The following is a 1153433-nucleotide window of genomic DNA, read 5'->3' on the forward strand; positions in this document are numbered from 1 at the left end:
TGAGACCCAGGAGTCCTGGCTCCATCCACAGCAATTACTGTAACCTCCAACTAGCACAGCCCCAGATGCTCCCTGAGCACTGCTCACCCTGCAGTTAAAGGAAGGCTCCAGCTCACCTGAAAGCACATGCAGTATTTGATCCTGCCTGATTTTCATCCATATCCCGGCAGCATCAAGCCTGTCATATTAATTTGAAAGAGCTGAGAACTGGGGACACAGGTAGATGGGTGAACTCTGTTGTCCCTGGGTACATGAAGGAGGTCCTGGGCTTTGGTCACCAGCCTTAGCTGCAGTTCAGGCATATGTTTGTATGTAAATAATGGATATATCCCACATATCCAGGCTAGGGCAGAAGCTGAGTGTTGGTGCAGAGAGAGGAGGATGTATTTCACAGGCAAAGCAAACACCAGATATTTAGCAGCCTGTGTATCCATATATTTAAACCTATGGAGCTGCACTGTGTGAGGCTGCCAAGGGGAGATGGGGCCAGGCTCACACACAGCTGCTGAACAAAGCTGCAGCTCCTATCCAGCAAAAATAACCTCAGTGGAAACATCCAAGGAAAACCACAAGTGGTTTTTACTCCTCTGTCCCGTTCATCCACATGGAATTAAGTGAAACTCTCAAAAAACATTGATCCTTGAGCTAAAAACCAGTGTAAGAAACTTCAGCCCAAAGGGCTCTGGGTTTTTTTCAGAGTTGAGTGAACGTGTAAATTGTTTCTTACTCTGAAATTTCTAACAATGTTTCAGCTGTTCTAAGATGAATATCAGACTGGCTGCCTGATTATATGTGAAAGACATTTTCAAGAGTGCTGCCATGAATAGCAGAGTAATTTTTTCCACCAGAAGTCTGTCCTGGGGTGCTCTGTGTACTAGAAGCAGACCCCAAGGGGAGCTGTAAGTCCCATGGCCCTGTTTGCCTTCTGCCCATACGGCCACTTGCTCAAGTTGCAAACAGCCACACAGAGGACGAGAGAAGTGTGCTAAATCTGGAGTTTAAGCTCAAATCCTGTCCATGACCACAGAACAGGAGGTTATTCTGGCCTGATCTGCACCTAAGCACCTCCTTCCCACACTGAGGGTCTCCAGTGAAGCTGCAGATGAGTCTAAAGGACAGTGGTGACCCTGGGCTGCCCTAACAGCACAGACACAGCCTGAGGTCCAGCAGGCTCTGCACAAACCAGCCCCAGTCCCTCCTCTCTGAAGACAATTCTGCCCTTTTATTTTTGTTTTTGCAGAGGGTTGTTTAAGCAATATAAAAAAGGCAGGAACTTCTACAGGCTGCCTTGCTCTTTATTTCACCTGATACTTTAATCCCACCTGCCAAACCTCTTTGACCCATATTTTTTCCAGGGTTGACCTAAGTTTTAAAGAGAAAATAACAGGAGTTTTGACTCCTGGCATCTATGTATAATTCTTGTCTCACCTAGTTCTGCTACCCTTGCCAAGAGGAAGATTCACCAGTGCTGTCTTACAGGCATGAGATAACCATACCCATTACCAGATTATCAGTCAAAGCTCCTTATCAGCAGGACAAAGAAACAATAGGACCCCTGGAAATTTATCAGCCTCTGGAAAAGGGAAGCACTATTTGCTGAAAAGAGCCCACCCTGTTAGCAGGTGTTGATTTTACTGATTAAAGGGTAATTAGGTTTGGCTGACTCAGTACATGGGGAAGAAAAAAAAAATTCTAGTGACAAAGGGTTTAAGACTAAACATGGGGAGCAAGCTAGAGCAGCCCTTAAGGTTATTGTGAATAAAGTCAAACCAAAGGGGAGGAAGTTTACATCAGTGTCCTGCCCTCTGAGGGCGTTAATTTTAAGTAAGTCTGTACAGATGCCTTCCAAAAGGAAAGAAGAAAGCAACTCTTGCCAAAAAGAAAAAGAAACAAAAGAAAAGTAGCCTTTGAGAAACAGACAATTCAGTCAAAGCCCATCTCCATAATGCCCTTATTCCCTGGGGCATGTGGGAACATCAGCTGTGTTTGGAAGGCAGAGGCCACCTGTCCCAGCACAGCACAGACAAAGGATGTCTGTCATGGGCAGTCTCATGGGGTAAACATGAATCAAGGCAACACCAAAATGGAACTTTACTTTTAGGAGTAACAGCCCTTGAAATCCATCCATGCCTTCAAATATGTCTCTGGGGATGGGTAATAACACACATAATGATACACATTCTCCTGGATCCCTTGTCCCTGAAGCCACCCAGAAGTGGGAATAGGCCAGTACTGGTGCAGTTCAGTGTTACATCTTAGCTTGGAGGAATGACATTTGCTCTCCTTCCCTCCACAGATTAACTGTGGAGAAATCTCAGTAAGTCTAATATGCTTAACAGCTATACCTTACTCCTCTGTTACTTAAGTGCGTTCTTCTCTGCTCCCATGCTCCTCTCTCGCAGCTCCTCTCCTTCTGCTGCACATAAAACTGTAATATCTGAAACATGCATGCAAATTCCCAAAGTACAATTTAGTACAACTGCAACTGGGGAAACTGAGGAAGTGAGAAAGGAAGTAATTTGTCATTCAGTTTTGTGACCCCAACATTACCCAGTTCATAAATGGTAATCAGGAATGGACCCAGTTAGAATGATTCCCAGTTTAATGCTGTTTGTGCTGATCTTGCTTCCTTCCAGGGCTGATTTTTGGTAATGCTTTCCTATTTTTTACTGACCATTAACTTCTTCCTTGCTGATTAAACCATCAGCAGCCAAAGGCTGGTCAGTAGAAGAGCTGGACTCTCCGCTAGAGAACCAGAGGTAGGATTGAAGCCCTGTTTGTTTACACAGTCACAAGCAGATTTATTAATACAAATTTTCCAAGACTAGTCTTTCTTTCTAACCTTAGTAACATTATTCATTTCTTGCTGTTTTTTTCCATAGGGTCTCAAAGCACTCTCCAAAAAGCCCTGTTGCATTCTGCCACTTCACACATGGATGAAGAACACTCACATGTTTGAGGCCACTACTTTTTCAATGTCAGCCATGGGAAATTGACAGAGATAAGAAAATATTAAATACTTTTTAAGTCCAGCCAGAACTCTTTCCACTTGGCCACATCCTTTCTAAATGAATGTAAATTAATAACAAAGTATCTGTGCATTTATACCTATAGAAATATATGTAAACTGGGTGGTCAGAGCTTCAATATAAAATAGCAAAGTTTCCCAGCAGAGTAAAGCTCTTTGTTTCTTTTTTTCTTAATCTTTTCCTAGGAGTGTCTTATGGAAACAGATGGAGTTGCTCATGGAAGTAAGCACTGTTTGCTTTCATCAATTTGAAGGCAGAGGACTTCACATAATGCAGTTTTGCAATACAACACCAAGTATCTCACAAGTAAAATCCTCTCTCTCTACATATTCAATGCTAAACAACAGCTGTGCAGAATATTCAAACTGAAAAGCCTTTGAAGTTTTCACATTTTGTGTCACTCAATCACTTCAGTTTACAAAACGAACAGAAAACCTGCAGGACTTTGCTCCATACTGGGACAGGTTTCAAGTGGGGATAGTGCTTCAACCTGTGTAGAGCAAAAGCCCCAAGTGATGCACTTATCCCACTGAAACATTGGGAAACACGGAACAAAGTGGTGCAAAATCCTCCAATGCACGAAAAAGTCAAAAGTAAAATATTTGGAGACTACAAAGTGATCCCAAACAAAGCAATCCCCAACAAAGCTGAAAACTTTCTCCTCGTGTCTCACTCAGTAACTGGTGTTGAAATCTCTCTCAGTTGGCATTCTCTTTATTATAATGATTCTATGTCCTGTGTGAGAGGATACTGTGCAATCTGGTGATTTTTCTGGGCATGGCATATCCAGCTGGGTTTAGTTGGTACCTGGTGCACAGGATATTCTCAGGTTAAACACTCTACTGGAACTATAAGAATTTGGAGTCAACTTGATCTTTGTACTACACTGCAAGTCGCATAAAGGTTTAATGAGACAAATTCACTGAGATCTTCAGGACCTGCACTGTCTTCTGATATCTGTAAAGTGAAAGAGTTCTCCACCTGATCTGACCCATTAGTCCTCTTCTAACTGTTTTTCTGGGTAGATTTCTCCATTAGTTGGATGATGGTAGGTACTGGCTTTACTATTTTCCACCACTATCTTTCCATTAGTATATTCAGTAGCTCTCTGGGAGCGCTTCTTAGATGAGAGGCTGAATTTGACACCTGAAGATACCTATCTCTGACCTGTTGGTCTTGGCTTTGAGGAGCAGAGACATCCCAGCTGGTTCAATGTGAGCAGCAGTATGTTTTTCCTGTTATCTCACCTATGACAGTCAAGGGAGAATTGTCTCAGTCCTGTTGCTATGTAGGCATGAGTCACTTCAGGTTACAGACCCCTTTTAATCTGGATCTCCACTAGGTTCTTCCCTTTTGTATTTCCTGTTTTACTACCAACCCTCACAAATAATTTACATTGTCCTTAATTTCCACAGGAACCAGAATTGTTTTTTCACATTAATTTGTCTAGAAGTTCTCTGCCTGTCCTGTAGGAGTAACATGCTGTTTTTTGATAAAAATAGGAATCACCTCAACATTCATCCTTAAAATGATACCATGGGCATATCCCAAACCTCTGCACTGTACTCTGAGGGCATGCAAAGGCAGTAGCATGTAGGACAACAAGAGAGTCCTTCAGTATTCCCCCAGTTTCTTCTGTCCCTCATGGGCACACATCCTTTACACACAGCCCATCCTTAGAGAAACTACTATTATAACTTACACTGGAAAAGCCATTTTTGTTGCCAGAGACCTTTCCCAAAAAAAGGATTGTTTCCAAGCATTGTCATGAAGCCTTTTTATAAAATCCACCTCTATATTAATAGGCTGAACCAGATGAGGGTCTGAACACAGGCACTCATATTTTGGACTAGTTGTTTTGATCCAAGCCACCTGGCATCCAGAACTTTTCTGAGCATGGCATGGGAGTTGGCAGGAACTTTGGCCATTCCCAATAGGCAGGAGGGAATCGTGGTTTGGAGTTTGATAGCATGACCACAACCAGATGATGTGTCCTAAGAGATCCAACAGTGTTTCAGGAGTTTGTAATACCCTTGGTGAAGACACAGTGGCATGGGCTGAGAACTGAAAAAATAACCCCAGGGCAGATTGTCTGCCAGTGCTACAGGACCCTCTCCTTCTGCTACCCTGGCAAGCCTGACTAGAGCTGCTCAGGAACATCTTGCAGTCTCCAGACTCCAGCACAGCCCAGGTTGCAATGTGTTTGTGCTCCCATGTATTTACAGTGATCAGCAGGACAGACCATTCCTTCAGGAGCATTCAGCATAGACTGTGCTTCAGTTTGATCTGGGAAAGTCAATGAAGAAACCTTATTGGCTTCCCTGGTTCCAACAAAACTTGGGCAGACCAGCTTTCACCTCAGATTCATCATTTCCTTGGAGCAGAGTGTATTTTCTTTGGTTTTGTACAGATAGCAAATTACACAGAAAACCTCTGGCTCACAGATCACAAACTGGTAAAAAATCAAAGGGAATCAGAGGAAATGCTTTTCTGCTGAATGGGGAAAATTAATCCCAAGTGTAATTTCACTGGCATCGGTGCAAATTCAACAATGGACTATATCTACCATTTGTAAGAAGAACAGGCTTGTGTTCTCCTTTCACATGTACTTAAACATACATTTTCCTTTCCTTTTTAAAATCTTTTCCATTTGAGAGGGCTGTTTCAAGTGTAACCATATGCTTTCACATGCATTTTAGTCCTCAGGCAAATAATATCACCAGGTATTTTTTTCACAGTGGTCCCAAGAGAGTATCCAGTGACAAAGTCCAGGTGTGCTGGGCAGTGCAGACAGCAATGGACAATGTCATCTAAAACAACCCAAGGAATTTACAAGGGCATTGAAGTCCAAAACAGTCAAATCTCCACACTCTGTAGCCACAACACTATCATTAGGGAACTCCAGTTCACTTGCTTCTAGGGCAAGAGATCTTCTAGGGCAGAAAGCTCATACTGAAATTTGGCTGCAGTCATTCTCTCTGGGCACTGGGTTCACACATCACTGATACCTAATGTGGTAATGCTGTTCACCAGACCAGCTACAGAGGATGCAGAGGAAGGAAGGGAACTTTACAGGTTTTTACAGCTTTTTTTACAAGAGACTTGCAAATGTCAGAGTTCAAGAGGCTGGGCATTGCCTGCACTGACAGCAGTGTTCTGTGCAGAGCTGTGCGTGTATGGGCAGAGCTTAGTGGTTGCATGCATCCAGAGACTACATAAAACAAGTGCAAAGAATGGCTTTCCTAACACAAGTAACTTCTCTCAGAAACACCTCAGCAGAGGCAAAAAGAGACTAGAGCCCACTTAGACTCCAAAACCTTTTCAGTTTTTGCTGGACTATCCCCTTGTGAAGACTGAAAAGCCAGCATCACCCTCCCAGCCTTTCCCTGCCCAACACTCTGGTGCTGTGCTCTGCCCTGTCCTAACTTATCCTCTGGTGCTGCTTCATGCACAGCCCTTCCCTGGTCATTCTCAATCTCAGGTATTGCTGTCCATGAAGAATCTCTTATATTTATTACTACACTGCTGGTAATTTCTTGCTTCACTTGCTAACCTCATCTTGGACATGATAACTCACCAAAATCCCTTCTCCTTTCCCACAGTGAAAGGTAAAACAATTTTTTTTCAGTTCACTGAATCTATCCCACACAGCACACCAGCTCATCTCCACCCAATGCTCCTTCTGTAAAATGTACCTTCCGACAGTAGAGGAAAAGCAGCTTTGTCTATTAAAAGGAGTCTGATTTGAGGCAGTTTGGTTTTCACCCAAAGAACATTGCCACAAATGGTGCTGTGAATAACAAGGAGAGCTGAGAGCTTCTTCAGCTGGTTTAGGAAGCTACTGTCCAGAGCTGTGGCTGCTTCTGTGGTGGAAGAGGCAGAGACTCAAAGCTTGTAAAGCCCAGTTCTCAGGTGAAAGCCCTGCTGTGAGTCCAGGGGGAAGCAAAGTGAGACATAAGACAAAGCAGCAGTTTCTCTCACCCACCTATTTTCACACAATAGTACTGCACACAGCTGAGCCAGTGCAGTGGGAAATAATGTTATGATTTCTAAAGGGCTTTTACAACAAAGGATAGAAGAGACATTTTCTCTTCAGGTTAGTCACTAGCCATAAAATAATGAAGATCAGAAGTTGATTGGTTTTGTTAAAAATAATGAGAAGCCGTGACTTTGAGCAATTTGATCATAAATTTTTTACTTGCTTTTCCTCCTGCATATGGAGGTTGAGATAGTAGATACAATTTACTGTGACAAACCAGCAGCATTAATGCACTAGTCAAGAAAAACAAATGGTCCCCCTTGAAATCTCCTGCCCACCTAGAGAGAGTAATGGGGTTATAAATGGAGAAAGAACAAATATTGACTCTATGAAACGTAAAGGTACCTGGGAGTTCACCCATCAGTCTTTAGATTACACTTGCCTTTCAAGATGAATGGATTTCTTTTATAACCATTTCAATTGGGGCCTTTTTTAGCATCTCAGGAAACAGGAGGGGGACATCAGTGAGGTCTTTAGGTTCTCAAGGTGTTCCAGACTGTTTCTGAAAGACAAAACATCCAATTTCTGGAATGAGGTAGATTGCTCCCAAAGCAAGACATATTTCAGTCTGAGATAAGAACTGGAGGAGCTGCCTGGACTAGTCAATGAGTTATTTGTCTAATAGTGTTTCTAGGGCAGCTATCCATAAAACGGCTCCAGAACTCAGCCTCCATCACTCAGACTATAGAAGCTCAGAGGCAAGGACCCCCTTTGGCATCTGGACCCATACAGGACTCAAGAAGACGCAAGAATTTACTGCCTAAGGGATAGACCTCTGGCATCATCTACTGAACTTGATCTTACTTTGTCACACACTCTTCATAACTCTCCAAACTCATAACATCTCACTCTTTTAACCTCTAGAGCAATTATATCCTTGTCTTCTACACAGGTTATTGGATTATTGGATTAATTTCAACACTGGCTTCCATATTAGACATAATTCCTCTTCAAAATTTCTTACTAAATCATAAAATTAGGAGAATCAAATGTTTTATAAATGCTGAGATCAGCCAATGTTGTTGTCCCTTCCATAACCTGTAAGGATGCCATGCATCCCAGAAGAAACTGAATTCTGAGTGGGGACATAATCAAGAGCAAAAAAACTAAGAAAAACTACAAAGCCACACAGCTCAAATTCTCAATGATCTGAAAACATCACATCTGTCATTAAATTCCAAGAGGAATCTAAAGACACTTCTGACTCTGAACACAGAGCCAGCATCTACTGAGGCACTGGCAAAGCTACCAACAGCCCAGTTGACATTTCATTATCCCCTGCACCCTGACAGAAATCATTGGCACACTTTTTTTTCTTCTCCCATACAGGTTATACAATAACGATTTACCCTCAGGGGCTGGAACGTAACAAAGGGAAAAGGAAATGGAAGAGCATAGGTGTGCATGAACATGATGAGTCGTGGAAGCCATGCCCACTGCCAGAGGCCCTCTGGAAGCCTCAGGCTCGGAGGAGCAGATGTGGCCACTTTCCCAGCACTGCACAGAGGGGAGAACATGCACTGGCCTGGCAGGGTTAACCGCATGTGGCTCCAGCAGGATGCACGCTCCAAAACAACCGAGGCCCGCGGCTGTTTTGGCAGAACGAGAGGAAGATTTTCCAGTCCATCGCTTTCCTGAGCTCAGTGCTGGGATGCTGTGTCCGAAGAACAGCTCTTCCTCTCCTCTTGGCTTGCTCTACAGTAAGGAAAAAATGTAATTGTGGATGCTTGATGGCCACCTTAATGAGCAGCTGCTCTATCCAGAAGGGTCTGGCACCTGAGGTCATTTTAAGTAATATTTTGAGATTTCTCTGATTATTTTCAGCTAGGTCAACTCACCTTAAACTAACCAAACAGCTCATGTCTCATTAAATGGAAGCTACCAGAAAGACTAGAACTGACATCAGATTGTTTAAAGATTCTAATAAAATCCACTATACTCAAACCTTTCCACAGTATTTTATAGAGCTGCTTTGGCACCTGGGATAAACAGGACACAGAGGAATCCAGACATGGCCTTGTGTCTCTACTGACACAGGTTTGCAAGAGAGCCTGAGAGATTCAGATACCTCTGGACAATCTGAAAGGAGCTATGTCTGCTCCTCCAGCCACTGCTAGGGCTACAGCAGCTATGAATAGCTTGACAAGTGTTCTGAAAAGGGCACAATTTAGCCAGAAGATGAGGTGGAGAGGTCCTCCATGAGCCAGTCCCATTTCTTTTGTAATCTGGGGACATCCAGCTGCCTCTTCTCAACCCCTCATGGACAACAAACCAGGTCTGCAGAGCAGCTCAGCCCCTTGCAGATATCTCTTTTTGTTTAGAGACACAGTAATAATAACAGCAGGTGTTACCACTTTTTGCTGTGTTTCCTATAAAAAGACGTCCATGTTCCCTTGGGCGACATGAAAATTCACTCTCTTCTTCACACCTCTGACAGGCCACAGACAGCTGTGCTGGGGCTGCTGCAGTGTGGTTTCAGGTGTTCAGAGGAAACCTCTGGGATTTCAGACTGCAGTGCAGACTGTTTTGGAAGGTGATAATGACAGCCCTGAACCTGGTGGTGCTGGGACTGAAGCACTGCAGTCCTGGGGACATGAGCAGGTTAAATCCAGGTAAGCAGGTCAGCTCAGGCCAGTACAATCTGTTGGGCATCTCCACACCAGAAATGTGCACCCCTCTCTTTCCTTCCAAATGCAGCACATGGTCTGCTCTTCAGGCTTTGTTACAACAAAGCTGAGATAAAGCACAGAAATCAACAATTAATGGGTCAGAGTGACAGTGACGGGAGCAAAACTCAAGGTTGCCTCCTTAAACACTGGCCTTTTTTCCTCTAATGAACAGGACCATCATTCACTGAAATCTTTAGCAAGGAAGTGCAAAGAGGGATCAGTTGTATTGCTGACCTGGGAGAGAATCTGTTGACTTTACTGACACATCTGCAAGGGCACATCAAAGGAAGATGACACTGAAATGCTGATGTCAAAAGAGATTTGAATTTGAAATAGGCTGGAGGTGGCAGTTTGTCCAGCTGGGTAACTGAGGGTGTTTGGGGTGACTGTGAGCACTGCTGAACTGCCATGTTCAGTTTTGAAACAAATAGCTCCAAAAGGGTGTTGAAATAAGGGAGGAGACTTCAAAGACACTAACATGAAGGATGGCATTCAGTGGAAGATCTTGGCCACATCCTACTTCCACAGATGAGAGAGGATCAGGCTAAGCACTATTTGCTACCTGTCCTGCTTTTCTTCCCAGAGAAACTCAGATTGCAGTATTAAGGAACCATAAGTGAGCTTCCCCAGGACAGGACAGGAGGGTCTAGAAATATGTTCAATTCAGTCAGAATTAATCCAGAGAAGTACCAAAGTCTGTTTAATCAAAGAATAAGCTGAGTTGGAAGGGACCCTCAAGGATCATCGAGTCTACCATGTGCCTGAGAGCATTGTCCAAACAATTCTTGTACTCTGTCAGGCTTGGTGCTGTAACCACTTCCCTGGGGAGCTGCTCCAGAGCCCAACCACCCTCTGGGTGAAAAACCTTTTTCTAACATCCAACCTAAACCTTCCCTGACACAACTTCAGGCCATTCCCTCAGGTCTTGTCACTGGTCACCAGAGAGATCATTCTCTGCCTCTCCTCTTTCCTCACCAGGAAGCTGTGACTGCAGTGAGGTCTCTCCTGAGCCTCCTTTTCTGCAGGCTGCACAAGCCAAGTGCCCTCAGCCACTCCTCAGATGGCTTCACCCCAAGTCCCTTCACCATCTTCATTTCCCTCCTTTTTTATATCACCTGAGAACAGTGATGCCTTTCATTTATGAACCTTGCCCTATTCCCGTGATTGTAAAGGGATCCATATTTTCACAGATTTTGTTATATAGGTGTCTTGGGTTATGTCAAGAACAGTAGGGAGGGAGCCCTTCTCTTACTCTGATGTGACAGAATGAAGAAACTCAAGGTGAGTGTCTTGCCCCTATACTTCAAACTCAAGAAAGCTCTTCCTGAAAAAAGAGACCAAACAACACATGGGCCAGTGTCTTGATGCCAGGGTGCCTCAACAACCCTCACAGGAACTGGGAAATACACAGGGGCAAGTTTCTGGGTCCTGTGGGGCATGTCAAGGAAAGTGAGGTTCTCTTGGGAAGCCCTGAGCTCAGGGCAGTTCCAGTCCATCAAAATGGTTTTGTTAGCCTGTAATCCACAGTGGTCAGTCAGGGAGTTAAAAGTGGTTCCCTGACACTGAAACATACAATTCTCTTCTTTAAAGACAGTTGTGAGCTACAAATCTGCAGTTTTCCAAGTCGTAGGCCACATCCCCATACAGCTATTTTGTTATCTCCTCAATCACTATTAAGTTATTGGAATTACCCCTACGTGATAATTCCTCACCCACTGAAAAATATTATTCTACCTTTTTAATAGTGCTTACATAAGGGATAAGAACATAAGATTAAACTTGAGGAGTGGTGTGCTCAGTGCTAGTAGAGATTTTTTTGTATTTTAAGGGTCAGAGTGCCCTCTTCTGTCCTATTCATGTCTTGCTTATTAACTTAATCAGCAGATCACAGAAAAACTGTGACTTTTCTTCTGCACACCTTATCATCTTCTGAAGCACAGTTAAGAAACTAAGCACCAGATCACAAAGTAGGAAATTACTCTTGTTAATGTGAGGGCTTGGGCAGTCATCTGCAGCCAGTAAAAGGGGTTGGGGGAACATCCCAGGCAACATGATGGATCTAATTAGTTCATGAGGTCAGGGCTATTTTGAAGTGAATCTCTGCAAAGTTTAAACAGCAGGCTGTTATTTTTAGACCTGCATTTAAAATTCACCTTCCTCTGGCCTCTGTAGCCGCTAATTGAATCCAGACCGATGGCCAAGGAAACCTGATTGACACAAACATATTAAAAGTACCTCAACAGTACTTCTGCATATAATAATTTCTAAACCAATCTTGGTGAAAACCACTGGGACTGAGGGATAGCTGAATTATGGACAGAGATAACAACGGCCTCGAAAAAAAATTTTAGATGAGTGTTTTTATCATGAAGACACGCAGAAGCGTGTTTCTGGGGAAGGGACACTAAACCAGCCCCATCCAAGCCGGCCTTGAACACTTCCAGGGATGGGAAGTCCACAGCTTCTCCGAGCACGCCGCTCCAGCGCCTCAGCCCTCACAGCGAGGAATTTCTTCCCTGTTCCCAACCCAGGCCTGTTCCGGTTCAGCACCGCCCGTGAGGCGGCGCCGCCTCCGCGCTCCGTCCCGCCGCGCTTTGTCCCCCCGCGCTCGCCGTAGCGGCCGCGCCGCAGCCGCCATGGCGGCCGCCTGTGGGAGGCTGGTGCCGAGGGGCGCCGCCATCGCCCTGCCCGGCCGTGAGCACCGCCCGGGCCCTCACCCTCACCCCCGCGGCACCCCCGAGCCTCCCCCTGCCCGGCGCCCTCCCCGTGCCCTCCCCCGGCCCACAGAGCGGGCGGGAGGAGGCTCCTGCCCTCCCTGGCCTGGCGGGCGGGTTGTGGTGTCACGTCCTGCCTTGGTGGGGGCGGTTCAGCTTGAAATCACGGGTGTTAAAAAGGTTTTGTATTTTACAGGGTGTTTTTCTTTATCGGGGTATCGAGTGAGCAGCGATGGAAAGCCACCGAAATTCCAGCCGCCTCCGAAGCCCGTCATTATCGACAGGAAGACGCAAAAGGAGGAGAGGAGGTGAGGGTGCTCCACTGCTCACCTGAGCTTGTGGAGCCTCACCGGGACTGTGCTCAAGCCGCTCACTGTGCGAGCACTTACTTAAAGAGTCAATTATTACACAAAAAAACAAAAACAAGAGTTTGTAAAATTTTAGAAAGGACCATTTCGGCTGAAACACGTTCAAAAACGCCTTAAAACATTGTTTCTGGAATTTCTGAAAGCAATGAAACATGAAAAAATGTGTAGGGCAGTAAATACTTTTGCAAATTTGGGGTTGATGGGGCAGATGGTGTCTGTTAAGGGCATCTCTTCAGTGTGACAGGGACACAGGTCCTGTGTCTGCCTTTCCCCTGGACCTCAAGGCTGGCTGAGCACAGCGTCACTGCTTGTGACACAGACCTGGTGGCCTTCATGAGATGTCTCATTCTGGGTATTTTTGATGTCACCTCAGCCCATTTCATTGAATCACTGAATGGTTTGGGATGGAAGGGACTAAAGATCTCCTTCCAGACCCCCTGCCATGGGCAGGGACACCTCACTAGTCCAGCTTGCTGCAAGTCCCACCCAGCCTGTTTGTGAGCACTTTCAGGACTGAGGTACCTACAACCTCCCTGGGTTTTAAACCAAATTTGCACTGCTTTAAATGACTCAATGGTTCAAACTGCAGTGCTGTGTGTGGAAGAAGAGTGGTGGTGCTGTATAGTTCATCTGCCCCCTCCAAAAAGCCTCACTTCAAAGGTCATGAGTAGGTTTGGTGTTGTTTGCTGCCTGTGGGCAGAACCTCTGCTGTCCCCACAGCCCCTGTAAGGTTTGCTGAGGAGATTTGCATTTGTCCTCCTCTCTGCTGGGCACTTCCATCCTGGCCACATCCAGGACTTTTAAGATGCATCTGTAGAATGGAATTGAGTCCACCTTCATCCATCTGCTCTGAGGCCACGTGGTCTTGCCTTCCAAACCAGAGTGAGGACATCCAAATATCTGTTGGAAATGGTTCTCAGCTCAAGCCAGTCCATGTCAGGAAGTGTGCACTCAACTCAGCTGTCAGATCACTGAGGTCCAGGCCATGGGGGAATTCTTTGGCATGGTTTAAAGTTTTTTGTAGCAGAAAATAGCTTTACCAGTCTATTTAAGGTTCTGTAACACAAAAGGACATTTATGTGGTGTGTCCTGTAGAATCAATTTGCGAAAACTGTAATAGATTCTTCCATATCTGTTGTTATAAAATCAACAAATATTAAGTGTTCTTTTATGGGGATTACAATTAAACCATGAAATAACCTGTTTCTAAGCTGTGACAGCACTAACTGAACTGTCCTCTTTCAGTCAGCTCCTGTGAGACCAATGTGTATTACTGGTTTGGGAAAAAATCTGTTTAAAGGAACAACAACAACAGAAAAATAAAAGAAAAAGCCACATAAAACCCCAACACCAACATCAAAACACCACAAAAATTCCTTGTAGATAACAAAAAACAATAATTAAATAAAATTGGTGACTTCATAGACTGCAGTTCATATCCCTGAAAAGGCAAGCTGATAATTCTTAGGCGAAATACTTGGAATTAGCTCATATTTTATATGCAAATGCTTTTGTTTCATACTTCTAAAAGTCTGGCTTTTCTTACAGGTTCCTGAGCCCTGAATTTATACCTCCCAGAGGGAGAACAGATCCTCTTAAATACTTTATAGAAAGAAAGGATATGATACAGAGAAGAAAGGTGTTCAACATCCCAGAATTCTATGTTGGTCAGTGTGAACACTAAAACTTCCATAATTCTGTCAGTATTTTACATTGTGTGGGGTGTTGGAAAATGTTGTCACATGTAGAAAAGCATAAAACATAAAGTCTCAGGTGTGTTAGATTGACTAGGATGTGTTTCTATACATAATACTTCGTATTTTAATCTCTCATTTACATCCTGATTCATTAGAAGAGTAATCCTCATGTGTTCCTTATGTTTTTTATAATCCTGGCAGTTGAGCATATGTTTTACCAGTAGAGCTAAAGAAAGAACAAAGTATTAGATTAATTATATTCAATTTGGATAGGGAAAAGCAAGAAAATAAAGGTGAAGAAAGTTTGCAGTTAACTTGCATTATCACGTTACAATTCTTATTATATTAATTCAGGTCACGTTAGCAGTTTTTTCTGTTCCTGGCAGTTTTTGGGAAGCAAAAGTATTTTCAAAATGCACCTGGATAGCTGCACTTTGCCTGCCTCTTGTCCCCCATTTTGGTCCATGTTAATTGGGACAGGCTGTTTATCTTGATCCCTTTTTTGGCAGGCAGCATTCTGGCTGTGACAACTGCAGATCCCTGTGCCAGTGAGAAATCCAAGCGCTTTGTTGGGATCTGCATCCAGAGGGGAGGGAAAGGACTCGGCGCCACCTTCGTCCTTCGGAACGTCATAGAGGACCAAGGTGGAGTTTCAGCTGTGGCAATTACACTGCGAGTGTGCAGCAAAAATGTGTTATGTTGTAGAAGCTTAGGCTGTGGGGAGGAAAGCAGCAGAATGAAGTGAAAGTATGAGTCTGCCTGTTAGAGTCCTGTGCAAGTTTAAAACTGTGCACACAGAACTGTTGATGTGCTCTGTGCTTGAAGGCACGGAACTGCACAGTCATTTTTACATTCTGTGATGGTTGTGCCTGTGTCTGAGCCTGGGCTGTCTGTTGCCATGTAAATACCAGCCCAGTTTGAACACTGGGTGTTTTCATGAACTGGGGATGTCGGTGTGAACTGTTTTAACAAGCAGCAGATCAGAAGGGTTTTATCACAGGTTCATAGTCTGGATTATGACAAAATCAGGGGCAGTGCAAATAATGAGTTCTGAGGGTAAATATGAACGGGGTGGGTGTCTCTTCGTACACACTACACTGAGATGCATAATTAACAGCCATTGTAAGCAAAAGGAAATAAAGTTAAAACCCAAGCTCATCTTCCTTAAATTCTAGCCATTCAAGTCTTAAGCCACTCTGTATCAAAGATTTGATTTACAAAGAAATGTGCAGACACAGTGCACAAGTCCAATCACAAGTGCACACAGCTCTGAGGACTAAGAAGGTTGCAGTGATACAGGAATGCGTAACTGAAGCAACACTGCGTGGGTGTTAGTATTTCTCCTGAATTTGGTTCATTAAACCACTGCACTTTGTGTCTCTAAGGGGTTGAAATCTGCTATGAACTGTACAGCCCTCGAATCCAGGCCATCGAGGTGCTGAAGCTGGAGAAGAGGCTGGATGAGAACCTGCAGTACCTGCGGGATGCCCTGCCCGAGTACAGCACTTTCGATGTCAACATGAAACCCGTGCCTCGTGCAGCCCACGAGGAAATTCCTGTCAACAAGGTAGGAGCCACGTGCCTCAGAGGGAAAGCACAGGGTTATTCACAGCTCCCATTTATGACTGTGATCCTGGCAGCTTGTAGCAGCTCTGTGCTAAATCAGTTACCAGGGTGACAAAAGTAGGTAAAATCAGGCAAGTCTTTGTGCCATTTCTGTAATGAAAGAATGGTGAGAATGTAAACACCTACCATCCTCTGGGGTTAATTTTGAAGATGTGGAAAGAGGAGCAGCCTCCACATTCCTCTGCAGAACTTGCAGAGGGGAAAGCTTTTCTTACAGGAACATTTTTGTTAATGTGGTTTCTGATTCGGGAGTGGTTGGTGTCAGGTAAGAAGGGTAAGAAAGATGTAAGAATCACCTAAAATCTGTGGGAAGATCCAGAAACCAGCAGACCCTACCAGAGTGTTGTGTAGAAACTCAATATGATAATTCCTCCCTTTCCCTCTCATGCTACTTTTTATTTTTTCTTAATAAGGAGCAAAATTACAAAAGATAAGTTAGCTTCAATTTATGTTTCAGTTAAGGACTCTGTGATAAATCAAGACAGTGTTAATTAAAAAGTTTTGCAAGGTACCATGATAATAATCACAAAGTAGTAGTTACTAAACACACCGACAGATTGGTTACTTTTCTCTTACTTTCCTTCTGTTAGAGCAGCAGTTGTCACCTTTTGCCAAGATCACAATCAAAAATGTAATTCCTTAATACCTTTCTGTTGTTCTCTTTTAAATTTTTTAATCTTCCACTCCAGCTGCAGGTACGAATGAAACCTAAACCATGGTCAAAACGCTGGGAAAGGCCCAAATACAATATCAAAGGAATAAAGTTTGAGCTACCAGAACATAAAATGAAAGCAGCACAGAAGTGGAGCCAACCATGGCTGGAGTTTGACATGCTGAGAGAATATGACACTTCCAAAATAGAGGAAAAGATTCGCAAAGAACTGAGTGAAGAACTTGAAAAATAATAATGTTTTTTGCAGTCTAGAATTCCTGAGAAAATCAATATTTTTAGTTTACTGTATGGATGATCAATTGTCAAGTTTTGTATATACATGGGCAAAGCAAATAAATAAAGTTAACCTTTCCAGATTCCAGTGTGAACAGATTCCTGGGGCTCAAGTGTCCACTCCCAATGCTTACAAGTCATTACAAGGAATCTTTCTCCCAGAAACAAACATCTACAGAGCTAAGTTGTGACAGAACATCAATGACATTTTTGTCATAGCACCAGGCTGGTGCTAGAGACAAGCTGGGGTGAGACAAAGCAGAACAAGAGAAAAGCAATGAGATCACGAGCTTGTGTGGTGATTGTTGATCATTTGTTGCATTTGTTGATTGTTGACAGTTGCATTTTTGTTGGCATTCTGAGAGGAAAAACAGCAGAAATTGATTACTAGAAAGCAGTATTTGCAACATAAATCCTGAAGCTACTGAGGGTTAGTGGAGCTGGAGGGTTTTTTTTTTTCATACATCTTAATAACACTTTTGTCACATGTTAAAGAATTGAACTGTAACAGTCATTACCACAGTAAAATATTTTATTTTCAAAAAACCCCGAATTATTTTTAATCTTTTGTCTGTAATACTGATCAAACCTATTTACAATAAAGTATTTTACAAAAATATATTTTTAACTTAAAAAAATAGAAAAAGAAGCCATAAAAATTAAGTCTACAGCAGTTAAGTCCTATTCCAAGATTTTGGAGAAATAGTTACAAGCATACAGATTCTGTGATGCACTACATTTTTTACAATGAAACATTCTTGTTATTCTGTAACAATATTTATTGCAAATATACAAAATTATAAAACATTAGAGATAATATCATTTCCTGATAAGGATATGAAGAAGTAAAGTTCTGTAGAGCTTACTGGGAAGCAAAGAGATTTCTAGAACTCCAGTTACTAGAAAGTAACTGAAGTTGTTCTGTTCTTGTCATCATCACGATGTCTGTGATGAAAATCTTGATTCCTTACCTGCACACTGAGCCCTCCTTGTTTCTGTATCAGGGACATCTTGAATTCCTTTTCACTAGGAATGGTTAACAACAACCCTACCAAAAATCTGTGGGCCCCAAGTCGGAAGAGCTCAGAGACTGCTGAGTCAGAATGGTATTTAGCAATTAATACTGCAAACAACTTGTCAAATTATCTACTGGCTAGCAGTGATGAAGTTCACAGGCACTTTCTGTTTGCAGGACTCCTTCCAAGAAGGATACAGCAGTAAAGCACTCTCCCATTTTAGAATGCCTGAACCATTGCTTTGACAACTGCAGCTTCTCAGTACTCCCTGATCTACAAGTAAATGGCAGTAAAAACATTTGGAAAAAACACCTCATATATTCATTTATATTTTAAGACAGTGATTACCACTACCTCTGAGTAGGCAGGATCCACTAATTAAATTTCACATTAGAACTGGTTCAGTGTGAATACCAGGCTTGTTTCAGTAATGTAAGCATTCTTTCAAAGACTTCTATTTCCCAATCGCTGCTTTAAGGTGTTCAAGTTTATGCTCGTCAATGAAGTCTTCTACAATATGCAGAGCTCCAATTTTCACCAGCAGGAGAAGAACTTCTTTTGTTTCATCACTATTTAAAAAAAAAAAAAAAAAAAAAAATAGCAGCACTTTTATGAACCTGTCTAAAGTATCATTTTTGTTTCATGACCTTGGCTACTCCGACTATAAACAGCACCCAATATTAAGCACCTCAAACTCTCACAGTAATCGAGGACTGCTAAAGTTCTCCTTCACATTAGACTCCACCTTTTCTTTCAGATACATATATACATGACATGAGCATACTTTAAAGTGTCAAATATATGGTATTTAAGGAATTTTTAAAAATTGAGCACGAAGTATTAGGGGAAGCACTTGAATCCCAAGGACAGCCTCATCCATTACCTGTGCTTGTCCTTGTGCAGCCCACGGGCACACTGCAGCAAGTGCTGGCTGAAGTTCAGTAATTCAGGGAGAGTTGATCCACCCTTGAGATCTTGGAACCACCTTTCTGGGAGGCATGCAACCACCTGTTCACACAATATTTGGAAAAAGTTTAACAAGCATTTCAGTATAACCAAGTAACATCACTGACAGGAACTTTCGGGCAGGTTCAGTCATTATTAGTGTGCTTTTTTCTTCAAACCAACATTGATTATCTCTCCAAGTAGTTATGCTTAAGAACCTACAGACCAGTATTTGCTCTAAACTGCTCTTATGCAGCAAGGTTGTTAAAAGAAAAAATTAAAATCAAATTTTAAATGTTTAAATTTTCTGGATTTTTTTTTTTTTTATATTCCATCTTCAGTTTTGACCCCTCTTCATGAAAAACAAAAGGCTTTATCTTTTACCTTACTACACTTCTCTATATTATCCGGCCCTGGCGGTGTGTTCAGGATGTTCAGGAGCAGGTAACGATTGAGCAGCTTGCTCAGCCCCAAATCACGGACCTTGTCTTCCTGGACAATCCCATCCCAAAGAACAACATTGGACAGCAGCTGCAGCAATGAAGAAACAAAAGAATCTGTAGAGCTGCTGGCTGCATGTGTGCTAAAACTGCTACAAGATTCATAAAAGAAAAATACAGAAAATATGTGCATCCAGTTTAAGTCCTCAAACTCTAGGACTTACACTCCCCAAACTTCTGATCAGTTAGCTACTAATAAATTGCATTGAGTAAATAACCTAATTCATTTTACAAGTGCATCTATATATATGTATAGATACACCTGTATATCTGTATATATGACCTCCCAAGGGTGGGAAGAACATTTTACCCTTCTAGGAGGTTTAACAATTTGCTAAGTACAGAAGGCAACTAAGCAAACTGTCAGAGAATCAAAGACAGAAGTGAAAAAGTTACTACAACTGCTCAGGATAAGACTACACACAGTCCCTCATAACATGATGATACTACAATTTTTGGCATCACAAAGATTTTTTTGTAGTTCATGTCAGTATTACTAGGCACTGAGTGTTTTTTCTGTTGCCTCTACCACTATAAATCCTTACAATTGTCATTTCTGAGCATGGTGTAAGGCTGTGTTTGTGAAGGTAAAATACCTTGAGGTGAAGTTACCTGAAAGTTAACCTGCTCTGAGTCAAGGAGGAGGACAGGCAACATGAATAGCAGGAAAACTGGAATATTGTCTGGGATGTTTCCAGTGAAATGAATTTCAGAGAGGACAGACAGAACCAAACCAGCTCTATTTTCTCTACCTTAACAGCTGACCAAAAACGTCTTTCTTGAAATTTTGAACGTAGTGATGACTTGTCTTCCACAGTGCTGGTCATGGGGAGAAAAAATAAAATAAAGATTATTTTTTGTTTGATTTAAAAGAAGATAAACAGACATCTGACCTCTCAGACATGGATGTCTACAGTATTTCATCTACATCTGTAGGGGAGAAAGCTAGAGGAACTAAAAAAACCCACAAACTTAAGATCTTGAGTCATAGGGTTAGCTTACCTTTTAGGATACAGAGGAATAAAGACATCTTCCTCTACAGATTTCTTCATTCTTAGGACAACTGCATTCATCAAATCCTGTTAAAAAAAGAACTATTTTTGTGTCCTCAGAAGAAAGACTTCATATTCTATTTGTAACAACCTCAAAGGTTATTTAGTTCATCCAGAGGTCTGCTACCTTAGAGATATGTGCAACTGCCATTTGTATATAACACACATTGAGACCCTGAATAAAAAACAGAAACAGCAGACAAATCACAGCTGTAATTATCTGTAGTCTCAGGCTTGAGGGTTTTGCTAAATCCCTAAGTTATATCCCTAGGTGAGGCCTTTTTTTTGCACATTAATCTGCAAGGCAGCAGGAAAACTGTACAGATTAAAACAAAAATATATTATACACATGGGATCTCAATTAAAAAATGTTAAATTCTATGTTTAAAAAATCACCATAGCTAGGATAGATAGTATGCATTTTTGAGCAACATGTTTTCAGGTGCCATAGATTGCCTACCTTTTTTTTTAAGCCTATTTATTCATTTTAAGTTCTTGCTAAGATCAGTTGTATCACTTGACTTTATGCCATGGTTTCAAAATACTAAACTTTGGAAGGCACAAACATTTACTTTCACATATTTATTTTTATATTCAGGGCTCAAACATCTATCCCTATTTCACCACTTAATCCATCTGATTTTCACTAGATAAACCTCCTGATTTACATCAGAATAAACCCAGAATCAGGCTAAGAAGGGCTTCCTGAAGTGACTGAGTATATAAAAGTAATTCTGAAACGACTGCTAGGATTACGTAGTTTCTCCTCCCACCAATTAATCAACCTTTGGGGATTCTCAATTTTTAAAATTCTAGGCCTACTTTATATATAAAAGCTTAAGGAATGGACCACTGAAGCATTACTAGCATTTAAAGCTCAAATTTGGAAAGATAGTTATATGCAAATCATTGCTATTGCAGTGAAGGAAAATTACATCTACAAACAGATTCTGGATAGATACAGGCAGAATTTTTCTATGAACAGGAGCTAATTTCTGCCTCATCATCTTCAACAAGGAGAGAATCAGAGAGCTGGAAATTTAACTGTTAAATGCTCTTAATATAAAGAGACTAAACAAAATTGTAATCAGAACCAAACAGCTTCAGGAGAATGTTCTCAGTGCCCACAGGAGCACACACAAAAGTCCACAGAGTGGGTCAAGTTCCCATTTCTCAGTGCCACAGCTTTTACCTCTCTTGCTCGGCTGGACTCATTTTTGGAAAGGATTTGTTTTCCAAAGATGTTATTGCAAAGCTGTACAAGGTTCTTTGTCTGTGAAGTAGATAAAGGATCCCACACACTCTTCACAAATGCTGAAAAAAATAGGAATTTATTTCATTCATAATGTGCAAATACTTATCAGTCCTAGTTTCAAGCCACTACAATGCATCAGTAAACATATAAAAAGCTCAGCCTCTCACAATAATTTTGAAGAGGCCACTTTAGCCTCAATTAGTGGAACTACACAATCATTACATCTTGGAGCACTGGGATATCACTATTATTTGATATTATCATTTTTATTTAAGGTTTGATTGCATAGCTGCAGTGAACATTTTCAATACAATCTTATCATACCTGTGATTTTGGGAAGAATTGTTTTTTCAATCACTCTAGGCAAAACTTCTTTATCGTGATCATCGTCCCTTTTTGATTCAGATATATTCTCTGCATCACTGAATTCTTCTATAGCTCTGAACCAGGGCATCTCTTCCAGCTCTGTGAAATTCTGCTGAAAGATGACTCCTGTTAGTTGTTCAGCTGGTCAGCACTAAGAGAAAAGCTCTATCCAGTAACACCCCAAATTCCCACTTAATTTCAGATCCAGCCTCACCACTGGCCAAAAGAGCAAAATTAGATTTAAAGCTCGAATTTAATTAATTAATCCATTAAATTCAAGTATCTTCAAAGAACCCAGTAGAAGAACTATTTTTACAGGTGTAGCAAAAGGGGCTGGAGGTAAAAGTAAAAAGGGAAAATTAAGAAGATTCCACTCAGTTTTTAAGACAACACAGTAGCTTTCCTAATTTCTAATGCACTGTGCTATGTATAGAAAAAAATATATTAATACATAATACACGCACTCAGAATTTTTAACAGAAATGTCAGGAGATGCACATACCTCAAGAGGATTCCAGCTTATTAACTGAACTCTGATCAATGGATTTAATAGCTTAGGCAGGCAGAAACTGATGTAAGCATCACAGTAAGAGTCAGGAAGCTTCTCTTTCCATTCCTGGAATTTCAACAGGATTTTTCTGATGTCACAAAAATCTGCATGTACATCTTCAAAGATTTTCCTACTATCCTCTAAAACGTTATCTATGGATAATATTCATTGGGAATAAAAAGAAACAATCACAGAACTTATTGAGGCATAAGCTAAAGGGTTTATGCATCTATAGGACATAAGAGATATTTTTATGAGAATTGCATTTGTTATTTATCTTTGACACACCTGACACTGAAATGGTTTGAAAACAGCTCCCACAAAAACCCAGTTTTAGAAAAAAGTAGTGTCAGAAGACCAAGGAAAGGCAAGTTTCTTCATGATCTATTTCACAGATTTATATAATCACTACGTTTCAGACTTTGTTCCAGAATGATAAAATTTCAGCCATGAAAACCCTTCTGCTGTTATGTGAAGAAAAGGTATTATGCCTTTCACTCCTCCTCTTCATCCATTTACTCAAGACAATTAAAACACCAACCTTTAATTCACACTCCAGCTTCAGGACATAAATTGACTGTACAAAACACGTTGTGGCACTGCACTGACACTGCAGATCAGCTTGAGCAGAGCTTAGTTCTAGTTTAAAAAGCCATGTATAGTGCTGCCACCACATAACTGACACCACAAGAATCTACAGCCACTCATTCATTCTTCCCAAATCATTAGTTAGAATGCCTGGGTGCATTTTTTCCTACAGTGTGCAAATAAAAACATGGAACTCAAATGAATTATTCCTCTACTTTTCCTTAAAAAAAATCATTAGAGAAGTATCAACAAGAGATCTTTTTCTAGGACATCACGTTAGGACTGCCACCAACCTTTGCTCTTCTGGAACTCGTCCACCTCTGTGGGAGTGAGCTCCTCATCACTCGACAGGCCCTCGTGGTGGGCTCCTTCTCCTGACTGCTCCCTCGCCTGCCGCCTGCAAGTCCTGCATTTGGAATGAACTCAGATGAGTTTTCCTCTCCTGTGTATGCAGGAGAAAGCTTAAAGGAAATAATCAAACTCCAACAAATGTACTTCAAACGAGTTGTGAGAACAACAGCCTAAGGAGAGGCAATGGGGGAGCAAGTGACTGTGGAACCAAAAGGACTCCTGAGCTGTGGAAAAAGGGGGGGATTTGGGAACTGACATCCAAGAGCCCAGAGCAACATCTCTGACAGCCCCCATGGGCCATGAAATAACCTTCACTTCACCTCATCACCACTGATGAGGCAAAAAACTCATCCCACCTGCAACACTGAGCATCTGGTGTTGAAGTGGATCCTGTCTGACAGTTTACTGTGTGTTTACTGAGCTCTCAGACTATTCCTGTTCAACAACCTACAGGAAAAAGGTGATAGCACCCACGTGCCACTGGGGTTCTAAAAACTACTGCCATGGCATCAAGAAAAACAGGCTGCAAAACCAATGGCTTGAATTTCTACCACAGGAAAATGATAAATAATATGGAAGTGATATTGCATAAATACTTCTAAACAGTTATTTACATCAATTAGCATTAAAAGTTAACTGCTTTGAGTGGAAATTTTTGTTATTATACCACTTTTCATCCATTAAAATTTCAAGGTACTTGCTGCTTCCAAGTACAATTATGAGTTGAGATACCACTGCAACTGTAAAACTTTCAAAACTCCCAATAATATTAAAAAAAAAATGGTACCAATCTCTGAACATCCAAAATGTACCATCTGTCTCACCTACACCGATAGCAAACCTGGGGCTAGAGGCTGGTTTGCTTCCTCACCACCACCTCTCCAGCAAGAACAATTCTGCCCAATTTTGCTATTAATACAGTAATACAAAAATATATTTCTGTAAAAAGCTCATAATATTATTAATTAAATCAGGAAGGAAAAAGCTTTCCTCACAGATTTGACTCACTTAAGACTCTTTATATTTAAAATATCCAGCTCCATTAGCATTCAGATTCAAATCAACATGAAGAGAATGACATTAACACATAGATGGCTTCCATGTACTTCAAGTTTTGGAAACCAAATACTGAAATATTTTCAGTGTTATCTCATTTAGTAATCCTCCAGGTTTATATTCATGACTGCAAGAATGACAAGAAGTCAGTGCACAGCACAATTATCAGAGTTAAGTGTACCTCTGTGTAAGTTACCTTCGATGCTCACACATTTCCAAAACCTGTGTCTTCTCATCACCTCCCAAGTTACTTTTTACTGGTTTGTTATTCCCACCTGTAAGACAGAAACAGCCCAAAATAAAGTGGTAAGTTTTTAAAGTTCCTGTTTTATTTTCAAACAGGATACAAAGAATCTCCTTCTATTGTTTTGTAAGGTTTTTTTTTAAATTTGGAAAATAGCCAACAAAAGAACAAACCTAATCAAAACTCTAACAGCACCCAGAGTAAGTCAGAGTAAATTCCTTGTAGCCCTAATAGTTGGCTGATGTGCAAAAGATGCCAAAGAGAAAGGGTTACTACTACTGAAGTACTATCATGTAAGAAAAAACAGCCTTTCCACTATATTAAATACAACTAGGAGCATAAAAAACAATTCTCTGTGCTGTTAAACATGCAAGCACAGTCTCATTTGTAATGAGCAGGACATAAAATCATTTGAATAGCAACCCTTACTGTGGCATTACCCTTTCCTCTTTACACCTGCTGTCAGTTGGCTACACCATTTTACAGAACCATCCAGGCTGCTCCTTTCTCTCCTCAGCAGTTTCCTCCTTGAAGTGAGAAGACTGAACCCATATGATTTATTATTTACCAGGATCCAGTGCATCTGCCCTCCATCTGTTCCCAGCAGCTCCAAGCATATTGCTCTCAGCTTTGCCTGAACAGTTTTAAAGGGTTTGGTTTAGGAGGTCTGGTTTGTTTGGGTTTTTTAAATAGCAGCAGCTAGAGATTCACACAGCATACAAACAATACCTTGGTGAGGAATGAAAATACGAGCTGAGAGAACTGTACTAGTTTTTCCTACAGTGACTGAAACATGGTTTCTTTTAGATAAAACCCTTCTCTCTTCATGCTCTGCCACATGTGTGTCATTTCCTGGTTTGAAATCTCCAATCTCAGCACACACATAGCCTTGCAGACACTCTCAGGTAAAAGTGATGCTGCCAGTTACACACTCAGCTTTTTCAGATATGCACAGAATTCAGTCATAAGCAACATTTCCCCAACTTGAGATCTACTGGAAAACTGACTCCCATTTTTTTTTAATATTGATGGAAAATTGAACAATTAAAAAATTGACAAGGTACTTGGTAATGTCATGTTCAGAGAAATTAAGCCAGAGAAAAACAGTATCATGGGCATTACTGAGTTAAGAATTTCAAATGAGGTACAGTGGAACATGCCTACTGACAGTGGGAAGAGAAAGGAGATCAAAGGTGAAAATTAAAATTTTAACCCAAAAATTAACTGTATTTCTGCTCAAAAACAGAAGTTATTTTCTCACTGAATATTTGAACTTTGTACTAACTTGTTAGATGCTGAATATAAGCAGATTCATCTTTCAGCTCCTCTTGCCTTCGCTTGGATACCCTCACAGCCCGTTGCTGATGCAGGGCATGTACAGCCCACTCCAGTTCATTAATGTCCTTCAGCTGGAACACAGCAAACACTGATCAGGCTTTCAGCTGATTTAAATCTCCAAAGAATGAACAAAACCCAATTCCCACGGGATTTTAGTATAGCTGTAAAATTAGAACCCGAAGTATCATAAATTGAAGAGTTCCTGGTCATGGGAGTTTTCAGGGTTTCTTTTATAAGGCTGAAAACACAAACTAAATGCCAGTTACACATCAAGGACTAACACTTCATACAAAAGGATTCACCAGAAAACCTTTAGTGTCCCTTGTTTTATTGCAATTTGCTTTTGAGTCACTAGCCATTGAAGAAAATGCATTCACTAACTAACATTTCTTCTCTTTAAGTTATCTGAAAAAATTCACAACTGCAAAGTGACAGAAAAATAAATTACAATTAAATTTGATTCTGATAGAACTGATTTTTTAACTGGGTGGTATCCCTCATTTTTCATTGACAGAATACACCTTTATCATCTTAAAAAAAATAAAAAAGGAAAATGTACATACCTTTTCATTCAAACAGTTTATCAAGTTTTCTACGTATGTTTTCATGGCCCTGTAGAATTTGTAATTCAGAGCTGCATCTGAAGACTTCTCCAACTCCTGGACAGACATCTTTGAGCTCTCAATGTCCTCCATATATTTTTCATACTCTCTCTGGTGGGCATGGTGCACATCCTGTAAGGATGTTATCCTAGAAGAGAGAAATCCAGACAATCAGAACTATTGCCAACTTCAAAGCTGATGCATTCCAGAACATTTTTCCCATTATAATCACATACAAAATCTTTGCTGTGCTAAAAATAGCACTTGCATTTGACCTGAGCAGCACTGAAAGATTTACATTTACATTTGCATTTACAGAAGCACAGGGTATGGACAAACATCATGCTTTGGAGACCCAGATGTCATTTATGTGGTGCTGGATTTGAAAGCACCACAGATATTTTACCTGGACTCCTCAATACACCACACTTCCCAAAAACATAAAAGCCAAAATTACATAGTATCACGTTATTAAATAGATTCTACCCAATGTAATCTGGTAAAAACTACAGCTTCCATCAGCATGTCCATACCAGTTAATAAAAGTTGCATGGACAGAAGCATTCACAGTGTGCTCACTGTTAAACACAAACCAACTGAGAACTCTTACTATTGTGTGATAAACACCAAAACCTCCTGTCTACAGCTGTCTCTAGTAGACAGGTAGCACACAAACATTTACATATATTACAACTCTCCTTCCTCCCTTTTTTACCCCTTCCCTCCTTACACATCCCAAGTGTTTGCTCAGTTTCAGGAAGCCTGTAACAGAATCAAGGCACAGACCACGATTTATTTCACCTCCCTGAACTGAACATCTCCCAAAGAAAATAGCTGAACTAAGCTATTGTGTTCTACTGTGCTACAAATTTAAAAGAGAAAAGATTAATCTATTTCAGCACTTATTATGTTAAAAACATCTACTAAGTTTACACCAAACAGTTTACACCTTGCTGTTTTCCAGACAAGTTTCCCACTCTTGACAGTTATATTCTTATTTTTTCTTATTTGATTCTGTATAGAAATTCCTGCTTCAGTTAGCTCAATTCCCTTCAGGTGATTAAAGCTAAGAAAGCATACAATTCCACAAAAATATTTAGTCCAACTTAAACAAATTCATCAGTGATTGTCTGTACAAAGCAAAGATTATACAGAGAGAGCCTGAAGCAAGTTCACAGCACAATTTATGTTTCACTTGTATTAAGTTACTTGTCTACACTTATCTAACAGCTGCTTCCCAGCTGGGAGGGAGGATGGAGGGCTCACCTTGGGATGCCTGAGCCCAGCTGTCCTTCCCACACCCTCCAGGAGGTTCCCATGTCCAACTCAGGACACTTCAGCTGCCCACACGGCAGCTGAGCTGCTCAAGAGAAGTCACAGCCTGGCACACACTAAAGAAAAAGATCCAGGCACATTCTGAGCAGGCTGCAGAGAACTCAGGCTGCTTTAGGAAACACTGGGCTATTTTTGCAGCTGGCACAAGAACTACCACAGGAGGGTGGGAGTGCCAGCTCCCCCTGCCCCCACTAAAGTTCTGCCTGCTGGGCAAACCTAACATCGACAAAAGGCTCCCGCCAGCAAGAATAAAAAGCTGATGCCAAATAAATAAATTTACTTTGTAAACTTCGAGTTGACAGAAACACTCTTGGAAAGTCCAAATGCTCCCCTATAACAAAGCATTGCCACAAGAAGTAAAACATTTGTAGTATTCCATTAGACATCATTCCACATGAAAACAACCCTAAAGAAGCCCAAAACTCTGGAAAAAAGAGTAAGACTTCAAAGCTGCTGTCTCATTCTGTGACAAAAACTCAGACAACTTGTAAGTTAAGGAATTACCTTTCAGTCAGTCGCTTCTTCACAATTTCCAAATTCACAGGTGGCAGAGAAACAGAGGTATCAAACTTGGGTTTGGCTGGTTGATATTTACGCACGGAAGCATCATCAGAAATTTCCTACAAGGATTAAGCAGAAAGAAATTTAATTAAGAAATTTTTAATACACCAGTTACACAATTTCTCCCTTTGCAACTCTGCAGATCAACAAGACATCATTTGAATACTAAACATCTCATATAGAGATACATATTTCAATCACAAAAAAATCTAGAAAAATCCCAATCAACTGAAGAATTAAGTCCATAACCAACAAGGTCTACAGCTAAAAATTGCTGCTGTTTCCTAAAGAGCAGAATTAACTTCTCCATAAGCAAGTATGAAGACCTAAGATCACATATCATACAGGATTTGAACACCAGATTCAGAAAGATACAACCTTCTCCCATTTCTTTACTCTCCGAATTTTCTAAATTGGAAAAATTTCTACTTTTGCTAAATTGCTGCGAATTCTGACTTCAATGAAGAGCTGGTTATTCAGATACTCCTAGTCTGATCCAGAGTAGGTAATCCAAGCCAGAAACAAAATTTCCAGCACATCAGAATATAGGGGTTTTTTGCCCATTACTTACTAGGAAAAAGACAGCATTTTGCTGAATTGTGAAGAGAGCTCTCAGATTGCCACTCAAAAGAAATTCAGCAGAATAAAAGAATAATTTTTGCTTTGCAACATTTGTATTATTTGCATACTCTTGCAAAGAGCAAAAAAGTCAGAGTTCAGAATTTTCTTCTCTGCTTGTTGTGATCTCTTATCACAGCAGGTACCTGCCTTTGGGGCTGACACCACCACGCTGCTTCTCAACAGCCAGACAGAGATTACAGATTTTCATTATCATCTTCCCATATCTCTAATCATCTTTCCCTGAAGAATCAGGGAATAACTTCCTAAATTCCTCCCTAAAGAGAGAGCAGGACAGACAGCAGTACCCCAGACAAGCTCTCTTGCCTATAAGGAAAAAGCAACTTCCAATGGTTAGGAAAGCATGTGTCACCTGAGAGAGTTTAACAGCTTTCTTTATTTGCTGTTCTTCCCACTTGGCTTCATCATCACTTGATCCATCACCCAGAGACACTGCAAGTTAAAACAGCCATTATTAGATGTAACCACATCCTTCATTTTTTCCCCTCTCGTGTTCTCCTCCATCTAAAGTAACAATGGGTCTCCCAACCAATACACAAAAAACAGCAGATGAAAAACCTGCAGATGGAGGAGTGCAAAACTGAAAAGCAAGGAAGGCTTGGAAAAGGCTACTGGGATTTGTAGAATTCATACTGATATTAATTTCCCCAACTGTTTCTCAGACAACTACTACTGCAGTAGGAGGCACACAAACATCTTGTTGTTATGTCTCAAAGCAAAGCTGTGCATAAAACATGTAAACAAGAGTGTAAGTATAGACTGTGACATTACACCAAACAAACCCTTGAGCATTCCAGAACTCAATTCAACTACAGATACAAAAACATCTCATTAGCATTAATCTGAATGGCAGATTCTGCTGATAGTTATGCATTCCTTAATCAACTACTACAGTAAACCTGTGCTTCATGAACAGCACTATAAGCAGCTCTAAGGGAATAAAAACAAGGGAAAAACCAGTTATGTTTTGCTTGCAGGTTTGTTCTGAAGGGCTGGAATGCTGATTTGTTTGTTTGTTTTTCATTTCTCAAATTTATAATGTCAGAGCAGGGAGAGCACTTAGAAGACCAGACCAGAAGCAGGAGGCAGGACTTAGGGTAACTTTATTCACAGTAACTGTGCCTTTTACAAGGCCATGTTTTTTGCAGTCAAGAAGGCAAAAAATAATTTTGTAAACGTTTCTCAAAGTATCTTGCACCATCAAAAGTGAGATCTAAACCAGGTTAATGACCCATATAAACCTCAAGTACCAACTGGCCAGCCTTTTTCCAAGAGCCCTGAGGAGCAAAGCCTCACTCCCTACAGGACAAGTCCCACGTGATTGCAGAGACTAAAACAAAGTCTCTGAAACATCACAGACTCACCCATGTCTTCAGTCATCCTCTGCCTAAGAGTTCTCATTTTAGGAGCAAAATCGAGATTCTTTGTTTCAGACTCATCTTCACTCTCCAAATCACTGCCTCCTCTTCTCTGAGGGACCTGAGGACTGTTTGAAACATCCAGGGGAAGATAATCAGCCTCTGTCCTGGCTAAGTGACGCTTCCTCCGAGCAGCCTCAACATCAGCTGTGCTGGGGATATTGCCTGCAACAAAGAGAGAGAAAATCTAAGGAAAAGACTAAAAGCAACACTCTGTATCTAATGCAAATCATCAGAACTGTTCAGCACCACTGTATGACTCTGCATATAGAACAGAAGATGGTTTTCTACTATGGTTACCATGTAGAACATAAGGAGATGAAAAAGTGGCTCTCAGCCTCCAAGTGAGATCTTCTATTTTCACCTCATGAAGGGAATGGTCCACCACTAAAGAGGAATTTTCTGCTGCCTTTCTTCTATAACCAGTGCTCATAATTTCTACTCAATTCCCAAAATTAGCAGAAAAAGACAAGAAATGTTTGCAAGTGAAAATATGGAGGAACACTACTCTTCCAGAAACGTAGCCCTGACTCAGGATAAGCAGATGCCTATACCTTAAGTGGTTTAAGCTGAATGGAACTCATCTCACTTAACTTGTCACATACTTCAAACACAGAATGTTCTAAAATAGCTTTCTTAAAAAAAAAAAAGCCAGGGAACTAACCTGGTGATAAATCCTTGCTCCTCTGTGGAGAGCTGGATTCATTTTCAGAGTCTGAGCTGTTGTAGTCCTCATTCAGTGAAGAATAAGTTTCATCTTCATTCTCCTCTGTCTCTTCACAAGTATCTTTGGTGTTGTCAACTCCAGGCTCCAGCTGACAGATTTCTGCATTATGGGGAAAAAGGATGATCCATGATTTCAGCTTCAGCTGCTGGAATGGGATGTGTCATGACTGGTTACCAGAAATTATTGACACCTTGCTGTAGCAAAGACTGGTCACTTGTCTATCTCCACCTGTTCTCATCAAAACATGTCAAATTGTGACATTCCAAGACAGTCACAAGCCAATTCTTGTATTGGATAAAAGCATCTTTGATGATGCTTCCCATAGAAACACTACGAGTCCTTCTGAGACACAGAGTGTATTTACATGCACAAAAGCAATGAGATCAGCTCTCAGATAACAACTAATTAATATTCTGATTGCTCACAGGGTATTTGGATTCTTGACTTGAAAAACTGCATTTAGAAAGCACTTTTTTTAAAGCATTAACGAGGACGCTCTTAATTAAACTATAAACATTTTTATCTGTCTTATCTCCAGTTGTTATCAATTTCTTTAAAAATATTGATTTCTCTTCATCTATCACTACGCTTTCAGTAAATCATCAGGTTACTGAACAACAGAATGTACCACCTTTTATATGAATATGATATGCTTTTATAAGTTACTAAGAAAATTTACTAAGAAAATTGTGATTCAGCTGAAATCACAACCTCAAAGGGAATTATTGCTCAATCTCAATTTAATGTACTTTCATCTAATATTAGCAAATAAGGTATATCTGTGAATTGACAGAGGTATCAAAAGAGGAATACATAAAGAGAACTTTTAGAGCATTTGTTTCTAAAACACACAAACTCCAAATATTCCAACAGGAAACTTACCACAGAATGGTTTGGGTTGGAAGGAACCTTAAAGATCATCTAGATCCAATTCTTCTGCCAGGGGCAGAAGATATGATATTGATAAAGATATGATATTGAGATATAAACTTAGCAGAACTTTGTCAACTTTGATGTAGTAAATGTTTCTGCATAATCAAGTTTTCTCAAGAACAGTCTCCAAGTTCTGAGAATCTTTTACCAAGGTCAAACTGAAAATAATTTCAGTGCAAATACATTACAATTATAAACCTGTAAACTAACATTGTAAGTATAATTCTGGGTTCAATTAACAAGTAAACAAACATATAACAGCAGTGTTTTAACATCACTCTTCGTGTATTTCATAAAATATTTAACTTTAAAAAAAGTACTTACTTTTGATTTCTTCAGTTTCTGTCTGTGCAGGCAGTAGGCTTTCCTTCTTTTTAATTCTAAAGGTTACTTCGTTGAAGGATGGCTTTTTAACTTTAAAAAACTCTTCACCTTTCAGATAAAACAAAGTGATTCTGAGTAACATTATTAAAGCCAACAATACATATATATAAAACACACACACATATATATATGTACTACATACAAAAGTGCATGTAAACGCTGTATGTGCACAGCATAACTCCTGAATCACAGAATCAATTAGGTTGGAAAGGACTTCTGAGATCATCAAGTCCTATCTATGACCAAACACCAAAATTTTGTTCTGGCTGGATTAATTCTAAATATTACTGTGGCTTTATCACTCATAATTGATCACATTTTAGTTAAAAATTGTGCAGCTCAGCCTCCTCAACCCAGCAGCACTGCACTGCTGAAGTGCAGGATCTCTTTTTAGCTTGTCCCAACCACAGTGGCTATGTCTCCTCATCAACCACAACAGGAACAGCCCAGAAGTGTCAATTAAACACTTAAGTTTCATTTATTTAAGCTTGTTCATCATTAACTCGTCATGGAATCACACAGTACTTGTTCTCTCTGGTTTTCTGCAGCTGTAAGAAGAGTTCAGATGCTTTCCAGCCACAAGAACGCAGACATAAATAATCGTCAAAGTACTTTTCACAGAATCACAGAATTGTTAGGGTTGAAAGGGACCTCTGGAGATCACCTTGGCCACCCCGCTGCCAGGGCAGGGTCAGCTGGAGCAGGTGGGACAGGAACGCGTCCAGGGGGCTTTGGAAAGCCTCACTCCCCGCCCTCCCTCGGCAGCTGTTCCAGTGCTCTGCCACCCTTGATGTAAGAAAGATCTTCCTCGTGGTGAGGTGGAACTTCTTGTGTTTTAGTTTATGTCCACTTGCTGGGCATCACTGAAGAGAGTCAGGCACCGCTCTCTTGGCACCGCGTTTGAGATATTCACACTGATGAGCCCCGCTCTCTGTCTCCTCCAGACTAACCAGGCCCAGCCCATGCTTTAGTGCGGCTTTACCGTGCAAACCCTCCCCAGAGCCCTGGCACAGCAGCGTTGGGTGCGTTTACAGCGAGAGGCAGGAGGAGCCCAGCGCGGGGCTCGCTGAGGCGGGAGCCCGAGGCAGCCCGACCCCGGAGCCCCGGCCCTGCTCCCCGGGACTCACGAACACGATCCCTCCTCACCTTCCCGCTCCTCCTCGCCGCCGAAGCTCAGCAGCTCCTTCCCGGCCCGGCCCGGCCCCGCTGCGGCCCCGGCTCGGCGCTGCCCCGGGCCCGCGCCCGCCCCTGCTCTGCGCGCCCGGCCGCGGGGGCAGCGGGCCGGCTCCTCCGCGGGCAGCGGCCCCTCCGCGCCGGGCCCCGCGGGGGGATCGCCCTCGGCCTCCTCGGGCTCCTCTCCCCGCTCCGAGGGCGAGCTGGCGCCGGAGTCCGGGGACGGGGCTGCGGCCGGCTCCGGCTGTGGCTCCGGCTCGCTCTCGCTGCTGCCGCTGGAGGCTGCGCGCCGCCGGCCGCGGAAATTGCGCGGGGGACGGCGGAACATCGCTCCCAGGGATGGCTCCCGCGAATGGTTCCCTGGGAATCGCTCCCTGGGAATCGCTCCCTGGGAATCGCTCCCTGGGAATCGCTCCCTGGGAATCGCTCCCTGGGAATCGCTCCCTGGGAATCGCTCCCTGGCACCGGCGCGGTCCCACCGCGGCTCCCGGCGCGCATGCGCGGCGACCCCGGCGCGCCCCGCCGGCGGGGACGGGAGCCTGGCAGGGACGGAGCGGGAGAAGGGAAAGGCGAAAAAAGAGTAAAAGGCGTTTTTTGGTGACTCATTGACGCCTAAAAACGTGACTTGTTTGACGAGCCCTGAGCCTCTGAGTGCAGGGGCTGCCGTGCCGGGTGGGTGCTTCCCTCTCCTCCGCAGTACCATCGAAACTTATGGAGTTCTGGTATTATAAAATATAATTTATAAATAATATATGATAATATAGCATTTCAATATGCATATTATAATATGTAATATATATATGTAAATTATATTGCGAAAATTACTAATGAATATTTATAAACTTTTGTGATTGCTACGTATTATGTAAATGAATAGTAAATTAAAATGTTATTGCTTAATGCCTAACTATACATAAATAAAATAGCTATTTTAGAATTAGTAATAACATACACTAAAAACAAATAAATCCACTCTCTAAAGCCAGGTTGGAGGGAGCTCTGAGCAACCTGGTCCAGTGGAAGGTGTCTCTGTCCATGGAAGGGTTGTTGGAATTAGATGATCTTTAAGGTCCCTTCCAAGCCAAGCCAAACTAGGATTTATTTTACATATATAAAATTATTATTATAAATGCAAAACTGACTCTGTAGCTGGTTGTCACATATTTTTCTCCCTCAGGCTGTGCTCACAGAAGGAGTCAGGCAGGTGCCAGTGCTGGTGGAAGGGGAGGGGAACATATGGCTGGGAACAGAAGGGAGGTGGGAATGTGACAAGTGATGACAAATTGGTTTGCTTGGAGAGGAGTTGCACTGTAGCTTGTACCAGCATTTGATTTCTGCCGTGCTGACTTGAGCTGTGTGTGACTTGCTCTGTGGAAAGAAAGTACATCCCACTCCAAATGAAACCATGAAACCAGGCAGAGCAAGTCCTTCAAGTAAGCCTTTTTGTCCCAAGAGAAGTATCCAAGAATAGCAAATGTTTCAAATGTTCTTGCTTAAATTGCTCCACCTTTCTGTTCTTCATCTGTAAGATGAAGATACTAATATTAACTTGCCTCAGGAATCTTGTGAAGAAAAAGCTGCATTTGTGAAGCACCAGTAAGAATAACATAAAAACCCAAGAGAAAATCGACTAAAATATAATTTTATTCAGCACTGCTTCTAAGTGGTTATTACATAAAACCCAAGGCTACTTGGTGAATAAGGAAGATTATAAAAACTTTAATAATTCAGGAAGCACAATTCACCTTGCAGCATTATTCATTTTCTGCACTGAAAAATGGGTGGGAGTCTGTTGGAAAAAAAAAAAAAAAAAAAAGGTTTTTTATACAAATGCTGAAATTAAACCTGTCCTTGGATTTGTTTTTAAATTGACTTATTGCAAGCTCTGATTGAAAGCTGCCTTCTTGCTGGAATTGATATGGAGTTCCCAGGGTAGTTTCTCTGACTGAAGGGTGAAGCCAAGAACAGTGTGGGGATGCAGAGGTGTATTGGGTTGTCCCTTTGTGACCTGGGCAAAGCAGAGTTTGCAGATATAGATTGACCTGGAACAACGCCTGTGAAGTTTCCTGTTTCTCGTTTACCACTCCAGGACTGATGAAGACATTATCATACCAAGCAAAGGTGGGAGTTTTACCAGGAACCTTTAACATCTTTATAATAATGACAGAGCTTCTTTCCCTGGCTGTGTCTCTGTATTAAAGTATTTCTTCTCTTCCATCTGGTTTAAATCCTGTCAGTCTAGTGAGCACTTCTCAGGCAGGACTGAGCTGACTCCTTGTAAGACAAAATGACCCAGGACCTCAGCATGGCAGAAACATGGGACACAACTCTTGTACTCTTTGTCTTTCCAGCAGGTTGAGACTGCCATGTCTGCAGTTGTCCCTCCAGTTAATATGCTCACTAAGTGCCAAGACACTAATCTGGGCAATGGCATCCAATCCATGGTGATCCCAGTTCCGAAGAGGAAAAGCAAATTCAGCCGCAGCAATGCAGCGCAGTATTTCTTGGAAGGACTGCCAGTGCTGAGTGCCAGTGCATTTATCTTGTTAGGCAGTAAAAGCCCTTTTCCTGACACTGCTGACACAGGACAAGAGGAGAATTTTGCCTTAAACTATGAAGCCATGAGGGTTAAAGTTAACAGACAGGTGAGGATTTATTGGTCACAGATATTAGAATCGTTTGTTCTCAAGTGTTTTAGTGACTCTGCAGCCAAAATTCCTCTGGCAAATGAATTTTCAGAAAGACTCAGAGTAGATCAGTGAAGTAGATCAGCAAATTGTTATAGATTTCCCTTTCCAAAGCAAGAAGCAGCATAAAAGCTAGACAAACCTTGCATGAAAATTCAAGTGAAGCATTAATGGCTGATAGTATGATCTCTTTTCACACTCCATTGATTTCAGCTCTGGCTTGAACTCTGTTAAACTTTAATGTCAATGGAAGTTACAAAGTGACTTGCTCTGACAGACTTACCTCTGGTCAAAAACAACTTTCAACTGCAAAAAATCCTGCCAAACCTAAGAGGTCAACTCCGTTTAGGGGAAAGACTGCAAAATTAGATCCAACCCCCTGAGTGGAGCAAGTTTGTCACTGATTTGAGGTACAGCTCAATGTTATTACTGGCTGCTGGTGGAAAAATTTGCCTTTGCTTCAGTTTTTCATGGAAAAGTCCAGCAGAATGTCAGGCAGATGGGGGCAGCAGCACCTCAAACTCTCAGCGTTACAACAGGCAAGCAGGAGCGACAGTCAGGGGAAACTTGTGTTCCATCAACAGAGTTTTTGTGTACATGTCCAAAAGCCAGCTTAAAACTACAGTGATCTTGCCCTTTCAGTGAATCCCTGTTTTTATTAATTATGTTATTAATCATAGATTCACTTTACTGTTTCACACTGTTTTGCCTATCTTTATCATAGTATGTACATGTTTTATAGCATGCCTGCATCTTTCCAAAAATCCATGAATCTGAAAAAATTTCCTTTTCACAGCGTCTCATGAAACATTCTGAAATCTGAGAAGATTTATTTCAAATTTTCACAATATTTGTCATTCATCCCTTAAAAGCATCATATAATTCCAAAGAACCTCACAAAATTCAGTACACAAGAGGTACACTACTCAAAGGCAGTACTGGTCCTCAGAACCCAACAGTATGTATGAAATAACAGGTTTTTAGCACCTAAAAGTAAAAGATTTGTAGGAAAACCCCCCACATTTGTAGCAAATGCTGTAGGGATCCCAGCCTGTTTGGATTAGAGTGGCTTCTTGGCTTGCAGCAAAACTTGAGCGTGGAGAAACAAATGTGTCTGAAATGAACCTGCAGCTCTGTCTTACCAACGTGTTATTTACTAATTGTGGCATAAGGATTGTAAAACTGCAACAAATAACCTTGCTTAACCCCATTACTCTGCTATTGTCAGCACTTGGCACTTGTGAATTCCTGTGTGCTTGAGCATTTCTGCCTGCCTGCACTGCAGCTAGGGACAGCAAGTAAAATCCTTGTGTCTGCTCAGCAGTTGGCAAAGTTTTATTTGCCATAATTCAGTCTGCATGAGTCAGCACTGCCTCCTTTCACAACATGGTCTGGCCTGTCTGGAAAGCTGCTTTCTCTATGGTTACATAGATGTTCTGTAAATCTCAAAATAGTTTCAGAGCAGTAGGCAAAGAAGCCTTTGCCACACTGAACAAATACAGTCCAGCTCCCCATCCACTACTAAATAATATCAGTGCTTGGCAGTGAACAAAGTTGGGACATGAATATTTTATTTCATTTTATACAGCTATAAAGTAATAGAAAATCCTGCAAAATGAATACAGTAGCCATTTGTTACTTTAAAACTTGTGTGGGCTTCTGGTTCAGAAACCAAAAACCAACATCTCTAGAAGTTTTATTTCTGATGCAGTGTGTTCTTTGTGCCTTCTATGCCTTTTTGATAAATTGCTACTCAGAATCAATATCAGAAATGCACCACTCTTGTTCTGTTAGGTGTGGAAAGCAAATATTAACTTGTCCTTTTGTTTATCCCATTGTGTTTTAAGCCTCCATTTTTAAATAAAGATGTATCTAGCTGTTGGACACTACTGTAAATATGAAACCTGCAGCAGCACTGAGAGAGGGCTCATTACTTCTATGTTTGTTGGAGGGAAAAAAGAGGAGGTGCAAAAGAGAATTTAGCATGAATAATAGAGCTGGATCTAATAAAGGGGTCAGAGTTGTCACTCATCAGGTAGGCGTGCCTGTTCCTAAGTAGTTCCTTATAGCTGGGAAAACAAGCTGGACTCTCCAGATGAGGAAATGCCACTCATTAGGAAGCAAAATTAAACAGGTCACTGCAGGAGGAATGTGTGCAGGTTGCTATTGAGCAATTACTGCGTTTTGACCACTCAGAAATAGTTGTCACTTTATGTTCCTTGATCTCTGACCAATAACTGTGCACAAGGCATGGCTTATTCCTGTAGTAACTGATTTGTGGTGTTCATTTGGTTCTGGTTTAACTTTATGTGTTTTAAACATATACCTGCAGGAAGATGTCTGTCATCAAGCTGAGACACTGCCTGGGCAGAGGGCTTGGACAGGGAGAATAAAGCATTCACTTCTGCTGTGTTTTCCTGCAGCAGAGCAGAGAAAATAAGCAATATTATGGAGTAAACTAAAAGCAGAGAAGAAATCATGTTACCTTTTGCCATTCAGTTCAGATGAAGCAATTTTATTCATGATCTTTTTTGCTGTCAGTGGAGACCTTTCCTTATTACTCTAAAGATAGTAAAATTACTTGTAACAGGAAACTGAGGACAGAGTGCAGATAATGATCAACATGTAAAGCCTTCATGTGAAAATTGAGTTGCTAGTAATAGTAATCGTTTCTCCATCTTCATTATATCTTATTAGGTTTTGCTCTTTTGTGTTGGTTTTGGCTCAGACACAACAAGGAGATCAGCATTGCTTATAGAATCATAGGATGGATTGAGTTTTACCTTAAAGATCATCTAGTTCCAATCTCTTTGCCATGGGCAGGGACACCTACTAGAAACCCAGGATAATAAATGATACCATAACAATCCTAGAGGATGAAACATTGCTTATAGTAAATCCTACTTCTTTTCTGCTCCTCCCACACTTTTCATCTTAATTGGTCTCCTCTGAGTAGCTGTTGTGCTGCAAACCTGCCCCTATATTTGGAACAAGCTTTTATCTTATCACATCATTGGTTTCTTCTCCTTTCAGCTTCCTTTTCTATTATCAGTTATTATTAAGCAATTTCTCTTCCTTTAATGGCATTTTGAAACAAACTAATTCATTCCTGCAGTTTTAAATTTCTTTGCCACTGTCTACTCACTGCTAGAAGGGTACTGTCAGCAGAAGGGACTTTTGTTTCACCTGGTATTGGACATCAGCCCCAAAACCACATGTTGAAGCTTGTCAAAAGCACTCTTTCCAAACCCTGAGATACCCAAGGGCAGTATCTGCAACAGTGCCTGTAGAAACTCCACCTTAATAAAAGTAGAGTTTTTCTTTTGAACCTACTTCAAGAAGTAGTCCAACTCTGAGTGGAAACTAATTTCATTCTCCATTTTAAAGATGTAATACTAGTTTGTGTCTTGGACATTACTAATAAAACATCTCTGTAACACCCTTAGGTTGAGCAAGAGTTCAGCCTTACTTCAAGGATGCATTTTTTAATAGGTGACACTAAACATTTTATGTCTACATACTCCATTTCCAAGGAAGAGTGACTTGAGGGGCTGCTGCATTCAAATGTAGTCTGCACTACAGGTTGTGAGTCCTCCTCCTCTTCCTGATAATTAATTAATCTTAGAGATACTTATTTTTCTAGTGTTTCTGATCAGCTCCAGTTCATTGTGATAATGTAGATGCATTGAATTTGTGCAGAATCAGAACATGTAAAGCTTTGATGTGCTAATTTTTTATACCAGGTTAACTTGCTAGGGAGTCAGCTGAATTTTTAATTCCCTCCAGCTCCTCCCTCCCCAGGCAACAGGTCAAAAGAGGGGATTCCAAGACCCCACTGCGCGTCCAGCTCTGGGGTATTTGGCACAAGAAAGGCAGGGTCCTGTTAGAGTGGGTCCAGTTCAGACCATGAAGATGCTCAGAGGGCTGGAGCACCTCCGATATGAAGCAAGGCTGAGAGAGCTGGAATTGTTCATCCTGGAGAAGAAAAGGCTCCACGGAGACCTTACTGTGGCCTTTCTGTACTTAAAGGGGCCTGAGTGAGATGGGAAGAGGTATTTTCAGTGGGCCTGTTTCAGCAGGAGAAGGGCTAAGGGTTTTAAACCGAAAGAGGGTCAGTTTAGATTAGATATAAGGAAGGAATTTTCTTACAATTAAGGGGATAAAACACTGTCAGGGAGGTTCTTGATTCTCCATCTCTGCAAACATTCAAGACCAGCTTGGACAGGGCTCAGAGCAACCTGATCTAGTTGAATATGTCCATGCTTATTGCAGGGGTTTTGGACTAGACGACCCTTAAAGGTCCTTTCCAACCCAAACTATGCTAAAATCAAACATTCTGTGATTTTTCTGGCTCCAGTTTTGTCTCAGAGATGGTATTAGGCAAGGTGTGTAGTTACCTCAAATGAGGGACATTGCTGCTTTCCTATAGGGATCTCACATTAATAAAGCACATGGGTCATTCCCCATCTGTCATATTTACAAAATCAAAAATCCCAACATCCTTTATACAATTCCTGCTTAATGTACTTTGTCACCTCAAAGCCAGTGGTTAAGCACAGACACAGCCCAAGTTCATTTGCTTGTGGGATGTGGCAGTAACATCAATTACAGAAGAGAGGAACCATGAGGTTCTTTGAAAAGTCACCTATTTCAATGTTCAAGGCACGGTCAGCTGTATTTACCAAACCCCTCCAATATCTGTCTAACCTGTTCTTAGAGACTTTCCTCTACAGATTTTTACACTGCCCTTCCCAATCCTTAACTACTGTAATCAGTAACCTGATCGATTTTGTCTTATGAGAAGAAACATGTTTATCTGCTTTATTGTTATCTTAATCCTTTCTACAGTGGCCTTTATGAACCTGTAAATTGTTATGCCTGATGCAAGCACTTGTCTTCAGTCCAGAGCAGGCTGGAGGTGTTGCCAACACAACAAAGTCACATTTAGAACTGCTGTATCACTATAATGTGTACTAAACAGATTAAAGGCTGCATTTTAACAGGTGTTAGAAAGTAATTCAAGTGAAAAATGTCAGATGAGAGACTTTTTAATTGGGCTTTAGAGAAGCCTGTTCTTGACACAGGGCTGCTTTGCTATCCCAAATAATTATTTGGAATTATATGAAGCACTGCTCATGAAATCTGCAGATAACTTCAAAACAGCCCAAGGCCACCTGGGCCCCTTGAATAACACACGTTTTAATCCACCTACACAGGAAATATCTGTGCATCAAACCCGAGGTTGTTGTCTGTTGGTAGGATAAAAATACAAAGCATGTTTTTGGGCTGGGTGTGAGGGAGGAGAATGCTGTATCTTCAAAAGCAGTGAATCAGATGAGGGCTGAGGAGGTCACAAGGGGTAAATGCGTGAATGCTGCCAGTGCGATGTGGCAGCTGCAGCAGCAAATGCGGACATCAGGTGTGCAAGCACAAACACTGCCCAGGGGTAAGGGCCAGGATGTGGCCATTGCACGGCACGGGAACGTGACTCTTCTGGAATCACCGTGAGTGATAAAAGGTGTAACAAACTGGAAAGGCTCATTAGGAACCCAGAAGAATGAGTCAGTGGAAAAATCTGGGCTGTACGAAGGTGATAGGCAATTATCTACACAGCAAAAGCATGGCAGAAAGGCGCTCTAATTTTCTGTGGACGGGGAGATCCTCTCGCTGGAGAAGGCAAACATTTGGTGGTTAAAAATTATGGCATTTTCCACGTGTTGCCTTCCTACAGGACTTTTTAAATTTTGGAAGGATAACCCCCTGAAACCCTAGGTATTTCAGTGCACTGAGCAGTGCCTGGTGTGAGCCCAATTCAGGTGCTGGTGCCAGCCCCCTCCGCGCCGCTGTGGGGGTCCCAGCGGGACACGCTTCCCATGGAAAAGCACCGAGGCTGCTCTTACCTGCTCCCAGGTGGAAGAAGTGTCTCGATCTGGGAGCTTTGCTTGTGCAGAACAGGCCACGGCTTTTCAGCTTCTAGTAGAGATAGGACTGGGATACAGCCGGAAAGCTAAAGCAAATGTAACCTATGGAGCAGATAAGGACGCAGCGGCTGGAATCGAGCGAGACAGAGGAGAGCAAGGACGGGGTAAATCTCAGTCAGGTCTTTAATCTGTTCAATTCAATAGCTGTTAGCGTATAGCAAAGGCACCGACAGGCTCGGTGCCGACATCCTCGGACCGCGGCACTGTTTGGCGAGCCCAGCCCAGCCCCCAGACCCGGGGGCTGCAGCCCAGGGCACAGCCACCCCTCCGTGGGGCTCCGGGAGCCCGGTCCCGGCTGGCGGAGCCCGGCCTCGGGCAGCGCCCGCCCCCGCTTCCTCCCCCGCCCCCGCCGCCATGTTGTGGGGCGGGCGCCGCGGGAGGCGCAAGGGCCGCGGCCCGGCGGAGCCGCCGCTCGGGGCAGCGCAACAGGTACCGGCGGCGGGGGGCGCGGGCCGCGGGGGGAAGCGCTGAGGGCTCACGGCCGCGAGCCGCTTTGCTTATCTTTTATCTCTTAGCTGAGTCTGGTCTCTCTCTCTCTCTTTTTTTTAATTATTTAATTATTTTATTTTTCCCCTTTTTTGGGTGGGGGTGGCGCCTGGGGCTCTGGGCGGTAGCGGCGGAGGCTCCCGCTGCCGGTGCTCGCCCGCGCTCCCTCAGCGCGCCGCGAGCGGGGAGCTCCCGGCGCCCGTGCCCACACAGCTCCGGAGCGCCCAGGGGAGCGCCCTGCCGAGGTGAGGGGACTCGGACGCGATTGTAGAGCCCAGTTCCTTGTGGTGGGGGTGATTTTCGTTCCGTCTGGTTAACTGTGAAACGCCGGAGTTTGGAGAAACCGAGCTGTTTCTGCAGTTAAAGTTTGCAAACTGTTCTGTCTGTAAATAGACTGGCTTTTCTCGGTCTCGACTTCTCACCGCGGCATGTCGTGTGTCAGAAAATAAAATGAGGCTGAGGTACGTGATTCGGTTCCCAAAACATTAAGGTACCATTTTGAATACAGTACATGATTTTCAGGGTAGATGGGGCTTTGACATCTGTCAATTGCAGAACTCGAAAGTAGATCGTGCTGTAAGATAGTGCCTTGGTTCTTTGAAGTTATCCTTGCAGCGGTTCTCTTATACATCAGTCGGAAATTCCCCATCTAACACACGGGAATGCGGAGTCTCAAGGTTCTTTGCCCTTGTGTCCAGGCTGCCCTATCGTGTGCATCGCTCTTTTGGGAAAATGATGTGTTTTGATGTGTTTTGATGTGTTTTGAGCTCACTTGCTGTGGGTGCTGGCCTGTGGTGGCCGCGGCTCCCACGCCGGAGTGTGCACGGGAGAACCCGGGCTGTGTGAAACAGGACGTGGTGTGGGTAACAGCGGTGGCACAGAAGTTGCTGCTCGCTCTCAAGAACTTTTAATCATTCCTCTGAAATTTGCTTGTGCAATTTGCTTGTAATTTACATTTGTATCCGCTGATGCCACGGTGACATGTAGAAGTAATGAGTGTTAGGATCTAATTGGATAGATAGTTACCTGGGCTTCGTTCTGCTCCCAAACCTGGGGTTTTTTTGTTACCTTGTTTCCACTCTACCTCCCCTGGTTTGATTGGGTGTATTTTTTTATTCTGACTCATCTGGGAGGGGCGTTCACACAGCGTACCTCTAAGTGTTTAGAGAAACACTAATTCAGGCTCTGGGCTCTGTATGTGTGGTGCCTGCAGACGTGGATTTAGGCTGCTCCGTGCTCTCTGTTGAACAGAATTTTTTGTTAGATTAGCCTCCTAACTCAGATGCCCGAATTAGATCAAGTGAATATGCTTATCCTTTTAATTACTATCCTGAGGGAATTGCATTTACTTTTTTCTCCTCCATCTGTACAAGATCTGGGATACAGGACGTATCCCTGGCTGAGTTGTAATTGTCACTGTAATAGAAACAAAGAGGATGTTCCTGTAGCAGTAATAATAACAAAATGGGGTTACCTATAGGCTGTTGGTGGTAATGATAAAAATAATGGCATTATCTACCATAGGTGCTGGTCGTCGTTCCAAAGCTTTATGGAATTTATTTTTTTAACAATTCTTGTCGACAGAGTGAGATCAAGGCAGAAGTGGTGCATGGATGATTTTGAACTGTGTTTTTGAGAAGGATTTACTTATTGAGATTCAAGTATTCCAGTGGTTTGTACCACAGCATTACTTACAGAAAAGTTTTTTACAAATATTTCTGTTGTCGTTTTTAATGTTGAAAAGTGACTTAATTTCATACCAGAGGAAAGCAGCAGCTATGAAAAATGAAGCTAAGTCTGTAGGTGATAGTATTTCTTCATTGAGCTTCTTGTCAGGAGCTGGTGAGGAAAATGAGGCAGCATTTGGAAAGTGAAAGGTGATGTGCATGCTTTACTTGGGATGTTATCAGAAACCTTCACAGCTTTTGAAAATAGGCATCTGTCAGGAAAATACCTTGGGATTAGTTCCTGAAAGGCAGTGAAGTCCAGATTAGTTCCTGTCACAAATTGAGACAGATGTCTCTAGTCTGAGAGATAACCTGTTAGTTAATAGTTTGCAAGTAAATTATCTGCTGTTGCATCAAAAGATTTAATTTGATCAGCATGCAAAATATGTGTAAATCTTGTAATGAGATTTTTCTTTTAAAGACCAGAGCTAGTCTCTTTGCCTTTTTAAAACTGGTTCAAAAATTGAACATCTTTATTTATAATGTGATTTCTGGCCTATTTTCACTTGAAAGGAATTATCTCCAATATCTCAGTTTTTAAAAAGCTTTTAACTGTTTCCATTTATTTTTATTTACCTAAAATGTAGTTAAAGAATAATATTGTTTTGAAGGGAGGTCATCTGGTCCGACCCTATGAAAAGCATGGTTAACTCAGATCGCTCAGAGCCACGTCTGGTTGTGTTTGGATTACTTCTGAGGGTGGAGATCCCACAAACTCACTGGACAGCCCTCTCCAGTTTGGTAGCCACACTAGCCCAGAGTACATGCCCTCCCCTTGCCCCGGCTGCCAGTGAAGGCATTGGGCAATACTGGCCGTGCTGTCAGCTCCTGGGGAGCATCACTGGGTCCAGCCAGATGGATTTGGGACTGCTGACCACAGCCCTTTGACTCTGCTGCTCAGGCAGCTTTCCACCCAGTTTACAGTCAACGTTTTCAAACTGTATTCCATCAGTTTGGCTGTAAGGATACTGTGGGAGACCTTGTTAAAAGCCTTTGTGGTGTAAAAACAAGGTGCTGTACCCTTGTTCACAGGGCCAGTCATCTCAAAGATAAGGTGTCTCAGGTGTGGTTTCTCCTCAATAGCCACATGCCATTTCCCAACACCTTTTTCCTCTTCAAGCATCTGTAGCTGGGTCCCAGGAGGATTTGCTCCATAATCTTTCTAGGGACTGAAGTAAGACTTAGCAGCCTTCTGTTTGCCTTTTTCAAGTCACCAGGTTCCTTGACCAGTCACCAAGATCCCCCCAAAATAACAGAGCTTGGTCTTGCAGTGACATTAGCTAGTGTTCCTGTCAGCACTGGGCCTGTGATTTATTCCATGTATATGTATGCAAATGCTCTACTTCCTTGTTTTCAAGTTATTTTGCCTTTCAAAAGCTGCTTTCAGTTCAGTGCAATGTTAAATCTCTTGGTAAAGGATATTAGATGATGGATCCTGCCATGTTTTTAAGTTTTGGGGTGAACCTTGATGTAGACAGCCCTTCTGTGAAAATCCTGAGAGCCTGATAGAGACTTTGGAGTGTTGCTTGGATTGGAAGGTTCATTTTATGTGGCTGAATGATTAGAAAAGTCAGTAACCCTTCTTTTTTGTCTTAAGTGATGATTGGTGGTTATAAAGATAACAAAGATATAGTTGTGCTAATTGGAGAGTTCTCTTTATTTTATGATTGACTGACCTATTTCAAGCACTATCACTTGTCAGTAAAACACTTAACACAAAGCATATTTTGAGGTTCAGAGGTTGAGCCTAGATATGGGGCAAAATAGGGTATTTACTGTATTCCCCTTACCTTTAAACACATACTATCACTCTTTAATTTCACCTTTTAAAATTGCATTTTTCTTGTGTGCTGTGGTTGGTGATAGATGACACATCACACTGTTTTGAAGGGAAACATTAGTGTTAGAATGCCTGGTTGGATTTCTGGAAGGGCTAAGCAGCTGTTTTTAGTGATCTTGAAATTTTCAAATGGTTAGTTGCAAATATTGCAGGTAGCTGAATTCCTCTGGTATCATGTGTCTGATTCCTGATGAATATAGAACTGGGAGGTTTATGTCTACTTGTAAGTTCAAGCTCCTTCCAGTGACAGACCAATGTAAGCCAAAATTTTAAGCCAGCTGTGAGCAGTGAAGCCTTGTTTTCTGTGGCATTGGCTGTCTGAGTTTGATCAGATGTGAGCCTGTGCTGAATTTTTTCTTGTGGTCAGTACATTTAGAGCAGCTTTTAGCCATGTGGATCCTCTGGTGTCTAATATAGGTACTCAAACATACAGCAGTCTTTCTCTTCCTTAAGGGCACTAAATTTGGTTGTACCTTCTCTGTCTGGTTGGCTGCTTTTTATGAATATTTTATTCAGTTAAGATCCTTACAAAGGACACCCTTCTGTTGAGCTTGGTTCATGTTGGGTGATGAGGTTCATCAGAGTAGTTAACTACTCATGTCTCATAGTCTGAGAAAGGCAAGCTAAGAATTCAGACATCCTGGTTGCTTGGTTACTATAATGTTACTGCTTTCATTAATTCACTTGTCTGTCAGGATGGTAGGGTTTTCTTTTTTATTCTCAGATTTATTTAAGGATAAGTCTTCAGAAAACAAACAGGAGACTTTATTTCATGAGTTCTTTGTTCTTCTACATATACATTATTTTATTGCCCTTTACAAAGATGCAGGGAGTGTAATAATTCTTTTTTCTGGTGCTGTTGTGCCATTAGCACCAAATGTTGTAAAGGTGAGGATTAGGTCACATAAAAATTGCAAAGTAAAAATGGAGCTGGTGAAATGTCATTTTTCCTCACTCTGAGAGTATTTGAACGTTGTCAGTATAGAAACAGAGCCTGGCCAAGTTGGTTGCTTGGATCCTACAGTTAAAATAATGGATTGAACATTAATGTGTAGATGACCACAGTGTTGTGTAACACTTATTTTTCAGAACAGCACATGAAATTCAAATGATGTAACATGATGACAGTAGCACCACAAAGCATTAGAATTACCTAATAGAAGACAAGTATCTGAGAACTATTTTTAAACATTTTGGCAGTTACAGATAGTTGAAAAGGCATGGTTGATCCAGAAAAGTCACATCATCTTTGGAACAACGATTCTGAGAGCAGCCAGTTTGATTTAAGACACTTTGATATGGGATGTTGTTGCTTCAGAATTAGCAGACAATTCTGAGCAGGCTCTACTAGAGAAAATGTTCAAGGCTGATGCAAGTGGAGCTTGTGAAATGCTGTGGCATCAGTCATGAGCAGTATCTGCAGTTAGTGATTCAACAGCATACACATGAAGTCAGGGAAGAGCAGGAAATGGGAGTTAACTCTTCTTTGTTTCTAAAAATATTACAATTGGAATGTGAAAAAAAATTACCTATTATGGCTATATAATAAACGTATCAAAAAATCTGAGCACATTTAAATAGTACTTTAGTCCTGTCTTTCAAAAATCAAGAATTTTACTAATCAAAAGCTATAACTTTCTAGCTTTTTCCACTACACTCTTATGACTTTAAGGTAGGATGCGGGTCTTTTTAATTGAGGTATTTTTGCCCCTTGTGATTTTACATGATTTTGAGATGTTTGTCTAACGTGGGGGATAATTGATTCCCTAAGATCATGAAATTCAATTTTGGTGCTCAAAGCATTATGCTCTGGAACTCTCTGCTGAAGGTTTAAGAGACCACATTTCTACGGGATGGTTTGAAGGACTGTTCTTGATAAAATAAGCATGGATGTGACTTGTGGAGGGGAGTGGGGTCAGAAGCAGGAGTCTTCAGCTGGGGCAGGTGGGATGTGCTGTGGCCACACTGTTGTTTCCTGGGGCCAGCTCAGGCCCCAGAGTCCCTGTGCTGGGTGGCATCTCCATTACACCCACACTTCTCTGTGTCACTTTGGGGAATGCATTTTTACCCAACTGAGATACTCCTACCTAGTTATTTTTTCCTGTTTTGACTGCCATATGCTAATCTTTGCTTCTTCTCCCACAAGATTTCCCTGTTTTTTGATTCATGAGAGATAAACACAATTTCTTCACTTTAAGGGCCTCTTTGGCCTTTCTCCTCTCTGCTTGTCATCTCATTCAGTTTTGAGAAGTTAAACTGGCAATGGTTTTGTGCACCTGCCCAGCTTGAAAGCAGATACCTAAACTGTAAATCCTGTCTCACTGAATGTTTTACTTGCATTAGTTTTACAGATAGTCAGAAATTGCTCTCTGCTGAGCACAGAAGAGTGCTCACATGTCTTGTTTTATACTTTGCTGTAGCAGCCCATTAGATGTTCTGTACATTTTGCACTGTTATCTGTGTCTGAGAGCTGAGCAGCAAGTTAAGTAGCATTTCTTCTAGCATAAGAATTCTTCTGTAAGTTTTGGTGGGGTTTTTTGCTTGGTTTGGTTTTGGTTTTGGTTTGGTTTTGGGTGTTTTTTTTAGCATTTTGCCTGTGCTCCTGATGGAAGGACAGGAGTGCGCTCAAAATTTTACTCTAAGGTGGTAAGATTTTAAATGAATAAGCTTAAAAGTAATATGCTCTCAATGTTTCCAGTCATGGTGGAAGTAAAAAAACAATGAAAAGAAGACAACTCATCAAATACTTGCGTCTTGCCCAAGTCCACATTGGAGTGCAGTATGAAAGTGGAGAACTGCAGGTTTCAAGATGTGTTGACCTCACCAAACAGCATTTAAGGGTGCTTGCACAAAGCTTGCAAATGATTAGATGTGAGAACTGATGTGTTCTAAAACAGAATCTAAAAAAAAGGCATATGGAGTGGGGAGTCATGTGAATTAGAAAGTAGGAACCAAAAAAAAAAAAAAACCAAGAAAACACAAGAGTATTTTAAGTTACCACCCCTTGAGGAGCAAGCGTATCTCACTCAGCTCTCTGGAAAGGTTACAATATGCAGCCCTGGAGTTCCTTCTCCAAAGTAGAAGCTCAGAGCCTTTTAAAAAATCATATAAATAGTCTACCCTCTGCTTCTTGCTTTTTTTCATTTCCTTTTTAAGCAAAGCAAGCAGAGATGGTGATGTCTGTCTGTCTGTCTAGGATCCAGGTGAGTGAATATGTTCTCCCAGGGTGTGACAGTGCTGGGTTCAATTCCTGTCTTTTCCTGAGGAAGTTTGTGTCTCCTGGGAGAAGGCCAGGGGATTAAACAGTGAGCTTCCTGAGGTGGGATTCTCATTCTTTCCCTCAGAATAATTTCTTCCTTGCAAAGAGCGTTTGAGGCTGGAGTGGCATGGACAGATGGAGAGGGACCTGCGCATCTCTGCCTTAATGTAAGAGAATTAAAAATAAAATGGGGTAAACTTTCTCCTGGAAAGGAGGAAGGAAAGATCAGTTTTAATCTCCAGAAACAGAGGAGAGAGCTGAACTGTGTCTTGATACTTGAATGGGTGCTTTCACAGCTGAGCAGCTGTGTAAGAAACAGAGTAAACCCAGCAATAGTGACCACACAATTCTGTTTTTTGAACAGAAACAGAGATCCTTGTATTTTGTATGGTCAGTATGTTCAGAAAGGCTGTTAGTCAGGCAAGGTGGCAAAAGGGTATTTGTTAGAAAAATACTTTTTGTGTTCTATCTGGATCACAGGATCACTAGGTTAGAAAAGACCTTCAAGATCATCAAGTCCAACCCAGCCCTAACACCTCAACTAAACCCTGGCACCGAGTGCCACATCCAATCATTTTTTAAACACATCCAGTGATGGTGACTCCACCACCTCCCTATGCAGTTCATTCCAGTGCTTTATCACTTTTTCCATAAAAAACTTTTACGTAATATCCAGCCTCTATTTCCCTTGGTGCAGCTTAAGGCTATGTCCTCTCCTTCTGTCAATTGCTGCCTGGAGAAAAAAACCGACCCCACCTGACACAGCCACCTTTCAGGTGGCTTTCAGGCTCCTTTCAGGGAGCTGTAGAGAGTGATAAGGTCACCTCTGAGACTCCTTTTCTCCAGGATAGACACCCCCAGCTCCTTCAGCCCTTCCTCACAGGGTTTGTGTTCCCTCTCCAGCCTCGCTGCCTCCTCTGGACACGCTCACTACTGGGCATGTGTCTCACAATGAGCAAGGAAGGGGCTTCATACCACAGAGTTAAGCAGTAAAATGTTTAACGCTTTTTTAGTTTTTTAGTATCAAAATATTAACTAAGACTCTCAGTACTGTTATCTACAGTAGCAGGGGGAGCAGGAAGAGCCAGCAATGTGCTACCCACAGTCAACTCCTCCGTTTTGTCACTGATGTCATTCGTCTGTTATCAGAGTGGGTGGACTTTGTAAGCTGGCCACAGTGCATTTTGAAAAGGCTATGTGGCTGTGTATAACTGTACTGTATAAAGGAGATAAATGCTTGGCCTGCCACAATGTTGAAAAGTTTTTCTTTTTTTTTTTTTTCTTTAATTAGTAAACTCTCATACCAGTATGTCTTGAACAAAGAGAAGTTTTAGTCTGTGCTGCTTCATAAGGCCTTACTAATGCTTCTTATTCTCTCATTTTTAAGAGAGTACTCCAAAAAAATCATGAAGTAACTACATGGGCTATTACAGGGTTACTGCTTTGAAAATATAATGAGTTGTCTTTGTGTTGTTCAGATCTACAGGTGTTGCAAAGAGTAAATCAGGTAGCTAGTGCTGCAGTCTCTGTCCTTGCTAATTGGCTCTTGCAGCAAAATTCTGCAATATATCTTCCTCCTGCCATGGAGAAAAGGAAAAGAGTAATGGTGTGACCACACATGGTGCTTCCATGATATTTGCTTTCTTCCAGACAGAGCCTGGTGCACCAGACCTTAATTCCTACCAGAACTATGTGGCTGTGGTTTTACTGAGAAATATTTTGAAAAAAAAAAATTGATTCAAGTATAAATATTAACAAAGATTGTGGTAAGGCTGACCTTCATAAAATGGCAATATGCCTATGATAGGGCAAACAAAAAGCTTTTTTCCCTTTTCCTGCAGTCTGCCCAGCTCTAATGTTTTCTAATGCTTTCAGCATGGTCCCGACATGCCCCGTGCTTCTTGCAATCTCCTCATTTCTTTTCTCCGCTTGTATCAGCTATAGTGAACACTGATAGAGGGAACAGAAGTTGCAGTCTGGCAGGTCAGTTTGTGAAAACAATTAATGCTTTAGAGATTGGGACTAGTCAGATGGCTTGTTTACAAGAACTTGCTGTTCTGCTGTTTAAATGTAAGATCCAAGTTTTCCTGTTTTCACCTTAAATGGTAGCAGGACTTAATGTCATCTACAGTGTTCATAAGGATGTTTGATCCTGTTGTTACACTGTGGATTTTGTGCTGTGTCTGCCACAGTTCCTTGCAACTGATGACTGAGTTCACCAAGGACATCTTCTAGAGCATTTTGCAAAACCAATTTTCTGTGAAATGCTCTGGTGGTGATGGCCATGATTTCATCCATATAATCTGTTTGGGACATTGGTTATAGTATTTTCTTGATTTTTATTTTCTTTCTTCAGTGAACATTCTATATGGCATTGTGTAATGTACTGTGTAAAAATGGTCCTTGGAAATTTACAGCTTTCACCTTCATTAATGATTAAAAGTTGTCAGAATCATTCTAAAAAAGTGTCAGTTTGTCTTAAAGTGGGAGTATTTTGCTGACGTTCCCCTTGGTAAATAAATGGTTCACACTAGTATCCTAAAAGCTAAAGGTGCTTTTACACCTTTGTAAATCTTTATAGATGGCGACTACAGCAACTTTATTTGCAATTTGTGAAAATAAGCTGCTTTTAGCTTTGCTATATGCATAATCTCCAAGCTTTTGGGATGTGCTGGAGAAATGCAGAAGACAGAATATTTGTTGAGGGCAAGCTCCATTCTTTGGGAAGGATTGTTTTCACAGACTTTCGAAAAATGTGTGTAGATTTCAAGTTTATTGGACTGTTTCCTCCTTTTTTAAAAAAATGAAGGGGAAATAATCTTGCAGCAATTCTTTTATTCTTCCATTTTTTACTTCCTGGTACAACTTGAGAATCTGTCACTGGAGAAGTATCTGTGCTTGGTGTAGTCCTGGTGTCAGAATGACATGGATCTGTGCAAAGGGATAGGAATATGTTCCCAATGCTGCTGAGATACAAAATCCCATTGGACCCCTGTAAAAGTCCCATTTATGATTTTTGGTTGCTTCTGTAAGGTCATAGTTTTCTTTGTTTGTAAGGGTTACTGTAGGGCGGTTCTGTTCCGTTCAAGTTTTTTATTTATTTAAAATACAACAAGGTCTGCATATAGACATTAATAGAGAGACAATAGAGCTAAATCATGGTTTAATCACATCACACTGCTGTAATGTACTCTCAGTACAGACCTGTTGGCAGGTTCCCTCTTGGTTTTGGACCTTGGGTGTTGTTTCATCTACAATGTGCAATGCCCAGCACAGATTTACCAGGCAGGTTCAGCCCAGACTTGGGAAACTTGGGAAATTTTCAGGTACACTGAAAAAATCCTGTGTGGATAATTTGGGCAGGGATGCTCATTATTTTTGCTGATGAAAATGAACCAGGAACATGTGCCCTCCATAGATGCAGGGCCTTCGTAAGTAGGAATGATCTTCACCAAGTGAAAGTGACATCAAGATTCTCAACATTTTTCATATGAAATTGATTTTAAAATGTGGTGGAGTTGTGACTCTAGGGACATTAAAATGAGGAGAAGGGGTTTCCCCATTTAGTGTGCATGAAGCTGCTTGCGTTACTTCTCCCACTCATGTGCTCAGCAGCAGAGGGTTTTGAAAGCTCAGTCTGCACAAGCCATTTCAGCAAAACCAAGGCAAAATGTGACTTTCTCTATAACTGTGAGTTGTATGAAATATCTTAAAAGTGTATCTTAAGATTTGGGGCTTTAAGAATTAATCAGTTTACTATCAAAACCTGTATTGTTTGGTAATTATCTGACTTGTATTGTGAGGCCTCTCCCCAGGTACTGTGTCCAGTTTTGGGCCCCACAGTGTAAGAAGCATATAAAAATATCAGAATATGTCCAAAGGAGGGAAACAAGGATGGTGAAAGGACTAGGGGGCAAGACTTCTGAGGAACAGCTGAGGATGGGAGGTTTGTCCAGTTTGGAGAAGAGACTGAGGGGGTGACCTCATTGCTGACTGCATCTTCCTTACAATGGGAGCAGCAAGGGAAATGCTGATCTCTTCTGGTGACAGGGCATGAGGGAATGGCTTAAAGCCATATCAGAGCACACTGAGATTGGATATAAGGAAAAGTTCTCCACAGAGTGGGCAGTCATGCACAAGAAGCTCTCCAGGGGAGGAGTCGTGGCCTCAGCTGGTGCTCATGAAGTGTTTGGCCAGTGCTCTTTAGATGCGTAAGTTAGCTTTTAGGATGTCCTGCGTGGAGTCTGAAGTTGGACTCAGTGATCCTCTTGTGTCCCTTCCAACTTGGGATATTCTATGTTTTTGTGATTACTCACTGAAAAAAAAAAAAAACCCACGACAAAAAACCACAACTAAAGCTGCCTGAAATTAAGAGCATAAAGTGAGTTGGAGGAAAGATCAAATATGGAGCCCTCAACCAGTAAGACTAAATCAGGAACAAGTCACACATAGGTAGAAGCCTGCTGATTCTGGGGGTGTTCTCCAGCATCCTGCTTCTGTGTCATGGTTTCAGGTTCTGTTTTAGACCTCTTTGACAGAACAGGGTTTGGAGAGAAATATGCTGTAGAAATGTTTAACAACATTGGCAGCATTTTCAGGAAGGCTCTTTATAGATCTCAAGTGTCTCTTGGTAGGCTGCTTGGTAGGTCCATGTCTTGGAACAGGTCCATACTTCCTTTTTTCATCTTTCTGTGGTTGATACCTTGTGTCATTGGGAGAGATCATTTGGACTTACCAACCACTGCATTTACTTTCTTTAAGTAGATATGTATACATGTGTGTGTAGCCACAAATGTATGTATGTACAATAATAATGATGTGAACTGTGTATAGAAAAAGAATTGTTAACTGATTCCAGACATTTTTCATTTTGTTGAAGAAATGTGCAATAGATACAAAAAAAAAAAAAAGCTTTCCTGTCCTCAGGTGGAACCAGAGTGCTTTCCAGTTGTGTGATTTTTGTGCTGAGATGAGCAGGAGTTTCTTTGCAGGAAGGGAGTATGGGGGATGTAATATTTCTGTACTTAATATTAAAATACATTACTGTATTGAGAGGTGAAGGGGGTGTTTGTGTATATGTGTGGGTAGGACGTTTGGTGTCTGAAAAGGGAATGAGCAAGATGTGATTCATGTTTTTTTTAGTTAAAATAAATATTTCATTTTTCTAGCTTCGTTCTGTACAATAGTTTCTCCACAGGGAGCACAACAATAATGATGTATAAATTTCAGTATTGAAGTAAAATGATCTCCACCAAAGCACAAGCTTACTTCATTGTCTTAGTTCTACATTTGTAAAGCAGTGAATTGTTCATGCTTTTCCCTCAGATAATTATTAGTGACTATTTTGCTATTCTAAAGAATTCTTTATACGAGTACTCTTGAAAGAATGCATACCAGAAAAAGAAAAATCTTAGTACTCTGATATTTATTATGAAAGTGAATTCTGTTGAGAGCCCGTTTAAATGCTGCTTTTGAGTGTTTATACAGTAGCTGAGGAGAAGGAATAAGTTCATTGTGTTGCTTCTGCAAAACTGGCTGATGACAGATTTTTATTGGGACAAGCCCTTTCTTCATGTAAGAGTGTTTTCTTTGTTAATAGTGCGTGGAGTGTTGGAGTGGATGAATTTGAATAATAATTGGTTTTCCACTTTGCTCAGCAGCAGGTTTCACTTACAGAGCTGAGCACTGAACTTTTTTTTTTTCTGAAACACTAAATATTTACCGGGGGGAGCTGGCAGGGGTGCGCAGGGACCCCGGGCTGTGCTGTCCCCAGCCGTATGTCCCGGCGAGCCGGGAGCTGTTTGTGTACATCCCTCCGAGCAGTTGGTACTGTTTTCCTTTAAGAACCGCCACAAGGTTCAGAACTGCACTGCATACCCTATTAAAAAAAAAAAAAAAAAAATATCCCGGCGCCCCTCCGCGGTGCAAATGCCGCTGGTTCAGCAGCGGCCCCGGGCCGGGCATTGTTCGCTGTGGGAAGCGGGGCCGGGGCCGGACGCGCCCCGCTCGGCTCTGCCCTTGTTGCATTATTAATGGCACGATGTTTTCATGTTGCAGATGGCTGAGGGCTAGCGGGGCGCTTTCGGGACCATGATGGCTCAGTTTCCCGCAGCCGTGAATGGTGAGTAGCTCCGGGTGGCTCAGGTAGGGCTGCGAGGTTCGGGATTTGTTGTTTGTTCCTGGGGTTTGGTGCCCGCAGCAGCGTTTGGGTCACTTGGCTGCAGATCGCCGCCCGTAGCCTGAGCCGGTGCTGCGGGGCTGGGAGGGAGCGGCATCACTGCAGTGTAATTTGGGCTACGGAGACGCCTGGAGTGCCTGACAGCCTCGGATCGTTTACAGGGCTGAGGAATGTGTGAGTTGTAGTGCGAATACTGCCTGACTTTAAGCAGGGAATATGCTAAGTAATAGTTGATTAAACTTGCATACCTTTTCTGTTACGTAATTCCGCACAAAACGTGTTCCATTATAGTCCATTATGCTGTTTACTTTAAACAAAATATTTGAGTGTGTCAAGCAGTTTGTGACATTGATCACAATTGGCCCTTCTCAAAAAAAAAAAAAAAAAGAGAGAGAAAAGAAAAAGAATTAAAGAATTTTCCTCTTGATTGTGCTCTTTCCACTATAGAAACTTTTGAATTTGTTCCTTCGTGATTTCCTTTCAAAGAGATATGAGAGTTGTAACTTTAAAATTGTTCCTGCATGTGTGTATGGGCTGGAGCTTTTAATTTTACAGAAGACATATTTGTGAAGGCACGATTTGCAAAGACCTGCAAAGAAATTTGGTATTTGGATGTTGTTATTTACAGGGCTTGCCAAAATGAAAATACAAGTACAGAAACAATGTTTGTACTTCAGATACTCCTGATAAGGAGTATTTCTCCTGATAAAAATAGAAAAATAGTTACAGGAATGAGCGTTTATCTCATTTATCTGTGAAGGTTACTGCAGGACTGGGAGGTCTTTAATTTAGGAAGTTGTCACTGAGATAAATTGAGAAAAGGGTTTTGGGTTGGGGTTTTTTTGCCCATAACATTCAAATTTCAAATCAAACCTCTGTTTTACAAACCTGTTTCATGTGAGCGTAAGACATTTTGTAAAAAAAAAATAAAAAATCTGTGTAATAAACACTTTTTTATATACAGTCAGTTGCAGTTTACTCCAGACTGTTTCACAGATCTTACAATAAAAGCCAAGGTAAAGGAGTTAATAAATACAGGGGGAGATCTTAGTGACCAGATTATTTTTTCACCTAATGGGACATAATGTGGTGGGGTTTTTTTTGTTATTATTGCCACATGATTTTTGCTTCTCAATTTAAAATAAACAGTCAGAAGCTCTCTTTGGAGAAGATACAACTTTATGTTCTTGGCTGTCTCTGTGCTTGGTGTTTGCATAAGTTATTTGATGTCTTTTTGTTTTGGCTTTTTATTCCTTGGTTCAGTTGGAGGATTGCAAGTGTACTGTCAGTGCTGACCACATACATTTCTCTCAGAAGCCTTAGTTTGGGAGAGTGATCCTTGACCTGAAATCCCTTGGGCAGTACTGTCTGCCACCCTCAAAAGGAACGGTGTCAGAGGATGCTGCCTTTCCCCTCTCAGGATTTTGCTGTGTTGGAAGGCCAAGAGCATGAGGAAGAGAGAGACCAGGCTATAGTTAAACTACTGCTCCTCACAGAGCAGTTTGATGACTGTGTCAACTGTGTGTAGTCTTGCAGTCATATATCTTATCAGAACTGGTGAAATTTCAAACGAGTCAGGTGTTTTAAACAATAGTTCTAATGTGATTTCTAGGTACATACCAAGCAACCTTGGCTGTTGAAGTTGTTGTCTAATCTTTGTTCTTTTTCCCTGCTGCTTACCACTTAGAAGCACTGCTGTAGTGGTTGCATTCAAAGTAGTTCACCTGCATTTGCCACTCACTGCAGGAAACCTCTAATTATGTTGTTACACTTTGGTAGTGACTCGAAGCATGAGATGAAGAATGAGGTTATGTGTGAGGCACCCATTAGGCACTGCTGCAGCCTGGGAGCCCTGGCTGCCTGCCTCACCTTTGTGTTAGTACAGCATTGACCCTTCCCTTTTGTATTCTACAGGGGAAATAGTGGGTTCATTCTGTGGGAAAAAACCTCTTATTCTAACCAAGGTACAATATACTTAGCTTTTAGTTCACAAGCAGTGTAATGCATGAAGCAGTTTCCGTTTCTGGGTTATTTTTGGTGTTCGGTGTTACAGAAGAGTGAGTGGATGGCATGGGGCAGATGTGTGTACAAATGTGTGATTATGTGGCACTGTCTGAGAACTGAGGGTTCAAAGCTTCAAACAAATACAAGTGGGAAATGCTACAACACTTTATTTACCAGCCTAAGCAGAGAAAGCAGCTCTGCATAGGATCCTGAGAAGGAAGGGGAATGGAGTTGTGTGTGTAGTTCCAGTGGAGAGGCTCAGCTTCATTGAGGCACCTTCAGAACATACCTTGGCCAAGCAGAGTCCTGAGCCTGTCCAGCCTCAGCACGTGGCTGGTGGCCAGACTGGGCTGTACTGGGAGCTGTGTGTTCTCCTGTGGCCACGTGTCAATGTTGTGTGCTCAACGGGCACCTATCCAAAGGTTGATAGACCTTTCTTTAAAGTCAGGAAAGGACACAGTGCCCAGAAAGGAGCTCCCTTTTTCTCACCATTGCTGTCCAAGGTGACCTTTGTGGGTGCCTTACTAACAAACTGAAAATCAAAAAGGAAAAGCAGGACTAAAGAGTGGGTGTTGATTTTTCTGGAACTCAGGACAGGCCTGCTGGTTTTTACAAATATATATCCCATGCAAAATGTAAAGGTTATGATAGCATTTATATGAACAGGCAAGGCTGAGCAACATGTTTCTTATACTGCACCAGATGGATAAGAGACATTTATCTATGTGGAGTCCAGTTCTATCAAAGAGCCACTGGGGCATATACTTCTCCCCAGACTGCAAACAAGATTGAGGATATCCTGCTGAGAATTTGGTTCATCCTCTAACTGCTTGAATATTTTGACCATTATTTCTGTGAAAATGGTAATACAAAGCCAGTTTATGGTAGTTGATCCTTCTCACAAACATTTCTCCATCTGGACAAAGCTTGCTCAGGAATTCATCCTAAGTCTTGCAAAAGCTTTTGGAAATGGCATTTAGTTACACTAAATAATAACTTCAGCAACTGTGTTTCTAAAGAAAGAGTTAATTGACTAACTGCAAAAGACACTTAAAAATATAAAGGCTTAAAAGTATGTATTAGGTTAAAAGTATATATTAGGTTAAAATGTAATTCCATCTAATTTGTCTGAGTGATTGCTGCCTTTGTCACTGGAAGAAGTAACCTTCACTGCCATGGGATGTGTTCTTTCCAGCTGGAGAGGATTTGCAAGATGTTTCTTTTCCAACTCCTCTTCCTTCTTCTCTGGCTAGATTTGTTCAGGGTTTGATATCCATGCTGATGGATCTTGGTTTGGGGAGATTTAATCTTACTGGACTACCTGGAACAAGGCAAGCAGTATTTGCTGATCAGTATCTTTCACATTGTTTACTTAAGTGCCATTGGAATTTTTGGGCTGAGCTTTCTTTTGTTTATGTTTTCATTTGCCATTTCTCTTCCCTTCTACCACCTGTTTCCTTTCGATACAAATTTTTTGTGGTCCAGCAGGAAAATCTCTGATAAACTGAAGTGTAGAAAGTAACAGTTGTAACTCGTTTCACGTGCTTCTAAACTTTGAAAAATGAAACTGGATTTTGTGCGGCTGTGAATAGAATTTTGTGTCCTCACACTTAGGTGTGTTAGAGACTAAAGTAGACATGAAGGGTTCTGTGAGGTCCTGGTTCCATGATGTCAAGGGTAAAACACTCACCAACAGGTTCTGCTGCACCTTCTCTTTAGAAAAGTCAGTCTCAAGCTTTGCAGTCTGAATTTTTCTGAATTAGAAGTGACCCTGGTCATCAGAGTTCAATCAAAAGAGGCTTTGAGTGCAACCTGACTCTTCACCTTGTGTGCACTGTAGATATGGAAACTGTAGCCTTGAATATCAACAAATGTAGATAAAGATACAAAGCTGAATTAGACCTTGCAAAACAAGTATCACAACTTGTTCTCCCATCTAAAAGGAGGAAAAGGAATGAAATTAGAAGAGCAAATATTTTCTCTGTCTTTATTTGTGAATTAAACCTTCCTTTCAGTGAGGGCAGTGGTGCCAGTTGATATGGAGCAAAATTTATATGCTCAAATCGGGGAGGTGTTTATCTTCCAGGGTCACACCCTGCAAAAAATTAGATTTCCAGTGTGTCTGCTGTACTATATGTTTTCATTAATCTTGTAAGTCAGAAATAGTGCTGTAGGGTTTCAGAATACAAGGTGTCTTATTTATATTAATTGTGAGGATAATATGATTCATATGGAAGATGTAAGAGGAAATCTTAGAAGGAAAAAATAGCTAGACATGGAGTTATATATTAAATGGAGTGACTGGAAATAGGTTTTAACAAGGGAAGGTTGCACTTTGTGCCTTCTTCAATACCTGAGTTTTGTGGAAAACATGTAGCAGATCCCATGATTGAATTTCATTAGAGAAATAAATGGCTAAAAGAGAAAGAAAATGGTTTTAAACCAGAATGTTGTAGTCAAATTATTCTTCATGGATTTTATCATGATGCCAGTCATAATGGTTATTTGTGGCAATATCATCAGTAAAATAGAAAAACGTATGCAGATTAAATTGAAGATGACAAACTCTGGAGTAATTTTCCAGCCAGAATTGCACAGTATGGGCTGCATATCATTGGTTAAATTTCATCACATTTCTGCTGTGCTGACTTCAAATAGCTTTTTAGCATACCATTATGGGCCAGAAGGATTTTTCTTGTGTGCTGGGAATGCAGCAGTTAGCTCTGACTAAATAGGAAGACAACCGGATGTGTTAGAGGATCACGTAGTAATTACGTGATTTGAGGGAAAGGAAATGCATCCTAAAATGTGGTAGATGAAATAAGAAGTGCTGTGTGCTATTGCTTCAGGCACTGGTGAGACATGTGGGCTGGAGGGTAGAATTTGGGTTATCTGCTTAAGAAGGGGAAAAAAACCCAGGGAGTGAAATAGATACAGAGCTGGGCCTCAGTGTAATTAATTACGTGCTGAGAAAGAATAAAGGGATTGCTTTTGTTAACCTGCCCAGATAAAAGCTTACTGTTTTGTTTTGGCTTTTAATTTCTTTGCATTTCCTAGTCAGTAAATAAACTTGCTCTTTATTTTTTCTTACTAGGAAGAACAATGTTAAGGAAGGAAACTAACTTGTCTTTCAGTACAGTGTTAGCACAAGGGCAAATAGCGATGAACCAGCTGTTGATGCAGTTGGTCTGGAAATGGGAATTATTCTGTCAGCAGTGACATTCTGGACCATGGTCAAGGAGGAAATCTGATTGCCTTAAGACAGAACTTGCATTTTAGGAAGGAATTAATGTCTTAGAGTTTCTTGGAGAAGCAACAGTCTGCACATGGTGACTTTGGAAGTCCCTTCCAATCCTGTGCTCCTAAAAATGTAATGAAGAATTAGATAATAATGAAGATTAGTGTTAGATCTTGAGCTGTTAACTTACTCTAAGCCTATAGCTTTGTCTTGCTAAGATTTCATTTTGTTAGTATTATGTGTTAGCTTTTATAAGGTAAGTTTACAGAGTGGGAAACCCAGGATGGTTTTTATCTGGAATGCTAATACTGTAATGCAAGCTGGTTTATTCATTTTGACGTCAGAGAGACTTTCTGGTGTTTTTTCTTCAAAGCATATAAAACACTAAACAAAAAACACAAGAAGATCTACAAATACTTTCTGAAAATGGAACAGAAGACTGAAGGCTTAGATGAAAAGAGTCAGAAACATAAATCTAACACATGGCCAAGTTTCAAAGTGCTTTGACTGTTAAAATGCTCATATCCTTGAAGGTTTAACGCCCAAGTTTGTGAAATACATTACTCCAATAAGCCACTTCATATGGTTGTTGCAATTTAGGGTTGATGAGCATTGTGTGAAGTGGCACCATCTTAAATTAACATCTACAGAATTCCAAATCATCTGTGATCATCATTTGGAACAGGCCATAGATGGCACTAATCAGTATTGGCAGAATGAGTTCAGGTTTAGCCCACTAATTATAATGGCAAGAACAAACACATTTTTCAGGCATTGTGGTCTGTCAAATATATTTATATAATGTCCTATTACTTTAATTAGGAATCTTGTGTGTTCAGGCTTTCCACTGTACTGCATCAGTTCTTTCAGACATCTGTTTTTGTGACAATGGGACAGTAGCCTTAAATCATCACTGAGAGAGCTGGAAGGAGTGGAACCCTGGAAAGCTGAAAGAATGTCAGTGTGCATGGGACTAGCATTCATACTGGCTATCTTCAGAGAAGATATTTTAATAAGCTAAAATCGTTTGTGCTTTAGTTGGATGTGAAATTCTCCGTATGCAAGTCTCAAGAACAGGTAAGATTAAATGACTATCAAGAACTTTTACTGCTCTTTTACTTCTTACTGAAGTAATTTGCTTTAAAGTTTTTTATATATGTAAATATAAATAAGAGGTGCTGTATTTTAAATTATGCACTGACATTTTTCCCCTGCATTTCTTCTCATAACCATGAGAGCATTGAACCATGATCTCTGCAGCACAGTTGTTTCTTTAGGAAACACCTTTCCTGGAAAATCCTGGTTTCACTGTTGGGCCAAAACAATGAAACCTGTTACAGTATGTGTTGATACTTGTATAACTGAACTGAAAAGAGTACACTTGTATTTTCTTACCAGCTACAAGTGAAATTTGTTGTGCAACAGATCCTAGTGCTTCCATAGCTCTGTGTTCCACAGAAAATCTTCAGGCTTGGGGAAATAAAATGTATAGGTGTGAGTTAGTGTATAAACTGTTTCTGATAGAAATTATGCAGGTTGGAAGGCCAGCAGAGTTTCTCATCTTATTTCCCATGTTCTCTGTATTCAGATTGGATTAAGAAATACACAGACAGTCCTTTTTAACCTGGCCTGAAGATAACATTCACTAAGTTCCCTTTTCTGGAAATGATGCACTCTGTAGCTGCCAGAACCTGTTACACAAAAGGAACTGGAATTAAACACACAGTAAAGATACCTGTGAAAAAGGCGGCCACAGAGAGATTGTGGCTCCTGTGCTAAGCAACACTAAATGGATGACAGTTGTTTAGTTTAGTTTAGAGACAGGTAAAGATAGTTTAGGTGTTTTTTTTAGAGACCACTAAAAACCTGTAAAGCCATAACAGTATAGAAAATGCTAACAAGGGAAGGAATATTCACTGTATTTTTTCATAGCTGAAAATCAACACAATACCTAGTGAAATGATTGAGTTTAGGGCTAGCAGAAGAAAATGGGTTTATTTTTTGGTTTGGGAGTTTGTTTAACATGGTGAGCAACTCACAATTCATTTTTAGGACTCACTGTCTTTAAGATGTTTTGGAAACAGTATGTGGAATCAAAACTTGAGGAGGAAAGATCTGTGCCATGGCTATTAAATAGTTGCTGCCTGTTTTTTTTTCCCTCCTTTGGGGGCTTTTTTGTCCCAAGAAGCTTGCTGAATTGGTGGCTTCTGGCAACTGAGAAACTGTGATAACTGTTATACCCAGGGAAGAATTCTGTTCCAAATTCTAGCTTGTAAATGTCCCTATGAGCCACTGGCAAGGCAGGATTAGAGGCTGTGATATAAACTGATACCAGTGATTGTATGAACATAAATTAAGCAGTTTTTAATTTATTATATTTTACATCAAACCCCTCTGTGTGCTAGGAAAGTAATATTGTATATGTGCTGGATATAGTTGGCAGGTTCTGCTAATGAGTAATTCAGCCTTCTAAGGAGTACTGTTAAAGCAAACTCTCTTATTCTTGCTTCTGTTTCCTTTGTGTTTCCCTCCAGTTTTTCTTCCATTTTTTCTTTCTGCCAGTACTAGAAGTTACAAAGAGGAGGCTAACAAGAGTTACTAAAGATACTGAACAGCTTCCATATGTGGATTAATTGAATTGAGTAGGACATTTCAGCTTGGAAATGAAAGGGTGGGGATGGTGGAAACAGTGGATGTCACCTTCCCAAGGTCATCCATTATTTTTCAGGCAAGGGAATGGTAATTACTCTCTGATAACACAAGGATTAACCAGTATCACATAAAAGTACCATTGGCAGATCTCACTCATACAGAGCATGGTGCACTGTGTCAAATAAACAGTGAAAGCTGTAGGAAGCTGTGGATGGCAAAGGGTCTTGGATTCCTTAAATGATTAGAGATAGGTGGATTTTCCTTTTACCAATGAGGCAGTACCTCTAGTTCAGGAGCTACCCTGTGGCTGAGGAGACATCCTGGAGCTGCACCACCACATGCTTGGCTGTCAGACTGTCACTCTGTGCTGGGATTTCACTGGGGGAATATTCAGTCTCTGCTGGAAGGACTGTTACTGTTTTGCTTCCTGAATTATCTCCTATTTTTATTTTATTCCAAGATCATTCAGGAAATGCCTCTTCATTTTTTCTTCTCTCCCACCCTTCCTGTGTAATTTTGGGGGGATTTTTGTTGTTTGTCTGTTTTCCTCTTCTCTTTTAAGTCTGTATCCCAGTTCTCCATTGCAAATACAAGCTAACCCATCAGCCTTCTTCCTGGTCCCAGATTTCCTCCTCAAGTCTGAGAACCCGGAAATGTGGTTTTTACTCTGATGGCCAGATAGTGATGGGAACTGCAAAAATCACTAGAAAGGACCTAATATTCCTGAAACAGAATTCTGTTCTGATTTTGTCAGTGTATGTCTTCATGGGAGAATAATTTCCTTTACTGCACCTAATTTCAAGGTTCACTTTACATCTTCTTCCCTAGTATTTTTACTGCCTGCATTTCTCCTGGTGCAGAAAGATTTATTGGCTGCCACAGATGGAAACTCAGCTGAGTCTTAGTAGTTTTGCTGCACTCCACAGAGATTTGCTAGACAATAATTAAACAAATTGTTCTTTTGTAAATTTTTTAATTAAGTCATAGGATTGTTTTGTATATGCAGGTGAGCAGCAGCAGCATAAAACCATTTCCAGGACTAGAGAAGTTTTGTCTCAGCTCTGGTGATCTTTTTCCAAAAACATGATGACTAAAAATTTTTATTTTCCTCACTTTGAAAGCTTTGATACTATACAGGTTGATGAGTTTACTCAAAAAAGCTTCTGACTTATCCTTAACTGAGGGGTAAGCATCTCTTCCATCTTCTGTGTCAGACTGGGAAGGAGGGCCATGGATTTTGTCAGCTGGAAGTTTGCTCACCTTAAAAGTAATGGAGGCAGGGTTTGAAGCTGGAGAATTTAGCAAAATATGATTATATTATGGCATGATAATATTACTTAATTGAGCTTTTCATACCTTCCATTGGAAATACTCTTGCTGGTGTGACTTTTTTCTTCTCTTCTTTCCATTTCTAAAATCCATTCAAAAGTACAAATTGCAGGTTTAGGGAAATGACCATTCCCCTGTGCTGGGCACTGGGGATGATGTACCTCAAATCCTGTGTCCAGTTCTGGGCCCTTCAGCTCAGGCAGGACATTGAGGGGCTGGAGTGTGTCCAGGGAAGGGAACGGAGCTGGGGAAGGGTCTGGAGCACAAGTCTGAGGAGGAGCAGCTGAGGGAGCTGGGGGGGCTCAGCCTGGGGAGAAGGAGGCTCAGGAGAGAGCACCTCACCCTCTCCAGCTCCCTGACAGCAGAGTGGGACCAGGTGGGGATTGGTCTCTTTTCACCAGTAACAAATGACAGGACAAAGGGAAATGGCTTCAAGTTGTACCAGGGGAGATTTGGATTGAGTATTAAAAAAAAAAAGTCTTTCCTGAAAGGGTTGTCAAGCATCAGACTTGGCCAGGCTGCCCAGGGTGGTGGTGGAGTCATCATCCCTGAAGGCATTTAAAAGAAGTGTAAATGTGGCACTGAGGGCCGTGCTTTAGTGGTGGCCTTGGCAGTGCTGGGTTAATGGCTGGACTCCGCGATCTCAAAGGTCTTTTCCAGCCTAAATGATTCTGTGATTCTGGGCACAGACAGAGCTGTCATTCGATAGAAGAATGGGCTTGTTTCATGTGCTTCATCACTGTAACTCAGCAACTACAGCTGGTTTCACTGGCATTGTTTGTCCAGAATTAGGCAGAAAATAATTTTATATTAATTGCTGATACTGAATCTAGAACTGGCAAAGGCTTAGGCTAAGCCCAGCTCTGTGTGCCAACTTCTCCATGTAAGGAAAGGCAAAGTTAATGAACTTCTAAGAAAAAAACATGTGTTTACCAACATTGCATGTTACAGTGATTGTACTTTTTTGATGAGAAGTAGGAAGCTTGCTTCATTAAGACTTAAAAAAACTTATTGACTAAATTGTCAGCAATTTTGCAGAAAACTGTGTAAAAGGTAGCATGTTAATTTGCAGTTCTTAATACTGTCAAGTTTATACACATTTCTAGTGCATGTTTCCTGATGTGCTTTTACATTAGTGGAGCTTTAATAAAACGTTAAACCTTTTTTTTTTTTATGTTTGGGTTTTTTTCAGTATTTTGCTTCCTTGATATGGGTTGGGTTTTTTTAGTGCTTCAGTGGAATTGACAATAATTTAATTAAAAATGATCTTCTGAAAATGGATAGCCTTAATGAGCTAAAAGACTCTGTGATATTTATAAAGTGTAGAAATACTATCCTGCTATTATAAACTGATAGTTTAAGTGCTTTGGAATAGTCAAGTGTGCTGTAAAGTTCAGACAAGAATTGGATCTATACTGTTAGCATGGATTACACTATTATGTGTCTCTAAATTGTTTTAGGGATTATACTCCTTCTAAAAGCATGGATTATGTTTCTACATTGAGATCACTGCATGGCACGGAGTGTTCTGTGTTTTAATGTTCTCCTTTATAGATGGATTTTGTGTATTAAAGTGGGGGCTGCCAGTGACAAGATCTCCAGGTGGAATTCTGCACCACAGGATCAGGTGGATCGTATAAACAAGATAAATATTTGATTTTTGTGACTTGCTCAACCTCAGGGTTCCCAGTAGACCAAATATCTGGAAATTCTGTATGTAATGTGAGGAATATGAATTGCCATGTGGCCGCTATTGCTTTGTCCACATTTCTGTAAGTTTGCTCTTCAATTAAAGAAGTTTTTCTTGGCCGAATCTTGTAGCCTTGCATGTGCCTGACACTATTTAACAACCTGGCTGCAGGTATTGGTTATTTTTTGATAATGCGCCAGAGATGCTGCTTGAAAATCTTTTAAAATTCTCTTGGCTTCAATGGGCACAGTTCTTGAAAATATAGTGAAAGTACAAAACTGAAGGAGAATCATGTTTCCCTGTGTTTATCATGCTTTAGCTACAAGCTTTTTCCTTTTAACTATGTGCACACAAAAAGAATTTGCTGAAGTTACAGTTAAGCACAGAAATAGATACCCTTTTCCTCTGGCAGCTTCCTTGGTGTTGCTTAATAAAAATGAGAGCCTCCATGGTGCATTTCTGGTAGGATGAGTAATTGGGGATTAATATATGTATTGTGAAAGGAGATAGCATGTGGCTCCTGCCATGGCCTGAGATTGTGGAAGCTGGGAATAGCAGGTGCAATCCTCAAGGAAGAGCAGGTGATGCTTTGGGGTGGACCCAAAGCCTCCACATTATTAGTTCATGGCACATTAGCACATGTAAATAAGGATAAATGCAGATTATTAGTCATTTTTCTCCTGTGTTTGACATATAGAATCAACAGTGAAGGAGGGAAGCAAATATTGAAAATAGCAGTAACACTGATAAAGAATCTCAAATTTAGACTAAGGGTAAAATGTTCTGTGTATTTTCAGACTCCTAGAGTGTTTATTCACCACTGAGGAAAAATTAGAAGTCTGATTCAACATCTCAATTAGAGCATTAAATCCAATCTGTGATAAGTACTTCTGTGGTAAACGTATCTGCAAACACAGAAAGCCTGGAGTTATTAGATTTATCCCAATATGTCCTGGACCAGACAACTCTCTGAAGGCTGATCAGAGACTGTAATGTGATTGCTGGTTGCATTAAGGAAAACCCCTTGTTATACAGCTTGAGGCATGTTGCTGCAGTCTGTGCTAAAATTTCCCTGTCTTTAAACATAGGGATAAATATTTATTTAAGGTCATTATGAAGCTCCATGCTGGGTTTTTTTATATTTAAAGAGGTGATGGCATAATCCTCATGACTTACATGTACAAGGAATGCTCTTTCACTTGAGGTTTATTATCTCTGTGGACTCAATTAACTTCGTAGCTCGTAGGAGTGTAGTTTTTATTAGTGAAAAACAAGCAATGCCTGTGAGTGAGAAACAAAGACATTCTGGAGAACGTGAGAAATGTCTTATGGTTTTTCCTTATCAGTAATCCTGCTGTTCTCACTATAGCTACCCTTTGCCTGTGGGCAGTACGAACCAGTGGCAGAGGTTTTACAGAGCATTTGCAAGTCTATTTACTTTCCTTCTAGGACTGCACTTTCTTTTCTCCCCTGTTTTTCAATGGTCATTTACCATTTTAAGGGAAGAGCAGTGTTTGTTTCCCTTTTGATGCTGGCAGCCCATCAAAGCAAGTCCTTTATTTTATTCAGAAGGTTATCTGTCTGCTGCGGTTGTAAAGACATTTCTGGAGCTTTCCTGCAATGCTGTGATTCTGCCATAAGCAGACCTCCCTACTCTCACCTACAGAGGTGGCTTTTACTTAAAATGAGCTTAAACTGAAGGTGTCTAATCAACAACATAGTCACTTGTTTCTAACAATAGAAAATGGAGTCCTGCCACACTGAATTACAGAAATAACATGAAAGTCAGGTCAGTCTGGAGTTTGTCATCTTCAGAGAAGTCTTGTGAGTGAGGTTCAAAGCATGTTTAGCTTTGGGTGTTTGGGTCTTTGTCGTCCCACATGGACAGACTCCACATTGAACTCTTGGATGTGTTGTGGACTTTAGGAGTGGGCAAGGAAAAGACCTTTCACTTTTGGTTTTCTGTTTTGGAATAGCGAATCTGTGGAGACATTTCTGGACGTGAAGTCAGGGTTTTCAATACTGGATATCAAGAACAATTGCCAGTGCTGACATTTATCCAGTATTCTCTGAAAGTATCAGCTTTCTCTAGGAAAGAAAGAGGATTTGACCTCTGTCTTCCAGAAGTCTTAGTAAGATAGACTTGTGGTTTTTCAAAAGCAAAAAGAGCAGGTGAAGACAGTAGTTGCTCTGTTCTAAAGAAAGTCTTTGTGGGGAAAATCTCATTTCTTGAGTTTTGATTCCTAAAAATACAGGAGTAGTCAAATACAGCCTAGGCTTCATGTATGAAGTTGTAAGATTCTAAAGTAACCTATTTTGAAGAATAATGAATTAATGAGATATCTTCTAAAACAGACTGTACTGATTTTCCCCTCCAAAATTTTATCAGCTGCAGTTGGGAAAAATTATTTAGATCTCAAAAATGTCCAGGAAATTTAAGCTGAGTCACAAAAGTAATGTACTATTCATTGTCTGCAGCAAAGCCTCTCGTGGGAGCATGTAGTAGCAACTGTATTTTGATTTTTGGTGGGGAACTGATCTGTAAAAGTGTTGTAGCTCACTGCTGCTTGTCCAGCCAAAGGTTCAGCACTGCTCACTCAAGGAGATTCCTTCCTCTTGCCCATTCTGTGGTCAGAGAGGTGTGTGAAGAGCACACATCTGCAGTTTGGTTCATGATTCATGCCTGACTTGCCATGAGTGAGGACTGGGGCCGTGGGGAGGGAAGAAGAACAGCAATGTCTGTATGCAGAATTCACTGGATCTGGTTTACTGGCAAGATGTTTCCCAGTGCTGGAACTGAAGGTGTGTTAGTGCAAAAAATGGCAGAGCTAAGCCAGATCAGTTTAGATGACACATCTTGGATGGCAGATGTTTGACTCTTCCTGCAGTTTTGCCCTTCCCAGGAAAGGAGTATTTTCCCTTCATCACAGTTCAGCATGCTCAGGACATGGCTGTGTGTAAACCAGGCAGTGTAACTTTTCTCAGCAGTTGCACTGAGTGTCCATTTTTACCGCTTGTGGTAGTTTTGGGAAGCAGTCAGTATTTGTGAGTATTGTGAGCATGACTTGATGGCGATGGCACAGGAGAACCAAGTTTCTTATTTATTTTGGCTGTGTTTTTGTGATAGTCTTGGTTGTATTATATAGGTAAACACAATGATTACTTTGGGGAATGGTGTTGTGATGTGCTTTGTGAAACTGCCAAGACCTTGTGAGTCCCATTTCTCTGTGTGTTTATTTCAAATAGACTGGTATGGCTGTTTGAAATGGTATTTTGAGAAATCCTGTTGTGAGCTTTTCTGTACACAGATTTTACTTTGCTTAATTGTGTCACCAAGGGTAACATCAAAAGAGCTGTGAGCACCTGCTTGAGCTAAATATAAGACTCACAGTGCTTTAGTCTTCCCTCTTGTGCTGTGCTCTTTATCTTGTTTCTGTGGCATATGGGGTGGGAGTTGAAAAAAGCAGTGAATCCTCTAAATAATAAGTGTGGGTGGGGTTTGACTGCATTCACTGTGGATCCCTACCAGAAGCACTGTTTTTTTAAATTATTTTTTATTAATTTTACACAAATACTTCCATTGTCCAACAGTTACTAACCTCTATTCAGAAAACAATGACCTGTTCTAGGTCAGGCTGCAGATGGCAGACGCTCTCTCAAGAGATGTTAGGGTAAAACTTAATTTTGTGGGACTTTGTTCATTTACAGACAAGCACTAAAATTTCATTGAGAGAGCTGTGCTGATTTAAAGTTGTGCTGTTCTCTAGATCCTAATTCCTGCCAAGAATATTTATATTTTTAAAAATCTATATTTTTATATATATTAGATTTGAAAACTAACTACATTTTCTTCCACACCACCTGTAAAGAAACCCGCAGAGAGCATATCTTTATGGAATTAATCATCAGAAAAATAAGATTTTCAGACTCTGTCCTTAGGGAAAGGGAAGATCTGAAATTGTTCTTACTTTGGAAAATAAGTTATTAGCAGATTGGCATTTTCAGGGTATATATTTAGTTCCTTGAAATATTCCCACAATGTGCTTTTGCTAATATGTGTTTGTAGTTATCACTATTCCATGACAGCTGCTTGCACTGACTCACTAGGACTGTGGAAGGTTGTAGGAGCACTTGTTGATATAATAATGTGGTTTTAGATGAAGATTTCTTTTTTTTAATTAAATTTATACTTGCAAGAAACTTGGGGTTGTTGAGCCTGGAGAAGGCTCCAGAGAGACCTTTTTAGTACTCAAAGGGGGCCTGTAAGAAAGGTAGGGACAAACACTCTAGCAGGACCTGCTGAGATAGGAGAAGGGGGGTGGTGGTTTTAAACGGAAAGATTGTAGATTTCAAATAGATGTAAGGTGGATTTTTTTATGAGGGTGGTGAGGCCCTGGCACAGGTTGCCTGAGTAACTGTGGCTGCACCATCCCTGGAAATGTTTGAGGCCAGGTTGGATGAGGCTCTGAGCAACCAGGGATAGGTTGAAGATGCTCTTGCTCCTTGCAGGGGTGTTGGACTAAATCAGAATCACAGGCATGGGACAGAAAGGACCTTAAAGATGTAATTCCAGAGGTAAAATGTGCAAAATACCAAGTGTGCAAAAAATAGCGATCTCCTTGGATGTGTCAAGGAAGGCAAAAATGGGAATGAAGGGTGAATGTGGATCTTGAATCACTTGTTGAATGAGATTTTTAATCATGATCCAGCTACAGGTGTGAATTTGGGTATTTGGTGACCTGCAAGGTTTTAACACATTTGAGACAATGCTGTGTAGAATGCTGAATTTCATAGTTGGAGAGAGGAAACATAATTTACCAGATAGTAAAACAACTCTTTGAATACAGAAATAAGGTAGATTTTCAAGATTGCCATCTTCTTGCTTAATTTGTGATTATAAATAAGAAACTGTGCATATATAAACAAATATAAATCAATGTAAATCAGATTCTCTAGAAGGGCTATAGTGATGGTCATAACTCCAGTCAAAAAATTGTTACTATGTTTTTATCACTTTGCAGCCATGGACCGTGTGACTATATTGTGGTGGTCTTAATATTTCTGTCATTGATTTTAAAAAGCCAAGGAGTTTTGCAGCTATCTGCTTCAAAAAATGTTCAAAGAGGAGTATTTAATAGAAGGAAAATGCAGTGTTGTTAATATTTTGTTTTCCAAAAAGGAAAAAAAGAAAGAGTCAATTTTTCTGGAGTTGCTGCTGGTAGCTTTAGGAGCATTTTTCCATCTGGTCGAGATAGATTTCTTTAAAGCGCTAATTTTAAGATACAATTGGGAAGTGCATAAAATGTAGTTATGATTATAGAAATGCTGCTCTAATTTTTGCTGTTGGGTGCAAATTGTCCTCATTAGTGTCTTACAGGAATACTTACAGTGCCCATTGCCAGACTTCTAGGCATCTGATTCAGACTTACTTCACTTTATTATCAGTATCTAATCTAGATTTATTTATGCTCATTTAATCAGAAGGAAAAAGGAAAGTGTTCTTGAAGTGCAATTTCACATACAACCTGCAAGAAGACTCTTTCTTTGAGGCCACACTTAAAAAAAATGTCATGTTTGTAGAGTTTATATCCTAATCCCCTAACATCTTTTCTGTCCTATATGTCCCCAGTGAGTTTCTGTTTTGTTTTGGTCTTTTTAACTATTTTATTTCTTTACTAAGGGAGCAAAGGTAAAGAATTAAATCTGTACACATGCAAGGAGAAATACAGTTTTAACAGTACCTTCTTAAGAGGCAAAAATAAGTCTTTTTTTGAAAATGTATTTGTTTGTGTAGATAAACACAGATGAGAGACGATTAATATTATTACTGTGTCTATATTGGCAAGTATATCAGCTCACAGTCCCTTCACTTTGCTGTTACACATTGAAAAACAGCAAAAACCTCTTGAAAGTTTGGAGATTCAAAGCTTTGAAATAAAGTTTTTGTAGGAAGAGGAAGAGTTTTATGGTAACTTTCTTTGAAGGCACTGTGGCTTTTAAAGCAAGTTGTTAATATCTTATTATTTATTCCCTTGACTGTCTTTAGTGAGCAATACACTTGAACAGATTAACAGTTCTTTGGAAGTAGTAATACTCAGCAGAATGTAACTTTAGAAGTGTTTTTCATGTAATAACCTTTTAATGCTGTTTTGAGTGGTTCCATTCAGAATTTTTGGGTAATTCTTGCATTCATTGATTTGAAAAATTAAATATTTGTCAAGAACTTCCCGACTGAAACTTCCTCCTTCTTAAAAAACAAACCCAATTATTTCTGGCAAGCTGCTTTTCCTGCAAAGGATGCACACCCTGACCTTTATGCAGCAGGTTGCAGAATTTCTGAAAGTCCATCTGCTTCTGTCTGGAATTACCAACACAACTCTGTAAACACAGTTACTCCCTGTAACTCCTCATTCCTACTCTCAGGCTGTAATATTTTATACTTCATAAAGTATTGAAAAATGTGAAGTGGAAATTGCATGCTGTTTTAAAAAAAACCAGCCCAAAATGTCGCTTCTTTGTCAGACAAAACCAAGTTATTTTTGTTAGCAGTCCCAATTTTGCTTTTAGAGTGCTGGCAAGACAAGTGAAGGCTCTTTGGCCCCTAGGGGCTGTTATTAACCCTGTGCAGGAGAGCCTGGGTGACGCCGAGTGCCATTTGTCCATCAGTGAGCCAGGGCAGCGTTTGGCTCCCACAGGGGATGGTGAGACACATCCTGCCCGGGCTGCAAACAATCAGCAGCCACAGGAAGCTGCTCTGCACCAGCTCTGAAGGACAACAGAGCTTGTTTGAAAGCCAAGGGTGAAGCAGTGTGGCTGGGGGATTGTCTCAGCTCGGCTTGCACATCTGGGAAGCAGGTTTGTGTTGCATAACGTCCTTGCCAAACTGGTAGGAGCTGGGTGTGTCCACATCTAACTTTGTCTCTTGAGAAAGCCAAGCTTTTATTTTGCAAGTGATGTGCTTTATTTTTTGAAAGTTCTTCAGTCTGTTTGGTTATTCATTGGTTTTTGGTTGATTTGTTTTGGGGTTTTTTTTCCAGGAGGGCCAAACATATGGGCCATCACCTCCGAAGAGCGGGCCAAGCATGACAAGCAGTTTGATAGCCTTAAACCCACGGGAGGTTACATTACAGGTTGGTCTGAGGCTCTGCATTACACATTAACTTCTGTGTACACATACCTATCTCTGTAGAACAGTTTGAGAACTACATCCTATTTCTAGCCCTTTGTTGTGTGACTAATAGCCACATTCTTCAGGCAAACAGCCACAGGTTGTTAGTAAACTTAACAAGCTTTCCTCTGAAGTCTGGCAGGAGAATGCTGTTCTGTTTAACCCTGTCACTGCTGTAGCTGCCAGCTGTGTGCTGCCATTCTGTCTAGTTTCAGAAACCAGAGAGTATCAGGCGAAATCTGTGCTCAGATGGGAGGCTGCCAGGGAACACTTAGAGTAGCTGTTGTGGCAAGTGCCACCAGACACAGCAGAAGTGGCTCTCCTCAGTCAGAGCAGAGAATGCTGTGCTGTTAGATATCTTTGTCTGGGAGGAGCAGGCAGGGAGATGGATGCTGACAGCTCATCCTTGTTAGCAACTGCTTGACATTTGTGCTGTTGGGCCTTCAGCAGGGACTGGGTGGACTAATGGCATTTTGCAGGGGCCTGCTGTCAGTTCCAGTTGCATTCAGCTGCTCTCCTCTGAAACAATTGGGTCGAGTTGCTATGCACCTCAGAATTTGCAGGTTTTAAATTTAAAATCTACTTTTGATATCAAAAAGACCCAATTTCCTTGGCAAAGGTGTCTTAATTAAAGAATGCCCCATTCTTTGTGGGTGGGTGGGCACTAAAGACCAGGCCTGACAGCTCCTACCTGCCCAGCTGTCCAGTAATGCCCTATTTAGTTGCTCCACTGGCCTTGCTCTTCCTCTTTTGGGGCTGGAAAGGACTGAGGAGAGTGGAAAGTTGTCTGTTTGGAACATGCACATCTTGTGGTTCAGTGGCACCCATCTCCTGCTTTGGCCAAACAGCACTGGGAGGTTGGTGTTCACCTCCAGCTGAAAACTGGGCAGTCCCAGGGACTGCCCTTAGACCACATCTGGGCTCTTATCTGCATCTGTACCTGCAGGCTTTGTTGTTTATTTGGCAAATGCTTGAAATAAATGGTTGTGTATGAATATAAGAGAGAGCTGAAAGAATAACCTGAAGTCTTAGTTTAAGCGTCTGTAATTCACTCAGATGCAGGCCTGAACACTACTGTCCCTTTTGTATGTGTACCAACTGATGTGGAACTTGGTAAGGGATTGCACAACAGTTCCCATTCCCTTCCTGAAATACGGAAATCATGGGTGTTCTCTGACAGAAAAGAATATTATTTAGAACGTGCTGTTTTCTTAGTTTTTCTAGAGAAAACTGGCTCAAGTTAGATGGGATAGAGAAGAAAAGAAACAGCATTCTCATCCTTTCCTGCATAAGTAATTGGGGCAGGACTAAATTTTCAGTCATTCTTTAATTCATGCATCTTTTAAGATTTTGGCAGCCGTTGTTTTGTGACCTGTTAAAGTTTTTATAGCTATCTGAAATAACTTCTCAGAGCAAAGATTGAGAATTATGGAATATATGAGTGTCTGACAATCAGTATCACCAGTGTTAAAAGCTGGAAAAAAAGCCCTGGAAAGCTGGGCATCCAGCATGGGGATTTCTTTCAAAAACTTGGTCCCCCAAGAGAGTGCTGAGCTCTTAAAAAATCTGTCTCTGGTATAAAAGTCTGTCTTTTTTTCCTTGTTTATCACAGGTGATCAAGCACGTAACTTTTTTTTGCAATCGGGTCTGCCATCTTCAATCCTTGCTCAAATATGGTAAGGTATTCTTTATTGTTTGGTTTTTTTAAGATAGGAGATGCATAACATTCAAATTCTACCTTTGCTGTGTTGTGTTGTTTCCCAGAGGCTTTCAGCAGTCAAGGTAGAAAGTGTTGTCTGAATCATTGTTTTAATTTTATTAAATTTAGAGGAAAGTTTCAGCCCATATGTATACCAACAGTTACTTAAAACTCAGTAATTTTTACATCTTTCTTATAGTGCTATTTGAAATTGGATCACACTGAACACAGTGTTTTTAAACTATATGAAGGGCTTGAAAAAAGAAGTAGAATACAAGAAAAAAATCTAAAGTCACAAAAAAGTTAGTAGAAGTACAGTAATGAAATGTGAGATACAGCATTGGTAATACAGGAACTGGAGAAAGTGCAGTTCCTTGCAGCATATATGTGGTGAGTACAACACTTGAAACATTTTCTTCTCTATAACCTCTCAGTCCTCACTAGAATCCTGTGTTCAGTTTGGAGCACTGGGCTGTTACAAAGACATGTGTGGGCTAGAAGACACATACTTGAGGCTCATAACAATTAAGAGCAACTTTAAGAAAAAGTATTACAGAAAATAACTAAATCCAAGTTAGTTTTTCCTTCAGACACATAGACTCACAGAATTGTTAAAGTTAGAAGTATCCTAGGATCATCAAGTCCAACCAGGATCACCTCCATGATCACCATTACACCAGATACCTCAGTGCCTAGAAAAGAGGAGCAAGGAGATTTTTCTGTGGGCCTTGGGGTTTTGTACTGACCAGTAACAGAATCAAAGGAAAAATGAAGCTTAACATTAGTCTGATTTTTTTTCTCCTAATCTTATTTACATTCTTATGCTTGGTTCTTGCCTGCTTAAATGTTAATAAAATTTGATATAATCTGTCTGACCAGAAATTTTGAGGTTATGTATGCACTGTTGCATATATTTCCTGTTGTATTTATTTGGAGAACTGTCAAAAGGAAGTCAGTGTGACTGTCAGGCTTAGAAAATCTCACCACTGTGAGGTTAATTCACCACTGTGAATTAATGAAGTTACCATAGCAGTGTATAGTGCCTTTAGGAGGTTTCTGCATCCCCCTGCATCCTGTTCCAGATTCTTGCATTAATTCCTTACCTTACCAAGGATTAATTTAAAACAATTATTCTGGCTAGGAGCATAAAGAAGAGCATAGCAAAGGATGCAGCAGAGGCAACAAGTGTATCCTCTGAGCAGAAGGCTTCTGCTTTCCCAAATGTTTTCCTGCTTTCTTTGGAATTACGTGTAAAATATATAGCAAGCTCAAAACTAAACTCTGCAGAAGTGGGTACTCAAAATTCTCAAGGATATGAACATTATCAAAAGTAGAAAATTTACTTTGCAATAAGTTTCTTATTTTCCTATGCAAAAAGAGTAAATAAATCTAGTAGGAAAGCTTCTCACTGATCAAAAATGTTTCTTCCCTAATTTTATTTTATTTTGTTTTAAGGACACTCTCAGACCTGAACAAAGATGGAAAAATGGATCAACTGGAGTTCTCTATAGCCATGAAACTCATCAAGCTGAAATTGCAAGGACAGCATTTGCCTTCAGTTCTGCCTCCTGTCATGAAACAAACTCCAGTGTTTTCACCACTTATGTCAGCTCGCTTTGGTACTTATGAATATATAATTACTTAGTGTTCAGAGGTAAAAAACCACAGTGAATTGCAGCCAAATAAAAGCATTAATCTGACCATGAAAGTTTAGTGAATCAGTGTGAAACAAGAAAAAAGGATATTCTGGTTTAGCAAATTCACCAGCTCACTTTCTTGGTTTTTTCTGATAATTTGATTCTTTGAAGACTTTTAATAAAGAAAAAAAAATTATTCCATTTTGACAAGAAGGCAAATCACATCTGCTGTCTGACTTGCAGGCTCTCATTTTGTACTGGTGGTCTTTTTTTGTCTCCCTCCTACTCAGTCACCTATTTATACTTGGGAGTTTTAAAGTTAAATTTAGTCAAAGGTCAGAGTTTTGGTAGAACAGCTATTTTACATATTTTTTCAAAGTGAATCAGATTGTCTGTTTTGGTTATATGATTAACTGAATAGAATTGCTTTGACCTTTTTTTTTTTTTTTTCTGATAGCGTTTGGGGATTCGGTGCATGCTTGTTATTGTGTTGTTTTATAGCACAAAATGTCCCCAATGACTTGAGCTGGATTACAAACTGTGTGCACAGTTCTATGCTGAAATTAAATGTATGCATATATTAATTACATACATGATTTAAAATGTCTGCCCATCACCAAATCTCGTGTGTTTGAGTACAAGGGCATGCATTTACAGGGTGCTGTGGTTGACATACAGTTACCTCTATAATTTTCCATCATCTCACCAGCACTGTTGTCTTCCACAAGGTGCAGCCAGTAATTCAAGTGCCCTACTTTGCCTCAGGCAGCTGCCTCTAGAAATCCTTTGCTAAGCATGGGTCCCTAATAGGGACTTTTCACCCCTGTGGATTCTTCCAAGGCTGATACTTGGAAGAGACTTAGTTCAGAAACAGCAGCAGCTTTTCCCTGTGGAGGATTGTCTCAGCTTGTGAGATTGTAATTCTCTCTCAGGGGCCAGGCTTGTTGAAGAAATAGGTATAGCTGGAATTATAGAAAACCAGATCTTACTCTGTTGTGAAAACTGTAGCTAAACCTACCTTGAGAATGAATTTGCTTGTCAAGATTTTTCTTTTCAAATTCCTGTTCTTCAGTGTATTTTCCCCTGTGAGCTGCCTTGCCTAAATTTAGAGAAAAAGTAAATATTGTACATGAGAATCTATTTTAATTCATTGTATTCCAGACACCAGGTTCTTTGTGTAGTTTCTGCTTCACATAAGGAACCCAGTTTCTCGCTGAGGCCTCTGCTGTGTTAAACCATGACCTGTTGGATTTTGCTCTAGGAATGGGTAGCATGCCAAACCTGTCCATGCCAACGTCCATGTCTGCGATCACACCATTAGCTCCCATGTCTGTGACCTCCATGAGCTCCATTCCTCCTCTGGTCATCTCTGCTCCCCTGGTGCCTTCTGTCAGTACCTCCTCGTTGCCAAACGGATCATCCAGCCTCCTGCAGCCTTTGTCCATCCCTTTCTCCTCGAGTAAGTACAGCACAGTCCCGTGCCTGCTCTCAGAACTGGGAACCTTGTTTTCTCTGTGGCTAATTTCAGACAGGTATGCTAACACATGCATGAGAGTTTAAAGAAAACAAACAAAAAACCCAACAAAACAAAAACCCAATAAAAAAACCCCAACAGAAAACCCTACAAATGGTTTTTCTCCAAAGTTCATGTCTGTTAATTCTGTTCTAACTAGTTAATCATAAGTTAATCAACAAGACACCAATTAGCTTTTCTTACTTCTATCAAAGTGAATGTTGATTATAAAGCATTGTCTTATACCCAGTTGCTTTACAGTTCTGGGGTTAATTTTTTGTTTCTTCTTGTTCCAGCACTGCCTCATACTGGTTCTTTAGGCCCCATGGCAGGAGGATTTGGTGGTTCCAGTATGCAGAAGGCACAGTCACTAATTGATTTAGGATCTAGCAGGTATGGAAGTGAAGTTTAAAATTGTTGTATCTCACACTTAAGTAATATACCTTCCAAAACTTAGAGAGCATTTCTGTTCTCAAAGAACATTTGTTAAAAATTAGTCTATCTAATATGACCTATCAAGCCTTAAAATAGATTTTGTTTTTATGTGCACAATAAGTAGTTTCAGTAAATTGACAAAACATCCAAAGTAGGTGAGGAGGTCAGACAAGCAGTGCCAAAAAGAAGGGATTGTACTTCATTAGTAAATGGAAACAAGCCATACTAAGTGGTTATAAAAGCAATGTTTATGCATTATGTACTCATTCATTATAGAAGGCACCATGTAATCAGCAGACATGCAAGAATAGGATTTGTTATCAATATTTCGTGCAAATTTCTTTTATGAATAATAGAAGATTATGAATCTTTATAATCATCTGCTCTGGTTCACTGATTTTAGAGCTTTGCCGTAGACTACAGTGAAGGACTGGGCTTATCTATCCAGCTGGGCATCCAGGGGTGTCTCCCAAAGGATGGTCCTGAGGGCACCTCTGCCCCAGCTCAGTTCCATAAGAACTCAGAGGCTCTTGTGCCTCCCTGCTCCTGTTCAGGGCATGTGGGGTGCATGATCTGGGCTCCTCACACACCTGATGTCAGCAGATGTCCTGTGAGGTGACTGTAGGCATGGCATGTGCCTGGAATCATCTTTTTTTTTTTGGTTAGTTGTTTTTTTTTCAATTGGAAAGGTTTCTGTTGCTGGTTCTGTACAAAGGAGCCCTTCTCCAGTGTTATTGTTGGCAGCATTTTCACCATCATGTTGTCTCATTCCGTGCAGGGGATGTCAATCCAGCATTGTGCTGGAGAGGCTTTGTTTCTATCAGCATTCTGTATTGCCTTGGATAGCACTTCAAATAGGTTTGGGTTTTTTTCACTTGACAGAGCAGGGGATTATCTTAAACAAGGCAGGCTGGATTCAGCTTCCCTGAGTTTGTCTGATTTTCGGAGATGGGACAGTGAAAATGCTGGGAGTTTAATTGGAAGTTTTATGGGTGTATCTAAAGCCTCCATCTGCACTATTCTGCAGAAACTGACTGAGTTGGAAAAGCTCCACTCAGAGTGTCATTGTCACTAACAGAAAGAAGAGGCAGGGCTGCAATGTGGTGATTAAAACAGCTTTAGAAGCTGCTTTTGGTTATGGGTTCATCAGATCCATTTTTATTCTCATGGTTATTCATTTATGCGCCTCTTAAAGTTACTTAAACAATGACTCTTGGGATAGTGGAGGTGTTTTTCTGTGGTTTCCTTATTATTATTTTGCAGTGGTAGAAGGATCAATTACGTGCATTAGTGCCTGTTATTCCAAAGGAAAAGGATTTTCTATTCAACATGTTGTTTCCTTACAAATATATCCCTACTTTGACTGTAAAATTCCATATTTGTGATGAAATTATTTATAGCAAGTTAGCAGAGGTAAAACTTTGTAGAAATTGTTTCATGTTGCTGGAAGATGCTACATATCTTTCTGTTTCAATGCCTCTTTATTAAGCCAAGTGATTTAGAGTTATTTCTTTATCTCTTTTTCTCTTTTGGTTTTCTTTTAATATTTGATTGGTTTGGTTGGTTGTTTTTTTGCTTTGTTTTTGTTCTATTTTGTTTTGAAATTATATTGCAGTTCAAATTCTTCCTCTAGTGCATCACTAGCTGGGAATTCACCAAAGATTACATCCTCAGACTGGGCAGTTCCTCAGGCCTCCAGATTAAAATACAGACAGAAATTTAACAGTCTTGATAAAAGTATGAGTGGATATTTATCAGGTGAGTATGACTTTTGGTATGGACTGGGAAAACCAGATTGCATCCTGCCTGAGAGCATCACAGGCTGAGGGATGGAATCCCAGCCTGGGATTTGACTTGCATGTGAAATAAAAGCTGAAATGTTGGTGTTCAGACCTGTGCAGGAGAAGGGGTTTGAGCCAGCCAAGAAATGGAAGTAACCATCAGTTCATTGACTTGGGCTTTTTGTTAGACCTGGAGGAGCCAAATTCACTGCAGCAGGGGAAGGAAGCAACAGCAGATACTGCAGGGAAGAGGAGAAGCCTGGAGTGGTGGGATCTGACCAGAGGAGCACCACAAGGCTGTGGAGTTCAGCTCTGTAAAGTCAGCAGGCATTTTTCAAGCGTCACTCTTTGGACTGAGACTCTTGTGAAAATGGGAACATTCACCAAACTTTTTGTGCCATGTGCTCCTGTATCAGTCAATGCTCAGATACCTGGGCTTTATCTTTTGAAAGAAAGCAACTTGAGAAAGACAATGCAGAGCTGCAGCCATTGCTTGGAATTTTTCCAAAGTAATTTAAGAGAGCCCACGTTGATTTCCAGTGACATCTGTGCTGGGCCACAGCATTATGGTGATTTCAAAAGACTTCATACAAAGTTAATACAAGAGGAGAGTTCTACAAAAGTTATTAAAAAATGGGATTCCTCCCATTGTAATGCAGCAAGTAGAGAGCCCAGGCCAAGCAGTCAGTAGGTGTAAAGTCAGTATGTGTGTCTTAGCTAGATTTCCCATTTTGAATAAGCACTCTGCCTCAGTTCCCTTGCCTACAAAAGAGGAGGACAATTCTTTCTTTAAGGAAAGAGTCTCAATGCTTTTATATTGTTCAGTTGCTTTTTGGCTGAAGGTTTCCTTGACCTGCCTAGAAATATATCTGATTCTTTGCTACCAAGGAAGGCTGTCCAGGTGATAGCTCAGGGTTTAGACAGTCAGCTGTGCTTTTGTGACAGCTGTGGGGATTACCATAAATACCCATTTTTCATGTTTGCTTTTCTGTTAGGTGCTCTGAGTGGAAAAAGGCACATGAGAATACTTATATCTTCATTGTGTTCAGGTTATAATGCCTGTTGTTCAGCTTGGAAGTAAAACCAACTGATGAAAATGGATTAGATTAATATTAAAAATAAACGTGCCCCAGTTCATGACCCATTTTTCAGCCTCATGTGAATCTTTGAATGAAGTGTTTATTTTAATAAAAGTCTTTTACACTTTCACTAAGGATTTCAAGCAAGGAATGCCCTTCTGCAATCAAATCTTTCACAGACTCAGCTGGCTACTATTTGGTGAGTTTAGTTACTGATTCAATGTCTTTATGGTGTTAAGAGTGCAAATGTATTTTATTAAATAAATAATAAAGAGATACCACAGATCTAAAATCATAAACAGAAACGGAGCTGCTAGTTAAACTAAGTTTGTTCATTAGTTACACTCCTAAAAGACACCTTGAGATAATTAAGTTTTTAATTCTTTGTGCGTGTTTGTTAAACTCTGTATAATTGAAGAGATGTTAACTTAAATTTCTGATCCAGGGATGCTCTTGGTGAGCTGAGTGAAGGGCTTGTTCCTTTCAAAAGTAGGATTCTGAAATCTAGGTTGTTAGTTTTAAGGTATGGAGGAAGATTAAAAATTAAGTAACTCTTCAGCTTTTTTGAGTTTTAATGCAATTTCCATAAAGATATCTGCATATTGCACGTTTGTTAAGACTTGTCTTTATTGTACTGGTGAAAGTGGTGAGAGTTGTCTGAAGGTTTGAAGGATCTGCTCTGCTAGACATAGGAGTTTAGGTTACACATTCAGACATAACTCAGATGTTACACATGAAATTTAGTGGCCCAGCAGACTTCACAACAGCTTTACATTTCCTCTTGAGTTCCCTTTCTTCTTCCTCTGTCCCAGGGCAATCATTTGTGTCTTCAGGAGCAGCAGCAAAGCTTAACTTGTTTCATTTCATGTTGTGAAGACAAACATGGAGTGTGGGGTTGTATTGCTCCTCTCTGGAGTCTGGGGGAATAAATCAGGCGTGCAGTGGCTCTCTCCCTTCTGGGTGTGTATCCTGAAGGTGTCAGTGGCCAGTGCAAGGAGCTCTGTGAACCCCTGTTGACAGAAATAACAGCCCAAATGATAATTACTGAAATAATGGTGCTGTTACGTGTGAATAGAGCTGGTGTGTGAACATAACAAGCTATCATCATCTCCTGCTTTTGTTTTTCTCTGTGGTGTGTGTATGTGTGATGGGGTTTTTTGTATTTGTTTTGTTGTTTCCTTTTTGTTTTTATATGGTTTTTTTAAACTGCTTTTTTAATGAACTGTGTTTTTACTAAGCATTTCACTTGCATGCAGTCTAAGGACACATTTCAGCAATTCTGTCTCTGTAGATAGTTCTTTGAGAGAGGCTCCTGCTTTCTTGCATTTCACTGGTTTCACACACACACACACACCCCACCAGCCCCTCCAGTTCGTGGGAAACATTTTGTAAGCTAATATGATCTCCTGCTCCTTACAGGAGGTAGGGGATCCTTTTCCTACCCACTGTGAGTTACTCTGTGCCAGCTCGTGTCTTCCCTGCACTGTCAAGGAGACACAAGGGGAAGAACAATTCTATGCAAAGCTTCCTCTTGTAGAATTGGATGTCATTTTATGTAATCTTTTCTTTGGCTTCAAAAAAAAAATTGAAAAAGTGTTTTCTAGCATTTTGAACTGGTTAAGAACAGTCCTGGATTCACTTTCCCGCTCTTTTATTTGTGATGCCATAAAGTAAGAGATACTTCTTACCATTTCCTGTCCATTTTCCAGTATTTTATGGAAATAAAAGAGAATTGGGTTTGTTCAGGCTGGAGAAAAGAACATTTCAGTGAAGCTGAAAGGAGCCTACAAGAAGGATGGAGAGAAACTATTTACAAGGGCCTGTAGAGACAGGACAAGAGGGAATGGTTTCAAACTGAAAGAGAGCAGGTTTAGATTGGATATTAGGAAGAAATTCTTTACTGTAAGGATAGTAAGGCATTGGGACAAGCTGCCCAGAGAAGCTGTGGATGCAGCCCTGGAAGTGTTCATGGCCAAGTTGGATGGGGCTTGGAGCAACCTGAGATAGTGAAAGGTGTCCCTGCCCGTGGCAGGAGGTTGGAACTGGATGATCTTTAAGGTCCCTTCCAACCCAGACCATTCCATGATTCTGTGATCTGAATAACAGTACACAATTAAACCAAATAATATCTCCCTTTATCAGCTATTTATGTTATTCCACAGGAACTGTCAGTTTTAAAAGTTGTTTTTCCACAGTGCCTTGTTTGAGCTGTAATTTGTGATTGATTGTGATGTTTGGTTCTAACTGGTGCCACTGTTGAACCCCTGCAGGTCCCTGGCTGACATAGATGGAGATGGGCAGCTGAAGGCTGATGAGTTTGTGTTGGCCATGCACCTCACAGACATGGCCAAAGCTGGGCAGCCACTGCCCCTCACTCTGCCCCTTGAGCTGGTACCACCTTCTTTCAGGTAATCACTGAGGGCAGGGAAATGTAAGACCTTTAACACAACTGTGCTGTTTCTCTAACAATGGTGGGATGGGATTTGTTTCCCCTTCAGGAGTGGAAAATACACTGAAAATATAAATGGAACTCTGCCATCTTACCCACCTGTGCAAGAGGAGGAGCCACAGAAAAAACAGCCAGGTAAAAAACAGGGTTCGTGTTCTTAATATATGGGGCTGTTTCTGAAGGGCACTGAAACATTTAGAAAGTGGAAGAAATAATCAAATCCATGGAGAGTTTTGTTTCAGGAGCTAGATCCCTTTTAACTTGGATGGTAGGAAGGTTGTTAAGTGGATGTAGTCAGCCTGTTACATCTAATAGAATTGAGAAGGCAGGGACAGGCACTATTCTTAGCTAGGAAAGGAAAAGCGTGCTGATTAATAATGTATTCTGGAAAATAAACCCTTCATGGCCAGACACTGCTGTGCTACTGCAATTTTTTTTTCATTTGAGAGTTCCTGGCATTACTGGCCATTCTGAAAGCAGGGGGGTCCAATGTAGTTCAATTCTCTGCAAACTGGAAGCAGTTTGAACATACCTTAGATTCTGTTACTGCCAATGTTACAGAGACACTGCAAGACAGGACTTGCCTCTCTTTTTGGAAGGGTGGTTTCTGGAGACCCAAACCTTTGTGTCTCTTTATATCCTTGTATGCAGTAATTGAGGTTGATCCTGTTTTGGTGTCTGATAGTTTTAGCTCCAGGAACTGTTACAGGGAACACCCTGAATAACTAAGCTTTTTATCCATGTATTAATGTTTCCTGCACATTGGAAAACCTTTTTAACAGCAGACAGTCTTCTCCCAGCTTATAAAAGCTGTTCTTTTATGTTTTCCTCTAGTGTTCTTTAATCTTCCATTCTTTAGAGTGAGAGGCTTTCCTGTAACATTCAAGTCATTTTTGTGGTCATTTTAAACTGGAACTTCTTTTATTTTTTTCCCCCCCAGTTGGAATATACTTAGGAAAATTTAGAGGTATTTTCGAACAGAAAAACAATACTTAAAGAAATGGAAGAGGCTTACATCATCCATGACTGAACAATCTGAACTTGCCAAGAAGTATCTATCTTTAGTGGCATAACTGAGGGCCTTGTGTGAGAGCGGTGTTTTGCACAGGGCAGAAATAATGACCTTTCCTTGTTTTAGTGACATTTGAGGACAAAAGGAAAGCCAACTACGAGAGGGGAAATATGGAGCTGGAAAAACGCCGCCAGGTCCTGCTGGAGCAGCAGCAGAGAGAGGCTGAAAGAAAAGCTCAGAAAGAACGGGAAGAACAGGAGCGAAGAGAGAGGGAACGCCAGGAGCAGGAACGGAAGAGGCAGCTGGAAATGGAAAGGCAGCTGGAGAGACAACGAGAGCTGGAGAGACAAAGGGAAGAAGAAAGGAGGAAAGAAATAGAAAGGCGGGAGGTTGTTTTCTTAACGTTACTTTTTAATGCTCTAAGGAATGTTTATGTGCATACAGCATCCGGAGTTTGTGTGCTGGCTTTGCTTCTGTCTTCTGGCCTGGCTGATGTCAGGTTGTCTTGGAGAGAGAGAACACCATTTGTGTCTGTTATAAATGTTGGTATAGGTTAAAGATTTTTAAATCCTTCATAGGACAGATGAGATTTTCATGAGCACATTTCATGTATTTTTGCAAAAATTTGTATTCCAAACAGGACTGTACTGAATTCATAATTGATAACATTTGGACAGCCGAAATTGAGACAAATTTGCTTCTACTTGGTGTCTCAATGCATGCATCACACTTCCATATTTTATGTAGTTCTGTGAAATACTCAAAGGAGGTTATGAGCAGTATCTGTCAATGTGCTGTTTTATGGGCAATATTCCAAGCTGCAGAGGCTTTCTGAATTGTGAAGCTTTTTCATCCAGAGTCAGGAGTGTGGCACAAAGAATCTTGTAGGATCACTTCTTGCATTCTTTGATGCTGAAGTGTATAAAAGCACTTTAGAGAAGACATTATGTTGTGTTGCCGTTGTGCTGTTTGGAAGTAGAGCACATGATATTAAATCAAGGTCTCTGAGTTCTGCATCTCCACTGTGATTTAAGGTAATGTAACTTTTCCTCAGGCAGCAAAGCAGGAGCTCGAGCGCCAGCGCCGGCTGGAATGGGAGAGAATCCGTCGCCAAGAACTTCTTAACCAGCGTAACAGGGAACAAGAAGAAATTGTCAAGCTGACCTCTAAAAAGAAGAGCCTTAATCTTGAATTAGAAGCCCTGGTAAGACAGGAAATTTCACCACATATGCTGAAATACACTATTTTAAATTGTACAAATGTTAATACCTGCATTAATGGCCCACTAGGAGTTCCACTCTGTTTTGGATGAGGAACCTAAAGCGGGTATTTTGGGTTATTTTAGAGAACTGGTTGTTAACTAACCTGCACTCAGGCTTAGCAGAGGGATTTTTGCCATATGTGGTGTACTCTGTCTCTGCTTTCTTTCCAGACTGGCAAACATCAGCAGATCTCAGGCAGGTTGCAGGATATTCGTAGCAAAAAGCAAATGCGAAAAACTGAGCTGGAGGCTTTGGATAGGAAATATGACCAAGGAATCACGGAAGTCAAGCAACTACAGCAACAGCTTGAGGTGTGTAACTTTGATAAGCTTATGGTTTTCTTTTGCTAAATTCTGTGTTTTCCTAATGTTGTTGATAATGCATAGGGAGGAATATGGAGTCAGTTGGATCACAGTGGAGAGAGGGAATAGGCAAGACTGTCAGCATTGCACAGGCATTTATTTTGTGTGTGGTGTTAAACAAATGATTATATTTACTAAAATGAGCTGAGAGTTAAAATAATTCTTTTGTGAAAACTTTTGTGAAAACCTCGACTTTTCTTTTGTGGACTGATAATAGAAACTTCTCTTTGATTTTGAATTCTTCTATGGCTCCAGACTCGGATTTTTTTGAGGAATGTTGTCCTGTGTTCAGACCAAGTTGGTGTTTAGGGTGAATTACCTTGCTGCTCTTTCATCTTTTTTTTTTTGTCTATTTGAGTAGCAAGACAATAATTATTTCTAATCAGTTGACTACCATAAATTATCCTCTGCCATATTTTTATGTGATGCATCTGCTCATCAGGGAAACTTCTTTTCATGTTGTTACTGTTTTATATTAGGCTTAGGGCAGGCACCTTAAATGGTGTTGTGATAATATTTACACTGTTTAGCATGTTTGTTAAATATTTTTCCAGTTGTGTTAATGGTTTGAGGTTAAAAGCTTTCAATTGTAATATTATTTCTATTAAGAGTATAGAAGTAATGTTTTCTTTATCTAGTAAGATAACTTGCATCCCTGATTCATTAACATGAGTTGAAGCTGTGTTTGAAGAGTCACTCAGTTTTACTTAATGACTCATAAACAATATTAAAAATTTGTTATGTTCTCTTTAAAGGATTATCAGAATAAACTAATCTATTTGGTTCCTGAAAAGCAGTTATTAAATGAAAGGATAAAAAATGCTCAACTTGAAGACACTCAGAGTAAGTGCCTGCACATGAGTTCTTTTCTTGATTGCCTTGCTGATTTCTCATCCCTTGTAATCAAGGCTGAAGGGTACAGAGGTGTTCTATATCTTCCCAGTTAGTGCCATTGTCTCATCTGCATTCCATTATCTCCCTTTTGTTCCAAATAAGGGGCAAACAAACACATTTTGGCAAGAAAGCATAGATTTTGCTTAAAACTTTCTTTATTCAGACAATGTAACTCACAGATGTTATTACAATTTGTCCTTTTTTTGGTACTCTAAACTCAAGGGAGTCCATTTATGCGAAAGTTTACATTGGTCTTTACTTCAAATTACACTGGAATCTCTATCTAGAGAAATTAGGCATGAATTGGTCTGATATTAAAAAAAACCAACTTGAAAACTGTCCTGTATGTGTTGTATGGAATGCCTGTGTGCCTTAGTTCAGTGTTGGGGAAATTTCTTCCTTGTGCTGTATATGAATAGAAAGATAAATCAAGGAATTTGTGTGAGGAAGGAGATTTGGATTGTGTATATAATAGGAAAATAACAAACAATAATAACAAAACTGGGGAAAAAATTGAAGAAAAACTGAGAAACATTTGTAAAATTGCTTGTCTTTCCTTATGCAGGTACAGGAGTCAATTCAGTGCACAAGAAGTCCCAAGAAAAGGAAGAATTATGCCAAAGACTTAAGGAACAACTAGATGCCCTTGAGAAGGAAACAGCTTCTAAACTTGCTGAAATGGATGAATTTAATAGTCAGCTTAAGGTACTTGCATTATCTAAATATCCTACACTTGTAAGCACTGTATTTTATTTCTTCATCCACTCATAAAGATTGGTGCCACCTTCACCAGGCTTCCAAAAAGTTTTCCCCAACTTCAGTGTCAAATAAGAATTATCAAAAGTCTTGGAGTAAATAATGCAATAAAAATGCAAACCTATTGCTAATGTACTAAAATATGAGTCTCTTGCTAACTATTGCTTTGCATGACTCAACTATTGCTCACTCTCACCTTTTGCCTTCTAGAACTCATTTTGATTTAGAATTCAAGTTTTTCAGGCCCTTGCACATTCTGTTCTTACAGTATGAGGTCATATTTGCTGCTATTTTTGAATTGTGTACTGAACACTTGACTTTTATTGATAGACCTGCATAGTTTCACTGTACTCTGTGCAGGATCTGGCAGCAGATTTGGGTGTGATCCTAAAATTAAGTGTAGGCCACTTATTTGTTAATATTCATTAATTTGTTGTAAGCTGAGTTGTTGACCACTGGCTCTGAATTTTTGTTTCTGAGGCAACTCTTGGCCTGCCTAAAAACTCATGCAGTTCTCACAGGGTAGCACACATCCATTTAACTTTATTTGCCAGTTTATTCCAAGTGGCACTGGTGGAAACCTTTTCCTTAAGTAATGGAATTGATGCAGGGCCAGCACAAGGGCTCTGCACTCTCCATTAAAAAAAAAAAAGCCACGAAAATTTGTAAACATGTAAGGAATTTATTTTCTTTCTAGAAGTGGCTTCATGCAATGGGCATTTTCAGTTACTTGTTTGTTGCATGGCTTGCTGTGTTCAGTGGCTGCATCCACAATTCAGTCTTCCCTAAAATATGTTTTTCAAAATACAGTGCAAAGATTAATTGGCTTTTTATCTACCTTATCTTACAGTGTGAGAATATGGATGATTCTGTTCTTCAGTGCCTTTTGTCTCTGCTAAGCTGTCTCAACAACCTCTTCCTCTTACTTAAGGTTACTTTCTAATCTTTGGCTTTTTTGTTTTTTAATTATTTCGCAATTTTTCTCTGCTTACCCTTTCTGTTTGGATGTACAATTTCTATTAAATACATTTTCCAAAAAGAAAATCAATAGGCTGTTTTTCTTTCTGCTAGCTTTTACATCCTCTTAAAGGCTTAATGTCCTTACCTGCTTAGAAATCCAAAGTGCAGAATACTGAGAGCAAAATACTGATTTTAATTTCTTAATGGACTCTTCTCTAAGTTTTTTCACCCAAACATTTTTCTTGTTAGTTAAGGCAGCATGAACCAAAAAAGTAGTCTGAGATGGAAACAGTGTCTTCTCCCACTTCTCTGTCTCTTTCCCTGTACCTGTATCTATCCATCCATCCTGAGGTCAGGTATTTGAGTTCTTGTCCCAGTTTAAAAGTCTAGAAGCAGCATCAGAGTGCAGAATATGGTATGGCAAACACAATGCTTCAAACCTCCAGATTAACGCAGTACTAAAACCTACTCGCTGTCTTCCAACTCTACTGTTGTCTGCTGAGGTCAGAAATACCTTTAAAATCACTTATGAAGGGAAAAAAAACCAACCAGATTTACCTAACTGAGCTTTTTATTTTGCTTTGCATGAGGGTTTTTCTGTCCTTAAAGATAAGAGAGTTTTTCTAATGTAAGTTTGCTTCCATAGTGCTCCTGAAATTCTGAGCAAAATAAGAGGGAAAAATATTCCCAGCTGAATATATTTGAGAAAAAATTGTAGTCAATTGCTTGATTTAGTTTGTTGCTACAGAGACTTAGAGTGACACAGCAATCTTCTTATCTTGCCTTTGTCGTATAAATTGCACCATATCTCTTAGGCAACATGATTATTGGTAGAGGTGCACACTGTAGTGGGAATGATTCATTCTTAATTGCTTTATTTGTATTTATGAGATTGATACAAAAATTCAGTGTTTTTCTGTTGCATTGCTCAATGTATATCAGCAGGATTCCTAAGAAAAAAGACTGAATTATCTTAGAGGTGTTTTGCAACATGGTGAAGTACAATCTAACGTAATTGTATTATTGTTAATTTTTTTTTTTTTGGTCTGTAAATTTAGTTATCCAAAAGATTCATGCTGATTTTTTGCTTGCAAAAAAAGATTGTTATCAAAGGGAGGTGGAATAGGAATTGAAGGATATGTTCAAAAACGAAAAGACTAAAATTGAGAAGTTTACAAGTACAGGAACAGTCCAGTCAGAGTTAGTGTCTTTAAGCTGTGGTTTCCCACAGTGGTAAGACTGCTGGGTATATTTATCAAGTTTTCCTGTTTTAAACATGGGACTGATCACTCAGGAAGCATCAAGGGTGAGCATCCTACTGCAGGATGCTTTCTCAGATTATAGTACAGTGTTTGCTTTCTACTGAAATCTGCCTCATTGGAGTTATTTGAAATACAGTTCACTGCCTTCAGTAATGTGTTTGAACACTCAGTTCTGTATCTTGCCCTCTCCTCTGTTGTATGTGGCATTTCCAGCAGGTGTAGCACTGGAAGGGCTCTTTGAAAGCCCAAATTACATCACTGACTTTGCAAACCTGCCATCTCCTTTTAGACTTCTGTTGATTTGACTTTCTTTGCAGTGACCTCCAAGGACTATTAATAACTTAATACTACTTTGGCCATTTGTATTAAAACTTGGTTGAAAAAGCATTAAATACCTGGATGCTTTTTTCAAAGCTTGGCTTTATTCCGTTTTATGCATTCCATTGTTCCCTCCCTAGGACCTGAGGGAAAGTTACAGCACACAGCAATTAGCCTTGGAGCAGCTCCACAGGATCAAACAGGACAAAATAAGAGAGGTACAAACCAGACGAGCTCAGCTCGCACAGAAGAAGCGACTGGAAGATGAGGCTGCAAGGTAACCATGGCTGAGTGTATCACTGCTGCACTTCTCAAAATAATGCTGTTGTCACTTTTAAGATAAGATCTGTAGTTTAAATGTAAAAATACATCCTATTGGTTGCCTTAGAGGAGGCATTTTATGTGGAGTACCACTCACGTAAGAGAGTTTGAATTTGAGATTTTCAATGATTTCTATTTGATTTGACTAAAGAAACAGAGCTAGGGACCTTGTACTGTGGATGATTCATGGGCTTTGCTCTTGACAGCATTTTTCTGCATGTGACAAAGTTTCTGTTTAAGAGAACCATGTGCTTTATGTGTGGTGATAGCCTGTTAATTTTTGGTTGTGTGAGCATTGCTGCCCAGCTCCTACTGGATCCTGCCATGTTCTTGGAAACACTAAAATGCCCATTAGAGGAGTGGATGTCCCTCAGGGAATGGATGAAAAGGTCTTATACAGACATTTTTAAGAAGGCCCAAAGGGTTGGGTTCTCTCTCTTCAGCAGAAAGGTCCTGACAGCTAAAATATTGTGTTGCATTGGATATTAACCTCTTTAGACAGCTGAGGCACAGGATAGCATCTGAATAGTTACAGAGAATACAGTCAGGTTTCCAGATCCTGTCTGCTGCAGTGTGGTCCTGGCAGGGATAAGCACATTGGATAGATTACAACTGCTGAAGGCAAAAATACAAAGCTGCCAAGATCAGAATGCAAAGGCTATTTTTATCTATGTACCTGAGTGAAATTAATCTCTTTGGCAGTCATTGTTTCCAATCAGGAGATTTGGATACTGCCTTGCTGGAGAGCTTAAATCCAGCGTGGTTCAATTATCAGATCAGTTCTTGCTCATCAGGATGCAGGTGGGCAGAAGTGCTCGTGAAGGCACTGCACAGGTGATGGATTAAAATTCTTAAACTTTAATCCATTGGTTATTTTAATGTGGAATACACTGGCACCCATGTTAAGCTATGGTCTGTGGCAGAGCTGATCACCCTGAGAGCAGTGATCAGTGTCATAAACTCAGTTTTGCTGACAAGTGTCACTGATTACTGGAGGAACACAATCTCATTCATTCTTATATTGATGTTCTCTTACCTCTCTCATTCCTTTCTTCCAGGAAAGCAAAACGGGAGAAGGAGAACCGATGGCAGGAAAATATCCGAAGGGAAGAGGAAGAGAAAAAGAAACGACTGGAGGAAGAACGAATGCAGGAAAAAGTCCAAGAAAAGCTGAAAGCTGAAGAAGCAGCTGCCATGATGAGAGAAAGGGAAAACAAACAACAGCTTCTTGCAGAGGAGGAGAAAAATAGACAAGCCACGATCTTGAGGGAGGTGGAACAACAAAGGCAGAGGCAACTGGAAGAAGATAAAAGAAAACAAGAACAAATAGCAAAAGAAGCTGAGGAGAGGCGCAAGCAGAACGAGGAGATAAAAAAGATAAAAGAAGCAACCAACTCTCAAGAGGTGGAGAAACACACTTCTAAAATAAACATAAATGAAAAGTTTGCAGATCTGTTGAAGCCAATAGAGGGGAAAAGTCTTAAGCCACCCTGGAAAAATGAAGGTAAATCTGAAAATCATTAAGACTTTTGGATTTTAACTTTCCTGAGTGTGATTTCACTCTTCAAGTGTACTATTATTGATGTGACTCTATGGCAGACTTCTTGCCTAAGACACAATTGAAAAAAACCCAGCAATTTTGTCAGTTTTCTTTTGTCAGTTAAAAATGATCCTATAAACTTAAGTTACTTTTATCAGTTTTCAGCACCTATGACTCTGGTGACAAATCTTCCAGTGATCATGGTCAACAAGTAGCAGTTGCTGGGAACAGTAATATTTTAGGTTTTTCCTCGGGCTTGCACTTTGTTTCATTAAAATAGAATGCTGATATGGAGGGGGTTTGTTCATTGGTGAGAGATGGGCAGGTAATGCTCAGAAAAGTGATTTATCAACAGTGAAATGTAGTTTATTTTTGCATTACTCAGTGCCTCAGATGAAAAAAATAACTGAATGACTTGACCTAACTCTAGCTGTGGGACTTGGAAAAAGTGCTTTAACAATATGTTCACTAAATGCACATTTGATTTCATCCTTCATTAGTTCTTGTCAGTTTTTATTAGCCACTTTTCTCACTGAGATCAGCAAGCATCAAATTAGAACAGGGCTGAGAGATATTTGCACACCTCAGCTAAACCTTGTAAAACATTCCCTGTTTGCAACATGAGTCCCTGACTTGGAGAATGGAGATGCAAAGAAAATAGAAATAGTGATATTTTGCTATTATAGGTTTCTAAATTAAATCTTCACACATGCTGCTAAACACTTACTGTTGCAACAGTGGGATCTTTTCAACTTGGAACATTATAGTGGTGTTAAATGAGGCTTTATTAAAGCACTGGCTTAGCCAGAGCAGTGTGGCAAGGAAAGAGAAGATAAAAATGCCATTTTTAATGTCTGACAGAAGATGTTCCTACCCATGACAGGGGGTTGGAACTAGATGACCTTTAAGGCCCCTTCCAGCCCCACTCATCCTATGTTTTTGTGATTTTGTCACTTCAGAAATCAATGCATTTTGTTGTCTCAGTTACATTTCCATGATTGGTGTGTTAAACTGATGCCCTGGTGATCCCTTCTGATACCTGCCCATTGTCTGGGGCAAGAACTGATATTGCTACCCTTGCTCAGAATGATGTGGCTCCAGCTGAGTGCTTGTCTCCCAGCTGTGCCAGACTGGTAACTGGTTTCTCACCTTGCAGGCAGTGCAGCTGGTGCTGCAGAGTCGAGGAATTCCATTGCCTTGGTAAATTACAGAGCTTTGTATCCGTTTGAGGCAAGGAACCACGATGAGATGAGCTTTAATACCGGAGATGTAATTCAGGTAAGAATTACTATCCACATTTAACTTGCAAAAATTAATCCTTTTCTCTAGCCTTGAGATGCACAAAGTCTTAAGAGTCAAAAACATTGCATCGATGTGTTTTAGGGTTTACTCAAAATTTAAATTGGATTGCTGCTTTCTTTATTTTTTTTTAAACAGGTGAAATTAGGATTAGTTCAGCCAAAGTATTTCTCAGAGTTTTACACATCCTAGATGTGTTAACAATCTCTTTGAATATAAGAACAGTGAATGCTAAACATAGACTTTCTAAAATTAGTCAATGAGAAACAATGTAGTTGTTGCAGTTCATTACACACATTACACAAGTTGGCTTCTGAGTGTTTGCTTGAAATATGAGCATAGTAAATAGAGACATGTATTATTTATTGATGGCATTTGAATTCAAATCAAATTAGTTATTTAACAAGTAGATGTGAAAGGTTCTTTTGAATCTTAATACTGTTTTCCAATTTAATCTTAATAGAGATTTCTGCCTGTCTGAGCAACCTGGTCTAGTGAAAGGTGTCCCTGCCCCTGGCAGAGGGGGTGGAACCAGGTGATCTTTAAGATCCCTTTCAACCCAAACCATCTTATGAATCTGTGATTCTGTCTCTGGGTGTTCCTTTATCAATCCTCCCTCAGACAGGCAGAGTAATTTATTCTGTGTCCAGAATAAATTTATGTATTCCATAGCACTTTTCTAAATTTGCTGTCTATAATATTACAGGAGGACCATTGGAAATGCCTTGTCGCATCTCAGTTGAAATCTGTGTTATTTCATGTATATTAGTTATTAGCACTTGTTTGAAAGTCTTTGCCTGCAGGTGAATGTGTGAAAACTGATTTACAGCCATGGTAATATAGTTTTTAATGTGTAAGTATGTGTGGTTCCTCCTCATTCAGACTGTAAGTGTTACAAGTAGGTGATAAGGAAGAATTTATAAAGCAATGCGGTACAAAATATTAAAACACTTGACTAAATTAGCTTTCAGCTTGACAGTGTTAAAGCATTTGTTTGCATTTTCCTACAAATGAACCATGGAAGAGGGAACAAGAGAAGTAGGTTTTGCTTTGACTTCCCTCTCAGCTGTAATTGTATCATTGAACTGCTGATAACTGATTTCAGAAATAGGCTAACAGCTGCCACCTCCTCCTCCTCCTCTTGCATCCCAAACTCCAGCTAAGCTAACCAGCTGATATTATTTGATGGGCTGCTAATTTTTAGCCAATTTTCACTAACTGGCTAATTTGCAGCGTAATAGAAGCTTCGGTATTGCTGGGAATGTTTAAGGATGCTCTGTACTTAATCACATGGTAAATAATAGAATTTTTGGATGTGTTTTGGACTCAGTCAGCTGACAGAGTTAATTATATCTGTGAGCAGAACAGCAGCAGCTGTTTCCTGCTCTGCTGGGCTCACCAGCCGCTGCCTCTTGGCTGCACATTCAGCAGAATCCAGCACAATGCACTGGTGTTCCTGGCAGGACAGAGTGGCTCAGAAATGATCCCCCAGTGCATGTCTGGGGCCTGTCTGAAGGGTGCAGGTCCCTCAGGTCTGTCTGTCCCTGTGTCTGAAACCAGTGCAGCAGCATCATCACAGGGCAAAACCAGCTCAGTCCTGCCAGGGCAGGGTGAAAATGCTGATCCTGCTGTGGGCACTGCCCCTGTTCAGGTCAGAGCCAGCAGGTGCTGACACACCAGGTACCCTGCTTGTTTCATGCTGCTAATTCCAGTCTCTTTGTATTTCTCCTCCTGTCCATAGGTTGATGAAAAAACTGTGGGAGAGCCTGGTTGGCTTTATGGGAGTTTTCAAGGACATTTTGGTTGGTTTCCATGCAATTATGTAGAAAAAATACCAGAAGGAGAAAAAGCTTTATCTCCTAAGAAAGCCTTACTTCCTCCTACAGTATCTTTATCTACTACCTCAGCTGCTTCAGAGTGAGTTGTTGTTATGTTTGTGTTTAAATTGCTTTTTCTAAATCTAGCTAGCACATAATGTGCTTTATAGTTTCACTTGGTGTTGGTTTTTAAAATATAAAGGCAGAAAACTTAATGAAGAACCTTCTTAAAAGTCTTAGCTTAGAAAATTTAAGTATTTGATAGTCTGATTTACATTGTATAGAATATCAGTTTTCTAGATGTTAAAAAAAAGCTCTCTGCTTGAGGTACTTTCTAAATAAAAGTTGTAATTTGATAAATATGCCTTTTTTTCAATTTGCAGACCACTTTCACCAAGTAAATCTGCAGAAGAACCTGATTACCAAAACATCCCCTTTTCCAGCCTGAACGTTAACACAGCCTGGCAGCAGAAATCAGCTTTTACTCGCACTGTGTCCCCTGGATCTGTTTCACCCATCCATGGACAGGTACCTTGTGCAGACCTTGCTGTATTTCAGATTCATGTTAATGAAAATGATTTAAAGAAAAACCAGAACACCACACAACTTTGCTAATGCTGGGTGCACTGAACAGGCTGAAAAATAAAGGAGCTCATCTAAATATTTACTAGTGTGCATTGATATAATTCTGTATATTTCCAGAGACCACTGAGAAAGAGAACTCACCTTTCATAATTCTAAAATCATTTTCACCTATAATTAGACAGAAGATATTTCTAACAAATAAGAAACTGAGTTGCATGCATGCATTGATGTAAACAAAGTTATTCAGCCATCACTTAGGAATGAAGTTGTTTAAACTTCAATAAAGATAAAGTGTTTGTTTTTTAACAATTGAACCAGTTTGAGGCAGTGTGGTCAACAAACATCACTTTGTCTTACAGGGGCAGCCTGTAGAGAACCTAAAAGCACAAGCACTTTGCTCTTGGACTGCAAAAAAAGATAACCACTTGAATTTCTCAAAGAATGACATCATCACTGTCCTGGAGCAGCAGGAGAACTGGTGGTTTGGAGAGGTACATGGAGGAAGGGGCTGGTTCCCAAAGTCCTATGTCAAGCTCTTACCTGGGAGTGAAACCAAGAAAGAGGAGTAAGTGTGACTTTTGCTGTTGTTTTATTCAGCAGTTTGCAAAAAGAGGTGGTTTAGTGTGCAAAGGTCTTGCAGTGCTTTAGTGTGCACAACATAAACGCCATTTAGAATTTACACTGTGTCATTTTAGGCTTTTATTATTTCATTCTAGTGAAAGAATTACTTGGCAAGCCAAGTGATGCTGGGCTCACTGCTGTGTGACTGTAAACAGTCTTGCTAGGCTGGGTGCTGTGAAACACCAGTAGTGTTTGATTACTCATCAAGTGCCAGACTTTGTGTTCATTACCAAGTCTCCTCTCTTGCTGTGCACTTGCATTCTGTCCTGAAGGTGCCAATTTTTAAGTGACCCATAAGTAATAGTAAGCTCTGCACAGAGCAGTAGTGTGTTTTTCTTCACTTGCAAAGATCATTATGTCTGTTCTGATGCTCCAGGATAACTGTTCAGGTGAAGTCTGGTTACTGCTGGGATGGCTGCACCACTGTGTGTAAATTGTTCTGTGCATGCATTCTGCTAAAACTTCTTAGAAATTCTTTAGAATAAGAGAAATTAGTCAAAATCTTTAATTTATTGCTTTTGAATAACATAATTTGTGAATGTATCTCTTCCCTCTTATCACATGATATTTTTTTAAGTGGTAAGCTCTTGGGTACCATAAATATATTAAATATCAGTAATACTTGCTACTGTTTGATAGTCTGGGAAGTCTCTGCAGTTAATTCAGAGTCAGTACCAGCTTTGATATAACCAAAGTCATCTTTGTCTCATGTGAATTGTGAGATCTGCTCTTGATCAGCCTCTTGGTAACATAAAGCTTTTTTTTTTATTCTTCCTTCTTCCTGCAGACCAGAAGCAATTTATGCAGCTGTAAACAAAAGGCCTAATACCCAGAGTTACCCAGCAGGAGAGGGTAAGACAGCGTGAAAAATGCCAGCTAATGCTACAGTCTGGTTCTGCTCGATGACTTGTAAATATAGGTCAGTTTGTGAGGAGTTTCTGAGCAGCACTTTTCAGTGTTTGTTCAAAAGAGACAGTGCAAAATTTCAGCTGTTGATACAAGAGTTCTAAAATAGGAATGTAAGGTTAGGAGTAACTCAGGTTGAGCATAGGCCTAGGTTTTGCTATCAAGACTTCTGCTTGAGCATGAATATATTTCTGAAAACCCTCAAGCAGAATTCTCCTCCTGCTGTTCTCCACTGTGTTATGCTGTTCTGTGAAGACATGAGAAAGGATTTTTCATCTCCTGAATGTAGATCACTCAGTAAGAAATAGAGAAAACAAGTATTACTGGAGAAAAATTTCTAGTGTATCTCCATGCTGCCCTGATTATATTTTAATTGCACCTCTGTTTTTTCATTACAAAGTTGTATACCTGTAAGAGTAAATGGGATTACAGTCAAGCAGGTAGACAGGTCAGTTCAGAGTTGTGAAGGCATGATCCCTGTTGTGAGCACACTGTTATGATCCCTGTTGGAGCCCTGGTTTGAATGCTGGTACCCCTCTCTGTGCTCCTGACGTTGCTCTGTGCCCCTCTGAAGCTGTTCTCTCTCTGGGCTCTTTGCACAGAGTACGTTGCCCTCTATCCGTACTCCAGCTCCGAGCCCGGGGACCTGACGTTCGTGGAGGGTGAGGAGATCCTGGTGACCCAGAAGGAAGGGGAGTGGTGGACTGGGAGCATCGACAGCAGAACTGGAATCTTCCCCTCCAATTACGTCAGACCAAAAGATCCAGATGTGAGTTTGTGTTCTGAGAATTAACACGCGCTGTTTTCTCTCAGTTTTATTCTGTTGGCACCCAGCTCTTAGACAGGGATTTTGAGCAGAGGTTAATGTGCTTGACTGAAAAGAAAATCCTTAGCTTGAATGCTAAATCAGAGCTGTAGCCAGTGTCACACTGCCTCTCTCTCTGTACAGGGTGGTGTTTTGTTGAATACAAGGTTAAAGTTAAAATCTCCACGTGCTTTTCGTGTAAACTGTGCTGGTTTTATTGCACATTGAAGGTGGTTGTTGTTTTGTCTTTGTAGGCTTCTAGCTATGCTGGCAAAACTGGAACAATAAATAAGAAGCCCGGTAAGTGTGTGATAACCTTGTAACATTTAATGCTGTTTCTTAAGTAACTCTGAGCATGTGGGTTCATAGCAGTGTTAATGGTGGCTGATGTTCTTAGCTGCAAGTCATGTACCATGGTGTTTCTGTGGATCTAGCTCTTACTACAGTGAAGAAAGAACAAATGCAGTTACTGTTTCCTTTCCAGAAATCGCTCAGGTTACTACTGCCTATGCTGCTTCAGGAACTGAACAGCTCAGTCTCGCTCCAGGACAGCTGATACTTATTCTAAAGAAAAATGCCAGTGGATGGTGGCAAGGAGAGTTGCAGGTAATGATTCAAGGAGAAATAATTGTGACTTTATGGGTGGCAAGGAGGTGCTCTCAGGTTTAATTCAAAAAAACAACTAAGTATAGAGTTACATAAAAGCTGGTCAGAAAGTTATTTTCATCTTGTATAAACCAAAGGGGAAGAAAAACTGTGTGGTGGATTTTTTTTGTTGTTTGTTAGATTGGTTGGTTCACTTTTTTAAACATTGGGTTGCTGGGGGTTTTATGGTTTTTTTAGAATTGATTTTCTTGGTCACATAAAACCGTTGATTAACATGTGGGAGGAGGAAGAGACAAGTTGACAGTTACTTAATTGGTTAGAATTTAATTGGTGAAACATTAAAGTTATTCTAATGAAAGAACAGGTGGGTTTGGAAGCTGGAGTTGGAAGCTTGTTTAATGCAAAGGTGCTGTTCCCACTTCTCTCCCTTCCCCACCTAGATTTAAGAATGTGCTGTAAAAGTGCCCTTGACCTCATTAGAGACTCTGGATACGATGCATAGGTGGAATATTCATAGAACAAATTTTCAGCCCTACAGTTGAGTTGTACTCTGATTTCTCACTTAAAAAATTTGGATGAACATTTAGGGTACAGCTTTATCTAAATTGTGTTGTTTTTATGCTTTAGTCAGATTTTTATCTTTTGAGATTCTTTCAGTAGCTGTTTAGAAGCCTGACTTCTTAGACTTTTGTTGGCAAAATTCTGTGACGTATTTGTTGCATTTTTTCTGGTCTGTGCACTATTCAGTTTTTCAATTGTGTAATAACCATTTTAAACATTTACAGGCAAGAGGGAAAAAGAGACAGAAGGGATGGTTCCCTGCCAGCCATGTGAAGCTGCTGGGCCCAAGCAGTGAAAGAACCACTTCAGCTGCTCCCTCAGGTAAAAAAAAAAACAACTTTGTATTTAATGTAGAATTTTATGTAACTATTTCAATTGTTCATGTATCTGTGAGGGTCAGCATCCGTCTTCTGGGCTTTTTAATTTTGATATGGCTCTGAAGAGCTCTTCTCATCTGAAAACTCCATGTTTCTGAGTGCCAGCAAAAATATTGGAGAGAGGTAGCAAGCATTGGCAAACCACATGGAATTACATGCACTGCTCCTTACAAAGAGGAGGGAGATTAAGCAAATTTTGGGTTATTTCTAGGTTTTTCCATTTGAATGGTTGGGTACAAATGAGGTTATTTCACAGAAAAGGAGATTTTTGCTTCTGTGTGCTTAAATTATGCTGTTCTCACAGCTATGAGTTCCTTATACAAGGATTTCCTGGGTTTTACTGGACAAAACTTCCCTGTGACTAAAGCAGCAACCCATGATTAGCTAATGCATGTTTCCTCTTCCTCTGCCACATTTTCCTCACAAGTGTCTGCAGTAAGATAAATCAAACTCACTTTCTTTTCAGCCAGTAAAAGAGTGAAGCACACTTGATTGCATTTTAAAGTGTTTAGAAGGCCAGTAGATGCGGTCCATTCATTATAAAAGTTCACAGATATATAAAGTCAAAATAAGAATTACTGGCTGGCTCAATTTTTAAAAAGTAAAAGAAAAGGGAAGACAATTCTGTATCAAGATAAAATCATGTGGCATTTTTCTTATGCAACAGTGCATGTGAAATGGTTGTTTCTTTCCTGTGGTTTTGTGAAACACTGAGAAAACAGTTTTAACACTGGTATGACTCCATCCTGCTCTTCCTTCCTTCCCAGTGTGCCAGGTGATAGCCATGTACGACTACACGGCCAACAACGAGGACGAGCTCAGTTTCTCCAAGGGGCAGCTGATCAATGTGCTGAACAAAGATGATGCTGACTGGTGGCAGGGAGAAATCAATGGTGTAACAGGTCTCTTCCCCTCAAACTATGTGAAGATGACCACAGATTCCGATCCAAGTCAGCAGTGTAAGCAACCTCTATTTTTGATGAATTTTGTTACTTCATTTCAAAGGTGCATTGCTGTTCTTCTTCTCTGTGTTTGGAATTTGGAGTTCATGGCATCAGCTGAATTGATTAATACTTGAAGTACTCTTTCTTTAAATACTTTATTATAGTCCAAGGTATTTCAAACCCTTTTCTAGTTAACGTACAAACAACTAACACATTACCAACCAGCCAGTGTAGGATAGCAGGAGTGCTGTAGGGTGAGCTAAAAATACTGGATTGGGTAGGAGTTCTCCTTCCAACAAGATGCTGATAATTAACATGGACTGGGAAGCAGTGCAGGCAAACTGCAATTACAGAATTTGCTCAAGTTTTGTAAAGTAAGGAAAAGCGCTGTAGTAATTTTAACACACATATCAGATAAGTAAAAATACCTGTAAAAAGGACAAGAAAAAGATTTTGGCGTTAGCAAGTGGTCTGTCCTAAATGTGCTTGTCCTGGCTCCCAGCATCCCAACTGTCATCCAGTCCTGAGAGACAAGGTATATGTCAGGACATAGGCTGAGGTGAAAATTACCAGCAGCAGGCTGAGAACTGAATCCTAAACTGTGCACCTGACAGTCAACATCCTCTCTGCCTTTTGCACATAAACACAATAAAGGTTTCTGGTGTCCCCTAGACACACCCTGGTTTTTGGCCCCTGACCCCAGAGAAAACACTCCTTGCAGAGAAATTTAGCACAATTTTTACTCCTTCAGCTTTTCATCCTGTGATTAAACCAACTTTTACATCAGCCCAGTGGGTTTGGGAACATACCACGATGCCAGAGTTGCTCCTTTGACACCACAGGCCTTGTCCCTTCACTTGCTGTTTTTCTCTAGACAATGTTTGAGCTTCTCTTGGGATAGAGACACCCATCTGGAGGTCTGGCTGAGTCTCACTCTTATTAGCTTGTAGCTGCTGTGTAGGATCAGTCTGCACTTCAGATTTGATCACATGGTCGTGTTCTTACAGAAAAATTCACAAACTCATAATGAAGGTACAGCTTGGGTTGGAAAATTAAAGTATTTTCCCTGGGTAGCTTGTTATGATTCCTGGGCAAAAGAGAGTGTGCACCATTCTTGAGGTTTTCTTTTTAGCTAAATTATTTCTGAGCTCATATTTTTGGTAACACATTATTCTGGCTTTTTTTTAATGCCTCTGGCCAATGTGGTTGGGATATCAAAAACTTCCACATTTAGATGGAACTTAACATTTTTTCTTTAGACATAGCTAAATCATTAAAATGGTCCTTTGAAAGCTTTAATTTGTTTGCAAATCTCACATTTGAAGAAACAGTATAGATTCCACCAGATGGGCTATAAAATTAAGATTCTGGCTGAATATTAAAACTTAGGAATTTCAAAAATGATAGAGGTAACAACTTGTCACACCTGGTGTGTTGTTATTTCAAGTTATGTGGTTGAATGTGACAAGTGCAAAGTGATCACATAAACCACTGATTTTCAACAAAAGCCGTGCTAAGACCACACCATAATTGAAAATTTTCTGGATGATGAGTAAGTTTTTCTCATTGTTTGCTGATGCATCATTAAGTTTTCCCTCAGATTTCATTGATGTGGAATAAGAGTATTCCCATCCACATCAAACTGGCTTTTGACCAAGGTTAGTGATGTGCAGATGTACACCAGCTCATCTGTACCTGGCCATTAAACTTCTCCCTAAGAACTACACTGTGAAGCAGTTCTACCAAATTCACCTCCTGGTGAACAAAGAGTATGTTGAATTTATTCTCATTTTTAAAATGTCTCAGTATTTCGAGAAAGCTAAGTTACACACTAGTTTTGTGCTGGGCTTTGCCACTCTGTTGTGATACAGGCATTTGGAAACTTAAGGAAAAATCCTGCTTCAAGCCCAGAGCCTGTACAAAGCCAGCACAGCTCAGGAGCTGCAGCACAGCTCTGTTCAAATACCATTTCCTGGATTTCAGCTGGGCTGCTGCTGCTGGGCTGCTGTGTGAGCAGTAAGCCACTGCTCTGTACCTCCTCTGTAACCAGAGGAATGTTTAAATATGTCCTGAATGAACTTTCAAACTCACTTGGGTTTCCTTACAGTATTTTTGGCTCCTGTTTAAACAGACTACAGAAACTATCATAAGTATTCTTGCCAAGTCACTAAGGAATTGTCCCACAGAAATGTTGATGTGGGCCTCTACAGAACAGCTTTGAGATATGACAGAATATCATTTTAAAAATGCATTCTTGCATTTTAAAGATCTGCTGATCTGGGTATTAGAATGCCTCTGTTGAGTAATAGCAGTTTTTCCTGCTGTTTTTTCTAGAGTAAGTATAATGGTATTGGAGAGGGAGCAGGCAGATTTGGTTTACTCAAATAGGTTTGTGGCTTAGGAACATTCTGGTTTTCCCCCAGTTTTAAAGACCTTTGTATCTGGAGTCTTTTCTGGGTGTTATTAGTTGTAGCTGTAATGTCAAACTTCCCTAGCAAAGAAGGAACTGGGGTCAGTGATTTTTCCCTTAAGTTGCTGACATAGCTCTGTGAACAGAACAAAACCACTTTTCCTTTTGTTGTAGCTGCACATCCTGGCATAGGACCCCGCAAGAAAAAGAAAAACAAAATTTCTTCAGGGTTTTGTAGGTTTGAGGGATTTTCTCTTGAACATGTGGTGGTTGCAGAACACAGGACAGTTGAGTCGTGTTCCTGGTGACTGTGGTGGTGGTTAGACATGCTCCTGTTTTAATGACATTTTAATAGCCTTTTTTCTAATTTTTGCACAAAAGCCATCATAATAAATATAATATTCAGCAGGTTTCAAAATACAGATTTAAAATAAAGAATCAGTCTTCTGTTGTGTTAGTGTTTGCACAACCATGCAGGGTCAGATCGTGTGTGCTGCCAGTACCTGTCTAGTGCCAGGTTCTCTTCCTGTCCTTTCCAGGGCATGTGTAAGGGGGGTAGGCATGGTGCTCTTACCATTTCATGGTTCTTCCCAGTGGCCTGGTCTGGAGATAATTTTATTTTGGCCAGTCTTCATCTGCTTTGCATTTAGAAACCTGTTCTCTTACTATTTGTTGGCTTTTCCAATGAGATGCCTTGTCATCTTCTCCATGGGACCAGGGTGAGCTTTGTCCTTGTATCTTTTTCAGTTGAGATTTTCTCCCCTCAGGTAAGGGTCCAGTAAATCTCAGGGGTCAGGTGTTTTCTGTGTTATTGGGATCTGACAAGGACACATCTACCAGGTTCTTTTCCCATTCTTCCCAAGAGATTTTTAAGGTGGGGTGGGCAGAGGAGAAGTGTCAGGAGGGAAGGCAGCTGCTCCAGCTGTGTCTGCATACTTGGTTTCTAGATGTCTTCTAATGTTAGAGATCAGTTCATCCCTCAGAGGTATTCTTGCTGAGGGCTGGAAGCTCAGCCAGGTGGGCACTCCTGTGCTGCATGTGCAGAGAGGCTTCTGGTTCATCCTGAGCTGTCTCATCCCATGAGACTCACAGGTGAATGTTGTGCCAGTTCTTTCTCCTCTAACCTACGTGTAGTGACTGTTTTCTGTTCACTCTGCTCTCCATAGCCCAGCACTGCTGCAGCTCCTCACACACCACAGTTACTCCTTCAGGTGCTCAGGCCTCAGGTTGTTTGTAGTAATATCTCCAGAGCTTCCTCACTTTTTTTTCCCCAAACCTTACTTGTAGCTGTGACATGTTGGAGACATGAGGCAAGTCCTGCAACAAGGATCTGTATTTGCAGAAGTTGATTTCCATGCACAAAAGAGGTTTAGTAATTCCTGTCCACATTGTCAGATGAATGAAGCTGACTCTCTTTCAGGGGTGTTCACAGTGAAAAAACAACTTCTGAACTGACATGCTCATGGCCAGTGCATTTCTGTGTCTCTGTATGGACAACACATTTTGAAGTTCTCTAGTTCTTGAAGTAACTTCTCTTTGTGGAGTAACAGTTCATGGTAGCAGTGGCTTTGAGGTGTTGCCTGTTGCAGTTCCACATTGATATTTTAACACATGAGGATTAATGATTTATTCTAAGATTTTACTCAACAGCTTCAGAATTTTACCTCTTTTACCAAGGATCAAATATGAAATCAGTCCCTTACTTTGTAGTGACGTAGTGACTTTGTATTTCTAAAACTCTTTGGTGAATGTCAGTCAGGCTTGAGACACTTCCAGGTTGTAATCCTGGAGTCTGGAATAGTCTCTGGATTGCCACAAGGTGTGTCCCTCTTCAGACCATGTAGCCCTTGGACTCTGAGGGATGTGGTACCTCCTGTTCCATGGACACATAAGCCTAGAGGCAAGGTTTTAATTTTGTTCAGGCTCAAAGAGAATTGAATAGGTTAATTTTTACGTGCTGATATGAATAAGTTCTAATGAGATTTTTCCTTACAAGTTTAGTTTTTATCTGATTTTCTAATGTCAAGGAGTTTCTCAGGAGAGATTGTAGTTTTGTTGAAATCTTGGATTTTTGCCATTGTCTTTAAAAAAACCCTTAGGGCTTGACCTTTTGTGGAGTCTGTGTGACAGAAGTTTTCCTTAGGAAAAAACTTTTTCTTCAAATGAATGATTTGCAGGGGTTTTCAGGGTCAGCAATGGCTGGTCACAAGTACTTAAATCTGTGTTTATAAATATGAAACTGCAAGGGTGGAAGCTTGTGATGTCTGTTTTCAGAAAGTTGAATGTTCATCATTCCTTTCTGACCTTTTTGGTGTTGTTCTGTCTTTGTCCATAGAATTCATATGTTTCACTCTTCAAATTTATGTTCATTTTATCCTTCATTTTTTTTTTTTTGTTTTTTTTAGGACCCAATGTTGTCTTCCAGTGTGAAAGCACCTCAGAGACCCACTATCCAAGTTTGACTAGCGTGGAGGCAGGGTGGCCAGCCCTGCTCACGTGTCTGACACAATCCTTTTGCTTCGTTTGAACGTTAGACCCAATCAAGAAATTAGGTTTTTGTGGGTTTTCTTCTAATCTACAGTTTCAGTTGATTTGTAAAAGCAGAAAGGATAGTGGGTCTTTGTGTGGCTTTCACTGCTGTTCATTCTTGTTTCCTTTAGTATTTCCTTTGGGATTGATAACTGTAGTCATTAGCATGCATATCAAGCTATTGTTTGCATGGTGGGATTGCAGACACACAAAGACCCACTATTTGCACAGTTATTCTGAGCTGTTTTGAATGGGCACTTGTGTTCTTTTTAATGTTGTAATGTACATATTTTGCAGAATTAAAATGTTCATTGATTATTGTTCTAATGGACTTGATTTAATCTCCTACATATTGAGCTTTTAAAATTGGCAGCCTTCATGGCTCGTCCAGAAACAAACTCTACCTGTCTGCTGCTGATAGTCACTGTGATTGCAGTCATGCTACAGGATCTAAGGGTTAGATCTGGCACATCCATCCAACCTTTTCACACCCTTTTTAAAGGGGGAAAGAACTATTAGGTGTAGAGTGGAGGATATTTTAATTTTTCTTCTTCCTTCACAGTAGTAGTTCGGCAGGAATTCAGGTTGTTTTGGCTCAATACATTCTATCCCTGAACAGCCTCCTTCCTTTAAATTGTGAGCATTCATATTTGCTTTCAGTTCTGGCAAACATGCTTAGTTGCTGCAGTAAGTACTCGCACAGCCTCTGTGTGACCAGGCCCTTCCCCTGCCCCTTCTCTTCATTGAACAGTTCATGGTACTGAATTGTTTGGCTGTGGTCTGCAGAGATTTTAAAGTACTGTCTGAAACTGCTGCTCTTCCTCCTGGTAAATAGAGCAGCAGCCTAAAGCAGAGGTAACCTTGCTGAAGGGGTATTGCCAGGAGAGAGACACTAAGAGAACCTGGAGTGAGGGCAGAGCCTTTGGGTTTAGGATGGAACTGTGCTCCTCAGTCCTGGCCTGCTGGAAATGCAGTGCAGTTTGAGCTGCCCGTGTCTTATTAGAATGTTTGAAGGGAAGGAGGAACTTGTAACCTTGATTCCCCTTTAAATAAAAGGATTCAATGGATTTTAGACTACTTCTCTGATTAAATAGTTCTGTGCTCTTGTAACAATGAGAGATCTCTAGACACAGTATTTAATTTAGTTGGTTTCCTGAACTTGGTTATGAAACAGCAAAGGTCACTTATGCAATCAGAAATGTTTACAAAACAAACTGTTTGTTTACTATATAGACATATATATATATAGATGAATGTTGTGAAGGTACTATCAGGAAAAGGTTAATCCAATTGCAGAGATTTAAAAGCCTTTCTCCAAAATCCAATGTTATATATTTAATATCCTTGATCAAATACTGTATATGTGCCCTTTAGATCAGAGATGTGTCTTCTGTGCAATATGGACTACGCAATGTGCCTACAGAAAACTACAAATGGATTTTTATTCTGGATGTATTTTGTCTGAACCAGTATTTTGTTATAGGATGAAATCATGTTGCTGTAGGCAAATAATGTGCTAGATAATCCTTTGGGTATTTCAGGTGACTTGATTTCCTTCTGAAACCACATTTTAAGTGTTTCTACTAAAATACACTACTCACCCAGAATTGCCTTCTCTGAATTTCTGTCTTGGAAAGCCTGTTTAATACAGGCTGAAATGTGTTGTGCTGCACCAGTGGCATGGAGCAGTCACTTACTGTAGTCTGAGAATTAGGTGATCTTCTAAATTATGTAATTTCTAAAAGGCAAAAAGGCACTGTTAACCTGTGGGATTTGAGCCACACTGACAATCAATGTTCACTCAGTTTTCCTTGAATGCCAGATGACTACTAATTGTCTGTGAAAAATTAAAAACAACTTCACATCCTCATGGAGGTATTTGAGGATATACTTGTGTGGAATTTTCCAAAACCAACTGGCATTCTGCTCTTTTGTTTTTATTTTTTTAGTGATACATTTGGAGATTACAGTATTGTTGGCAAAGTTTCACACAGGTAGCCCTGTGTTGCTGTGTAGGTATGAGCATTGATAATTATTGAAACTGCTGCCTCTAAGTCTGAAGAGTATTGAAGTGAAGCATTTTGTGCTTTCACAGCTGTCTTTTCATGTTTCAGTATTACCTGAGTACACTCTAAATTCTCATAAGTGTAATAATAAATATAATAATAATAAAAACACACCTTAATAATGCTGATTGAGAGAGACTTAGTCCCTGCCTTCAGCATTTATCTGTACTGCAAAAGTCTGCCTAGGCCAGCTCCAGCACAGTTGCCTGAGAGCTCTCCTCTCCTGCACAGTGGTGCAGAAAGAGCTGGATACACACATCAGATCATCCAAAGAAAAGACTATGCCAGGGATGTATTTACAGCAAGATTATTTAAAAATAATATTCTGTATCAATGAAGCAGTGTGGCTATTGGAAGTTGTGTTTAAATTGGACTTTTTAAAATACTATTTTTTTCTGGTTGTGTGCAATCAATCCCTTCGTTGATATAAGACCACAGAGTTGAGTTCAGCTGGTCAACCCAGCCAGTCAAGTAAAATCTCCCTTATTTGGGTGAAAAAGGTTGGCAGTGGAAAATAGAGTCCTTTGTTGAACTCACGGTTCCCAGGCAAGAGCTGAGAGTATAAATGTTGCTGAGAGCCACACAAGGCTAAAAAGTAAACCTGAAGGCAACATGAAAAGCAAAATTGGCTGTTTGCTGCTGCCTGCAGTGTGGTACTTGCTGAATGTTGTTTCCTGTGGGCCAGCAGAGAATGGAGGCCCTGGTGTCACTGGGGGTGAGAACCAAACAGTGCTGTAAATGCACAAGAACGGGTACCAAAGCGCTGTTTCTGTAACTGTCTGGTTTACATAATGCAGAAGCCTGGTTTGGCTCAAGCTTAGTTCCTGACCCAGAGCTGGATCCGTGCAGGAAGGGCTTGTGCCACCACTGGGACCAGAGGCAGGGCTGGGTGTGTGAGGAGCCCGTGGTGCTCAGGGCTGGGAGCGCCCAAAGCGCTTTCTCCGCTCGGTTAATGGTGCAGTCAGGAGCAGAAGGCACAAAGCTCCATCAGAAAGTTGCACACTAATCTGAAACGTCTCCCTCTGGTCACTGAACATTTCTGCCGTCTCAGTGCTGTGTCAGATTGTATCCCTGTGTGGTTCTCCTGGGCGGGGTTGGAAACACCTGTAAATAAGTCTGCTCGTAGGAATGCCGACACTCCCTGGCCTGCAGCGGGAGCTGCTGCAGGGTGCTGCTCTTCAGTGTAATGAACCAATAAACCTGCTGTGTTCTGGTGTGTGCTGCCTTAAATCCCTCCTTGTCCCTCCGAGCTTGAGTGTCACGTGTGGGGATGGTTGTTGAGACACGCAAATGCAGGCTGTGCTTAGCATGAGGCAATTGTTCACCTTTGGATTTGAACAAAGTTGTAAGATAACTATGCAAATGTATTTTATTAAAGGGACACGTAAAAGGATCTAGTTTGTCTCTTGTGGTTTTTTGTCTGTCTGGGGAGGATTTTTTTCCCAGCTGAATAGCTTGGAATGAGCCTTGTGTCATCTGTGATGGAGTGAATTGATTTTGCTTTTTACCTCTTGAAAATTGATTCATAAATTTCCTCTGTTGTAACACAGTATCCCGTGTTTACTGATTGGGGGAGATTGGATAAAAGTTTTTATTATTTCTCCCAGGGCCTGATGGAAACTGCCTTTTCCACAGTAGCAGATTTCTTGGATTAGTTCCTTTCATGGGTTTCAGAGGCTGCTGGGGGCTCCAGGAGTGACAGGAGTGCATCCCCGAGCTGCTGGCCTTGTGTGTGCCTGCAGAGCCTGCACCAGGCCGTGGTGGTGTCCCCAATGCCATCAGCTGCTCTCCGGCTGTACTGAAGGGTCTGTGCTAATGCCCATGGTCCTCAAGGGGACATGTGGCTTTTCTGTGGCATCTTCTATGGAAGAATGGAGGCAGGAAAAACCCCCAACCCTTACCTGTTTTTCCCAACCATGTCAGCTGGCTTCAGAGTCAAACAAACAATTAAAAGAAATAAACAATCCCCTCCAAAAAAAACCCAACCCTAAACAAACCAAGATATTTTCTTTTAAAAAGCAGGTTATATAGAATCATAGAATCATTAAGGTTGGAAAAGACCTTTAAGAACATCAAATCCAATCATTAACCCAGCAACAATAAACCACATCCCCAAATGCCATATCAATATGGTTTTTTAACACTTTCAGGGATGGTGGCTCCACCACTTCCCTGGGCAGCCTGGTCCAATGCTTTATAACCCTGTCCATGAAGAAATTTCTTCCTAATGTTGAATCTAAATATCTTCTCTATCCCTCAATAGTCTTCATTGGTCACCCAAAGCAGTTAGTGCATCTGGTGTAGCTACATCCTTCCAGAGGAGTGTCTCAGCTCCTGTTGGACCCTTGAGATGTCTTTTCAGAGCTTTTAATGGCATTTTCCCCTGTCCATTGAGTGGGGAGGTCTGTTGGGAAGGTAGTGATAGGTGTTACTCATCTGCCTTTCATTGGAGGATTTCTTTTCTTCAGGGACTGTCCCTCTTCCCCTTGAATGTGCTCATACCCAAAAAGTCTGGTATTCTGCCAGTAATTGGGAAGGTTTTCTCCCTTAGCCCCCCATGTTTTTCAGGGTTTTGAATCTCCTGCAGAGGAGAACATCTTTTCACTGTGAAACTCAGCGGTTTTTCATGCAGGGTTAGTTATGTTAGTAGGGAAAAAATACTCCTTGTACAGGTATATTTGGAAAGTATAATTTTAAATACAACTTCAGAGACTGGGATTTCCTGTTTATAAGCTCTCCAGGTTGTTTTACCCTGGCAGCTGCTTCCTCAGCTCAGAGAGCAGGATTTAGCCCAGAGGGCCCCACAGTCAGTGTAGGCATCTCTCTGTTGCTGTGCCCCGAGTTTCCAAGGTTCCAGACACCCCCTGCTCGCTCTGGTGAATGTTCTGGAGGGGGAGATGGGCAGGCTGTGCCCCAGGCTGTCTGAAAGCCCGGCATTGCCTGCTCCTGGAGGGAGAGACAGGCAGGCTTCCCCTCCAGAGGACAGGAATCCCTCTTGGTCAGCAGAGCAGGGGAGGAGCTGCAATTCCTTGCTGCAGACACTCGCAAAAATCCCACTGCTCTTCCTGAGCTGCCTGGGGAGCTTGGGATGAAGCTTCACCAGAAGGAAGCCAAGATGAGCTTTCTGCTGCCAAACAAGGCAGTTTTACTGCTTCCGTGCACATTCCTGGCTGCTAAACCAGCAGAAAACTGCTGTTTTCTTTTCTCCCCTTGGGATTTATTTCCTGCCAGCATGTGAGCAGGGAGCCAGAAATGAGGCAAGGAAAAAGAGGAACAGCAATGTGGGAGGAGAAGGGGTGGAGATGAAGCTCCACCCTTTCAGCATCAGTGAGCCCATGGGTTGCTGTGGCCTCTTCGGAAAAACATTGGCAAATGCACTCGTTAGGCTGGTTAATTCTGGTTTTAGTTTTTGTTTTTCCCTTCAGACTCAAATGCCTGAATTCACCCTCTAAAATCAAATGTGGGGGTTGTATAATGTGTTTTTATGCCAGCATCATCAGACCTATCAAAATTAGGAGTGTAGTAAACACTAGTGTTTAAATAAAATTATATAAAATACAAAATAGCATTCATCCCTTCATCCCAGAACCTGACAGTCCAAACGCAAGGAGCCAGTTAATGTAACTGCATTTTTGCATCTGATAACAAATTTATAAACCAAATTATTTTAATGCATAAAAAAGGCCCATTTCTCTCCCAGGCTTAGCCCCAACTTTCAGTGGTCAGTATGAGACAGACCCAAACCCCAGCGTGTGGGTTGTTCCAGCAGCTGGGACAGAAGCCAACAGGAGGCTCAGTGCATCCCTGCTTCTGTCACAGGAGCAAACCTTGCAGTAGGAAAGGGAGCCACTGGCCAAAGGTGAGACTTCCAAATCTGGACAATTAATACCTGGTTACTGTGAAAGCCCTTGGATTATCCTCAAATTTCATGTCTTAGTAACCAGGTGGGCTTAAGCTCAGTCCTGGACAGACTGAAGAGGGACACATGACTCCAGAAGTAGCACATTGGCCACAGACTGTCTCAATGGACTAAGACATCAAACTTAGCAAGAATCACTTTTATCTGTAACTTTACTCCTTTTTCTCATCTAATTTTGGTCTGGTTGTAGCTTTGGGGATAACTAAGGCTGGAAGGAGCATTCTATGTGATCAAAAGAGCTGCAATCCCTCATCTCTTCTAAAAAAGTGGTGTTTTTTCAAACCTTGTCAGATAGCTTAAGATCTGTGATCCTCCTTAGGGTGCAAAACAGAACAGAATAGTCCTGATTTTCAGTCTAGCTGTTGTCTTTGCTTTGTTTCACTTCTTTGTGTTCTTCAAAGGGTTTCCTTGTTATGGTGTCCTAAAATTTCACTTGGCAAGAGTTTCTCTTCTGCTGACAGTTGCTCTTTCAGAGCACCCTGATGCTGGTGTAGCCGGAAGCTTGGAGCCTGTGAGGTTCCCATTAGGCCACTGTCACATCAAGTTCAGCCTAACGTTTAGTGTTTCTTGGTTTTTCCCCTCCAATTTATTACTACCTCGCTTTCCCATGAGCAGATCTATACCTTGGCAGTGAATAGTCGCATCGTTTTGTGCCAGGAGTGTCAGGGTGACAAGGGAGACGCAGCCCTTCTGCTGTAGGTCATTCTGCCTCTCTCAGCTCCTGTAAACCTTCATGAAGTATTGTTCCTCTAGAACTGCCGGACCTAGGAGAGTCCCTGCGATGTCCTTTCTGCTCTCCTGCAAAGCCCACCGTTCACCTGGTGCTGCAGTCCGGTGCCATCACATCCAGCCATAGATGGATGTTCTCAAACGCTCTGTAATTGTTCTTTTGTTTTTTCTTTTTCCCCCACCCTGCTGCTTTGCAATACTCTGCTGTGTGATGGCTGACAGGGGGATAAGATTGACATTCTGTGCTCTCCTTTACCTAGCTAAACACATTCTGCACTCTGGTTTTACCAGTTTTTGGTTTGGTTACTAAAGTTTGAACACTGTTGTCTTGTTTACTAACATCCAGTAGAGACAGAGTCGTGTGAAGCTGCAGGGGCTGCATGTTCTGACAGAACCTTGGCGTTTGTGTCATTGACTGTTGGTGTGTTCCTGTGCATGGTTTTGATTTTTCATCCTTGATGCATAAAAATAATTCAATATATTTCCTGCTCATTTTGACGAAAAGAAAGAGAAGAAGTTGTGCAGCTGTGAAGTTACACAACTACAATGTTAAATGTTACATCTTTACAAATCTGTAGTGGTGGTTTGTATCATAAATTAATAACTGAGGCAGAGAACTTCAGAAATGGGGTGGAGATTAAAGGTGCAATGTCCTAAGTCAGGACCAGCCACATTTTCTATTATTTCATCTCACAAAAGACAATTTAGAATCATAGAATCAGTAAGGTTGGAAAAGACCTGTAACGTCATCAAGTCTAAAAAGACAAGGTAAGGGAAAATCACAGTTTCAGTGTGGCAGAAGAGATGAGAAAAGTCTTGAGACAAATGGAGTGGCAAGAAGTCAGGAACTCTTATTCTGCATCACAGTACAAGGGTTGTTCGAAGAAATAAAAAGGTGATAGACTGAAAAGCAACAGAAAGAAGGGAGGGGGTTGATTGCTACACCACTTGATCTTGAAACTCGATGCTGCTGTGGAGAGGCTTTACCAGTGCCTGTATAGTCTGAGCCACAGACAGCTGAATGCTGGTGCAATTTTGATAATTTATCAGATCTGATGACTTGAGAGGGATCTAAACTCCTGACTTGCTTCCTGCAGGGTGTGCTGATCTCCAGAGCCTTGACACCATGCAGCCCATGGAAAGGAAAAGGCAGGGCTACATTCACGAGCTCATTCAGACAGAAGAAAGGTACATGGACGATCTGCAGCTCGTCGTAGAGGTGAGATGTCTTGGGTGTGAAAATGCATTTGGAAGAACACCTCAATACTGATTAATAACAATAAAGGGATTTTTATGAATTATGAGATGACAGAGGAAGAAAGGTGTGTGGGCACCTCCCTTTCCAGTGAATGGTATGTGGTTGGTCACCAGGCAAAAGCATCACTTTGTGAAACCCATCAGCTTACAAAGACCTTCCTGTTTCCAAATCCTGTTCTTAGGTGTTCGGGCTCAGTAAAAAGATGATGGGCTGGGCCCAGCTGTCAAGCAGAGCTGCACAAAGCTGTAGAATCACCATAAAAACTTATCCCCTGCCTTCTCCCCAGTTTTATTTCTGAGAGCAAGACCACCTCCCTTGGCAGGGCAGGGCAAGTGCTCTTGGGTGTCCAACTCGGCCTCTCTGTATGGAGCAGTGGTGTGGTGAATTGGCAGATGTTAAACAGCTGAGTCACGGGGTGCTCTGCTCCCCAGAGATGAGGTGCTGAGGGCCCTGGGAGCAGCTGTGGTTCTGCACACAGGGTGACCCTGAGTCGGGTCAGAGGAGAGGAGCAGTGCCTGAGTGTAATTTGTGCAGTGATTGACTCTGCGATGGCAGGAATGCTCTTCTGCTGAGCTGTCAGCCCGCAGCTCCCAGGGCTTGTCCTGGCTTTGCAAGTGCTGATGCCGGTGTCAGAATGGGGCCACACGCTCAGGGGAAACACTGTCACAAGTGCTAATAAGGAATTGTTTTTAACTGCTGAGAAATTAGACACTGAGCAGTCAAAAAAAGTCACTGCTGGGCTAAGCAAGAGGCTGAGCTGTTTCTGTTCTCTGAAGAATTGCTCATTTTTTGGCTGCAGGTTTTCCAGAAACCAATGGCTGATTCAGGCTGTCTCACTGAAGGAGAAATGGGGCTGATCTTTGTTAACTGGAAGGAACTCATCATGTCAAATACAAAGTTACTGAAGTGAGTACTGAACCTGCAGTCATACATTTTCCTTTCCACTATTCTGTTGTTCTTTCCCCAGGACGTTTTCTGAGTTTACAGTCAATATTTCTGTCCTTGCTGATTATTTCTGGTGCGTGCTTACATTCAGAACAGCTAAATGCAGTCAGACTGCTTCAAAAGGAGCTGTAATAAAGGAGAGGGAGAAATAAACAGCAAGAACAAATGTACCTTTGCAGTAATACCTTAGAAACAGTCCCTACACAAAAGTATATGCATGGGAGCTTTTCTTCCCAGTTTTCTGCAAAGCAACCTTTTATTGTCTAAAAATAATCTTTAGAAGGATACAGTGGCTAGTAGTTAACTGAATGGGATGCTGGTTGAACATAGAGATTGATGCTGATTGTCACAGAAACCTCAAAGGAGAGTCCCAGTTCCCCCAGCCCCCGTCAGGGAGATTGTTCAGCTCAGGGTGTTGTGTCGGTGACTTCCTGGGGTTTCAGGCAGGACTCCGGCACCCTGGCAGGGCCTGTGCTGAGTAGGGGAATCCACCTGCCAGGTTTGTGTCCTTTCAGAGGAGGATTTAGGCCTCGCAGGCTGGGCAGCAGAGCTGGGTGCTGATCCCTTTCGTGGTCCGCAGGGCCCTGCGGGTGCGTAAGAAGACCGGAGGCGAGAAGATGCCGGTGCAGATGATCGGGGACATCCTGGCAGCCGAGCTGTCCCACATGCAGGCCTACATCCGCTTCTGCAGCTGCCAGCTCAATGGAGCGTCCCTGCTGCAGCAGAAAACTGACGAGGATGCTGACTTCAAAGACTACCTAAAGGTATCTGATTCAGCAGCTTTTGTGCCTTCTCCTTTCCTCAAGACAGGAGCCCGTCTAACCAGCATTGACCACATCAAAACAACCCAGAAGAGTAAAATCCTGCAAAAATAGCTAGGAAGCTCCCAAGGTGTATTTACGTGGTGACCATGGCTAACACTATGTGGGCTCTTTATTTATAACATTGTCTTTCTCTCTAGCTAATTTACTTAGGCCATAAATGAAAGGAAAATTGTCAGAACAGTTGACATCAGGCATTTGTTTCTTTCATTGCTTTGTTCTTTTTCAACATGAGTGGAGCCTGTGGTGTCAAAGTAAAAGCTGGAACAGTTTTGAATGTAAGGATTCTGCATGAGCAATGACCCTGTGATTTATGCTGGCAAAGCATCTGGGTGCAATGACATTGCCAGCCTTCCTGTTTGTTCTAGATACAAGTAGTGGTTGCTTACTGAAAAAATCCATCATCTCTTGGCATGCCTGGAAAATGAATCTGATCAGAGAATTTTCGGTATTCAGTGCCAGTGATGCAACTGTTTTGTGATGACTAATGCAATGTCTCTGCTAAATCTCTGGGTTGCACCACAGAAACTTGCCCTGGACTCTCGCTGCAAAGGAATGCCCCTCTCCAGCTTCCTCCTGAAACCCATGCAAAGGATCACGCGCTACCCTCTGCTCATAAAGAGTGTGAGTACCCCAAGTGAGGTTTTGTAGGTGAATGCTTTGAGTTTGATCTCCACAGCAAAAGCCAAGATAAGGCTTGTTCCTTTATGGGGATTTCTCTGAGAGGCACCTGTGCTTACCTCTGTTTTTATCTTGTTTTCTCCCCTCTTTGATCCACGCCAGATTCTGGAGAACACTCCAGAGAACCACCCGGATCACAGTAACCTGCGGCTGGCGCTGGAGCGGGCAGAGGAGCTGTGCTCCCAGGTGAACGAGGGCGTGCGTGAGAAGGAGAACTCGGACAGGCTGGAATGGATCCAGGCCCACGTCCAGTGTGAAGGCCTTGCTGAGGTACCTGCACTGATGCCCTGCAGGGCTGAGGCTTTTCAGTCATTTCAGCAAGGCTGGGGAGGCAATGGGAGTCCTTGCTCACATCCCTTACTGGAACATGATCCACTGCTGAGCTCTAGGCAGGAAAGATTTTACTGAATTCTTCTCACAGCCATAATGTGATGAACCATTGTTTTTGCATGACTGTAGTGGCAAAGAAATCTTGATTTATTGGCTTAAAAACTAGTACCATTTAGACCATAAAACATCATGCTGATCAGGCTGCCACTGGGCTAAGTCAGGTGTTACTGTGGGGGATTTCACTGTGTGTTTCCCATGGTTTTCCTTCAAGCAGGAAGGGAACAGCAGCCCTCAGTGCCAGGTCCTCAAGGATGTGTGGTATTCAGGCTCCTGTACCTTTCAGGAAAGCTTTCAAACTGAGCTGTGTGTGACAGTTCTCCACTGCGTAAGGAACCAGGGCTTGATGGTCCTGGAATGTGTGTCCTGGTTCCATCACCTGTAAGAGGTGACCTGACTGCAGCCTGGGCAGCCTCTGCTTAAACACAGCTTTTGGGCAACACAGAAGCAGTAAATGCCTCCCTCTGGTCATCCCTCTGTGTGTTCTTGGTAAAGCTTAAATCTGCTCTGAGGTGGGAGTTGTGCTGTGGCCATGGCTGATCACAGAACAGTTCCCTTCTCTTCATTTATAATGGAATTCATTAAACAAAACAGAAAAACATTTTCAGCAGCTTGGTCACTTCTCCACGGTGAAGAGGAGCAGGAGCTGATGTCTGCACAGGCTTGCTGCTGCTAATGGGTTTTGTCTCTTCCCAGCAACCCGTGTTCAACTCCCTCACAAACTGCTTGGGACCACGGAAGCTCCTGCACAGTGGGAAGCTCTACAAGGCCAAGAGCAGTAAGGAGCTGTATGGATTCCTCTTCAACGACTTCCTGCTGCTCACCTACATGGTTAAACAGTTTGTGTCTTCTGGATCCGATAAACTGTTCAGCCCCAAATGCAACTCCCAGTTCAAAATGTACAAAATGGTGAGTGAGTCAAGGTGCCCCATGGTTTGTTGGTACAGTGGGTTCTGGCTTTGACGAGGAATGCTGCTCTCCCCCTGGGATTAGCTCTGTGGCCTCTTTTGCTGTCACATGAGCACATTCTGGCAGACAACTTGCACAAATGACATTGGCTTAGTACCTGGAAAAGGACAGGCTTCTGCATCTTGCTTTAACAAACACTTCTGTCTGCTCTCGGGGGAAGGGGCAGAAGTAGCATCATGCCTGAACAGCTGAGTGGGATGTTCAGAAGCAGGAGCCTTTGTCTTGGTTTGGAAAGACAGGTATCTGTCAGGGAAATTTGGAGCTCCCCTTGGAATGAAAAATGTTAACCCTCTCCCCCTCAAATAATTATAGTTTTGAAATTAGGGGCTTTCAGGCTAAAATATGGGAATAGGAATAACAGTTCTTTACTAGGAATATTGAAAATACAAATGCGGTAGTACAAAAAAACCCAAACAAGTAAACAAACAAAAGTCCTAGAAAACCCTGACAGAGTCAGAGATATGACCTGACACCCTGTTGGTCAGGGTGTTGGAAGCAGTCCAAATAAATCCTCCTGGAGTAACAGTTGTTGTTCTGTGGAGTAGAGATGATCCTGTAGAAAAGGTTTGAGTGATAGCAAGATGGGTCCGGTCTTCCTCCGGGAATCCAGTGGAAAACAGGCTGCTTGGTGTTCTTACATCTCATTTTTTATCTTTTTAGAAACAATTGGCTCCCCTCTCCCTGGGCGGAGCATCTCACCATGGGATGATGTAATGTGTCATGTCACTGGTGAGCCTCAATGGCCCAATAACAGAAGATACCCCCTGAGGGTGGACAGTGGTGAAAGAGATAACAAACACTGCCCCACGTGGTTTTAGCAGCTGCCCTATGATCAGAAGGCGTCCACACCCCTCCCCCCTGGAGTTACAAGAGATTAAGAAAACATCTCCCCAACTGCTTTCAACAGATGAAATTAAATACACTTTTTTTTGTTACATAACCCAAGACAGCCTTGACTTCAGTTTGCACAGGTTCCTGCATCCACAAGAAAATTCCTGTCCTTCATAAAACAGTAGAAGGTGCAAAATTTTAGTCTCGGTGCCCACACAGTGTGTGTTCTCAAAATTCTGAAACTGGAGACATAAGTTTAAGTATCAGGGCTGCTGTCCCACAGAGAACCTGAGAGATTCCTCTCAGGAGGAGAGGATTTTCGAGTTCCACACTGCAGCTCTGCTAGCACACCCCTGCCCCTTTCACAAAGCTCTTTGCCTAGGAAAACAGAATGGGGTGAATCGCCAGAGTGGTTTTTCTCTCTGCCCTTTCTTGCATCCTTTACATGGTGATTTGTTTGTCCTGTGTCCTATGACTTGCATTTTCCTGCAGTAACACAGTGTATTTAAACATGCTTTTAGTTTCTGCCTGTTGTCACAGGGTGATGCTGCCACAGTGACATCTGCTTTTCTTTCAGCCGGTTTTCCTTAATGAAGTCCTTGTGAAGCTGCCCACAGACCCTTCAAGCGATGAGCCAGTTTTTCACATATCACACATTGACAGAGTTTACACACTTAAAACTGACAACATTAACGAGCGGTGAGTAGTGAAAATGCAAATCTGAGCTTAAACTTGCTCAGTGAAGCTGCAGGCTGTGTTTCCAGTGAGCAGACACAGCGGCTCTGAGCTCAGGAACAGAGATGTCTCTTGGTCAGGAAATAAACTCACTTGACTCTCATTTGAATGAGAAGTTTTCTCTGATTTTGTTCTGCTTCTGCAGCAGCTCTTGCAGTGGCATCCAGCCACATCTGCTGCTCCTTGATGTTTCAGTTGTATTGAAGAACAGTTTAAGGCTGCAAAATCCAGCATTCCATAGGACTCTTCCCCAGTCCTGGGGAGTCTTTAATGTGACCCAGCAGTTTTTAACAAAACAGCAGCTCCACATCCATTTATTTAGGCTGATTTGGAATGTGGCATGAGAGTAAATCCAAAAACTCCATTGCCTTAGTCCATGAACTGACTTGATTCATGATGCCTCTAAAACTTAGGGAGGGGGAATGGGGAAAGAGAGTAGATCAGAGTCACTGAAGATTTTGCTGCCTGTGGGATGACCCTGACTGTAGGGATTGCTCTTTGCAGGACTGCCTGGGTCCAGAAAATCAAAGCGGCGTCAGAGCAATACATTGAAACAGAGAAGAAGAAACGTGAAAAGGCTTACCAAGGTACCCACTGAGTTCTGTATTTCCCTCTCATTCACCTGGATACAGGGGCAGGGCATTTCCTGGAGGATGCCAGTGTCTCTTTCTTCAGATCTACTGCCAGTTCTTACAGTTCCAACCAATCTGTTTATTTCTGACCTCTTTGTTCCCAGCTCGTTCACAGAAAACCTCAGGAATAGGACGCTTGATGGTGCATGTGATTGAAGCAACGGAACTAAAGGCTTGTAAGCCCAATGGTGAGTGAGGGAAACAGTCTGAGAGCACTTTTATTCCTGTACCATTTGGAAAGGCTTGCTGAGAGGAGTTGGTCATTTATAAAACGCTGTGGTGTGTCTGCAGTTTCTGTATGACACAGTCATTCTTTAGCTTCAGAGGATCGAGTGAAGAACGAGCTCTGTGCTCTCTGGGATGTAGGGATTTCCTGATCCACACTTTCTGGCAGCAGCATTGATGTGTGTCCAGGTGGAGGGGCCAGTTCTGCACTGCAGAGGGGTTTCACTCCTTGTTCTGTGTTTAGGGAAAAGCAACCCATACTGTGAGATCAGCATGGGCTCACAGAGCTACACTACAAGGACCCTGCAGGACACCCTGAATCCCAAGTGGAACTTCAACTGCCAGTTTTTCATCAAGGATCTGTACCAGGATGTCCTGTGTATCACCATGTTTGACAGGGATCAGTTCTCACCCGATGGTAAGTGTGAATATTTAGGCAAAGAATGCTTTTTTGTTAGCTGAGGTGCCCAGTTCCTCAGCAGCAGTTTCAAGAGCCTGTAGGTCTGACTGCTGCCTGAGAAATGTTGGATGAAAACAATGCCTCAGTACTCAGGAGGTTTAATAGCCTGCCAGAGCCAGTAACTGCAGGCAGTGAGATTTGATCCCAGTCTGGCTTCTGTATCAGACACAGAATTATTTTCTTGTCAGACTGAGGAGACAGACAAGCTGAAAGCAGAAATTCTATTCACGATAGGTGCTCAGAAATAAGGCCCTGGGTTATATTTTCACAGCAACAGCTTGATCAGCTTTCTTGTTGCCTGGAAACTGAGCACGTTTTTGGCAGTGGGTTGCTTCTCATATTCTCTAAAAGGTTAAGTGCTTTTTCAGGGCTCTGACACACAGTCAATTATTGCAGGTTTGCAGGGAACTGCCTTGACCTGAGATGCCTTGTGTGTAACCATAGCTCAGTCTTTTCTCCTGTGAGCTAATGTGAGTTTGGCTGGCTGCTTCTCCCAGCTCAACAGCTGAGTCTTATTTTTGAGTCCATGGTGAGCCTTTTAATGCATACACACAAAGATGTCATGAGAAATAGCCACACAGAAGATGTATGATTTCTGAATAGGACTGTAAACCTACTAGTAGCAGTAATTCTTGAATGTCATTGTTCTTGTGAAAAGCATGATACATAGGCATAATTAAAAGTTAGCTCAAAGTAGTTGATTTTTTTTATTGTCTTTGAGCACCTCAGCTGATTTGTAAACAAGTTCCATCACCCAACTCTGATGAGCCAGCTCTCAAACTGAAGAACACTTGAAATTGTGTTTCTGAAAGAGTATTTTCTAAGAGTATTTTTAAAGCCTTTAGCTCAAACTGTGACATCCTAATGCCATAGCATTTTTGTCTTCTAAAAAGGCCCTCTTTTGTCACTGCTAGCTGGTTTACACAGGGCGGGGGTCCAATCCAACTGGAAGCCTGGGGGTGGTGCTCTGGAACTGAGCATGTACTCCTCAGCATTGCATTAGCCTGACTCACTCAGATTTTCCAAGGTCAATATCTTTGCCTGATGACATTCCTTATTCATTTGCCCAACAGATTTTTTGGGCCGTACTGAAGTTCCAGTGGCAAAAATCAGAACAGAACAAGAGAGCAAAGGCCCCACAACTAAACACTTACTGCTGCATGAAGTTCCAACAGGAGAAGTGTGGGTGCGCTTTGACCTGCAGCTCTTTGATCAGAAAACACTCCTCTAAGAATGCTTTTTTTAATTTATGAAGGACAACTGAAGCTGACACCCTGAACATCTTTTGGTGAAAGATTCCTCGTCCCACGCTGGTTATTAAGCAAGAATTCCTGCTGCTTCTGTATTTCCTCTTAGTTCCTGGTTGCGCTTAGTTCCTTGCAGTGTTCCGAGTTGTCATTGATCTATGCAAACACAAATGTTACTGTAAATACAGTACTATAGCTCAGTGCCTTTTTATTATGTTGGAATATCTTGGGTTTGGATGCCAATGTTTCCATTTTCAGGGCCATAAAAAGTATTACATAGAAATGTGGCACCAAGCTGTTTGTATATTTTACCACTTAGTCTGACAGGCAGACTGAGGAATGGTTTAAGCTCAGCACTAGAATCATTCCATTTGAAACCTTAAAAGTGATATCCACTGGAATTTTCCCATTTCAGGATGATAATTTTAATGGTTAAATGCTGAAGAAGCCTTAGCACTGGAGAGGTCTCCAATATATTGTATATTCTTTTAAGAATCCAATGTAGTTCTTTACTTGACTTTAGTTCTGCACTGGAATCAGTAACTGCTACTTGACTTTTCTTTCTGCTTCAGTTGGATTTATCATTCTCTGCTGAGACAATGTGGTTGTGAAGAATTAACTAGAAAAAATATTTTAAATACTGTGACCCACAAAAATGTGGCAAAATACTCTTCAGCTCTTTGGGGTTTTTTCCTAAATATAAGTTATTTGTGTACATTTCCTTGGTCTTGTAGACCTCCATGTGAATCTTGAAGCTTTGACATTGCCAACATGTATATAGAGAGTAAAATATAAGTTTATTAATTTGTCTACAGATGTTTATTGATGCATAGTGATTTTAAAAAGGTATATTTTATTGTACAGGGGAATGTGATATAATAAGAAAAACTTATAGGATTTGTTCAAGGAAAGTTTATTACAAGTTAAAAAGTTTTGCTCTGGGGAACTGTCACCCCAGTATAAACCTGTAAAATGAATTGGTTGAAAGCAAGATCTTTCTCTTGGCACCAAATCAGGGATGGTTAAAAAAAAGAAAGTATGTTTATAAATATTTGATACATTGTAACCATTTTGCTGCCTCCTTTAAACTGCTTTGTTGCAGAAGTACAGCATGCAGTTCTGAGCAGCCTGTGCCCCTGTTTTCCACGGGTGCAGAAATTCCTCCTGAAGTCTGGCAGTTTCCCATCCAGTCACCATCTGTGCACCCTCCTGTTATTGAGTCAACCTCTGTTACATTTAACAGTTTTCTGTGGTTCAGTATTTCTAATCCTAAATAAAATTCAACTCTTGGCAACCCATGTGAGATTGTGTCTGTGCAATGGGCGTTTGGGGGACAGAGAAAATTCTGTTTCCAGGCTTTGAGCCCAGAGCTGCTGAGCAGCCACACCAGCAGGGAGAGGGGGCTGCCCTGGCACAGGAGAGGGACAGCTCTGAGGGCACTGGCAGCAGCTGCTGCTCAGCACCAGCTCTCCAAAAAGCACCAAATGTTTTGTACACCACTTCCCATCTCCTCTCCCTACTTACTTCCTGCCTTCTCTAAACACCTACGATGTACATTAAGAGTTTGATTTACTGCTAGGACAATGTCTCCAGGAGAGAACACGGTCTTTACTGAGCTCAGCCCAAGTTAAACCTCCTAGAATAGCAGGTTTTAGCCTGTAGAGCATTGAACTGGATCTGGCAAAAAGACAAGCAGCATCTCAGACGTTTCTGTGGCTGCTGGGTAACAACATTTCAAAACTAAATGTTCAAGACAGTAAGTTTATTGCAGTTTGCCCAAACCCCTGGGCTGTTCTCACTTGCTTTGGCAGTGCATGTAACCTATTTTGTACCTTTGGTGGCTGTGCTTGCTGCTGTGGTCAGCGGGAGGCCAGGTGACATCATTGCTCTCTCTGTCATTGTGCTGGTTGATGACTTTTGTCCTTTAAAGAGAAGGAAAAACTGTTGCCATGCTTCTGTAAAGATCAGCTGAGCCGTTAGGTTATATCTTTCTACACAGCACCCACTGAGCTCGCCTGGGAACTCTCCAACCCTCCTTAGACAGGACACCCCCGTGCTGCCACAATGGATTTGAAATGAGGAAAACAAACCACCCCCAGCCATTGCTACTGTGCCTCAAAAACTGGGCCTGGTATAGATCAGACTGTGTTCCTGGTGAAAACCATGCTCAAACACTCTTGGGCTTAAATACAGCAGGTGTGAGTTGGTAAAACCAGAACGTGCTCGTCTAGAGCAGCCCCCAGCAGCACATCACCGACACGCTCTGCTGGCTTCCTGCTGGTCCCAGTGGGGCTCCAAACCTCCTCACATCTTCCAGCAGCCTGTGCACGCCTCCTGAGGAATGGGTCGTACTCTGAAGGGTCATAAACATCCAGAAACACGTAGCCCTGTGGGAGAAACAGCAACTGCGTCAGCTCTTGGGAGCTGCTGGTGGTGACAACAGTGAGAGCAGCCAGCCTGGCTGGGACAGAGCCAGGCACGGCACAACACAGCACCAGAGGTGGTTGAGAAACGAATTCCCAATTTTTCATACATTGCACCTCAGAAAGAAAGGGACTGAACTCTAACAGAAAAATTCCTCCATCCATTTTAATCTATCACATACATAATTAATTATTTCTTGAAGCATCCAGAAATAATTACAGGCTAAAATGCTAACCCTTAACTAGGACAGTCAAGACAATGGATATTTTTTTAATTGAAAATAAAAATGTTTTTCCAGAGAAGGAAGCCCTGAGATTGGCTCAGTAGGTCAGAGCATGGTGCTGATAACACCAAGGTTGTGGGTTTGATTCCAGAATGGGCCACTCACTTAAGAGCTGGACTTGATGATCCTTCTGGGTCCTTTCCAACTCAAAATATGTTGTGATTTCAGCAAAACAGATATTAAAAAGAAAAGAAAAATCAGGAGTGAATGAGCTCTCACTAGCCACAGCCTTAGGCAGTCACTGGTCTGCAAGCTGCCAGCTCCCAGTCTGGGTTCATGAGCTGGCACTTCCATCTCTACACTGGAATAAAGATCTGAACCCACACCTCATGGTCCAGACCACAGCTCCAACTCATCAAAAACCCTGCCCCAGGTGAAGGAGAAGCCTGATAGCAGGAAGAGAGCAAAAGAAAATGGGCAAAAAGAAGGGAGGGAAGGGAAAACACATCCAGAATTAAGCACATTCACTAACGCACACAAGTGTCTCAAGTTCTGCAAAATTTGTCATATGCTGCCACGGATAATGCAAACTTCTGCAAATAAGTTGTCCTGTAAATATGAAGGGCCTCAGCCTGCTTTTCAGATGTGCTGGTGACAGAGCTGACACCACAGAGCAAGGAGAAAAGGTAGAAGCTGATCACTGGTGCTGGTGCTCCCCTTCAGGCAGAAGGACACATCCCAGTACATCAGCCAGTACATCCCAGTACATCAGCCATTGCTTCTGGAGCAAACTCCTGAGCTGGCACAGCAGCCTGCACGATGGACTGAGGCAGACTCAAATATGTACAGTACGCCCGGCACATCCCTGCACTTCAGCACTAGGGCAGGTTCAGTTCTTTGTCAGTCCATGCAGTTTAATGCATGGGTCTGTCACATCAGGCCTTTGAAAAGATTGTTTGGTCTCTTTAAAACAACAGAGCTCCCATGATATTTTCATTCCTGGATGAGTAGGTTGTTTATAGTCCCACGACTCCACTGTGCAGTGGTTTCCACTGACAGCAACTGCCTGATCTCATAAAGTATTATTTTTGTGGCAGATTACATAACTGCTTTTATTTTTCTCTTTTTTTTTTCATTCCTGAGATGCAGAAAGTTTAGTTGTGGGATCTGATATTCAAGAGTGGTGTGAAATTAAGAGCAAAACTAAGAAAACTAACAAATATTTTCTACAGTGACTGCGATCTGCAATTTTTGTGAATACTGAAACACACAGAACAACAAAATCCTAAAGTTGGATCCATAACCTGCAGGCAGATTTAACAAAATTGTTTGTATCTCCTTGTTCCCATACTTCTTTTATGTAGAATCCAAGGCCACAAAATCGTTTCACTCATGCTCTGCCAATAGAGTGCAGTAGTGCTTTAGCTGAACTCCTGAGACATGAGAGCACAGCCCACTCCCTGCTCACTCAGCCTTTGGTTTCAGCTGACAGAGCTCAAAGTTTTCCCACTAAACCGTGCAGCCCACAGAGGGAAACACCTCCACAGGGTGTCTCAGCACATTCAGACCCCAGCACATGCACACTGCACAGAGCAGTGCTGCTGTTCAGAGCTGCTCGAAAAGGTACACAGCTGTAAGATCACCATTACAGAAGTCCTTGGGAAAAGTGAGTTACAGTCAAGGTAAATCTGAACTTCAGGTTACTCAACAGACAGGAACAGCTAAACCCCTGATCTTGTCCACAATCCTCTGTATACAACCCTCTCCATGACAGAAATGTGCTTCTCATTGATACCTTCTTTGTCGAGTAGTTTAAATATTGGGACAATTGTTCTTGCATCCTTTTTTGCACTTCTTCCCATGACTGGCTCTCCATTTGGTCCTTAATTTTCTGCATAAACGGCTCTGAAACATCCTCAAGATATTTTTTGTACAGAAGTTCTGTCTTTCTCAGATTTAGGAAATCACTGTGCCTCAAATATCTGTCCACCTCCTTAAGTAAGAAATGGAAAATAAAAACCATATAAATGATTGGGTGATGACAGTGAAGGTTCCACAGGTGAAGGTTTGCAGCAGGGCTGGCCTGGCTGCTCACTGCTCCAAGGCACCTGTTTTCCAGCCCTTCCTTCTGCTCCTCCCTCTCTCCACTTCCCACCACTTGTTTCCAAGCTTGCCCTTTCAAGAGCTCTGCCATTCAGACCCTTCATTTTTGAAGCTGTGGTGCAAGATGGGCAGAAAATGACTCACTTCTTCCCATCGGGTTATTGAGCTGAAATCACTCAGAGCAGGGGGCTGCAAGCACCAGATTGTGCAGGACAGGCAGCAGCAGGACCTTCCCTGAAGCACTGGCAATCTGCTGGATCAGACCAGAGCAGCTCCTGCCCTTTGCTCACAGCACCACCTCACCAATTACCACTCCCACAGAACAAATATTAGAGGCAAACAGGCAGTTCAAGTCACCTGGGATTCACATTTAGGGTTACTGCTGTAGTCCTATCCAGAAAAGATCAGAAGCTCACAACTCTAAATTAGTTTTTCAAGAATACAGGCAATTAACACTTTCTCGTGAATCACTGTTTAGGGACTAAAAATATCAACATGCAGGAAAGCACAGAGCAAATGAAAAGAGAGGTGCCACTTCTTACCCTCACAAAGCTTTCTCTGTCCAAGATGCACCGAACAGAAGCAATGATTTCTCGGCTTTGATCAGGTGCTGCCTAACAAAACATGAAAAAAGCCCACATGAGGTGAAAGCAGGACGCAGAGTAGGAGTTAGATTTACTTTTGAATTCTAAATAATTACTGGTGTCGTGATTAAAGGCACACTATAGCACAACCCAGCTGGCAAATCCTTGCCAGATTTGCTCTGAACAGTTGGGTTAAGTAGCAACAAAATAGCATTGGAAGAACTGGAATGAGAACTGGAATGTCCATGCTCAGACCTCCTCGGCTGCTCCTCACCACAGCCAAACACCACCTCCTCCTTGCCACTGTTTGTCACCTGTGCCAAACGTGGCTCCTTAACTCCTCATTCCAGACAAGGAATACAGGCAGCACAGACCAAATCTATCATTTGGGGATGGAATGCATTTTATGCATAGAATGGAATATTAGCCTGCTACTCCCTGTGCTTAGTATTGATTTTTAATTCCAATTACAGTGTAGTTTTCAGTCATGTCTGCCTCAGCCCCGCTGACCAGCTCCACACTCCTAAAGGTTTATTACACTGAGATGAGCAGGACATCATACATCAGAGCACGCAAGGAAGAGACAGGAAGTATTAAAAATTCCATCAAAAACAAATGAGAAAGAGGAAATCTAAATTCCTGGCATGTTTTAAGACCCTTTCATCCTACTATTTGAAACAACTGGTGTGTTGTATTATGCCTGATGAATTTAGTTCACATAGTCAGAGATCCTTTCTAAAGCCAGCACTGTAACAGCAGCACAAAGACATGGCCAACCCTCCAGCTAAGAACCATCACCGGTGAACAGGAGAAGAGTTTTTCTTTAGGATGATACATATGTGAAAATCCTTAAGAACCAAAGGAGTTGGGTCTCCTTTGACTGAAGGAATGAAGTCTCTTCTCCCTGGAAAAGAGCGGGCCCAGGGGCAGCCTCATCACAGTACTGCTTCCAGGGCAGCTACAAGGAGAGTGGAGGCTCTCACTTCACCAGAAGCCACAGCAAGGAGACAAGGGGCAAGCTGTACAAGTTCCACGGGCAGAGGTTTCATCTCAATGTAAGAAGGAATTTTTTACAGTGAGATCAATCATTCACTGCACAACCTCCTCAGGGATGTGGTGGAGTCCCCATCATTGAAGGTTTTCGAGGTGCAATTGGACAAGGGGCTGGATACCCTCATCTGGTGTGTCTTTCCCATGAAAGGCTGGCCAGACAATCTTCCAAGGTCCTTCCAGTCTGGGCTGTTCCATGAGTCTGTGATTCTAACTTGTTTAAGTCACAAGCTTGTTTCAGGTTTTATGGGAAACTTTTCCACACAGCAAACTGCAAGTAATTCAATAAACCTGCCTCAAAAGGATGCAAGAGCTCAATAAAACCCATTGAATCTGTTGCTATTTTCAGAATTTTTTGTTCTCCTTATCCATGACAAATTTCTCTCAGATTTTACTGAACTTTGCAAATAACAATTTTTCATTCTTCCCTTCATGACTTCCATTTCATTCCTCCACTCACATCTTCATGCAACAGAAGCCCTTCCTTCTGTGTTAGCCAATCTTTGGCAGTATTTTCCTTCACAAAATGTCTGCTGCAATAAAAATTATTGGCTGTGCCACTCTGCTGGTGCTGAGAAGAGCCTCTGGATAGATGTAAGGAAAGGAAAAGGTCTGCATAAAAAGACAACCTGCTTTACAAAGATCAGGTTCCCATCCAGGTCCCACAACCAAGCTACAAACTGGGATGGAATGGTCAGGAGTAACACAACTGCAATACCCATTTCTGAGGAGGGACAGACTGAAGCACAAAGCTCCTGCCCAGGGCTCACAGATGGGTTCAGGCACATGCTAGGGATGAAGCCTGGGAGCCCAGACAGACCAGAGAACAGTCAGGATTTCAGTTCCAATACAGGACCTAGTCACACTCCTGGGGTCCCAGTCACAGATCCTGCTCCCCTGTGTTCCTCACAGTGAGCCTACAGCTGCAGGAATGCTGGGGTCACTCACCTTCCAAGGCTGCTGTCGCTTGGCTTTTCTCACAGGTTTCCCATCTGCAAATCTTTGTAGCCAGGGTCCCTCTGAGCTGTTCACACTACCCATGGTTGGATTGGTCTGGGAAAAACAATAAAACCGTCAAAACCATATAGAACTATTGTATAAACAGCAAAAACTAAATTTTCTTACAGTTCCTACTAATCAGTGAAACAGATCTCTAAAGGACTTCTAACTGCTGATACCTGCAGCCTTTTCCTGTCACAGAGAGTAAATCAGAGAGGTGAAGAATTGAGTTTACAGTCAGACACTGCCTCTGGTGGGACTGTCTGTCCCCATCCCCACACACCATGGGCAGTGGTTTTTGTTTCAAAGAACAGTGCTTGACAAATTATTTGAAAATGCCTGTCAGCTTTGGAAACATTTCAGAGTTATCAAATTTCACCTCCAGACTATTACTTCTTTCCTTTGTGCCTTTTTCAATCACATAAGAATCCCTTTCAAGTAACTGCCACATCCACTCCAGGGATGGCTGCATTTTATCGGGTTTGAATGTTAGTTCTACCACATGAAACTTATGCTGAAGTGCTAACTCAGCTCCAGTCAGAAAATTCCATTTTCTCTCTTGTAGGTGCATCAGGATATCTGGATTGATTTATCACAGGAGACAGTGGGACCACAGAGGCAAAATGCCCTTTACAGGAGCCTCCATTTAAACCCCTATTTATTTCAGATTCACTGGAGACACACTGCTTCCTGGAAACAATGGATTCACAACATTACTTAGGTGAAGAATGGAACAAAAGAAAAGGTTATTTCTGCAGAGATACTGACCCCAAGTCGTCAGACAAATCTTTCAGTTATAAAAAAAAAATTAAATCTGACTTTCAATTATTTTTTGCAATATCTAGTTAAAAGAATCTGCAAAGACTCTTGGGTATTCACAGAAGATAACATTTCTTTGTAGAAGACAACACTTAAGTTTGTTCTGTCCAATCTAGCACTTTAGTGACAATATCTGACTCCCAAGTTACCTCTCTGGAGTGCAGATTCAAATTTCTTACCATCAATTCAAGGTAAAGTCTGTAATCTACATCTTTATTTCTTTCTGTTCATATTCCCTGCTCTTGTGCACTGACAAAAATATCTGCTGGGATATTCCTGAATCTTCACAGCACATGACACGGATTTGGCATTAGACAAATCTAACACACCTTCCTGTGAGCAATATATTCCCCTTACATGCTCCTGTGTCATGCCACCACTTACAGATTTCCTTCAACTCCAAGCAGTTTTGTTCCTCAGAGGCAGGGATGCTGTACATCCCTGGACAAGCTTGAGATGAGGAAAATATATATTTTAATAATTATAAGGTTGAACAAGTAAAACAAATAAACCCCCAGCAATCACTCTCCTTTCCATTTATTTTTAGTAGCTAGTATTAAGACTCCATCCACCTTACAAAGACTGAGCACAAAGCACAGAAGGTGTTTGACCTCCTCTGAGAATTTTGTCAAAGAATTTGAGACAAAATTTTTGTCTGAGAATTTGAGACAAAACAGAGCAAACACACAAAATCTGCCTCTGCAGCAATCTGCCTTCAGGAACCCACAAGTGGTAAAGACTCTAACTGCAGATTTACCCCCCACCATCACCAGTCTTCACAACTCAAGCTGCTACTGAATCTCAATCCTTTCTTTTTCTGCTTTTTCTGGACTCTTGCTAGGAGATGCCAACCCTCCTCTCCTCAAAGGCAGAGCTCACCGATATGAGACTGCAGCTGTTTTGCAGGTTTTGGAACTACAGGTTTAATCACAGGCTTAGACAGAAATAAAGGATTTCCAGAATCTGAGTGGATAAAACAAGCATTTTGTCAATCTAGCAGCTGCAGTCTGCAGATGCCAAACCCATGAGCAGGCTGCCTGTTCTGTATTAGGGCATTGGTTCTGGCATGTGCCAGATCCCTGCAAGTGTCCAAGGCCGGGCTGGATGGGGCTGGAAGCAACCTGGTCTAGAGGAAGGTGTCCCTGGCCATGGCAGAGTTGGAACAAGATGATCTTTAATTTATTTATTCCTATGCAAACCATTCTGTAATGATTAAACCTGAGAATAACCATGCCTAAAAATCCTTGCTAGATAACACGCATCCTTCTGTGCTGTCAGCAGTGTAGCTCTGGATCAGTAAGTTTTAAAGACAGGTTTCTCTTCTTTCCTCAGTAGAGCAAGGTTCTTCCCTTAACACTTACCTGTTAAAATTCACACTCTCTGTGCCCAAACACGAGGCTTTGCAGCAGCTTTGAGGAAACACATTTTATTCACTCTGTAACAAATAAAAGCACCCTCACACATGCCCCAGTGCTCTCCAAATCCCGTTCAGCCATGCAGGCTCAAGGATGTCACCCTGCACAAGCACAGCGAGCTGCCTTTACTGGTGCTTGGCCCCTCTCACTGCCTCAGGTGCAGGGACAGAGAAGGGTAAGAGAAGCAGTCTCCAGTGCGAGCAGGGCAGCTCTGTGAACAGAACCTTTTGCACTGTGAATGCTAACAGGTAACGCGGGTATGCCCGGAGGGTCCTGGCCCGGCCCTGCACTTCGGAGGCAGCGAAAAGATAAAGGCGAAAGGGACAGGCCGAGCTCCCTTCAGTCCCGGCTTGCCCGCACTCTGTCCAGTCCTGAGGCGGGTCCCGCAGGCCCCAGGGAAGAGGAGGCGAGCAGCAAAGATCCACACCTACCACCCCCGTGCCGGAGTCCCTCACTGGGGACAGTGAACACAGCCCCGGGGCGGCGGGACAGGCCTGCAGCAGAGCCCGAACCCGTCCCGCGGGCCCCGCCCCGCCCCGCCCCGCCCCGCCCCGCCCCGCCCCGCTGAGGGGAAATGGCTGCGCGGCCCGCCTTGGCTGCGTCACAGTGCAACCGCCCCTCCATGACCTTCCGCCGAAAAAAATATTCCCTCATCCATCACCCACAGCCTCTCGGGATGAAGAGATGGGGACAGAATCCCGGCTACGCGTGCGGACAGGGACACAGAAACGCGTGGGGACAGGGACACAGAAACGCGTGGGGCCAACGCGACGGCAGCCCTGATCTGCCCCCGAAGACAGAAAGGGCGGAGCACGGCCGGATCCCTCCGCGCCGCGCCGCGCAGCGTTCCGCACTGCCATAGCAACACCAGCGGGCGCGCTCCCGCCGGCACGGCTTCCCACCAATCAGAGAGGGAGCGCGCGGTGAGCGAGCCAATCAGGAGCGAGGACGGCTCCGCCGAGCCGAAGCGAGCGGGGCCGAACAGGACCGAGCCGAGCCGAGCCGAGCCGAGCCGAGCCGAGCCGAGCCGAGCCGAGCCGAGCGGGCGCAGTCCCGGGGTTCCCTGGTTCATTATCCAAAGTTCATTTTTTCCCCTCAGCAGTGCTGCACTGACACTCAGGTCTCACAATAACTGTGTGCCACGCAGACGGGGTGTTTCCTCGAGCCCTTTACACTTTGTTTTTTAAAATGTGTTATGATGATTGATTTGCCAGCACCCCCGGCAAGACGAGACCCTTGTGGGCAGCAGCCTGCCTGCCCCGGAATGGGGATCCCCTGCACAGCCCGCTGTGCCCAGGCTGCGTTCATTAACCTGTCCAGGCACTTGTGACAGCAGCGTGTCAGAGTCAAATCTCTACATCATTCTGGAAAGAAAGACCCCCTCCTGGCTCCCCCACCTCTTAGTCTCTGCGTTACTAATTTTGCCATTTTTATCCATTGCCATTGTCTGCAGGCACTCTTGAAGGACCCAGGCTGAGCAGTTTAAGGAATAACTCACTTTATTAACAAATACACTGATCACAGAAGACTGTCACAGAGTCGGGGCAGAGGCTACACTGACAGTGCATGACTGCAAGAACAGGTTTGAAGTGATACACAGGCTCTGATCACCAGTGAAAGTTTGAGATCACCAGTGTGCACAGAGTAGGGATCCTACCCAACACTGTGAAACTACGTAAAGTTCCATCAAAGAGTTTCCAGGTTCGTCCACAAAGTAAATCAAATGCTAAAAGGTTTGTTAGGACAGCCTTCATAAGCACTTCAGACTTGGTTAACCATATTTCCCCCAGAGGCCAGACAAAGGCCACATGTATAAATATGTGAAAATGTCCAATGCTGTGGACCATTCCTTTATTATTCCATCAATTGATGTAAATTTAATTTTATGGCAACTGGGTATCATTCTGAAAAAATATTTGCTGTTTTCTTTGTAATCAATAACAGTTGAGCCTATGCACAAATTAAAAATTCAACCATAATTTTTGGGGACCAACTTTGAGGAATATTATTTGAAGGTTTGGGGCATTTGCTTGTGAGCCACTTACTGCTAATTCCCACCAGGCAGGGTGGCTTGTTGCCCTCCCTAGGAATGTGGGGGATTTGCCAAATTCTGTCAAATTAAATCCTGTCTTGCTGAGAAAGGCACATGCTCTTTCTGATGCAAAAATCTTTCCTGAGTTTGTTTTTCCTCATTCCTGCTACTTTTCCTCACCGCAGTTAAAGACTGAACCAGCTTATGGGAGTCATCCCTGGAGGCACCATGTAACCAGCACTTAGGTACTCCCAACTCTTGGGCCTGGCAGGTCACACTGTTCTTTATCGAATTTGGGTCTCTCATTAGACCTTTCATTAAATTTGGAACTTTCATTAGGCCTTTCATTAAACCTGGACCCGGGAGTGTTAGGCTGGCAGACTCGCCGTGCATGGTCCATTGGCTTCTCACAGAGGAACTGCTCCAGCCTGTTCGGTGCCCCAAACTCACCAGTTCTTGCACAAAGAAGAAACCTCTGAGGAGGTTTCGGGGCTTTGCTGGACTGGAGCCTGACCATGACCAGTGTTTGAGTTTTTCAGAGCATGAGCAGCTTGCAAGCAGTCTTGGACCTTGGCAGAAAATATCTTAAGAGTATCTGGGAGGCCTCGGATGAGAGGAGTTACCCGGGCTGGGTCAATGGGAGCTGCAAGGGAGATTTCCTGCTGGAGCCTCTGTCACACATGGCCTGTGTGCAGGCTGCCTTCTGCACTGAGGCTGCCAGGTCAGAGCTGCCCATAGTCTGAATTACAGGTCTCCTCTGTCCTGAGGCCAGCACTGCCTGCCCAGTGCTCAGCCCGTGCAGGTAAGGAGTAATGGTGATCTCCCGGCGGGATAGTGAGGGATGCTCCCGGTCCCCAACAGCCTCGCGCTTCCTCCGCACTCAACAAAGTCCTGTGAGGGACACTCACCACACACACCAGCTTCAGATCCTTCCTCTCACCTTGAGTATTTTTCCTGCAGTTGTACGAAATCCTCTGGCAACCAGAGGTTTCTGTGTGCAGGAGTGCAAATTTCACAGTCAGTACCAGTCTCAGTCTGAACTAATGGTCTCCAGGAGACCAGGTTAGAGTTGGGATCATAGGTCCCTACAATTTCTACATCATTACCAGCACACCAAATGTCCCCATCACAAGTCTCAAGGTCCATGTAATCTATGAGCTTCTGGAGCCATCTATCTAAAACAGGAGTCTGTTTTTCCAGCACCTGTTTCTCTGTGTTCAGCTGCAGCAGAGTTTTAAGGTGGTGGACCTTGGTTTTAAGGTGATCAGCCTGGGTTTTAAGATGGTTATTCTGAATCACAAGTTGATCAACTTGGATTCCCAGTTTTTCTCCTGTCTCCCTCTCAAAGGCTAAGGATGACTTTAATACCTTATTTTCTGATTTCAACACAGTATAATCTAGATACAAAACTGATTTGGAAACAAGGGTGTTCTTAGATTCTTTCAGTGCATAAGAAAAGCATACTCCTAAAACTGCACAAATGACATCTTTACCTCTTCCCACTTCAGATTTTTGTTCATCCTTACATTGTTCAATGCATTCCATGACTTTTTCTTCATCTTCCCACAATGTTTGAGCCTGCTCCCTCCCAGCTTGGGAAGGAGCATAGTTGTGTTTTCACAGCAGCCCATCCATGGCAATCCTACTGACTCTGCCAATTTTCTGTCAGGTAAAGGCAGGGGAAGGGTTTCCTCAAGCCTTTTATATTTGATCAGTCTGTCAGCACCCCAGGAAAGATGAGAGCCTTGTGACCAACCAGCCTGTCAGTGCCCCAGAATGGGGACCCTGCTGCACAGAACAGTGTATTGGAAGGTGGGTCGATTACCCTCCAGTCAAAGTCCCTATTTCAATTTAGAAAGAGGCCCCTCCTGGATTCCCCCTATCTTAGTCAGTGTGATATCAGTTTTGTCAAGTATGCTACCTGTGCCAGAGCCCTCAAAGGACTCACACTAACAGTTTATGGAACAACACAGTTTATAACCACAGCAGAAAATTGTGAAGGGTTGAGGTCTGAGGATTGCCAGTGATAGCATCTGACTGCAAAAACGAATTCAAAGCAACACACAGATAATCCCTAGCAAAAGCTGTCTCGAATAATCGATGTGTGGACAATAATGGTTCTTACCCAACAGATGTGCCTGCAGGGAAGAAGACAGGTTCAGCCCGATGACTGACCCCAGAAGTTACAGTGGAGACTTCCCCAACTTCCCCCCTTGCTTTAGGTTTAGCTGGAGCTTAGTGACTCCAGTCATGCAGGAAGGGGTGGTTGTACCTTGGGGGTGGGTAACACTGGGATGGAAATGTGTAACAGCATTACATCTCAGCTAACCTTGGGATGGAGATGTGCTCAGTGTTACACCCGAGGAGAGTAATCAGACAGCAGCAAGATGTCTTCTCCTACCTCCCTCAGTTTGTTAGAAATGATGCAACTTTTTTTTTTTTTTAATAGAACTTTAGTCAGGGGTTTGTTTTGTTCACCTTTGCCCAGGGGGAGGGGAATTGAAGCTTCTCTTCAAAAGACTTTGTTCACCAGGTAAAGCCTGATAAACTCAAAATCTACAGATTGGGAGTAGCCAGAAGACACAGAGGAGATAAATGAGCATTAACAAACATCACCCTCTGGGGTGGTTGGAGACACCTGGTTTGGGAAAAGATTGGTAAGAGAACCAAAGAATGAATTAATTCACCCTAATTCATCCTAATTAACATTGAAGATGAAGGAGTCAATAACCAATAGGATATCAAACACTAAGAATTGTGTAATTTAAGAACAATTAACATGAATTTCTTTGGGGTTTATATGTATAAATATGTGAAAAGTCTAATAAAGAACCACATGTGATGGAATGATTTTCACTGTACAACCTGGGCATGTGTGAATGAAATAATTTCTACTGAACATCCTGGCCAGAATAAAGTAATGCTTTGATTCTCTAACAGTCAAAAGATGTTGTTGGAGAGTTTGTCTTCCCCATAGTTTCAGTGATAATGTGACTATAACTTTAGTCTCAAGATACTTCTCAGTTTTCTTTAATTTCCCCCCACTCATTTTCCCTCATTGTGCTAGTGCTGACCATTTAAAAAGAAAATAATTTTTGGTTTGGGTCAAGCCCAGCCCAGAACACATCCCCAGCTCCCTCCCTCTGCTCTGACCTGATAGTTGTAGCATGTTCTGTCTCATTTCTTAGTGTTTTCACTGTGGACTCTATCCTCAGCAAAATGAAAGTTTAATGCTAGGGGAAAAAAATCCAGAAATACTTACACTATGAAAATGTAGCTGGACTTTTATGGCCTTTCTGGGAAAGAGGACCATTTTCTGTTGGTCAGTTCTGGTGCCTTTGTTGTTGTTAGTTGCTCATCCTAGGCTTTACATTTCTTCTGCTGAAACTCCTGGATTTCACATGGAGGAATATATGTTTTCCAGTATAAAAGGGAAGAGGAATGAACATTTATACATCTATCTTTTTACAGAACAGAATGAAAATTAACCGACTTCAGCCTTTGCTGAGTGACAGCCTTGTCAGCACAAAAAGCACATGGAAAATGCAGTTATCATCAGTATTAAGACAAGTCTCTGCACTGACCTTTGGCTTTAATGTGAGAGATAAGAGCTTCCTGGGAAGTGACAGCAGAGGTAGAAACTGTGAACCCAGAGCACAGAGCAGCAATAATGGCAGGGAGCACAGGGCTCTGCTAAATCCACTTGTTCTCTCAGCCTCAGAGCCCAGTGTCCAGTGGGGAACAGCCCAGCTGACTTGCAAAGTGATTGTTAATTTCACATCTTTGATTTTTGGCACAAAGATGCCATTTAAGTGGCATTTTGAAGGAATCCTCTTTAACCACTTTGTGCTCAGTGATCCTGACAGTAAAGCAGATGGATGCAGGTCCATTCTCTGGCCTTGAGACATGCTGGAATGGAATGTGCTGTGCCCATGCTATAACCCCAAAGCTGTGGCTGAACCAGGATGCCTGTTGGGAACATAGATCTAGATTCAATACCAGGAGTTGATACAGAAGTATTTTCTGCCTTATTCTGCAGAAACAATACAGTGAAACCACCTGTAGCTGCCAAATTACTATCACTGATACAGCACAAGAAACAAGCCCATTCTTCTACACAATGACAGCTCTGTTTGTGCCCAGAATCACATAACCACTGAATCATTTAGGTTGGAAAAGACCTAAAGATCATGGAGTCCAGCCATTAACCCAGCACTGCCAAGCCCACCACTAAACCATGGCCCTCAGTGCCAGATTCACATGTCATCTATCTATCTATCTATCTATCTATCTATCTATCTATCTATCTATCTATCTATCTATCTATCTATCTATCTATCTATCTATCTATCTATCTATCTCCAGGGATGGTGAGTCCAGCACTGCCCTGCCAGCCTGCCCCTTTTGGTGAAGAATTTGTTCCTAATGTCCAATCTGAACCTCTGCTTATGCAACTTGAGGTCATCTCATCTTGTTCTATCACTTGTAACTTGAGAGAAGAGCGCAACCCCCACCAGGCTTCACCCTGAGTCAGGGAGCTGTGCAGAGCCAGAAGGTTCCCCTGAGCCTCCTTCTCCCCAGGCTGAGCCCCCCCAGCTCCCTCAGCTGCTCCTCCTCAGACCTGTGCTCCAGACCCTTCCCCAGCTCCGTTCCCTTCCCTGGACACGCTCCAGCCCCTCAATGTCCATCCTGAACTGAGGGGCCCAGAACTGGACACAGCCCTCGAGGTGACCCCAGCAGTGCCCAGCACAGGGGACAGTCACTGCCCTGGCCCTGCTGGCACAGCCCAGGTGCCACCGGCCTTCTTGGCCACCTGGGCACAGCTGGCTCACGTTCAGCTGTTGTTGACCAGCACCCCCAGGTCCTTTTTCCCTGGGCAGCTTTCCAGCCACTGTGCCCCAGCCCGTGGCACTGCAGGGGTTGTTGTGACCAAGGGAAGGACCCAGCACTTGGCTTTGTTGAAGCTCAAACAACTGACCTCAAACCATGGATCCAGCCTGTCCAGATCCCTCTGCAGAGCCCTCCCACTCTCCTGCAGATCAACACTCCAGCCCAAATTGGTGCTGTCTGGGAACCTACTGAGGATGGACTCAGTGCCCTCATCCAAACCATCAATAAAGACATTAAACAGAGCTGGCCCCAATGCTGAGCCTTGTGGAATGAGATGTATTACCTCTAACAGCAAGGCCTTCCCCCATAAGCTAACTTCAGATTAGTTCTATTTTATGATTTTCAGCAGGACTACACACAGCTGGAGCAGGTTCAAAAGGTGCCACGGTGTTATTTAGCCCCAAGTCTGCCTGGTTGGCTCAGTAATAAATTCAGGAGCCATATCATATTTGGTGAGAGCTCTTTTTTTCTGCTATAGGAGGAAGGCAGAAAGTGTAAAGCTGAAAGATTACAAAGTATGCCAACATTTTCAAAATCCTGTAACAATAACCATGCATTATTTCTTCTTGCAAATAGTAACATTGTTCATAACTGGTCACTGTTCCTAGCAAAGACTAATGCTAAGGTTTTCCAGGGCCAGATTTGCTGTAGTTATTCTTTGGAGTTTACTCTTGCTGTCCTGGATGATTTCTTTGTGGGAAAAAAAACCAAAACAAAATAAAACAAAACAAAACACCATAAACCAAAAAACCTTTTCTTTGTATTGTTTCTTTGTTACAAGAGATTTATGAAAATTATTTAAAGTGCTGCTCAGTGTTTATTCCTTAGAGCAGATAATACCTCAAAAATAAAGGTATTTTAAATTTTCAGATAGAAACAGCACTGTTGTGTTGAGTGCAGTACAGTGTGAAGGGGATTTGAACTTGAAAAAAGCATCTCCATTACATCAATTCTGTACATGACTTCAATAATCATTGATTAAACTTTTTTTTTAATTTATGTCCTTGTGTTATCATAGAAGACTTCTTTAGAGAGAAAGGTAGCTGAATCAACAGAAAACTTGGACTTCATCAACCTCAAGAGTGCTCATTAGAAAATAAGGTATAGAAGTTCAAAACTTTAAACAAGAAGCTGCTGCTTTACAACATTCCAGCTGCTGAGCTCCCTTCTGTTTTTTCAAGTGTTTTTTGAACACTTGTGGGCTTGCTGCTCATAAAAGGACTACCCTATGCATCTGCCCTCTAAGTTTCTTAAATGAATTGAAAGTGATGTCTTCAGTATTTGCTTTAAGATGCTCTGCTTTATCTTTCTAATGCTGTTTTTTATCCTGTTTCCAGACAATATAGTTATTAATCTCCCTAAGTAAAGTAAGTTCTCTAATGGCATTACAGCTATGCAGGGGGCCACAGACCCAAGAGACAAAGGAATTGCTACATTAACACATTTTCAGACTGTCCTGTATATCCTTGAATAAGAAAATATATTTTTGTCATGTGAATTTGCATTGTCAATGACTGCAATAGAAAGTTATTTTAAACTGCAGTGATTGCAAAGTTCTCCGGGGACAGAGGAGGAGGGACAGCGTCAGTACCGGCACTGAATCAGCCTGTGGGTACCACAGACCAGGCTTCATCATCCTCCCATCTTCACAAACACAGCAGTTATCAGCTCCTCAAGTCACCTGAGAACATAAGAATTTTAAGCTATGCTTGATTCTAAATTTGTTCAAAGAGGAGTTTAAAAGCCTGAATCCAAAAATCTTATTATTACAGGAAAAAAAATCTACAGAAAAATCCCACACATATGAGTTACCATTTTTAAATAGTCTGAAGTGCCAGTTTTATTCCCTGACAGCTCAAACACTCAAGAGCTGGTGACTAGGACACGGAGAAAGGCGTGATCTGATCCTTCTGCAAAGCTCAGGGAGGTGTGATCAGACTTTTAGCACAGTACTGACTCCAAACCTGCAGGTAGAAACCCTCGGGTTAAAGGACGTGAACCAGCGAGCTCTGAACGCCGCTGGAACAGAGCCCAGGGCAGCCACCCCAACGCATTCATGGCATCAGGGCTGGCACAGCTCCCACCCTGATGCCGGTGCAGTAAATCGAGTAGGAGACACTCAGAATTCCGAAATCCCAGCGTTTGCTCACCTGGAGCTCACCCCATCACACACAGCCCAGCACACACACACACACCCATCACACACACCCATCACACACACCCACCACAACACACCCAGCACACACACCCATCACACACACCCATCACACACACCCACCACACACAGCCCATCACACACACCCACCACAACACACCCAGCACACACACCCACCACACACACCCATCACACACAGCCCAGCACACACACCCACCACACACACCCATCACACACACCCATCACACACAGCCCAGCACACACACACCCATCACACACACCCATCACACACACCCATCACACACACCCATCACACACAGCCCAGCACACACACCCATCACACACACCCATCACACACACCCATCACACACACCCATCACACACACCCACCACACACACCCATCACACACAGCCCAGCACACACACACCCATCACACACACCACACACACCCATCACACACACCCATCACACACACCCATCACACACACCCATCACACACAGCCCAGCACACACAGCCCATCACACACACCCATCACACACACCCATCACACACACCCACCACACACACCCATCACACACACCCACCACACACAGCCCATTACACACACCCATCACACACACCCATCACACACACCCACCACACACAGCCCATCACACACACCCACCACAACACACCCAGCACACACACCCACCACAACACACCCAGCACACACACCCATCACACACAGCCCAGCACACACACACCCATCACACATACCCATCACACACACCCATCACACACACCCATCACACACAGCCCATCACACACAGCCCAGCACACACACCCATCACACACAGCCCAGCACACACAGCCCAGCACACACACCCATCACACACACCCATCACACACACCCATCACACACACCCATCACACACACCCATCACACACAGCCATCACACACACCCACCACACACCCCCATCACACACACACACCACACACACCCATCACACACAGCCCATCACACACAGCCCATCACACACACCCACCACACACACCCATCACACACAGCCCAGCACACACAGCCCATCACACACACCCATCACACACACCCATCACACACACCCATCACACACACCCATCACACACAGCCCAGCACACACAGCCCATCACACACACCCATCACACACCCCCATCACACACAGCCCAGCACACACAGCCCAGCACACACACACACACCCATCACACACACCCATCACACACACCCATCACACACAGCCCATCACACACACCCATCACACACAGCCCAGCACACACACCCATCACACACACCCATCACACACACCCACCACACACACCCATCACACACACCCATCACACACATCCACCACACACAGCCCAGCACACACACCCATCACACACACCCATCACACACACCCATCACACACACCCATCACACACAGCCCATCACACACACCCATCACACACAGCCCAGCACACACACCCATCACACACACCCATCACACACACCCATCACACACACCCATCACACACACCCATCACACACACCCATCACACACACCCAGCACACACAGCCCAGCACACACACCCATCACACACAGCCCATCACACACACCCATCACACACAGCCCAGCACACACACCCGGCACAGCCGCGGGCAGCGGGCCGAGCTTCCCCCGGTGCTACGGCAGCGGCCGATCTCTGCCCCGAGGCCCATCGGGAAACCAGATCCCTGTGCCAGCCCGGGAAGAATCCAGGCCATTAGCAGAAATCATGGTGAACTGTGCTGATATTTCTGACTCCTCGTATCTGTCGCTCCTGTGCCTCGCCCTGACCTGCAGGGAGTAGCCGAGTGCGAGGGCAGCGCTGCGGAGGAGGAACCGGGACTCTGCTCCGAGGACGGGCTGGGTTTGTTCCGGGGCACAGACGGTCCGTCCTTCTTGCCAGGAAAAAGGTGAGCTCGGGAATGCGCTCAGGATCCACACAGCTTCTTAAAAGTGTTCTTTTCAGCCACTGCTGGCAGAGCTGAGAGCTCGGAATGGTTGGAAACTTGTATCTTAGTTCCTGTGGTTTTCTGTGCATTTGAGAGCAATGTAAATACTCAGATCCTCTGTGCTTTTTGCTTTTGTTTTAGGTTGGTTTTTGTGTTTGTTTTGTGTTTGTTTTTTTACATTTTTGTGGGCCTGCTTCTAGCAACAAAGACAATAATTTATTAAAAAACAGGTTAATGTACTCTGATGAAAGAGGAACAAAAGCTTCTCTCACATCTTATTTTTAGCTGACTAAATTTGGACCCAGTTAAGACAGCAGAAACAATTGTTATGGGGTGGCATCAGGTGGGCTTCCCATTGAAGTTTTTGCTGATACAGGCAAATTTTGTGGGACTGGATTAAATGGCTGAAAACAACGAATAGACAGCCAGCCTCCGAAAGAAAAGCCCTTAAATTGCATTTTATACAAATAAATGAAAGTGCTTATTCACCATAAAGTAGCCATAGAGCACCACCCTGTGGGGATGGACACCCCTGGGGTTTCAGGCTGTTTCTCATTCTGCATTTGCAGTCTAACCACAAATAATTAGGTATGCACTCAGCTTTTCCTGTGCAGAAATCAGTGATTTTTACAGAGGGGAGGGTGGTCTGTGACACAGTGCTGGTTACTTGAAGAGGCTCCCATGCTGTGCTGCACTCAGTGCAGTACCAGCTCTCACAATTAACACAGTTCTTCTACTGGGATTGCCTCTCCTTCTCATCTCCTTTTACCCAGCACCCAGCGAGCAGGGAGAAGACTGCTCCACATTTGATTTTACCAGGCAGGTGGAGGCTTGACAGCTCAGCCCATCTCAACAGCTGCTGGTGCCAAAAGGATCCCAGGAACAGCATCTGAGGGGGTACCTAAAGGCTCCTGCAGCAGAGACCCTGTACCACAGCAAATCAGGCACACAGGAGTCACCTCCCCAGGCAAGGGAAATAAATAGCATTTGTTACCTTTCATTACTGAGATTTTTCCACACGTTAAGTGTGCCTGCATTTATGCAACATTTTTTCAGTTTGTTGTGGTGTTTTTTCTTTTCAGAAAAAATGTTTGCAGCCTATTTTGATTGCCCCGGAGGCCCAGAAAATCTCTATATGAAAGAAGTGATGAAACCAGATCCAGGAGAAGGAGAAGTTCTTGTGAAGGTCTCTGCCAGTGCTTTGAATAGGGCTGATTTACTCCAGGTATGTGTGTGTTAAGCAGATTTATGCACCTAAAAACAACACAGATTTTTCAAGTCCCTCTGTGAAATCTTGACAGATCTGATGAGCTAAAGAGTTTGAACCTGGTGAGCATTTGCATGGGAGAGCTCATAGGGCTGAAAGATGTCTGTTGATTCAGCAGATAAATGTTTTTATCTGAGTTAGTGCAGGGCTGGGCTGGCATGGAAAGCCAGCTGCTTTTCAACAAAACATACAAAACCAAAGCTTTGGTCTTGCTAGATCTTAGATCCTTTTCTGAGCATTAGAGATGAAAAGGAAATGTTCCAGTAGCATAGTTCCAGTGGGAGAAAATTTATTCAAATTCGCATTCAAATTATTAGTTTGAGCTGCAAGCCATGCTCTGATCTCCACAGCAGGGATTAGCCTGGACAAAGCGGACTCACAAGTATTTCAATTTATTGAAATTGATTATTAATTAATTATTTTAATTAATTATAAATTAATTATTTTAAGAGTAATACTTAGGAAGAGTAATACTTAGGAAGAGTAATACTTAGGAAGCAGAAGTGTTTCCAGAGGTTAGAAGATCCTCAAATTACTGCAACATATGCAGAGGGCAAAATCAGTGTTAAACAAATAGGAATTTAGGCTGGAGACGTGTGAATGAAATATTTCAGGTCATTACACTCACTGATGTTTGGCTTTTCCTTCCTTGCCTTCTGTTTTTATTTTAGAGGAGGGGGAAGTACCCTCCCCCCAAAGGAGCGAGTGACATTTTAGGCCTAGAGGCCGCCGGGCGCGTGGCCGGGCTGGGCCATGGCTGCTCGGGCCGCTGGAGGATCGGCGATGCCGCGATGGCGCTGCTCCCCGGGGGCGGCCAGGCACAGTACGTGACAGTGCCCGAAGGTCTCCTGATGCCAGTTCCCAAAGACATGACTTTTATCCAGGCTGCAGCCATCCCTGAGGCCTGGCTAACAGCATTTCAGCTGCTCCATTTTGTAGGTGAGAGGTGCTTTCACCCATTTATTGTACCAAAACAGCTCATCTTCCTTTCTGTTACAGAATCCTCTCCTTGATGCCTCCATTTGAATGTTGTTTGCCTTCAAGGAATTTTTTCTCTGTCACTTTGTTCTTGCGAGTTCTAATCCAGTATGCCAGACACAAATCCTTGAATCTTGATCACCTCTACCCAGTGCCAACCTGTTGTTGTAGGATAGGACACGAAAGAAAAACGAGAGACTCTGTTACAGTGTGCTTTTCCCAGGGTGCACACAGCAGCATCAGGGAGCGACACATCCCCTCGGGGAGACTTTTCCTACCCACTCTGGACTTCGGTGGTCTCAGCAGTTGCTTTTGGGGCGCAGAGATGTATCAGAGGCGAGACAGGTCTTGGGGTAAACTAAGGAGATTTATTACGGGTATAACTGAAGCATAACAACTAAAAGCTGGACCCCAAAGACCGGGAGCACGTGTCCCGCCGTGGATTTTATACACAGGCAATACAAAACAAACAACCAATGAGAATGCCCTCAGGGAGGAGTCTAAGGTGGAGATACAGAACTAAATCCAATGGGAATAGCAGAAGCAGTGTAATGATATAAAACAGCAAATGGTATATCGAGTTAGGGAAGATTGGCAAGGAAGGTTCTAGAAACAGAGGCAGGGATACAGAGAATTAACACATAACAGTATGTATAATTTAAATCATAACGCACAAATGAAATAGAAAGCTAGACTGAAAAATCAAAGCAGAAAACCCACACCACAACAAGACTCCAAATATTTCAGAAGGCAAAGAGCACAGAAAAAGCTTTATTGTCTAATTCTTACTACTTTTTATAAGGTGTTCTGATACAGACTTAACATGATTGGTGAATAGGAACGACACCTCTCTAATCCCATTGGTTAAACTAGAGAAACAGCTAAAATGTGGGGGGGGGGGTTGGGAACTAGAAAGGCAAAAGACCACCTGGAGAAAGATTGTTTTGAGAAAGGAGAGTTGTTTGCCAAGATTGTTTTGAGAAGAAGCTTTCTTGAGAAATTTTCCCTTGGGAAAAAAGTTAGCAGCTGTTAGCAGGCTAAAATCTCTCAGACCCAGAAATATCAGATCTACATCAACATACCCTGATGATTACATATTTACCAGGAAGGATATAGAAAGATGGTCAGATTTCTTTTCATCTGTATTTCTCGGTTTGAATCACTGAATGGTTTAGGTTAGAATGGATCTTAAAGATCATCCAGTTCCACTCCCCTGACATGGACAGGGACACCTTCCATTAAGACTAAACCCTGAAATTATTCCCATGTTTTCCATGCACCTTACACACATCTTACTTTTAAGGATCTGGCTTCACTGCATGCATGATCATAACAAGAACTTTATCACTAATTGCTTGTGGATCTACAGTATCAAGTAGATCTTGTACCTTGTTTAACAGAGATACTACTTGTAAGTAAAATCCACTCTGAGCTGATTTAAAATAGACATTTTAAATATAAATATTCATTTTAAATATACGCTGCCAAGGTAGTAAACAGTAGCACTTGCCAAGGTTTTTCTCAGGGGAGAAATATCCTTATACACTCTTCAGCAATAGCATCTAAAAGATCCAATAAGGAACAGAAGTTCCAAACATAACTTCCCTGCAGACTTGCTTCAATCAGTGTTGCTTCCTGGGGATCAGTGCCTCACTTTCAGGAGCAATTGGTGAAACACAAATTAATGCAACCAATAGATGGTAAAATGATTGGTAGGAGTGGTCTTTAATGTTACCCAGCATTTCTGTCATTTCTCCATGCTGAGTGCCTAATTTCTCAGTATGAACATCCTCCAAGTGTGTTTCCTACTGATGGTATAAAAAGGCTGTGACTGCATTAAGCATCTTGGTCACAGGTGCCCAGAACTGCACATGGCCAAGACAAAGTCCTCCCACTGAGACTGGTAAAATGATGTCCTGTCAGCACACTGCAACTTCTGCTGCTTCTGGATTTCTTTCTTTTATGAAGTCTATGAAGATGCCCAATTGTCCAAAGTCCAATCAAGGGCATGTCTTTCAACCTCCTCTTTGGTATCTTCCAGACTGTTCATGTTCTAATCCAAAGGTGACGCCCAAAGGGTGACCCCTTTCCTTTTGCCCTCCTCCAGGAAAAGTACAGGAGGGTGAGAGAGTGTTGATCCACGCTGGAGCCAGCGGGGTTGGCATGGCAGCCATTCAGCTGGTGAGACTGGCAAAGGCTGTTCCCATTGTGACAGCAGGAACTCAGGAGAAACTGGAAGCAACAGCAAACGCTGGAGCAGCTGCAGGGTTCAACTACAAGACGGAAGACTTCAGTGAAAAGGTCCTGGAGTTCACCCAAGGTAAAAACCTCCCTGTGAAAGTGCGAGTGAACCTCCCAACATGTGGATACACACTCAGTTTGAGCTGTCACTTGGTGAGGGAGCAGACAGTAGTGACCCTGTAAGCACAATCTGATATCCTGTTCAGCCCAGAATGGGCCTTTCCTTAGTTTAATTGTGATGTTTTCTGCATGGGCTCTCTTTGGCTCTGTTCATTTGTGGCACAAATATTGTGCCTTGTTATTGCTGCCTTCCCAAGGAGTTCCCTGGGGACCAAATCCTCGCATTTTGGTGTTTGAATCATCACAGAAGCATAGCATGGCCTGGGTTGGGAAGAACTTTAAGGATCATCTCGTTCCAGCACGCTGCCATGGGCAGGGACACCTTCCATTAGACCAGCTTACTCTGGCCCATCCAGCCTAGCCTTGAACATTTCCAGGGATGGGGCAGCCATGGCTTCTCTGGGCAACCTGTGCCAGGACCTCACCCCACTTAATTCTTAAATTGTTACAAAAATGTCACTTTTCTAAGTATTTGGGGTGGTTTATGCCTGAGTCTGCTTATGGGTAACTTATGATTCTTTTTTTGTGCCTGATTTTGTAATTCCTTACAAATTACTGTGCCAATTCCTAGTTTCAGTAGAAAGATTTAAATAAGAATTGCAGGGTTGATTCTGTACCTATGAATAACAAGGTTTCAGTCTTGCTTGAAATTATCCTACCCTTAATGCAGCTTGACTTCATTGCTGAAATCTCTTCTGTTTCTACTTGAGGTTCTGGAGTAGATATTATTCTAGATTGTGTTGGGGCCTCATACTGGGAGAAGAATCTCAGCTGTCTGAGCACTGATGGCCGGTGGATTATTTATGGACTGCTGAGTGGAGGTGAAATCCACGGGGATTTGCTGGCAAGGCTGCTTTCCAAAAGAGCCAGCATCCACACCAGCCTCTTACGGTCCCGAGACAAGGAGGCAAGTACTGGCGATAAGCAGTGTATGCGGTTTAATCTTAAAATTTATGATAGTTTTGAGAGCTTTCTTTTAAAACCAGTGTTAAACACATTCTTGCTAAAAAAAGCCCCACCTTGAACTTTCCTACATACTCTGGAAAACGTCACAAAATTAAGTTATAATGGCTTTTTTCTATTTTTATCGAATTTTTCCCTGAATGAGAGGATTGACACCCAGGACTTCTTAATGTGCTTCATGAATACCATAATTTAGATATTTGGCCCTAGAAGAAATAAAACCCCAGTGATTAGGCAACTTGATCAAGTCTGAGGAGAGGAAAATAAAAATCTCTATTAGGTCACTTCAAAGTAGGAACCAATTTGGATGCTCAGTTACCAAAGAAAACTCGTTCTATGTAGAATATTCTCAGATATGACAGTAAAAGACCCACAGTGCAGAGCCCTAAGGTGGGTTCTGTGCATGGTTTAAGACTCAATATTTACAAGAACTTCATCAGTTTGATTCAAATGGTTCTGCACTGAGCTCACACCACTTGCTTTGGACAATTTCATTCAATTAAGATGTAATAAATCTAAAAATTTTCTTCTTGTTTGTAATTTATAACTGTCAGGTGTTTTTGTCTCCATTTCAGTGTGAGAATGTCAGAAGGTGTCTCTTTGAGGGCTGTGTACATTTTATATGAGACACGTCGGTGAGTGAAACGATTGGAAATAACCTTGTTTTTGTTTTTTCCCCAGTACAAGGAGCGGCTGGTGAGAGCCTTCACACAGGAGGTGCTGCCCCATTTTTCCGAAGGGGCTTCCCCGCGTCTCCAGCCCCTCGTGGACAGCGTTTACCCCCTGCACGCCATCGCTGAGGCACACAGGGCGATGGAGGAAAACAAGAACATCGGCAAAATCGTCATCGAAATTCCCGCTTGCTTCAAGAAAGGGCCGCTGCAGTAGCTGCTCTGGGACAGTCACTGCGGGGGCTGCACTGCGGCCGTCCTGCGGCTTCTGAGCCACTCCGGGACCGATGCATTTGGCTGGCGGGGAGGGGGAAATGATAAGGAGGAAGCGTTTATTAAAGAGGTTCGTGTCGCAATTCTGGCAGCGAATCGAACGTGTGGGGCCGGGCCGGGGCCGGGGCTGAGGCGCGGGGGGGGGACCGGGTCCGCGCGGGATGGGCGGGGCTTAAGAAAGGGGCGGGGCTAAAGGCGGGGCCGGGGCTGAAGGGGCGGGACCGGGGTCGAGGTCACGTGGTCGGGCTCGCGTGCTGCCGCTTCCCGCGCGGTGCACGCCGGGATAGATCCGGTTCCGTGAGGGGAGCGCGCGGTGCCTGCTGGGATAGATCCGGGTTTCCCGCCCGTCGCATCCGGTCCCCGCCGCCGCCTCCGCTCCAGGCTCGGTCTCTGCCGCCGTATTCGCTCAAGGCTCCTTCCCCGCCGGTGTTTCTGTCCCAGGCCGCGGCCCCCACTCTCCGCCCGCCGACATGGCGATGCAAGCAGCCAAACGAGCCAACGTGAGTGCGCTGCCCTGTCCCGTCCCTGCCGGGCTGGGCTCCGGCTTCGTCCCGCTCCAGGCACCCCGCTGCTCTGAACGGGAACGTGGCGGGGGGGGGGGAACTGGGTGATGTTTAAGGCCCCCTCCAGCCCCGGTCATTCCGTGTCTCAGTGATTCCAGGATTTAGCCCGTAGGCTGCTGGATTTAAGGTTTGCAGTGTGTTCCTTGGGTCTAACACCGCCTGTCCTTCTCCCACCAGATCCGGCTCCCTCCGGAGGTCAACCGGATCCTGTACATCAGGAACCTGCCGTACAAAATCACGGCCGAGGAGATGTACGACATTTTTGGGAAGTATGGGCCCATCCGGCAGATCAGAGTGTGAGTATTTGCGGTTCCTTTGGCCCGTGAAGGTTTCACATGCTCCAGTGGCAGCCGGGTTTACAGCTGGAAAGGGTCAATGCCCTGGGGCAGCGCCTCGAGTGCCGGAGTGGGATGTGATGATGCTCTTAACACGTGAATTTGTTAGCAAATGATTCTGCTGGGAGGTGCAGACAATGAGCTTAAATTTGAAATGAACTTGGGGATGTTGATAAAATAGGAGAGACTTGTTTGCTTAAGTAAGTTTCAAATACAGCTGAACTTTTACCTTGACTTGGGGTAACAATGGGAAAGGCATAAGCTGAGCACAAACAGTTTGCTTGTTTTCTAAGTATCTGGTAATTAACCAGTGTGAAAGCAGGGATGTTGCTGTTGCTGGATCTGTTCACTAGAAACAAACACCAGCAGCAACCCCTGTGTGCCAGAGACAGGATGTGCTCAGATCATACTGTGTCTGGATGGTGGAGATGGGATGTGCCTTTGGTTCTAAAGCACATGGAGATTGTACGAGTCTGCAGCAACTCTGGCATCCTTCTGGTTAGTTCAAATGCTGAGGACCTGAGCTTTGGTCATCACAGCAGGGTTTGTGCTGGAAGGACCTTAAAGACCATTTCATTCCAAGCCCCTGCAGTGGGCAGGGACACCTCCCACCTGACCGGGCTGCTCTGAGCCCATCCAGCCTGGCCTTGGACACTTCCAGGGATGGAGCATCCACAGCTTCTCTGGGAACTCGTTTGATTGATTGTTGTGTAGAGTAAAGTGAGTTTTACAGAGTTTTCCTCAGTAAGCAAAGGACACTGAGGGGACGCGTGCTGCTGGTGCCACACTGGGATGTGACAGCAGACAGACCCTTCTCGAGCAAGGAGAGGCAGTGGATGTGACTGGAGAAGTGGCTGAGGAAACAAGGGGCAGTGTAAACACTGCCTGGCTAAAGAGGTGGAATTTTTGCTCATGAGCATAAAGGAAAGCCAGTGGTTAAGTTTTCTGAAAACATGTAGGCTGGAACAGCATGACAGTGGGACACAGAATTAGGACACATCAGGGGCTTTCCACTGGAGTGATGCTCTGGTGTGTGCATCCAGCAGTTTGTTCAGAACTGCTGACTCATGTAATTTCCCACAGAAATCCCAAATCAGCAGTGCCAAGGCATAATGTGTGAGCCCCTTTGTGAAGGTTTTTGTGCTTTGTGCAGCGTTTATCCCATTCTCCCCCTCACTTTTGCACAGGTCCCTGTGTGGGTATGTGTGACACTGTTTGTCCTTGGGAGTTCTCAGAAGCACTTTAGAGACAGCTGTTCTGACTGTGACGTTTCTGTTGCCACGTTTTAGTCGAGAGCTTTGGGATCTGTGAACTCTGCACCCTCTGGGCTCATCACTGTTATGTGCCAGAAGTGTGTCCCATCCCTCAGGTGCTCTCTTGGCGATGGCTTTGCACCAGCAGGGCTGTTCTGCCTCTTAAACTGACTTTGTGACACGCCAGGAGCCCTGCTCCATCCAAGGGACACAGCCACACAGCCACTAACTGACAGATAAACCTTGTGATAGTAAATAAAAACTAATTGCTATAATAAAGATTTAAATTATTTCCAGACACAAACAGCTTTTGGCAGCCCAAAAGCTTCAACAATCCAGTTATTGTAGAAAGGTGCATTTCCCTTATGGAGCAAATGCAGCACATTTTCCTACAGCACATTTTCCTATTGTCTCTGGCTCTGAACTGCTTGGTGTGGAAAGCAGGGATGTAGTTTAATACCTGGAAAAATACTAAATTGTTTTTTAGTGAAGTTGCTCTAGTTCATCTAACCTCAGTCACTGTGAAATAAATAAATATTTCTTGTTCATTTTATTTGTGCCCTGGCTGTGCAGTGGGAACACCCCAGAGACCAGAGGAACAGCCTACGTGGTGTACGAGGACATCTTCGATGCCAAGAACGCCTGTGACCACCTGTCAGGGTTCAACGTGTGCAACAGATACCTCGTGGTGCTCTACTACAACGCCAACAGGGTACGTGCCCCTGCGCTGGGGAAGGCTAAAAACAACCCCAGCATCAGTCTGGAAAGGTTGCTTGAGTGTTTGTAAGAAATGACATCCAAACTTAGAGCGAATGAATGGGATACATGGTGAGAGTCTCATATTTATTTGGTGATTTGTGTGCAAGAAAGGTACGCGTGTTTGTGGGGGGTGTGCTGTGGAGGAGAGCGTGCAGGGCGCCCACAATTGCACAGCTGCAGCAGGAGGAGAGATCCTTTTCATGGATAAAGGTCTCCAGTTCTCTGTGCCCTCTGTGTCACTGAGAGCATCCAGGGCCCTGCAGTATTCTCCAAGGACAGGAATCAAACAATGCTCTGTGTGTGTGTGTGTTGGTGATGGAGTTCACAGTGATGCTTGTTGCACATGCTGGGAAACAACTTCATAAGATGAGAGGCTTCTTTCACCTTCTTACATCTTTTATTTTCCTAATTACAGGCATTCCAGAAGATGGACACAAAGAAGAAAGAGGAACAGCTTAAGCTTCTCAAGGAAAAATATGGAATTAACACAGACCCACCAAAATAAACTGATCTTTTCTGGAAAACTTTTGAAGCCCTGCCGACAAGTTCTTGGCCTAAACATAGGAATTCTTAACAACGTGTAATTTTTTCTCTTATAAAGTTGATAAACTGCAATACGAGTCTTTATATCTTCAGATTAGGATTAAATGAAGGTAGAACACAGGGAGATGTGCTTTAAGATTAAATCCCCCACGGTGCCTGGCTTCTCTGTGCTGAGGGTGACCTGGTGAAGGCTGCATTGACCTGTTTCTGGCAGGAGCTTTCAAGGAGGACTGAGCAGATTCTGTGACTGAACAAAGCAAGCCCAAGCCTGTGTTTGTAACAAAGTTTCTTTCTCAAACTGTAGAAGATGAATGGCTTTTTAAAGGATCAGCTGATAAGGGGACTCCAGTCCAATACCTTGTTCCAGTGGTGGTGCCAGCTCAGATCAGCTGCAGTGAAACAACCCAGCTCTCACACTACAAAAGAAAAGAGTATGGGGGCTTTGTTGTGTGTCCCAGGTTTGGATGGAGGATTTGGTGTGAAGAACACATGACCAAAATGAGACAGTACATGAAGGCTTTCATTTTGGTACCTGTTGTGTGATTGTTTTCTACTTGGCATAGTTAGACTGTAACACATTTTCTGTACAGACATCCTTAGGTGTAGCATCTGCTGGAGGAAAAACAAATTTACTTTTTTTGGGCTCTTTTTTTTAGTACACGTGTCCTGTGTATAAAAATGAGTGTGATGCAGAGTGTGTATAACCAGTATCTTTTGGAAGTGGGGCAGAATAACCTCTGCCTGTGTTCTGAACCAGCTGGAAGCTGTGTGAATGTGGGTCCTGCCTTGGGAGGATTTACTTGCATGGCTGTGATGTTCCATTCCCTGACTAGACAACTTCCAGCCAGTGCAGAAGCAGGGCAGATAACAATATACTTTGCCTGGGATTTGTAATTCAGTGTTGTTTTTCAGTGCATTGTGTTACGGAGGAATGCTTCCATTTTCTGAAGTTACTTTTTTGTTGGAATCTGTCACTTCAGGAACAACACTGTGTCCATTTGGTGAAAAAATAAATGTCTGTATATTTTGGTTTTTTCCCCAGTGCTGCCTCCACGCCGTGCTGCTCCTGCCTGCAGCCTGTGCTGTTGGGATCACTCAGCACGTCCCTCTCTGTGGGCACAGGGATGTCCCTGTGTGACAGGAGGGAGCCCAGCTGTGGGAGCAGTGTCCCCTCTCACCTGGGGGAGAGCCCTGGCACTGCCTGTGCTGTGCCCTCTTGGCAGCTGCAAGGGGCTCACAGCAACGCTCACACACCAGTGAGAAATGAAACACTTGTCATTTTGTACTGAATGGTCCCATTTTCTTGGTTCCTCAGATAAACTCTTACAAATTAATAAATCAGATGCTACAAAGTAAAGTTTGGTAATGGCTCATGAAGAGAGAGCTCCAAGCCAGCTCTGGGGGAAGCAGCCTCGATGGCTGAGGTGTGATTTCAGCCCTGTGCCTGACCCGGGCGCAGCCCAGTGCAGCAGCTCTGCCCTGCCCTCCCTTGCCCACGGGCATTGCGGGTGTGACCAGGGCTGTGCTGTGTGCCCAGGGCATGACTCCATCCCTGCAGCCGTCCCTTTAAACCGATGCAGGTTTTGCAGCAGGAGCCCTGCAGGCTGCAGTAACCCCGCTGCGGGCAGGAACAGGCTCTGGGAGAGCCCAGGGCTGAGTTAGGGGAGCAGCCCCTCCATGGCCAGCCTGGCCTCCACGTCCTGCCCATCACATTCAAACTGAGATTTCCCAGGCAAGAACCACATTGCACTAAAAATGTTTAAACTGATGAAATACCACTGGGAGATTGCTTCTGTGTGAGCATCCACAGCTTCTCAAGGATTACAAACTGCTCTGCCCCATATATATATCTTTTTTATATATAAATAAATGTATTTATACATGTACACATCCAAACACTTGGATAACTGAAACCAGTTACACCAACTGCTGGGCACTGAGAAGGCTCCTTGCTGAAACGGGAACTGGAGGTGCTTCTTGCCACGCTGCATTTGTGCTTCTAATAAATAATGAACTCTGATAATAAATACCAGAGTGCCAATAATGGTGCTGCGTGCTGCCAGCCTTGTTTTAAATCATATGCAAATACCACATTGCTTCTGTCAATAGCAGAGAGCGTGATGCTTGCGCTGCAGAGTCTGTTTTGATGAGGATTTGATGCTGTTTGAAAAACATACATAAAAAGCCATTCTTCAGGGTAATAAGATTAATAAAAATTCCTTCAATGAATCCTCAAGATCAGCAGCTTTTGATTTCTCTGAGAGCTCAGCTGCCGTCTTTCATTAAATATTCCATTTCATAGTTTTTCTTCCAGTGCCTGTTCAGGGCTTTCAATGTCCCTGCACATGTAAAATGAAATAATAATTTGTACCTGCAAGACAGGGGGAATGGAAATGGGATGCCCGGAGGACTGTTTTGATGAGATCTACTCAAGATTTTGTTTGAAATGTAATATCAAAGAACAGGGAAATGAGTTCAGCTCATGAATGGCAGAGGGGCAGCAAATAAAGCAGATGTTACCAGCCTTGCACTCTGCATCTGTGCTGGTTTTGTGTGTGCTCACTTCCCGTTTAATTTTTCAGGAAGCAGGGCATGAAATTAAGACTGGAAGGTCATTTGTTTTTCCATTGAATCTGTTTAGAAATTAGTAACAAGAGTTTATCTGATTACACAGGCAACAACAGTAAATTTTTTCCAATCTATTATATAGGGATAATAATTTCATGTACTGTGTTGATCGATGATGCAATTAAATAAATTAACGCGTTTGCAGTCAAATAAAGAGCTGAAGATTACATTTCCTTGAAGACTTAATTTCCTTAAGTATCACAAAGCACAATGAGTTTTCCTTTCAGATTTTTTCTTTTTAATAAAATTGGCATGAAAAATGTAATAATGCCTGTTTCCAACCAAGGTCTCCACGGAGAGAAGGCGATGAGGGAGGGCCTCACCAGCCAGCTGTAACAGGGATTTTACGGGGTGGGTAATGGCTGGTGTGTGCTGCGAGGGCAGAAGGACAGACACGTGGTGATGGAGGTGATAAGATCAGGCCTGGTGAGCCCTTGGAGCCCAGCAGGAACGTGGCTCCCTGGTGAGAAACCTGCAGGGGCAGAAGGGCAGAGCCATGCCCTGCTGTTGTCTCAGATGCTGCAGGAGCTCCCAAGGAGCAAGGCCAGGAGGGGATGGAGGGAGCACGGGGCCATTCCAGGGTCACTCACACGATCCGTGCAGGAAAGAGCCCAGAGCAGGCGCGAGCCCACCTGCAGTGCTGCCTCCAGCTCTGGGCTGCCCAGCACAGGGAGGACGTGGATCTGCTGCAGCAAGTCCAGAGGTGGGACAGAGGGATGGAGCTCCTCTCCCATGAGGAAAGGGTTGGAGAATTGGGAGTGTTCAGCCTGGGAAAGAAAAGCTTTGGGGTGACCTAACTGTGGCCTTGCAGTACCTGAAGGGAGCTGACAGGAAAGATGCAGAGAGACTATCTACAAGGACATGGAGTGACAGAACAAGGGGGCATGGCTTCAAAGTAGCAGAAGGCAGGGTTAGATCACAGATTAGGAAAAAATTCTTTGCTGTGAGGGGTGGTGAGACACTGGCATAGGTTATCCACAGAGGTTGTAGATGTTCCATCTCTGGAAGTGTTCAAGGCCAGGCTGGATGGGGCTTTGAACAACCTGGTTTAATGGAAGGTGTCCCAGTCCATGCCAGGAGGTTGGAACAAAATTATCTTTAAGGTCCCTTCCAACCCAAACCATTCTGTGATTCTATCACACTTCGGGTATTTTCTTTTTTTTCTTTTAAATAAGCAATTAATTTAAACTGGGCCATTGATAGGAACAGCTGAGACCAATGTGCTGAATCAAAGTGTGATTGGCAGGCACAACAGAGCCATACTACCTTTAACCAAGACTTTGGGAGGTGCAGTCTGTGACCCAGTGGTGAAAGGAAGGCCAGCAACAGAGGCCAGAGCAGTGGCAAAGGAGAGCAAGACCTTTTCAAATTGTCTGGGAAAGCTGGTGGTCATCAGATGTTGACAGATCCAATTATCAATTTTTAACAGGAAATTAGTGTGCCCTAAATAAAAGAACTGTTAGTGGAGGTGTAACCCAGCTGCTGTAGTGACCTGAGATTACTACCAAAAACATGTTCTGAAAATCCCTTCATTTCTTTATGGAAAGCAAAGTGAGAAAAACATTTACTCCACTCAGTGTATAAAAATCTGTCAGATATGGATTTATGGATTTATTAATTAACAAGCTGAAATAAATGCAGCTCTGTGGGTAAAATGAACATTGGGAGAGAGAAGATGATGAGCCATGGTCCCTGGCCACATCACCACTCTTGCTTCTCTGTGCTCATTCCCTCTCCCAGCTCCAGGAGGTGTCACCTGGGGTCATCTCTGCAGCTTTGCTGTCTGACTGCTCGTGCTGGGAGTGTTCTCCTTACATAGATATAGAAACAGCACAGCTGTCTGAAATATTACCATCAAAACATCTGTTAGTAGAAAACCATGCAAATAGTTTATAGTCAAGTTAAATAAAAGTAACAGTCATGACCCAGTGATGCCCTGGTGTTCTACAGCAAAGAGAAAACAGAGCCTAATGGAAAGAAATCAGACAAGGCAAAATAACAGCACAGAGAAAGCCTTTCTGATCAGGTCCTGCTCCCAAATCCAGGTAAGTAACAGCTAACATATCTTCCTGTCTCCAGAGGAGAAACCAGCACTTCATGAATTCATATAAGCAGCAAATGAAATAAATATTGCTGAGTCTCAAGTGTCAGAGGCCCAGTGCACACGGTCAGTTTGCAGGCTTTGTAAACAGCAGCGCTCATGCAGCATAAAAACCCCCGAGTGTTCAGTGGCCACATCATCCCACACTTCAGATTTCTTCTGAAAGGTGGATGGATGCACATAATCCTGCTCTTTTCTAGCCTTGCTCAGTTCCAGTAGAAAGTATTACACTGGTTTTACTGTTGTAAAGGCACAGAATTAGACCAGCACTGCATGTCTTTGACAAGCAGCACCTTCCATCTCTTCAGCAGCCAAATTTTGGCCAGAGTTGAGGGGCCATAGAGGCAGGGGCAATGCAGAGATAGGAAAACTGTCCCAGCACCCCTTACTTGCATGTCCCTGGTACCTTTGATACCCTCCCAGAGATCTTCCAGTGGGCCACCTCTAATAGAAACAGTGCATGGAGCTACACATATTTAATATAAGAAGAATAATTAACAAAAAATGGGTTGATGATTGAAGAACCTGTTGTACAGCCAAGAGCATCCTGGTAGCCAGAAGAGAAAAACAGGATAAGAAACAGTAAAGTATCAAGATTTTATTGTTTTATATATATATATACTTATAATTCTTAATGAGACAGAACTTTTTAAAACAGCAGCAAGCAGAACGTACAAGTTGAGAAAAGTGGCAGCGCAGGTAACTCTGTTTGGCTAATGCCCGTTCATGTACAAGGCGTACATTGGATTTTTTTTATTTTTGAGCACCTTTTGTGGTTTTTATTTTTTCTTGGTTTAAGTGTACAGTAAGGCAGTGGTTTTTTCAATAAGGAATATATATATATTTATATTTATATATATTTTCAGTCATCACTGTGAATTCTTCGTACATGCAAATTAAATAAAATGTACAACTCGGAAATGTTACACTGGGAGACATTTTTCCTCAGAGCAAAGCTTCTAATAAAAGGCAAATACAGACACCACAAAGTTATAAAAGAGAAGGAAGGCATAGGAAACCAAGCGTCAGGCACTACTGACGGGACAGCTCGAGCAGGGAAGGTTGGGATTCCAGTGAAGATTCCTCCTGCCGCCGGCACGGCGCGAAGGAACGGATGGTTATTAACAGATGTCTGCAGCCAACTCCCCCAGGAAGGTTCACTCTAACCTGAGAAGCTCCACATCAAAGAGGAGCGTGGCATTGGGAGGTATGACCCCAGGGTGGCCTGTGGCTCCATAGGCCATCTCAGGTGTGCAGGTCAACTTTGCTCTTTGTCCTAAGCTCATCTGGGGTTTGGATGTCGGAGAAAGGAGAAGACAAAAAAAAAAAAAAACAGGATTAGGAGGAAAACAAAAATCACTACGTGGCAGATTTACAGAATTAAGGAGTGTTGGGATAACCACATTCATAGAATCCTTTAGTTTGGAAAAGACCTTTAAGATTATTGAGTCTGGGGTTTGGAAGGAGAAGATCTTTAAGGTCACTTCCAAACCAAGCCACACTATGATTTTGAGTCCAAATGGTTTTGTTTCAAGCTGAAACTGCCATAAACAGCTCAAATATGGCATGGGCCTTCTCACTGCTTTGGCATCTCACAGCAGCTACTTCAGCTGCCAGAACCAGCCTGGAAGTGACATGAAGCCTTTTTAACCCCATGTTTGGTCCATCCTGCCTATACTGGGGCGGGCTGCAGGAGGTCTGAGTTCCTTCTTTGGAGCACAGGGTGCAAGGAACACCATCAGCAGGCACAAGGACAAGGCCCTCATAGCTCTCTGTTCATGAGAGATCAGTGCCCAGCATAGCCAGGGTCAGCACTTATTCCCTAAACTCAGTCCAAGCCCCAGGGCAGACATCTCACTTGTGATGCTTATCCAGGCAGAGAGCCCTTTCCTCTGGGATGGGCAGGAATGCTGATGTCCCTCACTCCAGGCTGGCTCTGAAGGGAACTGCTCACTTAGACCTGGAGTTACCTTCTGAGTATTTTGGAACATTTTCCAACCGCTGTTCATGCACCATATCCTGGTGTTGGAATAGTCACTGGCTTATATGTAACATTCCTTGTTTCACAAAACATCCCCTGATTTGAAGCAGTCATTTTAACTCAGACCTCTCTCCAAGATTGGGCACATCACTGGACTACAGGTTATGTGATGGCTCCTGTTGAGAATTTTTTCAGGTTGAATATTTTCAGATTCTATAAAATATACCAAAGCTAGAGAGTGAATTACTTTGGGTAGAAGAAGAAAAATGTGGATATGAACTTTCCCACATTCAAGGAGTACTCATGGCTTGGGGCTGAGGATGTCCAAGCCGATGACCTCCCCTGGTCCCCACGGAGATTTTGTATGGGGCTGCCTGTCCAGTGCTTGGATGTGTCCCTGCAAACCAGGCAGCTGGTAGGTCATGCCTAAGGTTTTAGGGATGAGGCAAACTTGAACTGTCAGAACTGAGCAGAGAAATGCAGATCATGCTGACATCTGACATTACACCAAGGTTTGTGAAATCTGCCTGCTGGACATGGCAAAGTGCCTTGTTCCAAGTGACCCTGTCCAGCACACTCCCCAAATCCCTCAAACCCTGGGGTGGAAGGAGAGAGCCACGAGCTCGACTTGTGTCAGTGATCCACTAGGAGGAGCAGGAGGGCAGCGTGTGGCCACATGGGTTTCTGGAACGGCTCTCGGCCACTTATTTCCTAAGGGACAAGAGTTGGGGAGTGAGAGCAGTCAAGGAAGGGATGAACTGAATGCCCCAGTGCTTGTTGATGCTGCTTTATCTCCACTGGCTTCTGGTTCCTACAGCTCTGCAGTCGTGAGTTCTCCCAGGCCTTTCTGGGAGAACAGTCCAACTCAAATCCTTCAGAGGAAGATGGCATTTTTCACAGTCTAGGATTCCTCAGAAGGACTCCTCTGGCTGGAGAGAAAGGAATGCTTGCATTGCTTTCTCCATAGGGCTGGAAACACTTGTCTCTTCCACCCTTCTCTGGAAAAGCATGGTTGCATCATTCCTCAGTGGATTGTTTCTCATTTTGCATTTTTTCTTTCTCTCTATTTAAGCACAGGAAGTTGTTCCTGTTAAAGTTGTTCCTAATAAGAGTATTTGAGCAGTTGCTCCTACACTGAGCTCTTGGATCCTGAAATGGGAAGTCAGGAGGAATTTTCACCCTGATCTCAATCACTTGTGCTCTTGAGCAGCCTGATCACACTCCTCATGTGTGGGGAGCCCTCACAGCACAGAACAAACAGCAAGACCTGGATGGATGGATGGATGGATGGATGGATGGATGGATGGATGGATGGATGGATGGATGGATGGATGGATGGATGGATGGATGGATGGATGGATGGATACTACAGGAAATACTGTGCTCAAATGCACCACGCTTTCACAAAAACACTCCATATCCTACACTGTGAGTTCCACTTGGTCTTGTCACCACTGCCCTGGACATTGCTGAGCTTGCAAACCCCTCAGCCAGCTCCAGGTTCAGCCAGAACAATTTATTAGTACCTGTGTAACGCCTTCTTCAAATCCTTTAATGACTTCTTGCCTGCCAATCTTGAACCTGAAAGGCTTGTTTCTGTCTCTGGAGGAATCGAACTTCTTTCCATTCTGTAGCATTCCTGCCAAAACAAGACACACGGTTTCAGTCTGAGCTACATCTAAATTTGAGTGCTGGAGGAGAGGGAAGGAGTGAAAAATTAATGTCTTGGTCACATCAGCTGCTCATTTCCATTTTCACTTTGAAGCCTCATTCAAAAGGCAGGAGAGACAACTGCAGTGGTACCATATTGTTAAATTTGCCTTCCAGTAATTTAGGCTCTAAAATGGAAATTATTTTTTTATTCTTAATGCAGTAGGTTACAGCCCATATTGCACCCAACATTACACAGACATACAGAAGAGCTGTTGTTTGCACAGTGCAGCTCCCTGCCTAAGTGGATAAAAGCAGGCAAGGAACAAGTGGGAGGCAGCAGAAGAGAGAATCCCAAGACAGGTGCCTGATCCAGGGCTGTCCCTAATAACACGTGTTACACAAACATCCCACACCATGTGTGTGAAACCTGTACACAACGTGACAGCTCTGTGTCTCTCCTCAGACAGAAAGAACAGTCACAAATATGAAAGCAGCAAAGACATTTCTATAAATGTTCTACTGCCCTCATTCTTCCTGTTTTCATTCAGCCATGAGAGATGGTCACAGAGCACGTTACTCTTGCCTTTGGGTGGGCACTGTTTCAATCCATGGGGTTTGACACGTGCCCAGATTCCTCAGCAAATGGACAAAGCCTCACAGAGCACTACATGATTAGCTATTCTCATTCTCTTTTCAAATTGTGGATAATTACAGTAGTTTTCAATTTAGAAGTACTTGGTATTAAAATGCTTTCCTCTGGATATTGCAAGGTTTGGCTGATATTTATATATCAGAATCAATCATTTCTTTGTAGTGCTGCAGAGCCAGCGTTGGGGGCATACACCATGACTGTCCTATGCAAGGGGTTGTACAGAGAGGTTCATTAATCTGAGAAAGGTTCTGGGTTGTGAAGAACATTAACAAGTCCAGCTTTGAAAGAAAATGCAGAGAAAAAGTGTCTGTAAGATCCAGTATCAAAGATCCAGCTTTATTAGTTTCTTTCCATTAAAGCAATTATATTAACAGATCAGCTTGATGCATAAATTTTATTTTTCAGTGAAAACTATCAACTATTGTCCAATAACAAAGAAGCATATTTTGCTTGCTCTAAAACGTCTGTACTATCAAAGGTAAATATGAAGAGATGTGTCAGAATGAAAAAAAGAGACTAAAAAGGTAGGATTCATTTTACCAACTTCTAGGCTTTTAAGACATAGCCAGATACTTCTGAGTTAATTATCCAGAGAAAACAGATAAGCAAGTCAGAGAAAAATGCACTTTCAGGGAGCAATTCATCTAACCAGTTCTAGGGATGTACATTAGGACATAATGAATCACATCCTAGCACTGCCTATTTCTGTGCAATGAGTAAAGGGAAGTCTAAACAAAAGCTCAGACATAGATGGCTCCAAATTCATTAGTAGTTAAATCAGTGGCAATGGAGTCCTGGACTTGCAGTTATGAGCACACAGTGTTTGATTACTTCAGTGCGGTTCTCTGTCCAGATATTTTACATCAATATTAAAATCAAATCCCATATTAAGGCAAATTAGCCATTAGCCAAGTCCAACATTTGTCCAAGCTGGCCCTTCAGACACACCTATGCATGTGGCCAAGGCCTTAGAAAGAAAACTGTGGAATACCCTGCCCATAAGGAATGTTTAATAACCATTACCATTAGTGCCTGACATAATCCTTTAGTTTTTCACAGTAAAATAATGAAGTGTATGTGTGCTCTGATGCAATACATAGAATCACAGAATCACAGAACCAATGAGACTGGACAAGACCTCTGAGATCACTGAGTCCAACCTATGACTCAACACCACCTTATCAAACAGAACATGGCACTGAGTGCCACATCCAGCTGACTCCACCACCTCCCTGGGCAGCCTATTCCAATGTCTAATTACCCTTTCTGTGAAGAAATTCCTCCTAATGCCCAACCTAAACCTCCTCTGGCACAGTTTGAGGCCATTTCCTCTTGTTCTGTCACTTGTTCCCTGGGAGCTGAGCCTCACCCCCACCTGGCTGCACCCTCCTCTAAGGGAGTTGTAGAGAGTGATGATGCCTGCTGAGCCTCCTTTTCTCCAGACTAAACACTCCCAGCTCTCCCAGCCACTCCTCACAGGATTTACCCTCAAGATCCTTCCCCAGCTCCATTGCCCCTCTCTGGACTCACTCCAGCCCCTCAGTGTCCTTCCTGAATTGAGGGGCCAGAATTGGACATAGAACCCAAGGAATGGCCTCACCAATACAGGGGGAAACTCACATATTATGCAAGGTTTCAGTTCAGTGATATCCACAAATCCCTCCACAACAGCTTCTGAACAAGGTTTTCCAGCTACAGACTAAGATGGATTCATTTGTAATATAGAAATTCAGCCTGTATTGGGGGAGGCAGCCAGGGAGAAACGGCTCAGGGGGAACTCTCAGGCATATAATATAATCCTTTTTGAAGTATTTGATCTTAAATTTAAGTGACAGTCCTTCCTCAGAGCACTTTTATTTTTAAACACATCATAAAACCTTATGAGTCTATGAAATAGAAGGGGACTATTATAGAATCCCAATATTTAATAGTTTTAATATTAAAACTTAGTACTGTCATTACAGTTTGTATGTTCAAAGCAGTATGCAAACATTAATTATTCTTCACATTAGCCCGAGGATGTGGCTATTATAATAGCCTCAATCTGAAAGTTCAAATTCAGATGCAAAGTTCCACAACACTTTATTATGCATTCATTTCACTTTGTAACTAAATCCTGTTAAAACTCTTAGCTTAAAGCTCTGATGGTTTACTAAACACCCCACATCAAACCAGCAGCAGAATCAGAATTAACTCTTCAGAGATTCTGACAACAGCTCCTGGACAATGTTTCCCATTTAAAGTAACATTTCCATCTTCCCATGAGCTCGCTAGTTTGATATAGCATTTAAAAACTAATTCATTTCACTAGAAAATGCCCATAGAAGATGTGTTAGGCCTTGTAGAAGAAATCAGGCTTTTCTATATTTACAGCAACATCCTATTTTCAGCAACAGCTGAAAATTCATGAGGTTATGGATTCATAAATGTACCTTCCTCTGTCATCACCTTACTGCTTTTGGAAGACAAACTGGGATGCAGAGTCAAATGTGTCTGCATTGGCTGAAGCTCTGGCAGGGCAGTCAGTTTTTCTGTGAGTGCCCTTTAAATGCACATCCAGTCTGGAAATGAGTCAGAGACTCCATGTGCCCTGAAGAAGTTCCGATACGGATTTAGATGTGAACTTTAGATCTTTTTTATCTCTGGTTCTGAGAGTTAGAGTTGGCTATGCAGGCTCCTGGGAGCTAAAAAAGCACAATGCTTTTTCTGTCTTGCTAATGCACCAATTGATTTTTTTTGGTGAAAAAATTGATTTAGTTAATATTCTTCAATGAGGATGGATGCCCATCTTCAGCCTACGTCTTTATTTGTCTAGCTAACAGTAGGGAGGAAAAAAAACCCCAGTCTGGAACTCAGCAATGACATTGTTTTCCAAATCAGAACAATCAATAAGAGTTTTGACTGAGCAAGGACATCTAGATGCCTATATGGCTACTTGTTAAAAACCCCTTAGGTTTCTGAAAGGGAACAATCATGGTATTAAAATAATTAATTGCACAAACTTGGTTAGCAGAATATCAGGAATATACAGATTTGAAAACACTCTGATCTACAAGGCATCCTAATTGAAAATCAGATTTTAAAAATTAAGTAGGTGTAGAAAAGGAGACATTTCAGGTCAGGGGTCCTACTGAATCACTGATGTTCAGGTCATTGAAGCTGCAGATTAAAGAGCAGATGGATCATTTTATTAAGGAACATGGGCACAGATCCATCCAAACTGCCAGGACTGCAATGCCATTTGGGCTAGTGAAAACACAGCTTCAGGTGGGGTTCAACAAAAGTTATTACTTCTTATTAAAACACAGGTGTGTCTGCAGCTGTGTCTGCACTACTTTTTAACACTGCACTCCTTTAGCTAAGATCCCATCACTGAGGGCTGTTTCCTAAGGGGAGAGGGCTAATGAAATGACACTGTCTGCACTTGCCTAATAACTTCTGAGCCTTTGAGCCGATTTCAACCGCATTTGGCAGAGGAATAGGGATCACACCAATATTAAGATTCTATGCATGTAATGAAAAAATCTGAGTAGAAAGAAGAGCCTGGAAGAGCTTCTGCCAAGAGAAAGGCTCAATCTTTGCTATCAGAGAAACTCTATGTCATGGGTTAGCACTGGCCAGATGTTAGTGCACCCATGAATATATGTTTTTTCTCTAACAACTCCTGTGGGATGTGATCGGGAACAGAGCAGAGCAGGCTTAAATCTTGAAAACAAAAAAAACCCACCAAAACTTTATTAATTACATAAGAACAGGGACAGAAATACTCTTAAACACACACAGAGACAGAAATAAAAACTTCTTAGAACATTTCTTCCCTCAGTTTTTACCTCCCCACCTATCACTTTTCACAGACCAACCTCTGGGTTTTAAATCAAACAATCACCACTCAAAAAACTAATCTTCAATTCAGCAAGGGAGAGAGGAGTCTCTCTCGCACCACAAACTGTTCTTCAGAAAACAGGGGTTCACCCCTTATGTGTTTTTATGTCACCTATAGCACTGCCCGGAGAAGTCTGCTAAGGTGACACTCTCTTTTTTCCTATGTCCAGCGCTCTCACCGCTGTCTCATAGGCCAAAACTGCATACAGGGCTTTTTAAGGATGCTGCATGCCAAGCTCTCCCCCTTTTCACCCAGGGGCCAGGGTTCCAGGAGCAGGTCTGCCCTGAGGGCAGAGGGCACCACCTCACCCTCCCCCTCTCTTCTCTGCTCGCTACTCACTTCAAGTGCCAGTCACTGTAGCAAAAGCAAGGGGCAGCTGCATCCACCCAAAAATGCAGTTTATGTTCAAAAGAGACTCAAGTTCAGTCCATGGCTGACATTATGCAAGAAAAGTCTAGCTCCAAGGCTACTCCTCTCATTCTTCCATCGAGTTCCTTCCAATCATGCTTTATCATCTCGGTCCCAGGCCGCTTCCCTCTCTCCGAAAACCACCAGTCATGAGAATCAATGTCTAAGAAAAGTTTCTTTCTGCCAAGCAAGGGTTAACAGTTTCTTCTGGGCAGGGTGCTGCAGGCGAGGCACTCCCAGGCTCGGCAACCCCCCACATGGCTGAGCACCTTCTCTCAGAGTTTGGGGGGGAGGAGGGGGGGTGAGCACACACAGCAGGCACTTCTACAGTTTTCCACCCCTCCATCCTAGACGGGGCAGCTCAGTTCCAGTCCTGTCCCCTCTCTTCTTCCCCCCCCCCCCCGGGGGGGCTCCGGCTTACCTGAGCCGACCACGTGTTTCCCCTCCCCCACCCAGCCTCGTGGCCAGGCGGGGGGAAGGAGGCCTGAGACATTTCTCTGCTGACACCCGGATCCGAAAAGAGGCCGAGCCCCTCAGACTCCTGCTTTTAACTCTTTGTGTCCTCAGAGGCGTGTCCAAACCTCTGAGTGACCAACCCAGGTGCCAGCAGAAAAGCTGATCACTGATTGGACTGCCCACATCTCCCTGGAAAAATTCACCTCCCCCCCAACCACGACACTCTATTATTGAGGAGAGGTCAGAAATGGAAAGGCTGGACCACAGACTAAGTTTCTTTTTGCTTACTTTTCTTCTTTCATCTGAGAATGAGTCAGCTGGGAGTATAACCATTCACATAGCACAAATCCACGGAGTCGGGCCAGCTGTTAGACAGCTATTACACCTATGGTCCCAACAAAATCCTTCCCCAAACTATGGCCAAACTGTTATCCATACAAAGGATGGGTGGAGAGAGAACACTGAAGGCTGTCCGTGGATAGTCAGCCAAGCTTCTGTGCCTGAACCTGGAAAATCCATGTGTAAATTCCACAGCTCATATCCAGTTCAAAGGTAGAAAGTGTCTCAACCTGTCATGTAGGCTACTCTTATGGTTCATAGAGAAAGAGAAGTATCTCCAAGAATGATTCATCCCACCTAGATTTAAATGTTAGGGCTGAAATAACCTCCTGGAACAGTTTATCATCCTCAGTCAACTACCTTACAAAAGGTAAGCTACCTTAAACCAAATGCTAGACTGCCAGGTTTTTATAGGGCCTTAGTGAGGTGTTATTAACTCAGCCATCCATCCCTAAATGAAGTAGGCAAAATTGCATCCCAGGCTTCACTGATTCCAGTGTTTACTGAGTTATTTTTCTCTGCAGTGTTGACAAATTTTGGGAATCAGAAGATGAAGATCCTAATCCAGGACAAATCTTTTGATTTCACTAGCTGCTCTTTTTTTATAATGTACAATGGGATTTGCTTACCTCACAAGTATTGAGGGGATAAACTGAATTAAATAAGCGACTTTCAGAAAAAAACATTATTCATCTATGAAGTATTCCATTCCCTTATTTTTTTCAAGCAGTAGTTACCTGCAGAATGTAAAGGCAATGCATACACTTGAAGATAGCCTCTTCCTGAACACTTTTTGGCAGCAGAAAGAGGGGCAGAGAGGGTGTTTCTAGGACACTGTCCTGCTTCATTTTATGTAGACCAGAGGCTCTTCATGACAGGAACTATATTCTGATGCCCCTCAATGCCATCACATTTCCACTTATGCCCTGTAATCAATCGGTGCTGTTAGGAACACATCTTTGGGTTTGGTTCCTAGGACTTTCTAAGGAGTTAATGTTGCTGTGGGTTAAGAATTTTTCATTTCAAGTGCTTCTTTTTTGCCTCATAAAATATATTGTTTCTATGTCAAAATATATCCATATTCTGTCAGGAGAATATCACAAAGGCTGGAAATTCTGATCTTCCCCCCATTTACAACATGCAACTGTTACTAATATGCACTTTTCGCTTGGTAAATATATTATGAGAAAGGTTCCAGTAACTGCATAAAAGTCCTTGTGTCAACATTGATGCCCTACCAACGTATAAAGGAAGGCACGGTTCAGCACAATTGCATAGAAGTGGTGGGAGAAACACATCCACAAAGTCACAAATCACATCCCAGGTTGATTCACACCAGCAGAACTCCACTGTAGTGTTACTTGCATTTTACATTAAAATAGATGAGTTGTCTTCAGGATTCCATTCTGAAATATTGTGACAAAGCATTCCCTGCATTCAGTGGTGTTCTCACTTTAGCTTGTGGCTGAGTCTCAAGCTAACACACCTGAAAAACATGTGGTTTCCCTCAGGAACAAAAACAATTCCCCTATGTTTTGTTGTTAAACACAGGGATCTGGGCAACTGTTTTCTAGGCAAATACTGTCGGTGCCTCATGTTTCTTCTTCCCAGGACCTAACTCAGCTCTCCAACTCATTCCATCAGAGTCCAGATATGCATCAGCCAGACATATCACACTTCTCCCATCTTAATTTCATTATTATCTCAAAATGTAATTCACTGTTCACACATTTTTGTCATAACAACAGCTCCCAGTAACCTGTGGTTATACCTGGCCACGAGCCTCCTCTTGACACAAAACAGTGAGTAGCACACACCTCTCATTTCTTTGATTTGACTTCCAAAACAAACTCTTCTGGACAAATTTGTTGTCTCATTAATTTTACTGATGGCCATTGTAATGGAAACAAAGAGTGTTGAATGTGAGCTGGAATATGCCTTCGTTCTCTTTGCTATGTTGGAATAGGGGACACCTTACTGTGTCCTGCCTGGGGACTTTGGCAACTGAACCACAAAGGGAAACCTCACTTTTCCAGGGAAAGGCTCAACAATACAAGTTTAGTACCACTGCAAACACTCAGTTTTATCCTGCTAACATTTCTTCTGCTTTATATAAAGTCTTATGTGGAAAAAGGGATTTACTGTCTTAGACTTTATTTTTCTGAGAGTTTGCAGCCACTTAAGAAAAAATTATTAATACTTTAAAGAAATTTTCAGTCTAGAGGGATAATAGTTGAAGAAAAAGGGGGAAGGGGATAAGCACAACTCTGCAGCATTAGCAGCTTTTACCACAATTATTTTGTTTTGTCTAGAAAGTCAACAGCAAGGACTTGAATGTGCCATTTGTTGCCATGACAAAGCCACTCAAAGTGAAGAAGTGGGAAAGGGATAGCGATGGTGGGCACTTCCTGCTACCGCAGCGCACTTCAGTGACGCTTCTTCTTTTGAACACGGGCAGCCTTGCTGCTTCATTTTCTTTGTGTATTAGATGCTCATATATCTTTAATGTGGAGTAAGAGCAGTACAATCAATTATTTATCATGCAGCTGACAGCAGGCAATGAAGACACAACAGACAGCTCTTCAATAATGCATCACCGTGGGCTGTGAATCACTGTTGCGTACAACCACAGGACAATATGAAAGAACCTTGCACTTACCTCGCCTTCACAGCCAGGAAAATTACCTGCAATTGTCTACTTCACTCTGCTGAAAGGCATTATTCTGTCCTAGTGGCATTAGGGATTTGCATACTTTTAAGAGAAGGAAAAGTAGATTTAAGGGAGATACGAGGCTCACTAAAAGTTGTAAAGAGACCAAAACAATTCCTTTGGTATCCCGTCACCTTAAAACAGTCAATTTATTTTAGAGTTTGATTCTGTTACTGTTACAAAGTTCAGCTGTAAAATATACATGTACTGCAGCATAAGGCAAATTTAATCTGAATAAGCATGGCAGAATGAGGTCAGTGTGGGAATGCTAATGAGGGGGACGATAGATGTCTAAAGCAGCATTTTAGAGAGAATATATTAATACAGAAATATTTTGGATCTCTTGTTTCTCTATCCTCAAACAGTATGGCCCATAACACAGGGTCTGCAGGGAGAGGGAATGCTCCTCACTGGTCTGGGTCTTTCTGTCCCTGCCCTCTGGTAGCAGCCCAGAAGCACAAAGAACAGTTCAAGTATGGCTGTGATACAAATAGAGTCTGCAAGATTTCCCACACAAACACAAGCAGCAGAGCTCGCCCAAAGAATTCTGAGCACCCAGTGCAACATGAGAACAGAACAATAAAATAATCTTTTTTTCATGTTGGTTTAATTTCAGTCTCATCTTATGCCACATGTATTTCCTTCCCTCCTCCCTTTTTGTTTCATGGTTGGCTGTGTTCTGGGGGCATGGATTTGGGATTTTAGCCTGTGGCACATACACAACTGTGCAGATGACTCCCACTGGGAAGTTGCACACTTGTGTAGCAGGTTAAACCTCACTAAAGTAGGTGTGAGTGTGACAGCCACTGTCTCTCAGGGTACAGCACCAGAAGGGCCCAAGGTGGAACTCCAGAGTTCTCAACACAGATCTGGGTGCAGGGAGCATGGAAAAAACACCAGAAAAGCATCTTCAGAGGTTTCTTGTGGAAGCTCTGATCATGGCTCTGAGATCACATGAGAGGGCATTTGGGGTAAAAGTACTAGGTTCTTAATTCCTCCTCTGCTCCAGGGAAGAAACTGCCAGAAGCACCTTCCCAGCCCAATATGACAATCTTACCAGCAGTTATATGTGCATTAATGACAAGCTGTTCTCAGATTGGGCATTTTTTTTGTTTTCAGCTGTCTAGCATTGCAGTATGTTTCCTTCTGAATAAAATTCATGCAAAAAATTCTAATTGAAGTGCAACACTTCTGATTCCCTTGGCTTAAACTAGCAACAGCCTAGTGGCAGATCCACCCATCTCTGGTCAGGCACTGAATTAAGGGGCTATGGGGAGAATCATAGAATGTTCGGGGTTGTGAGGAACATTAGATATGATCTCATTCCAACTCCCTGCCATGGGCAGGGACACCTTTCACTAGATCCGGCTGGTAAGGGCCCCATCCAGCCTGGTCTTAAACACAGATGGAGAATCCCCAGCTTTTCTGGGCATGGCCAAAGACATGAAATTTGAGCATGAAAAAAATATATGATTTACATGTTACCACTTAACACCAAGATGTTAAAATGCTATGTTGGCTTTTAGGGTATTTGGAACTGAAAAATACCAGTTGTCCCCACATGCCTGGTGAATGAATGCTCTTTCTTTCCCACAGCTCCTTCTTTACTGGGTTCTTTATCACATCCAACTTTCTTAATGCTCAGCATGGCTGCAGCTCCTTCACAGATGAGTATTTTACTGAGACTCATCTTGACAAACACAGCAGTCCTCTAACATTATGCAAAGGACTTAGCAGCTACTCTGTTCTTAAATAAAATGGAGAAAATGAAAAACATTCTTGGAGAAAGAGAGAAACACACAGGACATAAACAGAGAAGTAAATAGTTTATAAAAATGGCTGTTTACTGAGCCAGTGTATCAGTCAGCCACAGTCAGTATGCCAAGATTACATATGCTCTAAGTCAGAGGCAGACACTGCTGTTCCACCATGATCTCATATGTACATAAAACATACATAATGCAGAAGTCCAATGCTTTTCATCCAGGGTGTCCAACTTCTTGATCTAGACTGGTCAGACATCGCTGTAATATCTTATTTTAGAGATGTGGTATAACCTTCCCGGCTGGCATTATGCAATAGCCCCTCCCTTCACAAGTGTTTGGAGAATTCCTGGGGAGTCATCTCCTCCTGCCTGCAATTCCATGCAGAAAAATGAGACATTACTTCACTGACACCAATCTGAGGCTGCTATGGGGCCTCACTCCAGCATAACACACAGAGTTTCCAGAGTGATCAGGTGGAACACACTGCTGGTTCACTCAAGGGATAAGTCCCTTGATGAGATGGAAAACCCATCTTGATGCTGTGCTCTCCCCACTGACATGGACAGACTGTAAACTTCTAGGTAGCTAAAGACAGTTAAGCTTAATTCCACCTAAAATTACTTGATGACAGTCAAGATTACTGAAAAAATGCAGCTTAAAACCAAGCTGGTTCTGATTGATGCACCAAATGCCTTCCAGTGGATTATGCTGCCTGAGGTTCTTTAGACTTGGTGACCACAGATCTACCCAGCCACTTGCAGTGCACCAATACACTCAGCAACCCTGCTGTAGGAATAACAGGAGATAGAACCCCTTCTAGTCTTTGAATGAACTCTGAGAAAGGTTCATTAACAAGTTATGTGTTGGGAAACCCTTACTGTATTGTCTGAAGTTCAGCCTACAATCACCATCAGATAAATCCAGCCCTTTGCTGAGGCAGAAGCAGAGTTGTTTGCTGCAGGACTCCAGTGGAGAAATGTCTTATTTTACTTTTCTAGGCCATCGTTTTGAAAGGTATATGAGACACACTCATCCAAGGGAAAAACCTTTCCATGGATGTATAGTTGGCTCTTCCCATCTACTAGGAATGCACCTACTTTCACCAAAAACAACCAACCAACCAACCAACCAACCAACCAACCAACCAACCAACCAACCAACCAAAAAAACAAAGGTATTTTTGCATTGTTTACATTATTTTCAATGTAAACAGTGTTTTACATGCTCCAAGGCAGACTCTGTTGGTGTCATAAATATCATGCTGCCTGTAAACTTTGAGTTCTGAAATAATGTTACTATGAGATTATTTTTTTGCCACTTTTTGCCATTTGTTTCCTATTTTTGCCCATCATTCCTGATATTGCAGATTCTCTTTGGTGTGAACTGGCACAGTTCCCCTGATATTAATGAAAGTACAAAAATATATGTAACAGTTTGAGACCTGGATCTCAGTAATTTAAATCTACATTGAATCATACACTCTGGACTATTCTCCAGAGCAGAATCCTGCATGAATATGGAATAGTGTACATTTGTGATCAGAGCAAAAAGCTGGATCTCAAAAAGAATAGGTTGTGTCACCAGACAGCTGTGTAAGTATAACTCAACTTCATTTTATTCCCTGTGAAACAAGCATTGTAGTTTCACCAAGGTCAGCCAGTCAGTAGCATATCCAGCAATAATATTATTAACTAATATACTTTGCCTTGGATATCCTGCAAGGTTTCATTCAGTAAGCCTCTAAAGTACCTTCCGAGCCAGAGGAAAGGAGCTATTAACAGCACAGTTTGTTCTTATAAATAGGTCTTTTCCATCTCTAAGTTTTGATCTCAGTGATCTTATAAATGAACTATGGAAAAAGTAGCAGCTGTTATCTTGACAGATGGGTCTCAGGCTGGACATTACAGTCGTCTCTCTGAAGAACAATAGGAATTTTCAAGTGCATGTATCTATTTTCATCTCCTTAATAAGTCACTCATGTCTTGGGCAATGAAGAAGCATGAATGCAAAATAAACATTCTAGGGGACACTTCTCAGAGAAAGGGGTAAGGAGAGGGATATCACCCATTAGGGAGTTTCCCCTTGCATTTTACTGAAGTGAGAGACAGAAAAAGAATCAGAAGTTGGTTTCAGAGGCAATAGGGGCAGGCAGCACTTCCAGAAGGTGAGATATAGAAAGCCTGTGCACCAATGAAATGCAGCCAACAGTCAGGTAGCAGAACACAGTAAGAACCTCACAGATAAACCTCAATTTTAATATCTTTCTAAAATTTACCATCGTTGTTCATTTTGGATGTAGAACTTTGAATCCAGTTTTAAGGACAGATAGAAGGCTGAGAAAGTTCATCCTTTTTCAAGAGTGGTCGGGACAGACGGTACTGCCGTCCACCTTTCCTCTTATAAACACTTGTCATGGCACTGAGTTCAACTCCACTTTAACTCTGGATTTGAACTCATGTTCTTCACCATTTCTGATGGTGTTCTCATCATCAGACAACCAACACTCAATGAGATCACCCTCTATGCTCCCTTCTTGAATCTCTGTGGTAGCTGGAAATAGAGAACAATGGAGTTAGGAGAAAACTAAACAAGTAGCAATTAGGGAGGTCAGTGGCATGGGCAGAGATCTGGATTCCAGTCCACAGACTCATGGAATCATAGAATGGTTTGTGTTGGAAGAGGCCTTAGATAGATCATATTGTTCCAATCCCTCTGCTATGGGCACCTCTCACTAGCCTAGGCTGCTCCAAACCCCATCCAACCTGGCCTGGAACATTTCCAGGGATGGGGACACCACAAACTCTCTGGGCAACCAATCCTTGCTCCCAAGACTGCCTGGTGTGTAGGGTTTGCCTTTAGTGGGAGTTTGAGGATGGACTGCACTGACCATAACCTGTTCCCAAAAGCAGAAGTGTTTGCACATTCAGGACTATGGCAAACAAAAGACATTGCAAATTAAGCCAGTTTAGATACTATAAATAGAAATAGAACTCAGTCCATAGACACAAACAACAGAGATAAACATTGCCAAAAATAATTAACAGCACAACAGAGTGGAGAGCAACACAAGTTGAGTGTGGATGAAACAGCAAAGCACTGCATAAACAAAGGTATTATTACACCAACAACAAAAAGCCTGAAGATTTCAGACTACAGTGAAATGTGTAATATTATAATCTGTAAAAGCAAAGACTGAGATGGTGCATACATTGGATAATCACAGGACCTGCTGTAGACCAGACTGTGCTCTGTCCCAGGTCACACTATCTTTTATATTCCCAGCATGTGTAACTGAAAAAGTACCATTTATATGAGCAACTTACTATGTGAAGTCAATAAAAATCTGTTCCTAGCAATCAAATGGCAAACACATTCAAACCACAGTATCAAAGATTGTTTTTCTGTGGAAAAAATAATCAATGTCCTGTTCAATTTCAAAGCTTCAGAGAAAATACAGTTCAGGGCTGAATGGAATGAAACATTTTGCTTTAGAAAATAATAAAAAGAGAAGACTTATGTTCATCTGAAATGTTACATTCTAGGAAGACTTCACTGCTTGGTTTTCCAATTATTAGTATTTAAATCTACTTAAAATTCAGCTTGGATGAGGTCCAAGGGGTTTTTGAGCACCTCCACCTTTCCAATTACATAATGCCAAATATTGTTAAGCTACATCCAAGGTAAAAGACACCAGAGTTACTAACGAGCAAACATAAAAGGAAACCAGAAAAGTTTGAATTCATAAGAAGTTTGCTGAAGGGGAGGCGTATCAGATAAAATCCAAGTATCCATACAGTCAAACCAGACAAAAGAAGGGCAGAACTGAGCTAAAATTTGGATCAAAGAAGCTGAGACTTATGTGAGAGGGATACAGTTATCTGGCCTAAAATAATCACTCACCCAGACACTTAGGTATTTTACATTGCTTTTAAAAATAATCAACAGATCTTCCCTGACCAGGTACCATGGCTCACTGTGTAATCCATAAGATCTAATGTTATGGAACATATAAACATTCAATTAATTTAAGTTGCTGCTTTCATTTTCCCATTTTGCACAGACAAAAAAAAAAAAAAAGGCTTGTGACAGTTAATTTCTTTCTGTTTTGGGAACCATTTTAATGCTTACACATGGGTCTGCTGATTTACTGGCTGCCTGCACAGGGAGTTTCAGTGATCCTGCTCACAAGGGCAGCAATCACCCAGGATACTGGGTCATTGGAAATCATTCATCAGACTTGTAAGTCTGGCTGTTTGTGTCATAAAATACTTGCCAAGAAAAAAGGAAATAAAATGAAAAAATAAAGCTATTATAATATTTACTATATCAAAAGTCTAAGACAGCCATAATTCTGGTAATTCAATTCTTGAACTATGCTTATTTCTGTAAATTTTGTGTGCTGTGCCCTTCTCAGTCACAACATCATCTGCCTTGCCTGTGCACTGTGTGCCCTGGTGTTTGCCTTCTAGCAGGAGGATTGAATACCGCCTTCTGTGCTTATGGATCCTCACTTTTTTACTTGCTGTTCACAGCCTTCTTGGAGAGGTGATCACACTTTTCAAAGCCCAGGAGGGTTGCTATTCAGCAGCCAACTCTCCAAGAAAAAAACCAACCTGCATATAAATTTTTTGCACAGCTTACAAATGACCCAGTGAGCCCTTCTGTGATCTGCCCTTAGTCCTAAGGTGCCTTCCACAGCACAAACAGCCTTTCCTGCAAAAATCTGAGCATCCGACTGGTGATTATGACACCAGACTCCTAGACAGCAAATCCCAAAGTAACATCTTTCTAAACAGTTTCACAAATGCATGTTCCATCAGTGTTTCCCCAGGGTTTAAAAGAAAGTAGCATGCTTAAAAAAAAAAAAAAAAAAAAAAAAAAAAAAAAAAAAAAAAAAAGGTGGTTTATAAACCACATGCATTTGGATTGTAACACTGCATTAAGCAGAGAAGTAATTTTTTGGAGCAAATGTAACAGTCTGCTTCTGTTCAGGTGTAATATTTTTCTACCTCTTTTACACCAAATTATGTGTTTAATACAGGCACAGTGCACCCTGCAAGCAGCCAGAACTCCAGCAGTGTTTAGTTGCATCTCTTTTCCCAAACTCCTTTGTAGGACCATGAAACCTAAATATTGGTGCATTGCAGATTGTCATTTTTAGCTGCTGCAATACCCTGTCTTGTTTTGGTCCCTACTGCCAGATGACATCATCTTTTAGCAACTTTTTCAGTGGAACAGCCAATGATGCTTTTTCCAGGATATTGTTGACTAGAAATCCAACAATAGCATATTTTCTTTTTTTTCCCCCTTTTTTCTTTCTTTTTAAAGTCTTCCTGCTGCAAGTAAGACTGGAAAGATGCGAAGGAAGAGGAAATTACAGAATCATATCAGTAAGGAAGATCACAGGGGGCCCTGTGATTTTGTGCAGTGATGCATTTACTGTTTTAGTGCAGCCTGAAGGTGGATCATATCTACACCAACAAACACATGAGCAGTATCAATTCCTCAGAGCTGGTGCATGTGTGGATACACAAAATTCTATTTTCTCATGACAGCTTGAGCTTTGTGTCATGTTCTCTGCCTAGTAATCTAATAATGGCTGGAGGTGAAGCCCTAGCAGTGAAAAAACCTCAACCACACAATAAAACACAGAAAGGTCATTTGCCATACTGAAAAGACAATTTCTGCTGCAAATGTTTCACAGGCTGAGAGCATGACATCTGGCTGTCATGTAACACAGAGTTATAAGACAAAATACATTTGTCTTGGCCTCCACATCAAGTTTGAATTTTAGGGATGCACTGTGCATGTTCAAATCAAATACCAAACTTCCTCTGGGTGAGCTCAAAGATCTATCTTGACTCTTGGTATTGCTTAATAAAAAGGGGAGGAAGATTTAAACTACAGAATTTTGTTGGGGTATTATTGTTGGTTTTTTTTAATAGTCTAATGCTTTGCACAGCCATTAAAAGGATACAGAGTTTCATACATGACATGAAGCTGACAGTGAGCATTTCTAGTTATGTCACAATTATGTTTTTACTGTAAGGCAGACAGACTCCATCCCAGTGACTGGGAAAACATGTTATCTGATCCCTAATTGGTTTAACAGCCCATAGAACCTTTTTAGGTTGGTGCCCAGATATGATCTTTATTTCTGTCTTTGTGGTGATAGTGCTACTCGACTCAGTGCCTTGGGCAACGTCTCCATTTGGTTGCTTACATCTCAATCATTTTGGCTCAGAGGAGAACACAAATCAGTGTCACCTGTATTTTTAAGGTTACAAGAACATGTAACCCTTGTTCTGATCTTGTTCAGAGCAGCTTCACATCCTGTTGGCTCTGCTAAAGTGTTACAGAATGCAAAGCAGGGACTCTGCTTTTTTATCTGCTTCAGAAGCCTTTGTGGAGATTAGGAAGTGTTGCTCTGCTCTCTTCCACCTTGCTATCTGGACACAGAAGTTCTATGCCACCTTGCTATCTGGACACAAAAGGTCAGGTTTCAAGCTGGGGTAAATCAATTGAACCTCAAAAAGGTCAACAGAGCAATGTGAGCTCGTACCAGCAGAGAAGAAATTCTCACCAAGCCATTTCAGAGATACGAGACTTGGTATACAGAGTTTTCCCACCATACAGTCTGGTAGAGATATTTTCTACTCTCCTACACAGTTTCCCTGGCTCCCTAGACAGTCTATTTAATTTCTTGATTTTTTTTCCCCCACTCACTGTATTTAAAGACAATTTGCCTTCCTGGAAGGCAGAAAATAAACTCACTCTAAACCTTGCACCACAAGGTTCTTCTAATATAGAATTACTCTGCTAGACCCAGGACTAATAAACCTTGGTGGGATTACAAAAGATACAGTGAGAACATCTGCCCACAACTTATTCTTAACAGTAAGAAACATTTTCTTCATTTGTCCTTGTACCAAGAGTCTACTGAGAGGATAGGAAGGAGAAATGATAGAGCTTCTCTTAGTGTCCTTGCACATACACTTTGAAAGGATATCAGAATATTAGAGAGACTTCTGTAATTTAATTTATGTGAAGGAAAAAAAAAAGATGTGTATAAGACACAAAAATAGTTAGGTTTCAACACTTTTTACTGCAACAGCAGAACATGACATAAAAATTAGTGTGTTGGCTGAGCATGGAATAAAATGAACATGTTTCATTGCCTTAAGATAACGCATTTTATTTTATTTTATCACAAACTCAAAGAAAATTGAGCCAGGTTTATTTTGGCTGGGTTTGCTGCATTGGTGTGACTGCTAAATATAGGTAAATCAAACCAGAGCTCCCTGCTCAAGTTTGACCCTATTAATAGAAATATGCATGACCCCAAGACACTCCTACATTAGTTAGTCTGAGTCAGGGCAGACTCCCTGACTCATCCAAATTGCATTTCTCATTTTGGGTAGCAGTGGTGTGGATGTTACAGGAGGGGCAGTAAGCGATACTTGTATTAACACCTTCATTTTTGGAAATTCAGTGTGCCTGCTACAGGCAGCTTGAGGAAGGAAGGCAATAAATGAATAAATCAAACTCTGGCTTGTATAGAGAGACAGCCATCCTTCTCCCTGTGGGTGGGGAAAGTGTCAAGGAACAAATTAGATAGTGGGTACAAAAGGAACAAAACCCCTCTGTGCTGCTGTTTACTTGCACTGGCACATGCCATTAAATGTGTATGCCTTGGGGGAATGCCAGCCTGCCCCCAGGAAAATCTGGCCCATCTCAAGGAGTCATCATTTACTACTGAAAAACAGAAGAAGCAGGAGTAGTGAGAGGCTAAGACGATCAGGTTTAACTTTCACTGGCCCGTATCCAAATATGCAAGCAAAGGCTTAAGAGAACTTTCTACTGATGTCTCTGTGCCAACAATAGATGTGGACAGGACAAATATTTACAGACCAGAAGTGGAGGGAGACTAAATGGGGGGAGCCAGACCCTGCCTGAAGTGCTTATTTTAGTGCTTGGGCCGTGGCGGCTCCGGCAGGAGGTGAGTGCAGGCCGCAGACGGGACAGGATGGGCTGACTCAACGCCACAAGGTGTCTGTACCCATGTCCTGTGCCGTGCCCAGCTCCTTTCCCTGGGGGATAACAGCAGCACAGTCATACCATACACTCTACAGAATAACCACCTGGCTCTGAGCGAGCCCAGGCAAGGCTGCCCGTGTGCTAAAACATGTTCAAAAAAACCAAAATGGCCTTGGAGACCCAATGGAGGTGTTGACTCTTGTGCTCCAGACCCTGAATGCTCTCTCTATGCATCTTTCTGAGGCCACCTCACTCTGTAAGCGTCTCTCCTCAACACCCAAAAGTGTCGTAACATTACAGGAAAATGAGTTCTTAAATGGATCATTTGGCTGAGAGATGCCTCTCACTTTATTTGCCTTTGAAAACATAAAGTAAATATCATAGTACTACAAGTATGTATCTAAGTATGTCCCTTCCTCCTCTTTGTTGCTCATCATCCTCAGCTGTCAGTGAATGAGAGTTTCTCTTAATCCATTTGTTGCACAGTTAAGCACAATGGAGCTCTTGAATGATAATACAATACAAACATAATCAAATGCTCCTTTCTCTGTTCCAGGAAACAACGACAATGCTATTAAAAAAACCCAACTCTACAGTAGCGGGGAGAACATTTGAGAGCAAAACTTTGTCCAAAAGCATCTGCATTCCAAAGAGCCATTAAAATGGTTGCTTCATTGTGATAACTGCCTAGCTCATTCCTTATTTTTCCAGAGTTAAACATATCACTCACCCTGGAGAGCAGTTTATCGCTATGAATAAATTCAATCTGTAGATCTCCCCAAATTTCCCTTCCTGAATATTTCTGTCTGAAGCCCAAGAACTGCCACTGGCTGATCACTGCAGGATAGATCTTTAGTAACCAGAACGGTGAAATAAATAGCCACATCCTGAAGCATCTAATTACAGGGCTATAACTGCATTATTTTCAACCATTTCAAAAGCAATTACTTCCCTTTTTCCTACACACCCATGTTTACTGGAATAACTGGAAGCACTTTCAGAGATGCATGGAAAAATACAGAAATTGTCTGAAAAAGCAGTTATGTAATAGAGGAGTAAACACAGCTCTCCAGCTGGATGTTAAATAGTGAACTATTTTCTGCTTCTCAGTCATTTTGAGCCTTAATGCCTTAATGTCCTCATGTCCAGGTGCACAAATGAGTAATTTTCTATTTATCTTTTCTCCTAAGAAAATAAAATCAATAATGTAACTCCACAAATGTCACAAACTGCAGCAACATACAGCTTTCAAGAAGTAGATGAACTTTCTTCCCATTTAGCCCTAAGGAGACCCATTAAGCAAACACGACCCTGTGTCCTCACAGATAAAACACTCTTTACCTGCTCTGACTCTCACATTGCATTGCAGAGTACCAGGAGAGTGTTCCTTGCAACTACTCTACCACGCCCATCAAATTCCTTGCTTTTTCTCCCTCTGGTCTGTACATGCCAGAAATTAAGACAGGCATGTCCTGACCATCTGCAGGAGCTAAATCACGCATGGGACATTCTTGTCATCAGGTTCTCAGTCTGCCCAAGTAAGATTAAATAGAAGACGCGATAAACTGCCCCATGAGGCCAGTAGCAAGCTCTGGGATTGGCTCCAGAGCCATGCTGAGACTTGGAAGTCTAGTGAAAGTTCCAATGCACAGCCTGGATGCTGCTTCATGAGCACTTCGTGTGGTGCCATCAGAAAGCAGCTCCCCAACACTGCATGTGCGTGTGGTAATGCTTCTGCCAAGACAAACGTAATCATTCTCAGTCTAATCCTAAAACCTCTCATTCTTTTCCTTCTGTTTTGAGCTCTGCTTGTTCTTCAGTCAGAAATCTCTAAGCAGGCACTGACCTGTCTGATCCCAGCTGGGGTCTGAGCCAACATGGATTAGCACCAGTGGAGAGCTACGAAATCATGGCTGGGGCATGTCAAGGTCATGGATGTTTCCTCAGCTGAAATTGCTCTCTCTCTCTCTCTCTCCTTTGCAGCCATGTATCTTTGACTGAACTTTGCAGCTTAGAGAGCTGTCTGTGCTCTGAGACTTCGAGCATTTCCACATTGCATGCCGGGGTCATCCAAAGGCTGCCCTCTGGATCAGACTTACTCTATATTCAGACAGTGAAATACAAGTGCAACCCCGGGCACAGCCCAAGGGACTCTGCCTAAGCCTGTCTGCAGCTCAGGACTCTGCCAGGCCCCGGGCACACATGGCAGGGGCACTCTGCAGCGTGCCTTGGGGCCAGCCTGTGATCAGGAGCCGTGGCTCACACACCTTCCTGTTCCCAGCCCTTGTCAGTTGTAATGCAGACACAGCCTGGGGTGCTGGAGAACGAGAACGTGCTTGTCTCCAGCCAGAGCCTGAACGTGCCACATCTGCTACACCTCATGTGAATCATACACATGTAAGTAACAGAAGGCAGTCAACATCTTTATTAAATAAACTAGTAAGTACTTAAAATTGTAAGCCAAATGGGACCAATCTTCATTTAATGTGGCCAGACCTGTCTCCATGACTCATAACATCAAAAAGTCCAGCAAAAGCTGAGAAATTGTCTTGGTTCCCTGACAGACGCCTGTCTTTCCAAACCAAGACAGAATTACAGTGCCTGCTGCAGAGCCACTTACACAATCTCCTTTACTATGAAAAAGTACACAAAATGCAGTAGGTAGTAACCAGATTAAAAATGTCACACCAACCAGCATAGCAGAATGTAATATCTGGTCTCATACATACATATTTTATTATATAAAAATGTTGATTGAAAATAAAAATTTCTCCTTACATCTGTGCAACGCTCACATAAACACACCCCATGTCAGAACACAACACTAGTGACAAGTGGCACGAATTTTATAATCACAGAATCATTTAAGATGGAAAATTCTTCTAAGATCATCAAGTCCAACTGTTAACACTTCTGAGCATTTTTTTGCATGTAAACACAGTACAAAGGGCAGATATTTGAAGATAATTAGGTGTCTAAAGATGCAGTAGTCATACTGTGGGCATTTCAAATGTACCTGGGCATCAAATTCCTTTGATTTCAACAAAATGATTTTAAAAACACTCTGACTCTAAATATTTTCTTACATTTTCCCCAGACATGAAGTGTAACTATCATAAAGTTACAGTAATTACCATCACTTCAAAGCCTACACATCTCTTTGAAAGGTTTAATTTTAACTTCTTAAACTGTTCAAAAACATCTATGACATTTAACGCTTAAAAAACCCCAATTCGTAAAACTGAGGAAATGGACAAGTCAGAACATTGCAAAGTTCATCATGTCCACACAGTAAAAAACATGTATTTTTATTATCAAGTATGAGGAACTTGCACTGTAGCACAGCAGGCAGCCATAATTCTGAATATACTGAAATTTCATATTGTTCTCTTCAGCTTTGGTGTGTAGATACTGGATAGTGGAATGTATCAGTTGATGTGTGTGTTAATGAGACATTTATAATTATTCATGCTTGTATTTTGATGGAGTATTCATAAATACTAATTCTGAGTCAGCTTTGACCTGGCAATCCCCATGGAACAGACTGACATCCTACTTGGCTGAACTTGCTCACAAGGCACATCCGTCATTTTAAATCCGAATGTATTTCTGCCCTTGTCAACCTGCTATCTCATTATCTCACTATTCACTCACAAAAGAAAGGATGAATCATGAACACTGGGGTACAGGGAACCAAATACACTCAATAAAATTAACCTCATTATGTCAGTTGTGAGTAGCATGATGAAAATCTCTGGGGGTTACTCCAACACAAGAAAAGAAGAATTGTGTTCTATTGAAAATAATGATGAACAGATACTTAGCGAAAAATCAGCAAAATCAGGGCTACAGGTGAATTTGCATTTGAGAGGTTTTACTGTGAGACATTAACAGACCAGAATTGTGCCATCTTTCACAAAGGTTTTTTTGTGTATTTGGTTTGATCACTAGATCTAGAAAATACACAAAGTAGGTAACATTTTATACTTAAACAGAACAAAACTGTTACAAAATCAACTGAAAAGTCTTCCACTCAAGCTATCCACAGAATGAGGCTGTATTTTACCAATAACAAGGGGCCATCCCTGTTATTCCTTGTAATGTCTATGATGCAGGCCTACACTGGGAAAGGCATCAAGGTGCTCAGTACCAAGCACAGTCTGCACCACTGCCAGCTGCAGTGCCCAGGGATGTGCAGGCAGTGCCAGGATCCTGCTGTGTCCACACAGCCCCAGCCATGTACCAGTCCTCTCTATGTCATCAGACCACTACAGATCATCCAATGACCCCAGAACTTGTCCCCAGACCACCTCCAGTTTAGTGGGACTTAAAAATCAAGGTGAACTTCTGTGTGAGGTACACAGGGTGTTTCTAGGTGGGATCATTTCATTTTACAATCACTCTGTAGGGAATTTATCCGTGTTCTTTCTAGTGTGGCTATTTTCATTTTTCCCAAACACAGATGTCCTTGAGATATGCTTAAAGCCCAGTCTGTGAACACTGTTTGCCAACATCAGGTTTTCCCGTAACACGATATAGTTTCTGATGTGTGTGTGACACAGAGAACCTCATAACCACACACCCCGTGGGCAAGAACACACGGCAGAGTAAGAGTCAAAACTCCTGCTGCAAAACAGGGCAGAGCTGACAGTGGGCAAGGCTTCAAATGGTCAATGTCCACTCCTGAGAACAGCTGCTGCAGAAACTTGCTTTGCCTGTACTATGTTGATACGGCAGTGTTTTCCAGAAGAGTAAATCAAATAAAGTTTTTAAAGAAGAACTAAGTAGTGGGATGAAAATTAAATGAGACGTGATGATTGCAAGGGGATTTATGCAAACCATGTTTGTTACCCTGAGCAGCATGATGGCTTGTCAATCTTCCAGAGCTGCAGATGTTCCTGTGTGTTGCAGATTCCCTTGGAAAGGCTCCTTTCTTGTAGGTATTGCTGTCTTCTGCTGGGCACGTCCAGCACTTACTGTTTTTTATAGAAAGAGCCATTACAGCTGCCTGGTCCCAGCTCCAGTCCCAGGTTGCTGCCCAGTAATCCCCACATCAAAAGACACTCCTTGAAGTCAGACACCCAAATGTTTCAATGTAGCTATTTTGGTTTTCATATATAATAAGCACCATCTAATAAAAATTGTATCAACCAAAGTGGTCTAAAAACATAATTAAAGCAAAGCATGGAAAAGGACTTTGAAACATGATCTTATATTTTATAATTGACCAAGCATTTTTTAAATATTTCTTTAATACATTTCAATTACTTTTCTGAGAAGTGACCAGTTCTAAGGATGTCCAGTGCTGGTGATCAGAATGCAAGTGGATATAAATGGTTCCAGAGCTGTACCAGCTTGTTCTTCTCAGTGGGGAGTATCTTGTGCAAAATGCTGGCTGTCCTCTGGTGCCAGTGAATCCACCCATGGGAGGGCACCTTTCTGGTCGTGCCAAGCATTAAGACAAGAGGCAACAGGCAGAATCTGATGCAAGTGAGGAAGAATTTCTTTCCTGTGTCATGACTGAGCACTGGAACAAATTGTCCACAGAGCCTATGGAGTCTCCCTCACTGGAGATATTCCAGAAATGTCTGAATACCATCCTGTTTCATGTGCTCTGGGATGACCCTGCTTGGGCAGGGAAGTTGAACCAGATGACCTATTCTAGTCCCTTCCATCCTGACCCATTCTGCAATTTACCTGATCATGACCCAGTAGCTGGAAAAGCAGGTGACATTTTGATCGACATCATTTTGTAGTTGTCATTCATATCTATACAGGAAAAGGTATCAAAGATATAGACACATAAAAAATGAAATGTGAAAGAAGAAAAGTAACTGGCATGATCAACCCTAGGGAAGTGAATGAGTTCAAGTTCATACATTGTTCTGGGGCGAGTTGGCCAAATTACCAGCCCAGACCTAAGAACCATGAATCTAGGAAGGATGTGAAGCCTCTGGGACTAATCTACACAAAGAAAAGACTATTGAACAAGAATGCAACCAAAGCTTCCAAAACACATGATAAAACTGCTAATTAATACACCTATATGCCAGAAGTGATCCTTGCAATTTCTTCTTCTGACTTCCTACTTTAATGGAGGCTGCAGGATTTTCACTAAATAATTCCTGTTTGAATTAAAGCCGATTTAAAGATTTCTCAGGGAGATGAAGTGATTGCAATTATTGGTTAGTGTTCATTTCTAAATCAGTATCATCAGTTCACATGTATTCCTTATTTTAAGGTGAATTTGCAAATTTTCATTTTCCAGCTATGATGTCTTTATGTCTCTTGGTTAACTAACAGGTCAATTCAATTGTCCTATAAATTTTTTATTCCCCATGTAAGTAACAAACCATTCCTTAACCCCTGCAGAATAAATCAGACATTTTATATTCAGAAAGGTCTCCCAGCACTTCTACTATCCTCATGTCTCTTTCCAGCATTGTAGACCACAGAACTGAGCACACTATTTTTGAAGTATCTGTGTGAGACCTCTGGCCCTCCTCTCTTCTCCTCAGTGCTCCTGTTTATGTACTCATGGATTGCAGAAAGCTTTTTGGCCAAAGAACAGCTCAGAGCATGTGTCCAGTTGATAACCAACCACCACTCCCCAAGCCTGTTTTAAAGTCACTGCTTCATGTCACAAAGTGCTCCTGTCTGTACGCAGAGGAGTCACTCTTGCACCTTCAAGTTTGTAAAGACTTTTATAGCAACTGAAACACATTATTTACTTGTGACAATATTACACAGTGATCCCTCTTACTGTGTATCAATGACCTATGGGATGAGAACATCTATTTAGGATGTATCTGTTAATTTTGATCACCTTGGTATCTTCCTCCACTGATAAAAAACATCACAGTAGGGGTGACACCAGTCCATTTTAAGGTCTACTGGGAAGTCCTCTATTTAATAAGCCAATTTTAGATCCACTGGCATGGATTTATATAATCTTTTTCTTATTCAGGGTACCATGAATTCCTTGCAGACCATTATGGAAAACCTCAAGATCCTCTGTAAAGATTATCCAGCCATCCAAATACCAACTCCTTGAGAGCCAACTTGACAAAATTTTCTACCAATGACCCCAAAATTGCAAAACTGTCAGTCTTTAAAAGGCATTTGGATGATGCCTTTAATAATACACCATAATTTTTGGTCAGCTCTGAAGTGATCAGGCAGTTGGGCCAGATGATAGTTGTAAGTCCCTTCCAACTGAAATAGTCTATTCCATTTCTGTGACATTCTAAATCAAAATTTTGTCACTATTACTAAAAACACAGATGAGAAAGACCAGCTGAACAAGGTACAACACAACATAACATTTCAGAACTGTAATACTGATACTGTAATACAAAACAAGAGTCAGATTTTATTTCAAAATATTTGGAACACTAAAAACCCACACTCACTTTGACCTGAACTTTTTAACATTATAATCTAAGGTCTTTATACTTACACTGCCTTTATACTATGGCATATATACACCTGTACTACAGATGTCTTCCTCAAATACATTAAAAACAGGAAAACAAATTGTAAAAACCCACCCTAATCCATCTTAAATATAGAAGTGTTGATCCCATATTTAAGCTAATACCGTAATCTGTTGTATAAGATATGCATGACAATTTAAAAAATATATGGTATACTGACTTTTTTTTTTTTCGTAAGTTGTTTCCCCAGCTGTCTGGCAAACAGCAGGGAGAAAAGCATCCATGGCTTGTGGCTTCTCCCCATAAAAAAGTCCTAAGTACCTTCTTCTTATGAGGGGCCTGTCATCAAATCTATCCTCACTCAGCTTGGCCAAAAGAAGCATTTCTAAATTAGCACATGCTGCTTCACAAGGAGGAGTAAAAGGAAGGTTCAGCAAAACCATTTTTTAAACTTTTAAATCCAAGAGCCATGAATCTTTTGCAGGGTAAAAACAGTCCCATCACCTTGTGCAGCAGTGTCACTACTTCAATATAAGGTGGTTTCTTTAAATACTTCACCCTGGTAGTGATATTCAAGTTGATACCTTCATCAGGATCTAATGTAGTTCTGATGAATCCTGCTCAGTGACAGGTTTATACAGGTCATGCTCGGAAGTTACCTTGGCTAGTGACAGTGATTCATTTTCTGATAAGAAGCTAATTATAAAGGTTTGAAATTTGCAATTGCTCAGCAGAAGGGCAACAGTACTTCCTTTAAACAATGTCATGCACACTGTATTAGTAAATATATTTATAACAATAATTTCTCCATGTATAGACCCTAGTCTGCCTATTCAAAGTAAAATGCTCTCATTGTGCACCACGATCTCATCCCTTGAATGACTGTCCACCCACCACTAAATAACTGTGCACCAAAAATGTTCTTTAGTACCAAGTTTCAAGAAGGAAATTTTTGTCTTCTTTTCTTGGGCGGGGGGGGGGGGGGATGTCATGCAAATTTCAAGCAAATTTATTCTATTTATTCACTTGTATAAACAAATAGAACCACTAGAGAGTCCTCATCACAGCAGTGTTATACATATGAAGCACACAATAAGACAATAAGATAAATTTGTCCCAGTATGTTATTGCAATGGAGAGATTGAGAGTTTGCTATGGCAGGGTCCCCAGACTACTGGGAAGCTGGACAGAACAGAAATACGAGAAGGAAGCAGAAATAAATATTGCTTCTTGTTCCCACAGGCAAGTTTTCTCTTCTCTACAACCACCTGAGTGCTTTGGCTCCCTACACCACTGCAAAACTCCAGGCCTGCAGCATTGCAGATCACAAGGGTGGCTGTTGCTCTTTCCATCACCCTGCACTTCCATCCTGTTGATGTCCATCACAACCACTTCTTCCCTCCTTCTCCAACTTGTTTTTCTTTCACATCAGATTTTCAACCCACTTCACAGTGCAGCCACTGCAACCTTTCTAGACACAGAACAGCGTGATGCAGAGGCATCAGGAAATAGCTGGGAATGTCCCTGCATCCCCTCTTTCAGCCCCACCTATTCACACTGCAGCACCTGCAGTGTCTGTGACAAGGAATTATGCTGCAGCATGAGAAACATTTTCAAATCAGGACTGCACTCATATGTTCTTTTGGATGTGCTAAAAATCTCCACTGCTTCATCCTCTCAGGAAGCAATCTGAAAACAAGTCTCAGCTTAATGTACTGCTAGAATGTGCTTAAGAAACTGCAAAACAAGTAGCACTGAAAACTCAAACAAAAACCTGCATGTGACTAAACAAACATTCTAGAATTTTTTTCTAGAAGTCTATTACAACTTGTTGAAGTATTGAAAAAAACTAGAAGAAGAAAGGTGATTCTATGCATAGTAAGAGACCAAGAGGAGGGTGCAGTGGAAGGGCGCATTGGGGACAGTAATTTATTCACGGTGTGCCAGACAGTGTCCGGCTCCTCTCGGATGGCTCCTCAACATCAAACCCAGAGAACACTTTGCATTTGTCTGGCTTTTATCAGTTGACACTCTCTTAGCCTGTATTGTACACCAGTTTCTCAAGGGAAAAAGAAGAGCTAAGATAAGTATTGCCCTAGTGCCCCCCGCTTTTTGAACACAGCTACTTGTCCACAAGACATACAGAGGTGTCCAAAACCTCCAGTGAATGTGGCAGGCGCTGAAGACTGGGAGCTATTCTTATCTCACTGCCCTCTATAAACACAATGGCCAACCACGTCTGTTACAGCCTCATACAGCTGTCAGCATCTAAATGCTTTGTAGCCTCCAAATGGGCCAGTCCTGCACTGACAGACTGAATAATAGAAAGATTACAGGGTGTGTAACTCCATTACACTATGGAGGTGCTTTGCAATCAGTCAATGTTTCTTTTCACACTCCTGCAGGGAAAAATCCCAGCCCAAGATTTTATTGCTCTTTTGCTGTAAGGCAAATAATTTCTCAGCTCTCCATCACCTCTGGCCCCTGTGTTTATAGCTCCACGCCCTCTCAGGTCCAGCCCACTTTGTTTCCTATTGTTTTCCCAAATGCTTTAGAACTTTTGAATCTGAAGAGGGACTTTGAATGCGCTATGATAGCAAGTCTTAGGAAAGCACTTCAGAAATGGTTCTGCAGTTTTAGGAAATCAATGTACTGCAAGCTTTACTTCATTGAAATATAGTGAATCATTACAGTCAAGTCCCCTATTCTTTACAGCAAGGAAGGACTGAGCCCTTATTTTGTTTACAATGCTTATATAACCAATCAAATCAAGACTGGTTAGACAAAGACAGAAAACCTAATAAAAACTAAAGTACATCATGATTTCCCACCATTTATCTTAATTTAATAGTTTGTTCTCAAAAGGTAAACACTATTTTGAGGTCACGAAAAAAAAACCAACTCTTCTACAGAGTTGGTATAGCCTATATACAATATATATAGGTGGGTAATGCAATAGGTAAGTAGATAGGTAAATGTAAAGATATAAATATAAGGAATTTCAAAGCCCATGAATTTTTAGCTTCAACTTCTGTAGAAGTTCGCTTTGTGCCCTGGACACAGCATTTCCCTTCTGAATGTCCCTGTCTTTTAAAGGGGAGTAAACAAAAAAAAAAAAGCTTTTCCTTTTCCAAAGCAATTTATGAATGAAGTGAGTAGCTCTTTGATCAGATTCAGCTTTCTAAGTTGTCCTCAGGGGACTAATGATGGCAGTTCTTCATGACTGTATCAACTCCGAATTTGCATTTGACTCATACACATTTAAAACTCCCACACCCTCAGCCAGAGATTGCAAAAAATATTGAGAAAATGAGATAAGTGTTACAACCGGTTTCACAAAGAACAAGTCTTAATGGCACAGGTAAGGATCATTTTGTAATGAGGCATTTCTACTCTGTTCCAATGACTTTTTGACATCTCTTAGAGTTATAGGCCCTGGAAGTCCTCAGTGTTAAGACATAAAAAGTCAGGACTGTAGAGTTCTAGGCAGGAAAAGGTAGGACATGACAAAACAGGCACAGTCAGATGATAGCCCTCAGCTGTGCTGTGCAGGAGCACTGCCCACTGACCTAAGCAAGCATCTGAATGTGTCCCTGCTATTTATTTGATTGAAGATGAGGTGCAAATGATGGCAGAAGAAATTCAAAGGACAGAATAAACTGAAAGCCATAATGGGCCTGTCTGTGTTCTCCAAAACCTCCCCTGACAGAGTGGGACAAACATAGCCACAGTTTTCCAGAGTTGTTGCCCGCTGGCCACTGTGAGACACAAGGGTGTGAGGAGCTAGTCACCCACACAGAGTGACAGAGGAGCAGCTCCTGCTCTCATCAGGGGAGAGACACTGCCAGAGAGTGACCTCAAGTGCAAGCCAAGGTCAGGTGTTTGAGCATGACACTGCAGGAAAGTGTTCGTCTCTGTGAATGGCCTGTGGAGCCCTACAGAGAAGGATTTGGAGGCACCCCGAATGTGGATGTGCTGTGGTTGAACAGCTGGACATGATCCATTAATGTGCACTTTTTGCCCAGAAATCAAGCACACCCTGAGCTGCATCAGAAATGTGGCCAGCAGTAAAGAGAGGTGACTTTCTCACTACTCTGTCTCTTGAGATCCTCACTGGATGCAGTACTTGAGCCAGTTCCTTTGTCCCATGCACAGGAAAGACACTGGCCCTGATAGAGTGGATCCAGAGGAGGGCATGAAAATGGTCAGAGGGCTGGAGAACCTTTCCTGGGCAGACAGGCTGAGAGAGCTGGGGTTGTTCAGCCTGGAGAAGAGAAAGCTCCACAGAGACCTTACTGTGTAAGTTTCAATACATTAAAAAGACAGAGAGACTTTTTACCAAGGCCTGTAGTGACAAGATGAAGGGCAACAGTTTATACTAAATGAGGGCAGGTTTAGATTAGATGCAAGGAAGAAATTCCTCCCTGTGACGGTGGTGAGGCACTGGCATGTGTTGCACAGAGAAGCTGTGGAACACACTGGAAGTGTTCCACTTGAACACTTCCCACACACTGGAAGTGTTCAAGGCCAGGTTGGATGGGACTTGGAGCAACCTGGCCTAATGAAAGGTGTCCCTGTCCACGGCAGGGGGTTGGAAGTAGAGATCTTTAAGGTCCTTTATCCATGATCCTATGATACAGAGTTGGCAGCAGCCTGTGAATTCCATATCCTCAGATCTTCAAAACAGAACTCAGATCCTCAATCTTCAAACAAAATCTGTGGGAAAGATTTCTTCACCAAAATTACAGCTTTTACAAATAAAATAATTTATTTCGGTTCTTCAGGCTGAAAACTGTACGTTCCAGTCTGAAAATGGCAACACTTGATAACGATGCCTCAGGAACTTGTCTACTGTGTGACTCACCTTCCATTTTCTTTTATGTACTCTAAATATGGCTACATTGCACCTCCAAATGTATGAGGTCATCCTGTCTTCTTGAAAATCCCTGCTTGTAGTAAAATCAGAAATTTATCCACAGAAGAGAACAAAAATGTAAGATATAACTGCAATCCTTATATAGTATTTTAGTGTAATTTCCAAACAACTACGTTTGGTTTGTGTTTGTTTGTTTGTTTTCCTACTGCAGTGTAAAAAATTTCAACGCAACTGCTACTTTCAAAGTTGCAACAGCAGCAACTTCAACAGTTTAGCAAGTAGCAAAATACATTTTCCCTTTGGTCATCAAAAACTAGATAAAGCCAGTGCATCTGGGAGTGTCTTTTTTTGTAGCAATCACTGATCGGAAAATGAACTAATCAGGTGTTAGGTCTTTTCCATTGTCCAGCAGGAAACCACCGTCAAAAAACAAGTCTTCCATTTCTAACTGAGAACAAAGTAAGAACAGACAATCTTGCTAAACCAAGGTGGTCACATCATTAAATGTGCAAAGGGAAGTGAATTAGAGCAGGAAGAGACAACTACGAGCCAAATAACTATGCAGGATTCAATGGAAAAGATCTGGAAGGAGTAATCACACTTGGATATCATAAGAAGAGAGAGAGGGAGATCTACAAATCAAATGTACCTCACAACCACTGCTGTAACACTGAGTTTTAGAAGTCCCAGGGTGTTGGATGGGAGAGAAAGGACTACACTGCCTGAGTACATGGACCTGCTGCCTTGATTACAAAGATCCTCTGCCTCTGCCATGGTGATGACACCACGGCTGCAACATTTAAGATCCCTCACACTGAGTGATATGCAAGGGAATACCAACTTCTGCAGCCAGCAGTCTCGTGGAAAAAAAAAAAATAAGGAAGATTTACAATGCCCTTGAGTAAGCAAAGCTAAATAATATGTCTCTATTGAGAGATGTTGCTTTCAGTATAAAGCCCCCCCACCTCCTGGCCCTGGTTCAGCAAGACTCAGCAGAACTCCTGCCAACACCAAGCTGCTGCTTCCCTGCTGCGTCCTCCGAGGCCGCCTGCTCAGCTGCTCCCCAGCGCCAGAAACAGGGACCATGTGAGCTCCTGGGCAATGCCCTCCCCAGGGATCCCACACACGTCCTGCAGTTGGACCAACACACGGAGTGCTGGAGACCACAAGGCTGCAGAGACCTCTGGCTGCACAGCACTGCTCAGGTCATACACCTGAGATGTGATGTATTACACATATCCCTGCCCTGGAGCCACTGCGGAGGGATGATACCACGTGTTGTCAAATTAAGAAAATATTCCCCCTTCCACACCCCCTGCCTAGCTGAGCTGCCTGACCTGGGAACCGTATTAAGCTCTTTATCTAATCAATAGAAAGAGAGGCATATCCACAATCTAACTGTTTAGGTAACCCAAGGTAACTAAGCTCTCAATTTAGACTTCTTAATTAGGTAAATACGGTGATGTCAGTTCTATTTTGTCAATAAAGGGAGACAAGCCTATCACTGGTGCCAGCTGGTAAGAGCTTCTTTTTGGCTAATGTAGGATCATTTGTACATTTTCCACTAACAAAAATACTCATTGCACAGTTTTTTCAACAATTATTTCATTTTTGGCTGCATAAATTACTAGAAAATGATGTCATTCTTGTAAGGACCTGGAATTTTAATGATCAAGAATTAGAATGCAAATCTTTCAGGTCTAAGTCCTCAAACACAGGTATGAGCTGTAAGCAGGGCATACTGGAATCATTGAAAATGAGTGCAAAGAGGATCCAGCAAAAATACCTTGTTTGATACAGCAATCTAATTTTCTAAAAGATGGCACTTTTTTGGATCAGCTCTGAGCTTTTAAACACTTGATGAACAGAGACTATTAGTTCTCTGGAACTTTAGATAATCTGCTTTGTGAGCTTTTTTTTTTAATATCTTGAAATCCACTTCCTCAAGGCTTTTGTGAGGTAGGAGTAGGAGGTTTAATTATTTGCTAGCAGTTTCATTTCTGTGAACAATGGGAAGAGAGAATGATGCTACAATCCCACCATGAAAGGAAATCCTGTAAAGGTTAGCATGCATTCCAAAATCGAAGCTAGCAGCCACCAAATCACTCAGCACGTCTCATGCTGACAGAGAAGTCTCTGTCAGGGGACAAAGTGCCCGTATGCTATCTTGAAGAAATCTATTTATAATCTGCTTTACTCAGCAAGAATGAAACTCATCCTGTCTTCTTCCCAAATGAATATAAGACAGGATTCATGGGCAGTTCTGAAGCCTTCCCTTCCTCTGGTACATATATGCTCAAAGCATAGCAGCAGAGGTCCAAATAACACCTCAGTGCCATGAGGACCACCCTTAAGAGGAGAAACTTCCAATTCTTAGTCAAACCAAGGCTTCACAGCTGAGGCTGCCAATAAAAACATTGCTGAAATAGTTCAGGGTCCTTTTCTGATTCACTTACCCACATTAAATAACATCTAACACCACAAGTGACTTCAGTGAAACCAAGAGGCACCATACACAGCAACACAGCAAAGGAGGAGCAACTGGGAAACTTGAGGCTACAGTTTCTTACACTGATCCTTTTCCATCAGGCAATGATCTAGTGTGTTCAATTTAAACTCACTCACTCTGCTGCTGAAGCTGCTACTTTTTCTCTTACAAATCTCGGCACCTTTTTATTCATCAAATCAGTTTTCATATCAATAGTTTCTTACAGTGAGTCTCACTGTATTTGCAAACATTAATTGCATGACAATTTTTGAGAGGCACAGCCCTTTTTTATATCAAATTTACAAAATGAAAGAGCAAGTAATACACCTGACATCAGCCAATAAGCAGGCAGTAAAATGTGTAGGAGAAATCTCCTCTGCTCAAACATTTGCTTCTGGACTCTGATCACTATCATCACTATTAGGCCAAAGTCACTGCTAAAATACTTACAGGGATAACTAATCTATATTAAATAAGCAAATATGAGAATTTTTATCCTTTTACTGACAGAGTTTAAGACTTGCAAAATGTTTCTAAGGGGTGGCAAAACACCACATTCCTCAGGGAGGACTGAAACTACTTTTTGCAGTTATGATCCACCAAAGAAAAAATAAGTTCCTAAGAGCTTAGCTGCCACCAAGATCTCCACAGAAGCAAAAGGCTTTCATACTTTTAAACAAGGGCATTAAATAAAAAATACAAAAAATTGACAGTCCCCAAAAGATGGACAGACCTCACCTGCCTCTGGTATTTTGTATCTTGGGAACATGCTTGATTAAAGAATTAAAGAACTAAAGAATTAAAGAATTAAATTCCCTCTAGGTAAGCAAGATTTAAATCAAGGTTTGATTGTAATGTCTGTTACAATACAATTCTTATTAATGATAGTTCTAATTGCAATATTCACTTTCCTCTTCCAAACCCAGCCTCCTGGAGACAAAGAATTTTGATTAAATGTCTTATGTAGTTCAATTTTCCTCTCAACTACACGTACAGAGCTTCCACTTGAAGTGGTACAGATGTTTCTGAAAGTGGGACCAGAGAAATAACATCCTCCTGTACTCATCTGGCACAAAGTGCGTGCACAAGGCTGATGTTCATCCAGTCGTGTTCATAGACAAACAGATGACACTCCGTAAAGTTATTCTGAATTCACGTTAGTCTTTTTGAGAGTATGTCAGTATAGACAAATCTCTGGGTATTACTATGCACACTTAAGGCTGGGTTGATTTTGATTCAAGAAAAATAGGCAGATCTTTTTGGCAAGGATTATTTCAAGGGAATTGCATTACATTTCTATTGTGTTAAATGGAAAATAGTGTTTTTAATCATGATAAATCAAGCATATTCTATGAATTACTGTTCATCTATATCTATGCAGTATGCTTTTGTTATATAAAGAGCTTTCAACTTCACAGACATAACCATAATTCTCAACACTACACCACTGCCAAAGCTAAAGAAACAATAAAAAGTAATTCTGGCAATATATGGGAGAAGAAGATGATATGAATTTGTCCTTAGACCACTAGGAAAAGAACAAATAATCATTTGCTCTGCTTTAAATAAAAGCCTGCTTAAAACAGAATGAATTTCTACAGTTCATCTGAAATAAATGGAGTAGTATTCATTTATTTCAATGTGAAATTTCACTTAAACATTAAAAAAATAATAAAACATCAATTTCTCAGTAATGAAATATTGAAGTAGAGAGAGCAGTGCTGAGCTCTCCTCCCTGGGATCCAGGACATGTGGGAATGTGTCCAAGCTGCTCCAGGGGAGGTTTAGACTGGACATGAGGCAGCATTTCTTCACTGAGTGGGGGGTCCAACACTGGAGAGGTGGATGATTCCCCCAAATCTGTCAGTGTATAAGAGGCATTTGGACAATGACCTTCACAACTTACTTTAACTTTTGGTCAGCCCTGGTGTCATCAGGCAATTGGAAGAGATGATCACTTTAGATCACTTCCAACTGAAATATTCTATTCTATTGGAAATCTATTTAGTGTAATTTTGGGGTCATAGTCCTAGCCTAAAAAGTCTATGAAAAATCTCCTGAGAAAAGTCCAGTTTAATAAATAATTATTTACTGTGTCTTTATAGTCACACTCAAATAAGTCAGTTCCACCATACTAGAAACACTGGTTATTATCAATTCCTTAAAAAGTGTAATTGTATTATAATCAGAGTTTTATAGGTGGCCAAGGAGAAAGATGAAGAGGTTGAAGAGATGAAGTTAAGAATCCATCTCTGCCACAAGCTACATGGGACAACACAACAAAATGTCAATTCTGAATAACTCTGGAAAAAAAGCTGCCCTCTCATTATCATGAGCAGATTTAGTTTAGTACACGCAAAGCTGGTGTGAAGGCACACCATCATCCAAGCAGGAGGGTCAGGAATGGGACTCAGCTTCCTGGAGTGCAGGTTTTACCTCACAGTCTCCAGACAGAGCATATCCCTCCTCAGTGAAGGTTTTGTTGAGGGGCAAGTTAAAAGTCACATTTTGTATCATCTTCGTAAATCTTTGAAAATTCTACACTGCTAATTCCTGTTGCCAGAGTCAACAAATTTAAATCACAGGAAACAAAACTGCAGAAAATGCCTTAATTCCTTCTATGCACTCCAGGGTTAATGAGTTTGCTTGTAATACTGTCAGTAGTCCAATGTAACCCCAAGACCCAATCAAGATTAGGTCACCCTTACAACAGGCAGGAAGGAGGCAGTTCGTATCTCAAACTGCCTGCAATCTCTCTACAGGAGGCAGACAAAGTACAACTATCATTTTGCAGATGGAAAACAGAAGGAGTAAGCAGATTGCCAAAGGCTTTGAGAAGCTTGCTCAAGGAAATCTGTGACAAAAAACATGACATAAACGAGTGCTGCTGTAAATGCATTTCAGTGCCAGTGTTCTGCCTTAGCTATTAATCCTATTACAGTAATATTGTGTCAGGTAACTTTTGAGACTCAACATGGATGCTAGATGCTGGGAAGAAATTATTATATTTGTTAACAAAGATAAGCATACAGGAATCTGACCACATTTTTCCACCATATGCTAAGATTGGGACTTGGTTTCACGTTCAGTCACAGTCCCCCTATCTAATCTTCTGCAATTATCTAGACATCTATTTGTGTACTTAAATCAGGCCGTGCAAAGCTGAAAACTTAGCAGGTGATTTACAGGACCAAAGTTAGGCACTAAGGCGTCTTATGAAAGGGCAATTAGGTACTTCTGAAGGGTAATCCAAATATCCTGCTCTAATTGTAAAGCAGCAGAGAATTACTCCTAAGGGTGAAAAAAATAATTAAAAACAATCTCCTTAAATGAAGAAGTCCCTTCTAAATTGCTCCCTAGTGAGATTGCACCTTAACTCCTGCTGCCACTGGAACTTAGGTCTGCTCCTTAAGGCACCACAATGCTTTTGGGAATCAGAGCACACTGTACCCTGAGATTATGCATCGAGTTGATCAAGGAGAGAAAGAGGAAAAGCTGCCACATATAACAGCCTAATAGCTGGAGTGCTGACAGCAGAAGTGTAAAACTCAATCACAGTTCTCCTTCATCTTGAGGAGATTCCAGTTCTCACTTCCCACTCTTCCAGAAGACGTAGGGTTGTCAGACTAGAAACTACCCTGCTGAATCTCTACCTTAGTGATGAATCATAAAATCCTAGAGGACGAGTAAACTCTAAAGCTCTGCCAAAGATGTGGGGTTGCAGCCTCTGGTCCTCTCTGGACTTTTACTGCATGGACCACCAGGACAAGTCATACACACAGCTTACTCCTACAAACTGGAGGTTTCTACAGGCCTTTTACTCCCACAGTGCCAGCAGTCCCTTCCTGACCATGCTCTCTGCCATCACTCCCCATCACATGGCAAATGCATACTTGTGAGAGCAAAGGTAAGAGGGGAAATAAGACATGACAGAGCCCACAGCCCATTCCTCACTGGAGTCTCCCTAAAGATTCATAACTTGATCTGGCAGAAGAGAACCCATTTTAGCCTCTCCTCTCCTTCGAGACAGGAATAATTAGTGGGCAGGCAATGTTTTTTTCTGTGCATGCACATAAAACTAGCCCTTCAGGACCAACCATGCTTGTGTTAAAGAGCTGTGTCACCACAGTGTGCGCTGGTACGAGAGCAGAAGCCACTGCGAGAAGTTACACGGCCTGCTCCGCTGGCACCACCACATGAGAAAATTACAGGATTAAAATAAAGGTGTCGAATTAATCCCCAAAGACAGGGATTGCACTACAACTCCTTCCATATCCCTGCATGCCTGCACCAAATACTCACCCTCTTGTCTGCTCCTTTCCTTGCCCATGGCTCTTGCACTCTTCATTGCTCAGTGCCCCAAGCTAAACTGGAGGGAGTGGGAAATTTCAGCTTTCTTCTCCCCAGGAATGTCATGGTTGCAGTTCAGGATGTGGCAGGCAGAGTTATGACTCTCTTCTATTGCAAGAGACAGCTGGGGATAGGTTTGCCATGTCTAGACTCCAACATGAAACAACTGTTCAGTTATCACAGGCTGTGGTTTGGCTCTCTGCTCTGCTCCATCTTGGATTCAGAGCTGTGCTCCAAGCACTCCAGTGAGGTCAGGCTTTTCTGGGCATCCAAACAATCTCTGGATCTTGATGGAGTCCAGTCAGTGCATGGTTCCCTCCCTCCCCTAACACAACACCTCCTCACAGTTACCTGTGCCCAGCTCCAGAGTGTCACATAGGCTGAATATGGAGATAACTTGAGAGCTATACATGCTATACAATATTAAGCAGCTCTGAAAAGCAGCATTTCTGGATCATTTCCTTGCACCTAGGTGTCTTAGTTTTTAACTCCCATTCTAGGTGCCAAGGCAGAGGTTCTGGAGTACTCTGCAGACTTCCCTATAACTTAGCTACCCAATTTCTAAAGCAGGACTCAGAGGAGTGTGGTGAGGATAAGTATTAAGCACATTGAAGCCTAACAAGATCACATAAATAAGACAGAGATCATTCCAAGATAAATACCAGGCACATCCACATCAGTACAAAAAGAAACTGTACTGGATCCAAACAAAACTGTTTTAAACTAAAACTCAACATTCACATGTCATCTTACCCACATGCTTTATAGATCACTGGCAGGAAACACTTTATCCACTAACCATGGGCTCAGTTTAAAAACATCACCATCAAAGACTGCTGGCACCAGCAGTGGAACTGAGGTGATGAGCTTCCCCTGATATCTGCTCTAATCTGGGAGTCAAGAGAGGTTGCACAGCACCAGCAGCAAGATCTATGGAGAAAGCACAGTTTACACTAGAGATTGATTTAATGAGTTTATTTTAAAAAGTCTTTTATGTCAAAGCCAACTTACGATAGCCTCATCTAAGACACCATCTAATTGCAATAGGAGTATGCAGCATCTTGTTATCTTTTCACATTTACCATTCACACTCTCTGAAGTTATCCAGAAAAAATGTGCTTTGTGGGAGCCACTAGGCTGAAATTCTTTTGCTTATTTCAGTTCTGACATTTAAATTTATCTTGAACTAACTAGGGGTGGGAGGTGACAATTTTATTTCATAAAACCTTCTGAAGCTTGGACAGGAAGAGAAACGTATCTTTCAGCATCTTCACAAAAAATAACTTCAAAACATTTATTTTCATATCTAAGTTACAGAGAAGAATGACTGTAAGAGCTGAGACTGGAATGGGAGATCCATGTGCTTAATGTCTTCTAATTCAAACTAGAAATCCTCATTAGATCAAACTGCTTTGAATATATAAATGTATATATGGGAGCTTAAACCCAGACAATCTCCACCCTGAGCCAGTGCACTAACTCCCATATAACCTTCTGAATGGTGGTATTATTGAAATGATATAAAAAGTTTATTGAAAATACAAACAGTTTTATTTCATTAGTTAGATTTTTTGGAAAATGTTCTCATCTTGCTCTAGTTGCAAGATGCAAGTACAAAGCTGAAGAAAAGCAACAGAGAGAACTTTCCTATCATCCTGAACACTAGAGAAAACATTACCTCACTATCTAGGCCCAGATCAGAAGCTTCAATCCCTACATAACCTGCATGTTAGCTTCTTAAGAAAAATATCTCATAAAATGGCAGCTCTTGAAGAGAACTTCCCAGTTGGAGACTCAGACTGCAGAGATTTTTGCATCCCTTTGACAACTTACATAACTACATACAAAGCATAACACCATAAACTGATCTAAAGAACATTTTCTTCTTCAGTATAAGCAGCTCCATTAACCAGCTCACCACTTAAGATTAACACAAGTCCATAAAGCAGGTGTTTAAATAGACCTTGTATTGATCTCTTCAATCTGGAATGAATTTTACTGCCAATACATGGACACACGCTTTTAAGATATATATAATCATTAATTGTCTGTGGCAAGATCAGAGGCTGTAAAAATATGAACCCAGAATTTTGACTGTTTCACGCTCAATTTCATTAACTAATAAAATGGCTTAATGAATCAGGTCTGCAGTTTTTCTGCAAAGCTCTCACCACTGAACGCTACCAATGGCAAATCTGCCAGCAGGCACATCTAGCTACTGTGGCTTTAACAGCTCAGCTAGAAGTGAAATAGGAGGAAACCCATCCAAACATTATCCAGTGGATTATGAGTGACAGAACAAAACAAAAAATACAACAGACATCTGAAATGGGAAATCATTCTTGAATGTGAAGCAGTTGATATAAAGAGAACATCCAGAACGTGCCTTACCTGTGTAGTGCACCACACACGTCTGACCCTTCTTTGGAAATGTCCGTCCTGTTAAAATTATAAAAGGTTATTCTTTTATTTTCTCTGATTGACCTGGCTATCCAAGTTTATCTTTTAAGAGGAAAATGCTGAGATCTGGTATTAGCCATTTGGTTACTTTAGGATACCCAGGACATCCACATGACAGCTGTAGATATTAAGTGGCTCCTCATACAACTTGGAGCACAAGTCTTAGGAGGAGCAGCTGAGGGAGCTGGGGGTGTTTGGCCTGGAGAAAAGGAGGCTCAGGGGGGACCTTTTTGCTCTCTACAACTCCCTGACATCTCTACAACTCCCTGACAGGAGGTTGTAGTGAAGCAGGGATCTATCTCTTCTCGAGATAAGAAGTAGAGGGTAAAAGTGAGGGGAAATGGCCTCAAGTCGCACTGGGTTAGGTTTAGATTGGATATCAGGAAACACTTCTTCACAGAAAAGGTTGTAAAGCACTGGGTTGTAAAACACTAACTGCCCTGGAAAGTGGTGCAGTCACATTCAGTGTTCAGAAAACACATGCATAGGGTATCTCAAGACATGGTTTAATGGTGAACATGGTGGTGGTGCTGGGTTGATGACTGGACCTGATGATCTTAGAAGTATTTCCAACCTTAACAACTCCATGATTCTATGACTATGTGTTACCAAATCATTAATATGCAAGACAGAAATGGTATGGTTTAGGGTAAAAGGTCCCAGCTTGGCTCCTATTTAGCTCTTAGGCCAAGTAATATTTTCCTTAGATAACTCTCCCTATATATGTGTGCACTGCATATGCATTTACATTCTGTAAGTGCAAAAGAACAGTCAAAACTTCATGGATTATAACTTTTAGTAATTCTCAGAATGTTTTTGCTATGATTTTTCAAATAAAGTCTCAGTCTGACATTGTGAGAAAATCCATTTGTATTCACATCTCTAATGCCTTTCACTCAAGAAAGACAGCTCTGTGAGGGCATCTTTAATTAGCAGGGATGGGTTTTACAGAAATTTTCACAGACAAAAGCAGTTTAATTTTGTAGCATCAGGCAACAGTAAAGCAGTAGTACACTGAGTTATTTTAAGAGCCTAGTAGCTCCTCCTAAAATGTTCATACTGACAGGAAAGAAAGCTTAAATTATTTGCTTGACACTGGAAAATGAAATTACCATTTCCATTTTACCTATTCTAGGTATAGTCAAAGATACTAAAAGCTAAGGGATGAGTCTCAAGGCTCAGTTAGATGCCAGTGGTGTATAAAAGATGCTAACATTGATTTCTCAAGGCTGGCCAGGGGAGTGCCCATGTTCAGAAGAACTTAAAAGTATCAATGAGGTTAATTATTAAGGAACATCCTTGAGAGAAAGCTAAAAACTCAAGCTTGAGTCAGGTTGCCCACACAAGCTGTGGATGCCCCATCCCTAGAAATGTTCAAGATCAGGCTGGATGGGGCTTGGAGCAAATTGGTCTAGTGGAAGGTGTCCCTGCCCATGGCAGGGAGGTTGGAACAAGATGATCTTTATGGTCCCTTCCAACCAAGCCATTCTGTGATTCTGTGAAACTGAGGCTCAGCTCTTAGTTTGCTTTCTGGCTCTTTGGTCAGAATTAACGTGATAACAAGTCCTGCATTACAGGGAGCTCCACAGGATATAAACCAGCAGGTAACACACAACCTATGTGGGCTTAGGGCTCACATGCCAGCACCATGAGCATAAATGGCAGAGGGCAGGCTAATATGATGAACCAAGATTTATAACACAAAAATTGAGAAAGTGGTGCTTCCAAGTGCCACCTGAACAGCCTTGTTCATTGGCTTAGCTGGCTGGAATATCCCCAGCTGCACGTTGCACAAAATGCAGCACAGTAGCTATCTAGTAAGGGCACCATGGTATGCTAAATTCTTTTAAATTCACAGCCATCTAAACCACAGGCAACTATCGTATGCCAGTCTCCTGGGCTTCCTCTATTGACAGCAAAGAATTAGCAGTGCTTTGAGAGAAAGCCAGCCTATCCAGAGAAAGGCAAGATGAATTACTCTCTGGAGATGGCCACAGAGAAAACCCAGAAGAGTGCTTTAGACTAGCCAGCTAACCTGAGAAAAGTTATGTGAGATGAATTCTACCCCCAGTAAAATAGGTATTATTAAAATGATCCACTATTACACAGAGATCTGAGAAAAGCAGTTTCAGACCTTATGGCCACACACTCTGCTGTGTGAGTGTACCACCAGCAAAGCCAATGAAGCTACACAATTTCACATCAAAGCCAAATTAAAAGCAGAGATTCACAAGACCACTGACTCACTGTGGCTTAAGAGAGTTTTTAAAGTCAAATGATTTTGATTAAGACTTGCAACCAAGAGAACTAATCCATATAACCTTATTTGGAATCGCATATTACTTACAATGACAGTCTTGATCTATTTAATAGATAGAAAGTACTACTGTGAGGTAGTTCCACTCTCCTTCCTACTCCCAAGTCAGCATCATTACTTATGTGGGTATAAGTACTCTTCTTTTACATCTGTGCAACTAAGAGAAGAATTCGATCTCTAGAGCTAAACAGCACAGAGGGAAAAGCCAATTTAAAAGCATACACAAAGAAAGGAAAGATACTCAGCCAAGAAACTTAATCTGTAATCAATCTGAACAAATTATTTATGGTTGTATATCAGCCAACGATGAACCTGGCCTGTTATATAGCTATATATGTATGTTAGAAATTGCATTCTCTTAAAAAACCCCAAAACACAACAACCTTACGGAATTATATTATAATGCCAAGAAAGAGCAGAACACGGCGAATTGGCTCTCGAAAGCCAAGCGTGCGCCAAGGAGAGGTGACTGCCACCCGGGCATCAGCCCTCGCCAGCATCCCACGCTGGACCGGGAGGCGGCGGTGCCTTGGCGGGGGATGCTGGCACGAACGGCGGTGCCCCCGGCGAGGCCGGGCTCGCCACCGGCGAAAGTTCGGGCTCCCCGCCGGGCGCCGGCGCTGACCCCGCGCTGGGGCTGTGCAGCTGTCAGCGGATGCCATAGGAACCCCAGCCCCTGGCCGCCCCTGCCGCCGTCGCCACTCCGGGCGGCCGCCCGGCCGCGCTCCGCCTCTCCCGCACCGGGGGTTCGTGCCCGCGGGGCTCTGGGGGCGGCCGTGCCTCCCCTCCCGGCCCCGCCGCCTCCCCGCACCGCGCTCCCCGCTCCGCCGCCGGGGGGACGCGGCTCCCTCGCTCCCGGAGCCCGCGGGTGCCCGGCCGGAGCGGGCGCCCCCGTCCCCGCGCCGCAGGGCTGCTCCTCCCACGGGCTCGTACCGTCTCCCGGAGAGATGGTCTCGATCTCCACCCCCATGGCGACACCGGCTCGACTCAGCCCCGCTCCCCGGCGCGGCCGGACCCCCAGTGCGGGCAGTGCCCCTGGGCGGCCGCGGGCAGGGGCCGCCCCGGCTGCCCGTCAGCGCCCGCAGCCAATGCGGGGCAGGGGCGGGGAGCGCGGGGAGGGGAGGGGTCCGCCCGCCCCCGCGCCGAGCGCCCGGGGGCCGCGGGGACGAGGAAAACCGTGCGGCGGGGCTATCCCCGCCGGCATCGCCCCCCGCCCCACGGCCGTGCGGGGGATGCTGCTGCCATCCTCCGAGCAGGGCTCGCTTTAGCGATGGTGCCCGCCGGAGCGCTCCCTCCCCCGGGGTCTCGCCGGCGGTTTCCCCCGTGTGACCGTGCCCCCGTGTGGAGCCCGAGCGGCGGAGGGCTCAGGGGTGTGCGGGAGCGGCGGGCACCGCTGGGGCACTGCTGGAGCCGAGCGCCGCGCGTCAAAGCATCCAGACACCAGGACGCGGCTGAGTGCGGGAGGAGGGTCGGCATTTCCAGCTAGAAAGAGCCATGGAGGAAGGCGTCCGTGCTCGCACATTGTGTGCGCGCCGAAGGGAATGTGCCCCCGATTCTGTCGGTGGACGGCAGCATCAGGGCAGTGGCACCCACCGCTGGTGACCCCCACACAGCAGCAGCGGCAGCGGCAGGTCTCCGGCAGGCTGGCAGTGACCTTGAGTTTCAATGCAAAACAATTTATAAGTTTTTGTTCATATCCATGTTTTAAATTGGAAAATCTATGTATGTATGGTGTTCCCATGATGTGGGATTGCATATTCAACCTTGCTACAACTACTTCCGAGGAGTGCACCTGAAACAGACTGTTTCCTCATGCACTTACTGCGTATTTGAATCTCAGGAGTTTCCACTGCCTCTAAAGGAATAGTTCTGTTTGCAGTTCTGTGTTTTCTGAGTTAAAAATAAAAATGGAACCGCAGCATCATCAGTTTTCCAACTGAAAGAGCTGTCTGTATCCATCTAATTCCAACCTGCACTTCTCTGACATTGCTTTTTCAGTATTTTTATCTGTTACAAACTGGATTCTCTTCAGGAAAAAAGATCTTTCTGTATGTGGGCAGTTGTCAGGATGACTGAACTGAGGAATTACTGTGGCGGTTCATAACTGTGATAATGTGGCCCTTGCCATGCATGCTCTGAACTACACTGGCCATCTCCACACAGCTTTTCACATTACTCTGATCAGACTATTCCTTCACCTGGGTCCTCGATTGTCTCAGTCTTTCCTCGTGGGTCAGATGCTCTGAAATACCAAGGCTGGCTAGCTGAAGTTCCCAAAAATGGGGAAGTGAGGAAAATCCTGAGCTCACACGAGTTCAGAAGCAGTAATGAGGGCTGAACTCAGATTCCTTTCACCTGCCTCCCCTTCCAGTGAACTCTGCATCTGTAGGTACTACGTACAGAATAAGCAGGCACTTAGTGCAGTTTATCAGAGGACACATGTAGCAGTGCAAATTCTGAAAAGGGATCCTTTTCCATTGCCAGTCTCAGAGTGTCATTTGATTTCTGATCAGTAGAAAGATACTAAAAATGTATTTGAGAAATAGGAAAATGCCAGGTAGGAGGTAAGTGGCACAGAAGCACTAAGAACGCATGAACATTGCTAATTCCAGAGGTGCCTCTGAGTCATTACAGAGCAACAAGGACAGCAGAAGAAAAGCTAAGCACATAAGGGGAGTTATAAAGGGAAATTCTAGGTACACGGTGTCCTATTAGGGCTCTTGACTTAGCAAGAAAGGACTGCTTTCATCTAGGCTCCAGGTAGATGTCTGTGTCCTCTCCCATGATCAGAGCATCAGAAGGCATAAATCCAATGAATAAAAGAAAATTATTCTATGCTGGGTTCACTTTAGCTTTTATAATTACATGTTTCCTTTGATCAGGCCACACATCTCTCCATGCTGGGAAAATAGCTGTTCTTAAGTTGTGTCTTGTGACAGGAGACTGGACCTAATCACATAATAGACATAGTTCAGACTCTTCAGGATCACAGAATATCTGCTTCAAGTGTCATCACAAGTAACAGGCCTTAAAGGCAGACCACAGCATCCTCAGGCAGACTGACAATCATAATAAAGAAGCAAAGCCCACCAACAGCAAAATCTAGAAGCCACAAAATGGGATTAAGAGGGACCAAGCTGTGACCTAAGTCTAACATGCCATGTCTACAATCATCCTATCCCATGGCCTCTTGCACCATGGTGGGACTTTGAATGCTTCTTTTGGGCATGGGCTAATTAGATCCCAAATACTTATATTCCCAAGACTATGGAAAGAAAGGTAAAGCCAAATTCCAAGACAGAAAATAAGGTTCTGTAGAGAGTATCTCAAAGTTCTTGAATGAATATTTTAAAAAATCTTCAACCAAAAATAATGTTATTTTTCCCCCTTACAGTATTCACTGGAGGCGTCTAGATCCTTAAAAACATGTTAACAAGTCTACAGCACATGAAGATCTTGGAAGAGTAGACTGAAACAAGGAATGTCCCTATCTTCTTGAAAGCCTCTGAAACACAAAAAAGTAGTTTAGAACTGGCAGGTAATAGGAGGGGAAACAGAAAGGACAAAGGGACTAAGAGGGAAAGTTCATGACCAAGGAAATGGCTAAAACCAGATTATCAAAGCAGACCAGATTACTGTGTTAAGAATGCTCTTTGAAAGTCATTGCATGTCATCCACCTCCAGCACCTCTGGGATCCAGTGTATCTGTATCAAGGGCAAAGCCCAGCAGTGTCTCTCTCCAAAGCTCTGTGGAGCTCACGTTCCTCAACAGTCATTTACCACAAGACCTTCCCACAGTGCGTTTTTCTATCCTGGCACCAGAAAGAGCGGGCTGGAAAAGTGGGGGGGTTCTCTCGACGCTCCTTCCCAAATGTTTTGGGAACCACATGACTCCAACATCTAAGATTACTCAGTGATCACAAAGAGGACAATTTGCAACAATCATTATGAGAAAAACCCCAAACCTCAAAGTTTAGCAGATGAATATCCCATTTCCGTTAGTTAAAACCCCTACAGCCAGCACTGTTTACAAAATATTTATGTATTTCCACTTGTAGGAAGGCAGTTTTCAAATTTTTAGGGTGTTTTAACTTAGTTCATATTTCCTATATTGTGAAATCCCATTCTTCATTGTTTTTAAAATCTACAAAGAATCTACAAATCATGTGTAATAGATTCCATATGCACACGAAGAACACCCCTGGAAGGCAAAGCACTAAATTGCCCATAAAAGGAAAGTGCAAATTCTGGAAATGTAAAAATTCATGGAGGCCACAAAACGCCCCCAACAATACACACTTCTCTCACCAGCATCCATGGATAAAGAATCAGCATTACTTTGAAACCCAACCAGTGCGATGTGAACAGTGAAAACAAACTAAAATTGTGTTACCAATACTGACCTTTCCATTCAGTGAACCAACACGTGCAACCAAATAATTTTAATCCCTAAGTGTACAGGTCATGAAAAACCAGCACCACACTGGAAAAAATCCTGACCAAGATAAACAGCAGCCTGCAGAGCTCAGCAGGTCGTGTCACTGTGAATGTTCCTGTGCATCATGAGCATTGACAAAAGAGAGTCAGCCAGAATCTGTGATTCCTTTCAAAGCACATGCTTTGGGTACGTCTGACAGCACACCCGCAGCGACGGCCATGTGATTAATGGATTAAACCGAAAAATCTCCATGTGACTGTCTCACTTCTCACCACTGCTGGTTACCACAGGTGTGCAGCACAGTCACCTCCTCCCAAGTGATACTCATTCCAAACACCCCAAAACAGAATAAAATTTCCTCCTGAAGCAATTATTCTGAATCCTTATCTTCCTCTTGGAACAACTTATCTACATCTGTATCTATAGTTTCCTCCTGCAGCTGAAGCTGTGAGTGCAAAACTGCAGCTGGATTTTTTCAGTAGCACTAAAACTGCTTTGAAAGCCACCACCTCTCTCACCAGGCTCTTCCCAACTCAGATATTTACATATTCTCTTTCACTATGCTTTTATGTGAGTCATTACAAAGATCTTAGACCTGGTCTTCAAAGCCTTTTACGGGACCAGGTGAGGTAACCTCAGGTATGCACAGAGAAGACTCCAGCTCATTTGGATATACAGCACCAGCTACCAGAGTCAAGAAATCAGTAGCTTACGTTCTCGAATGGGGGCAAAAATTCCACCAGATCAAGACCTTAATAATGGAGCTTGCTTCCAGAAGAGATTAATGCAATTTTGCACTTCCAAAACAACATGACTTTAGACAGATTCATGCTCCCACAGACTTGTCTCGCCAGTTCAAGGACATACTGGAGCAAGCCCAACCATTCCAATGTTGTTAGTGGTTGGAGAACTAGGAGAGGAGGGAGCTGGGTTTGTTCAGAAGACAGAGAGAAGAAGGATCTCAGTTACTGTCTACAGCTACCTAATGGATGGTGGAGAGGATGGTGTCACACTCTTCTCAGAGATGCCCAACAAAAAGACAAGAAGCAATGGACACAAGTCATAGCAAGGGAAATTCTGACCATATATAGATAAAAAAATCTTCACAAGATGAGTTATCAAACAAAGCCTTAAGGAACTGGAACAAACTGATGTGAGCCCTGTTCCAAGCAACCAGTTGGACCATATGGCCTCCACAGGGCCCTTCCCCTACACTGATGTATGAGTCTGTAATATTTTTCATGTAACATAGAAATTAAAAAATGGTAGTGAGGTTAACCACAATTCCAACACTGACTGTATGATCCTAAATCACCTTGGATCTGTTTGCAATGCATAATGCTCCAAAGTGGCTAATACACCAGCTAGCACCTCAGATGCAATATAAATATGAAATTGCAGCATCCATCCAGACTAATTAGTACACATGCAGATTGCTGCAGTGATATCACTTCACTGCCTACTCTTTTGAAGGCAGCTTGCGGAATTGAAGATATGCTCTGAATTGCTCTGGGTCTCAGTATTTAATTTATATAACAAAAATTATCATTCTACCTTGTTTAGATTTCAAATATTTCAGGGGAGCAGATCCTCTTTTATCATAAATAAAAGGAGGCAAGTAACACCTTAGGATCCAGAGCCTAAACTCAGGGTCATGCAGTGCAGTCTCACAAATAAAATTTCCAATATTAACAATATTTTAAGCAGACAGTCCACGAGAATTAGATTTTCTCTTCAACTCAATATTTCATAGCAAAAATGGATTAAAAAATGTAAGTAAATTTATCTTTCAAACTGTGGAAGAGTACTGGAATTACATATATTACATCTATTCAGTAAACTTATTATTCTGGCTCTGTCATTTCCTTGCCATGGAAGTTACAGAAGGACGTCAGTGGCTTTGAGAAACTTTGTATTTACAGGGCAACACATTTGCTGCTTTTTTCAGTAAAACTATTTCTCTCTATAGTTTTGGTATTTATTCTGCTTGGTGGAGAAATGTCATTGGCAATACATATTGGAAGCAGTTCAAACAACAGGAGAAAACCAAACAAGCCGCAAATATTAGCTACAAGCTTTTGATTAGTCTTTCGATGATTTTGGAAAATGCAACTGTGGAAATGAAATTAGCTGGCATTCTCAATCCTCCAGATAAATGAATCAAGGGAACTGGCTAATGGACTCAGAAAATTAAGGTTGTATTTGCTTTCCTTCATTCTGCATGTACAATTATAACACTATTTAATGAGTTTCTAGAACCTGCTGACCAAAATGATCTGAAGTTATAACTAAAAGTTCAGGAGCCAGAGAGGCAGATTTTAACATACCAGGGGAGCTACACGTAGGAGAGCACAGAAAGATTGTAAAAAGTTGGGGTTTTTCTGCGTGATACTCCAGAGACATACTTAATTCCAGGTAAGTGTCAACAGATCAGCGACAGCCACTAAAAATCTCAGACTTTTTACATTCATCTCTAGGAGAAACACAAACACTAATCTCTCTGGTATTCAGCTCCTCATCAGGGTTGACCCAGCATTTGGCCTTTAGCTCTCTTAGAGAAAGACAAGGCTGAATCAGCCATTTCAGGCTGTGCACCTATGGAGTCAAGGTGGCTGAATCCTGAAGAACAGGTATTTAGGCTTAAACTGACCAAGTGGAAATATTTCTAATCCTCCCTACTAGGGAAGCAGGAAAAAGTATTTTTAACTTTATTTTCTATTACATTTGAAGGCCTTAGCTAAGATAAGAAAGAGGGCCAAAACAGAACCATCACAGCCTTTCAGTAAAAAATGTAGACCCCACAGGACCTTCAATACAATTCTAGCGAATGCTTCCACTATCTTAAGGGCTGTGGATTAAAAACATCATCCACTATAGCTCAGTTTCAGCCTACACAGACTTACAGGTGAACTACTTAAACACGCAGATGGATAGCAGCACAATGGTACCACTGTTTCATTTTAATTAGCAGGTTCATGTTAGAACACATTCACCAATATTTTTTGTCTATATCAGAGAAGTAGGGAGATCCTATTAAGTCTAACTAGCAAGAACATTTCTATGGGAGACCAAGTTAAAGGTGTTTTATTAAAGTGTTTACAAATACAGCTGGGAATCAGCTTTCTTCAGACATTTCTGAAATTGTCCCAAGGAGAAGCAGCAACAGCAAACTATTCAGCCATCTTGGGCATCTGAAGTGTTATCATTAAACACACCCCATACATCAAGCAAAATAAGAGACCCCACAATCTTTCTCAATCATTATTCTCAACCACAGTTTAACTGCCTGAGTAGATGCTAGAACCCCTGTGATTCAGAAGTAACCAATTCTTATATACTTTATAAAATTTCCTTTCTAGTGCAGTTTCCAAAACAGGTATTGCTAAGAGTTTCACTCTGTCTGCATTGTCAGCAAACCAGTTTGGATACGTGATTATGTCCAGCTCATGCTGTCCTGAGTTCCTTTACAGTAATAAATTATTTCTCCAGACCTGACAGACTTTAGTGACCTCTTCAACTTACTAAGCTGCGACAAATATAAATCTGCTAAAAATATTACTATCCTTTGTTCTTCTTCAAGTCTCAACGGGTTTTCAATTGAGAGTGATCTAACTGAATTTGCACACTGTGGCAAAGAGCATTTAGCCATGCAAGAGGTTCCTAAGTTATCTGATGTGTCTGGTGGGAATTATAAAAATATCACTTCAAGGGTGTAAATTTACATCATCATGTAAAAAAGAAGATACTAATAAGAGACATCTTCAAAAACAAATACATTTAATGCCTATGAAGAAAAAGACTGTCATAATTTGGAAGCTGAATGTTGACTTACAGATGGAAAGACCCATTAGATCATTCATTCCCTCTCTTTGCCAAGACAGAAATATACCCTAAAGAACATTTCATGCTCTTCTGCCCAGTATAATTTTTGTAACATAAGTGCCGGAGTTTTTACTGAAAATCTGATTGCTTTATAAAGCATGCACAAGAGACTGGCACATACATATGGGAGCATGAAGTCAAAAAACAGTGGTTTGAGACAGAGAGGGCATTCAGAAGTGATGTGAGTAGGAATCATGTAGCTCTAGAAAGAGCTGTTGGTGGGCTGATCATTGATAAATGTTCTAGTTAGAACGGACATGCACGTAATGACTATGCAACCATTCCTTGGCATTAATGTGTCCATGCCCATTTCCTATCCGAATACTTCAGCTAGACTCATAAAGCAAGAGTTATTCATCTATTTTAGGTACTTTAGGGTGGAATGAATCATGCCCTAAAAGTATCTCTTCCTCACCACTGACTTTTAAGTGAATCAGGAAGCAGGGCTGACTTAGATAACTGTGGTGTGTATGTGCAGAGATATGTTAGGGAGCTGAGGGTCCGTGCCGTTGCCTAATGGGAGCTTGGGTACTCCCTTCCTGTAGGCAGCTGTACCTATTTACTTCAGTGCAAAAATACTAATTTGTGGGATGAATCCCACACCTACAATTAAATGAGGAATGAGTCTCATTCTCTGTGACCATGTTTGCATTAACCATCCTGCTTTCCTTCCTAATTGCTCACCAGTTTTGCTTTAGCATTGTGAAGGCCTGAAAAACATTAAGCTCTTGATAAGAGTGAGAATTAAGTAGCCTTCTGAAAAGACTCGGTTCCCTTCTCTCCAGTCCAGTGAACTACAAGAGTCTCACTCTAAACCACAAAAGGGAAGGCTTGGGTGATTAACAATTGCTTTGCCAACTCTACGCCCCCCAGATGTGCTGATTGCTATGTTAGAATTGCATATTTGCCTTTCTGTTACAGAGGAAAGGGAGTTCCAAGAGCCACAAACATCAAGAAAGCTGTTGAAAACACTCCTGCAAGAGTGATGGACAGCTCCAGTTGGAAGGATGTGATGGAGCACCTCTGGAGCCTTTCCTGAGACCCAGGGGGATTTCAGAGAACCCAAGGTCCAGCGTCAGAGAGGTCACTGCAGTCAGTTACACATGTATGGCATTTGGAGAGCTGCCATCTGTATCACTGAGGGTAGAAATGAGCTCACAGAATTTATAAACTTCTACAAGAAGAGGAAAACTTTTGTCTTGCTGAAGCAGTGTCTTGCCCATTCTATGTGCCACCATGCTAGGTGCCTCTATTTACAGATGACAGATCAAGCCAGCCTGGTACCCTTGGCCCAGGCAGTTGCTCCAGAGAGGTAACACCAAGGGTCTGCACGTATGAAAGAAACAGTCTTAGAAAAAAATGGTGACTTTCCTGCCTGAAGTCTCCTTAGTTTGAATGTAGCCCACAGAGAAAAGATGAGGGGCTTGCCTTTACACAATAATTTGCATTTGTGTATTTTTTAATTAACCACATTTCTTAGCAATTTCTTAAATATATTTATGTAAAAATTACAATATTTCCTTACATGTTTCTCACTTTACATGACATACATACAAAAACGTGTACATTTTGGTGAGTAAAATCCTATTCTGAGAGCAGGAAGAGCACACAGACATACCGCTGTCAGAAGAGCAGTGATTTACAAGGCGTAGATCAGTGGATCTGCCCTGACAGATTACGTATTTTGTTTCTTTATTAACTGTGCATAATTTTTACATTCTGTTTCAGTTAGTTTATGACAGATAACTACTTTTTAAAATCAGATCTCAAGGCAAAGAAATGTCAGTGTGAAAGAATAAAGACATTTAGTATGCCTTTATTACGTAAATAAATACTCAAGCTTCTCAAAAGTGTTGAAGTAAATGACACATAAATTGGTGAATTCACGGTGAGTAGCTTTAAAGAAAAATACTTTTGAAGTAAAAATACCACAAAGTATTAGACATTTCATAAAGTTGAGTTAAATTAGTATTAGAAAAATTATTACTCTTACATTTTTATTACATATTGAGCTGGCTCTCTTCATCTGAAGTCACCAGGAATATTAACATCTATTTAATTAACTTGAAGCAAGATTTAGCCTGGAAGAGTTATTTTAGCATGAGTAAAGGAGAAAATGAAGTCTGAAATTCAGCTTTTCCAGCAAGGCACTGAACTCAAATCAACAGAGACATTTAGACATCAGTCTGCCACTAGACAAGAAATAGACAGGTAAATATATTTAAGAACCTGGAACTTATTAGCTCTGATCCATTTGGACACAAAAAAGTATTCACTCTTTCCCTGAATAGCAAGTAGAGCAATGTGGAAAATGATCAATATAAACCAATATTACATAAAAGGCAGCCCACCCTCTGCAATGATGAAAGCTGGATTAATTTTCCAACACTCATTATGAACCATGGGAACTCATGTCTATCAACTGGAGTCTATGTGCCACTCAGTGTTCAGTTTTGGACTTTATATATGACTTCTAAAATCCACCTCGTCCGAAGGACCAAGGACTGGCTGGCTGGAATTACTCTGCAGGAGAGACCCAGCCCAGGTGCCACCAGCTGAAACACCTTGTTTACGCCAGAGGTGAAATTCTGATCTCAGTTACACCAGAGTTAATCAGAGGCACAGAGATGCTAATAGATCAGAATCTAGCTCATTGTAGGTGTAAAGACTGTGGTTGCTCACTGAAGTGTCTCAGATTTCTGTGGCATTGCCAGGACAGTTTTCAATTACCAACCTTTATTTTGAGTGTGTGCTATAGAGATGTGTGCATGCCAAGGTGATGGAGCAATATATTTTTCTTTTTTTCCAGGAAAATATGCTAACTGAATGAAGGGAACTTGTTTTTTCCACTCTTTTTTATCCTGTTTTTTAAAAATCAGGTTGTGCCAAACAAAAGTTCAATGTCTCTTTTATTCACTTTGTGCCTTCTTTGATCCCCAGTATAACTTGTTCAAATTCATAATCATGGCACAACTTAGGTTTTATTCCCTGCTGTATATTTTACAAGTCCTCCCATATTTACAGTTTTTAAAAAGGTACAGTCTGAGAGATAACCTTATCTCAAATGAATTTTGTCATATAGGATGTTTATGGGGATACTACAGGATTCTGTTCTCACTGAAGTTCCTTGCCCATATTATTGCCTCCCACCAGAACCACTAGAGGCAATTCTCCTTGAGATTCTCAGATGTTATCCCAAATGGAGTCTGAGGTTCCAACTCAATTGCTACAGATTAGAGCTCACAGTGTCTAAACCCTGCAGATTTCAAGGAACACTGAGCCTTAGAGAGTTCTGAAAAGGCCACAGCAAATTCCTGCTTACTTGACTCCCCAGGTCACTACCATGCCAGTGGAAGTTTGTGGATGTTGCCATCTTGTATCTGTGTATCTCAGAGGTATAATTAGAAATAAGTATGTTTCAGATGAAGTATGTCTTCATATATGTGGCATAAGTATGATTTCAGATTAAGTCCTATTTCCTAAAGCCTTCAAAGATGGATGAAAATTTCACCATAGCTCTGCTACAAATATTTTTCAAGACTTCAGTGTTTGTGAGATGACCTGAATTCCAAAATTCAGGGAGATTCTGGCAAACTCACTAGCAAACCTCATATATTCAGCCTTTTATTACCCTTTGATAATGTCACAGGCACTGCTGAAGAGCAAATGCTTTACGAGATGATGAAATTTAAAAAAATAATCAACAGCAAATAAAGTCCAGTCTTCCACATGAGTAGTCAGTCCATGCTGTAAAGATGTCAGCATAGCTGGCAGAACACACATCATCCTGAGCAAAACACATGAGCATTTCCGTCACACTGAGGCAGAAGTTTCTGCATCCAAACCACATTTTAGGTTGCTAGAATCCAGCTGCGACAGAGTTTTGTCAGGATATTTAAAGCACAGTGGTGCAGAGTATAGATGAGATGCTGTGCCAAAGAGTAGCTTTATCAGTTTCAACAAAATACACCCAGAAGACAAAGCAATGAAACACCATTATTTTAAAGTAAAACTAATAGATATTATACAGACTTTGACAATTTATGCAACTGCTGGGACTGTATTTTATTACAATCTATTCATTATAACTACTATGGGTAAGAAACTTATATAAAACTTTAATATGAAAACAATAATCCTGCTAGAGTTTGGAGGAAGTAATCAGAACTCCTAGTGAAATAGGTATGGCAGAGTGGCATCTGTGCCACAAAGGGTAAGGTAAAATCATTAAAAAACATGGTTTCACCACAAGCACAGACAGAGACCAAAGAATTTACAAGTCTTGCATGAAAAAAGGATCTTCTAACTTGCATATTTAGCTTTTTAATTTTTACCTATTTCAGTCATCCTTGCTGGCTTGCTCTTGGAGAATATTAAAAAGTTTTTATTTTGAATATAATCTTCAATAAATAATTCACAAAAGAAGGGAGAAAAAGTAGCTGTGAATGAGCATGTGATATAATTACATCAATTTGGGAGTTTAGTGGCAATGATCATCCTCAGTAAATACACCTGGAAAATGGGTATTAAAAATTCTTACAACAGATGTTCAACTGCCTTCAACAAGGCATTTGTTTTCCTCAGGTGCTAATATACAAATATATAATGTATAAATGAGCTAAAGATGCAGAATGTGTATTGTTAAGTCTTTCATCTTTAACCACAGTGATTACATTGATAGATTGTAAACCTTTGCCCAGTTTTAATTTATTCACTTTTTGTTAATTTAAAAAGCAAGAGACACAAGTTACATGGAAGCTGAAAGGAGTTGCACTGGCAAAACAAGAATTAGAGAAAGATGCTGAGGATGGGATTCAGTTACCTGTTTATAAGCTTCTAATGCCATCTTAGGCAGTCCAGGGACTATCTGGGGATCATCTCTTTGTTGCCAGCTGCCACCCCAGAATGGCACTACTCTTCTTGAAGTCCTGTGTTGTACCTGCCCGCTCAGTGTGTCTGAGATATCCTGGGGCACTGAAAATAGAAATGGTTGCTTATATTTAAGTTAATTAATCCCACCCAGCTCAGCCACATGCACACTCTGTCCAAGCTAACCCCAGAGGTGGCTGTGCTAAGGAGGGAAGGATGGAGACACCCAAGGCAGTCCATCTTGCCCAGCTCTGGGCCTGAAACAACACAGCCCACACAAACTGCTGTATCCTCCCACGGCCCCATTGTGCTACAGCAATTTATTGGTTGGGTCTTTTGGGGTCTTTCACAACTCAAGGATCTTGCATGATTTTATCTTCCATATTGTTGAAAATGCAGGCTTAGGAGAAACAGGGATTTTTTTGACTCCTCACTGCATTCTGTCTGTATAATGAGGGAACAGCCCTCAGATACAGGTGGCTGGGAAGACCAAGAAAGAAATCAATATATATTTGTAGCTAGGAAGTATGTCCCAGTAAAATGAACACTAATCACTAATCAGCTCTCTTTGCTTCTAGACTGTGTACTTGGGGTTTTTTAGTTTGGGTATATATTTTTTTTTCCCAAGACTCACCTTCTTTCATTCTCTTGTAACTGCTAACAGAACAGAGCATGCTTTCCCTTTTCTACTTTACTTTCATAGCCCTTTTAGATCTTGTCTCTTTGAAAGATGCTGCCCATCACAGATTGCAATCTGCCTTGTACAGTTCTCAGTTATGTTTAAATTTTCTTTCATCCTTCAAAGACTGGCTGAAAGAAGTGTCAGGTCATTATTTCAGACTGTGGCTTAATACTTAGGCTTACCAGTGTATGATCTCTCTCTTTGGTAAAGACCTTCATTCACTGAAGGTCAAGGTATTAGTGTTATTTTTAAATATATTCCCAGCACTGAAGAGTTAAAAATAGCCTTCTACGAAAACGCACAGTAATTGGTTAAACCTTGTTAGCAATCACATGAAGATGATAACTCCTCCCAGGAAAAGACCTAGCCAAAGCAGCTTTGACATGGATTTATACTTAGAAGAGCAGCTGCAGGCCTACAGAGAAGGAGTTCACAATACAGACTCTTGGATTATTAGCAGAAAATAGCAGCTTGATGCTGGAAAAGAAGGGAAAGAGACATGAGAAAAAATTTTGTCATGGTGATCTGCAAGTGAATTCCATGGATTCTCTACTTTGGAAAAATCACCATTAGAAAGAAAGCCTAAAAAGATGGATCTGGGAAAGGCAAAGCTTCTGAGAACCGGCCTCAATGCTTTATATCAAGCTATCCATCCCGTGCATGGAATTGCTTGGACAGACGGGAAGCAAGTGATACTGACTACTTTATACTATCAAAGTGGAGAGCTGAAGTTTGGAGACTCAAGCATTGTTGGTCAATTTGAACATGTACATGGGCTGTACTGGGGCCCATGTTGCTCTACAGACACCCCAGCTCTGCTCGCTGTTCAGCACAAAAAGCATGTAAGCATTTGGCAGCTGGTCTACAGCAGTGCAGAGAAGAAAAAGCCCTTGATTTCTCAGACTTGCGAAGTTGGTGAGCCATTTCCACTGCTTTCTCAGGGCTGTGTGTGGCATCCAAAGAAGGAGGTCTTGGCTGTGCTTACAAAACGAGATGCTTCAGTCTTGCATGCCGTTCGTACTGACAATACGCGGGTCAAGGCGGAGATCAAAAGCAGTGGACTCATCCACTGTGCTTGCTGGACTAAGGATGGTAATCGTTTAGTAGTTGCTATAGGCAGTGCCCTGCACTCCTACATATGGGATAATGCTCAGAAAACTCTAAATATCTGCTCCTTTTGCCCAGTTTTTGATGTGGGAAGTTATATCTGCGCTATAGAAGCCACTCTGGATTTCCAAATTGCTGTAGCTACTGAGCTTCCTTTAGATAATATTTGTGGTTTCAATGCAGGCATTGCATTTGATGTGCCCTCTGGTACAGAAGCTGGTTCTTTAATCTCACAGTCTGCTTTGGTGCTTGGTGATGAGGAATACTCCATGGACACACGAAGAAAGTCCATAGATTCAGATAGATCAGGTGTGGATTCAATTGCTTCTTCTTCGTCGGGTCCTGTGGATTTGACCCATATCCTTGCAAACCACCGTCGGTCTGATCCCAGTCCTCTCATTACTCTGAAACGCAAAGACTCTGCCACAGCAAATGGCCAAGACTCTTCTCACTTGATCTTGGTGACTTTTGAGAGGAAGGTAACAACCACCAGAAAAGTCACCATCCCAGGTATTCTGGTTCCTGATATAATGGCTTTTGACCTTAGAGCTCAGATTGTGGCAGTAGCCTCTAATACCTCTAATATTGTTCTGGTATATTCAGTAACCTCTTCCTGCATGCCTCACATTCAACAAATCCAGCTGGAAAAAAATGAAAGACCAAAGGGCCTATGCTTTTTAACAGATAAACTCTTACTGATTCTGATTGGCAAGCAGAGGTTCCCTGAGCCTAATCTCATTCCATCTTCAAGTTCAGACAGGTATGTATTGCGTCTTATGGTCAAAGAATTGATGCTGGAAGAAAATTCTTCAGCATTGCCTGAGCCTAAGCAGAATATGTTTTATAACTTTGAATCCTCTGTTAATATACCTGGAAAAAGAAAATTCTTTGAGAATCTTGCCACAGAAGACCAGCCTCATAGCAGGGAGTTGTTAATACCAAGAAGCACAGTTATTCAGTCTCCGAGTGGCAGGAGAAGACTCATTGAAGAAGTAAAGAGCCCTAGTTATGAGCAGAGCTCTTCATCAAGTGTGAGTGACCTGGATGAAAAAAGGCTCCCAGGTGACTCTTCGGTGGCCTTGGAAACATTGGATGCTGAACCTATGAATCGCTCAGTGTCTCTTCGTGGTTTTGGATCACCTAGCAGGATTTCCAGCAGACCAACATCCCCTAAAGTACAGTTCAGTGTGATCCAAGAGGCATCGAATTCTCCTAAAAACAACAATTTGCCAAGTGAAAGGGGAATGAGTCACATATCTAGAAATCTAGAGAGACTTTGTGGCAGTTTCAATGAGTTACAGCTGAGTCTTTCTGAAATAACAGACTTTGCTCGGAACGGGAGGAGGATATCTTTAGCTTACCCATGCTCCCAGGAACCGCCTGTCGTGCACGTCACTTACCAGGTAACACTTTGTTAGCTTAGAAATACTGTGATAGGAATCAAAATTTTAAACAATCTTGCATTTATTTAGCTTTAAATTAAGAGGATGCAGTTTATTCTTATCAACCCATAAGAAATGTAACCTAGGTTTGGCATCAAGCTTAATGTAAAATGGAATTATAATTTGTCATTGGAACAATAACTCAGGATGATGTGGATAGTTTAGAGGATACTTAACATGGGAGATTTGTCTGTTTATTCTCTGATCATGTACAATTGTCTGGGAACAGTGGCTGATTCTGTGTGCATCTGTCAGAGAGAACAGAGCCACAGATGGTAATCTACAAAAGGCTTATATTTTAGTTTAGTGCAGAGATAAACTGATGAATGAGGGGTTACAGTAGCTCACCAGAAATGTAATAAACTTAAAACCTGAGCTCAAATACAGAGTCTGAAGATAGCCAGATTCACAGAAAGACTGAAAAAAAAAGTATTGAATCTCAATTTATGGAAAAATTAAATGGACATGTCATGAATTTGGCTTATTTCTACTTTAATTCCTCAACACTATTCTTGGCAAAATAAGATGTACACAATTTGTAAAACATATAACCACTTAAATTAAAAAAAAAACCACCCTCAAACAAACAGAAACATTCCAATCCATCAATATGTAATTATGATTTCATTAAATAAATATAAGAATTTCAAACCATCATGTTCCTATCTACCCTTGTTTTGACAAATTTCCTCCTGGCTTCAATAAGAATTTCAACTAAGGAATGTAGGTTGGGTAATTATTTCTATCTATTATTTTTAATATTTTTCACAGGAATACTAACATTATAATGATCAGATTTTTGAACATGCTGATAGTAGTGATAAAACTGGTGTCCCTTTCAGGATGTAGATGCCAATTATAAATGCATTCTTATCCACTGCAACACAAGCAGCATTATGTCAAAATAAAACATTGCATTGTGATGATGCTGAAGCAAATTTTACTTCCTTTGATTTTAAAGGAATCCATATAGACACATCTAAGTACCCCTCCTTAAACACTCATTAAGGGAACGGTGACTCAATTCAATCATGGTCATTACTTTCTAGCAATCGTTTACTTGGCATTTAAACAGATTCTGGTCTGTTGGGTTCTCTGGATAAAAGCAAAGCTTTCAATCTGAATTAGTCAATAATTTAACTTGAACACATTATACAAATTCTGGTGAAAAAGCAGCATGTCTATTTTAAATAATTTAAGATTTTATTGGCCAAGAAGCAAGCCCTTCTGTTCTCCAGAATGTTCGAATTAATTTTGATTTCTTAACATAAATCAACTTATTTATTTAGCAAGCAGCCCTATTTCTAGGATTCAATTGGATTAACCTTTCCCAAGAGAAGTTTTATTTGTGACACATAACATTAATCTAAGATCTGAAGTTGCTGTGCACATGCTTGCACAAGAAGTAAGAATTAGTTAACCAGGTTTTTTCTTTGGAAAGAACAACAAAAAATTAAATGCTTCTAAAATATTGCTAGAAAAACTATGTTTAGAAAGGAATACTTATTCATCTGAACAGGTTAGTTCCACATTAAGCCGGCAGCAAGCACTGCTAGCACCACATTACAATGACTCAGAAAAAGTGCCACTAGTGCCTTCCCACACACAGCTTTCCTGGGAAGTCTCGATTAATGCCATGTATAGTTCAGCCCCTCTTCTGAAATCTAACAGGATCACAGCATGACGCCAAAAAATAATGAAAAATAAATTTGGCAGAAAGGTCTACAGACAGACAGAAAGGGAAATATTTACTTCATAGGCAGCTAATAATTTTCAGAGAAATAGTTGTTTTAATTAGTTTATATTACGACATGTGAACCTTGTTCCTCCTTCAGGAGTTGCTTAGTGCACTGTGAGCTCAGAGACCAGCTGTGAGTTCCAGCCAGACTCTGTTCACAGAGCAAAAAGTCAGAAAATAGCTTTATTGCCTTATGATATAAATATCAGGCAATGGAAAACATTCTAAGCTTTAGGAACACTGCAGTCCAGTCAATCATTTGGCCATTATCTTCCAGCTCTTTGTGCCAAGTGCGTGTCTTCTTAAGTGTCTCTATAATCCCCAGCACAGCAGAGGCTCAGTCTTGATTGAGAAATCTATTGTGCTAAAGAATACAATTATCAGAACTAAATAACTTTATTTGTGCATTTAAAAATAAAGCGAAAGTTTAAAACATAATTGATAAAAGTATAGCAATAATTAATGAGCAATTATAAGTACTGTTGTGCAGAAGCTTTATTCACATATTTATGTGTACTTCCTGTTCGGCTTAGAAAACTAAAAAACCTGAAACATTTATTACTTAATAATTCATAATGTCTGCTCATTTAACACTCTTCAAACCTTTGTTTATCCTGTTAGTGCAAGCCTGCCTGTAACTCTTGTGAAGTCACATCTATGCAGTGCTACCAGAATTTGTATTCTTTGTATAGCCCATAGCCATAGAAGAAAACCACGATCATTCACACTTTGGAAATGTCACTGCACTGTCACTTTTGTAATCGCATTCAGCCACCAGAGGTAACTTGATCATTCAACCCTGAAAAGCAAATATTATTGCTCTTTCATCACATACAGGCTTGTGATTCAGGGGAATGTGGGAGGGCAGACAGACAAATGCAATAAGAAGATATTATTTAAAAATAAAAAAAAAGAAGAGGATCTGTCACAGATTTTTTCTGTTTCCTTTTGCAAAAAGATACTTTTATCATCCTTTTCCCTCAGAAAGGAAACAGCTGCAGAATATTTAAACTAGTCTCATTCAAAACCTAATTACAGTGGCAATAAAGCCAATCTGGATCTCAAATTAAAAGCATTTAGGCAAACTTCTCCAGGAGGAATAAGATCCATCTTAATCTGAAGAATATCTTTAAACTCTTACATTTTGATAACAAGCAATGATATGATGTCAAAAAGTTTACATCACTGAGAGCATATATTGCATAATTAAACAGGAAATAATGTCTTTTCAGCAATTAGTCACAATGACTTTCTTTTCTTAGCACTCACCAATAGTTGTACACAAGTAAATTTGTATTTTTATAGTATCTTTTTATAGTATCTTCATACAATTTACTATGGGGAACTTTATTGCCAAGGTCAGCTACAAAATAAAGTGTTTTTTACACATAGCTGGGCGATGAACAGCAAGGATCCAAACATATGGAAGTAAAACTCTGATAGAAATATGTGATGTAAAGAAGGTGAATACAAGGGAGTCACAGTAAAATGAGTGAAGACCAGGCTGAAATGATGAGCTGTAATAAGACCATGAACCCTCCTGAAATCCAAAGGGCAATTTTGACTCGGGTTGAGCAATAGAAAGTAAGTAATGAAAATGATGGAAGAGGAAGCTGATATGACTGCTCCCTGGAGTAAGAAACTAGTCAGCTATCCTGAAATTCAGAAAGAAGAGATTTAGGATGACTGTAAAAGAAAGACCTGCAGTAGTCAAGAGAAAGTATGATTAATGCATGGAAAACATTTTGAGCAAAGGCTGAGGAATTTGTTATGAACAAATTCTGTCAACAGTGTTCTGAAACTGATCAATAGCAGACAAGCAGGGTTTGTAGAGGAGACGCAATTCCTTTTGTTAGAGCAGATGATTTGTTTGTTGGATATGCAGGTGCAAAAGGAAAGGAAAATTCAATGTCAGAAGTGAAGCCAAGTTTTCATAGTGCACAAAGAAAGTAAAGATCATACATAAAGATCATGGAAGCACAAGCACAAATATCTTAGATGACAGTATGCCTGAAACAGTAGCTGCAGAACTATTAACAGAGAGCCAAGAGGAGAGAAATCCCAGCATCACCTGGAATGCTGATGTGCCCTATAAATGCAAACTGCACTGGGATTTAAGCACCTCTGAGCACCTCAGATCTCTTCCAGCGTAAACATTTTACGGCTTATGCTTCTCTGCCAGGTTAATTAAGGTTGCAATTGGAATGTCCCACATAAGGGTAAGGAAAGGAAAGATACCAATATCTCCACCACAATAAAAACAGAATCTACCAAAAAGCAGGCAGGAATCACAGCAGCAGTAGAAATAATGACAGGGAAGGGGAGCAGTGCAAGCTTCCAAAACTAATGAACACTACCTGTGGCAATGCTGCACATGGCACAATGAGAATGTAAATCATAATTCTCCTTCCTCCTCAATGCTCTATTCCTTAGCTGTATCAGTGTCTTTTCATTGTCTTCTGGGACACAATCCCCACATCTAGCTGATCTAGATTTTCTCATCCTGCACAATGAATTGGGGGCCAGGTAAAAGCAAGCTGACGAGTACTAAGGTATTGAACCTGAAATCACCAGTGCAGCACAACACAGTTGAAATTAAGGGTTTAAAAGAAGGAAACTAGAATCCTAGACAACTGCAGCACTATTCACTGTGCAATGCATGTAGTAATCTGATACCTTTCCCTCATAAAAGAACAGGTTATTAACACAAAAGAGATGAAGAATATTTAAAATACCTGTAATTCAGTACAGTACCTGAAATCATGCCACAGGGGGAATTATTTGTTCATGAGCAGAGACTAGGGATTAATAGAAGAAAAATAAGATAGTTAAGGAATGAGCTGCAAGGGAGATAGTAATAGTTATAGTAATATAGAAGAAAATGGGAAAAAAAAATTCATAGTGGATTTTCTTGTGATGGATTTTCAGGCTCATCTAAAAGTTTCATTAATGGTCTGCTGAGTTATGCTTATAAAATGTGCATATGACATAAAGCCAGTAATATTTTCAGTAAAGGATTAGGATTTCACACCTGTAAATTGATTATTATTATTTAACATCTAGAATAATGAAAAAAAAAAAAGGATTGAAATTAACTAAATGAACTAATATAAAGTGCATAGTAATATATTCCAGGATTAAGAGATGAAACTTCTGCTTTTGTACATTAAGTGACTACAAGATGACTGTGAATCCAAAATACAGTAGTGTTATGAGAAGGGCACTGATGTGGGCACATCAGTGAGGCACATCCTTCAGCAGGTAATGAGCACTGGGCACACAGCTGGCAGGTCTCGTCTGAAAAACATTTCACATTCCTAGATATCCATGGGCAAGAAAGACACTTGAGACTTCAGCTGATCGCTAACCCAGTGTCAGTAAAAACAATTCTGATTGGTAGCACATTCTCATTTACTTCCCTGTTTCATCAGTTGTTGAATTTAAGTTCATTAAGATTATCTCAGCATGCAGGGGAGCATAGACAGTGTATTAGGAGATACAAGACAAATGATGAAAAAGTCAAGAGGCAGAACCAGCTCCAGCTGACTGCTCAGTGGGGTTCAAGAAAGGGAGAGAAGGCACGTTCACTCATTGTGCAGACATACATGTATCTGCACATGTAGATACATGAGATATGTAACATCTCACCCAGGAATACTTTTGCCTTAGTAAATGAATTTTTTCTCGTACATATTTGCAGTCCAAAATGTGAGCTTTGAAAGACAGTTTGGCACTGCTGTGATGGGCTGGCTGCTGTCCAGAACACCCTTTCTAGGGTACAAAATCTGATCTGGGCAGGTTGACATGGACAAAGGAAAACAATTATTGGATTGACTCTTTCTTTTTACTGGGTTTTTATTGAAGGAGAATTGGACTTGACATACTACAGGAAGTTGGCTAAAGAAACTGAATCTGAAAATATACACTAACATATGTGGAAATATATTTGTTTCTTCTGTGATTAACATTTTTTTTGTCTACCAATAAACTTTGTTCTAGGATAGAGAAACAAAACCAAGGAATTTTAATCTGGGAATTTCAAGTCCTCTGATTCCTATTGGAGATAAATGTAGCAAAAACAATCATGGACTTTGGGAAGAGGTAGATTAAATCTAGATTTGGCTAGAAAATTGTCTTTGGGTTAAGGCATGAAAATGGGAAATACCAAGGCAAGCTTTTAGCTGTACCTCTAACTCTGTCACAAATTACTTCCATGACCTTGCCTAAATCTCTTAAGCTCCCTGTGTAATGGTATGATCATCTATAAAAAGGGGATACTAAGAGTTACCTGCTTCACAAGAAGGTACAGGTTTAAATCAGTTAATCTGTGATGTGACGTATGTGAAAACATTCCTCCAAGAGAAGGCACATTATCATCACTTAAACTATGCTTTAAACAAAAAGGCTAAATAATTAGAAGATTATAACTGAGAAAAATTTTTGACCTGACAGAATTTGTAAAAAGTAAAACATAAATGTATATGATTATGTTTATCATTATAAACAGAAGCATATGACAAAGATAGAGAAAATAGCTCATATGAATACCAACAAGCGATGAAAGACAAACTGTTGAGACTTGATCTTTCAGCTCTGTACCTGAAAACCTGTTTAGGATAAAAAATAGGTGTTGTGCAGTTTTGTGTACACAAAAATGTCTTCCACTTCCAATAGCTATCCCAATATGAATGTGCAATGCTATATAGGAAACAAAGTAGAACATAGTGATCTTGAGTATACATCTCCATTCAACTGATTTCAAGTCAAGAGAGACAGAGCTAGATTATTTTCTGATAGTTCTTGAGTTGAAGCATATCTATGTGAAAAATGGACCACTTGGGTCAAGGAGATGAGCCTGTCTCATTTACAGTCCATTTTTTCTATAACTTGTGAACTGAAGTTCCAATTTGAATAAACTCTGCTGTTTCAACCTGAACTCAGGAAAATGAAATGAAAATGAAATAGTTGTCAGGTGTGCTAGTCCACAATCTGCAGCAATGACAAAGCTTTGCACAAATACCTGCACAGGCAAAGAGCACCTTTGCAATGCCTATGCAAAGCACACTCACTGCTGAACATTCAGCCCATTGAGTGTTTAGGTTCAATAGAATACAAGAATACAATTCTTGGAAATACCTAAAAATTACAAAGAACATCTCTTATTTAGTTACAGCCATAACAAAAAGTTGCTATAGGTTTATGACTAAGAAAATTATACTTCCTTGATGCATTCCTTAGGTATGTCCTTTATTAATTATGCACCAACAAATTTCTGGTTGTTTTGAGTGTGGAAAAAAGACGAGAAGACCCTTGAGAGCTGGAAAGTTCACGTTTTTAATGGAAATATATTTTTTATGGTTCCTACATATAAAATCAATCATAATAAACAAATAAATAAATAAACAACAATCACCCATAGACTATCTGCGTGAGCAATTTATGGCAGAGTGAAGGAAAGGATATTTGCAACAGTCAGCAGGCATTCTGATTTACAGAATTCACGTGGTTACGTGACAGCACAGATACTGTGCAGAGAAAAGTGAAAGGGTTTGATTTAGAAAGGTTGTTACACAGCAAAAAACACATTCACAGAGAGCAACTGTCAAAAGACAGCACAATTAGAAATGAAGAGGAGGATTACAAGAGACATTTATTTAGTCAAAGGTTAGATTATTGTGCACACAAATAGAAGATGCCATTGTGAATTCATTCAAGTGTAAATTCTACATTAGCAAGAAAAATTCAAGGGTGTGAAGCAGACACAGACAGAGTAGGGCTAGAACAGGAATTAGGATAGATGAGATCCTGTGAACTCATTCTGAAATATTACCTTGGATCCCTTTTGAATGTATGAAACAGAGGGGTGTATGAAATTGGGTAAACAGACTGTTAATTCATAACAAATATGTAAAATCTGGGGGTATTGCAAACATAAAGATGACAAAGAAAAAGAAACAAAGCAAAACATAACACATGGAATTATATAGGGAGAAAGCATGGAAAGAACAAAATGAAATTCACAGGACAAAGTATAGCAATATTATTTAGCAATATTATTTAGAGGAAAATATCCTATTCACATCTATTTCATAATGACATTGAGTCATTGGAAAAATTTCAGTGTTAAAAGGACTTTTAAATTATAGCAGATAGGAAATGTACATTCAAATATATATCCACTCCATGACCATAGTAGCTCAACTATTTTTTCTCCTTGCACCTTTCAGTAACCAGAAAGATGAAACACAAAGACGTTGATTCTCAGGGCCACCTAAATTTCATGAAGCACAAACAAGCCATCTTTATATTCAAGTGTGTTTTTTCAGTGAATATCAGAGCAAATTCCAAGACTGTAAATCCATACATTCCCTCTCTCTCAAAGCAAGTCACAGGATTCCCAAGCTACCTTGGTGACAGCTTTTCAGAGAGACTGTTGCTGTGTCTAGTCTCTCTGCAATACTCCTTGTGCCAAAATAACTCTGAGGTTATTTTACCAGGGTGGAATAGCTGCCCAATGGGTCTCAAACCCACCACCACATGCAGCTGAAACCAAGCAGACTACTCAATTACTCTGGCAGCATCTGGAACAACGTTATTCCAGGTATGAAACATTCCCTTCCACTAAACTGGCTTCAGGCAGGGAGGCCCAAGAGACACAGCACAGATGCCCACCCCAGGACAATACACGTACGAGGCTGAGGCAGCTTTGAGCAGCAGAAGGTCACAAAGCAAAAACCAAAGAGGCATTTTCATCCTCCTCACATGGGACTGAGGTTATGCTTAGAATGGTCCTGCATGATGATGTCATCTATAAACTGTAGGAAAGACAGACAAAGAAAAGGCAAAATGACTGAAGAACTGAAAGGAGTAAGAGCAGAGGAATGGTTACAAGAGCTCAGGCTCAATGTCTAAGCCATTAACAAGATCTTTTCTTTTACATACATGCATATGAAGAAAAGTTTTTCAAATGGATCAGTTACTGAAGAAACAAAGGATGTTCTCCTCTGTGATGGCAAGATCCATTTGAGTTTAGTCCAGCAGCTGTTTGATCTGCCTGTTATTGAAATGAAACACGGTATGTTCTTTATATTTCTGTTATCTGGTTTCACCTGAGATTTTTAGTATAAAAGAGGCATTAGTGGTAGAATAGTTACCCCAAACTTTAGCAAACTGAGCTAACTAACTTTTTTTGGCAAGTGTGTGTTTTCCCTTGTCTAAAATATAGCAGTGTCTCTTGAAATCGTTTAAATGCTAAGTAATTGCAAAACTACCTATTGGCAGAGTAATATGTTAGCTGCCTCTGCAAAGGAAGGCTGAGAAAATAATCTGTATCCTGTGTTACCTGAAAGTAGAATTGCTTTCCTGAAACCTTTTGGCATTTTGCTTCACCCATCTTTACCAGCATATCTCAGGCCTGATAACACAGTATAGGCTGGAGAAAAAAAAAATCACTCTCAGAATATGATATATATATTTATGTATCAAATAGCATTTGGGATTATTTTAATGTAAGATAAAAAATGAAACTCAATGTTCCCATTTGCCAATCTCCCTTTTTTACCACCCACCACTGATTAACTCATAAGGACAGATGCCACAAGGGGAACCCTGGCCCCAGACTGGCCTCTGAATTGCCTTGTCCCTGTCTGTTCCTGTGTGACCCCTACAGAGCAACTCACATACTGCCATTTCTCAGCCATTTGATGGCTTTTCTCATCACAGACTACTATGATTCTCTTTCTGAAGTTGTTCCAGAAGACAAGGATATGCAGGTTCCATATTTTTGACAGGAATCTTCCTTGACTGTGCAGTGCAGTGGAAGCATGTATGAAAAAACTCGACCTGCTGTTGAGACCTGAGCTATTTCCCAGCAGGCTTCTGCAGCAACATGATGCAGCACTGCAGGGAGAGGAGAAGCCCATTTTTGGGCTGTATTTCCAGCTCTTGATTTTGAAAAGAAATGCCCATAATAAACATGTGGACTGAGAAAACCTATTTTCAGCTCTATAGGGGCAGCTGAATATTTAATTAGCAGAACACCTCTCCTCAGTTTCATGTATTAGACTTCAGAGATATCAAAAAGATAATGTCTCAGAATCATCCTGATGTGTCCCTCTTTCTACTCAGATTTTCTGATATTGAGTCTGTACACTTACAGAAAAAAGAAAAGCTGAAACAATAACCTTTCTAAAATTCACCAAAATTCTGCAAAGTTATGAGGTTTGGAGCAGTAGCACTTGTGTAGCTCTTTCTTCAGTTCTAGATGGTACTTGCTTATATTCCTAAAAGTTTCTTTTGACACAAGACATAAATATTAAATAGGAAGTTTAAAAATATCACTCCCATCCTTTAATACCATATAATTAAAAAGTGTGTAATGAAAAGCATGCTTATATTATAATGACAGCCTGGCATTTTTTACTATAAGCAAACACTTAAGCACTACTAGATAGGAGGGGAAAGCTTCACAACTGTAAATCAAATTCATGTCCACAGTAATGCTGCTAAGATCATCAGAGTTAAAAGAGCAATGAGCTCGTCCTCATTGTTTGCACTTAAAGGCCAGGACTGTAATACCATTACCTGTACTAAATATAGTCTGTTGTGTAGTGCCCTGGTAGCAGCACACAGGAGTCTCCCTCTTTGGCACATCATCACAATAATTGTTCACAATAAAAGGGTACTACACTCTGCACACGGCTGTTCCATTTAAATATTCCATGGGATATGCTTCCAAGCAAGTGTTATCAAAGACACTGAGAATTTCCAGCATTTCAATGGACAGAAATCAGTCCCAAGAGTGTGACACAAAAGTATGCTTCATCAGTCTGATGAACAATGGAATACCCATTTGGACCACAGAACTTCCACTTTCAGGCCCACTGCTCACAGAAGTCTGTTCAAATTTAGAAAGAAAGTATTAAGAGTAGAAGATTAAAGATTCATGGTTTGGAAAGACAATCTTCTTATGATGTAACAGGTGACACGACAACACACAAGCAGCCTGGAAAAGTGCTTTGTTTGTAGTTAAAGAAGGGGAGATTTACCTTCTCCAGGAGCATGCTTTGTTATGACTGACAAAAAATAAGAATGGTTCATTTGGATTTTCTACAGTTCCTTTTTTCAATTTCATTTGAAAAACAGTTTTATATCCCAAAATCTAAAATCCCAACACAGAACCTATCAGAGTTTTCTTTCCCTCATATCTCAGCTAATGCCCCAGCTCAATAATGACATAATCACATGCTCTAAGGAAAGTGTGTCATATAAGGGCTCCCCCAATGCTTTTAAGTTGCCACAGAATTTTTTTTTTCTATAAAGTGTCAAACTGAAAAAAAAGAAAAGAAAGGGAATTCATTATTTTCTCTGAGAACTGCAATAGCCAGCCAAAAAGAAAGCCAGATGAATCACTAAAGAAAGTAAATACAGCTTCATTTTTAAGCCAATTTGCTAAGAAAAGTAAAAACAAAGTGGGGAGAGGTTTATTTTCAACTTCTATGCAATACAGAAAGACAACCTAAATGGTTTTGAAATCTTTTGGGTTTTAAATCTTTTTTTTTTTTTTTTTCTCCAGAAAAAAAGGATTAAAAATGTCATCTATATTTTGTTCATTCTCCTTAGGAGAAGATCCAATAAATAATTAAAATACAAGAAATTTTACCATAGCAGCTTTTGTAAATAATATTTTGTTAATTATCTTCAAGGTGTAACTTTCTTCTATTTGCTATATGAATTTGAAAACATATGGAACAATCTTGGTTTGACAGTAATGAGATGGAGACCCCTACTCCCTTCTAGAACAAGTACAGCCCAATCATTTTGTTGGCAACTTTTCCAGTTTTTATAATCTCTTCATCATTTGGGTAGAGCAGATGAGTGAAAAGGCTAAGCAGAAGTAGATGTCATTAAAACAAAAGTCATGGAAAGGCTGGCTGAGTTTTCAGAAGATGAAGATACTTATAGTTTATTAGAACTAGTGAAGATGCACCTTGTGTTTGAACTTAATTTAAATAAGGGACAAAATGCCTCAAACCTTGCAAGACCTTTCATTTAGCCCCTCACTGCATTTGCACAAAGGTGTGTTGAGCATGGATTTTCAGACCTTAATGTCATTAGCGTAATAAGGCTTTAGTGCACAAAAAGAAACCTGCTCTGCCTGCGTGCTCACTGACTTTTAAAAACGTGCTTCTACATTTACGTAACCACAGCAGTGCACTCATTTTCTTTTTCTTGCTTAATTTTTGTAGGTTCTTCTTGGATTGTGCTCACTGCAGACAAGGACGGCTTTGTGCCATTAATATTCAAAGCCACACAAGAGATAATCATAAGGGATGGAACTGACAGTGCAGAAGTCTGTGGAGGTCACTCCCACAAAAAAAGCATCCCAATGCGACCACCAAGCAGAGTGACATAATTTCTGAACAAAGAACCCCAATGACCTTCTTTTCTCCTACAATACAGAGACATTCCGTGCTCTCAGACACTGAGAGACTAGAGAACTGTCTTCACTTCTTTCCATGTATTGTAACTGTAAAATCTGTGGCATGGTTACATTATAGCTACAGCCTTGGCTTGGCTGGATCCTCACGATTTCTTCTGAAGGACTGGACCTACAGGGAAGTTCACCACAGCTGCTGTTATTAATGGCTGTCATGGACTGGAACTGAGAGACTGTTGTCTCCTTTGACTGAGGTCAGGATGTTCTTGGAGGAACAGCATTATGCGAAAAATCATGGAGTAACAACAAATCTAGCTGATGCAGGTGTACAGCCTACAGAAAACCTGAAGAAAATACAACTAATGAGCCTTTATATTCATTAAGGAAAACCAGGATAGGAGAAAAGAAAAGAAAAGAAAAAAAAAAAAAAAAGAAAAAAAAAAAAAAAAAAAAAAAAAAAAAAAAAAAAGAAAGAAAACTGCTTCAGGCTCTTTTCTGTTCCAGCTGGATCCCATGGAAACCTGCAACATTTTCAGAAATGCCTGATTTTTATATGAAAATACTCAATTACTAAAAAGGCTGCATCACTGTCTCCTGTCAGTGTCTTACACAGCATGTAGATTTCTACATGCACACAGAAGAGAAAGAAAAAATCTTGCAAGACAAATTGAGGATCAAAGATGTTGAATGTGAATTTCATTTGGCTAAATGAAGGTGTATACATTGAACCTTTCATCTATGCTTCTGCACGATCAGTCAAAAAAAGAAAAGCACTTCCATTACAGTTTATTCATGCCCTAACAGAGATTTCCAAAACTGATTGTGGTGAACTGTCCCTATTAAATAAGTAAACAAGTGCCTGTTCCTTTCCACTGACTGCAAATGCAAGCAGGGAGACTGGTTTGAACACAAACATTTATATTTAGCCAGGTGAACCTCACCCTCAGAGACAAGAGACAATACAGATACAGGTGAGAGGCAGGCAGGCAGATCCATGGAAACTATCATGATTGTGCTGATAGAAATAGGCATAAGGGAAGAACTTAATGAACTCCCTAATTCTCCTCATTGAAATACAAAGAGAAGGATAAAGTAGAGTGAGCAGCCATGTGTGCAAGGGCATTCGGTACTGCTGGAACCATGGAAAGGCGTGTCAGCTTCACCCTGTATAGCCAGGGAAACAGACAAGGAAGAACACTTGCTTAAGCTACTGATAGAAGTTATTTTTCATACTGTGGATTTGGGGTCTTGTTTATACTCCTGGGGAGTCTTTTTTCCCTTCCTGGGAACTATGGCATGCCCATTCACAGGGCACAGATAATAAAAACCAGTTACAGTGCTTCACCCCATACAAAGGCTGGATCGAGACTGTAGATCTATGCTCTGAAGGACCTTAATGGGTTTGGAGGTTTGGCTTTAGTACCATTGCAGTGATGCAGCCAGGAATCTCATAAGGAAAAATTTCAATTCTTGAAATAAGAAAACAGTTTCATTTCATTGAGTTAAATGTCTTCTTCATGCAAGTATCTCCCAGGGACAAAGGAATCATCATTGTAAATCACCTACAACCACAGGCATACAATACAGCAGAGTATATTTGTACTACCTTGTTTGCAAAGATCTCTGATTGTAAAAAAAAAAAACCAACCCAAACAACAAATAAATATGACTTTTTAAGTATTAAATACATCAGTTACTTTATAGTTATTTGGTTAATTGGATTTTCTGCTTCTTTGCATTAGAATTGTGTTCAAATAGGTATTTGTATTACTACTGCTTTAAGAATTTGATGTAAGTCATACTTTCCTTCACTGAAATCAGCACAAATCACTGAAATCAAATAAGTAACACAGAGGTTCACAGACATAGCATGGTGAGGGAAGACATGATCGGATTTCTAAAGCACATAGCACATTTCAAAGCAGCAGACGTTTCTAATCCTGCAAATACCCTTGAATAACATCCTTGTGTCTCATAAGTTGTGGGTATTTACAATGCTTGTGTTACGGCCAAGCAAAATAAAACTTAATTATAACTAACTAGAGTGATGGGAGGATATATTTTAGAGGACTACTTAGGCTCAAATAAAGGAAAAAAAAACACACTAAAATTTTTCTCACAAATATTATCTTCTATGGGTGATAACACCATTATTTGTCCACTCAAATTGAAGCCAATGAAACACAGAAAATGTTACAGGGAACTCTGGGAAGGTGAAAACCTGAACTAGCAGAGATCAGCGAGTATCCAGTCATTAAAGATCCCTCAGAACTTATAACCAGACATTTCTTTGTCATTCTGTCATATTACCATTTTAGTTTTTCATGCATTACTCTTCTATAAAACAATCTGAGTGTTGAGGAGATCAGAAATTAAAGGAGATTCTTTGAACACCTATCAAAGTTTGGTTTGGTTCTATTTGGTGGAGCTAAAAAAGGACAAATTTTCAGATGACAAAACAATTAGTTTCAGGGAGTAACTAGCTGTAAAAGTTAAAAACTTTAGTTCTGTGATGCTTAATGAATCTCTGGATATATTTTGGTGACACTGTTTTCCCTCCTGTATGATTCTAAGATTAAATAAGAGCCAATCTACCATCATCACCCAGCACAAGGACTCCAGTTTATCCTGTTGGACACTTAAAGATTTATAGGAAGGCTTAGGAAAAAATACTATACATCAATTAAAATTGTATAATGTTAAAGACTAGAACTGTTCTCACATTTATGAATATGCTGTTATGTACATATGCTTGAAAACAAGTGTTTAAATCATATAGCTACACTCAAAATGGACAAAATTGAACAAAGAAATATTTGTTTTCAGGTAATGATTAAGGAGAGCAGTGCAGTGCAGAGCTATCTAAACTAGTGTCTATCACAGGGCTGTAAAGTTAAAATTGAAAGCAATAAAAGCACTGGAAGAAGTGCTGAAGAGATTTATGCAAAGCAGAGGATAAATTTTCAGCTTTGGTTTGGATGGAGAACAGATGGAGAATCAGTGAAGTAGAGAGATAAAAGACGACTGTTCTATTAAGCACAAGCTGTACAGAAGATATTTGCAAAAACAGTGATAAAGGCAAGTGGAGAGAGAGAGTTTGTGCTAAACAAGTGGAGCAGAGAGTAGGCTGTGAAAAGGAGAAAAGCATAGACTGAGAAGCATTCACCATCCTCCCTAAATGCCAATTACCAGGCCAAAATTGATCGGTTTAGGAATGGGCAGTTGTTCAGATCATCTAAATGTCATGAAGTGCAAACCTGCTTTTTTAGCTCCTTTTTTCACCAGCAGAAAGGACAGTCACCAGAAAGGACAGCCACCAGAAAGGACAGCCACCAGAAAGGACAGTGACCTCTGAAAGAATAAGAAGACTACTGGTGCTAAGCTCATGTCCAGAGTCACCCAGCAGGGAAGTCTGTGTTCTGTAATTAAACCAGAGGAAAGCTAGGAAGACTCAGAGCTTAAATTAGAAGTGGAAGCCAAATGAAGACACTCAGTATGCCAAACCAGTCTAAATGGGGTACCAGCTCCTCCAAAACACTTCCCCTGTGGGGAATAAACAACACACCACAAAGTCTAAATTTCCATTTTAATTACTCTGCATCTTTACCCAGCACATTTAGATACACCACAGTATATTTTTAGGAGTTGCTACAGCTTTACTTAAAAGTACAATCTGCTTCAAAGTTAAGGTAAAACTCACCTCACACTTTCCATAAGTTGCCTGCTAAGCATGCAACAGTCTGCTTTCTTTTCATGGTTTTTTTTTTGTATTGGTCCACTTCTTGAGAAAGTGCTAACAACAGAAGTTCTGTATTCCACATAGGCTTTTTCTTCTTTGATTTTGAAAATGGTTTCATGAGAACAATAATTAAACAGTATACAAATGAAATCCAGCAAAATCAAAGTAATCTGAAATTCTGGTAGCCAATTTGTGATGCTGACTTTGTACAATGAAATATTATTTCATTATTCTTTATAATAGCTAAAAAGTGATAGATCACAGCAAGAAGTGTATGAAGTAAGCCCTGCATTGCCCTCAACTAGTTCTTCCATTTTCCCTCTATTACTCTAGAATAGTATTTTCTATACTCATGTGAATTTCTTTAATATCTTTTTAATCACAAAAATAGTATCAACAGTATCATCAAGCCTAACTTCTTTTCCCTGATTCTCATTTTCTGCTGTATTTCCAAGCTTGGATAATGAATTTATTTTTAGCTACTTTTACTTTCAGGTTTTCCTGCCTTAACAGAAAACCACAAGCCCTGGATGATTTTCCCACCCAAAATGTAGCTGAAAAGTCCATCTCTCTAACCCAAACCAGTGTCAATTATTCTGAAGTAGCTCCTGTCACATGTTCATCTAACCTGTTCTTAAAAAACCCAACATGCAGTACCTGGTAGCAGTAACCCATCCTTCAGAGCTGAACTTATCTGAGCTGAATTTAAGCATGTGAAGTTAGGCAAGGTAAATCCCAGGAGTTATGAAATTTCACATGCAAGTAATTCTTTATTTTCCATTGTCACATGCTACTGAAATTAACTTATGTATTAGTGGCTTAATGTTAACAGCAATTTTATATATTTATATATATGTTAATTAATCAATGTTATGGTTTCATTTTTTTCAACAGACTGAGGCAATTTCACAATCTTGATGTTAAATGTGAACTCCACTGAGGTTCATTAGTTCCTGACAGTGTTATTATCTAATGGCCAAGGACAGAGCTGCCATCACCCCCAGCTAATGACACTGATTTGAGTGTCCTCATTCGAGTCTCCAAAGTGGGAAGGATCCACCCCTCTTGTGCAGGTACCATGGCATCCTGCCAGCCCAGGCAGCACACAGCCAGGAGAGCATCCAAACACCACAGGGGGACACCACAGTTCCAAACTGAAACTGGGCAAATGCAAACCTGCTATGCACTTCAGAGGCAACCGTCGCTTCCTTCCAATCAAAAATACTTAATACATTTTAAAAACATAAAAGACAGTATAGAAAGACACAGTTCTCAAACATTATTTTATAAGAATAGTACAAAATTCAAAATTATTTACTAATTTCAGCTGTCAAAAATTAAACTTTTGCTGTGTAAGGAAAGCTCTGATGTCCTTATGGGAATTTAGCTGGAAGTGAAGTTTTCCAAAGCAATATCAGTGACAGGACTCCTCATTCTCCATTGGACTCCATTCATCCTGCAGTCACTGGATGGAAATACACAGACCCAAACATTTATGGGGCTAAAAATAACAACCAAAACACTTTTAAGGTGGATCCACTTCTCAATCCAACCCACAGCTCGGCTGCACAGTTGTGCCAGCATAGGAGGCACACTAACAAATTTTAATATGACCATTGCTATCCTAGCTCATTCCTTTTATCTATCAGTGAATTGTGTCTCTCTAAATGTCAATAAATTTCTTTCTAAGTGTTAATGCTTTAGAGAATTTTCAATATGGCTCACTGCATTTGTTACGTTTCCTACCTTAGATAGCATAACTCCATTTAATTTGTGTAATGCTGGTTGCTTCCCTTGTCATCTTTCCCTCAGAAACTTAGTTCATCTAAGTCAAATGAAGAAAAATTCATTTTCCACTGCAAATTATTGTCAAAGTTTCCCTTGAACTTCAAACACGTCACAATTTCATTCAGTTTGTAAATATTCTAATGCTCATGTGACTCATACACAGCTGTCATCTCCATTTCCATGTCTACCTTTTCTCATTAATATCTTATTTAGATATCAATGATATTGTTATCAGCACAAACTGTAGCTACACTGATCTTCATTGATACACTGTTATCTCAAAACACTCGTACCTCTTAACATAAAAGAAAACTGTGCATGACAACAGTGAGCCAGAAATGCAGGATTAACCTAAGCAGCAGCAAAGATCAAAGAAGTACTTTTGCAGATTAGTTACATAAAAGGAAAATAGAAAATGTATCTGTAGGAAACAGAAGTATCTGGGACTGAATTTTTACAGGCACCAGGAAGGGTTCTAATGGCAACATTTACAGAGAGGGAGAAAAGACAGGTGTATATGGTGGCACAAGGGAAAAAGAATTCAGATGCCAACCAGAAAGATTAAGATTTGAACAACCTCTTTCACAAGGTATTGTAAAATATCTCTAATTATGTGATTTCTGTATCAGCATGGTTCTGGATTAACCACAGTTACAAGGATGTGTAATTTAAAAGAAGATACTGTTTGCTCTGAAGACGTATGCCTGGAAATGTCCTTGCAAAGATCGTAAAAATTACTCCAAAGGAGCACTGTCATATCAAAAATCCTCATTTACAACATGGCTAGTTTACACAAATCAATTTTAAAATGGAAAGACTCTTAAGAGGCTATCTTATTTTCAATATACATTCTGCTATTCTGGTTTTGTGTGTTATTTATGGTATACAACAAACCGAGAAGTCAGGAGACTGATTTTAACTTTGCAGCACTTCCACAGCAGCACAAGAATATTAGCTTGACATAGAGTTTTATTCCAGTGTCTTTATTCCAGGTCTGGAAGGTCTGTTTTGACCATCCACAGTTCAGATCCTTGTTTAGGGCAGCTATCTGCTAAATACTGAAAACTGTTCTGTCCATTAGAGACTCCCTAGAGTCTCCTTTTCTCTGTGCAACACCACCCTTCAGTTTCTCCCTCAGACATCCACCCTGGGTCTCGTTTCTCTGCCCTATGTGCAGTGTCTTTTCTGAACTGCAGCAGTGTGGGTAGAACTCAGCTGAAGGGCTGTTTCTGACACGGAAAAGCACTGCTGCAAGTTTTCACACACAGAAAAAATACACAGCGTGAACCACTGCAGGGGGTGGCAAACATTCCTGTGTGAGCTTTGTACACTTCCCATGCCTTCCTCCCGGTGCGGGGAAACAATCAACTGTTTGAAAACAAATATAAACAACATTCTGAGTCTCCCTTGTCTCTACAGCAACCAGCAAAGTGTTGTACCTGTGCAGCACAACCTGCCAGGGCAGGCTGCAGGAGACCTGTACTGGGAGCTGCTTCAGGAGAGGTGTGGTAGCTACAGCTGCAGAGAAAAGCAGCAATTCCCACTCTGTCCTGTTTTAATACCCAAAATTTGCACTGATCTTCTCTGTTCCTCAGAGCATGGAGCCACAAGGAATCTCCTGGAAGATTCTGTGCTACAGAGCACAGGATTCATTTTTGCCTGTGCTGTGGAAATGCTGTGACCCCGTCTGGCTGTACTCAGCCAAGCCCAGCAGACACAATGCAAGGATCCCATTCACACACCCCCAGCACTGTCTGACTTTTTCTGACAACATGATATTGACTCAGGATGAGGCAATTTTCTGCAAAATTGCTCATCTTATATTAATTTCATTACTAATCAGCTCCCAGAATGAAGAAACATTTTTAATCTGATAATAAAAAACACATAAAACATCTGTATCTTTTAGCTACCGATCCTAGGCTTTACCACATCATATTTTAGAGGTCTAAATTACATGGTAGTGCCTCATTAAGTTTTCCCATTAAGAAATACAATTATGAGATCAATTTGCTCATTCAGCAGTGTCCATAGACTGGATTAAACATATATATATTTTAAAATTATGCTTATGAAGCTAAGAGAAAGTATCTTCAAATTATTCTTTTCCCATGAAACATCATGTTCTTTAAATGTGTACAAGTTCAGTAAGAGCAAAGAAAAAATCTACAGAGTGCAAAAATAACAACTCTACATATCACACCCATTTCACCTTCCTTCCCTGCCATTCCCTCCCTCTAGAAGGTGCTCATAACTCTTCTGTCTCAGACTCTCCTATATTCTTATTAACGTTGTGTTTCAACTAATTTGAAAAGCAGACACCCAAATGATACAACAAATTAAGTTATGAGAAGGCAAATCTGCTCTCCATGCAGGGCCTGAGAACAGATTTGTGAGTCTGCTCAGTGTTAAAGGATAAGCCTGACACAATGCAATCACATGTTTTTAAAAGCCAAGATGTGTGCTTTAAATGAGCATGACCACAGGAAACTATTTCTGTAATTTCAGCCTTTTAAACCCTTTTCCTTGCATAATTTCATTGACCCACTTTCTACCTTACAGACATCTCCTGAGGGGTTCTGCATCACTAAAATCCCCAAAGCCACAGACACATCGCATGTATCAGCAGTGAACAGCTTGGAAAGTCTGGAAAAGAAAGGAACAAAACAAGAGCTGTTTATTTGCAGTACAGCTGCTGAGGAATAACCACCATGGCCGTGCACATTGTGGCTGTGTGTCCAGCCATGGCTCGTGGCTGCTGGCCAAGCAGCCTCCAGCCTTTTTCATGCTGCTCTACATGTCAAAATAACCAGCCTGTGGTTACACAAATAAGACACACACTGTTGGGCATGGAAATAAACAACTGGTGTAATAACAACTGCCTGCACACCATTCTGGCACTCCGGTAGGCTGAGTCAATTACATTTCAATGAAAATATTATTTTACAGATTTGCAACTAACTCCGAGGTTTTGTGATATTTTCAGTTCATTTGTTGAACTCTATTAGCAGTTTACATATAACATGAGTTACACGATGAAAATATGTCTTTAAAAATAATTGTATAATTATATGCATAGGAAAAAACCCAGACATTAACCATGAAAATGTCTTTGGGGCATTCTTAAATTGGGGTCTCTCTGTGGTTTAAATGTTTATTTCTCTCTATTAATATGGACCGTCAATTTAAGTTTTACATTAAAAAAAAAAAAAAGTGAAATCATTACTGTTCAGCAGAATCCTTTGTGAGACTAAAATTGTAGTCAGAAAAGTGCTTTTGTCTAATAAAGCCAGCTGGTGGCTCAGGGTCCCAGAGACCAAGTGACAATCCTGCTTGGCCAGACTCAGCACTGAGGAAAATGGGTATTATGAAGGTAAGAACAGATTAAACATTTGTGTAACAGAATTTCTTGGGAAATTGCCTTGAGTGAGCTGTTAGGTAAGCCAATGGTGGGGAGGAAGGAGGTGGGAATGTCTTTTGCCAAAGGGTTTGAAGGCCAGGCTGGATGGGTTTTTGAGCAATCTGGTCTAGTGGGAGGTCTCCCTACCTGCTGCAGGGGGTTGGAACAAGATGATCTTTAAGGTCCCTTCCAAACTATACTGTTCTATGATTTCCTATTTAAAATGGTATCCCTGAAAATCACCAAGTTTTAATGTGAAGATGTTCTGTTAGTAGCTTGTTCCAGTGGTCAGTCAGACTCACAGACGTGTCTAACATGAATCTGCCCATGGCTCTTGTTAAACCTTCCTTCACTAACTTCAGAGCTTTTTCGTGCTTTTTTTTTCCCCTCTGTACAGGCACTCATGTATATGGCCAAGTCACCACCTAGTGTTCTTCTTTTGCTAAGTTCGAGCTAGTTACACAGTTGACCTTGTAACTATTTTAAGCATTTTTCCCCCACACCTTTGGCAGCTCTTTTTATGGCACCTTTTCCAGTATTTCAACATCCTATCAAGAGTGTGGGGTTCAGAAATGGTATGATGATCACACTGCTCTGCAGTGCTGAGGAGTGGCAAAGTGGCACAGTCACACAACATAATTAACTTTTAAAAGGCCTTGGAGACTTAGAAGGAGCTATGCTCAATGCAATAAATCAGGACCAGCTAAGTTGTATTGGAGTAGTTCTGCATTGAACTTAGATGCTTTCCTCTCTTCAGGGTTACACCACCCCAGGGTCCTGCTCTCCTCCTGCTGGAGGCATCTCTGCTCTTCTGTGCCACTTCCTCAGGCCCCTCCCAGAGCCACACGGGTGTCAGCAGGCTGGGGGTCCTGTGTGGAAGTGTCACACGGTGGATGACCCCTGGGGGTGATGGAAAAACGGGACAATCACCTCTTTGGACTGGCTGGATGCTTTCCTTGATGCCAGCCGTGCCCTGGGGTGCATCAGACACAGCACTGGCAGCTGGTCAAGGGAGGGGAGTGTCCCTCTCTGTTCTGCACTAGTGTGGATGTACCCCAAGTCCCATGTGCAGTTTGGAGTGCCACAATATAAACAGGACATCCAAGGGAGGGCCTGGGTATGGCCCAGGGTATGGACTTATGAGGAGCAGGTGAGGTCACTTGGTTTGTCTAACCTGGAGGAGACTGAGGGGACACCTCATTGTGGTCTTCAACATCCTCATGAGGGGCAGTGGAGAGGCAGGCAGACACTGATGCCCCCGGCAACCAGTGACAGGAGCCGGGGGAATGGCATGGAGTTGTTTCAGGGGAGGTCTACATTGGTATCAGGAAAGGGCTCTTCACCCTGACGGTGGCTGGCCACTGTTACAGGCTCCGCAGGGCAGTGGTGCCAGCACCAAGCCTGAGCTGAAGAAGCGTTCTCAGGCACACGGTGTGATTCTTGCGGTGTGCTGCGCACAAGAACTGAGCTTGACGATCCTCGCGGGTGCCTCCCAGCTGCGGGAATCCCGAGATGTGTCCGTCCCCGTCACCTCCCGCCGCCCGCTCCGCGCCCGCGGCCCCTCAGGGGCGCTCTGGGCAGCGGGGCGGGAGCGGCGCGAGGCGCGCGCCCCGCGCAGGCCCCGCCTGCCGGGCCATAGAGCGCCGCGCTGCAGAGCGGCCGCCGGGCCGAGCGGCGCCCCCCGCGGCCGGGCGGTGTCGGGCCGAGCCGGGCCGGGCGGGGAGCGGAGAGGAGGCGGGCCAGGCCCTGCGGGAAGGCGGTGCCCAGCACAGCCCAGCGCCGCCGGGGCTGCAGGGCCCCAGGAGCGCCTCAGCGGAGCCGGGCCTGGCCGCCGGCAGGGCGGGTGAGCGCGGCCGCGGGCGCGGCGGCGCGGAGGGGCGGCGGGCGGGGAGGCGGGGAATGCCGCTGCGGGCGGGCCCGCGCAGGGAGCGGCGGCGCGGGCGGGCGGGCTGTGCCGGCTCCCCGGGCCGCTGCTGCCGGGGCCGCTCGGTGCAGGGAGGGTCCCTGCCGGGGCTCCTCGGTGCAGGGAGGGTCCCTGCAGCGGCTCCTCTGCCCCTGGGCTTGGGACGGGCACCGCCTTTCGCCGAGCACCCGGCCGGTGGTGTGACACCTGCCCGGGGGGCTGGGGCTGGGCCGGGCACGGCAGGAGGAGGTGTGGGTTTGGGCACAGGAATTCATTGGCCAGTGGGTCTCTTGCTTTTTTGCTTTTCCAGGGCCTCTGGGATTGTGCAAACGCCTCCTGTGACACGAGAACCTCTCCAGACGGCCCAGGAGGCTTTAGCATCTTTTAGTGTCTTGTGAGGCTCGCTATCTCGCATCTCCTTGCCATCAGTAAGTATTGCCCAGCAGTGTGTGGGGTACTGAGCACAGCCAACATCCAGTGTTAATTTTCCTGGAACTGGCAGCTGCCTAACAGGACTGAGGTTGGTTATAGAAGAGAGGCCAGGTAGATGGCGGAGAAATTGCATTGGAAGTATCTTGAGTCCTCTCCTGTGAGGCAGGATTCAGTGTACTTAAACTTATCCCTGACAGACATTTCCTTAATTGGCTCTTACAGATTATGAAATTCATGGAGTGCCTTCCCCTCATCTCCTATAGCTTCAATGCTTAGCTATCACATATAGTCAGAATTTTTCCTTAACGGCTGACCTAAATCTTTGTTGAAACAAAGCTGATTATTACCATGCACTGTCCAGAGCATACCTGGAGAACAGTGGATGGATGTTCTGTCACTGGGCTGGTGAATGTTCTCAAGTTCCCACTCACAGTCTGCTCCAGACAGAGAACACACTTACTGTGTTTCTCTGATCCCTTCGCTTTGCTGAGCATTTCTGTCATCCTTGAACTCAAAAGCAGGTTCCGTGGAGGTGCTGTTAACAATGAGGAAGTGGGACAATTATCTCCCTTGTGTATCTCCATCCCTCTTAAAACATTCCAGAATGAGTTATTCTTACTTGGCAGCATATCTCACATTACTGGAATATTCAGATTGTGATTTATTGTAAGCCAGATCTCTTTTTGCTATACCTCTGCCTAGGGAATTATTCCTGGAGAAGTATCCAAGGTGGTGTTTATTGAGTTTTTTTTTTCAGTCAAGTATATTATTTTTCACTTGTTATTAGGTTGAGAAGAAGTTACTTTGGCCATAATATAACTTTCTGTACAATTTTAATCTTTGAAATCCATTTTTACAATCCTCTTCCTGCATATTTAGGGTCATCCACAAATAATTAAAATGCTGAGTGGTACCAGGCCCTACACATTGTGATAAACTCTTCCAGTTTGACAGTTTTTACTGTTAAAAAACTTTCTTCCTGTTCTTCATGTTTCCTACTAAAACTGCAGTTCATTCTGTGCTGTGGCTTTACATCTGAGCCACATTGTGTGGAGATCTTAAATTAGGAAAACATCAGTTCCTTTGAACTGGCTTTTGTTCACAGAGTAGGGGTGTCCACAGCTCAAAAACTAGAAATTTGTGTAAAATCCTGAAGTTTTCCAAAGTGTTGATGCCTTGTGTATGTCTTCTTTTAATTTTTTTTTCATTTCCTGAGAAAAATCTGCTTTTATCCTAATTTTGTTCAAAATTGCATTTGCTTTCTTAGAGAGCTTTTTGGGATAACCATCCAAATGCCTCATTCTCACACACTTAATACAGGATCAGATTTGTAGATTATACATTTATGCTTGGTTATACTTGTAAGGGATTACTTCATCTGACCACAAATGCTCCAGGAAACTGAGAGTGAGCAGCAATATCTTGAGAATTGTTGATACTGAAGTAATTAGAAAATATTCTGAGAGCAGCAATTTACTGATTAGAATGAAAGGACCGCTCCTGTGATGAAAATGCAGCAGAAATCTGATGGTGAGCCTATAGAAACAGAAAGTTTCTTTCTCTTAAAATTGCATTTTGTGGTGGAAACATCATAAACAAAAAGATTGCTGGCTTGGGGATTAAGCATAGGTGAACATTGTGTGTATTTTGACTTCACTGGAAGGAAGAGTCCAGCACTGGCAGGGTCATAAGGTCAATAATCATCCAGGCACCGTTGTCTGTCCTCTACAATAATTTATTTTTCCGTGTCACTCTGTAGATGTTCCACTTTAGAGGCCATGGAGCTGGGAAAGGCGAAGCTGCTGCGCACCGGCCTCAACGCGCTGCACCAGGCCCTTCACGCGGTGCACGGGCTGGCCTGGACGGACGGCAGGCAGGTGATCCTGACGGCGCTGCAGCTGCAGCACGGCGAGCCGCGCTTCGGCGACTCCAGCGTGGTGGGGCAGTTCGAGCACGTGCACGGCCTCTACTGGGGCCCGGGGCCCGCCGAGGCGCCGGCCCTGCTGGCGGTGCAGCACAAAAAGCACATCACCATCTGGCAGCTCTGCTTCAGCGGCGCCGACAGGAACAAGCTCCTGGTGTCCCAGATCTGCGACGTCAGCGAGCCGTACCCCGTGCTGCCCCAGGGCTGCGTGTGGCATCCCAGCAAGGAGGTCCTGGCCGTGCTGACCACACGGGACGCCTCTGTCTTGCCCTCTGTCCACCTCAACAACTCCAGAATTAACGCGGACATCAAGGGCAGCGGGCTCATCCACTGCGCCTGTTGGACCAAGGAAGGAAACCGCTTGGTTGTGGGGGTGGGCAGCGCCCTCCATTCCTACATTTGGGATGACGCTCAGAAAACGCTCAGCGCTTGCTCCTTTTGCCCCATCTTTGATGTGGGAGGCTACATCTGTGCCGTGGAAGCTACACAGAATTTACAAGTCGCTGTTGCCACCGAGCTCCCTCTGGACAAGATCTGTGGCTTAAACGCTGGTGTTGCCTTTGAGGTTCCATCGAGCGTTGAAACCGAGTCCTTCCCCTCGCAGTCCAGCTTGTGTGGGGAGGAGGAGTACTCCTTGGATGGAGGGAAGAAGCCACTGGACTCTGAGAAGCTCTTGTCTGTAGTTACATCTCCTGTGGATCTAACTCACATACTTTCTAGCAAGCAGGGTGCTGATGCCAGCCCTCTCCTTCACCTGAGGCCCAAGGACTACCTGACGGGAAGCGGCCAAGATTCCTCACACCTCATCTTGGTGACTTTTGAAAGAAAGGTGACCTCTACCAAAAAAGTGAGCATCCCAGGCATTCTTGTTCCTGATATAATGGCTTTTGACTCCAAAACTCAAACTGTATCTGTTGCCTCCAATACTTGTAATGTTATTTTAGTCTATTCGCTGACTTCATCCAATTTACCCAATATTCAACAAATTCAGCTGGAGAAAAGCGAGAAGCCAAAGGGTTTGTGCTTCTTGACCAATAAATTGTTACTGATACTGGTTGGAAAACAAAAGTTCACTGACCCTGCTTTTCTTCCTTCTTCAAGATCAGACAAATACATGATCCGATTGATGATTAAAGAGCTGATGCTTGAAATGGGTCCTTCAAAGTCTGTGTCAGCTGATGGCAGCTCCAGTTTGAACCTTTCCAACATCACTCATGATCCCTCTAGAGATGTCCACCCTCTCAGCCGTGGGCTCCTGATACCAGATCGCTCTGCCCTTCAGTCCCCTACCAGCCGAAGGAAACTCATTGAAGAAATCAAGAGTCCTGCTTATGAACAAAACTTGGTGTTGAACATCAGCGACTTCAAAGACAAAAAGATTTCCATGAATTTTCCTCCTGCTGTCGAGACTCTGGAAGCTGAGCCAGTTAATCGGAGCGTGGCACTGTCTAACGCTTCGAACAAGCCAACATCCCCAAAAAGGCAGCCTGAGGCAGCTTCCAAAATACCCAATTCTTACAAGAATAACCTGTTCAGTGAGAAGGAGGCGAGTTACTTTTTGAAAAATGTGGAAAAATTGTCTGGTAACTTCACAGAATTGCAGCACCATCTTTCTGAATTAACTGAGTTGCTAAAGTCTGGGAAGAGAAATCTTCTAGTATACCCATCTGCTCAGGAACCCTCATTTATTAATATCACCTGCCAGGTAATTTTAATACTGGAAACCTCAATGGCGAAACCTGTTTATGGCTGTATTTCAGCTCAAGTAACAGTTAGTAGGATTAGATTTCCATCCTGTTCCTGCAGGTAGTTATATGGGTTATAAATCCCATTGCTCTGCAGGCTTCCAGTGTTCTTAAAGCCATGGGATATCATGGAATGTGCAGCTCCCTGTCCCCAACTCACACTCCCCAAACCCCTGAGCTCTGCAGTGAGGCTGCAGGGACTCCAGAGGACCCACAGGTCACAGCCCAGATGCAGAATTAAAGCCCTTTATAAAGATCTGGGAAGGGAATGCTTTTCCTAGGCAACTTCTAAAGCTTCCTCTATAGAAATTTAAACAAGTGAAGATTTCCATGTGTGGGAATTGATATCAATCTCCCATTCTCCTGTGAGGAAAACTAAAATAATGGAAACTGAAACAAAAGCAAATTGCCTTGGCTTTGAAACAGAAATATTGCTAATTAGCATTGAGAGCACCATCCAAGGAGGAAAGAGACCTTCAGGGACACAATAGATAATTCCATTAACATAGCTTAAAAATGGATTTAAAGTGAAGTTTCATGTGAAAAACACTTTTTTTGGCTGAAAGGTTTGCTCTTACAAATCTCATGCTAGAAACTGATTATTAAAACCTGGCAGAGATCTACTAGGTCATTTCTAGAATTCAGATTCATAGACCTTAGTCAATATTCAAAATAATTTAAACTGCCATTTTCCTTTCAATTAGCTCTTTTAAACTTTATTATTGCAAAAAATTACCAACCTTTGTAGCACTAAACTCAAGTTCTAGATTACATTCCCGCACTCTCTTCACTGTTTCCCATTGTAAACGTTTAATAATTGTAATAACATTTAAAAAATGCTTTGCTCTGCTCAAATGGGCATATTCTTTGAAGATGCTTTTTGCATTTAAGGCTTGGGGCAGTGATGGGCAGGGGTGGGACAAATAAGCCCTTCTAACTCGTGATTCTCCAGCACTGATGACCAGGAGTTCTCACTTCTGAAGTTTTGGATCAGGGATGGGTGGGAGAAGGAGGGATAGAAAACCTGTACTTTTAGAAGCTCCCTGGGGAAATGTCCCTCATGGATGGAAGGATGGGGATGAGGATTGTGCTGTGGGTGAAGCTCATGGTTTCTTCAGCAGCAGTGCATGATTTTCTCTGCTGTTCTGACTTGCTGGATAAACACTGTTCCTTGCTGCTGTCACTCACTCAGCAGCACTTTGACAGCTGAGACTTCAAAAGGTAAATCCTGCAAACACCTGAATGTGTGTAGTATTTGACTTCCTCTAAATGATGCCACTGAAGACACCTCTGTGATCTTGTTTTGATCAACGCCATTTTAACTATACATGACAGTAGCTAATGACTGTTTCTTGCATTTTCAGAAGCAGCTTTCCAAAAGTGATGCAGATGAAAGCCGGGCCGTTCTTCTCTGTGGCGGGAAACTCCGCCTGAACGTCGTCCAGCAGATATTCAACCTCTCCCTTGTGGAAATGCAGCACGGTATGTTGGGATCACCCAAGAGCACAAACACTTCAAACACATTGCCAGAGAAGCTGTGGCTGCCCCATCCCTGGAAGTGTCCCATGGCCAGGTTGCTTGGAGCAGCCTGGTCTAGGGGAAGGTGTCCCTGCCCATGGAAGGGGAGTGGAACTGGATGAGCTTTAAGGTTCCTCCCTACCCAAACCGTTCTGTGATTCTGTGTGTCATTCTTAGTGAGCAATAGCAACATGAGTATTCCATCCAGGAAAAACCCCAAGAAATAAGTAATGAAAGATGAATACAATTTTGCCCCCTTTTTTTTTTCTAAATAATGTAAAAATTCTTCTCTGAATCTTCTTTTACTGGGAAGAATCTTTGCAGTATAAAAAAAAAGAAGAGCAAATGTACATATTAATGTCCCTTATCAAGTAACAAATTTGAAACAGGAAAGTTGCTTTCAGCCAGTGTTTTACTTGTTTTCAGCTGCTCTATATGGAGAACAATGTTCTATATTTGAATCTGTAGCTCCAGCATCTAGTCTTGCTTTAGGAAGTCCTGCAGCACGGAAGCAGCTCAGTACAGAAGCAGTGCAGTTCACATCAGGTTTTGCTGTGAAGAAAAGAAAGTGCCTCTCTTGCAGCTGTGTTCTCCTCTGCTGTTACCAGTTCATGCCGTGCCCATCCTGTGTGTCTGTGTACGTGTCAGTTCTGAGTGTCTCACTCTGGGCAGAGGTGGAAAACACACTTTGGGGAATGATTTCTCACTACTACAGCTATTCCTTGTGAGATATTCCATCTGCTTGCCCCCCATGTCTGCTCTCTGCCTGCTTGCAGATCACTGGGCAACCATTCCAAAGCCTAAGGCTCCTGTTCTTGGCCATTGTCCAAGTTTTATTTCTCCTAAGGAATTGTTGATGGAATATGTTTGTTTGCAATATACAGATGCAAAGTAGGAATGGTATTTTCAAATTCTGAGTTGTATTGATTTTCCAGTTTGGTCCAAATTAAGCTGGAAGATTAGAGAGTTGTGTGCTTGTAAGCTACAATCTTCTTGTGACCTTACTTGTGACGAAAGTTACATAATGTAAATTTACAAACAGCTGGAAATGCTTCTCTGAATTCCCTTACCCCTCATGAGGTCTATTTTCTTGCTTCATCAGCTTAATGGATAAAAATATTAAAAAAATCTGGTTTATCTGTATTGATAGAAGTCAGGGTTTCAGATTCAAATTGTAAAGAAAAAAGCTAGTGATGAAGTCAAATAGCAAATGGACCACAGATGTTGGGTTTGTACAGTAGTGTAAAGTATTCCTTCCTTATATTTCTTGGAATTAAGTATAGTGAAATTACATAATAAAAGCAGTTTCTAAATTGTCTTTATTACATTTATTTGTCATTTTATTTACTAAATCTCTTTTTATAGTATCTGCACAGCTTTAGCACTCTGAAGTAGCTTATTAATACCTAATTAAAACCAAGTGTGAATGCTTATGAATTCTGTTCACAATTTCATTCCTCCTCCTCATTTGAAGTGTGCATTTATTATTGTCTCATCTCCTAGTGGCAAAATCCATCATAGTTGCCAAGTATCCTTTATTTTTGAGATTGTTAACCTGTATCTTTTCATACTTTTTCTTTTCTAAAAAAGCTGTAAATATACAGAAGCATTTAATTCTGGAAGAAATTTGTTTTTTACCTTAAACATACCTTAATTACACAAAAATTTATCAGCAACCATGTGTTTGTCTTCACAGGTTCCTCTTGGATCGTACTCACGGCAGACAGCGAGGGCTTCATCCCGTTAATGTTTACATCCACACAGGAGATCCTCATCAGAGATGCCACTGCAAAAGGCTACAGTGCCCGCTCCTCCAAAACCTTGGACATCATCAGCTCCACACAGGGCTGTAGATCCACGTCTTCTGAAAGCCTGGATATCACCAGCTCCCTGGAAGTCCTGAGAGACTGCTCCTCCAAGGCCTTGGACAGCAGCAGCCCTTCAGAACAGCCCAGCAATAAGATGTAGTTTTTGACAGTGGTTTTGCAATGCCTGACTGATGATGGGAGGCTTTTTATGTTTACTGTATGGGACTGCAAATTATGAACAACAGACTCAAATCTCTGTATGATTTCTATAATTTTTTTGTTGCATTGTAAATTATTTATTTGATCCTTGGAAACATTAACTTCTTTTTTTATACTGAGCAGTGTTTTTTAACTATGCCTCTTGCAGTACAGATGGGGTTGAAAATGTGCATTCTTACAAGTTTCTGAGCTCCAGTTTCCATCTTGGTCTTTAATACATTGGTGTTTTTAGATGATAGAAGACTTGGATAATAAATCTTTGAAAATGTTGCATTGTCTCTTGTTCCCTCTCTTCTGCCAAAGCCTGAAATATTACACTGGTGTTATGTAGGAGCAGTGCCTGCAGAAGTGCACGTGGGTTTCCACAGGTGTAAGCACCAGTGAAAGGTCATGGAGTCTGGAACAAAGTGGGATCATGTGAAATCCCCATATTGTGTGGCAGCAAGGTCCTTTTCCCCTCTGTCCCTGCCCAGGACACCTCTCTGCTTCCATCTGTGCATCTGGGGAAGCGGTTGCCACGTGTCTCATCTTTTGTGATGAGAACATCCAGTTAAAGTTTGACAGAAGAAAATGTTCTATGAGCTTTTGTAGTGAGAGAAAATGCAAAGGGAAAATTTAGAAAAAGTTTATGTAAGCACAAGTTTATGTAACATGGATTGCAGCACTGAAGAAAAGACTAATCCAAGATTGTTCCTCATAAAATCACAGCATGATAACATTAAGCAGTTTATCAGGCTTTCACAGTGGCACTTACTGTGTGAGAAGGCATCAAGCAACTAGATTATAGAATTGGAGCTGCTGTCTCAGGACTAAGATAATCTCTTCTTTTTCATTGCCTATTTGGATATTTAGCCACTGTCAAATCTATCCACAAAAATACAATATTAAAGATACAACACTAGTAAAAGCTGCAGAGCACTCAGTGTTGGGTGGTGAAACTACAAGTTCCAGCTTTTGATGAACAGGAGAGGAGGAAAACAGGTGAAATAATTCGGCAGTTGTGGGCTCAGTCCTTTAGATAACAACCATCTCTTCTCAGAAATGGTCACTGTTTAGTCAGAAGGTGAACCATGATTACACCTGTCCTTACCAGAAAGTCACTGAAACCTCAGCACTGGGTATGGGTTCAGAGCAGGCTGGATGCTGGGGATGATCCATGTTTCTCCACAGCAGCCTGGCAGTCCTTTTTCATGCCTGTTCCTGGTTCCAACATCCCAGTAACCCATGGGAGGAGAAGGTCAGGGCTGAATGATCTCGGCTCTGCAGAACACCTTGACCTTGAATTTCTCATGCCTCAAATGCTGCTTCCATAATTTTGTTATGCAGCCAGTGTATAAAGTTAGCTGCATATTTTGGAGTTGTTACTATTTGTGTTAGATTGACAAAAGATAGTGTCTCCCAACAGAAGTGTGCTCCATCTCAGGTTGCACCAAACAGACCTGTGGAGTTCTTCCAGCTCCCCAGGTGAGCACCAAGGACTTACTGTGCACAGGGCAGTGCTGTGTGGGGTAATTGGAGCAGGCACAGCAAGTGCAAAACTCCTGCTAAAAGCTGTTAATAGTTTGGTCAGATTGCACTCACTCTTCATGGTGTGCTCTGTGCATGTGGACAAATACTGCATTTAAAATATAATCCTAGGAATCCTGGAAGAATAAAATTCTAATGTTAAGAGACTTGCTTATTTCATGGAATCACAGAATTGTGTGGATTGGAAGGGACCTTAAAGATCATCTAGTTCCAACCCTTGCTGTGGGCAAGGACACCTTTTACTAGACTAGGTTGCTCCCAGCCCATCCAGCCTGGCCTTGAACACTTCCAGGGATGAAGCATCCACAATTTCTATGAGCAATTTGTGCCAGTGCATCACCACGCTTACAGAAAACATTTCCTTCCCAATGCATAAACTAAACCTGCTCTCTTTAAAGCCATTTCCCCCTTGTCTCTTTCCCCAGGGTCTTGTAAAAAGTCCCTCTCAGCTCTGTTGTAGGCACTGGGAGGGGCTCTAAGGCCCCCCCTGATTCTTCTCCAGGCTGAACAACCCCAGCTCTCAGCCTGTCTCCCCAGCAGAGCTGCTCCAGCCCTCAGAGCATCTTCATGGCCTCCCCTGGACTCACTCCAACAGGGCCCCAGAGCTGGACACAGGATCCAGGTGGGATCTCACAGGACTCCAGGTGGGATCTCACAGGACTCCTCCTTCACCTTTCCCCCACACTGCTTTTGATGCAGCCCAGGACACGTTTGGCACACTGATGCACAAGGGAAGCACATCAATGCACATTTGGCTTTCTGGGCTCTGAGCACACATTGCCAGCTTACGTTGAGCTTCTTGTCAACCAACACACCCAAGTATTTCCTTTCAGGGCTGCTCTATTTCAAATCAAAACACCAGTTCTAAACTTATGGAAAGATCTGCACCAAAGCTGAATGTTAAAGGAAGGCCCAAATAGTTGAAGAAGTACCAAGCCTAATCCAAGAATCCTTAAGAGAAGACTGCAGGGTTTTCAGGAACTTTCTTCTCTTACAGCTTTTCTTTCATGCCTATAATTCCCTTTGGGGATTCTGGAGTTGCCCATTCTCTCTGTTTGGCCAGCTCAGCACAGCTGAGAGTTTGCCAGGAGTCTGGGGTGGCTGCAGTTTTGCTTCCTCCCACACTGATGTCAGCAGGTGCTTCTGTGCACTGAGACTCAGGATCCAGCACAGCCAGCAACTGTGGGCATTGCTGAACCTGCTGGATGTGGAAATGTGCAGATTCTATTCCACGACTTTGAAGGTGACCAAAGAACAGGTTTATTTTGGAAACACAAGGGAAGTTAAGTCCTCATGGGCTGCAGCAAATTTGAACAGAAACTTCTCAGCCAGTGTAAACCTGTCACATCATTACAGTGACAAGGCCTAGGCAGGCAAGAATATCCTCCAGGTAAAACAGATGAAATTCCATGATGGAGAATACTAAGGTGCAAAGGAAATTCTTTTGATCCTTTGCTGAATGTAGATGATTCCATGTACGTCAGCAAAATGAGGCTGGCAGGGGATGGGTGCTGTGCCTCCAAAGTGGAACTTTATCAGATAAACTGAGCAAACAATCATCATCAGTGCCATGAGACCTGAGCAATCCTTCCTCACCATCTACAGCAGAGCACAGCAAAAGTGAAGACAGACATCTGAATGGTGTAGCTGAAATTCATAGCCTCATCTAAGATCATTTGGAGTAAGAAATAGATCAGGAAATAAGGTTTATTTCTGCTTCCACACTTCCAGAGCTAACAACACGCTTCCCTGCCATCCAGAAGTTCTGCTGCTCTCCAGCTGGGGTTGGAGACTGCCCTCTGTAATGTCTGTGAAGTGGTACTGAGGATACAACCCCTCTGAAAAGTGACACAGCTCAAAAGTGCTCTCTGTTGTTCAGCTCTGTCATGCCACTTGGTGTCTTCAGAGATTGTAAATTCTCAGGTGCTACATAGCAAAAAGTTTCCTCCTCTGCCTCGGGGACAGACAGATGCTGCTTCTTCATCTTTTGAATAAAGCTTCTCAGTGAGTTAGCATCTGGTTTTAGCAGCAGGTTTGGTGTTTGTGAAGTGAGAGCCATCTGATTTCATACTTTAGGCCTACAGCATGTACATGTTCTTGTAACCATAATACTCAGCACTCTTGCTGAGTATCTGAACTGTGGAATTGCAGAAAGTTTTAAAAAAACCATTCAGTGAAATTGCACAAAAACAAAATTCCCTCCTGCACCCACCCATTGTGAGTCCAACTGAGCTTCCTAACAGTCTAGAAGATTTCTTAAGGAAAAGGCTGTTGTAACACTTTGAGACTGTTTTTACATGAATAGGATATGAAATTCATGTGATGTGATTCATGTGATGGACCACTAAACTGCTATAATCTTTTGGACGGGACTTTGAGCTCACTTGACCCTCTCTTCATCATCTTACAGCTGGACAACAGGTACCAGGTCTGCAAGGACCTGATCTTCCCTGGTGGAAACTCCTCCTCTCAAGAAGATTAATTTAATTCTGTGTTTTCTGTCTACAGCCCAGAAAGGCAAGCAGAAAAGTAAATGAGCAAGTGATACTTGGAAACAAACTCTGAACTCTAAAGCAGTTTGCTTAAAAACATTTTTGTCTTCAACTACTTTGCTAAATGCTGAAGGTGAATAAAGATGAGAGGATGCATCAGCAGGGATTGAATCAATTCAGCAGTGACTTAAGGAATTAGTACTCAAATCTCCAGAGCCCTTCCTGAAAACCCAGTGACCTGACACAGAAGGTCCCAGCCTTCGGGGACTCCCCAGGGACAGATGTCTGAGGAGGTGTCCACCTGTTAAAGTGGGGGCCAGGCAGAAGGGGTCTAATCCAGCTAAGCCAAGGTCAGCCAGCTCAGGGACAGGCAGGGGACAGCGAGGCAGGAGGGGAACACAGAGCTGGTGGCCAACACAACCCCCTCCACCAGGGCGTGGTGGGAGCAGCAGCTCGGATGTGGGGTTACCTGATCACAGCAGGAACTCCCAGGGAGGTGGGGTAACCTTGGAAGGTGCCAGCATTGCTGTTAGGCAGGAAAAGCAATGAAACTGGAAGAGAAGACTGGGTTGATGGTTAGACCTGAGGATCTTGAAGGCCTTTTCCAACTGTAGTGATTCCATGGTTGTGTGACTGGTGACCAGCTCAGCTACTGACGGCCAGTACCCAGCCCAGTATGGAAAATTTGGGCTGCCCTCACTACACTTCAGCAAGGACAAGGTATTGGACATAGTTTGGCTTACAGAGACATGTAACTCTGTTATCCTTCACTTTTCTTCCTGTATTTGTCCTGTGTCCCTTGTGCACCCAGCTGGTTTAATTCAATCTCCTATATTCCCATTGCTGTATTTGGATATTACCTGAAGGAGAACCTCTGGGAATTAAAGCTGGCCCCTGTTACTAGCAATCAGCAGGAAGGCAAGAGGTTTATATTAGATAAGCATTTAATCTGAATGCTTGTCAACATAAGAATTTGCTTCTTTCAGTCATGTGTTCTGAACATGCATAAGGCATACACATCATTTAAAACTGACAAGAGACATATAAATCTCTTTCATTTTGCTACACCAACATTGAGCCCTAAAAAAAGAAAGTTACAAAAATAATCTTAGCCTGCACTTAATCCTCCATTCTTTTGACTTACAAAAATATACCCATTTTCTCAACAAAATTATAACAACATTATATTTCAGATAATGAAATAAAATGATGATATTTTCAAAATACAAAAATAGTCTGCTTCACTTAATCTACAGAAGCGTTATCTTTTCTTTTGACAGTTCCATAGGCGGAGTGAGGACTGAGTACATTTCAGTGAGATAAAGATCACATTGTTTCTTTGGAGAAGGAGAAAACAGTTTACAATCAACCAAGTTTACCTTCCAAGAGTCTGAATTCTGACTGGGTGTTATGCAATTTTAGAGACAACTGCACAACTGATCTAGAAATAATATCCTAAGCCACATTCAAATGGCTCCACTCAACCCCAGCCAGCAGTTTCTGCAGCCCTTTTATCACTGGGTTAAGTATTCAGTTTATATAAACTGACACAGACCCACTGCCTTGTAGCTGCAGATTTATAGTAGCTGAAAACATAACCCATTAAAAAACATTAACAGCCTTTTCTGGGCCTTCTGGTTATTTTTAAACATGACTATTCAGAAATACACAAATATTACAGAAAAAAATCGAATGCCCCAAACTGTTCCCTGTGATGTTTTGGAGCTATGTGATATTGCTACATAACTTACCTACTTCAAAGTGCAGTAAATCTCCTATTTCAAATTCCATCAGACTCAAAATTGTAAACTTATGGTTTTTATTGTTGTAAACATATATGCCCCAGGCATACATATCTTGGTTTGTCCAAAAAACTGAAACAAGGAAGAAAACAAAACCCCACAGCCCTAGATGGCAAGTCAACAGAAATCTTAAATGCACTTAACTCTTACCCACACACACTCAAAATGTATCCTTAGAAGCTCCCTCACGATTAAGCATTTTGGGGAATTAGGACAGTTCATAAAGCCTTTGACTTCAAACTTGCCTGACAAGGTTTCAGTATCAAACTTAATGAGTGAGACACTCCCTGGTTGCACTGATTTTATGTGCCAGTGTCTTTCAGCAAAATCTTTCCCAGTTTCCAGTCCCAGCACTGTGAGCCACCTCCAAAGGCACTTGTGATACAGCAGAAAGGCACTCACAGTCACACAGTGAAGGCACTGGGGTGAAATTCATGTCTTGTCTTGCATTGTGCTCATTTCCTCGAGGTGAACAAACCTCTTGAACTCCTCACTCTCCCTTCCAGATTTAGGAATGTCTTCAGAGCCCCGTCATTTTAGCTTAAGCTTGGAGCCAGTCTCTGGAGGTCTCTGAACCTGCACTGAAGCCAGGAATGAGCAGGTCTGAACTTCAGTGCTCCAGAAGGTGCCCGAGATTAGGTGTGTTTTTATTTAAAAAGTGTGTTCAACAGTGTAAATCTATAGTAGAAATGAGATGATGTATCTAAAGCACAATAATATCCCTGACTGAAAAAAAATCACCATTTAAAAGGCAGGTGTAGCCTCATTATTACAAAATAGGTGCAAGCTGAGATTAATACCCATGCCATGGTGTTTTGTGAGGTAGAGAGCCTACACCATGTGAGAAATGGGTATGGTGATTACTGATTACTTACAAGCCAAAATTTAAAGAAATTTCAATTACATAATTTTTGGAAGGAAATATTGATTTTTTTATATCCTCGGGAGATGTTGATTTTGAAAATGTTAAGTTCTCATTCTCTGACAGAGATGAGTTTACAGGTTTCAGAAGCAAGAAACATCAGTAATGGGAAATGCAGGGTTCTATTTCTTATAAAATCTATAAACTTAGATTACCTCAAAATCTCTTTCAAAAAAGTGGAAAAAAATCCTTAAAATATGTCTGCAGCAGTGATTTGCTTAATTTCAAAACAAAATAAATCCTAGCTTCCTATAGTATACTTCAGGTTCCCAAGTGCTTTCCAAACAAAATAGTGTGCAAGTTTTAGGTAGAGATTGTGCTGAAAATCCACCCCACCCCTCAAGGGTGAAGTGTATTGTGAGTTAATATTTGGATGGTGCATCATAAATTGGACAAAATAACTCTTGTGAGTATTTTCCATTTCAGAACCTTCAAAAATTCTCTGGTCACATTTACACTTTTTTTTTCCTCCCCCAAGTTACAAATGCATAAAATCTCCCATGAACGAGATCACAGCTTCCCATTAATCACTGAAAAAAAACCAAACAAAAATCCCCAGGCCTTCAATAGCTTGCATTTCTGAACATGTGTAATGTCTTTTTTAGCACAGTGGATGGAGTTAGATGTATATTTGCACAATGGTGTCCTCTCTTGATTTCATTACTGGCTGTGCCAGAATCATCCTTTGTCCTTTTTCATAAAATGTGAGGAGAGAAATGACCTGGAAAACTCTCACAGAGTTTGTTGTGAGTCTGTATTTGGAAAGCCACTGCATTCAGAGCTTTCAGACAGAGGTGTCCTTTTTGTGGCTGTCCAAGTTCTCCGTGCTTTGATGGCTCCTCCTGGTAAAAGCAGAGCAAATCATACATGAACACACTTCTGGCTTTCCCTGCTGACTGATCAAGCTGACTTTGGCAATCTCAAATAGCTGAGGACCTCCAGCAAGGTGTGGTTGTTCTGGACAAAGACTGAAGTTCCTGAACAGAGACACCAGTCCCATTTCAGATGGTTGACCTCGTCCCCTCCAGTCTGCCCAGAGGCCTGTGTTGTATCTGCCAACCCCATGCACATATCTTGGATATTTTAGGGCATGGATTGGTCCCAGGCACCCATGCTGAAGTTCTGGAATTGACCCCTTAGCATGGAAATCAGTTTCCAATTCCAGTAAATTGGGATAATAAAATCAACCTGGTTTTTTGGTATTTTATCCATCAGTCTGCTAGGACTTTCCTTATGTATGTCCTCAAGGGTTGACAGAGGCGGATGGATTTGAGCTAGACAAGATTTTCCTTGGAGTGGGAGAAAAAGGGAGGACAGGAGAGTGAAAAGAGTAAAAAGGAAAAGAATAGCTCAAAGCTGACCTCTTTTTTTTCTCCTACAATCTTTTCTGCCTACGGTTCTAAATGGTTTGGATGTTTCTTGTATCCCATAAACATCAAGAATGCAGTCAACAATACCACTTTCTTCTCTATAAAAGTGAATTGTAACTATTCACATTTTCCCCACAAATTTAATCTATGCAGAATATTCCTCATTTCTGGCCTGAAACAATATGCCACAATAGTGCTTTGTGAGCCACTCCAGATGTAAATGTAAAATAGAGCAGTTGAAATTTCTGATAAATGGTCCTCTAAGCAGGTTGTATTGCACTACAAAAAAGAGAAACTGGAACATGTCAGGGTGCTGTTCCATTAACAATTTAACTAAAAGCACGTTGTTTCATTTTGTTGTAAGGAATGTAGGGATTCCTTATAATAACAATTTTCCCAATATGATTAAGAGCTGCTGTGAGGTGTTGCTGCTGTTTTACTGCCAGCCCAAACTTACCTTAACTCTTCAAGGGCAAGCTTTGTTTCTTTCCGACTTTCTTCAGTGATTGGGTAGAAAAGGAGTATAAATAAACCTAAAAGGATGAGGATGGCAGGGACTGCTCCAATGAGGAGTTTCAGTGTGAGGATCACATTATCTGACTGTCTGCATATCCCTGGCTTGTATCCAGTAAACCTAAACAAATGGAAACAAGTGGTGTATGTATGTGCAAAGCTAAAAGGCTTCTGTTCACCTGAAGGCCTCCTTCTCCCCACCCTGACTCTTCAAGACTTTTCTCCCATTTTCCCTACACCTCTCTTTTTTCCTTCTCCTCACTAGATTTCAAATTGTGCTTTTCAAACCATATTTTAGTGCTTGACTTTAGATAACTGCATTACCTCTGTATTTTCTTCTTATTATATATAATATTAAAGTTTATATTATAATAATGTTATTGCTGTTGAAACTATTGTTGAAATTGTTGCATACTTTTAAAGAAAGGATTGTGGAATCACCTGTAAGGAAATAAACTGATGCCCAGCAAGTTTCACCTGAACACAAAGCAGTATTTCTTTTCTGTGCAGTGGCTGAGCACTGAACAGATTGCCCAGAGAGGCTGTGGAATCTCCCTCACTGGAGACATTCCAGAACCATCTGGACACAATCCTGTGCCCTGTGCGCTGGGATGACCCTGCTTGAGCAAGGAAAGTTGGAATCAGATGAGCCACTGTGGTCCCTTCCAGCCCTACCCATTCTGTGATTCTGTGGTTCTGTGAAATTAATCTGTTATGTGTTTCCTATTAATATTCAGCAAAGTATTCAAGCTCTGCTTTAAAAGCATGCAAGTAATTTGACCAATTTCAACAGCAATAATTAACTTTAATTTAAACACACACTTAAGCACTCATCTCAAGATAGACAAATTTACTCAAGTGCTCAGAGTTAGGTACACACACTTCATTGATTCAGGGCTTCCATGCAGTCCCACAACTGCTGAGATACTCAAATTCCTATTCCCAGTTTGTGGAATGAGTTTTTCCTCTGAACATCCACCTAATGAAAGCTACAGCTCATTTGGCATCACTCTGTCTTCTGTGTTCTCCCACAAACATCTGCCTTGGCAAATTGCTAGGACCCAACTAGAATGCAATTGAAAAGGGGCTGATTGGGGAATAGCGAATTGTTTGAGGGCTTTAGCAATAAGCAGCTAAAATTCTTAAGCCCAAAATGTTCAGCCAAGCATTGACTGTTATTTAGCAATTTCAGCTCAAGGCCCCAAAGCAAAACATACTGGTTACCAAAACCTAATCTGGAGCTGAGGGCTAGATTTCCCTTTTAAGTATTTTTTGTGTGCTGTAGCAGGGACAGGCACAAGCCCTTTCTGCCAGGTCTTGCACAAAGGCATGGCAGAAGATGCCTGGCCACTTGCTCAACCTGTCTGGTCAGAACGGACAGGACAAAGTGGAAAGAGACCATAAACCCTCTCCTAAAGTGGCATGGTGTAGGTGACAGGCTGTGAGAAAGGCTGTTCCTGACTTGGATCAGTATCCAGTTCCCTAAAACCATGCAGGAACTGGTGATCCTTTCATGCTGAGCCTCTGGCACCCCTGAAAACACTCCAATCCATGAAAAGTCTTACAGGCTCATAGGGATATCCAGTTCAGGTGCAACAGGGAATGCATAAAGCACCTGTATCACCTGTGGGGGACTTGCATCTGCTGCACTTTCATGTTTAGTTCTTTATTCATACAAGCCACTAAAATTTACATGAGTAATTGAAAAGAGGAAAATCTGAAGGGAAGTCAGATTTTTCTGAACAGAACCATGTCAGGGCAAGTAACTCAATGCTCAGTTGTCTGGCCTAGATGGCACCAATCCTGTCTTTAGTGGTCAGCCATCTGGAGCTGCTGGCACTTTCAGGCCCAGGGCATGAAGGCAATTAACTCCACAGGGTAAAAGTGTTGTAACCTCAGAATGCTTTCAGAGCAGATCCACTAAGTGGAAACACAGTGTTACTTACTCCAGTGCTGCTGCAGAAATTCCTAACCCAATTCCTGCTGACATCTTGGTAAAAAAAACATAAGAAGAATAGAAAATGGTTTCATGTCCTTTCCCATGGGGATTCTGCAGGCGAAAGTTATCAACAACATCAGGCAGCATTGACCTAGAAGTAAGCAAGATAAAAGAAAAACTCAAGCCAAAATATTTTTTCAAAGCCCAAACTTAATGAAACAGAGCACAGCCCTCCTCCATTTTTAAGCTGATTGATGTAGCCATGCACATGAAAGAATCAAGTTCAAAAGGTTCTACTCCTGGAAAGAAGGGCAAAAAATGTGTAAGAAAAACATGGCCACATATTACAGTGTAGAAAATCACTGAAAAACCATCAAACACTTGAGAGGTGGCAGAATTTTCTAGTCTGCCTCTCATTCTATTAGAAGTTGTGATATTCAGAAAAGAACAACAAAAATCCCTCATGTTTCTTAAGATTTCAAGGGACTCTGAATGTCTGAATGGTTGCACTCTGAAATAACTCTTTTGATAAGGCAACAACATTTTCAGAAACCAATGAAAGCTTTTCTCTCTCTGTTTCAAATAGACTGAACTAGATAATGGGGAAATAGAATGGAAGCTGCTTAAATGTTAATTGTGAATTGATATTTTATTTCCAATATATATAATGATTTACTGTTGGAAAAAGAAAGATCTCCTCACCCTCTGGGCAGAAAAGCTTACATAGTCTGACAACTAATTTCAAACTATGTATTCCATGATCTCTTGGAGTTTTCAGGACATTGTACAAATAAGTTATGAAAAACAGTGCTCTCTGCAATGGTCTTGCTTTCTGGTTAATGTGATCTCAATAACAATTATTTAATCCAAACAGGAAATGTCCTGCTGTGCTCATCCTTGAGTTGTTTCTCCCCACTTATTTTCAGTCCACAAGAGCAAAAGACCTTGAATTCTTGGTTTCTTCTAATCATAACCTTGTGTATTTGATCTATAACAGAGGACTACTCAGGCAGGGATACACAGAATCATGGAATGGTTTGGATTGGATGGGACTTGAAAGATCCTCTCATTCCAGCTCCCTGCCATTGGCAGAGAAACCTTCCCCTACCCAGGTTCCTCCAAGTCTCATCCCATCTGATCTTGAACACTTCCAGGGATGGGGCATCCACAGCTTCTCTGGCAGCCTGTGCCAGGCCTCACCACCCTCACAGTAAGTAAATTCTTTCTAAAACCTAATCTAAATCTATCATCTTTCAGTTTAAAGCCATTACCCCTTGTTCTATACATACATGCCCTTATAAAAAGTAAGGTTAGACATAGTTTGCATTACATTCTTAATTGCTCAACATTAATTGATTTGCCTAACTTCATAATCCTTGAAGCAATGTTATCACAAGTTGTATAGCTAGTTAGATTGTTGAATAATTTACATAGTCTCATGTACAAAAAGCAGCTCCATTTATGGTAGATGTAGTCTGTTATCAACAGGGCAACCAAGGTCACATCATTGCAAATAGCAGCCACTATAAAACCAAAAAAAGATTATTGGAAGAAGTGACTCTTGCCATATTCTGCCTCTTTCAGAGGCAAATTCCATGCAGTAGTACATACATGTAATGCAGGAATACATTAATTCCCACCTCAAATGTAAAATTCTCCTACCATGGCAACAGAAGAGATGCTGCAATGCTCAGACCAGAGACGAAGGCCACGAAGTAAGCCAGGATCAGGTTTGGAATGGTCACTAGCATGACTGCAAAAGGAATCATCCACTGAAGAAGAAAAGCATTATATCTAAGTTACAGCATGCACTGCTCAGCACTATACAGATTGTTCCCTTCAAAATACAAAACTGTGCTACAGAACAGTTCACACACGGGAATGTCTCACACCTCCGTATTTTGGTCAAATTAAATTTTCAAAAAGCCCCGAGCTAATCTGTACTTAACTACCCAGAATAATTGGAACAAAGTAGGACAAGTGATAGTAGGGTTCTCTGTTAGCAGTATTTGGGCTGCAACTGAACTAGCAAATTAAACAAACCCAAGAGCCTATTTACCAGTCTTGAAGCCAACTCACAGGCCCTGGCCACATTCATAGTCCTAAACATTCATGGTCTCCAAAAGACCTCTGGCCATACAAACACTTTTTGTGAAGAGCCCTAAAGTGGTTGATTTCCAAACTATGCTAGATAAAATAATAGAATTATTTTGTTTGGATGAAATCCTTAAAGATTATCTTGTTACAAGCCCCTCTGTCATGGGCAGGGACACCTTTTACTAGACCAGGCTGCTCCAAGCCCCATCCAAGTGTTCAAGCCCTGGCCTTGAACACTTTCAGGGATGGGGCACCCACATCTTCTCTGGGCAACCTGTTCCAGGGCCTCTCCACCCTCAGAGTAAAGAATTTCGTCCTAGTATCCAATCTAAACCTACTCTCTGTCAGGTTAAAGCCATTCCCCTTTGTCCTATCACTCCATGCCCCTGTAGGAAGTCTCTCTCCAGCTCTCTTGAGGCTGCTTTAGGCACTGGAAGGGGCTCTAAGGTCTTCCTGGAGCCTTCTCTTCTCCAGGCTAAAGAATCCTAGCTCTCTCCGCCTGTCTTCATGGGAGAGGTGCTCTAACCCTCTGATCATTTGTGTGTCCTCCTTTGGACTCACTCCAGCAGGTCCAGGACCTTCTGAGGCTGTGGGTCCCAGAGCTGGATGCAGCATGGCAGGAGGGGTTTCATGAGAGCTGGAGCAGAGGGGCAGAATCCCTCCCTCAGCTGCTGCCCACGCTGGTTTTGAAGTGTTTGGGTTTGAGGCTGCAAGTGCACATTGCTGGGTCATCCTGAGCATCTTTTCAACCAACACCCCCATTTCTTTCCCTTCAGGGCTGCTCTCAATCCATTCTCTGCCCAGCCTGTTTCTGTGCTTGGGATTGCCCTGACCCCAGTGCAGGACCTTGTGCTTGGCCTTGCTGAACTTCACCAGGTTCCCACAGCCCCACCTCTCCAGCCTGTCTAGGACCCTCAGGATGGCATCTCTTCCCCCCAGCGTGTCACCTGCACCACACAGGTCACTGTCACAGCAAACCTGCCCCAGTCCCTGTCTCCATGTCACTGACTAGGCTGCTGAACAGCACCAGTCCCAATGCAGACCCTGGGGATGACACTGGCCCCCACCTGGACACTGAGCCACTGACCACAACTCTTTGGGTGCCACCATCCAGTCAGTTCCTTATCCACTGAGTGGTCCATTCACCGAATCTATGCCTCTCCAGCTTACAGACAAGGCTGTCATGCAGGACAGTGCCAAATGCTTTGCACAAGTCCAGCTAGACACCGTCAGTTGCTCTTCCCTTATCCATGAACACTGATAATCCTCTGGAGATTGCTAATCAGCTGGGCCAAAGATTTTTCTGCCAGTTAAATAACAGAGATCACCAACTATCCACTTCTATTCTAGGCCAGTGGAATTACTTAATTTACTATTAGAGACAATGCCTTAAAACATCCTCACACTGCATTCCAAGGGGAGTGGCAGGGCTTCAGTGGTCATTTTAAACTGTAAATATACCATTTCACAGATCACCTTCAGTCTTGAATGAGGAGGAATTTGCTTTCATTTCTAATCACCATTTAAAAACCACATACGTACTCAGCAATAACTAAACCCAAAAGTCAGAGTGGTTTACTCCACTCCCCACAGCTGGATCCACTCATGACATTGCATGACAAGCCACAGAGGTTACCCTCAAAACCAAATTAATTTGGGATGCTTGGGATTTGTTTGCTGGCAGTAGTCATAGTCACTGTATTTCTTCAGCTTGAAGCAATGGGCTTACAGGACCAAAAATCCACTTTTTAAAATGCTGATTGAGTGCCTACTGCCCATCCTGTCACATGCTCCATCTCCCACTTCTGTAACCACAGGCACAGCAGCACATGTAGAATCCAGAACCAGGGGCTTATCTACAGGGCTTTTTAATGATGGGGGATTAGTTTAACATTAAGTGTTTCAATCCTCTATACGTGCAGCTTGGGAGCTGAGGGTATGAGAAGAGCTTTCACAGAGAGTGATTCCCCTAAGCACTGCTATTTACAGCTCTGTATGATAAGTGATTCTGGGAGTCCTGGAGTCTAATCCATTATGTTTATGTTTGAAATGCATTTCCCATCTAAAGCATTTGCTCCCAAGCTAAGGAGGCAGACAATAACCTTTCCTGACTGCAAGTTCCCAGCACAGGCAGCTAATCCTTGCATTAGCCCAGTGTTGTGGCAAAATCGTTATTTCACCACAAGAGAGCACTCCAGCAATATCAGATTTTATGGTGTCTACAAGCAATTTTATGACTGCCTTAAGCTCCACATGGGGCACCCACTCAGAAACCAAAGCACTTAAACAAAATTCTAGATCGATAATAATAGTCATTGCAATTGTAATTTCCTAGAGGAAGAGAAGCAGGGCTGGCAGGACTGAGGTCACAGTGCCCTAAAGTCTCGCTCATGCAGCTGCAGAGCAGTGATGGGGGCAGTGCTCCCACTGCCATAAACAGCTAATGCAGCTCCCTCTTTCTTACTTGTAAAGCAAATTCTCTGTTATTGGCACCTGCTGCCTTGTCACAGGGCTGCTGCCCTCTGAGTCATGAATAGCATCCCACAGTTCTCCTGGTCCTTGCACCCATTCCCTGTGGGGTGACCCTGCCAGGGTGCTGCAGGTGGAACTGCTCCCTGCAGCAGCACATCATGAAGGGCAAATCAGGAAAAGATGCAGGGAGGATGGGAGTGCAAACGGGATGGGAGAGTGGAAATGGGGCTGCAGAGCCAGGACTCATCCAAAGGCATCCCTCCAGTGCTCATAGATGGCAAATAAACAATTGCATATCTGTGAGGAGGTGCTCTTATTTTTACTAAATCCTGCACAACCCACAACCAAAAGATATTATTGGCTAGGATGGAAGCTAGAGTTATGGGAGAGAGCCATCTTTGTTTTTAGACCCCTTGCCAAAACTATGAACCAAGAAGATGCCACACTTCTTAAAATTTCTTGTGATAACTTCACCGCCAGTCACCAGCTGAGACTGACTGAGGGTAAATTCACTGTTTGCCCTGTGAGGACAGAGCAGACACCTAAATGAACACAGCACGTGGAAGCTGAAGGAAATTAACAGAAGAGAATAATTTCTAGCCTGTTGTAGGAAGAATAGTATCAAGGATCCTGCTTGGGAGCAGGATAATTCCTGATAACTCCAGAAATTCTAGGCTTTAAACTTCTAGGAACTTGGGATACCTAATCAGTAGTTAGACTTGTTGGTCACCTCTTTTGGAGGAATGAGTAAAGAAATATCAGTGAAAGAAACCCAAGATTCTTGTTGCTTATCTACCAACTTCTAAACCCTTTGAGAGCTCTCTTCAACATAGAATCACCTTAACATGAAATATTAGTCTGCAGCACTGTGAATTTTTTTTTCAGAAAACTGGATTTCCAATCACATGTTCACCCTGAAAGCTGAGTGACATTTTAAAGGGAAGAAAAAAAAAGTTTTCTTCCCTGTCTCCTTCCCTTCCTGTAGAACATTCCCCAGTGACAAACTTAGGAGCCTTAAATGATGTTCTTTTATTTCATAGTGGGAGAGTGCAGATTAGTTGTGCAGCTCACACAAGGTGGTAGGGTAGAAAGCTCCTGTGATGCATTGTCAGACACAAAATCCATCACTGAGCACACACTGAGTCCCCTGAGAAATGGATACAAGGTGAAACAGAGAGGTGGCTTTTTTTCAATTCATCCCCCACTTAGACCATAATAGTCAAGCAACTCAGCTGTAAAATTAAGTTAAACCATGTTTACAGAGGTGCTGACAGGCTTTCCAGTCATGTAAAACTAAATTTATAGGGCCAAGTTGGTTGAAGAAAGCAGTTTTTGTGGCCAAGTAGACAGAGGAGGAGATTTCCTAAGGAGGAAATCTGCATTCCCAGGTCTAGTCAATGAGCCAATACTGCTTTTGGCAATTCTCTTTGCTCAAGTGGTAAAAAGAAATAAGGATGGGGCTCAAATTCCAGATGCATACTTCAAAACACATAACAATTCAGCATATTTGGAACTTGGGTTTTAAAGTTACTTCTGATCCTCTGGAAGTCATTACAACACAGCTTTTAATTCCAAAAATTATAACTGTTCAGCTCTATTCAATAACTGTCACCAGACCTAAATTTTTCAGCTTTGTTCAGATTTTGACATATAGCTTTGGGCTGGATTTTTCAAGTCCTCCTGCTTTGTTGTGCACAAGGCAATTTTTCTTTCCTCTTTCATAAGTAATTGAAGGTAAACAGGGGGAAAATGGGGAGGAACAGGCCTATTCAATAACTCACAGAGGATGATGACAGAAAATTGCTGCTGTCTGCACTAAGTAAGGGACTTAAAATAATCCATCAGTGACAAGGGCAGGCTCGCTGAGCTGGCTTTGCAGAGCTGTGTCAGAGTTAAACTAGGCTTCTTTTCTCAGGTAGGTCACCTTTTTCTTTACTTCACTAATAACCTGCCCTCCTATTCAGAGGATGCTCCCAGAGGGGGTGTGTAACAGACTTTTGTTTCTTCTGTGGGACTGAATTACCAGTGCAGACACCTCAGCACCATATAACGAAGACAAAACAAGCCTTGCACAACAGATAACTTGTCAACATGAGGCAAGTCGGATCTGAATTTATAAAACCTCGTCGAAGCTTAGTTCTGAGAGCTTCAAATGAGGAGAACTTGTGCAGATTCTTAAATAAGCTGCGACCTCCCTCTGGCATCATTTCTCAAAAGTTTCCCTTGGAAACTTGGAATCTGTCTGAAATTTGGTATAATGATTTAAAACAAACTCTGGAACTGAGCAAATTTCACATCGATTGAGGTTATAAACAGTTGAAAGAGCTCCTGAAGTGACTCCACTTGTCAAACGAAATGAGCACAAGCAGAATTTTTTTTCTCAGAGGATTTGCTTACCGAAATCCCACATGCTGCACACTTCTTGCCAAATCTCTGCAGAAACTTCTGCCAGAAGGGAACGCTCAACACTGCTGATACCTACAAGGGACAAAACTCCATAACTGTACTGTGCTTATTTACACTGTCTTCTTCAGCTCTAGAGCTCACAGACATCTTTTTGTCTAGTACATAAATCCTGAAAGGAGGAGAGGGTGAACATGCAGATTCTTGTTTTTCCTCATACTTTGAGTGACTTTAAAAAAATCATTGTTAAGCCACCCATCAGAGAATTTTCCACAGTCAAATCTCAGAAGATAAAATTTCTTAAAATTTCATAAAATGTCTTAAAATTTCCTTTTCTAATGCGAGCCACAGCAGCCAAAGCTGTGCTCAGTCATTAAAGCTCAAACACGCTGCAAGCAGTCACACTTTGTGCTAATGCCTTTTGCCACACAGCCTGAACCTGACAAATGAGGAGTGAATTTAGCCCTACCCCATGAAGAAAGCTGAAGTGCAAGATAAACCCATCCTAAGATGTACTTAGAGTACATAATCCATGCTGTGTGTCCCTTCTTAGGAGCAGTCTGTAAGAGAAATAGCTGCTTGCAGTCAACACTGCTGTTTCAGACACTGAAATACTCACCCAGAGCAGAAACAACCACAAGCAACACATTTCCTATGCATTGAAGTACTGCTACTAGTGGCAGCCTTACACTTGCCCTTTATTTAAATGTCATCTAATTTTTAGTTATATTTCAGTCTTTACTTACATTATCTCTACTGTCTCTTGTGTCTCTTCTAGGTGACCCTCATTTGCAGAGCCTTAGGATACCCAGCACTCCTCTTCTGCTCTCCAGCATTTTGGTTTTAATGGTTTTGGAAAAGATATGTCTTATAATGTGGGAAAGGATAAATATCGCCTAAGCAAGCAGAATTCTACTTCTGCATGTCAAGGAAAAAGATTCTGTAAAAGGATCTTTTTATCATACTGCCAATTGCTCTAGAGAGGAATCTTCGTATTTCTGGATATTTTAAATATTTATCCTTGCTAGCTGCCTAGCCCAGAGGAGTCATGTGTACGAATATGCAAACTGAATTTGTTTAATTTCAGCACATATGATTGGGGAAAGGGACAAAGGAGGTAAAATTCTAGACCTCCTTTCTAGAAGTAGCTCCTGCCTTTTATAGAAGATGTGGCTTACAGGTAAAAATGGAATTAATTAAGGAACAAGGAATGAATTAAAAGCTCTAAACCATGATTTTTTTAGAAGTGCAGTAGGGAACACCAGCTTTATTTCCAGCAGACAATGCAAAAGATAGCGTAGCTTCCTAACAGCTCTGCTGAGACACAAAACTTTTCTTGTCTTCTGTAATTTTGTGCCAAAGCCCAGCAAGAACCAGGTGACGTTTGGGAGAGGAGTGCAACTCACCAAGATGGTCACCACCAAATACTGGAAGTGATTCCGGAGGCCGGCAGCGTGAGTGCAGAACAGGACAAAGTTTCCCTGCTCCAGCTGTTGAATTTGAGACATTTGGTGACCACCAAAAGACAAACAAAAATTTAAAGAATACAAAAATTGCATCATGCTTCATATAAGTTAAATAGAGTTGGTGACTGATTTGTTAAATGCAGGGTTTGGGAGTCTCATTCTTCCCTTGATTGCAACAATTTGAAAAAGCAGTAGCTGTGCCATTATCACTGGAATAACATGCCAATAATACTGGGGCAAGCAAGAGGTAAACCTAATAGAGCATAAAATTGACCAAAACAGAAAAGCCCCTATGAAAGGATTCTGTCTCAAGGCTTTATTCCCTATGTCCCAATTGCCTTGTGTTGTCACAGCTGCAGGCTACTGCAAGAAAATGCCCTTTCTCTTCCCCAGCAAGGCCATAAATCTTTCTCCAGAACCGCTGACTCCAAAACAAGTAATGTTTCAGCTGTAATAACACTCCTGCCAACTTCCTGTGGTAAAGCAGCTGGTTTTGTATGCACCCTCAGCTATGGAGTGGAGCTTTGGGTCAGATATCTCCCTCCATCTGAGTCCTCATCAGATGGGAGGGTCCAACTGCAGTGTGTTATGTGACAGGTGAAGCCACTGCCACCACCACGCCTCTGCAGAACTCAGGGGGATTCTGAACACCAGGATATGATAGAGGGCCAGCTCCAGCAATGCTGCAGAAGCAGAGTGGCAGAGGAGGATTTAATACTCATGCCACAGCAGAATGATCAATTCTTGCTCCTTTGTGTGCTTGTAGATTAGAGGTGGCCAATCACCTGGATACAAATTAGGATATCCAAAAAGTTGTATCCTGTCTCTATTGCCACAAAACACTTCCCTAGTTTGTGTCCTCTTCATGCTGCCCTAATTGTAGACATAGGATATCCCACTCTGGAATTACAGCCAATGCATCTTTACCTGCCCATTCCTTTTGCTGATCAGTAATCTCCTCTCTAAATTCCACAAAATCAGTGTCCCTGTCTCAAATAAAAGCAGCAAGTGTTGCTTATGCTGGCTCAACTGGAGTAACACAGCTTCCAGCTTCTGCCTCCCCTCACACCTTCCCTTCAGTCAGCACAAAGAGTGAAACAGAGAGATGTGGACTGACAGGAGATCTTTTCCTCTCTGGGTGTTGTCAGCAAGTAGTTGGCTGCCAGTAGCTGCCAGATGTGCTCTCTATCCCTGCTGACTGAGAGGATGCTGGAAGGATGTGGACAATAAGGGACCCTTCATCCTTCATCTTCTCCCTGTTTCTGCATTGCTCACAGTACCTGCAGATCCCAGACATGAGCAGAAATCACTTCTGTTATTGTTTCTCACCCTTGGGTATTCTAGCAAGGACTAACAGATGTTGTGCCCAAATCCAGGCCAACAAAAAAGTTCAGTGTTTCTTTGGCAAACAAACTTTTAAGCAGTCCTTCCAAGGAACTTAATAATTCACCAGCACTGCTGGTGAGCACAGCACTGCTCTCTTACTCTCTTAATGTCATATTCTTGCCTTCTGTCCTGATACTCCCTTGATCAAAGGTTCACGTGACTAAGAGTCTCTTGGCAAAAATGTGATAATTATTTGCTTTTCAAAATAAAGTAAACCTCAAATGCTATGTACAAGTTCAGAGTAAAGTAATATATTTATTGAATTGAACATGTCTCAAAAGTCAGGCTTTAAAAGCCTGTTGTACTTATGGGGAGTGAAGGTTTCTTACTGAGTGGCTTTTCTACAGCTCATCTCTGTGAGGATGCACCGCATCTCTTCGTGAGAGCCACATCCAATTGCAGGTCCTCACTTCAAAATGAGCTCTACCTAACTCTGACACAGGTGAGACCTCCTGCCTCTGCTTGTCTTCTTACTCTGACCTAATGCCTTCCATCACAAAAGACTCCACAAGACCCAGTTCAGCCACTGCCAGAGCAGTCACCTGTGCACAGGAAAGGGGCAACAGTTTAAAGCAGGAACAGACAGAAGAGAAAAAGCATTCTCTAAGCAACTGAAACCACAGGAGACTGTGGGTGGATAACACAGAACAACCCAGACTGGGTCACTAGGACTAGTTCTTCACCTTTTATGAAAAAAAAAAAAAGAAAAAAGAAACAAAGAAAGAAAAAAAAAAGGAAAAGGGAAAAAAGTCTTTAAATGGTCAGGACTTCGGCTTTGCTTCTCCTTTATAAGAACCATCTCCAGCCACACAGGACCCCAGGCACCAAAGGAGGACTCTGGTTCCCTACTGATTTACAGGGGAAGGCAACACCCCCTAGATCACCCCTCCAGTCACCAGCCAAAGGTTATTTGCATTTCAGACTCTCCCATGCTGGGAGTGGAATGAGGCCAACACCAGACTGAGAGGGTCTGAAGTTACCTGAACTGCAGTGGAGATGAGAAGGAATGAAGCTGTAAGCTTCACATATGGACCATGCTTCATGGTGAGTGCCAGCCCCTTGCAAAAAGGAATTGCTCTGTCTGACTTTAAGGCATAAGGATCTAAGAGAAGCAGAATACATAAAATGATAATCTTTTCAATAAAGGAGAATGAAATAACTATTATTAAATCGAGGCATATTTAAATATAACTTACCATCCCTTTCCTTTACTCCAAGAAAAAGAACGATAATTCCAAGAAGATACACACCTGCTATGACCCCTGCTGCAATCATGTAAACTTTTGCCTTTCAAAAGGAAAAAAAAAGACATTTGAAATAGTGACAGAAGAATGGGAAGTCATGATGAAAATTTCCCTTTTTGGTAAGCCACCTGCAAATGAAGAAATGCCCATCTGCATACAGCCAAATGCCTGTCTGCTACCTCTCTGAAAAAAATGTTCACTTCTGGAGTTCATTTACAAACCACACCTGCCTTAGGATAAATTCAGGGCACATAAGTATATATTTCTTGAAGAAAAAAAAAAAAAAAAAAAAAAGCAGTGAACAAAAGGGTTACTGTGTTGGCAACCTGAATGTTTTAAAAATTTGCTTATGTTAAGACTAACTACAGACATGCACAGTCACCTGATCAAAACCATGCATCATCCACAGAAGTGTTCTGGTTTTCAGCAAGTCCAGTTGATCTGGCTGCACAGACTGCAATCTGGAATTTCATGGTGGATGGGAGAATCCTCAGTACTGATGGAAACAGAAACTACAGTTTCTGTATTTACACATGATGATAATAATGACATTCATGAGTTTAGAAATCATACTTACATGCCAATGTTTTGAGAATATGGTGCCTTGCATGCTGGCTTTCCCAGTTATTTAGTGAAATATCCAAGCAAAGTCAGAAATCTTTGCTTCCATTTGGCCAGGGGAGCAAAGCCTCCAAGGATACCTCCCATACCACCAGATCACATTTACTGTTTCTAATTCTGATTACATTGACTTTGGATTAAAGTTTTAAAAAATACTTTGCGTTAGTATGATGTAATAATTTGCCTTACACTGTGTTATCAAATATAGCTTATAGAGCTTTATGAAACAATGATTATTTGATAGGAAAACTGAATTACAAATTGTTTGTTATATATTGTAGATAAAATTATTATAAGTCTAAGTTGGTAAAAAATGCAATTACAAGAAAGTACTTCAAAATATAAAGACGTAGTATAGGTGCAAATGTATTCAGATGAACTGTGTAAGAATAGAAATTTTTCAAGAAAACAGCTTTTCTTAAGACGTTTAGAATTCAGAAAATAACATGGTGAGATAAAGGAATGCAGGACTATTCTTTACATGGGATAAAAGTTTGGGATTTTTTATAGCAGAGCTATAAATTAAGTCACGGTACTTTCACACTGTTGGTTATGGCTTGCACAGAATACAGAGTGCAATAGTGGAGATATCTGAATTCACTGAAACAGGTAATTTCAGCCTGAAATGTAGCTGAGCCAGGAGAGAAGGGGGTGGAAAAAAAGGATAGCAACAGAACTCCTTTATGAATTTTATATTTTGGTTTTATGTATTTGTTAATTTGCTCGAAGCATTTGAATTAAATGTTGTGTTTCATAGGCCATCATTAAATGTAATTTAAGCTTAAACCATCAAGGATACTCATGGTAAGCCAAATAAGATTCTCTAACCCTGAACAAAACTTGTTAGCCCATCTACAACTCTATCAGTATCCAGTTTGGTTTTCAGTAATAAAGATCCATTCATAAGCTTATAGTAACAACTTCAGGAGAGCTTGAAAATAACCATTTCTTCCACTTCCCTTTGTTCAATAAAGAGCAAAATAATACTAACTTGTTCACTGAGTGCTTTTCAAAACTAGGTGTGCTCTTGAGCAGCTAAGAATTAGCCCTTGTGACAAAAAGAGTCAGGGCCTTTTAGTGCCTCTGGAAGGGCACTAAAAGAAAGTCAAGATTTGCCCTCTTCCAGATATTTCCTGATGGAGGTACTTCAAGTTCAATTAATCTAGTCTTGCCTCACTTGTAACTTAATGCCCATCAGCCATACAACCAAAATTCAAGATCCATCAAGATCCAATGCAAGACCCCCTCTTTACTGTGCAATTAATTAGGTATATATTCTGCTGTGAGAACAAAGGCCAGGTTTCCAGTCACACTGCAACGTCTTCAGATCTGAAAAATGTTTGTGTCTAAAAGCTTTTCCATCATTTCCCAGTTTTAGCATCTAGTGTAATGGAAGATAATGCCTCTACCTACAAACCTGCTACTTTAGGCTATGGATTTTTGCTAGTTTTTCAAAATAAAAAACTACTTGACATTCAACTTATTGGGAAGTTTCTTTCTCAATCTCCCTCCTGCCTCAAAAAGGACAGGAAAGCACATGTAGTTAGACAGAAATGAAATAAATCAAGATTGTGCTTTTTTTTTTCCCTTGAAAGCCATTTCAGAGATTTCAAAACAGAAATTGGGGATTTTAGTCTGAGGCAGATTCAGACAAGGAATCTGCTTGAAATGAAATTCAGCTTGCTCCATGACTTTTCAGAGGTGTAATAAGCACAGTAGTGTTCCACATCAAACCATTATCCCAGAAGCTAAAGAGGATGGCAGGATGACACTCTCAGGAAAACACACACTAAAGTTACCAAGCAAGCATCCTCAAAAACACATTATTCAGCCATAAAATGGCATGGACACTTAGAGAAGGGGCCCAGCTCTCCTCAGACTGTTGCCCAGATCAGCTCTATGAGAAGCCTGTGCCAAAAAAACAAGGATCAGGAGGCACAGAGGCAAAGAATAGTGTCTGGGAATGAGGGGAGCAAGGCTTCATCCCTTTCCTGGACCACCAGTGCTGATGCCAGAGTAATCAAATCCAAAACATAGATAAAACCATGCCTTTAACTGGTGATCTTACTGCTGCTGAAGCAGGATAATAGGAGCTGCTCCACTGCATTTAGAAGAGCACAAATATGTACTGCCTCATTTGCATCAAGCATTTGAGATTAGATTCAGGTCAAGGAATCTTCTTCATAGGGTATTTTATATACTGGTTGGTACTTGCACTGACAGAGCAACAGAGGAAAGCATAAAAAGAAAGGATGAATCCAGCAGTTGGTAAATTTGAACCAACGATCTGCTGATTTCACAAGTGACATAGGAAGAAAATACTACACAACGTAATTGTTTAATTCAGGGCCTGTTTCAAGACCACTGCAAACAATGGAAGATTATTGAATTGTGTTAACTGAGGTTTGGATCAGGCTTTACATTTTCCTTCAAGATAGAAAACCTTCCTTATTTCTCAAAACAAACAAACAACCTCAAGTACAAGGAGATTAAATTATTTGTGCAAAATTACAGAAAAGCCTGCCATGGAAAATTAAGTAAACAAGTGTGGATCCCTAGGTTCATTCCATGTGTTAACCACTGAGATCTGCCCCCACTAATGGGCTGTTACCAACCCTTTACTTTCAATAGTGCTTTGTACCTTTACAAAAGTACAGATTCCAAATAGGACTTGGAGCTTTGTTCACAAAATTACCATTAATCTGTAGAGGAGATCTCCAGTGGTAACTCCTTTCTAAATCAGTGTGGCTGAACTGAAAGATCCTGCTGTAGCCACCAGTTTGTCATGGAATCAGAGAATGGTTTGGGTTGGGTGGGACTTTCAAAGATCATCTCGTTCCAACCCTCTGCCATGGGCAGAGACATCTTCCACTAGACCAGATTGCTCTGAGCCCCATCCAACCTGGTTGGACACTTCCAGGGATGGACACTTCCAGAGATGGGGCATCCACAGCTTCTCTGGGCAATCTCTGCCAGTACCTTGTCACTCTCATTATTTAAAAAAAAAATAAAAAAATCCTCCTAATATCTAATGTAAACGTATCCTCTTTCAGCTTAAAACCACTCCTCCTTGTCCTGTCACTACAAGCCTTGGTTAAAAGTTTTTTCCATCTTTCTTAAAAAGCCCCTTTTTGTACTGAAAGGCTGCAGTAAGTTCTCCCTGGAACTTCCTCTCCTCCAGGCTGAACAAATCCAACTCTCTCAGCCTGTATGCACAGGAGAAGTCCTCCAACCTTCTGACCATTTTAGTGACCCTCCTCTGGCTCTGCTCTAGCAGCTCCATGTCTTTCCTATGCTGAGGATCTCAGAACTGGGAGTATTTCTGGAGGGGCAAACTGCTTTTCTTACTCAGCTTCTACAAACTGTAAATCAGCCCTTGGTGACAACAAAGGGTGGCCACATCCCTCCCAGCTGTTCTACGGGTTTGGCACCTCCTGCAAAGCTCCTCAGAGAAATTTGGGTGTCACATTGAGGAGGAGTTGCAAGGACAGCAAAGAAGGAAAGCATTATCTGCAACGAGGTCATTGCCTCAGCTCCAGCATCACTGGTTCCAAGGAAGTGGTGCTTACGCTCATCCAGCTGGGTGTGAGCTGGTGTTAGAGACACACCCCCACCCTTCTCTGTAGGACATTTTAGTGTGTTCCCACAGACACTTACTTGATGGGACAGGGGATCTGAGGGCTCTGGGGTGCTGGCAGTGTCATGCCAGGAGTCAGTGGTGTTCACCGAGGGATTCACAGAGCAGTGGGGGGAGACGTGAGCACTGGCCACAATCTGGCCCTGAAGTGCAGCTCCAATCAGGGTCCCAAGCACTTCCATGGTCATTCCTAAAGAATGGAAGCACAAATGTGCACTGAGGAGGAGAATCTTGCTCATCTGTCTTACTGAAGAGAAACATTATCAAACCATTTCCTCTTACAGGAATGAGCAATGCCAAGAACAGAAGAACTGAGAGAGCAGTAATACAACAGTTTCAAGGAAAGAGAGTTTTCTCATTTGTTTTCTGATCAGCTTCGAGAAGAAACGTCCATGGAAGAGCCTTTTCTATGCAAGCTGCATGAGAGATGTGAATTCTGAGATCAAGAGCCACAAGGGGACAATGTGGAGATCTTTCATCCTGAGGACCAGAGCAGAACTACTTTTTAAATGCCATTTTTTCCAAAGTAAGACGTGGAGTTGTGACATCAGTCTATTCGCCTCAAACTTGAGAGCAACTTGTGAAAGACTTATCTAATCAGACCTCTGAGTCCTCCAACTGTAAAATAAAGTGATACTTGCCTCAGGTTTATGGAAAAAGTACGGCTACAAAGCTCTTGGAAGCAGCAGGTGCTGTTCTTAATTGCCTAAGGCCAGAGTCAGGCAGATCTACCTTAATCTCAGAGAATGATTCAGATCACTAATTCTCACCAGAACAGGGGATAATCTAACAAACAAACAAAAAATAACCAAAGGCTCCACTTAGGAAAACAAAAATCTAACTATGGGCATCATCTCATGAAATCCATAAACAACCTGACCAGCTCTGTTAAGGCAAATGGTGAGAAATTTGGGTTCTGGACCCTCTTCACCCTGAGGGATTTCAAACCTACTGTGCCTGTTTCTCTGCAATATGGCCATACCCAGCATCCTCATGGCCAGGAGATAAACTGAATTCCTGTCCAAGCTCCAGAGAATATTTACATGTTTTGCAGAAAGACACATTAGGGCTGAATGCATAAACAGATTAAGGATGGGGACAAAGTCTCCCCATTTGTGAGGGAATGGACTTTTCATTGACCCAAACTTCAGGCTTTTTTTCTATTTTTCTCTTTCAGTGGCTCCTAGAGTCATATGTCCCTTTCTGAGAAGCACCATGGAGGATTCTGAAGCGATGCTTCCAGAGCATTATTATACTCTTTCTGGGAAGGGACAGGCATTTCAAAAGCTCCCAGGTTTATGTTTATTCAAGTCTCCTGATCTGTAACAGCCTTCCTGGGTGACCTCAGGCACCTGGCTTTTTGTGTGCCCCTGTAAAGGAATAAAAATACTTCACCATCTAAAGGGAGGGCAACGCACACAGACTGTGAGGGGTTCAGATGGTGCAGCAAAGGCAGGTCATGTGGAGTTATGCAAGATCCAGCAAGGAGAAGGGAAGAGAGGCTCCCTAGGAGATGTGGAGCTTTTAAACCATTGCTACTTTGTTCCCAAACTGAGAATGCTTTTGAGTGGAATATTTGGGGTGCCTTGCAACATTAATTTAAACCAATGGGAAGTAAAAAAAGCCCCTTCCCCAAACTTCACATCCAATTTTACCAGCAATGGTGCAATTCAGTCCACGCAGACAGAAATCCTGACAAATGGTGGAAATCTAACCCCAATCTGGTCTGGAGTGTTTGGACACAAACTGTCTCAGCTGGGCGTTGCAGAGCTCCCAAACTCAGTGCAAAGGCAATGCACTCAAATCACACCTTTCATCCAAAACACCACCCACACATTCATAACCCTTGTCTGGGGCTCTACATCTGCATTTTATCAAGCACTTGTATAGAATAAAACTCAGAAGCATCATTAGAGGCACCAGAACTACAGCCACTGTGAAACTTTATTTTCTAAGTAGTAGCCAGAGCTGAGGTACAGGTATCCTTCAAAGCTCCTGTGTGCTCAGAATTTATGATGTCTTACTTTCCACATCAGCTGAGAAAGCTGATCTGCCAGCAGATCGTGCCTTGAAGTAGGTTGTATTTTGGCCAGAATATAAGCAGGAGTTATGTTAAAGCAACTTTGGAATCCAGTATTTCTACCTTGCATCAATTGCAACAGCAGAATAAAATTTATACTAAGCAGTTCTGCTTGTCTCCAGCAGAGGGTAATGGATCCTCTGATCCAAACCTTATTTTTTAAGAGCACACTTCATATTACACAGCTGTTTTTCTTTAAAGTTGAAGAAATGCCTGAACAACTGATTGCATCCAAGACAATCTATCAACAAGAAGAATTCTCTATGAACCCCAAAGAGAGGCAAAAGTGTTTCAGTAAAACACTTACCAAAAAAGAAAAATATTTTTAAAAAGGTTCTCACATAAGCATAATCATTACAAGAAAACTTTGCTTCAAGCAAATTTTATATCAACATATACAAAAATACCAACATTTGAACAGTCAAAACTATAGTTCATTCCACCACCTTAATTTGGTTTGGGAGAACAGCTGTACACTCCAAAGTCAAACCCTTTCTGAACAATAAAATGACATTATAAATGTGTGACACCTCTCGGCCATGGAGCTCAACAGCTTTTATGAGTACAAGTTTCACATGAAGCCCTACACAGGACCAGCAGATCAGAAAGCACATTTATTTGGATCACAGCCTCTGAAGACATAAAACCAGACAACAGAAAACACTAGGTACATGGATTTAGTTAGAATTTAGGCCAGATGACTCAGAATACAGTCAGTGCCAAAGAATATAACACAACTGAACTCTCCTGCTGTTTAGTCCTGTCCTGTGACTGCCAGTCCAGACTTTTTCTTAAAGATAGTTGATGGTAATGCAAATTACAACTGTTCCATGTCTCTGGAGAGGGACTGGGTTGCTCAGGGGATATCGTATTTAGAATTTTTGACATCACATTTTTAGTACTTCTCACTATTTCACTGTGCCTCTGTGGGTTTCAGTATAATCAAGTATGTTGAGGGCTAGAAGGACTAATGGAAGAGAAAAGGGATCTTGCCAGGAAAAGAAAACAGATACAACAAAAAAAAAAAACCCCTACAAGTTATTCTAAAGCAACACTTTAAGGATAAGTTAAGACACAGAAAAGCCTTTGATGTAATATTTGACATTTTTCTCTTTACCTTGCTTAATGCAGTTACACAGTAAAGAAGGCATGAGAACAGAGCTGAAGAGAGCAGAAGTGGAGGAAATTGTTCTTGCATTCAACTTGTGATCTATATAGGAAATCTTGAAAATGTTTTCACTGCACTTTTTTTTGGTCTGATTGATTTGCTTCAAAGCTAAAGGTTTGTTTGGTTTTGGTTGCTGAAAAGCCAGACATAGGGTCTGGAAAGCCTCATTCTTTTAACTAATACACTCAGGGTGCTAGTTATATTACAAGATCTTTAAACTACCTTGTGGATGTCAGAACTAATTTAAAAAACACAGATGAAATGAAAAATGAGATTTCAGTTGGTGTGAACATGCACACAAAATTACTTTCCTTTTCAGTGAGGTTAACTGTCTTGGTTCTATGAGTTCTCACATTTTTTTTTTCTGAGAAACAGATTTGGGACTTGAATTTATAACATGAAACACAAAAATTTAAGGAAATATGAACTAAAAAAGAGAAGGCAACAAAACAAAACAACAAACTCCCAAAAAGACCAAAACAACAAATTCCTCAAAATTACCTTCATTCTTTCTTTAATTGAATGTTTCTTGGTTTTTCCCCTACAAATCACCTTTAAATTAAATCATTATTCCTTACCCTGACTTGGTTAAGAGTGATTTTTATTGTTTCCTCTGGCTAGCAATAAACAAAAAGAGTTTATAGCTAATCAGACAATTTGAGACAATTAAATATTAAAGTCTCCTATTTAACTAGAAAAATGCAACTCCTTTGAAGACTAATTAGTTTTCATCACATATTAAAACATTCTTATAAAAGTCCACTTTAGGGACACAAATCATGAGGACCTTCCTATAGATTGAGAAGGATTTTCAATAAAACTGAGCCCCAATCCCAAGAGAGAGCCCAGCTCATACTCACGGTATGCTGTTGCAGAATCTCTGTCCTTCTGGTCTGTGCTGAGGAACATGGTGAGGGCAGAATATGGGACCTGGAATAACTGTGGAAAGAAAGAACATAACTTAGGAGATAGCAGGGTAAAACTGCTGTATTCCTTTGAAATCCAAGAAAATGGTTTAATGGGACCCTGGAATTAATTTAGAATATTTATTCAGAACACTGAGAACCCACAATCAATTTTTTTAGCACAAAGATCTGCCTTTTCTTTCTGGTTGGTAAAGCATATAAAAGAAAAACAGAATCTTTCAGAATACAAACAATAAATAATAAAATAACCAGGGGGTTTACCTTGATCTTGTGCTCCTTCAGTTTCCTTGGGAAAACTTCCCTCACAGTGAGACTCAAGAGTTTTGCTTTCTTTGACTAGGACACTATCATGTTCCTAGCTTGAGCTGACTAACAGGAAGCAAAGCCATAAAGAAAAAATACAGTTTTTCACTTTATTGAAGCCAGAAGACTACACAAATATCCAAAATATTTGAAATATCTGTCTAATTATGTAAATCCAGGAGATAATAATTAAAACTACTCTGTCTTTCAGCACCATTGTGCCACGCATTCCTTAATTTGAGTTAAACATAAGTTAAGACAATTGCAAAATGAAACTGGGACATGAACCTGCCTGAACAACCAAGTTCTCTGTGGTGTTCCCACCACCCCAGAGATCTGTAGCCAAATTAAGTCTTGCACTCTGCATCCCACAGTGTTTGGACAAAATGCATTTCTGTTCATCTCCATCAAAAATGGCAAGTGTGTACATTTTCAAAACTCTGCCATGGAAATCCTGAGTGTCTCTTTCAAAAGAAAGAGGAAAGAAATTATTTTAAATCATTATGGATGTCTTCTGGACCATCTTTCTACTGGGGAAACAAAGGACCCAGGGAAATATTCAAGCTTAACACAGGAATATAAAATTCCTAATCTGCCCCTGAGAACAGGAGTTATGAGAAGTTGGATGTCTAATGGGAATCAGGAATCTGAACATCTATGCAGGAATGAGTTGAGGGCACTGGAGATAACCTGGATGATTTAGCAGCTCATTTACCAGAAAAAGCATGGGCAGAAACCATCAACCAGCAGAGTTTGATAAGAGGACATCTGCCTGTCCCTTAAACTCCCTAGAAGTTGATGTAAAATGTGAACACAAGTATACCAAATATGAATGCTTTAATATAGACAGACAACAAGCAATTTACTGCTGAGAACATCCCGACCTGTAATCTACTTACTGTGGTCAGTGCTTGGAAAAGGCAGTGGAAAGTCAGGTACCAAGCAACTCTTCCTGATACAAATGGAGGTAGGTACCACATAAAGAAATAGGAGACTATTGTGAAGGGTGTGCATGCCAGCACCCTAAGAAGAAAATTAACACACATCAATAATCCTAAAACAATGATAGCAAAGCACATCAAATTTTCCTGCTAATAATCAATATAACACAATTTATTTTATGTGCAGTTTTTCTAACTGCAGCAATGTATGCTTTTAAATATCAAAAGTTAGTGTGCACTAAATACACAGATTAATATAAAATATATTAATATTAATATAAATGTAAAATATATGAATACACAGATTAATACTTTAATAAACGAGAAAACCCCCCAGAAAATCTGACAGATAAGAGCTACACTTAAATTAGTATCCCAGTCAGATGAGACATAATTTCCTTTCACATGCACTGTAACAGCACACCTGTATTGCCATTCCATGGCACACTCTCAGATTACACATTTATTAGAAAGAAGCACTGAAAACTAAAATCTGTCATCATGTCTTTCCATACTCCAGCAATTTTTACATGCGTTTACTTATTATTATAAGATTCCTTCTTCAAATTTTAGTGTCTTTGGTTTTCCCCTGAACTTAGACTCTTCCCTGCTACTTCAAGTAAGTGCATATATGTCAATACACTTAAAAATACTGAAAAAAGCCTAAGAGACAATGGACAGCCCACTAAGAAAACTCCCAGACTCTGTGTCTAGTTGGGTATATGATCATTTCCTCCATTTAACTCCTAATCACTTCAAACACAAAAGGATCATCTTCAGAGTGGAAGGTGGTTTAAAAAAAAAGAACCACAGAAACTTATATTCCAGACATTGCCATTAACCAGCAATTAATGACATTAGTCTAAAACCTATTTCAGCCAAATAGCACTTGTCAAACTCCATGATACAGAATTGGTCAGATGTTATTATTTCCTAAAAGTTTGAGCTGCAGCATCAGGCCTGTCCTGTATTCCTGTAAATCAGGCACTGAACAATGTATTTAGATGACCAAGATCCTGACAAAAAATTTCCAAACACATAAAACAGAAAACAGATTAATCCCTTCACAACAGCACTACTGACATGGGGGGTCAGCTGATTATTTTGCAGTCATGAACTGAAAACCTGGAATACAAAAGAGTGATGTGGGTAAATAGTTTAGTAAAACAATGGCTTTTCCACACTGCTCTTTGGGAGGGACAGCATCACTGGGAGCTGAACATTTACCAGGAAAGTGCCAGTTTCTGGTATTCTCTGTCCCTCTGGTCCCCAGCCCACAGTTCAGCCACAGCAATGGAAAACATAAACAAGGGTAAAATCCTAACATATCTCAGGGAATCTACCTTCCTCTCCAAAAGCAGGAGCTCTTCCAGATGGTGCAGGCAGAGCCACCACTCTGAATATCTTCACAGTCACTTTTTCATGCAACTTTTTAGGAACAACCCTCTTGGTGTTGTTCTCCCCTTTCCCACCTTTTCCTTTCCTCTCTAATGCCAGGGAGTTTTCAAAGCCCTGCTGGAGTTGTTGAATATCTGATTGTCACCTATTATCTCTTTTGACAAAATGTTCGACCAGTGTTTCAAGTCAATGTCTGCTTCTGCCTTTTAAAGCCATTAAATAAGTGATTGATGACTTTGTGTAATATTGAGGACAATATTAAGTGATAGTTAAACATTCACTTCCCTTACTAATGTTCTTGCTTTTCTGGCAAGCTTTTCTGACTGAAAAAACCCCATTGCTTCATTCTAGATTATTAGGAAGTCAGAAAAAATTCAAAATACTAAAGTATTTTTAAGCTAAGGGAAGCCCCATTTTTTGTTTTGTAAAAAAAATGGCCTGACTTTCAAAGTCTAGCAACAGAATTCCAATGAAAATATTAGCATTACCAAAAAAACCCAGACAAAATCCTCCTGTAAAGAAAGCAGCTGTTTGATGAAAGGTGGGGTTAGATAAGCCCTTTTCCTGTAAGAAGTGCAAGATGTGTTGGAGCTGGTTTCCAGTGAAAAGGGCTGATGAGTTCATGCTTGTGCTAGGACAGGAATCATTCTATCAATGTAACACTAACAATAAACACATGCACTTGCTGTATTTTCAGAGAACTTAGAAAAAGGGGAAAAAAGCATCAGAATACTTCTAAAGGCATTTGTATAAAAATTTCATTGTTTTCCTTTTGGATAACTTTCTTACTTGATTAATTCAGTGGTCATTAAAAACCACACCACTTACCTGGCCTCAAATCAAATCCTGAAAAGAGAAACAGCAGCAAACTCCTCTTTTGCCATGAGACTTGACAAAAAGCTTAACTTCAACCTGAAGGCCCTGTTCCTACTGGGCCAAGAGCAGCTGATCTCAGCCTTTTTCCAACCTGGATTTGCCTTCTCTACTTTGTCAGATATGAGCTGCCCATGGAAAAGTTTCTGTAGCTGTAAAAACTGCATAACAGCAAGAGAACCAGCTAAAAAACTGTGCTCATTTTCCCTGAAATTTCAACTTCCTTGCTCAGGACACATTTACTCTCAGATTTTTGTTGTAAGTCAAGTTTGTGGGTTATATCAATTAAAAATCTGCAATTAATTTAAAATATCTTACAGTACATCCATATAATATGGATTTTATCATAATATAATTATGATAAAATAAGATAAAATTATGGAAGACTCCCTATTTCACAAAGCAGTCCATCTCCCCATGGCTTCCAAAATATTAAAAAAACAACAAACACATGCCCTGGGGCATGGATGAGCTTGAGCTCCTCTGGCATGGGACTTTTTCCAATTTTTCCACTCTTTTCCAATTTTTCCTGCTTACACCTCATTCCTATATGGGCAACATCCATTGTTGTAACCTCTCCTCAGAGCACATGGACAGCACGTGCACGTGGGTAAGATGTCACAGTGAAACATCACACACTTCATCCACAAAAAAATCAAAACCTTACAGCATCTCACTCACTGTGAGAGTCATGGTGATTTCCTAATGAACTATTCTGATTATGGGATGTAAGAGAAGCAGGACCCTGATGAGAGCCTCCCACAGTGCCATGGCAGTGCTGGCTGCTGAGCCCTTCGGTGCCATGGTGTCACATCTGTCATTCCACACCCATGCACATCTGTTCTACATCTGTGCATGCATCCTTCCCTGCACTGAAGGGCCTGGGGAGTTAAGGGAGCTCCTGGAAGGCTGATGTGAGATGTGAAGGCACTCCAGGACATAAATAGAGATAAGTTCCAACTTTGTGGATGAGTGAAGTCAAACTAAAGCAATCTAGACAAAGATGAAAATTCAACCACAGATTTAAGAAAGTTTTAGATCTCAGCTTCCAGTCTTGCTAAAAATATAGTTTCTTGGCTTTGTTTGCATTTCCAGTGGTAGAAAATCTCTTCTGTGTTTTCATGGGTGAACAAGTTAAAGATGACGTGGCAGTTTTTAGCTTTTATTTTATATATGAGGACAGTCCCCGAGACTAATGCAGAGGGGTGGCTGTATGATCACAACACTCAATATCCACATATATATGTAAATATATATACACATTTATACTTACCAAGGCATGAGTCGGCCAATTTTTGTCCATCTACTTTTGCTGATAAAAAATCCAGCAACAGGATCAGTAACTGCACCTGAGGCTTTGCCAATGAACAGCACCAAAGAGGCATGAAATGGAGTAATCTGAAAGTACAGACAGAACACAGTAAACAAGAGCCATTGTTTCACAATACAATGAAACAGCAGAAAGCAACTTTCCAGAAAAAAACACCTCAGTGTTTTAAAGAATAATGATAGTTCATTTACAAAACATGTCTGCTGCTGTCATAGAAATTCCCGTAGCAAACAAATGAGACATTGAGATTGGTGCTGTGAATTAAGGGACCAGAAGGGAAAAATACATGCAAGGAAATATTCAGAGTGTGTTTAGGATGAGGAAATTTAATCAGACAGTCAAGTAGCAAAATCCTTATTTTAGTTATATGATCTGACAGAGTCCCTCTGTAATTATCCCCTTGCTTTCCCCCCACACATCTCCATTTCCCCATAACTTTTCTTGACTTTATCTAAGAAATGGTAGAGAGGGCTGTTTACATGTAGTAATGTTTTTTCCTCTCCTGAGATTAGCAACAAGGCTGCCAACTGGTGGCATGTGGCTGAGGAAGAGGTTGTTGCACAACAGACTTTATCCACCCGGGACCGAGTGGTGACAACTGAATTGCGTAAGGCACATCTGTTCAAATCAAAGTTGCCAGCACGTCTCCATCACATCTCACTTGAAAAATGTTCTTGGATTACATAAGAATAAAATGGCCAAGTAGAAAAACCTCTGAAATTAACCCAGGTGGGCCATATTTTAGTGCCTATAGAGAAATACACTTTATCCCAGGAAAGGCAGATATTTTTTCACATAGATCTGTACAGAGCTTAGGAATTCCCATCCCACAATGGTTAAAAACAGTGGGTTCTCTTCCAAGTGCTCAGTTCATGTCACTGCAACTATAATCCTGAAAAAAAACCCTATAGTCCTGAAAAGAAAGTCATTGAAACCTATATAAAAGTGAATGTTCCTCACAGTTGTTCCATCAATTATTGAGAGAAGCTGCTGAAAGAGCCTCTGTGGCTCAAACAGCGAGAGCAGACAAGACCCCTTCATCTCTGTGCTTCAACACAGCAGAGCTCCAAAGGTCTGGAAAATGCAGCTGATACAAGACCAGGCTTGAGCAGGTATCCCCTGCAGCTCTCCTGCAAAGGATTTTGTCTCCCAGGCAGCATCACCAGAACAGAGCTGGTGCAGGTCCCCTGCCTGCAGAATTTGCTGTGGGTGTTCTCTCAGAGTGAAAGAAGGAAGCAGTGATCTCTGAATGTCCTGGATGACCAGCACAAGAGGCAGAGGCTATGAGCTTCTGACATCACACCCATTACATTTTAGCCCAACTTTGGTGACATTTTAGTGGCAGCCAATGTTCCTGTCACCACCAGCTCTGAGACACGTACTCCACCCTAGAAAGTCTGTGAACAGGGAAGGATTGGGAAAGGCAGTGTCCAGCAGATAACAACAGTGGCTCTCCATTCCATTGCTGCGTGGTGGGATGAAACTGGGATGAGCACTGGACTGTGTCCCACCTTCTTGCTGATCCACCTTTGCTGGCTCTGCCCTTCCACAGCCATCCACAGGTCACTACTGCTGCTCAAGAGACAGGGCAGCCAAAAGAAGCCCAAAATAGCAGCCAGAAGGAGAGAGGTTGAAATATTGCAGGTATGAGGGGAAGAGGAATGAAAAACTACAAATTAGGTGAGCTCCACATTTGTATTTTGTTTGGATAACTTGAACAGGCTGAAAGGAAGGGGATATTAGATACACAGAGGTGGAGGAAAATTTGAGGAAAAAGCAAAATCTCTTCCTTGTTAGGAGTGGAGTCTGTATAGTCATCTTGTCTTCATCATTGGTATGGGCTTATACATCCCTTGGCTGCATTTTCTTATCTCCTAAATCTAGACAGTGCCTGTCAGCACCAATGCCAAAAACTTCTCAGTGTTAATAAAATACAAGATAAAATATGCTGAATTGACCCATTTTGAAAGAAATAAAGACCGGAATCCTTTTATCTGAGAATTTTGGTGTTCTCCAGCAATTTAACTCAAGGAGCCTGTGTGGTTTGGAGTTCCATTTATATCTGTAGTCTATACAGGTAATTTCAGTGGAACAAGTAACTCAAACTGAAAACCTGTAAGTCACAGAAAATTAATAAAAATATAATTTTCTTAGAAAGGATCCAGGTTATGTGTCAAAGATTACACTTGGTGACTTTCCCATTCTCTCAAGAAGCTGAAACAGCTCTGCTCCCTAAGTGGGCAAGAAATAAATCCAGGTAGTGAGTATATAATTACATTCTCTCCCTTGAAAATGTGTAGGAAAGAACACAGGATTCCAGAGCTATTTATCAGACCTTGAAATAAATCCTGTCCCTGCAGGACTACTTCAGAGAACAAATTAAACAAATCATCAGGGAACAAATAATTAAGCCCCTTAATGAAAGTGTAAGTGTATCACTACACACATTAAGCAAAATTATTTGGTTTCAGTAGCAGCTTGTTAATAAAATAATTATTTTGATGTCACTTATTTACATATTGCCCAAAGATGCATGGGTGGGACAGCAGCTTTCTGGGCACTGTACACAAACCCATGAAGGACCAGTCCCTTGCTTCAAGAATTTTCAGTCTCTGTGATAAGCAAAGAAAGGGAAATTTGCCATATTTCCAAGAACTCTGGGAAAATGTTAGAGTCTTTCTCATTTAGTTCCCGCTTCATCATCTCCAATGGCTTGTACTGCCATCCTTGATGTCAGTGGGCAGCAGCTTTAGTCAGAGCTGCTCCATCTCCCTGCTGTACCCCCAAGCTCCTTTTTCCACCTCCAGCTCCTCAGCTTCCACACCATCCACCTGACATCTTTGACACTGCTGTCCAAAACTGGCTCCTTTTCTACATCTTGTGACTTTGATCTCAACAAGACACTCAAGATGATCTCAGCTGTACATACACACCTTACTGGGTTGAAATTTTTATTAAGTCACAAGTCAACTTCTAATATCAAACTTTATAGGAAAAACATAACCCCAAACTTCTGGACCCCTCCAGCCATAATACCCTGTCTTTAGACAGCAAATGAGTAATGGTATCTGACCCAGAACCTCCTGTTTTTCCCAGCAAATAGGAACAGTCATCAATGCTGAAGTCCCAACTGTAGTTTCAGAGCTGTTCTCACATCCCCTGCAATTTGGCCCCAACTCCCTAAAATCTATTTTTTTCTATCCTAGTAGCTTGTCCTAGTTACCATACAGGCATACAAGACAATCCAAAACAGTAAAAAATTGCTTATGGATTGATTTTCTTTGTGTCTGCAGTCCTGAATTCTAGCTGGAGCAGCTGAAAGTCAGATGAGTGGGATGACTCCCAGTGCTTTGTTTCACCAGGTTGGCTTCTGCACCAGAGAGACACAGACTGGGAGCAGAGAACCTTCAGGAAGGTTTCAGCTTTATTTGCCATGAAATTACCTTAGACAAACCACATAAACATTGTGTGAAATTATGTTGGCTACTGCGTGCAACTGGAGTGATTTTTAACTAAACCACATAACCAAAACTTCACAACCTCAACATGGTGATAGAAATGTTTGCAGATGTCTCGTATCTTACGCTCTTTGACTCCTGACACTGAGAACTGATTTTTCTTGTATCTGCAAGTGCTCTATAGCACCCAAGGTTCTAATAATGATCCCAAACTAAAAGGGAACAACAGCCATCTCAAGACAGAAAGAAAACCAGTGGGAAAAGAAATTAATTCTGGACAAGTTTATGCAGTTTCCAGGATGCTGAACAACTAGAGGCGATGACAAGGAGACAATTTAAAATATTTATTAACTAATTCCCCTTTGATGATTCCAGGAACATGGCTGACAATAACAGAGTTAAGTCTACAGTCTGGAAATGTTTCTTGTGCTACTTACGTGGGCTATGTCCAGCAGGTAGATCTGCAGGAAGAAAGAGGCAGCACTCCCTGCCACTTGGTTTGGGGCACCTCCTATGGCATAGCACAGTTTGCTGCACATCGAGAGCCTGTACCCCTGTGTGGGAGGAAGCAGAGCAAACCAGGAGTAAACCAAGGTGCACAAGTTAAAAGCTACACAAGTGATAAGGCTGAAGTCTATAGTTAATACCACTTTCATGTATTTGCTTCACAGCTATTCCACTAATAAATCCATCTGCCCTCAACCCCTATCATCAACAGGCATTTGGGTGCTCGTTACTTTGATTTTTAATGGGTTTGTTCTCTAATTCAGTCCCCCAAAAAAGATTACAGTGTTCCTAAAAGTGACTTGTGGTGACCCTCAGGCTTACCTATCTTCCTCTCACAAGCTATTAAAAGGAAACAAGTCTACAAACAAGCAAGAATCAGCAGAGCAGTGCTACACTATTATTTGACCTTGGTTTTGTCTTTTAATCCTTAATTCACATTTTTAAAGGTTGAAAACTTTTACTTAAACAAGTATTTCTTTTATTAACCTCTCAGATAATAATTGATAAATACTGTCATACCACAGTAATTAAACAACATTCACAGAAAGTTCCACAGACCAAACAGATCCCAAACATTTGTGCTTTGTTTCTTCCTTTGTCACAAAATGTTGCTGTGACACTGGCAAAGTCACTTGGCTTTATACATCTTCCCTTTGACTTGACTTTCCTGTATCTTTGTGAAAATTGGCATCATATGGTAAGTGATTTGGGGTTCAAGGTTTTTTTTAGAAAATCACTCCAAATGTATTGTAAAAATTTTTGCAAAACTGCTCTCATTTGTCATTTGGTGTTTGAAAAGTACCATAAGCATGCAAGAATATTCTCAAATATAATAGCCAAATAAGAATAAATGTTGAAAATAAGGTTGCATACCAGTAATTAAAAAACAAAAATTGCATAGTTTCTAACAGAGATTCTAATGAAGAATATAGGGGTTTTGCCAATAATAGAAGTTCCAAGATACTGGAACGCCTTTTAAAAAAACATAAGATTTAATTTTATGCCATAAAGCTCAAAATAAGAAAGAAAATTACTCTTTGTCATAACCTGTATTCCTTTCAGAGGAACAACACATCAAATCAAATTTTTAACTTTGATGTTTTCAGTCCCTTTTTAAAATTTGCTGTCAACAGAAGCCAGGAAACATGAAGAGGAGCAGCAGTATCAATCCTGGGTCTGTCTTCTCTCTGAACTGACTACACAAGCCCTTAATTCTTATGTTAGATTGGGATAAAGAGATGTGAAAATGAAATCAACCACGGTGATAGTCTGACATTACCTAATTTCTGAACATCTTTAAATTTACTAACCCATCATCTTTACTCTGTAACACTTTTGAGAAGTTTTAGACTTCTAGGCAGTGCCTTTCATCATCTAAACATTTCCCTTTGAACTGTTTTATCAGAGTGGGTGTGAACAAACAAGCACAAGTATCAGGACTCCTTCCTTTTTGTGTTTTCTCAGAAGAAGACAGGGTGGGATTATTACACCCAAGGAAAGTGGACACTGTCAGGGCATGAGCTGCAAAATGTTATCACCACAGCAGGCCTCACTTTACACTGCATTGGCAATTTTCTTCTTTGCAGGGAAAAAGAAAATGATAAACTGTCACAAGACCGACTTCATTATAACAATGATACTATTTAATTTGATAAGAGATTGCAAACTAAACAAACAGTCTATATACAGATATTTTCTGTCCAAAGTAACTCTTCATTTTCCATACATAAGTCCTACTAAATATGAGCTTTACTAGACTTGTGGGTCCACAGATTTTTGATAGCTTGATCCATTGCCATCACCTTGAGCTTTGCTCCAGGGGCTGTGTTCTTTAAAACTTTGTCTCACTTTACTATTTTTTAGTCATTCCCCTTTTTAGTTTAATTTTTTAGTCATTGCTTTAAAAGTTTGCTTTTCCTCGATACTTTTCCTCCTGATCTCCAAGTATTTCAAGATGATTTTGAAATCAAGAGATATAAACCACTGCTATGCAAATCCTGTATCTTACTGCAACCTCAAAAACGGAAAAAAACTTTTATGTCCTTAATGCTGCTTTCACACTTACTTTCACTGGTAATTTTCACAGACTCACAGAATGGTTTGGGTTGGAGAGGACTTCTAAAGATCATCCAATCCAACCCCTCTGCTATGGGCAGGGACACCTTCCACCAGCCCAGGTTGCTCTGAGCCCGACCCAGCCTGGCTTTGAACCCTTCTAGGGATGGGGCAGCCACAGCTTCTCTGGAGAACCTGTGCCAGGACCACAACACCTTCACAGTAAAGAATTTAAATCTTACAGGCTTCTTTTAGTTTGAAACCATTGCTCTTTGTCCTTTCAATAGCTAAGACTGTGGTAAAAGAGAAAAAGTAAATGCCTCTATATAATATACATGATTCCAAAATGTTTTTAGAACACGAAAATGTCAAGCTCTTAAGAGCTAACCTAATTAAAGCTGTGGTACACAAAATGGTCAACCAAGATCTAAACTTAAAGGCTGCAGGTGGTACTCCTGTCTTTACAGCAGTTTCATGGTTAGAAAATTGACAATCTTAGTACATTTTTTATGAAGTCTCACTGCAATTCCACACACACCCAGAATGCTGCTTAACTACTCTCTGAACCGTGCTCCCAAATCACCTTGAAGCAAAGTTAATACTTTGGTCACAGCAGTAGTTAAGTTTTAATTAAATTTTGGTTATGAATGTTATTTTCAGAATAAAACAAGCTGTCAGATAGACATGGCATACAGAGGTGTTCTGTCTGGTCACCCACAGGAACACAGGGAATCTGCAGTTCATGAGCTCCCTGGAAGGTAGGTTACATCCTGATCACTGCTCCATACCTGCTTTCCTTTTGTTTTGCCTAATTGCTTTTGGAACTTGTTTGTACATTAAGCCATAAACACCACAGCAGTTCTGCATGGAGATGACACGTGCTGTGAAAGGAAATGCTTCTGTCACTGATCTGCTGCCTGGTAATTTCACTGAGTGTCCCTGAGCTTCCAGCTGCTGAGAAGCAGCAATTCTTCAGACTCTACATTCTGGCATGTCTTTCAAAAGGAAGCAGCCCACAGTAGATTTTTGCCTCTCCATGTTGAATTCATATGGTAACAACCACATTTTCTGCCTCAGTATGGAATGGAAAGGGGCAAAATGAAGGCAGGACTCTGCACCAGTAAAGCTGAAGCATTTCCTTCTCTCTAACTTCCTATAATGAAGAGCACAGCAGACGCCCATGGCAGCTGTTACAGGATCTACAGGAGCGAGTGCCCCAGTCTTGGCTGGGTTTGCATGATACTGCTCATAAATGCTGACACAAACTGTCTTGGGAAGGATAACACCGAGCAGGGCACAGCTCTGGCTATCAGCAGCTCACAGCGCTTTCCTCCAAGGGCTGCGTGTCCCTGCTGCATTGCTTCCCCACAAAACACAGGATGCTCAATTCCTGGGAAATCCAGCAAAAGCTTCTTCACCTGTGCAGGTTCGTCAGCAAAGCTGAAAGTACTCCGCAAATCATTAGAGACAGGAGTGCCTAGGCAGAGGTCAAATAAGGAATGAAACATAAATGTACAGTCAAAATTAAGTTTCAAGACCCCTGTGGTGTAGTTGAACATCAACATCAAATTGCTTCTACAAGCTTTAGGAGAAATGCAAGATGATGGCATGAGGGGTAAGAGGAAGGAAAGTCAAAGAAAGTTCCTTTTTTTTGTTGTTCTCAGATTAACTTGAAAATTTTGCACTTACACACACTCCCATCATATTAAATTTGTGTTTCAAGGCAAACCAAGAAAGGATAATAACTGAGAATTTGATTTTGCTCCTTAAATAGAAAGCTTAAACATTGTTATAGAAAATTAATGCTTCTCCTACACTGTAGATCCTTAATTTTTAATTCTCTTGTAAGTTAAAACCATACTTGTAAATTTTCCCTTCCCCAACAGAACAGAAATTGAATACAATATTTATAGCAGAACATCTTATTTCTACAGAAAAGGCTTCAGCTCATTGCAAACAGCTCAGCAACTGTGTTATAGGCATGGGGAGCAGCAGTTTTGTCCTAAGCTATTCGTTATCAGTGGAGTCCAGAACTGAACCAACAAGTCATTTAAAAGCAGTAAGAACAGAGAGCCTGTGACTCAAAGATAAATGCTAGTCTAGGTTTATCTGAGAAACAATGAAATGGAGCTGGCGAGGAGCAGCTTTTGAGTCAGCCTTTCTCTCAACGTGGAGTTAACACTGGTAATGGTTCTGTTCTGTGAGTGACCAAACAACTCCTGCAAGCACGAGTGGGCAGACACGGGTGGCATCCCAGGGCCTCTCACCGAGCACCCTGAGGACTGGTTTCAGGTTCCTCAGTGACATCAGCCCACCCCTGAGGGGAAGAAAACAGGAGCAGGGCTTGTGTGCACACACCTAGGAGAGGGTGTATGGGTAAGGTGGGATACAGTGGGGCTTTCTCAGGATATTCTCCCAGCTGCTGGCAACGCAGCTCTGAGGAGCTCCGGGAGACAAAGACAGCGTACCTGTGCAACATCTGCAGATTTATGCCATGAATTCATCCAGATGCTTCCCAACCACAAACATTCAAGCCCGAACAGGACATGCCAGGTGTCTGAAGAGCTCCACGGGCTGAATGTCCCCAACACGCTGTGGAAGGCTCCCTCACCCGCTCTCTTTGGAGGCTGCCCCTTCCCAGTTTCACCTGGTGCCTCCTCACCAGGGGAATGAACTGGTTGATCCTCGCCCACCCTCACCGCCTCCCGCTCCCACCGCGGCCGGCACCGGCTCTGAGGCGGCAGCGGGACAATCCCCGCTCCCACCACAGCCCGGCCCTGGGAATCGGGAGCGTCCGAGGCTCCGGGGGAGCGAACCCCTCCTGCCTCCCGCATCCCACCTGCCTCGGAGGCAGCCCTGGAGGGGACAGGAGCTGGGAAGCGGAGGCGCTTTTCCCTGGCACAGCAGCGGCCAGCGAGCGAATCCCGAGCAGCGCATTCCAGGGAAACCTCCGGGCTTGCGGGGCTGCCCGGAGAGCAGGGGCGGCGGGAAGGGCTCAAGAGCTCCAGGTACTCGCTGGGACAGGACAAACCCGGGCTGCCTCAGCCCCGCCGAGAGCCGCGACCTGCCCGCGATGGAAGCGAATCGCCGGGGTGGCGGGACCCCGCTGTCGACCGAGCTGTGTCCGAGGGGCTCCCCAAGCCCCCCGACAGCCGCCCGGCCCCTCGCAGCCCCTACCTCCTGCTGGCCCGCCGGGGTGTCCCTCGCAGCCCCCGCCATGGCACCGCCGACATCCCCCCCGTGGGTGCGACACCTGCGCGCCCGGGGCGGAGCGGAGCCGGGGACAGCGGGCGGTGTCCTCGCCGCCTCTGCCAGCGCCCCGAGGGGCCACGGCGCCGGCGCTGCCTCCCGGCCCGGGACAGGGGATGGAGCCCCCGCGCCCTCCGCGGCCACAGCTGCAGCGGGAGCGGGGCTCAGGGCACGGGCGGGGAGGGGGCCGGGGCTGTTTTCATCCAGCACCAAACCGCCACCTCTGCCCCTTGAAGAGATGCGCGGTTTTCCCGATACACAGGGATGTAGAACCACGCCGGACAGCAACGCTATGAGCTGGACAGAGATCACAGCACAGCCGCCCTTGAGCCGGGACACGCTGCGGAGAACTCTTCCATTCGGGTGGATAGAGACTGCAAGGGGCTGCCCAGGGGGGCGGGGGAGGCACCGGCCCTGGAGCTGTTTAAGGGGAGACTGGATGTGGCATTGACAAGGTGGTGATCGGTCATAGATCGGACTCGGTGATCTCAGAGGTCTTTGGCAACCTGAGATTCTGTGATTCTGCTGCCCCTGAGCCACCACTCTTACCTGGGATACACGAGTTCACCACCACCCTGCCCCTGGGAAAGCGCTGCTGCACGCATGCTCTGCATCAGAGGCAATACAAATCGCGTTTTGAAGTATGAACCCTTTAAACAGGGAGGCAGCCTAAGAGAAGAGGGTTTAACAAGCCAACAGGACTTGTGACCTGCTTGTCTTGGGGACACGATGACTAACCAATCTCTACACCCGGAGCTCTTTGGCGTGACTGATTCGCAGAGCTCTGCCGCTGCCAGGGTCACCTGGTGGGTCCTGTGCAGGCACCGCAAACCATGCCGTGAAGTACTGACATTTAAATCCTCTGCATCCTTGTCTGGTAAATAGTAATTATAACAAATTTGCAAAATTCTGAAAGAACAAGGCATTAAAATTTTTTCTTTAAAAAACAGACTTTTAACCAAGAACAGAGATTGTGGCCTTAACACGTTATTGAAAACTCTCTGAAGGGGGTCTCTGGAGGCTGATGCCAGGTGAGCTTCTAAACAGATTGCCCAGTACCAAGCTAAATACAAGGTATGCACCTAACATTCAAATTCAACATTTAGGTTGTTTTGCCTTTGCACTGTCTTCATAACACATTAAATCCTTTTTACCTGCATTTGCATGTTTCTTCACAAAGGGAAAACTACAGAAGACATTGCCTTTCATTGCTCTTCTCTTGGCTGCTTCAGTTTTGCTGTAGAACATCTTCAGATACAGGCTTTACTCAAAACAGCAAAGGCTTGTGAAGAAACAACAAATAACTGATGGTATTTGTGTGTTTCACAAATTCTAGCACTGATCAAGCCAGGTATATGCTGTTGTTTGACAAATGCACAATTGCTGTCTACAGGCACTACAGGTAGCTAAGCACGCTTTACAAATTTGACCAAAACCAATTAGATTTAGGAAAGTCTTCTATTCATTCCAAAGATTTTCTTCCAAATTAGGAAACATTATTCAGTTTCTTGCCTTTTTTAAACGGCACTTTCTAATCTAGCATGGGATTAATGCAGCCAGCATCACTTCAGACTTTTCAAAGATTTTCTCTCATTTTGTAATTAAGATCATGACACTTTCAAACTGCAAAAGCACAGTCAAGGACACCAAAGCTGCAGTCAGACAGTTGGTTTTAGTAGAGCACCAATCTCTTAAAATGCTGGTAGCAGACATGAATTAATGTTGAAATACAAAATACTTACAATTCCTTCCAAAGGACAGGAAGCAAAATGGATTTACCCACTTCAGAATTTTATATCCCCCTATCAATTTCAATCTTACACTATTTCTTCAAAATTTTGTGCTGCACATGCATGAATAGTACACTGTTACTTTTGACATTTCATGCACCTTTTAGACAGAACAACTGGGCTCACAGTCAACCACACGTGCTTTTCTAATACTAACTTTTATATTAAGACAAATTGGAAAGCACTGATTAATAAAATTCCCTGTTCAGGAAGCTCTGGGAACTGAGGGTTGGAGCTATGTCTGTAGGTGGTTTGTCTTTTCAGTTTTACTAATGGATTTGTTTCCACATTCATTTTTGTTTTTCATACAGGAGTCAGTGCTAGAGTGAAGAAAATTTAATTGTTCTGCTTGCTACATAAACCTGAATGGCACAGCAGCACGGGAAGTTTATAGCACTGGAAAGCATTTAAAGGCATAGTTTCCAGAGATTTGCTTCCTGAGGGCACTGAATAGATATTTGCCCAGTTAACTTTCACTTTGACCACCATGAGAGATGCTGAAGCAAACCAGTTTTATATCCCTGGGAATGAACGACAGCACATCCCTAGTCTGAAGTCTCACTCCTTTTTAGAATACAAGTTGCTCCAATTAAGAAATTTTCTATTTAGAACAAAACCAGGAAAACCCAAACCCATCTTTCATTTAACCACACAAAAGTACAACCCCAACAACCATCCTTTGGTACAGAGGAGTCAGGACTCACTGAAGATCCTGGGATGTGTTTTACCTGGAAATTTTAGTTCCATTCACAAACCCACATGCTTAGTAAACACAGTACAAATTATTAAGTCTTTATGTTATTTTCTCTTTTAGCAAAACATGGAATAGTTGGTTACAAACTTTATGCCTCAAGTACATGAATAGCAAAATAAAAGATTTGGATGGAAATGGAGCAAAGTGGAGAGAAAAACTTCAGTTTTCAAGTAAAGATTTTCAACATCTTTGAAACTTGACCACATGCAATTAGTGTCTCCATCAGCTGGGCAGTTCAGGACAGAGGCAGATAAATAGTACAAAAACAACTGTGTCCCTCTAAACTGCTACTCCTGCCTTTTGGTGACAGCCAAAAACGCTGAAGTTTCTGTGTGACAAAGCTACAAGTGGGTCCCTGTGCTAATGAGCTAGGTAGTTTAACATCACCTGATCAGCAAGACACCCGTAGCAGCCCAAAAGAAGCAAAAACCACTTCAACCATTGATAAGAACAATTCCTTCAGAGCTTACTTTGAGGCACTTCATATGCACTAGGCACCAGACTACCTCATTTGTATCTTCTCACACATGCTTCTACCACCATGTGAACACTTGACAAAACATTATTACACTGCAGATCTTGTGATAAAAGTTACATCCTGAAGATTTTCAAGTTAAGAGTTCAAATGTGAGCTTGCCTGCAGTATTGGTTGTCAGAGTTACTGTGAGAAGAACGCAAACTGCAGCAGTTTACACTACAATGTAAGTGAAATGTTTCACTTTAGTCCAAAGTGCAAAAATAAATATTATTTTTCCTTAAAAGGTGCTATCAGTAGTTAAGTCTCAGAGAACTGTTCCACCTAGACCCACTTATTAAATAACTAAGGAGCTTTTTACCTAAGGAAATGCTAAGGATGATCTGCTGTACAGTTGCCTCTGCTACATTATACAGCTAGGCTCTGACCACCCAATTTAGCTGAAAATACCTCTATTATAGCAGACAACAGCACAGCACCCATTCTGCTCTCTAAGAGCACAGTGCATGAGGATGTGAGGGCATCCACATATTGCTGGTTACATTTTTGGTTTTGCCTAGTTCACCCTGCAGGTAATTTTTGGTCAGTTAAAAGCTAATTTGATCTTGTACTATTGATAGATTTTTTTTGCTCATTCTTGAGTTGTCCATTAGGTGTAGCAGCAGATTTGTAGTCACTGTCAGGTGCTTTTATCACCAAGAGTCTAAATGGTTCAGTTGTTTTCCGAAGTCTCTGAACAACAACAGCATTTTGTAACTTTGCTTCCTCAAGGGTGAGCGTCTCATCCCGCAGCTCTCGGAAAGGCAGGGAGGTGGTCAGCGTGAAGGGAATGCTTCCCTCAGATCCTTGATACTTTGTTATGAAGTCTCTGACATGGCTGATTCTGAGAAGAGAGTGAGAAAACTTGGCATTAGAGTTTCAGCACTGCAATCCCCACACACAGCCACCACGGGACAGGAATGGAAAACCACTTCATGGAATGCCTGACAGCACAGAACTGCAGCAATAGAGATCAGGGGGTGTTCTGAAATGCCTGACCCACCTGGGAGGCAAGGACCAAGGTCTGCATGCTCTGAGAGTACTCCCAAGAGGACAAGGATGAATATCTTATTCTGAGCACTCAAATGCACCACTGTGGTTCAGATGGTAGTTACACAAACCTAGCATTTCTTAACCAGCTGGTGGAGCTCTTACCTGAGGGTTCTGTAGCCAAGAGCTAGAATAAAGACGCCTCCAGTGTGTGGTTCATGTAGTGGAACCATAATAAAAATAAAGAAAAAGGGTTTGCAAAAACTATTTGGACAGCTGATACATTGACTAGATCTAAGTGTAGCCCCATCCTCCCAAAGCAGGGGCACAGTGAATTTATTATAGATTCAATCTGTCTGTGAAGAGCCTTGCAACTACTGAGCAAGACAGAAGCTTTGCTGTGGAAGAATGAGGATCGACTAATTTAATTAGAAAATGAAGACGAGAAGATACATCTGTATTAATAAAATTAACACAGTGTCAATGTCCATTCCCTGATACTGAGGCCAACTGGCAGACTGGCTGCTGGCAAATTCCTAAATTCATCCCTCCTCTCCCCCATGCACAGGGTCTCCCAGGAGCTTTACTGTTTCCTGAGAATGGCCCAGGACCTGGGCTAACATCCAAACCATGGATGGCTAGGATTGACTGAGGAAGGGCTGGCTGGCTCGGGGCGATGCCATCCTAACAGTTCAGCAGCACAAATGCCCCAGAATTCCCATGCCTTAGCCCCACTCACCAGGACAGACACAGGCAGCAGAACAGAAACCAATTTCTGTGCACGCAGGCCTCAACACAGAGACACTGCTTGGTCTTGTAAGCCAAGAGCCTGAAAAACCTCAAGGAGGACTAAATTTTTGGTTGGACATTTACAGGTGTCTACATCCATTATATCCAATTTCACTGGGTTCCAAGAGCAACTCAATTACCCACCAGCTCCCTGCTTCAGGGTGAACAGCTCCCTTTGCAGGCTCCAGACCTGATGCTCCAGGGTCACTCAAATGTAGTAAGTGCTGAAGAGGGGACACAGCTCAATCCAGGACACAGCTCTGTGTGCTGTTCCTACAGCTCTGCTCTCCTAGTTGCTGCACTCTCATGTCTCAATTCCCCACGCTGCAACACTACAATGCTTCCTGTGCTTCTGCTCCAATCTTTCACCAGTAATCAACCCATATCTAAGGCAGCAGTTACTGGGGCACCTACACAGTCTACCTGCAAAAAGCTAAAAGTCATCAATTTACCCAGACCCTGGGTAATATGCTACACTATGTGCTACATGCTATTCATCTATACCTTAGTTAACAAATAGCTGAGTGTCCTGTGCATTGAAAGGAGTGCTGTGTATGCAATAAGGATCTCTCTATCCTATCTCTAAAAGGATTTCTCCCTAGCGTTTATCAGTTTATACACAAGTACTGTGTACAGCCCAAACGTGCTGGTCTTGTGGCGAGAGGCTATGTTATGATAGAATATTTATTGCACAGTACTTCAAAAAGAGCATTACACCAGTAAAGTTGTTGTTCTGCTTATCTCAGATGTTTTTTTCCTCTCAAAAGCACTTAGCAGCTGTTCAAACTGCTATTTACTATGAAGACAAAAAGCTTCTAAATATACTTAAGTGTGTGGGACCCGGAATAATTGAGATATGAAGCCCTTCAATGAAGTATTTATAATTAAAATAGCAATTTACCCTTCGGCAATACATCACAACAGTGTTTCAGTTCATATCTCAGGCCACTAACAGTAATAAATTAGTACAAGTCAAAGAAAACACTACAGTCATTAACCTTCAACAGCTGAGCTTTCCTTCTGAACAGCCACAGACACACAGAGTTTATCTTGACAGCAGCCTGGGTTGTATTAAATCTGTGATACGTTTAAACTGCTTCACAGAGAAGCACAGGCAACATATCCTTTCCACATGACATGACTGTATAGTACTGCAGTAAGTTCTCAAATCTGGATTTGAGAAAGGTCTCTAAAGACAGTAGCTCTACAATTCAATGGTAAAGTGTTAATCCCACTTTCTCAAAGCTCTTGCATACATGTGCCACACTGACATCTTCTGACATTATCCTCATTTCTAAGCCTCTTTGGGAACCAGACATTTTATTAATTAAGAATTAAACATACTGTATGCATTTTATTCTGCCCATGTTGACACACAGGGGATGAACTCCCTGCCCAGTGCACTGACTCCAGCCCACCCCAGAGGTTTCTCTGGCTCAACTCTATATCCCTTTTTCCAGCTCCCACCTGTGGTGCTGCCAGTGCCCAATGACCAGCAGGCTTTTTACTAAGCCATTTGTTCCAGATGTAATTGTTTTGTGAAAGATTTATCATGTTAAAAGCTATTTCTTCTAGTAATGAGCAATATGTGCACCTTAACTTTCTCTAACCTACAAAGAACTACAGTTTCCTCAGATTTTTCTTTACACTCAGTTATGAGCTGACTTTTAGCAGTTCACACTTCTCTTACACTCTTGTCAGCTAAAAGATTTCTCAAAATTTCCAAGGTTTTCCAAATATAACTGAAAAGCAGTCCAATGCTGAGTGAACTAAAGAGGTAGGTTAGTCATAGACATTAAAGAATTAAATGTACAGGCATTAAGACAAATAATTCAGATGCAAATAGACACAACAAATAAATCTTACCTGTGAGAAACGTTGAATTTCTGAATTATCCTTTCCCCATCAGCTAACCAGATCTGGACACTGGTGACAGGCTCCAAATCATTCAAGGGCACTAAAGGCAGGTGTCTCTTGTCATCAGGCCCTGGATGATCATCTCTCACTTTGGAGATTACCTTTGGAGTAGCACTGAAAAGAAAAGCCACATGAGGTTATGGCTTCTGTGCACACATGCAAGCTCAAACTTCCCTCCAGGCCTCTCCTCTGGAGCTTTCTCTCCAGAAAAGCTTTTCTTTCTTTTTATTTTAACAAATACAGGAACACTGACACAAATATCACCTTTTTTTCTTTCTTCCCTATTTTTTTTCCTACATGTATGCCATTATTTTCTCTTAACGACTAAAACATGTTGAAGAAGTTCAGTTTGCTTGTGTTTAACATTTTTATGAGATGGAATGGAACTTTAAATATCAGAGGATTAAATATGAATATACAAGAGACAAAACTGTCTGAAGATCCTTCATGCATTTTTGTACTCTAATCACATAGGTGAAACTTTAAGGGGGTTGCGTATTGAATTTGCATACTCAAAGTTAATTTTCAGTGTAATGTGATTACAGTAATTCAATTTAACTGAATGTTGTTAGCTTGATTTAGACTCTAGCATCATCTATCTCAGCTTAGAAGAATTACTCATCTATCAGAAAAATTGACTTAATGTGAAAAATCCAAACTGATGCAGACAGCAGCTGGATTTTTTTTTTCCTAAGGCATTTTCAACAGCTAACCCAACCACAGGGACAAAGACTCATAAAATGACTTGACAGAATACATGGACCTCAGCCCAAGTGCACGGTCTTAAAAAACAAACAATAAAAAAACTGCTGGCAAAAGTTTTTATTCTGAAGAAGTGTCTAGAGCTTAGTGCTTCTTTCATGACTAAGCTTGTTCAGCATGTAGAGTTTAAGTCCTCACTGGGCCTGATCCAATGGGCACAGTCTCAGCTCCTGTGAGTATAACCAGATGTTTGCTTGCAGAACAATAACAGTGATTTAAGGAGTTACCATCTCTCCTCTGAGCTCAGCTGTGGTCACAGACTACATAAGCATTACATGGCAGTTTGCAGAAAAGCTCCCTTTGCACAGAAAATTGGTGAGTTACAGTTTCTTCAGTGAGAATAGGTAAGTGATGTCCATAGAGTAACAGTCTTAATTATACTGCACACCTGCTTTGCAGACAAACCTCATTTTTATGTTCTTATGTCTGTATTAGTTTATTCATAAGGCAGAAAAGTCACAGCTAATCTATTATTAGCTAATGACTTAATATGTTCAGGCTAATAAAGCTGGAGTCTTAAGTACAAGTTTAGTCAGAAGATCAAAAACTTTTATTGCCCATTTAAGTGCTGCCCTAATTTCCAGTATATCAGCCAGTACAGGCACTTCTTTATATTTTCCACAGAAACTCAGCAAAAAGAATGAGAATCAAGAAATCTCATTTCCAGGTGAGCAGTAACAGATGTTCACTGTGACTGGAGACAGATGAGAGGTACAGAATTTTGTATTGCAAAATTGTTTTGCATTACACAGAAATTAGCTGGGGCACAAGGACTTGGCACCAACAAATTACAAGAGGTACACCTGTAAAATATTCTGGCACAGGTGATGTATTTGCACTCACCTGCCTCACTGTCTCATAAACAGCTTCTGTTTATGCTTGACCTCAATACAAAATAAAGCTTAATTGCCCTCCAGGTCAAGTATAAAAGCTTGAGTACCAGCAAGATAATGTTAAACAGTTTTGCAAGCAGAACAAAAAAACAAAGTTCACGTCATACTTCAGCCCAGCAATGCCCAGCTCTTGCTGTCTCCTGTTTCAGCTGCTGGTTCAGACACTGCAGAACTCGTGAGGGTGAGCTGCCTCCAGGACAGCAGAGGCTGCAGAGGTGCTCAGCCGTGGTGTCTGGCTCAGGCTGGGCTATCCTGGTCACAGCTCACACAACTGTCCTGCATGGACACAGATTTTGGTGTCATTCCCAAATCAGCTTCTCTCACAGTCACATCTCCATACGCAGCAGGCACTGGAGGTGATTCTCTCAATAAAAGTGTGTGTGAGACTGAAGCCAACACATTAAGAGAAGCTATTAGAGAAAGTTAGAACATCTGTATTCACCAAGACTTAAAGCACTTCTATATGTAAAAACTTTTCTCTTGCAGAACTGACAGATAAAGCCATCTAGTGGTAGGAGCTTTGACTAAAGACAAAATCCAAGAATCTAAGTCTTACTAGCCTGAGATCGAAGCATTTAACTCCTTTTAAGGCTTGTTCCTTTTATAAGCTTATCAACAGAAGATGTAAACTAGAGATTGAAGAGACATAAGAGCCTCCTGTCAATTTTCTGACAAAATGCCCAGCAGTCAGGTATCCTGCCTTACCCTGACTGATGGCTGAGCAGCTTGACACACAATGCTTTACCCTAATGAGGTTACAGAGCAAGCTCGTTTTGCTACAAGGGATTTTAGTCAATAGTTTAATTAACACATTTCTGAGGCTGTCTCAAAGATGCATAGATTAGCTCAATAGAAAAGTGAGGTTGTAAATCTAGTCATAATCCCAAACTATGAAATTCAGCTGGACAGTAACAGATAAAACAGAGTATACCCAGTAGTTATACAGGTTCATAAAGTACATTGAAAAAATTTGGTATGTCTTACTTATTTCTCCTGTAGAACAAAAAGGCAGAGGATCAAGATTGTCTGAACTGTATCAACATATTTGTTATTTCTAGATTCTCCAACAAAAGTCTTGAGAACTAGTCAACAGACCAATTCATAATGGTTCATCCATTACAAAATCCCTCCACTTGGGAACACTGACAAAGTATACAGTATTAATTTTAGAAGTTTATTTGCTAAAGAGACGTTTAGCTAGGCTATAAGCTGAACTAAACTCTTCAGTCATTTGTATCTCTCATTTCTGACTAATCACACAAATGCAATTGTGGAAAAGGAGTTCTATAGCTTAAAACTTGTTCCGGGTCTCAGCTGCTCTGTTGCTGCCCACAAAGCTTTTCTGCTGCAAGTGTGGTATTCATGCAATGGACATTTATTAACAGCAGGAAGTGAGCACTACTGTATGGAATAGGAGCACTTATAGCTCATGTTTCCAACATGAGCAAACATTTCCAACATTGGCAAAAATATTTACTTGTATTTAAAGAAAAGGTTTTGATAGTATGGCACAGAATAGACAAGCAAGAGTAGGAAAAAATAAAAAAAGCTGAGCAAATTGTAGAATGGCTCAGTGTACAAGACCAGTCAACCAAAATTCACAGATTAGCATGTTTCTGAAACCTAACTTGCCTACTGGGAAGCGCGATCATTACTTGCTGTAAGCATGGCAGAGCACAACAAGTGACTGAACAACCTGGCATTTAGCACTGGTTAGCAGCACTGAAGACCTTTTTGGTTTTGTTATGAACAGCTCTACTTGTAGATAAAATAAGGTTAAGTTCTTGACCCCTGTTTGCTCAGGATTTCCGTGCCACCAAACTCAATCTGCAGCATCTCAACCATCTCTCAAGGGAAGGTTTTCCCCACTGTATCTACTCAAGCATGGAGCAAGTGAATGGACTGTACTATGAAAACAGATTAAACTCATAAAAGAGATACTTGCTTCTCTAAATCAGCCTGGAACCACTCACCCTTCCACCTCGATCAGTGTTTTGCTCTGCACATTACCTTCTTCCCTTGCCTTTGCTGCTCCTGCCCAGGTCAGGCTTTCCCCCAGCACAAGCTCTGGGCCTCAGCAGCCAAACCCTTCCCACTTCATTGAAACAAGCTGCTCAGCTAAGGCTGCAGCACAGCTCAGGAGCCCCAGCCTGCAGGTCCCTCAGCAGTGCCACCCGTGATACCCAGTGTAGGCTCCTGGTCACTGAACGTGTCCTGTCCCCTAGGCCAAAGCCTGCTTTTATAGGCACACAGATCTTGCATGACAGGGATATGTCAAGCAGATAATGTGGCTGGAGTAAGCAAAAGTCACAGGGAACAAATAAATGAACTCCTGGCCCGTCGCTCTACAACAGCCTTCCAAAATACAGGAATTGTTTGGTTGTAAATCAAGTCCAGTTTTAGCATTGGCATGAGTGGCTGACACTCTCCAACTACAAGAGTGATGGATCACTGTAGAATTCTAAAATGCCTTACTGCAATACATGCATGACTAATTACTGAACAATTTTAAGAGAATGCAAAATAACCTCTTCCTTCTTCAGTTCTCTTTATGGGATTGTCATACCCCACCCTCTTCTCAAATTATTGCTTACACAGCTTAAAAAGAGATTCTTTTCTCTAAAATCACACTCTTCTGAGTGACAGCATTTCAGCTGGAAACAGTTCTGCTAATATTGAGACCTTGAACAAAGAAAGCCAAGAGCTTTCTGGCTGTATTAACACAGCAACACATCCAGTGGATTGTGGGAGCCAATTATCCCTCAAACTTCATGGAGAGACACCAAGATGCCTGCAGGATGGAGCACTCACACTGTCAGCAGATGCTGCAGGAGAGCAGCTTTTTCAGCCAGTGGAAGACATGGTGGTGGTTGTGGGGCACCTAGAAGCAGCCTGCCAGGGTCTGCAGGAAAGGATGATGCTCCTTATGGTGGACAGAAATTCCAATGAGAGGCATTCAGATTGGAGATAAGGAAAAAAATTCTTTCCCATAAGGACAGTCCAGCACTCAAAAAGGCTGCACAGCCTCTGCTCTTATGGGATTTCAAGTACCAATTGGATAAAAGCCTGAGTAACCTTGTCTGCCCTCACATATGACCTCGCTTTGAGCAGGAGCTTAGATTAGAAAACTCCAGAGATTGCTTCCCACCTGAATTTTGATCCTTAACCATAGGTATAGTTCCCTTCAGCTACTCAGTCATAGATCACATCAGCCTACTCACCTTCCTAACCTGTAACCATGTCCAGAAAAGGGATGAAACATCGGCTTTTTCGACGACAAATACACCTTATCTTTTTTATCTTCCACTTTCACTTCTACCTCCTCCTTATCAAAGACTTTTTGCAGCTCAAAAGGCAGTTCCCTTAAGAAAAAAAAAAAAGTAGTCAAAAAAAGCACTATACTTTTTTATATACTGTTTTCAGCACATAAAATAGACCAATTATTAATACTTGTTGAACATTTGGCCTTTCAAAGATGATGCTTTTAGAAAACAACTTCACAAGTATTTACTAGGACTTAGGTTAAGTGCATGGCATACAAATAACTTCAAGTTCCTGAACTGTGAATTAACTAGAAAGTATATAATAAAAAAACCCTATTATGCAAGTTGTTGAATGATGTTCAAATTTACTCAGCAGTTACCACTCTAAACACATAATGTGTAGGAGATTCAGTGTTGCCATACACTGCTGCAAAAGGTTCAATTATTTTATCCCCATAGTAAAACAAAAAGAAAAAGGCTTTTAAAGGGGAAGAACTGAGTTTAGACACAACGTATTTAACGACAAACACAGATCTCAGCTTCTAAAAATTATATCACCACTCATAGCTCCACTCTTTAGTGCAGTAACATCACCTTGGTAATGCTTTAATTGCATGAAGCAGAGCACAACAATGCCTTTATCTCTGAGCTCTGATGCAGACAGTACAATTTTGGGTGGTAGGGCTCAGCTGGCACAGGGGCTGTGCTAAATGCTTCTCTACCATCAGTGATTATGCAGAAACCATCTCATAATTACCATTTTCACAGGCGAACAGTGGAGTAAAAGTGGCAAACTTTTGATGAATGCACACAAAGGGCTTTAAACAGTGCAGTTAATTGCTATTACAACTAACAGGTGACAGCCATACAGGAGAAATAGTGTAAAATTAGTATTTTTGATGGCCTAGCAAAATATGAAAAAGAGAAATATAATGACTTAGTGATTTCATATGCTTGATAAGGAGGTATTAAATTAAATTATCCATAAAATTATATTCTCCTCTTCATTTGTATGGGGTGGGAAAACAGATTACAAATTAAAGGCTCAAAGTAACACTGGTTAGTATGGTCAAACTCCTTTTCTAAAGCAACAACTGCAAACAACAGCAGAAATCAGGACAGCACATTAACTTTTAATACAGGCAAAAATGTAAGATGGCTATTAACACAGGAGTTTATGTAAGATTGTTACATATACACAACACCAAGTTTGTACTTGGAAAAATGTCAGAAATTTAGGACTGATCAGAGTTGCTTGATCCTACATAGAACATCTGTGCCCATTTAAGGCTTTTCATCAACAAAAAGAAAACAAAGACCATAAAACCAGAAATGCTCAATCCCTTGTGCATTGAGTTCGTTAGTCAAAATACCATTTGATCTGTAGCTCTTATTGGGCACTGATTTATTCTTTATTTCATTGTGCACCTGCTGTGCCCCCTGCCAACACTGGCTTTTATCTATTCATCAGCAACTGTACAACTACTGCCACTGAGAGCTGTGTTAAACCTGTTGATGTTCCAGCAGCCATTAGCACTGCAGGAGCGAGACCAGAGCTCCTACAGGGACACTGCAGTGCACCAAAGCCACGGAAAAAAATTAGAGCATAAGCTAAGTGCTACCCAAGGCACATTAACTCAGGTTGGTTAAGAACACAAAACTCGCTTACCCCTTTTTAATGGACTCCAAAAACTGCTGGTTTGCAACACCAGTGTAGCTCCGCAGTTCGCTGTCATTTACTGTAAACCCATTTTTCCAAAGTTTAATGATTACGTCAACCTACAGAGTAAGAACAATTCTCATTATAACACTGATGAAGTAGAAGCTTGGTATACCCACATACCCTGTGATTATAAATCATCCACTACACGGACTAAAAATACTGAGAGCGGGCTCACTGTAATCTGCCTTGGCCCCATGCCAACAGGCACAGCAACTGCAAGGGGTAAGTGACATTTCTAAGTCTCTTGTGTCAATCAGGGTTAGAAACAAACCTTCCCCCAATCATTTTGGCTTCCTAAGTCAAGAACACGCCTTTAATTGAGCAAAGGGAAAAAAAAAAAAAAAGAGCTGGACTATCCCAGGCAGCTGCAGTTCTTCAAGAGCTAATTTGAGAGCATACATGCCTGGTGTTGGAACACCGACTGCCAGAATAGTCCAGCTGGGGATTTATTTGGGTAAAGCCTTGTTCTGATCATTCAGGAGGATTTTCTCAAAGTAAAGGCGTTGAGATGATGCATGCAGAAGCCTTTCACTCAGGAAATGAAGCAAGTATCAGAAAATTTACTTTCAGGCAGTCATACATTTATGTTACCCTGGAATTCCTGGGTGTATTCAGCACCTTGCTGGTTGGGGGAATGAAAAAGTAAATTCAGTAATTCTTTAACTTTGGCAGAAATCATCCACTACTCCAACTTGTGACCTTTGCAATGTTTACTGAAATCTTTCCAACTGTAAGATGGATATTTGGATTGTGTTTTCATATTAATGCATCATGCCATTTAAGGAAGCATTTGGTTATCGAGGTCTGACCCCTGTAATAACATTGTCTCGACAGATACTTGGCCACAGATGAGGCCACAAATGCAGAATTCACCTCAGCTGAAAATTAGTTTAAATGAGGCTGATAAGTTGGGGGGTTTTGCTTTTTTTTTTTCAGTTTGACTTGTAAGGTGATTGCTACAAAAAAACCCCAAAAAACCAGCACATGCAAACTGCTGAACATTATTCCTTGTCTTTCATTGGGTAATCTGTCAAAAGAAATAGACAGCACTCAACAACATTAGATTCCAACAAAACCTCTTGTGTCTCATGGCTAAAGTGCATATGGAAAGAGTTCTTATTATGTGGAGATTCCTCTACAGTGAGCCAGTATGCAAATTTAACATGAACTAATTATTCCACACCGACTTCCCATTTAAGCATTGACACAACTAATGCCATGAAACACTATTTCAGGACTGCAATTTAAGATATTGCTCCTGACATTTCATTTCTTCCAGGGTCAGTTAAGGATCCATGAACATAATTTCTAACAATGCCCACTCCAAATTTCTTCTTGTCATCTTTGTTCTAAATAACCTTTTTCCCTCCTCTTACCAGTCTTTGATGAGTAACAGAAAAACACGAAAAGGACAGAACCACTGAGATACAAACCCACACTGAACATCCCACTACAACCATAATTATATGAATAAGACCAAATGAAAAATATTTGGGCTATGCCTCTGCATAAAAAGGCTGCAGCTCCTTAAATAACTTCTTATGTAACAGTACTTGTCATTCCTTGAGCTCCTGCTCACCTCACTCTCCTCACTATTAAAGCAGAAGTGCATTAGCCAATGCCAGCATCAGTTCTAGAATGACTCTAAATCGACCTAAAGCAGTAAAAGCCAAAAGCCCAGCAGCAAAGGCCTGGCTGACTGGGAGATGGGAGGTTGTTCCTCTCTGAATTCTGTGTGCATTTTTTTACTGATGTACTGTAAAGGACTGCTGGACTTCTGGTATCTGTTTTCCAGAATACTTCTGGAGTGCTGTTATAACAAACATGAGTATTTTTTTCTTCACTGCCTACCTGGTTCTTGACTGTAGTTGGGGGCACACACATAGCACCAACCTTCTGGGCTTCTTCAAACAGGTTATCTACAAAGTAGTCACAGTTTTGTTCTGCACCGTTCAAAATCTGATCATCGGTTCCTGATTTACACACCCTGCAGAACAAAGAAGCAAAAAAGACTCCTCAGAGGATGCATTAGCAGACAAGTAGGTACCTCAGAAGCTCAGTACCAAGAAGTACAGAAGGCACACTGCCCTGCACCCAGCTTACTCAGTTTACTGAGTAAAAAACATCAGGTCAACTTTGCATTGTGCCTTTTATGTAAGCTTCTTACCCATCTCTAACTGCTACTATTTGCACTTCAAAAGCACAAGCTAAAGAACATCATCAGAAAAGATGAACCAGCCTATGCAAACCTTCTAAACTTGGTATCAGAGCAAGGAATGCAAGTTAGATGATTCATACTTCTAACCATCATGCACCTAGCTGCACACCAAAGAAGGGGTTTCCTTAAAGCAATTCCATGATACAAGCTTGGGTTCCTTTGCCACAAGTTTTATAAAATGTAAGAAAACTGCCCTAGAATTTACTCCTCCACCCCAATTTGAACCTCCCCATTCCTAGCACCATTCTGGAACCACCATTACTGTACTGGAAAGTGCATTAGGGAAAGTCAAGTGACTCCACACCACTGGAGCAGACTGAAGAAATACAACAGAGGCCTTCAACACTGTGGAGACTGCCAGGGTATTAAAAAAGATGCATCAACCACATCTTTTTATAGAACATTGTATATGTGACAGCTGTTTCTGTTAGATTTTCACCAATCAAAATGCAGAAATATGCAACCTGAATGATTATCTCAGTATAGGTTCTTTGTATAATAAGAAGATTATGCAGCTTTTTGTAAACATTGCAGGAATTACTCCTACGGGAGATTCAGAAAAGTCTATTTTAAGCAATTCAGAAAACAAAACCCACAGCTCTTGGAAAAAAATATCCAATTTTACATAAACTCTGCATTGAATCCAAGAGCAGCAATACTTACTGGAATGGTAATTAGATATATTTGCATAAAATGGAATTGTTCGCAGTGCACCTATGCAACACTAAGAATCCCTGGAGATTAACATCTTTAACAAAAGAAAACCTCAACAACTTTAAAAAAGAAATTTCAAAAGTATGCCGTCCCTATTTTAGTTTTCTAATAGAACAAAAGAAACTTGAAGCATTAATGCCGGTATTCAATATGCTTTACCTCAGAAACAGAACTGGAAAAGCAAATACCTCCATATCAGATGCAGAGCTGCACAGTGAGTTAGCAGTTTGAAAGGCTGCCTTGCTATTTTAAATGAAAAATATTTACACAGCTTCTTGCATCTAGGAAATATTTCAAGTATATGAAAAATCTTTCAGCAAAACAATAGTATTTTTTTGAAACTTCCTGTATATGTGGAGCAGATAAATACAGTAAAAACATTGTATTTTTGAATTTAACATAAAGTTTGTAAAGTAATGACAGGACACAAACAGCAGTGGGAAAGGAAGACAAAAAATGGGGACAACTGGCACCTACCATTCTTTCTTTACAGTTTTGATATTGTCCATGTCTTTCATTCTGGTGCTTCCCCTAATTGCAAAAAGAAAATGGTTTAAAACCAAACCAAACCAAAATGCCTGTCACACTTTGCCTCCTTTTGTAGCTGAAACATTCTTTATATCTTTTCCTGTGTTGATAATACATTTAACCAGAAACCTCAACCTCCCCCCCACCAAGTCTCCAGATGGTTCTTTGTTTTCCTGCAGTTTCTAATTTAATGACACATGAACCACACATCTGTTCCAGACGTTCAGGAGCAAGGTTACTTTTTCACAAATGTACAAAATACATTTCACAATAACAACAGCGTGATGTGAAAATACATGCCCCTACTTCTGTAAAGGGAGGAAAAAATATCACATTCCTTTCCTGAGTGGCATGGTTTAAACTTCCCTGATTTCACACAGCATTATGAGGTGCTTGCAGAAAAACTGCACTGCCACTGCAGGCATTTGAGTGACCTTCACCTTAACTGTGCATTACTTCAAGGGGCAAGAGTTGTCAGGTTGCCCTTCCTACCTTACCTCAAGACATTGTTGCAGCAACTCAGAAATTGTGAATTATTATTTCTGGCCTACTGTCAGCTGGCATGAAAATCCTGGATTTGTAAGTACTAAATATGATACAGGATTAGTCTGCTGAGTCAAAAGAAGTGAAGAATCCCACACTGATCTCATTACAGTCACTTTTGACTGCTCTGAAAAAAGTCACAGAAAGTCACTAAAAGCCAGAAACACCCCAAAAAACCCTTAAAATAAAATCACTCTAAAATTGGAAAAACCCACAAGAAAACTGAAATTTTAAGTTGCAACTGTGTTCAGAGAGTTATCCCTGGTTACACAGATGACAGACTGTTCCTGGCAGGTTCAGGACTATGTTATGACATTGTGTGTGGCTTTCAGAGAGCATCAAACTCAGCAGTGACAGTCATCACACTCCTGAACAAAGGAGTATGCACAGCATCACTAACATGAATTTGAAGTGATTTTAAGATCTAATTTAACAAGATGTGGAGTTTAGGGGAAAACAACACTCACTGCAGCACTAATCAAAAAAACCCATCACATGAAGTAGTAATTCACATTACTAGGGACTTTAATGCTGGTATTCTTTCAACTTGACAGTTAAAATCCATGTGAGATGCATCCAGCAGAAAAACATATAAGCCTCAAAAAAAACCCCTACAATGGTCAACCTTAAATTTAACTGGTGCTGTTATGCATTAAGTCAAAACACATTTTGCACACCTTTGACATGTCACATAAGGTATAGTCTTTTTTTTCCCCACAAATGTTCTGCCAAAGCCCTACATCTATCAGGCAAGCCTGTGCTGGTATTATATGCAGATCTCTTTGATGCTTTTGGAACTCAGTACTGCACTTGGGAAAAAAAAGACCTCTCAGTATCAAGTGAGCAGAGTGAAACTGGAAGGTTTAAAAAATGTAGTTGCTTCAAACTTCTCTCAAATTCAGTTTTAACACACTCTGGCATGTAGGGTTTTTTTTTTTTGTGTTTAGCCCAAAGTAATTCTTTGTGGTTTGTGTTAATGTGCTTATCTTCTAATCTCTCACTCCAGTAGGCTACTCCCCAAAGCAACAAGAGCCACCTCCTGCCATCTGCTTTTGTTGATCCTCTGTGACTTGTCATCAGAGCTGTTAAAAAGAAACAGACACAATGAAGCAGCTCTTCAAATTAGCTCTTTGGCTACATTAGGCTGGCCTCAAATGTGCATGAGCAGTATTCAAAACTGGTCAGCTGTGAAAGCTGCTGTTCCTTCTAAAGTACAACAGCAATAACACTGTGGAGAAATGTTTGTGGTAATCTCTCTAGGTGAAGAATCATCCTATACAGCATATTGATGTTTATGATGGCCAAAAGCCATTAGGACACAGTGATCAGAACGCACTGCAAGCACTCGAGCTCAGCAAGTCAACCCAGGCAGCACAAACCACCTCCTCTCACCAACTTCTGACAGACACCCCTAGCTGCTGTTTAAAATGTTAAGGATTTGGGTACGTAATTTTTGCGTCAGTGGTAAAAAGTACCTCAGAACTCAACTACCACCTCCAGAAACTAAATATAAAACATGGGAAGAGGCTGCAAATGTCAGCAGCCCACCACAGCTACATCTATTAACTGGGGTTAGGATACTCCTGGCATTCCCATACAGCCCCAGGGGCTTCCCAGCTCCACGGAGATGGCCACTGACTCAGCAGCAGCCCTTCATACCAGAGCTTCTAAAAGGCAGCCCTCAACAGGCATATTTGTTTTGGCAAATAATCTTATGGTCAATACTTTTGAGTCCACACTTCCAGTTATTTTAACACAAGAAAAACAAAACCAAAACTATCTGTGAGGCTTTCCTTGCTGTGAAGGGCAGAAATACCCACAGAAGCACATGCATCCCCCTCCCCTGAAAGTCTGCTAACCCCTAACTTTGGAAGAACAAACTCTCCAGTTGAGAGCTGCTCACAGCCCAGCACAGTCTGCCCCCTGCACAGCACAGAAATTACAGCTGAAAACTGCACTGTACCCTGCCACAGAGAGACAGGAGGACACAGAGAACTGGCAAATACAAATTAGTAGCAAGATGAGCCTCAGACTTAATGGCCTGAACGTGACTGATGTGCTCAGGTACAAACCACAGCATTCATGCTTCCTCTCCAGCTGGCAAAAGGAGCTGCGCACTTGGAAAGAAACCTGTCCCCAACCTTAATGCCCAGGTGTTAGAAAGATAAATTAGAAAGATAAAGTAGAATTGCCTGATTAACATTTAGGACTTGATATGCTTCAGCGATCTCAGACCTAAGGGGAGGTTAACAAAGCTTGGCAAGAAGGATGTACCACTGACGGTGGACACAAAGAATGAACACTTTACAGGTCATAAGTACATCGGGCAGAACTTCCATGATAAGGAAGAAACTAATAAAACCATCTCAGCAACTGTGCTGAAATCACTTCCAAGTGGGTAAAAGGTAATTCCGGCAGGGCAAAATCATGACCAGCAACTCACAGACCACCAACTCAAGAAAACCACGTACCTAAAAGGAAAGACAGAGCACGCAAACTACTTAGCATAAAAAGGGAATAATTTAACCAATAAAAGACAGAATACTCATTATTAAGAGAACTATGTAAACTTGTAGCCAGTTAACATTAATGTCTATGTTTGCTAACACGTATAAATAGTGAGAAGTTTTGATAGTCGTCGGCTTTGTGGATTTACCACCCAGCTCTTTTTTCTGCTCAGAACTGCAAACAAATCAAGTACCTTGTCTCTGTGTGTGGATTAGCCTCATGCACAGCAAGTCAAAGAACCTATTTTGGGACAACCCTGCGGCTGCGACACCTGAACTCACCCGCACCCCGAGAGCCAGGCCGGGCACACGCTCCGCGCCTCCCGCCGCTGCCAAACCCGCCGAGCGCGGCCCCCGCCCCGGCGGCCGGCCAGGAGGTATTTTTAGGCGATGAGGCAATACCGCGGGACCGACGCGGAGGCGGAACGTCCCCCCGGGAGGGGCCAGGTCGGGCCCCCCGAGCGTCCCTTCTGCAGCGGGACGCGGCCGATTCGGAGCGGGGCGAAGCCGCAGGGCGGAGGCAGCGGGGAGGCTCAACCCGCCCGCCCCAGGGACGGCCGCGGGCGAAGTCCGAGCGCCGGCAGGAGCCGAGGAAGCGCCGGCTCTGCGGAACGCGCTGCCTGTGCCCGGCCTGTCCCCGCAGCGAACTCGGCCGGCCCGTCCCCTGTGCGAACTCACCCGCCCGTCCCGCAGCGCCCAGCCCGCACCGGCCGCCCGCCCGCCGCGGAACTCCTCGGTGTCCCGCCCGGAGCGGCGCAGGCGCGGCGGCGCCGGGCGGGGCGGGCAGAGCGGGCAGAGCTCCGCCCCGGTACCGCGGGGGGGCCAGCGGTGTCCGCAAGGATCGGCACCTGCTGTGCGGAGAAACGCGGCTTCCCGTGGGGCCGCCCTGTCCTCTGGGTAGAGGCGAGGGCTGGGGTGCTTGTGGCTCGACACGGCCCCGCTTTACGAGCCGGACCCCCCGCGCCGCTGCGGCGGTGCTCGGGCAGGACCTGGCGCAGCACAACAGAGATAAACATCCCTGCCCGGCCTGAGACTGCGAAGGCAGCTCTGTCCCGACTGCGGAACAAAGGACACGGTCTGTGTGTCTGTCTGTCGAGCCGCGGCATGTACAACAGTGGGGAATGGTGCCTGTGTTTGGGCAGCCGCCCGGCCCCGCGCCCCCGGCGGGAGCAGCCGCACGCTGAGCCCTGTGCAGCGGGGATGGCTCATTGTGCGGCCAGCGCTAATTACGGGCGAGTGTTGACATACGTGAAAAGGAGCTCAGCCGAGGCCTCGCACCGAGGACAAAAGAGCGGCGCGGTGTCTGGGAAGCAGAGTTCCCGAGGGTGAATCAAATGGAAAATGGAACGGGATCTTCGGGGAGGGAGGAAGGATGGAGCCGAGTTCCCTGCTCTGTGCTTGGCCTTGGAGAAGCCGCTCTCTGCGGGACCCGTGGTGCTGCCAGGAGCTATCCAAGGCCAGCACAGCGGGGAAGCTGCCGTAGGAACACACACGGAGCAGAGTGAACGCATCTCTTGCACCTGCAGGCTGTTTAATAAGGGTTGGGGTTTTTCCTCCCAATAATTAGCGATGCACTGTAAAACATTTAGAATTAACCTAAACTGAACAGCCACAACTGTCTAATTCACGCTAATTAATGGGAAATCCTCTGCGAATTTACAAGTGCGATCAAAGGTAATTCTAAAAGCAGAGGTAATACTTCATTGAGTGTCGTCTTCACGTGGGACACGTTTCTGCAATCCCTTAATAGCAACAATTAAAAATCACATTGTTCAGAAATATTAAAATAAGATGCTTAGTCTCAAAGTTCAGTGATGGGTGAGTAACAAGTAAAATCTGACACTTGACAGCTATAATTTCTCTTTATAATGCACGTCACAATGCACTTGATCCTTTTGAAGGCAGTTTGGATTAATTGTTAAGTTTTAACTGGCTGGGATCTAATTAGAGCTCCTACTTATGAATCTTCAGGGAAGATAGTGAGAAATTTGCCTTTTGTTTTGGTTAAAATACATGGAGTCTTACATTTCAAAACAGATTGCTGAGATTCTATTCTCGCTGGTTTTGTTTAATGTTTAAAATACTTTGACATTTTCAAATAGAAGGTACTTGTTTGTTACAAGTGTTACTGATTCTATTAAAAAAGTTTTATAAATTTAGAACTTAAACCATATATATCATGACACTGTAGAAAAGTAAAGGAATTTACAAAACACTAAGCGAAAACATCAGAAAGTTGTATTGCAGTGCTGGACTGTTTTAAATTTTCTTTCAGTATTTTAGGTACAATATCTCCATTTCATTAAACACACAAGTTCATTAATATGCTTAACCCTTTCCTGGGGGCCCTTTAAGCAAGAATTTGACAGACCCAAGGGTAAGCATAGAAGGAGGTGAGGCTGGACTTACCTGGTGTTATGGGGCAGGCATCCTGGCTGCAATCACTTATTGATTTAGAAGATTTAGGTCTATTACTGGAAATCGGAGTACAGCTGGAGACATGCTGACCTAAAACAATAGGAATCAGTGTCCTTGTGAATTCAATGTTTTTTTAAAAGGTCTTCTAAGTAGTGCTGTCCTCCCTCAGGAGTCAAAATGTTGACAAAGCACAGAAGTAACAAAAATCTTAAAGATCTGCAACTCTTGTATAATGTAAAAAATATTTTCTTTAAAGCTGGAAATTTTCAAGTTAGAGTGTTGTTACAATCAAGACATCACGAAAATCCTTTTAGACTCCGTGCATTTCATACAGCTTTTTTGCTGGCAGTACACTGGATGAACAGAAGCAAATGGTCCTTTTCTTACCGTGTGGTGAATAGAAGCAAACAGCCCAGACTGTGTCTGCTGAAAAACCTCTAACAGGGTATTCAGGAGATGAATACAACCATCTCATGCCCCTTTGTCAGGAGAGATCAGATGCACTGGCGTGGAAGATAGTGACAAGTCCCGAACTTGTTTTATAATGTAGGAGTGAATCTCAGTGTTTACAAAGTAAAGCAGGGTTTATCTGTCACCGCCAGTCCTGTCAAGGTCACAGGAGAACCAGCACACACAGGGCATCTAAAAACAAGCAGAAATTTAATTTTGAAGAGATATTTTTAAACCTTATGTTTAACAAGGTTAGCCTATTCCAGAGGACACTGTCAGCTACCTATAATTAAACATCAGCCGTATTGATTGACCTTAACTTGAGAGAGGAACTGTTGCCTGAAGCCTTTTGTGTGTGCACACAGAGCAGGAACACACTGTGAGGGAACTGGGACTGCAAAATAAATAGGAGAGCATGATCTGGTTATCCTGTAAATGGCAATTCCACTAAGACAGCAGCTCCTCTGCTTGGGATGAATGGTACTTGAAGGAATGTTAAACCTTCTAGGCTACCACACAAAGGGGAGTAGCTCAAGGAACCAATGTTCCTAGAAGTCAGCTGTGCACTGGAAAAGCAAGTTGTTGTTTTATGGGTGAATCAGCATTCGTGATGAGGGTATTATTGCCATGCATTGAAAGGAGTATCCATATGTTGCTGGACTCTTGGACTGTAAATACACAAGAAATTTGAATATAGCTTCAATTTTAAAATTAGTGTGAAATGCATAAGCGCATGGAAAATTCAAGGAAGCCTGAGCAACTGTTTGTACCAGATAACACACATTTGGAAATAATGTATCGTGAATTCTCAAATACACTTTTAAGTGAAACTACAATGATGACATGGTAGTGTATTTTATGAGCTCGTTCTTGGACCTGTAACAAAAAACCACAGTTTGAAAGCTAAGATTGTGTGTGAGGACTGGGGAGATTTATGAACCAATAATGTTTTTGATGGACTTGCCATGTGATCCTAATCAAGCCATTATGCATTTGTATGGTGCTGAGGCTTATCTGCACATGTGTTCATAAATGCCTATTTTTATTGTGAGCATTTTAGGACAGAGTCTGGTTTTTACTACAAAGCTATACATCACCCAGCATAGTAACAGGCTGGCGGTGCTACTTTCGTATGATTAATGATCATAAGCACCAAAGTGAGATGATTTGCCACTTTTGTCCAAGATGGAAGTAATTTACAGCCTGAATGATAGTGAAAAACAGACCCTGCAGATGCCTGGTTGCAATATCATCAGCCTGTGGGTTTCACACAATTATTATTATTACAAAAACTGTCTACTGTGACCTTAGCTCAACAGGAAAAATGTTATGGAAGCTAATGGCCAGGTGGGAAGATAATTTTGAAATATTAGGAGGTAAGTTTTACCACTCCCTTCTAATGTTATCTAAGAAACCTACTCTCTGATCTCGCTTCGAGTTGCACTGATGTTATCTAGTGTGGAAAACAATCTTCAGAAAGGTGTGCTGATAATGGCACTGGACATTAACTATTTAATTTGAAATCATAACTATTATCCTTTTTTAAATGACAATGGTAGTCTTCAAATAATAAGCCTTCTTTAATAACATAACAAAATGCCTACAATGTGGAGGGATTGTATCATGCTCTGTGTTCCAGTTCAAGGTAGTACCAATCTTGATTACTGGACGCAGCTTGTTTGAAGTTTGCAAACTTATATCCCATGGATTTACCTTCATAATGGACAGTTCTCAAAGGAGTAACCATGCAATCTTAATTTCCTAACATCCCCCTCAGAAAAAGGCTTAGGGTGTGTTTACAAAAGCAAGATCTCTTGTGAATCTTTTTTTATTTCAAGATTCAACTGAAACCAGGAGGAGCTGACAGCATGATTGAGAGGTGCACATATGAGCTTATAAATAGAGGCCTGAAAAGATGATTTGATTTCCATTCTTTGGAATGTTACTGCTATTCAGAGATATTGCAAAGTAATCTCTGATAAACTGCCTATGATTGAAGCAAATGGTGACTCACTGAACAGAGCCCTCTGGTCCTTACTAGGAAGAAACTCTCTGCAGAAGTTCTGAATAAGGGATGAAGGACTTTTGTTATAATTCCTGATTTCCTGGTAAATTAGGGACATGTGACAACAAAATCTTCCATCTCTGAATATTTCTTGTGTCATTAAATATCATTCATGTAGCAAACAAGGTTTTCCCTCCTGGGTAATTTTTTTAAGTCTTTTTACATCACGATGTCCCAATATGACTCCATTCCCCAACTCATTTAAAGGAAAGAGACTCTTTTGCTCAAGTCATTTTTCATATTTTTCCAATTTCCCAGTGGTGTACCTGCCTTGGCAGATGGTGTGGCTTCTTCTTAATACATTTTTCAGATACCTTAATCTCTTTTCTGAACAACTGGAGATAAAAGGACATTGAACACTGCTGTAAGCTTCAGCATTCATTATAAACTGGTTCTATTTGAAATATGGTCCTTCCCAATGGCATTTATTTGTAGAAGCATTTAGACATCTGTCTGTAAGACCAAACTACAAGACAAACTACTTGAAACTGAATGAGCTCTAAAATGACCTTTTTTTTAATGTAATACTCAGTGGAAGGCTTCAGTCCTTCCACTTTAGTCCTTCCACCTTCAGTCCTTCTCCCCTTAATTTTTTCATTGTCTCTCACTACTCAGAGTTCTTATTTTTCCCCTCAAGCATTTCCTGCATGTAGAGTGTCAAAGGGAGTCTAAATAGGTTTTTAGTGCTGTTTTGTCTTCATATGACACTGAACCAACAACAGATAGAAAAAATGGGAACAAGTAAATTCTTGGATTAGTGAAATTACTCTAAATCCCTTTCTACAGTAATTCATCTTTCATTGTAAAACCACATTTAAATCTCTAAGTATGTGTGATATAAAATATTAATCCTATGTTAACATGTTCTCTGCATTAAAAAAAAAATCCAGTCAAAGCTATCAAGCAAACCTTGTAACTTATGATTGATTTATTTTTATTGTCAGTACTAAAAATGGTGATGAGGCTGACATGGAAGCTATAAAGCCATGAGCTACTTGAATAACCAGCCACACCTTCTAAGAGGAACAAGACAACTAAGAAACCTGTAAATAAAACCATCTGTGAAAAAGAACACAGGGAGTAAACATCCAAAATGAAGCACATCTTTCCGTGTTTCCTACCATGCTAACATAATGAGAATGAAGCACTACAAATGTTCAAAGCAGAGATCAGGGATTTTTAACTACATCAATCTCTCCACAGTAGTCCCTCCGGCATCATAAAGAGTGTTCTCTTGATGGCTCACAGGAATGAGATCAGCACACACACACAAAAAAGAAAAAAAAAGGACACAACTGTGATATAAATATCTAGCAAATATAGAATAAATAGCTTTTGAGTTGGGGAAATTCTGTTGTTTCAAGCAGATCTGGACAGGCACCCAGGAAAACCAACTTGCTTGCATATTGACTACATTTATTTTACTTTTTAAAAGTCATCAGTGTTCATGAGAGGAGGAGTGCTGGTTTGAATCAGGCATGTTGCAAGCAGATGTTATGCAAGCTTCCCCAAACAGCCCTGCCAGTGACTGCAATCCTGAGTTATGACACTCACTGCAACTGCTGCAGCCTGGGCCTTTTCTGGCCCACTCATCTGTTGGTTTTCCCAAAATGGGGATATATTTGTGATGAGTACAAAAACTTGAAGATTAACATTCATTTCCAGACCAACAGAATTTGAAAACCATATCTGAGTTTCATGGCGTATCAGTACTACAGGACAGAAATGTTAAAGTACATTATTTGTCATTATATATATAATGTGACACTGTTAGTGAACATATCTCCTGGTGTTTGGTAAGGGGCAGTCTCTTGCAATTTCCTTCTATTCCTACTTTTGAAGGCTAAAAGGATGTGATTTCTAAATACCATTCACAAAACCCCTTGTAAGTTTTTTTAATTAAAATACTCCTTTAGCCTACAAGTGTATGAAATTACTACATCCCTTCATAACCTTTAAACAAATAAATGAAAAAACAAAAGATATAAACCCTCCTAAAACCAATCTCATGGAGCAGAACTACTCTACCTTTGAAAGACACTGGAGATGCTGGGACAGGAGATGAAGTACTGTTGCTAATACAGATTACAAGCTCTAAACAGAGAATGTCACATGAGACATTACTGTTCCTTCCCCTGAAATGCACTGTATTTTGGAGTATCTCATAAAACTAAAAATTTGCTGCTATTCACAGTAAGTTGTTTTTTTTTTTTTTTTGCTTAGATATTTTAAAAAAGATTTTCTTATTATATAGCCTGATGTCATTGTTGCATATTTTCTATTTTTAAGTACACATTCTTTACAGACTGTAATCTTGAAAAGAAAGATGTGGGAGTATGCAGGTAAAACAGAATAACAGTTTTTAAAATTTACTGTTCTTTACTAAAAGATTATTGCACTTTCCATCTTTAAACAATAAAAGTACTTTGAGAAAGCTTGCTTGAGCCTAACAGTCAGAACCACGTGCTCAGTAATTTCATGATACTATTCTTTTTGGTTAAAAAAGCAAGAAGCACTGAAATGACTTGCCCAGTAGTGCCAAACGAGTGTGAAATTTAAAAGGTTGAGACTTTGTCACCTACAACTGTATGCTTGTGTTCCTCAGCTACGTTTCTTTCACAAAGCGTTTGGTTTCGGGGCTTACGTGCAGGTTAAGTTCTGTATAGGGCAACAAGTGGCGAGAGAATGATTCTTACATAGGCGAGAAGGGATTGGGTTCGTGAATAGGATGAAGGATTATAGTTTGTGGATAATCTGAAAAGCATTTAGGCACCGGTGTAGGGTATTGGATTGTATTCTTCGCCCCTCTGACTGCATCTGTGGTAAGGAGGGAGGTGGGGAGAAAGGAGCTTCCCAAGGACCGAGCAAGGGACGTGAAGCGCAGGTTGAGCAAAACACAGGGAACGCTGCGCGATGGGAAAAGCAAGGGCGCACTCCCGCTAGCCTGGATATCAAGGGGATTTCTTAATAATGAGGCTCACCAGACTGTGAAAAGACTTTTCCACAGGAAATTATGGAGATCTCATCCTCGGGAGATCTGTTCGCCCAAGCTGTCCGGTCAGCTCCTGGCAAGAGCCTCCCTGGGCGGGCGGACCTGACAGCTGCAGCCCCCCAAGGACGGGCGGCTGAGCCCCTTCCCGGATGCCAGCGCTGCCCTTCACCCCCCACGGCCCCGGGCAGCCGCTCCCCTGCCCTTGAACTCCCCAGCCCTCGGCTCAACCCTCAGGGGGCGGCGGCGACGGCTCCCCCGCCCCAAAGGGGTCACGCCGGGCCAGGCCCGGCCGGCGGCTCTCCAGGCCGCGGCGAGGCCGTGTGGCTGTGTGGGCGCTCGGTCCCCGCCGCGGAGCCGGGGCCGGAGCTGGAGCCGGAGCCGCAGCAGCTCCCCGGAGACCCGCGGCCACCGCCGCCTCCCCCGGGCCGAGCCGGGCCGGGCCGGGCCCATAGAGCGCGCGGCGCCGGGATAGAACGGCGGCGCCGGGGCCGCAGCGCCCCCCGGCGGCGGCTGGCGGGGGCGGCGCGGAGCGAGCAGAGAAAGGGAGCAGAGACAGTAATGGCGGCCAGTTAAAGCCGGGCTGAGCCCGAGAGGCGGCGGCGACAGCGGCAGGAGGAGCCGGCGCGGCTCCGGCTGCGTCTCTGCCCGGCGGAGCGGCTTCCCCGGAGGGCTTTTCATCCTTCCTCCCTCCTCCCCCCTCTCCCCCTCTCCCTCCCCTTCCCCTCCCTGCCCGAGCCCCCGCCTGTCCGCCCTCCCTCCCTCCTCCCTCCGCGCCGGCGGCGGCGGCGGCGGCGCCCCCCGTGTCCCCCCTCGCCGGGGCCATGGTGAACACCAGGAAGAGCTCTCTGCGCCCCCTGGGCAAAGCGGCGGCCGCGGCGGCCGGGGCCGGCAGCCATTTCATCTCGTCCCGCACCCGCTCTTCTAAGAGGGGCACCAAGGCAGATGCGGCCGGGCTGGAGGAGGCGGCGGCAGCGCGGGTGAGGACCGGGGAGTCCACGGGGGACCGGAGGGAGGGAGGGAGGCGGCGAGGCCGGGGAATCGCTGAGGACAGCACCGCTGGTGCCGGGGGCAGGGGGGGGCCGCGGGCACGGGAGCCGGCGGGGGGCGGGTGCCGAGACGGCTGTCGGAGGGACGGTAGGGCCGGCGGGCAGCCCGCGGCGAGGAGGCACCGCGGAGCCGACAGGGACGCGGGGGGCGGCTGCGGAGAGCCGCAGTCCCTGTGGGGCCAGCGCCGGGGCGGCGGAGGCCGCTGACAGGGGCGGGGGCGGCGGGGACACGGGCGGCGGAGCGGCCGCGGTGCCGGTGCCCGGCGGGGTCGGCGGCGGGCGGGGGTCCGGCGGGGTCCGGCGGCGCGGGGCTCCCCCTGCGGCCGCGCCCGGCGCTGCCGCCGCCAGACAAAAGTTGGGAGCTGCGCCCGCAGCAACTTCGCAATAAACCTCGGCCCGGGTTTGATTTGTGTGTGTGTGTATGCGTGTGTGCTTTTTTTTTTTTTTTTTTCCCCTTTTCCCTAAATGACCTCGATTCGGCTGGCGGCTGCGACGGGAGGAAGCTGGTGTTCGGCAAAGCCCCCTGCCCCGTTTTTGTGGCAGGGAGGGTGTGATTTTTGTCGTCAAGTTTAAGTTGAATGCTTTCGCAGCCGAACTCTCTGTGGTGGCTTTGGTTAGACGGGCTGACTGCAAGTGAAATTCCACAGCCCGATCCGGAGAATTAACATTCGGTAAATTCTAACTGGAAGAAAGAATTCAGGAGTCTCCTTTCTTCCTTGTCTCTAAACAGCCCTGTCGACAAAACCTGCAATTTTTGTTTCTAATTGTCGAAGAATCTCAGAATCTCAGGTTGCCAAAGACCTCTGAGGTCTTCGAGTCCGATCTGTGACCGATCAGCCCCTTGTCACGGACCATGGCACTGAGTGTCACATCCAGCCTCCCCTTAAACAGCGCCAGGGCCGGTGCCTCCCCCTGGGCAGCCCGTTCCCAATGTTTAATGATCCTTTCTGAGAAGAAATTCCCCCCACAGGAGGAATTGTAGGCAGGACTTTTTCTTTGGTTGATGAAACTTCATGTATTGCTTTAAAGGTTTTGACTGGTATTAATAGCTGCCTGCTTTGCGTGTATTTCATAAAAGCAATGCAGACATGGAAGTGAAATTTGAGGGTCCGAGTGTTTGACAGTCCTGCACCGACTGACCACGTCCCTGCCGTGCAGAGGAGGAAGTTAATCAGCTGAGCAGAAAAACAGCAGCAGCAGCCAGAGGCAGATCAGAAGGATATCACCTGGAATTCTCACAAAACCTTTTACCCCATCCATTTGATCTAAAATACTAAACCAAATATGAATCACTTATGAGATACCCTATACTTTCTATGTTTCTCTTTCAGTTCTTTCATACTTCACAGTTCTACCCTTCCCCCATCTTACTTTTCCTTGTTCCCTATTTCTTCCTTGTTTAATTTCAGTGGACTCCTGGGGATGCAGCACCATAGCTGTAAAAAGCTGTTTTGCTTGTTCTAGTGTGCAGTTTCTGTTTATTCATATCGTGGGTCTTGTGGTTTGTGAAGCAAAGTTTGAAGTAACCCTTACTGGTTTGCTTCTCAGGGAGCTTATTGCTGCTAAAAATATACCTTGGGCATCTTTCCAAGTATTTTTAATTCATGAACGGGGTTTTTTTTTACTACAAATCATTAAATGTTCATATTATGTTATTGTCATGATGTAAGGAAAGGAGATTGTGCAAAATAGTGTAAAATATTGTAAATACTTCTCAGAATATTGCCCACATTTCTAAAGGAGCATTTCTTCTAAAGTTAAATGTAAATTTTGGTGTATGGGAATGAACTTGTTTCACTTCACAACATATCTCATGCATATGAGGTGGATTTTTTCTTTCCTTTTAAGATGTAATTGCCAAATATGAGCAGAAGTTATCCAAGAATGTTTTCTTTCTTATTTCCCCATCCAACGTGTTTTATAAAATATGTATATCTCACTGTATTTTAAAGTTGTTTTTGTATAACTCTTTTTATTCTTCAGATGTAAGTACTGTCAGCAATATAGTGTCTTTCTGAGCTTCTGAATCTTCTTGAAGTAGTGCCAGAGAAGGATCTCAGTGATTAGGACATGAATAAGTATAGCAGTAGAGAGACAAAGCCTTTGCTTTTGGAAGCGACTGTCGGGACACAGATAGTGAGGCTGTGTTCAGAAGGCGTGCTGGGATCGTCTTCATGCAGTTGTATATTTTTGTTGTTGTTGTTTTGCTTTGTTTATTTTGCGGTTGACTGGAACAGTCTGTCCTCTCTAAATCTTTCGGGTGTCACATCAGGAAACCAGCCTTGCTACCAGCAGTTAATCGGGTTAATGGGCAGCTAGAGTTTGGAGCTCTGGCAGAGATGGGATGCTTCTTGTTTGCAGTGTGTGACTTAATTTTCTTGCATGGAGCTTTGGACTGGGACTCCCTGAGAAATGCTTTTCTGTGGAAATGTTTGTAGCCACCTTTCAGAGTGTATTTTAAAAGATCATCTGTTCATTATTAGCAACAAAAACCGAGTTAGTAACCTAATGGCATCCTGTAAGATGCTGAGTAGACCAAATGAGGGGATAGGACTTGCCTTCTACCTTTTCTGTATCTATTTTCTTCTTACTTTTTTTGGTGTGTGTGTGTTTTTCCCCATTTATTTGAGTTTTTTGCATACTTTTATAAGGATAGGCTTGACTGTCTCCTTTCCCAAGAACTTAAGTTTCTGGTCTTCTGCTTCAGTATTATTTTGAGTTCTATGTGCATAGTGCATTTTTTTTTTAATTTGAATCAGAAGGCAATACACTTCTTGTGGAAATGGACTGTAATAGTCTAAATGCCTTTATCATGTTCAGTGTATTCCCTCAGTAGTACTCACTCAGCTTGGAGAAAGCAATGACGTCAGGCTTTGAAAAGTAAACTGGTTTGAATTATTGATTGGTGACCACGCAGTCAGTGATGGAGATGAATGCGTGTGTGTCTGTCTGCTGACCAGAAGCCAGATTAAAATGAACAAAATCCCTCACTAAATGGATCAAGGAGCCAAGAAGTTTATTGTCTGAGATGATGTCATAGCAGAGTGCATAGAGAGGGTACAGAGGGGAAAAACTGGGCTTTTGTTTTCTTCCTGTTTCCAGGACTGATTTACACACTATTTAGTAGATTCTGAAGCTGTGCTTCCAAAAGTATATATTCTGTTGTTCCACAAATTACATATATGTGTATAAAAATACATTTTTTTTCTTCTGAGCATTAAAATTGGGAAGTGTTCTAGCTTCATATTAAAGCATTCTGACAAGAAAAGCTCATCAAAGTCTTCTACAGAGACATAGAATTTTAACACAAGGCTTATAGGTTCAGTGGACTTCATTCACACTATGAAAAAATAGAGGATCCTGTGACCATAAGTGGTTAAATTTGCACTTTGTATCTACTGATGTCTGATGTTTTCAGACACTGAGTTATGATTGCCTGTAACACTTCTTTGGCAATTGAAATGATTTTTCTTAGTCATCTCAAAGCACAAATCAAAAGTTGATCAAGAATTTATTGTGTAATAAACACTCTTAAATCATGTCAGTGTAGTTAGACGTTTTAGAAATGTATACAAGGTTAGCTTAATTTAATTAGCCAAGCAAGCATTAGCAGCGCCTTAAGAGCTACTTGAGGGCACGGTGATAATTGTAACACATGATCCTCGCTAAAAGTAGTGCTGCCAACATTGTTCGACTTGCACCGTGCAACCCAGAGCTCTCCATTGTACTTAATTGCTAATGGAGCAATCGGGGGCTGCGGGAGTGACACCGAGTGCTGGAGTGTGGAAAGGTGGAGAGCTAAGCAGCATTTCTGTGCCCTGTCATGCCAGTGTGTTCCAGTATCTCTCACCGTAGTTTCTCAGTCTGTAGCAATGGAAGTGTTTTCTGATTTCTGGGTGATAATGCAGCTTTTGTAGCATAAACTTGTTGCTACATTTTACTCTTTGGAAAGCCTTTCATGGTCAGCTGTTGAAGACATAGAAAATGAAAAACTTACTATGATTTCTCTTAAATTACAAGTTTTAAACATAACCAATAGAGCTTTCTAAAAATCAAGTTTTCCTTTATGAAGGACTCTGATTGGCATATTTTCTTTATTGTCTGGGCAAAGTGTCTCAGGGTGTTCTGGATGCTCTGGTGTTTAGAATAAAGCTATAGAAAAAGTTAGATTTTCCTGCTTATGCTGAATAAATGACACTTGCTGACCACCTGCATGTAAAGCTCTTCAAGAAAAAAGCTCCTGTCCAATATTTGTGTTTTAAAGACCTGCATTGCCTTCGTGTTCGAGTTTGCAGTAGCATCAGTAAAGGTGCTGAGGCTAATGCTTTTTCAGTTCTTTGAAATACGTCCTGAAATACAAAGCCTTGTGAAGTTATTCCAAACTATTTAATCTAAAGGAAGATTCCCAGGAAAGCTCATCTGTTCGGTGTGTAATAAAATCTCAGGTTCTTTCTGGTTTAGTGGTCTGCTGCTCTTTTGGGATTTAGCAAGGAAAAATCAGTTCTAAAATGAGTTGTGCAGGCCATTCCTTGGCTGTATAGTGTTAATACAGCTGTGAGCAGTGGGAAATGGAGCAATTGTTGGAAGCAGTCTTTGTTCAGGTTTCTGTCAAAATACCATACAGTTGGCATTTGTGATCCTTTTGTAGTTCTGAAGGGCTGTCCTGAGTTTGAATTCTTCTTATGTATCCTGCCAGATCAGTCCCGGCCGCTCTCAGAAGTCAGGACACCTGAAGTGTCCGTGGTTTGTTTTGGGAGGCAGTGGTGCATCCTGTTCAAGGCTGGCTATCCTTGCTGTCACACTGTTCCAGGGCTTTCAAAGGAAGCAATCTAAGAGCTAATCCAGTGAATGGATAAGTCCTCCAAAGAGCACTCAGGAAATGGTGTTGATGTTTGGTGTGCTGCATTGCTTCCTCTGAATATTGGGCTTGTCCCAAAGTAATATTATTAAAAGCTGCTTTTCCAGCTACTGTCTGAACTTCAAACAGAAGATTTGACCCATGGCTGTGAGGCAGCCCATGGCAATTTTGCAAGAGTTGCATACAGCTTGGGGTTATGCAAGATAATTAGCTCAGGTAATTATATTCTGATCACCTACATCCCCCTGCAGCTTCAGTTGCATGTGGTATGGTTTTGCACATCCTGCCCTAAATTGTTGAATGTTTGCGACACTGTGGAAAAGTTTTAATTCCAATCTAATGATGCTTTGAATGATTTGTCTGCAAAACTCTATAAAACCCATCCCCAACCAAAGCATGCAGCCAGTAGGCATCCGTGAGCTGAAGCTTTCATTGCTGTGAATTTTGTGTGCTGTTTTGTAGCTGTGACCCTTTGAAAGATTGCTGATTGTTTATGAGATGTTTTAGCTCTAATGGATTACTTTTTCTGTGGATAATATCACTCATGAACTCATTTATTGCAAAAGGAGCTGACAATATGTTTTTATCCTTTTTTTTTGTGTACACTTCATGCTTTGTTGATTTTTCTAAACAATTTCTCAGTCTGACTTCACTCTTGAAATATTGTCTTCATTACCTTTGATGGGATTTTCATGGTTTATTTTAACCATTAATTCTGCTTTAAATTGTTCAAGTGTTGGTTTGTGTTTATACGTGCTTGGATTCTTTTTCTGAATAAATTCTGTTTCTTTTAGCTTGATAGTTACTAAAACAGGCAACTTTTCAACCAGTTGTAAGATTAATGTGTAATCTTTTCATTTTGCACTGAGTGTGTGTATGCTGTAATAGCTTCAACTCCAGCTGAACTAGGTATGAAGGAGGCAGCTTTAGTTCTCCTATTAGAAATACAGAACTTAGAAGCTTCTTCAAGTTCCATAGTTCTTGTAGCCTGTGCTGAATTTTGTGGTTTTATCTTTATGCTTCTAGTAGTGTCTGCTGATGGCCTAACTAAAGTAAAGCTTTGGTAGAAAGTTTGTGTCCAGTTGCACTTGGAGCAGATGCCTTGGTTTGATTGTTTTCATAATTTGGGAAGGGGGCATTTTGCTTTTCTCCAGCTGCCCGTCAGTTCCTTCATTTTAAATAGATAAATAGTTGAGCCAAGCTATTTAAATAACCTGAAATGAAGAAGCTGTTCATTTTCTACATGTGGAAGAGATTACTTGCAGTGAAATTTGTTGCTGTGCTTCAGCAATCCCTCATTCCAAATATTAAAAACTATCCTCTATTATTTCTGTGATGTATCCAGGCTTTGAATTTTGTTTTTATTATGAGTTAAATTTCATTACATTACTCTTAATATTTCTATTACAATTGTACACATTTTTAATTTCTTTCTTCTCTTTTGAAAATACTTTATTCAAGTGCATTGTAGCTGGGGATGCAGAAGTGTTTTTAATCCTATTTTTTATCCACACAGAAGGCCAGCTTCCTCATTTCCCATGCTGCAGACACTTCCTTGCTTAGTTTACTGAGTCTGTTTCCTGGTCATGTCCAAACCTTGGGGAGCAGTCTAGTTCAGGGCTTCTCACTCTGTTTGCTATTCCCTCTTTGCTATTCTCATTTAGATAATTCTGCGTCTTTATTTGGGTGTGTAGTAGTATTGAAGGAGGCTGTGTCCTATAAACTTTGTTTAGGATGTGGCTGTTAAGCAGAAATAAGATGGATTTTCTGGGACTGAGGGTAGGAAAAAACATTTGAATATTTTCATTTTTTCCACATCAGAATTGTAATCGTTCTTGATTCTCAGTTCATTACATAAATATAATTTCTGCTTTAAAAGTATTTGTTAGCAAAGTCTAGAAACTCACAGAAATGGTTCATGTAGTTGTGACTAAAAATGTGTTGCTTTTAGTACTCCTTCAGTGTTAAATAAGGAGGGTCAGTGGTTTTAAAAACTTCCCTTAAGTGGATCTAGTAGAAAAACTTCTAAGTGAGGTGTGGCCCCTGTACAGCTGGTAGAGAACTCTTCTCAGTGGACTTGCCCTTCTGCAGGTGTGTGATTTCACATGTGCTGGGAGCTCTGGCTGTGAACTGTGCAGTTGTGAAAACAACACACTGGCCAATATTAATGCTTGCCAGGCCATTTGATCAGCTGCATCAGGATCACGTTACTGGCCCAGCTGAAACTAATCCTCTTCCCCACATCCTCTGGCTTCCCCTTGCCTCCCCTCCATCCTTCTGGTTTGATTATTGGCTGAAATTTCACAGTATCATCCTAATTTTGGTGAAGGCAGAGAAGAGTGCTCGTGGTGGAAATTCTTGGAGTGGGCTGCTGATGGTGGGAGGATAAACCTCAGCTCCCTATTTATGGCCTCTGTCACAGTTTGGCAGAGGCTGCTCTGCAGGTCACTCTCCCTTTCCTTCATGAACAAGTAACCTGTAGATTGCAAGAGTTTTTTGTGTGTCACACCAAAGCTGTTGACAGGCACTCAGTGTGGATACAACCAGGTGTCTTTTTCTGGAACAGACGGAGGGAATGGTTGCAGGTGTGAAAATCCCCAATTAACAGTGCTTATATTTTTAACTTGTAAACTTTTAACTTTTCTCAAAAGCTTTCACATTTATTAAATAACCTGAATTCTAGGGTTGAAGAATTCCAGGAAATACAATGGGAGTCTGTTGAAATAATAAAGCAGGTCTTCCAGTGCAAGAAATATGTGGAGTTTTTTTGTTTGTTTGTTTTTAGTCTGAATAAATGGGGAAGAATTTATTCTTCTGAAAAGTCTAGATGATGGTATTCTTTGTGTTCTTAATGGCTATTATTGACATGAGCATTGTTTGCTGAAAAAAAATACAGAAGCTGAATGTTAAAAGGATTCAGATAATTCTGTAATTGAGGCATTCTTTGCTATCATTACCACTAATGAAATACATCGTTAATAGTTGTTTATTCCAAGATCATCAAGCACTTAAGCATGAACATTATTTTTCCTTAACACCTGTGGAGAGCCAATGTCTGATAAATGACTGTGTGCAAACAAGTGGAAATTAGAGAACTGCAACCAGGAGATGCGTTCTTTTAAGCTGACGTTGTCTTTTTTCAAGCTGTCAGCAAGGTTAATGCATCAGGGCCTTCATGAAACTTGGAGTTCTCACTAAGGCAGTTAATGTGCTCTAATACCAATACATTTATTTTTCAGCTTCTTGTCATTTGAAGGCCGAGGCAGAATGGTTTGGGTTGGAAGGGATTTTGAAGATCATCTCTTCCAACCCCATGCCATGGGCAGGGAGTCCTTCCACTAGGCAAGGATGCTCAGAGCCCCATCCAATCTAGCCTTGAAGTCAAAGTGCTTTTGCACTGCATTTTTAGGACACCAAGCTCGATGTTCAGCCTGCAGCAGTATGTTGTGTACCATCACAGATCCAGTCTGCTGTCTTATGCTCGGCCTCAAGTCCAGTCATGTTACCTTCTTTCCCCAGACAAGCGTATCAGGTCCTGCCTCTTCCCACAGAGCAGCCAGCCAGTTCTCCCCTGCATGAGGGGCCAAAGGCACTTGCCAGGAAAATGTGGGTTGGGGTGGGGAAGAGAGGAGCTTGTGAGGATGTGCTGGTGCTGGAGAGAGTGGGTAGTGTGGTGTGTCATCCTGAAATTACGGCTTATCCACGTATTGTGGATGTGTAAGGCAAGGTGTGGTCCTGGTTTGAGCAGGATCATGAGAGCGCTTCAGCTGCTGAACGTTTGTACAAGCATAAGGAGAGTTTTACTCCTTCCCCTCCCCCCCATTTTTTTTTGGTGAAGAACCCGTAAAGCAAAGTGGTGAACTAAAAAAAAAAAATGGAATTAGGATTTAAAGGGATTTATTAGATTCTGGTCCAATGACATGATCACAGTCATAAGAAAATTTACTGATCTAATAAGTAGAATTTGGAACCAAACAAAACTTAAAATATCTCAAAGAGATTGTGAAGCCTTCTGATTTTTTAAAATTGCTTACTATGCCTAGCCCAAAAATGCATTAGCTTAATGCTAGAAAAACCTAGCTCTTACCTCTCATCAATAGATCTTAATGCACATCTTTAATGTGTTTATATTTTTAGGAGTTACTGTTTTAATCCGTATTTTTTACCTTTGCAGAAACTGATATACAAAGAAACAAGTGGTTTTTCCAGAATTACTGGACAGACAGCTAGAAAATGTTTTTGGTGTTGGTATTTGAAATGTGTTGCCGTTTCAGTGAAAGCAAGTTATTTGTTAACTGAATAGTTATATGAGGGCAAGGATGAGACATGAGCTTAACTAATTGGGGTACTGGGGACACAGTCACATCTTATTCACAAATAACAGTTTTACTTTGGAAAGAAAGTTTTATATTTTTATACTGTAGGATATAAAAGTTTATTAAATGCACTAAATAGCCCTGAGTATTTTAGGTCTTTCAATGAACAGCCCATTTCAAGAATTTTGCACAAACTGGTAGGAGAAAAGGCAGATCAGTTTTTTGCACATGTATTTTTAAAATAATAATCCAGATTATTATTCTGGGACATCCAAGAAGATATGTTGTTAATCAAAAAATGTATTTTAGATTCAAAACCAGTTAGAAATAAGCAGGGGACCTGGATTTAGTTTCTCCAAAGTCAGTAAGATTGAGACATGTCTGAAATTGTTGTCTTTTCACAAAGTCAAATGAAGTGGGAAAAGTTACATTTCAGTATCAGAAGCTAGGATTTTGAAAACCTGTGGCTGAAACAGATTTTTTTTGAAAATGTTTGTTCATTGTTATTATTATGAGAAAGTAACTTTCAGGGTCTTTTGTGCTTGTTTAGTGGGTCAAAAAGAAAAGCTATTTGTGCGTTTAACAAAAATGCAGAGAAATAGGATTGGCCAGCTGAAGACTGAATGTCAGTGCATTAATTTCATGTTTTAGGCATGGGAAGAGGTGGTAGAAAAAGCATTTGCTGCAGTGTTCAAGAGAGAGAGTTGGAAAGCTGCCTGGGTGAGGAGCTGTGAGCAGTGGTGCGGTGTTCAGGGTGCGGCAGACACTCAGCAGGGCGTGCCCCACAAACTGTGTGCCGAGGACGGCAAGTTTGACCATGGTGGATAACTCAGATATTCATGTCTGCATGCTTGTGTCTGAGTACAGACGAACCTGTGGCAAGCCAGACAGAGTCTTCTTCAGAAGTTGCAAGGTGTGGTTGTGGTTTGAATGTTATATCATTTCTTACTTGAGAACTCGGTGAACTTGTGTTCACATGCTTGGAGATGCCAGTGATAGACATGGTTTGTACTCATGCCCTGTGTCCAAGACTACTGGATTAGGATTATTTTGGGGTGTTCAGACCAGCAGTATAGTGGAGAGTTCTTTGGTTATTCTGTTGGCCAGAAGATTCAACTTAAGAAACAGAAGAAACAGACCCTCTCTACCCTTTCCCCTTCAGAGATGCTATAAGTAATCTTTGTATTTCTACTTGGGAATTAATCAAATTTCATGCTTTAGCCAACTGGTTCCTGTGATACACCTGAAGGCACTGTCAGTGAGTACTCCCCTGCTATGTGTGTTCTTCAGTCCTGCTGAAAGACTGTGCTGTTCTAAGAGTGTAAATTGAGAGGGAAAAGGTCAGTTTTATTAATTGATTTCTAGTTTGTGTTTTCCAAAACTTAAGGACTCTACATGTTTTAAATAAAACTCTGTTAGCATCAAATTTGTGTTTTGAAATTTAGGGATGGATAGAGAAGAGACTACAGGCAAAAATGAATACCAGTATATTTGTAGCTTGCTCATAGATGTGTATTAAACAGTGTTTCTGCCTTTCTCCTTTCCATACAAAGCATAGAGATAATATGTAGCTAGATATGTTTTCTTGCTTTATTATTAATTTTAACATTTGTTTCTAGATATATCAGTACCATCATTCAAATGCCTTCAGTGAAGGTGTGTTACCAGTTTACTCCCCACTGCCTCTGCCTAAATTGAATCTTAGCTCAACAGCTGATTTGTGGTATTCATTCAGCTGTCACATTCCATTTTACTCTTGAATCCAAAGATCATGAAGACTGTGTTTTGCCAGTCTAGACCACGGATGGTATCCTGTTAATGCTAGTTATTTCCTTACACATTATTAGCAAAGAGTGCTTTCCGTGGGAGGTGGTTCTGGTTGTTCTGGATCACAGCTGAAGTTTGCTGGGTCTCTCTTTTCTGTTGGATCAATGCAGTTGCACTAAATTTTGTTTCTGTCTTTGTACCATCTGACACTATGTAAAGTTGTTTTTTGATTCTTCTGTGCTTGCTTTTTCTTTGCTGCTTTGGTATGCTTGAAGGCAATTTCTGACATGATTAAGATTTTATTAATTTGTATTCTCTGCCTTCTCTCAGCATGTAAGTGCGTTTGCTTCAGTGCCAATGTTTCATTAGGAGCTTTTGAGTTCAGTGCATTGGTTCCTAATTCTGCAATTGCATTATTAATTTCTTAATTTTTAAGTTTGATGCTTGTATCATATCTTTCTAGTCCCAGAACATTTTCATGATACCTACTCTGAAGTAATAAGTTTCTGGGTTGAAACTGAAGTGCTATTTTTAATCATTAAAGGTATAAATGGTTTGAGACCCAGTTCCTTGAGGGAGCAAGTTGAGTGCTGTGGAATCATTAGACCTGTTTTGCTATAAATGGGAGGAAGCAGTGGATAGACTGCTCTCTGTATAGGCTTCTCAAATTGAAATTAATTTCCTTTCTTGTTCTAGTGTATCCCAGTTTGGATAATCTCTTGAGTTATGAAAACTCGATCTCTGTATTTTACTGTGGGTAGTGAAGGTTCTGGATGGTAGTTTGACTTGATTCTCTAGAGCTTGAATTTTTAAGATTGTCTCTTAACTGGAAAATGGAGCTTGGAGTCTTGTTAATATATTTAAAATTTCAGTGATTTCAGCTTTGTAGTAGTTTTGTCACTACTTCATGGTAAAACATTTTCTGTGTTGGTGCATCTTACACAGTGTGTACTCTAACGTAGGTTAGTATTTGGACTTGAGTGTCTTAAAATTTAACTTGGTTTGTACTTGCTGAGTTTGTGCAAAGAGTTAATATGCAGACAAGTGAGGCTCAGCTGAAAATAATAGCCTAAACAAAGAATAACCTAATTAAATAAACCCCTTAATTGCTAGTCTGGTTCCTTAGGCAGCTGCAAGGAACTGAGCGCTCATGTGATCACACTGACAGCCTGCTCTTCCAGTTTCTGAAGCTATTTGCCAGTATACGTACATTTGACAGCATTAGAGATCTGAAAGAAGCTCAGCTTTTAGAAATTTTGTGATTTCTAGCAGAGGGAGACATGAAGTAGCAGAATTTGTCTCCATTGCCAATATTTTGTTTGAACTGCCAGCTGACAGGACAAGAGCCTAGCTGAACTTGAGACTTGGGACCAGAGGCAAGGCACTGGAGGAAATGCAGAGAAAGGTGATGATAGGGGATGTGGAGGAGTTTGGCTTTCTGCATGGAAAGGGGTGGAGATGTACAGGAACCTGTGCATTACTAATTTCACTGCTGGGTAAAGCTATAATGTTACCCCTTGTAAAGCTTTGTTACATGCTGCTTCATCTTTCCTAGTTTCATTTTCTTTGTCTTGCTTAGCCGGTTTTAAACTGGTTCTGTGGCTTACCTTGAAACTGCTTCTGTCCTTCACAGGGGAGCTTGTGTAGTTTCGGAAAGGAGTTACTAAAATTGACCTAAGCAGGGTTGTATTTCTCTAAGTCCACAAATAAACTGATGGCTGAATAAAGCTAAAAGTATATGTACAAGTACTTACAGTGTTCAGAAGTGAATAAGCAAGCTATTAAAATTTTGTAAAAAGTTGGTATTTTGTAGTTTCAGAGTGTTATGGAAAACAGCCAGGTCTGCCCATGTATTTTATAGTGCTAGGCAGGGTACAGGTGTTTTGTATTTAGGAATGGTGGTAGTTGTCTTTTGTACTTGTCTGATCCCTCAGTGAAATAATTAAGATCACTGACAAGGCAGCAAGTTCATCTAACAGAAGGAAAGTGAGCTTTTGAAGCTTTACTGAGCTGGATTTATGGGTGGATTAGAGAAACATCAGAAGAAGATCCAGGGAGGTTGGAGTGGTACTGTGTAGTCAGGCAAGAGAGTGCACTGACTCTCCTTGTGTCACAGTGGTGCTGAGCTGTCTTCTCAAACTGCACCCATACATTTGGATTTCACTTTCTAAATACTGTGCTGTGATAGTCTGTCTTCCTCTCTTAAAAAATAAGCTTTTCCTTTTTAAAATTTTCTTGACACGTGATGTTGAAGTATCTGGAGTACAAATCAGATTGTTGTTGTTAATAAACCTGATGAACAAATGGGACTTCTGTGGTCATCTCCTTGTATTTAAGTAAAATTATCTCTTTGTCATAGTTCAAGTTCTTACTGACAATTCCTGGACCTTAGTGTTTGATAATTGGTTCTCCTTGTATTAAAGTAAAATTATCTCTTTGTCATAGTTCAAATTCTTACTGACAGTTCCTGGACCTTAATATTTGATAATTGGTTCTCTGTTGTTGCAATAAAGGATATTTAGTTTTTTAATAATAGAATAATAGAATGGTTTGGGTTGGAAGGAACCTTAGAGATCATCTAGTTCAAAAACCCTTGCCATGAGCAGGGACACCTTGCACTATTCCAAGTTGCTCAAAACCCCATCCAACCTGGCCTTGAATACTTCCAGGGATGGGGCAGTCTCAGCTTCTTTGAGCAACCTGTGCCAGTGTCCCCCCACCCTCACAGGGAAGAATTTCTTCCTAATTTCTAACCTAAACTTGCCATCTGTCAGTTTAAAACTGTTCCCCCTTGTCCTGTCAATACAAATCCTTGTTAAAAAGTCCCTTTCCAGGTCTCTTGGAACTGGTCTCTTATGGAACTGGCAGGTTCCTTAAGATCTCCCTGGAGCCTTTTCCAAGCTGAACAACCCCAATTCTCTCAGCCTGTCTCCACAGCAGAGCTGCTTCAGTCATTGGATTATCTTCATGACCTTCTCTGGACTTCACTCCAACAGGTCCATGTCCTTCATATGTTGTGGTCCCCAGGGCTGGACACAAGACTCCAGGTGGGATCTTAGGAGTGGGGACATAAACAGGGAGAATCTCCTCCCTTTTCCTGCTGCCCATCTTGTGCTGATGCAGCCAGGACACTTTTGGCTTTCTGGGCTGCAGGAGCACGTTGTGGGGACCTTCGTGTCAAGCAACACCTCCAAGTCTTGTTTTCCCTGGGCTGCTCTCCATCCATTTTCCATCCAGCCTGTACTTGTGCTTGGGATTGCCTGGACCCAGGTGCAGGACCTTGCACTTGGGCTTGTTGAACTTTATGAGGTTTGCCCAGGGTCCCACTGGATGGCATCAAGGCTGTTTTGATGAGCTAAAATTTGTAGTTAGTAGAATCCTGCTTTTATGTTTTGCTGTGGTAGTTCACCTAAATAGAAGCAGCTCCTCAGATCAGCAAACAGAAGTTTGCTGTCTGTCCATTTCTTGTGTACAACTTCGAAGTAATCCCTTGCTACTATCTTTGAATTTCTGTCTCTGTTACCTTTGATAAGTGCAACAGAAAAAAGGCCCCTTTTGGTACTCTTTAGGTGCTTCAAAGGTGTTAAGAGTAATGTGGTTAATGTGCATAATGCTGTTAATGAACATGTTGGACATCTCCTGGCTGTGTGCTGGACAGTTTGATGGATAGAACAAAGTACTGGAAAACTCTTACAGGAAGGAAGAGTGTTTGTTTAAGCCTTTCAAGGATAAAGACAACATCAGTGGAATAAATAATTGTTGTATTTTAAAGTATCCTAGTTTTCCACAGTCCTTTTCTCTCTTTATGGCATTACTAGCTCTTTTGCAAATAAGGTGAGAATGGCAGTGTCATGTATGATATATAAAAATACAATGGGTTATAGAAACAATACTTGTTAGAAATACAGGAAAACTATTGTAGAAGTTGAATATTTGAAATTAAATGTTTTCAGAGCTTCTGATAATGTTTTCAGAATAAACATTTTTAATACGTCAAACTCTTGGTTGGTCACCAATTAAGTATGATCTGATGCTTTTTTTCTTTTCAGAAAGATGAAGGTAGTGATGCTAGTTTGAGTGATAGCCACATATCTCCTCCTGCCAAACGTACCTCAAAACATGCTGATCCTGTGTGCAAAGACAAATCAAAATCACGCAGTTCTGGGCAGCGAGAGGAATGGAGCATCTCAACTGGACAGTCCAGGTAATTGGTGCCAAGAGAAGAACAAACTCAGACCAATTTTTTCTGTATTGTTATCCCACTTATGCTATTTCTGCAGTCAGCTGCAGCTCAGGAATATACTTTTGAATGTTATTTTCACATGGTTTTCTTCAGTTTAAGATTCCAGGAACGTGGATTGCATGAATCGTCTCATCTCTGGTTCCTTTCTATGCATATTTGTGCAAAAAATATAATTTTATTTGAGATGTAGTCTGAGTTTTAGATTCTTGATGCATCCAAATTTAGTAATGTAATTGGTATTTTTATGTACTCAAGCTGTAAGAAGACATGACATTTTAATTAGGAATCAGTCTTACTGTCTTTAGGGAATGGGTAACGGTCAAGTTTATTTCTATTGTTGTTCAGCCTAGTAAGTAATTTTTACTGAATATAGCCTTAGTTCTGCCACATTTTATAACTTGAATCAGAAGTAATTAATTTTATTTTATAACTCAAATTTAATAGTATTTTACAAACATGCTTGTGTTCATAAGGTTCCTCGTATGATTACCAGTAATTGTGAGACAGTGTACACAGTTTGTTCCTGATCCATGAACTTACAATTAATACCGATTCTTTCGTAGATACGTATTTCATATTTATGTACATGTCAAAATCGTTCTTGCAATAATTTGTACATAAGAGTGACTCTAAATCACTACTGGACTGTCAACTGCTAGGATAAAGTTTGCTTAAAAGCTTTGTAAATCTCAAAGTAGACCTCTTATGTTTATTTTTCTCTTTTAAAACAGAATGAATTAAATCGAGCATGTTAATATGCCATGGTCATTGGGAATGTATTGAAACTCATGCACCTTCTGTTGTTTTGTTTGTAAGAGTAGACTTGTACTGGACCTCCTAGCAATGTCAATATACAAAAAGAAATACTTAATGCAGCTGGGAGAATTTAGACCATTGTGTCAAAGGAAATTTGGCCAGGGTACTGAAAATTATATTGTTGCTCATTTAGAACCCACTGCAACATATCTTTGCATGTAAAGATTTATGTTGATTCTGCCAAAAACCAAAGCACTGTGCTTGACAGTGGTCTTGAGTCACTTAAGACTTTTCCCAAAAGTTCTGTTACTTCTACTGGTTTATACAAGGTGTTGGAATGATGGTTGTCTTTGGAGAGCTATACCAGGGTTCTGTTCTGAAATTTAAGGAGAGAGTTAACAGGACAAGGGCATGAAGAAAGATTAGGGAGCTTAATCAAAGAGATGCTTAGACAGTTGGAGGGATTCATATAATTGGTATTGAGCACTTTTGTCCTTACTGAGGTGTTGAGCATGAAGCAGACTCCTCCTCCTAGGCTATGTCTCACAAAGGCTTTGAAATCAGGGTATTGTGAAGCATTTTACAGTCAAAGTTCTGTTTTCACTGTGTGCCTTTTGCTTGGCTAAGGAATGTTAATGTTATTTGTGTGTCTCATTGTCTCCTAGGTTAACTTCTCAGCCTGGTGCTACACTACCAAATGGACGTAGCTTATGTAAGTGAATTATAGCAAAACTCTTCTTATCAGCTTTTACATTAAACAGTTTTATGTCAATGATCTTCAGTGGCATATGTTTTTGATAACTTTACTGATTCATTTGACTATTTTGACTGGAAAAGTTACTGCTCAGTTTTTTCCTGTTGCCTTCTTGGTTACTCTCTGTGGATATGGGGAACATTTTTAGCTGAAAATCCATTTCTCTTCTCAATTCAGACCTCTTGGCCATGATCTTGATGCTTTCCTTAATTCCTAAATTACTGTTATGAACTAATTTTGGCCTTCCTTTTTCAGTTGGTCTCTTTAATTTACTTAGTCTCTTTGCTCATCTGAAATTTGGCCTTCTGTGGTTCTTAACATTACTAAACTCTATTGCTTTAGAGAGACCTGCCTTGTCTGCAGCTCCTGCTACCTTGAACAGGCTTCCTAAAACCTTGTACCTTACAAACTTGCCATTTCATTGCTTATCTCAGCTAAAACCACTTTGCCTTTTGTGTCCCTTTTTCATCAGTTCTGTCTTGTTTAATTTTGTGTTGACTCTATGTGAGTGTTATTTCATTAAGCATATTTGGTATTTTATTATTTATTGTGGTGCCTAAGGAACAATTAGCAGTGGGATCTATTTATTTGGCACTGTACAGAGTAGCTGGTATAAGTTTGTTTGTGAAGTCAATATGTTGTATCTGACCTTTTGATACTACATTTGAAAGACAAAGAATTGAAGCTGTGGGCCAAGTGTATTTAGTGCATTTTAGTATTGATGTTAACTTAAAAATATTGAATGCCTAATTAAATGCCAAATTTTCATCATAAAATAAGATTATTGTCTAAGGAAACAAACTTGAGTATGCTAAAACAACTTTTAAAATAACTTTGATAGGAATTAAATACAGTTCTTTAGTTCATACTGTGCTTAATAACTTCTGGTTTATTGTCCTTGCTAAATATTCTCTTATTAATTCTTGTTTGTGAAAATGTTGTTTCCTGCTTTTTAAAGTAGTAATACAAATTTCTCTTAGCTCTCAAAAGCCACCCCCTTCGAGGGGAAAAAAAGGGAGATGGGGACCATGCTTGCATAAACGGAGATATAGAAGTCAGAAAAAGTTGTCGGTCCAGGAAAAACAGATTTGAAACTTTGAATCAGAGTTTATTGTTTGATCAGCTAGTAAACAGGTATGTGGGGATACTACAGTTGTATTCATAAAGCACCTATTATTTTTAAAATCAGCAACCCCTGTGTTCCAGTGCCATGTCTGTGTTTTACTGTGGGGATGCATTGAGACAAGCTAGACTGTGGTTTGAGTTAAATCTGAGTCTGTGCTGTGACTGCCATGGTATCCATACTCCAAATGCAGAGCAGCTTCTCAGGCTTTCAGTGAGGAGTAAGTTACTCTGTGTTTACACCTGGATAAAGCTGTATGTTGGCAGTTACTGCAGAGTGCCTGATGTGCTGTAAATCCACACTCTAGTTTGTTTCTTAACCTGTTTATGTAGTGATACTTTAAATGTCATGTAAATTGGTGATTAGCAGCAGTGCTTGGAAGCATTCTAGATTTTGCTTGTATGATTTTGATCAAAAAATATCAAAAGTTTGTAGCTTCCTTTGGTTTTTGTTTTTACCATTTGTTAATAATTCACATAGGGTGGGTGTCACTTTTTGACATTTACTATGCAGACAAAGTAGGTCAGACAGGGAGGCACGGTCTGGTCTGAGCATAAGAATGGGAGCCAGAAATGCTTTTTTTGAAATAATATTTCTCTGTAGCCCTGGGCAGGTCACTTAATATGTCCTGACCTTCCCACCTGTACAACAGGTTTTAGTAGTCACATCTGTGAGAGACTGCTTTCTCCAGTGCTGGAAAACGATTTAAACATAAACATTTGATTGTCAAGTATGTTCTTTATTTTTAAATGTATTATGTTGAATCTTTTATTAATTTAATTTTCTTTTTTGACTTACTCAGTAACTACTTGGTATCAGTATGCAAACTTATATTGAGTTACAATTATTTTTCTAGTTGCAGTTGAATCTCCCTCTCCTTATCAACAGTAGGAAAAAGTCTACCATGAAGGTTGTAATTTGACAAGATCATGGTACTGAAGTCTGTATATGAGGTTATACTGATAAAAGTGTGTCCCATAAACATTGGAGGTTTTTAAGAGCAGGTTAGACAAAGGTCTGTCAGAAGTGATTTAGGCATTTTGTAGTGTGCTCTCACCTGGCAGAGCATGGAGACTTTTCCAGGTCCCTTCCAACCCTATTTTCTTTGGTAGCAAACTGCAGCATTATTTTACTTGAAATGGTTCTGTTACACATCACAGATATTTTGGAAGAATTGTTTAAAAAGGAGAGGAGCTCTCATAATGAAAGCGTGACTTTACTGACTTACATCATCAGAACCACTGTTTTCTTTCTAGGCAGTCTTTCACCCTTTAGATTTAGATTTAAACAGCTTGAAAAAAGAGAAGGGTTTCTGTCTTGTTACAAATATGATACAAATACAGTAGAATTCCACTTGAAAGCTACTGTAATCACTGTGGAGAGCAGTAACATTGTCTTCAGGACAGGTGGCCAAATAATCGATTTGGCCTGGCTGATACTGTGTTTTTCTCTCCTTGAGCAGTGAAGCGTCTTGGCCAGGGTCATCACTTATATACCACTGTTGTTTTGACAGCTGTTTACAAATACTCCAGATAATGAAAATGCTGACTAAATAGTAAATGAGAAATGGTTGTGAGGTCAAATACTGAATGATGAGATTCTAGATGTTACTGATTTAAAAAAAGAAAAGCCGTCATGTTCTAGTGTCTTTTTGAGGCCAGGGTAAGAAACTGTAAACCTTATGAGGTAGAGGCATTAATTGCATTCCCATTATTATAATTATATAGGTGAAAAGCATTGCTTTCTTATTTTGCAAATTTAATATTACGTGACATCTAATCCAATCTTTCAGCAGTTGCAAATTTATATGCTACAATTTATACTGAGCCAAATTCTTCACAAAAGTTCCTTACAATGCTACTGTCTAATTTGAACTGTAACAGCATGAGCATTTCTTTTTACATACTTCCTAATTTATAGTCTTTCAGTTTTATTATGGTTAGGTTTGTAGGTAATTGATAGACAACTTAAGATGTTGAATGCTATGTCCAAAGTTCTGCATGTTACTGTTTTAAGACTGATTTTTTGTGTGTGTTAACTGTTGCATGTATTTTAGTACTGCTGAAGCTGTCCTACAGGAAATGGATAATATTAACATCAGGAGGAACAGGCGATCTGGGGAAGTAGAACGGCTACGGATGTGGACAGATACAGAATTTGTAAGTGCAGAGTTTTTGAGATCTTGGAGAAAAGTCATATCAAGGCAGAGTGTGTTTTTGTAAACACCACACATCTGTCTGCAGCTCTGTCTAAAGGCTTATGATTTTCTTCAGTGAATAACATTAAAACATGATAAACTAAACTTTGATAAACTAAAATTCGGAACTAAATTAGGGGATATGCTCTACATTGTTTTCTTTATTGATAAATTCACTGTCATAATCTCATAATGTGCTGTGGTAGTTCTTTGGTTCGAAACATACTCTGGTAGCCTGGAAACATGACCAGGGACTGTCATCTGCTTTTTTCATGAAAACTTGATACTGATGTTACTCTGTGTTAGATGGACTAGGTACTGTCTGAAAGATTCACTTTAGCATCTATTAAATGAGACTGCTTTTGTAGTCTACCTATGGAGAGTTCTGCTGGAAAAACACTTGTGGGCTAGAGATAGTGTGGAGCATTACTTATTGCCCTGGAACTAATACTGAGTGACGAGGGACAGTGCTGATGGCTGTGCATGTGAATTTTATTCCAGGAAAACATGGATATGTATTCTCGTGTGAAAAGAAGGAGGAAATCACTGAGGAGAAATAGCTATGGGATTCAGAACCACCATGAAGTGTCCACAGAAGGGGAAGAAGAAGGTAGGAGTTGTAAAAAATTGTGGGGACTTGTCTGAAATACTTACAAAACTAAGTTCTCCTTCCCATAAGATAGCAATATATTACACTACAGAAAGCAGAACAAAGCCTGATTTCTAAATGTTTGTAGAGTATTATTTACTTCCTTCTGTTTTTTGTAACATTAAATAGTTGAAGCTTTCCTTACATTCCCTGTAACAATCCTCTGGTGGAAGTCAGGATGTGATGAATGTAGTCTACAACTATGTGTGTTCTAACTGACCTCGTGTGCTGAGTGGAGATTACCAGAAAGAATCGTAATATTTAGGCCTGCATCCTTCCTTTGGAGGAAGATATTAATTAAAGTCTGCTTTCTGTCCATTAACATTTTAGAAGACTTGTAGGTGCACAGCTGTAATTGAAGTTCTACTTTCCTTTAAAAATTGGAATGAAACTGGTCATTGGGTTCAAAAATTACCAGGAAAGAAGGAATTGTGCCTAACTTTCATGGCCTGATCAGCATCGTGCTTGGCCTTCTTAAAATATCAGACTTAAACTTCAGGCATCCATACAGGTTTCAGCATACTGCATCCCAATTTTTAACTAAAACTGCTCTGGAAGGTATGGTTTATCCCAATGAGTAAGAATGCAGTCCTAGTTCTGAGATCCATGGATGGAAATTCTGATCCTCTTAACAGATGGGCCTAGGTTGTGCCTTTATACACGAAGTATATAAAGTGTATTTCTGTGTTCTTTGCTTTGTGTGTAAATGATACTGCGAATCATAAAGTTGTACTTATTTTCATGCTGTGTCAAATTATTTGATTTTTTGAGGCTGCTGTGGGAAAAGAGAAGAAAGGCATTATCCTTAATTTGAAGGATAATTATTGCAGGAAAAACACAGTGGATAGAAATGATATTTGAAGTATTTTACAACTAAAGCTGTTTTGAATGCATTTATTTTTCTTTCTTTTGCCTTTCTAGAATCTTGTCAAAAAAAAAATAGAAGGAAATTTGACAATGTGATGTAGATTTATTGTGGTCTTCAAATTTCCAGTGATTTGCCAGTTAGTGTGAAAGTGTTCTGAAAATGTTTTTACTCCCCAACAGAGTCTCAGGAAGAAGATGGAGATATAGAAGTAGAAGAAGCTGAGGGGGAAGAAAATGATCGGCCATATAATCTCAGACAGAGAAAAACTGTTGAGAGATACCAGGCCCCTCCAATAGGTGAGGAACCAGGCAGTGCTTGACCTGCAGGAATACCATGGATGTGGGGAAGGAGCAGTTGGATGGCTGCTTCTCACCCCTGACAGACTGACAGGGATGCAGCACTGTTCCATCCTGGCCTGCTGTGGTTCACCACGTGGAGGGGACTGCTGAGACATGGTCTGTCAGATTGTCAGTGGGGGTGGCATTGCTGCCTCACTGAGCTCTGCAGGTACTGACCTGTGCTGGGCTCAGGGTTAGGGATGAACAAGGTATAGGTCAGGAAATACTTGGCAGAAAGCAATCTAATAAATGGGGTGATTACATAGAAAAAATAGGTACTGTTATACCTGCTTCTCTACTTGAGTGGTAAGCCTAATTCCTAACTGTGGATTAATGGCATAGCAGCAATTACCACAAGTGAGAAACCTAAAGTATTTCAGTTTGAAGGAATCTACAGTGGTCATATAGTCTAACTGCCTGGCTGCTTCAGGGCTGACAAAAAGCATATTATTCAGGTCATTGTGCAAATGCCTCTTAAAACAGGCTTGGGGCATCAGCGACTTCTTTAGGAAGTCTGCTGCACTGTTGGACCACCCTCTCAGTAAAGAAATACTTCCTCCTGTCCCGTTTGAGTTTTCTCTGATGCAGCTTTGAACCATTTCCACAAGTTAGAGGATCATAGAATGTGATTTCTCTGACAGAGAACTGCTGTGGTTTATTTGTTCAGAGAAATTTCAAGACATCCCATATTATCAGCTATGTAGAGGTTTCTGTATGGAGTTTAGTGTCCTGCAAATAAACTCAAAGTGCTAGTGCCCTGGATGAGTTACAGTCTGTGCCATGACAGACACTGCTCTGATAATTTGTGGAGGGCGAGGATGGAATTCCCGTGCCTGCATCAAGCCAAGTACAGTGATAGTGACAAAGCCCCCTGCCCAGTTCTTTCCTTAATTTAAGCTTTTGGAGAAACCAGTGATAACCTTATTGATGAAAATTGATAATGTAGCACTTCTGTGCTGCATTTAGATTAGTTAATTATTCTTTTGTAATTGATGTTACAGTGCCAGCTCATCAAAAAAAGAGAGAAAATACGCTGTTTGATATTCACAGATCTCCTGCAAGAAGAAGCCATATCAGGTAAATGTCAGTCTTTCAGTGTCTAATTGTTTGCTTTCCTTTAGTACCTTCTGTAGCTTTTGATTTTCAAACCATTCTTGAGTGAATTGCACCGTTCATTCGCACATGTGAGTGCATTGTATCCTAAATTCAGACCCTGATCAGCATCCAGACAGGAGTGTCATGGCACTGTCTAAACCCACTAAAAGCTTTGTGCTAAACAGAATGGAATAGGTGTGCTACAAGTACTGGAAAGAATTATGCCTGGCACATTCTGTAGCTTCCTCTCTAAGGCCATATATTTAATATTTAAATCCAAAGTGTCAGTTTAACAAATAACCCCTTCCTGATCTACAAAAATGTGCAAAGCAGGTTAATGTTTTTTTGTCTTCTTTCAGTTCAAATTTCATCCAAGAATTATCAACAATTTAATAAAATATTTAGCAAGCATAATTTTTGACTCTTATGTTTTGTGTCAAAGAAGTCTGGAGTGTACCAAGTTGTCTTGGAAACTGTTGGTAGGCTTTATGTAACAAAAATGATGAGATTAGAGCTTAAAACATTTTTTAAAAAATAAACTTACTCAAGGCTTCAAAAACACAAATCTGTCCATGAACAGAATCCAAGTAAATGAATACTAGTCATAGCTGAAACTCATGTCTTACTGCTCAGTTTAATGGCATAGTAAAAATATATAAAGTAAATAAAGTAATAGCTGAATCTTAGGATTTTAAAGGTTCTTTGTAATACAGATAAGAGTAGGTTATTTTTTTCCTTGAAGAGCATATTACTTTCTTTTGGGTAATTTCTGGATTTGTACTTGTACTTACTATTCATGTGTGAAGAGTGTGGAAGTTATCCCATTGGTTTTAACCTGCTCATTACTTGGCCCTCATTTTATCCCTTCTTTTCAGGATACTCTCATAAGAAGTATTCCCCATCTCTTGGTATTGTTTGATTTTTTTTTTTTTGAAATGGATCTCAATTTGAACAGTACACTGATAGATCATGTTATCCATTGGCAAAAAACAGTTAATTCAGTGCATTATCATGTTCATACAAATAATGCAGCTCACTATATTCACTTAAAATCCAAGACTTTTTACTAGTAACCAACTTCCTCATGCAAAAAAGTGCTGAGTATTTCAAACTGATAGCAAACTCAACACGTTTTTGTACAGGAGATTTAATGTACATTCTCTAGTATTTTGGAAATACTCAGTTTTGTGAAATACTGTCATACTAAAATAAGAAATAGTTCATTCAGACTTTGGATAGTAATTTTACTTGGATTCAGATCAGAAGTACAGGTGTTTTGAGAGCCTGTTCTGCTCTTTAGAATTAATAACCTTGTATAAAGAGATTCTATACTTTGTGAAGTGTGGAATTTTTTTCAAAGAATATTTAAAGGAAAGCCATAAGGAGAGTAAGGAGACTTATGTTATGTCTGTCTTCTTATGTTAGAGGTGGCTAAAGTGGTTAGACGTTTTCTTAAGTACAATTGCAGCTTATTGACTGAATATTCAAATCACATTGCTGGGGTAGCAAGGCCTGGACCACACATGTTATGGAGCTCTGCTGTTCTGGTAATGTTGATGTTCAAATCAGAAAATCACTGTGGCAGTAAGAGCTGTTGTTCCCCTCTCAAATTGTTGTGATACTTGATGAAGCTAGAATTTGCATGCATCTCAAACCAGAACAATACTGTACTTGCCATTTCAGCGTCATTTTTATAGAATATAAAACATGACATTCTGCTGTAAAAAAGACTGAGTTTTCTGTTTGTTTTGCCACTTCAATAGGAGAAAGAAGCACGCCATTCACAGCAGTGATACAACCTCTTCAGATGAAGAACGTTTTGAAAGAAGAAAATCTAAAAGCATAGCCAGAGCAAGAAATAGGTATCAAAACATCCTTGGTCTTTAGAATGGTTTGATTTTATTATTTGTCAGGAAACAAGCAGAACTAGTCTATAATGTTATGAGTTCTGCAGACTTTTGATTCTGGTTTAGGAGGAGTGCTGGTTGTATATTAATGCAGATTTTGGAGTCTTATGAGTAGATAATTAATAATAGCAATAAAAAGATGGGAATACAAGAGTAGCTGTTTGATTCAGTTGGGTTATAAAAAAGGACTCCTATTGGTTAAAATATCATTGGTGTGTCTTGGTCCTGGTTAATTCAGTTGTACTCCCAGCTCTTCCCTCTTCCTCTTGTGTAAGAGTTCATGCATTCTACACACAAAATGCACATTTTTTTGACTGTCCATGTATTTAGCAGTAATCTAAAAGTGGAAGATCTATAAGTAAATTTATTCACTGATAACTAGGTAAGAAAATTCTGCAGGAAAAAAGTTTCCTCATCTTTTTTCCATCTCTTCCTGTCTGCCACATCATTCCCTTTTCTATCATAAGGAATTCAAGCAAAGTACAATGGCCAGAAGTGTAGTTCTGAGTGTAACCTGTGTCTTATTACTACCTTTCTTCATCTCTTTAACTATGTAATTGGCCTGATATAATATCTATGTAGGGCCTTAAAGGAAGGAAATATTGTTTATTTTGTGTTTAATCAAAAGAATCTGTCCAACCTACTTCTTTAGATTGAAATATATCTGGATGCATAAAACTAACTTTATGTTAAGGAACTTCCAGATACATAACCATAATTACCACAAAAAGAAGATTAGTTTTGTTTACCAATCTGGAACGTTATCTCTTTATGTAATAAAAGGCATTTAATCTCTTGTTTCTTCACCTCCAAACAATGAAAGCAGAAAAGCAGAACAGTATTTATTTGGTGTTTGTTTGTTGTTGAACAGGTGCCTGCCTTTAAACTTCAGAGCAGAAGACTTAGCTAGTGGGATCCTTCGAGAACGTGTGAAAGTTGGGGCGAGTTTGGCTGATGTTGACCCTATGATTGTTGATAAATCGGTAGGTTTTCTTGGAGCTTCTTATCTTCCTTCCCTTAGTTATGCATAAGCAGAATTCTTCACAGCCTCTTATTGATGTTGAAGTAAATTTATAGAAAGCTCACTGATTTTTTTTGTCTATTTTATTGTTACCAAAACATTTGGCTGTTTATTCCTTTGGGCTACAAAGCATTTGCTCTGGGACTTAGGCTGAATTGCTGTAGGTGTCCAGGCAACCCTGGCATAGTTAACTTGCAAACCAGATAAGCTTCATGTGGGCAGCTGAGAGTTGACTTTCTCAGCTGGTTTTTTCACACTTTGAAAATTCAGGGAAGTCCTGTTGATCAGTGCAGTGTTTTTCTAATTTGTTTTCTAATGTTTTATAAGTAAAGGTGCTTTTGTGGAAAGCTGTTACAATATAAACTTAATATTTTTTTTTCCTAAGGTGTGTTTTGATAGTATAGGGGGATTGAGCCATCATATCCTTGCACTTAAGGAAATGGTAGTGTTTCCTCTTCTCTATCCAGAAATATTTGAAAAATTCAAAATTCAGCCACCAAGGTAGGTGTATTTACTCTTACTGTTGCACTTGTTTCTTAAGCTTAAGCTTTTTTTCCTTAAGCTGTGAAGAATTGAAAATGCATAGGGGGTTGATTCTTTCCCTGAAGTGTTTTACACTTCAGATAGATTTACTTGTTTGCTACCCCACTTGTCTATCAGAATATGTAATAAGCATAATGAAGAGTTCAAAAACCTAGTAGTTTTTTTCTTGTAATAAGAAGGTAAACTTTGTAAATTGGTTAAAGAAAGAATTCTCATGTGTTTTATTTAGTAGTACCTTGCATTTTTTTCCCATTATGTTGTTAAATATTTTACTAGATCAAGCAAAATGGTGATGTTTCTCTCAATGATATTATACTGGGATTTTAATATTTATTAATGAGGCATCTTGGTATGTGATATAAATGGGTGCATGGTGTCTAAGTCAATCGAAAAATTTGGGGTATTTTTCTCACTTAATTACTTCATTTCAAAGAATTAAAAAACATTAATTAAGGTACTACCTAAAATCTAATACTTAGAGAGGTGGTATTTAACCAATGTAAAAGAATCCTTTGGAAACTTAATATGCCTTTGCTTAATGTTCTTTACAAATCAAAGTTTTACTGATTTGAAAGCATAAAACAGACTTAGATTTATGAAGTCATGTTAATACTACAACATGTTAATAATGTGATACTGCTACAAAATAATAATATGAGATCTTAAGTCATTCTTCTCCAGGCTCCCTGTCTTCATTATAAAATTTGACTTGGAGTTTTTCAGGAGACGTAAAATAAGTTTGTGACTGTGTTGATCCATTTATCTTCAGGGGCTGTTTATTCTATGGTCCTCCTGGAACAGGTAAAACCTTGGTAGCTAGAGCTCTAGCTAATGAATGCAGTCAAGGAGACAAAAAGGTGGCTTTCTTTATGAGGAAAGGAGCAGACTGTCTCAGTAAGTGGGTTGGTGAATCTGAACGTCAGCTTCGACTCCTTTTTGATCAGGTTAGAGGAAAATACATTTTTTTCATATGATTTCTCTGTATGTTGTGTTTTGTGGTTCAGGTAGCCAAAGGTATTTGCAATCGAAAGTAAATAACTGTACATTTTTGTAAATTAAGTAGGATTTTACCAAATGGCATATTTGGATGAAAAGAGTAGAGGAATAGTGACAGTAGTTTCTTTGCTCTGGAAAGTCAGAGAAAAAAGTCTCTTGATTTTTCCATTAATGAAGCAAAGTAGTTTGGGTAAAATTTGGTGAAAAAATATCAGTTAATGAGTTTGATTTTGACTGGCATGTTCAAGATAATTGCTACAGAGGGGAGTGCATGATTTCCTTGGTTATGGTCTATTTTAGTATTCTTTTTTGGCTTAGAAGAGATTGGACAGAACATAGTCACACACAGCAGTAAAATGCAGTAGCTCAAAGAAAGGTAGTTGTCAGAGATATCTAAACAGATTATGAGCAGATAAGATCATGTTTTCTGTAGCAGAGTGTAAGGTGTGTGTTTGCCTTTAACCTGTCCAGCACACAGTAAAACTGGTACACTGGTGCCATCTTGCTTACTCGAAGCAGACTGCACTCTGCTTTGCATTGAAACACTGCTGGAGCTGGAAATTCAGCTTTCATTTCAGACTTCACACTTTCTAACAAAGATGTCTCATATATGTGTTAGTTTAGCATGTTAATGCTTTCTGGTGAAACCAGTTTTCAATGTTGATGGATAAATTAGGAATTAACAGTGAACTCAATTTTTGTTTTGTTCATTGCATGCCAGGCATACTTGATGAGACCCTCTATAATCTTTTTTGATGAAATAGATGGTTTGGCTCCAGTTCGTTCTAGCAGACAAGATCAGATTCACAGGTAATATTTCTTCTATGCTGCCATTATCTTGGTATAGGGTACATTATCTTGGTAAAGTCTTAAATGTAATTTTTTCTCATTTCACCAGAAAGGTTTTTATTTTTTATGAAGCCCACTTACACTAGAAAGGACAGATTGGTTTTTTGGTGTTGAAAGTCATCTTTTCAGTCCTTCAGGCAAACTGTAATTTGCTGGGAATTGAATTGGAGTGACAGTTGCCCTTCAGCCACATTATTTCCACAAGATTTCCACAGCCACTCCTTGATTTCCACAGCCACAGATATTTTGTGCTGTAAACAGATTGTCTGTTACCAGCCCAATAGAATAACCAGTTGAAAAAATGTTATTCTAACATGATGAATTGTAATGTTCTGTCAATGAGCTGAACTCACCTGTGATTTTGATTCTTAATGGTTTGATGTACAAACATAGCTTGTGTTGCTATTGTGTCATTTTTAAGAACTTTTTTACAACAGTTTGCTGTTGGCTGAAGTTTTTTGTGGCTGCTTTTGAGCTCAGTTTTGCTGTGCTCTGTATGGCAACAGACTTGTACCTGTCATTCTGTAGGTGGTGATATTTATGTGTCCATCTCCCTCCACTCTGCTGAGAGAAATTTGGAGCCAGCAGACCAGGAGGCCAATGGAACATATGAGACTTGAAACTGTTATGCACCTGTTTGTAGCTTAGCTTTTTTCTTTTGAATGTATTAATGTTGCATTTGAAAACACAAAAATTCTTGCAGTGTTCCTTACACTTTTATTCTGAAAACTCTCTTGTAGCTCTATAGTGTCTACTCTTCTTGCCCTCATGGATGGACTGGATAACAGAGGTGAAATAGTTGTAATTGGTGCTACAAACAGACTGGATTCTATAGATCCTGCACTCAGGAGACCTGGTCGCTTTGACAGGGAATTTCTTTTCAACTTGCCTGACAAGAAGGTAAAACCTGGAAAGGAGATATATTAGTAAACATCTTTAGTGTATTAAACATTTGAATGCCTGACAACCAAGCTTATGAAATAACGATATGCATTTGTGCTTGTAAGAATGTTTAGTTTTAGGAAGTCATTTTTAGTACAGACAGATTTTAAACATAAAGTTGTATTCAGCTTCAGATCTTCAGGATATAGCTAAAACTAAACAGAAGTAAATTATTCACAATAAGCTGAATTACTTATCTCACAACTATGGATTTGTATAATGAACCCTATTTGGGGGTTTGAAACTTATGGTAAGAGAGAATAACTTTACATCTTGTAGACTTCTAAGCATGTAGAAAATGTAGATGCACAGCCATGCATTGCAATGTTGGCAGCAGGAAAATTTCAGTTCCTTTTTCAAAACTTAGATAAACTCAGCCATAATACTTCATGAATTTTTACTTAAAATTAAATGTACTTTGTATATGGATAGATGTATTTAGCTTCTATAGAACTTGTGGCTGGAATTGTTTTGGGATTTGTATGTATGTGCGGTGCTACTCAGCAGTACATTAATTGGTGTGGCCTTTGACAGTAGAACCTGATAGTCATAGGTGCAGTTATTAAAAATGAAATTATAAAACTATGATAATTCCTAATAGAACATGAGTTTTGATCAGTTCATGTATAATAATGTTGATCAAATAGAAATTAAAATGTATAACTGGTGAAAAAAGTACTGCTTATATATTAACTCAAAAAGAAGGGAAAAGCTTTGAGTCTTGAGACTTTGGAGTGCTAAGTTCTATTTTATGCGTCTCAGTTACATGCCAAAAGCAGGTAAAGTAACTAGATTCACATGAATAAAGAATATTTTTTTCTGTGACATGGATTTGACTGGCTAGTTTTTAATCTCATTTTCTTTTTCTTTTTTTTTTTTTTTCATCAGGCACGAAAGCACATTTTACAAATTCATACCAGGGATTGGAACCCCAAATTGTCAGATCCTTTCTTAGGAGAACTGGCTGAAAAATGTGTTGGTGAGTGTTACATTGTTAGTACTTTCACTGTAGAGGCTTTCTCTTCTGTGTAAAACTTTGAAGGTATGCTAAATGTATCAAGATTTTCTTATCTTTACCTTTCTCAGCTCCTGTACTTTGAACAACGCTCTTTTTGTGGTAACAAATACATTTCTGTCTTACTAAAACACAAAATGAGTAGCTAGTAGTTATTTGAAGATACAGCCATGTTTCCTTTCTCTGACATTGTTGTCTTCATATGGGATGCATACTCTTAAAGAGAAGCAAAATGAAGTTGGAATTGGAATCTTTAGGTAGGCTTCCAATTAAATTGGTAAATTAGGAAAGAGATAGGTGGACTTGGGTTTTTTTCTGTCTACTTACTGAGGGGAAAAAAGCACTACTTGTATGTGGGGTTTTTGTTTTTTGTTTGGTTTTTACTGACTGGCATGCTCTCCTCTGATGTAAATCCAACAAACTAACCAGCCTTTATAAAGATGAATTTTTTTCCAGATTGCTAAAACAGAACAACCTCAAAGTGTAGATATAGGTAGGGGAGAAAAAGCACCACAACATGAATACATTAAATACACCTTTGGAGCTCGCAAAGACCTGCTGTACTGAATGGAGGTTGGTTGTTCAAGATAAGCTACTGTTTACATCTAATCAGGAATAAACCCAAATATTTTTATAGTGAATTTAACAGAGGAAATGACCCTAAAGCACACACCTCAGTATCTTCTCAACAACTTGCCATGCAAAGATACATCCTCTGTGAGTCATCTGCTCGGACGAGCACTGAAGTTCTCAGAAAAAGAGCAGTCTCAAATATCTGTCCTTTGGAATCCATCATCAGGGAATCTAAGAACTTTAAATTGAACATCAGTCCATTCAGTCAGCTGCAGTACATCCGAATTATCCTCTTCATCCACAGGGACATCTCTCATCGAAGCAGCATCCCTCCGCTTTTGATGCACAAAGACCTCAACATCTTCTGGTGAGGAGAAAACAAAACTATCCAGCAAACTCCAGTTTGAGCTGTGCCGGGTATAATACAGCACATGACAAACCCGTTTCATGTCAATTCTGCCTGAATTATGCAAACACATGGTGCTGCTTAGTGGGAGAGAGGGGAGTAGGTGGGAAAAAACCACAGATGTTTCTTTAAAAATTCACCATATTTTTTCACTGAGAACACAATATTTAAAAATTTCAGACAATAGGGAAAGCCATTTGTACATTTGACTGGAAGACATTCTTTGTGCTCCGTAAAGCCTGTCAGTTCTGTGGAAGTCAGCTAACAAAAAGAAACACCCTTCTCTGTTTTTCTTGGCTTTCCTGCTCTACAACTACTGTACACTTCGTTGTCTCCAGTCTGTATCTTGGAATTTAAGTGTTTCCATACATCCAAGATGAAAATCTTTGAAGTATTACAAAGTCTTTTCAAAACAGCTGAAGTAAGACTGGTGTATCTTCTTCACCTTGAGAGTGCCTCATTGTTTCTGTAAGTGAAGTCTGCAGCAATGATGATTTAAACAGACTTTTCCAGATTCTTTGTGGCCATTACCAATGGAACTCATTGGCACACATGTATGTCTGTGATACAGTTTATACCAGTCTGCTATTTCCTCTTCTGTGCAGGTTTTCTTTAAAAAGAAACAACCTTTCCCCAAAAAACAACACCCCTCTTCCCCAAGTGAAAGCTGCCTAGACTTGGCAAGCTTTTGACACAGCATGGTTGATACCTCTCTCCAGTTCAGCAGAGTTGGCAACACTTAACTCCAAGCTTTTGGATCCTGATGAGGAAATCTGCTGAAATCCTCCCAAAACAAATGACTTTGGGGAAGCAGGTGTATGTGCAACTCAGAACTTCTTACGATCCAGGGGTGTAATTAGAAGGAAATTGGAAGGGAGAAGCCCCAGGACCTGCAAAAAATAGGTTATTTCCTAAGGCTTGATTTTTGTCCCTGGTGTTATGGATTACAACCTTTTAGTGGATTTCTGTGTATGTAAGAATTAAAGCCTCCACTGAATGGCTTCACGACTGCAGTGTGTGTGAGACGAAGTGAAGCAGCTTGGGGAGAGCACAGCATTGCTCAGAAGACCACACACTTAAATCTTGTTGGTACTTTCACTAAACACACATAATTACTATGTTTTTTCTCTTAACTGCAGATGGGTCCCAGGTACCCTTAACTTTATCAATCCTTTCTTATCTTTTGTGCTTGTTCCCTTGTTTGGAATGGTAACTTTCTGTAGCTTGAGAGATTTACCTAGGAACTCAGTCTTGCAGGAAACAAAACATACTAGCAACTGAAAAAGTGTGAATTCCTCCATCTGGCATTTTGCAGATGAATCTTTTTACGATGTAGTAAGGGTTATTTAAATAATGTTATTAAATAGAATTATAAAGAAACAAACTATTACGCTGAAAGTGCTTATTAAAAATACTCTGTGCTTATTATTGCAGGAGTGTTTTGTGGCAAAATGATTCCATGTTAGATTTTTGTTTCCCATCCTCATGTAACGATAGTGAGGGAGATTTTGGCATTAGCATGCCTGTTTTTCACAAATCTTTAAAATAAGCCTGGTAGTTATTTTTCATCTCTGTCATCATGCAGAGTTGTTTGCTAACTCTTTCCCTGCAGTCATTTTGGGAGTTTTGTGGGGAGTTGCACAACATAGAAGTGAAAGAAGTGGTTAAAATTACCAAAATTGTTCACCTAGATGCTTCACCTAATTCAGTAGCACTTTGTTGTGGGATTTTAGGGTGGGTTTTAGGCAGAAGAAATTTTAAAGAGGATGCAATTTCTGCACAGCAGTGGTGGCTGCAAAATTTTGGTGGTCAAAGTGCATTCTTTGGAAACCTACATAGGAATCCACTTGTTTGCTGTCCTGCTTTTTGAAAGTTGTACTTCAGAAATGTTCAGCAGAATTTGGTGGTACTCGGTAGAAGAAAATGGGCTACTTGACAGGACATTTTGTTCTCAGTTAAGGTGTGCCAGCACATTTTGCCTGGCAAATGGAACATCTTTCCTGAGTTGCTTCAAAAATGGAAGCAAATGCACTGAACCCTGAGTTTATATTACAGTGTCAATTTGGGTAAAAACTGCATCAGGTTATTTACTCTTGGTATGATACATTTTATTTTGTTTTGACAATACTTCAGTCATGTTTGTCTTCTGCTTAATCAGTGTGTGTTTGCTTCTTAGCAATAAAAAGCTCTTTAATGTTTCACAAGGTACAGGATTTTTGCAGTTTTCTTGTCACTGAAATGGATGTACAGTATGCACAAGAGAGTCCCTCAGAAAGAGACACCAATTATTAGTCTTCAAATGTAATTGCTCCTGAGAAATGAGAGGTAGAAATGGAGACTAATTGTGTATCTGATCACCTGAGAATTTAATTTTAAAAATAGGCTACAGGCTATTATTTCCTAATTTTGCAATTCTTTGGAGATATACAAGCGGTGATTAAAATGACTGTTAGAAAGCAATGTTACAGCATTTGTTAATAGAAAAGTTGGAAAGGATCTAGCTCCAGAGTTGCTGAAGCTTTTCACAGAAATACTAAACTAGCTTCTAAAGTGACAGGCATTCAGGGTGCCACATATCTTCAGCACCTCTTTGATTTAAGCTTTGGTTTAATGATGCCTTCACTCACTTTTTGTTTAATCTGGTGTGGGGTTCGGAGGAGAAGTGGACCAATTTATATGAGAATGTGATACCTGATTCCTAAAGAACAATGCAAAGTTTAGAACCCTGATTTGGTTTCTCTGATGCATCTGTAGCTGTTGTCTAATAGTTTCACGTGGTTGGAGTGTGCCTGCATAGTTTTGATTTCATGTTAAATGAAAGTTTAAAATATCTTAAACAATGTAACTTTAGCACTGAAAACAATTAGTTGTTTATTGGTTAATATAGTGGATATATATGAACATATTTCAAATATAACGTGTATTTATTTCAAGATAACTTGGGAATGTGAATTGCTACATAAGTTTTAGGTAACAGTCATGGTTTTGACTCACCAAATATACACAATTGTAACTACTGACCTTTTCGTAAAATTGCAGAGCTTGGTTTAAAAATTGCAGGAATCATCCAGTATTTATGGTGATTGTCCATCTGGATTTTTTTTTTTGCCTTTTTTTTAGATTATTTTCAAGTATATATAAGAAAGGTGCAGTTTGAAGTTTCATCCAATTTAACTCATCTATATAGCTGAAAAGTGGATATCTTTTATTATTATCCCCCAAATTAATATATCTGAAAGATGAAGATGGAAAAGTGTCTACAGTCTTCCATATTAATTGCTTGTTTTTTTATTGTTGAACACTGTATGGAATCAGCTTTGTTTCTTATTGCTGTATGGATCTTGTAAAAATAGATGTGCCAGGAGCACTGAAAGAACATCAGAGGCTAAAGAGAGAGAAACAAGGCAGGCCTAAATTTTGTGACTTGATGCTGCCAGAAGACCAATCATGGAATCACAGAATGTTTTGGGTTGGAAGCGACCTTAAAGCTCATCTCATTCCAACCCTCTGCCATGGGCAGGGACACCCTCCACTATCCCAGGTCACTCAGAGCTGCTTCCAGCATGGCCTTGGACACTTCCAAAGATGGGCACCCACAGCCTGTCTGGACAGCCAGTTCAAGTCCCTTATAGTAAAGAATTTCTTCCCAATCTAAACCTGCCCTCCTTGGTCTTAATAGAAAAATAGAGTAGAAAAAGTGCAAGTAATGTAAGACTCGGTGAGGAGGAGGAAATCTGGTAAAAAAAAAAATTGAATGAGAATAGTTTTAACTAAAGAATTGATTAATTACCTTCTATAAACACTTCATTATAAACCCATGAACTTTTATATGGCATTACCTCAGTGCAGTATTTTCCTATAGTGACTTTAATTCTCAAAATTACTTTTCTCACTGGAATACTGTTTTACAGTTTTTGAAAGATGGAGCTATGGTACCTCAAAATACAGAGGTATATTAATGTCTCTTGCTGAGAGAGATGGAAAAACTTGAAATCTAATTTCTAGCTCTGGGGAAAACCCCCAAACCATTAGTGCTGCAAAAGACTCAGAGGTATTAAGTCTCTCTGTATTTCATAATTATCAGATCTATGTTTTTCACTAATGATGATGAAGCAATTATAGGTAGCCACCTGTAGATACTTATGAAGATAGGCTAAATTAAACTTTTAATGCATTTTAATTTCTACCTTTGGTTATATTAATAAAGTTAGGGAACTCTTAAAAGTCTGAAACATTTTTCTTCATAGTAGAAGTTAACATTTTTCCGAGAATTCAGAGTATGCTTTTTTTAACATGAGATTCCATCTCTTCTATATTCTACTCATCAAACATTTTTCTTTATACTGCTCATTTTCTCAGACTGTAAAAGTTTAAAGGTGATGATGTTCTGTGTAACAAAATTACTTTGCTATTAAAGAATATATTCATGTGTAGGTATAAAAGGAAAATAGGAGGAGAGAGACTAGCCTGTTAAAATTGCACACATATGTTAGACAATATTAAAGGAAAAGAAAGAGCAATAACAGACCTATAACCCAGGGCTGAAAATACCCTATATATCAAATGATATAGTAAAAATGTAGATAATTTTAACCTCCGTGTGGGGTTAATTTCTTAGTACATCTTATAAACATGTCTAATATCTTGATATACAACACTGTCATCAGATTATGCCCTGATACCTTTTGGCAGATGCTTTGTGGACCTTGGCATTAAGTATTCCTGCTTTGTTTTTAGCTGGGTGCATGTGTGAGCCAGGTGTGGCCGTTTCACGGGAGGTGTTTGTGTTCCTGTGTGCATTAGGGTACTGTGGAGCAGACATTAAAGCACTTTGCACTGAGGCTGCCTTGATCGCCCTGAGACGCCGCTATCCCCAGATCTACATGAGCAGCCAGAAGCTGCAGCTGGATGTGTCCTCGGTGGTTCTGAGCGCGCAGGATTTCTACCACGCCATGCAGAACATCGTGCCCGCGTCGCAGCGCGCCGTCACCTCCTCGGGCCACGCGCTGTCCCCCGTCATCCGGCCGCTGCTGGAGCGCACCTTCAGCAAGCTCCTCGAGGTCCTACACAAAGTGTTCCCTCACGCTGAATTCAGCCAGGGTGACAAAAGTGAAGGTGTGTGCTTTGGTTTTTTTTTGCAAATGCTGTTTCAATATGCAAATACTTCAGCTTCTCCACCTAGCCTGAAGTCTGGTGTGTATTTCCTTCTGTGTTGTTAGCATGTAAATACTATTTGCTTGGATGTTGCATAATTATTTTTGCTGATTCCAAATTGTTGTAGAATCTAATGACCTGACCTGTACAGAGCAAGGTCCCATAGGTGTGAGGGCCATCTATAAAAAGAACTCACAAGTAATTTTGCAATTTAAATGCAAGAAATGATGGGTCATAATTAAAGGTCAGAACAAAAAAAAAAAAAAGTGAGACAATGGTGAGCTGAGTGTAACTGGACCTGAAATTGGTGCTGCTGTCTTCAACAGTGGTTAGCTAGCCCAAGTCCTTTCCTTGCTGGTGGTGCAGAAGCTTTTTGGGGGGACTCAGCTCAGCAGGTGTTTGGCTGAGGTACCTGAGCCTATGTAATGGTCATGTGCTGATGAAGAAGAAAGTCCTGAGGCTTCCCTTTCCTTGAACTGGCCTGGTCCCCTCCTGATCCTCCAAGCTGATTCTGTCAGCAAGTGGAGAACTGTTTGCTCTTGTGTCAAGGTAATTTTTTTTGCCAAATAAGTGAGTAAAATCAACTCACTTGAGGGGTCAGTGAATGCCAGAAACCTGCAGCAGTGGGAGCAGTGTGGTGCACCAAGGAAGCAGGCAATAAGGAGGACTGTGACTGACTGTTTTGACTGGCAAAGAGTCAGTAGATTCTGGGGTTTTTCTACTCAGCTCTTCTCTGAGACATACTTAAATAGTTACCCTGGTCATTTCTTGGAAGTTGAATGTTGAATAAGATACCTTGGGTTTGAGATCTATTTATTCTGATGTAGTCTACTGTTCTTATCTGGGATTATTCTCATTCCCCAGCTCTGGAAACAGTTCTTGGGGTTGTGTGTGATTTACTTAAGAACAGCCCAGTCATAAAGCAAATCTGTGACAGGCATGACTTTCCTCTCGTTCCTGTTCCAGAGCACGCTTTCAGCCTGCACCCCAGGCAGCTTAAGCTGATCCTTGTGCTGGCTGCTGCAGTTCTCCAGCCCAGCTGTGCATTTTTGCTCCATCCTTTCCACTTGCTTGACTACTTCAGGCCCTTTGCTAAACTGTTTTAGCCAGAAAAGTCATCCAAAAATGATGTATTAGTGTGTTTTCTGCTGACTATGGGGTAGCTGGAGGTTTAACAAGTGTTGGAGTTGGCCAGAGATGGACCCTGGGAGCATGTGGTGGTGGGCAGGGGGAAATGAGCTGGCTTGCAGCTGCAGTTAGATCCTATTGGGCTCCCTCAACTGAAAGTTATTTATGATGCATAACTCTCTGTAACTTGTTAGTAGCACCTAATTTAGAGATTGTCATCCTTGTTGAAGATTTGGTTGAAGTTCAGAATATTTTCTTTGTTTATATTTTTTACATTCCTGTTTATTATTGCTCATAACTGGTAGCAAATTGAGTTTAGAAGTTTAAGTTGATTTAAATAGTAGTTTTAGTAGATAATTTGCTGCTATGCGTACTTTTAAATGTTTGTAGATAATGGATTCTGAAGATGCATGAACTGAGTTTTCTTTTAGTACTTCCTTTTGTTTTTTCTTACCCCCTAAAATCCATGAAAATACTGAATAAATCTTTGTTAAAACCAGAAAAATCTGCTTTCAGGTACAGTGATTACACATAAATGTAGATCATACAATAGGGCTTCAAATTTTTTTGATTTCAAAATTAAGTATATAGAATATGTTTCACAGATATGCTTACAATCTGCACATCAGTTTTTTTGCATTTCACTAGAAATTCTTCTTTCTTGTAAATCAGTGAGTCAAATGCTCGAGCAGAGAATGTCACAGAGACTTGATGCTTGGGCTTAAAAGATGCAGGGCTGGCTCTTAAAATAATTGTGTGTTTTAGGGAGAGAAGGCTGAGTTCAGTGCATGAGCACAGGACTTACCTATGTCTACATTTGGTATACTGAAAATTCTGTCTGTTTTAGGGACTGTCTGTTTTAGTGAGCCCAGAGATAGAAGGCCTATGTCCAGTTGATTGGGAGGTCTCCATTCTTAGCTTTAGCTAAATATCCAGCAGCTTCTGTGCCATGTTTTTTGGCTCTGGATTAGCTTTTGGCCACTGCTTGCGGTCTGCAAGGCTTCATCATCCTTCCTCCTGGGGAAGGATTATCAGGTGTGTGACTGCATCACAACTTGACAAGAGATGTGGCACATCCTCATTTCATGGCAGCAGGATATCGTTCCTGCCCCCAGCCTACCCTGAATCCAGTTTCTTGCATCATAAAGCCAGCTAAGGGAACCTTTGTTGTCTCTTAATTTTTCCTGGAACCCTGGGACAGATTTTCCTGTGGCTTAGATGGCACCTCTGTCCGACACTTGACACTGCCTTGAAGGCGATTCCTTTGTCCCGTGGTGATTGTGTGATCAGTGTGGCAGGAGCTGTGCCATTGCCTCATGTACATCCAAAAAGTCATGCAGTGGATTGGGTATTTGAAAATAACACTTGGATCTCTGTGTTTCACACTTTCATTTCACATCAGTTCCTTTTCTTGAGCTGCAGTTGGGATGTCTGGTGGTTGTCCTGAGCAGCAATGTGCTACAGTGGCTCTGGGCTGCTCTCAGGAATGCTGCCCATCCATTGCTGAACATTTTCTTGTGCAGCAGAGCTCCTGCTGTACAGCTGAGTGCTGTGGCCATTTTCATCCCATCACTGCAGACTTCCAACCCTATGGAAGGGAGAACGAGTGCCCTTGCATAGGGCAAAAGCAACTCAGCTCCTTTCCTGGGGCAAATAAAGATCTTGCAGCAGTTCTTTTCTATTATCAAATCACACCAGGTAACTCCTAATCCTGTTGCAGCTCTGGGAGCTAATTTACCTGATTTTCAGCTGTTACCTGGTTGTTCTGTTTTAGTACCATATTAGTAATTTTGCAGTTGTTTGTCTCTGCAGTGCGTCTTGTGAATATAATCAGTCTTTGAGCTTTTTGTTTTTCAAGGTCTGTATAGAAAGTGCTTCAGTTCATTGTGCTACTATATTAGCAAAGGAATTAAAATAGGTAAAGGTATAGTATATGAATATGGAATGCATTGTACTGATTTTGATAAAAAGTAATTTTATATTCTTCAGCAGATTATCAGAAGATGGAAAACAATTCTTCATAAACATACATTGTCTAGGTAGTCATGCTGAGAATAATTTTGGAAGAAGTGTACCTGTGAGAATTTGGACACTTGGAACAAATAAATAATTACAAAATTATATGTAGTCTGAGGAATGACAGATTTTATAGCTTCATCCTTGAAAAAGCGTCTAGCTGTGAAATAAACCCAGAGGAAGCATTTCATAACAAGTTAAACTTTTTGTGTTTGAGGAGTTGTTTAGCTTGATTATTTTAAAAAATAAATTGTAATTATGATTAGACTTTTACAGTATTTGTTTTTGTTTTTGAAGTAATAAGTACTTATTCTTCTGAAGGCTGATACTTAGTTTTAACTAATATCTCCATTTGAAGATTTATTATAATTGACACAAAGAAAATTGTAATATCTTGTCTTGTTTGTTGTACTTGGAAGTGATAAAGTTCTAATTAATGCATCTCTTGGAACAGATGTACCAAGCCTAATATTAGATGATAGTGAAGATGAGAATGCTTCATCAATTTTTGAGACGAGCTGTCACTCAGGATCACCAAAGAAACAGTCATCAGCTGCTAAACATAAACCCTACCTTCATTTTACAATGTGAGTGTTTCTCTGAATGCATACAATTAGATAAACCCAGGAGATTCTTACATCAGGGGAGCTAAAAAAGTTGTTTTTTTGCTTTGGGGTGGCAGTGGTGTTTTGTAATGGCAACGTGTAAGTGCACAGACAGGAGTTCTGGATGTGGGGGTGTTCTTGGGAAAGGCCACATCCTACACACTGGAATCAGAAATGTTTTTCAATAGGCAAATGTAGATTAGGAGTAAAGATACTAACAGCAATTTTCAATTTTAACAAACTACTTTGATTTGAAAGATTAAGAACTGAGAAGAGATGTATGTAGGAATATTTTGGAGGGGTTGTGTGATTTTTCTTGGTCCAAAGTACAGTTTTAAACAGCTTCGGTGTATGCAGCTGTTTGGAAGCATCATGTATAATTATTGTATTCAGCATTTCTAATGTGCTTTTTTATTGTTTTTCATGGAAAGTTTCAGGAAAACAGGAATTTAGAAAATATGTATGAAATTTGGATGAGTGTTTCCTGTATAAATTGGACGGGCTACAGTAATTAACAATAATTAACATTGCTTGGTTTTGTGTTAAGAATAGTCTTAGGCTACTTTATGCGGTAGTTTCTGCAGGGAGTTTGCTGGAAAAGCAAATGAAGTTAGAAAAACTGTTCTTTAGTGGCACTGTTTAGTAGAGCCATCTTGTGGAAAATTGCTAAAATTTTTATGCTAAATAATAATGCCAGTACAGAATTTGTGAATATCTAAGCTTAAAAATAAGAATGAAAATTCAAAGAGTTGGAGGAATATACTAAAGTATTCTAATGCCAAATTGAAGCTTTTGTTGTGAGATTGGAAAGGGGGAAGCCAAACCCAAAACAAGAGCATGTATTTATTTGTATGGATGTGTGTCTTTAAATAAAAGAATCTCAAGACTGTATTTATTTTTGCAAAGTATGTAAGCCTCTATCAGTCTGTTTTCTGAGCATTTTTGATTGTTACTTGTGTTTGTAACCACCACCACCAGAACTGAAAGCTGAAGGTCAGCAGTGTTCATTGCTGTCCCAAAATATTTTACGAGTCTTGTTCCACTGCCTGAGTTCACTCATGGGCAGATAGAAATGCCTTAGTGAGAGAAAATGCAAATTAATTAAAACCTTTCTTGTTTTATAATCAGTTTTCTATAAATGGAAGAGACTTTTAATGGGAAAACTTATGCATTTTTTTGTGTGCCTATGAAATTAGGCAAAAACACCCAAGAGAAAGAAACAAATGCAAAATCCCAACACTCCTTCTATGGACTGCTTACAGTTTCTTCTCAACAACAAAAAACCCAAAAAATAAATTTACCTTTGCAGTTTTTCTTTGAAGTCTTCCTTCTGTCCAGAAGCCTACTGATTACAAGTGTACAAATAAGCTAAAATACACAATGCATAATGATGTTATTCAACCCTACTTCGGGTCCTTTTTCTTAAATAGATAAACTATTGAAATGTTCATTGGTTCTTGGAAATCTTGGGCAGCACTTTAAGGGATGAAAGGATTGACCTGGAATTCCTCAGGCTACTGAAGAGATATGTTAGTAGTTAGGACTGAGCTAGAATGATTAAATTGCTGTCTTTACTGGATGTTCATTAAGTCTTTTTATATGATTAAGGAATTAGGTTTAAATAAACTGGTTATAATGAAAATTGTCATGAATTTAATATATGCATAGCTTCACAGAGATGAGTTTGAATTAAGTGGTTGTGAAACGAAAGATAAGAGAAATCTTGAGTTATTGGCAGCTGAAGTAGTATTGAAGGATAGTTGGGTTAGCTGATATTTTTAGGCTGTTGTAGGAAGCTATTACCCATTACTGAAAGTCTTCTGGATTCTAAAATACCTCCTATATATCCATCCATTGATAGCATTGGTATGTTAATTGACTTTAGTAACTGTTGTGTTGCAGGTCAGCTTATCACCAGCCAACCTCTTACAGACCGAGATTACTGCTCTCCGGGGAGCGGGGTTCAGGGCAGACGTCGCACCTTGCTCCAGCACTACTGCACACCCTGGAGAAATTCTCTGTGCACAGGCTCGACCTGCCAGCTCTTTATTCAGTCAGTGCCAAAACGCCTGAGGAGTCATGTGCACAGGTGATATTTCAGATTCCCTTGCAGTGAGTCAATTATGTAGTTCTGGTTTCAGCAATGTAAAGGCAGCCAGCTGGAATGTCACTTAAAGTCCAGGTTTTTGTAGGCTCTTTCTATTTTCTGTTTAAAATAAAGATGTCTCTAGAGAGTGATGGAAATCTCTCTAGTGACTAGTGAATGTAATTACATTTTTAACCTGCCCCCTCATTACATACCTAGTGCTAAGTAAGTTTAATCTGGGTATTCAGGGTCTGATGTTCATTTTATTCACTGGTGTATGGATTGGTGTGCAGTGGTTCTAGGTTCATTTGCTTAGTATTAAGTGTTTTACATTTCCAAATAGCTTGTGGTGAATATCACATGAATTGCAAAACAGTTTAATTTTCATCTTGATTGTTCATGTACTTAAAACATACATATTTTTAAAACAAAGTAGTTGCTGTGTAGTCTCCCTGGCACATTGACATAAAATAATTGAATGCTGTAGCTAAGAGTCACAAACACTTGTTAAGAAAGTCTTTAGATAATTCTATTCTGCTGGAACATTTGTCTATAAAATACCACAAACATGAATCATTCTCTAATGTGCAAGAACTTTGTTACTCACAGCTGATGGTAACAATTAGTTCCTGAGTTGAAATATGGCTGTTTCTTTTTAATTAGATCTTTCGTGAAGCTCGAAGAACAGTACCAAGTATAGTTTACATGCCTCATATTGGTGATTGGTGGGAAGCTGTCAGTGAAACTGTGAGAGCTACTTTCCTAACTTTGCTGCAAGATATACCATCTTTCTCACCTATATTTCTCCTGTCTACCTCTGAGTCCATGTTTAGTGATTTGCCTGAAGAGGTAAGTTTATTGTGGAAGGACTCATTGTTAGGGGGTTCTCTGCTCTTCTGGGTGTTTTAATCATGTAAAATAATTTTGTTTTGTAGTGGCTTTCTAATGTAATTTAATATATGTCAAACAGAAAATGTAATAATTATTGAAGGTTAGTAATTTTCCTTAATGAAGGATGTATGTTGGTATTACTGATTTCCATAAGCTCCATGCTACTCTACTGAGAAGGCAAAATTGTTCATTTTGTCAATTGTTCTTTTTGACAAATGACTCCATTATAATTAAATGCAGATTTAGTCTAAAGGCCTGACCTTGAGCTTTACATTTTCTGAGGCTCCAGACAGGGAGAGAGTTCCTGATTTTTCTCCTTGACATTTTCTGTGATTTTTTTTTTCACTCCTGCCCTTTTACTTTCCTTTTACTGCAGGGTTGGCCATTATTAGGATCATGGGATACTGCAAGTTACATTACTGTAGAAAATTCAGGGAGAATTACAAGTGTTTATTTTCTCTTTGCTGTGAACACAGCTTTAGGTAGAGTTTACTATCTCCTCTCCTGTGGCTGATTTTAGAAAGTTTGGGACTAATATTACAATATGGTCATTGTTCATATTTTTTTCAGTGGGGGCTCATTTTTCTTTTTCTTTTTTTTTTTTTTTTTTAGCTGAAATGTATTTTCAGAATCCAGTATGAAGAGGTTTTTTATATTCAAAGACCAAGTGAAGAAGACAGATTGCGATTTTTCAAAGGCTTAATTCTTGACGAGGCAGCAATGCCCCCACCAAGAAGGAAACAGGCTGGTAAACTAAGTTACAATAAAACCAATAATAATGTGATCCTAATGTTTTATTTTATGTTACTTTCCTCTTTAAAAAAGGTGTGGGTAATTAACAGTTAGTTTAATTACCATGTGACAGCATTAATCAGTGCCCAGAATAAATTTCATACTTACAGTCAACAGTTGTTGAAGAGCTGTGGGGTCAAGGATAGTTAGATCCATGATGCATATTAAACACATCTAATGAAATTTGGAGTGGCATAATCGTACTGTTAATGTTGCCACTGTCTGATTTCTTGTTCTTCTCCCTAGCTCTTCGTGCCCTGGAAGTTCTTCCTCTGGCACTGCCGTGTCCTGCCCGGGAGCTGTCGGAGGCGGAGAAGCAGCGGATGGAGGACCAGGAGGAGAACACGCTGCGGGAGCTGCGCCTGTTCCTCAGGGATGTCACCAAGAGGCTGGCCACAGACAAACGCTTTAACATCTTCAGCAAACCGGTGGATATTGAAGAGGTCTTGTTTCAGTAATGTGCAAACAATGAAGTTGAAAATACTAGAAAAAGAATGCAAATTTTGAAAAGGGAATGGTTAAATTAATTAGAAAAATAAGTGTTTGATCCATGTTCTGTCTGATCTAAGATACTGATTTTTAGCTGGTGGTACAGTCACAGTCTCATCATCCGTGGTGCAAGAATTTGGAACATGTTCTATCGCCAGTGACCCTTGGAAAAACCCTGTGCATTCCTGTCCATTTTATTAATGAAATGAGCATTTTAAAATGCCACCACTCCTGCCCTTGCCAGTGCTTCTGAAATACTTGAAGCCATAACTATAATTCTTTAATAAAAGCTTTTACAGCATTGTAATCATAAACATGATAATATTGGGAAAGTGATCTGTGTTCTGTAATGCATTCAGCATTAATAGTATTGTTGCATAATTTCAGCAGCAATGCCTGTGGATGCCATTGATCACAGATGGTAGCACATTATAAGGCATTAACTGGTCGATTATGGAGTGTACACACCTGACTGATGAGACAGTTCCATCTGCAAATCTGTTTTCAGGTGTATGAATAGGATGGTGTTAGGTCTGACTTGGAGATCAGATTCTGACCCCCTGCAAGCTTTGCAGGCTTACTAACTGAAAAAAAATCATAATTGCTTCTGAAGAGAGAAGCATCTCTTTTGGAAGACATTAAATGATGAATATGGGACATCAGAACACCAGCATTGTAAAAAGCAGATTTGGAGTGTAAATTCCTTGCAGGATGGAACATGCATCTTTTAATTGGCTGATGCAGTCCTGTCTTGATTGAGCTTTCCATAGTGTTCCACACCTGACTGTTTTTGAGAGCCTGGTGAGATGTTTAATGTGGCAACCTACAGTGTGAGCATGGTCTGAGCAGTAACCTGGTTTGATCTTTCTTGTGAAACTGGGAGGTCCATTATTGTAGAAACTCTTCATTCTTGTAGTGAAGGTAGTTCCTTTCTGTCAAGAATCTGTGGTCTAGACTTACAGGAATATGGGCACATAGAAAAAGAACAAGAAACTGTCCATGTTTTGTAGATGAAGAGAATAAAAATGTGTATTTGTTATTTGAAGACTTGCCAGAACCCTGCTAATATATCACAGCACCAGAAATCAAATGTAATCCGTTTTGTCCCACCTGCTGCATTTAAGCACAAGACTAGCCTTTCTTTTTCTGCAACAGCTTGTCTGCTCAACTTCCTTAGAAAACATGTTGTGTTTGTTTCGCTCCTGCTTGCATTGCAGAGAATGCTGCTGTGTGATAAGTCAAGGATTTTCCTGACTAAATCAGCAGCAATATTTACAGCTTTCAGTGAAGATTTTCTGATGCTGTGCTAACAAGAAAAGGAAGCCTGTGGCTTAGCTTTCCAATCCTTGAACCAGATATTATCATGTTTCCATAAAGGGAGACAAAAAGAGAATTTTTGCCATTTTAACTTGTCAACATAAATTTCAATGTCTGTATTTAAGGAATTATGTGACACATTGCTGTCCTAATGCATTAATGTTAGTTTATGTCGTAATATATGCCTGCAGGTACTATATTAAAAAAAAAATTACAGAGCCATTATGGCTTGATCTGAATATGTATTTAACTCTTAAGTGCTTTGGCAGTGACCATCATATGCAAATGATTTCAAAAGAAAAAAAATGCAGTAGTCTTAGAGGTTGTCAGTGTTTTTAATTGTCCAATCTAAATCACACTGAAAAATTCAAATTTTTTTTGTGAAGTAAATAACAAATGCATAAATTTTGGGGTGAACTTTGTTACAGCAGCTGTGCTGATTCATTTGACTATTAAGGCTGAGACCCTTATGGTATCATGAATTATGGTAAACACTTTTTAATGTGCCCCAGCGGTTGCTGAATCTCCAGTTACGATCTAAGCTCACAGTAAACTGTGACACAAGGCTTTTTCTTTACATTGTCCTTCTGTACAGCCAATCTAACATCTGCAGTCAATAAAACCTGGCTTTTCCTTGTTTAACAAGTAGGAAACTATTTAATAGAAGGTATTTAAAAGCTCATAATTTGGCTGTTAAGTTTAATGAGAACTTTACCTACAAAGTGAATGAAGTAGAGCTTCCCTATTTTTTCCTAGGGCTTCAAGTTAGAGTGATGGGTTTTGCCTTTTTAGTCCATGACATTGTTATAGCACCATAAAAATCTATAACTAAATCAGTCTAAAATGGAAAATACATTTACATTGAAGTGTATTGCTTTAAAAATACTGTTTAATTAATTTTGAAAGATAAATTGGTGAGCTTCTGAAGGAAAAGCAGATTTGGAAGTCCTATATTTTTAGTTTGATAAAACTTCCATTTTTAACATAAATATGCTTAGAAATCAAAATGTTTAGTAAATGTCTTAGAGCTGAGCATGTAGAATGAATACAAGTATAAAGATGTGATTGTCAGTGTTCAGTATGAATGCATATGGTCCTGTGTCATTTCTGTGTGCTGTTTGTTTATAGGTTTCAGATTACCTTGAGGTTATCAAAGAGCCAATGGACCTATCAACAGTAATAACCAAAATTGATAAACACAACTACTTAACAGCCAAGGATTTTCTGACAGACATTGACCTGATCTGCAGCAATGCATTGGAGTACAATCCAGACAAAGATCCTGGAGGTAAGAACCTACTTCTTTTTGGCCTACATAGACCTGAAAGCCAGGTACCTAATCTCATATTCTGTTGCTATTCAGGCATTAAGATAAGCTTCATGCTTTGTGATAATTAGGATAAGCAAACCCTAAGGATCTGTGCTTTTAGTATTCTAAGGCATGGAGTGCACTGGGGGACATGAGAAGAGCAGGAAAACTGCAGCATTCAGAGCTGTTTTCTAATAAATTATATTTTGTAGTTCCTGTTCAAATTTGATAGCTTCTTTTCAATATCTAGACTTTGTATATACAACAAAACCCCACCATAATTTGGAGAGCTCTGTAGAGAATCCTCACACAATCTGGCAGTGGTCTGCTGTATTTCCATGTTAGCTTAAAACATGAAATTCATACAGAGAAATTAAAATCTACGTATTTGGGGATAGATATAAAACAGGATAAATCACCAGGCAAGGAAGTCAGTTGCAGCTGATTAGGAGAGATTAGACAGCGTTGTCTTGACAAAGTGTGATGGGGTGCTTTCAATTAAAAAGGAATTTGTAGACTGAAATGCATGTAAAAGCTTTTCATACTCCAAACTAAGGGAAGAACATCTTGTGTGCTCTTTGCTAGGGCTGTCTTACAGTGCACATTGCCAAAAGAAAGTCTTTCAGATGGCAGCTTCAAGAATCATCAACAAAGCATCAACACAAAACACCTTTTTAATGTAGAGTTCTATTTAATGTATGTGGTACTTGGAGATCAGGGTCCATCTACAAATTTAGTCCAATGTGTTAAAAAGCTTTTCATGAAAGCTTGTGAAATTGCTTTAGCAGGTTAAAGCCTGATTTTTCTGCGTTTTTCTTCTCAAATTTTAGGTTTTCTGAGGCATTTTGGAAGGGTCTCATGTATGAACTAGATACAGTTTAGTCTGGTCAAACTTGTTTCACATTGCCTTTTGAACCTGGTTCATATTTGTAGAAGATTAACCTTATTTCTTCAGTTTATGATGCATTATTTTCTTTCAACTGAAAAAGTCCATTTATTTTGTGTTCTTGACACTTTTGGGGACTTCTAATGTGCAGTTGATGTGCACTAATTAACGCCGTTGATGGGCACTTGGCATTCAGAGTGGATCTGAAGAGCACCTGTTTAGGGATATTTTGATTTTCCTTGCTGTCAGAACTGAACTGAGAGAAATTGATCTGGCTCTTTGTAGGCTCGGTTTTGGATAGGAGGTAATGAAAAATTGTTCTGTCCTCTGCTGTTAACTACAAAACATGTATTGCTCTTCTGGCATGCAGGATTTCTTGGGCTGCTGTGTGAGCACACCTGTACCAGCACATTATGGCTGTTCAGAGGAAGCATTCCATGCATTAAGATGCATTCATTAAATGAATATTAACCCATACATGTTCACATTCTTTAAAGCTGGACATACATGCTTGCCTCTGCTTCATGCCTGAATTTGCAAGAGACTCATACTGTATCTGCTTTTGTCCTGTTGTTAAGTTGGAAAAGCAAAGGGAGGACCAGACTGGCTGATTTTATCTGCAGTCTGGATATTAAAAACTGGCTGCTTGGGTTTCTTTCCCAGGTACTTTGCTATAAAATTTCAGACAGATTCTAAGACAGGTTGGGGTTTTCTTGCTCCAGTGTTTGACTGGGAAATGTTCTTGAAGGCATGGGAACATGGCCATTGTAAGTTGGACATGAGTGTTTGCCTATTGAAGCACTGTATGGGGAGAGTCTTGCCCAGCACAGGATTAGAAGGAAGGTAGTGCTTCAGTCAAGCACCCCAGTTTGGCTCCTTTTTATTTCTCTTCCCTCCCCTCCCTTCCTCCTTTGCAAGGACTTCTTAAAACTTTATTATCTGAACAAAACTTTGAATTTTAATATCTCAAAATGACATCTGGAATGAATGCAGTATGGAGTTTTTTGTGATCATAAAACATAATGCTTCACAAATATGTGGGCAAAACCTTCCAACTTTCAGTAGAATTAATGGACAGTAGTTTTCCCCAGAAAATGTTAGGCTCTTTTGAGCTGGATATTGGATAGTCTCTCTTACTCAGCAGTTTTTCCAGCTGTAAAACCTGTTGTTTCTAGAATTACAATACTTAGTGATATTCTTAATTGTTGTCTTTAAAGATTGTTAAAACATTGAATCTGCTGGTTGTAGAATATGTTCTAGACATTAATGTTGATGGTTACTGTTGAAGTACCTGCAATAGCTGAAAAAAGTAATTCAGTATGGATGGATTGACAAATTAAATATATTTGTACTCAATTCAAACAATGAGTGTTGTAGGTTTCATTGAAAAGCTGCATTCTAGATGTCAATTTTCTCCACATATAGGCTTAGTTATTAAGTTACGATTACTTTTCGAATTTCAGTGGTGGAATAATTTGTTTTCTGTGTTTCAAAGTTAGGAGAACTGGTCTGTTTTGCCCTGAGTTGCTTTTTAGACTTCCAGGATGGGAAGTTTGTTCTTTTCTCCAAAGAGGCCTGAAAATGTAGCACACTTGAGGCTTGTTTCTTGCCAGTTTTTTTTAATGAATTAAAATGAAAAACAGCTATTCAGTGTAAGGAATAAATTAATGTGTTTCAGCACACTTTTGATCAGTTGTTAAATACTAATTAAGCAATAATTTCAGATTAAAGAAAAAAACAAGAGGGAAGGAACATAATTGAGCCAGGTCTACCTTACAGATCAGATGATGTATATGTGATTTTGCAGACAGTGTAACTGTGAATATTGCTAGACCCCAGTGGGTAAATAAATTCCTGGACAGTTCTGTTACTTTGGGACTCTTTGCACTCCACTCCATTATTCTGTGTAGATCTGCCTATGGAAACTGGCTACACCTTATGGCAAGTTGATTTAGGTGTGTTCATCATTTACTGTTTGCATTTGTTTATAGATGCCACTGTGGATTAAAGTAACAATTTATACTTCTGAAATTGCTTATATCTCTTCAACAGCTGGGTTGTGGGTTTTGAGTGTGCTGTGGTATTGATTCATCTGCATTTTCATACATCTGTAATTTTTCCCAGTTCCTTCTGTTTATATCAGTGTTGTACTACACAATACAACATAGAAATGCTAAGGAATTTTTGTTCTTGTGTGCTGTCCTGTTTTCTAGATAAAATAATTAGACATAGAGCGTGTACTTTGAAGGATACCGCTCATGCTATCATTGCTGCTGAACTGGATCCAGAATTTAATAAGATGTGTGAAGAAATCAAGGAAGCAAGAAGAAAAAGAGGTATGTTTACTTCAGTTATCATAACACAACACATATAGAGACCCTCTATAAACAGGAATGGGCTCATGTTCACAAGCCCTGGACCTTGTGAGGGGCTCCAACCACTCCAGTATATATTTAAGGGACAACACAGCGGGCAGAAGTGATTCAGGAGGTTTCTAGAATGAGTAGAAGACAACTTCCTTCTCCAAGTCATAGAGGAGCCACCAAGAAGAGATGCTGTGGACTTTGTTCTCACCAGTGAGGAGGGTCTGATGAGGAAAGTGAATCTCAAGAGCAGCGGGGCTGCACTGACCATGAAGTGGAGGGGTTTGAGATCCTTAGGGCAGCAAGAAGTGTGCACAGCCAAGTTCAGTACCTTGGACTTCAGGAAGGGAGGCTTCAGCCTGGTCAGGGACCTGCTTGGTGAAGTCCCATGGGATAAAGCCCTGGAGGGGAGCAGGGCCCAAGACAGCTGGATTGCCTCCTCTGAACTCAGGAGTGATGTTTCCCAACAAGGAGGAGGTTATGGAAACACATCAGGAGGCCTATGTGGATGAACAGGTTGATTGTGGATAAATTTAAACACAAAAGGGGAGTCCTGCAGAGAGTGGAAACAGAGAAAGGTAACCTGGATAAACTACAGAGCAGCCACAGATCAGGTTAGGAAAGCTAAAGCTCTGGGAGAATTCAGTTTGGCCAGGGGCAAGGGCAACGGGAAAAGCTTCTGTGCAAATAAGGGATAAAATTCACAGATCTCCATACAAAAATTTAAATTTAAATGGAATAAAGAATGCATGTCAGATTAAGACAGTGCAGTTTAAAGGGTGACTGAGCTTGAAACCCCTCTACTTCTTCCTGTTCTGTGAGCTAATCTGATAAGACACCATCATCCTTTCCAGAATAAGGATGCATTGCCTACTATTAGTACTACAGAACCTGGTGAACAAGTAAATGTAAAAAAAAAAGAAAGTAAAGAAAGAAAAAGTAAAGAAGAAAAAGTAAACCCAGAGTGTGTTCTGAAAGTGCCTGTAATATGGTATAATAAGAATTATGATAAGGGAGAACACCCTTTAAATTGGATTTTTAGTTCAAACTGGCACGTGTACAAGTGTAGTTTTGGAGATAATGTATTGATTTTCTTGATTAAGAAACAGCCCTTGGAAGTCTGTTTACAGCTTCTGAAGTGACCAAGGAAAGTTATCAAAAGTCCAGACTTATTCCAGATGTGGCAACAGTGCTCTGTTTACATAAAAAGAGTCTACCTCTAGAAGTTTGAAAGTTCTGAAAGTTGAAAAAGGTTGAAAATCCTTGAACTATAACATTAGAACAAAATTTCATGCTGATTTAGGGATTACTGATTTCAATAATTCCAGCTTTACCTTGGCGAGTTGTTTCCTGCTTTGGTATAAAGCTCCATTATTTGATTTCTAGGTTGAATGGGCTGGTCTTACCTTTCAGCTGCTGATTCTTGAAATACTTCTGTTGGTAGACTGAAGACCCTTTATTAATAAATTTCTTTGAACTATGCAAGTATCTATAGGCTTTCTCTTCTTCAGGTTAAAACAGATACAATTCTTTGTATTTTCCTATTCAGTCATGCATGTTTTTGTCTAATTTTGTGCAAGCTTCCAATGTGTGTCTTGAATTGTGGATAAATGAACCAATTGTAATTCGCCGTGGCTGTAAAACAGAGCTAATATAATGCCTTCATTTCTCCTCTGTACTTTTCTGTTAGAACTACAAGAATATTCACAATTCTGGCTGCAACGTCATGCTGGGAGCTGTGCTCAGTTAATTATCCAAGTCCCCATGACCGTTAAAGGTTATTGCTTCCGAGGTTAAAGTAAATGTTTGTAAGAGCTCTTTGTTACAGAGAATGACTCTGTGGCTTGTAGTCCTTTCTTGCAAGTTTGCAAGAACTGGAATGCTTGCCCTCCTTTTTGTGGCAGTGGCCTAGTAATAGATATTTCTGGGGACAAAGCCTGTAGACTCTATTGAAAGAAGGGCAGTGTCTTAAGTCATAATTAAGGCTGATGGTATCATGCAATTAACTTGTTAAATGAGAAAAAGCAGGTGCCATTGGTGTGAGATGCTGGTAGGAGGGCCTTCAGGTACAGCACCAGCTCGTGGCACAAGACAGCTCACAGACAGGAATGGGCAGGGTTCAAAGTGGATCCAGTACACAAAGTGGATCCAGTACACTGGTGTGGAAACTGTTACAGTGTCACAGGTCCCTGCAGGTGACACTTGAAGGTGCTTGTGCTTCTGGACTGCACTTGGTGGTTTCAATGACAAATGAGCTCTGCAGTTGGTCCAGCTGTAGGATGTGTAAGGCTAAGATCAGTGACTGGGTTAGCAAGGAATGCTCACCAAAGCAAGTCCAAAAGACCTGGAGTGCATGGGAGAAGCTGTGTTAGATTAACTGTTTATGAACAGAGGATATAGCAAGCCCTTGAGGTCTGAGGAAGCCTTATGCTGGAAGGCAAGCACAAGGGACCAGGAGTTGTGCCAAAGATTGTGGTGGTGGTGCAGAGCACGTGCATGGTCACATTGTGGGAGTGTAGTCTTGGCACTGATCACTGTAATGGATGGAAGGGATGTGAATGCTGATCAGTTGTGCCATTATTCTCATTTTGCTCTAAAGAACATCCTCAGCAAGGCAGCAGATCAGGACAATCACAGTGCATCTGCTTGTCTAGACTTTGACCTGTACTCTGTTTCAGAGCAGTTTGAACAAGGGATGAGAAAAGCTAAAGAGCTCCATATCAATTTTCTTCACAATTTTGTTAGCAAGTTACTTAACAATCTTACTCAGTTATAAGATGGAAGGTATTTTCTACATGGCTTTTTTTTCCACAAATTTCCTGGTGATTTTGAGGGTGTGGTTGTTGTGGTTTTGGGTGTTTGTTTATTTGTTTGTTTTTGTTTTTCACACCTCTGCCATTTTCACTTAGTACTCTGACTGGTGGCCTGTCTCAAAAAGTACTGCACATAAACTGTACCATAAAATCAGTATGTAGAAGTCAAACTAGAATTTCTTGTTCCTGTTACTGAAATGAGGTGCCATTGTTGAGAGATGTTAGGCCTAATGACAGCAAGTTTTAAGTTGGTAAATTAAGAACTGTATATCCTAGACTATTGAAATCTGCAACTACTTGTGGAGACCAGCAAAGAGGTAGAAGTGATAGTTGTTTGGAGTAATGAAATATGTTTGATATGCACTTTATTTTTTTAATAATAGTAGCTGGAAACCTATGCTGTAATTATTAATTGTGACATGAGAGATTTGGTGTGAGTATTTTAATTTCTGCATCCATCAGATTTTAGCTTCTTGCCAGTTCTTGGCCACTGGTTCTTGATTCTGGTTTCTATTGGGGACATGGTATAACATTTTGAAGACCATTTCAGTGGATGGATTGGAAATTGGGAATTCTAGTTCACAAATACAAAACTTCAGATATGAATTTATGTCTTTAAAAGGTGCTTAACCAATATGAAAGTTTGCTTTCTTAGAATTTAATTGAAAAACCTATGAAGCACTAAAAGCTATGAAATGAAGTTATATTACAAGAAGTAAAATCACACTTTTTGTTAAAAGCAGAATTGCATTTTCCTAATTTAAGAGCTCATATTGACTCTGAAATGGACCCGTTCTACATAGTGACACAGTGACAATACAGGGTTCTTATTCAGATACTCTTTCTGATATGGAATACAATGCTATTATGAATTGCCACTTATTTTAAAACTATCTGTTCAAAATAAGGAAAAGATTGAAATGGTCAGTAAGAATTTATTGTAGAGGAAATATGAATAGAAGGGTCAATCTTTGGGGACCCAAAGATTGTGAGAGGCAGGCACATTTTTCTAATCCATCAGAGCTGACAGTTTAAGACCATGCAACCAGTAAGTTGTTTTGTCAGCAGAAACCAAATATTCTTGATTCAAATCTTTGTTTTGAATGTCTGGCTAGTTCCTACTGCAGTATGGTGTTCCAGGTTTCTTCTTTGATTCAGTAGATTCCTGCAGCTTGGTTTATTTAAATAGGTATGGTTGTTTTTTGCATACAGGCTTATCAGTGCCAGCAGAACAGGTAAATCCTCACGGTTCCACTGTACGGAAAACAGAAGCCAGAGCTGAAGAGGCATTTCGGAACAAACAAAAACCCACCATGGCCGTGTGGCCCAACTCTGCAAATAAATGTGCTTGTAAGTACCTTTGGTGATAATTGTGCAAAATTAGGGGTCCTTTCGATGGCAGACATTTGAAGTGTGTCTCTGCTGCTGCTTACTGATTATTTCCAGAAGTAACTTTAGACATGAAACACATGGAACTAGGAAATACTCCTTTTAGGAGTATATAAAATCTCTGCCCAAGAAGCTGTAAAGAAGCAGGATTTCCGGTTTTGTGGTTAAGAAGAATTATTTTTCTAATGAAGTATGAGTATTTTGCATTTTTTGTTGTAAAAGACTGTTTTCAGTATAAGACCACTCAGATCCAATAAGAACAACACTTTCTAGTGGTTTGATGAGGTTTCAGGTTTGTTTACTCTGTGTATTAGCAGGTAAATACCTCTACACTGCTTAATAGTCTCACTGCATTACATTGAGTTCCTCCCTTCAATACATTCAGCGTCACGCTCAAAGCTAGAAAACAGATTGCAAGTTTAACTGTATTTTCCTTTATGGCAATGGTTTTCAGCAGTCAGTAACCATTACTGGAGGACGTTAAGATAGACTTCCTGGAGCCTACTGAATTAATCCAGTTAAGTGATCAAAATCTCTAGGATTGTGAGGTGTGATTGGGTAATCAGAGGCACTGCTAATTATTTTCCAGAGCTAACTTGATTAGAACAGGTAAATACATAGTGGATACTTCCATTGTAAGGAAAATAAAGACTATGAGAGAAAGTGAGTATGGAGGATATACTGATAGTTTCACCTGGCTTTCCTGCTTAAGATATGGAGCCCATTATTAATATATTATTAGTGGCATTATCAATTATTGCTGATTGATGGCAAACTGATTGAAGCAGACAAATTTTCATTTTGGTCTTTGTGCTGTCCTTCATGGTGCTTTTCCTTGATGAGAAATCACTTTCTAGGCATGGCAATAACTGCCCAGAGATGAACATTGTTTATATATGAATGATAGTGTTGATGTAAAATGCTTTAATTAATTAGAGGTGTATGATTTTATTTCCCGAAGCTGTAATTTCTTCCGTTAAAGGAATTAAAGCCAATCGTACAGAATTATGGTTAGAATAAATTGTTATATAATAAATTGATGATGTGGATCCAAGCTGTTCTTCATTCATTTGGCAGCTTGTGCAAAACAGAGAGTGTAGGGAAGGGATTCCCAATTAATTTTTTTTAATTTCCTGTGAAGTCCAGGATGGAGATTGTCCCTCTGGCTGCTCTGCAGAGCACTTTGCTGGCTGTGCATGCTGAGCAGCAGACAGTGGGGTTTACAGACCTCCAAGCTGGACATCCCTTGGGAAGGGGGAGAGCAGCCCTTGCTGGTGACTCGCATCCAAAGCAGCTCCGGTACCTCTCTCGCTTCCCCTCTGTTGTGGAGGCAGCAGCAGTTGTGTGAAAACTCGAACCATCAGCTGCAGGAAATTGCCAGTGTCTCTGTGCAAACAACAAAGTTACTGTTAAGGCACTGATCCTGTTGGTATTTTCATGATCTAGCTTGGAAGGCAAGAAAATTTGAGGCTTAGTGTGTTTGGGTCTGCGATCAAATGAAAATCTGCCTTTTAAGGCTGAGTCTGGGAAAGGTAACTCTTCCCAGAGGGATGTGATGCATCTAGTAATCAAGAGAGAGAACCAGGAATTGATGAGCAATCAGAAAGCTGCAGAAAGGATTCGAGTAGTACATGGGCACTCTTGAAGATTGATGTGGTCAGTTCAGCAGAGAGTAGAAATGAGGAAGAGAAACGGTCTTAAAAGGGTTCTTGGAGGATAAGCCTAGAGAAGGGTGAGGGCAGAACTGAGAAGATTGTGGGGAGCTCAAATAGCAGAAAATGAAACTCTGGGTTGTGATTGTTTAAATGGAAGAAGTGAGTTTGGAGAAGGGATTTCTGAAGAGGGATTATTTTAGAGGGAGAGTGGAAGTTTTTTATGGTCATGAAATAATATTTTTTAAGAATATAATGTATTGCACAATCAGTAATAAGAAAAATTATTAAAGCATTTTAATTTAACAGGATAAAACTATACTTTTTAATAAATCTGAAAAAAATTGCGTGTTTTCTGCTGTTTGATCTTGAATTAATGTTTTCTCTTAGAGGAATCTAAAGAAAAAAATCACCAATCATAACATTTTCCTGATCAGTTGTTACTATGTTTTAGGAGCTTTGTTTTACAGTATTTTAGAAAAGAGCTGCAAAAAGGTTAATTCAGGTGATAAACCTGAGAATTCTAAAAGAAATTATTGTCAACTATCTTCTCTAAAAACAGAGAGGACTGCAGACAGTGCAGCAGCCTTGCCAAATTTAGGGTCCTGCTCAGGGCTGGTACAACAGAGAGTGAGATTTGAATTATTATGTGTTTGTTTTCTGAGGTTATACATTTTGTGTAAAACTTTATTTAGTTTTTAGCTGCATAATGTTTTGTGATTCATTTAATTTTTCTGATGTATTTTAGATACTTTGTTAATTTGATTAGACTAGATGGGCTGTTGGAAATGTGGTGAATAAATCATTTTTCTGTTTGAAGGCATGGTGATACACATTCCTGAGTCACATTTAATCTGCAACTCCCATTTCCCTTGCTGAAGGCACAGCTGTATGAGTTGTGTCTCTCAGTATAGATGAGTTTTAAAAGTATTGAATTGCTAGAAGTTGCTGAAAATCTATTTGGGGAAGTTCTGCCACAATTTAAAATATTTCCATTATCTACTGTGTATTTTGAGAAAAGTGCAGGTATTCTGGTGGGAACTTGGAATGGGACAGATGTCTGATAGAAATAGTTTTATGATTACAGAATCACAAATACAATGGTTGGAGGGAGCTGCCCTCAGAGCTGGTTGCTTAAGGCTTTGTCCAGTAGTGTTTTGGACATCTCCAAGAATGGGACTCTGTGTCATGCCAGGAGAACCTCTTGTAGTGCTTGGATACAAACAATAAGTTCTTTTCTTAATTTTGAGAGTCTTATATTTCAGTCTGTGCCCATTGCCTCTTGTCACTGGGCACTGCTGAGAGGGGTCTTATTTTGCCATTGTATGGAGTTGTGTGGAAAAGGAAACTACCAGCAGTGTGCAGTTTGGTGTGTTTGCTTAATTAAGTGGTCTAGATACATGTTAGCTCAGAAGGCATTAGCATCTCTTTAATCATTGGGATCCAGTATAATAAAACTGGATCCAACTGCTCCATTTTGCCAGTAGATGGGGCATGGTACATACTGTTTTACTGTCTTGCACTTGCCTCCTTTAGTGTTACATATAAATAAACTCTGTGGGGAAGATTTGGCTTTGCATTCTTATCGGTTTTTTGCAGCATTTAATGATAATATATTGTAGTGATAGACTGCAGATTTTATGTTTTCTTCATAGAGAAGATGTTTTTTATGCCGTATGATAAATAGCATAGCTGTGAAAATGGCATTTGGAGCAAATAAAGAAAATTTAAATCCTTTGTGTTATGCAAACTATTAAAAATATAAGTTTTATATGAAAGTCATTTTATGAAATATGAAGTAAACATACTGCTAACTTTTCCCAGTAATTTAAGTGATTAGTGGTCTCTCTAGAAAGAACTGCAGGGATACCAAGCAAGGATCTAAAAAACTAGGGCAGAAAACATTTTTTCTAAATAGGTAGTATTTTCTTTGCCTTTTTGTGTTGGAATTTTTTGGTTGATTGATTTTTGGTTTTTCCTCTTTTTTACCCCCAAATGGTGATCTTTGCTGTTCTATGGAACACTTTGTTTCTGCTTTATTATGGAAAGGCTTTTGTTTTGTCTGGGGTACTTCTTAAAAAAGATTTTTAGAAGGAAAAGGTCTTTCATTTACAGTCTTTTTCAGAAGCTGTTTTATTCTCAGTCTTAGTGTGATTTTCATCTGTTTAGTGTCTCTTCTTTGACCTTTCTGTTCCAGTGGTGGCAGTGATTGCTGTACTTTAGGCTTCTGGGACTGCAGCAATGCCTTATCAAAGAACATGGCAGACCAGATGCCATATGGTTTTGATCATTTGAACTATTTTCTCCTTTTGGTCTGGTTCTGAGTTTGGATTCAAAAATTGGATATTGGCAAATTACAGTCATTCAAATGCTAACATGAAAATCCTAGTAGCTGCTGTTTTGTATTTGCATTTGTATTTGTATTTGTAGCTTTACCCTGTATTTGCTGCTGTTTAGTTTTCTCCTCCTGCTTTCCAGATTTGACTTGGATTAATCCTCACTTGAGATACAGGCAAATACTTGATAAGCACCATTAAAAAAGTTTTTCTGGAATGTGAGGATATCTTTACTCAGAGCTGGGACAACTGTCTCTTTTTGTCTCTTTGTCATTTTGTTCTGGGTAGCATAGGAGTTGGCATTCTGGATGGGAGTGGTTTGATCTCTTGTTCATGACACTGCCTTCAACCAGATGCTTTAACAGAAAGTTGTAAACATTTGAGAAATAATTTTTTTTCATGCCTGATTTTGAAGGAAATACTGACGTAGCTGATGATTCCAGGTTGGTTAACAGTTCTTTTAAACCCCATAGGCTTTTAAATTCTTCTAATTTAAAATGCAATTTAGTGAATTTGTGGGAGTTCTAATAAATCTTGACTGCCTGTTCTTTTTTGGGATCCCATCAAACTTCTGAACTCAGTGATATCTAGTGACAAAGAAATTTTCTTTCATCTCTATTAAATACCTGCCTATTGAATTAATCAAGTGTCTTTTTTCTCTGACAGAGGGCTAAGTGGGTTCTACAATTTACTTGATCAGTGACTTTTTTATATTCTCTTGTTCTCTTCTTTATAACTCAGTAATGCAAGATGGCTCAGCCTCTCTTAAGGTTTCCTTGAAAGCATTATCATCACCTTTCTTCTAAACATGGTAAAAAGATCTTCTGAAGTAGTTTGGGGGTTTTTTTTCCCCTCTAAGTGGTGTGCACAAGTGATGTAATGAAAACAGTTTTCAGACCAGATAGATCCTTTCCCTCCTCTCTTTTGAAAACTGTGGCAAGTTTGCTTTAAATTATTGTAAGACTTAGTGTTTCTGTGTGCAGAAGCAGTTGATTTTCTTGGGATTATTAGCCATTTATTAACTTCAGATGTTGCCTCCTTGACAGAGAAACCACCCAATAACCATGATTCTTTCTTGTGTTTGTTCATGGCTCTCTTGCAGCAGGCAAGTGTCATTCAGTAGTCCTTAAGAGCCAGCTGAAGGTACCAAGGATGTGTGTAGCTGCAATAGTTGCTATTGTACAAAACTAATTAGCAGAGAGGAAATAAGCAGGTCTATTGAGGTGGAAGGTCTAAAAATTATCTCCACAGATGACATCAATCTGATTGTCTCATCTCTTCTAACTTCATTTGCCTCTTTAATTTTCCAGCATGACTGTCTTGCCGTGTATTTTACTAACCTAATTACTCTGGTTTCATGTAAATTACATTTTTGTCTTGGTTTCCCAAAAAAATACTACCTGTGCTCTCTGTCCATCTCTGCTCCCCTAATAACTTCTGAATCATTTAGCAGAGTTCAGACAGATTTGACAGGAGTTGAGAGCTGAAAGATTAGATTCCTGCAGGTTTTGTGAAAATTGGTACTGGACAAATGCACGTGTCTTCTGCAGGAAAAGGAGAAAGATTGAAAATGGTATTTGAGCAGGTAAAACATGGTATTGGCCAGGCCTGGCATGCACACCTCAGAGGGAGTGTGTCCTCTTCAGCTGGGGTGGGGGGGAACAGGAAACACTGGGATAGTTCCATGAGAAGTACTGGGAAGAGCTGGAATGGAGAGCGTTATTGAGGTTGGTAGGGGAAAGCAGTTGACTGGGAAGAAAATACAGGAATGCTGCAGCCAGGATTGGTTTTGTACCTATTTCAACTCCTCCTTATGAAACTTGACTCTTCCTTGTTGAGTAGAAGTGCCCAGGTTCTTCAAGTATTTGTTTACAAAACATAAGCTGTTACATTAGGTGATAAAGATCATAAATATGTGAAGTTGTTGCATGCAGTTCTTTTCATGTGTTTGTCATTCTGTGCCTTGAGTGCCCTCCATCTAGGTGAAGAAGATGACATCTTCTAGGGATTAGTTCCACAATGACTTTAAGGTGAACAAACTGCAGGTCACTACTAAAGATGCTGTCTTTGTCACTGATGGCATATTCCCACCTTGTTCCCTGTGCAGCTCTGTCATTCATGACTTGGAAAGCTCAACCAAAGATGTTGAAAACTAACTCAGAAAAAACCCCAACAACCTAATGTTTCAGATGGATTTAGTTCCCTTATCTGTTTTACTGCAGGAGCAGTAGTGCCGGCACAAATGAGGCAGTGGAAATGCTATAGCTGCCTTTGGAGGGAGAAATGGCTTTGTTAGTGGAAGCTGGCACCTCTCTTTGCTTTTTAAGCCATTGTGGAACTGTGATCTGTTCTTTCTTGCTGCTTATCTCTGACTGCAGTTTAGGACTTTGTGAGTAGAAACTCCAGAGACTTTCAAGTGGACTATTTAGTGCCTCTTGGTAAGAAATGTGGAGCTACTGGAAGCAGCTAAATTACTGTGGCAGGTACATAGCTATCCTGGATGCTGTATGAGCGAGTGTAAGTTGCTGGTTGTAAGTGATTTCTCAAGGCTTTGAGTTACTTTGCACACAAGACATCAGAAAGATGTTGAGGGTTTTGATCATGGAAGAAAATCTTAAAACACATGAATTGCTTTAAGTGGTTCTTGATACTGCAGACTAAAAATCTAGATCCATGGTGATCTTGCTTGCCGTGAGAATCTTCTTTGGGTTTTAATCCCCAGGAATTCTTTATGAAATGCAGTTACAACAGAGAATTTACTGTTTGATGGATGTCAGTTTTATCATTTAGTGACAGAGGATTCACATTCTCTGATGGGTTTTAAGCAGTGTGGAAGCATGGAAGGGTCTTTTCTGCAGCATAAAGTGAACTTGTTAGCCTTGAATACTGTGCTGCACTCGTGGTACTGTAGTAGTCAAACTACAGAAATTTCAAGAGAAAGATCTCTGCTGCATCTTATTAAGGTTCTTCCACGTTAAGGGAAGCAGACTTGCTTGTTAATAGTTGACAGCCTTTGAATCATCTAATTATGTCTGCTTTCTTTTCCACTGTTAATTTTATTTCTCTCTAGTCTACAGTTCTGTCACTGTACTGCTGCACTTGGGGGGCAGCAACAGTGAGTGCATACCTCAGCTCTGAAGCTTCTGTACCTGTCACCCATTTTTCTGAGATACCTTTTCCTGAGATCATAGTAAACAGAAAGGTCACAGTTACCTCTAGGTCTTGCAGAAATTCTTCAGGAAAGTGGGACGGAGTTGAATTTTTTGGTTCATATTGTTTAGGATGTTTCTAGGGTTTTTTTACTATCACTGCTCTTTAATAGCTAAGGACAGTCCTCTGTTCTGGACAGGGTTGGTATTTACGTCACCAGATGATGTTGTCATTACTTAATGTATCTGACTGGAGAATATCCAAGCAGCACCTGTCAGTGGGCAAGAATTCAGAATTTCTGAAAGTCTGCTACAGATTTCATTTTACTTCATCTAGAGGACTAGTTCTTCTGAAGTAAGGACAGTACAAAATTTCTTTTTAATCATGTCTAGGGGAAATGTTGTCTGTCTTGTTTATGGGTCTTTCACATGACTGAAATTGTCTTCACATAGGAATGGAAGAATTGAGGAACTTCACCTACTGCTTAACAAAATGTAAATTTGTATTTGGTGATTAATTGCAGTGTATTAATAGCACTTTAAAAAATACTGTGTGCATAGACTGTGCATCTTGGGAAAAAAAGAGCAGGGGGAGTTTAGTTTTGATACCAACTTAATGTGAACCTGAGTGAAATGTTAGGTGTGACTTGTGGTCAGACAGACATTTATTGTTATTAAAAATGCTTATTAGTGATTTACAAAAAGGCAAACCAGACAGAAGCTAGAAGTGAAATCTCTTGGCAAATTTGTAGAGGTTATATGAAGATTATAGAGTGAATAGTTGGCCAATTTAGAAGGCAAGTGAATGTATTCATGTGTGAATAATTGCTATTATAATAGCTTGAGTTAGAGAAACTCAGTTCTATAAAGTGAGATTCTTCTGACAATAGTATTTCCACTGCCTCTGGCACAAGTACTGCCAGAAGACTGGGTATCAATGGGGAGATTTCTGATGAGTAATATTAAAAGGAGTAATTGAAAAAGTGTTAAGGTATTAAGTTGCAATTGTATGTTTTATGTTCATTTTTAAACAAAGTTCACTCAAAGTTTTTCTTCTGTAAATACCTGCCCATTCTGTTACCTGGAGGAAACTGATAGTGTGTCATGAATCATAGTGACTAGAAAATAAAAAGCTTGGCATTCTGCTCTTGATAATTTACAATCTTCTAAAATACAAAGGTTTAAGTAGTGAAGATGGGATTCCAGGTTAAGTTTATGTTTTAGCAGCAATCTGTTAACCCGTTAGGTCCTCCCCTCTGGCCCTTTGCATCAGTTTTACCCTGTGGTAGCTCCTTCATCCTTTTAAAGTCACAGTCAACTGTCCTGTAGGATTCAGTTTCCTGCCTCATAGGGCAGCTTCTCACATCCAAGATACTCTTGCAGTAGTGTCTTTTTATTTCCAGTAAATACAGAGGGGACCAATACAGGTGATGAAATCTGGTGTCAGCGTCTACAATTTGTCACATGGTTCTCTGATCCATTAAATTCTTCTTCTACTTGTACCACTCCCTTAACTTAACTGGGGGAATTAAGCAGGACAGGAAGACTGGTGGTGGGTTTTGTTTTTAAATGTTGTATTCCTTGCCCAACTTTTCACTCATTTAGAGGCTTGACTCTGTGTAAAAGAAAAATCTATGTAACAATGTTTTGGTTGCTGGGGATCTGGAACTACAATTTCCTCTCTCATCTTGGAAGACATAGCTGCCTCACTTTTTGTTGTTGCTTTTTCCTAATTAAAAACAGCAGTAAAAAACAACGTGCCTAATGTTTGTTCAAAAATACTGCACGAGACACTGAGTGAGCTGGACTTGCTGACTCTCACTTGGGAAAGGCTTGAAATATAACGAGATGAGCAATACAAGGATTAATTCCATTTTGCTTTAAAGTGATTTCTCTCACACCTAAGAATTTTAGGAATGCACTTTTGTGTTTAGGCAAATTATGGATTCTCATCCCAGATGAAATTCACTGTGGGGACGGAAGGGATGCACCAGTAAATATTTGACGTACAATCCACCGATATAAAAGATGTAAAATATACTTCACAATATATCTGCTATGCCTATCTGAATTATAAGGAAAGTCTGCCTTAACAGCCAAAAATCAGTGTATCTTTAAAAATTTTAACTTCTTTAGTTATACTAAAGTTATATTTAGTTTATTTAGGATGTACTAGATTTCCTTTGAAAGGCTTCTACTCTCCTTCAGTGTTTTATTTACCCATCTTTTGAGTTGCACTGAGGCTCAACCCATTGTCTCATAGAGGATTATTTTTTTTGTTTGTTTGTTTGTAAGTTTACATTTCCCTGTTTAGTTTCAGATTTGCTGCTTGAGTGATTAATGGAAATCTCTTGCACAATATAGGGAAAGAGTAGATGAACTCCTGAAAAGTTATGTGAGTGGGTTGTAGCTCATCATCAATAAAAGAGTGACAGTCACTGTAGAAGTCACTATCAGATATTGAATATAGCTGGAGAAAGGGGATTTTTTTTTTCCCCTTCAAATCTTGGCAGTTCTCCATAAAGATTATTTGGAACAATAAATACACATTCCAAGTGAGACTGTTTTTATTGCAGTGTGATTATATCTTTAGATAGCTTTAAAGCTAAAAGGTTAAGATTTACTCCTAATGTAGTTGTTAAACTACCTGCTTACATACAGCACTCATGGGGAGAAGTTCTGAAGTACAACTGTGCTTCTGAGTGGCTGTGAATTAATTCTCAACACTTGTACCTGCATAGTGCTTGTATCTTCAAAGCAAATTCTTTGTAACTCAGTGTGTGGTTGGCAGACACAGCGTAGGACTTAATACCCCATAAATCAAAGCAACTTAAAAATATAAAGAACATTATGGAGGTGCTCAGCATAATTGTTCACTTTGAAATGGAAGGGAATTTGTCAGTCTCTGGTTACAGTTGGCTGTGATTTTCATTTATAGTAGTTGGCCACAACTTAAGCAGTTCTGCAGAAATAGAACAGTTTTTATCATTGCTTGGTGTGGGATTGCATTTTATGGAAATGGTTTGCTCTAGCTCACCCCTGGAAAATGTATGGTTTGTCCTAAGTCTGTATCCTCCCTGCAGTATCCTGTATCTGTAACCTCATTGGCTGGAGAATGTTACCGCGCCCCTTTGAACCTCTGTGATAAGAATGCTAAGGCAGAAGGCTCTGCCCCTCTTGCCCCTCTACCCCTGGAGGCGTCCGGACGCTCCTCTCTCCTCTCCCTCCCTTCCCCCTCCCCCCTTTCCCTTCCCCTCTCCCTCAGTGAATAAACCCTCACCTCATCAGCACCCCACCGGCATCTGAGTCTCCTTGCCTGCCAGCACGGGAACACCACGACCCCAAAAGACCCCGGGGGTCTCCGGGGGGCACTCCCCGGGGACCCCCCATAAATTTAAACAACAACAGATGGTGCCCAACGTGGGGCAACGGCATCGACGACCCTGGGGCAGGATGGACCATGGTAACTCCGTCTCGGTGCCGTCTCCGGTGGAGCGGCCGTTCTGGGCCATCGCGGCCCGGGGCGGCCCCTCCCCCACCGTGCGGAGACCTCGTGAGCCACCACGCGGCCGTCCCACCACCGCCGACCAGCCCGGCGCGGGCCCGGGTCCCGGCCCCTTGGGGCCCCGGCCCGCCTCGGCGCTGCGCGGGCCGCGCAGCCCCGCCGGGCGGCGCGGCCCGGGCGGCGCGGCTCCGCCACGGCGAGGCTCCGGCGTGAGCCCCGGCGCGGCGGGACCGCTGCAGCGGCGCGTGGCTGCGGCGCGGCCCCGGCCCGCCTCGGCTCGGCGGCGCGGGCTGCGCGGCACCGGCGCGGCCCCGGCGGCGGCGCGGCCCCGGCGGCGGAGCGGCCCCGGCGGCGGCGCGGCCCCGGCGGCGGAGCGGCCCTGGCCCGGCGTGGCCCCGGCGGAGGAGCGGCCCCAGCCCAGCGGCCGCGGCGCGGGGCAGTCCCGGCGGAGCCAACACGTGGTCCCGGCCCCGCCGCAGCGCGCACGGGCCCCAGCACCGGGAGAAGCCGCGCGGAGAACAGGTGCCCCTCCCCCCGCCCGGCAACAGCGGCGAAGCAGCCCTGGACAGCAGCGAAAGGAACTCAGCCAGACAGCCATCAGAGAAGGAAAAAGCAGTCTTCAGTTGTGCCCAAGCCCCGCACCTTCCAAAACTCGGTTTTGTAAATTGTGTAACCTCCTTCCTTACCCTTACCCCCTCCTCCCCTCGCTGCTCCTTCTCCCTAACCCCCTTTCCCTTAACAAACCCCCGAGAGTTAACCCCTTCCTGCTAAACCCGGCACGGCACAGCTAACACCACGTGCTGCGCTGTGACCGCATGGCCACCATGGCCACGTGCTCTCAGTCCCATCTTCCGCTTTCCAAGTCCCACAAGGTAAACGCTAAGAAACCAAACCCCAAAGCTAAAGTGAATTTGTAATACCAGTTTTACAGCCTTGTATAATTGTTAATGCTACTTCGATTCCCTTTCCCTGTTTTTCTGCCCCTGTCCCTTGCTGTTCTGGCCAAACAGCAGGGTGTCCCAAACCCCTCCATTTCCTTCCCATCCCCATGAAGTAGTTTTACAATTATGCCTTTCTAGTTTTGTGTGTGTTCATATTGCAGATTCCCCTGTTTTCTAATTTAGAAGGCAGAGGCCTTTTCAGGTCACAAGTGTCGATCCAAGGGAAGCAGTTTTTGAATTGTCTTCTTGTAAGGCGCGATTCAGTAGTGTAGACTATTGAATCTGTAACGCTTTTGGGTTTATGCTGTCCTCAGTTAGTTCTGAGGGTGATTGATAACCTAAATTGGTGTCTGAGAAAGTATTTGACGGTTTTTGTAGTTTTTTTCTTTTGTTTTTCTTTTGATGACCTAAAACTGGGGGTCTTTTGTTTTGGTTGAACCAGTTGGAAAGTGAAAGGAGTGGTTTGGCTCAGATACGTGAGTGTCAGTGACTTGCTGTTCAGGCCTTAAGGGAATTCCGTGACAGATCAATGGCAGCTTGAGTTGATTTAAATTCCTCACTGCCCCTGCCCGGCCCCAATGGGGGAACTGCAGCAGGCCACCTGGAGAATCTGAAGCCGTGTGTGGAGCCCGGGGAACTCCACGTGTTTTCCTGTCCCTAGAGTGGGAGCATAGTCAGCGCCACAGCCTAAACTGGGGGCTGTGGTGGGCTGAAAAGCCAGTTGGAAAAGGCTAGACACTATTAGGCCAGTCGCGCTAGAAAGGCTCAAACAAATTTGTTAACTTGTTTCAAATCTTGCAATATAAACCCACATAACCCGTCTACTGCAATTACAAGGTCAGATCAACTGTTCACCTTATAACATAATCCTTACTGCAATTGTATTTGGTTTCATGCTGCAAAACTGTGTAATTACTGTTTCATTTTTTAAATTGTTAATTGTCATATGTCATATTTCTCTTCTCACATTTTAAAGAAAAAAAGGGTGACTTGTGGGATTGCATTTTATGGAAATGGTTTGCTCTAGCTCACCCCTGGAAAATGTATGGTTTGTCCTAAGTCTGTATCCTCCCTGCAGTATCCTGTATCTGTAACCTCATTGGCTGGAGAATGTTACCGCGCCCCTTTGAACCTCTGTGATAAGAATGCTAAGGCAGAAGGCTCTGCCCCTCTTGCCCCTCTACCCCTGGAGGCGTCCGGACGCTCCTCTCTCCTCTCCCTCCCTTCCCCCTCCCCCCTTTCCCTTCCCCTCTCCCTCAGTGAATAAACCCTCACCTCATCAGCACCCCACCGGCATCTGAGTCTCCTTGCCTGCCAGCACGGGAACACCACGACCCCAAAAGACCCCGGGGGTCTCCGGGGGGCACTCCCCGGGGACCCCCCATAAATTTAAACAACAACAGCTTGGATTTGAACATAGAAGCTTCACTTTTTCCCAGTGTCTTCCTTGGTCTTCTGAGTTGTGTCTAGTTAGTGCTTTTGAAAAGGATTTTGAATATAGTGTTAGGTTTGGATGATCTTCCTTCTGCATTTGCTCATCAAATTACAAATGTGCTCCAAAGCCTTTAGATCGGTACTTTAGTTGTATCTCACTGCAGATAGGATAATAAAATAAAATGGCCTTTCTGAAAAATAATTTACTGTGTAATTTTTCAAAGGCACAGAAAATACAACTAAGAAATGAGAAAAAGTAAAATTTCATGGAAAAATAATGAAAAAAGGATCACATGCCTATTTGGCTTCAAGTTGAGTAACACACTATGGCCCACAGCTGCCTCTGGTTGAAGTAATAAGTTGGATTAGAGGCTTCCACAAGTTCCTTCCAACCTGAATTATTCTATGAATCCATGGGTTGCACTTTCATTTGTTTTACTGTATAATCATTTCAAATCACCAAAGAGCTAAAAAGGGAAAATGGGAATAACTGTCCTTAGAGTCTGCATTACCCAAATGAGTTACCCAAATTACTGCGTCATTGCTTAGCAGTTTTAAGTAGGAATTTCTTGTTTCCATAGTTTAGGAATTGAGTGGATGACTGAGTGTCCACTCCTTATATGTCTAAAATTCCTTGTTGCCTCTAATTTGCTCACATTCAAATCAACAGCCACCTTATTTTTACTTGATTGCCTCACACAGCACTATATTCTTATATCCTGGTCTCTTTACTGAGGGGTACCTGTGCATCCAAAATTGTTTGTTTATATTATTGTTTGTTTTCAGTTCGAATCAGGAGAAAATCCAGACGGCGCTCTCAGTGGGGCAAAGGCATTATTAAGAAGAGGAAAGTCAATAATTTAAAGAAAGATGAAGATGATGCAAAGTTTGCTGATGATGAAAATCATGGTGAGGACAGTAAATTGCTGGAAAATGGAGAGCTAGAGATCAGCACTGACTGCATTGAGGAGAATGGAGAGGAAATAGGAGACCTCTCTATGACAAATGACGAATCCTCTTGTGATATTATGGATATAGATGCAGAGCAGAGGCTTAACAATGGGACATCAGGAAAGGAAAACAACTTTGCATCCACAGAAGAGGAGAGCTCAAACGAATCCCTGTTAATAACTGACAGTGTTATCCTGGGTGCTGAAAAGGAATTAAGGAAGGACTCTGCATTGAAAGGGGACTGTGTGAATGGAGAGACATCTGTGCACAGCTCTGAAGGTGTGCCTGTTCCAGCCTGTCATAATGGTAAAGTAGAATCACTTGATGCTCTTTCACCCTGTGACAACAGGGATGGGTCTAGTAACAAGCAAAAATCTGAAGATCAGCCAAAGGAGAAAATGGGAGCTTCCAGTGAAAGTCAAGGAGCAGATCTGGTGAAAGGCGAGTTACCACATTGCAGCAATAATGAGAAAACACTACAGAGCACAGACACTGAAACTAAAGATGCTGAAGCAGATAAAGAAGGTATAGCTTGTTTTTTTCCATGTTTCTGTCTGCCTTAGTGCCCAAGTTAATGTGTGTATTTTTCCAGTGTAATATCTTATGTTACAATTATTATTATAAAGTAATATTTTATTAATTGTTGACTATTTATTTGAAACTCTTAGTATGCTTACAGCATTTAATTCCACATAGAAAAATCAGAAGTGCAATCCTTATTTGCTGTATTTTTGTCTTAGGCAAGAAAGTGTATCTCCATACTAACACTAGTCTGTTCATATTTGTCAGCTTTGTGGGAAATACTGAGGTAACATTAAAACAATAATTAAATATTTAGAAATATTATAAATAGTGATAAATATAATACATCTTTTGGTCTGTATATTCTGTCTGATTTATATTTTGATCTACTTGATAGATATTGACTTGTTTTGTTAGAGAATATGATAATAGTATCGACATTGGATAAAAAAGCATAGAAATAAAATGTATTCCTTTAAAAAGTTGCTCATAGCAAAAGTTGAAGCAGTTTTACTCATAGCAAAAGCCAGATTGTTGTTTATCTGTTGGAGAAGGTATCTGGCTTTGGAGTCACAGTGAACACAATAACAGTGCAGGAAAAAGATAAGAGAAGGAGAAGGAAAATCCTGGTGGTGTATAAAAGGGGCCATGTCCTTTGAAGACAAGAGAGATAGTTTCCTCAGGGAACAGAAATAAAAGCCTTATGCATGATTGCCTTTTTAATGAGCTTTCAGAATTATCTAAAAGAATGAAATCTTTACTTCAAAAGTTAGCGCTGAGATTTACAAAGTAAATGAGCTTTAATGAGAGATCTGAATTATGAGAAGATTACTGTGTACATGTTGGCTGTGTTTGTACATACATATTTTCTCTAAGGGTAAGGAGAGTAATACAAGAAAGGTCCTAGGAATATCATAAGAAGAGCATGATGTTTCAAGAGCCTTTACATTTCTGAATTTAGTAGGTGAATTTTGTATGCTGTAGGGTGGTTGTAATAGCAGGGGTCCTCAGAAGAAAAGGCTTTTTAAATAGTTGAGGAGAAAAATAGTGAATGAATGTAGGGGAAGTATAAGGAGATAGGAAAATATTTTGTTCTTTGCAACAGGATTGGTGAATAGCTTGAATTCAAAAGTGGAGGAAAACAGAAATGTGTAACAAAAGCATGAAGTTTGGAGTAGAGCAGGTGTTGGAATACTGTGGTGATGAAGACATGGGATGCTTTAGAGAGAAAAATGAAGATTTCTTGCACTTGAGCAGAAGGAATTTCAGCATCTGCTTAGTGTGTGAACTTGTCTTTGAAACTATTTAATTTGTTGTTGAACAGAAAGATAGAGTGAGAAAACTCTTAGTGGAATTCAGTTTTCTTTCAAAGTTGGCCCTTCAGAGTTGGGTTTTAAAGACTGCCAGTTTTGTGTGTGTCTTCTGAACTATGAGTTTGTGCACCTGTAAACATTGAGAATTTGGCAAAGCTGATGAATCATGTGCACTGCTACAATCTTACTTGATTCAAAACAACCCAACTAAACTAACTAACTAACTAAACAAGCAAAATCAAACTCAAGTGAAGAAATAGGCTGCATTCTGTGGGACTGACAGTGCTGATAGTTATTTTCAAATTACAGGTTTGTTCAAAAGCAAGAAGACACGAAAAGTCGCTGTGGAGCAGTCAAAGCCCACAAGTTTGGAGCAGGTTCCAGAGGAACCTTCAGATCCCTTACCCTCTGTGGTTGTTGACCATGACAGACTAAAGGTAAGAGAAGTGAAAAAAATAAATTGAACTATTAATAGACTCCATGAAGAAAGCTTCCTTTCTTTGTCCTGCAGTAACATTTCCTTCAGTTTTGACTGCAAACGAGTAATGTGGTGGTAGTGACTTTTGGAAATGATTTGTTGATTGGTGTTTTTTGGATGAAAAATTAATAAAATGACAGAATCCTTACTATCCCATCATTACTACCCTTATAATCCAGTAATGACATAGCAGTCCACTCCTTTAATTGCCATTTTTGCAGGTACTCATATGTGTTAATTGGCTGTACCAGATACCAGGAAACTGCTGGGTGCCTGGTAATTGGGAATTAACATCATATTTTCCTGTGTAGGTATACTTGGTGGAGAAAACTTAGTGGATTGGAAAGCAAATGGGAATTTGTGTTGGTGTTTTGGCATTATAGACTGCTAGTGAATTTTCTTTCAATTTTTTTTAAGCAAAGTTACAACAAAATTTGCTGTCTTTCTTTTGTAAAACGTAGCTTGACCTACTGTGACCTATGAAATTTAGATCTCATTATCTGTGGAGTACAGATGATAATCTCTGGAAACCATAGAATTGTTATGACAGGAGAAAAAAAAGTCTTAAATGTCACTCTTTGCTACTATGTAAAATACTTTTACCTTTGTTATGAGAAATTTTACATGGTGGTGTGTCCTCCTTCTACCCCCTTCTCTTTTTTGTTCTGTTTATCAACATTTGTGGAAGTCCAGATGTTTTCATGTGGTGGTACTTTTTTTTCCTGCCAGTATAAGTTGTTAAAAATGTCTGCTTTAGCCATCAGAGCAGTTTTTAGGGTTTGCTTTGTTACAATGAGTGACCAAGATGAAATAGGATAAAGTAGCGTTCCAAAAGAAGAAACATTGCCCCAGCTATACTGAGTAAAAAAATTATAAGAGAAGGAGAAAAGTGTGGGTATAAGCAGAGAAATGAAAAGAGACATCAAGTCTTTTTTGTATTAATATTGAAGCAGTGGCCTTGCTGATACCCAGGTGTGGTTCATTTCATTTCTATGTATCCCTTTGAAGGAGGGTTTAAGAAAGACGTTGCACTTGGATTTGTCCTTAAAAAAATTAAAAATTTATGCTAGAAACCCTGTTAATTTCGCCTTTTGTTGTTCTAACAGAAACTGCTTGATTTGGTGGTTAAGAAAAGTGACAACCTGACTGTTGACCAGCTGGAGAGATTGTATTCACTCCTCAGTCAATGCATCTACAGACATCGTAGAGACTATGACAAATCACAACTTATAGAGGTGATGTTGTACAGCTTCTTTTATTCTTTATCTGAATATTGTGAGATAGGCTTTTCAGAAACTGTTAATCTGTCAATTTATTGTTCTACTAGCAGACAAAACCTTTAATAGACTTTGAAGAAGGTATCTTAAAAAGAAAAAAAGCTTAGTGTAGTAATTTAGGAACTGATGGTTGTTTCTAAGAATGCTTTCTGCATAAGAAGTTTAAGAATTTAACCTAAAAGAAGGGAGGAAAAAGAGAGTGCAATACAGCAGCATGAAAAGCACATGCTAGCACAGTAAAATGAAACAGAAGCAGTTTCCATGTTGTGGCATCACCAACAGTGGATGTAAAGTGGGATTTCAAAGGCAGCCTGACCCCGCCTTGCTGCAGTTGCCCTTAATGGTGTTGGCATAACTGGGCCAAAACCAATTACCCCGCTCTGCTCCATGCAGTTTGCAGATTCTGACTTTCATACAGGGCCTTGGAAGTGTGAGCACTCTCTGTTCATCAGGAAATGCAGCCTTGGGAAGGTCAGTGCAAAGTGGTGGAAGCCAGGTGTCTGCCTTGCCATCATCCTTTGTGTCACTGAAGTGTTTGCCCTGCAAGGCCTCCTGTCCATGAACAGCAAATTGGTCATTTCACCACTGGCACAGCTGATGCCAGCTCTGGGTGTGCATTCCCCTCCTTCACCACTGTTCTAACTGCAGAGGGGCTTGGATCAGCTTGCTGATTCTGCTGGTAACCAGCCCTGCTGAGAAAAGGACAACAATTGCTACTTTCCAGTTGGGTCACTGAACACTAAATATTTTTCTCCGTGAATAATTTACAACAAAACCTGGAAAAGCCATAGTGAGGGTTCTGTAGAATTCCTGCAGAATACTTTTCAAACCATTTTCATGCTATTCCCTGCCGTATTCACCTAAAAATGTCTTGAGAGTCTGTGCAAGATGTTAGGTAGATTAAAAAGGCATTTGTCCAGCAGGAGTGTGCAGAGACCAATCTTTACTTTGATTTTCCAAACTGTGCAGACATGTGGTTATAGCTGGGTCACCAACAGCATAAGTGTGCAGTTAAGATTTGAACAGATGCAGTGTGCCCTGCAATGCTTTCCTAATGTATATTGAGCACATTAATTATATAAGTGACCCTAATAAACCCTGATTTTCTCATGGACTGTCATAGTAGAGTGGTTTTCTGCATTAATACTTCTTTAATGAATTCCCTCTTTTATTGTACTTTGTGAGCAGATAGCAGCTAATAAACAGAAATGTCTGTTTTCATGTATTTATTTGTTCAGATTAAAAAAAGTATCGCAGTAAGTACTACTACATCAAGTAACTATTTTTGTCTCGGTATTTCTGAGTAGTTAATGGTCTGTGTCTCTTGCAGGAGATGGAAAGAACAGTTCATGTGTTTGAAACATTCCTGTGAACTCGTCAAGATGGGTGGGTTTATCCTCTCAAACTGCTCATGGGAGAGCAGTCCTCTGAGCCATTCAGTTTCCATTTGCACCAAGTATGTGCAGAGCCTTGCTCTTAAGTGCTCTCTCTTTTTGTTTCTGTTGAATTTGGTGCTATTGTCTCAGGTACCTGAAACCAACCAGCCTACAAGAACCAAACGGAACTTCATATAGTTGTATCTGATATAAATAAAGAATACAATGCCACAGCTTGGAGATTTTTGGTGCTACAGAAACTGTCCTCATTCCTGCTCTTGTTCACTCTACATGCATTATCTTTGGGGAAACTTCAGGCAAAGTGAAGACCAACACATACAAGAGGACTGGAAAGAGCAGATCTAAGTTGAATATTTTTAAACAGGCAACCTTTTTTTATTTTTTTTTCCAATTCTTCTCTTCTCTGGGGTTATGGACAAAAAAAATCTGTCCTAAAGAAGGCAGTGATGCATTGTGGTAGGAATCTTGAGTAACTGGATGTACAGTAATTTGAAGATGAGGCTCTCTAGAACTGCCTTTAATGTGCCTTTTAGTCAATTGAGAAAGATAAGGCTAAACGATTTGTTTGGATTATAGCAAATGGCAATGTTAGAAAGCTGTCTGCAGAATGAAGATGTCCAAAAGGATGAATCGTATTCTCTTCATTGGATGGCAACCAGTATTATGATTCTATAATGCCTGTCTTACTCTACAGAACTAAACTAAGACACACTGAAAAAGCCACATACTTTACCAAAATGGTGAATTTCCTTTTTCATTGGTATATATTTTGTTTTAGAAACAAGTTACACAGTGAAACTCTTCTATATTGCTAAAAATGAAGCATTTTCCCACCATGTCCTTGTTTTCCAGTGCGAGTTCTCTAAGGAAAGCAAGGTTAATACTGGCAGGATTCATTGGGAAGGTCTGTGTTTGTAATATAGCTTGGACTGTGCAGTGCAGGCAAGAAGACACTATAGTTGGTCAAAGTCCTGGAGCCCAACCTCAGTTAAAATAAAACTTCTCTTAGGTTTCACAAGTTGTTCTGTGCAAAGCATCGTTACTGTGGGGAGGATTGGAGGAGAGCCTTTTGAATCCATCTTTTCTAAGAGTTCTCTGGGTCTGAATTGTGGAGTTCAACACCTTTCCTTTCTGGCAAATGGAGAGAACAGTCTAGGCAGTTTTTATGTTTTATCACAAGCTCGGCATTAGAGCATGACCCGGGCTGGTTTATGTCACACCCATGTGGAAAGTGTTCCAGAGCAGCTGGCTGGTGTTCCCATCCTGAACCCTTCATTGTGACTGTCCCTACGTAGCTGCAGAAGTGTCTGTCCACAAATATGCAATGCAGTGTGATTAGTTTTTCAATAGAGAAAACAGACTACTGCAGAGATTCTGAGCTACCTCAGCTTTTTGTATTTTAGTTACCAACAGTGTTCATGGAGGACTGTGATCACGCTGCTCCCCTGTACAAACCCAGGCTTAGGGACTTGTCTCCACCTCTACGGCTCATCCCAGGGTAGTGCTGCAGAGAGAGAAAACGTGGGCCTTGGGCTACTGCAGTAATCCAAAGTGCTTTGTCCATTGTGGTTAAACATCACTCTATCTTAGATCTTCTTCTCCCCTGGATGCCACTGTTTTTGTTCATATGTAATGGCAGAAAAAGGTTTTAAGCGTTCATGTACATCTAGTTACACCTAAATGCAACCCATGCAGAAACACTGTATTTTTTAGGTGGGAAAGTGCGATTAAAAACAACAAAAACAAGCAGAAAACACATTTTAAATGAGATTCTTTGATCTCAGATTTGATTATGGGATTTTTTTTCCATGTTTCATTTAGTATTTATTAGCATCATACCTGTTTGAGATATTTATGTGTCTGGTACATTAACAGCATTTTGTATTTTGATGGAAATTGTTACAAACTTTAAGATTTGATTAAAGGAAATGTAGCAGATTTTTTGTAGCAAGTTTCTGATAAAAGGGTTTTTTGCAAGTCTCAGGTTCTTGCTGCAGAATTTTTTAAAAATATTTATTCCAGTTTCACTTACTCAAAGAAGTTTTTGTTCAAGTAACAGCAGCACTTGTGGAAGATAGAACTGCATTCATTTTTAAGAAGATAATAAATTTATATAAACTAAAACAGTTGAGAATTTTAGTCACCAGTGAGTGTAAAAAGCAAGTTTAAGCTAATGCCTAGTATTCAAAAAAGGTTCTAAAAGGTCAGGTTTCTAAAGGAAAATTTTTACTGTCAGTTGTTGATTGGGAAAAATCATTAAGAGGCAACTTTACTAATTGAGGGGCTGCCATGTCGTTTTAGAGAAATGTAGCTAATATCAGATGTTCTAGTGGACAGCTTACCTAAAGTGATATACTCGCCTTCTTAGCCCAAATAACCACACTTCAGTTTTTGTTTTCCTTTACAGATGTCTGGTGGTTATAGAGTTAAAAAAAATTGTTAATCTATCCATGTGGTCTAAACTTGTTTACTCTTTGTATGTTTTTAATTTTTTTGCCACATAGCACTGGCAAGAGTTTGTACAAATTGACCTCTCTTCCTTGTTTCTTGTTGTGAAAATTGCAAATAAACTCCTGTGTGAGTCCTTGTGCTGGACTCTGTGGAACGTGGCCAGCCAGGAGGAGGAGGTTTCCCTGGGGGTCTGGGAGGGGCTGTTCTGGAGTGATAGAGTTGCTTGGATGATGGCTCTGGAGTTAATTGTATTTGCAAGCTTGAATCTCACCTGTGATTATTTTTCTTTGTTTTGTTTTGTGTCCTCTGTATTGTTACTTGATTTCCTCATATGCCAATGTATTTATAGGATTACTGGGTTTTGTAATATCTTGTCTTCCCTTTTTTTTTTAAATTAAGTTGGTGAGTCAGTGCTGGTTTTGCCTTCAGTCTCCTGAATGGCAGGTCCTGCAGCTGATAGTCTTTTATTTTGTTTTTGTTTATTTTGTAATCACAACATAAGCTTGAATTTGGGCTTGTACTTGCATCTTTTGTATCTTGTACATTGGGTTATTTAGACATTGGGGCGTCCTGTTTGGTTTCATTAACGTGTGTCTACTTTGTGAATTAAGTAGACTTCCTTCATCAGCTATGGTATATTTTGGATTCTATAGTTTTATTCAGAATTGTGTTTAAATTGATGTTTTGCATTTTGACTTCATTTTACGTTAGTTTGAAGTAAGTTATTTAATTTTTTTGAACTTCTGGAAATTTTGAACATTTTACTGTAATTTGTAATATAACTGCTGTGAAATACTTGAATAAAGATGACAAGAAAACACAGCTTTAGCTCCTTCAAAAATGTATTTAAAAGAAATGCTTCCTCCTGGCTGATAACAGTCTTTTCCTTACTAGACCTCCTTGGTTTTGCAGTTTAGATGTGACACTTTGGGATCTTGGTTTTTTTTCAAGATTAGTTATTTTGAGCAGTTTGGTCCAACTTCTGCTTTCAGTGTTTGGACACTGGAAATGGCTTCTAATCAGAGGGGGTTTTTTTAAGGAAAGACTTTTTCCTTTCTATTTATTATATTTAGCAAAGTTGTTCTTACAACTTTGGGGTGTTCGTTTTTTGGTTTTTTATGGATGAACTCTTGAGGTGTAGGACATGGAACACCCATGGACGTTTCCCTCTTTTCCTTTCTGTGTACCTTAAACTGTAGGGCTCCTGGGCAGAAGAGGAGTTGAGGAAGGGCGTAGCAGTAACTAAACTTCATGTCTGACTCCAATTCCACTTTTATATGCAGCTTTGAAAGGACAATTAGATATGAAATTTAATACCTGTTGTCTAATAATGAAGTGATTGGTGAGAGCCTGGGCTCAGCAGGGGCAGGTGTGCTTTGACCTGAATGCAGGGACCAGCACCACGCTGGGCTTTGCAGTGTGAATAAAGGAAGAAGAGTGTGATGTCTTGTGTCTCAGTCTTTAAGGAGTGCTAAAAGAGAATAGATTCAGGTCTCATTTCTGACAGTGGCTGTAAAAATGACCAGTCAAAGGAGACAAAATATTTGGGAACTGACAAAAGGATCCTTGTAAAGATACTTAGTGAATTTTGAGCAGTACTTCAAAAGCATGATTTCCTAAGAAATAGGGCAGGTGTTCCAAAGCCTTAGTTAGATGCTTGTGCAACACTTCTATTTGTCAAGTGTTCACTGCTTCCTTCTGCTGTTGATTTCTGCCTTGAATGTAGTTTTGAAATCCAATTTCCCATATTTCCTTAAATTTGCAGTGCTGCACATTCTCTGTTTCCTCCTTAAGCTCTTCAGGTAATTTATTTAAATAAATTAAAAATGAGATCCTTTTCTTCTGTATCTTGGGTAGGATTTGGACTTGTATTATAGGGGGTTTTAAGTCAGCACTGCATGTGAATAAATTCTGCAAGCTAAATCAGTAAACTTATGAACTGATTAATGAAGCCAAACACTTCTTATTTTTTTCCTTCTCCTTTTATGCTTCACTTGTGGTCATGTAACTATTATGTAAAAATGAGGGATTATAAACTTTAACACTAATTAATTCAGCCTCATTCCATTTCTAGGTGAGTAATTTTTTTCCAGTGTGATCATTTGCATAGGAAGTATATTTTGGTTGAACTCACTGCCAGTAGATGGTTGTGACTAGTATGAAATTCCATTTATTTTAGAATTGCATTTGACTTACACTATACTGAGCCTTACTTTTATATCAGGAAAAATCCTTTCCCTTTAAAAGTATGATAAGCAGCTAAGATTTGAAATGGATTCATCACTTTTAGTGGAATATTAGTGTGAACCTGGCCGTTTGCACTGAGATTGGCTGTTCCAGAATGCTGATGTGGAATAATGCTAATTTCAAGACTGAGGTGCAAAAGGTGATGTGGTGTTCAAAGGCTCCTCACATCCAGGGGCAGGGGTGGGGCAGGCTGGAGACAGAGGTTGTTCAGGCTTGGGGTGCCAGTGATGCAGCCCCCAGGATGTGTTGAGCAGCAGATGAGGTGGGGTTGGTTCTGTTGTGCTGGACTCCTCTGGTTTGCTGGGTTTGCTTCTGTCCTCCAGCAATCTGGATTTTGGCAGAGTACATGCGAGAAATGTAGAGGTCGCTCAGACTGGGTGGCTGCTGGGAGTGCTCACACCATTTTGCCATCCTGGTTTTGTTGTGGACATGAGAAGCCCCTTTTGGATCAGTGTAAAATCTGATTTGTGCCATAACCCAGAGATGCTCGACTGTGTCTAGTGAAAGTAGGAGTTTGTAGAAGATGACCTGTCCACTTTGGGACTCCGCATTGGGACGAAGGAAAGACTTAAGTTTCAAAAGGACTCCCTTTGAAATATTTATTCATCAAAGGGAGTGAAACAGAATACAGAGGATTCACCCTAGAAAATACATTAAATTTGGACTCAGTTAGTTTTCCAAGAAGGGATCTTTCTGCTGTAGAAGGAAAAGAAAATAATGTTTTAGCTAAGAACCTATTTGTGATCTCCAAAGCCCCAGCTGCAGTTTTGTTGTAAAGATCTGGCATTCTCCTGCTGACTTTGTTGCACCTTGTAGAATCCCTTCTGTGTGGAGGCTGCCTGGAAGAACAGCGATACCTGATGTTGGTAAAAGGGAAGGACAAATTGCTAATGAGTTTTAGGTTTCTAAGGACCATGATTCTGACATACATTTTGAAGTGATGCCCACTGTATTCTCTGTGACATTACAAAAGGTTTAGTGCAATAAAGGAAATGTAACATGGATAGTCACATCTTTATGTGACTACTAACATCTGTCTAGGAATAAATTACTGTTTTCTATAGACATTTGAAGTATCATAAATAAAAGCATGTAAGACTACATTTTCATGAAGCACTGGAGATTTAACTGGTATAAAATTAATGTCTCACCTTTATACTGGGGTTAGGCTGCTTCAGAGTCTTGCTCTAAAATTTAAAGCAAGTCTAGCAGGAAAAAAAGCTTTTTTTAAAAAAAAGAAAAAGCTTCCTTTTCACAAGATTCAGAGGACAGCCACGAAAGCATGAGCATAAATTTTACACTGTTAATCTTGTCAATGCATGAGAATAAATTTTGGAAATGGAAATGAGCTGACATCTAATGATGATTTAAATGTTCAGCAATTTGTTACAAAAATTTGGGTTTATTCACGGCGAATAATGCCAGCAGAAAACACTGGTTTGTTGAATTGGATGCTGTGGCACGTATGATTTAATCTCCTGTGTGCTGAGGGCCTGCTGACATCTGAATGGTTTAACAGTGTTCTTGGGGAAGACATTTAGTCTGCAGAGTAAGTACATCTACTCTGCTCTCTGAACTTTTCATGGAGTAGTTAAAACTTGTGGCTAGAAACACGTGCCTCACTCCTCTTTTGGTTTGGTCCAGCTTCAACTTCCAGGCTCTGCTTCTTGTCAACTCTTGGTGTTTTAGACTATTCATACCTGGTTTTCCCCCCCATCAAGACACTAATGCACTGTGATCAAGGAGCCACTCCATCTTTTTTTTGCTGAAGAACAAGCTTTTTATGGCTCTCACTGCATTTTCTCCAGCCTTTAAGTCAATTTTGTGGCTTTATTCTGCAGTAGGTCAATTTTTCAACATCTTCTAAAACATTTGGTCACAGAGGAAATTGATAGGATATTCCAGCATAGGTCCCACCAGTGCCATTTACAGAGGCAAAAAATCACTGATTCCTATTCCCTGCCCCCCTTTTTACACATCTAAAAATCAATTTAGGCCTTTTACACCATGAAATTGGGCTGGGAACTCTTGTTGTTTGACTCTTCTCAGACTTGAAGCTTTTCATGGTGCACTTCTCCATCCTCGGTGTCAACGTTCCCCATTCCCACCTCTCTGAGGTCCTGCTAAGCTTTATGAAAAGAAGTTTGATGGGTCCCAGCCAGCACCATATGTGTGACTTGTTCAGGCCTCAGTATCTTTTCTTCTCTAATCTCCTTTTCCTCAGGTCTGACTTGTGATTTATGTCAACGTTTTTCCTTCAAGAACTCCGGAACAAGAGGGTTCCCCCATTAGAAACTCTCTGATACTACCAAATTGAGAATTACTTGAGCAGATTAGATATTCCTCAATTAATCTGCCTTTTTTTAGCCCATTTAATATTTGCTGTCTGAATACTGTGCCAAAACCTGAAGTATTTTGTCACATGCTGTTGAAAATCTATTACCTTATCAATCAAATGTGTAATCCTGTCAGAGAATGAGATCAGCTTTGTGTGATACAGCCAATTTTCTAGAAAATCATTGTATTTATTCTTATCCCTTTGATTCTTGATCACTTTAGTTAGATACCATCTTTCCATTTTTACTTGGGCTTGATGTCAGGTGAATGCCCTGTAATTACCCAGTCATTTCACTTGCCCTTTGATAACTGTCACATTATCAGCACTCCCTGAAATACCCCCATGTTATTAAAAATGAATGTCAGCAGGGCAGAGACTTCTGGGCTTTGTGGAGATGGTTGAGTGCTAGGTTACCTCTGGAATTAAAAACCCCTTATCCAGTTGGGAAAGTGTAATATTCTCTCCAGGTTTAAACAGCCTGGATGTATTGATCTCCGTGGGGGATACCTCTTGGCAAGCAGTAAACAGAAATAAGAGCCATTCTCAAGCCTACATTCCCAAGCTGTCCCATTTCCACTCCTAATTTTCCCCAGAAAGGCTATGTGTGGCTTTTTATGATAGAACCAGAGAATGATAGGGAGTGGAAGGAACCTTCCCAAAGATCACCTAGTCCCAATCCCCTGCCATGGGCAGGGACATCTCCCCCTAGACCAGCTTGCTCAAGGCCTCATCCAAGCTGGCTTTGAACACTGCCAGAGCTGGAGCATCCACAACGTCACTAGACATCCTGGATGTGCCAGTCTCACCACCCTCACAGAAAAGAATTTCTTCCCAATATCTGACCTAAATCTCCCTTCTTTCAATTTGTACCATTCCCCTCATCACTGCAGTTCCTGTGAGAGTCCCACTCTGGATTCCCTGTGGCTCCCTTCAGTTACTGGGATGTTGGTGTGAGGTGTCCTTGTGACCTCCAGCTCAACAGCCTCAGCTTTCTCAGCCTGGCATGTTCCAGTACATAAACAGGGAGCTTGCAGAAAAACTGGGCCTAAATTGAAACAGGTAAAATTGAAATTGGTGCAACAAGTAATGGAGCACTGCATTCACTGGACATGAAAATAAATAACTTGCTAAAAGATGAGCTCTTTTAATGGAAACAGCTACCAAAATTCCAGTGGGTTTGGAAACTTAGGCTTGCTTTGTGAGAGCTGATTGTTGTTTCTGTGGTCGAGGGACAGTGATTCTGGGGGAGCATCAGGATGCTCTTAGAGCATTTGGTGTGTCCCCTTCCCTGTTCAATTCCTTGATCCTTACTTTGATGCTGTCCACCAGCACAGGGACAGTGCATAAGAAATTAGAGACTGCTTAAGTTCCTAAGATGTGGAGAGGGATTGGCTCATTCCTACCTGTAAGACCTATTTTTATTAACATGTCTTGTTTTTACTGAGGTGAGAAGCTGATACTTCTGTAGGAGCGTCACAGGCAACCTTAGGAGGTGGGTGTCTGCTCTTCAGCCACAAAAAAGTGGGAAAAAGTCACTGCTGCTGGACAACAGCTGAGGTTTGATATCCTATTTTGCCAGTATGACTCTTGTTGTGTAAGATCTGGAGTATGTATGAACTCCAAAGGAAGAAAGAACACTGCTCAAACCCAACAGATTATGAAATTAAAAGCAGGAAGCCTTTCAAACCTTTATTGTGCAGACCACCACTAATGAAGAATTCAGAGGCAGATACGGCTTGATGGAGCTTCCTCCTCCCAGGCAGTAACCGAGCCAAAACACTTAATTCTGTGTGTAAAGCTGCTGCCGACTGAAGTAGAATTTGTTTAGATAAAGAAAATTGGAATTTATTACTCTGTAAGAAATGTGCTAGCTAACCAGGCCTTCCTGAAAGTAGTGTGTGTTATCAAAAGGAAAAACACTGGTGACCAGCAAAGGGAGAGTTGTTTTTCACAGTAGTCTGCCACTCTGGTTTTTGTTTCCAGGCTTCCAGAGCTCAGCTGAGGAGCTCACAGTGGCAGCTCTTGCTCTCATGAATTCTAACCTCAGCAAGTGTTTAATCATGCCTCAAACAGCTTGGCCTTTTGGAGGAAAAACGGTGTTTCTGTTCTGGTATAGCTGTCCAGCTTAATGTAATGAGTGATGGGAACACCGTGCCCAGGATGAATCCATCTGCTTCCCTCCAGACCATTTTCTTTCTGGCCTTTTCTGCAGTCGAAAGTTATCAACCCAGAACACTCCCTGATGGTGGGAACTTATTGCTGCCTTCCTGTGTGTGCAGGCATCTCTACCTCAGCTGAAAGCACGCTTCAGCTTCTGTTTTTGAGCTGACTTACAATGGGAAAGAAGGCATTAAGGGGTGAGTTTAAGGGTCTCATCCAATTTAAAAGGCTTGTGTTAGCATGACAAGTTAAAAATGTCCAAGCAGATACAGAATCAGTGTCTTCTTACACACCTGGCACAGGTTGCAGCTTGCCAACTCCTGACTGCATATACTGTGTGCAGTTTTATTTGATATTACATTACACTACATCACCCTTTTTCAGGAGGGACAGGGAGGCAGTGTGGTTCTGAGATCATGCCCTTGCATTGGAAACAGCAGAAAAACCTTTGGGAGCCATTCCCTTTTTTCAGACAAATTCTTCATGAGAAGCTGAGAGGGTGGTCGAGTACCTGAAGCCACTTGTGCCTGTTCCACCTCTGCTGGTTAAACACATTTGTGCTGGTGGGGCTGGGTGGGAGCAGCTCTCTCCTGGTTAATCCCTGCAGCTGCAGAATCGGGTGCTCATGCTGGCACTCAGTCTGTCTGGACCCCTCTGAGGGCAAGCTGGAGTGTACCCAACGCTCTTAATTAGCTGCTGCACTTACACTGTGCTAAGCTCAGCCTTAACACCTACCTGCAGTTAATTAAAAGATGGGGTTGCTGAGGTTTTATTAGTACAGCGCGTTTGCCGCGAGATGAAACAACGGGCGCGAGGGAGATGACTTGTGTAAATTGTCAGGGGTAGGTGATTACCTGAGCACTGTGAACAGCCCCATTTGGAGATCACTCTCCTTCCCAGGTGAGCCAGGGGAGAGTCGCATCAGCGACAAAAGAGTTTTTATCATTATCAGGCTGCTGAGCCAGCCTGTCCCCCTGAATTTCGTAAAGCTTTTAAGAAGAAAAATCTCTGAGCAGATACGTGCGCATGATTCATTTGGCAAAAGCACTCAGCTAACTTCCCAGAGGGGAACTAAAATAATTTCCACATACAAGTAAAGTAAATAGTCTGTGTCTTGTTCATCCCACCAAGTATTATTGACTAGTGCTGAGTAAGAGATCCATGCAGAGCCTTGATGAAAGGTTGGCAACTCACCCCACTTGGTCTGGATTATTGCAGCATGGTTTTGTAATATTGAATTGCAAGGCTTTTAGTGATCTTCACAGGCTGTTCAACCTCAGCCACTAAGCCTAAACTAAAACGTTTAAAAACTGCAGTTCACGCTCTTAAATACTCTGTAAGAACCGAAGACAATTTCAATAAATGTTAGGCTCTTCCTGTTAATGTGCAAAACAGAAATTACCTCCTCAGATCAGGCTGAAATGTTCCACTGTGGTGGTATTTGAGACTAGTTATATTTGGCTCGTCTTTGTTCCAGATCCAGTTTTACAACTACCAGATGACACCCTAATGAAACATCAAAGAAGGCAGGAATGGTTGCATGGAATTGCTCTCTGAACGATGTATCCAGTGAGGTACAGAGCTCCCACACTGGATACGAAGGAATTTTGACCATAGGGCAAACACAGCTTTCATCTTTTAGATATCACAGCAGCAGTGCAGCACAAACTTTTGCTTTCATTTAAAAAAATAAAGTGAAAAAGCTGTTTATCAGGGCTTTTTTTCAAGATCATTTCCTAAACTATCTTGAGCCCTTCTGTTCTTTACTTAATAGTACATTTGGGAAAATAGATGAACAAGAAACAGTCTTTCTGAATAAAACCTAGAATTACTTCTAAGAGATTTTTTCTGAAATGAGAATGAAAGCACTTTGGAAGCTTCTGAGTTTTTAAGTATTAGCAATAAATTTTTGGATTTGCAAGAGAAGCTTGTTGGATGGAATGAATACATTTTCATCCCTGGCTAGGTTGAAACATGAAGTCCCCATTTGTGCAGTGTTTTTTCTTGATCAGTCATGACAAAATTAATCCAATCTGGATGCTGAATCTAGATCTATAAATATATTTATTATAATATAACAAGAACTTAACAGTAAACATAAACTATATACAATACCATTACAGATAACCCTGTTTTTAATATTATTCACAGAAATAGCCAGTTTTGTTCCAGTGTGAGAAATGAAGAAATAAGCTAAATTGGAAATGTCGAATGTGTTTCAGTCTTGTTGACAGGTAGCACCTCCTTTGGAGGTAGACACACACCAACACTAAAATTAGTCCTGCCCCAGGCAGTTAGAAACTTGTGCTCCAATCTTTAGGTTCACACTTGCACCCTGTTTGACATAAATACTTTAAATGACATACTGGTATATAATTTTGTTGTGCTTATTATTTTTCTTTTCTTTAAAGAATAAATAAAACAACTGCATAACAAAGGCTGGAACCTCACTGTCAAAATGAGAGGCTTGAGTCACCCTATAGCTTGACTCAGCTGACTCGAGCACATTTTCTTTAAATACTGCAAGATACAAATGTCTTTATTTTTTTTAAATTTTATTTTATAAATGATTATTAATAAAATAAGATGATTAGCTAACCATCTGCATTGATTTCCCCAAAGCTGTAGGCAGACCTCCCTCCATATAAAAAGGCTACTGTATTTGGTATGAAATTCAACTAGATATTGAATGCAAGATCTCACCCACACCCTGTACAGGACCCTCCTTCTTGAATTACTGGTATGGCATTTGGGATTTCAGTCTGCAAAGGCAAGTATGGCAACTTTTTTTTCCCTCTACTTGGAAGGAAACGAGACAATCCTTAGCTTGGGGTTACTTCCTACAGGTGAATTTTAAGATTCTCTCCCCTGCCCCGTCTATGTTACCCAGTCCATCTCCCATTTGTTTTCCTTTTATGTATAAATTTATAAAGAATTTCCACATCACAATGCTCTCTGGATAGACAATATTTTAATATATATAAAAATATAACCCCTGTGCTGTGCATATACTTACAACTCTACATAGTAATAATTTGAAGTCTCTTACACTGGGCTTAAGTCTATGCATTTTTCTACCATGGGCTTTAAACTCATGTGTTTAAAATCTGTAAATAAGAAGTATAAGGCTTCCACACCTAGGGAAGGAAATTGAAAAATAAAGTCAAATAAAAAAACTTCTCAGACTTCACATAAAAGATAGTGGCGTGTATCCCGACGTGAGGGATTTTGGTTGAGAGCCAAACCCGAGTGCGCAGCCACAGGAGGCATCTTCTGTGTCTGAGGAACACGAGGCCAACCCCACGCTGTGCGTTTCACTGTGACCCTGGCCAGGAGTGGAGAGTGGCTTTGTCAGGACAGCGCCTCTGGAATCCGAACCGTTCCCGTTTCGCACTGCGGGAATCGGGCACGGCCAAGGGAATCAGCACAAACCCGGAGGAAAAGATTCAGAACCCCCCGTGCCCACACGAGAATCACCAGGAGCAGAAACTCATCCGCCCAACAGACCTTTTGTTTTCATCATTTTATGTGGCATTTATTACCAATAGCTATTCCTCTCCCCAGTCCCCACCTCTTCCTTCTTTTGGGCTCTTCTCTATAGAGAATTGACATATTTGTTTGATCTGATGGAAGACTGACATCAACGTAAGCCATCTGTCACACAAGATTTCTCTCAGTCATTGGTATTGAAAAGCATGTATTAGAAACAAATGTAGGAATCAAAGTGGTAAGGACACTTTGACCTTTCAAATAGATTGATGTCTAAAGTGTAATAGTAAAATTAATCTGCATGGTTATTTCAAGAATCAAGCTTGAGCTCTAAAGTAAAATGCAGATTATTTTTTTCCTCTCTTCCCCAGCTTAAAAAATATGAGAAATTCTATTGCACCTGGGTTGACCGAAAGCCGATGTCCAGAACAAGTGCCACTATAACATCTAGTGACACCCTTGCATTATTAAGTTACAATATTTTACATAGCACGGAGCTGTCTGCTCCTTGTTCACCAAAAGGTGAGGATGATTTTTCTACATTCAATGTAGACACTATTCAAGACTTTAGAGCAATATGTTCACTGGCTGGCTTTGCTGCTTTTGTTCCTTAAGTAATAGTATTCCTCTAGCCTGCCTTCAGCAGGTACAAACAGTTCTCCATCCAGCTCCCGGGGAGCGTCAGCCACTCTGAATGTACTTCTTGATTGCTACACAGCCGTGTCGGAAAACGGGGCAGGGCATATTTGGTAGAAGTGTCCACGTGTTTGTTTTAGGGTCGTAGGCTTCCATGTTTCCCAGGGCAGGTCCTTCGCTGCTCACGATCCCACCAGTGGCATAGATTTTTCCATCCAGAACCACAGCACTGTGTTTTTCAAAAGACAAAAAAGTTAGTTAGAGTTAGTTGTCTTACTGAACATTTTTCTTTTCAGGCTTAAAACAAACCCAAGCTTTTATTACAATGGGTAAACATTGAATGAATACACCTTTTGTTCTTATCTGTATAAAGCTGTGTGGGCATTTCTCTTCTCTCCCCTTCTCTCCCCAAAATTAATCCTTTCTGTGTTCCTGCCAGGTAGGTAACTGTTGTCTCTAATGTAAACAACAGATAAAAGTCCATGTAAGATGTTTCTCCAGCCCACACATGGGATCTGCAGCAGAAGCAGCAGGGTGGTGTGTCCCTGTAACACTTTGCACGTGCAAAACCAATCCAAGCAATTTGGGGTTCCCACCACCTGAGCTGGAATAAGCTCTTGCTTCAAGTTACTCCTTTAATTGTTAATGAATGCTACAAAAGGGGGGGTAGAAATCTTCAAAATAAGTTCTGTTGCTTCAGCCCCTTCCATGGTTGTGCCCTGGCATGGGGGCCTGGAAATCCCACTGACTTTGTCCTTGTGCACCCCAGAGGTGTCCAGGGGAAAGCGGATCTGGGGCACACAGATCTGATGGTCAGGGCTGTGCAGCTGAGGGAATCACAGGGCAGCTCTTTGTTGGCATCTAAAGACAAAAACCCTTACTGCTTTCCTAAAGTGAAAGTGTTTGACTTCAGATGCCTCGTGTAAATGAAGAATAATGGGGCTGGGCTAATCCATGGTCCATAGGCTCCTGGTGAGAGGGAAGGTGCAGAGGTGTGGGAGGTACTTGAAAGGAAAATTGTCCCTTGGTCACATCTCTTCCTCTTCCTTCCACTTCATGCCTTGGCCTCTTGAGCAGTGGTGCACACGGCAGGACACTGCTCTGGGCTGGTGAAGTTGGGCTGGGTCCCACGGGTGCATTTGGAAATGGCAGAGCATGGCAGAGGTGTCTGGATGGGAAAAGCCAATGCAGGGCCTGCTGTGTGCCCCATGCCACCTTCCCACTGCATGGGGGGCAACCCAAAATTGGGATTGTCTGCTGTTCTTCTGCCAGGAAGCCCAGATTTGCCTTCCAAGTTGATTTAAAGGTGTTGTTCATGTGGATGGGGTTGGCAATGGCTTTTCTGGTGGCTGGGTCCATTGGGAGAGCAGCTGATGAATGACTGTGTTGGGAAGGAGAATGGAGACTCGGAGGGTATGTACCTGCCAAAGGATAGCAGGGAGAACAGGAGCGATGGGAAGATGAGAAATTAATTGCAACCAAGAAGGTGGCCTAGATCTAACAAGGTGGGAAAGTGTACTGATCCTCTAGGCTGGGTAAAAACAAAGTAATTTTCCTAATTTTGCTTGCTAATCTTGAAGTAGTGGAAGAGGAAAGATAAAAAGTGATAAAGGCAAAAGCCAGAGAGTGCTGGAAGACACAGGATGAACTGAGACTAAAATGGCACTGACAATGCCACGTGCTTCTGAAGAACACAAGACTCTGATGTCCTTGTGGAGAAGCAGAGCCTGAGGTTAAAAATAAACTCACAATGACAACAGTGAGGACTCAAATAAGCCTAGTCCCTGGGTACCGCCAGGAAATAGGAAATAATGAGAATCTTGTCAAAATAACTGTTAATCTGAAAGGAGGAGGAAGGAGAGAGAGACTTGAAACACTTGATTAGAGCCTATCCACAAATCAGCAGGGCTGGATGATGCATAGCCCAGGGTCCTGAGGGAGTTTGCTAATGAACTTACTGAACCATGGGTAATTATTTTTCAAACGTTAGGGAGAAATGGGGAAGAATAAGGACTTGAGTAAAGCAAGTGACATCCTGAAAGATGGCTTTGAAAGAGAAGGAGCTCACCTCAGAAGGAGCCAGAGCTGGTGGCAGAGGTAGCAGGTAGCCACAGCAGAGCAGCTCAGCAGCCAAGGAAACCTTCCCAAAATGATCTGGGTCTGGGCTCCTCCCCAGCCCATGCTCTGGATTTGGGGTTACAATGAGTGAACATGTGCTGACCTTGTTCTCTGGAACCTGGGCATCCCTGGAAAGAATTCCTGCCCATGGCCTGAGACAAGCAGCTCAGTCCTGTACCTTCCCATCATGGTGCTAATACAGTGGGGAAGACATGGATGCTGAATTCCATCCTCTAGAAGACTGTATGAATTTTAAACGGAGATTAGAGCAGCTTCTGCTCCCTCCATATGCAACTCCCGTAGATAAGACTGGCATAATGCTTAGCTTGTGAGTCATGCCTGAGGTTAAGTAAAGCAGTGTAAAGAGCTGCTCCTGCCATGGAGCAATAGGCAGTTCTGAGCACACAGTGAGTCCTCAGATGTACAAGGAACTTTGGAGACATTCAGGCGTCTCTGGGGCTAAAGTGGCAGGTCGGTGCTTAAGATAATTAGGAATTTAATTTGAAATTGCTGCTACTTTGTAGTATTAGGACAATCACTGCTAATTTCTGGGACCTTAGGGAACATAAAACTCAAGTGGGTTCTAAAACACTGAGAAAAGTGAGTGGAAAGGAGTATGCTCATTGCTCTTTCTTCCTTACTGTAACAATATTTCAGTTCTCCCCTCCCTTCCATCCCATCAGCTGTAAAAACATCCTTACCAAGGCTGACATACAAAGAAAGAAATAATTACAATAATTGGGATGTGAGTTTATTGCTTGGTGCCATTAATCCTGAGAGATAAAATGATTACAGGCTGTCAGAGCCTGGGAAGGAAGGAAGGGAGGAAGCTCTGTGCCAGAGAGCCTTGCTGCAGGGACACAAACCCCAGTGGCTTTGGGGCAGTGACTTCCCTGGCTGTGGAGCAGCCAGACCTCCAGCTCTCCAGCAGAATGCCTGGGAAGAAGGTAATGGGCATCCAAATTCAGATCACTTCAGCCACTCCTTCCAAAAAAGTGAGTTGCAGCAAATTATCACTGTGCAGGCTAATGAATGACCCAGCTTTCTACTCTGCAGGTAATTACTGCTGTTCACTAGAGAGGCTTCTCCTGCCCTGTCACTGATTCTCCTGAGGTGCCTGGGCATCCTTCATTTCACAAGCAATGCTCAGTGTCAGAAGATCAAGCTGCAACTGTCCCCTGACATTGTCACGGGTTGTCTGATCCATCTGCTGACCTCCATGCAGCTCTGGATCCCACTCCCAGGAAAATCCCAATGAGGCTGAGGTGTGCCAAGGGCTGGTGGGGACCTGGCTGTCCATGACTGGCATACTTGTGTAATATAAACACCCTTTACATTTCTTCTCTGCCTATCCACCTTTCAGTCCTTGCCCAGGCTGAGCACATGGCTGAGAAGGTCCCTCTCTGCCTGTTGAAGGATTTGATGGACAAACTGAATCACTGAACCAAAAGACCAAAGAACAGCCCAGGCAGGAAGGGACATTGAAAGATCATCTGGGCCAACCTTCTGTGGGAAAGGGACACCAGATGAGATTATCTTGCATCTGTCCAATCACATCCTGAAAACCTTTGGTGATGGGGACTCCACCACATCCCTGGGGAGGTTGTTCCAGTGAGTGACTGATCTCACTGTAAAAAATCCTTATGTCATGATGAAGTCTCTCTTTGTGCAGCTTGTACCTGTTGCCCCGTTGTCTTCTCCCCATGGCTCCTTGTCAAGACAGAGCTTCTGTCCTCCTTCTGTCCTCCTCCTCTTTTAGTGCTGGAATACTCTGTGAGGGTCCCCTGAGCTGTCTCTTCTCCAGAGAGAAAAGACCCAACTCTTTCAGTCTTCCCTCATCAGGCAGGCTCTCTAGCCCTTTGATCATCTTCACAACCCTCCTCTGGACCCTCTCCAGTCTATCTGTGGCATTTTTGAACTTTTTTTTCTGGGAACCAGAAGTGCTGCCTGACAAGAGCTGAGTAGAGTGAGAAGATGGAAGTCTCCTGATGGGCAGTAAGATTTGGAAGCAAAGGATGTCACTGGGTTTTTTTTCTGTATGTTTGAGAGGTGAATGCCTGGGTGCTCTTGCTCCAGCACTTTTCTCTCCCAATGACATGCTGGACATATCAAGCAGTGGGAATACAAGAAATGTTGATTTTACTACTGCTTTAAAATTTCCTGCTCAGTCCTAAAGATCACATCAGCCTCATCAGGAAATGTTAACAAGTAATTTTTTAAAATTCTGTCTTGTAATTCTCAGGGTTGCAAAAGATTTGAAATGGCTGAATTAGTGTATTGTTTTCACTGCCTGAAGCTTAGTATCTTCTGAGGCCTCAAACAATTCTCTTCTCCCTCCTCATTCCTGGCTATGCATGCAGAAGCACACATTTATTTGGAGCAGTTCCATGAACATTATTGAGTATTATCAGTTAGGCTGACAGAGGATCTGCTTAAAAGAAGGGAATAATAATTAAAAAAATCCCTGCATTTATGAGTGGATGAATTTCCTTCCTGCCCTAAGGTTTCAGGAGGGCTTCACTGGAGGTGGAACTGAATGATGCTGCTGAGATTCCTGGGGTTTTCCTGTGCAGGGACAGGAGTCAGACTTGATGATGCTTGTGCATCCCTTCCAGCTCAGGACATTCTGTAATTCCAGGATGCTCATCAGCTGGATGGAGCTGCTGTCAGGACCAGGGAAGCCCCCAGGGTCCCAGCCCCTGTGGGGTGTGGCTCTGGGCACTGCCAGGCACAGCACACCCCATAAGCTTTCTGAGACACGTGCAGGGTGGTTTGCATCGCTGGCCCTGTGTCCCTGGGTGGTGGCAGTGGGGGAGCTGAGGCTCTGTCCCCTCATGGTGGCAGTGCTGGCAGCTGGGCTGTGGTGTCGCAGAAGGCTCCAGCTCGGGTGGCTGTGTCACGCTGCCAGAAGTGTCATCTTTACCATGAGATGGATAAATGAGGGTCCAGATTAGTCATGGTCAATTAGGAGGATATCATGCCCCTTCCTGGAGCGGGATTATTAGTGTGGGTGTTTTGGCCAAGCTCCAGTTGTATTCTCCCCTACTCTGTGAGCACTTTCTAATGATCCAAACCCATCGCATGGCATCGTTACTTGTTGCTGCAAACCAGCAGTGTTTTACTCCAAAGTCCACAGCACATCAGTGATGGCCTGAGTGCACTGTCTGTATCAGTTATGCTTTAATGCCCACCACAACCCTTCATGTCATCAGCTCCTACAGAAATTACTGCCAGTAGTCTGGTGCAGCAGTTCCCACTGCTGTCTGTGGAACACAGCCCCACATCAGTGTGTCCATCCAGACAGGCTGGAAGGTTTTGGTTTTCCCTTCTGGACTACAAACACCTCCAGCTGCAAATGCTGCCAGCTGAACACGCTGACCTTCCTGCCTGTAGGTTTGGGAAGCACATGGCCATTGAGGAATCCTGCTCCATAAATAGCTGCACACCTGGGAATATCCACCCAAACAAGCTGTGCTCCAATCCCTTCCAGTGCCTAGAGTTACCATGAGCTTTGCAAGGCAGAAAGGAGCCAGCCTGGGGAGGCTGTGGTTGGTGCTGTAGGTCAGCAATGCCTGGCAGGTCAGTACAGAAGGCACCATGCTTTGCTGTTCAAAACCAAGGTCCTACTTGAAAAAAAGAGGTGGTGTGTGTGTGTGTGTGTGTAAAATAATCCCCAAACTGACCCTGGTTTTGAGCTGTTCAGCCTGAGTCACAGTTTTATTAAAGATTTCCATTCAGCAGAACCATCTAATAAATCTTAGTGGTTAGCAGTCAGAGGAGGAGGAAGAAAATGCTTTTCTGGTGTCTGTTGGGAATTGCTGGTACTAAATTAGCTTCTCTGGAATTATTGCTGGCACCACCATGCTGCTGTGTTGCCCCGTGGAGGCTCTCTGTAGCACAAGCCTGTTTGCACACTGCCTGCATCCTAAGCAAGCAGAATATGGAATTTTTAATCACGCACAGAAACGCAATTGGTATTCTTTTCACTTGTGGAAAAATAAACCCTTGAAGGGCACTGCAGGAAGGGAGAACTCCTGCCTGCAAAGGGAGGCCTTGCCACACTGAAGGGGAGGGATATCTGCAAGTCTGTTTGGAGGGAGGTGTCTGGCAGAGAGAAGTTCATCATCTCATCCTGACTCTTCCCTCCTGTTGGCTGCTGTCCCCCATCTCAAGATCCTGCAAATAAACAGGGCTGCCAAACTGAGGCAGGGGGTGTGGCAGAAAGCTCACACTTGCCTGATGTTTGGGAAATGTCAAATATTTCCCTCACCTGTAGTGTGGAAGGTGTTCAACCTCTCAGTGAATTTAAAAATGCTTTGGGCCTATTATCACTCTTTTCTCATTTAGCACCATCTTTCAAAGGGTTAATTCTACATCAGCATGAATTTCTTATTGACTTCCATCAGGCTGGGCTTAATCTGAAAATGATCCTCAATTTGCTCTTCTGTTGATTGTGAGCTGGAGACCCAAACCATTTATTTTTCATTTTTCACTAAAAGTAATTTAACTTGATATTAAAACCATTTGATAGGACATTTGGATTTTCACAGGCAGGGAATGTCACACACATTTCTTTTCCCTCTGCTGGAGGCTATCATGCTCCCTCATCACTAACATGTAGAAACAAAGCAGATAAAAATAAAAGTGATGCGGTCAAGATTTTTCCCAGCAAATTCAGTATTGAGTTATTCCTGGTGAGAGGAGATCAATAGCATGCAGTTAATTTTTAAGTTGTTTATGTTGCTGCTTTTAAACCATGTTTTTTGTGATCCATGCTAATGAGTGGAATGAGGAATTTATAGATTCACAGGCTAAGGTCAGAAGGGACCTCTGTGCTTAGTTAATCTGAGCTTGTGCATACACAGGCCATGGACATTTCCCCAGGCAGCATCTCTCCTGGAAATGTATCTAATCTCCTCTTAAAAACAGCGAGTGTTGGTGAGTTCACCCCCTCCCTTGCTGCTTCTCTGTTTAATTATCCTTACTGTTGGAAAAGTGCTTCACTTCAAGGCCAAGATGTGTAACCTGACTTCCCAGCCCTTGTAACCTGCTCCGCCTTCGTCTGCAAGACTGAAAGCTTCTCCATTTGCTCCCAGTGATCAAGTCACCTCTCAGTCTTTCTTTGATAAACTCCTTCAGCTTCATGGCAAAGGTTTGATTTGCAATCTGGGGTCATTTTGGCAGCTTCCCTTTGAACTTCTGCTGATATTTTCACATGTTGATGCAGGACCCAGCACTGCACTCATCTCCCAGTGCCGTATGCGGCAGCACTCGCTCAGCCCAGCTGGTTTTCATTGTGGTGTTGGGGCTCATTTTATATCTCCAATATTGCACTGACCTTTTATCCAGAGCATTGTGATGCAAGCTCATGCTGCTCTGAGTGATCTCCTTTATGTCCTCCTCTGAGAGCCTGGCTTTCTAAGGGAGCAGGAGCTATGAGTGTGCTTCCTCCATGTCTTACTTTGTATTTAAAATACCACTGCTGCCTTGAGACAGTTCAACTGATACATTCAGGGAACTGATAAAATAGCTCCTTCTGTAATATTTTGTACCCAGTAAGTGTTAAGCCCCCTGCAGCCTTTATCAGGAGAGATTTTCTATTACCTGGATTGTTGATGGATGTATTAAATAGCACTGAAGAAGAAGAAATGCTTGCTACCAGTGGCCTTGCTCAATGATATCTTCTCATTAACAACTACATTTTGAGATCTGTCAGTGAAGCAGATTTAATCTCTCTACCATGTGCCTTGTTAATTCCATATAATGCCAGCCAAATACCTTGGAGAAACTGCAGTGTATTACAGCATCACAGTTGTCTTTAGCAGCCAGGCGTGTTGTATTACAAATCAAAACAAAGAACCAAGCTACCCAACACCTTTGGTGGACTTGGCAGAGTCAGGTTTATGGCTGGATTTGAGGACCTTAGAGGTCTTTTCAAACCTAAATGATGCTATGACTACAGGGTGGTTTAACAAGCCTCATTTTCCAGAGAAGTGCACTGATTGGTCTTCATTATTTTATTAGCATCTAGTTATTTGTTGATGAAATCCCAAATTAACCACTCTGGTATTTTGCGGAGGACCAACATGAGGCTAAGTGAGACCACTTACCTTGATGCTGGTACTTTGCAAAATTAATTGCTGCGCTGAAATTCTCCTTTTCACCTTTTCAAAATACGGAAACACTTTGGCAGTGCCCTGATCCATCCTCAACTTGAAAAGTTATTAAAAATCAACATTAGTGGTTCAATCAGCTTCTCAATGAAGTCTCCAAAGACACCTGTGTCTAAGACAGCTGGGTTGCTGCATCTGAGGATGTAATTTCAGAGTTCCCTCTTTCCTCGCCACTGTCCAACTTTCCTCCACTGCCAACAGTGACTGCTTTTGGTCCCTCATAGCAGAACACAAAACCAAACCTCCTTCTTCCCTTCCAAATACACCCAATTGGTCTGTATTTTATTTTGCTACCTCATCAGTCTCATCAGCAGTGGTTTTATAGCTGATTCAAGTTACAAATTTGATCCTCTAAAGTTTTAAGTGCCTTTCTTTTTACTCCCATTAGCCCTCAGCACTGGTTCTCTCAGCCTCCTGCAGCAGCAGTAGGTTTTAACCTATTGGTTGCTGCTAACCTCCCATCTTCCTTATTTCCATACACACTGATTTATTTAGGTTTTGTCACAGCCTTTACATGTCGTTAGGCTGAAATATTTTTCCTTGACTGTTTCTCAGAGCATTCAAGAATCTTTGAAATGGTGCCTTTTTTGCTCCCAATTATATGTATTTTTTTGGTGACCATTCCACTATAAATGTAGGTTTCCTGTCCGCTGTTGCTTGAGGTATTAGAAAAAAATGTCATCTAAGTTTGAAGTTACTTTTTTCTGGATGGGTGGCAAATCTTACTTAAACAAAGCCAGTTATTATGATGCCTAAGCCCTGAGGAATATTTAGGTCACCAGTTCACTTTCCTTGGTCATTCTGTTCTGCAGGTTGAAGAGCAAAGCATCCCTTTATGTTAGAAACCCTGGCAAGTTTTCAGGTGAGGAGCTCAGCCAACAGCTGAAATCAGCCATGCAATTTCTCTTGTATATTTAACAGATTCTTGATACTTTTTACAAACCCATGATGTTCAAAGAGCAGCTCATCCCTCTCTATGATGGATGGGAAGATCCAGGAATATATCAAATATCCAAGTCCCTCATGTTTCATTTTACAGCTTAGGGCTCTAATCCTGAGTGGTATTGTACCCGTTATTTCTGGTTTTCAGGAGAAAAATATCATTATATGGTGCCTGGGCACTGCACTCCTGTCCTGGTTTGCCTCCTGCTGGAGTGGAGGCACTAGGAGGATGTGTCCTTAGAGCAGGGGAACAGGGCAGCAGCCACGGGGATGGAGCTGGCTCAGGACAGAGCTGGTGCCCTGACCCCTCTGCTTACAGCAATATCTGCTCCAGCAGCCAAGAGAGGGCGCCTCTTAAATTAATAAAAGGAAGGGAAAAAAGATGACAATGAGAAAAAAAGCAGCAGAAAGAGAAAAACTGAGCATGATTCCTTAAAAGGCATTTTCTCATCACACTGAAGTGAAAGGCTAAATCCAAGTTAAAACATGGAGGTGTTTTCCAACAGTAGGATGGGGGCCAGGGACACCCCTGGAGCAAGGTGCAGTTGGCTGAACATTTGGAAGATGTGGGTCTGCTGTGGGCCCTGCTGCTGCCCCATTACTGCTCTTGCTCCCACCCCAGCCAGTGTTCTGTCGGGACAGTGCTGGCACATCCCCTCCACCCTGCCTGGCTCAGTGCCTCAGGGTGCTGCTGCATCACACATGGATAACAAACCCTCACCTGGTGCTTGTGGCAGTGTCTAGAGGCCAGCTGTGGCTTTTCCAGGGAAAGCAGCAGCTCAGCCCTTCCCCAGCATGGGAATCTGCTGCACGAAGAGCTGCCTGTGCACAGCCCAAAACAAGCCCGTCTTTCAGTAGCAGCCATGTAAAACTATTTAAAAGGCCTTTAAGTGCTGCCAGTACCTGTAATGGCTGCCAAGTTTTATTTTTGTCAGACAATTTGTGAAATTTGTTCAACTTGTGACCACGATCAGGGAAGTGAGCCCAAAAAGCAATCACAAGCACCTAATAAATAACAGTAATTAATATTGGTGTGTGGTGCTTACTCAGTATTCTTTTTCTTTCAGGGATCTTTTAGCTGGTTAGCAAAAACGTTCCACGTTATGGTGGTCTCTCCTACAGAGGGTATTTATCATCCTCCAATTGCACGTGGCAAACTGAGAACAGCATTCCTGTAAGCACTGGAGGAGCCCAACACAATCCCTCCCCGTGATCCATCGTGCCTGTGCGTGAGGAGACACGTGAACCATAACAGACTGCTGAATGTACATTCTGGGAAATGCTGTGTGCCTCAACACGTACAGAAAAGAGATGAGGAAAATCCCCAAATGCTTCACACCTCCCTTCCCCTCTCCCCTTCACTTGTAGTAGCTTATTTATCAACAGAAAATGTTAAGGCACCGGTAATTCCATTTTAATGTTTTTTCTCACCTGCAGAACTGCCTGGAGTGGTTCATGTTGGGACCTGCTTTAATATTGCCTTTCTCTGGGTCATAGATGGTGGTTGCTCGTGCATAAGCTCCTCCAAGAATAAAGATGAACCCATTGAGAGTGACTGCAGGAGCATATTTGTTATCTGTCAATGGAAAGCAACACTGAGATCAGTTTTAGGCTCAGGTTTGGAGACTGTTTTTTTATTTATACATTCCCCTTATTTATAGATAAGTCACGTTTCTCTAAACCTCCAAGGCTAGGGAAAGAAAAATGAGGAAACCTTTCCTGGTTTTGTTCTCCTCTCTCCAAGTTCTCAAAGGCACTTTTAAAGTTCATCACTTCTTCATCCCCCAGTATGTGCCTCCCTCTAAACTGGTAAAGAACAATTATCTTTTCCTGAAGCCTAATGGAGTCACCATCAAAGTTCCACAGTTATATATGAAATTAGGATGTCAAATTGTTTCAGAATTTTGAACTGCTGCAAATTTTAGCTCAGATGCTTCCCATGCCTGTGCAGCAGCTAAGTATAGCAGAAACCATAGCACAGAGACCCCCTTAATAATATCCAATAGTTGATACTCTTTTATATTGTGCTTCTGCTTGTGGAAAGGTCGCCCACACATTTCCAGAAGATTTTCTGATACCTGATTTCTTTTTCACCTTTATCTGTCTCATAAATTCACCTGCATTTTTATTTTCAGATGTGTGTGTATCTCCAAGCAGTCCTGTAATTTAGCAACAAACTGTGTGAGGTTGGGAGTTTGAAATTAAGCAAATTTCTCATCCTGAGTCAAGTTCAATCAGATTTTCTGAGGAGGGTTTAGAATTCTTGTTAGCTGTGGCATTATTAGAAATATTAGTAAAACTAATCATAAATTATTGAATAAAATAATTCTAATCTAATTAGTTGGCTTGTCCCTTATGCTGCTAGCACACCATATGCACATTATTAAATATGAGCCAGTTGGGCTGAAATTTCTCATGATGATGTCTGTCTTGATGAGATACAGTTTTTTAATCAACATTTCTGTGAAACCAATCAGCAGTGTCTGGGAACAAAAGATGGGAAAATACATTGCTTTGAGTTAAAATAAGCCTCACAACCAGTTCTCTAAGAGGCAGGTGGCTTAGCCCTTTTAGGGTGTGAAGTGCATGTTTCCTGGGGGCCATCCTGGGGTCAGGGGACACATAAAAATTCTGCATTTGTAGCTACAAGTTAAAGCCTTTCCAAAATCTGCATTTACATATGCTCAGGAAAGGTAGATCCCCCTGCATCTCCACCAGGGAGAAACAGTCCTGCTGGTTTCAGCCCCTGCAACCTCCTCCCAAGGGGCCTTGTGTGCAGAAGCTGGAGAGGAGGTGAGATCCCACCTTTACTGTGCTCTTATATCTCTGATACCAGCCTCTACATAACACCAAAGGGGTTTATATGTTCCTCCTAAATCCAAAACATATTGTAAATTCAGGAACACCAAAAAGAATGGGCTTAAACCAAATCCAGCAGCTTTGTTTTGGAATTTGCTTACCTCTTGCACGGTGTGTTGTAACCCTGAGGTTCTTGTAAAACTACCTTATTCCATTAAATATTTAACAGAGAATTAATTTGACAGGAGTTAAGCAAAAGCTGATGAACATCTCCAGAAGAGAGATGATCCCCTTAATTGAGGTTTCAACTGGTAAAACCAGAATGAAAAGAATGGTTTTGTGCTGTCTGCCTCTGTTCCAGCATGGCCATGGGGTGGCCTGGCTCAGTTCACCCCACCCCACACTGGCACATGTGATGGGTTAAAGCTGAGCTCCTGCTACGCTGAGTATCTACAGGCATATGTCAAAAAACCACGGCTGTATTAGGAAAATGTCACTGATCCTTGGGAACAGATGGGAAGAAACTAATTCATCCAGAAAATAGAACAAGGAGTATTCAGTTTCTTCGCGGTGCCACTAAGCCACTGTAATTCATCAGAAAGGCTTATCAGTCCTAACAACCCGGCTCGCATCCCTTTCCAAATCAGACTTGCATATGTGACATTTTTTCCACTTAAGACACTCACCAGAAATTTTCCATATTTGATTATCACATCTTCTTGGTTTTTTTTTTCTCTGACTAGCACTGTTTTGCAGCAGAATGAAATTCTTGCATTAAAGAAAACCCCTCAGCTCCCAAATCTCACAGGGAAATTATTTGGGGCTCTCTCACGGTAGAAACAGTGACTTCTCAGGGGACTGAATCACTGACTTCACATTTCTTTTTGTTAAAGAACAAGTGGGAAACCCCTTGGGTATTTTTATAGTGACTTTTTTTCCCCTTTTTGAATAGGCAATCTGATATTCTTTTTCCTCCTTTTTAGAGGCAATCGTGTTTGAGTCTCATCAACTCTTCAATACTTCTCCTATCTGTTGTCTTTTTACTGCTTTTGTCTTTAGCTGTAATTTCATAAATTGGTATCAAGTAAGTCTGAGATACAGAACCAGAAAAATCTTTGCTGTTTCTGTCAGGAAGGGAGTTGTTGACAGGAAAGTCTCTTGTTCCTGATGCAGAAACAGCAGAAAGACCTGAGGGACGCTCCTCCAGAAACAGGTAGAGAGGAAGCAGTGAGGTTTTTTGTTTGTTTGTTTTGTTACCATGGGGACACAAACTGTTCATGGACACCGGGATTTTGGAAACCTCAAGTCATCATTCCTGATACTTAGGTGTGGATGTCCACCTTCAATCTTTAACCTTACTTCATCCCAGGTGCAACCCATACTCTTCCTGTGGTGGTGTCTTTTTCAGGGCTTGGTATGCTCATGCAAACTCTCAGGAGACTCCAATTTCTGTCACAGTTTGAAGTCCCAGTGCAGGGTAGCTGGTGGGGAGCCTAGTTTTGCAACAGCATGTTCTGCTTGGACTTCTTGGTCAATGTACAGCAAGCTGCAGAGTAGGTGAACAAAGCTACTGGGCATGAACATGTGTCATGTTCTGTGTGTCAGAGGCTTCTGTGGGATACAGTGGGGCCACTGGGTATTTCAAAAGGCTGCTGGAGAAAAGAAAGAGAGGGGAGAGGAAGCACGGAAACAGAGAAGCAGCCTTCTTTCCTCTCCAAAGTCCAAGTGTTTGAGGCTGTTGGATATAGTAATCCATTTCAGGCTGGAAAATCTTAAATGGGATTTGTCCAGGTCAGCAAACACACTTGAGATTAGAAGGCAGAATAAATGTAAATGAAATAACAGGTAAAAGCTAATCTTCTCTGCAAGTGGATAACATGGTAACATCCCTCTCCTTTTCTGTTGCTACAGGAAGGTAAATCAGCAGTTCTATTCTGTGACAGGCTGTTGGAGGAGGGAGTGTGCACTCCATGACAGTCCTTGAGCCAGAGGTGTCCTTCACTGGGGTTGATGATTTAACCTGCTGCTGTGCTCCTCCCTTAGGGAGCACAGGCTGCTCCTGGGATGTGTCCGTGGCTCTCACATCTCTCTCTCCATTACATGGCCAAGTAACACAGTCCTGTTTTCCCTGCCATGATGCTCCACTGCCTTCCAGTAATGCACTTTGTCAGAGACTGAAGGGACACTGCAATGAATGGCAGCAACACAGCAGCATTTCATATGGAAAACGTTATTCTAACCAAGCTAGTTAACCATTTTTATTGGAAGGAAGAGATGCAGGAGTTCAGGCAGAACTCCAACCAGATTGTCTCCTGGCAGGCGTGGGTGTCTGGTGGGGAGGTTGCTGCACTTGATGGGGCAGATTAGAGAAAGGAGTCTGGTTAATACAAACAGGCTGCTTTTAATAATCAATGCCTCTTCCCCTCCTTGAACACTCTGCAGGCAAACTCAACAATGGCACAGGCACAGAATAACCAGGAGACTGTGATCTGATCCTGAGCACAGCTCGTGAGCCCAGGTGAAGCTGCTGCATGAACAGTGAGGGCTCTGCAGGCTCAGAACTCTCCTGGGAGCTGATCTCTTCCATTTACACAGCTGGCTGCCATCCCCATGGGGTCCCCAATGACCCTTGAGCAAACCCTCCTTGGAGACCCCAAAGTCGAGTGTCCTCACTCGGCAGACACCACATTTTGTGTATGCGTGGTGGGCATGGCACATGCCAAAGCAGGAGGCTCCCCCTGCCACCACAGGGCAGCTTTAGCATCAAATTTATGGGCACAATGTTGGTGAACTGAAGAGTGCTGGAAAAAGAACAGCCATGGAGATTATGGAGCGGTAGGAGTGAAGAGGACACAGGAAAAACAGCAACACAAAAACACTGACTTTGCAGGGCAGAGGGCAGATAATAAGTAGGGAAACACTGAGGAGTGGAAAAAGTCATTCTGAAGGGAGCACATGGCACGTATAGAGGAGAAATAGGTGAGATAAAAGTTCAAGCTTAGTAGGGTGAAAAATACTTAGAACTGGCCATGGGAATAAAAATACACTGAAGAATGAGATGAAACACTTATTGCTGTGGGACTGACTTTCAGGTGAAAGCCAGCCATATTCCCCTACAAATACCAAACTATTTTGCCTTGGGAGAGTGTGAAGACATATATCTGATTTTTCTTTCTTTGACACTTTCTAAAGTCAAAAAATAAATTATTATATTATTCATTTTAACCAAAATAAGCCACGGGACAGTGCAGTAAAAATGCACAGATGCTTCTAGTGCTGTTTTCCAGATAGGTTTTGCATTCTTAGGTCTGTGACCGTCCCACTTTGGTCTGACATATCATTGCAGGAGTAAATGGTATGGAGTAAATGGTAAATGGTGAGGAACTAGATACTTGGATTAGAAACCAGAAATACTCACAGAACTCAGATCTCTGTTCTCTGGTTCTCACCAAATTTTAAAATTTAATAGTCATGGTAATTAAACACTGGTTTTCTTACAATCCAAAAATATTAATAAAAACTTTGAATTCCACTCTGACTGTTCAGAGTATCAAAAAAGGTATATTTTAGTGCCCTGTCATGAAGGCACAACGTGAACTAAAAGTCAGTGACCAAGTAATTAGGCTTACTTAGAATCCCTGACTTCAGCATGTCTGTGGCCATCTTGTTAAATAAGACAAAGCTCAGGAAGCTGGGCATGGAATACATTTTTAGCACAGCTATATAGGACAGCTTGGCCAGAAACGGAAAGGCAGGTGCTGCAAGTACATAGCCCCAGTTCATTTACTCACGCAGGACTTTTGTCTTCACATTTAAAAACATGAGAAGGGGATGTGCAATATGGTTTACTATAAATATGCAGTGTGAAAGGCCTGTGAGGCTCCACTCTCCCAGTGACCTCCAGCTGTGGGCTGCACTGCTGCAGGAACATTGCCCACTCCAAGGTGGGAAGGACACACGGGGCAGAGGATGGGGCATTGAGGAAGGCCTTCTCCTCCCCAGGTGTGGATGTGTGCACTCGCCCAAAGGCTTCCACAGGACCCACGTGCAGTGTGTCAGTGAGCCTGGTGTCACACCTACTGCTCACAGGCATCCCAGCACCTTCTGACAGCCGCAGCACATAGAACAAATGGGAACTGGGAGTGAAGTCACTGCATATTCCTCGAAGAATTCCAGGCAGAAGAGCAAGTGCTGAGCTGCGTGGACTTGCTCTCAGTCCCCAGTCTGTATCTCCTCTGCACAGGAGGATGTCAGTGTCCAGCCTGCTTCACTTCCACTCAGACTGGACAAAACACGAGCCATGATTGATGCCGGTGTTGCCTTGGGTTAGGCTGGCATGTGATGCTTTGAAAGGGATGGACCTTTTGGGTTCAAACGTGTGCCACTCTGCATGCAACTCACTATCATAAAATACCACAGTGAACTGAGACAGGTGCTACTGGTCTAAAAATGTCCACAGGCCTTGGATGCTTTCAATATCTGCAGTTACTGCTGCATATCTGAGCATGCTTGAGGCACTTTTAAATAAACTGTTGTCCTATTTGAGGTCAAACAGGTTTCACCGATCTCTGGGGTGACTTTGTAACACCTCACCATCAGACATCTCAGCTGCCTTAGCTCAGAGGTACACCCTAGGAATTCACAAATAACACACAAAGGCTCTGAGACTGTCAGAGCCACCCTGGCAGTGATCATGTCAGGATTGATTCCAGCTTCATTTTGCAAAAGACTCCTTCTAATTCCTCTTTCCTTTAGACTGTACTGTACCTGCCCTGCATCCAGTTCTTGGGAGGATACTTTAAAAATACCTGTGACACTATGGTTTCTGTAGAGCTGGAGGAATTAAAGTATATTTCCAATGTTCCCACTGCCTTGCAGTGAAGATCAGGCATCACACCAGTTCACATTCCCAGACATTCTCCATGAGGGTGCCATTTTTCAGCCTGTGTTATTTTAGATTATTTGCAAGTAAATTGACGTTATACCCAACAAAGAAGTCCTTGTTTTATCCTATATTTTATGCCTTCAGCTTAACTAATTGAACTTTGCTTACATCAAGAAAACATAAATACCATCTTTTAACTTCATGAGTATCTTTACTGTATTTTTGTACTATTAAGAAATAATAGTACAACTCTATTAGAATGATGGGTGACGAACCCAGCTTTGGATGGCTAAGATGATTTTTTTTAAGCACACATGGTGTTGGTGCTTGCTACACTCTAAGGAGCCCAGGGGACGATTCCTTAGCTCCTGTGGCACTTGTACTATTATGCTGAGGAAGAGGAACACAACTTTGCGTAATGCGCTCATTTCTGCAGTATTTTCCTGCGAGTCCAGGAAAGCCTCCTGCTGTCAGTGAGTGGATTAAAGGAGCAGCAGTAGCTGTAGGCACCAGCTGGAGAAGGCCAGGCACTGGGGTTGTTGGTGCTGTCACACCGCTGTGCCTTTGGCCCTCCCGCCCCGCGCGTGTCCCGCTGTGCCGGGCTGCAGGCGGGAGCAGCCGGGGCAGGGCAGGCTGTGCCCACGGAGCGCCAGCTCCTCCAGTCCTGATCCACCAGGAACCCCACCAGAAGGGTCAGAACCATCGGAACAAGCTGCAACAGGAAAAGCAGCTTATTCCAAGTTTCTGATTATGCTTAGGCCTTACCAGAATACCTTACAGCTGTCCTTCTATAATTACTTACTTGCTACTCCTATTGCTCTAAGGCTCAGTAATGAGATGATTTTTTAAAAATGAAGCCACAGTTTCAACACAAATGGTGAAACACTGGAACAGGTTGCCCAGACAGGCAGTAGATGCTCCATCCCCGGAAACTTCAAGGTTAATCTGGACAGGGCTCTGAGCAAACTGAATTAGTGAAAGATGTCCTTGCTTATTGCTTAAGTGACCTTTAAAGGTCCCAAGCCACTGTATGATTCTCTGAACTAGGAGGTGAAGGCAAACCACTCTGAAACAGCTTCTCTGCAATGACTGTGTGTGAGTTGTTTGGCCACTTGTGTGCAGCCAGACCGAAGGCTGGCAGAGCCCAGTGCACAGCAGATGACCCAGGTCAGCTGTTGCCTGCAGGAGCATCCTCGCCAGGCTGAGTGCTAAACCTCATTTCCAAAAGCAGCCTAAACACCCAGGGTGCAAATCACCACAGAAAGCAAGTTAAGTTGCAAACTTCTGAGTGCTGTTCTAATTCTGGAAGAAAGTCACCACCTCTGACATTGGCTGGTACATTGGAAAATCTGGTTTCTTGTTTTGCTCTTTATGTTTGGTGAGCTCAAGGGCTTCATAAACTAATAAACACAGTTTTAATAAACTACATCTTGAAGCTGTCAGCCTCTGAAGCACATATGCCTGTGGACACCACTGATAAATCCCAGTTCAGAATGCCTGTCACTTCCCACAGGACAGGCAGCATTTTAACAAACCCAGGAGAGAGAATCCATTACTTGAGCAGTGCTGTGAGCCTGCATGGGGCAACACACAATGCCAGCATGAAGCTTCACTGCACCTGGAGATTTTTTAAATCTAAAATGCCTAATTGTTCATACCTAGTAACAGATTTCTCTTCTTCTGCCTTGAACTCATCACTTCTAGCTGGTAACTAGTCTGTATTAATGAGTGATGATTGCTTTAAGTGGAAATCCAAATAATTGTGTCTCTGGTCTAGTATCCATGCACTCCTGCCAATATGTCATAGGGACGTCCCCTCCCACCCCACACCTCCCTTCTTTCTGCAAAGGCACTGAGGTACCTGCAGCACAGAGATCTGCTCTGGCACTGAGGTACCTGCAGCACAGAGATCTGCTCTGGCACTGAGGTACCTGCAGCACAGAGATCTGCTCTGGCACTGAGGTACCTGCAGCGCAGAGATCTGCTCTGGCACTGAGGTACCTGCAGCGCAGAGATCTGCTCTGGCACTGAGGTACCTGCAGCGCAGAGATCTGCTCTGGCACACACCGCGGGGCTTACCAATCATGGGGGACTCGATGAAGCTCCAGGAGTTGGTCTGAGGGATGTAGGACTGCAGGACGCCCGCGGCCCGGCCCGCCTCGTTCACCCCTCCAAAGACGTAGATCTTGCCGCCGCAGACGGTGGCGGCGGCCGAGTGCACGGCCTTGGGCAGCGGCGCGATGGTCTCCCACTGGTTGGTGATGGTGTCGTACCTGGGGGTGACAGCGGCGCGGTGAGCGGCACCGGGCAGCACAGACACGCACAGAAAGGCAGCTTGGAGAGCACAAGAAAAGCAGAGGTGGAAATGTGGGGGTTTTTTTAACATCTTGCAAATTCAGCCACTCGGTAAACGGTGTTAATGAGTGCTTTTCTCTAAGGTTTTAAAACATTGATAGAAGCCCAGAGAAAGCTGGTTCTGTTTTCTGTATATGCCTCTCAAATCTCATTATAGTCCAAGGTGCAGAAACTCGGGACATCTTTGTTGAGATGTCCTTCCACTGATTAATTTCTTTTAATGAGTATACAATGAGATTATTCTTGCTAATCAGTGCAGAGATATCCAATAGTGACTGTGGGCAGGCAACTGTTAATATATTTCAGCTGTTCAGCTTGTGGAACATATCTCACCTGCAACCTAATGCAACGTGATGGCTCCTTTTACTCTAGTTAACTGACCAGCAACTCCCATTTTGTGCCAGGATAAGTTGCTTCCATTTAATTTTCATTGTGCAAACCAAGCTACTGCGCTTCGTTTCAGGATGCTGCGACTGTTAATGCTGGAGTAAGATTTCACCTCTGCATCTGTATTTGACATGAATCAAACTGAAAAGAGTATGCATGGAAGTGCTAAATTAGTTTTCAGGTCATCAGTATCTGATTTAATTAAGTCATTGACCATAAGGGATGTACAGTTAACAACCCATGGATGAAGGTTCATTTTAGACAACATCACATGTACAGGCATCCCTTTTTTTTAAAGATAATGTGGCAGGGATCCAAATAGCTGCTCTAAAATGAATCTTGGAGACAGTGGAGAATAGTATGATTTTTAGGTTTCTATATTTCCATGTCATGACAGATGCAGCCAAACAGGAGTTTCCTGCACAGTGATTTTTCAGACTTGTTGACTGCCAGAACAGAAGCCCTCATCACCCATTCAGGGCTTTTGCTCTTAATGACAGTGATATGCAATCTGCAAAACATGAAATAAATTGATGAACGTGAACCCATCTGCAAAATATGATGTAGCAACAAGGGAATTCTTCCTTTGTAACATGTCCCTCAAATTTTCACAGCTCAAACTTGGGGAAAAAACCGGGAGGAATGATAAAAATGGCATAAACAGCAGAAAATAATGTGCTTAATAAAAATGCACTAATGAGTTTCCAAGTAATATAACTGAAAGTAATTAACACACTCATAAAACTGAAGCAAAAGCAAGAGGGAGGCAAACTTTAACTAAAAAAAAAATTAGGCAAGTCCCTTATAATGAGCATGGAGAACTGCCTTGTATGATGCTCTAAATTAGTTACAGAGAAATTTAATTCATCTACAACAAGTGATCAAAGAGAAGAAATATAACAAGATTAAACAACACAGTGCTGGGAGCATTCACGGTGACACACCTTTACTGGGCTGATTCTTGTACCAAACCTGCAGATGCACAAGCAGCTCCTCCAGGTAAATCACCACATGCTGCATCTCCTGCACTCACCCACAGCACTTGGAGGGGGCAGCACTCACATCCACCCGAGCAGAAATGCAAAAAATCCCACCTAATATAAAGTTTCACACATTGCTTTTGGGACATACTTTGCTAACTGAGCTATTGCAGTAATTGGTAATTAAATTCTTGATGTCTCGTTAGAAATTTGGCTATAATTGGTTATAGACTGGGAAAAACAACAGAGCTGAGAACTGACCTAGTGTTCCTTCTCCTGCTCCTCCTTCAAGACCAATCCCACCTGTCAACTGATACATTTCGTCTCACACCATCTACTCTGATTTAACACCAGGAACATTTGTGGGCAGTCAAAGTGGTCTGAGATGGGGGTTGTGAGCAGCCAACTCCCTTCCCTGTTGCTGGCAGAAGTACCTGGCACACTCCAAGACATTCTTGGCAACGATTTTCTGATTGTCCCAAGATGTTTTTGGGAAGAAGGGATTATATCCTTCATGTATGCTGGGGGCTGGGTGTGGCTGACGAATGCATCCTGGAGATGGAATAAGATATACTGGAGAAAGGTTCAAATAATAAAAACAATCATCCTTTTTCTGGATGGATTTCCTTACTGAGGCCTCAGGTCCCACAGACCCCATTTTTAACCCCTTTCACAGATCTCTGTTTATGCTCTGCAATGACAGAGCTGATTTTTCTTTCTCCTACTGTCCTTGAACTGCCACTGAAAAGCCAAAAATGATGAGTTTCACTTTCATCTGCTGATAGCCAAAGGCTGAAAATCTACTGGATACAGGTGCATGTGGTGAAGTTTAAACTCCCACTCTTTTCTTGAAGGTCATTTGGTTTAAAAAATTAGTGATCCATAAAGCAGGTGGAAGCAAGTCCTTGTCTACCTAACATGGGCATCTAATGTGGGTTTTCCATGGGCTGCTCAGTGAAGCAACTCTCTTGAGTGTCCACCCTAGCCCTGAGGCTGGAGAAATTGATGCCTTCAAGGCTTCCTGATAGCTGTCCAAATCCCTCCACCCTCTGGGAATTATTCCTGCAGTTCACTCCCTCCTTGCAAAATGGGTAGACTTGATTTCTAGTCTGTTTTGCTTCAGTTCCCACCCACTGGAAAGTTTGTTTCTTTTTCCCTGATGGATTATAAAGCTGTCTGCTATCAAATCTCTCTCTTTCACATATGGACGTGCAGAAAATAATAAAGTCAACTCTTCACCTTCTATGGGATAAACTAAGCAGTCTAAGCTTTTTAAGTCTCTGCAAGGCAGGTTTCCATCATTTTGGTCTATCTCAAGTCAGCTCTTAATGTGTTCACACAAGGATTTGTACCAGATTAACTAAATTGGTTTAAAAATGAATGAAGGTGAACCTTGGTAGCCTTCCAGGACAGAAAATACTGACACCTGCTTCACCTCCCTGCCCTAGGGCTTTTCCATCTGTTGTGTCATCTCTGGCACTGCCATCACACCACGGCCACTGGTGCTCGTGGGGCTCCTGGCTGCCTGTCACACCAGCCCTGCTCAAGGGCCAGCAGGGAGGAAACTGATTGAAAGAATAATCACTTTGATCTCTTTCCATTAGTCAAGCTTTGCATTCGAATCCCCTGTTTGAAGCTGTAGATGGAGACATAATGGGAGCTGGCTTCAAGCCAAGCAAAGGTTTTTCTTCCCTCTCCTCCACCGCTCCCTCCTGGTGTGTCCCTGCCTGTCCTTGGCTGGGGGCCTACTGAGCCCATCCAATTTGCTGAACTTGAACCCTCAAGGACATCTCCTTTCACAGGACTCACTCCTGGCCTGCAGTCCTTGCACGCTATGGACTCATGTGTGGTTTTACACACTTGCCCTCATGCTCCTTCCTCTGCCCAGCAGCCTGAGTGTCCCCAGCCCTGCAGGACACGTGTCCCCACTGTCATTCACGTGTCACTCGCACTGACCACAGAGATCTCATCTCACCCTTGTGCACTCACTACCTGCTGATCTATACACACCTTATATGTTTTTAGATCTCTAATATATGTGTATATGCACATTATCTGTATATATAATATTATATGTATGTAGATGTATAATTTATATACCCATGGTACAACAAATGGTCTGAACCCAGCAGAAAATACAGCTGAGGCTTGAAGACAGCACATGCAGAAATAAAACCTTGCTGGTTTCCACAATTCTCCACTCTTTGGATTTCATCTGTGGGACTGATCTTCCCCTTCCTTCATTCATTTCATTCAACTCCTCCTTCCTTGCTCTTTCCCTACCACCTCAGTATTAACAGCAGAAAACCCTTCATTTCAAGCTGTGCCACTCGCTTCACTGCCTTCTTGACTTTTGATCTCTTCAGTACCTGAAAACAGAATTTTTTTTTTCCTCCTTGGTCTCTTAATTTCTCTCCTTGGTCTCTTAATTTCTCTCCTCCTAGGTTAAACAGCCACATGTGTATCTTCATTTATTCACATTATAAGATCCTTACATCATGGTCAGCCACTTACACTGACCATTTCTGTCAGTCTGCAAGAAATCCTTCAGTTATTTAAGCATTATTTAATTGTATTTGCAGGAAAGCTTCTATTTTAACTAAAGCTGTACAGTGTCATATTGAACTGCCCTTCAGATGATTCACATGTTTAAATTCACAGTAATGGATTACTATTTTTTGCTTTTTTCTTTTCTTCTGACAGGCTTAAGAAACTATTCTAAGACAAGGCAATATATTTAATTTTCTTTCATCTAGATAAGATAAGTTCTTTTAAAATCATTGAGTCCAGCCATTAACCCAGCACTGCCAGGCCACATCTACATGACTTCTAAATACCTCCAGGGATGGTGACTCCAACACTCCCCTGTGCAGCCTGTGGCAGTGCCTGGCAATCGTTTTGGTGAAGAAACGTCCACCTTCCTTGGGGGAGAACCCCTAATTCCTACCTGACCATATCTCAGCAAAACAGTAGGTTCTGAAGTGATTTCTAAAATGTATAAAGCTTATTCTTTACACTGATTTTTTTAGACTGTCTTCAAAGTATGCACTGCCAACAAAAGTAATCTCCCAATTTTAAACGGCCTTATTGCAAAAGTGCTGTCAGGTCAAGGGGATTCATCTTCTTCTGTCCTTCAAACATATAATAACCACAAAGCACCCACATTTCCACACTTCCAGCGACATACATTGTCTTGTCAGCATATGCAGCCTTCTTGGCTCTCAAATTGCATATATTACAGGGCCCATCCATTATCTAAAGACCTAGTTCATGGATCCACTTCATTTCACCAGCTCCCAACTCAACTCATATCTCAGAAGAAGACAGAAAGTGTAATACCTTCTCGCCTAACACCTAATGACTTGCTTCCTGTCACACAGAACCTTGCCAGAGGGGCTTGATGGAGAACTGCAGCCAAGCTATTATTTCCCTAAACACTCATTGCAAAAACATAACTTTCCCTGAACATATACCCGTGCACAGCCACAAAAATGGACTTATAACTCAGCCCCTCTGGCACATGCATATTGTTTTAAGATGAGTAACAAACGACTCCTATTCATCTGTTTGTGATTGATAGTCCCATCTTATCCATCAAGACAGAATTTCTGCTGCCTCCTCACAGACAAATGGCAGATAAAGGGCAAAGAATCTCAGCCCTGTTGAATTTGATGGGAAAACACCCACTGTTTTAAGTGGCACCAGAATTTCTGGGTAAAGACCCTTCAGCATCAATGACACAACCGAAAGCATGGAGAGAGGGACACAGGAGCTGATGCTATAAATCATTATTAGACCAGTGGTCCCTACTTGCTTTAATGCTTTGTAATGGTGCAGCAGATGTATTAAGTGCAGGCAGTTGGCATGTGTATAGCTAAGGTGGTCTGACATTTGTTTTTAAAAAGCAAGATACTGTAAAAATATCTTGATTAACATTTTAACCATTTAGGATCAAATATTACAAGAACTCCATGAAAAACAGGTGAAGAACAAGAAAGAAACTGGGAGAAAATGCTGTGTTCTCTGTCTTCAAAGACCCACTGCAGTGAGACACCCTGTAGACATCATCCTCTGGGTGTGCTCACTGGTGAGGTCAGGGTGAGTCACTCTGGAGTGGAGAGATGCCCTTCCCCATGCCAGCAGACACACGTCAGAACCTGGCCAAAGCTGGGCATGGTCACGCTTGGGCTGACTGAGCAGGCAGAAAGCAAAATGTGCTTGGGAAAGATAAGCTGCATGTGCACCAGGGGAGGTGGTGGGTGGTCCAGCAAGGGAGAGTTCAGTGCCTTGCCCTTCACACTGGTGGCACAGCCCAGGACTGAACTGTGTGTCAGGCCTGGATAAGACCCTGCTTGGGGGGATAACAGGGCTGTAATGTCAGAGGCCTCCTAGGAGGTGAAAAACTACCCCAAACCCAGGAGTGTGTGTCTGCTGCAATTCCCTTCTAAGGGGAGAAGTGATACCTTTAGAGGTAAATGTAATTTTTGGCATCACTTGACATGGAGCATATGACCATGCCACATTATTTTAATGTAGTGCTTTTCTACGACCTACTGGAATGACAGGGAAATTTACCCCTTACTGAGAGATTGTATCACACTGTCCCATTCAAACCAACACAGTATTTGAAAGAGGAATGTGCAACCCACACAGAAATATGATGGGAGAAAGTTGGTTTCTTGCAGCTCTAGAGGAGGGGAGGGAAGAAAAGCAGAGTCAAGAAGTGGGCATTCACTGCTTGTAACACAGCAGCCAACTCAGCAATTGAAGTAATTTTTGTTTGTATTTTAGTATTTTTTTCCCAAAGCTTCAATCCAAATTCAGAAATCCTCACTGCTTGCAAAAATAGGTACAGCAATTTAAATTCCTGAACGCTGCCTTGTCCACATGGGAAGTGCTTTTGTGTGAAAAGGCCTGACTTTGTTCAGCACTGCTAGGAGAGTCAGCCTTCCCTCACCTGCATTTCTGACAGCAGACCCTGAAACATCCTTTCCAAAACACAGCTTCAGCCATGCTGTGCTTCACTTCTGTCACCCCCTACTGTCATTTTAATACGAAGAATAAAAAAGAAAACATCACCCAAACTTCTCTCATTCCCTGGCATAGCCCAAAGGAGGCCATGTTGCACTTCTTCCATGGCTCTGTCTCACAAGCCACTCTGCAGACAACAGCAGATTAATTATAATCACGGGTTTAGCAAATCCCCATGACAAGACATCCTTATTGTGGCTGAGACAGCGTGTGCTGAAATGATAGGGAGGAAATCTGCTCCTTTCCTCCATGCAGGTCTCTCGGTGGGCTGGGTACAATGGCAAAGCAGCAGTGCTGCTCTCACTGAGCCAAGCAGGGGCCGCCGAGGCCCGAGTGTGACTTTGCAGGCTGCAGTGTCATCTCTGGTGAGGGCTGGGGTGACTGAGATGACAGGGAAGGAGCTGGGGGGACTCTGCTTGATTTAGAGTTCACTCAACTGACCAACATTTTGGATGCTTTGATAAAGAGAGACCATGAGAATCAGAGCAGAGACAGGAATCAGGCCTAAGGAAAACTGAAGAGAGAATTTAATCAATGACAGCTTTCAAAACTCCTCAATAGCATTCTTTTGCTGTTCATCTTTATTGAGAGATGGAATGAAACAGCATCTCTTTCCTGGGCTCTCTCCTTCCTGTGTTCACAGAAACAGTTCTGCTAGTTAAAAATTTAGTGACTTAAATTATGGGATGAATACCTTCAGATACCAGAAACAAATCTGCTGAAAAGGGTGAGATTTGCTTCACAGCACCTTAAGTTCTGGGTGAAGGAGAGCAGCAGTGTTCACACACTGCATTCACTGCTATGATTTATCATTCATTCTCTGCTGTCTGCATTTCCCTGATTTGCTGAGAGCATCATCACCAACCTTTTGAAAAATGTGTTGTTTTTTTCTTCCCCTGAAATCCTTCCTAATGACCCTATCCCTATTTGCCTTGCCTGTTAAGGCAACTTTTACTGGAAAATGCTGGCTTCAAAATGTTACTGGAGAAGTATTCAAATTCAGCATTTAAAACTGACAAAAATATTTTTGGTTGCCACATTCACTTAGGAAAAACATTTCCCAAATATATTTCCCAGTTAAGTGTTTGGGGAAGGCTAAGACTATTGATATTTTTGGAATAGAATATTCTCATAAACTGCATTTCAAAGTGAATTCTATTTTTTAATGAACACATTGATATAGATATAGAATCTGTGGCTTTATTGAATGCCATGGCTGACAAGAAATTAGTTGGTTTTAGAATTTTACTTGGTGAAATATTTTTGTTGCACTTTTGTTCCTTCCTGTTTTTTTAAGTTCCATGTGAAAAAATTACATCTGGAGTGTACTTGAAAAAAGAATTTTCCATTCTCTCCCATCTTTGTTCAGCCAGGAATTCAAAACTGTTTCCATTTATTGGTTGTTTTATTCTGGACTTGGCAGGTCCCAGCCCCATGCCAAGACCACCAAAGGGAGGATCTTCCAGCCAGGTCAAGACTGAGGTGCTACACCAGGAAAACACACACAAGAAACTTACTTTGCTGTTGCTTGCATTTAGGAGAAAAAAAAAGTACTATTGTGGTCTGTAAAGACTTTCACCAATACTAAATTCAAATGGAGTTTAGTAGTTCATTGTATAACCTGGAAAAATGTCCAAAGAAGCTTAATTCTTCTCTTCACTTCCCTAGACAAAGCGAGAAGCTGGCACCTTTCCTCTCTGGTTTTGAAACACTGCCTTCCACTGAAGCTTTTAAACGAAATCTAATCCTGCCCACTTTCCTACTTTCTTAGCTGTTACAAAAGCTTATTTTAACACATACAGCCCATTTGATGTGTCCTTGAAAAGGCAAACGATCCTTTAGCACAGCATGAAGGAAAAGCTCCAGCAAACAGCACGTGTTTTGTTTCTTTTTTACCTTTCCACATGGTCAACGTTGCCTGCCACGCCGACCCCTCCGATGGTGTAGATCTTGCCGTCGTACACCAGGCTGTTGTGCCGACACCTGGGCACCGTCATGCGGGACACCAGGTTCCAGTTGTCCAGCAGGGACATGTAACACCAGACATCGGCCAGCGTGACGCCCGACTCCATCCCGCCTGCGCCCGCGGGAGAGAACAGGGAGAGTCAGTGAGATACACAGCAATCAAAGCCAGCCACAGAGAAAAAAACTCTTCAAATGACATTTGACTAATTAAAATAAATCACCCTCAATACCGAGCATCTGTTCCGATGATGCATATCTGTGTCATTTATTCATGTGCCCCAAAGGCTGGGGGTTTTTTAATAAGATGACACGAAGAAATCAAGATGTCAGGCTATGAGGGACACATACATAAGGGGATAGACCCTTCTCAGTGTTCATAAATAACTTTCAGTCTATTAAATTACTGCGACACTTGCAAGAAGGTGTCAGGAGGCTGAGTCTATCTTGGCTTGCGAGACACAGGCCAGCCTGAAGCCTAAAATGCTTAATACAGTGATGGATTGAAGCGGCACATATATGGGCACAATAAAGTCAGTGCTTGCACTGTAGGCTTAATTTCTAATTTTCAGGGACAAATTTCTTATTTATTTTCATTTGCAGATAAAAGACAGAACCAGCTGTACCAGTCCTGTAAAACAGTTCAAGATGATCTTGGGAAATATTTATAATGGTCACTTTTTAACTTCTGTGTGAAGCTTCCAAGGTAGCCACTTAGTGGGTGTCTTACTATCCTGTTTTGAAGCACAAAGAGGTGAAATGATTTATTCAGGACCACACAGGCATCAGTGGTCAAGCCAGGAAAATGAACTAGACACAGTTCCATGGTTTAATGAGAAAACCAGACTTCCCCCTTGGTATTTGGCTCTCCAAACTCTGCTATGCAGTGCAAGGTCCAGTACTTGGAGCTTGCAGGAGGCCAGTCTCACTTTTGTTGGTTCCCCTTCTCTTTTTCCTGTGTCTTCTACATTTGAGCAAAGCAAAATATCAACTGACTCTTAGCTACATTTCCATCTCTCCTTATTGCAGCCACCAAATACCATCCAGTCACTCATGCAGATTCAAGGGAAAGAGGTGAAATGAGCTTTGAAATTAGGAGTCTAAGCTTTTCTTACGAGGTACGGCACAGCCTGAAATGGCTGTATGTATTGGAAAGCACCTCAGCTAAGAATAACTAAAAGCCAACATCTGACAAAAGCCTCCCCAGAAGACTTTTGCTCCAGCTGCTCTCAAGCATGGGCAAACAAGCATGGGGAAAAAAAATCAAGAAATAATTTCCAATCAATTCTTAGGGTCTCTATGCAGTATTAATGGAATTTAACACCACAGGCAGCAATTGACTGCAGAAAATGCCCTGAGAGAGCTGGGCAAGGGAAAGGCAACAGCTGTAACCCCTTACTGGTACAGATGCCAGGTGCATCTGTGCTCCCAACGACATCCTCGGATCACAACATCCGCACCTCCCTGCCCAGCCTCCCCCTTTAATCATCCAGCTCCCACTCAGCTGCCATCACAGCATCCTTGCATTGTCTGCTTTTCCCCCTCTAGCCAAGCAGAGGTACCAACAGACTGCAAAAATCCAGATACTGTGATGCTCAGGGCATGGTGTTGTCAGATACTTTGGGTGTTAAAGCCTTTGAAGGAGCGTGGTCTCAGTTTCACCAAAACTAAGAAGATTATAGGGCTATTGACTACTGTCAGAAGAGAGGTTTCAACAAGTACAAAACATGAATGCTCCTGTAAGCAAATACTTTAAGTGTAGGTCACATATTCAGCAGTTCAGTCTGTCTGTCTCAAATTCCATAACCTACCATTTAGATTCAACTACAGAGAGTATTTTGAATTGTGTTTCTATGGCAGTGAAACCTCTTTGCATGCTTGATGGTTGTCAGACCTATTTTCTTCATGTTGCAACTGCAAAATTTTGTTGTTGACTGCTCTGAGAGTACGTTAACACTGCAGAGACACGGAGAATGATAAAAGCAGGGAAATGCAAAATCTCTCTCTCCCAACATCCTTCCCACTTCTCTCTTTTTCTTTTTCTTTTTCTTTTTTTCTTTTCCTTTCTTTTTCTTTTTCTTTTTCTTTTTCTTTTTCTTTTTCTTTTTCTTTTTCTTTTTCTTTTTCTTTTTCTTTTTCTTTTCCTTTCTTTTTCTTTTTCTTTTTCTTTTTCTTTTTCTTTTTCTTTTTCTTTTTCTTTTTCCTTTTTCTTTCTTTTTCTTTTTCTTTTTTTCTTTTTTTCCCCAGGAGCAGCTGGGTAAAATTCTGGCAGGTCCCACTTTGTCTGGACTGCCTGTATGGTAACTTTCCTCCCAGCCCAGTAAATCTGGGGAGTGAATGGATTAAGAACAGCTCTCTAGAGGAGGACTGGGAGATATTGGTGCACAAAAAATAGGAAACGACCCAGCAGCGTGCACTTACAGCCCAGAAAGTCAGCTACATCCTGGGCTGCATCAAAAGCAGCACGACCAGCTGGTTGAGGAGGTGATTCTCTCCATCTACTCTGCTCTTGTGAGACCCCACCTTGAGTAGAGTGTTCAGCTCTGGGGTCCCCAGCACAGAAGGACATGGACCTGTTAAACTGAGTCCAGGGATGGGGTGTGAAAATGGCCAGAGGGCTGACCAGAGGAGCACCTCTTGTATGCAGACAGGCTGAGAGATTTGGGGTTGTTCATCCTGGAGAAGAGAAAGGTCTGGGGACACCTTATTGTGACCTTTCAGTATTTAAAGGGGGATTATAAGAAAGATGGAAAGAGGCTTTTTATCAAGGCCTGTGGTGACAGGATCAGATGTAAGAGTTTTAAACTGAAAGAAGGTAGATTTAGATTGGACATACAAAAGAAATTGCTTACACTGAGGGTGGGGAGGCCCTGGCACAGGTTTCCCAGAGAAGCTGTGGCTGCCCCTGGATCCTTGGAGATGTTCAAGGCCAGGTTGGACAGGGCTTGCAGTAACCAGTGTGGAAGGTGCCCCTGCCCATGGCAGGGGGGTTGGATTAGGTGACCTTTAAAGGTCCTTTTGAATCCAAACCCTTTTGTGGATCTGTTCCTGTGGGATCTGCTGCTTACCTGAGAGATAGATGTTGTCTCCAGCGCTGACCACGCTGAAAAACTCTCGATCATAGAAGGGCAGGCTGGCCAGTGGGTACCACTTGTTGTTTTGAGGATTTAAGCAAGTGACTGCTGTTAAAGCACGTTGGTTCATGCCAATCATCTGGCGACCACCAACTAAGACTATTACCTCGGCTACTCCTAGGATTCAAGTAAGAAAAATAGTATTATAAAAAAGTGGCATCTCTCAACCAGGAAGGAACCCATCCAAAAATACTCATCAGTCAGGGAAATTTTAATGTATCATATATAAATCTGTTTTAGAGTCTGCAATCAAACCACGAAGGGTGAGAAAAAACAGAAATGTGTGTGTAGGGGGAGCAGTGGGTGAGGAATGACACTATGAACACTCTTGGGAGAACTAGGGAGGGAGAATGCCATCTGGGCAAAACTTGTGGGGAAAGAAATAAAAAGGCAGCTCCATGTAAAGAGGTCCATTCATTTCAACAGCCTTTCAGTGAGACTTGCAGCTAGCAAATTTCTCTTCCACTGAAGAAAATGGGCATTTTGTCTAGGACTGTGATATCTTTGGAGCTTGGTCATTACCAGGAAAAGCATGTTTGGACTTTAACCTAAAGAAAGTCTTCTCACATTAAAAGCTAATGTCTGGAGAAAGTGAAGCTATGGTTATGGATCTTCATCTGGATATTCTTTCTGCATGCACTGTATTAATATATAATTTTCTGGTGGATTTTTGTTTTGTTTTGTTTTGATTTTGTTTTTTGGGTTTTTTTTAGCTTTTCCAAGAGAAAGCAGATTTTCCAGACCCAGATAACATGTGCTCAAGTCATGGATCATGGTCTTGGTCTACCAGGTGCTAGGAAACATGACGGACATGGCCCCTGCCTTAATATAGTTATTAACTGAGCTTTATCTGTGCTTGAACAGCTCCCCCAAGCCTGTAACATGCAAGGTATCCAGCAAGGCAAACTGTCTGTTCATTCAAAACTTTCAAGCCCATATCTCTGAGGTTTCATTCCCACTTCACAGCCACAGCTCAGTCATATCTGATCTCTGTGTTATTCCAAACTCCTCTCCAGACTCATTCCCAGAGAGAGGGGTCACAGTGTAACCCTGGGATGTTTCCTGACTCCATCCAAGAGTCAAATGCTGGGGATGGTTTGGACTTGGCATTTAGCTGAAGAGTTAAAAACCCTTTTGCAGCAATTGGAAGCCCCTGTGCAATGTGGTGCCAGGAGAGGTAGGCTCAGAAGGACCACGATGCCATAAGCTGGATGGAATTGCCATTTCACAAGCTGTTTCCTGACTGGAGCCACTGCTGGGATGTGTTACAGTTCCCAGCCCATGCACAGGCGTGCACTGGTGTGGGGCAGGAGCGAGACTGCCAGCAAGAGAGATTAGGAGCAGCAGCAGAGAGAAATGCGTCTGCAGAGTAATGGATTAGCGTCATTCTTCATTAGCATTTTCAAAAAATGTATTTGTGTCATTCAAGCAAGGTTACTCTCTTAAAAATTATTAAGATAAAGTGCTGTACGGTTTTAAATAAATATTTCTCAGTAACAAGAGATCATTATTTTTGTGCCATACCAGAAAATCTAATCACCTGTGCAAGACATAACTTGATTATAATCAATGACCTCAAGAGGGCATGTGACATGCAGCAGCGAGTCCACAAAGGGTGTTTAGAGATCCTTTGTGCCTCCATGAATGCTGTTGATATGCAAAATAACATGATTCTATATAATTAGACTCTGACCTAAAAAACTATAATCACCCTCCTTTACCCTGAGAGAATCACTTTTCCCTCATCAACAAGCTTCTGGAAATGGATCACATTACACCTACAATTTTATATACATAAAATAAGCACTTTTCAAAAATCCCTTCAAACATCACACCATTAGTCGTCTTCAATGAAAGACTTTTTAGGGTAGATTGTTATTGAAAGTCCTCTACACTTCATCCTTCTGAAAGGTGCCTTGATGAGGCAGTCTCCCGAAGCTGCAAATGCCGTGGTTTGATATGCCATCTCCATGCCACATTAGCATCAGTGGCAGTGACAGAAAGTTTTGTCTGGCTTTCTGTTGTACTTATGGGAGGCAGAAGTACAGGCAGCATGTTAAAACAATTCACCTGCCTCATCAGACTCCCTCCTGGATGCAGTTTTCCTACCTGGTATCTGCACTCTCTGATCAGTGCATATTTAGGATATTTCTCACATCACCATGAAATGATGGCAAGGTGGGTACTTAGGGTTTTTCCATGCATTTTTCCAAAAAGGAAAAATGGGTGTGAAGCTTTTTAAGAAGACTCAGTTCTTCACAGCTGCTGGGTTTTTAAAAGAGAATATGTTATGTGTGATCCATTTGTTCTGGAGGCATTAAACAGCCTGATCTGGTACTTATCAGTATAAAAATACTATATTTACACCAGCCTCACCACATAAAAAGATTATATTTACAAAAGCCTGTGAAAGTGAAGGTGTATGATGAATATTAGACAGGTCCGCCCCACAGGAGGCTCCATGGCAAAAAATCAAATTATTCACCTATTTCTGCAACTAGAGAAACTGAGGCAAAGAGGGCAAGGGGCTTACTTTCAGGACAACAAAGGAACTTTACAGTCTCTGACAAAGATAATAATTCCTCAAATTTAGACTCTTTTTAAATCCCAGTTCAGGAGCATATGTCTGAACACTTATATCTACCCACTGGGAGAGACTCCTAAATTCTGAAGGAAAGTAACAATAAAAAATTGAGATCGAAACATCACCAGGTTCTGGGAAGGAGCCAAGAGAAGGAGCCAAGAGAAGGAGCCAAGGTCTGTGTCCTGTCCCAGGACATGTCAGGAAATGTGGAACCAGGGGCTGGTGCTGCTGAAGGAGGTTGTGCTTTACCTGCGGAGAGCCTGGGCCGGGTCCTGGGCGTCTGCATCTCCTGGCGGGCGTGGGGCAGCATGTGGTAACGCTTGGCTTCGTTCACCAGGTCCCGGCAAGCCTCCGAAGACTTGATCAGCTCCTCGTTGTCCACAACATTCAGCAGATAGCTGGGGTGGATGAAGGGGAGCCGCACCACTGCCAGCAGCTCTGCAGCATACTGTGAGGGGGAGAAAGAACAACACATGCAGCCCTCGTGCCAGAGTTCAGCCACTTGGCTTCTCCACGTCCCTGCCTGTAACCCATCCCCTGTCATCCAGCCTGGGAAGACACTTGTCATGGATGCTGCATACAAGCCCTGCCTAGTGAATGGGTGGGACAGAGACAAAGCAGCCCTCAGAGCTCCCTGGCCCTGGCTGGGTTTGGTCCAAGAAACCAAAAATAATCTTCAAAAGGTGGCAACTCCTGTTATACAGCACTGTATGGAGGAATTTTTGGAAATAAAAGCTCATTCTGAACTCAGGCTGAATGAAACACCTTTTGCAGTGGAGACATGGAGTGAGCATTTGAGTTATCTGAATTAACCTTGAAATGGGAGTATGGTTGTTGCATTGCAATAAAACCCCCAAACAAGTCTTTTCTGGCACTATAAATGTGAAACAGAGGTCAGTAAATAGGGTAGATTTCAACAACTATGGTAGAGCCTGAATGATGTCAACCAATTGCTAAAAACCTTTCAATTAGTAGAGTTTATTTGTTGGTGAAACAAATGATGTAGCTCTAGCTTTTAGGGAAGTCTGACTCCAGAGGGTGCTATAGAAATACTGACAGTAAGTTTCATCTTCTAAACAAATACATTAAACCTCAGAGGGTAAAGGACACCTGAGCAAATGAAGCTGTCTGTCAACAAACATGGCTTAAAGGACAACAAAACCCCAAGAGATAAAACTGCAATCGAAAAAGCAGGAGTCCATCCCCAGATTATTCTTTTTATATATAGTTGGGTATATCACAACACTGCATGAGGATACAGGGAAAAGCAGAGCAATGGGAAAACACAGAACTCCAGAAGCAAGGCACACAAACAGGATGCAAACTAAGGGTGAGCAGCAACGAAAGATAATCATCTGTTGCAATAAATATTCATACAGCAGCAGCATCCAAAGATCCCAACTGGGATTGAGGCCAGGATGCAAATAAATATTCCTGAGGTCCGTGCTGGTCCCCAGAAACCCTGGGCGCCAGCAGCATCTGCTGGCCTGCAGATGCCTCTGGTCTTCCAGAAGCCACTTGGCTCTTACTTTCTTTTTCAGCAGCATGCCTGTCCCTGCAGTGTGTGAGAGCCAAGTCACAGCAGGAACAGGAGCAGCAGCAGGGGCAGGAGCAGGAATGGGAATGGAGCAAGGGCACAGTGGGAAGGGAGGGCAGGGATATGGCCTGAACTGGGTAACGGGCTGGCCAAGCAGGTAGAGGATGAAGTGACACCTACAAGCACTTCCAGGGCTTCCCCTTTGCCCACCCAAACTGAAGAAGCAGGCTTAATTTAGAAGGAAAACAAAGGATGTCTTCTCCAAATTCACACTGCTCTCCTGCTGGAGAGCCACATCAGCATGGTGCAAGCTCTGCCAGAGCAAAAGTGCTACAACCTGTGGGGAGCTAAGCCCCACATGTGCCTGCAGATCTGTGGCCCCAAGGAGATGAAGGGTCTCAGGCTGACTCCCAGTCCCCAGCTTATCAACTCTCCTTAACACCAGAGCTGACAATTCTGAGTACAGACTAAAGACTTGAAGCCTGGCAACTCTGCAATTGTTTGGGGAAAAAAAATAGTTTGGTGATGCAAAAGGGATGGAAAAGGGACAGTGCTTCTCTTCTGGGGAAAAAAAAACCCTGTGTGCAGTACCTTCCGACTCCTTGCTATTACCTCTAGTGTGGCACAGAGCCGAGTAGGGCTTGAGATCACTTCATCAACCTCAAACCATAAAAGAAGACTCTCCTCCTTGCTGAAATCCATTTCTGAGGAGCTTTCTAGGAGGTACAACGGCTGCACCCTTCCCAGAGCCACAAATGTCAGGCACTTGGCTGCAGATATCTTAATGTCATTACCTCGTAAGAGAGGAAGCAGTGGACATATGGCAGTGGGTGGCAAAGCTCTGACTTCAGGAAGTGCTTTTTTTAAGAAGGTTGGAGGCGTTTAACCTTACACAGGAGCCAAGACAAAACGTGGCATGGGGACAGGGGAATAATGCTGAGAGGGTACACTGAGGATGAGCAAGACAATCCCAGGGGGAGGGGAATTCCCACTACAGGCTGCTCAGCAAGCAACACAAGTTGCTAAAGGGCAGTTTAAATGAAGCTGTAAAACATATGGAGTGTACACAGGAGCCAGCACCTTCCCTTGGTGTGGTGGGACACGCTGGAGCCCCTGACAGTCCTGGGGATGGTCTGCACTGGAAGCAGCCACAGCACAAAGCGGTGCCAAAGCAGCACAGATGGGTGTGCATTGCAGGGGGACATGGTGCTCCACTTACCACCATGTCCAAAAGTTAGCACTGGGAGAACAGCTCCTTTCTCCCAGGGATGGGACAATTCCCACGGGCCCAGTGGAGTTACTGCCTCCATTTCCCACCTTTCCCTGAATAAGTGGGGCAGCACTGCTCCCTGAGCACAGCCAGCTCTCCCTCTCGCTCGCCCACCTCGCTTTGATTAGATAAGCGAGAAAATGTGATTCTCTTTCTCTCCTGGATTCCCCCCCTCCTTTCTCTCCTCTTTTGTCTGAGCTCGTGGCTTATTTTGAAGGGGAATAATAATTAGAACATGTTGCTCCCTTTCATCAGCTTGAAAGTTGATGTCACATATCAAAACCGATATCACTTTTCACTCTTATTCCTGCCTTGGCTCAAACAGCTACAGAAAACAGGCTCTGTGTGTGAGTCTGTGTGTGCACGACCACACACAGCCACGGCTCGGGCTTGGTGCTGAGAGCATTAAGGGTACATAGAATTGCAGTGTTTTTCACCAAGGGATTTAAGGAGTACGAACCATGGCAGCATCTCCACAAGACAGGAGAAGCTTTTATAAAGCAACCTCTTTTCACACCAAGCTCTTTTAAGCACTATAGTCAAGGGTGAATTTCATTTAGCCTCACTGATTTAAGAATATTCAAGTGATTTAGGCAATCAGCAGCCTTTTTCTTTTGGATTCTCCCTTATGAAGACTTCCCAGCTCTGTTAGCTATGATTGTACTAAATATCCTGTTACTATTATCCTTTTCATTTAAGACTGGAATAAGCACCATAAAGCATTTCAACCTCCTTACCATCTGTTATTTGCTCTCCATTCTCTCTTGTCTTTCCGTTGTGCCTTACACAGCTATGAAACATCTACTGCACCTACTGACGTTACCAGTTATCACTAAAGCAGCAGAATACATGCACAGGGCACATTGCCAAATTCATCCACCTCAGGTCCCTGGAGTTGTGGTCTGTGCCTGTAACACTGGGGATGTTTTCTCCTCCCTGCTTGGCTGCAGGTGCTGGCTGGACAAGTAGAAATATTTCCCAGGTCTTTGTTGGGAATCGTTTATGACTACTCTACAGCCTGCATCACATGCCAGGGTGAAGGAGAGAATATTAATACCTGTTCTGGGCCTAAAATTAGGAGTTACCAACTCATAAACATGTAGGACCACAACTCAGGCTCCTTGAGAATGGACACCATTAAGCAAAAATCTAAATATTTATTGCTTAAAATGCTAGGAAAGTTTTTGAACACCATCAAGACTGGCTTTTTTTCAGGTGATGTGAGCCTCAGTGTATCTCCTGTTGGGTGAAGGGAGCTGCTCAGATTTTGCACTGACAGAAGATCTCACCCACAAAGTCCTTGCTGAGTGATGCTGCCAGATACTCTGTGAATGGCCAGGGTAATTCTGCAGGAGCTGCAGAATTCACTGCTGCCACATGAGCAAAGTCTTTGTGGACAGTCACTGGGGACACAGGAGAGCAGAGGCTTTTAAGAGATGCTATCTGTCCTGCTTCAAGGCACATATTTCAGTGATTTTTCACTGATTTCAGTGGCTGAACAGAAAGCAGGCTCTTCCACCAGTCTGCAATCACAAGTGTGTTTCATATGAAACAGGGAGAGAAAAATCTTAAGAGATCTTATCTTTCCCTACTTAACTAAACATTTCCAGGGAGAGATTCAGCTCTAGATTCAGACACCTAAATGGGTTCATACAAGCCAAGTATTTACTTCTCAGCCAGACATGTGTAAACTCATAATTAAGAGAGATTTAATCAACACACTTGAAAGTGCTGAGAGGATGCACTGAGCACCAGGGGAAGCAAGGAATATCAATGTCCCCCTCTGGTCCAGAACTGTGAGCCATCAGCTCCTCAGAAATGGAGTATGTTCCTCAGACCATGGCACACTAAGATGTCTACAACCATATGTCAATCCAAATTGAAGGGCAATTAATTCTGCCCTCTGGCAGGAATTTCTGTGTCCATTTGTCCTGGGTGTGCTCAGGAGGTTATGACCATGCTCTGAGGAAGCCTAAGTGATACCACAGGGTCAGTGTTGACTCTGAGGAATATGTGATCAACATGACCAGCTATACCTTGAAGCTGACCCTTTCAAGGCTTTCCCTAATTATCCATTCACACACAAGTTATACCCATCTCATTAGGCAGGCCAGTGCTTTAGCAAATGAGACTGCAAAAGCCTCTAATGCTTTTTTTATTATTATTCCTGACTGGTAGTTTTAGTGAAAAAATTTACTTTGCTAAACTTCTAATGACATTTCTTCTCCTACTGATTACATCAGTATTATGAATGCTTGCTTGCAAGTGGGCTTTGTTCTGGCATCTTCACAGTCTCAGTTACAAAACCCACTTCACTATCACTTTACAAATGATCTTTTTATTCTCAAATCTCTAATCCAGTAAAATCCTCACAAGTATTCTCCAAAAGGACTCTCATTGTACTCCTGCACAGACTTGGGCCATTACAGTATACAGTTAGGTTTTAAAGGAAGCATGTCTACTGCTACAGAGCCATATTTCCTGCTCCTTAAATGCTGGAAGGCTCTCAAGGTTTTTAACATTTTTGAAGTAATGTCCAAAGAGGTCAAAATAATGTTTCCCTTATGCCTTATAATTCATCTGTCTCTCCAGTTTACTGTTTTCCCTACAAAGGCCTCTTTGTACTTTCTGCCTAAAGAAACAGGCTTCAGCTAGAAATACAAATACAGAAGGTAGATTACCCACATTATGGTAGGTTTTTGCTGCAATAAATGGCTGTTTCAGCCCTTTGTGCATAATTGCAATAGTTTTCAAAACATTATGGAGTAGGAATATATTTGATTCACACTGAATGAGATTTATGTTGTCTCACAGGAACCCTGGGTTCAGACTCGCCTCACGTCATGCACTGTCCCAGAGAGCAAGAACCTCCTTGGATGGAGGAAGCCATCAGGGGCAGATCTGACACAGAACCAAGTCCCCACTGCATTAGATTCCTTCAAATGAGAACAGGACACTCTAATTACCACACACCTGGCTTTGGCCAGGTAACAAACTGCCCAGTGACCCGTGCCAATGGTGATGGCTGGGGATGTGGCACAGTGGCCATGCAAGCTGGTGTGCTGGAAAGGTGACAGGAGTAGTCCCTCCCTACCCCCCTCTCCAGCCCAAACCAGGCTTACCCCACAGCTTACCCAACCTGATATTCAAAATATTGCCATCTCTGAGTTTCCAAATGCATTCCCAACAGGGAACTGGCTGGTTTGGGGAAGCCAAAGCTGTTGGTGCACTTCTTTGCCATTCTCAGAAATAAGCCTTTTTTGGCTAGATTTTCCCAATGCTGCCCTGCTACTTGGTAATGAGGGGACTTGCTTTGATATATCTAACCCCTGGGTATTACAAAGACACACAGTGTTTCCAGTAAACTCCTGCACATTCCTACACCCAAGGTCATATCCAAGCCCAACTAAGCTTTCTGCTGTGCTTGGAGTATTTAACTAATCACCCACATTGACTTCTTGGAATTGCATTGCTGCTTTCAGATTAAACTCAAAGGCTTGGAAACACGACAGCCAACAGGCTCCCAATATCATGAGATAAACATGCGGCAGAAAATCTGGTTTGCAGGCTCTGGGTTCAGCTGGTGGCTCGGTGGCAGGATGCCACGTGCATAAATCTCGTGCCCAGCAAGAAGGAAAGAGCAGCCCCTCTGTCTTCCTGCAATCAGGTTTCAACGTGACATCTTTATGGCAGCACAGCTGACTAAACACTGTAATGTCACCAGCGAGCGGCTGTCCCCTTCTCCGAGCTGTTTGCAAAGCAGCTCTCGGGCTGGTATTTCCAGCAGTAATATGATGAGAGGCTTTGAAATGCACAGGAAGATAAATCATTGATCCATCATATTTGGAATCTGCCTGATACTAAGGATTAAAAACAGCCTCACTCTTACCATGCATTCTCTAGCTTGCTGACTAAACTCTGTGAAATAACCCCTCAAAAGGGTACCAGGTTTCTTTTGCTTATGGGCAGTCACCTATTCAAACACAGCAAACAATGCACCTCAAAAGCACACTGCCAACAACAAAACAGCTGCAGTTTCTCAGGTGCTTCATAGAACCAAGTAAACTCCTTATGTCTCCATCCCTACAAGATACTGGCATGTGAACCCATGTGCCACAACTCTCTAAAATGCTTCTTGATTATAATATAAAATGATTTTGTTTCTGGAGGTTGGTCCTGAATGCTGGGGCCACATGGAGCACGAGGTAAGGGAGCACTTGTGAGGAGCTGCTTGTGGATGTGGGTCTTTGTAAGGCCGTTGCTTCAGCAACAGCAAAAAAAGATTTTGTAAAAATGGGAAAATGTGTTGGAAAAGCCACAAATGAAGAGACTGATCAGACTGAGAGACAAGAGAGCTCCTCAAACCAATTAAAACTTCAGAGAAATAATTCTGTAGATCTTCTGTCAAGGGTATCCCTTTAAAAAACTTAAAAGTTCAGTAGAGATGGAATTTCAGGAACTGCTAATATCACCTGCATCCTCTTTTTTATTTAATGCAGTTTCTTCCTCCAATATATAGCTAAGGGCATGTTCCTGTGCTGATTCCATTCGTGCTGCTGCCTTTTCTTCTCCCTCTGAAAGCCCGTATGGGAGCTGAGTGTCTGCAAAAGCTTCATTCAAATTGGAGCTCTTTGAGCAGCCCATCCCCAGGAAATCACAGGGGTTACTGCTCATCCCTTGCGTTTTTCACTTTCAGAGAAATTGAAGCTTCTTGTACTTTCATTATGGCATCTTTCTGCATTTGTCTGCTCTTCCCACAAATGGATTTCAAAGCACCAGGGTAGTGTGGCTTTTCAAAGAAGCCTAATTGAACTGTTACAGAGTGTTAGTGCCTAATTCACTTAGGCTCCCTTGGAAGCATCCTTTTTCACATTTATTCCAACACTCTTTCCTGAAACTTTATGCCCTTGAGTATATTGATTGATCAATTAATTTCTTATTATGATGAACTAAGTAATTTGTACATGCTGGTATTGGGTATCAGCTTCTATTATTACCTCCTTGTCATCGCAGAGCAGAGTTGGAATTGTCATTGTTACCTGTCAGATTCTCCATTTTCTTGAAGCAAACTGCTCTTCTACATGGAGGCTCTTTAAAATGTGCCTGAGAAAAAAGGGATCTTCCATGTGCTCTCTCACAGTCACCAACCCTTTCTCTGCTGTAAAGTCTTGCCTTCAAACTGCCACTCTCTGTCACTGCCAAAATATAGCTCAGGGGCATTTGTAGCTTTTTTGACATAAATCCTCTTCTCCTTCTCTCCATCACTTTTCCTTACGCTTACTGACAGATACAGGGCTTACAGGTGGGCTTTGTGTTTGCTTAGTGTTAGACTAATTTGCTTAGTGTTAGACTAATTTGCCAAGTCTCAAATTCATCCCAGTGGTCCTTACTATTGTTATTCCCATGCATCCTTCCAGGCAACCCCCCTCCTTGGGGCTTCAAACACTTGTAGACATTTATCCCTCTTTAGTTGTCATTAGGCCAAGTCATGCATATTCACATCTTTTAATCTTTTTTTTTTCCTCACATCAGTTCCTTCAGTCTTTTAATCATTTGTGTTGCTCTTCTCTAAATTACCTCAAATTTGTCTACGCATCTCTGGTTCTCAGACACCATGAAGATGCTGTTCAGATAAATCTCCCTCTGAGGACTCAAGTTCATAAAAAGCTTGTTAATGCCTTTATGCTGGAGACATTTTGTATTGCTGCTGGCCACCATGATTTTAAAGGTTTGGAAAAAGGGCATATGATGATGTCCTTGCAGAATGCAACAAAAGGCAGCTGTCATTCAGCTGAGCCTCTTGTCCTTCATTCATCACTGCAGTATCTGCCTCTCTTCTAGCACTTCTCTGGGCAACTTGTTGAAATGTCTGCCCTCTCCTCATGTCTTGTCCCCCCTCAGGGTGAGTGGGAACCTTCATGCAACGGGGACTGATGTTTTCCCAGGCTTTCTGTCATTAATAAACACGGTAGCATGTTTTATTTCAGAGAAAAAATACAACTTCGGACTTGGAAGAAAAAGTGGGAAAGTTTCCAGTGAGCTTTGGTATGTCTATGGCTTGGACAGGCAGCAAATTACTGCACATCCAGCAACTTCCCATCTTTCCCATCCCATGTGGGCGCTGGGCACAACTGCAGCTCTGAGCAGCTTTGGCAGTCGTCAGTACCTGTGGACTGTGTGGCTCATTATCCACTGAATCCTCCCAACAGCCCTCAAGGGAGGCATCCCTTCCTTCCAGCTTACAGGGTAAGAAATGGGGGCAAAAAGGTGAAACAACCTGTCCAAGGTCATGCAGAGAGCTGGGGGATGTGCTCAGGTGAAGACTGCGTGGGGCCTGGCAGAAATCTTTCCTTGTTTGGGTAGCTCAGACCATGCTGGTTTCAGACAGCAAAGCCTCCATTATGCAATATATTTTTTGCATGAGTTTGCTGGAGTTGTAATAAGCTTATCAAGGGGATAACTGTTAGGATACACCCTACAATCTCATCCATCACTCAGGAAGAGAAATAAACAGGAAAAAAAGAGTAGATTCAGCTTTCCTAGATGTGTCAGTCAAATGCAGGCTCTGCACTCAGTGACAGTAATCAGAAGGACTCCTGCAACCAGTGCTCTGTGTCCACTGGCACAGCAAATGATCCACTAGTCCTGACCTCACCTCACATCTGCTTTTTCTGGCCACACCAGTTTTCACCTGCACTACCAGCAGCACTAAATCAGCTTCATAAACCTTACTGTATGAGCTCCAATACACTGGGGGATACAATTGTTTACCAAATCCTGGTTTAACATGTCACTCTCTGAACGATCTCTTTTTCTTATGCAGATGATCAGCAACCCTTAAAGCACTGCCGTTCCCTCTTTGTAACAAGGCTCAGGTGCTGTCTTTTGTCAGAGCACTTTTATGAGCACTGTTCATATGAGCACAATGTGCACAATTAAACATCAGCCAGAGCGCAGCTTTTCAATTTGCCTTCCAAGAAAATCCTGCTTCCTTCCCTGTCACTGCCCTCCAGCCTGGTGGGAAAGAATTAACAAAAGCAGAAACAGTCAGACATCTGAAGAAAAGCTTTCAGAGTGGCAGAGAAGAGCAGGTAGACAGTGAACAACGCCCTTCCAGGAGAACAGGAGGCTCTGCTGAAAATCTCCTTCCCAGAGGCTTTCAGCAGGGGCTCGGGCAGGAGGGGAGGCAGTGATGGATAAGTTGTTGTAAGAGCACGGCATGAGGCTGCGGTGGGGAGCTCAAGTGGTGAGATTTACTGTCCCCAGGCACTGCAGAGTGACATAAAGCCATTACAGCACAAGGAGTTCTGCTGGGCTGCAGCTGCCCTGGGGGCAGAGGGTGCTGATTCAGAGAGAAGCTCCCTGGCGGGGATGTCTCTGCTGAGAGAGCCCCTGCCAGCCTTGCCAGGGAAGATGGACATGCAGGTGAGATGAAGAGCACAGCCCTTTCCCTGTTTGTGCCAGACCTCCACCTTTGGGAGAATCACCAATGCAGGACTTGGAAGAAGCTGCCAAAGAGGCATTTTAGTGACCTGCCATTGGAGCTATTGAAAAAAAAAAGTGACAATAGAGCCTGAACTGTCAAGGTAAAGGGAAATGGGGAGAGTATGAAGAAAAGGGCTCTGGAAATCCATGCCCTGAAGGATTTAACTGCCAGCACTACTTCTGGGAGAGAGAAATTAAACTAGACAGGTCACCTGAGGAGTGCAGTAGAGCTGATGTCTTGGGACTGCTGCAATTCATGGCCTCCATCAACCCTCCCAAGACACCCCAACAGTCCTGGTGTCCTCCATCCCAAAAAGTCTAAAGGCAGCTCATAGAATCTATCTCCAAACTGTGATTAAAATAAAAATATCCATGCACAGGTCCTGCAAGAAGGTTCATCCTGAGTTCAATACTCAGGCCATGATTGTCCAGTTCTCCAAAGCTCAGAACAGCCTGGGCATCTCACAGGAGCTTGGACAGTTCTTGGCATGGTGGGCCATGCTGCACACCATGCACAAATATTTATTCATCATCATCATCTTTATTAGAAATAAGATTATTTAGGTCTATCTTCCCTTATATCCATGGAAGCTATTTGTTCCCAGGCTCTGAAAATGCAGAAGTCATTATTGTAAAGATGGCACTTTGCATGGTAAGTGTGAACTCCTGCTTTTAAAAAATAAGTACCTATTTAACTAAGAGTTTTATAATAGATCAAGCAGTGCGCAGAGTACTAAGAAAAGTGAGAGCTACTATTTAAATAAACTAGCTTAGTGGTAGGATTGTGAAGGAGAATAGTTTCTTCTTGGTATCTTTAATACTAATTTATTCAAACCCCTTATCTCTGGATAAATACAAATTAAAAATTAAAAGCTCCTGTAAAGTAATGCATGAAACCAAAACACCACAGAGAAATTTGGAGAAGCAAATAAAACTGCCATCATAAACTACAAAAACACTGCAGAAGCAGGACAGAGGAGAAGGAAACCTGGGAATAAAAAAAACCCCAGAAAAGCAACTCAACTGCAATACAAAAGGAAGAGAAGAGGGGATGGCAGTGGTGGCAGCAAGAAAAACCACTTAAAAAACCAAATTTCCAACATTGCCTCAGCAGGATGCAGAAGGAAATATTTAAAACCACAGTTTTGAGAACATAACCCAGACTGTCTGGTGAGTGACACCTTCTGTTGGCACCTGGCAAACAGGCTCCTGCCGCAGGGTTCCTGAACTCCAGCCCCTGGGAATAGTCCCTGAGGTCGTGTTAAGTTCAGAATGGCACAGAGCCATCAAACTTCAAGCACTCAGGCAAACACTCTGTAAAACACGGTGTTTTTCAAGGCCAGTGAGAGTCAGAAAGGCCAGAAAGTGCATTTCAGTACTCCGTGATACTGTGTTAATGTTTTAGGCAATAATAACGTTGGGCAATGCTCAATGGCACTGCTGGCACATGCAGGAGGTGGTCAGAGTGTGGGGCGGGTCCCCAGCACAGGCAGCAAGGCTTGGCCTGGCATGCAGTACCCCACTGTCCTTAATGCCCTTAGCCTGGGGAGAGCAGGAGTTCCTAATTCTCCTACTTCAGAGGCGAGATGTGGATTTGCAGCTGCTCTGGATCACATCCAATGACACACTGAACATTCTACTGCATGTTTAGGTGCTTGAATTCACATTTCAGTCAAGAAAGTACAGACTGTCGTGAGGTGGGATGGCATCAGCAATGTGGCCAAACGCCTTCTTGAGACACAGTGTGGTCCATGAGCAACTGCTCACCTTAAAGCAGCCAAAATTGTGACTGGAGGTCAACAGAAACAACTCTCCAAAGAAGGGGAAAACAATCTTGCCCCTACAGGGTCTGTGCAGCGCACTGGCCTCCAAATGGAGAGCTTTGGGGTTCAGACCCCAGAGCTGACTCAAGGCAAGTAGCAGGTTTTCATAGATCACCAGGGATGACTTCTGGTCCCAAGGACAGCCTCCAGTCACTGCTAGTGGCATTATCTGAAGACAGCAGCAGGCAAAGTTACAGACTCAGTTTCTTTAGAAAAGAGCAGACTGCACAATTCATATGGTTGAGGAAAGGCTAACTCTAATAAATATATAAAACCCAAGGGATTATCTAAGCAGCCAATAAAGATACAGAATCTTTATTTTATGAACTGGAGTTATACTCATGCAGTATGTGGCATCAAAAGAAATACAGATTTTCTGACAGATTTTTTTATTTCCTGCTGTTACTAAAATGCATCCCCTTAAAGCAGCATCTCACCAAACTGTAATTCTTCTCAATTTATCTCTGACTGAGCCTACAGTCAACAACTGGAGCTCCCATCTTTGTACCATGCATGTCACAAATGAGATTTTCATTCTAAATGATCAGATGTAGGGATCAGATTTTGAAATTACATACATTTCGTGCATAGCCTGCATTCTCTTTGTCTTTTTTTTATCTGAACTGCCCATCCCTCCTCCCACATATCTGTATGCTTAAAATTGCATGGAGATGGTTTCTATTCTATTCTATTCATGGGAACGGAGCAGAGTGAGGCTGCTGAGATTATTTTTACCTGAGCTCTGATTGCGGCGTCCTTCTTAATCCACTTTATCACTGTTTCATACACCAGCTCCTCTGCTTTGGTGTTCAGGCTGTCGTTGGACATGTAGGAAATGAAGTCGTCTTTTGAGATATTAAGGATCTCTTCTTGGTTTGCCACCTCTGGGAAAATTTGCAGGGCATAAGCTTTGGCCATGTTGTATAGTTCAGTGCACTGCATGGCTTCAGCCATGGCTAATATTCCTAAGCAGTTGCTAGCAGTCAGCTGTTTTTCTAAAAAGGGCAAAAAAACAAATAGAAAAGGCAATGGAGAATTATTAAAAGCAAGATTCACATTTGTTCCAAGATCATGAGAAATCTAAGTGTCATAGACAAACCTCCAACCCTAATTAACTTCAGGGTGTTAACCAGAAGCAGCACCCTGTGTTAATTTGCAGTTGAGGTTTAAAGTGCAAAAATCAAAGTCTGCCTAACAAGTGAGTTGGAGATGGGGAGAGAAATGCACTTTTTGAGTTTGCTTTTTGTATAAGCCTCCACAAAGCACTGGGGAAACCTACTGACATAACAGTATCTGGGGCTTCCCAAGGGATGGGAACCCAGCCAAGAGACTGCTGCTGTTCCTACCACCTACAATGTTGCTTTAAGGAACAGCAAAGATGTAAACGCCAGTGCAGACACTTAAGAATAAATGCAAACAGCACTAAGGACATTTCTGAGAATGCTGCAGTCACTTTATGATAATTTTTGCCCTGTTCATCTACTAGACTACTTCAAAAAAAAAAAAAAATTCCTCCCCCTTCTTTTTTCAAAGGAACTTTGTTGCTGCTGAATGTGATGACATCCCTTATGCAAAACACAGATTATACTAACGCCTTCTGTTAAACGCTGTGTAGTGGGTTTCAAAGAAAATCATGCACAGAGGAGACAGCATTATCTCCTTCCCAGCAAACAGAAGCAGCAGCACAGTGTGTAGCTCTGCATTAGAAGTGTGCTACACCATACATTTGACTGTACTTTTTTTCCTTTCCAGCTATTTTGAAGAAAAACCCACCAGTTTTAGACATTTATAAGAGGAACTCTCAGATTCTTCGCAGCTTTTGTTAACCAAGCCACTACTAATAAGAAGAATATATTCTTTTAAGATATAGGACTAAAAAAGAGAAAGGCAATAAGAGTGAGACTGCAATAGATCACAAAGGCATCGGTACCAGTGGCAGGCTCCTGTGCTGCCAGAGAAGTCTATCACATTTGGCAGTGTCATATCCTAGTGCACTATGACAGAGCACTGGACAGGAATGTGCAATAGCCTTGTATCTCTTCAAACAAAACTCTCATCAGATTGCTTCTGCTGGAAATGCTCAGGGATTCTTCCCTACACCCAGCTTCTGCCTTCATCAGATTGAAAACCTGCACACTATCTATATGCAGCTTTTAATAAAATGGGATTATGAATCACCTTTTTCTCTTTTTTTAAAACCCAACATGAGATTAGGAGCTTTGTAGGTTTGTTTTGCTTTCTTCCCCTCCCAACTCCTCTTATTTTCTTTTACAGATCCAACAGTCTCAAAACTAGGTTATCTCATTTTGCATCAGTTGATTGTACTGACTCCAAGAAGCCCCTTTCCTCAAGCTGACTGCAGTAGCAGCACTGTTTGCTGTCACTAGATTTTGTCACTCAAAGACAGCCCAGAGACAGGATGCAAACTGGTAGATATGAAGCCCAAAGCTACCAATTTTTTTCTCTTAAAAAAAGAAAAAAACCAAAAAAACCAAAAAAACCCAAAGAAACCCACAAAAAACACAACCCAAAAAACCCCAACAACAACAACAACAACAAAACAACCAACAAAAAACCAAAAGCCCTGAAACAACAACAACCCAAACAAGAAAAAAAAACAAACCCCAAAAACCTCCCCAAGGACCAAAAACCTCCTCCAGGTTCCTTGTTTCTGTCTGCTGGCACAGTTTCATAGTGTGCATACGGCTTGAGGTAATCATCTAACAGAGCCCAAAACTCTTCTAATTTCTTGGCAAACTCTCAAGTCAAAGGCCAATCTGCCACTGTTCCACCTTATCCTCACAGGGTTAATAATGAAGGGAATAATCAATTTTGGCTCATTAAGCAGCACATGATGGTAAAGACTTTCAAGGGTCTTTCTCTGCAGAGGACTGGGTTTGCCTCTCTCAGGAGAGATCCCATTACCATTTCCAGCTGAGCCTGTGGCAGGGGGCAGAAAAAACCACTGCTCACAACTGATTTCCTCTGATGTGGACTGGCTTCTCTAGCTCTAACAACACTGGGAGACTGCTGCAGCCTGGTACACTGGTCCAAGCAGGTCCATGTTGGCGTTTGGAGCTTTATTCCCTCCTCTTCCCTGAGAAACCCCCACTGGCAGATTCCAATGATGCCCCTGTCTGCTTCAGCAACTACTGTGAGGCCCTGTGGAGAGGGCTCCCAGGGAAATGTGGGATTTGGGACATGGGGATGTGCAGGAGGCTGGTGGTACACCATGACACATTTCTCTGCACTTCACTTCTATGTGATCAGCACCACAGCAAGGTGGGCACAGCAACTTCTCTTTAAGATGGGGACTGGCACGTGAACTAGAGGGATTCACTGCTGGTGAGCAAGACAGAGCTTGGAACAACAGCTGTAGGACATATGGAAAATCTCTGTCCTATGAACATAAAAACACCACCTCATCCCCCCATTTTTCAGCTCTAACTCAAAAATTGGCAGAAAGACTGGTTGTATTTTGACTTCAGCTGTCACTGGTGCAACTCTGCATTCATATTAATATCCATGCACACCCATAAACAAGCAATTCCAAGTAGCAATCTGGTAATATTCTGGATTAATCTGGTAATATTTTGGATGATGACTCCAGAATGAGCAGAACCCTGCCTTACCAATGCCTGTGACTCTTCACTGACTATAACAGGAGACCACATGACTACTTAGACATAGACTTTTGCTATGTAATATAGCTCATCCCAAAGGGCTGCAGTCCATGGGTACTTATCAATGCTGGCATGCCAAACACAGCTAAGGACCAGCTCTGCTCCATCTGCTCCTGAGCTGTGCTCCTTCGGACACTAGCATGTTTACATGTGATTTCTTTAATGTAATTACTTTACATAGTAATTGTTGTTTTGTCACTGTGACACTGGGCTTGAACAACACATTTTTGTGAAGTTTCACCTTGTCTCTGTTTAGAACACAAGTGCTAAGCTATTCCCAATGCTCAAGGACACTTTATAACAGACTCATGAATGGACTTTAGGGATATCAGATGTAATCTAGTAGGTTCTCACTGGTTTGAGACAGTGCTGGATAGCATCTTTGTTGCTGTGTGTGCCACAATAATGCAGATCAGCAGCTGGTTTCCCACTGTGTTAGACATGACTTTGGAGCTCGATCCTGTGCAGCATCATCAGGAGACAATCAGGCAGGCAGACTGCTCCAGCTGCACTTTTGGGAGAGGGGAGACTTGAGATAACACCAGAGGTAAATGGTAGGTGTGAAGGATTACTCAGTGAGATTGTGGTAGCAGTATGATGGAAGCTCAGTGGTGGTTGTAAAACCCCTCTCATGTGCATTAAGTGCTGTATTTTCACTTAGAGATGCTTTCTAGATGATGAGTTGGATATTACTAAAAATAGCACAAAATGTGTACTTCCTCGTGATACTTTGTGTACATTCTGATGGGAAACTTACTCCTCAGGTATTCCTATTAGTGTCAAAAAGCATATACATGGAAGATTTTTGGGCACATTCATTGTCTAAATCAAAAGATTTTCCTTCCCCGTGAGAGTGTTCTTCCTCTCTCCTATCTCCAGATATTGTTGAAGTTTATACACAGTTTATATGAAGTGTATATATTATAGTTTCTTCAGGGCTGGGCAGTGTAGTTCTCTGGCTGGATCAAAATTCTCCACCTTGGATGAACAAAAAAATTGCCCTTAATACTTTCTCTTGAATTCATAAGGACAATAAGGGCCTCTTTTTTCTTCAGGTGCCTGAGGAATGCAGGTCTCATCACTGGTACATCATTCAGTTTTTCTCACTGCTCCCTCTAATACTCTTTCCAAACATCCATTTTGCGCTCTTTGCTCAGGAGACTAAGAAAATTCAGAGCTCCTGCTCTTTCCTATTCTGGTCCATGAAACTACCAGATTCTTCAGGCTTAAGGATGAATACTTTTACTTTATCAGCAGCAGCCTGAGGTATAAGCTCAGCATGTGTTCCCTTCTATGATGGGTGTCCATGCACCACAGACCAAAACTGTGATACTGGTGAATCATCTGAAACCCAATTCAAGCCATGGCTGTGATAACAGAGTAAAACAAATACACACACAAAAAAAGGCTCAAGTCTTCAGCCATATGGGTGGAGGAAATACCTATGATATCCTGACTAGTTTGCAAACATTTGCCCAGTTATCATATGGTGCCTGCTTGAACCTGTCAACATCATTGCATCAGTCAGCACAAAACTGTTCTCATTTCTCATGGTCTAGACAAAAGCTGAGGAGACAGCATGGGGGGAAGAGAGAGAACATGACTATAATTATCCCAGGGAAGCTGGTTAAAAAATCTCTCATTGAAATTAAACTACTTTCCTGACACATTTTGCCACATCTTTTCACCAAAAAGTACAAGAAAATTTGGGGTGCCTCTGCCTAAGGCTGCTGAGAGGCCCAGGATAAAGACACAAAAGCTGCTTGGACATCACCAAGCTAGGATCCTCATGGCTGAAAAAGGAAGATCTGAACTTCCTCTGAGATTGTGCTGTGGTATGCTGAACAGACTTAATAATTTGGGGCTTTAACTTCTTTGAACTTCCCTTCTTTCTCTATGTAGACATGGCCATTAATAGGAAAGATTCACTGTTTACACCGGTCAACCCTCCAGAAACCCTGCAGGAAAAAGAACCCTGATTTTTACCACGTTTTTGCTTTGTATGGAGCTGAGGTGGCTGAGGTGAAAAACAAAAACAACAGCCACAGAGAAGACAAAATGCTTTTCCCTAAACTTTTCAGGTGGCAAATGCTCTGCTGTTTCTGTAGCGCAATCGAGTCACAGCTATAAATAAAAATAAGCAATTACACTCCGTGAATTCTCCAAATGAGAATACAAAGTTCCAGTGACTCTCCATATATCACTGAACTTATAACCAACTCTACTATTTCACACTATAACATGGTTCACTGAATTAAAATATTAACTATCAGAAAAGAGAACTCTCACAGTGATTCAGTGAAATAAATGTATTTTGGTTTTGTGACTGAATCTTCAGTGATATCACAACTTAAACTCATCCTGTATTTCTGGAAAGGCTGTAAGATCTAATCGCTGTAAAAAGCTGGTGAAGGGAAGCTGGGAGCAAGCAATGCCAGAGCCAGAGCCTCATTTAAATTGCACAGTCTACATGTTGGGACAGCAAAGCATAAATTTCACATCACCAGCACCTCCCTGTTTGAGCAGAAATGAAACACAGGCTTTGAAACAAGGGGCATATAAAAACTTGGAAAGGAGAATACAGTGCCAGAGATTCTTTATTGATGCCTGCACTGTACCAGCCTAGTCACACCATCTCGCCAGCAGGCTGGCTTAGTAGTGAAAATTAACACAGCAGTGAACTGGACTCATTTGAGGGTTTTTTGAGCTCAACATTTTCTAAACTCTCATCTTCCTCGTTCTGCAGTAGTAGATGTCAATTTTAAAAGAGAACTGCCTAGGGAAAACCTACAATTTATTTGGGTTTCAGAGAGAATGATGCCTTCCACACCAAGATGGTAGTTGAGGAAGCCCAAGCAAAAATCAGATACCAAAAAATGGTTATCTGGTACTTATACCTGGGAAGTACATCATATAACATCACGATCAAATTTTTGGTATTAATAAATCTGTGTTAATTTTTAAATTATTACTGTCTTATAAACTGATTTTACAGCTATGACAGTGAAGGAGTGGCTTGTGGTATTCCTTTACTCCTTCACTGGTAGGAATTTGAACCACTGTGTTTCAGTTGAGCTCCAGTTTGCACTCTCTTCTGTCATGCCAGGTCTGTCTGGTTCCTGTTCAGGCCAGTAAAGCCCAGCTGAGCTGGAAATCTTGGACTGTTTTGAAATACTCTCTGCTGGAAAGCAGAGGGAAAAGGAGAGGAGCAGGAAGAATGGATTTCTTGTGGCCATGAGAGGATGGACTGAGGCACTGATAAAGATGTTGCTCTGTAGGTCCTCTCTAAGACAAATGCTCCCTGTGCACACAGGGCACACCAGTCACCAGGGGTGGTCACAGCAACCTCTCCTTCCAGCCACCTTTGTGATGACATCAAGCCATAGCTCTGAATCCAGCAACAAACCCCAGGAACAGTCAATCTGGAACACTGGACATGTAAAGAAGGACTTTTTCACAAAAGCAAGAAAACTGCAGATATTGCAGTGGAGTCCTTAACTTTCTGGCAGATTTGCAGGATCCTTCCTCCATTGGAGCCCACCTCCAAACTCTTGGTGTTTGACCAAGCTGGCCTGGTGCAGAATGCAAAATATGCTGTCACAGTTCTAAGCAACCTCTGTGTTACAGCCTGGAATCTATGCAGAGATCATCTTCTGGGAAACAAAAAGTCATCAAGATTCCAAGTATGGAACAAGATTCAACAAAACAGGTTATACAAAATGTGAAGGCTGTTGCCACTCAAGCAACAAGCTACACTTCTCTAGACCATTTTTCACTGGTCATCATGCCAGCATTGGAAATTCAAATCACAAACCAAATTAATGATGCTTTACTTCATTTTACTCTCTTTCATCCTGGGTTTCTCCATTATCTTTTAAGAGTTGTTCAAAGACAGGTTTATAAACCTTAACACAAGATCTTAAAACCTCACTAGATACAATGACTCTTACCTAGAAATGAAACGCAGACTTTACAGAAAGTATGAAACTGGAACTTGCTGGCAGCTTCCAGTAGTGTTTTTGCATTGGCTGAATCTATGATCAAAGAACCTGTATAAACAAACTCCAGGAGTAACTCCAGGACATCCGCAGTGAGGTTGGACATGGCCAGTTCCAGCTTCTCCCCGCTTCTGCTGCTGTCTCGTGGTGACCTGGTAACAGCAGACAATTAAATTATGGACATTACACCATTCCCATTTTATTGGCATTTATTGATTAGTGAGGGCTAGGAAATCGCTTTGCACCTCATTATATTTCTCCATTATTTTTGTTTACGGAACTGAAGAATATGAATTTTAAAATAACTGAACTTAATAACTTTAACTGGATCTGAAAGAGAAGAGTCTTAAAGCAAGTCTTACGAAAAATCTTTATTGCTACTTTGCATCTTCATGCAAAAACAATTGCAAAAGAAAAGGAAAGGAAAAGAAAGGAAAAAAAGAAAAATAAAAATGAATGATCCAACATTAATGAAAATGAGGAACAGGATTAGCTTTCAAAGGGAAACAATACATTTTAACGTTGTGGTTAACATCTCATCTTCTGTGCATAATATAACTGTTAAGGAAAAACCACTCTCCAATTTCAAGAGAAAAGGTCATCTCCTTTTTCAAGAATCCAGCATCAGAATAATTTTAGATGTCATGTGTACTTAAGGATACATTTAAAGACCTTTTCATAAAAAATAGTAATAAAAATACTAATTTCTATTTAGCTTGAACGTCTCTGTTTGTTATATTAAATTACAGATATGATCAATATGATATCTATAGTATACAGATGGCCATATAAAATATAATATATGCTTATTCTAAAAAATCTATTGTTCCCTTTTAGGCACTAAAAAAAGGAAGCCCTTCATGGCAATTGCTTTGAAAACTGAATACAAGACAAGCTAGACAGACAAAATGGTTAGAGCAAAGAAGGGAAAGGGGGGAAAACAATAACCAGCTCTGCCACAGGAAGCCAGCAGCCATCCTCTAGGAGTTTCATGACTGTGGCCTATGGTTTTTCCTGCATGAAGTGCTGAACAATTTGGGGATCAAAGTATCTCCTGCATTTGAAGTGTGCATTAGTGCTTGTGAAATTATTGGACAAAAAGAAAGTCATACTGAATTAAAGTAAGGGCCCAGTTCTTAATGCATGGCTGATGTGTCTGCAACACTAAAGACAGGTTACACCTGAAAGACAAAAGTGATGATAAATTTGGTAACATCAAGGAGGGGAGGGGAAATCTGTTGGAGTAAGAAAATAAACTCTTTTAATGGTTAGGACCATCCAGCACCTTCTCAAAGAAACATGAGCTTTTTGTTTGTCACTGGACAGTCAACATCTGCTCGCTCCAGTTGTGCTCGAGTGCTCACAAAAGCCATGGCACGAGTGACACGGGACCGGCGCACGATGCAGCGCGACAGACACGGACTGGCCACAGCACCACCAGCCACAGGCAGCCAGCCTGAAGCGTGAGCAAAGCTACACCAGCACTACCAACCTCTTGGGTTCACACAGCTGCCCAGAAAGGCAATGGTCAGACCTCTACTACCATCACAGAGGAAAAAGAAACAACATACGAGGTGCAGGGTTTTTCCCACATGATGCCCCAAGCGTCCATCCCAACACCTAAAGTGATCTGGGGAAATGCTTAATGTTTGCAGTGGATGCTTTGTCACTGGTCCTTCATTGACCACCCCATGTCAATTCAAGGGCACAGCTTTGGTTCATATGAATCTCTGCAGGATCAAAGTTTTAAAGAGGTTTCATTTTCAGTGGAGGAGCAGCTCGCAGTCCCTAATTTCATAGTCTTGTCTAAGGTAGTGAACAATGGTTACTCCCCTTCATAGGAGGAAACTGAGCCACAAGGAGCCAAACCATTTGTCTATGATCACAGAGAGTCAGGAGCAAACCAAGGAATTAACCCCCATTTTAAAAATTCTAAATACTGAACTGTCTCTTTACATGGCAACACAGGTGGGTTAGACCCTATTCCACAAGCAGATGCTAAGAACACATACTGATCATGACACCTGTTGTACCCCTACAAGCACAGAGGTCTGTGCTACCCTAAATCCTTATGCTTTATCACACCACAGTATTCTTTCTGAACTCTTGCATACGGCTTCAATTCTGCACCTGAGGCAGAAATCCTCTGGTGGCAAAACAGAAGAGTTGCCATTTCCTGGATCCTCAAAGGGATGTCACAAAATGTTGTTTTTTTTTTCCTTTCTCACACTCACACCCCAGTAATATGCCCCATATCTGATTTACCTCCAGTTGTACAGACATCTGGTGCTGCACTCTGGGCTGTCAAAATAACCTCTTGATAATGATGTAATTCTTGCTGAACTGCTCCCAGAAGTGGTTTGTACCCGACAATGAGCATGTTTTCATGTGGGCTGGTTAATAAACACACCACCTAAAATTTCAGGGAGGTTTGGAGGTACCCAACAAGTGACAGAGTCAGGCTGTTTGCACTGTAGGAAGCCCTACAATAAGCAATTATTTATTTAATGCCACTAATTGCACTGTGCTGGCGATGGCTGCGGGAAGGACAGTGCATGATCCACTGGGAATTGCACAATTGCACCCAGCATGGAGACCAGGAGGCACAAAGGAAAGGATGATGTGACACCAATGTCAGCACAGACACATACCCATGCTAGCAACAACTGCAAGCTGCTATTTTTCACAATAATTAAGTAATAATCTCTTTTACTTTGTAATACACCAAGCAATAAACTGCTGCTGCAATTGATTAAATGCCAAAGAAAAGCTAAGGTGTTTAATCAATCACTAGAGCCACTTACGGCAAGTATAATACAAAGCTACAGAGATTATTGATATTACACAATGAGCCAGAAATGGGAAAGAAATTATTCCTATTCCTGCCTCTGCAATGCCTTGAATGTGTTGTGCTGTTTTCCTTGTGCTTTTTAAGCAGTGAGCCCTGTGGCTCCATGTTTGGCTGGATCAAATACTGAGTATAGGCTGAATTCAGCCTGAACAGGGAAATCACAGCTACCCCGGGTTCCATGCCAGGGATCCGGCTCAGTATAGGCTGGAATGGGCAGGGAATTGCCTGAAGCAGGTCCTAATGGATTAAAAATAAGTGTCTGAAGGATGAGAGGAACATAGTGTCAGGAAACAGACTGATGTGACTGAAAAAGGAAATTCCATAGACTTCTTTATGAAATTATTTCAGTGAATCAGGTGGTAGCATCTCCCTCAAAGCCTGACTAAAGGTTTCTGTGTTCCTTGTTTTCACACATATTAGAATATCATAAGCCCTGTGCAGTTATAATTCATCTATTTGGGACAGAGTCTTCTCTTGGCTCCTCTAGAGGAACTGCAATGAAGTGGCTGAAGCTGTATTACAAGAATAGAATCTAGTCCTGTGAATGCAAATGCAGTGGATTTGGGAAAATCTGCAGAGATATATAGAGCTGTTCCCCAAATAGCTCATCCTGTGTCACAACAGGAGGAGTTTTGTTGGTGACATCAGTAAATGCAAACATTTAGAGAAGTCTGTTACCAGAAATGCCCTGACTTCCTGCCTTAAGAGCTGGGAAAAGTCATAGTTCTTCCTGGTACATATACTCCTGGTCCCCAACTCCTGGCACAAACATGAAGTGTTTTGGGGATTGAGAGCCTGCCTCCTTCATGTTTCAGTCTCACCTGAAGCCAGTTAATGCACCCTTATCGTCCATGGACATCATTAAATGTGGCACATTCTGCTATTTGCCCGGCGAACTCTAAAGTTTAAACAGAATGATGTCATTTTATTGGCCTTGTAATCATGGCTCATATTATAAAGGTCACACATTTCACATTGTGGCAGAAAATCAATAGCTCTACCAACAGCCTCTGGGGGAAAAAGTTTTGCTTCTGAAGAATAATATATAATAAACAATTTTAGTCCTTACTTTATCATGGCTATAATCTTGGAGAAAAGCTACAGTAAAAATCTGGCAAAGGCTGATATATAAACTCATTAAAATTGGGAAGTGATTTAGAACAGGACTTTTAAAAAGATTTATCTTGAGCTAAACAGCAAAGAGATTTGTTTAGGTCTACGTTTAAACAAGCTGCAAGAGCTCTTTAACAGCTTAATTTTATGGTAGCTGTTGGGGAATTCTTTCAGATTTACAAATCATGTATTTTTCTAGCAAGGTGATAGACCTGAGCAATGTGCAAGCAGAACTGAACCCGCAGATAAGCAGGAAGCACAGATATACTCTGAATGGGTGAGGGGAGAGTTACTGAAATATATTCTGCATTGTCTGGAATAATTAGGTCCAACAAAATCAAGCAAGTGCCTTTGAACATAGTCTGGCTACTTATCCTTCAACTTAATTACTTCAACTAAAGAAGACAAAGGCACAGGGAACCCTTTAAAGCAAAAGCTGGCTCGATTACACTCTCAAATAACAAATCAGAATCAGTGTCCCTTTCTGTTAACTAGTATATAGGAAAGAGCAAAAATATTTAAATACTCGATAGCAAGAAAAATAAGCCTAATACCTCATCTGCAAGATCAAGTAGTGGAACTGACAAAAGAAAAAGTAGAGAAATTTATATTTTTTGGTATTTATTTGTCCTTGAAAATCATTTCCAAACATGTAATACACACAGACAAGAATCAGCCACAGTGCTTTCATGTTTAATACTGATGCAACTGAAGTTTTCTGCATCTCGAGTTATAAATAGAAGTGTATCTATGCCTTTTTCCTGCATTATTTGTATCAACACGTTCCCATAACAGAACGTCTGTGTGATTCTGTTCAAAACATTTAATAGTGAGATGCCTTGATTTGCGAAGCCACATTTAGAGTCTGGCTAAAGTAGCTGTGTAAGTGAAACACCGTGAGCACATCAATTTGTCAATTTATGGACAGCGCTACCTCCTCTCATTCAGCCTTCCCTCTTGGTTTGGATATGCTGCCTTTAACTGGCTTGCAACATTATTTTGACTGACTAATGGTTTGGCTACAGTTTCACTCAATTTGAGATCAAATACGAAAAGCTACCTATACCCAGTGCAGATGCCAGCCAACGCTCTGTTTACAAGCTACAGTCACAAAGTCAAAACAAATTCTGGATGTTCAAAATGGAGCCATCTGCACGGAATAAACATGAAAAATGTGAAACATTTTATGTAAATGTACATTACTGCCTAGGAACAGTTGGTTCAGCTTCCACCCAGGCTGCCTGGTTGAGAACAGGAGGACTGACAGAGTTTGTGACACCTATTTACATCTGATGCCATATGACTCACCGTGCCGTAGACTCAGAGGTATGACGTATATCTAAGCTTTGTGCTCCAAAAGGGCACTGAAAGGAATGATTATCTTTTAAAATAAAGACACAATTAGAATTCTTATTTGTGATCTCTCCCTGGACAAGTGGGACTTGTGTATAACTTTTTCCTTTTGCCTCTCCAAGGTCCATCTGTGAGCCTACCGTCACTACCTGCTTCTCCAGCAGGAGACAGCAGGAAAGAGCTAGCTCCATAATATAACCTCAGTTTTGTTCATATTTCACTCAGAATCTATCTTTAAAAAATAGGAAAACACACTCATTCTGACAGTAAGAAAAAAATAATTGTTGTCTTTGACTATCTATAGCTCAGGGTCTCATACAACTCAGGGATCTGAATCTCATCCACTAAAAGCATGTGTCTGAGCTGACAGGAGGCTGCAGGATTGCTGGCAGCAGAGAGGAGCTCCAGCTCCACCCTGGACTGAGAAACTGAAGCCCATATTTTTGGAGCTGGTCCCTCCCTGCATGGACCAAAGCAATGGCCTGAACCATCACCCAGCTGCCTTTTGTCCTCTCCACCACAACACCTTCCCAGGATTTGCCCTGTCAGCTCAACATGCTGATCTTGCTGGCTTGTTTTCATAATTAGGAGTATAAATGTTTACCCTAAAGTAATTGTGTTCCCATTATAAGAGAGCTACATATTTTCTACCAAGATAGACAGGACAATAAAAAAAAAATCAAATTAAATTGCTTTGTTCCCTGGACAGCATTTAGGACTCCAGAAAACAGGAAATCCAAGATTTTCATGTAAGATGAAGCACTTAACCAAAGAAAAGCTACTTCTTTTTATCTCTGTCAAATTATTTTGATTACCAAAGAAAGGACTCCAGACTGGGGTAGACAGCTTCTCATGAGGCTTAAGAGTCTGTTAGCTGTGTGCTCATTAGAAACTGCTGTTCAAGTCGACACAATTTAGACTGTACATCTTGTTTATTGTGGAATTTTAACTTTTTACTTTAATCCTTAAAGCACTGAAACTTCAGGCAAAAAAAGAGTGCAATGATGCTGCATTTTAACTGTCCAGTATTTGATTTTTTTATCATCTTCAGAGTCATTGATGGTTCAAAACCAATACGTCTACACATCCTGGGAGAAGCAGAAAAGAAACTTTGTTAAATCATAGCCAACCTTTAGCTACGGACAGCTCAGACTGAGTACTCTACATGGAAAGTCGTATTTTGTACTGAATATCTTGATTTATCATAATTATGGGTTCATAAGATATAAAAGCATAGATGTCCAAACATACAACATATATTTCCACGACATGCACCAAGAAACATATGCATACTGAGGTAATAGGTTATTTACCAAATTATACAAGTTTATGCAGCTGCAAGGTAATCAATCATGTAAATGATGGCAGGAAGGGACATTTATAGAACAGCATCATTGCAATATGTATGTCATAAGGCACTGAATGTTTTATTAAACAGGATTTTAAAAAAAGAAAAAAATTACACCCCAGCATCGCTTCTCCTTTGGAATTGTTTTATCAGCTCAAAATGTATTAACTTGCAAATCTTTGCCTTCGTTATTCTATCTTGTAGATAAACATTATCTTTGAGCCTCAGTCACTATCCATCTGTCTCATGAGAGAAGAAAACATGTACTGTAATGGTTCTATTGTACGATTACAATAAAGAACTAGTAAAATCACAAGATTAAATAAATTACATTGTTTAAACACAGGCTTGCAAATTCATCAGGAAAATTTACCTGACCAACAAATCCATTTGCTCACTTTTTATCAGGATGTTGATACAAATAATGTTCCTTGTTCAAGGCAAACAAAATCTGGCAAGACTAGTGTAACTTATTAGGGTCAAATGCTGCCAGTTTGCACCTGCTCTATCTGAAGAAAATCAGGAAAATTAATGGCTGTGAGCTCCGGCACGCACCAGCAGCTCCTGCTAATTCACCATCACAGAAATGATCATTACAAACCAAGATGAGCAACGGGATTAAGAGCAAACGCTTTTGTTCACGGACAACATGGCCAGAATAAAATAAAGCAAACAAAAGAGCCACGTTTCCTATATACCCTTAATACCATTCACTGAGGGAACACAATCTAAATGCTCGGCCAGGACCATTTCTAAAGGCGGGATCAGCGGCAGCCTGTAACGCTACAGTGTCGGAGATCACAGTCGGAGGCACAAATCTGGCTCCCTGCTGAGATTTAAGAAAGAAGATGACGAGCTTGAAGATGCTGGCTTAAACCACTGGCAAGTGAATGAAGAAGTGAATAGCAAGTGCCCTTGGAAGAACAGTGTTTCATGACCTAGACTTTTCCTAGGGACTGACAATAAACTGCATCTCGCAAGGTACTAGTGAAGAAGCAAAAAAACTGGGCCAACTTATTAATAGTGTGGGATCTACCTTGTTTGCAAGTATTTCTGGCAGCCTAATTCAGTGGCAAAACAAACTGGGTGAGAGCTACTATTCTTTAAAGGTAAATGAAAGATGCAAGCAGGTTCTGGGGGATTATATAGGAAGGAAGATTGAAAGTAAATTGACGGAATAAAAAATTTATTCTCATCAAACTTAAAGCTCAAACTCTTACCCAACTCCTATCTGATTTCTTTTAATGATATTTATTACACCATCAAAAACCAGCTTAGCACAGAGCTGGCATGCAGCTAATAAATCTATTTCTTAGGAATATGGTGAAATTTATACAAGTAATTATCTAGGTAGTCTATCTAAGACTCTTTCTCATCATTGCAATGTCTAGAGGGAAAACAATAATAAAATAATGATAACCACCATTATTATTTATTACTACTACTATGATTATGGCAGTGCCCAAAGATCCCAATCAGCATTACAGTAATTAGAATTAATTCTGTCAGGCACTGGTTCTTTCTCTTTCAGCTACAGGGTGTTGCTAGTGCTTTTCTACAGTATTTATAGATCCAGAGACATCAATGAAAGGCATGGCAGCCCCTCACCTATGGCCACAGTATAGGCAGGAAAGGGTGTGCGGCTCTTCTCACTCCATCAGTCCCTGCCCATCCACCCTGCAGAACTGCTCTGAGTATTTCAGACACCAAAGCTCAGCACTGTGCAGGCAAAAAGAGGGCACCGCCATCAGATGTGATCATAACCTGGTCATATTATTTCAAATTCATTATCTCAATCCAGCAGTGGCTAATCCTTGATGATATAAATGAAAGGAGTGAACTACTGATCCCTGGAGCTACCTACAAGCAAGCTGGAGCTGGAGATTTGATTACTCTCATTTTAGACTGGCAAGACTGGCTTTTGGAATTGCCCCTAAAATGACAGTTTTCAAGAATATGGCTCCTGCATCTATGCCATGGAAGATTTTTTTTCTCTGTTGTCTTTCATTCATTTATGTTGAACTGCACCTTGTTAGATAACAGTTCCCTTTCACCCCTGAGTTTTAACAGAGTTAAGCCTAGGCAGGGCTGAGGGATGTAAGTAAATACAGGTAGGTCACTTGCACTGGCATCTGGAGAGATGTTGCATGACAGCTGTGTGGCTTGTGGGTAGGTACAGCTGGAGCAAGAGAGGTGATTAGTCTGTCATTCCTTGGGTAAGATTTGCAGAATTTGTGGTTGAGTCTAGAAATTAGGGGAGCAAAAAGCCCCAGCTACAGTAAACAGAGATGCTATCATTGAGGGAGAGGAGCGAGAGGTTCAGCGATCTGCTCAGTCACTCTGCAAACTGCTGCCATTACAGGGCAAAATTTTACAGGCAGAAGCTTAATTTCTGTGCTGCACCTCAAGGCTTGAAAAGGAGCCTTTCTGTCCTCCTTGCCAGGGTTTCTCTTGAGAGCAGGGCACATTGCTCTGCCCCTCCTTGCAGAGCGACATCCTGCCCAAGCCACTCACCCTCCTAATCCACAGCCATGCGTGCGGGGCTGGAAACAGCCAGGCTGTGACACCTGCCATGGGTTTTGTGGCAGCACAGAACACCACTGAACATTTGTAAGCTGCCATTCATTTATGTAGAAGACCATACATTTTTGCCTGATGAAAACACATTTTCCATGGTCTGGCAGCTGAGAAATTTGAAGCCCAGCAGGGAGCTCCGAGGGGCAGGCGGGTGGCTGCCTGGGCAGGCAGAGTGAGTGCAGTGCTCATGGAAATAGGTCACTGAGAGCAGGGGGCTGGGTCCCATGCCAAGATCTTGTGCCCAACACACAGCAATTATCACTGCCTCGTTTAAGAGAAGAACCTTGTCCACAGCACAATTTACACCTGTCCCCTCGCAGTAAAGGGTGAAGGATATTTTACACTCCCATTCTCATGGTTTAAATGGTTTAACAGAAACCCCTGGCACTCTCTCTAGGCAAAATGTACCTCTCCTGGCACCGGAAACAAACATCATATCTTTAACTCCCTATTTCTCAGTTTTCACCTACATGTTACAGTTTGTTTCCACATTCATGCTGTCCTACAATGGAGCTGAAGCATGCAGATGTGGAAGTGCTGCTTGCTCCTATCCCAGAGTTAAAAGCAAGATTCTTAATAAGCAGGAAAACATGAAGGGGTCACTAAGAGTAGATTTTTCTTTCATCCTGCTGTTTCTCATTTTGGGCGTTTTAGAACGTAAACACAAACCAGACAGTCTGTTTTCCAGACACCTAAACGCTTTTGCAGTTTTGTCAGGCTGTTTCAGATGGATAGTGGCAGGTTTCTCTGTTGTGCATCCAAATGCTCCCTTTCCACACAAGGGTGTAAAATGCAGAATGACATCTTCGTCTTCTGCGTAGGTGTAAAGCAACAGGAATTTGGTCTTCCCACCTTAAATACTTTACTTCTCCTGCCCTGCCTTCAAGGCCTCAGAGAGCACTTTAGGAAAAAAAATCAAAAATCTGAAGACTTGAAAAAAAAGCAGGGTATTGTGGAAAAGCAATTCGGCCATGGAGTCACTGGGTTTGCTTTGTAGGAAAAGAAGGATGAACATAGCAGGGCCAGATTACAGTCCATCCAAAATACTGCTTCTTGTAACAGAATCTTTTTGTACGTAAGACTTACCATTCTATGCCAGTGGAATCAGGCACCTAAGATGACTTAAAGATTAGAAAGCATCATTAAAATCTAATCTTGAAAAGATAAAGCTTGTAGGACAAGATCTGTGTATCTTTAACAGCTGACCAGAGAGAAACCTACTTGTAAAAGCTTGCTTGTAAAAGCAAGCATTTTGGCCAAGAAGAGACTTTTATGTCAAGTGCTTCTTTTTAATAATGTCATATTTGGTAGAGATTCCAGTACTCTGGGTTAAGAAGAAGAAAGCAGCAAATTAAAATGTTCCAGTGAAACATTTCTTTGCTAAGGAAATATCAGAAATACTATTTATTCAGCAGCTGCATTTGTCTATTCCAGATACAGCTGGAAACAAAAAAGATGGCTCTTCATGGGATTTTCCATTCATTCCTTCCTCCCGGAACACACACACACACCTCCCCACACCCACCTTCCACCATTTCTTCTAGGGCAGATACAAAAGGCAGAGCTCATTTCTTTACTCCCCCAAACCCAAGAATGTTTTAAGTAAGAAAATCTGTGCTCTGCAAGAGGCACATTTTGGAGATGCATTTTTGATGGATCTGGATCTCTCTCTCTCTCTCTTTTTTTTTTTTTTTTTTTTTTTTTTTTTTTTTTTTTTTTTTTTTTTTTTTTTTTCCCTGAGTACATATATAAGCATAAATATGTGCCAATAAGGAAAACACTAGTTTCCATAAGAAATAATTCATGTCTTTTTAGTCAACTATGATTCAGGCTGGGTGACTGGTCTTTCTCTCTGGGTCATGAAAAATAAGCACTTCCAGAAGGCAAACATGCTATTTATCGTGAGATGGGATGTATCGTCCTACAGACATTCCCATTTCCTCCCAACTGCAGAGAAGGTTAGACAGCCAGCTCAGGCTGGACCCCTGAGGGAAGCAATGGAACACCATCATAAGTTCCCTGTCTATGCAAATCACCCTCTCTTTTACAGTAAAGGGGGATGGACTCCTCCTTCACCTCGCTGCAGACTGCAGTAACAGTCAAGAAGGTGAGGTTAGATTCAGCCTGCCTTAGATGCCAGCCCTGGACCTGAATGTTGGTCAGCTAACATGAGACATAAGCACCTCTCAATGGTACAGGGGCCCTGCCTGCACACAGGACCTGAATTAGGAGAAAAGGATCCTTCAGGAAGCCTTCAAGGTCCTTCTCTTCATTGTCTGTATCCTTTAGCCCTTGTTTTGAGATGGCTGATTCCATGAGTAGCAGAGTCAAGCAGGCTGGAGTCAATATGATTGGCAGTGCACTCAGTATATGGAAGATGGCATTTAGGTGACAGTGCCCCAGTGCAGCTGCTGTTTATCATCCATGTTCTCCTGGAGCCCTATACTGCACTAGTCCTGCATGGATCCTCACCCTTCTCCTGAATCAAACCCTTTGTGGGCATGGTGATGTGGAACAGGGATCAGGAATATTTCACACCTGCTGTTCCTCATACACCTGATCCTTTTCAGATGAATCTGCACTGAAAAGGGCTGAGGTTGTTTTCCATGGTCAGTTGCTGTTGGGTGGGAGATGAACACCAAATCTGGCTTAGGTTTGAGTGCTGTGCAGCTTCTGACAGGGATGACCTGTTTCCAAAACAGGTGCCTGGTATGGTGCTGAGCTCAGGTTCAGGACTGGACTAAATGAAGCTCAAAAGGGCTCATATATTTGAAAGATAAACCATATGGAATGGAGAATTTTCTGGATGATGAGCAGAATGCTCAGCACAGGATTAGCCATTTTCTAGGAAACTAAAGGGGTTTCAAAATGCACTCTCATTATAAAATTTGTTTCGTAAATAACTTTAGAATTGTTTTGGACAATCAAACCCAGTTATCATTTTTTTATCAGCGCAATAAAAACAACATATTTTCCTCCCTGCTATGACTAATTCTCATCAAATAGCCTTCCTCAAGATGAGCAATAACTCTAGTTCTATTATGTTTTTTATCTGTATTTCGGTTTTATTTTGAGAAGGAAATAATTGATCTTATTTGATTTTGAACATTTCTCCTTTATTCTTTTGAGACACTACTTGCTATTCTACTATCAGATACCAACCTGAACACACAGTGGAATCAATGGCAGAATATGAGGTTAATAATAACCAGCCTGTGGCAAATAATAAGCCAAAGTAAATACTCTGAAAGATTCTATTTCTGCATGTTTCTATAGATGTACATAGCACCTTCATGAATAGATCATATTCTCATTGATGTTTCTGGTGAAACATTGATGCCTTTGGTTGGAATGACACTAGGGTTTAACCCTGGCTTGCACTGATTGAAATGGCCTTTCTATTATATTTAATATAAAGAGATCTCTTATTCTTTAAGAAAAACTGCCATTTCTTGTTTTGATTTCTATAATAACACAAGGAGTGGAATATAAATCACAGAAAGCTTTAAGTGCTGTCTCAAAGGAGCTGCTAACAAATATCATAGAGGATTCTAGATGTATTGTATCTGTAAACATTTTAACTCTATGAACTACAATGATTCTGTATTATTAAGGGCATGATCCCAAAGAAAACTGAGTGCCTCCTGCAATCTGAGCCCTTAACTTCCACGGGGTTTCAGAAGGGACAAGACTTTACACTGCAAACACCCTACAAAAAGAAGTCTTTAGAAATTCCACCCCATAGCCCTAAGTTTATTGTCTTGCAAAGACACATTTGCTCAGTTTACAGGTGAATATTTATTTTTCTCACCTGACAGTTTTGCAAATTCAACTCGACATCAAGCTGAATTTTTTCTTATTCAAGCATCATCATCAGTAATAAAGATATTTTTGCCTTGGATACACCTGTGCAACTCCATTAGCCTCCATCAAGGTTACATGTGTGTAACTGAGGTTATATTTGGAAGGCCACTGGGATGGAGAGACCTGATGGTGGACACAAATCGACCTCTGGAATATTTATTGCTGCTGATGATGTGAAAGGAGGCAAAAAGTGGTGAGTTTAGCAAACAGGCTAAACCTTCCACTCTGTTTTTCCTGTAATGCATGCAAACCTTATGTGGGCAGCTGAAAGACAACATGTGCTGAGATCTAGGCTTTTGCTTTCACAAAATCTAGGATTTTATTTTTTTATATTGTTTTAACTAAGTTCGTAACAGAGCAGTGCTCAATCTAACATATATCTCCATTTAATAACTAAATAATAAAGCAGCAAGATTCGTCACTGTGCTGCTAGAAATAGATGCTGCCTGATGACTTCTGCACACAGGCAGATGTCTTCACAACAAAATCCAAATGACAGACTTTGGACAGTCAGTGATTTGGTTTCTGTAAGCTGGTTCTATGATTTTTCTTTTCCTGTAGACTCTACTCTTTACCACCCTGAAAAGCAAATACTGTAGCCTTAACAATTAAATAATATTGACTAGACAGAAGAGAAAGGACAGAAGAGATCTGGCATAGCTACTGCTAGAAATCATTAGATTTACAGAGGGGAAAAGACATGCTTCCTAGGCCAACATATTTTTTTATGAATAATTGATAAGGCAGTCAGTACAGTTATATCACAGAAATGTAATATATATCCATAATTATAGAACCAGCTTTGTGCAAAAGGACACAATACACTGAAAGGAGATACCAGCCAATATGCCATCCTGAAATAAAATACAGTCACTATTGTGTTAGTTGGCAAAATTTAAATACAGGATTTGAAGCAAGCAAAATGTTCTTTAATCCCATTTTTTAGCACAGTCCAGGCTCAGTCTGCTCAGGAAAATACTGCAAGGCAAAATCAGCAGCTGCATTAATTTGCTGATGATTGAGAGAAAAATGAAAGTTATCCTCGTTCTTTTTTTCTCCCTACTTGCTACTCTAACTTACTAATAATACGAGAGTACCAATTTATTCTTATGCAAGTATATGAAGCATACAAATTGAAAAATCAATGTAATGGAAAAAAAAGATTATCATGCACTGTTTAGAATCAATCAGCTAGAAACAGAGGGGGGAAAATGCGAAGGTGGAGACACGACGTTCAGAAAATGTACATACTGTACCTACCCTAAGCTGAAGTGTTTGTATGAAAAGCTGCTGTTAGTCCAACATGCAGACAGAGCTACATTTTGACCAGAAAATCATCCTACTGCCTAATTTTTTCTAGAGAAATTAATCAGTTGTCTTTTCTTCTTTTAAAGGTCCCCAAATAATAAAAATATCAATCCCTTTGCCCATAAAAGCCACACAAAAGTATGTAACGAAGATTTCAGGGTGAAGGGATTGCAGTACTCCAAATGCTTTATTTGCACGATGTCTCAGCACCGTTCACCTGAACGCTGATGGCTTTTTGCAGCCTGAAGCACAGACTTTTGTCATGTGTGACTGAGTCCCTTGCAAACAGTGACAGCAGTAGCTTTTAGTTGTGGACTGAATCACCATTAGGAGTGAAGTTTAAATCTTAGATCTCTCAGTGGTGGAACACTTTCTTCGGCCAAAACCAGCCTCTACTCATCAGGAATAATTACACTGTACGAGTCAGATGTGTAACAAATGGATCTGAGTCTCAGTTTGGAAATACATTCAGAGGAGGTGGAAAGAATGGCTACTGGCTCTGTGACAGGAGATTCAATCTTCATAAACCTGCAAGAGAGGGGAGGAAAAAAAAGCGACACAAATGCGCCCTACAAAAGAACAGAGCAGATCACAGCTGGAAGGAAGGCAAACCTTTTAATCAGGTCCTTGAAATACAAGCTGCAGGAAGCTAGAACATTTTGGTGGACTTCAAACTCTTTGCCTTCAACAATAATTTTCAGGTCTGTAAACTCTTTCGCTCTGCGTTGCTGGTTCAACTCCTTCAGCATTTCTGCAGAACAGAGAAGACAGACAGTGCCAGGGTTCCCATTAAGAGTTTTTTTATTTTTACTTTTCACTTTTCATTTTTTTTTTGTAAAGAAGTAGAGAAACAGGAAACAATTGATATTTTTGTTGGTAAGATTGGCTCAACACAGACAGTCAGAAGTTACAAACATAACATTATAAAAAAAAAGAAAAAGAAAAAAGCAGGAACCAGTAGGTCTAACCAACTGAAATATATATACACAGAAAAAAAAAAGCAAAAACAATTCCTAAATTTGGAAGGGTTAAAAATGAAAATAAAATATTTCAGCATTAGCAAATCAGAAACACAGAGAATGCATTATCACAGAAATGTTAAAATAATTTGTTATAATCAAAATCAAGAGCTAATGAATTTCTATCCAAATGGAAATAAGTTTTGAACATACTAGAATAATATTAGTAAAAATGGCATTATGATGCAATATGAACTGGATATGGGTCAAAATAATAAAACCACAAGACCTGGAAAAATAACTTATCCTTAACATAGTAAAAATGTGTTAAGCCTCTCAGTTAACATAAAAAATAGCAGTTCTAAATAATATATAAATTACAGTGCATAGAAAATTAACTAAATTAACAATGCACCTTGCAATATACCTCTGCTATATAGACTACAATTGTATATGTTTCAGAATTACCTTAAAAGCATCCTTATGATAAAAAAAATCTCATGCAGAGAATAAATTACTGCCTTTTATAGCAATTCCTATTTTTTGCACTCCAAGGGTTTTTACCATCACAGCATTTTTATTTTTTAGCCTTCAATGGCTTCATTTACAGCAACAATCAACTTTCACACATCATGAAAGAATCATAATGATTAAAATAACCTATGAAAGTGTTTCCATCCTGCAGTAAAGCACCTACCTTGCGTGATGCCTCCTTTTATAGAGCCTATTGGTGCTAACAGAATGAAATGATAGCATGCCACGTCTCCATGTGGGGATGTGAACTACTAAGCACCCTACATGTTTTATATGCTGCCTGGACTTTTAAGGCTAAGACTTCTCTCCAACTTTGCAGACCAAAGTGGCTATCAAGATGAATAATACACTTTCCACCTGGGCAATAGCCTGGCGGTTCAGAAGCCAGTGATCAAGATGACAGAAGAGCTGATTTTAAATACTAAAGGACTTTGGGTTTATTTTATGTTTGCAATAGGTCAAGGTTCTCATTTCCTCAGTGTAACACCCTGAACACATTCCTCTTCAGACAGATCTGTAAATCAACAACAGTTCCTTGCATGGAGTCCTTACATGAAGTAAAAGGGACCTCAAGGGTGTGTAACTCTAACACTGCTCAAAGCTACTGACAGGCTTGAGCAAGAGCTGCCAAAGCATTGCCAAAGGGTCTCATGGTGAAACCCAGACCCAAATAATCCCTCTGCTCTCCTGCTTCCCCAGGGAAACTCCACAGGAAACATTTCAGCCAAGCACTAGTGTTTAACAACACAAAAGCATGCAAATATACAACTGTTTAATGAAAAGAAATTGAAGCTCTCCCAAGCCCCAACATCTGTGGTGCATATTTTTCAGGCCTAAGTAAATAAATGTCACCTTGCACATTTATGTCTTTTTAATGGAAACACAGTAGTGTCTGAAAGGCTAATTATTCTATGCTGAAATGGGTCAGTGCTCTCCAGAGAGCAAGCAGATCATTAGAGAGGGCACAGAAATAACAGCAGGCTTTTGTCAGATCTATAATAGGGGAAAATAAACCACTCTGTCCTGTGGGTGCTATAGCAGGGACTATTTTTAACAAATTCAGCTGAGGTAAAGCACAACGATACATTTCAAGCAAAACCTAAAATGGGATCCTAAAGTTCACTCCTGTGCAGGGGAGTCTCAGGTTTTTGCCAGAGGTGTGATGCCTCAGGTGTCACTACACAATGAACACTTTGGGCCTCAGCTAAAAACCAAGGATGGCTTGGGCACGAGGGGTTTTACACCTGATTCAGGGCCAAAGTGACTGAGGTCTCTGGTTTCACAGGAACAGCACCAGGTGCTTTATCAGTTGCACACATTTATGGAAACAGCATTTTTCTGTCCCTTTTCACATATGAAAAATTTCTTTTTCCTTTCTCTGTCATGGTCCATTTTCCCACTTTCATTTACAGCAACGACATTTTCCTCACACCAATTTCCTATCATTTCATGTCTTAAAGACTGTTACTTTTCCCTCTAAACTTTCTGATACTCTCTCCCCTTTTCAAATTTACCCAGCCACTGTCCTTGACCCCCATTTGCACTTTTCCTAAGTTCCTATTCAAGTTCCATTTCTCTTGTATCTGTGACTTTACAACCTTCCTTGCAGAGGCCTTTCAGGACAAGGGCTCCATCCATGACTAAGTCATACAAGTCTAAGATTACTCTTACACAAAGGGTCAATCTCCACCTCACCTCATTCCATCTCCCTCTTTTAAAGCTCATAATCAATTATTATGGTGTTCAAAGGGCACAACTGTGTGAATAGCAACTGCACAGAGGGATCCTGTGGGAGAGGAGAGGAGATTCGAGGAGAGGAGAGGAGATTCGAGGAGAGGAGATTCGAGGAGATTCGAGGAGAGGAGATTTGAGGAGAGGAGATTCGAGGAGAGGAGATTCGAGGAGAGGAGATTCGAGGAGATTCGAGGAGAGGAGAGGAGATTTGAGGAGAGGAGATTTGAGGAGAGGAGATTCGAGGAGAGGAGATTCGAGGAGAGGAGAGGAGATTCGAGGAGATTCGAGGAGAGGAGATTCGAGGAGAGGAGAGGAGAGGAGAGGAGAGGAGAGGAGAGGAGAGGAGAGGGAACAGAGTTTAGTTGTACTCTTGAATGGGCTAGGGGTTTTAGGAAGTGAGCTCAGGGTAAGCAGGACAGTACAGACCATCCTTGAACTCCTGACTGTGGCCAGAATTACTGGAAAACAAGACACAAAGCTCAGCCACTGTACCTATTGATGCTGTGCTCTCTGTGCTGCCTCCACTACTGTGAGAGCTGGTTTGAGCATCTAAGCCCCCAAACAGCTCCCACAGGTAATAGGCTCATTATTTGGATTCACTGAGCACCCTTTAATTACACTCAGTCCCGGGCACAGCTTCTATCTATGCTCTTTACACACTTGAATGTGCTTTATGCTGCATGCATTCATTAAGGGACGCAATCCAGAAAACAGGTCTGGAGCAGTGATGCAATTTGGCTCATAAAAGCCCAGAAATGAGAACAAGATCTAATCAGAAACTGAAGCTCCTCTTTTTCCTACAGACATTTGGAGGCTATGATTCCCTCCTTGTTCCCCTAAAATGTTAAAGTGCTGTCCACAGAGAGATGACTATGAACTGTCCTGAATTTTTGCAGCTCAGTATCTGAACTAGAAAGAGAGACAGGTGGAGAGGAGAAGGAAGTCAGGAGACTGCATTGATTCATCGATCTTCCTCGCTCAGGCTCCTTTGTATTACTAAATAACTAGCAGGCATTAGTATTGGACACAAGGTTATATCAGAATGGGCCCTCATTCTCAGAGTATTTGTAATGCTCACACTGTGCTTAGCCAGGCATTAATGATTTATGAGGACTCAGGATGAGTTGCAAAACAAATTTTTTCACCAGGTAATAATGCCTGCCGATGAGTTGTAAAAGAAGAGACAACACAGTGCAGTCCTGGCAGTGAAAAATGACCTCAGCTGGCTCCTGCTAGTCCCTCTTCTGGGCTCCTCCTAATTTTCAGCATTTCCTCTAACAAATGGAATTTCCTGAAACCTTCAAAAAGGGATGTGCTGGGAATTTCCTACTGGTTATTTATTCCTCTAATTTCTTTGTACTAATGGACTTGATTTTCTTTGTTTGGGGTTTTCCCCCCCTCATTTGACTGTTTGTTTTATTAAGAGATCCAGGTAAAAATGAAGTGCAAGGACAGTTAAGGTACAAGGTTTCAGCAGGGTAAGCACCGATGTTTCTCCCCCTCACTGAATCACAGCCACTGCTCTACCCTAGTGCAGGGATTTTCCCTTCTTGCCACAGGTGCACACACACATTGAAATGAGATTTCGAAACCAAGCCAGTCCCTTCTGTCACCTTCCTCACTAGTGATGCTGAATCATTCTCAGTGAAAGACTGGTTGAATACTTTCTTCCTAAAGAACTGCACAAGAGACACCCCAAAATGACACGAGCTATGAAGTGGCTGAACCTGAAGGGGACTTGACCTGAAACCTGCAACTGAACACCTCTGTGGAGCTTGTGAAAGGCAGCGTTTTCTGCCTTGCCATTATCATTGCTTGGGGGCATTTAATATAATTATATTGAGAGTCCCAGAGACAATATAGGTCAGAAGGTGTGAGTGACTTTGCTCAGGTCAGGAACAGAGCCAGGAAGAACTCAGAAGCTTTGATTCTTGGTCCCCAGCTCCAGCCATCACACCACATTTTCTCCCTCTTAATTAATGGACAAATTACAAATTAAACTAAAGAGCCCACAAGCTCTGGATCAAATACAGGACCAAGCACAACTGTGTAATAGTGCAGATCCAGTAAAGGGAAAAGACATTATATAGTGAGTACTTTTTTTAAACTACTTATAATCAGAAATAAAAAAGAACAAGGAACTTATTCCCAAAGTTTATTTATTCTGTATTTTAAGCACAGTGAAGACTGGATATTTAAAGACCCTCTCTAATGCACACTCCCCTGGCACAATGGAAGCTCTCAGGTTTCTTTCTATTTTTAATAAAGTACTCTTTACTTGAATTCTAGTAGATAAACCTTTAAAAGGGGGCAGCAAGAACGAAAATATAATGAGCCATAAAATATGGAAGAATCATTTTTACAAACAGCTTTTAAAATAATTTATTTGGGAAAACTAACCTCATATAAAAATGCAAAGGGTAATCGATGAAACATCACTAATTATTCTTTTGAGGAATGTGCAAGAGACCAGTGCTTGCTCACAAAGGCTCATGCTTTCATGATTGGGACAGAAAATGTGGGAAAGCCAAGAAAAGTTACCAGGAGGAAAATCCAATTACCTTCTTCCCTTAATAAGTATGGAGATTAATTCCCAAGGTTATGCTCTAGTTATGCAAAACAATAATTTTAACCAATAAGCGCCAGCACTGCCCACACTTGCTTATTTTTATAGTGGTAGAGTATGGGTACATACAAGAAACTGCATCATGAGGCAGAAGATCTAGAAGTCAAACAGGAGCTGTGAGTGACAGGAAGGAGTTTACCATGGTGAACCCTTCCCACGTGAACCACACAAGAACTCAGGATTTTTTGTCACTTTGACAAGTCTCTCGTTCTCCTCACCACAACATCCACAGACACACAGAGAACCCCAAAGCCTGCAGAGCACCCCAAAACCCTGCTGGTTGATAGGTGGCTTGAAGCAGCTGCAGGGAGGAAACAACTCAATGCCCATGTGCCTCACTGGGCCAGGCTGATCGAGTTCAGCAGACACACTTGGCACTGCAGTGGCTGATGCTGCTCTCCTCCTCCAGCCACCCTGACCTGGCACACCAGGATGAACATCATCCATCCCTCACAGCCTCCCATGATGTTCAGGATGGGGGTTAGTTGTTTCCCAGTTGAGAAATACAAAAATCAGCTACAGCACATTCCCTGTGACGTGAAGATAAGTACACACCTCTGGAGAACAGCTTTTTACTTGGGACTGAGGGTAAGAAATAGGTCCTTAAATGTCTTTGGGCCTGAAAGGAAAGGGGAAAGGGAAATGAGTGAAGCCTGGTGAGAATCACTAGCAGATGAGGATGTTCCAGATCATAGAATGCCCTGAGCTGGAAGGAATCCACAAAGATCATCGAGTCCAACTCCCAGCCCTGCACAGGACAGCCCCAAGAACCACACCATGTCTGAGAGCATTGTCTGAACACTGCTGAACTCTGTCAGGCTTGGTGCTGTGACCACTGCCCTGGGAAGCCTGTTCCAGTTCTCCCCACCCTCTGGGGGGAGAACCCTGTGATCTTCAGTTTCCTTCCTGGACCCTGAAGATTATACATCCAATGTCCTGGACTGTCCCTTCAGTCAAATAGAGACAGAGCCTGTCTCAGGCACAAGGCAACCAGTTCTGTGTGCCTGGACATGTAGGATGTACTGGCTCTCCCCAGGGATTACCAAGGGAGATTTAATAATTAATTGGGACTAGACAGTAATTTCTTTCTTTTGCAGAGAGTGAGAACTAATATGTTGCAGATAAATACTTCCACCTTGTTTTTCTTACTGGATCTCAATTTTAGTTGAACTTCTTTACCAAGAGCAGAAGGAGAAGGGGGTGTAAGGAAGCTGGGACTGCCTGTGCAAGGATTCTTTATCAGAGAGATGGGGGAGGCAGACAAATGGTGAAGCTGACTGAACTGCAAAGAACCAAGGCTGTGAAGGCTTGGGATGGAGGTGCAAAATACTGTCTGCATGATACTGCTGTGCCCAGTCCTCCTCTCACAGTCTCTATTCATTGTGGAGTTTCTACAGGACGCCATCTGCACCCAAGGCACGTGAAAATGCTCGACTACTTCTGGCTATCTCCTGCATATTTTGCTTTCCTAAGCCCTTAAGCCAGATAAAATGAACTGAGAAAAGCTCAATACTGAATATGAGCATGGCAAGGCCGTGCCCTGACGAGTCAGTGCTAGCCAGCTACACACCGTGGTGAAGATGGAGCATATGCTGACGGAGAGGTATCACTGCTGGCACAGCTACACCAGCCCTGAACAAAGCCAACGGGAGTCATCTTCTGCTGGGTTTTGTCAGCACAGCAATGTGAAATGCAAGGTGTGAAGCTGTCATACGCCAAGCTGATACAGCCACGGCAGTAGGACTCTGTAGTGCAGACCAACCTGTCTAGATCTTCGTTGTGTTGACACTGTTAGACACCTGTGCTGCTAAAGAAAACAGTAACAGATGCCAGAGAGTTGGAAAATATTTTTAAATCCTGCTGAAGACCATGTATGTGGCTGTATGTGACAATTCTACTCAAAGGACTGCTGGCAATGAGATGCCCTGTTGTGCTAAATAATTTTTTGTTGTTCACATAGGCAAATTCTTCTCACCTTGTGATGAGAAAGGGTCAACAAAGTCAGCTGAGGTGATTTCTCCCTTGAGGAAGACAACTGCAACTCTGTGTAAATGGAATCTTCCTAAATATACTAAAAACTCGGGGAAGTCACCGTATCATGTTTTGAAACTAGTTTTCAGGCTATTATCATCACTGAACTGACATTAGGAGGTACCTCAAGGCTGCCTTCACACATTACAGAGTTGACATTTCCCTATATTAGGCCATAGAACTATTTCAGCATATTTTCTGATTATATTCAAACTACACCCTTAATCTCTAGGGTGAAAAAACCCCCAAAGCTTTAGATGCAACTTTAGAGAGATTTTGGTACCACAGTTATGCATTAAAATAATAAAAAAAGGAGTCTAGGGGCTAGAATGCCTTTGCTGCTTTGATTTATGAAGTAAAGTCTTCTATGGTATCCATGCCTGCTAATTTATAATCAAACAGGGTTACAAATGCAGAGTGAGCATATGTGACTGGGTTTGAAAATGAACTGCATTTATATTATATATATGGATGCAAAGAATGAGAAAAGAATATGATGACAATTTGATCTCTTTCATTTTCCAACACACACTGTGATCCATGTAAGGAAAGGCAGCAAGACCAAAGGACCCGGCATAAAAATACCCACTGAGATGTTGAGATAAAGATGTAGCTTCCTATATCAGGATACACTGGGGTTTTTCTCAGGATTCACCCCTGATTAAATACAAAGTTGGCTGCAGCCTATTCTATATTGGCCAAGGCAAACAAAGCCCAGGAGATCTCAGCAAACTGCCAGGCTGGTCCCCTCTCCACATATAACATGCCACTATGTCAGTTAGCACTGTAACTTGATTTCCAGGCAGACAATAATTTTCTCTGGAGACAAAATGAGAGAGACAGGCAGAAAGAGAAGAAAAAAAAAAAAAAATCCAAAACAATCTGTGAGCACTGGAAATGCAGAATAGCCCAGATTCAAAGGGAAATTCAGTTCTGATTGTTTTATTTACTAGCAGGCAGACCTGAATATCAATCCACATTTAAGGGAAGGCTAAAATATTTATTACTACATGGTCTGGGATGGATTCAGTATTATGCTAATTGCTTGTAGCAGAAGACTACGAGATAGCTTTTGGACGTTTTTGATCTCCTTATGTAGTGCAAGGCGTTTAGCTAAACATTTCCCAGTTCCGAAAGTTTTGAACAAGCAGCACCCATATGTGAAACTGATGGTGTGATCACCAGCAGGCTCCTGAATGGCTGCACCAGTGAAACACTGACCAGTTTTGGTGCCAGTTGTGTGTTAACAGCAGCCACGGGCACATCTGCAGCACCAGCCGGCCAACAAAACACTCGTGCTCCAAAAGAAAAAAAAAATACAGGTTTCTGAAAACAAATCAGTGATGTATCCAGAGCAAATTGCATCTATTAGACCAAAAACCCCAAACCCCAAAATACCACAATTCTAAGGTATAACACCTGACAATCAAAGACTTCAAAGCACTTAACATACATTAATTAGCAAGGATGAGGCTGCTTCTCTGCCCATTGTAAACAAGCAGTGCTGCCCAGCTTCAACAGGGGCAGGACTTAGGCTTCTCATAAAATGTACATAAGTGTAATCAACATAATTCTTTGAAATACATTTTTACTAGACAGTGGCAATGCACATATTTTCTAACATTCACATACTGCTGTACAGGATGCCTAATGAAAGCAAATAAAAGCATTCAAATCTTGGGCACTGAAATATCACCTTTTCAGAAGACATTATACATCATCTATAAATAACAGAGTATTAAATCTCACTCTTTAGGCCTATATACTTCGTGGATGGTTTAGTACCAGGCATGTGTTATGCACTAGGTTAAATGCATGTGACAGCATTTCTTGGTCCAGTGGACATCTCATATCATAGAGAACTGTTTTTGGTGTGTCCCACAATAAGTCTTAGTGATTCATTACACTATCAGAACAGATAAATGTAATCAAATATTGCAAAAATAATAATAGTGAAAAAAGAGAGAAAGAGAGAGAAAATGCTCCCTGTCAAATCTAGGCCCTCCCTGGGGTATTCTGCAATCCAACAACTCCACTTCAGAGACTGGTTCCCTGCTGTGTAGCTTCAGCAGGTGAGGGGGGCTGCAATCATGACTATTCACAACTATAGAAGTTATTGCAGTAGTTAAATACAGGGCTGTTAACTTACCTAAGAATCATAAATTATTACAGGTTTGGAAAAAAATGATAAATAAGCTAGTTTTTGGGCCCCCTGAGCTTTAAGAACATGGTATTTTACGTTAAAAAAGCCATAATTTGTGTCAAGATTTCCCCTGAACATCAGCCTACTTACAATAATTTCAAATCTCTAGATTCTATCTGTCCTGAAGACGTGAAAGACTTTATAATTATTCTTTCTCCTACATTTTAAAGCCCTGTAAAGTTTTCAAAGCCTAACAGTACTGTAGCTGTTTAGGAAACATTTTGTGAAATGTCCTTCTCACTTCTGCCAGACTAATGTTTTCCTGTAGTAGGGTAAAACCATGATTTTTAAATTTTAATTTTGAAGCAAACTTCTTGGAAGGTATTTCTGTTATTATTAAGAATTTTGGATAAATCCTAGTAAAGTCACTTCCCAGTATTCATGATGCCTGAGCAGGGGGTTTGTACAGTATGGCAAGAGAATATGAGCCATAACTAGCTGATAATGTAAGAAACCATTTAACTGCAAGTGTTGTTTCTATTCATAGAGAATTAAGTTATCAGAATGTGCTTAAGTAGCTGCCTTACCAAACTCGGAATTAAAAAAAAAGAAAGAAGAGAGACATTTTTAAGAAGTCTGTTGAGATTAAAGGACACAGATTTATTTAATGAGTATTAAAATTTATGGGCTCTCTAAGAATTAAGCAAGCTTATAAAGACTATTTTGAGAGCTGAATGGCTTTCACATAATGAAGATGGTTGATAAGACTTGGCTAAAACATTTCAAAAACAAACGAAAACAAAGGAACACCTCAGAAAACAGGGTGATTAAGTCCAAATTTCAACTGCGAAGGCAATATACAAATTTCACAATCATTTCATAATCCGAAAACGCTCCTACAACCAACCCGCAAAGGTGCTGAACCCATGAAAGGATGACAACGGGCAATTTGGAATCTAGACAAGCATGAAAGAAGCATGTTTTTCTCCTTCTGTGTAGTTATGGCAACAGAGAGATATAAAACCCCTCCTAAGTGAACAAGGGCTTTTTTGCTCTCTCTGCTCCATCCCCAACTTTGCAGCTGTCACCACAAGCCATCCCAGCCAGCAGGCAGCGAGCCGGCATCCGAGGAGAGCGCACAACAAAAGAGGCAGCTCCAGTTCAAATGACAGCCTCACCAGGGCTCCAGCCCGCACTGGCAAGACAAAGTTGTAAAGTTTCACAAAAGAATTGAAGTGAATTTCTTCTCTGGATGTCCTAGCGGGAAATCAAAGATCTATTTTAATTTAAGGGACTTGCGGCTTTTCTTGCCTAATCACCGAAATCTCTAGAACAAGAGCAGCTCAACAGTAGCTTGCAGGTTTACAGGGGTCCACAAAAGCCACTTGCACTGATCTGAAAAGCCACATACACAAGAAAGCATTAACTGTTTCCACTTTTGAATGTGGGCATTAAAGATAGTGAAATGTAAGAAATGTGGAGGCCTGGGAGTTATCTTTGAAAACTATTGTTGAAACTCTGAGGATTCTGGAGAGGGGATATGTTACAGCTTTAGGCAAACAAAATAACAGCATTTAATTTAGATAGAAGATTCTTGATGGGAATTGATACATGTTCATGCATAAGCTACTTCACTGATCTGTGACACACAAAACCAGGACTTAAAACCAAATTAGAGGAAGGCTTCCTCTGAGGTCCTCACAAAGGGCAGCCTTAAACTCAGTGATGAAAGCTCCAAAAAGGAGCATACAGGACTGGAAATGAAATAACCACCATTTATTGTCAGCAGCCTTTTGAATGTCTATTTTGCATTCCTCAGGAACAAAACAGTTAGTGATCATTTACTTTGTCTTCAATGATATTTTGCCCTATGACACAGTAGAACCTGGTGTCTCTAATCAGCGTGTGCTGTATGTCTGAACCAGTTTCAGGGGAAGTAATTATAATTTCGCTCATTTTTTTTCTCATGTCTCCAAAGCATAAATTTGCACACACACACACACACACGCAGACACACACACACACATAATGAAAATGGTGGTACTTTTACTTAAGTATGTGGCAACAGCAATTTATGTGTACAAATTAACAACCCTGGGAACAACCTCATTAAAAATCTATGGCTAAACTTCAAGGGCTTTGTGATTCCACCTCTCGTGTGCTTGCCCTCCCCGCTCCAACAGCAGAAGGCCAACATGTATTGAAGAACAAACATCTACCTGTGCAAAAGATGCCCTTTATGTTTCACATGAAATGTCAATATTTCAAAAGCTGGTTTTGTCTTTCCAAGTACCTGTGACCCTTTCAGTGGACTGAAGGTTTCACGGACAGAGTTTTAAAAATGAAACTAGTTCTTAATTTCTTTTTTTTTTCCTTCGCACGTACATTTTTACTTTGCTGTAGAAGATGTCATTAATAGTGACAATATGGCACAACTGTCATGTCTCACAGCGCTGACGTCTTTAGGTTAGTTTGGAAATGTTTTTTCTAGGTCATTATTTTTAATTAATGCAACGAATTAGTATATTTTTATTCAAAATGTCAAACTGTTTTAATCATAACACAAATATGAAACATTGACCTAGAAAATAGGACGTTTTTATAGTACTAAATAGCAACAACATAATTAAAAGCATGACATTCTAAAATGAAAATAGTGTATTTGACCATTTTACATCTTAATGAACTATCATATCAACTTGCTATTTAAATTTCATTAAACTGGATAACAAATATAAAATACATTTTGAAACAACATCATTTCTCATAACCAGTTCTGGAAATATGTACCTTGTTAATGATGGTTAAATGACTTTTCTAATTAGTGTGGTTTGGGAAAAACTGATTGAAATGGCATTTTACAGGAAAAAAATAGTTTCAAGGACAATTTATCTCACTGAAGACACTGTCAATACTCCATCAAGCACTATCTACTTAGCCATAATCAGAGCTTGCTTCAGCTGTGTGGCTGTGCAGTGTCTCGTGGAGTTAAACTGATACAAAGCCTTTTTAAGTGACACTGAGGATTTCCCAGTTCCAAACCAACACACCCGTTCAGCTGCGAGCAGGTTTTGTCCCCGTGGCTGTACTGTGTAAGAATTACAGAGACACACACTTGCAATCCCACCAAAGAAACACTGTTTTTTGTTTCCCTGATTCTTAATGTTAATTTTCTAGTTAGCTTAACTTATGTCCTGGCTTTTGTTTAGTCTTCCTTTTTTTTACTGTAGCTGTTACACTTCTATTCTTCAGCTCCTTCTTATACACTTGTGATTTTCTCCTAGCAGTAATTTTTAAAGGTAGTAATATATCATTGAGAGTGTGATTAAGATAATTCAGTGCATTCCTAAGGACACCAAATTGCTCAGCTGAAGTGTAATTTGGGTAGGCTGCAACTTATTTTTAAAGATTCATAATGCTGTAAATGTAAAATAAAACTGAAGGTGAAGCAGCAGCCCTAGGGTCCTTGTCTGCAAGAACTCTAAGAAATGAAAAAAACCCAAGAAAACCACAGAAAATGTAGATAAAATTTTTCAAAATGCCTAAATAACTTCTGAGCCTAGGACTTCACAGCTCTTGAAAATTTAACCTTTCTGTAATTTGTCAAAAAGACAAACAATGATTTCTCTTGAAATAATAGGATCAGACTGCTTTTGACTAACCAAAGTAATGTCAAAGGTTAGAAAGACAGAGCAGGAAGGCAAGAACCTACTCTGTAAAACAACCATTCATCAGAGCTTCAAATCTCTGCTTGTTCTCCAGGGACTAGTCTGCAGTGACAACTCCACATAAAAGCAAGACATTCCCCTTTGTAGGGAGCTATACAATTCTTGTCCTAATCACACAAATTTTACATCATTTTCACACCAATCTTTAATACTATACGAATCTTTAATACTGCACCAATCTTTAAGATAAGTAAAAGAAGTCAAAGTTCAGAACTCTGGAAGTTTGGAAGTGCTAAGTCTAATTATTCTTACGTTTTCCTTCCTCTGCAGTTGATGGACTCAAGAAACAGTCCAAATCATTATTTTGTGGGCCTTAGTATTCACTGTATAAATGAGAAAAAATAATATAACTCCCTAAAAAAAACCCCCTATACAGTATTGAATAGAGCTTCTGGAAGGAAGAAAATACATTCAAGAAAGGACTCCATCTGAATCTACTTGAGGAACAATTTTTTCAAGTTCTTTTTGAAAGCAAAAAGATAATATGGTTGCTGTGCACCTACTTATTTGGTGGTGCACTGAAACAATGCCTTCCCTATGCCTAAAAATTAGGAAGCAACCAAGATTTCCAGTATGACAAACTTTAAAAAAAGTTGTTTTTTAATAACTAGCAAGCCAGCTGCTGTAGATTTGTTGGAATCTACTGACAAATAAGGCTGTGGATTATATTTTGGGGTTATTTTTTTTTTCTTGGAAGAAGAAGGCCAATTAGACTTAGAAGCAACATTCAGATGAACAAAGCTAGGAGTAAACCTAGAGAAAAGACAGTTTGGAGCAGAACAACCATAAATAAAGTAAACCTGTAAACTAAGGAAAACAAAACCAGAAACACACAAAACAAGGCACAATCAAACAAACAAACTCCCCAAACAAAAACCAAACCAAGCAACCCGTCAAACAAAAAAGGAAAAGACATGGAGTTTTGAAGGCTTGTACCAAGCCATAGGAAATGGAAGGCATGTTTTTAAGAACCAAAGGTAGAGGTCAACACCATAAGGAAAATCTGACTCTATTAACTGTACAAAGCATAGCTGTTTCAGGACCATGCCAGTGGCAGAAATCAGACTGCAAGTGATCAAAGAGGCTGTTTTATGTTGTAAAAAACATATACTACCTCACATATGCATAGTAAAAATCATCCAGGAACATTAACAGCAGTTATTCTGGAGTTAAATCCTTGTAGACCAGGCTAACTCTAAAATAATGCGTGAGAGATCTTTAAAAGTTACACAACTTGCTAAGTGACAGGTATGACAAGAGAAACCCTCTGCTACTTTGGACCTTCCTCAAAGAGATGCTTTTCCTCCCATGAAAACAGAGTTACAACTATGCAGATGTGGCAGATGTTAGAATATGAATATTTATAAATCCAGAGGATATTTTGGTCTACCTCACCAGGCATGCTAATATTTGAATAGATTAATCAAAACACCGAGCTCACAAAACAAACTGCCCCCTCACCTCCTCCGAGATGGAAGTGGCTCATACTCCGAATGATGGGATGCTCGAGGTACTCAGCCCTAGAGCTCGTGCTTGTGTCACCTCACGGGGGACTTCCACACCTTGGAAGGGAGTTTAGGACAGCAACTCTAGATTTCAAAGGAACCAGGGCATGACAGAACCACACCCTGTGGTGGTGTGTGGGCATTGCTAGCTCATTGCTGAACTCAGGCTGCTCTGGTGGGGCTGTGCTTGAGCTTACAGCTCATCCCTCTGGGAATGACTTCCAGCATTCCCAGCAGATCACAGGGGATAGCCTGCACTAGGACCTGTAACAACAAAGGCCTCATGTCACAGTTTGGACCCATAATCTTCAGTCTCCTTGAACTCAACTGCACTAAGTCACTCTCCTGGCACCTAAAGCCAAGCACCACACATGGCCCCAAGCACTGGCCATGATGGGTTTGGGTGAAACTTCACCAAAAAACCTGAAATGCATTTTTTTTCATGGAACTAAAAAACATTAGGGTTTGCATGAATAGTAGCAACACAACAAAACATTTTTAACCAGAGCTGAACTATGTTTCTTTTACAGAAACATTATGTGTATGTCCACACACACACGAAGGCATTGACGTTACTGTGGGAAGAATCAAAATGGCATTAAAGCAAGCCTACATCTCAAATTGCTTTTCATGACTTAAAAGCCAGCAGAGGAGAACAAAGTGCTGTACATGCCTATTCATTTCTACTAGACTGGAAAGTAACACACCTTGTGCCCTTTAATCAATTTCACGTGTGTTTTGTACACCCATTTTCAAGTTGATAATTTCACATATACACTATACACACACTGGCAATATATAGTGTTAACTTTGTCTTATTTTCCAGTATTAATGGTATCCCATGTGGATCAATGTTTTTAATGAGAAGAATCACAGTGGTCCTTGACTGATGAAAAAATAATGGCATTATCTTTATTAAAATCTTTTTTCTTTTTTCTTTAAACGAGAAGGGGGCTATTCTTGGAAAATCTAGAAAAAAATAAGGAAAACATCTGAGTAGGTTGTCTTTTCTCAAGGCTGTGAAAAACTGGAGAGATCTTTGATGTGTCAGCTTTGACAGTTGTTTCAGTCCACCTCTGTTAGCATTGCAGCAGACGGCTGAGGATGTGATTGCTTTCCTCACCAGTCCCTCAGGTGGAGGACAGGAGAGCACTCTTCAAAATACTGCTTATTAAAATTAAATTTTAAGAGATACACTTGCATATTTTTTTTTCAAAAGGTACATATTTTGGGCTGAAATTTATCAAATCTACATTTAGCTGTGTTAAAAGGCTTTTGTCCTTAATTTTGGTCTCTAGGCTCCTTCTGCTGACAGAAACAGGCTGCTCCAGTGGGGGAGTTTTCTCCCTTCCTTGGACATCTGTTCCAGCACATCTGGGTTTCCCTCAGGATTGTCCATCTATCCCTACTAAGTACAAAGGAAGGGGAGCTGATGAGCTTTGATTACCTGTCCACATTTTTCAAATCCTTTGATCCAGCTGGGTGATGCTCATCTACTGAAAGGTAGAGATTGCTGAGGGCTCTCCCCATTGCTCCCAGTGGCCTGGGAGCACCTGGGACAGGAGCTACTGGCATGAGAGACACCATGCACATGCTGGGAGCTGATGAGGACAAAAAGAGGTGTCCTGGTCTGGGGAAAATCAGCAGGTGACTTTTACTATTTGGGAAGTCACCGTGAGAAATTGAAGAGGCTTCTGAAGCCATAAATGAAAGCTCTGAAAGAAAAAGAATATGAACTGAATGCAAAGAGGGAAATGGGATTCAAATAGAAAGAGGAGGAAATTTAAGGTTTATTTTAGACAACCAAGCTGTTCACCTGGTTAAAACTGAGGTGCAACACTACTGTCACCCAAAGGCTGGATGATTGCTTTTGAATGGTGGTTACATAAAAGCAAACCTTAATGGGTACATTTTGGTTCCTGGCCTCTTCTACTGTAACTTTCATTACAAAATTGCCATTCACGGCCTAAGAATATTTGTCATCCGAGTTCACATTGGAGAAATAGACTAATAATTCATATATCCATAGAGACTGAGGAACTGCAGCAGCATTTCAAGGAGAGGTGAGAGCTAGGTATGCATAAAAAGCCATTTATTTCTTTAAAAGCCTTCACGAATGGTTGTTTTTAATCTGAGCTACTTCTGCCAAAAAATAGTAATCTGAATGAGCACTGAACGAAAGGCAACTTAAGACTTTGATTTCCTTACACGTCTGTGCCACCCCACTCCTTGATGGCTTTCCCATCCCCTGACACATGATACAAGGTGATTTTCTTAGGAGCTGCTACTCATCCCTGTCACAGCTGGGCTGTGATCCTCAGTGAGCTGCTATCCCAGAGCTGCAGATTGTGCTGGCACCACAGCTCTTCCTGCAACATTTAGGACAAGTAGAATTATTTTATGATGAAAGAAGGTAGATTTAGATTGGATATTAGGAAGAAATTATTTACTGTGAAGGTTGGTGAAGTTGGTAAAATTATTTACTGGCACAGGTTGCTCAGGGAGGTTGTTGATATCCTGTCCTGGAAGTGTTCAAGGCCAGGCTGGATGGGGCTTTGAGTGACCTGGTGTAGTGAAAGGTTCCCTGCCCATGGCAGGGAGTTGGAAGGAGATGATTTTTAACATCCCTTCAAACCCAAACCATTCCACGATTTTGTGATTTCCAGGATAGGCACTGGGCAACTTCTGCCACCTCATTTGATGGTGAAGTTGACAAATGACCTGTTCACTCTGGCTCTGAAAGTCCAAATGCGTCCTCCACGTTTTTGATCAGCAAAGCAAGCTGTCTCTGTTTGTCTCAGAATCCACCATACATCATTTGGAACACTAAGAGCCCCAGCCACCCCAGGACTCAGCACTCCAGCTTTACCCTGCAACCCAAATCTCCCTGACAATAAAATGCTTTGCTGCTGCTCTGCCAGGACGCAATTTTCCCTTCCACTCAGCAACTGGCATGAAGGCATTTGAAATCCCAGTGTAAACCTGACAGGTGCCCAAAGCCTTTCAAGGCCAGCAGAAAGAAAAGACAGAGAGGGACTGAAAGAAAGACAGAAAGAGTATGCAAGGATGGGGAAACTACACTGAATTAGAGTTAATTAAACGCAAGCTTTGACAATGTTTAAATAACAGGATTCTACACCTAGCCCTGGAATGCCTCTACGAGCTGTCATTTAATTTAAAAGAGCACAATAGCTAAATGTCAGTCTCCAGGCAGATCTTTTGCATCTTTCTGATACTGTATTAAAAAGTTATTATAAAGCAGAAGTTCAGGATCTTTTTTTTCAGAGTTTGATAATAGCCTTCTCAAACTTCCCATGGCAAACTTCAATATAGACCGGTGAAACCAGGGGAGTTATCCTAGATAGCTCTAGGAAACCAAAACCCAAAATCTCAAAATGTCCTCAACTAAGTCTCAATCTAATCTGAATGTAATAACAGGAGAGTATTTTCCTTGCAAGACAAATCATCTAATAGTAAAATGCTCCTACAATAAAATCAGTTTATAAAAAAGATCTGAATCATCCTCCATTTGTAAAACACTTGATCAAAACTTAATGAATATTGTATCACATGTTTTTAAAGAATAGTGCTAATACTCATTCAGGCTTTCATTTTCGACCTGCTTTAAGAAGGACGGCATTAATTTTCCCACATCCTATTCAGTGATGGTTCCGGATCTCTTTTTAACTGCTGGTTTTCAAAACTGTTTTCTCAGCTCGAATTTATTTGAATTAGCACTTCTAATTGAAACTGAAACAAACAGAAATTAAGTACCATATTTTAATATAAATGTCAACATAGAAATATTTCATATTTTAAGCTACTTTCTTAAAAATTGTGTATCTCCAATGAAATTGGGCTATTATTTCTTCTGCTATTAAACATCTGAAATTACTCTATATTCATACTTGGTTTTAGTAATTAATCTTGTATAACTCTCAAGAACTCAAAAGCAGAAACACGTAAAATTATCAAAATTCTCAAACCAGTGCACAGGAGTGATATGGAAGAAAAATACTTGGTCTCTCAATAATGATCTCAGTATATTAAGAACAGCACTATGTGGTCCTGGTAACAAACTATTTGACACAGCTATTTGAATATGGTTTTGGAGCAATTATTAAAATAAAGTCATATAGGTAATCCATGGCAAAGGTAGCAGTTTAGAAGAGATGGTAATTTAGAAGCTCCTGACTCTTGAAAATCAGAAAAGAACCTTATTTTGCACTAGTCAGCTGGAAATATCACATTGGTGGGTGCACTCCAGATATGAAATAGAGAATGGCAGCTGAGCTTCAAGTAATCTTGGTATAGATAAAAGAAACAGGATACCCGAGTTCAACCAGGACAAGCAGAAATGTCATTGCCAAGGAGAAGATTCAAGTTGCCTGAGGACTCAGGTGGACACAAGCTCTAGTGTAACACAGAAAAGTGTGTTCATCAGCACTACCTGAGAATGGAGCACCCAAAAAATCACTGGCAATTTTGGTTTTGAGACTGCAGCTCCCTGACACCCCTCTGCTCTCAGTCCCAAGTCCCTGCCCAAATCAAACAGTATGGTGTGACCCTGTCCCAGGGCCAGAGGAACGAAGTCAGGGGCAAACCTTCTCTAAAAACAATGAATGATTGATTTCTGGCTGAATACTGGAGCCTGCATTCAAAGGGTTGTTTTTAAAATTATTAAAATACGAGCAGAAATTAGTCGAATGAGGTGGATCTGCAGATTGTCTCACGGTAATACAGGCTGAATCTCACTCTTCCAGGATGCATTTAAATGCAGGGATAACTCTCCTTTCCTTTTGGAGGCTATCAAATGTTAAATAAATGATGGGCTGAAATAGAGAGTGCTCTTTGTGGGAGACTGTAACATCGAACTCTTAGCAGTTCTCCCTCTCCTGCATACCTGAAAGAATTTCATGTTGTACTATAATATGATGGGGTCACTGACACCCAACATTATTCCCACTGTGAACCACGGAGCTGAGCAAAAAGTGCCGGGAAATCAAATACTGTGATACAGGACCAGTGACATTTCTAAAGACAACAAATAACTCTTTCTTTCAATCTGGTGGGAGCAGAAGCAGAAAGGGACAACACACTGGGAAAAATACAGGAAATGAGAAAAGCCTGGGCTATTAATAGTTTCAGTACAAATTAAAACAGCACAGAGAGAAATATTTTTTCCCCTCTGTTGGGCTCTACTGCCCTACTAAAAATCTTATCCCTTTAAGCAGTAACCTTCATGGATGCTAACATGGGTCTAGATTTGCTTGTGTGCCTCTCTCTTGCTGAGAAATCTGTCCTTCCTAATTACTTCTAGAGCAGTGACAAAAACCTTGTTGATCCGAGCAGACAAATTCTGGCAAGTAAAACATTCAGAAGTGTAACTATGAACATGCCGACTGCTGAGAGACAGAGATGATAATAGCACTGTTGATAACAATAAAAGGGACATAGGGAAGGATGAGAACTTAATTTTTGGCCATGTTCCATTTAAAACAACTACAAAAGACATCGAAAAGAGATGTCAGAGGCAGAGACTCTGACAAGACATCTAAGAGGAGATGTCAAAGAGGTAAGGGGCTGCTTACAGAGATTTCAGTACCCAGCTGAAGCAATACAATCTTCCTTCTGGACTGTCTCCCCAGAGACTGAATATAGGTATAATGATACGGAGGTTTTTTGATTTTAATTGAGGAGGCAGTACAGCTCAAAAGTATCTTGATATGATACACTTTTGTTGCAAAACGTCATGTTAGGAAGTGTGTTGCCATTAGAAGCAAGTACTCTTTCCCTTTTCTTGAGGGAAAATATGCAGTGGTTCTGTGGTTTGTTTTGGGATAACACACTACTGGAAATGCTTCAATGCTTGACTATTTATGCTTTAAATAAAAAAAAAATAAATTTCCATCTCTTTACATCTTTGAACATGGGATCAGTTGCACTTGGTCTGTTCTCTGCAGTCTGTTACATTCATTGTAAGATACATCTCCAATACAGGTCCTTAGAAACATAGCCTGGATCTCCTTCTCCCCATATAGAGGCATTGTGGCTGTTGTAACTTGAATAATGTCAGCATTTCAGATGACTCTTCATTTTAATTTATTGATATCATGTCTCTTCTGTTTAAAAACAAATGCATGAATACCACCACCCTCTTTGAAGGGACTTGCTGCTCTTGCAGGTCACCACACAGCTATCAATTTTTTAATTTCTCCCCTGCTTTCTATCAGTTTTAACCCATCTGGGACAGTTCTGAGAAGATTTTAATACTTATTGAGGAGAGTGAGATTAGGGTATGGATATGAGGGAAGAGCATTGAAGAGGCTGTTTGTGAACCTCACTGTACTGCAAGAAGCCTTCATCAGCAAGAGACCAAGGAAGGGCTTGACTGTAACAGAGACAGAGTCCCTTCTCAGAGTTAGATAATTTGTAGTGACTGGTGCCTTTCCCCATATTTGACTAATACCTGTTGGGAAGATTTAGAATTTTTCTTTCCTCTGTTTGTTCTGGAGTGAAGATTGGTCTGTTCCCAGGATGAAGCCAATGTCTTCAAGAAGTGTGGGTTAAGCCCTTCCTGCACAGGAGGTGCTGACAGAACCTCATGCCAGTGCCTGGGTGCAGACCAAACTGATAAGCATCAGTATCAGGAACAGAACCAGTGACAAGAAAAGGAAATGTACACCCCAGAGGATAAGCAGTCAGTGATACAGAGCTACCTCTTACACATGGCTACACTCTGGGGAACCTCCCTTGCAGCACAGAGATTTGGCGTGTCCTTCATAAAGGAACAACTTCTTTTCCTATCTCTAGAAGAGTCTTTAAGTATGCTTTCAGTTCCAGTTTGTCCTATCATCCCTCCGCTGTCTTGGTCCTTCCAAGCAAAATGATGTTTTCTGAACTCCTCTGCAATGACAGTTTAAACAGGAAGAACAAGCTTCCTAGAAAATCCAAGGGAAGTACTGCTGCTCTCTGCTCTCCACCTGGTACAGTGAGGAAACCCTGTGATGCCCACTCAGGTGCTCTAACAGAGTTTTCCATACAGTATGAATGTACAATGTACAGCACATAATTTTTACAAGAAAATGGTCTTTATTTTCAAATACCATTTAAAAATTAAAAATATGCACCCATTTAGCAGAGATTCTGTTATTAACCATAGGAGTGTGCACATTGAAGAGCACCCCACCAAAAAGAACCCTTTTTGTGTTTTTTTCTTTTCAGTAATTCTCCAGTTGCAACATAGAATTCAGTATTTCAGAAAATGCAAATGCTGCTGAATTAGTGGTTCTGTGGCACTGAAACACCCCCTGAGCAGTATAACAGAGACAGCCCCCCACACAGACATTTTCAGTAACTATGTTTTACTGTAAAGGAGTTATAAAAGATGCACTGCTTGGATTCCAGTCTTTGCTAATAATATCCAATATATATGAAGAGAATGAAACGTTTAAACTCAGGAATGGGGGATTAAAGGATATCCATGATGAATGAGCTGTAGAGCTGAAGAGAATTTGTTGTACATCCTGACCAATATAGCAGTGAAAGTAATCAATCCATTACCTCTCTACTGAGAGAAATGGAGGAGAGATAAGAGGATAATGAATGCCAGGCACAATACTGATAAGAAAGACACTTAAAATGACCAGCCAGAATATATTCCATAGTTAATAGTGCTGACAAAAACAGTGACAAAGTAATAATTTATTCATGGAATAAGAGCCATTCCTGTGAAAATCAAGGTAGCATTTTAAATTAAGGCAACTATTGAAATCAGAGTAGCCTTATTAACCAGCAGCCATAAATGAAGTATTGCAGAAAAGAATACTTTTAAGGGCTTATTTTGCCATTAACACATGGGCTAAATTGCAAAATCCTGTTACTTACAAATGCAGATTTTTTTTTTCTCTGCCAAACCCTTCTGGCTTTTTCCTTAACCTTTTTTTTAATGTAATAAAAATTCATATGAATCTCTGCATATTCACATGCAGCTTGAATGGCTAATGCTTTTGCCCATGCTGACATGCCCTCATCCCAGAATCTTCTGAGAGGCTGACCTAGATTTTGAGTCCTAATAAGAACATTGAGTATTTCCAGGACTAAATTTATTTGATAATTTAAAATGCAATGCTTAATTAAGAAACCACAACTATCCAAAAACTATTAGTTTTTCTCTCTCTGTGCCTGAAGATTGTGCAGTAGGAACATACTGTGTAACATGAAGTGTGGGAGATATATAAGGAACAGCAGTGACTGTGTTGAATGACATAAAATCTGCGTCTGCTTCAAATGGCTGAGGTTATGACTAAGAACCAGGCTGTTCCATCCTGAATTTCTTTTCAGATTTCATTATACCATTTCCTAAATGTCTATACTATTCCTAAGAATACTTTTGGCAATTATCTACTTAGAAACTGAACCTGTGGCCAAGTATCCTGGTTTTCCTGGTACACAAAGCAGGTTTGTGGGTGGTATACAAATCACATTATCTTCTGACCAACAAGGCTGTTATTAAACCTTGAAAACATGATTTTCAACAAAAATATCTTTGAATTATTCCAAGAACCTCGTTCTCATATTTCATTTGTGGTGCCAGACAGAGAAGGGTTTAGAGGGTTTATCACTTCCTACAGACAGTAATTTTCTCCCTCTATGTCCATAACAGACACACAGCCATACTGTTAGATTTTTTGTCTCATCTTAGATAAAACTAAAACATAACTTTCAGGAACATAACAACATTTTTAGAATTCTATTTTCATATAAAAGCAATTTTATGTATCCATTATAGATACGAAATAATCTATGCTAATAAATGTGTCCATCACAAATCCTGTCCAGGCAATTACATTTTCCTACTTCTTTCTAATAACGGTGGTGGAAAGATATTGTAAGCCTAAAGTATTACTTAATCAGGTCCTTGACTGGAAAGTATTTCAGGGAGAAAACAGTCACTAAATTAGGTAAAGGCTTCTTCGGTGGCCAGCATTGAAATGCTTAGAGGACAGAGAAAACAGTCTTTAATGTACATACACTGTATCTCCTGTTACAGTAGAGCTCACAGAGCTGCAAGACGGAGCAAACAGGCTTTAGATCCCTCAGCTGACTGTATTAACCCCCAGCCACTGAAAGCAAAAAGAGGGCTCACTCGCTACTCTGAGCACAGAACAGACTTTTATTCAATTCCATCTGAGCTCACGCAGAGATAGTGACAGTTTTCTCAAAAGGGAACACAGCTCGCCTTCTCAGCTCCTCAGTGTCGGTAACGAGCTGCTCTAATCGCCTTAGAGTGGCTCAAAATAACTGGGCAAATGCTGCTAAAAGACCTGCTGAAGTAACCCCTGTTTTATGCTGAAACTGTGCTGCTTTGTCGTGCTCTGTTTGGGGTTTTCCACATAGAATTCTGCCATGTTCCCATGGGTAGGTGGGGAATTTTGAGAGACCTGGTAATTCTCTTAGGCTCCCAACACCCTGACTGACCACTGGCCTCAATGGCTACAGAGCCTTCAAAAACCTGAATATTTCATCCATTTGTACCCTCAACTGGGGATTCAGAAAGCAACTGATAGACCCTTCCCACCTTCTTTCCTCACACCCCTCTTCTCTCTCTCCTTACCAGCATTATTTCCTGCCTTTCCCTATTTTTAAAAAGAATGTTGTATAACTTTTGAGCTCTTATCCTTTCCTGTAATGATAAAGAAGTTGGAAATAAGGGATTTTGTAGTTTCCAAGGCGAATTCCGTCAGTTTTCCCTGCTTTGTGGGAATATTCCCCACAGTTTCTAAAGAAGATGCAATCTTTCACCACAATGACTGCTTTAAGGGAATTCTGTCAGGAGCACATCCTCCCAATATAGAGACTTGGAGTAAATCATCTCTATGAGGATTATTTCAATTTATGAGGAATGAAATCACATCTCAAAATGAACGTGGCCTTTTCTGGTTTGCTTTGAATGTAAGTTTTGATATGATTGGCAAGAATGTTTAAAACACTCAGTGCTCATCAACACCAATTCAGTGACAATGGTTTCCAGCTTACAAAGCAAAACACGGAATATGAGGAAGAAATTAAATGAATAAAATTAAAATGTCAGCAGAGAAAGTAACTAATCTCCATCAAGTCTCTTATGTAATACAGACCATTTTGCTGCTGTTATTATTCAAAACCCTTAGGGAACCAAGGATCTAGGTCATCTACAGGATAAAGAATATACTATCCAGGAATCAATATTCACAGTAGTAAATTAAATTATAGTCCTCTCCATGCAAAGAGTTTTATTATTACAAGGAGTGTTGACAATTTAAGCTCAACAGGAGAAAAATCTAAGCCATCAGACAATTTTTTCACTATGGCATTTCCCTATATACCATGCTGTCACTTAAACTGTCAATAATTCTTTAACTTTCTGTGAAATAGGATACTGCACTTTCCCAGTGAGCATATGGCTACTATAATGATAAGCTTAGATAAGCCACTGCATCTGTTAATACTGACAAAGTTATATTGCCATTAGCACTAAAGCAACATCAGCACCATGGATGGGGCATCTGAGACATCCTACAGCACACAATTGCCATTTGCAATGGGAATTTTAACCACAGCAGTGTGATTACAGAATTTCCTATGCCTAAAATACAATAGAGAAGTTGATTTACAGGCATGCTGGTAAACCAGGCCTTGCAGCTTTAGGAGCTGTCATTAGCTGCAATGTCTTGATGCAGTCTCCTACTGTTTCTTCCACGTTTTGGTGGCCAGATTGTATTTACCTATGACCAACACTCCAATTTCAGACACTGCCCAGATGCAAAAGTGAAATATTATAATATTTTTCAACCTAATTGAAGTTGATAGCATATGATTTGGAACTGAAGGCAATTGTATAACGTGTATCTAAGCAGTCACATTTCTGTTTTTAAAGCTCCATAGAAAAGCTTCTCATTTCATGGTACATTATGAATCTCATTCATTGCATTAACTGATGAGGAAGGCAGACTGGTTTGATTGATTGCTTAAACTGGCAGAGCTCAGCTCATCTTAACTGCACACTCCAGGGCACTCATGTGCTGCTCTGCACTGCACCCAGGGCTGGCACAAGCCCTGCAGCCTCCTTTGGGCCAAACCAAAGCACAAGATACAAAGCTTCCACCTTCCCTCCCTAACATCATGCTGTTTCCTTGTCTAGCAATGGCCACAACTTTTTTTTTTGACTCAATTTCTCTTTGTAATCTGGTGAGAAAAAATGAAACATGTAGATAAAGGAGAAATATTGCTAAAGAAATGCAGCACTATTCATTTATAAGAATCTGCTGATTCTCTTTCTCAAATGTATATAATCCCACACAAAAGCCTCTATTAAGCCACATAACAATGCTACTTTGGGGAAACTTCAGAAACCTGAAATTCAGAAAACTGTGAAAATACAGTGTTAAGATCAGACTTAAGGAAGGAGAGAAAGAATCACTTCATTTTTAGCTCAGCAGTCATACAAGGTTCCAATACATCCAAGCATCAAAGTCACAGTTTGCTGGTTTATTACCGAACACCCAAGGCTCAGCTTGCACTGAAAATTAGGAAGGTTTTCCCTAATTGTTTCCCGAGTGTACAGATGACAACATGTAACTACAATTAATATATTCTTCTACTTAACTTGGGAGGTGGAAGACATTACTATGAACCACTGCTTCTCTTGCCAAATGAACCAGCAGATGCAGCAGGCTCCAGAGATGCTGAACCTTCTGATCCCAAAGACAGCCAAGTTGTCATGATGCTTCAGCAGCATCAGATGCCTTTGAAGGAACACAAAAGCACCAGGCACTGCATATCAACACGTGAAATGGGCCTTCACATGCCACTCTAGCCAAAAGCTTTTGGGAAATAAACACGCCTGTCCTTCCAAGAGCGTGTTATCATCTCGCTCTTGTTTCTGTAGAGCTCCTCCACCACTCCCTGAAACTGCAGGACCCACCCCACCTGTCAGAACAAAGAGCTTCTATCAAGTGCCTCTGCTGATCATAATTAAAGTGGCACAACAGAAATATTTTAAAAAATGGAGAAAGGAGGGAGCAGATGGATGGAAGTAGGAGCGGGTGCTTCTCCTCAACAGTCAGATTGCAGCCATAACGATGGCCTTTCCTTCCAGATCTGATTCTAGCCAGATGATTAAATACCCCTTTTGGCCAATGCAATATCCTTGGTGACTGAGATCTCCCCTGCATAATTACAGTATTACTTTTCAACCCATTTCTGGGAAGTCCTGAGGCTCCATACAAGGTGTAGGTGACTGTAGCAATAGATGAACTATTCCTTAATCATAAGGAAAAAGTCTCCAGAGTTGCTGCATTCTGTAGCACTCTGCATTCACCTATTTGCTGAGAGCAACGCAAAAAAAAAAGCAGACATAAAAATCTCTTGCACATTAACCTACCTGGCCCGTGAAAAACATGTTTAAAAGACCATTATAAAGGACCATTATTATGTTTGAGCAAGCAGCACAATGTATTGCTAGAAGACAACTGATGGAAAAAGCTGAAGAGCAGTCAGAGCTGTCCATAATCCAAATCCTACTCCTGTTTTATACTCTCTTTATCAAACCCAAATCACACTCCCTCCAGCTCTCTGCCTCCCTGTCTCTACACACATTGAGTTAACAAAAAAATTCTTGTAGCTGTTAATGAAAGCTTATAGCCTGCAATATACTGTTGAGCTGCCCTGATTCTATCTAATACACATTTTATTATTTCAGGATTAATAACATGAACAACTGACAACACTACAATATACTTACACGGAACCTTAATTTGAAGATTGCAAAGGATATTACAAAAGAATGAATAAGTATTAATATGTCTTTGTCCCTGGCCAGCAGAGAACACGGATACACACACAAACAAAATTCATTTGGGACCTGAACAAAGAATCCTCGGCTCTGAGTGAGCAGGGTGTCCATAAGCCTACTCACATGCATAACTTTAATTATGTATTAAATATACCTCTGCCCCACGGCTGAGGTCAATGTGCCACGCAGGAGCTAAGCAGGTTTAAAGTCAGTCTGGGGTGGCCACAGTGGCTCGTGCCCCACAGCAGCAATCCTGTGCTCTGCAGCACCTTCAGCTACTGCCAGGCTCACCTTTCCTGCAGTAACCCTGGTTTACATATTTCTTGTACATTTTACAGATTATACAGTTGAAATAAAGGTTAGACTATGGCTTTACAGTCAAGAGTTAAACCTATGGCATTCATTTATTCTTCTGTGCTTTAGGTTTTATCAGAAAGGTCTGATTACTTATCAGTGCTGATGCCATGTGAATTACATCAAGATGAAGAATTTACATGAAAATAAGTCATCAGCACTTTGTGCTGAGTTCCATATGACTTCACAAAAAATTATAACCTTTCTATATAATTTAAAAATTCTCTCTTTCAAAATCTCTTTACAGTATTCTATAGGACGGATGAAAACGTTTCCCTTTCCTCTTCTCACTCCCCCACCACAAAAACACAGAAAAGGATGTTATTCTCTATTAAACAGTTAAGTTTACAAAGGCACATATACTTTTAAAAGAAATTCATAATTCTTATAAGCCAACTGGACTGCAATAATATATAATTTTATAGGCCTTATCTAGATGATCTTATACATTAGTTTAAATGTGCAAATACTTGCAAGCTAAAATGAGCATTTTGAGCACACAAATTGCGATATATTAGAATAAATATAGATCATAATATAGCTGAACTGCAGTTTCCTTTTTTATGTGCAAAAGAGAAATGTAACTTATGTTCAGAATTTGAGTGAAATGATCCAATACTGAATTGTACATGTGCATACAAATATATAGTTTCACTATTTTTACAATGAATTTCTTCATCTTTAACAGCATTTATATGAGATTTAAATCCAGGTAATTTCTGAATATTTGGAAACAGTCTCCTAGGATGATGAGACTCAAACATGTGTTTAATTGTGCGCTTTGCAGCCCATTTTAAGTGAGCATTTCCAGTTATTGTCATCAGCAGATCTCCCATTTCCAAAGGAAGGCAGTCCCATAAAGCACAGACTCCATGCCCACTGCCTGCTCTATGGACACATTAAATATCTGCATAAATCATTGCAGGATTAAGGTCCAAGTCAGTTTGGAGTTCAATTACTGACTGAAAGCTTTCCTTTCTGCATTAAACAAACACTCAGCTCATTGAAAACAAACCCCAAATCAGACAAACAACATTTGGGAAAAAATTCAGCTGGTCTAAACCTGTTGTACGATAACTCCAGAATGGCCATAGGGAACATGGCACATTTGAAAATGCATCACCATAAAGCAAGCAAGCACCACTCCACAGGCCAAAGCCCTGAAGGGAGGTAGTTTTTTCTGAAACAATTAAAAAAAGAAAAAAAACGGATTTCACATGAAAACGCCTCCTACACAGCCATCCCCACAGCACTGCTAATGTGCTGCTGTAATGTTCTCTGTGAATGGTTATAATTTCATCTCGGCATATCCACCGAGTTCAGTCATTTACTTCAATTAATTTAAATGTGGTTACAAATAAACGTTTGAAAAATATAGGTAAAATGCTACTTTATTTTATTTTTCAGTTTTATACTCTAATTTTGCCTTTATGCACGTCTTCCTGTTCTTCCCTCAGAGACACACATCTTCCTCTCCTCAATTTTCTATGAGACTTGTCACTCTATTACTCTTAGTCTGGACTTGGGAGATAAGAGGGCAAATTTGACAAAAACCTGTGCAGGAAATGAACATTTATTCATTTATTAGTGAGTCTCACTGGGCACTATTAAACTTGTAATAAAAAGTCATTGAAAAGAAGAGAAAAAACCCTACTGAATTAGAAACACAGATGCTGGTGGTGTCTTCAGCTTTTCCACTAACTCCCCACAGGTTGTTAATGGACAGCATTGCTCTGAGCCACAGGGAATCAAGGAGTTAACACTTAAGGTTGACAGGGAGAAATTATGATCCCACTGTACAACATTACTTGCTCAGTATTGCTGCCAAGGGGCAGCAAATGTTGGGGACCAGTGCACTAGTCTTACTGCATAATTATAATACTACTTTTCAAACCATTTCTGGGAAGTCCTGAGGCTCCACACAAGGTGTAGATGACTATAACAATCCAGAGATAAGCACCCCTGACTTTGGGAGTCTCATTTCCCTAGCCCAGGAGTGATTACACAGTGTAATTGGAGATGGTTAGTAGAGGTGTGTGGATCTCTGGTAAATTCCTAGTGTAGTACTTTGCATCCTGCATTTTCAATTTACAGGATGAGTATGTGAAATACTGAGACTGGGTATCTTGGGAGATTTTATCAATATAAATAAACAAAATATAGTTTGGAAAGCAAATTTGAAAATAGTTTTCATATTCAGTAATAAATTACTTTTTAAATATTCATGCATTTTATGATTAATGCTATTAGCTGTTAATTAGCTAAATAAATACGATTAACTGTGTGAATTTCTCAACCTTCCTATCAGTTGCTTAGATAAACAGTTACACAGTGAATGCTTTATTACGTACATAAAAATGTCTCATGTTATAATGCATAAGTACATATTGATGTTACATTTCTTTGCTGTGATATATGCATTAAGTCCCAGGCCACTTTGAAAAGAAACTACAGATCTTAATAATTTATGTTCCAAGTTTTAGCCAGGATTATCAATGGTAGATTTTGAGCTTTTTCTTTTAGTAACATAATATATCATAGTAAAAATGCACAGACAAGCGATGTGTCAGTTTGATTTTTTCCACCTGATTCAGCAACCCAAAATTCAGACACAGCAGTTTAAGCGGAGTTGCACACTGAAGAATTTAAGTCTAAGCATTTAATCTGTACTTTCCATAAATTTCTGCTGCTTGTGCTATTATAATGATGTTACCAGAGGAAGTTTATTTATATCACAGATTTTCAGCATCAGCACATTCAGAATACAACAGCAATCATTCATTCAATAGCTAACAGCAATGTAATAATATCATCACTAACACTTTAAAATATCAAAAGAACATTTAGAGAAAAGACAACGGAAAATAAAGTCACTTTGAACAATCAGTAACACAGGATTCACTAAATCCAAAATGTATGTTTTAAATACATGTACAGAGAAGCCAGCCTGGAAATAAATAGCAATTATGTGCAGCTATTTTGGAGCAACAGGTTGCATATAATTAAACAATAATAAATAAGGGGATCTTTATGGGCCCATTAATAGGAACACACACTCTAGAAAGCAGCATTTAAAGATCTTAAGCCTTGTGCATCCCAAAACTCCTAAAGAGATTTTGTTCATGAACAAACTATAGCCAGCACAGCTGTAAAGCAGCAGAGGCAAACCTGACACTGATCCGTCTAGACTGTGCACAACAGGATCACCCTATGCAAACATGAAATGCTGAACCCAATAGTGACAGATATGAACCAACCCCTCCTTTTTTTTTTTTTTTTTGAGACTATGCACCATAGCTTCTTTTTTTAACAGCCTCAGATCTATCATGAAAGCTCTTCTCCCTGCTGTTCCTAATGTATATTGTAAAGAGCTACCGAGAACAGCACTTTAAGAAGTCACTTGTCATTCTCTCTTCCCTCCCCTGCCTGCTTCCCCAAGTATTTAGGTAATAATGGACCTGGTTAAAATCACAAAGTCCAAGAACATACTGCTGAGGGTTCAAAAGGCTAGACCTGTAAAAGCACAGATAAAGACTTCTATTGAAAATGATGTTAACAAAGCGATACTCTCAAGAGGTGAAGAAGTGGTCAATCCTGCATGTTGCCGTGTTTTAAAAGAAAAAGTAAATCATTTCTCCTTATTTTTTGCGGTGTGTGTGGGTGTGAGTGTGTGGTGGAGGGAAATACTGCTTCAGAAAATGAATGGGTGAGCACTGAGAAGGGCACTGCAAGTCAGAATAAAGTTTGTTCAAGTAACGGGAAACATGAACACCAACCTTGTAATGGAGTCCTACAGAGCTTCAGTTAAAACTGAGCACAGATAAGAACCCCTGCATGTGGCCGAAAGGCTGCCTGGCTCGAGGGGAGAAATGCCTGTGGTGGGACTTTTCCAAGGGAACAGGCAGCCCAAAGGATGTGTGCATTAGACTTGGGGACGGATGTGTCCCTATGGGAATGCAGCTTGTGTCCAAGTACAAACCTAGAGTTGTCTGTGAGCCTCTGCAAAACATGAAGGACGAGAGTTTTCCAGAAGAACTGGCAGGACAACTATGTGGTGCCCTTAGGGGTGTTCAGTTTCCTGGCAAGAAGCAGCATGGGAAAAGACAGTGTTGGGTTGAAAGCAAAAGAGATGGTGTTCCACTTATAATGTCTAAGCACAGTAGCTTTTTCATTGACCAAAAATTGGTGGACAGGAAAGACAGAGACTTCTAAGGACCTGTATTGTCAATGCAGGTGACATATTTGATGGAGCAGAATAAAGTGAGGGCAATAAAAGATTCATCAAGTTGAGCAACCTTACGACAAGTCTACAGTCTTTCCAGTTAGCTTTGTGAAAGCTCTAAAAGGAACAAGGCTGGCAATGTCCAAGTCAAAGAATATGAAACTTCAGTGGCTGAGATATGAGATGAAGAGAGACAGGAGAAGAGCTCAGGCTGTGAGAATGACCTGGAAAGCCTGAATCATGAAAGGGCAGAAAGGCTGTGATTCAACCAGATGGCAAAGAAGAAGGCACACATGTTGAACATGATACCTGGAAAGTGCACGTGAGATTATATTGTTGCTCACAGCAACAAAGAAAAGGAGGCAGTAAATCACTGCTTTTGAGTCAAAGCTCTTGAATGGATGCTAAGACATCTGTAGAGTTAAAGGCCAAGATTTGATAGGACATATAGACTGTGACCCATCTAACTTGCTGTAGGTATCTCAAACCAGGCTCTCAACAGACAGAGGAGATGTAGACAACAGAGCCAAAGAAGCCATGCACAGTTCACATTTAGTGGATCAGACTAATTGCCACACAGCTCCCTCAAAGCTCTTGTCTAGATCTACACTGATGGAAAAAAGAGCCTGACAAAATACCTCAAATGTTAACATCCACCCTGTAAACTGCCTGAAGTGAGGTGTGATGAATTTTACTCCAGGAAACATGTCTGGAGCCAGGGGAGATCCGAAAATCATTAGGCTAGATAACATCTCTCAACAGTTTTTCAATCTTGCTGCAATGTCTTCTTGGGAATCTGGGGATCAGGTGGATACTTACACACTGATCCATTATTGTAGATGGCAAGGATGATAGTATATCATGACAGAACATGAGATTCAATATATTATGTGTTATGTCTACTTAAATAATACAAATAAATCAACCTGGCCTAACCTAGGTACTTAAAAGTACAGAACAAAATAAATATAATTGTGTCCAGAGAAAGCAAACTGCCTGGAAGGTGCAGGCACAGTCACATTGAAAAATGCCACCTCATAAAGGCCGTAATCTCTCTCAGACAGATCTTCATTATAGCTAATCACTATTTTGCCAAAGGCACTTATGGCAACATATTTCTGGGGGAAGGAACAGGAAGGCAGCAGGGAAAACGGAGAAATTTCTTAAGCCCCTGCCCTCTTACCCCAAAATTGAAGCCCAATGAGAAAGTCAAATATTTCACTTCAGCTGGAAAATTCTAAGAAAGAGTTCAAATGGAATATTGTAGCAGGTGAAATTGAAAACGGGGCAGATAAGTGGTTGCAAGGCATATACTCCCCTCTGGCAATTTTTAATCAGGGATACAGGACTCTTAGGTAGAGGCAATATCATATACTTACACAGGGTTATATGGTCCAAGTAATAACCTTGCATTGGTAATAAATTAATTTTTTTCCTATAAAAGTTGGTTTCATTTTAACACAGATATCTCCGCTGAGGGGTATAGGTGGATGTTTCCACATCAGCACACATGCTTAATGCAAAATGAAAAACTGTGCTCTCCCACTCCCTCCTGATGAAGCACAGATAGTCCAAGACAAAGCCTGGTTAATAAACCAGTTGTAAACAACCAGGGGAGACAGGCAGTGCACTGAGCTGTGAACTGCCTTCACACAAACTAGGTAGATACGGTGTGAGAGCCATCTTAGAACCAAGATAAAAGAGACAATAAAAGAGAAAAAAGATAGAAGACAGCAGACAGACAGAAAGCAGCAGGAATATATAATTTCCTTTAAAAATAATTGCATTCAATTTATGCTCTTACCTTACACTCCCAGTACTAAGTAATCTAATCAGATGCATATGGTTTTATTCTACAAGTACACATAAAGCATGCAATAAAATCCCCATAAAACATGACCTGTGGTGACTTACTGCAGATTTCAGAGGATATATCTAATTTTTTCTCGTCTTAACAAAGATTTTTTACAGCCTTGTATTCTCTTTCCACACCCCATCTCCCATATAAATCTCTTCCTTTGATTTTAAATATAGTTTTGCTTATGTACTTTTTCAGTTATTCTTTTTTTGTTTAGAGCTATTGGAGTTGAATCTATTTTCTTTAGGCTAGAAGGTCTAGCTGAAGGACCATTCTGCTCATGGCTGTGAAGTAGCAATCCTTTCTGAATCTTAACTTTGCAATCTTAATCTTTCTAAGACCACCTTTTTACAACACTGACAATTCCCTTTGATTCTCCCCTAATTCAGTCTTAATGAGGGAGAGCACACATAGGGGTCTAGCAGCATCTGTAAAACTTTCTTTCCCTTTGCTCCGCCAGTATGAGCAAGATAGTTTCTTTAGTAGCAACAGTAAAATCTGAGGTGAATGTTTTCCCATAGGAAAGCTGGACAGATATTTCGTGCATTTGATATAGAAACAGAGCTTAGGAGTAGCCAGGGCAAGATTGACAGTCTGTGAAATAAAGGCAATGATATTGTGAGTTTATTAATTTATTTATCTCACTTGTGTATTATATATTAACAGATTTTAAACCTTAATAAGTTTAAACCACAAGAAGTTTTTAGCAGAAGATATGCAGATCAGGCTGTATTTCCCAAATTGATTTATAGTTGCTCTCAGATTGTCTGCAGTTGTTCAACAAGCTTTGTACCAGACCTGTATCAGGAGGCAGGACCTGAAAGCAGCCCAAGCACAACCTCATCACACAGAGATGTGACATTTTGATCTCATTTCCAGCCGATACGTTCCAGAAGGCAACGCTTGAGGCAAGCTCCAGTGTGCCAGTTTTCTGCCTCTGAAATCTTCACCAGAGGTGCTTCCCCTAATTTCAGCTGTGATGCCCACATACAAAAGAAGGGTCTCCTTTAGACCTGTCAACCACGAATCACGTAGGCCATCACAGATCACTATGAATGTTTTAACTCACCCCTACTACCAAACATTTTTCAGGGAGTTCACAAAATCTGATTCTTCCAACTGTGCTTGCTGAAAGCTGCAGCCCCCTCCTTGTGCTGCTTAGCAGTTCTCTTTACGAGTAGCCCCATGTGTTTGTTTTATTTATTACTTTGGGTTATCTATTAACTTATACAAGACCCCAGACACCCTAACACTATTAAATATATACACCGTATTTCACGTTACATTGATTATACAATATATATAATTAAAGTAAATCTTGACAGCCTTAAAATTGTCAGTTTGACAGGATCTCAGACAGTCACCTAGAAGCCTGTTTCATCTTCAAGGAATGATAGCCTTAGCCTTTCCATCAAATCTTTCTTTGAGATATCGAGAATATCACCAAGAAGTTCAGATGAAAGAGCAGGAGAGTTATACCCAGACTCCTCACAGACCGTCGTGCCAGCCTGATTTATGACAGGGAGACATAACTGGGCGCACATCCAGCACAGAGCACAGCATATCCCGAGGGGTCGCATCATTAGTGAGGGTAAAAAGGGAAATGGCACCACAGTCACAACCACTAATGGGAACCAGCAGGATGAGGAGGCCTAGATCTACCCTTAACCTGGTTCCTGGATGGCCAGTGGGAAGGGCCCCTGGCTGAAGGGCTTGCTGCTTCCCCATAACCATACACTGTCCCACATCCCTCATTTCTTGCCATGTCCCACTGCTCCAGGAGACTCCTTGTGATCTGCACTTAAACTCAGGCCTGTGCTTTTCTCCTTTGCTGTCAGCTGTGCAGCTTTCCTGTTTGCTTCTGCCACGAGGGAGGTCCTAAGGGAGCAGCTTCCTTAAAACATCTGTTTTCTGCAAACCAAATCCAACAGCTCCAAAGAGGGCTTTCTCCCACCCTCACAGATGGTTTGGTGGGCCACAATGGATTTTCCTACTTGATCTTCTAGCTCTGTGACACACCACAGTCTAACATCCCCAGAGTGTCCACCCTGAGGTTATTGAGGCTGGCTGCTTCCCTGAGAGGTGGGAGACATGAGTCTCTAACACAGATTAGGGGATTGAGTCTGAGTTTCCTATTTTTCAGGCAAAGTGTCTTCCCAACAGACTGTCCTTCCTTGCCACCTCCCCTCTGCTTGGTCATTCATGAATTAAAGGTCTAAACGTGCAGCTTGAGAGTGTGAATCCAAGTTTCCAAAAGGAATCCAGGTCTCCAAACAAGGTGAGATTTTAGATGTACAGATTCTTTTGTTCTTTCCTATTACCTGTCCTATGTGTGACGCCCTGCTGTGCCTGCTGCCCCTTGTGATCTCTGTCCTTAAAGCCCAGCTCAGAACTGCAGCCCAGAGCCCGACTCCGGAGCATTGGTGTGCTAATGCCTAAGCCCCTCTGGGGACAGGGGGACAGAGAGTGGTCAGGGGGAAAGAAAATGAAGACAGGCAGACAGAATTGCTGTGCTAGGGCTGGAGGGCAGCAATGAGACACACTGAGGCTGGGAGGAAGCCACAGCAGTTCAAAGGGATTGCAGAAGTGTCACAGTGAAAAGAGGAGGGAAGGCTCTACAGGGATTCAGGGAACAAAGGAATGGGCAGAAGGGTCTTCTTCAATATCTGGACCATGCAGAAGTACTATAATCTTTTTTTTTTTTTTTGTGCTGCATACTCAGTGCCTCTCTCATGTATTTTCTTTCTAAGCTGCCTGATACAACCTATTTCAGAGGTGAACATTTTTTCTCTTTAAGTAAAAACTCAAGTTTATAGAAAACAACCTCATTCGCACACACTTGCAAGGATTTTGATCCCTTTTTGGCATGCCCTTGTAAAAATTTTGATCCCTTTTTTAAATGAGAAAGTGTGACAAAAATGTAATGCAGTGTCACTCTTATTTTGAATTTATAAACATTTTTTAAAATATGCAGAATTTCCAAGTTTTTCCTTCTATGCCATTTTACCCACACGTATGATTAAATGCACTGCACTCTTGGTAACAGTAAAAGTTAGAGGAACCAGAGGAAAGAGTTTGCATAATGAAAGCACGGACACAACTCCACAGATTGTGAGTGTGGCTATTACAATACCCAACTGCTGGAAAACACAGAATGGCACATGTTTCTTTTCTAGCTCCACTCTGAGATGTAAGAGAAAGCAATCACTGAATACCTTAAAGAGAGCTCTCTGCAAAGCAGACTGTGGTAATGGGTCTGGAATTCCTGAGCAGTTCATAATTCAGCTCTTACGTTAAACAAAAGGAGACAGCAAGACATAATGAAAGGGAAAGCCCATGGGGACAGGTGACATGCCATGGACAAGCCTGGCCACTCTTCACTCCGGCTGCCCTCCAGTAAGAGAAGGCTGAATGCATTGTTTTAAATTTCTGAGTAAATATTGGTACTTGTAGAGGTTAAACAAGATGCTGTACTAGAACCTGCCAAGCCTTTATTTATACCTAGCCAGGGGACAGGATGAGCATACACTGACAACCTCTTTTAATCCAATCACAGAGAAACCACCACAGGAATGGAAAGTAATTTAGCAGGCAGGCTTGCCTGACTTGTCCTCATTCTATACACCGAAGATTTTTTATATATTGTCATTTTAGAATAAGAATATAAGCACATGGTAACAACATAATACAGTAGCATTGCAGACCAGCAGAATTGTGGTATCAAACCTCAGAGCAAACATTTGCAGAGACAGAATAATGAACACTCATTCCACATTCAGGATTACTCAAACTAATGCAGCCTCCAGAAAAATGCAGCAGGATCCTGATGGGTAGTTTGCAAAGGCAGCTTGAATCATTTGGTCAGTAAAATCATTAAGTGCGACCTACTTGAAGTCCCTAATCCTCCACAAACATACATTCCCTGCAGAACTCCCAGGTGCCAAGCTGAATGCCTGCAGAGCTATTAGGGGGTGATGCAGGACTGTGATGGTTCTTACACTGTCCTAATTGGGGGAAAAAATGAAGCATGTGTGGGAATAATGTGAGGAGAAGTTGAAACCCTGTTGGTAAATCAACATTAGGGACGGCGATCTAAATGAGTGTGTGTGAGCATGTGCTACTCTGATTGCAGAAAAGAGGAGCAGACTGCCAAGACCGAGTGCTGTGATTAAAAGCTGTGTGACAGATCTGCTCTGTGAACCTTAGCAAGCCACCACAACTTTGGGCCTTGGCCTCCTCATCTAAGGAGTGGGGGACTGAGTGGGAAGCAACATGTTCCAGCCAGCAAGCGTGCCGGGGCCCTGCACACTGTCAGCCCTGCCAAACTGTTTACCACCTAAAAATCTGATGGCCCATACAATGGTAAAATATTTCCTCTGCAGATACTTAACTCCAATAAGGTGCATTGCTCTTCCTTAATGAAGATTTCTTGAAACCCTTGCAATTAATTGTATTTTATTCTTATTAGTCAGTAAGCCAAATGCTTCACTCAGTACATCAGTGTAATGAAATGGAGAGCAACATTTGACCACTAGACACTCAACCAAGAAAAAAATGTTAGTCTGGGAGCATGCAAGGATGGCTTTCTAGGGACAGAGTCTTGTGGTTGCAGTTTCCAGTTTTCAAGAAGACTCTGATAGAAGTGAGGCTTTCCTAATGCTCCTGAGATCTTCCACATTTCCTCAGTGGAACATATGAGGCAGTATAGAACCCTCTCTTCTCTATTCATCAGGTATTTAATAATACTGAGAGAAAAATTAAAGTCTCTGAGAACAGGAACTCTTTGCAAACTATGGGCTAATCAAATTAAAAACCAGTGGAATAATAGTGAGACCCACCGACTGTGTAAGTTTCTGACCTTATAGAAGTCTTAGAAATCTCTTTCAATTGTCAATACAAAATGAACTGAATTTGGATGAAAGTGAATATGCTGAAATGACTGAAACATAGAAAACCTTTAAAAAAAAAGAATCAAATCCTCCCTACTCCCAGAGAAACCTTCCTTACTTTTCCAGCTACCTTGCATAAAAAGTAAACAAAGAGAAAATCCCACCATTCTCATCCTTCTGCCATAAGGATTTTTATCTACTCTGAAATTATGAAATATTAATAGAGGGAGATTTCAAATGAAAGCAATAAGCTATTTAAGCCTAGGAAAGGTCCTACAAGTCTCCTGCAGATTTTCTCCTCCTTTTTTTTCTAAAAATCAGATCTAACTACTGTACAAGACATGACGGCAAGGCAGACAGATGAGAGCACTGTTTCAATTGAGCTATTTTTACTCTCCTTTAACTTTTAATGTGTAACACAGGTTGATGAAATAGAATGTTTGTTTTAAGAGATGAGAGAATCACAGAATCACAGAACAGTAAAACCCTACAGTTGCCTCTAAGGATATCAATTCCACAGGGGTGGCAGATAATCTAGTCACATCACAATGTGAAAACTGGGTCCAAAGAATCAGTAATTTTGCATATGCAAGCTACCCCTTAGGTCTTTAATCTTCTGCCACGTGTATTACTATCAAGTTTACATATATAATTCCTGTAAATCGTGCATACATTTTTGTGCACATCTGTTTCTGAGACTTAAACCCATATATGTCTTGCTTCCTTCAGCTAAACAAAAATAAAATCTTTGTGTCTGTAGTCTTTCTCTCCACCTTTCATAACCAGAAATGAGATCACCTGCACAATTAGGTAGGACTGTAATAGCTCTATGCCTTATAACTTATTTTTTCCAGTGAAATGCTCCCTTAGTTTCAATAACCATAAATGATTTGGCAGAAGGACGGTATATTTATTCACTCATCTGAATTTCCAGTGCTATATGCTGAATTCCTATCACTTCTTTGTGATCTGCTTATATCCCACTGGCATCCCTGAGCCTCTGGTATCCCGACAGACTGGGGCCTTCCAGAATTCTGCCCCCATTAGTCTATTTCTGGAGACTTTTATTGCAACCTTTGATGAACAACGACATGGAAACTGTAATCTGAGAGCTAAGTCTTGCAAATCTGTTTGTGGCTTGGTGGCATGATGGGTTCTAACAAAGTAAGAATGATAGTAGGGAAGGAGGAGGAGGAGGAGGAGGAGGAGAAGAAGAAGGACAGAAGGACAAGGAGGATGAGGAATCCACAATCAAAACTTCAAATTAAGTCAGGAAATATTCTAGCACCTCTCTGCTGCTTCAGGAACGTTTGTCAGGTTGGGGGAATATCATTATCCCAGGCTCTACAACAGGCATTCAGGGCTGGTAACATCAGAGAGATCTGCCTGTAGAGCTTTTCATCCAGAGTAATGGCAAATTAAAGCAGCAGCAGCAGAAACATCTCTCCAGGACAGCGTACTTGGATTTCTAGGAAGTGGATAGGCTAAACCAGATGGCAGATGTACCACGTTTCACCTTTTACCTGCACTTTTCCTGTGGCTGCATTCTGACAATAAACACTCATCCTGGTGCTGATACACATTATTTCTCTCCAGTCCTTTGCATGTTGGCCCTCAAGAGAAAAGCTTTTTGCTTTTAAAATGCGTTCACGTTTCCCTTCTCATAGTGGAGCATCCTCAGACAACCCAGGCTTCTCTGAAGTTCTTTGTAATTTCCCAGTTGGAAATGGCTGTTTATTTTAGACTAATGGCTGTCTTGAAAGCTTAGTGGATGGGGAGAGAAAGCTATTTGGGCACAAGCACAGATTACAATTAGTTTTTACAGAGTATATTTTAATTGCAGACCATTTTATATTTATCTTCATTAAAAAAGAACCTTTGTTTATGTTTTTCCCATGAACCCAAAGACTGATCTGCGAAAAACGCAGTGATTTTTCTAACAACTAATTGCTATAGAAGTAACAATAGATTTACTTTTAAAACCATAATCTTAATTCACAGATATAGAATATTCTTAATTTTAACAAGAAAAAATTGTTCTTATTAAGCCTTTTATTTGTCTGATATGAGGTGGAAGACTGTCACACTGACACTAAAGAAAACTGGAGATGTTCTTCAGGGAAATTTTTAGAATCAAGATAAAGCAATAATAAGATTTTTTTTATTTGGTTCAAGTGAAAAGTCAAGTTAACCATAGGAAGGGAAATAGCAGGAGCTGTCAGAAATTGCTCACATTCTGAAGTTTAGGGATAATCCTCTAATGACCTTTGTAAGTACAAAGGTAATAAAAGAAGAAACTTTAATAGAAAACAAAAATGAGAGTTAACCCAGAGATTCAAAGGAATAGTAACTAAAGGGGTTCTGAATCTATACTGAGAAATTCCAAGATATGTTGGCTCTTCCTTTCAGATGTAGAAAGATCTAAAGGTCTTTAAGGCTGTATGATAAAACCTCTTTGTGAAGATGAAAGAAGTGTACTTTATATTACATTTTGGTTTGCACATGCATCATCACGGGCCATGCTGTGAAGCTGAGAGCCCTCAGAAACCCCACCACACTTTGAAATGACTGCTTCAAGTTTTAATGAACTGGGTGGACTTTTAAAATTTGTTTATTATCCATTTGCCTCAAATAACTTGGGACTAACAAATCACAACCCAAGCTTGCAGACTTTTTATCTATCACTAGCACTAGCCCAGGGGAAGCAAGAGAATGTCTTTGAACAAGGATTGATAAGATGTCTATTGACTGAGGATAAAGCTGAGCCACGCTGAGAAAGCAAAGTAGTTCATGGTGATTTTGTACAGCTAATGTCTGATTGGTGAAAAGGCGCTTCTGAAACACTCTAAAATTAAATCTGTCTCAGTGGCATAGATGGACACAAAGTACCATTAAAAACAAGATCCAGGCAAAGCAATGTACCCCCACAATGGCTTCTATAAAGAGTAAACACATAAACGCTTTGTCTTAGGTCAAAATTATTTTGCCTCCAAGACCTGGATTTTGATGATAAGTAACGTAATGAGATTGGACTGGGACCACTAAATTGTTTTCACGCAACGTTTTTTGCTCTTGAGTGCTCTACTGCTACAAAGCTCTGGCAACTTGAGTATTTGCTTTCTTGAATAAACAAGCTTCCAAACACATAGTGTTGCCATCTACACATTTAAATTTTATTTTCACTGGTGATGGCAAGCAGAAAGAATCTAAGTGTTATTTTTGCTTTAGGTGTATGACAGGCAGTAGGAGACAAAAGATAAATTTTAAAAACGAGGCATTCAGGACATGCTCTGCAGCTAGAATGCATAGAACTTCCTGTCTTCAGGCTGTCCGTAACCCATTAACTAAGAGAAAACTGAGTTTGACAGAGATGTGAGACAGACTAAACTTGAGGGACTTTCACTTTTAAGACTGTAACTTATTTAATTTCTGGGAACAAAGAAAGCCTGAAGGAACACAGCCCTGAGAGTGGTCACCAGTGTACTCATGCTGAAAACAGGTGTTGAGGACTAAAAGAGTCTTTTTAACATCTTTTCAAAGATATAAATATGCATTAAAGACTTTTTAGGAAGTCTAATAAAGTATGCTGGAAAAATCAAATGAGATGTTAAGACACAGGCGTATTTTCTTGGGGAAAAATCCCCTCAATCTATTTTCTCTAATGATTTTGTCCCACTTCCTCAGGGTTGGTGCCACAGCACTGTCAGCAACTCCAAAGCTGGGGAAGGAGGGGAGGACTAAGCACAGACTGTGCCTGTTTTTTTCCCTGAGGTAGGCACTGAAGAACATGCTGCACTGGACAAAGCTACCTGGAAATGTGGGTCCCTCAACCCCAGAGGCAAATCTGGCTGTGCACTTGACACCAACTCCGAGGTCCAGCTTGGGTTTCACTCAAGGAATGGTGAGAAGGCTGATGAAAAACAGCTTCAGCCATTTGCCAGTTTTAAAAAAAAAACAAATCCAACGAGACCAGCAGGAGTAAGGGAGCCAAGTCAGTCCTCATTCTGGCCTTTTATGGCGAGGTTTATCGCCTTGGTAGCTCAGGAAGCACTTCTGAAAGTGGTGCACTTTAACATATAGCAAAATAAAAATGCTAATCGATACTCTCTCTACAGATCCAACTATCTTATGCCAATTAAAGTGCCTTAGAGAAAAAGAGACTTCTAAAAACCAATTTTATATCTTACAGTGGGGTTTGAGGTTGGGAGAGGGGCTGAAATCCAATTTCCCCTAAGGGAAGATTAGCCAAACACGATTTAACAGCAAGGTCTGCATGTAAAAGGATGCAGCTAATATGCCTGTCTAGCTGCCATGTTGTAAGCCAGGCTAAAGCATTATAGCATCTATTAGGGTGTTGCACACAAATGTCACAGTTTGATCAATTCCTACTGATGGCAGTGTTTTTTTTAGTTTCCAAAGGAGGAAAAAAACCCCTTACATGAAATAAAATTCCATTGCAATGTTTGACTGCCTGTTTCTGCTGCGCTTAAAGCTGCGGAGGAGGAATGGTTGGAGAATTCTGGCTGAAACGAATCCCAAAATCCACTATTTCATAGCATGCTCAAATGCAATATATTCTGCAAACACAGTGACAGTTTACTAGATACCGCATAAAAACAAAACCATGAGACAGAGTCTGTGATGAACAACCCATAACCAGTGCCCCAGTAAGGAGGCAACAAGTGAGGGTTGTATAAAAACTGGCTTTATTTCATGGAAAAGGACTACAAAATGTGGATTTTAAAGTATATAAAATTTTGTACAGTATACAGTCTGTAAAAGTAAAATAAACTAAGTCTCTCCTGCCTCCCTCTAGCGGATGATTCACAGAAACCATGGTGGTCAGTCTGTAGTTGATTATTTAATTTGGGCAAACAGCCAGGATTGGAAGTTAAAGGTTCAGCTTCTCTCCTGGCAGATGGTATTACAGAGGATGTTGTCCATCTGATGCTGTCTGTATGTGGGCTGAAGGAACAGCATGCTGTCACTCCTAGTCCTAATGAATTAGGAAGATTTGATGGAAAGCATCATAGAGACCTTATGAAATAAGGGGCCAGAATTTGCAATAGAACAAAAACCAAACCATTTTAAGAGTAAAAATGGGAGAAAAACAAAAAAAACACCCAACACAAATGGATGAAAAAACCCACAACAGCATCCACAGAGAAGAGGGCAGACTGCCTTTACTTGGAACTCATCAATAGGCATTTGTAAGCTCCCTGAAGATACACCTGTATTAGTAATTTCAACAGGGAACACTCTTCTGCACTGGAACTCAGTTGTCTCTGCCACTCACGTGGTTTTGGTCTGGTCCAAGTAACATTCTCCTACCAGGACAGGGATCATTCCCAAGAGACCATTTACACTCAGGCACCTTCTCACGATGAGTACATGATTTTAAGAAGGAGGATGAAACTTGTTCAGTGCCAGATGGATGTCTGTAGCAGAGACCCATCACACACATCCTTAATTTATTAGTGTAGATGTGGTCTGAGTTGCTAATTAACCCAAAAGATCCAGGTAGTACTGACTTCAGCATCAAACACACCAGTTCCCAATGGGAATATATAGGAAGTCTAATGGGCTTTCACACAGAAAGGCAGTGTCTGGCAGATTTGGATCCTGGGCAGCAGGCCCACCCTCCCCCTCAAATATTCCCATCTTTTTTTTTTTTTTTTCTTAATCTCCAAGAACTTGATTTGCCAAGAGAGAGCAAATGGGTCCTGGAGGGCAGACTGCACAATTCAGAGAGCAGCCAAAGGGAAACTTTCAAAGAAGAGATTTAAACCAGCTCTGTGACTAGTTGAAAGTTATGCTTTTCCCCACCTAATTTTATTTTTAAGGAACTCTTCAAAAATTTAGACTCATAGAATTGCAGAATAATTTAGGTTTGAAGAGACTTCTGAACTGTTCAAATAACTTCTAATAAAAGCGCAAGTCTTGCATTTTGAAAGAAGATTTTGAAATCTAAAATAACCATAAAGCACCTCTTCCCCTTAACTATGGATAAGGTGAGGAAACTGAGATCTGCAGGGCAGTCTGCAAGAAGTACCAGGCTTGTAGCTCAGCATCCCAAGTGACACACCTCTATCCCAGGCCAAGTGCTAAAATTTGATGTCCAATCAACAGAGAAGATGGCCAGTCCTATAGCAACGCTTTTGTCCACTAATGATAAATGGAGACCAGTCACTGAGCCACTCGAGAGCTAGCTGTGTATTTGGAAAAGCTAGGACCAGCACTTAAAAACAGATTCAAGGACCTAATCATAATTTTCCCTTCTGTAGCTGAAGTAGTTGAAGTCTTGTATAACAGTGTGGGTCCTGGCTCTGCAAATGTTTTTGATCAGGTACAGCAATTTAGGAAGGATATAGTCCACCAACTTTAGTGAAAAGCACTATTTTTGGCTGCAGGACCAGAGAGGCACTCATAATTCACAGCCTGCTTGGTGCAGCCACCTTTTATTTTCTCTTTTTGTGTTATAAATGCTGTAAATTATTTGTCTGTAAGCAAAAATAATCCAACAACAGTATAAAAGAGCAGCTGTACAAAAGAAACAAGGTAACTTGCAGGAAAGGTGCAAATGTAGGTAGAGGCTGCAATTCTGATGTCCCCGCTAGGGATTATTATATAGAAGTTTGTGTGAGTGGCTGTATATAAAAGCTCCTAAATACCATGATTTACTGAAGTCCTCCTTCCTTTTCTTATACCTGGCTCAACATGTGAAGTTCACAGAATCACAGAATATGCTGCATTGGAAGGGACCCAGAAGGATCATCAAGTCCAACTCCCTTTCCTGTACAAGACAATCCCCAAGAGTTACACCATGTGCCATAAAATTGTAATATAACTCTGTTTTCCATTGTTCATGGGGTGTCTGAGATTGTCATGCTGGAAAAAATAAATAAAACCCCCCAAATATCAGAGTTAGAAGCCAGGTCTTACCATTTTGCAGGCCAGCACCCAAGGTATTAGAAGACTAAAAACTAGGTATATATAAGAAGTCTTCTCTAAGGCAAATTCAGGAGAAAGGACAGCAAAAAGCCATTCTGAGGAATTATTTTACACATTCTGAAAATCAAGCTGATGAATCAAGCTGGCAAAAGCAAACAAGCCTCAACTGGGTTTATTTAAGCCTCCAAGCAGACAGACACATGCAGGTGGATCTGCCTTTGGAGGAACAACAAACCAGAGATTACTACTATTTGCATATGGCAGTGCCTTGAGGTTCAGTCAAGGATCAGATGCCCACTGTGGGAACTGCTGTCTAGACATGTAGCAGGAGGTGGTCCATTCCTCACAACATTTGTGATTTATTGGCCCAAACTTGCAGCAGATGCTGAGGTTGTGAATGGTGAACATGATGCTTGCTCAGCACTGCTTGTTCCTGGGCTTGGGTTATGCTCCACAGCAAGGTCCAGTCAGGGAATGAGGTAAAGTAAGACGGTTGCTGTACATTAAGATGAGGAATCTTTATGTCCATCTAAGTGTTGCCCTTGAAATGGAATGGAACATTTCTTTTGAGCTCCGGAGGATTGAATGTGCAAGAGGCAGTGAAACCCTGTATGGAGACAAGGGATCCCTGCAGGTGAGCTCCTGGCACCTCAGACCCTTTGTGTTAAACTGACCCCTAAGGCACCTTTAGGACCACACCCACTGCTCCCTCTCCTGGCATAGTGTTTCACACCTAGTCTGTTCTTCCCTCTTTCGCAGCTTCCCTTTTTGTCTCCTGTCTAACTAATTCCAAGCATGACCAGCTTTGGAATTAATTTAGCTGCATGATATCATCACCACGACAGGCTCAGGCAGCTTGAGCTGCTGCCGCCCAGTGTGAAGGAGAAGGGGTGGGAGGAGAGGAGTGTGTGCTGGCCAGATGTCCTCCTGGAACAGAGAGGGACACCACGGCCAAGGGCTGTGGATACTTGTGTGTCCTGAGCCTCTCTTGTGCATCAGGCAAATAAAGCAAAACAGGAGTGTTTCTCCCTGTTTTTCTTAGCTTCTTTTGTTTTGTTCATCCAAAGAATAGGAATAAGCTTCCAATCTGCAGCTAAGTCTCCTTGACTTTACAGTTGTCTTTCTCCGTGAGGATATCTGGCACCACCTGGAAGGTTGGCTAAGCAAAGAGGTTTGCTTTTCTGCTTCTTCTTAACAGTCCTTCAGCTAAAGCAAAAGGAACACTCAGGCACTTCAATAAGGGGCCATGTAAATGCCTCAGTGAAATTAAAGTACTGCAGATTATCACAATGAAAAATATTATCTTTCAGGTTGTCCTTCCTTATGCTTTACTTGCTGATCTCAGTTGAAGATTAGAGAAGGTTGAATGTCCTTTTCAAACTCCATCTGTGCTAAATCTGTATAGCTTCATATTTAAGCTTTTCACAGCATTTTTGCTATTAAAAGTGCTACAAAGAATCAAGTCAAATTAAGGACAACATATCTCAGCAACTCTATGTGACTCGCAGCGAGAGACAGGGCTCTCACATGCTCCTCCAAAACATTTCAGAAATGACACTCATTAATACAGTCAGTGCCAAAATATGTTGGGCATTATCTGAGGCTGATACAGTGTGTGAGTGTAGGTGCAGTCACAGACAAGACAGAAAATAGAAGGTGTAAATGCCTCCAATTCCTGATCATTGTAGGGCCCTCCTCACCAATAAGAATTTTCAGAGCTGCTAGATTCCTGTCTCCCTCTTTTTCTTTCCAGTTGGGTGTGGCATTCTTCATTTCCTATATTTAACCACTGCTGCCCAGCAGCTGCTGCCTTTTCCCCAGGAGCTGGTCAGCTGCATGGATTCTAAGAAAAGTGTTTAGTGTCCAACAGGTGCTGGATCTGGACTTGCATCCTTCAGTGCCAAATGGCTGCAGGCTGCTGCCCAGTTCTCTAGGACAGGCACTTGCAGAGCCACTTTGATTTACACCTCTCTAGTTTGGGTGGGCAACTCAACAAAATTGAACAAGTTACCAAACAGAAAACTCTTGAGGATCTAAGCTGGTGCTGATGGTCTGGAGTTTTCTCCCCCATTTTCCTTTGGCACAGTACAGCTGTGTATTTCCATCTTTCACTACAGGTGAAAGATTTCAGAGGAAGGATACTGCAGTCCCTGGTATGCACTGGAATGTAAGGCAAGTGATCCTTGGACTCTCCTCAGAGGTGTTTCACTCAAGGTTACCCATGGCTGCACAAGATGGGACACAACAACCCAGGTGGCCCCTTCTAGCCTTGCATTTCTAAAACCACTGCAACCCACACAAATAAGAGTAACAACTCATCAGCTTTGCAGCTTCCTTGAAAATAAAACAATACCTCAGTTTGTACCCTTCTCTCCTATTCTTCCTGGTTTGACTGGATCCTTATTTATACACTCATATATTTTAACATATATAGTCTTTTAATGAAGACTCTGTCCTTCAGCCTATTTCTGGCATCTGCATGATGCTTCCTGCAGTGCCACCAGCTGCTTCCCCAGCTGCTTAGAAGCCTACATACTTGGGGCCACTAGAGGTGTGGTCCTCCCAGCCATGCCCAGGATCTACTACAGGAAGGCAGTGGCTTTGAATGCCTGCTGGTTTCTGAGATGCTACCTAAGGATGAAAAGAAATGTGTTTGTATGTAAGGGTCATTTGTATGAAGGTAAATGAATGAGCACATGTGGCTCAGAAGAAACTGAGGCTAGATAGTGGCAGTTTCACCAGGGATTCCTGGAAGGCAAACTAGAGAAAAGGAATTCCAAGTAAGATGAACTATTTTTTCATTATTGAGCAAGTTAACAATAAAGCATAGCCCTAGGAAGGCATATGTTTGAACAATTTGGAGCAGGCAAGATTCTCAGCACAAATCAGTGAAGGTTCATTGCTTTCATTATACTGCTGATGGTTTACACCAACTGAAGAGCTGCCCACTGTGCATAATTTCTCTGGACCGGGGTGGAAAAACCATTAGGTTACATGCTCTTTTAATTGCTAATGAAACTGCAATCAAGACTACTACCAACCAGATTTCAAAATTATCTGGTTCCCTTTTCAACACAGCAAGGAGTTGGACTCTTCTACCACCACCAAGGAAAGTTTTAATAGCACTAGGAGGTAGGTTGCAACAGATACTACACTGCCAAACACAGCAAAGACTTGACGTAGGAGAAATGTTAATAGGTCTATAATTCTTTGAAGTAAAAGTCTACCATCATTTAATAAGGAGGTTATGTTATTGTACATACTGACTGCAGCTCCTTCTGCATTGCTATAGATAGCTACTGTACTTTAAGTGGACATTAATGCAAATTTACAATGAAATGCTGGCTGAATTACATATCACATCCCCATGAGACCATAATGAACTCCCCATAATTAATATTATTAATCATGGGCCTAGCACAGAGGGCACATATCATGCATTTCATGTCAAAGGTTCTTATTAATAAACATTCCCATTTTCCCAGATGGTGAGAACTAACAGCCTGCCAGAACTCCTTCTATCATTCAAACCTCTCCCAGCTTTACAACCCATAATAGAGCTCAGCTCTGTGCAGGTATCTCTTCTCTCAGACTTGGGGTGGCCAGCACTTTGTGGGGAGTCACCAGGCAACCTGCATGATGCTTCAAAGCTCTGTTTTCACTGAAACAATCCCACAATAAATCTGCATGGGGTCAATGGGGCCCGAGAAGTGACCTCTACAATCCCATGCGGTGAGACATGAAACGCTGAAGATCTGACTCAAATGCTGCAGAAAAAGGAAGTTCAAAACAGAGGTTCCACTTTGATTTTAACTCTCGCTGATATGCAGGGGTCTGTGCAGTAAGTCAGCAGCCCAAAGCTATCATGTCATCATAGCCATACTCATTTCTGAGATGCAGTTTTGCTGCAACAGAAAACTTCTAAACTGCTCCTATCAAAATCTTTCAATGACAAGAACTGAAAAAGCTCCAGATTCTTTTCTCCTAGCTGCCTATAGTTTCTATCAGAGGCGAACAATATTTTTCATGTAAAGCTTTTTGTACTTTATCTTTCTTCTGGCTTCCTCTTTACTTTTCAACGGTGATGGGATGTCAAATAATAAAAATGTCACTAAATTCCATGTTCTCTTATGAAAAATCATAGTAACTTCTGCTAAAGATAGCTCTGCACTCTCTATCATTGACAAGATAATGGTTTCATTAATGTGTACTTTGGGACCCTATACTTACATATCTATCTGTATGCATCCCTGAAGTTACTATGGCCTGTGTCAATGCCTCCTTGAGGAGCTTGGATTCTATGGAATCCAGAACAACTTTGTGCATTGAGACTTACTTCTACTAGAAGTATTTCTCATATTTACACATATTTCTTCTACTAGATTTTTTTCACCCCCATGTTATTATTCCAGTGTGGTCATACTGTCATTCTCAGCTCTTCTTTATTCCTGTGACAGTGTGCTTCCCCCTTCCCCCAGCTTGACCTGTGTTTCCCGTAATCCTCTCCAAGTGAAAACCAGCAGTGGGGTCATCATGGATGTGTCTGGTCATGGTGGCTGCATCCAGCTCAAAGTGGACACAGATAACAACACAACAGCCAAGGGCTAATTGAGCAGTGCACCCACCTAACCACAGTGCTGAGCAAGATCTGGCTCAAGGAAAGTTTGGGACAAGTTAACATGTGTGGTTGGTATGCAAATATGACTACAAGTCAATTATCATGCTCCATAAATAGTGGAAAGTCCAGGGCCTGCTGAGCTCCCCTGCCTGGCAGCAGGCTGCAGACCAGGATCTCCCCTTGAGTAGGGACACTTCTCAAAGTTACTCCTCAAAACTGAAAGATTTCTTGCCCCAAGAGGTTCTTGCTAAGTGATTAATAGCATGCTAAACTTTGAAACCTTAGCTATATGATACAAAGGATTGGTTGCACACGGATAATTCTTTAATACATAAACTGTTGGGACTAAGGCTGGATCCGGCTACATCTAAACTCCTCTCTGAAAAAGAATTTAGAATGCAAGTGGGTCCTTTCTGATCCTCATGACTGAAGGACAGGGTCTCCCTAACAATTTTGTCTGATCCTGTCCTCTCTTACAGTAAATAATCAAGTCTATCTTGCTACCAGATTTTGTTAAACCACTGCTGTGTTTACTATCAAACTTTCTAAAACCACTTTTTTATATCAACAAACATATTGGTGCTTCATTCTTATGAGTCAAGCTTGTCACTCATCCACAAGAAGTCACTCTTAGTATCCTTGTAACAGCACAATTGCATCAATGCTGAGAAGGTGTGCTCTTCTCACTACACAAATGCAATTAATCAAAAACTTCTAGAAAACAGGTCCTAACAGCCCTTCTCAGTCCCTGAAAACCAGAGATGGAAGAAGTATCTTTTTTTCAGTGCAGTCAAGGAAAGATCAGCCTGGCTCTTACCAAAGCTTCAACAGACAAACCAACTATTTTCTCTTCTGCGCCTATTTTGTGTCTGTTATCCATCTTTAAGATACTAGTTTTTCAGAAGCTGAGAAAGGAAGACTGGCTTTGCTTCCCAATCCCAGTTTTAAGTGAAGAGGGGCCTGCTGCTGAGAAATAGGAGAACAGCTCTGATCTCACAACAGCTCTCTCTGAGGAATCTGTGATGGTTGTTAACTGCTGGGACTCCTGCATCAGTGCAGAAAATGATCTGGCAGGATAAAAAAGCAGTCAAGACCCAGGAAGTGCAGTCAGCCAGGCTCAGACTCCATCTCAGGCATGCATTTGCTCACAGTGTTAAGAATGGCAGCAACCCAACACGTGGCGAGCTAAACTGCCTCCATAAGGACCATTGCTGACAGCTGCTGTCACCCTCCTCAAGCACAAACCTTCTGGCCAGCACCTGCCTGCCTGCTCCTGCTGACCAACAGAGTTTGCTTGAGAGTTTTTGGGGCTATTTGCAGAGTTTCAAGAGTTCAAACTGACCATTTGCTCTACTCTCTGACACCCTTCCAAGAAGCCAACTGGGAGAGTAATCTAAAATCTGCCAGAATATACAGTTTTCTAATCTATCCTACATTTCCCAAAATGCCTCTCTGAAATGAAAACCTGTTTATAGGAAGAAAAAAGAAAAAAGAAAAAAAAAAAAAGACATCCAATATTGGCAAAGGGAAGTGTGAGAAAAAGGAGGGAGAGGGAAGTGGATGAAGACAAGCTGTCTCTTAGAAAATACAACTGTTACTCCCTTTTGATGCCTTCCTTTATCCTGTCCTGTGGGCATGTGGGCTAATTACCATGACTTGTACATGCCTGCTGCCGTGTTACATGGGATTTATTACACACAAGTCTTTGTTGGGAATTCTGCCTGTGTGGGAAGTAGTTGGATAAAAAAAAAAGGCAAACAAAAGTCAGAACTTTCAAAACCTAACTTTTCCTGCTTTACTAGCATCTAGCACCAGCTGCACAAGTCAATGAAAATTAACCTTCCTCTCTACTCCTTGGATATCCAGTAAACTCAGATTTGATCCGGATGTTCTGATTTCCACGCAGCTAAAATGCAATCAAATGCTTGATTTTGGGGGATAGATTTGCTTAAATTGTATTAATTCACAAGGATAAACACAATTAGTAGAGCTCATTAGCTTGCAAAATGTAATTTATTTTCTTGAATATACCCATTTCCTTGGATGAAGAGCTCCATTAGGTTTATTATATTTGCAAAGCTTATACAAAAATCCAAACCATGGCAACAAAGAGAAAATTGTTACTACACAGTCACAGCAGTCACTTTTCCATGTTAAATAAGTTTGGCATTTATTTATATTTAAATGAGACTATCTACCAACTATCAAGACCAGGATATGGGGCAAGTACTTATACAGAATATAATTAAAACTAATTCAAGCAATAAATGTGGCCTGAAATTAAAATAGCCCCCAACTTCTTTAACTGAAAAATGATTCAATATTCTCCCTCAAACCCCCTGTTTGCAATTGCCTAATTATCATAACCAGCAATAGCAAAGGGACGCTGGCCGTTTACAGGCTCATCAGATGGGTCTGCATTTAGGCACGTCTGGTCTGCTTAGTGCTGTGCTTTAATTCGCTGTCATATAAAGGCTGGAGAGTGGAGAAAATGAATACATGGCAAAGTACCTGTCATTACTTGTATCATATTACTGAGGTATTCTACGTGCACAGTACGAAGGCGGCTGGTCCAATTTTCACACTGTTATCATTTTTGATATTATACTGTCTAAAAGCAGTGACACACAAAAGAAATGCTTTTATCATTCTCAATGCAGGGATGGTACTAATTACATCATCTGTCATCATTATACTGCTAAACAAAACTTTTCTTTCATAGGAAACTGCCATTTAGCAAATTAACGGGTAATGACCCATAATATACAGAAGATTGAAATTTGGGAATTACACTCACATTAGTTTGTTTTCTGCTTTCCCCTCAATTTTACTCCCTGATACATCATGAAAAGGAAGAGAGATGGAGAATTTCTTCAACTATTTAATTTGCCAATAGCCCTACCGTCCTTTTGGAAATTGATGCAGGATCATCTCCGTCCATATAAGTGCACAGTTTCGTTCTACTTAATGATACAGACAGTCTGCCAAGCCAGTAAAAAGCCAGATGTTAGTACAGTGATGCACAGAAACCTGCTGCTGGGGCCAGATTTTCAAAATCAGACATGAAACAATGAGCCTACATTTGCTGCCAGATAATGGATGGATGCTCGGAAATCACGTACTGGGATGTGAGTTGCCTCCTGAAGCCTGACCAGGTCACATAAAATGATGGCATGGAGGAGGTACCTGAGGCGCTCCAGCAAGGAGCCCCACAGTAAGGCCAGGTAGGGTGAAGATCCTTCCAAGACCCCTCCTCCAGCCTGGACTCTGCTTTGAGCTGAGTGTAACACAGCAGTGAGCTGTGTTTGGGAAATTTTCAAGTGCCACTACTGAAACAGAGATCTGTAGGGGATTACAAGAGGCACAAACCATTGTGGATGAGTCCTTAGGTGCAAACACCCACGCTTTTGGGAAAGAAGAATAAAGAGACTTTATTTTTGATTGTGTCTGATCATGCTATGTTCTTTAACACAGAAGCAAAAATAAACATGGGTAGCAGGTGGATAACAATACAGATTTAAGGTGTCAGGTAATTACTACCAAGACAATGTAGCAAATCCACCTAAATCCAGGGAAGTACATTCTAGACAGAGCTTTGTTCAATCTGAACTTCTGTGGCCCAGATCAGTTATTTTCTTTCATCATGTACCAGATATGTATAATGTGGGGAAAATAAAAAAAAGGGAAATTCCATGGTGAATTAAGAATAAAAATAACGGCAAAGACTAGTGAATTTTATATGAACCAGCTATGCCAATGTAAGCTTCAGTCATCAGTAGGTGCTTCAGATACAGTACGAGCAATTAAGCATTTGGCCTTTCATTCCCATTGCCCACATCAGGGTGTTTAGGACTTTTCTCTTGCCCACAAAATGATTTCCTGACTTAAGTGAAATACTGAACTGAACATATCTGTAAAGTAAGAGGAGATCTCAGTTCCAATTTATCATTGTTAAAGTGGATTAAAGGATTTTTTATTAGTAACACTTAGAGCTCACTTGTTCATGCACTTGGAGACTTCTACCAGAGGAAACCTTCCCCAGCAGACAGCTAGGCCAAATCAAAAGCTGAAAATGAGCGTGTGATGAGCACATTACACAGGCTGATGAGGACCGTGATGAGCCGGGAATTAGTGAGGAAGCCTTTGAGAAAAGACTGAGCACTGGTGGAAGCTGTGAACACGGCACTTGTCCTTTTCTGAGTCACTGCTGAACGAAAAGCTTAAGCCCCCTGCGGGACACCGCGCTACTGCAAGGGCTGTCTCCTCAATGAGGTAGGTAAGCCTCTCTCTCGGTGTTAACCCTCTTAGCAGGCCTTAATATTTTAAACAGTGTAAGACAGCACTGGAAATTGTGTGAGATAACAGTGTAAGCAGAAGTTCAACAAACCCTGAATCAAAACTGTTGACAATGTATGCCCAAATAGGCTTCAGTGGTGCTAATGAAATGATGCCTGGTAAATGACTGGATGCATCACGTTCAGATGTAGCTCTCCATGGGCAGAAGAGGAAAGCCACAAAAAGAAGCTTTATGTGTTTGTTTACTCCACCCAATAGGCAAACACTGTATTACTTTACGTGATTTGAACCAACATTATCAAAATGCTCTCTTAATACAATGACAGTAAAATAAATAAAAAATTGTACGTTATTATATTGCCAGCTCCTCTGACAGAGGAGCTGTGTTCATGCTGAGCTGTCCGTCTGCTGAGACTCTTGACTCTATTAATGAAATTTAAAATGGGATTGATGAATTCAAGTTAAGTGTGTAAGTGCCTGCATCACATCTATGGAAACCTAGTTAGTGCAATAAAGAACCAAGAATGATTCAACTGAGAAACCAGAGGAGCCAAGGGCAGCTGTTACCACAGTGGGCCCTGGTGACCTCTTACAGGTTTTGGGATAGCCCAGTCCCCCCAAGTAGCAAGAACCTATGGGAGAGCTCTGTTCTCCCAGTACCCAGCAACTATGTGAGATGTAGCAACACATCTGGGATCTATACCCTAGCTGCCTGTGCTTAAGTGAAGTCACATTCTCTCTTTCTAAATTTAAGTAAGGGAAGGAACCTTACTTAACACACTTGATTGCTGGTTAGGGCTCTTATAACCAAGACTTGAGTTTTGAATATAAATAGTTTATCTTTCTCATTTACTAACCATGTAATAACAATCCAAGATGCTATCATGGTCTTTTCCTTATTACAGTGTCTTAATCTGTTGTCTCTTCAGTCTGCTCAGCCTGGAAAAGTCTCTTCAACTGTTTTTGGGACATAAATTCAAGATTCAAGGTTCCTTGAACTCTCCTGGTCTTCAGTTCATGGCTGATAGACAACTACCAACCCAACCAAACACTTTCTGCCGTCCAAACTTGAAATATTAATTTCAGTATCTTTGCATAGGTCCAGACTGTGTAATTATAAGCTAGAGCCGGTCTGGATAATTATAAATTACATCCTTAAAACCACCAACCTTATTTCACTTGGGGGAAATACGGGTACCCCTTTTTTTGGGGTACCTCGGTGGTCCCACTCCAGTCCAGGGATGGCTACCTCCTAACTCAGTGAGAAATTATATTAAACCCCCAACATTCTCAGTGCATTTGAATGGGTAGAAATCAGACAACGTTACCAACTCAATACATGCAAAAGGACTTCACATTTTTTAAATAGGTCCCTTCTCTTATTAAAACATATTTTGGTACCTAGAATTTGTCTACTAAATATGTTAACACATGACTTCTAGACAGTTACATAGATCTTTAGTACATAAATGGCCCTTCTCTGCTTTACAACACAAAAAGAAGACTCAAGTCTCAGGAAATACCAAATCTTACTGAAATACTGAATCTACTACCTCAATATCCACAAATTTGGACAAAAATACATGATAAAATTATTTCCTGACTTTAGTAAAATTCTTGATTGAGTTTACTCCTAAAGCCAAGAGGTGTTCTCAACACTACTTTATCTCCCTGGGAGATAACATTGAGACTCAAAGCACAAGGTTTGCCTATACTGCAGTTTTGAGAGAAAGAAAAATAATAAAAGAATAAATTAATGATGGCTTATCCAAAGGCATGAGGGCACTTCCAGCAAAGGGCTGTCGAACTCATTTAAGTTCTCAAAGAAGAAATTTTTATTGGTGTGGGCTTTTCACAGATAGGCTCTTCTTGAAATGTACTGAATTTCTACTCATGAGCAGATTTGACTGTCCTTAAACAGCTGATCCTTGGACAAGATGTCAAATTTGCTTGTACTGTTCCAGCAAGTAAAATACATTTAAGAGTTTGTTATTCTGGAACTGAAGGAATATGAGCCCCTGTTCCTGATATATTTCTACAAATGAAAGAGAGATTCATGTATTTCTTTGGAGAGCGATGGTTCTTTACAAACTGATGATTAAATATCTGCATTGGTCTAAACCTGAAATCTCTTGAGTGATTCCTGCTGGAGGTACCTGCTATCCATCTAGCAAAAGTTCTTCTAAAATGCTACTACAAAGGGCTTCTCTATTTGGAACATGGGTTCTAAATCACAGCTCTAACCATCCTACAGAAGAACAAACAAAATCCTCAAAGAGAAGGATTGTTCTTAAAACGGCACAGTATGGCCATGATAGGAGAATATCTAGCAGAAAAACATCTTAACACAGCAAATTCAACCATATAGAAAATCCTCATCTGTAACAAAGTCCACACAGCATGCTGGAAAAGGCAAAGAGCAGAATCTTGTATTTCCTAGGTTACAGGCAATGGGAATCTACTACCACTGCTCCTCCTTCTGTTTTCCACAGGATGGTAGTGTTTTGTGCAAAATGATTCTTGGTTTAGAGGATCCACAGCTTGGGGACCTAAGAAAAATTTTCCTCTTCCTTCACTAGGAAAAGGTCACATAGAGGAGTTGGGTTTTATATTGGATTTGGGTACTCCGATAATCAGTCAGACTGAACAGGAGTGTGATCCCACATCACTCTTAAGACTTCTATTTTAGCTGAATTTGTCTTTTTTTTGTACCACCTTCCTCATCCTCACCCAAATACTTCCATGTGCATATTGATGAGCTAAACACATTTTGTCTCCCTCTGAAACATCAGAGGAATCATGAATAAAAAAAATAACGTTATCTTTAATCCTACATTCTTGTCTTTTCATTTATTTTGAGTAATGCCAATGAGCAAAACTGTGCAAAATATAATGTACAAAGTCTTGAGGCAAACTCTCCATTCTGTTGTAAGTATTGCACAGTCACATGATGCAAATTTGACTAAGCATCTTGGCACCTTCTCTAGGCAAATGCTTCAGACTTAAACAGTCCTGGTCAAGTATTTCTCTTCAACCTACTTATTTTTTTACAGCCCAGAGATTTTTCCAGTATAGCAGTAAGTACAAAAAACACTTACTGCTGTAATTTTCTGAATTTAATAGGACAAAACTCCAGACTGCTTTTATTTGCTCATCTAGATGATGGAACTTTTGTCTATGAGTAACCATTTCTGCAAGCTTATCTACCCCCTTCTTCATGATGATTTCAGCCCCTGATGATACTTTCCAGAATATCTAGCGTGGGAACTTAATGTTGATTTGTAAATATTAAAGTGGAAATATACACAAATACCTTCTAACTGTCACTTGCTACGACTAGAAACCATGTATATACATGTAACACTAACCAGACTGAGTGGAAGAAGCTTAACCAATCCTCCTGTGCAGAATAAACTTAAATGTCATAAGTTTTAAGTCCTCAGAAGCACTTTGAAGATTTGAGGTGTTATGTAATCCCTTATTATTACTATTATTATTATTATTGTTATTACTGACCATGGCTCAAAGCCTGCCTCACTGTGGGACAGTGGAGCTTATCATTAGCAATCTCAAGGCACAGCAGGGTAACAAAAGTCACTATTTGGAAATGTTTGCATTTCACAAATATGTTTAGATTTTTTTAATTAAACATGGGACAGAATAATTCTCATTCTGAATGCAACGAGATAGAAATTATTCTTTTTCATTCAGAATTTAGACACCTGTCTATGGAGGACTGCTGATTAGAAAAAAAGCATTTCCACTTTCTTGTAAGGAAACCAAAACCCATTTGCAATTTAATAAATCTGCTTCTCTTGAGATCTCCAGAGGTCACAGAATAGCCCATTTTGGGAACATTTACATATACATATATATATGCACAGTCTGGCTCTGGATGGACCTAGCTTGTTGAGTCTGGACTGTGAAGTCCCCATTCTCTGCTGACACTGTAGCAGCTGTAACTTGACTGTCCATGTTTAAAGTCATGATATCAAAAAAAGTGGAATTATGCTGCTGTGAAGAAGAAGAAATCCTAGTGGGAAATTTTGGGAAAAGCCAAACTTAAGGAGCAAAGAATGCTCAGGAAAGGTAGCTTTAAAGTAGAGGACAGAGTGAAAGGGGACTGGTATGTTTCCCATTGCATCCAAAGGGATGGACGCAGACAAGAGTTGCATCTAAATATGTGTCAAGTGTTGAACAAGACAGAGGACCAAGGGAAGACAAGGTCAGAGAAACCAGATATTAAACATGAGTTCTGAAAGGAGAATGACAACTCTGCAAGTGTTCTGGACAATTAATAACTTCTAGAACATCCAAATGCAGTTCCAGCTAACTGCAAGGGATTGTTGGAACAGTCTTTGGAAGGATGGATGGATGGATAGGCAGCCTGCCTGAAAATTTGGTCTGTACTTATAAAAAGTTGTCACTTACGTATTCTGTGCCACAAGAGATCCTGGATTTTGGTTATCATCCAGGCCCTGAGAAAGCCGGCACTTTGTGAATATAGTGTTGTGTGGACAGGAGAGAAAATAGTAATTCAACAGAACTCTGCCGCCTCTCAGTCTTATGTTGAATGCATTTGATGGCCACTGTCATGGACAAAACTATATTTGGTAAGAAACCACATTCTAAGCAAACCATATCTTAAGAATACAGAGTGGGAAGGAATTCAAGACAATTTCAAATGTATCACTGTCTAATCAACTACGTGGATGACATAATTTAGTGCAACAGTAAAATCCAAGTTCTTCAGCTCCGTATTTTCAACAGATAAATTACAGTTGTAAGTCTGACATTTATTTAAAAAACAGAGGTACAAAACATAGCAGCAGGGCCTAGGTGACTTTTAATAGCAGTTTCAGAGTTTCGACTCACTTCAGCAACGCCCCATTTTTTTTTATGATAACCCACGTAAAATATTAGTGGTGCTGAGAAGATCCTCCTCCAGTTGAAATGTGGAAATCTCAAGTCACTGACATACTGTATGTTCAGCAAGGCAGTGTTCTAGGATGATTACAAGTCCTCTTTGACTCTTCAGTGCAGTAAATCTCTGTCATAACCCGCCCAACAGTGACATTAAAACAGTGACATTATGGAAAATACCCTGTTTGGACCACAGAATGGTGAAATGTGTTTCATTCTCACTCAAGTGATGGCTTAGATACCCTCATTAACTCCTCAGTCCTAAAATAATCAGTTAGGACTATTTTAATGAAAGAAGATGGTAACTAATATTGGTAAAACTTTGATTTTAGATGACCCGTTTGCTTTAAGTTCATTATTGTGCATGAGCAAGCTAAAACATGAGCCAGCAGTGTGCTTTTGCAGCTAGGAAGACCAGTGGTATTCTGGGCTGCATTAGGCCAAATATTGCCATGAGATCACAGGAGGTGGCCCTGGCCCTGCCCCTCTACTCAGCACTGGTGAGGCGTCACTTCAAGTGGCATGTCCAGTTCTGGGTCCTCAATACAAAAGAGACATACTGGAGAGTCCAACAAAGGACCATGGTGATGTCAGAGGGACTGGAGAATCTCTCCTAGGAGTAGAGGTTGAGACAGCTGGGGCTGCTCAGTCTGCAAAAGACACTGAGTATGATCTCATCAATATATATAAATTGGAATTACATAAATGTATATAAATTGGACCTGAAGGGAGAATGCAAAGAGGCTGAAGAGAGGGTTTTTTTGTGGTGCTTACTGTCACAACCAGAGGCACTAGGCACAAACTGAAATAGAGAAAGCTCCCTTTGAACGTTGTGGGGGTCACTCACACTTGCTTAGGGGGTTTGTGCCATTTCCATCCTTGCAGATATTCAGAATTCATCTGGACACTGTCCTGGGCAAACACCTCTAAATGGCCGTGCCTGGCAAGGGGGCTGGACCAAACAACCTTCAGAGCTCCCTCCCAACCTCAACCATTCTGTGATTCTGTGAACTCTTGTGCATCATTACCAAGCTGAGCTTACAAATGACCACTGCTCATCTGTACCTTCGTAACATTTAGGCCACCCCAGGAAATCACCACTGTTCTAAGGAAAACACAGTAAGAGAAATGCACAATGCCAACACTTCCCTGCTAACCTAACTCTCCTACAAACAACTGGAGAGAATGCAGTTATTTCTATTGTAGATTTCCTTCCCTACAACTATGTGCAGACATATCCATACATATTGATAGACATGTACACAGACACATCATACAATTTGATGTATAATTTTGTACCTATCATTTTAATAATCTATTTGTCTCTCCATCTTTCTAGACAAAAGGGAGATTTTCCTAAGCTTATACAGGCCATGTATTCCAGTGCAAGGCTGAGAATGGAAAAGAAGCTTTGTAGAGTCCTCATCACACAATATCCTTTAACTAATATTACTAGAATTATCAATGTTAGCTTACATGAAGAATTTAAACACTCTCCACCCCCCAGAATTCACATCTAGAAGTAGATACACTCACAGAAATGCAGGTCAAGCTGAAATCCCTTTGAAAATTCAGCCTTTTCTGAAGAAAAAGTTGATAGTTATTGGCAAAATGTTGTACTCTGCCTTGTTACTATTCATGATTAAGGAAAGTAAATATTGTCTGAGGCCTAATGAGAATTCCAATGCAATAACGTCAAGTGTGAAAGGTGCAATCAATAACTGATGATGCAACAGTATTCATTTGTAGTTTTGTTATTGTTTGGTTCATGCTATTTGCTGATGCTTGAAAATGAACTGTTAAGAAATTAGTGCTACAAGGATTAACATTCAGATTTTATTTCTGATATTGTTATGTTTCTACAGTCATTACACTCTGAACACTAATTAGCATCTGCTTTCTTTTCCCACTATTAAGGACTGCAAACCAAAGAATTATAGAACACAAATACTATGGAAACGAACATCAGTATTTTCCATGAACAGCCACAAATTAAACCCCACGACGTCCATGGTTAATTTTATAATGCAGGAGTAAGTACTACAATAAAGTACTGTATTTTCCCCATTTTTTGTGTTAGAAACTATGCTTCAAAGTATATCAAGTTTATGAAGAGAGTGTATTTCCAAATGTGTAACAGATCTCAAGAGTCCAAGCTGGAACGTTTATGTTCTACATATTGTCAGAGGTGTCCATCAAAGGCTCAGTTTTGGATTTACAAGTCTTGAATACCAGGAAGCATACTGCCCCAGGGAACAGTCAAGGACTAAATCTCAGTTACTCAGTTTCTGCAAGGAAACCAATCTCTTCCACTCCTTCATCAGACTGATTAATTCCTCTCTGTTTGGCTCAGCTGGATTGGCAGGCACATAGACATTGGTCTCTGCCCACTGTGCCATGGCATGGGACACTGGTACCTTGTGTCAGAAATTGAAGGGATGATTTTCTCTCTCCCCTGCAGGCACATTGTACAAGTGACAATTTGTGCTGGCCACCTCATGTAGTCTGAAGATCCTGAAAATATGTTTGAATATTCTCTGTAACTCTGTATTTTCTGAAGAAGCCATGTAAAAATTTCGCAGTGAGAACTTCAGTGGATTTTCACTGAGTACATTTATGATTAACATCTTCATGTTTCTGAATATTCTGTTTTATTAATTGCTCTGGCACTTTAGCTTATAGAGCAAGATTTTGGACATGGATCAAAAACAAGGGCTGGTTAAAAAGATTTGGTTACGTGTCTGCATTAAGGTGTCATGGCTTTTGAAGTCATCTAGGAGTATCTGGCAAATATCCCATCCAAAGGGAAACTACAGGCCGAAGCAGATGCCTCCCAAAACTCCTGTTCATTGTGTACAGTGAAAGACCCCATGCATTTCACAAGGCAGCTCTACAGTTCCTCATGCATTGCTAAAAGCAGTAATTCCTTTGAAACTTTATTTATGTCTCTCATAATGCAACAACTTTACAAATTCACTAAGTAAATAGATCATGTAGCTACAGTTAACTTGTATTTAAAGAATATAACCCATCCTGACCAAGAAGATTCTCTAATCCACGCACAATTTTTCTTACAAATAGTTTCAATGGAATTAGGTAAAAATTAGCTGTAACACTGGAGAATGACGTATCTGTTTTGTATCATGGCTCTTGTTATCAAAATGAATTTTTTGCAGAGCCATGGAAATGACTCTTTCAGTCATGTGAGATCTCTTGACCTATTGCAAATAAGATGGCATTTAACTTTTGGCAACTTATTTGTTTATGTGTATACAGAAAGTTGAATAAGAAACCTAGTTTTGCATGAACACAGTATAAAAGGGCCCAAACATGTACACAGCCAAAAGGAGGATAATTATGGGAAATAAAACATGATGTTTCAGCTCCCTAAGAAAGTCTAAAAATATAAGAAACCGTATCATGTTAACCAGTGAGAACTGTTCTTTCACTTAAGGGATAGTTGGGCTATTATTCAAACCTGGACAAGACTGGATTGTCAAGTGAAATAATAATTCAGAGTTCCACAGGATAATGAGATAGATCTCAAGCCCATTAGCAGTGGCCCTTATTATAATACTGGCCAAGGTTCCCCAAGAAAGACAGAGAATATTTAAATGAAACTTGTAGGGAACTAGTTTGAACTTGTATATTTGAACAGCTTAGTACTGTCTCCTAGTTTCCACTCATTATTGGAGAGAAAGGTATCTATCATGTAAGACTGTGAAATCAGTCAGGCTTTCGAGACTGAAATCCCTGAGGGCAGAAACTAAAACACAAAATAATTAGAAAATCAAGCCACACTGAAACTCACAGTTTATAATAAGAATCTTATTCTAGTGAGATTTTAAGGTCTGGTTCAGCACTCAGTTGTCTCCCCTTTCCTGACTGTTTTCTCTCATTCAAAACAAGCAAATCCAACATGTATCTCCTCTGACTTCAGGTGTGTCATGAAGAATGACAGCTTTAGATGTAAGGGCTTTTTAGCTTGGAAACAGAGGAAGGGATTACTTTATCTCTGTAAATAGGTCCTGCTTATGAGACATTTGTATATGCATTCTGTTCTGTTTGTTTGCTTTTAACCACTATGGGAACAACACACTAGCTGGTGGTCACAGAGAAGCTCCCTAATCCCTGGAAAAACAGTTGTCTAGCCTGCAGTTTATGAGGTACAGCATGGCTAATGTGTCAGCAGCTGCCTTGGATAAGAAATACTGCTTATTTTAATATTCTCCTTATGATCCTTCTAGGTATGGGAGTTTCCAAATACAGGAGCACATTTAGGTCTGGCATGCCTGGCATCCTCCAGCGAGGAACTCTGCTCTGCACCTTAATGAACCTCTCCTGGGCTGACTGGTCTCTGGGGTGCTTGGACTATTAGGCTAGACCAGGGTTTACAGCAGGTTAAGCAAGAAGGCTGACTAAGAATTTGTAAATCAAATATTAAAGACTGACTAAATATTTTACGATCTTTTTACTTAGGCTTTGATTTGAAGTTTACTTCATCTGCTAGCCAGAGATCTGCTGAAGGTTAATTGATGGAGGAAGAGTAAATAACAGCTCATACTCTGGCCCTAAGTATGCGAGGCATTTAGGAGTATTCCTAACCTCAAGTGTGCAGTCGCTGACGTGCTCATTTGTCTCACTAGGTTAGTGTCACCAGGGCTCAGATATGTGATCAAATTACTGCCCTGAAAGTGGTTTAAGCTTATGTGTTTTCCCTTGTATTGTATATTTGCACATGTCTCCAGTGACACCAAGTAATCCTTTAAATTGTGTTAATTTGATCATGCATCTGAGTACCCAGTGCAGCAAATTGGGATAGGTGGCTATGGAAAGTGGAGATGATGCCTCTTACAAGACAAATAGCTCCTAAGGAGGAGAGAGACATCCAGCAGAGCTCAGTCTACCAGGATTAGAGTATAAATCTCTCCCCTTCTGCCTTCTACAAAATCAATGGTTTTAACTTATAAACGTGACCTGACAAATTGCTTTTGTGGACTTTGGGCATTTTCTACTTTTTTAAAGGGAAAGAATTAACAGTACTCTTATAATTATTGGTTAATTTTTGACTACCCAACTGGCCCAGAGTCACTTAAAGCCCATCTAGAGAGAGCTAAAAGAAGAATTTAGAAGCTTATCATCCAGCAAGAGCCCTCATTGTATTTGGGGTTCAGAGTTGAAAACTTAAAAGCAATCCAGATATCTAGTTTTACAAAAGTACTGCTGAGATTGTATCTGAGCTCCTTTTCAAGGGAACTTTGGTAAGGATTTACACATACCAAAGTACAGTTTATGTAAAGAGCAGGAAGAGTTATTGGACTAATCATTTTTAATAGAGATTCCTTGTCTTTAATTCAGAGCTACACAACAGAATTTAATAGCTTGTGCCAAATAAATAATTTACACATGGATTGTGTCTGAATATAAATGCATACATAAAATATCACAGACTTAATGAAGGTGATGGTTTTTTACAAAATCAATTTAATTGATTTTGCTGATAGGTCTGCATTAATATTTTCGTAAGCTCCGTTTTGCTGTACCTGTACATGTGGCCCAGTCATGACTTGTAAGGGAGGAAGGGAAAACTCTGCAAATGCAATTAGAAACTCAGCACACAGAGTGTTGGTAGTTTTGAAGTGCCTGGGGTAAGACACTTGGAAATAACACTCCACTGTGACCCGGTATAGGGGCTCATTTACAAAGCACTCCTCAGAAAAAGGTCAACCTCTCAGAACGCTCATGACTATTTAGTCATGTGTTTTGCAGCATTTCAGCTCAATGAAGCTGGTAATGAAGAGTTTTCCCCTTAACGCTGAACATGTTGGGTTGTTTAGGTGCAGTCAGCTTTGACTTGGGTTTGGCTAGAGCTCCTACCAGAGCGGGGAGAAGACAAGGGCTGAAGAAAGTGGTCATTGCTGTGGAGGATGCACAACTGCAGCCAGGAGAACGGTGGTCGGATGGAAACACGGGGTGTATTTCACAGAGAGAGGCATGGGATGATGGCTGCTTTACCCTTGGGAACACCAGTTTATCTGATGGGCCTGAAAGCTGCTTTTCACTACCTTTTGCCCACAGCTTGTCATACCTCCTGTTACCACGCTGCTTTTTGCCGTCAGTAACTCCCAAAAGCTGCGTTTTAGAAAAGCACAGGCAGCCGCCATAGCCGGCGGGCCCGCGGAGAGCGGCAGGGACGCCGAGGGTCGGCCGCCGCCCGCCCTCGCCGCGCGCCCGAGGAGGCCGAGCCGGCCCGCCTTACCTTTGGGGTGCCAGGGGTCCGTGAACTCGTACTTCCCCACGCCGATCGTCCGCAGCATCTGCACCCCGTTGGTGTTGTCCGGGCCGCCCGCCGCGGCCGCGCTGGGGGGCAGCGGGGCGGCCGCCTGCCCGTTGGTGGCGGGCGCGGCGCTGGGCAGGGCGGCCGAGGGCAGCGCTGGCGGCGGCGGCGGCAGCATGGGGCAGGCCAGGTGGCCATTGCCCACCGCCCCGGGGCCCGGGTGGGCCACGGGGCCCACGCCGCTCATGGAGGACATGCTGAGGGGCTGGCTGTTGGTGTACAAGGGCTGGCTCTGAAGGTTGACCACCATGTTGCTGAGGGGCTGGGAGGGCTGCGGCTGGAGCTGGTAGTGGCCCGGCATCAGCGGGAGCTGGGGGGTGACGTGCGGCGGCAGGGACGGGGTGACGCCGATGACGGGGGCCTGGACGTTGGCGGCCGGGCTGAAGGTGGGCGGCTGTGTCATCCCGTAGGAGTGCGTGATGAGGGCGGGCTGGCTGCCCGCTGCCACCGTGGTGACCCAGGGTGCTGCACCTGTGGCATGAAGGAAGGCCGGCAATGGCGGTGGGCTCAGCATGGGGGAGAACAGACATCACCACCCCCGTCCTTCCCCTCCTGCACCTGTGGACAGCACCGACACGCCCCGCTGCACAATGCCTACAGGAGTTCAGGATCTGGAGCCGTTCCCAAGCAGTAAGTGCATAAAATCACTGCAGCGATGTGAGCACAATTGTTAAAATACTCATCAGGTGACGTGCGGCATGTTTGCGGTTTTATGTGTTTTGCACTTTATGCAGCTTTAGCACGCGTTTCCAAGAAAATTAACCTCTTTCCCCACTGCGTTTTCACGGCTCCCTGACAAACACTCTGTGTGTATAATAATGGTCTCCAGCCACTACAAAGACATTGTAATTAGGCGTCTGGCATAGTAGCACAATGTATGATATGTGTCTGGAAGCTGGAAATCATTTCAGGTAGTTCTGGACATAAAAGAAGTCTTAAAGTATTACAGAGTGCCTTTCCCCTCTAGTGAAGGCAGAGAAGGATAAAAAAAAAAACTGCACTAATGAACTTGCAGCATCTTAATACACTCGTATCAGCCCCGGTATAGAAGAAACTTGAGGGGTCTTTACAATGAGGGAAAACCCCTGCTAAAGAATAAAGAAAAGGCTCACAATGAAGTCTAATTGACAGAGGTAAATTGAGATAGTGCATTGAATTTGCTTTGAATGATTTTCCCTGGTAGAATTACAAATAAGATTAGAGACATACCTGGGTTTTCATTCTCCCTCATCTGTTTAGATGGAGGCTCATCAGTGTCCCAGGGCGTGGACTGATTGATGGGTGTCTGTCCCCACCTGACGCTTGTTGCAAGTCCTTGAGGCTGATTTTCAGTCTTGGAAATGCAAGGTGTCTACCAGAGAGAAAAAAAATACAGAATAAAAAAGTTTTGATTATTGGGATTTATTACAGTTCCTCATGACTAGTAGCTTGCTTGTTGGTTACAGGCCAAGAGGATATCCTAAGATCTTTCAATATCATTCATTTGGGGGTTGGACTACATGAGTGCCAGAGGTCCCTTCCAACCCTAACAGTTCTGTGATTCTGTGATTGTCATCCAGGCTTGCATGAGATGCCTGTATGAAAATACAATATATTTGAAAAAGATGCTTCTGGAAATTTAATAGATCCACCTTAAAAAAAAATCCACAACAAACTAGTATTTTCAGAAATAAGTCGCTTGATTTGCCATAACAATAAAAAAAAAAAAACAACAAAGAACAACCCAGATATGGTAATATCTACTCAGTGGTAGCTACATAAAATGGAACAATCTTCTGTTTGCTCAATTTCTTCCAAAAATAGTGGGTTTTGTTTAGCAGGAGGCAGAACAACAGAGACTTACTTACAACTGTGGGACAAATTACTGTAGAACAGTAAAGAGAAGTCTTTGTATTTACTGTCTGTCAACCCTTGAAATTGAATGCCATTAAAAAAAAGCAGCATAACAACACTGGCTGCTAAAGTGGGTATGTTGGCAGGTCTTCAGAGAGGTTAAAATAACTGTAAAGTAGGAGAAGGATTTGGGTTGAATAATCATCAAAGCAGACATGATCTGAAAGAGATGTTCTGATGAAGAAACTATCACATGGATTTAAATGCTACACTAGACCCCTGCTGCAATTTTAGGGGACCTTCCCAAACAATCATGCCTTTGCTGAGAAAAGGCTTGTAGAAAACAAAGGTGCTCCAACAGGTCTGATTTATTTAAGTCTGCTGTGTATTTCATTGCTGGAAGATTAAAAGTTTTTTGTTTTGCTTTGTTTTTACCGGTGTCAGAACCTCTAAGGCAAGCAAACAGAACCAGCTGCCTATTGCTGAGTGAGTATTGAAGAGTGAAGCCATAAAGAACAGGAGACCAGTCTGAGCGATTGCTTGTTTGCCTCACACCTTGGAAGTAATTTAGCTCAGAGATGGGGGTACAGCAGCTCCATAAATGCCCTGGGTCACACTGTACCAATGAAATCTCTGTCAACACCAGCAGCCTGCTCACCCATCACGAGTACCTCAATCAGCCCATGAAAGGAAGTCATTAGCAAACCCATTTATGCCCTCTGCAAATTCATGCACACCTTCCCCAAGCCCATCAGTCATTCCTCCTGTCTTTAAATCCACTGGAGGCCCTGCTTCCGCCTGCCCACCCTTCTTCCCAGCCAGCACCTGCCCTGCTCCAATGCTCCCCCCTTCACCCAAGAGCTTCTGAAATCTCCTGACATCCACTCTCTTTTCTACCTGAGCTTTATCCTCAGTGGGCTCCTGGGGTCAGGAGTTGTGTGTGCACACCTTGACAGAGGACACAAGTTTTGCTGTGCTGCTCTCTTTGCTCCCAGAAGCCATAATGGGAATATTTCCCCCTCTAGAAATGCTGTACTTCGTTAAAGCAGATGTTCATAAGGAAATGTGATTCTTAATATCTTTTTTCCTATGACTGTTATTTTCCAAAACTTATCAATTTATTCTTTTCCATAGTTTGGGAGTTGTGGTTTCTTTGGTTTTTAAATGTAATTTCTCTGGGTTTTTTTTCTATTCTATTTGCACCAAGGATAATGATATTCTGGTTTTAGATTCACATTTACTTCTGTCTCCTCCATTTCGACTACCTCTGCAACTTTTGCAATTGAAATAAAAATGAGTCAGAAGAGACATAGAGAGAGGACATGCAGACAGTCAAGAGCTTTAAGAGCTCTGCTCTATTCATGGTGAAGAAAGGGCAGTAGGGGAAGAAATAAGTCTCAGTTTTAAAATGCTTTCTATTTATAAATTGTCCTGAGAAAATGAATAATCTGAATACTTTTAGCTTTTACATCGTACAAAGTCTTTGACAAAGGAGGATATAATGCTGCTGGTGGTTTACCAGTTCATGTTAGCAGTATCCCTTTGGATCTAGCTAAACTGTTTAACAGCAGCCAAAGCACTCTGCAGTAGAAAAAAAAATCAAAATCAAAAGACCCACCAGCATTCTCGGCCTATATATCAGCTAAAATATTTCCCCCAGAAACACCAATACTTATTCTAAAGTAAAGCTTAAAAAATGTAAATGCAATATAGAGAAATGGGCATTTTTAGGAACCAAAAAGAGGATTCATGACTCAAATCACACCCTGTGTGTTTCACATGTTGCATTTGTGCATTTGTGTGTTGCATTTCTCTGTCGTATGAACTGGGTCTTACCAGTGGGTTTGTAACACACACTTATCATTATTGTCAGGCATTGTCAAGGCAGGCAGCATCTTGTTTAACTTTGTTACATTCCCAAGCTGCTTTAAAATAGTGTTGATCTAAAATAAGAAGAAAAAAACTTTTCTACCTTAAATAATACAGAACGATACACATGCAACTATTTTAAAAGAAGCTATGTTTTTTCCAGAATGGGTAAAGAAGGGAACTTGTAATACAGCTCTCCTAAACCCTACAAAAATCCAGTTGCTTATTTTGGAACTTGTTTTCCAAGAAACCTAGAGCACCTGACACATGTGAAAGTGGTAGAGTCTGCAGCAAATTCTAGATCTAAATTCCATACTTTGACCATTAAAAAAGAGGAAGGAGATTATCAAGTTTGCTATCAATAAGCACTTCTCCTTCACTTTCACTAAATGCAGATTTAGTTTCACTAAAGATGCTCACAAACCCTGCTTCTTAGAGGCTCAGTGGATTTAAACACACAAATCCAGTACGTTGCTTTCAAACTGTATTCCTGAACTTGTGTTTGTTTGATCAGAAAGCGCCAGACATGAGTTGGTATGAAATCACAACACACGTCCGTGCAACACAGACAGTAATGGTGGTGGAAAGAGAGAAACCGAGAAACAGAGAAAGCTTACTGAACTTCCTTTTAAAATGCACACATACTTCTGGTCTCTGATCTAATTTCTGTTTTACTTTTCTTAATACATGAAGGGTAACATTACAAGTGTTACATGTCTCTGATCTGATTGCAGCAATTACCCATTTGCGTCTCAGGAAAGCAAAATTATTTCCAGCCTTATCAAACAAAGGAACTTTCTGTCCATTTGCTCAGGCCCACGACAGCGCTCTATTTGATGCTTTTAATGTACAACACAAATGACCAAAAAATGGCCTGTATTATGCTAGTTGTGCAGGGGGAAGAGCTGTGTTCCATTAGTGATCCACAGACTTCACAGAAACTAATTGTACTATGTTACACTTTTATCTTTAGCTTTCATGTCAGATGCTTGTTTGAATTAAACATGGAACACATGAAAAAAGGAAATGCATTACAAAATCTACTGGGTATATATCTCTGCCAAAAGTCTATTTACATGAAAGGACCAAAGGTTTCTAAAAGGTCTGTTAAAGCCTGGCTAGTCAACAGCAGTACTGGCTAGTTAATTGCCTGAAATTCCTGGCAGACTACAAAGACTACTTCAGGAATCATCAGCATCTTTCTTGCACCCATAAAATGTTCAATTTGTGCTTTTTTTCATGGATAGAGTACCCCAAAATCAAATCTCAGGATTTTTATTCCCTCTTTAGTTTCAAGCCACCATTAAGAACCAATAAAAACGTTCAGCTGAAGTCTGCATTTCACCACCTGCCACTTTGAACTCCAGAAGGGAGCAGTCGCCCAGTTTTAAAGGAAATTAACCACAATACAGATGTACAGGCAGAAAAGAGCAAGACAGAACAATTCTGGAATTACATGACACTAACACAGATAAGTTGCCAGACTGTCAATTTTTTTGTAGCTCAAGTAGTCATAAACCATGGCCCATAGGCAACAGTAATTGTTGTACAGCTGGTTCACTGAACATTATTATATTAAAACATTAAAACCTTCAGATTCATGGGGCTTTTCAGAATATCCACAAGTAAGTTCATGAGTTCACAGCCATCAGCTGGTGCTAAAGTTAGGGAATTAGTGATTTGGTCTATACAGCATCATGGCTATATAAGTGTTGAGGAGGCATAGCTACAACTAGGCCTGATTTTAAGTCCTTTACAAATCTGTAATGATGTAAGATCTAAGCTTTTAGTAAGACCTTTTTTATATCAATGGAAGCATAAAACCTATTCTACTACTAATAGCATCAAAGAGTATGTTAGTGGACTTAAAAAACCCAACATAAGAACCACAAAAATGCAACAACAAATTTCTAATACAATCTTCCCCAGGCTCAACACCACCAAACACCTCCTGGACGGTCCTTATAAACACATTTGGGCAACTTCCCCAGAGCTTGTGGAACCACTGACATATATCTTGCTATGGCTCAGAGTGCTAAGACCTATTCTAGCAGTTTCATGAGCACAAAAGAACTAATCCGGAAAGAGGGATACTATTTGCGATTCACAGCAATCAAAATTGTTTTACTAAGGCCTTCATTTAAAATGATGGATGAGAAGTAGCAAATCTCTGTTCCAATTTTCCAACAGAGATTGGGAATGGCAGCTTAATACCAAGATAATGTATCCAATATGCAACCCAGTCTATTTTCTCTTCCCATTGAAAATAAAAAGGTTAAGATGCATGCATGCACAGAGGCAAACTTCCCCCTCCACAGATTCAGGTTTTATGGCCTGTCATGGGTAAAAGCAACTTCAGTTTAATGAGGGAATTCCTTTTAAAGCTGTTCTCCATGCCTCTAACTGATAATGACTGGTGGCCCTGGTTGGGTTTAAAGTCTGAATGTGTCTGATGCTCTAAAAAGTTTAGTGGTCTCTGCACCAAAGAGTTTAGTTCACACTGTTAAATACTGCATGAAACAGGTGTTATTTGTACGCACGCATGTAAAATCTGAACCACACAGGGATAAATCTTCATATGGAGTAAATTCCTATATGGGGCTGGACAGGACCCAAGTATATTTCTGAGTTTAGTCCACGGCCAAAGTAGCTCTAAAGGATGGAAGCAGAGCTTCTAAAGATGCAGTGATGACACTAATATCTCCCTAGCACTGGCTATGTGGCTGGGCTACAGAAATTAAACTGTTGTTTTAAGAGACAGATGTACTGTAACATATTAAAAAACTAAGAGATATTGACAGGCCAGCGTGCAAGATGAACAGAAAGAACAGTCCTGTAGTAAAACCTCATTCAAGGAGTTGCTCATGGGTGGAGAGACGAACTCATCTACTTTACAGTTCTCATCACCAGGCAATTCTGCGATGACACAGCGTTGTTTTTCTCTTCCCAAAACTAATGTGGGAGCCGCAAGAATGAGAGTAATACAGTTAACTCATAGGAAAAATTTTACTATCCTGCATAAAAGACAAAAGAAGTCTGAGTTCCCTCTTAAGTAGACAGAATAATTCAATACTTAAACTTCTTGAAAACCATCCAGCAAGGAGCCACCAGTCAGGGAGAGCTCTGGAGCACTATGGCACAGCCTTCAGAGACACATGGCTCAGCAGTGGGGTAAAGCCTGCACCTGTTCTTGCTTTGCAGAGGATTTACAAACACTCCCCAGCTCGAGGTTTATGACACAGGCTTGGAGAAATCCATGAGTGCAGTGGGCTCACATCCCTGCGATGGATGCACTCCACCCCTTAACCAAACTGCGATAGTTTGGTACAGACTGCAAAGGAAGTAAAGGTCTGATCCTTGTCCAGGCCAAGAACTTCTCTAGTTTCAACTTGTTCTCTGAAAAATCATGATGGAAACAGTGACACAGCAAGGATCAATTCACATGAGCTTGGAACACTGATCGTGCGATTAACACATGAATAGCTGGTGGCTTTTGCAAGACTCATTAATCAAGGAGCAAAGAAATTTGCGGGTACAAGGAGACTCATGCATACCTTTTCCATCACATGCAGTTGAACTATAACCCAACCACTTTATTCTATAAATATGACAGCCTAAATGAGCCTTCTTGAATTCTTCTGGCCAGGCAGCCTGGTTGCATGGCGGTGATCTTTCCTTGAGCTGGGACAACACTCAAGAAGGCTCCTTGAGACAGCGAGACCTTTAATCAATGGCAGATCTGTCAGGAACCTAAATTAATACTAATGAAACATTACTAATTCATGTAGCTACTCAATATTAATTATTATCAACTTATTATAGATAATTCCATTAGATATAACCCCTTGTCCAAGTCTGAAACTAAGATTGGACCTTGCTGCAGCAAGGCTCCATAAAGAGTTTAAAAAGTAGCAGGTCCACTCTGAACCTTGTGACTCAACAGAAGGCTCTCCATCACTCTTTGTATTTCTTTCATTAGATATAGACCTTTGCCTGAGACTCAGACTGGACCTGGCTGCACCTAAGTTCCATCACTCTGTACCTCACGACTCATCATGAGAGTCTTCCTTACTATTTTGCATCTCCAGTCTCTGCGCAAAACATTCTAACTTGATTCTAGCTCAGTTTGCATCGGTGCACTTCTTCCATGCAGTAATTAATAAGATGAACCTCACCATCAAACTTACTTAACCTTCGTAAACCACTGTTAAACTTTGTTAAATTCCACTGAACTTATTGAACTGATGAAACACATTGCTGCTTCTCTCTTGAGTGAGGTGCATTCCACCCATTTGCAGGCATTCTAGACCAGCACAGCATCAGTACCTTTACCCAGCCTGGATCCTGGCTCCATGCAGAGCAGAGCTTCTCACCACTCACTTTGTGAGCTGATAAGAAGGCACATGTATGAGCATGTCCAGCTTCTTCCCACCACCAAAATCAACCCCATCTCTCCTTGGCTGAGCCTTGGCTACTCTCATAAATAACACAGTCCAAATTTCCAGGCTTTGACAATCCAATGGAAGCTAACTCCATACTGGGAAAGGGTCAACTGCTTCTGTCTCGTTAACCTTTTCTAAGGTTCACCATCCACATTAGCTGCAGGTTCATGAACAAAGAATGAGATTATGGAAGAGAGAAAGATGGAATAGCAAAGGGTTGTGAATTGACCACAGATGGTATCTATTTCTTTCAGGTGGCTAACTGCCCAGTACAACCAGCTCTCTCACACTGTTCTCCAGCCATTAGCTAGGAATGAATGCAGGACCATGAAATGACAAAAAGTTCTTCATAAATGCTACTTTGTATTCTGTCTTGGCAAATGGCACCAGCAGAGGCTCAGGTACTCACCCAGCCGCCTTCGTTTCTCAGCGAGAACATCAGGGAACGGAGCTGAGGTATCGAACCAAGGTCCCGGCTGCGGCACTTGCTGCTCCAGGACACCAGGGACATCAGCGCACGACACTGGGTTCGAGCACAGAAGCCCCACTTTAGCCTGAGCAGAACCTCCTCTGCTAACACGGTCTGCATGCAGATCAACCCCAAATCAGAGCAAAGCTACCAATGCAAAATCATCTCACGACGGAGGAGAAAACGCGCGGCACCGGGAACAACGTGGCAGCTACAGAGAACATGCACTGAGCAACGCGAGAGGGCTCTCAGAGATCCTGCAGGCATCCCGTGGCATGGGCAGATAAATCCAGCTCATCATAAGTGATTTTTGTCAGAGGGCTTAAGAAAATACGGGCAACAATGGAATTAGTGCTTGTCAGGTCAGAATCCCAAGGGGACACAAAGGATGTTGCCCTTATGGACTGGCAAAGCTACTGGAGAACAACCTAAAAGGCAGACTTCTTCAAAATTAAACATTGATCTTGAATATAAGTGCTGGCCATTGCTAGGTTCAGAAGTCACTCCATATGGCATTTTCATGCCAAATTTCCCATGAAATTCTTTTAGTTACCCAAACAGGGCCCAAATTTCATTCTCGATGAGGGCCTGAAGCATTAGAAAGAGAGGAATAGTTAGGAAGTAAAATGCTCCAATCCCAGTATTAAATTACTGCTATAGAAGTTCCTTTTCATTGTATTGGATGCCGACATTTTACATTCAAGCCCTCTGAACTCAGTATTTCAATTCTAGTACACAGTCCGTGGCAGAAAAGTGCATGTTCTCTGCCTACACAGCAGGCACATAAAAAGAAAGGGGAAAAAAAAGAAAACCAATATAAGCCTGTGAGTGTTGAACAGTGCTGCGTGATATTAGTGATTTATTAACTGGGCTTGATCAATAAGGCTATCATCAAGGGCACATTTAGTTTGCACATATATTTCACTTTCTAACAAGCACTTCTGTGTGCTCACTTTAGTTTCCATAATCTGATCCAGGTCTCAGGAAGCTTTCTTTAAGGGAGAACAGAAAATTCTTTTTCTAAAAAAAGGATCAAAGTATACTCAGTCAACTCTCAAACAAAAGGACAGACAGTACTGTAAAAACAGCATGCTTACCTTCCACAGCAAAAAGAAAAATAAGCCTATAGGTCCAGATTTATCACTGCCTTAAGTACATCACCATCAATTGAACTATTAAATGGTGACTGAATTTGGATCACAACAATTAAAAAATTTCAACTTTCTTTGAGTGTCTTCCATCAGTAACATGCTAATTTAATGCATAATTTAAACTCTGCTATCCTTTAATTCAGCACTTGTAAATAATTTAAAAAGAACTAAAAATCCTTTTGCACTTATAAAGCTGACCCCCTCCCATTTCTTCTACTGCACAACAAAAAAAGTTTTTTCAATCAAGAATTTATTTTTTATATCTGAAAGTAAAAGCCATAAAAAGAGATGAGAAACTGATTTACAAGATAGAACAATTAGCTCTGGGATATGTACATTAAGACTAATAAATTTCAAATCATATTTCAAGGAGTGGAGGAGGAATCCCAGATATATTAGACTTTATTCAAATTCTATTGAAATGTTCAATTAAGAGTATCTTATGAAGGTAGGTTATGCAGTCACTAAAATTAAGATGTGAAAAACAGCATTAGTGCTGTTTCTCTCAGAGACTATACACTTCAATAATCCATCCGTTTTTCTACATACAAGATAATATCTAAAATCTGGGTATTCCTGTAGTTGCTCTGGTCTTGTTAAAATTTTTGGTTGTGTAGGAGAAACGCAAATGTATTACACAGTGAAAAATACTACCAATAATATACTGCACTTCCTTTTAACTCAAAATCACAGATCTCAATGATTCTTATTAAAACCTTTTTTTCCTCTGCTATTAAAATCTTTTCCTCTGTGCAGACAGATGAAAATGCCTTTTAAGATTTAAACAAGTTTGTGCAAAACCAGCTCGAACCCATTAATCTCCCAGTTGGTTCCTAAAAGAAGGTAAACATTCCCCAAGCTGTTCTGACCAGACGTGACTGGCAGATGCTTTTTGGGAATGAGATCTCAAGATGCAACCCTGCTTCTATTCAGATTCAGAGCTTTAATAGCACAAGAAGTTCAGTGCAGGATCAGGCACCGAGGCAGTCATTTAATTTGATTTACAATGGAGTGCTAATATATGGTTTTGCTGGAAACAGTCACTGTTTTCTCCAGTTTTTCTGCACTGTAGGTTTTACATCAAAGCATTCCTGCTCGTTTTGCTTCCGTATCTCCACGCTACCAGTAGGAATCTGCCCAGTTCTTCTATTTTCTTTCAGCAGAATGGATTCGTAGACTAGCATGACTGCCTCAGGTGCCTCAACCACCATCCTTCTAAAAGATTTATGGCAAACACATTGCATCCCAAGATATAAATCTACCAAATGGCTATTAGACATACTTTGCTGTCCACAGCCACATGATTTACAGCAAAACTGATAATGGTATAGCTTGGTCTAGTGTTACTGGTACACCTGTCAGAATTGTGCTACATCACTGCACATTTTATCCAGACACCTCATTCTCATTTTGGGTGTGAATTGGATGATCCTTTAGTATTGCTCTGTTCATGGCAACTTGTGATGCTAAACTGTCCTTTGTCATCCAAGGATAAATGGGTACCATCAAGATTAAGCTCTGCTTATATTTACTTCATTGATTTACATTCCTTTACTTTTTATTCTTTTAAGATTTAATTCTTCCAGGCATCCAGTTTGAGCCATTGGACTAATTAAGAAGAGGAAATCCAGCAAGGATGCGAGTCTGGGCAAAGATTTTTCTGTTTTTGAAAATTCTCTGATATGTATCTTTTAAAGAAAACACATAAAATTACAAGAAGCATAAAACCTCACACTCACTTTGCTCCCAGAAAGTTAACACAAAGCAATCCACCTCTAAAAATAATCTCCCACTCAAGAAATGTCAAGGTGACAGGGAGAGAGAGAGGGGTTATTGTGAGCACTAAATAACACAGGTTGGTTCTGTAAGCCATGAAGGGAAGGACAAGTTAAAATTAAACGACCTTTGGTAGGGATACCTCACCTACAACAGCAAGTCGTTATCTGATCTTCCTAATCCTCCTCCTGCGCTGCTGCAGGTCATGGTCCATGAGAAGCTGCTATTCCTGCTGGGATGGGTGCAGGGCAGACAGTGCCCTTGTATTCCCCTGATGAACTGGCAGGGAGGCCAGCCTGGGGTCGTTGCAGGTAATACCCCTTAAGAGGCAGCGTGTCCCCTGCTGAACTTGCTGTGGCTTTCAGAAGAGCTAGGGGAGTTCTAGCTGTTCTTGTACAACCACTGACTCCAGAATACAAACTGAGCCTTGGTTTGTTGCAATAAAGCTTCAGTTAGAACACAAGTCTATAAATATCAAACAGTGCAGATCAAAATGGCCAATTTTGGTCTCATCTATTGATCAGAGTGAGAAAAGAAGCAAAATGGGACCACACACCTACTCTGAAAAAAAGCCGAGACACGCTTTCCACACAAAAAGTGGAGATCAAAATAATCTCTGTTGTGAATCCAAAATCTCCCTTCCACCCAATAGCAGGTTTTGGAGAGTCTGTTAGCTTCAGACAAGCACTGACTGTACCAGACTAGTAACATCCAGGTATTATTAGAATAAAGCACAGAGCCATATCTTGTTTTTTATGTTTGGTGATGATTCTGTGCCAAATTCAAACACAGATCACATGTTGAGTTTCTTAAAATCACTGAGTTAGCAAGAAAGTTGTGCCATTAAGCAAGATCTTCCACCAAGCACACCTGTCCCAGAAAGGGCCACAGAATTTGTGACACTGAGATGCTTTGAAAGGAAATATAAAGTTGGACTGCATGATAGCTGTAGGTTCCTTCCCACTGAATTACTTCTATTCTGTTCTATTCTATTCTATTAAATAAGCGTATGTATATAGATATATCTGTAGCTCTTTCCCCTTCTACTACTGAGCTGTGGATGTTACAAAAAGGTTCATCTTTTTCTACAAGTAGTCCAGGCTTCATATACTGGGGAAGAAGAACAGGTAACACTCACTGAGGGCTTGCTTTCTTAATGCTGCCTTTGATTAATTATACGATTTCTTTTCAATGACTGGTTGAATCAATCCTGATCAAATTAACAAAGACAATGATCAGAAATACCAGACTGAAACACAATACAAATTATTTGGTTCCAGGGGATCCAATCAAAGGAAACAGGATTAAATTAACCAGTGATCGGATTAAGGAGAAGTTGCTGTATAAAGTCAGAAATGTATTAGTACTTCAGGCCATTTGCTGTGTCTGTAGGCTGCCATTTCCCTCTCTTCCTACAGTTCTCAATACACTTTAAATAAAATTGAGTTTTCCAAGTATTACAAAGATATTATGGAAGAAATAATAATAATAATAATAATAATAATAATAATAATAATAATAATAATATTTCACAGTATGTGGGGCTCTGCCACAGTAGGCACCCTCTAAAGAAAAAAATGCACCTCCATACACCCTCCTTCCCCAGGAGTCTGTACCTCAAGGAGTTTCCAGTCTATGTGCACTACACAGAGATCAAAAGGTGACAGAATATCAGGATGCAATCAAAAAGACAGAAAAACCCATTTAATTCTACAACGTTAGTAAAGCACAGAGATGAAAAAGCCACTGTTCAACAAGGAGCGTTAATGAAAGTTGCCAGTGATACAGCTGAAAATGTAGTTCTTACCTAAAAATGAAAGTAAATACAAGTATCACAGGAGAAGCACTTCTATTTGCTGTGTACTAAGCTAAACCTTGAGCAGCTGACAAGGTCCCACAGCACTGAGCAGAGTTCTACCTTCAAATGCCTTGGGCTCATGCTGGGTCAACTGGACCTGTCAGTGGCCAGCTGCAAAGGGACTTTGTGTCCAATGAGAGCCAAAAGAAAGGCTGGGGACATCAGGAGATTCCAGCTCATTTGGAATTAATTTGGAAAATATAAATGCTGAGCTAGACTGAAACAAACACAATTCCTGCCCTCTTTTTCTGCTAAGAGAATCATTTAAAAGATAAATGAGGAATATGGAGAGGTATTCCCTAAGGACTGTTAATAAAGCTACTTTACAATGCTGGCACGCTGTGCTGCGTGTGAATCCTGCCCCACACGCTGCATGGGATGAGGAAGGACACTGGACTGGATGTGCTGCTCACATAGCAGCAGTCCTCAGCAGCACAGAGACAGAAGAAACAGCCACTGATCCCACTGTGCACCTTAGGGGCCAAAGCAGAGGGTTCACCCAGCTTTCAAAAATGGTAAGAAAAGGAGCGGCTGTAGTCTGAATAAAAGGCAAAGCATGCATAAGCAGGTCAGATCCAAATCAACAAATCCAAATCTTTGTTTCTTACGAAAAGTATTCAGGAGCTGTATGGGAAGACTCCTCCAGTATCACTTGGTACAGTGCCACCAGCAGACATCTGTCACCTGACAGGAATTCAGCCCCTGTGATGGCCCCAGGACCTTCCCTGCATGCAGGGAACACACCAAGCTAAGCGTTGTGGTAGCTGACCTCTGCAGTGTGAGATGGTCCTCCTCCCAAATGAAACCACAGGAGACACGAGACAACAACTGCTGCTCAGCAAGGTGGATATTCACCCATGGGATCTGATTTGTATGGCCATGGCCATGTGTCCTTTCCTTGCAGCTCACTGCTTGCACCAGATGCTCATGCTGAAGAAATGTCCTTGCAAGACTGAACATTTGATGAGCTGCTTTACTTACTGAGCTCGAGAAAGTATTTAGAGAAACATCCATCTCCCCCTTCCCACAACTTAGAGACTTAATATTTTGTCTTTGTTTTCAGCTATGACAGTGAGTAAATTTTAAAGCATCAGCTCTTAGCCAAAAGACATTTGGCACTATGATTAAGAATGTATTATTTTGTCTCTTCTGCCCTCTTAAAGAGTAACTTATTTCTACATACAGGCTTTTTCTCACGCTGTGCATTGCTACATTCTTTTTTCAATCTCATTGCAATTTTTTTCAAGAGTATTCTCAATTTCATTTTCTTACTTTATTTTCTTCATGTCTCTATCTCTCTCTTCACCCTTTCCATCACGTTCTCTCCTAAGTGAAATGAGAACCCAATTATACTCATGTTAGAACTGAACTTTCAAATCCATCATGTGCTAGTGGGCTCAAAATTAGGCAAATAAATTCCCTCAACCCCACAAATTAAATTGAGTCTTTGCATATGTTCTTTTAAGAGCACAAAGATGTCAAGTACTCACCCAGCTGTCACAAAATATGATGAGCAGGCTCTTTGAATTCATATAGATTTTCTAAATCGTTTGTCAGATTTAACAGAAATGCTAATGGATATAAAAGTAAATTCTAATCTATCCTAAATATCTGGTTATTATTTGTATTACAGTAGGACTTGGAATTATCCGTCGAGAATCAGGGTACAATCTCTATGCATTTCACACACAGAGATCATTTGGATGATGTGCAGGTATTATTTTGCACTTTCTCTAGTTTTATCTCATTATTTTAACCAACAGCCTCCTCAGAGCTATATTCAATTTCATTTCAGAACAGAAGTACTAGCAGCTTATAAGTATCACTACCTAAAAAAACCCAGGTCTTGCATTTGGTAAAGCCAGCAACTATCTTCCAAATGCAGAGTTTGAAGGGGAAAAGCTGTCATGCAGGTCAGGCTTTGCTCAGGTTTCATTCTGGTCAAAGCTCATGATACAGGGAAGGGAAATCATGAAAGGGAGCAGAGCCAGAGCAGCTTCAGTGGAAGGATGGGCAGCTGCACAGAGCTGCTGATGCCAGCGGGTTGGACATTCCACAGTGCACCTGTACGTGCTCTGTGTGGGGCCAGCACTTCCCAAACGTGTAGGACCTGCTGTCCTGGCACTGAACACCAGTACAGGACTTTTCCAGGGGCCAACCCAACACACTCAGGGAACCTGTGATGGGGTGAACGCATCCTGGGAGTTGTTCTCTATGTACTGCCCTGGCTGCTTGTCCAAAAACCTCTTGGGACACCTCCTTAAGCAGGAGGGCAGCATATCCTGGCTGTCAGGGATAACCCACTGCCAAAATCAATATGGTTGGCAAGCTCGCTTCACAGATATTTATGATCAAAGAGCACATTTCCCAAGAATGTGTTGTCAGTCCCATTGTCTTGGCCCAGTTTCAACTCCAGTAATTACATTTCTGCCTGCCTAATATTCCCCTCTTGCTCTGAGGAGATGCAGGAGCCTTCTCATCCAGTCCCACGCTGTTTCACTGCATCATGGCCACATTCAGCACCAAGCTTGACACGTGGAAACAGCTTTCCTTGTTCACATTTTATACAGCAGTTGCTGCCTAAAAACCTTTCTGATTCTTAAAGAGGTGAAAAGTGTAAGATACTCTTGTTGCTGTTATTTTAAAATTATTTATTTGCCTCTGGAACTAGTCATCTAGAGACATATTTTAACTTCCTCCTCTTTCATGAGTAAATTTGTACACTGAAATTATTTACCAAAGGTTGAACTAGGTAGGTCTTGGATTTGGTGGGGTTTTTTTTTTAATAATAAAAGTAAAATAGCTATAAAATGTGACTATCTATAGCTTTTCAATATCAAGCTTGAGGGAGTTCAAGCCCTTTCAGAACTAGCCAGGAGAGCTAACTCCACAGGCAAACTAAAAACCTGCCTTTCTCAGAGGAATAAAATTTCTGTTTACAGCCCTATAGGGCATAAAACGGGAGGTTTTCAACTTGTGACATTTCCATGTCTGGAAAAGCTGTCACACACCCAGCACAGCATCTTACCTTGAGCTGTAAGCCTAGGGACATCAGTAGCATTATCTGAACTGGAAGAGTACCAGAGGGAAAGAATGGTGTAGCTAAAAAACTCCCCAGATCTTTCCCATATTCAGAAAGCAGGTGTTTCCCCAATGGGAAGAGTTCTATTTCCAGCTGTGTGTACTTGCAATCTTGCTTCTCAAAAACATCTTGGTAATGCTCTACTGACCAACTCCTGCCCATTTGAATTTTTATTGGGGAAGATCTCTGAATGCACAAAACGAGAGAAAGCACTGGGGTTTTACATTTTTAAAAAATATTTTAAAGACTAAGCAAATGTTGGAACTGCTCTGAGCAGAAACTGGTCAGATCAGTGCTATAAACATGGTTTTGTGGGCCAAGGAAGGTGTGCTACATACAAGTCATCATCAGTCACCTTCATCTGCATTCCCTGCACTCCTTGGCCTTCCCAAAGGGACCATTTGGAGTGTTTAAACAACTGCAGTTTTAAATAGACACCCATAAGCATATTTTGCATTAAAATGTAAAAAGAATGCCGAACAAAACAAGCCCAGCAAAAAATAAAAACTAGAAAAGTATGCATCTGAGAAAGACTAATAAAGTACGAATGCATGAATGTATTCCGGAGCATGTGCATGTGTCAGAGGGAGGGAAAAGGAGGTGAGCAGATGATGAGAAAACAAGAGATGAAATACAAAGTGACAGAAAAAAACCACAGATTCTGCAAAAAAAGAAGCAGGGAGGGAAAAGATTGTCTTGCAAATAGGCAAAGCCTCTGTGTACAACATGGGGGGAAATTTTTAACACTGAGCTTTCATCCACTAACATCAATAGGGTTATTATAACTAACTTGGTAAGATCTAGGGGCGGCAGCTAAACAGTGTAATACAGGTACCCAATTTTGGTGTCATTCCTACTTCTGTCCATCGGCTCTGTTAGAAGCTGGAGTCTGGCAGCCCTGGATAACAAGTGGTCTAAATTACTCATCACTCTCTGGAGGGTAGGAGCCATTGTAAACTCTCTGACTATGCCCCCGTGTGCGCTGCAGCAGAACCAGAGGGGAAAAGGGAAAAAAATGACAAAGAACATCATCCAGCTATATTACAAGCAGAAGAAAGAAATTCAGGAAATGTATGAAGAGAATGATGACCTAAACCAAAGAAGATGGGATATTGGAAGTTAAATTATCTGTGCAGAAAAACTGAATGTAAGAAGATTCAAAGGAAAATACTGTCTATGTAGCTGCAGCCCAGTGTATCTACAGGGAAAGAAGTCAACGTCTTCCCCTTGCAAAAAACCCTAGACAAAACTAAAGGGAGTACATAGGAAGGAGGGATATTTTTGTTTTGAAGTATCTAGTTCCTAATTTAATCTTAATCCACTCTGACATTTATCCTCATGGATAATTCAGTATACAAATTTAAGGCAGAAAAAGAATCTATAAAAATAATAAAATAAGAGCTGCTTGCAAGGGCAGTAACAGCAAGAATTGCCCTTGGGTAAAAATAGTTCCTACTGCTTTGCGTCCCTTTCAGCTTCAGGCAATGTACCAAGATCCCAGGAACTACTTTTTTCCCCCTTGTGCAATCATTTGTGGCTCTCATCCAGCCTCTGATTATGCTAATTGTATTTGATGGAATTTGTATGTACTCTCCTCCGCTCTCGTCTCAGCTGAACATACACAAGATGCATTTTTAATTTTTAACTCCTCAAAAATAAATATATAACGCAACTTTCTCCCCAAGGTTGCGTAAAAGTCAACCTTATTACTACTTCTAAACAGCAAATATACAGCCTTTATTACAAACAAAACAAATAACCCTTTCTATATTAATATGTTGCAACAAAGCTTTTAGTTAGTGTGAGAGGAATGTCATAATGTAAGAGTTTGCATAACACAGTCTGATCATGTCACCTAGACACAATTCTGTTTGCATTAAATTAAATCCACAATCATAAGAAGGGCAACTTAAACATAAAGATAGAGGCAAGTTGGCTAGATCAAGAGCCTACATCATTTCGAGAGACACTCAAAACTAGAGAGACAGTGAGCTGTTGTGAAACCATTCCCAAGGGTTAGCAATAAAGCCCAGGACTTAAATTCCTGAATAAATTACTTCTTTTTCCCTTTTTTCCCTTTAAAAAGCATTCTTTACAAAGCTGCTAAACATCAAAACCCACTGGATTTTGGTGAGACAAAACCAGATGACCTTAATGGCCTCAATTGTAGTTCCTTGACTGTCTTCAAGGTCCCCAAATGCAGCAGTGACTGGATTATTTCATACTTCATGGAGATCCTTTGAACCTCTAAATTATTCTTTCATTTTACCAAAGCTAAAGGAAAATGTAATTGCAAGAGTAAAGGACTTCCATCCTCTTCTAAATCACAACAGGACTGTCTTGCCATCCTTTATTTAAGTGAATTTTAGTGTAAAATGCCCAGTGGGTCACCCGGTGCATCACAGCTCCACTCTTCCACAGCCAAAGCCTCCCGTTGCCTGAGTCCCTCCTCGGGGACAGGACACTCACCTTCCACAGCACCTCAGCGTGGGGCCACCCAGGCTGGCCACCACAGCTGCCCATGCCTGCCAGAGCCACACTTCAGGGGTACTCAGGTGTCTTAAATAACACAGGGAGGCACAGCAGGGATTTCCATAATTGCTGAGCCAGAGGGCTCTTGATTTCTGCCCGAGTCCAGAGAGATGGAGTTAGGGTGGCAAAGCCTCAAGCTTGAAAATCCAGATGCACCTAAAAGCCTTTGGAAGTCAGATTTGGAGAGCTTGTCATCTCCAAAAAGGGGACATGGGTGCACTGGAATGTCAGCAGAAATGAGGCAGGGGATGAAAGTTAGACAGGGGGTTTGGGCACATTCCCTTTTGCCTCCCAGCCCCAGTATCTGTGTATGCCCACAAGATTTGGTGCTGATATCTGAAGGAAGCAGTGCTCAGCCATCACCCTACTTGTACTAGAGCTTTGACCATGTCTTTCTGTTACTCTCCAGGCATCTGACGTGCCTGTGCACATTACTGGTGTGAATATTAGTTCTGGAGGTCACCAGCCACCCACAGTTATGGACCCTCCTAGGAGTAGTCAGCCCTACTGAGGTGGATTCCTTGAGCTGTTTGATAGGTGTGAGAGCTCTCTGCATGTCAGAATCTGCCGTGTGAATCTATCCATGAGGAATTGGCTCTTTTCCTCAGACTGTTTCTTCATTCTCCATCCTTGTACAATGAACTGACTGCCAGCCACTTCTCTTGCAAGGGTGGCTGCACTTCACTGGTAAAATGTATATCATTTATTTGGAGATCAGTCTAAAAGTAAGTCTATTAAACAAAAACAAAACCACAAAACAAACCAATGAAAAAACCCACACAAAAACAAAACAAAATCTTCAGAACTCCTGCCATCCCTGACATAGTCTTAGAACCCAATACCACAGCAACTAAAAAACATAAATCACCCAAAATAACACTTCTCTGCATCTCATGTCTGCTACTACCTAAAGCCTTTGTGATTCTTCATGCACAGTTGTTATATACATGCAAATTTTAATTAAGGGAAAACTTGGCCGAATACTAGATAAAATTATTGTTGTATCGTATATTTGAAAAGCAATGCATCATTCTAATAGATTATTCAACGGATATTTGCAAACTTCTATAGAAGTGTTTAGCTAATGCAAAAAAAGAAAGATTAATTGAATAATTTATTTGATGGACAACAGCATTATTCATTAAATACATTATTCAACCAGTAGTATTCAACCAGTACCAATTAATTAAAATGAGAGAGACAATTGCTTTCAAGTACAACTCATTCAGATCCCAGTTCTGGCTCCATTAAAAAAGGGCTTTGCAGAGCAATGTCTAAATAGGAGAGTAGATGGTGCAGATAATCTTTGTGCTAAAGGAGCCATGTCCTGAATCACAGCGTCCTTGACCAAATATATCTGCATGACTGTGGTAGGATTTGCAACTCTTAATGAATTGCCTGCCTATACTGGGGCTGGATTTGAGCATCCTCAGCCTGCAGAGGTATTTTAGCACATGGAATAGATTAAATGAGACTATTTAATTTAACCTGCAGAGCAGGTCCAACTTGCTAACTGCTCCTGCTATGCTCTCCTTAGAAGCTTTCAGATATGGGAAAGAAGTCATCTTTGCTACTTGGCTTCCCAAGTGTTTTGCAAACACTCTTCCATGCCATGACCAAGACCTGCAATTACCTGATAAAGACCCAACAGTGTCCTTACCCAGCCTGGTGACATGCCATGCCTGTGTCCATCGTGCTGCAGGACTGCAGAGCATTCCAAACATCACCTACCCACACTGTGTGTCACCAGGCATGTCCCCTGCAGAGCCCCCGCTGCTCTGCCCTGCCAACGGGGCACCTCTGGGACAAGCCAGCAAAACCAGCTGTGCTTCTGACACATCAGCTGCTTCTGCTACATCAGCACAAGCGTTTTAGCAATTTTTGTTCAGCAAGGAACAATGAAGAACATCAGGCCTTACGAGCAAAAGGCTGACAATAGATGAGTCCACCACATTGAGTGAAAAGGCAAACACCATTATCTTAAGTCCCAAGTAACTACCTCCTAGCAGCACACAAAAGTGGAGAAATTCTCATTCCCCATAGATGGCAAAACCACCATCTGAATAAAACCAGCCTCATGATCGTGACAGAAGGCACATTTAACAGAGCCTGCACATGACAAGGAATATATATCGTGCTAGAACTTTATAGACATAATAAGCCCTTGTTAAGTGCCCACCAAATATACCGTGGAGAAGGCAGCCATAAAAATTGGCAAATAAAGACCCTCTTAAAGTTTAGCTAGCATCTAAAAATATTTTACTATTTAACCAAGTATCTCCCCTATTACACCGAGCTTCTAGGATAATTTTCAGGGAACAAGGCTCAAAACAGTATAAGAAGAGTTTGGATCACACTGACTAAGTATTAACTGAAACAAGTTTGCTAGCTTAATTTACCCTACTATTTTAAGTAAAATTTCTTTTAATGATTCAAGACACATTTCCACTTTAATCCCCTACTCCCATTTGGAAAGAAACAGATGAATGTGAAGAAATGCAATGAAGATGATGAATTCATGCCACTCGAAAAGTGGCAAATGACATTTACTGGTCTCTCAATTCCCATTTCATGATTGATATGGAACTATAAACAAGAAAATAACTACTGTTAAAAATCTTTCTATACAGTGGCAAGTAGAGTTTTAATGGTGGCTTGCCTGTGCTTATTAACAAGCCATGGCAGTTGCTGCACACTGATCAGTAACTGCGTGAGAGCTCAGCCTACTGTGGAAGTCCTGAGTCTATGTACTTTCAATTTCAGAGCATAACCATCATACGCTCCAGAAACCAATGAAATTTCTAATAATACAAACCAATGATGTGTTAAATTGAGACACTTCTAGCTTGAATGCCAAAAACTTCACTATGATTTAAAGGATCTGTGCTTACCTTTCTCTATCAATTTACTGTTAATTTGCTACCATTGGAGCAATTTACAAAAAGAAAAAAAAAGGTAATATTTTATTTAATTTCTAATACCAATCCTGGTCATTTCCAATACACACTCAAATGCCATTTATTGTACAAAATGCAGTATGGTCATTCAAGAGGAATAAGAGATGCAATGAGAAGTGTTGGGGGGGAGCAGGCAAAAAGAAATCACTCTGCAAAATATCTGCATTTAGAAATAGGTGGCAATCCTCACTTAGTTCCTCTTAGAAGAGCCAGAGGCATTAACAAAAGTTTAGGTCATGAATGTTTGACTGTTTCAATTATACTGAACATTCTGTATTTTGTTTATTATTTATTACATGCTTTTACTGCTGGGCTGGATATCATCAAATTGTGGGTTCACAGATAACCTCTATCAAATAACATGTCAATGGTCTATGAAAAGGTGCCTTCCACCTTATTTCACCCCACCTTCTCAAGACAGAACCTAAACATTCATTTATGATTCTGTTTGTACTTTATACCAAAATCTGACAGGTTTTTTCTCCCCCCAGGATCTTGTTCCCACTTTTTACTTAGATACCAAGTTACATTGTAATGACCTTGCATGAATCACATTGACGTCATGCAGACTAGTCCGTGGAATAATTATGAAAATACTGTTCAATTTCTGTCTCCGGGGGCTCTCTAACAGTTCCTTAAAACCTGTGCCACATCTTTACACAGGCAGTGGTACGACGAGGGAGAATGGCTTTAAAGTAAAAGCAGAGAGATTTAGATCAGATGTTAGGAGGAAATTCTTCCCTGTGAGGATGGTGAGACATTGGAACAGGTTGCCCAGGGAAGCTGTGGCTGCCCCATCCCTGGAAGTGTTCAAGGCCAGGTTGGATGGGGCTTGGGGCAGCCTGATCTAGTATAAGGTGTCCCTGCCCACAGCAGAGGGGTTGAAACTAAATGTTCTTTAAGGTCCCTTCCACCCCAACCCATTCTATGATTCTATGATCTTTCCCCTCTCCAGTTGTCTTCTGGAGCAAATAAAAGGTCACAGCTCCAAAAAGAACAGGAACTGGTCACAGAGAATTCAGGCACCTTTAATACAGAACATTTAAAATTGGCTTTGCCATTGAACTATTGTTTAGCCAGGTGAGATGTGGCCTTCAGCAAAGCAGGATACAACAAAACCACTGTAATCCTCTGTGCAGCAGTTGCACTGCAGAGCAATTCCAGAAATTTCAAGCTTTGCTACTAGACAACAGCAGAGCATAGCTCAGGTCAAACCAATCTCTAGTAGAAACCTAGTGAATGCAGCAGCTCTACCAGGTATAGATCTGACCCTCGGGGTTCAGGTACAAGGTTAGAAATTGATAAGTTAATTGTCCAACATCAGAGCCTGCAGTAAAAGCAGTTGCAACAATTAAATGTTAACTTTTTATATGGAAGGACAGCAGGAAAGATAGCTCATCCATCAGCATCTCCTCCTGCCCTCCAGCTGGCTCAGTATCATCACGCTCAGACTACCTTGTTATGTGCCAAATTCAGTGCACAGTGGAGAGAAAGGGCAACCAAAGATCTCAGACCTCATTTGTGGGTAGAAGGCTCTAAGCACTCAGTTGCCTTATGGACATGGTAGTTAATAAGCTACCCTGGAATGCTGCTCCATGTGTCCTTGGTTCAACATCCATCCCCTGCACTGCTGGGAAGTCCATTAGAGCAGCACAATTTACTTCAAGAAGGTATCTGCAGGCACTGTGGCCCTGGACACAGAAGAGCAGAAGAGACTTTAAAATAGATCCTGCTCTGCCCCAAAGTCAGTGTTAAGCATTTTACAGGGAAATAAGGAGCCAGGCTACTGGAGGTGTTCTTAAATATAATTTTTGTCCTGTGGTTTATAAAATCATAGCACAGTTTAAGATGGAAGGGTCACTTTAAAGCTGTTTGGTCCAACCTCCTGCTCAAAGCAGGGCCAGTCTCAAAGACAGATCAGGTTGGTCAGGGCTTTGCCCAGTGGAGTCTGGAGCATCTCCAAGGATGGAGATGCCACACCTTCTTTAGGCAGCCTGCTCCAATACTTGACCACCTAATTTTAAGTATTTAATTGAAATCTCCTTTGCTGCAGCTTGTGACTGTTGCCTCTTCTCCTCCTGCTGTGCTCCTCTGCGAAGTTTGCCTCTGCCAGATCCCTGAGAACTCTCAGAGAACCAATCACCAACTTCATGCCATTATCACAATCATTCAGGACTTGTACTCCCGTTAATTTTTCACCCACCTTACAATATACCATCCCAGAAATATATCTGGAAATAACAGCCCCAATTTCCATACAGGAGTACTATGGGAGACCTATCAAAAACCTTGCTTAGGTCATAGTGACTGTCACTGCTCTCCCTTTGTCTGATCCAGTGTTCTTCTACCATGGATACTAATTTAGTTCTCCAAACTCTGGCACTAGGAATGGAGCCAGGGAGACCTGAGAGCAGACCTTCCTCAGATGCAGTGCCAGATGCTCCACTACTCGTGCACTGAGAGTACGTCCTTGTGGGAGAGTTTCTTGGGCAAAATCTGAGATTAGCCTGGGCTGGATGAGCTCCCTGATTTCTAAGAAGGCAACACCCATCTACAGAGACAAAACTGCTGCTGTTTATACCTGAGGAAAGGCACTATCTACCTGCTGCCTGCTGAACTGAAACAAGCACTATAGGACACAAATCTTTCAGCAAATCACTTGAGTATGAGGTGATTTGGTGAAAGCCCTGTATCACCTGGTCACATCTATGCCATGGTAAATGTGGGCACGAAGGCATAAACATCCCTTATGCTTTTTATCCCTACTGTGCTGTTCCTTTGGCACTGCTAAGGTGCAGCCTCTGTGGGACTCTTGGGAAAGCAGGGCCAGGATTGAGTGTAGGAAATCAGAACAGGAAAAAATGCATAAGAGGCTCCTTAGAACAAGGGAATTTACAGCTGTGAATGACAGGGATGAGTTTAGGTGACCTTACCTACCTGATCTTTCATGAGTTTGGGATGCTCCACACTCTAACTGAAGGCTCCTCTGCTCCTTTCCAGACGGTCTCCTTTTGGTTTCCAATGTTGTGTGCCATTGTGCTTCTGCACACACATCTATAAGCTACCCTTTTCTACAGCAGATATTCCTTTTTTGTCACTTAGAAACTTGTAATCACCTAAGCATTAGTTCCTGACCAACTTCTCAGTATTAAACACAACTGCTGTGCTATCTGTACTGCTTTTGCCAAGTGCCAAACTTTTCTCCGGAAACAAAAGGATTTAGAGACACAAACAATAATCACCAGCTGCAAAGTCTTAACTGTACCTAATATTTTCTTCCTTGTCTTTTTTTTTTTATTTAACACCAACAAATGACTTCTTACAGGCAGGGAGGTGATGCTGATTGCCTACTGTACACTTTGATTCAACAAGTTTAACTGCATGGTCTGTCTCTGGCTAAATGGCAAGATTTTTCACAAGCTTCAGCATTCCAGATGTCAATGTTTGTGTTTTGACACACATTCTGACAGATGAAAGTTTAGTCACACAAGAATAAACTTCTAAATGGCTTTAGCTATGTCATAAGCCACAAGATTTGCCACTAAAAAGTTTCTCTACTAAAAAATATCAATAACAATGGTGAGAAAAACTGTTGGTTGCAATACAATTCAACATTTCTTTTAATTTTTTTGAAACTTAGAAGTTCTTTTCATTTGGAATGAAATTTTCATCTATCATACAACTCCCTAAAGTCATATGATCACTAAGGTTGGAAAAGACCTGCAGGACTGAGTCCAACAGTTAACCCAGCTGTGTTTACCACTAAACCACATCCCCAAGTGCCACATCCAAGCACTTTTTGAACATCCCCAGGGATGGTGATTTCACCACTTCCATGGGCAGCCTACCCCAATCCCTGACCATGCTTTAAGTGAAGAAATTTTTTCCTAATACCTGATCTTAACCTTCTCTGGTGCAATTTGTGGCCATTTCCTCTCATCCTGTCACTTTTTACCAGGGAGAAGAGACCAACTCACACCTGGCTATGACCTCCTTTTAGGGAGCTGTAGATAAGGTCCCCCTGAGACTCCTTTTCTCCAAAATTTCCAAGTGACTTTGAAATGAGATTATCCACATGTATCAATGGAAAAGTAAATCTTAACATTTTTTAAAGAGGAAAGAAAAGTTCTCATTTCCAATTCTTTTTGTGTGTTACCCTTTTTTTTAACCCCTTGTAAAGAAAGCTATGGTGGAACATGGGTGTCTTGCTCAGCAGTGATGCAGAAAGAGAAAATATCCAGCACTTCAGCAGAAATACCCTGGGATGGTTCTTTGAATGCCTTTCACACCTCTTCCATCAAATCCTTTTCATCCCATTTAAAACAGTAAGCTGCCTTGTAGCAGGTCTTGCTCCCTGCAGACAACCAACTAGTTGCCCTGCCATTCCTCCACTCTTCCAGAAAATGACCTGGAGCTAAAAATTCTCTTGCCTTTTCATGGAGGTGAGAAAACTTCAGATACATGACAAGTTCATAAATACCTTTAAGCTAGCTTTGAAGTAACCAGTCCTTCCTAAACTTGTCTGTTCTAAAAGGTAAAAGAGAAAGCCAACATCAACTCTGCACTATTGAACTGCATAAATTCTTTTAATGTTAACAACTGTAAATAAGAATTATACACTGCCATCCCATCCTCCTCTCTATCACCACATACACCTCTCTAGATGCTCTTCTTACCTTGATATACATCTCTTAAGCTGTTTTCTCCTTCCCCATCTTTAATGTAAGTGTCCACTGACTGCTCCATCTTGCCAACATATTTATGGAAAATTTCAGAACATTAGATGCAATGCTATTTTTGGACAATTTGCTCGAGTACTTTCTTGCCACTCACCATCTCTGGTTTTTTTGGGGGTTTTTTTTGTGCATAAATCACATTTTCAGTTGGGTCAAGGCAAAACTGCACCAAGAACCACTGAGACAACTGAGCATTACTGGGTGCCATGGACTCAGATTGTGTCTGTTCACTGACACTGCTTAACTTAATGGCAAACATTCCACCTGCAGTTACTAAAGAAATACATTTACAAGCTTTCGTCTACCCACAAATTTTTGCCATGAGACTGTTTTTTTCTACCACAAATATTCAATTGCAGCATTACTGTCATTTTCCAAAATGTAAGCTCTCAAAATGTTAGCTGCTGTTAAATTAAAAACAGTCTAGATAATAGCTGTGTTTGTAGAAGTTCATCTTCATTTCTGGATTCTGAAAAAGGATCTGTAGGTTTACAGCTGTCTGAAGTGACAAAAAACACAACCCTGAAACAAACAGATCTGTGAATTCTCATTAGAGCCCTAAGAAGTGAAAAGACTGAGGTGTTGGCACATCTGAGGTCAGGGAAGGCACAAAGAGAACACTCCAGGAACACAGGGACTGTTCAGACTCTGCAGAAGAACCCCAATGCTGAAGAAGCTGGAGGAGTTTTAGTATGAGCAGGTAAAAACTTCCTGCACTGAGCCTGGCTGTCTTCCTAAGCTGGAGAGACAGAAGGGCAGGCAGTTTATGCAGAGTGCACCCAAAGACTCATTCGATACCCCAAATTCTTCCCCACAGCCATTTCAGTGACTCCAAGGGAGCTATTTTGCCCAAAGTATTATGAGAATATTTTTATTTCGATAAAATGGCTTCCTTGCCAGAATTAATTCCAACAGATGTTTCAGCAATTATAAAATCACTTAACTAATTATCTCAAATACCTTTCTGGCCATCTCCACTATGATAAACACCTCAACTAAATTATACTGAATAAACTGCAGTGGGGATTGTACAAAACCTTGGCTTTGGGAGAGACAGGATGGAAGTTAGTGCTTGGCACTTAATGTCATCAGCATTATAACAATTCAGCTAAAGTATATATAATTTTGTTGCTGACCTTACATTATTATATAATTAAGGTAATTTAAGCAATTACTTGCTAAAAAGACTAATTTTGTTCATCAACGTAAAGACTCTCAAAGCACAGCAATATGAGGGAATTAGATTCCAATACAGCAATTTGAGAAGAATTAGAACCTCCACTGAATAAAATGAAATGGGAGTAAGCAGTAAAAGGGAAGAAAGGACAGTAAAAGTTCAGGAAACTTGGTTACTACTCTGTGTTTTGACACAGACATCCCCTGAAAACTCTCAAGTACTCTAAACATAGTAAAATTTTTCTTGTCACATATAAAATATCCACTGTGAGACTTGAAACTGTAAACTTAAATTTAATAAGGTGCTAAAACTCACCCAAGCCAGACAAGCAAAAATCTTTCTTTAGGGATGTCTATAATCAGAGTGACTTGTGACTCTACTGAAGACAATTTTGTCTCTTCCCTTCAAAATAAGATTATCCTAGAAGATGCCAACAAATTAACTTTTTAATTGAGTACATTGAGAATGCATCGACCTCAGTTATTTCAAGCCATAAAAATATCCCACCTAATTCCAGCACAACAATGTAATTGTAAACTCCAGAGTTTTGCCTCTGAAGAAATGTCTATTATAAATGATGTTATAAATGACACACTGGTGTCTTCTGCAAACTTATCAGGAATTAAGAGGATGTCAAAAGAATGCTACATTTGAGGAACTTCAAGTGAAGCTTTTTGGATTACTGTCAATTCATTATCTCTTTTAGAGGTGATGACCTCCTTGTGTTCAGACTCTTCTCAAACTTTTTTCTGTCTCTAAACTTTGTAAAAAAACCTTCCTGCAACAGAAAGCAATTTATCCAGATTTAAACTTTGCTTGTGGTTTAACCTTGATGCTATTTTGAACTAGATGATGACAGGTACCTGCTTTTATGACCGGAGGAAGATTCTGTTACAAGTAATCAATATTTTGTTTGTTTAATAAATAAGGGATTGCTTGAGTATATAACTGAGCAGTTAAATATTTGGCAGCATTATGAAACATGTTAATTAAAATTTTAAGTTACACGAATCCTACAGAAGGATTTAATAGAAGAAGCTACACTTGAGGAGACTAGTGCTTCAAGCAAATGTGCCATGCTAATAATACACAGTTTCAAAGTACTTTATCTATAAAGCCAGGAGACTTTGATATATACAATCTATATTTTTAATGCAAGTGAGAGAACTTTCAAGCACTCTTAAGAATGTCAAGCTTAAGAATATATAGGACTGCAATGATATTGCAAGGGATACAGTTTTTCAAAACAAAATTTCAAAGGCATTACAGAACCTGGTGAATTAGGAATGAAAACTACTGCTCAATTCAAATACATCACTGCAAGCAGAGAAACTCACCACTGATCATATATTTAAGACAGGCGAGGCAAAAGGAGGATTCCAAACAGCCCCCAAAGTATCCAACTGCATTTTTGAAAACAAGCTGCCACCTGGACTTAGACCTGAAGAAATGACTGCACTTGTAGAGTTTCACCTGTAATTGATACTGGTTTTAGTTGAGCATTAAAATGTTGTTGTAACCTGAGTTTTTTTAAAGGCTTCTTGCATTAACACTCAAACAGCCAGGCAATGTGAGCCAACAAGGGTAAGACACAGTCTACATGGGATCTAATTTGAATTTAAGATGCTTAATTTTCATTAAACTTTCTGTCTCAAGTAATTCTTTAAACAAACTGGAGGTTAAATGATACCGAGGTTTTAAGTGAAAACTTTTAGAGCTGCTTCATCAAGTCATAGAATTAAAGCTTTCCTCTCATTACAAAGCTTTCTGGGATTTACTTTGTTTTCTCGCAAACATTTTCAGTTTTGCTAGGTCAGAAAAAAGACCTTTTTAAATAGACTTGTCATTAGGACTAGCTGGATTATCTATGATAATTATCTGTGCTCCATTTTAGGATTTAATACCACTTTTCTCCACAATAATTGTAGGTATGATTTGCGTGGGTGATGCAGTTTGCAACTTTCCCGGGGAATAATGAAACAAATGAGGAGTTTTACGGCTTTTTTTTTAGCACCTTTCTTATATGAAGAAAGAAAAAAAAACCCAGATTTGTGATTAATAACTTTGTTTGCTTACTTCTGTCAGGTTTTCCTCCAGGGCATTGTAAGAATCTTTACAGTATGACACTAAAAGGACTGTCATGTCCCTGAAATTGCATCACATAAACAATTACATGTAATTCAACTCATGGCTTCCTCAGAGCCTTCCTCAAAGGCTACATTATTTGGTTTCTGACTGTAAAATATCTTCTCTGTCTTATCTTCCAACACTAAAAATGATAAGAGGAGACTTTATCAAAACATAGTGCTACCTTAGAATGGGAAAAGCCTTTTAATCCTTTAACATAGAGGACAGAGACTAAAGGGATCCAATTGTTGGGAGCTTTAGTTAACCACTGGAACATACTGTCAGGGAACGAGGAGGATTGTCCATCATGAATCAGATTAAGAATGAAGGGTATTTTCAGGCTATGTTCTTTGACCATCACTAAGTACAGGATCTGTTCTAGGATCACTGGATCAAACTCTATTGCCTTGCAGAAGGTAACCACAGGCATCATCTATGGCCCCAAACTCCACAAATATAGGGAGGAACTACATCTCTTAAATTGTGGTTGAATTGGTTATGAGGAAATAAAATGTGTCACTGGCTACAGAGACAATCAATAAGAAAAGCAAAACAACAGACTACTAACAAACACCATTTTCTGGCATGGAAAGAGATCACCTCCAAGTGCTTTTTACTGGAAAAAATGGTGGGTAAGTTTGGCTTTGGGCTAATAAAATACAGTGGAAAGTTTAATAGGTCTGAGGAGTAGAAAGTCTGGAGAACTGTCTTAAAGCAAAGGAATAGAGAGGGATGAACTTCTGATGTGGAAGTAGTACCCTTTGCTTTGACCCCCAAATAATTTTTAGCAATTTAAAAATTTATGTGAAACAGAACTTAGGTTGTTTGTATTGTCTTCTTGTGAAGCAGTGTTGCTCAAATATCTCCTTGTGTATCAGTGTCATCACCTAAAGAACACGCAAAGATCCTGTCTGAAAGATTCAGTCCTTTCATGCACGCCTGAAGAACTGAAGTGGTTTGAGAAGTACAGTCAGGTCTTATGGCTCTGAGTTCCATGTCAGCCATCTACAAATACTTATGTCTGAGTAAATGATAGGCAACATTAAAGAGAAAACGAAAAAAATTGTTTAAAACTCATGCAGTCCAGGTTTTCAATGTGAGCATTAATGTGCTCATCATTCTTCAAAATTGAGCCACTTCTCAAAGAAGCTCAAAAATAAAATATAGTAAGCAGGATGAAATATTTTCAGTCATGAAATATTTCCACTGTATCTTACAACCAGGGAATTTACTGGATGAAAAATGTATTTCCAGGAGTAAAATAAAATAATATGACAATGCGAGAAAATGATTGTTGTAAAGTGTTTACTCCCATCCCTGAGCATGTAGGCTCCTACTGTCCTTGGTGGGGATAAATTTGACAACCACTCTAGCAAGTAATGTGAACAAAAGGTGTATCATATCCACCAGTGTGAAAAAACTGTCTTCACGACACAGCCAGAATGTCTGCTGGTGCTGATTTTTTCAGCTAATTCTGTGTTCTCCAATTGACACGTAAATTCTTTATTTCTGGAACTATTAGCATACTCTCTACAGCTTCAAGGCTATTTCCTGAAATTGTCCTTTTTATAATATTAGTCTAGGAAGACTGCCATGAAATAAAACCCTGACAAGAAATCAAAGAGTGAGTTATTTTCTAAAGGAGTTTCCCTGGAGAATCAGGTCAAAAGCCTACTTCCAGCCTTGAACACTCGGAAGACATGAAAGCAAGCTTTGTTTTAGAAGCTCAGATGTCTACACACAAAGATGATAATTGTTTTCTCTTTTTTTCTGTTTATTGCTTTTGAAGAAATTCAGTTCGAGACCCGGGATGCATCAAAGGAAAATGTGTATTTGGATGAGCTTTGTTTGATGGCAGGAGCTTTCCTTGTTAAGTCATCAAAACAGCCTGGAACGAGAAGGTAGAAGAAGCTCTTCTGGAAAAAGAGTACCAAGCATCACTGAGGACCACCACGGGCACAGAAACTCAACAGCTTTTATGTTCTCTCCTTTTATGTGCACACAATTAGGGAGCTGGATGTCACATGTGTGAGGAGCCAAGGTGTCTGATCCAAAACTCATCAAGTCAATATAAACATGCCCTTTGCCTTCAGATGACCTTGGGACAAGCCCTCAAGGATTTTATGAGTCAGAGCTTTTCTGACATCATTTGGATAATCTTCCAGGTGGGGGTGGTGGAGGGTGGTTTCAAAAGCAGACCCGAGCTCTGTGTATTGGTTGTGACTTTGATCAGCCAGGGATGGCTTTTCTCACATTCTTCATTGCAGTGCAAAGTTCTTTATGGGAATACCAGTACGTACTCACCTAACAAAGTTCTTATTGTAACAGTCTAGAACACTGATAATGTGTTTCTATCTTACAACAGACTCTTACGGCTTTTGTTCCATTACAGCCTATAGATATTGCCTGTGGAGTAAACAGGGACGTGTTGCCTATGACTTCACTGTCATTATGTGGAAGGATTGGGCTGTTCTGCTGATTCTCTTTAGTCTTCTGTGCCTTGGGCATTAAAACAAACAAACCAACAAACAAGACCAACACTCCCCCGCAACTGAGTAACCCAATCCACTAATTCACAATTGCACCAGAACATTTCTTTCTGTTGCATTCAAACTTCAGCCAGCTTGACCTAAAATGGACCTTGTACCAGTCCATTTTAGGGACATGTAATGAAAATGCAACAGTGTCCTGTGAGATTGGGCAGGCAGAAGGCCCAGGCTGGAGTTATGCCTTCCCCATGAAGCCTTCATAGGCATGGTGTCACAGAGATTTGTTTTTCACTCAGCAGTCTTATTTTTATTTTCTGATTTTGTTTTTGCTTTTGAGAGATAATCTCCATTATCAGATTAATTCTTGTTCAACGCTTTTTAATGCATGTATTACTTATCTTCAGAAGATCCTTTACGCTCTTGTGTGAATTCCAATTGTTACGGCTCATTTTAACTTCCTTTAAGGCCCTTGGCCACTTCTTCTGTTGGAGTATGGCTGGTTCCACTTAATAGAGGCTTTGTTATGCAGATACATGAAGCTTCTGTGCCCCACCTTTGAACTTCTGAATAAACACTCCATCTGATATATTTTATGCAGTCAAATACAAAAGAGATGACAGAGCCTAAAGCATGGGCAAAGTCATGCTTAACTCTAGCATGTAAAACAAACAAAAGAATTTAATTTGGGATAGGTGTCAAGCAATTTAATTTTCAATTTATTTTCCTTTTATCCGCTTTGGATGCTGAACTGCATTGGTGGTGACGTATACACATCTATCACATGGCCATGTATTTGGCCCAGATAAATCTTGTAATACACTTCATCAGAGGCACATTATAAATAACAAAATTCTATAGCTAAGAAAGATGCTTCTCACACTCAAGTCGATCTCAGAGGATTTGATCTCAAGACTGCTTCTGACAAATCCTGATGTCTGAACATTAGATATTCAAGCAAATGGTACTGTTTGACAATACCAGTAGTAATTTCAAGTGTTTTCTCCTGTGTAATTTCTTTTTTCACAGTTTATCATATCAAAACAGTTTGAAGAGAGAAAATAGCCGTGACTTTTCCATTTAACCAAACCCTTGTTTTCTCTCATTTATTTGTTGCCTCTAATCATGACACAATAAAGCCAAGTGTTTGGGTAAAGGCCCTTCCTTTCATTGCTTGTAACATCATTAGGGACTGTGTGATTTGGATTTCCATGTCTGAATAGAAATAATGAGAAAATACGATTTACACTGGTTGGTTTTTTTTTGTTTTTTTTTTTTGGTCTGGGAAAGCTGTTGGGATAAATTCTCCCTTGCTCTGTGTGCGCTGGGAAAAATTAAATTGGGTAAGGGCTCAAAGGCAGTCTAGAAAGCTGTATCCAAACTTCCATTTAGCTCAAATCTCCCAGGGACACTTTCCACTAGACCAGGTTGGTTGAAGTTCCATCCCACCTGGCCTTGAATGCTCCCAGGAATGGGGATCCACAGCTTCTCTGGGCACTGCCCTAAGGACAGTGGTGCACCAGAACAAACAGGGTTGTATTTGCTCAGGTTTGAAAAGTTACATGAATTGAAACCTGCAGTTTTTCAGCCATGTGCCTGCCTATGCATGAAAAACCCAGTTAGAAGGCAGATGTAATGCTGTGAAGCATCTACCCCTTTATCTAAACATGTGCAAGTTTGGAGCCTATATTAATATTTTCCAAATTGACATCTAAAGTATTTTTATAGGTGCCCCAACCCAGAAAACTGAATATACACACTTTGTTCCCCAGCAGCGGCCAAATTTAATTCCGTGTGTTCTTTGTGATCTTTGACCACCACAGTCACCTTGCACCACAGCAGAACAAGAAAAAAAAATCATGCCTCAAATCCCTGAGATTTCATCAGAAGGAAAAAGATCACAGCACTTCTGAGAGCAACTTAAGTGTCAAAGTCAGGTAGAAAAGATCACTCTTTGGGAGCCTTCAAAGCAACTCTTTCTCCCCAGTGGCTTTATAAGGAATTTATGCACTTACTTTACAGGGACATCTTCACCAGAACATAAAATTTAGGTGCAAATTAGGCATCTACATTCCTTATTATGATGCATCGTTACTGGCTTGGCATAGAGATTTGCAAGAGATTGAATAACACAGCCTGAAGGATGCACAAAATACATGCATATAAAAATATACAGATAATGAATGTTACAGCTATATGCACAGACTCCTAAGACAAAACTGACTGCAGCACAAATGCCCACAGCAGCCAGGAATGGGAACACTTGGATTTGGAGTCAGGCTGGACATATCTCTCTGCATCCTGCACGTGGGGGTGGGGGACACCAAAGCCCTTCACAACACTATCTGATATTTGTTAAGTCCAGATAAAACAAAGGGTTTGAAGTTTGGGATTCTGTCCTTCTCCCTCATGCTCAAGCCCAGTGCTGCTGATTTTATAAGATATCCAAAGAAAGATACTGGAGAATGAAGGAAGGAACTTGCCTCAAGGCTACTGAAATGTTCTTGGTAATAGGTTAAAAATGTGAAGCATTTAAAGTGTCTGATGTTCCTTTTGATATTCTCCAGGCAATTTCCTAAATCAGCTTCAAATTTTTGCCATTTTCGGCTTTAAAACAAGCAGCGACACAAATGATTAAAAGAAGCAACAACAAAAAATTAACACACACCCAGATGGTAACTATTATCTGAGCCAGAAAATAGAGACAAATACATCCACTTAGGGCAAACTAACATATTGTATTATATCACTATGATGTACTGTAATGGGATATGATTTACATTAAAACTTGTGAATTAGAGATTTAACTTATGGCCTTTCCCCACAAATTACAACAACAAACAAGAGCAGGAAAATCAGCTCTAATAACAGCATGCATCCCATCACAATTTGATGGATTATTTCTAGTCCAAAACCACGGATAAAATATTCAAAAGTGCAATTTTGTAACAACATTCTAGAAATGTTAAGTTAAAATCCTGATTCCCTGCAGTTAGTAAAGGTTTTATGGCAATCTTCCCTAGAATTGGGGTGTTTTGTGTGAGAATTTGACTACAAAACACTCCAGAAGAGTCAGGCAGATGGTGTGACCATGGCTTATTATGTTAAATGTAAAGGTCTCAGTTGTGGTCCCTCCATCTGTTTGCTCATCCACCTCTTATCTTGTATCATAACCTAGTAAGATACCAATTTTAGGGACTATCTTCTAGCTCAGTGTGCTGAAACCCCCAGCACAAAAGGAGACAGTGCTTTGGGCTTCTCTTTGTTAATGCAACTGAGCTAAAGAGATAAACAACTTGACAGGAATGAGTTTGCCAGATTTATTCTCTGTAGAAAATTGTACTTCTAATTGCATAAGGTTCTCTTCCCTGCGTGCTGTCATCTGGTTTGTGATGTGGTGCACCTCTTAAGCACTGCAAAATCCCTCTCTAAGACAGCTGCATTTTGTGATGGATACTACACAAACATACACATAAACACAACATGTTTCAGTTCCCTAATTTATATAACTGCTTCCTACAAAGATCCTAGGAGTGAAAGTTACTCTGAGAGGGAGAATGACATGGTAAGTGGATTCCAATGATTTGAGCTTTTTTCTCCCTAAGTGACTTGCCAGAGCCAAGCTCATCTGTATGCACCAATATTCTCTAAATAATAAAAAAGGGGATAATGTTTCCTCTCCTGACGGATGTGCACTCAACTTTATCCACACTGTGCTTTAGCAGCTCTGCAAGAATGTAAAACAGCCATCTAATATCCTGCTTAAATTTCCTAGAAACAGTCACTGAGATCATGGAAGGCAACTTCTCCCTGCTGAATGTGTGCCTGCCTGACTGAAAGGCTGAGACTGGGAGGGGAATGATGAGTACCCACCTCACCTAAAACAGCTCTGTTCCCTCCTGATCTGTTGAGAAGAGAGAGGGGGGAAAGCCAAAGAAGATAACTGGGGAGCAATTACAACTGCAGCACCTCCAGCAGTACTTGAACCAGTGCTACTCCAGCTCCTTGGGTGCCAGCATGATGGACCCTCAGCCACATGGTGAGCCACAAATGACATTTCTCCTGCTGCACCTCCCCTGGTTTTGTTACAAGCTGCTATGACTAAGGCTTGGATGGTGTCCTGACTTGTACCACAATCACAGCTCTGTTTACAGCACAGACTGACCTTTGCTTACTGACTGGAGAAACATGAATGATGTATCTCTAAAGGTTAGCCCTTCAAAGGAAGAAAAAAAAAAAGAAACAGGAAAAAGGAAAAAAGGAATTATATAGCTGCTTATGTCTCCTTGGCTTTGGGAGAGATTGCCCCATCAGTAAGTCATTCCTGAAATGAAGATGGTAAGAAGACAGAGATGTGCAGAGAAGGGTGAACAAAATCCCATTTGGGATTGGGTGTATCAGATAGCCAGGCTGGTGGGACTGCTCTGCTTGAGGAAACAGTTGAGATAGTTTTCATTTCTTTGAAATTTGTGCTCACTGCCAAAGGAAAATTAGGGAAACAACAATGAAACAGAGGTAACAGTATTATGAAAACTATGCCAGCAATGAAATGACAGAGGAAACAGTAACTGGAAGCAGAACATGTCAAGGAGAGGTGGCAGATCATGTCACTGTGGTTTATTCTGTGGCAAAAGAGAGATCGAGTTTTGCAATGCTCAGGGTCAGGCAGTAATGAGGTAGGAGGCAAAGCCACAGAAGTGACTCACAAGCAAGAGGTTATACTCGCCTGTAAAAACTGGAACTTCTCACAAATTTCGTAGTGCCAAATTCATTTTTAGCAATTACCCTGCAGACTAATTTCTCCCTCATTTGCAACTGCCTAATATGCTTTTAGTAACTGCAGCTATCCACAAGTTAAAATAGAGAAGGCAGAGATTTTTCTTGCTACCATTTTTAGTGCTTTGTCCTTTTTGGATGAAATGAATCATAATGTTTACTACGGTCTTTCATTTTAGTCCCCTGTCTTATACTCCAGCTGGAAGTGGGTAGGATAACCAGCACTCTTGCCCAGTTAACTCACACTTGGTGTTGAGAGAGGACATAACACCTGAAACAAGACAGAAAACATATGCAGGAAGGCAGAGAGACATGCCATGGGGACTGCTCCTTTGCTGTTATGCTCAGAGAGAGCAAACTACAAACTACTGCTCAGCAGGGTGATGGAGACCCACCAGCTCTGCTGCTGTGGCTCCTCCTGCCAAACCCAGTCTGAGTGTGGACACAGCCCTTCTCCCCACAGCATCAACCTTACTCCTGGCTACAAGAAATTAAAATGATCCAGTTTCAATGGCGAGCTTGTGCCTTCCCACAAACCAATCAAGATGTGTCAGGAGAGCAAGGAGTGGTGTGTCATGACAAAGCTTTGTCACAGAGCTGAACTGCCAGCTACACACGTGCAGGAAGCATGAGTGCCAAAGAACTAAAGAAAAGCAAACAGAAAGCAAAAAGACATGAAAAAGAAAGAGTAATGGTAATAAGATTTAAAAATATCTCATGTAACTGAGAAGAGCAAGCAGGATTTAATGCATGCTACCCTTGTTGGTGCTGTATAAATGTCTTGTTCTGTTCCATTCTGGTGCTATTCCAGGGTCAAGTATATTCTGCGTCCTTTATAATCAAGCTGTCAATATACAGTCTTGATGCTATACATTGATTTTGTGCCACAAGAAAGAGGAAGTTATCCCTTTGTGTTCAGCACTGTCGCAGTGACTTAATATTTCCTAGCCCACAGTATTCAGTATCACCACCAAGACCAGGGTGTCTGCCTGGCCCCACACATTTTGCCTGCAGTTTCTATGTATGTCTGTTCTTCACAAACATACTGACAATGTAATGTAGCAATTTATTTAGAAGCAATGGGAAATCTGTGAGGTTCCAGTTGGTACCACTGAATTAGTTATACAAACTTCTGTGAACTGTAAGGAAAGAAAATGCCCCTGTAATTCTCTTAAGGAAGATACAAAAATGTAGCACTTCAACAAAAAACCCCTGTGCACAGAATAAATGAGAGTAACAATAATATTTAGCACTTACATGGTTCTGACTCTCTAGATTACTTCAAAACTTTCCAAGAGAGATTAGACTGAATCTCAGAGAGGCTACGTAAAGTGAAGAGTTGTATGACTTGCCAAACCCAGCTTATAACACAACCAAGAAAATTTGCACATTCAGTCCCATTTCTTAATATTAACAGGTTGCTTCTTGCCAATTTCCCCATGTCTTTTTAGCAATGTGCAGGGATGATACAAAGGCTCTTCCACCTGCAGTCCCAGCTACCTAAACTGCAAATGAAAGCTTGTAATGCTTTTTCTACTTAAATGTTAGAAAAAGCAGATGTTAAAGCGATTCTACAAGCACAAAGATAACATCATAATTGTCAGGTGTATCTCTTTACTTTATGTCCAGACAGTATTTGTCAAGAAATAGGTGACAAGTTAAGGAAGATGAATTCAGCAGGAATAGAGGTGCAGGGCTGAGCTTACACAGTGCCAGTGGTCTCCCATTACAGGCTGATACTGATACAAGCCCAGCCTGCAAGGTGTTATCTGAAAATGGAACAAGTAGGAGGCCAGAAGGAGCTCAACTGGACACCTCAAAGGCAGTACCCACAAACACAGCCTGGCCTGGTGTACGTACCTCATCATCACAGAATCATACAATGCTCTGGGTTGGAAGGAACCTTACAGATCATCCAGCCCTGCCATGGGCAGAGACACCTTCCACTAGACCAGGCTGCTCAAAGCCTCATCCAGCCTGGCCTTAACCATCTATGGGGATGGGAAGTCCACAACCTCCCTGGGAAGCCTGTGCCAGTCCCTCACCACCCTTAACACACTTATTCCTTAATCTAATTGAAACCTGCCCTCCTACAGCTTTGAAAGCTGTTTGCCAGTGTCCTATCACCCCAAGTTTTAAAAGGTCTCCTGAGAAGACAATTCAAAACCTTGCCAAGTAGCCCAACTCAGTGCTTAGCTGTATTTGTCACCAGATTTTCTTACCAACTGACTTAAACCTCCTATTTCAGGTATCGCCTCCCAGCCAGTGAATTCCCCTTTTATATTTGTGCATTTTGATGTTGAGTTTTTTTTTCCTTCCTACTTCCACATCTTCATACTACTCAACCACCCATCAGAAAGTCACCTCTGTATTCTCCAAGCCTTCCCCTCCTCCCCATGAGGTGATCATCCACACGTGAATGCCCGTGAGACAAGCAGGGGACAGCCTTGGCACAGGCCAGCCCATGTCCTGGGGTTGTCTTGGGCTGCCCTCTCAGCTCGACCACTCTTCCTTGGTTTACCTGAGAACATGTTACATGTGACCATATCCCAGACCTTATTCAAATCCCAGCATACCACCTTCACCATTTCCTTCTCACCTGTCAGAGGGTGCCCAACACCCTGCTACAGTCAAGCAGAATTAGTTGGTTTTTATTCTGTCAATAAATCCCAATGAAATATCTGTAGGTTAGTCTAAGTGAAAGGTTTCCTACTGCTTATCTCAATTTTTTTTTTTTTTTTTGCTAACATGAAAGGTTTTAAGTTGCCAACACCAAATCCTTTGGGAGCTGGCTGACTCACAGTCTTCTTCCAATGGGATCCTGTAGGTCTCTAGATATTTGTCAGAGGTGGTTCCCATTCCCAAAATAGTCAGGGAAACTCTTTGAACAAGATCCACAGAAGAGTAAGATCCATCTGCCTGAACAAGATCCAGCTGAACTGTTTCCAGCAATTACAAGATATTTCAGAGACATTTAGTGGCCAGTCTCGCTTGGCTTGCAGATAAACGTTGAGATCTACTTTTGAAACAGGAATAATTCAGATGATGCATTTTTAGCATTTTCATGAATTACGAGAACTACTATAAAAAAAGAAAAGTTGGGAATACATGTGTATATATTCCATAAAATAGGACCACACACTGGGAGCCTGGGATATGTGACCTCTTGAACTACCAACTATTGACACGCAAGATGAGCTGCTTCTCACTGGGGCTGTTCTATTCAGAGCAGGAAGATGTTGCTCCCCAGATGCCAAGTCACCCATCCCATCCTCCCCTCAGCTCATTTCTCCTGCACCTTTTTGGCCCAAGCTGAAGTTTTCATTGCCTTTAGATTAGGCATCACCATGCATGCTGAGTGGCACATTAAAACTACTTTTTAATGTCTCACTATTAAACTTGCTTTCAATATCAAACAAAACATTAAAGATCCATTATTTCTCCATACCAGCTAAAGACTTTTTAATGAGATTAATTACAAGAGAAGAAGAACGTATTTTTCATAAGATCAGTTTAATAACACATCTAACATTTAGTAACTTTAAATATCATCTATTAGATCTGATGTTATTTGAAAAATGCCTGTGAATATTTATAATATTTCAAGGGTATGAAACACACCCTAAACCTGCCCAAAATAAACCTGCCTATTTTTTTTACACACCTAATAGAGCTCTACAGCTTTCACGAGTCTTTAAGACTGGGAAATTACTACATTTTGAAGAAATACATAAATAAAATGTCCACCATGATCTATACATAAAATCTGAGATAAAGGAGAAATCATCAGCATTAATCCCTCTTGCTCTGCTCACAGAAAAAGACTGCTTTAAAATGGCTTTGTAGGATGGTGGCTCTGTCACAATGGTGACAGGCTTCCTGCATAAATGACCAAATAGCAGTTGAGGGGCTGTGAAGAAAGAAATCTATCTGAAGAGCAAAATTTAGAAACACTATATGCAGGCAGCAAAGAAAAAGTATTTATGAGTTTATTTTTTAATCTCATTTTAGGCAGGGAGAAAAGAGACCAAGAAGGGCAAGCAGAAGGGAAATGATGCTTCACTTGCTCACTGGATCTCCTTGAGGATACCACAGACTTGTCTGAAAAAGAACAGCAGAGGTTACCTATTTGGATTTCTAACCTCCCCTCATCTTTCTTTTTTGCTGAAGCTAATGACTAAGTGAAAGGGAAAATTGACATACTTCTATAAAAGCCTAAGGTCAAATATAAAGGGCAGTCTCAAGTGAACCACAGAATCACAGAATCATTCCGGCTGGAAGGAAGAAACCTTCAAGATCATCTTGTTCCAATCTCTCTGCCATCAGCAGGGACACATCCCACTATCAAAGTCACACCCAATCTGGCCTGGGACATTTCCAGGGATGGGGCACCCACAGCTTGTCTGGGCAACCTGTTCAAGTGTCTCATCACTCTCGTAGTGAAGAATTTCTTTCCAATATCCAATGTAAAACCACACTCATTTAGCTTAGGGCCATTCCCTCTTGTCCTATCACTACATCCCTGTAAAAAGTCCCTCTCCAGCCCTCCTTTAGGTACCTTCCAGAACTGAAAAATGCTCTAAGGTCCCTCTCTAGGCTGAACAAACCCAGCTCTCTCAGCCTGCCTCCACAGCAGAGGGGCTCCAGTCTTTGTGACCTCCTCTGGACTCACTCCAACAGGTTTCACATCCATTCTCACTCAGCCTAAATCTGTGCTTAGCTGACTTCTCTGATGTATGTGCAAGAAACTTTTCCAGCCAGAAAAAGCTGTTGCAGAACAGCAAAAGCACCAAGACTTATTTTTACTGCTATTTTTATTATTAGAACAATCTGTATCTGCATGAAGAGTTCTAACTTTGCCAGAGATGATAAATGAGAGAAAAGGAAATTATTAATGCTTAAAGACTAGGATAAATCAAACATCTGAGCACAGGGAACTTTATGCAAAGCAGCAGAAGACTCTGCTACAGTTTCTGGGGAAAAAGATCTAAGGAAAGTAACCTATTTCCTACCTGCCCAACTAATGGAAAATGTGGCCAACCTGTTCTCATCAAGATACAGAGCTGAAATGCAGGTTGTATGAGGAAGACAAATGGCAATGGTTAAATGCAGCAAGAAGATGGAAAGATCCAGTTTGGATTCATCTATACAATCGATTGGACACCTGTCCTTGACCATGAAAGAAGAGCACAGCTCTTTGTGGGGGGCTTGCCTTCAGACCCTGTGACACTGCCAGATGTGATGGGTCCACTCGGCTCCCCGGTATCATACCTGAGACATGGAAATGTATTTCTTTGCACATGAAACTGCCCTTCCTATATATTTCAGAAAAAATCCCCACATTCAGGACACTTTGAACAGATCTTTGGTATTAGTTAGTGGGAAAAAACCCCCACCAACCAAACATTTCTCCTCACAACTTCACAGTTTCACACCAAATGAAAAAGAGCCCAAACAACTGCCATTCTTTCTTCCCCTTTCCAAATCACACAGTACTTGCACAAAATTTGCAATCATATCACAAGGACTGGCAAACTTGAAGAAATTTACATCATTATGAATTATACTGTGTCTCAGAGACCTGAATATCTGGGAGAGACATTCATTCTACAGCCTAAGGACATGGACGTGACCTTAGTTTAAGAGAAAGGACAATGCCACAGTTGATCATCCCTAAATTAAAATCTAGTCCAAAAAATGTATTTTTCTAATGTCCACCTGATTCTGAAAAAAAACTATCAGTCTGCCAAAGCAAGGGCTTCAAGACTATTAAAGTGCCAACTACAACTTATGCCCAAGATACTTTGCTGGCCTTCTCTCATGTCAAATACTGCCAAGGCTCTCTGTCACCCATCCTTTGGGGCCTCCCATTTTATTCCAATTGAGGTCAGGTCTTCTCACCCCAGGGACTCTGATGGCAGGGCCCCATCTCCAGCTTCTTGCTGCTTTCTTCTCCAAAAATTCAGTGTAACATCAAGCCAGGTAGGCCACTCCTGCCTATTTTAAATTTCTTCCTTCCTTAATGCCCAACTGCTCTGTTCTGGGGAATTGCAAGAACATCTGCTACAAGAGCAGACTTGTATTAATTTCTACTCACTGCTGTATGATGTCACATATATGTACAGCATGTTTTATGTGTGTGATGTACAGCAGAGCTGATGTGAAATGGGAGAGATTAAAGGAAAACAACTACAACATAGTCCTCTTGAGAGGTGGGAAACAGGCTCAAGCCTTGCTGTAGCCCAGCTCTGAGGCAGAGGCAAATCAAGACCTCTGCTTTCCAGGGAGAAGTCCAAACTCCCATGTGGCTGCTATTCACTTTCTGGAGTCTGATGGATGGAGATATCTGTACTATTCATCAGGAGGGAGAATATGAAGATGTGAGTAATGTCACGGTGGGGGTGTCCCCCTTGCTCTCTGAGCACCCAGGGGCAGGGGCAGGAGGAGGAGCAGAGCGGGTGTGCAAGGCTGGCTGCTCGCAGGGGGATGGATCCAGGCTCTACCAGGCAGGAAAGGGATGGCAACCCTGGTCAGTGCCACCCTGGGTGCAGAATTGAACTGCTGAGTTACCAGGTGAAAGGGCAGCCATGCACTTCTCCCCCTGTGAAGTTCTGTCTTTCTCTCCTCCACTTCTCTTCAAAGGACTAAGCCCTTTCTTGAGTGCACTGGACTCCTTTGTTTGACAGTAAGAGCTCATTCTCCTTGTACTTCCTTTTTCCTCTTCATTTTGCAGCTCTTTTGCTGATCAGAAGAGATAGACACAGTGCTGTTTAGGCATCTAGGAGCATTTAACTGGTGTTGGAGATGAGGTTTTTAAATTTGGCAGTCTACCAGATGGATCAATTATTTGCAAAGCCCTAATTTTAAGCCATCCACTGTACAAGCTGTAGGTCAGGACAGTAAGGGTTTGTTTTGCAATCAGCTTCTGGGCAAGAGCAGGATTCCTCAATATTACAATACTCTGGTGGCTCTTGAGCAGAGGAGCAGCTGTGATGTGCAGACACACTCATGAGCACAAACAAACCCAAAACTCTCAGGTGGTGGTGCTGGTTGGTCACCTCACAGATTAGTTGCTGTTATAAGCAGGCAATGTCCCTTGGAGACTGCAATTTCTCATGTATTTAAATGTCCTGCTTGTTCAAGAACAGCAGGGACAACAGGCAGAAAAGCAGGATGAAATAGGCCTGTGGCCACCTCTAGCAACACAGTGCTGTTACTGTAAATTTACAACATCTCTTCTTTCAAGACCCCTCAGAGCCCTGTTTGCTTCCACACACACCTGCCCTGAAAATGCCAACACTTGTATCAAAACCAGCAGGCTCAAGGATGGAGCAGGACTGTCTGGTTCTACTGCAGCTCACGCTCTTGTGGTATTGCCTTGCTGACCTCCACAATACTGCTCATTTCATTGCAACAGCTACCTGAAGTACCCCATTTTGCTTTATTTTACTCCCATCAGCCAAAAACCCCCAGGATGCTTCAGCCAGTGGAAAAGAAACAGCAGGGATCCGGGTGGGAGGGGAGGAGGAAGCAAACAGAACGTGACCAAAGTTCCACCTCACTGCCCAGGGCCCTGCTGCTGCCAGGGGTTTGGACATGCCAGAGGTGAGCATGGCAGGAAGGCTGCAGGGAAACAGCCACGTGCTGTGTGGTCAGTTCAGCCCTGCTTGGCCCAGCTCTGTGTCTGAGTCCTTTCCTTCCTTGTGGGGATGATGTAAGATCCCCCAAATACACGGTGGGTTCAGCTCACATGAAATGCATCAGCCTTTTTTCTGCTCCTCACTTCATCCTCCATCTCACTCAGACTCCAGGCTTAGAAATAAAAAGTGGCATTAGAGACCATACTATCTTCTTCATCAGAAGAAATTCCAGCTTTTCCAGGAAAACTCTCCACAGGGAAGCTGTACTTGATTTTTAGCCTGATTTTGTGCAAGGTGATCTCTCACACACTGAAGAATGCAATTGCAAAAGCATAATAGAAGGACAGCAAAAACATAATTTAAAATGCAGGGAAGAAAGCAAGGAGAGACAGCCCTCAACTGTGAAAAGTTTGGGGTTATTTTGCAATTTTACTACAGGATGCAGCAGACAAATCTGATGCTATTATTTATTGAGAAGTGTCCCATGTGCACAGCAGGGCTTTGCAAACAAATGAGACAGTGTCTGCTCCAAGCCGAGACACAAACAGTTTGACATCTGAATACACCAGAGACAAGCTCTCTGTGAAGTGGTGTGGATATTTTCAGAGATCATTGCTGGAAGTCTTAAGGGAAACAGGGTGTCTGCAAGCAGAAGGAGTTTCGTAGAGAGAGGCATTTCTTACTGAATACATAATGCAAAGGAGTTTCAGCAGCAAACAGGACAAAAAACGGGCAGGGAGTGGACAGATTTGGGGAATTATAAGAAGTATGAGCATGAAATTGCTAACAGAGGGAAAGAAACTACTTAAAGAAAATATGAACATAAGGCATAATTGAAAGAGACACTGGAGAAGTCAGCATGACACGACTGAAGTGGTGGCCGACACTGACCATGGAGCCCAATTCAGGTCTGATGTCACCCATGAGCCAAGTGTGCCATTGGTGACACCACCCCAAGACCTTTGTGGAGATGTGCTGGCAGGCTTTCCTATTTGTGAAGCTGTGAGTGCTGTGGACAGAGTACCACACAGGAACACAGGGCCCTGTCCAGTTTAGAAACCCTCTGGAGACCAGGATTTCATCCACATCATCTATATTTAGAAAAGGCACATGTGGAGGACCACTTGTGAGCCCTCCATCACCCCTTGGCCAACAGTGGATATGCCCAATCATGAAGCAGTTTGCCAGTGATCAGTTAGGGGTTAAAAACTCACACTCTCTTGAGTCCAAGTGTGGCTTTTTCAAATTCCAGCTGAGGAAGATGAAAGCAAAGGCATCCCATGGCAATGTTACACAGAAATTGTGACATGAGTCCTGATCCGTGCGAGGGTCTGTTTGTTTATGGAAGCCCTTTCCATTTTGGAGCTACCAGGTACTTGCAGAGGAAGGAAATGCTGTGTGAAGTCAGGCAGCTGCTCAAGGATGCAGACGCCAGCGGTGTGATGGGCTGACAAGAAATTGCTTATCCACTCCTTGGCGCCCAACTCAGACCACCCACTTTGTTCTGGATGAAGCTATTTGTACGATTACTTTTATTCCAGCAAACTCTTTGCCAACCCACTGAAAAATAACTCCCAGACCTAGCTGATTTTGCAGGCCCTGATGAAGTGGGGACAGTCCCCTGCCATCTACCACCACCTGCAGAGGACCCACAGTTCACAGGACGCACTATCAACAACCTGACCTCTTCAACCCCACAAAACTGAAAACCAAAGCACAGGAAAAGAGCACGGGAAATTTTTCTCTCCACAATGAACTCCCTTGGAAATGGATATTTTAGCTCCCATTGGATTTGTCCAGTGTATAGATTAGCCATAATGCATACAAATGCATTTTGCTGGAGAAATGCAGCACAATTGGTTCATCAGGCTTTAGTGGAGTGGGTGATATGAGTTGTCTCAATCTGCTCTGCCTCTCTGAGAGGGGTGCTTGGGCTCTCCCAGCTTGCCTCATCATCTCCAGGGCTCTGCAGGTTGCAGCCATGGGTATGGAGCCTCAACTTGAAGAGCTGTTTCCTTGCTATTTTTAAGCAATCCATGAAACTAAGGGTGGAGACACACAAAATGACCTCCAGCCATCAACCCAGCTCAGCGAGTTGTGTACTACAGGCTGTGCAAAAAACTGTTCTTTGGGGTAAAAAAAAAATCTTTCAATATTTCAGCAGCAAAGACTGCACATCTCAGAAGGACTTTTTGTTTATTTGGCTGGGCTCTTCCTTTCTTTTGGGAGAAAAATCTTTGCTTGATACAGGGAATTCTTAAATGCCAATATACACTTTCAAATACATGGTCCACTTCTGTGTCACTTCAGGAATCTGACAGGACATCCAGTATTAATGAGTATTGATGTGTGAACATGTGCACACACACACAGAGATGGTGCAAACTTGATGTCATGAAGCTTTGAATAAATGTGCCATGAAAAATAATAAATCAGTATTTAATGTGGCAATAAATTCTTACATATCTTCTATCTTGCTAATCAGGAAGACCTAAAAGGCATTACAGCTCAAGAGTGACATTTCTCCTCCACTCCCAAATGAACCTCAGGGGCTAAGCCCCCCAAAATCTAGAGTTAAAATACAGCTTAAATAAACATAATGAAATCTAAAGTAGACCAGATATGTACTGTTGCCATGAGTTTTCCTAGTTTGCTGAGCGTTCATACTAAAGTAGAAGTGTGCAGCTTCTCACGCTCGTAAATGTAAACAGAAGATCATGATTTGTAAATATTGCCATTGTTCTGAATTCCTTCTCCAAGAGAAGGTGAGGTTGAATGACAGCCTCCTTGACCAATGTGGTGAGAGGTGGGAATGCCCACTCTCCAATCCATGGGCACCTTGTGAGAAGTATTTAATAGGAAGAATAAACAAAGGGCAGGTCTTCTGCCCTGCTTGCTCTGGTCAGCCCAGACCTCTGTCTCCGAGTGTCCTTATCTGGCTAGGCTCACGGTGATAATGTACAAAAGTGCTGAAGCTGCCCAGAGGAATCAAAAACCAAAAGTCATGTGGGTGCTCAGCTTCAACCATCCTGACTGAAGTCAGTGCCAAAGCTTCCTGCTTTCAGCTGGGCAAATCCTGCCCTTAGTTTTTATTGAAGCAGCAAGATTTCTGTACTTGCTGGTGTCGGAAAGAAACAAAACAGAGAAGAGGAGCTCTCCTGGTATCTGCACAGTAGTGCTTGTCCCTCTTTTAATGGCTGCACAACTGGAAGTGGAGAAAGTTCTGAGACCCAGTAGAAGTCTTTCATTCTAATTTTGGAGTTTATTTTGAGCTGTGGAAAACATGGCCAAGGATCCTGGCTGAACTAAAACCTTCAAGTATTTTCTGACGCTGCCCTGGCGCTGCCTTTGCAGACCTCCAAATCTCTCCGTGTATCATTTATAAATAACCCCGTCCATTACAAAAGGCAGGCGATCACCCCGGCTGCTCTGGGAGCACACTGACCAGCTCCTGGCCTTCCCTGTTGACCTGACAGTTAACTTGGAGCTGCTGCCTGCCTGCAGCAGCCCCTCCATGCTCTGTTTCATGCTGAGAGTAGAGAAAGCCGAGAGCTTTCAGTTTTCCATTTCCACTGCACGGGTGGGATAAAGGATGATTTGGAAAGGCATTCACAAGCCAGGCTGTAAGCAAGGTATTCCCACAACGCTGCAGGAGCACATGCAAGTGAAAATGAGATGGTGAAGGATGTGACAAGGCATTTTTACCTGGAACAGGTCCTTTTGAGGACATAGAAATCACCATATAAAGGCGTGGTTTGGAAGGGACCTTAAAAATCACCTTGTTCCAAACCCCCCTGCTGTAGGCAGGGACATCTCACACTAGACCAGATTGCTCCAAGCCCAATCCAATCTGGCTATGAACCCTTCCAGGGATGAGGCAGCCACAACTTCATGTGCCTGCTGTGTGGTTTTGCCTCTGCCTCTCTGAGAGAGCCATCCCACAGCTGCACTCACTGGTGTGCCCCTGTATTTACAGGGCAAAGTCAGCAGGATGTTAAAAGCCAGAGCTGGAACAAAGGAGGAGAGGACATGCTGCTGTCTGCTTCTCAGCCTGCTCTTGGGCAATTTTAGTCCTTTCCTTGGACACCTAGGTGTCATGACAACCTCAGACTGTGGCCACCACTGTTAGCACAAAGAATTAAGTACATAAACTACATTAGCTATAACAGTGTTATAATGTACGTAACCTCTTACTAGGGAATTGGAAATTTAAGCTGATGTTTTCTTTTGCAGCAGAGGTAGAAAGCAAAGACAGCACGTTAGGTGGTGAAAGTTGGAAGGGAAAAAGAACAGTTTTTTTCATACACTTACTGCAGAGTGCCTACAATATTGTACAATAATAAGCTGAAAATACAGACTTTATTTCCCTTTGGAATTCAAACGCTTGTACATCAACAGGGCATCTCTAATATCTAAGTAATAAGCATAGCTGCTCCGTAAGGACACTATTGAAACCCAAATTCCCTCAATACAATTTCAGATTGAGAGTGTGAGCTCAGGGAAAGAGAACTTTATTACATTTCATAAGGTTCTCTTAAGCATTTTCTGAATTTAAAGCTAAAACCACAACCTCCAGTGGGAGAAAGTACTGCATTCTCCTCCTTTAGATCTGCATTCCTTTATCTTATATACTGGACAAAGTAAAAATGCCTTTATTGTATCTGAAGACCTTGAGCATTACATTGAAGTGTTCCGAGGACAATGACTGAGCAATATATATGTATAATGTTACTATTAAGATGTTTAGATTTGTTTGCATTGCTTTGGAACATATAATGCATCAGCAAAGCTGATGAAAATCTGTATATTTTTCCTTTCTTTGTGATAGCTGATTACACCAGGCATGCCTGGCAGAAAGCATTTGCTACAGTGCTTGAAAAACCCAGGTACAAACTATTTGTGGGCCATTAGGTTATGAGATTTGTTAGTGAGCTGCACCAGTGAAATGAATGTAATTGATGAGTAACGTTTCTCAGTTGTCCCCAGGTGAGTGCAATATTTCTGTATCTTCTCAAAGTTTAAGATCAAACAAGTTAGGAGTTCAAAGTAAACAAACTGCCTAATCAAACAGCAGATGCCATTTATTCTCTAAATAAATACTACAGTGCTTCATACCACTAACTCCAACAGCACTGAAACTTTTATTTGTTTATGGTATCCCTGGTTCAAATGGCACAACCTCCAGATGCCATTTAAAATGCTGAAGAGGTCACTTAGAATTGTTGACTGAACACGGATCAAACCATAAAAGAGACTTTGTAATGAAATAAATATTTACTAATCAGATTATCTACCCAGAGCAACAATCTTTGTTGGTAGGCTGCCATTTATTATGCTTTCAATCAACCCTGTGGCTTCTAATAAGCTGTGTTTTCATGTTTCCCTTAATATAGAACTGCCTGTCATTCAGCACTGGACAAGGCTCCGTTGTGCTCCGGGAGAGCCGCGGTGCCCGGGGCCACGCCGAGGCCGATGGAGCTGCTCAGATCCTTCTCCTGCCAGACCCCCTCCTCCAGCAGCTCCACAAGGGGCCTTGGCAGGACCTCCAGCCTGTCTCAGCAGAGCTCAGGGCTTGCACAAAAACCAGTCCCCAAAATAACATTAGGCCGTTCTAGACATGCAAAGGGAACAAAAAGGGCTGCTGTGAGAGCATCCTCTCACCTATGCAAGGATGAAAGTGTTATTATCCACGGATGGAATTGTTATTATCCACACGAGGCACAGACGGGCTGCTAATTAGAAAAATGAGTTAGAAAAAGGCTTCATGAGGTGCATGGGTAACGATCCAGGTGCTCCTAGGTATAAAATGTGCTGAGAAAAATGTGTCCTCGCAGAGTTTGGGGAGATGGAATATCAAAAACACCCAGTTGTGCTGACAAAACATACACATCTGCTTTGCCAGTACAATTAAGATTTCTGCACTCACCAAACAGGGAGTGGGATAAATAATTACACACCCTTACGATTATTGCTGCAAGAAAATACCTAATACTTTGTATTGGTTCCACTTCCACAGTAAATGCATCCATCCATGACACGGCTGCTGCCTTGAGCTGGAAGATGCAAATCAGGCCTCCTGAAAATTTCTGAAGTCACAGACCTGCTAGAAAAATACTCCCCACCAAAATAAAGTGCTCCCTTACCCAGAGAACTTAACTATTTTTAACACCATGATTAGTGGCTTCACGAAAATTTCCTGCATTTCTAAATCCTCAGTGTGTGGATTTGAACCCTGCCTCGTAAGGCAGGCACAGGCGGATCCAGCGAGGCAGGCAGAGGGCCACAGCCACGTCCTCAACTCACCGCCACGTGTGTCAAAAACCCTACAAGCTCATCAGTGGCTAATCCGTCCTTTAGAAAGTGACACAGTGCGCCGACAAAATTAGAAATACAAGTTTGTTATTTTAATGAGTCACTGACATCTGCTGCTTATTCTTAGTTTTCAGTCGCACTCCCCTGCTCTGACATCACGGCGCATGTGATTTTATTCGGATACCGCTCTCAGCACTGGCTCGGTCCTTTGGATTACTTTGACAGCATTTCTCCTCATTCATTATTTAACAATAACTTTTGCTTACTGAGCACATTTCTACACAACTAACTAAACTAAAAGCATGTCCTAACCCTTAATGAAGCTCAAATGCTTCTCCTGGGATGCAGGTAAGTATCATCATCATTTTCTGGATGGGAAAGCAGATATTAAGTAATTTGCCAAGGTCATGCGTCCTGGCTGTGCCACAGGTTGGGAATTAAATGTTCTCAGGTGCTCTGACTGTCTGTCCCCAGGTGTAAGCAACAACCTTAACCAGCTCAGGCTACTCCAGACCCGGAGCAAATGCACAGAAGGGGAGGCTCTGCAGCAGGGTCACCTCATCACCAGCAGGCTGTGAGCCTCCGCAGTTGGCCAGTGACAACTTTCATTATCAGATCATTCTGAAACAAAGCAATCAGTGCCCTAATCAGGTGCTGGAAGGTCAAGATAGTAACGGTATTTTTTTTTAAAATTCCTTCATTTCTCAGTCTCTTTTCAACCCCATGTTTTTAACAATGATGTTATTTAACACATGCCAGTATGAATAAGTTTATTCTTTATTCTGAGCTGCTCCTATAAAAGGAGCTTGTGTTACACAGACTGCCTATAATTCATTAAGCCAAATTCCCTTCCATCTGGAGGCTTATACAGTTGTTGAAAAGCTGTCACTATAACCTATTGTCATTGCAACTTTTTATGAACCAACCTACATTTTTATGTCAAAATTTATCTCAACAACTTTGCTGTACTTACTTTCAATTATTTCTATATCATCAGCCTTTAGGTAATGCTGCATTCAAGATGCTGGGATTAACTTCTCTCTCTGGCTATGTTCATACTGAAAATAAATGCAGCTTTGGGTTTCAACAAGAGCTACACAGAAGCAGAGCTTCACATGCACATCCCAGTGGATGCAAAAACTGATGGCACTTACTGATTTCACCCAGTCCCAAACAAAACACAAATAAATGCAAACGTCTATGTTGGAAAGAAAAAATTCTCCAAAAATGGATTTTTTCCTAACGGGAAGAAAATGAAATTAGGCTGTCCTCATTCCATTTTACAAGAAAAAAATCACATAAGCATGAGAATTCCACATGTTGATTTCTTGAAGAGCTGTCTCTGTATGTTTGTTCTTGAGTATGTTTTTTAAGATAATTGGTGAAGATACATTCAGACAGATGAGGGGTTACTGTAAGATCCTATGTGATGGAGAACTCTAGGTTGTGGCTGGCGCATCTCTGGAGTGTTCATGGCCAGGTTGGATGGGGCTTGGAAAGTCCAGTGGAAGGTGTTCCTGCCCACAGCAGGAGAGCTGGAACTGTGTGGTCCCTTAATGACCCTTCCAACCCAAACTGTTCCATGATTCTACACTTATGTGATATTCCACAGCGCAGATACACAGAACAAGGCACAGAGGTAACAAGGTCAAAGACCAACAGCAGCTGCTTCATTTATCTCAAGCTACAGTTTATAGAAAGACCTGCTTTCCTCCTATCATCACACGCTCTGCCAGACCCACCTGAGAACTGAGAGATTAAAAATTCAGCATGCAAGGAACCAAAACATCCTCAAGTTCAGGCCAAATTGGGAAAGAGCCCTACTGACTGAAATTCCAGCAGCTAAGCCATGGCTGTAATCCTAAAACTCTGTAATAAAATCCTTCACACCACTTTTCCTGACCTTTCATAATGGCTTTAAAACAGACTATGGCATTGCTTGTACTAGAGGGCTGTCCTGCCATAAGCTGTATTGATATGACCAAGACTAATTCTGTAGCAAAGAGAAAGCCAGAATATTCACATAAAAATTAGAAACAACACAGAAACAGAGTTGATGGGTAGCAAAACAGGTTTTGGCATGCCTTTCCATCACAAGATCAGCCAAGGGTGTATCTGTGTTTGTAGTATGGCTTCATCCCAATATCATCACCATGTTTACCAATAAAATGAAAATCACAACCTGAACTGGCATGTAAGTCTTGACTAAGCCCTCGAATTAAAATAAAGAATCAAAATGGGGTGAAGCATCAGCCTTTTTCAAAAGCTCAGTGTTGTCCAACTGAAATAGTTTAACAGGCAGGACTGGAAAAGGAAGTGTCAGTTTTGGAAACGACAAAGATCAACACGTCTCCAATATGGTATATCTGGCAAACTGCTGTGCAGTAAAATTAAGCATGACACATAACTGCTGAAGCAGTCTCGGGCCAAAACTCACGATTCTTACTCATCTCGCACTAAAACAAAACTCTGTAATTGAAATGACAGCAAGAAGCTGAGCTGCCTGGGAACAGTAGGGCTTGGCTCATGCAATATATATATATGTATGTTCTGTTGGTAGCTCGGCTGCAGACCACACAAGTAATTTAAGGTTTTATTTCTTTGGTAGAAGCATGCATGTTTGGGTGGAGAAGAGAAACAGATGGAAGCAAAGCAATCGCTGTCAGGTCGTATGTTCCTAAGAGTATGCCTGGATATAGACACAGGCACCCTCCCCACGAACTGCACTTTCTTCTGGTAGCACCTACTATCCTATGAGCTCAGGATCAAGGCAGCACCACATGAAATCCTACACCACCCAACAGCAGCAGGATGGCCTTTTGTCCTTGCATCTCAAAGGGAAGCAGAGGACTGTTCAAATTCTCTTGACCAGCCTTGGAACAGTCTACGAGGAACGAGCAAAAACCCAGTAGCTCAAATCCTATTCAACACTAAAACCACGGGGACTCATTTTATCAGAAATGGAAACAGAAATTCCTAAAATCTAAAGATCAGGGATATCAGCCTCTCAAGCTTGCCATAGTATTGGTTATGTGTTCAAAGGCCTTTCACCTTGTGCTGGCTTGGGCTTAATTGCTGTGGTTTTGGATCCACTTTAAATGCTGAACCTACAGTCATCATTTCAAGGACTGACTGAGCTACAGAATAAACAAGTGGGGCTGTAATTGTACTCATGGGGGTACCAGGAGTGTGCACACACACCTGCTTTGACCTCACTGGGCAGGCTCTCCTGCCTGTATTCTGGATCTTGGCAGCAGACGTGCCATGAGTCTGCTTGGTTGTTGCACTGAAAGGAGTAGGAATAGGGAAGAGAAAAATACCTCAGTGATCTCAAAAGTGCTTCTACTTGTTTCTGTTTTTGGGACAGCACTGCTCTCAGTTACAGTTTTAAAGGACTTACACTTTGTCTTTTGGCTGTGTCATAATCTAAAATAGAGCACGTTCACAGTGGTACAAGTGGATTTTTCTGCTTCTGTATTCATCCAGAGAAATCTCCATGCAGGACACCCTGAGCAATTTTTTTACCTTCTTAAAATGTTGTAGCTCACATGCTGTGGGCTCCTTTCAGGACCATTTTTCATAACTCTGACTAACAACAAAACTGACAAGATGTCAACAGGAGGAAGAGAAACAAACAGATTAGATAATCTATTTAATATCCTCCTGGTGAGTTTACCAGGTCTAAATAACAACATTTTTTAGCAGCTATAACCGCAATCTAAAAGCTACAAAGTGTTTTCCATTGGAGAAATGTTCATGGTCCAGTCTGGCACCATGGAAGTTAGATCTTGTAGAGTGCAAATGGCAAGGAAGCTGACAGGAGAGAGAGAACAGTGTGAGATTGTACAATTACTCTCTGCTAATAGGGGAGTAAACAAAAAATGAGGTTTTCTTTATAGAGAAAGGTCATGACACATCATTGAACACACCAGCAGAAAAGCAGAGTTCTGAAAGAGCTTCCTTAAGATGGTGATGGAGACTGAAACTCCTGGTCACAGTGCTTCCAACAAGATGATTCCATGCAATGTCAAGGATTAGAGTCAAGGAGCCAAGATCCTTCTCAGGTCATCTTATGAGGGAAAAAAAATCCTGTCTTTCAGAACACTTCAGACCAGCTTCCACATAAATAAATGGAGGTCCATGACCATGGGAGCAACTCCCTTTAGATGGTTTAATGCTCCTAAATGCCAGAGGAAGCCCAGCTTGGATGCAATGTGGCTGCAGGCTGGCAGAATAAGGCATATTTAGGATTATTCCTTCAGCTCTTTCCAGCTAGCTTATCTCACCACAGAATATTTTTTTTGCATAGTTTAAAATAAAGACATTACAAAAATTTTCTTTTAATTAGGATAATTGATGTTCTGTGACCACAAAACCCACATGTTTCAAAAGAATATGCAGACCTTTCTGGAAGTATAAGGGAAAAAAATCCAGCATGTGCTCTCTAGGGAAGGTCCTTTCTGGCAATTTAACTTCAAAAAACCAAGATCAAGACCTTAAAGGAGCACAGGGAAGCCATCACCCACAACCTTCTCAATGGAACAGCCTTATCTACAAAAAGATAAGATTATTCTGCAATATCTGAAGGGGATATTCAAAGGAAATAGAACAGAAAGATTTGAAAAATTATTTTCTTGTGCTTTAATAATGAAAAGATCAGAAACAATGAGGATGTCTGTGGTGACCCTTGAAGGCCAGGAGCTGTAGTGGGAGCTTCTGCTGCTACCACGAGAGACTCCTGCTCATCTGACAGTTCAGACAGTCTGTAACAAGTGGAAGGTCCATTATGAAGTGGATCTTTGCCTTTGGCACCGAGTGCCTCCTCCACGTGCCCTCTAAAACTGCCAAAAAGAGCTGCACTCCTTCCAGGGATGCTGGATCCTGGGAGGAGAATCAACTGGTGAAAAAAAGATGATTTAAAGTAAAACTGGTTTCTTGTAATATGAGGCCACACATGAGCTTCTGGGTTCTAAGGAAATGATAATCACAGATTTTTTTAATCCCTTGTACCCTGTCCTCAGTGGCTGCTGAAGGGTGAAGAAATCCAGGGTCCTCTGGGAGTCTGTTAACACCTTTGACCTTCAGTGAGGCCAAGGTCTCTAGGAAGGAGCAATTCAGCCTCTGCTCCAACAACCAAAATCTAACCTTGTCTTTTGGCTAAGACTGTGGGATAGGCTACAATGAAACTCTTTTCTCTTCACCAGCATCCCTTGTCCTTTGCTGCCCTGAGTTTATACTTCTACTCCCACTGTGATTAGGCAGCTGCCATCAACCAAACAGATCAAGAAGCTGACTGTGGAAGAGCCTGGAAGGCAAAACCTTTTGCTTGAAACTCTCTCATAATGAGGCATAACCCCACTTCTTTCACATGCAAGGGTAAATGCAATCTGACTAAATTAGGAGCCAAGATGAAGTGAATTCAGAGGCTGGCAAGAGCCAGCTTGGTGTTCCACACAGCTCAAAGAGGTGGCTCCTTGTGATGTGTCTCCACGGACAGCCTGCTGCAGGAAGGAGCAGGGGGAGCTCCTATTTTCCTGTAAATACTCCAAGAGCCCAGAATGAATAAACTTGAAGAATGGAACAGTATTTCTCCAACTGATTTCAAAAGGAAAAGCTGCCTAGCAGAAACCTGCCTGAAATGGAACCATATCCAGCATTTTCAGAGGAGAATGTTTGATAAACATTAATGATTAATTTTTACTGCTAATGAGGAGTTTATAAATAAATGCCTTTCACATAGGCTTAGGGGCTAACCACTCTCCTTCTCAGCCATGACGGAAACAGCTCAGACCTTTCCATCTTCAGGGCACACCCCAAACCCCATCAACTTGTCAGGTGGTTTCTAGAGGCATGTGAAGCATGGAGAAACTTGGTTAATTATTGTTGCTGAACAGCTTTCCTCTCTTCTCCTCTTTGGGTGGAATGTGTCATTATTTTTGCTAAATTGTTGTTTTCTTTGCTACAGATTTCGCTTGAGATACCTGCTGGCATGATTCAAACACCGAAGACATTTTTTAAAATGCTGAAAGGAAACTAATAATCATAAATAAATAATTCTTTAATTTCTCTGAGGAGATGTCCAGCAAAAGGAGAGAAATTGCTGAAGTAGTTCAAATGTACAAAGTAAGACAGAAGGAAGAAAAATGCATTCCAGAATGTCCCTCCAGGCTTTCTTTCAATGACCCATTGCAATAAAACCAGAGAAAATAAAAGCAGAAAAAAATCTGGTTTTTATTTATGTAGTGAAGGTGATCTACCCAAGTCCAAATTTAGGCTTGTTGCATATGATAGAAAGCAAACAGAACCCCAAGATCCCTTTTGGCTTATGCCTTTACAGAATATATTTGCACCCAAGGCACCAACAGGATAAAGCCACTGTGGATTTGAGAGGAAAATAAAGCAACTCAAATACCGAAATGCTGTTTTGAAAGCCCTCTGATGCAAAGGTGATAAGGAATATGTATTATTTTTACTTCATTTGATATAGTCAGTCAATACACGTTTCTTGTTTCCTACATTCTGAAACCATCACTTTAAACTTAGGAAAAAAAAATTAGGCAGAAGCCATAAGTAAAAATAGTCTTTTGCTAGAAGACTTCTACTGCTGCCCATCATTCAGGAGAACATCTGTTTACCTCTGTGCTTCAGGATGAGCAGGGATGGGACATGGGTTAAGCTGAAAAGACATTAAGGAGTCAGCGACATGAAACAAAAACACACTTGTCTGACAGCTGGAAGCTGTTGTAGTATTTCTTTTCTTAAATCATGCATTAAGATTTTGGTTATCAAATCTTAAATTCTATGTAATGTAGATTTTATGGCACTCAGCTTTCAGTAGGAAGGATTTTTTTAGCTGTAAAACAATTAGTGTTATCCTTGATCTACATTAACCAATATGTCTCATTCCAGTTTAATTCTTCCATGCCAATCCCTTGGTTTTTACCCAGCTGACAGCACAGATATACACATAAAGTTGAAAGGGTAAAGCCTTAGGACTGACACACAATACAAGCACAACAGCACCATAACAGATCTACAAAAGCTGAACTAAAATGAGAATTTAATGGAAGTCTTTGGAATTACAATGAATTCTTCTACAGAGGACAAAGGTTGTACACAGATGGTCAACAAGAAATTAAGTTACTGTAAAAGAACAGGTAACATCCAAGCCACAGTAACACATCATTGTTTTCTCTTAGTGTGCTCCTCAGGAGAAGCAAAAGGAGCTTGAGCCACATGTGTACATTGGAAACTTAAGCTAACTTGTTTGCCTTTAGAAGAGAGGCAGGTTAAAAGGTGGCTTCAAATTCCCACAGGAGCTGAACCATCCTCAACAGAAGGCCAGTAAAGCACTGAATTAGGAAGCTCTGCTATTCCCTCATTATTAAAAAACCCCCTTTATTTAAAAAGATTTGCTTACCTGCAGTCTTTGTATGTGTGAGCTCTTAGAGAGCTCTTCATTTTTTATTTATACATGTGCCCACAGCTTGAAAAACTGCAAAGAATTACTGCAGTAACAAGGGGTCTTTTTGTCACCTGAAGGGAATGGACTATTGTCTTTCCCTTTGGAGAATGATGGCTTACAAAAATCAGCCCAAAGTGAACAAAGCAAATAAGCCAAATAATTAATGCCTTCTCTAATTCAGGAGCTGCTTTCTCAAATTCTCACAGCTCCACACTGTTCTGATGACTTTTTCCATCTACTCAGGGCCCAGATCTCACTACTGAATTTCAAAAAGGATAACAAAGACAGTTTGGAGACCACATTTAATTCTGCATGTCTCTCACTGAGATAGCTGTTTGAACAATTTTTCATTCCTTTACTGGACAAAATACACTGAAGAAATTTCAAACTGGTAAGAAGACCCAGGCTATCCCAAAACAAATTTTATAGCCTGCTTCAGAAACCTAAAGTAGTTTCTCAATGAAATTCCTGAAGACATTCAGTCTCTTGTCCTAAATGTGCACTCTTTTAAATACATACGGCACTCTCTCTTCTTATTGGCATGAACAACTTCTATAAAAATGTAAATTAATATTTCGAGCTTCCAGAAGGTTTGTCAAAATAAACAATGAAGTTGTTTACTATAAATTTGCAGGAGTTATCTGCAGCTTACATTATGTTCATTCAATGTTTATAAAATCATACTATTTAAAAATTATTGCACTTAATTGCTACATCTTATAACCACTGTAATCAAATTAACTCCAGATTTATTCTTCAAGTGCCACCGAGCTATTTTAAGTATTCTAAGTATGCACAATAAAACAAACCATGTATGAGGACGCTGATCAAGCAGTAGGATTATCTGGGTAAGAACAATAACAATCAAGAAAGAAAGACAGACAGGTGAAGCAGACAATAGCAGCCAACTTAGTTTTTGCACTGCCTGAAAAGGGAATCATCCAAATCTGATGGTATAAAAAAGAACATTTCTGCCATTGTTTGGATTCTGAAGCTTACAGAATTCATGTAGAAGAATTCTTTGTACCCTGAAGTTGGAAAGAAAACATTCCCATTCAAAGAATTAAGTTATTTGCTGAATTACAGGGTTTTGCCCAGCATAATCCCAGTTTTCATTCATTACAGTGCATGATAGTGTTTCTACTGTCAAAAATGCTCTTCAGGAACCCTTCTAAAGATCATGGAACCTTTCTATAAATGTGCCTCTATTAACACTATGGAGAGGTGTAGTCAAGGTACAGAGTCATTCTTCCTACCCTGCCACAGCAACTCAGACTTTCAGGGCTCTCTCTGTGCTTTATCCAAACACATGGGATGAAATTCTGACCTCTACCAAGTCACTTCTGCAGGAAAGGGCTGGGTTTTGTCTAAGCCTGAACAGACCACATGAAAACAACAATGTACATATAAATCCAGAGTCTTCAACCCATCCTGAACCATCCCAAAAATTCACCACTCTTGCACACCACACCTCTCTGTACAGCTCCCAGCAGTGCAGTCAGCAGTGGCTTGTATTTGGTACAGGCAGGTGGCACAGCTCAAGTAAAAGATGTGTGTGCACTGGTACATCTTTGTTTACTCTGAGTGTGGGAGCTGGTCTGGGGAGTTTATTTGGTTTTTTCCCTTGCTACATTTTTTCCCTTGCTCTTGGATTTCTTGCCATTGTATTTGTTGCTATGTTTGTTGACACTAGAAAATGCAAGCAAAGAAATGCACCTTGCACTGCAGGCAGGATACAAATGTCCTGATGTGTATTGCTAAAGGGGTACCACCTCCCAGCTCTGCCAGCAAATCCAGCCTTATGATGAAATGGAAATAATATCCTTCAGAGGTATCTCCAGCTTTTTACTCTACATACATAGAGGTCTGGAGGTTCTGAGAAGACTCCCAGATGGACAAAGACTGCAAACGTGTATTCCAACCTCGCTCCTGCAGCTCTGAATCCACACATGATGACCTTTAACTTTTTGGGTAGTGCTGAAGTGAAGGTGCTTTATTGCTAAATAAATATGCAAGGCAAAAGTTCTCTGTGCATTTGCAGTAAACACCCTCTGCCCAATGCTGCTCCTGCAAACACAGGATATCTTCTCCATCTCCTTGTTTGCTTTGCATTATACACGCAGAAGCCAAACAAGCATATCCCCTTCCCAGAGGTTCACTAGATGCTATCTTACCTGTGCAAGTGCTTCTGCAAAAAGGACAGGCAAATTCCAGCAGAGCCACGCTTATCAGTGAGAGCCTGGCAGAAACCTAAAGCTTGAGGGGCATTTTTTTTTTCAAACATTTATGTGCACATTGCGTTTTTCCAAAACAAGACACGGTAGAGGGTGTAAGGACAGAAAGGTGTTTGTTTAAGTGTTGCTCCTTCTGCAAGCAAAAACATAAATATTCACAGAAAAAGGAAAAAATCTGGAGTGAACTTGTATCAGACTTCTCCATCCTGCAGCTGATGGAAATGTGCAAGCAAACATATTTTTAAATACAACTATTTTTAATTATTCTTATTTGCTAGAGAATCAGCATTGCATTAACACCTCCTCCTACAGTACTGGAGTCACCTAGATTAGGTTTGTGGAGTTGTATAAAATCTTTAAGCTGTGGGGATCTCTTTCCACCAACCTAAGACAGAACACAAGTGCCAAAGACCACACGTTCTCCTTAGCCATAATGCTAGGTTTCTTACTACAGCATGAGATAACAGAGGATCCCAAATGCAATTTTGGAATGAACAGTTTGTAGTATGTATTTTTTTACACCTGACCTTAAAATACTTGTTTGTCTCTTGGTTACCACAGTGTTTTCTGTAGATTACTTCATACGAGGCATCCTTAATTACAAATCACACTGCAGCAGGTAGGGAATCCAGAAATCATGTTGACAATAAGCAAATAAACCAACAAGGGCATCTTATCAGAAAAGAACCACACAGCCCTCGTGTACAGGTAGTGGTTTTGTGGAGATTATCGTAAGAACTTTTTGAGATGGGTATACCTTTGGAAAGTACCTGGTGATGAGAAAGAACTTTAGGATGCTGTTAACACTGGATTATTAAGAAGGGGGTGATGCTCCAAATATACTATTAGAATTATAAACTGTCTTTTCTTTCAGCAAGGAAAAATAAGCCTCCAATTTAAACCTCAAAAAAAAACCCCAAACCCAAGAAAAAAGCCCAAGAAACAAACACCAAACCTCCCCTAAAATATCCACATATAAGCACTCTGATTCTACAACAATTAGAAGAACATTAATAGGTGTAAACCTGTACTTCTCAGGGGGTATCAACCAGTGTTTGCAGTGATAAGGATTATGCAAGTTCTTCCTCAGATGCGTATTTGCAAACGCTTTTATTTGGATACAGACTTTCCATATTATAACTGCTTGATTACATTTACACAAATGCTAAGATGTTTTATGCATGTTTTTATTTGATGCTATAAACAATTTCTAATATGAGGCACCATCTGAGCATAAAACATTGTGTTAACTGGGAAACTAAGACAAGAGACTAAGAAGACAAGAAACTAAGACTGCAAGGAGCCATAAGAAAAAGGGATATTAAAATACTGAGTAAACAGTTGAGTCGAAATGTGGAAAACTTGGACATCTTACTTTCAGAGATGCATTCTTAACTCTTGGGAACAGGACTGAGGTTTGATTTGAGTTACCCCTGAGAGAACCACGAAGATAACTCTGAAAATGTCCTGAGCAAAAAAAAGGTGGGAAGTTTTCCACTGAAGAGACAAAAGCAGTTCCAACCCTGCTGATGACTTGCCCTCCCAAACCATACCCAGAAGTGGAAGAAGCTTGTGAACCAAACCTGAGGGAGAGGAAGGGCATGGCTGGCTCTGAACTCAACCAACACCTTGACAGGTGACTCTGTAGCAGAAGTTCTCTCTGAACTGGGGCAGGCAACAGCAGCTGCCTCCTCAAAGCTTTCCTTGCTTGGCTCCTTCCAAGCAAATCCTCTGCAGCAAGAAACCACCAGAAAGGACAACCCAGTGGCCTCAGCAGGAATCAGCAAGTCCAGCATTTCTGCACCTCCTGAAGAACACTTCAGCATCACTGGTGAGAAGGCATTTACCAAACTACTTCTGCTTAGTCTGGGTTTGCTTTGGTTCCTCTTCCCCCACCTTTTAACAGCTTGTAAGCTCCAATAAACCATCTACTTTTAATTTCTTTTTCACTGCTTTTATAATGGCATACTGAAATATCTTTGCAATTTAACAGAATAGCATCTTTTGTTATTCTCTGTCAAATCCCAGGTTGCACAGACTATTACTTCTCAGAGAGGGAGAAAGAGCAGGACCTATTGAAAAATAAGATTATTAATATTAGCATATTGACTATCTCAAAGGCTTCTTTTAATGCTTCCCTTGAAGAAGTTCCTTCAGTTGCTGTAAGTTATCTTACCTCTGCGTGTTTATAAACTGATTAAAAAAGAGAAGTTCTGCAATGAAATTTAATCTGGATTAAACTTAAGTTGATTAAGAAAATATTGACCCAAAGGAAAGAACAAAGCAAAATTCTATTGTCACTCTTAAATAAATTAATTACAGTGAGTTATTATGAGGTGGCATTAACTGCTGATTTTGGAAATAAGATACTTTGATCTAATATAAGTTAATTTGGAGTCTGCTTAAGGTATAATCTCTACTGCAGAATTTTTAATAAAGAGATGTGAAGTGTCTCCAACGAAGAAATGGGAATGCAACAAACTTCTGATCTTCCAGCTGAAAATCCTTTCCTTCCTCTCTTAATAATAAAAAACCCATACTTCAACCTGTGATGCATCTGCTATGCTTCATCCAGTGAGTCACCAGAAGGAAAAACAGAAATGTGGGTGATAAATAGTATGAATTGCTTCTTTTAATTATTACCAGTAGGAATAATTATTGACATTTAGTCAACCAAATCTCCTACCTCTGGACCATGAATGTCCAGAGCAGTGTTTTGAGGGGCTCAGTCACAGGGAGCTCATCAGCAGAGAAGCTCCTAATGTCTTACATCACCCACCTTCCTTGCAGAGGGGACATTAACTGGAACCTCAGATCAACAGTGAAAACACAGTTTCCCACAGAAAATTCAATTTAGACATTGTTTCTTCCACGCTCAATCATGACCAGGAGTAACTCACTCCCTTGAGCACTCCTGATTTTCAGAGTGATAAATTCCACTGATTCAAGATGCAAGGTAGCTGTAAGGGCTACCCCTTGGTGCAAGCAGTGAAGCTGATACATCCTGCTATAATGCGTATTTTTAGAGATGCAGAGCCCTGTGTTGTCTCCTGGGGTTGACAAGACATGGAAGGACTGAATATCAAAAGGCAGCAATGTTTATGTTAAGGGATGTAGAGTCTGCTGGCAAGCTGAATTAAAAGAAAAGTGGAGGCTATCAACATTATTAATATTGAGGCTACGGAAACATGTTTGTAATCCAACCTCCTAACACACCTACAAGTGCAGCTTTGATCTGATAGAAGTGGGTGGTTAAAGTGGAGAACAAGCACATGACCTGGAATAAATGTGAAATGGACTCTCCTGGACTATGACCAAAGCTGTAAATGATTGTTTTAATTGACATGGATGAGCAGCAGTAAACCTTCATAAATTTAAAAACAATACTTCATTAATAACACGAACAAAAATGTAAAAGTTCAGTCGCTAGCAGCTATCCAGAATTACATGAGTAGCATCAAAATAATTAAAACCACTTGTGTTTCAAAAATAATAAATAAGTGTCATGACCCTAAGCAGCAAAAAAACATGAAAATCCATTTGGTATGTAAATTCACTCAAATGATAACAAGTCACATACCTCAAACAAAGAAAAAAAAAAGAAGAAAAAGAAAGAAAAAATTATTTACTACATAAATGATGAAAGGAAAATCAAAGAATGTAAAAAACTCAGTTGTGTCTCTACTCATTATTTTGCCTTAATTTCATCTAACTTTGTGAAAAGCCCCATAGGCTAGGGACATTAATTTCTTGTTTTTGCTGTTTTACTAATTCCTAATAGAGAATTACAAAAGTATTTCAGTCATGGGAAGAACTGGAATCATGGAAGCGAATGGGGGAGAAAATTGAAGGAAACTGCAGGATATCCAGAAAGCTAAAAATAAATTAGTATATTCTAAATGCCTTTCAAAAAAAAAGAGGAAAAATGCCCATGTCACATACACAATCTGAGCTGATTTCAGCACCAGTGAGACAGAAAGAAAATAATCTAGAGGAATTTAAAAGCAGCAAATCTCTAGGACCAGATGGAAGTTATCCCTGGGTATTAGAGAAGATCAAGGAAGGAATTTTTGGGCTACTGGCAGACATCATGGAAAGGCTGATAAGTTCCAGATGGAATACAAAAATCAGTAAATATGGCACCAGATTACGAAGTGATATGAAATAACATTTTAGTGTGAAATTAGCAATAAATATGGTTTGTAACACGGCAGCATATCACAATTTTGACATAATTTGACAAGTCGCAATATAAGACACAGTGTCAGAAGCTATCAAAGCAAAACAAAACACATCTCCCAGGTGGTTTCCTGGGAGAAAAGCAGTCATTTCTCTCCAAGTTTTGCACAGTGCTTCCCAATTTCCTTCTGCCTAGGCTGGCAGTGTATTAAAGTATTACTGCTTTCAACATGGCTCGGGGTCCAAATGTGATCCCAGCCGTGCTGGGCACTGGCACAGCACTGCAGGAGGGCACCCAACTCCAGTGCCCTCATGTCCTGAATGGGTGAGATGGACAACTCCCAGGAGGAGGTGTCAATGCCAGGAGTCAGGCAAATTTTTCAAGGTTACAGAGCTGGTTTGAGGAAAAGAACTCTTATTTTCTCAGCCTGGATGACTATACCCAAGTGTCACAGCCTATGTGAGCATTCAGTGACAGCCCTTCACTTCCTCCTTCCTCAGAACTATAATCGTATCTCACTTCTGGCACTCTTTCCACCTTAGCAACTTCTACTTCTGAATCAGAACACTCAGAAGAAACATGGTATATGGAATAATATTCCCATCTTTTTAGGTTTTTTCCTTGCAAAATCACTCCCAGAAATCTGCCTTCCTTTTCTCCTGCTGGCTTCCCCATCTCTCCCTCTGCTCATCACCTGCCATGGTCTCTGGTTGCATGACAGTGTCACTGCTTCCAATTCCACTCCCATCAAGGACAAACTCTTCAACACATAAGAGTGTCCACCATTCTCAAGGGCACATTTGATTAATTCACTGAAGTCTGTAGCAGAATTTATGTGATGTTAAGCTGAGGGACATTTATGTAAAAGGACTGCATGGGTAAATAAATGATCAAGAAATGCTGCAATTTCATCTACTCCAGTATTTGAAAGTGGGAAACTTGGACTTGGAATTAATTCCTTAGCATGTGAATGAAGTGTCCCAGGCATGTTGTTCCTAAAGCTTCCTCTCTGGTCAGTGATGAGATGGGTCAGACCTTCCTGGGCACCCTCCACTGATCATATGGGGATCATCCTAACTTGGGCACCTTGTTTAAGTGTCCAATTAAATGGGATGCACCATTTCTCTCACAGCATACTGTGAAATTCACACCACAGCATGATAAGAATCACAGAGAAAAGCATAAAAAATAGACTTGAAGCAATTATTTACCACCATGATAACCATGGGGTGTAGTTGTTTCATCCTAACTCTCTACCCTAGGCTGTGATCGATGCCATGTCTATAAAAAGAAGTAAAAAATTAAGGACTTCAGTGCTTGGCAGCAGAAAGAGGGACAATGAAGAAAAATCATAAAGTTTTTATGAAACGAAGTTTGACAGAAATATAAAGCAATGCACTGCGGTCTCTGAAGTAGGAAACACATGTCAAAAATAAATGGAATTGAACTTGACCACAAGAAGGACTTTGAAAGTGCCCTGGAGTAATAGCAGAATTCACTCTTGCAAACACCATGGCAGTGTTAGGGAAGAGTCAAACAGCAGAGCGACCGGGAGGCAGAGGGCTGAGGCACCAGTGTCAGACACAAAATAAAAGTGAAAAAAACCCAGTCCATCACAGAAAAGCATTCTCAGAATAATATTATGGACTGCATTGAAAATGCAAGAAAGAATTCAGAGTTAAGGCTTTTATAGTCTTGCTCTCAAATCAGCTGGAAGTCACATTTTTCAAGTTACTAATTTTGGGACAGAAGAAGAACCCTAATCAAGTGAATTCATAGTAACACTGATGGACACCTTATCTCTATGACCTAGCAGGTTCCCTCTATCTTTTCTAATGGGAGAAGCTGTATCATAAAACTCCACACTATCAAGACAAGACTTTTTGATCAATCATCATCCTCTCCTGGGTCTGCCAAGTCCTAGCCTTGTTTTCAGTCTGAAACCTTCCTCTTTCCCCTCTCAAAAATGCTTTAACTGATGTTAAGGTACAAGAGAGAACAAAGCTGCTTTCAGGATTAAAGAACAGAATCTATGAAAATCACTCCAAGAAGCTTAATTCATGTAGCTGAGGAAATAAATGAAAGATATAATAAATCTACCTAATTAAAAAAGTCTTAAGTCCCAATCCTGAACCATTTGAAGACACTAGAAAACATATAAGGAATGTATGGGGATCAATCAACCTGATGATAAACAGAGCTGTGATCTGCATAAAAATACCTTTTTCAGTGATGATAAAGTTAAGAAATTTGACTAACTGAAAGGGAAATGGAGAGCCTAGGTTGTACCAACCCCCTATTCTCTCTTTCCACAGGAAATGTAGGGAACTTGTTCTTGTTCAACTGCACCAAGAAATGTTTGATGGAAAGAAAAAAAAAATCAAACCCTCCACAGTTATCAGGGGGTTCTGAAAAAGTGAAATATCCATGTGGAAATAATAGCTACAGCTTCAAGATCTACCACAGCTACTTTCAAGGCTTTTTAGCTGCATTGGTAAAAATAAAATCACAAGCAGCCATCCCTAAGATGTTTTAAGTTTGTGACTCCATTAGAAACACTGAAGTACTGCATCAGGTCTAATGTATTACATACTGGAAAAGTGTTCTGTGCCTCATGTCAGTGCATCATAAATTTTACTTAGTTACAGGAGTCATTCTGAGCTTGGTTATGCTGTGCAATATAAACTTTGCCTTTTCGCAATGTGATGTTTATTCTCGGGGTATACAAACATATTTTCCATGCATTAAGCTTTAAGATATTCTTCACACTTCTCAATTAATGTATTTTATTAATTGCAGCTTTCTTGGGAGCCTGTAAATCTGGCAGCTGAGCACGCTTATTTATTTTCCTTCAATGACCTCTGTGTAAGACTTGCTTAGCTTTCTCTCTGTCAAGCACCTTGGGATCCATATTTCAAGCTGGATACTTTTTTCTTCTTATCTCTAGTTATTATTATTTGTTTGTTTGTATTACAGCAGCATCTTACAATCCCAGCTGGGGCTAGACACACTAGGAATACATAAGAAAGAGTACCTGCCTCAGGAGGGAGTCTCTAGCTCAAAAAAATTACAGAAAAATGAGGAGATGGGGAGAGGATGGTACGGAAGGAGATGCACAGAGGTGCTGGACTTGTCTCATGGGATACACATACAAGAGTTGCGTGGGCCCCACCCTATTCCATACCCACTGCGTGATGAACCCTCAACAGCATTAGCAAAAGTAATTAATTTTAGCCTTTTTCTGAACTGCATGTGAGGATGAAACTCAGCTTGGCCGTTCTATAACACTAAGTCCTGCAAAATCAACAAAAGAGGTATTATTAATCTGTATTTATGCATGAGAGAAATAATCACAGTGTCTTTACTTAACTGGTGATCGGAGTCCTAAATATTACCTATCCCTGTTACTTTTTTGTCTCTAAGAAAAAGGTCTCAAACATGAGCCTTAGCCCACATTTCTCTCAAATCTGAGGTGGGGTTTCTGCACTGTCTTCTCTAGCATCCACGAAACTGTCTCTAGGAAATATGTGTTTAAGGGAGCAGAAGAACAAAAGAATGGAAGTGAAAATAAAGAATGAAATAAATAAATAAATTATAAAAATAATGTTGCATTGCCCAACCTTTTAGGTGACTACAGATACTAAAAACAATAATTAAGAGATGCTGGGGCTGCACCATATATTCTGTTCTGTTCCATGCAGTACTTTTCTGGAGGTGCCACAGCTTTCCAGTGTAGAATGACAATAAAACCATAAGGAATTCTCCTGTTCTCCATCTTCCACTCACCTTCAGGCCATAGAGCAGCAAGGACCAGGCCAGTTCCTACACACAGAATGCTCCCTGCCAGGGAGCAGCCGGCTCAGAGCCCTGGGGACACTGCACAGCAGTCGTGGCTGCAGCTCAGGCTGCTGTGCACAGCACCAGCAACACCAGCCCAGCATCACAGGGATGGCCCAACACATCCCCATCCCCTCTCTGTCTCCTGGTTCTCATTCCCAGCAAACTAGAACTTTTAATGTGAAGTCTTGGCCTTTGTCTGAGCTGTTCCAGGGCCTTGTTCCTAAATCCTGGAAGACTGAGCCAAGCTGGTAACGAGGATGGCAGTCAACCACTCAGCTCACCAGGTGAAGGCAATGGCCAGGAAGATGCAAAAGGGAATCCTGCCCCTCTCCAGGGCAGGAAAAAGCATCACTTCTTACCCCACAACAAGTTCCTGGTGGAGGCTAAATTTCTTTGACCTTGTCATCACCAACAGAGATGACAGCAACGTAAACCAAACCGAGCAAACAAACAAACTCCCCAGCACTGCAGAGTCAGCTGTACAGGAGATAAAAGAGCAACTCACAGGTGAACTGAGTGACACAGGACTTTGGATCTCTATTTTAAAACTATGTCCTAAAAGACATCAACAGTGAGACAAATTGTAACCACGTGGGTTATGAATATATATTTAGCCTACCAGAAACAAAATTTATTTGCTTAACCTTACAAAATACAGTGTCTCAGTCTCCAGCACAGCTGCAGTTTCTTAATAGTGTTTTGAACAATCTGCTAGATTCCTTCAAACATGCTTTTTCAATTCATTTAGCATCAGGCAAGAGGAGAATTGTATTTTATATAAACTGTGATTTTGTAATGGCATTTTTTTTTCATAGACAATGCCAGAAGGGACCTTTTGAAATTACCCAAGTTGACCTCTTGCATAATAGAAGCCACAGAACTTCCCTGAATTGATTGTTGTTTGATCTATAGCATATCTTGTAAAGAAGCATCTAATCTTCATATAAAAATCAACAGTGATGGAGATTTAGTGCGAAAATCTCTTTATATGTTGACCTCTTGGTCAATTTTCCTCACTCTTGAAAATTGAGACTTAATTTCTGAATTTATCTGCATTTGTCGAGGTTCAGTCTCTCAACACTTTGTTTGGCAGACATCTTACTTTTGTTTCACAAGGATAGCACGTGCATTGTTTATAACAAACAAGGCAGGCAGAAAAATGCATCTTGTCTCCAACAGCTATGACTAAATATGAATAAATTCCCAAGAGCTGACTCATTCCCACACTTCAGTCAGGGCTGGTACTAACAACTGCCTCCCTGGTATTTCATGTCAAATGATCTGCTGTATGAAACTTGAAGATGTGGTTCCACTGTGGTTATAGTGCCTCTAAATCTGCTAACTTGGTTCTGGCTGCAGCCTGGCCCTTACACACCAGGCTGATGGAGAAGGGAGGGAGGGATCTGCTGTCTCAGACTGAATGTGGACTCTGTGCCCTGTGTGGCTGTGGAACACACAGGAATAACCCAGGATGCTTTCCACAGCTCAGCCCAAAGAGCTGGCAGCAGCCACACTTCAGCCATACCCACAAACAGAGAGGAAACCTCGCTCCCTGCTCTTGGCACCTTCTGACTTCCCACTCCAGCTGCAGAAAGCCAAGGTCCCTTGGTCACGGGGTGCAAGACCTGACTCTCCTGGCCATGGAGATCTCTGTAGGCGTGAATACATCAATACTGAGTGGAACTGGTCGGGCAAGGCTTGTTGGGAACACTGCCATCATCTTTGGAACAATTCCTAATAGTCACCAAATTGGTACCTAAATAGCAATATCCAGTACAACAGTTTACAAGCTACAGTTAAGAACAGACCTTTGATCTTGGCCAAGTAACTCTTTTGTTCACTGCTCTAAAAAGCTTCAAAATTGAGCCTGCCTTTACCCACTGCTTATCTTCAAGTGATAACTGCTCTCCTCTGCTGAGTTCAGAGCAATATTCCCTCTACTGCTTTTATGCAATACTTTTTTGCTGTTGTTTTTAATTTTTTTTGGTTGTTGCTGTGGAGGGTGTTTTTTTGTTTTCTTAGCTGAAAATCTATTTTGTTTTCCAGGATTAAAAGATGAACCAGAAAGCTCTTATGCCTGACCTGACCAGAGTTTCAGTTTATTTCCCCAGAACCTACTTATGAATCACTAACACCTAAAACAAAGCCCCACCTGAATCCTCTGTGCAGCCTTGGGCATGGGTGATTCATCAAGCCCTGCACAAGATGCAGCATCACTTTCAAGTCAGGACTTTACAAATGCAGGAAACGCTGTTTAAATATTTTGCTTTAGAACACACTTGTGAAGTTCAAGGCTACACAAATATGCTGCTAACAATCTGAAGTGTTGAAGTATAATTTTTTTAAAAAAGCTATTTTTTGAAGTGATTTTACTACATCGCTAAGGTGCTGGCTGGCTAGTTTCAGCAAGGCTATTTCTCTTTGTGGATGTGCTGGTTTATAAATCACTCACTCATCGTGAATCCTGCTGGATACCAGAGGAATCCTATTTAAGCTTCTGGTAAGCAATTTGCTTGGTTTACTGAATTTTCCAGTCACGCGTCTATGCAAAAGCCGCTTTCGCTTCCCACTCGAATCCTCCTCTCTGCCCGCTGTTTGTCTTTGCCACATCTGTGTTTATTGTGTGGTGCAGGTGACGCCGTGCCCGGGATCTGCCTGATAACCACTACAGATCCTGGCTGCTTCTCAAGCCTGACCTGCCAATCAGGTTGCCAAATTTTTTCATTTTCAGGCCACGTGAGCCAAAGGCCCCAGCAGAGAACCACACGGGAGGAGGGCAGTGCCTTGCTGCAGCTTCTCCTCCCTGTGAACAGCAGCTTCACCCAGCCAAGGCTGGCTCCTGCACCTCCCAGGGCACACCAGGTGAAGCCTTGGAAGTGCACCACGGCCAAACTTTCAGTTTGCTACTTAAGTTTTCTGCTCATGCCCTGTGCTTCAGTGTTGACAGTTAACTCGCATTTAAAACAACCCTGTGCAACAGAGCTGTCAGCTGGAAATGTATCTGAGCCACACAGACCCTTTAAAATTCCTCCCTGGATGAAGGGACATCAGTCAGCCGGGAGAGACCCTTACCTCTGGGTTAGGAGTCTGAGGGCCATACACAGCACAACCTTTTTTTTTTTTGGAGTGGGTTTTTCTATTCTAGTGTGACTGTGCAGAAAAGCTTGAAAGCAAATAAAATCAGGCAAATGGATGGGAGAACACTGACTGGATTCCTGGGAGAAGGCTCTGCCCTGAACCCACCACCTTCACCCAAATGCTGGTGACCAGCTCCAAGCCTGCTGATGGGGTTTGAGGCAGCTGGGCACTCTTCAAGGGTCATTATTTTACTGAAGGGGGACATTTTCAACCCTCTGAACACAGTCTATCCCTGCAGTCAGCCTTCAGCCAGGGTTCACACACACAACCCCGAAGTAAGAAACTTGCAAAAGGCATCTCTTTTGAGAAAGCAGCCCAGAAACTAAGAAAAAAGTGTTCAAGCAAGGTTTTGTCCACGTGCTAGAAGACACATCGACAACATCTACTATGAACCAGACTGGCCACATCAATAATTAAATACAGGTTCATCCCCCTCCAATTTAACCTAGCTGAAAACAGTTTGATAAAGCTTTTTATGAATAATCAACAGCAACAACATTAACCCTGCAAGCTATAAATAAAATAAGTGAAGGCTATAGAGATTCTTCTGACACACACACTCACGCAGGCACACAAGCCACTTGGGAAAGACAAACTGAGACAAGACCAGAACGTAGCGTAGGCATTTCTCTGTGAGAATATAACTGCATTTAAAAAAAAAAAAAAAAAAAAGGGGGAGAATGTAATACAGGGAAACAACAGGAACATCTCCAGCTATCTTTCACGTCAGATCTTGTCTTGTCCACATACAACAGGTGGCTTCACACTTATCATCGAGCATCCTGTAACCTTCCCTGACGTCCCATCCCAGCCCCGTCAGGCAGAGCTTTAATACAAACCAGCACTGACAGACACTGTAGGCATTTGCTGAACGCAACGAGAGGCTCTTTGGAGCGTCTGATCCACTTAGATCTGGCTTCTGTGCTCTGATTATTACTCCTCGTTGCCTCATCTACACTTTCTGAAGATTAAGGCACAGAACCAAACACCCCTGAAGCCTCAGGAAAACAAACTCTTGTCAAGCTATAAAAAAAGAGAAAACTCCCATAGCAAATTGTTGATGGTGCTTTTTGTCCATTTGCTTTTGAACATTCTTTTCTTCACCAAAACACGGGGTGAGATAATAACTGGGTCTGGTTTTTAATATTTCCAACTATTTGGTTTATTTTGGATGTGTATTTGATAGGTCAATGTAGAGTTGACCTATTCCCATTTCAAACCCCACTTGATGCCCTTAAATCTGACCTGACGGAAATCAATTCCCCATGGTTTTCCTGTCAACATTACGTTAATTTACCAAGCTTATCTCTAAGAATCACAGAAAATTTCCAAATGTGAAACACTCTTTTATTCCCTGTTCACCAATTATATGCCAGAGCACTGCAGCTCCACACAGCATGGACTATGCAGCACAACAGGAGCTCTGCCAGTAAACTAAAATATTCATGAGACGTAGGGTTGTGCAGGACTATTAACATGACTTGCCTCTCATTTAGCACACCACTGGGCTGTACTGATGGCAATGTCACCACTTCCAGATGACTCTTCCAGGAGCCAGCAAACAAGGCAAGGAGGGAAGAAACCCTCCACGTGCAAGCGCAGGGCTCAGGGAGACGAGTGAATGGAGATGAGCGTGTGGGAATATTTAATGGATGCCTCCTCCCCTTGGTACATGCAGACCTGCAGACACGGATCCCGTTAAACCCAGAATAATGAATTCCCTACCTAAAACCCAACAAAGACGATTAGAGGTGCTGAACACACAGCAGTGAGATGGTATCAGCGTTTTGAAGACTGCAGTGGCACAAACAAACGCATCAGCAGGAAACATTGGGGGAAAAGGAAATGTCTATAAAAGTCACATTCTGCTGCAGATGTAATGGAGGAAAAATAAAACAACTGAACTGCTGGTTTCCCAGTTGGCAGGTATTTTAGAATCTAAATGGCCCTGAAAACTTACTAGAGTATAAAATTGCTGTAATTTAAAAGACTTCTAATTAAAAAGCTATAACATTAACTTTTGGTCCTCTCCCAACCCCCTACTTCTTTTCTTTAAATATTTGCCTCACCAGTACAATAAAAATGAAATAAAAAAATGTATGTAAGGAACTACATCTGGCTGAAGACTTAGAAAGAGAAAAGTAAAGCATGCCAGCAAATACACACAGGTTTAGATTCACTCAAGACTGCTGAAATGTACAGCAACCCAAAGCCTTAATTTTGCATGAAATGCACTATGTAATTTCTCCTTTGCTCATTCCAACTACAAAGCCATTAGCTCACCCAGTTCCCACTGATAGTGTAGGATTGTCTCCTAATATGGGTTCTTCAGCGAAAACCCATCCCATTATGCAGTCATGAATAATAGAGCTCCCTCCACATTGCTCATTGTTAGCAGGCTTGGACTGAAGTTGCCCCCTTTCCAATTTTTCTGTCAGTCCTCCCAAATCCCACCACTCATGTGGGGCATCTCTGTTGCCCCTCTGGAGGACAGCTGGCCACAGCAGGGGACACGCGGGCGCCTCGCTGCCGTGGGGCTCCCTCATCCCGACAGCCTGCTGACTGCCTGCATTTCTGCTGCCTTTGCAAAAGGCTGCACAATTTAGTACTAAATAAATTACCAGTGGTGGAGGTTCAGCTGCCTATACTTTAGTGTCTAATGCTGATTTAAGTGCCTGAGGTAACTTGCACATCTGCAGCAGTCTGGATGACACAGCACAGGTCCCAGAGATCTATGCCCTTGTGAAGCTGAAAACATGGTGGGTTTGCCTGCTGCATCTCTAATATGAGACTTGTTTTTAAGGAAACTGAGTCTCATCCTTTCTATGTGAGGCAAAAGGAAAGTTTATTTTCAGTGAAAACCTCAACAGATTATCTGTTGAAACATGCCACACTACCCCAGACCTTCTCAGAGGCACATGATGATCCAGCCCACAGCTGAGATGAGCTCCATTTACAGGCTGGAGAATCATCACAACTGCACACTGCATCCCTTCTAATGATTCATGGAGTTATTCCTCTGTTCACACTTACCCAACTCGTGTTGCATTGCCCTTTCTGACCTATCCAGGCACATTACCACTTATTAACACAACTCCATTTTACCAGCTCTTCAGTCTCACCTTCTAAATACCATGTCAGCCCTGCTGCTTGGGAAAATATGGGACTGGCTGCGGTACAAACAGTGCAGCAAGATGCCAATTTACTGTCTTTACTGCTCTGTCCACCTCAGTCCTGCACCAAACTTCTTGCTAGTCCCTTGTCTTTTTTGTATGAGAAACCACTGGATTTACCAGTCTTACCAGGATTAGGTACAAACTGCTTAATACTTTCATTTAGTGTTGCATTTTGATGGAAGGCTCTGGAGCCTGGATCCAGAATAACCAGATGCCATATTCAGGTACCTAAATATAGAGTATTCTCACCATCTCAACCTCACAGCATCAAAGGCAACTAGAGTGGGATGCAACAAATTGTGTGTTCCTACACAGCACGGATTTCTCTGCATCTCAGCAGATGGGCTTCTTCTGAGCTTCCCCAAACCTCTGTCTGTTCAGTACATTTACTTCAGTAGATTTCAGCTGTACTACAATCTTTTGGTGAACCCCAGATTGTAGGTCTTGCTTGAAGAATTTTCCATTTAAGAATACTGACCATGTCCCTCAACCAGTTCAGCTGTCGTATGTACTCCAGACAGGTACACTAAGATGTTTGTGTTAAGTGATTCTGCTAAAAGTTTAGGCTTTTCCCTATTGCACCAGAATTTAATTACCCAACAGTGTGCTGTACCTGGACCCCTGCCACCACAGAATGATAAAATGGTTTTGGTTGGAAGGGACCTTAAAGATAATTTAGTTTCAATCCCCCTATCATGGACAGGGACACCTTCCACTAGACCAGGTTGCTCTGCTGGCTGCCTCCATTGATAGAGATGGAATTATTAAGAGTTTTAAGGACACAGTAAAAAAACCCCAACAGTCAGGACTTCAGTTTTACACTGCTCTTTAAAACACAGATAGAAAGTCAATGAGGAATTACAGCTCAGGTAATTTCTTACAATCAAAAAGTAAAAAAACTGACACTGATTAATCTGATCACATTGTGGAAGTGGTGACAGCAGCAGGATAGAGGGCTGAAAAATTAACTTGCAAGGTAACTTTCAAAACACCACATTGTAGAGTTTTCAATAAGACTCAAAGACTTAGTTCCCATGGCCAGAAATATGAACCAAGAAACAGATCTTCTTAACATCCAATTAAAAATATTCTCAAAAACGCCTCTAAATAGATCCAAGAAAGATCTAAATGGAAATATTTAAAAAAAAAAAAAAAAAAAAAAAAAAAAAAAAAAAAAAAGCAAAGCTCACAGCTCTTTAACTCAAGCCACAGAGATTTAGAAGCAGAAGTATTCTCAACCTTTACCTTCACAGTTGCACTATTAATCCTTATCCATTCTCCCCTCCTGCATCCAATGCCCAGTGAGTCGTGCTCCCCTCCCAGCATCATGTCCTGCTACCCCATCCTGGCGTGCACCTGCATCTCTGTCTGCAGGGTCAAACTGGGAACCACAGACCACCCTACAAATACTCTGATGTTTGTTTCCAGTCCCTTCCAGGCACTATTAATACTACTGCAGATTTTAACCAGAAATGTTTTGAAACCAGAGCTTTAGAATTTCACTGCTGAAGATGTGCAGGACTGGGAATTGGAGATTATTTCTGTGGTTTCATCTTATATGGAAGGAAACAGGGTTTTTGCACCATGTTTGCATTATCCATGTTTTCCTGATCCAAGAAGAGCCCAGAACTCATGTCAGGCATTTGGACTTCATGTACCATCCATATATATTTGTATGTGCATATATATATTTATGTCTCACAAAAAAAAAAGCAAACTGAGATGAAAACTCCCAAAAGGCAAGAACCTCATTAAGTATCTGCAGCCCAGCAGGAAAGCTGAGGGAAGGAGTGAGTCTCAAATCCTCCTGCACTTCATTTAGGGTTGCGTGGCTCTGCAGCCCCACTGTGGGATGGGAGCTCAGAGGCCCAGGTTTGTATGCTTGCTCTAGGAATACTGAATGCTGTTCAGAAACATTGCTGTGTTATAAAACAGCCCTGGAGAATTGGGAGTGTAAGTCTAAATCTCCTCAAAGTGAGGAGGCAACTGAAGTAGGTCTTCTATTTCATAAGCTAGTGGTCTGATACTGTGGTTATTTTATAAAATTAAAGGATTTTTTTTGTACTGCTTCAGTACTTGTAACAATCTTGGGCTTGACTGGTGCACTGAGAACTTCTCTGCCTCTAACAAGAGCAGCCTGGCTGCTATCTGCAGGGAAATGCTTCTCTCCAGGGCCCAGCAACTTGTGATGCCAGCTCTCTTACAAACCCTCGTTATTCAGATCGAGATAAACCCACCTCCCAGGCTTGCAGGTTCCCCAACGCATGCTGCTGTAATTGGATTTTTCACCTCCAAAGGACACATGCATCCTGGATTTGCAAGCTTCAGTCTGACTTTTAATAACTGAGACTGACTCTCACTGACTTGGGAGTGAAAACATAACAAGGATGTTCTTTTGAAAGACCAAAAGTGTTATTCCATTATTTGCAAAGTCCAAACCATATTTATTAAAAAAATCAACATAACCTCCCAAAATTAAATGTACAATTAAGGCAAAATCCTTACTGCTATTTTACAAAGTTATATGCCATATCAGTTTGACTGACTGAGGAACTCAATACTTTTATTTCACTGTCCATAGGATCTGAACCCCAAAATTGCCCTGTAGGTATGAAGCCTTCCTCCCAGACCATGTGTTTCGGCAGACTACTTTTTTCCTTCTATTGTTTTAATGAGAGATAATGTACTGTTGTTTTTGTTATTGCTTGGTTGGGGTTTTGTTTGTTTTGGTTTGGTTTTGTTTGTTTTGCTTTTTAAACAACAGGATGAGGCCTGTAGCTGGGCTTGCCTTCCTTTTGTCAAATGCAGGACACATCCCTTCATTCTTCTTCAGATCCTGCTTTTTCCTTTCCCTCTTACAAATGAACAGAGCATCCACTGCCAAGTCTTGAAGGAAAAAGCTTCTCCAGAGAGCACACACCTGACCCCAGGGCAGAAATGATGAACCTGCCACTTGGAATCTCTATCCAAAATCCACGCTCCCCAGCTTTTTGACAGTTTTAAGATCTCCTGGTGCTATGCTGTTTGCCAAAAAAGACAGCTGCTGCTGACCTGAAGTGAAGTCTTGTATTCAGATTTCCTTAAATGCCTTCCTTTTTTCCTTTTTTTTTTTTTTTTTTTTTAAAGGCATACTCTGAGAAATGCCACTTTGTTGATTTTGGTAAAGGACCACCTGCAGACAAGTTTAACTGAAAGGTAGGAACAGGTATTGCACACACAGATTTCTAGCTGAAGATGTCAGGAGTATTCCAAATTTTCAAGAAGGCATTTGCAGAGTTTGTAGTTATCCCTTGGGTTATGCAGCAGGAAGTTTTAGGGTTAAAACTTTGGATTTTGTTCTTTGAACTTTACTTCCCTCCTCCCATTCCCTCAGGAGCACGTTCTTTTATGGGTGAGTAGAAGTGACATGGCTACAAAAGATTCCCAAAGGCCAGCTGTTTTCATTCAAAAAAAGATAAACATTTTCCAACCTTGATTGTTACAAGGAATAACGTGAAATGCAACCTGACCATATTCCAAAGTCTCAGAAGCCATAAAGGAAACAAAAGCAACTCTAAATTTATTATGTTGTAAAAATCTTAAAGACTTTGAGGACTTTGTCACGACATTGGAACATCTGGAGTTAGCAACGCTAGAAATTACCAATGCTAACAGGATGAAAAATGTGATAAAATAGAGAAGCAACACGTACCTCAACAGGGCAGATGCTTGAGTGTTTTACAACTTTGTAAACATTTCACTGTTATGAGACTAGATGAGATTTGTCACGACTCTAAAGTCTGTATTTTTAGTGCTGTCACAATTCACCTACCTATAAGGCTCTCAGAAGTCTGAACCTGAGAAAGGTCAGGCCAAATACAGAAAGGTAACGAGGCAAAATCCAAAAGCTGAATGAAGCATTTTGAGCCCCAAACTACAGTACCTCATATGGACCCAACACCCTACTCCCCATCAGCTCAGCAACATCACCAAACGCCAGCCACTGCCACCTTCAGTGACGTGACAGTGCCTAACGTGACATGCAGCGTGTTTTTACATCCCTCCCATTTGTACCCAGGTCTTACAGAAAGACCTCCATGGGTTAACATTTTGTCACACACAAGGAATGGTCTCCCTGGTGCCCCGCTGTGGAATGATGCTCAAACACTCAGCACAATCTGAGTAACTGTGCATTATGTTAACATTTTACTGAGTGCAGTCTTAGTTACATTACTGACAGTTAGACAAAATGAGTGCTATGACTAAAAAAAAATATTTAAGATTCGTGAAGGTAGGAAAAAAACCTGGGAAGAAAATAGTATTATACAAATAAAAACCGTGGAACAAAAGGAACAAATCAAATGTGGACATTTAGCAACTGAGGATCTTGACATTTGCAGTAGACCTGATAAAAAAAATTGTGGTAAAGTGCTAAGTAGGATTAACACATCAAGTATCTTTCTCTAAGCATAATTTTAGATCCCAAACAGTGCTGCAGCTACAAGAGTTTAATTTTCAGCCATTTTCCCTACAAAGACTTTTCCCCACTGACATTGGCTCATTTGATCATAGCATGGTACTAACAATCCCAAGGTCATGGGATTGATGCCCGTATGGGCCATTCACTTCAAAACTTGGACTTGGTGATCCTTGTGGGCTCCTTCCAACTCAGAATATTCTGTGATTCTGTGAGGTCTCATCATCCAATAATCCAGCATTACAAGAACACAGTGCTAATGCATGCACTGAAATCTCCAGAAGGAACAGAAGGAGGTCTAAAATCAAGAGTTTTCATGGAAAAAAAACTAAATAAAAAAAATCAAAAAAGAAATATATACATACACATATATATATATATACACATATATACACAACTTCCTGCCCCCTCATTTCTGCAACTGACTGTATTCCAAACGAATCAGCTAAATATTTTTTACTATTGCCAAATAAATCTTCCAAGTGAAGACCTAATAAAATGAAAACCTTTCAAGAAGATATCAGAAGACACCACCAGTAGCTAGATGGAAAACTGTGCTCCTTTAGTCATTTAAAAGTGCAGTTTTTATCGAGTGTTCTAGTTCTTTTATACTCATCACCTAAGGCTGGAAGAACTTGTAGGATCATTTGGGACTACTTGATTTCCCAATATCATCTCATGTTCCTTAGAGTCACTCAGTATTGTTTGCAAGGTTTACATGTTCTCCACTTCAGCTATTTTTCCATTTGTCAGCTCCTAAATAATGATCTTCCAACCTCCATTAACAAACTGAATAGACTGAAACACATTTTATGGCTTATTCTCCAGGCCTGGATAGTTTTTATGGTCCTCCTTAAGAACTCCTTTAGCATTTTTCCATCTTTTTCAGTCATGAATGTCAGAATTGGGCAGAGTATCTAAGCATCAGCCTTACTAATAGAATAGACCTTAATCAAAGAACTTTCACTACTTTTACTTGATATTTCTCCTTTTATACAACCAAGGTCTTCGTTGGCCCTCGTTAATTATACTCTTACACTGACAGCTAATTTGGAGGTGATTATCTAGGAAGCTCTGATGCCCTTTCCCGAGGGCTTTAAGTGAAGTCCTGGTGGTTTGAGCCATGAGGTCCTAGGCACTGCTGGCTCCAAAGTCCATCTCATGGGTTAGCACAGGAAGGTGCACCCAAGCGTCAGGTGCAGCAGCTGAGCAGACTGGCTCTGGGCAGAAAGATGGGTTTCTTGGTTTTTCATAAACCAAACCCCAGCATGGGCAACCAGCTGGAGTCAGATATCCTCACCCTGCAGTCCTTGCTCCAAGGGAATCCATGGCAAACATGCAGACAGCTGAGGTGTTTAAAAATGGTGCCACTGTGCTTTCCAGAGTTTAGAAATGTTTCCCAAAGTCTCAAAAGCCTAGAACCATGTTCTTGCAAACAGAACCATCCTAAAGTATCACAGTGTCTTGGTTTCTTGCTGTCTGATTTTGTGCTCTCCTGGACCATGTGGTATTCCATCCCTTTATTTTCCCATTCCAGGTACTCCATCCCTTTATTTTCCCAACTTCCTTTAGTGAGCTGTAATTTTTTCTAGCAATGGTGATATATTATCAATTGATAACATCTGATAGAATTTAAATCAATTTTCCTTCATCCTGCTTAGTACAATTTAATTTTGGACTGTTCAAAAATTTGAGAACATTGGGCCCATGTCCTGTCTGACTGTTCCGGGTGCAAGTATGGATGGAGCCTTGGAATCCTTCATTACCTTTAATGTGTATATCCCCACAAACCTTGATACGGCTGGATCCCCCTCTCTTACAGTCACCAAAACAACACTGAAGTCCAGCTCCACAGCTGTCCACACCTAAATTGTAGTGAAATCAGGAGGCAATAGGTTTTCACACATCCTGGATGATTTGCCCAAGACTGAGACCTCTGTGAAGAACACATTCAAGAGCCAAACACAAACTCCTCAGACCTCCCACTGGTTCCCTCACTACTCCATGCCTGCACAAGCCACAATCCTTCACTGCCAGGTAACAGAGATGGAAAATGTTTACCCGCCTTTATGGTGATGGAGGTTAGACATTTGAAACAATTGCACCTCCTACAAGTGTTATTCAGCATGGTGGGCCACCAGGTAACACACACTCTGGAAAGAAGCACAAGCTGAGATTGTTGCAGCTGAGTTCCCTCCTTAGTGCTTCAAAGCCAACCCAATGGTCTGGCTTATTTTTGTCCCTTCTCAGTTTGAAATCAGTGTCCCATCTCCTCAATAGCCTCAAAACACCATTGTTCTTCTTTATTCATTTTCCAGCTCACCATGGCCTCTACAGATTCTCCTATTCCTTAAGTATATTCCTTTATAGTCTTCCCACAAAACCGAAAATTAGCTATTTGATCAGAAATGGCAAACTGCTTTATTTATGTGGTTTTACCTCAAATTCTTGAGATTGAGTGCTGTATCTGCAGAGAAAATAGTTTTCTAACAAAAAACTCCAATGTGATAATGTCACCAACAACCCAGAATGAAATTTCCTGACACTTTTCAGTTCATAAGAAAGAGCAAACACTTTGTTTATGACCAAGCCATGTGTAATGGGCCAAGTGCTTCCTACTAGCATCACAAATGAGAGAAATTTGCATTAATGAAGAACAGCAAAAGGAAAAGCATAACAAACAGAGGAAATATATGTATGCAGTGAAACACTGGGCAAAGTTTCTGGCATTCAAATGACTCAGTATAGGCAAGATGTGATTTTCTGTTTCCCTCAGCAGGTGGATAATAATAATACTGATATTAATACTTACAGTATCAATAACCATTTGCAGGATGTGCATTCATTTCACATTTAGATCCTTAAGTACTTATATAGCTTTTGCTGCCACAGATGGAAAAAATTATAAGGAATGTGAAGACAGCTTTCATTTCACTATCAGGTTTCTGAAAGTGATCTGCAGGGTCCCTCTGTATCCAATGGGAACAGAAAAGGATACCAAAGGAGACCTTCAAACCACCTACTGAAGGGGAAGAAAAATCATCTTTTGGAAACTGCTAGTCCTCTCTACTGAATAAAAAAAAGGGCTACAAGCCAACTGTAAACAGATGCCTAAAATTTGGACAGATAAAGATATATGAGGTGAATGAAAGCTTCAAGGATTCAACAGAAGCTGTCAAGTGAAACAGGATCAGCCCCAATGTTTCCCTAAGCTTCTCCTTATGCCTCATCTGCTAGACTTAGCCTGTTCCCAGGAATGCAATAGAGAGCTTTCAGGTACCCCACACTGTTGGAGGCAAAAATAAATGGAAATGGATGGAGAAATAAATGGAAAGGCACGGAAATAGATGAGAAGCAAAAAAAAAGTGCATTACATATGACAAATCTGTATAAGTAGGCACAAAAAATAAAGCCTTCCAAGAGCAGGGAAGAAACAGCAGATGAGCCACTTCATTTATGTCTTATCTATTTCATTTTTAGTGCTTAAGTAATAAAACAAAACAAAAAAGATCAATGAAACAATTTGAGATTTTCTGATCTCATACAAGAAATTTCATTAAAAAGAAACAGCTTTTTCTATTTTCTTTTTTTTTCTCCATTAGGAAGAGCTCAAATACAGCTGAAGGACTTGATGAGTCAGGAGAAAACTCAGCAGAGAGGAGGGACGCTTTGTCAGGATCGGGGAGCGGACGCGGATGTGCCGAACGGCCCAGCGAGCAGTGAGATTGCTGTCTGCAGGAATGGTGCCTTTTCCAGGGAAATACTGCCAAGTCTGTCCCTTCCCACCACGAGACACAGCCCACGAGCTCAGCCTTTCAGCTGACAGCCTCTTGGCCAGGCCTGCAGAACTTGGTCTTGACGACACTGTCAACTTCTCAGTTGACTTCTCAACTTGCCAAGGAGTGACAAGCTCGACTTGGGCAGCAGAGCACGGCTCGGAGCACTGCTGCTCTGCTGCTGACCTGACATCGTTATATGTCCCCATCTGAAGACAAATGTATTTGCTGCAAACTTGTACTTTCACAGACACTTCTCTCAAAGTATCTCCATTTAGTTTCAGACAAGCCTTTTCCAAAGCAAGGCTGAAAAGTCTGTACCAGTAGCCAAATGTGCAGGGAGATCAGCATTCAGAATTACATGACTGTGGCCCTGCCCTATGTCCAGTAGAAGTTTATTTCTTGAAATCAATTTTTTAAAATGCTCATGCTTATGCCAACTCACTTTTCAGGCTGTTTAAAAGACCTTCCAGGATGGAAACACCCTGAAATAGTCTGAATACCAGCAAAAACTGGATCTCTGGCTATGCATGAATTTCAAAGGTGTCCCTATTCAAACAGCTCATAAGAGCTGCTCAAGCAATCCAACAGAGCCAGAATAAAGAAAAGTAAATAATATTAGTCCTGTATCTGCAGGAGGTAGAAGCTAAAAAATATAATTAGTGGGAGTCCTCAAGGACAGTCACTAGCTACTTTCCCTGAATCCTGCTGTTCCAATATTGTGTTGTGTTGCAAATGTCATTGATTTTCATTTTCTTCCTCTGAAGCCCCAAACCTGTAATATTAAATAAGACTGAGGGAATTTCATTTTGTATCCAGAATACACTAAGCAGACAGCAACCCACTACTGTCTGTCCTAGCCCATTAACTTTATTAAAAAATTCAACAGAGCTGATTTCTGAAAAAGCAATTTATCAGTCTGCAGTACAAATACGGTACCAGTTGAAAGTTATTTTATTTGGATTTAGGTGTGCCTCCCCAAGATGTGCCATCAGACTTTCTAAGCTTGTCAAGAATGATAAAAAAACAGGTCACAAGTGTATGATAGGTATAATTGCCTTACTCTTCCTTAAGCCTCCTTTAACCAAAATGCATAAGCTTGTATTGCATTTCTTTACAGAAGAAGATAATTATTGCTGTCACTGTCACATTCACTTCTTGGTCTTGATAACAAATGAATTAAACCTGGCACATGACCAAAGGTCCTTCAGTTACCCTGTCAATGCTAATTCAAGATACCATACATTTTGCATAGACTGGAGAAAGAGAGGAAGGATGGATCTAGATATTATAAAGTTCAGCATTTGTTTAATATGGAAGGCTTTGGTCCCCAGTTACATTCTGTGCTCCAACACAGTAGGTGAGTCTCCAGACACAGGGAGAAAGAATTCAGATGACAAGATCCCCTGGACATTAATGGGTATCCCATCACCAAATCCTGAAACTCAGCTGATGTACACTGCCATCATGCTGTTTGACCTCTTTACACCTGGAAGTCCAACAGGTAGGGTTTAGATTCACAAAAGGAGCCAGATTGCAAGAGCAGCTTTATCTGGTTTATGATTTACTGTGGTTACAACAGTTAAAATAGACTAGAGACAAAAATAATCACAGCTCATGCTTGAGAGTACACATTAAATTGACAAGGATATCTCCCTTTACTCAGTTTGCTGCAAATTTATTGAAAACGCTGCAAGATTTTCCCAAAAACTTGCAGCTTTACATACAAACTACTTAGACGAGATATCACATATCAATATTCTGTCCAATACACAGCAAGTTCTAGTTTTCTGAACACATATTTATCTAAGCTTTTGGCAGTAGCAAACTTTTTAAGCAGCTGCAAGCTTTACTGACAATGTAGAACCAAATAAAGGTTTGCCTAAGAACTCCAATTCATAACTCGATGCCAAATTAGCATAAGTGAAATATGAGTATTTAATATAATAAAACATGAGCCGCAAGCACCAAGCCTATCCCAGGAAAAATGTGAAACCAGAAGGTATTTTAATGAAAATCTGGAAGCAAATATCACAGTCTAATATTTAAAAGCCATAAGAGTTAATTTTAGTTTGAAAGGAAATCATTTTTCAAAGTTCTGTATTCTGTTTAAAAACAGATTGAGCACGTTTATTAAATTAGCAGACCACTGCATTTATGAAATCCATAAGTCAGATCAATGGTGCACAGTCAGCTCTACAAAGTAATTGCAAGCTTCTCTCAAAATGGACAATCCAAAAACTTCCAAGGACTAGTTTTTCCCTTCATTATTTATAACGAGCAAAACATGGTGCAATAGATTGTAATTCATAATGCTTTTTTAATGTTTTTACAGCACAACACTTGGACTCATTTCTAATCTTTTTGAATGACAGGTTGCCATTATTGAATTTCCATTAATATGAATTATGAGTACAATATATTTTACCCAATATTTTCTACCCTAGGACTAACGTAATTCTACAATAAAAAAAAAAATCCCATAGTCAGCAATTTTTTTCAGAAATAGAAATCACAGTCATCAGAGATTAGTCTCCCTGCTACACCACCATGTATCTGACCTCAATCATGCATTCGATTCCACAGAATCATCAGACATAATTTACACACATATTTATGGTCACAGTATTATGGAATTATATTTATGGTATTTTATTTATGATCATGGTATTATATTTATGATCATGGTATTATGGAATCATAGAATGCCTGGAGCTGGAAGGGATTCTCAAGGATGATCAAGGCCAACTCTTAGCCCTGCAAGAACACCCAAAGAATCCCATTATATGCCTGAGAGCTTTGTCCAAACAAAGTTTGTTCCTGAGTTCTGTCAGGCTTGGTGCTGTGACCACCGCCCTGGGGAGCTGTTCCAGTGCCCAACACTGTTTTTCTAATTTCCAACCTCCTCCTCCACTGACACAGCTTGGTTGTTAAAATAGGAGTATTGAGGAAAGTGCCCAGCCATGATTCCCACGCAACAAGTCAAGGCGGGCTCTCCCTCCACTGCCCAGCGAATCACTCGGTAATTTGGCCCAGGGAGTACAAGATGGACAGACACGACCAAGTCCTGTCCTTGTGCATGCCTCCAGGCACTGATGTGAGCCTGAGGAACTCCTTCCCCCTTATGAAAGCTGATTTTAAGGATCAGGCAGATTCAAGCACACTTCAGATCTTTTCACTTTGCTCACAGTGGCCACCTGCCATGGATATCTCTCCCATAAGAAACAGCAATCCATCTAAATGACTAAACCCATACTGGTTTGAACAGTGGGGACGAGGACAGCCATCCTGAGTTCAATGGGGCTATTTGCCTGCTTGCAGGCAAGCCTGTGCTTCATGTTTTATCAGGTGGCAGAAAGACAAAGACACACGTGGTAAATGGTAAATGAAACCCCCAAGGTGCAGCTGTGGGCAGCACAGTCTGGGCAAGGATGCACCCAGAGTACCTGTAATATCAATCCCACACTGGGCTGTATGAATGCACAGTCTCACCTACCATGCCTGTCCTTACCTTTTATGAACTGATTCAGCATTAGCTTTAACATTATCACAATATCAACAAAATATGGCAGCTTCTTTGGAAAAAAAAAATTTAATGGCCACCAATGAACTTTGCACAGACCTTGCGGTATCAGGGCAGAAAGGCAACAAAGCATTTTTCTCTGATTTTCAAAAGACATGTAGCAATAAAAATCAATTAAACGAAACAAAGAACTTCCCAAATGCCAGGAGTGGTCTGGTTCCTGCCCTGCAGAACTCACATTCAAAAATGACAAGAGAATGACATGTGATAAAAATAACACAAGAAGCAAGCAAGTAGATGACAGGTAACAATGTTGAATAGTACCATATGTGTTTGTGCACACACACTCCCAAACAAGTGTTTGGCAAAGTCTGCTCCTAAATACAGATGCATTCAGAAATACTCACAATTCAGCCATAATCAGAGGATTAGTCTTTGCCAGCATCATGGTGGTAAATAGTTATTAAGGAGAAATCCTCATACAAAGAGGGTGAGGGGCTTGCAAACAATCTTTAGAAGCACATTCCAGGCACAGAGGATAAAAAAAGCATTTATCAGAAAAACAAACAAAAAGGTAATCAAAACCAGAGTCCTTGGGAAAACAGATGGCAGGACTGGGAACACAAAAAGATACATGGGTGGAAGCTGAGTAGGGGGTTGTTTGAATGCTTCTGACATTTCTTTAAATGTCAGCTCGTAATTATGACATCTTCACTACCACCTTGTAGGTAATACAGCCCCTTCTAGCAGAGGTCTCACATTTTGTGGAGAGCTGCACTTTAGCATTTCAAGCTTTCGTCATGTTCCTGTCTTTTATCCTGGTTAGAATGAAGAAGCAAACAGCAAACTCCTACTGAACACCTACTACTTCTGCTTTCATTCCAAGGTTTCCTCATTGTTCAGTTAAATCTCTGGGTTTATTACACAGATTTGGATGAAGAGGTACACACTGAGAAGCACTGGTAGATAAGTGAGAGAAAGGGCAATATTTAAAGAAGTTTGAAGCACACAGCATACTCACTCTATAAACACTCTGTCAGAGAAGGAGAAATGAGTGGGGTATAATCTTTTGCATAAGTTTACATGTGTAAAACCTGTGTTAATAAAAATCACTCCTCATTCACTATTTGAACACAAATCCCATTAATAATTCCATTAAGCTATCACTTCAGCTCATTATTTCACCCATTTGCAGTTCACTGTGTTGACTGCCAGCATCTGCTGCTTTCCCTGAGAGAGAGGGGGGACAAGGCCACGCAATTCACTCCTGCTGAACGTGCTCCCCTCGGCTTGCTGGGGAAAATCTCCACTCTGGACTACCCAGAGACAGAGCACACGGCCTTCCAACACAGCAGCCTCCATCCCACCACTCACCAGCCAACATCCACGCCCAAATTCAGACTGCCCAATTACCAGAGCTACTCAGCATGCTTGCTCTATGCTTTACTAAGCACGTACTTTAAAAAGGAAAGGGAGTGAAGGAACAAAAGGAGGACTGACATAGATACTAATTCATAACAAGCAACATAACCTTGTATCTTACAAGTAAAAGCTTGGAGGGAACAGGGGACACAGGACAGACCTTACATAAAGAAAAACTTCCCCCAAAATCAAGCCCCACAACACAACACTTTAAACATGTTAAACATTCAGGGAGGCAACAGATAACACAATCACAATGCACAGCAGGGTCCTCAATGAAAAATGTGTACACGACTCTTGAAAGGTTATTACAGCAAATTTAAGCAAACCAATTGCACAAAGACCAGAGAGCAGCCAGAGGTTTTCAGATCTTGTGTTCTGATCACTGAGGCTTATTCCAACTGGCTCAATTTGATCTAACAATCAAAAAGTCAAATGATATGAAGGAAGATATTTCCTCCAGTAAATTGAAAAAGGTGGAGTGGGAGCTTATTTAGATTTGCTTCTTGCAACTGCATTTCTTCCTTTCTTTCCCTCTCCAAGCAGCGCTGCTCTTGTAAAAAAGTTTCAGCAGTGGAATGCACATTTGCACATCATGCATCCTGGTACTTTCATTCTGCCCAGGAACACTCACCTCCAAAGGAAAAGCAAACAGCCAGGGCACTGAACACAATGAAGCAGAAACACAAAGGGAAAAGAGCTGAGGAAAAGAAGCTCATTTCCAACAGAACTGAACCACTACCCCGGGCTAATATTGTTACATTTGACTGAACCTGACTGGCAAAACACCCCACTATTAACCCCTAAGCTCTTCATCAAACAGACTCATGAACTTTTCTTCTACAAAGGTAGGATAGATTCGGCAGATTTTATGGTTGATTGGACAAAGAAAGTGAGTCCCCCAGAGGTCTGCAAAATCTAACACCAAAGGTGAGTGTGCCAAGCTTTGTTTCTATAGCCTCTTCTGAAGAGAACGCCATCTCAAATACAACATATGGTCATGGATTTCTATCCAGATGCCATCATAAATGGACCAGTAGACATTTCCTATGAGAAATGTTTCAGATAAAATATCTGGCACTAAAAAGTCTCCAAACTTGTCAGCACTGGTGGAAAATCAAGGCCAAATCCACCCCACATGAAGATACACATACTAATAGTGCTGCTTTAATTTTGTTTGCCCCTGCTCTGGCTGTGCTAGAAGGAGTGTGTGGTCTGAAAGAGCCACATGTGGGAACAGTAATTTTGGTTCGTATGATGACTAAAATGCTGAAGCTGAACCAAAACCTCAGGTCTCTCTTGTTGCAGTGCTAATAAGATGTACCAGGAAGGTGGTCTGGAGCTCTCTGCTCATGGAATCAGGCAACTTCCATTAATAAAAGGCATTCATAATTAATATTGAAAAAAATCAAGATGCATACATAACTGTACCTCAGGCAGCTGAAAAAGGAAGCATGAGGATGAAAACAGGGCAGGACAAAAGGCTATAACCACACTTCTGGAATTTCCCCAGTCCTGGCAGCTAGCATAGGTTTATTGGGCTTTCATTGGTAGAAAGCAGTATTATTTTCTGTTCATTGCTGTGGTGAGAAAAGAAGAAAAGAGACAGGCTATTAAATGAAAAAACAACTTTGCAGGTAGTGAGAGGTGTTTCTACTTCCAACACTTAATGGTGGTCATGATCTTTCATACCAGATGTATGTTAATGTCTGTCCAATATATAAAACAATCTCTAATTTTCAGATACAACAGAAAACATAAAAATAATTCCTGGCACAAAGCACATCTACAGAACATACTCATTCTGATACAGAAACTCAATTTGCCAGAAATTGGTGGCCCATGTCCGAAACCTTGACAAAGATTTCTGAAAACCAGCTGACACAAGTCTGTAGAAGATACATTTCTAGACTCCCTTAGACCATGCATTTCTGTTTTGATGGAAAAGAGTTCATAAACTATTGAAGTTGCTGTGACAATTTTCAATAGGGTCAGACCACAGCATGTCAGTACACAGGTACACTGTGGCCTAAAGCAGAGACAAAGTGGAGATGTGCTTGTGCTCCTTGTTGTTCAGATACAACTCAGTCAAGTATGAAACTGTGAAGTCAAGTAAAACCAATTATATTTGCCTCAAACACAAAATCATCCCAACAACTAGAAAACAAAACAGAGCCAGGACCTGTTATATGGCTCAAAGGCCAAATTATATGGCCTGGCCACATTCACAGGATTATACACTTTTACCCTCCAAAACAAGGTGGCTATGTCCAAACTGCCAGTTGGGAATGGCTGCTGGCTTTTGCTAATCCCTAGGCTGTGCCTGGGAATTGTTTATGACAGCACTAGCTGGTCCAGGCTGAGCACAAGGCAGAGCCTGTGCTAACAATTTAATGGTATAGATGGTCAAGTTCCAGCTCTTGGGCTTGTGCCCTGGAATTGCTTGGTCTGCTCGGGGAGACCTTGCCAAACACAGTTGTACTGTGAGCAGAGCTGGCTGGAACACAGACAAAAAAAGAGCATCCAACCAAATTTAAATCTTTAAGCGCTGTCATAATTCCATTCCTTATTCTTTGGGGGGTTTTTTTGTTATTTTTTTGTTTTCCAGACAGCCTTATTTCCACTGAGGTGTTCCATTTGCCAAAACAACAGAAGGTCAAAATAGTTGTGATAAGCTCCCAGTGTGTTTCATTTCTTACCACGATTCAGTGGCAGCTGCCAACAAGTGATGGTGCTTCCAGTGCAGTTGGGAATGCTGTGGGAAGTGTTGGAAGAGTTTAAATCAAGTGTCTGATGGAAAATGGGGCAGGAGGAGAAAGATGTTGAGACTGAAGTAGAAAGGTGAAAAGATAAATGAAATTAATTGGTCCACAAACTTTGCAGTACTGCCTAAGCTTTGCTTTTTGTCCTAGTTCAAAGAGTTGGATGCAAAAAGCACACTGTTCAACAACTGCTGTGACTGCCTTATCTCTCTCTGGTTTTGAACCACTTTCTTTGATCCATAGCAAAAGAATGATACAAAGGGTCTTTTCTGCAGAACAAATGCACTCCATTACCAACAGCTCATAAGGTGAGGTAAGCAAGATTGCCTCTGCAGACTTACAGCCAAGGTCAAGGTGACTTCTGTAACTACCTTTATGTGGCAGGTGCCACCTATCTGTTCTCTGAAGGAAGCCTTTCAGGAGAGTCTAGACTGACTTTTCTCCAAGACTGTTCTCCACAGCTCTTTGCAAGCTTTCACCATCAGAAAATAACCAGTGTGGTTTCATGGGAAGGGACTCTGGAAAGTGATCAGGTACAATCCCTCCTCAGAGCAGGCAAAGACAACACTGGATTGCTTGGGGCTTTGATCACTTAAATTTTGGGCAGCTCCATGGTATGCAGCAACATCTCTGAGCACCTAGTGCCAGTATCTAGCTACCCTCTAGCTAGTGTCAGCCATATTTTTTTTCTTTCTAACCAGAAATTCCTTTGCTGACTTTTGTGTGCATTGTCTTTTCTCTTTCCATTTCCACTCCTGAGAAGACTCCACTGCACTGTTTTACAGGACAACCACCTAGCACAACCTGAGGAATAACACAGTCCACATGGAATTGAAGAGGAACACAAAGTAAAGTGGTCAGCTGAGGTCTTTCTGGGTGTATTTAGAGGTGTCTTGCTCTACTCTTTGACTTCTGGTTATTTTAGAAGTGTCCTGTGTCATTCTGCTTGGTGCTCTAAAGAGCACTGACACCAGACTTGGACTGCCCTGTCCCTTTGCAAAGCAACCACTGGCAACTTACAGGAAACTTGGGAATTATCTACCTAACATGAAAATGGAAATGAGCACTAATGGGGATTGTTCAGCCTGGGGAAGAAAAGGCTTTGGTGTTACTTAACTGCACCCTTGCAGTGCTTAAAGAGAGCCGACAAGAAAGATGGAAGGAGACTACTTTACAAGAGCATGGAGTGACAGGACAAGGGGGAATGGCTTCAAACCTAAAGAGAGTAGGTTTAGATTAGGGATTAGGAAGAAATTCTTTACTGTGAGGGTGGTGAGGCACTGGATCAAATTGCCCAGGGAAGCTGTGGCTGCCCCCATCCCTAGAAATGTTCAAGATCAGGTTGGATGGAACTCAGAGCAACCTCTTCTACTGAGAGGTGTTCCTGCCCATGGCAGGGGGGTGGAATTTAAAGGTCCCTCCCCACCCAAATCCTCCTATGATTCTATGAGGATGGATTTATTTTAAAATTCCTAACAGTTGTACAAATCATAGCTGAGATGACATGTAAGAAAATTTGAAATAGCATTATCTTGCACTGCTCCTGTGGTAAACTTTATTGTACAGCAGTTAATACTTCTAAGCAGGCTGAGAAAACAAGGTGAATGGCAGCTTTGTAGGTTGCAAACAAAGCATGTGTGATCCATATCTTCAAAACCTGTACACATCTGTGTGTTTTAATCAAAGCAGTGCATCTGAGATAATTACTCATGTGCATGGTGACCCTAAAAGTCATCAATTCTACACATCAGGCACTTTAGTCACAGGAAAACTATCAGTAGGATTATTGTGAGCAGTGGAAAAAAATGTTTATGAAATAGAGTTTAAAGCTTCATAAGCAAGAATGGAATTAATACACTCAAATTTTCCTCTATAATCCAGCTTGAAGAACCTTGCAAAGATAAGTGCTAGACCTTTAAAAGCAGGGATGATAAAGATAATTAATGGAAGCTTAGAAAGATAATAATGTCTCAAATCCATGTGGGGTATAACTATTGCTCAGCTTTTGAGGAAAAGGAAGATAAATTATTTAGTTTTACTCCATCCCAGCATGAAGCAAAAACTCTAAAGGAAACAAGCTGTTCAAAAGCAAAACTGTGATGACTATGCCAAGATAGGAGCTAGGCTCAGAAAACCTAAAATAAATCCAAAGTTCTGGTATTCACTGGCCAATGAGGATTCTGGGTATTGTTTTAAAGCAAATCATCAAAATCTCTGCCTTGGGAAATTTACTGAAGAGTTGATTCAATCCTAGGATTCAGTCAGAATATTATAGAATGCTTTTGGTTGGAAAGGACCTCTGCAGATCATCTGGCTCTCTCCTGCTCAAAACAAAGCACATTTTGATGTGAGGTCAGAGTATTCCTGGTCATGTGCAGCTGAGTTTGCAGTGTTTCCTACGGACATTCTGCAGCTGTGTTGGGACTTTGCTCAGTTTTGGAGCCTACACTAATGTGCAACAAACAGCAGGAGCTTGTAGTTGGTAGCAAGGTGGGGAATCAGTCTCTTCTCCCACATAACAAGCAATAGGACAAGAAGAAAGTTGCACCAGGGGAGTTTTAAACTGGATATTGGGAAACATCTCTTCAATGGAAAGATTATCAAGCACAGAAAACAGGCTGCCCAGGGAAGTGGTTGAGTCACCATCCCTAAAGGTATTAAAAGAGGTGTGCATGTGGCACCTGGGGACATGGTTTAATGGTGGCTGGGCAGTGCTGGGCTGATGGTTGGATGCAATCATCTTAAAGATCTTTCCCAACCTAAATGTTCCTGTGATTTTATAAATAGCAGGAAGCACTGTTTTACTGAGATGATGACAGAGCACTGACACAAGTGGCCCACAGAGGACTGGAGGCTCCTTCCTTGGAGGTACTCAAGGTCCTCTGAGCATAGTCTTGGGCAGCTGGGTCAAGGTGAACCTGCTTGAGCAAGGGGGCTGGAGCAGACAATATGTAGAGGCCCCTTCCAACCTCAGGGATTCTTGTGCTTCACTTGCCAGCTGAAAAATGTTTCATTTGATGCATTACTTCAGTGATTTTGAAAGCCTGGGCTTTGTATTACACTTTGGAATGAAAGGATAACTTTAAATATATATAATATTATAATATAAGCAGTACATAATATTAAACATTCAAACTACACAGCCAGGAAAGCTGCTTCTTCTGGACATGTTTGTGCAACAACTTAGTAGAAGCAAATACTATTCACATACTTCTCCGTGCTTTGTTTCAGGATTACCATAAAGGACCTGGGATCATAAACAGTAGGAAATAATGCTATGATATGAAGAATTTATTCCTAGTTGTTATTTATTATTTATACAGTGGGTGCATATCATTTTATACACAAGCACCAGTTCACAGACAGCATTTATTTCTCTGCAGAACTTCTTACAAGCTTTGTTTTCCAAAGTGAATCAGTTTGGTCATGCTAAATTGTAGTGGGTAACAACCACATATGTTTCAGCTTGACAGGAGCAGAGAGCAATGAAAACCAGTTGAGGCAGACCAACTTTTAGGAGAATTTGGAAAAGTCAGCTCCTCCAAATCAAAGTAAACGTGCATTTTCTTTCCTGAAAAGTGCCCATTTCATCCAAGAACAGAATGTTACAGCAACCAACCATCACTTGAACATTCAGTAATGCCTCAAACTCCAAGAGGAAGCCCAACAAAATAACTTGGTTATCCTTTTACACACGCTTCTTTTAAAAGAAATGTGAGACTATAAATCTTCATCAGAGCTGCTTCTACCGAGTGAAACTAGAGCCAGGAAAAAGCGTGAGGAACTCCTTCCACGGTCTCCCTCCCAGTGCTCTCACAGGCATTGACAATGAAGCTCTGTTCTGCCCTCTCCCAAGGACGTGTCCGTGTATTTCCCTCTGTGCAGGAGATGCCTGCGCCGTGTGCGCGCTGCGGGGACGGACGGGGATCGCTGCTGTGGCAGGACTCCCCTGCCGCCCTCCCTCCCTGCAGCCCAGCCTGCCCACACCTCACCCCACCCAGTCTCGAGATCCTCACGCTCCTCTTCGAGCTCTGGGCACGTTTTCAAGAGGATTTTCAGGATTGTAGACGGGGCAGTGGTGATGCTTTAATGTCAGTCTGGAGTGTCAGCCCTGGCTGATCAGAGGTTCCCGGAGTGCCCAGAGCACATCAGCCTGTATCCAGTGTTTGAAGGTGCAGCATTCCCAGTTCAAAGAGCCAGAGTGCAGAGTTTAATATCCTGTTTATCACTCCAGGGACAAATTTATTTTTGTGTCTATCAGCTTCACAGACAAGTTGTATCAAGCAGGAACTCAAGACCCACAGAAATCATAGTGAGAAGTGAAGCTTTTCTCCCTTCTATTTTTTTCGTTCTTTTTATTCATTTGGTTCATTTGTTTTGCAAGCTGAGGAAATCGGTGCCATCAAGAAAATATTACATTTGTCATACAATGCATTTTCCTTCTGCTACACATTAAAACTGTGTTTTTTAAAAATTACCACTGTTTTCCTGTTATAATAAAAATTATAGTATGCAGACATCCCACCCTAACAGCAGATCAGCCCTCTAACAAACTGTTTGCATCAAGCTCCTTTATACCTCAATCAAGCCATCCCTTCCCTCAATGATTTCTCTGACATTACCCTCTTCATGCAACACCAAAATCAGAAATTACCTTGCTGAGAAAGGATCAGCTTTCTTGAAAATATTTTCCAGGCCCTACCTATTAAGCATTGACAGCAAAAGTAATAGGAAACCACCAAGTGATTCCTTGTAGAATTCTTTTTGTGGCTGTGTTTGATGGTGACAATGGCATTACGTTCCTAAATGACAGCAACCAACCTCAGGATTATATGCACCTATGACTCAGAGAACGTGCCCTCCTTTAGAAGTGCTGCTCCTTGGAAATAAACCCTCTAGTAACCCACATCAAATCACAGCAAGGCAGCTCCCAGGCTTTTTTAACCTGACAGGATGCTGGGACAAATTTTATAATGGAACACCTATGACTCCTGAATAACAGAAGTATTTATTTTGCTTTATTTTGAATAGATAATCTGCAACTAATACATGTGAAAATGATGTAATGCTGAGAAAGAAGAAAATAAAAATAACTCTAAATAATTTCAAAGAATCTAGCACTTAAATCCTGGCCAGCACAAATTTTATTTAGGTTTTATGACTGATATTTATTCCTCTTGGAAGTCAAAAGATTTTTTCTTCAAAGTGCCAAAGCCCAGAAATACTCCTTTTTCTTTATCCAAAGCTGTCATGTTTGTGACCTTGTAAGTATTTGGCGATGTCAATTAGTGCTTCAAAAATGCTGCCTTTCATCTTCAAATGGAACTGGGCCTAGAAACTGGCCAGACCTCTTAGCTCTTTCAACAGATGATAAACACACTGCAAGTAAAAAAATCCAAGCAGCTTTTTATGACTTTACAGATTAATGAGCATGCCAGGGCTTTCCAATCGATTTTGGTCCAATAAAGCATCTGCAGAAGTTGACAGATTAAACCTACATTTTATATATTCCAATTTCTATGCTATTAAAAGTATGTACAGATGCATCTGAGAAAAAACACTGAAATGAGATGGTAAGAGGAAGTGGCAGGTCATCAGCACAGTCTAAGCCCTCCCTGGGGCCACAGATCATTAGGAATAGCCTTTTAGAGAGAAGTCTGGAAAACATCTAAGACATCTCCACTTCCTTCAAGGGAAGAATTGGTTCCTGTGCTTCAATGCCTTCACCACATCAGGTTTTAGAACGCACCACCAATCTCCCTTTGCTCTCTTCTTCCCTGGTGGTACAAATATTTCCCAGGAGGTGTAACTTTTTTGCAGTAGTGTAATACGATTACTTCAGCAGAAGTCATTGCTCAGTTCAATTCACAGACATTTTTTGTCAATTTGTATTTAGAGGAAAGAAAAATGTGTCCTGAGAGTCAATGACCAAATCACTCCGTTTCCTCCTCTCATTCCTTGTACAAACTGTTGATTCCTCAAATGCAACTCTTAAAGTAACTTTCAGATTTGAGGATACAAATATGATATTATAATGGTATTTTCTGGTGCACCCTGCTGGTATCAGCTTAGCTGGGCTGGTGTGATGGCATGTCATGGCCAACATAATTCACTCTGTCTCTCTCCCCCTGCTTGCAGACTACTCACAAAAGGCTCAGACTGGAAGCTGCAATCCAGTTAAATTGTGTGTCAGCCCAAAATGTAAATTTTGCAAAGCTTAGTGAATTTTCAAGCCTAAAGAACCAGGAGAATGTGATTTGGGTGCCAGGGAAAACCTGTCCTTTTGTTCTGTTACAAACCATCAGTGTTATGTACTCTGGGCATTGCTCTGATTTCCTAAGCATTCATGTCATAGTCTGCCATAATCAGAGCTTCATGTGCATCAGGAGTCTCTACTTAGGTGGGAACAGGCTTGCATCTCATTTACCAATGAAACCAGACATGACTCTATTTTAGAAATGTATCCATAGGTAAAAATGTGTTTCTGGGGGAAAAAAATCACTGTTACAATTTCACATGCAGCAATATAAGCCCTGTGTACCATCACAGTAACTTGCCAGAAGAATTGGAGGATCTTTAACACAGCTTTTGCCACTGGACTGCCCTTGAGCTGGACTGTTATGGCATGTCCAGATTCAAGAATCACCAGGCTACTATCTGAAATGGTGACAAAAATATGCCAGCTCTCAGTGCAAACCCCAGGGGAGTGGAAGAACAGCTTTCACAGAGAAGCTGCAAGCGCAGATCTCATATATTTCATCACCGCATATTTTGACTGTTTTCTTGCAACTGTTGTATTCCAATATTTATAATCTCTCTCTTTATGCAAGCATCTTATGTTTTATAATAAAAAGAGTACATAAATTTCAGTTACCGTAGCAGAGCAAACTGTTGCATGTAATTAGTCATGTACAACATAAGGCGTAACTTGAAAAACAATTCGTGTTTATTCTTCCTCTGCTTAATCAATATTTTAAATATTTGTGGAAGCCGTACACCAACTTTGCAAATCACCACCTCCTAAGCGAGAGAAAGAGAACAGACAACACAAATCCTGCAGCGTACAGCAAATCATCAGCATCTGACAGGCTGCTGTTCAGGGAGCTACATTTTTTTGGCCTGTGAAGGAACGAAGAATATAACATTTTACTTCTGTGCTGTTTCCCTTTATTCCTTTTTACAGTGCATTCCTCAGCCACACTGACTTGTTTTTCCTTTACTGTAAGAATTTTCTTCCCTCCTCACTTGCTTTTTTAATACTGTTTAGTTGCACTGATGCACAAAGTCAGCAGTGGCTATTTCTTCGCCTGCAATCCTTGCCTGACTTTCCAGAGAGGTTAACAAATGTTTGATCATCACTGTCTTCCCCCCCACATCAATAACCGTGGCTAACCACAGTGGGATAAACTCTGATAGCAAAAACACACAAGTTTTAAAGGCTAAAGGAGTACTGTGAGAACAGGAGGCCACAATCACGCCTCAGTTACACTATTTAAAGACTTAAAACTGCACAGCTATCCCTGAACTCAACTAAAGAAAATCTTATCAAAACTGAAGACTGGTGTTTTTATAAAATTTGTCATAGGTTTAACCTTGAGAATAACAAATCATTAAGTGTTGGGGGGACTGAAGAATCAATTTATGTTCCAAGCAAAGGGTTTTTAAAATTAAGGTTGAAATTAGATCTCGCCTGGTGGTGCACAGATTCTGTTGATGTATCAATCTTTTCAGGCATTTAAAAATAATATAGAGATGATAAAAGTAAATGTTCTATAACCAAAAAATCTCTTGGTAATAAAATTTCAAATTACAGCCCATGACAACACTTCTAAATTGAAGCGGTGATACAGGAGCTTTGATGGGGAAAATTGTACAAGTAACTCGCAAAGTAATTCGGAAAAGCAACAAAGAATGAAGGTGCTGCTGAGATGAACAGACAACATAGCTGGAATGGTGTGCAGCATCCTTAAATGAATTTCAGAGTGTTTTGTTGCCAGTATCTTAAGCAGTGCTGCAGTCTGAGAAAGATTTCTTGGATAGTGTCCTTTGACCAATAAATAACCTTACAACAGAAAAAACCCCAAGACCCCACCATGTACAGAACCAACCTGAGCTCCATCATCATACACGGCTGAGCTCAGAGTCTTACAAATTGATCCAAACACAGAGTTTACTGGCAAAACTTCCACTTTCCTATGGACTACTGGGAGAGGGTTTGAGGAAGTATCTCCAGCAAAGGACTCATCCCTCCAAACTGTGCTGCCTCTGGGTGCCAGTCTGTGGCCCAATGCTTTGGGTACAGAATCAGGGCAGAAAAACCAAACTGAGAAAAAGAGTTAAAACTTTGCTCACAGTGGCAGAAAATGAGCAGAAAACCCAAAAATCACCGCCTCCAAGTGCCTCACTTTCCCTGTCAATATACTGGGTGTGCAGCACCAAACTATTTCTTAGAGGCTGATGAGGTTTAAATAGTTTTTCTGATATTTTCTGGCAGCTTCCAATGGAATGGGTTATAGCAGTGCAAAGTCTCATTGTCATTTTGTTCAGCAAAAAAATAAAGCCAGGAAAAAGGCAGCTTTTCTGTTTAAATAACTCAGAACAAACATCCATAACCACTTAAAGGTGGCAGATCCACTAAGTGTGATTTGTACCAAAGCATCTGTGGTAAGAAGGTTACAGGTACGCTTTGAGAATAAATTTCAAAGGTCTGCAAAGCATAATTAGTTCTAAAGTTCTCCTACACATTAATAATTAGTAATAAAAACCTTCTAAAGTCCTCCACAGAAAGTAGTTAAAAGCTCTTCCAGAAGCATGAAAACACAGACCAAACCCAACCCCTCCACAGGTAGTCTTACCTATCCTAAGCTTCCCCCTGAAGATGGTTTCATTTTTTTCTCTCCTTTCCAATGCTTTTTCTATTCATGTCACGCAAGCTGTGGCAAAGTCTTTAATCTTACATACATTTACATAATTTTAAAGACCATGGTTCAGGCAGATTAAGTAGACTAGTGGTCCTTAAAACAATTTATCTATAAATTTCCTGAACAATTCCATCACGCAGCAAGTCATACAGTCCAGTTACATGTCAGAGAGAAAAGAAGTTTTTTCCTCCATTTTGAATTTGTCTCTTTAGGATTCAGTAAACCTTGAGCTGAAGGATGGGAATATGCCCAATATCTGCCAATACAGGTACCCAGACGACAGATCTTGTCAAACAGACTTCAGTCTTTGACAATGCTATGGATGTTTGATAACTCATAATTGAGGATGATGTCATGTATATGTATTTTTAAAAAACACTTTGGCAGAGAAGTCTGGAGCAATTATTATCTATACAGACATGGAAACAGAGGGAGGGAGCAATTTTATCCCCATGCAAGGGAATGGTGAGTCTGATGTTGAAAGGATGCACATGGTTTGGGTATCTGAGCTGCAGCACCCATATTTTCAAAGGCAAATGAAGAATGGAGGGGATGCAGAAGATGCATTTGTTATTTGTTGTTATTTGAAGTTTTATTTGAAGGTTACTGAAACTGGTCAGTAGCAGGAAACTAGAGGAATCAAGGACCAAAAGACTGAGGAGAGACTAGATGATTTACAAAAAAAATGAAGCAAACTTTTAACTGGGAGGATAATTACTAAGTAGGAACCCAGTCTGAAAGGCTACAAATGGCAGCTCTCTATAGTTTGAGATGGCCAAACCAGCTCTGGAAGATATGCTAAAGTCAAAACTGGTAACTGCACGGGAGAAAGAGTCCCTTCTGACCTCAGCCTGGGGCAGCACTGGTGGCTGTACTTATCTCCTTGGACTACAATACAAGGAGAACCAGGTTATCAATCTTGCTTCATGACATTGTGTCACCTTTTGTGTGGGGAACACCCTTGCCACTGAGTTTAATGACCTGCCATAATGCTGGGGGAGGTTCAGCCTGCAGAAGGGCAGCTCAGCAATCAAATATCTCACTCCCAAAACAGAACTAACACATCCAGTTGTTAGATGTTACCTGTCCCCCACGAGCTGGTACCCCATAAACATGCTGACAAAAATGGTTGCAAAAGGTAGGCAGGCCGTGATCTCTCCACAGGTCAAGGCAACTTAGCACATGCTTGGTTTATTTTTAAAGTATTGCTATATTTTTAATTTTCATGTTTTTATTTTTAAAAGAAACCAAGTAACCATGTTGCTTTTCTAACTTGTGATCTCTTCAATACATGGATGCAATTTTTTATGCCTAGCCATTAAACAAATTCTACCATGGAAGAGCCTTGGATGGTTACACTGCTGACCACAAGTCTGCTGTGTGTGAAGGAGAACGACACAGTCAGGCAGGGTGAAAAGGAATGTATACAAGCACTTGATGGTTTTTGTGACATCATTTCACATTGTTAGCTGGAAGCTTGCTAAGCACCATACCCTTACATCGGTGTTTATCCCACCTACCTACCTACCTACCTACCTACCTACCTACCTACCTACCTACCTACCTACCTACCTACCTCATCTCTTCAAAGATTTTTCCTCTTTAATTACATGCAAGTTTGAATTTCTAGTTAGAGCTGTTTAGCTGAAGAAGCAGAAGAAGCTGGGGCAAAAACTCTATGTATTTTTACACATTTATTTTATGGGAGATTACACAGATGATTAACAGTTCTCAGAATAAAAAGTGTCTCCCGTTACCTCCATTCTTGTCTATTTATTGCTTTTGATCTATTCATGCCAAAACATTCTTACTAATGAAAGTCATCAGAAAATTGTCTAATAAGGTAATTTAGAAGACAGTTCACATCTAGCATATGATCAAAAGGCACTTAACTTGCTATTCCTGCCTCCTCTACCCCAATAAACACATGGTTTACTAGCACTGATAAGCTTCAAAATGGTTTTGAACATCTGGGGAAAGGGCTGATCAGTTCCAGACAATTGTTGGACTCTGAGTAGACCCAGAAACAAAGGTCATGACAAATGAAACCACTGCTTTGGCTCCAAAATTGCTTCAATCATCTCCAGACAAAGCATGATGGAAATGCATCTATCAGTGGATAGCATTTGGACAACACTAAAAATGTTTTGATCAGAATCTGAGTGGCTTTTTCCAAATGAAAATAATTTTAAGATGCCATGGTAAATTTTTACAACCACACTTTGGGCTAGTGTTTCCTTCTGTGACACTGACCTTGTTTTTCTACACTGTGAAAAAAATCAATATAATAATGGTACTGCAGCAAAATTCCAGCTTGCTCTTGGCTTACTTTAAATAACTTCATTGTCTCCTTTCACTCTGTCTGCATCTGCTGTATTTGGCACTTTCAGTTATTAAAATGAAACCAAGTTGAAAGAAAATGTTAAATATCATAAAAAGAAACCCAGTAGTGCTTCTGTCTTCACTTTGCCAGCGCTGTGGTCACCTTTACCATTTGCCAGCTTTTTCTGTTCCCAGCTGTTCTACCTGAATCTGCATGCAAAAAGAAACCTCAACTTTCCCCAAGAATATCAAATGTACTTTGCAGTTTTACAAGAGCTATTCTTCTAAGGTTTTTTGTTAAAGGAAAACTCACCCTCTTCTCTCCAATAACATATTGGAACAAAAAAGCCCAATAGTTTGCTAGTGACTTCCATTCTTTGGTGCTTGACTTTGTCTCACTCCTTAGTGTGCATTTTTGCACAAATGAGCCTGGTTATAGCAGTTCCACAGTTTGACTCCAACCTGCACTAAGAATGAACCTTACAAGAAACTATCAACTAAAGAGAAAGAAAAACACCATTCAGCCAAAATTATGACCTTTAGTCGGGAAGAGGGACTTTCCACTTCCCCTGGATGAGAACCACATCCACTTGCTGTCAACTGTAGCTCTGCCTTGGCCAACAGGTAAGAAGAGCATTCCCAAAAGGAAAGTGGGACAAGTAAGGGAAAGCCACAGAAAGCCCAAATGTAGGCAGTGGTGAAAGGAAGGAAACATTTGCTCTGCCTGGACCTCTCAGTCTTGGAGCAAGAAAGACCTACTCTGCTGTATGCACAACACTGAAAATAATTATAAAGACACAGACTGCCCATATAAGTTCATTTTCCTACTCTTGGCTATCCCCATGAACGCAAGCCTTACAAAGGGACAGATGACGCTCCATCTCTCACATCCCTTCAACATATTAACGCCGTCAAAAAAAAAAAAAAAAAAAAAATTGAAAAAAAAGAAAAAAAAAGAAAAAAAGAAAAGAAAAAAAAAAGAAAAAAAAAAGAAAGAGAAAAAAAAACCAAGAAAGGTGTGAACTCTTACTTTGGTACTGGCAGCTGGGGAGGAGTTGGCCACCAGGCTGGTGATGACGTCGCTGTTGCCGGTGGTGCAGGCGGCGGTGGCCGGCGTGGGGAGGCGCGAGGGGACGATGGGCAGGGGCAGCAGGCCGGGCCGGGAGCTGCTGGTGGTGCTGGCCACGCTGCTGCAGCTGGTGCTGCCCACGTGGGTCCCGTTGGAGCTCCAGTCCCGGCGCTCCCACCCGGCACGGTAATCTCTTTCAAAGCGGCTGTGGTGCCGTGACATCTCGCTGGCGGGCGGCTGCGACGCAGAGGGAACTCGAGAGCCTGCCTGGAAGATTGAGGACAAGGAGGAGTCAGGGATGAGGGCCCAGCACATCTGCAACCACCAGGGCAAGACCCTGTCATGCCTTCTCTGCCTTAGAGCACTGTTTCTCTGCTTTTCCCAGTGGAACATCAAGAGGAAGAGAGCAGTGTCACAGTAAATATTAATACCAAACACAAATGAGAGAGTTTAGACAAGTACAAGGACGCAGTGGAGAGCCCAGTCCCACAGACCTGAAGGAACACCATCTGCCCAAACTCTTCGGCAAAATAACAAGCAAAACCACACAAACTGTGAAAAGCCGAGCTAGAATAAAGTCATAATTCAATGTTCTGACAACAGGAAAACATTCCCAACAGCTCCATCTTGCAGTTTTCTCAGTAGCCTTCAGATCCTTTCTGTAGCCTGTTTCCTGTACCTGACACATGACCAAATATTGATGGTAAAGATTGATGCCTTTAATTTTAGCTTTCACATTTTCCAGATTTTGTACTGCATTAGTATATAACTCTGAACTTCATACAAAGTTAGTGTTAGCAAGTTCTCACAGCTTAGTGACAAAACAATCCTTTTCCAGCCCAAGAACCAAGGACACCGTTGCAGCTTCAGGCCCCAAAAGTATAAACAACAGCAAATTGAGGAGAGCAATCTGGGAGGATGAGACTTCATAACCTGAAGCTGTAATTGGACAATTAACCCAAATATGGAAATGGACTGAAACTTATAAAAGTGTGCAAACGTGATCCATCATCCATCTTGGGTGGAGCCATGGCCAGGCTCTTGTACTGCCCAAGGTGTATCCCTTGAAGGCCTTTTTAATAAATACCTACTTTATTCCTTTAATAAAGGAATATTCTAGCCTCTGTCCTAGGTAGCCTCTCAAGGCATCAAGATCAAAAAGAAAAAAAATTTACCTGCTAAATCTACCCATTGCTTCTCTATTTTCAAAGCCAAATACTGCTTCACACAACCCCCTTTTTGCTAGACCTCCTCACTGCAAGCTCCTATAGGAATATTTCACTCTGTGACACCTCCCCACAGCAAGGATGCTCTCCAGGGCAGGCCAACATGTTCTGTCTCATCCTGTGCTTCTGGCTAGACTTAAAACACTTAATACACATAGGTGATACGTGACCAAGTTGTTCTGTGTGATCACCCTGTCCTTATCACCCCTCAGTCTTTGCTATCCACAGATTGTATCTGCCAGGTAAGGGAAGTCAACACGATGTTGGGAGTCAAGACTCCCAACATCTAATCTTAGCCCTGATAATTATATGTTACATAGCCTAGAGCAGTTACTGAAATCTTCCTGGCAAGGTCTCCTAATGTGCAGAATGGTGGCAATAATGCTATTTTCCCAGCAGAGTTCTGAGTAAGTGAAAGTTTACAGCATTTGCAATAGAAGAAACAGTATGAATAAATTGTACATGTATTTATTTCCATAAATAAATAATGAGTATCTAGGTCACTGCAGTACCTGATTTATTTTATTTGCATCATAGGATCCACTAAGTTCTTTGTAATAATGACACCAGGTCAGTGGAAGCAATGTTGTTTCACAAATTCTTAGATACAAAAATGGATGGTAAGAATATCCGTTTATAAGGATTGTGGAGGAAGCCAGAACTAAACTTACCCAGATAAGATAAGAAAGTTCTTAAGAGAGATAAAAAACTTAGAAGTGTCATAAAACAGTGTGCCTATTGACAATATTAGTTATTCACCTGGCAGAAATTAAAAAGGCAAACAAAATTTATCATTGAGCATAAAGGATGAAAGGTTCACCTGGTTCACTAGAGAGCTACTAGCCGAGACAAAGAATACTCTTCCTCAGTTAAAAATTCAATACTATAAATGCATATTACAAAACCCCACCAAATTCCCACCCACAATCATTATGTTCAACAGAAAACCAACCCGAATCTCCCAAGAAGCTGCATTTTTGATGGTTACATTGTCCCTCTCCAGGAATGAGCATCTCCAGCAACACTGTGAGCCTACACTGGGGACCACATCACAGTGTTGTTCGTATGGACCACAAAATTAACATTCCTCTTAACCCAACTATCTTTTTCTCTAGTAGAATGTGGTGCAACATCTGACTTGATAATTTGAGGGCTCATGGTTCTGGTATTTATTGAGATTCTGCTGTCTTACATTTTTGTGGCCATCTGATACTTTCATTCAGAAAGCTAATTCTGTATTTTCCAGAGGACCATGTGAGCTCAGCTGTACAATGACCACTGGAAAACCCAGAGACACCAGTGCTGTGAAAGCTGCTGCAGTGAAAACAGAAACTCTTCTTTTAATAGAGGTGAAGAAAGCAAACTTTTTCTTTAGTTAAAACTATCTCAGAATAAATTCTGTACCTAAACACAGTGTCTTTAAAGGTTAGAATTTTCACAGGTATAACCCCGCTTTCATTTGTTTTATAACCATTTTGCTAAGTCAGGCAAAAAAGGAGCCTGCAAAGTGCAAGCTGCAATTCCAAAATATCCTTTATTACTCCTTGCCTTTGAAAAAGTTTCTTTTTAATCCCAACAGCCTCCACTGCTGTGTGAAGCTATCTTTTGTGACTGTTTGGATGGCGGCTGTCAATTGAATGCCCTTCGCCTCTCGAGCTCGAGGATCTGCATTAGCTGTATTAGTGCACTCCTCAACAAGGCAGCCAGGGAGAACCAAACCACATCTCCCCCAGCCACCCACACTCTGAGCACATCTGACATTTAATTCAGCGGAGAGCAGCGGCACACATGCACACAAGTCAATAGTGAGCAGTTTTTGCCACACGATCCCAGGCACCCTGCCCCCAGCAATTCTACTATCAGATGAGACTGACAGGCAAGTACGTCAATAACAAGCAGGAAAAAAAGACTGTGACTAAGCCAGGCATTAAGAAGTTTACTTAAAACCCAACGCCCTCTTCATGAGCACATTCACTTCTCAATCCAGCTACTGCATTTCATGATATTTCCAATGAAAAAATAAAAGCTGGAGCTAAACATTAGTCTTCTTTTTTTTTGTTCCCCCAATACAATGCATTAAATATACACTACTTGTTTCAACATGTCCTTTTTGGCTCAGTACAAAGATACTTGACAGCAGCAAGATGTGCAGAAAAACCAGAGGGGATAACTATCTAATAAATGAGTATTCAACTGCTAGTGCTTGCTATTTAAAATTAGAAAGAATAGAACATGTTTTCATAAATAGCTGCTGGGTGAGGTAAGAAGTGGGTTGTGAACAGACTAGCTAATTTTTAAATGTATTTTTAGATCCAGAGTTTATGCTTTGTCTAGACTATTGTTGTTGAGAATCATAATCAAAATAATAATGCTTTAAAGATATTCTGTACTCAGAAGAAAAACTTCTCCAATAGTGTGTCCCGAGTCAAGTGTAATCATCACATTCCTCTGCACAGAACTTGACACAGGGCAGCATAAACCATCTTGAGAAACAGCAGAGAGGGAGTGGAGGCCAGTGGAAAATTCATTCGAACAGCAGGGAGGGCAGCAGTCACTGCAGTCAGAGAGCACAGAATCCATAAGGTTCAAAAAGATCTCTGACATCATCCAGTCCAGCCACCATCCTAACCCTGTCACTACCAGTTCCACAATATCTGATTTTTTAGGCTACAGTTTTCCAGACATGTTGAGATTTTTTTTTCCTAAGAATAAACAAAACAAAATAGAACGAAAAATCCCTTACTGCTGGGGAGACAGAGAGAAGGAGAAACATCAGTGCATAATACTTACAAACAGCAACATCAATAGCTACAATTAATTAATATGTTTTTACCTTTTGAAAGAAAGTTTTCCTCAATATTCATGTGCAAGCATTTTCTCTTTCCCAGATTCAGATCCCTCTACACAACACTGGGGAAGAGAAAGAAGATTTTTACCCTGTTTTTTAGACACTGCCCCAGCTAAGCCTTGGCTAATTACAGATCTATCAACCTCAGTTGTGGGGTTGATTTTTCAGCTAGCATGATGCTCCACACTGCCACATGTAGGAGCCAGTACTAGAGCAGATAAGCTTCAAGCTATCTCAGATACATCTACCCTACATCAGAGCCATAAACCCATGATGAAGAGACAGCCAGCAGGAGAGAGAATGTGTGATTTGTGCATCTGAGACCCGTAGCCCATGAGGAGGCGTACTGCACACTGCTACTGCTGAAAATCCCTTCTACACCCAATTCACTGGCATGCTGTCTGGTGAAGGGGTGAAGCCAGAGAGAGAGGCCTTCCCGCACCCTCTATCAAGATGTAATCACTGGAGGAGCTGGGTGTCTTTAATCTCCACTAGAAAGGAAACGCGTTCCCGTTTGTCACATAGAATCAAAGGATTTTATTGTGCAGCCAAAAGGAACAAAAACGCTCTTAGAGGGGAAAAATCCACCACCCTCTACTAGAGGGAGAGAAGAGAGAGAAGCCCATAGCAGTTAGTGGATGAACTGATAAATTCAAAGCAAAAAAGGACATCAAATTGGTATTAAGGGAGGGCTGTGGAAAGGGCTATAAGGTAAGGGAGATCGAGCAACCAGAGGTAAATACAAATCCCATGACAAATCTAAAATGAGATTTAGTGATATGGCAAGGCAAAAAGTCCCCAAGACCACATCACTGTGCATGTGCTGCAAAAAGAATGCCAGAACACAGCCCCTTTTTGTTTCAGACAAGGATTACGCAGGAGCTGGGCATGAAGATTATAGATGCATCTGACTCCTTTCCCCATCATTTACTTTCAGAGAAAGATGGGTTTGGGAGGGTAGACCAGGAGAGGGTAACAGATTGATGAAACAATACCAAACATCTTCTGAGGAACGGGACAGAATCTCTCCCAACCCTACAAGGCCAAATATGCAATACAGTAGGTGAGAGACACCATAAAAAGAAGTTACTTTAAATCTATCCCTCTCAAGGCAAAGCAAAATGTGAGTGTACCCCTGCTAGAGAACATCACATTTTCTACAACAAGGAATTTTAGATCTATCTCATACTAACAGCTTGCTCAACATGAATATTTGAGAAAGTTTTTCAGCAAAATGCAAGTGTCTTCGGGCTCAAATGTAGAGCAATTACACAGACGACAACATCCAGCCTCCAAATTTACCCTGAACACTTTGGCCATTTGGAAATCCTCCTTCCTTCTTAGCACAAAACCACCTTCCTCCCGGTACTCATTTTTCACCACATCTCTTATGCAAGCTCATTTGTTCCTTGTTTCCACGGCTTCCACTCACACAGAGAAAAGGAAAAGGCCAGCGGCGTGTGAGATAGCAGCGCGCTGTCCTCAGGGCTCTAACCAGGTTCAAACAGATCATTGCTGCAGATTTATTAAACTCAAGTGGTTAACATTTCATTTTATGCTCGATACATTTAAACACAGCCCTTCTTCCCCCAAGCCCCAAACACTCACTGTTCTGCAGAAAAAATGCTTCCTATTCATGTTCCTCTAAATGACAGTCCAGGCTCGAGCCTTTGAGCAGCTTTTTGCCTGCTTTCCACGCTTATCTAGTCAAGGTCTCCTTAAAGTGCCTGTCCCCACAGATATAAATATAAGGAAAAACAGGCTTTCAGCCAGTCTGAAGCTAGAGAATCAGATTTCTTAGACTATTAGTCAACTTCATTAAGTGACTTCAAAAATAAAGGTCAAGCTTTTAATTTAAATTTTTCCTGGGTAAGCATTTGTTTCTAAATTTACCTTTTAAATAATAACATTACAGAAACATGATAGGCGAGAGACGCTGGGAGACAGTGACGGAAGTAGATGTGTGGTCATTAGGGAAATGGCAGAAAAGGAGAAAGAAAGAACCTGGAACTTTAAAATACGCAGCTAAATAATCATACGTGTTTTCAGACAGGATAAATGGAAGTACAGGTAAAATAGTCCATTAGAGAGCTTCAAAAGCAGTTACGTGCATGTAATGCCTAAGTATTTTATGAGAGCCACACACCCAAAAAAAAAAAAAAAAAAAAAAAAGAGGGAGAAGAGAGATTTGCTGGAATCAGATCTAGCATGAAGAACTGTAACTGATAAAAAGGAAGATGTCTAAGTAGCTAAGCCTGAATGATTTCACATATATGCTACAGGGGAAATGTTATGGCATGCAGTTTTATCAGAGCCTACCGACACAACAACCTCTCCCCAGGCACAGGTCTGAAAACATAATTTATTCATATGGCACCAAAATCACATCGAAATACATCAGTATTAGGATAAATTCTGGATATAACTCAATTGTCAGGTCATACATGTACACATCTTTAAGACAATCACAGTAAAAACAAGGTACTAGCAGTCCTGGCAGCTTCAGCAATGTGCCAAGCAAAATGTTTTATTTGAGCTCAACATTTTTTATAACCTACAAAGCATTTCTTAGACACATACAGAATCACTGTTACAAGCCTACATGGATCTGACTAATCAATTTTCACAATTTTTACTTAACTATTTTTTTTTTCTGTTTGGGTGATTTCAGTGAAAGGACTCTCTGTTAGACAAATGCAGAAGGAATGCAATCAAGAGATTCTGTAAAGCTGTACTACATGCAGCTGTGTAGAAAGATAAGATCCAGAAATATTTGAGAGGCAAGGAAACAACTTTATTATCAAGCAAGGTCTACTTTTGTAAACCCCTGATTTAGTCTTGTAAACAGTTGTAAAGCTCTTGTAAAATCCAAGACAAGGCAGAGAGACTTGAGCTGCTTTGCTACAATCAGATCTTAAAGAAAAAAAAAAAAGAAGAAAAAAAAAGCCCAAATCCTAACCCTGTAAGTGATAAAGGAGCAGTAGATTAAAGAGATTATACAGGATTTAATTTTCCAAATATATGCTGGAGGAGGTGATGCTTTGGGACATATCGAAAAAAAATCTGAGCATGAACACAACAGTGTCTTCTCAGCAGAAAGCTCACTACACAAGAAGCAAAAATGAGATTTTTGCTTTGTTATCTCAACATATTGTAGAGAAGTTTGTGCACTTTTTATTTCTGACTACTTCAGATGCATATGGAAATCTTCCCTCTAGGTAAGTAGAAAGATAAACTAGACTATCCAAATAAAGAAGAAAAATCCAGTGATGATGCATACGAAACCATACCTTACAGTTTCTTTCCTTCACAGGAAAGAAAGTTTTCTCCTAACTCCAGGAGAAAACTATTGAATCTATTTCTCTCTCTTCAAGCTTCTTTTGGAAAGATCTCCCAGTTAATCTGATTCTGTCTGATTCTCCCCCATGGTTTTGTGGCAAACCATCCCCACAACCTTACAAAAAAAACCTCCGCACACAATTCAGCCCTCACCACCCTCCAGCCCCCAAAATCAATTCTAGATGCCACTTCCTGCAGATTCTTGGTCTTTCCAAGGACCTTCTAAAGCAACAACACTGGAATTTTCCACAGCAGTTTTGTACATGAAATCCACTAGAACTTTTCACAAAGGCATAATAACTTCCTCAGATGTCTCCGCAAGGTCCAGGGTAGCTGGCAGTGTCTGGAACCCAGCCTTGTTAAAAACAGAGAGAGAGAAAAACATAACATCCCTCTGTAACACTCCTGCTTGCAAAACACTGCCCAAAACATTGACTTCCCTAATTAAATTATCTCATTAGCATGAAAAGCAAACGAAAGGAAACCAAATGCCAAGAGCTGCCGTGTTAAAGGGCAGTCTGAGGAGGGTTTGTGCAGGAAGACTTGCACGGCAGAGCCGGTGGCCAGCACCTCAGCACAGGGGCTGGCAGGGTGACAACTGGTGGCCAGGGTCCAGGGGTGCCTGCCGGGGACAGACAGAAGGGGACACAGGGACACGACTGGATCTCTTCAGGGGAAATGGGCCATCTTCTCCAAACGCGTGAAGTGGCTGCCAGGACCTGACATACCTAATCTTGCCTAAGACTTCATAGCTAATAAAGCAGAAATGTAGAATAAGCTACTGTCAGTGTTGCCAAATGTCACAAAATAAATCTCACGAAATTTAATTAGCTGGATTTTTGCTCCTTCAGGGATGGTTTCTTAGGTGAGTGAGGGGGGGTGTGATGAGAAGGGGACTAGGTCTTCAAATTACATTTAGGACAAGGCAGGTGAAATTTCCTTTTATTTACTGCTATTCTCAGTTTTCCAGGCCCTGAGGAAGACTGATCAATCAGCCAAAACTATTACAGGAGAAAGCTCTCTGCCAAGGTAAGGGTTAAATGCAGTGTATTTTGCAGCATTAGATCTCTGGATCACTTGTAATGCTGCAAAATGCTGTAATAAAGAAAACATACTTCAAATTTCCCTCTTAGAGGATATTTTTGGGTCATCCCACCCCATCACTGCTCACATTTAAAAAGCTTCAGCTAGCACCAGGTGAAGCAATAAATCTTCTCTTCCAGGACTGATGTACTCTGACCACACAGAATTTTCTGACACATGTTTTGTTAAAAGGAGACATGTATCAAGAAAGAAATCAAGAGCAAATGTACACTTACAGTACCGAACAGTTCCTAACCATCTGGTATATAAAAAGAGCTTATTCCATGCAAATTACCCCAGGAGAAAAAAACCCCACAAAACACAAGAAACACACACACACACAGAAACCACCCACCCAACAACAAAAACAACCCAAACAAAAAACCTCACAACCCACCAAAACAAAACAAAAACCCAAAAAAAACCCCACCCCAAAACCCTAATACATTAAATCATAGAATCAGAGTCATTTAGATTGCAAAAGACCTTAAAGATCATGAAGTCTAACCATTAACCAATGCCAGGTCCACCACTAAACCCTAAGTACCACATCTACATGTCTTTTAAATTTACTGCACATGAGACTACCACAGTCCACAGCAACAGGAATCCAAAGGCCTTCAAGGCTTTAACATGGTTTGTGGCACACTGAGGTGGGAAGGTGCAGTTATCCCAATCCTCCAGTAAGTAAGTGAATTCCCAGAGAATACAGAACATCTCTGACCCACGGGGAGTAGCTACAGTTTTTCCAGTTTCTGGTGTCCTAAATGTGTGACTGCCACTAGCCTCCACTCACAAAGCCTCACAAGCTTGCTCCTCACTTAAGGAGACACTGTGTTTGTGCTGTACTTTCAGAAATCATGACCAGTCCGGAGAGGAGTTCCTCTGCATATTTCCAAAGTTCCAGCTTTTTCCTTCATGGCACTGGTACCACTGGTACCAGCCCATCAGTAGCAGGCACTCCTTTATCTGGCTGGAAATACTGGGCTGCTCACCCACACACACCTGGGGCTTTCGGATCAAAACATTTCCTTCTCCGAGCACGTCACTGGAGCTGGCCAGAGCCCACGTTATCTGTCCATCTGCAGTCACACCTCATCACCCCTCGTGGCCTAGCCATGTCTCATTTAATGGATTGACTTTATTTTCAGCTGGTTCAGTAGAGTAAGTATCACTTACATCCACTTGCTATTTTTGTTTTGTTTTGAAAGGCGATGCGTCAAGAACCAGAGGGACAGTGCCACCATCCTAATGAATTAATACCACAGCCAGTATCAAAGTTAACTTGCTCCTCTGCCTCTTAAAAACTATTCCTGTTACCATTTCTTCCACCACCCTTTCTTGCTTCTCACTTAAAATTGGCCCAAGTGACTCATGTTTCATCTTTTCAGTTGTTGGAGGAAGGCTGTTTGTTGAATGCAGGAAATCAGCAGCCCACCTTTTCTGGGCTAGAGGTCTGCAGCTTTTAATTAACTGCTTTAGAAGTAACAGGATCAAATAATAAACAGATCATGAACTACTTACCATATCCCTCTCAAGATATGTTAGGTAATGCAAAAACTCAATACTACAGAGAAATCAAATCATGTTTACCAAGCACCTACTTAAATATGCATTTAAGAATACCAAGAATCTAGTTAAAAACACAAGTTGAAAACTACTAGATTTGCAAGCAATGGCCAAAACATTTTGCATTTTTATTCTGATTAGCAATCATTCATTTTCATTCCACCAAAGCTGTCAAAAACTCTATATGCAGTCTTGTAGTGAGGCTGCTTTATACATGCCAAATGCCTGTATAGAAAACATCTGGACTTGCTTCTGTTCTAGCATTTGCCAAAGCATAAGTCTATCTATTGTTTTTTTCTTGTGACTTTTATTTTTTTCTCTCTCTCTACTGTGCCTCAGGTCGTTTTTCTTAAAATGAAATCATTAGAACAGGCAGAAAGAGTGGAGGAAGGAGGAGTAAGAAGAGCTCTAGCATCTGAGTAATCTTCCAGTGGGACTAATTTTACTAAGTATTTGTGCTACTGCTACCAGTCAATGACTACAAGTATTATTGAGAAGCTAAAAAAATAAAAATTAAACCACATTTAGGAAAGTATATTGGCATAGAGAAAAGGAAAAACACATATGCTGTTGTATAAACTAGAAGCTCCGTTTACTGAAATGTCCTCCATATCAATATAAAATGTATTAACATAAAAACCCAACTTGCTGTTCCCTGATTTTGCATTCATTTTACATCCGTACTTCTCCGAGGCAACAGATCAGAATGGTGCATTGCCTTCCCCTCAGGCCAAGTGTAATAAACAGGCAGGTGTAATATAAGGCTGCAGTGTCTCAGCTCTCCTCCCCAACAATTGATCTTCCAGCCCAACGGTGTAATTCCGTCCTGGTAGCTCCCTTCACATGCCTCATTCCTGATCGGTCAATTATTTCAAATCAAGCAGAATTAAAGTGTTATTTTTGTGAGGGAGGATGATATTCACCAGTGACCAACGTGAAACTAATAAACTAATTTCCCTTTACTGCCTTGGGCAAAACAGAAAAATCCAGGTCTATGGGAGAAAGACAGCAGCTGTTTCATCAGTCTGTTGCCCAAATGTGTTTGCCATTTACTATCTTTAAATTGAATTTTTGCTCACAGGACAATTTTGGGAACAGAAGACAACAAAAAGAAAACAACAAAAAAGGCAGTGGCGAGGATGTATGACTGTTCAAGACAGAGCTGTGCAATGTAAGCTTCCTGAGAGGAGGGGACAGCACTCTCCTGTTCTCTGAAACAGAGCATATTTCTCCTGTCAGTAGCGAATTTATCCAGTAGATGTCAACACCAGCAAAAAATATGTGTAAAGCCAACCTTAACAGCAACAGTACTCACTTCAATTTACAGTAGTGCATCAGGGGACAGTTTAATATTTGGAAGCACTGCATATTTATTTGCTACCGTCCCATCCTTGCGTCTTCCCCAACTGATCTGGCCTGGCTCATCTGTCCATAAACATATGCAGAGCAAAATAATTTTTTTTTTTCTTTTAGAATAATTTGGTCTGCTGAAAAATTGCTGATGACTATGTGATTACTTTTGGATTGGATCAGATGAAATTTTTCTGAGGAGGCGCAGGGAGGAGGTGGGGGGGAAATACTGTGTGGTGCAAAGTGACTACTAGAAGCAAAATCTTCATAGTTACTAAATATATAATCTGAAGAGGTCTGTTCCCTTCTGACCTTCCACTTGCATGGTTAAGCAATGCACTGATTTAATGGATTTTGCTCCTTCCTCAAGAAACTTCTCAGCCTACAAGAGTGACCTGCAATTCCCATGCTGACCCCAGGTCAACAAATACTTGTTGTTCCTGTGAGGTTTTTTGTTTTGCAGTACACCAAGGACAGTCTGTTGTAAGCCTTTACGTGTTATTATCACTCAAAAGACTGCATTTGCTGACAAGTTTTAACCATGCAAAAACACAAGGCCATTGCTGTTGACACTTTTAAATCTACTATTAAGATCTTACTGTTTGAACAGCTTGTGTGTAGAATCTGAAGTACAGATTTCTGTTTCTTTTTTGTTTATTTTTAGATAAACCTTGTGTTTCTACTCTGCAATGTTTGCATTTGGCTGCTGAGCATGCAGTAACTGCATACATTATATGCATTGCTTAGAAACACTGCCTCGCAGCCCATCAGGTTTTTGGAATAGAAGAAAAGAGAAAGGAAATAACAGATCACTTTCCTGATTGATTAATCTTTCCTCACATTGCCATTTCCCCATACACATGAGAAGGATAACCAGAAGTATGTTGTGACATCTAATAGTGAGCTGTTGAAGCAAATTATTTTACTACTGCTACAAAACTTACTATGGAGTTTGTTTCCAGAGATCTAAAACATAACAAGGAGACATAAATGAAAATATTACAGGGACATCACTATGAGCAGTTATTCCCCACGTGCCAAAGCTTTTAGGAGAAGCATCTACCCAATGATGCTCCTGCAGCTTAACTGATCAGTCTGGCTTGAAATTCAGGCTCTGTGTGAAGGCACAAACAGAGGTCAGAGGCTGAGACTGAGAATTACAATCATCCAAGTAATTCTTAGGCACCAACAGAAGCAGGCACGGGAAGATCAGGCACAGGTACTGCGCTCCCAGTGAATAATCAGAGCAGATGATGGCACTTGAGAGAACCAAGTCAGAGCTCTGAACGCCAGGGAAAAGCATCCAATGCCAAATCCAGCCCCATGCGGCGCCAGCAGCACACCCCGTTTTGGGAAGCCACGTCCTGCTCCAGAGCTCTGGGTGCCAGCACGTCCTACCCAAGACAGAGCCATAAATAGTTGGGAGATAAGACGCATATCTTATGAGGCACACCGCAGTTTCACAGCCAGGGATGAGCAATTCTTTTAATTACCGTCAGCATTTTCTCCGAATCCCCGACTCAAAGAGGAGATGGAAACTTTTGATTTGCTGTGACACCTTGATTGCCGCACGGATGAGTCACCACACCGCTCTTGTTAGTGTTACGAATTTATAGATTTTTAGGCCAAAAAGCACAGGAGGCTGTTACAATTGCTCTGCTCTGACTCTGAACAGCACAGCTCTCCTGGCTCATCCAGCAGCCTGCCTGCCGGGCACAAATAGGGACCAGGAATGCTGTACATAAAATTAGAATAGATGCCTAAGCTTGCTGTAAGCACCACAACAGTTCCCTCTCAAAAAACAGGAAAAAATGTAAAATTGTTGATCACTGAACCCATGTACCTATGAATATCTTTCTTCCTAGCAGTTTTTCTGACCTGGGGAGGCTGCAGGGATGGTGCCAAAGGGGGAGGCAGGGGTGGCCCTATGCTACCCACAGCCACTTCCAGGTCCCCACTGCAGGGAATCACAGAGCCCTACAGCCAAACTGGGGGGGCTCTGTGAAACATTCCTAGGAATGGGCAAGAACACTTCACAGGCAATGAGGAATAAGGGAAAAAAGTGTAAGAAACAGTCCTTCTGATACCAAGGTCAAAGAGGGAGGAGGGGGAGAAGATGCTCCCAAGTACTGAAGCAGGTGTGACCCTGCTGCCCATGGAGAGGACCATGATGGAAGCTGATCATAGAATCATCATAGAATGGTCTGCATTGGAAGTGATCCTCACAGATCCTCTATTTCCAACACCTCTTGCCATGGGCAAGGATATCTTCCATTATCCCAGGTTGCCGCAAGCCCCATCCAACCTGGCCTTGAACACTTGCAGGGATGGAGCATCCACAGCTTCTCTGGGCAACCTGTGACAGTGTCTCCCACCTTCACAATAAATAATCTTTTCCTAATATCCAATCTACACCTACTCTCTTTTAGTTTAAAGTCATTACTCCTTGTCCTATTACTATGCCCTTGCGAGAAGTCCATCCCCAGCATTATTTTTTTTTCCCCAGATATCTACACTGTGCCCATGGAAGACCTCTCCTCATGGAGAGGAATCCATTCTGAAGCAGGAATCAGGCAGGAGCTGCAGCCTGTGGAGGAGGATCCATCCTGGAACAGGTTTATCTGGAGGAACTGCAGCCCTGCTGATTTTTTTTTCCCAGAATCTCCCAAGACAGTTTATGCAATTATCCTCTGTAACAGTAGAGAGGAGGGACAGAAAGGACTGAAGATTTCTGCATCTGCAATATATTAGTGTATATATGAAAGACACCATAGAGAAGACCTTCTACATCATTTCAAAAGCTGGGGTTTGCTTAATTTCATGCTTTGAAGACATGTGCATTCCCAGTTTCCTTTTTTATTTTTTCATGTTATTCTGTTATTATCTTTTTGCCTATCCACTTGTAAACGATTTCCAAGCTGACATAAGTGAATGAGTGCTTAGAATGATGTTCACAGATGGAGTGCTCTACCAGTCGCTTTCCTGAATAAAGTCCATATCCATACCATTTCCTTGATCTTCTAGGTAAGTAATCACATCCACTGGGGATGGATTAGACATACACTTCAAAATAATGCCAGTCCATAACTAGATGTCTTATTTCCCAGCATTCACATAATGGCCCCATTACATGCTTGATTACTGTGGTCAGCCTAAACGGAGCCATTTGTTTAGAACTTTCCCTTCTTTTCTTCTTTATTAGCAGAAAAGTTCAACTTTGTTTACTGAATCCTAGGATTTTCTGAAGGTATTTTCAATGTTCCTGAAGACTGCCTCTACTAACTCTTCAGAGACATACTCTCCAGTGCATTTTTGTTCAAAATTCTTAATACTCAGTTTTGCAGGATGTCCTTTTCTCTCCTGCTTTGGTCTTCATTCGTAAAGTTACAGTTTCTGGCAAATTTTTCCCACATAAGGTTACCCAGTTCCTAGTATTTTAAGACAATGATAAGCATTTATGTGGCACTCTTTGTCTTCAAAGCACTTTACAAACATTAAATATTTAATGCTCATGGCATCCCTCTTACTCTCAACCCTATTTTACAGGTAGGGAAAGAGACTCACAGGTTAAGTGATTTTGTTTCAAGTCACATCACAAGTTACTGACAGATGTGAGACCAGAATATATGAGCTCGGATTTTCAGTTCCATACTCAAAACTAGACCAGCCTCGCTTTTTCACTTTAAATAATATAAATAATAATGAAAATCCTTGCTCTTGCTCAGAAAGAATGTATGTCTTTGGAGGTTCTAAATACAACAAAAAAACCACCACCCACAGCAAAAGCCAAAATGACCCAGGAGGGCAGCCACCAACTTCGCAACCCATGTCTTCCCTTGCCAGTATTTTAGAGGGAAACCCACAAATGGACATTACGAGGACAGGGGCCAGCATGTTTTCAGGCATTTATACATAGCCAAACACACACACACACACAAATTCCCAACCACTGCCTAAACCAAGAACAGAGACCTTCCAGCCAGAGAAGAATTTGCAATTTAAAAACCGAAGTACATTTCAAAATGGCATCACTAAAGAGCTTTGGTATTTGATAAGAAGATTACAGTACATTCAATTGCACACAGCAAAAGCCTTTTAAAATAAAGTACAGGAGTAGTGAAGCCAGGCATTTGCGACTAGATAACACGGAGCTAATCGGGCAGTGCGAAAGGTGTGCCCTGCTGCAGGGAGCGTGCAGGAGCCAGGCAGCTTTTGGAACTCAAATAATGAGGGGGATTTTTTTTAGCTTTAACATTTTTCATAATCTAAGCAGGAGGTCTAAACACAGGCTGTATGCAACACTAACTGTATTTCCCTTTAACAGGCTCCTATGGGAACAAATGTTCAGTGTCAGGCTGGTACTATACGTCCATTTAATTGAGCTGAGAGAACTCTACTGCCCTCGAAGAAAGCTCATCTCTTCTCTCCGTGGATGTGACTATAGAGCTAGCAGATAATATCTCACTCATTATTTATACAACCACGTAATTATCTCCCAGAGACTCCACATTCTGTGGAAGTTTCTTTTTTGGAAACATCATCTGTTGGCTGAATGGAAAGCCAAATCCTGCCTCAGATACTGTGACAGTGAGTGCCAGAGTATCCTTTGCTACCACACATAGGAAACAGCACAGGAGTCTGCAGTACCACTCACATGGGGGACGTGCTCCTGGCATTACACTGGATCTGTTTAATTCCCTTGAAAAATGCAGGCATGTGTGCAAGATCAACAGTACACAAAACACACTTAGAATTTTGGAGAAACATGGTGATGGTTGGAGGCAAAGATAAACAAAAATAACCCTACATATTGCACAATTGCCTCCTCTGTGCCATTGGGTTCTGTCTTACTGTTCACACTGCTCCACTGCCACCAGATCTAAACACCCTCCATACCTGTTTAACCATGACAAAATCATCTGAGATCAAGAATGTTATTATCCCTCCTCTTCAGCTGGTGAGCTGAGGATGGAAAGAATATGGACCAAAACTAGAAGATGCCCTCTGGTAGGGAGAGCAGAGGTCAGATATTACATCCAATTTAAACAAGTGCAAAACCCCTCCATGCTTATGTACCTCCGAGTCTGCAGGAAGCCACATTATTGCTAATAAGGCTATTTAGGTGTCCAAGGTCCTGCTGGTATATAAACCAAAGGGAACATCATTTGGCCATTTATCACTGCAGGAAATGCTGGAAGTTCCCAAATGAGGTACCACTGCCCAAATCCTGCGGTGTCATGTTATGAGCCCCTCCAACACAGCCATGCTTTAGGTTGAGCACCAAGGGGAGGCAATACAGTGTGACTCATCCTGCTGAGGGATCTGGTTTCCAGCTTTGGCTCCCTATATAACTGAAGCACTAGGCACTACAGAAATCTGCTGGGCTCAGAGTTCCCATGCCAGAAACTGGATGCAGACGAGCCCAGCACAGCCACACTCAGCACTGGGGCTAGAGCTCTCTTTCAGATGGTGCTGTTGGTTTTTAACTCCAACTTTAGACCCAAGACAAGGAGTGGGTATAATCCTCTGCTCTTTCAGAAGTCCTGTGTGACTCCAGGCTCAGTTCAACATAGCAGTGGAGTTCTCTGGAGAGAGATAAGAAAAACAACCAAGGATGTGCCAAATGAACATCGCGTCCTCACTGCTGTTCTAACAGAGCTTTTGGGCAGACTTAGTCAACACCCACATCTCAGCCAAAGCTCATGGGAGAGGGCACTGGTGTTTCTGCAATTCAGCAAGCCTGCCATTACCTTCCTCAGGCAACCCCTGATCAGCTACTGCACGAGGTACAGGCTTCTGCTTTCCTGCTCCCCTGGAGGCTGGTTTGTTGGGGTTTTTTTCCCCCATTTAATTTTGAAGATTATAGGATTTGCACTTACTCTGGTAAAATATTTTGTAGCACTGCCATGAAAGAAGAGAGTGGAGGCAACACACACGTATTATGAAAACTCTGGCACTATAATATGTAGCTTTTCTGTTATAAATTACATTGACCAGCTAAAGTACAGGTTACAGAAAAGTCTGCACAAAGTCATATTGTGGCAGTAATGCATATATGGAGGAAAAAAGAAACAACAATTTTCTTCTGCATTTTATTACACTTAGCAAAACGGCCAAGACTGAATTTCATGTGGAAGGAAAGCCAAACCTTATTCATGAAGTCACTGTGTTTTTGGGTTTTTTTAAAATGAGAAAAACAACTACGCAGTTGTCACAACTAGGGAAATACCACATACCACTGGATTAAAGTCCTTTTCAGGAATGTACAAAACACAGTTTGCTATTACTGTCTTTTTTTAATCTTGAACCACTGCCCCTCTGAAGCAGCCAAGAAAACTTGACTATCATACTCGCTGGCCCTGCAAGCCCTCTGAAAGGTACTGCGCCCATCCCTCAACCCCTCCAGTGCCATGACTTGGGGGTAACTCAGGGCTCTCTACCCTGGCAGCAGTGGGTCTCCAGAGTGACAGGAAAGGCTTGAGGAAAGCTCAGTGAAGGAGATTCCAAGTTAGACTGGAGGAGGGTTGGGAGGGTGAAAGGGCAACACCACCCCACCTTCAGATGCAGCTTAAACGCAGGACTCGGAAGGCCCCTGATGCCTTGCTCAGTTTTCTACCCCAGTGGTAATGAATCTTTCAAACAACTTTTCTCCTTTATTCTCGCCATACCTCCCATTTCTACTCACCACCTTCCCTTCTACCACATCCAGGTTCCTCTCCCTCCTTGCTTCATGTCAAAGGAAGAATTCCTCCAAGATCTTCCCCAGTCCTCAAACAAGATTGACTCAAATAGCTGGTTTGCAAAACTTTCTTTACTTGTGTACTCGTACCTTTTTGACCTTGTTCTATCCAACTTAAAATCCCTACGTGAAATCATTAGGTGAGCAAGAGTGACCCTATGTACCAAGAATTTGGCAAGCTATACCATTAAAAAGAAACTAAGGACTCGTATCCCATTCTCAGCTGTAGAGAGGAGGAAACTGAGGTGAAAAAGCAGGTGGGAATGCAGTGGTGATGAAATGGAAGTGACAAACTTATAATTTATTAAGTTTCTAAGAGTAGTTTCATCCAAAAACCAGGGGAAAAAGAAGTTCCCTTCTAAATAAGGTATGGAGCAGAAACCTTTAAGACAACCAGCAACCCCATTCCGTTCCAATTCTGCTGTCTACAGCTAACCTCTCACAGGGGATTTTAGTTTTGGACAATTAATTTTATTAGCTTAGAAGGGAAAATGTAAGCAACCAGCAGGAAAACCTGCCAATCGACCAACCATTTCCATTTGTGATGGAATTCATGGAGTTAATCCCATGGTGCAGTTTGTTCCAGGAGCATCCCTGCCACATCTCAGTGCTTGGGTGCAAAAGGAGGGCCAAAGCAGGAGATAATGATTTTGTAAGTAAAAACAAAGCACTGGCTCTCAATAGAATTGTTTTAAGGATGGCATACATTAATTTATTCTCTTCTGCACTGCCTCTGCATACCCGCTGCTGGCAATGTGACAACATATAAGCACTGAATGCTGCGCTTAGTAGCTTAAGAGCTCCAAGACAGATTGTCATTTTGCTCATTCTTCCTGGGCCAAAATGTGTTTTCCCAGAAAAAAAATAAATAAATCCCCTCTTCCCAAAACAAATACACTCCCCTTCCTCCCCCGCAGTCATCTTCAAATTTCGAGAAGAATTGGAGTGGCACCACCCTTGGAGGAGGCGAAGTCGGGAACGCGTCCTCAGGAGGTTTTTATTCTAGACAGAGAGCCTCTCCCCAAGACAGCGTTTTGCCAGCACATGGAGAGTTTTGAAAATGAAGGCAAAAGCCTTCCATTTGAGTGAATTCAATGGGCAGGCAGCACGGCACGCCGAGCACCGGGGTAATTTGCTCTTGGCAGCCTCTCTGGCTAAGTGGGTGGGCCGCGCTCGGCGCCAATTAGGGGCTGCCGCTTTCCTCAGGTACAACGCGCTGCCACACGGCCCGGACCCTTCCTCCTTCCCTGCAGCTCTGGTCACCGAGGCTGCTCATTGCTCCCTTTAGCAAGGGGGATGTCTAATAAAGCAGGCCCTTCCCCAGATACAGAGGTGCTATATCATCCTTGGGTGTATGTACACATATGGTATGAAATTGAATGCTGCTGGAAGTCAAAGCAACTCCTGCCAGAAATTTTTGATGGAAGCATTGTAAAAGGGACATTGGGGCAGGATCCAGTTCTCTGTTTTATGATACTGGGTGAAAAGGGGAGAGACAGCACGGTGGGTTTGGCTCCGAAGTTAAAAGGCAATCATAAGAGTGAAGCAAAAGAAGCAATATTCAGATTTCTAAATTCCCTGTTTCCAGATCAAGGTCTAAGTTCTGTTTTGGCTTATGCTGCTCTACAAATGAAGCCAAAGAGGTTCTCAATCCAGCTTTTGATTTCCTGCCGTGCTAAGCTATAGGAATGTTCACATCTAGGCTCTGCTTTGGTCCTGTCTCTAATTAAGGCAGCTCATTTTTTCAAACATGCTACCTGAGACCTGCTGATGTTGCTTCAGGTCACGCAGCCATGCTTCAAACTGCTTTCTAATATACCTAATAGTGCCACAGTGGTATGTTCAGCTTATTACTGTAACTGAAGCAGTTGGGTCATGGTATTCTCTGCAAAATACTTCTGTAATGGAGTGGATTAATTTAATGAATGCCATTTACTGCAGCAGAAGTGACAATGATTTGATGTTTTGTTACAATTAAGACTCATTAGCCAGGGACTTTTTTTTTTAGTTGTCTGACAACCATAATAGATGTAGCACATCTCAGATACAAAAGTTCTGAACTTCTTTCTAGTCATTTTTAATAAATATGAAGGAAGTGAGAATGAAAGTCTTGGCACTGGGCTGCTTGAAGTGACCTGTGTGATGCCACATACACCTCCCTGCCTGAACTGCCGAGAGGAAACCGCACCGACTTCCAGGAAATCACTGGATCATACCTGGCACTGCAACTTTCAACCAAACCGCTGGAAGTTTAATCCAAAACATCTCACCACTCGGCTAAGACACAAAAAGGCTTTTGAAAAAGTCCACAGAGCCTGGTCTCGATGTTTTTAACAAGATCCCAGAGCTCTGCCAAGACAGGAACCCTGGCACTGGAGAACCTGCTTGTGGAGCACCCAGTGTGCTCTGCCATGGGACTGATGGAAAAACTTAAACTCGACTTTAATCTCTACCTTCTCAAGTCAGCATCTGAATGCTGAGGAATGATCCCCACACTCTTCCACCAATGCAAAATCTTCTGTTCCTTGGGAACATAACTCCTTTGCTTTTGCAAATCCTGAACAGCAGTATGTACAACAACAAGAAACAGAAACAAAATCCCCTGAAAAAGAAAAAAATGCATTGCCAAGCAAAAACAATACTGGTCAAACCAATGTCACTAGACTCCAGGTTAAGTTTTCAGGCTACAAGAAGCCAGAAGCCAAAATAATATTTTTGCAGATGCAGCATTTCCCAGCATTGTTGGGGACAGAGGATCACGCTCAGCTGTACAACCTGCAAACATATCTTACTCAGCACAGAAGGGAAGCTACAAAACTAAATTAGTTGTCTAAGTCAACAGCATTAAAAATCTGGACAGCACAAATGGTATATATATTTCTAAAAAACCTTCAGCACTTTAAAAATATCCCGCAAATCCTCAGAAAGGCCCATAAATGTAAAAGTTTTAATTTAAAAAAAGATTATGTATTTATTAAAAAAATTCCTAAAATTACAAATGATGTATTTTTCCTTTAAATTCAGCAACTATATTTTCTGAATGTTTTCTGAGACACTCACACTGATATTTTTTCTTTAATCAAAAGAAGGAAACCTAAAAATTTTAGCTTTTAGTTAAACCAAAGTAATAATTTCTTTTTACTAGACACTGTGTAGAAGATCACTTCAGGATACAAGGCTGTGAGTGACTAAACCAGCAACAGCAAAATGCACACGCACCAAAAACAAGTGCAAAAGAATGAAAAGTGATTTACTTGCCTTTGAAACTTAGAATAAGAAGCATGAAAAAACCATAAAAGCTGGGAAATCAAGGAAAGAATCAATACCATGTCTTACTGTTCTTGTGCAAATTCAGTATCATTCCCACCCATTCTACCTGGGATGGACACATATACAGATATAAAAACACACTGTGTTGCCAAAATCCCCAGCTGATGCTGCTGATGACTCCTCAGCACTGACAGATCAAGCCCTGGCAGAGTTTAGATGTAAGAGGATAGCAACAAGTAGGAGAGAGGGATGAGGTGACTCAGCAGGCAGGACTGGAAACCTGAAACACAGATGTTTGACAGCAAAAAGCATCATGTGGGGAGTGTTTTAAAGCTTCTCCCACCCATAGGCTTCTCCAGCTCTTCTGAGCACGACTTTGGCAGGAAAAATTCTCCCTAAAACTACTTGTAGAACCTGGCATTTAGACACTGCTGACTGCAACCTGAAAAGGAGCTGTTCATGCAAATTCCCAACTCACTCCCACCTACCTGTAATCTCTGTTAACTCTGCCTTGCAGAAGCAAACCTGAGCAGTAATGAGCAGTAATGTGCTAATGAATGGAATACAAAATCTGGTTTTCCCTTCTATTGTAGAGTGAGGATAAAAATCACACTCCTGTTCCCTCATCCCATGCCAGAAGAGTTCTAACCCCATGAAAATCACTTGAGTTAAAGATAAGCTGGGAGCTTCAACTTTATATTCATTTTTATCAAATCCTTGAAACTGCTTCATGGGGTTTATTTTAATAGGTATTTCTACTAACAATAATAACCCCCCTTATCTGTACTAAGGAAGAGAAAAAGCAGATTGCATCATAAATCTTAGTCATGCCAGCTAATAATCTTCAAAATCATCCTTTTAACACGGATGGCACCTATTAAGTCAAAGCACTTTTATCCTGCCGGTTTAGGAATACAGTCTCATCCCAGCTCCCCTTATGAAAATGAAAGATTTTCAGCAAACTGCACTGGCAGCTGCAGAATCATAAAATCCTTCAAGGGCCTGTGAAGCTGAGCTGTAAGCGTGGCACCCCTTATCTGTAATTAGGGAAAGGAGAATAAAATCTCTAGAACGCTCTGTATAACCCCTCAGCCCCTCACTGCAGGGCTTTGTACCTGAGTTTTTCCAATAAAAGAGTTTTAAGTATCAGCTGTAATGTAATCTTGTTTATTAAAAGCAGAAGACTTATGGCAATGACTGTGTCAAACCTGAACTACAAAAAGGAACATGTATTTGCAGTCTTTTTACATAAGGCACGCTGATAAACATAATTTATTTCACAACTGCCTATGATATGCCATACAATGTACATTTACATATGTTTAAAGCAATTTTATTCCAAAAGATGTATATCTGATTTCAGTGGAGGATATGTTTTCCAAGATGCATTAAGGTCTAAATAAATTTATTTTTTAAAAGAAGAAGAAGTGCAACTTATTACAACAGTGCGAACTATTATTGTCATAACAATGTAAAGTACCCATGGATTTAATACTATAAGGCTCTATTAATCACAATCTCATTTGGCAATAGTGTCATTTCACAGTATTTTATTATGCAAACATTTCTCCAAGAGTGATGCCATCTCATAGGAGAGGTGCAAGAACCAGGGCACATTCACTCCAAAGTATCTGAATTGTAGTTCTTTATCAAATTCTTTGGAAATAAATACAGTCACTCCACTAGCATTTCATTCTTCTCCCAAATATAGTAAGGATGCAAAGTTTTCAGCTCTAGAGCATGGAGTATATCATAAAAGCAGGGTAAATTACGATCTTGGCAAGATGGAGAAATTGAGGCAGGGAGTGACTGACCTACTCAAGTCCCAAACTACGTCATGAACAGAGTGCCATAAGAGGTTTGAGACTCAAGTCCAGCCACTGGGCCACACTGCTTCTTCAGCTCTCAGATGCTACCACCTGTATTTCCATTAGCTATTTCTAATTAATGCACTGGCACAATGGACTAACATCAAAATCTTTGCTGTAACAGGGTGATTTGCTAGGTCATAATAGCACGTAATGGAGTGATTTATGAAGGTGAACAGGTGGTATGTGACACTATTATCAAAACTTCCATCATTTCACGGGTTCTCCATGAACTGACTTTCTCTCACAGCACAGCATGAGATCCTCACTACCCCTATGAGGAGCACAGGGTAGGGACTGCACTCAGAGCCCTGTATAACCTTGGGAATTACCACTGATGCTTAGTGCCTGCTATACCCAAACTACCAAGTCACCTCAACCAAAAAAGGACCCTAAAACCAAGGGAGCAGTCTGGGAGCCATTCTTCAGAGTAATCAGGTGAGCAGTATCTTTCAATTGCTTACCTAACTACCAAAGGTAACACAGAGATCCAGGTTCAAACAGGATCTTATGTCACAAAATTCAGTAACTCAAAAGAAATTTCCACCATGAGGGAGAAAAATTGGATCAAGACACATTAATAGAAATGTGAATGCCAGTATCTGAGTGTGAACGTATGAACTCTCAGATATCCTTTAAATGCCCCTTTTTTAAAATCCTGGGGATTTTCATAGTTTAGGCACTATGAACTATACTGCTGAAATTATTAAACTGGATGTTCTCACTATCTTTCTTCCAGCCTTAAACCCCCCTCTGACATATATGCCAGGCATCTCAGAGCTCAGACCATCCCACCCTCTCCTGGAACACCTTCCATGAGGGTGCAGCTCCCCAGTCTCACCTTGGGGACCCGCACTCTTCACCCCACCCCAGTCTCCCCCTCTTCCCCTGCTCGCTGGCTGCTGTCAGATGTGCTGCTCTCCTGCAGCACCCTTCCCACGTTTCCTCTCTGAGATCTCGCTGCGATCATGGAGCCTAGCAACGTTAATCTGCCACTCATTTATCATATTTCAAGCTCAGATATACAAATCCGCTTTCCTTTGTCCGTTCGGATCATTGTGATTCCGCTTTACGGGCTCGATTCCTCTTTTCTAGTCCTTTGCTTATGGGCTGTTGTTTATTATTATTTTCCTATCTGGAAGTTAATCTCTCTGAAGCCGGAGTCCTTGCCGCTGCCTTGCTCCGTTCAGCACGAAGCGGGTGCTCTGTCAGGGCTTGATAAACCATTTGTCATTCAGGCGGCGGATAATGCGGCTGCACACAGACCCATTTTAAGCAGCATATACTAAAAGCACTGAGAATAAAAGTGTTAAAATACCACTGAAAGATTTATAAATATATGTGGATTTTTTTTTGCTCCTGGAGAAAGAAAGCAGGAGATGCTTTGCTGGGCCAAGCTTGAAGAGGTATTTAAAACTTGCAGCTCCTTGCTGTTGCAACAAGGGCTTCAGTGACCCTGGACTTCTGTAGAAATCCCCCTTTTGACACCTTCAGCTGGACAACAATAATTACAAAGATATACTGAAAGCCAGGAACTTGAATTCTTTCTCAGCTTCTTTCTCCATACTGTAGAGTTAACATTTCTCTTTGCTGTCCACCCATGACTGGAGGTCGAATTAGTGACATGCATTAAAGACCAACCTTAAGTACAACCATTTCTTCCTCTATGTCCTGGCATAGGGTGGCAGCAGCAAGGGTGGCACTGGCAGCTCCCTGCAGCATAAACAGAAACTTTCCTTTGACACAAATAATTTGGTTGTTCTCTGTATTCTTTGGACATCACCCTGTGTGTCATGTCACTGTCTGAAGAATTTTTACTTTCACACCATCTTATCTGCCATCTGACGTGGTCAGTACTTATATGTTAAATATCTCACAATCCAAGGGAGACTAATGAGACATGAAGAGCTCTTTGTTTTAACTCCTGCTGTGCAGGAGAATTACGGCTCCATTCAGAGATTTTTGAGATGCCAAAATAAGGGAACTTTTCAAAACATTTATTGAATACTTTCCTAGCTTGGGCCAGGAGCTGGAGCAAAACCATCCTCCTCTCCCACCTCAGTTGTTCACAACTGTCTGTCCAGCTAATGGGCTTTTAAGATCATTTTAAGAAAATAAAAACCAAATGAAACCACTCATTAACCAGAGGCAGCTGAAGCAAATGATGTGTTTTAAACCCGAGTTTTAACTTGAATTCCCTGATCACTTTGTCACAGGCATGTTGGGATGGCTATAGGCAAACACAGCCAGAAACTAGGATACAAACTAGAAGTACAAAACTTCATTTTCAGAGATTTCAGGAGATTTGTGGTAGGCAAAGGCTGCTCAAGACCCTCAGGGAGGAGAAAAAATTAAAAAATCAAAACAACTGTGTTCAGGTGTTATGAAGTTCTCCTTGATATTATCATCACCAACAGGCAGAAACCTTCCAAAAGCAGAGGCTATGAGGAAAGTGCCCGTGGGATCTGGAAAACAGAGACCAGGGCAAGTGCAGGGTTACCAGGCATTTTATAACATCCACTTTAACTTCACCAGGAAAGAGTCTGGGACTTCACTAAAGCAAGATATGCAATACATTTGAGTCTTTATTTTTTGTCTTTTTTTTTTAATTTTTAATGAAGTCTAGTCTTTCGTTTTTCTCTTTTTTTTACTTGTGACAATCTGAGAAAAAATGACGAAGAGGTCTGAGAGTTTTTCTCTGCGCTTCTAACATTTTACCTAAGGGAATAAAACTGCAAATGCCTGAAACGGGTTTTTTTAGTTAATACATTAGAACCAGTATTAACGAAAAATTATTTGAAAATAAACAACCTCCCACCCTTATTACTGCCATACAAATGTATGTGGACATTCAGATTCCAAAACCAAATTTGTCACTTTTTTTTGTTTGGAAAGTGGATTTTTACTATCACAATACAGGTTATATTTATTCTGAAATTAAGGCCATCCATATACAAACTTGCACAACTATAATTAAACTCATTTTTTGAAGTCCAGTTTAATTACTTTGGTGACAATACTTGCATATCAGCTTTTAGTTTTATAACTAATTAAAAATGAAAAATTTACCTTTTAAAATGCACTTTCCTTGAAGTAATTTGCATTTACAACAGGCATCCATTTAGAGTTTCTCATATGGGTTAGCTATCTGCTTCTGCCATGGAGAGACACTAAAAATATCTGCTTTAAATGAAAATTAAACCATCCCTCAAACTAGTCTTACATAACTTTTTGTAGGCATTTTACTTTGTATCTGGAACATTTCCATATATTACAACATACATCAGGGGTGCCCAGAGGTTTGGATGGCCACTCTGGTTGACACTTATATGAGACTGAAAGCTATACAATAAAGCAAATGAAGAAGTAAAATTCAAGGTATATCCTACTTTATCCTCCTTGCAAGTTTTACCAGACAACTGGACTATAAAACCCAATATGTTAAATTTGTTTTGGAATTTGAAGACAAATTCTAGTAATTTTTGGCAGTGTTTGCAGTAGTATTTTTTTTTCCTAGTAAAAACTGTGTGAGGTTGTGGAAGAACGGGGTCAGATTTGGTTTGTGAAACCCGGATGCAGCTTTGGCTTTAACAAGTCTACTCTCTGTATCACACCAGTGTATCTCAAGGTTCCTTCCCTAAGTGCATTAAAAATGAGGCTCATACTAACACTATGCTGTCAATTATGTGTGTTTTGCCCAAATGCTGTGGAAGTGATCCTGCTATTTCTGATCTGCTGAAGTGGTTTTTAGTTCCTTCTCTTCGATGTAATCCTATCCTGATTTCTCAGTTAGTACTTGTGAAACCCAAGGTAGGGGAGAAAGGCTGGGGAACAGGTCTAATGTATGCACATCAATTTTTAAATAGTTTTTTTATGTTCCCCGGGATGAAAGCGCATGCGGCTTGGCTCATTTACGAAAGTCACAACATCCCCCAAAGTCTCCTTCTCCCAGCCAGAGCTGTGTCACTGGGGCTGTCTCACTGGAAATCTCAAGCCCTATCAAGGTCAAGGGCTGCAAGCAGCCTGGTGATCTCTTCAAGTGGCTGCTACAGGGATTATTTTCCCAGACTGCTGCCCTCCCCATTCTGGCCTGTATCAGCGTGTGCATCTCAGCTCTCCGTGCCCTTTCAGACTGTCACCCCTCCGTGCCCCTGGCACGCTGCCTCCCACCTTTGATCAGCCTTGTCAGCCCTCAGAGCCCACCACAGTGTCCAGTGCCACTCACCTGCAGCCCACACTCCTGCCACACTCACAGAACAGCTGGTTCCAGGGCACAACAAATCAAAACCTCTCCCGCCTTTCAAAATTCCTGGTGCCACGCTTGGAAGACGTGACCACCTGACACAGGGGGTGCTCCAGCTCCTGCTGATCCCGTGGAATAATTGCTGTGCTGTGCTTCAGCTCACATGCCACCCTTGGCCATGCCCAGCCCATCTTTCCTGCATTACACTTTGCACACAGGATACTTGGAGGGAGCTTGAATGCTGGTTTTACTCCACATGCACACAGCACCTAATACAAGGAAACCATGGCCCTGGCTTGGGGGATCATCTGTGGGACTAAGAAAATATATAATCGACTGTATTTACTACTAATAAAAACAATATTAAATGAGCAGGTGACACCTTCCCCTGACCTTTTTGCACAACGTTGTAACCTTCTTCTCTGGACACAGCATCCAACCTGGCAGCCGGGAGCTTTGGCTGCTCCAGCTCCACCAGCAGCTGTCTACACTGATCTCTGCTGCTCCACCAAATGTTACTTTGTGCTGCTCCCCAGCATCAAACACCTTTTATCATACAATCATAGAATATGCTGCGTTGGAAGAGACCCAGAAGGACCACAGAGTTCAGCTCCTGGCCCTGCCTCCACAGGACACCCCTGTAACACCATGTGCCTGAGAGTATTTTTCAAATGTTTCTTGAGCTTGGTCAGGCTTGGTGCTGTTAGCACTGCCCTGAGGAGCCTGTTCCAGTGTCCAAACACCCTCTGGGTGATAAGATACCTAACCTAACCCTCCCCTGACTCAGTGTCATGGCATTTCCTTGAGCCCTGTCTTATCCTACCTCAGGAGTCACTGTGTGTCTGTTGAGACTCATGTGCAGAGTTCAGACTGTGCTGGGATCTCCTGCCAAAAGAAGGAAACCAAGAGGAGCAGCAGAGCTTGGGGACCACAGCAGCTCCCCAGTAAAAGTATTGTACACCTCTCATCTAAGTAGCCTGTAGACTGTTCCTGTCTTCAAAATAGTCAGAAAAGTCAAAAATGAAAAAAAAAAGGAGCAGAAATTCATGAGTGAATGGAAGCTTGTCTGTCTCAGTATTACACTGTGGCATTCAAAACAAACTCAGATTTACTAAATAAATATAATATTGAGTTCTTATCTTTAAAATACTCTGGGGTGTGTACACATATATTAAAAGTAAGTATGATTCTAGGGTAAGTAGTGATTAGATGTTTCATTTCTGCATTTCACTCTGCTTGGAAAGTACACTGCTTTGCTCCAATTCTATTCATAAGTGGTTTCAGTTTCTGTCTTTCATCCAATGGCCCAGCTCTACAATCATTATTTTTTTAAATATTTAATGTAGCTGAAGTGCTATAATATGGAAGAGGTTTCCAAGCCGAAACAACAATTGTAAATATTTTCCTAAAGGAAATTGGAGAAGAGCTCTCACTTGATCAGCGAAGGCATTTCTTTAGTATGTGGAATAACTGGTAAGCCCAAACAAAATATCTTCCATTGGTTCAATTTTTCCATTTTGCTAAAAGATCGTTTTTAAACTGCTAGTGGGAACAGTGACTTTCAGTGATTAAAACCAAACTAGCAGGCCAAAATACTGAACATGGCTGTTTCAATAGTCCAGCACAGACATTTATTTGTCTGCCTCCCCTGCTAAAGGAAAGGAGGGCTCTGTTGGATTACCACAAAGGCATTTCTATGGAGTGAGAAAGGTGGAGTTTCTTCATCCACAGCTTAAAACTATTTGTGAAAAAGAGGTGGATCACTGCAATTCCTGATGCATTCAGCAGACGCTGTGAGAGAATTACACCAAAGATCACAGCATCTTTTGCAGGAACTAAACTCCGTAAGTCTGGACACAGAAAAGCTTGAAATGCTACACATCACTGGAATGACCTTTGACACATGGCAGTAGCTGTTAAATTTCAAATCCTTTATTTGACTAAGCCTTAGGAGTCCCAGAGTCACATACAACACAGAACTGCAGAGGCTGGGAGGCACCTCTGGAGTTCAGCCCTCCTGTGCCACACAGAGCCAGGTCATGTACAGCAGGTGTCCAAGGGCCACGTCCAGTCAGGCTCTGACCATCCCCAAGGACAGAGACTCCAGAATCACTCTGGGTAACCTGTTCCAGCATTTGACTCTCCTCACAGTAAAAGGTTTCTTCTAGGTTCAAATGGAATCTCTCAAATTTGCCAGTAATCTGGACCTGAAATTCAAAGATTTCCTTTATGCTGAGAATGGAAGAACAGCTCGGATCAACTGCACAGCTCTCCAACAGGAAGGGCTGATCCCATTGCCTAAAACACAGGCATTTGGCACCATTTGTGACCCTCCAGGGTACATGAGACATCTTCACAGAGCCAGCAAGGCAAATATGACAACAAACCTACAGGAAACCCACACCAATATGGCACGGCAAGCTGGAGGCACCACAGGAGCTGAGGCATCCTAAATGGCACTGGATGCCTCTGACAGGCCCACTGAATTGGGACACAAGCATTCAGATTCAGCAACTACTCATTTATTTATTTCAAATGCTCTTATGCTTATACTATTTACAGGGTGACATTTTCAAGTTCCACTCCATGACCACATGGCTACAAACCAAAATTCCCAGCTTTCAGCAATGCATTTTTAGCATGAAGTCACAGGAATCCAGAAGAGTGAATAACAGCAACAAGTACACACAATACTGAGACTCAGTTTAAGCATCCTGAGCTGGGTCCTCGAACACATTTTGCCTGAACACGGTTATCACCACTGTATTCCCTTTAATCAGCTTTCTGCAGATTGCCTTTTGAGCAAGCACCATGGGCTACCAGCAGGCCCTGCAGTCTACACGGCCAGTATCTGTGCCTTGTGACTTTTCACTCATTTCCTTCAGCACCAAACATCATGGAAAACTCTAAGACAATTAGAGAGCTACACACTAGTTAAGTAATAGTTATAAGATTCACAACCTTGCTTTCAAGTTCATACACATCTCTACATTTAGATACCACAGGTCCATATTTCTTTTTCTTTTCTGCATTTTAAGTCAAAATAAATCTCTCTGATGGATAATAAGGTTGTGCAAGAAAGCAAGATGTTGCACAGGAGAGATGAGAGGGCAGAGAAGGAAGGTGGACAGGCTGCAAACTGCAACACAGGAGCTGCAGGAACCTCTGAACCTGCTCTTGAGAAAATGCAATGCAGAATTACACATTAAATAACACTGCAGAGCTTTGAGAAACCCAAGTATGATGCACAATGCTGGCTTCTTATGGAAGGGCTATGCCTTCCTCTGTAAAACACACACTCAATGTACTGCTCCCAAATTATAATATTTACTTCTCAGCTGGATGAAAAGGCTTTTTTTTACTTTTTATTTTTGCTCCTGCCTGGAGATATTTTTCCCTATCCCCGCTCCCTTCCCTACCCTGTGCTTTCTTTTTAATGTAAATATTACTTGAAATTATTGCCATACAGATGAACAACTATTAATTAAAAGTGAGGAAGATTTATTGCATTAGACAGTGCTGCTGTAACAGATCAAACAGCAGAAGGATATGAGGCACAATGTGCTACAACTGGAGGCTTAATGCCTTTTAGATCACAGCCCCATGTGCTTCATGGGTGTCAGGGTGGGCTTGCACCCCACCACGTCTGGGTTCCTTGCCTGCCTGCAGATAAACCTATAACATAAAACAAAGGCTTGTGATAAAGGGTCAGATAAAAACACAGTCTTCCAAGACAGCTGGACGAAAAAAAATATCTGTGCTGATTCTGGAGCAATTTCCTGTCCCTGTGCTCACTCTTACACTTGGCGTTAGGAGGCTTTAGCAGACGATGGTTTCATTACCAGGGGTTTCTCAGCAGTGTGATCCACCCTGTGCTGTGGAGAGCTAAGGAAGATTTGCTTTGAGCTCAAGTGACAGATGCTCCTAGACCAAAAGCACAGGGTTTCAGAGCTGCAGCCCCCGTGCTGCTGCTGTGCATTTGCAAATAGCTCTGGGCGCATGTAATGAGAACCTGGCTGGCACTCCTTTGTGAGGCTTTTTACTGTGTTCCTGCAAAACTGCCGCAAGATCTATCAAGAGGTTTTAAGCAGCCCTGATGCCTGCAAACACACAGAGTGCTGGCACTTAGGGCCAGTCATCTCTTGGCAAAATGCAGAGGGTACCTCACTGTGAGGAGCACTGTATCACCTCGGTGAGATCTGGGCACGAAACCTCAGGAACAGCCATCAACCTACAGATACATCACAGAGGAGAAAACAAAAATCCCCAGATTAAGCATTTATTAATCAAACAGGCATTCAGATGATGCAAGATTCCTGATTACATATCATGTACAGAAGCAGTAAGCCACATGGAAAAAATCAATTTCCAAGATTAATAAAATGATCAATCCTGGTCATTAGCAGCTGTTAGGTCTCTAAGACAGATACTGAACTGAGACCAAACACATTACCCAAATGGTTACCTATTAACCATAAAATGGGAACAAGCTATTGTTGATTCAGCTCAGATCTAGGGCTAATGATTTGGGGGTTAGAGAGCCATCAATCTCACAATGAGTTCATTGAGCCATTCTCTGACAGTCATGTGTGGGGGGGAAATAAACCACTACTTCTGTTCCTAACAAAAAGCAATGGAAGATTTTTTTCTACAGCTGATTTGTTATCTACCCTTTTTTCCCTGACTAACATGAAGTGCTGAGAAGCCAAGACCTGTTTCCAACTTGTGTGCTCACATACTTACTGCGGTGACAACTCTGAGCCTCCTCTTCTGAATGTAAGAAAATGTCTGCACATATGTGAGGCAAAGAGTTATTAATTCTTCACAGCTTCAGCTTCGCTATTTTAAAGCTCACACCAGCTTCAAGCTTGGGCATGCTGATGGCAAATGAGAGTTACATTTCTAATTATCTGCTTCCTTACCAAAATAAATAAAATTTACAGATTCGGGGCTATGTATGCACAAAAAAGATACTGCTATTAGAGACAGGAAGGCTGTGCTAGAACACCCCTAGGCAATCAAAACAATTCCTTTCTCAACCCTCTCTCCCCCTTCCAAAGACCTTCCCATTTATAGCCTGTCACTTACAGACACACTTCCAGCATTTAAAAATACTCCCGGTGTTTGTGGAGCCATTTTCCAGAACAAAACGTTATCATTCATCAGGAGCAGAGCTGTTTGCAGTGTGAACAATTCGCTTTCGTTAAGTACCATATGGCTGCCCGTAGGAAAATGCCAACATGTTTCAACTCTACAGCTGGGCCACGGTTCCTTTATTCATCGTGCAGATGGTTGTAATTGACACCACTACTAAAACAGGTCTCGAGCACTTCTGTAGGATCATTAGAGTAATTAGCTATTAAATACAGTTACCATTTTTAGAAGGAAGGTTTTAAGACTTGGCATGTAAAATGCAATATTTTGTTATAATGAAAGAGACGGGCTAAATGTTACAGGGAGGGGTAAAGCTTATGTGATCCTTTTTAGTATTTTATCCGAGAGGCTATGGAAATTGCTAGAGCAAAGTGAAGCACACAAAATTATGTGCTAAGGAAATCAGCTGAAACCAGGAGTATTCTTAAATAACCTCCTTGTGCCACTGCATACTAAACTTCTGCAGAAAACAGACCCAGAATTCCAGTCAGGTAAAATGAAACACCAAATTTCACCACTGAACCCAACCTTAAATGAGGGATATTAAGCACAGAAAAGATGACTATTGATTCCATGTTCTGGATATTCTGGTGGACACATTTTCAGGATGAAAATGAGTTTTTTTAATGGAGTTGCAGGGTTAAATGAATACATATTATTATATATAATGGGACTGCAGTGTAGCAAGACGAGATTGGTTAAAGCTCCCTTCACTTGTAGACCAGTAAAAATTCCTTATAATAGAAAACTGGGTTTGTTTTTGAATAAGATGTTTGGGTAAAGCCTCACAATAAATCTCAGTGGGAAATGCTATCATCGAAGTCACAAAGTCACATCTCAAAACTTCAGCAAGGAAACATACAGCCTTAAAGAGCAGAATTATACATGGCTTCTGAGTGCTGCTGGTCTTCAGAGACAAGAGGAGTCAGAACAAGCAGGCTAGGATAGCAAAACTGTTACTGGTAATTGCAGCAGCTTCTACTCCAACAAAACCTCAAGTTTTTCATTACAAACTGAGTACTGGATGTTCCAGGCTCTATTTTAAACATTCATTGCAGGCAGAAATCTAGTAAGGACTCTCAGACATAACCCAGTATTTTCTTTCACGGCTGATGAAAATAATCTAGAATTGAGGGCCCTGACTGTACTCTACAAAAGATACTCAAAAAATAACATTAACAGATCATGTTATAAACCTCCTCTAAATAGAATTAGGTTAGACACCAGAACACTTCTAACCACAAGACGGGAGAAGAGGGAAATAGCTTCCAAGATCAGTTTTAAGCTTACAAGTTTCACGAGGGAGCACGGAAAGTTCACGACATGGATCTTTGACTTAGCCAGGACTTGGAGGCTCAGGAGCTCTCCTCGGGCTGCCTGTTTCCATGCATTCCACTTTTCAAATTAGACTGAGTTAAAGCACATTACATACAACTTCCATCATGAATATCAGAAAACCTTTCTATAGCACAGCAGACACTAAAGCCATTTGCTAAGGGAAAATAAATGCTGTTAAAGTGACATTATTCATCTCAGGTGGCTTCTGTTGAGCGCTCGGTGCTGGTTTGGGTTTTGCAACTCTTCCTCAGTCAAGCTGTCGAGCAGTGAACCCCACGGTGAGGCTGATGGTAATTATCCTGCGAGCTGCAGCACTCATCCCAGCTGTCCTGGGCAGATTTGTTTTCTGAGGATAACCTTCTGCCCACCCTGCACAGTCCAGGAACGCTGTGCTGCTCCTCCGTGGAGCCCAGCGCCTGCCAGGCCATGCTCCCGAGCCAAGCGACTGCCACCTCAACACCTCATACTGCTGGTGCACATTCTTCTTTAAGTTATACATTTGCTTATTAAAAATTGCTAATTTTTTTGTGTCTTTGCATAAAAAGGACTTTAAAATGTAGATTTTCAGCTTTGCATATTAAACTTTTTTAGCAAGTCTCAATTCCCCAAGCAGAAAATTATGGCAGGATTTTTAGCATAAACACATATTTCTTGCACGCAGGAGCTGAATTGCCTGATGTCAGAAATCTCAGTTCTGGGTATTCTACTATTTACTTGGAAGCTATTATGTGTTTTTCAAAGTTTCTAGCAACTTTCTATAAACTAGATCTCAAGAGTTTATATGGTTATGATAATCAATATTAAACAGAGCTATCATGGTAGAACTCTAATATTCAAGCCACCCCTTCTTCCTTTAGAAGAGGCTGGGGAAATCAATACTCCATTGCTAAGAAGGGGTTATCATAAATTACCAACTGAGCATTAGATTTCTATGCAATGTCGCAGTTATGCAGTTGAATAAATCCTTCAGTGTATAGGAAAAATATAAAGAATAAGTAAAGCCAGTATTTCTGTCTCTACTATAAAACAGAGAGATTAAATCAAAAACTATTCACTAAATAAAATCTGAAAATGCACAGAAAACTTGGCTTATAAAGGACAGGCTTAAGAAACACAATGTTATCGAGGAAGTTAACAAGGCTGTTGATCAGTATCTCTAAACAGAGGTCTTTAATCCATCGGAAGATTCAATGGGAAAACAAAACCAAAATTAAAGCCAAGACAGAAATAGTTAATACATATTAAATACCAGCTGGTTTCATGTAGTAATTAATCACTGGGAAAAAAAACCATAAGGATGGTGTGGACTTTTAATCACTCAGAATTTGTAAACCAGACAAGTTAATGTCCTAAAAGATCTGCTATAGCTCAGACAGAAATTAAGGGTTTGAGGCAGAGATTACCAGGAAAGTACATTAGACTTTCTAATCATTAGGATGTTGATTAGGTTTGTGCTTTGGGATTTGGATCAGGCCCTCAAAAATAGATTGAGAAGCATTTTGTTGTTATTGGGGTTTTGGGGTTGTTTTTTTGCTTTTACTCTTTATTATTCCTATTGGGAAGGTAATGTAGAAACTTGGTAAAATGCTGCTTTCAAATCTAATTTCCCATTTCCAGTTTGAACTTTATTCAGGATACATTTATACACATTTGTGCACCGATAATATTCACAAGGTGTAAAAATAGCTGAGATAAAGACATAAAACATGCCGAAGTGTAAGCTGAAATTTCAATGATTTATTCCAAGACGGAGATCCACCAGCAGCGATTGGACATAGTGAGCTGAGAACCCTTCCAAGCCTGGCATTCCCAACCCTTACAGCCTGGAAACTTCATGGAGAACTTCCAACATCTCTCTGCTTTCTTAAAGTTATGTCTAAAGTTATGTTCTAAAGTTATGTCTGAGACACAAAGCAGTGAGGCATATTCACCTCTGCATCTTCAGGTTGTTAAGGTATAACTACCTGCAGAATGGCTCTCAGGCCATGGAGAGGGAAATTAGAAGGGGGAGGAAAAAGATGATGCCTCATCTGAACAAGTAATACAGGAAATAACAGGGAAGGAGCCCAGAATTAGACCCTTTTTACCTGAACATTCAAGGCTTACTGTTCTGACATTAATTCCAAATTTGAGGTCTAATTGACTCCAAAACAATGCTCATTTTTAACTGATTATAGAGTGAACACGGCGTGAAATCAGCATGGAACTAGAAGTGTTAATGCAAAAAAAAGCCAGCTTAAAAAAAAATAAATAGTACCATTATGGCCCCTTTATAATGTCAGAAGGAAGTTGTTAAGCTGTCATTCCACAGATGTTCATCCACACATATACAAGAACACAAACAATTCTCATGGGATCCCTAACTTCATGTGTGGCATACATAAATGTTAAAATTCTTCCATCATCACACATTTCCCCTTCCTCCTGCTGCGATAACAACATGTGGAATAAAAGCACACCACTTCCAAAAAAAGGATTAATCGAGCTCAGAATACATGGACTAGCCTGTGAAAGAGCTAATGAAAAAGCATGGCCAACCTGGAAATGCACAGGAAAAACTACACTGAAATTACAGAAAAAAAAAACCTGGCTTATATGGGTACAGCAATTATTCTGAACTACTACAGGTCTGCATATTCACATCTGTTCTGATGGATGTTTCTTTGTCTTTAAAAAAAAGAGAATAGCAACAATTTTACTATATAATTATCTTCTTTCCCTTCAATAAACGTTGATTTTTTTTAATTGCAGGTAAAATGACAAAACTCAGCCATTTAGGCAAAACAGCTTAGAATTAATTTCCTGGTTTAAAACACTAGCAAACAGTAATAGGCTTCTCTACAAAACCTTCTGAACATCAACATCTCTTTGTCCTTGTTGATGCCACGAAGATCATCAGGGAAACAGAATGCTTCTCATTGTACTCAGGACTCAAGTGGTAGAATTCAGGAGAATTTCTCCTCAGGAGAAGTTTGGAAGGAGTTTTCTTTTTATTACTTTTTAATGTAGGAAATTAATGAGGAAAGTCAGAAATTGTATTTTCAAATTCGACCATTTCATCAAGTTGTCTGGTTGCTCAATGAGAGCAGACTGCAAGGCTAAGTCCTCAAATGGCTTCAGCTTCCCTGTCATAAAAATCACTATTTCTAGATAACAAAAGATGCTCTCATCAGTGAAAGAAAAAAGCTGTAGCTGGAAAAATTTCCCTATAGGAAGATTGGAAGAAAAGACTGTAACAACAATTGACCAGAAAACATGACATGTATTTTGCTGAAGAAAAAATCCCCATTGCCCGGGATCAAAAAGCAGCTGAACCCCAAACCCGATGGCTTCTTTGGTTAACATATTCCCAGAGTTCTGCTGCATATCATTTTGATCTGGTCCAAATTTTGCACTGCCTCAGGAGTTTACTAACTTCATATCCTGTAGCAGTTGGGACTGTATGAATAACAGGGTTTAGAGACAAAATTGTTGGCTAACCAAAATAAAACAAAGCATAAAGCAAAAGAATGCTTTCTTTTTTTATAAGAAAATGTTTGGTTTGGCTCAGTTTTAGTAAAAACAGAGATGCTCCTGTAAAAGTCCCCCTTTCTTGAGTGGGTCCTTCCCAGATTTCTGCTTTGGAAGCATCTCTGCCCTGTGTAAAGGTGAGGGGACAGGCAGCAGCAACACCAGTGGCCCTGATCATAAGGCTGAGAAGTCTCTTATTCATTCCAACTCTATAAATGCAGAAACACTGTATGGAAACTAAAACAGCTTTACAGGCAGAGATTACAGACTGAGGCTGTCTGGTGCTCACAGTGCTCTGTGAGAGGTGAGCTCTCCCTTCATAACCTGTCACAGACCCACAGAGAACAACCACCTCTGTCTGGCTTTTTGGGGTTTTTTATGAATGGCACTAAACTGCCCTTTTGCCAGAGATTTTAGTCAGTCTGGTGCTGTCAGCAGTATCAACATTGACTTCTAGAGGTGTGAGGGTAGCAGCCTGGTTAATCCCCAGCAGGCAACTCAGCCCCACACAGCCACTACCCCACTCCCCCAGTGGGGTCGGGGAGAGATCAGAAGGGTACAAGTGAGAAAACTCAGGGGCTGAGATAAAAACAGTTTAACAGAGAAAGCAAAACTCATGCACACAAGCAAAGCGAAACAAGGAATTAATTCACCCCTTCCCATGGCCGGGCAGGTGTGCAGCCATCCCCAGGAGAGCTGGGCCCCTTCACGTGTCATAGGGACTTGGCAAGACAAATCCCATCACTCTGAACATCCTCCTTCCTTCCTCTTCCCCTCAGCTTCCTCTGCTGAGCTGGACACTACATGGTCTGGGATGTCCCTGGGCTCAGCTGTCCCTGCTGTGTCCACCCAGGTCCCCTCACTGGGGGGGTGAAGAACAGAAAAGGTCTTGACTCTGTGGAAGCCCTGCCCAGCAATAATGAAAACATCCCTGTGTTATCAGCACTGTTTTCAGCACAAATATAACACAGCCCCACACCAGCTATTGTGAAGAATATTAACTCTATCCCAGCCCACACCAGCACAGCCAGCTAAGGAGTACTGCCCTGCTCTGCAGCATCAAAGTCAAATTTATAGCCTCCCTCCTCTCTGGAGGGCACAGAGCTGTGAGCTCAGCATACCCTCACAGCAGGTGGGAAAGCTGAACATCCAACCAGCCCAAAATCTCTAACAGCAGCTAATAAGGCCTTGAGAAACTCTGATGTGAGGATGGCGATGTTGTCCAAGCTTTTATCAAAGGGGAAGTAATAGTCTTGTTGACTGAGATGCTCACAACACAGAGGGAGCAGGTGAATTTTACTTGGTGAGACTGCAGGGGAGGAAAATCTTTCCTAGTGGCTCATAAGGCTGAGCTAGGCTTGAGCAAAAACAGGGTTTTTTTTAATGTCTTGTGATAAAATAAAAATCTGCTGGTCCATGTCAAACTTGCAAAAGTAGGGGGAAAACATACACTGAAAAAGGAGATTAGAAACTGTAGTCCTGATGTAATATTGCCTAAAGCTATTTGGAAGTTACAATTGTAACTAATCAATGAAAGCAAACAACTTTCTCCTTAATAAGAATTATGAGCTCAGGAGAACTAAAAATAATGTTCAGATATTTTAAATCTGAGTTTTCACTTTAAAATGCCATTACTGAAAGTCAGCATCATACAGACCAGAGAAAAATCTTCGCACAGTCTAACAGCTTGATGAGCCTTTTAACAAATGACTGAGTCTACTGTTCACTGGAAATTAAATCTTCCTTTTAATGTTTGGCTTTTCTTGAGGCAGTAGAGATGAGACTGAAAATAATAATGGGGAGGAAGAAAATCAAGATAGAATCTGGGAAAGGTGAAGAAGAGAAAAACTATTGGAGAGTACCCCACTTTTAATTCACAGTTAAGTATTTATGGATGGCAAGGGTCACTGGTAGTCTCACTAGTAAACAACAGCAGGTGGCTGAAACTGTACATGTAGAATTTCATTCATTTTTACTGCTGACAAATTCGGTGAATCAATGCCAATGTGATACAGTGTCTGCACAGAATTACAAAAAAAATAGTTTACTAAAAACAACTCTCAGGAATTACAAAGGGAAAATGCCATTATAACCATATCTGAGTCCATCTATACCACCTCAATTTAACTCCCTCTATATTTAAAGCCTTTCTGGTGGAGTTTTCTGCCTTGCAGCTGGTTTGGTTTCTTGGATTTTGTTGGGTTTGTGGTTTTTTTGTTTTTTTAAAGCAATTACAAAAATACATGTATTTCTGCCTGTATTTTTTTTGTTTTAACTGAACCCCCAGTGTTGCTGACCGTCCCCTCCCTGCTTCTCCTCATGACCTCACCGTCTCCCTCACACCCGAATTAGCAGCACCATGTTATCTGAGAGGGGATCTCATGTTTCAGTGTTTAATAGGTTTGTGCTCCTTATCCACTACAGCCACTTGCAGTAAGGTCCCAGCCACAGTGCTAGTCCCTTCTGGAAGGGCTCAGCCTCTCAGCAGTGAATAAAAACCCTGCACATTTGAAGCACAAATATGTGAGTATGCAAGTAGTGTGACTGGTGGCTGCCATCACAGATAAAGCACGTGAAGAGGGTGGTTTAACAAATATAGGATGCCTTACTCTGCAAATATAGGATGATGATGCTCTGGAGGTTTCTAAAAATGATCTGAAGCTTAAAACACTTGTTTTGAGCTGCAGGGGAAAAATAAACACTGAAGAGCCCCACTCCAGTGTAATCTTCTTGGTAGAGTTGGTTTTTTTAATATATATGTCTGTGTGTATGACATAAGTAAAACCAGAAGTAAATAAAAGTAGCTATTTACAGAGCCTGAATTGGCTATTAAAAAGTAAGGCTCCTTTGTGTGGCTATATCACCACATCCATGAGAAGCAGACTTGAGTGGGTCTGACCACCACTCAGATCCCTCTTCAGCTTAGGGAAATCTGATTCAGAAACTCAGGCAAGATTATGGATCTCGCCTGTCCATCACAGAAGATTTTGCTCTGGAAGCAGCACTCTGTGGCAGGACACCATCTATCTGTAAGATGCTGAGCAAATAGATACTTCTCTTCCACATGAAAGAAAAGAGTGCTTCAGTGTATGTGAATAAACAGTATGGAAGTAAAGGTCAGGTTTGGAGTTTTCAGCTGTGAAGTCTTACAGAGCACTGAAAACGTTTCCTGGACACCCAGAACAAACCACCTCACGCCCACCCTATCCCACTGCTGCCAGCTGGGGTTAACCACACGTGGTTTGGCAGAAGACAGAGCACAAACAGAGAGCCTGGCACCAGAACACCTCGCCAGGAAGTGGCACAGCAGCACAGTGCTACACACCCTCAGCAGCTCGACCTCTGCACTGCTGCCCACTGGTGAGAGGAGCAATGATGCCCTCTGTACACACCAGCTTCTGGAAGAGTTTGGCATCATCCTCTCATGAAAGTCACCACTGGAATGTGGCTTTTTTTCCCCTTGTTTTTATCCTGCCCTTCCCAGAGCTAATATCTAGAGACAGGAAAGCCAGGATGGCCTGCCCACTGCTCTGCCCAAGTGAGTGGGCACAGGTACCCTGGCTTTACACAGCTGGGGCAGTGCAGGGGCTGCACCTGTTGGCTCTGCACAGTTCAGGCCATGCCTTTAACTTGTGTAAATCTGGCAGTGAGAGCAGGTAGGGAAAAACAGCAGCTCTGCTGGGCTGGCCCAGCAATCCTGCCTTGCACCACCAGGTGCAGTGGCAGTGGGAACAGTGGCTGTTCTATCCCACAGAGGCCTGTCTGTCCCACAGCACCCACCCTCCCGTGCAGCACGAAGCCTCTGCAGCGACAGCCTCCTCTTTTCCAAGAACTGAAACTGCTCTGGCTTGCACCAAGCAAACACTGGGCTTTCCCCTCATTCCTGTGCAGCAAGAGCCTGTTAAAGCAGGCTCTGGAAGCTTCCAGGCAGCACAGCCGTGCTGCAGCCACACGGCCGCGGGTCCCCAGCGCAGCGCAGGCGGCAGGACCGGCACAGCACAATCCGCGACTCGCTGCAGGGTAGCCCCGGCTCCCAGGACTGCAGGCCACTGGAACATGCTGTGTCTGGAATTTCTGAGCTGGCCTGAGGTCAGGGAGCACACCAGCTTCTTGGCTTGCAGCAACCAGCACACACCAAGCACCAGCTCTGCACCGTACCCAGAGCAGTGACTTCCCAAAACATCATTTAAATTAAGAGACCGAGGGATAAAAAAAACCAACAAAAAACCCAATCTTGGGTAGCCAGGCATGAATACTGAAACAGAGCCAGTGCTGAGAAATCATTACCTGGGTCAAATACTGCACCAGCTAGTTTTTGGAAAACATAAATTAAAGGAATGAATAGGATTCTCAGTCCTTTCTTTCTCCCTTTTCCCTGTTCAGAAAGAAGCCCTGAGTCAGTGACCAGCACTGACCACACAGCAACTCTAAATGCAGGGCATTATGCTGCTCACAGAAAATGTATAGACATATTTTTAAGCAAACAGCACCATTTTTTCATCAAACAGACCTGCTGAAGACCCAGATTTGCTGTGCACTTTCCACCACATCAGGATGCTCAAAGCTCCATCCAGCCTGTCCATGAACAACACTTTCCTCATAGCAATGGTACTGCCCTGGATGTGACACAGCCTCATGGGTCAGGCACACATAATAGATGGGACAGCAAATATGAACAACACAATCTCTGATGAGGGTTAATCAAATGTAAAAAAGTCTGAGTTGCAAGACTTCTCCTATTTTTTATTCAAAGATGCAAAATTCCAATGCAAATTCCCATTTTTGTGCTTTTCAGACACATCATCGGTTGCACCCATGAGCTACAGCTGCCTCTGGACTGTGGGACAATACCTGGTGTCACTATGGGTCCCCAGTGGGCACCCACCATCAGGGTCCTCACTCTTTTGGATGGAAAACATGAGGGATGGTGAACACAGTGTCAAGCCACTTCCATGACTTCCAAGAGCCAGGAAATGCTACTAAATCCAACAAAACAGTGCCCAGGACAGCTCACTGTCCATTTAAGTCATGTGTCTGTTGGCAGCAGATTGGGGACTGTCAGTGAGACCAACCCTGACAGTGGAACTGTTTGCCCAGAATCCACAGCCTCTGGTGAAAAACAGCATCCTGTAACTTGAACAACATTTCCATTTGGGGAAAAATTCAGGCATTTTCTATTTTATTCAAAACCCTGGCATATGCACATTACTTATTTATTGGTTTATTTATTTAGAAGGTATAGTATGTAGCTGGAAGCTCTCTGACCTGTGTTCCCCCCCTAGAGAAACACCTATCACAGTCTCCCTTGTGCTGTTCCTGGTTAAGCTGAAAGGCTGTAATTCATCCCTACTTTTGTTGACCTTTCTGCCACTTTCCTGGCTCTGATATTTTCCTCTCCCTTGTCTCGCTTCCCTTTCCAGGGCTGCTTTTTCAGCATCTTCTCAAAGAGAGAAGATAAACAGGGGAGGCTCTTCAGAGCCAGAATCCAGGGTGACTGGAGGGGACCAAGAGCAGATCACAGGCAGCCACCACGGCTCCTGCGTGGGCTCCTGGGCTCAGTGTTTGCAAATGACTACAGAGGGCTTGTCTGTAGCCACAGCAGTGGGGTATGGGCTGGCTCATGCATATGCAGCTCTCAGTCAGTGTGCACAGGAGCCAGGTGTGTGCTTCAAATCACACTAAGAAGGACTTCAGCTCAAGGACTCTCATTTTTTATTTCCCACTGTGCCTAACCCCAGCAGGGCGAGTGCTGACTTCTCATGTTTATAAGGAAAAAGAGACAACAGAAATACAAATGGCCACTTGTGGGATGCTTCAAAGCTACCAGACTATGCTTTTATATGGAAAACACAAAAAAAGGAAGAGAGGTTGTAAGAGGACAGTCAGTGGAAGGTAGCAAAATCAGGAAAACAGAAAGAAAAGGTAAAAAACCAAAGTCAGGGAAATGTGGTAGAGAGCAAAACATGAACTACAGCTGGGTGGAATATCTTATGAATCTGTCAGACCAAGAATTTGAAACAAGTTACTGGGAATCACTGAAAGTGCAGGGCTGCATGTGATGAGAAAGTAAAGTTGTTGTTAAAAGTGGCTACCAATAACATGAAAAGCAGGAAGCCAGTGGAGGACCTGCAGTTTATGCCCCATGGCTTCACAGCAACAGGCTACTAGGGGAGGAAAAACAGAAAAATCCCACTTAAGAATGGTTGTGGAGGGAAGTTATAATAAGCAAAAAGGACAAAAAGAGCCTTGGATGGTTAAAGTCACAGAATATGCAGGAAGGGAACCTACATCATGGATCAGAGGAGGAGATCAGAAAAGAAAGCGTGCTAAAGCACCAAAGTGCTCAAAGACAAGATAATTCATTGCAGTTTGAAGGTCAGGTCGAGGTCAAAGCATAAAACCAGAAAGAAACCAGGCAAAAAATGGCATACAAAAATCAGCAGAAGCCATGAGGGAAAGTGGTGCCAATGGACAAAGAAAATAAGAAGGAAGAGGAACCAAGCATGGTGCTGAGGAGAAGGAGACATGGGATGCTAAAGCAAGCAGCAGTAAGAGCTGCTGAACAGAGCAAGAGCAGAGAGAGATGCTTACCAGCATCTGCAGGCAGCACAAACCTCAGCTTATGCTGGAGAAACATTTCACTGTTCCAGAAGAGAGAATATCTTCTGGTACCTGATACAATTTCTTCTCTTTCTGAATACAGAATAGATGCACTTTTAAATAGGATTTAAACCTAGCAGCAGCAGGTGTTAATATTTATATAACTAAGTGGCCTTAAGCCAATGGAGAAACTATACACTGAAAAATGTGTGATTATCTGATATTTGATAAAAGTATTAGAGGTTACCACATTTTTAAAATGACTTTATGTCATTAAGTAATGATTCTTTCAAAAGCAATGAGGAGCAGGCACTAGCTGAGGGCAGTAATTAGAATGGCCTTTGAAGTGTAAAGAAGTCCCATGGTCCACCTTGCAGGACTGGCCCGTGGGTACTCACAGCCCCAGGGGCAATGGGCAAGTGCCCAGCAAATCCCAGGCAGGCTCCTTGGAAGCTGGACAAGCAGCAAGCCTGCTGTTAGTCCTCCTACAACACTGCATTGCCCCAAATGCCTGCACTGTCCAAGAACCTCGAGGATCTGGATCAAGAGCAAATTGCTACTGCAGCAATATGAGCCTGCAAGTCTGTGGGAACAAGAGGAAAAATATCAGAGTTCCTTAGCTTCTAGGAAAACAAAAAAGCTGAATCCAGCAAAGGAAAAGGAGGAATGAGGATGCAGATAGAACAATGAGAAAAATCATGCCATAAAAACTTTTCTGTTTCACAAGTAAGATTTTTTTATTCTTTTTTCTTAATAATAGATATGATTTAGATGAAAAAGCTCTCAACTTGCCTTTGGATATCCATCTTCCTCTTCTGTGTAAACTCAAGCCCATCCATGCATACGCTCACCAAGATGTTTTGCAGACGTGTGAAGAGCTTTGCCTGGAGGGACCAGGTCTTCAGCTCCAAGCCAGATCCCCTGGCTCTGGCGCTGTGTTTCCCTGTCACAGAGCTCTGCTCTGCTAGCAGCTGAGTATAATGCACTAAAATCCTAATCTCTAAAGCACTGTGTGCCAGGGCTTCAGAGATCAGCATTTCAGTCAGTTTTACTTTGCTGCTGCCATTGCACACAAGAGAGTGGCACAGCGGGGGAAAAGCAACACAATGTGCAGCGATGGAGAGGCACGGGAGGGGCGGGGGCAAGAGCACAGTAATGCAATATAAAGGCATAGGGAAAATAAAAGAAAGAAATGGGGGAAAATAGCACTATTGTGCATGAATAGGAACCTTGGGCCCTCTCCTTCCCAGCAGCCCTAACAGCAGGATGTCTCCAGCCTCAATAAATCCGCTCCTTTCTGAGTAAAGCCTTGAATGACCTGAAGGGTTTTTTTCAATCTCTTTCCTTGAAAATGGAGAGATTAGGAAATCTCTGCTACAACCCGTTTGTGCATGTGAGTATCTGTGAATATTTTAAGATTACTCCCTCCTGCCTGCCTCCACCATGCGCTTTAACATTAAAAACAAAGTGATACTGCAGAAGCTGGAAGAGCTGAAATCTGACCCAGGTCTATTCTGTCACCTAGACCCAGTCTGGCACAGTGCACACAGGGACACAAATACTCGACTGACCAAGCACAACACTTCCAACTTCAAGGCACAATGGTCACAGATAAGGGAAAAAAACAACACCTCAAAGTAATAACACAAATTCTATAACCAAACACTAAAATAGTCAGGAGAATCAAAATTAACTGGGCAACAATTTTATTATCACAGAGTTCACGGCATGTTAACTATTGAAACCCACTTGGGGCAAAGCCTCATTGCTATCAATCAGAAGAGCAGAATAATTTAAAAAAGTCTTTCAGGCTATCAACTTTGACAGCATCTTAATGTCTTTGCTAAACCAGCATGGCCAATCCATGCCACCAAAATCTACTTCACGGTACCTATGTCAGGCTAGAGTACCGTAACATGGGATTAGTGCAACACACTGATAATGCTCTTTAGAACAAAAGCTGATTGAACTTTGTCCCTTAAGAGCTTTTAGTCAGTCTAGTGGTCTGCTAACCCACATGGGCTTGTCCACTGTTCCTCCACTACAAACAGGCAGAGAGCCATCTCTGAGCCTCTTCTGTAAACCCCTCCTCATCCTCAATTATCTGTCATGCAGGTAAGAAAATGTTCATCGTCCTCACCCCAGGAGCTGTTCTAGTCACTGATTTGGAAGTTGCTGTGTAAATTCTCTATCAGTTGATGCCCCTTTTGTAATCCTGCAGAAGGATGCTTCCTTTTATATCAGTGTTCTGACAGATATGCTCTTGCAGATTTAGCATCTGTGGTTTAAAACGTTATTGTTCTGGCCTTCTGCAAAGGTTACTGTTCTCAGATCAACAGTAGCCAAATGGGATGTGTGTGTCTCTCCCCCAGCAGCCACAGAAACTGCTGGTAAAGGTGGATTTGAAATAACCTATCAATTACAAAACGACAGCACTGAGATACCAAAAGAGCAGCTGCTGCAAGCACAGGAGTTGGCATAGAGAGGCATGGTGAGAACATCTGAAAACTTTTACAGCAAGGTGCATCAAAATCCACCTGCCAAGTGGGAAGTCAAAGTTCCTGGGGGAAAGCTATTTTACGGAGTACCTACATCTCCCCACCTATCTACTGTCTTGTTCCTATCCTTGCACACCACTGAGACGTCCCTTGGTTTGAGCTGCAGCAACCACCAGTGGGTCATCCTGCAAAGTGGTGAACTGATGCAAGTAGAAAAAAAAAAAGCCCAGCACCCCTCCCCTCCTACCTATGCTGAAGGATTATTTTTAGCCCAGACCAGTTGCTAATCTGGTTCACAGCATGTCTCAAACGACAGCATCAGCACCAGCGAACAGGCAGCTTGAAAAGGCTACAGGGAGGATAAATACATAGGAAAAGGACGAAGTCTTTAAACTACTGCTGCTCCAGAGGCCTTCAGACTGCAAAACCAGGGTACTTCACTGGTACCTCCAAACAATCCATTATCCAATAATAATCTAAGAAATCCAATCCAGAATTCCCAAATTTCCTCAGCTCCTGGTGCTCTTCATTCCATGTAAATGTTTTTGAGATCAAGACTACAACCAGTGGTGGAGACAGGAAGCCCAGACTGGGATGACATTATAAGGAAAGAATTAGCCAGCAGTCTAACACTGCCGGAGATGGATTTACATCTGAGGGCGTCTCACACATGGTATAAATGTCACTCCTTCCTTGCTGCCCCCATTTCTCCCAAAGTCGCTGGAAAACAAAAAACCCACAAAAAAAAATTTGGAGAAAGGAAGCTAAAAGTGGAACCAAACCAAACCAAAAGTAAATAAAAATGTTTTACCTGGCTCCCCTGGGCATGCAACAGCAGGCCTGGCAATAATGAGAGTGAGGAATGAAATTTTAAAATGAATGCAAGAGGGAGAAACTGCAGAGAAAATTGAGACAGAGTTTCAGTGTTATTTATCCCAGACAAAGCATACATGCTCAGCTCTGAGCAATCCATGGCACGGGAACAGCTCCAGGATGGAACTCCGACACAACTAATCTTCCTTTTCTATTCCCTTCTGTGCTTTTGAGAAGGAAAGAGGAGAGAAAGCAATTTAGTGTAGTGATGCAACTTGTTTACTTCTCTGTACCTGCTCAGCTGTGTTGGCTGAAATATACTCTGGGAGGTGCAAAAGGAAGGAAAGAGAAAGGGAAGGGAGAAGAGAGGGAATTACAGGAGTAGAAACAAGAGCAAATTGTAGGACAGGCCTCCAATTTTGCCACTGCCCAGTGGTCCATGCAAGCAGCATCCATATGGGCACCAGCATGCCAGCAGAATGCCATGGGTTAGCTATCCAAGCCTCGCTGTGCTCGAGCTGTTTAAGCTCTGGCTCGTTTGAAGGCGATGGAAGCGCCCACGCGGGCGGCTTGGACGGCAGATCCGATGGGCACCGTGTGCCTGGCCTGATCTATCCCTGCCCCGGCCCCTCCACCACGGGGCTCCTCTGCTGAGGCAGGACATGCTCAGGGCATGGCTGTGCACAGGGAATCCCAGCCTCTGCCACGGGGAACACAGGGGAGGCCGTGGGGCACCTTCTGCTCCCTGTCCAGGTCCCAGTGACCGCACAGGGAAGAAGGATATGCAGAAGATGGAAAAGGGGGAAGTTTGTTAGCAAATGCTCTGTCCTTTCTCCAGTCATCCTCTAAGGCTTTTAGCTTGTCCCTATTTAAAACTAGGCAGGTTTTAACTAGGTAGCTTATTACAAAGGCAGAGATGGTCTCCTAGGTGAGGAAAACAATAAAACCTACCAAATCACCAAATTCTGATTGCTTTGTAAGCCCCTCATTAGAGCTGATACACCAAGATTTACATAACAGAACTCTTTTTATTAGAAGCAAACCATTCTTAAAACATATTAACAACCTACATACTCACTGGCTCTTTGTAGTTTGCCTAACACTTCAGAATGTGTTAAAATCACACATAAAAGTTATAGTAGCTTAACACTCAGGAAATAAAGAGTCCTTTAAAGGTTTAATTCAACCACTAATGGATTTTTCCCCAAGTTAGAAAACATTTATATATTGCTGATTTACTGCAGGTGTGGTAACTGAATTTGGCTTTACACATACCAGCTGCAAGCAAATCAAGGAAAAGGCTCCATAAATCAGTTTATGGCACTGTAGGCTTCATGGTGCTTGGACTAGGACAGAATTTCCCCACACAAGCACACAAAACAAATGGGAGTTTATAATTTCCTCTGTCATAGCTCATAACTTTTAAAGGTTAGAAATCAAAGCAGCACGCAGTGGAATTTTATACATCTGAATGGGATGGACATAAGGCATCCCAGAAGATGATTTATATCGTACCCTCTTCACACAACAAAAGAATGAAAAATGCACTGGTGACAGAGGCATTGCCTAATCGTGCTACTTGGTAAATACCTTCTCTTGAAATTTCTCTGGACAGATCAACATTTTCTCTTTGTTTTAGAGACTGTTCTCTGGCAACTACTCCACCTTTTAAAACTTATCTTCCAACTCATACTATATTTTGCAGCGTTTTTTCATTTCAACAAGTTGCACTGGCTCAGAGTCAGACATTGTAAGACAAAAAGCCACAGTGACTTTATTCAAGAAATATGAGGTGGCAGAGATCCAGTACGCCCAGCACTCAAGGTGAAAGAACAGCATGGAAAAAAGATTCACAAATTAATTGTCAATTACGGAAGACTGCCGGAGTGAACACTAGATGCATGCATGGGATAATTTAGTCAGGCACCTGCACAACTGAGCTGTGGATAGTGCTGAAAAAATTACTCTATTTTTTAAAAGAATGAGATATCATCATCAGAAAAGGACATAAAGGAAAAGGAGAACATTTAATTTTCTTCCAAACACATAAAATCAGTGCAGTTAAGCACCACGTACCCAAGTGGATGATGGTCCTCTGGAAGAAGGCGAGGTCGGAGTACCTGACTGAAGGTACTCAGGAAGGAAGTGAAATTAATTGCTCATACAGTTCTTCCAGGCAAGCCAGAAGATGTTGCTGTACCCACAGCTCCAATATGGGCATCCTGTGGCAACAGGTGGAAAGCACTAAGATCCCATTTCCCATCCTGTGTCACAGGGAAGTCACCAGGGGGTGAGGGCTTCCACCTCCTCTGCCTCTGACAGAGAGCCTGGGTGTGCTCCACAGCCAGCCAGCAGTCATCCCTGGACACGCTGCACAAACTTTGCATCCTTCATCAACAAACATCAGTGAACCATTTCTTGGCCTCAAGGATGACAACAGCAGGTTCACTTCTGGATCTGTGTTCCCCACCTGGCTCCTTGGTCCCAGCTCCCACTGGCATTGCACAGGAGTGAGGGAACAACTAGAGATTAGAGGCAGGATAGCAGCTGCTCCTCCTGGCTCTTTGAATACAGGGAAAACAGCTTTTGCCCAATGCATGGGGAGTGGTGTCATCAAATTAGCAAGCCAAGAACAGAAGGACTACATCAAAAAAGAAACAGGAACAAGAACTTACCCTTACAAAGCAAAACAGTCTTGCTTTTTTAGAACAAAATCTTTTCCCTAAAAAGCTTTCACAAAACACCTCATGGGAGGTTCAGACCATTTTCAAGGGCTGGAAGAAAAACAGTCCTGGGGTTAGAGTGGTAACCTGGATCTGGGGAGACCCACTTCAGTTCTTTGCTCTGCCAAGCGTTCTTGCATGACCTTAGGCAAAAACACTGAAGCTGTTAGCGGATACCTGGGCTTCAAAGGCAAAGTCAGCCTAAGAAGTTCTTGCCTTCCCCCGCCTGCCATTTGCTGCCTCCACACTTGAGCTGCCCCAAGAGCCCACAGGCACTATCCTGCAAACTAAATTACTGAACAGGATGATGTTAAAAGCAAGTTTTGGTTGTCTTTTACAGGCAGAAGGGTAATTTTGCATGGGACTGATTAAAGGATCCACGATCAATCAGCCACAGCAGCAGAAGAGCGAAGCTGGGGAAGCCCATTCATGATAGCAGAAGGGCTGCAATAAGCAGGAGGAAGGCTGCAAAGACAAGGTCCCGTCCAAGATTGGTGAAAGAACCTCCTCAGCAATGCCAGATGCACTTGGACAGCGTCAGCCGCTGGTGTCTGTGATGAATGTGGCTCTCTCTGCCCAGCTGCCTCTCCAGCCCTCTTGGCAGGGATGGCTGCCCTCCTAGCAAGGGCAGCAGAAGGAAAGATATGTCAACACTTCACCTGCTGCTGTCTGGAGGAAGAAACAGCCAGGAATTTGCTGAAACCAGACCAGTGCTGGATGCAATGCACTGTTTAACCTCCTCCCTAAACCTGAGATTGCCAGACATCACCTGCCTGGGGATGGCAACACCCCTTATGTTCCCAGGCTGCTGGAGGGGATAAAGAGAGTCAAGATGCTGAGACACCCCAGGTAAGTGGGGGCCATGGGGAGACCAACAACAGAAAGCAGCAGCCAGGCTCATTTTGGTAAGCTCCCATTTTAAAAGCTGACATGCAAATCTCTACTTACCCTACATATTATGAACATTCTCCTACAAACCCAGCTCCTGATTAACTCAGTACATCACTTGCCAGTGCTCTCTGAATGAGCCTGTGAGCCCAATTAGCAGCAGATGCAGCACTAACACTCCTCACCTGCTGTGCTTACCAGTCTTCAGATCAGGAAGGGAAGGGAATATATCAAAGACTTGCGAAGGGAAGGAAGCTTAGAAAAGGCTCAGAAAGGATGAGGGAAATAGATGTCTGCAACAGTTCCTCAGGCAAAGAAGCAGAGCCCTGTACAAAAGGGAAAACATATGGGCCAAGGGAAAACACTGCTGCAGATCATGAAAAACATCCAAAGGGCTGCTGGAGCACCCCGGGAGCGGGGTGCAGGGTGTAGCCAGGAGTGCTGCTGGGGCTCGGGGGGACCTCTGCCTTGCCCGAGCCCTGGGGAGCTCTGCCACATGCAGAGCTTCTCTCTGCATGCTCTGGTACATCAGCACAGGAACCTAAGGCATCCTACATTTTTCATGAGTTCTCCTTGACCTGTCAGTTTTCTTTAGTGCCCCAAAGAATAAGGAAGGAGTCTCTCAAGCCTACAGCTGCCATACTATTACAACCCAGACCACTTAACTAAACTTTTGTTAACTCCCAGACTCCACAACTGCATCTGAGCTTCATTTCTGAGCATCTCTATCAGTGAACTGACTGCTCTTACCCACCAATGCATCTGTCAGCTTTTGCACCTCAACTGCTGGCACTGGTTTTGTAACAATAAGAAAAAAGAACATCACATGCCAGTTTGGATGTTTGGTCAGAGGAGTAGAGAACCTGCCTTTAAGAAAGGTCCAAAAATAAGGTTAGGAGTAGATGGACATGAATCCCTGAAGCTTTGGCACGTTGAGGGAAATGGATATAATGCTATATTTAATGCTACAGTTTTCTAGCAACCAGCAGAAGGCAGCCATGTACTCAAGGCAAGAAGCCTAAATCTCCCCAATGTGTTGGGCAAGGAGAGCCAGCACATAACACATAAACCAGCAGCCCCAATTTAGCAGCAACTGCTACATGTCCATCTTCTCTAAACTTCAGCTGTCCCAGCAGTAAAAGGATAATGATTTTTCTTTTTTAAATAGCAAACATGTATCTTTTACATATATATTTGGTGAACCTTCCTTGTTGTTACCCTCAAGACAGTTGTGGCTGTAGGGTATAGATGTGACAGAAATACTTTGGAAGAACCGTCTTATTCAAGGTTTAGTCAAACAGCCCATCTAAGGATTCCACACTTCTACAATTTTACTGCCCTCTAAATATTAAACTAGTGGCCTCCAGTGACTTCTGACGAGCTCCCAAGTGCTGCCCACGTGTCGCCCACTGGTTTGACAGGAGTCTCAGTGGACAGGCATCACCCAATCTGAGCAAACTGGACTGTGCAACAAAGAAAAGGTTCCTGCAATTACTGACAACAATTTCCATAAAAAGTCTTCTGGTTTCCAAAATATACCACAAGTGGCCAATGTTCCCAAGGAATGCTCCCAACAGAAACACAGTGAGAGAGATGGCTTTGTTTTCTATGGATGCATTCTCTTATCTTAGAAATGGGAATGATGCTGCATTTTCAGAGAGGAAATTAATCTCTCTGTCACTGCTATTTACAACTGTATTTGCTTTACAGACATTTATTCCCCATCTTCAGCATGTGAAACTACTGCTACAGGTTGACAAAGAAAGCTGTCAGAGGTGACCATGCCACACGGTGACACATGCTAAAACACATCTGAATTTCACCCTGGCAGGTCTGGTACACAGATCAGAGGCAGGAACATAGATGTAAAAGACCATAAGGAAACAAATAATGGAAGAGGTGTTTTTGGCCAATACAACACAGACATTTTTAAATTACTTTTCTAATCTAGCATTTCAAAGCAGAAGGAAGAATGAAATCATGCAAGAATTCTAATTTAAACTGGAAGGTGAAGGAAAAATCTGTCCTTAATACTGAAAATAAAGGAGAAAAGCCGAGGCAGCACCCTGCTCTTCAGTTCTCCAAAGGACAAGTAACAGTGTACAGCAGGTCCAGTCCAAGGTCTACCGTGGGATCTCTTGGCTCTTCCAGGAGCCTCAAGACCTGGCATGCCCATGAGGGCTCCTCCTCCTTGGAGAGGGCAATGGTGTACTTTGGTTTTAAATCTTAATGTTCTTTCAAATTATTGGGATAAATTTAGCAGCTAGTAGCATGGAAGAAGGGACAGAGAGTGGACATCTGCAGGCATCTCTGGACTGCATGTGTAAGACAGCTGCTGCCTGACCCTGCACAGAACTCGTCTACATGGTGGCTTGTGACATTACATTTCTTGGCATACCTGTCACGACCTGAAGTGTTTGACATTTCTAAAATCCTCTTGACCAAGTACCATTTCCTTTTTATGGCACCAGAACATGCATGAGCATCTGTGAAATTAATTCCACCCAGATGAGCAGATAACATTGTTCTATGCCTCCAACCTAGACCATTAGCTTTAGCTGCAATTTTAAAAGACGTAAGTAGGCTAGTCAAGCGTGGTAAGAGTCCAAACCAACTTGCTGCTCTTGCTCTTGGACATGCTGATACACTTTACTTGATCCAGCATCATGATCACATGATTCAATGTAATTTGTGTTACTGGAAGAATGGATTTCAAAGATCTGACATTCACATTTGCTAAGTATGCTCCTACAGGCACACTCTATAAGACAATGAACATTTGGATTAAGTTCCACAAAATCTCTCATTTTAAGATGAGCTATCACAACAGTCCAGACTTGTAATATACAAAGCATTCCGAGTTCAAAAGAATTTGGGTCATGAAACTCTGAGGAGCAACATTTTCTTTCACAGGGCCTACCCTTCATTGCTTTTGATTTAAAAGCAGAGAAGTGCTTTCAGTGTGTTCCCAAAATGGTCTTTTCAGATGCGATCCTCCCCTTCCCTCCCCTGCTTTTGCAGAGGGTAAAGGTGTTGTCCTGGTGGCTGTCCAGCACACACCCCCACCAAGGTCAGCTCCTACCTGGTCAAACGCCTGTATCCTGACCCTCCCAGTACAGACAGAGCCTCAACAGACAAAACCACAGACCAACCAACCCCCTCTTCTGGTGAGTAACCTCATTCCTCACCTTACAGAGATTGTAACATGCAGGTTTTACCCCAACTAAAACTGTCTCTCCTGGACAACAGTGGGAGGCTCTCACTGAGTCTGTGTCTCAAATTCTTAAGGATTCACTTCATTGTGTCTAGATGGGATGAACACGGATGATTTCCAGTGGATCATGTCCCTGGCATGGCAAGGGGGCTGGAACTAGAGGATCTTTAAGGCTCCTTTCAATCCAAACCATTCTGTGACTTTATGACTGAGGCAGTTGGCAGAAATGTCACAGCCACCAGCCCTGGCCAGCAGCACCAGTACAAAATTGAGAACAGGGCAGCAGTAAGGCTCATCTAACATCAAATTAAACCCTGCTCATGGTGGATGACACTTTTCTGTTCTTGACTGTTGCGACTGCCAGGAGGATGGGGTTGTTGACTGCTCTGTTAGCATGAAGTGTGACGCTACTGGAGAAAATCAAAATATGTAAATATTATATCTGTATTTTTCCATCTCCACAGAAAAGTTAATATACTATAAACTGTAAATAAATAATAAAGACACGAAGCCAAGCACACCCAAAAATATATAGCTGAATATATCTGAGCTGAGACTTTACAGCTGCAACTTGGGATTTTACACATAATTTGGGCTTTTCTGTTCTTCATTCCTCATGTGGGAAATAATAAAAAAAAAGAATGAGCTCTAAAGTGGACTGCTAGAACATGGAAAAAAATGAGCTATACGATCCATTTGCACTTGGCTTGTTGATTGTTGTTTTTTTAATCAGAGAGGGAAAAAGACCCAATTACTGTTCTGAAATGAAAGATTCACTCTAGATAGTCATTGACACTTGTCAGACTGCACTTTATAGCTTTTCTTCATGACCACCAGCACAATAAGCACTCAGGGTTTGACTTTCAGTGAAAACATTTTGAAACATCAAGTACATGGAAACAGTCTGCAGAGTATGTTCCTGATAGTCCCTAAATGTCCTCCAATGTTATTCAAAGCAAAATATTTGTTCCAAGATATGTAAAAAAGGGGAAAACTTGATGTGATGCTACTTCAGATTAAAACCAAGCAATTTCATTTTATGCTTTATATGCTCTCCAGTCCCACTAAGTATAATTATAGACTTCTGTCTACTTACAAATCTCTCTGTACAATGGAAAAAGCAATAAACACAGGTTCTGCCAGCAATCAGATAACACTTATCGTAAACAATAGCTTTTACGATCTATTTGAAATGGGTTCAGCTGCTACAACTTAAGATTTGGTTATTTTTGTTTTCTTGTTGGATTTGCAGCAGGTGGTAAGGACATGATAGAAGTGTTTAGCCACAAGAGATTTCAAAAAGGGACTTGTATTGCATTGCATATGAAATATGACAGACTTATTTTACAAAACCAGTTTTCCATCTCCCAGGGGCCTCTAACTAGTTTGTAGAGGCTACTTCTGAAACTTTGTTCCCCTTGGCTCTCAGCTCTGCCAGCACCACAAACAGCCTGATGCCAACAAAGGGTGACCCACATTCAGAAGGCACTCCTCAACAGTTCCTCATGACAGTTTCTTATGCAAGTAGGAAACTGTACTATGCCCTAAAGTAGATGTTAACTGCTGATAAGGGCCCAGCAAAATGGATCAAATTTCCTGCAATTCAGAGAAGTGTGACTTACTGTAGCTCTGGAAAGCTGGGAAAGAGTCCTCAGAAGTCTGCATGTCCTGCTCTGAGCAAATACTGCACACCATGAAAATGCAACACCTCCCGACTGTGTGAGTGTAATATCACAGCAATGATCCCAGCAAGAGACCAGTCAGCAAGACAGGGATGTATCTGTAAAGAGGACACAGACCTAAAAAGAACCTTAAAGGCTGGGTGGGACAGGGCAGTCCCCTCCATGGATCCTACCCCTTCAGAGATGCAATGGTTCCACCTTGCACCCCACAGATGTGTTCTCCCACTCATCTCCTCATTCCCAGCAGCCCCAAAGGTGTCCCACACGGGACACAAAAATGCTTTACACACTCTCCAAGCGATAAACTGCTTTCAGTCCCATCTTCTCAGTCTCAGGGAGAGCATGTCCAATGGTTCCATTGACAACTTCCATGAAGAAAAGGGAGGATAGTATCAATGTCAGCAGTCGAGGATTCAACACTGATGAAGCCACAAAAGATTACTGCAATCTCTCTCTCCCTCCAAGTATGCAACTTGGAGTTGCAAGATACTTTCCATTTGTACTTTGTTTATTTTTCTAAAGCAGATTAGCAAGAAAATGGAAGGCTAACAGAACACTAAGGTCAAGAATATAAATGAAGTAGTTAGGAAAAACAAGGCTGTGATTCTCCTAACCACTCTACATCAACCATCTTGCACATATTCAGAAATTTAGTGTTGTTATAGAGGCTGGGGAATTTATATTGCAGTATACCTGTACTAGGAGAGTCACATTTATTGCAGGAACTTTTAATTTCCTAACTTGTACATTAAATTCCCAATAAAGCTTTATGCTAACTGTCTTGTGGTTGTGGTGGGGTGTTTTTTTTTTTGGGGGGGGGGGGGGGGTTTAACTGTTATTTCCCATATTTTAAAATAAATGAATGAAACAGTGAATGAATACTGAAATAATGCCAATAACTTGCCAATTTTTACATACAATTTACAGACTAAATGTATCAATCCACCTCACATCTATACCTTTAATGTCAATTACTGAAATAACCACAGTTATCATGCAGCATCCAACAGCACATGCAATTGGAGCCTTGTGTGTTAACATTTAGAGAAGCCTTATGGATGTGTGACTAGAACCTCAACAACTTCCAGAATTACTTCAGACAGCTCAAAAAGACACAACATAGTTAAGGTTTAGGGTGGGAGGAGGGGACTTGGAAATCCTAAAAGCTCCACCCAGAGACAATTGGTTCATGTAGCCTTAGCCTTTCTCCCCACCCTTCCCAAACCCCTCCTCAGAATCATGACTAATACAGCTTCATTTGATTTTTTTTTCTGTAACTCAGTTAATAAAATCTGTGGGCCAAGAATACAGCACCAGCTGCCCCAGCCAAGATGCCACCTACACTTGCTGCCTTTAAGTGGCCACAGCTTTGACTTGAGCTTTTCCCACCCAACTTGAACATTATTCTTTTTTCATGATATACTTAGCAAGGAATTTCCACCTGGCTTAAAAGTTTTTGAGCCTCCTCCAAATGGCCAGCAAAATTCAGTTAAAAATACTGTTTTTCTAACAACTCAGTGAGCAGGCTTTCTTCAGTAAGACACCAAATGCAAATATCTAGCACAAACCGTTTCACCCTAATTCCCATGGGTAAAGGGAGAGAAAGCCCTGTGGTTCCCCCCATCCACGTCTGCCTTCGGGTCAGCATCCCTGCCAGTACAGAGTCCTCACTCCCACACACTCCTGTCTTAAGTTCACATTTGCTTCAGGGAGGAAAAGATGCATTAAAAGAGGGATCCAGGACAAACACAAGACCTCACAGATGACATAACCCAGCAAACATCTTCAAAGCTTTTCCTTCCAAAACTAGGACTAAGGTACAAAACTATTTAAAAGCGGTTCTTCTTCTGCCCAAATTTGCAAGCTAGTCCAAACAGCAAGAGAACAATGACACTCTCATCTCTTGCAAGAACACATTTCAGAAATGGAGGTTAGCAAGTGACAAACATTTCTATTTTGCAGCTTCGAGGTGCAGAGGAGATCCCAAATACCGTTTAACATTGCCACACTCGTTCATAGCTCAGCCCAGCTTCAACAGAGGCTCTACCTTTGAAATGACTGCTACGGCTCATCCTACTTTCCCAGACCAAGGTTTAAAAATCCCAAAATAGCTATAGCGAATGTGCCTGGTACAGACGTGGGGAAGGGCAATCTGGGTCGTCTTCTCCTCACAGAACAATGCTGAAGTCTGGCCAGACTCCAGGAATGCACATTTCCCTGCAGATGGCTACAGCAACATTTACCAGTAAGAACCATAAAAGACTTCCACTTCTAATTAAATATATTATGATTTTCTTTTTAAGAGGGTGGGCGTCTTCCCTCCACCCTTATTTTTTTTTAATCCTATTTAACAGTAGTCACCACATGCTTAGATTTCCACTTTTAGAATTTATTTAGCTTTAAGAAACCTCAGGCCAATCAAATTTTATCTGTTCAATATATTAGAGTCCGGTACACTTCAGAGCAGACAGAATACTGCCACAGTACTATGTAAATCAAACCCACATGGTAAGGAAAACAGTAATGCAATGCAATGAGTGCCAGTCCACAGTCATTCAGCTTTAAGTGTCACTCCCACGTTTACCATATGAATAGATGAAGATTCCCTCAAAGCAACAGAACCTTAATTCTCTCCCTAGATTCAAATGTATGCATTTAGGAAACACTTCAAACATCAATATCTTTTCCTCCTAAGGCATACTTCTTGTCTGTAATTAGTTTCTATTGGTCAAGTGGGTTTGCTTCTATATATTGGGCTATAGGAATGCTTTAAGTGATGCCTTATGATTCATCCTACACTGTCTAATATGATTTTTTTCCCTGTTAACCTAGAATAAGAAGGAGTGGAGATAGAAAAAGGAGAGAACGGGAAAAAAAAGATTGCCTGCAATCATATTGTTACACTGTGCACAGTTTATGGCTGGCTCACATCCAGTTTGTGGTTGTGATAAGAAATGTGTAATCCTATTATACGGAGAGGAGTCAGAATGTACAAATAGGTCCTGGAAATAGGAACTTCTCCTGTAAGATTATTCTCCTCTCCATAATAGTTCTGCAAGTAGGTCTAGACAGGAGCTCTTCGCTCTTCTCCCCACTGCTAATGGAAAGCCAACTGTCAAAACAATTCTCAGCACAGGAGCTTGGATTTTTGCAGAAGACAAAAGGAAGCGTTTCTGTGCATTTGTGTACAACAGCAACGTTAATTAGAACAAGGGCTCCGAGCCCTCACAGGCTGGCACGTCAGGAGTGAATCCCATCACATCACGGGAGCTCAGCTTGCTCCCACACTGCCACGCTCTGTGAAGATGCCAAATCCTGCATATTCTGCAGTTTTAAGAAACATTAACTGCTTATCAGTGAGAAAAGCTGGTTCTCATGGCATTTTGCATTGCTGCTACCTTAAAATGACACACAGAAACATTCCCCAGGGATAGGGCTATTGGGCTGCTAGAAGTATGTTCAAGCACTGGATAGGAAACCAAGCACCCCCTGTGCAAGTCAAGATACCCCTGGAGTTAAATTCCTGAGTAATTCCAGCCCAATTATCTATTTTTCTAATTTCCTTTGTATGACAATACTGCTTTACTGTGGCTATGATTCTAAAAGGGGATTATGCATTCCCCAATGTACCCCACAGGCATAAGTGCTTTTGACATAGGTCAGAAAAATTAAAATACAGGACAGTGATCTCCTCAAAGACTCTCTTCACAAGGACTCTTGCAGCAGGGAGGTGATGAGATCCAGGTCAGAAACAGCTGTGCCCCCAAGTGAACCAGGTCAGTGACCAACCTTACTCCTGTCTGACCAAAAAATACACTTAGAAACAAGCAGTATTTTAAGAAGGAAGGGCTTTTACCTAGGGAAAGGAATAAATAAAACAACCCACCTCCAAGCATGTCATGCAGGAGTAAAGGACAAATGATAGGACGTCTCAAGGTGCACTAGGAGAGGTTTAGACTGGATATTAAAAGAAAGCTCTTCACTGAAAGGGTGGTCAGGCATTCAACACACTGCCCAGGGAAGTGACAGAACCACCATCCCTGGAAGCATTCAGTAAACATCTAGATTTGGCACTCAGGGACACAGGTCTGTGATGAACATGGCTGTTCGTGGCTGGGTTAATGGTTGGACTCAGTGATCTCAAAGGTCTTTTCCAACCTCAGCAATTTTATGGCATGGTCATAGGTTTGCAAGGTAAATACAAGCACCATAAATCAACTGAAGCAGGATACTCCAGCTTATTATGAACCCAATCAGACTGCAGGCAGAGTATTATAAGCTACTGATCAACCTGGTTTGGTGTATTTGAAGATACCGAACTAGAGGGTGTATTTGCATGACACTGCAATTCCCTCTGTGACTGCAACATCGACATACTCAGTACCAATAAAATGCCTTTAGCATCCTGTTTTCCAACTCGCTGCAGCAGCAGTGCTCACAGGTAGAAAATGTAATTCTGTTCTGGGTAAAAGAGGGAATCTGAGATGACAAAGGAAAGACAATTCTATGAAACTCAAGATACTCTACGGTACAGGCACAAAGGACAGTGACTAAATAGTGTCCTAGGTCAGGGGAACACACATCCATTTGCATTAAGGATGCAGGAGGATAAATGTATAAACCAGAATTTAAGCATTTGAGATAAGCAAGGTATATTGGGTTTTATACCTTAAATAGTACTTTCCCAGTAAGATCCCCAAATTCTGGATTTTCTCAGCCACTCCATGAACCAAGCATCAGGCCATACAGACACTGGGGGCAGCCTCAGGTTGGACTGCATATGAGGGGCCTGACAACCTCAGTGGTTCTGTCAGTATCTGATAATGAAATAATATTTATTCCTTGGAAAAAAAAGGTTGAACGCCACAAATTCTAAGTGTAAAATAATAGTGAAGGGATCAGATTTAAATGATTGTGTTGAGTTCAAGTGGGCAATAATGCATATGTTGAAACCCAATTAGCAAAGAAGCTCACCCAGATGTCATTAAAGTGCCTTTTGCACCAAACTGCCTTCACCTGTGATCTGACAAATGGCAAATTACCTGATGTAGCTGGACTCTGTTGCATTAATTAGAAGAAAACAGCAGAAGAAAGAGATGGAAGGGAACTGTACAAAGGCTGCATAATTTTCCTATTAATATGAAGCTAGTGTATTAATATGAACCTAGAAGTTGGCACAATCCTTCAGTAAGAGTAAAGTGATGAGTAGTTCAAAGCAGAAAAAGACAACAAAAAAAAAAAATCAGAAATCAGCCTGTTAAAAAAAATCATGAGACTTATTAAAAGTGAAATATGGATTTTTTATTTCTTCTGTGATTTTTAGGGTGTTGTTTCATTTTTTTTCTAGCTTCTTCTCACCTTAGTTAGTGCTGGCACTGCAGAAAGCAGCAGCAGACACTGATGCATGTTCATGAAGACACAAATCCTCAGCCATTATTCACCTAACAAAAGCAGTGAGTAGCTGCCCTGTGTGGTAGGGCAGGGCACTTAATCAAAACAGCCCTCAAGAAAAGAAAGAGCAAATTGTAATCAGCTCCTGAGGGTCACTCAGAGTTTCCTGCAAGGCACACATGGCTATTTGTTAATCCATGTGCCACTCTGGAGACAGCTCAGGAAGCCCAGGAGGGCAGGTCTGGGTGGGATGGAGCAGCTGACTCCAGTGGTGGAGGTCCATGGCGAGGGCAGCAGGGTGACACTGCCCTCCCTGACACTCAGCACTGGGCACCTGCTGTATGAGTGACACAAAGCCCTCAGCCTGGGGGAAAACAATGGCACTGCAGCCTCAAAAAGTCTTGACGACCACCCCTAAATGTTCCAGACTCCAGCTGTCTTTTCCATATCCATGCAACGCCTGTGTGCATCCCTGGTACTGCCATGCAGGTGGCATTAAATAGAGGTTTGCTGTTTGCAGCTGAGCTGGGTCCCCCAGCTCCCTTGTACATTCTCCTTTCCATGAATGACCCGCTGGAGACCATCAAGAGGCACTGTCATGATGACACAGAACAAGCTGTCACCTGGGAGGTACACACAGCAGTATTTCTGGATGGAAACCACCGTGCTTTGCTGACATGCTTTCTTTAAAACACTTCTATCCTTGCTTTGGACACGTACGGATGATTAAGAGTCATCCTCTGACTTGTGTTTTCTGTGCTGAAATTACATTGCTGTTCTCTGATATCTGGCTGAAGTGTAACTGACGTCGTTATCAAAACAGAGTTACAAAGAAAATGGAATCCACCCTTTTTACAAAATCCTTCAGTGAGGATAAATCACATTGCCTCTGTGTTCTGTGTTTTACACATCGAAATGCACACAGACAGAAACAAAACAGCTGCTGGGGCTCCAGCATAATGCACTCACAAAGAAAGATCTTTCCATATCTTCTCCTTCATTTCCTGACAAACAGGCAGGCAGATAACTGGCCTGAAAATTTCTTGATGATTTGGAAGGGGTTCCTGACACCTTAAATGTTGCTTAGGCTGTGCAAGAACCAACACTTGCCTTGTACAGGCATACAAGATCACAACACAACCTCTTCCATGTATGTTGGAATGGAAAGACCATTTACGTAATTCTCAGTCCATACAGAAAACTAGAAAAAACAAAGATATTTGCATAATTACACGTCATTCAACAAGCCATGTTACATTAGGAATGCCTATGAAAAGGCAAAAAGGAATTGCTTTAACAACAAGTATACATGATTTTTCCTCTCTTCTTCCACTTGTTCCCTATTTTATTATATATTTTGTAAGCATGAATTTTGATATCTAACTGTACAGAAAGGAATAACAAAGGGAGGACAAAAATACACGAAATAAGTAAAGGGTGCCATAAGAAGTGTGAGGTTAGTAGTTAGTACTGGAGGGAAAAGGAAAAAATTGTACACTGATCTACAAAAAAAAAAGCAGCAAAAACATAGATGAGCTAAGAAAAATTAGATATTACCAAAAAGAAGTCAGTAATTGACAGATTTCCCACTGACCAGTTATGATCTGGGCAATTATGGTAGAAACAACCAACTTGATTTCTTCACTTCTTCACTTATTCATTTAACAACTAGAAATACAGGATAAATCTTCAGATGGAAGCACTTTTTTACAAGATCTCTGTCCTCCGAGAAACAGTAAAAGCAGAGGCAGCCTATTAAAAAGCCTAGTCCTGTTCAAATTGCCAATTTGAAGACTTCAGCCCAAGAAAATTCAGTATGAAGAAATGCCCTCCCAACTCTGCAAGCCCAGCCAGGTCCCCTCCTCATCAGTCTCCAAACCAAACAATACTGTGCGAGTCTACCCAAAAGAATGCAGCAGTTGCACTCAAGTCCCAGTGCAGTTTTCCTACGGTTCATTGTTTGAGCTAATTTAATTAAAAGAGGGTCCAGATGATGATTATCCTGGCAAAGGGAAACTGCACAGACAATACAATGGCACACTGCCACAATCATTGTATCTTCTCTCTGAACAGAAAACAGTACTAAAGGAAGAGGCTAAAACAAGCCCACCTTGCTAACCTTTAAAGTTGACATATTCCTGCCATTCCCACAGGCTGGAACAGGACTCAGCTTGCCCAGCCTGCTAATTTTTGGCACTCAGTTAGGTGCTGTGAACATGACCACGATTAGTTTAAGCAGGAGAATCTAGCACCATAGTATGCTGCAATGCCAGGCACTGAAGGTGGCATTAGTTATGGTCCAAACCCTGGTGAGAGGTCCAGGTGGTTTGGGCTCCATTCCCAACACCTTCATGCAATTTCCTAGGGAAATGCAGCACTCGCCTCCGCCTACAAGAGCAAGGTCATATCAAGTTTATAAGGTCTGTATAAATACTTAAATACATTAAAATGATAAAATTTTAAGGAATATATAAAGAGCTTAGGACTTGAAGTTCAGCTGTCTACAGAGCTCCACTCAAATCAGCAAGTCTTCCAGAGAAACCTTTCCAAAAGCCATTCTTGGATCAGGAATATTTCTTAAAACTCTGTCAGGACATAAATCAGTGCTGCTGATCTGCACACTCTCATAGTTCAAAGTCTAGTAGTACCAAACTCAATTTCACTGGCTGAGAATAACTATTTCCATGAGCAGACATTTCTAAATTAGGGATGCTTTTGGACTTTTTATGACTGGAAGATATTTTTGCATGCAATTTCAATTCTCATTTACACACTCCCAACCAAAAATTTTTCCTGGTAATGTACAAGAATATAAAAAGAAAAGGATTAAACAAACGAATTCAACCTCTGCCCAGCAGATGTATGTTTTTTAATAGAAAGCTGGGAGTGAAGCTGAGCACATGATTTCAGCTGTACATTTCAGAGTTTGAGGCCAGCAGCTTACCCGATAGACCTCCTCTTGTCTCTTGGGTGTCTAAAGGTATAGTCCAAATATAGAGTAAATATTATAAATAAATAAACATTCCTAAACCAGAATGAAGACACTTTGGTTTAATGCCTGAGAGGAAACCAGGTGCTGCAGTGAGAGGAGGTTGAAACTTATTCCTTCTCCAGCAGCCTTTGGGATACTACACAAACGATGGGAAAGCCAGAGAGATTTCAGTAAAGCAGCAGCTGATCACTCTGTCTTAGGTACATCAGAGAAAACAGAGAAAACAGAGAAAACAGACCACTGCCCCCAGATTAGGTTTTACAGGAGGTACATGCTCATGAGCAACTCCAACATGATTGTTTTGGAGGAGAGCTACTCCAACCACTGACAGAGCCTAGACCACCACTGCACAATGAGGCAGAAGCAATGTGCTTTAAAGCTGTGACAGAAACACAGCCCTTTCAGACTGGTGTAGTCATCCTGTCTTGTCTCAGGTTAGAGGAGCACAACAAATGTGGAAGAGAGACTGTAAGATAACAGGAGCATCAGCCATCTTCACCTCCAGATATTCCCCACTCCCAGTTTCAAGTGTTTTCTGCACTAACTCACACACCATGGGCAGCTGCTACACCACCACTAAGGGACTGGGAGTGATGGGAAGAGAGCATCCTGCAGATACACCCTTTCCCCAGCACACCTTTCAGCCAGCCAGAAGTTTGAGACTTTTCTAGCTCAGACAATTCTTTGACACAGCGTAATAAAACCCATCCACACAGCCAAGGATCTGCCCTCAGCCAGCAGTAATTAAAATTAATCATTCACAATTATTTTCGTGGGTATGTTCAGAAAGAGACACTGCCAGCTCGTTGACTCCTCAAAGCTGACAGACCTTGAAATAGGCTGTGGTCAGGTACAGCGTGTCCCTGGGTTTCAAGCAGTTAAAAACATGCTTTGCATATCGATTCACCCTTCCACCCTCAGTGCTGACAGCCAGAGCCACCCCTGTCCTCCAGCACCTGAGCTGGCATCAGGGAGAGGGATTGGTAGGAGAAGAGGTTTTTCAAGTATTGCTATGCCTACCATTATTGCTGCCCTGCTGGAACTCAGGGTCCCACGAGTGTTAAAATTTCTTATTCTTGAATCTCAGTGTCTTCTGAACTCAAGATTCTTTCCATTTTCCACACATTTGAATTATGTTTTTAATCACTATCTTCTTCCCTTTCAGCTTCACTGGTCACTGCTTGCGCTACTTGAAGGTAGAGAGGTTTCTAAAGTACAGAGTAGCCTGAAGGTTATCAGTTTCCATGCCTCAAAAACTACTGAAGAAATTAAAAAGGTAAAAGAATTAATGAAATTCAATGTAAGGCATTAGGACTGTCACTTTCCAGAACACTGTTTACTTATACAAGCAATTTTTATGGGACTGAACATTTACTGTTCATGATAGCAGCCTTGATCAATTCTGCTCCTTTGAAACTTACCATAAAAACACAAAAGCATCTGTCTTATGTATATAAACCCAAAATGTGTAAGCAGTAAGACCAAGAATGTAACTAGTGCAAGGAGAAAGCAATCTCACACCTAACAGACTGCAGATCCCTTGGTATCAACCTGCAGAGCTCTCCTTCCTTCCCAGCAACTGGAATATTGATTTTTACAATACCTACCGGAAAAAAAAAGGTTTTCAGCAGATATAGTGAAGGGGGAGCAGGGTAATGGGATTGTCTGCTTCCCACCACATGTGTTCTGTAGTTGGAGCCCAAAGCTGAATTAAAAAAAGAGATGGTGGAAGATCCAACTTCTTACATAAATCAGCTCAGCACGGCTTTGAAAGGAACAGATATTCTGCCTTCGCTAAAATAGAAAATTGTCAGATAAATATGCTTTCCTTTTTAACTAGAGTGATTTTTGTAAGTAGGAAACAGGAGCACTGACTGGAGAGTGAAGAGTTATTATGCAGGCAGGGATCAGGAAATCTCTCTCTTTGGGAAATTACAAAAGAAAGTAAACAGGGTAAACAACAGCAGCACTCAAGCTCAAAAGTCTCTCCGGCCATCAGCAACACTACAGCAAGTCTGCAAACATCACCCCTGATTTTTTTATGTTTTATGCAGGGTACCAACTTAATTTTCCCAATTTTGTTTATTTATCCCATGCTTCTCTTGTATTTGTCATCCCAATTTTTAATCATCACAGTTTCCTAATTCACACTAGATTCTCCTTAAGCCACTTTCCCACTGAAGATGGCACTAGGACCCTAAAATTTTGGGCTACCCTCTCAACCTCTCTTTTCTGCACCTGCACTTGCAACTTAAGACACAATATGAATATTGCCAACTCCCAGGCTGACTCTCACTTCATCCTCTCTGTCCACAGCCATGAGTATTTGCAGCTTAGAAGAGCAGGAATCACAGTAAGGAACCACAGTAAGGAATCAGTGTCTCCCGCCAGGCTGCCAGGGAAAGCCCAGCCAGCCTCCTAGCTTCTCCCCTGCCAGGGCATTTGACTAAAAAGCCTAATTTGAACTTGTGCACTTTATATATTTTTGACCCACCTCACAAAATTTTAAAGTTATCTAGAAGAAGGAACTCAAAGGTGTGATGCAGAGAAATAATTAAAAAGGGCGGGAGCCTGATTTCATCATATATTACAAGCAGTTACCCCTTTGGAAAGTCAAGACTAAATTAATCACAGCTAAAATATTTTACAAGCTTGTACAAACTCAACAGGGACCTTGACTGAACTCCAGCATGTGGGGAAAAAGAACAACAGTGAAATTGGAGAGGGAACTGTTAAAAGAAGCATGAAGAGCCCCAAAACAACCTTAGGAAACCAGAGATAGCACCACAGAATGGTTTGTGTTGGAAGGGACCTTAAAAGATGATCTAGTTCCAAGCCCTCTCCCCTGGGGGACACCTTCCACTAGACCAGGTTGCTCAGGGTCTGGCCTTGAGTACTTCCAGGGGAGGCAGCCAGAATTTCTCTTCAGAAAACAGCCAGAGATGGGAGAGCAGCTGGGTAGGCACACAGGGACACGGGGAAGATGCAGCTCCTTGAAATTTCCAGGCTGTTCAAGAGAAAAAGGAGACATCCCAGATGAGCAGGCACCGACTCGCTCTCCCCCACAGGGCCGTGGACCAGCTCTGCCTGAGCAGAGATGAAAGCCCTGTATCCTCTTCCAGCAGCCAGACAATCTTCCTACTAATGGATTAAAGTGATTTAAGTAACTATACATTTAATAAGGTGAAAAGGGCAACGACACAGTTACATTTTGATTGTTCTGAACTACATATTGCTTTGCCATTCTGTTCCTGTTTTAAATACAAAAATAGCACTTTTTGCCAGAGCTGACATGGTGTGAGTATGTAAGCAAGGCAAAGAACACAGAGAGAAGTACCATCTTTTATTAGTCCCTTGACAGAGAATACAGATGAGCCTTCAGACACCAGGACCAGCAGACATGAGATTTTCACAGAGCAAGAACCATTGCTCTTTAAATACATAAACACAAATGGACATGTTTATACATACACGTATATAAAAACTTCCTACCTTGCTTTAAATTCCAAAATGCTTTTCCAGTGCTGCCAATAACAAATAAAGCTCAAATTTCCTTTGGTTGGAGAAAGAAAATCACAACTAAGAAAAACAGACCATGGAAGACCCCAGCAGCAGCAGCAGATGTCATTAGCTATTACCTACTGTGATTATGGAAAAATGCTATTTTTTATTCTGCAGCCTCTCTATACCATTCTTTTCATCCACCTTGGAAATTATTCCAGGATTTAAGTCAATAGGGTCATCTGGGAGTTGCATGCTCCTGGCTAAACCTCCCTGGCCCCTCCCATGGGGAAAAAATAAAAAAATCCAAGCAGGAACAAAGAGAAGTTTTCATTTTTCTGAGGTTCCCTTCCCCCTTTTCCTAATGTAAATTCAGAGCAGTTCCTGTAGAGACTGTAAACACCCACACAACTTTCCAGGTGGGGAAAAGGTAAAAAATCCTCACACCAGTAAATCTACAACAGCAATTTCTCCACCCTTTCCTTGAGAAGTCACTGGATAGAAAATCTGTTGCTGCCTCACAGACAAACACACACAGAGCCTTTGGCACAAGGGAGAGATGTTTCAGGGCAGTGTGAGGATTTGATGGCTGTCTTAGCTTTCCTCACACACTGAGCAGCCTGCATAACCTAACAGCATTAGCTTACTAACAGATATATTAATAGGTGTGGGGGGAGGGAAAGGAAGAGGGAAAAAAGCCACTAAAACACATTCCACCTACACATCTCACTACTAATCATAAACTCAGGTAGAAAGCAAATTGCTTCTCCAGGACCAGGAGAAGAAGAAAAGAACAAAAAGACTGAAGGGGGGAAAAGCACCTATTTTCATCTTTTTCTGGAAATACACCAATTGCTGCATTTATCAATTTATGATAAGGAATCAGAAAGTAAAAAAAAAGAAAAACCACAAAAAAAACTCCCACACCAAAAAAACACCACCAACTGAAGAACTGCCACAACATCTTACAGTTAGCAATTTCAGAGTGATAAATATAATGTTGGCCTCAGACTGCTAGAAGGATTAGATTTAGCTGTAAAACAAGTAGTGCAGTTAACAGTTGCTGTTGGGTCTGGTGTTAGGATTAGAAAGCATTGCTAATCACAAGAAATGTAAAAAGATTAAGAGGTGATGTTTGCCAGTAAGGTTTTAAAAGCATGTAAGTGCTGGAATTCATTTTGGGATTAAAATTCCTCAAGTGAAGGAAACAAAAAAAAAAAAAAGAAAGAAAAAAGAAAAGGATAGATCATAAACAGCAGCCAGTTCCACCTGCACTACCCACAACCCTTTCTCAAGCATTAGAAGAGTTAATAAGTGTGGAAAAGTGAAATGTATGCCATGGCTTATACTGAATGATCCTAGGGCAGCTTTAGTGAGGAGAAGGAAGTATTTCTATTCTGGTATCTATGAATGAACTATGCAATCTAAAACCTGAGTTAGGAGATTTTGCTTACCAAAATCCTGCCTGGACAGTGGAGTTGCAACTTCTAAAGGCACTGTAACATAGATGATGATGGCATTTTGTGTCTCCATCCTTTCAATAGGAAGGATAAGACGACATGTTCATCTCCTGGTTTGCTTTCAGCTTGTGTAGTTTCACCTCTAAGGTCTGTTTACGTTCTTAGTTACTAAGGATAAGCAAAGCTCCCCATATAAAATAATCTGGAGTGTGCAAAAGAAAACTCCCCATTGAAAAAAAATTAAAACAACAACAAACAAAACAAAACCCAAAAAACCAAACCAAACCAAAAACACCCACAAAAAAAAAACAAAAAAAAAAAAACAAACCACACCCACACCACCAGAAAAGAGAAAAAAATTAGCTTGCAAAGACCTCTAAGTAAACAAATAAACAAAAAACTTTAATAACCAAATTTGAATTTTGGATGAAAAGTTTTACTGAAAAGGCATTTTAAACAGTGCAAACCACAGAATCTTGGTCAGATTCCCTTATGAGAGAGGGGTCTCCATCAGCATCAAGTGCAAAGTTCACTGCTGGCACTCTGGCCCCCACCACCCCAAACTGCACAGTCAGAGTACAACCCCTCGAGGACAACACAGACTTCTGCAAAGCCCACCAGGCTCCCAACAGGCCTGAGGGACAGCCAAAAGTTGGCTAGTGCTGAGGCCACCTAAAACTTGTCTGTCTGCCACAGTGTCCCACATTTATCCAATGATTCAGAGTAAAATTCAGGTGCTCCAGGACATGTTGTGAGCATTGCCTCTGCACAGAGGCATTTCTCCCTGTGCCTGCAAGGGGCTCAGATGCTGATTCAGAGCAGCCTCTCCTCAGTCATTACTTTACCCTCTGTAAATATGGACCTTGCTATTCCAGGAGTTGAGGTGCCATACAAAGTAAGATCACTTCATCATTTTCTACACACCTTTCAGTTAGGTGCTCCTGGTGCACCTTCCTGGATTTTCAGACTCTCCAAGTCTGCTTTTCCCTTCTGCTGCCCCAAAATGAACATTTTTTCCAGGTGCCTGTAGCAGCAGCAGAAATAACCATCTTCCAAGAGTTATAAAACAGTCATATTAAATAATAGAGGTGAAAGCACTGTGCATGATTTCTGCAGAAGTCTTTTCAGTAGAACAGATAAATTTATTCACTGCATTATGGAACAGTTTGAGAAAACAAGATCATACAATGTACACTGCCTCTATTTAAATTGTTTCATTTCTATTCATGAGTGCTCTGATTAGATACACTGAAAATATCATCAGTAAGAAATAAATAATTCTACCAAATTAATAGTTGTTGATTTCTTTTACCTGAAAATGTAAGTAGCATCTCATTCACACTAGACAAAGCTACTATAATTTGGATATATCGATCTTGTAGGTTCAAGTCCACACAGCACAAACAGACAGGTGTACATCTACATTTTCTTAGTATAAAGCAACTTCTACAAAAATTTGAGTTCTTTCATGAGTGGAGAAGGGCTAAAATGCACTTTGCATGGAGAGGCTGAGGAGACAACTAGGTTTTTTTTTTCTCTCTAGCTATTTTCCCCAAATAAAGGATTGAGAGAAATAAATTGCTTTAAATGCAGAAAATTGTTTGGAAATGGTATTTTAGGGAATACAGGTGAATTTTCTGTATCACACAAAATTAATCCAAGCTCAGCAAATGCTCTTTAATTAGAAACACCTTTAGAAAGGAAGCAGCCAGAAGTAACCCTCACTAACACCTTTACCTTAAGGGAGCTACTAACCAACCCCAAACCAGCTTCTCCAGGACTTACCTCCCTGTAAAGTATTTTCCTGGAGAAGCACGGAAGTGGTGGATTTGTGCAAATGGAGCAGAATTATTTAGCAGAAAGATCTGACTAATATTTTCTTTAGGAAAAAAACAGACTAAAAACATAGAGTGAGTATTTTGCTTTAGACATCGCAGAATGATGAATGCCAAATGTCCGCTCAGCTTATGAGCATCTGAGAAAAAAAACCCTCTATATTTTGAAAAATTTATCCAGTTTGAGTCAGCAATGAATTCTTCTTCTAAGAATCAAATATAATTGCTGTAACATTTCAAAAAAATGTAAATGCACAGCTCAGTATCTTAAGAGCAGCCTGTTTGCACAGCAGCCAAGTGATACACCTCAGAGAGCTACTGTTAGCTACTGCAGGGAAGATAAATCAAGAAAATGCTGAGTTGAGGTGCAATTTGACAGTTATTAGCAGAACAGGAGTAATTTGATGAAGGAAAAAATCTGACAAAATCTCAGTTCACAGCAACAGATTTTGGAAGCCTATTTGCACATAAATTGAAAAAAATAATTCTTGCATTAGAAACTGATGAAGATGAAACAATATACCCTAAATCCTAACATATTTGAAATTATTTTCTTTGATTCAAAGCCGATAATCCTGTAACAGGCAGTAACTAAACAGGGACTTTACCAGACTTGCTCTGCATGTTGAAGAGACTGCACAGCCTGATCCTGATCTGGGGCCATTCAGCTATCAGAATAACTGGATTTACTGCCATTCGCACCTTTGTTTTTGCCATTTGAAAGCATCTTCAGTGCGCAGAACACTGGGCTGTGTTTTAAGCATTAGCGGCATAAATATCCCCTGGTGCACCGTATACTTCACCACTTCTGCCTTCCCGTAAATCAAGCACACAGCCAATCATCTTTTTTATGTTGGACTCTAATGGCAACTCTATTATTCAAATTCAGGCTGTACAGAGCCATGTCTCACGGGGATGTGAGGCAGCTCAGGAGCAGGTTTACGACTGAGCAAAGGAAGATTCAAATCTGACCATGATCTTCCCACTACAACCCCACCACCTCTTCCAATTTACCTGCATTTTCAATTTATCTCTTCTGTGCAAAAGACTTTTTTTAAAAAAACAAAACTGCTGTAAGAAGGAAAAACAAATTAGAAAGCCTTTTCTGCTCTTCAAGAACCACCTCTCTGTGTCCATAAATGTTCAGCCTAAATGTTTTCACTCACATACTCGTAAGCAGAGAAGCTGTTCTTTACTGCATTACAATTAGATGCCCAGATTAAGAGATATCTTTCATGTCATTATATCAAACTCTTCTACAAACATACAAAGGGATTTTATAGACTGTTGTCTTTTCTGCTTACTACTGAATTCTCACACTCAGCACAAGATGCAGTAAAAGTGAACGATACCTTCCCTGTGTTTACTGTGCCCACCAAGAACCATTTAAAAAAGCAAATAAAATAACTTAGCTATGATTTCAACAGCACAAACTGTTCTCCCATGGGGTTTCTCTTTTTCCTCTTTCCCTCCACTCATCTTTCAGTTCATGAAGATAGGGAACATGAAAACTAAGTGGATTTTTGTGTAAATAATTCATCTTTTCAGGCACATTGAATTAATACCTGAGTTCATCCAAGGGGCTGGACAGATGCAGCTGATTCTAGTGGTATTTTAAACAGCATTCTGAAGAACTAGTCACAAAGGGTTGCAAGGAAATGCTGAACAGCTGTGTTGATATGTAGGCGTGGAAGAAAGGATTACAGGTGACCTCACCTCTGATAAGTCACACTTGTACTAATTAGCAAAGAAGAGGAAGAGCTTTGCTCTTAATGGGCTGTAGCCGTGACTAATAAAGGTAAGCGTGATAAAAGGGGTGGGCTGGCTGGTCCAAGAAAGAGATACTGAAGGAGGATCTGGAGGAGGCCTAAGAAAAAGAACAATCCAGAGAAACACAAGGAAGAGAGCTGCTGCTGTAAAAGATCTGCTGTGAGCTCAGTCTGGGTCTGATGGAGTTGCAGCCTGCAGTCACAGTCACAGCTAGGTAAAAGCCTGTGGTCAGAGGCAGCAAGGAAATACTTGTAGTCATGTTCCAGCAGGAAATAAGCAGCAGAGTCTGCAGGGGAGCTTGCTGCAGCCATAGTCAGTGAATAGTTGGAGTCAGGATAACTGAGCTGTAAAGAAGAATGAACTGGGACCCTTTTCACGTTGTTAAACGGGAGTCTGTGTCTTGGCTCATTTCTACGCCTAACAAGAGGTCTGCTGCAACACTGATAGAGTTGTTTTTAAACAGCATGTGTTGAAACTCTACCTATTCCTTACTGAACACAGCTGATGGGGCGCATTCCCAGCCGTCCTGAACTGCCACTGCATTTTGGAGACTCGTGTCTGCACAAGACAGGCTTTGTGAGCGGGGTGAGCTCTGGCACATCTTGGGAAGATGAAGAGAATTACAAAGGCTGAGCATCGTTTTCCTGCCAAGTAGCAGGAAAACATGTGGCAACATAAAGCATCTTTTAGGAGCACGAGTCCCACAGGGCAGACATCCGCACAAGCCGAGCTCATTCTGTGAGCCAAGTTGCCTTAAACCAAGGTCCCATGGGGACTGGGAAGTGAAGTGATGGTAGTAACTCTGCTTCTCTTTAAGCCATGAAGGAAAATAGAAAGTATTTTGCATATTTTTAAATATCCTAAGTACAAAAAATGGATTAACTCTTGTGGGAAGTCCAACAATTAACCTTTACTACACTTGCATGTCAAGTCATGTTTCTTGTGCTAAATAAACCATAGCAAACTCCTGCAGCTAAAAAGGGCAAAAAGAAAAATCTAAGGAGTTCTGGTTTTGTTTTTACTCTTTTAAAAGCCAAAATCTAAACCATTCCATTCTGCTTGCTTCAATAACACAAGTGGTCTCTCTCCTGCACTTGTTAGAAGAGGAGTTTGCAAAAGGGGACCAGGGAAATTGGTCTTGCACACAACTAACATCTGTTCCTCTGATTCACAACAACTTCCCCTTGTACAAACTGAATTAGAAAAAGCAGAAAAGAAATGTAATTAAATTTCAGAATATAGCAACCATTTTAGTAACAGTGCTTTGCCTGTGTAGGAAATGGTTTCTTAAAGTGAAGAAATAATTTTGCCATGTAGAAACCTTGAGCAGGTTAGTAACCCACTATTGTGCCAGAGATTAATTTATGCAGTCAGGTTTGTATCTTTAAATTCACTGAAGTGGAGATTTATTGCAACAAAACCAGAGAAAACCACTGGAAGGATATGTTGCAAGTACAGCAGGGCAAAAGGAAAAACTAACACAGAAAAGACAATATTCTTGGATTTGCAGGCAACCCTCACTGATTTATTCCAAGAGAGTTTGTGTTTCCAGTCTAAATTAACATGGCTACTACTATAACTTACATCACACAGAGATAAGATTTGGTGGAGAGTAAGGTTTTGCAGAATGTTCTCTGGCTGAGTTTCCTTAGAAATAGCTCAAAATAACTTTAAGAATTATCATCTTAATGACATGCTTACCCTTGAGGGGAAATTTTGAGCCCTTCAGCAGAAAGCAACCTCACTGCAAGCAGGATTTTAATGGCTCTGAGTTCCTGTTTATGCAGTGGGAGCCCTCTTTAAATCAAACATGTTTAAAAGTGTCCTTGTTCTGAAGTTGCCTGTACTGGGCATCCCATCACAAATTTATGCCTTCATGCCTTGCAGAGCAATTATGACCATAAACCCACATAAGACGTCTGTGAGCCACATGGACTCTTCCACATGGCTAATCTTCCCACATTACAGAGAAAAATTAAGTGCCTCATAGTCCTTGTGTGTGGAAACCACTCTAAACCCAAATGTGCAATATTTTCTGTCTGTAAGGTATGTATAAAACATATGTGTAATGAGGAAATGTACATTAATTGACTATGACAAAGAACCACCACAAAGCAGTCTATCATCATAATGAAATGCTTACAATAATCTCTGTCGAATTATAGTCCTGACCTTTGGTGATGTGGAAAAGAGTATTTATTCCCTACTTCAAAAACAAATAACACTTGCTGCAATCCCTTGCTTGAAAGTTCAAAACTGAAATTGTTCTCACTCTGACCCAGCTGACAGCATTAGCTGTGGAGAAGCTTGCTTCCAGAAGAAGTGGAATGTAAAAACAAAGTTGCTGTGACCTTAACAATAATCCTGTTTGCATATTACAATACATTTTCCTACTATAACAAGGCAAAGTCCCTTGTGTTCCGGTCAGAAAAAGTCATCTTCCAGTAAAAGCATACTGTGATCAATAACATTTTCTTAATATATTATATTATCTCCCACTGAAACACTTTTTCACTTGGCATTTCAGGCTGCCGAGTAGGGGAAATTCATGACAAAACTAAGATGGTAAATGAGATACTGCAAACTAATTCCATCCAAGAGCAATCTTTTCATTCGTGAGCAATTTGACAAGGCAGTGTTGTCTGACTTCAGCAGCAGCTTTCTCAGCTTTCAGATACACATAAAACAGAAGAATCTGCTCCACTACCATACTCTACTTCACTCCAGCCTGCATAATTTTGTGTTAGAACACATTAGAGTTTCAACAGCCAACTCTGAGACCAGAATTAGTGGGGCATACTTTAAATATTGGTTTAGAAAATAGACTGAGAAGTCTGCCACAGCAATCCTGTGAAATCCTGTTTTCAAGTTACAGCCCAAAGCATGGCAGGGCACAGGAATTCTGTGCTTTTTAGAGGATTTGCCACAAACTCAGTGCAACCCAGTCCTGGCCCAAGCGATCACAATGGAAAGGTGAAGGATCTCAATTTGGTACTGGAGAATTTCAAAGAAAGCTTTGTCACAATGGGCATTATAGTTAAAGTGCTTCTCCATCTGCACACGTCTGAACTCTCTTTTGCCATGATGAGTAGCCGCTTTATTGCCCCCTTGGAGTTATTGTCCTTCTGCAGGCTAAAGGGTGACCTGGAGGCACACAGCCAGGAGCAGAGTCCATCATCATTTCAGCGACAGCAGTTGTGGATTTACTGAGAACAATTGGTGCTCAGTGTGGTCCAGGAAGGTGTGAGCCCACAAGAAGGTTGGGGTGTGTGCAGGGTATGGGATATTGTCAGTAGGATTACCCACACACACCTGATCTCAGCACAATTAGGTGAAGAATCACTGCTGTATTAATATTTCAGCACAAGGAATAGGGGCAGGCAGCTGTTGAATATTCATGGCTGATGCAATGCCCTCTGTATGAATTCTCTAGCAGGAACATGTAAGGACTGCACCATTACCCCAAAGAGTTCACCATGCAAAACCCCAATTAAAGAGATACTTTAGCAAGTACCCTGTTTTAAGCTCACAGGGCAAGCTCACTGATTAATTGTATTCTTACAGTGAAGAATCTGCTCCATTTTTTTATTAACTCAAGACTCATGTTGAAAACAACATAAAAGGAGTGGGAGAAAACAGATGAAAATTTAATTTACATCTACAAATCCCAACACATCATGAGATCAGAAACATGTAAAGGGCCAAACAACTCATCTACCCAAGAAGTCATTCATAAAAGATAAACATCCTTTTTAAATGTGGAGGAAATTCATGCAGGGAAGATGCACAGTACTCAACTATAAAATAATTCCAAGAAGCTTCACCTACATTTCTGAGAAAGAAGAGGCAAAATTAAGATTGGTGCCACTGATAAGAAGGAGCACAGATGACATTTTAAGCAAACTAGAGGAGAAGGACAAAATAATCAGGGTTTTGAAGGACAGGACTACATTTGTACAGGCTCCTGGTTGTTGGATTTTGTGGTTTCTTTTAATTTTTTTTTTAAACAAAATAAATTAGGCAGCAAATCTTTATGTAAATGAGCACTTAAAAAAGAGCCTTTCTAGGTGAATAATTTCTTTTACGATTAATAAAATCTGCAATCAGAGCAACAACATTCTGATGACTTTTTGCCATTTGCAATTATCGCTCATCCCAGCACCAAAAAGCTCATTATTATTAAAGCTGACAGAAAGAATACTTAACTGCTTTCATGAAAGAACTTACTTTTTAAAAGAATCAAGTTCCTAAGCTTTGTTTCTACTTCCAAATCTACTGTGTGAAAAAAAGGCTATCCTAACAACCCCTGTGTGTGTCACCTTTGATTTCCAACACATAATTTGGATAAAAGCACCCAATTTGTACAGTAACACAAGGCACTGCAGAATAGCACTTCTTAGGTTTAAAAGCAGCCTACAAAAGAGTATGGAGTTAACAAAAACCTGTGCAAGTACAAACATATAGTTTATACCATAAAAAGACCTATTTTAACCTTTTTTATAGCAGTTTTCTCCTAAGTAATTACAAGCATTTAAGTTACTGTAGGACTTGTAGCATTCCTGTGAATAAGAGTGCATAATCTCTATTTTAAAGGCACAGAAGTTGAGGCACAGCTGTTATCAAGACAGCTGTGGAAGAGACAGGAACAGGAACCATATCCAACTCCAAGCTCTGTAACTAAATCCATGTCTATCTGACATGTATTATCTATAGGCTGAAACAAACACAGTTCCATTTTTGTTTTGGCACCTACAGAGATGTTAAGAGTGACTGTTGTCTGTGCTTCACTCCATCCTTGCTCCCTGACATAACAGCACAGTAAAATCAGAGTCCTCATTCAAAAAAAACAAAATAGAACCACCCAAAAAAAAAACATTAAAAAACCAACCCAACCCTCCCAAAGAACAAAACAAAATAAATAATTAAAAAAGAAACAAACAAACCCCAAACAAAACAACAACAAACAAACAAAAAACACCACACACACAAAAAAAACCAAAAAAAAAACACACCCCAAACCCCAACACAGATGCTGTTAAATGGATGCAAACTCAAAAAATACTCCCTGATTCACTGTGCTTGGGAAGCACTGATCTGAGCTTTTTATAATCATATGTCTCCAGTTTGTCATGATTTAGGGGATGGTTAAAGGTGTGGAGCATGTGGTGAGCCAGAATCTTCCTGGGGTGTGCAGAAAGAGAGGCAACAGGTGCAAGCTGCATCAAGGGAAAATCTGGTAAGGGATAAGGAAGAAGAATTCAGAGCAGGTGCTCAAGCAGCAGAATGGCTGTGGGGAGGCTGCAGAGCCCTCATCCTCAGGGGTATTAGAGGACTTGCCTGGACATGGACACAGCCCTGAACAACGTGCCCTGCCTCTGCAGTTTGCCTGATTTGAGCAGGAGTTGGACAAGGTAATCCCTCCGAGGTCATTCCCAAACTAAATTGTTCTTCGAATGCCATCCCAAAGACAAGTGAGGCTGCTATTTGGTTTCTCTGCTGCATCCCAAAGCTTATCACAAATTCACCCAAGAAGTGTGACCCCAGATTTCTGTGACTAACTTTTTCTACTTTATTTCACTTGCTCCTTCTCCTGAAAGGGATAAAAGGAACAAATCCAAATCTTTGCTTTCACCCACTTGAAAACTGTGAAAAATGAAGAGCAAAACACAATCACTGTGTTCAAGCTCCTAAACACACATGGTCATTTGAAGTCTCACTTCGAGTTTACACACGTTCCTGACCTCTCCTCCTAAGAAACACTCCAAAAAAACAATCAGTCTGCTGTGCAGGGAGACCCACAGCTATTAAAATAACTTCATCACCAAAACAGCTCTCAACATCATTTCGAATTCCGGCCCACCACCCACACTATCGTAAGAGGTGCTGCATATGGTGAAAATGAATTCAGTTTGAACCAGAAAACACTGGGGTTAAGTACTTCTTCAACTGGAATACAAAAACTGCAACCACACGTGACTCTCAGGATATACACAGCTACAATCAACATGCAGAAATACTATTTATATCCTTCAGAAAAACTGAGTTAAAAGCCCTTTTAAGGGGAACAGCTGAGCTAGTAATATCCAGAAACGGTGAGGCAGACAAGTGTGCAACTCCTACGTGCAGCTTGCTACCAGAAGGAAAGAGGAAGAGTCCAACCTGGAACTCACGGCCTTTTCAAACAATTTCTCACATGCAACAGAAGCCTCCAAGAGGAAGCCTGGACACCTGGCTTCTCATTTCCAAATCACTAGTTTTTTAATTCTTTTGTTTTATATATATGTTATACAGCCAGATCATAGCCACCGTGGCAGAAATGCCCATGGGCATCCCACAGCCCAACAGAATCACTTTGCAGTAACTGGATATTCAGCCTAAGATTATCCCAGACATTTCATACTGATGTGACTAGGCAATGTGGCAACTTATCACAAGCCAGATTTACTAGACATTCCCCACCACAGAAAGTGAATTAAACTGTCACTCATCACCATATGAGCTGCACTAGTGTAACTACTTCTCCACGAGTTGGACAACACTTCTCTGAATTAAAATCAACACACTTTGTCGCAAATTAAAGTCTTTATCCTCCTTTCTGTGCATTTTCTTTTGCTTTCCATGTCTCTCTTATTTTCCACTCAACTGTTTTTTTCCCCTGACTTAGTATGTTTAACCCTCTTTGCTCCACTTGCCCCTCAATATAGTCTTTTGTTCTCCTTGGCAGGTATAAACACAGGGATTTGTACAGGAGCTCCAGCCACCCTGGCCAAACTAGGAATGATGATCTCAGCACTGGACTATTGATGCCTTCTTGGTCCTTCCCTGAAGGAATCAGACAGCAAAGCTTCCAGGAGCACAGGACTACATCTCCTTTCCCCAAGAACCCTTCGATCATCATGTCAAGCTAAGGCTGAGACTGTACTCCTGAGTGTTTATTTTCTGGTGTATCTCCCAACATACATGCTCTATTAAATACAGGAAAAGCAGACACATTACCCATCGTGAGGGCCACCAAAAAAAGAAAGAGAGCTGAATGTTTGGTTTAACCACCACTACAATTACAGCTGTTGGCATCTGCAATTTGTAGCATCACACACATGCAGGGACAAACATAAAGAAGGAATATAAAATAAGTCTTGCTCGTAATTCAGATTCAATTTCCAGCAAGTTTCATATAAGTATTATTATTATATACACTATTTATGGCTGTGTACTGGCAGTACAGAAAAAAGGATTAAATACACTCTCTCATGCACACTTGTACACACCCAAGCACACACACCACTTCCTAACTTACTATGAATATACTAATGACAGGAATTGAGAAAGAATTTTAAATTATCAAAGCTACATGGAAAGGTTTAAGCTAGCTGCTCATGGAAACAAACCAATTTCCAAGAGTGTTTCACTATTTCCCAAATGTAGTTCGTGCACCTTTGTGGGAAGAGGCTGCCACATTATGATGAAGGTACACTGGGGGTACTGAGGTGCTCAATAAGGAATCCCATGAAGAAAGAGCAAATGCTGGAAATAAGGAATGCAGGACAGTGTATGAGGAAGACTAAACAAACTGAAACTATGAAAAACAAAATAATATGGGACTTGGTGGTCCTGACAGACAGTGGGTACAATTTGAGCCAGCAACATGCTCTTGAAACAAACCCAAGCGTGCCCATTCTGAGCTGTGTGGGTGAGAGCACAGCCAGCAGGCCCAGGGACGCAACCCTCCCCTTTCCTGCAGGATTTGTGAGCCCTCCAGAAGAAGGAAGCTTTGACATACTGGAGAAAGTCCAGTGGAGGACAGTGGTGGCTAGAACAGAGGTCTCCCCCAGATCTCACTGTGTTTTCCAATTCCCCAAAGGGAAGGTGCAAAGAGAACAGAGTGAGCCTATTCTTTAAAGGGCAGCGATATGACAACAACAAAGAAGCTGCAACAATGAAAAATCAGGTTATAAATGAAGAAAACATCCTTCACAAGGTGGTGAAACATGGTAACAGCAGTCTAACAAAGTTTTGGAGTCTGCATCCTTGGAGATATTCAAAACCCAACTGTATATGGTCCCCAGCAACTTGCTTTAAAAGTGACCTTGGCTCTAAGCAGGAGGCTGGACTAGGCAACTGCACAGGAGTTTGCCAGCCTGAATTATTCCCGAAAAAATTACATATCTGGATGGAAGAAGCCAGAAAACTGGTCAAAGGAGGCCAAGAGGACAAGAAACAGCATAAAGGGACAGGATTAGCTTCATAATGAAAAAACAGAGAGAAGTGCAAAAAGAAGCTAGAAAAGGGAATAAGCAAGAAAAATAGCAGGTGGGATCAAGACTGAGGAAGAGGCAAAAAAAAAGAAAAATCAAATCTCTGTTCACAAAATTGAACTTTGCTCCCATAGGCAGGAAGTGAAAAATTCTGCCAGAGTGATTCCACAATGAATCAAGTATTTAAGTTTCTACTGTAATGTGCACAGTAGATTTGGATAAGAGATGGAATCAGTTCTTTCTTTTCCGTCTCCACGCCCCCAAGAAACCAACTAACCTTTAATCTCCCTTTTCCAAATATTTGAACTCAATCTTGCAAGCTTCACAGATATTTTAACTATGTACATTATGAAGAATGTTTCATTTGTAATATAAAAATACATGCACTTTTATCAGCTTAAAACTCAAAGTTCACTACACCCAAATAAGCCTCTTACAGCTTTTTACAGTTTTATAAGATATAGCCCCATGAGTCTAGGCCTATATACACCAAAAACTTTGCTCCCTTTTGGAGCTACACCACCAAATTCAAATACTCCTGATCAGGTTTACAGCATTAGCATTTATCATATTACAATATTTTTCTAACACAGATGCTCAGTTGCATGTGCTGCAATAGGGACTTGCTGCAGCCACTGAAAAGGAGAGCAATCCCCAAATTGTGTTTGTGTAAGCAAGGAAGAGACCATGAAAGAAAAACCACACACACACAAAAAAAGAGACATTTGCACACTTACCCTGCGATATCCACAATCTGTATCAAAAGCAGCCTCAGGTGTAACAGTCAGTAAACAGGACAGCAAACCCTTGCATTTAGCAGAAGATTTCTGGGAAGCCAGATTACCTAGAAAGAGTTGAAAAGAGTTGCTTTAACACACAAAAATGAAATTACCTATGTGTAATGAGAATAGGCTTCAAATGAATCACAGCACCAGGAAAAAAAAAAGGAAAAAGCTGCTCAATGGGAGACCACCATGATCAGCACAGAGAACTTAAACCCCGGAAAGCGACAGAAATTTGTTACAAAGCACAGAGAGTTAGATCCTGGTAGGCACTCAGGGTTTAGCAAAGAACATCTAATACCCAAGATAACATGGTGTTAACCCTCTAATCAAGGATGTGGAGGGCACCAGAAAGAGCACGATATTTTGCTTAATTAGTTGCTATCAAAGAGAGGGTGAGTTCAAGCACTTGCAAAAACAAGGCAATCTAAGACTATTTAAAAGTTTAATAGTGTTCCAGAGTCTTTGGTAACACAGAATTTGCCCATGAAATCAAAATAATCCCTGGAGATAAATTTAAAGGAATATATCTCATTTTAATGCACAGAGTAAAATGACTATTCATTAAAGCAAAGCAGTTTTATCCCTATGTTCTCCATCTCAGATGCAATACATATTGAAGTAATCTTTATGACAGGAAGTGGCATGTAATCCTGCAAGAATGAACTGCTGTCGTTATCTGCAAATCGATACTTTTTTTTTTAAGTGGATATAACTGTGCCTATTGATTTCACATTTTTAGCACCAGAGTTTCAGTTTCTACCAAGAAGATTCTTACAATGACAAGATTGCTGCATACATGTAATTGAGCCGATACAACCTGAATCTGAAGTTTACAGTACACTTCTCTCTGCAATGCAATCAGGGCTTTTGTCCCATTACTTCAGCTTAAGCCTTTTTTCATTTTATAAACTCTTTTTTATAAAGTTTTTGTATAAACTTTATTTTTGTGTATTTATAATAATTTTGAAGCGGTAGAGTAACACTTCACTAATCCAACCTGCTAGCTATGGAAAGTTCAGCATGCAAAATATCCCCTTGAAAGTTATCTCCCTACCCTGCTAGGATATTATTTCAGAATATTTGTATGACTTTTGCTATGTTTAAATAGCCTGCCCAAATAATTTCCCTTGTGAAAGCCTGAAACTGGTTCAGTGCTGAATATTTACAGCCCAAAGAGGTGTAGCGAGGGTGAGGATGGTAAGGGGACAAGCACACAGAAAAACTGAATGACTTATCCAAGGTCACTTTGTGGATCAGTCAGGCAATGAGCTCCATTAAGAGTTTTATTAAACTGCTAAATTCCTACTATATTTCTGCAAATGAAGCATACAGCAACTTTGGCTTGACTAGCTGACCAAATGGCTCATGCCGCAGTGAATGATCTGTAATGAGAGCTGGCTGAGAGGCACAATGCACCATCAGCCTGAGAAACGAGGGAAAAAAAGAAAAAATATCAAAGCACTAAAAAAAAGTTTAAAATTATGAGATTAGGGCCAGATGAATGACATCCCAAATCAGGTTAGGAAAGCTGAAGTGCTGATAGAACTAAATCTGGCCAAGGACATCAAGGGCAACAACAAATGCTTCTGTAGGTACTTTAGTGATAGCGGGGAAGACTTGTGAAAATATTGACCCTCCTCAGAAGGAAATGGGAAACCTAGTTACCAGGGATATGGAGAACACTTAAGATACTCAATGATTTTTTTTGCCTCAGTCTCAGTCCCAGGTGCTCCACCCACACTGCCCCAGCCACAGGAAAGGACTGGGGAAATGATGAACCACCCACTATGGGAGAAGATCAGAGTCAAGACCATCTGCTGACCTGAAGGTGTTCAAGGCCACCTTTGGGCTGGAGGGAACTTTAAAGGTCATACAGTTCCAAGCCCCTGCCATGGGCAGAGCACCTTCCACTGACAGGCTTCACCAACATCCAACCCAAACCATATCTATGATTCAATAACACACACAGAACATTTACATGCAGAAAAAACTCTGTTCTGTCTAACCACTAGCCAGCTGCAAATTAGTTTCTTAAAAACATACCATGATAAAAGAGGATGCACATGAAAGGCTAGGGAAAACATGAAAATGTGAACATGTTGTCTGCATTATCCCTCATCATTACAGTTCACCAAACAGAAGTCCATGCTCTTCTTGGGTCTATTGTGTTTACAGGTTGAGCCTCATTTTGGAGCTAAGGCTTTTCTAATAGCTGGTCTACTTATTTAGCCAATTAACACTTCTTGAATACATTGTTGTGACTTTTTAATTGAGTATTTCTGACTTTCACAAGATGACTAAGGAATATACCATGAACTGCCTAAAAACACTGAAACAAAAAGGGAATCTTTTGTTTTGCTTTTAGTTTGTTGAGAAGAGCACTGTTTTCATGAGGTAGTTTATGGAAAGAAAAAAGGGGAAATTACTCAAGGGAGTAATTTCTGTTTTGCATAGTGACTCATCATATCATAGTTACCCCATCATCTCCAAGGGCAACATTAGGCCACAGCTACTCTGAGAGATCTCCTTAGGGAATCACACACTTCTCCAAAGCCATCTCAGGACTCCTGTTCCAGAACTTCACAGAACAGGAAAAAAACATTCGAGACTAGTAAAAGTAAAATGGGTTTCAGATAGGGAAGAAGCCTGAGAAGCAAATGACAGTTTTACATGAAGGAAACCTTTTTCTCTGTCACCTCAACAAGGAAAGACATGAAGGATATTGACAAAGCACATTGCAGGCTCTAGACAGCAGTGTGATATAGAAAGGCAAAACAGAACTCACAGCTGGATATGGGACATGAAGAAAGAAGAATCAGAAGGAAATGTAGGAACAAGAAAAGCAATTACCTGTCACCATGAAAATGGTACACAAATCAAAGTTCAAAATCTGTTTGCTTACTCTTGGACACACAGTTCCAGAATTGTAAAAAACTACTTGGGGAAATACGAAGACAGACTTCATGGTCTTTAACATACTGCAATTTACATGATTTACCAGAATTTGGCTGAGTTTTCTTTCCCCTGCTTTAGAAAATCTTGGATGCTTATAAGAAAGGATTTTAAGGTTACCACAACTTTACTGCAGTTACCATTGTGAAGGAGCAACACCTGCCAGGCAGTTCTGAACCACTAAAATAAAATACTGAAACTGGAAAAAGCAGAAACACAGCAAGGAGCTTTCAACAGCAAGCCCGGGTTGTCTCTCATCATATTGTACTACCCTGCACAGAGGTAAAACCTGCATTCCCTTATCTCTCCTTTGGGAGCCTAACTACTGCAAAATGGACTGGTTAAGGATTCTGTCCTGTGTCTATGCTTCTAAATTAAGGGACTTGAAGCAACTGGCTCTAAAGCCATCCCTTCCTTCCTGAAGGAGAGAGCTCTTCCTTCAAGTTAAATCAGCTGCAGACCACGGTATGAAAAGTTACTATGAGTAAAGTAAAGCTCATCTCTCATCAACATGAGTCTTCATGAAGGGATGTAATAATCAGAAGTGCCTCTGGCATGAAATACCTGGTCAGTGAGAAGCAGGTCTGGATCTTTTAGAGAGAGGCGCTGTATCAGTTGGACTCCCCTCTACAGCTCTGGATTGGCCAAAGAAGAGTTCAGCTGCACCAGCAAACAATGAGATATGGTAACAGCACAAGCAGCTAGCAGAAAGCTCAGCTTTAAGTAGTAAATTAGACAAGAACCTTCCAAAAGGCAAGAGAGGATGAGGAAGACAATGATTTCATACTGTGTTAAGGCAAACCCACAATTTTCTTATGCAGCAATACACTGTTTCAGAGCTTCTGTCGCAGATAAAGTATCCAAAAGCCATGCAGCAGATCTTGAAGAAGGGCAAGGAACAGGCAGAAACATTTGGAAACTCAGTACTGCAATGAGGGACTCATTGCTTCAGAGCCTCCCTGAACAAGAGATCACTTTACAGCAGAGCTGCACAACACAGACCTCAGTGACGATGCAATGCTGCATGCAATGCCTTCTCACATCTCACCTCTGGTTGAAAAAACTATTTGGACAAGAAGGATGAAGCCAAGGATGTGGGCATAGTTATTGCAGGTTAATTACCCAGAAAAAGTTTAACACAAAAACATTCTATGACAGCCTGCCTGTGCAGAAAAGCTATAAATCAACTCTGATGCACAAAGTGCCTTAAAATGCCCTTTACAAGATGCCCTGCCCTGCAAACAACCTCTCCTGAGCCAGGTACCACGGCCTGGGGCAGGGGCTGAAGAACAGGAGTGGAATGCCAGGCACAGAACACCCTCTCTTTGCAAATAAACAAGGCAAAGGAAAGCAAATCAGAGAGAGGGGACAAAAAATGACACCAACATAAAGTATGAACACTTACTAGGCAGTCTAAGTGGAGGCTTTACAGGCAGCAGAAGGGTGCTATAGGCAATATATTTGCCAAATCAAATGAGTCACTGCAAACAGCTGAGCTCAGCAAGGCTGGGAAGTTGTATGGACACAGGAGGTGAGCAGAGACTGACACACCGAAGGTGTCAGTGCTGCCAGGATGGGAACAACTCTGTGCTGCTGTCTTTATCTGTTATCTTTAGCATGTTTAGCATGAAAAGCTCTATAATGCCTGGTGTGACCTGTTGTCCTACTGTTGCCAGAAGCCAAGCAAGCGGTCTGAGAAGGGAGTAATTACAGATCCCACAAGAAGCTACACAGGATCTGAAGTTCAGCAGAGCTGCAGCCAAGAGTTACAGGCTGGGATAGAAAAAATAAAACACAGGGCTGGAAATGAAGGATGCATCCATTTCCACAGTCCCACCTGACTTTATGGTAAGGATTGACTGCTCTGCACCACGATGTCTGCAGAATACTATTGTTATGTTTACCCTCATATATTATTTATTACAGAATTTACAGCTCTCTCCTTTCCCCAACTGACAACCAGCCAACTACTAATTTGCAAGCTAAAATGCTGTGAGGTCTGCAGATCCCAGGGCATTTGCAAGCCATAAGGATTCTGAAATGTTTGGGAAAAGCCTGGCAGTGCTGCCAGCCCTCACTAAGGTCCAAAGAATTTAAGTCCCAGCCACCTAAAAGAAGGAACTACTGGAGAAAAAATGACTAGAGAAGGATGTCTGCACATGCAAAATGTTAAATATTTATAGAAAACTTTTGAGCAGCAACAAATGAGAACATCACTGTACCATCAGCTCTGGGTTTGAAATGATAATTGCTAGATACCTAAGGCTACTTGGTATGTTTTACTGAGTTTCTTGCAATCCCACTCATCTCTCTGAAAAGAGGCTGGGAACTCTGAACAGCTCTTCATCAAAGATTTAGACACACAGTAACCCCTGAGGTCATTCTGTGCAATAGCTGAAGCCTCCCAAACTCAAATGCTGGCCTGTGTTTCAAAGGGTTAATAAGGGGAAGGGGAGAATAATATTCACTCAGTATCCCCCCTGTTCCATTACATCGACAAATTAACTCCTCCTGTGACATCACAGAACTTTTGAGAAAACATTTGTGGTTTCAAACTGGCTGTTGAGTTTGTGTTTCTGCCTGGATAATCACTTCTTTAAAAGGAAGTATACATCAATAACATTCATGGGGAGCTTCATCAGAGCTTGGCAAACAGTTCTGACAAAACAAAAACCTCAAACATAAGGATTACTCATAAAATGCTACATCAACAACTCTTTTGACAGACATCTGGATTATGCTGCTCTTTAAAGGGGAAAAACAAAGATGTCACTTCGAAGTTTAAATGGAAACAGTGAAATATGCCATTAAAAATACCACATCATAAACAAAGCCATTTTTGCAAACTCGAACGCAATGAGCAATTATGATAAAGTTTGCCAAGATAATTTACAGACGCTTTTTTATTTAAAAAATGCTTTCAAAACACTAGAAGATGTACGGATTACAGGTTAGTAATGAGTTTACAGACCCAGAAGATGATCTAGCCAGCATTAATAGTCTGTCAAGTCCCATCTTTTTCCTTAAATGGCCTTTAGTTGACACTGCAAATGAAGTTAAAGGATACACACCAAACCAACTGAACAAACTCCCAGAAAGAAATGCAGACAGACACTTTAGGAGCCCATCCTTAGAGCATGTAATTCACTATTCCTCCCCCAAACCATGTTAAACACAGAATTGCTTTATCCAGACAAATCAAGTTCTGTGGTATGCTGTAGTTTAGACTCAAAAATGAGATCACTGTTAGGATGCAGGTAAAAACTTCTAACTCATTCCCAGTTTATTTACTTTTTAATTCCCGTTAAAAGCTCAAGAAAAGCTGCTGATATGTCTGGGCTTCAAAAAAAATACATGTAAAATATTCCTGTGCAAAAACAAAGCACTGAAAAGATTGTTTATTCAAAAACTACAGCACTCTAATGGATCATAAATGTTCAGTTAAAAATTCTTAACTCTTAATAGTGAGGGTTCTTTGAAGACAAATACATACAGTCTAGTGAAAAAGTTCAGTGCCTTAAAGTGGAGTCAGCTTCACAATTCATTGAAGTCCACTGGATTTCCTGGAGATTGGATGAAGGTCACAGAATCACAGAATTGTTTGGGCAGAAGGGACCTCAAAAATCATCTTGCCACACCCCCTGCCATGGTCAGGACACGTTCCACTAGCCCAGATTGCTCAGAGCACCATCAAACCTGGCTTGAACATTTCCAGGGATAGGACAGCCAGAACTTCTCTGGGCAACCTGTGCCATTGTCTCACCACCCTCACAGTAAAAAAATTCCTTCTAACACTTAACCCAAATCTGCTCTTCCAGTTTAAAGCCATTCCCCTTTGTCCTATCACTGCATGCCCTTGCAGGAAGTCCCTCAGCTTTCTTACCTCTGCCTTACAGTACCTTAAGGAGGCCTACAAGGCCTCCCTGGAATCTTCTCCAGGCTAAACTACCCCAATTCTCTCAGTCTTTCTTCATAGCACAGATGCTCCAGCCACCTGATCATCTTCATGGCCCTAAGAAGAAGACCCTTGGTGACACTGCAAGTGCACATTGTTGGGTCCTGTCCATCCTCTCATCCACAAGCACTCCCAGCTCCTTCTCCCCAGGACTGCTCTCAACCCATTCTCCTTCCAGCTTGTGTTGGTGCTTGGGACTGCCCTGATCCAGGTGCAGGATCTTGCACTTGGCCTTGTTGAGCTTCATGTGGTTCACATGTGCTCACCTCTCAAGCCTGTCCAGGCCCCTCAGGATGGCATCTCTTCCCCCCAGCGTGTCACCTGCACCACACAGGTCACTGTCCCAGCAAACCTGCTGAGGGTGCCTCAGCCCCACTGTCCATGTTACCAGCAAAGATGTCAAACAGTGCTGGTCCCAAAACTGACCCCTGAGGAATGCAGCTCATCACTGCTCTCCACTTGGACATTGATGTATTGACCCCAACTCTGAGTGCAACCAACCAGCCAATTTTTTATCCATCGAGTGGTCCAGCCATCGCATTCACATCTCCACAGTTCAGAGCAAAAATGTCACATGGAACAGCATCAAAGGTTTGCACAAGTCCAGGTAGATTACATCAGCTGTGTTTCCCTTACCCATCAGTGCTCTTAACCCATCATTAGAAGGTCACCAGATTTGTCAGGCATGACTTGCCCTCAGTGAAGTCATGCTGGCTGTCACTAGTCATCTTGTGATTTTCCATGTGCCTTTCCAGGAGAATCTGCTCCACGACCTTGCCAGGCACTGAGATAAGACTAACTGGTTTATAGTTCTCCATGTCTTCCTTCTTCAATGGGAGGTGTTCTTCTCTTCCAATCAGTGGGAACTTCATGATACTGACAGAACTTATCAAATATGATGGACAGTGGTTTAGTGATATCATCCACCAGTTTCCTAAGAACCCACAGACACATTTTCATCATGTCCCAAGGACATGTGCCCCTGCAGCTTCCTTAGATGTTCTCAAAATTATCTTCTCCCACAGCAGGCAGTTCTTTCCCCTTCACTGCCTTTGCCTCCAGCATTTCAGGCAGTGGGGCTGGAACATCTGTCAGTGAAGACCAAGGCAGAAAAATCACCTGTCCCTGCCCTCCCTTTAATCACCTGTCCCATAAGCTCTCAGTCAGCTTCTCATCAATCCCCAGGCAGAACTCCATGCACTCTAGCTGGCCACTAACACTTCTTCCTTATTTCCACCTCCTGCATTTCCTGAAGAGCCTAGATCCTTCTATTCCAAAGCTCCAGTCACAGGAACCATCCTGGCATGTTTCCACAAGCCCACTAAGATCACAGCCCTGCAGGCATGCAAGTCTCTGACTCTTCTTGTTTATTCCCCACACCACATCTGCACAGTGACATTAAGTTTCCTGAGGAAGCTGGCTTGGATTCAGGTGCTCTCCTGCAGGCCTGCAATTCCCTCTCCAGGCTCTGGGCATCTCTTGCTGGCACTGCCATCAAACAGATAGGATTGGGATGGATTGAGGTTCCTCTCCACTGGCAACTTTAGTTTAAAGCCCTCTAAACTTCTAGTTTGAAGGTAGCAGGCAAGGAAGTGTATTTGTTGAAGCATCTTTCATCTCTTTGTTGAAGCAAAGACCAGCAAAGATACCTTTTTTGAAATAGTTTGAAGGCATTGAGATTAAAAGACCGAAAGTTTTAGGACAGCTTGACTAACATATTTTCTCCATGTCAATGCTTCACTGAAGCAGCTGGAGAGACTCACATTCAAAGAACTAAAATATTTGAGACTGAGAAGACCTCAGCTTCTTTGACACTATGAACTGACTTTCTGAAGTTCAATGTCTTTTCCAGATATTTGTCAAAAGTCAGCAGAAACAGAACAAAACCTGTTGGTTTGCCATTTCCTGATGTTTTTTAATACAAAGCCCTACTCTTGCAGTAAGACTCTCAGAGACTGCCGGGAGTCAGGTAACATAACCAGCTGCAGGTGATGTACGAGCAGCCAGATCGTGCCTTTTATAGTATGGGAGAAATGCTATTAGGAAGCTGGAGAGCGGCAGGATAGCATCAGGCTGCTGCAAAAAAAGTCAAGATGGTGGCAAAGTAAGTACTTGGCTCTTCAGAGACTTTGTGTCCCTCCTCATCTCATCTGAAGCCTTGCACAATGCCAAGAAACCAAGAGAGAACTGCACTTGGTTCATGATGTACCAGAGACATGAGGGATGATGACAGCTCATCCTGTTGGGTCTGATGCTACAAAAAGGAAGAGGAGAGCATAGTACCATAGCTTGGAAACAACAGCCTGTGCTCAAAAGGGCAAAAGCAACCCCTTCTCTTATGATCTGAACTTACACTGCCATATGCCAGGGAATGCAACATCCCTATGCAAATAAGGCTCTGAGAGCCTGACCAGAACAGGGAAAACCATATTCTCTTCACAGGGACCAATATACTTTTAACAGACTGCATAATCATAGCAGTCCTTTTTTGACCTCAGTCTGATTCTCTTACGTGTTATAAGGCACATGGCTTAACATGTTGATTTTTTCAGGAAGAAAAAGAAACCCAAACTGCCAAAGTTACTGACGTTCTACTGATGCCTTCTGGGTCCTGGCAAAAGATTTTCGTGATTAATTATTCTGGCTGTCAAAACCTATTTGTTTGGGGATTTTTTCCATTATTTATTTTGAATTTTCTTGGCTTTCATTTCTAGACAATGACTCTTGCTATATTTTTGTTAAACAGACTGAAGACTCTTCTTTCCTAAACTCTCCCCAATAGAAAAGCTAATAAATTCTTTCTTTCTCTTGGACTAGGGTAATGAATGTCTGCAAGAAATCCCAGTGGCTCTAAGGTGTGTTTTTCCACCCTTAGCCACCATCATCACTCGTGTACTCTACATCTAATCTACTCACTATCTCGTCCACCTCCTAGAGGTGCAGACAGACCTGAACACAACATTCTGGGAGTGTCTGCAGTATGGTCAGACCCAGATTTAGCACAGCCTCCCTGAACTTCTCTTATGGATCTACACAGTTTGTTGACACAGGCAGTAAGAGCTTTGTCCCACAAGCTCATGTTCCCCTAATGTCAACTCAGGGTGGAGCAATGGCCCACTCTCCTCTCCAGTGACTTCAGAAGGAGTCCAGGAAAACTGGCTTAGGAGAGGGTGCAAAATTGAAATGTGTGAAGATGGGCAAGCTCAGTTCCCATCCCTCACACCTGCAAAATCAAATTGTATCTATGTTTCTATACTGTTCTTGTTTCTTAATCAAAATGCTGTCACCAAGTCAAATGCCTTGTAGAAGCCAAATACCATAAATACCAAACTTGCAATCACATGAAAAACACTTAATGAGCACCAGCTTAGCTTGACAGGATCTATTTTCCAGAAGCTCCTGTTGACTGGTATTAATTATAATTCTCTTACTGAACCCTTTACAAGCTGTCCTATTTATTACATCCCAATTCACTATTAAAATTAAAATGACAAGAGTCAAACCATCACACCACTGAGGCACAGATCTTGGCCACTCTTCCAAAGGAATGAACCAAACTTCCAAAGCTGAGTATCAGCAGAACACCAGAGTAACAGAGCCCTAAATCTCCTCTCTCCATCTCCCAATGGTAACACTAAAAAAAGACCTGTGGCTTAATTTGTCATCCCCAAAGAAACAGCAGAATAAACAGATCAGCTACAAAAAATCCCCTTTAGAGAAAAGAAAGCAAGCAAAGACAGAAGAGGAAGTGTGGGAGGTGCGCAGGTTACAGTCAATCAAACTTTGGATTCCATGAGAATAACTGGAAAAAGAAGCAATTCCTTCACAGTGAGAATTTGTTCTCCTGATGCAAATTGTAGAATTTAGCACGTATGACCATCACAGAATTCGTTCAATTGTGTAAGGAGATCATGCTGTTAAAATTGAGCTGCTAGATTTAATTTAAGAATTAGGTTATATAAAAACACAGGGTTTAGGCTTTTTACATATGGTGCCAAGAAACTTTCAGCAGTGGGTAGTCTGAGCACTAACCTTCCCTAAGGAGAGTCAGCACTGCTTGCAGTCATCCAGATACCTACATACAAGATAAGTGGAGAAAAATCATTTTCCTGGAGGATTTATATTATCCTGGCCATCACATATTTTCAGTTGCATGCTACGTGGGTGACACACCACTGCTACCTCCAGCACCTCCCAGCCAGCAAGCTTCCTCAACAAACTTGGAAGACAGTTCCCATAGAATCACTTCGAATTGAGGCAATACAAGAAGGAATTTTCCATCACTGAATTACTGCCATCTTCCTCGTGCTTTGAGAAAGAAGCTTTGACGTATCTGTGGAGACAAAGCATAGTGCTTCCCTTGGTGCTCCTGTTTACAGCTCTGACTAAAACACGTGCAAGTTCAGCAGCTGCACGGATAGCAGAGAGCTTGCCTGAGTCTAACAAACCAGCACTGGCACAGGCAGGAAGGTACTCATTTTTACAAGTCAGATAGCACCCACGGAGAAGACTACTGTTATTTGTCTTACAGCCTCAGGCAGTGTCCTGCAGCCTGTCATCAAAGGCTTTGATTAAGACTACCACACTCCCATTTATTGACATAGAGAATATGCTGATGACAGAGAGAATGTACAATGATCATACTCCAGCACCAGGGATCCTGCTGTTTACATTCTCATTTTTTTAACTCATGGCCTAACAGCAATGTCAGGATTAGTAAAAAGGCCTTCTCTTCCCATCTCCCCATCAGTACATATCTGGTGATGAACTTTTCAGGTGCAAGCTCTCCATCTCATCCGTCACCTTCAACCAAATGCTCCTCACTCAAGTGTCCTCTCTTACAGTCCACATTTGTCATATGCATAATTCAGAGACTCTCAAAACACTCCCTGCCCTCATGTGAGTAGTCCAGACAATTCTCTGGTCCAAGACCACTTCCACAAGGGCCATACTAGGGGTATATACATTGTTGAGGAGAAAGTCTATCAAAATTGTTTTGCTGAGCTGCAGGGCTTCTGCAATAACTAGGATTAAAATTAAAATCAGTAATTCAAAATAATGAATTTCCGAACAGTCCATGGATGATTTCTATTCTCTAAAGAACTTCAAATATGCTGGTCTCTTATGACCCACAAACAGGGAAATCCAGTTACTAGTACGAGAGAAAATTCTTCTTGTCTCATTTTTAACCAATTCTTCCCTCCTTCACCTCAAATCCCACTTTGTGTGTCAATCCATCAGCTACTAACTCCTGATGACATTACTGCAATTCTTTTGGAAACATGGACATGACCTAAAATCTAATGGAAAGAAGTCAATTTATCTCTGATATCTCAAGCACATAACTTAAGAGTTTGACACCAGGCCCTCAACTGAGATGCAGTGTGAGCAAGCACACATGACCTTCAGGGAAAACCACTTTTATTTCAAATTCCAGAACTGTGACTGAAAAAAATGGCCATTTTAATCAAAATATCAGGGACAGTGCAGGATCTTAATCTACAGTTCAGTTTATACACATTTCCGTATGACTCACCTGTTTCTTTGGACTCATTCTCCCAAACTGCAGTAGACAGCCCCAGAATTAATCTTTGTGATTGCAAGGGTAAGTTCTTACCAGGAGAACAGTGTGGCCATGGGTTATTAATGAGAGTCCTGATCAAGTGCATATTCAGTTCAAATCACTTGCTAAAAAGTTATCCTCCTATAGGCTATATAAATACATAATACATCTACATTAACCTGGGTGACACTGGAGCAGCCTTTCCAGCAATCTGGACTACTTTATCTCCAAAGTAGACTCTTATACCTCATTTGAGTGAGCGAGCACACATTTTAAATAATGACGAGAGACTCCAATTTTCACATTTTCATGGATGCAGTGTCAAATCTATTTGTAATAGGATCATCTATTATCTGTCAGTACTGAGCAAACTAGGTGAGAAAATAATGGTTAGTAGTGTATTATCTGGAATCTTGATGAAAATTAGCAGGAGGTAAGTGAAGTTGGTGAAAACAAAAGTGTTACTTGTTGATTGCTTAATGCAGGCTGACTTGACTTAAGCTATTTGTAATAGAAGATCAGAAGTCATTGGGATTTATTTTTTGTTCAGCAGAAGTTAATTTTCTCCGCCCATTCAATTTTAAACATGGAATATTTCATCCACTGAAGCACTCTTGCTCTTCATACAGTAGATCAGTTCCAAGCAAAACTTAAACCAGTGCCAGGGAGGAAGAAATGTTGCTACCAACTCATTAGAGAATTATTAAAGCTGTGAGTTTCACCCATTTCATCCCACCTTTATGGCCTCCATGTGGACAGATACACCACTCTTTACCCAGACTTCCCACAGGTTAGCAAAAGAGCTGGAAGGCTGGAACATTTCCTTGTTCATTTTCTCATCTCCAGCCTACAAAACCAAGGTGAACACAACCTAGTTAGACTTACAGCTCCAAGGTTTTCCCTCTTGGAGAAAAAAAATAATATATATCTCAGCACATATTTATGTGTCTATATGGGGATTAGCAATATATCAGATTACAGACCCTTGCAGCATCAACCTCTCTGAAACCAGATGAAAGAAATATTTGGTGATAGGGACACCCATAGTTCACTTGGTCTCATCCCTTCTCACTTCCATAAACTGTGTTCAGGTGTGAGTTACAAATCAGTTCTGTGGCAAGAGGAACCAACATTAACCACTGTCACCTCCTGGCACAGCTCAAGTCTTCAGTTGCTTTCAGGGTTGCTGCCAAAAGCAGCACTGGAAAAGCTGCTGGGAGCCAACACAGACCAAGGAACTGGGATTTGCTTCCCTCCATCCACTCAAAGCTTGTCCTGGCCAATGGAAAGAGGCTGAGGAGTCCACACTGAGGGGAGGCCAGTTCTCCTGCTGAAGTTACACACTGGAACAGTGGAAACAGGATCTGACTACACTCACATGGTCTTTTCTTCAGTTTGCTCACAACACAGAAAAGAGTGGGGGGGAAAAAAAAAGTAACCAAAAGAAAAACTGTATAGCAAGTGGAAACGTCTTGCTTTGGAGCTGATATGAAATTTTAATGGATTTTTTTTGTCAGGGCCATTAAAACAATCCTTTGAGTTATGCAAAAAAGACTTTTACTTTTAGTGGCTATAAATTAAACAGTCCACTAAATGGAAAAACTGTTACAAGTCAGTAAAATGATTTTTTTTCCTTAAGAAAGCATAATGAAATTCATACTAAGTTGTATTAAAACAAATATTTCTCAGTTATATGAGATTAAAATGTAATAATTTCAAATTTAATTTAAAAAACAAAGTATTAAAACTTTGGTTTAATATAAGGGTTTAAACAGACTAAGGCTTAAAGAAAATTTTATTGGATGTGTTAGATGAAGTCCCTACAAACCCAAACCATTCTATTATTCTGTATCAGTGAATTCTCTTTAGATTATGAGCAAAAGATAACAACTTGAAATTATACATCTAAAGTCAACTCAAGCATGTTTGTGTATTAAAAAGTAAAGTAAGTTACTTTTATAACTGCTGATATATTTGTCTTTCTCTTTGGTAATCTTTCTCAAGAAGCCTGTTTTTTTCAGCCTCAGCTGTCCATAAGTACATTTTTGTTTATTCCAACACAGCCAACTCTTACTCAGAAAGTATTTTCTTTACTGGGACCAATTCACTGAACATAAGTCCAAGTAAAGTTAATTTCTCAATCATGGGCTGAACAAAGGTAACCAAGTGGGAAAGATATTACAGCCTAATATCAAAGCCTTACAGGCATGAATCCCTGTAATTACCACTTTAGGTCCCTAGAACTACATGCAAGCATTTTTTTAAAATGTTACTACAGCATCTCAGTGCATAGACACCAGAAGTTTACATAAATTTAATTCTCTGAAATCAATGACACTTAACTCTACAGCCTAGAAACACACAGGCCACGGGGTAGGTTTTGAGCCAAGGAGGGCATTGGCATCCAACACACAATTTTGGCAAGTTTTGCAAATTTTTATCCATGGTGACTACAGTTCTCATCCCTCTGGAGTATTCCAGAAGCAGGGATGAGACTCTGGCCTGTGCTTTGCTGCCATAACCATCCAGTCCTGTGAGTCATAGCCACCAGTTCTACATCTCTCCTGTCTCTACTCAAAGAGTTTCATCGACAGTAGCTGTGCAAAAAAAAAGTCCTGCCATGGATTAATCTGTTAAAAATTTAATAAAGGTACATTATTTGTCACTTTGAGAATATAAAGCTTTAAAACTTAATAGTGAGCAGAGATAAAAGCATATTATTACAATTAGCAAAGAGTGGTATAAATTAAGGTACTTAGTTGCAATTCATAACATTTCAATTCTTACTAACTGGAGTATATTATGAAAATAAGTTCTATGCAATACAGGACAAAATAAATCAATTACTTCTATGAGTATTTCCTTGTTTAAACCCTAAGTAATTTAAATCCTAAAGACTGCAGTCATTTTGATTTAGAGCATTTCACCCTGAAATACATCTGGCGTAAAAACCAGAGATGCAGTAAATCATGTCTAAAATAACTGGGTATATCAGGACAGAGAGAGAAAGGAACTATGCTAGAGATGAAAAACACTTCAAGAAAATATCAAGGCAAAGAAGAAAAAGCTGGACAGGACGTCAATAAGAAGTAGCTTCATGCCAAGAAGTACAGGAGCACCTTAATCAGTGAAGCAAGAGCAGGAAGGAAAGATGATTCTGGGTGAGTTGCACTGGAGTACAAGTGGCCTGTGTCAAATTCCTGGGGTCCATCACCCTCTTAATGACCCACCAGAGAGGAACAAAACGTGCTTTTGCTGAGTGCACACCACAACTGACAGGTGAATGGAGATCTGCAGCTTTGTTCTGAATGTTTACCTGAACGCCTAATGGGTCGGAAAAAAAGCCATTTGTGGAGTTCAGCATTATTCAGTAATTTCTCTAATTATAAAGTGATTTCAAGGACTGCTATTGTTGCAACCAGTCCTTTCCTATTAGGGCCTATTGTTTAAGAAGCTGTGTGCAGGCACCAAGAACCCTCACACGCTGAAGTGAGCATCTCCTACGTGTCACTTCCACCCAACCATCACTCCTCCAGCAGGTAACGCACGCATTATCTACGCTGACCTCTCCCTAATTTATAGCACCTCTGTGTCATAAAACAATTATCCACATTTGACACGAGCAGCACTTGGTAGCTTGAAAAGCAATTAAAATGTAGGAGCTGTCTCTTGCAACAAAAAGGCATTCAGAGAAGTAGCACTTCAGGAAAGTTGCGGCACGCCAGCCATCAGTCTGATTCTGCCTCTATCAATCACGCGGGGCCTCGCTGAACGGCGAAGCGCCGGCAAGCAAACAGCAAATGTTTACGAGGTGCAGCTGGTGGTACTTACGTTAACAGCAAAAGCAGCATCAGTTAAATTAACATTCTTCATTCTTTCATTGCTCATTATGGTTTGACAGACATACCCACAGTCCACATAAATGACTTAGAGCAAGAGAGCTGTCTAGCATCCTGCCATGAAACAAGACCACCTAATGGGAGCAGCCACTGTAATTAAAACACTGAAAACCAAGATTTATACCAGTTTAAGGATGCAGTGGTGGGTATTATGACCTACTTTAAATTTATTAAAGGAATTGTGAAAGCCTGAGCCGTTACTCAAGTGAAAAGTTAAGAGCCTACCATTTATGATACTTGTCCGATAAAAGGGACTCAAGCGGTCTTTTGATCTAGGAATCATTTCTGTTGTTTCAGGTCTGGAGATGCAGGGGGAGAGGAAAGAAAAATATATTACTCAAGTATTAACTAATCAGCTTCCCCAGGAGAACGCTCTCTGTAAGTCTTACTTGTTCGAGTCCACAAGATTTTCTTTGATGGAGAATTGCAGCAACTGGTTCTGCTTAAAAATTTACAGCCACATTTAATCTCTTGGATCAAGAAAAGTTAATTTCATCAACTTAAGGCTCTATTTCATGGAACTCTTTCAGAAATTAGTATCGTACCAGAAAAAGGGGGTGAAAACCCACCAGTATTTTTTAAAAGCATCCCTGATGCACCAGAATGGGATTTGACCAAGTAACAGAATCAGCTCTGAGTACTGAACTCAAGACCATTAAGGAGGAATTAACATAAACATCAGGGAAAGTATGTTTTTAAAAAATAAAAATCACATTGATCTGTAGTTATACACTACCTTTAAAAAAGTATGAGAATGAAACTTAATACTCTTAGCTATTAAAACAGATTACATCACAGAAGATGATTCAGTGTTTGCAGAAAGTGAGGAGCTTGCCTTGTGGCAGTGCAGTGCTCCACTCCCTGCCAGGCCCATGAAGCACCATGTGAGGCACACCAGGGCAGGGCTTGCACAATCTGAGGTACTGGGTGGCCAGGAGACTAGCATAAGCCCAGGAAATACTATGGAGGAATAAAGAATGAAATCTGGCCCTCTGAAGGTAGGTAAAATCCTCTCTTCCATTTCCCAGGAGTGGTCTCCCGACTGGAATTTGCTCTGTTTCATCTCCCTTCCCCTCTGTCGAGAGCAGTAAAAAGTGGAGCTTTTTTGCCTTTTCCCCTTAAGCAGTTAGAAAGCATTGTTCCCTTTCTCTTCAATGCCTCAGTGGTTAAAGCACTTGCCTTAAACATAGACATCTGTGCTTCAAACCTCTTCACTGCCTGAGACCTGAAATCCCACCTGAAATCTGAAATCAGCCCCAGGAGGCAGCTACAACCACCAGGCTATCAAAGCATGGTATGGGAAGTGAGCATGCATGTAGAACTCTTCCCACTTCTCCCAGCAGGGAGGAAAGCAAACCTGCTCCCCACCACAGCACTCCCACATGGGGCAGGAACTGCTCTGCCATCTCATATCACACACACACATGTGTACATACACACGCTTGTGAGCTCCAGGCATAAAAAAACCTTAAACAAAACATCAAAAGGCTCCTGACTTCAATAAATATGTCACACCAATAAGATGCATTTAGCAGGTCAGTGCCAATTCTCTGGCACACTGTAGCTGCCACTCCAGCTGCCCAAACTCCCCTGCAGGATGCATTTCTGTCCAGCCTGTTTCCACAGATGTGCTCACACCTGGGCATGATTTAGGGAAAGCCCTCATCCAAAACCCGCCCAAGAGCATGTGAACATCATCCAAATGCACAAGTACACTTGAGCCTGTGCCTTGGCCCTGTTTAGTTTACTAAAATAGATACAGCTATACAGAATCAAGCTAAATTAAAATTACAGCATTTAAAGCAACCTCAGGAATACAGACCCTAAAGAGGACTGTAACAGCAAACATCTGGATGGCCTAAGTCACAGCTGAGGGCTTCAGCCCATGCTGCTTCAACTGCAGCTCACAGTCATTAAGGTTGGAAAAGACCTCCAAGATTGTAGAGTCCAACCATTAACCAGCAGTGCCAGGTCCACCAGTAAACCCAGGCACATCTACACTTTTTTTTAACACTTCCAGGGATGGTGATTCCACCACTTCCCTGGACAGCCTGTTCCAATGCCTGCCCACCCTTTCAGTGAAGAAATTTTTCCTAGTAATCAACCTAAACATCCCCTGGCGCAGTTTGAGGCCATTTCCTCTTGCCCTATTGCTTGTTAACCAGAAGATGAACCCCCACCTGGCTACAGCCTCCTCTCAGGGACTTTAGAGAACATTAAGGTCCCCCCTGAGCCTCCTATTCTCCAGACTAAATACCCCCAGCTCTTCTTCATAAAACTTGTGCTCCAATTTAATGAGGCCAGTACTGGGTGAGGAACAAAACCCCTCAAACCCCACTTTTGTTGTGAGAGCTGCTCTATTTCCTGTGAAATATTCCCACTTCTTGCAAGACATACTAGGCAGGGAAGGGAGTTCATTCCATAAGGGCATATCTGTGTTTAAGAGCTCTTCTGCAAGGACCCCATTGCTTTCTCCTGGCTCAGATGCTTCTCACTCTAAGATTGGTTTACAACAACCACCCTCCTTACACAAGAGGGCTGAGCAAAAGCCCCCTCGGGAACTTGTTAGCACCAATCTTGTTTTCCTCCTTGGTATCTCCAAACTGCTGGGCAAAGGCTGTGGCTGCCCCAAGGGAGAACACACAGCCTCTCCCCAGCAGCCAGGGTGACAGTCTCTTATGCCAAATGGAATTCCCAGCTAACCTCCACATAAAATACATGCAACTTAATTCACCAAGAAAAGCTTTCTTTTTTTCATTCCCCTGGGAAGTTCAGCAAGTTCCAGGAAGTTTCTTGCAATATTTGCCTGAGGGCTGCAGAGAATGGATGTAGAGTGACTTGCTCCCACTCATTTCACAGAAACTCCATCATCAGGGACTTTGCTGCATGGGAGTATAGTTTTGCTTTGCCACAATGAAATAACATGAATATCTATAGATGAATTACATTTGGGACAAACACGGGGAGAATGGCTGGAAAACACAGAAGTTTGTGTTAGTTTTGCAATATAGCTCATCTATAATTTAATATAGGTAATTCTGTTAGAAGAATGTTGCCTGTCACAGAAAGATATGAAGAAACAGTGCTCTCCATCTGTTTTATTACATTGTTGTGGTTTGCTTTTTCCCCCAAGAGATGGTTAAGAAGAACTTAACCTGAACAACTGACATAGTACAACTCCTCTTGTATATTCCTCAGCCAGAACAGATATACTCTGCTTCCTAAAAACATGTTTACTCAGTGCTGGAACATGGAAAGACTACTTATTGTCAATCAGAAGACTAAACACAGACTCAGATATGTAAACTCTAGAGATTTACATTTCCTCCAGATGACACATTAAAATTTCAGGGGTCATGTGCTAGAAAGTCATTCAATTTTTCTTCCCCTCTCCACATCATCTTGTAATATTAGAGTTTCCCCAAATTCTGCCTTGGTGACGTCTTAGAAGCTCATGGAGATACTACCAAAAATTCTATATAAAGCCAATATATTTTCTATTAGTAAAATTAATAACCCAAACTGAATGGTGAGGTGGGTGGTGGGGAACAAGCAGAACACAGGCCAAGTTGTTAAATCACTTCATTGTTTCCAGCATCATAGGACCTAATCCAAATTTTCCAAACATAAAACACCCTTCTCACTGATTTTAAGGAATGTTTGATTCCGCTTTAACAGTCCTTTTTTATCTCTAGAAGAGCTGCTAGGAAGGACCTCAGTAACTGCTTCATGGACATTCAAACTTGATTTAATAACCCAAGTTCTAATCAAACAATTAACTGATTACAGCTACAAAGATCCTCCAGGCACCAAGCTTTATTTCTTACCAAAAATCGTCACCCCTACAGTGGCGCCTCATCTTCTGCTTTCCATTTGTGACAAATGTCAATCATCACTGTTTAAAAGAAAAAAGACACCTGCATTTTAAACTTCTCCAGATTACTTAATTTAGTGACCCACAAACACAACAAAAGAAGTTTCAGCTTCTTTCAGAGGCCAAGTACTGAGTAGTTCAGCACAGAGCAGGACTCAGCTATTCCAATTGAACCTCATAACCCAGGAGACAAAGCAGCATGTGCTGCTTTTTTTTTTTTTTTTTGTAACCAGGTGCAAGCTTTTGGAAAGGTGTTATTGTGTTGCTAATAGCAATCACCAACTGGGATTTCACAGAAGGACAACTAGGCTTCGTCTACCCCAGAAAGGGACTCATGAAAAAGCAGGCTAAGGAAAGAAAAAGCACTCAATGTAACAAACAACAAGAGATTATCCCCTGCCGCAGAATCTCAGCCTGTGATTACATGTGTTATCACTAATCTGTAACACTGTCCAACATCCCAAGGAAACCTGGAGATGCATGCCTGCACATTTTTTCCACTGCAATTCCCTGTCACATAAATGGAAAAGACATTCAAATAATACTCCTGCCACATTCAGGAGACACTCTTATTTTTTTTATATATATGACATATATATAGCTTTATATGTATTTACAGATTTAGAATGACAGCTAAGAAACCTACATATGGTATTGAAGACCAGCATCCTATACTACATGGCAGCAAGTCAAGTATAATTTTTGACTTCCTTAATAGACAAATTTCACAACTGCAATATGAATGGGTATTTTCCTGCCATGCACACAAAGCTGGAACTAATAACAATAATAAAGTATAAAAATTTTGCAGTCATGGCCACACTCGAAAGTCCCTACTTTTTGTATAAAAGGACTGAGCACAGCCAGGAATGGGAAAGCATCCATCTCTAAGTAGAGAAAGACATAATTTAGAATTTAACATCATCTGAGCCAGTGGTATCTTCCTGAGGATCTACATGTGGACATGGCAGAAGAGACCACAGAACATCATGGGAACCTTGCAAGCTACACCAAGAGCTGCAACTTTCTCCAGGACAGGCTAGGCCAAGCCAGGCAAGTCAAGAAGAGCAAAGACCACATAAAAAGCAAGCAATTTTCTGTGTGGCTGACAAAACTGGATGCTGGAGTGCTCCCATCTCCCCTTTTACTTGCAGCACAGAACCACACAGCTGGGGAAGGCACAGAGGAGTGGCAGTAACATATTCCAAATGCAACAGCAATTTCCAAAATGAGTGGTTCTCTACCAGCTACAATTATAGTTCTCTGGGATACTAGAAATCAGCAAGGTCAAAAGCTATACAAGTAACAGAAAACAGATGAGTGTGTTCTCAAAATCCACAGCTTATGTTGAGGAGTAGGTTAAAAGATATAGCTAAATATAAGAATTCATTATAGACATGATGAAACAAGATGGGAAAATGGTTCTCTCTCCCTGCAAAAAGAACATTTAACTAGGACTTCTAATGCTGAAATGCTGCTGGAGGACTGGGAGCCAATTAACAGCTGACTTCTGCATTTCACATGTTATACAGGAAAACAACAATTACAGGACTCCACACACTGAAAAAAATGCTGCTCAATCTTGCTGCAAACTGTGACAGGGTCCAAGCCATGACACCTGCTTACACTGGAGAGGCCTGACAACAACCAGCATGAAATTCATAAGCACGCTTGGAAATAAATAAGTAAATAAATAAAAATAATAATTTTAAAAAGTCACAATGGCAAAAGACTGACAGAATCGCTCTGGGGTTTCTTGTTGGTGGAATATTTATTTTGCTAGTAAGATATCTACCCATAGATCAGATTAAAAACCTGTCTACTGGAATGAAAACGTAGCTCAACTTATCCAGGATATTAAAGTGTGTAGTGCAGCTGACATCTGATCTGATTACTTTTCATGCAAAGCAAGAACAAAACCCAAACTTTAAAAAGGCAAAATAAAAAAGTACTGAGAGAAATCCACGTTGGAGGACTAAATATGATTACAGCAGCAATTTCAGATCAATATCAATAAAAGATTTTATGGATTGCAAGATGCATATCCAACACAATTCAGAATTGACATGTTTTAGTCTGTACACCAATCACTTCCCACAATGGAAATGAATTTTGGAGATGCAGAAATCAGAGGCAAGCGATATCTCTGCAGAAAAGATGATACAACACATTCAAATTCTCACACACAGGTTCAGAGAAATCAGCAGCTGACATGAGGAATAAATTGAAAAGAAAAAACACCAGTCTAAAAATAGGAATTATGTAGTTAACTATACTAAACTGGTGGTTTCTGAAAGAAGCTAAAAGATAATGCCTTCTGTATTTAGGGGCCTGACCCAGAAATCCGCTGTCACCTAGAAAGTGAAAGCCTGCACCAAAAGAGTGAAGGGAAAATGTCCACTAACTTTGGAGAGGTGCTAAGGAGGCCAAGTCTATTCAAAAACATCAGCTTTAACAGAGAAATTAAACAGTCATGGCTAAGCTGCTTAACATTTCACAACACAGACAATGGCATGAGAGATACAATAACAGCAGCTTAAGGGAAAGCTGCCAGTGGAAACCAACTGGAGAAAATGTTGAAACTCTGGGATAAAGAGATGACTGATTTAAAAAAAAAGATCCTCAAATTCTTCCAGATCTGGAAAAGCACACAGAGAAAAAAACAGGAAAATTAAATTATACTCAAAACATCAACCCAAGATGACTTAGAGATATTAGCTCCTTCCATCAGTAAATAAGACTTTTCCTCCAGCATCATCTTAACCACTGGAAAAGGAAGCAGAAAACTGTAGTTAACCTACAGTCTTCCAGCTCAAAATCTAACACGTGCATATCAAATGGAAAACACTCTTTTCTGCAGCCACAGAGGCAGGATAACTCCCCATGATACCCTCAAGTGGTTGTAACACAGAACAAAAGTAGAACATCACAGTCTGCATTTATCCTTAAATAAGACAGTTCAACCAAACTCAAACAAATGGTGTTAGCACAGTTACTAGTGCCAAATCCCAATGTCCAACCAGCCCCAACAGCCCCTTCTCCCACCAGAAAGGTGCTATTACCCCAGACCTCACTCCAAAATGTATGAAAAATTATCCACTACTGCACCTCATTAACACCTTGAGTGAGGCCTGGCACAGATTGCCCAGAGAAGCTGCGGCTGCCCCATCCCTGGAAGTGTTCAAGGCCAGGCTGGATGGGGCTCTGAGCAGCCTGGGATTGTGGAAGGTGCTCATGGCAGAAGGGTTGGACTAGATGATCTTTAAAGGTCTCTTCAAACCCAAACCAATCTGTGATTCTGATTAGAAGAACACAATTTACTCATAAACATATCTTCTCTGAGTAATAACTCAGCCAGTGCAGAAGTGAAGACTGAAGTGTGCAGGGATGGGGAACCCATCCAGCATTAAGTATTAACCAAATTTATTTTTGCATTTGAATTTTGAGTATTTTTTTAATATTAATTGGCTGCCGAATGCAATGATCAGTCTCAAGTCAAACATTTTGAAAGAAGGGAGAAGAATACAAATGCACAAACAATTAATCATCAAGAAGAAACAAACCCTTGCAGCACAGACAGGACACATGCTGGCATGATCTCATCACTGGAGGAGGGGTAAGGGTGATGACTTTAAAGTTATTTCCAGCTTACTGTCTGGCAATGAAAGCAAAATCTGAAACTACAGCTGGACATTTGAATACGTTCAAAACAAATCCCCTGGAAAGGATCAAGTATTAAAATAAGTGAAGTCAGTGAATAAACAAGAGGCACCAAAATTGGTATTTCCCAGGAAAAGATGAAAGTATTTCAAATCTGTCATATTGATAAGGCCACAACATCTGCCAGTATCTAGATGGATGGCTAAGCCACAGTGGAAAAATGCAGACATGGCTGATAAAAATTCTGTTGTACCCAAAAAGTGATTGTTATTTGGCAAATGGAGACCAGATCACGTCAGAGACTTCTGTCTTGGTGGCATAGGAAAGAAGCAAGCTTAGATAACCCAGAATGTAAGGCAATAAATAGATTCACATCAGAAAGATGTATAGGGAGCTTTACATATGTGGTGTGTTTCTGGTTCCCTTCTCCATGCTTTTAACTCGCCCATTTGGGGAAGGATGGCCCTCGGGAACTTGAGCTGGAGACTGAATGCACAGCTGGACTCAATGTTGACTGTGGCTCCTAAGTGCTTTTGTGATATACACCAAAACGGTGGCTCTTTGAAGAAACAGCAGGAGATTCCAGTGTCTACAGCTCAGGTTCACACTGAAAGAAAAACTAAGAACACAACTACTTTCGCATAACTTATTTTAAGCTGTCAACAACAGGCAAAATAAAAAGGCCATTGCTTTGCTTCCAGGAATTTCAGTTTATAATTAGTGAACAGATACCAGATATTGCAATAACTTTCTCCTAAGATTGATGTAACCCTCAGCATTTCCACTGGTTTCCATGACTATCAGGGTATCTTTGCCAAAACATATTTTGTTTTCACGTTAATCTAAGAATGTCTTACTTTTTAAGAACATCCTGGGCTGTGTCCTAACTAAATGGAAGACAATGAGGCCAGACAACAGCTCTCTTCACTGAGCTATACCAAGCAGTAAATGAGAATGGCAGATTGCTCAGTGAAATTACTGTTGCGTCAGAAGAAAGTCAGATGTGAGGAAGTGTGAGCCCTGCAACCTCTCAGACACCGTGCACACTTTTTTTAGGATAAGAAACCAACCGAAAAGCAGTTTCTTTTCTGTTTGAACCCACACCCCTCCTCTTCTTCCTGCACCATAGTTAATAAACTGGCAGACTGGGCTGAGCTCAGGTGGGTGCATCCTGCACCACGCAGAGCCCAGCAGCTCACGCTCCACTCCACATCCATCGATTGTTATTCGGTGGCATCAGCGACAGCACTCCATTTCCAGCCTGTGATTATTTGTTACTGTTGAAAATTATTTTCAGAAAAGGACAGGTAAAGCGTAGACCCAAGTGTTGTCTGATGAAATGATTGCTTATAAAAATGGATCAAAAGTTGAAAAAAAGTAGTTATCTGTGACAACACAGTGGCCCATTTCTACAATTTATATAAGCCCTTCCAAAGATTTTCCTCCGAGCATCTCATTAAATCTAGGTTCCAAAGCTAGAATTGAGTGCATTTATATATTTCAGCTGTTGAATGCTGTCAGGATTCAAAGATAAACTACTTTTTCCAGACAATTTAGATTTTATAATATTTGTTGTCTTCACCAAAGATGAAAGACAGTTGTTGTTTTAAATCATTGCTTTGTACAATCTGGTTTGCATACATTTAACACAGAGCCATTTACAGTCTCATCAATGTTTGGAGTGTGGCAAGAGAAAGGTAAGCTGCAACTGGGTACTTTATGAAACATGAGCTTGATTTTCAAACAATCTTGGTTTTCCTGATTTTTTTTTTCCCCCAATTTGATCTTTTGGAAGAAGGGAGGATTTTTGTTTTAGAGTTCCTCACACGTCTGTTTTACTGAGGGTATGCTTCAACCCATCCATTTTTCAGTGCCATAAGCTTTACTTTAGAGCACTCTTAGCAGGTACCAAAAAAAAAAAAACCCACCACATAAAACCAGCATTCTTCCTCTACAAAACAGCATTTCAGGCCAAAACTAACCCATCAACATACCACTTGCACTCATTTAAATAGCAAGAGACAGGCAAATTTAATAGCTAGTCTGCTTCATCTACTCCATTCGCCCAACCCACTTCCCAACTATGGTCTGTGCTAGACCACTCATGCCTCAAATCAGCAAAGATTAAAACAAGCCATAGAGTATCAAACATTTTCCTTCTGCCCCTCCAAAGGAAAAAGCAGTGAGAGTGCAGACTTGATACTGTCTCAACAACCCCTCTTAATGACACTAATGTGAAATGATGAGTATGAAAACAAAGGTGAGGAAAACCTCTCTGCTTCCCATGCCTCACATCAAACATTACATTTCTCCAGACAGCAACTTCCCAAGCACTCTGCTCTTGCTTTTATCTGCTCCTTACAGCTGCCCAAGACAAATCACAGTGTCCAACTGTGGGATAGAGAAGACATCTTCCCTCTCTGTATGAGAGGCCTGGAAGCTGGGCTGGTGGCCAAATTCCTACCAGCTGTCTGCTGGACTGAGGCAAAACTCAAGGAAAACCTCTTGTGTGCCCATCCTTCCAGGACACCTGCACTGCGCTCTGTGCACAGCCAGCTCCAAGGCTGCAGCGTTCTGCCTGGGCACCCCCACCTTCAGCAGCTCAAGCAAGCCCCTTGTTTGGGAAAGATGAGGCAACACAACCATGCCAGTGCCCCTTCTGGCCTGACTCAGCTTTCCCTGAGCTGACAGAGTCACAAAACCCCAGAGAATGTCTCTCCAGGCCCTTGAAAACCAATACCAGCAGCTCCCAGTCACTAACGAGCACTCACCCAAGAGCCAAAGTGTAATGTTTGATAGCCTGTGAGAGCAGAGAGATTAACTTCTTCATTTGACCAGGTGCCACTGAGGGACTTTCTGTACTCAGCTGAATGCTTATCTAGGCCGGATTCTAACATTCTTTTTTGATACTGCACAACTTTGGTATAAACAATTAAAAAACCCCCAAACTAAACTAAATCTTTAACATTTTCTGTCAAGCCATTCCCAGGCTATAAAAAAAAATCTCTTTTCAGCCATAGAAAAAAAATTACATTCATTTTTACATCCACAAGTCTTCAATTTTTATTTATCCTTGCAAATCTGTCAGTATTGTGATATGGATATGCCTGGATGGCATCTGCAGCCCTTCAGTCCCAAAGATTTGGCTGTCAGCTGAAAAGCTACAGCACTTTTTTGGGTGGATAATATAACTATTATTTTTCCTTTTTAGTTTACTCTAGTTAAATTTTAAAAATTCCAGCCCTAATCTTCCTACTTTTACTTTTCTTGGATGGCTACTTCTCCTCTTTCATAGAAAATCTTACTGGTTCATTCACAGAGTCTAATGTAGCACCACACTGCATTTCATATAGCTTTAATTAATAGCTTAACAGAACTACTTGATTTTTAATACCGTGAGAAGCTACAACTTTCCTTCTTTTGTAACTGTTGCTATGATATTTACAGTACATTTGAAGGCAACTTCCAACAGCCTTCTTCCTATGACCTAAATATTATCCTTTCTCTATAAAATTCTAGGAACTGGCTCACTGAAAATAGCTGGAGGAAAAAACAATTTTCCGATTTCTAAAAGGAAGAAAAGTCCAGACATTAAATTACAAAGAGTCTGTCTTTGAAAGAATTATGTCAAAATCTCTTCTAAAAAAACTTAAACAAACCAAATCCATGATTCTCTTCAGTGCAATGCATTCATTTCAGCTTGAACTTCTGGTGAGAAGCTGCTCTCTCCCCATCACATATATGAATAGAAATATACATTAAATTAGCATTATTTGAATCAGAAAAATCAGTAAAAGGTAACCACTCCTAAAACAATGCTCACCTAAAACACTGAAGTCAAAGACTGGTAGCCCTTAAGAACTCCAGTGATTTTGCTGCAATATCTTTATGCATAAAACCCAGTCCTAGGGAAAAGAACCATATCCAGCTACCAGTCAGGCGTACTGTACATTTACTACCTACATTTCCACCCAAGACTTCATGTCAGACAGATGGGGTGTTCACAGACCCAGCAGGATCACCCTCAACAGCCACAGCAACACGAAACCTAAACAACCAGCATCTGGACAAAGTTAAATTATCAAATTAAACATGGGATTTGCAGGACCTCCCCAGTGACCTTGCAGATGAGTAAGAGAGGTTGAATTGAGAAGTGGCAAACATCATCTGAGAGGAACTGCCTCTTGTTCTTTTATGGGTATTTAGATTTCAGTTAGCACTCTGCACTTACTATTTTCATGTTAAACTCATTTGGGACAAACCACTGTCATAGTTTTATCCGCAATGCACAACTGGCACTGCCTGCACTGTAAGGCCCATCAAAATAGCAGAGATGGCAGCAGGTGCAGAAAAAAAGGCAGACCCAAAAAAACAACCAAAAAACTGGCAACAAGCTTTATGTGGGTGATGTCATTTTTCAAATCCTGTTTAATTTTGTTTTTGAGGCAAAGGAAAAAAAACTGGGAGGAAAAACTGACACAGCAGGGAAGATGAGGGATGGTCTAAAGCCCATGTTAACAGAAGAGCAGCAAAGGACACTGTGTGGAAAGACTAAAGTGCTGCAGAGAAACATCCTCTTCCCAATCCACAGCTTCCAGACAGCTTCCCATTAGCCCTCGCTGAGCAAGGCTACCCCAGGATATTGCTCTATCCACAACCTCCACACTTGTCAATGGGACAGTGAACATCACGTAGATGTTTTCTCTCTTCTTCCAAGAACCTTGCAGCATCCTTAGAACAAGTGCTTCCCCTGGGTTGCTCCTTGGGTAGGATTTAATGCCATGGAACCCTTCCCAGAGTTTCCTCTGGAAGGGATTATGAACTTTCACAGCTTCAAAGGCAGACAGACAGAAAAGTTAATGAATTATCATAGGCAGTGGTGGATTAAGACTCATGAGCTAATGTCTCAGCTCTATGCTCATCCCATTAAAATGCAGAGTCCTGTTTACTATTAGAATCTGCCACAGCCAGAGATTTATGGTCACCACCTCATCTAGAGGTGGGTTATGGAGGAAGACCATGCACTCATTCCCATTTAATACCACTATTGCCTCCCACAGGCATTATGCTTAAGGCTGCCATTTGTTGAAATAACATCACACAACTCCAGGAAGAGCAGCAGATGTTACTTTACTTCTGCAAGAAGAGTTCACGTCTCACTATCACTCTATCTATCATTCACCTCATTACTAAAGCTCTGGTTTCATGTTCCACCCCAACTCCCAAAAATTAGATCTGGCTGCTTACTAAACCACAGCCTGAGGTAGAAATACAAACAGGTGGCACCTGTACAGAGCAAGTCCTGAGGAATCCTGCCTGGCCACTCATTTTGGACAGAGGCACCACTGACTTCACAAGCTTTACCACACCTCCCATAATGTTCTACACAGAATGACCAGAGATCACTTCTAACACTCCTGAAAATTATTATGAGTCCCCACATGGTGGAATCATTTTTAAAAAAACCTTTAACAGAAGAGGATGACTGTTAAAAATCCCATGTTCACAACAACACTGTTCAGACTTACATCTTTGTAAGAAGATGTAAAAACTTAAGTCTTTGTAAGTCTCTTCTGCAACCTGTACGATACCATTATTGTAGGTTAAAATTAAAAAAGAAACCCACTTGTAATTGCTACAATGAATATTGGTAATTTAATGAAACAATTAAATGAGATGATGGAATCTAACAAAATAGTGTTTTTTAAAAAATACTAGTTATTAAAGAACCCTTTATGTTTTCCTTTAAAACCCAATGTTTTCCTTTTATTTTTAATACCATTTAGGACATTTATTGTCAAAATATTGCAAACATCTATCAACCATCACAGCTTGAGAACATGCTCTTTTTTTCCATTTGAAATGTGGGCTTTCAAAGCCTAGGTTTATGCTTCCATTTTGGCAGGTTCTGAAGGATTATTTTATTTCCCCAGTTACCACAGCAGTAAAATTATTCCAACTTAAAAAAAAAATTTCCTATGCTTTGGCTGAAGAGAAAGTCCTTCAACCTTCCTGTGACATTTTAAATGAACAACTACAAAATTTCCAAGTAATGACTTAAAAATAGGATGCTGCAAACTAAACTTCATGTATCAAGGGGGAGATGGGACACAAAAGGGCATTGAAGACAGAGGTAAATGCAACAAGAAATACATATTGAAGGCTGTGGTCCCTCTGCCAGCAGTCTGCAGACCCTTAAAACTACAACCTAAGGGCTCAACTTCTTTGTTACCTTGAGAATCTCAGCCCAGCTCCATGACATTCTTTTCTTGTCCTAAAGTTGTGTCCTACTTAAAAACTACTTGGTTTTGCCCCAGAGACATCTGTATTTCAGTTTTCTGGCTAATGACCACAGGGACTAGGTTGTGTTGCATGACCTCCATTTGTAGCTTGCAAAGTGCTTTGGGCTCGTTTAGAATAGGCGGAAAAAATAAAAGGAAGAAGGGGCCTGTGTTTATTTGCTATGTCTAGGTTTTCAGAATTCCAATATTTAATTGGATGGTTAGATTTCTTTTTATTCTTTTTTTTTTCCTTCTTGAGGCAGAAGCCTTTAAGGCACAAAACGGCCTGAATTCACAGAGAACTTGTTCTGCAGCCTTATCAGTTGGAGGCAATTTTCACAAAATGGAACATTTCCACACAGAAGAAACTAGAGTTTCAGCTTTTTTCTTATTCTCTTCCCATACCCCAAGCAGCCAGACCCCTTCCAAGTGGACTGAAACCAAGATTTTATTTGAGTGTACATGGACGAGAAGAGGAGGTAAAAAAGGACTTTAAGAGGCTATGTGATATTTCAGATTTACTGTGCTTCCAGGCTTCTATCTCAAGTCCCAGTTTACAAGAAAAAGATGTTCCCTTAGCACTCCCACAGCACACACCTGAGCCATGCTGGACTCTTTTCTCCCTCCCATCACTCCCAGCAGTGCTGGGACTGTGCAGGGGGACACCTGCACATCCCTGTCCCCACGCAGCTGCCGGCCAGGCACAGCTTGGCAAAGCCATCGGCAACTCCTGCCTCTGCCAGCCCCTGGACCAGGCTGTGCCAGCTCTGCAGAACCCACAGGAGCAGAAGCATGCATCAGGAGGAAGGGGGAGAAGAAAGCAAGAAAAACAGACTCTGAAATATAGGCTAGAAACAAACCTGCTGAGCAAGACTTCACCTTTTCACAGTCCTTTTCCTGACAGCAGCTATGTTAATACTCATTTTCCATTTTTTAGAAACTAAACCTACTTTTTTGTTTGTTTTTGAATAACTTAAGCCTCTGGTTTCTGTGTTATCAGCTAAGCAATTTTACCAAGGGTTTTTATTTTTTTATTTTGTAACTTTAACATATACTTATGCTACATTTTCTGCACATTACTGGGTCCTCACAACATACACATTCCCTCTGCCTAGATTTATCAAAGTTGAGTAACATTTCATGTACAGCAAAGCTAACTTTAAGAGTCCTTCATAGGTCAGCAGGTAAAATCCTGCTTTGATGGAAGTAAACAACAGTACACTTCAAGCTATTTCTGCCTTTAAGGCAGTAACTGAATTATGTATCAGGAAAGGAGATAGATCAAAATTACAGAACAGGAATATATTTTGGTACCAACCAAATAAATATAATTTGTTTTGCACAACTGCTCAAACTAAAATACCTATAAAGGAACCAGTTTCACATCACTTACAAAAATATTATTAGCTTCACAGTATAAATGACTTAATTTCTCTAATCACACAGATTCACGATCAAGTCATTGCAAGTCACCACATGGTAGCAAGATGCTCCCAGCTGCATCCTCTTAGCTTGCAGGGAATCAAGTAAGTCTCTAACAACTGCTGTCTCCTGCGTTTAACTCCCTTGATTGTGAGGTAAGCTGCACATGGAATTGTCACAGGCAAGATGCTCCTGCTGCCTGGGTAACAGCCAGGATCACCTGAACCGTGTCTGGACCAAGGGACATCCATGGTGTCTCAAAGCCATGCTCCTCCAGACACTGGGAATGTTGTACATCCTGTTTCCAACCAGCCTGGGAGGAAACAGAATTCATAGGACTGGATTCTCACTGCCTCTTTTACCAAGATCTCAGGGATTTTGGGCCAGGCCACAGTGTCCCTGTTGGTCTCAAATTCAGTTAGTACCAGAAATACCTCCTTAACACCTCAAAGGATGGCTGATGTGCTCATACCCTTAGCAATGACAACCTATAAATACAAAGACTCTAAAAGTCCTACCATCCAAACATCTCCTAGTATTTCCTTCCCCGCAAATACACATTTTTAAGGCAAATCAGAACAAATACTTCTCCAGACATTACGTTCTATGTTGCATTTAAAGAGACGCTGCTCTTTAGACTCTGTGGTAAGGATAGGAAATGGAAATAACTAGTGTATCATCTTTTGAAACCAAAGGACTAGGAGAGACAAGCCCATATATTGCAGAGACACCAGCCTGCCAAAATACAAATATTTGCAAGTTGCTGTATTTGGGTTCCTCATTAGCTAAATTGATATCATTTCCTGCAATAAGGAGAGGGGGAAAGTTGGAAGCAGTGATCCTATTAGGATGTCATACTGGCACGTAACAACATAGTGTGGTAACATTTTTTGTGAAGACAAAACACTGATGTTAATTCACGCTGCAGACAGAGGCATGAGCCAGAGGAAGTATTTATATATACACTCTCTCATATTGCATTCAAAACAGAAGCTCTGGAAACTGATATTTTTGTTTAAAATGAAGTGTCAGGCTTTTACCCTGCCGAGAATACCATGAAGGCTCGCTGGAAGCAAGCAGCACCACAGAGGCAGCCAGAGAAAGTTTCATGCTGAATTTGTACCAAATGCAGCAGCATCCCTACATCCAGTGCAACCACAGACTAACACCAGAGTGGTTTTCTCTAAACCACCCTTTTTTTCCCCCTCATCTGAATGATTTTTTTTTCCTTATGTGCGATCTAAATCTGCCCTCCTTCAGCCTGAAGTTGTTACACCTTGTCCTGCCACTACAGAACTACTTTTTACCTTGGTAAGAAGCCTCACTCCAGCTTTCTTGTACATCATTTAAACATTGAAACACCGCACTAAGATCTCCCTCAGAACAATCCCAAGTGTCTCAGCCTGCCCTCACAGGAAAACCCTCCCGCCCCTCTGACCATTTTCATGGCCCTCCTCTGGAGCTATTCCACCCAGCCCATATCTGTGTTGTACCCAGGACACCAGAGCTGGACTCAGACCCCCAGAGAGAGCAGAGAAGGAAATCCCCTCCCGGGACCTGCTGGCGCTGCTGCTTTTGATGCAGCCAGGACCCAATGGGCTTTTCTGGGCTGCAAGGACATGTCACCGAGTCAGCTGCAGTTTTTTAGCGACCAACACGCCCAGTCTGCTGGTCACTGACACTGGGGATGGCCCTGACCTTGCACTTGGCCTTGATGAGTTCCATGAGGTGAACAATAGGGAACAGTCACATCAGCACAAACTGGAACTGGCCGAGAGAGGGACACCAACCCCAGCTTAAGCTCAGCACCAACACTTTCCAACAGGCACATGGTCACAGCAATCTATTTGTTTTCTCCTGTCCATGCAGGCACCCTGGGGCAAGGAGCTTAAACTTAGATGTCTGAGGTAAGGGGAGACAAATCCCACCCTCACTGACTCAAATGCAAACAGCTTTTATTTTAAGAAAGGTGATCAGTGCTAGAATGTGCTTGAGTCATTCTCGCAATCCAAGGCCACCTCTCAAATTCTCCTCCGGACCTCCAGCTTTAGGACAGGCTCCCCCCAGCCTGTCTGTGCTTCCTACTGTGTTATCACTGCCCTGTGCATCCCCGTGACCACCCTGCTTTACCAGGACAAACCACCTGCAGCAGGGGCAGAATGTCAGAAAAACATTTCTTTTTTTAAATGTATTTTTATTTCTGATCTGTCAGCTGCAAAACTGTAAGCATCATTTATGTAGAGTGTTTACCAGAGGCAGGAGAGCCAAGAAGCAGGCCCTCACTGACACACAGCTTTGAAGCACATTATTTACCACTAATGATAGCTTTGCTTCTTGCAGAAGTTTAATTTCTTTTCCCATTACAGAGAAATACACACTTTCTCCAGGCAGGTCCCTATAAGCTGTGCTTGTGGTCCAAACCACAGCCATGTGAAAGACTCTGCTCCATAACAACATTAGTGAGATCAGTCAGGATAACTAGGTGTATCTGCAAAACTTCATTCATGCAGAAATCATTCACTACTGAGGAATAAACTTTAGGTGCCTTCATTTCTCCAGGTATATTACCAAATTGATTTGCTCTCAAAAGCCAAGTAGGGCATATACAGGCTTGCTGCTGCTGTGAAGGTTTTGGTCAGCAGAGCCCAAACATGAGGAGAGGTGCTGTGCTGTAGATGTGACAAAAATGAAAAAGTAGCAAGAATTCTTATTGAGAGTTAGCACAGAACTAGCCTGAAAAATGGCTAAAATCTGGTCAGAGCAGGCTGGATAGCCAGTGGGTCACCCTGCCTGGGCAAGGTGAGTGCAGCTGAACTAGCTCTGCAGCCTCTTGCACCAGCTGCACCTCCATCAGGAGCAGCACAGCACACTCCTATTTGTACATTCTACTGACCCTCAACCAAAAGCACCAACACACCTCCACTGCTTTCTGTGCCACTACTTCCCCTCACCAGCCAGCTGCTGCCTGTTGTAATCCTGAATCTTTGCAGGTATTTCTGAATATTTCTTTCAGCTTCACACTACTGCGGGGGGTGGGCAGGAGGAAGGAGATGAGGGAATAAATCTGCAACCTAAATTGCGACTGAGTGAAGAGGACACTCCAGTTTGGATTGCTTTTACCACTTAGGAAGCTCCATGGCAGGTGGAGCTGTCATTAATCACACACAATGACAAGCTGCTACTCTCAATCATGCTTTGTGATCAAATTCTGCACTAATCAGGAGCTTCAGAGCAGGCTGGCTGTTCAGCAAGGTTAAAAATTCAGATGATATTTTCCTTAAGATTTCTCTAACATTTAGTAACAGAATCACAGAGGAAAAAAAAAAAAAAAAAGCCCAAACAACCCACCGCTGACAAACATTCTACATATGAAAAGGAACAGCTTCACCACATACTACTTTTCAGCTGGACTGTTTTCTATCATGCACACAAAGTTCTTAAATGGACCAAAACTTGTCTTGTAGTTTTAAGGGTAATCAACAATCCTCTTTCAAACCAGTTTTACAGCTGCACTTTGAGAATAAACAGGTTTACTTAAAAATATCTTTGAAAAAAATGCCACGTTCTTATAAATAAAAATTACAACCAAAACATTTTTTGTCAAGTCAGTATAAAGGGACCTTTATCTGTAATTTCAAGGTAATTAGGTATGTCAGGAATCATGTGTAACACAATGCACAAATGCACAGTTAGCAAGCTACCTGTCAAAAGGTATTTATTTGTCTTGAGAGGGAGAACATGCTGTTCTCAATGGAGGGCCACATTTTAGTGGATGAGCTGCCGGCAGGAGCAGCCCTGTTCAGATTTCCCATCATAGGCAGTTTACAAAAACTCAGACTATACAGGGTTTTGAAAGATCGATGGCCAAGTTTCAGAAATAGCTAGAGTAAAAAGCACAAAACAATATCTAGGTATCTTTGCTTGGGAAAAGCATTTTCTGACAAAGCCCCTCTGAAGGTACCTGTTTTGTTGACTGTGCCAACCAGGAGCCTGCATGTGCCAAAAGACTGTGGCAAGGTGAGCCTTCAGAGAAAACAAAACTTTACTAAATAAACACAGAGAACAAGGGCTCAGAATGGCAACGTGGACATGCATGCCATGACACCACTGCTGCCAAAGTCATCTTGCAGGTAGGGCCATCACTTAACTCTTCCTTTCTTAATTCTTCTCTCTGCCACTGCATTTGGGTCCATCACTGATGCAAAACAGGAGGAAACTAATGTCTCATAAATGCTGTTTTCTCTACCCATCCATGTAAAGGGCATTCTGCCACTATTGAGCCCCTGTTATCCACACAATTCAAACACAAATGACAGAAAACTTCCAGCTTAAAGAGTTTCTCTTCTAATTTTCTGAGAGAACACAGGTGAGTCACAAGAACTTTTAGAACAAACACTACCAAGATTTCAACTATTTATTATCTCTAATTGAACTGCAAAGTCAGAAACTGAGTGACTTATAATTCATTAACAACTTACTTATACAATTTAATTTTGGCTACTAACTTCTACATAGGGAACACAGTAACATATTAAAGCAGATGACCACAGTGATTGCAAAGGGCTGCCTGCCCAGTTGGGGTTTTTACCAAGTCACACTAACTAGCTGCAGGTTAAAACCCTCTGCAAGATCTTGGGTGACCACTCTCTTTTTTACTAATTAATTAAATTAAAGCCCTCCTCCCACAGAGTGGGGGGGAAGCAAAACAAAAACATCACAGGCAGTAATGTTACGAGATCATTTACTTCACCAGCCAGTTACTGTCAGCTAACACAGCATACAGAGGAGTAAAGGGGAAATAAAACCCTCCAGAAATGAAACTGCCAGCACTTCAAAACAACAAAAAATAATAGAGAAAGGACTGCGACTTCATTTAACACAACACTCACCCCTTTGGTTTGCAAAGCCATTGCTGATCATATCCTGCTGGTTCTGCTCTTTATTTCCAGCTACCAAATTGCATGTAGAGACTTAGCATGCTTTCTGTTTGTGCATCCTCAGGAATTACTGATACACATTCACAGATGGAAGTGGAACAGAGCAGGACTTCAAAGATGAAGACCTTACACTACAAGCATGGAGAGAAAAACATTACAGAAACATAGGGCAGGGAGGAAGACACCACAGACAAGGCCAGGCTGGATGAAGCTCTGATTTTGACGCGTCTCTTCCAACCTAAACCATTCTATGACTGTGAAAGGATCAAGCATACAGTAATATACAAAAACAACACAGAAATGCGAGGATATGAACACCTTCAGAAATTTGAATCCACTAAAATGAGTTGATTTTGTTTAATTATATTCTTTTTGCCCCAGGAACAGTGACCACTGAATTCCTAAGACCCAGACAGATTTTTATTCATGCAGGTCTTAGTGCTGCAAGACTTGGTAAGCCTGTGTTCTCCAAACTGCAGTAGCTTGAGAGTCCTGCTGGGGGAGAGAATTCCAGGGAAACAGGGCAGAAGGCAGGAGCCAGCCTGAATGTGTCCTCTCGGAGAGATAAACAGACTCATTTGCACATGCTGCATACACAGCTCTTCCACAAGGGATTTATATCTTACCAGTACGTACTGCTAACTTGCATTTTCAGAAAACCTTAATTCTACTCAGACACCTAGGTTTTTCTTCTATTTTGGGGGAAGTTTGCTGCAGATTGTTTTTTTAAGACATGGAAAAGGGATGAACAACAAAAAAATATATGGTACTACACACAGCAAGAACAGGAACAATGACATTGCTGAAATGCCCAAGGGAGCTCGAAGCCAACCAGATGCCAAGAGATGCCATAAAAGATAGTGGAGTAAAGTGTCCTAAAACTCATCTTTATGGCAAAGTTTCCTTTGGCCTCCTGTAAATGATTCTTGGGATCATCAACAATGCAACACCAATGCAAGGTTCTACGTGAAGTCGCTGAAATATATGCAGGCTCCCTTCCGCTCTGCAGAACTCCAATTAGGGTCTAATCAATAAGTTTATTTGCCTGTCTAAAAGTAAGATCCAACTTCTGGTTTACGTGGGAAGCATTTTTAATGAGGCAGGCTGATGCAGGTACTCTTTCTGGAAGGTAAATTGTTCTTGGAAGCTTTCCATTAAGAGACAGCGGAAACTCCACCACTAACACTTAATTAAGTGCTCTATTGCTTTGGGTTTGTTTTTAATTATTTTTCTTTGTAGATAAGTCATTAATAATTGAGTATCTGCTTGCCTGAGTCATGACACTGTGAATGTACTAAGAAGAAAACCAGTGGCAGTTGTCCATCCGAGCAGCAGTCAGTAGAGCTTTAAAGTGATCTAGAAGGCTTCTATTCCTCCAGACTAATTTTAATCAGTTTTCTCTCACCCCCTAAAAATAAGCAGAATGTAGAGGCTTCTGCTTTGGAAACAAACTCACCTTGTCAAGCAATGCACACTGCCACAGCTGTGTGTTTATTTTTGCCTCTATACAACAACAGGCACCCACAAACTGCCGAGGTGCTTTGAAGATAGATGTGCACAGTGACATCCCCACGTCAGCCAGCTGAGAGAGCTGTATCCACAGGATGCAGCATGTGCTACTGCTGCATGAACAAAAGTGCACCTTGCTCATATGGTACCACTTCCCTTGCTATGTAGATTAAAATAAAAATAAAAACCTCTACTGAAGACCTAAGGATCTAGGCAAGAAAAACATTTATTCTTTTTAATAACCTACTTCCAGATTGGTCTACGCAGGATTGTACATCCAGGACTTGATCACAAAATTGCTATGCAGCAGAAATGGTGATGCTCTCCCTTTGTAAGGGACAAAGTGGATTTTGGGAATCACTGCTTCTCAAAATTAATATTCTCCTACAAGTAAAACACTCTCAATCTCCAACAGACAGAAAAAAAAAATCTTTTCAGATCCCCTCTTCCGGTCAGCCCTACTAAGCTGTTGATGCTAATGATTTTAAATCATCTCATGGAGAAAAGCCTGCAGGGCTGGGTAGGGCAGGGGGAAGATGCTGCTTCAGGCACTTCATAGTGGCTGTATCATTTGACACACAGTTAGTCAAAATGCTATCTATTCAACACAGTGTGCAGCTAATCTAATCTAAAGAGGCAAGCAGGCACTGCTGTGCTATGGAAACATTCAACAATGCAAACATGATTAGCCACATAGGTGGAGCTTTACATGCAGTTGTTTTGGGAGAGACATTTAACACTGCCACAGTGACAACATGGCCTCCCTCCTCACATCTGTCTTACCAAGACTCACTTCAGACTAGACTTCAGCCTTGCCAGCTAAAATTTTCCTCTACTTCTTCCTAAGGTGCTCATCTTGCATCACTTTTGGCAATTTAATAAAGAAGGAAAAATATTAATAAAAGCATTTACTGCTTGTTATGTTTTTGGCCAGTCAAGTTGCACTAAAGAGTGCTTAGACTGTATTAAGAGACTATAAAGTACACATACTACAAACAAAAATTACTTTTGTCCTGTAACAACAAACACTAATCAAAAAAACGAACAGTAACCCACAACTCAAAAACTTCAATCAGACCCATAAGTTAAGCAAGTATGTTAAATATAACACTCAAGGCTCTGGGTCAGGAATGCCCCAGAGGTATGGGAGAAGCGAAAGATTTCCTTCCAAAATGTTTGACTGTAGTAAGGCAAACCCCAAGAATTTCCAAACTCAGAACTAGTAAGAACTAGTGTTCCTTCTACAAGTGTTTACCTGCCACCATTCTGAGATGTGCCCATCTCTGTCAGCTCTCAGGTTTTCTCAAATTACTTTTGTAAATAGTATCCAAAGGGTAGGGTGGCCTTTAGCTCAGTCCACTGCAGCCCAGCTAAGGCAATGAGGTTAGTCAACCCAAACTGCCAGCAATAAGCCTTCTGGCACATGCACTGGGTATTTCCAGAAGTATCAGCAGCTTTATACAAGGTGAATGTGTGTGTATTTAAGGGCTGTTCCTAAGGTCCAGCCAACCTCTACCCCTAGGGCTGGCTAATCATGCCACAGTCCAGATCTCAATCATCACCAAACAGGCTGTGCTTGCCTTCCCAAAATCAAGTCTCCCTGCAGTTGTGAGCAGTTTTGTGCTGCAAACTGACTTGAAAATATTAAATAAAAAAAGATTAGAAGTTCTCAAAGAGGATTTAAATACAGGCAGCAAGTCAGCACTTCACTTCCTACAATCCCTTCCAAGAGAGATTAGGGCACAAGGACTCAATACCTTGAAAGTAAAATAGCTACAAAGAGTGTTGATTTTCTTCCCTAGAACAGTGGCCACAGAAGATAAGAGGCACAAGTACTTATGTTTTAAAACTGAATATGGAAGTATTTAAGAGATACTGCCAGTGAAAGCATTAAAGTGACACCATCAACTTCACACCTAGATTCTTAAAAAAAATATTAAAACTACCAAATAGAATTTTGGTATTTTTTAATTTATCAGTAATTTTGTGTGCCTTCAGTGTATATATGTACACCCATAAACACATGCAAGTGTATATATATAAGCATGCAGATATAGGCACACACAACTTGGTATCAATGGTATCTCCAGAATGTAAAATAAAGTCTCTGAATTTTCACAAAAATCAATTTCAAAGATATCAATATTTACTGTTTTATTGTTGTTGCTTATTAAAAAAAAAGGGGAGGGAGAAATAAAAGGCAGCCTATCTTCTTACAGGGGACATTTGTCTAACATATGAAACTACTGTAAACCCTGAATGCCCAGTGAAAACAGTTGAAAATATTTGCAGAGTTCTGCCAACCCAGCATTAATACTGAAGCAGAGCACTCTTTTATTACTCCCAATCCTCCCTTGAAACCTCTGCTATTTGGACAGCCCTGTTCACTATCCTTTTATGCCAACAGACCCACAGGAAGGCGGCTTTAGAAAAAAGGCAACCTAAAACATCTTTCCCATTTTATCCCTCTGCACTTGCATGACGCCCCAGCAGCAGCTCCACTGGCCCCATCCCTCAAACTGTGTCATCAGATCTCCAACCCCCTTCCTCACTTGTGCCACAAATAAAATAAAGCAGGAATTACACGTTCCCTCTGCCATCAGACTAAGCCTGAGGCAAAGAAGTTCTAAGATACCTTAATCCTTTTGGCTGCCTTCCGTCACGCTGTGCCTCCTAGATGCTCACAGCTCTCCCCTATCACTCTATAATAGTGCCAGCTGGCCTCTCTTAGCCAGCCTTTTTTTTTTTTTTTTTAAATAAAAACCGTCACAAATTTAACAAAAAAAAAAAAAAGAGCAGAAAAGCAAACCCTTGAATATAGTATTTCATTCATGGGTTGGTTCTTACCAAGTTGTGACTTGTATAATTAATCATAATTTACAGCAGCATAGCATAGGAACAATTATTTAAACAGTTAAAAACAAAGTGGGTTGCTGGCTCTTTACAATGCTGACATATTTAACACCCAAAACAAATCCTTTTACTGCTGTCTTTAAAACAAAGGCACACATTTTTCTCCAAGTGAGATCTCATTTTGCAGCACTTTCCATCCTCCTGCAGGAAAGCAGCTATTTGCAGTATTTCTCAATTATAAAAGTGGTTTTACTGGGTGAAACAAAATACTTATGGTTGCACACCCAGTTCTTCACAATCCCTTTATGCCACTGAATGAGAATTTTCAAATAAAGGACAGGGGGCAGGAAGGGGAGGTATAGAAAATTGATAAATATTTCCCTTTTATCAACCATGCAATATTAGAGAGGGGCAGACTTATTTTTAGCTGATTTCCTTCTACTCCCAGTTCTTTGAATACATTTCCTAGTGGTTAAACTACCATTACTCCAGCTTCTATGCTCATACTGGCAACTATTTATTTAGGCATTCTGTCACCATAGGAAGAGCAGATCTCTATTCTTCCTTGCCTTCCAGAGCCTTCTGGAGCAAGAAGGTTTATTTTCTATCCCATAGGGCGCAATAATGTAGGAATAAAAAGTTATGGGAGGGGGTAGAGGGTGGGAAGGGGAGAATACATCATGTACTCCTGCTGATAAACTCAAAGCACTCAGCAAGATTTAAATGACTGTGGAAAAGTCTCAACTTGATATTCCTGGAGCAGAAGTTAAAAGCATGATTTTAGAAGACCAGAAGCACTATGCTCAATTCCACAGAGTCTAATAATTTCATCAGAATCAGTTTGGTCTCAGTTTTGGTTTTAATTTACACAGAATAAAGTCAACTTAAAAAATCCCAGAGACTAGATCAAGACAGGAACTGATGTGCCCCTAGTGAATGGGTTTTAAGAATCCCAACTCCAATGGCTTTTATTAGAATAAACCTAATATAATATTCTTGCAATTATGTCTTTCTTCTGAGTTTAAGTTTTTAATGACAGGTACAAAAATCAAAGCCCAGCTGAGTCCAAGTGGTGCCAAAAGGAGAGGCTCACCCTAGGAGAGCCTCACTTCTACTTCTCCACTAATCAACTGGTCCAAGACAGGCACTTTCAGTGTTGTCACAGCACAATGAGAGAAATTTAACTGTTCCTACATCCACTTTATCTCAAGGACCCGAGCTCAGGAATTCTTATGAACTGAGAGGGAGGCGATTCTGCCCCTCTGCTCCACCTTCTTGAGGCCACATCTGCAGTGCTGCATCCAGCTCTGGGGCTCTCAGCACAGAAAAAACATTTGCTAGAGCAGGTCCAGAGGAGGCCACAAAAACAACTGGAGGGATGGAACCCTTCTGTTAGGAAAGGCAGAGTTGAGTTGCTCAGCCTGATGAAGAGAAGGCCCCAGGGACAACTTACTGTGGCCATTCAGTACTTGAACGGAGCCTGTAAGAAAGATGGGTACAAACTTTTAGGCAGGGCCTGCTGCAGTAGGACAAGAAGCAATCGTTTTAAACCAAAAGAGTTGACTTAAATTCGATATAAAGAAGTTTTTTACAAGGACAGTGGTGAAACACTGGCACATCTTCCCCTGTGGAGCAGTGGTAGGTGCCCCACCCTTGGAAACACTCAAGGTCAGATTGTATGGGCTCTGAGCAATCTGATGTAGTTGCAGACATCCTTGACCATGGCAGGTGGATTGAACTAGACTTTAACCCTTCCAACCCAAACTATTCTGTGATTCCTTGAACTGCATTAAGTTGAAAGTATCTAATCTGAATCTTTGTATTTCAACTGTTGGCCCTGCACCTGATAGCTCAGCATTCAAACACTCAGCTCTGCATAACCCAAGATGCTCTGGTTAAGCGTGGCCATCAGTCACAGCAAAATAAAAATACATCATGGAAATAACCAAGAATCCTTCTCTTAGGTAGGGATATTAACACAGCTCTTGGCTTTGCTGGTAAGCCTTGCTAAATTAACCATGTTTCCAGCATGACTGAAAAAAATTCTCAGCCAGAGACCAGAAGATCCAAGCAAGTTTCAATCTGGAGTTGATCCAGATGATTTCCCATGATAACAAAAGGGAAAATCTATCTCTGCAGGCTTCAGTGATCACAGCATGGCTTGAGATATGACATCACCCTGAGTTCAGTTAGTCACAGATGACTCTTCCAGAGAGTTATGACATCCCATTGCTCTTCATGCTCTACCCTAAGTTACTCATCAATCTGCTTTACCACAGGTTCTGAAATTAACTTGTGCTTCTTCTAAAGCCGTTGGAAGTACCTCGGCATTTTAGAGTGAGGTTGTAATACCCTGAAAATAAGGAGTTTAGCATCAAAGACAGCTATTTGTAATCTTCCAAACTTGTCAGCAGTATACAGATAATGCATACTCAAGTATAATGCATAGATCAAGTATAACCAAGTCCTTCAACCTGGTTTTGCTCATTGTATTTCTCTAGATAAAGAAACTTCTTTAAAAAAAAAAATCACTAAATGTATATGCCAATCATATTTCTAATAAGAGTAAGTTTGGTAACAAAACTTAGAATATTAGAAGCACACTTCAGTGAGATTAATTAAGAGTGTACAAGACAGTGCCAACACTGTGCTAAGTTTACCAGACAATATAAAGGAATACATCCCTGGCCATAGATGGTACAGACATTTGTGCCAGGCAGGAGGCTCTGATCAACAAGTGATTCAAACAGAGCAGTGCTTTGCCTGCTACCTAGTACGAAGGAAGAAACAACATTCATTCTGAATGTTAAAAACATTAAGGAACTTCTGCTACATCACCTCATCAGTGTCTTTGCTAAAAACCTCTGAGGCTCTTGGCTTGGGATCACTGTACTGATCTCATTTGAGTCCTGCTTGGTGAAGCAAGAACAGATAGGAGTGGCATGATTCGTGTTCTACCGTTACCCAAAAAAAATTGCTGAGATACCTAGTAAGACATATGGAACTGCGAAGTGCTAACATCTGATTAAAACACAGTTCAATGAATTACGCAGTTTCTTTCCTGTACCTTACTCATACAATATTAATCGTGAGAGAAATCTCGTTGATACAGAGGGGGAAGAGCTCCATCCTACCAAATCATTTTCCAAGAATTAATGCACTTGCCAAAACAGCTCCTCTGCCACCTTCAAACACATCCAGAAGCCTCCTCTGTTGCAGGGATTTGGCTTGTGACTGTGACACCAACCAGTGCCTCGTTCCTCACGTCGGTAGCATGGAAATCCTTCAGACACAGCCATTACCTCTCCCAACAGCAACATGAGAATTTCTTTTACAGTCAGTTTTCACTAATGGTATTCACAGCCTCAGAGTCAGCAAAGGATTTGGCAAGACTCCCCCCAATTTCACTTTGTACTTTCTGGAAAAGCTGTGCGTAACAGGAGAAGCAGCTGCAGCTCCAAAGGGTGGAACACAAGAGCAGCTGAGCTGCACTGCTCACCCCCCAGCACGACAGGGCGAGGCAAAGGCCAGACCCTGGCCCAGGCTTGGCAGCACAGGAGGGTCTGCAACACCTCTGGCATCTTCTAAAAAAATCAAACCTGAATGACAGAGCAGCTGGGCTGTGACAGAGAACACAAGTTTGCTGCTGTCCTGGTGGGCTGCAGGTTCTCCTGTTCTGAAGGAAAGCTTAAATAATACTTTTAAATTCAAACCAAAGAGTGCTTAGCAGTTTACTGGGCCTGGTCCCAATAACTCGTTTCCTTTTCTTTCTCTGTTCTCAAATTTGCCAATAAGTATCACAATAGAATCTAATTAACATTCACTAATGAGTGAGATACCAATTGCTAATCCAAAAGAATTTGGTAATGTACAAGTAAGCAAGCAAGTTAATGTACCATAAACTCTGTTTTGGTCATTTATTTTGACAAATGTAGTTTGTTTTTAATTATGATACTTCCTAGCAGACTACTTTTCCTGTCTATTTTGCTGAAGTTTGCTGAACTTCCATTGCTACTATGCTTTTGCACAGAGCTATTTAAAAAAACCCCAAAAAACAACAAAACAAAACAAACACAATAACAACAACCAAAACCAACTGATACAGCAAACATTGGCTGCCCTCTCTCATGAGCAATGAACTCATGTGGAAGACCTCAAGAACACTGCTTGACCGATGCTCAACATTTTTTGTTTCTGAATTTCCACTGTGGGGAAGGATGCACTACTGATACTTCATTGTTCTGGAGAAGTTTTCACTTCAGGAATATTTCCAGAGGGACTAAAAGCTCTTTGCAGAACAGATTTGGTATCTACCTGTGCGGCTGATTTTCTTTTCAGGCTAAAGATGTCCAGTTGGGTTCAAACAGAAATGCCTTTCTGTAAAAGAACCCATTTCAACATTTTCCTCTGACTTAAGTAAAAATTTGACCAGTTTAAGTTTTTAAATAGTTTAAGCAAGCTCTCCATCAGTGGCAGTTTCCCTACTGCTGCCCAGCTTAAATATTACTGAACAACTGAACTAGCCAGAAGTGCCCTAAGCCAGTTAACACATAATGTTTCTGAAAACATTCTGCACTTTCTTTTATAAGGGTGTAAAAGGCTTATTTGGAATGTCCGAAATGTTTTTAAGGGATACCTGATTAGAGTGTTGAACAAATGATTTTAATTTGTTGAATTTTTTTGAAGTTTTTTTTACATCAAAAGCAAGGAATTCAGTCCATAACTACAAGCTTTTATATTACATTTATAGTGTAAACCCTGACCTTTCTCGTGTTGAAAGCACCAGTCTTTGCCTCTTATTTAAGACGTAGGTGAAAGCTTGCATTGACAAATAACTAACATTAGATATTGGGTGCACTACTTTAAAGATTATAAGCCAGACAGCTGGAAAATATAGAGGACCAGCCCAGGTTCAGGATTTGGCTTCTATTCTACAGAAGGATTGTGGTCTAGACTCTGGAGCTACCAAGCATGCACATAGTTTGGCACATACAGCTTTGCTCGTTGGGTGAGGTGTCACTGCCACATGAAAGAAGAAGGTCATTTCAAGAAATGCTGCCTCTCAGTTTGGTTCTCAAGCAGCAGTCAAACACCAAGAGCCAAAGAGGGAAACGGGACCTCATGACATCTCCACCCTCAGGTCAGAGCAAGTCCTGCCGGATCACAGCAGTGTTGGCTTGGTTACATCGAGTAAAAGAAGGTGGCCCATCCAGTCTTTCCTTCAGAACAGGATCATGTTCCCGCAAAAGGGTGAAATACTTTAAAGTGTTTTCTCCCACAACCACCATTCAAAGCTTGAAGACTTGAGGCATGTTGATGACTGATGAAGAGAAACCTCATCGAGTCAAGAACTAGGAGATAAGGCATTTAAGGAAAGTAACTACAGAAAGGGAGGTAATTGGCAACATATTCTCAAGCTGGAAGCAGGCTCAGCTTTATGAAAATACAGCTGGAAGACAGCTGGACAGTAATTTCCTTCTCAGATGGTTTTAAAATAGGAAATAAAACAATTCAAGTAACGCAAAGACTTGGCCAGTCTCAGCAATAAGATTAGTTGTGAACAATGTCTTTAACTGCTACTTCTTTCTTTCTTGAAACTTTTCAGGATTGCATAAGCAATACTACAACCTATCTTTAAGTGGAAGTCACCAATTCCATGCAGAAAGGAAGCATTTTGCTCTCTGTAATTGTTCTCCTATTCTCCACAAGCCAAGTTCTTGCTTCCTCCAAAAGGAACGGGGTTTCCACTTGGGCCATCCATGGCTGCATCCATCTATCCACAGTGCAGCAGCCACAGATGCTGGGTGACAACTGGTGCATCACTAAGGCAGCAATGCAGCAGGTACCTGGCAGCTGACGCAGCAGATTATCCTCTTAATTCTCCTTTAAGTACAAACAGGAAAAGCTCCATCATCTCCTTCCTGCACAGCCAACTTTCCTTTCGTGGATGTTTCCCTTCTGGACAGTAGTTCAGATTTCCAACATTCTGTTTGCTCCGATGCTCCCACTTAGAGCCCTTGCCCCTGCAGCAATATTATCGACTGCTGCTCTGGGCTCTGAGCAGCAGACTCTGTGCTCTGTGCTCTGAGGATACCCTCGTGCTGAAGTCCCAGTGCCAGCCCACACTCCTGGCTTTTCTGAGAAAGGAAAACCTGACAGCTGCTGCTGGGATCTGGGCACCAGACACCCAAAATGGTGCAAAGGGCTTTTCCTACCTCATGAATCAGTTTTTACAAGCAAAAACCACACCTATGGGCAATACAGAATAATCCCCACAGCCATCCAAGAGCAGCAGGATGAGGACTCCTCATCAAGACAGCTTCTGACACACCATGGCCCTGCACACAGTTCCATCAGCTCCATGCATTGCTGTGCCAGTGCAGAGGCTCCTGCACAGCACTGCTGCCAGAGGTGTGATTTTGCACTGTACTGAAGATTACTCACCCCTGTTCTTCCAGGTTACCAGAACACTGCTGACTCCTTGCAAGAGGCATCTCATACAAGGAGCTGAGCTGTTTGGAGTAGCTGCCTCTATTCAACTACTCACACTAGCAAAAATTATCTAAGACAACCAAACCATTTAGTACCCTGTGGCTCTAATCTGTGCTAACATCCTGCAAATCCCCAAGCCAAGGACCATGCATTTCCTTTCAGCACGACGACAGTTCCAAGGCAATCTTCATCACAGCCTCCTTTGCCAAGCTCAGAAAAACTTGCCTCAGTCACAGCTTTGAAATGATTTTTTTGCCTGCTAGGGCTCAATTCCATAGGTTTCTGCTACTTCTTTGCATACTGTCTTCAGCAGCTCCCTGGCAAGGTCTCTGGGACTGTCAGCCATCACAGAGGCACACTGGGGCAGACTGAGGGCATTGCTACAGGAGCCTACCACATCCTACAGCCAGAAAAAACTGAAATAACGAACAAGTATTTCACAAAATAAAGTGGCAAAATTCAAGTGCTGAAAGCTGCAGGCATTGTTGTGGCAGCACATGACGAAGAAGATTTCTCGGGCTTTTTTTGAGGGGAAAAAAAAATTCATTCTCCATTTTGCTTCTGGAGAATAAAAAAAAATATAAAATACCATTGTCTTGTCTCTGCCTAGTCTATGATGACTAGGATGGACAGGCATGCTAGAAGTAAATTTCATCCTTACAAGGCCAACCAGGTCCTTGGCAGACGTGGTTTTATTACCACCACTACAACCTGCTCAAAGCAGAACTCCACCTCCCCACTGCAGCCAAGACTCCAATCCACCCCTGAGGGCAGCTCACCTTCCAGACTGCCAGGCACAAGAAACAGGAGCCTAGAGAGAAATGTGCAAGTCGCAATTTCTGCCACCAGAACTGGGAGTACATTTGATCTGAGAGCCTCAGGCAAATCCCTTCTCTTCTCTGCATCTCAGCTTCCCAGTTCCCAGAGCTTTGCAAAGCCTGACACGAGACACTGCAGAAATGCAGAAAGTCGTGGAGAAGAAATGCAGAAAGTCACAGAGCAGAGATGGCACGACAAGGGCCAAACAACAACAGATGCAATCACCTCACATTTTCTGAAGATGGTTATTTATTAATTCTCACTGTGTTTCAGGAGTGCTGCAAGTCTGATGCTGAGAAGCCTTAACTGTGATAAAGGTCCAATGGTTGCCAACTGAGTATTTGCTTTAATCACATTTGATGATATTCTTAAAGCTGCCTGCCAGCTTCTGGAGTCATTTGATTATATACAAATATTACTTCAAAGCAAACAAGCAATGGATACATTTTTATTTGTTTGTTTCACTGTTTATAAGTGATATTTTCTTAGAATTTGCAGCGTGAAGGAAATGCACAGTACTTACATATGGATCTAATTTTCATGAAAATTGAATAAAAACAGAAAAACACCAGCCACAAAAATCATTTCTACCCTCCAGTAATTAAGTTTCCATGAAGGAAGGAAAAAAAAAAAAGAAACAAAACCTTGCTATTCAGCCAACTTTGTTTAAGATATATTTCATAAATCCGTCGTGTTCAGCTTAAATCAGCACAAATCAACAGAGAAGCAGAAGCCTTGAGGCAACTGCTCAGACACCTGAGAAATGACAGCCAGAAGCCAAAGCCAGAGAGGGAAGTTGGGTATCAAGTTTTTTTAAAGAAATTCAACTTGACTCATTATAAAGGCAACACAGGAAAATAGGTGGGATGGGGATGAGACATACAAGCAGAGATGAGCATTGCTCAGCTGGGGGAATCCAGCACTCACGGATGTGCAGACCTGGAGGACTCCAACACAAGCCTGTCTGCACTGAAGATACCACAGCTCTGGCCTGAGCTGACAGAAACCTCAGGGACTGCACAGCTTGTCAGACAGAGAGGGCATGCTCTACACTGAGTCACACCGCTCGCTCTTCCCTCCTCTCCATGATCTGTTCCTGACACTAAAACCACAGAGACAAAACTTCGTGTCTAATCCTGAGCACAGCACGGGAACAGCCAGACTTCAGCAAATCACCATCTCCTACTGATGCAAAGCTTGGTAAAGAAAGGAAACCTGTGGAACTGCAGGACCCTTGACACACACACGAAAAATGAGAATTTCTTGACATTAGCCTAGTTCCAAAGATAGAATAAGATCTAATTCAGATTCCCCAAAATGTCCTCATCTGTAAAACCGTTCAGAAGAGCCACTGATCTTAGCAAAAGGGAAATTCCTAACCTTAAAAACATCAATGATAACCTGTACTAAAATAAACACAGTAGATCAAGTAATTTCATCTCAAGGAGTGCAATCCAGACTTTCAGTCCTTCAGCTAAATTCCTATGGGCACCATTTTAGAGATGACACAGAAAACCCTGAAACAACTGCTCAGTGAGGCAGGGAAAACAATACCAAGAAACCTTCAGTGTGTTAGCTTGAGGAATAATGCAGTTTTGAAGTGCCACTATCAAATCAACAGTATTGCTTCCTTACTCTGTGCTAGGCACCCAAATCCAGGGAAATACTGGAGACTCAGAAAAGGCTCAGAGGACCATAACAGTATTTTGGATGTGGAAAAGCTTATTTGAAGGCAGACTGAAGACTGGATAGCAGACTTCAGGGATGAAATAAAAATGTAAAATCATGACTAACAGAGAGAAATCATATCTTCCGTTTCCCTCTTCTTGGTTGCATAATAAAGCGAAATTCAATAAGAGCTACAAGTTGCAGAAGAGATAAAAATAAGATAGTCTCAAAAATGTCTAACCAGACTTCAGAGCTTGAAGCCAGAAATTGTCGAAGACAAAAAAAGCAAGAATCGCCCCAAAGCAGACACATATGATTAAGAACATCAATAGATTTAAGAGAGTAGGATAAAACAAATCTTGGTACATGGTGTTAAAACTTCTGGGATAACCTCTGAAAGGTATTGTGAGACAAAGATAATTACAACAGTCCAAATCAAAATATCATTTCTCCTTTTATAAATGGTTGCCCTTGGGAAATGCTGGAAGTAGGGATTTGATTAAATGGACCTAAAGCCTGGCAGCTCCATGGTCAGTTTGTTTTTAAGCTTCTTCTGGACACAACACATTTAGCTCTTTAAAAGCACTGAATATTTTTTCTGAAAAACACCGATTTATTTTTTTAAACAAGTATCACAAACTTAAATTCAGACAAAAAAAAAGTATCATATTTCCCATCTTTCAGAGATCACAACTGGACCAAAAAGATCCATGTGATCAACAAGCTCATTCCTAATGTGTATAAGTTAACCACCTTAGATGCTCAAGAAGATATAAAAACTGTAATATTAAAAATTACATCCTCAAAACGTATCCAGTTCTCCAGAAGCAGAACTTACTTGCTGTTTCCTAAAATAACAGTTTATTTTAGCAGTATTAAACCCTGCCAAATTCCTATAATATTTATAATAACAAACAATATATGCAATCACCACCATATAAAGTTAGTTACTTTCAGCACAGAAGCTACAAATCAACCTATGTAAAAAATTCTTGGGTTGAGTTTGGTGGGGTTTTTTTGCCCTTTTTTTGTTGCTGTTGTTGTTTTACTGGTTCTTACATTATTTTGAGGGTTTTCTCACTAGCTACACCAAATACCCATCCACACAACTAGCTTTCCATTTGCAAAAGAAAAATCAAAGATCAAACAAGAACTTCAGATTAGTCACTAGGAAGAGGTTCTTCACTGAGGGTGGGTGAGCACTGAAACAGGTTTCCCCAAGGAAGCTGTCACAGCACCAAGCTGACAATAGTCCAAGCAGCTCACCTTCTGCACCATCAGCAGGCTCTCCTGCTCTCTAAAGAGAGTACTGGTCAGACAAAACGTTGGAAACAGCTGGTTTGGTAATTAAAAACCCATGGATTTTCTCCCATTCTGTTCAAAGCTAAATATCCTGAAAGTATTCAGGTTTCTTACTTAGGCATATGCTGCCAACTACTCAGTTTATTAGTGGACAGCTGCCTCAAAGCAGAACAACAAAAATAGCGAACTTGGTGGTTTTGCTTGGTTTATTTTGGAGTTCACAAAATGCAAAGACAGTCTTGCTGCTCAGAAATAGATTTCAAGCAAGGCAGTCACCTGGCTCCAAGGAAAGCATTTCCTCCCTCCCACCCCCTCCAGAGGTGCCTTTATCAGTGTTTGACATCAGACTGAAAAAAGCAACAAAGTAAGCAAAAGGTGACAAGCAGTTCTTTTTAATATGAAAGACTTCTGCTGAAGCACATTAAAATACTAATTCAAATGCAGAATAATCAGCATCTTTATAAGAATTCAGTCTGGTATTGGCTACTTCTGTCAAAAACTACTATTGGCTATGTGGTCCTACTAACAGAACAAGTAACTCAGAACTTGGCCACAGACCTACACGCCTCACTGAAAATATGCTGAAGTTATATACATCTCTGAACTTACTTTGGAAGCAAAGGAATTGTTTCTGATACAGTAACAATAGTGCTAACAAGTTAGCACCAAGACACAAACAGCAGTCAGGTCAAATCCTTAAGTCACTCTGTAGGAAACCTAGAGATGAGCTTGTTTTAGCTCAGAGCTACACTGAGACCTCATATGGTCCTCACTAATGAAATGAGAAGCAGCAGTAGTATCTACTCCCAACGTAACAGCAGGGAAACCAGATTGCAAGGTTCTTTTGCTAATATGAGTTACTATCATGTTGCAGGAGCTCTGCACTGTTGCAATAACTGCAGATTTAACAGGCTTTTTCATCTTTCTCACCTTCAAATTCTCTCTCATTCAGAACAGCTTAGTGCTGCCATCTACTTTTTTTTTTTTTTTTACCCTAACAAGTTTGGGGGTTTTTATGCTAACAAAGTTCTTAGCAGACTAACTCACCCACTGTGACAACACTCCCTCACTCAAGTCTTTACAGTTGGGCCCCCACATTTATATGTGGTCCAGCTCATCATCACAGGCAAAATTAAAACCCAAGGAAACAAAGTACAGAATCACATCCAAAATCCTTTTAACACTGATTTACACTTGAGCCCTCAAATACTAATAAAACCCCACAACTCCCTCAACTCTTAACCACAAGATATCTTTTACAACCCTTGGAGATATTAAGTTACTAAATTCAGTGATGACAAGGTGGCAAAGACATAGGTCTTTATCAAATCATCTGGACAGTTCTAGAAAGCAAATTTGTCTAGCTAAAAACATTATTCAAAGTTTTAGTCCTAGAGAATTAATAAAATTCTTTTATAGGTCATTTATTTGCACAGACACTAACAGTGCTAGAAAAAAAATATTTCCTAGCTAAAGGATATATCATCTGAATAAAGAGGCTGAAAAACATTGAGGTAGTTTAGTAGGAGACTGCCTGCTGCTGATGAGGCAGAGCTAGTCTTGATTAATCCTTCACTTCATTTTTTCATTGCAATCATTTTAAGGTCTGAGCAATTGTTTCTACACAGACCCCCAGCCACCATTTGTTGAGGATCTTCACCCTATTTTGCAAAGAAGAGTGTTCAACCAGAGCACCAGAAAAACCTTGGAATAAGGGGAAGCCAGAGCACCTTCTGCCCCCCCACGAGCAGCACACAAAACACACAGTGCATCCATCCTTGCTGCAGGCATCTGCACAGGGGTTGTGCTCCAAAGAACACTGTCCTCTGTGGGGAAGGGCCAGATTCTCAAAGATCACAAAGTCTCCAAATCTCCAATCAAATCATTCAGAGCACATCCCACACAGATGCAGAGAATGTCCTGCAAAGAGAAAGGCTTTTACCACTGCTCTGCCAGCACGTCCCAGCACGGGCTGTTCAGGGCCCTGCCCAGGTTTGCAGCTTGGTCCCAGATGACCCCAGGCCTCTGCTGAGGCTGCAAACAAGTCATAGGGGCTCTGCTGGAGAGAATATATTTATCCATAGGGAATCGAAGGGAATTAATCACATTTTATGTGCTGTATCAGGCCAACCAAGGTCACACATCTGAACTAGGGCAGCCCAACCTTCAGCACAGATGTCAGCTTCATGAGGAAACACCCTGAAAACTGGCCAGAAAAGGCATTTTCAGGAGCAGATTCTTTTTTCTTCCTTCCTGCAGAGCTTTCTTTCATAATGGATGAGTAAAAAAGCAAAAACCAAAATCAAAACACAGTTTTCAGAATAAAAATTCATTTCCTAGCTGTCATCCTTGGATTTTGCATATCATGCCTTAGCATTAGCTGCTGCCAAACACAAGATGTCAGGTCCATCTGGCAGATGTACACTTCCCCAGCTGCCAAGTGCTTCCTTTAGATCCAGGGGCTTTGCTATTAACCATATTCACAAATTCCAGCCTCCTGAAAGAGCAGAGCTTCTGAGCAGCAGCCTCTGCTTCCGAGTGCCCTGGAAGGGGGGAGCAAGGTTGCACTGCAATCATCCAGAGCATCTGCTGCACTTGTGTGGCAGGGAGGGCAGTGCCCTGGTAACCACACCAGCTGTGGGAGAGCTTGAAGGAGTTCCTTTCTCCCCAGATTATCCCTAAGTAAAATTAGAAAGTATTTAGAAAGCAGAGGGGAAACCCAAGCATTCAAGCCAACATCATTACTTATTTACATATAAATACAGCCAGGAAATAAGCATATGTATTTATATATAAACAAAAAAAGCTATCTGTACAATGTTTCATACGTTGCTTTCCCGTCCAATATTTACTACTTTATTCATGACTTAAGGAAAAAAACTTTTTCCCCAAGAAACTGGTGATAAAATGCCCTCTGGTGGGCGTGACTGTGGACCTCTACATCAACAACCACCTCCGAAATAGTTTGGAGCCTTCGATATATTCCTGGGGATTACTATTTTTAATGAAGTGAGACAAAGCACATACTTGCCTTCCTGAAGAAGCAGATACACCCCTGACTAACAAGCCTGTGTTACTGCTCACTACCTCTGGATTAGAACCACCTCAAATTTTTTTAAAAATCCTATTAAAATAGGTTTAGGAATCACAACATTCTGTAATGGTCATTTTACCTCTCTAGGATATATTTTCATCTTAAAAAATAAGTAATTAAGAGAAACAGAAAAGTGGCATTAAGTTCTGTTTTGCCTAAGCATAACAGAATCTTTGTCAACTAAACTGCATAAAGGAGGGGTGGAGAACAACAGCATTTTCAGAGCTTATGAATCATTTTTGTCCAGCTAAAGCACCAGGCACAACTAGGGAGGCAGCTCTAACTGTACAGGCAAAAAATAACAGCCCTTGTTCCAGAAGAGTTTATTGCCTAAACAGAAAAATCAAAGACTGAAAAAAACCCCTCCTCAAATATAAACTGAAGCCAGCACGATATGTTTTATCCTTCAGATGCTCAATAATTGTGGGTGGTGCTTTCATTAATCTGAAATAAGTCTAAAAAAAGAGAGCTGAAGGCTTAAGATGCAGTGACAGAAGAGATAATGCAGCAATTTGGGGGCAGAGTGCATGTACAGCTACTCTGAGAATATATATATATGTATATATATATATATATATATGTAAAGCAGACTGGTTTGGCAAACCAGCCACACTGGAAGAGGAGAGCTACTAGGCAGATGGGACTGCATGAGCTTGACCCTAAAGCAGCCAAAAAAAGCTGCAGTTACATACAGAACTCAAGATGACCCCACATAGTTTCTAGGGATTTTTTTTTGTTTTGTTTTTGTGTGTGTGTGCAACAGGAAAGCTTCAGAGTGGCAGTTAAATAAAAAGGCAGAATAGAACACTGAGGTCACATGAAGGAAAATGGAAGAACTCCACTGCTTTCAGAGTTCCCTGGAAGGACTCTGTGCTTCCATTTCATAAATAAAATGTCACTTTCTTGGTTCATCAGGATGGTTAGATATTTGTTTCCAGCTTCCACAGCACAATTTGCAGTTAACTGCTGCTTTATGCCAAAAATATTTGCAACTTTCCACTATACATGGAATGTGAAGCATTTCTGTCTTTTTATAGATGTTTCTGGGCAACAAAACTTTGCTCATGAAGTTGTTCTGGGGTATGAAGAAATTATATCATTTAACATTCATGCTCTCCTTTTGCCCTCAGAAAGAAAAACAAGAAACTGTCAAAACTCACTCATTTCTTTGACACGTGCTTTGATCCAAGTCCTGCATGCCTGCTCTGTACAGAGTTCCTTCCCTCTCAAGTGGCAGACAGGTTAGATACCAATGCTTAGAGCCTGCTCTGGGCTTGGCTGAGATCAGAAACTTTTAGTTTCAAATTCTTTTTGTTTTGGCCAACAGCCCACACAGGGATCCAGAGTTACATTTACCACTTTTTTTCTGAAGACAGAGGCCATGCGTTTCATAAAGCAATGCTGTCACTTGGTGCTCTCCTGTATGAGCTTTCTGATCATCATTATTGTAAGGATCTCTGGACATTACATTGACTGCAGATACAGGAAAAATGTTATTTGTTTTATTACAGAGAGCAAGCCAAGATTAAATGGTCTATTTGTGCATGTAATAGTTATACACACAATGCCCAGGCATTAATCCTAAATTTTTGCCTAAAATTAAAAGTAACATTATCTAGGTAAAATAAGAACTGACATTTCTTGGATCTTATCCTGGTAGTTAATCTTGAGGGTTTTTAATCTTTCAATTTTTTAATCAAAAAGGTAGCCCAAGGCTGAACAGTTCTGATTGTTGTTAAATTTCCAATCTTTTTAACATAAAAATAAGAGCTTCATGCTTTGTTTCTAGAGTAAAACTATCCTCTTAAGCCAACCTTGAAGTGGCTATAGTCAAATTCAAGAGATGACTGGTCTACTGAAAGCCATGAACTGACAGAGTCTAATTTTACAAGATAATATTTAGACAGAAAAAGTTATACTAAGTCATATGTGATGCCATTTTATTAAATATCCTGAGGAAATCTGAGCCTGTTCATGTTTTCCTAAAAAACAGTGCAGCCTAAAAATGGGCAGGAAATGGTAAAGGAGGACTTCCACTCGGATTACATGCAGCAGAAGTCTAAGCAGCCCCTGGCTTCCCGAGATGAGCGCCTGCTTATGCCCTGGTTAACCATCAGCCCAAGCAGGAGATGCCTGGCCTCAAGCTGCACCTGCCCTTCCATCATAATTTAGTGTTTAAGCTTCTCAACCTGACCCAGCTGGGTGTCATTCCTTCTCCCCAGCCCACTCTACCTTGACTTTGCCACCAGGGCACTGCAGATGTATGCAGCTCTTTGAATAAAGATGCCAGCATGGCACAAAGGTTGGGGTTTTTTTGTTTTACTTGTATTATTTTTCAAATACAATACTTCAGTAACTTAGCTGCTGCAACAACAATATTTGTCTAAGAATAGTTTTTAGAAGGCTTGAAGGATGCTGCTGTGAACTGTTCAAGTGTGATATTGAAACAGTGAATTTAAGGAAAACTTACTTCAATTTCTTTTTTAGCAAGAACATACCCTACACACACAAATGGGCTTTCAAAATGTCTCTCTGAGACAGAGGAAAAACAAATAAACCAAAGTAAAAAGTATTAGGGCAATCACAATTCTCCTCTTCAGGCAAGCCTTATTATTTCCTTAATTCCTATACCATTTCTGTGCTTTTTTTTTTCCTCCTCCAAGTAACTCAAATATTGGCTACAACTTCACATTGCCTTTTAGTTCCCAGAGAGATAAGGCTGTGATGTTGCAAAACTCTAACTGCCCAGAAGTTTAATCATAAAACTATACACTTTTCTTCCAAAAAGGAAAATGTACTAGAAAGTGGCTTTATTTTTAGAGATTCAATAAACCTGAAGAATGGGTAGAACATTTATCTAATGTTTTCAGGGTACCAAACGTAACTTCATTTGATGGCACAGATCTGGGTGGAGGACAAATTTGGAGCATTTTATATAACAGAGAACTGAGGGGAAAGAAGAAAAGGTACTGAAGCACCTGGACCATACAAACCAGAAACAAGCAAATATTTCTTTCCTCTCTCTTGCATTTGCTGTCATCTACCGAGATTTGCAGACTTTCTCTTCGACCTCAAGACCTTCACAGTTGAATTTCACAAGTGATTTGTTCCTCAGGGTAGAGAAGCACTGTGCAACATCAGATACATATTGGAATATGTCAGCTCCACAGGTGTTCACTAGATCAGGATTTGGTCCACAGTTCAGCAGCTCTTGTGACAATTCACACATCAAGATCAACTGAGAGGTTCCCCAGGAGGTCCCACGCAGACACAACCCACGCTCTTATGTGCTCCAGGCAGCTTTTAATCACATCTCATTACATTTGTTTGCAGTCTTAAGGCTCAGACCTCAGAAAGCAAGCGGGAGGTTTTTACTTTCAGTCTCATACAAAGACCATAAGGAATAAAATGTTGGCACAGAGAGCCAAAGCCGCACGAATTCTGAATTTGAGAATGGGCATTCAATCCAGCCTGCAGAAAATCCAGACTAGCATCAGTGTAAAAGACATAAGAGTTAACTCACCAAAGATCAAACCCAACTTTCATTTACGCCTATGCAACATTGATTTCTGTTAACTACATGTGTGTAACCGGGGGCAACATTTGATCTGAAGCCTAGTACCTCGATGCCCAGCTATTGTAAAACAGAAGCAAAAAGGTAACTACAAACATTTGACTGATGCTGCCTGCAAGCAGGGCATTGCAGACGGCTCCACCAGCAATTCATATTGACAAAACTAAGATGGGACATGGCAAACCTCACAACTAGAAGTAATTGCACAAATATTTGGAGTGTTCTTTAAAAAAAAATTAAAGAAAATATGACACTGGGGAAAGGCAACACAAAGCCACAGACCAAGAAATAAGCTACTACATGCAAATACATGCAAGCTTCTCCCAAGTTAATTCTCCTCTTAATGGAATATTGATTGGTATGCTCAATGTTTAGAAATGTGAAACAGTGTGGGGGAGAGGAGGAAGGGAAGACACTCAGAGCAGTGACTTTTGTTTAAATGATACATACTTTCCTCATATGATCAGCCAAAAATAGCATAATAAAGAGGGCAGTGCAGTACATTTAACATTTTGCCTTGCATTTTATTAGCAAGTCTGTCAGAGATGACCTGGGAGTGTTGGTCACACACTTTTTGTGCCCTTCTACAGGACGAAGGCACAGCATTTTTCATAACCTCTCATCACACCATATCCTTAGTGTATCTGGTATTTCTCTACTCTGAGTAGGATGGATAGCAAAGTGTCTGTGGTAGTAGAGAGGGTTTTCAGATGTAATCTATTGAGCTGATTGCACAACTGGACAGAAACCCACTGTGGGAGGAAAGCAGGGCTGTCCACTGTCATGAGGAACATCTGGTGAGCTTTGTCTATCTACTCCTATCCCCAGCTGAGAAGAGAGGATGAGAAAGAAACAAGCTACATCTCGGAAGCAGATATTTATATGATCCAGTTTTTAAATAAAACCCTTAAAATATAACCAGTATCTCATAAGCAAGCAGCCACTTACTTCAACCTTCCAGAAATTTCTCCCTACTCCAGTGACTACCAGTAAAATTTTAAGGAAACTGTTTCTTCTACTCTTTTCCTTCTTTCATTCATGGAGTCTTCAGAGATAGCCTTTATAGCCTCCAACTCATTGCATTAAAAAGCCACTCAATAAGAGGGCAAAAGTAAAAAAAAAAAAACTTCAACCAGAAGAACCAACTTCCACTGCCATCAGAGTTCCTGGCCCTGATAATCCAAGCAAAAACATCATGCTAAATAGCTCTCTCTGCTGAGCCATCCCATATTAAGGATACACTTAAGAATATAGGCACTGTCAAGGAGCCATTTCATTGCATATAGGTCAATACAGCTGAAATACTTTATACATTTCACATACATGTATATTTTGTGCCCTACTGCTTGTATTAGAATGCAAGAAACTTCATACAGAATTAGCAGCTTCTCTGCCACAGCTCTTCCAAATTTTATGAAGGGTTAACGAATAAGCTCAAAAAGATGTTGCTTAACTTCATTCTGCAGCATTTCATGGAGTTTCAGAAGTATTTTGCAGATATTTATATACCCAACAAAGTCTTGTAATATGAAGTGTTCCAATTTGGCATTGTTCCACCCTTGGCAGGCAAGAGACAATAAAAAAATCAAGAGAAAGTGAAAAATTAAGTTTCTGAAGTATACAATATGTTAGGAATCATATAATGAATTCAGGTGCTCAACAAGCTACAAATCAAGCGAACTTTGCAATACATATAGATTTCAAAGCACAGGTAAACACAGCTGCATCCACTTTAAAGTTATTCCATGTCGTGTGATTATTGCAATGAACTTCCTGAACTCTTTCACCTCTACTTTTGATCTGGGGTTTACCTGTGGCTGGAAAAAATAACAGCATTTAAATTCTTCTCCCTCTAATTAAGGGAAGAAGCATGTTGAAGCCTCAGACCGAGAAAATAAACCTTTCTCAGAGTAGCTACAGCATGCTGCAATCTGCAAATCCACCAACATTGCTTTTCACAGACCAAAACCAAAATCCTACAAGGTCTGACAAAGCAGATCTTAGAGCAGAATTATCTAATTTAAATATTAATTACTCATCAGCATGGACTTTGAGTAGTGTCTGAAACAAAAGGCCTTAAATCACACTTTAAACCCAGGGATTTCTGAAGTCTGCACTGTCATGCAGATCTTGGTTTTGGGGTGGAGGTTTTTGGGTTTGTCAGGGGGGCTTTAAAAAAAAAAACAGCAGGAGTGAAGATTGATAATGAGTCTCTCTCCAAGACTGAAAAATATGAAGAGATATATGAATAGAGTCCAGCTCAACAAATGAGGCACATCTTGAATTTGAGTCCTGCTACGGAACAGTTACTGCCTCAGATACCTCTGTATCAACTTGAGGGATTCTTCAGAGTATCTCTCAACTACACTGACAGTCCAAGAAACCCTCCTGCCACAGCAGACCTAACAGTTTTTAGTTAACAGCAATGCTGCAGAGCAATTTTATCAGTGGCAGATTTTCTTGCAAACTGCTGCACTGAACGAGTTCCAACGCACACCTTGAGATATAATCTGCTTCCCAATCAAAGTGCGTAATACCTGTACTTATGTAGAGCTCTGAAACTGGAGACTGATCCAAGAAAACCAAACCTGAGCAGAAATCCCAGCACTTAACATCACACATCACATAGCATATTGTAATGGAGGCAGGGAATTAAACAAAAACACAAATCACAGAATGCTACAAAATGTAAGCATTCACAAAAGGAACACTGAGTTCATTTTAAAGTAAGTATCTGTCTATAGTTTCAGCAGACTGCTTCACAGAATTATTCACAGTATTATTGTTGCAAGCTAGCACTATACATTACCTGAAATTTAAGACCACCAAAAAAACCCTGTGTTTTTCTGAAGTTAATGCCAATTATGGCCAAAATACAAGTTGTGAATATCTGAAAACCCAAACCTAAGCATCATAGATAAAAAAAAAAAAAAAGAAAAAGAAAGCAGCACATAAAAATTAGACAAAATGGTCCCATGTTCCACATATCCTAATCCACAACATAAAATTATTTATGGAAGAGTGTGACTAGGAATCCAGTTACTGTCATTTATCAGATGGTCAAGACAGCACGGAGGTAACTGGCTGCATAATAACAGAGCGGGAAGGCTTCTGGGCTCTGCTTGTACCAGGTCTGGTTTCACCACACCAGGTACACAATGCATATTCACACCCTGGCAAGCACTGTTGACTTGCAAAAATCTGACAGAAAGGCATTCCCATAAAGAGATTTCTAATCTATTTCCTTTTAATGTCTTTCTTTATAGCTGAGGAGGAGTTCTTTGTAGTTCTGGTAACAAAGGAAACACAGAAGTGACAGAAGCATGTCAAAGCTGTTTATGCTTCATACAGCCTCACACTCGGATTTGCTGTTGGCACTTCTTGGGAAGAGCATCTTAAGCCTCCACATAGGAGCTCCACCTTCCTACAAGTAACTTTATGGAAGAATTAACTGCACAGAGGGATGATGAAACCATTCTCCACACTGGGTAAGCCAACATAAAGTGAAAAGAGAATTTTTTTTTAAAATGTGACAAAGGGTTAATGCAGTAGTTCAGTTACCTGCAGGTATATTCAGCATTATCTAATTTGTATGTTTATGGGCTTTGGGATATAGGTTTCACACTGTCTTTCTTCTGTAGAGAGGTGAGTACATTAAGGAAGTGATGAGATACACAAATAAACCACAGAACCTGATGATACTATGGCACATGTAAGGTTACTGAATCAGCACATTGTGCAAAATGGAAGATCTGGAGGGAAAACCAAAAAGCAGAAGGACCAAGTAAGTAACTAACCCATGCTGAGATTTTTAGCTAGCTAAAAGTCTCGACTGTGGCACAAAGAGTTAGTGATCTGAAAATGATGTAGACTTCAGTGCTGCACTATAAAGTTGAGGCTCTGCAAACAGAGCAGTTTCGGGATAAGGCCCTCAGCTCTCTGGGCTTCCAGGGTCCACAGCCTACAGCAGCAAATCCAAGGGATAGATGGAGTTTAGTGGACAAGTCATTACTAGAACTCAAGTACAACCATGCTCAACCTAAGGAAGGGATGATAGAAAACCCCAACAAAAATATTAAAGCGAGACCAAAACTTCACAGTTCAAAATAAAACTCGAATGAGTTTTAAGATTAAAAAATAAATCACACAAAAGGAGCATGATGCAAGTCACAAGAGTTAAACAAGGTAAGACAGCGCGGAATTTCTCTCTCCATTTACAGATCATGGGGTACATTTCCCACTCTAATGCTGTGTGTGAGTTTCCACCACAATACACAGTGCAGGAAGGGAAGGAAAAAAATAATTCTTCTGGCCCTTTATTTATTTTTTTTCCTGTGCTTCAGAAGAACTGGGTCCATCAGGTATCGGGACTAAATTAAAAGGTCAGGAAAACAAGTCGGCATGGACAAGACTGAATTGCAGATGAGCACAGAGAAGGAGAGACAGCACTGGGATAGGCGCCAGCAAGTGCAAACAGTCACAGTAGTCCCGATGCTGGTGGCTGCCAGCACAGCCCAAACCTGGGCAGCTCCAGGGACACCCGGATCCCCACCTGGCAGAGGGGGACGCGTGGGAGCGGAGCAACATCACCGGAGAGACTATCACAGCAAACCTGGGCACAATGAATTCTCCTGTCAAACAGGAACCACAAGTGACAGCAGCAGATGCAGTGCTCAGTACACCCAAAAATCACATCTAATTCCTAGATTCGTGCCTTCCTCTCCTTTCATTGAAAAGACTTCCAGTCAACATACACAACATATACTTTCTATCACTGTTTGAAGAAGAGCAGCAACCCTGGCAGCACACTGATCTAGAAGCCAAGACAAAACAGAGCCGGTTACTTTCTTCTCACAAGATTTCTGCTTCGAAAAAACAAACGAACGAGGGTTTGCTCCTGCACACCACCACTTTTTGTTTCATTTCAGGAAGACTTTGACAAAATCTAATTCACTGTGCCATGTATCTACTATATTGGGTATCTGAAGTATGACCATCACTCATTAGAAATGTAATTAAAAAGTGACAAAACTAGGTCCCCCCCTCCCCAGCATGCAGATGAAAACCAGTAACCCTGCCTCTATTTGTAACCATGACAACTATAGAATATTTTATTTCGGTAATATAATTCACACTGAACATTTGCTCATAGGTTTTGTTGTTAAGGGAAAGGTTGACACACTATGCATGCATTTCATAAGCTACTGGAGACAACAAATGCAGGAAAGTCAGGCAGTTTGAGACCAAGAGCCCAGTTTGTATTTCAGAGTTCATTTAAGACCCTTTATTGTAAGCAAAATGAACATGAACAAAAATTCATCCAAATTAAGCGTTACAGGTCATCACTTGCAAGACTACTACTTGGTATGACAGGATGTTTTTCCCCTTTTAGATAAATCACAGTGATACCTTCAGGTTTTCAAAGAGTTAGTTATTCAAACACCAAATGTTAATTTTCAATTAAAATACCACAGTCATTATCAGGAAATATCAACATAAATGTTACGGGGAAAGAAACAGCTATGCAAAACAAGGCAATGAAAAGCACAGTTTACATATGCAGGCTAAGCCTCATTCTGGTTGGGTCACTAAATTATTTGCATAGCTCCAATATTTCATCCTAAACTGAAGACAACTTCCAGAAATATACACAATAAGAACAGGTTGTAAAAATAAACAAAAAGCCACAATTCTGAACATTACTCCGAGAAGATTAAACAACCTCCTGAGCATAACTAAAGTTTGACGCAGATAAATGTCAGAGTAAAATATTGCTGTACTTGATTTTTCTCCACATGGGAAAAAAAAATAAAGCCATTAGCAGTTTAAGCCATAATACAACAATAACAGACACACTGTTGCTTTGGTTTGGAGGCAAACAATAATAAAAAAACAATAAAGCTTATGGAACACTATCCCTTTTCTCACACAGATCCTATCTTTCAAGAAGGATTTAAAGTTTCAGCAGATTGCTAATTATAAGAAACAATAATACTGTTATCTGCAGTCACCTTAAAGCTACAGTAGTTTGGGTTTTTGAAAGTACCTCAAAAGAAGAGCCTGATAGACATGTTTAAATCGGTGCAAGAGACTCACACGTGCCTACACACACACATTTGCTCAGTTGTTTTCAAGACTACCAGGAAAAAGAAAGTTTCTTCATTTATTGGAAATATGCTCTATATAATTTTCCATTTAAACAAGTAATAAGCCTGCAGCAAACATGCATGGCTTTTTCCTTCATTGATGGAAAAGTGATTAAATCCCCCTTAATCTAGTTACCAGAACGTTGTATTTTTTTTTTCTATGCAGTTTTCATATACAGTAACAAAAGATAAGCAGTCAACTATATGACCAGGGCTTCATCATTTTTGGTTGTAGTGGGGAGATAAATCTGTCTCCAGCGTTCAAGGGATATTTTCAGTTTAATAAATGAGACCAGAGGAGGAAAATAAAATAATGTTGGAGACGATGAGCACACACTGTTTATGAAGTGTATGACGAACATCACCATCCATCTCCAGAAGTCCCTTCCTCCAGACCTTTCTCCACCCTCCGGGGGAGGCAGACAGACCTGAACCCAAAATCGCGGGGACCACAGACCTGCATCCTCACACGACAAGGACAGCTCGCCACGTCCACTCAATGTCAAAACAGAAAGTAGCTTTTCCCTCCCAGCCTAAGCCAGACCTTCCGAACACTGACACCCAAGGGATGCACCTCTGTGCTCCGAACGGCACCAGGCAGCACTTGGGTTCGGGGATAAGTTACAGGGAAACAACCTTCGGGGAAAAAAAAAAAGAAAGGAAAAAAAAAAAAAAAAAAAGGAAAGCATCAGTGGAAAAGCACAGCAGCAGCCAAACAAACCTCACGCTGGTAAGGACATATCACCGGCATGGGAATCGGACGAAATGTTTTAATATTTACACACACACACACACACACACACACACACACATATATATTTAAGCAATATTGTGCTGAAAAGTTCCTCGTATGCATCACCCGTGGGGATGTGGAGAAGCGAGACGGGGGAACGGGAACGCATGGCAGGCACAGGGGGAGGACGGGCTGGCCGAGGCGTTCGGGAAGCAGGCAGGGAGGGAGGGAAGCAGGCTGCCTGCGGGGAGCGCGCCGAGCCGCGCCAGGCACTTCCGCGGCGGCCCCGGGAGCGGGCCCGGGGATGGGCTGGAGGATCCACCGGGACAGCCGCCCCGGAGGGACGGGGGTCTGCGGGGACACCGCCGCCCCCGGGACTGGGGGAAGGGGGGCAGGAATCGTGCGGCCGCCGCCGCTCCCCCAGCGAACGCCTTAAGTTGTGGGTGCGCGGCGGGGGCGGAGACCCCCACGCCAAGATGAAAAAACCCCTGGAAAAAAACCCCAAACCATCACAGCACCATGCTGAGGGCCCGCCGGCCCCCGCGCGGCACCCCCCAGGCAGCGGGAGGCACGCAGGAAGTTTTTAATGCGGGCAGCGAGCGCAGGCGCAGGGCAGCCCCAGCCCCGCGATGCCCGGCGCGGCGGGCGGGCGGCGGCGGGGGCTCGGCGGGCGCAGGGCACCGCCGCGCCGCTTACCTCCCTCCGCGGGGGCGCAGGCGGCCGCGTCCTCAGGCGGCGGGAGGATGCGCGGCGGCGGGAGGCGGCAGCGGCGGCTCGGGCATCGCAGCCTCCGCCGCTAACGCAGAGCCCCGCGCGGCTGCGGGCGCCGGGAGCCGCGCAGGAGGCCGGGCAGGGAGGCGCGGCGCGGCGGCGGAGGCTGCTGCGGAGCCGCGACCATGCTCCCGTCTGGCCGCCTTCCCCTCACCTACTGCCCGCTTTAGCCGGGGAGGGAGGTGGCCTGGGCGCCGGGGCGAGGGGCGGGCCGGGCCAATCACCGCGGCGGCGGGAGGCGGTGGAGCCCGGCCCGGCCCGCCCCGTCCGCCGCGCCGCCCCCGCGGGAGGGAGGAAGGAGGGAGGATGGAGGAGCCCCGGCCCCGCCGCCGCCCCGCGGGGCCGCCCCGCCGCGCTCCCGCCGCGCTGCCCCGGCCGGGCGCGGGTGCGGCGGCGCCGGAGCCCCGAGCGCGGCCGCCGGCCCGCGGGGGGACGTGCGGGGACAGCGCGTTCCGGAGGTCACCGCGCTGCGCTGCCTGCGGGAAAGTAGCGGGGACTTGGGAAGAAATACTGCCCCGCTTTGTGAAATCGCCGCTCCCCGAGGGCGTGATCCCGGGCCTCTCCAAGTCCACAGGAGTGTTGGAATACGTTGGTACCATTCTTACCCAACAACGCGATTTTTATTTTTTTTAATATCCATCGCGTTTGGAGTCACTAGAGATTTTCCGCGTGGAAATCTGCATCTGTCTCTCTCTCTTCTGTATAATCTTGTATCTGCGTGTGCTGCTTTGTAGGGATCTCTCTGATGTGCACACAAGCTGCATATGCTGTAGCTTTAAACATAGAACACTTTGTCTTTTATATTTCCTGTAAGCATAAAAATAAGCTTAATCAAATTCTTTTCTCCTTACTTTCCTGGTTAAAAAAAATGCATCTCTGCTCAAACGTGTTGGAAGTAAGGCAGTTGTGCCAAATGCCAGCAAAGGGAAGGGAGGGAAGCACACAACCCACAGAAATAGGCAAATCCATGTTTTTATTGGAAAAGGGACACACGCTGCCCAGTGCCTGGAGGAAGCAGAGCGCAGCACTAACAGAGCAATTTCATTTTCTCTCCTCCCAAGCTCATAAACAAATGAAAATTATTGCAGTGGACTAAACCAATTCTAAACTCAGCCATCATCATTAATATTAGAATGCTTTTAGCTGAATATGGCCTCACTCTGGAACAGGCGGGCTTCATACATTTTTGTCTTTAACACACCATGGACTAACACTGAAACCTCCAGTCCTGTTCATCACGGCAGAGAGTGAGGGTCAGAAGTTCAGAACAGTTTAAAGCTGAATTATTTAGCACGTCCACACATGACACACCATTCTGTTGCTCCACACAGGTTTTTTCCCCTTCTGAACAGGAGAGCCCTGCCCAGTGTTATTTGCCCTGGTGGAGCATTATTTGCCCAGCATATATGGTTGGCCCAGAATCTGAGGAAGCGGATGAGAAGAAGTCTCAATGGGACTGTTGACCTAACAAGTAGCATGTCAGTCTCCTGATGGCATTTGAATGTTCTCGCAGCGAATGCTTCGAGACAGGAGACAGCATAAAGCAGAGATTCTTTGGAATCCTTAATTAGACACAGTGATTTTGGAGTACTGGCTTCTGCTGCTATCCTCCAGTGCCTAGTACTTTGTTTTGTGACCTTGAGGTTAAGGATACCAACCAGCCCTGTTTATTTTTAATAAAATCTTACAGTTATATGAGACAGTTCTAGGTTTTATTTATTTTTAGCATAAGTGCTTCCATCTTATCTGCCGCATAGGTTTATAGTAGGGATTTAGCTAATATTTGGACAGCACTTTTAAGCTATGAAGCTCTATATGTCTATTATACTGACCATTTTCTGCATTTTTCATTTTAGGAAGGTACTTTCATACTCTTTCACTTCAGGAGGATAGAGTTCAGATCTTGACTTTAGTTTTCCCATCAAATTTTGTCAAATACCCGATTTACAAATGCTGACATAGGGTCAGATTCTGCATTCAGTTACAGGTAATGAATTTCAAAGAATTTCTTGATCCTCGGTGACTTTACCCTAGATCTAAACCAGTTTGACTCAGAATTAACATCACAATTTTATATTCATGAAGAATAAGCATTTGATTGCATTGAATATACCATTATACTTTAATTTTCTTGCTCCAATTTTATTTTATTTTCAGTAATTTAAGAAGAAACTACTTCATTTTTTACTATTTTTTAAATTCCTTTTTTTCTCTGCTCTGATTCTGAGAAAAAAAGCTGACAAGTTTTGTAGAGAAGGTCAGGGGACTATAAAGTTATTTGGGGGCATCCTGCTCCTGGTGAAGTGAAGCAACAGTCTGCAAATTTTTGAAAAATTAAGATTAATACCTGGATCTGGAGAAATTCCTCTGTGCTTGGCATGCTATTCCTGTCACTGGAAAAGATCCACTGCTGCTCACATCCTTTCCCAGCATTTGGGAATTCCTGTCCTCCTCTTACGTGGTTCGTGTTTTAAGGGAAGCAAACCTTTGTCCACGTAATAACACTGAAAATAAGAATCCTTCAAATGCTAATGAAACAGAAATCTATTTCTAGAAAAACAGGGGTGAGGGGTTTATTTGGATGGGGCTGTGGTTTTTTTAATAGAATGTGTTACAGGGTTGTGCTTGACAGGCTGAGGATTATTTGAAGGCATCCCAATTTTGGATTAGGCAGCTGATAGCCTGCAAGACTTTGGTGTCTGGTAAAGCTTGCTCCTCTGAAAGAAGAGATTTCGTCTTTTAGCAATAGATCATTATGTTACAAGACGTGTATTAGAATGAGAATAATACAACTTCCCCTGTCTTTGCTGATCATATCAAAACTAATGGCATCTTGAATTGTCGGAGCATCAAGTCCATCTTCTGATAAAATATTAGAAGACACACAGATCTATTCATCTTATTGGAGATTTCATTTTAGTCTGAAAAATATTTGATGGCAATTCCATTAGATTAGCTGTGGGCATGTATCACAGGGACCAGCATAGTAGCTGAGTACTAGGATTTTGCAAAAGGGGTTCCTATAAATATTTCCTACTTTGTGGTAAAACTTATCCCCTAGGTTTGTACATGCTTAAGGCAGTGAAATTCTTATTTGTTTTAAGGGATTTAAAATATAATTCTTTAGATTGCTACTAAAAAATTCTTAATTTTTTTTTGATGCATGTTAAGCCATTTCAAAGATAATGAAATTGTTGCCTGAGATTTTTTTAAGTCGTAGCCAAAGAGGAATGTCTGCCACACTGACTTTAACTGGAAGGTTTCACTTCTGCTTTCAGCTAATGAAGATCCCCTTAAGTACAGTTTTACAACATAGATTCTAATGTCAATGCATTAATTTTTTGCTTTCTGAAAAAGTTAATAGATCTGGTAGAATATCTAGAAAATACAGTAGTAGATATTTTGTATATTCACAATGTTTAGGGGTTCTGAAAAAGTCAGTGGAGATTTCAAAGATATCTTAGGGTTTTTTCAATCATGTATTTTATTTATTTGAAGTATAAAGACTGTTTGCTTCTGTTTCAGCATTCATATGTACATATCTGTTACAATTATCCTTAGCATTTAACAGAAAGATAATGCCCAAAGGAAGCAGGAAACGACATTTAAAGTAGTTTTTATATGTGCAGCTTGAGTTAATTGCCAAAATATGAATTTAAGATGGATTAAAAGCACTAACCTGTGCAATTTATTTCAAAAACATAATTGACTTCTATGGGCACACCATGTTAAATGAAATACCTCCTTCCCTGAACAAATCTTTCATCTTCTGCTGAGCAATCAAAGCTGCTCTCAGGGGTGGAAAGGCAGAGATGGCAGGTGCAATGTCCTGTCACTGGGAGCTGGTTAGAAAAGGATTCTGTCCCTCATCCATCCCAACCCATGCCCACCTCCATGTCATTTACAAGGCAGTCATCAAGGCAGGAAACTGCTCTTGTAAAAAGAATCAACCTCCAGACAGGAAGAGGAGCGTCAGATCATCACTGGTTGATGACCTACTGAGGGACTGAGATTACTGAGCCAAGAGATGAGGGAGATATGTGATCATCCCCCTAACAGCTGATCATATTCCTGTACTTTTTTCACAAGAGGATTATATTCTAACTCCAACTTTACATATCCCTGATTTCCTCAGGCATTTAGCTCTTTAACCTGACCACAGACTGTTTGCAGACACACACACGTCTCTGTGGGCAGGGGTTATGGAGTCATTTCCTTGGAACTGGTGAAATAAAGATTTGTGTGATTTTAGGTGTATGAGCCAAAACGTCCTTGTCCCTGACTTGTCAAGGGAATGAGAAGAGTCTGATCCTCTAAGAGCAAGCAGTATATTGAGTTGATTTCTCTTAGCTATGACAGAACCATTTGCTAAAACTTCCCCCAGAAGACAGAAGTGGGTTCTGCTGGAGTTGTGATTGTGATTTCTGATGGGCAGTAATAAAAGTAAGATCTATTTCACTATACTGGCAGAGTCTAAAGCACTGTCTTGAATTATTTGAAAATCTCTAATGGTTAGGGATAGCAGCGAAGTCAGGGTTTTGCTGGACTTTTTGAAAGTTTATGAAGGTTCTGTTTAACAACTTTATTTCCAGTCACCTCTAGTCCCACTCAGTCACATGGAGAGGCATTTTCATTGCCATTGAAGTCATTGCATCAGCTGCTTGAGTTTTATCAGAGTAACTCCACTACACTGGTTTATGAGGGAGGATGTGGGAGGAATTGGACTTTGAAGGTGATTTTAGAGGGAATTGTGTTGTTTGATTTGTTTGTCTATAACAGTAACAATATGTTTCCACCTATTCCTCATAATTATACAGGGAGAACTAAAATACATGCCATTTTGAACTGAATGTCTGTATTAAATTGGTTTGATTCCTATTTTCTGCCATCTGTGGCATAACTAGAACAGAGAGTGAGAATAAAAAATATAAATGAGTCAGTCACATTTCCTTTAGGGGAGGCATCATGGCCCCCATTCTTGTCAATTCCAACTCAGAATATTCTGTGATTCTGGTAATTTTAATTGTAAATAATTCATTTCAGCTCTGAATGAAGCAGGGGTATGGCACCCTGGGCACAGAGAAGAGATGTTGCTGTTCTGCCATTTAATAGAGGGACCAAAATATATGCTATAATATTTTGGTTCAGCATCTATACATAATTTTTCTATGTATTTAGATGGCCTACCAAACAATCTCAGCAAAATGCTGAGATGTAATTCAGCTTAATTAAATCTGTAAATGTTAAGTACCTCATAAACTTGACTGTGGAAAGAACCAGAAGCAGGTTCACAGAGAGGAAAATGAGACAAGTAGGTGCTGCTGAAACCTCTCAGAAGACTTAGTGGCCACCTGCTCTAGTTGCCACTGATAACACAGGGAATCATATCCAGGCTCTGGAGCGAGATGGAGGCAGTGCTACCCTCCACAGTCTTTGTTACCCTTCTATCCAGACTGACCACAGAAGGTCCCTTCAGACCCATAGAAAACTTGCTAAGGGAAGGTTGCTGATATGCTGGGCTTTCCTGGGAACAGAGCTGAGGTACAGCCAGGCATGCCAGCACACCTTGGAGCCTGGAGGCACTCAAAGCTCTCACATACCTATAGACACCTATTTTAGAAGGCCTGATTTACCCCAAAGTTTACATATGAGGTAGGTGTTTGAGGCAAACAGATTGTCCCTTTAGCACCTTACAGGCATTAGGGGAGTTCATCCCCACCCTGGAAGGGGGTGGCATAATTTCCCTCTTTATACTTAATGTCTTGTAAAAGTCAGTTTAAAATGACAATAATGTGTTTGGGTTTTATTTCGTTAATGCTTTTCACAGATTCTGAACATTATATAAAACTCTTCTTTAGTGGATTCCTTTAGGAATCAAGTTTTGAGCAAAGGCCAAGTGTTTCTATCACTCATCAAAGAAATTATCACGTTTACACATATCACAGGTTAATGGTGAAGAAATGGAAGAATAAGTAATAAAGGGGCAAATTATTATTGCTGAGTGACCTGAAGTCCTTAATCATAGAATCCTAGAATGGTTTGCACTGGAAGGAACCCAATAGATGATCTAGTTCCAGTTTCCCTGCCATGGGCAGGGAACCTTCCATTAGATCAGGCTGTGCAAAGCCCCATCCCTGGCCTTGAATAGTTCCAGAGATGGGGCAGCCACAGCTTCTCTGGGCAGCCTGTGCCAGTGCATCACCACCCTCACAGTAAAGAATACCTTTCTAACATCTAATTTAAACTTATCCTGTTTCAGTTTATGAAGAGGTCAAAATAAAATGAAAAAATTCTGAACATTAGGTTAGTGCAAGGCACTGTAATAAAGCATGAAGACAAGAGGCTGTGCAGGGCAGGGGCTCTTTTTGGAAAACAAGGACATTGAAAAAGATTTTGGATTCTTTTTGAATAAGCACCTCAAAATGAAATCTCACTGTAATTCTGTGGCTAAAAGGGCAATGCAATCCTGAGATGTAGAAAAGAGTAATATCAAGCAGATAAGAGGATTTGATGTTACTCACATGCACAACAGTGGTAAGGCTACAGTTAGGAACCGTGTCCAGTTTTGGTGTTTGCAGTTCAAAAGCAATGTGGAAATAGTAAGGGAAGTTCAAAGGAAAGGTATGAAAAAGGATTCGGAAAAGAAGCATGACAACACGAGGCATAAGCAGCTCAACTTATTTAGCTCATCAGGGAAGAAGCTGAGAAGTGACTTGGGCACTGCAGGTAGGTACTGACCCATGGAAATGATACCCAAGAGTGAGGAGCCACTTTATCTACCTGACAAAGGCATTACAGGACCCCATGTTTGCCAACTTCAGTCAGACAAATCCACTCGTAAAAAAGAAATGTTTTCCTAGCCTACTGAGCCCTAAATAATAACACTGCCCTGTAAAAGCTGTCACAGGTAGCGAAGTTTAAGAGGATGCTAAATATGTATTTTTAAATACTTGCTTTGGTATGCTTTGTGAAAAAATCTGTACATCTTTCTGTGTGTGTGTGAGTGGGAGCCCTGTCAGGATGCTGATGGCAGTTTCTTGTCTCACACTCTGAGAACCTGTTTGCCCTCCTATTCCTCAGTCCCTTGTGAGGCTCCAGGGGCCAGCACTGCCAGGGTTACTCTCACCATCCTCATAACACCTGCAGTTTCAGAGGAGAATAATTATTAGCAAATAATCACTGTCTCATTTTGTGGCTTTAGTGAGGTCTTGCACACTGTCAGAAAGGATTTATTTTTTTTCTCTTGGATGAAACTGGCCACATATTATCTTGGTTATTTGGGAATTGTTTCATTTTTCTGCATTCGTCTGGAGCATCAGAGATGAATGGGTGGCCTTGGATGGCTTTTTATCACTGTTCTGCACTGGTGCAGACCCACCCTCCTCTCATCATAGATGCCTCAGTGCTGTATTTTCTTTTCATATTTATGGTAAAATTTATTCCAGTAGTTACACTGATTAGGTCTTTTGTCTCATGTCAGATTGGCAGGGGTCCTGAAGGTTACGTGGTGTCTCCAGTGCATAAGGCACACTGTTCATACTGGGATCACCTACAGGTTTCTCAGTCAGTCCATTTGTGCTTTTGCAGAAGTCTTGAGATTGTTGACAGGTTTTTTGTGTTTCATACATAAATGTACTCTCCCAAGGACTAAACTGCTGTGTTTTCATTTAGGGGTTTAAAATAGGGATAAAACATACTGCTTGGAGGTATACAGGAAATCAGGCTCTCAGCTCTGTTTTTAAATGCTGGGGAACTTTCTATAAATGGTTTGTATAGTCAATAAGGATATGATTAACAATGTTGTGATGAATATTCTGCACAAAATTTTTGCATTCAGAGGCTTTTGTATCCAAAAAGAGTGATGTGATGATCTTTCTGCCTTCTTTCTTTGAGCAGTCTATAGAATTTCCCCTGGTAATTCTTGCATGGAGCATAAATCTTACAGTTGAGCTAATGAGAACATTTACAAACAAACAAATGCAAACACTCAAATCTCGCTTCTCTTATAGTATTTCCTGGAAACTCTATTGCATTCCTGTCTCACTTATTTGGAGTAATAATTAGCCAGGTTGATTTTCATAATGTTCTCTAGGACTAATCACAGCCCCGTGAGCTCAGACTGAAATCCTGGCACCGGCTGAGCTGTATGAGGGTTTGGTTATGAATAACCCTATTCAGTTATATCCCTTGTGCAGAGCATGGGTTCGTAAGGTGGGGTATATACACAGCTACACACATGTAAATAGTGAGAACGGTGCCAGGGAAGTAGAATTCCTCAGTATTTAGGAGAGGAAAACATTAGCGAGAGGAATTTTTTTTCCTGCCTACCTTTTTTGAAGCTTTGTTTCACGGTAGCCAGAGGGAGAAAAAAACACATTATATGAGTAAATTGTCTGGAGAATGTAACCAGGGCCCCAGTAAGCGCTGAGAATGAAAACCCATGTGAGTGTGTATTCAAGCAAGTATGTGCAAAGGTAGTGTTTTCCGTGAATGCTCTCTTGGATGAAAATTCTGTTCTGTAACTAAATAACGGGGGAGAAGTCAGGGTTTGGCTGAACTGCTTTGTGTTGAGATTTTCACCAGGGTCCCCTGACTTGCCCCTTTCATTTCTCTTCCCCTCTGCCTCAGAGTAATGTGTGTGGTTGTGGCCAATACCCTGAAAAAATTCGGATGAAATCTGAGATCCCTGATGACCAACAGTGATTTCCAAACAATCAGACCAAGGCTGTGTGATTTTGGAGTGGTACAGTTGGGATATTTTAAATTCTATTCTGTCAAAGAATGATTAGTACATTAATTTGGGCCATATTAGTACATCTCCCCTGTGTTGATGGGAGGATAGACCCCTTTTCATGTTTAATCTAAAGAGGGATTGATGACTAGCGAGGTTGTCTCGCATAGGGACATCTGCCACTGAAATAAATTATGAGCTCAGAGAGTGAAAATGTTTAGGCTGCACTCTCTAAATGTGGATTTCTTATGTGCCGAAGGCAATGAAAGCCCTTAGGTAGCAGCTCTGTAGATTTTTCTCATTGTGGGCAAAAATAAGGGGTTTTTTTATTATTTGTTAGCCCAAGGCTTCTTTCTTGAAGTTGCTACGGGTTGTTGATGCTGATTTCACGTTTCATAAACAGCCAAGTCATGTTCAAGAAGCAGAAAACTGACCTCAGAGATGACATAACCACTGGAGGCAGAGGAAAGCGGCAGCATTGCCACTGAACGATGGTGAAAGAAAAGGGCACCTTTCCTGAGAGTTTGCCAGCAACTTTTACTTGATGTGTGAGTTCAGTGCTTCTGTGTTAGAAGAACAGTAAAGTACCTTTGAATTAGAACAGACTAGAAAAGTTGCTTAATGTGCTTTTTTCACTCTCTTACTTTTAACCCACCACTGCAAAATTCCTTCTACCTGTAACGAATAATTTAATTTGGAAAGGCAAATAAGAGCTCATTAGCTGATGCACTGCTGCAAAGTAAGTGAGCAGGTTTTACGCCTAGGGACAAACTTTTACAACCATTTTGAAATGGCAAAATACAATGCAATAAATCCTATAGCCTGTTCAGTGAAGATGAGGGGAACAACCTCCTTTCTGTTTTACTTGGATGCAAGTTTTCTGCATCTTGACCCCCTTTGTATTTGAATATTGGAGAAATGGATATATTCCAGGGGATCACATACAGATAAATTAAGCGTGAATGCTGCCAACAAGTAATCCTACCTGCTGTGTTTTTCATTAAATTCTCTGTGCATTGTGGCTGGACAGACTCACCCTATCCGAGTGTTCTCCACCATATTCCTCAAACAAAAGGCAGTAATATTTCTGTGAGGTATTTTTCTCTGTATCTCATTCTATGTCTGGATATTTTGGGAGATGTTTCCTTCTGTCTCGAAAAGATGATTTGTTACTAATCTCACTGTTTTAGAGTGAGTGTTTAATATAAATCTGTCTTTTTACTTCTATAAGAGACCTTAGAAGAAGCAAACAAAACCGACACATCTAATAGGCATTGAAAGAATTTTTTTACTGTGAGGGTATTGGGGCCCTGGTACAGGTTGCCCAGAGAAACTATGGATGCCCCATCCCTGGAAGTGCTCAAGGCTAGGTGGGATGGGAATTTCAGCAACCTGGTCTAGTGCAGGGTGTCCCTGCTTATGGCACAGGGAGGTTGGAAAGAGATGATCTTTAAAGTTCCTTCCATCCCATACTATTATATGATTGTATTATTATTTTCCACAAAGAATCTTTCTTTTATCCCAAATATCTTAGTCATTTGCAGCAGTAATCTAAGTGATTTTTGTGAACACTAAACTTGGTTTCTGGCAATGATTGCATGTAGATGTAAAGCCCAGGCAGAAAACTCTCAACAGTGACTGGAAATCACAGGTCAGGACTCTGAGTATTTTACAGGATCAAGTCTGTATATGTTATAGCTAAAAATTTCAGTGCTCAAAGAATAGATCTAGAAGGCATCCAGAGGCTCAGAAATCATATTAGTGTCTTCTAAAAGTTGCCTTTAATTAAAGTTTTGATTCAGTAATGCATAAAGTATCCAAACTAGAGTAACTTACTACTCATTTGCAGTGGCTGAAATTGTGGCAGTTTCCACCTTCGGTGGTTGTTTTACTGTTGCCCCAGATTTACATGAATAAAGCAGATTTATGACTTGTGAATCAAATATTAGCATGGAGCACGTCAGGCACTTGGTGCAGCTTGGAGCAGAGTTTCCTTCACTTGGGAAGCCAGACAGGTATGATGGCAGGCATGACTGTGCTCACAGGTGTTGTCCCTTTGGCTTGAATGGGGAGTTTTGTGTGTGAGCAGGTGTTTGCTGGCTGGAGCCCAAGGAAGAACCTTTGGGAACCCTTTATTTCATAGTCCTGGGGCTGTAGGCTTGCAGACCCTCACCCAGCATTAAGAAATAACAGTAATAACCCCTCATATTCCTGAAATTGGAGCATGTTTGGCTGCTCAGGCAGGTGTTGTGATTGGCAGCATTTCCAGGCATGTGCCAGCATCACCTCTGCCCTTGGGGCCAGCACAGACAAACAGCGGGTGCTGGCTGGGGAGCAGCACGAGGGAGCTCTGCTGCTGGTTTGTGCTCTGGGTGCAGGGCAGGCACAGCACAAGGTGTGCTGATGCCAGGAGCTGGTTCACAAAGGGCTCGGATGAGTTCCAGAAGGCAAAATGTCAGTGGAGAGATGCTGAGCACAGAGGCACTGTCCCTGTCCCAGGAAATCCAAGTGCTGCAGTTAGCTGGAGTGAGGGAAGGCATGCTAGTGAGCTATTCCTGCATCAGCTCCTTGTCTTACATTCTTCTCCCTTGGCCCCTGCCATGCAGGGTACAGACAGACTTCTGATTTTAGATGGTAACCTAAACCTGAGGACAGCTTTTGGTGGTTAGACTCTTCTGGGGAAAATGTAACTTTTCAACCCAGTTGTGGATGCCCCATCCTTAGAAATGTTCAAGACCAGATTGGATGGAACAACTGGGTCTAGTGGAAGGTGCCCCTTTCCCATGACAAGGGATTGGAACTAGATGCCCTTGAAGATCCCTTCCAACCCAAACCACTCTGTGATTTTATGACTCTAGTCTTTCTACCAGCATTCCTCAAGGACAGTCCAGGCTATCTGGGGGTGCAGATGAGACAGTAGGTCTGCATTGCAGGGACATGGGATGCAGATATTTCAGCAAGAGACATGAGGGAGTGAAGGTTTTTCCTAGCTGAGATGCTTGACACCTCTAGAAAAATGGTAATCTTTGGAGCCAACATGTACTTCTGGGAAAGGACTATCACCACCTCTAAAGATGTCTCATGAATTCTTAGTGGCAGAGATGGCCCCTTCGGAGACACTGACATTTTTCTGCAGATCCCCTCTAGCACAAATTGTGACTTTTCTAGAGATTCTGGAGCATAAGAAACTGAGGCTTAATTCCACCTATATTAGGCTAACAAAATTTATTCCAGAAAAAAACAATGAGGAATATCTTGGGGTTTATCCTTACTTTAAGGTCATACCTTCAATGTACTTTTAACTGTGGGGAAAAATCCACCTTCAGTTTATTTCCCTTTCTCTGAGAAACTCAGCATATGAATAACTTAAATTACTGCGGAAATGCAGCTAGGGACATACTAGAATAACTGCTTTGAATGTGATTTGATTGGAGTTACACAGTGATTCTAGTTTAAAAAGACAACTTTAGCACAGTTGACGAAGGAAAAAAGATCACCTACTTTGATATTTGTCCTGTGTCAAAATCTTATTTCCTTTCTCTTCTGCTCCTCTGTGACTCCTTCCCTTGCACTTTGGCATCACACGATTTCCAAGTAATCCCCACAATTTTCAAAAACTGTTTTAAAATGGGAATGCTCAACTCACTATTGAATTGTGAACTCACAATTTGAGGCTGAATCTGCAGACCTTAACAGAGATAAAATCCGTATTGACTCCGGGCCCTTTGATGGCATATGGCAAATGTCACTCGAGTTATTAACAGCCAAACAATAATGGGCTCTGTTCCATATTTGAGGAAGCCTTTACCAATGAATTGGAGGAGATTTCTTCCTAATCCCAGATGCCAATTAGTTTATATTCTGATCCACACAGTTTGCTAACCTTTATGATTTTTATACTAGCTAAAATGAGTGCAGAAGGTGTTATTCACCCTATAAATGGCTAATAAGTTTTGAAATTTAAGATTAGAAACGTACATTAATATGTTGAATTTTAATCTAATCCTCTGTTCACTCATCAGCACAGACTATTTCAAGCCATGTGTTACTGCACAGCAGAAATCTTTGTCTCTCTCACAATTGATATTTCCTATTCCTGTGCACCAATGACTGTTTTAAAGAGCAATATCTTGCTAGGCACTAGGGATGAAACCTAATCTTTTTGTCCTGCGAAGCTGGAATTCCTTTGTGCCAGAAACCCAGCCAGAAAAGCACGTTGACTTTCAGGAGTAATCCCTTGGTCTTTGGCTACTTATGTGGAGTTAGACACTTGGGTTACCCTGTCCAGCCCTGGAGTCCCAAAATTAATTGCTTCCAGCTTCTACTTTTCACAGGACAGTGGTGTTGGTAAAAGTGAGGTGCTAACACGATGATTTCTCTAACAAGAAGCAGAGAGGAAAGGAAACATTTTGACATTAGGGTCAGTGAAAAACACTGTGTTATCTCTTCTTGTGACATTAATTATCAAGACTCCAAGTCAGGCTCATTAGGGTTTTCACCTTTAACACAGCCATTCCCATCCTGCCTGGTGTCAGGGCTGCTCTCCTGGGAACTGCATTAGCTGTGGTCCTGAGCTGCTCAGTCATTCGCCCAAACCTTTGGGTTTTCTTCCAGCTCCTGGTAGTATTTTGGTGCTCACCAATAAAAATGTTTTACAAACCAGGGTGTTTCAGTGCAGTGTATTCTGATGGTGCCCTTGTGAGGAGGACAGGGCACCCCACATTCAACTGTGAAATGTGAGAATGATTTGAGCACAGACAGATCCTGTAGATACATATCAGGTCCCTGAGCTCCAAGTGGTCTTCTGAGCAGAGATGGGGGGACAGTGGTTGCAGGGGAGGAACTTCATGTGTGTCTCAAGTGCATGTGTTGCCCTCCCAGCAGCATCTCATACTCCAGAAGGTCAGATTTCTGGCAGAAATTCCTGGCACCTCTGTTGGGGTACCTTGGAAGGATGCTGTGTCTGCTGGGGTGTGCAAGGAGTTAACCCCAGAGGAAAGACCATTTATCTGCAGAACCCTTTGGTGGATGGGAATCCCTGAGGTGAAGCCATTCTGTGAGAGGGTCAGCAGGAATCCCTTAGGTAAGTTACATTTGTGCAGTCGATTATACATCTCGTATAATTGTATCTGATATACGGAGCATTTTTCCATCATTCTTCTTTGAACCCACCATGTGCACGACCCTGCCATGTGAGGTAGAAATAGACTTGTTCTTTCTCTGAACAGCAGGATGTGAAATGCTTTTGTGATCTCCCTTCCATAATGGACAAATGCCCTGCGTAGAGTTTCAGCAGCCTCTCGTTCCTTCAAAGTAGTCTACCGGGGGTGGGAAAAAAGAAAAACCTGCTGGAGATCCTGAGTTATAAAATATTTTAAAACCAGAGAATTAATTAAAATGAGTAGGTTTTTTTAAAAAAATAGAAATATCTCTGTGCTTTCAAGGTGTTTTCTGCCAGATTCCAGTGAATCCAGAGGGAATAATTTGGTAGTTAATCATATTCACAAAATAATAACCAAATGTTGGGTCGTTACTTTCAAGGAAAGCCAGAGGTAATCTGAACCAAAGTGTGGCCTGATCCAAATCCTGAATAATCTAGGCTACCTCAGTTGTTCTGCTGCTTTCCATAGAAGTTTTGACTGCTGGGAAATTCTCCTAAGTGATAATATTTTTCTTTTATTAAAAATAAGAATAATAGTGGAAGGGTTTCAAAGTTATGCAGGTATTGAAGTTTCTAATTAAATAATTTGTATCTAAGTCAAAGATGAAAAATACAAGAACTGTAATGGTACATAAAGCTGCTGAAGTGTGTTTTAATACATGCATCTATAAAGGTTCATAGGTGGATTTCTGGCCCAGCTTTCTGTACTCCAAAAAACCCCTCTCTTTCCTCTATGTGTTATCCCATCTTATGTCTGTCACAGAGCGCTGGGCTGCGTCAGGTGCTGGGATCCTCCCTACAGGCACAAGCAATAAAAGCACAAATATTTGACCTTTTTTCTTTTTATTAAGCCTCCAAAGTCACAGACAGTCTGGTGACTGATGAGTAAGCGTGCGGTTCCAAAGATGGTCTGTTTTAAAATACTTCTCTGGCTTTATTGGCAGTTCAGAATTTAAACATGTTTGCTACTGAAAACAATTTTTGACAGAAAAATGCAGTTTGAAGTGAATGGGGAAGTATCTTCTTTTGTCAAAACTTTCCTACCCCCCCTCCCCCCCCAGTATTAAGCATTGACAGACATGGAAAATTGAAAGTATATACTAAAAGACAGGTTTTCTTTTCCTTTGGTATTTTTCATCTGCAGCAATATACTGTGTATCTCAACTCCTTTGAAGTCAATGGGAGCCTTTTCATTGATTTTAATGGCAGCTGGATCAGACCTTTAGTGAAAAGCAATGTACAAAGGCGCTGTGCTAACATCAGACTAGAGACAAATCCTTTCAGGTGAGTAGCACCTAATGGCAGCCTGGGCTTTGCCCGGGGAGGATGATGCCTCCTGGGGCATGATTTGTTTCCACTTTCAGTGCTGTGCTATATGCAACCAACTTTTTGCTGCCCAGACTCTGCTTATTTAGGATAGGAGATAGAAAAGACTATTTTTTTTTTTACAGCAAGTTGGGAGTGAGTCTTGAAATAAAATAGATGCAGGAGACTAGTAGGGTAATGGTGAGGCTGGCTGTATGGGGAGAGGCTGTCTATAATTGAGAAAGCTTTGCCACATTTGATTCTGGGAAGGGTGTTCTTTCAATGTGGTGTGTTTTGATAAGCGGTATGAGAATTTTTAAAGTCAATAACTTGGTTTATAAACTTCAGCTCAGCTGGACTTAATCCTGCAGCTAGCAAATCCACAGACCAAGTAGCCCAGCTGTGTCCTCATTTGTTAAGATCTTAAACCCAAGAAGATGTCTGGGATGCTGAATTATTTTTTTTCTTACAAATTTATAAAAAGCTTAATAAAGGCAGATAGGAATGTGTGGCACACCCGGCTCTTTCAGCAAAAAGAGGGAGAGGAAACAGAAAGAGATGCATTTGAATAATATTTAGGTTGGCCCAAATTTGGGACCTGTGTCAGTAAACCTTATCTCTGCCTCAGGGAAAATACAGCAATCAGGCTGATTCGTGGAAGCACAAAAGCACATGCCTACAGCTTCTTGTCTTAGGTGTATTTTCCTAAACAGGGGTACTTTACTGATTTAAAGCCTGTGCCACATCATCTTATTTTACAGAAAGAGACTCTCACCCTGTCACTCCTGAGCAAAATCTTTGGGGATAAATCCCAGGGCTTGTGTGGTTCTCTGTTAAATGAAACTGTGCAAATTTGAGCATGCACACAGCCCATGACAAGGCTAGGGCTGTAATGAAATCTTTGCCCTTGCAAGAGTGAAAAATTATCAATAATTTAAATTATTTTATAATGCTGTCTATATTGTTAATGTTACATATTATTTGCTATAATATACTAATAAAGCAATAATCACTAAAAAGAGTCTCAACATGGATCTATTTAAGCAAATCACATATAGTGCAGCTGTAACCTTTTTTTTTTAAAGCCATCCATTATTTGTAGCACCTTTTAAAACTGTTTATTGCTTTATGTTTAGCAAATTCTGGTATATCCTTCTCTCCTTCTGTTTCCAGATGTGTTAATATGGCATTTTTTGTTTACTTCAGTGCAGATGGTGAGATGTAGAAGGACAGCTTATACACAGAGCCTGCTCTGGTTCCATGTGAGATCCATATGAATTTTGACCACTGACTACAATGACCGCAGAATTGGGCCTGGCATGAGAGATTGCAGTATTGTTTGGCATGTAAAAGAGAGACTGAATGCAGATATTTATGATTACAGAGAACATAAATAAAACTGGAGCAGCTATTTTGTTTTTTACCGCCACTCTTCTCCCAAGGGGAAGAGAAAAATAAGTGTATTTCATTGAAATAGGTTGCATATAAATTTTAAGTCAATGGAAGGAAATGTTTCCTCAAGCTGCACTGTAGAGAGGCTGTTAAGATAATGGCTGCTGTGGGTCAGAGACCCAAAGTAATTTTCAAAAGTATTCAGTAGTTTTGAGGCTCATGGTCCCAAATAGTCAGGTCTCAGACTGAAGAGCCCTGAATAATTCCTCTGGCAGTAGTACAGTCTTTCTTTACTTTCAGAAGTGACATCACACACTTCTTCAGGAAACTGTGCTGAAACCTGGCTTCCAAAGAGGTGAGAAATTCCCTTATTCTCCATGGGATAAAACTCTCATGCCCAGAGGTTGCCGTTGCTGGTTGGAGTGATACCAGCATGATTTGTTGGGAAAAAGCAGCAATCCATGGACCAGGCAGTTATGGATGATTTAGGATTTCTGTCTGAAGCTGTAGGGATGACCTCATGAACTTATCCAGTAGATAGGCAATTAGCTGTGTGCTGAGTGAATGTGCTTCCACTGGCCTAGAGACCATAATTCAGCGTTAATGATTGCTAGCCAGGTGCAGGCAGGTGTTTGGTGAGCTGAAACTCTCTGAAGGCAGGACAAAAACTATAATTCTGGCTGAGCTCTTGGAGTGTGCTGATGGAATGAGTCAACAAAGCTGTGCAGAGCCTTCGTTGAAAGGTGTTTTAGTTAACTTGGCTGAAAATCTCATCTGGCCAACTTGGTCAGTAATCTCTTTGGTCAAGTTGACCAAAGCTTGAAGGTGGTTGTTGCTCATCTCCTCCAGCTCATAGAAGTGTTGGGGGTTAGGGTATATTCATATGGGGAATGAGGCAGGCAGAGCTGCCCAAAGTCAGTGGAAAATGATGGAGAAAACTGGCCTGCAGCAAGGACCAGGGTTAAAAAAGAACGTTTGGGTTTAGCTGGAGAATCCTGTACTCATTATGTGCCACCCCACTGCCTTCAGTCTCCAGGCTTTGAACCCTGAGAGCATCGACATCACTGGCATTTGTTAGAAATTGTACTCTTCATTACCTACATCTGGAAAATTGTTGGAGTCAAAATAATTTGGGGTAAAGGTTGCTATCAACATTTTTGCTATCAACATTTTTGCTAATTTCTGGAAAAGGGAGAAAGGGAAGTGAACAAGTGAGTGCATTTTCTCCATGTGTTGTCTGTACATTTGGTCATTTTAAATTGCCAGCAAAAAACCCCCAGTGGGTTTATAAAGAAGGAAGAGGGAAATAGAGATTACAGCACACTGTTGGTCAGATTATAGATATTTATTCAAGTAGGTCAAATTTTGCGACTTATCTGCTTATCAGTGCCTCTCAAAAAATTAAGCAGAGCTTTAAAAGTTGCAGTATTTATGCTAATGTAAAAGTGTGTGGAAGATCACTGGCTTTTATTTCACCACCTAACTGAAATGATAATTGCCACAAACCCCTGCTGTCTCAACAAGTCCTTCCAGTATCTTGTTACCCTGTTCTCGGTATGGCCACAAGTGATGCTCAGACAGCTCTCCTGGGAGGCCTTGCTAAAAATCCCTGTTTGTGCAGGAGTCTACACACAGGGAGCTCATTGTAGGTCTGGGGTCTGAAGCCTCATTATATTTAAAGAAATCTGAGGTGTTATGCTATTATATATCAACAGAATGAGACTCAGCTGTATTTCCCAGGATAAATGAGCACATTTGCTTTAATATTGCCATGTTCACATTTAGATTTTCTTTCTGCAGTTTTATTCACTTATTTTCTAATTCAGAAAATGCACTAATTTGCAGGTTTTCCCATTCCTGGTATGAATTAGGGTCCTTTTACTGTGTAGTAAAATTAAAAACCACAGACTAGCAATAATATCTGTCCTGCAAAACACCCTCCTTAATTAAGCAATAGGACATGAAAGGCTGGATATTTCTGAGTCATTATGGCACACCTCATGTTGTTTTATAAGGCATGAAATCTAATGCAGAATGACCACCCAAGAATTGTAGTAATTGCCCTAAAACCACTGCCTGGAGTGCCTGGTTTCTATTGTGAAATGCAATCAAGATGTAAAAATAAGGATTAAAGAGAGACCTGTGCATGAAAAGAACCCTCGTGGCTATGGCTGTTGCCCTCCACCACAGCCTCGCTTTCTGGACCTGTCTTGTGGAAAGTTTTAAAGAATGTAACTAAATGGTAAAAGTGCAATTAAAGATTTGTAAATTCCTTGTAAACAGCAAGGTGTTCTTGGCATCAAATTGTTTAAGGGAATTAAACTCCCTTATAGACAGGATCTCACATACTTGCCTTAATTCTTTAGGTTTTTGTTTAGCTTTTTACAGACTCTCCTTGTTTTCAAGTTTTAGCTAGGATTTTTTTGGCATTTAGTTAATCACTTCTACATAAACAATAATTAAATGGCCATCACCTTGGAAACTGGCTGCAATGTTAATCTTGAACTCAAATATAGGGTCTGGTACAGCCAATAAAGCAATTAACCCAATTTGTTCAGACCATAAATACAAAAGATAAAACATTAAAAATATCAAACTTTAGTAGAAGCAAACTTAAGCCATATTTTTCAATCAGTTGTGTTCTCTGCCAGTCCAGGGAGTGTTCTGGTTTTGTATGTTGATGTGTATAAAGTAATCAGGAAACACCCATTCTGCTGGGCTGTTCAGTTTAGAAAAGGATATATGGAGTCCTGTGTAGTTGTGGTGGGTACCACGGGGTGTTTCAACCAGACTAGGAGTTACGAAAAATAGTGATTACAGCCTGCTATGGATGGAATAACTACTTTTGATATGTCCTAGTAGCATCCTGCAGTGATGCAGCCAAGGGGGAATACAGGTAAATGTAGTTTACCCCCTTCTAACATGGGCAGTGCTGATTTTATACTGAATGGGTAAGGATATCTATTTTTTTTTATTTATTACTATACCACTGGAATGATGCCATTAAGGTTCCTCCCAAAAATTCTGCAAAACATGTCAGTTTAAATGGATGCTTTAGACTTCCCTTCAGGAGACAGGAAGAAAAAAGAGAAGGTGACAGACAGCCATAAATACCTTTGCTGGAAACTTTCAACCCAGCCTTTTTTCTTCTTTCTTCCTTCTCCATTTTCGTTTTGAATTTTCTTTAATTGAAACCTCTGTGGCAATTCTAGCCTTCATTGAGCATTGAAATGCCAATAGAGCTGCTCTATAATGGAGGGCTCTGTAGCAAGACTGTACAATAATATCCTGGTGCAATATAACAGTAGGTAGCTGGGGAATGTAATCGATTTCCAAAAGAACTGGAATGACCCTCCTCACAGACATGCAGCTCTCCCAAACTCCACTGACTCCAGCTCCGATCAGTTCTGGTTCACTTCCTTCCTTAAGAGAAAGATGTTTAATCTTATCGAGAGCCAGCATGCAGTGGTTTTTCCTCCCTTTTTGCTTTAAATAGTGTGGGCACCATTATGTCATCATCTTTATTTACCTGCCACACTTCCCCCAAATGCCTTTGTTGGGGTGTATTTACATAGAGTTGTAAATGTCAATACTAGAATTATTTCTTTGGGGGACAGTGATTGTGGTCTAACACCAGATGCCTTCAGTTGAAAGCGAGGAGAATGAAGCAGGTACTGAAAAGGGAAATGAGTGAATTAAAGAGAATTCAGCATTTCTGCCACGCACATCCTGCGTTTCTGTACGAAGGAGCTCTGATCAGGAGAGCTGTGCTTCCACTAGGAAAGGTCCATACCTGTGCATTAACTTTTAACCTCACTATGTATAAGCAACAGCTGTGAAATGGTTCTGCTTGGGTTTTAATGTGTCTTTCAATTTTTAAGAACTTTCTGAGATGCACTTGCTGTGGGAGACACACACACACGAATATTTACAGTTCTGAAATGAATTTTTTTTGTCTCTGTATGTATCCATATATAGAATCATGATCTAAGTAAAGGGACCATGCTTTTGTTGTTTTTTGATTCCTGGATCTCTACAAAACTTATGAAGGTCCTTGGATGGGCAGCACAAACCAGGGCTTGATGTTCAGAAAAGCTTGACAGACCTTAAGATGTATTTTAAAATACTCCTTATTTGAATTTTGGGTAGCGATGGAAAATATCAGAGGGGACAACAATCTCACCTTGTAAATACCTCTTGTTTTATAGCAATAGAGCACTGTCTCTCTTTAAATTAGAGACCTTATAGAACAGGGCTCCTGATTTAGCAAAGATTTTGCTCTTGCTTTCTGTTTCATACACATGATCTTCAGGTTTCTGAAATCTCCCCTTACCGGCAGAAATGCTCTCAGTTCCCTTTTATAAACAGTTAAATGTATTTTAATTTCAGATAAAACTGTCAGACAAACCAAACTCTCCTCTAGGATCCCTGTTACGCTGCTGCCTGTGATAAATACAGGGTTTATTATTTCCTCTTTTTTTCTGTTGTTTTCTCATTTCATGCCACAGTCACCACTGCCTGTGTCTGGACTCTGCTTGCTTAACCTCTGCTACATTCAATGACATTTAAACGACATCATAAGTATCCACTTTTTATAAAGCCCATTTCAGTCACAGACTTGAAATTCAAAATCACAAACTTAGGTGATCACGAGGAGCACTGTTTGCCTTAATTTGGCTTCCTCAACATACCTTGCAGTGATAGAGAAGTATGAAAATGAAAGGATTCGTGTTTTTTACAGTTTGGAGCATTTCAGAGTGCGTGCCAAGCTCGCGTTTAAACGCAGAAGAAGAAGGTGGAGCAGTGAGAGAAGAGGGGAGCGCGGCCCTGGGCGCTGCCGGGCTCCGCTCGCTGCCCGTGCGCGCTGCGAGCCGCGGCCGCCAGAGGGCGCGCGGTGCTGCAGCTGCGGGCCCGCGGCGGGGCTGCTGCGCTGTCCGTGCTGTCCGCTGTCTGTCCTGTCCGCTGTCTGTCTGTCCTGTCCGCTGTCTGTCCTGTCCGCTGTCTGTCCGTGCTGTCCGTGCTGCCCGCTGTCTGTCCTGTCCGCTGTCTGTCCGTGCTGTCCGTGCTGTCCGCTGTCCGTGCTGTCCGCTGTCTGTCCTGCCCGCTGTCTGTCCTGTCCACTGTCCATGCTGTCTGCTGTCCGTGCTGGCCGCTGTCTGTCCTGTCCGCTGTCTGTCCTGTCCACTGTCTGTCCCTGTCCGCTGTCTGTCCTATCCGCTGTCTGTCCCTGCCCGCTGTCTGTGCTGTCCGCTGTCTGTCCTGTCTGCTGTCTGTCCTGCCCGCTGTCTGTCCTGTCCGCTGTCTGTCCGTGCTGTCTGTCCTGCCCGCTGTCTGTCCTGTCCGCTGTCTGTCCGTGCTGTCCGTGCTGCCCGCTGTCTGTCCTGTCCGCTGTCTGTCCGTGCTGTCCGTGCTGTCCGCTGTCCGTGCTGTCCGCTGTCTGTCCTGCCCGCTGTCTGTCCTGTCCACTGTCCATGCTGTCTGCTGTCCGTGCTGGCCGCTGTCTGTCCTGTCCGCTGTCTGTCCTGTCCACTGTCTGTCCCTGTCCGCTGTCTGTCCTATCCGCTGTCTGTCCCTGCCCGCTGTCTGTGCTGTCCGCTGTCTGTCCTGTCTGCTGTCTGTCCTGCCCGCTGTCTGTCCTGTCCTCTGTCTGTCCTGTCCTCTGTCTGTCCAGTCCTCTGTCTGTGCTGTCCGCTGTCCATCCTGTTCGCTGTCTGTTCCTGTCCCCTGTCCATGCTGTCTGCTGTCTGTCCTGTCCACTGTCTGTCCCTGTCCGCTGTCTGTCCTATCTGCTGTCTGTCCCTGCCCGCTGTCTGTGCTGTCTGCTGTCCGTCCTGTCCACTGTCTGTCCTGTCCGCTGTCTGTGCTGTCTGCTGTCTGTCCTATCCGCTCTCTGTCCCTGCCCGCTGTCTGTCCCTGCCCGCTGTCTGCCATGTCTGCTGTCTGTCCTGTCCGCTGCCCGTCCCTATCCACTGTCTGTCCCTGGCCGCTGTCTGTCCTGGCTGCTGTCCATCCCTGTCCTCTGTCCATCCCTGTCCACTGTCCATCCCTGCTCACTGCACTGCTGTCTGCTATCCATCCCTGTCCTCTGAGCATCCCTATCTGCTGTCATCCCTGCCCTCTCTCCATCCCAGTCTACTGCCCTGCTGCCATCCACTGTCTGTCCCTGTCCTCTGTCCATCCCTGACTGCTTTCTGTCTTCTGTCCATGCCTGCCTGCCTGCCATCCATCCTTGCCTGCCCCTGTCCATCCTGCCTGCCCACTGCACTGCTGCCTGTCTGCTGTCCTGTCTGCTGTCCATCTTTGCATGTCTTCTGTCCATCCTTGCCTGCCCCTTTCCATCCCTGCCTGCCTCTGTCCATCCCTGCCTGCCTCTGTCCATCCCTGCCTGTCCCTGTCCATCCCTGCCTGCCCCTATCCATCCTGCCTGCCCCTGTCCATCCCTGCCTGCCCGTGTCCATCCCTGCCTGCTCCTGTCCATCCTTGCTTGCCCCTGTCCATCCCTGCCTGCCTCTGTCCATCCCTGCCTGCCTCTGTCCATCCCTGCCTGTCCCTGTCCATCCCTGCCTGCCCCTGTCCATCCCTGCCTGCCTCTGTCCATCCCTACCTGCCCCTGTCCATCCCTGCCTGCCCCTGTCCATCCCTGCCTGCCCCTGTCCATCCCTGCCTGCATCTGTCCATCCCTGCCTGCTGCTCACTGCCCATCGCCCACGGGTGCTGATCCCAGCGTGTCCCTTGCCAGGCTCAGCCTTAGGGATGTGAATCCCCCCTCAGATCATTGCAGGCACCCTGAGCCTTCATCCCCCCTGCCCCGCTGTCCATCAGGCACTGATGGGTTCACAGTCTGTTTTTTCCATGCTAAATAAGGTGTTCAGGGACTGAGGACCTTTGCAAACCTCATCACCTCCCATTTTCCTGGGTACCTGCTTCTTTCACCTGCCTTCTCCAAAATAAGAATGGACAATTGTATCAATCTTCTCCTTTCTCCTGTGAAAATCCCAAGTCCTTTTAAAACAAAATGTTATGCTGCACACACAGTTCACCTTAATAACAAGAAGGAGAAGATGAATGATACCTGAGAAGTATTTATCATGTCACTGGTAGTGCTATTGGTGAGCAAGGGGCACTGCAAAACTACCTTGACTAGAACAGAATTAAAATGTGCCAATTTCCCTTTGTTTAGGGAAATGAGGAGCATGAGGGAGCTTCTGGAGAGTGTTTTAAGAATCTGTTTGCAAACAACTGTTAGAATTGCAGGTATATATTTAGTAGCTTTTAATTCAGTCTTTGAATCTCCCAGGATTTGTAGATCAGTTAATAAGGTACTCTGTGTTTATCTACAGAATTAAACCTGAATACTGAGATTTGGGCACTTCTGTATGGAGTGGTCCCAGTCTGGCACTTAGATCATTGGAACTGGACATTCAGAGTTACACAGAGCTTGACAAATGTTTCTGTGTAGGTCTTTACCAATGAGCTTTATGCTACAAACACAGGGTTTCTGTCCCAAATGTCAGTATTGTCCAAATCTTCCTTTCTTTCTTCAGGTGGCCAACACTCTGTTTTCTGTTTTTCTGTCTTCTCCATCCAGAGATAGCCTTGTGGGTATAAAGCCTGTAAAGCTTTTTTGGAAATGAACACCGTTATGCAAATTGTTGCTTGAAAGAGAGCACAGACCTATGCAGTGCAGGTTCAGACTGAGCTCTCACTGAGATCAGCTGTAATGCTTTTCTAAATACCAGGAGGGTTTGCAGAACTGGACAGGTATGCTGCATTTATTGATATAAGCTTTTGGAGACCAAAAGATGAATTTTGGCATGTCAAATGGCATTGGAACCATTTCTGTCCATCACAAATTCTTGTTTGGATTTAAATTATTTCTGTTTATCTTGCCCAAGTCCCTTTTCAACTCGCTGGAGCTCCAGGTTAGCTGACCACTAGGAGGTGGTCACTACAATGTGACCATTGGAAAGGACAGACTTGTTGGAGTGGATCCAGAGGAACTGTGAAAATCAGAGGGCTGGAGCACCTCCCCTGTGAGGGAAGGCTGGGAGAGTTGGGATTGTCCAGCCTCGAGAAGAGAGGCTTCAGGGAGACTTTATAGAACCTTCCAGTACCTAAAAGGAGCTGACAAAATTTGGCAGAGGGACTTTTTACACAGGGATGGAGTGGCAGGACCAGAGGGAGTGTCTTTCAACTGACAGAGGGCATGTTTAGATTAGGCGTTAGGAAGAAATTCTTTCCTGTGAAGGTGTGAGGCACTGGAACCCATGCCTGGAAGTGTTCAGGTCCAGGTTCAATGGGGCTTTTAGCAACCTGGTCTAGTGGGAAGTGTCCCTCCCCATGGCAGGGAATTGGAATGAGATGATCTTTAAAATCCCTTCCAGCCCAAACTATTCTGCGATTCTATGTGAAAAATTACATCTCCAGGTAAGAGGAGTCTTAGCCTCATGGGACAAAAAGGACATAAAAAGTTTCTGATGTTATTAAACTATGCAGCCTTAGTCATCATGTGGCCGGAAAGCACCTGCAGGAATTGCGTTTTGAAAGAAAACAAGGTTAATAAAAACATTTGAGGTAGGACATACAAAAGGGTAGAGGTTATACGAATTAGAGGTGCCTGTAATCTTGTATCAGTGCACTCAGAGGAAAGAACTGGCTTTCATATTTCTTCAGCTGAAGTAATCAAAAAAGTAGGGCATCAGTCAGTGGTATAGCTGCAGTAGGCTAAAAATCATGTTTGTATCCTAAAGGTGCTGCTCAGTGACTTCTTGTGAAACCATGTCTGCTTAAAATGATGAAGAAAACAATGTTGTTTGGGGAAATGTAAAACTTGGGTTTGAAACAAAACCTTAAAATGTTGTGCTCCTGGCCGCATGAATTTACACACTATCTCTTCTCTGAGTCATAATCTTTTTTAACAGTCCAGGTACTAATTTTATCTGGTTAGAAAGAGTTACCGCAGAACAGGCTGTCCTGTTTAGGATGCAGGGTCTGAAGTAGTAAAGGCCAGGACTATGTTGGCCAGAGAATGTCTAAAGCATGGATAGGCACTGGGATTGGATTTTCCATAGCAGTCTAACTAAAATGATTATTTACTCACCTCTAAAACAAGCTAACAAAGGGCAGTTCCTGAATATTGCATCAGTTTGCTCGGCAAAAATCTTAAAGTAGTTTTTAGGACATTGAGTGGCTGCATATAAGAAACCTTCTGTGAGGGTGGAGTAGGTCTGCTTTTTGTGGTCTTGCTGGATATATTACCATTTACAGTAGTTGATATAGCTGATTTCCATGGTTACCGCACAGAAGGATTATTCACCTTGTTTATAATTTTGGTTGCATGTTTAGAGAAAGAGAGAAGGAGGGATAAAAAGCATATTTGAGAAGTGTAGTCTGTACTTAACTCATAGGGGTCTTGTAAGGTTGAATTAGCTAATATTTTCTGCTTTGCTTTGGAGATGTAAAAACTACTTATGCTTTATTACTGTTATTTTATATTTTTTTATGTGGACAAATCTTGCCAGGTTTAAGAAATCACATTTCTTAAATAGCTTAACCTTTTAGACCTGCAGGAAGAATTTTATATTATGGAAAAACCTTTGCTTCTAAGGAGAATACAAGACAGATGATCCATTATTTAGGGTGCTGGGCTGCACCTTAAAAGAACTCAGTTAAGTTTCTGGCTGTGAGGAATCATTCTTTACATTAACTCACTTTATGTCAGACTCAGTTTACCCTCAGTGGAGGGTAACGTTTTCTTTTCTCACCTGATCTACTTAGATTGTAAACTCAGAGCCCAGAGACCGCCCTCGACTACCTGTTCACATCTAGTGTGGCTGTACTAAGAACCTGATCTTACCTGTGAAGAATGACCAATTTAAGGATGAGATAACTATTTTGCATGAGCTGTTTAGCTTCCTTCAGTGGACAGTGAATGAGACAAAGGAGATGTCATTGTAAATTAGCTACTTTTTCTGACTTAAGCTGTACAAACATTCATAGTCAATGGACTGCAGTTTTATTACAGAGTCATGGGAGCTATTTTACTCTGGAATCTTTAAATTAACCAAGGTGTTAACTAGGGTAGTAAAGATAATGACTCTTTTAGGCTTACTGAAGCTCTGTGCAGACTGGGAAGCCAGAGCCTCAGCTTGCAAATACTCGTGAAGCAACAGTGTCATCACTTTCCATCATCCAGACAACTGGCTCAGCATCCTGGTAGTAAAGGATAGATTCCTACTTTAAAACCTTAAGCAAAGTGGAGAAGGAATGTCTCAATTACTCTGATTCCTCTTGAAGTTGGAAATCAGAAGACTAATGAAAGCTTTTGCAGATGTGAATGAGAAGGTGTGTAGAGAAGTAAGGTTTTTTTCAATCCTTTTTGTGACAGAGTTATTTTAGAGGGCCAGAAACCATTATCCTATCTTGGAGATGCTGGGCAGGACTGATATGAAACATCAGGAACACAGCGTGTCCCAGTTCCACAGGGCTTGCTTATGCTGAGCTCTAAAAGGTAAAATACAGTCAGAATATAAGCCAGCAGCTCAGGGTAAAAAATTTAGGCCCATGGGACAAACTGGAAAGCATGTGAACTCCCTCTGCCATGCAGATGGGTTAAAAGTGTCACACAAATCCAAGATGTGTGCTGAAGGCCTTTTCTCCCTTTTTCTCCTAAGCAGATCTCTGGTAAAAATAATTTCTGTGCCACCAGAGAGCTCCAGCAAAAAAAGTACTCTAAAGGCTGGTCTGCTTGAATATATTATTTCTTGGAAATATTTTAAAAATATGTTTTTATGTGGTTATACTAATGGAATGTGAAAGTACCAAGTGCTTTTTGTCTCTGGTATCTAACCTTGCTTCTAGACTGCGCTGACCAGGTCTACAAAACAAAGGGAAGCACATCCATGTGATCCCTCCAAAAAGCATGAATATATTATCCCTGATGCAAGTTATTCCAAAAAATAAAATCTTTTTTTCTCATGTTGGTAGGTATAACATTGTTATAGGTATATGTAGGTATATCTCCTAGCAAGAGTTTCTGAAATAGCTATGCTGTGTAAAAAGGTGAGAAAGATGAATAAATAGACAAAGAAGAAACATTTAGAAACATTAATCTTAGAACTGCTTCACAAAAGGAATTACATCCCTGTTTTAATTTGTCGTCAAACTGGACACCTGGATGCCAAGGGATCACTCCCAAAAAATATGGGTATTCCAGCTGCCTTTCCCTGCACACACTGCAGTGAAATCTCTTTTTTCTCCCTGCTGAAGATGAATTTGAATCTTTGTTCCAATTACCTTATTTAAAATTAATCATGCTTTTGAAGTTCTGTAGACATGAAACAGAGGATAATCTGCAAACCCCATGAATGAAGATATTAATAATCTGCATAAATATTCCCAGCCTTGTGCTGAGGAGAAGGTACTTGCTCAGAGTGTTTCCTTGGACTGGAAAAAGAATTCCAGGCCCCTTGTCAGTGGGGTGGTGACTGATGGCGAGGTAGGGTTGAGAGCAGAGAGAGGCTCTTTGGGGTCCTCTTGTTCCAACTGGAGACTGATCCCTCGATTTGCCACACAGAGCCACGGTTTTGCAGCCAGTTCCAGGAGCTGTGGGGCAGCAGAGCAGTGGAAGGATGACTGTCCCTGGTTGGTCTGGCTGCAGTGATGTGGTTGGTGCTCCCCTCTGCAGCCCAGATCCCCTTGTCCTTCAGCTCAGCCAGCTGTGCCCCCTTGGGCACAGAGGTGTAGGGACAGTTCCAGCTTGTGCTGATGCCTGTGGTGTGTTACCTGTGCTTTAGTCCAAACTATCTCACACTAAGGGTCCCCTCCTAAACACTGAATTAGGTGGACTCTTTCAGAACTTCATGGGTGATAGCTCTGGAAGCAGAAAGTCGTCATGACTCACTGAGTATTGTCTGTGAGGAATGATTGAAGCCATCTCCTTGCAATCCCACTAATCCCTGCCATGTCCCCGAGACAGGACACCAGAATTCCTCTGACAACTGTATCAAATGCCATGCTCAAGTCCTGCACGAGGAGTTATTTTTCAGAGTTCTGATAAAGGAAAATGTAGGTTATTATGAGAAATGGATATAAATTTAATAACAAGGTCTGATATAAGCAGGAAGGTTTTTTACATTGTCTGTTCTCCTAAGATTACGGACAGCCTCTATAATGTGATGTGCCAGCAAAGCAGGAAAATGCTCTTCGCTATTACAGCCTGGTGTTAGGAGTGTGAATCTTCCCTTTTCAGTAATTCAAGTGCAGTGGAGAGATATTTGTGTGCAAATAGCAGAAACAAGCAAACACAAATTCAATAGCTGGGAAAATCTTTGGATAATGTAACTGGTTTCCCAGAGAAGCTGGTAAAGTGTGTCAAAGAAAATGCTCCAAGAATCTAACTGTCCTTTTTGAGTTAATTCAGGAATTTCACTGATTTAAATAGAAAGCTCTATAGGTAGGACATGGCCTCTTAATATAGGGCTGGAGAAGTTTGCTCTCTGTGAATGTTTGCAGCTGTGATGAAGTTATTGACAGCAAGAGAAACAGATCCTGTTGGAGTGTTTGTACAATTGGCTGTTTTTGAGGAAGAAATACTGTTGAAGTAAGAGGGAATAGCACTCCTTTTGTGAAAAGGATGATTTACATTTAAATCAGTAGCCTTTGCGCTGATGATTGCTACAGAACATAAATGTAGCAGCTCTGCTGAGTGCAGAATTATTTAGCAAAATCTTTCAAGGTTGTGTGGTATCAGACCATTGTTTCTGATTTGAATTCAATGGATTCTGCAACAGAACACAGCTGGGTTCAATACAGGAATGAATCAACCTCAAGAACACCACAAAAAATGATGACCAGAATTCAAGCAAGGAGATTAGATGGGAGACCTTTGATAAATATGTGGAGAGACTTCCCTTGCTGTTGTACAGTGAGTTGGGTGTTGTGACCACCTGAAAGAAACAATGACAGAACATTATGCAATTTCATAGCAGAGGAATGTCCTAGGTTATCTTAAAAGAATGTGAAGACAGAAAGGTGAGGTACCCACCAATTGGAGCTGGCATTGCTGTCCCTTCAGCTCCTTATTTTTATTACATCATCCTCTCTTCCAACAGGACCTACCTTTTGGAATGTGCCAAGAAGCACACAAGTCACTAAATTGAGGAGTCTGGTCCATAGGTGTATCCTCAGAGCAGGCTAAGGTCCCCATCTCATGTACTGAACGCTAGTCAAATATTGTTTCAGAGTGTTTTCCCTGCCCTACAGAGGGATGCCTGTCACCATCATGTCTGTGTGCCTGATGTATGTTGACAATTTTACCCTTTCCACGTCCCAGCAAGCACAGGATGTGGTATTAAGAGTATTTCGTATATGAAGGACACAGACAGTGAGAAGAGAAGTGATTTATGTGAGTCCATTCAGGAAGACTGCAGCAAAGTTGGAAAAACAATACCTCTGTGGCTGTGTTTACATTAGCAAGTAGTGGGGCACTGCAGGAGTGGGCTGCAACACTGACAGCAGCAGTGCTCAGGACTTGTCATCCACACTAAAACTGGTTTAGAGGCTTTACTTTGGACTGGATCTACTCTCACCCAGGGAAATGAACTCTTGTTGGCAGCTGGAATGCACCTGGTGCACATCCTTTGGATTAATCCAACCATCCAAGAGTCCAGTTTGCCTCCTCTGAGACTACTCATGATATGAGCCTACAGGTTTACTTCTTTACTTATCAGCTTTACTCCTAGCACACAGCCCTGAATGGAGCTAAAGTAGTTCTGTAGAAACACCCTCTGTCTCCTTCCGTGCTCAGTTCCTCTGCAGTATTTAAGATGATTCCCAGGAGGCACCTCCCACAGTGTCTCTGACATGATGTGTAAAACCAGGCAATTACTTGCAGATTATTGATACTGTCCTTGGCTCACTTTTCTCATTTAAACCCCTTTTCTCAGTGAGCTTGCTGCCTCACATGGCTTCAGCTATCTGCTTTGCATCAATGACTTACAAATCTACCTGTTCTCTCCTGACCTCCCTGCCTCCATCAAGCCCAGCACTTTGTCGTGTTTCTCTGTGAAATTTCCCTCTGAATGTCTTGCCCTCCATTTAAACTTCATGTGGCAAAAACATCATAGCTCAGTGAGCTGCTTGAAGTCATTACAGCTGGAGCCCAGACAGCCATTAAACATAATAAAATTTTACATATGTCTTCGGCTAGAGGTAGAAAGAAAAATGTTTCGGCTAATTGAGCTAATTTTTTATTAGGTATTTTATTACAGTATTGTATTATATAAGTGTACTTCAGTAACTTTTCTTAAAGTGGTTCATAAATGATAGAACCAAGTTTATGTGGTTCAGTTTTTGAAATAGATTTCTCAAGCATCACAAAAGGCAAACATCCATTCTCATACTTGTGGATCCCTCTGTCATGTTTGAGGTTGGCCACAAGCTACATTTGCTTATCTCAGAGAGGCTGTGAGCCCCAGGGTAATGATATTAAATGGTGTGAGACCCACTGCAAGGCTCAGTTGCAGCAAGCACTGACAGGAAACAGCACTGCTGTCAGGAGACCTCTGATGTGATCCCACTCAGATTCCTCTCTCTCAATAGTATTATTAGTGGTTTAGGTAGCTCTGAATCTGGGATCTGGAGTGACAAAATCCTCGTTCCTGCAATGCTGGCCAAAGTCATGTTGCCATGAAAAGTCTGTGGACAGCTTTTCACCAGAGAGCAGGGCCATTAAATGACTAAAATGGAGTTGTGTATCTTGATGCTATCAATGGTAAAAGGCACGTCTGGGGCAACAGCAGCAGTTCTGTGACTCACTGTGAGCCTGGAATGGAGATCAGGAAGGAGGAAACAATGCAGAACAGGTAAGTGCTGTGTTCTGGGGCAGCAGCTATACCCAGCCACCCAACCCTCCTGCCTCCATAGGGAGCCCTGGCAGAACCTCCCAGAGCCACCTCCTTTACTGCCAGTACTGGGAGTTGTGCAGAAGGTGTTGTATTTCAGGAAATAGTGATCCAGCACAGGCCTTGTCTGCTCCACTGGCCATTGTCTTTAGGGCCTGAGAAATCCATACGTTGCTGATATATTCTGTAAGTTATGCTTGGGACAGGAAATCTCTATATGGATCAAGGGGTGGATGGAACATATCGATCTTCACTGGGAGATAGCTGCATGTTGTGACTGTTGGTGACCCACACAGCAATTGCCTGAGCAGGCTGTGCCATGCTGCCTGTGCTGCACATCCAGGGTGGCCTCCAGGCTGTGTAGTGCTGCACAAACCTCCTGGTCACAGGAAAGCCTCAGCCAGATCACTGTGAGTGATGCCACAGGCAGCTCCCCTCGGTACCAGCAATTACACTGCTTGCTCAGCCTTGCCTTTATCGAAAAGTACAGTGAGAAGCTGTCATGCAAAAGTCCTTTGTGGATAGAGTGGTTTTCTATTAAGAAAATTGCATAGTAGCTGAAATGACCAAAATGGTGATATTTATCTTCCTGGATGGGATCCACTCCACACAGTGGGCTATGGCAAATTCCAGCCAGGGTGTGTGCAATGCTGCACAAACACAGAGTGCTGGGACAAAAGGGAAGTGAGATTTATTTGTTATCTGTATTCCTCCTCTTATTCTGTCTTATTAAAGCAGTTATTGATCTGCTTTACCCAGCAGCCTGATGATCACTGAAGAGCTGGCCATGGGAACATGAGCTGTCACCCACATCGTGCAGTGTCAGGATTGTCAGGTTTGGACAACTTCTGTAATAAAAGATTTCAGGCAATTTTTCTCAGTTCCTGAATAAAATGTCCCTGGACCCTCACAACATGGCCAGTTAAAGCAGTTTCATTGCATCTCTTGGGGCAGCACAGGGTGCTGTTCCCCACCAGTTCCCAGGAGGCATAACTTGTCCAAGTGCCCCAGGCAAAGTATTTCCCTGTGTACATCTCTTTTTCAGTCCCTCAGATTGCTGGTCTTTGCCTTAGTAAGAGAATGTCTGCTGCAATTAGTACAGAGAAGAGTGTGAAAATCTCTGATTTGGCAGAAGTCCTCCTTGATTGATTTCCAGATCACAAAAGACAACCAGCTGCCAAGCCTCTGGAGCACTCCAAGTCAATATTCACACAAGCAGACACCACACGTTTGACAGATGTTAGTCACATTGCTTAATGCTCCACTAGATGCTGCAGATGTGAGTGTGGTGTAAGAACCTACAGAGGAAAAAAGAGGATAGGAAAAACCGCCAAATGACAATTTCCTTTAAGAGATTGTTTCCACACTTCCTCCTCTATATTCTCAATGCTGGTTCTGTTGTATAATTAATGGCATATCACCTTTATTCCCATACCAGTCTGATACCTTACAGGCTGTCATCTGAAAACATGGCCAGAGGTTTTGTGCTGTGCTAGGTTTCAGCTAGGAAAAGGTTTTGGGAGAATGTTAGAGTCAGGTAGAGAATTTTAATTCCAAATTATTAACGCATATATTCATATATGTGTGTGTGTCTGTGTGTCTGTGTGTGTGTGTAAGGCTCAGCTGACCCATGATGCTCCGTTTACCTGCTAGAGGCACCCATAATGATTTCCCTTAGCTACAGGTAGGGAGGTGAAGGAAGGAAAAGCAGCTTGTGTCTACTTTGGTTAACAGAGTTATATGGCAAGAAGGCTCAGCCACAGGAAATGAGTCCTTACCTGTGTGGTGGGCTGGCCCAGGATGGACACCAGGTGCCCACCAGAGTCACTCCATCACTGCCCTCCTCAGCTGGGCAGGGCAGAGAAAAATATAATGAAAAGTTTGTGAATTATGGGCAGGGAGTGTTGTGGGCAAAACAGACTTGACTTGGGGAAATTGCTTTAATTTATTACCAATCAAACCAGAGTAGGATAACGAGAAATGCACCCAAGTCTTACGCACGTTCCCAGTCCTCCCTTCTTTGGAGACTTCACTCCTGATTTTCTCTACCTCCTCCCTCCCAGCAGCTCTAGTGGACTGAGAATAGGGGCTGTGGTCGGTCCATCACACATTGTCTCTGTGGCTTATTCTCCTCAAGGGATAACTCCTCACACTCTTTCCCTGCTCCAGTGTGGGTCCCTCCCACAGGAAAAGTTCTCTACCAGCTCCTTGGAGTCCTTTCCAAAGGCTGCAGTTCTTGATGAGCTGCTCCATGGGGTGCAATTCTTCAGGAGCAGGATTCTCCAGCACTTTTCCCCCACAGGCTCACAGGTCCTGCCAGTGAACTTGTTCTAGTGGGGGCTTTCTTCTCCAAGGAGCCACAGGTCCCTGCCAGAAGGCTGCTCCAGCATGGGCTTCCTGTGGGGTCACAGCTTCCTTTGGGCATCCCCCTGCTCTTTGGTGGGGTTTTCCAGGGGCTGCAGGTGGATCTCTGCTCCCCTGTGGGCCTCCATGGGCTGCAGGGGCACAGCTGCACCAGGGGCTGCACCAGGGGCTGCAGGGGAATCTCTGCTCTGACACCTGGAGCAGCTCCTGCCCCTCCTTCTGCACCAGTGTGGGTGTCTGCAGGTCTGTAACTCACACATTCTCACCTCTCTCTCTGGCTGTAGCTGAAACACAGGGGGTTTTCTGTCCCCTTTCTCAGCTCTGCTATCCTAGAGGTGCTGCTGTTGTCTATGATGGGCTCAGCCGTGGCCAGCAGTGGCTCCATCCTGGAGCTGACCAGCACTGGCTCTGTTGGACATTCAGGAATCCTCCATCAGCTTCCCATAGAAGCCACCCTGTAAAACTCCCACAAGCAAAAGCTTTGTCATGCAAGTCCAATAAAACTGGTATCCTGGGTTTCCTTTGAAGCTCCACACCACAATTTATATTCCTAAAATCATGAGAAAACACTGTCTTTCCTGAATACAGCTCTTGGCATCCTCCAGTTGCACTTGCCATACCTCAGGACAAGCAGAAGCTGTGAGCTCTATCATGCAGGACAGACGTTTCAGATGTTGGTATCCAGCTGTCTCCTGCATCATTTTCTTTACGAGCCCAGAACAAGGTCTCTAACAACATAGCCCAGGATGTCTGGGAGGAAAGATGACTGATGTTGCATGTTCAAAAGATTAACAGGTTTGGGAACATAAGTTCTGTGGTACAAGTATTCCTCGGGGCTGAACACATCCCTAAATTTTTTACCTTGTACCATCATTACAAAACACAGTGAAATCTCAGTGTTAAGTATTTTGCTCTGTTATCTGCATTACATAAGGCTCTGGAATAAAGTCTCAAACAATTTAACTTGCTTGTGTGTACAGAGCAGTAAACACATACAAATTCAAAAGGAAAAGGAGAAAAAAATGCCCTCAAGAAAAGTATGAATGAGCTTGAAAAGGGCAAATAAATAGCGGAGACATTTATATTGGTCTCTCCTACTGCTCTGAACAAAACAATTATGAGATAAGAGAGGCAGGAATGGGAGGAAATTCTTTCATTTTTCACGTTGGAAGTCCGAAGGATCCAATAGTCTGTTTATGAAGAGCAATAAAGAAGATACATGAACTCGGTAAAGATGTTGTTACAAATATATTGGCCTGTTTGGAAAGGCCAGGAGTTTGGGTTTTTGAAGACTTTTTTGTTTGTGGTTGTCTTTTTTGTTGTTGTTGTTGTTGTTGGTTTTTTCGAGGGTTTTTTTTTTTTTGGTAGTATTGGTAGTATGAAGAGCTATCAGCTAAGGTTTTAGGGGTGGAGGGTTTTTGTTGATAGAGAATAACTGACAAGAATTGTTTGTTATAACTAGCAGAGAGCACTAATGCTTTTATTTAGGATTTGGAAACAGTATGAAAAAAACCCCAGATGGAAACTGGAATTTAATGAAGCTTACATAAGCAAATATAACCTTGGCCAGCTTTTAAACAAAGTTTAAACCAGCTATTTCTTGTTTCTAATGTGAAGGTTTAAAAACCAGAATGCATTTGCCTGGTACAATAAAAAATGATGACTGGTACTCAGAAGGGAGATTTATCACTTTCCCTGCTTTCTAGTCTGAAATGTGTGTTCTTTTGTAATGGTGTGGAGAAGCCCATCTTTCTACCAGTTCAGAGATGATGTTCACAGCCTTATGGCACTTCAAAAGCAATAGAATTAGTGTACATATATTTTTTTCCGCTGATTTTTTTCCCCTCTGTTGTTTAAAAATAATGAAATAATGTATTCCAGCAGAAATGTAAATTTGTTACCAGCCTGCTAGTGACTGCATTATCCTTTGGAAGAAAATCCACGCTTAGGAACAATAGCAAGGTCTCTGCTACTCTTCTGTTCCCTTTACCAATAAGCTTTTTTACTTAGCAAAATCTAGCAGTCTGAATAATGTGGGTACTGCTGTAAGTTTTACTAGTGCTGTATTTCTCTATCATAATTAGACATAAAAAATGTTTAGACCAGAAATGTCTCCAAGTCAAGAAATAAAAAATTAAATAATTCTATAATCTTTAAAAATTATTATTGGTGTAATAACCCCTCTCTGGGGATTAACCACCATTGCAAAGCCTGTGATTAAAGTTTCTTAGTCCTTATCATTTTTGAGTTCTGTTTTCAGTGGTTTGTAAGTTTGCTAGACTGTAATAACTTGGATTAAAACTTTCACAAAATGTGAAAAGCGCCTGTGTTTATCTGAATATTTTAGGAAGCTTTAAAAAAATGAATCAGCACTTTTAAAAACTGGGTCAGGGAAAATATGTTTTCTGCCAATATTAAAACAAAAATCTTACAGTTGTTTTATTAGCAAATTTTTGCCCGTTCTGCTTTTAGCTGTTAATTCAGGCAAGGACTTGAAGTCTGGCAGATAGATTGCCTGTGTGTCAGGGAAATGCTGTCCTTGCATACAGCTGCCTACATTTGGCCAAACTGTTAGTTTCTGAAAAAAATTTATGGTGGTGGTTTTTTTTTTTTTTTTGGTCTTGTCACCGGAGAGTTATTCTGGGTCCTAAAGATTTCAATCCCAGTAAGCAAACTGGGTGAGAATGTAGGGCAAGCTGGGATCTGCTGCAGCATGAAGAGCAGCAGGAGGGGAAAAACAGACATGGCCACAATGGTTGGGATTGGGAGGTGGGTCTGTGCTTTGAAAGTGGAGAAAAGTAGAAAAATTCTGGTAAAAAACAAAAAGGGGAAGATATGTGAACAACACCTGGAATCAGCAGAGGAGCACTGGGGGAGGTATTTTATAGAATTGTGGAATCATAAAATCACAGCATGGTTTGGCATGGAAGGGAGCTTGAAAATCCTTTTATTCCAACCCTCTCCCCACAGGCAAGGACACCTTCCACAGCCTGTTATGCCTGCAGGTCAGTGCCAGGGCACATGGACTACTGTGGTTTATTTTGTTATATTTTTTATCATAGACCCTGCATAAATCATCCCACTCCCAAATACTGCTCAAGTCCAATGTTAGCCTGTGTCAGGGACTGTTTGCAAGAGGTATTTTTTTGTAGGCCCCTGGTCTGGGTGGTGGGGAAAGTGTGCTGTTTTGAAATGAACCATCCCATTCCACTTTAGTGTTTAGTTGTAAACTACGCTGGAAAACAAACAAACTAACTAACTAACTAACTAACTAACTAACTAACTAACTAACTAACTTACTAACTAACTTCATTTATTGCCCTTCATCTGCACCTAGAGGATGAAAACCAGGGGCTGTTGTGAGCTGCTGTCTGGCCTCTGCTGGCAGGCTCTGTTGAGCAGATCTCGAGGTTTCTGCCAGGCTGGAAGAGAGTGCAGGAGGCAATGTGATGCCGTGTTGTTTTACAGTTCTTTTAAAGACTCGAGTTCACAAATGCTTCAGAAGTTACACACAAACAGAGCGACCCGCAGGAAAGGAATATTTGGCTGCAGAGGGAAGGTGATGTGGCAGGAGAGAGTGAAGGAGGCCATGCCAAGCCAGGGGTGGCTCTGACTCTCTCCTCTCTGCCATTTAGTCAGAGCTGCCCTAGGACAGCAGAGGTAGGTAAATGTTTGTGCTTTTGTGAGCTGCAGCCCTCAGGAGACATCCTGAGGGGCCTGGTGGGTGTGTTGGCCACCAGCCCTTTACTCCTGCAGCAGTCCAGGGCCCAGGGAGCTCCCTGGGCTCCCTGCTTTTTGTTGGGATTGCTGGCATGGGCTCACAGCCTCCTGGCAGGGATTACTTCAGGCACTGAGTGAATGGACCACAAAATGGGTGGCCAAGAAATAAGAGAGGGGGTTGGTACTTGGTTACTAACTGGCTTGGCATCTTCTGCAAAACCCTTCCCCAGGCTGCACGTAGATCAACAGTTGATTGTGTATGCACATGTAAATAACATGGTTGGGAACTGTCCCAACTAGGAGTCTTTTGGCTCATTGTATTATTGAAATACCCCTGAGGAGAGATGTTATATTTCAAAATTTCTGGGCAGTCCAAATGGGTGTTTGTCTAGCTTAAGAACTACCTTTGAGTGCTCAAGCAGTGGTGGCCCAGGATGTATTGCATAGTGTGAATCAGTATTTTGTAAACTTTATTAACTGTAAGGTGTTTCCACATAGGAGTTTGTGAACCCAAAGATGAATTTCAGCTTTGCTTAAGGACAAGTTATTTGGGTTTTTTTCTTTTGCTTTACAAAAATCCCAGCAGATATTTCAGTCAAGCTGTAGGTTAATCTATTCCATGTACACCCAAAGACAGAACTTTTCCACTTTGGTGCATGCTTTTTTTTTTATGGATAGTTTGTGGCAAAATTTGCTATGGTCCCTAAGAACAGTGTAGAATCCAATAAAAGCTGACAGAGAAGATGAAGCAAGGAGGCAGGAAGAGACTGTGTTGCTTGCAGTGATGGGCAGAAATTAGAGGGCTTGGATAGCAGGTCTGTGCTTCCAGAGGTAAGACCTTACCTTTTCTTCACTTTCCTCAGACGTTTTTGAGCAAGATAACACTGTTGTGGACAAGGCAGGAGTGTAAGCAAAGCAAAGGCAACACTTCTATTTCTGATGATGATTGAACAGGTTTCTTATTTCCAGCAAAGTGGGAGGACATCACACAGATACAGAATGGTTTTGTGTATTGATAACACATGTATGCTAGTACTGCCAGTATTGCTTTGGGTAAATTTTACCTGTTGGTGGAGTTTACATCTCCTCTGACAAAACAGGGACAGCAATGTCATTCCCATCTGTTTTATCCATTTGGATTTTTAATTATAAATTATTAACCCGGGTCTTGGGTGCCTGCTGTGTGCGTGCATGCACATGCCTGTGTGAACACATCTGACCATCTTTCGCATCAAATCAGAGATCAGAAAACTTCTGAATTATTTAAGATTAAAGTACAGTAGCAATATTTTTTAAAATGTAGTTGTGCATAGACAGGACTAGTGCCAGAAGTGACAGCAGAAGAATTAATGCTTTCTCCAGGCCCTTTTTATCTTAGAAATGATTGACAAAGTAATTTTCTTCTTGTACTTTAATAGAAGTGTATACATTATACACACCAACAAATCCTCACTGGGCCAATTACACATCATATGACTTATCTTGTCACACCACCTAATATCCAAACAATAAATTAAAAGGTATACTTTATATGCAAATTTACATATGAGGATGTTTTCCAGTCCCCAGACTCAATTGTCTTATGAACACTACAACATACAAGAAAAAGAAACAAGCTGGCTAGGATTTGTGACTAATAAAACCTGCCTGGTGGAACAAACTGCATCTGTATGACTTACGAGGGTGTGCTGTATAAGTAACATTTGTTTTACATATTGAAATTATATTGGGAGATGAAATACTGAGCAAATATTGAAGCGCTTCCCTTCACACAAGATATTCTGCACACAGGCAAAGGTATATGTATGCAACACAGTATTTTTGATACCTATTCATACCACTCTGCAATGTAAAGAGACCTTTACATAAATGAGAATCGCACTTGTTTTTCATTTTCAAGTGAGGGTTTTAATGGGAGGTGGAAATGCCAAAATTTGCTTTCATTCTGGTGATACATGCTGGACTTTTAGAAAGCTTTGATTAGACCTGAATGTATGGTTTCTTAGAATTATTCTGGTCTACAGGCACGGGCACTATTCTATGTTTTCCTCAATGAGGGCCATCAGCCTCGTTTGTCCTAAATTAACTGTTTAATAATGTAGAGGCAAAAAAGGGCGAGTTCATCTTTATTTCCACTGTCCTAAACACATTCATTCATGGCATCGAAAGCAACATGTGCAGCATTCCTCCCATCTTTGGCTGTGGAGTGACCCATGCATTGCAGAGAGCAACTGCATTGAAGGAATGACCTCCCCACGGACACAGGGAGGTGATGGATTATTGTCATGGTTCTGCACCTCTACAGGCTTAGGCATTGAAAGAGCCTGAGGGGAAAAAGGCTGCTCAAAATAATGGAGCTGAGACGGTTGTGCTGGGGGGAAATGGGGAAAAGATTGTGGCCTCTGAAAAACAGTCCATTTCCCTTTCCTCACTTTGGCAGTGAATTATCCCACTGATCCTCCCCCAAGCGGCTTGTGAAGTTGCAGTTTAGTCCTTTGTGAGTCTGTGAGTAGAATTAACCACTTAGGTGCAGTCCTGTTGGTCAGACAGCTTGCCTAAAAGTCAGTGACTAGATTACAAAGTTTTTGGGGTAAGCATGAGAGAATTTTGAAAGTATGAAGCCATTTGGTATTGGAGTTTAGGCTTTGCTGAGGGAACATAGAAGCCCAGCTATCATACCCCCGTTCATATCAATAAGCACTCCAGAGGGTCAACCACAACAGATTAATCTTCTTATTTGTGCCCCTTTAGTTGATCCAGTCTGCTAGCTCAGACCCAACATGGGTTTAGGTCACTGAGCCTTGCAGTTGTTTTAGACTGGTGACATGCACTCTTCTGGGTCTAAACATTTTATTTAAACAACTGCCTTCACATCTTCTGGCCCTAATCATTTCAGTGCAGAAGGATATAGAAGTAATTAGTTGAAATTAGTTGGCCTGGACACTTAGCTGCCCAACATTTTGTTGTTTCTTCAAAACTGCAACAAATGAAGGCTGAGCCTGAGTGATGTATATGAGACCTCACTTTTCATTAATCATATGTCAGTGTTGCTTGATCTCTATTTTAGTAGAGCCAGCAAAGGAAAATGTGGCCAACTAATAGACCTCCTTCAAGGTGCAAAGGAATATGTGATGCAGGTATTAAAGAAGAAATTAATGAGGAGGTTTTGCTTTATGTGCCATCAGAGAGAAGAAAAAATGGAAAGGGAAAATGTTAATAAACCCCCATCTTTTGGCAAGCATTATAAAGGTTGGTGGTGTTTCTATCTAGACACCAACATTTGGAGCTTAAGATATGAGATGAATAACAAGCCTCTTTTGCTGATCAATAGAGAGTTAAAAATTCCTTCAAAGGATGAATCTCCACAGCAGCTGATTTGAGGTGCTCTTCAGAAAAGCCAGTCTTTCTCCAGCATCCAAAGTGCTGGATGACTAGTCTGGTAGCTTGGGCACCTCCAGCAAGGTGTCTGACTTCATGACAGGTGAAGATCACCAAAGACTTCAAGTGTTTAATGCCAGACTTAAAGAGGAGCTCTGGACACACCTTTCCTACCTGTAATGCCAACCACTGGATCAGAACAACAATCCATGTCAGCTCAAACAGACACTAACCTGTGATGTTAACTTCCAACACCTCATTGAGGAGTGGATGGAGTTATGTTGCTAGCTCTGCAGTGTGTCCCTTTCTCATTGCACCCCTGACATCGACCATCAGTCAGCACTCCACATCCTGTTACGAGATGGTGAAATCTCATTCCATTTTGCTCTGCAAGGATAACATATTTTTGCTTATTGTGAGAGCACTGTAGAGTTTATGATGACTTTTGCACTTCATTTTCTTGCTTTTAAGGTTTGGGATTTTCAGCCAAGTTTCCTAAGGAAATGAGACTGATGCCATCATGCTGTATGTCAGCTCCCTCCTTGTAACTTCTGAACCTGGGGGCCAATTTCAGCACTATTTGACAGAGGAGTAAAGGTTTCAAAGATACAAATTCCTACAGATTTTGTGAAAATCGACAACTTTGTAGACGTTTATACATCATTGCTCCATCTGAAGTCATGTCAAGGTGTTGCAGCAGACCTGGTGTTAGAGATAGAAATGAGATGAGACACAGCCTCTTGTTCATGCAGCGTGAAAAGACCCCGGTTCATTCTTCCTCACAGCTTGGCCTGCAGACTCTGACTCCAGCTGACTCCCACTGTAGGCTTCCCTTGCAGACCCTGACTGACCTCACAGCAGACCCCTCACAGTAGCAACTCTCCCTCCTGTTAACCAGCTAACCCACTCTTTTGTCACACTGGTCCTTACTGGATTTAGCTGTGACCCATTTAGGCCAAGGCTGTTCTTGGTAATTAGCACAGCTGTGATTTATCAGGGGTGAGGTTGCCTGTAATCCATTCTCCTGCATCAAGGAGCATTCAAGCCATGGTTTATTTGTTCCATCTGGCAGAGGCCAATTGGCCATTCCCTGTGCAGAAATGCTGAACTACTCAGCCCAAGTCAACTTTCACCCACCTATTAGGTAAGCAAAGTTGAGAAAGAGGGTCTGAAGGTGGCTCTGGGAAATTGAGTGGGATATTTTGCTATCAGATATGGTGGAAATTGTGGTAGGGATATGTTTCAGGACATGAGGACTAGTAGAAAATATTCTGATGAGAGGGATTTTGGAACCATGTCACTGTGAAATTAATTATTCAACAAACTTCTTCTTATTCTTCTATGCTTTATATTGTGCAATTAACTGAAGTTATAATATACTGATGGCTTAAAAATGGGGTAGGAAGGACAATCACTGGAATAGGATGAGATGCAAAATTCTAACAGTTGCATGTTTGTAATTAAAAAAGAAAGAAGTGTTTAAGAGTGCATTGCAAGCAAATTTTTACAATGATCCAATGATCTACTGGTCTATCATCTTTTCATTAGCCATAGATGAAATTAATTAGCAAATGATCCATATGGAAAGTAATTCCTATTAGGTTTTGCTTATTCTTTTGCCTCCAGTAATGTCCTCCCGTAAGTTTTCTAACAGTGGCACGTTAGGATCAGAGGAACAGCAGCACAGGACCTGCTAAATTATTAGTCTGTTCCAGTATCCACACTCCAAAAGCCATCATAATGAGATATGTCTGGGGAGGATGCAGCTAATCTCCTAATGAATAACTGTAACAACCAGACCTTTGGGGAGATTTCTGCTTAACCCCAAACAGTCAGCGGCGTGCTTGTGCCCTGCAGCAGGAGGGCTTATGTCCATAATGAATCTATATTTCAGTTATTTGGCTATGGACAGTCTCATTAATAATATAAATGCAATAACTCAATGTTGGGATGAAAAAAAGGAAAAGAAAATGCAGGAAAGAAATTTTTAGTGTTCGGTGAGCACAAGGGTGGAAAAATTGGAGTTTGCAGATGTGACAAAAACACCAGCGTCTAATAAAATTGCTTTTATTAGCTTAATTTGCCACATATAGCGCAAATATTTAACTTGAATGAGGCATGAATTAGTAGAAAAATATGTGCTGTGCCATTTAAAGTGCTATACTTGAATAAAATAATGTATATCTTTTCATATGCAGTCCTTGAAGTCACACTACATACATCTTTAATTTCTTCAATTAAGAAAAAAATGAACAAATGGAGTTAGATTTTAATTATTCATAGTTCATTTGAGAAAAATCTTTGTAAATGAGAGGAAGGAGAGTTGTGCTATCTATCACAATGAGAAGAAGAAGAGAGAAAATTCACTCTGTGAACTATTTGACAATGCAAGAGCTCCTGCCTTCACTAGGTGCTGCAGTCTGACGTGGAAAGGAAGAAGCATCACAGGAAGGACTATTAGGGGAGCCATATCATGGAAACTGCACTCAAAAATACAGAACTGCTCCTTGGCAAGTAACCACATTGCACATTGGCTAGAATCCTACTGAGGGCATGCAGGCATGTCCTTTAATCCTATTTTTGAAAGATAGGAATATATTGAACAGCCCTGTTAGATCAGACTTAAGATCCATTCAGACCATCTTTGTCTTTGGCAAGGGCCAAAGCCAGATAAGCCAGTGTTCTCCCATGTGGGAACGCTGCAGGAGAGGGGTTTGAGGATGTCCATAATCACCAGAGTTTGATTTAAACCTTGGAATATTCAATCCTTTTAGTGCACTTTGTCAAGCTCTTAAAAGGAGGGATATTTTTGTTGTTAGTAAGAAAGCTGGTTCCTCTTTGGGTTTTACTGGACTATTGATCTCATGACTGCTTTGCTGCAGGGAGTTGCACAGTCTTATCATGTACTAGATGAAAAATTATTACTTTCTATCAGCTTTGAATTGATTATCTTTCATTTTCATTGAATGTCTCCTTGGCAAAGGAGAACAGAGCTAGCAATCTGCTTTTTCGAGCAATTCATTATTTTATATGCTTTTGTGTAGGCTTTCTTGGTCTTCTAATTTGCAGAGTCAACAATCCCAGTCTTTTCATTCTGATTTTACCTAAGTGACCTCTGTACTCTTAATGATTTTCAACCTGTCTCTGAACATGTAATTTTTAATAATATTTTTGAGATAACAGGGTCTGTTTGGATACAAGATTATAATGGCACATCATTATTTCATATACTGGTATTAGGAATTTTCTTGTTATTAAATTGCATTTGCTTGTTTAATTTCAAGTGCAGTCTTTCTTACATGGTCACAATTGCAACTGATCTCTTTCCTAACATAGTTTAAAGCAGTGTGTGCTGTGTAACTCAATTTCTTTCAGTGTCATGGGTATCACTTCCCATTTTTCAGTGGTGAACTTGGTGTTCATTAAGCTAAAACCAGTATATGTTAAATTTCTTTGAGAATCCCTAAAATGGTAGCCAGATCTCAGTTATGTAAATAATATATTGTCATTTGCAAATTGAGATACTTCACTGTTCATCTCCTGTTCCAGGTGTTAACAGGTATGTTAAATAATGCCAGTGCAAACCTAAGATCTAAAGGCATCTGCTGTTAAATTTTAAACTTGGCCATTAATTCTAACTTTGTCTTCTGTCTCTTAGCCATTTCTTAATTCACACTGGTGCTTTGCCTCTGTATGACTTTCTAAGTTCAGGACTACCATGTTGTTGGCAACCCTGTCAAAAACTTTGTGTAATCAAAGTTTTCTCCTTTGCCTGCTAATTTATCAACACATTCAAAGAATATTAATAGAGTAGTGAGGCATAGTTTCTCTCTGCAGAATTTGTGCTAATTAGATAGTGTTTTATCTTGATTTATAAAGAAACATGTTATTCTATATGCAATGATTATTTTAAAAAATTGTCAAGGTATACCAGTGTATAATTCCAGCCTTTTCTAAAGTATAGGTGCATTATCTGCAATCTCTAAAAAATGTAATAGAGTAGCTGCCTTGAAAGAGAGTTTGCATATTTTGCTATTAACTGAGAAAATTTATTCCTGAAATCCTTGTAACTACAACCTCCTTTGTCCAGGAAGTCAATCAGTACAAAGAGAGAATCAGCCTGAAAAGGAGTTACAACAAAAGTTCCCAAAAAGCGAAATGCACCTAAAATACAGCCGGGGCCTTGAGTCAAGCCCAAGACAACAAAACCATTTCCAGATGAGATGAGGGCGATCCTTTCTCCGATGCATCCAGAGCAGCAGTCACCTGAAGGAAGGGTGACTGTGGCATGTCCTGTGGGAGCAGCTGGCAATGAGACCAGAGTGCACACGTGCATTTAGGAGCCAACACAGCTGCAGCGTGTGCACTGCTGCCCTGCAGGCTGCCAGCCCTCTGCCAAGGAGAACTCAGAAACCTGGTGCCCACAGCACCAACCCATTTCCTTGGGAAAATATCTTCTGTCTTCCCTGAACCAGGCAATGGGGGTTGGCAATGAGGTCCCATCTGGATGGAGCTCCCTGTTTCCTGTCTTTTGCCAGAAATGCTCTGATCTCCTCTATTGAGATTTCTCTTGATAACTCCGAGGGTCCAGCCAGTGGAGTAATGGCTTAATAAAATAGCGAGACGCTTCCCAGGATATGCTTTGTAAAATAAAGGTTTTAATAACAGCAAAAATAATAAACATTACAAAATGAAAAGGGATAAGCCGAGCACAGTGTACCAAGCACAGTTACACAGGCTAAGGCACTCCCAAAAAGCCACGTGCACCTCTTGTGCAGGCTCTTTAATACTCAATGGTCTAGGTGGGCTTATTTGGCTCCTTGCCCAATGAGATTGACACTGGGCTTTGAGATGCACTTCTAAAGCCCTATCATTGTGTCTGTGCTGGGACTGAGCCAATTGCAACGAGCAGGCTATAGAAAATTCTAGCTTAACTTCCTTATATAGAAACACCTGCTTGGGTATAGAAATGCACGACTACACTCCTCTTCAGCTCAGATTTTCTAGTCTGTTTGACCTGCTGCACTGGTGTGTGTCCTGGAGAGGCCTGAATGAAAGCTGTAGTTGCTGTGAATGGTATTTATGAGGAACGTTTTAAAATGACCTACTGGACCCCAATATTTGGTCCAATCAAAAGAATTTTTTGTTGAATTACTTTTTAATCTTTCTTTTTGTATTTTAATTAATGTATGTGGTGCCTACAGCAAAGGAGGCCATATCCTTCCAATTAAAATAAATTTAATAATAATGAAAGATACAGAAGAAGACTGGAATTAAATCAGAATCATAAAGATTGAAATATATCACATTCTTCTTGGCTTTTTCTTACCATATGTAAGAGTGCAAAGTCGATGTCCAGCTTAAAATATGTTCTGGAACTCTGTCAATTTTCTGCTAATGGAAAATTGCAGGACTCCCAAACTCTGTGGTGGTCCCATAGCCACATTAAACTAGATAATTATGGCTTTCTCCAGCTGAGCTAGCCACTAGAAGGAAAGTACAACTGTGTTTTAAATTTGCCATATTGTGTGTATTTTCTTGAAATTTTGTTTTTTGTCCTTAATGACTCCGTTTTTGACAGAAATTATGCTATTTTCAATCCAAAGGCAACCCTCATGTGCCTGAGAAGAACCTGTCTGCCACGAGTGGATAGTCTTGTATGAATAAGAAAATTTATTACAATTTTTTGTCATATTGCATCCTAAATGTATTAAAGCAACCATTGCTCCTATTTTGAAGAAACTTGAAGTAAAGTAGTGGGACAAAAGACTATATAGAAATAGAAAACCTTCTGTGTGAAGTGTGTCTGCCAGAGGATTATTGCCCCCTTTTACACAGGCCTTGATTTGCACAGATGTGCAAACACACAAATGATCACTCACACTATCATAAACCAGTGGCAATGGGATGCTCAAAAAGAAACAAAGAAAAATTAATACCATCACAAAAAACAACATAAAGTTTTCAGAAAACATACTGTGAAAATTGTTTCTCAGTAATATAATTTCTGAGTCTTCATGCCCCAAAGTAAAAGGAAATGTTAAATTTTAGATCAGTGCAATAGAAGTTTTGCACATCTTAAGTAAAAGACGGTGGTGACAGGCATTATAAAACAGTAACATTTTTTAAATGTTCATATCTCACTGACTGAAATGATAATATACATCTGTTTTTAGGAATATGGTTGTAACTTTTTTTTTTTAAATTTGCTGAAAGTATCACACAAAGTGAAGTGTGTCTGTATGTATGTGCATGTGTTTTCCAGAAAGAAGTACAGCAGCTCTATGTCCTTAAAGACCATATTCCTTCATGAGGAACATAAATCTCAAATCACTGTGTCTCAAAGCAATGTCCCTCCAGAGTATGACACTGAGTGCTGCTCATACTGGAGCCTGAAAAGCTGAAGGTAGGGAATGCCTGGAGCAGAGGCAGATGCAGTAGGAGTTGTTTGTAGGTTCTCCATACTCTAACTGATATTGCAGCTATTGGTTTAAGATTTAACACCATCACAGACTGAGAAAACAAAATACAAAAATAATAACATACTTTTAGTCTCCTTTATGTTTTCTATGTGCACATCTCTGAATTTTTTCTGCCTTACTTATGTCCTCTTTCTTTCTTCAAAGCCTTCTTCAAGTCCTTTCATGCTGTCTTAGCAACACAAACATGGGATTTTCTGTCTCTATAGTTCTTGTCATTTAAAACATCCTTCCTTATATCTCTTTGTCTTCTTGTTGCTTCACCTAATTGTAAAAATATGTATTTTCTCCAAGCTCAGAAAAGCCCATTGTTCAGCCACCCAGGACAACTTAACAACCAGCCTGGACAAATGTAATTTAATTACTTCTTGCTCACTGGTTAAGGTGCTGAACTGTGTTTAAAGCTCCTGTGTGTTCTCCAACTTCATGCTGAAAAGAAAACTAGCTTCCACCTCAGTTTCTTTTAAGTGCTGCCTAACAGCAGGAAAAGAAAGGATGGCTTTGTTCAACCAACCGTTTTGTCAGCTTCTACCTCTGCCTTGTTCGCCCATTGTGTCTGCTTAGCAAAATAATGACAGTGCTGACATATGTCACTGAAGAACCAGGAAAGCTCCAATTCTTTGCCAGAAAGCAAATTTACAGATATTTTCTTTGGGAAAATCACCTGAAAAGAACACACCTGGATTTTAACTGATCTTTCATTCTCTTTCAAAATGCAAATTGCTTTCACAGTTTCATTTAACTCTACAACAGGTTTAAAATCTTCAGCTCCTTCTGGCCCTCTCCATCTCTTGTGATGAGTCAGGGTACTTGCCTATGGTTTCAAGGTCTAGTGGGAAGAAATTGGTGACCACATCTCCTTTCTCTGTCAGATCCACTAAGGACCCAAAGTTTTCTGCTACCAGTTCCTGGTTTCTATGAAAAGAAGGCAGCAGTTCCAGGGTACTTATTCCCAAAATTTGTACTCAAGATTGTTTGAAAATCAGTTTGACAGTCTCTTGAATAAAACATATTCCTGAAATGAAACTTAATTGTGGTAATCACTTTATTTCCAGAAGCTGCAAGACAACTTCTTTGGTCAATTATCATCAAGATGGGAAATGGATATTTACAAAATATCCGATTCCCTGATTTGCTGCTAAGGAGGGAAATGATGTCTAGAAGGAAAAATAGCTTAGAGCTTTCATGGTCTGCCTTGGACTTTCTGGAGGAAAAATGGCTTTCCCTGTCAGTAACTGTGTATCCCTGGTCAACCCCTTGGGCTTTGTCAATCCCAGAGCTCACACAGACAATTGCACTCAATCTGGCACAATTTGCAGCTAAAGTGGGTAAACTATCTCATGTTGTGATCAGATCCAGCTGTAATTTAAAAACACAGATCTGTGCCTCAGCCTGGGTTTGTAGGTGTGTTTAAAATCGGCCTTGCTGAAATCAGTGGCATTTAGTTTTCCAAATGACTTGGGCTTGCTGACTAGCTCCAGGCAGACAGAGAAATGTGCTCTGCAGTGACCCTGGTCCTTCACCCCTCACATCTGGGGTCTGGATAGGATGTGCCACAGCCCCTTCCAGCCTGCAGGCTGGGATTTCCTTTATGGTGAGGGCACAGGGGGCAAGGGGCAATGGGACCATGCAGGGCTCTTCCCAAGCTGCCAGGCTCCCCTGCTCAGACACAGCTCTCACTGACTGCTGTAAAAGGGCGATGCTAACAATGCCTTCTCAGCCTCACAGCTGGATGGGGAGGAAAAATCCATCAGAGTTTGTGATATACTGATACACTATGGTTCTGGGAGTCACAGAAGTACCTAAGATAGACAGCTAATTGTTACAGTTTTGGCAGTACTTCCCGTGATAATGCGCACTGCGAGCTCTGCAAAAACTCTTTTTTTAATAGATGATTTACTAAAGCTATTCAAAATAGACAACTTTATTGTTTGGTGCATTCCAGAAGCCTAGAGGCCCAAATTGAGAGCGAGAGCCCATTGAACTTCATGCTGTCTAAAATGATATTAAGAGATGTTCACATACTGCCCTGATGAGCTGAGTATAATAGCTGAGAACTGAGAGTGGTTTGTCATTGTGGTTTTACTGATGAGCTGAGAGGCAGGGATATGAAGTCCAAGTCCCAAGGTCACAGAGCAGGACTCAGCACAGGTAAGACCTGTACCCACTGCTGTGCCAGATCTGTGGCCTGTCACAAGGCTATTTGTCCAGTACTCTTTTCTTTTATTTTTTTTTAAATGCAAAATACTAAGTTCTGAATTGCAGTGCTCCCAACTGTTGCCAAAAGTGTACATAATTGATCACTGTTTTTCACTGCATTTTAGTGGTTCTTTTGCCTGGAGCATAGCATGTGATGTGTCAAATAGTATTAGAGGGCCTGTGGTCATGTCATGATGACTGGATGAAGTGGCTCCATCCATTTGGCTGTGGATATGACATGATAGTGCTGGTTCTTTAGCACAGGGGTGCTGCATCTGATGTGCCTAGTGTGAACGGGCCACAGCCAATTCTAAGTCCTAAACTATTGTTTCTTTGGAAAAAAGCATGCTGTGCATTGTTCAAACCATTTAACAGGAGGGCCAGTTGGGCTCCCTGGACTGTTTAATTTAAAAGTACAGATGTAGGCAGTAGACTGAGTTGGGGTCTTGTAAATACAAATTCTTTTTGTCCTATGCATACGCCATCCTCAGACAGCTCCTGATGTGTTTGTGTACTTTAGATCAAGATAATGGCTGATAGGGTGAATGCAGAGATTCATCCATATTCTCCAGGTAGCTTTGAAAATCCAACCCAAATCTTGGGACAGAAAAAACAATCTAAAGAGAAAGAATATGAGATAATTTTAGACCTTCAGCACTGTGACTGATTCAAGTAGTGCAAAACTGTAATGAAAACCTACATTTTCTTGTGCTCAGACACAGGCATAGGTACATGCAGAGAAAGTATGTAACAGATATATCAAGAAGCCTAGTACTAGTTGGTAAAAAATGTCACATTTCATAGCTTTCACATAATAGCCATCTTTTCTGAAACTGAAATACAACATCTAAATGTCAGCCTGCTCTGAGTGTCTTCAAATCCCCTTCTGATATTTTTTACGTGCTATTGTTCACTATATTGCATTTTTTAGTTTCTGCTTGCTGTGATACCATGGCATTTGATTTTGTTCTGGCCAAGAGGCCAAAAACTCAGTTCAGTGTCAGGTGTCACACTGGTCCATGGATTTCCACTGAGACACCTTGGATGATTGATAAATGCCACTATCCCACCTTGCATGCAACAGGGACCTATAAGCCCCCCTAGGAACTCATTCTCCACCTGGTTTGGGGCCAGAAGTACAAATCTGTTGTCACAATAATGTCTTCTGATTCTTTGACCCAGTGTCTTAGTATATCTTTCTTTGGGTTTTTGGGGGGTTATTTTGAGGGTTTTTCCCCTTTAAAATTTTAAAGAAAGGGGCCTTTTTTGGTATATTTCTTTTACAGGTGAAAGACATGAGGTCCTTATTTATTTTTATGAGGTTTTTCATTTTCAGTTTTTAAGCAGTGTCTAGTACCTTTATATAGAAAGCAGTACTTCTCTCCCTTTTTTCTACCCTTCTTAATGGAAAAGTAAATGGTTATTCTTTCCTTCTACCTGATGTATGCCTTCAAAATACTATAAAGATATGAAACCGATGGAGTTTCTAAATTATAAAGCAGGAGTTCTTTTATATTACCGTGAATAACAACTGGAAATCCAGTTCTTTATAATAAGTTATTTATTCTCCATTTTGAGGTTTTATCCACACTCCAGGAGGTGGCCATGTATTTTTCAACAGGTGCTGCATCAAGATTGCTATGATACTCTCAAACCATATTAGATTGTATCCAGTGGAAAGAAATGAATTTGAAAGCAAGACTTACAGGCTGATGAAAAACGAAAATCTTTTCTCTTGTTGAATGCAAAATTTTCTATTAGGTTCATAGCTGTTATCAGCATCAGCCTCATGTAAATACATATTTATGATCTAATACAGAGCACTGACAGTGTGTCTGGGAGAACAAGAATCTATGTGGTATACTCTGGCCAGAAAATTTACAGAAGCTTCCCAAATCTTCTGAAAACTGTAACAATAGAGTTCTAAAGGGACAAAGGTGGTGGGCAGGAGGAGACATTGCAGTAGGATCACAACATGCCATGGTTATTCACTTGTTTTTAACAAAAAGTGAGCACATCTGTTTCAGATTCAGTACAAGAAGTCAGGAAGGAGAGAAGCATGAAAAGAAATTATGATCTTTACAGGAGAGATGGAGGAGGAAAACCTCATGCCGGAGGAAACTTTTTTCTAGACTGAGTGGTTCTCAATTTCCTGCAAATGCAATGCCCTAAAACCATGACATTGTAAAAAGAAAGAGGGTGTATGTGATTTTCAAACAGTTTCTAATGAGATGTGTGTTAAAGTTTCTGTCTGTGGCTCATGCAACCTGACTTACCAAAGTACAGAAACACGTCCTAATCTTCAATGCTCTTTTCCTTTCAAACCTAGGAAAAGCGTTTGTCCTCGTCACTGCAGATGAAGCACACAGACAGAAGGGGCTATTTCCATCCAGTGACTTCAGGTGTGGTATCTGATACCTCTCACCCCATCTCCCTCATCTATGAGTTCTCTTGGGGTCCCAGATATCTTCTTGTGAAATATCTCTTTCGCATATAGGCAGAACATGATCTGCAGAACACAATAACCTCCTAAAAGGTCTCTTTTTTTCCATATAAATCTTTAGCCCATAACATTTCTATTTCTATCCAGAAAAAACGAAGCAATGTCTACTTCTGACCCTGCTAGGACTGAACATACACACAAAAAAATTTGTTGCAGCAGACACATGGAAAGGATTCTTGCAAAATGAAATACCTGGGACTTTTAAGTCCTTCCACCAATACGGTAAGATTTCTTTCTCTTTGTTCTTTTATAATTCACTGGTTTTTATACAAACATATATCCACACACATATAAAATATGAAATATGTAGTTTTGATTTTATTTTTGTAAGTGCAGATGTCTCTGTTTCACAATTGCTAGGATCACAAGAATGATAATAGTAAAAGCCTGTCTCTGTCTGTTTGACACGGAACAGGAACCAGTGTTCCTAGAGACTATTTTTTCCAACTCTATCCCAACACACTGTATTAAAGATCTGGGGCAGATTTGGAGATTAGGAATTTGAATTTATTCATCTCTAGGCAGACCCCTATAGCTACTAGGCCACCTATAGATACTTGCTACCTATAGATACAGACTTGATATTCAGAAGAGAGGTAGCAATGGGGTCAGTGCAGCCTGCAGAGATGCTGAGAAGGGCAGCAGCTGGAAGTGTGGCACTATTGTCTGTGCAGTCACCCAGTGACATCTGAAATGCCTGCAGTACTTCACTGCATGGGAAGGCTGTGAGATTGCTTTGGGTCTTGTGCCAGCCCAGTGAGATTCTCTTACATGGTGTTAGATGCCCATATGTGCCTGTTCAGCTACCCAGGTGTCAGTGTTTGGTTCATGGGCTACCCTGAACTCCTGTTCCTGTCATCCATCTCATGGTGGGAGGGCCCTGATCAGCTTAGCTGGTTTCAAGGAGCTGTCTGACAAATAAGGAACACAGCAGCTCCCACCCTTCTCTTAGGAGCTACATTCTAGTGGTCTCTTCTTGACCTTTGCTGACCTGTATGATGATGAGCAGCCATGCCTGTGACAGCCATGCCTGTGACTGGCAAGTTGCCCTGCTGCCATCCCTGCTCCCAGCCCTGCTTTACTTGCAGGAGCAGCACCAGCCCTTCTCTGGTGCATGTGCTGCATTGAATCTCTGGGATGTTTGAGTTGACACCTTGTTTAGTCAACTGAGCTGAACCTCTCTGCCTACTTTGGGGTCTGCTAAAGTAGTCTCCAGGTGCCATTGTCTGTGCTGATTTAGGGGAATTTCCGTGCCCTTCTGAAGCTGCATCTGGAGGTATTACATCCTCAGCCATTTTAAATGGGAGTGGAGATTTGTTATGGGCTACTGAAAGAGTCTACAGTGCTGGCTGACCAGGAAGTTATTCCAGGTTGTCCATAAAAGTGAGCAGGCAAGATCAAATGTAGGAAATGACTGAAAGGTGACAAACAGCAGGAGCTTAGAAGCAACTCCCTTAGAGTAAATTGAACATTTTTGAGACGCCTTTTAAATTAATTACAATCTTTTGTTCTCTTGCAGCACATCTAGGAGGTACGATGTAACTTCATGTGAATGGTAGGCAGAATCAACTTTTTCTTTGGGTCAAGAAATCTTTTTTCCCTACTTATCTGAATTGTGCACAGTAATAAAATGTGGGATTAATGTGCGTTAATGAAACTTCAGGCATACATATTTATGGATAGATTTTAGCATAATGATATACAAAAGAAATTTTCCAGTGAAATAATAATAATAATTAAAAAAACTCAGCTAATCTTTGCATTGTTTTTCTTTCCTTTTTGCTTTTCTTTTTTCTTACTTTTTTTCCTGTAACTCGGGGCACTTATCCAGCTATTATTTAAGCCTCATGCCTATTAATGTCATTGAGGCTACTCATATGAATAAAATGAAGTGAATACCTAAGTGCTCCTCAGGACTGAGTTTTCAGTAGCCAGATTCCCAACAGGCATGCATATTTTTTCTGATTCTGAGCATCTGCTCTGTTTGGCCACAGCATCACCCATAACATTTATGGGAAAGGTTTTTCCTTTGCTAAAACACTTGAGGAAAAATAATACTTTTTGAAAGGCTAAGGATCTGTTTTGGTTTTGACAGCTGAACAGTTATCCAAATATCTCTTGAATGGCCATACATGTAGAGCTTTTCTGGTTAAGAGCAGTGGGCTTACTAAGGCTTAAAACATGGGGCAGGCAGGATTGAGGCAGTAATGGACGTCTGCTTTGCCATGAATTACAGCCTCCTCAAGCACCCAAGAGATTGAAATGATGGGATAAAAATAGCTGGGGCTTCCTGAATATTAACTTTATAGGAAAGTTAAGGTGATAATGTCAAAATCCCACCATCCTTTTTAGGGTCTGAAACCAAACACTACCCTCTTTTTGTATTGTGGACACATCCAAAATGCTGTTCTAAGTCCTAAAGATTCTGTCCTGCTTTGTACCTCTGTACCCCATGTCCTGTGGGGCATATTTTGAACACTCTTGTGCCTTTTTGGATACTAGGAAAATATTACGAAGAAGCCCAGAGTGTGCAATGTGAAAAATATTGTGCAATGATTAAAAACCCAATAAAATCAAGTAGGACCACCAAACAGCAGATTTCTGGATAGGTCTGCCTTGTAAAGCAGCAATGGGAGATGGAAGAAAGCAGAGGATATGAACTGGAGGTCGGCACGTGTGATGAATAGTGCAATGAACAGGTAAAAATCAAAATAAAATTTGGTTAGGGCCTGGCAATTCCCCATTCCTCCTTTATATAAATATCCAGATCTACATGCAAAGAAAGATAATAATATATAAAGATAGCTGTTATTCACCAGTGATTATTTTTTGTTGGGTTAATTAAATATTTTAAAAAGTTAAATCCATCCAGTCAGGAAACAGTGTTAAGTGATGTAAGTGCCCTTCAAATCCTGTGAGAAAAAAAATGCAAGTAATGAAGAAGCTACATCAGCTTTCTCCATCTTGAGGATCTTTTTTTCACAGGGGTTACTTAGAGAATATTTGCCAATAATGGATATGTTTGCAGGAATAAGGACTCTTTTGCCTGTTGTTAGGAATGATGCTCATGCTGCACAAGGGTGACTAAATCACAAGGATCCTGTTTTCAGTTTGTCATCTAAGTTGCCTCCCATGAGCTCTGCAAGTGAAGATGATTTACCTGATGAGTCCAAAAAATAATTCTTAAAACCACTGGAAGGTTTTTTAAGAGTGTTGCTTTGCATTTTATGCAAAGCTCTTTTCAGAAGGCAGGAAGGTACTGTGATAGACTTAGCTGTGCTGTTACACTGGGGCTGTCAGGGTTTAAGCATTGCTGTAATGTATCATGAGGAACACTGTACCACTTGCATTGGATATGTGTCAAAGCTCTTTCTTTCTTTCTCTCTCCTTTTTTTTTTTCTCTTGAGCTGCAGAAGACAGGAGCATTTGTAAGCCATGAAACACAAAAGACAAAACAAAAGCATTTTTATGACTATAATTGAGAATTTGGAAGAGGGGAGTTAAGTGCTTGTACCTAATTGTACTGCAATTACCCTGTTTAATCCAGCAACAGGCTTCTTTCAAGCCTCATCACTATACCTGTGTAGAAGAATCTCATTTCACCACTTACAAAAGCTTGTCACTTTGGATATTAGGCACAATGAAGCTTCTCATTTTCCCTGCCTCAATTTTCCATAGGGATCATTAGAAAGATAAAGACAGACAATGCAGAATGTGACCTCATTAATGACATTGTACCAGGAATGAATGGGATTCAATGTCTGTAATATTTACAAACTAGTAAGATGCAAGTTATTAGTGTCTGATTGTTTACCTTACCTTCACTGCTCATATCTTCACTGCTACTGGTGTAAGCACTCTTTATGGGTTTCTCTTCTTAAAATCCCAGCAGAGTGCTGCTATCGAAATGACGTTGAGAAAGATTATGTCTGGTCTTTTGAGGATATTGCCTTCTATTTAAGTCAACAGAAAAAAGGTGCCCATGTTGCTCTGTGCATCTGAGCCCAAAGTTATGTACAAACTGAGTTCCAAGAAAGTCCTTTAATGACGAGTTTGACCCTCCTAGGTATTACTTATACAAGAACTTATTTCATTTTCACTCTCTGCCTGAACAACACAATCCTCCTACTCTCCCTTGTCTTACATCTGTTTAGGGGTACCTGATAGGATCTGTGCTTTTATCCCTTCCTTCTGCACGTGAAGAATCTGACCATTCATGGTCCCAGTGATGCCCTAGTCACGTCCTATCACCCTAATCCCCTGGGCTGTGCAATGTCCTCACTCACAGCCCAGAGGATGCTCCAAGAGACTCTGAAATTCTTTGTTCTCTGTTTCACGATTCAGGCTGCTGTCTGTTTCTTATTTCCAATGGTTCAAATTATTGTGGCCTTTTAAGATCACAGAGAAACTTGAGGTATAAACAGGGTTTTCTGCTACTCAACTTGATTGGTTTAAACCTTTTCTCTTTGGGCTTAGTCTTCTTGTTAGATAATGCTCTGTTTCAGCCTGATGGGATAAGCTGTGGTGCTCCTCAGCACTCTACTCTGGCTCCTCTGCTCTTTAGCATTCATGTGCTGGGATTCTGCTTCCCTGTCTTATAAAAGTTTGATATCACCTAAGTGCTCCTCCCAGCTCAGAAGGCAGTTGAGTCCTTTGTGGTTTTGCTGTGCTGGTATATCCAGGCAGTGTCATCTTTAGAGCTCTTCGATGAAAGCTGTACATTTGAGGCTGCACATTTGAAAACTGGCTCAGAATCAACTTCCATATAAAGAGATTTTACTAATAGAAAAAACTCTGTTGTCTGTTGGCAATTTCTACATTTTAATGATAATACAACCCCCTGCCTTTTTATAATGTCTTGTTTCCCAAAGGATTAAAAAGCAGTTCATAAACTCAGTCTAATCTAATCCATCTCTTCCTGCAAGAATGGAGTGCAGACCCCTTTGCAGTGGAAAGAAGTGGATATCTAAGGATGCAGAACAATGCTACTGAGGAATTTGGGATGGGAAGTCTATCTAGGCATGTAAATAATTACCATATGCTCAATGCTGTCTTTTGATGGGAAGTGGAAGACAAAGTCACTTGGAGAAGCAGCTGAGGTTTGGTGGCTGTTGGTGATGACAGTACTGCAGGAGCAAGGGAGAGAACAGAGTAATCTGGGAGGAGGAGAGGGGACTGGAGGTAAAGCTGATATCCTGAAGCAGGGGCTAATCATGTGAAAGGCCAAATATTGCCAGTTTCTGTAGTGAATCTTGGATATGGCAAAATATGCTGGACTAGAGTAACTGGGAATAATTAATTGGAACATCCATTTTCCGTTTTGAAAATAAAGTCTGTTTTTGTTCAAATTGACTCCAATCCAGTAATTTCCCTCTTACCTTCTTTCCTGGGGGAAAAGTGAACTGCTGTCATTTTATCTTCTTTTCTCTGATCTTTTATACTGCCAGATACTAACCATACTCAATCTGTCTGTGTCTAACTCACTTCTGTCAATATGCTGTATTTTTACAAAGAAGACCCGTAGTTCAGAATTTGGTATACAATGATCTTACAGTCATGGTGGAGTGATAAAGCCACAACATGGTTGGACTGAACTTCACTCTGTAGTTTTCAGTTTATTTCCCATCACTGTTCCTTGAAGCTCAAGTTGAATACTGCACATTAAAACTTAATGTGTGGCTTTTTCTTGCTGTATGAAAGAGGTTAATGCATCAGTGAATGATGCTCCAAACTTATGTTTAGAGTGTCATTTAGTGTAGCTATAGTTGTCTGCCCAAGAAAATATCAACAAGCAAGACAGGTAATCACTATTCACCTTAATTACTGTAATAACACATCCAATATTCAGGAACAGTCTGGCTGTACTGTCCATATTTATTTTATTACTGACACAGATCTTTGAAGTTGTGTGATTAATTAATGCTTTTACCAATAACTTCAGTATGTCTATTGGTGGGAAGGGCGGCACTGAGTTTTCAATCACTTTTAGGTTCTGTGATATTTCTATTTTCCTTCCTTTTTTAAATTTTTTTAGCCACCTTTAGAAAACCTTTCTAACTTTTCTAAAAATTTCCTTCTCCATTTGGCATTAGGGAAGAGTCTGTGGTCTGAGCCCCAGAAACCACTTGGCATCTTTTACACCAAATAGGCAATGAGGAATTCTGGTGTAGGAAGAGGAGGTGCTGATGCTTCTGTCTCTCTCAAGGTTGGCTCTAAGGGACAGAGTCCATGAAGGTATGGGGCTTCTGACCAGCTTACAAGGAGCCCTGGATAGTCCAGGCAGTCCCAAGTCTATTTTAGATTGTATCCCCATCCATCTCCCAGGTGGTATAAAATAACTTTTACTCTATCATCAGCTAACAGAGCATACAGTCTGCAGGTCTGTAGCCCATCTACAGTGTGTTTTAAAGAGCAATAGATAATTTTGCCTTTTCAGACACCCTCTCAGTTCCTCCCTTGATGCTTTCAGGTGGTTGTGTATGCTGCTAAATGCACCCAGCACTATTCTGTGACTTGGCAGTCAAGGAGAACAGACCATGGTTGCACTATCAGACCTTGTAACCACCCAAAATAAGACCACTCTGTCCAAACAGCTTTCCAGGAGTGATTCCTGATTCCTGCTAATGCCTTCACTGTGCCATCAGTTAATGAGCTTATGAGCCCAAGACAAAACCACGCAAGCAACTCGTGTAACAATTTAAAAGTATAGATTTAATATCACAGGTAATTACTGTAGACAATCATTAAGTGCATAGAGATAATGGTCAAGATTTATTAGTACAAATCACTCCATTGCCTCAAACATAATTTGTAACAAGGAACCTGGAGCTGTATAATCTTCTCTGTATTGCCAAAGAGGCGAAATATGCAGGAAATCAAACTTACTTGATGATAGTTTGGGTCAAAAGATGGTATCAGCACATCAGGAAAATGTACAGAGGGCTGTGGTAAATGCCACAGGGTGTGTGGTCACTCTTATCATCATCTAAGTAAGAGTCCGGGTAAAATTAATTTCTAGTTCAGACTGTACCTAACTGAAGGGATTATCAGTGAAATTAGTTTTTGGAAAGAGGGGTTATTTTGTAATAAAGTCTTGTTTTATCTAAAAAGCTGAGCTTTGTGAGATGGCATAGATAAATGCTGTCAGTCTGCACACGTCCTTCAGTGCTGGTTGATAGCCCCACAGGAGGAGAAAGTAAAGTATCAATGCAGAACAGAAAATGGCACTCATTAGTTTGTAATTAATGACAAGTGAGATAGGATAGCAAATGGAAGTGTGGGAGTGCTTAAGGGAATTCTTCTACGGCTCTTCCAAAAATATCATTTAGGTCTTTATGTTTCTGAATTATAGTGGAGCAACTGAATTGGTTAAATCACCAAATTTACCATGATGTTGATAATTCATGATAGGTTGTGTTGAAAGAAAGATTAGGAGCCTCGACTAAAATTTTTTCCCATTGTGGTTGGTCTTTTGTGTGGGAAAAGGCAAGGTCAGCAGAAGGGGAAGAAAAAGCATTTATTTCCTTATTTTATAGGTCCATGAGGAGAGTAATATAATTTTTCCCAAGGTCAGGCTGGAAGTCTATGGAAGTGTTTGAGAGAGTCTTTCTCTTTGGGGACTCATTCAGTCCCTTACCTGTAAGAACATCCTTCTCTCCTACACTAAGGGTTGGACGCCACTGCCTGTGTTTTCAGTGTCACACCAAGACACACTGACACAGAAAAGTGGAAAAAATAAAAAGAAAAGAAAAGAAAAAAAAAAAAAAAGGAAAGAAAGAAAGATGCCTTAGAATGATTGAGGCTGAATCTTGTCTTTGTCTTGATCAAGGACAAAATGTAAATCTTCAGTGAAGGTGTGAATTCTTAGCAACCAACTCAGAGAGAGAAGCATTCAGGAGATAAATGGAATTTATCTGACAGTGTAAATTCAAACTAAAATCTAAAGTAATGCAGTGAACAATGTTTAACAAGATTTCAGTGACTCCTGGTGCCTTTATAATCTGCCTAGCCTTTTGAAAATGTTTCCTTTATAAATGTTTATCCCAGCTGTCTAGCGAGATTAAGAGCTTTTCTCCTCGAGTTCCATGTTCGCCAACAGCTCGGGATTTATTTGCATTGGCAGCTCCTCTGGCATCAAAGGTGTGGTCACTGCCCAGGACTGCCATCTTCAAGGGGTCACACAGTTAATTCCCACAGGGACAGCTGAGCCTTATCTTGTCCTTTTGGGAGGGCTCAATCTCAACACTGATGAAAGCACACATTTGGCCAGTGGTCAGTCAGGGCTGCTGCCCTTTGCAGTTTGTTCACACACTGTGTTTGAATCTTGACCTACAGAGCTGGGGGCCTTGTGTGAGGTTCTTTCTGAGATGTCTCACAGCATCTGCAGCTACTGCACAGGCAGGCAGATGTGTTGCACTCTACAGGGAACCAGTGTCCTTCTGGGCTGGCAGGAGGACCCCTGAAATGCCTGTAGGAGCATAAAATTGTGATATCTGAGTGGCCCAGGGGCTGGGCATTTCAAGGTCTGTTTAGACTTCCCTGACTGCACTAAGTAGCAGCATGATTCAGTTATGTAACCAGCACACATCATGACACACTGAGAGATCATAGCATATCCTGACTGTTTGCCAGCTGCTTTTCCTGACAAAGGGGGCTCTTGTAGGTCATGTCCAAAGCAAAATCAGGATTTTATCCCAACATTGGATACTTTCAAGATTTGGTTGGATGTGGTGCTGGGCTGTCTTGTCTAGACCATGATTTTGCCAAGAAAGGTTGAATCAGATGTTCATTGAGATACCTTTCTATCTGACATTCTGTGATTCAGAATCAATTCTGAAATGTCCTTTTTACAAGCTACTGTAGAGAGACTCTAAAGTTGGACTTAAGCATAGAATTTCATCACTTGCACAGGACACTGGAATTGAGTATGAAAATTTAGGCTCATCTCATGGCCAGTTGTCCTCACCTACTGTGACTGGACAGTTAGTATTCAAGAATAAAATACTGTTTCACATAATGACTGGAATATCAAATCACAATCAGAAATATAATCATAAAATTGTTCGGGTTAAAAGGGGTTTTTTTTAGAAGATGTAGTTACTTCCCTCCCGCTATGGAGAGGGAAATGTTCTTCTAGACCAGGTTGCTCAGACCCCCATCTAACTTGGCTTTGAACACTTCCAGGGAAGTGTTCCAGTTTCTCTGGGCAGCCCATGCCAGTGTCTCACCACCCTCAGCACAGATTTCTTCCAATCTCAATCTACTGTTTTAATGCTGGGAATAAGAAGCCTTTTTGTTCATGACTGTGTGGATCTCTCTCTGAAGCAAATCCTTGGCTCAGGTATGAGGTACCGGATCAGGTGCTGAACTTGTGAGTTAGACTGATACACAGTCTCTTAACTGGGATGTTAAACCAGATTATTGCAATCATTGCTCTGCTCTAGCTTTGACAGAGGGTAAAATCAATGCAAATGTAGAGAGTTTTAGTGTTGCAGGTGGGAAGTTGCCATGCAAATGCAAAATGAAATCACTTTTAATCATGTGCTTACGTGAAGACAATCACTTAAATGTCAAGGTTTGATGTTAGCAAGGTGGACAGGAAGACTACCCATGAGTGTCATAGCAAAAATTGAATTTTAGCTCCCAACAACAATAGTTAAAAAAAGACTTAGACAATGCCAACAGCTTGGTAACTTGGAGCATAAATTGATATATGACCTGTATAAGAAGGGGATTCACTGGGACAGGTTATAACAGCAAAACTATTAAAAAGATTTATTTTTCTTCTTCCAAAATTGGTGATGCTGTTTACTGCCACTGGGGAGTCAGGATTAGATGGACTTCTGACTAGATCAGGACAGTAATTCTTCTATCAGGTATTCAAGATAGAGAAATTGTCCTTAGGCTTTGGACAGAGTTTAACTCCTTAAGCTGAAAATATACTTTTTCTGTGTTATGAGAGAAATTGTCTGTTCCCTTTAGAAATAAGACACTGGTGTATTAATCAATTCTGCTTTGTCAATGGCATTTACAGGGTTAATGTTTTCTGACTACTCCACCTGGTAAAATACTGCTCCTACACTCAGCTCAAACTCAATTTCCTTCCTTCAAGGTTTCAGTAATCGTATCACCAGGCAATAGCTGAGTTGAAGTTTCCTTTGAATCTGAAATTGTATAATTAAACTTTTGAACTGAAGTCCACCCATCACTTTCTAGCCACACTCCTTGGTGAGAGAGATATTTTTCTTTAGTTTGCTGATAGCTGATTACTAAATCCTTGGCTTTTTCTTTACTTTTAAGGCACCACACAGTATATTTGTTTGTGATTTTACCTTAATCACAGTAATCTATTATCTATGGTACTTCTTCTTGCATTTACAACCCACCTTTCACTGCAGGCTTTCTAAGCACTTGAGAAGCATTAGGCTCAATAAGAGGTCTATAATGAAGATAAACAATTACACTGTTATGTGTCTGGGGCAGAGACTGTAATTTTCCATATCTTACCATGGCACCAGGGAATGCTGAGCTGGTTGGTCTCTAGGCACTATTTCTCTAGACACTATTGCTGTATAAGAAACAATAATGTGCTAACATAAAATAGATGAGGAAACTGAGGCACTAAGAGCCACTGCAGAAATTGTCAGAATCCAGACCTTCACAGATTTCTAAGGATTAAAGTCAACACATATAAGGAGACAGAGCAGCATTTGACATCCTGTATAGAAACACTTTCTCTACTCTAGTAATGTCAAATAAGAAGGGCCTCTGTTGGCCTAAGACAATATATCATTTTTAAGCTAACTCTGCAGTAGTTTTGTATCTCTTATCCCACTTTTATTTTAGCTCATCAGCTTCTCTTGCCTGTCATTAGGAAGATCAGCCTCCCCTGGAAACTGAATAAACTATTTGCCACAGGTGGATTATACTAAACCCTGCTTTTGGTTTCCAGTCCTGTTAAGCACTGTGCTTAGGAAGAGATGTTTTTCATCTAGATAGACCATAAAGATCCCTACTTAGACAAGTGGGTTCAGATCTCCAAGTAGAGAGCAGGGGGAAGGTTGCCTGACTCACATTCTGGAGCCCAACCTGGTCCATGTTGTTAGTCACACAGACCAACATCAGAAAATCTCCCTCATGCTGCTTTGCAAATGCATTTCATTCTCAAGGAAAAAGAAACACAGAGATCATAGGGAATTTGGGTTAGGATCCAGGTGGAATCTCTGGCTGAGAGGATCAGTGCTAATAAAAAATGCACATTTTGTTGATTATAAAAATATTCTAGGCTTATTTGTTTCAAAGCATTTTCAAAAGACATCTTCAGCTATCACATACATGGTTTGCTTGGTTTTTCTCCTGGGTTATACCTGGTGTAGCACACTGAGCACAGGAGAGAGCTGAAAAATGCTGATGATTTCAGCTGCTGCTTGGGGTGTTTTTTAACACTGCCTGACTACTATTTATCCAAAACCAGCTCTTTACTATACAGCAATTATTGGAAAGCTTCATCCACAAAGGTTTTGCTTATATATAAGGGAGCATGATCAGGGATCAGGTCACCTGTGAAAGTGAAGGAAGCTATTAATTACAGGACAGAGAGATGGCTGTGGAAGAAGTGCCCTTGTATGTGCAGTTGTAGTCACAGAGCCCAGCTATAAACAGGCAGTAATGGAATGCCAGGGGAAAGGAAGCTACACGACTCTTTGGAGGGAAATACATCCAAAACCAGCAGCAAAAGTGTTGGCTTATTCAACATGATGCTGCACATTAAATTAGCAATGCTTGTCCTACTTTCTTATTTGGATCTACAGCTGTCTTTTCTCACAGTCTTTAAGAAAAGACATTCATTTTATGGGACTCAATGGGATTGGTGAGCTCCAACCAGCATCCTCTGACTTAGTCACTGGTTGGATGATGGTGGTGGTTAACAGATGAACATTTTATTTTTGCTTCTTTAAATTTACTTGAGTCAGATGGAAACTGTGAAGTAATCTAACTGAAGAGGAACTGCTGTATTCCCAGTGATCATAGCTTTGAATTTATACAGGTGCACTTAAAACTGTTACCTGACTTCCTTTGGGAGGGCTGACTTTGGGTACAGAAGGTGATAAGAAATAAAAAAAACAGACAAACAAATCAATCAAAACCAAAACAAAACCCTCCTTATATGCAGCAGGTCATATTTTATTGACTTTCTTAGGCCTCCAATATTTTTTGGGAAGTATTTGCAAACATAATCTCTTAAGAAGGGACCTAATTTGGATACTCAAGGCTTTCAATAAATCTCTCAGTACTTTTCTAAGGGTCAGTGGAGAGAATGAGACTGCAGAGCACAAATGAACACAGTCTCTCTTGGGAAAAGAGCCTTCTAAGCTTTTGGTCTTTGTGCCATTTGTTTGTGTGTAGCACAACATAAAAAGAGCCTTGTTCCACTTGTAGTCCTTACATCTGTAGAAGGAGTAGCTAATCCCAATGATCCTTTGCAAACTATGTGTGCACCCACTCAAATATTTGGATGTGCAAATAAACCGTGGTGCCCCACTAAAGTGTCAGAGATGGACTTGATTGTCCTTAAAGAACTCAGCTTTTGGGAAATATTGCTCTATTGGAGCATCACCCTGACACTCCAACAGGTTTGAAAAAATCTTCTTCCCTTTCTCATTATTATTAAATAGCACACTTTCCTCCCTTGATCAGGGAATAGCCCTCTACATTTGACTCCCTCACCTTTCCGACTTCTGCACTACTGAAGGGCAGAACGGTGAGCTAACCATCTGTATTGGGAATTTTTCTTGCAATTCATAGTGTCCATATTCTGTTCTTTTATGAATATAAATGCCATGGAATATCTGGGTCAATGATGTCTAAAGTTCTTTTGCTCACATCTTTAATTGACTAAACTTAAAACAGGCCCTTTTATGAGCTTCTTTGGGCTCTATTGACAGCAATTTCTTTTAAAGGAAATGTCAGGGAATCTTGCTTTCAGGATTGAAATCACTTTATGTTTTATATGTCTCTTAAACCATTTTATTGGAATGGGGCTTGAAATGCACACATTGTTCAAAATTTGAGTGTTTGGATCTGCTCCCCACTTTGGTCCTCCTTGTCTGTGTTTTTAAACTTTTCAAAGAAGAAAAAATTTATGCTCTCTCTCTAGTACCATTTGAATTCATTTATAGACTAGTAGGATCTCACAGAGATTTACAATACTAATTAATTAGCTTTCACATTTCCCTTGGGTTGGTGGTAAAGATTATTATCCCCATCTTACAGGGGTCACCAGTGCTCTCCTCTTATTCAACCTTGTATAAATCACCAGTACCCCCACTAAAATCAATAGCCTTACACCAAAGAAGAATTGATATGGGTCGGGGAGGAATCTGGTCCAGAAAATCTGTCTGAGCTTAAATGTGCTTAGTTATGTGTTTCCTTCATGGACTTCAGTACTTTATGGGAGGCTACAAGAAGAATGGAGAGAAACTACTTGCAAGAGCATGACAGGACAAGGGGAATGGATTCAGACTGAAAGAGGGTAGATTGTATTTACAAAGAAGTTCTTTACTATGGGAGGGATAGCATACAGGTTTCCCAGAGCAGTTGTGGATGCCCCATAATTGGAAGTGTTCAAGGCCAGGTTGGATGAGCTTGGAGCAGCCTGGTCTAGTGGAAGGTGTCCTTGCCATGGCAGGGAGGTTGGAAATAGATGAGTTTTAAGGTACCTTCCACCCAGCCTGTGGAAGGTGCCTTAAAAGGCACCTGTTCTATGATTCCATGATTCTACGACTTTGAGACACTAATGGGAGAGAGGCCTTTGTGGGGGCTATGATGGATGTGGTCTATCAACATCTGGAAGAACCCTGAGGGACACCCAGGTCCTGCAGCATTCCTTGGGAACAGAGGCACACTGAGCAGCCACACTTAGCAATGATGCTCCAACCAGGTGTCTGCACACAGCTTGGGTACTTGCAAGCCCTCTAAAGGGTCCGTGAGCTGGGATGCGAGATCCACAAACTGAGTGCAGAGAGACAGAAGTGAAGCTGGCAGAGGGATTTTGTAGAAGCCTGTCCCCTTCCAGGATTTCTGTGCTGTCCGTGCAGATGAGATCTGAGTGTGATCAGCCGGTGCCTACCCACAGTGATGGTGTGATTCACCACCACTGCAAATACAGCTTTGAGAACAGATGCCACCCTTTGCATTCACAACAGAGTACTTTGGCAGGCTCTGCCCTGGGATAAGAAGCACCTCCTCTGTGCTTGCAAGAAACAACAGTGTTGGCAAGGCATGTTTCTAATGGCTTTGTTAGTTTGGGAACAGACTGGCCAGTACTTTTCAGATCTAAGTCCAAAATAGCTTGTCCAAGGTCAGACAGCAGAACAAGAAATAAATATTGGCTCCCATATGTTGGCTCTTGCTTTTGGATTCTTTCTTTAAGTCTTTCATTTAATGTGCTTGGTCTTGAACTGTGCCTGGTGGTGGTTTTGTTTCTGGACTTTCCACAGCAGCTGTATTTATGGTGGCCCCACAGGCACCTCTTGATCTGTCTCTCCCAGTGGAATTGTCTATCAGCAACTTTTATGTGCATCTTGATTTAGAATATGTATTACGAACTTTGTGAGCACTCTCTGGACAAAGGCTTGTTTATGGTGCTCACGTCATTCTTAGTTCAGAGTGTTTATGAGCCCAAGTCTCCCTGTCACTATATTACTTTGGAATCATATCAATCTTTTTCTCCTGTGTTCTAGCATTTTCCTAGCCATGCAAGAGACATACCAACTATCTAAGTCTTAACAATTTTCTCATTGAGATATTTCACACCTTTCTTCACTAAATCTGGCAAGGACAATAAAGCAATTCCTTCAATTTACATGCTGGACATGCATTTGGACATTTTATCTACTCTTTCCATTAAATTACTGTTGCTTTTGCCAGATTATATTGGTGCTATCTCTGACTGCTTGAAAGATAAGGCTGGAAAATAAGATTAAAAATCAACACAATTATTTTTAAAAGGCCTTTGTGCATATATAGTTTTTGAAATCTTGGTACAATTAAGCCCTCTTTTTTCTTCAAAGAATACCATATAAGGCATATGATCATTGTTACTTGAACTTTACCGAGGGCCATTCTTTCAGCTGGCAGTCCCATGATGTGAGGTGCTGTATGAAGAAAGAAGAAAAGACATCTTGAATAGACAGAGGATGTGTTTTGATCCTTGGTTTACAGGTGGGGGTGTTCCCCAGATTGCCAGGAGACTCGAAGCAAGAAAGAAATTGAGAGTTTTCTTGAGTCCCAGTCTAATACCTCAACCATTTGACCAGGCTCCCAGTTGGGAATGGGAGATAATGGCTTTGGTGGGCCTTGTGTAGGCTACATCCTTGCAGCTGGCATAGCAGATGCTGCCACTAGTTTTGTTGATGTACATAAGTTCAAGGAATGAAGTGTAGTGATATTTTCTGCTTCTTTCTCTCTATGGCTACATTTTCTCCACTGTATCACCTTTGGCTTTGTCAGCTGTCCTGCCTTTCTTATTGCTTGTCCACACAGTCCATGGTCTCCTTGTAATCTTTCCTTCTTGCTTCCTTGTAGAGGAATACATCTTGCAGTCCTTACCCCACTGTTGCTTTGTGACCCTGTACTTCTGTACTGAAATAAATATCTAGGCAACAAAAACAACAACAACAAAAAGTGACTTCTCTCTGATTATTTTATAATTAACATCGCTACTCTCTTTGCTCACCACTGACATTTTGATCCCTTTTCAGACAGCTCCTCTATCTGTTGCCTTAATCTCTCATTGCTTGCTCTTTCTACTTTCTTCTGCTCTTAATAGTTCTACTCACAGTTCACTCTGTCTGAGGGGAAACTGAGTTGAGACATCAGTCACTGTTGCAAAGAGGGAGGAACAGCAGCAGGAGGGATTGCACTGAAATTTCAGTGGAAAAAGGCAGTTCCCAATGTAGCAGGAGCAATGCAGGCACCTGCATTTAAGGGCAGTGGCTGTAGGATACAGTGAGTATCCCATAGTTTTTAGGGTTGCTTAAAGTTTGGCTTCCTATTGTATTTTACCCACTGACACTTTCTTAATTAATTTTCTGATTTTCCAATCTCCCTTACTGTTCCTACTTAAGCATGCCAACAAAGCTATTTTCCTGCACAGTGAAAACCTCAGGCAAACCAATTGTTTGAAGTTCAAAGGATAAAATGATGACTCTTCTGGGCTGGCCAAAATAATTTTGGACAGTGCCCAGCACCATGGTGTCATAATCTGTCATTTTGGCTCCTGTGCAGTAGCTCTGTGGCTCATTTAATCTAACTTTTAAGTATCTAAAAACTGGCCAGTAAAGTGTGACCCAGTCATCCTAGGCTTCCTTTGGGAGACAAGGCAAGTCCTCTTATCTGCTTTGGAAACCTGTCTGCTTTTGGGATAAATCATTATCTCAGACCCCCCCATTTTTTTATATTGATGGATGCAGGTTTTGTCACTTCTGAAGTCTGTGATGTGCAAGGCATCAAGGCAGAGCAGGATCTAGGGCAGTAACAATTGTGACAAAGTGGTGATACTATGTTAGAGATTGGAATAGTTTGAAATTAGAAAGATTAGCCCCTCAATAGAAATAATAAGGAAAAAAAAGAAAGGGGAACAAAGTAAAACAAATGCAAAGTGTGGCTCAGAGCCTGGGTGGGGGAGGACACTAATGAGTTTGACTGCACAGTGAAACCATTTATTGTAAATGGTCAGGATTTGGTAGTTCTCTGCTCATCAAGACCCCTCTAAGTGTTAAAGGTGCTGTTCTGGGTAAATCATTCAGATGAGGAGGCTTTTGGGTGCCTCCTTAATGCTGTGTCCTGTGTGGTTTATGGAAAGCTAAGCCCATACTAAGGCCTGTGAGAGAACTGAACTGTTGTGTGATTGGGAATTTTTATGTTGTTTACAAAATATGGCAAAATCGAGAGAAGGTTTTACAGTGCATATTAAGCTGTCTGGTGGAAAGAATGGCACTGTTAAAGCTGTGGTTAAAAGAGCTGCTATTCTGGAAAAAAAAACCAAAACAACAAACAAGTAAGAATGAGAAGACTGGAGCAAGTCAGGATTCTAACAGAGCGCTCTTAACAGCCCCCTGCCCAAGCACACTCTGTAAGCTGTGTGAGCCTTATTGCTGCTAGAGAGCAACCAAGGAACCTGCCTGGAAATAAGAGAAGGAAGAGAGTACAGCAACAAACCTGGCACCAAGATGGAAATTTGAGGGGAGATGTGAGCAGAGACACTGGGACAGCCTAGAAAGGAACCTCCATTTCTTTGCATAAGCTTGCTTACAAATTTGCTGAGAGCTTTATATCCTGCTTTTTGAGAATAAATAACAAACTAGACTGATACTAGTTATCCCAAAATCTCCAGATCCTCAAGGCTAACTTTCCTTCAGACCTAATGTTGGTTGGGACAGATCCATACCATTCCTGGGCTCTGGAAGTTCTCTTGTTTCCAGAATAGGAAGGCTGCACAGAGCCTGAGATTCTTAGGGAGCAGTAGCTGAGCATGCCAGGGATCTCACAAATGATTTGGTGTCACAGAAAGCCTGGCTCTGGCTTCCATGCACAGCTGAGTTGCAAGGTGTAGGAAAAGTGATCCCACTGGACTTACTGGAAAAGGAAATCCAAGTGGACAAGCAGCATCTTCCTTGAAGTATTGAGTTGAATTGTATCATGGTGTTTGAACAACATGTTCAGATGTTGGGACATCTGAAGCCCATGACAACTTTAAGAGAGGCAAGAATAGCTCCTGTAAAGCAGAAGGATCAGTGAGGCCAGTGCTGCCAAGTACTCCCTGGAATGGGTTTCTCTCTGCCAAAGCAGAGACCATCTTGGAGGAAACAGGTTGAAGTTTCAGATAACCACAAACTATCATCTGGTTCTAGGCAAATCCCAGATTTGTTTGTGTAAAGGGGCAAAGAGAAGGACAGAAAAGACAATAGAGAAGAAACAAAACCACCCTGGAAAATATTAGCACCAAAGACTTGGGAAAAAAGAAAGAAAAGGAGAAGGAAAAGGAAAAAGAATAGTAGTATTATGGGCAGAAAAATGTTTAGGACTGTGAGCAGCAGAGTTGTTCAGGATAATGGTATGTTGTGTGCTAGCTTTGGAAAAAAGTCCAGCCCAAAATATTAGTGCATAAATGGCATGTGATTCACCATCATTTTTGTTCTTAAAGGTTCAGCCCACGTGCCCTGAAATGTGAACTGCTTGAATACAAAATAATATTCTCAGCTCTCTTGACGCAAGGCCTTGACAGAATGTGGTTCCTTCTGTTCTTGGCATGACCAAAAGGAGAACTGAATGAAACAATGTGGCAACTGATAATTATAATTAATGACATACCAGCTCTTGGCAATTTTTTTTTGTCTTTTTTGTCTTTTTTTTTTTTTTTTTTTTTTGGTCAGGCTTAGGCAACACATTTCCTAAAATTCATGTCTTGCATCACCTTCACAGAAATTATACATTCCCTAAACACTCCCCAAAATTTTATGTGATGTGATAACATCCTGTTCTCACCCAAAACAATCTGAGCTTTACCAAGAAGTGGATGCTGGCCATGCAAGGAGAGGCAGAAATTTCTCTCTCTACAGCAAATATCCCCACCGGCTGCAGGGCTGAGTGTTTTGCAGACTTGGTCAGTGGAGAGATGGACCAGAGGAGAAGAGAGGAGATGACACATGCCATAGGAGGACACACCTGACAAGTCAGGGCTGTTTAAAGTTAACTCCATGTCTTTTTAATTTTGTATGATGCAATAAATCTGCAGCTTTTGGCAAATGGAAGGTGGGAAATTGAGCTTCAGTGCTGCATGTTGTAATGCAGATTTAGTAATAATAGTGAAAGAAAAATTGATCCACTTGTGTTGCAAGATATGGTGGTTTATGTAGGTGCAGAGATTTAAGGATATAAATGTTGAACATTGTTGTTATTTAACAATGAATTCCAACAGGTTAAATAAAACATTTGCTTGTCAGTTTATGACAAAATTTCTTTTAATAAGTGCAGTGAAAAGCCTTGCATTTCAGGGACATACAATATTTTAGTGTTGTCACATTTGGAAAATTCAGCATAAACTTGCCTTTAAAATAACTGCATTTCCAGTCTGGCCTCGGCTCTCAGTGAGGACAAAATGCCTCTGTCAATTTTGAAGAAATTATGAGAGAAGGAATCATGAGAAATTGAGGAAGCTCCTAACGAGCTGCATAGGATGAACTGACTGGATACATTACTTAGCCTTTGCTTTCTCTGAGCACAGGTATATAAGGAAATATGTTCACTTTTAGCTACATTCAGTACGTAATAAAAAAGAATTTGTTTTTGAGTTGCCTGAATGAAAAATGCATCTTTCACTGTTAAAGGACAAACATATTTTCCTAGTGTAGTCTAACTCAAATACAATTCATCTACCTGCCTGCCCTGCAGTGGTTCACCCTTGTGCTCAGCCAAAGCAGTGAGAAAATGAAGCCAAATAGGAATGGGATTTTTTAGAAGTTATGAAGGATAAAATAGAGATCAGCAGAGCATTAACTTTGTGGTTAAGACATTGGTGTGAGAGTTGGGAAATTTCTCTTCAGTTCTAAACCTGGTTACCTCAGGCAAGTGAATTAGTCTTTCTTTATCTCAGTTTCCCATCCCCAGCATCCCTCTTTGCTCACTATTTGGATATTTTCTATATTTAGGCTGAGGTCAGGTTATTTCTTTTTGTTAAACATTTGTATACTGAGGAGTTATGTCTGTCTTCTCAGTGCTATTTTAATATACCTGAAATAATTGTGATAAGAGTAAGAGAAGTGTAATTCTACTGCAAACATTCATTCAGGGTCGCTGTTCAAGCTGTTGCTTCCTTGGGAGAGAAAACCCTTCCTGAAGGTACCTGGGATTTCAGTTTTCTTGGTTTGTCAGGGAAGTTTATCACAATCTTCTGAAAAACAGGGCTTAAAACTTTTTAAGCCAGGTGCTTTCCATTTCTGCAGACTTGTGCTTTTGCAGGTGTCACAAGCCTTGCAGCTCTTTGCAGACTGTGGTGGGATTGGATGTGCTCTGCATTATTGGATGAGCTCTGCATTATTGGATGAGCTCTGCAATGAGCTCCACACCTGCTTAAAAGCACTGGGAAACAGCAAGATCCTTCTGACAGTTTTATTCTGGGAAGAACTCCAAGAATGGATAGCATGACTTTTGGGATGTATTTTTCCTCTGGCTCCCCAAGTGTTTCAAGGAACAAAGATGACCAAGGAGAAGAGTGACATTCTGTCTGCACTACCTTCAGTAAGTGCCACAGGTTTTACCTCAAGAGTTCAGTGCTGCAAAATGATTTGACATTGCAATGGAAATAGCACTTCTGGGAAAAATTCACCAAATTTGGTTTTGATCCTATAGTAAACCTCAGTAGTTTTGGAGCAAAAAAAAAAAAAAGTTCTTAACTTTTCCATTGCTCATCATCCTTTGTAAAGTTAAATCAATAAAAATCTGACTAATTTATTGAATTAAAAAAAATGCAAGCTTTCTTTAATAAAGCACAAGTCTTGTTCTGAAACAAATGAAGACGATTCCCTTGACTTTAGTGATATTAAACTTAATTATAAGAGAATTTTTCATGTGTCTAAAAGGTATATTAATTTCATTGTTGAAAATGAAGTTGTAAAAAAAGATCCTCTATGAGGTCTAACTATTTACTGTAAAACTGCATGTTCACTTCTGAATTAACATATAAAAGATGTGCTGTATTTTAAAAATCTTTCCACTAGAACCCCTTTGTCAAAGCTGCTAGAAACTTGCTGCCTGTGTTGCTCATTTTCATCTTTATCTCACCTCTGGTTTTTTTACTACCACTGATATTTCTGAAATCTTTTTGTATTGGCCCTTGATGTCATTCCTCATTCTCTAAATGGTAAATTCTGAAGTACACTGAAGCTTTTTCCAATTCATGGTAATGTAACAGAAATATATCCTAAATTATCACATCACCTGCTTTTAAATTCCCTTTTAAAAAAGTGTTTTTTGTGGTGCTGTCAAAAAAGGGGATGAAGGTTTGACTTTATTTTTGCTAACTCAGTCTTCAGTCATAATGAACAACTTCAGCCTTATCATTTTCCTGTGTCCTTCCATCAGAGAACACCCATCTGCTGTGTCCTGTTTTATATTCTGATTATAACCTCTTTATAACAGGAACTGTTACTTTCTCACTTCTTTTAAATTATCTGGTACAATTTTCTTCTTGTCTGCAACTAAGACTCAAGTGTTATGGAAAGAAAATATAGTTATTAAGATGGTTTAAACTTAAAAATAAAATCATAGTTAGATAGGTGTCTATTTTGAGTGTATTTCAAATTTGACTTTGGATCAAACAGGTTATTATTATGTGTGGGCTTACTGAGAGGATATTGAAAAAATCTCTAAACCGCTTTTATTTAGGAGACTTGCAGTCTGATAGAAATTTCCAGGTAATTAAGGTGGATTTGCAAGTACTGGGCTGAGTCATCAACATTCCTAAAATAGTTGACATTACTTCTGTCTCTTTTCTTCAGGATTTCTTTAATTCCTCTCCCTGAGTGGCTATTCAGAAAGCTTTTATTATAACTTTCTTTTTCCTCCCCACTCCCCCCACCCCCCAATGGGTGTTTTGTTCACAAGGAAGAAATTGCATAAATAGAAGTACCTAGTGCCATTTGAGATGCCCAGGATATCAGTGTTCATCTCCAGCTGATGGTCTGGAAGGGGGCAGGTCTCCCATGGGTCTAGGCTTAACCTGAAGTGCCTCATGCAGCTCTGGGTGTCTCAGCAGCTGAGCCTTGCTCTCAGTGCCAGTGGCTCTGTTCATGATCTCTGGTCACGTTGGTGTTCATGATCTGTGGTTGCACTCATGTTCACGTAAGCTTACAAAACATCAACCTTTGTGTCCTTCTGGCAGACTCTGCACTTCACGTTACAAAGTGAAACCATGAAAATGTCTTTTTCATAATTCATAGAATCACAGAAACATTAGGGTTGGAAAAGATCTCGAAGATCACCACCTTGAGTGGTGGTTCACCACTAAATGTTCACCACTAAACCGTGTCCTCAAGTGCCATAGCCACAAATTTTTGAACACTTCCATGGATGGTGACTCCACTACTCCCATTGCAGCCTGTTCCAGTAACTGACAACCCTTTCCATGAAGAAATTTTTCAGTGCTCAAGAAGTGTTTGAACAACACCTCCTGGCTTTTGGATGCATGGTTTAACTTTTAGGCTGCCCTCAAGGAGCAGGAGTTGGACTCAATGATCCATGTGGGTCTCTTCCAACTCAGAATATTCCGTGACTCTGTGTTTCTTGTTTACTAACTGAGATATCTGTTCCCACTCTTTGTGTTCTGCCAGGACAAAACTGACTGACCACGCAGATCCCACCTGGTTACACCTGGCTTTGTGTGCTCTTGGTGCCAGCAGAAAACATCCATCCACTGATGAGGTACATTGGAGTTTCTACAAATGCTTTATATCTCCTATACTCCTCTATGATTTCAATTTTCAAAACATTGTATCTTCCTAGCCAAGCTCTGAGAGAAGTTGCACTCTGAGCAGCTGTGACGGGGCTCTCAGCTGGCTGTCCCAAGCCAGTTGTTTCCTGCCACTCGGGGGAAATGCCATCAGACTTCTAAGGAAATTTTGCTCATTTTCCATGTAAGAATTCTGCCTCTCATCTTGAAAATGTGTGTGTTTTTTCCTCATAACTTCAAAAACAGGTGGTTTATTTCCTTTGAAATGTTTAGTCAGCTGGTTTATTTACTTTGAAATGTTTAGTCAGGGGACGTTGTTTCCTAAACCTAAGACTTGCAGTGCTTTTCTACTCCCTTCTTTTCTGTGTCAGCCTGGCAGCATCTGCTCCTTCAAGCAGACCTCAGGGTACAGTGAGCTGCTTCCTCACCAGCCTGTCTCATTTCTTACAGAAGTGTCCTTGGCATCAGAAATGGAAACCAGGATGAGGGTAGTATTTTATTAACTCATCTGGAGGGGTTATTTGGAATTTAGCAAATAGAGAAGGCCAAATAACCCCCAAACTTGTTGAAAAGTTGGTTTCCTGCTCATTTTTCATGTTGCTTTTAATGTCTGGTATTCCTGTAACATCAGTGATTGATTGGGCTACTATTTCATGAGTGCTAAACCTCTCAGAAACCAGATGGGATTATGTTTTGGTTTATTTGTTGGAAATTTGTTGTAAAAATACAGGCAATGAAATGCCTATGGGAAATAAGTGGTAGAACAGAGACATTTTTTGAAATCCCCTGTAATCTTTTCTGATTTAAGGTGTTTCCCCCTCTCACCCCCTTCCTTTCTTAATAGATATTTCTTGCTCTGCAGCACCTCAGGATGTGGCTCTGATAGCTGGAGTTTGAGAGAGTATTTAAAATTTGACCTTCAGTGAAATTTGTTCATTTTCAATTTCAAATATATTTGATTCATGATTCTTATTGGATGAACATGCAATCAGACACACTATATTTAGAAAAAGAAGAGGAGTATGTGGTCTGTAGGTAGCCTGAGTACACAATACACTTAAAAAAAAAAGAAAGTTTTTATCTGGAGGGCTTGGGATTTTATGCTCCTTAACGTCGAGTGTGTGATCTAAGCAACTGTCTCATGGTGTCCCTCTGAGAGAACCAGCAAAGTTCAGCTATTTATAGTCTGAAATAAAACACACCTTTACTAACTGTCCTTTACAGTAAATGGACTTTCATAAGCACAGGGATATGAAAGAAGAACCATTTTGAAACACTTTTAGTTATTATTTTCAGCACAATAAATATCCTTTTACAGATCTGTGTGAATTTAATTTGCATACTTAACAGGAATAAAACTCAGGGCTAAACTCTGTTGTTTTCTTTGTTTGCCTTTAATATAATTTTAAAAATAATGGCCATGAGCTACTAAAGCAACATAAAACATCCCATGAATAACCCTCCAAAACAATTTTGTGTTTAGTAAATTTCTCTAATTTTCCTTTGCCAAGTCAGGATTTGATAAAACACCTGAGAAACTTGAACGGTGAATCTTTATTTGTCCAGGCTCAATTCTCCCCTGCAGAGTCCTCTGATAATTTACAGTCTTTTGAAGGGATGTCAAAGTGGGTGTGAAACAGTGACATTTGGTTTAATCATCTTTTTGATCCAATTTGGTTTCCTTTTATCTGGCTGCAGATGCACAGGCAGGGTGCCTGACAAAAGAGAATGATTATCACATTGGGAAGGAAAAAAAAAAAAAAGGTGGATTTGCATACTCCAGATTTGGCAGCACCACGGCAGAAAAAAAATAGTGAGTGTCTGACCTGAGCACTACCTTGGAAGAAGACCTGGAAACCAGGCTGCTTTAGAGCAGTACAACTGAGAGCTTTCCAGAGGGATCTATGGCTGGGAGCTGCTCGGGTCCGGCTCGGTCCAGGCGGCAAACACTCGACAGTGTTTGTGACCTTTTGTTACAGGTCTACCTGACAATTTACAGCACTGAAGTCAAAATGAGGTGCATAGAGGCACAGTGGGCCAGCTTTTAAATTGACTAGGCTAAAAAAGATACTTGGAGTAAAGAAAGAATAGCACATTGGCACAAAATTCTCTGGTTCTGAACAGGAGGAGGTGACAGGTACAGGAGTCTGTGTGTGTGTGTGTGCTCAGGTTGAGGTATTATCATTTTGAGGAAAGGGACAATATTTTTGTAGACTTTAGTCCTTCTGGCATTTAGATCAATCTGAAATTGCCTCTTAGACACTTTTTGCCTGAGAGCTGAAGTTTCCAATTTACCTTATTTAGTTTATGTAAATTATGAACATTACTTTTAAGACACATACACGGATGTTTATGAGAATGCCAAGATTTTTCTCTCATAAACCAGACAAAAATGTCTTATATAAATTCTGTGCTGTAGATTGGCTATTACAATTGCAAGATCAAAATTATTCTTGGAGGTGATAGCTAACACAGCAGCCAAAGACCTTTTGTTCTGTTCTATTTCGTTTTCTTACCAATTATAATATTTAATAGAGGAAGTCAACATGTTCCTACCACTGCAGAAAATGGATTACTGAAAAATTCACAGCTTTGGTGTATTTAGGGACTTAAGCTTAAAAGCATGAGTTCTTATACTTTTTCTTTGATATTTTCTTTCTTCTTTTTTTTTTTTTTAATTTAGATAAAACACTTCAAACTCCTACAATACCATGTAATTGTAAAATAGAGTCTAATCCTGCAGCACATTTCAGATGGAATCCATTTCAGCTGAGTTTAGCTGTCCAGTGAGTCATCTACAGTCAACTGAAATATAGGTGGGTGGTTCAGTTTGTAAGATAGATGTCTAGGATAAATAAGATGAATTAGATTCTGGAAGTGCTCTGGAGTGTGTCTAACCTGCAGAGATTTCTCTCCACGGGAGGCAGAGGATGGAGGGGAAATTCCCAGTTTTAGGGAGGACATGACTGTGGCCAGTGTCCAGCCCTGAGACTCTGCAGGATTTAGGTAGATGTTGCCTCTTTGTTGACCATAGACAGAGCTTAAGTATAGTCCACCAAGAGACTGAATGCTGAAGTTGGCTGTGATGGCCACATTTTGCTACTGAACAAAGTGATGATTTGTTCCAATCACTTCCCTACTCCTGTGGTTCTTCTCCTGCAGCCCATCCATGTCCTGGTCCAGCACAGAGAGGTTCCACATGAAGTGCTCTGGGGTCTTCTCACTGAATGGCCATGCCTGCTTGGCCTCATCATAGATGGGGATAAGGAGCATCCTCCCTCACGTGGGAGCAAGTTTACATTTTTGTCTGCACGTTCTGTGTGCTGTGTTTATGTGTGTGAGGGTGTGTGGAGGGGGGATGGTAGATGTACCCCTGGTAGAGGACAGGTGTATTGGGCAATGATTTGACTGATACAAACATAACTACAGGGAAAGAGTAGCACAAAGGCTTTACGAGTCTGCATATGGATCTGAGTAATTCTTAGGTTTAAGCATGGGAAAAACAAAAATATCCACTTAGAGGGCCCCAAATATTTACAGCTTTGACAGCATTGCTCAGGAATCTCTAAATAATGTAAGCTGAATGACCAAGAGTTTTGGGTATGTCTGTAGGGAAGTAGAAGTTCATTGGCAGGAATCTAGACTTATTTTTATTATTCCCATTCCATGAAGATGATTTTCTCTTATAGGTGCCTTCTAGTACGTGAAGGAAGCCTACAAGAAAGATGGAGAGAGACTATTTACAAGGACATTCAGTGATAGTGGTACAAAATTATTCTAGTCCTTCAAGATGTAAATCAAACTTTGCAATTGTTTTCAGGTGTTAATCAGTAGCTGTAGCCAGGCAATCACAATTAAGCAATTGCATTGTGAATGTTGTTCCAAGCTAAAAAAAAGCAATCCCAAGACAAATGAGCTGTTTGGACAACAGCCACCAAGAGCTAAGCCATAACTGAGGGAAAGGTAATTCTGGCTGTGGGAGATTGCAACCATCAACTCATTGACCACCAACTCAGAATGGCCTCCCAACTCAAACTGAGAGAACTGCACCTGTGGGCTAATTAACATGAGAAATAAGAGAAAGAACCAGCAAATAGTGCTTTGGGGTACTAATTAATGGAAAAGTTATGTAATTTGTAACCAATGAATGATTATGACTTTATTAAAATGTATAATTAGTGTAAAGTTTTGATAATCAGGGAGCCAGCTGGGTTACCACCCAGCTCCCTACTATGCACAAACTGGATTAAAAAATAGAAATACCTTGCCTTGATGTATGAATTGGTGCTTCACAGCAGGTAACTGGTTTAAGCTAAAAGAGAGTAGGTTTAGATTGGATATTAGGACTAAATTATTACTCTGAGGGTGGTGATGTGCTGGAACAGATTGCCCAGAGATGTTGTGCCTGCCTCATATCTGGAAGTGTTCAAGACCAGGTTGGATGGGGCTTGGCATAGCATGGTCAAGTGCAAGGTGTCTCTGCCCATGGCAGGGGCTAGGAATGAGGTGATCTTTAAGGTCCTTTCCAACACAAAGAATCCAGTTATTCTATGATGATTTTAATTTGACAGCCACAGAGCAGCTGGAGATTGGACTGGCTGTTGAAGAGAGGTGTAGATGCCAGAGCTCTGGTAATAAAACTGTATTAACCTCCTACCCGTGTGTTGTGCCTGGATTTACTACTACAAGAAAATACACCTATTATACTATTAAGGTCTTCTTTGGTTCTGACTTCATGGCAGCCCAGACAAGGCAAGGTTTACCTGTACTTCAGACTGCTCCATGCTCATTGTTTCTCCTGATGAAAGCAAAAAAAGCTTCAGATTTTTCTTTGCAAAAGAGAGGGTCTCAGCATGCCTCTAGCTATAGCTCTGAGAGTTTGTTCTAACTGCTGTGAGGCCTTTCACAACATATGTTTGGAAAAAAATTAAATAACCCCAGGAGTTGTTTTTTTCTTTCTCCTTCAAGTAGGAAGAGGGCTAAGCTTGCTTTGTGTCAATGACATTGTGAAGCAGTTAGTACTTCATAAAACTAATAGTTAGTGGTGGTGGGAGGCTGCTTTTACAAACACAGCTTTCAAACAAAGCATCCTGCCAAACGAAGTCTTTAATAATGGAGTGCTCGGATGGCCAGCTGTCTGTCAAACCTCTCCCTCTGCCTGCTGTAATAAACTCATTCTCTCTGGTGACAGGCCAGGGAAGTTAGGCTGTGCTCTGCCCCTGTATCTGGCTGGAGTTCCAGTGGGACAGTTTCTTAAAACCAGTATTTTTCCCAAGTCTCAGACTTTGTTAGAAGGAGAGAAGGGTTCTTAAAATTCTTAGGAAATTGAAAAAGGTGCCCTACCTTTTTCTGTAGGGATTAGAGCTGTAGCTGTACACAGCCTTCTTGCAATTTTATTTTTAGCTTTGGTCATGGCCCACTGGTCTGATTTCACTTGAATGTCCCAGTCTGTAAACAGGATGATTGCAAAATTATGGCATCAGAGTGCAAACGGGATTTTTTTTCCAGGAGTTCTTAATTTTAACAGCTGGCCTGGACCAGTCATTTGGACTCTCCCTGGTTTTCAGCTCTGGGGAAAAAAAACCCCTAGAAATATCTGCTTTTATTTGCCAAATGCAGGATTGTAGAATATGAAATTAACAGCAGTCCAAAGAATCAGCTTTACATAGTACACAAATAAAACCTAGCTGCCTTTTCAGCTTTGTTACAGGCCCCTTGAGGAAAAAAAAAGAGATTTTTAAATGCACACCTATAATTATCAAAACACACATATAATTGTTAACCAAAATCCTTGGTGAGTATGGAGATGTAGTAGAGGACTAAGGAAACCCAGAATGAACCCAGTGGGATACAGGAATGTTTTCAGGCTCTCGGTTGTTCTCTCTTCCTACAGGGGCAAGAGGAGAGCTGAAGCAGATAGTAGGCCTGGTTTGGCATCTCAAACAGATGTTTTGTCCCTGGGCTAATACAAAAGGTGTTGTGATTTCCACCTGGATATGGTCACATCAGTGGGCTTGCCAATAAGCTGACATTAAATCCGTTTTTCTCTCCTGGGGTTTCTCAATGCAGTTTTAGGAGACTGAACACTCAAAACCTTCCACCTACAATGCTGTGGGCTGGCACCTGGTGACTTTAGCATGGGCAGGACGCTGCTCTAACAACCTCTGCTCATGGGAGGTACAGCAGAAGAGGCTGCAGCACATCCCCTGCCTGATCATCAGCCCCAGCCCTGTCTGGGAAAGGCTCATGCATCTGTCAAGGTGCCCCGTTGGTGAATTGTATGTTCAGCACTGTAATGATACACAGTCATTGCATCAGTCATATATTTTATACCAATGACCTTAATAAACAACTGCTGTACATATTGAGTCTCCCATAAATACATTTCTATAATTTTAGTGGAGACCTTCACACTTAAATGGTATAACATTTTTTACAGTTAATCAGAGAGCATAAACAACCAATGCAGTGGTGTGTACGTGTGGTGAATACACAGCTCAGTCTCACTTGTGGAAAGAAAAATCCTCCCCTCCCAGTCTAGTAATTCAAAACTCTCCAGATATAATAATCAAAATGCCAGTTCTGTTCCTACCTGCCACATCCTCAAGTGCTTCCCTTGCTACATTTCCTCAGTATGTTGCATAGACATGACAGAAAATTGATCTAGGCAACCATTTATCGATTTACCTTCTGGTATGAAAAATTGTGTATTAACCTGAACTGAACTGGTTCATCGTGCCTTTCCTTCTCTCACTGACATTCCAGAGAGAGGAAAGACCTTGCCTGGGCAAAGAGATCCCTAAATTTCCATGATACGTCATCTATTTGTCATTCTCTATCCTGATTTTCTATTGTTTGCATTAAAATGCTGACCAGTGTGGAGCCTGGTTACAGACTGGTGGGAATTTCAAAAGAGATAAGACTCAGCTGCAGTCTGAATTAGGGAAAGGCTCTGGAGTGGCTACAGTCCACACACAGGAGAAGCCACATGGAAAATTATCTTCTATGCTCACAAACAGAACAGAGATCTTAGTTGGAACATTCAATTTGTTACTCATCAAGAGGTACAACCACAAGGCATGATTCTTTAAGGAATAAGGCTTTATTAGTTTCAGTGTTCATAATGTTAATAACTAACATTAAAGACAATTGTTGATTATTAAATTAGATTATTAAATAATAAACAATATCAAGAGATGGTGCTTCTTGGAGGACGTAAATACTGTACCCTGAGGGAACTATTTGTCACAGTGACACATGTGGATTAAAAAGGGGAAAAGTGGAATTAAACTGGATTTTTACCATTTTTTCAGATGACCCTTTAATTGAAAGTAACATACGAGCAATTAACCTTAGGAGCATGGAAGATTTAATTGATGTAGAACCCACATAATATCAAAATTTTTGATACATTTTTAGCTGCTCTTTAGGTTCTGACTATAATCAACCTTATTGCAGCTGTCCATGACAGACTCTAAAAGCTCTGCAAATGGCTCAGACCTTGGCCATTTTAAGAAGACTCAAAGCAGCCAGGGAGGTTTGTTGAGAGACAATGTGAGGTTCTTGTTGATCCAGGATACTCCTTGGTGGTGCAGGTGGGATCACTAACCCTAGAGCACCCTGCAATCTCGATGGAGAGATGTGTTGCAAGACAAGGTGAACACATAACTTTGCTGCTTTGGTCCTAAAAGAGCTTTCAGATTGTTTTTATTTGTACATCTGGTGCCCTTTCAGTAGAATTGGGCTTGGAGGAGAAGGAAAATACATAAGCTGCTGCTCATTTTCCTCCTTAGCTGTGTGGAGCATAGACAGAAGCATCATGCTCAAACTCAGCACCTCACTCTTCATTACTGGCTGGGTAGGACTCCAGAACAGAACTTGCTCTCTGTAGTTCTCCCCAAAGAATAATGATTTTCACAGATATGAAACCACAGTGGATAAGTCTTTCTGTTTTATCACTATAGGTGCTTAAAATAAATCAGTATCTGAAAGGTAGAGGAAAACAAAAGCTTGATTCTCATCTGATGTAAATTGACTCAACCCCATGGAAATAAATGGAGCTCTGCCAAGCTGCACAAAAGGACAATATTGTCTGAGCCCTGTGCATGTTCCAATCTCTTGTGAATGTACAAAGAAAAAGAACACTTATGTGTCCTTTAAAAGAAAACACTATTTAAAATTATTAAAGGAACCTCATGAAGCCTGGGGACTTGTAAATCTAGGTTAGTTTATAACCACAAAATGTTAATTTCCTCAAAGTATTGAGATTTTCTTACTATAACTACTATTCTTTACACAGCACATAATATAATTATGTATATTACAGTAATTATTATTAGCTATTATGCTGTACATAGTACAATACCTTCCAAACTGAAAAGACTTGCAAGCAATGGACCTGGAAACAGAGGCACTGAGCTGGCACAACCAGCCCAAGAACACAGAGCAGATCATTGACAGAGTTGGGAGTAGAGAAATCTCCCCTGGCTGCTGGGCTAGTGATGCTTCATACAGAAGTGTTACTGTAATAATAATAAATAGAGGTGGGATATATGCCTTTGGCTCTGGGAGATGATTATTTTCCTTGGAAAGGTGAATATCACCTTTAGTACAGCAACTTTTCAGGAGGCAAATGTATCTAATTAAGTAAAGTGATTGTCAAGTGCATTTTAAGTTTAACAAAGCTCACATCATACTTTATTTCCCTTTTACATTCTGTACAATAATTGTGTAAAGTGCATGATTTACTGTGGCACCATTACTCAATTACAGTGTTAAGAAGCAACCATATCTTGAAAGAAAATAGCTCCACTGCTGTGGGGATCCACATGGCAGCTCTATTTTTGAAGAAAAATTTTTCTTTTGTAAAGAAAATAAATCATTTAGAAAAATTTTTGGCTCCTAAAGTCACATTTAGGATCAACTTTCAGTAGCCTTCTTAAAGGACTGAAACAGCTACTATGTCAAGGAATTTCAGATCTTTTCTTCTTTATGTCCATCTTGTGATTCATCCCTATATATACACCAGATGTTGTCCAGTCCTTACAGGTATATCCTCTTATATGTGGGGCTGAATCCTAAGAAGGAAATAAAAGGATTTAAAATATTATTATATAGCAGTAGCAAGGTGTCTCTGATGGATCAATAAGTCTGCTCCCTAGAATGCATAGCAGACACCTTTCATTCAAAGTACCACTTTTATACTAACTAGGGAGATAGCTAAAAAGGTTTTACCCACTTTTCTTTCCCTTTTAATAATGAAATCTTTATTTATGAAATTTAAGGCCTCCTCTCCCTTAGCCTTCTAAGGTCTGTGCTCTGTAGTAAATGACAGATCCTAGGCTCTTATTTGTACTTTGCAGAGTAGATGTTAAAGGGGAGACCAGGACATCGTCCTTGCCCCAGACCCAGAACTATATTTTCATTCTTTGAAATTTTTGGTGTTTGAAATCAATTGAATTTTTGTGAAATTGAGACGTTCCTTGTAATTTCAAAAGACCATTTGTTTTCCAATTATCCTGAGTAGTGCAATGAGGTGCTTATGGATGAGATAAAGTATAGGCTGCAGAGCCATCAGCAGCTTACAGGCACTGATCCTATGAAATTCAGGACCTTTGTTGCACCTTCCAGATTGTCATCTTCAGGTGTCATATTGTTAAATCTTTAATGCCACAAAGGTATAGATGACTTCCTTAATGAGGCCTGTGCTGATGATTAGTGGCAATGAGATCTTGGTAGGAGTATACAGTTACTAATCCTTTCTGCATCTCATTTTGTTGTGATTGAGGGTGCTGGAAAACTGTTCTGGGGTGAATATACTTTTTGTCCCTTATGATGTCATGAAGGGAGGGAATGGGTTCAGCAAAACTGAAACTCAGAAAAGTGTGCTTTAAATTGGGATCTTGCATTTAAGAAAATGTGAAGTACTACATCTTAAATAAATATATCTAATATTAAGGCTTAAGTAAATCCATACAATGTCTTGTTCCATGATCAAGTTTCACTTTTGAGCTGTCCCTGTTCCATCTGATAAGGGCTCTTTTTCTGCTTTGGATTCTGCCTATAAATTATAGCTACTCTCATCTTCTTTGGAGAATGATGACAATGTGGAAATTGATCAAACCCCAGTTTAGGTCAAAGTCGTATATCTGCAAAAGGCCATAAAATTCGTTTTTTGAGTTGGGCTGTGCTCATCTCCCATAGTTTTCTACCTGCCTGTTTCTGTGAACAGACAAAAAATCTATACTAGTGCATATACAGTGCATTACATGCACTTTCTTGATATAATTAGTTGAATCTTTTTTGGCTTGAGAGAACTTTTTCCCTTGAAGAAAATTGATTTTTTAAGTTATCTGATTTGTATTTAATAGTGTATTCAAATCTCTTCCTCTATAATCTATAGACCATCTTGCCTAACCTACATCAACAATGAACTTCTCAGAATACATTAATCAAATACAGTTTCCTTGAATTAAGTGCATTTTTCTTATTTCTTTCTAAAACGAGTGACATTTGGTCTGTTTTTCCATTCAGCTGAAAGTCAAGTTCTCAATTTCTCTGTTAGTTTAGAAGCTGAAAGGGCAGCATAATCACATTATATAGGGAACACTTCAATATGCATATACTGATATATATATTTTATGCACATTATCCCTCCTTTTGTCTAAGTATGTTGGCCAGACAAACATTAAAGTGAAATGCACAGGTGTTTTCTTGTAGAGCCAAAGGTCATTTGTACACTTGGCAAAGATTTATATTCCCAAATTCACAAGGGAGTCTCCACTGCCAAGATTCAGTAACCATAGCTTCCTGTTGCCACTTAAAAATACTTCATTTAAAATAAAAGTTGTTACTTTTTTCCCCCCAAGTAATGGTTTCCCCCCCCCCATCAGTGCTCGTGTGAAATGCATAGGATACTGATCCTGGAAAAGGATGCTGCTGCCTGGAAAAGTGGCAGAGGGACTGGGTGTGTCTGACCATTTGGAAATCAGTTTTCACAGTGGAGGCAGTGGTATCTCAGTGCCACATGCAGTGCCCCATGCAACTGCCACACAAACATCACAGAAAGGCTTCTGTTCCAGACCAGCCCAAACCTTTATTTTTAATGACTCTTTCCCATGGTGTTCCCAAGGATGGTTGGCATTTCAGTTACTTATGTTCAGCTGTCTCAAGCTTAGGAGTTAAGCCGAAGTTGTTTTTCTATCTTACTCTTGCAGTCACTAAGGAAAAGCAGGGACATTCAGAGAGTGGAGAACAAGTAGTCTTTTGACAGAGGTGAGGTGAACTAACTTATGGCACTGTCAGCCCCTCCCCTTTAACTACTGAGGAACAAGATAAGTAGTCTGAACAGCATCTCCAAATCTTTAGGCAACTTAGATGAGTTCCATTACCTGTATGATTTATTTTCTAGCATTTACAGATAAATTATTGCATGTAGGAAACATTTTCATGTAAAGATGAGTCAACTGGAATTAAAATCCATTTGTTGTCCTCACAGATTAGGCTCTTTACCCTCCTAGTTTTTCCCTATATACTGAAGTTCCAGTTCCTCTTATACTTGCAGGATATTTGATCCAGCAATGAACTGCTTTTAGCTGGGACATAGTTGAAGTTTTTCACTGCAGCTTTTAAGGTGCTGTGCTTTGGACTTATGATTAAGACAGTGTTGACAAAGAGGAGATGTTGCAATGCATTTCCACACCCAAGAAAATGATTCTAGTTAAGGAAAAAAGTTTTGGTTTATCTTAAACATATAAGAAAGCCAAACTAGAAAGTTCTGTGCCCTTCTCATTGGCATTGGCCCAATGCCAGCACGAGGCACTGATTGCACTTTGGAAATGTTCCTCAAAACCTGTTGCCAATTTCATTGGGCAAGGTGCCAAAAAGTCCACCTGGACCATCAAGTACTTAAAGAACTGCATAGAACTGCTCAATTGCTTTTTTAGACTGCCTTAGCTAGTGCAAGACTCTTGTCTGCACTGTGTTTGATTTACAGAATCACAGAATCACAGAATAATGAGGTTGGAAGAGCCCTCTAAGATCATCAAGTATTTCTTTTGTTTGATAATGTTTGTTATTTTTGTCATTACTAAAACCTTTTGTGTTAGAAAGCATGTCCAGAGAAGTTGTCTTGCTATTATTAGGAGATTTTTTTTATAAGGATTTGGGAAGGAACACAGGCAGGACTGCTGACCCTAACTGACCCAAGGGACATTCCTTACCATATAATGATGTGGTCAGCAATAAAACTATATGTGTGTGTGTGAAGGTTGGTTGGGACTGATGTTTTTTGGGGACTGGCTGGGCCTTGGTTGGATGCTGGTGAGCACTTTGGAGTTTTTTGCATCAATTGGTTTTGTTTCTTTTCTTCTCTATTTGTTAATTTGCTTTTATTTATTAAATTGATTTTGCCTCAAATCATGAGGTTTCTCAGTTTTACCCTTCTGATTCTTTTCCCTATCCTATGGCAGGGGTACTGAGCCTACAAAGGTTAAACCATGAAAAGCAACAAACCCATCTCCTTCTTCCTTATATTTCTTCAGTGGAACAAAAGATTCCTTGATGTCCCTGCCTGTGGCAGGGGGATTGGAACTAGATGATCTTTGAGGTCATTTCCAACCCAAACCCTTTTGTGATTCTTTGATTCTGTGGTTCCAGAGCTAGAGTCTTACTAAAGCATTTTGAAAATCAGCCTCTGAAAGTATGAGAAACCACTAGACACTGCACATACACTCATTTAAGCCTCAACACAAGTATTCTGAATTTCAGGAGCACTGAGTAATTGGTGCTGCCATGTTGTGTGGTTAGCCAAGCTGTATTGGCTGCACTGGCTCCTTGGAGGAGACGTGGACCTCTGTGGAAGTAACACAGGAGAGGCAAACCCAAAACAGCTGAAGATTGCTTCCCATTAACTACTGACATGTTCTTCAGAGTGGCTTAGAGGAAAGTAACTGAGAAGTGTTTAACCTTCTTCAAGCAGAGAGATTGCAGTGCCTCCTCTATTCATCCTTGAAGTCTAGAGAAGGCACCAAACCCCATGTATCCACATTGTGCTCCTGTAAAAGGGGACAGAGAAAATGCCCTAGATCATCTGCAGGGAAAAGCTAAAGGCAAATGAAAAATGACAACCTTGTTCACTTAATATGCAAAGTAATTCAGTGGGTGTTGAATTCATTTGAATAGATATGATGCAGTGTAGACATCTGCTGCAACTGCACCTTGCATCCTCGTTACATGAGTGATTTCTCCTAGTGAGAGCCAAAAACATGCTTCAAAAACCTCTGCTTTGAAGTAGTGGTGATATGAGGCTCCAATACGCAAGAGTTGCTTGTTGAGGAAATATCTTAACATATTTAAAATGCTTTGATGAGGAAAAGAGAATCTTAGACTGCTGTCACTGTTGTCTGCAGGGCTGCCATTTACATCCAAGGTAATGGGTTTCCATTCCTTGTCACGAGGTGCATGTGCAGGATTCCTGATTAAACCTGTTTACACCTGAATTTCTTTGTGCCCAACCACGTTATCAAGCTGGCTTGTCTTCCTTTTCATTGTTGTCTCTATTCATTATCAGGTGGCACTGGAGAGAGCAGATAAGTTTTAGGTGCCATTTGTGTCTCTTCTTTGTCACTCATTCTTTTTGAGGGGGAGTCATGGTGCTGCTGTTTTGGTGGTTCAGGGGAATCAATGTGACCACCTGAGAACATCCATTACCTCTTCCATGAGACAATGCAGTCAGTGAGCAGGGAAGCGCATTATCTGGCACACATCTCCTTCTCATGAATCTCCAAGAAAAGAAGAGCAAGCTGGAAAGCAGAATGTGTCAGATATAATTGGTTCACTTTTCTTGGAAATGATACTGCATAAAACACTTCCATTTTTAGAGCAGAAGTCAGAGAATCTGAAAAATTTGGTTATCAGTGTAGGCCTTCTCTCAAAAAGGAAAATTTCACCTACATTGTAGCATCTATCAAGTTTTGCTGCCAGAATGAAGTCTATTTATATTTAGATTCATGAAGAAATCTTTTTAAAAAGGATTTTGATGATTTTTTTCAAGAACTCAGTACTTGCTCTGTGTTTAGAATTCTGATATTTAAATCAATTAAAAAAATAATTTTGACATAGTTGTCTGAGAAGGTGACAGTGAAGACACCTGTCTCATTAACTATATAGAAAGAATGGAAAATTAGCTATTCAGCTGTTTAAATGATGATTCTGACATTTGAGTTCAGAAATTTTGATTCCCATTGAAAGCCAAATTCAAATGTGCACACAGCAAACCACAGAAGTCTCTTTTGTGTGTATAAGAAATTTTTCAGCAATGTGAAAATGAAAGGGTAGTGCAGATATATTTTATTGCTGGTTGTTACTGGTAAATTCACTTAGCATTAGATAAAATACTTTTCTTGCTAGTGTTTATGGAAGAGACTGTGGCTTTATATCTATTTCAGACATACAGTGCAGGGAAGTATTCAACAATTATCAAAGATTTACTGGCTATTGTTTTTCCTACAGTTCACATGAAACATATTTTAAGAAGCCTTGGAGGAGGTGAGAAACACTTATCCGCACAGTTTCTGGCTGTCAGGTTTATGTTTTTGTAGTCCCTGTTACAAATAGGTAATAACAGGGAAATTTAGGGAGGGATTCAGTTTTGGTTCTTGATCCTTACACAGGCAACTTTTCTGCCAAAACAGGAGTGTCAGCTGGCAGAGGATTGGGAGGATGAGAAACAAAATAGTAAAGGACAGTTGAGGATAATGAGGAGAACACATCTCTCCAGCTGACTTCTGCTTTATGTTCCTCTCTTTCTCAGGCTGGGATAAGATAATGAGAAATGCTTCCTTTGAATTATGGACCCTTCACTGAATTAAAAAAAGGTGCAATGAGAGGAAATATGACTAATGAAATCACTGAAAGATGTGCTTTTCTTTGAGTCACTTGGTTCTTTGCACTTTGAAATACTTCAGGATTTTTCCTCAGTGGATGGTGGCTTGCGGGATTTACTGTGTTCAGCAAAGTATGGCTGAGCCAACCAATGGAGCTGCAGAAAGATGAAATGGTTTTGTATATTCATCCAACTTTTCATATGCAGCCTTGTCCTGAAGGGAGAGGCAGTGCAGTTTGACAGACACGCTGTGCCCTGGGGTCTGATTAGAGCTTTGGGCATTCAGCATCTGGAAAACCATTGTCCTGTGGGGGTTTTTTCCTGTCCTTGGATTTTCCATTGTTTTAATTTTCCATAATTTATAATATAGGTGAATCAAAGGTCTTGGTGAGAATTGGAATCCCACTGTGCCTAGCAGTAATTAGATGTGCCTGCTCATGTGTTTGTGTTTGTGTGTGTGGGCACCTGCACATATGGAAGCACCCCTGAGTGGAGGAGTCTGGGTCTAAAAGACACAGGAATAACTGAACAGTAGGGAAGCAGGGAAATGACGTGGGAATTAATCATCTGGCACTGATTAATACACTTACTTAGTTGTATCATGTTTGGTTGTTTGTATTGATATATCTACAACCAGATGGTGAAGTTTAAACATTTGTTTGGTATTTAAAATTGTACCACAATGTTTTGCACAGACAAATGTTGATACCACTCATTCTGGGTGCATTCAGTAAACAGGGAGACTCTGGTGAATAACTGAGATGTAAAAGACAAATTTTCAGTACCTAATTCCAGTGAAATGGATTTTGACCTGAACTGACATAAAGCTGTGCTGGTTGTGACTGAGATAGAGGTAATTTTCTTCACAGCAGCTGGTATGGGGTTGTATTTTGGAATTTTGCTGGAAACAGGGATGTTTTCATTACTGCTGATGAGTGCTTATGCAGCATTGAATCCTTTTCTGCTCCTCACCCCTCTGGAAAGGATGTTGGGTGTGCACAAGGATTTGGGAGGTGGCACAGCCGTGGCAGCTGCCCCCAAATGACCCAAGGGTTATCTCACACCATGTAGTGTCCTGCTCAGCATATAAAGCTGAGGGGAAGAAGAAGGAAGAGGGATGTTCAGAGTGGTGGGATTTGTCTTGCTAAGTCACTGTGACACGTGAAGGGGCCCTGCTCTCCTGAGGGTAGCTGAACACCTGCTTGTCCATGGGAAGGAGAGAATGGATTCCTTGTTTTGCTTTGCTTATGTCTGTGGGTATTGCTTACCTATTAATCTGTCTTTATCTCAGCCCCTGAGTTTTCTCACTTTTACCCTCCCTGTTCTTTCCCCCATCTCACTGTTGAGGAGTGAGCAGCTGTGAGGGCTGGGGTTGAACCATGAGAAGAGCCCTGTTCCAGTTTCTGGGTTGCCTAGAATTTGCTCTGCTGGGTCACACTCCCACTTCAACCCCCTTTGCTGCTGCCAAGAGCTGATGTTTTGAAGAGCTGCCTTAGAGGAGATGTCTGATCTAGGCTGGAGCTTATCCCGAGACACTTACCAAGGTTTGCACAGCGATTCTATGGAATATCAAGGATTTAGGTACAATCAATTCAAAAGTATTTAAGTTCCCTAATAGTGCTCTAAGAACTAGAACTGGGTCCTTTGTGCATTCAGTAGATATGGTCCTGTTACCCATTACACAGGCTGAATCAGACTTCTTTCCTACACTGAGTAATGTCATCCTGGCACCATCTCTACTTTGAAGGGCATTGCTAACTCCTGCTTGCCTCAGGGAAGAAGCAGTTGAGAAATAGAAAGGGTTTTTTTCTTAGTCTGCCTTTGGATATTGCACTGAGCAAGTTAAAGGTTGATACAGGTTGTTCTTACAGCTCTAGAAGGGATATAATCTGCTGAGACATGTCTTTAGTACAAATGTGCACTGTCCCTTGTAAGAATAACAAAGCAAGATAAGTCACAGAGGATGGGCCTAGACTGTCCTAAAGGGTTGAAGTGCCAGCAAGTGTGTCTGCAAACTTGAAACTGGGGACTTAAAACAGAATTAATATGCTAAATGCTTTATTGCAATATATGGTACAATAAAAGGGCAAAACATGCATCAGAAACACATGCAGAGCATCATGTATGTGCAGAGCAGTACTTCAGAAAGGCCAGCAGGTTATTGGGACATTACTGGTGGAATAGCAGCATCCTTCCCCTTGTTTGGAGTACCAAACCCAATTTCTCCCTGGGCAGAAGACCATGGGGTCAGCCTGGGATACCCCAGAGCAATGTTTTGCACCATCATATTAAATCTTTTCTCACTGTCATTGTCACATGGAGAGTTGAATCTGAGTTCATTTGTCTTAGGTTAAGGACAGTTCCAACTTTGGAGATTTATAGGGCTTTCTCCAAATTTATTGCAACCTTTTTTTCTGCAGCGCTGCTGCAGCGAGATTGAATAACACGGACACAGTAATCTTTCATAGACCCAAAGAGTTGCAAAGCTGAATATTCAGTTTCCTTCTACTTTTCAGCTTTGTTTACTATACCTGGATAACACAGGCTCTCCACAGACAATATGTCAAGTCATTTTCAAATACTGTTGTGCTCCACACTGACTGCAGTGTGGCATATGACATACATCCTCATCCCTTCATGACATTAAGACCATGCTCAAACTGTGTGCAAAGACCAGGCTACTTAAAACAGTGTTTCTGCAGTAAATGTTTTCTGTGGATGCCCACTGATGTCATAGCACTGAGGGTTTTTAATGCATGATGGCTGTGTAAGTCTCTGGTGGCACTTTATGGAAGGTGAAAACTTGGGATTGTAACCATGACAATGCATAGGAACCACCATGTGAGCAGTGCCACGTTGGATGCTGTGCACATGGAATAAACCTGTGGTTGCTACTCTGAAACAGGGCTGAAAAAAGCTGGATAAAATAATCTAGTCTCAAGTGGGTTGGAAACACGTTAGGAACAAATGCCAGGAAGCGGATCTGGGTTAACATTTGGAAACTGCATACATGTCTGGAGGGTGGTTTAAGCAGTTCTATTTTTGCTTTGAAGGGGAGCAGAAGCACTTTCTCTGTCCATTCTCATCTGACAGGATCGCAGCTCTTGGAGGGGAGGGGGACGGGAAATGAATGGTAAGGCTTAGTAGCTTATTAAATTGTTCCAGTTATGTCACTGTTTGGATATGGCAGAAAGCTGAATTGAAGTAATTTAGATGCCTTTGAAAACTTTTTTTTTTTCCCTCCTTTTTTTTTCCTGGTGTCAAATTTTAGGGCAGATTGCTGGGCTGATTTACCCTTCAGAGAGGACAGATATTTCAGATAGATTCTGATATACATTTTCCCATAAGTAGACTGTTCTTACCTAATGACACCTTCCCCAATGGCATCATTGGGTACAAATTGGGACCTTTGCTGGCAGTCACCTATCAGCTGTGGATTACAGCAGGATTAGATCCCAACTAACAATCTTTGCATCTAAATTCTGCAGGATTTACAAAGATGGTGCTGTTAGATGACATAGGTAGGACTGTGTCTTATATTTGTGTGTATTGTGTTCTATTTTGCTCTCCTTGTGAAAAATTCAGGCATGAAAATTGTGTTGAGATTACAGAGACAACTGGGTGTTTCATGTGGACAGAAAACAGAGCTGCTCCATTTGGGTAAACATCAAAGCTCATGGGTCAGCAGTGGGTGTGAGCAAGGATGAGCAAATGCAACATCTCACTAAGTCAGAGACATCCATTCCTTGCTTAACTGAACAAAGTGATTTTTCTACCTACAAGCTGATGGCTTTGGAACCACTTAGCTTTCTTTGAAAACAGTAATTCTGGTGCAAATAGAGCTGGTGGACTTTTATCATAGCTATGTCATAGATGTATCACTTTTCTAATCTTAGTTCATGGGCAATATCTTTCATGTGGCTGGACTTCACAATATGAAAAACCCTGTTTCTAACTTTGCTTGTCTCACTGTCTCATTTGTAGCAACTGAGGTATTACAAAGCAAGGAGTTGACAAACTTTTTTGGTGAGCAGTCATCCAAATTGGGGTGAAGAGTGTCTTTCTAATTAATTCTCTTGCATTCCTATTAGGCACAGGCTGTTGACTTTACTCCTTCTCAGATGTAAAGGTAAGATACTTGAATGGGTCTGTGAAATCTATTTTTAATCATATGAGCACAAAGCACCTGATTTAGCTTTTGATGACATTGGTTTAAACTGAAAGGATATCTGTTAAAGTCATTAAAACCTACGACGATTTGGGTTAAAACCTAAAATATAATGAAAGTAGGCTAAAGTCAAAATAGCACAGACTTATGTAATTGCAGACATAATTGTTCTGCTGAATTTCCTAAGTCATGAAATGTGCTACTGTCTGAAGTTTTCCTATAGAAAGGTATCAAAACCATATATTATCTGCAACACATTTATTTTTAGAAGGCCATAACCTTTTTAATTTCTTTGACATAGTGGAAAATCTGGAAGTCTGGGTCAATTTGTCTTAAAATACGGGCACTGAGCCCAGTCCTAGACTCTGTCTCCCTTTTATTAGGCTAAATAATCTTCCTTCTTCTGTAAGTACAAATTTACTTACCTGATTTTCATCCATGCATCCATCCATATCCTAATAACCCTCTCATCAGTGCAGGATTTCAAGGCTCCAGTGGACCTTTCTACTAGTCTTCAAAATGAAGGAGCTTTAGTAACCCCATTTGCTGTAATTTCAGTGCTTAACTGCACTAGATTCAGCTCTGTGTTTTCTGAAGAAATTTGATCACATCTGGATAAGGGTAATTTAAAAGGTACTTTCTCTCCCCCTTGCTTCCTCTACTTATCTGATGCTGTTAAACACTCAGATGTGTTCTCTCTCACTGCTTTGTGACTTTGTGGCTGTAATGGCAAATCACATTATATTTCACCTTCTCCTTTGGTGTGGCTTTCTGAAGGTTTGCATTCTTCAGAGCTCCTTGTTTTGATCTTTCATAATGCCATGTGACTGAAGGGGAAAATGATAAGCAAGAGACTCTCTTTACACTGTCCCAGTGGTGAATTTCTGCCCCTCTGCCTTGATATATATGATAGTTATGAATGCCTCTTTGCCTAAAACTTCTGTACCTGCAAGCTTTTACTACTTTGTTTTCATCTATGGCAGGATAACATTGAATAACCTAAAGTGAGATAGTAAGATAACATTAAGATGGAACAACAGATGTAGAGAAAATATCAATTATTATTTATTTTTAATGTTATATAAAACCATAGAAAGAAGCGTGGGGATTTCTCACCACATAAAAATGTTACTTTATTTGGTTATTTACTTTGTAAGAAGTTTCAGACTCTGACCAGTATTTTTTGAGCTGTACGGACATCTAATGGTACGGCAAAGGATTGATGAGTGTGTTTTTCAGCAATATTCTCTTGTCTTTTAGAAATGACCCATAGGTTCTTAAATCTATTTTTACTAGACTACCTCCCACTCCAAATAAAACCAATGTGATCCACTGAAGAAATCAGTGCAAAGATTGACCACCCTAGATGGGGTTCAGGTGTGTTTTTATGTGAAAGCACATCTGAGCTGTGTTCCAGCTCCACTGTGTTGTCCTGTTTGGTCATCAAAGTCTTTTTGTCTAAAAGCCTTTGGTCCTGTGGCATTTCTGTCACACTCCAGAATCCCCCAGACTCCCTGAGGCATCTGTGATTAGGCAACCGAATTACTTACAGAATTTGCTCTGAATTGCCCTGTGGCAATTTCTCAAAGCCAGAATCATATTTGAGGGACCTTGGGGAATTTTTAACATTGTCTTTCATGGAGGAAGACATCCACAGTCAGGATGAAAAGCACAGCTCTTGAGCTTTCAGTGACAATGGAGATGGAGTGGATGTGGGTACCTTTGTGATCACAGTGGGTATACACTGGGTGAAAATCCCATGCAAAGAGTTGCTGACATTTTAATTGTAAATATGAGGTGATATAAAGGAGAACTAAATTATGCCTTTTGGACTGAAGAAAACACTGATCTATATGTACATAGACGAGAGGAGAGAAATTTGCTGTGATGTGCCATCCTGCCTGTCTGAGTAGAAAGAGAAACAGCCATATGATTCATAATTCCACTCATCTGCTATTAATCAGATCTCCCTCTAACAACACAGTGCAGAACAGCTTCCTAAATGGAAGGGAAATCCCTCCTCTGGTGTGAATGGGCTCTGCCATTTAGGTCATTTATTTCAATATCTTTCTCTGTAGGTTGCTCTGTATATAGGGCACAAAGGAATGTTTTAAAGCTATCTGAGGAGCCATATAGGGTTTGGTTCCAGGTGCCAGGAGACCTTTCCAGCCTCAAATCTCTCATGACACTGTTATCTGATCTATGAGAGAAGGTAAAGCAGCACTAACTCACTGCCATGGTGGGACACAGCAAATGTCACTGGTGGGCATCTGCCCCTCTCCCTAGGACAACCCAGTTTGGGATTCCCTGAAATGCTCACATGTGAGGGTGAAGCATGTCCTGCTGTGGGGCTGTTTTTTTCACATGCACAGTGACACCATTCTTAGGTGCTGATGATGCACCCAAGAAATGTAATTAAGTCCTCCAAAAGCAACAGTTCCAGGGAAACAACCCTTTAGATACAGCACTGAGCTCAGAGTTTATCTTGCCTCCTTTGTTTCTGCTAGGCAGAAGTGTTCTGCTTGAGTTTTCAGAACAAAGCTCATTTCCTTGTTTTTTGAGCATCATCAAAAGCAATAACAGCTCTGGTGGACACCTTATATAAGAGCAACACAATGTACTCAGCGCAGCCTTAATGCTATGCAGTGGTTTATACCTGTGTGAAAAGTGGCTGCAAACTGGCTGTAAAACTCTCCTCTGACCTATGCATATCTATGGGGAATTCCGCCTTGGGAGCTTTTTATATGGTTTTCATGGAGCGGAGGAAAAGTTCAAGGCAGTTGCGTGTCTGGCTTCTCTTCCTCTACAGCCTTACTTTGTAGTTAATCATGCAACTCTGTTGTCTTGAAAGCACAAGGGACTCTGTAAACAAATGTATTTATGATGCACAAGTACTAATAGATTCACTCCCATTCTTTTTCCTGTGCTGCCTGTGAAAAGCTGAAGGGAGTGAAAAGCAGCAACTCATTCTTGCCGACAAGTAGATGCATAATCCCTGAATGCACTAGGAAAGCTATCCATTGAGGAAGAAGGCAACATGTTTGCAGACTCCACACCCCATTATCGGGTGATTTGTTAAAGCTGTCACTGCATACAAATCTGCTGCCATCCTCCTCCACGATAGGGAGGTTTGAAATAGTTGGCTGTAGACTTTATTCTGTTTGAATGGAGATTTTTTTTTTCTTAAAATACGCTAAAAGCCAAAATACAGTGAAGTTAAATTATGGTAGCAAAGAGCCCTAAGATGCCATTTATTTGCTTCCGTAAATAATTACCTATCTCATTTTTAGTAGCATGACTCTATTATTGATTAGACTGTAATATACAACCCTTACTTTAATGAAGAAAATGCAGATCATTCATCATTACTTCTGTTAATGCTCGCAGCAGCTGGAATTTGGATTTTGTAGTGCTGTACACAGAAAAATATCTACATGCTTCTGTCTATGCTGCATTCTGCTTTTTAGCATCAGTAGCCTAAACAAGATTGGAAATAATTTACATATACATTCCTTTTCAGCTAATCACCTTAAAACAACTCACTAATCATAAGTTAATTTTCACAAGTTTTTAGTGAGTGGGGGAATGACTTATCCTGACTTCACCCCTGGTATAACTGAGGAATATAGAAGATGTGATGCTTGCTAAATCCACAAAGAAAATCTTGTGGAAATGGGGATGGAATGCAAATCACTGGGCTTTCTGTCCACTTCTTTAAACATAAAACATCACTTCTGCCTAGAGGCATGACTGTTAATAAATACTCTGAGCTTAATGGCCAAGTGACTGTGAATCATAGTTATACTGTGAAAAAGATGGATATCACTAAAATATTTGTCAACAGTTGTTTCATTTCTCAAAAGGAAAAAAATAAAAACACTCAGCAATTCATCAAGGACTTGTGGCTTCTCTATGTAGTTATGTGACATTAATTTTGTTGTTGTTGTCTTTAGGGTGTTTCTAAATGCCTTTGACAGCACAGGTTGTGCTCCCTTCTGATTTGTGCTGACATGACAAATCCAGGGAGGATTTCCTGTTGGTGTAAATCAGAATAGCTCCAGTTGGAACACACAGATGTCATTGTGCATGATATTTGGATATTTTCAACATGTTTTCTCATCCCACATTTTGTTTCCAGATGTCAACAATGGATGTTAGATTTCTAGACAATCTTTTAGAAAGCAGTTTCATTGCTGTATTTTCCTTGAGACTATTTTAAAACAAGGTTGGCAGTCTGAAATTTCATTAAAATAGGAGAAAAGAAAAGGGAATGTGTTCTTTTAACAAGTTAGAGAGCAAAGAATCTCCAGATTGATACGGAACTATTGGTTTCTCAGATATAATTGATTGGACCACCTGGTGCCCAAGGGCATCTGCTAAACTATAGAGCTGAACCAACTTTGATCATGCAAAAGAGAGATTGGACTGTGCCCTTTCCTCCAGTGACTGGAAAACAGTTACCAAGAAGGGAGGAACTGGCATATGTGATCTGTTTCTACTGTGCTGCTTGACTAGTTACTGATAATTCAGCAATCTGACAGGCTATGGCTTGGGAGAACCACATAGTCATCTTAGATTACCTCTTTTAGCCTAAAATGTAACAAGATGAAATGTAAGAATTTGTGACTGAAGTGAAAATAAAATAAAATAATAAATGAAAGCATAAATGATATCACCCTCCTGAAATGAAAAGCTCTTGTCTTTTCATTGTATTTAATTTGTGAAGCATGAGATAAGAAACCTGGGACTGCCACTTTAGTTCAGGAAAGAAGTGGAAAAATGGATTGAAAATTTCAGAAACCTTTTTTTTTCCATGCTGTAGAAAATGACATTTTAAAGAATGACAACAACAACAACCAAAAAGTCATTTTATGTGATGTGCAGCCATGGCTGTGACTGGAACTGGGGCCTGAATGATTTTGATTCATTGCTCTCCAGGTTTTGGGGAGCCTTATAGGAACACTTTGGAGGACAATGCAAAAGCTAAGGCAGATTATCCTCGCTGACAAATCAAACTTCAAAAAGACAAACTGTTCTCTATAGCACAAGGGTCACTGGTTTGTACTGAGTCATCATTGCAGAGGCAGGAGACAGCTGGTGGCACTGGGAAATAACCAATTCCTTTAACAACTGGCTGCTGTGTGCTTAGTTTGGCGTGCATATATATACACATAAGTACACACTGCAGTATTTTAAAACCTATGTATGTCTCTGTTGTCTGTGCTTATTACTGTCATCCTGTGAAATCAGTCCTTTCATGAAATAATTAAGGGTTTCAGGCATTTTTGCCAACTGACTGGCATTACAGGTGTTCTGGATCATATGCCTGTTTCACTTGGTTTCATAAACTGACAGAAGGTGAATCCTGGCATTATCCATGTGCTTTCACACTATGGTTATGTGGGAAATAACGTCTCTAGCCACTTCTTACTATCCAGGGAATTAATAAACAACAGCAGTGATACGGAGCAAGAGAGCAGTCATGCATTTTTCAGTCCTTTGGAAATTCCCTAGCCATGGGATGACATGCCCTTTGGTTGACTCTCCTTCTGGGAACTTTTTGCACTGAAAATATCTCCAAGTAGGTTGTCTCCTTTTAATATCTGAATTCTTCATAGGTTATTTTTTTCAATTTGTTCACTGGAGTGTGAAGGAGAAGCTGTTCTTCAGGTGGAAGTCTCTTCTTTTTGGCTCCTATAGCAGCACCAAAATCCTGCTTATACCCAGGGGTGCTTCAGGGGAGTAGTGGGTTCATTTTCAGTTTCAGATCAGGACAAATTAGCACTCAAAAATTCTAGGAATGGCTGGAACATGAGTGACTCTGAGCTACCGAGATGCTGGAGAGTGTCCAGAAAAGGACAAGGAAGCTGATGAAGGGTCTGGATCACAAATCTGATGAGGAGCAGCTAAGGGATCTCTGGGGGGCTCAGCATGGAGGAAATCAGGGGGGATCTTGCTATTCTCTTCAACTCCCTGAAATTAGGTTGTAGCCAGGTGACAAACCCAGGGATCAAACTCTTCTCCCAGGGAACAAGAGACAGCATGAGAGGAAATGGCCTCACATAGCACCAGGGGAGGTTAAATTGAATATTAAGGAAAATTTCTTAGCTGAAAGACTTGTCAAGGGAAGTAGTGGGATCATTGTCCCTGAGGGTATTTAAAGGACCTTTAGATGTCCTCAGGGACTTGTTTAGTGGTGGTCTTTGCAGTGCCGGGTTAATGATTGGGTTTGGTGATATTAGATGTATTTCCCAACCTTAATGATTCTATGATTCTACAAATTTGTGAGATGATGAGATTGACCTGATTAAAGCCAACTCACTTTCTCTTTTCCAGGTGTGCAGTAGAGTCTCAGGTCACATCTGAAGCTCCATTTCTTGTCCATAATCAATCAATCATAAATAATAAAAAAAAATCATAAGGTCTGAAATCTCTTCAGTCTGCATTGCTGTTGCAGGACCTGTCACTGGATCCACTCTGCTTTCCTTCTACTCTTATTGTGAATAGATCTTCCCTCATTTTGACAGGCAGTGAGTTCTCTGCTGTGATAGCAGCCCTCTTCAGGGGATTTGTAGCTGGGATGGACCATGGTGCCCACCTGATCCATGTACTCATGATGGAGTCCAGCACACCATCAGCTGCTCTCATGGGTTGCTCATTCATGTGCTGCTGACAGGAAGCCTTTCCTTAGCAGGTAAGTGTGGGCTGCAAGTTCCAGCACTAGCAAGGGTTAAACTGTCAGGTTATCACTGAAGGCAGAATGGCCTCAGCAAATCTCCTTCCCCTGTAATCTGTCTTAGGGTGTTATTTTTTTTTTAGCATTTATTTTTTAAAATGGACTGAAGGAAATCACTTTCTGAAATAATCTCAATTTTGAAAATAAATATTAGCTCTGTGATGTGTATTGCTATGTATCTTTAGGCAGAAATATGAGTATATAGCTTTAAAAATAAACATGATAGAAGTATTGTTTCACTTGTCACGTGATCCAAGAGAAACTAGCTTTTGCCACGTCCCACAGTGTCTATCTATGATATTTGGTAATTTTCTGAAATAATTGGAAACTTTAGTCATATCTGAGATTGAAACAGGCATTTCATGAAATGACTGAATATTTTAGGCATTTTTGAAAATGACTATTTTACTGAATGGCTACAAAATACACACATGCAGATTTATTGAGGAAAGAAGGGGAATCAGTGGTTTTAGTCCTCTGATTACTCCAATTTCTTCTCTCCATCTGCCCCAGCCAGACCTACTCTTCAGTGATGTGCTTCACAGGAGTTTTCTTTGTCTTCAGAACAACAAAATGATGCCACTCTTTGTGCACCTTGTGATAAGTTCTGCCCCCACTCATACAGAGCCTGGGGCCCACGTGCCTTTTGCAGCTTGCTGTTTCTGTGGAGCACCAACCTGAACCTCACTTTTACTTATTTATGTCAGACCTGCCTTTGTGCCTCCTCACTGCAGCTGTTTCGGCAGAATGTGCTTCCCTGATTATTGGCGAGTAAAAACTTAGAGATTATTATATTGAAAGAAACAAAAAATGGTGGGATTTGGATCTGGCACATAAGAATTATTTCAAGATACTCTGTTCTAAGAGGTAGTGTGCCATAGACAACCATAGGGCTTGGGAACTTGGGTGCATTTCACTATAAGGCTGATCCATCCCAGAGAGAGATATGCCTTTATTTGACAGACTTTAAATCTGTAGGTTAGGGAAATGAATATTTTTACCAAATCCGTGTATCTTTTTGGATCCTAGTTTACTTCAAATATTTTCTTGTGGATCCTGGGATGTAAGGGGAATTCAGCTAATTTATCAAGAATTATTTTCCAGACTGAAGTTCTTTTGCCTTAGTCTTGTTCTAATTCTGGGTATCCCTCTATTTCAAACTAAAGCCAGATTATATGAGTTTGAGATCTGCACTTAGTAAGTCTCTTGGTTGTATTGATTTTTGCATGAATTTGAAAAGCAAATTCAATGTCTTTCTGGTCCAAACATGAGAAGTCATGATTCTACTTAACTGGAGAAAGAACCATATTTGGCAGCATCTAGGAAAGACAATATATTCCAGGTAATCAATTCATGCCTTATTGGCTCTTTCCAGTAAGATAATGAATAAAGGTGCAAGCTTTCTTTTTCCTGAAGCTGATTAATTATCTCCACAAAATCTACTTTATTCATGTAGTGATCATCTGAGGTTAAACAAATCCCTAAGTATTCAATGTACTTGTAGTCCATTAAGAACAGATCTATTAAGCATCTATCCACTCTTTTATAAAAAAATTATGGTATTGTTGTTGGCAACATTTGGGCTAGAAGCAATTAATCTTGTATTACAAGGCAAGATGAACCTGAGGAAAACAACAAAAAAATATTCATTAAGATAGGGTAAGACAAGATCAGTTAGACAGGAACTAATAATGTCTGTATGTTTTTACATTAGTGTGTGACTCCTGATACAATACTGTAAATACCTGAGACCAGATCTACAAGGTCATGTAAGTTTGTAATTGGTATTGATTTCAATGGAAGCAGGAAAATCTAAATAAATTTCCGGAATGGGAACCTTTGGCCTTAGATTATTTTGAGTAGGGACAATCCTTCCTGTGACTGGTATCAAAGTGGAGTCCAGGTCCAGCCACTCATTGTAAGTTGTTGATGTTACCTGGCCTGATTGTCAGCTTTATTTTTTTTTCCCCCCCCAGGATAATGAGCACTCTAATGTCTGAATATCTTGGAGAGATGATTAGTACAAAAGATTCTAATCAGACTAAAACACCCTTCCCAAATAAAAAGCATTTTAAAAGCTGCTCCATTTCATACAAACATATAGGATATGCATTCATAAAAAAGAGATAACTGTTCATTGTGGCCAAAGGTGTGTACTGGAACTATGGCTAGCTAAGTCTTATATATAATATATTCTTTTTAGTCATAATACATGCAGAAAATTTAAAGGACAAATTGTTGAAAAGGACTTGCAGTCCTAAAAATCCTTAGACATCTCTGAAGAGTGATACCAGTTATTAATTTGGCTGCCAGAAATTTTGCTATGGCTTTAATATCTGGATTGTCCTTATTACATGCAGTACTTATAGATCTTTATTGTGCAAATTATCAGTTAAAGTTTCAGCATCTTTTGAAGTCTGAAAGAATTTTGCAGATAGGGTGTGTGAGCTTAAATGGACATAGTTGAGTGAAAATCCAGAGGAAGAACCCTGAATCTTAGTGTTTCTTTAATTCAATTGGTGCAGACATTAAAAGAACACACCTTTTGGCTAGATCTGCAAAGATGCTTAGGCTGAAATTATAAATCTCACAGCAATTCCAGGAATGCAAATCTAAAATCCTGTGTTAGTTCCTTCATATGAGGAAATGGCCTCTATTTGCCCCAGGGGAGATTTAGATGGGATATTAGGGAAAATTTCTTCACAGAAAGGGTGGAAAAGCATTGGAATGGGCTGCTCAGAGTGTGGAGTCACCACACCTAGAAGTGTTCAAAATCCTGTGCATATGGTACTTAAGGATATGTTTAATGGTGAACATGGTAATAGTGCTGGGTTGATGGTTGAATTACTTGTTCTTAAAGCTTTTTTCCAGTCTTAATTATTCTATGATTCTGTAAAGGATGAACAAAGGGCTGTTTGTATTAGTGTCTCTGTATCTCCACAGAGAGAGTCAGGGAATACACCTGGGTCAGTAAAAATTGCCTGGTGGAAATGTTCATGTTCCTCTGTTGGCTGCGATGCTGCTGTGTTAGCACTGATACCTAATGTTAAATTAGGCAAGAGGCATCTGTGCTCCTTTCAGAGACATCTGCTGTACAGAGACTCAGATTCCTCCAATCCAAACTTTGATAAATCTTTCCAAACCATACTGGACTGTCCTAAGGTTTGGTTACGGCCAATGGAAATGACACCAGGCTAACCACACCCAGCAGAGGTGTGGTTACAAACTACACTTTTAAGTTGTTGTGGACCAAAGAGGGATGCCCTGAGGGACATGCCTCATCTGAGTGTCAGAAATTTGGAAGGATGAATCTGGCCTGAATTATCATGCTTATAATTAGCTAATGGATAACAATTCTGTCTAGAAAGTGGTTAAATCCCCTTGAAACCCAACAAAAGTGTAAAATTATGACCAGCTTCCTACAATAAGGTGGTCCTTATTATAAATTTATTAAATTGGTTTTTTGATGTCCTACTTCTTTGCTGACATGTCTTACATGGATGGCCTCCATGTATGTGGTAGAATGAGAGTGTCTGAGGACATGACTGTCCATGGGACTCAGCATCCCCCTATATATTTCTATTAAAAGGCACAATTTGTACTGTGGAAATGATGAATTTCTGTCTGGTAAGGGAATGGAGGTGGGTGGAACACACACTCTGAACCTCATACAGCAGTACAAAAAGTCAATGACATAATCAAAGTATTTTAAGGTTTGGAATATGTTATCTAGATATTATTCCATCAGTACAAACCACCACCGAGATCTTAAATCTCCAGATAAAATCCAAAGATGACATTTACACCTCATTGAAATTACCAATAATATTCTCAGAGAACTAAGATTTTGTACTGTGGGTTTTCCAAATGCTCAGCACCACTCAGATTATGGCCTGTGTGTTGAGTTGTCATCAGACTAAGGCATTCTCCCCCTAATATATTCATTATATCTTTTGAGTGAAATGAGTTTTTAATTTAAAGTATTTTCCTTTGAATTTGAAATAAGGGCCATTGATTTTTCTTCTTTTAGGCTTTGATAGAGAAAAACCAGTAGACAAAGTTTGTGTACCATTAACCACAAGTGAAGGGCTAGTTGACCTCAACTGAGCCATTGATGAGGATGAGGCTAATGGGAAAAAATTGATCTCTTCATAATTTGTCAGGTGAAGGGTGGTTAGCTAAAAAAATCTCATTATCAACACTGTTCTTGGGAATAATAAAAAATATCTGTTAAATCAATTTTATTAAGTTCTTCCTAGGTATAGGAGTCTCAGTTCTCAGTTATTATATAATCCAATGTTGCTGACATGTAGGTGTCACACAAAGTGATTGGTGATGTCATTCTCAAGTTTCTAGCAGTGCAATAAGTAAATCCATTTTCTCAAAATAAAGAGATGCAATTTAATAGAGGGCATTAAACATTGCTCTTCAAAGGAGACCTATGAATTAATTTGGGAATTCAACATGTTCTTTGGCCTCTCACAAAGTACAGCGGGCTTTTACTTTCTTTTTTGGCTATAAAACATTTATCATAGGCCTCATTAAAAAAAATCCTATTAAATTATGTTTCTGTAAGTTATGTCCCTCATGCAGCTGGGAAAACTGTGAAATGTGTTTTCAATTGAAGGCCCTCTTCGTTTATATCTGTAATACTTTCTTGCCTGGGGAAACAAATGATGCCTCTGTAAAGTGCCCAGCTCAGCATGAAGGGACATCTCTGTGTAATCCTGCTATGTAGGACACCACTGGAGAGTGTGCCCCAGACTTCAAATGTAAACCTCTGTTGATTGAGAGAAAGGACTGACTTACCCTCCTGGAGGCAGCTACACCAAAAATATTCTCTGTGGATTTAATGAAAGCATACAGCAAGCTTTGGATGGAGGTAACATTTTGTGTGGCAGAACAGGATGGTTGGGGCTGAGCTGAAGGCTGTCCATGCTGTTAAATGGTCCCTGGCCACCAGTTTTGTCCTGACCAGCTATTGTTATTGCTAACAACAGTGTGGTCAGAGCTTTTAGAACATTCTCATCATGGTGTGGGTTTCACTGTTGTGTTTTGGAAAGTGAGAGAGTTTAATGACATGGGGATGGCCATCCCTGATTAGATGCCCTGCAGGAACAGTTTGCTGCCAGCAATAGGAGTGATACATGCAGCCTTTTCAATAGAAAACACATATTATTGTCCATACTGTTTTGGGTTAGGACTTCACTTATCACATCTGAATCCCCATCCTAACTCAGCTGCTGCTGTTTGGCATTGGTCAGGTCCCTTCAACACCCTTTATCAGTTGACTTCCTCAGCATATTTTTGATAACTGAAACTAATGTATTTCACAGGTATATGAGAAATATATATTTTATATCTATATCTATTTATATATACCCACACATATGCATGAAGATATATCTAAGGTATGATTAGGCATGATAATTGAAATAGTCTGTCATTTCCAGTGTAATTATTATTTTCTCCAATTATTTATTACAAGCAATAACTCTTTTCTTTATTACATACAGGTGTGCCCATGGAGCAGATGCAAACACCATTTATGCTTAACAGCCTTGAACTGTTCTTAGGAAGCAATACATTGTACAAGTTTAGGCTTTTAATACCTTAAATTATTTTTTTATTAGTTGAAAATATTTATTCAAGTTTTCATGTGAATATATATGAGCCTATAGGTTTACCTCTGATCTGTTCAAATAACAGGTAACTTTAGGTTACCTGTGATTTAGATTAGACTTCTTTGACTTGGATAAAGAGCCTGATCACTTCTGTCACATGACTTTTTAAATTGTATTTGTAAAATTAACTAAAAATGAAGGGACGGATGTCATTTGTGGCATAGGGTGGTTTGCAATAAATTGTGTTCTATATGTATTTTATAACTGGTCATGTTACTCTCACTATGCCAATATTATTTTAGATGACATCTGTTAAGTGAAGTCAGGGATTATCTAAAAGGACTTTCACAGATGCCCTTTTTTTCACTGCTCTAATGAGTGGGGTAAAATAATGAGAATTCCTGCAGAAAGGATGAAATCTCTTCCTCTGTTTACAAAGTGTCCACCAATACTCCCTAAGGGGATTGATAAAGTTGCTTAAACTCTCTCAAAAGGCAGTAAAGAGGATCTCACTTTTAAAACATAGCCTAGGGAAATATGCCAGCACATAAATTCCTTTGGAAATTGCTTGTCAGGTTCATTTGGAATGGTAAAAGCCAGAATGAGTTTCCAGCTAATAATTATTTCTGAGTGGGAGGTTTGTAGGATCTCTGGGGAAAAAACAAATATTTGAGTGCTAATAGTGAATTTGTTCCTGGAATGCTTTGCAAAACAGAAAATTTGTGGGTTTTTGGGTTTTTTTTACCCCCACCCACAATTTTGTCTGCTACAAAACTGGCTTGCAGCCGCAGGAGACATTATCACTGAGTTGGCAGGGTCCTGGATCAGGCCTGTAGACTCCTCACAGTCAACAAGGGAAAAAAGATCTGATTTTTCAGTTGAAAAAGTGTGTGACCTCTTACAATGGGCTGTTTTAAGTATTACAACTATGCAAATGCCATTAAGAAGCAATGCTATGTAATTATCAATATGCAAGACTTAGTGACCTGGTGCAAAAACCAAACCAAAACAAAATAAATGAACTTATGATTTGGGAGTAATAAATGCAGCTAAATACTTCCTTAACAAGCACTGATTCCCTTTTGGTGCCCAGTGAACTCAGTAGACAGTCATAGTGACCTTACTGACTTTTGATGGGTGGGATCCATCAGCCTAAATGTAGACATGTGCATCTGACCTATAACCTACCCTCCCTTTATAGTCAGGGTTGGTAAAGCAGCTTTTATTTTTAGGTTTGGGGTAGAAAGCAGCTTGGTTTAAGATACATTTCTTCTCATCCTAATTTAGATGTTCGAAAGAGATTTTGTGAATTCTGTCCTAAGACTACTAATTTATCTCCATTGTCTCTAAATGGAGCCAGAGTGACCAATTGAGATGGAGATGGATCCCCCTCTCACTGAGTGAAAAGGTCAGCGTTTGCTGTTTATACAAGCTGCTCTTTGCTTGAGTTGTGCTATAACCCCACCAGCATGAAATTCTTCTCCTTGCACAAAGTGCCTCTTAGTGCCCCAACTGCATATACAAGGCAAACCAATGTAAACAGACATTTTTCCCTGTTAAAGTTGTGCCATTCTGTGGTAAATGATTCTTGGAGCACACAGAGGTTTTTGAAACTTTAAGCTCCACTGAAAAACTAATTTTTGAAAGTGTAAGAATAATTAAACAGTGAAAAAAATTTGTGATTTTCTGTTTCAAAGTGACATTTCAGTTGGTAAAGTAAGCAGCTTTGTTCATTTGAATTTACTTCAAATCAATGAGTAAAGCACCAACATAAAATTTATTCCTTATCTGAAATATCCTTTAAATTTTTTTAAGAATTATTTTTATGACATTGCATTTTGTATTTTTTTCCTTCACAAACAGACAAAAAAAATCCCCCCAAATCAGATCTTCTATTTCCTCAGTGCACAGTAATATGTGTTACACCCCAACAGGATGCTTTGTCTAAAGTTCATGTACTTGTAAAACCTGTGATGTATTTGCTTTATCTCCGTATTTCAGCGCTTGTGAAGTCTTTGCCTAGGGGCAGGTTTTCATCAAAATTTCTTGAAGTGCTGGAGCAAGGGACTACAGGCACAAATGGCTTTTAATGTTACTGTCCTCAGCAGGCTGCTGTAGAGCTGGGGCAAACCCACACAAGTCAATGAGTTACCTGAACTCAAAACTTGTGTAGCAGTTTGGGACATTAAATATGGAGATTTGCAGATACCCACGTCGTTCAAATGGGGACAGCAAACAGCAGCACATCCACTGCAGTTAACAGAGCCATACTCTGGTAGCACTTTCTGCTTCTCAGTTAGTGGCAGCACAGTTCAGCCTTTTCCACTCCTCATGGCAGGGCCTCCCCTGATCACGCTGTTGGCAGCCAGGGGAAGCTCCTTATTCTGGAGAGAGGATGAGGTTCTCCCCTGTTGTCCTCCTGTTCAGCATTGCTCTGTGGTGCATGCAATGACTCTAATGTACCCACTCAAACAAACTTCCCAGGGAAGCACATATATCCTTATAGTCAGGGATTCTTGGTTTGTTTTGGGTTTTTTTTTCTTTCTTTTTTTCCCTTCTTTTTTTCCTTTCTAGAAATAGATTCATTCTCTGGTAGGCTGAGAACTGCCATTGACTGTGTTCCTGTACTGTTGAAAAATTACTGTCAGAAGTGTTTGCTGACATCTAATCAAGGCAGGGATGAGGGATTTCTTAAAAACAGTACTTCTGATGCATGTCAGCTTGCTTTGCTTGGTCAGTTGTTGCCACCTCAGCTTTAAAGAATTTTAATTACAGTAGCTGCTATGAACACATTCCCTTAGGGAAATATCATTTTCTTATATTTGAATTAATTTATGTGAGCACAGTTTACCTTCTCCTTAGAGCAACTTGTCTCCTGGTTTGAAATCTGAGCTATCCAAACTTTCCAAATTTGTGAGCAGATGCTACTGGTGGGACTCCCCTGTGTGCCAGTCATTTTTTTCCCCAGAAGGATATGTGCACGCAGGCAGGCTGTGGGCACACAGCTGTGCATGAGGAGCCTGAATCCAGCCTCAGGAGCAGGCAGCTGGGTGGCTCCAATGCAGCCAGAAGGGAAAAATCTCTTACTGAGTTGTCATCATTGCTCTTAGACAAACCCAGGTGACCTCAGGGCATATGCTTCATGCTAGAAATTTTGGAATGGAAGTTTTTATGCAATAATGCATAAAATGCAATCTCCTGTTTGCCTGAATTAGTGACTGAAAACAGGAATTTCATCTCCAGGCTCTCTTTGGCACTTCTGAACTGTTTTTGAAAGTTACTACAATCATTGAATTATTTGCAATATGTCAGAGCTGTGTCCCTGTGGAAGTTACATCAAATTGTATTGGTGGAAAGTTAATGTAAGGGTGCCTTGATTTAAACATTTGGATATTTTCCCTATACTTCAAGATATTTGGCAATAGTGTTCACTTGGATCCAGAAAGAACGAAAACTTGCTTGATATGGGAATGTGATTTTTCATTTTAAACGCCTTTCCCTCTTCGCATCTCTCTCAGATCTCAGTTGCAGATAACTGCCCTCAAAGGAGGCTTTTCCAACAGCTTCATATCCTTTATCTGTAGAAGTAGCAGTAGCTCTTTGGTTCTTAAGCCAATGACAATAATAGACTGATTAATTTCTCTTCTGCCATCCTCTACTTTGCACCTTCTATAATGCTCCTATTACCATGATCAGTACTTTTATCTCAGGGGACAGATGAATTTCTTGTATTTATGACTGTTTACTCTGCATGGCTTTTTTTTTTTTTTTTTTCCAGAAAGCATAGAATTGCATTTCCAGTTTATTCACCTTCTCATACCTTCAAAGCTGTAAGCCATGTTCTATCAACCATAAATACACTTGATTCCTTTGAGTACATGCTCTGAATTTACAACAGTTTGGTACAGAAAAGTCTTTTGAGACATTAATTTTGTAATTCAGTTTATTCTACTTGAATTATGAGCCAAGTAATAAATCTACATTATTTATCTGCACTAGTGATTCCTGGCCAATTGTGTAGGCTACTCATTGAGGCAGCTGTCTTCAGTGCTGTATCTACTAAAAGATATTACAAAGTTTTCCCTTTCCTTTTTCCTGATTGCAGAGCTTATGCTGTTCAAGAGGTCTTGTTCAGACTTTCAATTGTATGTATTCCTATAGTGTCTTTAAAATTGTCTAAGCAACGTCTCCATATCCAAGCAGTGCATACCTTCTCAAGACAGATTGAAATCTCATGAGAAGTTTGGCTTTTTGGGACCTAATCTTTGGAAGGGAGAAACACCTCAAACATGGGATTACGAGTGGCTAGGCAGAGCTTAATATAAAGACTTAGGGTTTGGGGCAGTTTTTCTATCAGTGTCCATCAAGAAGATTAGACATGAAGAAACAGCAGACAAATTACCAGCAGCTAAGGGTGTGTGGAAATGGAAAAGGTCAGTTTAGAGGCCATTCAAGTTAGATCAGTGGTTCTTGATTAAATTTCCCATGTAAGACCTAAGAAGTGGCTGTAGTTCTTTGGGCCCTGAGGAGGATGGGTAAATGATAGGCCAGTCAGGTGATCATCCATCACCAGGAAGATACTGGTGAAACTCATAGAGCTAGGAATCTTAACAGTATGAAAAGCACTGTGTCAGTGTAACTTGAAAAGATCAAATTATGTCAGACAAGAATAATTTGCATGTATAATTAGGAAAAAAACAGTGACCAGGAGAGGAGATGTTATGTAACTCGGCTCTAATGAAAATTGATCTTATCTAACAGGACACTCTTAGTAGCAAATGGGGTGTGTAAATCTGCCATGAAGTGAGAGCAAAACTACTGGGGATAAAAAATAAATGAAGGGATTAAGGGCCCACTCTCAAAGTGAAAGAAAGACTGCTTGCTCCAGGGATTCTCCTGGCTTGGAGTGTATGAAATAGTTTCATTAATCACCTTGCAAGGTGGAAGAGGGAGGAGAGCTGTAATATCTGCAGACTCTACCAGCATGGAAGGAGATAGCAAGGTCTTAGGAGGAGAAATCTGAGAGACTGAAAGCAAGATTCAAAAAGATTCATGTGTGTCTTGACATGCTGAAGAAAATGTCTCAGGGAAAAATAGTACACAGCTCCTCAGTGAGGAGAGAACATCCTGAGGAATAATTAATTGCACACATATAAGAAGGAGAGCGCTCTTGGCAAAGCAGAAGTTAAACAGACGCCACTGAATCCCAAACTGAATGTGAGTGAAGAAACTCACGCTGTGAAAAGTAAGCCACATACTAGAGTATATGGCAGACGTGCTCTAAGTTTTACTCCTTCTGCTTTACTCAGCATTCATAAGACCTTGTTCTGTTCCCAGTTTTGAGCAGTGCACAGTAACAGATGGGCCAACTGGAGGGAGTCCAGCAGAGCGAGTGCTGGTAATCCACAGATGTAGAAAACATGACCTTTAAGGTGAATTGGAGGAATTTGTTTTGCTTAGCCTAAAGATGAGAATATTGAGTAGGACATGGTAACAGTGCTCTCTAGGACTGCCAGCAAAAGGAAAGAAATAATCAGTTCCCTGTGTCCACAGACATGACAGGAAATAATAGCTTAAAATGTAGCATGGGTTATTGAGGTAAGACAGTAGATAAAATCATGTCACTCTAAAGATAGAACAAGTCTCTGTCTGGAATGATTTAGATATAGCAGATCCTGACTTTGGACCAGGGCTGGATAAGACAAAATTCTCAGCCAGAGATATGTTCCTTTGTGGTGAAAGCGTTACTGCAGCAAATGAGGCATGAAGCACCTTGCTGTCCCAGAAGTCACACACTTCAAATGAGGCACAAAATAAAAAGTTGAAAGGCACTGGAATAGTTGATGGCAAGGTTCCTTTCAAATCCCTCTTTCTCTGACTTTGGAGCATATCTTTACATAACTTGATTAGGAGTACTTATCAAACCTGATTTTGTTTTATGACAAGATAACCCACCTGGTTGATCAAGGAAAGCCCGTTGATGGAATCTTTCTGGATTTCAGCAAAGCTTTCTATACAGGGGCCTTCTGGAGAAAATGACCAGCATTCAGCTGGATAAACACATCATGCCATGGCTGAGCAACTGGCTCATGGGTTGGGCATCAAGAATGACACCAGACTGGCGACCTGTCAGAAGTGGGATTCCACAGGGCTCCACCTTCGGCTCTGTGCTCCACAACATCTTCATTAATGACCTGGATGCAGGACTGGAAGGGACACTGAGCAAGTCTGCAGACAATACAAAATTGGGAGGACAATGGGCTCCCTTGAAGGCAGGGAGGTCCTGCAGAGTGACCTTGACAAATTAGAGGGCTGGGCAATCACCAATGATATGCATTTCAACAAGGGAAAGGGCCAGATTTTGCACTGGGATGGGGCAACCTTGGATGGACAGACTGGCTGGGGAATGAGTTGTTAGAAAGATGGGGAATGAGACAGAAAGGAAAATCTTGGGAATCCGGGAATCTTGGCTGCTGCATGTTGAACATGAGCCAACAGTGCCCTGGCATCCAGGAGGGCCAGCCCTGCCCTGGAGGCATCAGGCACAGCATCACCAGCTGGGCAAGGGAGGGGATTGTCCTGCTCTGCTCCGGGCTGGGGCAGCCTCACCTTTAGTCCTGGAGGCTGTTTTCAGTGCCACAAGATAAGAAAGGCATTAAGCTGTAGGAGAGCATCCAAAGGAGGGCTAAAAAGATGGTGAAGGGCCTTGAGGGGAAGTTGTGTGAGAAGTGGCTGATGTCACTTGGTCTGTTCATCCTGGAGGAGAGACAGAGGGGAGACCTGACTGCAGTCACAGCTTCTTGTGAGGGGAGAGAAGGGGCAGGCACTGATCTCTGTTCTGTGGTGACAGTGACAAGACCTGTGACAATGGCTTGAAGTTGTGTCAGGGGAGGTTTAAGTTGGACATTAGGAAAGGTTTCTTCACCCAAAGAGTGGCTGGGCACTGGAACAGCTCCCCAGGGCAGCACCAGCCTGACAGAACTGAACAAGTGTTTGGACAATGCTCTCAGGCACGTAGTGGGATGCTTGGGGTGTCCTGCGCAGGGCCAGGAGCTGGAGTGGATGATCCTTGTGGATACCTTCCAACAGCATATTCTGTGATTTTATGAAAAGTACCACATAAAATAAATAAAATAAATAAAACCATTGTGACCATAGACTATACAGACAGAGTTTGTTTTCTGGCTGCACATTACTTTTTACTGAAAAAGAGAAGGACTGGACTTGAATATTTCTTGCTTCTTTCACCTTTAAGTTGTGCTAATTAGGCTCTTTTATGCATTCTAGAAACTTTAATTTTGCTGAACAGACTCAAATCCCAATGATTAGACTCTGGCATTTTTGATATTTTTCTTTTCAGAATATGATTGCAGATGCAGTGTTTTTAAGAATCATATTTTTCACAAAACATAGAATGTCACCTCTTAGAAAACACTCCTACATTACACACTACTAAATCTTGCCAGTTTGAGCCCAAGGATGAGAAATGTAATCCCTAGAATTCTGTAAGAAAGGCTAACACAGAAAGAATACTTCAGAGAGAATATCAATTAATATAATGTTATTGTTATGCTATGGCTGTTATGATGATATAAACCTTCTGTCCTTAAAGGAAATTTTATTAATTTTCTCAGCTTTTGTTTAAAGAAAATTATTTATTTAGACCTCTAAATACACTAATTTCTGTAGGGTGTGCTGGGCGACTACCTAAATTACAGCAAATACTTTAAAGTTGCATGTAGCAAAGAAACAGTAAGACACCATATCCTATTTGCCAAAGTATTGTTTTATCCTAGGCAGGAAAAATGAGCACAGTGGCTGATGGATGATTCTCCCTTATAAAATTAGAATGTATTTCAATAGATTAATTTTTGGTAAATACTTTTGCATAAGGGAAGAATGGTACATGCACAAGCAAAGTGTAATAAAACTACTCTTGGAAATGCTTGGAAATCCAAAGATAGTTCTGTTAATGAGCAAGATTCTGGCATAAGAAGAGATCAGGTAACAGTGACTCATTAGCAAGTCAAATATTTTCTTCAAGTTCACGACTTTTTCTGTTGCATGTGTCTTTTCATATGCCCACGTCTCTCCTGTTCCCTAGACATGGCTTAGGGAACCTTATATAAGGGTTCTTATATAAGGTTCACATGAAAAACCCATTTGGTCCTATATTCATATAAATCAAACTAAATAGCTTTTCTAATGCTTTAAGTGAATTGCTGGTAATCTGTTTGTAGTCATTCATATGGGTTTAACATGGATCTGTAACTGTTCAGCTTGTTCCTACATCTGTTTCTGCAATTTAGGGAGAACATCTTCTTGTGCTGTATGTGAAAGTCATTTCCTATAAACAGAATGAACCATGAGCTCTTTATTATGGGACATTCATTTGGAGAAGGAAGGAGAAAAGACATAATGGCTCCTAGGTAGTTTCATGGTGTATTCATGAGGAGTGAGTCTCTCATTTCCAAGGTTGTAACTCAGAACAGCATCAACACACCTAAGACGACTCAGATTTTACTCACTATATTGCTCATTTTCTGCCAGTTAAAATCAAGTTGTTTTGTCCCACAACCTCCAAGGGCAGTATGTATACAATTAAGGGTTGGTTTATGAGAAAATATCACTGGTCCTAGGCTATTTTACTTTCCCAACGGGTTCTCTAAAATGCAGTGTTCCATGTTGTCTCTGAAACCCATAAGCTGTCACTCCACTATATACTTACTTGCTACTTAGAAATGGAATTTTTCAGAGCGTTCCCACTGTGGTGTAAGCAGGCTGAATGAACAGGTAAAATGGGCTTCTACTAATATGAACTGCTTTAATTGAAAAAGCTGTCCGTATTAGAGCAGATTATATTTCTTTATGCAGAAAGATGTATTTTTTAATTTTCTCTTTCTCTAGAAGCACAAAAAAAAAAAAAAAAAAAAAAAAAAAAAAAAAAAAAAAAAAAAATCTGTCCAGCAGGCAGGTGATTATTAACTCAGTTTTAAAGAACTCTCCTAATAAATAATTTATTTACACTTGGCAAATATAAAGTCCTGAATCTTTTTTATTCTATACAATTTTTGAATGCTGCACAGTGGAGCGGTAGCAAACCACTCCACTGTGGAGTAATCGTCCAGAGTCCAAATTCTGACTGCTTCTGTGTGCTGTTTTGCCATTGGTGCCAAAATATTGCATTGATTTTGAAACAGCAGAATTCATTCTCCCCAAAATCAGATGTCAGTGCAAATCCTGGGGATGAAAACTGAGAAAGGAGTGGTAGCTGTTATCAGTGCTGGTATGAGATCATCTCCTTGTGTGCTCTCTGACCAACTAGACTCAAAGACTGTGGTAGGACACCTGAGTTTTGTTATGCTGGTAAAAAATCTGAGCTGATTTAACAGGAACTGAATTTAAATTCAAGTTGCAGTAACTTACATAAGAAGAATAATACTTGGAGGCACAAGTCTCTAATATTGTCTGTTTTCTTGAAGAACTTTACTTACTTTGTGCTCAGCCCATTTCCCATTTTTTTTCATGCCAAGAATATAATGCAGACTCCCATAGCTTGATAGTTTTCCCTTAACAGCCATCTCAGGGCACAGATGATTTTGAACACCTCTGGAATTTTAGCACACAAGTTAGATGGATTTGTTATGATGTTCAGCAGTAAAATAGCTAACAATGCCCCCATTGAAATAGAGGTAGTTAGGTTTCAGACTTAACATTTTTTTGGAAAGTAAGGGAAAAGCCATATCCTCAGAGCTGTAATTTCAGGTGTTTATCTTTGCAATGTCCCATATTTCACTCTCATGTTTTCACAGTCATGGCGATTACTGGTTTCATAATAATACAAAAGTAAGCTGACACTCCTCTATAGGAATGTATAGCAGAGCATGGCTAATTTTGTGGATGGGGCTCTGCAGAGCATAGCTCAGGCTGGGAACAGATGTACTTTTCTCAGCCCAGCTCTGCTTGTGAGGAGATTACTGTGCCTCAGTGCTGACTTGCTCTTATTTTCTAGCAGGACTGATTGTGTGAGTGCTTTTCATCCATTTCAGTTACATAAAGTCATATTAGTTTAAGTAATGGGAATAGGTCATGGTTAACCCAGTTTTGTTGTGGTCTCTTTATTTATTTATATATTTATATATTTTTTATTTTATTTTATTTTTTAAAGTCAAAATGGGTTAAGGAATGACAAGAGCTGACTTTTGGAAGCTGTGACATTTGCTACAGAGGAGAGGCAGAAAACAGGCAGTGGATGAACTTCATTTCCAGGGTGTGCACTGGTATAAAACTTTTGAACAAGTTTGCATGTGACAATGGGAGAGCTCCCTATCTGCTTCCCTAGATGCTCTGTCTGCAGCAGGAATAAGAAGTGAAATTTCAGTAAAATGTAGCCCCTGCTTGAAACCTCTGGACAGACAAAGAGCATCCACCTTTTTCGTCACAGACATGCTGAGCACAGGGCTGAGGAGAAGTGAACCACTTCATTCATTTAAATGCTTTGGGCCAAATGTTGAGGTTATAATTGACAAAATTACAATAGTGAAAATCTTTAAATGAAAAGAACATAAAAATGTTAACAAATGAAGTGATGAAAAAAATTGATATGGCAAGTGAAAATGTGCTCTATCAGCAAAATATGCAGTTGCTCAAGCCAAAAAACACACATTGTATTTGTATGGAGCTTTAGTAGAGTCAGAATCCTAATAGCAATAGTAGAGCATCCTCAATACCCTGAAGTATAAATACACAGGAAAGTTTGGTTGTATGCTTTAGATATTCCTTTGGTAAGTGTGGTGCAGTGAAATGATGTGGTTAGGAAAACAGTCCACATCATAAATTCTTGAACTAGACAATGACAGCTGAATACTTTATTTAAAACACCATCTTCCTGACACTTGAGAAACAGACCAACAGCACATGATCTACTTCACAAGCAGTTTTGGATAATAAGACAAAGCAAAGTAATTCCAGACTAGGGTTTTTCAATGAGTAGTAAATCTGCTGAAAAATGGTATTTATGAGAGACTGAAAAATCATCTAACCAGATAGAATTCCCTTTTAGCCTTTAGCTGAAAAGAATGGAGAAAATTAAACCTGGGGAAATGCTTCACCCTGATGTTTTGAAATAGACTATCTCCTCTAGGAAAGGGTGATTTTTTTCTACATTTTTAAAAGGAATTTTGTGACAGTTATGAATATGAAGCTCATATTCATTCTGAAACCCTGGCACAGCTCAGGCCTGTTGCTGTGTGAGCCCCGTGCATTTTAGAAATGAGTTTCCTAGGTGTATCAGGAGCTCCTCCTCCAGCTGCACAGATAAGATAATGGACTGATCTGAATCAGTGGAGAGGCACAAGACAAGGTGAACTTAACCCCCAGCCTGATTCACCACAAAGCCTCTGATTATCTGGCACAGGAAGTCTCCAGGTAGGAATTTCAGCCTGTGTTTTCCCAGTAGATCCCACTATGCTTGAACCAATCTCTTTGGTCGAATGTGTTGATTAACATTGAGAGTGGAAGATCTGACCATTCCTGAAGCTTCTGAGGTGATTCCTGGTGCAGAATTGATCAAATTGGACATCAATAAGAAACTTCAAATGGCCAGTGAAAACTTCAGCAGAGGCAGAAATGGTCAGGTGGGAAAGTCTCTTGTGGATGGTAAAGATAGATAAGAGATGTTTTTATGTAGTAAAACCCATCTCTACATGGGTTGAATGGGTGTAAGAACTGAGTATCAGAACAGAGGTTTGGAGAGTTTCACTCTGAATAGCTGAAGGTGACATTACAAGGACCCTCAAAATTCCCTCATCACCATCCAGGCATTGACCAACCATCCTCTTTGAGATGTTTGGCTCCCTTTGTGAACATTATGTCATTCCAATAGATCCACTAGTTTCAGATTCTTTTAAAGATTCTGTATGTAAGTGTTCAATAATTCCTCATTTATAAGTTCATTAAATAGTAGAGGGGAAAAGAAACAGGAAAGCTAAACAACAGTAGACAAAATAGCTTGGTGTTAGTCAAATCCATTTTGTTAGCTTTCTCTCCTTTCCCAAAACCAATCATACAACCTCATATACAATAAAATCCCAATCATATGGGGATTTTTAAAATTAGGCTCTAAATCCCATCTCCTGCTCCTGTTTCTGCAGTTTGTACTCTCAATTAATTAACACACCTCCTGCCAAACTTTCAAGCCTTTCTGTTAAATAGCTGAGGTTAAACAGAACTAATTCTACATGCAAAGTTGGGCATTTTATCATAGGTTTTGTGCTCTTCTGTCCAGTGTCATTCTGTTCACTAAAGGGTGAATAACTGTATCCATATGACACTTTTTAGAAGGTCAAGAGGAAAGTCAAGGGCTTCCTTCAGGAAGCCATATATTCACAAACCAGGTATTCATAAGCATTGCTGCCTTCTGGCACTTTTGCCTCACCATAACCCATCCTAATCATGGTAATTGCAGCACTTGAGAAAATATCCCACAGATGCCACCCATTCCATTGTGAGTTTGTTCTACTCGTACAGCATATTACATTTAATAAAGTTTTATAATATAATTTAACCAGCTGTTGATTATATTTGGTTACACTGAGCACTTGAGAAAAAGAATCTGCTTCATGGGATGCAGCAGAGGAAATGAGAGAAGCAGCTAAAATTTGTAGATACCTTCTGAAAACTGGACAGGCTAAACCCATCTTCTCTGGGGTCCAACTCCTCAGCTTCTCAAGGGTACAAATGCCAGACAAGGTAACTGCTTGGGATGTGCTGACTACTGCTTTTTACTGACTACAAATACAGCTCTGTCTTCCTGCAGGATCTCTTTCGTAAGCTCTTGTTGCCAACATCTCCTATTTAGGGAGACAGGGAACTGACAGCAGGATACTGGGCAAATGTTTGACCTAGTTGAATTACTCCTAGGGGTTCAAGAATTGTTTAGAGAAAAAGCACATTATCAAGTACAGCAAGCCTTTTCAGTCCTACAGAGTCAGCACACAGAAAAAAGCCATATGGACTTTTCAGCTCATGGTGATCTGGAAGGACCTCAGGTACTTATGTTTATAAAACATTTCGGGCTTTGTCTCAGTTTAAATTGCTTAAAAGCCATTTGGACATAGGAAATGAAGACTTCAGTAAGACAGTAAATACAAAAACAAAAGCCTCTTCAGCTTTTAAATATGCCTCTAAAATAGCAATATACTGAGGCAGCAAAAGAACCCCACCTTTTAGGCTACAGTTCATTCTGCTCTTACCCTAAAGTAACCAAGGCAAAAACCAAAGTCAGATCACTTTTTTCTTCCTATGTGCTTTGTTTTTATTTGGTTCTTACTCAGAAAGCTGCTGTGAAGAAAGCGAGAGAACAACTTGTGATTTACACCAGGTAATTATAGCTGCTGCCTCCCTGTTCTCTGCACAGTATTCCTCATACCCTGTGTCGATGGAGAGGAATTCCTTTCTCCCTTGCATTCCTACCCCAGACCTGGCTGTATATCAATGACTGATATTATCTGTGCATAGCTTTCTATTTACATTTGTATCCTCTAAAGCAAATGAAAAGCTTAAACAATACCAAGTGTACACTGTAATCAGCATGTAAAGTTTGTCGTGTATCTCAGGATCTTTGGATGAAAAGCTTTCTATATGCATCACTGCTATTAGTTTTTCCTGCATCATTTCAAGATAAATACATAGTGTGGTTTAGCACAATGTACTGGAAACTTCTGACTTGCAAATTAATCTGAAATGTAGAACCATATGAAAATATTTTATGCATCTAGCACTGATGATTTAATTTTTGCTCTTGAGAAACAGTCGAAAAGGAAAGTTAGCAATACATATACACAAGTTAAAAGAACACATGTAATGAATTAAAAATCATTGCCTTCAGTTAGATGTTGATTGTCACTATGGAGCAGTGACTATGATGGGAATTAAATTAGATTAACACAGCCAACACAAAAAGCCTCTATTACTGATAAAAATAAAAGAACAAGACCTTTCCAAATGCAAAGGCAGATTCAGCCATAAAAATATTGTAGAAATCTAATTCTAGTATTTTCATGGAGCTGAGCACGTAATGTCTGCTCACATGTAAAGATACCCTTGAGGAGGAAAAGCAAGAGGAGGTGCTTTATGTTTATGCTTTGGGTTGTCTCTGTGGAAGGAAACTGAAGAAGTTATGAGGTTGATTAAAGTTAAGTTGTGGTTGGCAGTTATGCACAGATCAGGAATGAAGGTTGATGCTTCAAGGTCTTTCTGGTAGAAGAGATGATATTTTAAATAATTTTTATATATTCCATTTTACTCAGAAGTGTCACACTGTAATATGTTACACTCTCTCATGCTGTGTAAAGGCATTTTCAGGAGGTCCACGTGAGATAATATGGAAAGAAATCTGAGGCACATTATTGTGAGGAATGGCCCTTTGGGCTGTGTGAAATAAAGTGGTTTTGCTTTCTGGGAATTTCTGTAAACTGTTTGCTGTGTTCTTTACTCCATCCCTGTGAACAAAGTCTGAATAAGCTGGGAAACAGCTATTTTCCCCTTAAGTCCTGCCACTTTCAACTGTCACAGAGATTCTCCACCCTTTTTCTAGCTTTGGCTCCTGACCATAAAAGATGAGCCCCTTGGGCAGCTCCAGTCCAGTGTAAACTGACTGTGGGCTCTAACTATGGCTAGGGAGGAATAAAAGAGCAAAATCCTTGTGCATTGCCAGTCAGTGCCACTGACTCTGGCTACGTGGTCTCCTCATGTCCTGCTCTCTGCACTGGATGAGAAGCACCTGCTGTCCCTGTAAGGGCGTGTTTGTTCTGAGTATAGACCTTAACACGAAGCAGAAACAATGCCCCAGGAAGACCCCTAGAACTACACCCTGTGAAAATGAGCTGAAGAGTTGCTGTTTGTGCCTGTTTATCCTTTTTGGGTCAAGCTCTTAGGGGAGGTTCCGAGGGTGTCTGCTGAGCCTGTGCTGGGTGGTGTAAGTGTGGGAACACTTACCCTCAGTCCCCACGGCTGAAAATGCCCATTAGCACAGCAAGCCCACACAAAGAATGGACCTGACCTCAGGGGCCACTGTTTAATTTCTCCTTTTTCCTTCCTCTGTCTCAGTGGTTTATTTTCTCATAAATGCTCTGACTGCTGGGGTCAGTAGATAGTCTTACAATTACACAGACTTTGTTCCTTGCTTTAAACAATTGCTAGCCCTTTAGGAGCCAGATTTGTCAATATAAATCATTGGAGTTAAAAGTTCATGAAATGGTGGGAAGATCTTTTGTGTGTGTGTTTCTAAGAGAAGGATTTTGCCTCTAAAGTGGAACAAGCAAGAGAATGTGAAAGCTGGAGAAGAGACACCTGTGCTGATGAAAAATCTCCTGCCAAGCCCACAGCAAACCTGGCAAGTCCCATTCCCTAGAACAGAGCCTCACTAGTTAACCTCAGCAAGGTCCCCAGATGTAAACATCCATTTCACTGATTCTCTTCTTGTGCTCCCATAACTTCAATATTAGCAGGATGTAGTAGTTGTTTGGATCTCCATAAATCCATATAATGAGTAGTAAATTCTGCAAGTGACTACTTTGATATTAACTTTAATTATTTGAAACCACTTTATATTGTAACATAGAGGTCTAGACCACTCCCTGTACAAGATGACTCATCCTAAAATAGGTGCCTCAAGCCAGGAAAGATGATTTTTGAGTCGGCGTTCAGTGAGCATAAAACTTGGGTAGATAATTTTGACCAGATCCCTTGTTTTTATATGACTAAAGTTAAGATCTATATTTCACACAGCAGTAATTTCCTATTATTATCCATTCAACCTCCTTCCTTGTTGACATGGAAAGAGCATAAAATGATGGTAGGATGTTTATTCCTCCACTCTCTTTTTTTTTCTCCATGGGGTGCTAATGAGGAATATGATCCAGTGGCAGTGGTATTTGAATACAGTGGTTGCCAGAGTGAGATAAGCAAACTCACTTTTCAAAGCCAGCCAGATACATCAGCTGGGAGGAATAGAAGCAATTTATATTCCTTAGATAAAAAATATTCTGTTAAAAACACTTCTGAAAGATATTTATATGAAACTTCTCACTGACAGAATCCTAGTCAAAAGTCTATTCATCTTTCCCTAAGAGAGGTATCTAAGATAGGGCAGATGAATCACCTTCTGGAGGTGCCTGTCTCTGAAGACTTCTATTCAGACATTTTTCTTTGTCTGTGTTGGGTGAGGTAAAGCTCTGGCAACTGCTGATTTTAACCCCATTAATGAAAGTGGCTGGTGACCAGCTAGAAAGAAGAGAGAAAGTAAAAGATGCTTTGTTGCAGGTGACATGAAAATGCCAGAATAAACTTAGAAATAATTAAAAATTAAATGCTACCACCTGGGAAATTATTCAAGAAGAGGTCATAGGTTTTCAGCTTCCTGAAGAGATAAAGCTCACTATTCTGGGAAATCTAATATTAGTAAGAGTTTTAAATGCCAGAAGAAAGATGTCCTTGAAGAACTTAAAAAAACCCCAAAACAACAAAACCAAAACCCAAAAAACTCGCAAAACCCCACTTCAGATTAGATTCTCATTTACACTAAATTTTTTTTAGCATATTTGCAGTATGGACTAATCTTGCAGTAGGTGCAATTCCAGCTACTTCCCACTAATTACTAAAATGGTGTCAATTATGTTTTTTGAGACAGTTTTCCTACTTCCTAAATAAGAGGCTGAAACTATGAGTTGAATCTACGAATGAACAAGTATCTATGAAAACTCCCCAAAATTCAAATATATTCAGAAATTATAGTTGTCTTGTTATTAAAACCAAACTTTTATCAAACTACAATGTAGCAGTCGGTTCAATCTAAGCTGCTATCATGTAAGCATTCCTCATATGGAAACAAACAAATGATTTCAGGTTTCAAATATTTTCATAATTATCTATAAATAATATAACATTCAACAATATCCAGGATAATGTTTCACTTCTGTGAATTTCTTGCCCAAGCAGCCTCAGAGACCACAAAGAAATAATGGGACACAGGATAAGAAATGAACACAGAATTCACTGATTTATTGCCTCCTATTTTTAACTTGACTTCCTAAGAAATCAATGCCCACGCGTTCATGCTGTGTATGTGTGCAGGTATTAAATTGGGCTTACTGGACAATTTCAACTACACCTGTGTGGAAAGAAATCTCAGTGATAGTAAGGCTGAGAGTAATCTCATGTAACTTTGGATGGCTGAAAGTGTGGACATTCCCCTTTTAACTAAATATCCCGGGCTCCCTTCATAGGCAGTGGAAGTGAATCATCACAGTATATGGTGATTTATGTTATCTATTCTAGATGTTCATTCTAGGAAGGGACAATTTTGTTACAGAAAGAAGGATGCTCCAAATGTGGCAAAATACAAGCACTGAGGCTTCCTCCTAATACCTGTTTTCTGTGAGGGTTCTCCAATAAGAGAATAAGAGCTGAGCTCATACTACATCGCTTCAGCTGGCATTTTGTGGTTAAATACAAAACCACTTTGATGTGATTTGTATACAAAAACACTTTAATCATAGAGATAAGCAATTTTAGCAATTACACAGCTCCTTTGTGATGTGGAAGAGGTGGTGTGGTCCAGAAATGCCAGAGGGGTTAATGTAGTGGTTCTAACTCTGCTATGAACATTCTGGAGCAGGGTTGCAGGTCCTTTACAGACTTTTGAGATCCCTGTCTCCTCCTGGAGCTGCAGAAATAGTCCCAAATCCCCACTCCATGGTCACAGGGCCACTCATAGTCTCTCTGGTTCCTAAGTCCTCCTCCAATATTCTTTATGAGAGTGGAGAATATCTTTCTGTTGATATCCACTAAGGTTTTCCAATTTGCTGTCAGAAAATGGCTATTTCACTGCTGTTAGTGCTCATGACCTGCTTATTCTGAACATGGTTGCCCCTCTTGACTATCAACAAGTTGTTGCAAGGTTTGGCTGTTTCCTTGAATGCACTAAAGCTATTCAAAGTCCCTTCTGTTCTGAGGTACAGGAAGCTGTTAGGCCCATTATATTATTTCATATACTTCTGCCTAAACAAAAGCTTGGTTAAAGTTTGTCCATTCCTCTAAAACACAAATTTGGTTAAAGTTCTATCTTCACAGTTCTGCTAACTAGGTCCTTCTCTTGCTATCTGCTACATGAAGCTGTGCTGATTTTTCTCCCACTCCTGTGCTCACCTGACCACCTTGCTCTCTTGCAGCCCTGCTTCTCATCACTCATCATTCATTACCCCAGGTGGTCAGGGGACAATTTGCCCAAGTAGGGCAGCTTTAAAAGTAAAGCCTAGCAGTTTTTTGTAGGATACCGGAGGAAAGAGGAACAGAGTTATCCCCTTTATAAATATTTCTTGCAGTCATTTATACAAAAAAGCTGCCAACATGACTCTAGAGAAAGATACAGAGGTACTCTTGTTCATGCTTTTAAATGGTCTTCCCTCACACCCGAAATATCTTTTCTCAAAGGCACTTGAATAAAGCTCATGACATTTTGACTCGAAAGTTTACATTATGAGCTAGTAATAAGGGTGCAGAGGAGCTCAGTTCAAATCTGTCTCACTGAAATCTGACAATGCAGTAGCTCTCAGGAAGATATTTATGAGAGGAGTTGTTTCCATTGGAACTGCCCCAAAATACAACATTTTCCTAAAGAGTTATTTAACATCACTTACTCATTATCTAGACTATGACAGGGAATGTCTGATAGACTGGTAGAGGGGAAGAAAAACTAAACAGCTTTCTGAAAAATATGTTTTATTCAGGCTGTTTGAAGAAGTTCTTTGGCCTGAGTGAATGACGGCTGGGAGAAGTATTTACATTCCCTGATCATGCTTTTATTCTAGGCCTGTGTAGAATTGTGTTAAGCCAATGATTACAATCAAAGCTAATGGCTTTTGGACTTTACGTGATTATCTGTAAGAGTCAAGGAGGAATTTTTCCCCTGCTGCCAAGCTTTTAGTATTTTTTATTTATTTTGGCTTTTTTTCTCCCCACAGAAGTAACAGAAATAAGTAGCAGCTGAGTGTTGGATAAGTCGCTGATTTGGTACAGAGAATTCTCACAGGTGTCTGAGTGGTTTATTTTCTCACACACTCAGAGTGATATTTGTTTTGAGATGTGTAGTTGAGAAGGAAATTTGTCCTAGATTATTCTGAAAGGGCCTTTTTGCTTTTCACTTTCTTCACCTGCAGATACATCTTTTTAGTTGACACACAGTAAATTTTCTTCTTTCTTGTAGACCTTATCCACCTTGATCCCTACACTGTCATACCTCTCAGGTTTTTGAGGACTGAAACATTCATTACAATTAAATATGTAGGCTACTGAGATAAAATGTAAATTTCTCAGAGGAACCTGAAATCAGATGAGGTGGCCTAATTGTTCCCTTTCACATTTTTTCCTGTGGAACCATAGACTCTACAGAATGTCTGCATGTTGGGAGTGGATAAATTTAATCAATGCTCAGATTTAGTGGGGAACAATGGTTAATCAGATCTACTGATCTGCAGGAAAGCAATCCAAGTACTTCAGAATCTTGCTATTAAACCAGGCAGGGACTGAATTATACCAAATGTTGTAAATGAAGACATTTCTTTTTACTCAGTGAACTTTGGACAAACTCCCAGGTCTTTAAACCCCACTGTGTTCTTGCATTATCCTGATGTTTGAAATAGGTAAAGTTTTTTAATGATGTCATTTTTGTGTCACATGGCAATTTCTGCTAGAGAACTAGTCTGGAAGAGAAAAATGATTAGAAAAGCTTCTTATTGATGTTACCTCTAGACCTTGTTTATTTCTACTGAGTCAAAATGCAACAATAGTGTGTTCTTAATAGTGTAGCAGGTTCTTGTATTTCATGTTCCATTTCATTGGAGATATGCTAAAATCACTCAATTTTTTTTTAAATGAAAATATTTTAACTACATATACTCAAAACATTACTGGAATAATTTTCCAAATGAATAAATTGCATCTTCTTCCTCATTGAACTTCAAATTTGAATTTGTATGTTTCTGCAATCTCCTGCCCTTTGTTTCAGTGACCCTCTTTCAACCTGTCTTACTCACCATAATTATTTGCCTTATCTGCCAGTGAGAACTCATCTTATTCTCGACTGTAATTACTTCATTGAGCATTAAAGTGAAAAGGCCATTTTCCTCTTGTTGTTACTCTTTTTCAGATGTCAAGTTATTTACAAAGCCTTTGAATTAGTAATGTTGTGATGAGAATTTTGGTAAATTATATGTGAGAGAATTAGGCCCATTATAATCTTGAATTCTCATTTGTTCTGAAACATTTTTTCTCTTCTCAGTTTTCTAGGCTTTGCAGGAGAGGTTTATTACTGTTTCAAAGTGTTCTGCCTATGACATTCTGCTTAATGATAGCAGGAGATGTGACCCAACCAATGGTACATTTTTCTGACAAGCTACTAGGATTTCAAGTGTTTTTATCTCTTTCTTTTTTAGACACATGAAACTAAATAATTATGAAAGTGGCTGTAAAATCTATTACCCTCAACAGGACTTAAATCTTTGATTCCATCCAATGATAAACAAAAAAATGGTTTCTTTGAAGATATTCTTCTAAGAAGTGTCTAAAATTTACTCAGTTGTATCAATTTTATGAATTTACATTTACTCAGTGAAAAAAGCTTGGATTTTGGTCTCATATCTGTTAATTTTGGATGATCATTTCTGTCAGTCAGTAAACGAAAATGTTATTGGAAAATCTGATTTATGTTATTTTTGAGACTGTGATTTTATTCACTAGATTTAGCCCCCTTAATTTTAAGCATGTTTAAGACATGTCTGTCTCATCTCTCTGACTGCTAAGGAAGAGAAGCTGAGACCTCAGGTATGAATCTGATCTCAGGTGAGACAAATTGCTCTCTGGAGAAATTGCCTTGTACTGACCACAAAGGGAGCCTACAGCAAGAAGTATCCCACCTTCTAAACTCTGCTGTGTGCTTGCATCTAGGTGGGTTGAGTTTGTGTATAATGTATGAAAAATCCTTACCTACCCTATAATTTACTGTTTATCTAGGATTATGAGAAAGATCTTAGGAATTTTCTCTGGAAAACTTAATTGACTTGTAGGAACAGTCATTTCCAGAGCACTGAAGAAGGTCCAAAAGGACAAGTTTCATTAAAAATAAAATCTCTTACTTTTATTCAACATATACATATTTATATATATGTATATATATGAGAAATTAATCTACAGGCAACTAAATGAAAATTAAATGATTCTGGTAATTTCAGTTATTGTCCCAGTGCCACAAGAGATTTTTAATAATCTTTACACATAAGTTGAACCCTAAATTATGGATCTTAGAATGTTAGAAGGCACCTGGTGTAGAATAAAAGGCACCAGCAAGAATTAGGTACACTCACTGAATTTTGTGAAATTAAACATGGTACTATTGTGTTTTGGTGCTTAAGATACATCCTGTCTGTTCTGGACATTTCTTTGATGATCAAAAGTGTTCTTGACATCATCAGATTTTCTAACCTGGCAGTGGAAGGCTCCCAGCTACATCTCAAGAAAAATGTAATTAATTGGCATGAGGGCAATTGTTTTCTTCTAAAATAAAACCCTAAAATCACAGAGTACCTTTGACAGTTAAAGATTTTAATATTTGTGTCCAAAAATCTTGGTAGTCCAGAAGCAGTGCTGTAGCTCTGCTTTGGAGTGAGCTTTGGAAGTGTCCTGCAGCAGTTCCTGTTTCCATTCTTCATTTCTACAGGACTGGGACAGCCCAGTCCCTTAAAAATGCACTGTCCCTCAGAAAAGCGACATTTTCTTTCTTTAATAATACTGCAGTATTCATTTATTATGTTCTGTAACTGCAGAACTGCATTTTACAGCTTTAGTCAACAGCATAGAATCACTTAGATTAAGTAAAGACAATGGTTTTGAAAACTCTTTATAATTCTCTAAAGATGAAAGAGCATGGATGTTAAGGGTGAGACCTATCCAATGGAAAGTCTTTACCAAAGCTCAGTGGAATTACCAATACTCCAGGGTCTGAGTTTTCATACTGCAACTTTTGATGGAAGGTCAGACTGAACGTGTACCTCAACAAACACATACACGAATTGTAATGTAGCACCTGCCCCGTGGTGGTCTGATCTTCAGAGGAATGTGCTAAGCTGCTGCCACTTTTGAGCATTTTCACCATTTTCATTCCATCTGTTCCCCTGCTGGTTTTTTCGCTGCAGTATCCACTCAGCAACATTTCCTGGAGCAGTGTTCTTCTGACGTTCCAATGTTCCATCACAGTCACAAGCGCACATCGGGATGTGCCGAACCAGCAAAAAAATCATCAGGCAGCACAGCTGCTGGATTTTCCTGATACGCCTGGAATGTTGCAGAGCAACAAGAGACTTGGAAAGTTGCTTCCATAAATCAGCTTTTGTAACTAAGGCACGTGGTTTTGGCATTCTTTTTTTCTCGATTCTTTACTTTGCAGCTCGCTGTGCTATGCAATCACTTGCTCTAAAGGAATCAATTAGTGCAATCAGCTTGGATTTTCTTTGTTCTGACAATGGATGTTTTTTTGAAACTGAGAATTAAACATATGGAAAGAGTGTCCTGTTTTAAATGAGAACTATGGTGAAACAAATCACAGAATTTTTTTCTATTGTAATTTAAACCTAAAATTTTGAAACAAAATGTAATCATAATTCTTTTATCTTTTGATCCAAAAAATATCCAACCTTGGTGATTTGAATCACCAAGTGACTAATAAAATAGATACTTTTTTTTTTTTCAAAAGTCCATAGTATTTTCAAGTTCATAAAGAAAGATTATACAATGTTTCCTAATTGAAACAATGGGGGCTCCTAAAAATGTCCTTACAGTTGCATAAATGCATAGCCATGCTGAACAGAGTACAAAGTTCCACACTTAATAATATACGTCAAATATAGAGTTTGAAAATCCAGTCCTAAACTTGAAAAATTAATAGGAAATATTGCTCTTTTTCAATGGCCAACTTTTTGTGTTAAATTAACATAATTTGATCTTGAAGGCCCTACGTTCAAGTGAAAAGGTTTAACCTCTGCACAGTACTGATTTCATACCATGTAATAAAAGTTTAAGAGGAAATAGTAAGCTTTAATGCCAGAAATAGAAAATTGGATGGTCTGTGGTATTGGCTTGGAATTGACACTTGAGATTTTTAATCTACAGCTCACGTCTTGTTTAATTTAGATATTAGTGTAATGTTTGAGTGCCTTGCCACCACCAAGGGTTGGTAACTTTATAGCTATATCCAGAAAGGGGAGAAAAAAGAACATTCTCACACTTACAAACTGATTGCTTTCATCGCTTTTAATTGGTTGCCTTAGCACTTGTATAAAGAACTGTAGCTGGTGTTTAACTGGTTGGGTGGCTTACACCAACAGTGAGAAAGGACTGCAAAAAGGGAAGGTGCAGCAGCTGCTTGAAATGGAAATATTTAATTCTCCTGTGATAATAAAATAAAGCTCAGCATGTTATTAATTTTTTGAAAAAGAAGCAGAGTATACTCTTCTGGAATCCTTGTGCCATCTGCTTGGGAGTCCCAGTGCTGCTTTCAGGCTGTATGCTGAAGAAGAGACTGAAAAGTTTAAGTGGTCAGATGTTTGCAGGGAAAGTTACTGTACAAAAATAATGTGTATATTTTGAACATACAAGCTTTTATCACATACATCCATGTCTGTTTGTGTTATGGAGTAATGTGACATTCCCTCAATATCCTGAAATACCTCTGGCTGAAGTCCATTTTATGTGTATGGATTGTGAGTATGTAAATGGAGATACATACACAGACATAGTCAAAGGCCTTACTATTATTGCAAATAATAAAATCAATTTAAATGTTAAAATGGCATAATATCCTAATCAAAATCTTTTTTTATATTTCTTTAAATAGTTCAAAAGAGTGAAGAATTCTCGTCCTCCTTTCTCCCATGGAGAGAGAGTGAAAATCCTCTTTAGCCATCAGTGAGAAAAGTGAGCTTTCCCAGGAATTTGAAATCCTTTTCTGGCCTCTCCTTGGCTGAATCTGGGCTACAAATCATAGTGAGGCATTAAGATGTGAGAATTGCTAGTCAGGATGTCCTTGCCATGTATTCCCTGGAGTGCAAAGGAATACTGAGTGCAAAGTTTTATTTTAAATCAGGTTATCTGGACTGGCACTGAAACTTTGAGTACAGAAGCTATTAACCTCATCTAGATGTGGCCTCAGCTGCAGCTATTAATTCTGTTAAGTCAGAAGTAAGTTAAGTTACAATCCGATATTTTCAGAAATGTTGAAATTAGCTTGATGACTGGCAGAAAGGCCTCATAACAGAAAACAAAAATGTAATTGCAGCTGGTCTGCAGAACATATCATGCCTCTATCCATGTAAATTGTTCCTTTATGTCAATATTATAGCATTTTAGTGGAGACCTCTGTGGAATATTCCACTGCTGCTGCCTATGATTTACTTTTTTTTTTTACATGCAGGAAAATAGAGTTGCTCAAGGGCAGAAAATTCGGCATCATTTTATAAACAAGCATTATAAACAGAGAGAAACAGGATAGGTCATTTTATACCAAATTTAACTGCTTATTTAGGGAGACAAAAAAAAGAGTAAGTACTTATCCATTAAAATCCTACTCTGTTGTCTCAATCATTTAGGAGAAAGAAGTACAAGAAAACCATTGACTTTGCTGTTTCCTTTGGGAGAAGCACAGATGTGGAAGAACAATTTTTAACACCTAAGTGAGGCAGCTTATGAACTGTGTCTAAGTTCGTTCAAAGCCTTCCAAAATGAGGAGTACATTTCCACCCAATTCACATAATAACTCAGGCTATGATTCAACACAGCATTTAAAAATGCAAGTAGTTCCTCATCTGTTTAAAATTATATTTGTGCTATTCACTGTATTTCTCTGGGGTCTTATTTCAGATTTCACATTCTCATAATTCTTATGTATATATATTTATAAAAACTACCAGCTTCACTTCAGCACATTACAACTTTCTGTGTGGAGGCTTTGTTTTTGAAAGATGTGATGGCAAAAGGCAATGACAGCAGAAGATTTTTCTCACCTTGCTCTACCAACTGGATTTGTCTGTGTTTAGGAAGGGCTGCCATTCATTCAGGAGACTGATGTGGCCTGATACAGTCTCAGGGCTTGTTGGATTTTGCCCTTTTTACTGAGGTTGTGGATAATGTTAGCAAACAATGCCATTTTTTTCATGGTGCTTTTGAGAGCTGCCTTTTCCCACAGGGAAAAGAAAACTCTGAAATGAAATAGAGTGTCAAAAAAGCAAACTTTGTTCCTGTTCTTGCAGGTGGTCTTAACTTCAGAGTATCTGGTAGTCTTAAGGATGTTAAATTTTTATGCACAGATTTTTAGCCTGCTTTCTACCTCTGCTGTAGGAATTGTAAGTGACGTAAATCATTTTAGAGAAAGATTGTAAATCTGAAATATTCCCAAACTGTTGATATCATTTTCCCCTGCCCTTCAGCCAGGGTTGACTGCAATAAAATGTAGCAAAAAGTGATTCTGCATAAAAAAATAGAATCTCTGCATATTTTAGGATACAAAAAAAAAGTAGTTGGACTCAGTCTTTTCCAGGCACAGGCTGGGCAATCATTGCCCTGTTTTAGAGCTGTACTCTTCCCAAAAGTCTGAGAGCCATGAACAGTGCAAAGAACTCAGTCAAACCCATGGCCACCATCACCATTTCAATACTAAAGCAGACAAAGAATTCATATTTCAAATTCTTCCCTCCATAAAACCAAGCTATTAGCACTTCATCCAACATAGAAAGAAACCCCTAAGAAGCTGGTGGGTCACTGCAGTATACACTTGCTGCAGTGAGGGTGAGGAAGGACATTTCACAGGGCTGGCATTATGGAAATCATCAGAGGCCGCTGGAATGTGTGTGGAGAAAAAACCATCTGACTTTCATAAAAACCCAAGCAATCAGGCAGCACTGAACTATTTTCTGGAAATAAAATATTACCCATTTATGAATTCCAGATGGGAAGGGACAGCTGTCGAGCTTACGACATCATTCCCCTTGACACAGGAGGACAGAAAGGAAAAACTGGGAGTCACATGTGAAGTATGTCAACAGTGATGACAGGACTGGGCAAAAGATTGTGGGGATGTTGGGCAAAGCTATTGGCATAATGGCTAAGACAAATAAGGTCAAGTGCACACTAAAATGAAGAGGAAGCCACAGGACAGAGTCTAAGAAGTTAGTTTGCAGAATATTATCTCTTTACTTTGTGTGCTAAATACAGAAACCAAATATCAGGATTATTAGGACATTTTATGTAACAAGAAAATTATTTATGATTTTTTATTTTCAAAAATGCAAAAGTCACTATTCTGTTTCTATAAATTTTGAGAAGCCCATCAAGCCTTTTTTAGATTACTTTCTAATTCCTCAATATCCAGTTAATTTCTTGATTTTTTTTGTGGTTCATTTTTGTTTATAGGGTTTTTTTTTGTGTGTGTGCGGCTTCTTTTCTTTTTTTAAACCTGTTAAAGAAAAAAAAGTCTTAGGACTGAAAAAAGCAATACATTTTTGCAGGCACAAGGGGATTGTGGAAATTTGTTAGCTCTTAATAGTAAGAGGTAAAAGACAGTCAAAAATTTGAGATGGTCTCAAACTAAAAATGCAGTAGAATTTTATGTGTCATCCTTATCTAATGGTAAAATATTCTGAAGATCCTGGGCATGGTGCAATGTAGGAAAGATTAATATTTCTTGCAATTCAATTATGAGAACCTTAATAATGTTCTAATTGCCAAGGATTTTCTCTGAATAGCAAGAACTCTTGGATAACTTGTCATTAGTTGTATTTCAATGTCTAATTCCCAAAGATAAGGCTGGTGCAAGCGATGATTCAACGGAAACTGCATTTCTATGGAATAATAAATGAAAGAAAGATAGGGAGAAGAGAAAACTTGGAGAAGATTGCTTTGCTGAAAGGATTTTGACTTTGTCACTAAACTTGTGTGAGTGGCAGACCTTTAGAGATAAAACAGTGTATGAAGGTACCATCTGCAGGAACCGGGAGGTTGGCGGGTGTCTCCAAGTGAGCTACAGGCATCAAAAGTGAGGCTGACAGCTCTAGATGCTGAATTTTAAGGAATACTTTTCTCCTGCAGGCACAGACAAATGGTCTCTTGCAAATGCTGTATTGCAGGAAGGCACCTCAGAATGGCAGGCAAATCTTTGAGTTCCTTTCATTTCTCCTGTCTCACATCTTCCTATCAGCCTTTGGTTAACCCTCTCCACAGCTCATACCCTACAGTTTTTCAGCCTGGAATTGGCTGGGATTTCTTATGCTATTATAATGCTATTAGAGAAGCTGTCAGAAAAGTGCTGTGACAGTTTTGTTTCATTTTCAGTTTAGGGCCAAGCACAAACAAGAATTTTTGTCTTATTAACAAATATTTCAAGGAATAAACACCAAGTCTATGACATAAAACACCTGAATATAGAGCACATATTTATAGGTATTTTCAGATAGATTAGTAAAGAATTTCTTGCTAAAGACACATAGGTTTTGTAAACAGCCAACAATATTTAAAAACACAAAGTGGTGCTGGCTTATGCCCACACTAATTGTAAAGCTTACCAGAACTACTCTGTCAAACATATAAGATTTCCATCAGCTGGGATACTTGCAGGTTTCAGATCATATAATTTCTTACACAGGCACTAGCTTTATCCAGTCATCAACCTCACCTCACAAACTCTGTAAATCTGCTGGTGAAGTTCCTTTGTCAACTTGCCATAGACCTTTCTGCTCTGTCCACAACACTGAACCACAGCACAGCTCTGCATGGAAGTTCTCACACACTTTTTTGCTGCCTTAAACCTGCCTGCCACGTGCCACCACTTGCTGTGTCTCGTCTCAGGGTGATGATGGATGGTTCCAGGCACAACTATGCTGAACTGTTTATAATACACTGTCAAGATGGTTGTACTGTTGGAATTGTTGGTGCCCCAGCTTAGCTCACCATATAGATGCTGCCTTCTGGAAGTAAATTGTGCCAAGCTCTCATCAAGCCGTAGCACAAGAGATGTGCTGACAAGCCACGGTGGTGTCACAAGGTGCTGATGGCAAGTCATTGTAAGTAGTAGCATGATATGTAAATATATTGGCTGGTAAATTTGTGTTATTGCCAAATGAGGCATCAGAACAGTACCAGAACACTGAGGAGGGGAGATAATTACCATAGTCAGAAGAGGAATGATTCCTTGCTCCTTTAGGAATGATTTAATACTGGTGGTGCTGTGCACTAATTGTCCTCAGTTGCCAGGATGCTGTGGCCCTACTTAATAACCACATTTCTGTACATGTGCCCCAGCTGACTCAAGGTCATCTGACCCTGCCTGTTTGTCTGGTTTGACATTGGTATGGAGAGCACTGATGAGAGTAACCTGCTTTGCATTTCACAATTTGTTTGCTGGACAATGAGGGATTCAGGCATCTCTTGTTAAGACCTGTTTCACAAACTACCCCAGGATGCACACCAATTTCTTAGTCATATCCTGGCCCTGTGCTAGTAAGAAAACATCATATGTAAATGCAAAACATTGTATGTAAATGCAAAACAACATATGTAAATACCAAACATCATATGTAAATGTGAAACACCATATATAAATGCTAAACATCACACTTTTCTCTACATTTGCAGGTTCATGCTTCAGCTGCTACTTCTGCCCATGGATAGGAAAACAGATTTTGGCACCCCTGAATTCAGATTAAGGGTGGAGTTGGGCTGTTCACCTGTTCCCACAATCAACTCATACCCTACTGCACGACTCCTCATACCCCAGAGGCAAATGTCTTCTTCAGCCTGTATTCTCCTTACAGTATCTCCCACATACATGACACTTTCCTCTAAGAATCTGTTTTTCCTGGGATGTAAATATTTTACCTGCCAGAACTACTGCAAATGGTAAGAAGGACTGATATAGTTCTTCCCATCATACACTGAACCCCTAAAACTGATGCAAACTACTGGGCACATAAATACTTCTCTGTTGCTGTGTGTGGAAACTGTATAGGAACAGCATCTGCAAGCAAAATATGTTGAGTACTGAGGAAGGTTATCAGGGTTATGGGTAAGCCCTGAAATCTAGGGGTGCATGTAAGGGCACCCCAGGGACTACTTGCTACATGAGGAGACTAATGGCCAAGAAAGAGTCTGAACAGGAAGGGCAGCTACTCTAAGAGGACCCAGATCTCATTTATTTGTGAACTGCAGATAAGAAAACAGTTTCATAGAGTACCTGCTTGGTTCCTGGGACCATCTGGAATCCCTCAGAACCTGCTGAGATTAAACATATCCCCTTTAGACAGTGATGTGTGTCAGGTTTCCTGCAGTAATTGATAGAGAACACAAATACAGTTCTGGTTTGGCTGTTAAAAGCATCCTGGCTAAAACATTCCTGTGAGGATGGCACTGGGGATCTGCCTGTTCAGGCATCTGCCCTGCTTGGCTATTTGGGCACAGGGGGAAAAAGACATCAGGTAGTGTTCTTGTCTGTCTGGTGCCATGGCTGTGGTCACCCCCCAAGTGTTATTTACCCTGCCACTGTCCCCTGTCATGATATGCCTAGGTGCAGGTGTTAAAACAATTTCCTTCCTTTTTCTTTCCTTCTCCCCCATCTTTTGAGAGAGAAAGTGATGACACCCCTTGAGACGCCTGAGGCAGGAGTTTACCTCCTCCTTGCCTTTCTCAGATTGATCTTGATGACTTTTTATAGGCCTCCTTCAGATTTGTTAACCTCAGTCTTGCAGAGTTTTCTAGTCTTCCTAAAATTTGTCAGGCAGTAATCTACATCTGTGGGTGTAGATTTTGGAAATATTGCAGATATTCTAGTTGCATTTCTGTCTACAGAAGAAAACCCCACAGGCATCACCTTCGGACAGGGTCTTTGGTAGGGTGGTGCCATTGTATTGCAAATGTGAAATGCTATCAAAGTGTAAATGTGGAAGATCTTTGTTCTGCTTGACTGTTGGAAATTCTGAGGGGCTCTGTGAATAAGGGGAAATTTGGCTTGTGCTGAAGGGTTGATTCACAGCTTTTTAGATAAAGAAGCCTCTGGGTGACAAATTGGCTGCATGAGGGAGCACTCTGGAGGGCACTGGGAGGGCTGGGTGCCTCAGAGATTTTGTTCCCTGCCTGGAGAAAGCACTCTCCCTCAAGCCACGTTGACAGACATTCCAACAAAAATACAGCATGGGCAACAGAAAACAAACCAACGAAATGTAGAATATTTCAATATGGTATCCTCATAGAAAGCCCTTTGTCTGTGACTGCTTTGTGGCTACCATGAAGGTTGGCAGTAAGAGTTCCCTTGGCACCTACATCCCTGAAAAGCAATATCACCTTTGGATTTGCAGAAGCCTGACCCAGAGCCACATTATATGAAAATAAAAACTGTCAACAGTTGTTTTAAGTGAATGTATATATCCCTGTTTTGCCTCTTGATTTTCTTGCTCTTGAATTCAGATAGCTGCTTAATCCTAGAAGACTTTTCATCTTGTTCCTGGACTGATGCAGACATTGGTTTCTTTGTTCCTGACATTATATCTGACTCACACCAGGTCCCTTGCTTTTTTCTCCCATTAGGACCATGACACTTGCTGTGAGTGAGCAAAGACTCTATATTGAGAACAAAAGCCTTCTGATAGTTTAGAAAACATTTTTCTATTGCAAAAGTCATGCGAGTTCTGGGGTTCAAATCTTCCAGGGCCCAGTGACCTGACAGAGGCACCTGAGCCTTGTAGCCACACACCTCCCCCCCCGCCCCAGTCTGCTTAAAATGCTCCTATCAATTAAAATTTCCTATATAACTTCAATTAAAAAATTCCTAGCAACCTGCTGAGTACATCTAATAACTACTGCACTATATCTAGTTCTTTATAATTGAGTTGCACTGCACTCTGTAGATATATATTGGTAAGGTATTATTTGCAAAATACATGATTTCCTGCCAGTGCATAGTTTCCTCTTTTAGACTAATCAAAGTCAAATATATCAGAATAGATACAGGGGATTTCACAAAAGAAGGCCTGGTGAGATATGTACAGGCAGTTAAATACAAAGGGGAAAAAAGATACAAATGTTCTTATTTTTTTGAAAAACTTAATAAGTTAAAATAGCTCTTTTTCTGCTGTTAATTTACTAAAGTTAGGCTGTGGAAAGCAATGAAAATAAAGTCATAGCTCCCTAAGCATTCTTATTTTGCTTTGGACTCATATCACACACTAATATAACTTTCCCAGAATCTGTCACAGAATCTGTGCACAACTTGCTCACTAAAATAATGAATTATCCTTGAGTACAAGATTTGCCTAGCATTTTCATGGTCAATTGCTTTTGGTATTATTAGAACAAAGATGTCTTAGTGGTGCAGGCTACTAGTAGTCACTGACAAATACACTGCTTTTCCTTGTCATCATGCTTTTCCTACCCATTTTGTCTAGAACTAAAGAGGAAAGAAGCAACTGAGTTATGTTCTAGTTCATTCTCTCAGTTCCTCGTCTTTTGAGAAAGATAGGGAATAAATACGTAAGGAAAGGGAGTGGTGAAAGGTGGTGGTAAACTGATGACAGGAAGCATTTGTAACACAGAGCCTGCAGTAGAGTAGAAAATTCATCCTTAGCAGTACTGGGTGGACTCAGCTGGGAATAAGGGTTAGGAGAAGGCGAAGGAAGGATGCTTGCTCTTTAAGGTCTACCCAGGAAAATACTTTATTTTTGTGGTTAGAGTCTTTCTGGTAATGTGCTCCAAAGTGCTTTGATCTTGATCAAACCCCCATAGAAAGGCTCTAGGATCATCACCCTGCCTGTATCATCATGCACTACTTTTATGATGAATACCCTATGGCATATTAGAAAAACAGAAGAGCTTTTTAAAATGTGTATTAGGTAGCATGGGCTGAGATGAGTTGGCTGGAGTTAGAATAAAAGCATTTCTTGCCAGAAATCTGTGACATAAAGGGGAGGAGTGGGAAACCCAGGGAGTCTTAATAACAAAGAGGGCAGCTACTCTAGACAAGCCATTGATTCTTCATTTGTTTTGGACTAGATCAAGACACTTATACTAATGTAGTAAAAGAAAAGACAGAAGTTTTTCTACAATCTGAGTCAGAGTTGCTATAAATATGGGGTTCTGAGATTCTGTATTTCAGCTGAAATACTCCAGCACTGGTAGACAGCATACTGTTTATAGAACAGAATTCTTTTTATATTTATGCTTATATACATGTTTTAGCACTTGCAGTCTCTTGTCTCTGATGACATCTACTACCCACAGATACGTACCTTAAACCTAAACTCTTACATCTTCCATTTTTTTCCCTGTGAAATGTGTCAACCAGGGTCAAGGTTCAACAAAGGCTTTGGATCAGTGTGGAATGCCCTTTCCCTAAGGACGTGCTCAAGCTGGCAGTGAGCAGAGTGAGGCTGCCTTCTGAACCCCCAGAGACACACTGAGATCTCACCCCAGGACAGTGAGGCACCAGCCTGCACTTGAAGCACAGGGCTGTGAACTGGAGATGAGAGGTTTCCTGTGTGAGGTCCAGGTCTCCAGGAACACAAGTTGGCTGGCTGCAAGCTGCTGTACTTAGAGCTTCCACTGGATTTATGTAACTGACCACGTGGTAGTCCTTTGGTTATCATCCTTTCATCAGCTGGGTATTCTGGATTCTGTGGTTAGTTAATGACTTCATTTAAAATCTAAAATACTCAGCACTCAGAGTGAATAACTGTTGACTTTCCCAGCTCTGGCCATACACTAGGCCACATAACTTTGAATTTTGCATTTTTGTTTTTCTAAACTAATACTTTCTTCTCTGTGAGACAGATTTGCTCTGGTGAAGTCAGATCCCAGTATCCTTTGTTGAATAGCTTGCTTAGTCATTTTTGCAACTAAGCAATTTTTCAGATTGTCTGAGTGCCTTTCACCTAGTTATTAGTTATAGCACATTGCAGGCGACTAGACCTCTTGCTTTTCCAACCTTCATAGTATTACCTTGCCTGCACACAAGGATATAGGCTGCCAAATCTATCAAAATGTGATAGGATTAAGAAGCATGACTTTTTTAGACTCTTTTGAAAATTCAGGCCATAACTAAGTCATAAGCTGTGTATAACTGGGAGCATTGCTTTCAGATGTAGCAACCTGATTTTTTTTTGTCTGCACTGTTATAAAAGTGGGGTTATCTTTCAAAGACATTGTGCTCTTCCTAGCCCGACAAAGAAGTTAATTAAAATTTTGACCTATAACAACAACAACAATCATCATCATCATCTTTATGTTTTTATTTCATACTAGATTGTTCTAATAATCATATAAACACACACAAAAGATAGATCTCTCCCCAAACATATCAGTAGCCTCTGCAGTCAGTTTTCCTGTGTAAATCTGAAAATTACTTATGTATAAAGTTTAAAAATGTAATTTTGAGCATTTTCTGTAGCACTACTGAGAAAATGTCTTAAAGCTATTGCTTTATGCAGGTTTCCCCAAGAAAAAAACCTGAACCAAAACAGATTTGTATGCAGAGTATTGATAGGCCCCTTGTTATTAATAATGCAAACTTCTTCAATATGAATATACTGCAAATAGCTCATTTTCCTTGTACATTACTCAGGCCAGTTATTACAAATGCATAAAATGTAAACATGATGTATTATATTTTGGTGTGGATGAACAGTGATGGTTTTCTGTCCTATCCGATTTCTCTAATCCAGTACCTCTGTAGAAGTTGATTTAGCCAGCCTCCTCTGATCCTGCAAGACTGAAAATGAGTGGATGGCTGGAGTAGCAGCACAGGTGTTTAAAACGTGATGATACTGCACTGTAGTTGAGCCACAGAACAAAATGATTAATTACATCACAAAAAATTCCCATGAGACCAAAGTATTGGGCTGGATTGTGTGATCCATAGACCTAGAGCTAGGTTTCAAAACACCTCGAGTTATAGAGTAGTTTCAATGCTGGTTTCAGCTTTATATCAGCTTCTTAAGTCACAGCTTTTGGTATAAGCCAGAATATGCACCCAAAGCCCTGGTTTTGGGGAGGACCCTCTCCACAGTACAGGATACATGGTTGCATGTTTTTCCACCTGCCACTCTTACTCCCTGAGTTTTAGGTCTGCCAAAGGGAGTCATCAGGGCTGTATGGGTACACTAAGTGCACGAATGCTCAGTTAGGAGTAGGGAAGATAAGGTTTCACCTACTTTCTTCTCAGTTCAGGAAAGATTCCTGCCTTCCTGAGCATCACTAAATATTGTGCAGCTTTGCACTATCCTAAAAGTTTGTGCTTGCTTTGCAGACTCACTTAAGACCTCTACTAACTTCAGGAATGTTTTTCTCATCCCACAATTGAAATACCAGATTTTGCCCTTTGCTTGCATCCCATCTCCAACTGAATGAGAGGCAGATTTATGGATTTAGAAAGCCAAATCTTCCAGGTGATGGCTTTTCCTGAGGACATGGAGAATTGCAGATGCACACCAGTGACTGTACTTATAGCAGGTGAGTGATGTAAGGATGGCACTGCTGTAGGAAGCCTTCTATGACATACATTTAATGTTATGCTCCAAAGGCCAGTGGAATACTTTGCGTTTGGACACCAAGTAAATGTCTTCAGTTTGGTTCTCAATATTCATCTGTGACATGTTCCTGCCCAGAAATGCTGCAAAGATTTTACAGACTATGATGTTTTGAGGAGATGTTGTGTGCAATGTCACTTTCTGTATTTCAGTTATAGGGGAAACTGAGGGATGAAGCTTGGATATTCTCTCAGATATTGCCACTAACGCTAAATGTCCAACCAAATTTGTCTTATGCCACCAGAAGTTCTATTTAAATCATTGTATATATTTAGAGAAAAAGATATTGATATGAAATAGCTGATAAGAACTTACCTGTTGGGAAAAAAGTAAAGCTATTAAGGCCTGTATAATTATTAAAATAATCACAGACTGCATGGTAATGGATAAGCATCATATGTATGTATTTTTCTGTAGCTCTACCTCTGTGTATTCATTAGAAGATTAACTGCTGTGAGCAGAAGAGCAGATTTATTTAGTCTAATTGTTTAACACAGAATATCAAATCCTCTGTGTGCACTCTGGGGGAATTGTAACTAAGGAGTACATTGACTTGAACTGGGACAGAAATTCAACTATTATTCTTAGCCCTTCTCTCTCTCTTTTTTTTTTTTTTAATGGATATAAGTTGGTCACTTCTGACATGAGTTGGCACAGAGGGTCTTTCTTGGCTAAAATGTAAATTTTAGTGAGTGGAATAATAATAGAAATGAGACCTTTGTCTCTTGAAATTGAAGTGCTGGTAAAGCTAAAGCTGCCTGCTTTGTATATTACTGCCTGAGGAGATAAAATATTGAATCATTCATTTCCTTTTCCTATTCTTTTTGCTCTCTTCAAAAGCACGTTCTATTTCAAGTAATTTCAGTCCAATAATGAATATAACACTGACTGACTCACCGTTATACAAGATCTGCTTTGGGATATACTTTATCATGTTTTGTTTCTGTGCTGTCAGAGTACTTAGAAAAATGGAAAAAGTAACTTACCACGTGGTGAGCTTATGCTGCTTCTTGGTGCTTTTAAATCACTGGGCCTTTGTGTGATGAGAAGCCCACCTGTGTGTGCCTAAATGACTCTAATTTTGTCTTCTATCCCTTATTACCTGAAGAAAGCAGCTTTCTAATGCTAAGCCTGCACATGAAGAATTAGTTAGATTTAGTGTTCAAATTATTTTTGCTGTGTTAGAGGGCTGTCTTGGCTGTCAATACCTTATTTTCATTAATAAGTCATTAATAAGTGGTGAAGTAGAACATATCTTTGTTAAATGTTTCGGGTGGCATTGTGCTGTCGGTATGCTACAGGACAGGGTTGCAAATGAAAATGGTACTGCCAAACCTGCACACTGCACAGAAAAATGGATCTTATTGAAGAAATGGAAAGTGCTGCACACAGGAAGAAATTAGGTGCACAAACAATTTTATTCTGATTGGGAGGAAGTGCTGCTTGGGAGAAGATCTCTGTAACATGGAAAGGGACAGAAGGCTTAAGGTGCATTTTAATATTAATTCAATATTATTGCATGTTCTGAAAAAATGTGCAAATGAAATAAAGATCAGAAACCTGGTTCTTTGACTCTACTGGAGCCCATTAAGCTTTAGACAAGAGACTTTGTCCAGTTTGAACCCAGCAGTTCAAAACAAGAGTTGAGTCAACTGAGCACATTATAGGAGAGACTGGAAGCCTGTGGAGATGACCCAGGAAGAAACAGGGCATGAATATAGCGGGGTTTGTTTTAAAATGCTGTACTGTGTTTGAGTGTCAAGGTTTTGGTTGGGGAGGGGGCAACGGGGTGACTTCTGGGAGGAGCTTCTGTCCCCTGCCCAGGCACTTGCACAGGAATGTTCTAAAGTGTGGGGAGGGATTGTGGCATGCAGGGGGCTTTCCTGAGCTCAGAAAACTCCAGGTAAACCTCCAAGAACCCCCAGGAGCTGGCAGCTCTTGAGAGAGCAGCTGACAAGGTGTGTGTGGGGCCGGGAGTGTTGGTGGTCACCCCCCACTACCATGAAGGACAACCCTGAGGAGCTTGTGGAGAGGGTGGAACCAGGAGATCTGTAAGGTCTCTTCCAGCTGAAACCATTCAATGATTCTCTGATCTTAAAATAAGTGTGAGCTAATGGGGATTATGAAGAAAAGTTCATTGGTGAAGTCAGTGTAATTAGGAGTTTTCTCTAATGTGGATAAGGACCCGTTTATTGTATCTTCTACAGCTGTACTAGATTTAATCCACTTTAGTGGATTGTGCTTGGCCAAGCAAAAGAAAGAACAATACTGGAAGCTGTCATTAATTTGCACATGTGTTAGATTTCTAGTGCCATCCCTCTGCATTGAGAAAAGCAGATGTGCTGTACTGACTTGTTTACCAAATGGACTTATGTTGCTCTTGTGTCACTGATGAGGAGAACAGAGGAAACAATGACTTTCAAATTAAATTCTTATATAATAATCCCCATAACTTTAACAAATGCCTAATAGGTGCTGAACTCCAGGAGATGTTGATAAGGATGTGAGGGTCTGCACTTGTTTTGCAGTATTAGATCTGCACAGAGTGGATTACTACATTTTTTGGAGCAAAGAAAATGTACAGGGGAACAGAGTTCACTTATCACAGGTAACAGCATGAATTGGGAATGATACCTGCACTGATTTGAAAGAAAGCTTGACAGGCTCTGGATTAAAATTTTCCTTAGGTTTAAAAAAGGTGAATGCTATTGTTTGACTTGCGAGCATTTTTGCTCATTTCAGAGCATGATTGCATACAAAAATGTGTCCCACTTTGATTCATACTTGTCACATGAGCTGTTCCTATAAAAACATTTCCAATTTACATGCCCAGCTGATGTGAACTAGCAGATTTAGAGCATATTTAGAAAGCAATCTCTGGAAATTCAGCCAACTAGGTTTGTCCTAGAGTGTTATTGAGAGTAATATGAGAACACTATGAAAAGTTACAGCCTTATAAAATATAGTGGACTTTACCTTATTCCATATTTATGAGCTGCAGTGTCGATACAGCACTGTTATGAAGTTGAAGTGGTACAAACATTCTTAGGGTTTGACCCTGCCAACAGTGGCTCAATATTCTACTAGTGATTTTAATCATGTACCTGTGTATGTCCAAGATTGGATTTTTAATCTGTATTTTATGTTGTTAGCCACTAGTTAAAAGGGAGAAATTTAGCAGGTGTCATGTTAGTCCAAAGGTGTACTGCACTGGAAAGTTTGAGGAAAATTGGTTCAGCTATTTTTGAGTTAGCCAAGTGTTTTTCAGCTGTTAAGAAAATTGTTTCAGCTATTTCATGCGTGGGTAACTCAGTCTTGTTTAAAAACATCAGAACTGGTGCTCACATAGCCTTGAAGTAGAAATGGGTGTTTTACGTTGCGAGAAGGAAGCTACCTTTGAAATATTGGAGGGAATAATCATAAAACATTCAGGGAGAAGGGATGATTCCCTCCTACCTTCCTCTAGAAGAAGAGTGCAGCATCTGCTCCCTCCAGGCTTTACCTATCTCAAGGTTACCTATAGCTCCTCAGGAAACTAGCAGTATTTCTTAGTAAAAGCAGGCCAGAGGAGGATGGATTTCAAAGGTCTGGATGAATTTGTTTTGCTAGACCTGATTTAATATCCTATGAAGGTTAAGTGTTGCTGGACCTGGCCTATTCATGACATTGAGAACTGCACCAGATACCACAGTGTGTGTGTGACTATCTTTTGAAGATTAAGCCAATTCTTGAAAGTCTCAAATATTCAGTACACACTGAAGAACCAGAGTTCCCCATAGTTCAGGAAAGAAAGCTATTTTTCATTGATATTGTATTTAAGAATATATTTTTAAGATTATTATAGACAGCTACTATCTTGTAAAACGATTATGTTGTGGGCTAAAAGTGTGGCTGTGCTGAGCCAGAGGTCACTCTGCTCAGAACATATGCAGGAGCTTTGACAGCATTCTTCTGCTTTCCTGGGCTGCACATGAAAATGAATCTTAGCTATTCTACTGCTGGAATTATTTACTGAAATCCTCTTCTTAGAAGGGAAGTTAGAGAGAAACAATACATTAGTGCAAGAAGAAGGTCAGCTTTAATCCTCAGTATTCAAGAAATAGGTTTAGGTTTATCACAGGAGTGTTTCCAAACAGAAAAGAAAGGTACAGAAGAGGCCAAAGCAACTCGTTATTTTTCTCTATTGTTCAATCAGCCTCTAGGTATTTTAAGTTCATGGAATTTACTTGGGCCTGATATAATTTGTCTACTTGGAATTCATTAGTGCAGCTTTCACTTGAACCCATATATGTACTACTAATAAATTTTTGGGAATTTCAGAAGAATCGCCTTCTTTGGGAAGAGCCATAACTATTTGCTGGCTTTAAACATAATTCTATCTGATTTCTTTGGATGACTTCCAGATGTTCAAATGGCAGATTTTTATTGATACATAGACTGTTCCAATCTGCCCTTCCAGGATTAATCATGATATTGTGAACACATGAGAAAAAAAGATAATTTTTAAAATCTATATTGTGAATTTAGAAACTGGTAAATAGGTTATCTTCATAAGATTGAACTTTTGATAACTGTAGATGCACAAAAACAATGTTTGTATTTTGTACATGTGGTGAGTGAGGTTGTAATGCTATACACTCCTAAATATGTCCAGGTAAAGAAATGCTGTAGTAACTGTAGGAGGTGAAACTTTGATCTTTCAGTTTTGTGCATATAAACCCTTATTTAGGGCCATCTGTACAATTCGTACTGAAATTCATATGGCAATTATTTGTACCAGGTAGAACTTCAGGGAAAATTTGTCTATGAGTAAGCAGCTCTGGAATTGGGTCTTTGTCTTTCCCTATTGCACGGCCCACACTGGGAATCTTATAAATTGTTTTCCAACATCCCACATTTCCCAGAAGGATATGGAACAAAACCAAGGGTTTGGAAAATTTTTGTAGGTATTTGTACCATCTTTGTTGGCACTACATATCTTTTTTCTCAGGCATCTAAGTGACCAGTGTTGATGTTTTTTCTCAATGGAGAGGGATTTGCTCCCTTTCAAGTGGGTTTGTTGCATAGGCAGCTAAAGGTCTTGTGTTGAGTTTCAGTTGATTATTTTGGGAGGCAAGAAGGGATATCCATACATAAAATAAGTGGTGTGAAACCCTGCTATTATTTAAGGAAAATCTTGAGGACTGTGGCTTGGGGTTAGAGGGTCTGTAGTCTCCTGTCCTGAGCAAGTATGGGTCTATGACCAGGGTGAGGAGGACGTGCCCATAGTTTCATGGACTAAAAGAAACTCTTGAATCCTCACACTTGAGTCAAGGAACTGATCCTTTACTTGCTCAGAAGAGATGAAACATTTCATGTGGGTGCCCAAGGGAGGACAGATCTGACTCTCTTTTACAGAGACCAGGTGAAGAGTGACAGAGTTATCTGAACTGATCTGAACGGGTCATTCCCATTCTGCTGCACAGGAAGACATCTGCATTTTGCTTCTGAGTGCCTCAGAGACAAACTGAACTACTTTACTCATTCTGGAGAATATGAGTGTCCTTGAGCAGCCTTGGAATTTAAATGGGAGTAATCATGAAGGGAGGTACTAATCAGAGGGAATATAAGGTATCAGACTGGCCCTAATCAGTATGGTGAAAGCTGGGAAAAGAAAAATATAAACAAAACCATTCAGCCTGAGATTTAACAATGTATAGCCTGTTACAGCATTTTAAAATCAACCATGTGCACTCTTTAGTCAAAAACATATCAAAATGCACCCTCTGTGGGTTTTTTTCTTCTTCTCTGTCTACAGTGTAGTCCATATACAGCCAATCTGTGTGGTTACAGACAACTGAGAAAATTTAGTGCAATTTCAGCTTCAATGCTCAAATTGTTTTTCTATAGGCCAAGTAGTTTAAAACAGCTTTACCTCTGGTCCCAGGTGTTGCTGAGGCAGCAAAGTCTCAGTGAGACCCCACAAATCAGCAGGGAAAACTGCTGAAGCAAGAAAAATCTTTAATTGTGCAACCAAAAATACTAACAAAAAAATCACACAAGCAGATTTTTTCCCAATTAAATGTTTCTATGTTCCCATCAATGAACACATGTGAGAGTTTTTGATTTTTTTTAATGTGGTACCTGACTTTTAGAGTGATTATCTTGAATCTGTGTTGCAATGAATCTTTACCTGCTTATTAGAAGTAGCATTGTGGGGAATCTTGGATGGAGTGTAAAATTCCATATGAAACACATTTTAAATGTCAATGAAATACTTCAATTTTGTGTAGCCGCTCATTGGGACAGTAAACCAAGACTGTTTTCTGGCACAAGGGTGTCCAGGTAAGAATCTGTCATGGATCGTAATTGGCATCAGTGAAGAGGCCTGAGATGAGTAAGAAACCTGAACAATGGTGACAATTTACTAAAGGGTCCATATAGGGTGGAGCAAAGGTGAGATAGAGAGAAAGATATGCCACAGAGGCTGTCTCTTCATTGCTCAGTACAGAAAGAATGAATAAAGTCCAGTTTCTTTGACTTTTTTTTAGCAGTTTACATGAACAATGAATTAGCTTCTCTCATCTTCAATGATATATTACAAAGCAATCTGTGCAATGTTGCCTTTTTTAATCATGTCCCACAGTCTTTCCATACTGTCATGAGGCAAAGGAATGTCATGTCTACTCTCTTTCTTTTTCCAGAGCAATAAGATTCCAGAAAAGCTGGCAGCAGCAATGATGAAAAATTCCATGTTGGTCAGTACTGCTGGTCCAGTTCTACAAGATAGCACTTCATTTTATAACAAATACCAGCAGGATGGCATACTGGAGGTGGTCACCTGCACTAAGTCAGGACTGGAGACAAGGAACTGGCTAGAAATCCATTTTCTGGACTTAAAAAACTTGCCTCTAACCATGCATCAGGAAAAGAAACAAATACCCTCCCTCTTCCTCCATCTCCAGCCCTCAATCCTTCTGCCCAAGCAGAATCACATGACAAAACTTTTTAACTATCTTCAACTTCCCTGATTTTCTTGGGATCATTCCTAATTTCCATAGTTGGTCGTAATGTACAGATTTGAAGGATTCTGCCAGCAGAGCAGACCTTCAAGACGAGGTAACCCTGGTGTGAAAATATTACCCACTAAACCTGTGTCAGACAAAATATAGCAATATATTAAAATTCAAGGTGAATAAAAATAATTGTAGTAAGGTCATATAGATGAATTAGTGTACTCTCTGATGGTGTAGAGTCTCATGAAAGCCTACTAAAATAAAATTAATTTGCAGTGTAATTTATTGAAGGTATTTTTTGAATAAGAGTATGTTTCTGAAGGTGGTGAAAGTGCTTTTAAAATGCTTTGATATATTGATTGGTAATTTGTCACCTGCATATTGTTATTTAATGTTGCTGGCTCAGTTAATGTTTTTCCTGAATATGAATATTTAATGGTCCTGTGATCATTATGTTATTTTAAGCTTAACAAATTGTACAGACCCCTCAAGCCTTTCACAGAGGTGTTTTTGCATGCAGTCATAACAAAAATAAAATAAAATAATAAAAGTACTGTCTAGCTGCTGCTCAGTCTTGGTATCACTGTAACTGGTTTCTGATAGGCATTTCATAACAAATGGATAACTTATCAAAGAGGGAGAAAGCTTCTGGGAGCCATCAGCACCAAATGGTGTGGAAAGGGAGAAAGGTGATGGGGTGACACCAAGTCTCAGCTATTCCAAGAGGATTTTGTCATTAAATCAGCTGATGCACTTTCTGTATATGAGAATGAGGCGGGTTTTTAAAGGTAAAGTGAACTGTTGGCATACAGTCAAATTGTTATAAATGGGCCATGGATAACTTTGGGTTGGAAATTAGAGAACATTTTTACCATATGAAGCAGGGCTTAAGAGTTTTGATGGGTTTCAGGCTAGATCTTGCTCATTTTGTTACTTTGGACAGCAAAGTGTGCATACCACACTTGATATTCCTGGTTATCCTCTCATTTCCATCTTGTGATTGAAAGATTTTCATCTGAAATACTTCCATATAATCTCATGTACATGGAAAAAAGGGTTAAAGTTAAAAAAAAGTTAAGAGAAAGCATGAGGTCTAGAAAGAGAATACATTTTGAACTCATTTACCAAAATAAAACACAGAAAGTGGGATTAAGCTCTCACAGTTTTAGATGTCATGTGTCTACATATCCACAGACAGACATATATCCATATAGCTACTCTCCCAGTGATCCCTGAAGAGTCAGTGGTGAGAAATAAACAATTGCAGGGTCTCATTTTGCTAACTTATTTTAGTTTTCCCTTATAGAAAGACAGTAATCATATCCTAGAAATAGGAAATCTGCTCCATTTTATATAACTCTCCATTTGGATAACTCTGCAAGTTTGTTTTTGTAGAAATCTAAACTATGGTCAGAGAGAATTTACTTATAATACTTTTATCTGTTTTTATATTTAATGTTATGATCTATGGTCCTGGAGGTCTTAATGACTCTCTAATTCTATGATCTCCCTTCCCTCCTACAGGAATGTTTACTCCATGGCAGCTGCAATCACAGCATGTCACAACCATGCTGTGGTTTCCCCTCTCATCTTTGGACCTCACAGAGTTCTGGATCCCTTCAAGCAACACTTCTAAACCTGCTTTTTTAAAGCTGATTTTCCTTTTCTCCATGTTACTTTCTTGACATACTCTGTAAAAGTTTGGGATTTCCAGGAGGACAGAACTGGAAGTGATCACCTCCCATGGTGGGGTCTGTACCTTGCCATCATGGAGAACCATAGAAAATGGTCACTTTAAAGTCGTGCAACTATCACCAGAAAATATCAGTGGAAATTTGTTGGAGGGGAGAACAGTAAGTCTGTGCATGCAGCACAGTGTAGTCCAGGTTTTTAAGTTTGGCATTTGCATGACTATTTGAAATGACCTAGAGTATCTCTTCAATAAATTTTTTCATAATACATGCACTAGAATTATTTGTAAGGCTCAGAGACTGTGTAAACAAGTAGATTTCCTTAAGTGAGATCTGAATCCTCTTTTTCCTTATGCTTCAGAAACATTGAATAAAATCGTGAAAAGCTGAAAGTTGAATGAGGGGAGCATATTCTTCCTCTGGTTTTACAGGACTTTGCCCACTGATATATTGGTCTGTGACAGCAACACTCATGATAAGCATTAACAATAATTAGTTGTCATTTTTATGGACAATGAATCGACTTTTTGTGAACTCGTTTTAATGATGACTTAAAATTGTAGCACTTGATACTGTTGCCATCTCTGTGAAAAAAAACCCCTCATATTAAAAACTCATATTAAGTTTATTAATTTTTTGAAAAGTGCTGCCAAATACGTTCTAGGCACAGATTCTTTGAAAGACAAGCAGCTTCTCAAGAGGAAATTCTGTTGCTAGGAGACCTGAAACAAAAAGTTTCAGGATAAAGTATTTTTTTAAATTTTAAATAAGAAATGTTGATCAATGAACATGCTTAACAGGCAAAGAACAAAGTTATCACAGCTATCTCTATTATAATAAAGACCAATAGAAGCATTCAATGGATATTTTAAGAGGTATAAAGAGGAGGTCTTCAAGAGAAGTCTTGCTAAAGCTAGAGAATCAAGAAGTCCAGAGCACATTGGTGTAACAAAAGTGCCCAAGTATCCCTAGAGAATATTAAATCTCATACTTGAAGTTTTTAAATTTATCTCTGCCAGCAGTGAAAATTAGATTTATCTTGTGAAAGACAGATTCTCTCATCTGTATTTTCCAAAAGAAAGGTTTGAATGAATAAAATGGTCTCTTGAGATTTCTTCTGGGCCTGCCCATCTGGATTTTTTAGATTTCTGAAACTTCTCATTCTACTCATCAGTGAAGAGTAAATATTGGCCTAGAGGGTCTTTGGCTTCCACCCACTGTGGAAATTCCTAAGTGTGTCAGCAACAGCTACCTATGTACAAATTTAGAAATATTTAGGATACACATGAATAATTCCAGTCTCATAAAGTATTAGCTGATGGTAACTGAGTCCAGTATTGATCATTTTGGTTTCACTGAATAGCACCTTAACCCACAAAAAGTCTACTGAAGTCTCAGAAGGTTTCTTTTGGGAAAAAAAGCCCAAGTACAGGCATTAAAATCCTGCCCCACTGGCTCAATATTGATCTAGTTGTTTAATCCCACAGGTCTTGATCTAGTTTACAACTGCTGAAAATTGACTCAATAGTAGACTAATTAATAAGTTCATAATAGTATCAAAGAGCAAGAAATCTTTAAAATGGCTATTTCTGCAAGAAAGTCAAATTGCTTCCTGAGAACTAGCAACATGAAACAAAATGCAGATCTCTTCAAAGAGAGTTACATCACTTTCAGCTGCAAAACTTTGTGACTGTTTTCTCTAGATGTCCACAAAGGAAATTTTAGAAAAGAATTTTCTCAGCAGGTAAACTTTGGTTTCTTGAACTACTGAAAGACCCTGGTTAGCTAAAGCATATCCCAGAACAGAGGCAGAGGAAGAGAAGATAGTTATTATTAGGAATACTATATATACTATAATACTATATATGACCACTTTTACAGAAAGCAGCAGCTCATCTAGGAATGTTCTGAAACACCAGAAAGAAAACGTTTCAACTGTAGTGCATTCTCAATACCTTTTGAGATAAGATTGATAAGATTTTATTGGGAGGCATCTCGCTGGCAATTTGCACCTAGTCATCCTCTGCCTGCTGAATCAGTCAGGGTACAAATGTATAAATTAAGATGTAAAAGGCGACTGTGGGACCTGACTGTCTCCATGACACAGGCTGGGATGTGACTGTGAAGAGGGGCAATGCTTGGAAGTGTTTTGCTGAGAGCTGAGGACTGATTCCCTGTGAACCACAGACCTGTGCCTTATTGCTTGTTTGCAGTTAGGGTAGGAAATCCAAGGAATGTTGCAATTCCCAGACTTCCAGGGGAACAAGGGACACATGCTGCATTATCCTGTCACCTCTGGATCAGAAGACAATATGTGTATGTTTCAGCTAAAGTACAAGTATGGGTTGTTTGGAAGGATTGCATTTACATACACACAATAACAACAAAATGTAGAAGTTGGCCATGGATAGAAGATTTATTGTTTGATAGTGTGTGTTTAATGTACAGATACTGTTTACTGTTTCAGGCTGGTTACAAGATTTAAGGGATGTCTTAAATTTTTGTTTTACTGAAGCTAATATGTTCTTTTCTGAGAATTATTAACACAACCTTATCAGAAATTTGCATGAATTAATCCTTTATAGTGCTTTGAAAATTTCTGACTGCATGAAAGTCTGGCTTGTGATACTACAAAGAGTTAATCTCAAACGCCAAACTGTAGAAGTAAACAGAGAGTAAAGAACTGTAGAGTAAAGCAGAATTTATGTATCTCTGAGTATATATAATGCCTACATACTGTTATATTTGTATTTCAATTTTTTTGTCTGTTTTGCTTTGTTTTGTTTTGGAAACCAATGACAAAGTTACACTGTTCATCAAGCAAAATGAAGGAAAGTGCAGGATTTAATCTCTCGTCTGTGGAAAAAATAAAATGGTTCAAGGGGTATAATTCTTGCTCTGACAGAGAGGCCTTGGTGCTTTACACAAGAACAGGATCATGTTGATCCAAGGCAGATTTTTCAAAGAAAACGACAGACACCCAAATGCTTGTTAGCCTCGCATAAAAGAAGCTTAACAACTTCAACCGGTTGTTTCCCACAAGGTGTAAAACACCCAGGCAAGTTGGGAATGAGAGCTAAATCAGATTGCTGACTGATAAGGATCCTTCCCAAGGCTAATTACAAAGGTTTACTGCAGGCAAGCCGCGGATTAAGGATTTTAAACCTCTCTGTGGCTACCGAAAAGGAATCTGGCGTGTTAATTCTGCAATCTGTGGTTCTTTGGGTTGCTATCAAAAATCGTGATGAAGAAAGCACTTAGACATGAAAGGTGAATGAGGGTTTGGTTCCTCTGGAAGCAGTTGCTGAGGTTAGAGAAGAAAAACCCATTGGTTAAGGTGTAGAGAAGAATACAATGTGCATGAAAGGAGGAGGAGGAGTAGGAGGATGGGAAGAACAGTTGCCCTTCATGAATGCTTTGCTGTCCAACATACTTAGCTCCTGTTTGGGGGATTAATGGGTCCTTAAATAAACTACCTTTAAAAATGATATGGGCTGCATGTTTGAAAGCTAATCATTTACTTTATGGCTGTTTGCTGCCTGATGCACAGTGGCTGCACAGCTCTGAGCTCTGTCAGGCAGCTGTTTCTGTAGTAAAGCCAAATGTGTGCTATAAAACTTGCTTTTCACAAAGCATTTGAAGGAAATGGAGTTTTCAATGGACTTATGTGATACATCTTCATTTGGGCTTCATTATTGAAGAGATATTTTGCATGACTTGTAGCTTCTATGTGATAGCATTTTTCAAATGCAGTTACACTGATCAGACATAATTTACAATGGAAGGGATATAAAAATGGCTGATTGTGGCTGTTTTCTCTTTTAAAAGAACCAAGTGTTTTGATAGCTAATGAAAGAGAAAAAAAGGCAGTTATTGGCCCTGTACTTTTCTACATGACCTCTGTCTGAAGACCATCACCTCCCTTCTTATAGTTTGATTTGTGTTTCAAATAAATTATTCAATAATTTCAAGCAGAGAGAGCTCTCTGTCTCTTTTGGAGTGTGACTTCTTTTTTTTTACATCCAACTGAGTTGCAACTAAATGCTTCACTGTGCTCTGAACCAACTTTGCAATTTATTTCTGAATTTTTATTGCTTTCACCTCACATAATGGCTTTCAGAGGCAACAGAGGTGGTCCAGCAACTCACACAGTCTTCTGCTTCATCTTTTAAGGTAGTAACAGATAAAAAGGAGGATAGTAAAAAGTTATTCAGAGGTTAGAGAAGGGCAGCGTAGATTAAGAAATAAAATGCTCACAAAGCAAATCCTACAGCCCCAGTTGATTGAATAGTTAAAATATCTCAGCTTCCATTTGTAAGTCCCAAAATACAGCCTTTTGTGATGGCTTTATTTTTTGCTTCTACAGACTTCTGCTAAGCTTGCAAGTCTGGCAAGCTGCTAGAAAGCTCTGGAAATAAGTGATTTCTGTTCATCCAATGGATTTTTCCAAGATCCCCCGAACTTGCAGTTTTATTCTGCATATAAACCTTAAGTGCAATGGGGCTGAAAATAGTGTCTTAGACCTTTCAGATTTTCCTGTGTCAAGATACACAATAAAGAAGATACCTGTCTGTGCCCGTACCCTGACTTGTCTCCTGCCTGTCACTTTTAAAGTAGCAATGGTGGAATGGTGCCTCCCTCTTGAGAAATTCTCTGGGCTCCTTCCCTGTGGGAAATAGCACAGCATTGTGATGCAGATTTCCTGCCAAACCTCACAAATCCTTCACTGTGGGGATTTCTCCTTGCAATCGTCTATCCTCCTGCCTGTAGAGCACTCACATTCAATACAGAAGGCTTATCACTTCCTTTTTAGAACTATAAGAACCAACATCACAGCCTGCAAAAACCCACCTGGTGAGCTAGATCTCATTTATTCAATTTTTGAATCTCACTGAGGACTGCTTTAGAGAGGAAGAGCCTCTGATAAGTTATTTGCAATTTCCTTTAAAAGATGCCTGCCTCAACCGAGTTTCAAGAGACTCCTGCTTTCATGCACCAACAGATAGAGCATAATTATATTTGTTGCTAAATGGATAGCTGTGATGTCCGATATTTAATTAGTACCACCTGTCTAACAGGATGCATGCAAGAGTGCGACTGTAAACTATGTCAGTGCCTCTCAGACATAGAGAAGGGAAAATCAGGCATAGCTGTTAGGGAAACACAGATTCATGGGCTGGCTCTGGATTGAAAGGCAGATTCTCACTGATCATTCAAATTAGTACCCAACCAAAGCACATGGATGTTGACATTCACTGAATACACTCAAGCTTCTCATCTGTGACTCGTGCTGTGTGCAGAGATGCTGTGAGGACACAGATTTGGGTGTTCAGAAGTGCTCCTGAATCCACATTTCAGACAGAGGCAAAGCTGTCATTGCAATACATTGGTCTTGCATCACTCTGCAGCTGTTAATAGGATCACGTGTGTGCAAGTCTTATCTCATCATGCATCAAAATGTTCTTATGGAGTATATGCCACATACAGCAGACCAGAACTGAGAGTTAGGCCACTGGGTCATTTTATTCTTTTTAGTACTTGCCTCTTTTTATTTTTTTAAATTTTCTTTTTTCCCTGAATTGCAGGAAGAAAGTTGCATAGTTGTGAAAACAGAATGCAAGAGCCTGAGTATTGTGAGGCATTGCAATAATATGAAAATGAACAATGTAAGCAGTTAAATCCAGCTAAAAATACACTAATACAAAAATACATTTACATCCTTTCATACCCAGGGAATAAATTAATACTTTTTGTTAGAATAAGCCCTAATTTTGACTGAGAGAAAAAACAGACAAAAATGCACTGAACATAAAATGGCTGATTGTTAATGAACATACAGAATTTTATTAATAGGCAACAACAAGATATACTTCATAACATAATTATCCCTGTTGCAGTTCGACCTAGATGCTAAAGATAGACATAAGAATGTCAATGACTTCTTTGCAGATCCCAAACAACAAGGATTTAGACCTTACAATTCACCAGGTGAGCAACAGGGATATTGGAGGTCCCACAGTAGGACAGACAGAGCTTGGATTCAGCAGAGACCTGGGATGTTTCCTGATAAATTACTGTCATTTGCTAATACCTGTGCAACACCCAGGCAGAGTCTGCTGTTGGAATGATTCAGTTCCACCTGGTACATGATGCAGTTAAAAAAGAAAAGTGATCTGCCAACAGTAATAACACTGTCATAAATCTGGCAGTCCTAAAGCTTAGTGCTCTATCTTCTGTCTTCTTAAGTTTGCCAAATCATTACTTTTAACACTTAGAGCCATATTAATATAGCAGGTTTTTATAGGTGGGTCTCTGTTTAAGTGGGAGCAGTGAGATAATATGAGAGCAGTGTTTTAATTCTGATTAGGGTCTGAGTATATTTTAGAGGTATTTCAGGCACTTATGCAGTCATCACTATTTCAGAAATGATGTAATTTTTGCTCGACTTCCTTTCTTCTTCTCCTTATAATCAGGAATTTTAAGTGGTTTTTTTGTTGTTGTTGTTGTTTTGTTGCTGTCTTGTGGCTTTGTTGTTGTTTTTGGGGTTTTTTGTTTTGGGTTTTTTTTTTGTTTGTCAGGTTTTTTTTTCTGTGTGTGGTGAGAGGTGCAATGTTTTTAATTATTACTTTCCTTTTTTCCTCATGGTTCCTACAACTGTGTTAAAAACATTTTCAGAGAACTTGTGACTGAGTTTTGAAGATGAGTGCTGAGAGTGGGGTGCTGAGGGAGACACTGTAGTTTTATTTGTAATGTCTTCAATCTAGCATTGTAATCTCACTTTATTTTTACATTGACAACTGCATAGAAACCTCCCTTTGATAGTTTGCTCTATGTGTTGTGGTCCAGCCTTTTCTAACAGTAAGGGGAGATAACTGTTTAACTACTTGACCTTTCTGGCAATGGTCTGGTAGAAGATTATAATAATCTTTCAGCCTCCAGCAGTGATAAGCTAGTATCCAGGCAGTGTTTTGCACTGTAATATTTATGAATGATCTGTGGCTAAAATTTCTCTAGGAAAGAAACCAACATATTTCCCATCTAAATGATGTACTCAGGTGACATGGATATGTAATAAAAACTTATTTTCAAACCAAATCATTTTTACTGTGCTTCTGCCAAGAAAGAATGGATTGGATGATCCTTGAGACACCCTTCCCTCCTGATATTCTGTGGTTCTGTGATTCTGTTACATGGTTTAGTGTGGACCAATAGTGAATAAAGTATAATTTCACCAAAGGTAATTGTTCTGTCAGGCTCCCTAAACATTTCTTAAACTCAACATTTTTCTTGCGAGGAATTTTTTTCTTAGTGGAAAATATCCAGAAAGGTTTATAAAGGAAAGCATGTGAACTTCAGCGTGATAAAACGAGAGAGTAATTTACACTGAAGGAGACTACTGGAGGTAAGGTACTGGGGTGGTTAATCTCCTCTGCCCATGCTTTCAGCTCCAAACACAATGTAACTTAAGATTACTTATATTTACTAAACTTTTTTCCTACCTATTTCTTCATTTGCTTCTTCACAAGTGCTTCTAACAGCCAAAAGTCTGTTTTACCTTTGTTTTTTTATGTGTTTACATGTGTGTATGTTGTGAGATTAAGTGTGTTTATACACTGTAACTTTCTGATAGAGTGAATACAGTTTTGGAGGGAATAAAGAGCTACTTCCACTTAAAAATATCTTCATTTATTCTTAAATCCTTCTTAGCTGCAATGCTTTTCTAGTGTGTCAACTGGTGCCCCTCTGCTGAAATGTTAATTACAAATTTATTCCATGAAAAACAAGAACCTCAGACTAAGAAAATTATGATGAATTTGAATATGTGCAAGACTCCATCATGAATAAAGCAGCCTTGTGAATAAGATTTTCTCCATGAGTGACATGCTGGAATACTTGGTTTTAATTTGCTTGAGTTAAAATACAATTAAGGCAGCGCACACTGTTATGATCTCTCTCTCTTTTATGAACTTACACATTGACTGGATTAATTTTTCTGATTTTTAAATAAACACATTTAGAGAGATATATCTACAGAGTGATTCAAAAATTACAGAAATCTGAAAGACTTCAATGGATTGCAGTGAGGTGTGGATGAGTGTAATTGCCATAACCCTGCAAGATCCTGCAGGGGAGGGAACCTCTTGAAGACTGCCATAAATTTGAGACCATGGTCCTTACTGACAGTTCAGCTTGGGCAATTTGAACAATTTAGACATTCTTTAGAAAGAGGGCTGCACTTTTCATACTGAATATCTCTCTACTTCTTACATTTGTAAGTTAAAATATCATATACAACAACTTATTCTTGATATTCTCATGCCTTTATAGGGAGTATTGGAATCTTTAGAAAGGGCTAAATCTTGGAATCCTGCAAATACAGAACTAGAAAAGATTTCTTTTTCTTCAGATGCAAGCCCCTGACATTACGGACACAGTATCACATATTTAGTTTTTTTGAGTGTTTGAAGTAGTGTATTAATAGCAGCTACATGTTTTATCCCTGGCCCTTTACCTGGAAGCTGATTTCAGAATATGCTGTTTTATCTCTTACTGCATTACAGTTCAGGTTGTGGCTATTTACTACTGTATAAAACACTCTCCTCGTGTATGAACAGCTCCTTTATCTCCCATATTTGTGCACTGCTTTACAGACAGGCACCAATCACATCCCTTGGTGTTGCAAGGTGAATTCTTCTCTTGTCTGATTAGCTCCCGGTGCCACTCAATGGGTAATGACAGTGATGCTTCTCTATGCCTATTCCATTTCATATCTTCCTTGAAAATAAATGACCAGAACTGCACACACTATTACAATTTAAGTCTCATCGAGGCTCAGTATAGTAGAATTTATTCTTTTCTTTTCTATTCAAGCTGGAAGCACCTTCACTGATGTGTTGTAGGATGACATTTGAGTTTTCCCATGCCTGCCATCCCTCGATAGCTTTTTGCCATCCTGTGATCAGCTTGTGCACCCATGACTCTCTCTTCCCAGTCACTCCTAACTGGCAAGTTCCTAGTGAATAGCAGAAATTCTTATACATAGTCCCTGATGACCTAACTCTTTTTATTTCAAATTTAATTTAACTTAATTATGTTCACTCCTCCTCCGAGCCATGCAGTTTTTCTGTGAAATACCCTAATCCTCTTCAGTATTGACAGTGCCTTTTAGCTTTTCATCCAAAGAATACTTTTTGGTTTTTAATCCACTGTTATTTACACAAAAAATCAACAAAATTGATCCAAGGCCAACCATTTGTCACCTCTTTTTTTTTTTTTTTTCACTTTCAATACTTTAGATATTTCTCTAGTAGCCAATTCTTTGCTTACCTTAAAATTACAGTATTTCCCATCTTCCTAACCATAGAATCATAGAATATCCTGAGTTGAAAGGGCTCCTCAGGGATCATCAAAGTTCAACTCCTAGACATTAATGACCCCATCATTAATGCTTCTTCATATGTCATTTTATTTACTTTATTTATCATATTTATAGATGACATCAGTGTTTTACTGAACCCTTAATGGATCAGAACTAGTGTCTCTGTATAGGTGACTTAGCCAAAGCAGCATGGGTGACCTAGCCTTGCTGGAACTTTGTTGAAAACAGGTTACATATTATTTTATTTTTTACAGGTTTAATTACAATAACCTTGAAAATGTGTATTGCATAATTTCATGCCTTTGAGATTGTTGGATACCTTGTTCTCTAAACTTTACCATCCTAAATGCCATGTTGTATAGTCAATAAATATCTTAGTTACACTACTTCAGCATCTTATGTCAGTGCTCTCTGACCTTTTGTGGGTTCAAAGTAATTCAGCACACAAAGCCCTGGTTTCTTCAGCAGCTCTTTTGAGACACAAAAGCAAAAACAAGGCCTTGAAAAGAAACATTTACACTGAAATAATTCTTGAAGTAAAGGAAAAATTTAAACTTTGAGAAATGTTTTTTATACTACAATAGCAGCAGGTAATTTCTCAGAGCACTGGTAATGAGGATTGTACCTAAATTTACTCTTTGGAAACAATCTGTGTATGCTTTTTTTGAAAAGAGATGAACATCATTAATTACCAAACATAGAACAAGATTGGACCAACAGTGAATAAAGTATAATTCCACCAAAGGTAATCGTTCTGTCAGGTCCTTAACCGTTTTTTAAACTCAATATTTTTGAGTTAAGTAAGTCAATTGTTTTGTTTTCAACTAAACTCAACTGTTTTCATAGCGAAAAATATCCATAAAGGTGATACTATAAAGGAAAGCAGTGAACTTCAGCGTGATAAAACTAGCTTAAAATTCTGTCTGTAATACGTTTAATTTCTGACAGCTTTCCAAATTAAAGGTGAACATACATTCCTGGAGTGTTATTATTCCTTACTGTCCTGGAATATACAGAGTCTCTTTGACAGTGGTACAGCTAAAATTCATTGTTATTGCCTCTCTTTTTTAATTTGCAAATGCAATTTTAAAACCTCTGAAAAATGATACAGCAAATTTCAATACCTGGAAAAACAATAGGATTTACAATGGCAAATACTTTGCAATAAATCAGACTGAACAGACAGAGGAAAACAATACTCTCATCAGCATGAACTAGTCTTTCTCTTTTCTCTTTCTTTTATTCAAATTTTTCACTTTCCAAAAATGTCCTCAATTACAATATAAACTGAATAAGGTTGTAAAAGGTTGGTTCAGAAGCTGGGTTATCAATTTATTGCAGAAAGCAATAGTAAAAGCTAATAAATGATGTGTATATGACCTTCACATCAGATTAGTGACCAGTGTAGTATATTAGCAAAATATTGTCCATTGTACTCAGTAATACAATAAGATATTTTCCTTATTATAATAAAAGAAAAAAAGTAATACAAATATTCATTCTAGCCTGCCTTATCAGGGATTTCCATGTTGTATTTCTAGCCTGGTCTCCTGCTTAGTGGTCTGGTTTACATAATGGTATAAGTGTAAAATGGACTGCACTTTTGAAATGAGAAGGACTAAGGTAATGAAGGAGAAACAGGGAATGTAAACAAAACAGATGAAAGGGAATTTGGGAAAATTAAAGAAAGGGAGAAGAAAGTGAGACAGGCTATGTCCAAATAGGAAATTAAATGAGACCACATTAAAAAGTAAGAAACAGAGAAGTAGAATTATTAAAGGCAAAAGGTAAGCTTCCCAGTTCTTATGCCCAGGATTGAAGTTAAGATCCAACATTCAGTTCAGACTGAGCTGATTTCAGCTCAGGGATTGGTGTGTGGGCATTAAGATGGCCTTTCCTCATATTTTCAGCAACTTGCTTCTTGGAGAAGTCTTTACAGATAGAAATAAAAGCTGGTGTATCATCTAATATTGGAATTCAGATTCAAGTGCTGACAAGTCAGATTTGCTAATATAAAGTTTAGGACTTAATGGAAACCATGTTTTGCTTATGCTTTGGCTGTTCAAATGAGACAGCATTTATAGATTGATAACATATTTATATTAATGCAGGCTGACAACTTCAGTGATTACTTGGAATTTATTCTCACTGAGTAGTGCTTTCAACAGTTTAGTGGCCATCTAAAATTAACCAAATACTTATATGGGTCGACACTATTTTTTCTGAGGGTATAATTGGATGTTCTAACTAAATGAAAGAAACAAAATCTTTGTATATATTTTGTTTATGTTAAGATGGAATTAAAACTGCATCTGATTCATTTATCTTCTGCATAAAGTCCTCATTCCTCTAGTGCTCATGGACATGTAGTCAATAGATATTAGTGCTTCCTTTTCCTGAGGATCACATTTTTGAGTCACAGTATTATCATAAAATCATCCATATACAGGGATGTGTATAAAAAATGGCCAAATAGGTTAATAAATGGGCCACCATCAGTATACTAATCTATCTATCTACACAAAATTGAAAGCCTTCTCATCCACATGCATCAGTTTGGCAAGAGAAATGTAGATATCATATTTGGAGCCTTTAGCAAGTGTGTTCTTACAGAATTTCTGCAATATGCAAGACAGAGACTGACTGGGTTATAAATGTGCTTGTGATGTGGAGGAAAATTATTGCTAGCTAATTAAAAAGCAAAAAACCCAATTGTTGAAATGGTAAAATTCAGCTGTTTGCTTATTTTCACAGTTGTTCCTCCCCATCTTGCTTGCAAGTTGTCTTCCTTTTACAAATGCCAAACACAAGTCCTCAGTGGTGGATCCAAGACCTGTGTTACCAACATCTCATCTAAACTCACGGAGGTTTTCTAATTGTTTCACAGAAAAGAACTCCTTACATAAGTGCTGGAAAAGGAGCTTAATTAATAAGGCACAGTGGCATTTTGCTGTATATGACAGCTACAGAAGAACCCACTACACAGAAACTTTTAGGCAATTATTTGTGTTAAGCTGATCAGGACTTGGAGCCAGTAATTTTTCTGTTGATTCAGGGAAATCAGTGCTTCATTCTTCCTGTTCAAAAGCATTCTGTTCAATATCAGATAGTATGTGTATAGCCTTGTTAGACTATCCCAGCCCAGCACCAAGCCATCTGCTCTTTAATTTGCCCTGATGGATGTTTATTTATTTTGTACCAGTGATGGTGAGTTGAGAGCTGCCTTCAGTAATCTGTTAAAGTGTGTAACTATTCTTTCAGTTTGAGAGCTCTTCCCAATGTCTTATGCCCCTTGCTGCTATTCAAGTAAATTAATTCTTGTCCTGTTTCTAGTGGACATAGAAATCATCTGATTAATTTCTTTTTTGCACCATCTGTTTACACAGTTTAAAACCTAACATGTCTACCTTCAGCAGTCTCTGTTTTGTATTAATTAATTAAAATAACTTCTGACTGGCTTCAATAATTTTGCTTTCCAGATTTTTTTTTTTTTTGGTTCTTCTGTCCCTTAGATCTTTGTGAAAGTGAGTGCAGGATCGAAGCCTTTGTCTATGGCAATTGAATATAATGAAAGCAGCACATAATACATCTTATGTATGACACATCAGTTTATCTACCTCAATCTGACAGCTTTCTTTCAGCAGGATATGTGGAGAACCCAAGTGAGGTTAGCATATCTTACTTCCCAAAGCAAAGCTGTACAAAGACATTAATGGCATTATCACAGTGCTCTGCATGCACTAATTAACCCTGCACTAGCACAGCAAAACTGCTGCTCTTTATTTCACAGTTCACATGAGTATCTCCACATGAGACTGCTTGAAATGGTATAGAAACAGTTGTTTGTAAGGCACTGTGCACACTTCAGGAGGGATGGGTAGGCAAGGAGCATCCCAAAAAGTGTAGCTACTTATTTTTGTAACTTGAAGTATAAATAAAACTTTACATCTTTAGAATAATGAATAGTCACTTATTACTCATTAAACGCACTGTCCTCCCCTACCACTTTCTTAATGAATGTGTTGCCAGAGGGTAGATTACATAGCAGTTTGAAAAATCCCTATTTGCCTAATGAGTTTCACTTATTTCACAGTAGTCCTAAAATTGGGCAGATACTGGTTGTAGTCATAATATTTGTTGATTATCCTGGCTAAAATTTTAAGACAACTTACATGCTTTCTGGGAGTCAATAAAAAATAGATACCTAAATCTTTTAAGAATATTTGAGAATTTTACTCAGATTATAATTTTTTCAGGGGCCAGTTACATCAAGATTATGGTTTTCATTTCTGTAAATGAAATAGTTTCAATTAAAAAAAAATCATCCCTGAACTTTATTCTATTGCTCACAGACCCAGTTTTAGAAATAACTTTTTCTCCTGAATAATGAACTCTGAAGTAGGGTTCACAGACTTGCTGATACTCCTCCACAAAAGTCCATTTGCATATTGAATATTTCTTTTGTTTCTATTTTTAAATACTGGGTTTCTGCAGAATATTTTGCTTTAATTTTGGCCAATTACTTGTGTAGCAAAGGATGTCAATCTTCTTGGTGCCCCTATTCTGCAGGGAAGCATCTCTGAGTGTAGTCAGAGCTTGGTGTTTCCTAATGAGGGAAAAGTTATCTATTGTGTATTCACACTTCTGCATTTCATCCTGCAATATGAACAAACCTCATAATAGTAAACTGATCCAGAAACTCCCTGAAGTGTCTGTGATTTTCAATTTTAGGAATTAAAAAACAAATAAGAAAGATACGGATATTTTAAGGGTAACTGTTGAGTGCATGTCCTTTGCAGTAACAGCATTTTTTTTTCTTGTGGTGTTTGACAAAGGATCTGCCAATGCTTAGCAAGGGCTGCAAAAGCCATTTCCTGCTGCCTGAAGCAGCCTATGCTTCTGGTGAGGTGAGAGCAGAGTTCAGAGTCATCTGTTACACGAATGAGAAGAGGCACATGGTTCGGGGGGAAAGCAGATGAAGAGGGTTTTCTTTCCACTCCAGTAACTCACAGCAGGTAGTATAGATTTATTTCCCCTTCTCATGTTACTTTCATTTTTCTGGACTGTTTCAAGGCATTGCAGATACCACAAATAGGGATGTGCTATCTAACTTGAGGAGTAGGAAAACGACCAGTTCTTGTTTCTTCATTCAGACCAGTATTTTCCACTGCAGTATTCACTTCCAGTTAGAGGAAACTGTAGACACACTACATCACTTCATAGCAAGTAATTTCAAAGTAGCCTCTTGTGACTGTAAAGTTTGTTGGTAGATCTCAACAAAACCTACAAGCCTCCTTATAAATCCTTCTGTTTGAACATATAAAACTTCTGCAGGGATCTAACACTTATCCATTAACATTTTTCTTCCATTCTTTCAATTCCATCTGTGTTTCTTATCCCAACATATAAGGTTGAGAGTACCTGGTCACACCTGCAAAATCTATTCACTGCTCACTTTCAGACAGCCCCTTGAAACTAAGACTGGTCAAAAGATGGGTTTTCCCTTTCTGCTTCCACTTCTAGTCCCCTTTACCCTCTGTTATCTCTTACTCTGCCTCCCACCATACCCTATTTTCTCTTTTTCTCTTACATCCTCTAGAAAGAGGATTGAAGTGAGCTGAGAAAACAGAATGAGAGTCTAGAGACAGAAAATTATTTTAAAGTTAGGAAAGGAGATAAAACAGGGAAGAAACTTGAAAGTAGAGGAGCAAGCGTCACAGGAAATTTGTGGTAAACGCTTGCTAAATCAGTTAGACAAAAATTTGTCAGGTAATTGACTATTGACAAACTCATCAAGCTTTCATTGGTTTTTATTCACTATTTTTGTGCTATGGTGACAAATATTTTCCTGCTCTTTGGCTGGATGCCTCATGGTTTTTTAAGCCTGCGTATGAAAAAGAACAAACTTCAAACATCATCCTGTGGACTGGCAGGTTTTGTGTTGCCTCCTCTTGCTTTAGCAGCCACATCAGTGAGAAAATCTATCTGAAGCTACTTCTATTCCAGCAGGTGCATGTGGGGCTGTTCCTTCACGGGATGGAACATCCAAACAAGCAGCTTCTTGCTTTGGTAGAGTTTGTGCCATTGCATCCTCTTAGCCTCCAAAACAGGGTGGTGATATCCACCTTATTATTATCTAATAATTCCCTATTATTATCCCAATAATAATTGGGAATTATTCCTGATCTCAGTATGCTGCCAGTTTGCATCTTTGAGTTTGTTAGAACTTGGCTGGTTGTCCAGGAGCCCCAATGTCCCAGGGACTGTTCCAGCAATTTGAGAGTCTGAGAAACTCCAGGAGTGCTCCAAGCCACTCACTGATCAATGTACTAGTATAGATTTAGTTCAAGACTGTTTTTCCTCTAGAGAAATTGAGGAATTCTTTGCTATGAAGGGTCTGGAATTTAAAACTCTACAGATGCCACATCATGTCATAATTCTGTGTTAATTTTTTCAAAAATAATTTATGACTGTTCATCTAGGACTTGACTTTTTCCAGTTTTCACAAATAATCATGAAACTTGAACGTACCTGAAATGCTCAGCCTGGCTATATTACCTCCTGTTTCATTTCTCAGATGCCAAGATTCCCTGAAAATTAAAAAAAAAAAAAAGAGAAATTGTCGAACATTTGTATGTACAGCATGAGCTATCTGTAACTGGATCATTTACACTTATTGATTCTATACAGCTGGAACAATAATTTTGAGCAGTGAGCTGCTTAGAAGAGGTCTGGATGTGTGGGTGTGGGTACTGAATGTGATCAGGCTGAGTTAGCCTGATCCAGTGTTTTATTTCGTCCATGCTAACATGGCCAAATGGCTTCCCAAATGGCTTCCCAAATCCCATTCAATGCATGAAATTCTACTGCAGAAATCTCTACAAGGCACTTGCACTCTGTCTGGAGCAGTCACATCTGAAATAAAACATTCTTGTCTCTACACCTGTTCACTAGACTTTTTGATGTTCCCAATAGCAACAAGTGGAAAAAAACCCATCAGTCTGTAGAACTTATTGGTGGTCATATTGTCTTGGGGTGACAGAAAAACCCACCTAGATTTACAACTTGGTCAAGAATGAGCCAAGTAAGTAGTAAAGGAAGAAAACCACCCTTGGGAGTATGGTGGATTTTGCTTCATCATTTGCAAAACTGTGTACCTGGGAGTTATCAGTCTCCTACATAGAGCTTATTTTGGGACAGTAGATCTCAAACTTCAAAATAACAGGTAAATATGGAATTTTTTGTAGTGGGATGGATGGGTTTTAAAATCTATTTTTCTGTTCCATTTCAGTCAGTTCTACAGTTAATAACCCAGTGGCCATCCTAACTGCTTGAACTTCAGGTTTCTAAATTGTCTTACCTTGAAGATTCAGCTGATAGCTGTGACACCTTTCCATATGCAGATACAATTTCATTAGAAGTCATCTACCTATGGCTGGGTCAGCATTACAGCAGCCTCAGCTCTCATTACTGTATGACAGCAGATGTGAGATGCTGACATTGGAAAGACAGAATTATTTTAACCAAAAAGATTTTGTCTCCCTTTGTTACCCTCCTTTCTCAATTCCAACTCTATTATTTTTGCTCTCTATTTTTCTGTGCTTGAATTTCCCTTCTGTGCATTTTTAATCTTTCCTGTATTACCTTGTTTTCCATTTGGCATAGGCATTCTCTGCTTATTTCTTTCACATTGTTTATATACCTCTGGAGAAATTACAATACTGTAATTAATTGAAATAATTGCATTTTAAGGACAAGAGAAACTAACCATATGATCCTTCTCCTTCTTGCCATACATATTGGAACAACTTGCAGTCACGTGTTAGTGAGCAGCCTCCTGTAAAAATTCTGCACAGAAATATGTACAGTGGCCTTTTAGACATTATTTCCTATGTGTCTGTGTAGTTTTGAGCAAATTTATGTGAGCTTATGCAGATAATTTGGTATGTATGACCTGCTTGTTGGCTTGTTTCTTCAACTCCACACACAATGCATTTCTCTGCTACAAAACTATATTTATATTCCTTTTAGCCTCTTTTTGTTGAGGATTCCTGTCCAGCCATATGTCAGACTATCGAGACTGCAGCAAGCTGGTGAGAGAGGATTCAGACTCAGATGTTTGTGGATGCCAAAGCATTTAAAAATATTAACAGATGCACAGCCTTATTTGTATGAGGGTTGTGGAAAAAGAATGGAGAGAAATTACTTATTTTTAGGACTCTCAGAAGAAGGTTGGTAGAAACAGTGTGAAAGCTGTTGGGACCCAGAAAAGCTCAGTGGGACTGAAATTTCACTGGTGTGTCCGCACAAAAGGAAAAAAAACTGGAGGGAAGAGCTTACTGCAAATTTTTTTTTGTTGTTATTACTTTTGTCCCTCTTCAGTTTTCTGTTTCTTCTTCCATTACCTGTTTCTGTCCCTTTATAGCTTTCACTCCTTAGTACTCTCCTGATTCTGAAACACCCCAGTAAGAACCCATCTGATGTCAGCACATCATACTCTGCTCCCAGATGTGCCTTTACCTGCTTCATACAAGTGGAGAAGAATGTCTGCTGCCTCAAAGTCTTGGAAGCTCACCTTTCCTTAGCGAAAACAAGGAAGAGAGTACTTAGTGACTCTCTTTCAGGATGACTAGCAGTATCCAGCTGCTGTTGGGCTCTGATGCTTCTGGAAGCAAGCTGTGTGCCAGAATGAAACCTGAGACTTGAGCTTCTAACTCATGGACTTGTCTTATGGACAGTAATTAGTATTGATGGGGTACTTAAACAACCCATGCATCAGTCAATATAGGAACGGAAAAGGACAAAGGTTTATTCAAATTTATTGGTGACAATTTATACTAATAGCAAAGAAAGCAGGAGGAGGAAGACTCTTGTAGGTTGCATCATGACTCATGAAAAAGAACTACTTGGGAAAAAGAAAGTGAAAGACAACCTGGATGACCAAAAGCATTAAACACTAAATCCTTGATTCACAGGAGTACAAGGAGGGACACTGATAAAGTTTCCAAGGAAGAAGACTTCAACTGACTGTTCAGAATGGTCTGCTGGGAAACAAGTATAATAAAAGGTAATCTGGAAATATTTTAATGAAATAATTATCCCATTGCAGCATCACTGGAGGGTAGGGATAGTGACTTAGAAAAACTGTAAAATCTTCCAAAACCTGAACATTTAGCAGTCGTCACACAGAAAAAAAATATACTCAGCTATTGAGAGCAAATGGAAAAGCAATGTAAGTAGGGACAAAATCAGAAAGGTTAGTACACAAGCAGGAAAAAATAAACAACCAAGAAAATAGCCAAGAAAAAAATTATTTGTTGTAAATAAAATGATCATGTAAAATAATGCAGTGGGGAAAGTTTAAATTCCTACAGTAGAGCAACTATTACTCTGAGCACTGTAAAGGGGAATATTGTGTCCAAGCTGTAATCGTCTCCTCAGGGCCGATAAGCTTCCGACAGGACACCACTCTTCAGGCAAGATGTGGATCTATTAAAGAATACCCAGAAGAAAGAAAGGAAAATTTTAAAATAAGCCTGCAAGCTTGGAAAAATGGGTTTGCCTTATCTTGAGAAGACTGATAGGGGCTAAAGAGATGATCTGAAAACAGCCTTCCCACACATAAGTGGTAGCTGCAAAGATGAAATTAAATAAAGTTTTCTATGTGTCCACAGTTGTTAGATTGAGAACTAATGATTCTAAATTGCAGCAATAGTCCTTAGGCAGATAAGTCTTATCTGGGAAGGAGAATATTATCCAGAAAGTTGGTGGACTCTCCATACCACTGGAAGATTTAGTATGATACATTCCTATTTTCAGACTCATGGTAACCAGTTTTTTCTTTGCAACTGAAGGACTGAGGAGCAAAGAAGCAGAAAATTGCAGGTGTTTAGGCAAAGTTTCTCTCTAGTGAGATTTTCATATTCATGTAAGTTCATTCACAGAAATATTTGAATACATTGGAAGCAGATGAATTTTGTACTAGCTGCTGTAAAGATGCCAAAATTAAGAGTCTTTTTTGATATTTAAAGGTATTGTTTAGTGCTCTGGCATTCTGTGCATAGTTATATTAATACCTACAGTGTCTGTGCTCCTTCCCTTCGAACGAGACTGTTCCACTGGATAGTTTATTTGTCTCAATGACCATAAGGACAGTGCTAAAGAAAACACAATGAGAATTGTGACTTTTAGACCCATTGGCTTAGTCTGGCTCATTTCCACACTGTGAAAAATCTCATCAGAAAAAGTAGTGTGGCTATGTCCTATCTGTCTGTTAGGAACCATCCCTGATCTCTGCTGTTCCCCAGATCATGGAACTGCCTGTGAGAATGTACAGTTGTCATGGGAAGAACCATGGCTAATTTTGAGATACCTGTCAAGTATCGGGGAAGGAGAGGTTTAGAGCCACACTTGGACTGAAATTCTGAATGTCCCTTGATTGCTTGTATTGAAGTAACTAAAAGAATTACTTGAGAAAGCATTTTAAAGTGGTATAATTATCAGGAGTCGGAGGTTATCTGCTTCATTCAAGTACTAAATTTTGAAGCAGTGAGTGCAACTTGAAATATACTCTCCCCAAAAATACATGGGAACAATCTGGGACATAGCACTGAGCAAGGCTAATCCTGACAGGCAGTAGAACATGATGACTCTGCTTTTTGGGGGATAAAATGAGATTTTGCTGGTTATTAAAATGCTTTTTCTTATAGACTAAAGAACCAGAAGGTTGTATGAAACATTCAGATGCAATTTTAAAATACAGTATATTTATAATGCTGCTCCTTGTAAAAGAACTGGTGAGGGAGGGAAGAAAACTGTTTACTAAGTTGCAAAAGCTAGAGAACTTAATTTTAAAACCAGTCTTACAGTTTTCATTGCTTGACTCATGATTTTAGAGAGCTTGTGGTTGGAAATGTTTCAAGATTTGTGAAACCTTTTCAGCTAAATATTATTGTATCTTTAATTTATAAAGCCAAATCCTTACCCAACAAACACACTTCCTGCTGAATCTAACAGAAACTCCTGGCTGCAATCCCCTTGGGAATTTGGCTCTGTCTTCTGACAGAAAATATGGACTTTGTCATGATTTGGGAATTTGAAAAAGCTGTTACTTAGTAGCATGCCTGACTGAGACTGAAGGACCTTACTTTTCTGTGATGACACTGATCTCATGTAAAACACCTCACGTGCCTATTTTGCTCTTACTGCTACATCTGGGGAAATTCAGCAGAAATCTCTTCCCAAAAATACCAAGGGCTATATGAAATGCATAGAATGACTGAGCTCCTCCAGACCTCAGATTGCAGAATCTACAGCTGCTCAGTGGAATTAGACCCTATTGCAGGGGCTAGATGATATATCCATGTGTATATCTATATATATATACACACACACACATACACATGCTTCCTTACTATATATGTGTAATTTTATGTATATAAACTATCTTAACATTCACCTAAAGAGGTCTTTACCCATTACACAGAGCACAGCAGACTGTAGCCCACTTTCCACTGGCATTTGGTTGCTACTATGATGGTACTGATGCTGATTTTCATGATTATTAATGCTAGTGGTCATATAAATTAATAGTTTCAGTAATCATGACACTCCAACATCATCTATGCCAATGACTGAGTCAGAATTCTTCAAGTAGTACTGAAATGCTAAAATAAATGTAACTTTTGGAAAAATGAAGGCAAACAGAAATCAAACTGGTGTTTGATAGGTATAGCAAAGTCACATTCTGAATTGAAATTACCATTTTTACTGATATAATATATTTCTCTAGAGATGTGATTCATGTAGTGCCTCAAAAGTTTAATAGTGTCCCTTCTGTAACTATGACCAGAGTTCATGTTTGAAAAGCAGAGTTGGCACTTTCACCACATACCTGCAAACATCATTAAACTTAGTACAACCTCCACTAGTTTTTTGTCCCCTACTAGACTGTGTTCCTATCTTCTGCCTTCTAAAGGTACAGTATTCAATCAGGTAGCTTGTTAAGGGGCTTAACAAGGTGAAAAATATCTCTCCCCTTGTTTACAATGTCTTCACCATCCTGTAAAATAACAACACAGTGCCTGTCCTCATCTGCTGCACTGATTAGATCTATTACAGCTTAGTTGAGGAAAATTCTGCTAAAATAATGCGGTTCTGAATTCACTTTTCTACTCACAATCTTTTTTTTTTTTTAATAGAAGAGTTTCTGTTTCCACTGTGGGTCTTTCCTGCCTGTGTTTTCTAGTTAGCTGAGTATGATATATAATCACCTTCTCCAATTGGATTATGAGCTGCCTTGTTCATGATAATTTAATTAATTTATTCATCCTCCTTGCTCATTCTAATGATTTTTCACATGCCTCCTGTTCCGCACCAACAAATGATACAATGATAAAAGAGCATGGTGAGCCCTATTTAAACACATCTCCAGAACCCCGTGTCCTTTTTATCTTCAGATGCCCAATAAAATTCTTGTGGTTATGCAGCCTGACACTCAGTAATGTTCTTGAAGCAAATTCAGGCAAGCCTGATGACCACCAACTTATCTGACAAGAGTGGAGCAGACACAACTCAGCATTGTTTCTACAGATAAATTAAACATGCCTGGGAGTGTTCTTGGGTGCAGAGGGCAAAATGGGCCAAAATGCTGTTGAGCTTGGTCAACAGCAGGGTTTGCATCTGGTCTGCAGGGGTTTGCAGGGTTTGCATCTGGCCTGCACATCAGCAGTGGTTCCTCCTGTTTCTATCAGGCTCTGTTTTGGGGGATGTTTGCTGTCCTCAGCCAAAACCACCACCCGTGATCAGCTGATTTCACTGCCTGGTCAGTTGAGTTTTGCTGTCCCTATCACTTTCAGAGGGTCAGCTTGGACAGAGTCTGAGGACACTTCTCTCTGAGAGCTACTCTAAACATAGTCACAAGCATTTCTTGTGACTCAAAACAATCCACTACAATGTTTTTTGCTAAAATTCCATAAATATTCACAAATATTTACCAACCAGGCCTTCATAACCACAAGTTTTAATTAGGTTGCTGCTCCCTTGGTTGGGCATTATTGAATGATTCTGCCAGCAGTGCTGAACCATTAAGTTGACTTGAAAATAACAGGAAGGCTTTTGTTTATGCTGAAACACGCATATTACTTTCCTGAGAATATTGCGCCTGAACCTTTTTGTGTTTGTTTATTTGTGTTAAAATCACCAAAATGTTGAGGCAGTGTATTATTAGATCAGCAGATGAGAGAGGAGCCCTGATAAGAACACATTTTTGTGACGTGTATTAGAGAACAGTAATAGCGACACAGGTTTAATGACAGTGCGATAAATAAGATCGAGAGGAAAGTTGAGCACATACCGGGTGTTCATGCATAATAGAGTAGGAATGCATTGTCTGCTGTACTTTTTCTATGCCAGTAAATTGCCTTTGGATAAAAATACCATGCTTATCTACTCTAGAGAAATACTGATGGAAAAGCAATGCTAGTGGAAGGATGCGCACATGGAAAGAGCACCAGGTTTTTCCAAGCCTTTGCTGATCTTTCTGCTCATTACTATTAAAAGTAGCTGAGAAGCAAATGGTCGGGTAATGAAGGAAAAAAGAAACCAGATTTCTTCCTCACAATTCCCATTGGCCTGTGAGTGAGGCTGCAGCACTTCAGGGCCGGGATAAGTCGGGAAACACACTTGATTCCTTTTCCATAATTTAAAGCTACTCCCTAATGAGGGATGCAGCATTTATCTTTTCTAGGCTGCATCCATTTTCTCCAGCACAAAGATGCAGGCTGGAGCAGTGAATCTGGTTCCATGTTTGACACAAAACTGGATGTAATCTCCCCAGTGTTCAGTGTTAGTAGATGTGTCTTGGTTTGGCAAGACAGGTATCTGTCAGGGAAAACTGGAGTTTCCCTTGGAATGGAGAACGTAAAAAGCCCCTCCCTCCAAATTATTATAATTTTGCAATTAGGAGCTTTCAGGCAAAAATATGGGAACAGGAATAACAGTTCTTTACTAGAAATAATAAAAATGCAAATGCAGTAATACAAAAAAAGAAAAACCACCCCAAAACCAAAACCAAAACAAACCAAACAAACAAACAAACAAAAAAACCCCCAAAAAACACCCAACAAACAAGCAAACAAGCAAAAGTCTTAGAAAACCCTGATGGACACCCTGTCAGCCAGGGTGTTGGAAGCAGTCCAAGTAAGTCCTTCTGGAGTGACAGATGTGGTTCTGTTGGAGTAGAGGTGATCCTGTAGTGGTGGTGAGATGAGTCTGGTGTTCCTCTGAGAATCCTGTGGAAAAGAGGATGCTCTGCTGTTCTGAATCTCAGATTTTATCCAGGCAGGAATAATTGGCTCCTCCCACTGAGTGGAGCATCTCACAATGGAATGATTTAATTTTATCAGTCATGTGGTGAGCCCTAATGGCTCATTAACAGCAGATATCCCCTGGAGGGAGGATGGGTCATGGAAGAGATAAGGAACATTGCTCCCCTGGTTTTAACAGCTGGCCCATTATCAGAAGGCACCTGCCCCCTCCACCTCACAGTTACGAGGCATGAGTTATACAAGAGATAAAGAAAAAGCACCTCCCCAACTAGTTTCAACAGATGGCAAATAGAATACACATTTTTAGTTATTTTAGTTATTACAACCCAAGACAAGATGTTAATGTGAAACACAGGTAACAGGAGATTAGGTTTTGTGGACAGTGTGTTTAATATACACATTGCTGTGGGGCTGAGGGTGATTGTGGAGGAATTTTGTTTCCAATCAGCATTAACTAAAAAAATAAGGAAAGTTTAATTTGGACGAGAACCTTTACTGAAAATTTAAATGGAAATAAAATACACTGAATAATGTCCATCTGTTGTTGAACTCTGGAAAGACTGGGGACTAGAGTAACGTGAGACTAAACTAGTATGGTTTTTAGCACGAACTCTGCTTTATTCTGCGAGATGGTTGGTTGAGTACAGAGCAGATAGTTTACAGTAGTAGGTGCATTGTGATAGGTGGTGAGTATACAGAAGAATGTAAGCAATCTAGGATTAAGGTGGTTACGGAGATCTAGTGCTATTACTTCTGCGCTGTGAGTGGTCATACTTTAACACATACTTAGCAGGAGATAAGTTTATCTGCTACTACGTATGTGGAACGTTCTGCGGCTTACTAGGCCCAGGCCTGAGGCCTAGTTCGGCCTAGTTTGGAATAGCTCAAATGGTATCTGTGAGCATATCATGCCCACGATACCTAAGAAACTCGGCTACATCCATCCACATTTCTTACATTATATGGCACCTCATTTCTTCATGCACCCCATCTGGTTTTAGTGTGGCATGGAAATTATACAAACTGCTCCATGAATAAATGTAAGAAATGATGTAGGGTTCATAATCATGAAATGAGTTAGAGTCCAGACAGTGTCCCAGTAGGACTGCTGGGTTCAAGAGTTGTCACATAAAACTTACTGAAAGGGGTTCACTGGTACAGTTGGCCTAGGCTTTGATTTAATGTACACATATTTTCATAGCACTGTCATAGATGCTTTTCTTTTCTTCCGTTTCCTTATCACCACAATTTATATTGGTGTAACTTCTCAAGCACATTTCCATCAAAAGAAACACATTTCTAGGAGTGGGTAAGTTCTTCTGGGTGCAGTACTGTCTATTGATCCTGATGGAGCTGTGAAGAAAAGAGTAACTGTTCTTTTGGGATGCTGGAAAGCTAGGGGAAAAGATATCCTGGCTGACCATTGTTTGCTTGGAAAATCACAAATAATGCCATAGAACGGAAACAGCACTTTCTTATCCCCATGGGCCACTATGAGAGATAAGTGCTCTGAAGTCTTCAAATCACTCAGGTAAAGGATAACAGTGCACAAATCATTTGTGTCTGACTGTTTGTCTACAAGGAGAGGCAGAGCAGCAAGAGAAAGAGATGTTTTCAGGCAATGTCAGGGGCTCAGTGGGTGCTTAACTGTTTTGTTGTCGCTGTTGGACCTGTTCTGTGGGACAACACTTCAGCAAGTTGTCATTTTTTATTTCTGACTTCCCCCAGAGCCTTTCTTGTACACGGTAGCTTACCTTTCCCTCCTTCTCTGACTACCTCTGGTGCTTGTTCCACAGCATCTGAATATCATCTGTATGCACTTAATGACCAGATGTTCTCTGTTGCACTTCTTCCAAAACTAGGCTAGAGAGTGCAAAAAAAAAAAAAAAAAAAAAGGTACTCAAACTAAATCATCCAGGGATTACACTAACAGAAAATGATGCTCTTGGTATGGAAACTATTAAAGAAAACTTGATTTTGTCTTTATATACTAGGGTTCATTAACTTTCTCTCTGGTAGGGCTAATGACCTGAACAGAAGCTGTGGTTCATTAGTGATCTTTCTCTCTCTGCCTGGCAGTTGAACAGAAAAAAGAAAGAGCTGAAAGGAGACATAGGAATTCTAAGTGAGACAGAACAGCATCACGTGTTTTCAGGTCAGGAAGGAAATTATTTTTCTCTTCCTGTCCTTGTAATAGGAATGATTTGATACTAACAGATAAAAATATCCTTTATGCCAGGTAGGGTTTAGTCACCTAAAGAGGAGTTAGTTTACCCTCTCTTCAGCAATTTCTTGTTCTGGAGCTGCCAGGATCTGCTTCCATCTCTGGAGCCTGTAGCATTTTGAGGTCTGTCCTGCCTTGTGTGTGAGAGCTCCAGGGGTGACTGGCAGCAGGGAGCAGCTGCAGGGAGGTTCAGGAATGCCCTGGCCTGATCTGCTCTGCTGTCATCCAGCTCCTGCAGGACACTGGCATTCTGCATTGGTGCAGGATGAGGAAAGGGTGGGCACTACTGCTGCCTGTGTATCCAGCTCAGGTGTGGTGCTGATGCAAACCAAAGTTCAGGAAGCCATTAAATGTGTTTCTGTTTTCCTGCATGGAAAAATTTCCATTTTTTCTATGTTACTTGTGAAAGCCTCCTTTGTGGAGCTGTGATTGCCAAGGAAATCTGTTCCTCTTAAGCATGCTGTTCTTACAGTGCAAGAAAAGGACTTTAAATTCTATTGAATTGTTATTTCATTTGAAGGGGGAGAGAGGAGTGGGACAAAGAAAAGAAACGTTGCACCAACATTGCAATGTTACATAACTTACAAAATAATATACTAAAATATTCAGCCACTCATATTTTCCTAAACACCATTGTTGTTATTTTTTAATATCACAATAAAATTGATTAGCTCTCATCACCTCTCGTGTTTGAATTCAACTTTCAGAGGAAAAGATGTGCAGTTTACTGTGACTTTAAAATGAGCATTATGAAATGCAGCATGTGAATTCTAGGCAAGTAGCCAGTGAATTACTTATCACTAAAGGTAATTTTCTCTCTCCTTACTTTTTTTTTTTAATATAGTTCTTCACTAAAATATAGATATTAAATGTTTTTAAGGGAATTGTTCTTGTAATCAAATGAAGAGAAGCAGTATGTAAAATAACTAGTATTTGTATATATTTATTGAAATAGCAGATTTGCAAATGCAAAGTGTGTGCTTTGATTTGGGTAGTTAATACTTTCAGAAGGCTTGAGGTGAAAAAAAAGGATAAAGAGCAAGGGGACAAAGAGTCAGTGACAGACATTTTTTTTACTTGATAAGGGATCCTGAGTCATACATAATGCTATCATATACCCACCAAAATTAGACATGAAAAGGACATGTCAGACAAAGCAGTCTGTTCCTTTTTTAGTGCAGGACTGTTCCCTGAATTATGTTGTTTTGTCCAATCCAGTTTTAAGTATTGGAAGCAGTAGATCATCCCCATGGGAGACTGTGACACACTCTAGTAGTTCTCACTATCGATTTTTCTGTGATTTTCATCCTAATTTTCCCTTTGCTTAATTTCTTGCTGTTGTTCCTACTTATATCTATATTTCCAAGCCTTTAATTATTTTTAATTCATTTTAACCCCTCTCTGCCCATCTTCTTTCCCAAACATGCCAAGTAAAAGCTTTGGCATAATTTGTCTTACAAGCTCTTTTGGGACTCAGAATACCTGTGAAGTTGCTCACAAAGGAAGCATTGTGATGATGAGGTGATTTACTCCAGATGTTTAGATTAGTTAGGTCCCTGGCACCCATCTGCAGCTGAGGAGGGATTAGCCTTTGAAGGGCCAAGCTGAAGTGATGAGGCATGAGTTATCCCTCAGAGCTAACAAAAGGAGAAACTATCCCCTAAGAGATGCTCGAGTTTATCCAACTCCTCTTGTCTCTGTTCACACAAGAGATGACAATGCTGTTATCTGTTGCTTATAATTTAGAGGCTATGCAGACCAGACAGAAAATAGAATTAAGAATCCTGTCAAAAGTCCTTGAATTATTTGTCAGTTTCTGTTTATACTTCCTATCTAGAACATCAATCCCTGTTGTGAGCTGCTCCTTCTTTAGGTCACAGATCACAGGAATGGCTCAAAAACTTACAAAAATTGATGTTCAATGCACTGGACTTTTAAAAGGCAATGTTATTAGTCAGGACAGCTGGAAGAGGACCTTCCTGGAAACCAAAGACATGAGGTACTGACCTTTCTGTAAGGGTCTCATGGTGGTGGATCAGAGAGATGCAGGAAAATGTTTCCATGATAAACTTTTACAACTGGTCCTTAGTACTGCAGTATGATCTAGGTTGGAAAGGATCACTATAAATCCTGTGTTCTCACCTGTGTGCTCAAATCAGGGGCAGCTTAGAGCACTTTCCTCAATGCTCTCTCCTTCTCAGTTTTGACTGCCTACAAAGATGAGGCTCTTCTAGCCTCTCTGGGGAACCACTTATGGTGTTTGAATTAATGTATAATCAGCATTTCCTTCGCTGCAACTTGTGCCTTTGCATATCTTTGTTGTAGTTCGTGTTCTTCTGTTTATCCAGGCCTCATAAAAATAAAGCCCTTTTATGGTATCACTTAAGGGGATTTTTATGCTCACTACATTGCTTTGTTAGGAGAGTGTTCTCCTAGTGTCATGGTTTAGCCCCAGCCAGCAAACAAATACCACACAGTCACTCTCCCACCAGTGGGATCGGGCAGAGAACTGAAAGGGTAAAAGCTGGAAAAACTCATGGTTTAAGACAAAGACAGTTTAATAGGAAAAGCAAAGGCTGTGCAAGCAAGCAGAATATAACAAGAAATTGATTCCCCACTTCCCATGGGCAAGCAGGTGTTCATCATCCCCAGAAGAGCAGGGCCCCACCACATGTAATGGTGTCGTGGGAAGACAAACAGCATCACTACAAATGTGATTCCTCCTTCTGCCCCTCCCTTTATACACTAAGCATGATATGGAATATCCCTTGGCCAGCTGGGGACAGCTGTCCTGGCTGTGTCTCACCCACAGTCTCCTCACCAGTGTGGCAGTAAAAAAAGCAGAAAAGGCCTTGGCTCTGTCTATTCCCTGCTCAGCAATGAGAAAAGAACATCTCAGTATTATCAACCCTGTGTTCAGCACAAATCCAAAACACAGCCCCATACCAGCCACTGTGAGGAAATTTAACTCAATGCCAACCAAAACCAGCACACTTAGGTTAGTGGCCATAGTGTCATAATCTTTTATGCAAGTGGAAATTTGGGAACCCTGGTGTTGACGTTCTGAAGTCCTTATCACCCTGTTTGCCCTCTGTAGAAGCCATCAGAGTGCTCTTCAAGTGCTGACTTGGCACATCCACATACACCCTCCCACCCTCAGCTTTGACTGCATTATTATAGAAATGCTTCAGGCACTGGGGCTTCTCCCTGTGTATATTGAAAATAGCAGTATTGGCCTTGTTCACCACTGACCAAGGACCCAGGAAAGTACAAGGAGAAAAACAATTCAGCAAGGAGAAGGTGCAGAAGTGTCTCTAGTTTGAAGGTGAGTCTCCATGTGCAGCTCACTGGCAGCACAGTGATCCTTGCCATTGTCCACAGCTCCTTGAAGGCCCATCAATCTGGGAACAGGGTGTCCTACTTTTACTGACCTTTCTCGTGTAGCGTGTGACCTGCACATACTGCCTATGTCTGGGTTGCTTCAAAGAGCTGTTGGACTGCAGCTCTCCTTCTGGTGCCTCAGAGCACCAAGTTAATTATAAGCCTGAGCAGCAATTCCTGGTTCCAGGAGCTAGTTACACAAATGCCTTTCTTATTGGCAAAAGTGACACATATTCATAATTGAAAAGCAGAAACAGTTAGAATATTGTCTTGTGTCTCTGCTACTGCAGTATGATTCATAAATAACAATAATAGGGACTGGGCTGGAGGATGGAAGGTGAGCAGGAGTCTTTTAGAACTAGCTCTAATAAGGATAAAAATAAAATGTTGTGGTGTTGTATGATGTTATAATTGGCTGGTGCAATTACATTTTGTTTACCTTATGGTAACGGAATTTATTTTCACAGGTACACTTTGAGAATCATAACATAAATGTTAAATGTAAAATGTACTGCAGAAGAGACCTGACTGCACTGATGTATTTCCCTTGGACCTCTGTGGGCTCTGGAAGAACAGGGTTACATGCAAACGACTCCTGACAGGTTACGTGGCATTGATTTGCAAAAGGGGCTGCTCTTTCATTTTCTGAGTATAATTACAGAATTTCACTGTTTTCTTTCTCTGTTATTGATGGCTGAAGGGCTTTCACAGCCTTGAATTTCATCTCAGGAGAACTGTGATCTCTGCCTTTCTAAATTGTGGTGACATGTTGCCATTGTCATTTGTACTAACGGCTTATACAGGTGGCAAGGAATCACTGCATGAATAAGAAAAGAAATGCATCTTCATTTTATTAATGAGAGCAGAAAAGGAGCTCATCTGGCTCCAGATTTATAGCCCTGAAGACTGAGGAACTTCGGGGTTGTTTAATTCAAGTGGTGGAAATTAGTTACTTTATACTGTCCTAGCAAACATATTCCCTACAGGAAGGCTCATGTTAGTCTGTTGGTCATTAGCAACAACTAATACTGGTACTAGTGATGTGGACAATTATCTCTAGCACTTGGAACTATCTTTGATCTGGAAAGGCTGAGTCCAAACTTGGAGAAGGTTAAGAACTGAGATGTGAATGTGAATTTTTTATTACATGCTCTCTGCAGTTTGAAACAAATGTGGGTTTTTATAGAAGAGAGAGAACAAATTTTTAGTTTGGGATTTTCAAAAATTTTCAGACAAAAGGCTTGTTTTCTTTTTAGCAGCATCTGAGCATGAATAGCTCAGGTACTCCTATTTTCCTTGGGCTGCTTCAGCCAAAGGCCTGCCAGGGGAGGCTGAGTGACTTGACACCAGAACTCCTTTCCTCACCAGGCACTGACAGGAGCTGACAAGGAAAAGGTGACTTGGGTGCTCCAGGTTCTTGTTGCAACATCCTCTGCAAGGTGAGAGGAAAGGCTCTTTGACTGATAAAATCTGCATCTCCTTTGGTAGGTGAGCACAGTAAATGTGGTAAGATAAATAAAAATAAATCCATTTACATCAAGTCAGCACCTTGCCACTGCTGGCCAAGCCCTCCTACAGAGCTGCAGGAGCCCTTTTCCTGCTGGTTTGCCTTGTTTGCACACAGGTCACCTCACACTGTGATGTGGTACAAAGTCATGGGTGTGCCTGGGGCTGCAGCTGGCAAATCCAGCCTGGGCTGGCTGAAGGCCAAGGAGGGGCTGGGCTGAAGTCAGCCCTCTGCTTGGTTACAGTTCAGGAGATGCTGGTGCTGAGTCTGGGCTGACAGAAATTGCGCAATCCCCTGTGCACCTCTTCCCTTCTAATCCCTTGTGAGCTGAGCAAGTGGTTCCCAAACAGGCTTCAGAGTGAGAAAAAAATAGCAATATGTTTTGAAGAGCTCTTAAAGAGTTTTATTTTTTATATTCCTTGCAAGCTACTGCTGTGCTTATTTGCCTATCAATTCATTTTCTCTTTGCTGGTACATTTGCTCTATATTTAGCACATTTTAAGAGGACAACGAGATTGTACAGACAGAAAATCACACAGTAGGGTCTTATTTACTATACTGTAATAACTGTGTTCATAAATCCAACCCCTCTCTGGAAAACTCATATACCTGTCTTTTCTTTCTCCCCTTTGATTCCTGTCCTTGCCTCTCTCTCTGCTGACAGGCAGTAGGAGTTGCACTCAGTGCCTCTGAATATTATGGTCCATTTACTTAAATGTGGATGCTGATAATAAACTTAAGGCATCCAAGTTTGACTCTTTTGTCTTACTTACATTTTTGTGGTGGTCTGTTGTTTATACATTTACAGTGAAAGACATTTCTGTGATATTAAGATTTATGCCAGGCAGGAAAGCTGAGAGTGGATGTTTATCTGAAATGCAGTTTCCTTGGTTATCTGGGTTTTGAAGGGGTCTTTAAATGTTAAAATGCACTTAGACTAGCATGTGATGATGTATTGAAAGGCTTTGCTGAAAAAATATTATGTAGGATATTTTTAAGGACATACACCTAATTTTAACTTTTATCATTTACAGCACTGCCATTTTATAAGAATGGTAATAAAAATTTACATTGTATAATTAAAAATCAAATGCTTCAATATTAAAAATATGCAATTTATTCAGACATTTATTAGATGTATTTAAAAAATCACTCAACAGATAGCCTGACATAAAGCAAAATTAAGAAATATGAAAATCAAACATTTTTGTTGGACTCAAACTTCTTGTAACTAGAGTAAATGGTGAGGCAGAGGGAACTCATGGAATGGTTTGAGTTGGATTCCACAGAATGGATTGAGTTAAAGTTCATCCAGTTCCAACCTCCCTGCCATGGGCAAGGACACCTCCCACTTGGCCAGGTTGCTCAGAGCTCCATCCAGCCTGGCCTTGAACATTTTCAGGGATGGGAGAGCCACAACTTCTCTGGGCAATGTGTTCCAGTATCTCACCACCCTCACTATAAAGAATTTCTTCCTAACATCCAATCTAAACCTGTCCTTATTCAGTTGAAAGCTCTTTCTGCCTTATCCTGTCATTACAGACCCTTGCAAAAAGTCCCTCTCCAGCTCTCTTACAGCCCCTTTAGGTACTAAAAGGTGTTACAAGGTCTCTTGGAGCCTTCTCCAGGGTGTTTAACCCAACTCTCTCAGCATTTCCTCACAGAAGAGGTTCTGCAGCCCTGTTGAGCATCCTAGTGTCCTCTTGTAGGCTCATTCAGTTTCAGATGGGCCAGATTGAAAGGACTCGAGACCAGGATTTGGTAATAAAGTTCTGTCACTGCTCCTGAATGAGAAGTCCTACACTATTTTGTAGGTAGGCTGTGGAGCTGTAGGCCCACAGCTGCTCTAAAAACTTTCTATAATTTCTCTTGTGTATGCAGGAAAATTTTTGGACATGGAGTGATACAGTTATTCATGGTAAATATTGAATGTTGTCTTATTTCTCAAGATTTTTTGTGAAAATGTTTCTATTTATTGAAGATCATACAGCCGTAGCTCTGCTTTCTACTTGAGTAGCTCCATCTTTGTTATCCTCCTCATAAAAAAATAAAACCAGAGTATATCAGGCCAATGGTGTGAAGAGAAGCTGGTGAAGGAACTGGGAACTGCTCTGTACCATCCTTTGAGAAAGCCAAAGGCCATTTGTCTTTGCCATGGAGTACTAAATGTGTAGCTGCTTTGGGGTAACTATTAAATGTGAGATGCAGCTATTCCTGAGACTCAAGAGGGATAAGACACCTAAACCCATTAAACTAATTTGAAAACACTGGTCTAAAAAACTGCATATTGTTTCACTATTAGCACTGGTGTAGAGAAGTATTTCTCCTAGGTTTTTCCTGGAATAGCAATGGTTGTTAAGCAGCTACTTATTTTTGCATGCTGCAGGGAGGGAAAGCCATACTCTTTTAATAATATTCTGTGTATGTAAATGTGCTCACTGCCATGTAAATATTTTGATCATTCTATTAACCAAGCAATAAATACACAAAAAAGAGGTGGGGAACTGAGGTTGTATTTTTTTTTTCTAACCAACCTCTAAGGTAATCTGTTTCATAAGGATGCATGTAAAAAAGTAGGCATAACTTTCAGTATCTTTCAGGTCCATCACCTGCTATTTTCCTTTGGTGGTCTCACCACACTTAGAGAGATAAATGGGTATATCAGAAAATTATCTACACATAATTTGTCATATTTGGGCTTCAGTGACAACAGACTCTCTGCTTTGGAAGAGCCTGGGGTTAGCATGGTAAGGAAAAGAAATAACTTCTTACCCTGAGGGCTTAGTTCTTCCCATGCAGCACAGAAGGCAGCTGAAAGCTGTGTGGAGAAACTAAACTGCTGAAGCATTTTGTGTTTAACGTGGCATGAGAATACGGATGAGATGAGTTGCTCTTCCCCACTGCCAATCCTTGAACTTAAGACAGAAAGAAATCCTGATGGGATTATTTCAAAAAGTTCCCCTGAAGAAAGTGAAGAGGTTACAGAAACAAAATGTATTATCCATCATCCCGTCATTAACAAAGTGGAAGGAGTGGCAGAAGAATCGTTGGCCTAAACTTGGGACGTCAAAAAATAGGTAAGAAAAATAGACTGGGGAAATATTCCCTGGGAAGGGGAAGGGATTGGATGGTACTGCTAGCTCTCTTCATCTCTCATTTTTAGGAGTCTATTATGTTATTTTGTAGAGTGAAGAGTGGTTGCAATGATTAATGGACCGCAGGGCTTGACGTGCGAGCAGGCGGCCAAACGAGTGAATGTGCGCAGCAAGCTCAGCTGCAGGGAGGGATTCCTGAGTGCTGCTGGCTGGGCAGGCAGGGGTGCTGCACCCTGCAATTTAAGGAGGTGTAATTAACTGAAACAAAACAACAATTAGCCAAGAAAATCTTTCAACACAGCGTTTTATTGTGCCTACCTGTGATCTCTGCCAGGAGTGACAGCTCGCTCTGTGCCTCTCAGCTGTGGTGCTGGCATCCACGGCTCACTCACTCTCTCCCAACCCACGCCATCCCTCAGCACAGCTCAGGGCATCTGCTCTGCTCCCTAGTCTGCCTCTGCAGCCCCCCTTACCACACCATGGGCTGTTACTCACTGACTCCCAGAAAAGCTGGAAGGTGTGTTGCATCCCATACTGTGTTTAAATGACAAGGGACCATAGGTCAAAAGGGAAAAAAACATCCCAGATGAAAAGAATAAAGTGGATTAGACAGAGAAGGTGCATAATACTAATTTCAGAAAGGTCTCTGCAGGTCTGAGGGCTCTGCTGACACCACTCCTGGAGGAACCAGCTGGGGTAGAAGGTCTCCTCCTTCACCACCATCCCCTTCTACCTGCCAAGCCAGACCAGCTGCCAGTTCTACTGCAGACTTGGAGCAGGAATTGAGAGCAGCAGATGTTGCAGCCTGCTGAAAGCTTGCTGCTGCCTGAGTGTTTGAACTCCTAGAGAAGAGCTCTTATGGAGAAGGCCACTGGCTGACTGCAGGATTGCAGCACACCATGATTTTGGATGATTTCAGTGTTTTACTGTGAAACTTCCTCATGGACAAAAATGTATCAGGATCTTCCTAGCACTCTGTAAAACCACTCAATCAAAGTTGGTCCTGCCTCTCCACTACCTTGCTGGAGTCTTGCTGAAGTGCTGCAGTGTTGTTGGTAGTGGCTTTGTCCTGTGCTGTTTTGGAAAAGTGATGGGACTTTTAATATGTGTAGTTAGATTTGAGTCTATTTGATCTCTAAGCAAAGGAGAGAGGAGTATGAGCATGTTCTGTCCAGGGAGAGGGAAAGAAATATATTTTTTTGGAAAAGGAAAGAGAATATTATTTGGCTTTTTCACTTTTATCCTGACACAATCATGTCCCATAAGCTCTTAGATATGAAATAAAACACGCACAGTTTACTCTTGCTTTAGGCCCACATTCTGTCCAAATAAATCTCACAGAATGTGAAACCACAAAAACTGCTCCACTGTGTCAGACCAGAGGCTCAGCTGCTCCAGCACTGCCCTTTCACACTGCCCCATTTTAGCTTGTAGAAAGGTTTCTTATCCACACAGTGGGTTTCCACAATGGCATAATGCTGTTTTACATTTTACCCTCTGCCTTATGCTGCTAATTTTTAATAGTCTGGTTGTCATTCTGGCCACTGCTAAGGACTGAGGTGAAGTTTTCAGAAAACAAGCTAGTGTGAGGCACTGCTGGTTATGTAAAGTTGTTCCTCACTGTGTTCATTGCTTGGCACTTGTTAACTCTTAATTTTGTCTGTGCTCCCTGTGGCTGGCTTTGGTTGATTGCAGGCTCTGTGAGATGGGCACCAAGCAGGGTGCTGAACCTGCCTGTGATGCTGCATGATGGCAACTAAATTATTTGGTTTTTTCTTTTTCTCTGTTTGCTGATGAGACTAATTAACTTTATAGAAAGCATGATAAAATAATATATTAATGGCATTGTAAATCTGTTTTATTCTTCTTTCTTAAAGCTGTGATGTTCATCTCCAAGGTAAATTAATATGATGTTTTATTCTGCATAGCAAAAGATGTGATGGAGATTGTGATTCCTAATATAAATAGGGTCAGATGTACACAGTTTGTCTGATGCTCCTGTTTTACTTTGTTTCTTTTTTATTTTACCTCCTTAGACCTCATAGTTATTCAGTGATTTTTTATTAAATTATTTATTGTAGCCAGATGATTGATGTTGTTTCACTTTGGTTCTTTGCAGCTTCCCAATTCTTTAGTTGTCAAAATGACAAGCACTCAGTGGTTAATTAAAACCTTGATTTTGCTCTGTTATTGTTCATCTCCAGTCAAATATAAATTCTTATGTATTCCAGAAAATAATAAATATTCCCCAAATGCCAGTTTCTAAACTTTAGATCAAGGAAAACCTTCATTTATTTTTCATTATTAATTTTTTATTATATTTAATTTTTTATACATGCACACATGTATATATAAAAAAAATTCTTGTGAAAAATGTTAAATTGAAAACTTTGTATAAGAAAACTGCCAGCCTAGCCTGATGTTGGATGTAACTTCGGTAAATTTCCTCACAGATCTCTCTTTTTTCTGGGAAAGACAAATTAAGGGTGAGTCCTTGTCAGGACTGACAAACCCCCTCACTCTAACTGACATTAATTGTAATACTTTTGAAAAGTTTGGAGTTAAAGATACATCTGTATTATTTACCTTAAGATCTCTTTATAGTTGATAGAAAGAAATAAGCACTCTCAAAGGTGCAATTAGCCTCATATTGAAGGAGACATCTTCCATGGGGTGCTGAAGTGCATCCTGTTGCCTGGCAAGAATGAGACTAGCCTTGGCATTGGGTCAGTTCCCACTCAGAGATGCTGGGACTTGGGCTAAGGTGAGTGATCTATTTTGTGTGGCTGGACACAGAGAAAGCAGCATCTCCCTGTTCCTGCAGTGAGCCTGGGAAAGGTTTCTGCTGCCCTTTTCTGTTACATGCAAAAGCTTAGTGGCAGTGGGAGCTGCTGGGAATGGTAGAACAGATTCCTGTGAATGAAGTCAAACCATTCCATGTGCAGAAATGCACCAGCCCAAGCTGGTCCAGCCTTTGCATATTGGGGTGGGACTCTGCACAGAGCTTTCTGTGGGTGTTGGTGGGAATATATTGCAATGGCAAAGCAGCCACAGGCTCTGAGTGTTCTCCACGGGTGGGCTACTTGACCAGCATGCCAATCAGCCTTTACCCCTGGAACACCCACTCCTAATTCCTCTTGGGAAGAGCTGAGGGGTTGGCTGGAAATGATTTGAGGTATGTTTGGCTTTCTGGAATTGCTTTCACAGACCAATTTCTTTTTCATGGGGTCTCATGTGAGAATAAACTCATTAGCTTTCTGGTATGATTCCCTGAATGGCTGACTCATGAATTCTTCTAAAGTTTCAAATTTTCGTGTACGTAGCACATCAGATTTTGCTGGTAAACTGAATTTAGCCTTCTTTTCAGTCTTTCTTTAGGGTTTTTTATTTAATTTATGCTGGTGTTTCTCATTTCTTGCTTCCTCTGCCTAATGTTCCCAAAGATGTGATTGACTGCACCTGAAGTTACAGCTTCTTGGCCTGCTAGAAAAAGAAATGAATTTGCCCCAGCAAATTACTAAGCTAAAAATCATATGATAATACTTCTGCTGATTGGTTATAGTCTTCCATTATGGAAGACTCAGTAAAATCTTAATTAGAAAAAAAGCAAAACAAAAAAATCCAGATGAGGAAAAAGCAAATAAAACCATTTTTAAAATGTCCTGAAGTTCCCTACTCTTTGTCAGTTCCCTTGACGGTATTAAATAGATACTTTGATTTGGAACTCTACAAATGTCATTGCTGAGCTACTGATTCTGCTGAAAGGACGAGGATCAGTTGAGGAAAATTCAAGGTATGAAAGAGTGAGTCCACTGCCAAAGGGAATACATGTGCATATTCCATAAAAGATTTCTGTATATGTGATTTTTAAATTTTTGCCAGCCACTCTCCTGTTCCTGATGTATTGTTATACCTGGAATGACCTTTCCATGTAGTTTCAGTTGTAGAGTGTAAAGAAACCTCCCCACCATTCTGCATCGTGAATGTGCACAACAGAAAGGGACGAAGAGATTTCTTCCTGTTATAAAACTTGTTTGACTGTATTGAACCCAAAAGAATAAGAGACAGCAAGAAAGCAAATTCGACAAATTCCTCCCACCCTTTTTTTTTTTTTCCCAGAAGAATTAATTGCATGTTTCCTATGAAGCAAAGCACAATAGGGTTTTATGGCACATTTCTTGTCATTTTGTTAAACTGCCACTGAAAATACAGAATTTTCTGCAGATGTGTATACGTGGTGCTAAGCATTTCTTCACAGAAATTTGAACAAATGCTCAAGGCTCAGATGAAGAAGTGGTTTAGATGTCATGAGACTCAGAGTGACAATTTACTAGGGGCAAGGCTTTACCAGAGACCAGATTAGGGGCCATCCTCTGTCCACGATGCCATGGAACAGATTATTTTGCTTAGATAAACCCAGTTTAACACTCATGTTACTTTCCAGTCTGTATAACAAGATTGCTACTTTTAAACTGCTTTTGGGACCATATTTGAGCTGGGAGAACTCCTGGGTGATGGCCAGGCATTGTGGGGAGATAATGAGTTGGCAAAGGCCACATCAAGGGCAGCACTGACACTTGACATGTCTGGATGATCACATGATGGTGCTTGAACCTGTTCACTCAGCTTTCTTTCTTTTTTCCTTTATTTTTATCTTTTCTTTCCTCCTGTGAGGCAGACACTGTGTCATATGGATTAAATGGGAAAAAGCTGGGAAAGCAAAGTAGGGATGGCCTAGAGTGGGGAACACTGGGACACCTAAGCCAACTAATGAAATCCAGCAAAGGGGATGGTATTCCCCCAGGGTCAATACTGTGTGCTGGATAGTTAAACTAATTCCTCTGTGACTTGGATGAGGGGGGAGAGACCCTTCACAGGAAGTTCTCTGATGATATAAAACTGGGAGGAGTCACTGCTGTGCTTCCATTCAGTAGGATCTCTGAACTCCTTCTTTAATTGTGCAAAACATCTGCCCAGCCATGGAACTTAAAGTCAGAAAGAAATGCTTTTTGTAAATACTCTAGTCAACTCAACAAATTATGAAATGGTAAAGTGTTTTAATTGTTTTCTGAATGTAGGAAGCTGAGTTCTATAATTAATATGCTTTGATTTAAAATATTTCAATATAATTATTTATTTAATGATGCATCCATGTACATTAATCCCTAAACTTCTTTGTTCAGTTGTAGTTTTACTTTTTTTTTTTCCCCAGAGGTGTTTCAGGCCATTCTTTACAAAATCTACACTTTATTTGTCTGCTTTCCACAGGACTTCATTCATAGTTATAGAATTTCAATTTGACTTTAGGCTAGCCTTGACAGTGATGTTAGCAAGTCCTTGGTCTCAGTGACTAGTGATGTAAAGGTTTTAAACTCATTCTATTTGCTGTCTTTATGAAAATTTGAAGCTGGTATAGATAAAGAACACTTTTGTGCCTTCCCACCTGCTGCTGTGCCTTTTTGCAACAAATGAGGTTGCCTCATCTTTTAAAACATTTGTGCTTTACCTTTATTAAAGATAATGGGAATTTTCCCTATATGCCAATGGAGTATACCCGTCAAACTTAAATGCAAAGACCATGTAATTCTTCCCCGTAGGTGGGATCAGAATATTGTCATTGTATTTTCAGTAATATGTTCCATAATATTTAGATCAAAATGGTTAAATACTATCAGATTTAGCATGATGTTTGGAGGTATTGTTTGTCTCTTCCACAATCAATAAGGCTGAGATATTAATAAAAAAATTGTTACTGTCAAAATATAATCATCCTTATGCACAAACAAAAATTGCATGAAATTTTCTCAGTATAATAGTACCAATGTTTGGGACATTTGATTTTTTAAAAGTATATTTTAGCTTTAAATGGATCATTTTATATATAATGTTTGGATATTTTCAAAGACTGAAAAACATGGTTGCATAGAAACTGAACAAACTTTTTATTAAAGAAGTTTGAGTTACAAGCCTTCAACACTGCTTAATTTTTCCACCCGAGCTTGAAGGTTAGCTAAGCTTTTTTGTTATTTCACATTCTGTGGTGGCTGCCCCATCCCTGGAAGTGTCCAAGGTCAAGCTGGACAGGGCTCTGAGCAACCTGATCTGTGCAAGTTGACCCTGCCCAAGGCAGGGGAATTTGATCAGGATGGACTTTAGTGTCCCTTCCAACCCAAACCATTCTGTGATTCTAGGATTCTGAGTTTGTGAAACTTTGATTCAGGTTTATGAAAACCCTAGCTGAAGCAATCCCAGCAGTCTCTCAGTACATTTTGAGAATGTATGGAGGTGAATCAAGTTTTGGAAGACTGGAAAAGGGCAAGCATAAGACAAATTAAACAAAAAAGTCAAAAGGGAAGGTTATAGAATGATGGGCCAATTCTTTTTGTTGGAACATGCTAGATAAAGAAATCCAACAGTACTTTTGTAGGGCACCTAAAAGAACACCAGATGAGTAAGTAGGAAATTTGTTGGCAGTATGCAGTGAGTGTTAAATAATTTGTCAGGATTTAATCATATCAGATCAATCCAAAATCTTTTTATGTGCAGTAACATGCCTTAAGGGTACAGACATGGTGTAGCTAGGCTTTGTTTAGGGTCTCACAGAACACAGACAAGTTGGGGTTACTGTAGAGTGGGGACAGAGGTGTCTGGGGATGCTGCATTTGGAGCAGTTGCCAGCACTTTGCTGCCAAACTGCTATGATGAATTGAGGATCTAGCCTAGGCTCAGTATGTTCAATGTTTTCGTTATAATCCCATACCAGGTCTCTAGAATATGCTTATTAAACCTGGAAGCGAAATGTATCTGAAAGAGGCAGCAAGCAGATTGAAAGATAATAATTAATTCAGAATTATCACAACAATTAAGAGAAAAAGTGTTGAAAACAACACAGAATTTAATTAAAACAAATGCATGGTTCTGCACTTAGGTGGGCATAAACAGCTGAGAAAACACAATAAGGAAAACAGAGATAAGAAGGATACAGTCTTGCAAAGAAGTATTTGGACATTACAGTGGGTCACAAAATTAATGTAGGTTAAGGGTTTTATGATGTTTGTATTGGTTTTGCCTTGTAAGGTTTGGGTAGCTGACAGCAGGGGGGCTACAGGGGTGACTTTTTGTGAGAAGCTGTTATAAGGTAGCACCTCAGGGATAATGTATTTTAGAAGGGTGACAAAACCTGTGCAACTATAGCTGGAGAGAGGATTGAGAATATGTGAGAGCAACAGCTCTGCAGGCCCCCAGGTCAGTAAAGGAGAGGCAGGAGTGCTCCAGTGCTACCCTGCAGCTCCTGGTGCAGCCCATGGAGGCCCATGGGGAGCAGAGATCCAGCTGCAGCCCAGGGGTGGCTGTGACCCTCTGGGAAGCCCAGGCTGGAAGAGGCTCCTGGCAGGAGTTGTGGCTCCACGGAGAAAGGAGCTCATGCTGCAGCTGACCTGCTGGCAGGACTTGCCATCCTCTGGGGTACCCATGCTGGAGCAGCCTGCTCCTGAAGGAACTGCAGCCTGTGGAGGGAACCATGCCAGGGCAGTTTGTGCAGAGCTGTGGCTGTGGAGAGGACTCAGCTGGAGGAGTTTATAGAGGACTGACTTCCTTGGGAGGCAGCCTGCACTGGAGCAGGGGAACACTGTGAGGAGTCCTCTCCCTGAGGAGGAAGGAGCAGCAGAAACGACGTGTGATGAACCAACCACAGTCCCTGCTGAATTCCTTTGGGAGGCCAGTGGGGATTAAGCCCCATGAGGGATCAATACACTCTGAGGGTGTCCAGCACCTCACAGAAATTTCTTAAAATAATTTGGACACATGATCGAATGTGACTTGAAAAAGCAAAAAGGTTTTAATTAAAGAAGAAAATAATACAAACCAAAAGCACAAAATCCATGCACAGTGTAGGGAGGGGTCCCATACACCTGCTACAGCACATCAAAAATGAGCTGAGAAGCCTCGTGCTCTTCCTTAAGTACTGAACGATTTAGGAGGGTTTTTGACAAAGAGCCCAATAGGAAATTGTTACATTTCTGAGGAACAGCAAAAGTGCTTTTATGTTGGCATTGAGGGAATTACTGCCAGGAGAGCAAAGAAGTTTCTGGCATTTTTCCCTTAGAAGTCTTGGGGTGAAACTGAACCCCTTTTCCTTCTATAGAAAACATTGGCTTGGTTCTGGTGATGCAGTGTAACAAGGTCCCATTCCCATCCCCCTGCAATGCTGGGAGGAACAGGTAGAGGAATGGGGAGTGAAGCTCGGCCAGAGAAGGGGGTGGTGGTGGGCATGTGTTTTAGGATTTGGTTTTATCTCTCATTACCATGTTCTGATTTGATCGGTAATAAATTAACCTGATTTCCCCTAGCGGGCTCTGTTTTGCCCGTGACAAATTTCTCTCTGCCCTCATGAGACTTTTGTTATATGCCCTCTAAACTCATGAGACTTTTGTTATATTTTCTCTTCCCTGCCCAGCTGAGGAGGGCAATGGCAGAGTGGCTTTGGTGGGAACCTGGCATCCAGGCAGGGCCAGCCCACCACACTGCAGCATAGAGGTCAAACATCACACTGGGATTGATAAACAGGAGCATAGTCCATCAAATTTATGGTATAATTCTTCCTCACAACATTGTCATGGTTTCTTAGAAGAGAACCAGGAGGGAGTACAGAGAGAGGCTGTGAGGTAAGCCTGGGAACCTACAAAGGATGGGATATTTGGTGTTCTTAGAACACACAAGATAGAAAGGAGATGTTATATCAGTGTACAAATATGTAAAAAAGCTGCAAAAAGAATGTCTCCCGTGGCCATGAAGAGTAAGGCAAGAAATAAGTCCCAAGCTGCAGACAGAGAATTTTACTTAGAATTTTAGGAATGGTAAAGCTATTCCTTTTCTCATAGTGGTAACTGATAGGTATTGTTGTTGCTCAAGAACGTTTCACAATGCTCATCATTCAGAGGTATTAAAGAACAGGCTCAGCAAGCAGGGATAAGATAGTTTGGGAATATGACAGCTAAACTAATTCCTTGTTATAGGAAGAAAAATGAACTAGATAATCAGTTCGAGTGCCTTCTAACCAGTCTATGTTTGTGCAATTTTGTGGTCTGTCTAGACCTGGTACAGGGAAAAAAAACTGTAACAGCAAACGCTCTCTATTTTTTTCTTATCTGCACCATTCCCTCTTCCCTGCAGATCTCTGGCAGGTCCAGAGAGCATGAGCACAGTTGCAGTGGCTCCTTTATCATAGTGATGAGCAACATTTGTAAGTAACAACAGTAATTATAAATATATGTATAACATATATATATATATATATATATATAAAGCACCAATCTGGGCTTGAGTGTAGAGCTGCTGGAGGGTCAGAAGGCTAAACAGAAGGCTCTGGATAGGCTGGCTGGATGGGTTGGGGCTGATGATGTGAGATTCAAACAGGCCAAGTGCTGGGTCCTGCCCTTGGGTCACAACAACACCTGCAGTACCACAGACTGGGGGCATAATGGCTGGAAAATTGCTCAGTGGTAAAGGAAATGGGGCTGATTGTGACAGCAGCTGAACATGAGCCAGAGTGTGCCCAGGTGGCCAAGAAGACTCGTGGAACCTGGGCTGTGTCAGCAGTAACTGTGGCCACTGGGACCAGGGCAGTGACTGTCTGTCTGTGCTGGGCACTGGGGAGGCTGCAGCTCAAATCCTGTCGTCAGTTTTGGACCCTTCTCTGCAATAAAGACACTGAAGATGCTGGAGCATGTCCAGAGAAAGGCAGCAGAGCTGGTGAAGGGCCTAGAGCAAAAAATCTGATGAGGAGCAACTGAGGGAATTAGAAGTGTTTAGCCTGGAGATAAGGAGGCTCAGGGGGGCATTATCAGTCTCTACTACTCTGAGAAAGGAGATTGTAACCAGGTTGGTGTTGGTCTCTTCTCCCAGGTAACAAGCCATAGGAAGAGAGGAAATAACCTCAAATTATGTCAAGGGAGGTTTAGACTGGATATTAAGAAACATTTCTTTACTGAAAGTGTTGTGAAATGCTGGAACAGGCTGCCCAGGGAAGTGTTGGAGTCACCCTGGAGGTGTTAAAGGATGGATGTGTTGATGTGGCATTTACAGACATGGTTCAGTGATGGGCTTGTCAAGGTTGGGTTAATGGTTGAACTTGATAATCTTAAAAGCCTCTTCTAACCTAAGCAATTCTATAAGAATTCTATAAGATTCTATATTTGTTGTTGGTCAATGGTCAATGAAACAAACAGTTTACTCAGACACCTGAATAAATGTTCTGATTCCCAAAGGTTGAACAGCTATGACTTCTTCTGAAATTACTGTGAACTTCAAACTCCTGAGACTTCTGCAGTTTTGATTCTTCTGCAGAAACCTTTGCTGGTCTTTAAAAGGATAAATTATTTTTATTTAAGCATTGCTTATGTTCAAATCAGAGCTGACATTTTGAAAAGTCAATGTACAATGAAATGCCAGAAAAATATTTGTTAGACTTCTTGTCATTTGTGGTTATGCTAACCCCTCCTTTTTTGTAAAAACAGGAAGATATTAACCTCATGTATGTCTGCAGTCAATGTAAGAACTCCTGTTCTCTAGTGATCTTCAAAGCAAAAATACCTGGAATAAACATGAGGGCTGTGCAATATCATAAAGAGTCATTATTCTTCCTTTAGCACAGACTAAGAAAAATAAGCAAACTGCAAACAAAGACCATGACAGCCTTTCTTCCTGATGTCTGTACAGTGTATTGGTGGATCTTTCTTTTGATGCTGCAATAGTAAATAACAGATTTTGCTGTACTCTTGGAAGACTTCAAAGCTTCCTGATGCTTTCAATTTTATTAAAATGTTCCGCAGCCAGGTTTGTTCAATATGTTTTTTGAATTTCATTGGCAATATCACTCACTATCTGTGCTTTGAAATGTTAGTGGGTTTTCTTCGTTTGTTTGCTTGTTTGTTGTTGTTGTTGTTGCTTGTTTTCATTTGGTTATTTGACCATACTACTACCATTAACAGGCAAATAAACTATGAGTGAGAAAACAATAAACCCTGCAAGGCGTTGCTGTTGCTCTGAAATAATTACTGCAGTTCCAGGAGGACTGGTGGCCACAAGGATCCTTCAAAGGTGAGTGGTTGGCAGCTGGATAATAAACTGAATTAGACTCTGTTTAGGTCTTTGATGGAGAAGGTGAAATGGGCTTGTTATTTCCCTTTAATGGTGTGTATGAGGGCCAGATATAGCTGAATTCTTTGCACATAGCAGATTGCAGAGACTGCTGCCTAGCTATGGGTGGGATCTGCAGTTATGATTTGGCTTTTCTTTTCCCCAGTGGATGGCAGAGTACAGTGAATATGTCTATTTTACCATGTGGAGCTACCAAGTGTTCCCAGCACTGGCTGGGGAATGAGTGCAGAGCTGAGAGGCTCTGTGGTGGGACTGCAGCTAAAGAAGGACTATAAGGTTCCTCAGAAATGTGCTGCTGCTCTCTGCCCTTTCCTTCACTGTGGATGCCACAGTTTTCTGGGTAATGGAAGACATCATCTGACATAATTCTGAAGTATTTTCATAGCAATTGTTCCCATATGTGGGTAAGCAAGACTGAATTGTCAGAACTGTTTTAGGTACTACACTTATATATATATTTTTTTTTTTTTTGCAATTACTGCTTACTAATTCAAGCAGGCTGAGGGGTCAGAGACAGTTTTGCAAGTCCTTATATTCCTTTACATGGAATGTCTTTCCTTTTCCAGCTGTTGCTGAAAGCTTAAAATTATGGTAATATTTGTTTAGGGCAGGCCTAAACCACAAAGCTGTTTTGTGGGTTTGGACTAGCAGTTTGTCATTTTGGAAATTCTTTTAAGGATAAGCCCGAATTCTTAGACTTATAATTACTTTTCTGATTTGGACTCATCCCTAAAGTTTATTCTCACTTCTATTTTAATTCTCTCATGAGAATATCTAAAATTGAAAAAAAAGGCAAGCTCAGACAGGAATAATAAAGAAAATTAGCCACTCTTCTCTTCTTCCAAACTTCCTTCTATGAGGAGGGTATGGCTCTGAAAGTCTGCAAAGATTTTTGGGAACAAAAGGGCTATTGGAAATCTACTTTGGTTCCAGTTCCACTCTTTCTACAAAGCTCTTACTGTGATGATGTCCAGGCTGTCCTTCTGCTGTGTATGTCATTCATAAGTTCTTCAAACAAAAGCATTTCATACAATCCACAGATGTGATACTGGTATATGCTTTGATGTGATTCTTCAACCTGCTTGTTGATCCTCATATCTCAGGAATAAAGATATTTGTTAAAATGTAAAGGTGATTATTTCAAAATGGGTAAAAAAGGGGAACAGATGAGCAACCCAGCATTTGAGGGTAGAATTCCTAGGATTTTAACAGATAACAAGGACATCTAGAATACAAGCTCTTACTACCAACATTTCTGGAAGGAAAAACATAAGCTCATGCTTAAGGATTTGAGGCTGACTCTAACTCCAAGGGATTAGGCTGAGATCTTCATGGAAGCAGATTATTTTTATCTTTTCTTAAAGCTTTCTCTGAAACCTCTTGTGATGGTTGTGAATAGGGATAAGAGAATGTAATAGATCAACGTGAGCTGAGGTGACTTTTACTGGGTTATGCAGTCCTTCTTATCACTGTGGCTGATCAAAGGAAAAGAAAAATGAAAGGAGCCCTTGGGTACCTCTACTGTCCCTTGTACAATTTTGCTGCAAAATGTCTTCACAGCAAAGAACAAAATGTTCTGGTTTTCTCTTTTTTTTCTTTTTTTTTTCCAGACAATTGCATCTTCTATCTAGAAATTATCTCCAAACTATCCCAAAGTGTTGGTATTCAACATGGAGATCATCAGTAGGCACTGTTTTACAAGTGCAGAAGAAAGCTGATTTGGAGTGAAATGGACTTTTCCAGACACTATCTTTTATATTTAACAGGTGATGTGAGCACTGATTGTTGCTGCTGACAATGGTGTCAACACATAGAAGATGTAGAGCTGTCCCTCTGTCTGCTGCTGAGGAAGTTCTGGGAGCAGAACCTGGTCCTTGGAGAGCTCCAAGGGCAAAGAAATGAGAGGGTTCTGATCCCCAAATTCTGTGATTATCTTGTAAACTTTTAAAAGTTCACAGTGAGGTGTCTAAGGGAGAGGAACCTATGGACCCACAGGGTCAAAAGCACCAACCAGAGTGGGCACAGAAAACTGGCAGGGCAAAGTCACTGTTCTGTGACTGTCACAAGCCCTTGTCCCACTTCCTCAGAGGTTTCTGTCTACTGCCATCAGCAGCTGGCTATCAGCAGAAGCATGGCTCTGTCCCCCTCACAAGCTGATAATGCCCAGAGGTGGGAGCTGCACATACATATTCCAGCCCTTCCCCCACAAATACTTGTCATTAAATGTGGCAGGCTTCTGAAGAAGTATTGTTACATATAAATAAAATATGGTTGCTAAGAGACACGATGATTAACATGCTGACAATACAACCTTCTTTGATTGTTTGGGCACCAATTGTCTGTTTCTGTAATCAGTGAGGAAATAATGTTTTGGAGGAGATTCGTCAGGCTGAGAAAACTAGGGTTTTTTAGTGTCTTTTAAAATTAAATTAGAGTCTAGTGTTTCCATACAAAAAAAGGGTCTCCAAGTCATAACTCTTGTATTTAAAAAAAAAAAATTGGCACATCATAATTTTTGTGTTTCTGTTTATGTTAATTTTTCAGCTAGGAAAATAAGGTTGGTGTTAATAATGTATCTGTCAAAATATTCAAATAAAGAAAACTGGAAGCTCGGGCTCATTAAATTTTTATGTGTAAATTCTATATATTAATTTTCTTTTTGCTGGTTCTAGTCTCATTTTGAATTTCTCCTACTCTCAAATTCTTCCAGTTATTTGGGACTTCTGAAACTAACTTTTTAAATCCACATCTAGAAACCACCTGCACCATTATTGCTGTACAGAGCAGGGGATTCGAGTCTTCTTTTCCATTAAGGAGAGACAGAAAATGGTGGTGATCCTTCTTTTTCCAGCAGATTGACTCTGGTGCCATGGGTAAGGCATGGTGAAAGGCGATGAGCACGCAGAACTCATCCTTCTCAGGCTGAAAATTACCCTTCTCACCTCCTGTAACTGGATGTGTAACTGCACTTGCATATGTTGCAACAGATGGTGTTTCACTGAAGAATGGCTGAAAACGGCACCTTCCCACCCAATGTTTCTGCCTGCTGTGTGTATTTAGAGTCATGTCTCCTTACTACAGTGTTTAAAAAGAAGTTGGATTGCCTATTAGTCTTGCAGAGCCAACTGAGAGGTGATGGGTGGTGTCTCTTTTCTGCTAAAGCTGGTGGTATTCCAAGCACAAAGCAGCCGTGATAGCACTTGGAAAACAATGGTTCTGCACAGGTTCCTGTGTAGGCACAGCCTGCAGGCAGTGCAGATGCCTGCTGGAGCCCAGTTCAGCCTGGATGTCCTCTGTGGTGGTGACAGATACAAAGATAAAATTCCCTCTTCTCAGACCCTACAGTAAATGTTCATTTCCAGAATTTCAGAAAAATAAACTTACTGTACTTTTATTTCTAATTGGGGATGGACTAAACCATAGGTTTTGCAACACAACACCTGTGTGTTCACTGTTCTTGTGTAATAAACATAGATGATTATGCCATGAGTGAGAGAAGGGTGCCTTGGAATAGCTACATCTGTTAAAAATAAACTTAAATGCACAGATGTTTACCCACTATGACTTTCAGAAGGACCTGAATGCCCTGCAAGATAAGTAGAAGAGTAAAGAAAATAGGTGATTTGTAGTCTGCAGAGCCGTACAAAGAAAGGTAATGGTTTTGCTTTTAAACACACAGACACAAAATCAAATTTCCCCTTCCACCAAGTTCAAACAGATTACATCTGACCAGTGTAATGTTACTTTAAAAAAATGTTCCTGAGTTCTGTTGGAGTGTTGACTAAAACCCTGAGGATTGATATTTGAATACAGTCATTGGCCATGCATATATCTGCCCCCATAGTGATTGTGCTGAGGAACACAGGTAATCCTGTTATCCCTATGGCACATAAATAGTGGGGGTAGAGAAGATGGTATACTGGCTTTGACAGATTTCAAGGCCAGAAGGGTGGCCTATGACTGCCTAATCTAAATCCTTCCTCACCCTGGAGATGTAATTTTTCTGAAAAACTGAATTATACCACCTGTTTCAGAAAGCTGGTTAAACCCATTTTAACACCTCAGACTAATTGTGAGCTGGTACCTCATAAAATTTCATTTTCTGTGTTGTGTCTTATTTCAAGGTTAAATTTTCTAACTCCAGCTTCCAGTCATTATGTCTAATTATGATTTTGTCAGCATGTTTGAGAACCATACTGCTGGATGGTGTTTTCATGTGCAAGAATCTGTACGAACACCTCAAGTCAGCGTTCATCCTTCTCTGTTAAATGAAATTGAACTCTTTAAGACTCACATCTTTATATTTGTTTTCCAGTCTCTGCTTTAAGTTTTTCTTTTTATTTTAATGTCTTTGTGAGTTCTATGTTTTGTGGAAGACCTGAGTCCAGACCTAGTTGTCTTATGGCAGTGGAAGTTTTAGAACAGCAGTAACACTTCCCCACTTCTATTTGACAATCATATTTTATATAACCAAGGATCATATTAACCATTTTGTCAAAGTATTACTTTGAGAGCCTGTTTTGAGATGATTATCCACAATGACTCATGCATGAGTCCTTTCCTGAGCTATTGCTTTCCAAAAGAGAGTCTCACTGTACCTCTAATTTGTATTCCTGGTCCTCAGATGCATTGTTCTGCATTTGAGTGTCCTTACATTAATTTTGTTGGAATTTAACTGTTTAACCAGACATTTCAGGTAGGTCTGCTCCAGAGCCTCATCTTTACTACCTACTACCCTGCTCTGTTTTGTTCATATGCTCTTTCTAGTCCACTGCTCCTTCTATAAATGGAGAAATGGCTATTTGGGGGAAGCTTGTAGAAGCCCTGTGCTCACTGATTTCTTTATTGCCACTTTCTGAACACTGTGATATATTTTAATTTCATCTAATATAGAACAGGTTAATTCTGCACAATTCAAGTTCATTTTTAAACCAAAGTGTTTTGGGCACTAAGTCAAATGCCTAAAAAATGAAGAATGCTGTGCCAATACTTCAACTTTATCTGCAGGGCCTATAATCCTGTCATAAAAACCAGTGTTTGACAAGATTTACTTTCTACAAAACCATGTTGAGTGGCATAAATTATATGTTTAGTCACTGTTTGTTGATAGAATCTTCATTTAACTGTTCCATGCAAATCAGAGAAATTTTTGAATGGCCCCTAGGTTATTTCTTTTACCCTCTATTAAACACTAGAGTTACTTTTTTTCTAGAAAATTTCAGTATCCCAACTTTCTAAGATCTCTTAAAAATTAAAATTAAACTAGAACTATTACTCAGCTGTTAAAAATAAGTTTGGACCTAAGGTATAAATATGTGTCAATTTTTTTTAATGTTATCTTATGCTAGTATTTTGATAGAGATGAAGTTTAGTTAGAAGCAGTATATAGCACTTCTTTGTTTTAGGTATCAAGGTGTATTTATGAGGAATGTTTCACTTTCCTATATTGCTGTTGAGAATTCTTCCATCTACATCTCCTGAAACAAAACTTACAGTTGACCTACTATCACCTTTCCTCCTAATACATGTGAATCCTCATTTCCTGAAGCCCTAGTTATACCTAACATTAAGGTTATTCAACTATTTTTTTGTTAAGTCACCTATACTTTAAATTGTTCACCATTCATTTATTTCCTATTTACCTATGTTAGATATAATTTATTGATATTTTAAATCTCATTTTAAACCAGTGGCTTTCTTGTAACAAAGAAACTCGTGGAATTGTCTTAAAGAACCAGGAATGAGGCTACTCTCTCCTTTTAGATTTATTAGGTTTAAACTCCTAAATTTCAGCAAACCAGTCTGAAATTTTTTATTTAAAGAAATAAAGCACTACTAGGGGTGATTTAATTGATTTATCATAGAGATCTCTTTTAGATTGGGATGAACCACCTAATGGAACTGCTGATTTCTCCCCCGAGGTACCAAAGTTAGACCTAGCACTTCTGAATTTTAGATATCTGTGTTATGGTGTACAACTCCCACCTTTCTTTTTAGTAGCAAACTGAACCAGTTGTCCTGAAAACATCCCTGAATTAAGGTCACCCATCATAAATCAGGCTTTCTACATCCTTTTAGGGAGGCTGAGTGAAAATGCATGCCCATCATTAATTTTTCTCTGCTAATCCATAATCATTCAATGTTCCATGGCTGAGTCATAACAATGAATGACAGCACCTCCACCTCTTCCCTGGCTGTTACTGAGCCTTTGAAAACTGGCACAGAAAAAGTTTTTTGACTATGAAACATCAATCCTTTATAAGTGCACTTCTATGACACTGCTTGGAATTTGTCAATGCTTTTACCACGTTTGCAGATGCAACCTGTCTGTGCTGTCCATCTGGTTCAAACAGAGCAGCAAATGATGCTGGGATGTATCACTGGACCTACAGATCCTTTCAGCCTCTGCCTGCTGCCTCTTATCTTCTGGCACAAAGGTCTTGGTGCATGCATCCCTGAGAATCTCCCAGGAGGACAAGGATGGTCTCCATGTGTGCTTGGATGCAGTGGTGCAGCCATGGTGAGGCTGGGGTGTGCTCCAGCTGATAAGGCCTGCAGGGAGGCAGGGTTCATTCTCTCAGGCTCAGATAGGGGATAAAAATGACTTTTGGCTCCCAAATGAGAGCTGGCTCAGGGGTGAGTATACTGAGATGGCTTCTGCCAGGAAAACACTGCAGACACAGCCTGGGCCTGACTAATGGAGGAAGTGATGAATCTTTGATATTTGATTCCCTCCTAGATACTGGTAATTTGCTGTTATTTCTGCTCAGTTCAACAAACAAGAAGTAAATGCAGCAATTGTCTTGACCATGGGAGAGGATGCAGAACACCTCCTTCTAACAAGAGTTTCTTTTAAAAGTTGTTCAATTTTGATTTTTTTTTGATCAGTTAAACCAGGATCCTGCCAATTCTACACCATATACAGTTTTGGTGTTGATAGTTCAACAGGCTACTGTGTTTATTTCCCAGGGCAATTCTGACTGAGATTTTCCTTACCTGCTGTCTCTGTAGCCAACCCTTCTGGGAAACTTCTATGTATTTTATCAGTTCTACTTCCTATCCCTGAATAAAGAACTTATTCAAGCATAACCATTTTCAGATCCTTGATTCTCAGAAATCTTGATCAATTTAGGGGAAAATGGTCTTGGCAGAAAATAGACACATGGATTTAATAAAGTTTAATAATGAAGTACAATTTTTGAAATCACTGTTTATTGTATTATTTTGAATGATATCCATTAATTTGTTGAAGTTGTTTTCCCCACACTCTACTTTTCAGGCATGAGGTGAGATTCTGGGCCCTGTGCAGGGCCAGGAGCTGGACCTTCATGCACCTCGTGGATTCCTTCCAGCTTAGGATATTCTATTATGCTATGGTACTTTCCTTATCATAGGAGTCTTTTGAAGGTGGATCCAGGCATTGTTCAGAATCTGACTGATGTGGATTTGTTCCATTAGAAAAGGTATTTCTGCTCTGTTGCATTTTTCTGTGTTCTGATGGCTCCTTAAACTCTGCTTTCCTTGTTCTTGTCTTATTTTATGTATGATTTTTCTTTGGCTAAACTCTGGAAAGAACATCAGTCCTCTGGCTTATAAATGCAATTATAATTTCTAGCAATGGACATGCTGTTTCTCAAATAAGCTGCTGCTTAATAGTCAGGTAATAATCAGTACTCAGGTCTGATGGCCAAAACAAACATAACTGGTCAATGTGTTGTCTTTCCTGGAAAAATAACAGGATGCTTTTCTCTGCCTCTGCATTTCATTGATGCTGACCTGTTGAACGTCTTAAAAACACATCCATCACATGTCAGGTTTGCTTTTTCATTCTTTTCTTGACCATCCAAGGACACTGCCTAGGCATTTCAAATGAAACTCCACTGCCTTCCCAAGTATAGTTTCCTAATTGTAGGAAATAAAAGTATCCTGCTCTCTGCATGCAGGAAAGTAAGATTTAACACTAAAAAATATTTACAGAACTCCAATGTGTTTCATTCCAATTCTTACCCATCTGATTCTTCACAGTGACTTTAATATAATCCCCAATGCACTCTATAGTTACATTTTGGCACAGAAGTCCTGCCTTATGCATTCAACAGTACCCTCCAATTTTTAGTAGCCTAGAATATTTTCCTTTTTTCAGTCAGAATGTTGAAACTAGTAATTCTTCCAAATCCAGTAAGTAATCCCTCAAATCATGTTCTCACAATCAAAAGTAGAGGCCGGGCAGTATGCAGAAAAAACACAGTAGAATTCCTTTCCCCCGACTCTGGAGGGATGTGTTCTCTGTGAATCATGAGCTACCAAATATCAAATAACTATTTGCTAAATAATGAAAAGGAAGACTAAGATATCCCTTAAGCTCTGAGGAGTCTTGGAGCACAGTGCCTGACTATTAAGTACCACAGTGTTGGTGTGATGATGCTTAAGTCACTCTGTGAATCTGTTCCCAGTGACGGTGCTGTTGCTGACGTCCCTCTGAATCCTGATTTGCCTTGTGTCCCTCCCACACAGAAGATAAATAGAAGATAGATAAATAGAAGATAGATAAACAGAAGCTTCATAAAGGTGGACTTGTGTAGACCTAGCAGAAGACAGGAAGGTCCACAGAAAAGAGTGAACTGGAGTTTGTGGCTCACTTAGCAAATTTGGGATGCTCTCATCAGGCAAGAAAGGTGAAAGTGAGGGTGTGAGAACTCAGAAAGGGGATGTTGGAGTCCTGCTATAGACTGTGAATAAATGGCATGATTTACTCTCAGGACAGAGAAAACGCTAATGTGAGCCCTCAGAGGCAAAAAGGAGTTCTTACATCATTGTGTTATGCCACTAAAAAGAAAGTTTTACTGCTTTCTCCTGTCTCTGTCATTGGGGCTGGATCGAAGGATGCTGTCACACTTGTAATCCCCTGAGACCCAGCCCGCTTACAGACACATTGGAAACTATTACTGTGTGGTATGAGCTTTCCTACTCTGACTGAAGGCTCTGTAGGGATAAGAACTTGACCCCTGTGGGGAATAATCACGTCTCATTCTCTTTTCTTGCCACGTTAGCTGGAAGGCTGTGAAATTTCTTCCTTCTTACACAGGAGACTTCCCCCCACAACTGCTATGATTGTCCCCATAGACAAACATTTACACAGCAGTTTTTAAGTTATTCTCCAGTCACTCTTTGATCCTGTGGCTCTGGAATAGTCTGTCCCATCCCTTAGTGCTCACTTCCACGAGACAGGGAGCTTGGGTCAGGTGAGGACTGAGAAATTCGCACACCAAAAATTAACCCTTCCTGTTGAAGCCAAGGTTAATGTCTTTGATGTTGGATTTCCTTGTTCTGCCTATCGTTTCCTCTGCCACTGGAGGTCAATGCCATGCACTGCTTTGGATAGCTTATCACCTAATAGGATTTGTGCTCACCTACACAGAACCATCTCTTCTTTTGCTGCAACTGTGCCTACACTGTGATTGGCACCATGTTGTAAATAATTAGCGAAGGTAATGATATAACTCCCTGTGGTAATCTCATCCTATTTAGGATACAGCTACAATCTGAACTTCAATAACACCTTTGACATAATCAAACATCCCAGAGCCCTTTACAAAGCCATAAATTACTCACCTGTAAAGTAATGACTGCAGGGAATTACAGCAGGCAATGAGTCCATTGATCGGTGCTGGTACAAAATGAAGGAGAGGACATACAACAGAGGCCACTCCACAACTCTTTTCACTTGGAAATTTCCACAGCGCCTTTAATTTCTGCATGTGTCTCTTTTCTTCTGCACAGAAACACGAGAGGAGGAAGACCACCTTGCTCTGACAGTCAAGGACACCTTCATCCATGCTGATCTGTAAATCCCATCTGAAAGTGATGGGATTTTAGGCAGGACACAAATGTATGGGCTTATAGCCTGCAGGGAAAACTGCTCTTTAGCCAGTGATGCAAATAAACAAGTAAGTCACTTCCTTAAATTTGCATGGGCCCTTTCTGAAAGCAGGGTTTTACTGAGGCTTTTAAACAAAAAATAGCAGTGATTGCTTTGGACACCTCAGATGACATGCTGCACGCAAAATTGGGGCTGCATCACCTCCCATCTCCTCTTAAGATACCCTCTCTATGGTTCAGTTTCCTCACTTTATTAGATTAGTAGGAAATTTTCTCTTTCATCAATTTCATTTAAAATAGGCTCCAGTTCTAGAAACCTTAATTTAAGAAGCCCATATACCCCTAAACACTCTGACCGAAAAAAATTGAATTGTTTTGGTAGGCAACCCCTTAGTGTCAGAAAGAATTGCTAAATCAAGAATTCTATTATTTATACAATGATAATGAAAAATAAGAATTAAGTTATTTTTGCAGTTAAGAATACCACTGTGGTTATGAAATGTTTCGTATTACATGAAAAATATCAGACGTGTTTTTTTTTTGTGGTTTTTTGTTTGTTTGTTTGTTTTTTGTTTTGTTTTGTTTTGTTTTTGTTTTACCTTAAGGAAGACAATGGGATCAAACTTTATATTTGTAATATAAATACATATTTCTTAACACCACCTGGAGCTCTTAGGTTTTTTGTGTGCTGGGGCTATGTGTTTATTATAGTCCTATTCTGGATTCCCAGAGTATTACTGCACTTGTTATTGTGGTGCCAGCTTGACACCAGTGGGACTACCTTATGGATGCCATTGAGTGTGGATTTGAAAAGTGCTGCCTCTGAGATAACAAATATTTGGCAAGATGGGAAAGTTACAATAGCAAATATTTTGCCTGGTTCTCAAAGGTATACTGCAGTTTTATAACTTGTGCCTTAGTTTTAAACTGTTTCGTGTTCTTAATTGCTTGTCTTGGGTATTGAACATGTTGATGGACTGTAAGCCATGGGGACTTCTCATGGAGACAGACAGCAATATTTGGTCCCAAAGGCTTAATTTTGAAATCCAGCAGAATTTTTGTCCTTGCTCCTTGGATATGACAAGTTAAAAAGGGATTCATGCTGAATTTAGAAGGCATCTTTTGATGGGATAGGGCTGCTTTGGAATAACACACAAATAGAATAGTTTAAACTATCATAGTTTTAAAAATAGGTTTAATTGGATTATTTCTTGTGGTTTGATCCAAGGAATGTTGAAGCCTGCAAGTCAATTTCTACTGGATTCTGTGGGTTGTGTGGTGGACCCTTAAATGTTTGTAGAGGATAGGGAATGTTACAGGTTCTCCCTGCTGAGCTGTGTGCAGTGTTTCAAAGCAGGTGCAGAAGGGACAATTAAGCTTCCACAGGACAGGATGTCACCACTGTCCTCCTCCTTGGGCTGTCCTCAACACTGCAGCTTGTTAGAAGCAAAGCTGATCTTGGCAAAAACCAAGTAAAAAAATTAAACTGCCTACTCTTCCATGTATTGATGTGTGTTTTTCTTTCTCATTTCCAGATTTTTAGTAGCTTATCTTATACTCTGTGTGAGATACATCACAAACATTGACAGGAGAAGAAATTGCAATGCCATGGCATTTGGAGGATTTTTGTTGTGTTTTGCTAGCTATGAATTAGTCTCAGCACTTAAAATTTTCCTCATTCAACAGCTTTGCCTTTATTTTTTTAATATTGATAACTTTGATAAGATGAAAAGGTAACTCCTTCAATACGGACTGACAAGCATTTGGAGCCCTTGTCTCCTGAGATCATCCCAATGAGAGCTTTAAGTTCTAGCACCTGAAATGTGGTAATCCTCTTTGCAAACTGCTTGGTTACATATTGGTGCTGGTTTTGCATTCTGCAAGGAACTACAATGTTGCATTTATTAGCATCTTCCTAATTGTCCTGAGTTAGTATGCGTTTGGTGTCCTCCTTGGGGAGATCTAGCTAATTAGAATAGCACCAAAGAGTGATTATTACTGTGTTTCATATTTAAACAAAGAAGCTCAACACCTTTTTATATTTCAGTGAAAATGATTTAGAAATTATTAAATCCAATGAAATAGGATAGATATAAAAAATTTTATCTAACAGGAAAAGAGATAGTTATTCAAACCAGAAAAAAAAAGATTGCTTTTGGTACATGGGAAAACAGATTTAAATTGCTGTGTAGTGTAACAGTTCCAATTTTGCAAGATGAAAAATGATTGTTTCACTATTGCCTTGTCTACTTTTGTTTTTTTCCACCTGTTCTATCCAACTCTATGTTTAGAAAGTAGTCTCTGTGGGGCAGGGAATTACATTTTTTTATTAAATATGTGTCAGGCATTCAGCACAGAAGGGTCCCAATTCTAGACCCTGCAGTTTTGCGTGTGCAACACAAGTGATATAGGCCTATATCATATCAATCAGCAATACTGTAAAAATATCATTTATTATCAAGTCCTATATATTGGATCAAGTCCTTTGTATTTAAGGTGGGATTTAAGGGGGATAATAAAATACAAAATTATGGTATGGACAACAGCTGTGTAGGCAAAATCATGTATTAAAGAAAGGCAAATCATTGCACATGTCTGTGAAAATGCTGTACTGGAGCAATGAATGCTTGTATCTGTTTCTAAACTCAAGGCAACTCCTTCACCACTTACCTAAATTAGCTGTGAGACAGAGGGTGCCACATTCATCTCCAATGAACAAGCATTTCTGAGCATGGGTGGATGAAAAAAATTCCCCACCCAGGGCCTTCCAAGCCAGTCAGGGAGATCTTTGGTGATTTTGATTTCCCATGGACTGAAGCTCAGGAAATGAGTTGTACATCATAGCCATTATGTTCTTGGATGAATTTTAGATAACTTTGACCTTATTCTTAGGGTATTAACCATGAATAACTCATGTCAGGACAAAAAGTCATCCTATAAAGGGAACAGGGAAGCAAAGTAGTCAACACAATCACTGAACAGCATTCTGTTGCCAAAAAGAGTAATATGACTGACCCTTTGAGCATAAATAGTGAAACACTGATCAAGAGAGGTGAGGTAGACTCTAACTGGAAAGAGCACCACATGCAGCAGACATGTATCTGTTTTTAAAGGAATGTTGAAAAACTAAGACAGCCTAGAACAGACCCAGAAAAATGAGGTGAAAAAGCAGCTGGCCTACTTCAAGAAGTGGACTGTACAGCACAGGTCCAGCAGCGTAGAGAACACCTGATTCTACAGGTCCAATGGCTCTTAAAAAAGGAAAAAAAAAAGGTTGTAGTTGCTCTTGACTGAAATATTTTTTTTGTCAAGGATGGGTTCTGTGATGCATTGAATGTTCTCATGCGTTTTTGAGGCATACAATTGGACCAAACAAAGGTATTCATATAGGGATAAAGAGGTAGTTTTATGTAAGTCAGAATATTTGATCAAAAGGTTTTTTTTTGGTCTTGAAAGCTGTGGCTCTGATAAACCTTTCAGAAACCACAAACTGAGTTTGAATCCACAAACTGCGGGTACAAGGTTTTGTATCCTACTAAACATTGCCTTAGATAATCAGCTCTTCCCACCCCTATTTTTAATCTTTAAAAATGTAAATTGATCTCCATTCTGACAACTTCCAGGCTAAAGGTTTTTTTTCCTTCCAGTGGACACATAGTGATTAATTGCTCAGGAGGAACAAAATGCAATTATGCAGGTTCTCATTCCTCCATATATGTTAATTAGAACAGATAAACCTTTTGCTATAGCATTTATAGTATTTGTGGGGATAATCTATATGACAGATAAGAATGGAAAATATTTCACAATAATTTAAACATGAAGTATTTTCCATAATGCATCCATGGGGAATGGTTCAGTTATCAGATGCTGAGGCAGCAGTGTATTTATGAAGCATTATTGTGAAAACACATAGAGCAATGGCAGACTGCAAATCACAGCAAGTCACCCAAGGAATGTCATAGCTCTTGGTGGAAAGCTATCAGTACCTGGTGGGTCTGAATTGTGACACTACCTGGAGCTGCACCACCAGCACCTGCTAGGTCATTACAAAACTTGTCTGGAAATTTTATGCTAGCTCTAAGAGGAAGGAATGGGAGAGAATTGTCAGAAATTATGATAAACTTTCAGAGTTTTGTCATCTGTGATAAATCTCTTTCTATAGTGAGAGGATCTCCTTTATTGTAAGGATTAAAAAAGGAGAGGAAGGAGAAAGAAAAAACCCTGAGAGCTGATGAAGCTTTATGAAACTTAACTTATGCTGTATTTTCTTTTCATTTCAAATCTACTTATATTCCTGGGATTGCTGTAGTATTTTTTAATTTAGTCTGACTGTGGAGAGATTGTGTTTTATACTGACAGTTTAACTCTTGAATAAAACAACAGATGTTTCTTTTGGACATTTATCTTTAAATCAATGAGGTTAATTGAGCACTTGTTAGAAAAATGTAAAGGAAATCACTTTGTAGTATTTTATTTTTTTCAATGAAGACCCTAAATGAATATAAGGTCTTGTTACTCATAAATCCTGAATTTAAGACATTCCGTTGAACGGTTAATTTCTATTTTGAAGTATAACTCCTCCCCCTTTTGTAATCCAAGATTGTTCTGCTTGTGAAATGAGAGAGAAAAATACAGTGAAGAATAACAAAGGAAGAGTAGAAATGTGTATTGGGAATATAGCGGGGAAAATGACAATAAATGACAATATGGGAGATTCTACTTAGTCTCAAATTAAATTCATGATGTGTGGCAATGACATGAAGAAAAAATCCACATTGTCTTTCAACATGTGTAAAAAAAAAAACAAAGAAAAAGTGATGTTTTTTCTTTGTATTTCTTTTTCTCAAAGAGAAATTAGGACATTGAGTGTACTCTTAAGGTGCCCTTGTTTGCCAGATCCTGGTACACTGTGACCCTTCATAAAAAACAATCCATTGAAATACTTTGAACATCCAGTTTTGGCACTCTGCACCATACAGAGCCTTTCAACCCTGTCCCCACTTTGCATGTGGGAACAACCCAAATTGGAAACCTAATAGATCCTAATTATTAGAGCAGTACTTAAAAGGGTCCTACAAGTAGACCAGAGACGAACTTTTGATAAAGGCATGTAGTGACAGGATCAGGCAGAATGGGTTTAAAATGACAGAGTTTAGACTTAGATTAGATATTAGAAGAAATTCTTTGCTGTCGGGGTGAGGCCCAGATAAGTTCTGGATGCCCCATCCCTGCAAGTGTTCAAGGCCAGGTTGCATGGGGTCCTGAACAACTTGGGATAGTGGAAGGCATCTCTTCCTGTGGCAGAGGGATGTAACAAAACAATCTTTAAGTGCCTTCCAACCCCAAAAATTCTGTGACTCCATAAGTCTATGCAAATACTTCTGTGCTGTATCACAGGCCACAAAAACACTGCTCTGGTCAGCTGCAGAGACTGCATGTCATTCCACACACTTTGAACTGAAAAAACCCAACAAATCCACAAAATAACTGTTATGCTTTTGAACTGCTGTGTCCTAGGGCTTGGCACCACTGAGAAGAGCCTGCCTCGTTCTCTGGACACCCTCCTGATACTGACGAGTTCCCCTCTCAGTTGTCTCCCACCAAGGCTGAAGAGGCCCAGCTCTCTAAGCCTTTCCTTGAAAGAGAAATGTTCCAGTCCCTTCATCACCTTTGTCACCCTTTGCTGGACTTGCTCCTCCTCCTGAGGAGCCCAGACCAGGACACAGCACTCCAGATGTGGCTTCACTAGCACTGAGTAGAGGGGCAGGATCACCTCCCTTGACCCTCTGGCACTGCAGTTCCAGTATATCCTAACACCCAAGAGGAATGGATCTGGATTCCTTCCTTTCCTCCTTCTCAACCTGCACTCCACTATTGTAAATTAATGTGCTTAGAGGTGGTAGTGGTGTCAAGAAATAATTACATTTCTTTCAGACTGTCTTTCTCACTAAGCATGATGGAAAAATATGTTTCCTAAAATAACTCTTGGCATCAATAAAAGGAAGTGGTAGCAGTGGTTAAAGTTCTGGAAAGGTGCTGGATGGTGACAAGATATCAAGACTGGATGACACGCTCAAGGATTTTAAAGAAAATGCTGTCAAAATAGACATAATCCTTCATTAAATTAATCAACCTCAGCTGAGGAGTTTGATGGAGAAAGTATAAGCACCTTTTAAAAAAGTGTTTGAAATTTTAGCTTTCAGTTTTCCTTTAGTATTAAAGAACATTTAAATTATAAATGAAGATTTATTCTGTTTACAAAACCTCTTGAATGGCATAAAAAGGTAAAGCTGAAGAAATATGGCTGCCATAAAAGAAAATCAGCATCTCTGACAAGTAATTGAACGGAATTGTAAGCAGAAGAAGGCAGTTATTATAACTAATTTGGAATTTCAACAAGCCATTTATGAAACTCCTTGAAGAAGGCTTTCAAGCAAATGAAGTAGCCCTAATACATTAGAGGTGAATGGCACTTACGTGCCAGAAACTGCTTAAGTGACAGAAAACAAGGGGCAAATCATCTTATCCTAGATGAGATGACTCACCTTATGGAAGTGCTTGATGGAGATCCACTCTCTCAAGGGAGCCTCAGTGACTAGTCTGGATGACATATTCCACTTTTAGGCTGGCAAAATGTTTGATGAGTTAAACTTCACCTCTACTTTTGAATATAGAAACCCCCATGTGTTGCATAGTTTGATATATTGGTTATTAATGAGCTAGTGAAGAGATGAACTGTGTAAAATGATAGCACTTGAATGTGATGCAATTATTTCACTGGAGAGAAATGAAGAATTCAATGTTCAGGAGTGTTTAGGTATTATAAATGTAAATTAAATTTCAAATCCAATTGAAAAAAATAGAATAATATGAAGTAATTATGAGTTAAAAATTAATTCCCCAAACAAATAAACCTGCTGTCATTTCTGTAGCTCTGTCATTCACAACCAGTCCTGGAACAAGAGTTACCATGGTCTCCCCATGCACTCATCAGCCTTCCATCACAAAATCCCCATTGTGCTCTCCTGACATTTCTCGCTGCTTCCTATTTCAAAGCCAGATGCTTTTTTCCTCCTCTCCCTGCTCAACATGTTTTTTTTCACTTTCTCTGGTCACTGGAGCTCAGTTGCTTCAGGGAGTTCTGGGACAAACCCAGGGTGAGGTGAGGGGTGGGACAGTGTCATGGGGTGGGACAGTTGTATCTGAGTGCTGCAGCTGGTTTTTTTTTCCCCATCCTTGTTCTTCTCTCACTGTTCACTGAAGCTAAGGGGGGGCATAAGAGCAGCATATGGCTGAAACTGCTGAAATGAGAGCTGGAGGGGAAATCTCTTCTAGCAAACTCCTGCAGACAATGTGGAGAGATCTCCTGTTGAGAGAGGGGGTAGCCAAAGCCAAATATCACATCCTGTGCTATGGTGAGGACTAGGATGTACAGCAGTCCTGACTAGAATTTCATGACATAGTATAAATCATGATTTCCCTCATCTTGGGTACTGCAATCTCCTGGTCATGTTAGTGAAAAATCAAATAGAGCAGTCAGAAAACAGGACTGAGAAAAGACATGATAGAAGTATATAAATCAAGGTATGTTTTAAGAAAAAGAAATAAGTTCCTTGTCTTTGGCCTTTCTGAATAATAGAACTAGAATGATAACTTTTCATATGAGGGGCATTTCTAAAGGCTTGTGGGTTTCTGTGTATATCACAATGATATCCTTCTGGAGTATTCAATATTTATTAATTTTATTAACAATATTGTTGTATTGTAAAACTTTGCACTGTAAATCAAGAGAAAAACACACCAATTTTAAATTACCATCTCTCAGGTTAATTGTTAGGAATAGGCAATACTGGGGTTAATGTATTCATATAATAGCTTGAAACACTTTGTGCTCATGTTCTCTGTTTATTGGTTCTCCAATCAAACATGAAGAGAATTAGATATGTCATTTATGCCAGTTTGCATATTTTCAAAGGGAAGATTTCTCATGTTCTCTAACAAATGTTTCATGTTTGTTAATTTGGTTTTCTGCCTTTCATTCTTCTTTCAGGAAAGAGGTCATTTAATGACATTTTATCCTCAGACATGACCCTGGAAATGAAAACATGGTCCAATGACTGGTGAGTATTTGCAATGCTTTCATTATGTGTTGGTAGAATATTTAAATTAAATTATACTGCCTTTGAAGGCTAACATCCTTTAATGCTAGTATTTTAATCTGAAGTCAGGCATGAGTAGCTATTTTAAAAATATAAAAAATTAAGGTTTGTGATTGTGATATAAGCTCCTACACACATGCCATTTCTCTCCCAATTACTGTTGAAGGTGCCTGTATTTCAGTGAAGACACAGTAAGAAGTAAGACTCAGAGCAGCTCATTAGGTAATGTCGGGATGGAAAGCCTTTAGCTATCGATGTTAAAAGAAACATAAACAGCCAGAAATTTCCCAGGTCTAGTAAAGCAGTGGCATTTATATGAATAAAGGCATCTTTGTTAACAACACACCTGAAATATAAGCTGTATCTGAAGGAACTCTTTGAAAAACAGAGACTCCTAGAAGGAAGTTTAAGTGATTTAAGTTTCCTACAGTCTACATGAAGGCATTAAAAAAAAAAAGTAAAAGAAGAACCTTCAACCTTCCTGCAATATGCCAAACTAGCACAAAGAAAGATTTTTGCATAGCTTGCTTAAAATATTCCTGAAATAGATGAAAAGTCAAAACCCAGACATTTGAACAGACATAGGCAAATACTGAAAAAATGACTGGCAAACATATTGGTGAATCTCAAACATTGGTGGATTTCCTTTTGTTGGTAACTTTTGTAGCTGAACTTTTTATTCTTTAACAAGTGTATGAATTGAAGCTCACAGATGTTTATGAAAAGCAAATTTTAGATCAAAATCAAGATTTACTTAGGCTCTGAAACAGCAGACCACTTAAATATATGCTTAACTTGAAGTCTGTGGAAACATTTGCATACTTACAGTTAAATCTGCTCTTATGTATTTCACTGTATTGGGTTTAGAATTGGAAAATCAGACTAGGTTTATGATTAAATGAATCACATGGTGGGAAAAAGCAGGTTGTAAAGTTTAAGCCAACAATCCTTCGATAGATAACCAGTTACAGTCCAAATACTGTTTATGCTATTAATTATTTCTATCTTAAGTAATTCAGAGTATGAAAATCATTGATACATGTCACTTGTGTGGTAAGTGAGGTTCTTGAACAAAAAATTGCTGCAAACAGTGCATCCCTCATTTCCAAGTTTTTACCCAGGCTTACATAGTGTTAGGTAGAAAATTCTGGGTCAGATACAAGACATTGCACCCAAATATAGACACACAATAGAGCTAAAATGAGTAAGAATTTATGCTAATAAACCATTCTTTATGGTTTATTTTGATCAAGTCTGATGAAACACCCATAAGCCGTGAACTATTTAATAAAACCTTTAGAGTGTCAGTGACTGCAGCAAAGAAGCCAAAATTATCCTAAGGGTTGAAGGAGCAATGGCAAGTTTCCTCATCAAATCAAACTGTGTTTTCCACAATGTACCTCATAGGCACAGAAGGAAATGTTTTCTGCATTCAGAACTAATAATCTTGGATATAACATTTGTCTATTTTTAATGAACTTAAAGTCTAATCTGCCTGAAGACAAAATATTCAGATTTATTTTTTTAAAAAATATTTTATGTATACAGAAAACATTCATTGTTGTCACAATATTCAAATGCCTTGTGCTAAAACTTTGTAAAATATTTTAATAATGGCTTTGGTAGATTTTTGCTTTGATTGTTTTTTTTCATGAAGGTCTCAATAAAGTAGTGAGAAAAAGTCCCAAGCATATAGCTTTATTTTTCCTAAAGCCCAGTGTAATACGCTCATAGGCAGTGCAGAGTAAAGAAAAATAAGTCAGTGTTTTCCTCACCAACATGTCAATGAAAAACATTCTAGTGCTAGTGAAATGACACCTCTTGAAACTTTAATATAAAATCTTGAGTAACTTCTTATCCCTTGGTGCTTTCTGTTGGAAGTATGTTTGGCATCTTTCAGAGCTTAATATCAAGGACTCAAATTTCTGTATTTCAGTCTTATCTCGGGAACTCACCTTGGTTGTTGGCTTCTCTATATTTATCATATTGCTTCCCTGAACACTTTCAATTAGATCATAAAGTATTGCTGGACAAGGTCTGTTTTTCTCATTTTGCTGCTCATTTTGGAATATTACAGAGCAAACAAGAGCAACAAGCCACAGTCAGTGAATGCTTCTCTTTTCTTAGAATAAATCAACTGTATGATCTTGTATCTGGATAAACCCTTAAGAGGGTGAGCTTACATTTTTCAGAGACTTTAGATAAAAATTTGCCACCTTAACTTTACATGAGGATAAGGAATTGTCCCCCTAGACTCCCTCTACAGTCAATCTATTGACCATGCAATAGTTGCTTTCAGTAGGGACCATGAGCCCCATTTAATGCACATTTAGGAAGTCTAAAAGGAATCTTTTAGAATAATGTGCATCTGCCCCTCTTTGATAATGCAGGCAGTGGTGATTCCGTGTAGACCTCTGCACTGCAGTTGCCTGCCTTGGGTCACACAGATTGCACCCAGCTGTTAAACTTGTAGGTGAATACTCAAACACCCACAGTATTATGCAGTTACACATATCAAGACATAAAATGTGTTTTGGGAACTATTGTATTATTGCATCATTGAAATTTATTTTGTTTCCAATGTTCTCTTCCATTTTCAACAGTGAACTTGCATAATTTAAGAACCAGCCTAAAAAGGACACTCAAAGCATAGCTTGATTCCCAAATATGAGTGTCTAGTGCCATCTGCAATGTCCTAGATTTAATGAGGTGTCTGCTCAGCATCAAGTACATCCAAGACTTACAGAAACAGAACTAGCAGCTAGAGGCCAGTCAGGATACCCTAGAAAACTTCAAATTATCATAAATTCCCATGTATAGGCAATTGGAGTTAACAAATGAGAAAAGTCAGGCTGAGAACACAAGTGTGTCAGTGGATACTACCTCTGAGGGCTAAAACCAAATGGGACATATAATAAGTGAATTTCAATTATTTAAAGTAAAAAACAGAGATGTCAATTTAAAACTGTTCTTTTGTTTGCCTTATGAGATCTGTCCAAAATACCTACAGAAAGGATTCTCTTTTCAGTGAATGAACTTTATCAGGATGTGCAAATGCAGCCATGAGTTGTTCACATTGTTGAGTGATGATAAAACCTCATGTATTAAGACAGATCTCTCAACAGCAAGCACCACAAAAAGGCTATGACAGTGTTAAGTGATGCTACCTCCGCTGAAATTTTACAGATCTGGTGGGCTGGACTTGGCTTGCAGCCCAGCATCACTACCTCTCTGGGCAACCTGTTCCGGAGTTCTACAACCTTTATTGTAAAAAACTCCTTCCTTGTATGTAATATAAAACTACCCTCTGCTGGTTTTAAACCTCTTTTCCTACTGCAGCAGGTCCAGCTAAAAAGTTTGTCTAATTTACTTTTTAGTCCCCCTTTAAGTACTGAAAAGCCACAATAAAATTTTCCTTGGTGAGATCTTGATGTGTCTAAGTTACTTTTGTTGTCCCTCTGCTCCCTCAAATATTCTGTTATCCTTCAAACACTTACAGCTGAATTTCTCTCCTTTTGGAAGGCTGGGGTGTGTGAGAGGAGACCAGGAACTGCCCCATATTGGACAGATGTAGTTCCAGACAGCTCTAGAACAAACCCACTGCAGGCCAAAGCAGAGTTTCCTAAAATGTCACCATTTACTTTTATTCATTTTTCTAGCCATAATATATCCATATAATAGGTGAAGCTTCAGTAGTGTCAAAATAGAATCAAATACAGCTTTTCTGGTTAAAATTATATTTCAAAATAAATAAGATCAGCAAGTACACAGCTATAAAAAGTTCATTTAAACTGCTTTCCTTAGGAAATTGCCATATCAGCTTAAAACTGGCAGAAGGCCCATTAAATGAGATAAATATAGATGGGATCATATAATCAGTTGGAAAGTGGAAGGTATTGGGATGCTCCAAAGCTGTGAGTTTTGGATGATAGTTCAGGGAAAGCTGATTGTGCCAGTGTCATGGAGGATACAGAACAAGCTTTATAAAAATACAGAAAAAAGAGAAATGTGGTAAGAAATTTCATGAGGAGATTCAGAGTCACAGCTGTGAATTCTGTTGGGGAAAACAATGAAAAATACAAACTCAAGGAAAAAGAAATGAGGCTGGGTTGCAGAAAATCTATGCAACAATGAAAAAATGGAATAGTTCCCTACAGGGACACATGGAAGCTCCTATGCAAGAAGGTAGAACAAACTGGTCATTAATCTGAATTTGGCAGATGGCTAGACTGGATCAATTGATTTCTTTGCAATAGGCATGTTCAAGCCTATATACCCCCTACTAGGTAAAGGAACCTCCAAATTAAAAGGTTTTGGTCTCAAGAGGGTGCTTGGTGGACTAGAAACTAAAAAACAAATAACATTATGAAAATGGAAAAGAAATCTGGGAAAAATTCCAGACACAGATTTACACCATTCTTTTTAGTCTTCTGGTTTTGGCATACTTTCTGTATAAAACAAGATTAAAAACCAAAGAATTTGCTGATATATTAAGTCAGTGAAGTACAAGTATGTCTAAAATCTGTTACAGGTAAACCAAGGACATCCATATTGAGTTCCTCACCCAAGTATAATATAAAGCCTATCTGAATCTCTTTGGGGATTTCAACCTTAGAAAATCAAATGTGCAGTTTATTCCGGATGAAGACTGTTTCTCTTATTATGAACTCTCAGAATGCTGTGTTAAAATACTAGAATTATCATATGCTGAACTCTGAATCTGAATTACCCCTTTAATTTATACTTTAAAGTTTATTCGTTCCACATGTTACCAGAGCATCTGAATCCCAGGTTTTCTGCCCCAAATCCCCATCTAAGATTTTCTTTAAAGCCTCACACTGTGACAGAGCTTTGTCTTCCACTGGGGCTGGTGTTGACTGCCTTGATGGCAGTTTTGCTATCTCATAATGTTGCCAGATAATACAATACTATTTGTTTACCTTGCATCAGCTCTGAAATTGTTTTGGTGTTTCAATACAGGAGTCTCTATGTCAGAGAACTTCTTCCAAAATAGTGTCTTTTCTGCAAAACTGCCAGAACCACACAATTCTGTCTTGCACAGGAGTAGCAGGAGAACTGTTGATTGAGAAGTCTGGAACACCCCCTCTAGGTTTTTGGGAATGCTCTTTGGGTTTTGTTGTCCCTATAAAGGAGACTAGAAATTCCTTTCACAAGTCCATATAAAGTAAAATTTACAAATCAAAACTGGAATTGCAGTAATGTACTTGTGCTTATCCTCCAGAGAACATGAGATTATTGCAGGTGAGATCCCTGAAGTGTCTTCCTACCACCCATGTACACACTGCCTCCATCCAGCTGCCTGCATACACCACCATGTAAGCCTGCTCCATTTGCAGCACAGCATTTGAATTTTTGGCCTGCTTAACATTTGCTATCTGTATGCTTTGCCACAGCTGTCAGATTAGTCAGGGCTGGTTTTTTTTTTCTGTTTTATCTGAATTGGCTTTATTCCCAGATTCCAGATAAAAGTGATAGTATTTTGCTTGACCATCCCATTCCAAGCATTAAACACTGTGACTTCAGGCTTGGATGCTCTAATGGTGTGTTAAAACTGTCCAATTTTGCCTGCCCTCCCCTCTGCCCACACATGCACACACACAGCAAGCCACAGGGATACATTGCTGAGGTAAAACAAATGTGTGGGGCCTCTGACTGGGAGTGTGTTTAGCTGACAATCATTGGAAGCTACAAAGTGATCACTAGGGTTAAAATAATCAAAATGAGGAGTCCACAGAATATGGCTATAAATTGAAAACGAGTGTTTTTTAGGATTTCCCTTAAGAACTGGTGGGGCACTGACCTCACACATTTTTGTGATGAGAAATTATTGAACAAATTACTGACACTCAGTTGAAAAAGAAACTCCATTTTCTGGGAAGTTTATCAGCAAGACGATTTTTGATAGACTGCTTGCATCATTTGGTATTTTATTTACCCCATTTAGGTGTCTGTTTATTTAGTGCAGCAAACCTGGTGTGCAGGACTCTGTTAGAAACACGAGATATCTGTAGATCACAATGCAGTGGAATTCTGTACCTCACATGAACTGCAAAACTGCATCTCTCTGTGTCTGGATTGTTTTAACTTTCATTCTGTTGATGCCACCTATGGTCAAATACATAAATAGTCCAGTTTAGGCAATATTTAATTCCTTTACATATAAATAGTCCAGTATAGGCAATATTTAACTCCTTTACTCAATTTAGCTGTTAAAACATAAATTACAATGCTGTTCTACTCTCCTGGCTCAAAAATTACAGAAATTTTCACAATGCATATCTTTGATATGAGCAGCTAAAACTGTGATTTTGGAGGGCTGCTTCCTCTCACCTCAATAATGGGAACATATTTGAATGCAATTTTAGCTTTAGCTTTTTCTTAAATCAGAAGCTCTATATTTCTACACATCTGTTCCTGAGACATAATTCAAAGTACTCAGTACAGGCACCATTATTTGGAAGATATTTCTTACATTTCTGTCACCTTGTCACATGAAACATGGAGAGAAGATTACGATAATTTTGGGCCCCCACTTAAAAAGGCAACCACAAATGGGAAAGTATTTAGTGAAGGGTGATTAGGATGATTAGGAAACTGTGGACTATGATAGGGGAACTGGGGCTGATTAAATTAGCATGCTTAACCTGGGGAAGAGAAATCTAAAGGGGATCTAATTGCTGTCTTCCACAACTTGCAGAGGAGATGGAGTCAGGCCTCTTTCAGGGGAGGGCAGTAAAAGTACAAGTAGCCCAGGACGGAAGATACAACCACAGATAATTTTATTTATGGAGAAAAACACTTACATAAGTGCAGACAAATATTGGAGTAGATTCCCAGAGATGCTGTGAAATCTCTGTCCTCAGAGATGTTCAGTAGTCAGCTGGTGGAAGTGCTCTTATACCTTTTTTTTGATTTTGCCCTGCTTTATACCGGAGGCTGGATCAGAAAATTGCCAGACATCCTCTCCAACTCAAATTACTCTTTAAGTGTATAATTCTATCAAAATTTTCTACAGTGCAATAGCAGTCAAAATATCTGTGGCAGATCCTCTAATCTGGAAAGGCAATGCAGAAGCACATTAGCATTTCTTGCTTGTTCTTTTCTTTGGAATTCCCCAGAGCACTGTCATTTGCTACTTGTCGCATTAGAACAAAACAGTGCATCTTTTGGCACATGTAACATTTTATAAACAAAGGAACTAAGTTGTTTGGATTCAGTGGAAAGCCAGAGGGACATTAACACAACCATGCAAAACAGTTACAGGAGTCAAACTTTTGAAAGACTGTCTTAATCTCAGCTTTATCATGTATTTCAGTGATTATTATGAAAACAAGTGTTGATTCTAGAAAACCCAGAATGTAATTGGGAGATTTTTTTGTCTTTTTTGTTTGCAGATTCTGGCCACTGTTAATGTGAAAATGTTCTTCTCTGGAGATCCTGGCCTCCATGACAGCCTCTGTATCTGTCATTTTGATTCTTTTTCATTTCAGGTATCATCTGAAAACACTTTTTTTCTCCCTCAAGCCACTATCTCATTCCTTACCCCATGCAGTTATTAGGAATGAAAGATATGCGTGAAGAGTGAAAAAGGATCACATGACAAAAGCAAATTAAAATCCCCATAGAACATATCATACTCAAATGCATAAATCCAGGGCTTCTTCAGAGCTGGATTCTGGCCTGCAAGGCTTCAGTACAAGGTTAGGTTCTTATATCAGTGCTTTTATTTGACTTTAAAAGAGGAATGATTTACAGAAAATGATGAAAGACAAATAAAGAGACCACATGCTAGTATAAAAAGAAAGAGACAGAAAATTGTTTTTTATGAACTAGGAGCAGCCTATTACACTATATTTGAACCATGCCACTCTTAATATATCATAAACTGCAACATCTTACAACTTTTTTCCCTTACTGTTCAAAATTGATGACCAAGGTTGCAGTTTGGCTCTCCAGTCTTGATCCCCCAGTAGGTAGTGTTTAGGCCACGTGAATTCTGGTTTTTGTGCATGCATCTCTTTCCTCACAGAAAAGAGGCAGCAAAGCTGTGTTGGAGTTGACATGGCACAAAGTTTCTTCTGCCAGCAGCAGACCACAGATACCTCACTCTTAAACATCCTACTGAGTTCAGTATGTTCTTTCTCTCTGGACCTTAGGCTGTTTTCTTCATTGTTTTAGGGTGAAGGTTTTTACTTCATCTGCAGCTTAGCCTCAGCCTCTCTTGCTGAAAGGCCACTGTTTTAATTTTCACTTGTCTTCTGGCTATGAGGGCCAGCATTGTGCTTTCCCTTCCTTCTGACACCACCTGTGCCCTCTTTACCCAGTTCTGTCAGGCCAGTTAAGTGGCAGAGATGGGATGGGATATGCGGGATCGAACAATTTATGCCTTTTCTTTGCTGACTGGCTTAAATTAACAGGGTTAGAATTTGAGGTCTTATAAATACGAGGTTTTAAAAATTCCCCTGGGGAAATTTAAGAAAGCCTACAGAAGTTCAGCTGAATCTGAAGATTAATGGCCTACATTTTTTTTTTTTAAACTAAGCTGTTTATTGTCTGGAACTTGACTTATTTTACTGAAAATACAGAGAAAAAAAGGGAAAAGACAGGGGAAGAAAGAGGTTTTTTTTGGTAGGTGAAAGTACTTTTAATGTTTGTATGATTCTAAGCAGACAAACATATTAGACCTCTGCCTTTCCAACATACAGTTGATCTGCATTTTAATATTTTAACACAGTTTATAATGCGTATGCCACTGTATGGCTCCCATAGCAGGAAAGACACTTTTACAGTTAAATGCATTAAAATGCTCTTCTCTGGAAGTTCATATTTTGTAATATTAGACTTCATGACTGGAATGTTCAGTACAAACCCCTATTTTTTGTGTGTTGGGCAAAAATAAATTTTAATGCTAAATTTGCTTTTGATATGGTCCAATAACAATGCAAAATGAATGAAGACTGGTAAAATAACACAAAGTTAAATGCAAGTCTGAATTCTTGCCTTAACTATCATTTTACCTGGATTTGATAAATGACATTGCCTGCATTCTAGACAGTATGAGTTGTCATATTTTTCTAAGATCTTGTCTAGTGGAAAAGTTAATGCATTTTTTCTCTCTCAGAATTTCTCAGTGTGGTAATTGCTATGTATTTTTTAATTTAATTTAATTTTATTCTTTGGGATGAGAACTTTAAGTTGTTCTGTCAGGATGTCCTTTGATGCCAGGTGCATGTCAAATTTGTGGACACACACATGGCTTAGAGACTCTATTCATACTTTGCACATTAACAAATGAATCATCTAGAAACCATATTATCAAATTTTCTTTGACAGCCCCAAATTCATTTACTTGACATTAGCAGGATTTTTTTTCTAAAAGGCTTGCATGAAATTTTCCTTTAATCTACCCATTTGCTATGAAAGAAGAATGTGAAGAATGTAAAGAATTCAAACTTGCTGACTTTTCATTATTTCCTGTCTCTCACTTCTTTGTTGCAATTTTGCAAAAGTTGTTTTAGCTCTATATTAATATTCAGATTCTAAGATTTGTTTTGTTTTAAACACCCCTAAAGATTAAAGATACAAATTAAAATATATTAATAGAATAATCTTATGTTATTAGGTTGCTTTTCTTTTTCTACCATTTTGTATTTTTTTCTAAATAAAATTTCATTGAAGAAATAAATTTATTTATGTTCTCATTCTGAGGAAAAAATGTTGACAAACCTTTTAAGGAAAATGAGGAAGAGGAGCTAAGAGAAGTGTAGACCACAGAAAGTGAAGGTATGAACAGGTTTTGGATGGGATATTAATTCTCTTCATAATAGCTTTTGTAGTGCTGAGTTTTGGATTTGTGACTAGAACTGTGTTAATAATGCACCAATGTTTTAGGTATTGTTGAATTGTGCTTACACAACAACAGGGTCTTTGTTTATAATGCTGCCCTGCTAAGAAGTCGTCTGAGAGTGAACAAGAAGCTGGGAGGGGACAGCCAGGACAGCTGACTCCAGCTGACCCAAGGGACATTCCAGACCATGCCCAGCAGATAGGGGAGCAGACAGGGGAGCTGAGGAGAAGAGGAAGGGCATTCAAAGGGGCATTTGTCTTCCCAAGTCACTCTGATGTGTGATGGAGCCCTGCTGTCCTGGGAATGGCTGAACACCTGCCTGCCCATAGAACTGGTGAATTAATTCCCTGCTTTAGTTTGCTTGCATGTGCTGCATTTCAGGCCACAAGTTGGGTTGCATTGTCTTCTCAGTGAAGTTTCACGTTCTTAGAGTCAAATTGATTACTAGACTCCTTTAAAGAATTTTACATGAGAATTTCATGTCATATAAGAATGAAAACATTATTTTCAATTTTTTTTTTTTTTTTTTGCCTTCTCTAATGATTTGTGCCATACTCCTTCAAACTTTCTGGAAGCACTTCATCTTTAGGACTTGGACACTGCCCTCATCTCCCCTGTTCCCTGCCTGCAGGTTTGGCAGTTCTTGGGTCTTTTGTTCTCAAGGTTTTCAATATGACTTGGGGTGCTTGGAACCATTTACTGCAAGTAACCTGATACTTTAAGACTTCATTTCCACCAATGCCCTGCAGAAGTCAAATAGCTAGGGTAAGAGTAATTGTAACCTGCTGAGGGAAAACTGAGTTTGAGACATATGAGTGTCCCTTGGTAGCTGCAATTATATCTTCACAATGCTTCTGCTGCGGGCAGAACACCTGACACCACTGTTTCTCCAGGTTATAAATTCTTTAATTGCATACATAACTAGAAGTGGGGATTAACCTACATAAGTGTGATACTGTTGGAGAATGTAAGAGGAAAACCCCCACACATCACAGACTTTTTGCTCAAAAACTGGATCCTTTTTCTTCATAAAACCAAGCCACCACACTCATCTCATTTGGGACTTTTCTGAGTATGCTTGGGCTTAACTGCTGTTCTTTCTATGTGTTTCCATGTTTGGGTGTTGGGTTTAATTGCCGTTCTTTCTAAGTGTTTCTTTTGCACCAACACCTCTGCAGAGAAGTATTGCCTGCATTTGTGAAAGCCACTTCCCGTGCATGTTTAACAAAAATTTTAGTATTATAAAGAAATTAATTACTATTTTAATCAGTTTGCTGCTGTTTATCTGATCACTTCAGAGTCATATACACTTCTAAGATAGGCTCTTTTTCTCTACTACAAGCCAATCTTCCTTCATAACTTATGCACTCAGACCCTTAATCATTTTGCATGGCCTTTGCTGCGTGTTTTCATTATCAGCAATGTCCTTCCTATAATAAGTAGAGTTGATTCAGCTGACACTCATTAGATATGCTGTCTCCTCCAAATACCAAATGTTCCTGCAATATTGGGAGGGATTTCAGTGAATGTGGTGTAGGGAGATGAAAGTGAGGGAGACAGCCATCTAATCTTCCAAACTTAAGTGTCATTTGGTTTGCAATGACTTTGAGTATCAATTTACGTAGCTGTGAATCAGCTGTCACTGCTTGGTTGTATACTCTGCTGACTCCATGTATGATCATGTATCATGTCCCTTTCTAACACTTTCCCCTCAACATAATCATAGAGAGGGAAGAAAATTCTGCATTTGCTTGATACAGTGATGTGAGCTCATGAAGCTCCTTTAGTCCCTCCAAATGGATCCCAGTTCAGTGTGTTAGGAGATAAACAGGACACTCATATCAGCTTCTGCAGATGCTGACTTGTTTCTCTGCCCATGGGCTTGATCTATAACTAAATGACATCTCGATTTGGCTTGAATTTCTTTAGCAGTAAGATCAACACTAACAATATGAGGCCAAAATATGGCCTCTGTAATTCCGATGGCTTGAAAAGAGCTGTGTTGACAGGTAAATTCATAGGAAATTTGGCTTAAGGAGACCAGAAATGCACAATATTCCTAATGTAGTCTCGTTACTGCCCTATTTAACAGAAAAAGACACTGATTATATATACAATGTAAATCCCAAGGCCTTTTCTGCTTCTGCCAAACACTGTAGAGAGGGATTTACTGCATTATCCATTATCATGTCCAAGTCTATTCTTGGTTTGTATTGTGCTTCATTTTAGGCTATAGTCTCTGTGGATAGTTTTGATCCTCCCTTCTCTCATTGCTTTACGCTTCTCTATGCTGAACTGCATAAGCCAATTATCAGACCATAAACCTCATCTATCCAAAACATTTTGAATGCGTATGCTCTGTGCCTTTGTGGCTGCTGCCCTCCTACTATTTTGTGTCATTATCAAACAAAGGCATATTTTAAATATTGTCATACACGCCCCCTGGCCCCTTTCAAAGTAATTCTTAATTAGATAATGATTAATTAGATGTTTGTAAAGTACTCTGAAAAAACAAAGTGCTATAGAAGTGCAGAGTATTATTATTAATATGCATCATCAGTGTTATTAATACAGAGCTTTGCTGCGGCAGCTCTGTCACTGCATTTGTCCTCCTGAATTGTCCGTTCTTTCCCAGAACAAACCATTTCCTCTTTACAAGGCAGCTTTTAATCCAATTCAGTGCATTTACCCTTTGTAATGTGCTCTCTGACTTACTAAAGAAATCACTGTGTAGTGTCAGGTGGCACCAGGAGCAGTTGTGAAATGCAGACGGATTCTGTGACCATCCTTTTCCCATGCATTAACAATCCAGCAACGTGTTCAAAGAATTCAAGCCAAATTGGCACACATGCTTTTCTTTTCAAGAATCCATGTAGTATCACCCTTACTGGGGGTGTTGCACTGTATTGTGAGTACCCCTGTTGTGCCAAAAAAAAAATTAGAGAGAACAAGACTGCTGACCTCGTCAGATGAAGCTCGGCAGGAATGCAGAAGATTGGCTTGGTTAGTTTCAGATGCTGAATTAAAAGAGAGGAAAGAGGGAAGGCACATTTAAAAGCAACATGGTATTTTTCCACGATAATGCCCTTCTACCCCAAGACATCTATCTGAAAGTTTACAGAGGTGCTTGCTTGCATTTTCCAAAAAAGTCTTCTAACAGGCAATAAAATATTTCCAAGTCCAAAGCCATCTAAACTGTAAATAGCCTTTTCTGCTGAAAATTGTGCTTTCAGTTAACACAATAGATGCAAATACACTCACTTGGCAGTCTCTGCTCATCTACATCTGTTAGAACAGTGTGAGATCTGCTTGCCTGTTGGTCAGAGTCTTGCTCCAAAGTACAGGTTCCAGGCAATTAAAAGTTTACACGGGCAGACTTGAAAACACTATGGAAAAATTCGCTTTTCTTCAGGAAGTCCCTTCACTGTGCCAACCGAACAACATTGGAAACATATGCCAGCTAGAGTTAATTACTCTAGCTTATACTAATATGACATGCAGAAGGAAAGGGAGGCAGAGAGTCCATAGCTCTTGCCAGCTGCCAAAAAGGAAAGCTGTATTGCCCTAGATGCTGTAAAACCCATACAGACCACATTGGGGTATAAACATTAGAGCCAGGTTGAAGGAAGAAATATTGAAATGGCTAATAAAAGAAACTGAAATTTGGAACTTGTCCCAAGAAATATCCAACCGTCTACCAGTGGTAGTCAGCAGCAGCCTTACAGAGCAGCAAAGTACAAAAAAAGATCTATAGTCAATAACCTTTACCTCTAGGAAAACATGCTGAATGGGACTGTGCATAGTGCAGTTATAGCTTTGCCTAGCAGGTTAGCCATCTGACTCCTAGTCCACAGTCTAAACTGAGACAAAAATCAATAGCAAAAAAACCCTATAGCTATATGATCCAAAGCCAATAAAGCAGGAAACATTTTCTGGAATGAAAGTTGTTTTGCTTTTATGCTGCTGACCTTCCCAAGGCTAAATAGGTAATCAGTGATTCTATTGTTTTCTGTTCCTTTTGTTTGTTCTAGTACATGTCAGGCTCTGCAGAACTGAGTCTTTGTTTCCTGTATTTAATAGCCATAATAAATATGACTAGACGGCCTTTAAGAAAACATTCTAAAAGACACCTATATGTTTGCAAAAATAGCCTAAAACCTCCTAAAGAACTTATATATATATGTATCAACATGTGATGACCAATAAAAGCTTTTAATACAGATGTTCCAAGAGAATTAAAATCTGTGTTAGGTTAAGTCAACACATAGGATACAGCTCTAAACCATGTGGTCATAATTTCAACAGCTTCATATCATAATATCTTAGCATGTAGTCTAGGCTAGGTTGCTGATTTTCTTTTTTGTTTTGTTCTCATTACAAATTTAAAAGGAAGCGAAATGCTAGACTTTCTTAATAAAAAAAACATATTTATTGCAGACCAACAGGTTGTGCAGTGTTTCAAAAGGATGCACATCTCATACTTCGGGGCAGATGGATGGTGATGATGAAGGTAGCTGTGCTTTCAGCTGGTGAAAGCTTTCTGGTCTCTGGTCTACAAACACATCTTCCACTCTTGTTTAAAAAAGTGCCACAGAAACGTAACATCTTGCTGCAGTAGATGATATTTCTTTCTTGTGGGAGCTCTACAGGAGCAAATATTACAGACAGATGTGCTGAAGTCAGCTGTGGTGGTTGTGTCCAGGACAGTCACAGGATCACAATTTGACTCTCTGCCTGGGATTTCCACCATTACAAACAACAACAAAAAAAGTTGTTTAATAAAAAAGAATTCAAACTTTGGCCATTTTCAGTAAAAACTGGTTTTAGCTGAACTTCTTTATGACCAAAAGACACCTGAGTCTGCTTGACAAACAGACAATAGATAAAAATTGTGCAAGTCCAGGTGTGTACATCAGCTTGAGTGGTACAGACAAGTCAGCTTACATATATATATATATTGGAGCCCTAGATAACAAAATACTCAACTGCTAGAAACATCTAATTATTTATAAAGAACATTGGTCTTGTAAAATCAAGAGTGAGGATGAAGGTCTTGCACTGCATTGCCAAGACAGCTGTGGGTGAGCTGTACCTGGAGGAGTGTGAACAGTCACACATATGTAAATTTGTTGTGGGGTCTTTATAAATAAGATTTCTCATATTTCCAGACTTATTTCTTTCACTTTATAGGTTCTGCTGCTCTTTATCTACATATGTAAAGTCTCCTACTAGCTCTTTCTGACATTTTTTCGTGCTCTGTCCATCATTTGCATTACCAATAATTACCCAGTTTACTTGAACATGCCCAATTTAAAAATCCACATTAATCTGCTTACATAATCAAAGCTCATGTGCCTGGATATGTATCTCTTTTTCTTGGCAAATCTTAAGATCACTGTAAATTAATTTAGCTCAGCTTGCTTTTTTTTTTTTAATTCCTTTACATGAAAAAAGTTAATTTCAGGTCACAATTTTATTTTGTGTGCATCATATACAACAGCTGCTATTCAATGATTTCTTTCAGACGTTAAAAAATCCTTCAAAAAACAAGAACATGTGAAAAAAATTAAACTTTGGGATCGCAGCTGGTGGTTTTGACTTAGATAATATAACTGGCTTCATTAGGTATGAAGTGGGTGGTATAGATACAATGCAATGTCTCTTGAAGCAAAAATGTTTCCTACTGCTTTTCTTTTACTTTTGGGCTAATCAGAGTGAAAAAAATTTCCTTTAACAGTGATTAAGTTCATGCATATGGCTACATCTTGTAGCATAGGCAATGCATATCTTGGTTCTCACAGTAAATTGATTGACAAAACTTTTGAGCGGCCACAATATGTAAAATATTTTTATTTGGATGTTATTTTAGTGCCTTTAATTTTCTAATTTCCAGTGTTTTCTTTAGTGTCTACAGTGCATAATTTCCTCTAGGCTCTCTTTCGAAAGGTATGAGGTCCCTTTCTCTACATTAAGTAATAGAGATGTGTGTAAAGATATGGATTAAATGAAAAAACAAAAATGTTAATTGTTTGGCTTAAAAGAAAGTATAAAAACCCAGTTTGTCTGACTTGTGAACCATTCTGATATTCAAATTATAAAAAGAAATACACAATAATACATGAAATTTGTGCATAAAATAATAATTTTGGGAACTAACCAAAATTTAAAAAAAACACCCCAAAAAAACCTCCAAAAAAAACACAAAGCAAGCATTTTCCAATAGTTTTCCAAGAGGTAAATTTGTAATAAATATAATGGAAAAATATGAGTAAATTTAAATTATGTTTAATAAAACACATTATAATTTAGTTAACCATCTTAATATTAAGAATATTTACTTTGTTGAGCTACCGATGGCTGGGATTTTCCATGGTACTGATTAAGCAGGTTTACTGTCCCTCATTCTGTGTCAAAATATCTTTCATAAAGAGGCCTTATTGTATAGATAAGAAGAACATATACTTTTAAGGACAACAAGGACACAATCTGACTGCTCTGTCTGAACAGGATAAAAGAATTTCAGATAATAGGATTATCTCTATCTCACTTAACTTCACCCATCCAGAAATTAGATTTCTATCAGTAGGTAATTGTGTAGCCTCTCTCGGTTGCCATTGTAGCCAGGGAGGAAGCAGAAGGAACCTGCAGGCAGTTAAAATTGGTTTCAATAAAAGGACTGCTTGAAAATTATTAGTTAAACTGAATAACAGAGATCAGAATAATTTCTGAGGCATTCAAATAAAATGGCATTAGGTTGTGTTGAAGGAGAACATAGTGGTCTCAAGTAGTCTCAAGAAAAACTGCTGTTGGCATTTCTTGCAGACTGGTTTTCAGATTAATTTTATTTAATATTTCAACTAATGTTGACTGTGAGAAGATGTAGAGATTGTTAAAAAAGGGCTGATGACCAAAGAGAGATGTTGGTCTACTGAGGAAGATTAAAATCTCTCAGAATTGTCTCTGATCTTGAGAAAATTTGGCCTGATGATAAATGTACAATGCAAATTGAAATTTTAAGTCTACTGGAAATTCTATCAAGAAATTTTTTTTTATTTGGAAAATGAGAGGCCCATCAGCAAGAACTAGGAAAGGAAAGGAAGATCCTGAGAGCAGAAAATTATTATAGAATGACTGAATGACCATGAATATGTGATAAATCCATTAAAACATTAGATTTCTCCTATGGAATAGAATAAAAATAAATTCTGTGGATAAGGAGAAACATTTCAAAATATTTCAGAGAAATATATTGACACCAGAAATTATAATAAGGACTCCCCATCTGGAATTTTACTCAGTCCTATAGTTGATCAAAATAAAGGTTACATCTACACTTAAAAGAAAGTGAAACTGAAGCCCAAAGTTGCTGAAAAGACAAATAAGTTCTCATGAGGCCTAGATAATTTTAATCTGGATATTAACAGATAGATTTTAACCACCAGAGATGTGAAGTTCTGAAGCAGCCTTCCCATAGGAATAATGAGAAGAAAAATGCAAAATAATTTCATGATGGAATATATTACACTTTTAATGAGATTCTATTATATGGTCACCTGAACAGGAAGATGCTTCAAAACTTAAGGGATCTCTTCCACTTCTGTATTTTTATGTTTCTAAACACTTTTTGTAGGCTGAGTTATGTTTTATGAGAAGAAGTAGCAATATTTTAAATGTTGTAGTCTGCTTTTCCCAGGCAGGAAGAATACATTGGAGATTTCTCTCCTGGGCCTGTTTGACAAACAGACTGAGCTCACTTAAAATGGTTAAAAATAGGTGTTTGTCAAAGAGGTCACCTGTGACTCCTGTGCAAAGAAGCACTTTAAGGAAAAAAGAGTAATTGGGAAGAAACATTTTGATTTAGAAAAAAAGACCACAAAGGTATGAGTTACCTAGTAGATTAAACTGAATTTCTCTTCTTTTCCACTCAAGTTATATTCAATTTTTGCATGCTTTTTATGATTTCTTTTTTCCGAACTAAATTCTAAAAACTTGGAGCTTGAAAGAGGAGATATTTTCCTCCACCTACAGTCTCCTCTTGGAAGGTGTGACAGGAAAGTCAAAGGGAGTTAATCCAACTGCTGAAAATTGGAAATTTATTCTCATACAAATCTTAGATAAATTTTGTCCGAAACGCAGATAAAAATTATTGCTTATAATCAAACATAAGAGACCAAGCCCTTATTCTCAGGTAACCTCATGGTTGCAGGTTTTCTACATGTGAAAAGGAAGAGGAGGAAAACAGTATTTCTTGCAAACATTTTCATCTATGAGAGTTTAAACTAGCCAGAAGTTCCACAAGGCAATTCCATAAATAAACAATTGCCTTTTAAAATAAGGCTTAAGTAATTCAATTGAGCCATGGGAAATCCAGTCCAAGTTTTGTGCTAATGAGGAAGTGTCATAAATATTCACATTTTCTTGCCATTAGCCTTATAATTTACTACCTACAGGTATAGAGATAGATGAGGAATCTTACACTTAAACCTTCACTGCAGAATAATGAAGAAGGAAAGAAAGAAAATTAGCTTATCCAGCTACATTTTTAGTGAGCAGCCACCAGCAGCAATCGTACAGGAATGTCATTGATCTCAGGCAGACAGACCAAGAAACTCAGAAATAGAGTAATGTAAAAAGTAGAGCAGTGGAAATACAGAGTGAATGGCTACGCTGGCAGGATATGCTGTTACTGTGAGAAGAACTCTGGGGGTGTCTATTTATTATTTGTATACGATATCATGGAGACAGAGTTCACAGAAATTAAATTTACCAGGACCAGAAAAAATATTCTATTTCTGTGTCTGCACTGCTGAGGCCAGCAACTGAAATAATAATTTTGTCTTGACCCTGTGCTGTCTGCAAATGGTTTATGAATGGGAATTATACAGACTCACTGTTTTGCATGATCATTCACTGCCTTTGTTTGCACACACAAAAAATAGTGATGGACTGTCATTATCCAAATTGATAGCAGCTGTGCTTACTAAAAAAATGTTTTCCTCAAATCTGTTGACATGTCAGTGGTAATAAAAAAAATAAAGTATGTCATATGGTACATTGAAACTCCTGAATTACTTGTCACAGACCATTTAAATGTGTGCTGCATTCAATCCAAGAAATCTTCTGTTAAATTAATATATTTGCTAGACCCTTTAGTACAGATTCTACCATCCTCTGGGGAAGTATTTTGAAGGAATCCTTAAAAATCTAAATATTTAACTTCCTTTCACATTTGCATAATTTAATTGGAAGGTTTATTTTAACCTTTTCTTTTTTTCTTTCCCAAATTTCAAGTTATCCACCATTTTGTTTCTGGAAACTAACATACTGTCATATTAACTCACCAGGGACCAGCCCATGAACTCCCTCTGCAGTGTCAGGGGACTGGGAATTTATTAACACTGTGCTTTGCAGGAGGAAGCAAAAGTGGTCTCCTTGCAGCCAGAACTAACCAGAACCCATGTGAATCAAGGTCCTGGCTGACAACCTTTGCTGAGTAGCTGGGGGTATGAAGTGCTGCAGACTCCTGTGTCCTGCCAGGATAATCACAGTCGTGGCTAAAATAGCTGCTATTAGCTCTCTCTCAGAGGCCACCTGCAAAATATCACACCCCCAGAAAGGCACTCAGTACTGCTTGCAAGTATTTGCAATTTTTTTTTTTCAGGATAATACAAATATTTGAGCTTATACTTTTGAAGGCTGCATTCATGATCTACTAGATTGAATGCTTGTCTTACTTTTTCCATAGGCACAACTCCAGGTTTCTGGTGAGATGAAGACATGGCCGAAGTAGAAAAGTAAATAGGGAAGAAGATTTTTAGGGGTCATGTTGCAACCTTACAGAAAGCATATTATTTCTTGAAGTTCAAAAATGCAGGTTTTTTTTTTAAGAAATAATTAGCCTTTACATAGGAAAAGCCCTGCCTTGTTTTGGTGTCATTTGATGGCATGTTTTATTTGATTACATAGTACCTACAGACAGTAAGTGCAATTGAGACCTTTTTCCTAAGGATGCTACAGACACAGGCAGCAGATGTGTGTCCCTGCTCTGTGCAGCTGACAGTCCCAGCTGAACAGACAAGGGAACCTCAGGGAGATGAAATAACTTACTGTTGTTCAGAACCTGAGCCAGAGTTAATGCTTGTCTTTCAAACCTCAGTGCAGTGATTTGTCTAGTACATTGCCTTACCTCCTGTTCTCACATGAGCAAAATAAAACGTCCAGAACTAAGTGTTGTAGATAAGATAGACTCTCAAACGAGGAGATCAGAGAGAGGCAGAAAGCCATTGGCAACCTAAGCTCAAAACAGGGAGCACGGTGGAAATACAGAAGGTCAGAAGCAGCAACAGAAAGAAAAGGGAAAGACATTGTAAGACAGCAAATAGCGTGCGTGTTTCCTATCCTGAGAACAAAATACCTGTCTGCTTGCTCTGCCCTCTCAGAGGTTTAAAACTTCATGTCACAGAAGGTACCATTAAGGCAATTTGAGTGGCTGCATCATGATGGACTGGCCAAGTCCTCCCTTCACAGGCCTGGAAACTCTGGCTCCCTGCTCTGGGAGCAAAATCAGGAGATGAGGTCACCTGTTACCTGATCTCTATGGCAACAGGAGGCACTTCACTGTCTCATCTGCTCCTTCTGCTTCTCCCATTTTTTCTGGGAACTGAAACTTCTGGCTGTGGATTTATGCTCCAGCTGATGCTGACATCGCTTCCAAAGTACTCTGGTATTGGCTGGGATAGAGTTAATTTTCTTCACAGTAGCTCATACAGGGCTGTATTTTGGATTTGCTTGTAAAAGTCAGAAGTGACTCCCTTAGAAAGAATGATATGAAAATTTCAGGAGAATGACATTTTCTTTCACTAAGTAATTGACAAAAGAAAGGAGATGGTTTAGAAGGAAAGGGGCTGAAGACAGAAGCTACCTATTTTTGTCAAGACAATGTAGAGTGCAAAGATATATGGAGAAAGTATAATTGTCAGTCACTTTCCCATGAAGGATATTTTATGCAGTAATAAATGAGACAAACAGGCACTGAATAGGGCTTTATGGGAAGCAGTTTTGGCTCAGTTGTACCTCTGCCTCTCAGGATGTCTCCCATTAGTCACTCAGCTGATGAATTTGCTCAGCAGTGGTGGCAGTTTCAGGAAAAGAAGAAAGAGCTCTCAGAAGATTCAGCAGTTTAGTTTAAATACATTTCCTCTCCCACGCCTGCTCCACGCTGAGCTCGTGTCTCTCTCTCTGCAGCTGTTGCCTGTTTCATGGGTACCCTCCCCTTCATATTAATCACCCCCATCCATCCCTGGAGGCAGTGGAGCCAACCAGCACCATCATTTCACAGCTGTGTCATGGGAAGACACCAAGGTTTTAGAGCCCTCAGAGTTCAATCTGAACCCAGAAGAAGCCCAGAGTTTTGTTTATATTCAGAAGTGTTCAGTAATTTCCTGGGATTCAGAAGTCTTGAGTTCAGCTGTGATATCTTCCTTGGAGTTGTGCACTCTGGTGCGGCTGGCATGGTTTACCTGGTAGATGGAGCTATACCTGCCTGAGCTGGTTGTGCTTGAGCCAGCCAGAGACTGCTAATGCTAAGGAAAACAATGCTGAAAAGCTCATCTGTCTTTGCCTGGAGCTTGCACCTGAAATCTGCATAGCTGCAGTGCATGGTGCTTCATGTAAGGCAACCTCATCATGAGTACTGCTTTGGCTTGAGCTGACAGAAGTTTGAGAAGCTCTGCTCTGCTCTCTGTAATTTATTATAGACACTGTTTCCCCCTATTTAAAGTAGAGATAATGTTACTTGCAAAACATGCTGAGATATGTGCTAGGATGTGAATTCAAGGGAATATTCCAATTCCTCTAATGGCTTCCTTTCAAACTCTGAAGAAGAGCCATGTGAATTGTTTTGTCAGCTGATTTGCTGGATTTAAGTCTATTTTTGTGACTGACAAACCTTAATCCATCACAATGCAATAAATTTTCCCATTTATCCCTTACATGGCATTTGATAAAGTAAGCTATTAAATAATAATTGTTGTAGTGAAGGGCAGTGTATTTACCCACCCTTGGAGATTTCTGAAATATTAATACATGGAGCTATTGCTACAGCTGTCTCAAATGTACCTGCCCTGCTTATGGCATGTACTGGATGCTATAATTAAACCCATTTTCATTTAGGCAGTGGAAAAAAAAAAAAAAACCAACAAAAAACCACCAACAAAATTGTTTTTTATACCAGGTTGGTTATTTAATTGGGATGGGGAAAATGAGAAAGCAGAGGAACAAGTGAGTTATGAATATAGATACAGGATACTGAGAATAAGCACTTTTGCTTGGAAAAATCATTGATACCTGTCATTTTCTGGAAATTACTGTTACTTGCTAAATTTTGGTCACAAGCTAGCAGTGGGATCTGAAGATGCTGTAGAAGCTACAGAGCTGAGGTAAGATGAAGTGATTTCTTCAAAGATAATGGCTTCCACTGGGACCTGGACAGCTAATGGGATTGAAGAGTTTGCCCTCGGGGCCATCAGTTGCGACTGAGCACATTAAAATGAGGGAACAGCTCAGTGGCTTATGTAAAATGAGATGGTAGCATGAGTCCAGTTGAGTTCACAGGTATCTCCATCTGCATGTTAATACTGAGGTTTGGGTTCAGTGTGCCATGAAAGAAGCAGACAGAGCAGAAAGACCACCTCTTATCATGGACTGCAAGGCTCCAGCTTTCTAATTCCAGTGGCAGGGAGGACCTTATCTTTATACAGTTGTCTCTATGCACACAAAAATACTTAAGTGCTAATAAAGAAGAATCAGGAATCTATGCATACTTCCCAGAAAATGATTCCCACCTCAGAATGTAGAGTTGCCTTCCCATTATGGTGATGCAGGGAATCCCAGGTCCTACCATTCCAAGTGAAATAGTTTCAAGAGCTGGAGTGAGACAACACTCTGTATCCTGGCCCCATATGTGATAGGAGATGACCACAGAAGCACCTGAAAACCAGAATCACAAGCACCATCAAAACTACTTTGAATACCTAAGCAGTCAAACTTTTCTGTCTTTAAGTAAGAAAATCAGACCCCTATGGGTTGAAGTGAAAAAAAGATATCATTATAGTTGTATCTAGAATCCTGTAGGAAAGATACAATACATATCAATATATGCTTTACAAAGCACCTAATGATAAGGGTCTTCATTAAATTTCTAAAGTTTTCTAGAAGGCCTTGGAAAACCCTTCTAGAACTCTTTCTACAGGAAGTTTGGAAATGTTAAATCACCTCAGCTGTAAAATGCCTCCTTCACTGCACAGATGGATGCTTGGGGAAATATTTTCTGCTGAACCTGAGTCCAGATCCATGGACCTCATTCATTTGCTTGTTAAAATAATGTCTTTGTAAACATGATGATTTAAGGCTATAACCCAATAAAATTTTGTAACAAAAGTAATATTATTTGTCAGGAGAAATATTCAAGCATAGTACAACTTCAGGAACCATTGTTCTGAATATATAGTGTAGCTATTATGTCTCCTTTTTCTCCTCCACAGGTAGCACCTGGTTTTCTCTCAATGGATTTAACTGGTTAACAAAATCAAGTAAAACTCAACACAGTTCTTCTCTACCTGTATTTAGCTGGCAGGCTAGTGTCTCTGGTTAAAAACAGAAAAAGCATACTTAAAAACATGACTTTTTTTTCCTCTCAAGCTACTGCAGTTAGTTGATAAATTTAACGCACCAATGGGAAAAACCTCTTCTTGCAAGCCAGACTTATTTTTTTTTAACTGTTCACATGTACCACTTAAAAAAAAGAAGAACAAAAATGCATTTTAATGCCCTCAGATTAAGGTCAAAAGCAGCTTCACACTTACTCCATTGACAGAATCATCTTTCTAACTCTGACCCTCTAGAGGCAAACCATTTCTGAAATGTATTGTGTTTACAGGGCTTCTGGAGAAGAGATGAGGCCTACTGTGTAACAGCAATTTTGTTGGAACATGCAACTGTCATGTAATGCAGCAAACAAATTATGAAGCATATTACAGGCAAGGACTGGAGATTTTTTTGAAGCCAAAATGCAGGGTTTTCCCCTTTGCTTTTTAAGTGGTTATCAGTGGAGTAAAAGGGTTTAGAAAACTGTAGAAACACTAAATTTTATACACCTGAACAGAGTCAGTCCCCATATTATTAATGCTCTGTCTCCTTTCAAATTATTGATTAAAACTCATCCATTCTATTTGACTCTGCTGGTTTGAAAGCAAAACAGTGAGAGACTCCAAGTCAGAAATAAAATTTAATAGGGTAAAGAAAAAAAAAAAGTAAAATAAAAGCAATAGCACAAAAGACCACTGAAAGAGTCAGAATACAACCTGACACCTGTTAGTTAGGGTGGTGGTAGCAGTCCAGATGAAGCAGCCTTGTTTGAAGCAGTGATCCTGCAGAAAGGTCTGGTAGCTCTTGTCCTCTGGGAATCCAGTGGGTAAGGGCTCCTGTGCTGTCCCAAATCCCAGATTATATCCAGGTGGGAATGCTTGGCTCCTCCCCTGGGCAGAGCATCTCACAATGGGCTGATCTCATTCCATGAGTCCCGCAGTGGGTCCCTGATTGCCCATCAAACAGAGAGAGCTCCAGAGGGAGTTACCTGTGAGTCAAGGGCAAGGCCTTGATGGCCCATTAACAGGAGATATCCAGAGAGAGGGGCAGGGGAAACACTGCCCCACCTGGTTCCAACAGCTCCTGGAGATGGTGATAGAATACATGCTTTGGGTATATCTTACATTGTAACCTAGGACATTGACCTATCAGCTATAATCACTATCTCACACCTGTTGTGAATCTGTATATGTATGAATCTGTATATATATGTAAAAGTGTTTTTACATTAATGACTTTTTGGGATGTGGTTCTAAGTTTGAGGGTGGTGTATTACTCCTTTAAAACACAGCTAGTGTTCCACAATGAAGCAAGAGCTGCATTTTAGTTCAGTGCTTAAACCAAACCAAAAGAATACATTTGCATTGACCTGAATTGACTATGTGGGAAAAGGAACAGTGAAAGAGAGAAAGGTAGAATTGCTCCATTCCTTGCTTTGTTAAAGAAATACTTTACAGTAAATAGAATTTGAGAGATAGGGAAAATCTCTACCTCAATTTTGACTTGCATTTAATCATGAAGGTGGTAAACGGCAAAGCTCATTGATTCAGCGTGGGAGGCAGCTTAAATAGTATAGGAAAGCCTTAAAAGTATAGGAGAGGATATAAAAACTTCCTTATCCAATTCCTGCCGGCCTTGTGAAAACCATCTAAAGCCTATGGCTAATCTGGCCTGAGAAAGCAAAACATTTAGAGCACATTAAAATGAATCATATTGACATTTTCAGAAAACAGTGCCTGTTTTCAGTTGTGTTGGAACCATTTGCTAAATTAATTGCTAGATTCAGTATAGTCCCAAACTACATTTTTTATGATTATTCCATCCAAACTACTGCCCAGACACTTTTCTGGTGTAAGGAGAAACATTTTCCCTTAACTCTGTCTAGCTCTGATGATTGCTCATGTCATCCACACACTCTTCTTGACCAATCATCCCAATCAAGGATTTGGAGATGTGTAATTCTAGGCAGTGTGACATCTTCCCAAAAAAGCCTTATGATTTTATCTGTGAGTTGAGGAACAAGAAGGATAGAGCAGGGAGATAAGGGAGAAGACAACAAAATGTTATTAACATTAGTGGAGTAAGCAGTGATTAAAGCACAAGAGGATTTTTCTCATGTCAGAACATATCCCATTTTAAAGACTTCAGCACAATCAGGCTGTAGACGTCCCACAGCTCTGCTCAAAAACAAGGCTATAACTCTAATGCCTACATTCCCTGTTTTTCCATCTCTCCAGCTGCAGGGATGGAGGAAGAGAGGGCCCTTTACAGGGTGGTGGTGGATTGGGGCAGAGCTATGGCTGCTGCAGGAGTGGGGCTGCACTAGGGGCTCCCCACAGTGCCTGGGGCTGCCAAGAGTACAGGCAGGAGATGGAGTTGGAGATCAGTGTGCTGATCCCTGCTCCTGAGGCCACTATTAAAAGTGTGGTACCTCATCAATCATTGGCCTCGACAGAATACAAAATAAGCCATTATGCACTTTTTATGGTCTTTTATTAGCTCCAAAGCACCAAATAGGTGTAGGATGTGATTATAAAATCACAATATAAATGTACTTTCCTAGATGTAAGCCTTTTTATTTCTTGCATAACTGTGCAAAACTATATTTCTCAACATAGAAGTTTTATTTGTTTTTAAATTACATCCATAGGAAACAGGCTTGTTTCCAGCTTCATGAAGGGAGAGGAATAGTATAGGAAAAAAGAAAATACTAGAGTGGAATATGATTCTAGTTATGCCTGCTGCTGAACTATTACTTTGCGGGTTTGGTCACTGTAGTACAAGAATTTTGTAATACTTCCAAACAAAGCTAAAGAAACCAATTCTAATGTTGCTAACAAATGAACAATGACATAAGTGCAGGATAAAAACACCCATAAACCTACAGCAGCCTAGAATTAGGGAGAGTAAGAAGGAAGTGAAAAGTTGAAATGGAACAGACTATGTCAAGCCAAATTAATATTTTCAGTCATGCACAGACAACAAAGCAAAAGAAGTAGAAATGGAAATCAAAAAGGGAAAAAAACCCCAACATTTGGAGGAGATATAAGGAAACCCTTTTTTATTCAAAAGAACATAAACTTTTGAAGTGGCCTACCAGGCAACACTGTTGAACTTAAACACTGGGGCTATTCAAGACATTACAAGGTAGTGTCTCAAAGGGATCACGGCAGTGAAAATGTACCGAGACGTTACTTATCCCCGGTGATCTCTGATCTTACACTGTATATGAAAGCTGTTCTTGCAAAACAGTAGCTGGGCCTGCACACAGCCTTGCAGGAGCATGCAAAGGCAAATCCACACTGTCTTTGTTTGTGTTGATTTTTTAAACGCTGCTTATTTGTATCCTGAGACTTTCCCTGCCAGCTTTGCAGGGAAATTGTATGCAGATTTTGTCTCTGGTTCAGCTTCATGTACAGTTTTGGCAGGAGGTCCAACAGGTTAAGAAGCATAGATGAAATCTTAAAAGGGAAGGTTCAGGCAGTGCACATCTACATCTTTCTGATCATGCTGCTGCTGGGGTTGGAGACAGGATTTTGTGCAAAGAAAAATTCTGATCTGTTTAAGTGTAAAGAGTCAGAGATATGATGATAAAACTCTGTTCTTGTTAATGTGGCCTCCTGTGATTTTAATGTTGATTCTTCTCATGCTCTGACATTGTGAAAAAGGTGTAGCCTGTTTAGGTTTCTCTCTCTTTTTGTGGTGGTGGTGATGATGATGATGATGATTTGTTTTATTTTGTTTTGTTCAAGTTGGCTTTTCTTCCCCTCTTAAGATGTGAATGGCGAGGAGTTGGCTGGACTAGTACAGGAGGGCACAATTTTCCCTACACTGAGGAAGGTTAACTTGGAGGAAGGGGGCAGACATAGGGCAGGGAGGCAAAGTGAGAAGGGGTCTGGAAACACAACAGAATTGCATTCAGATCCAGGAAAAACAGTGCCTTCTGACACTCCTCTGCTCTGCTGTTAAAGAACAGGGCAGGAAAATGTATGTTCTGTCCATTACCTGAGTTATGTGTAGGATCACAGCCTATGATGCTTGGATTAAATCAAAAGAAGGAGGCCTCTGCTCTGGTGTGTTTCATTTACCCACGTATTGCACTGTCCCCAAAAATGAAAGGTACAATCCAGATAGCCTGCTGGAGGAGATCGGATCCAAACCCCAGGTAACAATGTGGGATTTCTTTTCTTCAGCAGTTTCTACTCTTCTAAGACTCAGTAGGTTCCTTGTAAACATCTTTTATGGACAGAGGAGGAAAGGCACCGCTTTAGTATCTGTGTTTAGTTGTAGCCCAGATTTAGGAGTGTCATTAATCTCCAGTTCTCCACAAGGGAGGCCAAATGGCATTCAGTCCTTTTGATGTCCCTGCTGGCACAGAGGGATGTGTTCAGACCTGCATTTGGGGACCTGCAGTTTGGACCTTTCTCTCTTTGATGGGTTCTCAACCCACAATTTCTAATTTCCAGCACAGTGTTTTAAACACCACATTCCAGACCAGCCATGGGGGAAGTAATTTCTGTCTCCTCTAATGTAAGAGTGACTCAGACACAGATCAATGGTCCATTAAGCTGTTTTTCTTATTTGCAACATTACTCTGTAGTGACTGCTCAGGGATGACCATAGGAGCTCAACACCACTGTGAAGCAGTTCATTCTGTAATATATCACCCAGCTGAACAGCAAATGTGCAAGGGGTTTTCTAAAGTGGAGTTTACTTTCAGACCATGGGACTTAACTTTTCAAATCTATATTAAATGTATATATATATTTATATCAATTGCTTCTCAGCCTCATCTCATGAAAAAGAGGCCAATATTTATTTGCATGCCATGTAGAAAAAAACCTTTTTTTTTGCTTGAACATGTTTAATTGTTTCACTGGTACCTCTAATTTTCACGTAACCTTGTTCACTCACTTCATAACTGTCTCATTTTTAACCCACATCTATATCAGCTCAGTCTGTTGTATGGAAGAGAAAGATTATACTTGCAATTGCCTTTTTTTTTTGCCTTTTTCTCCATCTTTTCAAGCCCAGATGTAATCTTTTTCAGTTGGGTGGCTAAAACTGTGCACAGCATTCTAGATGCAAGCACAGCATGCATTTACATAAAAACATAAAAATGATTTCTGTTTTGTTCTCTTTTCTTTTTCCAGTAATTCCTGCCATTCTATTGCACTTTTGACTGCTGCTGAGCACTGAGTTGCTGTTTTCAGAGAACTATCCATAGTAACTCTAAGATCTCTTTCCTGTGTGGTAATGGCTTATTTACAACCCATCATAGTGTATGTATACTTAGGGCTATTTTTTCCTATATGCCCTTATCAACATTGAATTTCATCTTCCATTTTATTGCCTATTCACTTAGTCCTGTGAGCTCTTTCTGCAAGTCCTCACAGTCAGCTTTAGAGTTAAGTATCTTGCATAATTTTGTAGGTCCCCAGTCTTTTTTACCTCTTTATTTAACTCTTTTTCCAGATATTTTTTGGCATGCTGAATAGCACAGGTTCTCTAGTAATCTTTCTCCATTATGAGGACTAATCACTATTCACATCTTTTTGTTTCCTGTCTTATGCTTGGTACTAATTCATAAGAGGACATCCCCTCTTATGCAGACAGCTCAGTTTCTCTAAGAGGCTTCTGTGAAGGATCATGCCAGTGGTTTTGGGAAATCAGGGAGTGCTGTACAGACTGGGTCATTGTTTTCCCCATTCTTTCAGGCATCCACAAAGAGCTCCTTCTGAAACACAGCTTCTCTACACAGAAATTATGACATTGACATTTCCCAAGCATGACATATTTACCACTGGCACGATTTTTTATTTTTCTTTTTAGCTTTTCCAAAACTCCAGGATACTTGTTACTAGTCAGTTGTTCACTCGATTCTGAAACCCTGGGTAAAGACTTCTTGTGGACTTGCCATGTCCTGTTTTTCTGCTATGGGAAAAAATTAGGGGTAAGATAGAACTGCTATTACCTGAGAAAGCTCACACTGAGGACCTTAGCAAACTTAATTTTCTATTTTTTTTTTTTAATTTTTTTTTCCCCTGAAACATCTGTCATTGTCCAGTCAGGAACAGTGCTTCAAGCTTATTTCTTATATATTTCTTTTGATGTGCTTCCTGAGTGATATTTGATACACATTGGTCACCCACTGGTGATCATTGGTAAACTTTCCAGTTCTGACATGTCTTATGGTTAGCCACTCTGCCTTTAACAAGTTGTTCTTCAAAACCTTTTCTGTCTGTCTTACTACACTTCTATATCCAGCTTCCCAAGGCTTATAAGCTTTTCTATTTTTCTTAAGTAGATACAAATCCAAATTTGCTGAAGAGTTTTTATTTCTAATAAACTCTGCTACTCTTTTCCTTGCAGAGCTTTTCATGATCCTTTTGGAGTTGGATTTTGTTTGTTTGTTTGTTTATCTTGAGCTTCTAGTATATTGTTTTAAACACTCCATAGTGCCACTTGCAAACAATTTATGTTGTTACATACTCTTGATGTTTTTACAATGAGTTTCCCTTTTTTGTAATTCCTCTTTAAAAGTAAATATAACTGTAGTAGATTTTTCTGCTTTTTTTTTCCTTTAATTTGATTTATTTTTATTACTGATTGATTTTTTTGTATAGTTGTATTTTGAAGCAGATTCTGAAAGGACATGGGAATGCTTACTGTCATCTGGGTTTCTGGCTCCAGAAAGCTGTTTATGATTACTGCAAAAGTAGCCTTCTAGTAACATGGGAGTTTTGGATTGTTGTTTTGTGAGGTTTTGTTTATTAATTTGTTTAGAATTGGGTATATTTTATTGGTTTGTGTTCATATGGGGGTATTGTTTGTTTTGTTTTATTTTTGTTTAATCTCCTGTGTCTTTTGGAATCTTTTAGCCTTTGCTATCAAACCAATGCAGTCAGTAGCACAGCTCTAGTAATCTGCTTACCTGAGCAGGGAAATTCTGTGCTGTGATTTTTGGAGTATGGGTTGATCTTGATAACTTATTTTGCTTTTGATCTTGTTAACTTATTTCATTTTTGAGTGTAAGCTTTCATTTGTCATTCCTGTCCCTCAAGCCATGAGCTGCCTTTACCATTCACACACAGAGCTGGTCTTCTGACACCGATGCAAAACACCTTCAGTGTGACCACTCGGGCATCCACCACTGTCTTGAGTTTTTGGCAGCTTTTGCTTTACTTGCAGGGTTTTCTTCTCTGTCCTTTGCTTTCTATGCATAAATTTATTGCACTTTCATCACTAATATGCAAAGAGTTTCTTTAGTTGTATGTCCAGTATGTCCAAAACCTTCCTGGTCTTGATGACTGTCATTCCTTGACTAAGAATGCAAGAGTGAGGCTAAAGGATATCAGCTGAAGGAAAGACATGGAGCTTTGTTCAGGGTTTCTAGGATGCTCATTTCACATTAGACCATTCCCAGGAAAACTGAACCCCAAATCTTTTCTTCTGAGGTTCCTAATTCTCTTCTCAGATAATAAAAGAAGTTAGGGTTAGCTGGTGACAAGAGACAAAAGACTTAAGTATTGCATTGTCTACTGCCTGGGATTTTACTCTTGCTTTAAAAATTATACAGATAGCCTCACTGCCAGTAACAGTTCCCTGAAATTTATTTTAAGTTTCCCTTTTTTAACTTTGACCCACTATTTCTTGGAATTTTTTTCTGGCAACATAGGAAGTAATTTCTTTCATGCCCAAGGGGAACGCAATGTCTTTCAAACATTTGCAGATGGTTTCATGCCCCCTAGTCATCCCTCTGCATGCTACATATTATATCTTTTTAATCCTAAGGCACAGGTTGCTCTATAAAGCTGAAGACTCACAAGAGCACTAGGCTGTATCTCTGTTTCTCTGGTTTTTGATGTTTTCTTGTGGAGGTGAAGGGTGGGTTTTTTTCCTTTTTTCCCCGTTTTCCTTTTTTTTTTTTTTCCTGCACAACTTCATTTATTTTCGTTGACATTGGCATATATGCATCCACAGTCAGAACCTGTTCCTGTTAATACAAAGGAAGTTTGGGCCAAATGAAGTTTTTAGTCACATCAGTGGGACCCTGTTGACTTCAGTTTTACCTTCAGGTGGTGGCCTTTTGTGTGTGCTGGATGAAAAGACACAGCTCAGACAACTCTTAGAAATAGTCTGCTCTGTTCAGGGCAAAGTGCCACAAAAGCTAAATCCCAAAAAATCCTGTAACTTTTCCATCTGGAACAGGTGTTTACAGTCATATAAATAAAATAAAGATTTTTTTTTGCAGACCTAGATTCAGCCCTCTACTAAAACGTCTGGCACTCACTTGAAAATCAAACAAAGAGCAAACAACAGCCTGAACAAATGGAAGAGTTGAAAGTGAGGGAAGAAGGGTGGCAGTGCTGAAATGAACTAAAAAGCCTTTAAAATATTCAAAGAGGGGAAAATATCTTGAACAGCCTAATGCAAAAAGTCCTGTTAATAGCACTGCAATTTCTAACTTTCTTGCAGATTGTTACCTCATGGTATTATGTACAATTTTTAAAGTGAAAATGAAGTCATCTCACACAAAAAATCTTGGCTTTTTAAGCAATTGAAGCATGATATCTCATTTTGTGGAGGCAAAGAAGGTTAGAATCATGAGTGACATCAGAAGAAATTCTTTTTGCCCAACATGGTATCCTCTGTTTTTTGGAATGGCACAGGTCCTATTGCCTTCAGTGGATCAAGCTCTTCATGTTAATCTCTTTAAGCTAAGTTAAGCACTATTTTCTTTACCATTCCTCTTACCAGTTGTTAAAAGACTACATGCTACTTGATACCACAAACCATAAAACCCTAGAAAGACAAAAAATGATATTATGTTCCATATATGGAAGGTTTTAACACCCTGTAACAAAGGAATAAGAGATCTGAATGCACAGAGATCTGAATTTTTATGACTTGTCCATGGTTACAGATTTAGTCTAGGTTTTCAATGGATTCTTGAAGGGAAAACTGGAAGTGAGAAAGGAAAAGGAAAACGCTGAGAGACAAATAATTGTGCTAAAGGCTGAAGAGAAGGAGAAGTGTGGACCCAGTCACAACCTACAGATAATGACAGACTAGAGCTGGTAGATTCAGGATTCCGTGTGTCTCAACACCTTATTTAAGTTTTGGGAATGCAGTTCTCAGGATTTTTATTTTCCAAGTTTATGTCTATATACATAAAAGGATTTAAGTAGGGTTGGAATTTTTTTAAGCTTCAAAGGATTCACCAAATTGAAAAGATTGGGGACTGGTAGTTTAGGAATATGTCTACAGATACCACTGTTTTTACAGGCTCACCTCAGTTAGCTTTAAACTGGTTAATCCTGGCAGGGTAATGCAGTTGTGATATCAGTTGATGTAGCAGGATCATGCTGAGGTATTTACCTGGATGTCAGTCAGGCTTTGCAGCCTGAGTCCAGCTTGGTGCTGCCTGACTGCACCAGGTACTTAGCTTAGCTAGTTTAGAGCTATTATGGTTTGATCCATCTACACAAGATTGCAATGTGGTTGTAACTACAGTGGCCATGCTCTTCAAATGTCTTTAACCACTAGGATATATTACTGCATCTCTCTGCTTTAGCTTCTATGTGTTTTTCTGTAATGTTGCACTTCTAAAGTAGAACTACTTTGGCAGCCTTTAAGGCAATGTCCAGCTGAATTAAAAATGTTTAATCCCAGCTTTTCATACCATAGTTTATATAGGATTTCTCTTCCCTTTTTTACTACCTTGACAGCTGTATGAATGAGATCAATCTATTCACTGTAGTCTACAACTCCCATAACATGCTACAATGTCATGCAAATTTCTCATGATTTCCCATTACCTGTATTAAATTATACATTAAAATTACTTCAACACGGTCCCTTGGAAATATTTCCAATATCTTTCTCTCAACTGAAATGAGACTTAGAGGACTTGTCCTCTGAATCTTCCCTTGATTCTTTCTTGAATCTGGGGATAGCTTTAGTACCCCTTAAGTCTTTGGGTATGACTGCACTCCTTAGTGGCCTGTCAAAAACCTTTGCTGAAGGCTTTCTTATTTCCTTTGTTACTTCCTTCAGGATTCTGGGACACAATTCATCTGAGCCTGGTGCTTTGTCAAATGTAACAGTCCTAATTGCCTTATTATCTTCTCCAGTGCAATAGCAAAGCCTTTTAACATTTTACTTTCCCCTCCAGGAGAATGTCTCTCAGTCACAGAGATGCTACATTCCTATTTTTTAAAATTTTTCTCCCCACTTCCCCCCAGTGAATAATGAGGTGAGGAATTCATTTATGCCTGCAGCAGAATCAAACTCATCTGTCACTAACTTTCCACTTATGTTCTTCAATGTCTCTACTGTCTCAATGCCTCTTGTAGAATTCTGAATATATATTTAGAATCACAGAATCATAGATGTAAGGAATGGAAAAGAGCTATTAGGTCATCCAGTTCATTGCCCTGCAACTGGAGGATTGTTCTATGAAATATATTTCTCACTTTTTTGTTCAATCGTTTTTTAACGTCCCAGATGTTTCCTTTGGAGTCACTTTAATGTCTCTCACAAGCAGAAAGTTTTCCCTGATGGTTAGCTGTTTTCTCTTTCTAAATGTTAAGAATCTTGTCTAAATTAAATGGTTTTGTTTCACTTCCATTTTTTTTCTCTGTTCATCTTTTGTTTCATGTTTTTCAGCTTTTCAGATAGATATAGATGACACTCCTCTTTTTGGGAGACATTTTGACCTTATCTTCACTCTAGCTTTGTGGAGCCTGAATTTCTCATAGACTCATAATGACATGAAGATTAGAATGGTTTAAAAGGTCATAGATTAGGTGGAGGTGGCATTCCATTTCCAGCCTGCGTGAGAGCACCATGAGTGTATGTAGAATATCCTGTTCTGCAGGTGTCCTCTGGTTCCTATGGTCAGCATGAGCCACAGTGAACATGGTCTGCTACAGCACTCCTGAGCCAGGCAAAGAGCTTTGCAGCCCATTCCAATCCTTCTTCCAAAGCTCTGAGCTATAAGGTTGTGTGGATGCCAGTTAGCACAGATTTTGTATTTATCAGTTCCAGTATCAGGGCTCCTGGTGTCCAGCCAAGGGCAGATATCCAAGGCAGTGCTATACAGAGCTCACCTGTGACCCAGAAGGAAATTGCTGTCTTTCTGCAAAAGGTCTGAACACGAACTGTCCATCCTAGATAATCACAGCTGGACTTCTGCCTGTGGTACAGCATCTTCTTTACAAATCGGGTGTCTGGCTCAGACTTCCCAGTATCTAAGGCTGCAAGGCACAGGCTCCTTGCACACAGACTACCAAGTAATACCTGACATAAACAACCATAATTTGGTAAGTCGTGGTTCAACTCTAGCAAAATGCCAGGCACCCATGAAAGTTGCTCACTCACCTCCCCTGCCACAGCTAGACAGAGGAAAGAAAAAAAGATAAATGAATGGTTGTGAGTTGAAATAAGGACTGGGAGAAAACACTCCAAGGGCAAACCAGGCTCAATTTAGAAGTAAAGTGAGTTTATTACTAACAGAATCAGAGGAGGATAATGAGAAATAAAATAAGCCCTTCAAAACATCTTTTTTCTTTCAACACCTCCCTCCTTCCCACAGACTGTGCAGGGAGACAGGGCATCGGTTTTCGGGTCAGTTCATCACCAAGATTTTCTTCCCCTGCTCCAGGAGAGGAGTTCTTCCTCTGTGAGTCTGTGTGTCCCTCCCACGGGACACAGCTCTCCGTAAACTGCCCTGGCCTGGCTCCACTCTCTGACCAGCAGGCCCCCAGCACCTGCTGCACCTGAGTCCATCCACGGGCACACAGCCCTCCCAAACCTGCTGCACCTGAGTCCATCCACGGGCACACAGCCCTCCCAAACCTGCTGCACCTGAGTCCATCCACGGGCACACAGCCCTCCCAAACCTGCTGCACCTGAGTCCATCCACGGGCACACAGCCCTCCCAAACCTGCTGCACCTGAGTCCATCCACGGGCACACAGCCCTCCCAAACCCTCTGTGACGTGGCTCTCTTCCCACGGGTGCAGCCCTCCAGGGACAGGCTGCTCCAGCCTGGAAGCAGGGCCCTCTCTCCACTGGCCTCCCACGGGGATCACAGCCTCCTCCAGATCCACCCATTCCTGCATGGGCACCTCCCCACAGGCTGTGGGTGGATCTCTGCATCCCTGTAGGTCCCTGTGGGCTGTGGGTTGATATCTGCATCCTCATGGATCCCCACAGGCTGTGGGTGAATCTCTGCATCCCCCATGGATCCCCACAGGCTGCGGGTGAATCTCTGCATCCCCCATGGATCCCCACAGGCTATGGGTGGATCTCTCCATCCCCGTGGATCCCCAGGGGCTGCAGGGGCACAGCTCCCTCACCACGGTCTCACCATGGCTGCAGAGGAATCTCAGCTGTGGCCCCTGGAGCCCCTCCTGCCCTCCCTTCTCCACTGACCTTGCTGTCTCCATGTTGTTTCTCTCACATGTTCTCACCTCCTCCTCTTCTCTGGCTAGCAAGACAAACTGAGCCCCTGCTTTGTTTTGACTTTTTTAAAAATATGTCATCACGGAGGCGTTACCAGCCTCTCTCACTGGCCCAGCTTTGGCCAGCAGCATGTCCACCCTCAGAGCCATCAGGGACTGGCTCTGCTGGACTTGGTGGAAGCTTCCAGCAGCTGCTCACAGGACCCACCTCAGTGGCCCCCTGCTACCAAAAGCCAGGCTGTGCAAAACCAACGCACCTACATACCAGCTCTTCACTGCAACTGGAATAATGGACTGCCTAAACCACTCTCCTGAATTTGCATAATGTACCAGAGAAATCTATTGTAGGGATGAGACTGCAACTTCAAATTGCTCTGGCCTTTTTTGGTCTAGCTCAGATTCAAGTTATTTGAAATTTAACACAATATTCTAGGTTCCAGTTATTAGAGCCCTATTGGCAGCTTCCTGCAGGTCATAAGATTTTGATAGTTATAGAATGTTTATTTTTACTTTCTTTGCTATTACATGTAATTTATTACTGTACTGAACCTTATTCCTTTTTACATTTAATAACTTTTTCAGGCTTTTCCCCATTTATCTTTTGTTCTTTGATATTTTCAGGTTTTCAGTGTGGTTCAGCAAGGTTTTAATTTTCCTCATCAAGCTGTGAACTTCTTCCTTTTTCTTTCCAGACAGCTTAATACGGTTTGACATTTCCTCACATTTCCAACAGTCTGTAGCTGCTTCTACACGTAGCCACTGTGATTGGAAATGACTGCATATGATTATTGTTACCCATAATATTGTGCTTGTACTGCTGCTGGGCATTGCTTTGAATGAACGGGAACCCAAAAGAAAGCATATTCTGCTCCCAAACATTTTAGTCCTAAAAACAAGGCCAAAGCATGAGCCAAGTAAGATTACTATGGTTCAACAAAGACAAAATACTTAGCTGTTAAAAACCAGGCACCCAGGATTACACATATCTTTAAAAACATTAGAGAGTCAACCTAGTACACTCTTAAAGTAGGAAACTATGAAAAGCATATACTCTGCATTAAATTTTGGATCTTTTCCAATGTTCCCATACCAACTCTTTAATCATTCTCTTTAGGGCATGTCCCAGTCTGTGCTGTATGTAAGGAAATGAGTTATGTCAAACCTTATAGTATCTGCATTGCCCCTTACATGAAAACCAAGTGTTACCTGTACCACACATTCTCATTTCTTCATGTATTTCTTCTTTTTATATGGTAGAAGATAAATTTGGATAAAGTATAACCAAGCCCAAAATGTGCTTGCAAATTCCAAAATTATTCGCATATTTCCTATAGTCAGATCCAGTAATTTTTTTTTTCTGAAAACATTGTGAGAAAGTATTGCCTTGCTATGACAAAGAGTTCTACAAATTAACTTTGTACTTAATGTAGAAAAAAAAGATTTTTTTTAAAACCCAAAGCCTCTGAGGCTCAGTTAGCATTCCTTGGCTCATGTCAAGAACATATAGTAAAATACCTTTTCTTTCTCACCTTTTCTATATTTTTCATATCTTTTTACACCTCTGCAACATATCTTCACTATCATGTGCTAATGTTAGTGAAAACAAGTAGTTTAAAGCATTTTATATTAAGTCAGGAATCTTTCAGGCAGGAAAGTGTCTAAGTATAACTGGGCTGTGTTGGAAGAGGGGGACCTGGGTTGTTGCAAGCTGGGCATGAGCCAGCAGTTCCCTTGCAGCCAGGAGGGACATCCATGTTCTGGGGGTCATCAGGGACAGCATGTCCAGCTGGGCAAGAGAGGGGATTGTTCTGCTCTGCTCTGGGCTGGGGCTGCCTCACCTCGAGTGCTGGGGGCAGTTTTGGGCACCAAAATATAACAGAGAGCATCCAAAGGAGGGCAACAAAGATAGTGAAGGGTCTTGAGGGGAAGTCTTATGAGGAGCAGCTGAGGTCACTTGGTCTTTTCAGCCTGGAGAAAAGGAGACTGAGGTGAGACTTCATTGCAGTTACAACCTCCTCCTGAGGGGGAGAGGAGGGGCAGGCACTGGTCTCTGCTCTGTGGTGGCAGTGACAGGACCCAAGGAATGGCCTGAGGTTGTGTCAGGGGAGGTTTAGATTGGATGCTAGAAAAAGGTTCTTGACCTGAAGGATGGTTGGGCACTGGAACAGGATCCCCAGGGCAGTGATCACAGCACCAAGCCTGACAGTTCAGGAAGTGTTTGGACAATGCTGTCAGGCATGTGGTGGGATGCTTGGGGATGGTGCTGTGCCAGATCAGGAGTTGCATGGGATGATCACTGTGGTGCCTTCCAACTCAGCATATTCTGTGATTCTGTGATCTCGATGATCAGACTCCTTTCCTGCATAACAGTTGGGCTGATCTGGGATAGACTTTTACACTACCTGGGCAGTGGTGGTGGAGTGCAGCTGGTGCTGTGAAGTCAAAGATTACAGTTACTTTGTGCCAACTGAATAGCAAAAAGAAGCCGAGTTAACCTGCTTCTCACTGGCATCAGAGAAAATTTCCAAAACCGGCAAAAGTCAGTTCACTCCAAGAGTCTGTGAGTTTAATTTACACTGGTGGAATATATAAGGGAATTGATAGGAACACACAGGTGCAGATACCTGGTATTGAGAAAAGGTGTTATCCTTGAAAGCCATTGGCAGGGATTTGAGGGCAGAGAGAGTGCAAAAGGAAAAGACAACATGAGGTTTGTCAAGAGGAGGGGTTAGGAAAAGGGGGTTTCCAGCTATAAGAAGCTTTTTGTTTAACAGAGGAACCCTCTTTATAAAGATTTAAGAATAATCACCCTAGAAGAAAAGGCACTTTATGAAGACAAACTGATGGGGCAAACCCAAACCATTCTTTTAGAAATCTGTTTCACTTGGTGGTTTTTGTTAAGAATGGAGATAAGCATACACAGCTGCAGATCAAAAAAGCTAGGCATGCTTATTCTGTGCTGTGCCAGACTCTCTACCGGAGAAGCTGCCAGTGCTGTGAATAAAATACATCCACTTTGTACCTACTAGTCAATTTAGGATCAAACCCATTTAACATCCTCTGCAACAGGGACTCAATGCACCTGCACAACATTTGGTTTTATCAGAACCATTTAGCCCACTTAAGCTAAGAAGATGGAAAAAACTCTGAGTCCTTGTGTTCAGACCCATTTTTTTTTATTATGGATAGGCTGTCAATTAGCCTTGCTTGCATCAGCATCAAAATTAACCTGGTAGTGCTAAAATAATGGAGTTGGAAAAATAATTAGCTTCTACCTGCTATTTTCATGTAAGTGAAGCCAAAGGCAAAAAAATCATCACAAATCTTTCAATGTAACTTGGCATGGATTTAGCTACATTTGTTTTCAAAAAGCACTCTTCTGTTAAAAAAAAAAATCCCAAAACAACAAGCCACAACAAACCAAACAGAAAACCCCAAATAAAATAAAACCAACCAAAACCAACCCCAAATACATCCCTGCAAACACAAGCAGAAGAAAAGTAATCCAAAACCAGCTATTTAGCTCCATATTCCAGCCAGTGAATCCAAAGCAATTCATATTTAATCCGAGAGTCCATTTACGCCAGATTCAAATCCTTTCCTCCCCTCTATATTTGATATTTTCTGTACTAAATGTCTCTAAGTGTTCTCTCACCACAAATTCTTGCCACAATGGCAGCTGTTTAGCAAATAAACTAAAAAATAAAAATGTTGTCATTGTGAAATAAGATATATTTAATTAAATAAGATAGAGAAGTGCTATTACAAGACCATAAAACTGTAAGGCACAAGATAAAACTAAATTACTACATGGCTGCTCAATTCAATCTAATCCTTGAAGATAAAGATGGAGCCAGAAAATTGCATGTATTGTGAAATCAACATAAGCCCTAAGCAAATATTAACTAGGGATATATAAACTGATTTATTAGAAATACAAGTGTGAATGCTAGGATTAGTTAAAGAAATGCAAACCGAGACACAATATGGAGTAAAATACTCCAGTATTTCTCTAAAATACTGGGATGTATACACAAAAAAAGTGCAATGCCCAAGACATAATTTTTATTTACCTGATTTGGCACACTGTGGAGGGGAAATTATGGAATACAGAACAAAATGGTACATTTGATTTTAGCAATTTTTGATAAACATTCAATTTATAGAGTTTCTTTATGCATTAAATAATAGGGTATAATTTTAAAAAAAGTATTCTGCTTTGATTTTCACTGCTTTTTATCAAAGTTCTACTTACTAAATTATTATTAGTTCATATCACACTTTGAAAACTGCATGAGATGCTTCTCAGTATCAGAGGACTCATATTTTTGTATGGTATGAGCAGAAGACTATCTCTAAGCAGTTTTGCTTACTTCCACATCTTTCCTGAGAAGTCTGCAGAATATGCATGAACAAGAGAGAGATAAGGGTCATCGGTGTCCATGATAATAATGGCTGCATAATGCAAATATCTATATGTGCTCACTTTAAGCTTAGGTTTTATCTTTTGGAGAAGTAAAGATGCAAAATCCTTCAGGCCAGACCCATTTCAGTCACAAAATGCTGTCAGTGGACTTTATGCTGGGATTATACTGACCTGCAAGGCAGATTAATGCCTCTTTGACTGACCTTATTGTGTCTAGAATGAGTGAGAATTTTATTTAGTTTGCTGCAGATCTTTCCTGCCCTTATTTATTTTTTATGGCAATCTTCTTGTGGAAGGATAAAACTGGTAAACCAGGAGCTTTAATGGTGTATCTTGGTATCTTATCTCATATTACTGAAGAATGTCCTGAAGCCTTTAGAAAGATCACTGCTTTGTTTGTGAAGCCAAGCCTCTAGAAGGCATTGCCACAGGCCATACAGGGCAGTGACCAGAGATCAAACAGGCACGGTCTGGGCACTCTCCATTCTTAGTCTCCAGCAAGGCAAAGGTTCCATGAGATTTAGGTACCTGAGAGCAGGAGGGAATGAGGCAAACAGGCATCATGGTGGGATATACCTGCTTTATAGCAGGGCTGGACCCTTCAGACTTTCTCTTCTTTCTAAGTAAGAACCATTAAGAAGACCAGCTTTTGATTGTTTTTTCTCCCAAGCTCCATGTGTCCCTGTTTGATTCTGCTGTCCTGGACTGTGAGTTGTGTACAGCACTGATCTGTTAACTTACATTTGGGCTCTGAACTGCATTAAGGAACTGTTTTTGCCCCTTTTGCAGTGGAAGTTTGTTGTAATTTAGATTTTAGGGGGGTCCCCATGGAGGGTTCCCCGGGAGGCCTCCCAGGCTCTATGTTCATTGGTATTTGCATGCAGGTAGGCAAGGAGACTCCAGATGGCTGGTGAGGTGCTGATGAGATGAGGATTTATTTGGAGTTTGACGCCAGGAAGGCAGCATGGTCACTGAGGGAGAGGGGGAAGGGAAGGGGAGAGAGGGAAGGGACGAGCAGCGAAGTCTCCAGAGACCTCCAAGGCAAAGAGAGAGTGAGCCCTCTCCGTTTGCACCTTTAACAGAGAGGTTCAAAGTGGGCGCAGTAAGATTCCTCAGCCAATAGAGTTACAGATACACGATACTGCAGGGAGGGTACAGACTTGAGATAAACCATACACTTTCCAGGGGTGAGCCAGAGCACACCATTTCATAAAATGCAATTCCACAGAAGTTGGCAGTGTGCAGTGGGTTACACTGACAGCTGACCTGAGCCCATATTCAAGCCATGTTTCTGGTGTGGACAACCAGAACTGTGACCTTCAGGTGCACAGCAGCAACTACATGCCTGGCTATGTCTTCTACTTGTATGCTTCCTGTCTCACTGTTCCAGAGCTGTTCTTAGAAAGTCCTGTTCCTCTTTCAGTCTTCCATTTATTCTTTTTGTTATTCCAATTATGCAGCTTTTAACATTGTTTTCTAGGCAAAGACTCTTTTCTTAGAGTCTTAGGCTTCCACCTCTCGGTTTTAGGCACCAACCAAAGGAATCTAATCGCTCCAGCCAAATTGATCCCATGCTCATTTTTCCATCATCAAATTCTGGCTTGTCTTTCTTTTCTGCAGTGATATTCAGTGCTGCTCTCCTTGCATGATCACTCTTGGTCAAAAGTTTTCTTCTGATTTCAGCTTCCTTGTTTGGCTGGTCCACCCTGGCCCCCAAATCCCAGTAATCTCTTTCTTTCCCTCTATCGTCCATCCTCTCCTTCCTGGTCTGAAAACAGATCCCTCAGGGCTCACAGGAGCACTTACTTGGGTGCCAGTAGAAAGGAGACTAAAGCAGTCATGTTTTCTGTACTTAGTTTCAGTTTTCAATCCTATTCAACTTTCTGGGGCCTTCAGAGGCAAAACCATGACTTCCTGGAGACTTGATCATATTTAGCTGCTTCATGACATCAAGACTCCTATGATGTGGAAAACTGAAAAAGGGCAAAAGCAGTCACCAAAGAGGGAATATAGTCTGTTGCTGTTATAATTGCAGAAAATCTTTATGGTTATATGAAAACTAAGTTATTATTTTATTTTTTATTTAGTTTTGACATATTTTTCAGGTAAATTCAGTCATGTTTTCCACAGAAGTGTCAAGAAGCATGTCAGACACAAGATGTAGTCCTTCCTTGTTTAAATTATTTTTTCTCCATTCCAAAGGATGATGAACATTTCAAAGAAGGGTTGCCATGAGGGTTTGTATGTTGATAAAATATATATATACTTGTGCTAGTCTCATTCTCACGAATCATTTAATTTTGAATGAAAATTAATATGCATGTAGAATAACATAGATGATGTCAACATGATAGCTGATATTTATATAGCTTTGAAAAAGGAAATTTTAATGTGAAATTTTGGACAACTTTACTTTTAATTGTGATGTGGTATGAGTCTTATGTACTTATTTTTCTGAATTTATTTATGACAGGTGAATTCCGATTTCCGTGCTGTCATTCTCTTCTTAACATGTCCTGAACATTATCCATGAGGTCATTCTGAAAGTCCTTTCTGCAGCACAAAAACAGATAAAGCTATTCAACCTTTCCTCTGGAGATTTTGATTCACCCTGGTTTAACCTATGTACGATTCACTGCTGCAGGGCAATAAAAAGTAAAAAAAAAAAAAGAAAAAAATGGAAGTAATGCCAGATGGAAAATGAGAACACTTAGTGAACATGAACAGATGCAGATCTCTTGTCTTACAAAATTTTCATGTCTTTTTACTGCTGCTCCCCAGTCCTGACATCCCCATGCAGTAAGGTCTTAATCTTTTCTGGATTCTCAAGTTCAAACACACTGACACATCTTTCTTTTCTTCCTCTCTTTTTCTCTTTCCAACTGTCTGTCTGCAGATAACGTATACTTTCAGGATTTCTTACAAGACCCCTAAATCTTTTTCCCAGTCAGCTCACAGCATGCTTTTCTCATTTATCCTTGCTTTGGAAGACACCCTTTTGCCATTACTATGCTTGTTATGATGAAAATAAGATGAAATATTCTACTAACAGAAGCTAGAACTAATAAGCGATTTTTACTTCAATTTTTTAAAACACGAGAGAAATAACAGAAGAACAACAAGCACGCAGGAAACTTCACAACTAGGGGAAAAAAAGAAGCTTCTACTGTTTCATTCATCTAGGATCTGCAGCTTTGATGTTACATGAGGATTACCTGGGTTCTTTTGTCCCAATTACTGAGAGCAAAGTTGAAGAACTTCAGTATGCATTAAGTCTACCAACTTTGATGTTATGTTGAACTTTCCTGACTCAAATTTATGTTGTCAAAATTGGCTTAGAATAACTGGATGCACATCAAAATACTCAGAATATAAACAGTGCAACATCAAAGTGTGTGTTTTGATGTTATTTTCAAGACCAAATAAAACAACAGTTAGAAGTGTAGATGAACTGGTTACCACTGGATTTTGTGACAAATTGCAGAAGCCATCCCTTTGCTTCTGTCTCAGATGGATTGGGACTGCCATCACCCCTTTCAGAATAACACCAGGTAACAGAAATATTTTGCAGGCAGGATACAGGAAGGGACTTGGGCATTGGGACACAAATACTGAGATGTCTAAAATTTAGATTTTGAGTTATGGGAATGGAAATTATAATATCTGGTTGAGTTCAACACTCAGTTGAGTGGAAAAGCAAGGCCTCTAATTTGCATTTACAGCAACTGGCACGGGAAGAGATGGCATTTAAATTCTCAATTTCTTCCTTAATTTACTAGGGTATGAAACCTGGATCCAGAATCTGGAAAGTGTTCCTGTGTCATCATCACCCTGGATAACATCATGACTTCTCACACCTGGTAATGCCTGTAAGATTGCTTGTTATTTCTGTCAAATTACTGTATGTTCTGAAGTATTCAGTAACTTCTGATTTACCTTCTGATTTCAATTAACTTTAGAGTCCAAAACTATGACTGAGTAAAAAAGAAATAGCTCCTTGGTTTGTTTATTTTTTTTTGAGCAACCTGTTATGCCAGAACAAATGTTCCAGCTTTCATACACGCATGCTGCTTGATTTCAGCCTTCTGTGTGAATTTTTTTTTCTTTTTAACTTTAGATATTTATTGTGAATTGATTCAGTACATCTCGGACCAAGTAATATAAATCTTGAAAAATCTTTAGAAAACTCAAACTTTTACTGGCCAGAGTCTGGTGTTTTTGAAGTACAGTTTTGAAGATGGGGTGCTTATGGACATGGTTTAGCAGTGGTTAATGGTTGTACATAAAGAATTTAAAGGTCTTTTTCAGTGTAAATGATTCTATGATTCTATGATCAATTTCTTAAGCAAGCTAAGTTGTCCCAACTTTAATGAAAACATGGAAATGGTAGAATTAATGAAACAAATTTTAAAAAATTAATGTCTTGTGCTCATTAAATTGTGTTTTGCATCAAAAATAGTTTAACTTCTTGTAATCTTGCAATATGTACTTAAAGAAGGCTGAGTACAGCTAAGGAGGACTTGCATTGCTTGGTGGACTCCTAATTTCTGACAGTAAATGAGAAAAAATCATTAGGACCCTAAAATTGCATTACAACATCTTATGTAGCCATTTACATTTTCATTCAAATTCTGTCTAATAACTAGCATTTTTCTGAGACTGGCTACGAATTACAAAGACTGGCATATGGGATTAATGTGGTTTAGTCTAGTATACCACTTCTGAAAGTGGACTGTATCAGCTTCTTGAGATAAACACAGGAGGAATCTTCTACAAAGTTATAGGAATTTTCTCTATATGCTTTTTTATCTTATTTAGCCTGCTCGATTAGAATTTAGGTTTTGAGTGAAAGCGTAAGGATTTTGAAAATCTTGCAAATATTTTAGAAATAAGAAGTTCTTATAAATGGGTCTAGATGCTTCACTTTCAAAGCTATCTGAAGTGCAGCTGAAGATTTTTTCTCTCTCCTTGACTGGACTTTTTCTGTGCTTACTGCATCCAAAAGTAGTTAACACAACTGTTTGGGTTGCTTCAAACCAATGCTGTTGCTGGCTCTTTCCCTTGGGTTTCTTTAGAAAAGAATAAAAGTCAGATAGTAAAAGAATTAGCTATGTCTATCCTTGTAATTTTGTGTCTTAGTGTTTATAAACTTCTTCTATCTTACTGGAATTTTACTCAAACTTTTGCTCTCTGCTCCATTTATAATGCAGCCTCTAAAGTAAGTTCTGAAAAGGAATTTAGTTTTTTAATCACAGGATCATAGAATGTCTTGGGTTGGAAGAGACCTGAAAGACCAGGTAGTTCTAGCCCTCTGCCACGGACAGGGACACATTCCACTGGACCAAGTTTCTCAAAGCCTCATCCAACCCAGCCCTGAACAGTTCCAGTCTGTGTGTGGGGCATCCACAGCTCCTCTGGCAACTGATGCCAGTGCCCCACCACCTAGTACGGTCTGTGGCTCTGGGAGGGGGTCCCCGAGCACGGAGCACCTCTGGGAGTGACACTTCCCCCGGAGCTCTGCTGCTCTCAGCTGGTGCTTTCTCAGGGCACAGAGATGACACAGAGGTGAGATGGGTCTGGGGTGAGGCTGAGGTGGGTTATTGAAGGTGTGCCAAAGCCCAGGACCCTGAGCAGGGTCAGGCAGTGGGTTTTATAAAGGGGTGGTGCAGAACAGACAACCCATGAGGGCACAGCTAGGCAGGGGTCCAAGGCAGGGTTTACATCTTACAAACCTATCAGGAGGAACAGGGGAGGGGAATGATGCACAGGGACAAATAGGACATCGAGTAACTAAAGATTGATAGGGGAGGTTCTGGAGAGAGGGGTAGGAATACAGGGGATTGACATCTGGGAAAGGGGGAGGTTAGGGAGAAGACAGGCACCTGGGGGCCAATGGGAGAGTCTCTGAGGAGTGGCTGGCTAATAAGTGAAAGGGATTGACATATAACCGATTGAATAGCAATTAGGGTATGAATCAAAATATAATAGAAGCTGATACAAATAAAGACAGGCACCATTATAGGGAATGGGGGAGGATATGCTTAGGGAAAACATACAGCAAACCCTAAAGCATAACCATAATTTCAAGTAAACCCCTTACAATTGCTAACTCACACAAAAAACAGAAGGCTAGCTAAGAACCCAGAGCAAAAGCACACTGCAGCAACCACCCTCACTGGGAAGAATTTCTTCCTAATATTCAATCTAAAGCTACTCTTTTCAAAAAGTCATTAGCCCTTATCCTGTCACTATATGCCCTTACAAAAAGTCCCTCTCCAGCTCTTTTGTAGCCCCTTTCAGGTACTGGAAGGCTTTATAAGGTCTTCTTGAAGCCTTCTCTTCTCCAGGCTGAACAATCTCAATTTTCTTACCCTTTCCTGACATGCTTTCAGGGAATTGTCTAAGCCAAGCTCCTGCTCAAATCACAGCTTACTGCAATGTTACATCTGTTTTTCCAGGACTTCTTCCAGCTGAGGGTTGAACATCTCCAAGGATGGAGGTCCCACAACCAGTAACTGACCACTCTTGCTTTGGAATTTTAAAAATAAAAATTTATTATATTCACTCTTTGGCCTAACTCCCTCTCTCTTATACACACGTCAGCTCTTTGATGGAAATTAATGTGGCCTGAATTCTATCTCTGTCCCCATTCCTGGTATTTCCTATTGTCTGGCTGCAGACCTTCAGAGGCACATTGTCAATAGGTAACAGCAGGGGCCCTTCCTTGGTTGAAATGTAGGGCACCTGAATCTAGACTTTTGACTCTCACACACAGCAGCAACTTTCTACCTTCCTGCTAAATACCAAGCACTTTGTCTCCTGTCACATAAATCAGACAGAGCCACATTTTTCTATTCTAGCTGGGTTTGTGTGCCTTCCTCTCACTGGGTGCCTTCCAGGAGTACATTAATCAATATGACTCAGGGCTGTCTCTGGTGTTTTTGTTGTTTTCAGTCAGCTTCTCCTCAGAGGCTATGGCCTGGCCACCTTACAAGGAGCACAGCTTTCCTCAGCCTTTCCCAGTTGTAGGAAGAAGGGAACATTGAGAGAGAGGATGAAGTTCTTTCAGGAGAGATGAGATTTTCTTATTTGAGTGAGAGACGAGACTTCTTTATTTGAGACATTTCTGTCTTTTGAACTACTGCTGTCGTTCTTAACGTGAATTTCAAGTTTTGCGTTATCTGCTAGAATGTCAGATTATTGTGATGGAAGCCAGATACTGAGAGAGATATATACACATATACAGGAGTAAGGGCATTTAATTGAGACCAGCTAAAAACTAAAATTGTGATAATATTTAAAAATGGTAAATGGGACAACCCAAATAATTATAGTTCTGTCAGGCTGACATCGATCCTTGGTGAAATAAGGGAACATCCGATATAGGGCTCAGTTAAAAAAGAGCTGAAGGATGGAATTAATGCCAATCAACATAAGTTTATGGAAAATAGATCCTGTCAAACTAGGCTGATATAATTTTTTTAAAAAATACAAGCTATTTTTTAAAGGAATAGTATTGATATACCCTACTCTGCAAGCTATTTGACTTGATAGTGCATAACACTTTCATTAAGAAACTAGAAAGATATAAAATGCACATGACACACATTAAATGGATTGTAACCTTTTCTTACTGATGGATGATATGATCTAATTGTAAATGCTCTGTCATCCTATGCTAGAATTTTTCAGAATATTTATTCCTCAACTACATTTAATTTAACACTTTTTCAACATCTAGGAAGATTATCGCTGATGAAATTTACAAATGATCAAAGCAAATTTTAATGGTGAGGAGCATAGTTCACTTTTCCATTGCATCTGTGAATGTTTGATGAGCTGAACACAAATCCCGTCTAAGACCAGCTGTGAAGTCCAACAGCTAAGAAGAAAGCATTTACAGTAATACTATTTTTGTATGTTTAGCAGTCAAAGGCTTTAGAGAAAGAAGAAGCTAGAAGTAATGCCCTTTAGTAGGCCAAAAGTTGCAGTTAAAAATGTAGCCTGTCTCCCTAGCTGTGTGTGCGTCTTCACTTCATCTAGACCATCCAGTTTAATACAGAAATTTGCTTTTATTCTTGATCTTTCCTTGTAAAGAATGCTGGCCATACAAAGTTGAAGATTATCTGAGAGCACATCCTCTTTGAAAAGGCCAGAAGGTTAATCAGTAGTTAATCTGTGGTTAATTAATCCATCACAGTCTCGTTAAGTGAGTTAATCTAATTCTCAAGTATATAAGCAAAAGACTCCTGTGTTGCCATTCCAGCAGTTAATTGTTATTGGTTTTAAAAATTATGTTGCAAATTTAGGGTGAAATAAGGTACAGGAACACTTTTGTGTTGAAAAACCCAGCTGGGGCTTGGGTGAAAATTTCTTAGACTGGACGACTCTCTGAAGCAGATCCCTGAGAAACAGAAACTCACTCAGGGCATTTATGTACATTTTTCTTACTACACACCTGTTTAAAAACCTTTCTTAGCCTTCCTGAAATCCCAATATCTCAAACCATTTTCCATCCTATCCCAGGAGGGAATGTTACAGGTAATACTGGTATTAGGTTTTCTTCCATCTTTTTTTTTACTGACTCTCCTAAATCTTCATACTTTGATTTCCATCAAAACTATTCCTCAGTAGCACTTTTTCCCGTTTTGTCCCCAAAAGTACATATTCTTTGGTAGCCTTCATTGGCATTTGGTAGCTGTCACTGGTGCTTTGGCTTGCCCTCAGTACATCCCTTCACACTAACCAAGGTCTGTGAAACCCTTCACAGACATTTTGTAACCTGGCATGCTGTGATCCTTGAAGCACAAACTAGTGTTTATGCAACACAGCAGTGAAGTAAATCAGAACATATTGCAATATCTGATCTTAATGGACATTACCACATGCATTCCTCAAACAAAAACTTTAAAGAAACCTTTAAAATATTTTCTAGACCCGGATGAATCAATTGACTACAGGATATTTCTATTACTTTGGCATTTCCTCAATGTTTCTCTTAGGAATTGTCTGCAGTTGCAAGTTAATTCAAGCGAAGGTGGGCTGTGAATTTAAAATGAAACAACTACTCCTGAGTAAATCCACATACTCCTCTACTGGAAAAACAGTGATATACTCTTATTTAGTAAATCTATCTGGAAAATTTCCTCTTTTCCATCTGAAAAAATTCAAGAAGACATTTCAACCACTATGGTGTTTGGCAGCAATAGAATAATTTCTGTATAATTTCATGAGCAAAAAGCACTTTTTAAACTTCAAATCTACCTACTGGACCTTCTGTGGGCCCGTCTCTTCTTACTTCTACCTTATCTGCCAGAGCCACTGGTCAAGTGATTTTCTCTTACAGTAAACAACAAGAGCCCTAGGAGATACCTTTGGACTATACTCTAAGTCCATTTTTAGCTTCTCTAGCACCATTTGCTATTAAGATCCAGGGAGCTTCTACTTTTCCATTTTGCTTTGTGCCATCTATTATAAGCATTTTTCCCTTAGGATAATTTCCCAGTCATCTGTTACACTGAGTTTTCACGTTTCAAAACCTCCTTTTGGGGGAACTTTCCACATGTTAGTGTATACTATTTTGTTTTCCCTCATTTGCATATCTGAATTTCCTCTGACTTAGTCTATTCTCATGCTCATCATCTCCTACCTTTCCCTGGGGCTAATTATCTTTTGAAGTTTATGGACTGGAGTTAGCTCTCTTTTTCTGTATATGGACTAGTTTTGAATTTATGGTATTTTTTGTTATAATTGCCCCATGGAGTAATTTTTCAACATGAAGTACAAATCATCAGTGTGTGTCAGATATCAGGCTTTCATAACTCAGAGTAAAACTGTATAAATTGTGTCTAAGTATTATAATTGTGCCCAAAGGCCAAAGAGATAAAAAACCAGACTGGTGTTGTGTAAATGGATGGATAATAATTGCTTGTGTCCCAGAGGTCTTACAATCCAAAAATTTTTCTTGTCTTTTAACTTAATTGGAAATAATTAATATTTATCACTTTTAACAACAAAATCCCAGACTGGGATCTGTTTTCTCCACCCCACTTCCCATTCTATATTCCTGTCTGCTTATTCAGTCATTCAGTCCACTTGAGAAATAGTAGGTAGAAATAGTGCTTTAATCAGCCATTTTAGGGCACACTAAAGAGTACTTCTGACTGGGAATGGTAATGACTATCAGATTCAAATATCTATTACCTGCTACAGAGCAATGAGGCTGATGAAGTTTATGCAGGTACTGCAGATGTATTTGAGATTATCCAAGTTCAATTGAGTGAAAGTAGCAATGGGTGATTTTCCTACTTAAGCAAAGAAGCAATTTTTGCTTTTCCTGTGTCGAAGAACTCCTTAGAACCAAATTAGCACTGATATTTTGGGTCGAAATAAAAGTAATGTTTTAGTAAAATTATTTCTTTGGGATCCATCCAATATTATAGCTGTTATAATGATTGTAAGAACTTCTGCCTGGTGAGATGAACTTCCACAGATGTACAGTAGCCTTTTTTGTGTGTGTGTTCTTGCAATGCACTCTACATCTAGAGAGAAAACATCATAAAATACCCCATACTGCAGGGCATCTCCATCCTTGAGGTTGACTGGATCAGGCCAGAGCAAGGTTTTTTAGAAGTCAAATAGAGCTATGGTAATACAAGGCAAAAATGAGGGGAATGCTTATCTGACAGTGCTACAATTCCATGTTCCCTTTCTGCTGGGATTGTCCTGATAGAGCAGGTCACAGGCCTATATTTCACTAATGAGGTTAATCAAGGCCCTGGGAAATGAGTACAGACACTGTGTTCGGGGTTGGGCTATACACATGGGGTCTGGTAACAAACCTCTGCAGTGACACTTGCAAAACTCCACTGGCAAATCATAGACCACAGACCATTAATTTCTAACTTTTGTTATGAATCTATGAAGGACTCAGATTCTTTAAGAAATATTTTAGTGAAGAAAATGTTGTATTTTGACTTCTACAACAAAAGGTTGCAGTTCCCAAACATGCTATTTGACTTTTTTGTTCTTGTTATGGCATCATCAAGTCATTTTAATTATTGTAAAATTATTCAGCCTTTATAGAAAGAGGAAAACAATCGAAGGAATCCCCTACTTTTCTACCATAAGGAATTAAACAAAGAGTCACAGTTTTTAAAATGTTGCCTGTGTTCTGAGTTTTCAGTGGAGGCTAGTATAGCTGTTATTTGTTAGATTAGGATTTTTGTTTTTATCCTACTCTGTGAATGGCTGATACCCTGACATGAGGCAATCTAGGTCCTTCAGGCTTCCAGAGGAACCAAATACTGAAAATCCCTTGGATACCGGTTTGTGTTGGAAATTCTGTATCATTTATAATTTTTTATAATATGCTTCTATGGAGAAGCCAAAGTTCCTATGGGATCAAGAATTTTGAACTAAAGGTGGAAATTATGAAATATATTTGTCGTTATGCTGGAGCAAGAGTATTGCTAGAAAAATATTTAACCCTGTGGCTTTGAAATGTGATTAATTTTCAAATGAAGAACATAAAAAATGGTATTGTGTATGATAAAATCCACCCTACATATAAATGCAAGATGTAAAAATCTATGCTATGTAAACTCAGTAGAGGAAGACAGAAGAAATGGCCTGGTAAGGGGTTTTAAGAGGCCTTCACTGTGAAGATGTGGAAGGATGGATGAGAGATTAAGTGACATTTATGCAGTCTCTTGCTCTTGCTAAGGAAGAGCCTGAATGGTGCAGTCTTCAGCTGGCAAACATTTGTGTTGCTTGTTGGTGCAGGTGATGTCAGCTCACCTGCATGCAGCCTGGTTCTGGAAACACTGGCTGCCTCCACACTGTGAGTAAAACAGGCTAAAGATCACCAACTGCCAGCACAGCTTGCATATGCACAGATAAATTCCCTTAATCCTTAAAATAGAATGGCTGTGGCCAGGCTTAAGTTTGGGGATATTCCCTGGGCTGCCCTGGCCCTTGCACAGTGCCTTGTCCTGACAAGGTTTTGGGGTTTGTGGCAGTGAACATTTCAGTGAGGCATCCATGGAGTGAAGCTGATTTTGCATTAAGCATTTCCCAGACCACTTTCAATGGCAGGCAAATTCAGAATAAGCAGAGTTTGTCAGTAGGTAAATTATAAACAGAGAAAAGGACTAAATTTGTCAAAGTGGTGATTTTCTACTGGTTCGTCATTCAGCTGCAGTTCTTGGTTATATCCCAGCTGTCTTGAGGATTAATTAGTTAATATTTATGGAGCACTGTGAAAATGAGGACTGCTAGAATGGTGCTAAATGTTTTATTTGCATGGTTTATAAACAGCAGCCAGTCGGTCCCACATGGGGTTCAGCCCATCACGGTGTTCACAAATTTCCACAGCAGGTTGAATCAGGATGGCTTTTATCATGATGTAATGTATTTTTATTGCTGTAGTAGAGCAAATGTATCCTTTAAATTATGTGATTAGTTTCAGTACAGCTCACTCTTCAGAATAGCTATCATAAAGTGTGAGACTTTGAAAGCATTGCCAAATTTATATTTAGACTTCAGTGTATGATTTCATGTCAAAAATTTATGCACAACCTCATTTGTCAGGCAGCATTATTGATTTTATAATGTGTAATGTTTTTCTTATTGAAAAAGTGTTCCCAGGCCTGAGCTTATTAACACAGTGTTGATTACTCTTTGGGGGCAAGCAAACGGTTTTTCCATTTATTACAGATGATAAGAAATGGAAAATCATGGTTTTTATATACACATTATTTGAATGAAAATTATGGTTACTGATTAAATAATATGAGGCTTGAAAATTAAAATATAACACAATGCTTTCCCTTTATAAAGTTGTGCAAGTTACTAGAAAGTCTGCCTGCATTTAACAGACATATTAGGAGTGTCATCTTTCCTTCTGTTTTTCCTGTGAAGAAAGTTTGCACCAAAGCAAAATATTGTATATTTTTTTATCAATGCCTACATCAACTAAAGTAACAACAATCTGCTTGAGACATCATCATGCCCATAGTGTGCATATTCAAAAATGACAGGGGATTGTAGTTTTTGTAAGAAATAAATATCAAGGGTGCAGATGACAGCTAAGAAACTTAAAACTGAAGGGTTTGGGGGAGGTGAGGAATGTTGCATGCAGTTTAGGTTTATTTTTCCTTTTCTCAAATACAGTCATGGGATTTAGATACCTAATTTTTTTTTCCTTCATTTGGATGACGATGGCTTGTGAAAATCTCAGTTAAAGCTCTTACTAACTAAATAATGAAACAATGAACTTCTCTCTTTACCAGCACTTCCTGTAGGATTATAATAATAAAATCTGTATAATGCTGCAGTAGTGTAACATGGCATATTTAATCAATGAGGTAAAGATCAAGCTTCTGGCTTTATTGAAATATTTCTAAACTCCACTGAATTCAGTATGGCCAAGACTTCATTAGTTATTTCCCACGACACTGCTCGGCAGGTACTCAGTCCTTGTACCCTGATGCGTGCTCAGTTCTCAGTTCCTCAAATGAAGATTTAGATAGAAGAGATGCTCAGTTCATATTTTTCCCTGAAAGCTGTCTTATTTGCACATTCTGGTTTTCACTAGGGATATTGCTGGCAGGAGCTCCCCTTACATTGTGTAAACACATAAATAAGCTTTGCAGCAATTAATATTGGTCCACTTTCAAGACTATCCCCACATCTCCACTCCTTTGGAATCCATTATCAACTTTTTCATTATTAACATACCACTCAATTTGGCTTTATAGATTGCCTATAAACTCGTTCTATTATGCCACGTTCATGTTTATATCCCAAGTCTTTCTCTGCCTCCCAGAGGAGCGTGGAGAAATCCGTGTTACTTTCAAAACATGCAGCACTGGGCTGTTATGTTGCAGGGTTATAGTGGCTGAATAGACGACTTAGAAGGAATTCTTCATGTCCTCTCCTCCTTGATAGCTCAGAGTCTTGATTTCCTCTGGAGATTCAGTGGCAGATGGTGGTAAAGTTGAAATTAGCTGAAATCTTGCACTCTTCCAATTATTATGTTCCTCCCTGGAATGCGAAGCAAGAGTAGATATATTCTTTAAAGGAAACTGATATGGGTCTTGGGCAGGCACAGCAGGGAATTCATTGTAGTATCTTCTTGTGAGTTTTCAGCCTCCTCTCCTTGAGTCCACTTGGATTTTTAATTATCTTTCAGATCCTCTTTTCATTTTCCTTGCTCAGAAATGCAGAATAAAGCCTACCCCCTGTTTTCCATCCAATTCACTCACAGTCTTCTGTTGCAATTATTGTACTATAATCCTCTCTCCCCATTTTAATCCTTTTCCATTGTCAGTTTATTTCTGAATTAGGGTTCTTATACTTTGATCCATTAATTTAGAGTTTAACCTTATGATCTCTTTCTGCTTTTTATTTGGGACATTACTGAGGATTGTTTAAGTGGGAAGAAGGCAGAACAGGGCCCTCTTATTACACATTAAGAATCCCCGAAAGAAAAGCATTAGGGGAGTCCTCCTAAGGGATGGATACTGGGAGAAAAATGCAATTTGGATTTGGATCTAAAGCCTAAGCATGGTAGGGAAGCTAGAAATGAAAGAGCTGGGCAACATTACTCTGATGTTCATTCACTGATTGAAACATCTCATGGTTTAATTTGCTATTAACTTCAAATAAAGTACAGCTGATGTATTTTGAAAAGCAAAAATCCCCCCTCTTCAATACATACACAGACATACCACATCCTGTAAATCATTTTGATTTGTTTTTCCAAATTGAGTACCCTTCTTTTGGTATCAAATGCTTGAGAATATATATATATATTAAAAAAAAAAGACAAAAACCACTTTTTTTTTTTTTTTCCCAAAAAGTCAAGAAATACTTGGGAATGAAGTGAAACTTTAAATTGAATGAAACTTTTGCTTTCAAGTTGAAAAATCTATTCGTTGCAGGAGCCTGTTCGTGTATTGGAGGTAGCAACCTTAACGGCAATATTGTTTAATAGAAAATGGGAGAACACACAAAAAGGGAAAGACAGAATGCTTGCCTGAGTGGACAAGACAGAGAGAGCACTGCACAGTTAAATAGGGGGACCCAGCACAGGTACTGAGCTATTCCAGAAATTTGTAGCTATTTTTCCTCATATTCTTTTAGATGTTGCTGTATGTCTCATCTTTTGTGAGAGAAGGGGAAAGGAGAGAAATTGGAATAAAGGAGCTCATTCACATTTGGATTGGCAGATATGTCCAAGGGGAGAGAGTTTCAGGAGCCCTGAGGTGAAATAGTTCTTTAGCTTCATACTTCCTACATAACTGCAAGGAAGCAATCCCATGATTCAGTTCCTCTTCACCAAATGGGAATAATACATCTCTTGCTCAGAGAGGTGCTACTAAAGGGTAAACCCAACAGTAGAAATAAGTCTTTGCAATGAGAGAGGCCACTAGAACAATCTGCTCAGGATTCTTAGCCCCACTTGGCTTCAGCCACACTTTCTGCAGGGTGTAGGTTCTCAGCAGTGTACAGGTACAACATTGAAGAACCAGTTATGTTAATGAATTATTTTTAATATAAATAGTAAAATAGAAAAGAGAGAGAAAAAAAAGAAAGATTGCAAAGATTGCATGAAAATGAGAGCAACAGCTTCTTTGGAGTCCTTACAATCTGTCATGTAAATAGAAAAGATTCAGACATCTGTAAAGTACTTCTTGTACATATGGGGACACATTTCAGATTGTCTATCCTGCACCCAAAACATTGCACTGTGTTCTTTTGCATATTGGTGTGTTTGCAGCAAGGGAAAGTGAGAAAAGCTTCAGTCACTTTGCCCAATTTGTCCGCACAAATTAAGTGTACTTCAAGGTCTGTCCTTAGTGTCTTAATTTTTTGTCTGCCCTCTAAAAGTGTCTGCCTAGATGAGAGCAACATTCACACCCCTCTAAAAGAAAAAAAACAGTTTGACAAATTATCAGACAGATAAAAAAAATCTGCTTCAAAATGAGGTCTTTGCAGGCTGTGACTTTTGCTGAGGGGAAAAATAAAATATCATGCATTTGTTTATCCAGATAAAAATAGTGCCATTTCCAAAAATGTAAAATCCCTAAAAAACTGTCAGAAGTGGATCAACTCCTTTTAAGTGACATCTTCAAATCTGAAAAATGTTGTGGCTTAATTTTAAAAAGCCTTGCCTGTAGTGAATTGTAAATATTTTAAATAACCACAGACAATTCTTGTGGTGGCGTCTCTTAATTTAGCTGACGCATTCTTAAAAATCACAGATGTCTGAAAATCCTGATGCTATGATGAATGTTGATACTACAGTAAATATACAAGTGAAAATTTATTGTCAAATTGAAGCCTCATGCTCTCTGGTGTGATATTCTGCTGTAGTGATGTCAGTGGCCAACACGCAGTAAAAGTGACCTCTGTTTATCTGGACACAAACTGCATGTGGTTTTACATATTTTTGTCAAAGGTTCTAGAAAAATTAAAGCAAGTCCCCAGACTGCGAGTACTTGAAAACTGGCAGCAAATACAGAGGATTCTGCTATATCTGAAGCCAGCAGTGGCTTCTAATTCTGGACCTGATGGTCTTCATGGGCACAAGGAGTCATTGCTCTGAGTAACACTTGCTTTTTCTAGTCTGAAAAGGTTGGTGGTCTGCTGAGTTTTTGCCTATTGTTCTGTGACTAGGGAAATATTAGTGGTGTGTATACCTCTGCTTTATAGCATATAGACACCCAAGGAGATGGGAAAATATGTCCTGTAGTCTAGCTCATTCTTAATATGTCTGCTTCTTCAAAAGGTCAACCTGTTCTAACAATCAATTCTATGCAAGAGGGTTTTTTTTTTTAAATCTTCTGATTTTGATTCTCTTAACCCCCCTGAAAAGTAATAGAGGTATAAATATTAAACATCCCATTTCCCTTACAGCTTGGATTGATTGGGAGTAGAATTCTGAGGGCCAATGTGATTCATTCCACAAGACCAAAGAAAATCACTCTGTGATAGAATAATAGAGTACAACAGGGCAGATTAGAACACATTTCATCACAGGTACCAGCCTAAAACCTAAATTGCTATGGTGTTAGGGTTCAGACACTTGTTCTGCCTAGGGAAGAGCTGTGGATTCGTCCTCAGAGATCACAGTTTCTTCTCCTTACTTTAACCTTTCTCTCTTAGAGTTTCCAGTGGTATCTTATACTTAGACCTTGGTTTTGCATCTAAGCGCCACACAAACAAAATACCTCAGTGGAGATCTTTTAGGCTCAAAAAATTGTGTGGGTTTGACTGTGAACCAGGAGCTAATACTGAAAAGAATGTTTCCTAAAGTGGTTGTAAACCTGAATGTTGAGTTGATTCATTCTTTGATAAAGGATGTATTTGGGCAAAAAAAAGGAAACAGTGCATTTTTCAGCAAGTACAAATACTTTTTGATCTTTTTTTGTGCTTGTTTGTTGCAAAAAAAAAAAAAAAAAAAAAAAGAAGAAAAGGCCTTGATGGTTTAGAGGCTTTGAGTGGAGTGTAATTTAACAGTATTTGTCCTATCAAGTTCTGAGAGTCTCAGGATCAGGTTGCATGCCAGGGCAGCAGTGAAATTGCTCTAATGAATACACTTATTCATCTGTGGGTTTTGTTGTACAACCAAATGGTAATTGTCTGACTTCCAGAAATTGTCTGACAGACTGAGTTGGTTGAAAATGTGCTCTTCCCTCTTTTATTTCCAAATTCCTTGTCATGAATGTTCTTTATTTTCAACTGCTTGTAAGATAAAGGCAGGGGAAAAGGCTGAGGTACTTAATGCCTTTTTTGCTTCAGTCTTTAACAGTAAGACCTTGTTGCTCTTCAGGTACCCAGCCTCTGAGCTGGAAGACAGAGATGGGGAGCAGAATGAAGCTCCATAATCCAAGGGGGAAATGGTCAGCAGCCACCACCTGGGTACAAACAAGTCCCTGGTCCCAGATGGGATTCATCTGATGGTACTGAGGGAGCTGGTGGAAGAGCTCACCAAGCTGCTCTCCTTCCTTTACCATCAGTGCTGGTTACCTGGGGAGGGCCCACAGTTTAGCCAGTGTGATGCCCATCTATAAAAAGGGACACAGGTCTGTCAGCCTGACCTTGGGGTGGGGGAAGGTCAAGGAGCAGATCACCTTGAGTGTCATCATGCAACACATACAAGGCCACCACGGGACCAGGCCCAGACAGACTGGGTTTCTGAAAGACAGGCCCTGCTTCGTCAACCTGATCTTCTATGGCAAGGTCACCCCCTTGGTGGGTGAGAGAAGGACTGTAGAGCTAGTCTACCTGAACATTACCAAAGGATTTTACACCATTTCCCACAGCATTTTCCTGGAGAACCTGTCTGTTCATGCACTGTTCACTGGGTAAAGAGCTGTCTGAATGGCAGAGTGGTGGGAATGGAGTCACACCCGGCTGGTGCATGGTCAGTAGTGGAGGTCCCCAGGACTCAGTATTTGGGCCAGTGCTGTTTTATATCTTGAGGGGATCAAGGGCATCCTTAGTCAGTTTGCCAACAACACCAAACTGGGTGAGAGTGTTGATCTGCTGGAGGGTAGGGAGGGGCTGCAGAGGCATCTGGACGGGCTGGATTGATAGGCTAAGGCCAGCTGTACGTGATTTAACAAGGTAAAGTGCCAGGTCCTGCACTGGGTCACAACAACTGCAGGCAATGCTACAGGCTGAGGAAGAGTGGTTGGAAAATTCCTGGCAGGAACAGACCTGGGGATGCTGGTCAGCTGCAACTGAACACGACCCAGCATAAGCCCAGGTGGCCAAAAAAGCCACTGACATTGTGGCTTGCATCAGATATAGTATAACCAAAGGGGTTAGGGCAGTGATTGTCTTCTGTGTGTCAGGGGAGACATTATCACTCTGTGCAACTACCTGGAAAGAGATTGCAGCAAGGTGGAGATGTTCTCTTTTCCCATGTAACCTACAGGGTGAGAGGAAACAGCCTCAAGTGGTGTCAGGGGAAGTTTAAATTGGATATTGGAAAAAAATTCTTAGTATAAAAGTTGTCAGGCATTGGAAGACTCTGCCCAGGGAAGTGGTTGTCACCATCCTGGAGGAATTTAAAAGATGTGTCAATGTGGGGCATGGCTTAGTGGTAGAGTTGCCAGTGTTGGGTTAATTGTTGAGCTCAATGATCTAAAGGTCTTTTCCAAACGAAATAATTCTATTATTTATGTTCCTAAATCTCTGTGGCTTAGAAACCTTTTCTTACTTTAGGTGCGTACATTTTGAGTATTTATTTACTTGAGACATCTGAAAATAATGTACAATGAGGAGATATTCTTCACACTGCAATTTTTTATACCCAAGGAAAAAACATCTTGAATAATTTCACATTGTAAATCTTGTAAATCTTGAATGATTTCACATAATAGGGCTTATCTGTTAAAAAAAAAATAGATCTGAATAAGAGTAGGCAGGGAAGAATGAAAAAAACCCCAAACAATTACAGACAGAGCATTTTTCACTATTGCTCATTATGTGTGTCTATGTGACAAGGACATGTTTAAAACAAACAAAAGATGCTTCAAGGTGTTATTCTGCCAAGTTATATTCCTGTTAAAATGCATGAATGGTCACCTTCATCTAAACTAATGGGAAAGCACATATGAAATCACTCCCAGTTTGCAGTATCTCTAAGGTTTACATATGTCTGTATATATGAATGAAACAAAAGATAGAGTATCTCTGTCTCACATGCCCATAAAACATTCACAGATACACATACTTATGTAGATATACATGCATACATAGGTTTATACAGAAGGTAATTTATCTTCATGAAAATCTTTTCAGTGTAGCCAAATTACTTTTTGTACTGAGGAATATGGTAAAACATGGCTGTAAATGGTATGATACAGCATTGCAAGGCTCTTGACAGTTTTTATCTGCAATTATTCTTATGTCTGGAGAACAGTTTGTTCTTCTTAAAGACTTACTGTCCCTGGCCAGCCTGTGAGGGAGAAAATTGCGTGTTGATAATGTGTTTTGGGGGATGTGATGACTTGCTTAAAAATTGGATTAAAGTCACCATTTTTTTCATGTTATTGCCCACCAGAAAGGTGTTACAATAATACCTTTAAATCACATGAAAATAAATGCTAAGATGGAAATAAAAGATTTCATATGTGTCTCTACTATTCTTTACCCTTCATTGCACCTACACAGCACTTATAAGTATTTAAAGCTAATTAAAGTGAGGATTGAACATGGTGATCTGAGAAAGAAAGAAAGAGTTTCAGTCAGATTCTTTTTTATGATTTCTCAGTGAATGTCTGTAAGGTCTGTCCTTCCCAGAAATATAATGGAGTGGTAGCTGGATTGCCCTGGGATTGGTAATATGATGTAGAATCTTTTATTTCTGCATTGTCAGTACAATGCCAGTCTAAGTCTGTGACTAAAAGTTGTTACCATCTGATGGCTCTTCAATGGGCTGTTGGAAATGAGTTTCATGGTTCCAGTTTCCAGCAGTGAGGCATCCACATCAGAAAAGCCATCATTGCACTTGGCAGTACTAATTGGCACCCTTGTCACCAGCGAAGGACTATAATGGGCTGATGGTAGTCCCTTCAGATCAGAGCTTAGGAACATTGCTGTTGAAGCTTTTATTCCTGCTCCCTGTGCAGTACATTTTTTGTGGACAGACAGAGACATTTCCAGAACTGTCAGTCTGATACTTTTTTCCACAAGTTACTATACTCTGATTAAAAACATTTTGTCAGAAAATTTTTGCAGAGATTTACAATGGTTTTGTGTTTTATTTTTAAATAATGCTTTTCAACAAAGATGTTTAGAGCATATTAGGACTCCCTACATTGTACACTTACATGTTAATAATTTTGGAGAATATAATTTAATCATCCACTATCTTGGGTACCCACGTCGCGTCCACAGTGTCACAAAATTTTGTCTTAATGTATTCTTGCTCTATCCTTTTGAGGTGAGAACACCTAGTCTTGTCATTTTAGAAAAGTGAAATAAGGGATGTGGACAGATATCTTCTTCCAAATGTGCTGGTTTGTAGAAATCTCTGTCCTCAGCTGCCCTCCTCCTAGAAGTTACTGACTCCTCTGCTGCTCTGGCAGAGCAGTTTATATGAATGTCCTCCATGCTGCCCCAGGGAAAATCAGAGTGTTTCAGACCACGCAATTATTCTACTAGAAGTAGCCTTGCAAATTTTGCCTGAAGGCACTTGGAGAAATTTCATACAAGCATCCACCAGTGTTTACATGAGCTCAGTAAATTCTCGTAGTGTGTAACAATGAGGTCTTAATTTCCTTTTCTGACAAAGATGTGACCAAAAGAGAAAGTTTTTCCATACTGGAGGCACAAGAAACCTTACTAGATCTTTAGGGCAAAAAAGTAATTTAGGTAAGTGCTAGGCTAGCCAAATGACACTGGCACTTAGCTGGGATACTTGCTACCAGACCAATAGTTAAAAGGGTTAATTCTATTAATAGAATTAATTGCAGAACCAAAATAAGGTCCATTTTAATAGGCCACATGTTTTCTTTAAGGATATTAATATTTCTTTAAAGGCAAAACAATAATTTACATATTGAATCTCAGGTTCTTGCTTCCACACCTTGATGAACTGATCTTTATGGTAATAAAGCATTTAAAAAAATTGGAAAGGGTTGAAGGAACTTTGGACATGGAGAGACAGAGATCAAGAGAAAAAACAGGAAAGAAATGAAAAGAGAAAGATGGAGATAAGAAAGAAAGGAAAAAGAAAGCCAAAGTCTTAAATTTCTATTCTTTTGCTAGAGCCAAATGTTATTTAAGATTCTGCAACTTGTTTCAAAAATTACTTTTAACTTTTAGTATTTTGTCTGTGGTCAGATCTGGAAGTGCCAAAATACTGTGAGAAAAGCTGTTTTAATGTTAATTTTGGCCATGGACAGAAGCAGAAGTGTGAAAAATCTCACCACAAACAATCTTTCACATTACATTTCCTTCCAGTTTGAAGTTTCAAGCAGTTAGGATTAACATTTGATTTTGGATCCTAATCGCAATTGAATCCGAACCTTTTCAGGTACTGCCATCACTAATTAGGAGAGTTGAGTTTGTGTTTACATAACATTAAATAGCTATTGAGAACTGCCTCTGGGAGGATATGAGAACCAATGAACTTCCATTATATCAGTCCTTCAGCAAAGTATGATAAATTGAATGGTGGAAGTCAATACCGTGGACTCTGATCAGGGTGCAAATTTTGTGGTTATAATAAAGTCTTTTGAGTCTTGAGAGTTCTACACTCAAACTGCTCAGGTCCTTTTTCAATGCTTATAACTGTGATAACTGAACAATACCATGATCTCTGCAAATCTTCTTTTCCAGTCAGTGACATTCATAAAGAATGAATCTGACAGTTTGTATTCTAATAATTATGATGCAGTAAAGACTAATTATAGATTTTTCTTATTAAGCAGTCTATGTTATTAATGAGAATAGCAGCTGTGACAAAAATTATGAATTATCTACACATTTATTTGAATAAAAGAGAGGATGTCAAGTAACTTCTTGAAAGAGGAGGAGCTTTCTGGTATCCATGGTTTTACAAAATTGAGATGCTGAGTATGTGCTTGGAAGTATTATTTGAAATAAGAAAACTAAATCTGTAATAACACACAGTATCTTAGAAAATCGAGAAGTCCCCTCTTATACTTAACAAGGATAAAGGAAAAAAATTAAAAAGAGGGGCTCTCTTTTTCCGAAAGAGAACAATTAAGATTGTGATCTCTTTTTGTAACTAGAAATAATGTCTGAATTAGAAAAGGCTAGAAATTGGCGTCTTCCTTTTAATAAGTAATATACAGTGCACATTGCATGCCAGAATAACTACTTGTGTATCTAGATCTGTTTTTCCTCTAAGCTCATCAGCTGAAGGCCAATCAGTCATCTTTTGTCATTTTGAGCCAGGTTCACTGCTGTTGCAGATCTAGGGGGCAGTGGTGTCTCTGTGTGCAGATGTTTTGAATAAGTGTATGTGTGATGTAACCAGTGGGAATACATTCTGAACTGTGGCACCAGTGTGACCTCGGGGTCAAACTTGACCTGAGGCAACCAGATAAACACCAGAGTAGAGAATGGCTATTGTTAGAGAGGATGTTAAACACAGGTATAAGGAGAATATGGCTTGGAAATCTGCCTTTAGATTTTAAACATTGTTGGTGGTTTTTATTCTGTTATGTTATAATGTGTGGGGTTTTTTTGTAAACTAGGCAGTCTTAATTTTTAGTTACGTTCTCTAGCTGAGTAGAGTTACTGCAAGATGATTGAAATGCCATAGATGTCAATAGATAGACTTACAGGAAAATAATAAATCCAGATATATGGACTTCCTGTTCTTTAAGGTATTTATTTTCTGGATGCTGTGTGCTTGCTTAGTCTTTATGTCTTTATGGAATAAGTATTTTACTGCAGAAAGCTCTACCGAATTGTTGCGTATCTCTTCTCGCATGGAAATCCCTGAAAACCACAAGACTTGTGTTTTTGATAGGATTCTGGAGAGTGTGATAGGAATGGAGGATCTGGGTGGATGACACTCATTTCAGAGCCAGGGCATTGCCCTATTACAGCCATAGCTAGTGCATGTTCTTTTCCTCTGTGGTTAATACAAGACAATTCAGGGCAGCTTATCTCTCAAGATTATTTACCCTGAGTGCTTCATTTTCACAATACTGTGAGAACAGCTTTGGTAAGAAGTGGATACTCCTGTGTAAGATGAGTTTTTTGTGTCAAAAGTCTCAGCAAATTTGTGGTGATTATTCACCAGAAAGATTTGACAAGATCTCCAGTAATGATACCCTTCAAGGCTCTTTCTTGAAATAAAATCAGATGTTGAAGGCCACGATCTAAATGTTTGATATAGATATGTGTCTGATACAGTGACTCACACAGAATTATGCAAAGCCATCCATGGTTAAGGGAATCAATGAAATTACATGATTAGCAAAAAATCTTTTTAGCAATGGCATGGAATAGATTTGACTCCAGAAGGAAATCCCAGACATTTTCAGCCAAAATAATACCCTTCCTTTGGATACTGCTCTGGTTGTGAGGACCAGATGCAGCACATTTTCAGCAAAAATGAGTCATTTTTTCAGCAAAAGAATAAGTGTCATGATGTGATTTCCTTTTGTCCCAGATGAGCTGAAGATATGGAGGTACTAAACAGCTGAATGTTGAGCATCTGAAAATTGTAAAAGAAGAAATTCAGAGCAGTATCTTTTTCCCTTATTTCTGGAACTCATGAAATTGCTCTGAGAAAGAAATATATACTTTTATAGTAGACTAGATAGTGATAAGCAGAAAGTTTTTGAAGAAAATAGCCTATTGGGAAAAAAGACTTAGGTAACTCCAAAAGGTTTTTGTGGACCAACTTCTATTTGTCAGGCAAACAGAATACTGTGTCAAGGATGAAACATATTTTCAAAATAGAACATAACCACTGCTAGAGAATGCACTTTCTATCTCTCCATTTAGCAAGGATTGTCTTCCTCCTTTATTTTGCTTGTAACTGCCTCACCTTTTTACTCCTTGTGTTTGAACAGAAACATAAGCTGATAGATTTCCTTGAAGTATGTTCTGCAAGCACATCCTCTGGGGACACTGCACGGACCTGTCACGTGCTGACGAGGTGACACAGGTAGAAGATGACTTTTTCTACTTTGTTAGCACAGTTCTGGTGGGAGTAGCCACCTGTTCTGCCTTATCTGACACTGCAATGACACTGCAGCCCAAGTCACGCACTGATCATGCTTGCTGTTGGACACGTGCCACCTCTTAGGATATCTTTTATTATTACAACATGCCACAAGTTTTCCACCCCATGTGTCAGGCTACATACACATAAAACTATTCCCTATGTCCTTTCTGAAGATAAGAGAATCTCTTGCTCTCAAGCAGATGACATTTATCAATGTTTCTCAATGCGTGCTCTGTACACTACCATCCGTTTGTAAGACCTGAGATGGAGTCTGAAAAATGACACAAGGACCTTACATTTTTCCTACACAGGTGGGTGAAGAAGCAAACAAAGCCACAAACTAAATATTAAATAAAAAAAGTTCAACAGAAAACACAAACGAGGTTTCAGAAACTAGTCAACTAAAATTAGACAAAGAGAAACTATAAAAGATGATGTATAAATTGCTTTTTAAGTATCAAATGATGGTTTAGTTTAGAAAAAAGAACAGGAGCACTGATCCACTGATCTAGATGAGACTGAGTGTAGTAAGCCATATCATATAGATTCATGCAAGAAGAAAGAATGATTTTCTACACATGATCTGTGGGTTCATGTGTTTGTGGTTTTTCTCAGAGTCTTTGAAACATACCACTTAAAGGAAATAGTCAGTAAATTACAATCTGTAGCCCAGGGTTTGACCAGTGCTGGAATTTATTTAGAGATCTATAGATTGAGCTATATCTACTCACGTGATGGCTCCAAAGCCAGCAATTGGCTTTTTTTCTCTCTTTTATTTCTTTTTTTTTAATCATCTCCTATTGAGAAAATAGTGAATGTGAACCAGGGAAGACAAAGAAAGCAGAAATGCCAAACCATTGACCCCAGCTCTTATGATGCGGAAAGATTATGATCAGTTGAAAAAAATTCTGTTCTATCATTGTTTGTCTTTTGTTGCAGTGTTTGTTTTAAATTCATAGTGATTGCTGCTACCTGCCAAAAGTCCAGCACGGCTTCCTTGCCATTGGTACAGAATATCTGCCATTGTGCTTCATGCCCCACTAAAAAATGAGCTTTTTCTGCAAAGGATCTCAGGAGTTTGGTGTTTATTTCAATAGCTATCCCACAAGTTTTCCTTCCATCCAGTAAGAACATTTCTGCCCCGTGGGCTGCTCTCTCCTTTAAGCCGATAACGCCGTGTGTGTGCTCCACCTGCAGCGCTGCTGCCACACACAACTGGCTTGACTGAGGACAGGGACAGGGGGGCCTCCAGCAACAGAATTAAGACACAACATGTTTGTTTTTCTCCCCATTGCTCTGATTTTTATCTTCTTTTCCTTGGTGAACATTTTTTTTCCCTTCCTGTTAGTTGAAATGTCTCCCTCCATTTCTCTGGTGATGCTCAACACCCCAGGCTCATGGAGGTCATTCAATCTGGAGAGCTAATTTTTTTTTTTTCTTTGGGAGCTTGCTTGCCAGGCAAGTCTTCACAAGTTCTCAGAGCTCTCCAAGCAACTAAAGTAATCACAGAATTAAACTCATTAATAATATGCATAGAAAAATCACTCTTCACAGAGGGAGCTCTGGAACAGGGAAAGGTATTTAAATGTCAGTGATGTAAATTTCTGTGTCCATCCCTGTGTGTATGTAGACATCATAAAACAGATTTGCCCAGAGAAGCTGTGGCTGCCCCATTCCTGGAAGTGTTCAAGGCCAGGTTGGATGGGGCTCTGAGCAACCTGGTCTAGGGGAAGGTGTCCCTGCCCATGGCAGGGGTTGGGAACAAGATAATCTTTAATGCTTCTTCCATCTCAAGCCTTTCTATGACTCGAAGATTCTACAATTTATAATATATGTGTGCACTTTTATCTGTGTATGTCCAATGTCTACATACACTGTTGTAGCTGCTATTACAGTGTTTCAGATGGGGCACTACTGATAACAACTCTAAACCTCACTTCATATACAGTAAATGTTGATAACACCCTGTGCTTACCTAGTACAGCAGATTGTACATTTATTACCTGATGACACATGAAACAAGACACTCATAACAAGACTCAATTCTCTCTTCATTCACCTTTTCTCTTTATTTTTACCTCCTTTTTATTTTCTGTGGATTTACTAAGTTTGTTGCTATGAGGTTTGTATAAGATACATGATCCTTTCTGTATTCAGGATAAACAGTGAGGAAATTCAAAATATCTCAAAAGCAAGGAGTGGGAAGCAAAAACTAATATTTACACAGGGTTGTGCAAACAGGGATAAGCAGTGGGACTCCACAATATGTGTTGAAAATTGCATATAATTTTGGGCATGCATGGGTGCATATGAACAGAAAACACTATTATTGATGGGGCCATAATAATCTTTACAAAGAATTTTAATAATGAAGTAAAAATTAGACGTTTGCTGCCATAATAATAGCCTTAAATGTAACAAAATCAAGCCAGCAAGATTGGATTTTAGTTATTCATCTGCTCTGTTGATAATATATCACTGCATAGAGTGATGCTTCAGAAAGGGTTTTGTATCATAAGTCTATTTTGGTCTGTTCTCACCATGGTGTCTCATGGTGCCTACTTATTAAGTCAATTTTTTTCTTTTTTTTAATCTCAGACTAAATGTGATTTAAATATTCCTCACAGGTGTTATTTGAATTAAAAGGGATGACTATTGCTGGTAGCATGCTTTCTTCTTAATAACACAATGCACACAGCTTCTTCTGCTCTCCATCCTTATGCTGCATGCTGCTTAACTGTGGCTTTTAAGGTTTCATCAATTCCTGCTGACACCTTGCTGATAAATAGGTCCTTCCGAAATTCAACTGCATCCTAGTTTGAAGGGTTATGAGGCTGAGAGGGTACTGAATCATTTTTTTGCTCTTTCTTTCACCTCCCACAGCAGGCAAACCCCACCCAGTAAATCTTTGATGAAGGGATTATAAATATTAAGGAATGCACAGAAGTAGCTTAAATTTCCCATGAATAAGGGAAAGAGGCATAGCTGGATGTTCTCCCTATTTGAACTCAGCAATGGGCTGGGGTAACAATCCACCATCCCTGAAATGCAAAGCATGAAGGACCTCACCTTCCTTAGCCACGTAGAGCAGTGGCAGCTAAGCAAACACGTGGTCAGTGCATATCCTGAAACATCTGCCTTGAGCATGTGAGCTGAGGGAGGGATGGTATTTGTCAGAGCATTGTCTGATGTCCGAGTGGGTGGCAAGAGAGATCACAGGAGGATGGCCACAGCCACAATTTGCCCCTTTCTGTTATCTTCATTTTTGGAGCAGCAGTAATTATACCCCTCTGGAAGCCTCTCCTACAACAACTACTGAGAGAGAATGCACAAGTCCATAGTGCCACAGTGCAACACCTTCTCCTTCTCAGAGAAAGCGACATCCACAACTGGGCAAAAACACTACCAAGAAAATAGTTTACATTTGTGTGGATCACAGACTTGTTAAGGCTGGAAAAGGCTTTTGAGATCATCAAGTCCAACAGTTAACCTCACACTGCTGTCTTCACCCCTAAGCCATGACCCCAGATGCCCCATGTAGATGTTTTTTGAACACTTCCAGGGATGATGATTCCACCACTTCCTGGGCAGCCTGTTCTAGTGCCTGAATACTCTTTCAGTGAAGAAATTTTTCCTATTAACTAATCTACCCCTTCACTGATGCAACTTGAGGCCATTTCCTCTTGTCCTGTCACTTCCTACCTGGGAGAAGGTATCATCTGATAAAAACTGATAATACTTGGATCAGAGTAGCAACACCCAGAATTGGAGCTTATGACATGTTGTCTCACTGGTTGAGAAAATCCAGTTTCTTTTGTTTTCTATTTCTTCCCATGATGTTACAGGATGTCTCTTGCCACAACATAGTTCTTAGGGGATTGTCTAGACTACACTTTGGCAGTGTGCCACATTTTTTTGCCAACTGGGTCATAAATTGTACTGAAACCTTCTAACTTGTGATTTTAAGGACCTTTAAAACTAGTTATTGGACTTCTGCTTTTTGGGAATCCACAAGTGTGTTTTTATGTGCAGACCTAAACTGATAAGAGCTCACTTGGATAAACATATGTATAGTCCAGTATATTGTAACTTTTAATCAATTACATTGATTTATTGCCCTTATTGATTCACTGATGTACATTGAATGATCTGATTTTTTAGATTTTTTTGTGGGGTGGGAGAGAGGGCAGGAAACAGAGGCTTTTTATTAGTATCAATTTTTCTGTGAAGCTATAAATGGTAAAATGCCAGGATACAATGTGTTCTGGTGATATATTGGACACAATTAAATTGAACAATGACTTGCTTATAAATCAAAGAAAAGGAGGAATCATAAACCATTCCTAACCAAGTGACCATAGAGATTTTGAGATGAAAAGAGGAGCACAGTTGTTTTTCCCACAATTTATACTTAATTATTTGTGCTCTGTCATGCATGGATAACAAACAAATCTTTAAATCATTTCACTTTAATGTGCTCTTCCTTTAACAGCTTTAGAATTGATTTTTAAATTTTTTATTTTATTAAGTAGTGGTGTATGTTTAGAAGGTAAATCATATGTTAAAAAAACCCAGTAGCAGCTTGATTTTTTTTAGATACCCTGAGACAAAACCATAAAAAGTAAGGTCGGTTGTTTTTCTTTTTTCTTTTCTTTCAGTTCTCTGCCAAATAACAGGCAGAATAAGAGAAAATCACATTTATAACTTATTCAGCAGATTTGATTCTCAGGGACAATATGTTCTAAATCAGTTGTATAATCAGTTCTTTCCTCCCTCTCCTATAAGCAGGGTATTGTGCTGTGATATAGTACAATAAACTGGTTAAAAAACTAAAGAACTCTCTGCTAGAAATAGTCTGCTTTAAAGGCAGGATATTATTGAATTGTGTCTTATGCTACTACATGGACTTTGTAAACATGAATGTGGATAATGTTCACAAAGTAATGCATCTGCTTGTTTTATCAATTCCCTGCTTTATTAATTCAAGACTTTTTAACATACTTGAAAAGAACAAGCACAGATTTGTGATAAAAGCATCAAAAATAATATCAGTCGGAGGACCTGGGGTCTATTCCTGATCCTACTAAAGATTTACTGCAGAAATATTGCCTAAGCCACTATCTTCAAAGTTCACAGACATTAAGTTTGGATCACTTTTATGATCATCTCATCCAATCTTCTATATAACGTAGGCAAATAACTTTTTCAGGATTTCTACTTCAAGTCTATATTGTACTTGAGCTGTAGAAAATTAGACACTTAAATCTCAGGCAGAAGGGGCCAAGGATTTGAATCCTCTTTGCCAAAGTGATGAACATCTTCCATTTTCTTCTTGAAGTTAAAGACAGCTGTGCATGTTCAATACCTCTAAAAATAAGGCCATCTTGAACAACCTTTACCATCTTTCAGTAAGGTTATTTATATTTCTCTACCTCTCATCGGTGTTATGAATTCACTGCTATTTGTAAAGGCACTTGAAGCAAGGTGTTATTGAAAGTGAAAATATAGCCATACGTCATTTGCATTGACTTGAATGTGCTCTGAGAGAGAGAGAGTGAGACAGAAAGAGAAAGTAAAAGGGAGAGAGAGAGAGATATCTTTCTAGATATGGATACAGTGTATGTTTATACATGTTTTTCCTGTCTCCTGGACATGTACTTATCTGCAAGCACAAAATATTTAGAGGTGTCAATGTCATATACAGAGGAAACTAAGATTTTCTGGGGAGCAGAAAGAGAATAGGTTAATAAGAAATCAGAAAGGTAAAATGAACTAAATAAACTTGAAAATGGGAAGGGCATTGCTGAAATGGCTTTACAGTGGGCCCTTTTTTTCTTTTGAGCAGAGGCAAAGCAAAAGAAAATACTTGGATGATTTAAAATGCAGCGTTGAAACAGACTTGCTTCTTGCATAGGTCTTCTGAATGGGATTTGGTTCTGTGTGAAATTAAATGCATTGCACTTCTAACACCCAGGACATATTAGAAAGGGATCTGCATTGCCTTGGGATTTTTAGCCCACGCACAATTTGAGTGTATTGCAGCGACAATTAAAATGCAAGCATACTTTCTCAAATAAATACTTAATTTGATCTTCCTTCAGGAAAAAAGCATTTTATATATAGAACATATACATATATATGTATATAAATATTTGGATTTTTGTTTTTGCTTTGTTTCAAGGAGATCATATGAAAAATATCTTTCCTTAACGATGCACTACAAGTAAATCCCCATAGAAAACATGCCAGAATTGTCAGGCATTGCTTGGCATATCTTTAGTACAGAGCAGGACACATAACAAGATTTACCCACTGCCTTGGAGACAGAGAGGGTTGTCACGAGGACAGTTCTTCAGAGTTTTTACAAAAACGCATGGCTCCATCTGTCTTCCCTCTTTTCCTTGGCTACGAGAACAGCCTAGCAATTTCAATAACCCAACAAGGGACCTCATGCACCAGGAGGAGTGAGGAACAGATTTTTCAATTTGGCACCATTCTGATTTATTTTTTTTTTTTAATGGCAGTTGAAATAATTATCCGCAACCACAGGCAGCTGATGGATAGCACGTTTAATCTATGGATCCAGCCTCACTCTCTGCACTGTGTGCTGAGGATAAACGGGGATGTTATGAGTGAGGGAGTTGTGTGAAATAGTTCAAATACAAATCAAAGCTAGAATGGTTCGTCTTTTTACTGACTTCACAGAAAGGAAACTACTGGAGCTGTTTTACGGGCATCACCTGATTTCAGAGGGTCTAAAAGGATCTAAAAGGTGCCCTGACTCTGAAATGCTCATGTTTAAAGCCACACTCACAGTCATACATAAAATATAAACATGTACACACAATCAAAACATATGCATATTATCAAAAGCCAGCTATATTTTAGCAGGAATGTATAGAAGAACTCTGCTTACTCACTGGCTAGGACATACCCCACTGTAAATTTCAATACTCACTATGATATTTTTTTCTGATGGAGAAAAATTGTTAAGTTTCAGTAACACTGAATTCGCTAAGCCAGGTAATAATTTTGGCATAGTTTTGTAGCCCAGTGGAGTGTTTTTAGAAGGTTTAACATGTTTCAGGATCCATCGCTTTTCAGTATTCAGATATTGAAGGATTTTATAGACTGTCTGATGGGGTAGGGGGTATGGGAAGCATCCCCAAGCTTCAAATCACAGGTGATTTGTTTGAGGTTTGTTTATTAGACTAGTGCAAGAAATCTTCTTTCCCTCTCCAACTGATCCCACTGCTCAGTTTTTTTGCTTTTTTTTCCCTGCTTCACAGATGGTGTTTCATAGTGATAGGCTTAAAGGACAGACTTCCCCAATGGCTACAGTTTTCTGACAGTGAGTTTCCTAGTAGTTTTGCAATTACATTCTATAAACTGTGGCTTTTTCAAACAGTTCTTTGAGCACAGGGCAGAAGATGAAGTTACACACATTTTCGCTAAATTTTGACCTCCAGGTAGATTTCATTTATATTATACTGCTGCTGTTATTATGATTTCAGCTGTAGCAATAGCTGGATTATGTAGACTTGGACCAGACAAAAACCTAGCAGTTATTGCACTATGATCTGTACAAACAAAGAACAAAATTAGGTCTTTTTCTCAAAGCTTATAGGCCACCCATCAGATGAGAAGTGTAAAGGACAAGTGAGCAGAAAAGTATAACAAAATGTACTGTTTACCATCATAGGATCTTGGTTTATCAAAATCTTTATACTTGCAACTGTTTTCATAGGGACCAGGGCAAAGGAGAGTTATAAGAGTAGATTTCAAAGAAGGTAATGAAACAGCTCTGTTCATTGGGACTTGCTCTTATGCACAAAAGGAATAAAAATCATGCTTAAAATCTAGCCCCAGTATATGATGGAGACTGGTTTTATAAACTGATCAAAATAGACATTTTGTCACTTTAGGATGATGGACAAGTTGGCTTTGAAAATGGAACTAATTAGCTGTTATTGGATGCAATATTGAAGGAGAGTACAAAAAAAAAAAAAAAAAAAAAAAAAAAAAAAGAAGAAGAAGAAGAAGAAGAAGAAGGGAGTGAATAGACCACAGATAAATCTGAGGGGCTGTGAAAATGATCTTTACCTCAGCCTTAAGAACTGTTGCTGTGGGACAAAGTTGTTTGTAGCAAGAGAAAAGAGGTGCTTTACAGAAGGCAAATTTTAGAAGGGGATTGTCCCAGCCCCATGGATGGAGGGGAAACCTGGGGCTTGGCTGTGGTGCTGAGAGAGCACCTGGAAGACCCAGAGAGATGCCTCGCTGTCTTCATGCCTGCACTGCAGGGCAAGCATAGTTGTGTATGAGCACTGGGCATGTCCATTGCTGCTGAGGAAAACGAGCTCTGCCCCCTCCTTACAAGCACAGCAGGGTTTTTATGGAGAGAAAGGTGAGAGCCACCCCTGGGGATGGTGGGTGCCTGCCAAGGGCTCTGGCAGTCTGGCTGCATTTGCCTTTTAAAGCCATCACATCTGTGCCCCTGGCAGCACAGCTTTTAATTATCCTTTTAAGCTCTGCCTCTACCCACTTTAGTCAGGAGAGCGCAAGAAGAGATTTCCTTTCTACCTTTTCAGTGTCAAGATAAGTTGCTTGCTTTTTCTTTCCCTTGAGTATGCTGATTTCTGAGACATTTCATAATTATCCCCTGTTCCAACCTTAACTGATCCTTTTTTCTGAGAGATTTTATTTTTTAAAATTTTTTAAAGTGCTTTTTAATTACGTTTTTGTTGCATTTTAATAATGGTTTTATTGCCCCTTGCAGCACCTTGAGCATAGTATAAATATTGTCATAGCCTTTCAATGTTTAAAGGATACCATGTCTGTTATGATAAAATATGTCATTACTAAATGTGTCAGGAACAGTCACATTTTTTTTTCTCACATGGTCTTTGGTTGTTGTTCTGTAGCAAATATGCTTCTGTAGCAAACAGCCCTCAGCTTAGCTTTTCTGTGTGAAGAACTAGGATATAACCAATTTCTGTTGTTTTTAAGAAGGAAGAAAAATCACAGCCTCTGGCTCAGTTTCTCAGCTAATGTAAAATGGCACAGTGTTATTAAAATCAGTGAGACCTGGCCCAGGTAGGTCTAGCCAGGCTATTGAGTGATACTAATATATCATTCAGTACATTACATTTCTAGAGTAATAATATAGCTAGAAATTTCCAATGGCCTCCCAAATTTTAGGCTGATTCACTTACAAATTGCAGTGCTGGATGAAGGGCATCAGAAACAACAGTCATGGTGCTTCTTTCAGTGTAAGTGCATATTATTTTTCCCTGAGTGAGATTCTGGCAAATTTTAATCTTTGTTGGATCCAACAGGGCTCCAAACCTTTTTAGATATGAGATGGCTTTTTAGAAAAAGTATGTTGATATTGAATTGTTGATATTCTTGGTGCCTTTTGCACTTCATGATAGAATTTTCTGAGTTATTCTTCCAGTTCAGACATGGAAGAACCAATGATAGAGCTTTGATTTGATAGCTGAGAGCATCTGGACTGAGTGTGATGTATATATGTCATCTCATCAAAGTCCACACTAAGTGTAATACAACTTTATTCAAGAACAGAAAATTGGTTAAGAGGTCTGTGTGGCCTCAACAACTCCACTGTACAGTCCTACCTCACAGGATCAGGGCCTCACTGAATCCTGTGTGTGAAAAATTTCTTCAAGAAGATAAAATAAAGACCATCACAATGGAAGCATTTTGATCAACAGCACAAAAGGTAGCTGCCTGCACAGAATCACAGGAACACCTGAGACAACAGCATGGCAATGGCAACTCCCTGCTGCACCAAAGACAAAATACAAGAACATTTTCTGGAAAATATGTTCCTAGTGTTGTGCAGGTTTTTTTATGCTTGCATTCAGATTTTTCTTCTTTGGAATTTCATTATGATATGGGAAATATTGCAAATTTTAACAGATTGATTTTAAGGAGAGATTCTGCTCGATTACTTCCTTGGTGATGACTGAGGCTTTAAAATTACTGCATGGATTAAAATGTCAAGCAGTTTGGAAGTCCTGAAATCATTGTCCCATACTGTAGGGTTGTGCAGGATCAGTGTCCAAGAAAGTACTCTGAATGGGAGAAGCCAAAGAGAGCTCAGGACAACCCCATCTGTATGTGAACAGGCAGAGACTCGATGAGATCCAAGGATTAAAGGAAGTGTTTAAAGGTTAGTGTTCCTAACAGTAGCAGCAGGGAGTCATTAACCAGATTCTGGAGATCCTGGAAATGTGGATTTTCTGTAATATTGGAAGATTCTTTTCTTTTGAGGAAAAGACTTTGAAGCCAGCAGTCACAAAGTCCTTCATGAAGTGACATTTTGGGAAAAGAAACAATTTTTCAGGTCAGTCAAGCCATTCTTTCTCCATCAAGGAGAAGTTTTGCTACTGCTTTGCAGGGGTTTCTGCATCATTTCAAAATCAATCATATAATCATAGAAGCACAGAATATGTTGAGTTGGAAGGCACCCATCAGGATCATGGAGTCTAACTCCTGGCCCTGTCCAGGTCACCCCAAGGATCTCACCATGTGCCTGAGAGCATTGCCTAAACTCTTTCTGAACTCAGACCATCTTGGTGCTGTGACCACTGCCCTGAGGAGCCTGTTCCAATGCTCAACCACCCTCTGAATGAAAACCCCATAAAGTACATGTTAAGAACAGAAAAATAATTCTATTTAAAATTTGAAAGCCAAAATATTACATTTCAATGTGGTTAAACTATATTGCAAATCATGGAAAAAATGGAAAAAACCACTTTTTTTTTTCTAAAATTAAGAGCAAAAAATGAAGAAAAAGCTGATTTCAAAGAATGGACTTTTTCTTAAGAGTTGCAGCACTAAGATATTTTTCATCTGGTTTAAGTTGCTGAAGTTTGACTGTCTTTTATATTGAAATGAAGAGCTATGAAAACTTTTGTACACTATTTCTTGCCTTTCACCAGTTTTCCAAGATTCACTACCAGCCAGGTCCATGTACACACTGCACTCTGTCTCTGATGAGGTTTGTTTTAATGAAAGAAAAGAGAAAATAACTCATGGGTGAATACAGCTCTTCAGTAATATCTCTTGTAATGATAACTGTCATAATTTGCCTAAGTTTCTGTGCACCATTCTTCCCCTCTCACTGCTAAGAATCTTTTGATCTAAGGAACATCCACGATAATTTAAAAATTCAGTTTCAGATGGTGCAAAAATTTAAATTCTTTTTGAAATTAAAATTAAAAGCATTTACCAAGCAATCATAACTACATTCCAGTTAACAATTATATAAGATAATCAAACCATGCTCTAAAACTCTGGCAGTGGGAAGCTAAAGAGAATTTTCTTGCTTTTGCATTTTACATAATTATCTGTCTTTGTTACAGATGGATTTTTGAAACCTCTTCTCCCCTTAAAATATCAAATACTAGTTGCAGGGTAGCAGAGGGGTGGCTAATCCTGTGTGCTTCCTTGTGGCTGTAAACCATAGGACACATGGTGAATCAATGGGAGAGATGATTGAAGAGCAATTCACAGACGGGAGATGACAATGGCTCATCATGGATCCTATTTTGGGAATTGGTGGGGCTGTGCGCAGCCTTTCAAGGTCACCCAGAGATACCAGCCTCATTAGCCCCTTCTGGCTCGGTGGTTGCTGTGAGCAGGAGAGGCTGATTACACCCGGGGTCCCTGTGCCAGCACAGCCCATTGCTCCTCTGCCCGCAGGGTGATCCAGCCCTGGCAAGGAAACCTCTCCTGAGCAGCTCAAGAGGTGCATATGGCTCGAGAGCCACATGTTGCTCACTCCTGGCCCAAGCCAACGAGACACAACATTGGTTTGATTGTCTCAACACTCCCTCATTAACATGTGTCTGCAGATTGATTTTTAGCATACTTCCGATGGAAATTATTTCTCTCAGAAAAATCAACAGTTGTTCAGAGAAAATCCCCTATGAAAAGACTTGATTTCTTCTTTATGTATAACAGATCATGGGCTCTTTGGGACAAGATAGGTTCTAACAGCTATTAGTATAAACGAGCCTAGTGTCTGCCAGCTTTAGCAATGAGGGGATGAACACATGCCCCAAACCCTCATTTTTTTCTTTTTTCTTTTTTCTTTTTTCTTTTTTCTTTTTTCTTTTTTCTTTTTTCTTTTTTCTTTTTCTTTTTTCTTATTTTATTTTTCCTTTTTCCTTATTTCTTTTTCTTTTTTCTTATTTTCTTTTTCCTTTTTCCTTATTTCTTTTTTCTTTTTCCTTTTTGTCGTGGTTGGGGGGGGAGGTGAAATTTTCCAGGGAGATGTGGGCAGTCCAATCAGTGATCAGCTTTTCTGCTAACACCTGGATTGGTCACTCGGAGGTTTGGACACGCCTCTGAGGACACAAAGAGTTAAAAGCAAGAGTCTGGGGGGTTCGGCCTCTTTTCAGATCCTGGTTTCAGCAGAGGGACGCGTCAGGCCTCCTTCCCCTGCCCGGCCACGAGGCTGGGTGGGGGAGGGGAAACACGTGGTCGGCTCAGGTAAGCCGGAGCCCCCGGGGGGGGGAGAAGAGAGGGGGGGGAGAAGAGAGGGGACAGGACTGGAACTGAGCTGCCCCGTCCAGGATGGAGGGGTGGAAAACTGTGGAAGTGCCTTCTGTGTGTGCTCACCCCCCTCCTCCCCCCCAAACTCCGGGAGAAGTTGCCCAGCCATGTGGGGGTTTGCCGAGCCTGGGAGTGCCTAAGCCTGCACCCTGCCGAGAAGAAACTGTTAACCCTTGCTTGGCAGAAAGAAACTTTTCTTAGACATTGATTCTCATGACTGGTGGTTTTCGGAGAGAGGGAAGCGGCCTGGGACCGAGATGATAAAGCATGATTGGAAGGAACTCGATGGAAGAATGAGAGGAGTAGCCTTGGAGCTGGACTTTTCTTGCATAATGTCAGCCATGGACTGAACTTGAGTCTCTTTTGAACATAAACTGCATTTTTAGGTGGATGCAGCTGCCCCTTGCTTTTGCTACAGTGACTGGCACTTGAAGAGTGGAGCGAGCAGAGAAAAGAGGGGGAGGGTGAGGTGGTGCCCTCTGCCCTCAGGGCAGACCTGCTCCTGGAACCCCGGCCCCTGGGTAAAAAGGGGAGAGCTCGGCATGCAGCATCCTTAAAAAGCCCTGTATGTAGTTGTGGCCTATGAGACAGCGGTGAGAGCGCTGGACATAGGAAAAAGAGAGAGTCACCTTAGCAGACTTCTCCGGGCGGTGCTATGGGTGACATGGAAACACATAAGGGGTGGACCCGTGTTTTCTGAGGAACAGTCTGTGGTGCGAGAGAGACTCCTCTCTCCCTTGCTGAATTGAAGATTAGTTTGTTTTTGAGTGGTGATTGTTTAATCTAAAACCCAAGAGTTGGTCTTTGAAGAGTGATGGGTGGGGAGGTAGAAACTGGGAGAAGAAATGTTCTAAGAAGTTTTTATTTCTGTCTCTGTGTGTGTTTGAGTATTTCTGTCCCTGTTCTTATGTAATTAATAAAGTTTTGGTGGGTTTTTTTTTTTGGTTTCAAGATTTAAGCCTGCTCTGCTCTGTTCCTGATCACATCCCACAGGAGTTGTTAGAGAAAAAACATATATTCATGGGTGCACTAACATCTGGCCAGTGCTAACCCATGACACTTTTTCAATTTTCCCTTTTTCCTTTGGTCTTCTCTTTTTTTTTAATAGGCGATTAAAATAGAAAGGTTCCCTCCTCTATCTAATTCATCAACAGTACTTTGGAAATCCTGTCACTGGTAGGGGAGGCTTAGATGCTCACACAGAACAGCTGTATCCTTCTCCTGAAGCCATTTGTTCATGTAATTGTTCTTGTAATTTGTTAGTGTAATCAGCTCGTTGACCAATACACAATGCATATGCAAATGTGTGCTCTTAAATTGTAATGACAAAAAGTATAATTCCTCTAAAATAATTTGAAAATCACATACTCTGATTACGGTCTGTTGCTGTGGAGACTTGAGGGTGCTTGACTGTCTCTGCTCCGCTGTGGGTGTTTAACCAAACCTGTGTACTCCATGACTGGATTACTCTCCTGCCTTTGGTTTCCAGAGACAGTTAAATGCTGCCTGCCTAAGAAATGCTCAGCTGAATAGTAAAACATGGAAGCTCAAGCTGCAGTGAACAGTCACTCACATCTTTTCTTTTGCATGACAATCACCAGCTGAGTGGAACAGCGATAATCTCTTTAGGTAACACTGCTACTGCAATTGCATCAGGAAGACTGATATGACAGATGTACACAGGAGTCTCTGATCTTCCAGTGAGCATGTGAATATACCACAATAGGTACAACTCTCTTGGCTATCCAGGATTAGGAGGTAGAGGGCACAGTGTCACCTGTATGGGCTAGACTGTCCTGTTACTCATAAAATCCTCTGGCATTGCTGCTTCCAGCTTCAGCATTGCTGATAACTCGTTGCTTTACAAAGAGATTATTCACGTGTTCAGAGATAAAGTTGCAGGACACATTTTTAGTTGGTGTAAACAGGCCAGGTGCCCATCAAGAGATGTCTACAATTATAGGTTTGTTGGTAGAATTATTCTGTATGCTCTGCTCTGGTCTTCAAATTCTATAAACAGTTTTGACATAGCAACTTAGTTAGGAAAGCTAATCAAAGAGCACATGGCTTTCACTGCTGACATGCACCTGTCCACAGATGTAGAGAAAATTTAGGCCTGTTCTCTATATGGATGGGAAGAGAACCTTGGCAAAAGCAGGAAACTCATTTTGGCACCCTTGGTGACCTGACAGATAGGAAGGAAGTTCCTGTTACCTACCACTCAGATCTCACTCTTGGGTTGTCTGCTTTGTTGTATCCAAAGGAAATAAATATCTGCACTTGAACAGTTTGGGGTAGAACCGTCCAGAAGTCTTCTTTTGAAACAGTGACTAAAAAGAAAAATCAAAGATAAAAACAGGTAAGCAAGCAAAGAATGAGCTGTAGCAGGCTGCCAGATTTAAGTCACAGCTGTGAAGTCCTGCAAAGAGCAGGACTGCTTCTTTTAATCTCAGAAACAACCATATGCCTAATTCTAGAGTCAACACAGTATAGTGCTGGATCTGCTTGTAGCAGACATGCCAAGTTTTGTGCTTTGCCTGGAGTGAACTGTGCTGTTTACCAAATGAACACATATACTCACACCCATATATAGTCTGAGTTGGAAATACTGGCCATTGCAGCCAGTGGAGATGAGGAGCAACCGTGGAACAGCACAGAAGGTGGTCAGTGAGTAATGTGGAGACTGTGGTGAGCAGAGGGAAGGATATACAGAGAGTGTGAGGATGCCTCACACTCTCTGTATATGTGGGAATGCATGTTAGTGTCTGGGAAACATCTGAGAGCAAGCTGGGCAGAAGAACTTTTTCACAGAAAGGGTGATTGGGCATTGGAATGGACTGCCCAGGGAGATGGTGGACTCACCATCCCTGGAGATGTTTAAGAAAAAACTGGATGTGACACTCAGTGGCATGGTCTGGTTGACAAGGTGGTGTGGGGTCACAGGTTGGACTTGATCTTAAAGGTCTTTTCCAGCATCATTGATTCTGTGATTCTGTGATTCTGTGACCACTGGATGAAATGATTTCAAACTTGCTGAAAGGAGTCTCAGGAAAGTGTGCAGAACCTGCTGAATGTTGAAGAAACAGCTGGAAAATATCTCTGTCACCTTTCAGCTCTTTCACTTTTTTCTGTTGCATGGTACTGACATCTACTCCTCCTTCCTTACTGTAAAATACAAAGGGACGACTTTCTTGTTCCTTTTTCAATAAGTATTGCAAGAGCCCCTAACAGCCAGAAATCTTAATTGCAACCAATTATTAAAATGTATGTAAACAACAAAAGAAAGTATTATAAAGTGCATAAGATATATGCTTCCTAACAAAGTCTTTGGGCAAAATTTTCCTGTTGACTTTTTCATCTCTAAAGTTCTAGTTCTTTAAGTTGTATAACTTCAAATATCTCTCATGCAGTAGGCAGTCTCTTTAAATGACTATTATTTTTAATTAAATGCTGAAATCCTGGCTGGGAATCAACACATGATTTTGAATTTTCAGGCTTTTTTAGCGTTCTTAAGTAAGATCTCAGTATTGTAATTTTCTGACAGGTCTTTTTGAAAATCCCAGTGTAGATAGTGTTATCTCAGCCAAATTAATTCCTAGCGTAATTCAGTTTGATTCATTAAGGACTTAGCCCTTGTGAGATTTTTTTGGCATGTCCATTGCCTTAGAGACATAACTGTAGAATTAAGTGCATGTAAACTTTTGATCACCTACAAATTAATTTTTTTCCTTACCAGTGGCATTGTTGTTTTCCAAGCATTTGATGATTTGTGTAATAATGTCACTTGAGAGAGATGGGATTTCATGTATGTGCCTTTAAAGAAATTGTGTCTTTTTCACTTTAATCTCTGGAGCAACAACTTTCCATCCCTGAGCAAGGCATACTTTCTAACTTTACCTACTGATGTTTTTTGAAACATTAGATGTTATATTTTTTTTTTAATGAGTCCTTATTTGCCTTTCTCTCTCTTCTTCATGGGGCCAGGGGCAAGGAGAGAAGAAAATCAGCTCTGCTGAGGGACACATAGGCAAGCAAGCTCCCATCCTACTAAACTCAATGGGAGGGTTGCTACTGATGTGAATAAGTTTGTCTCTGATGCACACAACTCTCCTGTAACATTCAGCAGGTATCCCAGCAAGTCAGGACAAGCTTTGGGCAGAAATGCATAATAGGGAGAGAATGCATTTTTAAAATATTCCTTTCTTTTTTACTCTTTTAAAATTACATTGCTTATAGAAGGCAGCAGACAGAACATACAGTCTGTGTGTCTGTGAATCACTGCTGAGATTCCTGCTAAAAGCACTCACAACAGAAAAGCAAGAATGCCCTGATAAAAACTCTTTAATTTCCATTTCCTCTCTTTTTTTCCCACAGAGTGCCTTTATGTTCTTTTGATGGAAGCTAACTGGAATTAAGTATTGAAAAGAGTTAAAAAATGGGTAATGTCTTTTCTCAAACTCAGAAAAAAATATTTCAAATCGGTGAAAGATGATTTTGGCCGTGGCCATCTAGCTTGATCTCCTGCAAAGTACAGGACATGGCAATGTCAACCCTGTAAAGGTACTTGTAACCTGTGTTGGACTAAGGTAGAGCTTCCAGAAATACATCTTGACTTTATTTGGAGACATCAGACAGTGTAGGATCCACTACCTTGTTTGACAGCTTATTTCATTATTCGTATTGTTAGAAAGTGGTGCCATGTTGTTAATAGCATATCCACCCATTGCCTGCTACGTGACTGTCTTCCCTCCGAGTCTGAAGCCTTAATTTGAAAATATCTTTGCCATGGAGAATCCATTCAGGACAGGATTTATGGAGATCCTGTGGGGTGCTGGTTTCTGTTAATTAACATAGGAGTTAGAAGCCAGAGAAAACCACGGGATCTGCCTGTTCAGCTGCTGGAGTAGAGAATATCCTCTCCTTCACACTGCTGCTGAGCTTCTCCACTCCTGGAGACTGCCATTAACAAGTTACAAAAAATTCCACTCTCATAGCCTGAAATCTTGTGAAAATGTTTCCTTTGGCATATTTGCAGCCCAGTGGAAGAGTTTTCTTGTGTCACTTCCTGCTGATCTGCACTGCTGGGGGAGAGAGGGTAAAAATAAAGTTATGGTCAGGCCAGAAACAATGGAGTTTGGAATGAGAGCATCTAACTGGTTCCTAGAACCAGAATTTAGGAGCTCCAATGGGGAAAATATATTTTGGAAAGTAAAGGAGAAAAAAATATTTTATAGGCAGTTGTGCATGTGCTAAGATCCCAAAAGAAACAATTGACTTCTGCAAATCAGAAAAGAAATGTATTTTTTAGGCTATGGTTAAGAAGAAAAAGGGGTAGAGAAAAACTTTTTCCACAGCTGAAAAACAGTCCATTTTTCAGGTGGCTGTTTGGAGTACGTGGGAACAAAATTATTTTCATTAAAAAAACCAAAAACCCCCAACACACCAGGAAGCAAAGCAGATATACTAGGAAAGTGGTGTAGTAATGAACTAGGGAACAACTTAATTCTGACCTGATTTATGAGGACTCACCTCACCACAGCAGAGGTGATAGGGATACCAGGCAGCAATATCAACAAGACCTCTTATCTGGCAAAATGCAGAATTAAACAGGACCTGCACTGAACATGCTGTGCTTGAGGTAGCCTTAGACACAAGCTGGAGAGGGAGGCTGCTCAGCCTCATTCCCTGTGCTTTTCCATGGAGAGCAGATGAGATGATAGCATTTAATCCATTAAGTGTGTGATGTGGAGGAGGATGCCATCTTCACAAAGCAAAGATGGAATGTTTGATCTGTTTGCCTAAAACATTAAAGCTTTTGCAGCATCTCAGGTACACCCTCTGAGCTCTGTGCTGACATATCAGTATTATTTCCAGCCTGTTTTCTAGTATGTATGTGAACGCCTTCCCTGTTAAAACCTAAACTAGCCGACAAAATCTTTGTGTGGAAGGTGAGTGATGTGCAGCTTCTCACTGTTGTCTTCCAAATGGAAAAAACTGTGATCAGCACCTGCTGGTGGTTATGCTTCTTCCTCACAGTCATTATGGTGCTCTTCAGCCAGGTTGTTTGGCAGTCATTTCTCAGAGGTTGAGGTTCAAATATACTCATATTTGTCTCTCTGCTGGAAGGAGTCAGCTCTTGCTTCCCTCCACAGTAGATGAAGCTCCCCTCTCCTGTCCTGGTGTTTCCCTTCATTACTTCATGTTTGCTATTGGCAGGGGACATAGAACCTGCAGGTTCAGCCTGGGAAGGTACTCCTTGCTAGTGTGGTGGTAAAATACTGACTAGCAATGGAAGAAACCTTTCCCGTGTATGATTTACACTCTTTGTTTTTGATTGTTTCTCCTGGTGTCACCTTGGTCTGTGAGCATGTGGGTGACCCCCTCATTATGGCCTTTAAGATAGTGATGAGACTTACTTAATCATCAGTTCCTTAATAAAACTGTCTTAATAAAGCTTCTTATAATAAGCTGTCTTAATAAAACTGCTCTGTAGTGATATACGTATGTCTGAGACATAATCAGGGCTCCTACTATGTGCACTGTCATTGCCAAAGGTTTCTTCAGCAGAATGCCCTTGTGCTGGCTGGGATCGTGCTCACCACTCATGGCACCTGCCAGTGATATTTCAGCAGCTCCTGCTGCTGAGACAGAAGTCAAGCCCAAGGCAGTTAATAACAGTGTGGCCACTGCAGCCACAAGGGAGTGGGCATGGCAGAAGAGGCAGACCTACAAAAAGAAATCAGACTATTTGGTGAGTGAGCAGGAGTTGGATAGCTCCGGGGTTGGTATCAGTCAAATATCTATCAGTTAATAACAGCTAAAGTAACCTGCAATTTCTTTATCTGCATTTGCCACTAAACCAGCCTTCACTTTTGTTACATATCTTCATTAGACTCTTTCTGTCTTCTGCAAGGCTTTTCAAATTTGGCCAGTACCTCAGTGGTTTTCAAAGGTTATCTTCTGATAACCATCAGTGAGTTATTAAACCACGTGGTAGTTTAACTGGGAAGAAAAGGCAAATGAATTGTAGCAGTGAGGCACAGAACAGTATGGAAAGGCTGAAGATGGGGTGAATGAATCATCAGTGGCACACAGCTGCTAGGGCAGTACTTGGACTGTGCACATCCTAAGCACTGGCACACATCCCTTCTTCACACAGCCTGGGATTGAAGGTGATTTGCATCGTCCCTAACTGCAGTTTATTGCCTCTTCCCTTCTGAGGTCTGGAAAGGTTGTCCCTCAGTTTCTACTGACTGTATCTCCTATTGCAGGTGGGAACATGGCTTTGAGCCACTGTTGCACGTGCAGCCTGGGAGATGGCTGGTACTCCTTGCATGGTCTGGACTGAGTTACTCCTGCTGCTGCTGCTGCTTGTAAAAGGGAAAATCATCAACCCCCTCTTCACACTGGAATTGTCATAATCATTCTTGAAAAAGTGCCCAAAATACAGCAAAGTAACCTTTATCCTCTTTTCTCCCTATCACTAGATTTAATGAGATTTAATATTTCTGCCACTACTCTTGCAGAACAGAATAAGAAAGCAGCATAATGCTATCTAAGCATGATGCAAACAGAACGCATTTATTTATTTCTGTTCATTAATTAGACTGCTGTAATGCAGCCAGTTTCTCTCCGGTTTTTCAATAGCAGTAGGTTTTCATTCATCTAATAATGATTTTATGACTTGCAAAATGGCACAGAGTAAAATTTCACATGATGAACGTGTCTGCCTGTCTTCTTTGGTGGCTTGAGTTTCTGGACACACAGGAATAGAGAGAGAGCCCAGTGGAGAAATAAACTTGAATTATTGGGTCTTGGCTGTAAACACGGAGGTGGGAGCTTATTCTCTCTGACTTTGTGTGCCGACATCATTCTTTCTGGTGCCCACTGGATAGTGAAATCAAAGCAAAATCTCAGCAACACTGAGAAAAGAGAATGAATAGAGAAGAGAGATCAACAGAAGAGCTGTTAACACTTCTTTGCATATTTTAAGGGTAAATGGCCTTTGTCTGGCGTCTAATGTATTACAGTTGCATTTTAGCCAAGTATTTCACAATTGAATCCAGGAGCTACTGGTTTCAGCCACCTTTCAAAGCACATTTTCCACAAAGGAAACAACAGGTGTAAATCTGGTACCCTTCACAGTTTGTTCCAATGGCTAATCACACTCACTGTGCTTTATTTCTCATTTGAATTCATCTGGCTTTAGCTCCCATCCACTGATTCCTGTTATGATTCTCTGCTAGATTGGTTTAATTTTACTTCCCACACCCTCTTCCTTTCAGATTTATTGGCCAAGTTCTTCCAAATATAGGATAAAAGCAAAATCAGTTGGCAGAGAGAGGGGGAGAGAGAGGGAAGGAGAAAGGGAAGGAGAAAGGGAAGGAAGGCGCGGAAGGCGTGGAAGGCGCGGAAGGCAGGAAGGAAGGAAGGAAGGAAGGAAGGAAGGAAGGAAGGAAGGAAGGAAGGAAGGAAGGAAGGAAGGAAGGAAGGAAGGAAGGAAGGAAGGAAGGAAGACTCTTTTCATGTTTTCCTGAAGTAGAATTCACTGAATGATCATGACAGTATTCAGGATTCAGGGAAGTCAAACCTACAAATACTGACGAGAGTCAAGATTAATAATGCCATAGAAATACTCATAAGTGTCTGTCACATCTGTCACATCTACTGTATTTGCCTTAGAGTGCCCATTCTAGCACAGGATGTTTGGCTTCTAGGCAATCATCAGGCCGAAGTATTAAAAAATTAATGATAATAACTTTAAAGATTTTTGAGTTTGGCTCATTATATCCTTGCCTTCATGATTATTTCTCAAAGCCTTGGAATTTTTTTCTGAACATCAGGTAGTTTTTAAAACAGGGCTTCTTGCAGGGCATGTTAAGGACTCGTGAAGTTTTAAACACATGTCCTACACCAATCCCAAGTCCTGTTCACCACCCTTCTTCCCCCTTTTCTGACGGCTGTGCAACATGGTGTGTCGTCCCTATGAAGTCAGGGCTCAATATAGCCCATAGAACACAGCTGCTCTCCCAGGCCTTGTCTCCAACTCTTAGTTGATTTAATTATCTTCTCTTGATCTCTGGTCTGAGGGCAGTGGTGGAAGGGCACACCTGAAGAAGAACCCTTCAGTACCTCTGTTTATAACAATTTTAGTTGTTCAGGTACTCAAAGACACTATGAGATAAGCTGTGTATTTAGCTACTGTCATGTACACAAGCAACCATATGCACTTGAAACAAGAGTCCAATGACAATGGCTCTGTTATCTTTGAAAGCTTTTAATGAGCTCCATATGTCTAGCAATCTGCAGCACAAATTTGAGGCACAAATTAAAATGTGTTTTTTTATCTCAAGGACTAGTTGGCTTACTACTATGGGCCATGTTCTGACACTGGGAGGTGGATGTCTCTGGATAGTGTGACTGGTTCCTGATCTGAAGCCTGTAGCAAGCCAAGGTTTGCAGAGATAGGTAACAGCTTTTATTAAACCAACTGTTGGAAAAAGTAGAGGAGGTGTCAGGAGCACAGACTTTGCTGCCAAAACTTGAATATTTTTCCCCCTGTTTGTATTAGTTTCTTTAATAAGACCTCTCTTTCCAAAATTTTCTAGTCATATACCTTCAGATCATTATGGCTTCAGTAATAAGGATTTTGTTGAAAGAGCTGAGAAGGTCACATTGTCATCCCTATGCTGTAACCATCGAGTCTTGCATAAAAATAGACCAAGTGCCATTACTAGAGATAAACTTAGACCAATGACTGTTTTCTCTGTGAATTTTTGCAAGGCTATATTTGGAACCAAATTTTGTTTCCTGAGCTCATGTCCAATTACAACAAGGTGGAATTCTGTTTTGCATGTCTTACAGCACTGTCATGAGCAGCCACAAACTGTGTGTGATTGCTAGCTTAGAGTAGGTTGTTTTAGCAATCTACCAATTTCACCAATCTACCTGGAATTCGATATGACATTTACTGGCAAAGTCTTCCCTACTGCAACAGAGGTTTATTTTTTCTTCAGCCACCTTCAGTCAGAGCATAGCAATCTCAAGCTTTGGGAATATTAAAGGGATGTCAGCTCTCTTTGTGAGGTTATGTCCTCACAACACTGCTCTATTAAAGGTTTGTCATCCTCATAGCCTAGCCAAAGGCACAAACAATGAGAACTTACCCAAGGATGTCCATCAGTCTGGAATAATCTTTGGTCTCTTCAGACACAAAAGAAGCCGCAGATATTTAAGACACTGGCTTCCTTGCAGTGGTAGTGGCTGCAGATTTTTTCCAATGCTTTTCACAGTAGACAAACTGGTGAAATCTGGCTATTTTGCTTGGGCATTTAGCTTCAGCCAAAGGCTAAGTGACCTCTCCTGCTTCTTGTTGATAGGATGAAATAACCTCAATTTGCTTTATAGAAGAAATTGCCTTGAGATTATATAATGAAGGTATTATTATCATTATTATGAAGTGAATGGGAAAAGTGTTTGGATAATTGGCAGAAGAGAAAATGAGAACAGTGAACAGTTACAACTCTGAGGCCCCTTGGCAACAGATACCTTCTTAAGTGTATGTGAAACAGGCAGCTCCCTTGATCAGCACAGACCTCTCTGCTGGAGAGGCAGCTTCCTCTAGAAGTGTAATTGTGAATTTAAATGCACAGGAACCGAGAAACAAAAATAACAAGGTTCTTGATTTCCACCCCTCCCACTAACTAATATGCATTTACTGCTAATTAACTTAGAGGTATAGACCACATTCCCTGGCAGGAATTTGTCTCTTACTATTTGTTAGGATGAATAGCAAAGGAAACACTTTTTCATTTGAAATAATGTATCCCTGTTTTGTTTTGCTCTGTTGTGTTTTTGTTTTGTTTTGTTTTGTTTTGTTTAAAACCCCTACCACTTGTTTTATTGCTAGAAAATACATTCAGCTTCTTCTATGGAGGGATTATCTTTCCGCTGCTCCACTGAGACACAGGAGCATAAGATGAAGCAAATATTTCAGGATAAATGCTTAAAGCAGCCTCAAGCCCTGTCTGTGCAACTGCCCCTCCACTCTCAGGAGCTGAGTCATTGCATCAGGCAGGTGAGATCTTTTCAGTGCTGCTCTGCCCAGGGAGGGAGATGTCTGGTGTGAGGTCAGCTAACATCCCAGGGTGCTGAGGTTGGGTCCTTGCTGTCACTAGAGATGCTTTTTTCCCATCCTGGGAAGCTCCATGTGTGACAAACTGTGGATGCACATACAGTGCTTTTTGTTTTACTAATTTTTAAAATTTTCTATTTGTTTATTTAGTCTGACTTTTAAACATGGGACTCAGGTGCCATTTTTTTGGCCATAATGCATTCCACCTGGCCTCTGAATGTTGTGCCAGGAGGTTGTAGAGCTCCCCATGGTGCCATGCCATGTCAGCTGGCCTGGTGCAGATCTACCCAGCACCATCCCACGACCAAGAAGGAACCAGAGGCACCCATTTAAATAGCTGCTTTTCTTTCTCTGGGTATTTTTCTGGCATCAGATATTTATCCTCCCAAAAATACTCCTGTTACTTCTCTCATTGGCATAGTTTACAGGGACTAGGTCTTCTGTAGAAAATAGAAAAAGCAATCCAATCTCAACATATTTTCTTACAGGAATATATGTTTTTATTCTTGGTAGGGACATTGTTTATAAATAGGGGATGGGGATCTGGCAGGCAAACTCATTATACATTCCTTTCCTTCTCTTTTCATGTTCTTGTGATTTTTGTTGTATTCAGAAAACCTTTGTTGTCCAGTTACACATTATTACGCTCCAAGCTGAAGCCTTGGAATGAAGAACAGTAAATTTTGAGTCTTCTAATGAGATAGGAAGCATGATTGAATGTGTGGGGACTGTGGCACTGCATGGTAGCTTCTGAAATGACTGCTAGGGAAGGCAATTTTCTACTTCATATCCCTTTTCTCCATTCCTACTCATTTGTACAGGCTGTAAGTTCTTAGCATGTTCCTATGAATCTACACAATGCCTTATACAACATCCCATTGGTAGGGTCCTGTAGAGCCCCTTGTCAGAACATATAATATATGCTTGCAAACAAATGGCAATAAATCCTAATAGCAGTTAGTGCTGCATGAGCGTATCACAGAGGCAGATTGTTCTTTCATTACACTGAGAAAAAGAAACATTCAGTCAATCAACACAGTGAGTTCAAGGCCTGGCTATCAGCACTAATAATGTCACTTGTTGCCATACATAAGCAGAAACCTGTCAGAGGAGAAAAGGGTGAATAGCTACAACCCACCTCTAGAGCAACCCAACGTGACACAGCCCACATCATTTTTCCATGTGAGATTTTCAGAATGCTTTTTTTTTTTTTTGGTCTCTGAAAATAAACCACTGTTAAAATAAACCACAAAAGACACAACCCTCATAGCTCTCATTTGCCTCCTGCGTCTGATCACAGGAATAAAGTATGAGAGTGTGAAGCACCTCTCTAGTCAAGCTGAAAGAGAAGGAGCTGACAAGCCAGGGAAATGTTCTCCTGTAACCTTGAACTTGTATTCACTTCCCTCTGAAAACAAGATGTCTCAAGGCAGACAGAGGTGGAGGTGAAGTACTTCACAACATCAATACCATGTTATAAATACCTCAGAACTGTGGTAGCCTGAAGGTTTTGTGGGCTCCATGGAATTTAAAATCAACCTACCACAGAGGGTTTTTTTTAACAGTGAAAAAAAAAATTCAAGTTCAGCTTGTTGCAATTATAAATCGCTGGAAAAAGAGGGTTGAACAAAGGAATAACTCCTGTTCAGTGATTCAGTACTTCAGCTGACAGAGAGCTGAGCCAATAATCCGGGTGATACTCTGGAGAACTAGGGTAGGACTGAGGAGCTACACTCAATTCGTGGCACATCCACAAACTGTATAATACTGGACAAGCCAGTAAGTCTGATTTGTTCCTCAGTATATCCTTTCTGAAATGGACACACTCCTTCTGTACTTTACAACATAGTTTTGGGAATAAAAATCTTTAAACTCTGCTGCGAATGATTTGCACAGACAGAAGGACTTCTCACTGCTCATGACACTCAGGCATCCTGTCAGTTATTGCATAGAGGGAAGACCCCAGAGTTTGGTCTCTCCATCCTTTACATGCTCAGCACATTATAAAGTGCCTGGAAAACCAGGGTAATTTTGAAAATCTTGTGGAGAGTTTGTGTGTAAAGGTAAATACACTTTTTGTGAGAGGTTGATAAAAAATACCTTTTTTTCTTCAGCTTTTTAGATCATCTTGAGAGAAAAAGGGTTAAAATAAATATAAATAAATACATAATTCCTCAACTTTGCTGTTAGGAAAAAGAACACAGAGAGAGAGATAAATAGATTTCATGTGAACTCAGAAAACACAGAATTGGGTGAGAGCCATGCAAAGGTAGGGAGGTAGCAAAAAATCTGAGAAACGTCCATGCCTTTGGTGGTGTGAGGAGCAGATGGGCTCCAGCAGCTTTGCTGCTTGGTTTCATTGCTGCTGGTGTGCACAGAGCTGCTCCCCCAGTAGGGTTAGTAATTGAAGTCCAAGAGAAGAATAAAGCAGGATGGGTTCTAACAGAAAGCATCAGGAAAAAATAATGAAATAAAAATCTTTTTGCGCCTCACACCACAGTGGAGTTCATTACTGGCTTTTTTCCCAAGCAAGAGCAATGAGGATTACAAGGCTTGTTGGGTAAGAATGAAAAAAGACACAGAAAGGGTTTTGGAGACAAGTTTTGGAGACAAGTTGTATCTGGAAATGACATCATAAATCTTAGACACAGCATTGAAAAAGAGGGGAATGAGATGACTTTTTTTTTCTGTGTAATTTAGTCAAATCCCTGTTGAAAGAACAAGACAGAAACATTGAAGGTAATAGGATCTTATTTTTAGATAAGGAAAATAGTAGTCTGCACATTCTTAGCTTTTTTCCAAAACTACTTTTAGACAGAAAAATTAGGTAAAGTGAACCTTACCTATGGGACAAGACAGCAAAGTACAGTACTCATCCAGTCATTTAGCTATAATGTCCTTTTATATGTTCATAAATTCCTCCTGCTTTTATCATCATGACCTCAAAGGATGTTTCTTAAAATGCTGTCTGATGGTATAACTTTAGAAGAAGTGCTTTCTAAACATAGGTCACAACAGGCATTTTCACAAGGGAAATGTCGTAAACAAGAGATTTCTCTTGTCTGCTGAGGCTTTGTAAAATCCAGGAATGGGCACCAGAGTGTTATCAGTGGCTGGTTGCCTTATTGCCATTCTCAAAGTATCTGGAACTGATCTAAAAGTGAAGCTTGGATTTTAGGAAATTTATCTACACCTTTATTTACAGGGGAAAGAAAGACAAGGGTAAGAATGAAAGCCAATACGCGCCTTTCGTCTACATTTAGCTTCTTTAATAAAGCCCCCTGAAAAATCTGGGTTGATGTCTGTCTGCTGCTCCTATGACAGTGCTGCACAGAAGGCATGTGATGGGGAGATGGAGACAGGTGTCTAACACAGACCTGCTGCAGATGAAGAGTGGTTAATAAGCAGGGTGCTAACAGGCATCCTTCAGATCCGTGTAATCAGACCAGACACGTTATCGAAACCAGGATGAAGCTAAAGGCTTCACTTTTCTAGGCATCAAAAAAATAAAATAAAAAAAAAAAAGTGTGAATGAGAATGTATGCACAAAATCAAAATACATGCACCCCCCTGTTGACATGAAAGAGACTAATTAATTATCTAACTTGTCACATCCCCAGCTTGTCTGCATTCTGTCTCGCATGCACATTCTCACTCCATCAGAGGTTGGTTTTTTTCTGGGGATAATAAAGCAAAATTTAAATTAAACACCTATAATGCTATGTCTGATATTAGTGATCACATAATTTTAAACATAATGAGAGAAGATAGGTAAGAAAAAGGTAAAAAAGAAATATAGATTCAGAGGGGAAAAAAAAAACCCACGACAGAAACCCAAACCTATAGAAGAAAAAGTCAGGGAGATGTATAAAATCTCATAAACACACACAGGTGGAAACAGGGAAAACAAATAGGTGACATGAATGTGTGCCGACACATGCACATATTCACAAATCTCTTTTTTGGTTCAATTGTGCTTAACAGATGCACCTAATATTTCTGGTAAACAGCTACTCTCTACCAATTCTCTTTCTCCAAAATTCTAGACTATTCCCAAAAATAAACAGGCCATCAGGCAGCTGTCCTTCCTGGTTATTAATATATAACCATGAGCTGAAAATCAGTCACTTCTAAAAATATATAGGTATTTCCATTTATTTAAGCTCTGGAATTTCATTCTGATGTAGCTCTTTTTCCCTTATATCCTCAAATTTCTGTATTAATGTCCTTATCCTCTCCTTATATCTTGCTCACTGTTTACTATGCTTTGTTGGAATTGTGAGCAGCATCAGCATGGACATACAATAGAACCCAACAGCTTATATTTCCTAATGACTAATGTGCCAGGATTTGCTACTTTGAGATTAAATGAAACAGAGACAGAAATCAACTCAGAATTTGCTTTGCAAAATCCCAGGCTTCTTTCTCCAACCCTTAGTTTGCACTCACTGCAGAACAAAGATTATTTCTGGTTTAGTCACAGGTGAAGAGCATTTGTGAATACTAAAATTAATAAATTTTGTACAGTTTTTTAAGATAGAGAAACAGAAATAGCAGTGCAAAATCCAATGAAATTGAAATATTCAAACTGCAAACAAAAATACAAATAAACTCTCTTCACTTTAAATTTGTAGTGTAAAACAAATCCTTTTCAAAATAATGAAAATTTAAAAGATCACCATGGGAAACTGAGATATATTAATATAAGAAAAAAAAAAGCAAAATATTTTCACAATAACCAATTTTAAACTATTTTTAAATGAGTTCTGATGTTTCATATGTCTTAAAAAGCAACTGTGACCAGTTGACCAAACACTGAACAATTAATTTTGCTTCATAATCCCCGTCTCAAGACAACTAATCTGAAGATGAAGTACAATACATGTCACAGAAAAATATTGATTTTTTTTTTTTAGATTTCCAGAGGCAGGAGGTATATAGCATATGATTTGGCAGTTATTTATTTGAATCATTAAGAATGAGCGCCTTTATTTCCACTTTGAATTTCCTGTTCTCCATCTTCCAGTCCCTGGTTCTGATTATACCTGTCTGTGAGATTAAATATCTCAGCTAGATTTGGAAGTTGTCTTCTCTTGTAAACATTCTCCCTGTTTTGATATACATGACTATGTCTGAAAATATCCCCTTTATCATCAAAAACGGATGAAATACGATATAGCTCAAAGGCAAAACCAGATGTCTTGGTGACAATTTTTCATACTGTCTCCAGCTGAAGAAAATAACACAATTAAAAAAAAAAAAATAGAGGGAGAGAAAGTGAAGGTAAAAGTTAGCCAAGAGTAAAAGAGATAGAAAAGAAACTTGTAAGCATATCCAAGAAAAAAAAAACGGAAAAACCCTTCAAACACAGGCACTGGCTCTCATTCCAGCCTCCCTGCACGCTGCCCTGGCTGTCCCTTGCTGGCTGGCTGCCGCTTCCCTCCAGCATTCCAGGGGATGTTCAGCCCAGACTGGGAAGGGTAGTGGTGCCATGAGGCAACTTCTGGCAGCCCCAAAGCCGACTCAAACTGCTGCTTCTCTTGCTCCAAGATTGCCTGTGACTACGAAAAAAATTATATTCTATGCCAGTGTGCTCCTTCAGGTTGACTTCTATCTTTCAAAAGCAACTTTGAAATCCCCTGCTGAATGTCCAGCCAATACTTATTTATTTACTATGATGGGGTTTGGCAAACACACTGCAGACAGTGTAGTCTGTTTTATCTGTGTCCTTTCCCAATTTCATCCTAACAGGGGTTGTTGCTCAGGCCATTTGCCAGGATATTTCGTTTGGGAGTGAGCAGGCACCTGCATGTGGCCAGGTGTCATCTGCAGCCTGGCTGAGCACAGGTGGTCCATGGGCCTTTAGCCCATTAAAATACAGTTACAGTAGATATCTCTGGCTAGAAAATACTGGTGTGTAGTCAAAGGGTATCAGTGGAGAACAGTCAGGATGGAATTTGGCTTTCCTAATATCAGATGCCAAAAAATTGTTTGGTTGTGTCTAGGCAGGACACATTTTATAGCTAATGGAGAGGAATCAGTATTACTGGAAGCTGATCAATCTCAATTCTCCAAGAGAGTAATTTTGAGCTAGGAAATATTTCTTTCTGTCAACTCTGAAAGAAACCTATAAACACTTGCTTTGATTTGACCAAAAGCTGTTAAATATCTTAATTACTGAACAGCACTGCAAGCTTGTGACCACAGGTATTTAGAATTGTCTCCTATTAGGTTCTTTTTTCATCAGCTGTTTTGTTAACATTCCTTTTTCATGAATTCTCAAGTTTTCTAGCTCTGTTGAAAGAAAAACTCTCAAAGACAGGGAAACAAGAAGGATTAGTAGGTTTGATCATATGTAGGAATATCCTCGGAGGGAATATTTATTAAGGGAAAAAAAAAGAGATGGAACATAGTAAGTAAGTATTAATCATAAGGGGGTTGGACTGAAAAAAAGAAGCTAAGTTTTTTCTGGGAATAGCAGGGAGTGTCTCAGATGTGATCTTCACCATAGATCCAAACCAGGGATGGGGGTCATACCACTGTCCCATTATCAGTAATAAATTTGCAGGATATGATGACTTTCCCTAATTTTCTGGGAAATTGTTGAATCTCTGTCGAAAAGGTGATTTTTTAAGTGTATGTAATACCTAAGCATCTACATTGCTTTCCATCAGGTATTTTGCATATAATCAAGGTTTAGAAACAGTTTGAATTAAGTTTTCTGTGCCACATACAGTTTGTTTTGGAACAGGCAAGAAAGAAAAAGGTAGATCCTTGAGCATACACTGACACAGAGCCAAAGGTGCTGAAGAGGAGAGCCCTGTGATGAGGCAGAGGGCCCATGCTTTTGAAACAATCATCAGCCTGGCTTTACGTCTACATCAGAGCAAGAGAACAAAAGACAGGGGGATCATAACAGTACACTAATCTGATCTTATTCTGGCTCTTTCTCTGCAAAAAAGAGACTGTTTCATAACATCTGAGAGGTATTTTTTCATATCTGTCGAAGCACTCTTAATCACAAGCCATGTGGTTCAATTTGGCTTGAGATGAGAAGTCAGCCAAAGAGGGGACAGTAGCAGAAAAGGGATTCATGCTCTAGAGGACAGCCTGCTTCAGCTTAAATTGCAACACACACACACACACACACACAGAGATTTCAATGGCTTGGCTACCACACAGTCATCAAATGTTGTCTGTGCTGCAGGTGGTTTTTATTTGTTTTTCCTGCCTCTGGATTATGAAAATGTTCTTTACAACTCATCTGAAACATAATCCCTGCTTTCCTGTTTATTCAGAGTAAAAAAATCCTCAAACCATAGCACAGCACCCTGCTTTCACTGGTTGTATGAGACATTTAGAGACTTGGGAAAGTGTTGGATCCTACTTTATAGCAAAGCCCTGCAAATCAGCAGACCTAAACTCTGAACAAACAGAAATTTCCAGGCTTTTCTCTTGGATGTAAAGGATCCTACTGATCCATCCACCTCCTTCAGAAAGGTGAAGAGGAGATGGGCTGTTCAAACAGACATCCCTCCTCTGGAGCAACTGAAGGACAGACATCTAACCTGAAAAAGGTGTTCTGTTTCAAACCTGCCTCGAGCTGTCCCAACCTTCATGAATTCCAGAGGCTTCCTTCGAAGGACTGCCTCTTGACTTCCTTCCAAGACTGCCTCTTGGATATCACATCTCCAGAGAACACCAACCCTTCTCCAAACCAATAAATGCAAAACCCAGCAGTGGACTGTGTGTGGTGCACTGCAGTTCCAGCTTAGCCTGACTCTTTGCAGACTGTCATTGCTGTCTTGCATTAGGTGAACATTTAAGGGCACAGGAACTGGCATCTGAGGGTCAGCTTCTCTTTGAGACAATCATTTTCTCTATAGATTAAGATCTTTGAATTAACCAGTTCTACTTTTCTTTTAGCAGTATGTACCACATAGGGGGTAGTGGCATCCTCAGTAACAAATCTGGGTAGGGAGGAAGGTTCATTTTTCTCCCTCCTAGTTACCAGGCAGGCTGCATACAGACAAAGCCCATATATTTTGCCAAGCAATCATTATGCAGAAAGAAGTGAGGTTTTGTGTACAAAGGGGACTGGAAGAGCCAAAAGCCCTGCAATGGCATTTATATATTCCTCAGGTATGGTTTTCTAACAGACTACTAGCAACTTTGAGAAAAAAAGAGATTATAAACACTACACTTAATTATTATAATAGAGGCTGAGAATTTTTTGCTACTCTAGAAAAGCATCATTCTCTTCAGAAAGGATGAATTTGTTTCTTTCTAATGATATGAACGAATATCAGACAACAATAATTTCTTCTAATTACAGGAAGTCTAGAATAAATTAAAGCAGGGAAATATCTATCTCTCTCTCTTGTTTTTCTTTTGTTTTTTCTTTGTAGAGCAGCATTTTTAGTGTTCATCAGCATTGTCCCTAAGGCAGAAACGGAGTCATGCATGATCAATTTGTCTTACAAGTCTTCCAAAATAGTTCCCTCTCTCCATTTAGCACTGTCAGGGTTTGTTCTTATTTGTCATTTCAGACAAGATTTAGAGCTTCCACACTTTGATTCTTGGGATGAAGGAGGATTAAAGTTTTCATTGCTTGTTTGTAATGAGGCAAATTGTAACTCTAATTATGTAACCAATTTGCTGCAGTTATCTCTTGAAAAGAACAGCCATGGTCCTGGCAAAGGTTCATTTTGCACTGATGAGGTTTGTAGCCAGTGCAGAAAGTGCAAGTTGAAAAGCAATAGGATCTGTGTGACTAAAATTGACGTGGTTTTGAAAAATCCAGTGATAATCATTGGGTGGCTGGAAAAACAGTGCAGATAGCAGTGACTGCTTCAAGCTAATGCAAGGAAATCCAAATCTCTTCATGTGTTTTCCTTCACATTAATCCTGTTCTGAGATCAGAGGAATTTCATTAAAAGATCCAAGCTAGTTAAGATCTAGCCTCCAAGAAATGCATTAATCAATTTTAAGGGGAAAGAGACCTTTCTGATCATCTGCATTACACAGGAGGCAGACATGCACACTTCACTTTTTATTGGAACCAATAACTTAATGCCAAATTTATAATTTCTAAAAAGATAACTTGTCTTTTTCAAAAGACTCCTAAATATGGAAACTTCACTGGCAAATTGTCCCAGTTTTAATTTTACTATTACTAAAAATGAGTAACTTACTTTTTTGCTTGTTTCTTGCTTCAGCCTCCAGACTTGGGGTTTTCTTTTCTTTAATGATACAACATTAAAAGGACATGCATGTTTCTGGTATCTTCTTAGGTCAGCATTCTTACATGGAGGTCCAATTGTTTCTCTACATTCTCTGTCACTAAATAAACGTAGGCTGGATTTATTTTTCAGCTTCTCATTAGAAGAGTATTTTTTCAGGCCATGGGAGAGAATTTTGGACAGAAGAGAGCAGCTGGCCAGTCTTGGTACTTCTTTGGATCAATATTGTGGCCAGTTTATGTCCATATACCTGTCATGACCTTTTTGGAAATCCCTGTTCTTCCAAGGTGTGGTCCCACAGTTGACATGTGCATCCTCAGTTTTCAATCCACATAATACAGTACAGGTTCTTTGACCACAGCAGACGTATAACATTACTGACTCAGTGCTGATGGCTGAATAAGACTCTTAGTCAATACTCAGCTCTTTATATTATCAATGAAGCTTCTTGCAATGATATCGTTTTTCTGTTCATTGACCAAAACTATCTGTGAAAAATGTGTTATAAGAACTGTAAATAATTTGTGCTTCCCTAGTGGGCCAGGCACATATGTGTGTTTCTCTATCTGTGAGCACTTCCCAAATACACATTATTTTCCTGTTGCTGTTTGGGTTTCGATGTGCAGAATCAAGTGCTTTGTTAAAGTACTTTGCAATGTGGAATGAGCTTATTGGCTTATGGGAAAAAAGACAATGGCAAAGTTAGGTTTGCCACCAGCTAAGAGAAACTCTTCTTTAATTCAAGTGGTTGGATGGTGATAAATATTCCAGTGCTGCAAGTGAAAGGCTTTTGGAGCATCCTTGGGTCACTCTTGAGAGTATAGAAAAAGAATAAAAGATTTCAGAGACCAGTGCAATTTTTTACATTTCTTCTGCTTATTGGCAGCTTAAAACTGCAAAAATGAAAGTCACTGTTGTATCTTTACAGAGTTCCAGTGTGCTTTAGAAATTCCTCCCTGAGACAGCCAAAGTAATTGCATAAATATATTTCAGCCCAAAATAAAACCCAGAGTTCCTCATTTGAGTTATTTCTTCTTGTTGAGGCTTCATAGACAATAATTTTACTGACAAAAAGAGTTTAGCCATTTGAGTTGGGGAGTTGTGACTCTTATTTTGAAATCCAGAGCCTCTTTGTTCTCTCCTTAGACATGCTGTGGGGCACAAAAACAAGGTATAAATGAAAAAGCTATTCAAAAAGGAAAAACAAAAAATAAAAAAGAGAAAAGGAAAGAGAATCATGAGAGATTTGTAGCAGTTTATCAAGGAAGAGTTGGGCTACTTTGCCTGTGGGTTAGTAATCTAAGTATTTTCTGGCAGTAAGCACAGTGGGGGGAAAGAAATAAAAGGTGAAATATTTCCATATTAGGCTAGCAAAACACTTATTAATACCCAGAAAGCTTCACTCATTTAAGAAAACTTGATAGAATCAGAAAAACCAAGTTAAAAAGATAGGTGCCTAGAGTGCCCTTTGAATTAAACGTATGCACTGACATTTAGGACAGTGAGTCAAGTGATTCCTCACTGAAGCTCTTGGAGTCAGATTTTTCAGAAAAAGAAAAGGCATCCTTAAACTTATTTTTTCTGTGCTTGTGGTACTACACTGAAATAATCTGAAATTGTGGAGATGACACTGCAATGTGCCATGTTATAACAGATTAATTGATCATGAAATCTTTAGGTAAGTGGGAATCTTGAGATTCAAACATTAAATTCTAGACTATTTCTAATATTGACCGAGGATGTGTTTTAATACTCTTGAGACTATCAAAACAACATTTTTGTCAGCCTGCTTAGTAATCCTCTAATTTTAATTTCTTGCTTGCAAAGTGTCCCTTCTCCTACTAGATTGTCAGAGTGGCCATCGCTTGGCATTTGCCATAATGACACCACCCTCCTGGACTTTGGAAATGATGGGTTCAGAACACCTCCAACATCAAGGCCTCTTCTTCCTGCTCAGGTCTTTCTTACTGAAGAGCCGTGATGAAGAGCCAAAGGGGTTTCCTTGTGAATTTTGTCCCCATCTTTCTTTGATAAAACAGTAGCTTTGAGCTATATTTCACAGAGGTGTGTTGTGGTAGGCTTCACACCTGTGTTCAACTTAGAGAAAAAAATTCAGGCATCCCTGTGCTTTACACTTCTTAGTGGTGCCAGCTCTGAGCTGCTGCTGGTTTTGTTTGCCTCTTGTAGGACTGGATCTGCAAGCAAAACCCTCCCTCACACACAGGATACAGGCTCACTTCAGCACAGCAGCTCCCACCATAAGACAGAAAGTTTAACTTTCTGGATCTGGACCATGTCTCTTAAATGCCCAGAAAACAACATGTGGAGGAATAGGATGAATCTATGGAAATCATTGATAGCTGCAAAAAGGAAGTCTGAAAGCAGGATGGAAGGCATATAGGAAAATCCTCCCAAATTCAGTGGTGCTGTTTGTGAGAACAGCTCCTCAGTATTGCTGTGTCTGTTTATACCAGCAGTGTATTTGTCCTGCTCTGTGCACTGAATAGGACGACAGGGATTAGCATTTAGAATAGAGTGAAGACCTTTCCAGCTCTCCCCAGATAACTGTGTTGATTTTGGAGCTCCTGTAAAGTCTACTGGTCTGTCACGTTCCCAGATGCTGTATTTTATTTACTGGTATTAAATTATTATCTATGTCAGCTGAAATTAAAAAAACAAGTGGGATCTTTTCTGGCAGATTTTTAGGATACGGTCTGTGATTGGTGTAAAGTACTAAACTGCAAAGAGCATATGAAATGGTGAATGTGCAATGTGAATTCTCACTATTTCTTTATAAGGAATGGTTTTCTCTCCATAGAAACCTTGCCATGCAAAACAGTGAATAACAATCAAGATTTACCTTCCAGTGGGTGAAATAGAACACTGATCACCTGTGGACCTGGCAAAGGTGAGCAAGCAGTGCAGCAGAACGATGCTTTCAGAGTTTTTGATGGAAAGAGGAAATAGTGATTATTTGTTTGTCACTGGTTCTTTCCTTTATGTCACTGGGACAATATTTACTAGCTGGTTGTCATTAACCTACTATGTTTCACTTAAAGCTTTTTCAGATACCAATACAGTCTGTGTTTTCTTGGTTGCTAATATTCCTCTTTAGCAGAGTTTCTGTGTTATTTGTCCCACTGTTGAAATTAATTACTTGCTATGGCATTGCTCCTCAAACTGACAGCATATTAGTTGTGAATGCCCCAGCCCTGAAGGTGTTCAGGAGCAGGTTGGATGGGGCTTTGAGTAACTTGATCTAGTGAAAGATGTCCTTGCCAGTGGCATGGGGAATGGACGAGATGATATAAAAAAGGTCCCTCCAAACTCAAATTGTTCCATTATTCTATGATTCTTTGATATGTCTGCAAGACAACAATAAGAGAGAACAGGAGTGTGCTGTCTCACACAATTGGTCCATATTGCTGCTTATAGGTTGTGTGCGAAACTGGCTGTAGCTAAAGCTCAAATTATTAATGATATAAGATGGAAGAATGGAGCTCAGTTTCTCCTGGGTGCATGTCAGCTAAAAGGGTGCACCTGTCTCACTCCTATTGCTAGTGAAGAACAAGTGCAGTTTTGGCCTGATCTGTGGACCTAGATTTGCTCCTGTCACTGGATTGGAGACTACACCTCGATCATGTCTCTCCCCCATGGGAGAGCTCCTCATTCATGCTTCTTAAGGTTTTTGTGAAGTTTGTGGTCCCTACCATGGGTGAGTCTGATCATGTGCTGAGCAGCACTGAGCTGAAAATGTAGATATAACAAAACACTGCTTTGGGGAAGAGGAAGCTGAACAAGTCTAAATATCCCTCCTGAAAATGCACCTCATTTGTAACAGTTTATCTCTAATGAATTTCAAGAAATGCAGTGGAGTTGGAAAGTGATGGCTGTTATCAGTCCACAAACACATCTAAAACCTAGAAATGTTGACAGTGGATACATTTCTTTCAGGCACTGCCTTTTGGCAGCAGATCAGATTATCTGTGTGAGCCACACAAATCACACGCTTTCCCAGGTGGGCATTAGCAGAACCATCTGGCAATTAGAAGTCTCCGGGGCAGTCAATGCAACTTTGAGCTGGATTAACTTGGAAGTTTCAAACACTGTCATTGCTTTTTGATAGTCAGAGAGGTTTTTGGCCCTTGTGAATAAGACAACATTTGATCAGGGACAGAGAGGATTATTTAGTTATTTTTCTTCAGCCCTGTTCAGCTTTCCATGAGGTCAGTCTAAATCATCTCCCTTCGAGCACATATAGGGAGGAAATGTATATGTGTGGCTCAAATCCAGCCAATTTTGGGGATGAATAAGTTGGCTGAGCATGCAGAGAAGATCTGTAGCAATCTTAGAGCTTTATGTGGTGTGGCAGACTGTGGGTAATTTTGGACAGAGAGTACTTGGTGCTGTTATTTCACAGAAACTGTTTAGCTTTTGCTGTATTTCAGCAGTGACAAAAGCTCCCACAGCCTCACCATAGGTCCTCTTGATAACAACTGAAAAAATCTGTATCTTCCAAGTATGTTATATCATTAGATGAAGTGGACAAAAACAAAACAAGTATGTTTATGACTTAGCCTGAGGAGATAATTAACTTCTGAGTGCTGAGATCCTTGATTGCATTCCTAGCATGATCTTAATTGGAAGTCTGAACTTGTAAAAGGTTGTACTGTTTGAGGATATCTGAAATGGTTCACTGAGAAATTGTTTGTTCATAAATTTGAAAGGTAATCCAGACAAATACCTTTTACTTTGCTGTTGTAATTGTTGTGGTTGATGATGATGATAAAAATAATCTATTACAGCAGCAGCAAAAGCACCAGACTATTCAAAGAGAACATGTATCAAAATGTATTGAGCCACTTCAGGGAATTTCAAAAGAAAGAAGTTTTACAAAAAGGGCTGAATACACACCAAATGATAATACTTAGAAATCTGTATGACTGCTCCAGAGTGTGGTATGGTACTTTGCTGAAACTATTGACCTCTTTTGTGTTCTCAGCGAGAATTGTCAAGATCTAAGTTTTGCATGGAACAATGTTATGTTGCACATGCACTACAGTAGGTTGCCAGTATAGATGAAAACTAGAAACTCTTTTGTTATGCTGTCAAAAGTCTCTGCCCGTTACCCATCCCAGTTCTAGGCACTTGGCTACCAGGAGTCCCAGTTCTCTGTGATCAGTCAGGGCCACAAATTGCATCCCTCTTTCTGAAAAAGGATGAATCCATGCAGTGTCAGAGAACATCTCCATCTCACCTAGGCTTAGTCATTTGGAATGCTGGGCATAGAAGAACACCATCCTTGGTGCTCCCTAAAGTCAGTGTTGAAAAATGAACTGCAGGCAATTTAACATGTCTAATTTAAATTTGACAGGAGACACTTATTTTGACCTTTGAATACATAAAGGGGGCCTAAAAGTTACACAGAGACAGACTTTTTAGTAGGGTCTATAACAATAGGACAAGGGGTAAGGTATTTAAACTAAAATAAGTTAGATTCAGTGTAGATGTAAGGAAGAAGTTTTTCACAATGGTGAAACATTGGCACAGGCTGCCCACAGAGGTGATAAATGTCTCACGCTTGGATACATTCAATGTAAGGTTGATTGGAGCTTTGAGCAACCTGTTTTAGTTGAAGATATCCCTGAACATTGCAGGGAGGTTGACCTAGGTGACCTTTAAAGGTCCTTTCAACCCAAAGCATTCTATGTTTCTAAATATATAAGATGAAAAATATAAATAAGTATCTAAAGAGATGATTGAATATATGCAGAGCCCTCCCTCCTGACCATGTTAGACTAAAAAACTGACTTTGAGATGTTTGAAAATTTTGGTGAAATTAGGATAACATAATGTGAAAAAATTATTTGATAATTCCTTTTGATCCCTGAGGAAAAATGGCAGCAGAAATATGGACAAGTTTCACATTACCTGTGCCCAGGCACTTGGATCATCAAGCCCACTTGACACAGCAGTCTGCAGAGTGTCTGCTTCTGTTACATTGCAGAAATACAGAATATGCTGAGTTGGAAGGGACCCACAAGGATCATGCAGCCCAACTCCTGGCCCTGCACAGGACCCTAGGAATCCCACCATGTGCCTGAGAGCTTTGTCCAAACACCTCTTGAACATCAGACTTGGTGCTGTGACCACTGTCCTGAGGAGCTTGTTCCAGGGCCCAAACACCCTCTGGGTGAAAAACCCTTCCCAAATATCCAACCTAAACCTCCCCTGACTCAGCTTCAGGACATTGGGTCCTGTCCCTGGTCACCACAGAGCAGAGATCCATGTCTGCCCCTTCAGCTGCCCCTATGAGGAGGTTGTGACTGTGCCGAGGTCTCCTCTGTCTCCTCCAGGGTGAACGGACCAGAAGGATAACACTGAGCTTTCAGATGAAACAAATTAGCACCACTGATAGACAACTAACTGGAAGGATGGAAGCTATTGGAGCAGAAAATAAACTGTGGAGCTCTCCAGGGAACTAAGATGCTGTGAAGGTTAGCTCAACAATGCATTGTCATAGAAATCTTAAAAATGAAAAATTTGTGCACCTCTCTGAATGGAGCAAGTACTGTCACAAGGATGTGCTACAGGTCAGGGTCCCCACACAGATAAGTGACATGGGACACAGTAGTAGACTCAACTGAGTTGGATTAACTTAAGAAAAGCTAACTGTAACATCAGTAAATAGAAAAAAAATCTGTGGTTTTTTGATGTGGTTGGTTCAGCACGTCAGAATGATTGTTATCCAGAAAGCAAAGAAATCCAAGAGACTGGGACATATGCAAAATAGAATAGTAGGATAAAACTAACTTTCAGGTAAGAGCTGAAGAAATTATTTTATTGTTAAAAAAAACCCCCACACAAATAAAACTAAATGATAGATACAGAAAGTGCCCTATGCCTTGCAAACACGGGACATGCAGAGAATAGTGGATGTTTTAAAATGTTACAGAATTGTGCATTCAGGGGTAAGAAATATTCTTTGTGAAGAGTCTCTAATGAATATACAAGTTTAACCTTCACTTGCTGCTGCTGTTGCTGCTGTTGCCGTCCAGGTTGATGGGGTGAGGGAAATGCTGCTGCCTGGAAAACACCTTAGGGAAAGCAAAAGGTGGAAAGACATTGTTTTTATATCTATTTACCTTTCCCACCTATTTCTCAATATCACCTCTTTGTTAAATTCAAGGCCACAGCCTAGATTTAAATTAAATAGCTTTGTTTCCAGTAATGATATTAGGGTTTTTTAAATCCCTGTTTTGCTGCAGTGGATAGTATTTATATAATTTTCCTCAAGGAAATTAAAAATAACTTTCTGGTCTTAGGGTTGCAAGGGCTGCTTTTGCCTATGCTGTTAACTTGGCTTGTATTTTTAAAACACAAATAAGTAAAAAAAACAAATAGAAAAGGGAAAGGTAGGCCTCTCTCTCTCTTTTTTTTTTAATAATTGGACATGAAATAAAAGCAAGTCAAATTGGCAGATAGCATTGTGTTCTGGGTGGTGTGAAGTGCCAGTAACAGTGTTTTGCCTTTACACAACTTGTTTTTTAATAGTCCTTTTTACTTTTCATTCATAACAACAGAAGTGAACTATTAAAAATCAAATGTTGAGATGAATTGAACTAAACAAAAACATGCTGAAGGCGACAGGCAGGGTTTAACACTCTGTAACTTTTATCTCTCTGGTGTCTCTCTTTGATGGTTGACATGGCAAAAGAATTCTCTCAACAGTTCTGAATCCTGATCACTTTGCTAATAACAGCAAGACAGCCACTGCAGCTATTTTACTCTTGAATCCCTCTAGATACCACTCCTTGCTTATCCACTTGATATTCACATGGAACTGTTCAGCAAAGATTTAGTGAAGAAAATGAAGAAATTCTTATGGAATCAGCAGATTATGGTGTATTATTTTTATTATTATTGTTATTATTATTATTACTCATTTGATTGTCAGTGGTGCCAAGGGAAACCAATCAAGGATCAGTGCTTTGACCTGAGATGGGGCAGATAGATCCTCAGTGGGGTACAGTACCACATAAATTAATAGAACTGGGACGGTTTAAACCAATTAAGATTCTATACTTCCAATGAGCCCCAAGCAGTGGTGTGAGGTGCGGGCAAGTAAATGAAAAATTGAGCATGTTTCTATAACCATTAATACAGTCTTTGCTCCACAGACTCCCTAGACACTATCAGTCCAAAAGATTGCAGGGACTTATAGAGGAGTAATGAAGTCAGGGCTAAAGAGATTTCAGATGTGCTAGTAATATTCTTAAAGGTTTTGTCAGTTTTCTCTCTGTGGGGAAAAGGTCTTTTGTGAAGGCACTGAGCTGAGGCTCAAAAGATTTGCACTTTGTTCCTAGTTCATCGTGGACTCCCTCTTTGATCTTGGAAAATAACCTGTTTTGCTGATGTGAAAATAGGAATGCTAATAATAACCCTCTGCCTGTCCTGCAGGACTAGGTAATATGAACACTGTGGGCTGTGGCATCCTACCTCTGTGTGCAAACAGAAAGGGATTGCTCTCATCAGCAATCTTCATTGACTGCTGTTTAACACAAATCATCGTTATAACATTAATGTCACAGAATACCAATAAAAGGAATGTTTATCTGCTACTTATGTTATATCCATTCAGTCCAAGGAAAGAAAACTTTTGCTCCTGTGTCTGAAGTTTACTAAAAGTAGAAGTGAAATCATGGCCAAAGGTAAAAGGGTTTTATGATACAAGGTGAGCCAATATTTTCAAGCTTCTAAAAAATCAGTTGTTTTCTGGTTTTTTTGAGTGCTAATGATTAAAACATGCAGCTTTGAAAGCCTAGACTAGAACCTTACAAGTCTTTTACATAAGGAAAATCAGATTTTCAGATTGTCAGTGTTGTAGTATATAGATGTACATATATGGTCTACAGCCTTTACACAAAATCTTCCCTGCCTTCCTCCCATTTGACCCTTTTGTATCTGTTTGCAATGGAGTAAGGTTGCAGGTTTTTGTAATCCTATCTCTCTGCTGAAGCTCTGCTTCCATTTCTAGGCAGGAAAAGCAAATTACGGACTATATCTTTACTGGCAAGTTAAACAGAACAAAGCAAAAACCTGAGAGCTTGTATATGATCACCCATCTGCTCAACTGTGAACAAACTGAAAGCACTGAGGGCAGTCAGACATTGGAACAGGCTGCCCAGGGAAGTGGCAGAATTACCATCCCTGGAAGTGTTCAAAAAGTGTGTGGATGTCTCACCCGGGGACATGGTTTAGTGGTGAACATGGCAGTGTTGGGTTAATGTTTTTTCTGACCTTGATGACTCAAAAATCCACGACTGGAATAAACTGGTGTCTGGCAGCTTGCCAGCAAACATTGCTTATGTGCAGTGAGTGGTTAGCACAAGTCAAGAATCACTCCCAGTACCTACTTTAGGGGTAATCTCTTCCTTCCTGGTCTGGAAGGTTTCCTCCCTGGTTGGGAGGTTTAGCTCTTTGAAGGTGAGCTGTGTCACACTGCATGGCAGTGGTAGAGCACTGTCCTTAGTCTTTTTTGTTTACTGATACAGAAAGAGTAAGGTGTTTGTTAGGGTTTGGGGAGAAGAAACTCCTGAAAGATTTGAGTAGGGAAATTGTCATCTGAGCGTCTGTCAACTGGTAATGAAGTCAGATTAAATACTTGTGTAGTAGAGTCATAAAACACAACTGTGGGAGTGACATGGGTCCACTTCATCAAAATCAAGTACAGTAAAAAGTGTAGACAGATGTTTCCTTAGGTGCTTCCAGATGGTTTTAAATGTCTTCAATGATGAAGAAAGCACAGACTTCCTGAGTAATCTATTCTAGAGCTGACTTAGCCTTTGAGATGGACAATTTTTTCTTGTAATTAGCAGTTATTAATTCTTTTCATTCTTCATTTGAAGAAGAAAGTTCTTTAATGTAAGATTTTTAATGAAAGGATCTTTAAAAGATCAGCAGTCTACTGCCAGTTGTTTGAGAATTCAGGATCCCTTCCTCACTGTTCTTTCTTCCTAGGGTAAGATTTCAGAAGAATAAGGGAACTGGAAAGTGAAAAAGACTTACAATAAGGAATTGGCAGCTTGTAATTTGTAGTAGGAACCATGTATTATATAAGATAAAAATAAAACTTGGACAAGGCTATATTTTGGGGTCCTAGTGGCATCATAAAATACTCTTGTTTTTTGCTTTTATGACTTATTTTGATGTCAGCAGAGTCCTGAGATATTTATGTAGCCTTGAAATTCAAAACCATCTTCTCTTTAAAGCATTTGGGTTTAAAAGGGGTACATTTGTAAGTGGTAAAAAAACCCAACAAAAACCTCTCCATTGTGATATATCAATTATTTGTAAGTGCTTGGATTAATTTATTGGATTTTATGGCTAAAAGAAATGGAAATTGTTTCTTACATTAAAAATTAATATTTTACATCCAGCTGTGTCTGACTGGGCAATAAATCAGCTCCTTACAATTACTTATTTGTCAGTCAGCATGTTAGTTCAAAAAGCAAGGAGCTTGCCTGTGGATCCTGTTCTACTTGAAAGCAGGGAGAGTTCAGGTCAAATCAATTGGAGCCACAGTAATTAAGAACAAGATTGAAGATCCTTCCCTACCTCTGTAATAAGCATCTGAAGTTACTTTTTAGAATAGATCCACTTCTAGGCAGCAGTGGAGAATATTGAAGGTGGACAACACTACTTAGGAAGAGCTTTTTTAAATGCTTAAGAGAGTTATATATGAACCAAATACTTAGACTTTCCTCTGAATAAATTTGAGTACTTCATATTTGCTAAGCAGGGAAACATTTGTCTTTTCAGCTTGTCTATTTACAGCTGCATATCACACAACCTTCAGAGGATGAATTTACAGAGTCTCTCTACATAGGAGCAAATTAAATAAGGCTGGGGTAAGGTGGTGCCCCATGATCACCATGATCATGTCAATTGCTGGTGGTATCTGTTGATTTTTTGGTCACTACTGTCTCTGACAACATCTGATCATGTTTCAGGAGTTGTACCAGGGACCATCCTCAATACAGACTTTGTGGATCCTTATTTTGGCAGGTGAAAAAGTTCATCTATGTTAAAGGAACATTCTGCACCCTTTAAACCCAGGGTCAGAAAATGGGCACGAGCTCTTTTCACTGGTGTGGATACAGCCAGAACATTTGAGCTGATTCCAGCAGAATGAAAATTTAATAGAAAACTAGTGTCTTTATCAAAAGTGATGAATGAGGCACAAAGTTACATTAAAAACAAAACAAAACAAAACAAAACAAAACAGAACAAAACAAAACAAAACAGAACAAAACAAAACAAAACAAAACAAAACAAAACAAAACAAAACAAAACAAAACAAAACAAAACAAAACAAAACAAAACAAAACAAAACAAAACAAAACAAAACAAAACAAAACAAAACAGAAAAAACCAAAACAAAACAAAACTCATACTTACTGGTGTAAATAAAATCTTACCCCAAATATTTCTTTAGACTCTTTTGATTCGGCAAGAGAACAAAAAATCCTGTTTAATTTTGATAGAATATAAGTTTTTTTAAGTTTTCCTTGGCCATCAAGATGAAAAATTAACTGTAACCAGAGCTGTACTTGCACAGAGTTCCTAGTGAAGAATTCAGTTGTGACAGGGAAACTAAGTCAATCATATCCAAGAAAGATAATTAGCTGCACACTTCTCGCACATGCAATATTGTATTCAATTAGAAGCAAATTAAATAACTGTGGAAATAAGGTCACATGAACTCCTACTATACAAAAGAATCTCAGACCTTTGGAAGTTGCAGAAGGCAAAGAGAAAGCTCAGACCTCAGCCTTCCCAGACAATCTCATGTATTAGCATTGCTCCCTTTCTCCTGTACTGGGATCCCACTGTAGAAGTGCACAGGGGCTGGGGACTGAGGGACACACAAAGGCCTGAAGCTGAAACCAGGGGGTGCATTAAAAAGCACATTTTTCACCAGCAGCACTGCAGAAACTCCCATGTCAACTCACCCTTTGTCCTGTGTCCTGTGCCTGTGCCTTTGTCTGTTACGAGTGTCTCTATTTGTGTCTCTACACCCAACCCTCTCATTTGTCTCACAAAGCAGCATTTCTCTGACTAGAACTAGAAGTAATATTTGGCACATAATGAAGTTTTACTGCTTCTAGAAAACCTATGTATTTCTGAATGTTAGTTTCTGGCATCATTTGATCTCTCATTTATGCGTACACAGACAGCCATTTGCTGAGCCTGGTGTAATGAGAAAAAAGCTGGCTGGTGAAACCCCATCATCCCATCACCCACCTGTACAATACAGCTAACTCAAAGGCATTTGAATGGTTCTATATGAACTAATTAAGGACTGAGTGAATGATTTGTGAAGTTGTGGATAAATAGTCGAAAACAAAGTGGTTTACAACAAATTGGCAGTGGTTATCTCAAGGTCATGTTAAAGCTGTGCTGTCCAAATGATAGCATTAGCTAGCAATGATCTAATTAAAAACTGTATACTGAGTTATAAAGAGAGAATACAAGAGTAAATAAGTGGCAGAGTCTAGATTTATTTGCCATGCAATAGAAGCAATCACAGCATGATGTTGAGGTGTCCATCAGAAGGAATTAGGGTTCATAAATAAAAAAACAACCTCTGCAGGGCTGTGTATTTCAGTATAAACAACAAAGCAATAGCAAGTGTGTTTCAGGACATGCAGCTGCAGGCCTAAAGGCATGATGAAGGTGATTAAGAGTCATAGTTCTTTGAGAGTTCCTTATCAATTCACAGAGTGACATTATGCAGTGGATTGGTTTGTGAGACCAAAGACAAATGACTGGATCAAAGTGAATTTCATCAGGGGCAAAGGCATGTGCAGTGGGTAAGTGTAAGTCACACTTGCATGAGCAAGTGTAAGCAGAGGGAACTGGCAGCAAAAGACAGCAAAAATCACTGTGCCAACCCTGCTGGGAGCAGGAAACAGGCTCCCTTGGCCATGTCTCACAAGATTATGGCACATGTGGGCAACCACAGTGCAGGGAGAAGGGGAGACAGCTCTGCAGTGGAAGTGGTAAAGGGCACCATCCCACTGACTTCAGCAGAGAACAGGTGATTTTCAACAATCTGGCTAAACAATCTCTTTAGCTCATTGCCAATGTGTAGCAAATTAAATGGAATTAAGAAGATATTAAATTACAAGGTGTTTTTGTTTCTTTGGTTTTTAATTGTATCTGATTGGAAACCATGCGATTTAACCCTGAGAAGTTATTTCCTTCCAGATTTTTGAATCTGTCTGACAATAAACCCACAAAGGCAGAAAAGAAGAAAAGGACTATTTTCTTTCTGATATAAATGTACAGCTTTCATTGGCATTTTAGTGCTGTATTCTGTCCTGCATACATATGATCATGCACAAAATGACTTTCCACAAAATGCAAGACTTACAAATTTTCTGATTTGCCATGTTACTTTAAACTGTGGTATTATTATTTTCTTCCTCAATAGCTGCTGGATACAGATTGGGGCTGACCAGCACCAACTTAATTAGAACTTTTATTTTTATTCTAGAATCCTTTTTTGTAATAAAACCAAATATTACATCTAATTTTTTTTTTTCCTTTGGCTGTGATTTTCTTTTTGGCTGTGATTTTGAAGGTTCCCTTTTCTCCATTAGCCCTAAATAACATTTTTGTCATTGCACTGAACAATTGAGCTCTTTCTCTCAAATACTGCATTTGTCATTGAACTGAACAATTGAGCCATTTCTTCCAACATCCGACAGATTTTTCTGTTGGCTCAAGAATAATTATTTCACAAAGTATCTGTGGGGTACTTTTGTTCCCCACAGGTCTAATCATCCAAACCATCTGAATCTAGCTGAATCTGAACACTTTTTCTTCATTACTTCTCTATACCTCAAAGGAAGTAAATGTGACTCTGTGGCCTTGTATTTTTGTACACTTTTTGCTGTATCCCACATCATTGTTTATTGGGGTTTTTTTAAAGATGTTCTTACTATTTTCTTTTAATTTGCTGATAACTTTCTCTTTTTAATGACTTTGCTTGAAATAATCCATGTTTCATCTCTTTATCAGATTTTCTTCTTCAAATTAGTAAAATTAGGGTAGTCAATTTGGAGAAATTAGTCCATATATACTTTATTAAGAATTTTTAAATTTGTCCTTTTTGTGTTGAAGAAAGTATTTCCGTTTAAACACAGGCTAAATTGTGGGAAGCTAGAGGTCTGCTAGGATTTTTCCATATATCTTTAGATTTGATTGCCTTGGAAAATTATGGGAATACCAACACTAGAAGATAATATTTTTATAGAAGTTTCTTCACGATTTCAGTGTTCTCCAGGACTGAACACATTTTCAGACTGCACAGCCAACCTGAACAAGAGAGATGCAAGACAAAACAGTCTGGTGCTTTCTGTGCCCTCTTTAAATCTCCTTTTGCCTAAGGCTATGAAACAGGAAAAGTTTGAGCTTTTCTGACACGTATTAAGAGGCTGACTTCCAGTTCAACTAATTCTTCCCTCAATCCTCTCTCACAAGCGAGTGATAACATGGTCTAATACTTAAGCTTTTTTTAGTAAGGTGAGTGGGTTTAAAAGAAAGCTTAAAAATATGGTAAATTGAAATTCACGATTTTTGGAACCAGTAAAATTCCCCAAGAGGATACAAAAGTGTAAAGGAAAATAAAATCAGAAGCTGGAGGCAAGAACAGTAGTTTTTAAGCATTTAGAGTATGAAAGAAGTTGGGAATATTTAAAACCAGCTACAGAAAACAGTTTCTAAAGGGAAGTTAGCAGTGGGAACTAAGGGAGATAGTGCTGGTAGGCAGGAAAGATGCCTGAAGGCCATAGCAGGATAGGGGCTGCTGTCCAGGTAATTATAGCTCATCTCCATAGAAGCCCTGCATTAAGAAGTAAAGGAAGAAAAGGCACTGAGAGTGGCAAGGGGACAGCAAGACCTGAAGGATGAAAGGGTCTCGCAGTTCACTGACAAATGCAACATTATTTCCCTCAATATTCCAGTCTTAGTGCAGACAGGCTCAAAAATCTTGTGTTAAAGTGGCAGAGGCGACCTGAGCATACTGAGGTGCTCCCCAGCTGTGAGGCAAAATGTGCTAAGTGTGGCTTTTCCTCATCTCTGCGTCTGCCTTCAAATGCTTTTGATATTAAGGGCTGGATGCTACATGCATGCTTAGAGTCATCTTTGTCTCTGGATACTACACAGGTATTTGAAAGTATTTTAAAGCAGTATTTTTAATGATGGACGATACCACCCGGGAGCCCAAGTGAGACTTCAAACTGCCTGAGCTAATTGGATTTCTATTATTTGAGATAATCTTATTGGGATGCTTGGAAATGAGTTTTTATTCTTCATTAAAAGGACAAAGGGCTGCATATTTAAAGGGCAACACTAATGTATGCACAGAGGGCAAAAAAGAATGTTCTCTAAAGCTTTCTATGGGCTCCTGCCAGTTGTGACTAATGTTGGTGCAGGTATTAGGAAAACACAGGCCAATGTGATGATGAAGAAAAAAGACTGAGATTAAAAGAAAAGTGGTTTGAAAGCTCTACTCATACTACTGTATGAAGAATAATACATAATGTGAGTGTAATAAAAATGATAATGCATTCTGTCATTTGAGATAATTAGGCTTTGATCCTGGAAGATGTTTCTTGTGGCTGAAGCACTGTATCTGGTAAGAGTTCTGCTGCATTTATATTTTATGTTTAGATTTGATATTAGGAAAAAACTTGTCACTGAAGGTGTTGTCAAGCCTTGTAACAGGCTGCCCAGGGCAGTGGTGGAGTCACCATCCTTGAAAGTATTTAAACAAAGTACAGATATTGTGTTTAGGGAATGGCTCTGCTGGTGTGTTTTTGTTAAGTTGTTGTAAAGTTATTTTCCCAATGGATCATCCCTGTTGCCTCCCCAATATGTTTGGCATTAAGCAAAGTTTTCTCCTCCCTTGCCTGGTTGTCATTCACTCCCTAGATCCACCTGTTACCTCATTTACATAGTGTCAATCCTCCCTGGTCCCTACCCCTTGTTCTGGGGTTTCCCTGTCAGTCCTTGTTGTTCCAACCCCCTGCCTAAACCCGACCAGGCAATTTCCTTTTTCCACGATGCCCCATTGGTCCATGTAACCCTTTCCACTCCCATCTGCTTTCCTGTTGGTTGTCATATTTTGAACCCCACATCAATCTCCTCCCTGTTGTATCCCTGATTGGTTGAAGAATTGTATCCTCCTCCTGTTCCTGCCCTGTTTAAAAGTTTGTGCCGTTCTTTGCTCTTCGGCTCTCTCCTCTCTGCCCCCCTCAGGGAATAAACTCTTTTGAGAAGTACATGAGAGGCTCCTGCCTGTTCTTCACCCTGATCCCAGACTATGAACCCTCAGCTTCCCCTGAGAGCAGCCAGCCCTGCTCTGCAGTGACACGCAGGACAGGGCTGAACCTGGGGCAGCCACGCCTGGCATGGACCGGGGAGTGAGAGCTGGCACGGGGAACTTCCCTGGCATGCCACGTCAAATGGCTCCAAACAGAATGAGGGTAGGGTTAGAATAGATATTAGGAGAAAATTCTTTACTGTGAGGGTGCTGAGGTGATGGACGAGACAAGCTGTGAATGCCATATCCCGAGCATGAATGGGGGCTTTGAGCTTGTCTATGGAAGTGGGGTTGGAACTGAGTGGTCTTTAAAATCTCTTCCAAACAAAGTTGTTCTATGATTCTATGTTGCTATAGGACACGAAATACGTCACACTGACTCCATGATTTCTCAGAAGGCAAGAAAAGAGAGATTTATTCAAAATGTGACTTCTTTATATACTATTTACAGAGACCAGTATGATTGGATGGCAAAGTTAACACCTCTTCAACCACAGTGGTTAAATCACAGGTTAAACCACAGGTTTATCCACCATGGTTAAACCATCAAGAAGTCCCTCCACTAAAAGGAATGAATAACAAAGGTATAGTTAACAAAACATCTCTTTTTTTTTACAGTAAATCACCTGAGAAAGAAATTTCACAAACCAAAACATCTCAGGCATGAAATCAGGGCTACATTTCTATGTTTTAGTGGTGGCTTTAGCAGTGCTGGGTTAATGGTTAGACTCAGTGATCTTAAAGGTCCTTTCCAACCTAAAGGATTCAATGATTTTATGATTTCCTGTATTTTCAGAACAGAATTGTTTCCTAGTGCCTAGTTTGAGATGCAAGGGGTCCAGGCCTGAGGAGACACTGATGTGATGTTCTCATGGGACACAGTGACAAAGTCCAGGTAAGGTCCCCTGATGATTCCCAGATGTGTAAAGATCTGGAGGGATATCTGGAGGAGCCAACTTCCTTGCCATGCAGGAATACTCAAGCACAGAGGGAGGGGGGCTGGGTCCACTTAGAAACCACCTCTAACACCCAGCTCAAAGTTGCTGCTGGGAATCATGGCAGGTTTCAGTAGAAAATTTTAGCACTGTTCTGCTGTCATCCTTTTGACACAAAGAGATCGACTTTTCTGCATGGCTGTCTGCAGAAAAGAAAGTAGATGAAGAAACCTACAGGAGGTCTAACTTCTGTGCAAATGTTTGTCAAAATTATTCTCTATAAGCAAAGAGTAGTTGCAATGACTTTTCAGAGGCTATTTTTCTCCACAGTAAAATCTGTCAGTTTGCTCATCTGTATTTTAAGTGCTTTCCAAGTATCTCCAGCAGAAGGAAATGGGATACTGTGATCCTGAGCATCAGAAGATCAGTAACTTGATTCTCATCAAAGAAAACAAAAGTAGGGAGCATGTGATCTACCCTCACTGTCTGAACCAAGCACTCAGCTCACAAATAACCCAGTGCTACCAGGTGCAGAGAGGGAACTCCTTGGTGAATAACTGCGAATAGCAAATGCAGGAGATTTTGAGTCAGCCCGTGGGAAATGCCTGAAAAGACAGAGTGGGTACCTTTAATAGCCAAGGTATTTGCTAACATGCCTTGCTTTGTTTTGCTTTCTGTCAGATGCCACATTCAGCTGTGTCTGAACTGCTGACACCAGCAGGAGCTTGGCTCTCTATCCCTCTACTGAGATCCGTGGGGTACAATTTGCCTGTTTGGCTTGAAATAGTGGTGTCTTAGACAATATATAGACAACTGGTCGTGGTAGGTGATGAATATAGGCGAGTTGAATTTCGGTCTGCAGGTTCAATATAACTAATGAAGTGTTACTAAAGTGTTTTAAGGGAAACTGGTTCCTGCATTTACAATGTGCTGTAATGATTTGCTTAGAAGTCTCCCTTTAGACTCAGTACACAAGTTACAAATGATGCAAAATGCTGCTGATCAGAGATATTGACAATCGCTCATTGGTATTGACATATGCAAGATTCTCCACTGGGTGCCAGTGCAATTATGAACTGACTTTAGAAGTTGCTTTTGGTCAAAGGCTAAAAGAAGACCTTATTTCTCATCTGATTTCAAAGTTTCTCCTATCTTACTCTTCAGTTGTTTCCTCCAAGAGATCAAAGTAATAATGATAACAAAAATAATAATTAAAAAAATATTTTTGCCCCAGTAAAACTTCCTTCTTTTCAATGAGATATTTAGAAACAGAGTCACATTTTACATTTGAATATGTTCTTCAAAAGAGCCTAACTGATAGAAGAAAAGAATCTCACCAGCTCTCCTACTGAATCTGTAGTTTCTTACTAAGCCAACTGGATTTCTACCCACATCCCTGTGTCCCATGTTTCTTTTGAGTAGGAATATCTGAAAATAACATGGAGCTTGAAAATAAATGTTATTCAGTATGCTGGAGAGGTTTCTGAAATAATTTAATAGAAACCGTCTCTCCACTTAACTAAGACAAAAAAACTTACATCATGCAAACAATGAGTCAGAGAATCACAGTGAAAGCATCTCTGAAATGTAGTGAATTATAAAATCATTAAGGATGAAAACGACCTCCAAGATCATTGAGTCCAACTATTAAGAAGGTAAATTAGGGAAAGCAGGATTGGTTAAAAAAGATTTAGTCAAACTGCACCCTTCATCTGTGCTCTTCCCTGAGAATCAGGGTTCAAACTGACCAAATTTTGCTGCTGAGATCTATTTCCTTTTTGTTTTGTAGGAGTATTGAGCAGAGACTCTATCAGCTGAGGTGCATTATTCTTGACACAGCCTGAAAGAAAGCATTTGCTCCTTGAGACTGTGTGACACACAGCATGCAGGCTTCTGCTTCAGAAACTCTGTTGCTCATTATAGAAATGTTAAGCTTACTCTTCACTCTGGCAGATCTGCCTCGGCAGAAGAAAATAATACATCCAACAAGTTATCCTAACGCCTATGGACTAGCACCAATAAACAAATCTCTGTCTCCTTGTGCTTGAAACAGCTGCTGGTGATTACCCTCCTCCCGTGGAGACAGAAGCACATCTGGTGTCTGCAGAGCAGCAAAGCAGCAGAGAGGAGAAGAGCCAAAGCAGCCGTCCCTGGTGGACACAGCTGCACCAGCTCAGCGCTGCTGCTCCACCTGAGAGCCACGGCTCCAGCAAACAGTGGGTTTGCTCAGGGGGTTATTAGGAGGAAGAGGAAAAATACAAAGGGTGCTTTTCCTCCTTCACGTTTCCCCACTGCAGATGAATCATTTGGCTTTGTCTTAGGTTTTCTATGTGGTGTTCACTGTTCCCATTCTTTCACATTCCTCATGATCATGTTAAAAAGATGACCAAGATGGCCTAGCTACATTTGTAATCTTTGATGGAAATTTACCTATGTGAAGAAGAAAAATGCAACATCCTACCACTCATCTTTTTCTCTAATGGCTTATTTGTGACCTGTAGGAAAAAGAAAATAAAACAAAAACCCAAACCAACAGTGGAGACATCTTCTTTAGGTCTGAAATGTCATTGTTTAAACATTGTCCACCAAAAAAAATACATCAGACCAGAAGCCCAGATTATATAGGGATAAGGTGAGTTTTAAAAAACTTTAAGACTAAGAAAAGAAGAAAATGTAAAATGTACAAAGCCCATATGTGCATTGCTTTATTTGTTTTTATGTGGCAGGATTAAGGCTTAAAACATTTGGCAAAATATGAAAATGAAAGGTGAAATTCTCACATGCTGCCCCATACTGATGCTAAGTTTCATGAGAAAAGTAGAAAAATACTAAATATTGTGGAAGAGTTGGCAACATGTTTGTCTACTGCAGTTTATTCCATAACGTGTCTATACATTTGAATTGTTTTTTCTCTTACACGTATGAATTCAGAATGTTTTAAAATTGCCTCTTCTTTACAACTGGCATGAGTTGTACTGTATTAAAACATATTCTAAGTGGAGCCAAATACACTGATGCAAAATAAATATAGGCTGGGTGCTGGCAAAGCTGCTGCAATCTGGTATCAGCTATCACCAGGGTGAACCCATTTGACTTTACATCTTCATATTTATCTGTTTTCTTCACTTCATCCTTTCCACTTCTCCTGCCCTGTCAGCATACCTTGTTTGGCACTTTTGTAACTTTTATTTTTTGTAGCGCTCTCTTCTATGCCTCACTGCTATTTCCATTAGGGAAATCTATTTTCTTTTCATTTTTTTTAATTGGGTGTGGGAAGCCGTGATTTTATTAGATTAACATTTGTTATCATGCCAAAAAAAGTGAGCAAGTCAGAGAGAAAGACTCTTCTGCAGTTAATGCCAACTGTGAGAGTGATGAGGGGTATTGAATAACTTCAAATGCAGGAAAGGGAGGAATACTGCTATGTGTCTAAGAGATTGTGACTACAGAAAGTGCTGAACACTTCTAATTAAATTCCTTTATTTTCCTATGCTATTTGAAATCCAAAGTGAGACTGGGTGATAATGTATATTGTTATGCCATATCACACAGAATAATGTTTTGTTTTCATCGTGATTTACTTTCGTTCCAGTAGTTCTCATTTTAGTCTTTCTTCTCCTTTTTCTGTCTCTCTTTCTCATTCTCTCTCTCTTTCTCTCTCTCTTTCTCTCCCTCTCTCCCTTTTTCCCTCCTTCCCTCTCTCCCTCCCTCCTTCCTTTTCCTTTCCTTTCTTTCTCATGTTATTTCTCTATGAATGATAACATTCAAATACCTGTCAGCATGGGAGAGGAAGCACTACCTCTCTGAGCATGGAATGTTGATATCGACTTACTTTGCTTTATTTCTTTAAATGACTGTTTTCTCTCCAAGTGAATTGCCCAAACTCCCTCAGCTAAGAATGTGATAACTTTTGAGGCTGAATGTTTGTAAAGGAGACAAATACAGTGGGCTCATGCATTTTCTGAAGAATTTTTATGAGAACCACGTTTTACAAAATTTCCCAATTGATTTCCTGTGTTATTACTCCTCTGGCTCCCAATAATGTTATTTAGACAGAGAAATATTCTGACAGCATATCTTCCCATTTATACTTTCTTTACAGCAGTGGCCTATAAATAGGCCATTATAGTCTGTAAAAAAAATTACAAGAGTAAAACTTTTCTTTCATGTTGCTTAAAAAATGCACTCTAAATAATAGTTGTCCAACATGCATCTGCAGTTATAATTTAAGATTTTTCTACCATGCTAAGCATGCAGAGGTGGACTAATTTGTTTAATAAATAGGTAAGAATAATAAGCAGGTAATTTTATATCCACAGTGCAGTCCTGATTACTATGGAATATCTCTGTGTTTTCAAGGAAAGAGCTATGTGAAGCAGCAGTAGGAGCAAGCCTAGCAGACCCATTACCATGGCATGAGTGAGTTTTAGGTCAATGAGGTTAAAAAAATCTTGCTTCAGACAAACCCAAATCCTGCTAATTGGTTTAGACAAGGTAGCCAGTTGGTACTAATATGACCCCCAATAAAACTAATGTGGTATTTCTGGGCCAAGTTCTGCCTGTCATGTCTGTGGAAAGTAGTCCCATTAGCTTCAGTCATAATGCATATGCAGGAGGCAAATACATTAGTAAATTAATCAGAAGAGCTCCTTGGAGGAGGCAGCAGGTGGCAGATGCCTTGAGGGGCTGCTCTGGTTAGCAGCTTGCCCCATTTCTTTTATTCAGAGCTTTAGTATCCTACTGTACCAGAAAATATTGGAGTCAGGGACACCTGCTGATGGAAAAAAAGGAGAAGGTTTTGCAATTGCAATTATTCCATTAATGAAAAGGTCCCCTTCTTTTATTTGTGCATGTGGAGGAGTCCTGGGTGCTGCCATATTCTGGTTCTGAACCTGTTGTGCCTCAAAGTGAAGTCTTTGGGCACAGCAAATTTTAGTTACAGATTTATCATCAGTGTAGGGGAAAGCTTATCTAGACTGTTACATTTATTTTCGTCATGAATTGGAGCAAATTGTAATGGAAATCTTTAATCTGCTCTAACATTCAAAGATTGTTTTAGCTGTAGCTACATTTTTCAGCAACATCAAGGAAATTAGATAGGCCTGATGGCTTTTGGGAAATTAGCAGGTTTACTTTGGTGTCAGAAAATCTCAGTATGTTCTGTGGTGATTGACTAAGAGGCTTTTAAATGGAACTCTGGGTATGGGTATTGAACATGTTGCATTCTTTGAATGAATGCTAAAATTTCACCAAAATATCACTCCCTACAGAATTATGTGATAGACTGCCAGGATGTTTCTTCTGTGGGGTCCTGCTAAATAAAACCAGTAAAGGCCTAGTCCTGCTCACTTACTGTAGCATGGGCATGACATGTTATGGAATGAAGTTTGAGCTATCCCAAACTGGGCCTAGGGTTTGGGCCTGCTGGGCCTCAGTCTTGGGCCTGTGTGAAAGTACATAAACCTGTGGCACTGTTAGAATTTAAGTTAAGGTGTGTGCATGCTTTAGATAGGACAGTTAGAGTAGAATCATGGTAGCTGCCTTACACTAAGATTGTTTGCATTCTTTCTCATGCTGAATGCCAATTAGAATGCACCTGCAACTGTAAACTATCTGAAATTGTATAAAACCAGCCGTTTCGGGAATAAAGAGGAGGACGTATGATCTCACCATATTGGCTGTACCGTGCATTGCTCTATCCAGTCCCCATTAATAGGGCCCTGGCAACAACTTACAAATACAATTTTCCCTGAAATTGTGCCCTGTTGTATGACTTGGAGGAGAACAGTAAGGCAAGGTCAGTCGACAGAAGGCAGTGACTCCTCTTTTGAGAGATGCAGTTACTGGGTGGAAAAAAAACACTGAGAAAATTGAGGAGGGCTGTGTCAAGGAGCCAAGGAAATGTCTCAATGGCTTAGACACAAAGGAACTTCTGAAGGAGAGGAAAAATGACTGAGTAATGACTGAGCAATGGCAGTGAACTCTGTTCACTCTCAAGCCCGTATGAGGTTTGGAAAGATGACATGTTCAGATGGAAAGCAAAGATAAAGGCATTGATTGTTAAACACAGGGTTATGGTAGACATTAAGAGGTGAAATGTCTGTATAAACTGATATTGTCACAACAACATTGTATAAACTTGCCATGAGCAAATTAAGTTGCATATTAAAGTGTTCCCAAGCACCAGTGTGATGCCTGAGCAGCCATCTCATAAAAGTAGTTGAAGCGAGAAACCATTTTCTGAGGGAACTTGATAACAGGATTATGTGATGAGGTTACAAGATAAGACTGGCAAGATGCAATTATCTAGATCCCTTCCAGACCTATTCCCCTGGGAAAAAAGAGGAAATCAAAAGCAGTGACTTACACTGCACTGCAGTTGTACATGTGGTCCAGTTTATAACCTCAGTTTGCCATGATATTAATCCAACTACCCTGGGGGTGTTAAAATGTTCTATTCTCACCAATAGCCATTACATAAGCACACAGATATTCAATAGACTGTCAAAAGATACGGATTAATATGCAGTTGATGCAACTACTTGTCCCTCACTGTATTAATGTTCCTACCTCCAAAGCAGTCTTATGCTTAAAAGGCATCAGCGATTCATAAATACTGAAAACTCAAGTAAGCTGGCACTGGTGCTGCTAGAGAGGAGACAGCATTCAGGAAATTTTTCAGCTCCTTGGCCTCTCCCAGGTTTTTGTTTGCGGGTACTTATCAGCAATTCATCAACTTGTCAATTTGCCCCATAATCTCCGAGTGCTCTGGCGAAGCTCTAGCCTAGCACAAGCAAAACCTTCTCTCCAGTTGCTAGGTAACTCCTGTGTCTGCTCATCTGTGGTGCCTGGTATCGGCTGTTCACATCTCTATTTGCTTTTCATCTTGACCATAATAATGTGATATAACTGGACACAGAGCCTCCAACATTTAACAGACTTCACACATTTACCAGTGCTGCATCTTTGTCAGCCTTCCTCACAAAAGTGTGTGCAGTTCTGCTCAAGTTGAAAGAGCATTTAGGTTCTCAGCTTTGTTGGTTCTGTGCATGTTAGGAGTACTTTGAAGTTCTGAATGGAAACCATCCTGTGAGAGATCTGATGATCTAGTGCAGTGGATCATCTTGTAAATTGTATATCCAGCCATCTAATTCTGGGAGGGAAATAAATAAGGAAGCACACAAATGGAAATAAAACTTTCCTTAGAAACTAGGGATCACAAACTCATCAGTACCTTTCAAAAGAAAGAGTAAGGCAATGTCAGTATTTTCAGAACTTTTAGACAACCCTTAGCAAATTCAACTCCTTTGCACACCTCCTTTGAGAGATAATGAAAAGACAGAAAAGAATATGCATAGCCATGTTGCTTACTGCATTAAGAATTCCAGTGAGAAAAGGGACATAAAGTTTTATGCAAACCAAAGAAACAGAAGAACTGGCTTTATTTTGCTGGATTTCAATAGATTCTAACAGTGTTATTCTGTTCTAACAGAAGAAAGCACCTATCACACACAACAGTAAAACATCTTACTTTTGAAATAATTGCTCTGACTACAAATCCAGGTGTAATGTGAGGGTGCAACAAACAGGTGGAGTAGAAAGTCAAGGCAAGTTGTAGGAGATGGACTGGGAAATGATCAGTGTATCAGCTTCCTGCCAAGACCCCAAGGTCTGGGAGAAAAAGTTTTGACACATCTTGCTCACGTTACTGTCTGCCAGAGGAAAATTCAGCTGGTAGTGTCTTTAACATTGAGGGATCTATATAAGTCCATCTGTCTATATCTCTGTCTCTCTATAGAAAGACATTTATCAACTGAACACATACAGAATTTATTAAATTATTTATTACGGAAGGTATAAGGAAGCAAACTCAGAATGCCTCTGGCTGGAAAGAAAAAAAATCCTGCATCTCTTCAGTCACTAACAGATGACACTTCTTTGCCTTACTTAGAGAGTGAATGTACAGTATTTAACAGATTTCCTTCACGGAATTTCTTGGCAACCAGGAAAACATAATGTACTTCAGAAGGACTAATCAAAATACTTTTAAATCAATGAATCCGCTGATCTAAATATACAAATAATAGAGAAAAATTTTGAAGTGGTTTCTTACAATGTGCTCTGAGTGATAATAAGATACCACTCAAGGGCTTCATCAATTACTCACTATAGGCAATTGGGTGAATTTCCATCGTAAGCAAACAGCCTTCTCTATGGAAAATGCACAATAAAAAGCTCTTCATAGATAACACTACAGAATGCTCTATATAGTCAAATGTTGGCTGGTGCTAGAAATTCCCCATATCTTTTGATATTTAAATCTCAACTTGCACTTTTCACACAACTTTGCCTGTAAAGCTAGAATGTTCATAAGTCTTGTTTAAGATATTACACATTAGAATAAATGGAACTTTTATTTATGTCAAGGTCTCAAATCTATATTCAGAACTCAGCACATTTGAAAATTACTTTCACACAATATTGTTTCCTTCATGATGGGAAAAAATGATGTTTTGGAGAATGATGTCTTTACTTTTAGACCATCCCTCCACAAAATCCAGGCTTTCCCTCTGAACAGACAGTACATGTAATATGATCTATTTTTATTTGCGATGTGCCAGACATACATGAGCACTAGATGTGCAATAGAACTCAAGATATTTTATAATCTAGAGCCATGATTTTATCAGATGATTGAGGCCTTCCTGGCTGTATCCACTAGGTTTACTTGAGTTGTTCTTCAACCAATAGTTTCTTTCACTATCCATTCTTTCATCCATTTCCATCTACCTTATCCACTGAATAAAACTGAAAACAAGTCTGTGACAAATAAATCAACATCAGAGACACAAAAATCAGAATCAAGTTGTACAAGCAACCTTAAAAATACAGTTTCACATTGTTGGGGTGTTTGGTTTTGTATCTTTGGCATATTATTAGTGCAGTGTTCTTTTATCTATGCACAAAACCATAGGTACCACTCTATCAGAGGGCAAATAAGGCACATCTTAGAAAAAGAGGCAATTTAGGATGTTCTGGAGAAATATTTAATTTCTCTGTGAGTTGACTGAATAGCATATAACCTTTAAGTAAACAATGGGATTGATAAATTTTCATCATCAGCTATCTCCTGTAGCTGCCCAATGTAGATGTTGTTGTACCAGAAACGATGTTTTATCTAAGCCATGTAGAATCACGATTCCGTTGCTGCTCTTCTTTCTTACATTCATTTATTCCACATGACCCATTTGCAGCAAGAGGGCAAACCTGTGTTTAAGTTATTCTTTTGGGAGATAGAGCCCCCAGAAGATCAGAAAGGACAAGAGTTTAGTTCTTGCATATGGTTGAACACTTTAATCATCAGAAAATTACATGGAAGAGTCTTTGCTTGGCTGATTTTGAGTTGAACTCAGTGCTCTGTAGGAGTAATAAGGATAATTTATGCAGGATTAGGTGATGCTTTTGAGTTGCATTGCAGGCACCAGTATAGCTCAAACTGGGGAAAAGAGTTGCAGATTAGATGTCTTGTGGAACACAATCTAGTATAGATGGTAGTACCTCTACAGCCAGGTTGTCTCTGACAACAAGTGAGTAGAACTGTTCTCTAAAACTAATGTGCTTAAAATTCATTTAAGATTATTTTGATAGTGGAAGCTATGAAGAGAAACACAGGTAATTTGTAGTAAAAAAACCCAAACAAACCAATGAACAATGAGAGAGATAATGGGCTCATTCAGAGACTGAGGCATCCAGTCCAGAAGGATAAGAAAGAATATTCTTGTTGAGAAAAATGAGATTGTGTGCAGTTTTGTCTTGCCAGAAAAAAAAAAAGAATAAATTGCTTACACCTGTACTTTTATATTACTGAATGACATACCTTTAGATCTGTGAAAAGGAGTGGGTTGCAGTCAGGCTAAACACAGGCTTCTAAGTAGTTAGTACTACAGGAGAAAAAGAGCTAAACAAGACAAATCTGGTGGATATCTTTCCTAGAAATACCTATGAGGAAGTGATGATTTCCCTTGCATGAACCCACAGCAGTGTTTGTCATACCCAGCTTCATGGAAAAGGCATGCATTGTGAGCAATTAAATGCAGAAGCATGAATTCCCTGAGATACAAAGTGCTGGAGGCCAGGAGAATTTTGGGAAGGTGTTACTGCCTGTGTTTTGTGGCTGCTCTGCCATCTGCTTTGTTCTCAAGTTAATATGAACCATTTGAAATGGTGAAGTCTAAGCTGCTCTCTTGGACTGTTTGCTTAAAAGGTGAATACATTCTCCAGAAGGAGGTTTATCCTACCTTACCATTTTGTCAAGGATAAAAAACTGATACTGCCTGTCCTCACTATTGACCTGGAAAAGAAGTGAACAGCTACTTTAGGTTGGTCATTCAACTTTCAGGTAGAAAAATTCAGGCAAAGTGATTCGTACTCTAAGTAGCTGGTGAATTCCATTCACTGATCTAGTTTTTATCTTGCCAGAAAGAGAAAAAACCCTAAGCAAGACTCTTTCTTCTCCCTTTGACTTACAATGATCAAATTCTCATGATGATGCCCTTCTACAAATCACTTTGCTTTTCGCACCCATTGTTCTCAGATAGACACTTATCTTCACTTATCTTTATCCCATACACATTAGCTGCATCTGTGGGTTTATCTGCTTAGTCTCCTGAGGACCAGCATTGCACCTGCATTTTTTTTCCTCCACTGGCTGCCTTCTCTTTAAGAGTCTTAATGGATCTTTTATTAAAAATCACTCTCCTTTGTTCTGGGGAGAGGGATTTTTTTTTTTTTTTTAGTAATGGCTGAGCAAAGCCTAATTAAAAACGTAGTACTCTTTGGGCAGAGGAGTCTTGGCAAACCAGTATTCCTTGTTGTTATTCAGAGTAGAACTTTGCAAATTTGGATGGCAAGATTTTTACTGCTATTTGGTGAAAGATTTTTCCTTTTCCTTGCAAGGAAATATTTTGGAGTTTGAAAGGAAGTATAGTAATTTTACGAATCGTATACTTGAAAGAATCTCTGTATTTTTAACTGAAAATAAACCAGTGAGTAAGTAATGTCATTGATTCACTTTATCAGTTCAGTCAGTAAATAATATAACTAAAGAGAAGACTTACAATGGAAATGAAGCTTTGACCTTTGTTCACCACAATAAAAGATCTTATTTATCTTCTTATTGATCTTATTTATATTCTCTAAATGATTAATTGACCTTACATCAATTTTATTCTTTTCTCAGCAGCCACATGTTTCTTCTGCTTTGTGTGTTAAAATTTAATGAAGATCATTCAGCTGTTATGTTTGAGTCTTAAACTGGTTGAAGAGAAATAGTGACACATTTTTGTGTTTATCTTGCAGAAAGTATCTATGCTTTGTCACTGGTGTTAACAGGTAACATCTTCAAATTTTGAATGTCAGTCTCAAATATCAGTTCCTCATTATGCAATAAAATGGAATACTGGGAATACTGTCATTTGCTGGGTTGCTGGAGATACTTGAATCAACATAATGCTCGAGCAGAATGTCTACTCTGCTTATCACATTGCCTTTCCTGTGATAAACACCAATATGACCTAACACAAAGTAGTGGTGATTCTTTTAGTTAGTAGCTGGCAAATAAATAATCTGCAAGAATGAGAGGCAGAATACAAATATGCTTATAGAAGGTACTTTACTTGGAGAGAGGCCCCCTCCTTCTTATTTTAGTGAATTTTCTAGGAACTTTTTACATCTTTCTCAAAGCTCAAAGTGCATAAATTTGTAGGATCCTGGTGTTCAGAAGCAAACAAACTAGAGTCCATTAGCAGAGGAAAATGAAGAAAAAATGACATCCAAAAAAGACTATATTTTCCCTTCTAAAAATATGACTTTAAGTGCTACATCTTAACAATATTGATTTGAAAATTTACATCAAACCTTGGCTTAGGTCAGTTACCCTGGGCAGGCTGTGAGCCCAGGGTAATAGCTGTGTCATGTTCTGTGAGTGTTCCTTTCTTCTGTAACTTGCCTGAGATCTTAGTCAGGAGTCAGAAATGGATTCAGAGGGGAAGACAGTTCCAAGCCTTGTTATCCTCCTCACAAGGCTTAACAAGCCCATCCCACCAACTTCTTGTAGGTGACATAAGGTCCTAACCACTTCTCAGCCCTGCTCAGACCCTCTCCAGTTCATCCTCTTGAGCTGAGAGGGCCCAAGCCAGGACTAACACTGGTGTCTACCTTCCAGGCTTCCTCTTGATCCACAGCTCAGGCCTCCAAAACTTTCCTCCACAATCCTGGGCATAACAACAAGTGGAGCATTGTTGGTGGCACTGCCATACTGTAATTGCCACTGCTGCTCTCCCCTCCTTCCTCCCTAGACGTGAGTTTCAGGTGTTTGGCAGAGATGCACTGCAGTGTTTTTGAGGAACTCTCATTGCCACAGTCTTGAATGTGTTGAGTTTATTATGTCTGATTTCTGAAAGATTTCTGGAAGTCCTCCCTCCACTGGAGCTAAAGTGCTGAGCAATGCTGAGGTTCTGTTTTAGCACAATTTTTTTTCTGTTTTTCTGTTTTAGTGGTATACAATTATTCCGTTGAAGAAAATTTCCCCTCCTGTTGAGAAGTAAAAAAAATCTGTCCCATTGCATTTTGTTAATTTATCTTTGCTACTATGGGTTTTGAATTGGTGCAGGATTGAGCAGTAACAGTTAATTTTCTTCATTTCTCTCAATAAAACTGTGCTAAGAAGGATCATAAACTTTTGCAGTTTCTGTTTCCTCAAGGAAAGCCCTAATTGTATCATCATTCCCACCAAAACAGCCTTGGTAACTATAATTATACAGTGTTAGAGCATGAAAATACTATATATCATACAACATTTTCCAGGAAATTCAGTAGAAAAATTAAGTTAATTTTATAGTAGCTGTGTGAAATGAGTGGAGTAAGAATGTGCTAAAAAACACATGGATACAACCTGAATGACTTTATATGAGTTTATAGTGATTTAAGACCCTCTGTATGTGACAGCAAAGAAACCTGAGATATCTGGTAAGCATAAGGTATTTTTGCAGAATAAAATACCTTGAATTTTCCACTTTTCTGACATATTCTGATCCTGGCTTAACAGTGGTAGCAATGCTGGGACACCCAGTCTGGCATCTCTTCAGGTTCAGTCTGAAATGTTCGTGAACTGCCCTCACATCTACCAGACTTCTTCAGACCATCTTAGTGGTCTACATGTTAAAATTGTGCATGCAAATATGCTGAAAATTTCCAAAAATTATTTTTTCCTAGGATTAAAAATATGCATTCTGATCAAAGATAAAAGGATATTGTCAAGCATATTTGTTAACAATCAACTAAAAGGGAGTATTGCAGTGCTTTTGGAAGTACAGTTGCTAATAGAGAGGTTTCCCATAGGTTGTGCTGTTTTCTACAAAGATGACAATCATCTTCATCTTCATTCCAGAAATACATTTCTGAAATATAAAAATAGAAATTTATATTAATGTTAATTTATAATTAGTCCATGATTGCTCTGTTTCAGTGACGTTAAAGGCATATTAATCTAGCAATGTATTAGTTTTGCCTAGCAAAATTTTGATAGCATAGGGGCACAGGGATGCCTTCTGTGAACTGCTGGTGGAAGCTTCCCCATGTCCAGCAGAGCCAGTCCCAGGTGGCTCCAAGAGAGACCTGCCACTGGCAAAGGCTGAACCCTTCAGCAATGCCTCTTGAATGGTGCCTCTTGAATGACAGATTTAGGAAGAGAAAACAGGTATTGCACAGGAGCAATTGCGTCCAGAAGCGAGAATGAGTGGGAGAAACAGCCCTGCAGACCCAGGGTCAGTGCAGAGGGAGGGGCAGGAGCTGCTCCAGCCCCAGGAGCAGAGATTCCCCTGGAGCCCCTGGTGCTGCCCCTGGTGCAGCTGTGCCCTGCAGCCCATGGAGGCCCACAGGGGAGCAGAGATCCACCTGCAGCCATGGAGCACCCCACAGCAGAGCAGGGGGATGCCTGAAGGAGGCTGTTACTCCATGAGAAGACTGCTATCTGGACTGACTGGAGGAATCTGTAGAGGACTGTCTCTCACAGGATAGCCCCACACTGGAGCAGAGGAATCTGTAGAGGACTGTCTCTCACAGGATGGATGCACACTGGAGCAGGGGAAGTGTGAGAGGAGTCCTTCCCCTGAGCAGGAAGGAATAGCAAAGACCACATGTGATGAACTGACCACAGCCCCCATTCCCCATCCCTCTGAGCACTGAGGGGGAGGAGGTAGAGAAAAAGGGGAGTGAAGTTGAGCCTCAAAGGAAGGGAGGGGTGGGAAGGAACTTCAAGAATCCTCACTATCCTACTATTACTATATACTACCTATTTAGTATACTATATACTACCTATTTCTCACTATCTTACTCTGATTTCATTGGTAATAAGTTAATGTCCCCAAGTTGAGTCAGTTTTCCCTGTGACAGTCACTGGTGTGTGATCTCTCCCTGCCCTTATCTCAACTCTTGAGCTTTTTGTTGTATTTTCACTGCCTGCCCAGCTGAAGAGGGCAGTGATGAAGTGACTTTGGTGGGCACCTGGTGTCCAGCCAAGGTCAGCCTGACAGCTAGAGGAAAAAAAATTCTGATTCTTAAAAAAAAGATTTTTTTGAGTATGAATGTATTCAGCCTGTCTTTAAATTAACAATGCCTTTGTTATATGTATACTGAGTATATCTGTTCATTAATTTAAACAAATTTATCTGGAACAGAACCTAATTTAATCAGAATATCCTGGTTTTTCATTTTTCAATATCTATTTGGTTAATAGTTGCTGAGATTAATCATTAGTATAGTATTATAATGAATTGCATAATCAAAGATTCTAACAAGACTGGCAATGTTTATGAGAGTGTTAATAAGTTGCATTGTGTGTCAAGTCTGACCTACCAGGATATACTACTTTTTGTTAACTTTTTGTAAAAGTGTAACATTTTACATTAATATTTTACATTTTTATAAAGGTTTTAAATTTTAATGAAATATAACAAGAAGAAAAAGGCCAAATATGCTCCTTAAGGTGACTCAGTTGTATAGAGATAAATTTATTTTGGCTTCATTTATTTGCTTGTAATCATGTACCTTGTGTTTACAGTTTAGGTCTCTTGTTTACCAAGGACTTTTTTTTCTGTTTCCTGAGTTCCTACTGTTTTCAGGGGATTGATCTCACCAACAGATAATTTTTTCTTTTTTAATGATAAATAGATGTGACATTTTACCTTGGAAGAGGCCTGAAACATTTTAAAGCTTTTGAATTTGTTTAGGTTGCTGGAAGCCCTCAGCTACCAATCAGTGGGAGGTGAGAGTGACCAGCTGAAAGCAAAAGGCTCTTGGAAGAGTGTTTGTCCTGCTATGCCCATATGTATAAGTGGCTTAGTTCATGTCCTGTATCTCAGAGTCACCTGGTGAACAACTGGAGATTAATTGCAGGTGTCAAGGTCTTCAGTGAAAAATTGCTGATAGAGCCTCATTGTTTTCACTTAAGTAGAACTATTCCTACTCAGAGATACCTTTTCCTATACATTCCTTCTCCTTCTTAGAATACCTTCTGTGTCTTATCACTATCTATCATGTTTTCTAGATCTTATTCTGACCTTTAATTCTAATGCTGGATGCTATGTGACAGAGCCTTTAGAGGCTGCAGTACTTTCAAAACTTCTCCAGTGCCTCAAGACCAACTGGAAAAAAACCCCAAGAGAGCCTGTAGCAAAAAGTTCTGCTAGGAGTTAGAAGGAAAAATAACCCAGCACTGTGAAATATCAGCATGCATGTGGACAACTGGAAAAATGAATGTGCAGGGTGGAGCACATACAGCTTTGCATGCCTTCCTCAGTGATCCATACTGAGTCATCTGGATGTTGATTCCCAGTCCTAGAAACAACCTGGATAGGAGTGGATATAAGCAAAACACAAGGTCCTGCCTTTCAAGACTCTTTTCAAAAATAAAGTTCACTACCTATCTGTATTTTCTGTGTTAGAACCTTTATGGTGATAATTTTGAAAGTACTGCCTTAAGAAAGACTTTTTGATATGCCATCAATGGGCATGTTCCCATAAAATAAAACCTGTGGGAGTAATGTAGTGTTAGTGACACTTTATGTCATGTATATATGTGGGGAGACTGATGTCTTTTAACTCTGGGTGCTCAATACACTTGGAATTACAGAATCATTTAGATTGAACAAGAACTTTAAGATCATTAAGCCCAACATTAAACCTAACACTGCCAAGTCCACCCCAAAAGTTTGTCCTTAAGTACCCTATCTACAAATCTGCTAAACACCATCAGGCTGGTGACTCCACTTTCCTGAGCAGCCTGTTCCTTATGCAGGCACCTGGTGGCTATTGAGACACTCAGATCCTCTGCCTGATTTCCAGTTGCTGTTCCACGAGTCTCCTTCAAGTCCTGTATCCTGTCTGCCAGCTCCATGTAGATGTCTCAGATACTGCTGAAGGACTCAAGTGTCTTCGAATGCCCTTGTTTAAACAAGAGAATTGAACTCTGCATGAACACCTGCTCTCTACCCTGGACTTTATAGTTTGCTCTTTCAATGAATAATGCGCAGAAATCGTGTACTTGTGAGGTAATTTTCTCATGTCATCTTGAGAGAAGTCCAAAACAGGGAGGATTAATATCTGAAGGTATTTGTCTTTAGTGGTGGTAAGTGACAGCCCCACACTCATAGTCACCTCAGCTCCAGCCATCTCCAGTACCCAACATGTTCATCTGGGCTGGCCACTCCAGGATTCATAAATCACCACTAAAGAGAAATGGGCACTTTTAAGAAGAAATTGGTTTTACCTACTTTTTATTGTCTAGATGACACGAAGCAATAAATCCCACCCTAGATTCCTAACTTTTAGAAACCTTGAAACTAAGGTGAAATTAATCCTAGATACACTCTTAAGAGAAAAACTTTCCTTCATTTGCACATTTATCTCCCACTGGTTGAACTCAGCACAGAAAAAACGCAGATACAAGACCTCAGATTACAATGACTACAGAATATTCACATAATTACAGGTTAATAATACAATAACTGAATATAAATTCTGAAGGTATAAGTAGGATGTTTGTGTTGTGTGGTCTGTGTTCCAGCTCTGTCTACAGGGGTGAATTTCACCTTGGGAATGAAATCTTGCTTATACAGCTCCACACAGCTGTGGCATGAGAATTATATAATTAACGGTGAGCGCTCAAATCCCAACATGTATCCATGGATGCACGCCTGCCATGCAATAATGGGAGAGAATTTCCTTTTAACATGCAAGTAGGGGCTAATGTGGACCACACTGTGATTTTTTTTTCCTCTTTCCATTGGCGATGGGAAAAGAGGTGTGGAAAAAAAGTGAAGTCTTTATTACAATTTTTTCTACCATTACTCTTAATCTGCCTTCTTAATTAGTCCTGCTGTGTGGCTGAGACTCCACATAGGCTGTCATGCCACAGGGAAGACCTATATATTATAATATAGCAATTATATTATTTAACCTCACACTTTAGAGCATGAGTGACTGATTCTATCCCTCATGCTGCAAGCATTTTTATCTGGCAGATATGTGGCTGCTGTTTTTAATGACTGACACTTCCTTGTTTTGGTAAGGTTGGTCCACTCATTTATCCATGACTGGAATGAAAAAGGTGAAAGGGGAGCAGTCAATGAAATAAATATTTTTTATATATTTTTTATACCTTATACTTTCAGGATTCAAGTTCCTGGTAGCTGGGGAAATTATTAAAAAATTAAATTGACTTTTAGAACTTGAGGCTTTATTTCTAAAATTCAGAAGTTCCTGCCAGGATTATTTGGCATGGTTTTTGGCATATTTCCTTTGAGCTCTGTAACTTCCAGTGGTCTCAAATATGCATGAGATAACTAAACATTAATTACTATTATTTCTGATTTTCATCTACTGTAGTTTTTGCTCTGATATTACTAATTTATTGGTCTGCTTTTGCCATAGAGAGTAGCGATTTTCCTTTTTATCTGGCATGTTGTGGTGCATAGTTTCAGACTCTCAGTGTCTCATACTCATAGTCCAGATGCTGAACAAATCTCTGCCATGAACTTTGGTATTCAGCTTTTGACAGCATGAGAGGATCTTCATGATTGAATAGACTATGAACAGTCACTAAAGAACTATGCACATCAAAAATTCATAAAGCCATGCAATAAAGTTTATCAGAAAGTCACCGTTAACACTTTTTATCAAAACTGACTATATAAAGGTTTCAACCAGAGCAATATTCTTGGGGGATCAGTGAAGTGTTTTACTGATTTCAGAAAGTCAGATTTAGTCTGGGTGACTGTCATTCACATGTATCCATGTATGTTAGCACAGGATTTGTGTTTTTATTTTAAATTACTTTTCCTCTCACTAATAGAAAGTAGGATATCACATTTCATCTTCCTAAAACCCAAAGCGAGGGAAGAGAGCAAGCTCCAGTTCATATACTTAGAAGCCATACACTGAGAGCATCTGCTTCAGAGTATTATATGTTTCTGTCCTTTTTCATTTCTCTTAAAACTATTCATTAATTTTCTGATTCTCCAGATTCCTTGGGATTACATGTGAAGCTCTGTTTTATTGCATCTGTAACAGTGTACTGCAAAAGGGTGAAGGTTGTCAATTCAATGTTAAGCACCATCTTGGGTTACAAATATTCTTTCCTCATTCTGCTCCCAAATCTGAGCTTTCCTCAGTGCCTTTCAAGCTATTCAAGTTACACTGCTCTTTTATTTGGATGCATGCTCAAGATGCCATTCTTCTACCAGAAATGAGTTACTAATGTGACATAATTAGGAGATATTATCATATCAGAGACATGTACACAAGTCTAAACTGCTAAATTGTGTTCTTATGTCACTGAATAGGCCTTATGCTTCGTCCATCTTTAAGTGTAAGAATTTATTGAATCATTTCTAAAATGAAGAAAGGAAATGAAAATACTATTGAAATAATACTGTCTACATTTAGAAGCATAATTCAATATCGAACTTCACTGAACTTAGTTTAAATACCATTTTAAGGGAGAGAATGTCAGTTTTGAAAACATTTAAATATTTGCCATTATACTCTCACCTTTCTCAAATATTCTAAATAAGATATTTAATTTTGTTTTGTTTACTCTCTTTGGCTTAAACAGTTTCTTTAACTTAATCTTTCAATTTAGGATGTTTTTTAAAAAGAAGTTTTTTTCATTTCAATGTTAAAAACTTTTTCAGTTTGCTCCAGACTGACCTCATAGGAATGTTTCAGTTCATGTAAAATTTCCAACTTTTAGGTTGATTCTGACTAAAAATGACAATTTTTTACTTTCAAAAAGTACATTGAGGCCACAAGTTAATTATTTTCTTTTTTTCTTTTATTGTGTGTTGTGATTAAGGTATTTCCATGTGTTCAGTGTGTTTCTACTTCCATACTGTTTCCTACTATCAAGTAGTCAGAATGACTGGCAGGTATTCAGCATTCATCTGCTGGGTATCTGTAATCATGTGAGGTGAAATTCATCTCATTCCTGTAGGAACCAGAAAATATCGAGTCTCCTACTGCCTTCTATGGAGGTGAGGAAGAAACCTGTGGCATGACAGAGCAGAACATGGCCAGGAAATTTGGTTTCTGTCCACTCTTAGACAGAATTCATGGTTTTGATGTGGAATTCACCCAACTTTTCTAGGCAGAGACAATCATTAGCAGAATAAGAAAGTTTCCAAGGAAGAAACAGGTTAAATATGTACACCTTCACTGCTTCAAATATTCACTTTGGGAAGGATCCTGAGAAAGCAAAATGAATTGTGGTGGATCCAGGGCAGTAAATGACAGACAGAAAGGGGCTGTGTAAAGTTACAGAGCAGTGTGGTATCCATAGCAAGGAATTCTCTGAAAAGTTACCAAGGTATATCTGTTTTTGTGACCTTGTGCTAAATCACATGGTCTTGGACTCAGCACAGACACTGACAGACATTAGCAGGGAATTCAGAGCCTGGGAACCCAGGATTCACCTGCAGCCCTTTACACCAGGTAAGTGTTTTGTCAGTGACCAGACATCCATGCAGTGTATTTGGTGACTCATTCCCTCATTTCACCCACAAAGGAGTCAGACAAATCCTCTTCCATTCCTTCAGGATCTCCACCCGAGCAGCAACTTTCAGGCACCCACATTTAAAGTCTCTTGAAAGGAACTGTATTTTGCATCTTTACCATTTCAATGTGCTTTTTCCAAAGAAAGAATTGAACTCCTTTCTGTGGATCATAAGGATGAAAAATACACAAAGTGTTTGTTGTGTGCATATGTGTGTGTGGGTAGCTACAGAGGACTGAACTGTAAATGAATATGTATGCAACACTAGGGTGACATCTGAGTGAAATCAATTCCAAGTGAGCAGTGCACTGTTCCATATCACGGGTTACTGATGCACACACTTGTCCATGGGCAGAACATTTTGTTCATACAAGTCCCATTTGCTGTGTGAATCTATCAGCTGATCATCCAACAGAGTCTATTTAACTTGCTGATTTCTTTTGCTGGCCAGTGGGCCTTGAATACCTCAGGACAGAGGACCCAGAAAGTGCTCCCTATTTTTTGCTGTAATTCTATATACAGGAGCCCCATGTTAACAAGAATCATTTCACTTCCTCTCTGTAAGATGACATGCAGTTGTCACTGGCATCAAAAAAACCCCCAAAACTTGCTTCCTGCAAATGTGAACCTTTCCTGGGATGAGTACAGTGCTTGTGATTCCCCTTTAGCTCCAGCACCACTAAAAGTCAGCTGGTAGTGCTGTGAAGAGCACTGAGCTTCCAAACCTGGAAAGGACAGAGTAATTTACCCTATCCCGAGCAATGGGTGATATTGCTTAATATGATATCCATTCCAACTGCTGAGAAAATTTAGGTAGGCAGAATGCAATTTCTCAAATTGGAATTTGGCCAAGACACTGGGGATATACTGTTGTTACAAGGGCAATGACATTTTTAATGTCACCTGAAGACAACAATACTTTGTAATAGCTATTCACTTACAGTTTTTTTAAAAACTGTTTTTGGAAACACCCCTCAGTAGTGTCCCAATTAAAAAACAACAAACACAAGAACGAAACTAAAAACAAAACCGACCCCCCCAAACACTGTGGATTTATAATTTGTCATCTTAGTTATGTATGGTCCTTCCATAGTGCTCAGCTGGTGTTGTACTTTCTATCCTATTGTAAGAGAGTAGTTATGCAGTAGCTTTAAACATGAAATTTCATTTGTGAGAAATCATGACATTTCCATGTTTTCTCTTCTGAAATAAAATAGGACAACATATATTCCATTCTAATGGAATGAGAAGCTCAGAGTAAAAAGTTTCCCAGGCATCTGAATCAAGGCAAAAAATATGATGCTATTGAATGAAAAGTAGCATTTTGGTTTCTTGATAAAAATTGAATGTTTTGTTCAGACTATCCTCTGTCTGCCTGAATCTGCTGAGCCATTTGAGAATACAAACTGAGCTGTTCATACTTCCATTTTTTGCCCAGGTTTTGTGTTAGTGCTGAGCAACATTTCTGAGAATAATTTTCCTTTTTGCCTGTTTCCACAAGAGATCTCTCTTGGCTTCATTCAGCCACAACCTATGAGCTCCAGGTCTCTCCTGTCCATCCTGTCATGGCTTCTGTTTTACCTTAGGAGTAGAAAGGAATTACTATTTCCACAATGATTTTTTTGTAACTGTAACATTTCCATCCTTTCTTTCATGGTATTTTTGGACACTGAGAGCACAACGGGGCCTTTTCAGACTACAAGGAATTGGTCAGCAACCTATATTGGTAGAATAAAGATACAAAGGACTGAATACATCAATGTTCTTCAGTGTTTAAGTATTCAATATATTGATGTCCCCTCAAAAAGGGATGTGAGCCAAAAAACCCCAAACCCAACCATAATGAATTTCAGTTCTAGCTGAAAAAACAATTGGACAGCTATGATGAATCATCTCCTATAAAAAGAGAAAAATGCTGTAACTTTTTTTTTTGTTTCCAGATCAGACACAGCACTGCTGTTCTGAAAAATCTGTGAGCTGGGGAGGTATTTTGGGGGGGTACTGACAGATAAATAAATCCACTGAATATTTTCCTCTGCTCTGGACTTCTCAACATCGGAATTGCCATGCAAAAAAAGCTCTTCAAGCAGGAAAGGGAAATAAAGAAAACCCCACATTGGTGTATTTCAAGCTGCTGAGTTTATTCAGGATGGAGCCAGGTGTAAAGAGACTGGTCACCTGCAGGCTGGTGACCGACACCCACCTGCCTGAAGAGAACAGTCTGTGTCCTTTTTTCTCATGAAAGCTCCTCAGTGCTCTGGGCAGAGCCTGCAGCTGGAATTGCTCTGCAGAGACTCAGGGTTTGATTACAGCAGACACTTAGGGCTGAAGGGGTGTGAGGAGAGATGTGGCTGATACCTTGGGTGCACCTCTGCTGTCCTTGGATCTCGGTGATGCGGGAGTGGGAGGGTGTTAATGCTGGATAATCTAATCAGCAGAAAGTCACAAACTGGGAAGGCATGGGGGTAAACTTCAGATATTCTTTTTTGTGAGTCTGGACACAGGGCTCTAATGATGGACAATAAATCTCAGTTTAGTCTCCCAGTAATTCTTAACCTCTTCTGAGAGGACAAGATTGATTTTTATTGCTACTTGGGATGCATGCAATTCAGAAGCAACTCCAGTAAAGCCAAACACATAAGCTTTCAGGTGCTGAAGTCAGTATAAAACTAGTTAAAGGAAGAAAATATAAAATCTGTAACTCTATACTTATGCTGACAAAGTAATACATATACAGATTTACTACTTTTTGACAAGGTAATGCTAATGCAAAGAGATGATATTGCAGTTTTAAGCTAAACTTCACTTTTATATAAGCTGTTAACTTTTATAAGCTTATCAACCTGACTTCTTCTGGACTACTTGAACAGTGGAATTAACTTCTGTACAAATTTTTGATATTAGTTACTATAATAAACACGCTTGAAAAAATAAAACTGTTAAAAATTTATTGATTAAAAAAAGCTTAACAGACCTTCTGATTTGAAATCTTCAGGTGCAAAAGCCAGTATTTTTACCAGATTGAATTTGTATTATGTTGAACTTTAAGAAAAGTTATACATAGTCCCAAAAGGAAAATAGAAGAATTTTACTGAATCTTGTAAGAATACTATATTTTTGTATATCATCTGCAAATGGGGAAAAAAAAAGTATTGGTCTCTGAAATTCACAGTTCTCCAGCATTTTTATGAATACATATTTTAATAATGCTGGAGAGATCCTGTGCTAGTTGGAAGCTCAGTGTAGATACTCAATGATGCTCCTATGACAGCTTAGCATTCTTATATACATATAAATACTAACACTAAATACTAAACCATCCAATTAGTCTATTTAAAGTACCTCAGTAATCAAAGGGGAATTCTGGAGTTAGAAATTCTAGAAATTTATTTTCCAAATATTTTTGCATGTTTTGTGTGCATGCAGACATGAATATTGGTTTTCTATACCAGTGATAGTTAAAAGACAGAGTTGCCTAAATTAAAGTGCAGAAAAAAACCTCCCCAGTGGAGCATCACCTGCCATGTTAACAAGTTCAGTCTACCATTTCTTTGTTTCCAAACAGATTATTAAATATCTTGTCAAACAAAGACAGATGAATTTTTTTGTCTGCCTAATTATTTGCAAAGGAGGGTGATAAACAGTAAGATGAAATGGAAGTGAAAGGAACTTCTGAGAGCTCAGAAATGTAAGAAAAATACTACTCTAAATAACTTCACTCCCAAATTTCTGTGACACTTACCAAAGTTTTGAAGTTGTGAAATAACCAGAGAAATGGAAAAAGAAGGGAACAAGCAGCATTTATTCCACATACTACTCATTTCTGAACCACAGAGCTACCCTGAATTTGGTGTGCAACAATGGATGGATAAACAAATATATTTTCAGGACTAAAGGTACCCATTTTCCTCATAGTTGTCTTGTAGAGCTTATTCTGTGTATTTTTGTTCTGAAGTTCACTAAGAATTCAATTATTCAAGAAATATTTCAAATATAATTAAATATTCATTTATTTGGAATTCTAGCCAAACAAGTGGCTATCTACACACTGTATTTGGCACATAGCAATGCATGCAGTAAATAAATATAAGAAAATCAGCTAAATCCTGTTAATATTAATTTTTTTAACCGTCTTCTGCTTAAGTAGAAGTAAGCAGGAGTAAGTCGGTTTTTTAAAGGTTCAAAAGAGTCTATTTTGCTATTGAGATCACCTCCTCAATATTGACGTAGCTTTTTCTTTGGAGTAGTAGCAAATCAAAATGACTGTAAAATATTAGGAATTACTTAAGAGTGAATATAACTTTTATCTTTGACTACTCATCATGGGGTCAGCCTCTCTTCTACTGTTCAGCATGTTCCCTGAAGATTTATTTGAAATTATATCTTCATTGAAAAATCTTGTCTTGTTGACACAACAGTACCTCCTATAATGAAGATCAAACTTTTTTCAATGTATTTTCTCAGGATATTTTAGTGATGAAAAATACCTCTCTTCAGCTGAGAATAAGTTACTCTTCAAGGTAATAAAGGTAATAAAAATGTATACTGGTAAGTCCTTGCGTGGGTAAGAGGCTACAAAAATGTCCAGGTATTGCTCCTGTGAGTGAAAAAGAACCTGCACTTAGCAACCTGCTCAAGTCAGGAGACTTATTGAGTGTTGCACTAAGTTATGATTTGGAAGGGCATTGATCAGACTCAGTGCTAATTCTTTCCCTGTGCTTTATGGGAGTGGGATAAGTTCTCTTCCCATTGAGCTGATGGTAGCTCTGCCATTGATTTCATTTGGAGTAATAGCATCAGTCCAAGTGTCTTTTGCAGGACAATAAAGTACAGTTTATTTAAGTGCATGAGAGGATTTTACAAGGCAGCAAAGCACATGGGCTACAGAGAGTAGAAGCAGCAAATAAACCAAACAAGTAAGACAAACACTCCAGGCTTTGTTCTTTGTAATCCACCAGTTTTCTGTATCTGTTGTTTGCAAATCCCAGTTTTTTCATCTCTTTGGTTGTTAACTACACAAACCTCTTTATTTAGTCCAGATTGCTTGCCTAACTACTGCTTTTCTTCCTAAAGAACTTTGTCATGTTTTCACTCCTCAGAAATTTAATCTTTTCTTTCTTTTTCTTATTTGCCTATTGGGGTGTGCTGTTTTCTACCTTATCAGGTCATACTACCTGAGTTTTTTAATTAAGGACTCTCTCACAGCAGTGCTCCCTCTGAGTTCATCCTTATTTTTGAAAAGGGAAAAAAGGAAGACCTGGAGAGATACAGGCAGGTTTTCCCCACCAAGATCTTTCCCAACAAGATCATTGAGCAGATCCTCCTGTAATTTATGCTAAGGCACAGGATCTTCTACAACAGGGTTACAGTGTTGGGGCACAAGGAAAGATGACTGACATTACCTACCTCAGCTACATTGAGAACCTTTGACATTCTCCCCCTCATCTCTCCACCCACCAATTTTTGGACAGTGCTTGAAAATTAGAAAAAAGAAAATAACCAATAAAATATATAGTAACAATAATTAAATAAAAACCCATCCTGCAGAACTTTCAGTTGCAAGGAAACGAAGAAGTGCAGTACAGCAGATGTTGAGTTCTCTAATGGTATCATACATATTAAAAATGAATACTGACATACAAGAAATACATATTACTTTTCCTTTCAATGTTTAGATCACCAAAATCTCTAATTAGCATTTAAGTGCTTCCTAGTCTTTACGAAATTCCAAAAAACAATTGTAGTAACCCAAAATATTTCCTTGCTCTTGATGAGATAACAATCCATTTCCTAAGGAAGTTGGATTTTTCGTGATCACTATCAACAAGAAGAGAACAGAAACTCTGTTATAGAGAGCAAATTTCCCCTTTGAGTTTTCTTAGTTTTAATTTGCATTATATCCTTTCCTACACTCTTCTGGGGTTTGGTTTGGTTGCTAGTTTTATTTAATTATTATACTTATTGTGATTAATTCAGGAAATTCTTTAGAATTTATATCCCTTAACAAGTTATGCATTTTAATTCTTTTACCATTCTTGTTTTAATTTATACCCACCTAACCTCTTTTTCAAGTATGCATTTTGTTTTGTTATAAAGACCATCTGAATGATGAGTTTTTGCACTTATGAAAAAGCATAAAATGTTACTCCAATTAAAATGAACAGAAACCCCTGAAAATCCAGGAAAGGGTCAATGTTATTTTATTTTTACAGAACTTTTTTTTAATATTTCCACAGAACTTTTTTTTTTTATATATTTCTGCATAAATATTTTTCCACAGTGGTAGGATAGAGTAGTAAGTAACAAAGAAAATACCATTCCTCATATTATCTAATGAAGAGCTTTCAGTGTCAGACAGAAAGTGATAGAAACATAATGGGAACAATACTGGGTGGCGTTGGTGGAAATATGAACAGATATGGATAATTAATTGTAATAGCAGTAACAAAATTACTTTCAGCCTACATAGTTATTGCAAAAATGGCCCAACACTTATGTTCTTCACTCTTCTTGAAAACTTTAAATTATATTCAGTAGAATATATTAAGAAAGCTATAGATCATTAAACTGTTTTGCCTTCACTGATGTTGAGATAGCAGCAGAGCTCACTCTGAAAATATTTGAGCCAAAATTATGAAATAATTTCACGACATCATGTGGGTTACTTTGAATTCTAAAAAAAAGAGAACTGTGACTAAAATTATGATACTATTACAACAGCCTACTTTTCATATGTCTCATTTGTATATCAATGTTAGGAGATTTTAAAAGAAAAGTTCTGGGGGAGTACATGTATAAGATTTCAGGAGATGTGTTTGAACCAGAGCATCTGTGTTACATTAAATCACTCCTTTGATTCAGAAATCATCACCAGTTACAAATGATTTTACCAAAAAACCATTTTTTACTGTACCTGAGTTTTTGGACAAAGAGTTTGCTCCATCTTGTTCTGTCTTAATAAGGTGTTGATTAATACTTCAGTGAGGTAGGAGAAGTTCCCTGAAGAGCCCTGGGACAATGGTCCCCACACAGGTACACACCCAGTGATACTTTTGAGCACATTTCACCACAGGATATTATTAACATACTGAAGGAGCTGGTGGATTGAACAAAGTGTGCTGACAAAAATCAGTGTGCTCTAATCTTCTTTGCAGAGTAACAAAAAAGGCCATGAGCACTTCTGCCTCAGTGTCTTGATGAGTTTGTTAAATTCTTTCTCTACAACTGTAAAATTATTAGAAGGAACCATGAGATATCTTCACTGCAGAAGAAAATAATTTGAATATATCCAATGATAGAAATTCCTTGTGTTGTGTGCCAATGAAACTAATTCTGTCTTGCAATAGAAAGCCTGTCTGAAGCAACTTCCCAAAGACAAATTGAGGCAAGGCAGAAGTGAAATTAGTGTGAAGTACAAAATACTGCAAAGGATCAAAAAAAGGATCAAAATCAATGTCCTTCAATATAGGGAGTCTTCTTTATTTTTCTCAAAACCACTCTTAACCTTCAGGCTAGCCTTTTTTGTCTCTGGTTTCTGTTGTCTTTACCTAATTTAGCAAAGAGCCAAACAGCTTTGCCTCAGCTACAACAGTTATTAGAGAATTGCAGTTCTGGTTGTGCAAAGGGTGATGATATTGAGAATTGCAGCTGGATTGGGGTGTGGCAGTCCTGCTGAGGAGCAAAGAAGAACAAGAGCAGGTCAAGAAACTGCTTCAATCTTGCCAATGATTTTGTACTTAATTTCAATCAAGATCAACCCCAAAGGTTTTGGAATGGGAGTTTCCATGTACTTGTAAAATAAAAATGGTAGAAAAAAAAGTAAGTTTTCCTAACTTTCTAACTATGTACGAGCAGTAATATCCAAGTCTGTAATATAGCAGAGGAAGGTCATGTGGCAATTCTTGGACTGAAATTTAAAAAGCCCATCATTTGAAAATCCTTGCAATCCATCCCTTCTATACTGATTTAAAACAAACTTGACACTAACAATGTTGAAACTACAGCTGAGTTGGTTTCAATAGATTTTAAAAATAATTTCTTAAATAATTCTCATACAAAAATAATTTAAGTTTTCTCTATGGATCATTCTGGTAGTTTAAAACTAAACTTGTCAATATTTATGATATTCATACATGTCATGAAGAATTCTTTTAACTGTTATTGTCCATTCTGAAAATAAAAACCAAAATCAAGTCTAGAAATACTGCAAATTGTTTTTCTTATTATATGACTTCTTCTTTTCAATATATTCTAGCTCTTTCTTTATTATATTTAAGGCAGAAGCAATAAAAAGCAATTGTTTTCATGAAAGATGTGACTTATATATATTTCTTCAGAACTGTATTCATGAGAACAATGCCCAGGAGATGGTTTAAAAGCTACATAATTTCAAGAAACACACACCTTCAGTTTGGCTTGAATTCTGTACGTTTTGCAGACATTTACTTGATTTAACTTCACTGCTAATACACTTAAATGAGGTTTGTGTATGTGTGTGCATGTGTGTGTGTGTGTAACATTTGCTGCTAATGAACAGGGACTTTTCTGCTGCAACAGTTCATTATGGAGAGCAATTACACAAAGAGCATGTCAGATATATTATACTTTTAGTGTGAAGATACAGTAAATCAAAGGGAAAATATCTTCCCTGTCCTGGGCTCTGAACAGATATTTTGAGCAATTCCCAAAGTAGATAAATGGAACAATTATGGAGAATGAAGTGGAAAACAAGATTTGAAGGTAAGAATGTTATCTATTTGTATATAGGACAAGGCACCACCTTTTCTCCAGATAAATCAGCAGTACTTTACAAACTGTAAGCCTTTTGAAGAATGGACGGATATAATTTTAAAAATCTTGGAAATATTTGACTCCCACTGATTTTACTTGGAGCAGATGCCTGAATTTCTTTTGAGAATCGTTCACAATACATGCCAGAGTTTTAAATTATTTTTCTTCAAATAAGAAAATTATGTAAGTCATATATATATATATATACACATTCATCTTTTCAGAGCTGAGACCAAAAGTTTAATGTACAGTACATTTAATTAAGTGAAAAAACATACAATTTGCATTGAAATTCAATATATAAACATTTGACCCATATTTTTTAGTAGAAGGGTTGAGAGGTTTTCTCTGTACATTACATTATTAGTTGATCAGACAGAAAATAAACTGGAAAAGACATACTTTTATTTAATAAAATACAAGTTTTAACACACATTGTGAAAAATTAGTTGAAATGTCATAACGTTTTATTATAAAT

General features: G+C 40.8%; 13 protein-coding genes and 1 long non-coding RNA gene across 32 annotated transcripts; 7 read left to right on the forward strand and 7 right to left on the reverse strand.

Moving 5' to 3' along the window:
• The first annotated feature begins 12278 nt into the window (after positions 1–12278).
• On the forward strand, positions 12279–17171 carry MRPL19 (mitochondrial ribosomal protein L19). Its single transcript, XM_063424172.1, has 6 exons — positions 12279–12431; positions 12648–12759; positions 14368–14486; positions 15026–15160; positions 15902–16083; positions 16832–17171. Exons 1-6 carry the CDS (start codon positions 12374–12376, stop codon positions 17045–17047), a joined length of 822 nt encoding a protein of 273 aa, XP_063280242.1. The 5' UTR covers positions 12279–12373; the 3' UTR covers positions 17048–17171.
• A 431-nt stretch (positions 17172–17602) lies between these two features.
• On the reverse strand, positions 17603–34618 carry GCFC2 (GC-rich sequence DNA-binding factor 2). Of its 2 annotated transcripts, none has more exons than XM_063424165.1 (18): positions 34095–34618; positions 32889–32996; positions 31569–31730; positions 30851–31069; positions 29839–29918; positions 28791–28906; positions 26913–27099; positions 26297–26420; positions 24964–25042; positions 23654–23766; positions 22725–22924; positions 22181–22331; positions 21794–21915; positions 20552–20628; positions 20302–20368; positions 19434–19580; positions 18988–19112; positions 17603–18673 (listed from the first exon to the last, which is right to left on the reverse strand). In XM_063424165.1, the coding sequence occupies exons 1-18, from the start codon at positions 34447–34449 to the stop codon at positions 18559–18561; spliced, it is 2547 nt and encodes an 848-aa protein (XP_063280235.1). In that variant the 5' UTR covers positions 34450–34618; the 3' UTR covers positions 17603–18558. The 2 variants fall into 2 exon arrangements, with proteins under 2 accessions (XP_063280235.1, XP_063280231.1); XM_063424161.1 differs by having other exon boundaries at positions 22181–22334.
• Positions 34619–35242: 624 nt separating this feature from the next.
• LOC134547671 (uncharacterized) lies at positions 35243–42842 on the reverse strand. The gene is made up of 3 exons (XR_010079538.1): positions 42709–42842; positions 39135–39225; positions 35243–36698 (listed from the first exon to the last, which is right to left on the reverse strand). It is a non-coding gene; the product is annotated as an uncharacterized LOC134547671 (long non-coding RNA).
• A 284-nt stretch (positions 42843–43126) lies between these two features.
• On the forward strand, positions 43127–124303 carry ITSN2 (intersectin 2). Of its 6 annotated transcripts, none has more exons than XM_063424181.1 (39): positions 43127–43218; positions 56159–56222; positions 74230–74322; positions 75973–76036; positions 77515–77678; positions 78958–79155; positions 79506–79602; positions 81260–81402; positions 82640–82703; positions 84775–84912; positions 85003–85088; positions 86092–86354; positions 87020–87169; positions 87398–87538; positions 88345–88432; positions 89049–89188; positions 91920–92056; positions 93159–93604; positions 94797–94918; positions 96681–96856; positions 97140–97284; positions 97701–97906; positions 98750–98814; positions 99471–99637; positions 99928–99973; positions 100158–100279; positions 101065–101161; positions 101985–102176; positions 114912–115033; positions 115872–115978; positions 116598–116781; positions 117364–117462; positions 117622–117789; positions 118603–118815; positions 120284–120405; positions 120946–121028; positions 121178–121261; positions 121543–121716; positions 122832–124303. In XM_063424181.1, the coding sequence occupies exons 2-39, from the start codon at positions 56192–56194 to the stop codon at positions 122987–122989; spliced, it is 5295 nt and encodes a 1764-aa protein (XP_063280251.1). In that variant the 5' UTR covers positions 43127–43218; positions 56159–56191; the 3' UTR covers positions 122990–124303. The 6 variants fall into 6 exon arrangements, with proteins under 6 accessions (XP_063280251.1, XP_063280267.1, XP_063280274.1 ...); XM_063424197.1 differs by having other exon boundaries at positions 81278–81402; XM_063424191.1 differs by lacking the exon at positions 43127–43218 and adding an exon at positions 43504–43520.
• Positions 123482–133151, reverse strand: FAM228B (family with sequence similarity 228 member B). The gene is made up of 7 exons (XM_063424217.1): positions 133054–133151; positions 130338–130442; positions 128298–128369; positions 127448–127645; positions 125260–125392; positions 124838–124927; positions 123482–124724 (listed from the first exon to the last, which is right to left on the reverse strand). Exons 2-7 carry the CDS (start codon positions 130428–130430, stop codon positions 124657–124659), a joined length of 654 nt encoding a protein of 217 aa, XP_063280287.1. The 5' UTR covers positions 130431–130442; positions 133054–133151; the 3' UTR covers positions 123482–124656.
• Positions 133152–143420: 10269 nt separating this feature from the next.
• Positions 143421–150289, forward strand: TP53I3 (tumor protein p53 inducible protein 3). Of its 3 annotated transcripts, none has more exons than XM_063391821.1 (7): positions 143422–143653; positions 144466–144659; positions 144775–144917; positions 145631–145898; positions 148045–148257; positions 149009–149205; positions 149943–150289. In XM_063391821.1, the coding sequence occupies exons 3-7, from the start codon at positions 144780–144782 to the stop codon at positions 150147–150149; spliced, it is 1023 nt and encodes a 340-aa protein (XP_063247891.1). In that variant the 5' UTR covers positions 143422–143653; positions 144466–144659; positions 144775–144779; the 3' UTR covers positions 150150–150289. The 3 variants fall into 3 exon arrangements, with proteins under 3 accessions (XP_063247892.1, XP_063247891.1, XP_063247889.1); XM_063391819.1 differs by having other exon boundaries at positions 144512–144659; XM_063391822.1 differs by lacking the exon at positions 144466–144659 and having other exon boundaries at positions 143421–143653.
• A 167-nt stretch (positions 150290–150456) lies between these two features.
• SF3B6 (splicing factor 3b subunit 6) lies at positions 150457–154699 on the forward strand. The gene is made up of 4 exons (XM_063424227.1): positions 150457–150705; positions 150946–151064; positions 152930–153068; positions 153531–154699. Exons 1-4 carry the CDS (start codon positions 150676–150678, stop codon positions 153618–153620), a joined length of 378 nt encoding a protein of 125 aa, XP_063280297.1. The 5' UTR covers positions 150457–150675; the 3' UTR covers positions 153621–154699.
• A 3281-nt stretch (positions 154700–157980) lies between these two features.
• On the reverse strand, positions 157981–205257 carry FKBP1B (FKBP prolyl isomerase 1B). 2 transcript variants are annotated; one of them, XM_063391824.1, is made up of 4 exons: positions 205133–205257; positions 201814–201861; positions 161895–162007; positions 157981–158126 (listed from the first exon to the last, which is right to left on the reverse strand). In XM_063391824.1, exons 1-4 carry the CDS (start codon positions 205167–205169, stop codon positions 158049–158051), a joined length of 276 nt encoding a protein of 91 aa, XP_063247894.1. In that variant the 5' UTR covers positions 205170–205257; the 3' UTR covers positions 157981–158048. The 2 variants fall into 2 exon arrangements, with proteins under 2 accessions (XP_063247894.1, XP_063247893.1); XM_063391823.1 differs by lacking the exon at positions 157981–158126 and adding an exon at positions 158380–159673 and having other exon boundaries at positions 205133–205252.
• Positions 205258–218660: 13403 nt separating this feature from the next.
• WDCP (WD repeat and coiled coil containing) lies at positions 218661–233218 on the forward strand. Its single transcript, XM_063391825.1, has 3 exons — positions 218661–220580; positions 229312–229432; positions 232605–233218. Exons 1-3 carry the CDS (start codon positions 218661–218663, stop codon positions 232769–232771), a joined length of 2208 nt encoding a protein of 735 aa, XP_063247895.1. The 3' UTR covers positions 232772–233218.
• A 10221-nt stretch (positions 233219–243439) lies between these two features.
• LOC134564928 (WD repeat and coiled-coil-containing protein) lies at positions 243440–251541 on the forward strand. The gene is made up of 5 exons (XM_063424239.1): positions 243440–243565; positions 243936–244053; positions 245817–247686; positions 249091–249208; positions 250941–251541. Exons 3-5 carry the CDS (start codon positions 245836–245838, stop codon positions 251210–251212), a joined length of 2241 nt encoding a protein of 746 aa, XP_063280309.1. The 5' UTR covers positions 243440–243565; positions 243936–244053; positions 245817–245835; the 3' UTR covers positions 251213–251541.
• Positions 251542–256363: 4822 nt separating this feature from the next.
• On the reverse strand, positions 256364–295644 carry MFSD2B (MFSD2 lysolipid transporter B, sphingolipid). Its single transcript, XM_063424246.1, has 14 exons — positions 295379–295644; positions 290077–290193; positions 286125–286249; positions 282539–282662; positions 281271–281349; positions 277183–277352; positions 272857–272947; positions 272641–272762; positions 270215–270298; positions 268803–268883; positions 263499–263608; positions 261844–261987; positions 259842–260018; positions 256364–258856 (listed from the first exon to the last, which is right to left on the reverse strand). The coding sequence occupies exons 1-14, from the start codon at positions 295418–295420 to the stop codon at positions 258799–258801; spliced, it is 1524 nt and encodes a 507-aa protein (XP_063280316.1). The 5' UTR covers positions 295421–295644; the 3' UTR covers positions 256364–258798.
• Positions 295645–298022: 2378 nt separating this feature from the next.
• On the reverse strand, positions 298023–316132 carry UBXN2A (UBX domain protein 2A). 4 transcript variants are annotated; one of them, XM_063424250.1, is made up of 7 exons: positions 316034–316132; positions 312255–312308; positions 310697–310832; positions 308792–308901; positions 307081–307221; positions 302154–302318; positions 298023–299352 (listed from the first exon to the last, which is right to left on the reverse strand). In XM_063424250.1, the coding sequence occupies exons 2-7, from the start codon at positions 312293–312295 to the stop codon at positions 299064–299066; spliced, it is 882 nt and encodes a 293-aa protein (XP_063280320.1). In that variant the 5' UTR covers positions 312296–312308; positions 316034–316132; the 3' UTR covers positions 298023–299063. The 4 variants fall into 4 exon arrangements, with proteins under 4 accessions (XP_063280320.1, XP_063280332.1, XP_063280327.1 ...); XM_063424262.1 differs by having other exon boundaries at positions 312255–312312; positions 316034–316105; XM_063424257.1 differs by having other exon boundaries at positions 312255–312312; positions 315638–316052.
• A 7855-nt stretch (positions 316133–323987) lies between these two features.
• Positions 323988–401008, forward strand: ATAD2B (ATPase family AAA domain containing 2B). 2 transcript variants are annotated; one of them, XM_063424270.1, is made up of 28 exons: positions 323988–324257; positions 339317–339471; positions 340932–340978; positions 342001–342154; positions 344200–344302; positions 344842–344950; positions 346037–346153; positions 347197–347272; positions 349054–349152; positions 350069–350180; positions 350604–350719; positions 351531–351705; positions 352479–352567; positions 353347–353506; positions 354437–354527; positions 360346–360657; positions 364295–364427; positions 366348–366534; positions 367195–367380; positions 368035–368170; positions 368461–368657; positions 371149–371308; positions 374429–374551; positions 378604–378741; positions 392584–393273; positions 394893–395020; positions 396168–396296; positions 397669–401008. In XM_063424270.1, the coding sequence occupies exons 1-28, from the start codon at positions 324102–324104 to the stop codon at positions 397708–397710; spliced, it is 4320 nt and encodes a 1439-aa protein (XP_063280340.1). In that variant the 5' UTR covers positions 323988–324101; the 3' UTR covers positions 397711–401008. The 2 variants fall into 2 exon arrangements, with proteins under 2 accessions (XP_063280340.1, XP_063280344.1); XM_063424274.1 differs by having other exon boundaries at positions 368461–368642.
• A 7968-nt stretch (positions 401009–408976) lies between these two features.
• Positions 408977–796452, reverse strand: KLHL29 (kelch like family member 29). 6 transcript variants are annotated; one of them, XM_063424300.1, is made up of 15 exons: positions 796040–796452; positions 730563–730669; positions 648628–648933; positions 553713–553826; positions 546369–546510; positions 545082–545630; positions 479229–479367; positions 464155–464354; positions 457257–457516; positions 444656–444854; positions 441757–441939; positions 438623–438803; positions 430053–430246; positions 421721–421865; positions 408977–411285 (listed from the first exon to the last, which is right to left on the reverse strand). In XM_063424300.1, exons 3-15 carry the CDS (start codon positions 648886–648888, stop codon positions 411102–411104), a joined length of 2751 nt encoding a protein of 916 aa, XP_063280370.1. In that variant the 5' UTR covers positions 648889–648933; positions 730563–730669; positions 796040–796452; the 3' UTR covers positions 408977–411101. The 6 variants fall into 6 exon arrangements, with proteins under 6 accessions (XP_063280370.1, XP_063280378.1, XP_063280396.1 ...); XM_063424308.1 differs by lacking the exon at positions 730563–730669; XM_063424326.1 differs by lacking the exons at positions 730563–730669; positions 796040–796452 and adding an exon at positions 554726–554792 and having other exon boundaries at positions 648628–648743.
• Between the last annotated feature and the right edge of the window lie 356981 nt (positions 796453–1153433).

The sequence above is a fragment of the Prinia subflava genome, chromosome 2, assembly GCF_021018805.1.
Source record: "Prinia subflava isolate CZ2003 ecotype Zambia chromosome 2, Cam_Psub_1.2, whole genome shotgun sequence".
Taxonomy (NCBI): Eukaryota; Metazoa; Chordata; class Aves; order Passeriformes; family Cisticolidae; genus Prinia; species Prinia subflava.

Bases quoted from the DNA above. Each gene is read 5' to 3' on its own strand.
- TP53I3 (XM_063391822.1), top strand. From the start codon at position 144,780: ATGTTTGCAGCCTATTTTGATTGCCCCGGAGGCCCAGAAAATCTCTAT. The intron at 144,918-145,630 runs GTATGTGTGTGT...TTTTTATTTTAG, and splicing joins ATAGGGCTGATTTACTCCAG to AGGAGGGGGAAGTACCCTCC. The intron at 145,899-148,044 runs GTGAGAGGTGCT...GCCCTCCTCCAG, and splicing joins TCAGCTGCTCCATTTTGTAG to GAAAAGTACAGGAGGGTGAG.
- FKBP1B (XM_063391823.1), bottom strand. From the start codon at position 205,169: ATGGGGGTGGAGATCGAGACCATCTCTCCGGGAGACG. The intron at 201,862-205,132 runs GTACGAGCCCGT...TAATTTTAACAG, and splicing joins GACCATCTCTCCGGGAGACG to GACGGACATTTCCAAAGAAG. The intron at 159,674-161,894 runs GTACTAATAAAT...TCCAAACCCCAG, and splicing joins TTGAAGAAGGCGTTACACAG to ATGAGCTTAGGACAAAGAGC.
- MFSD2B (XM_063424246.1), bottom strand. From the start codon at position 295,420: ATGGCGGGGGCTGCGAGGGACACCCCGGCGGGCCAGCAGGAG. The intron at 286,250-290,076 runs GTAAGTAGCACA...CTGTACTTTCAG, and splicing joins ACCTGCTGGACATAGCCCAC to ATTACTCCATTTCATGCCTC. The intron at 268,884-270,214 runs GTGAGTTGCACT...TGTCCCTTGTAG, and splicing joins ATTTGGTGGTGACCATCTTG to GTATCAGCAGTGTTGAGCGT.
- ITSN2 (XM_063424181.1), top strand. From the start codon at position 56,192: ATGATGGCTCAGTTTCCCGCAGCCGTGAATG. The intron at 79,603-81,259 runs GTATGGAAGTGA...ATTATATTGCAG, and splicing joins ATTGATTTAGGATCTAGCAG to TTCAAATTCTTCCTCTAGTG. The intron at 99,974-100,157 runs GTAAGTGTGTGA...TTTCCTTTCCAG, and splicing joins AACAATAAATAAGAAGCCCG to AAATCGCTCAGGTTACTACT.
- LOC134564928 (XM_063424239.1), top strand. From the start codon at position 245,836: ATGGAGCTGGGAAAGGCGAAGCTGCTGCGCACCGGCCTCAACGCGCTG. The intron at 247,687-249,090 runs GTAATTTTAATA...TTGCATTTTCAG, and splicing joins TTATTAATATCACCTGCCAG to AAGCAGCTTTCCAAAAGTGA. The intron at 249,209-250,940 runs GTATGTTGGGAT...TTGTCTTCACAG, and splicing joins CCTTGTGGAAATGCAGCACG to GTTCCTCTTGGATCGTACTC.
- ATAD2B (XM_063424270.1), top strand. From the start codon at position 324,102: ATGGTGAACACCAGGAAGAGCTCTCTGCGCCCCCTGGGCAAAGCGGCG. The intron at 340,979-342,000 runs GTAAGTGAATTA...AATTTCTCTTAG, and splicing joins ACCAAATGGACGTAGCTTAT to CTCTCAAAAGCCACCCCCTT. The intron at 396,297-397,668 runs GTGATGTTGTAC...TGTCTCTTGCAG, and splicing joins ACAAATCACAACTTATAGAG to GAGATGGAAAGAACAGTTCA.
- GCFC2 (XM_063424161.1), bottom strand. From the start codon at position 34,449: ATGTTCCGCCGTCCCCCGCGCAATTTCCGCGGCCGGCGGCGCGCAGCC. The intron at 31,070-31,568 runs GTTAGTTCCCTG...TCTTTGTTGCAG, and splicing joins GAGCAAGGATTTATCACCAG to GCAATATCCCCAGCACAGCT. The intron at 27,100-28,790 runs GTAATTCCTTAA...TCTCTCTTCTAG, and splicing joins AAGAAGCGACTGACTGAAAG to GATAACATCCTTACAGGATG.
- WDCP (XM_063391825.1), top strand. From the start codon at position 218,661: ATGGATCTGGGAAAGGCAAAGCTTCTGAGAACCGGCCTCAATGCTTTA. The intron at 220,581-229,311 runs GTAACACTTTGT...ATGCATATGAAG, and splicing joins TCGTGCACGTCACTTACCAG to AAAAGTTTTTCAAATGGATC. The intron at 229,433-232,604 runs GTATGTTCTTTA...TAATTTTTGTAG, and splicing joins TGTTATTGAAATGAAACACG to GTTCTTCTTGGATTGTGCTC.
- UBXN2A (XM_063424250.1), bottom strand. From the start codon at position 312,295: ATGAAAGACATGGACAATATCAAAACTGTAAAGAAAGAATG. The intron at 308,902-310,696 runs GTAGGCAGTGAA...CTTACTCTGTAG, and splicing joins CAACTACAGTCAAGAACCAG to GTTGACGTAATCATTAAACT. The intron at 307,222-308,791 runs GTAAGCGAGTTT...TTTTTTCTTAAG, and splicing joins TTGGAGTCCATTAAAAAGGG to GGAACTGCCTTTTGAGCTGC.
- SF3B6 (XM_063424227.1), top strand. From the start codon at position 150,676: ATGGCGATGCAAGCAGCCAAACGAGCCAAC. The intron at 150,706-150,945 runs GTGAGTGCGCTG...TTCTCCCACCAG, and splicing joins AAGCAGCCAAACGAGCCAAC to ATCCGGCTCCCTCCGGAGGT. The intron at 153,069-153,530 runs GTACGTGCCCCT...TCCTAATTACAG, and splicing joins TCTACTACAACGCCAACAGG to GCATTCCAGAAGATGGACAC.
- KLHL29 (XM_063424282.1), bottom strand. From the start codon at position 649,059: ATGTTCCACTGGGAAAAGCAGAGAAACAGTGCTCTAAGGCAGAGAAGG. The intron at 479,368-545,081 runs GTAAGGCGGGCC...TCTGTTCTGCAG, and splicing joins GGACCCCTGGCACCCCAAAG to AAATGCTGAAGGAGTTGAAC. The intron at 411,286-421,720 runs GTGAGAAAAAAC...TGAAAAACACAG, and splicing joins CACTCCAGGCAGTTCTGCAG to TGCTGTGGTTCTGGATGGAA.
- MRPL19 (XM_063424172.1), top strand. From the start codon at position 12,374: ATGGCGGCCGCCTGTGGGAGGCTGGTGCCGAGGGGCGCCGCCATCGCC. The intron at 12,432-12,647 runs GTGAGCACCGCC...TGTATTTTACAG, and splicing joins CGCCATCGCCCTGCCCGGCC to GGTGTTTTTCTTTATCGGGG. The intron at 16,084-16,831 runs GTAGGAGCCACG...CTTCCACTCCAG, and splicing joins AGGAAATTCCTGTCAACAAG to CTGCAGGTACGAATGAAACC.
- FAM228B (XM_063424217.1), bottom strand. From the start codon at position 130,430: ATGGGTAGTGTGAACAGCTCAGAGGGACCCTGGCTACAAAGATTTGCA. The intron at 125,393-127,447 runs GTATCAATGAGA...TTTCTCCCACAG, and splicing joins TAAACTACTCGACAAAGAAG to GGCTACGTGTTTCTGGATGT. The intron at 124,725-124,837 runs GTACAAAATAGG...GTTGTTACCCAG, and splicing joins AGCAAGCACAGCCACCAAAG to CAGCCACAGAAACGTCTGAG.